Genomic DNA, 1153433 nt, shown 5'->3' with positions numbered 1-1153433 from the left:
CTTTGTGACAGAAGTGAACCCAGAAGTTAAAGGGGCACCTGGTCCAACACACAAATCGCTGATGATTGAGCACACATATTGAGTGTGGGGGGGAGCAACTGGCCCTATCAGGGGCGTATCTAGTGTGGGGCAGGCAGGGCACGTGCCCCGGGCGCCACTTGAAGGGGGGCGCCATTTTGTAAAATTAATTAAAAAAAATGGCTGCCAAAAACAAAATGGCCACCATGCATGCTCAAATGGCCTCTGTGAGGCCCTAGAGGCCAGTGGGGGGGGAGGAGGAACCTTTGGAAACCCCCCAGCCTTTAGGAAGCCCCCCGAAGGGGCTACAGGTAAAAAAATAATAATATATAATATGTCACTGTACACATATTCAGACTGGCACTATGTACAGAGAATCAGGGCTTGTGAATACTGAGCTGATGCTTATGAGCTAGGATTGTATTCATTTGCTCTTACTTTGCTTCTTGTGATAAGTGAGTTAAATGTGATGTCTTTCTAATATGGCTATTAATGGTGAATTTGTCTTTGAATCAGTGTGAAATCCTTAATATTAAGGCCCACTGGGAGTTTCTTGCTCTCTTTCTCTCATTTTAACTGTCTTTCTGAAAGACTAGAATATATTCCAAGCAGTGACACAGTTTACTCTGCATATCCTTTAATTATTTACAGAGTATCTGGGAAAAGTCAAATTCTCCATTTATTTTTAAAACTTATGTAATGGTGATGCTACAATACATAGTAGAGAATTAGACCTCCATATAGTATTTGGGTATTTCATGAGCCCCAGCATACTGAAATTTGTAGTTTTCCAGCATTTTTTGGTCTGGCTAAGTCCACTGCTAAAATAGTTTTTGAAATATTAAAAGATTAACAAGCCTGACTTGTATTTTTCAGCTGATATTATGGTAAAGTTATCTGAAAGATGGGTGTCAGATGCTTGGACAGGGGGCGCAATTTCAGTGTTTGCCCTAGGCACTATTTTCCCTAGATACGCCTCTGCATACTATCAGGAAAGCCACAGGGAATGTCCCCTGCTAACTGAGCAAAGAGGTACGTTTTAAAAGTAGAGAGTATCTGTATTGTGACAGAACTTTGTGACAGAAGTGAACCCAGAAGTTAAAGGGGCACCTGGTCAAACACGCAAATCCCTGATGATTGAGCACACATATTGAGCGGGGGAGGAGCAACTGGCCCTATCCATCCCCAGCAGAGCTTCCCTCTAGTGGCTGTTGCTGGTTTCTATTTTATGTTTCTTTTTTAGATTGTGAGCTCTTTGGGGGACAGGGCGGGTCCATTCTGTCTATCTATCAATCTATCTATCTATCTATCTATCTATCTATCTATCTATCTGTCATTTATTTATTTATTTTCTATGTAAACTGCTTTGAGAACTTTTGTTGAAAAGCGGTTTATAAATATCCATCACATTCATATTCATATACAGTATAGGGAGCAAAGAGGCATCTTTTAAGTAAAGGTAAAATGTGCCATTGAGTTGGTGTCGACTCCTGGCACCCACAAAGCCCTGTGGTTCTCCTTGATATATTTCAGGAGGGGTTGACCATTGCCTCCTCCCGTACAGTTTGAGATGATGATGCCTTTCAGCATCTTCCTCTGTCGCTGCTGCCCAATAAAGGTGTTTCCTATAGTCTGGGAAACAGGCCAGTGGGGGGGTCAAACCGGCAACCTCTGGCTTGCTAGTCAAGTCATTTCCCCACTGTGCCATTAGGTGGCTATCTTTTGAGTATTAGTCCTCATATTTATCAAAGAGAAAACAGTTGACACCTCTACCCTTGGTATCTATCTTGGCACACCTCTATCTTGGCACAGTGTCTTTTCCAGTGGCTATTGCAGCTCTCTCACTTTTGTCTCTTTAGATTACGACTCCCTCTGGGACAGGGAATCTGTTCTTATTTTCTTTTCCTGTATAAAGGCTTTCTGAATTTTGTTGCCAAGTGAGATATAAATATTCTCAATCATGATGCTGGTGCTTTGGCCCCCTAGAAATTGGAGGAAGTTGGGGGGGTTGGATTTGTGGGGTTTGTTCAGGGCTCCCCTATGCTTCCTCCCATAATTTGAGGACTACCCAGGTGATGATCACATTTTTCAAAGACAGGTCCAGAAAGAGCATATTGCAACCAAACTAATCTGGAAGTAACCAAGTCATGTGATTGTGGTGAGAAGTTAAGGAATGTAAGAGAAGAGAGAAGCGCAAGTTTGTTGTAGTGAGCATGGGTTGTCCCCCTTGGCTAAGCAGGGTTTGCCTTGGTTTGCATTTGGATGGGTGGCTACATGTGAGCACTGTAAGCTCTTCCCCTGAAGGGATGGGGCCGTAGCTCAGTGGTGGAGCATCTGCTTTGCGTGCAGAAGTCATGTGACTGTGGTGAGAAGTCATGTGATTGTGGTGAGATTGTGGTGAGAAGGGCCTTCCCAGCCTTACCATCTCCAGATAAGGCTGGGAAGGCCCCCTGCCTGAAAACTTGGACAGCTGCTGCCAGTCAGTGTTGTCAATCCTGAGCTCGATGAACGGTTCTCAAATATGATGCTGCTAAATACCAGTTTCAGGGAAGTAGCAGTAGGAGAGAGAGACATCTGGTGGGCCATGGTGTGAAACAAGATGCTGGACCTGATAGGCCTTGGGCCTGATCCAGCAGGGCTGTTCTTAGGTTCTTATGGTATGACTTGATATAAGGTAGCTTCTTGTATGTATGGGATGGGGACAAGGCTCAGTGGAAGAGCATCTGCTTGCATGCAGAAGGTTCCAGGCTCACATGCTGGAGGCATCTCCAGATAGGGCGAGGAAAAGACTCTAGACTGAAACCTTGATCTGACCTGGTAGAAGGGAGCTTCCCAAGAGGAAAAGTGATTTCACGTTGCCATCTTTTGCTCCTGCCAGTTTTGGGTGGCCTAACGTTCTGTCATAGACTATTCTTATCTTGATCATCTTTTCTCGGTCTTGTGACTTTGGAGAGCTGTATATGAAGAAAATGTGGGTTTCCCCCTGAATTGGGGAAATGAAGTTAATCTGCCTTCTTCGGGGAGCGGCTGCCATCGTTACATCAGCCAAAGGACACACACATACACACACACACCACAAAAAAAAAAAAAAAAAAAAAAAAAAAATTCCAGTGCAAAAGTTGGCACTCTGCTGTAGATGAGGACCGAAAGAGCAGCAGATGCTGATCAGTTGGAGGCTCCTTGAGCTCTCTTTCTCTCTCTCTGGTTGTCTCTCTGCCATGGAGAACAAAGCCACTGATGAGATAATGAGAAGTACAGATAATAATATACTAGAGTCTAGATTAAGTATCCTCACTTGGATATATTGCCAGGCTTGCTCCTCCGTGGGTGGCTTGCGGACAGAGGTTGGTGTTATCGTATTTCTTCCTTTTGCACTCTCTAATTTCAAGCTGCTCAGCTAAGACAATAATTGTTCAGAGAAGAAGCCCACTACAGACATCTTCGCGCATTAATTAAAGCCATCAAGGAATCTGCAACGTTTGCTATTGATTCAGGGGCCCGCGGATAATTAATGGCTCTCGATGACACTTTTTTGGGGGGAGACAAATATTTCTGGCAGCACTTCACATCCATGGGAAAGCTTTCTTTTCTCTTCTCAAGACTTGGTGTGCCTCTTAAAGACGCACACAAGCCAGTGGCAAAGTGTTCTCCAAACTTCCAGCAGGGGCGTAGCCATCATTGGGTGGACCGGTTCAAGGGACACGAGCCGCCATTTTCCTGGAGCTTCCCTGCAGGCACTAGCCATGCCTCCCATGCCATTGTCAGATGCAGGGGGCATGGCCAGTATCGGAAATGGAGCCGCTCATCCCTGCTCCCGAATCTTCCCAGTCTGGGCTTCTTTCCATCTGGGCTTCATTCCTCACGAGGCAGAGGAAGGAACTCCCAGCCAGGCTGAAACAAAGCACTGACTGGGGAGAATTGGGTGTGGGGCAAAATGTCTTCTCCCCCCAGTTATCGCCACACCCCCTGCGTCTGATTTTGACTTGCGGTAATATGCACCCTGGCCACTGGGAGCTTCCTACAACCCTGACTTTCAGCATCTGGGGAAGAGAGAGATTTGGCGGAAAGGGATTACTGGGGTCTGTAAGTCTACAAATGTACCATCCCCAGTCCCTCAGTAGTAGATCATCTGATTTGCATGCAGAAGATTCTCCATCCCCGGCTCCATTCCCGGCAGCATCTCCAGATACGGCTGGGAGAGACTCCTGCCTGAAACCTTGGAGACCCGCTGCCTGTCTGTGTTGACAATGCTGAGCTAGATGGACCCAGGGCCTGACTTAGTAGAAGGCCATTTTCTGTCTTCCGATGTGATTCCCTGATCGATTGTAGATGAAACGTTTGGAACATTCAGACAAACTCTAAACCTTCTTCCCACTTATTGTGATTCTTATCTGAGGTGAACCAGATTCTTACTTGAACATCTCATGTTTGGCCGAGTTCACTTTTCCCCACTGCCTTGGCTTCTTTCACATTGCTTAAAGGGGAGAGGAGAGCTGGTCTGGTGGTCGCAAGCATGACTTATCCCCTTAGCTAAGCAGGATCTGCCCTGGTTGCATATGAATTGGAGACTTGACGTGGGAGCACTGTAAGATCTTCCCCTCAGGGGTTGGAGCTGCTCTGGGAAGAGCAGAAGGTTCCAAGTTCCCTCCCTGGCAGCATCTCTGAGATAGGGCTGAGAGAGACTCCTGTCTGCAACCTTCACTGCCAGTCTGTGAAGACAATACTGAGCTAGATAGACCAATGGTCTTACTCAGTATATGGCAGCTTCCTATGTTCCTTTGTTCCTAAAGTGCTCGATTGCACCCGGAGATGCGAGTTTGGGGCGATATACAAGTGTGATAAATAAATAGATAAATAGATAAATGCTATGTTCCCCTCAGTCCCATAAATCCCTCCTGCCAAAGGGACTGCACCCCCCATTATCTCTCACTATTGGCCCCTGTGACTGAGGATGGTGGAAGGTGTTTAACCCTGTGTTAAGCAATTAAGAGATTGCTCACTCCATATCGTGGACCACTTTTTCTTGATGCATTGCAGAGGAGAATTCAAAAATGAGATAAATAAAATCACCACTTTTAAAAGGTGCCTCTCTGCTCAGAACAGGGGAGAGCAACTGGCCCTATCCATCCCCAGCACAGCATCCCTTCAGTGGCTGTTGCTAGTGTCTATCTTGTGTGTCCGTGTGTGGGTTTTTTTTTTTTAGTCTGGGAGTCCTTTGGGGACAAGGAACCATTTTATTTATATCAATGTGAGCCGCTTTGGAACTTTGGTTGAAAAGCAGTATATAAATATTCTTCTTTGTCGTACTAGTGTTTGGATTTTAAAAATAAAATAAAAATGCATATACAGAATAATAGGGATGTGCATTTTTATGTTGTTGTTTTTTTGCGGCAGATTGCAAAAGGATTGCAATTCCCGTTTTGCTTTCTTTTCCATGCCAGTTTTAATGTCGTTCTCCTTTTAATTAGGAAAATATGACCACCACTCACTAGTCGTAACTCATCTATACTTCCTTATTAGACTGGCTTGTCATTGGGTAATAAAATATGCCAATCACAACAGTACTTCATTTCGAAAAGCAACAGATAGAACGAGGCCTGGGAAGATAACCAGAAAATATTGAGGGGGCTCTTGGTTCCGTTTTCTTTTTTTCCTACCCTAACACCAAAAACAAGGAGCACTATTAAGAGATCAAAACTTGGAATGTTTTAAAGAAGATTGGAAACCATTTTTGTTGTATCTAAAGAATTATTTTCCTACTATGGACTTGACAGCAGGGTTTGAAATTTAGTAAAAATCGCAGGTTGGTTAGATTAATTATGTTTTTAAGGGTTTGAATATATGTTTTGAATTATTATTATAGCAAGGGTAAATTTTATAGTTGATGATTCACGAAGAAATGTGAGCGGGAAGTCCACTTTTTTGTGTGTATTTGTAATGTTAAAATTAATAAAAATTGAATTTGGGAAGAAAAAAAAAAGGAGAGAAGAAAACCCTTCGCTGGTGAAATTGATGCTTCTGGCCCAGTGCCACAGTAAAGAAGTTAATCCCTCAATGAAATTAGATAAAATGCCTAAAGAGAGAGATCAGATTGTGGTCTGCACTGAGACATATCTGCAGTAAAAAGTTACTGCCGCGGCTCAAAAGATTCTGCAGATCACTGAAGCGGAAAGCTGCTTGGATCATAATTTCCAGGCATGTTTGTCAAGAGAATAAAAAATAATGGTTTGATATCGTATGCATGCATTGTACTGCGGCATTGCATGGGTCACGTACTCTGATCTCTTTCCCTCTCCCGCAACAAATCTTGAGGGCCATGGCTTAATTGGGATATGGGGGAACAGCTTGAGAACTATTGCAGGGTGTGATCACAAGGTACGAGTCCACATGCATAATCCACTTGTGGAATTCTCTGCCACAAGTTGTGGTGACAACTAACAACCTGGATGGCTTTAAGAGGGGTTTGGATAACTTCATGGAGGAGAGGTCTCAACGGCTACTAGTCGGAGGGGCTGTGGGCCACCTCCAGCCTCAAAGGCAGGGTACCTCTGAGTACCAGTTGCAGGGGAGTAACAGCAGGAGAGAGGGCATGCCCTCAATGCCATCTGGTGGGCCACTGTGCGAAACAGGATGCTGGACTAGATGGGCCTTCTTGGGACTGATCCAGCAGGGCTGTTCTTATGTTCTTGTTCTTATGTTCTTGTTCTTATGTTCTCCACCCACCGAGGAAGTGCCATGACCAGTAACCAAGACCCCTCCATCCACCAGGGATGAGACTACAGACAAGGAAGGAGACAAGATGTAGGGCACTGAAGCCCAACCCTCTGAGAAGACTGTTAGGGCACCTTCTGGTGCCAAATTGGAAGAGTCCTCTTGTGAAACTGAGGCACTGGAGTCCTGACGAGGCCAGATATAAGAGAGCAGGGGAGGCCCCTTTAAAATCATCCAAGTCTTGCTTCGGGGGAGTGGTGGACTTGCCCCCCTCCAAACCTGAGCTTATACAGTATAATTTTAGATAATTTAAGAGAACGCCGCCTTCTTCATCAACCCTGCTGCCTAATGAGATCATCTGGAGAGGACCCGTTGCTCAGTTGGTGGCGACTCGAAACGGGGCCTGCCTTTTCTCGAGTTGCGCTTGTACTCTGGAATGAGCTTCCTACTGGAATTAGAGTTTCCCCTTCTCTGTGTGTTCTTTAGAAGGACCCAGAAACATTTCTGTTCAGTCAGGCTTTTAGTTTATGGTTCAAAAGCTTTGGGTTTTAGAGTTTTCCTTTGTATTTTAAATTGTTTTAATGGTTGCTTTTGAACTGCCCGGGGGACATTTTTGTATGGGCCAGTATAGAAATGTACTAAATAAATGAAAGAAAAGACTGCAGTCTGCTCTAGGCCTCTGTTGGAGCAACAGCGCAGGCAGTAGCGTTGTGCATGTTGGAAAAGTCAGGCTAGGGTATCAGAAATCCCAGCCGCCACCACAAGGAGGCAGCAGAACGCAGGGCAATTGCCTCTGGCAGTGCGATGGTGGTGAGAAAGAAAGAAAGGAAGGAAGGAAGGAAGGAAGGAAGGAAGGAAGATGGCTCCCTGACTCCAAAGGGCTCACAATCTAAAAAAGAAACAGAAAGTAGACACCAGCAACAGCCACTGGAGGGATGCTGTGCTGGGGATGGAGAGAGCCAGTTGTTCTCCCCCTGGTAAATACAAGAGAATCACCACTTTTTAAAAGTGCCTCTTTTATCTGTTTTTGGTCTAAACAGTTCATGAAGCAGGCACAAAAATGTTGGCCAGCAGTACCTTTTGGCAGTGTATCTACCCGCTAGAGATGGAAAATAGGTGATAAGCTTGTTGCACTCACAGTTTTCTCTGTGTTATCACCCCTTTATTTTATTTCTTATTATTTTTATGTATTACATTTATAGACCACCCCATCCAAAGGCTCTGAGCGATGCACAACAAGATTAAAAAGACATAAAACCATTTAGAACACACTGCTTAAAACAATATTAAAAAATAATTTTAAAGCAATGCAAAGCCATTTAAAACCCATTAAAATACTTTAAAACAGTTTAAAAACCTTGGAAGGCCAGGCCATACAAGTGAGTTTATAGGGCTCTCTTAAAAGCCAGCAGCAAGCCTCAGCTGTGGTTATCTGCCGGGAGTGTTTTCCATAGGCCAGGAGCAGCTACAGAGAAGGCCCGGTTCCGAATCGCCACCAGACATACCCGTGGTAACTGGAGATGGACCTCTCTCGATGACCTCAGCATGCAATGGTGATCCTACAGAAGAAGGCACTCTCTAAAACCTCTTATCCCTATCCCCCCTGCCCGCCCAAATGAAGGTAAAATTGCAGTCATTTTTGCACAGAGGAAAGAGTTATGCTTAGAGTAACGATGAACAAATTGTTGTCTTCTCCCCATGGAGTAATCTTGGGAGAACATTCCTGCCAATTGTTGACACCGTTTTTAGGACAGTTAAAAGCTCTTAAAACACCATGGCAAATGCGGCCACTGCAGACCCTACTGTTGGAGCTAGCACCCTGGCAGCATCAGTTCTCAGCTGCAATGTCTCATAGTGACCACTGGAGGGGTTAGGGTCATGGATAAAAGTGCTGGACTCCTCCCCTCTTTGTTCTTCCAGTGTTAGTCTCCATTTCTTTTGTCCTTCCAGAGATGGCTGCTTGTCTTGGTCTCACTCTTCAGCCATGAGCTACAGCTGAAATAAGCTGCAGGCGTTTCCACACTTGTTTGTAACCTTTTCGTTTTATTTATCCTTGACGTTCTTCAGTATGAAAGAACTGCCTCAAGACTTCTTGCTTGGCTGCTTTCTTGCCAAACGGATGTTGCTCTGCTATTTAGGGATGGCACTGCCAATGAGAACATACTGAAAGCTTAGTGTCCAACTAAAACCTTGCTATGTGATCACCTCTTTTCCATCTCTAGGGGTGCAGAGCTTGTCAAAAATCAAGAGTCATCCTGGGGGATACCCACCTCCCCAGCGGCCTCATGTTCTAAGCAGAGCACTTTTGGAGCACAGCCAAGCGCCATATAGTAAGACCCACCCATGCATCAGAGTGCATGCGCTGCGCATAGACATTAGGCTGCTCTGGATAATGCTGCTTTTAGGAAGATGATGTGTTATTCTGAATGCCCATTTCCTGGTGAGTTGCATCCAGCTTTCCACTGCAGCACGCTCAGATGGCAGCAAAAAGCTAGAAGGAAAGCGTCTCCGTCTCCCTTTCGGGCGATGTGTGGTTTGCGCTCCCGACCTTGGGAGGGAATTAATACAGGGCTCGGATTCACTCGGGCTGCTGCCATGCAGCACTCGGAGCCGGGGAGAGAATCGATACGGTGGCCGGGATTCACCCCGAGGGCTCTGCTGACTGTGAGGTTGTCAGAAGGGCCAAGGGAATGAATTACTGACGGGCTGTAATTCACTCCGAGCCAGCGGCTGCCTCCAGGCGGAGTGAGTGATGCTGAGCTGTGACTTGACTCTAAGACAGTCTTGACAGAGAACGGATGGCCATTCAGAAGCCCTGCAAGGCAGAGGAGTGTGTGGGCCTCTGTCAGTGAGAGGATAAGGCTGCGAAGATCTTTTCATGGGGATCAGGCAAGAAACACCATCCTGACCATTAATTCTAAGCACTATGCAGCCTGCCATATTGACCTGAATTCAAGACCACTCTGAATTTAATGAGCCACTTAAAAAAAAAAAAAGATGTTAAATACAGGTTACAACTATATTTACCCCAAAGGAAGAGGAGTCTGAATTCAAGATGGCTCCCTGATTTCTAACATCCAAGAACTTGGGGAAAACTTAGTCCTATATTCAGGTAAATAAATATGATCTACACTGGCGGGACCAAATGGGTGGAGACTGGCATAAAAAAAATTGGGATATATCCCAATAAGGTAATAATATATCCCAATTATTCAGTGACAGATGGAGAATTATGAACGATCACACTCCAAATTGACTTGATTTGCCAAGGATAATGACTTGATTTGCCAAGCCATTACCTTCCTGTCCGTGTAACTAGTGAGCCATTATCCCAGTTTTGGCCATTGAGGGACACCTTGTTAAAAAAAATTCTTATTGAGAGTTTTCGATCCTTGGGGATGGGGCAGTCCCAGGTTCAATCTCGGCATCTCTAGGTAGGGCTAGGGAAAGAGTCTCTGCCTTAGATAAGAATCTATTGCTCTCTGGAAGCTCCTGTGAATCAGTATAGAGCAGCAACCACTCACTGGTCCCTTCCGGCATCAAGAGGTATAAAAGCCTTCCTGGATAAGACAGACCTAGCCTCAGTATCAAGGTCCTCGTGTGCTTATGTGTTATCTGGTTCCTGTCAGTCTGCTCAGGATGATCTTGGGCTTCCCCATCAGGCACGCCAATGGCTGCTGAACTACAATTCCCATCATCCCCAACAGTAGCCAAAGGTCAGGGGTGAAGAGAGTTCTAGTCCAACAGCTGAACAGCCAAAGTTGCACACCCCTACTTTAGATGATATTAAGCTAGATGGACCAAAGGTCTGACTCAGTAGATGACGGCTTCTTGTCCCTGCAAAATTACTTTCCCTGTGCTTACCTTTAACAGAAGAATTAGCTAAAACTGTAATAGGGTGGGTGGCATAATTGCTATTTTATTCAAGTTTGTCTCTGGAAATCTCTGATTTCAGGACTGCATTTCCCCCCTAGTGTGCATGTGCGTACATCTGACTGTTATTTGCAACAGCTAGCTTTTAGGCCACACAGAACTCCTCAAGGGCACAGACGGTGACAGATATGCTCTGCCAGGAATGGTGTTTCTTGGACTATCACATCTCTCAGCTGCCTTTTCAGTCCCAAGATGGAGGGAGGAAGGGAGAGAGGGAGGGAGTTGGCCAGAGCAAAACAATTAAGGCCATTCACATTAATGCAAATGAAGACAAAGCAGGAATTGGAGCAAGTACATAGAAGTAATATTTCCCACTGGAAATATTAAAAGCCACTAACAAAGTCCATCTGTCGTTATCACTATCTCCATTTGGACTTCTCCAAGCCTGGGAAGGCACAACATGGAGTGGGGGGAAAGACATAAAAAGCACACAGATGGATTTTGACTCGCACGCTGTTGCAGAACCCTAAATGGACCTGGCTGGGCATAAGGCAGCTTCATATGTGAAGAAGGACCCATAGCTCACTGGTGTGACCATTTTTCCGTCAATGTTCAGCAGTAGCATCATCAAACATGGCGCCTGGACCAAGATAAAGTTTCTATAGGACAAGTGAAATTTCTCAGGAGGATTCTCGACGTCCTTATGGTTATGTTCTCAGATGTGATTGCTGTGACCCTCCAACTGGACACCCCAAAGTAACAATATCTATTTCCCCAAGAAAGGAACTCAGATATATATGTGTGACTACCATCTATATGCATGCAAATCGACGCCATAGATAAATATTCCACTACTAAACTTTTCAGAATGATAAGAGGAATCTGACCCCAATCTTTCGGAAGTTAATGGTTATTTGGAGGATTGCATCTCCAAGGTGGAGAACCACAGAGGGCTCAGCTCCCTCCCTTCCACACCGCGGGGGGAACTTGGGGGCCCTGAGATGGGCAGCAAGCGAGTTTGATGAAAATGGAAGGAAAGAGGTTCAAGAGAAGTCTGTGGAGGAGACCGAATTTCCATCTCTTTCAAACTCCTCGAGGGGGGGGTGCCGAAAGAGAGAGAAGAAATCCCACCCAAGAGCCCCTGAAAGCGAAATGAAAAAGCCGAGGAGAGGGAAATCAACCGAAGAGGGAGATGGTTTCAAATAATTAGACGGCAGAAGGGCTGCATGCAGGAGGAGCAGATGCGGGAGAACAAATCCCTCCCCAAGGACAGTAAGATAGCATGAAAGGAATATAGAGCAAGGGGAAACCTGGAATGAAAGACGGGGAGCCAGACTGACCCTTCACCACACACCCCACTTCCCAGCAACGCAGATTCGGGATGTGCTGATGGCCAACGGCTTGGATGGCTTTAAAGGGGGGTTATACAAATTGATGGAGAACAGTACGATCAATGGCTGCTAGTCCTGGTTCCCCCTGGGCCACTTCCAGCTTCAGAGGCTCTAGGCAATCCCAGTGGCAGGGGAGCAACAGCAAGAGAGAGGGCCTGCCTTCACCTCTTGCCTGTGGGCTTCTCAGAGGCATCTGGTGAGCCACTGTGGGAAACAGGATGCTGGACTAGATGGGCATTTTGGGGCCTGATGCAGCAGGGCTATTTTTATGTTCTTATTCATGAGGGCATTACCACAACCAAATATCTGATTGGCTCCTCCAGGTCCATTGGATACAAAACCCAATTTGTCCCTCCTTGCATCTTCATTTGTTGGCCCACAGTGCTCCTGCTCTCCGGCAGCCATTTTCCTCGGCTCTTCTGTCCCCTCGCAACACATTTCCCCATTTTACTAGCCCTGTGCAAGGGTGTTCTGCTTGCTTCATCTCTCTACCTCCTCTGCAATAGGCTGTAGTCCAATGGTGAGACACCTGCTCTCCATGCAGAAAGCCCCAGGTTCAATCCCTCGCAGCATCTCCAAGTGGGCCATACCCCTGCCTAAAATCTTGGAGAAGCTGCTGCCAGTCCATTTGGGCAATAATGAGCTCAATTGGCCAAGGGTCTGACTCAGGATGAGGCCACTTCCTATGTCTGCCGTTCATCAGCTTTCAGCCATTTTCACCCTCAAGTCCCAACTTCTCAGTGCCTATGGATTCCCTCTTCCTTCTAGAGATGTGCACGAAATGAATGCTTCAATTTGTTTTGAATTTGAATCAAATTCCGAATATTCGTTTTGAATTCGAATCAGATTTGAATTGGGTCTGAACATTTGATTTGGATTTGAATTGATTTAACCCTCTTTGGGGGCCTTTTTTAACCAACCCGGGTGGTCTGAATCGTTTTAAAAAAGGTGCCAAATGGCTCTCAAATTGATTTCGTATCAAATTTAGAAAATTCATTTCAAATTTGAATCGAATTGCCCTTTTATGGGGCAATTCGATTCAAATTCAAATCACTCAAATTAGAGCTGAATCTATTTGGATTTGGATCAATTTGCATACCCCTATTTCCTTCAGCCCCTCTGATGCGTCGATTCCCTGCCTAGCTCTTCGACCTCCTTTAGTTCCCAGTGCCTTACCCAAGGTGAGTGGTCCTGTGCCTCACTGCCTCTTGTGGCAGCCTGATAACATTGCAAGTGGAATCCTGGTCTCCGGAAGCCCTGAGCAAGCTTTGCCTTAGGAAACCACTCGCTGGCCCCTCCCTGTAACAGGATGTAGAAAAGCCTTTCTGGCTGAGACAGGCCTCGTCTCAGAATCAAGGTCCTCTTGTGCTGGTGTGTTGCTTTGTTCCTGACAGACTGCTCAGTGTGTTCTTGGGCTTCCCCCTTCCCGTTTCTCGTCCCTTGTTTCCTGCCAACTGCCTCTTCCCTTTCTTCAGGCCATTTCTTTCACAGCACTGAACCTATTTCAATATTCCCCAACTGGGTCCCCCTCGAAATGTGCATAATCCAAAAGTAAGGACTTTTGCCTCCCTGTGATTTCACATGCTTAAATCTCTCCAAATGGAATCAGTGGCCCTGAAACCTTTTGGGCAGGATTGTGTCCCAAAGTCGTGAACATTCTGTGACATCATTGCAGTTCCATGCCAAGAGCCAATGGGAAGAGCAGATGGGGGGAAGAGTTGCAAACAGTTAATGACATGTGTGTGTGCGCGCGCGTGTGCATTCAGTGTGTGTGTGTGTGTGTGTGCGCGCCAGTGTGGTGTAGTGGTTAGAGTGCTGGACTAGGACCGGGAAGACCCGAGTTCAAATCCCTGTTCAGCCATGATACTTGCTGGGTGACTCTGGGCCAGTCATTTCTCTCCCAGAGCCAGGAGGCGTGGCTAGGGAGGCCTCTGGTGGTGGGCTGAACCGGGGCCACCACTGGCCTCCCTACGCTACTGGAAAGAAGACCAACCTTTCAAGTCAATAGATGCCACTTGAGGTATTTCTATGCAAATGTATCCACTTTTCCAGTGCCCTCTAATGCTTCCTCAGCTACCCTTTCTTCCACCAACCTTTCTATAAATGCCATCATTCATGCATGCAGAGCACTCTTCAATTATCCCATTTTCCATTGATCCCGAAGCCCTTTCATTTCAATATCAATTGCCTGAATGGAGGAAATTGACGGCAGATGGGAGAGACGAGAGATGCGTGCCAAACAGACCCTCTCCTGGTCTCATTGTTGGAGAAGAGGCAAGTCCTCCTTGAATGTAAGGCAGGTCTGCAGACAGTGGATTACAACTCCCATCATCCTTGACTATTGGCCACTGAGGCTGGAGATGATGGGAGTTGTAGTCCAAAAACAGTTAAAAGGTCATCTTTGGGGTTTCTGGTGTTCGCATCCCCCAACACTGGGATTCCTGCCATAGGGGTTCCCCAAAACAGGTGCCTGCCTGTCTCCCTGCCCTCTTGGCATAACTTTCTCCTCATCACAAATAGCCAGCCTTCCCACACCTTAGATTTGAAGGCAAGGGCCTTTTGCAGGGTGTGATTTCCAAGTAGGCACAAGAACAGCCCTGCTGGATCGGGCCCAAGGCCTATCCGGTCCAGCATCCTGCTTCATGCACTAGCTCACCAGATGCCTCCGGGAAACCCACAAGCAAGAGGTGAGGGCATGCCCTCTCTCTTGCTGCTGTTGCTCCCCTGCAACTGGGATTCGGAGGCATCCTGCCTCTGAGGCTGGAGGTGGCCCACAGCCAGCAGACTAGTAGCCATTGATAACCCTGTCCTCCATGAATTTGTCTAAGCCCCTTTTAGAGCTACCCAAGCTAATAAAAAGCCATCCAGAAGCATCCACCAGATGCTTATGAGAAGCCCACAGGCAAGAGGTGAGGGTGTGCCCTCTCTCCTGCTGTTCCTCCCCTGCAACTGGTATTCGGAGGCATCTTGAGGCTGGAGGCTGGAGGTGGTTTCTAGCCATGAGACTAGTAGCCATTGATAGACCCATCCTCCACTAGTAAGGCCTCAAACCTTATTCAGCTTGCTTGCTTGTTCATTCATGTGTATCGTCTTTAAATACCGCTCTGGTCGAGGATCTGCTTTCTATCCAGAAGGTCCCGGATTCATTCCCTGCCAGCAGCTCCCAGAAGGGTTGGGAAACTCCCCCATCGGCAACCATGGAGAGCTGTTACAAGTCAGCATAGAGGAGATTGAACTAGATGGGCCGAAGGTCTGATTCAGTGTAAGATGGCTTCATACATCCACATGATGAGCTAGACTATTGATTTGATGGTGGCAATTGAGAAACTCTGTCCTCCTGTTAGGAGTGGGGGGTGGGGGGGTGGGACCTGAGCCTGAATTGATCTGATTCAGTACAAATGTCCTTATTTTCTTCCTGTGACAGCTCCAATCCAGCTGCCAGTGTTTCTCTGAAGCAACGGCGATAAAAGCCTCATAAATAACAGCTGAATGACTGCTATGTATATTCTAATAACAGCAGCTATAATAATCACCCACCCCACCCCCGCCTCCTTCCCCCCCGGCTGTCACTGTTTGGGGTTGAGATGCCAAAAGGCGGAGTGAAATTGCTGTGTCTGTTCAGCAAATTCCTCCTGCCAAAATCTTTAAGAATTGACAAGAGTAATATACTGAAAATTAGTTTAGAAGTGTTTCAAGTTTCGAGGAATCAATCAAAATCAAATTAAGTTTTGAAGATGCTGTCTGGAGAGTTTAAGGACAATAAAGATCATACCCAACAACTTACATCTGTGGGCTCCAACCCCTTGGAACTGGGGCTGGCAGAGATTCCTCTCCTGTTCATGACCACGGAGTGAGAACTTGTTTGTGCTGGGGTTTCTGCACAGCTGGGGCTCCTGGATTGTGGAGCTCCACAAGGTGGCCTCAAGTTCAGATCTAGCAATACAAATGTGTAGCCTCAAACCATTGGAATTGGCTCCAGAAGAGTTGCCTACCCTCAGGGACATTCCTGTTTCTGAGCACTGTGGGATAACCTGTTTGCACAGAGCCTCCTGAAAAGCTCAGGCTTCAGGATTGTGGAGCTCCACAAGACGGCCTCAAGATCAGACCTACTGTAGCAAATCAAATGTATGGACTTAAACCCATTTGAACTGGCACCAGGAGAATTGCCTACTCTATGATACACGCCTGTTTCTATGATACACTCCTGCTGAATGAGAACTCATTTGTACTGGGGCTCCTGAAACACTGGAGCTCCAGGATTGTGGAGCTCTTCAATGTGGACTCAAGATCAGATCTAGCAGCTCAAATATGTGGGCTAAAATGCATTGGAATTGGTACCAGGAGAGTTTCCTACCCTAAGATACACTCTGAGTGCTGGGTGATGGAGCTCCTAAAACTTGTAATGGAGCTCCTAAAAAGCTGATGTCTAAGGTCACCAAGATGTGATTGCATACTCATTAGCACAGCAATCCCCAAAACACAGTAAGCTAAGGGTTCTCAACATTGGAACCCCAGTTGTTGTTGAACTTCAGTCCCCATCATCCCTGGCCCCAATGGGAGTTGGGGCCAGGGATGTTGTCGTCTAGAGAGTTGTCGTCTAACTGCAGCTGCAGATCCAAGGTTGGAAACCTCTGCAGTAGAAATTAAAAACATGTGCCTTCCTCCACCATGTACAACATCACATATGTCCAAGGGCAGAAGATCACGTTTTAATATGCTGAGTGTGTGTGTGTGTGTGGTGCGGGGTGGGGAGGTATACAGATAGTAAAAATGGGGAGACTTTGCAGTTTTCAGGGAAAGGGGGCATTTGCATGCAGAAGGTCCCGGGTTCAGATCTGGGCTGGAAAAAATCCCTTTCTGGAAACCTAGAGAGTTGTTGCCAGTCAGAGTAGCGAGAAGGAGCAATGGTCTGTCTCAGAAGAAGAGCTCCATAATAGTGTCTGTAATTTGGATGCAGAAGATCCCAGGTTCAATCCCTGGGCATTTCCAAGTAGGGCTAAGAAAGACTGCTTCCTGAAGCCCTGGAGAGCTGCTGCCAGCCAGTGCAGTCAGTCCTGCGCTAGACAGAGCAAAGATCTGACTCAGTAGGTAGCATCTCCTTCTTCTCCCTTGCATCCATCCCCAGAGGTATTCTGGGTGCTCAGAATGTTCATCAACGTGTCTCTTTGTAGAAATTAAGGACTTTCAGTGACCAGAGATAGAGTCATGTGCAGACACTGTTCCGCAGTGCTGTGGGGTTGATTGTGAGCTTCCAGCTTTTTGCCTCCCCTACTTGAATCACGTTTATTCCCCCAAATACTGTAGGTCAGCACTTCCATTATAACCTCTTTATACAGGGCAGACAATTTGTTTCTTGGGCAAAGTCCTTTGATAAGATGACACGCAACATAACTGTCTCCGGCAAAAGAACACATTTCACAGGGAATTTATCTCTGCACAACTTCTCCGCTGTCCAGCACCTTATCATTGCTCGGCATCTCAAGGCACTCTTCAAAAGGTGTGCAATAATAATATATTAAAGAGTCATATGCTGCCTTTCAGAAGTTCAAGGCTCTCTCCAGATGGGGACCAGCCTTTCCCACTTTACAAGTTGGTGATGCAGGACATCAGAGCAGTGGTCAAGAAATGTCTGTGAACAGCTCAGCTTGCAAGATGGGCCATGGATTAGAATTGGGGGAGGCGACTAGATCCCTCAGGCTGTCCTCTGTGGGGTGGAACTGAAACGAAGGGGCATGTTTCATGGCAACATGAAACGCACACACCCTTCAGGCATCAGCCAGGGAGCTGCAACATTGGGCGAAAACCTTTGCCCACGCAGAGTGAGGACAACAAGCATTACCCTCACTCTGATATGGCTTTGTGAACATTATTGGTTTTATTGTTATTTATATAGCACCATTGATGTGCATGGTGCTTTACAGAGAATGAATGTAAGCTTCCTCAAGGGGCTTACATGTAGGCATCGACACAAGAGAGACATCAGAGGGAGGGGAGGGAGCAAAAGGCAGGTTTAGCAACTCCCTCACTCCGCCATAGCTTTGTGAGTATTCAGATTCACACTATGTGAAACACACACACACCCTTCAGGAATCAATCTGGGAGCTGCAAAACCAGGTGGAAATGTTTGTCCATTCAGAGTGAGGGCAGAGTCAAGTCCCCTCAAAGGATTGACAATCTAGGTATTGACATAAAAGGAACAGCAGAGGAAGGGAAGGAAAATAAAGGCAGGGTAAACAGGGGACAAACATGCATTTATTTCAGTTATATGTATATTTATTCTTAGTAGCAGCAGGGTAATGGGACAAAACTGGATACAGTTTAACCTTCAGGGGAAAGTGTATGGGGGAAATGGGGGAAGCATGGGTTTCAAACCTTGCGTCCCGAAACATATTTGGACTGCAACAATGGCCTTTGGTTGGGGATGGTGAGAGTTGTAGTCCAACAGGATCTGAGGACTCCCAGATGCAACAGATTCTTTCTTTTTTTAGGACAACTACATACAAAGGAAAACAGGGGTCCTGTACCTTTAATAAATGTGCAACAAGGGTCAGCGTGGCAGGTGAGGCTTATTGTGCAGGTGAAGCTGCACCTGCTCAACTTCTCCCTTTCACATAGGAATATAGGAAGCGGCCTTATACTGAGTTAGACCCTTGGTCCATCAACTCAGTATTGTCTACACCAGGGATTCTCAATGTTGGGTCCCCGGATGTTATTGGACTTCAACTCCCATAATCCCCAGTGGCCTTTGGCTGGGGATTATGGGAGTTGAAGTCCAATAACATCCCGGGGACCCAACGTTGAGAATCCCTGCTCTACACTGGCTGGCAGCAGCTCACCAAGGTTTCAGGCAAGAGTCTTTCCCTATCCTGCCTGAAGATGCTGCCAGAGATCAAACTATTACAGGTATAGGCTCTACGCTACTAGTTGGAACCTGTTTGACAACTGTTCCTCCTTTCTTCCTCAACTAAAGATCTGCAAGTTGTAGTTCTACAAGAAGCAACATCCACTTAGCAAAGGGATCCCCAGGCTCCCACAAAATTACAAGTCCCGGGATGCTTTGGGCAAGCCATGACTGCATCCTTAAGTTTAGACACGTTTCAGTCTGCAGCCTGCTGGCGCCCTTCAAAAGATCACTCCGCCCCCTCTGCCTGATTGGCTGCTGCTCACTCCTGACCCTATATAAATAACTTCCTCTTCCTGCTCGTGGTCTCTGAGCAAATACTTCTAGATTTTAGTTCTGTTGTACGTGTTAGTGTGTGTATACTAAAAGACTAAATCTCTGTTGAGGGGAACTTTCATAGGAGACAGGAGCAGAGTTAGATAACAGTTGGGGACAGGAAGCCATCTTTATTTATTTATCATCTCTCTATGGGAACTTTTGTTGAAAAGAGGTATATAAATATCCGTAGGAGTAATGGGGGCAGCTCAGGAACAGAGGAAGCTGCCTTCTACTGACTCAGACCATTGATCAATCTAGTTCAGTATTGTCTACACAGACTGGCAGCAGCGTCTCCAAAGCTGCAGGAGATCTTCCTATCTGGAGATGCCAGGGATGGAATGCAAGCATGCAGGTGCTCTTCCCAGACCGGCTCCATCCATCTGCGGGGAATACCTTTATAGTGCCTGTAGTCACACAAGTAGTCTCCCATTCTTCTGCATCCAGGATGGACCCTGCTTAGCAGAGGGGACAAGTCATGCTGGCTGATTATAATTCAGAGCAGAGCTGAAGAGGGAGTTTTCTGGAGAAAGAGTGAAGGTTTTCAAGAAAAACAGACAAGCAGGTAGCAACTTCGTTTTGCAAGTTCCAAAATAGCTGTACTTTCTGTTCCTGTATCTATGTCACGGCTCTGAAATGCATCCTGAATGATGGCCACTCTCTTGTCACAATAGATTAGGCTTCCCTTCACTCGGATCCACACATGCCAAGGTCCAACTCGCCTCAGATTGAGAGATTTCTGCAAGAAGGTTAGTGACCTACATAGGCGTCAACTGGCAGTTAAGGCTGAACTTATTCTGCCCGTTTCACTTTTCTCCAACCATCCTGCAAGGAATTCAGAGGGACACACATTCTACCCTCACAACAACCCTCCAAGGTAGGCTAGAGTGAGAGGGAGTGAGTGGTTCAGGATCACGACTGAGCAAGGCATTCAAACACAGATCTCCGAAGCAAGAGAGTGAGGAGGGAGAGAAAAATGACACAGCACCCACAAATCAAAGGTGGGGAAAGGGGGAAGACCTCCCAAGCTGCTGATAGATTTGCTCAATATATTATTATTAGAACACTTTCATAAAATGGGCTCAGTGTTGCCTTACGTGTTACGAGAGGAGAGGAGAGGAGAGCTGGTCTTGTGGTAGCAAGCATGACATGTCCCCTTAGCTAAGCAGGGTCTGCCCTGGTTGCATATGAATGGGAGACTAGAAGTGTGAGCACTGGAAGATCTTCCCCTTAGGGAATGGAGCCACTCTGGGAAGAGCAGAAGGTTCCAAGTTCCCTCCTTGGCAGCATCTCCAAGATCAGGCTGAGAGACACCTGCCTGCAGGCTTGAAGAAGCCGCTGCCAGTCTGTGAAGACAATACTGAGCTAGATAGACTAATGGTCTGACAGTATATGGCAGCTTCCTACATTCCTATGTTCCTATGAGGCAGTGCTCTTCTTCAGGGGCAGTTCTTGGGTAGATGAAAATATTCACAACGTTACACAGATCTCCCCCAGCTCTGGTCTAGTCTAGTCTTGGAGTGTTCTATTCTGGTCCTCTAACCACGCCACCACACCGCCTTTCACGTACAGCCGGGGCTTGAGAGTTCCAAGAAGTTTCTGTTGGGTATGAGGAGAGGACCAGACTTTCTCTTTGTTTCTTCAAAGCCCTGCCTGGAAATGAACAGCCTCAGCAAGTGAATTTTTTTAGTCCGAAAGCTTCTTGGGATAACCTCCATGGAAGGCATGAAGGACACTTGGTTGCAGATAGGAGGAAATTCTATGGGAGGACAAAGCCCAGTGTTTGCGTTCATAGAATAGAATCATCGAATTTTAGCGTTAGGTGTACCTTGAGGTCATCTTCTCCACCCCCCCTGCCCACCCCACAGCTTCGCTCCAGGCCCCTGCCTTGACTCCACTTTTGTCCTCTGACTGTCAATTCCGTCTATCTGCTAGTTCAGATTCTTCCTGGAAATCTTTCCTCTTGGGCCATGAGTTTGTCTAACCCTTGGATGAGATGTCTCTGCTTTATTGCCTTGCCTGGTGGATCCGTGACTGCCTTGCAGTCTTCGACTGCCTTTGCAACCAACCCTGACATGGCTTAAACCTCAACTCAAGGGCCTTGATTCTGCAAAGAGACATGATACACACTTCAGTGCCAGACTGAGAGAGGTTTCTCAGGAAAGCAGGTGTTCTGTAAACATACATGGGCATAGAAAGCCGTCTAGGACGAATATTGGCCTGTCAGTCCAGCATTTTGCTATTCTCTCTGAAGTCATGGAGAGCTGCTGCCAGTCAGAGTAGGCAATGCTAAGCGGGATAGGCCTAAGGCCTGACTCAGTAGAAGGCAGCTTCATAAGTCCGTTAGAAGCATCGGCGGCTCATGGGCAGAGCTCCTAGTTTGCGTGCAGAAGGTCCCAGGATTAGTCCCTGGGATCTCTAGATGGAAAGACTCCCTGTCTGCAATCCTGGAGAGCTGCTGCCGGTCAGTGCAGACCATGCTGAGTGGGATGGACCAATGGTCTGACTCAGCATAAGGCAGCTTCATATGTTATATATGCAAAATGTGGCCGTGAGTGCCCCGGGGAGCAGGAAGAGAAATTAGCAGTGGCTGCTAATAGCCAGGGATAGCTGGAGCATATGCTAAATGTCTGGGCTTGAAATGTCCATCAGGCCCTGCTCATGAGGTTCCCTGGGGCACTTGCCTGGTCAGTGACAGACGCAAGACTGCTGAATTAGACGGATCAATGCTCCGTCCCAGAAGGGCCATTTCTGTTTTCTTATGGCTTTTTGTGTGCCTGTCTGCTTTCTTCCTTTCCGCTGAGTTTAATGGCGGCTCGTGTCCTTGGATTCTGTTCTGCCCGTCACCTCCCTCCCCATTTTATCATGTTCAGCATTCTCCGTTCTTCCAACTCAGCTTTTATCATCAAAAATCACTCTGGCACCTTGCGTGTCAGCAAACAGCTGTTTATCTGCTGTATCTTTCTAAAGCCCGGCTTTGAAATGGCCCCTTTATATTCGATTCGGGATAATCTGTAAAGCAGGGAGAAAAGCAAGGAGAAGATGTTTGTGTGGTGTGGATCAATACATGTTTAACCTTCCTCCACTCCTCTTGCCAGCAAAGCCTCCTTTCTTGTTGTTCAACACACACACACCTGCATTTTTAATGCCATCCCTTTCAGTGTGATCCAGGTTTACCCAGAAGAAAATCAACCAGGATGTGGAATGGATTGGGCTGACTCCTAAATGTGTTTACGTTAGGGGTGTACAACATGGGTCAGTGAAGTAAAATTGACCCCTTTTGCTAAGCAGGGTCCACCCTGGTTTGCATTTGAATGGGAGATACCATGTAAGCGCTGTAAGGTGTTTCCATCAGGGGATGGGGCCACTCTGGGAAGAGCATCTGCATGCTTGAATGCAGAAGGTCCCAAGTTCCCTCTCTAGCAGCATCTCCAAGATAGGGCTGAGAGAAACTCCTGCCTGCAAACTTGGAGAAGCTGCTGCCTGAAAGCTGAGGCAGAGTTCTGTAATTGTTGGGCAGCTATCAAGAATGTTTCTTTCATAGGCCTTCAAAATGGTAGATCCGAATTATCTGAATGTTGCAGAAGCAATAGACAATACTGAGCTAGATGGACGAACCGTTTGACTCAGTTGAAGGCAGCCTCCTATGTCCCTATGGGTTCAGAGAGAATCTGAACCCAGACATGCACAGAGCTTTCTGGAACTCGAAATGGCAGCAAAAGTCTGCTCTTTCCCCCACCCGCCACCAGAAATCATGGCTGGGGGTGGGGGCATGCATCTTCTGCCCCCCATCTGCCTACCTGCCTGTTCATATCTCCTTTTCAAAAAAGTTTTGTCAAGTTTTTTAGCCCACTTTTGACTCTCAAAGAGCCAAAATTTCTGAGCTTCTGCTGCGATTCTCTGATGTAACATCACTTACCCTGTGATTCCCTGGTGTTTAAGTTGAGGGTTCACAGACCTCGAGTCAACATTTGCAGGGTCGGATTGGATTGAATAGGATCCAATCCCGACATTTCCATTCAGTCATAGGCCTAGTTTAGGGTCACACTCTTTGCTTTCTGGTTCATTGCAACAGTCAGATAATCCGGATCTACCATTTTGAAGGCCCATGAAAAAAACATTCTTGATAGCTGCCCAACAGTTACAGAACTCTGCCTCAGCTTTCTGTCTGTGAAATGGAGATACAAATGGGACCCTACTTTACAGGGCTGTTGGGATAATAATGAGATGATAAGTATGGAGTGCTTCAGATATTGGAAAAATGCCACATCAGTGCTTCCTGTAGCACCATCCTAGGCCTGTTTACCCAAGAGTAAGTCCATCTGTCTTCAATGGGATTTACTCGCTAGTAAACAGGTTGAGGCCTGACACTTTAATAACACTGGTAGCATTTAGTAATGCCCTGCAGATTCTGAAAATCCCAGAAAGGTTGCAATTTAACTCTCTTCTCTGAGTTGTCTTTTAATGGCTGGGGGTTATGTCCACATAGCAGATTTTTAATTGGATATTAGATAAATTTTATATTAAAAAGGAGGGGCCAACCATCACAAAACATGTGATCAGATCCCACGAATCTCGTCTCGAAAGTGACGCCATCTCTCGTTTCTTCCCAGATTCGAAGGAAGGCAATACATACGCATTTTAAACAATAACTCCAGTTATCTGGAGGCTAGCCCATTCTTGAAAGATAAATAAAATAAAATGTAACCACTTGAAAATACTCCCATCTCTAACTTCCACAAAAACCCAGAAATCTTTTTTGCGGTATGTTCTCTCTTGGCACGCTTTGGCATGACATTATCTTAAATTTAATTTCTGGCTGTTCAAAGCCAGCGAATAAATCTCTATATTAGCCCACTGAGACTACCAGTGGAACTACGGGAAAAACTTCCACCGAGCACCAATGAGACATGTATTGATATATTTGATTTCATTCTATTGGTTGTCTTGAATGTTCTCCTGCTCAAGAAAAAGGCGAGTGGGGATGTCTATAGAGCTACTGTTGCAAGTGGTGGATAGACTTCCTGCACAACAGTTGAAGCTGCCATGTGGAAAGAAGAAGAATTATCATATTCATAGAATGTTAGAGCTGGAAGATACCCTTGGAGGTTGTCTAGTCCACCCCTACCCCTGCTCAGTGCAACTCATTCAATGGAGCGGAATGTTTGTGGACTCAGAGGGCACTTAATAGACAACCAAGTGGGCGGAGCTAATGGAACTCAGTGGCGAGGAGGGAGGAAAGAGGTCTTGAATAACAAGTGTGGGAATGTTCAGGCACAAACTCAGGTAGCACTTGCACACCAGGGATATGCTGCCACATTTTTTTGCAGATCCATACCTGTAATATGGGGCATTGCAAGGATTATAAGAAGATAATTCACTTGCTGCACTTTGAATATTCCACTTACCTGGACCAGAAAGGAAATCAGACCTCCCAACCAAAGTGTCACTGATGTAAATTACTTGGTGCTGTGGATCTCACACCACATGCAAAGGAAGCTAAGATGACATGAAAGGAAAGAAGAGAACTTGGAAGTTCATAGTCCTGCATTCAACAATAATGCCTTTCTTGTAAAGCAGGCTCACGGGGTTGTGTTCTGCCCATGTCCTGGAAAATGCCAGGTGGTGTCAGAGATTAGATGTATTTTGCAGATCAAGGCCAAGCAATATGCTTTCCCAGATAAGCATAATAAGAAGGTGAAAAATACCAGGGAGGAGCAGACAGAGGAAAGAGATGAGAGTCACCGGAAAGAACAAGTCACACAACCTTGGATATCTGCACATCAATTAGGCTGAAGAAGTCACAGAAGTGCCGAGAACACGGAATGGCAAAAAGGATGGCTTGCTAATAGGAAATCCTGCTGCTCTTTCAGATCTGTTTTTTAAAAAGGTCCGTTTATGCTAGGTGTGCAGGAGCGTGTCTGCAGACGGAGGCTCAGTTCTCAGCCGAGAAGCGTCTGCTGGAAGGGAGGGGGAGACGGCAAACTGACCGCTGGTGGGTTACATAGCTGCCTTCTACTGAGTCAATCCCTTGGTCCATCTAGGCCAGTCTTGTCTGCTCTGACTGGCAGCAGCTCTCCGAGGTTTCAGGCAAGAGTCTTTCCCAGCCCTACCTGGAGATGCTGCGAGGGATTGAACCTGAGACCTTCTCCATGCAAGGCAGATCCTCTACTGCCACTGAGCTATGTCCCCATCCCCCAAGAGGAATATCTTACAGCAAATAGCACCCATCCACATGTGAACCAGGACAGACCCTGCTTAGCAAAGGGGGCCATTCACACATTGTTGCAAGACCAGCTCTCATCTCCAGAGTCTTCTCAGAGAGAAAATCTTGGCTACTAGTGACACACTAATCACCGTACAGACCCTTTGCTAGCCTTTAATGTCATCAAGGTGTCAGGGATCATCAGAGATCATTAGGGATCATCAGTGTGTTCATCAGGGATCCACATGAGTGTTCATCAGGGACCCACAGGAGTGAGATCTTTGAAGAACTTAGATTTAAATGTGGTGTGGACCCATAGCTCAGTGGAAGAGCATCTGCTTTTCATGGTGAAGGCCCCAGGTTGAGATCCTGGCAGCATCTTTAAGTCGGGCTGGGACAGACCTCTGTCTTAAACCTCAGAGAGCTGCTGCCAGTCAGAGTACACAGTACTGAGCTAGATGGACCAAGGGTCTGACTCGGCATAAGCCAACCTCCTATATTCTGTCTCTCTGTCCATCGACGTTTCTCTCTTTATCTTGCTCATGCACATTTTGGCGGGCAAAGGTTGGGAATTGACTTTGAATTGACTTGCGGAGTTGGACGCCACCAGGTGTGGCAAGCCCAATGACTTAGTTGGCTTTGAAGACAACAATTATATACATTAATGGAGGTGACAGGTATTATTGATGGCCAATTGCCGTGATGGCTAAAATGGCATTTCCATCTTAAGCACATCTCTGAATCTGAGTTGCTGAGAAGGATCTCAAATAATTTATTATTTATTTCCAAATAATGGGAACATAGGAAGCTACCTCCCTACTGAGTCAGACCCTTGGTCCATCTATCTCAGTATTGTCTACTCTGACTGGCAGCAGCTCTCCAGGACTTTGGGCAGGGATTTTTTTTTTCCCCCAGCCCTGCTGGGAGTTGCTGGGGATTGAACCTGGGACCTTTGCATGCTCAGCAGATGCTCTACCAATGAGCTATGGCCCTATCCCAATGAGGCAGTGAAAATGTGCTCAGCCCTGCTTGTATGGTTTATCTATCTATCTATCTATCTATCTATCTATCTATCTATCTATCTATTTACTTATTTAGCGCAATTTTTATACCGCCCCAACCCAAGGTCTCAGGACGGTTCACAACAAACAAAATCAATTAAATACTAAAAACAGTTTAAAACAATCAATAAATAATCCAAAATTTTAAAAGTTAAAAAGTTAAAAAGCTAAAAGGCCTGGGTAAAAAGATAAGCCTTTAGACACTTTTTAAAAGCCTCTAGAGATGGGGAGACTCTTCAGTGGAAGAGCATCTGGTTCCTGGAAGTACGTGGCTGTCCACTGTTGAAGCCGTATCCGAGGCTAGATGGGCCTGTAGTTTGCTTCAGCAAAGCTGTTCCGGTGGGACACTAAACAGTATGCTATTCTGACTCCTACAGAATCTATCTGCTTTTAATGCTGCCAGTCCCTATTTTTAAATGTCCGTGTGCGATGCAGGCTGGAACTTTGCCATTTTTGTGTCTCCCCGGGGGAAGGCAATCCCCACAGTCATCGGGCAACCATCTGCAGCTCCTCTCTGTAGGTGCACAGAGACGACTGAACCATTAAATCGGCACCCACAGCAGATCTTCGGGGCAGTGGAGCCACTTAGGAGGAGGAGAAGCCAGCAAGGTCCTAAGGGCCCCTGCGAAGACGGGGCTACCTTCCCGAGCCGAGCCGGAAGGGAGAGTGACACGAAGCCGCGAAGAGGGACGTGGGGCCAAAGATAGGATTCTGGGAATTGGCAGCCCTGTGGGACTACTTTTGCTACCTGCTTTGTGCAACGGGAGATTGAGAGGAGGGCGGCGGGGAGACGTAGCCGTTGCCTGGAATGTGTTCCAGAAGATAATGCAGGCCTAGTTCAGAGGTTACTAATTGGGTTTCTGCTTCCCTTTAATATTCAGCAGGTCTCCAAATCAGAACACACACGCTTGTTAACTCTCACCGCCCGATCCCCAAAGATGCAAGCCGACAGCTCTCTCCTGTTCCCCACCGCCACATACACAACCAGAGAGGCTGAAAGCAGGGAGATATGCCCCGTTTAATTTGCTCCTTCACTGGAAGGAGCCAAAAAAAGACAAAGGAAGAGAGCTGGTGATCATTCGAGACAGGCTCCCCAAAAAACATAAATAACGGGGTGCAGGAGGGTCTCTTTTGCTCCGGGAAACCTTCTGCTTCTCGAGTGCCAGGTGAGAGCTAAATCTGCCGTCCACATGGAATATAACGTGACCTATTTTAGAGTGAAATTAGACCTGAAGAGAGCGGCAAAGGTCTTGAAAATACACTCCCCAAATGGTTGTCACAAGTCCAATCTTCGCTTCGGGACTGAGCCGAGAGCACAAGCTCCGCCCACTTGAAGTAGAAGGGGCTGTGCAGAGTACTGATTGGCTGGGCACTGATGACATCACAATGTCCCTTTACTTCTCTCCCCAGAGCAGTTTTGCAGCTCAATTTGGGGGTGTGTGTGTAACTTTTTAAGAAGATTCTAAGTTAGGTGATCTGGAGGGGAGTTGATATAGATATAGATAATTCTTCAGCTTGTGTTTATAGATCCTGCTTCATTAAAAACACAGGAAGCTGCCATATACTGAGTCAGACCCTTGGTCTATCTAGCTCAGTTTTGTCTTCACAGACTGGCAGGGGCTTCTCCAAGGTTGCAGGCAGGAGTCTCTCTCAGCCCTGTCTTGGAGATGCTGCCAGGGAAGGAACTTGGAACCTCGATGCTCTCCCCAGAAGAGTGGCTCCATCCCCTGAGGGGAATATCTTGCAGTGCGCGCAAGTGGTCTCCTATTCATATGCAGCCAGGGTGGACCCTGCTTAGCTAAGAGGACAAGTCATGCTTGCTAACACCAGACCAGCTCTTCTCTCAGAGGAGAGGAGAGCAGCATCTTCCTGCTCCAAACCCAACCTTCTAACTATTACACCACACTGCTTCTGCAAATCATTCCCTCCTTGGGCTAAGACAGGGGTGCACAACTTTGGCCCCCTTGCAGATGTTGACCTATAACTCCTATCCTCCATGACCATTGGCCACTATGACTGGGGATGATGGGAGTTGTAGTGGCTACTCAGGGCCATAGTTCTGTTCTCTCTTACCACCCTGAGACTCTGGAATGCTCTCCCTGCTGAAATAGAAACCTCCCCAGCTCTGACATCTTTTTAAAAGACTCTTAAAATTCATTCACTCAAATGTTTTAACACGATTTGTGCTTTTAGACTGTTTTGATGTTTTAATTTCTGGGTTGTGTGTTTTAATGTAAACAGCCCAGAGATGTGGGTTTTGGGGCAGGGTACAAATATACTAAATATATATGTTGGACCCGCAGACACTGTCTTTTGAGAAATTGAAACACGGCATGGAAAACTACAAGTTGATTTCCGAAGCCTTTGTTTTCCTTCTCCCTTGAGACTTGGGTGGTTGTTGTTGTTTTTAATAAGGAAAACTTGGATGAAATTCTCTTGCTCGCTCTTCTCCCCCGCCCCCCACCTTCACCTGGACACCCGCCCCAGACATAAATCACTGTCGCTCAGGATAAATGGAGGTCCGTTAAGTGCCGCAAACACTAATGACAGCATTCATCAAAAAGCCGACTGGTTCCATATTGTAGCAGTTGGCGGAGCCCTGCAAGCCATACGGATGGAGTTCTCTCCCACACCACGGGCCCCTCTCCCCACTGCCCCCAGCCTGCGATGCACAGTAAATGGGTCTTGCTTTCCTTCTGCCAGGAGAACTGTCCAGTACCCACGTTTCAATCAAGCTTCCTTTGCTCAGGTGGCTGGCATGTCCTTTGGGAAGCACGGACTCACGGCTTGCTGGAGGAGCCGTCCTTGGCTTTCTTCGGGGAAAAATCCAAGCCACAGGCCAGAGTCTGGGCTTCTGTAACCCCCATGTCACAGTGGAGCAAACTCAGGCCCTGCAATCTGCCCCTGGCCATTGGGTGGATTCTAGGTTGAAGAATCCTCAACTTGGTTGAAGGAGCCTCTTTGCTTCCTCGGTATGGTCTGGCTTGTCTCGATGTACTCTGAATGAGCCCATGGTTCATCCCAGCCACTTCCAATTGGAAGGAGACCATAGGAGCACAGGAAGCTGCCATATACCGAGTCAGACCATCGTTCCATCTAGCTCAGCTTTGTCTACACAGTCTGGCAGCAGCTTCTCCAAGGTTGTGGAAGGAGTCTCTCCCAGCCCTGTCTGGGGATGCCAGGGAGGGAACTTGGAACAAGATGCTCTTCCCAGAATGGCCCCATCCCCCCCAAAGGGGGATATCTTGCAGTGCTCACACATGTAGTCTCCCATCCAAATGCAAACCAGGGTGGACCCTGCTTAGCAAAGTGGACAATTCATGCTTGCTACCAGCAGACCAGCTCTCCTCTCCAAGTTCTGGGACCCAGGCAAATAATCCTTTGGATAATTAAACTCAGAAATATTTTCCCCCAACAATAATTACCTTAAAAAAAAAAATCACCAATATTATGATGCAGGACTTCTGAAGGTGAAAGCAGCTATGTGAGAATAGGAGCTCTCTTCCGTGCTCTGTGCAGGTGCCTGCAAAGCTGTGCATCCTTTCTGGAAGAGATCATGGAGGAAGGAGGTTGCGGGTTAGATTCAGGGCTCTTAGCAACTGATTGGGGGCCTGCACCCCACAGGTCACCCACTGATGATGCTTCAACACCAAGAGTGTTTGCAATAGGTCTCGGGAACTGCAGCAGAGATGGAGGCAGGTTGTGAGAGAGAGAGAAAGAGAGAGAGGGAGAGAGAGAGAAGGCCGCATTTCTCCCATGCAGACGCAGAAAAAAAGCCCAGCAAATTGCGCATTTTACTTTCACGAGCTGTAAGATTCCCTCTTAAATGGAGATAAATAAAAGTTTATTGAAATATGAAAGCACAAATAGAAATGGTTGTTTGGGGCCCATTGCAGCAATTAGGCAGGAGGCATTCATTCCGGTGTTTTTTTATAAGCAACTAAAAAGATATTTTGGAGTAATGTCGGGATTTATTTACCCTGGGAAAGCGTGGCTGGAAATGCAGCATCTGTTTTCTCATGGAGGCCTGTGTGTTTTCCCCTCCACCTGATCCTTCCAGCAGGTTTGAAGAGCTTCTCTGGTGGCTGATCTGTCACAAGCCAACAATTCTCAGAGGTTTGAGGCCACATTCAGACCACAGCAACATCCATTTAGGATGACAATATTTCTGGGGCAAGTTGTCTTTTCTGGGACACCTGTCAATGAATTTCTTAACAAAGGGTGCTTGACAGGCACGATCACCAGTGCCAGGTAACACCTGTAGAACACTATAAGGCAGGTGTTCTCAAACTGGGGTCTCCAGACATTGTTGGACTACAACTCCTTATACTGAGTCAGGCCATTGCAGACAATAACACAGTATGGTCTACACTGACTGGCAGAGACTCTCCAAGGTTTCAGGCAGCAGTCTCTCCCAGCACTACCCGGAGATACTGCCAGGGAGTGAACCTGGGATGTTCTGCAGGCAAGCAGAAGCTCTACTGCTAAGCTACAGCACCACCCCTAAGGGGAATATTTTGCCGCCCTCGCATGTAACCTCCCATCCAAATATAAACCAAGGTGGACTCTGCTTAGCAAAGGGGACTATTCATGCTTGCTACCACAAGACCAGCTTCCCTTCCATTATCTTGTCCTCAAGGACAGGACAAGAAGGTCTAGAATAAGGCGAGGCAAGACAGTTTCAGCACCATGTACAGCTCCATGGAAACAAGTTCCTCCAATGTCCAATATTACCCCAGTATTAAAGGTAGCCTGAGCTCTTAATAGCTCCTGAGCTGAGGCTATCCTTCCTGCACTCTACATCCCTTGCAGAAAAGTGGAAGCTTTAATGGGGTCACCTTCTGGCCACGTTTCTGGCCCTCTTTCTCCTCTCTACCGAATCCTGGTAGTATGCAGGTATCAGGTAATGCAACAGAATTGGAGGGCTAATTCCTCGGAGGGCTAATTCTTCAGAGGGCTCAAGCTCCCCCTCACTTTTGGGGGGAACAAAACTGTGTTTTGAAAGGGTCTAACTCTGGACTCTCTCAGGTTCTGGCCCAGTATTAGGGACTGGAACTGCTGGTCCTGCCACCTCAGAGTCAGACAGAGTCAATCTTTGGAGGCCAAGGAATGTTTTTGAGGTAAGCATGACAAATAGCTGAGGTTTGCAATCCAAACCAAGGAATTATGAACCTTGGCGGGATCACTGAGACCCATGACCCCTTGAGTATTCCACTGAGCAAAGCAATCTTTTCAGGTAGGGAGACAATAGAGAGGAGAGGAGAGGAGAGCTGGTCTTGTGGTAGCAAGCATGAATTGTCCCCTTTGCTGAGCAGATTCCACCCTGGTTTGCATCTGAATGGGAGACTACAAGTGTGAGCACTGTAAGATATTCCCCATAGGAGATGGGGCTGCTCCCTCTCACATAACACTAGAACAAGGGGTCATCCCATGTAACTGATTTCCAAGAAATTTAGGAATGACAAAAGGAAGTACTTTTTCACACAACATATAATCATCCTATGGAATTCTCTGCCACAAGATGTGGTGACAGTCAACAGCCTGGATGGTTTAGATAAATTGTTGGAGGACAGGTCTATCCAATGGCTGCTAGTCTGAGGGCTACAAGCCACCTCCAGCCTCAGAGGCAAGATGCCTCTGAGTTCCAGTTGCAGGGGAGTAACAGCAGGAGAGAGGGCATGCCCTCAACTCCTGCCTGTGGCTTCCAGCAGCATCTGATGGGCCACTGTGCGAAACAGGATGCTGGACTAGATGGGCCTTGGGCCTGATCCAGCAAGGCTGTTCTTATGGGAAGAGCATCTACATGCTTGGATGCAGAAGGCTCCAAGTTCCCTCCCTGGCTTCTACAATAGGGCTGAGAGAGACCCCTGCCTGCAATCTCGGAGAAGCTGCTGCCAGTCTGTGTAGGTGATACTGAACTAGATGGAGCAAAGGTCTGACTCGGTATATAGCAGCTTCCTGTGTTTTTAATGAAGCAGGATTTTGAGGCATGTTCCAGATTGGGTGAAGAGGAAGGAAGGAGGGGACATGGATGATGCTCTTGGCCTGCCTTACAGCTGCCCCCCACATCTGCACAGATGAAGCTCCATCCACCGGATCAATCCACACCGGGTTTTGCTTGCGGCTCCCCAGCTCCCGCCCTGCTCACCTCTCTTGCCCAAGCCTTTATTAGCTGCTCCATGCAATTATGCTTTGAAATGAATGCCACGATGGTGGGGGGGGGGCAATATCTCTGGAATAAATTCCAAACAAACAGCCTTTCAAACTCAATAATATTTCAGCAGCTATTAATCACTGGAGCTGGCTTCCTTCTAGATTACTGTGAAGGTGGCTGTATTGGATGGAGGGATACAGCCACTAAGATAAAGAGAGCCTCCAGCCACTCATGTGAAGAAGACCATAGTAACACATGAAGCTGCCGTTTACTGAGTCAGACCCTTGGTCCATCCAGCTCAGTGTTGACTACACAGACTGGCGGCAGCTTCCCCAAGGTTGCAGGCAGGAGTCCCTCTCAGCCCTGTCTTGGAGATGCTGCCAGAGAGGGAACTTGGAACCTTCTGCAAGCAGATGCTCTTTCCAGAGTGGCCCCATCCCTGAAGGCGGAATATCTTCCAGTGCTCACACATCAAATCTTCCATCCAAATGCAAACCAGGGTAGACCTGCTTAGCAAAGAGGACAATTCATGCTTGCTACCACAAGACCAGCTCTCCTCTCCAAGACCTGGGGCCCAAGCAAATAGTACCCTTTGGATAACTAAACTCAAGACACAGTTCTTGATTTGGCTCATGAAAGGTGTGCAGATTTATCTGTGTCACTCGCTTTCCACAAGTGGTATGTCTGTGAGGTAGGTGAGGTTGAAAGTTAGTGACTGGTGAGTTCCATGGCTGAGTAGAACTTGAACTCAGGTCCCACCTCATTTCTGGGCTCATTCACCACTACATTTAATCACTCCAGTACGGCGGATGCTTCCCATGCAGAAGGCCCTGCATTTGATAGTTGATATATCTGGTGGAAAGGATAAGGTAGCCAATGACGGTGAAATCCTCTGCTTGAGACCCTGGCAAATCGCTGCCAGTCAGAGTAGGCATTGCTGGACCAATGGTCTGACTCAGTAGGCAGCTTCATATGTTCACTACATCTCCTCTCTTATTAGCAGGTATGACTTGCAGGAAGAGCTAGGTTACCCCCTAGTGAAGAGGTGAAAAAAAACCCACCAGAAAACCCCTATGGGACAAAATAAAAGGACCATCTAGCCCAACATCCTGTTTTACACATAGGCCAAATAGCTTAGAAATGAGGTGAGGGGATAGATTTCATCCACTGAGTGCCCTCCAGCAATTGGCATTCAAGGCATGCTGCATTGGAACCTGGAGGTTCATATAGCTATCATGGCTAAAAATCCATCCCTCAAAGCATTTTCTAAGATGGTGTCTAAACCTGTTTCAAAACCATGTATACCAGTGGCTTGCCTTGCATGTTTTAGTAGCAAGTTTCATAAATTAAGTCCAAAGGGGTATTTTCTTTTCTCTGTCCTGAATCCACTGCCCATCCATTCTGGAATGAAAGCATCAGGTATCGCCCTCGACCGTTGCTGCATTCTGCATAGCGTTATACACCTCTGTCACATCCCATCTGCTGATTTCTTTCAAAACTAAAAAGCCCCAAACTTGATAGTCTTTCCTGGTAGGGAGCTTCATACAATACTGCCAAATTCTGGTAAACCACCAGAACTAAGGTGCAAAGTGGAGAAGATCAAAAGTTCATCCCAAGGAGGAGAACTGCTTCCCTTTTCTGTTGGGGCTTAGCTCAGGGGATGTGCAGCTGTAGCTCAGTGGTAGAGTACCTGCCTTGCATGCAGAAGGTCCCAGGTTCCATCCCTGGCAGCATCTCCAGGTAGGGCTGGGAGAGACCCCTGCCTGCAGCCTTGGAGAGCTGCTGCCAGTCAGTGTAGACAGTACTGCTCTAGATAGCCCAAGGGTCTGACGGTATAAATCAGCTTCCTGTTCCTATACCTCCAGTGACTTTGAAGATCTCAAACCTGACAAGCCTCCATTAACTTGAGAATAACTATTATGATGCTTCAGAGAAGCTGGCAAGGTTTGCTCATCTCTCAGAATTAACTCTAGGGCCCCTTGATGCTAGCTCCAAAGAGAAGAACATCACATGCCCCCAGAATTCTTCTCGGGGGGCTGCATTCACACAACCACGGTGATCCTGGTTAAAGAATTAACCAGGATCTCTGAACCTTTCAGAGCCAGTTGTGAGCACCCAGAATTTCTGGACAAACCATTGTGGTTGAACCACTTTTAACCGAGTTAGATAACCAAGACAGGGCAGAAACAGCACAACCACATAAAAGAGAGGAAGGAATAAAAGAGATTTGTTGCTAATGCACCAGCAAAGGAAAATATCTGCAGTGTCACTATTGAGATTGGCTTGGAATCACAAGCCAAGTTCTTTCTAGGGGGTGTTTTGGAAATAACGTGGCTGGTTTCTGAGCTAATCTGACACAAGCTGGGGATAACTTGCCCCTCTCTGTGGCACAGGGCATAATACTGGCAGCTAGCACACCATGCCAGCTAACGGTCGGGCATTCACCAGGTAATGTTTGTATCGAAATGCACTCTGCGGATCGGCCTTAAGAGAACAGAAACCGGGGATGGGAGGATGTGTGAGAAGGAAGCCTAGCCCGAGATGTCAGCAGACGTTGGAACAGCAGAGATTTTAATCTCGTTACTGAGTTCAGTTCAGGAGGTTGATACACCCCTGAGGACAGATTGACATTTTGATGTTCCTAGTTAGGGAAAACGCAAAGTCGAGAAGCTGCCATTAACAAGCAAATAAATTTATGGCCGGCTGGCACCGCAGTGAATTGCACATTTTTGTCAAGAGCACTTCGGCGGTGATCAACGAGAGCGGGGGTGAGTTGCTGTGGAAGAGGACTCCTCTTGTATCGCCTCTAGGAAACGCCATTTCCAAGCAGGGTGCTGGAGGGAGGGGTGCATGGGAGGGGGGAGGGAAAGAAGCCCAGGGGAACCAGCACAGGTGGCAAAGTGAGATCTTGCAGGGCCATCAGGGGTGGAGGAAGGGAGGTCAGGAACGTCCTCGGCTGACTTGGCACCTTGGGACCACGACGTCAGAAGCCCAAAGGGTCTCGAGAAGAAAGGCAAAGTCACTCCGGAGGCCAGGAGGCTCTGATTTATAGCGGAGGGATCAGCCACTGGTGACGTGGAGCAAATTCATCTCCCCAGGCCAGTGAGATGCTGAATGCTGATGGCGCCAGTCTGCCTTCCTAGGTGATCTACGCTCTGCGCTTGGAGCAGAAAAGCTCCATTCTGCAACCGGCATATATAATTCACTCACCGGAGAGATGGATATAGGCCACCCATCGGTCGCAGCAACCCCAGGGAGCGGAGAATTTAAAGCAGGAAACAAATGCATTCATCATGCCGTCCTTGGCAGGTTTACTTGGAAGTAAGTCCCACTGTCTTCAGTAGGTCCCCATTGAAGTGCCACCTGAGACTCAGGATGAGAGCAACTCAACATCGCAGAAGGGCTCCAAAAATGTAATCTTGGATTCTTTTATTGCCGCCGTGAGCACTGGAGATGTGGGATACACGTGCTTCTTAAAAAATGAATCAATATGGACATTAGTGAAATTTATCATAGGTTGTGGTGAAATGTGCTAAATTTCGCAGACATGCCCTAAGACTATTAGTACATTCTTTTTTATCACCCGCTTCTGCCAAAGAACTAAAGATGCCATATAGGGCTGCACAATTTCGGCCCTCCAGATGATGTTGGACTACAACTTCCATCATCCCAGTCACAGGGGCCAATAGTCGGTGATGAGGGGTATTGTAGGCCAACATCTGCAGGAAGGGACGAATACAAATACGATGAATATTGTGAAGAACAAAGTCTCCCTTTCTCCCCCCCACCAGTTTTATCTTCACAACAATCCTGTGAGGTAGGATTATTGCGAGATAGTGACTGGCCCAATGCCATTCTGTGATCTCCATGGCTGAGCAAGGAGTGGAACCCAGGTATCCATGGTCTAAGTTCAACATGCTAGTACACTGCTTGCTTCTTGCATATTGGGAAAACGCCACACTGGAACACTGGAGAATTCCCGGGGTGAGCCGGATGTGTTTCTCTAAAACAAGGGACAATTCTCATGGGAGGGGGCATTTCTCAGAAACGGCACCAGTCAATGCATCATTCCCAAAATCCAGGGAAAGATCCAGATGGGGATACCATAAACACTGCTCAAATTCACTTCACAAAAGGCGTATTGGTTCACTCCGCATCCAAAAGAATTGGCCCAACCTAGAAACATAGGAAGCTGCTTTATTGATCCTCCAATTTGATCCTCCAGTCAGGCCATTGGTCCATCGAACTCAGTATTGTCAACCCAGACTGGCAGCGGCTTCTCCAAGGTTACAAGCAAACTTGGATCCTTCTGCATGCCGGTGCTCTTCCCAGACCGCTCTGGGAAGAGCACCGGCATGCAGAAGGTTCTAAGTTTGGCATGCAGAAGGTTCCATCCTCTACAGAGAATATCTCACAGTGCTCACACATGTAGTCTCCCATTCAAATGCAAACCAGGGCAGACCCTGCTTAGCAAAGGGGACAATTGGTCACAAGGCCAGCTCTCCTTCAGGATCCAGGCCCCAACATGGGGGCACCCCCCCGCCCATGACCCAACAGAGAGATGTCAAGGTGGGGGCAAGGACTCCGAGGAACTATAGGGAGTGTCGTCAGAAAGCGAATCCTGCAGCAAGATTGCCCAGCCCTGCCGGAAAGTTAGTCCTTCTGTAGCAGCCGCGCTCTTGTGAGCGTCTTTGCATCCTGCTGTGAGCGATTATTGCTTTTCCACCAGCCCAAGCGGCCTCCCTGATAATAATAATAAAAAAAATTAAGCTAGAGGGTATTAGGGAACAGACCTTCATTTACTTGATTTTCAAGGGCCTCCCTATCTCCTGCCGGCAGTCCCAGCACCTCGTGGATCCTTCAAAGAGCCGCTTTGCAGGAAGGCTGAGGCGTCCCTTTCCTCTTCCTTATCAGTATCCCTCAGACTGCCTCATTTGCCTAATGGCAGCTCCGTATCGGCCATGAGACACACTGTGCACCTGACGCAGAGATGACCAGGGGTGACCTCTCCAAGCAGAATTTTGGGGGCGGTGAGTGGGGAGCACCAGAGCCACCATCCCCACCTCTCACCTGCGAGAAGTACAAATTGCCTGTCTTCACAGGGGCGGGGGGCGCAGGCAGACGCCCAACAGGGCTGATGATTTGGCCTTGTCAGCCAAGCTGCAGGTACCGAGCAAGAGTCAGTCTTGCAAAGATCGCATCAGTTAAGCTGTGGGCTGGGGATGTCATCTTCGGCACTGGAAACCTGAGATTCTGCGACCAGCAAATCCAGATTCTGCAACTGAAATTCTGGAAGACATGTCTACAAAGATTAGAATCATTCGGACCATGGTTTTCCCCGTGGCACTCTATGGACGTGGAAGTTGGACTTTGAAGAAGCAAGACAGAAAAAGCGTTGACGCTTTTGAACTTTGGTGCTGGAAGAGACTTTAGAGGATACCATGGACAGCCAAGAAAACAAACCAATGGATCATAGAACAAATCAGTCCAGAATTTCCACTCCAGGCACAAATGACCAGGCTCAAACTAGCATACTTCAGACACATTATGCAGAAACCCAGCTCAACTGAGAAGTCCATAATGCTGGGGAAAGTTGAAGGAAAGAGAAGGCACCTTTTAAAAGTGATGATTCTCTTTATTTATCTCTTTATTGAGCAGGGGGAGAACAACTGGCCCTATCCATCGCCAGCACAGCATCCCTCTAGTGGCTGTTGCTGGTGTCGATCTTAGGTGTCTTCTTTAGATTGTGAGCCCTTTGGGGACAGGGAGCCATCTTTATTTCTTTATATCTATGTAAACCAATCTTTTGTGGAAAGGCAGTATATAAATATCCGTCATATTCATATTGCCACCCCGAGACTTTAGAATGAACTCCCTGCAGGTGCAAGAGCCTCCTCATCTCTGGTAGTCTTTAAAAGAGTTCTCAGATTCATTTAGTTCAGCAAGCCTTCAGCCTGTAGTATGCAGGTTTTATTGCTGTTTTAAATTTTCAACTGTGGCTTTATAGTTCTATATTTTTTAAACTGCCATGGGACATGTGGGTGTGGTGGTATAGAAATGTAATAAATAAATAAATAAACACATGAACCTGAGAGCAAGTCCTGTGGAGCTCAGGGAGACTTGCTTCTTAGTAGACATGAACAGGATTGCTCTCTTAGCAATATTAATAATTATGATTAATAATTATAATAGTTATTGCCCATGCTAACTGGGCAAAGAGGCATCTTTTCGAGCAGGTGTTCTCTCCTTTTTAGCAGAAGGAAAGCAACTCGCCCTATCCAGCCCAGCACAGAATCTCTCCAAGGGCTGTTGCTGGTGTTTCTTCTTTGACTGGGACTCCCTTGGGGACAGTGAACAATCTTTTGATACCTTTTAGCTATGTAAACTGCTTTGAGGACTCTTCTTTTGTTGAAAAGCAGTATACAAATATTTTAAAGAATGGTGATAATAGTAACTGGCAGCAGCGTTCTGTGCACCTAGCTCAGTATTTTCTGCACTGGCTGGCAGCAGCTCTCCAGGGCTTCAGGCAGGAGTGTCTCCCAGCCTTATCTGGAGATGCTGCCGGACATTGAACCTGGGACCTTCTGTATAAAAATCAGATGCTCTACTACTGAGCTACAGCTACGTCCTTTCAGGGGAATATCTTACCGTGTCCATATCTACCGGTAGTAACCCATCCAGATGCAAACCACAGTGGTCCCTGCTTAGCAAAGGGGACCATTCACGCTTGCTACCACAAGACCAGCTCTCTTCCCTAAATTACTGCTACTACTACTACTAAAATTTGAAACTCAACTTGGAGTCCCTTTTCTCTCCACTTGTTTCTAAAATGTCCAAAATTAGTGTTTAATGGTAATGAGGAGAGGACAGGATGGGGGTGGGGGACCAAATTGGAGGATCAATAAAAGAAGAGAAAGGAGGACATCACTTCATCCCTACTAGGGCATTCTCTGGGATTTGGGGGAAGTGTCATTTGCAGCAAATTTCTCCATTCCTTTCCTCCATTCACAGCTCCCGACAAAGTGCACAGCCATCACGCATCAACAGAAATAAATTAGAAGCACTTACGCATCTCTCGGTGTGTCTGATTTGGACGGAGCTATTCCAATGCATTCGTTGAACACTTTGGACTGGATCCATTCCGTGCCACTCTTTGCTGGCTCCCCCTGATGGAGCACTGGCGCCCCCTGCTGTCCGCCAGTCCCTGGAAAATGCTTGTTAGTCAGTCCATGGCTTCTTCTTTCAGAGCCAGACACAGCTGGGGTGTGTGGGGGAGCAATCTCTGGATTTTTGCCAAACCCCATTCGAGAAACACACACTCTATCCCTGGATGGAGATGCCGTGTGCCTGAGTGCTGCTGGGGAAGCCAAGGCAAATCTGAGACCAGCATAGTCAAACCTCGCACCCTGCCCCATCTAGTCGATTGCTATTTTGAGTTACGAGAACACAGTCCTCAATTTGCACACCTAGGGTGTTTCAGAAGGGCATATTCCAGGGGCAGTGGGCACAATTAGGAACACATAGGAAGCTGCCTTTTACTGAGTGTGGCCATTGGTCCCTCTAGTTGAGCATGGTCAACACTGACTGGCAGCAGCTCTCCACGGTTTCAGGCAGGAGTCTCTCCCAGTCCTACTTGGAGATGCCACCAGTAATTGAACCTTCTATACGCAACCAGAAGGAACTTTCTGGTTGCAAGCAAATGCCCTCCCACTCGGCTATGTCCTCATCCCCTAAGGGGAATGTCTTAAAGTAAACAGTCTTCACGTGTTGTCACCCATCCAAATGAAAACCAGAGCAGACCCTGCTTATCAAAGGGAGTAATGCCTGCTTGCTCCCACAAGACTAGCCCTCTTCCCCATCTGATCCCCCCACAATGCACGCCGTGCATGAAATGCCCGTGCGCATAGATGGTTGGTGGCATCCCCACAGGGGATGGAAAAGCTCCTCCCAATTTGGAGTCAGGCGTGTCTGACCACGGCAGACCCTCCAAGATTGCACAGAGGAAAATTGGGATGTGTCGGAAAGAGCCTTGATGCTCATGCCAAAGATCATTTTCCTGGAACACACACACCACACACCATACACCACAAACACACCTTCCACATTGCGGAAGGTTCTGCTCTGTTCTCTTGTGCCTCCTTTACCCATTTACTGTGCAATAGTTTTCCCTGTGCTTTAAAAAAAGAAAATTAATCTAGGGGATTGGCTTTTTGGTATAGACAGAGCCAGAAGGGGAGGGGGCAGGATGACATCTCCTCCACCAAACAAGTAACTCGCCACCAGGGACTATTATGGGAGACACCACCACACCCATCATCCCCTCCCATCATCCTCAGCCAAAGGCCATTGTGGCAGAAGATGATGGGATTTGTAGTCAACAACATCTGGAATCCCTGTTACAGGGAACACTGCTCACCCCCCTATTGCTGTATCATAAACTAGAAATTCTAATAAAAATGCTTGGTACTGGGCTCAGTTGGAGAGTATTTGCTTGGCATGCAGAAGGTCCCCAGTTCCATCCCTGGCAGCATCTCCAGGTAGGGCTGGGAGAGACACCTGCCTGGAACCCTGGAGAGCCACTGCCGGTCAGTGCTGACCATACGAAGCTAGATGGACCGAGGGTCTGACTGAGTAGAAGGCAGCTGGCTGTTTTTCTATGAGGTGGAGCCTGGGAAAGTTAGTCTGGGAACAATAGTATTTCAAGGCTCAGGGTGCCAGAGCAACTTCTCCTTGGGAGCTGTCTATGGTGCTGCAGGCCTGCCCTACCTTGCGGACCCCATGGATTTGGCACAGAAACTAGACAAAAGGACACTCTCGGAACTCACACAAATGGAATTTTAACTAGGCATCCCATAAAGCAAAAACTGGGAGGCGAGTGAGAGACGGGGGGCGATCCCTCGATAAGGGCAGTTAGAGCATATGAAAAATTTCTAGTGCCAAGACTGAAATCCCCCCCCCTCTGCTTTTGAACGTGCGCTTGGTCTTTCAAATCGACGTTTGAGGAGCCGAAGGAACCCCACAGATCTCCCGCCTGAGGCCTGCAGGCAACCACAATTGCATCGCATAAGCAAGTTGCATGGAAGTTCCAGGGCTCAAGTTCTGCCTTGCAAAAGACTCGGGTAAGGACAACCGCAATTCTCCTGCTCTTTCATACCAATGCTGGCTCGCGGCGGGGGGGCCCCGCGGCTGGTTTATCAGTGTTTTTCCGTCTTCCTTTCTGCCTGCATTCCCTTTTGATAAGAATGCTGCCTGTGATGGATCAGAGGAAACAGTCCTATTTGAAGAAGCCACAAAAGGAATTTCATGGGGGGAGGGATTTAAAAGTTTGGCGGCTAATTACGGAGTTCAACTCCGGAATGTCAGAAGGAGAAGGGAGCCGGATGGGATAGTGGGCCACCAATCTGTGCAGATTTCAGAAGGAAGGGACCTGGCATTAACAGGAAAGGCTGGTGTTGGGAAGAGCTTGGCTTGGTCTTGGCCGTCAAGGCTGATTCTCGTTGTGAGACGACAGGATTCCACACTAAGTAATGCCTCGGAACCTAAAGCCCTGCTCACTGGGCAAAGAGGCCCCTTTGAATGTGGTGGTTCTCTTTATTTAGCAAGGGGAGAGTAACTGGCCCTCTTCACCCCCAGCACAGGACCTCCACTGACTGTTGCTGGTGTCTATCTTGTGTTTCTTTTTAGACTGCGAGCCCTTTGGGAACAGAGAGCCATCTTATTTATTTGCTATTTCTCTGTGTAAACCACCCTGAGCCATTTTTGGAAGGGTGGTATAGAAATCGAATTAATAATTATTATTTATTTACACAGTCAGGCAGGTGTTATTGACTGGTTTGTTTTATCCAGACATCGAGTCCTTCCCAAGGACCTGGGATGCCAGAATTTTATTGTCAATTGTTATAGATATCGTCGCAGAATATAGGCTGTTCCCAGTAAAGCTGCTTTTTGTAACTGGCTGATGGTGATTTCTGTGGCCCCTATGGTGTTGAGGTGCTCTTCACGGTCTTTTGGAACTGCACCCAGGGCGCCAATGACCACTGGGATGATTTTGGTCTTTTTCTGCCACAGCCTTTCAATTTCAATTTGTAGATCTTTGTATTTGGTGATTTTTTTCTATTTCTTTTTCTTCTATTCTTCTATCCCCTGGTATTGCTATGTCGATTATTTTCACTTGTTTTTCTTTCTTCTTGGCTACAGTTATATCTGGTGTATTGTGTGGCAGATGTTTGTCTGTTTGTATTCGGAAGTGCCATCATATTTTTACATCATAATTTTCTTCAACTTTTTCAATTTTATGGTCCCACCAATGTTTGGCTAAAGGTAGCTTGTATTTTTTGCAGATATTCCAGTGTATCATTCCTGCTACCTTGTCATGCCTTCGTTTTTAGTCGGTCTGTGCAATCTTTTTACAACAGCTGATTAGGTGGTCCATGGTTTCATCTGCTTCTTTACAAAGGCGGCACTTGCTGTTTGTGGTTGATTTTTCGACTTTGGCTCTTATTGCATTTGTTCTTAGTGCCTGTTCTTGTGCAGCCAGTATTAAACCCTCTGTTTCTTTCTTCAAGTTGCCATTCTTAAGCCATTGCCAGGTCTTGGTGATGTCTGAGTTTCCACTTATATTGTGCAGATATTGACCATGCAGGGGCTTATTTCTCCATTTTTCTGCTCGGTTCTTGACTTGTTCTTTCTTGTAGGCCTGCTTTGTTTCATTGGTGTTGAAGTTTCGCATTATTCACCATTTGAAGTGCATCTTCTTCACTGTCCTTGATATATTCTTCAAGGCCTCTTTTCTCCTCCTCTACTGTTTGATGGACTTGCAGCATTCCTCTTCCACCTGAGCTGAGAGGGAGGTATAGCCTATCTACATCACTGCGGGGGTGCAGAGCATGATTGATGGTCATGATTTTCCTGGTCTTACGATCTAGCGTCTCTAGCTCTGCCTGGGTCCAGTCTATTATTCCTGCAGCGTATCTGATAACAGGTATAGCCCAGGTGTTTATGGCTTGTATGGTGTTCCCGCCATTGAGTTTGGACTTGAGGATTTTTCTAACTCTCCTCGTGTATTCACTTCCCATTTTTCTTTTAACTTCAGTGTGTGCGATGTTATCAGCCTGGAGAATGCCCAAGTATTTGTAAGGTTCTTTCTCTTCCAGGTTCTTGATCTTGCTTCCATTGGGCATTCTTTTCCTTCTGTTTTTGTTGTTTTCCCTCTGTTCATTATTAATGCAGCACACTTGTCTAGTCCAAACTCCATTGCTATATCGCTACTGAATATATGGACAGTGTTTAGCAGTGATTCGATTTCTGACTGGGACTTTCCATACAACTTCAGATCATCCACGTACAGCAGATGGTTGATTTTACTTGCTGTTTTAGATGTTTGGTATCCGAGGCCTGTTTTGTTTAGTATTTGTGAAAGTGGGGTCATGGCGATTACAAACAACAGAGGGGATAGTGAGTCCCCTTGGAAAATGCCTCTTCTAATGCTAACCTGTTCAAGTGTCTCGCCATTGATGATGATGATGACGATGATGATGATTTTTAAACCTGAGGAGGGAAGACCAGCACCAGACTGTGACACCAAACCAGAGGTGGAAGGAATTCTAGAATGGGAAATGCCCACCCCCAGAAATGGCATACCCGGAGCCAGAGACTCCAAAGTTTTCACATTCAAAAATTTGCACTGCCTATTATTTTATTTATTTATTTATTTATTTTAATTTTTACATTTTATATCCCGCTCTCCCTCCAAGGAGCCCAGAGTGGTGTACTACATACTTAAGTTTCTCTTTCACAACAACCCTGTGAAGTAGGTTAGGCTGAGAGAGAAGTGACTGGCCCAGAGCCACCCAGCTAGTCTCATGGCTGAATGGGGATTTGAGTTCGGGTCTCTCCGGTCCTAGTCCAGCACTCTAACCACTACACCACATCGGTATTAACAGGCTAGGCAGATCGGAGGAGGCGGATGAGGAGTCGTACTTGTAGTCATCCAGGGAGACCAGACTGGTCTTCGGGCTATTTAAGGACTCCGTCTGCCTCTGCGGTTGATTCAACTTGGCACTCGGAGCTATCCGTGGTGCTGCAGCCTTAGGAACAGAAAGGTTAAGAGTGCCCTCGAGTCGGTGTCGACTCGTGGTGACCACAGAGCCATGTGGTTTTCTTTTGGTAGCATACAGGGGTGGGGGGGTTACCACTGCCATCTCCCGTACAGGATGAGATGATGATGCCTTTCAGCATCTTCCTCTATTGCTGCTACCTGGTAAAGGAGTTTCTCATAGTCTGGGAAGCATACCAGTGGGGGTTCAAACCGGCAACCTCTGGCTTGCTAGTCATGCCATTTCCCTGCTGCGGCAGCTGCCACAAACTGAGTCAGACCCTTGATACATCTAGCTCAGTATTGTCTGCACAGACTGGCAGCAGCTTTTCTAAGGTTGAGGCAGGAGTCTCTTTCAGCCCTATCTTGGAGATGCTGCCAGGGAGGGAACTTGGAACCGAGATGCTCTTCCCAGAGTGGCCCCATCCCCTATGGGGAATGCCTTACAGTGATCTCACATGTAGTCTCCCATTCAAATGCAACCAGGGCGGACTTTGCTTAGCAAAGGGGACCCCTCATGCTTGCTACCACCAGACCAGCTCTCCTCCTTGCCTTTTGGACCTCAAGGGTGCTGATCTGTGAGAAAGGAGAGGACCTGATCCTCAAGAGCCCTGATCCGCAAGTGTTATGAGATCTGTGCCCGTGATTTCGGGCACCTGCCCATTTGTTCAGACAAAGGGGCAAGGGCATGCAAAAGCCAAGCTCCACCTGGGGCACCCCCCAATCTTTGGGCCAGCCCTATCAGCAGCTACCCCCACTTCACAGGGGAGACAAAGAGAGGGGTTTTCTCCCTCTCCCCCCAATCAAATCCAGCAATGCTCACAACTCCCGCACCTCGGATGCCTGTTCCTTGTGGCCTCAGGTTGCTTGTGCCACTTACATGCACGGCACCTCTGTGCCATTGAGGAACTGAAGCCAGCTCCATGCCAGGGGGAGACAGTGGTGCAGCAGATGGGCTTTCGGATGCCGGCTGGGTTTCAGGAGGTGGCAGGAGGATGCAGGGGGCAGGGAGCCAATGAGCAAGGCGAGGGCGAGATTGGCCCCAGAGGGCCACCTGGCTGCCGAGGAGGCTTCTTCTCGCTAGTCCGGTCACTGCCTCCTGCTCTCTGCATGGCGGCTGCAGTCCGGAAAAATGGCTCCCTGGCTGATCTCTGGGGAGATCAGAGAGTGTCAGAAGCAGATGCTACCAGCAACCGCTGGCAGGGAAGCCGGTGCCAAGCAATGGATGCACACGCCTCGTATCCCGGGCCAATTAGGAGCTGGCTTTGTTTTTCTCTGCCAGAACAGGATGAGGCACGCTCCCAAAAGCCGCTTCTGGAAGGGGAGGGTTTAGCTCTGCGGTTGCTGGACAGGGCCCTCTCAGCCACCCCCAAAAGTGGCAAGAGCATAGGAAGCGGCCTTTCACCGAGTCAGACTCTTGGCCCATCGAGCTCAGCATGGTCAGCACTGACTGGCAGCAGCTCTTCAAGGCTGAAGGCAGGAGTCTCTCTCAGGATGACCTAGAAATGTGGCCAGGGATTGAAGCTGGGACCTTCTGCGGGCTACAGCTCCATCCCTTCAGGAGAATACTATCTTACAGTGTCTACATCTACCGGTAGTCACCCATCCAGATGCAAACCACAGTAGACCCTGCTTAGCAAAGGGGACCATTCATGCTGGCTACCACAAGCCCAGCTCTTGTGGTGGGATTTGAAGGCAACAGGAGGGTGTTCTGTGAAAGTGTCCCAAGTAGTTTCAGGGACAAGAAGAAAAGAGGGGTTTCTTCCAAGAAGGAACTGAAATTCAAAGAGGAATTTTCAGGGTTCCTCCCCTGGACAGACCAAAATTCCCAGAAAATGTCAGGATTCACCCCACGGGAAACCCTGGAGAATTTTCCGAGATGCTTCCTCCACATTTCTCCTGCTGCTCTTTCTGCAGTGAAGGTGTCCACGATTAGCAGGCCAATGCTTCTGGACTGAAATAATTGCTTGTGTTGAACTAATAGCTGTTTCCAATGGTAACAATTTATAGGCGCTAGAATGCATGTCAAAACTAGAGCAGGATGCGAAGATTCTAGAAGATGGGGAAGAAGTTTGATTTGACTGTGTCATACGCTGCTTTGGGAACAGCAGCTGCCAGCAAGGTGGCTCTGAGATCTTGCAAATCGGGGTTTCTCCCACTGGGGCTCCCCGATACAGTTGGACTACAACTCCCATCATCCCCAGATTGGGGATGATGGGGGTGGTAGCCCAACCACATCTGGGAGCCCAAATTTGAGGACTTCTGTTATAAGTCTGGGAGCTTGTCTTGTAATAGCAAGCGTGGTCTCCTTTGCTAAGCAGGATCCACCTTGGTTTGTATTTGGATGGGAGACTACCTGCGAGTACTGTAAGATATTCCCCTTAGGGGGTGAGGCCGCTCTGGGAAGAGCACCTGTATGCTTGAATGCAGAAAGTTCCAAGCTCCCTCCCTGGCAGCATCTCGAAGATAGGGCTGAGAGAGCCTCCTGCCTGCAACCTTGGAGAAGCTGCTGCCAGTCTGTGTAGACAATCCTGAGCTAGATGGACCGATGGTCTGACTCAGTATGTGGCAGATGAAATGAATCCATTATTTGCAAACCGATTAAGTTAAGGGAAATGCGGCCACATCTGGACGCTCGTGGAACTCAAATTTCAGTGCCGAGATATTGTGCCTTTGCACATATTGAGCTGCCCCAGGCCAAGAAAGCCATGGCAATCTTCACAAAATGGATCCGCGCTGAAAGATAAGCACCTAGGTCTTGGGTGGCTACCCCCGTAAATGAGTGCCCAGTGGGAAACTCAACTGATTTATGTACTGCTGCAGGATCTAGGAAGCAAACAGTGTCCCAGCCATCTTTTCACGCCCCCGCTGGATTTCCCAGCATGCTCTGCTCTCTGGATGTTGTAATTGCCTTCAGCAATTCGCGCAGGAATAGCTGGCCCAGATCTATATTCTTTCTGCTTTCCCTGGTGGATTTGCCGCCTCTGCGGAATTCTGTGCGGCTTTCTCCTCGGCAGAAAAACCGATTAAGTCCATCAGCTGTTCCTGTCCTGTCTCTTACAATCGTCTCCCCATTCCCTCCCCCCACCCCAACTGCTGCAGAGTCATTTGCAGTAGAGGTAATGGAATTCTTGTGAATCTGCAAACTATTAGTTAAAGGGGGAGAAAATGCGGCGATTTATCTGCTAATACAGTGGTTGAGGGGGGCGTCTCGTTAATTGCGTTTGGAATCTATCGCAATGATTTCCCACTCTGAATACAGAAATGCCAAGCTGGTCTCTGGGAGTCAAAGGAAATCTGGGCTGGGAATGGGGGAAAGTGCAAAATGGACCATTGATTGACCGCCTAATTAGAAAAAATGTAGTTATCATGATAGTAGAGGCTAATATTTGAGCAGGAGGGAACTAGAGACAAGGGTAAAGGGAGAAACATGAATGCAGGTAAACAAAGTTTGGGAGAAGATTTCCCCCCTGGGAAATAGCGGTAAACTAAGTTGGAAACATCTGTAAGGGGTTTCCACTTTAACCTTAATTCTGCCCATACCAAGATAGTATTTAGTAGAGTCTCCACCAGGTTCTGGACATATCTGACCTCTTGTAGTGCCAGGGTTCTCAAACTTGGGTCCCCAGATGCGGTTGGACTACAATTCCCATCATGCCCAGGCATAATGGTCATAATGGGAATGATGGGAGCTGTTGGCCAACAACATCTAAGTTTGGAGACCCCTATAGTAGTGAATTATTTGGTCTGCCCTGAGGTTGAGGGGATGAGTCTAGTGGGGGGATACCAGATTGCACCACAGGTCCAGAAAGACCCTGGAGAGAAAGAGACCCATAACCAGGATCTCTCCAGACTGGTCTGAAAGCCTGGTTCATTAGCGTGGGTCAATTCTGTCAATGAGTTATCCTCAGAAGCAACCAGCACCACTGCAGGACTGGAAAGTCCGCTGGTATCCACCACTAGTCTAGAAAGGAACCCAAAAGCCCCCAGAATCCACCACAGGCCTGACATGAGCCCAGAAAGACTTCCTCCTCGTGCCCTGAGTTGCTCGTGGTTTGTCTGGGCAGAGAGATTCAGAAAAACAAGGACAGAAGGGAGCAGGGAAGTTCACTCCAGCTCCCGTAAGATAGGGCCAGAGACAGGACCAGGAGGCAATTTGGAGCTCTGCCAGACACTTGGAATCAGAATAAATCCTTCCCATTTGTTGAAATTTTGATATATTTAATGTGTGTAGATCTACCACATTCTGCATAGTGTAGAAAAAGGAGAGAGTGTTTTCTTCTTTGCCTGTAATCCTGGAACTTGAGATCAGCTAAGGAATCTGATGAGCTGCAGAGTCAAGATGTACAAAAGAAATGACTTCTTAACATAATGTGCAATTCTCCTCCTCCTCCTCCTCCTTCTCCTCTTCCTCCTCCTCCTCCTCCTCCTTCTCCTCTTCCTTCTCCTCCTCCTTCTCCTTCTCCGTCTCCATCTCCTCCTCCTCCACCTCCTCCTTCTCCTCTTCCTTCTCCTCCTTCTCCTCTTCCTTCTCCTCCTCCTCCTCCTCCTCCTTCTCCTCCACCTCCTCCTTTTCCTTCTCCTCCTTCTCCTCTTCCTTCTCCTCCTCCTCCTCCTCCTTCTCCGTCTCCATCTCTTCCTCCTCCTCTTCCTCCTCCTCCTCCTCCTTCTTCTGCTTCTCCTCCTCCTCTTCCTCCTCCACTTCCTCCTCCTCCTCCTTCAACATCCAACACAGCTCATACACTCATAACTTACCCTCCCTCAATACCATAGTTGGGCTACAGAAGTGCAGATAATACTGGTGCTCCAGTGCCTTGTCTATAATAAACACAGTTCCCTTCCGCTCTACTTTATCCACTGCTGATGAAAATATAGATCCACAGTGGCATATAAAGATGGATGTGGCCTCCTCACTGTCTCCTACAGGATGGGGCCATAACTCAACTGGTAGAGCATCTGCTTTACATGCAGAAGGTTCCGGGTTCCCTCCCTGGCAGCGTCACCAAGATAGGGCCAAGAGAGATGCTCCTGCCTGCAACCTTGGAGAAGCCGCTGCCAGTCTGTGTAGACAATCCTGAGCTAGATGGACCAAGGGTTTGACTCTGTAGAAGGCAGCTTTCTAGGTTTTTTCCTCCCAAGGGTTTTCTCTTGCCCTGATTCAGCTTCTCTCTCCTTCCTCTGCACTCTCTCTGCGGAAGAGATTGATTTCACACCATCGCATTCACCCTCACACGCTGACACTTCCTCAAGAAGAAATGGCACTGCCTTTGGTGGAGCTTTTCATTTCAGTGTTAAAAATTTACTGTACTTCTCAAACCCAAAACTAGAAGGGGTGGGGTGGGGGAACCAGACGTCAAACTTGCGGCCGGAAAGCAGAACTGTCAGAGAGAGAGGCTAAAAATCTTTCTCACTCCCTGTCGAGAAAGGGAGAGGAATGAATTATATGAAGAAAAGGCCTGGTGACAGCAACCGGGTGGAATGAAATATTGGAGAGTCATTTCAAAACCTCACAGTGCTCAGCAATCCTCCCACTTCTGTCTGAGGCAACCTACCAAAGAACAGCCCCAGTTACATCCCTCCCAAGGCCCCCTCAGTCTGTTTCCAGTATGACAGGACGACATAACTTCAGCTCTCCAGTTGTTGGACTACAATGCCCATTATCCCCCTGAGTATCGACTGTGCTGGCTGTGGATGATGGGAGTTGTTGTCCAACAACAGTTGGAAGGCCAGTGATGTGCAGCCCTGCTCTAGGCAGTCCAGAAACAGGGTGTGAAAGCAGTTGCTCTCCCCTGCTGTGGCCCTCTGAAACTGCTATTCAAAGATAGACTGCTCCTGAACTTGGAGGTTTCATACAGCCATAATTGCAAATAGTCAGAGGTAGACCTTTCCTCCTAATCTGTCTGATTCAAACACTGCATTCTGTGGCTAGGCTCTAACACACAATGAAACAACCTGAATTGTGTGTGTGAATTGCTCCCTGATATCTCGCACAGACTTCGGCACGAATCCAGCCGATGTGCGAACACGCACCCTTCATTCCGAGCTAAAAGCCCTGTCTCGAAATGCTCCAGGAAAGACTGGAATGGGGAAAGAGGTCAGTACCAGGCCAGCTGAAATCTGCAGGGCAGATGATCCTGCATCCCTCCCACTGTGTACATGGTCTCACCCAGCCCACTTCTTGTCCAGGGAGGAAGCTTAAGGGTTTGCCTGGCTCCTGGGAGGCTGGAGGGGTCTTCTACGTATCGGACTGCACTAGCTTCTGCAGAGGACTGGTTTTTTTTGTGGGGTTTTTTGTTCATTTATATCCCACTCTTCCTCCAAGGAGCCCAGAGTGGTGTGCTACATACTTGAGTTTCTCTTTCACAACAACCCTGTGAAGTAGGTTAGGCAGTGACTGGCCCAGAGTCACCCAGCTAGTTTCATGGCTGAATGGGGATTTGAACTCGGGTCTCCCCAGTCCTAGTCCAGCACTCTAACCACTACACTACGCTGGCTCTGACTGAGCAAAGGAGGCTTCTTCTCCTCAACGGAGACCTTTTAAAAACAACGAATGCAAGCCATCAGGCCATAATATACTGTGATTCCTGCCTGAACTACTGCCAGGTAGGGCTGTGCATGGAACTGGCGGGTCCAGTTTGGTTCAAGTACGAACTGGACTCGGGGTTCGGTCCGGGGGTGGGGGTGGGGGTTCGAGAGTTGGGGGGGTTGTTGTTCTAAAACTTACCACCTCTGAGAGTTGCCCAGTGGGTTTCAGTCTGGAGGGTGGTGGGGTGGTTCGGTTCGACTCGGTTCGACTGGAGGGTGGTGGGGGTGGTTCGGTGGGGGTGGTTCGGTTCGACTCGAACCTGTCGAATCGAACAGGTTCGCGCATCTCTACTGCCAGGCAGTGTAGACCACCGATTCTCAGTGTTGGGTCCCCAGATATTATTGGACTTCAACTCCCATAACCCCCAGCCCCAGTGGCCTTGGGTTGGGGGTTATGGGAGTTGGAAGTCGAAAAACATCTGGGGACCCAACGTCGAGAATCCCTGGTGTAGATAATACTGGGCTAGATACGACCCAGTGGTCTGTCTCTGTATAAGGCAACTTCCGACATCCCTGTGTGCCCTTTGCATTTCAACTAGTGGGAAGCAGGAGGCAGGACCCAGATATGCTTCCCCAGGTAGTCATCAGTGACTGGCGCCCCTGAGGGGGATGCATCGCCAGTGATCCACCTAAGCAGTGGAGGTGGGGCCAATCAGGGACCCCCCAGCCCCAGACCATTTAGGGCGGGAGTGTCAAATTGCAGCTGTGCAGTTGTTGGACTGCAACTCCCATTATCCCCTGTCACAGTGGCCAGTAGCCAGGGCTGATGGGAGTTGTAGGCCCACAACACCTGGAGGGCTGACACCCCAGATTCAGGGCTTTTAGCTCCGAAGCAAAACTCCGAATGGTGCTCAGAAGCCTTTCAAATTATGCCCTCCAGACAAGTAATATAGAAAAGTGCTCTGCAACCTTCTGGGACTGGATTCAAAGGTGGAGGCTGGAGAAGAAAGAAGGGAGGAAGCCCGCTGCACTCTTGACGGCCGCGAATCGAAGCACTCTGATGGGAAACATTTCATATTAAGCACCTTCTGTTACCAAATTACCATCGGCCACAATTTTACAGGGTGCTTTTTGTCTTGAACTAGGTGGTTAAAATGTCCATGCCGGGCTGTGTGCTACTTTTTGTCGATTGATTTCCCTCCCCAATGGTTTTATTGTGATTTAAATATGTTCTGGAGTTTTACGAGACATTCCCTGCCACCTGCCTGCCTCTTCGCTTTCCCCCCTTTTCCTTCTCTCTTTTTTATATCCTTCCTTTCTTTCCCTATTTAGCGGGAGTGGTAAACACCCAGTCATTAAAACAAAACCATTGATTGCAATGAATCGTCCCAAATTTGCTAGTCAAACTGAGCAAAATGCAGTCTTTAAAACTCCCAGTGCCAGGACCATAAAGATATAGCTCCAAGGCCAGAGGGGGTGTGGGGCGCAGATGGATTGGTCCACGACTCCGTAAAGATCTTGTGAATTGGGCCGCGGGGACATCCGCCTTCTTTGGGCTGATTTCAACACTCTGGGTGGCAAAGACACCCATTCCCCTCCTCAGTTCACCCCACACTAGAGAACGTGGCAAGTTATTACCTGCAGGTAGGTTATAAATCTCCCCTTTTATTTCCTTTTATTGTGTTGTTTCAACAGACTCTTAAAGCTGAAACAGCAACCGATTGATAGCGCTTTAAATCTCAGCCCATATTACTTTTCCCTTCTTGGATGTTTTGTGTTCTCTCTTTCACACACACACACACCCCTTCATGAGACAAATTTTATGGGTCCCTTGTCACAGACTGCAATAGTAAAAGATTGCTATTGGGCAAAAGCAGAGAGAAAATGGGAGACAGGTATAAGGAAAGGAAATGATTTCATCGGTCGGTGGGTGAATCAGTGAAATGTATTTGTTTATAACCAAAGGCTGGCCATTGCTAAAGAAATCTCTGCTTTGAAGGGGGTGAGAAAGCAGGCTGCCCAAAAATGAAATCAAAGGCCCATTAAAAATATCCCTTCTTGCCATTAATATCCCGGCAATTACAAAGGGGTCACCCAGAACAAGAGGATATTTGGACATCTCCATAGCAATGGACAGGAACTGACCACAAATTAGCCGACACTCTGTCGTCTCTGCAGCTACAGAAAACATAGCTGCTTTGTAGGTGACAAATTGGTCTGAGTGGACCAGAAAAAAGCAGTGTCTTTCCAGTCTCGTAAAAGAGGTCCAGAAATAAAATGTTCTCCAGGGCACCCATAGAATGGATGGTATAGAATGGACTAGAGTCACAACTGAATTTAGGCTGCACACATATTACGTGACCCCCAAAACGGTGCGGAGGGTTAGAGTATTGGGCTAGGAAAGAGCGACAGGTGGCCTCCCTATCTGCTCAGCCAGGAACGTTACAAGGGCTGTTCACAAGGTCAAAATTAGGGCAGGAGAAGCCTCCTAGGTTATTTTGGGAGCTGGGAGCAGACTTGTTTGCTGATCATATGTCAGTTAAAGACCAAGAAGAGGAGGGGAGCTTGATCTTCTAAGCCCCAGCTGGGTAGGACATAGGAACATAGGAAGCTGCCTCCTACTGAGTCAGACCATTGGTCCATCTAGCTCAAGATGGTCTACACAGACCGGCAGCGGCTTCTCCAGAGTGGCAGGCAGGAGTCTCTCTCGGCCCTCTCTGGAGATGCTGCCAAGGAGGGAACTTAGACCCTTCTGCACGCAAGTGGGCAGATGCGCTTCCCAAAGAGGTCCCATCCCCTAAGGGGAATGTCTTACAGTGTTCACATGTAGTCTCCCATTCAAATGCAAACCAGGGTGGACTCAGCTTAGCCAATTCATCCTTGCTACCACCAGACCAAACAGACCAAAAGCTATAGGCACTGAGGTGCCTTCAGGGATCAGCAATGGGCCCTGACCAGAACTCCAGCTCCTCTGCAACTCTCCGGCAATGCTGACCCCTGATGCCAGCTCTGATTTGCTGGCTGTTCACTGCCCTTCCTGCAGCACCTTGGTTGCCTTCCCCTACCACGTACCTGCCCCCTTTAATCCGAGGCTCTTCTTCACAGAATACATCGGAAGCTGCCTTCTACTGAGTCAGACACTTGGTCTGTCTAACTCAGGATTGTCTACACTGATTGGCAGCAGCTCTCCAAGGTTTCGGACAGGGGTCTCTCCCAGCCTTACCTGGAGATGCTAGGGAGTGAATCTGGGACCTTCTGCATGCAAAACCCCACTCATCCACTGAGTCATGGGCCTTCCCTGAAAATAAACACAAGCTGCATGATACTGAGTTGGACTCTTCAGCTGCGACCCTACTTGGTGAAGTCGGACATCTTTGGTCTCCACTGGCTTAAGCACTCCTGTTATGCCATCGGCGGCTTCTGTTTACACTGAATGTTGCCACCACCTTGGAAGTGGTATTGTGTGTGTGTATTTATTTATCTGGGGTAAATAAACATTTAGCATACAGGAGTATGCTCAGCTACATCTAAACCAACAAGGCACTATAGCAGTGATTCTCAAACTTGGGTCCTCAGGTGTTATTGGACTTCAACTCCCATACTCCCCAACCAAAGGCCACTGAGGCTGGGGATTATGGGAGTTGAAGTCCAATAACACCTGAGGACCCAAGTTTGAGAATCCCTGCACTATTGCCATAATGAAGAATGAGAAGAAGCATTGGGGGGCAGAGGCAGTTAGCCATGCCTGAGGGGCTAAACCAAGAGAATGGTAGAGGATAGCTAAATAGCTAAAGACTCACAAACGTTAGCAACCTAAATATACACACACATATATGCTCCTGTGTCAGTCTTTCTTGTCCAGTATAACTACTTCGACCAGTGTTTCCCAACCTTTTTCATCCCAAGGTACTGGCCAGTATATCACAGCACACTGGTGTGCATGGCACACTAGTTGGGAAATGCTGACCTTCATGCTGTTGGGCTGCTAATGGTGTTCGCCCATGTTTCTTGGACACAGGACATGGGGGGCCTCCTCCCACTCGCTGCCAGGCCTCCTGGTTCACTGATGCCCCTCATTTGTCACTCCCCCTTCCTCCTCACTTGCTGCTGCAGCAGATCCTGCCAGCTGCTGCCCACTGCCCACTGCTACTGGGAAGGATAGAGGCCCTATTCCCAGCAGCCTCCAACTGCGACCCTACTTGGTGAAGTCGGACCTGACTTCAGCCACTCACTTTATTTATTTATTTATTTATTTATTTATTTATTTATTTATTTATTTTATTGCATTTCTATACCACCTAATATAGAAATCTCATGCTTTGGTAACATCCAGATTGGACTACGGCAATGCACTCTGCGTGGGGCTGCCCTTGAAGATGGTTTGGAAGCTTCAGCTGGTCCAAAATGCTGCTGCAAGGATGCTTGTGGGTGCAAGCCACTTCATGAGTGTTGTACCCCATCCTGTGGCAGTTTCATTGGCTGGCAGTCCGCTCCCGGGCTAGATTCAAGATGCTGGTCTTGACCTTTAAAGCTCTACATAGCTTGGGGCTGGGGTACCTGTTGGACTGCCCATACGAACTTGCCCGGGCCCTCTGCTTATCATCTCAGGCCCTACTCATGGCCCCGCCACTAACAGAGATCCAATTGGCAGGGACTAGAGACAGGGCCTTTTTGGGTGTGGCCCCTCAGCTTTGGAATGCCCTTCCTGAAGAGCTTCACCATGCTCTCTCCCTCCGTGTTTTTAAAAACCAATGAAAAACATAACTTTTTAAAGAGGCTTTTCAATGCTCCATCTTTGTTATATCTGGTAGGTGCTTTCATTTTTTAGTTCTTATAATTCTTGATTTCTAGCTTTTAAAACGACTTTTAATTTGAAACTTCATTCTGATTGTGGTTTTAGCCTGACTTTTTTGTTTACTTAGTTTGATTACTTTTATTAGCTTGATTTTACATTGTATCTATTGTATTGTTGTGAGCCGCCCTGAGCAGTAGTGTACTGGAGGGGCGGGAATAATTGTTTTAAATAAGAAATTAAAAAGTCCGTCAAGCTCAGTATTGTCTGCACTATCTGGCAGCAGTTCTCCATGGAATTTCTAAGCCCTGTCTGGAGAGGGTGCTGGCGATTTCATCTGGGACCTTCTGCATACAAAGCAGGTGTTTTTCTGCTGAGCCTTATCCCAAGAAGGATTAGCTAACCTACATTGCGAGGTGGTCATTGGGAAAACAACAAGGTAGAAAAGAGCATTCTTTGACAGGGGCTTCAGATGGGAGCGGGGAAACTATTCCAAACATCGGGTGGGGGGGAATGAACCTCTTGGGTTTTAACAGAATCGATCAAAGGCCCACATAGAATACGAAGAAGTGAAAGAAAACCTCATGGGCCTTTGATAATAGAAGCTTTCGCTTATTCTGTTTTTGAAGCTAGATTTGTGTGACACCAGAGGGGAAATATGTGTTTTTGGTTGGATAGATGGGTCTCTTTAAAAGCAGGGTTGACAAAATTATTTAGTATCACTTGCTAGAGACTATGTTTCTGTGGGGTTTCTTCCTTTTTTTATTTTGAAATCTTATTTAGCCTCAATGGGAACCTTTAAGAATTTTATAAAGCACTGGGGTTCCAGATCTCAGGTCCACAGATGCTGATGGTCTACAATCCATCATCCACAGCCACAGTGACCTGATGGGAGTTGTAGTCCCATAATATCTGGGGACACATGCAGTGTTCCCTCTAACAGGGATTCCCAGAGGTTGTCGACTACAACTCCCAGAATTCCCAGCTGCAATGGCTTTCTCTTGGGGATTATGGGAGTTGTAGTCAACCACATCTGGGGATCCCTGTTAGAGGGGACGCTGAACACAGGACTGGAAGCTACTACTAGAAATGGACAATTCTTGCAGGTGCAGCCTCTCTTCTGCTTGATACCCTGACATGCAAATACCCTACTGAACAATCCCCCCTTGTATACAGTTCTTCACAATCCACAGTTATCTCAGCAGGGTTGTTGTGAGGATAAACATAACCATGCATATCATTCTGGGCCCCCTTGGAGGAAGAGTGGGATACCCATGTAAATGAACAAACAAACAAACTGGAGACGTCAGTAGTGGGCGGTCTGTAGGGTTGCCACATCCCCCAGAATTTAGGGTAGACCCCAGATTTTGGCTCTTCCACCCAGCTGCTAAATTCCACCCAGATTTACCCAGATTTCAATGCGCTATCTGGATTTTACTCTGGATTCGATCACAAGGGAAATAAAGGCCATCTGGATTTGGGAAGCTTGAATGCCATATTCTATATGGATACACATTCTGTTGTATCCTAGCGGGATACAAATATGTTAAACAAACAAACAAACAAACAAACAAACAAACAAACTCTCACTTATAGGTGTGTACATAAAGGACAGATGTACTTTTACTGCTGAGCTCTGGCCCCATCCCCTAAGGGGAATATTTCACAGCAGACCGTGTTTGCATGTAGTCGCCCATCCCAATGCCAACCAGGATGGGCCCTGCTTAGCAAGCCTAGAAGGGAGCTAGCTTTGTATTTCTGTGTCTCTCTGAGTGTGCCACTTACTGGCGGCGCCTAACGAGGAGACAGGTTGGGAAACGAGCCCCAACGCGGCTGCAAAAGTTGCTGGAAAGAAATTCCTCCACAATTACTCTCCGTGTGGGACCCTGATGATCCTCTTTATCCCATTAACCAAGATGGCCGCCTGCAGGGAAGCAACCCATCTGATTCCAGGCTGGGGGTTGGGGGAAGAAGGAGGGTTTTTATTTGCCCTCTGGAATATATAGATAGATATAATTAAGTCTTTAGTGGCTATGTTTCCAATATATTGTGTGGCAGTTTAGCCCCATGAATCCTATTAAACTGGGAATGGCCCAATCTACTGCTTGCAGTGAATGGATAATACGCCAGGCACTTAAGCACTTCAGCATCTTCTCCTCTTTCCCATACAGATGAGGGGGACAATTCTGCCTACTGGAAACAAACTCCATCAGAAACACGCTTGCCCCGCATAATTTGGGCCAAGGGAGAGGCATCCCACCCCTTGGTTGATTTAATGTTCTAAGGATTTTGCAGACATTGATTATGGGGAGTGTGGTTTTTTTAATGTTGTTTAGGTACCATCGTTGCTAATGTAAGTCTGAAAGTTTGTATTATGTTGCCTGTGTTAAAAGAAAAAGAAATGGTTGAGAAGCAGGCGCACACACACACAACCACCCCCCCAAAACAGAATTGTTATTGAAATGTCAGCTGCATTCATCATGAGTATATTCCTTGGTCTTCTGCTTGCATATCTGAGAAGACAAGAGCTGTTAGAACAGAAGTTACTGCACAATATCATACTGCATATATGGCAACCCAATCACTATACATATAAACCATATTCCTTCCATAGAAACATAGGGCTGCTTTCTACCAAGTCAAACCATTGGTCTATCTTGCTCACTATTGTCTACCCAGACTGGCAGCGGCTTCTCCAAGGTTGTAGGCAGGAGTCTCTCTCAGCCCTATCTTGGAGATGCTGCCAGGGAGGAACTTGGGACCTTCTGCATGCAGATGCTCTTCCACTGAGCTATTCCCTGAGGGGAATATCTTACAGTGCTCACATGTAGTCTCCCATTCAAATGCAAACCAGGGCAGACCCTGCTTAGCAAAGGGGAGAATGCATGCTTGCTACCACAAGACCAGCTCTCCTCCATACAGCTGAGGGTACTGCACAACTCCTGCAGGTGGTGAACTACAACTTACGTCCCATCATCCCTCGCTATTGGTGCCTATGCCAGGGGATGATGGGCATTGTAGTCCAGCAATAGCTGGAGGGCCAAAGTTCTGCAGCTTTGTGTTGGAAGGAAAGCGCCTTTGGGGGTTGTGTGTGTGTGTGTGTGTGTTTGCTGATGCTTTAGTAACACCAACATAAATCACACACACACACACACACACACACACCCCGCCCCTGCCCCCAAAAGCCGGATTTTTATTAGGCACGGGATTCATCATCCCAAGAATCTTGGAACTCTCTTTTTCTCTCTCCTCCTTTGTTTTTTTAAAAAAGGCATTCTAGTCCTCATGACATGGAAAACTAGGTTGGCTCTCATCCAGCACACACTGAATATGGGGATATCTGCAACCAGCAAAACTCCAAAAATAAGAATAGTATCGTAACAAGTATATACTGCTCAGTTTGAGCCCGCCTCCTGATGTTGGCCTTCAATGACTATTGGCCACTGTGGTTGGGGATGCTGGGAGATGGAGCCTAACAGCCAGAGGGTTGCGGCCGAGCAGCCCTGGCATAAGGGGACAGGGCTTTAATTATAGAGCATCTGCTTTGCATGCAGAAGGTCCCCTGTTCTATTCCTGGCAGCATCTCCAGGCCAGGTAGGTGTGGAAGAAACTCTTGCCTGAAACCTTGGGGAGCAGCTGCCAGTCAGTGTAGACAACACTGAGTTGGATGGGCCAAGAGTCTGACTCGGAATGGCAGCTTCCTATGTTCCTTTGAACTGAACTGCAATACTCCAAGAATTACCTTTTTGTAATCGCTCCCCGCAAACCCCTCCAATGGATGTATTTTTTGGAGGGGGGGATTTTGTGGCTCGCCCTGCTTCTCTGTGCGGGTGATAAATAAGTAAAATCAAAAGGTTGGGGCACATCAGAGGAGTGCCTCCGCCATACAAGCGAGCACGTGTTTTCCTGTTGGATCAAAGGAGGGAGATAAGGCGGTTCCTGGCTCCGTTTCCCTTGTTCTCCTGACACTGGGACCCTGTGCCAAAGGAGAACAGAGGACAAAGACTGAACGCTTCATCTTGATGAAAGGGGCTCCTTTCCTGTCTGGCTTCCCTTTTCTCTCCACTTATCTTCACCTCTAGCTGATAGATTAGTGTGTTCCTGGGAAGATAAATGCATGCTGTGATGTTCAGAAAGAGGCGATGCAGGCCTTCTGAACCCCAGCAAGGGGGAGGTGGGCGTGACCTCAGGCTTCAGCCCTCAAGGTCACAACTCTGGCAGAAAAACACCAGGCTTCGGCGAAGCAGAGTTGTCTGGAACATAGGAAGCTGCCTTCTGCGGGGTCGGAACCTTGACCCCTTAGCCCAGTGTTGTTTTCACTGACCGGCAGCAGCTCTCCAAGGTTTCAGGCAGGCGTCTTTCCTGGGCCTACCTGGAGATGCTGCCAGGAAGCCAACCTGGGACCTTCTGCATGCAAAGCAGATGTTCTACCACTGAGCTCTAAAACTTCCCCAAAGGATATTTTAAGGTACTGGCTGCATTTGCATGTAACGGGACCAGAGTTGTAGGGACCTGCGGTTTCCTTACATCCGAACACGTGCAACTCCAGTGCTGTCCGTTGCACGGCCCATGGTTGTGCTCCAGAGAAACCAGTTTGAACCCTTGCTTTCTAGTGAATTTCACTGCTCAGAACCAAGGATTCACTGAGCCTCCATTCCATTCAGATTCCATTCAGAGGCTGCATTTGGCCAGATTGGAGTTGAGGAAGAAAGCTTCTCCCTCTCTCTCTGATTGGCTGTGCAGGCTGTCCTTCAAGAAAGAAGGAAGCTCGCACAACCAGTTCCCCTTCCTCTCTGCAGCCTCTCCACTGAACTGCATTGCCTTGTGATGCGTAAACGCAGCCACCGAGGCAGACCCTTGGTCAATCTAGCTCAGTATTGTCTGCACTGACTGGCAGCAGCTCTCCAAAGTTTCAGGCAGGAGTCCTTCCCAGCCCTACCTGGAGATGCTGCTAGGGATTGAAGCCAGGACCTACTGCATGCAAAGTAGATGGTCTAACACTGATCCAGAGCCCCATCCCCTGAGAAATAACACCACAGCTAAGGGAGAGCTTTGAGGTCCCCTCTAGACACCCCACAGCCCCTATGGTGGCACCACAGAAGCCCTTTGCACACATTATGTTGAATGCATGTACAACCTGTGTACAGTGTATATGTGTACAGATCAGTTATAGTAAGTAAATTTATTACGGTCCTTAGACCACACAGATCAGTTATATTCACTGCATGTACAGTAGCCTGTACCCAGGTTCATTTTTACAATGAACACACAGTCATTCTCACAGCCATCTGAATGCATTTTGCTACCTGCCTTGGACTGCAAAACCTGTTTCGCTACCTGCCTGGGACAACAGAAAAAGGTGTTTTTATAATTGATTGAGTGAGTGAGTGCTGTCAAGTCAGTGTCGACTCTTAGCAACCACATAAATAGATTCTCTCCAGGATGATCGGTCTTCAACTTTGCCTTTCAGGCCTCTCAGTGGTGTATTCATTGCTATTGTCATCGAGTCCATCCTCCTTGCTGCTGGTCGTCCTCTTCTTCTCTTTCCTTAATTTCCCCCAGCATTATGGACTTCTTAAGGGAGCTGGATCTTCTTCGCGTACTGTGTCTGAAGTATGATAGTTTGACCCTGGTCATTTGTGCCTCGAATGAAAATTCTGGATTGATTTGTTCTATGATCCATCGGTTTGTTTCCCTGGCTGCCCATGGTCTCCTCAAAAGTCTTCTCCAGCACCCAAATTCAAAAGTGTCAATGCTTTTTCTATCTTGCATCTTCAAAGTCCAGCTTTCACATCCATAGAGTGTCACGGGAAAAACCATGGTCCGAACGCTTCTAATCTTTGTAGGTATAGACATGTCACGGCATCTCAGTATCCTTTCCAAAGCCTTCACTGCAACCCTACCAAGTTTCCATAACATCAATGACAATTTCCTACCATAGTGAGAATACAAATTTAGAATTAAAATGACACCAACAATAGTGAAAACATGGAGGAAACTGCGGGGAGGGGGAATAGCATTGATATCATTAATATGGGGAGGAACCAGTCATAGCAAAAGCACAGAGAATTTTGGGAAACGGTTTCATCGGGCACTGAAAGATCATGAGAAAAGGGCTCTGTAGACCTCAAGGGGGACTGGGTCCCTTATTCCAGAAGTCACCACCCAGAAGATCTTGCCATGCATTCAAACCTGAACTGCATTCAGCTTTCCAAAGACAGTGGAATATGGATCAGGGCCTCCAGTGAACTGAGCAGATGAAGTTGCATTATACTGAGTCAGACCTTTGGTCCATTTAGCTCCACGTATTGCCTGCTCTGACAGGCAGCATCTGTCCAGGAATTTGGACAGGGGTCTTTCTCAGCCCTGCCAGGGGGATTCCCTGGGGCTAGAAGGGGCCGGAGGGGAGTCAGGCATACTTACAAAAAGGGTCAGCAACCTTTTGGGGGGGCTGGACCAGTTTGAACTTGGACCGGCCAAACTAGGCTGGTTCGATTCGAACCACGGTTCGAACCGAGCCAGCTCGCATAGCCTACCCACCACCAAAAAGGCAAAAACATTGCCTTTTGCAAGTTGCTACCCCCAAGCAGGCAGCCGCAGAGTGGTGCTCCAGCTGGGAGCTGTTTGTTACATTGAAGATAAAACACGCTTTTATTTACAAAACAAACAAATGAAAATGACTGCAGACATGAAAAGGATGAATTGAAAACACAAATGAATGGAAACAAGACTAAACAAAAAGGAAAATATGGCTGTTCAGACATCCCACGGTGTTGAGGTCCATTCCGCTAGGTCCTGCACAGTAGCAGGGTGGGTGGGTGGGATAAAAATACCGAGTCCTGTAGTAAAAAATAGTCAGGCCCTGAAGGTAGTCAGATGAAATGGGCTTCCCAAGGTTGACCCAAGAAATATCCCATCCAATGTAGGGGAAATAGAGAGCCAGTGTGGTGTAGTGGTCCGAGTGTTAAACCAGGGAGACCCGAGTTCAAATCCCCCTTCAGCCATGAAACTCACTAGGTGACTCTGGGCCAGCCCCTTCTCTCTCAGCCTAGCATACCTCACAGGGTTGTTGGGAGAGGATCACCCTCACCAGGTGCACAGTGCTCTGGGCTCCTTGGAGGAAGAGCGGGATCGAAATGTCAATATAAATACATTGTATTGATGTCTCAAGGAATAAAGCCACCATTCCTGAGGCCTTGCTGTCTTTGGCTCCCCAAAGAGGAGAGCCTGAAATTGGGGCTACCGGAGCTGACAGTGAACCTTTTGAATTCTGGGTCCATGGGGGTTTCTTTGACACAAAGGGAACCCCAAAACAGACTCCGGGGCCATAGTCTGCCTTCCGAATAAGTATTCGAGCGATGGATCCCTTATCGTCTGCGGAGGGAGAGCAACTGTCATCTTCAAGCCGTCTTGTGGCACAGAGTTTGGGAAACACCCCTGCCAGTTAGGTAAAGAGGCACCTTTGAAGGAGGGGATTCCCTGACATTTCGCAGGGCAGGGGAGCCACTGTCTCTATGCAACCCAGCACAGGCTCCTCAGTGGCTGTTGCTGGGGGTCTGTTCTTGGATTGGAAGCTCCTTGGGGCAGGGAACCATCATCTCGTGCCTTTGGCTTCTGGGTTTTTTCAGTGGGGTCCCTATGATCAATCAATGGGCCCCTCGGGCCATGGTTGGCGTCATTAAGTGGCCACTTAACTGGAGGCACCGATTCAAAATGGCGGATCCTGCTCACCGGGCCAAGAGGAACCACCGGTTCAAAATGGCAGCTCCCCTAGGTTACGTTTAGCAGCAGGAGAGCATCCATTCAGCGGCTGTTGCTGGGGTTTCTTGGACTGGGAGCCCCTTGGGGCAGGGAAACAGCTCCAGGAATGTTGCCCGCTGAAAAGGAGAGTGGGCAGGTGCTCCATCAATATAAAATTATAAGTAAGTAAGTAATAACTGCCTTGAGATTGTTTTAATGACAGGCGGTATAGAAATTTAAAAATAAATAAATGAGCACCTGGCCCTCAGGGAAAGGTCCGCCTCGTAAAGTGGCCACTTAACTGCGCCAAGGAGGGGCCTTTCTAAAATGGCAGCTCTCTTCTGTTTAATGAGAGGAGAGTGACTGTCCCTGTGTAGCCCAGCATGGCGTCCCTCCCAGTGGCTGCGGCTGCTCTTTCTTCTTTGGTTTGGAGCCTCCTTGGGGTGGGGAACCATCTTCTTCCTTTCTCCATGGAAGCAGCTGCGGGAACTTTTTTTTGTTGAACAGCAGGGTGGACAGGTGCGCCATCCATAATAGATGAGCTGCCCCCTCAGGCAAAGACCGGCCTCGTGAAGTGCCACCTGCGAAGTCGGCCACATTCAAAATGGCGGCTCTCTTCGGTTTAGCGACAGGAGAGACCATCGCATCCCTCTAGTTCCTCTTGTGTGTTCTTTTTAGACTCTGGCCCCTTTGGGGCTGGGAACCACCTTCAGGCCCTCTTGTGGCCTTTGGTCTGGGATTCGCCACCCCTGCTCACTGGGCCAAGAGGCAAGTATTTGAAATGGTAATGGAAGTTGGAAGTTAGCAATGGCAGTTAGCAGGGGTTTAGCTAAGCAGAGTCCACCCTGTTTGCATATTAATGGGAGACTAGAAGTGTGAGCACTGGAAGATATTCCCCTCAGGGGATGGGGCTGCTCTGAGAAGAGCATCTAGGTTCCAAGTTCCCTCCCTGGCAGCATCTCCAAGATCGGCCTGAGAGAGACTCCTGCCTGCAACCCTGGAGAAGCTGCTGCCAGTCTGTGAAGACAATCTTGAGCTAGATGGACCAATAGCCTGACTCAGTATATGGGAGATTCTTATGTTCCCAAGCTGCCAGTTTATGAACCCCAGACCTTTGGCATGCAAGGCAGATGCTCTTCTACTGAGTTAGACAACATCCTATAAATTCCTACAGTTACAATGGGTGTCCCTGAGTGATAAACATCCCCTGAAATGCTGTGGAGGCAGGGGTGAAGTTGAAGCTTAAGAATATTCCAGGAAGGTCTAGCCATCATCAGAAAGAAATGAAGGTTGAAGCCAATGAGTGTGCATTTTTCTAAGCACCTGCACTGCTTCGATTTCACTAAGGGCTGTCCCTTCCACTCATTTCTTGTCCATAGTGATTCTTGTCGCAATCACTAGAGCAGGGGTAGGCCAATGTGGCCCTCCAGCTGTTGGTGTACTCCAAATACCATCATCTCCGGTGGCTGGGGACGATGGGAGTTGTAGTACCACAGCTGGAAGGCCAGGTTTGCCCACCCCTCCAGCTAGCGTTTTGGTGTATGGGTGCTGTCTCTAACATGGTGATTTTACAAAATGTGGGTGAGAGCAGAGGAAAGTTAGGTGGGATTAAGAGAGGCACAGCTTGTTTCTACACAGAGCCTTTAACTGATCGCTCCAAGGATGGGATTTTTCTATTTTTAAATATATATATATTAATTTTGTTGGCACTGTTTTGTAGACACTTTGCAACCCATCCCTGTGAATGGCGGGGCCTTGGTGCCATCATTAAACCCTAATCAAAAGCAGTTCATCAGGAATCAGTGGGAGAGTTCCCAATTAATCGCAGCTGGAGTTCGGCGGCCACCACAACGCCGGCGGCTGGGAGGATGAAAGTAATGAAATTAACAGGGGATCTATCTATCTATCTATCTATCTATCTATCTATCTATCTATCTATCTATCTATCTATCTATCTCCAAAACAGGCCGCCGTGTGAGACTGGATCACCTTTCCCCCAGTCATGTCTGGCAATCCTGGGGGACCAGGGAAGCCAAGAATGGGATCGAGACTCAGAATGAGTTCCGTAAGCAGGACAGCTGGCGAGCTTTCTTCAGAGGCTAGCTTTTCGGTGCAGGATGAGACACAGCTCAGTGGCAGAGCGAGGATTAGATCCTGGCGTCTTCTCACTTCTAGGACGCCTGCACAAGTCTCCCACAGACATCCGAGCATCCTAGAGAGCCATAGTTAGTACTGGGCGTGGGGAGCTGCCTTCTACGGAGTCAGACCCTTGGTCCGTCTAGCTAAGTATGGCCTACTCTGATCGGCAGCAGCTCCCCAGGGTTTCAGACGGGTTTTTCTACCTGGAAATGCTTCCAAGGACCAACCATGCAAAGCAGGAGATCGACCTCTGTGCTGTCGATGATGCCCACTGGCGCATAGAGGGAAGCTGCCTTCTACTGAGTCAGACCCTTGGTCCATCTATCTCAGAACTGTCTACCCTGACTGGCAGCAGCTCTCCAAGGTTTCAGACAAGGGTCCCTTGCTACCTGCTTATGGTCCAATTCTCCCTGTTGATGAGAGACACAAGAACAGCCTTGCTGGATCAGGCCCAAGGCCCATCTAGTCCAGATAGTCTAGAATCAAGTGGCCCACCAGGTGTCCCAGGGAAGCCCACAAGCAGGAGATGAAGGAATGCCCTCTCTCCTGCTGTTGCTCCCCTGCAGCTGGTATTCGGAGGCCTCCTGCCTCTGAACCTAGCCTGTAGCTAGCCAACCAGACTAGTAGCCATTGATAGACGTGTCCTCCCCGAATTTGTCTCAGCCCCCTTTATAGCCACCCAGGCTGTCCTTACTAGCTTGCAATCCTCATTCTCCCACTTTGGGCTATTTTTCTCTTTTCCTCGAAAACCCTGCCATCTTTCTCACCTGTCAGTTACAATCCACCACAGAGAGTGGCCAAGACATGAGGTCAGCACCTCTTCTGGTTATCCTTACTTTCACCTCCACTCAGCCTTGGCGGCTAAGATGTGCCGCTGTGTGTGTGTAAATCTTCTTCCTTTCCCCCCCTCCAAAATGTTACCATGACTCTGTGACACTTCTGGATGCATAATAAAAATAAAGTGTATTGGGCTGGATCGTGCATGTCAATAAATTCCCTTTGCCTTTTGATTTATCACCATTTGGCTGCTGTCTGGCACTGCGATTCACCTTGTTCCGTTTTGTTTTGTTTTGAACTGGCTATAGAAAAGGGGGCAATTTAATTTAACTCACTGAATAGGAACCCCGATAATGTTCTGGCCACAGTGTATTGTCCTGAAAGGAGAAAGGTCCAGCTGCGACTAGAACAATGCAGCATACAAGATCTTCCTGTTCTGGATGGGGTTGATAGGTTGATTGATTGATTAAGTGGCGTCAAGTTGGTGTTGATTCCTAGTGACCACATAGATAGATTCTCTCCAGGATGAAGACTGTCTTCAACTTGGCCTTTCAGGTCTCTCAGTGGTGCATTCATTGCTGTTGTCATCGAATCCATCCACCTTGCTTCTGGTCATCCTCTTCTTCTCATTCCTTCAACTTTTCCCAGCATGATGGACTTCTCAGGGGAGCTGGGTCTTCGCATAATGTTTCCAAAGAAGGATAGTTTGAGCCTGGTCATTTGTGCCTCGAGTGGAAATTCTGGATTGATTCGTTCTATGGTCCATTGGTTTGTTTCCCTGGCTGTCCATGGCCTCCTCAAAAGTCTTTTCCAGCACGCAGGTTAAAAAGCATCAATACTTTTTCTAACTTGCTTCTTCAAAGTCCAGCTTTTGCATCCATAGAGTGTCACAGGGGAAACCATGGTCTGAACAATTCTAATCTTTGTAGCATTGTGGCATCTAAATATGCTTTCCAAGGCCTTCATTGCAACCCTAGCAAGTGCTAGTCTGTGGTGTATTTCTTGACTGCTGGATCCTTTTCTGTTGACGGCTGGTCCTAAAAGGCAGAAGCTTTCCACCACTTCAATGTCTTCATTATCAATTCTGAGGCTGGTTTCTGTGCCCGTTGTCATTAGATTAGTCTTCTTTACATTGAGTCGTATGTTGGTCCATATAGGAGAATATTATCTATATTGATTGGCAATGACTCTCCAGGGCTTTCAGTTTAGACTTCCCCAGCCCTGCCTGAAGGTGGTACTAGTGATTGAACCTTGAACCTTTTGCATGCATGCATGATTCATGTTATGTGACATGAATCATGTCACAGACCAACAAGTCCTCCTGAATGAAAATCAGGTACTCAACCACTGAGCTATGCATACTCCCAATGAATATATGACACTGCCTTCTGTTGAGTCAGGTCTTTGTCCATAAACTCCAATATCATCTCTATTGATTGTTAGCTGGTTTCAAAGAAGGGTCTTTCTTATCCCTAGCCGGAGATGCTGGCAGGAATTGAACCTAGGACCATCTGCGTGCATAGCAAGTGGTTTTCCACTGGCAACTGTAGCTGGAAATCCTGGCCAGAACACAGGGAATAAGAAGACTACAGCTCTGAGCAAGTTTACGTAGGAAGCTGCCTTGGTCCATCTAGCTCAGGATTGTCTACACTGACTGGCAGCAGCTTCTCCAAGGTTTCTTGGAGCGGCTTCTCTTAAACCTCTCCAAGGTTTAAGAACATGACAGACCCTGCTAGATCAGGCCCAAGAAGGCCCATCTAGTCCAGCTTCCTGTTTCTCACCGTGGCCCGTAAGCTTGCCTCGTTAAGGTTGCCTTCTCGTTCATGCGAATAATAGTCTGAGCGGAGAATGGACCCTTCATCTGACAACGGAGGGATAGAATGGGAAGCACTTTCCTCAGCGCTTGGACGGGTGCCAAGAGCCACCTGGAAAATCCAGATAAGAATGGGAGGCGAGGCTGGTTTCCTTCTTCAATAGAGGGGATGGATTGCTTGGATCTGAACCGCTGGGGGAGGGAAGATGGAGTTGCTCATATATTTCTGCAAAGGGAGTCCCTGAGATGCGCTGGCTGCTGGTGCCGAAGAGGACCACAACTCAAAGATTTTGGTTTTTTCCATTTAAAGGAGCCGCTAAGGGGACAAGGCAGGAGAAAGCTTTTTAACATGATGGATAGTGTGGAAGAAGTGGATAGTGTCATATCTGGTTTTATTACCTCCCCTGTAATATTTTCCCCCCTTTTAATTTCAAATGAAATATTGTAAGAGAGCTCTGTCTAGGATCAAAACAGAACAGAAAAGAGAAAGGAGAAAGAATGTACTAACTGAAATAATCTGTTTTTAAAATGTCTAACAGTACAAGCACTTTGTTAAAGTTGGGCCAAATTGCTACGGAATCCTCTTCTCTACCATTCCACTGAAGACAAAAACATTTCAAATACTGACGAGGAATCCCGGGGTCTGGGCCATAGCTCGGTTCTACAGCATCTGCTTGGCATGCGGAAGGTCCCCGGTTCCCTCCCTGGCAGCATCTCCTGGCAGGGCTGGGAGAGACTTCTGCCTGAAACCTGGGAGTGCTGCTGCCAGTCTGTGAAGACAAGACTGAGCTAGATGGACCAAGGGCCGGACTCAGTATATGGCAGCTAGCTCCCTCCATTGTTCACAGCATCCTTCCAGCAGTTGTTTTTGGTGTCTCCCTTGTGTTTCTTTTTTGACAGAGAGAACTCTGGGGACAGGGAACCATCTTCCCTATTTATTGTTTCCTTTCCTATGTGCACCACTTTGAGAACTCTTGGTTGCGAAGCGATACATGCAGTGGTGGTGGGTCAATGTCTGGTTTGCATGCCTCCAGTGTGACACATGCACGTTTGGGTCCAGCTGACACGCTCTCCAAAGAGGAAGCAGGCAACACGCATTCACCACCATCTCCACCCAACGCCATCTTGGCTTGCCTCGTCACCCCACACGCTTCCCACTCGTGGCCTTTTCAGAAACGCTTGTCATCCTCTTCCTTTGCAATCTCTCTCTTCTGTTCTGCTTTGAGCCCCAACGGAGAATTAACTAGCACGATCCAAACCATTCCTCCCCTCCCTAAAAGCTGCCCAGAACAAAAAGCAGCCAAGGCGGCAGCCTTTTCAAGCATCTTCCTTCAATCTCTCTCTGCTCCCAGCAGCCAAAGGAAACGACATTAGCCCTGGTGGTTCCTTTAGTAAATAAAGAAAAGGGGGAAATAACAGATGATAAAATAGCCTTTATGCTTTTAGGAGCTTTCCCCCCCCTCTCTCAATCTCTCTTTTTTCTTTTCTTTTCTTTTCTTTTTTTATTAAAGAAAGAAATATTTTCTAACCCATCTTCTCAAAGGCACGAAGGCACCAGAGAGTCAGGGGAGTGTAGGTTTTCAAAGTCCTGATTTGAAAGGGGCTGGTGGCTTAAAAGCCCATCTCAGATGTAATTTGCTGGTATGGGGTAGATACACAATGAGGTGTGTAAATGCGATACTCCCTACAGAGCTCCCTCCAGCTCTCCTTATTATGACTATGTGACGTTCAGGGGAAACTGAGGGGATGTGGGGCAGGCTCAAAGTCTCAGACGCCATTTGCACATCAATGCTGGGGGGAGAGAGAGAGAGCCGACCAATTCTTATCAGATCCTTGAAACTTTTGGCTTCCCATGTCTTCCTTCCTTTCTCTTTTAAAAAAAGATGACGTCTATGTTTGTTGTGAATAGTAAGGAGAAATTTGCTATGGTGGTCTAAGGTGCCTCCCATGGAAATTTCTGAGGCTGTGAATGGAGGGGAAGGGGTTTGTAACCTCCTGCTGTGTTTGGAAATGTGTCTCCCATCAAGTCTTAGAGGTGAATCTGGCAAAAGGCAGGGAGGAGGGTTTCAAACTAGCATTAATGTCGATGCACCCATCAGTTCCCCATTCACTGGTGCCTTAGTTCAATCCTTCAACACCCCGTCTCTGTCCATCTTCCTCCTCCAGTTGCTATTCCTAATGGACTAGCTGTTTTCAACATCCCTTGCTATGGCCATCAGAACCGGTTTCAGCCTGGTTTCCATGCCTCATGTAGACATGCATTTAGTTCCCCGGTTCCTTGTGCCTCCGTTCAAGCCGTGTGCCATCGCTCAACTTTCTCCCACCAGTTTATCATCCCGCCCATGGCCCTAATGGCCAGATTAAATGTTCCTTGCTTGGTTTCATCCCATCCTTTTGAGTTACTCCTAAGAGAACTAGACTAGAGAATTCCTCCCCCTCGCTTTCATGCTGACACCCTCCAAGTATTTACAGGCCATTATTAAATCACCTCTTTAGTCCTCCTTTATCTCAGCTGTACATAATTAGTTCCTTTAATCCTTCCTCACAGGTCAATCCTTCTCTAAGCCCTTAATCATCTTTATCTCCTTTCCCTGGATCGGTTCCAATGAACTGATGTCTCTTTCCCTCTCCTTTTCATTTCCCTTCTGCCCAGCGGCCCCCTCAGACTGGGGCATGCTCACAAACCACGTGAAAGCGCTGGTGATTTGGGGAGGAATAACTCAGGAAAAAACCGGGAAGGGGACCATCAGAATAGCTACCGGTAAGAGTTGCCACCTGTCCAGGAATTGGTCTAGACAGTCCAGGAATCAAATGTCATAAGAAGAGCCCTGCTGCATCAGGCCCAAGGCCTATCTAGTCCTTTTTAGGTCTCTGGTTGAAAAGTTGAGTATAAATATAGTAATCATATATAGTAATATATGATTTATAGAAATCAGAAAGGAGACACAGAGTTTGAGCAGTGTTATGTGCTACTTGCAGAGTAAACTGCTGTGAAAACAAGACCCCTTTTATAAAAAGCCAGTGTGGCAAAGATATCACCAGTTTAGCTGAGGATTTTATTACTATAGTTACAGGCCCAGAGACTGCCAGTTTCGATAGCATATTGGAATGAAGGCTGCAGTAAGGTTAGCACTTAGGAGGGGGAAGAGAGGGGAACTAACAAAGACCTGGGACAGGCATTAGATTTCCCCTGAAGCATTCCCTGGGGCAAATATTCCAGAGACAATTTCAATTAAGCCACAAAAACTTGCTGTTTTGCCTCTTTTTTTAGAATGACTATCTATCTATCTATCTATCTATCTATCTATCTATCTATCTATCTATCTATCTATATCACACACAAAATTGCCGGAAAATCTCTCAATTTCCAGAGATGCTTTTTTAACCCTTTTGCTCCCTTCATTCTTGCCTCGAGCTCTTTGTGGCAAGGAACCAGCTCCAGACACTTTTCTGCACACATTGTAGCAACCATCCCTACTAACTGGTCCAAGAGGCACCTTTTAAAGTAGTGGTTCTTTTCTGTTTCGCAAGGGGGGAGCAACCGACCCTATCCGTCCCCAGCACAGCATCCCTCTAGTGCAGGGTTTCTCAACGTGTGGGTCCCCAGATGTAATTGGACTTCAACTCCCATAATTCCCAACCAAAGGCCACTGGGGCTGGCGATTATGGGAGTTGAAGTCCAATAACATCTGGGGACCCACACGTTGAGAAACCCTGCTCTAGTGGCTGTTGCTGTGTCTACCTTATGTTTCTTTTTAGATGGCGAGCCCTTTGGGGACAGGGAACCAGCTTGTTTATGCTGTATTTATTTTCTGTGTAAACCTTTTTAGGTCTCTGGTTGAAAAGTTGAGTATAAATATAGTAACAGTAATTTAAAGGCATAAGAATGTCAAGTCAAACTATTTGTTATACAATACTTATCCATGGGGGGTGGGGGGAGATTGTCACAACAAAACATGCAGCCCTTCTCATTCATTTTTTATTCCTTTTTTAAATTTTTTCCCTAATTTCCCTGGCAGCAAGGGCCATGCACATTGTAATATAATATATTACACTGTGATATAAGGGTTATCATCACTCAACAAAAATACAGGGTTGGACAAGGTCAGGAAAGTGATCCCATTGATTTAGCAGGTATTTTGCAGCGAAGGTGGGAAAGGGCATTTGTTAAATGATGGTATTTACACCCCTAGAGTACCTTTGGCCAAACATCTTCAGGTGCATCCAAGCCTCCGCTGGAACATAGATGAAGAAGTTTAGTTGTGGGGTGTTTTTCAGAAGAACTATGCCCCCATCCACTGCACTTGCAAGCACAGAAAAGGTGTGGCTGGACTATTTTTCTGCAATATAAAGAGGATCGTTCGGCTCTCTGCAACGTCCCCGTCAGCAACTTTCCAGAGCTTTTGTTCCTGTGCAAAGCTTTCTTCGCTGAACAAGAGGCGAGATAAGCTCCCGGGCAGATCTGCATGCCCTTGGATTGCTCAAGGTGGCCCAGAGACAATTGCAGTGGCACCATCTAACCCCTGCCTTCCTGTTGGCAAGCTTTGGCTAAGGTCCGACAGTGGGCTGCTAGATCACATGGAACTGGCTATCAGTCCAAAGGTGAGGGGGGGTGTTAGAGGCACAGATCCAGTTGCATCCCTAGTGGCCACCAGGGACATTAGGAGTAAAGAGAGTGAGGAAGAGGCCCACATTTTAAAAAAAGAGAAACCAGCAACAGCCTCCGGGGGGGGCACTATATTATTCTCTTGTTTACACAGTCAGACAGGTGTTATTGACTGGTTTGTTTTATCCAGACATCGAGTCCTTCCCAAGGACCTGGGATGGCTGAATTTTATTGTCAATGTTGTTGCTGTTATAGATATCGTCGCAGAATGTAGGCTGTTCCCAGTAAAGCTGCTTTTTGTCATTGGCTGATGGTGATTTCTGTGGCCCCTATAGTGTTGAGGTGCTCCTCAAGGTCTTTTGGAACTGCACCCAGGGCGCCAATGACCACTGGGATTATTTGGGTCTTTTTCTGCCACAGCCTTTCAATTTCAATTTGTAGATCTTTGTATTTGGTGATTTTTTTCTATTTCTTTTTCTTCTATTCTGCTATCCCCTGGTATTGCTGTGTCGATTATTTTAACTTGTTTTTCTTTCTTCTCGACTACAGTTATATCTGGTGTATTGTGTGGCAGATGTATGTCTGTTTGTAGTCGGAAGTCCCATCATATTTTTACATCCAAGGGCGAGGGGGGTGTTAGAGGCACAGATCCAGTTGCATCCCTAGTGGCCACCAGGGACATTAGGAGCCCTTCCAAAAATGGCTCAGGGTGGTTTACACAGAGAAATAACAAACAAATAAGATGGATCCCTGTCCCCAAAGGGCTCACATTCTAAAAAGAAACACACGATAGACACCAGCAACAGTCAGTGGAGGTACTGTGCTGGGGGTGGATAGGGCCAGTTACTCTCCCCCTGCTAAATAAAGAGAATCACCACGGTAAAAGGTGCCTCTTTGCTCAGTTAACAGGGGATACTTGCTAACTGTACTCTCCCCCTGCTGAATATAAAGAAAGGTAAAGGTAAAGTGTTCCGTCGAGTCAGTGTCGACTCGTGGTGACCACAGAGGCATGTGGTTGTCTTTGGTATAATACAGGAGGGGCCTCCTCCTCCATTGCCTCCTCCCACACAGTATGAGATGATGCCTTTCATCTCCTTCCTCTATCACTGCTGCCCGATATAGTACCAGTGGAGATTCGAACCGGCAACCTTCTGCTTGTTAGTCCAGCATTTCCATGCTGTGCTACCACTTGAAAAAGTGCAGGCCATATCCTGAATGTGCAACCACTTTCCCGGGGTTAATGGCTCATTCTGTTCCCAGCCTCCTTTCTAATTACAGTTAATTGCACGCGTGCCGTAATGATTCTTGCCCTTGTATTATTACCATTCTGATGCTCGTGTGCTCCTTTTTCTTTCCTATTAAAGGGAATTCTCCTGCTCCCTTTAGGGAACGAGGCTGAGCGCTGCCTGGCCAGTGTTAAAAACATGTTCGCCCCCAGCAGGCCTGTTAAAAACCAACCTCTGACTCGGTTTCCTTTCCCACGGCTCTGCTCATGCCTCATGAGCAACAGGGATGGACGTCGCACAATGTTCCGAAGGAGCAACCAGAATTTCATTTGATGAAGAAATCCGCCTTTCCTGTACAGAGAGTCTGTGCCTGTTAAATTCGCCGGCAGCAGTCTTGGAGGTTGGGGTTTCCCCCCTGTGGTTTTTTAGGCAGTGCTAGAGCCAAGCCAAAAAAATTAAATTGCAAGATATTTACAACTGCAACACAAATGTCTCCATGCACCTAGATGCACCTCTGGCTCCTCCCCGGGAGCCCATATAGGCAGCCACCCTCCGTCTCCACTGGCCGCCTCCTCCCTGGCTTCCAGCCCATCACATATATTCTCAGCCGCCACCCCTCCTAACCCCTCCCCTGCCTCCCAGTCCTGCCCTCCTGTATTCTGCCTGTCAGCCCTTAAAGGGGCCGCCTTACAGGACTCCATTTCCTCTCCCTGCATCACCCCCCGCCCAGGGTCTCTGCAGAGGGGAGGGGCCTGCTGGCTCCTGCCTGCAGAAAGGCAATGGCTCGTTGGGCCATGCTGGCCCAGTCAAGGGTGGCCATCCTCCCGTCTCCCTCGCCCTCCCCGCCTCCCAGCATAGTTGCCGTCGGCTTCGTGTGTGGCCAGACAACCCCTGGCCATTGATCTGCTTGCCGCCCAGACGGGTGAATGTCCCACCCCGCTGTATGCTGGGGTAGAATCCCGACACACTGATCATGTTTCAATGCTCAACAAACACACACACACAAACAAAGAAAAAGCTCGACCACTGTGTTAATAGCTGTTTTCGTGTTGCAGGAGGACACGCTGATTGAAATAATTTAGAAGCAATAACTGTCCCCATGGAAGCTCTTGTACAACTGAACTACTATATGTATCCACTGAAATGACTAGATTTAAATGGATCCGAGAAGCAGTGCCTGCAAGGGTGTGCAGGTCACAACTCCACCCACCCACCCTCCACACACCCCTCCACTTTAAGCCCTGTGTGAAGCATTTCCCATTGCTAATCCTGCTTGGCCTCACGGCATCCATACTGTGTTTCAGAACTCCATTACTGACCGCTCCCTTTCAGTAGCTAGGTCACGAACATTCTGTGACATCACAGCAGCTCAGCCAATGGTTGAAAGGGTATCTTTGAGTGCAGCAGGTGCCAGTCAGCCTATATTAGTTTGCCCACCTGTCTACTGTCTAGCTCCTTCATTCTGTGTGTGTGTGTGGATGAAAAGTTTATAACTCGCTTATTTCCCCCCCAAAAAACAACATAATGCCACAGAGGTCCCTAATCTTAAAGTGATCGACATTTTGCTTCAACCAGGCAAAAGAGAGCAATTTTAAATAACTCACCTGGCTGCCATCCAGAAGCCCTTTCCCATTAAGGCTCAGAAATGAGAAGCTGCATGAGAAACGCACTGACCCTCAAGGCACAGGGAACTTTAATGACAGCAGGCAGGGAGCAAAGCCATACAATGGAGTGGAGATTGCCTCATTAGAAGAGGCTAAGAATAGTGGGAAGGACCCTTCGCCTTGTGTGTAGCACTGGGTGCCTGTTCACTGCACAGAGAGGACGGTTGTCTCACCTTGCAGGAGAGCAGGAAGGCGGTGAGGAGAGGAAAGAGTTCCGGTCGGTTCCTTTCAAGGTGAGGAGGAGTGATGGCGGAGAGGGGAAACCATGGAGCATCTCTGTACAAAGGAAGGGATGCCTATCAGCCCTTGATCTCAGAAAGGGGTTGCGAAGTGACACTGGGGTCCAAGCAAAGTATCCCGTCGATTTTAGGCACTGGCTTCTGGCCACCATCTCCTACTGGAAAGACAAGAGCCTGCACACTTGGGAAGAGGGTAACGAAGTTTGCAGCACCATGGACAGATCCCCGGATAAGTAACACCAGAGGCAGAGGAGCTCTTGGATACTACTGACCTCCAGCCACCCAACCTGAGCTCTGACTCTTCTCCTGGAGAGCGGAAGCCTTTTAAAAAGGCATTGTCCTGTCCCGAAGTCTGGCCCTCCTCTTCCTCCTCCTCCCAGGCCGTTTTCATGTTCAGAAGGGAGAAGAGCTGGTCTTGTGATAGCATGCTTGCATTGTCCCCTTTGCTAAGCAGGGTCTACCCTGGTTTGCATATGAATGGGAGACTACATGTGTGAGCACTGTGAGATACTCCCCATAGGGGATGGGGCCGCTCTGCGAAGAGCACCTGCCTGCTTGCATGCAGAAGCTCCCAAGTTCCTTCCCTGGCAGCATCACCAAGATAGGGCTGAGAGAGACTCCTGCCTACAGCCTTGCAGAAGCCGCTGCCAGACTGGGTAGACAAGACTGAGCTAGAGGGACCTGTGGTCTGACTCAGTATATGGCCGCTTCCTATGTTCCTATGAACAGACCAGTCTGTTGCTGGCACTGGCATACAGGGGTGCAGTGATGGGGAAGGGTAGGCACGTCACAAGGCTTGGGTTCTGAGGGTGTTGCTTGGAAGCACCCAACCCTGGAGCTCTTTCAGGCTCCAGCATGGTAGCAAGGCCTGGGGCCAGACTCAGAGTCATTCGTTGGGAGGGAAGCCATGACACCTACTCCCCGAGCCACTTGGGTTGCTGGCCAGTGACGGTACCTACAGGCCATTCTGGATGACTCTCCATCCTGATACCGGAGAGTCCATCAGCCACTGTTGTGGGTAGTGCACTGGAAGGGCGGCGTATAAATCTTTTCAATAGATAAAAAAATAACATAAAGACCTGCAGAATTGCTGAGCTCCCTGCATTTGGGCAATTGGTCACTGGGCACATCCACCCAGCCTTTCATCTCTGCCACCAGACTCCGGGCTCCTTCTCAGCCAGACTCCGGGCTCCTTCTCAGCCAGACTCCGACACCAGGCTCCTTCTCAGCCAGACTCCAGGCTCCTTCTCTGGCTCCTTTCAGCCCACCTGCCTCCAAGGTATCTGCCTGTCCCCAGCTTGGTCACCTGACCTCACCACTTAGTTCTACTTCCTGGATTATTCACATTGAGTTTTTGGTGTCCTTAAGACCATTCTACTATGAACTGATCATTCTAATTGTAACCTGTCCTGGGTTACAATTTCCTGGGTGGAAAGACAGACTAACAGAAATCTATGTGTCTTGCCATGGCCTTCCTTCCTCTCCAACTCTCTCATTTTTCCTTTCTTTTACATAAGAACTAAGTATAAGTTGCCTTATACAACGTCAGACCATTGATGCATCTTGCTCAGCATTGTCTACACTGACAGACAGCAGCTCTCCAAGGTTTCAGGCAGGAGACCTTCCCAGCCCGACCTGGAGATGCTGCCAGGGATTGAATCTAGGAGTTTCTGCCCGCAAGCATGCCCGCAAGCTCTTCCACTGAGCTGCAGCCTCCTCCCCTAAGGGGAATAACTTACAGCACTCACATGAAGCTTCCCATCCAAATGTAAACCAAGGTGGATCCTGCTTTAGCCAAGACAACAATTTATGCTTGCTGCTACCACGATGCACTCTCCATTTTTGCGTGAACATTCAGTTAATGCAATATTTCACATGGGAAGCAGCCTTTAAAATGTGGCTGTTTATTCCCCATTTTCTGAATTCTTCCTTGCGGTTTCCTAGTCCATTAACCTATAGAGGAACCTATAACAATAATGTGGTTTCTCTTAAAACCTGCACTTGATCTGTCACTTGTGGCTATTTTTTACCATTGTATCCAGGCTGCCCTGAGGCATTGACTTCTGCCCTAAAAATAGTTGGGATGAGAGATCCAAATGAACCACCAATATTAATAGTTTCATGTGCATAATAAAGGGGGGGCCAATATGGTGTGACAGCAGAGACCAGGAAATAAAATGAAATAAAATGCCACTTAATATACCAGCCTGTAGCACAAGCAATTTAACCCTCACCCTTAAATGCGTTAATACGTTAATCCTTATAACCTTACTTCCCTTTTTAAAAATCATATATAATTGCAGAGGTATAATTACAAAGATTATATACGGGTTTTCTTTCCCCCCTCTTTTTTAAAAGTTGAAAATCATTCAAACCATAATCTTCCCTTCCGAGAATTGAACTTTTTGGAGTACAAGTAATTTATTGTAATTAGTGGGTTATTATTGCCCTCTATAGAGCAATGGTATATACAACTGTCGAATATTGCATTGATGGACAAATTAACTCACCAACTCTGGATTTCTCGAGAGGCTTCCATCTCAGATTGTTTATTTTATTAATCATTATTATCCTCTTATCACAAACAAACATACCTCCCATGATTCAAAGAGACATTTTACGTTTTGGAAAGATGTGTTTTCTCTCTGAAATCAGAATAACCCCTTTTTAGTCTATTCTTTTTTTTCCTGATTGTCTTATATCTGATACGGTATTTACCAGAATTCAAGACTAGGTTTTTTCCAAGTTCTTTGATGTTAGAAATCAGGTAAAGTAAATATAAAGTGTGCTGTCGAGTCGATTTCAACTCCTGGGGTCATCTTAAATTCAGAATCCTCTTCCTTTCCAGTAAATATAGCATATAACCTGTATTTTTAAGGGGTTCGTCTTAATTTGGAGCCACCTTCTATTCAGGTAATTACGGGTAGATATCCCTTGGAATCTCAGCATCTTCCTGAATTCTTGCTGCTTTTTGTTTCTGCTTTGTAGGCGTGTTTCCCCCCCCCCCCACTCCTCTCTCCCTACTCCTCTTTAAAAAGACATGTAAAACTAATTAATGCACATCAAATTGGGGGAAGCAGGGGAGAACAATTAGTTAGTTACTACCACTAAGAATGTTCCATTCTGGGCATTATCAGAGCTTGTTTGATGGAATCTTATATATATGGATCTGACCATGATAAACAGGTTGCAAAATTCACAGGGGCACACACACACACACACACACACACACACACACACACACACACGGGTGTATAAAAATAACGGCAAGTTTTCCTGAAGGTTGAAGCCACCTTGAGAGCAATCTTGGCACAGTTCAGGACGAGGCAGAGAGGGTGCTCTCTCTGCTTCCCTGTCAACTCCGGTTTGCATCAAACTCTGCTTTCGGTGCCACTGAGTTATTAAAGTTGGGGATTGTGGCACTGCGGGTGTGTCGCTTTGCTGAAAATGGGTCAGTGAGGCAGCTCTCTGGATGAAAATCCTGCCCTCGACGCAAAAAAAAAAGAAAAAAGAAGAAGTCCGTAGATGCCTGCCAAGCGGTTTGAACATCATGCATTGAGAAGGATGCAGACACCCCCCCTCCCTTTCAGCTGGACTTAGCAATCTTTTGTTGCTGGCTTCTGTCCCGAGAGAACTCTTCTCCACTCACGGATGGGGATGGCGTTATGAGCTGGTCCTGGTGATTGGTCCTGGTGATTGATTGATTGATTGATTGAGTGCTGTCAAGTCGGTGTCGACTCTTAGCGACCACATAGATAGATTCTCTCCAGGATGATCTGTCTTCCACTTGGCCTTGAAGGTCACTCAGAGGTGCATTCATAGCTGTCGTCATCGGGTCCATCCACCTGGCTGCTGGTCGTCCTCTTCTCTTTCATTCAACTTTCCCCAGCATTATGGACTTCTCAAGGGAGCTGGGTCTTTTCATTATGTGGATAGTTTGGGCCTGGTCATTTGTGCCTTGAGTGGAAATTCTGGTTTGATTTTTTTGTCCATTTTGCTAAGCAGGGTCCACCCTGGTTTGCATTTGAATGGGAGACTACATGTGAGCATTGGGCAATATTTCCCTTAAGGGAGGGGCCTGTGCTGGGAAGAGCACCTGCCTGCTTGCATGCAGAAGGTTCCAAGTTCCCTCCCTGGCAGCACCTCCAGGATAGGACTGAGAGAGAGACTCCTGCAACCTTGGAAAAGCCGCTGCCAGTCTGGGTAGACATTACTGATATAGATGGACCAAGGGTCTTACTCAGTATAAGGCTCATAGCTCATATTTTTGCTAGGAGATCAGCAGCTCCGTCCTTGGTTGCCTCCACGTCAGGGTTGACAAGAAAGGAGAAATAGACCTACGGCGGCCTCTTGTGATTACATGCAACTGAATCTCCAGCGAGGGAGAAAATCCACCTGGTTGGGTTTGTCATAATTGCTGCCTCCTCCCTCGTCCTCTGGCTAATGTATTCAGCTGTGAGTTTCGGGGATCTCCGAAGGCAGGAGTTGTCAGCTAGTCGGAAGGAAGCATTGACAAGGGAATTAGGCCTAATCTCCTGCTCTCGAGGCTGATCATTCCAAAGGACTTAAGGAATGTTTGGAACAAAGAAAGGGGCCTTTTCTTTCATATAAAGGCTTCATCAGACTCTTGCTTGCTTCCCATTGGCTGAAAGTTTTGCTGTGGGTAGGCAGCCCAGGTAACTAACGCAGCACTAGAATACAGGAAGGGTTGACCATTGCCTCCTCCCACACAGAATGAGATTATGCTTTTCCGCATCTTCCTCTATCGCTGCTGCCCGACAGAGGTGTTTCCCATAGTCTGAGATGATGCCTTTCAGCATCAGGAGGCGTCAGTCTGCCTAGAGAGAGTTGGAGACTCAACAAGCAGAGACTTCTACTCCTGAAGTAAGCCCTAAGATGCTGGAAGGTTAGGTTATTATCTTGCCCTTACTATCTTTGGCTTTTGTGATGCAGTTAACCTCTCTTTCCACCCCTCACTCCTCTTAAATCCAGACCCTTCTCCCTTTGTTCAAGTAAGCCACCCTTGTGTTTGCGAATTGCTGCCCTGTGTGTAGTTTGCCTAATTCTAAACACACACAACCCCATGGAAAAGGAAAATAGGCAGCTGCCATATACTGAGTCAGACCATTGGTCCATCTAGCTCAGGATTGTCTTCCCAGACTGGCAGCGGCTTCTCCAAGGTTGCAGGAAGGAATCTCCCTCAGCCCTATCTAGGAGATGCTGCCAGAGAAGGAACATGGAGCCTAGATGCTCTTCCCAGAGCAGCCCCATCCCCTAAGGGGAAGATCTTGCAGGGCTCACACATGTAGACTCCCATTCAAATGCAAACCTGGGTGGACCCTGCTTAGCAAAGGGGACAATCCATGCCTGCTACCACCGGACCAGCTCTCTTCCTATAGACCAGCTCTCTTCCTGACATAGCTGTTCAAGTGCACTTGGGTATAAGGAAGGGGGGTAGCTCAAGGTCAGCCTCCTACCCTTCCAGAAGCGCTGTTACACAGAGAAACTGGGACTCTGCTTCCTGTCTGGATAATCAGTGCTGAGCTCCATGGAGCAAGGGTCTGACTCTGGATAAGGTGATGCTCTATATCCGAGGAGGTAAAAGCAACCCAAATGAGATTATATTTTATTGTGATATAATCTGCCTTGGGGATCCTTCTGTCTCAAAAGGAATAGGCAGAAGAGGGACCAGGGGACCGAGCACCCCTAGAGAAGTAGCTCTGGCCGTCCCAGGACACACAAACTGGAAGTTGGTGTAGGAAATGTAGACGCTGCTAGTCTTGGTGGCTAGAGGCTACCTCCAGGTTCTATCCCCTGCTAACTGAGCAAAGAGGCACCTTTTAAAAGTGATGATTCTCTTGTATTTAGCAGGGGGAGAGCAACTGGCCCTATCCATCCCCATCACAGCATCCCTGCAGTGTCTCTATCTTATGTTTCTTTTTTTAGATGATGAGCCCTTTGGGGACAGGGAGCCATTTTAGATAGTTATTTATATCAATATAAACCATTTAGGGGACTCTTAAAAAAAAAGGTGGTATATAAATATCCATTATATGGTTCTGTTGGCTCTCCAAGATTGCAAACAGGATTCTTCCCCAGCTCAACGTGGAGATTCCAGGAATTGAACCTGGGACCTTCTTCCTGCAAAGCAGATGCTCTAACCACTGAGCTACAGCCCCATAAGATAAGGCTGCAATCCTAAGGCTGCATCCTTTAAACATCAACACCATCAAGCCCAGCAGCACATACATTTAGAGGAGGGAAGATGATCAGAGAGACCTCCATTCTCACCCTGCCAGAAATGTACTTTGCCCCTTCTGCGCCCTATATATATATATATATTTGGATGCCACCACTGTCAAAAATTGGGATAGAAATCACCCAACTATATAAGGGGATCCCCTCCCTGCTGCTGGGCCGTGTGATGTGGCTGCATCCCGAGGAAGCCACACTACACAATTCTTGGGAGTGTGCAGATGGGCCCTGGCTGTGTGTTTTGTTCCATGATCCAGCCACTCGCCGCTGCTTAGTTCTATATTCAATAAACCGTGTAGTTCCCCTCCAAAACAACACAGCCATCGTAAACTCTTATTATCATTCTCCCAGCTGCTCACCGGCTTTCAGAAACCCATTATTATAATGATAATTTTTAAAAAAGGAATCTTAGGACATTGTGATTTGAGGCAGAAATATATTTACAGTGTGAATGGTTTATCAAGGAGCTACGAGAGGAGGGGGGAGGAAGAGTGTGTGTGTGTGTGTGTGTGTGTGTGTGTGTGTTCCTTGCTGTCATATCTAAGAGCAGAAAACTCCCACACTGCACAATTTTCCACCCTGCTCTGCTTTTGCTTCCTCATTTAAAACGGGAGCTGCCGAGAGATCCAGATTAATATTGACTTGGCCCAATGCTTTCTCTCCTAGCTTCCGTCCAAAGAACCTTGAGCAATGCCCTTGTTTACAACAATGGGGTCCTGTGTGCAAAGCAAGCTTTTCTGCATCGAGTGGGGATGCGTTAGCATTGGGGTTGATGAGGGACGCTTCTTGAGTCAATCAGGAAACAAGTTTTTCTTAAAATGTATTCTTTTAAGTGCACGCTCTTGTTTAAGAGACACGTATACACCCCATATTGCTGCAGGACCTCTTATGGAGAAACAAAGCATGTTTTAAAAATATAGATCATTTAAAAAAAAAAAAGCCAACAACTACCTTGACGAAAATTCACCATGCAAAATAGAAACACATCGACCCTTGCCAGGGCAACTAGAAACATTTTGCAGCACTTCTGGGTCATTTCTAGGCAGGGGCGTTGGCGAACTCTCATGAGAAGTGAGCATAGCTGCTGTGAGGGGCTCCTCTACTCTAGACACACGGCAAGATCCTCTAAAGAAAAAATCTCTCCCATGTTGTATGCCCTGTGTTAGTCCTCATAAGAGTGAGACCTTGAATGAATAAAAGAACCTATTGCTCTTTATTTCCATTAGTGTTACACAAATCACGTCATGTTTTTGCAGCATAAAACAGCAGATCAAGGTCCCCGCCAGACGAGAGCTAATGCGTTCCTTATTGATCTGGTAACAGGTGCACAGCGAACCTTCCAGAAAGAAAGCCATGACCTTACCCATCTTCCAACCAGAACATTTCCTCCTCCCCTGCTCCTCCACCCACATTGCATACATACCCTCCAACATTTTATATCTTAAAAATCAGAGCATTCTTGAAACATCTTAGCGCCCACGGCTTCCGCCTTCCAGCATAATAAGGTTAGGAACATAGGAAGCTGCCTGCTACTGAGTCAGACCATTGGTCCATCTTGCTCATATTCTACTCTGGCTGGCAGTGACCTCTCTGCAGTTTCAGGCAGGGGTCTTTCCCGGCCCTACCTGGAGATGCTGCCAGGGATTGAACCTGAGCCCTTTTGCATGCAAGCATGCAGATAACTGTTCCCTCTAAGGCATGCACATGTGCACGTGCTCAAACATTTTCGGATGTCTGCTCAATTAATTTTAGATCCCACTCAGGAAGTCCCCACTCTGGACGCATGTGTGCCCACACTGCCTTGATACTGCCTCCCAGAACAAAACTCATTCCGCACACAGATGAAAAAAATGAGAGAGCAGATGCTCTCCCACTGAGCTCTGACCTCATCCCCTAAGAGGAGTATCTTGCAGCGCTCACATTGTCGTCTCCCTTCAGATGCAAACCAAAGTGGACCCTGCTTAGCAAAGGGGACAGTTCATGCCCACGACCACAAGGGAAGTGACATCTAAAATGCAGTTCAGGGTTCCTCCTAAGGAAAAACATTGATCAGACAAACAACAAACAGCGAATGTTTACGTACCGCTTTTCGGCAAAAGTTCCCAGAGCGGTTACACAGAGAAAACAATAATAAAGTAATAATGAACAAGACAAGAAAATGGAGACTGTTGCAGATAGATGGGGACAGGTGGAGTGTATCTTGTACGCCTTCAATGGCCACGCCTCCGGCCTCGGAAATTTCACCCTGGTAGACAGCCCTTGTCCTCAAACATTCTCATTTTCTTGGCGATTGGCTCAGAGAGGCAGGAAGGAGGAGCTACAAACCTAGTCCTTGAGCATGAGTTTCAGCTCCTCCTCCGTCCATGTTTTCCCATCAAGCAAAGCCAACCTCAACTGCCTCAGAAACAAGTGACGGTTAAGCTCCCGGTCCTTCCACACCAAGTAGGTGTTCCTCCGCAAATAGCGAAACAGACCCAGCTTCCGCTGCACTGCCCTCTGGTCCACCCCTTCCAGTACGATCAAGACCAGGCTGGCTTGGCTGTCCAGCAGCTGCCATGACTGAGCAATCTCGAGTTCAAAGTTACACCACCGGCTCTCCAGGAAGTGGGCAGAGACGACGGCCACCACCTTCCGGCTGCTCTGGAAGCCTTCCTTGATGATGTTGGTCATGATGGACACTCCGGGGATGAAGTCCCGGTAGAAGAGGCAGAGGCGGAAGCGTGGGATGCCAGTTTCTAGGGTCTCCTCCAGCTCCTGCGTCACCCACTCCTGGTCCTCGCTGGAGTAGATCACAAAGGCGTCATATGTGTTGTCCTTCTTGGTGGAGGAACGGTCTCTGCTGAGCAAGATCACCATATAGTAAAGGTGGAAGTAGTACTTATACACCAGAATCAGACACACAACCACTGCCAGAGAGACCACCACAGAAACAGCCACTGTGGTCATGCTGACCTGGCAGAAGGATAAATCAAAATTCACCAGGATGGAGTTTTTTAAGTCCACAGGGTTATGACAGAGCATCCCATCGGCGTACTGAAGGAGGTCCCTATGTTCTTTCGCCCACCTCAAGAAGCTAATGTGCCCACAGGAACAATCAAAAAGGTTCTGAGAGAGATCCAGATACCTCAAACTCCGGGGTAAGTTCTTCAGATCTTCCTCAGTCAAGGTGGCCAACTGGTTGTTATGTAAATCCAGGACGGTGAGGGCTTGGAGGCACTCATAGATGACTGGATGAAGGCCCAGAAGCTTATTGTTGCTGACATTGAGTTCGCGGAGTCTGGGGAGGCCAGCCAAGCTGTCAGGAGACACCTGCTGAAGTCCACAATTGGAAATGTCCAGAACTTGAAGCTGGGTGATGTTCTTGAAGCTGTTGCCCAACTGGTTGCCCTCAAAGGTATTCCCACCCATTCTCAGCACTTGCAGCCTGTCCATGCCACAAAACGGACACTCCGTTTCAATGTGGATGTCAGTGTAGGAAATATCAAGGTAGAGGAGATTCGCAAGGCCTAGAAACACAGGGACCTTTCCTGGTCCTTCCAGTCTGGTACGTTGTAGATCCAGATATTCCAGTTTACGGGGCCCAAAGAGCTCTGGGGGCAGTTTGATTTCCAAGTTGACACTCAGATCCAGCCGCTTCAAATTGGGAGTCCCGTTCATTAGATTCTCCCAGGAAATCCCACAACGCAGCTTGTTGTGGCTGAGGTCAAGGGTCTCCAGGTTTGGTAGCCCCTCAAAATCGTCACAGTCGGCCAGATTCCTGTTGTGGGTGATGCGGATCACTCTGAGCTCTTCCAAGTTGGACAGCTGTAGAGCAGGTATCTGCCGAAGTGGGCAGTCGCTGATTTCAAGATGGCGCACTCTGGAGTTGCGTGGGAAATCCGAGAAAAACTTCAGGTCGGTGTCCAGCAGCCGCACGGTGGAGATATTATTCAGGCAAGCAGAGAGGCTGCCAGTATCACTGAGGGCCTTCACACAAATGAGAGTCACCTCTTGGAAATGCACGTGGCACAAGCCATCCAAGAGGGGCTTGCTGAAGGTTTGCAGTTTCTGAATGTTCCTGTAATTGCCCAACACCAACTTGTTGACGTGTAAGCCAGACAGGTTCCAGAGGCCAGCCTGCATGGAGGCGCTGCTCTCGAAACAGGCTCTCAGGGAGAGTTCCTGAAGGCGAACCCCGGCAAAAGAGTCCGGCTGGATGAATGTTATGTCATTCCGGGACAGCTCCAGTGTGAGGTTCCGGCTGGACAAGGCATCCAGGTCTCCGATGAAGATGGAGGAGATCTTGTTCTCCTGGAGCCTCAGAGACTGGAGAAATAGGAAGCGAGAGAAAAAGGATGGGAGTTTCAAGGATGCGATGAGGTTGTGGCTCAGGTTTAGCTCTTGTAGGGATGTTAAGTTGGCAATCGGCAGGCTGTCCAGTGAGGATATGGAGGTTTCTACGGCGACCAGCTTCAGCAGGGAGGTCAAGCCATGGAATGCTCCTAGGCCCACAAACTGGAGTGGGTTGGCAGTCAGGATCAAGACAGAAAGGTTGCAGAGACTGCCAAAGGCATCGTCTTCCATCTTCTCGATGCTGCATCTGTGGCAAAAGAAAAAGAGAAGAAGCAAAAATGGATTTTGCTCCGGAGCTCTCAAGCAGATAAAAATAATTTTAAAAAACTGAGTAGTTCTGTAGACAGGATGGGTGGTGAGAGACATATCCCACCCGCACTGATCCATAAGATTCTAAGAAGAGCCTTTCTGGATCAAGCCCAAAGCCTATCTAGTGCAGCATCCTGTTTCCCACCATGGCTCACCAGATGAACATAGGAAGCAGCCTTATATCAAGTCAGATGATTGGTCCGTCTGGCTCAGTATTGTGTACACTGACTGGCAGCGTCTCTGCAAGGTTTCAGGCTGAAGTCTTTCTCAGCCTTACCTGGAGATGCTGCCAAGGAGTGAACTGTAGATGCTCTTCTACTGAGCTACATCCTCCTCACCTAAGGGGAATATCTTACAGTGCTCACCTGTAGTCACCCATCCAAGTGCAAACCAAGGGAGACCCTACTTACCAAAAGGAACAATTCACGCTTGCTCCCACAAAACCAGCTCTCTTCCCCAAATATTATTCTGATCGGACTTGAACCCACAACCTTTAAATGACTTCAATGTCATTGATCTCAAAGGCCAATGTGCTATGTATTGTACCACAGAGTCGTAATAGTCATAGTTGTTTTACTTACTTATTTATTTATTTAACAACCTGCTATTTACACACAGATTCAACTTCTGCTATTTACACACAGTCTACCAGATGTTATTGACTGGATTTGGTACTTTCATTATTGGGCACTTTCCAAGGGTCCAGGATAACCAAAAATTAAAGATAGTGTCATAGTATTCCTGATGTCTTGAGTAGAGTGGCCTTCTGGAGTTGATGTGTTGTGGTTTTATCGATGCCCAAGGTGTCAAGATGGTGTTCAAGTTCTTTTGGTGCTGCACCAAGAGCACCCACAACTATGGGCACCACTATTGTTTTCTTTTTCCAGAGCCACTCAATTTCAATCTCAATTTCAATCCTTGTATTTCGTTATTTTCTCCAATTGTTTTTTGTCGACTCATCTATCCCCTGGGATTGCAGTATTAATTATCAGAACCCAATTCTTCTTGATGACTGTCAGATCCGGTGTATTGTGTGCTAAATGCCTATCAGTTTGTATTCAGAAATCCCAAAGTATTTTTGTTTCCTCATTTTCTGTGACCTTCCCTATCAGATGATTCCACCAATTCTTGCTTGCTGGCAATTTGTAATTCTTGCAAAAGTTCCAGGGGAACTTTTATTTATTTATTTATTTATTTATTATTAAACTGATGATGTTGAAACAAAATGAGCACTTTACCTAGTGAGATCCAGAAACGTCAATGCAGGAACAGATGAGAAATAATTTGAGGTTAGACCTTTCAATGGATTGTAGCTCAGATCCAGCCACTGGGTGGTATTTGGGATATCAGGCGGAAGTCTAGTGAGGTTCAAATCCATGCATTTGTAAGCAGCACCTGGCTTTACCTGGAACAACATGTCATTGCTATAAATCAGTGTTTATATGGATGCTGTGGAGTATCCATAATTCATGGAAAATAAGTCTATCCGTGGCTACTAGTCCTGATGGCTAATAGGCTAATTCCAGGTTCAAAAACATATAGAAGAACAGGCCTTGCTGAAGGAGAACCACATGGTATCTGCAAAGACAAGTCTTGTCTCACTGACCTTTTGGGGCTCTTTGAGACTGTCAGCAGGCATGTGGATAAAGGTGATCTGGTTGACATAATATACTTGGACTTCCTAAAAGCTTTTGACAAAATTCCCCACCAAAGGCTCTTGAGTAAACTTAGCAGTCATGGGGTAAGGGGACAAGTTCAAACTGGTTGAACAACAGGAAGAAGGTAAGGAAATAAATGGACAGTTTTCACAATGGAAAGAAGAGGGGGTACACCAGGGATCTGTACTGGGACCAGTGCTCTTTAACTTGTTCATAAATGATCTAAAAGTTGGGGTAAGCAGCAAAGTGACCAAATTTGCAGATGATCCTAAACTATTTAGGATAGTGAAATCCACAATAGATTATTGAGGAGCTCCAAAAGGATCCGTCCAAGCTGGGTGAGTGGGTGACAAAATGGCAAATGCGGTTCAATGTAAGGAAGTGTAAAGTCATGCACATTGGGGCAAAAAAACCCAACTTCACATATACACTGATGGGGATCTGAGCTGTCGGTGACAGACCAGGAGAGAGATCTTGGGGTCGTGGTGGACAGCTCATTGAAAGTGTTGACTCAGTGCGCGGCAGCTGTGAAAAAGGCCAATTCCATGCTAGGAATCATTAGGGAGGGGACTGAACATAAAAATGCTAATATCATAATGCCCTTATACAAACCTATGGTACGGCCACATTTGGAGTATTGCATACAGTTCTGGTCACCATATCTTAAAAAGGACATTGTAAAACCGGGAAAGGTGCAAAAGAGGGCAGTTAAGATGATCAGGAGCCTAGGGTGCCTTCCTTATTATTATTATTTATTATTATTTATTTGATTTCTATACCGCCCTTCCAAAAATGGCTCAGAGTGGTTTACACTGAGAAATAATAAATTAATAAGATGGCTCCCTGTCCCCAAAGGGCACACAATCTAAAAAGAAACCTAAGACAGACACCAGCCACAGTCAGTGGAGGTATTGTGCTGGGGATGGATAGGGCCAGTTACTCTCCCCCTGCTAAATAAAGAGAATCACCATGGTAAAAGGTGCCTCTTTGCCAAGTTAGCAGGGGTCATATGAGGCAAGGCTACAACATCTGGGATTTTTTGGTTTGGAAGAATGCTTCTGAAGATATTCCAGGCTGCAAGGCAGCCACAGCAGGAGAGAGGGCATGCCGTCATCTCCTGCCTGTAGGCTTCTGGTGGGCCACTGTGGGGAACAGGATGCTGGAATAGATGGGCCTTCTCGGGCCTGATCCAGCAAGGCTGCCGTGATGTCCCTTATGAGCTGAGTTCAGGAAAGAGTTTGGCATTTAGGAAGGAGTGTGGCGTTGTGGTGTGGCCCACCACAACTCCAATTCGTCACCCTGCCCAGTTTTTGTAAATTTGGTGTCCAAATAGAAACCAACAGAAACAAAGACAGTGAGGCGAGTGGCAGAACTCGGCGGCAGACGGGAGAGAGGCTCCCGGGGGAACGGCAAGGCATCACCTACCTCCGAACAGGGGCCGAGGCTTCGGGCAGTCTGCTGGGCCTGGAATACTATCGCCAAGGAGAAGGTGGCAAACACGGGTAGGCAGAGGGCTCCCTCCTTGTGCATCTTCAGGATGGCCCCGCCCCGTAGAAAGCAGCCGGGCGCCCTCTCTACCCACGCTTTGGCAAGCAGAACGTTGCCCCTGCCGTCCCAAGCCCGGTGAGCTCCATGAAGAGCGGAGCAAGCGAGCGATGGGAGAAAGGAACTGAAATTGAAAGCAGCCCAGACGTAGACCAGACTCTCGTTGCTTGCTGGTAAAGGAAGCCCCTGGGTGGGAGGCGGTCTTGGGCCACCGGCCAAGAGGAACTGAGCCGTGTGCTTTCCACTCCCCAGTCAAACGGTGCAGCCCCCAGATGCAGAAAGGGTTTCTTTTGCAGACTTCCGTGATTCTCTCCCCTCCCTCTCTCCCTGGGCAGGCTGCTTGAACCAGGGGCGTATCTAGGAGAGAGGGCACCCAGGTTATTTGAACCCCTCCACTCCGTTATAGCCACAGTGAGGAACTGGGCCCTGTGGTTTCTCTCCCTCGGTCGAACCGTGCGTGATCAGAAGAGAAATGATCGGGGCAGGCTGTGCTCCTGAGCAGAAGAGGACGGGAGGGGGAGAAAAGAAAAGCTGCTTGGCTCTTCCACCCATGGTGATGTTTCAACGCCAATTCGCGCACACATACACCCACAATCTACTTCTCACGGACGGGGGGAGCAAGAGTGTGTCATTCTGCGCACTCGTGCTGTCCCTGTTTGATGTGTCTGTGTGTTTTACTGATTTTATTTTTTGCAAGTCGCATGCCCGATCTGGCTTGCCAGGGAAACCAGGTGCAAAGGGGCGCCAAGGGGTGGCTGCCCTCTTTCCCTGGCTATCACCTGGTAGGCCACTGTGTGAAGCAGGATGCTGGCCTAGATGGGCCTTCTTGGGCCTGATCCAGCGGGGTTGTCCTTATGTTCTTATAGGGACATGAGGATCTGCCCCTATACTGAGTCCTAGAGGTTAGAGTGTTGGACTAGGACTGGGAAGATCTGAGTTCGAATCCCCATTCAGCCATGAAACTCACTGGGTGACTGGGCCAGTCATGTATCTCTCAGCCTAACCTACCTCGTTGTAGTGAGGATTAAAAAATAACCAGAGGAAGAGCGGGATAGAAGTGTGAAAATAAATACAATAAGTAAATACTACTGCAGCCTCAGTCCATCTAGCTCAGTATTGTCTACACTGACCAGCAGCATCTCTCTGGCTTTCAGGCAGGCGTCTGTCTGTCTACAGCTTTGGTCACCGTATCTTAAGAAGGACCTTGTAGAAGTGAAGGTGCAGAAGAGGGCAGCCAAGATGATCAGGGGCCTGGAGCACCTTCCTTGTGAGGCAAGGCGACAGCATCTGGGGCTCTTTACCTTGGAAAAGAGGCAACTCAGGGGAGACACGTTCGAGGTGTATAAAATTATGCATGGAGTGGAGAGGGTGGACCGAGAGAAATGTTTCTCCCTCTCTCACAACACTTGAACCAGGGGTCACCCCGTGAAATTGATGGTCGGGAAATTTAGGACCGACAAGAGGAAGTACTGTGTCAAACAGTACCTATTTCACACCTCTGGGTAGCCCACAGTGTGGGGGCTTTGCAATGTCCCCGTGCCATATGGCTTCCTCGCATGAGATCTGCCCATGCTTGGCCTTTGCAGGCCCACTTAGCCGGCCCGCCGCACCCACAGGAGCCTGAGATGTGGCACCCCAGAGGCATTCAGAGCATTCCCTTCCAGCTTGCACAAGCCAAAAGCCGCAACACCCCCCTTCCCATGCTGTTCACGGATTGAGACAGAACACGGACAGTTACCCAGAAGGAGGCCGTCCGAAACAAGTGTCAAAACTCCGGTATGGGGGAAACTCACACTTTACCCTCCAGGGTCTCAGCAGACATTTAACACTTCCGGAGTGGCTTGTAGTGCTTTGCACCACTTGAGAGAGCGTTAGCACGTCTGTCTGTCGGTGCTGCACGTGCTGGAAGAGCAGCAGGCGGGGAGGGGGAGTGCAGGAGTGACCTTCAGGTGGCTTTTTACTGTTGGAGAAGGCTTGCTAGGCTGGTGCCAGTTGAGAGAGAGCGGGGTGGGAAAGGCCTGCTATGCAGGTGGAATTGAAGCTGGGGTGATGAACAGGCCCTCTGGCCAGTAGGCGGCACTGTGTCCTACCCCTTTTGGTTGGCTGCATCTCTGGCAGCATCTCCAGGTAGGACCGGGAAAGACTCTTGGGAGAGCTGCTGCCAGTCAGAGTGGGCAGGACTGAGCAAGATGGACCAAGCGTCTGACTCAGTAGCTGGCAGCTTCCTATGTTTTGTGGCTTGTCCGCTAGCTAGGATCATGTCTCATTCTTCGGCCTTTACGGATTCTTACCGTTGTATGAAAGTTTGGTGAAAGGATTCGTGAAAGAGTGTCTTGTTCTTGAATCTTGATGGATTCTCTTTAAGGAGTTCATTCCTTATGTGTGCACCATTATGGGTGATCTGCTAGCTCAGATTATTTCTTATTCTTGGATCTTTATGGATTGTTATTGTTCCATGAAAGAATTTGTGATAGTTTTGTGAAAGAGTTACTTGTTCTTGGAACTTTACAGATTCTCTTTATGGAGTTCATTTCTTATGCATGCACCATTGTGGGTTTTCTGCTAGCTAGGATTATTTCTTTTTCTTGTTCTGTGCTTTAGCCCATATGATCTCCTGTCTTTTTATAACTTCTTGTCACCCCTCTTCTCTTCCACCTGCACCACCCACGTTCCACAGGGTTGTTTTAGTGGCGCAGCGGGGAAATGCTGGCTAACAAGCAGAAGGTTGCTGGTTTGAATCCCTGCTGGTACTATATCGGGCAGCAGCAATATAGGAAGATGCTGAAAGGCATCATCTCATACTGCATGGAAGGACGCAATGGTAAACCCTTTCTGTATTCTACCAAAGAAAACCACAGGGCTCTGTGGGCATCAAGAGTAAAAATTGACTTGATGGCACACTTTACTTTACTTTATAGCAGTAAAACATTCCAAAGAAACTCTTAGCTCTGTGTGAGTGGCTGATGGCTTCATCTGCTGACAGAGGCTGCAGTCTTGAGTCAAAAACCTGGTGATTTGATTTTTTAAAAATTTTATGTAAACCACTTGAGAAGTCTCGCCTGAAAGGCAGTATACAATTAAATCAAATACTACTAGTATCTACGTATATCTATATTTATGTATAATTCTTTAAGGCGTACCTGTGGCTAATCCTGTATGTGGCAGCTCTCGCAAGAGTTTGCGAGCAGAAGCACCGTGGTGATTGGGCAGTGGATTCCATATGCAGATAGGGAGGAGGAGCCTGTGGCACCATGGTGATTAGGCAGTGGGGATTCCGTATGCAGATAGGGAGGAGAAGCCTGTGATGGTTAAGGTCAGTTGGAATGCAACTGTTACTGGTTGGAAGATGTTCTTGATTGTAGAGGAGAGGACTTTATATATAGAAGGATAGTGGGCAGGGGTTTGCGAAGAGGCATCTAGCGCACAGATACTCTGCGTATGTTAAGCTAGTTACTAATATTTATTTGTTATTACAACCAATATTTATATACCACTTTTCAACAAAAGTTTCCAAAGCACTGTACATAGAGAAATAATAAATAAATAAGAAGGATCCCTGTCCCCAAAGGGCTCACAATCTAAAAAGCATAAAAGACACAAGCAACAGCCACTGGAATAGTTAGATAGTTAGATAGATAGATAGACAGATAGATAGAATGCCATCAAGTTGGTGATGGCTCTTAGAGACCACATAGATAGATTCTCTCCAGGATGATCTGTCTTCAACTTGGCCTTTACGGTCTCTCTCTTTATATAACTTCAATACATTCCTGATCACTAGCCATCTGAACAATCAATTAAGTGTTACCCTCATTAAGTGTTACTCTCTATTGTGATCCCTGACTGGCTACCAAGGACCAATTTGTCAGTGGAAATAAATAGGAAGAATGCTGACTGTGTATGGCTGCAGACAGCTTTGACTGTGTCCAGAAAGGCAACTGCATCCTGGTTGAAAATGAGAACATAGATGCCGTGTGGTAGAAACCGGATGGAATTGAGAGAGACGGTAATCCCTGAATAGCAACTGGGCTGAACAGGGACTCTCACTCTCCCCTGCTAAAGATGAGGGCCATCCATTTAAAGGATGCCACTTTGCCCAGTTAGCAGAAGTGAGTCTCAAACTGTGTGCCACAAGAAGGCCGGAAGACGGTTCCCTGCCCCAAAGGGATCACAGTCTAAAAGGAACACATGAGGGACTATGCTGGACTGAAGAGAGGAAGTTGCTCTCCCCTCTATAAGAGATGGTATATAAGAGATAACTATAAGAGAACCACCACCTTAAAATGTGCCTTTTTGCCCAGTGGAGAGGGATGCTCCCAAGCTGAGGGTCACAGCAGGGCCTGGAGATGGTTTCCTGTCCCAAAAGGACTCTCCGTCTAAAATATGTATTCTCTTGGTTTAAAATCCAAGGTGGGTGCTAAGAGTTCAGCCGAAGCAAAAATCAGCCTGAGAGGTTACACTTTTCTAGTTCCTTTTGCCTGCGGTATTTCCCCCACCACCACCTCTTTCATTCCAGGGGCCCTGCTAGTGTGCATGGCCAAAAACGTCTCAGAAATGCTGTGTCATTTTCTGGTCACTGTAGCAGCAAACCACACCTCTCCGTCTCCACATGCAACTTCCTCCCTATCTGGGTCTCACATCAGCCCTGAGGGTTTCACAACTCATCCATGAACACTGGAAATATTTTTAACCACAGAGCCAAAGGAGATGCATCATTCTGCAGTCCTCTTGGCAATAAAGAGGACTAGTAACTTGCATTTCAAAGTACCAGGATAGCACTATAGAGGGACGGAAGCCATAGCAACTCTGCCAGCTTCCTCTAAGCCTAAGGAAGAGTAGGATTTTTACCCACCTGCATCCCCTGACGTGGATTCCAACTCACGAAAGCCAATGCCACGGTCAATATCTGTCCCTAAAGTGCCCCAATTTTATTGCTTTTGCCCTAACAGCCCTCTGGGGTGTGTTTAAAGAAGCAAATTAGGTATGAAATGCAAGAATCCATCAGGCCTAAGTGAATCTGCTTCTCTGCATGGCTCGGAAGTGTTTTTATGACAGGGAACTAAGCGAATGACACAGAATTAAATTTTCTGCAAACACCCGCAATGATACAGATTTGTCTGTTTGTTAAAGAAACCCTGAGATGCTAACCCTGGCCGCTCCATAATCTGTTAGATTTTGCGTGTGTGTGTTCCAGAGCACGGGAGCCCCCTGGTGGTGAAGTGATTTAAAACTCAGAGAGACCCACTTTGCCTGGAAAGACATGACAAGACATCCTAGCCTTTTGTGTGTGTGTGTGTGAGATTTCCAGATCTTTATTGCATCCCTCCCAGGTTCTGAGCCTTTTTTACAAGCCTTGAAATCCTGGTTCAAAATCTCTTGTTTGGAGCCCCAAATATTCCCCTCCGCTCTGGAGCCGCTCTGGGAAGAGCATCGAGGTTCCAAGTTCCCTCTCTGGCAGCATCTCCAAGATAGGGCTAGGAGAGACTCCTGCCTACAGCCTTGGAGAAGTCGCTGCCAGTCTGTGTAGACAATACTGAGCTAGATAGACTCAATATATGGCAGCTTCCTATGTATGTACAGCCTGTTTCCCTCTCAATAGGATAAAGGCTCCTAAAGGAAATGGCTGCCACATATATAGTGACTAGAAGGTGAGGCCTGTCATTGATTGGGCAAAGTCATTTTGCATGGATGACACTTACAAGAAAGTTCAAGGAATTAATATACGTAGTAGAAGTTTTTTGTCAACATGCTTGTGGGGAAGGAAAAACAGCTTGAAATCTGTAGGATTTCAACTTCAACCAGTTATTCATTTTATTGAATGGTGACCATATATAATAAATTTGAATTTGAATCTGAGAAATGTGAATCTTCTTCCCTAGGGCCTGATGTTGTTTTTGAGTGGTTGCTCTTATGACTGGGTGTTAAAAATCTGTTCAGAACAATAACAGTTAAAACATGAGTTATACTCAGAATGTCTTCTGGAAAATACAACAAAATTCATTCACCGCTTTCTCCCGGCATATTCCCAGAACAGAGAATAGTGCATTCGACAACTTTCAGTAGCAGGGTTGTGTGTGTGCAAAATTTAGTCTCTGTCGGTTATCGGGAAGTATGACTTTATTGTGCACAAACCAGCCAGCCAGCCAACACTTCAAGCTTAGATGGCCACCAATTCTGACCACTTTGGGCCAATTCATGAGGGAGAAGGGCTCTCTAAAAAGTTTGCATGAAGAGGGTCTCCAGTTCAATCCCTGGCAGCCTTGGAGAGCTGCTGCCAGTCAGTGAAGACAACACTGGGCTAGATAGAAGAAGGGTCTGGCTCGGTATAAGGCAACTTCTTATGTTCCACTTTAAACATTGGGGTGTTTTTTTTCTCCCCCTTTTCCTGGTTTCGATTATCCCCTTCGCGGTTCCTGAACGAGCCACCTCAATACTGATCTGAACAAGAGAAAAAGAGAAGGATCTGGGGAGTGCGGTGGGGAGAGAAGTGGCATCTGTCTTCACAATGCAATGAAGTCCTTTCTGCCGCCCTGGCGAGTCGCAAAGTATGTGGTGTTTGGGCCCCGCTGCTTGACTGACAGTCTTAATTATATGGGGAACTGGCGGAGTCTCCAGCAAGCCAGGCTGTGAACATTAGAATAATCCGCTCCTCTCTTGAAGGGACCGGTTGGGAAGCCGGATCTCATCTCATCCACCGCAAGGTGATCATCTAATTATTCCCTGGGAGAAATAGATCTTTTCTTCTTTTTGTCTGGATCAGCAGGCGGATGCAGAGTCAGTGGCAGAAGCCGGGACAGGCTTTTCAAGACTGCCGGTAACTTCAGATCGTTAACGAGCGTTTTTTGCTGTTTGGAAGCCTCACAAGTTCCGGTTTCCTTGAACCACTGGCCAGTCCCCAGAATGGGAGGAAAGCTGCTTTAGGTGGGAGCAAGCATGGATTTGCTAAGCAGGATCTGCCCTGGTTTGCATATGAATGGGAGACTACATGTGTGAGCACTGTAAGATAATGTCCTTAGGGGATGGGGCCGCTCTGGGAAGAGCGCTTGCCTGCTTGCATGATGCAGAAGGTTCCAAGTTCTCTCCCTGGCAGCATCTACAAGAGAGGGCTAAGAGAGACTCCTGCCTGCAGCCTTGGAGAAGCCGCTGCCAGTCTGTGAAGACAATACTGAGCTAGATGGACCAAGGGCCTGACTGCGTCTGCAGCAGCTCCCTACGTTTCTATGAAATGAGCTTTGCTTGGCGGTCACTCATATGCTTTGTAGACAGACATTGCCAGATTCAATCACCAGGCTACTCCAGTTAAGGAATCAGGTAGCCAGTTAGGCAAAAGCCTCTTTCCAAAACAGTCTAACATGAGGAATGCTCCCACTTGCAGAAATGCAGCTGTGCCTCTTCTGTGCCCCTCCTCTAATATATGTATGTGTGTGTGTGTGTATATGTGTGTAATTTTTTTAAATTTGATTTGATTTGTATACCACCCTTCCAAAAATGGTTCAGGGAGGTTGAAATGTTAAAATGTTCATGGTGCTGCCCTAAAAGCCAAGGCTATAAATATTTTGCATACCTGAATCACCCTCAAACACTTGGGTCTGGAGGGGTGGGTTTCTACACCCACAGATGTGATCATTAGGCATGCTGGCATCCTGGCAATTTTGCATTTCAGGGTCTGCTTGCAAAGGCATTCGGAACCTTCTGCCATATCAGGCCAGCCGCCTGCTCCTTAGCAAAATTTTGCTCTTTCCTTTCATTTCCCCCCACTTCTGTTGTTTCTCAAGCCTTTCTTACTGGGATCCGGTTTTATTTTCAAACAGGCTTTCTGTTTTTCATCCGTCTCGCTTTATGTAGCAGAATTTCCCCTTCTTTTTCTCTGCCGCTTCGGGAAAAAAAAATATAATTAAAGTATTTGTCTCCACAGCAGGCAGTGTAAACTGTATGCTGGCCAATTTATAGATATTTTTTTATAAAAGGAAAGAGAAAATCGTTTAAGAAAACAATTATAGACAGACGTGCGCAGAATCCTCTCTCGGCAGCCCTGACCCCCTGCTCTGTCTCCAGTAACCAATGTTGCTTAGCGCTAAAAAAACATCGCTCGTCTTATAGGTGTTTAGGAAAACTACGTGTATTTTAAATTCCATAAGTCCAAAAAAATATAAAAATGCTCCATTTAGATGTCTATCCTTATGCATGCTCCCCCTCTCCCATTAAGACCAGCCAGGAAAGTCTTCACTTGAGAAAATTAGAGCTATTCGATTTCAAAACAGGGCCTTCCCTGGGGTGGCCCTGATTTGATGGAAAAGACTTCTCAATGAAACCCACTGGCACCCAGGTGGTCAGAGGAGCAAGTAAGGTTTTTCCTGCTCCATCGGTACTATGACACATGCACAGGACATAAAGATGCAAGAAGATGATAAGCAGATCAGAGCAAAGGTCCTGGTCACGCCCTCGCTCTCAGATAGTGAGGAGGAAGGGGAAGCTGAGAGCCCTTCACTCGATGCAGGGGTGCCTGGGGGCAGGGCCCAGTTGTCGGTTCCCAGGAGATGTCTGAGGCAGGTCCGGCTGATGTTTCGGAGCAGGCACAGCAGTCTGAGGCAGCAGAGACAGCGACGGACGAACCGGAAGATGAGCTGTGCAGGCAACCCCCACTGATTCCACAGCAGAGGCGCGTCACAAGGCAGCGGGCACAGCTGGAAACCATCAGGAGAAGTAAGCACCTCTTGCAGAGGGCTGATAAGCCCTGCCCGCTGAGAGTTATCAGCTTGGACTATAAAGCACGTCTACAGCTTGCAGTTAGCCGCTGGAAGACAACGTTTGTCATCCCGCGTGTCGACAGCTTTCAGCCTGAGCCAGAGAGAGAGAAATATTTTCGCTTCTGCAACCCAGTTTGTTTGGTGAACTGTCTTCCTAGACTTCCCTTCCGGGTAGCCAAGTTGCTGACAGTCCTTTAAGTTCAGCACCCCTTTTTCATAGTGGCGACATGGATGTCGACACAGAGGTGTGAAGGCAGCAAACTTCACTTGCTGTTGCTCCTCAGTAAATGGTAAAGGGCTCTGAATGGAAGATCCATTTTGCGATCACAGCTAACCTCTATTGATTGGTTTAGGCTCCTAAGTGGACCCCAAGTTGACTATGTAGCTTAAAAAAGTGAATACAATCCTAAGCCGCACTCACAGAGGCAGCGAGAGACCTCGCGTGACCAGTTCTGGGTCACACATTTTAGGGCGAATGCTGATTAAACTGGAACAGGTTCAGAGGAGGGCAACATAGATTGTGATGGGACATGAAACCAAGCCCTATCAGGAACAACTGAAGGAACTGAGCATGTTTAACCTGGAGAGGAGAAGACGACAGGGAGAAGATAGCTGTTATCCAATAGCCTATGGGCTGTCTGTGAAAGAAAGGGAAGGCTTTTTCTCTGCTCCTCCTCCTGAGAGCAGAACTATTTATTCATTCATTCACGCATTCATACATACAATTTTTATACCGCCCTTCCAAAATTGCTCAGGGTGGTTTACAATTAAAAACTAGAAACCAATGGGCTGAAATGGCAAGGAATCGGATCCAGGTAGACATTAAGAAGAAGGCCCTTACTGTAAGAGATGTTAGAGAGTGGAACAGCCTGCCACATGCAGTGGTAGGCTCTCCTTCTCTAGAGGTTTTCAAACAGAGGCTGGAACATGGCCACCTGAGGGGATGGAACATAGGAAGCTGCCTTCTACCGAGTCAAACTATGGGTCCATCTAGCTCAGTATTGTCTTCACAGACTGGCAGCGACTTCTCCAAGGTTGCAGGCAGGAATATCTCTCAGCCCTATCTGGAGATGCTGCCAGGAAGGGAACTTGGAACCTAGATGCTCTTCCCAGAGCAGCTCCATCCCCCAAGGGGACTATCTTACAGTGCTCACACTTCTAGTCTCCCATTTTAATGCAACCAGGGTAGGCCCTGCTTAGCTAAGGGGACAAGTCATGCTTGCTACCACCAGACCAGCTCTCCTGAGGAAGGGGTTGGATTAGTAGATCTCAAATAATCCATGATTCTATGACCTCTTCTTGGTGAATTACATTTCACCAAGAGTGGAAAGAGAGACATTCTCCCTCTCTCGCAACAATAAAACCAGGGGCCAACCCATGAAATTGATTGCCAGAACATTTTAGACTGACAAAAGGAAGTACTTTTTCGCACGGCACACAATTCGCCTATGGAATACTCTGCCACAGTATATGATGACAGTCACCAGCCTCGAGGGTTTTGAAGGGAGCTTTAGACAAATTCATGGAGGGCAGGGCTATCAATGGCTACTAGCCTGGTGTCTATGGGCCACCTCCAGGCAGGATGCCTCTGGTGTCTATGGGCCACCTCCAGGCAGGATGCCTCTGAATACCAGTTGCAGGGGAGGAACAGCAAGAGAGAGGGCATGCCCTCACCTCTGGCCTGTGGGCTTCCCGGAGGCATCTGGAAGCGGCGTGTCGAACTAGGTAGGCTTTGGGCCTGATCCAGCAGGGCTGCTATTATGTTCTTATGTCTCTTGTAAACAAGGGGAATTGGCGCATATGGAAATGGAAAGAGCGGAAGTTGACTGCCCTTTTAGTTTTTCCGCAGAATGCAGGACCAATTTCTTGGAAACCATCTGAGGTCATCTTGCCAGACAGCCCACTTGGCTGCGTGTGTGATTCAAAGAGGTGGGGAGGGAAATTCAATGCCACTCCTTCAAATACGACTTCTGCAATTCTGACACAGCGGGGACGGGCGCGAAACAAATTAAAACCATGACAATAACCGTCCTGAGCTGGAGTGAGAAAGGAATGGATTGGTGAAGGATAACTTAATAGCCTCACTTGGACTTAAATCTATTTATATTATAATGCAGGGAGGGGAAGGAGCGGAGGGGAAATCAATCAAATCCAGTTTAAAAACAAACGGGCCTGCCACGGAAGAGATTGTCATGCTGCGAAAAAGAATCGAGGTGGGAAGAAGGCACCGAAGCAATCTTCAGCACTCAGCAAGGAGGTGCGCTAAGACCTCCAATGTTAACTCTTCAAGGGAGACGCTTTCTTGTAGAGAGGGAAGGGTGATGGGAAGGGAAGATGGCAGCTGTGGGCCACACCCTCCATAAAGGCCTTGAATCGTCTTCGTATACTGTTGTATACGCTCCCCCCAAATCGTTTTCTCTTGGGACAGCCCCACCATAAATGTCCCTCTATGCTGGTGGAGTGGATCTTTGTCAAAAGTACTGCCACAAAAGAAAGGAGAGAGAAGAACACAGGAATCTGCCTTATACCGTCAGGCCCTTGGTCCAACCAGCTTAGTATTGTCTGCACTGACTGGCAGCAGGCTCTCCAAGCAGGCAGGCGTCTTTCCCAGCCCTACTTGGAGATGCTGCCAGGGAGTGAACCTGGTGCCTTCTGCATGCAGGTATGTATGCATAGGAACATCGGAAGCTGCCTTCTACTGAGTCAGACCCTTGGTCCATCTAGCTCAGGATTATCTACCCAAGCTAGCAGCAGCTTCTCCAAGGTTGAAGACCGTAGTCTCTCCCAGGCCAATCTTGGAGATGCTGCCTGTGAGGGAACTTGGAAGCTTCTGCAAGTATGCAGGTGCAGAGAAGCAGCCATCCCTTGGACAGCCAACATTCTCGCTCTTGAGGAAACAGATTGCTTCTACTACATTTCTGCACTTTCCCGCTAAGGTTTGGAATCTGTGAAGCCCAACCCTCTGCAATGCCAGGGGGCGTACTTAGAGATGTGAACTTTGGGGCCGATGTCCCCTGGACTTTGGGGCCGATGTCCGGGGCCTCCACACCCCTTGGGGGCCTCCAAATCCTCCCTAGTCTGTCCTAGGGATGGGGGTGGGTGGGGAAAGAAATCTGTGGGATGGGAATCTGCTAACATTGCATGTTGAAATGTTTCTGCTCATGCCTATTTGCATAAAGAGGCCTGTTTTCTATTCTTACATGCTTGGGAGTTCAGTTGCTGTTTGTGCCCTCTAGAGCCCATGTGTTAAAAAGACTGTGTGTATCACAGTCAGGGAAGGGGGCTCCAAAGGTCTTTAGGTCCAGGCTCCAAAATTACCTGGGTGCCCCTCTGATGTGAAGGCGGAAGGGGGCTTTTTCTGGGGGAAATACTGGTTTCCCCCCTTTTGTTTCCATGGGGTTCCCCCCCCCCCCGGGACTTCACATCTCTAGGGAAGTACATGAAGGAAGATTGGTGAGGAGGAAAGCAAATTTCCAGGCACTTCCTGCGCAGAATTTGGGATTCTGCCGTTTGGCCATTGAACCAGTTTCCTGGTGGCAGCCCCGCAGGGTATGCTAGAGGTCTTCAAGGCTGGGCAGCCAAAGCTGTGGAGCTGTGCTGGCTCTGGATTTCCTGCAGGGTTCGGCTTGGCCCCCTCCAGCTCTGGGATTCTTCTCTCCATCCCCCAAAGGGACTCTTCAGTTGCTTCATTCACTCCTTCATTCACTCACTACTTTTAAATCCCATTACACTTCCGTGGAGCCCAGAACAGCATCCATGGTTATGTTTATCCTCACAACAACCCTGTGAGGTAGGTTAGGCTAAGAGTTGTGGCTGGCCCAGGGTCACCCAGCGAGGTTCATGGCTGAATGGGGATTTGAACTTGGGGCTCCCCGATCCTAGTCCAGCACTCTAACCACTGCACCGTACAACCTGGCTGGTTTTGCTTTCCTGTTTATCAGTTTCACCTGTGATTCTTCCAAAACAGCCCCATCTCATATATATTCTCTCTCTCTTTCTCAGGTTTGGCGGAAGCCTAGAAAATACTGCCATAGGGAGCTGAGTCGCTATGAGGAAAAGCTGACATGATCGTGGCTTTTTAGTTGTGTGGGGGGAAGCAACTCGGACAGAACAGGCTGCAAGGTATGGGGAAAGTCTATAAAAATGAGTTTCTCTCTCTCTCTCTCTCTCTCTCTCTCTCTCTCTCTCTCTCTCTCATAATATTAGCACTTGGGGTGGTCCAGTGAAACGGATTGAAATGGATTCAGGACAAGCAGGGGAAAGCCCTCCTTCCTGCCATGCAGAATTAAACACCGGAACTTGTCACAGGATGCGAGAGCGGCAGATAGGCTTCAGATAGGGGAGGTCAGACCAATAAATCCATGGAGCTGCCCATAAGTTACAGGCATTTTAAGATTTTCATTGCAGAGTTGGTTTTTCAAAACTAGGAATCGGAATTCCACTTGCAGGGCTTCTGTTTCTACCTGATGAAGAAGAGCCCGGTGTAGCTCAGGAAGGTGATGTGCTTTTTTTTTTGTTTTACAGCCAGAGAGTGTAATTAAGTCCATAGTGGCTTCCCCTCCGTCTCCATATTATGCCTTCCTTGTAGAACTTGGAAACTGGGAGAAGGGGTGCTTTATGTAGCCCTGCAGTGCCCCTGTGTGGCAGACGGATGAACAACAAGCAGGCAGGCTTCTGAATGGCACAGCCACAGAAGGGCAGGAAGCATGGCAATCCTCAGGGCAGTCAGAAAGCAGAGAAGCGGGCCTTTCAGAAACCTTGCCGCAATCTTTAGGGAAGGGCCATAGCTCAGTGGTAGACCACCTGCTTTGCACACAGAAGGTCCAAGGTTTAATCCCTGGAAGCATCTCCAGGTAGGGCTGGGAAAGTTCTGCCTGAAACCCCAGCATGCTGCTGCCAGTCAGTGCTGGCAATCCTGAACTAGTTGGACCAAGAGTCTGACTCAGCGTAAGGCAGACTCAGAAGCATCCATAGTTCAGTAGTAGGGTATATATTTTGCCTCCAAAAGGCTCCAGGTTCAATCCCTGGCATTTCCAAGTAGGTCGGGGGAAACCCCTGCCTGGAACCCTGGAGAGTATATGGCACTGAGCTAGATTGACCAAGGGCCTGACTCAATATAAAGCAGCTACCGATGTATAACTTTGGCATGTAAAGGGGGGGGGGGGAATCTGAAGTCGTCCTGTCCCTGAAGTTCTCAGTCCATACCTACTCTTAGCAGTGCTCTTAGCAGTGGTGCGTGAAGCCAGAGAATTTCCCCCCAGCATGCAAACGTGTGGGGGGGGGGAGGTTTTGAAAGGAAAACCATTGGCTGGATTTCAGCTCATCCACAACTGTTTTGAGCACCATCCCCACCAACAGATAAGAACGTAAGAAGAGCCCTGCTGGATCATGCCCAAGAAGGCCAATCTAGTCCAGCATCCTGTTTTGCACAGTGGCCCACCAGATGCTGCTGGAAGCCACAGGCAGGAGTTGAGGACGTGCCCTCTCTCCTGCCATTACTCCCCTGCAACTGGTAATCAGAGGCACCCTGCCTTGGAGGCTGGAGGTGGCCCACAGCCCTCCGACTAGTCGCCATTGAGAGACCTCTCCTCCGTGAAGTTATCCAAACCCCTCTAGAAGCCCTCCAGATTGTTGGCTGAAAATAGGTACCTGCTTCCAACACTCCTACTTTCATTGCAGGATCACAGCCGGAGTCGTTGTCCCTGACAGTCATCTGTGCTGCTGGCTGGATACCGCCATGCATGGAGGAGGAGGAACTTCAGACTTTAAAACACACACACACACACACACACACACACACACTTTTCTTTTTCATTGACACACCCCTTCTTCACAGGCGTCAAAGTCAAACACCCCCACTAGCCTCTCCTCCATTTGAAGCATATAAGGGCGGACGGGGAGCATAAGTTAAGTTTCCTGACCTGGAGGGAGAAGCATGCAGGAAGCATACCTCAAAGGGTTGTTGTGAGGATAAATATAATCATGAACATCACTCTGGGCTCTTTGGAGGAAGGTAAAGGTAAAGTGTGCCCTCAAGTCAATTTCGACTCCTGGAGAACCACAGAGCCCTGTGATTGTCTTGGGTAGAATACAGGAGGGGTTTCCCATTGCCTCCTCCCGCACAGTATGAGATGATGCCTTTCAGCACCTTCCTAGATCTCTGCTGCCCGAAATAGTACCTGCGGGGATTCGAACCGGCAACCTCCTGCTTGTTAGTCCAGCATTTCCCCACGGCACCACTTAACAGTGATGAGGAAGAGCGGGATATCAATGTAAAAATGAAATAAATTCCATGAACTTAAATTGAGAATTAAATTGCACATTAACACACCAGAAGCAGCACTATATGGGAAAGCCAAGCGAGTAAGCCACGAGGCCAGAAAGGTTTCTCCCCTCCTCACCCTCACAAAAAGTTTCCTTCTTGCAGGAGTCTTCAGCCCTGCCGGCCTGCCCTAAGGGGAATACTGTTCAAATGCAAAACAGGGCAGACCTTGCTTGGCAATTTGGGGGGAATGCATGCTTGCCACCACAAGAAGGCTAGTTTCTCATGGGGGGAGAAGTGCCAGACCTCCGCTCCTGACCACTCCTGCTCCACTACATCACTGCCTCCTGCCCTCCCTTGCTGTATTTGTTTACTCTGTCTGCAACCACCTCTCTGCCACTTGCTGTGCCTCAGCAGAGGAAGCCATATACAAATCAGCAGGCTGTGTGCACTGCATAGTGCCTTAGTGACCATGCGCACTCATTGACTCACATAGGCAAAAGTCGGCAAGAGTCAAGATGCATGATGCCTTCGCATTCATGTGCATTTATTTGCACACATGCATGAGAGGCAAAATGCGTAATGGTCTTGTAATTCATATGCATACATGTTCACACATGCACACTGGAGACAAGAGGTCTGGTATACATGCTTTAGTATACATGCACATTCATTTTTTGCACATGTGGCAAGAGGCAAGATGCATGGTGCTTTAGTGTTCACTCACATTCATTTACACATGTGTTCCCCCCAAACTAGATGCATAGTGCCTTTGAGCGTGTATGCATTTTCACATGTGCTCTTTTGAGACAAGATGCCTGGTGCCTTAGTGCTCATGCGCATTCATTTAAACACATGTGCACAAGGGAGAGGATGCACAGTGCTTAGAGTGTGTATGCATTCATTTTCACACATATGCACTAGAGACAAGATGCCTGGTGCCTTAGTGTTCATGCGTGTTCATCTACACGCAGCTGCAGGATGTGCTATGTCTCGTAAAGGCCATGCCTTGCAAGGGCATAACTTTTGAATCAGAGGGAGAATGAAGACTCCCACCATGAAAACTCATGCCACAGTCACTCTGTGAGTCTCTCAGGTGGCACCAGACTCTTTCTTTATTGTGTTTGCTGCAGGCTAACACAGCTGCTCCGTAACTCTTCGGCGTCTCCAATTTCATCATCCTCCAACTGTTTCTATTTTCCAGGAACTGTCTTTATTTGCTGGCGCTCATCCCTGGTAAATCGCAGCCTCTGTTTTTCTCTTGGTGGGGAATGGAGAATTTGTAGGAGCACATTTTTTCAATCTTAAGCTAGATGGACCAAGACTTTGACTCAGGAAAATAGGCAGCTGCCATATACTGAGTCAGACCATTGGTCTATCTAGCTCAGTATTGTCTTCACAGACTGGCAGTGGCTTCTCCACGGTTTCAGGCAGGAATCTCTCTAAGCCCTATTTTGGAGAAGCCATGGAGGGAACTTGGGACCTAGATGCTCTTCCCAGAGCGCCTCCATCCCGTCAGGGGAATCTCTTCCTGTGCTCACACTTCTGGTTTCCCATCCATATGCAATCAGGGCAGACCCTGCTTAGCTATGGGGACAAGTCATGCTTGCTGCCACCAGACCAGCTCTCCTCTCAATTGCGACAACCATGAATGCACCACTGAGAGACCTTCAAGGCCAAGTTAAAGACAGATCATCTTGGAGATCATTTATCTATGTGGTGATTAAGAGTTGACTTGACGGCACTTAATCAATCAGTCAGTCAATTATGTGTCAAGGCCCAGTCTGGTGGGTGAGGGACTGACAGGGGGAGTGGGGAATATTTGTGGGGGAGTGCCTGTTCCCCTTTGCCACCCCCTTGGAGTCATCCTTGGGTATGCTATCCGTATCCCTTCCTTTTGGCACTGAACTCTTTCCAGATTGCAGCTTTTTCTCCCCCCCCCTTTCCCCCCCCCTCAAAAAAAAAAAGAAGAACCTTCACGAAGTCACTCCCCGGCAGCTTGGAGTTGTCAACCTGTCTCCCAGCCACTGTGAAGCCGTGGCTTTTGCAGAAATCCTGTGGGGGGGCGGAGAGCCACCTCTCTCTTTCCACCCGAGCGGATCAGTCTGGAGTCTGTCATCAGCCTCGAAGCCCCTTCGAAAATATTTAATTTTGTGATGACGAATTGGCAGATTGTTTGGAGAAGACAACAAGGAAACAAGGAGTGGGGGGAGCTGCTTGCAATCTGCCGCCCGGCCCCAGTGCCAGGTTTTGAGTCCCCCTCGGCGGGAAGGGGGAGAATTCCGCAGCTTCTCCCAGCGAGAAATGGGAACTTTCCCCCTTTAATGTCTTCAGATTGGGAGGCCGTTGTGGGGCAAGTACCTTGCAACAGAAGGGCTGGAACTCAGTGGGTACAGCCCATGTGGGAAAGTGCTGGGGGTAGAGAACTGGGTGCTTTCCAGATGACACCCTAGAACAGCAATAAAATGTTTCGGCTTGGCAGGATCGTATGGAAAACTCTCCCCAGGATCTCAAACTCCCACAAGGGGAAAACACAGGCGCTCTAACTCCTGGACCTAGGGGGCCCGCTCCGTGCCCTCCAAGGTCCAGGGGGGCTCCTGCATGCCCCACTGCGCCGAACCTCCATTGTTTTTAATTTCAGCCACCGAGGGGTGGCTGCCAGGGGGGTCAGCCGAGCAGTCCTTCTCTTCCCCCACCCCGGCAGCGGCCGCCTGAGCAACGCTGGGCCTGTCCGTTCGGCCCAGTGTCTCTTGCTAATTGCTGGACCAAATGGACAGGCCCAGCGTCACTCCAGCTGCCGCGGCTGGGGCAAGAAAAGAAGGACCCCAAAGTAGTTTTCGGGGGGCCTTGCGGCGGCACAGTCCAGGCACCCAAATAACCTAGGTGCGCCCCTGTGGGAAAATACCGCTATTTTTCTGCAAGGGACTTGCGACGTTGTAGCACCATAGCACAAAGATGAAACCCGAAAGAAAGCGTCGGAAATGTCAGCGCGGGGGTTGTGGTGTCTCAACACAGGAAGCACGGAAGCATGCGTAGCAGATCCATAGTGACACTGCAGTAGGGGTTGATTTGATTCCCTGGTCAAAAAGGCACCCTGTTAAGTGAAGCTGAGAAGCTGCCATATACTGAGTCAGACCCTTGGTCCAGCTAGCTCAGTATTGTCTACCCAGACTGGCAGCGGCTTCTCCAAGGAGGCAGGCAGGAATCTCTCTCAGCCCTCTCTTGGAGATGCTGCCAGGGAGGGAAATTGGAACTTTCTGCATGCAAGCAGGCAGCTGCTCTTCCCATCCCCTCAGGGGGATCTCTTCCAGTGCTCACACACCTTGTCTCCCATTCAAATGCAAACCAGAGTGGAGCCTGCTTAGCAAAGGGGACCATTCATGCTTGCTACCACAAGACCAGCATGCCTCCAGTGGCTCTGGCTGGCCTGTGTTTCTTTTTTACAGTGTGGGCCCCTTTGGGACTGAGAAGCATCTTCAGGCCGTGTTATGACAGAGAGCCTGGGAATCACCCCTGTAAAGTGGGCCAAGGGACACCTTTGATTTAGCATGGGGAGAGCTTTTCAGCTCCCCCTAGTGGCCATAGCTGGTGTCTCCCCCTCAAGGGTTGGCAAGGAGGAATAAGAATCCGAATTGCAGGAAAGGATGCTTTCCCACTCTTGTGTGATCTCCTACCCGAGTTCAGTGCCCACGCTGCTTGTTGTGGAGGGCGGAGTGTTAGATCTGCGGCAGTCATTGGAGTCACCAGTGTTAACCCAAGAATGTGTGGCCCTTTCGCCCACCCATCGATGTTCGAGTCGTTATGGCCTTGCGTCGTCCTCGATCTGGGAGCACCAGGCCTGATTTGCAAAGAGCTGAAAGACAGACGAGGCGCCTTTCCGGAACTGACAGTAACAAGATTTGCTACATGATGAAGTCTCTGCGATCAGCGGCGGCAACCAGAGAATTATCCTGATAAATATTTGATATGATTTGGAGAGGAATAATACTTTTGTTTTTTGTCTCCTGCCAAAAATTTCTGTAGAGAAAGGAGCAGAGGACCATACTGCTGTGCGGAAGAGGGATGGATGTCTCCCAAACTCCTTTTTTTTTTTTGGTATGAACTCAAAAGTTTCTCCAGTGATGGATCAGTGTTCCAGGGAACACGGTACACACAGCCCCTGTGGGCAATGGAGCATTTCTGAAATCTTCTCTGCTGAACTATGCAAGGTCACTGTGTATTTGAAAAGAGAGGCACAGAGATTCCATTCAGACCCCATGACAAACAAGGGTTTGCACTCACTATAGCTTAGAACCAGCCTAAGGTTGGAGTTTCCAGACCTGCAGGGAAACCAGGGTTTACTGCTCTTTTTCACAGGGACATAGGTAGCTGCTGCTGCCTACTGAGTCAGACCCTTGGTCCACCTAGCTCAGTATTGTCAGCTCTGACTGGCAGTGGCACTCTGGGGCTCCAGGCAGGGGTTTTTCTCAGCCCTACCTGGAGATGCTGGGAACTGAACCTGGAACTTCTTACATGAGAGAGGAACTGTTTTCCTTTCTAATCTCCAGCTTCTTTAATATATTTGCATATATTAAGATCTGGAGTTTTTGGTGATTTTTACAGTGTTATTTCTGAACCCACCAATTCCCCCCGCCCCCTTATATGATTACAGTCTGAACTGCTTTTCTGACCTGGCCCCATTCGGTTGAGTGGGCAGATCAACCCATTCCCGGAAGCCAAGTTTCTACCAGTACAAGAAAGAAAGCTGGCAGGTTGACCTTTGTGTCAGTTGCCATAGGAAGCTGCTGTATACGGAGTCAGACCCTTGGTCCATCCTGCTCAGTATTGTCTGCACTGACTGGCAGCGGCTTCTCCAAGGTTGCGGGCAGGAGTCTCCCTCAGCCTTACCTGGAGATGCTGCCAGGGAGGGAACCTGGACCTTCTGCCTGCAAGGACGCAGATGCTGTTCCACTGAGCTGCGGCCCCATCCCCTAAGGGGAATAGTTTCCAGTGCTCACATGCTGCCGCCCATTCAAATGCAATCCAGGGCTGACCCTGCTTAGCAAAGGGGGAATTCATGTCCACGATCGCAAGACTGGAGTGCAGAGTCCACGATCTCCACTGGAGTTAGACCCGCGGTCTCTGGAGTGCAGAGAAGAGCTGGCCCCGAGGCCCCAGAGACAAGAGCACGGTCTTGTCTAAAGGGCATTGGCCATTTGGTGGATAATTAGTAAGAATGCATGCTCACTGCTCACTGCCATGCCTAGCTGTGCATAGCAATCAGGCCTCTGGAAATGAGAGGTGCTTCAACAAAGGGACCTAGAAGAAACGAAAAGGACACCAATCAGTCCTCGAATGTTTCAGAACAGAGAAGGGCTTTTGCTCAGAACGGGAGGCAGGTTGTAAGTTTGCCCTGGTCCCAGAGAAATGATGGCTTGTCACTGTCCGTGTGTGAAAATGCCCTTAATTGCCATTCAGTCTGGTTGAAAGTGAAGCTTCCCTTTCCGCGGCTCTGGCGTTCCTTGGTTAATTAAGTGGAAAACACACACACAGAAACACACACGCCACCGTTCCCCAGGAACAGGGAGGAACCGCCTAACTCGAGGCACCCAAGTTAGAGTCGATCATTAAATCCCCATCTTTACTTTGCACTGGGAAAGTTACAATTTCTCACTCCAACAGCTTCAGGACAACAGCAATTATAGGCGCACGCAAAAGCCATCTGTACACGAACGAGGCTCATAATCGCCGATAGAGTGCATCCGCTCTTTCCACCAGTTGGGGCTCCTCCTGGTAAGATAAACGTACAGAGCTCTAATATGGCATCTTGCTGAAGAGGCAACCCTCATTGAGTAAAGTGGCTTGCCTCTTCAGCTGTGCCAGCAACAGCGGTGGACATTCTAAGGAAACCTGTTGTGCGCATGGGCAGGGACAACATATCCAGCTTTTGAGGACTAGCGGTAAGCTAAGAAATTATCATAGTGAGGAAAAGAATAAGAAGAGACCAGAAAGATGATATTCTGCACAAGAAACATTTAGAGCTGCTGCCATAAGTGCTCTAAATTTCCTCTTCTCGGCTGCTTTTCTTTTCCACCCATTCATCCTTTCATCCATGCTGGTTGCCTGCAAACGAAAAACAGAAACAAGTTTTTAAAAAGATTTTTAAAACCACATATCTATATGTAATGCATATAATAGTCCTCATTGTGGGAAGATATAATTGCTTGAAAGTTCCAATTATGGGTATTAAAGAACATCGTGTGGTTTTTATACATCTGAGCAATGAACATTTTGAAACGGGCGGGGGGGGGGGTCAGCTGTGTCAGGGTTTAGCAATAGCAATAGCAATAGCACTTACATTTATATACCACTCTATAGCCGGAGCTCTCTAAGCGGTTTACAATGATTTTTAGCATATTGCCCCCCAACATTCTGGGTACTCATTTTACCGACCTCGGAAGGATGGAAGGCTGAGTCAACCTTGAGCCCCTGGTCAGGATCAAACTTGTAACCTTCTGGTTACAGGGCGGCAGTTTTACCACTGCGCCACCAGGGGCTCTTATTTACCCCTTTCCCGGACCTGAGATCAACAAGGACCAGGTGTAGGAATCACACATCTCCTCAGGTGAGGAGCCCCTACCTACAGAATTCCAAAGCAACATAGGTTTTGTATTTGTCTGTTCCATCTTTCTCCACCCACCCACCCACCCATCCATCCATCCTTCTTCCCTTCCATGCTTATGTTTCTATCTCCTTCCTTCCTTCCTTCCTTCCTTCCTTCCTTCCTAATCTGTCTGTCTGGTTTTCCTCCTTTCTACCCTTCATGAACATGATGCAATCAAGCTGAACAGCTGCAGAGGTCTAATGTTGGATATATACAAGACACCTAATGGTGCAGCGGGGAAATGACTTGCCTAGCGAGCCAGAGGTTGCCGGTTCGAATCCCCACTGCTATGTTCCCCAGAATATGGGAAACTTCTGTATTGGGTAGCAGCGACAGAGGAAGATGCTGGAAGGCATCGTCTCATACTGCGTGGGAGGAGGCAGTGGTCAACCCCTCCTGTATTCTACCAAAGTCGAAACCGACTGGACGGCACACTTTACCTTTACCTTTATAAAAGCTCATTGGAATCTTCATGCCACCGTTTTCTCACCACCCCCATCTCATCTCTCCCCCTTGGAATGTCACACCAGGATGGCCAGTTTCATGGCATCGGAATCCCCCATCCCCCCGCCCCAAACAGCCATCATCGTAAGAAGGATGAGTTTAATTTTAAGGGCTGGATCTCCGACAAGAAGTGGGGAGAGGCCCAGAGCACTAGGCTGCCAGGCAAGAGAGAGAGATTTCGACAAACAAAGGTTGTCCTGCTGAGATGGATTCATTCAAGTCCACAGTGCCAGAGTCTATTGAAAAACCCAATAAAGCCCTCTTGATCTTTTTCTCCACACGGAGTTGTCACCAGATGCCTTAATTAGATATTGTTATTAACAAGACTGTAGCACACAAATTAAAGCCAGCCTGCACTTAATCTTTCGTAGCGGGCAAGCCAATTTTTTCCAAAATAAGCTCGCCGCAGGGGTGTCAGTTCTTTTTTTAGGCCCTTCTGGAACACGTTACCCAGAAAGCAATTTGTCTGCGGAGGTCGCACGTCGGAGCTTGGCCACCAGTTTCTGCAGCTGCGTGCTGGGCGGGCGGGCTGGCTGAGAACGGGGCAGGCAGCTAGGAGTGTGCACTGGCACACACAGGCCAACACCCAGCTTAGGGATGTCGCAACATAGGCAGCTGCCATATACGGAGTCAGACCCTTGGTCCACCTAGTTCAGGGTTGTCTGCACAGACCGGCAGCAGCTTCTCCAAGGCGGCAGGCAGGAACCTCTCTCAGCCCGATCTTGGAGATGCTGCCAGGGAGGGAACTTGGGACCATTTGCCCCACCTCCAGAAGCCAACAAGGCAAGCAAAAAGCCAGGGAACGAGGACGGCCGGCGGCCATCATATAGGAATATATGGAGCTGCTGCCAACTGAGTCAAACCCTTGGTCCATCTAGTTCAGTATTGTCTACCCTGACTGGCAGCAGCTCTCCAAGTTTTCAGGCAGGCATTTCTCCTAGCCCTACCTGGAAATGCTTTCAAGGACAGAACCAGGGATTTTCTGCATGCAGAGAAGATGTTCTGCCACTGAGCTGAGGGCCCCTCTTCCCCTAGGAAGCTGTCTTACAGCGAGTCAGACTGTGGATCCATCTGTTTTTCCTAGGACCCCTTGTTTGTGACTTTGGGTGTGCTGAATGCGAGGGAGCAATTTCACTCAATTGGAACGGGTACTCGGAGGCAAGACTCAATTCCACACACACACACACACACACACACACACACACACCCTTACATTCCTAGGGGTCAGAGCACTGACAGGTTGCCTGTACACTTCTGGACTGCTGGCTGCTCCCTGCAGAAAAGGTCAGTGCCTTGGCGTGAGTGGTCAATGGCACCTTGACCTTTTCAAACGCTTGGGCCGATGGAAAGGGCTCCGGAGAGAAAGGCCAAGTGGTCCGTCAAGAGGGCAGGGAGCTGTGTGGCTGAGGAGTTTGACTTGGGGGGTGGAAGGCACAGCCTTCCATACCCAGTGATCGGCCACTGGGGAGCCACTCCTGTGGGGCCCATGGGGGGCGGAGAGCATGAATGGGTCCCCTTTTGCTAAGCAGGGTTTGCATTTGAGCACTGTAAGATAGATCAGGCCCACTTAACTTTGCCCCCCGCCCAGCTGTTTCTGGACTACAACTCCGATCATCCCCAGCCACAGTGGCCAGTAGCCAGGGATTATGGGAGATTTGTAGGCCAACATCTGCAGGGGGGCCGGAGTTGAGCACCCCCAGCTTAGAGGATGGGTCCCCAGCTCTGCTTTGCACGCAGAAGGGCCCAGGCTCACTCCCTGGCAGCATCTTCAGGTAGGGCTGGGAGACACCCCTGTCTGAAACCCTGGTGAGTTGCTGCTGCCAGTCAGGGTCGTCCGTACTGAGAGAGATGGAGCAAAGGCTGGACTCCGTATAAGACAACTTCCGATGTTCCATCCAGTCCCTTGTTCTTCCTCACTTGGTGACTCATCGTGAGAGGAAGCAATTTGATGAACCTCAGAGAGAAAGCAAGAACAATGATAACGATTTAGAGCCTAGAGCCGAAAGCAGAGCTGGGGTGGTTTGCAACCCCGCCTTCCGGCACCATCAGACACGGTGGAGGTGTGCTGATCCTCTGCTTCCCTTTCCCCCTGACTTAGCATCTTCTCAGCATGAAGCGCCAACCTATGCTTAGAAAATCAGAGCGAGAGATTGCCAGGGAGGGATCTGTCTCTGATTAGAACATCTCCCTCATGACTTCGGCAGAGGAAAGATGCTTACGGTCTGCACAGCCTATTTCGGAACCCGGCCAGGGTTCCCACGAAAGCTGAAGGCCACGATCCGGGGTCTGTTTTATTTATTTATTTATTTATTTATTTATTTATTTATTTATTTATTTATTTTGCATGTTTGTATACCACCCAAGAGACTTTGCAAGTCTCTGGCCGGTTGACAACAAAACAGTGAAAATGACAAATAAAAAAAGGTTTAAACATTACAACAATTTAAAACTTAAAACAAAACTATTCAGAATCATCAAAGTATTAAAACAGTATCTAATTAAAAGCCTGGGTGGACAAATATGTCTTCAGTGCCTTTTTAAAGGTTCCCCAGAGATGGGGAGGCTCTTATTTCAGCAGGGAGTGCGTTCCAAAGTCTTGGGACAGCAACGGAGAAGGCCCGTCCTTGAGTAACCACAAGATGAGCCAGTGGCAACTGGAGACGAACCTCTCCTGATGATCTCAATGAGTGGTGGAGCTCATAGCGAAGAAGATGTTCTCTTCAATGCCCGGGGCTCAAGCTGTTTAGGGCTTTATAGGTATAAACCAAGGCCTTTTATTTTGCCTGGAGAAGATCTGCAACCAGTGTCAATCTTTTAAGATAGGAGCGACATGGTCTCTCCGAGATGACCCAGAGACCAACCTGGCTGCCGCATTCTGGACTAACTGCAGTTTCCGGACTACGTACAAGGGCAGCCCCACATAGAGAGCATTGCAGTAGTCAAGTCCGGAGGTGACCGGCAGATGTTCTGAGATCATTTATCTCAAGAAACAGACAGAGCTGGCGTATCATTTACCCAGCAAATAAGACCTAGCCACTCAGAGGAACACTGAATAACACGCATATAGGGAGGTGCTACTCTGAGACTCCACCCGCACTCTTCTGGGAGGAAGCCCCATCAAATATTGGACTTGCTCCTGAGTGAACATGCATCAGTGCTGGGCTGTCAGGCTGCCGTCAGATAAGTAGGAGTTATTTCAAGACAGCACTGGCAAAACAAGTTTCCCTATCAGTGAGCTAAACTGGTTTTGGCTTTTCTCTCTGTGTAGATTTCCTTTCCTTTCTTTTCTTCTTCTTCTTTTGGTACTTTAATTCCTGCTTTTAGATTGTCTTTAGGTATGTTTCTTCTGGTTCTGAGGACTGATCTTAAGTCTTTTGTTGTCACGGTTGCCTCTGGCGGATAGCCTTTGCTGCCCTGAGATTTGGTGAAGGCACGAGATATAAATCTTGTAAATAAAGAAGTAGATTTCAGTAGGTACCCAAGAGTGCCTGTTCTGTGTGGGGAAGGGGTTTTCTGAAAATGCACTCGTGAATAAGCTGGGTTGTGCCTTTCCCCCTTGAGAAGGAAGGACCCGTGTTCAATTCCTGGCATCCCCAGGCAGGGCTGGGAAAGACGCCTCCTGGAAATCCCAGAGACAGAGCTGCTGCCGGTCATCAATAGCAGGCAGCTAGACAAGCGGGGCCTGACTCCGCAGAAAGCCGCTACATGTGTTCATTTGCTCAGAGAGGGAGTGTGGCGGTGGTAAAGCACTCACTTCGCATGCAGATGGTCTTGGGTTCAATTCCTGATGTCTTTGAGCAAGGCTGGGAGAGACTGCTGGAGGGCTGCTGCCAGCCAGTGTAGGCAGTGATCAGCTGGATGGACCAAAGCCCTGACTCAGCAGGCAGCAGCTTCATGTGTTCAACCGTGCGATCAAGGACTGCAAGCAACCATTCTCCCATGCAGGCTCTGCCCCAAATAAAGAGGCAGTCATGGGGAAAATCCTTGAATTAAGGAACATGTCATATGTGGACATACGGAGGAAGAATTGGGATCACACCTACTTTCCCTGCTCTCTCCAGTTTCCTGCAGTGGTGGTGGGGAAACCAAGGAGTAGAGAGCCAACATGGTGTAGTGGTTAGCATGTTGGACTAGGACCAAAGAGACCCGAGTTCAAATCCCATGAAACTCTCTGGGTGACTCCGGGCCAGGCACTTCTCTCTCGGCCTAACCCGCTTCACAGGGTTGTTGTGAAGCATAACCATGCACACCTCTCTGGGCTCCTTGGAGGAAAAGTGGGGCAGAAATATTAAAAGAAAAAAAGAAAGAAAATCGGTATATATCGCCATACATTGGGCAAGTTGGAGAGGTTAGCGAGAAGAGCCTCGCCCTGTTGCTTGTTAAAGCACCAAGCGTTCAGCCCATGATGAGGTGGGTCCTGTTTTGTTGGGGAAATGTCTTTTCGGCATTGAGACTTATTAGCAGCTATTGTCAAAGGGCTGCTCCTTGAAGATCACCTAGCGGCACCTTAATGTTAATTGGATGCCTTGTCTCCACTTTGAAAGGAAAGCCTTGATTAGCTGAAATCACCCTTGATTAGCTAAAATAACTCTTCACCCCGTCAGAGGGAAGCAGCCCACACCTTGCCCGGCCTCCAAACGGCAGCAATTTTACCCTGGAGTCGTGCCATTGATGTCAGTGTGGTGCGCTGACTGTCTCTGGTGTGGGAGGGGTTCGCACTTTGGGCGTCATCCTGAGAGCCTTTGGCAGAGCTGGGCTTCCTTGCTGTTGATTCAGCAGAGCAGGGAGCCAGTGAGGACCCGCTCCAGCTAAAAGCCTGCTCTCTCCGCTTCATTGTAAAGGGATCGGTTAAGTTGCTAGTCCTCAGGATTGCTGAGCACAGCTCTCTGCCTGGAGAACAGGAGAACCACACTAACGGTGGGTGGAAGCAAGGGCAGAGGATACTCAAGAAGACGACTCAAACAGGCCCGGAAGTTACTCTCTCAGACGCTTAGTGTCTGTGTCCATTCACTCTGCACATCCTCTGAGGCACTTCTTTCTTACTGCTTCAAATTTATTGTGTTATATTTTTATATTTTTATTGTATTGTATTTTAATCCCAGTTCTTCTTTTAAGTATCATTAGTATTATCGATAATAGTATTTACCACCAGGCACCCATTATGCCTAGGCGCTGTACAAAAATTGGCAAGCCAATTAGCCTCGGTTATGGAGGCAGAAGAGTCAATTAACCCCAGCCAAGCAAACGGAGGGCATGTCGCCCTCAACGGAGCTTAGGACAGAGACCACAATTTACCATCTTCACATCCCTGTGAGGTAGGGTAGGCTGAGAGGTGGAGACCAGGGTCAGCTAGTGAGCTCCACAGCTGAGCAAGGATTTGAACCCAAGTCTCCCTTCATAGGAACATAGGAAGCTGCCACATACTGAGTCAGACCCTTGGTCCAGCTAGCTCAGTATTGTCTACACAGACTGGCAGCGGCTTCTCCAAGGTTGCAAGCAGGAATCTCTCTCAGCCCTATTTTGGAGATGCTGCCAGGGAGGGAACTTGGAACCTCGATGCTCTTTGTAACATGGTGATTCTCTTTATTGAGCAGGGGGACAATAACTGTCCCTATCCACCCCCAGCACAGTACTTCCAGTTACTGTTGCTGGTGTCTGTCCTAAGTTTCTTTTTAGATTGTGAGCCCTTTGGGGACAGGGAGCCATTTAATTTATTTATTATTTCTCTATGTAAACTGCTTTGGACACTTTTGTTGAAAAGCAGTATATAAATTTGTTGTTGTTGTTGTTGTTGTCTTCCCAGAGCAGCTGCACCCCCCAAGGGGAATCTCTTCCAGTGCTCACACTTCTAGTCTCCCATTCATATGCAACCAGGGCAGACCTTGCTTAGCTAAGGGAACAAGTCATGCTTGCTGCCACCAGACCAGCTCTCCTCCCTTAGGTCTCCTCCCTTAGGTTGAGCACTCTAACCACTATATGTGCTGGCTGTCATCTCCAGGGCTATCATAGGCAAAATGTTCTAGGGTTAAGTTATGGGGATCCCTATTAAGACGGGGTTAGGACCGAACAAAGGCTCTGAATCCTACTGAAAGCAAGGTACACCTTGCAACAGCCCTATCTAGTTCTCTCTCTCTCTCTCTCTCTCTCTCTCTCTCTCTCTCTCTCTCTCTCTCTCTCTCTCTCTCATCTCACCCTGAGGTCTCTGGTCATTACTCTGCACTCCCTCATTACCAAAATGTGCCATTAAAGTTCCGCTCACTTCAAAATGATCTCTTATTATCTCTCTCTGGGAATTGCCCTAGCAACAAGCGCCTGCCTTCCATCTCTATCAAGCCGAAGAAAGCCATTAGAGAAATTGCCGTGTGTGCGGTGGTACGGACACCCACCCATTCCTCTTCTCCTTTTCCCCATCCCTCCACCACCACAGGTAGCAAGCAAGGAAAGGCTGAGCCCACTGATGCTGCTGCTGCTCTAGCACCATCTAGAGGTCATGGAGGGAAGGTCCAGCAGCCCCCCCCCCCCAAACACACCTTCCCTCCATGGTCCCTATTCAGCATAGCCTGAAAAATGGGATGGATAGATCCTGTCAAGGAAGGAACAGCATAAAATACAATAAAACATCAATACATCAAAGAAGCCACTTAGAAAGCCTGGGAAACAATATTGGGTCAGGGGCGGGGGGGGGGGGAGACAAATAAACAAAGCATCTTTGGAGGGAGGGGATGCCACTCAAATGAACAGGCATGTGATTTTCTTCTTCTTATTTTTTAGAGCAACAATCTAAAACGAATCAAAAGCTCAGAGAGTAAAAGAATGGCCTCCACCACTTTCACAAAGTAAAATATGAAGCCAGGCAGAGCCCCTAGAGGAGGGCATTTCAGTCACAAGGGGCAAGTACTGAGAAGTCCCTGCACCAAATCCCCAGCAGTCTGATCTCCGATTGACAGCAGTGGGAGCCAGAACAGAGGCCCCCTTACTGACCTAAGTGGGCAGGCAGATTCCTATGGAGCAAGACGACCCCGAAGTGTGGGTTGATTTAAGAACAGAAGCTCCTCTGCATCCGACCAAAGCTCCAGCCGGCCACAAGCAAGGCGCAACACTACTAGCCCTCTCCTGTTGTTGCTTTCCAGCAACTGGTGCTTAAAGGTATGCTGCCTCTGAATTTGGAGGCTCCCTTTAGCTAGTCCAAGGACGGACCTCTCCTCCACCACACCTTGGACAGATCCCCTTTTAAAGCCACCTCTGCTCCCTTTTTACAGCCACCTCCTGGGGTGACCAATTCAGTCGCTTAATTCTGCAATCGCACACACAGAATTTTTTTTTTTAGTCACCACTCTGTCCGTGACCCCAGTGTGAGCCCATCTGTGCGGTTCCCTTGGCCAAGCCGCCGGAGGGAATGTTTTCTTACTGAGCAGAGAACAAGCGGACGCAGCAAGACAGATGCCCGCCGTGACAGTCTCCCAACGAGGGGACGTTCGGAATTAATTGCCGAGGTTTACTGCGTCCCCCCTCCCTCCTCTTGCCCTGCCCCAAACAGAGCGTGCCGGGGACCTTTTCACTTAGATTAATGGCTAGATAAAGCCAAGACAGGCTAAAAGCAATGAACTCAGCCGGGGTAATTCACTGCTGCGGAAGATCAGGGGATGATAGACTTGGGCTCGCGGGGGGGAGGTGTTCCATAATTCCTCGGCTATTAAGGATAGATCATGATGTCTCTGGGAGGATGAGGGCAACAGGGTGGGTGTCGTTTGAGGCATCATCACCCCTTAAGCTGGGGACTGCAGTTCTCTGAGGGAAAGCCCCTCTGAAAGCTCAGAAATCAGTTAGAACATAAGAACAGCCCCACTGGATCAGGCCCAAGGCCCATCTAGTCCAGCATCCTGTTTCCCACAGTGGCCCACCAGATGCCGCTGGGAAGCCTACAGGCAAGAGGCATGTGCATGCCCGCTCTCCTGCTGTTGCTCCCCTGCAGCTGGGATTGAGAGGCATTGTGCCTCTGAGGCTGGAGGTGGCCAGGAGCCCTCAGACTAGTAGCCACTGATAGACCTGTCCTCCATGAATTTGTATAAGAATATAAGTTGGATGCTAGAACCAATCAATCCAGAATTTTCACTCGAGGCACAAATGACCAGGCTCAAACTATCAGACTTTGGACACATGATGCCAAGACCCAGCTCCCCTGAGAAGTCCATAATGCTGGGGAAAGTGGAAGGAAAGAGAAGAAGAGGACGACCAGCAGCCAGGTGGATGGACTTGATGACGACAGCAATGAATGCATCACCGAGAGACCTTACAGGCCAAGTTGAAGACAGATCATCCTGGAGACAATCTCTCTATGTGGTTGCTAAGAGTTGACGCCAACTTGACAGCACTTAGTCAACAAGTTGGTGGGTTTGAAAATGGTATCCCACCTGATCCCGAGATGTGTAGAGAGCTAGTGTGGTGTAGTGGTTAGAGCGCTGGTCTAGGATCGGGGAGACCTGAATTCAAATCCCCATTCAGCCATGAAACTCACTGGGTGACTCCGGGCCAGTCACGTGTCTCTCAGCCTAACGTACCTCACAGGGTTGTTGTGAAGATAAACATAACAGTGGACAGCACTCTAGGCTCCTTGGAGGAAGAGTGGGATATAAATCTAACAATAAAAAATAATACTAATGCTCAGGAAGAGCATCTGCTTTGCATGAAGAAGGTCTCAAATTCAATCCCTGTAACCTGCAGTTAAAGTCATGGAATCATGGAATCACAGAATGTTAGATGTGGATGGTACCTCAGAGGTCATCTAGTCCAACCTCTGCTCAGTGCAGGTATCTGCTATAGCTTCCCTGACAGACGGCTGTCTGTTTGAAAACTTGGAGTAAAGGAGAGCCCACCACCACAGCATAAGGCAGGCCGTCCCACTGTGCTGCTCACTGGGGGCTGAGGAGCAATGAGGAAAGACAACTGTACATTTCAGGTTGCAGAATGTGCAGGTCCTCTAAGAGAGCAGGGTGCAGGATCACATCTTATATCTGTATACCACCATGTAGTATTTAGGAACATAGGAAGGTAGGAAACTGCTGTATACTGAGTCAGACCTTTGGTCCATCTCGCTCAGTATTGTCTTCCCAGACTGGCAGCGGCTTCTCCAAGGTTGCAGGCAGGCAGGCGTCTCTCTCAGCCCTATCTTGGAGATGCTGCCAGGAAGGGAATCTGGGACCCTAGATGCTCTCCTCAGAGCAGCCCTATGGGGACAATCATACTGTGTGCACACCTGCATTCTCCCCTTCAAATGCAAACTGGGGCAGACCCTGCTTAGCAAAGGGGACAAGTCATGCTTGCTACCCCCAGACCGGCTCCGGGCTGCAAAGCAAGCGGGAGGGCAAGAATAATTGACAGTGCCATATCCTCGTGCTATATCTTTTTTCCGCACCCCGCAAGAACTGGTGCCCTAAGCAAGTGCCTAGGCTTGCCTAGTGGGAGGGCCAACCCAGCTCACAAGACGGACCAGAAGGAGGGAGAACCTTCAGGTGAACCTTCAGGTGAACCTTCAGTGGTGAAAGAGCCATGCCCGAGACCAGCCAAGCCGCCTTCCCGGGAGCACCAGGGATAGAGGGACGCCTTCATCAATATTCCAGGGCCGGCGGGAGCAGAGCTTCTGCCCCAGTTCTCCCTCTGCTTTGTTTGTTCTGGGCCTTCTGCATCCTTGGCTGGGGACGGCACATCTCGGAGCGAGCAGTTTGTTGTTGCGAGGGGTGTGCTGGCTGGCGAGGCCGGCCTTCTGTCAGCAGCTACGGTGTCCGGGCTTCCAAATGGCCCGCCTCCAGCCTGCCTAATCGGCCTCTGCCAAAGCTCTCAGCTGGCAAAGAGCGTCGCCCCCAGAGCCAGAGGGAAGGCAGGAGAACCAACCGCTCCAGCATGGATAATGCGGGAGCTGGATGGGGAGGGGAGGTGGCCACCCGCGTAGACCCACCATGTCCCGGGCATCTGACCCTCGGAAGGGTCACTCATTGGCCGCGGGCAGGGGGAGAAGACCATCAAGAAGAACAGAAGGGTTTCCGGGGGGGATTGTATACAGGACCAACGCTCATAGGAAATCAAAGCCACGTTGAATGTGAGTTCTGAAAGATATTTGTTGAAAAGGTGGGCTCCTTGCCTCAGTGTTATGGAAAGTGTTATTGATACCCGGCCAGAGGAGTTCAAGATGTTTATTATGGGGCATAGGCAGCTGCCATTTACTGAGTCAGACCCTTGGTCCAACTAGCTCAGCGTTGTCTACACTGACTGGCAGCCACTCTCCAAGGTTTCAGGCAGGAATCTCTCCCAGCCCGACCTGGAGATGCTGCCAGGGAGGGAACCTGGAGCCTTCTACGAGCAAAGCAGATGCTATGAGCCACGACCCCATCCCTCAAGGGGAATATTTTTTTACAACAGACCGTGCTCCCATATAGCTGTTAATCCACACCAAAAGCTAACAATAATACTGGTGATAATGGTGGGTTGCCTAGTCGTAAACCCCTCTTGTATTCTACCAAGGATAACCACAGGGCTCTGTGGTTGCCAGGAGTCGACACCGACTCGATGGCACACTTTACCTTTACATAGTCACCCATCCAAATGCAAACCAGGAGGGGCCCAGCTTAGCAAAGGGGTCTACCTCAAGGCCAGCTCTCCTCCCTGAATATTTAAGTTTAAAATGCATGAACCAGCATGGTGTAGTGGTTAGAGTGCTGGACTAGGCCCGGGGAGACCCGAGTTCAAATCCCCATTCAGCCATGAAACTAGCTGGGTGACTCTGAGCCAGTCACTTCTCTCTCTGCCTAACCTACTTCACAGGGTTGTTGTGTGGAGAAACTTAAGCATGTAGTACACCACTCTGGGCTCCTTGGAGGAAGAGCGGGATATAAAATGTTAAAAATAAATAAATAGATAGATAGATAGATGATAGGGATATTTAATGTGCCCGTTTTGATATTCATAATGCTGAGTTTGGTTTGCAAATGTTTGGGGGTTTTTTTTTTGTGATGTAATGTTTATATTATTGTGTTTGCTTGTTTTGAATGGCAAAGAAATCGTGTTCAAAGGGTGTAGTCGACAGCTCTGCCTCCTTCTGAGCCGGGGCTGGAGGAAGACCTGAATTCTACAAGCTGAAGCCCAAATTCTAGGAAGGTTTTACTTGCCTCCCGCCGCCCACCCACCCCCCCGCCTGCCTGCCCCGGGATGTTCAACACAGTTGCTTTTCTTTTCCCTGCCAGGAAATTTCTCAGAAGATCATCAACCACTGCCAGCTTTAGAGAAATGCTTTTTGGATTGATTGGATTCCTGGGCTTCTTCTCCAAAGCAGACGCCCACCCATCTGCACAGGAAAGCAAAGCAAATGTTAATTGCCAGGGCTGTGCTGAGCCTCTTGCTCATGGAACATTTTGGGGAGCAAAAAAAAATGTTTGGGGGGAAAGTTTTGGTTAGCCTTTTATCATTTATTTACATGTTGGGCACCATGTATTTAAAAAAGGTGTTTTCTCCTCAGACAGTCCCTGCTACCATGGATCACACTGAGACAATCATTCTTGCATGCAGGAGGTTCCCAGTTCCCACCCTGGCAGCATCTCCAAGATAGGGCTGAGAGAGATTCCTGCCTGCAGCCTTGGAGAAGCCGCTGCCAGTCTGGGTAGACAGTCCTGAGCTAGATGGACCAAGGGTCTGACTCGGTATATGGCAGCTTCCTCTGTTCCTAAGCAATGTCGCTTTGTTCTTCCCATCTTTCCCTGGGCCCTACACTGTGATCATCTGACAGTCCCAAGAATTCTTTGGAGCTTTGCTTGTGGCGGGTGGAATTTGGGGACATCTGGCGCACACAATCACAGATAAGCACATTTTCCTGAACATCTGCAACGGCCTGGCTAATAAAGTCCCTGCCGGTGCTTGCTTCTCAGATTGCTTTCTTCCTTCTTGTTGTTATTGTTATTTATTCAAGGCCAAGCATCTTCAGGACAGTTTGCACCATGGGATGGGGAATCTGGAAGGAGGGAGGGAGAGACTGCGTGCACCATCAACAAACGCTTGAGTAGCAATGGCTGCAGAGGGGAGACTCCCAGGCCCAATATCCAGAGTGCAATCCGTTAATCGGCTGATTGATCCATGGCGTTTGCTTATGCTGGTCTGTGATCGCAATAAAGGAACTGATCGAGTGTTACGGTTGCATTGACGTTGTTTTATTGCAAGCAGCCTTTGTCGCGAACAAGGAGCCTGTAGCAGAGGAGAGCTGGTCTTGTGGTAGCAAGCATGAATGGTCCCCTTTTCTAAGCAGGGTCTGCCTTGGTTTGCATTTGGATGGGAGACGACATGTGAACACTGTAAGAGATTTCCCTGAGAGGATGGAGCCGCTCTGTGAAGAGCACCTGCCTGCTTGCATGCAGAAGGTCCCAAATGCCCTCCCTGGCAGCATCTCCAGATAGGGGCTGAGAGAGATTCCTGCCTGCCACCTTGAAGAAGCCGCTGCCAGTCTGGGTAGACAATCCTGAGCTAGATGGACCAAGGACTGTATACTGTATACTCAGTATACAGCAGCTCCCTATGTTCCAGACTCTGCCCCTAAGGATTTACAAGATGAGGCAGTCATGAACCCGGACTCTGACATGCCTGAGTCTGAAACAGAGGGCCTACAGGATGAGGCAGGGTTTGGGGGGCCCCTGTGCCTGCTGACCCCCTCAACACCCCCTTACTCTTGTCCTCAGAATCAGAGATAGGGGCAAAAAAATCTCCACCTGCAGTTACCCATCGCCGGTATAGCCAGCAGCACCTGGGAAAGAGGACATTGGCCCTTTAAGACCAGGGGCATTCCAGACTTGGGTGAGGCTGCATTCTCAGCTGCCCTACTTCAGTTTGCCTCTATACTTTCTTGCTGAATCAGTATTGTTGGGAACAGAGGAAGCTGCCATGAGGAACAGAGGAAGCTGCCATCTAGATCAGTCTTGTCTACACAGACTGGCAGCAGCTTCTCCAAGGTTGCAGGCAGGAGTCTCTCTCAGCCCTTTCTTGGAGATTCTGCTGGGTCGGGAATTTCTAGATGCTCTTCCCAGAGCCTCCTCCATCCCCTGCGAGGAATATCTTACAGGGCTCACACGTCTCCCATTCAAATGCAAACCAGGGCAGACCCTGCTTAGCAAAGGGGGCCATTCATGCTTGCTACCACAAGACCAGTTCTCTTCTCTAGATGATCATGGATGATCCTAGATGGATCATTGGTCCATCTAGCTCAGTCCTGTCTACACAGGCTTACAGTGGTTTCTCCAAGGCAGCAGGCAGGAATCTCTCTCAGCTCTATCTGGAGATGCTGCCAGAACTTGGAACCTTCTGCTCTTCCCATCCCAGAGCAGTCCCATCCCCTGAGGGGAAGATCTTCCAGTGCTCACATGTTGTTCCCATTCAAATGCAAACCAAGGTGCATTTGTCTGCCTTGTTCCAGTTCCCTGCTCCTTTGGATTCCTAACTGGACTCCCTTCTCATTTAGACTGTTCCTGGTTCCTGACCCTTGGCTGTGGTGACTTTGACTTGGCTGGCCCCAACCACATGCTTCCTGACACACAGGCCCCGCCCAGCTATGACAGCCTCGTGAGGTCTGTGAGCTTCAAAGCAGTGAGGTACTAAACCTTTTCCCCAAATAAATTAATAGGCCTAAAGAGGAAAAAATGTGCTTACGGTAACACAGACATGTGACTCAGCAGGTGTAATCTCAGAAGAGGTATTCCCTGCTGTATGGGAGAGGAAAGGAAGAATCTGTTTTTTAGCTGACATGCTCATGTCATCTCAGAAGAGTCAGAGAAAGAGGAATGCCTCTCTCTTTCTTCTTGAGGCATCACAAAGGAAGAGGCACTCCCTGCTGTGTGAGAAAGAAAAGGGAGGATACCTCTTCCTTTGTTTTTAGATGGCATGAATGTGTTGCAGCAAGCATCCTCTTAGAAGAGGCATCCTCCATTCTCTTTCGCTCAGGAGGTGCTTTTTCATTTTTAAAAAATCTGCTTGCCCATCAGGGACAACTTTTGAGCTGCTTGGAAATTTGGTTGCTCCATGAAGCTGATTAATGGACTAACCATTGCAGCCCTGCTAATTACTTAATTGTCTGATGGAGCGCACCATTGCAGGAGCCACATGGGTTGACACAAGCATCAATGGCTTTTAACAATAAGCCTCTGCTTTCTGCATTTATTTATTATGTACTGGATACTGTGCTCAGCACCATCTGAGGTCCTGAGTCAGGCTCCTGGAACTGTCCATGGTCTGATGTGCTCCTAGATCCCTATCTTGATGGAGATCCTTCCTCAGGCCAGAGCAGGATGGGAGCATAGGAAGCTGCCTCCTACTGAGTCAGACCATTGGTCCATCTAACTCAAGACTGTCTACACTGACTGGCAGCAGCTCTCCACGGCTTCTCCCAGCCCTACCTGGAGATGCTGCCAGGGATTGAACCTGGGACCTTCTGCATGCAAAGCAGATGCTCTGCCACTGAGCTACCGCCCCCATTCCCTAAAGGGAATATTTGACAACAGTCAGTGTCCACATGTCATTGCCCATCCAAATTCAAACCAGGGTGGACCCTGCTTAGCAAAGGGGCAATTCAAGCCAAAAAAACCCAGCTCTCCTCCCTGGGAGACGGGAGGAGGCAACAGCAGGAAGCATCCCCAGTAACCATTTGACAATATCCTGAGATCAGAGAGAGAGTGACAAAGATGTGACAAAATTACAGAACATCAGGAACAGGGATACAGGAAAGGCAGAGAGGGCTGAGGTTGTACTTAGAGATGATGGAACAATCAGTCCGAAGCGGAGGCAATCTTAAGATTAGGGACCCACACTGGTGAGGAGTGATCTTCCTTTGATGGGGAAAATATCCCGGCGGCACCTTCGGTGCAAATCTCTCCTCGGCTGGTGCGGCCAGCCTGGGCTTCACTCCTGACCCACTTGCTCCGTCTCCTCGCCTCGCTTTCTTCAAGTGCCGTTTGAGCTCAAGCCACACAAACACCTTGTTTAAATTGCTTTAATCTCCAAGTGCTCCTTTTATTGATCCCCAACAGTTAAGCTGTCAATCAGGCCCATTTCTCTTCATGCTCAGAGGAGGATGAGACCAGGAAGATTAAAACAACAAGCCAATAAAGTGGGGTGGGTGGATGTGAGAGGGCCGGCTCCTAAGATCTTCCTTGTTGCTCTCCCTCGACCTGAGAGCGGAGTCTCTTACGTGGACGGAAAACACAAATGTTGGCCCCTAAGAAGAATCCCATCCAAGGACAGCAAAGTCAGCTCCAGATCACAGAAGTCGTGTGCAAGCTTTTGGGTCCAGCAGGATTCTTCTTCAGGCTGGAAGTTGAGTGAAAATTTAAAAAAAAAATGCAGGGGGTATTTGGACTCAACCAACAGATTCTGACCCCATGCTATGGTAGAATTATAACTGAAAAGGTAAAGACGTGGACTCCAAAATTAATTTAATTAATTAAATAATTTTTTTAACTAATCAAATTAAGTTTTAATTAATTTCAGGGAAACTTCTAGGGTTGACACAGGCCCATAATCTGCACCCCAGCCCTCCTGGACAGTCAGTCCTGCAAGCGTGAGCATGAATTATCTCTCTGCTAAGCAAGGTCCACCTTGGTTTGCATTTGGATGGGTGACCACACGTGAGCAATGTTTGCTGTGAGACACTGTATTTACCGGAATCGAAGACTAGGTTTTCCCCAAATTATTTTATATTAGAAATCTGAAGGTCATCTTAAATTCAGAGTTATCTTCAATTCAGGTAAATACAGTATTCTACTTAAGGACTGGACTGTAGCTCATTGATACAGCATCTTCTTGCATGCAGAAGGTTACAGCTTCAATTCCTGGCAGCATCTCCAGGTAGGGCTGGGAGAGACACCTGCCTGAAATCTTGGAGAGCTGCTGCCAGTCAGTGTAGACAGTACTGAGCTAGACGGACCCAGGGTCTGATTCGGTATGGTATAATGCAGCTTCCTGTGTTCCTATGGTTCTTTGCCCTCCGTGTCAGCAATCAGGAGTCAGAGTCACAACACTTAGGTGAGATCGGCTGGGACACGCGAGAGAGCCTTGTTTACAATGGTGCCTGGCATGTGGAACTCTGTGCCACACGTTATTAATCTAGCTCCCTCTTTGAAGATGTTCAAACATCATTGAATCTTTTAAAAATGATTATTATTCGAACAAGCCTGTTGGCTCTTGAGCTTGTTCTGTTTTTCTAATGTACTGTTTTTCAAAAGTGGTTGTTGTCGTTTTTACTCTTGTTTTATCGAATTTGTGTGTCTTATGTGACCAGCTTGGGGAGCCTTCTCCTGGAGGAGGAAAGCAGAATACAGCACGTTTAAAATTAAGTATGTGGTCTATTGTGTATGGAGAAACCTCCAAGAGAGGTTTAAGCCACACACGGCTCTAGCTTCGTGCAACCTGGCTTCTCTCCTCTCTAATCTGAGGAAAGGGCTGTTTCTACTCCCTCCAGGTTGAAATGCATTTCCTTTCACTAAATCTCGATTTACATTGGAGAGCAGCATTGTTATCCATTCTCTTGGTTGCCTGGATTTGCTTTTGTGCTCCCATTTTCATTACTTGGTATAACTTACTTTCATTGCAGTTGGGTGTTCCCCCGCCCACCCTCGTATTTTGTATTAATGTTTATCTTATTGGGTTTTGTATCTTTCCATATCGATTAGAAATGTTATTGCATTCCTTGGATCACTCCTGCTCTTGTGTTTGACTGCTGCGTCATTGTGTTTTTATAATCATAGAAAATTCTTCAGTAACTATCTAACATAAAAGCAAAGCACAAGGGCAGAGAAGGGGGAGAGAAAGAGGCAAATGCTTGAAGAGGTAGCTGATTGCCAGCTGCGGAGAAGCAGGAAGGAAAACCAAGGTTTTTGTTCAAGACCATCTGCTAGCCGGCATGAATTGGCCCCTGGGCTAAGCAGGGTCTGCCCTGGTTTGCATTTGAATGGGAGACTACATGCATGAGCACTGTAAGATATTCCACTCAGGGGGTGGAGCCGCTCTAAGAACAGAAGGTTCCAAGTTCCCTCCCTGACGGCATCTCCAAGAGAGGGCTGAGAGAGATTCCTGCCTGCAACCTTGGAGAAGCCACTGCCAGTCTGTGTAGACAATAATGAGCTAGGTGGACCAATAGTCTGACTCAGTATAAGGCTGCTTTCTATGTTCCTATGAATTTATACTGTATTTGTATAATAGAAACATTCTTAGCTATTCTGGAATAAATGTATAGTTTTGCTTGGAAAAATTTGACCTGACTCGGTAGACCAAGGGGCTGAAATTACACAGAAGGAGGTTCAGGCTAGGTATTGAGAGGAATTTCCCCAGCTCTGATGCTAGCATTTCTTCTCGTGTTTTCTTTTTGATTTTGAGGCTTTTTTTTTTTAGGACAGGGAATCATCCTCTGGTCCTCTTAGGGCACATAGGTCAGAAATCACCCTACTAACAGTGAGGAAGCACCTCTTTAAAATGTCAGCTCTCTTAGGGAAGTGTGCTGTCCAGTCGGTGTCAACTCCTGACGTCCACAGAGCTCTGTGGTTGACTTTGGTAGAATACAGGAGGGGTTGACCATTGCCTCCTCCTGAGCAGTATGAGAGGATGCCTTTCAGCATCTTCCTAGATCGCTGCAGCCCAATATAGATGTGTGTTTCTCATAGTCTGGAAAACATACCAGTGGGGATTCGAACCAGCAACCCCTGGCTTGCTCGTCAAGTCGTTTCCCCGCTGTGCCATTAGGTGGCTCTCTGGAGGCAGCGAGCCTTTGCTAAGCAAGGTCATCCTTGGTTTGCATTTGGATGGGCAGCTGCATGTACAGAGATGTGAGTTTTGGGCGGTATAGAAGTATGTTGAATAAAAAAAAACTTCTCCCCGCATATTCCAGGGTAAAAAGTAGTGCGTTCCGCTAATTTCAGTGGCAGGAGTGTGCATGAAAGCCTTATCCATAGGTCATCGGGAAGTATGACTTGATTCCGCACAAACCAACCCACACACAAATTCTTGAATGCATATACTAGATGAGCGAGAGACACGCACAGATGCACTCACACGCGTCCCAGTCAGTTAGTTCAAGGTCTCTGTACTTAATCTGCTATTCTCTTCCACCTCCATGTAACCTTCACACATCCATTTGTGATTCTGTTCCTTTTGACAGGAGCTGTTTGTTTATTTAAAGGAGAGGTTCATTACAAAGCAGTAAAGCGTCTGAGCATAAAAATAGCTTATTTAATGTATCTGTGCCTGATGCTAACTATTGAACAATGTGGAAATCCACCTAGATCTTGGGTGATGGGTTCTAGAAGTTTCTCTTATGGGGAAATCACAGATCCTCCCTTAATTTCTTTGCAGTATGACCTCCCCCCCCCACACACAAGGAAGTGTGGTCACCTCACATTGTGAGGCAGGGAGGCTGGTTGGCTGACTCCCTAGGGCCCTGTTTCAAATCCCTATCTAGTAGGAGTGGACTTTTTCTCTACTGCTCCTGAGGGCAAGACTAGAACCAATGATTTGAAAATACGAGGAAGCAGATTCAGACTTTAGGAGGGAGATTTGGGAGGGGTTTCCTAATGGGAGGAGCTGTTAGACAGTGGAACTACCTGCCTCATGCAGTACTGGGTGCTCCTTCTCTGGCATTTTTGAGACAGAATCTGGGCAGGTGTCTGTCAGGGGTGCTGTAACCATTTCCTGCATTGAACAAAGACTAGAAGATCTCTGAGGTCCTTTCTAGATCTAACATCCTATAATTCTATGGAAAATGAGAAGAACAATAACCAGGTCAGCTCATGGATTGATTCTGGGTGGTTTTTTTTTTTTTTTTTGGTTTTTTTTTACTGTTCAGGTCTTGGCTCACTTTCTCTAGCCGATATCAGGGCCATGAATATTTGGACTACTAAGCTTATAGAACTTGTGCTGGGATATGTATGTATTTACTTGATTTAAATTTAAATCCCGCACTTTGCCCTAGGAGATTTGGGAGATTTGTTCATCCTCACAACAACCCTGTGAGGTAGGTTAGGCTGACAGAGAAGTGACTGGCCCGGAGTCAACCAGTGAGTTCCATGGCTGAACGGGGATTTGAACTCGGGTCCTAGCCCTACAGTCTAACTGCTGTACACTGGCTCTCAGTGTCCTGATACCAGTGCCTGCTCGGTGAATCTCTGCCCCTAGTCTGCGCCTGGCCTTTGCCTGGAGGATACCTTGCTAGAAGTGGGTTAGTGCTCCCTTCCCTGTGGCTGCTGGAACTTTCTCAGTGGGGTGTATCTTGCCACTAGCACAAGAGAGGAGAGCTGATCTTGTGGTAGCAAGCATGACTGGTCCCCTTAGCTAAGCAGGGTCTGCCCTGGTTGCATATGAATGGGAGACTTGATGTGTGAGCACTGCGAGATATTCCCCTATGGAGATGGGGCCACTCTGGGAACAGCATCTCGGTCCCAGGTTGAATCCCTGGCAGCATCTCCAAGAGAGGGCTGAGAGAGATTCCTGCCTGCAACCTTGAAGAAGCCGCTCTCAGTCAGTGTAGACGATACTGAGCTAGATAGACCAATGCTCTGACTCCGTATGTGGCAGCTCCCTATGTTCCTATGTCGGTGCAGAGGCATATGCATGCTAACCAAAGCCCTCTGCAATCTTCAGCCTGCTGTTTCAGGCACTGCTGCTGCAGCAGGCCTACTTTGGACAAATGATGACGATGAGGAGATCTGGTCTTGGGGCAGCAAGCATGACTTGTCCCCTTTGCTAAGCAGGGTCCACCTTGGTTTGCATTTGAGTGGGCGGGGCCGCTCCGGGAAGAGCACCTGCCTGCTTGCATGCAGAAGTTGCCAAGTTTCCTCCCTGGCATCTTTAAGATAAGACTGGGCGAGAGTCCTGCCTGCAACCTTGGAGAAGCCCCTGCCAGTCTGTGCTTACAACACTGAGCTGGATGGACCAAGCGTCTGACTCAGTATAAGGCAGTTTCCTATGTTCCTATGTAACTCACAGCCTTGGCCGTGTCCTTTGATGGCTGTTCGGCCCATTAAAGGCAGCACAGAGCCATGGCAAGTTTTTCTGAATTGCTCCTGATCCAGGGGACGAAATCTCTGGAGCGTTGGTAGCTTGGAAACGGAGAGAGCCATCTGCACATCAGGCAGTCCTGGCGGCAAAGAGGAGGCCGCGACTCATTATTTTGCCATTAGCGCTGTGCATAATGACGCCGCCCGTGTGAGTCGTTGCCTTGGAGGGGATCAGTCAAGGAGAGAAGAAGGAGCGTGGAGGTGAGATGCAGGAGTTCAAGGACGCAGGGCATGGCTCACTTCCAGAACCAGTCAGAGATGGTACCTGCCTGGGATTGAGCTGGTCTTGTGGTAGCAAACATAGATTGCCCCCTGGGCTAAGCAGGGTCTGTCCTGGTTTGTATTTGGATAGGAGACTACGTGTGTGAGCACTGTAAGACAGGGTTTCTTAACCGTGGGCCCCCAGATGTTGTGGGACTACAACTCCCAGAATCCCCAGACATGGCCTTTGTGGCTGGGGATTCTGGGAGTTGTAGTCAAACAACATCTGGGGACCCAAGGTTAAGAAACCCTGCTGTGAGATATTCTCCTTAAGGGATGGGTCTGCTCTGGGAAGGGCACCCGCCTGCTTGCATGCCGAAGGTCCCAGATTCCCTCCCTGGCCTCTCCAAGATAGGGCTGGGGGAGACTCCTGTCTGCAAACCTCAGAGAAACTGCCACCGGTCTGGGTTGACAATACTGAGTTAGAGGGACCAATGGTCTGACTCAGTGAATGGCAGCTTCGTTTGTTCCTAATATATGGAGAGGCTGATATGGGAGAAGGTTTCGATGTGTTCATGACAATTATAAGAGAGATTACCCCATAATTCCTTTGATGGGCTCAGATTTCCTTTGTGATGTGTGCTATTCCAAACCTTCTTGTTCTTACATTTTAACTCTGCCGGGGTGTGTGTGTGGAATGACAACTCAAGGTTCTTTTTAGCAACGGAATGTAGCCGAGAGGTGACATTTAACACATGTTTGATTTGAAAATTGTTTGTAATCCTTGCACATCAAATGCCCGCAAAAGAGAATGAGACGGAAAATAGTCAGTGGCATTGCTGTTTGACATTACCTTAGTGATGGCCACTCTGATCAGCCAGGGCCAGCCGTGCACAGGATGTGGTGCGGTTGCCCCATGGGAAAGGGGAATCTCCCAGAATGCACTGCTGTACAGGCATCACCACTCTATGGGACAAGGGACATGGTCTAGCGGAGCTATATGGACCGAGGGTCTGACTCTGTATAAGGTCGCTCCCTCTCTTCCTAGAGTATGTTTCGCTTTTCTGAAATATTCCCCTTAGGGGATGGGGCTGTAGTTCAGTGTTAGAGCATTTGCTGTACATGCAGGTTCAAGCTTCAAGCTCTGGCAGCATCCCCAGGTAGGGCTGGGATTGACTCCTGCCTGAAGCCTTAGAGAAGCCGCTGCCAGTCAGTGTAGACAATGTTGAGTGAGATGGACTGACTCGGTAGAAGGCCGCTTCCTATGTTCCTAGGGTATGTTTGGTTTTTCTGTCCTGTGCATACGTAGTGATGTGCAATCAGTGTTCCCTCTAACAGGGCTACCCAGACGTTGTGGACAACAACTCCCAGAATCCCCAGCTGCAATGGCTTTTGCTTGGGGATTCTAGGAGTTGTAGTCCACAACATCTGGGATTCCCCATTAGAGGGAACGCTGTGTACAATCCCTCTGCGCCATGAGAGTTTTTCTGTGACTTTCCATGTTGCCTTGTTCTGTTTGTTGGTGGAGGTCTGTGGGTTTTAAATGGTTTTTTATTGTTTTTGTTGGATGGTTTTAAAATGGTTTTGTTTTGATGGTTTTTAAATGACTGATTTGCGGGTTTTGTTTTATTGCTGTGCGCTGCCCAAAGCTTTTTGGATCGGGCGGTATAAAAATGTAATAAGTAAATAACACGCTCCATTGCCTGCTGTGACCCACGTGAAACCAGACATGGGGGGAAGTCTGAGAAAAATTCCCCACTTTTTCCCTTTGGAATTCCTCATTGAGTTTCTGTTTCTCCTCAGAAGGAACCCTGAAATTGTCCTTTGAATTCTACTTGGGGCAAATTTTGGCTCCATTCCGGCTCCAAACCCACTTGGATGTTCCCTTGTTTCTGGAGCTTACCTTACTGTGTGTCTTGGATCCAGAGCGTTGCTGGATCCCTGGCTCAGCAACCAGAGCATATGAGCTGCATGCCAATTACATCCATTTCTATTCCTTGAAATGCAAAGGACCCCAAGTCTGGGAAAGGACTTGATCTGAGAGCCTGGACTGTCGTTACTGGTCAAAAAGGCAATGGCAGGCTAGTCAGACCAATATTCTGAGCAATAAGGCGGCAGCATAAAGGGGCATGATGATTCTATGACGGAGCACCACCTGCTTCTAGGCAGAAGGCGCACGGCAGATCTCCAATTCGAAGGCGGTTGGGAGCCAGCTTAGGAAAGACCCATCTGCCCAAGGGCCTAAGGTCTGACTCCATAGAAGACAGCTTCAGTAGGGACACCCACAGCTCAGTGGCAGAGGGTCTGCCTTGCATGCTGGAGGTCCCAAGTTTGATCCCTGGCAGAGTCTCCAAGTAGGGCTGGGAAAGACCCACTGGGGAGAAGCTGCCCGTCAGAGTAGGCTGTGCCGAGTGTGAGTCTCCGGAACGGCGTGAATTGCTATGAGGCACTGGCTTATGGTCACATTTTCTTTCTTTCTTTCTTTTTCTTTCTTTCTTTCTTTCTTTCTTTCTTTCTTTCTTTCTTTCTTTCTTTCTTTCTTTCTTTCTTTCTTTGTAAAGCGCTTTGGGAACTCTGGTTGAAAAGTGGGATATAAATATCTGTTGTATATTGCTTCAGGCTTGCCTTGGCTTGACACTCTGAGACTGGACAAAATACATGAATTTCCTTTGTGGGCGGTGGATGTTTAATTCTGTGAACAGAGATCTCTCTGGAATGTCTGGAATGAGAACATGATCCCAACTTGAAAGAACACACACACACACACACACACACACACGGAGGGGCTGGGTGTGTGGGTGAGTGTAACACAGAGACAGAGAGACAGACAGACAGACCCCAAGGGTATCTTTATTCCCCTGTGAAAATTTGGAGGCTGTGGTTCTACCTATTTTATTTATGTGTTTTTCTTTGTAAACCACTTTGTGAACTTTGGTTGAAGAGCGGCATATAAATATTCGTCGTCGTTGTAGTGTTGTGGTTAGCATGTTGGGCTAGGACCAGGGAGACCTGGGTTCAGATCCCCATTCAGCCATGAAACTCACTGGGTGACTCTGGGCCAGTCACGTATCTCTCAGCCTAACCTACCTCGCAGGGGTGTTGTGAGGACAAACAAAACTCTGAGATCCTTGGAGGAAAGAGCGGGATAGAAATGTAAAAATAAAATTTATATATATACACACACACACACACACACACACACACACACACACACACTGAGTCAGACCATTGGTCAATCTAGCTCAATATTGTCTACATACAGTACATAAGGTGGGATATGATAGTCGCCTTCAAATATCGGAAGGTGATGCCTAGAAAAGCAACTTGTTCCCTGTAGCTCCTGAAGGCAGGACTGGCCACCAATGGGTTGAAATGACAAGGAAGCAGTTAGGCAAGACGTTGGGAAGGATGTCCCAACTAGCTGATGGACAGTGGAACTGTCTGCCTCATGCTGCGGTGGGGTGTCTCTCGCTAGAGTTTTCCAAGCAGAGGCTGGACAGGTCTCTGGGAACAGAGGAAGCTGCCTTGCTCTGAGCCAGACCAATGTTCCACCTAGCTTTGGATTGTCTACCCTGACTGGCAGCAACTCTCCATGTTTTTAGGCAGGTGTGTTTCCTAGTCTTACCTGAAGATGCTGTCAGGGATCAAACTTAGGACCTTCTGCATGCAAAGCAGGTGCTCTACCTGTTGAGCTGCAGCCCCATCTCTCAAGGAGGCTGCAGCCGTTCCCTGCCCTGAGCAGGGGAACAGATGAGAAGACCCCCAAGGTCCCTTCCAGCTCAAACCAATCGGTGATTCTCTGTCGATTATATTGGGGGCTTGGCTGGAGTTAGCTTCTCTGCTTGCAATGCTTGCAATGTCGTGAGCGTCCTGCATTCTGCCTGTGGCACCCCTGAAGTCTGCCTTATGTCAACATGGCCTCTGTGCGTTCACCAGGATGCCCCTGTTTTCACATGTGAAATATACGAAGGTCTGTGACTGATGCATGACAAAGAAATTGACTAGGCTGTCGATTGCCAGTTACCCTGCTGGGTGAGCAGGACTGGAGCTGGACTCTAGATGTAACCACTCGGCCACACAGCCTCTTTAGAAGCTGCAACAGCATGCGATGAAAACCGAACCACTCTTGGGGTGGCCCTTCTTCTCCCACCTTGCCTTGCAGCTTTTGGACCAGGCGTCCCCTTCTGGGCTTCCTCGCCCTCCTTTTTATGTTTTGCGACACAATTAATTTGCACATTTAGGAGCGGAAGGGGGACGTAAAAGCCGTGGCAGCTGAGCTGTGGCATCTCCCAGCCCTGGAAGGTTAAACATCTTGGCCGAGAGCATGAAATAAAGAACAGCAAAGAGGAGAAAATCAATAGTCCCGAGCAGAACTCATTTCCAAATGCGAATGCAGTTTGTGATTAGCAAGGAGCTCAGCAAAAAGCCATTATTTCCGGCCTCTGCTCTGGGCCTTAAATGTCAGCCCGGCACGCAGAGCGACACAGCAGGGCTCTGCTTGGAAAAGAAATGCCAGGGAGCCCGGAGATGGCCTTTCTGTTCCTAGGTGGGTGAGCCCCATTCTGGACCTGGTGAGGATATTTGCATGTCCATTTCCTTGCTGATATTTCTTAGCTGCCACTTAGAATTTGTATTGATTCACTAAAGATCAATGAAAGAGCTGCTGCCAGTCAGTGTAAACAATGTTGAACCAGATGGACCAATAGTCTGACTCAGTAAGTAGCAGCTTCATGTGTTTGCTTGTTGGGGGCGGTGGTGGGAGATTTCCTGACGAATGACATTTGAACCTGCTACATGTCTTGAATTTCTGCCTAGACATTTACTATAGAACATTATATAGCACATTATATACTATCATGCTATGGGATAGCATTATGCCTTGTAAAGAAAAATTCAGACAGAAATCCATCAGGTGTATCCTAGGTGGTGATTGTGGCTGCATTTGGGACCTGGTGAGTTTCTGTCTGGACATACATGAGCCAGGTGGCATCCTGGGAAAGCATTTTGCCATACCAGAGAGACACCAGACTCAGTGGTAGGGCACTTGCTTTGCATGCAGAAGGTCTCAGGTTCAATCCCCGGCAAAAAATCTCCAGGTAAGGAAGAGAAAAACCTCTGTCTGACGCTGGAGAGCTGCTGCCAATCCGTGCAGACAATACGGAGCTAGACGGACAAAGGGTCTGACTCAGTATTCGGCAGCTTTGTATAAGGTCCGTGTTACAAAATGGTTTAATAGAGCAGCCCCCCAAGACAAAACTAGGCACGAAAGTTTACCAGGGACCGCCAGGGACCAGAAGGAGAAATTGAAACCCTCTGGTGAAGAGAGACAGCTGGAGTGTGTATAAAATTACTGGAGGAACAGACTCAGTTAAGGATGAAAGCAGCAAACAAGGCAATTAATATCCGAGAAATGGCACATAAACGCTAATTAAAACTACAATCATAAAATCAATAAAAGCAAGAGAAAGCCAAACAAAATAAGTAATTATATATCAGCAGCCCATCACAAACACCCCTCTGAGGGGGGCGGGGTCCCAAAAGCCCAGCAAGGAAGGAAACCCTCACATTCCTTTCGGAAAGCAAGCCACGAGGGAGACTCTGAAGCTGGGGGGGGGGTTTGCTTGGCTCGGGGGGGGGGGGGGCGGGTGTGCCCAAGAAATGGTACCCCGGCCTCAAGTCCCACAATACCTGGAGCCATGCTTGTGCAGGAGTGGGTAAAGCCCGCAGATCAGACTGATGGGAGCTGGTCTTGCCGTAGCGAGCAGGAATTGTCCCCTATCAGTGTCCTCTCTAACAGGGATTCCCAGATGCTGTTGACTACAGCTCCCAGGATCCCTAGCTGCAGGGGGCTTTGGCTGAAGGGGCTGGGAGTTGTAGTCCACAACAGCTGGGATTTTCTGATAGAGGGAAATGCTGTCCCCTATGCTAAGCAGGGTCCACCTTGGTTTGCCTTTGGGATGGGTGACAACACGTGAACGCTAAGCTATTCCCTTTAGGGGATGAGGCCATAGCTTAGCAGAAGAGCATTTGCATGCAGGAGGTCCCAGGTTCCATCCCTGGCAGCATCTCCAGGTAGGGCTGGGAAAGACTCCTGCCTGGAACCTTGGACTGCTGCTGCCAGTCAGTGCTGACAGTACTAACTGCCCTGTGCCATTTTTGGAAGGGCAGTATAGAAATTGAATAAGATAGATAGATAGACCAATGTTCTGGTTCCATATAAGTCAGCTTCCCAAATTCCCAGGAGCCCCATTCAAGGACTTGCAGCCAGCCACGTTGTGGGGATCTTGACGTATCATAATGGACGTATGAGGTTCTCGGCTCACCTCTTGTGCTGAGGGTCATAGGAATGTAGGAAGCTGCCGAATACTGAGTCAGACCCTTGGTCCATCTCGCTCGGGATTGTCTACCCAGACTGGCAGCGGTTTCTCTGAGGTTACAAGCCGGAGTTTCTCACAGGCCCACCTTGGAGATCCTGCCAGGGAGGGAAATGGAAACCTTCTGCATGCATGCAAGCAGGTGCTCTTCCCAAAGCGGCCCCCTCCCCTAATGGGGCTATCTCCCATGTAGTCTCCCATCCAAATGCAAACCAGGGTAGGCCCCACTTAGCAAAGGGGACGGTCCGTGCCCGCTACCACAAGACTTTGGCTTCCTTCTCCCCCGCTTCGCTCCCGCCCCTGAAAAACTCCTGAAGCAGGTGACCTTGTGGGTTCTCACCCCAGGCCAGCCCGTGGATCCGGAATCTTTCCGCGCAGGCCTCTGGTTTGGCTGCCATGGCAACAACAGGAGCAGGCCACATCGGCCGGCTCTGCACCAGGAAGATCCCCCCACCCACCCGCCCAGAGCTGCTTCGGTCCCCTTGATGTCACTTCACTGATTGCTTTCTCTTTCTTCTCCCAAGCAGGTGCCTTCCTGGGTCGTTCTGAAGCCCGCCCTCCCAGCGTCCCTGATTAAATGCTGAGTTCTTGCCGGCGGCTACGAGAGCTGGCAGTGAGAGGGGGCCCATGCCTGTTCGCCGCTGAACGGAAGGCGGTTTCCCAGACTGGCCTTGTATTTAGAAACCCCTGGAGAGGGCGGATGGGGGAAGATCAGGAATGAGCGGCAGAGGAGACCCATTCTGATGGCGGTGTGTGTCCGAAAGCGGGTGTGATGGTTTCAAGGGATCCCCTGCCCACTGAGCAAAGAGACACCTTCTAAAGTGTTGGTGCTCGTAGACGCCGCCGGGGGAGAGCTGGTCCTGTGGGAGCGAGCATGGAGGGCCGCCTTTGCTAAGCAGGGTCCACCCTGGTTTGCATTTGAGTGGGAGACTATGTGTGAGAGCACCGTGAGATGTTCCCCTCTGGGGATGGGTCCTGTAACTCCGTTCAATGCCTGGCAGCATCTTCAGGTAGGGAGAGACTCCTGCCGGAAACCTGGGATAAGGTTTCTCACATCACATATTTATTGTTACGGTCATTCGACCAGCAAAGGAGAAGGTTCCTACGCTGCCCACCGGTGTCGGCAATAGTGAGCTAGACGGACCAAGGGTCTGACTTGATTGAAGGCAGCTTCCTATGAGAAGGAGGCTGCCTTGCTCAGCAGTAGAAGCCCCATGGACCAAACCTTAAATGCAGCATAGACAGTACAAAGCCATTAGGAGAAGCATCAAGAACTTCCCACCCTGGCCTCCGAAGAAGTAAATATCACTTCAGACGCTCCAACACAGTTCAGTAGTTGTGATTCTGCCAGTAATATCCGGCCGGTAAGAAGACCTGTGCCGTTCTCTCCTCTTCGCCACCCCTCCCGTCTCGCTCAACTCTCTAAATGTTGAATTATTTTACAGTTGATCATCCACTGGATTCTCCGACCTTTAAAAACCGAGCACTCCATGCCTGTTGAATTTTAATCAATTTATATCTTCTTCTTCTTCTTCTTCTTCTTCTTCTTCTTCTTCTTCTTCTTCTTCTTCTTCTTCTTTCCCCTCCCCTAATGGAAATGCCAGACTTTGGGTATGGAATTACTCGGCACTGGATGATGTGACAGAGACTCCAAAGTTCAGTGTTTGAAGTCATGGCGGAGCAAGGGGCAGCTGGCATTAGCGGAGGTAATTTGCAAGATGTGAAAATGAGACGGCACGCAGGAGAGAGAGAGCATATATTTTTCATTAGCTTTCATTTAGAAGGTTCTGGGACCTTGTGCTTATTTCATCCAGGGACCTCTGGCCTCATTAAAATCTTGGCCGTGCCTGATAATGACTGCAAAGAAGCAACTGTGTGGACCATCAAAGTAAACATGGGGGGTCAGTTTGCTGGCAGAAGCTGGATTTGGAAGGACTCTGATGTCCAGACAGCAGGGACTGCCAGTCGGCAGACCTCAGAGGAACCGTCTTGGCCATTAGCCCATACCTCCCTGCTGGTCAAGACTCTTCAGGAATGGACATCAGTCTCCAGGTGACTCTCGAAAGCAAGTCATTTTAATTGAACTTAGGAAGCTGCCTTCTACTGAGCCAAACCACTGGCCCATCTGACTACTCTGACTGGCAGCAGCTCTCCAAGGTTTTAAGCAGGGGTCTCTCTCCCAGACCCACCTGGAGATGCTGCTGTGCAGATGCTCTCCCACTGAGCCATGGCCTGTGGCCCTGCAGCTGTTTTTTGGACTACAGCTCCCATAATCCCCAGCCACAGTGGCCAATAGCCAGGGATTCTGGGAGTTGCAGGCCAACATCTGCAGGAGGGCTGAACTCCTTGGCATCTCCTGCCTGCAACCTTGGAGAAGCCGCTGCCAGTCTGGGTAGACAATACTGAGCTATCTTGGAGATGCTGCCAGGGAGGAGACTTGGAACCTTCTGCATGCAAGTAGGCAGGTGCTCTTCCCCTAAGCTCTGGACCCATTCCCTAAGGGGAATGTTTTTATATTCCCACACATGTAGTCTCTTATAGTGCTCACACTTGCTTCTAGTCTCCCATTCAAATTCAACCAGGGCAGACCCTGCTTAGCAAAGGGGACAATTCATGCTTGCTGCCACAAGACCAGCTCTCCACCCAGACAATTGTCAAATAGATACATAGAACACATACGTGGGATGAGTTTTCCCAATAACAGCTTGTTTTGATACTTGAGCAAATGTCTAGGGATTCTCACATAACCAAACGCAAAGCTAGCTAGGTAAAAAGGGACCCACTTGGGTCTACGGTTCCAAAATGGAGAATAAGACGTCAAGCTGGACTTCTCGGCATCACCACATCAAGATCCCTCAGCTGGCACAGACGCACAGGAGCCCAAACACACCGTGTTGATTATGCAAGAGTGGCTTCTTAACAGCGTCTAATGCGCTTGATAATCCAATAACTTCCTCGGCTGCAACGTGCGCTGGTCTCGCGGACAGCCAAGGGAACATGTACAGTGCACCGGGTAGCTAATTATCACCTGGCAGCTGGCAAGCAGAGCACCCTGGGAAAGATGTCTTCCCACCGTCCGCATTTCTCTGGGCCTGTATTGCTTTGGCGTATCAATCAGGTCCCAGGATGCCCACACCCAAACCCACATCTCTGGTTGTCACTGCAAAGAAAATGTGTGAGAGTGTTTTTTTCAAAGCGCCGTTTGGCCACGCAACTCGCTAGGTGACTCGGGGCCAGTCACTCACCTCCCGGCCTAAGCTACCTCACAGGGTGGTTGTGAGGAGAAACAGAACGATGGGCACCACGCTAGGCTCCTTGGAGGAAGAGCGGGATATAAATGTACAAAAAAATAAAAATAATTTTTGATATGGCAGTGTTCTCCATTGTAAGACCAGGGGGACCAGGCAGTGATGCTAGATGTGAACCTTAACAGTGTTCCCTGACTAATTGTTTATTGGGCCTGTGTGACACTTCAGGCGAAGCAGAATGCTCCGCAAAGTCCCCCGGCACTATACAAAGACTACTGTTCCCATTGTGCAGTGCTGCGATTTGTCCAGCACTGAGTGTCTTCTTTAAGAGAATAGAGTCCTCTTGAGGCAGAGAAGCACAGTACTCTGCAGAGGTCAGAACAGCGAGAGGGTGGGTGGGAGATGGCTCTCACCTTGAAGGTTTGTTGCCAAAGTGGCCCCCGCTTGGAAAATAGGGAGCATCCTGGCTATATGCTGTTGCTAAATTCTCAGTAAGGTTTTTTCCCCTTCCCCTCCCCTTAACACATGTGAGATTATTTTAGTCTCAGTTTCCCTTCAGCCCTGCTAAAAGGAGAGCTGGTCATGGGAGGAGAGCTGGTCTTGTGGTAGCAAGCATGAATGGTCCCCTTAGCTAAGCAGGGTCTGCCCTGGTCTGCATTTGAATGGATGACTACATATGTGAACACTGTGAGATATTCCCCTTAGAAGATAGAGTGTCTTCATGCTTGCATGCAGGAGGTTCCAAGTCCCCTCCCTGGCAGCATCTCCATGATAGGCCTGAGAGAGACTCCTGCCTGCAACCTTGGAGAAGCCACTGCCAGTTTGGGTAGACAATCCTGAGCGAGATGGACCAAGGGGCTGACTCAGTATATGGCAGCTTCCTCTGTTCCTAAGCTGTTGGGAGACTGGTTGTGAGCATTGGTTGGGAGGCGTTGAATGAGTTTGAATCCAAGCTCTCTGGTTTGTTTTGCCCGCTTTAAAGCACGGCAAAGCGATGGAACCCAGGGGAGACCAGTCTTGTAGAACAGATATGACAACTGTTCTCGCAGTCCCATTAGGAAATGCTCCCACCCCAGCTAGAAAAAAACACATTCTATCAAATAAATAGACCAGGAAGGACACTGGACAATTTCCCAGGTTAAGCACAGGGGGCTTTAATATCCAGGCCCTGGAAGGTGCAAAAGAAAATCAACAAGATGCATATTCAGCCAGGATTCTCTACTCTTTCTGTAAACAGAGCTGCCATGGTCAACCTCCGATGCCCAGGCACGGTGCTTCCATGAGCCCAGCACGAGACAGTGGTGGTGGTGAATTCAGCTGGAGGGCCACAGGCTTGCTCCAGAGGGGTCTTCTTGGGAGGAAGAGACAGGAGCACAAACAGGTGTTGAGAATAAGACTGAGCAGCACCTGGGAGAGAGTGGAAACTTTCTGGGCTGGGCTCTCTTTGCCCTGTTGCCTTGGGCCTATGCCAGGGTCTCTGGAGGCCTCCTTGCTGCTGTGTTGGATGTGGCAACACCTGCCAGATCCACACCTCAACCTGCAGGAAGCTCAGATAGGAGCTGCACAGCCTGCCATTTTGCGCACCAGAGTTGCGCAGGTATGTTTTGAACTGCAGTGAAAGAATGGAGAGGTATGTTTCCGTTATTAATGGAAATTGGATCTGCGGTATAAGTTGAAAAAGAATGTCAGGACACACAAGTATAAGAAAGGTGTGTGCTTTGTCTAAGATAAATAAATGAAATCAATATTTGAGGACTCTAAATTGAAATAAATGTGGTGGGATGGAAGGAGAGACAGTTAGCACTCCCCTTGATAAGGATGGAAGAGGTCCTGGTGGCCTTTAAAACATGCATGGATTTAAGGCATTGCCACTTACTTTGTGGCATCTAGCCAAGTTTGTTTGTTTGTTTGTTTGTTTTTAATCTGGTGGGCCACTGTGTGAAACAGGATGCTGGACTAGATGGGCCTTGGGCCTGATCCGGCAGGGCTGCTCTTGTGTTCTGAACTGTGCAGAGTGCATCATCACAAGATGGGCAATCGAATTTGTAAATTAGTAGAGAACAAGCTCTTGCTACCGGAGCAAAGAGATGCCTTTTTAAAGTGGTGATCCTCTTCTGTTTAGCAGAAGGAGAGCAACTGGCCCTATCCAACCCCAGCACAGCATCCCTCCAGTGGCTGTTGCTGGTGTCGATCTTCTGTTTCTTTTTAGATGGTGAGCCCTGGGGGGACGGGATCATCTTATTGATGCATTTTTCTCTGTAAACTGCTTTGAGAGTTTTGTTGAAGAGTGGCATCTAAAACTTGTCGTCGTTGTGGTCTTGCAGAGCTCATGGGCAGGGATGGGTCTGTAGTGGCAAAGGAGATGCTATGGAAATAGGGGGTGCCTCTGGATCCCAGTTGCAGGGGAGTATCAGCCGGAAGAGGGGCGTGGCTTCAACTCCTGGTGGTGGGTTTCCTGGAGACATCGGGTGGGCCATTGGAGGACTAGATGGGCCTTGGGCCTGAGCCAGCAGGGCTGTTCTTATGTTCAGCCAATCCCATTTCCATATATGGCTGGGAAAGGTCCCCATCGGAAGAGCCACTCAGCGAGGGCAATTGCAGAGGGTTATGGAGAGGAGAGCTGGTCTGGTGGTAGCAAGCCTGACTTGTCCCCTTAGCTAAGCAGGGTCTGCCCTGGTTGCATTTGAATGGGAGACTAGAAGCAAGTGTGAGCACTATAAGATCTTCCCCTCAGGGGTTGGAGCCGCTCTGGGAAGAGCAGAAAGTTCCAAGTCCCCTCCCTGGCAGCATCTCCAAGATAGGGCTGAGAGAGACTCCTGCCTGCAACCTTGGAGAAGCCGCTGCCAGTCTGTGAAGACAATACTGAGCTAAATAGACCAATGGTCTGACTCAGTTTATGGCAGCTTTCTATGTACCAGTTGCAGGGGAGCAGCAGCAGCAGGAGAGAGGGGAAGCCCTCACCTCTTGCCTGTGGGCTTCCCGGAGGCATTTGGTGGGCCATTGTGTGAAGTAGGGTGCTGGACTATATGGGCCTGATCCAGCAAGGCTGTTGTGATGTTCTTAATACTGAGTTAGGTGGAACAATGCCCTGACTTGGTATAAGGCAGCTTCCTGTGTGAAGAAGGACCCAATGGCTTGTGGTAGGAGATCTGCTTTCCCTGCAAAGGTCTCTGATGTCTCCAGGTAGGGCTGGGAGAGATCCCTGCCTGAAATGCTGTAGAGGTGCTACCAGTCAGTGCAGACAATGCTGAGGTAGCTAGATCAGTGGTTTGACTCTGCAGAAGGGGCACAACACATTGTGTGTTGTGAGCAAACGGAGAAATGCTTTCAGCACTCTGTTTTGTAGCCTTGGGCAGTGATGCTTGGTATGAAAACAGAGATATTGTGTTTCCTGTGCAGACCTGAAAATGTTGGAGGTGGTTATACTGTAGTCTGCCAGGTATCTGACATCCCTTCTGTTTTTTGTACTTCCCAGCAGGCAGCAAACACCTGAACTTGATGTACTCCTTATCCAAGGCTTCTAGGCCACATTTTGCTAAAGTGAACGACAAGCTGTGTGGGTCTGCTTTTCTCTGAGCTATTAATTCTTGTGATTGCTCCTGGCAATGCCAGAGCGAATGCATCCAAGGATCACATTTGCCATCGTTGCAGCTGCATCACATGGGTGCCTCACGGCATAATCCTGTTAATGGTGTGATATTGATTTTTAAGGAGGCTTTTTGGAATGCAAAACTTCATATCGCAGGACTACGTCAGGCAGGCTGAGGCGCAGCTGACCAAATGATTCTTGACTAGGAGAGCAAGTTTGGGGAGATGCTAATGAAAGAGAAACCCAAATGAGATGCCAGATGATAACATGCTTTGACCCTGTGGTGGAAAGCGAGGAGATGAGTGAGGCTGTTCTGAGTAAGAGAGAGATGGTTACGGGAAGAGGCCGGAATAGTTGCTGACACACAATTTTGCAGATTAAAATATGCAGTCAAGCAAATCTGAAGCACTCTTTGGAGATCAGCAGAGCTATAGCCCTAATTTGCAATGCTTCTGAATCGAACACAGAAGGTGGAGGGTGGTTCCTTAGTGGCCAAAGGGGCGAGATGTCTAAGCTGGAAGAGAGAAGATTCGTTCAACAGACTGTGTGCCACTTCTTACCGTGCAATGGCAGGGGCTTGCAAACCTAGGGGCTCAGGTGTCATTGGACTACAACTCCCATCATTCTACAACCTCAGGTGTCATTGGACTACAACTCCCGACACGATGGCCAAAGGGATGATGGGAGTTGTAGTCCATCGACATCCAGGCACCCAGGTTTGAAACCAGAGAGCACCTGTCCTATGATGCAAGACTACAACACCTGGGGCTTTTTAGTTTAGAAAAAAAGACTGTGGAGAGACATGATAGAGGTCTATAAAATCATGCATGGTGTGGAGAATGTGGATAGAGAGAGATTCTTCTCCCTCTCCCATAACACTAGAACCAGGGGCCATCCCATGAAATTGATTGCCAGGAAATCTAGGGCCAACCAACGGAAGTACTTTTTCACACAACGCATAATCGACTTGTGAAAGCTCTTTGCCACAAGATGTGGTGACAGCCAACAACCTGGATGGCTTGAAGAGGGGTTTGGATAACTTCATGGTCTACCAACGGCTACTAGTCTGAGGGCTATAGGCCACCTCCAGCCTCAGAGGCAGGATGCCTCTGAGTCCCAGTTGCAGGGGAGTAACATCAGGAGGGAGGGCGTGCCCTCAACTCCTGCCTGTGGCTTCCAGCGGCATCTGGTGGGCCACTGTGCGAAACAGGATGCTGGACTAGATGGGCCTCCTTGGGCCTGATCCAGCAGGGCTGTTCTTATGTCCTTCTACATCTTGATCAGGGGCGACTGTGGCTGAGGATGAGAGGAGTTGTCGCTGAACCCCTGCTTGAGGGCCAAGTTGGTTCACTCCTGATCATGCACAACGTTGTGCAGCAGCTCTGCTGATTGGGCCACAGACCCTCCTGGTCTGGCTTGCTCCTCCCGCTCTGTGTCCCAGCCATGACTTGAATTTGGAAGCCATGACAGGAAGCCCACGAGCAGGAAGGCGATAGCACTTCCCTCTGCTGCCCCCAGATCAGATACTGGCACATGGCGTGCGGGAGTGGAGACAGCATTCCTCTTCCCTGTGCACAATCATGATCCCCAGATTTTGTGTCTGTTGCCTTGGTGAGATCCATTAGTCCTTCATATTCTCTCTTACCGAACAAAGAGGGATTCCAGCTGGTCGCATTTAAAGGGAGTTGTCTTGGAACTCGGAATTTGCTAGTTTTCTCTTTCTCTCCTCCTTCCTCATGTTATGTTTATGAACTCCTGTCAGAATGGCTAACAGTAGTTCTATTTTTAAAAATGGAGTGTGATGTTAGAGAGAGAAGGAAAGGTCCACTGTGTGACCTGTCACAATCTCTCAGCCCAATGTACCTCACAAGGTTGTTGTGAGGCTAACCAGGTAGTGGGGTGATGTCCTGAGCTACTTTCTGGAAGGGCAGGATAGCGCTGCGATAAATAAATAAGAACAATTCCACCGCCTTTATGGCACTCTTTAAATATTTGAAGAGCGCATTCATATCGTGCCCACCTTACATTAGACTGAACGTGCGTGGCTTCTCTGACATTTTCTCTTATGACATGTGCAAACAGAAAGACGTCGCAGCAATGCTGTAGTGCCTGTCTCGGGAACAGTGTCGTCCCTTGAACTGAGGACAAAAATCCTCAAGGGAAATGGGCCACACATCCTACTCCTCTCTGAAGGATTATAGGAACATCGGAAGCTGCCATATACTGAGTCAGACCATTGGTCTATCTAGCTCAGTATAGTCTATAGGCTGAAGGCAGGAATCTCCCTCAGCACTTTCTTGGAGATGCTGCCAGGGAGGGAACTTGGAACCTTCTGCTCTTCCCAGAGCGGCTCTATCCCCTGAGGGGAATCTCTTACAGTGCTCACACTTCTAGTCTCCCATCCATATGCAACCAGGGCAGACCCTGCTTAGCTAAGGGGACAGGCCATGCTTGCTACCACCAGACCGGCTCTCTTGCTTGTGAAGCATACAAAGGCAATGTCTTTGTCTTCCTTGCGAAGCAGACTAATCAGTACTACAACGGCGATGACTTCTACAAATATTTATATACCGCTCTTCAACCAAAGTTCACAAAGCAGTTTACATAGCCGCTGCCAGTCTGTGCAGACAATACTGAACTAGGTGGGCCAATGGTCTGACTCAGCAGAAGGCAGCTTCCTATGTTCCTATGTAAGGTTACAAGTTATCTGCTCCTCGCCTGCTGTCTGACTTCCATAGTGAGCTGACCATGGTGCTGAATTCAGACTTCCCCATCCATGTGGCATTCTTTTGCCAGTGCATCTGTCATTGTGGCACTGAGTTTTGGCGATATGTAGGAATCGACTCTAAGAACATGCTGGATCTGGCTAGTGGGCCATTCCAGGAAGATTGACAGAGCATGCTGTTAGGGCAATATGTGAGAGAGCTGCCAGTATCGCCCCCCAGGCTATCACTTAAGGGGTACTATCCTCCCCTTCCCAGAATGAGCATGAGACTATGGGCAAGGTGGTAAGGAACTGTCCAATGAAGGGAAGGCGGAAGAGGTTTGCTGGAGGCTCATGTATCTCCTCCTTTACCTTGGCTTCCCCAGGAAATGCCCAGATGACCCATGGTGCAGGTATTCCTTCCTGAGGTGCCAGGGGACATGAACCAGCGACTTTGTCCCTACCCCCATCCCCGGGCAGCATTCTGGCAGAGGGAGCCTTGGCCAGATTTTTGCTGTGCAACAGCGCCACCCCTAGAAAGACTGGAAGGGGTACTGCACCCCATCAGCCAAATCAGGTGCTCTGGTGCCAATAGAAGCTTGGCAAATGCATAGCAATTGATTCAGGCTTGGTTCATCCGTCTGATAACTTATTAGGAGATAGGCAGGCTGCTGTATCTCCCTTCTCCTAGAAAGCCCACATTTTGGGACCTCCCTCATCTTGATTAGATACACCCTTCTTGCTCTTTCAGCTGTCCACCTGAAGGCTTGACCCTACAAGATCATGACTTTATTTTATTTTATTTTATTTTTGCTTTAACTAGCTTGTAAGTCACTTCAGAACTATTGTGAAAAGTGCTACCATATTTACCCAAATGCAAGACTCTGAATTGAAGATGAGCCCCTTAAAAAAATTGGTTATTTGAAGGCTATACCTATACTTACCAAAAAAGAAGAGGGCTCTGAATTAAAGGTGACCCCCTGATTTCTGACATGAAAGAACTTGGGGTGGGGGGACTAGTATTGGATTGTTGTAAATACAGTATATCCATTTAGTTTTCTTTCAAAGTACAAATCATGGCGTTTATCTGTGGATTCCCCTATTTATTTCGCCTTTGCCCTTCTTCCCTGGGGCTTTGTGTCGATTCCCTGGGGGCCCTTTGTACTTATTTTGCACATATTCACAAACTGAGACTGCAAATGTCACTTGGTGGCATTTTGCTGCCTGTACTCCAGCAAAGGACAACTGGGGAGAAAGTGTCTCAAATAGGAATCAAATCAATGGAGAGCTGAAGTTGCATCACAGAGTGGATATTTTATTTATGGTTATTTTATTGTTAAATTTATGCCCGTGCCACCTTGATGCTCTCCCTTCTGACTATGTTGTGGATACACTGCACAGAGAAAGTGCCACATTCATCCCTGGCATATCCCATTAAAGTTTCTCAAGTAATTGGAGCTGCCTTATTCTCAGTCAGACCAGTGGTCTGTTGAGCTCAATACTGATCTCAACAGTATTGGTACAATATTTGATGCTGCATTGTAACAGCTCAAGACAATATTTAAGAAAGTGCCTTCTTCATGAATCCAGCTGCCTGTTAAGACCATCAGGGCAGATCCAGTTGCATTTACCACCAGCTCAACTGGCAGTTACCAAAAACCAGGCCTTCTCTAGAGTTGCCCAGGGCTCTAGGACAGGGATGCTCAGCGTTGGGTCCCCAGATGTTTTTGGACTTCAACTCCCATAATCCCCAACCAAAGGCCACTGGGAATGGGGATGGTGGGAGTTGAAGTCCAAAAACATCTGGGGACCCAACGCTGAGAATCTCTGCTCTAGAACCTGCTCCCAAATCAAATCAGCACTTCCCCATCTCTGGCTGTTTTTACATGACTTTTGAAAACGCACCTCTTTCATCAGGCTTTTTGTTTAAAACGCTATCAAGTTTTGTTGATGTTTATTTTAAGATCTTTCATAGGATTTAAGATTTTAATTGTTTTAATTTCTAAACTACCCAGAGGTTTTATATGGGGCAGCTTATAAATGGGATAAATAAATATTGTCTACACTGACTGGCAAGCCACCTAATGGGGGCAGCGAGGAAGTAACTTGTCTAGGGAGCAAGAGGTCGCTGGTTCAAATTGCCGCTGGTATGTTTCCCAGACACCTATATTGGGCAGAAGTGATAGAGGAAGATGCTGAAAGGAATAATCTCATAGTGTGCGGGAGGAGGCAAGGGTCAACCCCTCCTGTATTCTACCAAAGACAACTAGACATGGCTCTGTGGGTGCCAGGAGTCGACACCGACTCGATGGCACAATTTTAGCTTGACACTGACTGGCAGCGGCTCATCATGGTTTCAGGCAGGAGTCTTTCCCAGCCCTATTTGGAGATGCTGCCAGAGATGGAACCTGAGACCTTCTGCTATGGAGCGACAGTGAGCTAGGAAAGAGCCCTCTCTGCTCAAGGCCTTGTCTGCTCCAGATTGGGTTAGCCCCTAGACAGCAATGGAAACCAAGACGCCGGAGAGAGTAGTTCACCCCTTCGGCCAAGCAGGAGACCATACCAAGAATGCTCACAAACAATGCAATGGCATCTTCTTCCTTCTCCCCTGGGCTCACGCCACGCCTCTCCTGTGCCTGTCCCAATGGTGCCGTGCCGTGTGCGCGCACGCTGTGCGTCTCCCCTTCCTGCCGTTCTTCCCCCTCCCCTCTCCATCATTCCATGACATAATGGAATCAAATTAAAGCCTCATTTACCAGCTTTACGGCCCATTATTTATAATACTCCGGCTCCAAAGTGCTGTTTTATAGAGTGCTTAAGCTGCCATCGTCTGGATAGAGTTGGCCATAAATGTCTCGGCGTGCGCAGAACATAATGTCCCCGTGTCGCCCCGGAAGAGGCAAAGGATTACTCTCAATTATTTCATAGAGTCTGTTTTATTGTCTTATTGTAATAAACTGTCATTCCCCTACAACGCTTTAAAATCAATAGTTTGCATTAAAAGTAATGAAAAGTAGTTATTACTCCCACTTAGTGCTTCGGTGTGTACACTCACCAAGGCAGCCTTGGAGACCAAGGAGGGGAACAATTATTCACTTCCGATCGATAGGGCCACTTCCATGGGAATGGAACTCTTCCAAGAGGGACCTTTCCATGGGAGTGTCGCCATTAGCACTAACTTGAGAGTTGATAGTAGGGAAATAGAAGTCTAGCCAGATGGGCTGTTTTTCAGCACATGCGCCTCATGGGGTGCCATTGTTCTAGCTATGAGAGAAGACATCTACTGGTCTTGTAGTTGCCAGCATGAATTGTCCCCTTTGCTTATCAGGGTCTGGCTTGCTTTGCATTTGAATGGGAGACAACATGTGTGAGCACTGGGAGATCTTCCCTTCAGGGGATGGAGCCGCTCTGGGAAGAGCATCTGCATGGCTACAGGCAGAAGGTTCCAAGTTTATTTATTTTCATTGTTAAATTTATATACCGCCTTTCATTAAAGCAATCCCAAGGTGGTTTACAGCAGAACTTAAAAACAAGATTGCAAAAAAGGCAACAATTAAAATATTGATTAAAAATTTAAAACATAAGCATAAAAACAGTACAAAATACAAAGAGCAGCAGCAGCAGAGACAGTCCTATAAAAGCCTGGGTAAAAACCCTCCCTGGCAGCATCTCCAGGTAGGGCTGAGAGAGACTCCTGCCTGCAACCTTGGAGAAGCCGCTGCCAGTCTGGGTAGACAATCCTGAGCTAGATGGACCAATGGCCTGACTCAGTATATGACAGCTTCCTATGTTCTTAACAAATGAAGGCACTTGGAAGAACTTCTAGATAGGGATGTGCCGGAGCAGGATTTGGCTCTCTGAATTGCCTGTACTTCCATTCAAAACCGAGGGCTTACATGGCCCCTTTAAAGTGCAGAGGAGCAAATCCGTACCTGCTCCACCGCCATGGCCACCACCCTGTGCCCACATGGTGGCGGGCCGCCTCCCAGCTGCCCCTGCATGGCACCAGCATGCACATGGCCTCTGTGCATGCGTGGTGGCCATTTGTGTGGCCAGCAACCATGCTTATCTGGCTGCTTGTAGGGTCTATGCAGGAGGAGGGAGAGGGAGAGGCCAGCTCAGCCCCCTTCTTGGATTGGAGTCTGTCTGCGCTCCAGAAAGGGGCAGTGGGGTGGCTCCTGGACTCTCCACAAACCCCTTCTACTTGTAGTTACTCTTTGCAGCTGCCAGAGTGTGGCCCCATTGTGACCCATTGGATTCATCTGGCTCCACCCCTATCTATATCGTTCCACCCTGTTGCGTCCACCGCAGAGTCCGCCTTCTTAAAAATCAGAAGCTAGCAACTCGGCCCACACGGTTTTCCTGTGATGATGATGGGGAGGGGGTTTCAGGTGACTGCTCAATTCTTTGGCCGGCTGCCAAGACCGCTTGCGCTGCACGGAGCCCGTTCCTTCCTCTAAACTTCTTTTAATCAAATTCCCCAAGTTTGTTCAGTGCCCAGCTGGTTGGGTGGATTTGCTCCCGTCTCTGATACGATGTCGCTGTCATGAAAAAGAACCCGGCGTCCCATTAATTCCGAGGGGCGATAAACATCAGTGCATTCACGCTTCTGCTGAACAGGCAGAGATTCGGCCCGAATGCGGGGGTGTGTGGCTTTTGTAAAGCAGGTTCCACCGAGGGAGTGTGCTGTGTGACTTCATAATAACAAGATGCAGAGCCAATAATTGCTACATGGGATGAAAGATCAAGGGAGTGTTTGTTCGAATAACGTCTGGGGTTAAACACGACAGGAGCTGTGATCACGGAAAACGGATGCGACTTTCTGCTTTCCTCAGTGGCGTTTCATGATAAAACACGTGGGGCTGTACATTTAAATAAGTGACAGCTCTTGTGGCGTGGCTGCTGAGAGAAAGCAGGAGGTGGGGATCGGGAAGTGCCTGATTCAGGTCTTGTCACTGCTGCCCATTCATTCATTATTGTGTGCACACCCCACCTTGCAATCCCCAAGGGTCCTGACCCTGGCTCCAGGAGTCTCTCAATTGGAGGATGAGGTGGATAGTTCATGGGATGAGATGGGTGGCGTTGGGAGCATAGGAAGCTGCCGTATACTGAGTCAGGCCCTGGGTCTATCTAGCTCATGATTGTCTACCCAGACTGGCAGTGGCTTCTCCAAGGTTCCCCTGCAGGCAGGAGAGTTTCTCAGCCCTATCTTGGAGATGCTGCCAGGGAGGGGACAGGACCTTCTGCATGCAAGCAGGCAGGTGCTCTCCCCAGAGCAGCCCCTTTATGGAAAAGAACTGGTCCTGTGGCAGCAAGCATGACTTGTCCCCTTTGCTAAGCAGGGTCCACCCTGGTTGCATTTGAATGGGAGACTACATGTGTGAGCACTGGAAGATCTTCCCATTGGGTTGGGGCCTATGAAATGCTGACTGGGGGAGGGATAGGAGAGAGTCCAGATGGACCCTCTCCTGTGTATTGGCCCCACCCCTGCGCTTGATGTCAGACTCATGTGGGCGGGGCCAGTGCAGAGAATGGGGCCCGTCAGCCCCAGAAGAGCTTCCTTTCCCCAGTCAACAGCTCATGGAATCGCAGATTGGGAGACCCTGCCTCTTTGAGAAGGAGCTCCCAGTCCTTCTCAGTCTTCCCAGATTCTTCTTCCCAGTCCCAGATTCCACAAACCGCTGACTGGAGAAGGGAAGCTCTGCCAGGGGTGGGGCTGACAGACGCTGGGGGTGTGGCTTGGGGACAGGGGAGCTGCCTAAGGATTTTGTCCTCCAGCTGTGGCCAAGCTCCCTACACCTCTGTAATAGAGGTACCAGAATGAAAACCTTGAAGACCGTACCATAGTGTCATCTCTACAAGCATCCCGTTCAAGGATCCAGTCTCTAATTAGGGGTGTGCACAAAATCTCGAGCCGAACCAGGCCCAGTCCTCGAGTTGGACCATTTCACTGGTGAATCGGCTCAAGCCCGTGCACACATCCCTATCTCTAATGTTTTTGCTGTTTCAGGATCTGAGTACCCCCACCAAAGGCAAGGAATACAGTGGTTGAATATAAGACAGAAATTCCGTTCAATGATTCCTGCCCATATAAAATAAATAGCAAAATCTGACTACATGATGTTCCAGGAGGCTGTCCAATTTCTTGAAATGCCTTAGCAGTGCTCCATGAACTCTGGTGGAGATCGAAGGTAGAGCTACCTCTGTTCTTAGGTAGGTAACAGGTGTGCCCTGGGGAGGCCCAAAATCTTCCTTAGGACTCTTTCCAACTGAGCAACAACCTTCTCATTCCTCCCCCCAGACCTTGACACCAAAACCATCTGTGATGTAAAATATCATCGGTGATATTTTGTTTTTCATTTTACACATTTCTATACTGCCCAAAACATCACTTTGCCCTGAAATATTTTTAAGTGCTGGACCTAATAATTGCCTCTGTTTAGAGTAGAAAAACTTGAGTAGCCCCCCCAGGATATTGAGCAGTTGCTAGAACAACTTTGAGGGGTGCCTTCCATGCAAGGGCCTTATGGAAGGAATCGCCCAAATATTTAAAAGAGGAGAATTGTTCTCTCTGTTGGGCATTAATGGACCGACCATTGGCTTGACTCGGGATGAAGCCGTATCTCGTGTTTATGTGCCCAATGTGTAATAACGGTCAGGCCGTGGCTCCTCTAACAAACTTTTGTATACTAATAGAGATGTTACAAGCATGTTCTTATTTTCATTGCCGGAATATTGGAGGGTACGCAATTTTGAAAACAACCCAGGCCTTTTTTGGCAGGAGTGAGGAGTCAGCAGATTTATCTTATAACTTTTAACAGGGCCCGGAGTAAGGTCGTTTGGCCGCTTTCGGCTGTGTGGCTCTGCTCTTGAATTTGTTCAGTGGTTTCATGCACTCTGTCTCCTGGAGTGATGCCCAAGACCTACAGCTGTGTCAGGAAAATGAAGCACACTCATTCCCAGAGGTGTTCGGCACCCACTGTGCATGGTGGAAACCAGGTCGTTCTAATTTGGGTGTGCAAGTATGGATTTCAGCAGCCTCTCCTGTTCCTACAACCTGCTGGTCTGACTTTTCTGGAAGAGCCAGGAATAGAAGACAGATCAATAGGCTTCTTGTCTTGCTCTCGAAACGAAGGGGACCAAGAAGCAGTTAAGTGGGGCAGATCAAGCCGACGAGTGAAGGAGAAGGGGAACTGGCGTGACAAAAGCAGGATGGACGGAAGAGGATCCTTACCGGCTGTCTGTTCAACTGAAACAAACCCAGCAACAGATTTAGTGAAGAAGCGGGGGGGGGGGTTGCAGTCGATATATAATCCATGCGCATGCACATGCATGCACCAGAAAGGCGTAATAGGAATTTGCACTTGGATACTTGATCCAAATCTTCTCAGAATGCTCAATTTGTACCAAGGAAGTTAAAAGATAGTCCATATCTTTATGAAGTTATGGAATTCATTCATAACTGCACATGCGCACGCATGCACCAAGAAGAGTTAAACATGCACTTGCATCTGGGTACTTGTATGGAGTCTTTTCCTCTTCTGCCTCCCACTGAGTGCTCAATTTGTGGTGGTAAACTTAAAAGGTGGGCCATATCTTTATAAATTTATGGAACCCACTCCTAACTGTGCATGCACGTACATGCGTCAAGAAGGCTTAATGTGCATTTGCATAGGATACTTGATTGTTCCAGATCTTCTCCTCTGCTGCCTCTCATTGAGTGCACTCAAAACTTAAAGGGTAGCCCACTGTTTGATTAATTTATGGAATTCATTCCTACAAGATATGGAGATGGCCACAAGTTTAGATGGCCTGAGACAGGATTTGGACAAATTCACAAGGAACAGGTCTGTCACCAGTGCCTGGACGTGAGGGCTGAATGTTACCTTCAGAGACAGTATAACTCTGAATAGTACTCATTGCAGAGCAACAGAAGAGGAAGGCGTGTTCGTGTGCTGTTTCTGGGCTTCTCAAAGACTGGGCAAAGAGGAACCTTTCAAAGTTGTGGTCCTCTCCTATTTGGCAAGCGGGTGGAGCTACTGGTCCTCTCCATCCCTGGCACAGCATCCCTCCAGTGGCTGTTGCTGGTGTCTACTCTGTGTGTATTTTTAGACTGTGAGTTCCTCTGGGACAGGGAACCATCTTCTTATTGCTATTTCATAAAAATAAGAAAGTAGTCATCGTCATCTGCGTAAACCTTTTTAAGAACTTCTTTTGCTGTAAAGAATTTTGTTTATAAATAATAGCAATGCCAGACAGAACATCCTGGAGAGAATCCATATAGTTGCTAAAAATCAACACCAACTTGGTGGCACTTAATCAATCAATCAATCAATGCCAATAATCTTGTTGGCAGTAATCTTGTTGTCCAGTGTGGGAGGATGGGTTGGTTGGTGGTTGATTGGTTGGTTGATTGCCGTGAAGTTGGTGTCAACTCTTAGCAACCACATAGATAGATTCTCTCCAGGATGATCTGTCTTCAACTTGGCCTTTAAGGTCTCTCGGTGGTGCATCCATCGCTGTAATCAAGTCCATCCACCTTGATGCTGGTCATCATCTTCTTCTCTTTCCTCCAACTTTTTCCAGCATTATGGACTTCTCAAGGAAGTTGGGGTTTTCGCATAATGTGTCGAAGTAGTTTGAACCTGGTCATTTGTGCTTTGAGTGAAAATTCCAAATTGATTTGTTCTATGATCCATTGGTTTGTTTTCCTGGCTGTCCATGATCTCTGCAAAAGTCTTCTCCAGCACCAAAGTTCAAAAGCGTTGATACTCTTTCTGTCTTGCTTCTTCAAAGTCCAGCTTTCACATCCATAGAGTGTCACGGGGAAAACCACTGTCTGAACGATTCTAATCTTTGTGGGTATAGACACATTATGCCATCTAAATATCCTTTCCAAGGCCTTCATTGCAACCCTCCCATCTTGAGGTAGCGACCATGAATTGTCCCCTTTGCTAAGCAGGTGCTGCCCTAGTTTGCATTTGGATGGATAACTACGTGTAAGCATTGCCTGCTGTAAAATGGGGCTGTAGTTCAGTGGAAGAGCATCTGCTTTGCACGCAGAAGGTCCCAGGTTCAATCCCTGGCAGCATCTCCAGGTGGGGCTGGGAGAGACACCTTCCTGAAACCCTGGAGAGCCATTGGCAGTCAGTGTTGTCATTACTGAGCTGGATGGACCAATGGTCTGACTCAGTATAAGGCAGCTTCCTATGTAAAGCAGAACTGTCAGAAGAGCCATTGGTCTGGTACAGCAATGCTCTTCTTCACTGTAGGACTGAGCCAGCCCCATATCTAGTATTAAGGGGTAGGATCAAACCCCAAGCTGATCTATTTTAAGGAATTAATCACCAGCCGAGCCAGGGGAGATGGCACATATCGCTTCTCTCACTGCTGGGGTGTCGCTTGGCGGATGCCTCTTTCCTCGGCATAATCGACCAGGGTGCAGGGTTGGGAATAGACGCGGGTTGCTCTCTGACAGCTCTCCGCAAATGGCGAGGAAGGGATGGGCCTCCTCCACAGATGATAGTTCTCTAATCGGGCTGCGACATTATCTGAAATTAAAATCAAACCTGACATATGGACACTGGCAGGGATGAATTATACCTCGGCTGTGGCTGGAGAATCCCTGGCTAATTCTCGGGCTGTATTCAGACAAGGGGTGGTTTAGGAATGGGGGTGGGGGGAGGTTGATGCTTTTCCATGCCTCCCTGCTGTCGGCATCTGCTGCGCGGGGATGAAGCGAGAGGAGCTCTGACCCCGCCGGGCCAGAAGACAAAGGAGAAACTCGTTGCCTCTGCTCAGCCCCCGGATGTTGGCTCCTCCACCCGGCTGCTAAATTCCACACGGATTTCAAATCAGTCAGATTAACTCCCGTACAATTTCATGGATACTTCCTTGGTTTTTATCCCCCCCCCCTCCCGCTCATAATTAAAGTGTGTACCAGTGCTTGTGGGTCTATATGTTCTTTGTCAAGGGGAGGAAGAGGGTGGTGAAACTGACCAGGCTTCCCCTAGACCTTGTCAGTTTCACCAAAGAGGGAAGAATGTTGGAGATGCCATGGTCATGGGAAAGGAGGAGGGATCGGGCAAGGGAACTGCGCCGGTTTTAACAATGACTGAGAGTCAATTTTGTACTGTGAAAGGAGGTTAAAACAATGTTCTTTTTTGTTAGGAAGCTGCCTTACTGAGCCAGACCTTTGGTCTATCTCTCTCTGTATTGTCTACACAGACTGGCAGCGGCTTCTTCAAGGCTACAGGCAGGAGTCTCTCGTCTCAGCCCTATCTTGGAGATGCTGCCAGGGAGGGAACTTGGAACCTTCTGCATGCAAGCAGGCAGATGCTCTTCCCAGAGTGGCCCCATCCCCTAATGGGAATATCTTCCAGTGCTCGCACATGTAGCCTCCCATCCAAATGCAAACCAGTGTGGACTCTGCTTAGCAAAGTGGACCATCCATGCTTGCTACCACACGACCAGATCCCTCCCCATGGGATGGCCTCCATCCACCCTCAATGTGTGTCCCTACTTATTGGGTCTGTATGAAGTTGTGGCCAAAGCTGAACCCTCCACACAATCCCCCTGGCCCTATGTGGACATGGTCACTGTACAGGACTGGTCCCAGTGCGCAGGGGGGCTCCTTGAAGGGCAACGGAGCCCTCTCAAGCCCCTGCACCATCTGGAAGGTGTGTTGGGAAGAGGAGCCTTTTCCAGAGCTTTCTCCACAGACCTCTTAGGAGAGATCTCCATCCCTTTAACAACAAATGTTTATATACCGCTTTGCAACAAAATATATACTGCTTTTTCTTTCTTTATTTATTTTTCTTTTTATTTATTTATTTATTTGTTTGTTTGTTCAATTTTGAACATTTTCAACAAACGTTCCCAAAGCAGTTGACATAGATACAAATAAATAAAATGGCTCCCTGTCCCCAAAGGGCTCACCTCACCATCTGAAAAGAAACATACGCCAGCAACAGCCACTGGAGGGATGCTGTGCTGAGGGTGGATAGGGCCGGTTGCTCTCCCACTGCTCAGTCAAGAGAATCACCACATTAAAAAGGTGCCTCTTTGCCCAGTTAGCAGGGGTTTAAAAGGGCCCTCCCAACACTGAGGAAAGTGCAGTGGTATGTGGAGATGAGCACAGTGGGAAATAGCTCTTGCAACGAAGGGGTTTTTTTTGGCCGCCGTGGCCACTGCTTGCAAACTAGTGAAGATCCCTGGGTTAAAATATGAAAATGCCGTTTCCCCAATGTGTGCGACTCAGTAGCAAAAAAAAGAAAAGAAATAAAATGCACTAAAAATGCACGTCAGATAAAAAGCATCTGCTAACATGAAAAATGCAGGAAGGCTGGAATGTGATTGTGGATCCACCTTCCTGCGTGACCCTCCATCGATTTAGAAAGCCGGGACAATATCTCATATTAGAAAAGAACTAATCGTCCATTCGTTAATGGCTGCCGAGATACAAACGGCCGAAGCGTGGACATGCGGGTGTGCTCTTGGGATCTGGGGTGGGTGCCTTGTGTCCAGATAGGAAAGCGATGATGGTCGATGAAATTTCTTCCCAAATGCCAGAGAGGGCCAACTCTTCGTGCTACGGAGGTTCCATTTGGGGAGAAAGGGCTCTGAGGTTCACAGACTGGCTGGAATCCATACGGAAGAGATCAGCAAGAACTAGGCTCACTTTTATATCATAATCATTAAGGTTTCCTCTACAAAGATTAAGCTCTGTCATCTTTTTATTTTATTGCCGCCATTTTGATCCAGTGGCTTTGGAAATGAAAAGCTGTTTCTATTCCATTTTGTCCACCTTTCCAGTTTCACTCCCTGGCGGCATCTCCAAGTAGGGCTGGGAAAGACATCTGCCTGGAGCCTTGGAGAAGCTGCTACCAGTCCGTGATGAGCTGGCCTGCACAACTTTGACCTTCTTGCCCATCTTGGGCTATAACTGCCCTCACACCTATTGGCCACCGTTCTGGATGATGGGAACTGAGGGCCAAAGTTGTATAGACAATATTAAGCTAGATGGGCCAATGGTCTGACTCAGTATTTATTTATTTTTTAAATTTATATCCCTCCTAGGGGGCTCAGAGCAGTGTCCATGGTTCTGTTTCTCCTCACCACAACCCTGTGAGGTAGGCTAGGCTGAGAGATACATGACTGGCCCAGAGTCACCCAGTGGGGATTTGAACCCGGGCCTCTCTAGTTCGAATCCCTATTCAACCATGAAACCTACTGGGTGACTCTGGGCCAGTCGCATATCTCTCAGCCTAGCCTACCTCACAGGGTTGTGGTGAGGATAACAATAATCATTTGAGCTCCTCGGAGAAAGAGCGGGATATAAATGCAAAAATAAGTAAAGTAAAATAAAAATAAATAACCACTATGTTCCTATGTGAGGCAGCTATGGATGTTCAATCCTTTTGCAAAGGCCTCCAAATGAGATAATTGTAAAAATTGCTTCTACCCATTGCTCCAGTCTAGCTAGCCCTCGTTCTCCAGCATTCCCTCTCCCTCGCACCCGTCCCCAGCCGCATCGTAATTCCTGTAGTCCGTGGCAGGGGAATGTACTTCAGCTAAAAGAAAACAGTGACAGCGAGGCGGTCTTCCACACAATTCAATTTCGGAGCCATTCCAGCCAATAATGGAATGGCTCTAAACAGAACATAATGAGCAATTCAGATCGTAATGCAATCCTAATTACTTTGGAGAGGGAAGTTGAAATGGCGTTGCAGGCGGTGGTGGTGGGGGGCTTCTCTTACTGTATGTTGCATCAGTTCAGGCATGGATCTACGGGACGTCCACGTGCACACGCCCCGCAAACCAGACGCCAGCTCTGGTAAAGAAGATTGACGTGGACTCCTTCGATCAATTCTTCATAAGCAACGTTAACTGGGCACGGAGGAGGGAGCCGTTTTGGAGGGAGGCCGGAGGAGAGCTGGTCTGGGGGTAGCTAGCAAGCCATCGCCCGGTTATCGGAATGGTAGTCAGCTCATCGGGCGAGAGATGTAATCTGCATACATCGGCAGATGACAGAAATAACCCGTCTTGAGGAAACAAAGCATGCTCTGAGTTGAGATGGTTGCATCTGTGTAGCGGGGTGGTGGGAGAGGCATTCTCTCCTGGGTGGGAGAAAAGGGGAGATGCCTCATCGAAGATGCTGGCTGATGAGCGTGGGGATAATGGAGCAAGGGTGAGCAACCGTCTGTCCCTCAGCTGCCAGGGTCGTGGGGGGGCACCAAGGCATCTTCCACGCAGAGGCAGGGAAAGGAGCCCCCAGTCAGCAATTCAAGGAACAGCTGATGGAGGAAGCTCTGCAGGGGCTGACTCATTGGCCCCTCCCCAGTATTGGCCACGCCCCTTGCATCTGACACAATGGTGTGTGGCTTGGGCCCGGGGACCCACCAGCGTGATTTTGTCCTCGAGCCGCAGGCAAGCTCCCTATGCCCCTGCCGGCTGGGACTGGACCATGTGCAAGACCCTGGCTGACATCCTAACAGCACGTGAGCCACAAGCATGCATCGGGGAGGGAAGCCCACTGTGTCCTCCTATGAGATGTCCCTGATGGCTGTGCAGCCCTCGGGGACATATTTTCAAGAGTCACAGTGGGCTTCGTGAAAGTGCGCCCCTTCAGAATAGATAATATTGGGCCAGAAGAGCAGTCGATACGGCCAATCGGGACGAGGCCAAGTGACCCCAAATGGCTCCTTAGATCGCAGTCCGGTTCTTGCTCAGAAGTATTATTATTATTAATTATTAATTACATTTTATATCCCGCTCTTCCTCCAAGGAGCCCAGAGCGGTGTACTACATTCTTAAGTTTCTCCTCACAACAACCCTGTGAAGTAGGTTAGGCTGAGAGATGCGTGACTGGCCCAGAGTCACCCAGCTAGTTTCATGGCTGAATGGGGATTTGAACTCGGGTCTCCCTGGTCCTAGTCCAGCACTCTAACCACTACACCACACTGGCTCTCCTCACTACTCCGATACTGCCTTGTGTGGTGCCCATTCCGAGTGTGACACTTCCCAGCCAGAGAATGGTCATCTCCGCATCGTGCCAGGGCGGCTCTGCAGCGTATTTCGCTCTGGCCAAAGCTTTGCACAGGCCCAATAAACAATGAGTCCGGGGGCCCGCACTTAGGGCTGACGGGGGCCTCCACTGGACTACTGTTATAAGGCATTATTTTCATTGGCGGACCTTCCCGAGTGCATTAGCAGAACAGAAGTCTCCGAATGCAGCCAGTGAATAAAACTTTGCCGGTTCCTTTCTTCCGGGGGGCTTCCTTCAGCTCCGGTGTCGCGAGCTTCCTGGTTCGTCTTGGCCTTCTCCTCCAGCCGCGCCAAACAGCAACAACCTTGGGAGACGGATGACCTTCAGAGATGGCGAACATATTGCCTGTCATCCCTGGCGGGGCTGCCTCTGGCCCAGAGCGCCTCTGTGCGTTGGCTTGGCTGAGTGCAGGGCCGGGAATTCCACGGAGAGGAACACAAATCCATTCCACGGCCAGCCGAGGACAGGGACGGTAGTGTGGCGTGGCGTGGCCCAGAGGACCAGCGCGGCCGCTCGACAAGACCCCGGTTTGGTATCTTTTTTTCCTTTCTGACGGTGCATTTCTTGGAGATTGGAAAGGTCGCCGGGAGCTAATGAACCTCCGCTCGTAAAGCTGTCTCCTGTTTGTGTGTCATTTTGAGTTTTTCTGCTTGATTAGGATCTAGCCTGGCAGGGAAGGGATGAAATAACAAGCGCCTGGGAGTAGAGAGGTCACACTTCCTTCTCTGGGTACAAAAATGCTGAATTGACTTGGGGGGTTGGGGGGGACGGACGAATGGCTTGTCCGGAGCACGGAATGGGGGGAAGGAAGGAAAAGAGCCCGGCCAATCCATGCAAGCGCCTTCCATCTCCCCCACCACCTCACAAAGGTCCGCATTCACCTTCTCATCATTGCTGCCACGTTCCGCTTCCTGCACCTCCAGTAAATTGGTCCTCTTTGCAAGTACCACAGCTCTAGGGCTTTGTCACCAGAATGGAAGTGAATGATGTTGGGAAGCGTTTGTGGCATCCGTGCCTAGGGCTCCCTTGTGCTCGGCTTTTTGTACGGCCAGTTTGTTCTTCGCAAGAGTCAGACTTGCCAGCAGGTGCTTTGGAAGTGCAGCCTTGGGGGGAACCAAGGCACATAGGACGCTGCTGCCTACTGAGTCAGAGCCTTGGTCCATCTAGCTCAGTAGTGTCGACACTGACAGGCAGTGGCTTCTCCACAGTTTCAGGCGGGAGCAGTTCCCAGCCCTACCTGGAGATGCTGCCAGGGACTGAACCTGGGACCTCCTGCATGCAAATCAGATGCTCTTCCACTGAGCTATAGTTCCATCTTCTAAAAACAGTGGACAGAAATGGTGGGCACCTCCTAAGGGAGATATATTGCAGCTGACGTAGTCACCCATCCAAATACAAACCAATGCAAACCTTTAAAAGAACATAGGAAGCTGCCATCTACTGAGTCAGACCTTTGGTCCGTCTCGCTCAGAATTGCCTGCACTGACTGGCAGCATCTCTCCAAGGTTTCAGGAGGAGCCTTTCTCAGCCCTACTTGGAGATGCTGCCAGGGACTGAATCTGGGGCCTTCTGCATGCCAAGCAGATGCTCTGTCACTGAGCTATGGTCCTTTCCCGAGACCACTCAATATACAGGGACATAAACTGGCATAAATATCCACAAGCGTGTCCAACAATTTAGTCTCCCTTTGTAACTCCTGCTAATAGGCTCGGTTCCCAGGCCAGCCCCCTCCCCAGGAAAATATACCTGTTCGCCGCCCCCTGCTTGGGCTTTGGGCTGCATTTTATAATTCACTCCTGGCATCCTTCCATTCCAGCCAGGCCTTGATTGCATTGCTCCCCAACAACAGAGGCCAAGGGGTGAGAGGAAGGTATGTGGTATACAATTGAGACCACCGCAAGGGGCGATTTCGGCAGACAGAAGGCAATTACCCAAATTAGAATTTAGCCAGGGCATAAATCTTTCAGCAGGGATAATAACACTTAGCACGGCCAGGCAGTGCGGAGTGTTGAAAGCACAGGCTTGAATGCGCTTGTCAGAATGGCTCTGGCCCTCCGGAAATGATGATTAACTATCCAAGAAGTGGCACCAGCCACGGGCCCATCCGGTTCCAGTTTGCTGGAGGGAGTTGGGGATCTCTCTGCTTGAGAAGCCCTCTTTGACTAGCCTTCTATGACTATTGTGGACGAATGCATTTTAGTTGCTCTCTAACCAGCAGGGGTGTAGTTATAACTGAGCGGATGGGTTCAAAGAACCCGGGGGGGCCCCAGCTCCACCCCTCCCTATTTCTTCATTATCTCCCTCAATCAAAGGGGCCGCCAGGGAGAGGGGCGAACACAGGCCCCCTGCCCCCTAGCTACGCCCCGCATGACCAGTTACGCTCTAACTGTGGATTTCAGGATGGCAATGTTACCCGGAGAGCCTTTCCTATGAGAGCAGGGTGCAAAGTTTGGAGGGTTAGGGGTTGTTTGTTTTTGAGAGAAAGAGAAAGCAGCTTAAGATTATGCATGGTGTGAAGAGTGTTCCCTGTATCAGGGACTTCCAGACGTTTACAACTCCCATCATCCCCAGCCAAAGGCTCCCTGACAATCTCCATTTGGTTTGGGGAGGAAGGCTGATCTTTGGGGTGCTGAGCGGGTCTTGCAACACTCAACATGAATGTTCTCCTTTGATAAGCAGAGTCCGCCCTGGCTTGCATTTGGATGGGAGACTACATGTGAGCGCCTCTTCCTCTTAGGGATGGGGCCGCCGTTGCTCAGTGTTGGAGCATCCGCAAGCATAACTATAATGTCTCAGGCTCACTGGAGATGACTGGCAGCATCTCCAGATAGATCTGGGAGAGATCCTTGCCTGGAATCAAGGATCCACTGCCAATCAGAGCCGCTCCCAATCAGTGTACTGAGCTAGATGGACCAAGGGTCTGACTTCATATAAAGTCTGACATTACAGCTGCACCTGATGGGAGTTGTCATCCACAACATCTGGAGATCCTTCTTACAGGGAATACTAGGCATGGAGAATGTTGACAGGGGCACTGTTATGTGGATAAGCACTGTTCCCTCTAAGAGGGATTCCCAGATGTTGTTGACTACAACTCCCAGAATCCCCAGATGCAATGGCTTCTGCTTGGGGATCATGGGAGTTGTAATCAACAACATCTGGGAATCCCTCTTGGAGGGAACACTGTGGATTAGGTTCTCCCTCTCCCATAACACTAGAACCATTCGGAGGAGATTTGGGACAGACAAAAGGAGGCAATTCACTGTGCCAGTATGTGATAGCCATAGGCCTAGCCTTAAAGGAGGATTTGACAAATTCATGGAGGCCAAGCCTAACAATGGACACCCAGGGGCACTCAGGAAGATTTCTAGCCTGCCTCCAGGACCAAACTCCAACGTCAGAAGCAAAGTGCCCACCTGTCTGTTCAGGACCTCCCTCCCAATGGACCTTCTCAGGAGGAAGCAGAGGCCAGCTCAGGTACCTGCTTTGAATTGGGGCCAACCTGAATCTGAAGAGGCTGGGCTCCTGGCTCCTACATTACTCTCCCTTTGCAGCCAGCCTTTCTTTCTCCAATCCGCAGTCCCCATTCCACATGCAAAAAGTCACGTGCGACTCGTATATCCTGCCCTCAGTTGCCATTCCATATTATCACAAGCATGGATAGCTCAGGTGATTATCCTTGATCTGCATGCCATGTGCAAAGTAAAGATGCACAGTTCATATCTAGTGCCCAAGGTTGCCTTTCCACCTTCACCACAGGCGAGGGCAGCTCATGTTTCCTGCCTTCAGTTGCCATTTCCTGTCCAAAACTGGGAAGTGAGCTCACTTGAATTGCCCTCACTTGCCATTTCGTGCGCAAAATAAGCATGCATCACTCAGATTTACTGCCCTCACCTGCCATTCCAGGTTCAAAATAAGCGAACTCGTGTTAATTGCCCTCAGTTGCCAGCCCATGTGCAAAATAAGCATGCACTGCTCATATTTACTGCCCTCAGTTGCCATTCCGTGTCTGAAACAGGCAAGCACAGCTCACATTTTATTGCCTTCAGTTGCCATTCCGTGTCCGGAACAGACAAGTATGTATTGTCTGTGTCCACTGGACCACCGTCTTCCATTCTACTGAATAACTTGTGCTGGATAAACGGAGGGAATATGGGGGAAAGAGAGCAACCTCACCCGCCCCCCAGATCTCCATACGTTGAATAACTTTCCTAGGTGCAATTAAATGGAAGAGGAGGTTTGAATTTACCCTGCAGCGGGCATCCCAGTGGGGACAATATATTCTGAACGTGCAAGGCCTCTGCTTCCCTTCCCTCTCTCTCGTTCAGAGCTGGAAGGGAGAGACTGAATCATTTGGTTAGGAAGGGGGGAGGAAAACCCCCCCCACTGCTATCTGAACTTTAATGGCTTTGTTTTTGTAGCTGCAGGCGGCGGTTGATATGCATTCCAAGCAGCGCTTTGAAGGCAAATGTACCATTTTGGAAGCGATTCCACCTGCGAAACAATATCTTTCATCTCCTGCTCGTCTGCATCCTAGTGGGGCCCGAGAGGACTCATCAATCCAAAGGTGAGCTGATGTGAGTGAGGCGACTGGGCAGGGAATGAGGAAGGCTGATCAATCACTGCCGTCACACACACACACCCCCTTGCCCCTTACCCCAGACACAAGTGGAGACCCCAGAAAGCCGAGGTGGTGAATGGTCTTCGGATCGATAGTCATTCACGAGGCCCGGCTGCGTTGCTCTTCGGAGAATTTCCAGGGGCCGCCTGTTTTTCAGACCTGACACACATTGCAGGGCCTTTGCTGCTGCCCTATTTGCCAGGCACGGCCCTGTTTTTCTGGTCCCTGTTCCTGGGAAATTGCTCTCCCCGGTTTGGCCTTCGGGGTTTGCTTTGCTGGCATGTTGTGACTCGGATTTGCTAGTGTCAGGAGGGGAGATGCTGCCGCAACCGCAAAGGGTGGGCCAAGGATGTCGTTAGGCAAGCGGGGATTTGCTATGCATTCAATACCTGGAGCGCTCTGGTCATTAATGTTGCTTGTTTACCTTATTAATGAAGCTTGACTGGCGTCTTTCAGAACTTGGGCCAGATTCCTCTTAGCAGATACAGTCCGCCTGGATCAGGCGGATCCTTCCAGGCTGCTTAGCTGCTAACTGGGCAAAGAGGCACCTCCTTAAAGTGATGGCTCTTTTCATTTCGCAGGGGGAGAGCAATTGGCCTGAACCAGTCCCAGCACAGCTGTTGCTGGGGTTTATCTTAGGTTTCTTTTCAGATTGTGGGCCCTTTGGGGACAGGGATCCATCATGGGTATTTATTACATCGTATGTCATAAATGCATACATACATAGGTAGGTATTTGTTTATATAAATATTTGTGGTGGCTGCAGTTTGTGGCTGTTGTTGTAGTTTGCTCTTCCTGTTCAAGACCATGTGGTAGGAAAGACCGAGGTGGGGAGAGAGGTCAAAACCAGGGCACCTGAAATCTGCACGCGAGGTTACCCCCCCACACACACACACACGCAGATCCTGGCCAGGAAGCTAAGGGTTTGGCCTGGCAAGGCTTCCTTTTAAAAATAATTAACTTTTTTATTATTTAAAAAACCCCGGCAACCTCTGGCTTGCTAATCAAGGCATTTCCCGGCTGCGCCATTAGGTGGCTGTATCTCCAGGGTACCAGGCAACATATATCACCGAGTTACTCCTGGAGTCTTGGATCCTATGCAGAGCTCCAGCCGTTCACGGGTCCCTCTTGCCTGAAGGATGCTGCCGTGGGGTCTGAGAGGGCTGGACGGTCCTCTGAGGGGGCGAGACGTCAGTTGGTTGCATAAGGATAATGGCTCCGTGGCGTTGCCCTGGCAACCGGTGCCTCCAAGACGATGCAATCAAATTTGGGGAAAGAATGAGATGAGAAATGACAGAGGGAATAGGAAGTCACTAGGATGCTGCACAGCCTGCCTCAAAGAGATGGGTATTATTCCGAGCAATTACGCGAAGCATTATTTTCTGCTGGCCGGCTAATTATGGCGTCGCACTTGGAGCCCACTTGTCTGTCCACGTCAGCTGGGCCGCAGGCTCTGGGCGGCCTCAAGGCCCCAGGGGTGGCATTCTCCTTAGCCTGGCTGTCCTGGATCAGCTCCAACGTCTCTGTTTGGCACGAGCCCAACCCAGGTGGAGCGCTGACCCTTGGTCACACAGCCGCTTCTCGGGCTAGCTTGTTCTCGGGCCCATTTCCCGGTGCTTGATTTGGACACGGAGAGTCGCCAGAGCTGGGTATCCACACTTGTGACCGTAACATTTGCCCCAGTTCGTGTGGCACTCCTCACGTGCTCAGGAGCCAGCCTTAATCTGTGACTGAAGCCAAGCACTGAAAACGCACGCTAAACTAAGCCTTATCTGTTTCGAACTAAGCCCTGCCAGTTGATCTGCACGAATCTAAGTCTACCGACTTAGAGATGCAGATCCGCAGAGTTCCCGGAAAGGAGGTTTGACTTTTTTCCAGATCCTCCATGCCCAGAATATGGCATGAGGGAGTATGGATGAGGGAGAGGAGAGCTGGTCTTGGGGTAGCAAGCGTCCTCTTAGCTAAGCAGGGTGTGCCCTGGTTGCATATGAATGGGAGACTTGATGTGTGAGCGCTGTAAGATATTCCCCTTCGGGGATGGAGCTGCTCTGGGAAGAGCATCTAGGCTCCAAGTTCCCTCCCTGGCAGCATCTCCAAGACAGGGCTGAGAGAGATTCCTGCCTGCATCTTTAGAGAAGCTGCTGCCAGTCTGTGCAGACAATCCTGAGCTAGATAGACCAAGGGTCTGACTCAGTGGCAGCTTCCTATGTTCCTATGTAACATACAAGGGCTCTCCTGAAATTTGCAGCCCACGTTGAGAGACAGAGAGACGGCTGCAGAGGAGGCAGTGAAATTCTCCCTTCTCCTCCCGCTCCTTGGGGATCGTGGCTGCCTTAGGCAGGCCGGCTAATGCCACAAAAGCGGCGCCAGGCCACTAAGCCAGTCATGAGCTCTTTGACGGGAGAAAGCACGCCGAAGCCGAAGAAGTCAGTGCACCGCCTGGCCTGGATATGGGCAGCTGCAGAATCATCCTGATTTCAGAACTCTACAAAAACGAAACCTCGGGCAATCCTGTGGCTACGTCCAAATCCCGGCGGTGGGGCAAGTTAGAGGTGATCAGACGTCCCTCCCTTGCTGACTGCAGGCCAGAGAAGCTGATGAGCTTTTAACGGCTCCAGCCAGATGGCTCGAAATGGGCATTTACGGCTGCGTATCTCCCTCACCTGCCCGCAACAGTCCTTTATTCCAGGCCTAGAGTGCTAATCCCATCACTTACTATGGCTTCGATATCTTTTTTCCCTTCCACTCTGCAGCTTGCACTCTCATCCCCCATCGCCAAGGATGCATCGCAGCAAATGGCCTGGCCTAGAATGGGATTGAATAGTGACAGGTGTCCTCATGATCCCCCCACCCCACCCCAGGAGGCCTAGAGAGACCCTCCCAGGGCTGCAGTCAGGAGAGGTGGCAGACAGCTGTGGATGTATCTGTTCCTGCCAGCCGGGGCACAGGGAGGTGATCTTAATTTGAATCGCTCGCAGGCTTAGCAGCCAGGCCGAAGGAAATCATCGGGAAATCCCATCTAATGCCAAAAGTAATTCTGGCCATTAGGAAGGAGGAGAGACTCGGTCTGAAGCTGGAAGGATTCGGAGCAGGTGTTGAGCCGGAGGGAAAATGTCGGCTGCAATTCGCCGTGTGGTTTTTTCTCCCCCCCCCCAAATTCAATTTTTATTGATTTTGACAATAGTAATATTATCATTCATAACAAATAAACCAAAAAAAGGACTTCCCGCACACATCTCTTCGTGAATCATCAGCTATAAAGTTTGCCTTTGCTGTAATAATAATTCAAAGCATAAATTTAAACCCTTACAAACACAGTTAATCTACCCAACCCACAGTTTTTACTAAATTCCAAACCCAGCTGTAAAGTCCATAGTAGGAAAATAGTTCTTCAAATACGACAAAAACGGTTTCCAATGTTCTTGAAAACATTCTAAATTTTGGTCTCTTATCAGTGTTGTAAGTTTTGCCATCTCCGCATATTCCAAAATTTTTATCAGCCAATCTTCTTTTGAAGGCAGTTCATTACTCTTCCATTTCTGAACTGCCTTCAAAAGAAGATTGGCTGATCGTGTGGTTTTTTCTCTTGATCATTGGACCGCTCGGTTTCTGTCATCCGCAAGGCTGATGGAAGGGAGAAGCTGCTCCTGAGAGAATTCTCCCTTCAGTGCAACAATTGGGCAGGCCTGTCCCATATTGGATCTGGCAGCCCTATCAAAAATTTCTCTAGCACTAACTGCATGCACCACTAGGCGCTCTGCAGAAAGCATTCCAGAGGGGTAGCAGTGTTAGTTGGTTGCAGAAAAGAGAGCAAAGAGCCTTGGGGCTGTTGGCACCCTCAGGAACTGGAGGCATCTCAGATGCTAACTGGGCAGAGAGTCCCCTTTTCAAGTGGCGATCCTCTTCTGTTTAGCACAGGGAGAGCAACTGGCCCTATCCAACCCCAGCACAGCATCCCTCCGGTGGCTGTTGCTGGTATCTGCCATATTATGTTTCTTTTTAGATGGTGAGCCCTTTGGGGTCAGGGGGCCATCTTATTGATGTATTATTTATTTTTCTATGTAAACTGCATTGAGAACTTTGGTTGAAGAGAAGTATCTAAATATCAGTAGTGGTAGCAGTAGTAGTAGTAATAGTAGAAGATGATATTTCTGGACATGGAGGTTGTACATAGCTATCATGGCGATGTACAACCAGTTACCAGGTTCTCACAGTTGCTGGCCCCCGGTCTAGGTCCTTCTCCCCCTCATCTCTCAATGGGGTGGGGTGGTCCTGGATCCAAGGTCATGACGCCAGGAAGATCATCCCAGCAACAGAAGACCAGTTGTCAGCAAGAGAAGAAGTTGCCATGAGCTTGCTTTCTCCCCCTCTTTGTAAGAAATGTGTGGCCATAGCTCAATGGAAGGGCATCGCCTTGGCCTGCAAAAGGTCCCAGGTTCAGTTGCTGGAAGCATCTCCAGGTAGGAAGATCCTTGCCTGAAAACACTGGAGAGTTGCGGCTGCCAGTCAGTGTGGACAATACTGAGCGACATGGGAGGAGGTTCTGACTAAGGCAGCTTCCAATGTTCATAACTCTCCTCCAACGGTCAGTAGGCCAAGAACTGTGTCTAGGGAAGCGTCTCTGGTGTCTTCCAGAGAACAGAGGACTATGGGTATTTACTGATCGTATTACTGCAGTTGGTTGTCAACCTCCCTCAGTATCAGTTAGGAACATAGGAAGCTGCCATATACTGAGTCAGACCCTTGGTCCATCTAGCTCAGGATTGTCTACCCAGACTGGCAGCGGCTTCTTCAACGTTGCAGGCAGGAATCTCTCTCAGCCCTATCTTGGAGATGCTGCCAGGGAGGGGACTTGGAAGCTTCTGCTCTTCCTAGAGCGGCTCCAACAAAAGGCAGGACAGACCTCTTCCAAACAAAAATAAATCAATAGAATGCAGACCTCTATCACTAGCACATAGGAGAATGGACAGATGAGGGTGGGTGACGTGCTCTACTTCTTATTCGGAATCGGGGTCGGCTGTGATATTTCGAGCCATGGCCACCTCATGCCATCACTCGTACACAAATTCCCAAAGCAGTCTTTTAAAAACAGCCAAATCTTTCTGGACGGACCTTGTAGAAAACACATCGATAACTCGATCTAGCTGGGGGCTATGTGCCTGTCAATCCTTTTAACCTTTATGCCCACTAATGGGGAAAAGAAAAGAAGAAGAAGATGGATCCAAGGGAACGCTGTCGGGTTTATTTATTTATTTATTAAGTCCAAGAAGTGGGGAGGGGGAAAAACCCACAACTTGGTTGGCCAGTAATGCCATCCATTCATCATCCCGAACAGAAAATCTAAGGCCCTGGAACAGCTTGCGTTGCTTTCTCGTTGGATTTTGTTGGCCTCTGCCCATCACCTTAATTTAAATAAGAGCCACGGTGGTTTTTGTTTTGCCGGTCGCGATATTGGAATGGCACTGCTGTTTGGTTTGTGAGGGGTAATTGGTGTGCGGACCCGTCTCTTTGGCGCCCTCTTAACAGACTTCTTCATTGTGGCCTTGTTGCTTTTCACAGTTGTGAATTGTGTGTGCCCGTTTTCTCCCCTGTAGGTTAATGAGCTGCTTTCAGCATGGATCATAGGAACGTAGGAAGTTGCTTTATACAGAGTCAGACGTTGGGTCCAACTAGCTCAGGATTGTCTACCCAAACTGGCGGTGGCTTCTCCAAGGTTTGTTTTATTTTATTGATTCTTTCTTTCTTTCGATTTATATCCCCCTCTTCCTAAAGTGGCTCAGGGCAGTTTTCGTTAAAATAAAAAACCCATACAAGTTAAAATGGGAAAATAAAAATAAAACACTTAAAAAGCAGATTAAAATTAAAATTAGATTTCCTTAAAAACTCAGGCTTTTAATTAATATTGTTTTAATGGCTTTAATGCTGTTCTAAAATATTGTTTTGAAAATTTTAAATTGTTGTGATGTCTTAAACTTTTTGTTTTTGTTTTAACTAATGTTTTACTTTCTGTTATTTTGTTGTAAACTGCCCAGAGACGTAAGTTTGGGGCGGTATAAAAATGTGTTAAATAAATAAATAATTAATAAAAATAAATAAAAAAGATGGGTCTTTAAGACTCACTCCAAGGTGGTAGTCAGGAGTCTCTCCCAGCCCTATCTTGGAGATGCTTCCAGGGAGGGAACTTGGAACCTAGATGCTCTTCCCAGAGTGGCCCCAAAGCCCTAAGGGGAATATCTTAGTATTCACACGTGTAGTCTCCCATCCAAATACAAACCAGGACAAACCCAGCTTAGCAAATTCATGCTTGCTACCAACACCTTAAGTGGCACCACGGGGAAATGCTTGACTAACAAGCAGAAGGTTGCGAGTTCGAATCCCCACTGGTATGTTTCCCAGACTATGGGGAACACCTGTATCGGGCAGCAGCGATCTAGGAAGGTGCTGAAAGGCATCACCTCACACTGTGCGGGAGGAGGCAATGGTCATCCCCTCCTGTATTCTTCCACAGGGCTCTGTGGGGTGCCAGGAGTCGGAATCGACTTGACAGCACAACTTGACCTTTTTACCCTAAGACCAGCTTTTCTTCTGTAGCGACCCAGGTGGGGGGCTACAGAGAGGGTGGGGCATGTTGCAGCTACACAGGGAATTTGGGTCTGACTTTAACCCAAATGGCCCTAGGCCAGGGCGGGCAACCGTGGCTCTCTCAGTGGTTGCTGAAGGACAACACCTCGAATGAGAAATACAGAGGATGGGGCTATGGTTTTGTGGCAAAGTTTCTGCTTGGCATGCAGAAGATCCCAAGTACACTCCCTGGCAGCATCTCCAGGCAAGGCTGGGTAATGGTTGTGGGAGCAAGCATGCCTTGTCCTCTTTGCTAAGCAAGGTCCACCTTGGTTTGCATTTGGATGGGAGATGTGTGAGCCCTGGAAGATATTCTGTTCAGGGGATGGGGCCGCTCTGGGAAGAGCACCTGCCTGCTTGTGTGCAGAAGTTCCCAAGTTCCCTAAGATAGGGCAGCCTTGGAGAAGCTGCTGCCAGTCCGGGTAGACAATACTGAGCTAGAGGGACCGGAGGCCTAGACTCGGTAGAAGGCAGCTCACTATGACTCCTGTCTGCAACCCTGTACAGCTGCTGCCAGTCCGTGTAGGCAGTCCTGAGCTAGATGGACCAAGGCTTTGACTCAGGAACATAGGAAGCTGCCATATACTGATTCAGACCCTTGGTCCATCCAGCTTGGTATTGTCTACACAGACTGGCAGCGGCTTCTCCAAGGCTGCAGGCAGGAGTCTCTCTCTGCCCTATCTTGGAGATCCTGCCAGGGAGGGAACTTGGAACCTAGATGCTCTTCCCAGAGCGGCTCCATCCCCTGAGGGGAATCCCTTGTGCTCACACTTCTAGTCTCCCATCCATATGGGAGACCCTGCTTAGCTAAGGGGACAAGTCATGCTTGATTCCACCAGACCAGCTCTCCTCCCCTCGGTGTGTGAGGTCGCTTCCTATGTCCTTGGTTCTTTCTCCACACCCTGAAGATCTCCTTTTTCTCCAGGCCCTAAGAAGGCAGCTCAGTACAAACCCAGGAACCAGCCAGGACCAAGCAGCAGAGGAAGCAGAAACCCCAAGGCGAAGGACAAGAATTCCAGGGCCCCTTCCTGACCTGCTGGCCAACATTATGACATACGATTTCATTAAACACAGAGCTGTCCCGGGCTGCCCTGAAGCTTCGAGCTGAACAGGTCTCTTTGTCTTTCTTTTCCTGTGGCTTCTACAGTGGCCTATTCTCCATCAAAAGCCTTAACTCCACTCTGGAGTGAAAGCACTTCTCCCCCCCCCCACCTCCACACACACCCGTATCCACAGGGCAGCGTCTGCTAGTTCCCTCTGGGTTGCAAAGCAATAAAAAGTGGAGGGGAAAAGAAATTCAGCTTTCCTACCGTTCTTTGACATGTGGCTGGACGTTGTGCCAACCTGCTTTCGGTTCCAACCTGCTCACTCTGGGTTTTAGGAGTCTGTTGCGCAGTGCTCTCTCTCTGCAGCTTGCTTGGGGAGGGGTGAGAAGTTGGGGGCCAGCCCTTCCCCTGTAAAAATCCCCTTCTCTGAGGGGTCTACATTTTTTGCATTCCAGAGACGTGTTGCTTATAAACACGCAGTGGCTTGCTACAGCTCAGATCTTCCATTTCAACTGGAGGTGTAGGGTTTTTTTCTTTCTTAATGTCACAGACATAAATCTCCCTGAACTGGTAACTTGAATCCGGGATATCTATGAAGATCTCGGAGAAACTGTCACTAAGGTCTCAATGTGGAGAGCCTTGGCAGAAAAAGGGCCTCTTTATCATCTTTCCTTTTCCGTCCTGCCTGAGTATTTCTCTAGTCTTTTCTCTCTCTCTCTCTCTCTCTCTCTCTCTCTCTCTCTCTCTCTCTCAGGTGCTTCTCATTGGCTCGGGCTGATCAAACTCTGCCTGTGGATGAGGGATGTGGAGATATATATATAGACCTTGTGAGATTCCACATGCCCACCTGAAAAAAATATATACATATGCCGGTTTTGGAATGCTAATATCTCATCTTTGAAAAAGATGACTGCAAAACTGCCAGAGAATTTCCCATTAAGATGCTATGATTTCCTCGTGTTGAACGACCAAGCCAATTCAGAGTGAAGGAGCCTGGATTCCACATTGCATTACATCTCCTCCTCACACAGCATGACTTTTTTTTAAAGCTCCTGATGTGAATCAAAGGGCAGGATCAGCAAAGGAACTCTCTCCACGGCCTCGTCAGCCCCAATGCCATAAAGTGGAGGCATTTGAAAGGCTGCTTGGGATCGTAGCTCAGTGGTGCAGAATCTGCTTTGCATGCAGAAGGTCCCAGGTTCAGTCTCTGGCAGCAGCTCCAGGTATATCTGGGAAAGACTCCAGCCTCAAACCTTAGAAAGCTGCTGCCAGTCAGTGCAGACAATGCTGGACCAGATTGACCAATGGTCTGACTCAGTATAAGGCAGCTTCCCAGGTTTTTCTCAACCTAGATGCAACACTTCAGCTACCATCAGACCTGCTTACCGTTACTGGCCATTGTGGCTGGGGATTTTGAGACCACTGCTGGACCACACTGAGAGCCTTTGACCCTGATGGTAGGTAGGTAGGACTTGCGTCTTCCTAACTTCACTCATGCAATGATGCCATGGCGGAGTAAAGGAAATCTCCTTCCATGAGGGCAGGACATGGGGACATAAGAAACTGCCATATACTGAGTCAGACTACTGGTCCCTCTAGCTCAGCATTGTCTTCACAGACTGGCAGCAGCTCTCCAAGGTTTCAAACAGCAGTCTCTCCAGGTAGGAAGGGGCCTACCTGGAGACGCCAGGCCAGATGCCCTCCCACGGAGTTACAGTCCCGTCCCCTCAATCTGTGTCTCCCAGCCAGGGGGCCGGTGGATGTTGCTGAACTACCATTCCCATCAGCCCCAGTTGCAATTCATTGGGGCTGGGGATGATGGGAGTCGTAGTTCGGCAACATCTGGGGACCCCACCCACCTCAGGCTGGGAACCACTGCCCTAAAGGGAAGTGCTCTCTGCATGGGGCTGCCCATTCAAATGTGACCCACGGCAAGTTCTGCTTAGCAAAGGGGGCCCGTTCAGGCTCGCTCCCGCAAGGCCAGCTCTCCTCCCCCAACAGATGTGAAGAAGAGAAGAGGGACGGCTCTTCCCCTCCCCTTGGCCACAGTGCCAGGATCTGGCAGGCATCCTAGGACATAGACAATGGCCAGCTGGTTGTCTGGAAGACCTTGCTTTCACAGTGGCTTGGCTGGACTCCTTTGCTCCTGTCTGGCTCTTGGAGAAGCTGCACAGACTCGGGAGCTGGGGAAAGGGAGGAGGAGGAGGAGGTGGAGGGCAGCCAACCAATGACTCAAGGGAGACGGCTTTGGAGACTGGTCAGTCCTGCAGTGTTTGGCAGCAGAGGGGCGGGCAGAGAGAGCATTGCAGTTCTCTGCACAGCAGGGCATTCAGTGCAGTTGTTACAGGATCTGTTTACTTCGTAGGAAAAGGGCAAGTATATGCCTGGATGGAGCCGCGGCTCAGCGGGAAAGCACCTGCTTTCTGCAGGCAAAGGTCCCAGTTCAGTCCCCGGTCTCTCCAGTCGGTGTCACGACCCACAGTCATGATGACCCCCACCCACGCTGGATGAACTGGCGAGAACAGCTGGCCTTCGGGTCAAGTGTGCCGTCGGGTCGGTGTCGACTCCTGGCACCCCACAGAGCCCTGCGGTTGTCTTGGGTAGAATACAGGAGGGGTTTCCCATTGCCTCCTCCCGCGCAGTGTGAGATGATGCCTTTCGGCATCTCCCTATATCCTGGATGAAACCACAGGTGAGGGAGAAGAGAGAATGCAGGACCCCAAGCTGCAACCTTACGCGGAAGACCCAGGAACCCCGGCAACCCCCAGCGTGGACACCCCAAGACATTACCCAGCCCTCCTTTATAAGGCCAAAAGACCCTGCCCTGCCCTGCTTTGGAGAATCCGAGAGCTTCACCAGTAACAGAAACCAAGACAAGGGGTGGGGTCCCTTTAAGCTCTCCGCTCTCAGGGGGTGGAGTTACCTTCCTTCCAAACTGGGCTGCACTCAATAAAAGCCTCCAGTCTGCTCCAGGTCTCTGTTGGAGCAAGAGCTCCTGTGGTGCTTTCCCTGAGCCTGCTCCTCTAGCAGATCTTCATCTTTCTAGTCCTCGCTGTTTTTGACCTTCGCCTGCCTGGCTCGGCTGTGCCCAGTCCTCTGTACCTGTGCCCGTTGGCTTGACCATGGACTTCCTGGCTAGCTGCTATGACCATCCATCTCTGGTGAGTGCCGGTGCAGGCTGTAGTTGTAGGGCTGAGAAAAATTCCTTCCTGACTCCTCGGAGAGCAGCTGCCAGTCAGAGCAGATGAGCTAGATTGGTTGGATAAGTGCTGGGCATCTGTTTATCTGGCAGTATCAAGGTGGGGTGCAGAAGCAAGTACACAGGCAATGCCAGGTGAGCAGTAAGGCTGATTCAGCATCCCTAATCACACACTTCTGTTGTTCCTCCATCCACCTTGGAAACAAAGGTGATGCTCTGTATAATCCAGGGTGGTTGAGTTAAAGGGTTGACCTAACGGCCCATTATAGTGTTGCTTGGACAGTAAGAATGGAGAGTTGTCCTCTGAGACACGGAGCCATGCAAATCCTGGGCGTGAGAGCATGATGGAGCCTCCATCATCAGAGGCAGTATACCCATGAATACCAGTTGCAGCGATGGTGGGGGAGACACAGTTGGTACTTCAGGTCCCTTGAACAGGGAATCCCACATGTGGTTGATGACAACTCCCATAATTCCCAGCCGAAGGCCACCGCAGCTGGGGATTCTGGGAACTGTTGTTAACCACATGTGGAATTCCCTGTTAGAGGGAATGCTGCTTGAAGTGCTGAAGAACTGCTTGTATGGCTTGCCTGAGGAGAAGACGTTGGATTTTGCTATGCAAGGACCCAACTTGCCTCCTTGGAGTCAACTCCTGATTGCTGGATGAGGGTGACAAACTCCATGAAAGAATTAGGTGGTCAGGGGCTCCGAAGCATGCCCCCCCCATATTGTGGGACCACAACTCTGACCATCCACTGCCACGGTGGCTGGTGGCAGGGGATGATGGGAGTTGTAGTACAGCAGTATGGTGGGGGACGGAAGCTGCAGAGCCCTGGATTCAATGCACAGCCCAGGGCCCCTTTTGGGCAGCGACTGCATCTCCTCGGTGTGTCTCCTGCACTCCCATAAAGGGCCAAACCCTCTCGCAGCCGCTCCGTTTCACCCGACATCTTGAAACCACAGGATGATGTGGAGCCATTCGGAAGCCAATTGCTCCCGGCTGCGCCCGAGTGACTGCAAGCGGCCACCCCTTCCAGAAGGCTGCCGTTGGCCTCCCCAGCTCCACCGTTCTGCCTCCCCGCCTTTGTCTCAGACAGTCACGTGGCCCCCAGGGCTATGAAATATTGATGTGTGTTGTGGCTTTTAGCTATTCTCCTTGCAAAGCCGCCTTCCTCTTCCTTTCCCTGGAGTGGAGGGAGAGAGGTGATGTTGGGTTCTCTCCCAAGACAAGCCGCCAGATCTGCCATACAGGAGAACCTCATGGATCCTAAGTGATATGATTGGGAGCGACCCTTTTATGAGGCGAGAGGAGGAATGACCTCAGGCGGGGGAGTATTGGGGCACCAGCAGGGTGGCAAACTACCCCCGCCGCCGCCATTGCTCTTCAAAGCATTCTTTGGAACCAATCAGGACTCGGCAAACTTTGCAAGGAGCCCCTCTCTTTGTCCTTCCCTAAAAAGCTCTGGGTTCCAATGAAAAGGACTGGCATATCTCTGATGTAGCACTGGCATCAGGCCAGGGTTGAGGTTTCCCCGAGCAGAGCTGGTCTTGTGGCAGCAAGCATGACATATCCACTTAGCTAAGCAGGGTCTACCCTGGTTGCATATGAAAGGGAGACTAGAAGTGTGAGCAGAACTGTAAGCGATTCCCCTGAGGGGATGGAGCCGCTTTGGGAAGAGCAGAAGGTTCCAAGTTCCCTCCCTGGCAGCATCTCCAAGATAGGCTGAGAGAGACTCCTGCCTGCAACCTAGGAGAAGCCGCTGCCAGTCTGTGAAGGCAATACTGAGCTAGCTAGACCAGTGGTCTGACACAGCATATGGCAGCTTCCTATGTACAACTCAGATTCAACTTCCGTACGCCTGAAGGTAGATACCAAAACCCAAAGCACGAGAAAATTGAGTCTCTCCTACTAGGGGAGTCTTAACCCGGCATCCACAGGGACAACATGGGAGAAGTTGGGGCCAGCCTGTCCAGTAGGCACACTGAGGCAGTCGCCTAGGGCAGCCAGCTGTGAGGGGTGCCACTCAGGGTACCCTCTGAGAGGGATTCCCAGCTGTTGTTGACCACAACTCCCATAATGGTGGATGCAGTGAAAGCGGCAGCCCCACAAAGGCGGGAGGGCAATTGAGTTCGTGAGCAGGAGGGAGAGGCATTGTGATATCTTCTGCTTCCACAGGGGGGCGACAAAGCCAGGCTTCCGCTGGGGCATCAAAAACCCTTCGGCCAGCCCTGGGAGCAGTGGCTTACTGGGGACAGAGATCTGGAAATGGGGATTCTCCCTGGTGAGCGAGGCGAGTTGGAGCATATGCGGATGTGGGGTGGGTGCGTGTGCGTGCAAAGCTACAGAAGTCAGCAGCAGCGCAGCAAGGCACTCCCCTTCCTCAGGAGAACAGAGGCGCGCAGGTGTGTTTGCGCCGTGGCGTCCAGCATGTTCTCCAGACAGCTCCAGGATGCGGCTTTGAAAGAGAGCTTTGTGGGCACCATAAAGGCCTGGTGGGGTTCCCCGCCTGGTGTCTCGCAGCAGCTTTCAGGCAGGCTTTTGAAAAACAAGAGATTAATCCGGAGTTGGCCACATCCAGCTGGGAGTGGAGAGCCCAGCAGGGGCTTTTCTGCGAGTGTCCAATGAGGGCCTCGGGATGAACTACATTTTCTGCAAATTATTCCAATAGAACCGTCCGTGGTGGGGATGCTGCCGAGACGCGTGATTTCCAGGCTTGGAAAGAGGATTTGCAGGGGCTTGGGTTGCTTACCTAAAATCCAAGCCAAGGATTACAGCTCCCCAATGATTTGCTCCCACTCCAAACAGGGTACTGAGTCGGAGGTCTGACACAGGTCTGAGCCGAACAGTTTTCTGATTTGGGGGTAAGCACTGAATTCAAGTTCTCGGGCCTCAGACAGGCTTAGGGGTAAGTGCTGGGGTACAGTTCAGTGTGTTGTGGACCCCCCTCAACTGAAGACAAGATAGGGCCTCTTTGGTTGTGGCTCCTTGGCTCTGGAATGCCCTCCCAGAAGGGCTTCACCATGCTCCCTGCCTTAGTGTTTTGAAACAAGATCTTAAAACCTACTTGTTCAGAGAGGCTTTTCCGTGTGTTTTGTTATGGCCTGGGTTGTTTTAAACTCTGATATTATTTGTTTGTTCGTTCAGTTTATATACCGGCCTTCCTAAAGTGGCTCAGGGCTGTTTTCATCCAAGTCAAAAAACGCATACTAAAACAATACAGGTGGACTTTGTTATACGCGGGGGCTCCCTTCCTCGCTTATGACCGCAGATAGCAAAACCGTGATGGTTCCGGGACCTGGAAAATTACCTAAAGAATCGGGGGTGGGAGGGGTCAGAAATAAGGCTGGAGCAAGCCATGGGCTGCCAGTTCGAATTCCCGCTGGTATGTTTCTCACACTATGGGAAACTCCTATATCGAGCAGCAGCGATCTAGGAAGATGCTGGAAGGCATCATCTCAGAGTGTGCAGGAGGCGGCAATGGTCAACCCCTCCTGTGTTCTACCAAAGACAACCACAGGGCTCTGTGGGTGCCAGGAGTCGACACCGACTCGACGGCACACTTTACAGTACTGTATCGCGGCCACCTTAGATCTTCAACTCTCCCTCCCTCTCTAGCTCCTCCAGTAATGCCTACAGTACTGTAATCATGAAGCTTCCATGTGCCACAATTGCACTTACCAGCACAAATCCCAGGCCTGACTAGTTGGCAGGGGGGACCAGAAAGGCATCACAGGATCGGGGCCAGTTAAAGTCAACACACACACAGGGGTTGCTTCAAACCCTGCCCCCCAAAGTGTGCGTTCAGAGCTCATGGATGGAGCTCACAGTTGGAGGTCAGGTCAAGTTCAAAGCCACGGATCCGCCAAACACCCTACCGTGAATAATCTGGTGCTTATTTTTAAGCGGCGGATACGCGGAACCTGGAACCGCAGTTAATGAGGTCTGCCTCTAATGAAGCCATCAAAACCCAAACACACACATTGGGTTTGTGTTCATTGTTCCCAACTGTGTGTCGTGTGGAATTTTTTTTTATGATTGTCTACCAGATCAATGGACGTAATAAAGGAATCTATCATGTGTGAAATTTTATATCACTTTTACTCTTCTGCTGTTGGGAACCACCCCGTGCAGGTCACAACAGTAAGGGACGGGCAGGATATAAATATTGTTAATAATATTGTGAACTGCCCAGGGACCTTTTTCTATGGAGCGGTATATAAATGTACTAAATAAATACTGGGGATCCCAGAGAGTTCTCCTGGGGTCCCTCAACTGGGACTGCAGGAGGAGCCAAAGATGAACAGTTCCTTTGACCTGGGATTCGAGATCCCTCCACTAGGCAAGCCTTCCCACTCCCAGCTCAAGGTTGGCGAAACTTCTCCCACGGAGTTCCAAGGCTCAGTCTTTGCTGGGGGGCCACCAGTGTGACCAACAGAGCCCCAGGAATTAACTGCAAACTGAGCAAAGGAGACACTCTTTAAAGGGGTGATTCTCTTATATTTAGCTGGGGGAGAGCGACTGACCCTATCCAGCCCCATCATGGCATCCTTTGAGTGGCTGTTGCTGGTGTCTCTTCTCTGATTGTAACCCCTTTGGGGCAGGGAACCGCCTTCAGGCTATCCAGTGGCACACAGTTTGGGAATTGCCCTGCCAACTGGGTCAAGAGGCACCTTTTCAAAATGGTGATTCTCTTCTCTTTAAAGTTAAAGTTGTGTTGTCGACTCCTGGCGCCCGTAGAGCCCTGTGGTTGTCTTTGGTAGAATACAGGAGGGGTTGACCATGGCCATCTCCCGCGCAGTATGAGATGATGCCTTTCAGCATCTTCCTATATCGCTGCTGCCCGATATAGGAGCTTCCCAAAATCTGGGAAACACACCATCAGGGATTCGAACCAACAGCCTTTTGCTCTCTAGGCAGGTTACTTCCCCACTGCACTATTAGGTGGATCTCTCTTCTCTTTAGCAGCAGAAAAGTAACGGTCTCTACTTAGCCCAGCATAGAGTCTCTCCAGCAGTTGTTGCTAGTGTCTCCCTTGGGTTTCTTTTTAGATGCTTTTTAGACCCCCTGCTAACTGAGCAAAAAGGCATCTTTCTAAGTGCTAATACTCTCATAGTGAGCGGGGCGGGGGGGGGGAGAGCAGTCCCTCCGGTGGTGGCTCTGCTCTTACCTATCTTGGGTTTCTTTTTAGATTATGAGCCCTTTGGGGACAGGGAGCCATTAGTTGGTTTGGTTCTGTGTAAAGCACATGCAGAACTTTTGTTGGAAAGCTGTATACCGATAGTTGTAGTAGTAAGAACGTGCTCACTGCCAAACCCGAGCCCAGCTGGAGCAACGAGGAACCCAGAAAGCTGCCTTCTACCGAGTCAGACCCTTGGTCCATCTAGCTCAGTATTGTCTTCACAGACTGGCAGCGGCTTCTCCAAGGTTGCAGGCAGGAGTCTCTCTCAGCCCTATTTGGAGACGCTGCCAGGGAGGGAACTTGGAACCTTCTGTTTGCAAGCATGCAGGTATTCTTTCCAGAAAGCAGACCACTCGACTGGCAGCCTGCAGACCAGTGTTTCCAGGAACAGGGATTCCCAGATGTTGTTGACTACAACTCCCATCATCCCCAGCCAAAGGCCATTGCAGCTGGAGAGGATGGATGCTGTAGTCAACAACATCGGGGAATCCCTGTTCCAGGAAACACTGGTCTGCAAGGTGCCTGAGGAAGGGTCTCCTCAAGAGGAGGAGACAGGAGCACACACACAGTTGTGTGGGATGAAGCTTAATAATACCAAATGGAGGCTTCCTGTTGCACCAGCTCCATTTCAGCCATTTGTGGGTGGGGCTGCTGTCTTTCCAGAGGGGCTCTTCCAGCTCTGTGATTGCCTTCCTGCCCCCGGTTGCTTGGATGTTTTTTGCTCTCTGGCACCAGTAACAGCTGCTGGAGAGACTCTATGCTGGGCTGGAGAGAGACTGTTCCTCTCCTGCTGCTAAAAACAAAGAGAGAGACACTCTTCTTTAAAAGGTGCCTCTTGACCCAGTTGGCAGGCTGATTCCCAAACTGCGTGCCACAAGACAGCCCGGAGATGGTTCCCTGCCCCAAAGGGGTTGCAATTGAAGAAGAGATCCCATTCAACATCTGCATGGACGGTGTCAGCCCTGGCCTGCTGTGACCAGCTACTTGCCGGTGGAACCCGGACTCAGACTTCCATGGTGAGCAATGCAGGTATGTAACCGGGCATCTGGAGGTAGGCAAGATGGGGAAGGAAAGGAGATCCTGGGTACTTGCATAGGTTTCTCAAGCTGAAGCACATGTTCTGAAGCAAGAGTTAGGGTTTGCAGCTGGGCTGATGATTAGCAGTACCTTTTCTGGCCATCAACTGGGTGGCGCTGCAGTGCAGCAGTACCATTATACGGCAGTATAGTTGTGCTTTATCGTACATGTGTGGAGGCAATACAGAGCCGCAGTACCATTTCTGGCCATCAACTGGGGGTGCCGTAGTGCAAGAATGTTAGTCTAATGGCAATCCATTATAGTTGTGCTTCGAGTGCATTGATGTAGAGGCAATATAAAGGCAAATACAATCAATTAGCATTGATCTTCTATATAAAACCCATATTTTTTCCGTTGCTTGGGGGTCAGTTTTCAAACCGCTGTATCTTGGTCATTTCTCAATCTTGTACCACATTTGAGGAGGCAAGGGTGCTCATTCCTTAGCTACTCCAAGCCAAATTTCAGATCGCTTGGACAGATAGCTTAGATCAGTGGTACTGGTTCCCAACCTGGATGCCTCCAGCTGTTGCTCAACTGCAACTCCCAGCGTCCCCAGCTGCAATTCATTGTGGCTGGGGACAATGGGAGTTGGAGTTCAGCACCAACATCTGGACACACACACCCCCAGGTTGGGAACCACTGGTTTAGATTTGAGGACCAACAGAAAACTCCGAGCCCTCTCTATTCATCCTAAGTTGCCTTGAACTGTCTTATACTGGAAGCAGTTGACTACTGTTAACACAGGGCAAACAGTCATAGGAACATGGCAAGCTGGCTTTATACTGAGTCAGACCCTTGGTCCATCTAGTTCAGCCTTGCCTACACAGACTGGCAGCGGCTTCTCCAAGGTTACAGGCAGAAGTCTCAGCCCTATCTTGGAGATGCCAGGAAGGGAACGTGGAACCTTCTGCATGCAGGTGCTCTTCCCAGAGCAGCCCCACCCCTAAGTGGAATATCCTAAATGCTCACATATATAGTATCCCATTCAAATGCAAACCAAGGCAGACCCTGCTTAGCAAAGGGGACAATTCATGCTTGCTGCCACAAGACCAGCTCTCCTCACTTTTCCAGCCTCTGCAGAAAACAACCAATGGATACAAATCTGACACCGGACATTGCAACATTCACGAACCAGCGGGGGAACATCTTAATTTTCCAAGACACTCCTCTGCAGATCCAAAAGCTGCTGTTCTCCTGCGGAGTTACTTCAAAGGGAGACTCCAGCACGAGACAGTTTAATTAGTATTTATCATGAGATTTGATACTGTTCTCCCAGGTTTGAATCTGACAATGGGTTCTTGGCACCTGACAGAGTTAATTAACATCCTCTTCCTAGTTGTGTTATCGCCAGTGACTGCTGTTGTGACTGGTCAGTGTGCTGATCTTGTATACTTCTAAACTTTGCACAAAACTGTCACCGACGATACCTTTTGCATTGCCTGGCCGTTTGACTCCACTGTCTACTCTTTTCTTTTTCTTTCTATGCACACATTTCATGTCTCTCGTGAAATCAACACAATAAAATGTTTGTGTCTTTAAGATGCTGCATGGTTCTTAATTGTGACTGACATTTAGCCAAAGTTACTTAGTATTGCTACTCAAGAGTTACTCCAAAAGGCTATTTAATGTCTATAGAATTAAAGGTAAAGTGTGCTGTAGAGACAGTGTCAACTCCTGGCAACCACAGAGCCCTGTGGCTTTTCTTTGGTAGAATACAGGAGGGGTTTACCATTGCCATCTCCCGCGTAGTATGAGACGATGCCTTTCAGCATCTTCCCATATCGCTGCTGCCTGATATAGGTGGTTCCCATAGTCTGGGAAACATACCAGCGGGGATTCGAACCAGCAACTTCTGGGTGGCTCTTATTTCAACAGGGAGCGCATTCCAAAGTCCAGATGTTGGCCTACAACTCCCATAATCCCTAGCTATTGGCCATTGTGGCAGGGGAAAATGGGAGCTGTAGTCCAAAAACACGGAGAGCTGCCCTGATCTAAACCCAAGTTCATTTAGAGCTCTATTATGGACCACAATGCATGTTGATATTGTGCGTTTATAGGAAGGGGTAAAGATAAGTCTTTTAGATCTTCAAAGGTTGGCTGCGACTCAACTGGTGCCCCTCTGTTCTGTATTGGGGGAAGCTGTTCTGTATTGGGGGAAGCTAGCATCTAAGAACAGGTGCTTTGACCTGGTTGTGTGATGAGAGCTCTGTGTGTGCTTTTCCAACAGTGGCCAACAGAGGGCATCGGCACCTAGCTGAGCTGAGTCTCTGCTGCCCAAAGAGGTTTATTAAAAATGCTTATGACAATAGAGCTGATTTTGGAGCCTTTTTTTTTTTTTAAGCTGGCCTTTTTACAGGAAGTTCTTTTCTCCAGAGGAGGATTTTAGATCAGAGGGAGGAGGTGCCGCCTTGGATAAATAGAGTGAGAGAGGCAGGGGTGGCCCTTCAATGAGGCAAGGAGAGGCGGGCACCTCAGGCGGTAGACTGCTGGGGCATCAGTTAGGTGGCGATGCTCTCCTGCTTCAAAAAGCAGGGGAGAGGAGAAGCATGTGCATCGGCACACAGAGTTCTTGAGTTGCAACTGAGAGAGAGCCAGGCTGCAAGCCAAGGTCTTGTTTCTGATGCATGCTCTTGTCCACAGAATCAAAGGGACCACCATGCCAGGTCAGGAAAGGAAGAGCTTTCAAGAGGGCATGTCGCTTAGGCAACATAGCCGTATTTCTCGGAGTTGTTTCTTAGCACTGAATCCCTCTTGTGTGCCTCTGATAGGCAGCCAGGGGAGAAAAAAATAGTAACATAGGAAGCTGCCATATACTGCGTCAGACCCTTGGTCCATCTAGCTCAGGATTGTCTACCCGGATTGGCAGCGGCTTCTCCAAGGGTGCAGGCAGGAGTCTCTCTCAGCCCTGTCTTGGAGATGCTGCCGGGGAGGGGACTTGGAACCTTCTGCGGGAAGGAATTTGCTCTGCTGGAGCGAATGTTTATCTGTCTTGTAAATGCATCAAAATGAAGGGGATCAGCTGGTGCTGCTTGCTCTGGAAAGGCTTCAGTGGGCATCTTTGGAGAGATCCACAAGGCAAATGCCTCAGGCCGACGTTTTGCATTCGGAGCTGGGTAACCCGAGGCATGCCATATATTCAGCATGAGTCCAAATTCAGGAGCAAAAATAAAAATGGAGTCCCCTGAGAAATGAGAGGATGCTGTTATGAGGAGTAAAAGGATTCCCACGGAAATGCAATATTTTCTATAATAAAGGAGCTGTCAGTCAGACAAGCAGGTGGGGGAAAGAGGGAGCAGATGGGGAGTTCCTTTGGTAACTGCATGTGGGGTGGGGTGGATCAATGCGGCACAAAATTCCAGCTGCTGTTGAGCTACAACCCCTATCATCCCCAGCCATCGTGGCCAGTAGTTGGGGATGATGGGAGTTGTAGTCCAATAGCAGCTGAAGGGCTGTGGCATGGTGCGGATGAGCACTACAGAACTTCGGTCCTGCAGCAGTTGCTGGACTACAATGTCCATCATCCCCAGCAATGATGGCCAATAGTCAGGGATGATGTGAGCTGTAGTCCAACAACCGCTGGAGGGCAGACACTATGCCGTTCGGATGCAGATATCAGTCTTTGCGATGAGAACTAGGAACTTAGGAAGAGAGTTTGTGGGAACCCGAGAGCATAAGAATTCCAGGTCAGAAAAACTGAGTAGGGTGGAGAGGACTGGGCAGAATTTTATAAAATGGTGGAAGATGTGGAGAAAGGGGAGAGAGAGAACATGTCGGCCCTCTGTCATGATCTTCGCACTCGGGATCAGCCGATGGGAGTGGTGCCACCTTGGAGGACCCACCCAGTGCCCACACAGCAAAGCTCCTGTCCTCTGAGCCCCCTCCATCAGCCTTGGGGGACCCCAGTAGCAGAGGCAAAGCTGCACCAGGGCCACGCTCCAGCATCGGAGGCCAAGTGGCCACTTGGCCACTTGTGGCTTCTCTTTCAATGGGCCTGCTCAGGAGAGGGGGCAAGAAAGCTCAAGCCCTTGCTTTGGATTGGGGCCGGCCTGAGCTCCAGGAAGGGGTGGGGCTCCGGAATCCTATATAACCCCCTCCTCCATTTGCAGGCTTAACAGCTATTTGTTTGAGCTCTTGCTTCCAGCTGTTAACTTCCAGCACCTGAATATGGGCAATCAACAGGATTCTCTCTCTCTCTTCTCTCTCTCTCTCTCTTCTCTCTCGCTCGCTCTGCGCTCTCGCGCTCTCGATCTTCTCTCTCGCGCTCTCGCTTTTTTCTCTCTTTCTCTCTCTTCTGCATTTTTGGTCTCTGAATCTCATAGATCCTGCCCAGCTCCACTGCAGGGACATTCTCAAGCAAGGCACATAGTGGGAACGAGTAACTCTATTATGACTGCAGGTTTTAATATGTAGATTCATCAACTAAAGCCTCGACTGATTAATTGGTCTCACCCAACTTTATTTGTTGAGAGGAAAATTTAATCAGTGGGGCTGCAAATGAAGGGCAAAACTGCTTGGTTTTCCCCCAGCAGTTTCCCCCCCTTCTGTTACGTTGCTGAAATATGCGAAGGAAATCATCTAAGGTGGATCTAGGCTTCTGAGTGGTAGATTTGCTAAGTACGCTGTAATTCATCATGCACTTCCTTCAGTATATCGGGAAGCTGTTTGTTTATTTTACATGAGGTTTTGCTTTTAATTGTTTTTCCGGACCACACTATTCATCTGCAGGGCACTGTGCAAAGAAAGAGAGTTCGGGTCTCTGCCCTGAGGGGCTTACAATCTAAAAAAGGACTAAAGGCAAACAGGAAGGGAGGGAATGGAGGCAGGGAATGGCATTAGGTTTTAGATCCTTGGTTCTCAACCTGGGGGCCAATGTTTCCTCGGGGATTCCCAGATGTTGTTGACTACAGCTCCCAGAATCCCCAAGCAAAAGCTATTACAGCTGGGGATTCTGGGAGTTGTGGTCAACAACATCTGGGAATCCCTGTTAGAGGGAGCACTGCTGGGGGCCTCCAGGTGTTTCTGAACTACAACTCCCATCAGTCCTAGCTACAGTTTATTGTGACTGGGGGTGATGGGGGTTATAATTCAGCAACCTCTGGAGGCCCCCAGGTTAACCCATGGCTGCACCACCTCAGCCCTTTCACTGTTGTTGGACTACAACTCCCATCATCCCTGATGATTGGTCATGGTGGCTGAGGATGATGGGAGTTGTAGTTCAGCAGCAGACGGAGGACCGAAATGGTGCATCCCTGAGAAGGTCTAAATCAGGGGTTCCCAACCTGCGGCACTCCAACTACAACCCCCATCACTCCCAGCTACAAATTATTGTGGCTGGAGATGATGGGAGTTGTAGTTCAGCAACATCTGGAGCAGGGTTGCTAGATTTGGCTTAAAATAAGCCAAATTCTGGCTTATGGCTCATTTGACTAATGAGTATACCCCTTAGGTTCTGGGAGTGCCGCAGGTTGGGAGCCCCTGTTTTAGACCCTTTCAGGGACGCACCATTTTAAAAGGTAGATGATTCACTGAAACTTCCAACATCGATTGAAACCTTAATATTGTTCAAAACCATTTAAATGACCACTGTGCTTCTTCTCCTGCTTCCATCATGGGATTCCCACTAGGACAAGGGGGATATCTTCCTTCTGTGCATTCATAATATCCCATCCTTCTTCCAAGGAGCGCTGTTCGTGGAGGAAGCTAAACCGTCATCCTTATGACAACCCTTTGAGGTAGGCTAAGCTGGGAGAGTGTATCTGGCCATCCAAGGCCACCCAGTAATTTCCAATTGCCCCAACAGGGATTCGAACCCAGGTTGTCTTAATCCCAGTCTTGCACTTGACCACCATTCCTGTGCTGCCTCCCATCCAGGCCCTGACCAGGCTGGGACCTGCTTAGCTTCAGCAAAGTGGCTGCGTCCGGTGCAGAGTGCATCCGTCTGAGAGCTGGTCTCATGGTAGCAAGCATGAGCTGTCTCCTTTGCTATGCATGGTCTGCCCTGGTTTGCATTTGGATGGGAGACTACATGTGAGATGGAGCCGCTTGGGGAAGAACATCTAGGTTCCAAGTTCCCTCCCTTGCTTCTCCAAGATAGGGCTGAGAGAGATTCCTGCCTGCAACCTTGGAGAAGCTGCTGCCAGTCTGTGAAGAAAACACTGAGCTAGATGGACCAATGGTCTGACTCAGTATATGGCAGCTTCCTCTGTTTCCTTTTGGTAAAATCAGGGGGGAAGAGAGCGTCTTCCTTCCTCACCTTGCTTCACCTTTTGGACTGCCTCCCTTTGCCTCACAGAAAGGCTGTCCCAGCTTCAGACCATGCGCTGGGACCAGCCCTGCCATGCACCCACAAACCCTTCCGTTTCGTGGTAGCTACCAACACATTGGAATATCTCTAGGCTCTTTGGGTTTTTGTCAAGGCTCTAGTCAGAAAGCCAGGCTTCCAGGATTAGCCTGGAATACCCAATAATTTGCATCAATCTCCAGCTGACTATGAAAGCCATCCTGGAGGTGTTAATGGCTGTGAAAAATATTGGGGAAGAAATTCTCCAGGAACCACTTCAGTTAGAGTTGGCAACCCTAAGCTAGAATTATGCCCTTTTGGTTTCATTCAAGGTCTAAGCTGGCCTTCCTTTTTTGGACTTGAACGTGGACTGCTTTGCTGCAATGTGTCCCAATATTCGGGCACATCGGCTTCTGGAGCAGGAGTCTAAAAACACAGGCTTTACACAGTATGCATGCCCAATATATGTTGCATGTTTTATGATTGTCTCCTTTTTGGAAATGTTTGCAGGCAGGTATTGATTTTGTGTTCATGAACGTACATCACAGTGGGCCGGAGATTTATAATGGTATCGTGCTCATGAATTTTCCATTGCGCTTATTAATTGAACTCTCCTCATTTTGTTAAATATCGAACGAAAGTATTGTTGATGGTTTTATCATCCCCTCTTGGTGACTGGAAGGTGGTTTCCCATTCTTGAGATGGTTGTGTTGATATTTGTTTCAGACTTGTGGACCTCTTTGGGCTCCCTTTTGGGAGGGGAACAAATGTTGGGATGGGATGAATGTTGGCTTCCGTACTGTGAAGTGAACATAAGAATTAAGAACAGCCCTTCTGGATCAGGCCCAAGGCCCATCTAGTTCAGCATCCTGCTTCTCACAGTGGCCCACCGGGTACATCAAGGAAGCCCACAGGTGGGGAGGAACCACCCCCTTACTTTTGCATTCCCCAGCACCTTGATCCACAGCTTGCTGCTATGATGGAGTCTAAAGCACACCCAGTGCCCACTAAGCAGTACGTAAATGCAGCGTAACCAGAGGAATTCCCACCCACATGTGTTAGTGTCTGGATCCATGGTGATAGGGAGGTATGTTTTAGAAATAAATTTCATCATGTCCTTATATTCCTTCTGTAGTAAAGATATGGGGTAGGGGAAGAGGAGAAAGGATAACAGGTGGGGTTCATCTTTTTTTGGTCTTAGGGCCCGCTCCAACCTTATTACATGCCTGAGCTTACTGTACTGGCTGATCGAGGCCCGGTTCAGACGTGACGGGAAACTGGAGGACCCTTCACCTCCGGTTTCCCATTCCAAATGTCTGAATTTGAGGCAATGGAGTTTGCGGGGGAAAGCAACCTGCAGTTAGAATGGAGCTTCGGTCAGAGTGGAGTTTCGCTGTTGCTAACTCCATTTCTGTGGTGCCAGAGTTACATCTGAAAGCTGGCACTGCAATTTGGGCACCACAGAGCCAGAGTTAAGGGAGGAAGTTCCCCCCTCAACTCTGGCCTGATTGGCTGTACAGGCTGTCCTTCTATTAAGAAGGAAGCCCCCACGACCACCTCCCCTGTTGGGGGAGAAGGCTCTCCCCAACACCCGAATGCAGATGGGTGGCGAGACAGGGGTGTGTGTGCAGAACCGCAGGTTCATTGGACCCACATTTCTGTGTTATGTCTGAACCAAGCAAGTGTCTTTCAGGGTATCTCCCATCCAGCATGGAGATGTTGGCAGGCATTGAATGTAGGACACTTCTGCTGGCAAAGCAGGGCTTCCCTCCTCTAAGCAACGGACCCAACTCAGGTAGCGGTTCTGTCCAAAGTGACTTAGGACCATCTCCATTCAACACAGAGGCACTGCATATTAAGGTATGTGTGGAAGAAATCTGTGTGCGTTAACAATACCGTCTCAGTCCGATATTGCTCAATAGGCTTGTTCTATTTTAGCAAATGAATATGTATTTAGGACACACATTATATGCAGGAATCTGTGGAGAATTGCTTGCAAGCACATTCGTGCACCTTTGGGTGGGCAAATCTCCTGCAGGAGGAGCAGTCTTCTCCAATTAGGGGGAGAAGAGGAGAGAGAACTCCCCCCCCCATCCATTCCCTCTCCTTAACTTCAGAATTCAATGCTGTCAATATCAATCCAGGTCAAAGCAGGTAAGCAGGTGGTAATGAGGGTGATTAACACAGGGTTGTCAATGTACATAGTGCCTGATAGCACACAGGAAGATGAGTCACTGCCCCAAAGAACTTACAGATGCTTAAATTAGATATGGAGGAGACCAAAGAAGATGGGGGGATGGAGGCAGGGGGTCAACAAAGGAAGAACATCTTGCTTTCAGCTACATCGGGACTGCTCAACGTTGGTCTGCCAGCTGTTGTAAGACTGCAGCTCCTATCATCCTCGATTATTGGCCACTGTGGCTGGGGATTATGGGAGTTGTAGTCCAACAGTCCAATGAAATAAAATTGAAGAGGTTGTTAAGGACGAATGTGAAAAGAGACTGCGAAAGACCAAGAAACAGAAGAAAGCAATATGGATGTCAGAACAGATGGTGGAAATTGCCAAGAAGAGGAGAGAAGCCAAAGTTAAGAAAGAAAAAGACCTCAGGAAGGAACTTAATAGGGAATTTCAGAAAGCTGTGAGAAGAGACAAGGAGCAGTACTACAATGACATCAGTAAAGACCTTGAGGATGGAAATAGACAAGGAAAAACAAAAGATCTCGGAACTCAGAACTTGGTTCCAGCCTCGAATTGGTATGTGAAGGGATGCCAAAGGACAGATAGTAACTTATTCAGAGAAGATCAAACAGAGATGGAAGGAGTATATTGAAAAATCTATACAACAGGGATGTCAACATCTAAGATACTCTAGAAGATATTCCCTATTTGCAAGAACTTCCAGTATGGGAAGATGGTTAGATCAGCACTCCGGTAATTACCAAGTCAGAAAGCTACAGGAATTGATGGAATAGCTATAGAAGTATGGCAAGCAACAGAAGAAGAATCAGTCAAGGCTCTAACCAAACGATGCCAGCAAATTTGGAGAACAACATAGTGGCCAACAGATTGCAAGAGGTCAGTCTACTTACCCATACCAAAGAAAGGAGATGTAACATATTGTGCAAACCATCGCACAATATCCTTAATTTCACATGCTAGCAAAATAATGCTCAGGATCATCCAACAAAGATTAGGGCCCTACATGGAAAGGGAAATGCCGGATGTTCAAGCTGGTTTCAGAAAAGGCCGAGGAACAAGAGACATCATTGCTGATGCATGCTGGATAATTGAGAAAGCCAAAGAATACCAACAATATGTCAATATGTGCTTTGTTGACCACAGAAAAGCCCTTGATTGCATTGACCATGTCAAGTTGGGGAATATCTTTAGGGAAATGGGCATCCCAGAACATCTTATTATTCTCTTGAGAAACCTATACACAGGACAGGAAGCCACAGTCCAGACAGAACATGGTGAAACAGACTAGTTCCAGATCGGCAAAGGCGGTATACTTTCTCCCTCTTTATTCGATTTATATGCTGAACATATACTGAGAGAAGCTGGATTGGAAGAAGACGAGAGTGGTTTTAAAGTTGGAGGAAGATACATCAATAACCTGCGCTATGCTGATGACACCACTCTGATAGCTGAGAATGTGGATGATCTGCAAGCTCTAGTAATGAAAGCCAAGCAGCACAGTGAAAAAATGGGACTATGACTAAATGTAAAGAGGACTAAACTAATGACAACGGGTACAGCAACCAGCCTCGGAATGGATAATGAAGACACTGAAGTGGTAAATAGCTTCTGCCTTTTAGGATCGACCGTCAACAGTCAAGGATCCAGCAGTCAAGAAATACGCCACAGACTAGCACTTGGTAGGGTCGCAATGAAGGCCTTGGAAAGGATATTTAGATGCCGTGACGTGCCTACACCTACAAAAATTAGAATCATTTGGACCATGGTTTTCCCTGTGACATTCTGTGGATGTGAAAGCTGGACTTCAAAGAAGCAAGATAGAAAAAGCATCAATGCTTTTGAACTTTGGTGCTGGAAGAGACTTTTGAGGATACCATGGACAGCCAGGAAAACAAACAAATGGATCATCGAACAAATCAAACCAGAATTTTCACTTGAGGCACAAATGACCAGGCTGAAAGTATGATACTTCAGACACATTATGCGAAGACCCAGCTCCCTTGAGAAGTCCATAATGCTGGGAAAAGTTGAAGGAAAGAGAAGAAGTGGACAACCAGCAGCCAGGTGGATGGACTCAATGACGACAGCAATGAATGCACCACCGAGAGAGCTTACAGGCCAAGTTGAAGACAGATCATCCTGGAGAGAATCTCTCTATGTGGTTGCTAAGAGTCGACACCAACTTGACAGCACTTAATCAGTCAATTCGTCCAACAGCAGCTGGAGGGGTTACAAGGACTTAGAGTCCAAGTGCATCACAGGACCTAAGGTTGGAAACTCCAGCCCTGCTCTAACTGAATCTAACTCCCATCAGCCCCAGCCACCATGGCATCATAACAGGGGATGATGGGAGTTATAGTCAAGCAACAGCTAGGGGCTCGAACTTAGGAATTCCTGCTCGAGGACAACTGCATACCATTTTCATTGACTTTTGTAAAAACCAATCCAAATGCATTGGGGTCCTCTGTCTGTCTGTCTTGTTCCATATGCCACCAGATGTTACCTCAGGCAACCTGCATTGAATCTGGAGGATTCCCATTACCCAAAACATCAGAGGAATGTTAAGGGGACCCAACAAGGATTGGATAAGTCTGGACTTTGAATGAGCATTCTGTATGAAGTCATGGGAAGGGCACAGCTCAGTGGAAGAGCATTTGCTCTGCAGGCAATCAATCATTCTTTATTGATGCAGTCAAATAAAGATTGACCAGCAAAGCTCTACTGCAGGCAGAAGGTACCAGGTTCATACCCTGACAGCATCTCCAAGCAGGCCTGGGAAAGACCCCAACCCCAAACTGTAGAGAGCCGCTGCCAGACCATATAGTTGATACTGAGCTAGATGGACACTGGGAGCTGCCATACACTGAGTCAGACCACTGGTCCATCGAACTCAGTATTGCCTACACAGACTGGCAGTGGCTTCTCCCCAAGTTTACAAGGTAGGTTACAGTGTGTTCGCTGAATACATTCTTGTAGACAACAGCGTTGCTCCTGGAGGAGCAGCTCCTAATTTTAGCAGAGGGACGGAATATACCGGTTTGTCGTCTAAATTCAGTATTTGGGGCTCTACCCTTGCCTCCATTTTCTTGTGAGCAGTGCTGGTGGAATTGTATGATCCCATTGGTCCATCCAGCTCAGTACTGTATACACAGACTGGCAGCGGCTTCTCCAAGGTTGCATTCAGGGGTCTCTCTCAGCCCTATCTTGGAGATGCTGCCAGGGAGGGAACTTGGAACCTTCTCCATGCAGATGCTCTTCCCCAAGCGGTCCCATCCTTTAAAGGGAATATCTTACAGTGCTCACCCATTTGGACAAGAGGCTACATGGGTGAGCACTGTAAGATCTTCCCCTCAGGGGATGGAGCCGCTCTGGGAAGAGCAGAAGGTTCCCAGTTCCCTTACTGGCAGCATCTCCAAAATAGGGCTGGGAGAGATTCCTGCCTGCAACCTTGCAGAAGCTGCTGCCAGTCTGTGAAGACAATACTGAGCTAGATAGACCAATGCTCTGACTCAGTATATGGCAGCATCCTGTGTTCCTATGAGCTGCGGCCCCATTCCATTCTTCACAGAAGAAGGGTGAGTTCATCCAGGCCCACTGCATTCAAGCCTGACTCTTTGCAGCATCTCTGCTGCTTGAAATGAAGCCTCATCATCCAGCACTGCCTCCAACGGCCACCCAGGGGACCCTCCCCACCATGTACGACCCGTGCCAAACATGACAGTGACAGGATCTTAATAAATGAGCGATATTAACGTTGCCTGCATTATCTGTATGGAGGGTAATAAATGAATAAATGGGTTAATTATATCCACCACACAGAATTTAATTAGAGCATCTCTGTTCCCTCCACTCCAGCCAGAATCTCAATCATAAATCTCTAATTCTGGTGTTTTGTTTTGTTTTTTACAACAGGGATGTAGAAGTTTCCTCTGGGCCCACATTTGACAGACAAGGTCTCGGCTCGGGCTTTGGTGGGGTTGGGTGCAGTCCAGCAGCCTTTAAAAAAAAAATAATGCATGTCAATCTGGGTTGGGGGGACTGGAGGGATATTGGATTATAATAGAAAGGTATTTCTGTGAGTCGGTGAATGAGTTGTATCTAGGCCAAAGTTAAGAGAAACAGAAAGTTAGCTCACGTTAACTTTTAGCTCTATGGGAGACCATCTGCTTTGCATGCCGAAGGTCCCAGGTTCAGTCCTTGGCAGCATCTCCAGGCAGGCCTGGGAAAGATCCTTACCCCCAAAACTTGATGAGTCTTTACCGGACAGCGCAGTAAATTTTGAGCAAGGTAGACCAGGCTTCATATATTAAAAATGGCCCATATCTCCAGGAGAGAATTCCTGCTTTGGCAGCAGAAGGTCCCAGGTTCAATCCCAGCAGCATCTCCAGGGAGGGCTTGGAGAGACTCCTGCCTGCAACCTTGGAGAGCTGCTGCCAGTCAGAGCAGACAATCCTGAGTGAAGTAGACCAAAGGTCTGACTCAGTATAAAGCAGCTAACTATGCATCTCTGTCTGCAAAATAGTGGCAATAAATTGTCTTGCGTGTTTTGTTCTTCATATAATCGGGGAAAGACTGTAGCTCAGTGGTAGAATATGAGCTCTGCATGCAGAAGGTCCCAGGTTCACTCTTTGACAGCATCTCCAGGTAGGGCTCGGGAAGATCCCTGCCTGAAACGGTGGAGAGCTGCTGCCAGTCAGTGTAGGCAATAGTAAGCCAGATGGATCAACTGTCTGACTAAGTAAAGAGCAGCTTCAAATGCTTAGAAAGGGGCAGTGCCTCCCGGGTGGAATTGCATGTTTGGCATGCAGAATGACCCAGGTTCAATTTATGTTGTTTCCAGGGAGAACAGCTGCCAGTCAGTTTAAACAAGACTGAGCTCAATAGACCATGCCTCTGACTTGATAGAAGGCTGCTTCTTCGTATGTTCTACAGGGTTTGGAAATGGTTTGTCCAGCAGTCTGCGAAACCCTGCTACGGCATAATTTCTGACTTTCCAAATTCAAGAAGTGTCTGAAGCTACTTTGCTAAGCAGGGTCCACCCTGGTTTGCATATGGATGGGAGACTACATGTGAGCGCTGTAAGATGGGGAGGAGATGGGGCCTTAGGAGATGGGGCCGCTCTGGGAGAGCGCCTGCCTGCTTGCATGGAGAAGGTTCCAAGTTCCCTCCCTGGCAGCATCTCCAAGATAGGGCTGAGAGAGACTCCTGCCTGCAACCTTGGAGAAGCCGCTGCCCATCTGTGTAGATGAGATACTGTCAGATGGGCCCCTGGAGTCATACAATTCCATCAGCACTGCTCAGAAGAAAATGGGGCACAGGAGAGAGCTCAAAATATTGAATTTAGATGGCAACCTGGTACACTCTGTCCATCGGCTAAAATTAGGAGCTGCTCCAGTGGGAACACTGCTGTGTACAAGAATGGGTTCAGTGGAGTCCTTTGCCAGGCCACTGACACCCAGAGAGAGAGAGAGAGAGAGAGAGAGAGAGAGAGAGAGAGAGAGAGAGAGAGCTGTCGTGCAAAAGCAATCACCAATAAGTGATGGTATAATAATGGCTATCTGCTGTCCAAAAATGCCTGAAGACCACACCGAGCAGGCTGCCATCTGCAGGTCTGCCAAAAGACACCCCGTTCTGTGCCAAGGGGATGCCTCTCCCACTCTCCAAATGAACCCAAGGAAGCAGGGACCCCGCATTGCCAGGAAGGGGCATGAAGAAGCAATTGCAACGGATCCTACAGGGGGCACCTTGGGAGACCACATCTTTCCCCCTGCCGCCTCTTTTTCCTCTCCTTCAACTAATGTCTACTCTTTAACATCTGTGGCTGCTTTATTTTAAAAACAAAACAAAACACCTAAGGAACTTTTTACTTGTTCAGGCTTTTACCCCTTAGGGGGCTGCCAGGTCTCTCAGCTCTCCTGCATCTTTTTTTGTCTTTTTTTTATGGTGGGGTGGTTGTTGTTGTTTTTACTGCTAAAATGATTTTAGGGTTTTAGATCTGATTTTGATGGAATTCTATTGTATTTTAACTTATGTAAGCTGCCTTGGGATGCCTTATGGGAGGTGGTATAAAAATTGAACAGTGTATAAAATGGTCCGACTCGGTCGAATGCCGCTTCCTATGCTGGTCTAGCTCAGTATTGTCTACACTGCCTGGCAGTGGCTGTCCAGAAATTCAGACAGGAGTCTTTCCCAGTCCCCTTCTGTACAGACTGCCCTGCTGGAGAGAGATTCTGTCTGCAGCTTCCTTGGTCCATTCTGCCAGCCATCTCCACAACCGAGCAGTGATCATAGTATTTCCCTGCCTCACTCTCTCTTCCCCCACTTCCAGGGCCTGAATATTTAATGCTCAAAGAAGTTTAAGCTGCTAATGCAAATCTTGATTAATAACAAAGAAGTTCAGGACTTCTGTGCACTCAGAGTTCCTTTTATCTCTGGAAGGAAAGACGCCTTTGGGCAAAAAAAGAGATTTTTTTAAAATGTACTTATCGCTCCAGTGAAAGGGCTTCGAAGGGCAGCCTTTGAGAGAGCGGCTAGCTTCGATCCAATTTGTGTTCCAGGGAAGAGGACAATGTATTGTGTTTAATGTTGGGCCCAGTCAAGGATCCGAGGACACACGAAGCTGTTGGGTCCTAAAAGGAAGGTAGGTCTTGTGTTTGGATGCTGCTCCGAACTTCCCCAAGAAAACAGGATAAGAGAAGGATCAATCAATCAAGTCAGAAAGTGGCAACTGAAGTATTTCTTGGGAACGGTTTGTCCTTCAGACAGTGGTGTTGGAAGCAACACGTTTAGAACCAGGAACTCACAGATCTGTGGGAGGAGGGCTGGTCTTGTGTGGTAGCAAGCGTGGATTGTTCCCTTGGCTAAACAGGGTCCCCATTGGCTTGCCTTTGGATGGGAGGCTACATGTGAGCCCTGTAAGATATTTCCCTTAGGAGATGGGGCACCTGCATACTTACATGCGGAAGGTCCTAAGTTCCCTCCCTGGCAGCATCTCCGAGATAGGGCTAAGAAAGACTCCTGCCTGCAGCCTAGGAGAAGCCGCTGCCAGTCTGGGTAGACAGTACTGAGCAAGATAAACCAATGGTCTGACTCTATATAAGGCAGCTTCCTATGTTCCTAGGCACTGATGTCCTATGTGGCATGCCACCAGAACTACAGGTCGGCGCAAGCATCTTCCTAGATCAGGAAAGAATCCTCCTCGGTACGATGTGACTCGGCCCTCTCAGGTTTGGGATGCCAACCTAGGACTGGCCTGGAGTCTTCAGGACTGTATGCAGACCTGGAGATTTTAAGGTAAGTTTGCATAATTTGGTCCTTCTGGTTGATGTTGGACTACAGCTCTTATCAACCTTGACAACTGGCCACTGTGGCGGGGGTTATAGGATTTGTAGTCCAACATGTGCTGTGAGGGCCAAAGACAGCTGTGTTTTAAGGGCTAGATCCAGCCAGGAATAGTTCCAGTCAGCGTGGGTAATCCTACCTGGGCTAGCCATTGACCCTCCTAACCAGGAAGGGCTATGCAGGCTTCTTGTGAAGGCTGGGATTTTGTCTGATTCCCAGCTTGGCCTCTCAGCTTTGACTGCTTGGTGGATACCTATAGCTCAGCTCTGACATTAATTTTGCCCCTCCCAGGTGGCTCTTTCTGACCTGGAAGAGGAAAGCTGGTCTTGCGGTAGCAAGCATGAGTTGTCCCCTTAGCTAAGCAGGGTCTGCCCTGGTTGCATGTGGATGAGATATGACCAGAAGTGTGAGCACTGCAAGAGATTCCCCTCAGGGGATGGAGCCGCTCTGGGAAGAGCAGAAGGTTCCAAGTTCCCTCCCTGGCAGCATCTCCAAGATAGGGCTGGAGATGGAGCTGGCTCCTGCCTACAACTTTGGAGAAGCCGCTGCCAGTCTGTGTAGACAATACTGAGCTAGATAGACCAATGGTCTAACTCGGTATATGGCAGCTTCCTATGTTCCTGCCTATAAAGCAGAGGTTCTCAGCCTTGGATGAAGTTGGACTACAATGCCCATCACCCCAGCTGCAATGGCCTTTGGGAATGATTGGAGTTGTAGTCCAGTATCATCCGGGGACCTCTGCTATCAAGTCTTCTTGTTCAGGCCGAGACTTTGTCTGGGCAGCAACGGTACTGGTTGTCTCCTACCCCGACTTCCACTCAAGAGAGTCTCTTAAGTTAGACTTTACTTTTAGAGCGTTGCATTTTAGATTACGTTTTAGAGCCAGGGTAGGCAACCCTGGCTCCCCAGCTATTCTTGAAGTACAGCTCCCATGATCCCCAGCCAGAATAAAATGGGCAAGCTTGAACGTCATAGCTCTCTGCTATTCACTGGGAGAGATTCTGCCACTGAAGATGGGGTCCCACTTAGCCCACAGTACTGCATTGTCAGAAGTGAGGTGCAACATTCTGCCTTGCCCCATGCCTGGGGGCCAGCCCCCTTTCAAAACCAACCCTTGCAAGCTCTGAAAGTGCATTGGGGTAGGGGGCAGGGAGGTTATCTTATTTATTTATTTATTCATTCGGTTTCTTTACCACCCTTCCAAAAATGGCAGAGAAACACAGAGAAAAACACAGAGAAATAGCAAATAAATAAGATGGCTCCCTTTTCCCAAAGGGCTCACAGTCTAAAAAGAAACATAAGATAGACATCAGCAACAGTCACCAGAGGTACTGTGCTGGAGGTGGATAGGGCCAGTTACTCTCCCCCTGCTCAATAAAGAGAGTCACCACGTTAAAAGTTGCCTCTTTGCCCAGTTAGCAGGGGTAGCAGGTTGCCAGCAGATTCTTCTCTCTCTAATGTTTTTTGATTGTTTTTCTACATTTATATCCCGCCCCTCTATCCCTGCAGGAGCCCAGAACACTGTCCATGGTTTCGTTTATCCTCAACCCTGTGAGGTAGGTAATGCTGACAGGGAAGGGGCTGGCCCAGAGTCACCCACTGAGTTTCATGGGGATTTGAATGGGGATTTAGACTCTGGTCTCCCCGGTCCTAGTACAAACTCTATCCATGACACTACACTGGCTTTATGCAAGATGTGTAGAAGATATAGACAGAGAGGGTCTCCTTGGTAAGTCAGCAAGGGTCCGATCAGTCCCAAAAAGCTGCTCCAATGGCTATGGTGGGGCATCTTTTCACTGGGTTGTCACCCCAGTAATCTGCTCCCTGAAGCAACTGCTTCCCCTTGCCTGATGGAAGAGTCGCCCTGCCACTTGGTTATGATGGCTAAGATCCCCTGTTAAGCTTGCCCTCTGTGAAACTTCCTAATCCCTTCTAAACCCATCTGAGCTACTCGGCTCTTGCCACATGTTGTGGCAGTGGATTGTTGATATTAATAATGTGCAGGGTGAAGAAACAACAACACAGGCAATCCAGAGGGACTGGGTTCTTGACTCATTAGAAACAAAAAGTATTCTATTAATAACTCTACCCTGGTTAAACATTTTTAAAGCAGCTCTTAATTAAATCAGCTTAATACATGCATTTCATTTATTAGAAGGGAAACAAAAAGACTTTCATCTTCGTATGTATTACATACTTATGGTAATGGCCAAAAAGAAGTTAGCAGAAAGCTATTGCGAAATGTTGAGAGTTGAATCCCCCAACAAACAGTGGAAAATCATTGCAACTTAGAACACTGTTAAGTATAAACTGGAGAGAGAGAGAAGAGGCTGATCAGGCCTTCTCTGGGGCTTCAGATTGGAATCTGAGGGTGAACAAGACATATGCAGTATTTCTAAAATAATCAGAAACAGAACACTGGAAAGGTCGGCTTCTAAATGCAGTTAAGTTCACTAAGCATCTGGTCAGCATTTCTAGCATTTGGTTGTGCATTCGTTCAATTACTCTTGGGCGTTGGTGTGAGCTTGGCCTCCTTGGGAGGAGGGAGCAAATCTACCAGATGGTCTTTTCTTCCCTACAGGAGCCAAGTCATGGGTGAGTTAAATGCCTTCAAAAGTAGACACATCCCCGTGATGATTGTGGGACAACTCAGCAGTTTAGGGATAGGGCCACAGCTCGGTGGTAGAGCATCTGCTTTGCATGGGGAAGGTCCCTGGTTCAATCCTCAGCATCTCCAGGAAGTGTTGGGGGAAACCCCTGCCTAAAACCCTGGAGAGCTGCTGCCAGTCAGTGTGGACAATACTTAACAAAATGGACCAAGGATCTGACTCGGTATAAGGCAGCTCCATATGCTTGGAAGGGGTTATAGATCAGTGGTAGATCATACAGGTCTCAGCTTCAGTCCAGGCAGGGCTGAGAAAGACCCCTGATTGAAAAACTGGAGATCTGCTGCCAGTTCATGTGGGCAATGCAATGGACCCCATCAACCCTATGTGCAGCTTCCTGAGTAATTAGGTCTGTGTGAAGCTTTGGCCAAAGCTGAATACACACACAACTCCTTCCCCTACCCCATGGAAACTGCCATTCCCGATGTCAGTGGAGACCTTTAAGGGTAACAGAGCTCTCTTGGAAGGCAGTGTAGTCTTTCCTAGGGCTTCCCCGAAGTATATACACTTCCCAACATTCCCTGAAGACTACACTTCCCAACATTCTGTGCACACCTGCCAAGATGGTACAGGGGCCCAATGGGCTTTTGTTTCTCTTAAAGGGGAAAGCGCAAGTGTGGTGGGAAATAGCTCTCACACGGGATGTTTTTGACCAAAGTGACGCAGAAAAATTAGTAAAGATCATTGCAATATTGGGATTCTTCCTCCATTTGTATTGCTGCTCATAGAGAGAATATTTTGGTATGAAACTCAGCAGCTTGGCCCCAATGAGTTCCAGGATTCTTAAACGTTTTGTTTATGGCTTCCTGATGTTTAAACATTTATCTGTTCTCCCCCTAGGGGATAATCCACTGCTCCCCAGTGCCCCATAAAACTGCAGGGTGGCTTAAGGCTCAATGATGGAAAAGAATCCTGCCAATTGAATCATAAATGTCACTTCCTGCACACTTCATGGTGTGTTCTTTCCTCCACACGCCCCCCACCCATCCACCTCCTAGAAATCTTTCCAGTGATTTGCTGACCTCAGCTTATCCATGCTTTAGAGTGTGTGAAAGCTGACAAGACCACAGGTTATATTGGTGTCCCTCGAGACTGGATGAAATACAGGCACAGAACGGAGTTTAATACACGGCAGTTTAAGGGGCAAAATTAATCTGGTGGTATTTTCTTTTGGACTATGAAAACCTCTCTCTGTGTTCTGCCTTGCAGAATTATTGATGCTGATGTAGATCTTGGACTGTGAAATATAAACCTCCAATTTCATCACGGTAGAGCAATATGACTGGTGTCCCCCCCCCCCACACACCCCGCCTTCTGCTCACTGGCCCAGGATTTTGTCAGATCCATTACAGACAGTGTAAATCGTTCCCTATCTCGTATATACATATATAGTGCGTCCTAACGATCACTGCTGTATATACATATTGTTGGTAATCGGGCCAATTGAAAACCACTTCAGAAAGAAAATTCCAAGCCTTTATTGATATTTGTGCAATCACTCCCTCGTCTTCTGCACAGCTTGATGAAAGATGCATGAGGCCAGCGGTTGTCCAAAACGGTAGCTCCCGCAATGGTTAAGGCCAGGAAAATGCTCCACCTGTTACCACTTAGAACAAAGTGGCTATTTTTGGCTCTCTCCTTTTTAAAAATCCGATTCTATTGATACTTGAAGTATTTCCTAGTTAAGATGTCCCTAGGAAGATGCCTGGAGAGGCATTAACCAAAAGGCCAGCTGAGATAGACAGAAGACGTAAATAAGCCTGTTCTCACAATGGTAGAGCTCTCCAACCCTGTCTAGGGTCCTGTGGACCAGCCCATGGATTAACTGTTGTGACAGCGGCAGATTATTCTCACGTAGGCCTGGTTCACACTATAATTTGAATCTAGATTTAATGTGGGTTACCAACATAAGTGTGATTGTATGAATCTGTGCCAAGGCAGGGATCTCAGATTCAACTCAGGCCATAAACCTTTGGTGTGGATTCACACAATCACTCTGAGGTTGGTAACCCACATTAAACCTAGATCTGAAGAATCGTATGAATCGGCCATTGAAAGCCAAGGATTAAGCCTTACCTTGGCATTCAGTTAACTCCTAATGGGAGGGGGAAATTTGCCCAGCAACCAGGGATAAGTTAATCAATTTTTGTTTTCCAGCATCCAGAGACGTCCGGCTTCCTCAGATCCCAGGATCCCAAGATACCCGTTCAACGTATGCATCTCTGCTTTCTCATCCAGCATGATTACTTTCCACTGAGTGTCTTTTGTTTTTTTGTTTTTGTCTTATGTCTGTAAACTTAAAATAAAGTCTTGGTTACAGTTATGATTTGTGACTCCGTCTGAGTTCTTCTGAATCGATTCTGGCAACATTACCCACTTCCCCTGCCCCCTTCACAATTAGCCTGTGAGCAGGGCCAGTCTGATATGTTTTGGCACCTGATGTGAGGTGTCAAATGCTGCTTCCTGGCTGAGGCCATTGTGACAGGGGATGATGGGAGTGGTAGTCCAACATCATCTTGGGACCCAAGCTTGAGAACTGGACTCCATTAGAAGGCTGGATAGAGGGAGTCCATGATAATAGCAGTATGTAAAAAAGGTGATGGTTCTTCATATGGCTGGATATTGGACTGGATGGCCTTTTGGATCCTTTACATTATGTGAATATTCATATTGTCCACAACACGGACAGAACTGCATCGGGGAATAGCATTTCTGGACATCTGCCAAGGGTTGAGAATCTACATAGGCCCATTGCTGCTCACTGAGTCTGCCTTGGGCTCCACTGCCTTCATGTGGCAGAGATTGAGGTCATTCACACAATCGCAAACTGTGTTCCAAAGCTGGTTTGGGAGCTGTGTGTGCCTCCCAATTTCCAGTTGTGTGGAAACAAGGTAAGAGGAAAACCTGGGTAGAAGTGATTGTGTGGAAAGCTGAAGGTAGGAGGAGAAGTGACCTTGCTGCCACACAATCACGTCTACCCAGATTTTCCTCTTACTTTGATTCCACACAACCGAAAATTGGAAGGCACATACAGCTCCCAAACCTGGGTGGAACCCAGTTTTTGATTGTGTGGATTACCTTGCTGAGCCACCATTAACTGTGAAGAGCGTGGCGAGGGTGGTGGGGGTTTCCATACCCATTTTGACTGGACAGGCCTTCGGTGATGGGAAGTTGAGGAATCGATCTGTGGAATGTCTGCCCCTCAGCCTCCTGAGAGTTGGAACATATGCACACTTACCTGGAAATATGTCCTACTTAATTTGGGCTTACAGAAGATCATGGCTGTGAGAGGCATGTAAAAAGAGACATTTCCATTGGCTTCAGCTTTCCTCAAGGGCACACCTAGCAACAATTATTCTTTGTGATCATAAATGCAGGAGGCATCTGCTGTCTTGTACCACCAGGTCTCCCTCGTCCTCTTGTTGCTCTTATTCCTGGAGACACCAGGCCAAGGGTTCCCTTTTCAATTTACTCCCATTGTTGACAGGCACAGCAGTAACTATCCAGAGCACTGTCTCCAAATTTTACTAGAGTCTTATGAACATATATGAATTGGGTGGGTGGGGTGTCCATAGATGCAGAAGGGCTCTGAGGTTTGCAGCCTTTCTGCACCTATGGACATCACTCCATTTATATAGTTTCACAAGACCCCAATAAAAACTGGAGACAATACTCAGTTTAATTCTGTGCGTGTTGACAATGGAAGTAGAACTAAAATTAAAGAAAATGAAAGGACGTGATGCGTTTATATAAAATCAATCCTTTATTTATAAATAAAGGATGTGATTATAAATGATGTTCTTGTGGAGCTGCCTTTAGCTATATATTTAATTTTCCTTGAAACTCCCCCTCCCCCCATCCCAGGACCTACCCTATGGACCTATCCCATGGGCCCCAGGTTATGAACGCCTGCTCCAGGTCAGCCCTGGAGGGCTGGAGGCAGTGTGGTGTAAGGGCTAGTAATGAACAAGGACTAGAGAGAGAGCCAAGCTCAAATCCCTGTTCGGCCATAAAACTCACTGGGTGACCCTGGGCCAGTCGCTTCTCTCTTGGCCTGACCTACCTCACAGGGTTGTTGTGAGGACTGACATAACTATGTACACCACGCTAGGCTCTTTGGAGGAAGAGTGGGATATAAATGTTGACACACATAAACAATGAAATAAATAAACACATAAATAATGAAGCCCAAATACATAATGAAATCCAACACTTGTTTACCTAGAAATAACAAGCTCAGCGGAAGTCAGCATGGACACTGGTCAAATGGCTGCCACATCTCTGGACACATATTTGTAATTGGGCTGTGGGGACAGACCCTCAGGAGCCAAGTTGTTACTCATAAGTAATCCCATTCAAATCAATGGCCCCCTTAATCTAAGTTATGAGTAGTCCTTTTGGGCTGCCCCAAACGCAGTTACTCATGAGTAGTCCCATTGAAATTCATGGGGCCATATCTTCAATGGGTCTACTCATGAGTAAGTCAGTTTGGCCTGGAGCTGCTGGCATAAGGGCCAGCGTAAGGTTTCACAGGGTTGGGGTCCCATAGCTTCTCCCGTCCAGCAGGCCTTGCAAGTCTATAAATAGGGCACAGCTGAACAGCTCAGGCCTAGGCAAAGAAATGGTTTGAGGCTCTTTCTGCTAGAACCAGCAATAGGGGTTTTCTGAGCAGGTGAGTATTTGATATTTTCTTTAGGGTCCATGGTGTGTTATCTCCTATCCTGGTAACAGGTCTGTGCAGGGCTTCTTTTATTGGGGAATCATGTCAAAAAGACTGATAAGATGGTACTTACAAGTATCTGGTTTAATTTGAGCTGGTGGGACTGGGGTGTGTGTGTGTTTGCTTCTTGAATCCTTTTTTAGTCACAGGACTCAGCCCTAGAATAAACAGCAGAGTTCCTCTAAGCATGCAGAAAGTGCTTTATTCTCATTCTACAGGCACTACTATCTGTTAACTGGCAGTTCTTTATTTATTACATTCCTATAGTGCCTAAATGTCTAGTCTCAAGGCAGTATACAAAACAGCAATTGCATATATTTTATCCTGGAACCTATAGCAGAGTTTCTTTAAGCATGCAGAAAGTGCTTTACCCTTATTCCACAGGCATTACTATCTGTTAGCTAGCAGTTCTTTCTTTATTACATTCCTATATACCATCTAAATGTTTAGTCTCTAGGCAGTATATAAAGCAACAGCAATTGCAGTGACTGTCATGTGGAGGAAAGTTACTCCAAGTACTCCCATTGAAATTAAGGATAAATAAAACATTGTTTAGCTTAGGAACATAAAAAGCTGCCTTCTACTGAGTCTGACCATCAGTCCAATTAGCTCAATATCGTTTACCCAGACTTGCAGCAGCTTCTCCAAGGTTGCAGGCAGGAATCGCTCTCAGCCTTATCGGGAGATGTCAGGGAGGGGATTTTGAACCTTCTGCATGCAAGCAGGCAGGTGCTCTTTCCACAGCGGCCCCGTCCCCTGAGGATAATATCATAGGAATATAGGAAACTGCCATATATTGAGTCAGACCATTGGTCTATCTATCTCAGTATTGTCTTCACAGACTGGCAGTGGCTTCTCCAAGGTTGCAGGCAGGGATCTCTTTCAGCCCCATCCTTGATCAGCCAGGGAGGGAACTTGGAACCTAGATGCTCTTCCCAGAGTGGCTCCATCCCCTGAGGGGAATATCTCCCATTCATATGCAACCAGGGCAGACCCTGCTTAATTTAGGGGACAAGTCATGCTTGCTACCACAAGACAATGCTCACACATGTAGTATCCCATTCAAATGCAAAACAGGGCAGACCCTGCTTAGCAAATGCTTGCTATGGTCCCCAGACTATGGGAAACACCTATATCGGGCAGCAGCGATATAGGAAGATGCTGAAAGGCATAGTCTCATACTGTGAGGGAGGAGGCAATGGTAAAGCCCTCCTGTATTCTACCAAAGACAACCACAGGGCTCTGTGATTGCACCAGGAGTCGACACCGACTCTATCTATGGAGCAACTTTACCTTACCACAAAACCAGTTCTCCTCCCTTGTCCTTTAAATTTTAATGGGACTACTTGGAGAAACTTTCCTCAGTATATCAAACAGTATAATTAGAACTTGAAAAACTAATAACCTTAAGAGAGAACTAAAGCTAAACAATTAATTACTACCAAATGCTTGAATAAACATGTGTCTTGAGGGCTCTTCTGAAGGCAGATTTTTAAAAAGCCCCCCTCTTCTATACATGACTGCACCCATTAGTTTTGCTCTAGCGGTTAAACATTTCTACTTCCACGCCCACCACCTCTGCCATTGTCAGACCACAAAAAGAAATGGTTTTTGAAGTGTTAATCTATGTGGATGAGAAATGGTTACCTACCTGGGCATGCTCTGAATTCCATGCTGTTCCTTGCTTCTGTCCCAGTTGGGAATAAGTCATTGGGGAACACATCTTTCTAACTTGCATTTTTTGGCAAGTGGAGTGGAACAGGTACCTTGAACTCTAGCAACTGCTAGCTTGGGCTCACATGTGTTGCTAAGCAGGTTATCAAGTAGCAATTTACTTTCCATTAAAGGGAGCTGAATTTTGACTCCAACAAAGTATGAATTCCCAGAGCCAGGAAACCTCCCAAACAGCAGATATTTGAAAAGACAAAGCAAGTTTCAGTTGAGTACCATTTTTTTCCTATGGTCTTCTGCAGTTTCACACTTGCCTGAACGCTAGGCACAGGGGAACTTGGAAGCTGTGTGCATGCATTATCCCTATAAAGTGGCCATAACCAACCAGAAATCTTGCCTTAAGCACATCTGTGCTGTGTGCATGCATTATCCCTATAAAGTGGCCATAACCAACCAGAAATCTTGCCTTAAGCACATCTGTGTTGTTATTACAGAGCTGCTAGTCTTCACAGGAATGTTTAGCCGGTGGCTAAAGCCAGCAATGAGCTAGGCACCATTTCCAGAAGGAGAAAGGGAGAGAGGCAGAGCTGGCCTACATGAACACAAGATGACAAACAAGAAAAATTACGCAAAGGGCAACAGACACCGGAAGAATTAATAGCAGATGGGAAAGAGAAGGCAGAGGAAATGGATGGAAAGAGAGGGGACACAAGAGACAATGAGAGAATGGAAGATAGAAGGCAAGATTAAAGGAGGGAGGCTGATGAGAGAGATATTAATGTGTTGGGAGGCCAGGAGTTTGTTAAAGGTAGTGTGACAAAAGGACAGACTTGAGGAAGAGAGAAGCAGGCATTGGTTAAGTGACAGCATGATGAAACCAAGAAAAGATAGCCAGCCAAGATAGGAAGGGTAGAGTGCTATACCAAAGCGGGATTGTTCCTAAGACTTTTTTTAAAAAAAGAGATGTGTATGAGAGACTCCAGGCCAAGGGGGCTGAGGGTTTGACGTAAAATGAATAAAAGCAAATGGAAGCTGGCAGAAGGAAGCAGGAGAGTGATGGGACTGAATGAAATATCATTTGGGAAAGACTAAGGGTGGGGGAGATAAGCCGAATGTGGGACAGAAGGTTAAATAACACCACAAATTGAACTACTTTTATTGAGTAGTATTCAGCTTTGCAAGCTGGAGGCAGCTTGCAAAGTGTACACGAGGGAGGAGGAGAATGTGTAGTAGGTGAGGGGGAGAGAGAGGGTCCCCCGCTGGAGCAGTTCTGTGATTTCCTTAAAGTTTACTAGCTCTTAAAAATACTTCTTTTTCTTTTTTTTCTTTTTTCTTTTTTCTTTTTTTTGCAAAGTGGTCTATATGAAGGGAGGAAAGGTGTGTGAAGAGGCTGTTGGATGAGTTTTGGGGATAAAATGGGACTTAATCCTGAGGAAACTCAAGTGTACATAACTATAGTTTATTATGAGATAATGTAAGGATGCTTTTCTCCTGCTAACTGGGAGAGGCACCTTTGAAAGTGGTGGCTTTTCTATGTAGCAGCGGGGAGAGCAACTGTCCTGCGATAGTATACCTCCCAGCGTCTGTTGCTGGCATCGTGTGTGTGGTGTGTGCATGTGTGTGCCCCCTTTGGGGATAGGGAACCATCACCTTTCCCCTTTTGCTCTATAAACCGCTTTGAGAACTCTTTTTTTTTTAAAGCAGCGTATAAATATTTTCTGTAACAAGGTTCATTTCAAAGCATTTACTGCATGAACAATCCAAGTCACAATATGAGAGCCAATATACTCAAAAGTGCCATATATGACTGAAAGAGTTTTGATGCATTTCATGCAAAATAACACCCTTGCCAATTAAGCAAGGGGCACCTTTGAAAGTGGGAACTATTTCCTCTTTAGCAGGGGGAGAGCAACTGTCCTTATGCAGCCCAGCATAGCATCCCTTCCGGCGGAACATAGGAAGCTGCCATATACTGAGTCAGACCATTGGTCCATCTAGCTCAGTATTGTCTGCACAGACTGGCAGCAGCTACTCTAAGGTTGCAGGCAGGAATCTCTCTCAGCCCTATCTTGGAGATGCTGCCAGGGAGGGAACTTGGAACCTTCTGCTCTTCCCAGAGCAGCTCCAACCCCTGAGGGGAATATCTTCCAGTGCTCCCACATCAAGTCTCCAATTCATATGCAACCCGGGTGGACCCTGCTTAGCTAAGGGGACAAGTCATGCTTGCTACCCCAAGACCAGCTCTCCTACAGCATTTGCTGTTGCTGTGGTCTCACTTGGGTATCTCTTTGGGGTGTCTTTCCTTTGGAACAGGGAAACAGCTTCATTCCTTTTGCTATGTAAACCACTCTGATAGCTTTTGTAAAAAGTTGTACCTGTGTAATAATAATTGCCCTGATTAGGACTATTACATGACTGACTCTGGGGAGGCATAATGAGTCTTCAGGGCCTGTGTGAGGTTTCTTGCATTACTGAACATCCTTTCCCGGAGGGCCTTTCTTGAGGCCCTTGTTCTGCATTTGGATGGGAAACGACATGTGAACCTGTAAGATATTCCCCTTGGCAGATGGGGCCGTAGCTCAGTGGCAGAGCATCTGCTTGCATGCAGAAGGTCCCAGGTTCAATCCTTGGCAGCATCTCCAAGTAGGGCTGGGAAGGACCACTGCCTGAAACCTTGGAGAAGCTGCTGCCAGTCAGTGTAGTAGACAGTACTGACCTAGATAGACCCAATGGTCTGACTTAGTATAGTAGGACAGCTTACTCTGTTCCTATGTGGCCATGTAAATCATTGTTTAACCCTAATAGATGTCCTTTTAGGCATCACAAAAGAAAGGAGGTGATCGTCTGTGGAAGGGGAAGAAAAATAGTTGCTTTGGGACTGATCCGTGATGTCGTGTTACTCCTGCCTTGCTTGTTGCATGAATTCTGGTCAATAGAAAGAGGGTTTTAGAAAGACCCCATCCTGTTAAGCAGCCTGGGATGTTTCCTAGTATATCTTGGCAGGGAATGGAGATGAAGGGATGGGAAGAAAAAAGTGGAGGGATTAGCCCTATTCAGACATAAAGTTCAAGATGTGTGCAATCTGTGTGCAGTGTACACAGGTACAGACATCCTCTCTCACAGACGTAGACATCTGAACACAGGAACAACATAATGTCTGAAGAGGGCTATTAGGTGGTACCTGAGTTCAGAGATGACTGTACACAGGTACATGTTTTTTGTGTGAACCTCAATTTATTTTAAAGGTGAGCCTACGTACAGGCCCTCTGAAATGCAGGGTTCAGATTGCGTACTGCTGTACCTGTGTTCAAGCTAACACCAGGGGTGTAGCTATAATTGAGCAGATGGATTCAGAGAACCAGGGGCCCCCAGCTCCTGAGGGCCCCCCCCAGCTCCACCTCTCCCTATTTTCTTCATTATCTCCCTCACTCCAAGGGCCCCCGGGGAGAGGGGTGTGCACGGGCCCCCTCTCCCCTAGCTCCGCCCCTAGGTAACATGTCAACTTTAAGAACCCGACCTGTGCCCAGATTGCATGAGTGTCGAACATAACATGCGAAGACTAGAGCTCAAGAATGTTTGCCTCCCAGAGTTGAGGGGAAACTGCTGGAACATTTGAATGGGTCTATTTCAAGAAGGCAATGAACAGTTCAAGTGTGTTTTGAGGCTAGATTTAGAGATTGTGGGAGACACATAAGTGCTATACAGGAAGCCTGGCCAATTGCTTATTTCCTACTATGTGCAGCCTCTTTCAAAAACATGCATTTGTTGCCCTTAGTCATATGTGGATGATGTTTTAAATAGGCTGTTCACATACACTTTTTTCTACCGCTTAACAATTCCTGTCTTAACTTTAATCCTTTCCCTAATGCCACTGGGCTGCAGATGACTAAGAATGAGAAAACATCCCCAGTAACTTTTATTGAATTTTATTCCCTCTTTATTTGGCTCTTAGTTTTTATAGCTGCTCCACTAGTCTGGTGGCTATAAGCCACCTCCAGCCTCAGAGGCACGATGCCTCTCAATACCAGTTGTAGGGGAGCAACAGCTGGAGAGAGGGCATGCCCTCACCTCTTGCCTGTGGGCTTCCCAGCGGCATCTGGTGGGCCACTGTGGGAAACAGGATGCTAGGCTTGGCCTAATCCAGCAGGGCTGTTCTTATTTGCATGTTTTTATTGTTTTTAAATTGCACTGTACCGGTTTTAGAAGGGGGTTTGCTTTGGTAACTTTTCTGTAAATGCCACAGATAGCCCTGGTCTGAAAAGCACCATATATAAGTACAGTATAATAGAAAATTATGCAGTGTAGTATGACATCCATTACGAAACGTAATATATATTATAGTAGTTCATGTTACGTTACAAAATATAAGCACAATACATGAATTTCCCCAGGCCAAGAGGAAGGGTGTCCATTGTTCTTTCAGAATCCACTGAAATGAAATGCTGATTATTTTGTGGAGGGCGGATTTGAATGGGTCCACACGGCGATGCACAATTCTAGACTGCTAAGAAGAATTTCCCCTGCCTTGCATGGACTTGCATCTCCTGTGAAAACAATTTTCCAGCTTTTTGGACTGGTTCTTCTCCCCTGCCTTTATACAGCAGCCTGACAGGCAGACATTTCAGCATGAAGTCCCCCCCGCGCACCCCGTGTGCAGTTTTATTTCTTTTGCATTGATATGCGGCCTCTCTGCATCTAGAAGTGATGGTAGTGTGGGCAAATTTAACTTAAGTCCCCCCCCCACCATATAGAAACCTGGGTCAATAAATAAAGCTGGAAGCCTTCAAAGGGGTGTGTGTGTAAGTGTAAAACCACATTTATTTTTCTCTTTGTGAGGGGAAGTGAGCCAGTAAATAGAGTTGGAAACCTTTAAAGGTGTTTGTGTGTAAAAGGACATTTATTTTTCTCTTTCTGAGGGGAAACGAGCTAGTAAATAAAAGTGAGGAACCTTTAAAGGTGTGGGTGTGAACGTGTGTTCATTTTTTCCTTTTGTGAGGGAAGGTGAGCCTGGAAATAATGTTGGCCATGCTCTGTTGTTTGTTCCATAATGGTTGATTATATAACATCGTTTTTGTTTATAAACTGAAGGCAGGGCTGGCAGTCTTTATAGGTCTCTGTGTTCTAATGAATGGGAAGAGCTTTAAATATTTGAAAGAACATGCCAAGTATTATTATTTATTACAAATAACAAATACGTTTCTCTTTCTATGTGTGGGGAGAGCCCAGACTGTGGTTTGCGTTGAACACTCAAAAGCACAATTTACGCTCCAATACTAGTATTAATAATTTTTAGCAGTTTAAGTACATTTATTTTTTGTTTAGGGAACGGGGGAACGCGAGCCATTAAAGAGTTGAACTTGAAAGATGTGAGGAAAAGTACATCTCTTTTCAATTTGTGAGGGGAAGCAAGCTAGAAAATACATTTGGGAACACACAAAAGGGCGTGCTTTTTTTTAAAAAAAGTACATTTTATTTTTAATTTTGCAAGGGGCGACGGCCAATTGTAATGCTACATGCCATGGCTTTAAAGGTGTTTGTGCCTTTGCATGTGAGTGTCAAAATGTTTTGCTTTTGTGAGTGGATTTTTGAGATAAAGTTGGTAATATTAGGGGTGTGTGTGTGTAACAAGAGGTTTGTTTTGCATTTTTGTGGGGGAGAAGAGCCAATAACATTGGGGAGAACTCTTTAAAAAGCTTGTGTGTGAAAAGTGAATTTTATTTCCTCCTTTTGTGAGAGGAGCTGGTCAATAAAGTTGAGAACTTCTAAAGGAATATGTAAGGAAAAGGTTTATTTTGCATGTTGTAAGAGGAGAGAAGCCAGTCGATATCACAGGGAAATGTAAAAAGTAGGTATGCCTTGGGTGTGAGGATACATATAGATATTTCATGTTGCGAAAGGAGCTTTTCTGTAACATTGGGAATCTTTAAAGGTGTATAAAAATAGTTTTATTTTGCATTTTGGGGGGGAGGGAGTCCGTAAAGTTGGCATTCTCTGTGTCTGTCTGTCTGCAAAAACCTTTTTGCTGTTTGTGAGGAGAAGCCAGCCAATACAGCCGGAGAAAACTTTAAAAAGTGTGTCAAAAGTGCACTTATTTCATTTTCTCAGGCGTGCCAATAAGAAAAGCTGACAGCCTTTAAAGGGTATGAGAAGTGGGGGCGGGGGGGAGAGGCTTATTTTTAGTTCTGTGAGGAGAGCCAGTTGGTGAAGTTGGGAATCTTTAAAGGTTTGTATAAAAATAGGTTTATTTCCCATTCATTTTGACGGGCTGGTGGAGGTTGGTGTAAAAATAGGTTGATTTTTTCCCTTTTGTCAGGAATAGGTGGATGTTCCTTGGAAACCTTGAAAGATCTACGCGTGGGGAACAACAACAAAAAAGATTGCTCTTTCATTTTGCAAGGGGAGCCAGTCGGCTAGATAAAGAGGTGTGTAAAACAAACAAAAAAACCCCAAACAAACCACAAAACACACACACAAGTTTATATTTCATTTGTGGGGGACCAGTCGGTGCAGTGGGAAACCCTTCAAGAAGTCTGGCTTAGGGACGGGTTCTCCCTTGTTTCTCCCTTGTTTGGAGAGGAGCCTGGTGGAGCCTTTCAAAGGTGTGTTTTTATTTATTTATTTATTTATTGTTTCTATACCGCCCTTTCCAAAAATGGCACACGTGTGTGTGTGTGTGTATAAAAACAAGTGGAGGGTTCCTCTTGTGTGAGGGGGGAGCCAGCCGGTCAGACTGGGGGCGGGGGGAATACCCTTCACGATGTCTGGGTAAAAACAGGTTCCTTTAGGAGTTTCCTTTCCTTTTTTAAATTTCCTTTTCCATTTTTTTTTCCTTCAGGCGGTGGAGTGGGGAACCTTTTCATGAGGTGTGTTTATTTATATATTTATTTACAAAGTAGTTTATTATTCCTCTTGTGGGGGGGGGGAGCCAGTGTGGTTGCAGCGCGCGGGGGGCCCCTCCAAGAGGCGTGTGTGTGCTGCTGGAGGAGGGGGGGAGGGGAACCCCCCCGCTCCGCCTAGCCCAGCCCCCACCCTGGGCGCGCGCGGCGCTCCCCCCTCGGAGGGGCGGAGCCTGGCGCGGGGCTGGGGCGGAGCCAGCGAGGGAAGGAGGAGGGGCCGGGCGACAGGAGGGGCGGCGGAGGCGGCGGCTGCGGTCCCGCTTTGCTGCTGCCGCTGCTGCTCTCGCTCCTCCGTCGATCGCTCGCTCGCTGCTGGCCGTGTGCTGCTGCTGCTGCTGCTGCTGGGGCTCCCTTCTCTCTCTCTCTCTCTCTCGCTCTCTCTCTCTCTCTCGGTGGTGCAGCGCCGGGCATGGCAGCCGCGCCGCGTCCCTCCTCGCTGCTCCGCCCGCGCCGCCGCCGCCGCCTGCTGCTCTTCCTGCCGGCCGCCTGCCCCTCGCCTTCCGTGGCGGCGGTGGCGGCTGCCCCGCCGCTGCTGCCGCTGCTGCTCCTGCTGGCCAGCGGGCCGGGCCCCTCGGCGGCGGCGGCGGCGGCGGCAGCGCGGGTCGAGCCCGGCGGCGGCGGGGGCAACAGCGGCGGCGGCGGGGCCAGCAGCCCTGGGGGAGCGCGGGCGGGCGGCGGCGGCGGGGCCAGCAGCCCGTGCCGCGAGAAGACGGTGACGGTGTCCACCCTGCCGGTGCTGCGCGAGAGCCACATCGCTTGGGGCGGTGGCGGCGGCGGCCACAGCAACAGCCCTTCCTCCGCCGCCGCCCCGGTGTCGTCCCCCGCCGCGGCTCCTGCAGCCCCGGGCTCCGGGCCCCCCGGGGGCGGCGGCAGCGTGGTGGGAGACGCGCGCCTGCTGCTCTTCGTGCGGAGCGAGCTGCCCGGGCGCGTGGCCGTGCAGGACGACCTGGACAACACCGAGCTGCCCTTCTTCACGCTGGGTGAGGACCGCGGGCGGGAGGCGGGACTGGCGGCCGGGAGCCCCGCTCGCCCGGGCCAGGCTGCGGGCGCGCACGGGCTGCTTCCCCGAGTGTGTGTGGGGGTGGGTGGGCTGCCCAGTTGCGCCCCCCGCTGGTTTGGGGACGGTTCTTCTTTTGCATGGGATCGTGGCCCTTTTGCTCCCCCCCCACCCCATGGGGATGTGCATACAGAAAACCCCGGGGTGTTCTTGCAAGAGTTGCCCCCTTCTCTCTCTCTCTCTTCCTCCCCCTACCCTCACTTGTGAGCACTTGTAAAAAAACAACAACAAAAAAAACCCACCCCGCGTGGGGTTTGCCTCTGTATGCCCACAAGGGATGGGAGAGAGAGACACACAAGGGGACCATTCTTGCTAGACACTCCCCCCCCCCCGGAGTTTTGGTCTGTGTGCGTGCAAGAGATGCCCCTTTCCTTTCTTTCGGGGCTCTAAAGGGGGCTGCTAAGTTTGCACGCCTTCATTTTCCCTTCCGGGGTATTTATGCAAGCGTTATCCCTCTTCTGAGCCTGAGGAGGGTTGCAAAGCCTTCCATCTGGGATAGGCACAGGTGTGTGTTGGAGTATAGCCGGTTTTTTGTTTTTTGGGTTTTTTTTTGCAAAACTGTCTTGAGTCTGTGCGGCTCTACAAAGTGTTGCCCCCCCCCCCCCCTTGTGAACCTCGAAGAGGTCTCTGCTTGCCCTCAAATGGGGTAAGTAGGTGTCTCTTCTTCATCTATTTATTGTACACATTTCTATACCACCCCCGACTTACATCTCCAGGTGGTTCTTCTCTTCCCCTTCTCTTGCAAAGTAGGCATGTTCTCCCTTGACACCCCACCCCACCATCTTACAAGAGTCGCCCCTTTTGTTGGTGGTAGAAAGAGATGCCCCCCCTTATGAGCACAAGGGCCATTGTAAAACTGGTAAGCCCTTGTTTGCCCCCCACTTTGTGGGGTGGTGGTGGTGTTAAATAAAAAGAGCCCCCTCCTTATGGGCATGGGGTGCGGGAAGACAGCAAAGGAGATCCACGCTTGCCTTCCATGTATGGCTGAAAGAGGTAGCAAACCTTGCCTCCACAGAGCTGGTTTGCACCCCCTTCCTTTGGGGGCATAGAGGGAGGCTCAGATGGGGAGATGTACTTGCCTTGTTCTCCAGAGTGGTGGAAAGAGGTTGGTTTCCCCCCTCCTTGTGGGCATCACAGGGATTGCAAAAAGTTGTCCTGGCCTCCCTTTACTCCAGGATATGGAGAGTTAAAAAGGCTTATGGTTATTTATTGTTTTGTTTATACCTACCACTCATGACACTAAGAGAAGATAGATAAAAGGCCGCTCAGCTGCACTTGGTGGGAGGGAACTGCTCCCTCCCCCGCCTTGGTGAAGAGGATGCTGTGCAAGAATTCTTGGCTCCACCATGTGCGAGGGGAGCTGAGATGGGTCAGGAATGCTGGATGCGTGGGTGGAGTTGGCGTCAAGGAGGAGCTACCTGAGTCGCCATTGGGAATGGGGTGGAAGGCAAAGGTGAAAGTTCAGAAATTGTGGGGAGGGGCGGTGGGGGCATATAAGTTGACTACAGGTGCTTGATGGTTGAGTTACTCTGATTGTTAACGAATACAGCTCATGCTTCCTGTTCATCCATGAGTGTTGGGCAGAAGACGGAGCCTTATTTTGTGAATGTGATCTGTACATTCTGTTCTTCAAGGCCTCGCAGTGGACCCGTTCAGAGAAGCCAGGGAAGGCACTAGGTTTACCTTTCAGTACCTTTCAGTCGGCTTCACTTCCTTCACATTCCCTGGCAGCCTGGAGTGGACCTGGTGGAAGAAACCTTTCTTTCACTGCCCAGGGATTGCCACCTTTGTGTGAAGCACACCAGTCCTTGAAAAGGCTTAGATTTAGGCCAGTTCTTAAAATGAAACATGTCTGTCTTCCCTCTCCATCTCCCAAACTGCCAGTTTGGTTTTAAAAGAAAGAAAGAAAGAAAAAAGATTGGTTTTTTTACGCTGATGCAGGAGTCTCTTTAGTACTGCTGTCACTTAGCTGGGGCTTGATTTCCTTCCCTTGCAATTGATAGCTTAATTATCTTTTAGCGCTTTGTAATGCTTTCCTCCGGGTGTTCTCCCGGTTTTCCTTTTGTTCCCATCATCTGCTTTTGGGAAAATGGGGAGGGATTGAGTGCAAACCAGTTATTTTTTTCTTTGGGAGTAAAAACTCTCCAGAGAGTGGCAGGTGCCATCCTTGACAGTTGAGCCTCCTGTTTTTAATCTGAATGGTAGGCTCAGAAGTTGCTTGGTACTAAGCAGCTTATTGATAAACATTTTGTCTGGATGTTTTCTGGGGATCTTTGTTTCTGCTGTCAGGGTCTGTTGCTTGAACGTCTGTGTGTGCATTGGCTCCAGTCTTCTGAGGTTCTCTCTAGCGGGGAGAAGAGAGAGGAGCAAATCTCTGTCAGCTGGTGTACCTTGTTGCTCTTTTGCTCTAACATGGGGTGTTCTTGCCATGTCTTGTCAAGGTTGTCGTGTGTATCACAGCTGACTTGTTAACCCTGTGAAAAGTGAACTGCTTAGAATTCTGCATCTCGAAGCAGGCTCTGGCAGCAACGGCAGTCTGTTGATCTCCGTGCGGCTCTTCTTTTATCTACCAGCTTCTTCTCCTCGTTGACGTTTCGAAAGCTTGCCATAATTTGTAGATCCGCTTGCCTTCTTCCTGCTGCTGATTGGTGTTGAACAAGCTCTGGTTCTGATACCTCCTGCATCCCCGCATTGGATTGTCTCGTATGAACTTGGTGTGTCAGGCAATGTATGTTCGCATGTGCCTGAGTAAAAGCAGTGATACTAAGCTATGCTTGGAGCAGCTGATCTTGTTGATAAAACATCTGTTATCTGGGAGACTCCATTGCTGCTGAGGAGTAGTGATTCTGTTTGTACCAGAGTCCTTTTAACCCTTTGCCGGTGATCTTTTGTGTACGTGGTGGGGGGTTTGCAGGCAAGATTGACTGCTGTTATAAGTGTTTAAGTAGCACTTTAATTACTAAATAGAGTTTGCTGTTCAGTATGCTTGTGTTGCTGAGAGTCTGAGACCATCATTTTTCTTAGTCCTTGGGCTGTTTCTAATTTTTTCAGGCGGGTGTGGATAACACAAATGTCAGCATCTGTTCAGGTGTGCAAAAGTCAGGTACACTTAAGCCATTTAGCTTTTCACAGGCGTGGATGGGAAAGGAAGGCATCTGAGATTGCTTTTTATCTGTGAATTCAGCAGTCATATTTGGGCTGGGGATGAGGTTTGTGGGTCAATTTACCACTAATCTAGACCACCTTAAGTGGTGCAGCGGGGAAATGCTTGACTGCCAAGTCGGGTTGCCAGTTTGAATCCCTGCTGGTATGTTTCCCAGACTATGGGAAACTCCTATATTGGGCAGCAGCGATATAGGAAGATGCTGAAAGGCATCATCTCATACTGGGAGGAGGGGAAAAACTTGATCCTGTTGCTAAGGAATAGGAAGTACATTCCAGTTGTAAGGATGAGTGAATGTGGGGGAAGAACACAACAGTTTTCCTCCTTGGGGCAGCTTTCCATTTATTTTGGTGCATAGTAAGCTCAAGGGTTCTTTCTGTGTGGTGTTCAGTCCTGGTCCCTACAGATCTGCATACAATATGTGAATTAGCGAAGTCATTTCTGTCTGCTCCCTTGGGGCCCTTTCACAAGCAAATATTGACCATGTACCCCCTTCTACCTTACATCATGTGGTGGAGATACATGCACAGTATATATCCTTTAGGGGTTGGGGTGTTCTCAGAACAGTTTTTGGTGGTTGTGTTCAAATTTATTTGCGTGACCATGTGTTCACGCAAATGGCCTTGGCACATTTGCGGAGGCCAGAACTGCGCTACTGCCCACGTGGGCTGTGCTGCTGGGTGTGTGTGTGCCAGGATTTAGAGGAGCTTTCTTGTCCCCACCCTTAAAAACCTTTTTAAAGGCAGGATTCCTCTTTTCTCATAAAGGGAAATCCTCACTGGATTCTCCTCTACAAGCTTTGCCAGTTGAACTGGTCCATAATGGGCTAGGCCTGATTTGGTTGGAACTTGGCCTTTTTTTGAGGCCGGTTTGGTTCGAGGTCCAACTGGGCAGGTTTGATTCAAACCAGTTCTGCAGACCCCTGATATCCTTATCCATGGTGTGTGCATTGTGGAAATGCACTGGAGCTGTCAATTGCTCCTGTTCTCCATTATCTCCATATTGTGTATGGCCTGAAATAGACAAGCAACTGTCTTGCATGCTGTGGGTTAAAAGTGTGTATACTGGAAACGGTTTAACATGTGACATGCTCCTTTGTGCAGTGGGAAACTCTTTTGGCTTTTTAAAAAAATTTGGTTGCAGAGGCTCAGAACTGTGTGCACTAACATTTCATTTTCATGTGGTTTACAGTCTCAATGCTGACCGACAGGGGCAGCACCTTTTTCTGTGGTGGTGATTGCTATCTGTACTCTCAGAGGAACTCCAGATCAGGCAGCCACCAAATCGGTCCGTTTCCAAACCTGTCCCAAGCTAGTGTGGAAACAATACAGTATGAAAAATAAACTTATTTTGCACACACCTCTTTCTCTAAAAGTAATCGGTGCCCTTATTCTGCGGAAGGTAAATTCTCATCGTCCAAGATCTGACTCATGAATCACTTTAGCCATGCTGGCTTGTATAACTTAAACCTGTTGCAATTTTCTTATTGCTGGGAGAAAAGTGACGTTTTCTGATATGCCAAATGGCACTCATGTTTTGATGGGGTGTGTGTGTGTGTGTGTGTGTGTGTGTGTGTTGTGAGCCCTTTGGGGACAAGGATCCATCTTATTTATTTATTATTTCTCTGTGTAAATCGCCCTGAGCCATTTTTGGAAGGGCGGTATAGAAATTGAATGAATGAATGTATATCTAATGTGGAGTACATAGTGTGTGAGTCTTGGGTTGGTCAGATTTGCATTCATCCTTAACTTGTTGGATGGTCTGTTTCCCAGGCACCAACTAGAGCAGCAGTGTTTATCTGGCTAATCAGTTCAAAAATATTTTGATACATTGAAAAGGTGCCCGTGATGAATTAACTGATTTACATTTTTTTTAAAAAAGGATTTTTAATGCATACTTGAAAAAGCTGCAGATGGCAAGCAAGCACCATCTTAAGAGGCAGCCCTTCCTGAACGGAAGAGAGAAAAGGGAGCGTCTGTTAAGATGTTGCTTGCTGCTATACATGGCATGCATGGTCTAAAAATGAAGTCTGCTTTTGTCTTTAGAATGATTTTATCCTCACATGCATATACATGCAGATTTAATCAGTGAATCAACTAAGACTGATGGTATTAATCAACTAAGATTCCTTTAGATGGATAACCTACCTAGGGGGATGGGGTCGTAGCTCAGTGGCAGAGCATCTGCTTGGCATACAGAAGGTCCCAGGTTCACTCCCTGGCAGCATCTTCAGGTAGAGCTGGGAAAGACTCCTGCCTGAAACTTTGGAGAGCTGCTGCCAGTCAGTGTAGACAATAGTGAACTAAGTGGACCAAAGTCTGACTCGGTATAAGTCAGCTTCCGTTGTAGCTCAGCAAGGCTGAGAGGGTACTGAAGGTTGTAAGTACAAGGAGGTTGTAAGTAGAAATGATAGAGCAACCTAAATACAGATTTGCTAGCTTTGATTCAGAGCATCTCCCATCTTAATATTTTATGGCTTCACGTGTGTTGAGGGGAAGGGGCTTAAATGCTACAGCCGGGGTCACTGAACTAAAACTCCCGTCATTCCCAGCTGTAGTACATTGTGGTGATGGGAGTTGGAGTTCAGCAACATCATTGTCTACCCCATGCTGCAATGTTCGTCCCATAGTCAGGCTCAATTGAGGTTCCTTCCTAGACGTGTATGAATGTGATACAGCAGCGATCTGGGCCCAGAAACAGGTCCCTGGTGGGGGATAGAGATACAGGTTACATGCACAGCACCTGCAGATACTCGAGGTTGTGGAGCAGTCTTTGATCCGACTGCATACATTGGTCTGCTTGCTTCTCGGAAACATGAAATGGAAACCTAAAAATGGCAGACTTGATACCAAGAGCTCATGTGTCTGTAATATTTTGCTAATAAGACTGGAGTCTTTGGGGACTGAGTTGCTCAGAATGATGTCAAGGAGCACTGCTTCCAAAAGACAAACAATAACATCGCTTTAGAAAATTGCATCCTCCCCTGCTGCAGTTACAATTGAGAGAAATTCCTGTGTCAGGATTTGGTTAGTTACCTATAAATGTATAAGTGGCTTAGTATGCCAGCCTTCCTCACTGACTTGAAGTGCCTTCAGAGTCATTATCAAGGGCACGCTTTCTTTGGTTGCTGTGGTTAAATAGTGTGCTTCCTTTATTGCAAAGCGTTGAGCTAGTTCTTCCAAGTGGAGGGGAAAAGGCCAATCTTGCTGTCTTTCATGATTCAGCCCTGTGGAGGTGGAGGGGAAGAAGTGAAGGTTTTTCCAAGGAATGGGGAGGGCATCCATCATGTGATGGGTTGTCAAGCTCTGCATGCTCCGAGACAGGGTCAATGAAAATCCAGCACGTCCTCTACTGTGCCGCCCTGTCGAACCCAGTTCTGGTCCTGTATCGCTCCACAGACAGTATTGCTTCGTTTTGTGAGATCTCAGCCTTTTCTATTCTCTTTCTATTGTGTGTGAGTGGGGGAAAGGAGTTGCCACGTTGTAAAATCTGGTCGGATCTTTTCTCGTGTTGTGAGTCTTTGTGCTTTTGCGTTGTGCTGGCTTTGGGGTTGTTTTTTGAGTCAACTTTTGTCTGCACCTTCCGACATTTTGCAGATAAAAATAAGGAGATGTAATGTGCTGATGTCCGTCTAAGCAGGACAGGTGCCAGGGAACAACTGTGGTGCCTAGATATTCAGGAGTGGTAGTTCAATAACACCTTTTTGTCCCAGACAAATCTCTGTTCTAAATGTTGCTTGCAAAGGGGATAAGGAGAAGCCAGTTTAGTCACTAAGTCTAGCAATTTGTTCAGGTGACAATTGTCTGGTTCCTGAATCCAAGGAAAACTTGTCAAGGCATGAAAAAGGATCGTTTTCCGAAAGTTTCACTTTCCCCATTACACTATGGAAGGTTCTTTGCTGCCTGCTGTATCCTGTATTAGTTTATCCTGCGGTAGCTTGTTCTCTATTGATTTTAAAGCATGTCTTGCAGGCTCTTACCTACAGTTCAGAATGTACCTTGGCAGCTGAAGTTGGTGTGCACTGTATGGTGCCTTAGCGTTAATGCGTGTGCATTTACCTATATGTGCACTGGAGAGAAGCATCACAGTAACACAATTTTTAAACAAGTAACCCACCCGAAGATCAATATGTCTCCAACTCTTCTGATTAACCAAGGACAGGGCCCAGAACATTGAGATGGTCTCTGGTAAATAGGGACATGTGGGATGTTGTGCCTTTTCTTTTAGGCACCTTGGTCGCTCCTCCTCCTGGCTGTGGTGCCTTGTAAAGGTGTTGTGGGCTAATTTGAAAGGCTGTGAAGGTGTGGAGTAGACATGAGTAGTGCATTCAGCATTGTTGCTTAGACAATGACACGTGTTTTTTACTTGCATGCCAGGTAATTTTTGTCAGCTTGGCACCTGCCAGTTAATTTGGCGAATTGCAGTGTTCTTGTTCTGAAGTGGTGCACAGATCTGAAAGGTTCTGAGTCGCGCCTTGAATTCCTTTAATCTGGAATTTGTAAATCAGGAAAACCGTTAATGGCATCTTCTCTCGGTCAGTTGTCATGTTCCCAACTCATTATTGCCTTACCCTCCCATAGTATTTTGCAAATGAATCATTGTCTCTGAGACCAGATAAACTTAGGCTTTTTAATTAAAACTGGGGTTTAAGGTATCTCTCTCTGTAGTTAATGTGTTTTGGGAAGCACCGATTAGTGCTCAGCAACATGCTTTCTATGTTAGGTGTGGCACTGTCCTTAGACGGGGAAATAAATGGTTCAACTTGGCTTGCACAGCCATCTTTGCTTAGGAACGTGCGCCTTTGTTTTAGCAGGCATTACTTCTGTACCGTATCATCTCAAAATGTCACCTTCCCTATGCAAGGTTTAATGATGTGACTTTCTGTCAAGGTATGCCCGTGGGAGCTTTTTCAGTAGTTACTGGAAGCTAGCACTTTCCCCCTGCTATCCCAGAGCAATAGAATCTTTACTATATAAAAACAGGCAAGGTTGAAATCATACTATGCCTTTCTGTCCAGCTCTGTGATGCAGTTAATTAACACCACGTGCTTCAGAGGCATCTGCCACACCTTTCCCAGTAGGTGCAGCTGTTTAAAAAGTTGTCTGTTGCTAGTCTGATATGTCAGAAGAGCATATCAGCCCGCTAGGTGGTGTTGCTGACTGGATGCAGACATCTTCATAGAGTTTGCAGCAGCAGATTTGAATCCATGAGTGTATTTTGAAAATATCTTCTGGGTGTGGGGAAAACAATCTCATCTCCCCTTCGGAGCTTGGAAATGGCTTTGGGGACTTGATTGTATTATTGCTATGGGGGATCTTCTTCAGAAAATATTGCTCCTGACTTGGGTTTCTTAGTCACACGAGAGCTGTTAAGACAGGTGTGCTCCAGCTTTTTCTGTCTGTGGCATTGCCATCGTTCTGTTCTTCATAAATTGTTCCTCAGTTTTATCCTGTAGCTTATGTTAGCCATGCGAAAGATGTTTAGATGGCTCAGTAGTGAAATGAAACTAGCTTGTTGCTTGTGCTCCGTATGCATTATGAATTGATGATAATCTGAGTGTATATTGTGAGAACATAGGTGATGAATGTTCAGAGCTGTTGGTTATAGCTTAGGGTACTCCATATTACCTTGAAATGTTTTTTCTCCAATCTTCTATCATTTTCATCACTGTTAAAGATGGTCAGTCTTGTTGATCTTTTAACCTCTGGTATAAGAAGGTCTCTACTCTCCCAAATATATATCATCATTTTGTAGGTAGCTATAATATTTCTCCGTTCCGTTCAGAGCTGTTAACTGTAGCTTACGGTACTGCATTATTATCTTGCAATATTTTTTCAATCTTCTATCATTTTTATCACTGTTAAAGATGGTGGATTTAGTTGATCTCTAGACCTCCATTATAGGAAGATTTCTGCTCTCTCAAATATATATCATAATTTTGTCAGTAGCTATAATCTTGCTCCATTGTTCTGCACCAGCCTTATCTGTCTTAAAAAAAAAAATTATAAAATGCTAGGCTGACAGCCTGGGAGTGATTTGAAGGTGTGTGGCCAAGTTATACATAGACATGGTGAATGATACGATTTTAAATTGTATGTAAAATGAACAGTTGCTTGGTAATACTTGAACTCTTAGGCAAGGATCGTTCATTTTAGTGGCTTTGCTAATGCATTCATCAAAGGGCATAGCTGCTTTCACACAGAGGTACAAGGAAGCTCAGAATTCATACCCCAAGCAGAGTATCCACTTGTTGGTAGTAGTAATGGTTTGCCTCAGCTATGACTAAAACAGGCTTGTCGAGGAGAGTCAAAGTGTCCAAACTGTAGAGCACTTACCTCCCGCAGAACAGGCTGAGCCCCTATTCACTGATTCTACTGAAGGCGAAATGTGATGGAAACAAGATGTGGTCTGAGAGCTCCCTGTGGTGGGAACTGAACAGACGTCTCTTGAGTTGGAAGATGAGGTGTGTTCCCCTCTGAGGCCACCTTCCAGCACGGACTAGCCATTCTGTCCGCATGCATTTCTTTGGCCGATCCTGCTGTGCTCTAAATGGTCTGTTTTACTCAAGATGGAAGTGCAGGGGATAGAGAAAAAAAGTCACACTCTGGATCAGGTTGTTTGGGTGCTAATACGGCTACCTTCTGTCACTTATAGATCGTGCTTCTGATGCCAGGGCCACTGTGTGAAACAGGATGCCGGACTAGATGGGCCTTGGGCCTGATCCAGCAGGGCTGTTCTTATGCTCAGAATGCTTTATTATGTTTATCCACACAACTGCCCCACGAGGAAGACCACCATTACTATTTAACAGATGGTGGGTGGGGAGCCAGTCTTGTGGTAGTGAACATGAACATATCCCCTTTGCTAAGCAGTTGATAAGGTTGGCTTTTGATTAAGCAAGGCTCTGTTTGGATCTCTGCGCAGCCACGAAGGTGAGGCGATGGACTTGGGCATGTCACTGACAACACAGACGTCTTGTAAATGAGGTAAGTAGTATAGATTTTGTGCTTTGAAAATTAGGGGAGACCCTGCTGGTACTATATCGGGCAGCAGAGATGTAGGAAGATGCTGAAAGGCATCATCTCACACTGTGCGGGAGAAGGCAATGGTAAACCACTCCTGTATTCTACTAAGCAAACCACATGGCTCTGTGGTCACCAGGAGTCAACACCGACTCGAGGGCACACTTTACTTTAGGCCAATAGAGAGGGGTGTATGGGCTGTCTCCCTCTGTGATAATGGCCTTTTTTAACCACAGGTAGTTCCAACACTGTTAAGAAACCGGCTGATTTTGTGTCTGCAATAAATGATGGCAATCTGCCAAAATGAAATGTGAACAGGGCAGTCGTTTAAAGTGCCTTTATAGCAGGTGCTTATCTATTATCTAGCTGACCATGAAAATGGCTTTATAAAATGGGGGGAAGCGAAATCTTTATTAGAACAACTGTTTTTTATCCAAACAAATGAGCATCTGTGAGGAGCGGCTTCCTCCCAAGAATACCCATGCCCACCAGTTAGTGGCAACAGATGATTAACTATAGAAAGAGCAGCTAGCAGACTACAGCAAAAAGATGGGCTGTAGGAAGGCAGGAAAAACTAGACTCCACGGTTGTGGGAGAAGGTATTAATTTCTCTGGTATCTCCACTTTCCTTCACAAAGGGGAGGTTTGAGTTAAAGGCAGTCCACTCAAAAGTGCCTTTCCAGAAGGTGGTGTGGTGGCCATAGAGTCTGTAAAGCTCACTTTGCCAGAGGCTGTGGTGGAAGAGGAGTGTATGTAAAAGTATCTTGGTAGATCACTTCAAGACTTGACACTTAGAGGTAGCTGAAAGACTCCCCCCCCCCCCAACCTCCGGAGACTGATAATAGATTTTTCCGGAGGTCAGCAAGTTGACCTTTGGAGCACCAGCTTGACTGAAAGCCATATGGTTGCTATGGTTTTGGTCTAGCAACATTTGACAAGTTTAGAGTGTGAGAGGAAGAAATCAATGTTTGACCAGCTATTAGCCTTGGTAGCGGTATGCTTCCATCAGGTTCAGAGGGGGCTTTGCCTCTGAACGCCAGGTGCTAGGGAGTGCCAAGAGAGGGGTGGTGGCTATCGTTTTCGTGCTTGTGGGCTTCCTGAATGCACCTGGTTGACCACTGTGTGAGGCTGGATGCTGGACTAGATAGATGGGCCTTGGCCTGATCAAGCCGGGCTTTTCTTGAGTCTTAGTGTTGCATAAATGACATGCCTGTTTTTTTAAAAAAAGAGTAAAGGACCAATGGACCAATCCATTGGGCCAGTTAAAAAGATGTGTGTCATTTTGCAAGCTCTTCTTCCACGGACAGCGTCTAATAAAACGCTTTACCTATTTGGTGTGTCATTTGTTGGCTCCAGTATAGCCATGATCCCTGCCAAGTTAATGGAGATGGATGGAGGGTCTGTGCATGTATAAGTGCCTGGCTCCTAGTTGCTTGAATGGTGGGATGTGTGGGTCACATGCCCCCAGAATCCATCAAGCTCAGAGCACACATTGTTGCTTCTCTTTGCTGTGCCTTAACCGGTCAGTACAAAGAGGTGCTCCCCGTGTGCTTCCCAGCCTCTTTCTGAACTGGTTATCGGTTCCTAGGAGAAAGGCCACACACTAATAAAGAAGACTGAAAAGGATTTCAAGCCCAAATGCCATGGAGTATCACGAAGGAGAGTCAAATAGGTCGTTGCAAAGCCTGGGCGTCACTACTGCCTCCATCAGGGACAGGGAGCGACATCTCTGCAGATGACCTCAGCCAGTGGCCAAGTTCATGCAGAAAGAAGATGGCGGTCCTTCAAGTAATAGCAAACACAGAAAGGTAGTACTTGGATAGAATGATGTGTATGCAATATGAGTGCTATTGATAATGAACTACAAAAATATATATATATAGAAACAGAAGTATATTGTAATGAAATTTGTAACAGGATGTACCATATGAGTATATACAAAGACAACTGGACAAAAAGCACTGTAGAGAAAGGTCTTTGGTAGAATACTGGAGGGGTTTACCATTGCCATCTCCTGTGCAGTATGAGATGATGCCTTTCAGCATCTTTCCTATATCGCTGCTGCCCGATATAGGTGTTACCCATAGTCTGGGAAAGACACCAGCGGGATTCGAAATGGCAACCTCTGGCTTGCTAGTCAAGTCATTTCCCCGCTGCGCCATTAGGTGGCTTAGATACTGTAGAGAAAACGCACTGTATATATAAAAAAATCAAATATAGAAAACATGTTGTGCTAAGTTTCATATTCCATAGCCATGATCAGTTCCAAACAATTCGTACACAGGTGTTTTCTTGAACAAATAATCTTGATTGACACCCTTTCCCACTCACTTAAAAAACATTAACAATTGTGGAATACATATCAAATAAAGGGCAATAATAGGCTTGTGCCCGAAACGTTTCAGCGGCCATTGAAAAGGCCGCCGAACCGTTTCGGGTGTGGGGGCGGATTCGGTGATTCGGCGCCGGCAGGGGTAGGGCTTTAAGGGCGGGGGAGAGTGTACTCACCCCCCCGCCGCGTTTCCCCCGCCGGCGCTCTCCGAATTTTAAGCGCCTCGGGGCGGCAGCGTTCCTCCCTGCCGCCCCGTTCCCCCCGTCGGCCGGAAGTCCCAAGCGCGCGCGCGCGCACGGTGGGCGGGCGGCCGCGCGCATGCACGACGGGTGCACACGCACTCGGGACTTCCGGCCACTTCCGGCTGACGGGGGGAACGGGGCGGCCGGGAGGAACGCTGCCGCCCCGAGGGGCTTAAAATTCGGAGAGCGCCGGCGGGGGAAACGCGGCGGGGGGGCGGTGAGTACACTCTCCCCCACCCTTAAAGCCCTACCCCTGCTGGCACCGATAATTTTTCGTGCACATCCCTAGGCAATAATACAATAAGACAGACATAAAGGCTTCAAACTCACTCAGTTCATATACAGTCAATTGCTCCCCCCCCCCCATTGTAGAAAGTACTCAGTATATTTAGGTCCTTCAAGTCAGGCAGTCCTTTATAATAAAACCCAGGTAAATACAGGCAGTAAATAAGGGCTGAAAGTGACCATATGACTACCTTTTATAGTTGGTGCACAGACAGCAAAATATTTACTGCTGCTGATTTAGTTTTATGCTGCTCCGGACTTCATATATCTTTCATACTGTGTTGATTTTTAAATAGTTGATTGTGTTATGCCTTTCATATGTTGTTTGTTGCTCTGGTTGCTTTCTGGAATAAAAACAGTGTATGAGTATTTGTAAAATAGTGTTCACTCTGCTGCTTGTTGTGGATTTACATGTTGGTTAATCTCACTTCTTACTAGGCTTTCCAGACAGGGCACTATTGAGTGTGTTAAACGTTGTGCATTCACTCTCTGTGTAGGGTAATCAGTCCCCACCTCCACCGCCTCCTCCACCTCCTCCAAGAGTGCTGGTGGTTTTCAGATGGCTGAGAATTGTTGTATTGCATTTATTACTCCAGGGATATAAAAATCCACTTATTGGCAAATAAGTTCATTTCCTTTAAGGATTGGTTAACAAAATCCAGGGGCTTTTATGGATTCTTAACACCATTAAAGATTATGTTTAAAGAGTTAATTTACCACGGCATTAATAGCAGCTACCTGGCACGTTTTGAGTACTCACTTTCTAACATCTTGCTGCTTGACTGCGTGGTTGGGGTTTGTTGGAACTGAAAGGCTTTTCGAGGACCGGTGTAGTAGCCCTATCTGGAGATGCTAGGAGCTGAGCCTAGGTTCTCTTGCATGCAAAGCAAATGCTTCTACCTTGCAAAGCTGTGACCCCTTCCTGACTAGCCATGAGAGAGGTGGGTTGGGGTTAGGGACCTTAGGGGTGGGGACCTGATCCCTATAATGGAGTACAGAGGCACCTTTTCAAGTGGCGATTCTCTTGTATTTAGCAGGGGTAGAGCAACTGGCCTTATCCAACCCCAGCACAGCATCCTTCCAGTGGTTGCTGCTGGTTTCTGCCTTGAGTCTCTCTTGAGATTAGGAACCCGTTTGGGACAGGAACCAACTTATTTATATTGCTATGGAAGCTGCTTTGACAAGGTTTGTTTGTTTGTTTGTTTGTTTGTTTATTTATTTAATTAACATATTTTATACTGCCCCAAACTTACATCTCTGGGTGGTTTACAACAAGATAAAAACAATTGAAACATTAGTTAAAAACAAAAACAAGAAATTTAAAACACAACAATTAAAATTTAAAAAACCCCCAATATTCTAAAAACAACATTAAAACAATCAAAACATTATCAGTTAAAAGCCTGGGTGAACATATGTGTCTTTAAAGACTTTTTAAAAGTTGTCAGAGATGGGGAGGTTGAAAAATGGTATATAATCTGTCGTCGTAGTCGTAGTAGTGATAGAGCACATGATTTGCATGCAGAAGATGACAAGTTCTGTCAGAGCATCTTGGCATTTAGGAAAGAACTTGAAGAGATGCTGCCAGTCAGAGTGCAGTGGGCTTGGCTGGGTGGACCAGTGTTTGACTTGGCATAAACACTGCATAAGGCAGATTGAGTTTTCAGCTTGGAGCCACGGAGGGAGGGACAGGGGGCCGGGCAGTGCACCACAGTGTTGCTTCATGAACTCTGAAAACCTTCCTCCAGATTTCTGAAACTTGTATAGACATGGTTAGAGTGCTTTGGAACGTTGCTGGTGGTATTGAGGTCTGGAAGCTGCATGGCCCCCTTCCTCGCATCTCCAAGGGTTCATGATCTACAGAGCGCATATGAGCCTCCTGAGTGTGCGGCCTGTGTTATTCACCATGGCACGAGGCTGCTTTCTGTAGGCTTCCTCCTGTCCGTCTGAAGTGTGGAGTTCCTTGCATGAGGGCTTGGACAGCTCCTTCCTCTCTGTGCTAGTGCTGTGTCCTGGTAAGGCTGCTCTGTTCTCGCAAGCACTTACAGCCCTGCCATTGTAAGCTGCTTTTCATTACCTTCTCTTTTTCTGCTGGGTTTCCAGTCCGCCTGTGTTACGCCCTCCCTCCCTCCCTCCCTCTCTAAAGCAAACCCTGTTGAGGCAGCTGAAAGCAGGTCTGGCTCTGCAGCCAGCAGAGAATAGGAAGCGTTTCCCCATTAGCTGGGAAGAGATCATCAACCGGCTGCTAACAGTCCATTTTCGGGAGATTATTGATAGTTAGGCTCTTTTCACAGGAATGTGGCAAGGCAGTAATCCTGTTCAGGGGGGCATAGGCCCAGTTTTCTTGGCTGTGGTCTCTAGAGGTGGATGGCTCAGGCGTTTTCTTTGCCATCTTGATAAATATGGGGCTTGGAGTATAGCTTCTTTGCAATGGGGGGGGAGGAGTCTGCATCAAGGAGGGGCACATGGAAAGTTATCAGGTGTACTGTCTTTTGACTACTTGTGGGCACTGTAAGATATTCTCCTTAGGGGATAGGGCTGCTCTGGGAAGAGCACCTGCATGAAGAAGGTTGCAAGTTCCCACCTTGGCAGCATCTCCAAGACAGGGCTGAGAGAGACACCTGCTGCAACCTTGGAGAAGCTGCTGCCAGTCTGTGTGTAGACAATACAGAGCTAGATGGACCGATGGCTTGACTCACTTATATGGCAGCTTCCTGTGTTGCTATTCTTCTGGCGTCCTGGGGTGAAATATAAATGGCATAACTACTCTTCTGAGCTGCTATAAGCTGGGCCTGGCATTGAGGCAGCGTTGAGTAGCCATGAGTGGGAGAGCAGGATTGAAACTGCTTTACTGGGCATATGTAATACCTCTTGGGAATTAAAGCTTTGCTTAGCTGCGGCATCCTCAGTTTGGGATGCTTTAGGCACGGCTGTTTTGTCTTGCATAGAGTACTGTGCTTGGCAGAAAAATCCTGCTGCTTCAAGTAATTTCTCACTCTTGTGGTATAGAGAAAATGAGTGTGTCTGGAGGGGAAGTAGGTGAGAGGATAGCGGCTGTGTCCTGAATTATTTTGCTTAGTTTTAAAACTGAACAGAAAAGAGTGCCATTTCACCTATTAAAAATAAGTGAAATGGCTGTCTCTTTGATAGTAAATGTAAATGCAATATAAAACCTATTACGTATTTTGAAGACTTGGTTTGTGGATTTGTGCAAAATAGTCAACTTTGTGATTACCTGCAGTTATCAAATTTTGCACAAACTAGCTTGCCACTTAAGTTAGCTGAATGCACCACTTTTAATGCTGGAATATGCAGGTGAAAGTTTTAAGCAATGTTGTTATATTTAAAGAAGAAATTGACCTGAATTTTCTTCTGACCCAAGCGTGCTCATGACCCGAATCTTGCTCTTGGAGTTGTAAGAGTCCTCAGAGGATGTTGAAAGCACAGGTGCCATTTCTTGTTGCCAATTAAATAGGTCTTTCTATGTAGCTGACCAAGTCTCTGGAAGATGCAAAACCGGCCTGTCACCAGCCTTTTGTGTGTGCCTTTCAGAACAGTTTTTAGGTTTAAGGAGAAGCCACAGGAAAGGAGGCCTGTCATCCTGGTTACTCTTTTTGCTTCAGGCACTCCATAAGCTGCTCTTCAGAGAGAGCAGGGGACCTTTTTAATGTGCCTTTTAAGAATCTGCTTGCACTCCTGCCCCTCGCACTTGCTGAGAACTTGCTTTCAGGGCTTCAGACACATGCTTATTAATGTCAGCTCTGGGTTTGACTCCTTTGCTTGGAGGTGTTCCTTAGAAGCGATTAATCCCTGTGTCTGGGGAAATACGTAGCCATGAAAAGCAGAACCTAAGCAGGGTGATGAAGTCAGACAAAGGGTAGTTTCCAAGCAGAGGGCATGGGCAGTGGTGCTTAGCCTCTGGCATGGATGTCAAATGAACCCTTTCCCTGTGTGTGTGTGTGTGTGTGTGTGTGTGTGTATACACGCAAAGGCTGCATGGACATTGCTTGGGGTAGGGGGAGGGCTGTGCGCCGTGCACTGCACTCCGGCTTGTTCTCATGTGCTCCCTGTTCTAGAGCTTCAGGTGAGCACCTCTGCCCTGCCCTTCTGCAGAGTCCCCCCAGAGTGGAGTTAGCCCAGCTGGCTGGAGTGTTTGGTGCACCACTCAGTGCCTTTGGGGAGTTTGGAAAACTGGAGCTGGGATAGGCACCCCCCTTCTGGATGCCCATGTCTTCTGGTGATAAAGACTCCTTCCCAAATAATCCAGCACAGTTGGGGACACGTTATGTATTGCGTCGGTTAATGTCGGAACGTGCAAGCGTTTGTGTGGCACAGAGCTATTCATCAGGCAGAAAAGCAAGGTAGTAATGTCAGATAAAAGTACGTCTACAGAGCAGAGTTGGATATAAGTGCTGAAAACATTTCAAATTGCAGCCTATTCATGAAGCATTTCACATGAACAGTAAATGCCTGGAGCATCGGAGTGCTATGGTAGTTTGTCGCTAATACGACAATTATCCTTTACAACACAAACAAAATGTAATGTGTGGAGCATTACAACAGCATTAAGAATCGACTTTGTCACGAATTATCATGACAATTGAAAGCATTTACTACTGGTATTTATAGAGGGCTGAATGTGGGTAGACCACTCTTCTGGGTGCAAAAGTTTAGTTGTGACATGTGAGATGCAGCGACTTCTCCAAAGTGTTCAGTAGCAGAAGCTCAAAAACCTGTGTGGAGCTTGGCATCTTGTCAGTTTAAGGCGGCATGCGTCTTCCAAGTGGAATTCAGCATCTCGGTATTGAAAAGCTGTAGATATTCCTTAGTGAAACGTGGACAGGGCACCATCCCCCCGCCCCTGAATCTTGAACCTGTAAGAGGTGTGTGTGACTTGAAAGCAGGATTTCAGTGCTTTGAACACTGGAGCCATATAAAGCTGTTCTCTGTTTCTGTTTCAAAAAGCTCAAATGCTCCTGTACCAACAGAAGAAAAGGAAATCCGATGCTTTTACTTGTCTTGAATTTCTTTATCTCTTGGGCCTACAAGGCTACTATGATCTGGATCAAATGGTTGGAGGCAACAGAAAACCAATTCTTTTTCAGACCCTCTGTGACTTTTCAGCCTCCCTTTAAAAAGAAATGTTTAGTATACTTAGAATAGCATGCTGTACTTGCAGTATGATACCCAGCATTGAAAAAGTTGCCCACCTTATAGTGCTGAGAAAAAGACTTGCGTGGGGTGGGTGGGGGTTGGCTACTCTTCTGTGTGCCGGTTTTGGATTTGAGGTCTGAACTGCTGATAGTAATAATAATCATCATAAACCTTATTTGCTAGCCACCCCGTAACAAATGTTCTTTGGGTGACTCACAGCACAGCATTAAAACATACATAGGAACATGCATAGGAAGGAAGCTGCCTTATGCAGAGTCAGACCCTTGGTCCATCTAGTTCAGTATTGCCTACACAGACTGCCAGTGACATCTCCAAGGTTGCAGGCAGGAGTCTCTCTCTCAGCCCTCTCTTGGAGATGCTGCTAGGGAGGGAACTTGGAACCTCCTGTAAGCAAACAGGCAGGTGCTCTTCCCAGAGCGGCCCCATCCTCCTAAGGGGAATATCTTACAGTGCTCACACGTGTAGTCTCCCATTCAAATGCAAACCAGGGTGGACCCTGCTTAGCAAAGGTCACCAGAGCATGAGTAACTGTGGTCAAGCTATCTCTATCCAGGTAAGGTCTCAGTTGGTGTGTATCAGCTGATGTTGCTAAAAGGCACTCTGAGCCACAAAGGCCACTTGAGCCTCTAGCAACGGTGCTGGATCAGACTGTGAACCTGGTCCTTTCGGGGGAATGCAACTTCCTTTAGAACAGGCTGAATATAATTCTCCCGGGCAGAGGAACCACTGATGATCAGTACATCTGTCATGTCTGGATTGATTCTCAACTTGTTCACCCTCATCCAGTCCATTACTGCATCCAGGCACTGATTCAGGACAGTCAGTGCTTCACCCGCTGAGTGTCATCCTCATACTGATGTAGTATGTAGAAATTCATGTAGCTATTACACAACAAAGGGGAAAGAAAGGAACCCTGCGGACCACCAAAGCACAACCACCAAGGGGCAGAGCAGTAATCCCCTAGCACCACCTTTTGGTAACAGGCCTCGAGGTAGGAGCGGAACTACCTCCAAGCAGTGCCTCCCACACACAACTAGGTAAGCGTATCTGAAAGGATACCAGGGTCAATGATATCTAAAGCCGTGGAGAGGTCCAAGAGAATTAACAGGGTTGCACTCCCCTGTCTCTCTGCCTACAGAGGTCATCCCACAGGGCTACCAAAGTAATTTTGTTCCAAAGCCAGGTCTGGAGCTGGATATTAGATCCATTTTGCTGGTAAGTGAGCCATTCAGACAATCATGTCGGTTGGTCTTGAATATTCAGTCAGGTAGTCTTGGGAATAAGGCATTTTAAAATGCAACGCACACACACACCCAGTTGCCATACTGAGTCAGGCCATTGGTTGAGCAAACTCAGTATTGCTTACATTGATTGACGGTAGCTTTCCATGGTTTGAGACATGGATTTTTGCCAGCCCTGCTTGGAAATGCTGGGTGTCCCACCACTGAGGCATGACGACACAAGTAGTGGAACTGTGAGGCTTTGCCGATGTATCCATATGTGAAAAATGGGTTTGGTGTTCCAAAATGACTTGGAAGTGTTCTTTCCAGTTGGAGTATTGGCCAAGTGAAGTGAAGTTCTTGGGCTCCAACTTGCCAGTTTGAGATGCTCTGTTCTCACACTCCCTCATTTGAACATTGAACAGACTGGAATGAAATTTGGAAGGCACATTCTGAACGTACTACTATATTTCAGGTTAGAATACCAGCTCGGGACATAGGAATCTGCCCTCTACTGAATCATAACATTGGTCATAATATTGGTCATTAATGCTGCCAGTCAGTGGTATTGTCTACGCTGACTGTCAGTGGCTTTCAAAGGTTTAACGGGAGTCTTGTGCAGTTCACCCTGGGGATAATGCTGGGGAGTGAACCTGGAACCTTCTGCACGCAAAGCCGATGATCTACCACCAAGCTACGACCTCATTCTTGCCCAGCACACCACGTCAACAGGGAAGGTAAATGCAAAACACTGCAATACAATATTTGCAAAATTATCTGTTTTTTTGTTTGTTTATCAAATTTTTGCAATACTGCAATACAATATTTGCAAAATTATCTGTATGTTTGTTTGTTTATCAAATTTATACCCTGCCCAAACTTGCGTCTCTGGGCTGCAATGTTGCATTGCCTTTTCGGGACATGGTGCTTCATTTCAAGTCTGAGTGGCAGTTCTACTTCTGTGTGGCTTGTCAAGAGAAGCTGAGAAGATGCTGAATATGCCGTAAAACTCTATCTCCCCTGAGCACCGAGATCACAAAGCCTGATGTGTATGTTAGACGCAGAGCTCTGTGAGGATTAGCGTGACCTCTACCTCTGCACCTGTTGTATGAGAGGAATGAGAAGACATGCAAAATACCCTGTAATGTGACTTGACGTTACTTAGACCTGCTTTATTCAGGCATAGGGGGTTCATGGTGCACTGTCCCCATGAGCACAGCCTGAGCAGAGCTCTCTAGTTACAGCTTAACAGACAAATTGCCTGCATCAAAATGCTGTTGGGGGTAGCGGGGAGGAACAGTGATCAAAATACATGTGACAAATGTGTTTTCTTGGATGAGAGCATAGCAAGACTAGACACTCTTTTAGTGCATTGTCCACCGGGGATAATTTTTTTTGCAAGACCCATGGTGGCAGTTGGGAGCTACGTAAGATCTCAGACCTTTAATGCAGATCTCAGTGGAGTTTACAGAGGGAATTGTCTTGGTGGGTTGTGTTACTAATTCCCCCCTCGCTTTTGATGGTAAAATCCAGCTTCTCTTTAGAGCTTTTCCTACACAGACTTGCAAAAGTAAATATCACTTATTCTCATCTGACAGATCGAAAGCCCAAGACAAGGAAGGGAAGTAACTGGTCCCGGGTTACTTGTATAGAGTGCAAATTACAAAAGTTTATCAGGGTTATTAAAGACATCTGCTGCTTTTGCAGTATTGTCAGGTATTTCTAAGGTCAGAAAAGATAAAATTTGATGTTATGGTGGTAATATTTTGTGTGAGCATCAAGATTTTAAAAACCTGATTTATAGGACACATTGTCCTTCTCCCTGCCCTGCTTTCTCTGCCATAAGCAAAATTGTTAAATTAAACTTTGCCTTTTCATACTGGTTTCTGAACGTGATCTGATAAAATCGAAATGTTCTGCCTTTCTCAACTTGTTTCGTAAAATCCAGAAGAATGGGGATAGGTGACATGCAGAGAGAGGCAACTAATGAAACTATTATCTGGAGAAAGTAAAGCAGCATTTCAGTAGAATTAAGGTGAAAACGACACGTTACCTGAAATTCCAGGATACGCTTCCCCGAGGGCTTCCTTTGATTGCTTAAAGTAGCACTGGTAGAATGAAAGAGTGTTTGGGCATAATTGAACCCTTTCTTTCCCAGTAATATATCTGCTTAAAACTGCCCCCTGTTATACTTGAATCGATCTGCTTTATCTGACTAGTCCTTGGAGATGGAGTGGAAGGATCACAGAACAGCATTTGGAAGCTGCCTTATACTGAGTAAGACCATTGGTCCATCTAGCTTAGTTATTGTCTAGACCACCGATGCTCGATGTTGGCTCTCCTGCAGATGTTGGCCTACAACTCCCATAATCCCTAGCTATTGGCCAGTGTGGCTGGGGATTATGGGAGTTGTAGTCCAAAAACAGCTGAGGGGGCTAAGTGCCTCTCCAAAGTCCCAGGCAGGGGTCTTTTTCAGCTTTACCTGGAGATGCTGCCTGGGAGTGAACCAGGGACCTTGTGCATGCAAAGCAGATTCTCTACCACTTAGCTAAGGCCCCACCAAGATGGCATGCTTAGGTCTCTCATCCAGCCACCGACCCCATCAAGACCTGCTTAGCTTCAGCAAGGTGGTTGTATTGTGTGCCTTTAGACCAGGCCTCCTCCCAGCTGTTTCTGGACTACAACCCCCATAACCCCCCCCAGCCACAGTGGCCAGTAGCCAGGGGTTATGGGAGTTGGAGGCCAACATCTGCAGGAGGGCCAAAGTCGAGCAGCCCTGCTTTAGCCTATGCTCACACCTTAGCAGTGTGTTCTGGCTAGCCTGCATTGTATTTGAATCTTCACGGATTACTTTTTTTAATCTTAAAGATGCATTTCCTGCTTTTTGGTCAAATTATCTCCAAAGTACCTTGCAGCCTGTTAAATACCAATACCAAACATTCCTGTTTGGTGGCCCTTGTCCTTCTTCCTATTTACAGACCTTTTCAGTGTAGCAAGCCACTTTGCTGTTTGATTCCTGGAGATGCTGCTCCTTTCTCCTGTTGGTTTCTGCGTTGCACGCCCTGCTATCTGCCAGGACTTCCATGTCTGGCGGAGGAATTAATAAATTGCCAGTAATTTCTAAGGGTAACTACAAGGTCCGACTCGACGGCACGCTTTCCCTTACCCCTAGGAAAGTCAACGCCCCCCCTCCCCCAGGGTATGCAGACAGTTTGGTGATAAATGCTTTTAGGCCAGTGACTTTTCACGTTTTTTTCAAGTGGGGGCCACCTCGGCAACAAACCTTGAACGTGAGAGCCGGCGATCTCCTACCAGTTATGGAATTATGGATGCAGTAGGAATCATACTACTCCTAAGATGACAAAGGAGAATATTTTATATACTGCTCTTCAACCAAAGTTCTCCAAGTAGTTAACATAGAAAAATAAATGCATCAAAGAGTAAATACATCGCCAAAGGGCTCACAGTCTAAAAAGAAACATAAGGCAGGTACCAGCAACAGCCACTGGAGGGATGCTGTGCTGGGGTTGGATAAGGCCAGTTGCTCTCCCACTGCTAAACAGAAGAGAAAACTAAGCCACTTGAAAAGGTGTGTCTTGGCTTGGTTAGCATGCAGAATTGTTTGAATGCATTTGTTCGGGCCCTGTCTGCAAGGCAAGGTAGAACTTTTCTCAATGCTGGGGAGGCACTTTATAGAGAGAGAGAGAGACTGAGCCTTCTCAAGAGCTCTAGGGGGAAAGTGCTGGGAAGGGCTAGCGTTCCCAGCTCTCGGTGCACGTCTTCCAAGAGAGATCAGTTTTAAATATTGATTTATTTTATTGAACATATTTCTATACCGCCCCAAATTGGCGTCTTTGGGTGGTTTACAATTTAAACCACCTCCCTTAAAAGAGGCCCCTCTGGCATTGGGCACAGTGTTGCATGGTGAGAGTGGTTGTCTCATGGTGGCCGGGCGATTGTACAGAGTAACCAGCCTTTGCTGCTCAGAGCCTGAAATAAAGTTTGGATTGAACTGAGTGTTCAGCTTCAGCCGGAGATTCACTCGGGCCCAATAAACGGTCAGTCCAAGAGTCGTCGTTAGCGTTGATGAGGGCCATCACTGGAACACTGTCTAAAGGTATGAGAATTAAGTTGGAAAACCAAAAGTTACACATGTAGCGACAAGATCCCTCATAGCATCTTGAGTGGCTTTAGGGGTGTGCAACCCGAAGAACAGCCCGGATGGATCAGGCCCAAGGCCTGTCTAGTTCAGCGTCGTGTTTCACACAATGGCCCACCAGATGCCACTGCAAAGCCCAGAGGCAAGAGCTGAGGGCATGGCATGGCCTCCCTCCTGCTTTTACTCCCCTGCCACTGGTACCTAGAGGCATCCTACCTCTGAGGCTGGAGGTGGCCTACAGCCCTCCGACTAGTAGCCATTGATAAGACTACTTCTCCATGAATTTGTCCAAACCCCTCTTAGAGCCATCCAGGTTGTTGGTTGTCACCGCATGAAACCCGAACCTTGCAGCTGTTGTGAACTGCAACGCCCGTCCTATCAGTGGTTGATAGGGATGGTAGAACTTGTGGGCCAACATCTGCAAGAGGGCTCAAGCTGAACCACCCTTTCTTATCTGGTGGTCCAGCAGGCCCTCCCCATTCCAGTTGGAGAGACAGATGCTAACCCGTCTGCAGACTTCCTTGCTTTGCTTAACGGAGCCGAGAGCTTAATGCTGTGGGAGGGATGCTCCATCTCTACCTACAGTCTGGCCTTTCCCCCCTCCTCAGATCTTGCATGAGATGTGGAACGCTTCTGATGTTTCTCTGTGTATATGCTTGTCGGTGATTTGATACAGAATTTACCATATTTCATGTCCCCCAGGAGCTTAGTAAGGTGGAAGCGCAAAGCTGCCCATATGTTTCTTTAAAAACCTTGCTCAATATTTCACATCACCGGGCATCTTGTTCTCCTACTTGGTAGCTGTTCTAACAGAAAAGAATTTTGATGTATGTGGTGGATGCCTTTTAAAATTTGGTAAGCAGGGCGGGCAGGTGGATGGCGTAGCTTAGTGGCAGGACGTGCTTTGTGTATAGATCGGGTCAGGCTGAATTTTCCACATCTCCTAGTAGGGCTGGGAAAGATCCCTGCTTGAAACCCTGGGCTGCTAGTCAGAGTAGATCTAATGTAAGACAGCTTTATCCAGTGGTTTTACTGCTCAGGGACTGAGTTTTCTACCTTGACTAGGGAAGAAAAATGACTTGCCTTGTATCTCTGGGTCACCTTTGGGGAATGGGTAGTGGTGGTGAAATGGCACAGACTATAGGGCCGGGTGAGGCTTGTCTCTGAAGCCAGTGTGGTGTAGTGGTTTGAGTGCTGGACTAGGACCGAGGAGACCCGAGTTCAAATCCCCATTCAGCCATGGTACTTGTTGGGTGACTCTGGGCCAGTTACTTTTCTCTCAGCCTAACCTACTTCACAGGGCTGTTGTAAGGAGAAACTGAAGTATGTAGTACACCACTCTGGGCTCCTTGGAGGAAGAGCGGGATATAAAATGTAAAAATAAAATAAACAATTAATAAAAACAGTAGAATAGCACTTGAGGTACAGAAATGACTTCAACTCTTGGGTGCTTGAGGGGGTCATAAAGGAATCAAAACATAACATGTGCCTGTGCTCTAGAAGTCAACTTCTCAAGGCTTTATGCAGATTCCCTCTCAGCTGATTAGCACTACAGATTGGAATTAGCTCTCTGGATGAGTCCTGCTTTGCCTGAGGGCTTGGAATGCCTTCATGACTTGGAGGAGGTGATTATGAGTTAATGGACCCATGGTCTGACTTGATAGAAGCAGAGGAAAAGAGGGGAGAGTACTAGTGCAGAAACAATGAGAAGGAACCTCTCAGGAGCTGGAATTGGTTTATTTAGTATGAGTTGGTGATGCTATACAAGGGGGTCTTCTGTGCTGCCTTCAGTTCCTGAGTTACTCCGTTTCTACTTCCTTACAGTGTGCTTAGCTTTTTAATGGCACTAGGTTCTCCCGTCCCACTGCCTTGATAGCTGAAATCTGTAACTGTGTGTGATAGCAGTAATGCACATTAGCCCTCGGCGCTTGGGGAGGATTTGATGACCACAAATGCTCTTTCAGCGCAGTGAGTTGCTGAAGCAACCCTTCAATGCCCTATCTTTTTTGTGAGCTCTTTGTAACACATTCCTGTAAAGTGGTGCTGCAGGTTTTGTTTGGGTCGAATGTTGTCCTTAGAAGCTTCAGAACAGCACTTGGAGAAAATGCCTCTTGCCGGAAACGGAGACTGAGCTTGTCTTGGGATGGAGATCTGCTCTTGTGCCCGTGAGTGCTTGCGGCTGCGTTTGGGTGGCGTGTGAGCACTGCCTGCTGTAAGATACTCCCCTCAGGGGATGGAGTCCAAGCTCAGTGGTAGAGCATCTGCTTTGCATGCGGACAGCCCCAGGTTCAATCCCTGGCAGCATCTCCAGGGAGGGCAGGTAGAGACTTTTGTCTGAAACGCTAGTCAGTGCAGATAGTACTGAGCTAGGTGGACCAAGGGCCTGACTCCGGTAGAGGGCAGGTTCCTATGTCCCTAAATCCCTTTGGCAAAACTGCCCCTTGGGGTTTTCACAGCCCTAGCTAAAGTGGGCTTTATGGGTGAGAACTTGCTGCTGTGTGATTCATCATGTCCGCGTCTGCGGCTGGCACCTGCTTTTCTGGCAGGCTTCCCTGCTAACTTTATGGTGTGCGAAGAGTCATTCAAAACAAATTTTTAGGATGTCTCGGCCCATAAAGCCTTTCTTCACTGGGAACGGCTGAAAATTTGTTTTCAAATTACTTGGCGTGCTCTCTCTAAATTGCTTTCTCCCCCCCCCCCCGCCCCAGCCTCCTCTGGGATGTCTAGGATTGATCGATTGCTCGGCTTAGCAAGACCTTCTCAGGCTGAATGGCTGGGGTGGGGCAACTCCCAGATCTCTGCTAACTGGGAATGTCTAACCAGAGGAAAGCCATGGTGCTTGGAATATAGAATTAAGAGCAGGCCAGTTCTTTAAAAGAAGAGGATCAGCATTGCACATGGGGCTGCCTTTTTGCCTCTTTAAACTGATTTTAAAGGAATCTGGAGGGGAGACGTGTGTTTTTATACTTTTCTGGTAGCTTCCTTGAGAGAAAGGGAAATTGGATCGATCCTACCAAGTCTGTTTTCTCTGGAAGGGAAATCCTCACACCACCCCAGAGGACACGAGAGGCGATTGATAGCAAAAGCTATTTGTTTTACAGAAAATATCTTCAGGAGGTTTATACTGGAAGCCATGAGTGAAGGGACGTGACGCCCAGTGACTGATATTTCAAGGTGTGTGTTTTTTTTTTAAAAGAAAAGGCTACTATCCTGAAATGGGTGAAACAGCTTGAAATTAAATGTAAGGCATCTTTGTGGTAAGATAAGACCTAGTCTGATATCTGAGAGGGATGGAGAGGGCTGGCTGAGTATAGTTTGCCTTACTTGGAATTTTTTTTTTTTAACACCCAGGAAGGAGTTTTTGGGAGTGTGCTTCCTTTTTAGGACTCCCACCTGACTGAATCATTTGAAGTGGCACTATGCCTTCGTTCTGGCAGGTGCTGCAGTAGATGTAAATCTTAACAAGAGTCGTGATGAAGTTGATCCTTGCATAAAACACCCAGTCTTCCTAATAGACTTGACTGGGAGGGATTGTCCGGCCTCTCATTCCGAAAGCTTGGCAGTCATGTAACAGTGCCTCACTGCAAACGGGTGTTTCCCGCGGCAAACGTGTATGAACGTCGTAATGTTCTTGAGACAAGTTCATGGAGGTCAAGTCTGTCAAAGGCCAGTAGTCATGGCCACAATGCCTCCAGGATCAGAGGCACTCGATTGGTGGTTGGTCTGATCCAGCAAGGATGCTTTTACTGTATTTACCCGAATCCAAGACCAGGTTTTTTCCAAGTTACTACATTTTTTGCAGGGTGGGGACTGTCTTAAGTTCAGGGTTGTCTTCCTTTTGGGTAAATTGTATAACCTGTATTTAAACCATATTTTTGAAGGGGGCGCATTGTAAACTCAGGGTTGCTGTCTATTGTGGTAAATATGGGTACATTAAGTTTTTGCGGGGCTAATCTACACTGGCAGTGAAGTGGGGGTTGAAATTCCATTTCCCCAAAGGACATGTCTCCCCTGCAGTTGATATTAGCTTTGCTGGGCGGGTAGACAGGCAAGTATTTTCAGCGAGTAGCAGCTGGCGGGGTGGGGGGCAGTTTTTGGGGAAAGGGCACAGTTTGGGGTCAAGGTATGAGATGTTCCCTACCCCATTCTCATGTTTCTCTGGGTCATTTGGCCCCCTGACACATGCATGCAGGTGTTCAAAGATGTGTGTAAACTGGCATTGCTCCCATGCTTAATGTGTCTGCTGCAGAGAACGCTGGTGTAACTCACAGCAACCAGGACCTGTCGCCGTACCCTAGTTACTGATCTAGTGGGCCCTTTGTCTTGGAGAGCAGTGCCACAAGGCCAACCTAAACTGCTCCCAATGAAAGCCGCTGTATTTCCCTGAATCCAAGACCAGGTTTTCCCCAAGTTTTTTGATACTGCCGATCAGGTGGTTATCTAAACCAGAGTCCTGTTTCTTTCAAGTAAATGCAGGTACATTCTGTGTATAACTTCTACACAGAAGGATCATCCTAAACTCAGTCTTCGATCCGGGAAATAAATAAATAAACAAATAAATAAATATATTTTCATTCATTCATTCATTTTCACATTTCTGTCCTGCTCTTCCTCCAAGGAGCCCAGTACATGGTTATGTTTATCCTCACAACAGCCCTGTGAGGTAGGTTAGGCTGAGAGAGACATGCGAAGGGAGGGCAAGCCTCCGAGGAGACATGAACCTAGAAAACTGCTTTACGCATTGCTCAGCTTTCTCAGTGGGGAAAATTTTGGGTGGAAGCAGTCACTGAAAAGGAGCAGGGCTCCGCTCATACCTTGAGCAAATGGGAAATTAAAGTGCCTTCCTTGCTCCATCTCCTACTGTCCACGCTCCTCTAGCAGTGTCTTTAGGTTTCCTGGTGGATTGGCACACTAACTCCCCCTGCCCGCCCTCGATCTGCTGATGTTTGGCTTTTTGTGCGGCTGTGTTTCACTGATTTCAAGCTTGTTTGACTGTGCTGATGGTTCTGAGTTTTTCTTCTCACTTTGCTAGATGCCCAGGGGCCTCTGACGGTTTGTGACTTGTAATGAAAAACAATCTATTACTGCATCTGAAGGGCTGTAGCCATGGAGCTGCGTGTCCAGGAGGGCCCCCTCCTGCATTCTAGCAGACGAGTTGTTGGGCAGCTCCTGCAGTGTTGCGGGGAGGGGGGAGTTGCTTCCCCTCCTGGCTGCTGTCTTATTGGCCTGTAAGGTTCTCGTATAAAGGCCCTTTGTTCTGTCTCGGAGAGGGGTCATTGGAACATAGGGAACTGCCTTCCTCTGTCTCACTATTGTCTCCACCAGGCCTGCACAACATAAGCTCCGGAGGTCGGATCTGTCCCCCGAGGGCTTATTTGCTGGCCTGCAGTAGCAATAGCAATAGCACTTACATTTATATACCGCTCTATAGCTGGAAGCTCTCTAAGCGGTTTACAATGATTTAGCATATTGCCCCCCAACATTCTGGGTAATCAAACTAGCTGGGCTGGGCGAAGAACATCTGCGCTTCTAGTTCTCCCACTTCCGTCGCCCTTTTCTGCCCGCCCGCCCGCCTGCTCTTTTCTGCCCGCCCGCTCACTCACGAACTCTCGCGAGAGCTGCCACACATGGGATTAGCAATGGGTACGCCTAAGATAATTTTATATCTATATCTATCTATATTGATATGCCTGGCCTTGGGCATTGAAATGTCATTGATGGTTCAGAGTTCCGAGGTGGTGGTCGAAATGGAGCAGGCCTGGCCATCTGCTATACTGTGGCACAAGGTGATTTTCTAAGGAGCCCATTTTCTAGTGGATGGGTTGGGTAGACTGGGGAAGAATACATTGTGGATGGGCATGATGGGAGTTGAAGGTTGTTTGTCTACAGCTGGAGAGCCATTGTTGCCCATCCCTGGGACAGGTGTGACGTTATGAGTGGATGGCTTCCTTGGGTGGACACCCAAAAGTACCACTCTGCTACAGCAGGAACCAAGGAGGGGGCCATAAAACGCACGTAAAGGGGAGTTGCTGATCTGCTTAATAATCCCGGAAGTAATGCTCATGGGCTATAGAAAGAATGATCAATCATCTGTCCCAATCTTGGCTGAGTCATGCTAACCTTGGATGACTCAGTTGATCTTTTATGCCCTTTTCCCTCCTCCTCCTCCGCTGTAGAAAGATGAGGAATGATCATCTTTGTCGAAGGTTCTACATGGTACTCTGAAGCACTTTTGGGCACTTCATTAAAGGATGCTTCATAAAAATGCCTGCCCTTTTAAAATTAGTGACAAGACTCATTTTAAAAACGATTTGAATATTATTAAAAGCCAAGCTGAAAAGGTGGGACTTTATGGCTCTCTTGAAGGTCTCAAGGGATGACAAACTTCTTATTCCTCTAGCGGGGTGTGTTCCACAATGTAGGGCTGGCTACTGAGAAGGTCCGATCCAAAGTTGTTGTCGCCAGATGAGCTGGTGGCACTGGCACCTGAAGATGGACTGCTCCTGATGAAGGTAATGAGCAATGGGGAACTTGCAAAGAAGGATGCTTTCCCAGGTAACCTGGGCCTAAGCTGTTTAGGGCTTTAAAGGTAATAACCAGCACTTGATATTTTGCCCAGAAACCTACAGGGAGCCTGTGCTCTGGGAAACCGAGTGGGAGTCTGTTTTATATAATCTTTAAAAACAGACATTAAATGGTCTCTCTGGGTTACCCTGGAGATCGATCTGGCTGCTGTGTTTTGGACTACCTGCAGTTTATTTTATCATTCATTCATTCATTCATTCGATTTGTATACTGCCCTTCCAAAAATGGCTCAGGGTGGTTTACACAGAGAAATAATAAACAAATAAGATGGCTCCCTGACCCCAAAGGGCTCACAATCTAAAAAGAAGCATAAGATAGGCACCAGCAACAGTCGCTGGAGGTTCTGTGCTGGGGATGGATAGAGCCAGTCAGGGGCGTAGCTAGGGGAGAGGGGGCCTGTGTTCATCCCTCTCCCTGGCGGCCTCCCAGAGTGAGGGAGATAATGAAGAAAATAGGGAGGGGTGAAGTTGGGGGGCCCTCAGGACCTGGGGGCCCGTGTTCTTTGAACCCTTTCGCTCAATTATAGCTACGCCCCTGCGGCCAGTTACTCTCCCCTTGCTAAATAAAGAGAATCGCCACGTTAAAAGGTGCCTCTTTGCCAAGCTAGCAGGGGTTCCACATGCTACGTAAGGATATAGTACAAGGCTTGACAAATCCCAGGTGCCAGGGAGCCTTGGTACTTAGAAATTTAGCTGTGCTGCCTAGACTGGGGATATTCAGGGATAGAGTTAACAAATATAAACATGTATTTGTCTTGGGCAACACTGTTTCCAAGAATATTACTTGTAAAGCAGATACAGAGAAGCCCATTCACCCTCTTGCCCTCCACAGTGTTCACCACTAAGTCCAGTAATGATGTCAAATGTCCATTGTCGGGCTCCTCGATCCAAGACAACTGGTCGAGGCTGGATACAGGGCGACTTGCTGCGCATATATCAAGTGCCTCTGCTGTTGGGCTTGACATCTCGTCGTGCATCCTCTTGCTATGTCTAGGCAGCTGTGGCTTACTGCTGTGTCATTCTGCTGGGACAAGATGTCTCTATAAACTTAAGAACACCCATTCTTGCAGCGTGTGTGTGTGTGTGTGTGTGTGTGTTCCTGCTTTACATAGAACAAAATGCTTGTATGTCTTAAATAAGATTTTCCTCTCTTTTCCTTGTGATCTTTGCCAGAGAGTGACAGCTTCTCTAATTAGGCAAATGCAAGGTAACCTTAGCAACTCTTTGCAGGTGACAGGGACTCGTCTCCGGCTGCCCTTGGAGCATGAAGTGGCCTCGTTGCCCGGGGCGGGGGGGGGAGGGTTGGTACGGATCCTGCTGTTTACTCCCAAGGCTTCTCTCCCTGACCTGAGGTCAATGCCGCCTGTGGCATCTCCTTGCCTGCTGGCAAGAGTCCTCAAATGACAAGACAACGTGGCATAGTCTTGGCATACTTCTTTCAGCCTTCAGATGCCAGATTGACAGGCATTTGTGTGACAGAGGAGCAGGGAAGCATCTTGCTGCTTGGGGAGAAGTGCGGAAATGGATTTGTGTAGGAGGGAAAGCATGCCTTATCTAACCCCATATTCTGAGCAGGTGCTTATTTTTGGCTTAAGAGTTCACAGCAAACTCTTTTATAATGATTCTGCTTCTGATTCTGCTCCTGCTGGGTTCAGCAAAAAGCGCCAGGTGGTCTTGGGCAAATGGTTTTCTCAGCTCAACCTCTCATAAGGTAGGTTATGTTAAAATAGCAGAGGACAGAGCGCTACTTCCTCTGTGCCCTTAGGAACAGTGAAGGGAAACAAGCAATAATTTATCATTTCTGCAGCACTTCCATTGCAGGAAACGCTTTAGAGTTACTGAATCAGTGTTGGAAGTAGTGTTTGCTGGAACAGCAACTCCCAGACCTTGTTTTGTTTTGATTGATTTATTTGTTGTGTTTGATTTGTTGGCTACAACTTGCATAATCCCCAGCTGCAGTGGCCTTCATCTGGGGACTGTGGAAGTCAATAACATGTGGGAAGGAGCAGTGCTTGGAAGCGGTCAAAAGGCAAGAATATCCATGTCTTGGCCATGTGCAGCTCAACCTATCAATCATTTTATTACGGTCTATGACCAATCAGCAGGCATTGAAAGAAATCAGCCTATGTCACAGGCAAGGTATCTGTGGATACCTCCAGAGGTTGCCTTGCTTGCACCAGCCCTGTTGAGCTAAGAGAGGGTGACTTGTCCAGTGCCCCACCCAGTGAACTTCATGATAGTGTGGGAACTTGAGATTAGGTCTCCTGTATGAAATTAGCTTATTGGAGCATTTCCCCTTTAAGTAAAACCCTGGGACCTCAGTTAAGAAACACAAGGAAGTGGCAAATTTATAGATTTTAAGGATGCATTACCATGAAATGTGATGCCACTGGCTTAGATGGCTTTAAGAGGCAATTGGAGCCACTAATGGAGGATGTTTGTCAGTGGCCATTAACTGTGGTGGCTAAACTTAATTTCCACTTCAGAGAGAATACTTCTGAGTACTGGTTTCTGGAGTGGGCTGTTGACTCTCTGGTTATGGGATAATTGGGGCCTAGACAAATGGGATAATTGGGGCCTAGACAAATGCATAGAGGGCAAGCAAGTCAGTCAGTGCCTACTTGTCTTGATGGCTATAGACTACTTCCATATCTAGAGGCAGAGTGCCTCTAAATACCAGTAGCAGGGGAGCAACAGCAGGAGAGGGGGCATGCCTTGATCTCCTGCTTGGGGGCTCCCCAGAGGCATCTGGTAGGCTACTGTGGAAATAGGATGCTGGACTAGATGGGCCTGAGGCCTGATCCAGCAGCTTTTCTTACGTTCTTAACAGTATGCTAGATGGGGTGGATTTCTGGTGTGGTCCAGCAGGGCTTTTCTGTGTTTTTCTGTCCTGGTCAATATAAACTTAGGCTGATTTGCAGGCCTCTTAGCCCTGTTCAGATGTAAATTAGGGGAAATATGAAGAAGTGATCACTAACTCGGTAGGTTGCTGTGCTAGTAGTCAGTTAGCTTCATAAATGTCTCCACCAGAACCTTCTCTATCTGTGCAAGGTAGTATGCTACTTTGAGACCAGATTCAAATGTAGGAACATTGGAAGCTACCTTCTATATAGTCAAGGCGATTGAGCCATCTATTTTATTTTTTTATTTATTTACCGCCCCATGCAGAGGCTCTGAGCGGTTGTACAACAACTTTTAAAAGTTGAAAACATAGTGCTAAAAACAATATAAAAACAATTCAAAAACAATTAAAACCATTAAAAACCAATTAAAATACTTTTAGAAAACAACACTTTAAGGCCAGGCCAGGCCACACAAATAAGTTTTTAGGGCTTTCTTAAAGGCCGACAGCGAACCTAAACTGCGGATATCTGCCAGGAGTGCATTCCATAGAGCAGGAGCAGCTACAGAAAGGGCCCGGTTCCGTGTCTTATATGCCACCCTTCCTAAAGTGGGTCAGGGCAGTTTATACTAAAATAAAAAATACATAACAAAATAAAAAAGTGCAATTAAAAACAGATTAAAACTACAATTGAAACTAGATAAGAAGCCAGGCTAGAAAGATGGGTCTTTAAGGCTCTCCTGAAGGGCTCCAAGGAAGACAATCCTCTTCTATCCATGGGGAGTGTGTTCCACAATGTAGGGGCAATAACAGAGAAGGCCCTATCCCAGGTTGCCACCAGATGAACTGGTGACACTTGGACAGACCCCTCCTGATCTCAGTGGGCGGCTGTGCTGGTGATCTCAGTCTAGCTCCTTATTCTCTACACTGGTTGGTAGCAGCTCTCTAAGGTTTCAGGCAAGAGTCTTGCCTGCCTCTGTCTAGAACTGCTTGCCAGGCATTGAATCAGAGACACCCTGAATGCCAAAAGGGTGTTCGGACACACAACTACAGCCCTGTGCTCACACAAACGGCCCAGTTCTTCTGTCTTTGCATGTCGGTGTGTTGTGCATTTACCAAGCTTGTGTTGACGACAATTACTGCGTGGTCTTAGTGAGGGCAATTATAGCTATGTGTGGCTCTGCGGCTTCAGCATCCGCCCCCCTCCCATCCTTGCTGGCTCCTGACCGCTGTCTGCGCAGACAGCACTCCCAGACTCCCTTTCTCTTTTCATACAGCAGCTGGGAGTAAGCCAGGGTGAAAATGAGTTGAGGCCGCTTGAAGGGAGATAAGCTCAGACGTAAACTGTGATTTTCTGCCCTGTGAGCCCTATGCATGGATTTCATCTTTTAATGGAAGTGCAGTAAATAAAAGCCATTTTCACAATAAGCCGAGCAACAGGTCATAAGCGCCTGAGCCACCAAAATTGATAGAAGTGAGCTAAGCGTAACAAATCTCCCAAAATTGCACCAGGCTCCACGTATCCAGCTCCTTTCCTACATCTCGCCAATTACAGCCGGCAACAATTATTTCTGAGCTAGGGCTTTCACTGGCTAAAAACCATCCATAGCCAGAGATGCTTATCTTTATTTTCTCTCTCTCTCTCCCCCCCCCCCAAATAGATTTGTACTGTGTAAGGCTGGGAGGGCGGGATAAACCCAGTGGCTAGAAATCCCATTTGAGGGGGCTTCCTTGCTTGCAGCGCAGGGCAGGGACTGCTGTTTGCCGTGAAGAAAAGTGAGTTAATGCTGTGGAAGCACTCTCAGCCTCATAAGTAAACCTCTTCTGCCTGCTACCACATCCTGCGGGGATAGAATTTTGCAGGTGAGAGTCCTTTCTGCGTTTCATCAGATGGAGGGCAGGTTGGCTTCATGAAGGATCTTTCACAATAATGTGGGAAGTTGCCTTTTTCCAAGTCAGACCCTAGCACAGTACTGTTTAGGGCTAGGCTGACGGGCAGCAATGTGCTAAAGCTTCCGGCAGGAGTCTTTCCCAGCCCTGTTTGGAGATGCTTCCAAGGATTGCATCTGGGACTTCCTGCATGAAAGCAGATGTTTTTCCATTGAGCTACAACACCCTTCCTCTAAGGGGAATATCTGAAAGCGCTGACATGTAATCACCCAGCCAGATGCAAACCAAGGAGAACCCTGCTTAGGAAAGGGGACAGCTTGTGCTAGCTACCACAAGGCCAGCTCTCCTCTTGCCTTTGCCTTCAAAGCATAATGAGAGATTCCTGCCCGCAACCTTGGAGAAGCCACTGCCAGTCTGTGAAAACAGTACTGAGTTAGATAGACCCATGGCCCAACTCAGTATAAGGCAGCTTCCTGTGTTCCTGTGAGAACTTCCCTGTCACTCTGGCCCATCAGTAGCTCTCATTGGCCTGCTACCTGTAGCCAAATGTGCTGGTAAAAAGGCTCGCCTGTATTCTTGGTCTTGGAAAAGACATCTGACGTGGTAGAAGGCGGCTACGTATGTGCATAGTTTTCCAGTGAATTAGCCTGGACAAACGCCTTCAGCTGCTTGTTAGCATCTCTTTGCTTATAGCAAATGAAGGGACTCCCATAGTCTAATTTATTTCCCCTGTTGGGGGTGGTGGTGGACTTCTTTCCGAACACATCCTGTGGCCATCTCCTTGCTCTAGACCAGGGATTCTCAACGTTGGGTTCCCAGATGTTTTTGGACTTCAACTCCCATAATCCCTAGCCCCAGTGGCCTTTGGTTGGGGATTATGGGAGTTGAAGTCCAATAACATCTGGGGAACCAACGTTGAGAATCCCTGCTCTAGACTGCCATAACATGAGGATATATATGTCTGAACAATGCAGTTTATATGAGACCTTGCTTTTCGGCCACTGCTGGTTCAATTTCTGTAGCTTGGTCTTTCTCTCTTGGTTAGTACCCCACCATCCTCGTGTTTAGCTTTCAGTGCAGGCGACTTATTGCTTTACAGCCTTCTTCCCCATTGGTTGTCCTGCAGAGAAACAGACCAACTTGGACTGAAATGGCGACGTCTGTTTTTAAGTCACACATTCGCTATTTTGATACAAGCATGCATGTCAAAACTCTCCCTCTGTAAATCTGTGGGGCCTGTGTGTGTTTTTAATGCTTTTGGTATAGTTGAAATTTAGCTGGAAGCATGGCATGTTTAGAAGAAAGGAGCACTGAGATAGTCGTCGTCATTCAGTGCTCTTGGGGTTGGTGGTGGAAACACTTAAGATTGCAGAGAATGTCATTTCCCTTCCTGCTTGTATTCGGGGGATTACTTAAAGTTTGGCACTGCTGTGTGTTCTGCACCTTGAGAGATAGAAAGTGTTCTTTCAGGTATGATTTATGGAATTCACTGCCGCAGGATGCAAACTTAAATGGTATAGTCCGTTACTTGAGGATTCTACCATCTTGCTATTCTACACATGAACAGTAGTCCTAAGTTTAGGACTAGTCCACTTGTGCATCAAATGAAGTGGGAGAGGAGACTAGATGACTTAAGGTTGTAAGTGGGGAATGCCGTATTCCTTAAATTTGGTAGAATCCAAATTACCCTGCCCCATCCTGCTGCTCGCTCGGCCCCTCCAAAACTGAGTAAATCAAGCGGGCAAGACTAGAACACACATCTCCTTTGATTGCTTTCCACTTACACATGCTATTTACTACTTGAGATTTTATTTATGATGCTGTCGTGCCTGGAAAACTTTTAAATAAAACTGTGTTTTTTAAAAAACGCATGGTGGGAGGAGTACACAGATTTATAGCTTTCATCGGCTGCTAGCCAAGATAGCTGGATGAAACCTCCATGTTCAGAAAGAGTATATCACTCAGTAAAGATGTTGGGGGAGGTTTTGGGAACAACATGGAGTTTTTTCCCCTTCATACCCTTGGAAACTGGGCAACAGGTTGCGGATGATCCGGCAGGGAGATGCTTGCTTAGGTTTGTGGAAGTAACAGAGCAGCTAATGAATAGCAAATCTGTAGTTACATGAATAATTTGTCAGCTTTTGAAAAAACCTTGGCTTGGAAATCACGAGAGGAGAGAACCATCATTAATTTAGGCTGCATATTAAAATTTCTCATGTTGTTCCTGATCCTGTATTTTTTTTGGTCACTGTATTTTAAAACTTATGGGAGATGGAAACTTTTTAAAATATTTAGAACTCAGCGAAAACTCACAGGACTGTATAACATGCGGCTTGTTTGTCAGCCCTCCCCAACCTAGCTCCTGATGTTAGCACTAAATCTGCTGCTGAAGATAGTCAAGGACACATTGTTCTTTTCCCTTCACAAGAACCTAAGCTGTAGGGTGTACTTGCAGTATATTTCTGCAGCGAGTAAAACCAGTTCAGGACTTAGTGCTAAAAACAACCCTATGCGAAGTCATCTGATCAAAAAATATGCAGATTAAATAAATATGCATGAAGCTTGCTACTTTGCATAATGAGTTTTTATAGCAAAATTTGATCCCCCCCCCCGATTTGCATTTTTGGCTTGGACAGTGATGGAGGGGAAGGAGAGAGGAAACAAGGAAAGCTTATTTACTCACTCAGTCACTCTTTGCTTCTTCCATGGGTGTGGGCAGTAACTGTGTACACAATCCACATGCTCTTGTGTGAGGAAACATGCAAATTGTTTTGCTTCAGTTACATGGGTTTGGAAGCTGCCGTATGCAGTGGTATCATGCATCCTTGATCCTTTGCAATAAGGATCCCCAACCTTTACAATAAGGGTTCCCAACCTTGTAAATCAAGTATGCTCCTTCTGGCACACCCCTTGAGCTCAGGGATCCCATAGAGATTGTGAATACACAAACTTAAAGGCTACTCCACTTACTCACTGCCTTAGAGCCAGACTGAGTTACTCATGAGTACTCCCACGGATAGAGAGAGGACAGGTAAACTTGTCCCATACACTTCAGTAAGACTGTTTATGAGTAACAGTCCCCTGCTGACTTGCAGTACCCCTGCTAACTTGGTAAAGAGGCACCTTTTTAAGGTGGTGATTCTCTTTATTGAGCAGGGGGAGAGTAACTGGCCCTCTCTACCCCCAGCACAGCATCCCTCCAGCGACTGTTGCTGGGGTCTGTCTTGGGTTTCTTTTTAGATTGTGAGCCCTTTGGGGACAGGGATCCATTTTGTTTATTTTATTTATTTGTTATTTCTCTGTGTGAGCCACCCTGAGCCATTTTTGAAAGGGCGGCATAGAAATTGAATGAATGAATGAATGAATCAATCAATCAATCAATTGAATAAATAAATAAATTGAATAAATAAATAAATTGAATAAATAAATAAATTGAATAAATAAATAAATTGAATAAATAAATAAATCGAATAAATAAATAAATAACTTAAGCTGGGTGTAAGCCAGTGACTGGAGTAGCCAGTCGCATAACTAACGTTTCAAATCTTTATTGTTACGGTCATTTGACCAGCAAATAACTAACATTTAAGTGTGTGAGCATGTAGAGTGGCTACTCCAGTCACTGGCTCACATCCACACTAAATTACTCATAAGCAGTCTTGTTGAAATTAATAGGGTGGGTTTGTTTAGCCTGTTCATGTCAATGAGAGCACTCATGGCCCCTTTTCTGAAGCCCGCCAGTTGGGCTGAGGTAGGGGTACACTGAACTGCAGAATGTAGCTGGCCACTTGGGAGCAGAGGAGGAGGAGCCTCACCCTCCCTCCCCCCTGTGCAGGGGGGCACATCCCAGAAGATGTATTCGCATTGTAAAAGCCAACAACAATTTTAAAATAGCTTTACAATCCAACTGCATTCATTTATTTGATTATGTAAATATTGACTTCCCGCTTACCTGTCTACGCAGTTCATGTTAACTATACATATAAACCATTGCTATAATAATTCAGAACATACATACTCCACATTGTTACTCGATTTTACCCAACCCAAACTGCTGTTATTACTATATTTCAAACCCTGCTGAAAGGTCCATATTAGAAAAATAGTTCTTTAAGTAAAGTAAGAATGGTTCCCAATCTTCTTTGAAACATTCCAAATTTTCATCCCTTATAAGTGCTATAAGTTTTGCCATCTGAGCATATTCCAAAACTTTTATCAACCAGTCGTCTTTTGAGGGCATTTTGTTGTCTTTCCATTTCTGCGGATATACTATTCTAGCCGCCGTGGTTGCATACATAAAAAATGATAAATTTCTTCTGGAGAACATCACTGAAGATGTATTGGCTTCAATTGCTGGTCCTCTGATGGAGTCAAAAATAGTGCAGTGACAACATGAGGAGAAAGGTAGTGTGTTCTCTGATTTTTTTTCCATCGGTGTGTGGAATGACTTTTGTGCTCGGAGGCTGTATCAAGGCAGTGTGTGCGCACATGCGTTCAGAGTGGGGCCTTCCTGGTTCAGCCTGAGTGGGATCTAAAATTAACTGAGTGGACATCAGAAAATGTGTGTGTACATGCACACGCCTTGGAGGGAAACAGTGGAGACAGGAGGCCTCTTGAGTATTCCCTGTTGGGAACCTCTGCTTTAAAACATTTTGGGAGTGCCTTGCTAGTGGTTTGCATGCAGAAGGCCCCAGGTTCAATCGCTGGCATCTCCAGGTGGTGTTGGGCAAGACGCTTTGCTAAAATCCTGGCAAGGCATTGCCAATCAGTGTCGACAATACTGAGCTAGATCTGTTCTGCTCTGGCTTGGTTTAAGGCAGCTTCCTCTGTTCCGCACAGCAACTGAGGCAAGCGTTACCTCACTGTCTTTGTTCAACGATGCATCTTCCCATGCTGTGAGAAAACCAGATTTGGTAAGCCGTGCATGTATAAATCCCTCGCCCCGCCCCAGAGCTCGGGGGATTGACTCTTTATTTTCTTAGTGTTCGTAAAAAGTACTGAACCAACTGCGCTTAAATTGAATTTGCTTGCATGAGCTGTAAGGCCAATAACAACAAAATCAAATATTTGTCGAAAGGCAGCCAGAACTCCTGTGTGAGTGGGCAGAAGGAGATGCGGCAGTACACTGTAGAGTGGATGCTAGCATGCTCCGTGTGGAACACAAGCCACCTCTTTGGTGTGAAACGAGTTGGAACGCAGCCTGAATTGGCATGCGTTGATTGTCCTTTACTCCCCCTGGGTTGGAAGCCGGAGCTGTTCACTGCTCTAATAATTGCCAGCGCATGCATACCAAAAAGTTACCAAGTTTCCCGGTATGCTATCAGTGCTTACTAATTCATGTTGAAGGATAGGGCGTATGTGTTAGGGAGCTTTGCTTTTAACATCTGCATGTAGGTTATTCCATCAGTGGTTTGTGGAAATGCAGAATGCACAACCCTCTCATCCAAAATCTTTCTCCATTTGTCCCCGGCGTCAAGAAATATTGGCTCAATTCACCATCCAGACAAAATATTTACTTGTCAAATGGTTCCTTGAGCTGTTTTGGCACATTGCTTGTCAGGAACTTTCTCACGCGCCTGGCATCATTTTATCTCATGGACGAGTAGACTAGTGGATTTCCTGCACAGCTGCCGCCTTTTGGGCCCATAGTCAGTGTGAGTGAGGCAGGCTATTGGTTGTGAAAGCTCTTGATACCATAAGCCAGTTAGACTCTAGCAACAAGAGGAAGAAATTTGTCACAGCACCTTCTACACGATCGCCCTGTCCAGCTAGGGGGCATTCCTGAGCAGAAGCAAGATTCTGCACATGTATCCCTATCTGGATGGGTGAGGCATGCACAAAAGGGAAGTGTGCACTTCCACAGTCTGGGCTGCATACATGCTGGCGTTCAGGAGAACCAGATGTAGTGCTGATCCACCTACAGCCGACTGGTGCAGTGGTTGCTGATCTGACTGGGCTTTGGTTGCATGCAAACATAGTTGACTTGGGGCCTTGAGCTGCTGTTTGAGCTGGCTTCAAGCCAAGGAAATGTGTCGCTTTGGAGGTCTGCTTTAGGGAGGCACTGGACACAGCTACGTCCCTGATTATGCCACCTGCGCCCTTTCAGGCTGGTGCCTGGGACACTTGCTTTATGGTCCTCCTGTATAGAACAATCGATACATTTTATACACTGTATCGAATAATCGATACAGTGAAACGAGACTTTGGAGGCTTCTGATCCTAGTTCAGTTCTGTGGTGAGGTGCAGAACGTTGGAGGCCGATGTATAAAACATAGACGTCTTGTTGATTCCCCTGGGACTCGCTGGCTTTGAGGCTGTTGGGAAGGCAAGTTGGTTTATATGCAGACATCTACACATTTTGGCTTAGCTCATTAGCTTGCCATAATGTGTGGTCACCACCAATCCCCTCTCTTCCCTCGATCCTTTTCTGGCACACAGATGGCGGTCTTAGGAAAGAAGTGGCCCTTCTGTCCCTTGTGTTGGGACATGGAGATGGCAAGAAATGGTGGGAGCTCTTTCATGCTGCCCAGGAAGGGATTCCTGCTCTAACAAGAAAGAGAGAGAGAGACACCTCTAGGACATCCTGCTCACCAGGCAAGTGGATCGGTGGACACCTGTTTACATGGGGCATTACTTGGTGAGGCTTGCTATGGTGGATGAGAAATAACTAGATTCTAAACAGTTGGTAACTAGCATGTTGACTTCATAGTGGAGAAATGTCTTGTTGTGTGTTACGCTAGGCCGCCTTTGTAAAGGGACTTGACCAGAATTTGGTCTGGGCTGAATTTGCAGCAGAATAAAGTGCTAGGTTTCTACAGTGATGGTCCCTGATGGAAAAACCTCCCTGTAATCAGAAACGTAATGAGGAACAAGATTCTAGTTCAGTCCACTCTCTGCTATGATAGCTTCCCAGTTGCAGTCTTTTCATGCGATTCCCCATCTTTAGGCTGAAGTGGTACAGTCCCTCCTATTACCTCATTCCTGCTTGGTTCATGTATAGATGAGGCTTTAAGCTGGAGTATTCTGGGAAAAGGGGCGATATTGATCAGTGTATAGTTTCGCCTTTTGAAAAACAAGCAACCTGTCATAATTTCTTTTAGGGGATGAATCTCCGGCGCTTGGGGTAATTGAACTGGTTTGGTCCTGAACATGGGCTCATGTCCAGAATAATTTGGAAGATCTTGTTAGCACTGAATCTAGTGTGAAGTGTTTAAATTAGCCAGGAGAGCGCATATTATGCTTATCCATATTGAGCCCCACTATCTTAGCTTTTGCTCTGTAAATCCATCTGGCTGGCCTTTGGACAGTTGTGCTAGAAATTATGGGTTTTGAACCTCAAAGTGCAGGATATGTTTTTTTAAAGTTTGGCATGAGGTTAGGGTAAAAAATTGGAGTAGGCATTCAAATGTCAGACATTTTTATAGCTTCTGATAACCAGATCTCGCAAGTTCTTGCCTTGCTAGTGTCTTGAAAAAGATTGAAAGTCCTTCCGGTGGAATTTGCTTGTGGCAAATTGCCCACGGTTAATTAAAACAGACTTCAGTGGGGTAAAAGGATCCCATGTATTTTTCTCAAGCAGGGACTGCGCTTGCTGTAATGTAATTTCACTCCTTAACTTAGTGCTTTTAGCATCTTTGCAAGGTATTTTATAAGTGTGCCTACCAATTTGAGTGGATGTGGACAAGTAAATACAGTTGGAAGCAGATTGGCAGTCGATTCAGAATAGACGAAAGAGGTCATCTGGACACAAGGCAGAGAATGCTACCAGAAGACGAAATGGGAGTTGCTAGATCAGATGGCTTGAAAAAGGTGTTGGATGAGAGTTTGTTGTGAGGCTCAGTGGCCAGTGGTGGCCCCCCATCAACATGAAGTGCGGCTCTCTGGCTAATTGTTGGTTAGACGAGTGGGAAGCTTTGGCCAGAAGCCGAACCGCTTCGGCCCCTGGCGCCATGCGAAGGGGACCATCCCCACTGTGCAGTTCTGCACTTGCTCAGCACCTGCGGGGCTCCTTGAGGGAAATTCAGCCTTCTTGAGTCCCTACACCAGGGATTCTCAACGTTGGGTCCCCAGATGTTATTGGCCTTCAGTTCCCATAATCCCCAGCCCCAGTGGCCTTTGTTTGGGGATTATGGGAGTTGAAGTCCAATAACATCTGGGGACCCAACGCTGAGAATCCCTGCCCTACGCCATCTTGGAATGCACACACACAGAGTGGTGGGAATAGTCGCTCTTCTCCGCACTTTCCCCGTGGAGCTCTTCAGGAGATCCCGTCTCATGCAAAGCGCCCTCCCAGCACTGAGAAAAGCAGTCTTGTGCAGAGGTCAGCACCGTGGGAAATGGCTCTCATATTGAAGCCCCCCCCCCAGTGGCCCCTGCTTGAAAAATGGCGAGGATCGCTGGATTTGACAAATGGAGGATATCTCTGTCGATGGTGATTAGTTCTGGCTAAATGGAAGGTTCAGTTTCAAAGTCCGTAAAGCACTGAATATCAATCGCCACTGAGGGCAACAACGTGAGAGGCGGTTACTACCTTTTACTCCGTAGGCATTTATTTAATCTTTTAGACAGCACTTTATCATAAGCTCTTTGAAAAACCCACAGTATTAAAACTGCCAGGTCACCTTTCTCTGCTCTTTTCATTAACTATGACTTCAAAATAACTAACAGGTTAGTGGCCCGGCGGTGTGTGTTCCCTTATGGTCTTTTTCTATCCACTTAACCTAATCAGATTATATTTATCTAAACGCTTTGCTCACCTGACCTTTAATTGGAGATTGTGCCAGTTTCCTTGCGAAAGCCCATGGTACGTCTAGCTGTGGTGCATTTTTAAAATGGGAGAATTCATTGAGTCTGTGCACTTATAATCAGGGCACTGTCGGTGCTATTAGTCTGTCCTGTCCTTGGTGGTCCGTATTGGAGGCGGGATGTGCATTTGATTGGTGTATCTGACAGCAGAGGTTTAATGTTTTCTCAGTGTATATTATTTGGCAGTTCTGAGCATCCATGGGAACTAGTATGGGAGGGGAAGAGTAATGTTTTACATTTCCCTGGACAGAAATAATTAGTGATTTGTCAAATATCGGATCGTACTGCAAGGAATTTCTTCACACCTTTCTAGTGTGAAGAAAAGGGAGAAACGGATGCAAATGGAAATGGGCATTAGGAAATGTTGTGTGGATGCAATCAAAGTGAAATATAGTAAACACAGAAGTAGGTTCACTGTAATAGCGGAGACATAAATGTTAATATGCACACCAAGATGGGAGAGGAGAGCTGGTCTTGTGGTAGCAAGCATGACTTGTCCCCTTAGCCAGGCAGGGTCCACCCTGGTTGCATATGAATGGGAGACTCAAAGTGTGAGCACTGTAAGATATTCCTCTTAAGGGATGGAGCTGCTCTGGGAAGAGCATCTGAGGTTCCAAGTTCCCTCCCTCCAAGATCGGGCTGAGAGAGATTCCTGAGAGAGATTCCTGCTTGGAGAAGCCACTGCCCGTCTGGGTAGACAATACTGAGCTCGATAGACCAATGTACTGACTCGGTATATGGCAGCTTCCTATGCTCCTATGGATAGTGATAAGTCACATGTATAAAAGGAGATCCTGAGATATTTGTTGGACCAAAGTCTATGGTAAATTGGGTAACAGAGTTTTAAAATGCTCATGTAGACTACAGCATGCAAACGGATTCCATGTAGTCAGTTGAAGCCATATTCTGTTGACCAGGCATTGAAAATTTTTCTTGGGATCTAGGAGTCAGGCAATGGACACTTGACAAAATTACTAGACTTGGTAGCGGACATAGTGGAGAGAAGTGTAAATGGGAGTCTGTTCATCCCCTTTACAAAATCACATACTTAGAGCAGAATTTTTCCTGAGACAAATATTATTTTTATTAAATAACAGTGCCTCTGAATAGCTTGCTATAGATACTAGAGTTAAATTTATAGGCGCCAGGGTTTCCCGGGCACCTGGTATTTGTCAAGCTCCGCTGTTGATGTGAACGTTTGCGTCTGTGGATTAGCTGTAGTCTAATGGCGCAGCGGGGAAATGACTTGACTAGCAAGCTAGAGGTTGCCGGTTTGAATCCCCGCTGGTCTGTTTCCCCGACTGTGGGAACCACCGATATCGGGCAGCAATGATATAGGAAGATGCTGAAAGGCATCATCTCATATGGCACGGGAGATGGCGATGGTAAACTCCTACCAAAGACAACCACAGGGCTCTGTGGTCGCCAGGAGTCGACACTGACTCTACGGCACACTTTACCTTTCCATGACTGATACCTGCGGCTGCCAGTTGAAGCGTATCTCTAACTGGGACTCTTTGACACAGCGGGGGTGCTTTGAGCCTGAGAGAGTTTACAGTGTAGACCTAAACATTAAAACAGTTCATGTCAATAAATACGTTGATTTTTATTAGGAAAATAAAAATGCATCAGTAAAACAGGAAGCTTAGAATATGAAAGGTTTAAAAACAAAACAAAACATTCTGCTCTGGCTTTACCTTAATGGCACTTCTGCAGTGTTAGCCCTAAAACTTAGCTTAGCTACGTGGTGTAGTAGTTAGACTGTTAGACTATGTCTGGGGACATGGGAGTTCAAATCCGCCCCCCTCACCGATTAAACTCACTGGGTGATGCTGGTCTTGTCTGTCTGTTTCTCTCTGCCTCAGTGTTGTGAAGATAACCGCATACACTGCTCTGGGCTTCAGTGAGGAAGAGTGGGCTATACATTTATATATCTGGATGCAGCATAGTCATGATGTACAGCATTTTTTTGTAGGGATGATTCGCTGCTTTGAGAAAAGCCCCTCTTTTAAAAAGACACGTGCAAGTCCAGAATTTTCTTGGCATATACCAGTAACCTTTTAGATAAGATGCTTCCAAAAGTGATAATTGGTTAATGACGAAATGCAGCAGTAGCAAAACAAAAAAATCAGTCCAAAGTTGCTTGGCCAGTCAGGATTTCGGCCTTTCGGTTTAGTGTCACCTATAAATTTAGAACTGGAGATACTAACTTTAAAGTGGATTTTTCCAACTAGGTTGTCAATTACGAAAACTTCAGAGTCAAGCAGGAGAAGAATAACTGTCAAGACAGAAATATTCCTTAACGTGGTACTCCAGGGGGCCATTCTCAGGTGGCTAGGATTTGTACAGCAGCGGAAAAGAGAATAAGATGTGAGCAAGCCCCCTGGGGCCCACCGGCTATTTCTTGAAAGGTGACTCATCAGCCTGCTAGCAGGGAGCCCTAGGGTCAGCTTTGAGTTTAGAGACAGCTGGAGCATAAACATGTGTCCTGAAAGGGACTTCTCATCTCCTGGAGGTCTCGAAGCACCTGGATATTAGTGTGAATGCGGTGGGAGGACTCTTTCACCTGCATTTGGTTAACGGTTTAGCATGTTGCAGCTCCCTAGTTGTGTTGTTTCCTATCTTACTTTCACTGTACGTATCTCTCCTTAGCAGCTGTTTTTCTCCTAAAATAAAGATGCATCGGTATAATTAGTGTGCGTTTTGGCAACAGTGCCAAGCTGAAGGCATATGTTGACTTGCATCTGTCACACTCTCTCTCTCGAGTGCAGTGGTGCTTAAGTGGCATCAGATGCCGCCACCTGGATGATTCTAGTCCAGGTGTAAGTGGACAGTGGCTTAACATGGGATCCACCATCTCCTTTCTCCCCCCATGGCTGCATAAGGAAGCTGCCAGATAGTCATGTCCTGGTTCCATCTAGACCAGGGCTGCTCAACTTCGGCGCTCCTGCAGATGTTGGCCTACAACTCCCATAATTGTTGGCTATTGGCCACTGTGGCTGGGGATTATGGGAGTTGTAGTACCAAAAAAAAAAAAAAAAAAAAAAGCTGGAGCCAAAGTTGAGTAGCCCTTGCCTAGATTGAATGGCAGAAGCTCTTCAAGGTTTCAGGCAGGAGTCTCTCCCAGCCCTACCTGGAGATGCTGCCAGGGAGTAAACCTGGGACTAGTGTTCCCTCTAAGGTGTGCGTGTGCGCTCACATGTGTTTTGATGTCCACTCAGTCAATTTTAGCTCATGCTCAGGTTGAATCAAGAAATCCCCACTCTGAATTCACACGTGCACACACCGTCTTGATACTGCCACCCACAGATGAGAAAAATTAGAACTCTGCCTGGGACCTTCTCATGCCTTGCCGCCAAGCTACTGAGGGGATACGGCTTGTAGCTCAGTAGCAGAGCATCTTTTTGCCAGGTTTTGTGCGCTGCTGGAAGATGTGTCCCCTGTTTTCTCTATATAAGATCTTGATTGTGTTTGGGCAGTTTTTATAGACCCCCAGGTATACCCAGAGCGCCTTGCCTCATATGTCCTGATGCGCACTTTAAGATCTTCTTTGGAGGCCCTCCAAAGGTTGTGGCTCCTGGGGATGGCCTTTTCAGTGGTGGCATCCTGTCTGTAGAAATGCCTCCCCAGTGAGGCTAACTTGGCGTCGTCACTCAGTTTAGTTTAAAGGCCAGGTGAAAAACCTTTTGTTCACTCTGGCTTTTAAAAATTGAGTTAATTTTTTAAAGTTTCATATTCTTTGTATTTTCTTTTTTCTGCTGTAATTTGTTTGTCTTGTTTTGTATGTGTGTTTGGATATTTTTTTTAACTGTAGTGGTTTTAGCCACCCAGAGAACAACTTGTTATGGGGTGCCCAAGAAAGTTCATTACTATTACTAGGTACTTTACAAGGAGCAGTAATGGGGGTGTAAAGTGTGCTGTCAAGTTGGTGTTGACTCTTGGCGACCACAGAGCCCTGTGGTTGTCTCTGGTAGAATACAGGAGGGTTTTACCATTGCCGCCTCCTCTGCAGTGTGAGATGATGCCTTTCAGCATCTTCCTATATCACTGCTGCCCAATATAGGCGTTTCCCATAGTCACTTCCCCGCTGCGTCATTAGGTGGCTGGTCTTATGGTAGTGAGCATGAATTGGCAGTGTACTTGGTTACAAATCAGCTTTTGCATGTGTCAGATAACTTTGCATTCAAGGGCATTTCTTCCTCTGCTTGGCTATGGACAGAATCAGCAGCCTGCAGGGTCTTGGACTGTGAGGCATGGTTGATTCCTTCTGGCTTCCCAAAGTGGAGCTCCCTTGGAGCAGGGACAGAATTTCTGGCATGCTGAGGAGGGCAGAGCCGGCCTGCCGCAAGCTCCTGCCGCTTCACTCGGGCACAGTCTTTCTGCCGCTCTGGTTACCCAGAACTAGCAGCCCTTCCAGCTGTTTGCATCCTACAGGGACATGCTGATGACTCTTCCTTCCTCTTCCCCCGAAGTGAACAATTTCTCTGTGCTTTAAGCAATGAGCATTCCACCAAATGGAGAGCTAGTCTTGTACTGACACAGATGGTACTTCATGGGCTGTGGATTTAAGTGGAAAACATGGCATCTCTCCGCTGCTGGCTGCTGAGTGACAGACTAAGTAGATACACCCCTTATTTTGGACCCAGCTCTGATGTTAAGGGGCCGAGAAGTTGAGAGTGGCCTGGAGCTCTCTGTCGAGCAGAAATGGCTTAAAAATGAAAATTATCTGTTGTACTGAACAACTGCTCGTAACAGGTGTCCTCAGCTGGGGCTGGCATCGAGGCATCTTTTTTGTGCAGCACAAGGCACAAAAAAGTGAGTGGTATGGGGGAAAGAGATGGTTGGGGCTGCAGAAAGCTTGGTGCATAGGAGTCATAAGGTATTGGGAGATCCCTGTTTTTTCTGCAGAGGTGGAACATAAGATGAAGGATTTGCTAAAGGAAGGGTCATGCTAAGCTATATTTTTAATAAGGGGAAATAAGGCAGAGAGCCCAAATAGTGCCTACTTGCTAGGACGGGATGCTGGTTGGTTTTCAAGGAGTTCTTTGGCACCATAAGATAGTGGAGTGAAGGAGGGAAGGCACCAGATACAGGGACAGAAGGGGGAAGATTCCTCAAGCTGCGGGGATAATTGATTGAACAAGTTGTGTGTATTTATCATGTATTTGAGTCACTATACCAAAGTATAGTGACTCAAATCTGCTTTTTTTAAGGAGAGAGAAAAACGTGCTTCATGAAAAAACAGGACTGATCCCCGACAGTCACTCATGAGAGATCCACAAATCTAGGCTCAGCTCAGTAGTCAGCCATGGTTTCTGCTTTCCACCAATTCCCTCTTTGGGAGAGGGCTTAGGAGAGAAGCGGGTCTTCTGTCATTTGCACTTGGAGATGGGAGCCCTCTTCTCCTGCTCAGAAAGGATTACTGCTGTTCTGTAACCTCCTCCAAAAGTGGCTATAAAAACGAGGCTGGTGAGATGATGTTTTGTGCTGGGTGTCCTGCTCTCCAGAGGGCTGTGGATACTTGTCCCTGAGCGCCCCCCCCCCACTGATGAGCATATGCAATCTAGGCCAGGGATTCTCAACGTGTGGGTCCCCAGATGTAATTGGGCTTCAACTCCCATAATTCCCAAACAAAGGCCACTGGGGCTGGGACCCACACATTGAGAAACCCTGGACTACTCCACAGCAGTTAAAATCAGCAACTATAGTGGTAACATGGCGGGTTAACAAATCTGTATGGGTTCCTCCCCACCCACTCTTAGGACACAGGGTGGGTCGTCCTATATTTTATCCCTACAACAGCCCTGTGAGGTAGGTTGAATGTGAAATGATATGCCCCAAGGCTACTTGGTAAACTGCATGGGCTGAGCAAGGAATAGAAGTGCTGGGAAACCAAAGTTCAGACAACTGTAGCATAGGATTAAATGTTAAAAAGGATTAGTGTTCTTGTTCATCCAGTAACAAGTAACTTAGCTGACAATCTCAGGTTCTTTTAAGACCTCTCTGTTCAAGCGATTGTGTGTTGGGTTAACATTCTTACAGATGTTTAGGGAAATGGGATTTTAATCAAACACTCGCTCATTGGCCAGAGCAGGGATTATCTCCTCGAAAAGCAAACAGTGTGCTGACCCTGGAGGAATGCCCATTAAAGTAGACACACTGCTCTTGTCCATGATAGGTTTTCCTAAGTTATCAATACTCTCTAAATTACTCTGTTAAAACTGCTCTTCATCTCCCCACCCCAGGGAAGCTTTGCCTTGGAAGAAGTGTCATAGCTGCTGTCTCTCTTGTCTGTATTTATACACAGAATAAAAATACTTTATTGTTCTTGTGATGCCTGGTCATGCTGGAAGACCTTCCCATAGTGCTCTGCAAAAGGAATAAAGTGCAGTCACTTGGGAGGACAGAAAATGATGAGGGGAGAAAAGCCACCAAAGAGATTCACACACGTCCTGCTGTGGTTAATATCGGGGATATTTGTTCCTATATCAGTGGAGTGCTTGAAGGGTAGGGGGCAACTCAGGATTGGATAGTTGGGAGAGTGAGTTGAGCAGAGGCCAAGGATGAGGGTAGAAGGTAGATTGGACCTTTTAGAAAAAGGTCAAGAAATTGACACATTCAAAACTATATCTGTGTGCAAAATCAGAGATGATTTTTCTCCGATTAGTACCGTATTTACCCAAACCAAAGACAACTCTGAATTTAAAACGACCCCATTTAAAAAGTAGAGGATAAATACAGGTTATATACCTGCATCTACTCGAAAGGAACAGGGCTCTGAATTTAAGATGACCTCCTGATTTCTGTTAAAAAAAACTTTAAAAAAAGCTAGCCTTGGGATTTAGGTAAATAAAATAACATCACATGCATAATCGAATACCTCTTGATACTGAATATTTGCCATTAATCTGGACAATTAATACATTCTTACCTATGACCGGTCCTCTCTGAGATGCATGGATTTAAAATGGAGACCCCTGCCACAACGTGAGCTAGCTAGCACTTTAAGATTGACAAAGGTGAGGCTCCACAGGTGCAGCCTGTTCTACCATCTTGGAATTGCTGCCTCGCTGTGTGTGTTGGGGCTGGTTTGCACTGGCAGGTACAGCAGCCGCTGGTGCATTGCCACTCCCTCTCCAGCCTGTGATATTATACTTAAGATTTGTCTCCCAAATTCAAAGGTTGCCAATGAGTGAGAGAACGTGGTGAAAGGGAACAGCATGGTTATGGCTGGAGATGTGAGGTGGGAAATATTGCATGGGAAAATTTCCCATACTTCATTTTTCTGCTGGGGGGAAACATCATTGTTAAAAGGAAAATGGGAAGCTGTCTTATACCAAGTCAGACCATTGGACTGTCTTGCGTAGTATTGTCTACACTGACTGGCAGTGGCTCGCCAAGGTTTTGAGCTAGGGTCTTTCCCAGCCCTACCTGGAGATGCTGGAAAGGACTGAACCTGGGACCTTGTGCATGCAAAGGAGATGCCTTTGCACTGAGCTGTGGCCCCATCCATCAACAGGATGGGAAATAGCTTACAACACTCACATGGAGTGTCCCATCCAAATGCAAACCGAGATGGATCCTGTTAGCAAAGGGGGCAATTCATGTTTGCTACTACAGGTCGAGATCTCCTCTCCAGACTAGGTTTCATTTCAATTTCTGCTGGGCTACTTGAAAAACTTTGGAGATACAGTGAGGGGAAATTCGGGTGGAGGTGGTGTTTACTATATAGATAGGTCAAACATGACAGATGAGAGCACAGTCCAGAGAGCAGGGCTTCTCAACTTTGGCCCACCCCAGTTGTTCTTGGACAACAGCTCCCATAATCCCCAGCCACAGCAGTGAATAGCCAGGGATGATGGGAATTGTAGGCCAACATCTGGAGGAAGACCAGGGTCGAGCAGTCCCTGGTCTAGGGTGTCAGGAAAATTTGTATAGCAAAGCTTTAGAATAAAAATGTATGCAAATTCTATGCAAAATTGAATGGGGAAATTTTCCACATTGGGATTTCCCAAATAGCCTGAGCACTTGATGGCTCAGCATTGCTTTCATGAGGTCGTGCAAACCACCTCCCTTCTAACGACATCAAGTTCTTGGTAGGGTTTTTTTTTTTGCATGAGATGAAGAATCAGACTTCTTTTTGCATCAGTTGAACGTAGCTTATTCTGATTGTTGTTCACTGATCCCCTGGCGTTTAATTCTGCAGCATTCTGGTGACCGTTTTCCTCGCACTCAACCAACTCACCTATTTGTTCCTTTTCACATTGTGGAGACTTGATTTTGATTATGCCTGGCAAATTAGCTCCTTCTAGGACATCTTACTGTTGCCCTGGCTGTATTTCTCCCCATGCCCAATCTGCTCTTTTGCATTTTACCTCTGATTGCGGCAGGCAGAGTGTCTTGATTGCCAACAGGCGGTGAGGTTTGTGGTGCGATTGAATCAGTTGCCTTTCAGGCGTGTTGAATCCTTTCGAAATTGTAATCACTAGGCCTTTATTTGCCTCTGAATTGTATTCCTTGGGTAGCTGCAACTCGGGTGCCCTCTTCCTCCAAACTTTGGAATCTATGCAATGCAATTGGCAGGCTGCTCTGTAATGGAGTGCCTGATGTAATCTCGGGACTAACATTTTATGACAGGGCTGGTAGTGAATCAGTAATGTTGGCATTGCCCTGTGAGCATCTTGGTCAGAGCTGCCACTATGGCGCACTCCAGGCGAAATACAAATCCACCTATCCTCATGCCACATGGAGGGCTTTGTGGCCTAAGCCTGAGGCTGTTTGCTCTGATCAGCAGTGGCAAGGATAGGGTCATAGGGATTGGGGGAAAGCAAGAGGGACATACATGCACACACCGGAAAACGCGAGGTTCCCAATCACACTTTTGTTTGCTTGGTGAAATTTTCTTAGATTCAGAGCGTTGAGTTCCTTGTTTTCTTTATTTTAAGCATGTTTGCTTGGCTCTGCAGCCGACAAGACTCCCAGTGTCTTACACAAAATCAATAAAAGTAGCATTAAAACAATAAAAGATCTTTGATGTTTTTGTTTTTGTTGTTGGGTATCCTTTAGGCTGTTGGACAGGGCTTTGAGTGTGATGGCAGGAAGGGATTTTATAGTTTTTATTGGGTAAATACATACAAGGAAATGTGTGCAGTTGTGTTTGTATTACTGTGAGAAATCTTTTTTTTTTGTATGCACAAACAAGGTCTCGTGTGTTAAAGCGATGGATATAGAGGTTAAACTGTCTGCTGAAAAAGGAGACTTGTTCTTAGATCACCTACACCTACACATTTCCATGTAAAACATACCTGCGTCATAGGTAGGCATAAAATGCAACACAGTGATGTAACTCCAAATGAATTCTGCTTATTTCCTTCTTAGCAAGGAAGGATTTGCAAAGCAATTAAAAAGACAAAGGCTTTTCCAAAGTCAAATCTAAGTAAACAAGGCTCAGTGCAAGGATCCTGAAAGGGTTAGGAATAGGATCCACCCCAACAGCACTGGTTTTGAGCTCCAGAGATGTGCTTTTTAAAAAGTATATAACAAAGGTCAGAGCCTCCTGCAGCAGCAGCAGCAGCAGCTATAGCTTTGGGTATGGGAGCTAAATGCTTGAATATTTTTTTTATGATATGAAGATAGTGACTTGAAATCATGCATTTTTGTTTGCTACTCTTTTGATGGGCGAGCTGAATGATGGTATGCAAAAACAATAGATCTTAGAGCATATCTGTGAAAAGGAGCTTGGCTTTTTTTAACTTACGCTGGCATACCAACACTTCATATAAGCAAATATGAGAGATACATAAACAACATAACATGGTTTACAATTAAGATCCAGAGCCAAATATGCTGAAAAAGAAATTAATCCCTGCAGCAGATTCACAGCTGATAACTCAGATATATGACTAACCTCACTAGAAGAATATGCCTTGTTCTGCCAACAGGAAATAAAACATCGCCAATTTTCAATAAATCTGTTACATTTCTGTCATAGTTCAACTCTCACCATGGCAGTATTGCCATCGCTGCAAAGTGATATAATTTGTCTTCGTGCTCATCAACATTAGGGACATCTCCCAACGTCTAGTGTTGTGTATAGCATATTCTGGCAGCAGCAAGCAGGTAGTTAACTAATTCAGTACACCCCTTGGATAAAATTTGTATGTAGGGCAGTAAAAAAGGAGCTTACAGATTGCCGTGTTTGCATTTTTTACATTGGCTATTGTCTACAGTTAACACTATTGTTGAGTGTAGGGGTGCCCAACGTTGGAGCCCCAGCTACAACTTCCATCATTCCAGTGGCTGAAGGCCATTGTGGTTGCGGATGATAGGAACATAGGAAGCTGCCATATATTGAGTCAGACCATTGGTCTATCTAGCTCTGTATTATCTTCACAGACTGGCAGTGGCTTCTCCAAGGTTGCTGGGAGTTGTAGTGCAGCAGCATCTGAGCATCAAGGGTTGACCACCTCTGGTTTAACGGTGAGAGATTCTCAGATGTTGAATTGCAACTTAGAACTGCCTCTTCAGTTGCATTGGATGAGGACTTACACCCACAGCCAGCGACTTTGTGGTGAGGGGCATAAATAATGGCAGAATAGCTGCAGCATAAATGCAGATAGCTTAATATGTTTAGTCATTTAACTGTACTCAGAATTAATAAAATTGTGTCACTTTGCACCATTTTGAAATATGGAATTCGAGCTTGCCAGTTGCCTAGAGTCTTTGCACTCACCACCCAGAACATTGTAAGGTGGGAATAAGTTTTATTTCTTGATGAACAATTGAGTGAAAAACTGTCTGCATGCTTTTCAGTGTATTTCCAAAAGTAAAAAGACAGGCTTTAAAACAGAAACTGAGAATCAGAGAAGCGTAGAATAAGTCAGAAGCCCCCACTTGCTCTCTGTGGCTGGGGCCCTGGCAGGGCTGTAGATACTCAGTGCCCTTAAAAAAGCAAATCACAGCAATTCCTATTAAGCGGTAACCCAGATCTTGTGCTAAGGAATGCTGGATTTTGATATGTAAGTCAAACCGGTTGTGCTAGTTGGCATATATTTGCTGCTTTTGCATAATGCTACTTTTTTGCTAGGTGTGAAGTGGGACGAGAGCGAATGGAGGGCCCCACTTAACAGAGAGCTTGCTTAACTTGTTTCTGGCTTCTGGCGTCAGCTATCTTGGCAGTCTTAAAAAGCCCCGATCTGCCATGTTTATAATTGCATAAAACCCCTCTAAAAGTTGAGATTCTCAGAATTTTTTTTTAAAAAATTGTGCACCTAGTACCAATAGATACCTGTATGGGCACAATCAGACCCAGAAGTCCTCATGAACCTGCTGCTGGATGAGTAGCATCACCTCCTCCCGACTTCCTAAAGGCCTCACTCCCAATCTCTGCATGCAGAGGTGCCACAAACTCCACAAGCACTGCATGGTTTGGGGATTTGTGGGAGGAAAAGGGTTGCTACCAACCTGTTGGGTTTGGGTACGGCAAGTGAGTCAGACAAGAGTCCGGCAGGAGATCAGGAGCCAGGAAGTGGACAGACAGGGACAAGCTAATCCAGAGTCAAAACAAACGGGATGTCAAGAGCCAAGAAATCAGTCCCACAGACGCAAGCTAAGCCACAGTTGAAAGAAGCAGGAGCCAGGAAACGCAAAGAGCGGGGAACTTGGAGCACGTCCTCAATAACGTGGCCTCGGCAAGAGGCAGAGGCAAACTGAAGCCTTAAGCAGCGCAGCCAGATATGCAGCCTCACCCAAGCCGGGCATGTCCATGTCTTAAAGGGCCCCTGACCCTGTTCTCCAGCACTGGCTGTGGCGGAGTTGGGCAACTGCTGGTGGAGCTTCTGCTTGACCCTCTGAGTCTGAGGAGTGCTCAGTAGATGCAGGGAACTCTGGTGTTGGAGGTGGAGGCCCCTCGGACACTGCCTCTTCCTGTGAGTCCTCTGTGTCAGACCCCCAGGTATTATGGGGTCAGGCTTGGGGTTCATGACATGACCATGGGCTGGCTAGTAAGCAGCACCAACATTTTGGACTCCAGGAGGGAAGAGGCGGTGGTCTGCCTTGCATGGTCATATAGATTGCCAGGCATGCAGGTGTATGCTGTGGCTAGGCAGGTAAGCGTGCCTGGTGATTTGTGTTCTATACAGGTGTGTGTGGTGGGGGAAGTGAGTCCTGGGAGGAAGGGGAGGCAACTGTTGAGTCCTCTGATAGGCACGACACAGCTGCTCTGTAGTATTGGTGCGGGCTTGTTCATTCTCGTCTCCGGCTTTTGATCTGGCACGTGTTCTTAGTTCTTTTGAAAGCGTTCTTTGTCCTTGGCTGTTAGTTTATGTTCCCTCTGAGCCGTTGGTATGTGGGGCTGATCTATGTTTGATAGCGGCTCCAGTATCTGCTTTAATGCTAAAGAATCTAATTTAAACCCTTGCTCAGCTGCGGACATGCTGTTGTAGGAGCCTCGGAGAGTTGCTTGTCACTGCAGATTACTTTCCTTCCTCTAAAATGGGAGATAATTCTCGCTTGCACACTCGCCCCCCCCCATTTCATTTATATGTCGTGCTGATCAAGGAGATACCACTGGAAACATCCTCCTTCTACAGCTCTCTCGACGAGGGTTGAGAGCTCAGGTCGAGTGGTGGATTTTAGTTTGGCAGCTGCGAAAGAAACACTACAGAGGTGCCCACCTTTTTGAACCACGGACTCTGGACTTGACTCGCCAGTGCGATAGTGAATTTTCAGCGGGATGGGATGTGGGTGAAAAATAAATCCTTCCACCACCCATCTCATGCTGCTGTTTGGTATGTCCTGGAAGCCCCTTTGTGGCAAAGCTGTAGAAAATGATCTGAGGACTAGAGGCAAGTCGGCCTTGGCAGGGTTGGCTTCTTTTGCATCTGGACGCTGTGGAAGCTTTCACCCAGAGGCAGTGCAATGCTGCTCTCAAATGGTATTGCCATCCTGATATGCTAATGCGAGTCCCTCTCTGTAGCACTTTGGCATTCGGTTGTAGCTTCAGCTGCATTCTGTTGACTGCTTTAAGTCTAATTTTCTGATCCGTCCTCGCTTGCTTGCCCACCCACTGCTGAGTTTCATATGCTGCACATCTATTCCAGTTCTTTTCAGTGCTCTCGGATTACCCTGGTTCTCCTTCAGTGTTGACTCTAACAGGCATTCCCAGGTGTTGTTGACTACAACTCCCAGAATCCTCAAGCAAAAGCCAGTGCAGCTGGGGAATCTGGGAGTTGTAGTCAACAACATCTGGGAATCCCTGTTAGAGGGAACACTGCTCTCCTCGTATCAGGATTCCTCCTTAGAACCACAAGCCCACATGGAAGCAGTGTATATGATGCTTATTGAGCTGCGTTGTATCCCATCCAGGGTTCTTAACTTCAGAGACTCGATTGGAGCTTCCTGGGTTACCTAGTACAGCTCCTCTGCAATAGCAGGATTCCCTAGACTTCAATCATCGTGAGCAGATGTTTATCCTGCCTTTTCTTAGGCTTGGTTTTTATGCATGCAGCCAAATGAGAGGGTGGAATGGGCTGTACCACCTGGGGCTACAGGTGAGGAATACTGCTCTTGAATCCACCTTAAATACAACCTTAAGTGGTGCAGCGGGGAAATGTTTGACTAACAAGTAGAAGTTTGCTGGTTCGAATCCCCACTGGTATGTTTCCCAGACTATAGGAAACACCTATATCAGGCAGCAGCGATATAGGAAGATGCTGGAAGGCATCATCTCAGACTGCGCGGGAGATGGCAATGGTCAACCCCTCCTGTATTCTCTACCAGAGAAAACCACAGGGCTCTGTGGCCGCCTGGAGTCAACTTGATGGCACACTTTACCTTTACCTCTAAAAATGCGTAGGGTTCCAGGCATATGTTGGTTGTGATGTCCCCGGACCAGTGGATAAGTACCATCCATCTACTCAATTTTGGGGGTGCTGTGGGGTTTGGGGGACAAACAGTTGCATAGTGGCTACAGTTGCATAGTGGCCCCTACCTTCTCTCCAGATTCAAGGTTAGAAGGAAGGTGACGACTTATTTGCTGCTTTGACAAGGCTCCCAGAATGCTGTGAGAGCATAGGGCCAACAGCATTGAATCTTGCCACTGTTTCTAGCTCCATTCTTGGAGCCGAGCTGGGGAGGGAAGCAGTAGATGGTTCTTCACCTTGCTCAAAGGTGCAGCACAAGGTTGGGACCAAGGGAGGTGTGGCCTCAGGGCAACCACCTTGTTTGGGTACCAAGGTCAGCCAGAAACGGCAGGGGCCGTGTTCCCCCTACTTCCAAGTATTGGGATATTTTGAGATCGGTAGGCTCAAGCTACCCTGAGGCTATACTTATTTGGGTTCGTCTATTATGTTTGAGGAAATATTAAGTTGGTAGCGCAAGATAATGGAAGGGCATCTGGACCAGTGGGGGGAGGTGGAGACCCAATTTGGACTTGACTGTATTGAACTGTACGTATTTGGGGTTGCTGTTTTGGTTTGAGGACACTATATTTTAGCAACGTGAGATAATGGAAAGGCTTCTTGACCGGGGAGGGAGCAGTAGAGGAGAGGCTTCATAATCATTTTAGACAAATAAGGCCTACGTTTAGGAGAGCATTGACCCTTGCTCATTTGAATGCCCTTCCTTCTGCACTCCTAGACGGGAAATATAAACGGGTTACGTATGCATTGCGTCTATGCCCTTGTGGCTCAGGGGATATAGAGTCAGTTGTTCATGTTACTCTCTATTGTATTTTATAGGGATGCTTGTATTAGGTTCATTGCTCCTCTCTAAGAACCATCCTGGCCATATGGATCAATTTTAATTGGACTTCTTGCTGTCAGATTTTAAACGTGCTACCTCTGTTAATGTGGCCAAGTTTTGTTTTGTTGCATCCAAACTTCTTAGAGTCTGTATTAGCAATTTGAATATTTTGTAAATGATAAATGTATTATTTAAAAGTAAAATGTTAAACTGGTCTAGGGACCATAATAAACTTACTACTACCAGATGAATAAGAACTCCCTCTTTGGTTCCTGTTTCCAGGATAGTGTCCTTGGGCAGCAGAGCCAAACATCAGTGGAAAATATAAGGCAGGGGACATCGTGGCAGGAAGTCACAAGAATAAAACTTGTAACTGTTGAAAGGCAGCCAAGAAAAGACACACACATCTACAGGAAAGGTCCCGTTGCCAGTGTGTGTGCTTGAGTCGGTATGATTTTGCAAGGGACTCCTGATTAGGAGTCAATCCCATTACTGTAAATGCTCCGTGTCCTTGCTGCAGATGTTCCACCCGGGTTGTAGCTTGCCACGTGGGTGTTTTCAAGATTAATTTGAAAGGGCTACTTTTCAGGAGACCGAGTTGCTGGACAGCTCCTATCCTTGCTAGCCGTTGATCGCAGAGATGCCTGTCCTGCTAGCTCTTCTGCAGAGCCTCCAATCAGGTTTATATCTCACTTAGAATATATCCTGCTGTCCAGCCAATCTCGGCTCCCTAAGTGCCTTACAGTTAAAATCTGTGCAAAGGGATAATATAAATATTGGTGTCTTGGGGAGTGTAGGATCTCCGATACTGGTGGTACAGTCCAATCCCAGGTGTTGATTTCAACAGCTGCAGAGTCAAGTTTGCCCAACCCATTCTCGAGCAGGGATTCTCAACGTTTGGTCCCCAGATGTTATTGGACTTCAACTCGCATAATCCCCAGCCCCTGTGGCCTTTGGTTGGGAATTATGGGAGTTGAAGTCCAATAACATCTGGGGACCCAACGTTGAGAATCCCTGTTCTAGAGGGCAGGGGCAGAAGAAGGTTTAAATTAACTCAAGCTCTGGCAGATAGAAGATGGCATCCCATAGAATCAGCCAATTTTTTGTTACTTTGCTCCTTAAGCAAGCGTGCCTTACTTGTATTTTTTTTGCTCCTCTCCACAGTTGCATTTTGACTTACTCACCAGACGATTCTGTCCCTTCCCTTGTATGGCTTCCGTGGCATCCCAGGATCTGTGTTGCTGCCCTTCAAGTGTCTGATCTCATTATTTTGCAGGGTCCAGAATGCTGTGGTGAGGAGGTAAAGATTGCTTATGGCTTAGACGTGTAATAGAAGTGCAAAGTCCGGTTATTGGCTTGAGAGATTGCTGGAACTCGTACTTCATGCCCACTACTCTGGCTGGATAGATGACTGGCCTCTTTTGAGATGCAACTGATAGATGAGGGATCCATACGCTGAACTTCCCAAGCACTGCACGTAGTTTCTGAGTACAGGGCAGTAATGGGCGACCTTCTCCCCACCTCGGAGCTTAGCCGGTAAACAAATGGCCCTCGCTCTAGCTTAAAATTTGTGTCGGCACGTCTGCTTGGGTAGAAAAGCTCATCTATTCTTGTTGCCCTAAATGAAGGATGCACTCAAGCAATTGAAAACAACTTCTGGGACTATCTCGTTCCATTATGTCTAATGGAATTGAGTCTGTGTGGTGTGTAGTGTGTGCTGATATCTTAGAGAAACAAAGAGGGATTCTCCCATTATTCAGAGAATGGATGAGACGTGAAATGAACTCCTCAGAGGCGTTTCAGTTTGTCACGGGAGAGCAAAGTGAGTCGCATCCAGGGGGCCAGGAACAAAATGTCTCTCCCCCCTCCCCAAACTCTGTTCATGTATGCATTGCCTCATTTTGCTTGCTAATAAATTTGGCAGCCAAAGCCAAAACTGGAGGGCTCGTTCACTCAGTGTCTTAAAGAGTTGTCACCGCTGTTTGGAATACAAAAAGCCTCATTTAAGCATGGCATTGTCTTCCTCCTGATTGTGAGGGATTGTTTTGGAGAAGCTGCATTCTGTTGGTAAATGGAATGAAAAGTTGCTGTCTTGAGTTCTTGCGCTTTCTCACCGGAGTGTTTTGGCAGCTGGTTCATTTGGCTGTGAATAAAATCGCTTCCCATTATGTTCGGGGAGGTTGCTCTGCTGGGGGAGAGTTTCACAGAGCAGGGTTTGCAAATCCCTCCTGACTGGCGTGCCGTAAGGACAGAGACAAAGCTTCCTTGTGTGGCTTGTTTCAGTGCCTTGGCTGAGATTGGCCCAAAATAGTGCAGAAAATTAGTCTAATTTGCCCTTTGCTGATCTAATGGATGCTGCTTAGAGAAGATTTTTAGTTTTGTGTATGTTTTAAAAACAGCTGGTTTGGCAGGCAGAATAGATGATAGGGACCAAATTATTATTATTTTATAATAAGGAGGGAGTTAAAAGCCAGTCTTGAATTACAGATGGACAAAATGCTGCCTTCTAAAATTGGATTCCATTAAAACAACTGTGTACTTGCTTGCCCTGGCCGTTGGTGCTTGGTGGTGTCATTTGCATGAGTTATTGGAATGATCTGATCTGCAGAAAGGTTTTATTCCTGCTTAGGTGGCACATTCTGCTTGCTTGTTCCCTAGGATAGTGTAATGTGAGGGTTTTCTTTTCTTCTAGCTCCAGACCGATAGTCTGTGGCCAGGCCTCCACATTTCGGCCATGGGTACTATCTTGGGATGAATGCTTAAAGTGGTTTTCAGTAACATCTATATGATGTTACCAACTTTTGCAGGGTCCACCACCTCTAGCCTCAAAGGCAGGATGCCTCTGAGTCCCAGTTGCAGGGGAGTAACAGCAGGAGAGAGGATGTGCCCTCAACTCCTGCCTGTAGGCTTCCAGCAGCATCTGGTGGGCCACTGTGTGAAACAGGATGCTCAACTAGATGGGCTTCCTTGGGCCTGGTCCCGCAGGGCTGCTCTTATGCTATATTCTTATCTACCCCCTGAGATAAGGAAATATTCCATTTGGGATATCTTAAAATCGGAAGCACCTTGTCTGGGGCTCTGGGCAACTGACAGCGAAGTCTCTGATTTTGGTCCAGTGTTGCATGCATTTATTATTTATTTATTTATTTGATTTGTATACCGCTCTTCCAAAATGGCTCAGGGTGGCATGTAGCCAAGAATATCCTAATGTAAGCAGCAGTCTTTGGCTTTGCACACATCCTGGTTCCATCTACTATCAGTGACAACCATGAAGGGCTATATGGATCTGAAGGAATCACATTATCCTTAGTGCAGAGCTGAAATGGGGGTGCATTAATGTATATGAACACAGGATAAGAACGAGTTGTGGCTGGACTTTGGCACGCCAGTGCCTCGTTGCGCCTCGTCTGGCAGCTCCACACCCCACCCTCCGGAACCCAAGCAACTGCCTGGTGCATTCCTGGGGCTTCCCTCCCCCCGATTGTGCCCGCTGCAGCTGGCACAGAATCAATTGAATGAGGTTAACGGAGCGCTTGCACTGTTAACCTCATTGAAAGGGGCGGCTCCATGAGTGGGCTTGCTGCCGGGAGCCGCATGGCTGGGCTCCCTTACCCCGGTTCCTGCTGCTCGTGAGAATAGCTTTGCTGTCTTTCACAGAGTCTGACGCTCAGTCTATTTAGCTGAGTACTGTCCACACTGTTAGATAGCGATTCTTGAGGGTTTCGGATGGACTTTTTCACTACTACCAGGAGAGCTGGTCTGGTGGGAGCAAGCATGACTTGTCTCCTTAGCTAAGCAGGGTCTGCCCAAGTTGCATATGAATGGGAGACTAGAAGTGTGAGCAAAGTAAGATATTCCCCTTAGGGGATGGAGCTGCTCTGGGAAGAGCATCTGAGGTCCCAAGTTCCCTCCCTGTCAGCATTCCCAAGATAGGGCTGAGAAATATTTCTGCCTGCAACCTCGGAGAAGCCGCTGCCAGTCTGTGTAGACAATACTGACCTAGATGGACCTATGGTCTGACTCAGTATATGGTAGCTTCCTGTGTTCCTATGAGATGTTGCATGGGGCCTTGAGTGTGCAAAACATGTGTTCTACCATGGTGTTACAGTCCCTTGTGCACTCTTGCAGTGCTCTCCAAAAAAAGAAAAAAGAAAAAAAGGAAAAAAAAGATGGTGCTTTTTGTAATTGGCTGATAGTGATTTCTGTGGCCCCTATAGTGTTGAGGTGCTCCTCAAGGTCTTTTGGAACTGCACCCAGGGCGTCAATTACCACTGGGATTATTTGGGTCTTTTTCTGTCACAGCCTATCAATCTCAATTTGTAGATCTTTGTATTTGGTGATTTTTTTCTATTTCTTTTTCTTCTATTCTGCTAGCCCCTGGTATTGCTATGTCGACTATTTTAACTTGTTTTTCTTTCTTCTCGACTGCAGTTATATCTGGTGTATTGTGTGGTAGATGTCTGTCTGTTTGTAGTCGGAAGTCCCATAATATTTTTACATCTTCATTTTCTACCATTTTTTCAATTGTATGGTCCCACCAATCTTTGGCTACAGGTAGCTTGTATTATTATTGCTTGTTTACACAGTCAGACAGGTGTTATTGACTGGTTTGTTTTATTCAGACATCGAGTCCTTCCCAAGGACCTGGGATGGCTGAATTTTATTGTCAGTTGTTATAGATATCATTGCAGAATATAGGCTGTTCCCAGTAAAGCTGCTTTTTGTAATTGGCTGATGGTGATTTCTGTGGCCCCTATGGTGTTGAGGTGCTCTTCAAGGTCTTTTGGAATTGCACCCAGGGCGCCAATGACCACTGGGATTATTTGGGTCTTTTTCTGCCACAGCCTTTCAATTTCAATTTGTAGATCTTTGTATTTGGTGATTTTTTAATTATTATTGTTATTATTTTATTTATTATTATTATTATTATTATTATTATTATTATTATTATTTCAGTTTCTATACTGCCCTTCGAAAAATGGCTCAGGGCGGTTTACACAGAGAAATAATAAAAAAATAAGATGGCTTCCTGTCCCCAAAGGGCTCACATTCTAAAACGAAACCTAAGATAGATAGTACTGTGCTGGGGGTGGATAGGGCCAGTTACTCTCCCCCTGCTCAATAAAGAGAATCACCACAGTAAAAGGTGCCTCTTTGCCCAGTTAGCAAGGGACCTCCCATTGCTCTAGGGTGGGGTTCTTTAAAGTTGTTTAGGAGAGTTCTGGATGGTGGCAAGTTGATTAGCGGGTGGGGATTGCTTTGCAGCTCATGGTTTTTCATAGATTCAGGACCCTCAAAATGTGCATGGTGTGGTTGTATCGGCTGATCTCTGCCTTGTTCTTATCTTCATTTCTGTACTCCTGTTTGAAACATAAACTGAGGCTTTTTACTGGGCATGGCCCTGTAGACCTTGGGAGGTAAAGTAAAGTGTGCCGTCAAGTTGGTGTCGACTCCTGGCGACCACAGAGCCCTGTGGTTGTCTTTGGTAGAATACAGGAGGGGTTTACCGTTGCCATCTCCTGCTGTGCAGTCTGAGATGATGCCTTTCAGCACCTTCCCATATAGCTACTGCCCCATGTAGGTATTTCCCATAGTGTGGGAAACATACCAGCGGGGATTCGAACCGGCAACCTCTGGCTTGCTAGTCAAGTCATTTCCCCACTGCACCATTGGGAGAGGAACTCATTAAGGTGTGTTTCTAGGCTGGGCTCAGGTCAATAAAACCAGCATTGAAGCTTGACTTGTGAGTGGCAGACCCCTATCTGTTCCTCCTGTTGATCTTGGCACTTTCCGGTCCATGCCTCTGATTACAAGCAATTATCTCCTTGGCCGCTCAGTCCGCATTCTCTCCAAATATGCTGTTGGGACACCCCAGCCCAACAGCTAACTTTGCTAAGAGGACTTGAAGCTCTAAATGCTTAGATAGTTGGACCAGGACCGGGGAACCAGATTTCAAATCCCGATTTGGTCATGAAACTCACTGGGTGACTCTGGATCTGTTACTGAAGTCAGTCCAACCTGCCTCTGAGTGTACACCACTCTGGACTCCTTGGAGAAACAGCGGGATATAAATGTAATGTAAAAATTGTGTTAAAGGGACACAGGCGGCCAAGCAGGCCATCACAACAGAAAATATTTTGGTGATGGGGTTTTGTGGGGAGTTCGCGGGTAGAAAGGGAGAAAGCAGCAGCAGAGTCATGGAGACATTGTTTTATCGCCCATGTGAAAGACTGTAGTTTTATTTTCCATTTTACAGTGGCATTCAATTTTCTCCCAATTAAAATAAGGCCCCTGAAAAGCAAATCTATGGCATGTGCTTTAAAAGGGAAAAAACTCTGCATGCATGCTTCGAAATGCTCCCAAACACATCCCTCTTAGCAAGCAGCTGTGCAAGTCCTCTTCCCTGCCATGGCATTAAAAAAAAAAGTTGCAAAGGAATAACACACTTGCTCTCAGGGACTTTTCTCTGTGTTTCAGGGTGTGGCGAGGGGCATGCAGAAATTCTCCGGCTGCTTGTACAGCCTCTCTTCGGGCATCGGAAACCATTTTGAGCTGGCATTGATAGCTTAAGCGCTTCTGTGTGTTCCTTTTAAAATAAATTTGAGAGAAAATGCTGTTCCTCTCAAGCGGTTCATATCTGTCTTGTCCGTTCTGCTGATCAGGAGATGATGGGTCCCTTGCAGACATCTTGATTTTCTTTTTAGAAAGGTTTGTTTCCAGATTTCACAGAACAGTGCATTAAAATCCATAAAGATTTAATCAGCTGCTTGTCTTGGGAGAGCCTGCTGCAATTATATTGGGCCATTCTGTGGTTCTTTTGCTTGCTCTGTCCCCATCCTCCCCAACTGAAATATTTGTGTAATATCTTTACTAATGAACTTGGTATTAACATGTACAGTTTTCTGAGCTTGCGTCAGGTTCCATTAGGAAAACCTAAGGCAGTTGGTGTTTCAAGTGGATGGTAAACCATCATATAGGTGGAAGGAGTTGCTAATCTGCCTGTATGTTAGGTCTAAATGGGCTTAGAGTTGCGGTTGGTGTCCGATTATTAGTTCTGAGCTTTGGGGGATATTGGAAGCCCTGGTGGGCTCCCTCTGCACCATTTTGGATTGGTCTCTTTGCTGCCTCTTCTTGTGCTATACTAGAGTTCAGATTCATGGGCATCTTGATTTCATTCTCCTTCCAGTGGATGATCTTTTGCAGGATGCTCACATTTGACTTGGGACTTTGAAGTGCTTCCTGCGGGCAGCTCAGGCGAGAGGCCTCTTTCAAGCAGCAGTTTTGGGTGGGAACATTATCTGATTGGCCCCAACACCCCAGCAGAAGAGTTGTGTAAATGAGTTGTGACAATCAGCCACAGCCCTAAGAAAACGAATATTCCCCACGCTTCTTGGAATCGAAGCAGTTTACGATTTGTGTTGCTTATTTCCTATGAAGCCTCTGTGCATTCTTAGGTGTTGGCAATTTACCTGAACAATCAGTGTGATGATAGCAGGCGTGTGTGGGCTGAAGGTAAACCTTTCTGTGAACAGAGTAATGTGCTTGGTTAAGCAGATATATTTAAGAAGTACCTGCTGCAAAGATTAGCAGTCAGGCTCTGTAACTTCAGCTCGTAAAAGGAAATAATTTAACAAAAGAGACAATTGGAAATTGTCAGAAATTGCATTTCGGTTTGCAGTTGACTACAACTGGGACCTTGGATATAATTGCAGCCACTTGTGTGCCCACACCCTAGAATCTAAACAAATACTGCCAGCTAAGATTTAATGCCAAATTTCTATCCTGCCACCCAGGTATGCAAGAGTCCCCCCCCCCGCCCCCGGGGCCGGGGTTAACATGAATGGTTCTTGCAGCTGAGCAGGTGAGGGGTTGGTAAGTGTATCACTGGCAAGGTTGTGTCGAAATTGCTTTCACATATAGCACAAAAATAACCAAAAAGATCCCTCACTAAACTGTCCAATGAGGAAGAAAAGAATAACAACAATAACTACAATGGAGTTAAAGGTAAAGTGTGCAGAGGAATCGGTTTTGACTCCTGGTGCCCACAGAGCCCTGTGGTTGTCTTTGGTAGAATAGAGGAGGGGTTGATCATTGCCTCCTCCCGCACAGCATGAGATGATGCCTTTCAGCATCTTCCTATATCACTGCTGCCCGAAATCGGTGTTTCCCACAGTCTGGGAAACATACCAGCGGGGATTCAAACTGGCAACCTCTGGCTTGATAATCAAGTAACTTCCCCGCTACTATGTTGGAAAATATATTCAATATGGATCCATTAATTAATATGGATAGAACAATTGTATTGTCAACAAAAAACAATGGAATCCACAGTAGAAATGAACAGAGTCCACCAACGATCAAAATAGAGCGATGGAGTCCATAAGGTGAAAATACGAGTGAAGAAGTCCACACACCATGGTGACTCAGTGACCTCTGTTTCGACATACTTCTTGGTCAAGTGCCAGTGGACATAGGTCTTGTAAATTGACATTGGTCAGTGCACTCGCACGTCTCGATAACTGACTGGTTATATTGTCAAAAATGTGGTAGAAACACATTCTTTTCTCAATCCCAGAGTTAAAGAGATTTGAGCTGGAAAAACACTCTGTTATACTCCCTCTTCTGTTACTTCTAGAAGGTTCTCTTGTGAACGTAGGTGCACGGCTTTCACAACACGTAGACTTGGCAACTAGGATTGGGGCATGTTGTTGTGTGCCATGCACACAGTTGAAGAACGCAGCCCCTTCAGAGGGTTTGCATTGGCTGTGCATCAGCTGTTTACTGTGAAGCTGCCAGATTCTGGTTACATGCTTTATGTAGGATATCCAGATATCAGAGTGTGTACTGAGGTCTGTCTATTTTTCAGGTTTGATTCATGGAGATTTTTACAACCCCACAAAACAGTTGCTATGTCCGCCTGCCCAGAGTGGACTGGCGAAGTGCTACAGGGACTATAATTTAGTTAGCTCCCCCGCCCCCAACCTCCCACCGCTTTCTATGCCACCCTTCATCATATAATCCCAGGGCAGTGTACAGTAGTCTCAATGTAAAAAGACATGAAAACTATGTGACTGATAAAAGCATAACAGCAATCCGCAAAATCCAGAGACAGCTAACGGCCATCCACTCTGAAGATGGAAAGAGCTGTCTTCACATGCTTACAGAACTCTTCTGGGAGGGGCTTCTGCAATCTGGGGTCGATCACTGGTCAACTGCCCTGAAATTAGTAAGTTTGCGATAGGGCTGTGTGACTTAGGAGTTGCCTTTCGTTACCGTTGTTCTCTTAATGAAATAATGATTTCATGGAAGAAAGAAATCTCTGCAAAGCTTGTAGAAGGATTTTGACCGTGGGGATTGGCATTGTTGGAGAGTGTAGTGCTATGTTGAACCGCCATTTTAATCCCCTCTGATTGTCTGCAAAAAGGACCCTAAACACAACCTGGGGAGGCACATCTGTAACAAAAAAGTAGCTGGTTTTCTGATCCCCACCAGATGAGAGGAAGATGTGGGTAAAACAATGCCTTCTGCACCTTTCTGGATGCCATCCGGTGATGAAGAGTATTTTTCAGCATGTATGCTTAGTTGTGTTTAGCTTTTTGACTGAATAGCTCTGTGAAACTTGTCCTTGCATACAGCTGCGGATGGGCATAACTTGGTCCAAGAAATTGTAGCCTCTGGTTTCTGATTGTTTTGACACACTGAGAGAAGATATAGAAAGAGATGGGTTTGCATGCAGTTCTGCATGACCTGGATTGGATCTTCGAGGCGCGGGGACCTTCACCTTGGGCAGTATTGTGGAATGGATGGAGACTCTTCTCTTCCAGATTGTGAGCGTGGCTCATTACCAAGGAGAAGGAGCTGGTTTAGCGGGGATGCATCCTAAAAAGGTGCCAGCAATGGCCCTCAGCTTGGGCTATTTGTCTTTCCCCCTCCACTCTTGCCTGCCGAATGACTTATTGCTGCTTATGCCGCTTGGTGTTTGTATTTTTCAGCTGTTTGTTATGAAGATTTCTGGGGCTGTTTGCCTGAGTTATGGAAACAGACAGGCCTTGGAACAGCTGTGTTGGTAATAATAATAGGGGCTTGGCTAAGCCGGGAACAGTCTGTTTCTTTCACTTGCTCGCTGGGTGGCTGTAATTTCTGCAGTATCTCATTCGCTTTATTTTCTCTGTAACATTCATGTGTTTTATTGCCTTCCTTTTCCCATGCTTAGTTCACCTTTAGATGCTCACAGCTTTGTTTTTCTCCAGCACACACCCCGCCCCCATGAATGTGGAATAAAGAAACATCATAGTTGAATGAGGGGGTGTGAGACCCACATGTGGAGCTTGCAGTTAAACCTCACATGTTGCAATTCGGCCTTTGCGTTGAAGGGGCTTTCCCCAAGAGTTTGGCATTTCTTTTGAGATGGACTGTTCACCTTTTTTTTGGTAAGGAATCTGGTATTCTCCTCCCCCCCCGGCCCCTCCACACACACACTTTCCTTGGAACCCTGAAAGAATCCACCCTATCTCTGCAGTCTTCATCTGGCCCTTGTGTACGTGAGCAAATGGGCAGCCAAGAGCTTTAAGTTTGAATGCTGGAACTTCCGTGAAGACATTTAACTCTGTGGGTTGCTTCACGTGCTGGTTTGTTGCATTTATATATATTGCCTATCCCTGAATGTTTCAGGGAGGTTTACATCAAAAATTCAAACAGTTTAAAAATTTTTTAAAAATAAATTTAAAATTTAACATAAAATAAAAGCTGTGGAAACATACTGTATGTTCAAAGAAGGCAACTCTGAATGGAAGATGATGCCTTAAAAGACAGAGGTTAAATACAGGCTCTACCTGTATTTAGCCACAGAGGTGCTCTTACCCCTGGGCCTCCACAGCCCCCGAGGGCCCCCAATAGGGTAGTGATGGTATTACACATATTTAAATCTGTTTTTCAATAACTTTATTAGGGCCAACTAAAATATCGGAGTACTGAACAAGCTTACAAGTTCTCCAGAACTCATAGATAGTTTGGACGCTAAGCAAAAGGTAAGGCGGTTGGGGTGACAAATTTGGGGATTTGATGGAAAAATTTGACAGGGTTGAGATCAACTGCAGGAGGTTTGATGCATACTTAATTGGATTATAAACAGAGATCCGTGAAACGACCTTAAGCAAGGTCAAGATATATTAAACATGCACATAAAGAATGTCTATAAACATTCAAAATACAACAACTGGTGACAGATCATGAATAGAATCAGCAAAATGCAACAAATGCAAAAATGCAACAAGTAGAAAATGTGAATGTACAAAAAGTTCAAGACCAAATCTTCACAGCTGGAGTACAGAACATGCAAGGTACTTGAAAGCCAGAGGTGCCAAAACATGTCTTCATTCTTCACAAATTGGAAATCTAAATCTCTTTACAGGCATCCTAGGTTATTTCACCAGTTTTGAAACAGTCTTCTTCAGAAGTACATAATATCTGTATATAAATGAAAAGTATTGGATTGGAAAAATTGGATTAGCCTGTGCTGGACACAAGGATGATAGCAGTTGGTATAAAATGGCCTTGAGTTGCTCAAAAGGCACTGGCCCAATACTACTTTAGCACAGGATATGGCAACAAGCCCGAAAAACCTACAGCTCCTGACAGAGGGATGTTCTGGGGTGCACAGGTGGCCATATTAAGTAAGGCAAAAATATTGGGTTTAGGTTGAGAGATGAGGAACTTTGTCGTTGCCTCAAAAATGCTGACACATTTCCTTCCCTAGAAACAAGTGTGTGTGTGTGTGGGGGGGGAAGAGCCCTAAAAGCTATTTCTGATGTGTGTATATGTATATGTGAACATGTTTGTGAAATAGCATTCTTAGACTACACCTCTGATGCAAAACCTCAATATTAAAAGGCAGACTTCCTCAGAATTCAAGCTGCGTGGGTGGAGGAGGAGAGTGATGCCTTACTGTACTTGTTTGGAGCGCCCCCTGCCCCGCGCGCCCCCTGCCCCACTGCGAGTGTTAGCCTGTGCTGGTTAATTTCATGCTTGCTGTGTTGAGATCAATGGTTCCTTTCTTTCTGAGGCCCAGTTAAATGCTCTCGAATTACTAAAACTAACCGCCGTTGGCCCAATAAAACCCACAGCAAAGGGGAAAAGGCTTTCCGTGCTAGAGATACGTTGTACTCTGTTTACAGTTTGGCCTTCACCTGTGCCTCTCCCTGCACTGTGGATCGCCCTGCCTGCCATTTCCCAGTTTTGATTTATTAATGGCTGCTTTTGGAATTGTTTTTGGCAGTCGTATGATTGATGCTGCAAAGACTTAAGTATTAGAAAATGAGCGGTTATCCATGTCCACTCTTGGCTGAGGCCATAGGGTCGTCAGGCCCAGAAATTTGCTTTTCATCTCCTTGTGAATGGCTGAGCTTGATTCTCACATGGGTAGGTTTTGAAGGAAGCCGGCAAGTTTGGGTGCTCCCAGCAACAAGGAGATGGTGTCAGGCCACAACTAAGTATGGTTTAGGGGAATGTGGCGTAAACCCTGTTAAACCTGGTGTAATCTTCCTTCTCCTTTACGCTTGGTTGTAGGATTCTGTATCGACATGGAGGCATGTTCCTAATTTATGTATTATGTCAGTTGGCTTGAAAATAATTTTTGAGCAGAATAGTGACTGCACGTTTTGCTCCATAACTCAGCTTCTACAAGGGCTAGAGCTTAGCTTAAACAAAAAGAAAGAAAGCTGAAATCCAGGCATATCTGAGTGGGTTAAGCAATTTGGGTGAGATGCTTAAAATCTGCGTGAAACCTGGAATTTCCAGGGGAATGGCCACTCTATCCTTCCTCATATGTGCTGATGGCGTCTGAATCGGCTGTGCCTTCCCAAGTAAAAGATCTTGAATTTGTACACTGAAAAGGTCAACTGCAGCAGTGGAAAAAGGCAAGTGCGGTTAGGAACAGGATTGAATATAAGTCCTGAAGTATGATGTCAATGGATGAATCTGTGGTCAAGCCACACCAGGTTCTGGTCACCCATCTCCAAAAGGGTATCGGATAGAGGGCTCTACAAGTCAGGTTGCCAGGAAGAGACCATTGATATTGTCATTGATTCTCTGAGCCAGGTTTTCTGCTCTCTGGATCCTCTATACCAGTGATCCTCAACGTTGGGCCCCCAGATGTTCTTGGACTTCAACTCCCATAATCCCCAGCCAAAGGCCACTGGGTCTGGGGATTATGGAAGTTGAAGTCCAAGAACATCTGGGGGCCCAACGTTGAGGATTCCTACTCTACACGGTGCATAGTGTGTGTTCCCTCTGTGTATTGAGAGAATATGAGTAGTAGTCCAATGGCTACTTTGTACTGGGATTGGGGTGCTTATGTTGGCTTGGAAACACAGTGCAGACCGCAACAAGACGCTTGTTCTCTCCTCCCCTGAATCCTCTGGTTCATGCGGGGAATGTGAGAGGCATGCCCATGTGGAAAGGTTTCTGCAGCTGTATCGATGCGCAGAAAGGCTTGCATTTCTAACAACGCCTTGTTCTGTAAAATGAATTAGCAACATAATGAATGGATGCAATATCAGTCAAATTGGGTGGTTTCAAACGTGTAATTAACTTTTTTTCCAGGTGACTATCCCTAGGAATCATGCATGCATGTATAATTATAAATGCATGGTTCTTTGGGAGAGTGAAAATGAGCATGTTAACAGTTTTGAGTGCCTTCATGTTTTTGTTTTTTTTAATCTAAAAATGTGCAAGAGTATACTGTAATTTGTCACTTCTTATGTTTTCTAGTATTCCAGCAAAAGCTATTTCTAAATTACACTTTGAATTAGTTTGAATAGAACATCTAAACTACATTAAGTGTGCTTTATTGATTGTGGGGGTGGGGGGCAATAAACTACTTTAGTTGAAATGGTTTTGGTGCTTGGGAAATCTTGTTGTGATATATATAAAGCACCCTGACCAGGGGCTCAAGGTTGACTCAGCCTTCCATCCTTCCGGTAAAATGAGTACCCAGAATGTTGGGGGCAATGTGCTAAATCATTGTAAACCGCTTAGAGAGCTCCAGCTATATATATATAATGTAAGTGCTATAATATTTATTTATTTATTTATTTATTCATTCATTCAGATTTATACCCCACCCAGACTTATGTCTCTGGGCGGCAATCAATCAAAAAATAATAATAACATGGCACAGTTGTAAACACAAATATGCTAAATGTGATCCCAGTTCATCAGGGCATCAAAAAAAGTTCAGGAAGTGATCAGCTCTTGGCATGGTCTTAATCTTGGTGTTGGACTTTGAAAAGGAAGTGGGGCCAGTACCTCCCACTTCACCTCCCTTCCCCAGTGCTTGGACCCTGCTTAGCCAAGGGGACAATTCACCTCCAGACTTGATTGCTGCAATGTGCTGTATGTGGGGCTGCCTTCGTACATAGTCCAGAAACTACAGTTGGTCCAGAATGCGGCAACCAGGTTGGTCTCTGGGTCATCTCGGAGAGACCATATCACTACTATCATAAAAGATGTACACTGGTTGCTGATAAGCGTCTGGGCAAAATACAAGGTCTTAGTTAGAACCTATAAAGCCCTAAACAGTTTAGGCCCTGGGTATTGAAGAGAATGTTGTCTTTGCTATGAACCACACTGCTCATTGAGATCATCAGGAGAGGTTCATCTGCAGTTGCCACTGGCTCGTCTGGTGGCTACTTGGGGATGGGTGAACAAGGGAGTAATCTCTATTAAATCTCTATTATTTAATCTCGATTTTTAAAGGTGTCATCTTAAACTTAGAGTCTTGTGATCGGGTAAATATGGTATCACAGGACTGCTTCCCCCATGATTGGGAAGATAAATTCTGTGCGTTTTCAGTACCTACTCCTACAGTCTAGTTTGTAGCCTTCAGCCTGTTTGGTAGCAGAATGCTGGGTCTGGATTTGTAGTGAAGAAAAATGCCCCCCCCCCCCAACAAAACAAAACAAAAAAACTAAACAAACACACACAACAAACCATGAACTGATGGTCTTGCAAGTTAGAGAAGCAGTTTTTGTCCCTGATCACTTTGAGGTTTGGTTTGGCACACAAGTTCCTAGTCCAGGAAGTGAGAGCAGCGAAATATGACCAGGTGTGCAGATGAGCCGCCGTGCTTTTGTCCAGGAAAGCAGTTCCCCGAGCATCTTGTCCAGTAAGCAGTTTATTTTCTGAGACCGCGTGTGTTCAAGGACTTCATTGTTTAACATTGAGGCATAAACCTTTAGTGCTTTGATGGGATCAGGATAAATTAACTCTGTGTGTGCGTATGTGTGTTTGAGAGAGCGTGCCTGCGATAAATTGATGCAAAGGCTTCGCTGATTTGATGAGTAATCAAAACCGAAATGAAAACAGGATTTGGAGGAGAGGAGTGCTAGATAGTGCATTTACAGTAGGTAGTTTAAAATGATTTGGAGGTAAGGCAGCTCTTGATGCTTGAAATTGCTGGAGTGGCCCCAGACTTTACCTTGACAAAGACATGGGTATTTAAAGCACAATTTTCTGCACCTAAAGGGTAAAAGGCAGGCAACTTTAAGCAAACCATGGATAGGAATCTATGAAGCTGAGACTCGGTCCCCACTCACAAACATCCAGCACACAGGTGCCATGGAGGAGAGGTCTATCAGTGGCTATAGGCCACCTCCAGCCTCAGAGGCAAAAGGCCTCTAAATACCAGTTGCAGGGGAGCAACAGCAGGAGAGAGGGCATGCACATACCTCTTGCCTGTGAGATCCTCAGAGGCATCTGGTGGGTCGATGTGTGAAACAGGATGCTGGACTAGATAGGCCTTGGGCCTGATCCAGCAGGGCTGTTCTTTTGTTGAGTTATGGTATGCAACTGTCACTTACGGCTCACCAGTTTGCTGCAGGAACCGCTGGGGTGCCCAGGACAAATACACTGGCTGTGTAAAGTGTGGAGCCGTTCTCAGATAATTTGGTCTGCTAGCTAACCTGATGTGACAGTTGATTGATGAGAGGACTCCTCTGGCTTGAAAGGGGAACCTCCCTCATGCTTGAGCCATCGTATTTCTGCAGAGATGGATGCTCTCCATTTTTGGTGACAGTGTAGAACCCACGTGGAGGCTGAGTAGTGCTTTTTAGTGGTCAGGTAGATGTGGCACTCTTGGACACCTTCATAAACAGTGGTGAGATTTTGTGCTGCGTGTGAAGGCTGGTACCAACCCATGCCGCATTAAAAACTACAAACTCTGAAGTGGAAATCCTCTTAGACACAATAGGGGACTTCCTCACTGGCAGAAGTATTGGAAATACTTGAACAATAGTATTGTGCAAGAATGGGTTGCTTTCAGTGGGGGGAATTAGGCACAGAATTTTCACTCGGGGCACAAATGACTAGGCTCAAGCTATCATACTTTGGACACTTTATGCGAAGACCCAGCTCCCTTGAGAAGTCCATAATACTGGGGAAAGTGGAAGGGAAGGGAAGGGAAGAGGGATGACCAGCAGCAAGGTGGATGGACTCGATGATGACAGCAATGAATGCACCACTGAGAGACCTGAAAGGCCAAGTTGAAGACAGATCATCCTGGAGAGAATCTCTCTATGTGGTTGCTAAAAGTCCATACTGACTTGACGGCACTTAATCAATCACACATGATCTAACCTCTGTTTCCCTGCCCCTAATTGCTAAACAAGTGCAGTGAATGAGTTCCTTCTGAAAGAAGGGAGATGTAAATCGAATTATATCCCTGTCTCCAGGTTAATGATCAGCAACTCTCCTGTAGAAGGAAAGACAACAGTATTTGGGCCTTTGTAGTTTAGAAAGAAGGTGGGCAAGAGGGGTCATGATAGACAAGTGTAAAACTTAAAATGCATGGTGTGGAGATCACCTCTCTCTCTCTCGTCATATATCTGTAAACTTGGGGACATCTGTTGAAGCAAAATGCTGGGAGATCCAGGACAAACAAAAGGAAGTACTTCTTTATACAATGTGTAGTTAAACTATGGAATTCGCTGCCACTGGATATAGTGATGGCCACCAATCTAGACGGGTTCAAAAGGGGCTTATGCAAATTCATGGAGGATAGGGCTGCCAGTGGCTATTAGCCTTGCTTCAGGATCAGAGGCGACCTGCTTCTGAACCCCAGGTGCTAGGGAAGGGCCTACAGGAGGGAGTGGTTACTCCCCCACCCACCCCCCGGCCCCTTGTGGACTGCTCAGACGCACCTGGCTGGTCACTGCATGAAGCAGGATGCTGGACTAGATGTGGCCTTTGGCCTGTTCCACCCGGTCTTTTCTTTACGTTCCTATGCAAAGTTAGGCAGTGGTCCCCGTTCCTCCTTACATGCATGTTCCTGTACCCTGGCTACTATTTTGTCCTGCCTTGCTGCATATAGTCTTGTTTCTCTTCTGCCACCCCTGTTCTTACAAAGTATTTTTGAAAAACGAAAACTCAAGAAGCGTATTAATATAGCCAGCTGTTAATTTCAGGGGTGGGTGGGTGGGAAATCCATGGAAATTTTTCTATCTCACATAGCTGCTCTCTATGCACATGTAACTTAGGTGCTATTGGAACTCGCTATTTTAGGTTGCTTCTGGTACAAAACTTAGAGATTTGCTTGTTTTGGTTTTGAGTGCAGTCTCCAGAGCACTGAATACAGGTAAATTCATCAAAGGTTTCTTTCCTGGGCCTTTCGATTTTCTCCCGACTTGAGATGAACAGTCTCTGTTGGTTTCTTTTCAGCTTCTGCTGCCTGTTTGTTTCACCTTAATTACCCCGGCATGAGTGAAATGCCAGTCTTTCCCCCCTAGTCTTCCTTCCTTTCCCAGTAAGCTTCTGGCAATCATAAACCCCTTCAAATTCCCCAAGACCCTAGCTGAGAAGCAGCTAATATATGACCTTGAAATGACTTTCTGTGCACAACCACAGAAATCTAAAATTAACTGGGCTGGTTTGACTGCCCTGAAGGTAAGAAGGAACCGTCATTGGTATATATACATGTTATTTAGAAGTCTGCCTGAATTCAAGGAAGTGTTGGACGGTACAGGCAGCCTGAAACTCTAGCATATGTGTTGATTGTGAAGGCTCCAGCTTTATACCAGAGAGGTATAAAGAAATATAGTTCGAGTATATGCAGTGTAAAAAGGCAGCTTTGAGTCTGTGGGCTTGTTCGTCCTCTCTCCTTTTTGTTTTGCTCTTCTCACTCATTTGGGCTTTCCTGCTTGCTTGCCTTCACTTTCTCATGCATATGGAAATCTGAATGGGAGCTGAACATATGGAAAGCCCTTAAGAACCACTGCGTGCTTCTTAAATCATTTTTGTTTATTAAAAAATAAAAATGTATACTTCTCTTGAACTTCCAGAAATTGTAAGTAACAATCCAAAAATTATAAGTAACAATCCCAAGATTCAACTTCCCTCCCTTGCCAAATCTCCCCCTCTCATCAGATAGTGCAGAGAATGAAGAACAATGAATTAATCAATCTCATACTCAAGAAAAAACCAAATCTTGGGTGTGGGTGTTGACCAGATGCTGTATTAAAATTTATAAAAGGTTTCCAAGTTAGAGCAAATAATTGATCTGAATAATCAACACACCATAGATAAGCTGTGATCTTAGCCATAGAGGCATCACCACATGCTTTTTAATTGGCTGGAACTTTGGAGAAGGACTTGAGAAGGCAAGGGCTGTGTTTCATTGGGGCTTTATCGGGGAAGTAACTTAATACAAGTAATTGTACAGGAGAAGAACACATTTCCTTCTTTGCAAATTGGCCCAGAGGAGTCCCCAGATGCATTCCTTATAAAGTCCAGTGTGGCCGCTTGGTGGGATGTCAGGGGAGCAGGAGGATCGGGAAAGAATTGGGCTTGCTTCTGGCTGGATTGATTTGGCCTAATTCCTGTTGTTAGGGCTGACCTGTATTTGGCATAGAATTGGGCTCACGTGTATTTGGTGGCAAGTGTGAATAAGCAAAAGGTTATAGAGAAAAGAAAAACTGATGACCTAATTCTTGGTGGGGACACTAGAGAGTTGGGTTGAATGGAGGCCTAGATTGAAATAAAGGTAAAGTGTGCCATCGAGTCGGTGTCGACTCCTGGTGACCACAGAGCCCTGTGGTTGTCTTTGGTAGAATACAGGAGGGGTTTACCATTGCCATCTCCTGCACAGTATGAGATGATGCCTTTCAGCATCTTCATGTATTGTTGCTGCCCTATATAGGTGTTTCCCATAGTGTGGGAAACATACCAGCGGGGATTCGAACCGGCGACCTCTGGCTTGCTAATCAAGTCATTTCCCCGCTGCACCATTCGTTTGAAATAGTGACACAATTCTCTCACAATGGCCAAAGCATGGTGCTTTGTTCACTCAGATTCTCTTTCTGCCTGATCTGGACAAGTTATGGTTTACACACGTTGGTGTGCCTAGTTGGGATGTAATAACAAACAGTTCTTTTCAGAACCAGGTAATGAGAGATAATCCCTGGTCTATACATCTGAATAGACCAGGGAGGAAGAAGCACATTAGCCCAAGGTGTGGTCTTGATGGCTGAACCATGGTTTGACTGTTAACTCTGCAGTAAGCATGTAACATCTGTAATAGATACTGGGCGATTGGCTTCCCTTACCTTGCTGCATGGGTATTGAGTTTCCTTTCGCTTTAATTGTCCTGCACAATTTCTGTTGAATTAGCTATCATGGAACACACATGGCCTTAGATGTATATGGTGTGGTGCAGAGGAACTAGTCTGTGTCTGGGAATTCTGGTTGTCCAGAAGCATCAGTCTTCTTTCTCATCCTTGTGTGTATTTTGCAGATTTGGGGGAAAGCTCTACTAGGTCTCTGTGCAAGTAAAAATGAAGCAGCAGAGACCTGAGGAGTGTGCATGCATCCGTGTTGGAGTAACTGGAAATGGAGAGCTACTGTTCAGGAGAGAGCCCAGTGGAAACTCACTTGGGCTGGCTTGGGTGAACTGATCTGAATGTGGGATACTGAAGAGAGTGTGAAACTGGGCCTAGTCCCTGATCCAGAAGTCAGTGAAGGACTGTGGAACTCGTATAGACAGTCCCACAGTCCGTCCTTGACTTCTGGGTCAAGGACTAGGCCCAGTTTCACAAGGAACCCGTATAGACAGTTGTCCTGTGGGACGCTTTTGTTTTGAGTCTGTTGCAGCACTTTCTCTCGTCTGTTTGTATATTTTCTGTTCAGGGCTGGCATAGATGCTTCTTCCCCTCCCTTCCCCTATTTGGACTTTTTGATAGCTTCTGTATTGCCTCAAGGCCTCCAACGTGCTACTCGGTGGAGAAAATGAGAATTCTCACTCTTCATGGACAATTTGGCCTGCTTCCCCCTGAGGCACTTGGAGGAGAAAAAGTTGAGCATAAAACAGAGGCGGGAATTCTGGCCCCTTCAATAAATTCCTGATACTCTGTCTAAACTGGCTCTGGGATAAAGGGCAAAAAAGGACAGTTTTTATTAAAGGCCCCATAGGCTCATCTTAATGAGTCTGGCTTTAAACCTGCAATAACACCTTGTGTGAGAAGGTGTTTGAGGGAGGAGGCTGGAGTATGACACCTCCTGGTTTGGCTGAATAGTTGGACTCATCCACAGGAATGGGTTTTTGGTCCCATGCCTAACCAGCCAAAACCGAGTCCTGGTGCTTTACCAAGGGAGCCTGGAACACCCAAGAGTGTTACCTACAAAGGTGAGGTAAAGTTGTATGGATAGTGACAGCATGAAATTGACGGGAAATGGATCAGTTTAACCAACTTCAAGCCGTGTGGGTGTAGATGGCATCCCTCTGGTCTTCGGTACACTGCCCAGGGCTTGAATGTGAAAAGGTTCTGAGAGGGGGCAACCAGCATGCAGAAAAGGGTGGGGAATCTTCCCTACTAGCCCAAGGCTAAGGTGTAGGAAGCTTTTCAGTGTAGAAGAGCCAAGGCTTGGGGGTGGGACACAAGAGAGGTTTGTTTTAGGCATAGTGTGAGAAATCAGAGTGTATGTTGGCCCTATTTGATGATAGAAAAGTTTGGGGGCATCCACTGACATGGATATTTATTTGTTTTATTTACTGAACATATTTTTATAATGCCCAAAAGTTATGTTACTGGGAAGTTTACAACAAAACAAAATAAATGACAACAGAGACAATTAAAAACAGTTAAAATAATTGACAGCTGATTCAGGGCAAAAGAAAGAATCTATCACGCTGTGGTTTTTGCTGCCCTAAAGTGTGTTGATGACTCTAGAAAGGAGATGATTTCTTATCTATCTGTTTACCCTCTGTAGTTGCCAGGAGTCGATACCGACTCAATGGCACCCTTTACCTTTTATCTATCATTTTATATATGGGTAAAAGGTAAAGGGTGCTGTTGAGTTGTTGTCGACTCTTTGCGACCACAGAGCCCTGTGTCTTGGGTAGAATACAGGAGGGGTTTCCCATTGCCATCTCTCACGCAGGATGAGACGATGCCTTTCAGCATCTTCCTATATTGCTGCTGCCTGATATTGGCGTTTTCCCATAGTCTGGGAGACATACCAGGGAGGATTCAAACCGGCAACCTCTGGCTTGCTAGTCAAGTCATTTCCCTGCTGCACCATTAGGTGGGTGCACAACCCAAATTTCAGTGTCTGAGCAGTTGACAACAACTTAAAACAGAGATTAAAATCTTAAAAACAATTTACACCACAAGTCTAGTTAAAACGCTTAGGTGAATAAATGTGTCTTTAGAGACTTGATAGAAGTTGTCAGAGATGAGGAGGCTCTTATTTCTGTAGGGAGTGCGTTCCACATTCTTGGGGTGACAAAAGAGAAGACCTGTCCCTGAATAGCCACCAGATGAGCTGGTGACAGCTGTAGACGGACCTCTCAGGATGATCTTAATGAAACATTCGTTTGTTAATGGCTGTTAGTCATGACAGCTATATGGAGGATATTTACTGTTGGCGCTACGTTGGCGCTACGTTGGCGCTACGTTGGCGCTACGTTGGCGCTACGTTGGCGCTACGTTGGCGCTACGTTGGCGCTACGTTGGCGCTACGTTGGCGCTACGTTGGCGCTACGTTGGCGCTACGTTGGCGCTACGTTGGCGCTACGTTGGCGCTACGTTGGCGCTACGTTGGCGCTACGTTGGCGCTACGTTGGCTATATGGAGTCCACATGTTCAGAGGTGGTATACCTCAATACCAGTTGCTGGACGGAACAATGGTGGGGGAGGGCTGTTAGCTCATTGTACTGCTTCTGGTCTTTCTGGAGGCATCTGGTTAGCCTTTATGGGGAACAGAGTCTGGGTTCTGATCCAGCAAGACGCTTAATCCATGTTTAAATGTTGATGACGTGGGTAGGCAAGTGCATTGATTCTCCTCTGGTGTGCAGTGAAGTTTTATGGGAGTATTTGCCAAGTCTTGGAATCTGCCTATGTCCATTGCTCTTTTTCTTGAACAGGGATGAGCCACATGTTCTTTTGCATTGCATTGCAATCAGGCTTGTAAGTCCTGGCTTGACCTGATATGAGGTGTCCTGTGCTGATTGACAGGCAACGGCAGCTAAGCAGACCTTGGTAACCAGCTTGTCTTGTTTCCTCCGTCCCTAAATAACCGCTCCGAGGGGAACTGGCTTGGGAAAGGCACACCGGGTGTCGCTCTGCATACACAGTGCCTGCCGCTCGGGGGACAGTAACCTTGTGAGGTTTGCATTTCCATTCCATCATCCTGTTGCTAAATGAAAGAGACAGCTCCCCGTTCAGTAATTCATAACCTCATGAAGGCTCCGGTGTGAAGGAGAAAAAATACGCTTCCTCCCAGGCACAAGGTAGGGTGTGGGAGTAGTTCTGCATAGCCCTTAAGGTAGACAGTTTGTTCTTCATAGGAAGCTGTCATATACTGAGTCAGACAATTGGTCAGTCTAGCTCAGTATTGTCTTCACAGACTGGCAGCATCTTCTCCAAGGTTGCAGGCTGGAATCTCTCTCAGCCCTATCTTGGAGGTGCCAGAGAGGGAACTTGGAACCTTCTGCTCTTCCCAGAGCCGCTCCATTCCCTAAGGGGAATATCTTCCAGTGTTCACACTTCTAGGCTCCTGTTCATATGCAACCAGGGTGGACCCTGCTTAGCTACCATAAGACCAGCTCTCCTCTGCTCTTCCTTCCTCTTCCCCCAGCCATCTTGCTGCTTCTCTCTCTCTCTTTCTCCCTCTCTCTGAAATGAGGCAATAGACTTAATTAAACTAAACTTCTATTTGCAAAAATGATGCAAACAGGCCAGCTCCTAATTAAATAATAATCGAATGGAATGCATTGAAGGAGATAAAACTGCTGTGTCGAAAGCAGTGCCTTCCTGCTGGTTAAAATGATAGTCTTTAAAGAGTCTCTCATTCTTGGCTCAAAAGACATTGTCCCCAGCGTGTGTGAGGTGGTCCTTCCTCCAAGTCTCCTTGATGTGAACAGGAGTGAGGCAAGATAATTCAGGGAACTCCCATTCAGATTCAGGGAACTGAGTTACATGTTAGTGCATGCAGTGGCCACTCAAGGCAGGGAGGCGGTAGCCAATGTAGTTGCCTGAAAGAGGCACTCTTAGTCAAATGCATTAATTGTGGCATAAACCTTTGTGGGCCAGAGCCTACATCATCTGGAGTTGGTGCATCTACCTGTCTCGTTCGCAGCAGTCTGAAGTTTTAAACGCCAATGCAGTGTTGGAGTGTCAAGACGAGAGAGGAGTGCAGTACAGTTCACAACGGAAGAAATGGTTGTCTCTTACGTGCAACTAGAAGCTTTAGATTTACTTAAGGTCTTTTCCATAAAGTATTCCTAGTATATCCTGTATGTACTTATAAAAATGTGGTGATGGTCTCGGTCCACTGTGGTGCTCATGCAGTTGCTTGTGAACAGAGTTCTAAACCTTTAGAAGAAGATACAGGATTTGGATTTTTTTTTTTCGTGGAACAGGTTTAAAAATCTATGTACACCTTGGTTTGCTAGTATCCTTGGAATTTTTCTTCTTTATATACTGGTGAATGTGTGAGGCCTTTTCCGATGCTTTCCCACTTGGATAAAGTTATGTAGGATTCACATATCCTGGGATCAAAATAATAAAGGACTAAAACCATCATATTGTCCATTTAGATGACTATATGATGCTTCCTTTTCCTAAGTCCAGACCCTCAGTCCATCTAGCTCAGTATGGTCTACACTGACAGGCAGATGCTTTCTAGGGTTTGTGGCTGGGATCTTTATTTATTATTGTTGTTTATTTATTTATTTATTTAAAATATTTCTATCGTGCCCAAAACTTGCATCTCTGGGCAGTTTACAATTAAAATAATTTAAAACATTAACTTAATTAACAATGAAAATTTCTTAAAAGATAAAAAACATTTAAAACCCAATATTAAAATTATTTAAAACTTTAAATCTAATTAAAAGCCTGGGTTAATAAATGTGTCTTCGGTGCCTTTTTAAAAGTTGCCAGAGATGGGGAGGCTCTTATTTCAACAGGGAGCGCATTCCAAAGTCCAGGGGCTGCAATGGAGGTTTTTCCCCAGATTCTTTCCCAGCCTTTCTTGGGGATGCTGCTAGAGATTGAACCTGGGCCCTTCTGCATGCAAGACATGTGCTCTGCCACCAAATGACGCTTAATTCTCTAAAGCTGTATGTCCTGTATCTGAAACATAGATGAAAGGAGCCTGCCTCAGTTATCCCTTGCAACCCAGGGAAATGAGATTCTGTGACCTGGTCAGGCAGCTTGTTCAGATGATGAACCAGCATTATCATGGTGTATTTCTGCTAGTACTTGAAGCCAAATCTTCAGCTTGGTGGTTCTGATCTTTTTTTTTTTTTTGTCTCATCAAATGAGTAATGAATGTTGCTCAATAAAAAGTGCCAACATTCTCTACCTTGTTCGTCTAAGGATCTTGGGCACCCGAGAACCTTCAGCTTCAGAAAATAACAGCCGTGTTCCTTGCTCGGCAGCAGAATTTGATTAACCTTGAGCAGACGCTCTTCCCGCCTGCCTCAATGCCCAACTCCTCTTTGAGCAGGAGTATTGATTTTGTTCAGAAAACACAATCTGCTAACATGTCGACTGCTCCAAAAAAATTGCACCCTCAACATAAGAGTTCCAGCTCTAAACACTTTTCTTTTCTTTAAGGCCCTCATTAGAATGGTCACTATGCCCATCTCCATGCGGCTCTGTTCCTTCTGCGCTTTTTTCTTTCTTTCTGCGGTCTAGCTCTGAAATTGCATCTTGTACCTCAAAGCAGCGTCTGCTGGTGGTGAATTGCCAGACTTAATTGAATAGAGGCCAACGACATCACAGAGCTTCTGCTCTTGTAGCCACAGTATCAGAGTCCCGCTGGAGGTGTGTGTCCAAAAAACACATTGAATATCAATAGTTTTTTTTAAAAAGGGGAAAAAAGGCTTTTCCAAAGCATGGGGAGGGCATCCTCACATAACGAGTTGTCAGCCTCCTCATGCTTCGAGAGAGGACCAATCAGATTTTAGATCTGCCTTGACTATGCTGCTCTCTAGCCTCACTGAGCTCAGTTCCGGTCCTATCTCACTTCGTAGACATTCCATGAGCTGTCCAGTCTCTTCTTGAATCTACTTTTTCAGGCCTGTTTTTTCTTTCTCTGTGTGCAAAGGTGGGAAGGGAGTCGTGTTTTTTCTTAGTTTCCCCCCTTGTCTTGTAAAAAAATAAAACTCTTGTTTTTTGTTTGTCCCTCGTTGGGTCCCCCTCCCCATTCCCTGTTTTCTTTGTCTCCATCCATGGAGATTGTTCACTGTGGGGATATATTGAAGGGTGCTGTTTCGGAAGGCCCCTTTTCGGAGGTTACGCCGACTCCCGTTTCTCCCTCGCAAGGGACCGCGGTTGCGGTTGCTGCGGTCTCCCGTGAGGGAACCGCTTGCCTCAGCTCTGAGACAGCTCCGTGCCTAGAGCTTGCTCCACTGAGAAAGGTGGCAAAGGAAATGAAGCATTTAAAGGAGCAAGAGGGCTCTAAGAAGAAGCGAAAGCGCAAGCTAGTGTCCGGTGGGGCTCCCCTTAGTGAGAGGCTTCAGCTTCAGGCAGTCCAGGTGCAGCAACCAAAAGCGGTTGCGTCAGAAATTCCCACTCAAACTTCGGTGGCCGTTTGAGAGGCTTCGCAGCCCGAGCCTGTGGATAAGGGCCCGCCTCAGGTTATGCAGCAGTCCGTTTCGGGACTCGTACAGGGGATACCCGCTGAGGCACCAGACATAATGACTGGCCCTAAAAATGAAGCCCTGTCCTTTGGTGAGTTGCAGTGGTTGGGGGACTTTGTAAAGAAGCAGTGTTTATCCTTGGTATCCCCCTTGCTTGTTCAGCTGGGTTCATCTGGGCAGACCGCTGCCATTGCAATTCCATCCGCGGGTTGTAAAGTTTCTTCTTCTCGGGCTTGGGTGGGGTTCCTGATGTCAATTCCAAGCACTCCAGGTGCCCCTCCTTTTCTTCCTCGCTGATTCTAGCCCAGTTAGAAGGACTATTTCGTAGAGTTGAACGTTGTCATTTCCCCCTTCCTCCTAGGAGGTGGCTCGGTAAAAGATGGAGAGTCGCCCTTTTTTCCTCGGATGAGAGAGTTCAAGTTCCTAAACGACCTTTGGTTGCTCCTGTGACATCTTTAGGGGTTTCAGGACCTGCGGGCTCGTCTCTCTTCAGCTGTGGTCAGTGTTACAGGTGCCCCTCATCCTTCTCCCTCTCCCTCTGCTGATTCTCAGTCTTCTGAGTCAGATAAGGAAGAAGGGGAATCGTCTGATGAACAAACTCCATCAGAAAAACGCAGCTTTTTTTCTCCTTTGGCGGAGTTAGAGGTGTTGCTAGCCAAAGCGAAGAGGTTCATTAAGGATGTGTCCCGGAAGCAGGGGCCCCATCTGTATCCGGTTTGGACCAAGAGGTGTTTCCTTCTACTTCTTTTTCGGGGGCCACGGTTCCCTTTCCTTCTCTCTTCAAGGATGTAATGTTGGCAGAATGGAGTGCACCAGTGACTACTAAGCCTGTCTTAACCTTTCCTAAGAAATTGTATAAAAAACAACAATAAAACAAGAACAAAAAAACACAAAAAAAGAAAAAAAATGGTTTCTCCAGTAACAAGAAGTAATAAATAGACTGAATCTTTGCTGAGCTAGCTGCTTGGCTTCTAATCCCAGGGTCCTGCATCGACCTAAGGTGGGAAGCTGCCATGGGGAGAGTTAGTAGCTCCTGCTGCTAGGTATGATGTTGCTTTGCCAAGTTAGAAAACGGAGGTTATCTGAAGGCTGCGACTGGCTCTTTACTGTCGGAGCAGAAGAAAAGGCTGAGGCGGCAGCACTAGAAAGTGAAAATGAAAAAGGAGTGGCATAGTCTCAGATTGGTGTGCTAAACTGATTTATTGTGATGTGTTCTTGAAAATAGACTTTTTCAAGGGCAAAATAATCTTGCCCTATCCTGATGGCAAGAATGACACCAATCTACCCGTTCTGTTGCCATCAAAACAAGAGTCCAGGTTCCTTTGCTCTTGAAAATGACTATTGTTGAAATGTGCCAGACGTATGTGTCACTATAAACTTGCATTTTAGCACGGGTCCAGTGCTCCCCGCTCTGCCTTTAGGGCATTTGCTATGGACATCTTCTGCTGATGAGTCTATATATAAGGCCCTCCCACTTAGGGCTTCTGCAGGGGATGCTTCTCTTTTTGTTTATATTGCTTTGAATATTTTGAAGCTGGTCTTGCATTGTATTTATTGTGCTGGTTTTGTTGTCTTGCTAGTATGTCTTGTATTTGGATATTCTGTTATGTAAACTGCTTTGAGTATAAATTTTTTGAAAGGCAATGTAAAAATATATTAAATGTATATTTCTGGGGTTTTTTTTGGTGTCTTTTGTGTTTTTGTACTCTAGTCTATGATCCTAATAAAGATTGGATTGGGTTAAATGTATAATATATATTATATTGTATATTAAATGTATAATATATGTTCACAGGGATCTATTCACTGTTTACCTGCTTATCCCATATTGCCATTCTCAAAATGACTGCCTAGGCCATGGTAAAGTAAAGTGTCCCATCAAGTCGATGTCGACTCCTGGTGCCCACAGAGCCCTGTGGTTGTCTTTGGTGGAATACAGGATGAATTTTACCATTGCCTCCTCCCGTGCAGGATGAGATGATGCCTTTCAGCATCTTCCTATACCACTGCTGCCCGGGGTTCCCCATAGTGTGGGAAACATACCAGTGGGGATTCGAACTGGCAACCTCTGGCTTGCTAGTCAAGTCATTTCCTGCTGCATCATTAGGTGGCTTAGGCCATGGTACTTTATCTCAGTCCCAATCTCCCCACAGAAACACCTCAAGGAAGCCCCGATGTCATAACCCACACTGTTGGATGCATGGTGGCTGAACGTATATACCTGGAGTATAGAGAGAGGCTTGAATTTTGACATGGCCCCCACATAGCCATTTTTACCCTTTATCAGCATGTATCTGCATAGAAGCACAGGAAGCTGCCTTATACTGACCCTTGGTCCATCTAGCTCAGTATGGTCTACACATTCTGGTAGCGGTTCTCCAGGGTTTCAGGCAGGAGTCTTTGCCAGCCATACCCGGAGATGCTGCCAGGGATTGAACTTAGGACCTTCTGAATGCAAAACAAATGTTGCTCCACTGAGCTGTGGCCTCATCCTCCCCAGGGGAATAACTTACAGCAGACACCGCTCACATATGAGGGCAGACACTGCTTAACAAAGCGGGCAATTCATGTTTGCTGCTACCAGACCAGTTTTCCTCCTCCACCCTCTCACTCAAACCACTCCACACACCCAAACACACCCACTTCTGTCTGCTTTCTCTACTTAACTTGGTGCCTTTCTCTACTTAACAGTGGTCACCCTAAGTAGGTTCTGACCCATGAATGCCTATATCATGCCAAATCATTTAGTCTACACAAACCCCCATATTTGAATGGTGCTCAACTGCTGAATTGACATGGGAAAGCACTTGGGTGGTTTGAGTTGGTTTCTGGGTCTGCCTGGTTTGGCGTACTTGCAGGGAGGCTGCAGATCTCATACTGGGGCTTAGATTGAAGAGGGCTACTGATGGTAACTCCTATATGGGGTAGCAGCGATATAGGAAGGTGCTGAAAGCAGGGGCGTAGCTATAATTGAGCGAAAGGGTTCAAAGAACACAGGCCCCCAGCTCCTGAGGGCCCTCCAGCTCCACCCCTCGCTATTTTCTTCATTATCTCCCTCACTCGGGGGGGGGGCGTCAGAGAGAAGGATGAACACAGCCCCCCTTTCAGATGATGGCTGGCTGAAAGGCATCATCTCATCCTGCACGGGAGAAGACAATGGTAAACCACCTCTGTCTTCTACAAAGAAAACCACATGGCTCTGTAGTTGCTAAGAGTTGATGGCACCATCTTTCATTTACTGCTGGTAAGCTTAGGTTTTGAATCGTGCAAATACAATCTGCATGTTTGCACATTCCCGTAGGAGGCAGGAATGCTAAATCATTGCCTTCCAGCCTGCGTGCAGATTTGTCTAAGGGAGATTTAGTTAATCATGGGATAAATTTAGAAATCAATTATTATTTGCCAAAGTGGTTTTCCTCACTTTATTTAATGAGGAGGTTAATCTTCTCCCCTTCCCCTTCCCTTGACCCTAGCTTGTAGAGAGCAAGATTAAGAAATACTTAGCATGCCTTTCCCCCTGTATATCCACTTGGCCCCTTTGAAGATCAGGTCTGAAGTACCTTGAATGAGGAGCTGCAGAGAGGTTATTTCCCTCTTGGGAAGGCTCTTAGTTGTGGCCAACAGTGCAAAGGAAAGGAAGAAAAAGGTCTATTTCTCAAGGCTCAAAATCCAGCAACCCAACTTCCCTTCTGTAGTGGGGAAACTCAAGTATTCTGGTGGGAAGATCTGATCAGTCCTCCAACAGAATGAAGTGGGCAGGGCAGGGCAGGGCAGGGGGATGCCATGGCTTTTGTCCTTGGATGCTAAACATCTCCTTTACAGTTTCTTGGCTGGGCTGTGTTGAGCGGAGGACCCCAGAGTATGGTATTTCAGTGGCCAGCTGGACTTATTTCCACTATCAAGCACAATAGCAAACATTGCACTCTGTGCTTACTGCCAGTACATTGGCACAGTCTCCTTTAGTTCACTCCATCGTGCTGCGTGTCTAGAAAACGGGTATAGAGCTTGACAGCACTGCTGACTTCAGCTTACCGCATACACAGCATGTAAGCGGGCAAGAGGCTTTACTGGTCCTTGCAAGAGCCCCATAAGGAGGTTCTCATTTCACAGGGCTCAGGCTGAGGGGGCCTTGCTCAAGCTCATGGCTGGAGCAGGACTGGATGTACACAAATCTTCCAGCCTTGCTTCCATGGAGGGTAGATATTTATTTCTTTAACATACTTCTATACTGCCCCAAACTTAAGTCTCTGGGTGGTTTACAACACTGCAAACAAACACCAACGGAAAAATTTAAAACATTAGTTTAAAATAAATAACAGAAGAATCAAAACATTAGCTGAAAATAAATGTTAGAGAAAAAGTTAAAACATTACAACAATTTAAAATCTTACAACAATGTTAAAATGATTAAAACAATGTTTAATTAAAAGCCAGGGTGAGTAGTTGTGTCTTTAAAGACATTTAATAAGTTGTTAGAGATGGGCAGGCTCTTATTTCAGCAGGGAGCATGTTCCAAAGCTTCGGGGCAGCAGCGGAGGGGGAAGGACTGTCCCAGAGTAGCCACCATATTAGCCAGTGGCAACTCTTGATGATCTCCGTGGGTGGTGGGGTTCATGACGAAGAAGATCTCCTCTTAAATACCCAGGGCCTAAGCTATTTAGGGCTTTATCAGTTATAACCAGCACCTTGTATTTTGCCTGGAAACCTAGCGACAGCCAGTGTAGTTCTTTCAATACGGGAGTAATATGGTCTCTCTGAGATGACCCAGAGACCAACCTGGCTGCTGCATTCTGGACTAGGGGTGTGCAAACAGGCTTGATGTTGAACGTGTTTGGCGTTGAACTGGTTCTGTTCAAGAGTTCCTGGAGGCAGGGGGTGGGGACCATTGAGGTCCCCCCTCTCCCTGCCAGCCTTCAAAATCACCCCCTCGGCCAGTTTTCGGCCTTCACCTGGCGGCCATGCCCGAGAGAGAGAGAGAGAGAGAGAGAGAGAAGCAGGGGAGAGTTGACACTGACTCGGTGGCACAACCTTTCCATTGTCTTCAGCAGCTAAATAGAATTTTAGGCTTAGCATTATTCATTCATTCATTCTTTCAATTTCTATACTGCCCTTTCCAAAAATGGCTCAGGCCGGTTTGAGTCTTGAACACGCCCTGTTGCGGCCAACCAGATGCTGGCAATAGCACCCCCCACCCACACACACCATCGCTTTCCAGCAATACTGCCTCTGAGCATGGATGTCCATTAAAGCATGGATGTAGCTTTCATGACTAGTGCCCATTGATGGACTCCTCTTACAGATATTTGTCTAATCGTCCGGCAGGTGCCCATCAGCCCATTTTATGGCAGCCAGTTTCACAAGTTCTGAGTTAGATGAAGCATGTTGAGTTAATGCAGTTAAGGTCATAATGCAGTTATGTGAAGAAATGGACAGTACATGAATTCTGGGTCATGCATGGAAAATGATCGGTTCACTTGGCCTAGTAGTAGTCGCATCATGCAGAACTTAACGGCATTAAGGACAAGAGCATCTTTCCGCAAACCATGTATAATTTTATAAGCCTGTATGTATCATGCCTTCTCCCTGTGTTGGCATAAAGTGCCAAACTTTTTAGCATGCTCTCCCTTCATATTCAGAAGGCGGTACCTCTCCCTAATAGCATGTAATGCGATCTCCTCCATACTTCAGGAGTCTGGCGCATGAATGAATGTGATGCTCTTGCCAGTGCTTTGCTTTATTCACTCCAAACTGCAAAGCATTACTAGCTTAAAGATTCTCTACCACCTTTTGAAAGTAATTTGTTCAGGACGGCTTGCAAAGGGTTTGCAGTAAAAATATTGTAAAAGGATAATAATCGCCGCAATCTGAGATACATCGCATACCTGTATAGTCTGTTGTGAAAAGACTAGCTTCTCCCTAAGCAAATAGGCGATACATCTCCAGAGAGCCAAGATTTTACTGATTTCACATTTTGGGTTCATCTGCAGCCAGACACAATGTTTTGCAAACAGTGTCCCGACTCCTCTCCATTGTGTGTGTGGGTGAGTGTTCCACAGCTGCCCATAGGCTGCCAGCAGATGTGAAGTTCATGGGAAGGTCCCCACTGAGCCTCAAACGTCTGCGGTGATGAAAAGAGCCAAGTTGGAGTTGCCAAAGAGGCTTCTCATTGTCGGTGTGGATGCTCCTGACATAAGGAAGAAGATGGGAGAATAGAAGTGTGAGCACTGTAGTAGGGATGTGCATGGAACCACGGAGGTGTGGTCCGGCACTGGGGGGTGTCTGGCTTTAAGGGCGGGGGGGTAGTACTTATCCCTCCTGCCGCTTTTCTCCCTCCGGCGCTCCACTTTGGTGCAAAGCTTTGGGGGCGGCAAAGTTCCTCCCTGCCACCCCTGCCCCCATCGTCCGGAAAAAGGGGAAGTTGCTGCCACGCATGTGCCCGTCATGGTGTGCGCCCGCTGCTGCGCACCGCACACGTCACACATTGTGTGTGTCATCACACACGCAACATGTGAGGCACGCGCGTGCATGGCGGCAACGGGCACATGCGTGGCGGCAACTTCCCCTTTTTCCGGACAACAATGGGGGCAGAGGCAGCAGGGAGGAACTTTGCCGCCCCCAAAACTTTGCACCAAAGTGGAGTGCCGGAGGGAGAAAAGCGGCGGGAGGGATAAGTACTCCCCCCTCGCTCTAAAAGCCAGACACCCCCTGCCAGCCCGGCCCAGTTCTGAACCGGTTCAGAGGCCTCTTACATGGCCCTGGACTGGTTCCGTGCACTCTCTCCTAACTGTAAGTTATTCCCCTCGGGATGGAGCTGCTTTGGGAAGAGCAGAAGGTTCCAAGTTCTCTCCCTGGCAGCATCTCCAAGACAGGGCTGAGAGAGACTCCTGCCTGCAACCTTGGAGAAGCTGCTGCCAGTCTGTGAAGACCATGCTAAGCTAGAAAGACCAATGGTCTGACACAGTATATGGCAGCTTCCTCTGTCCCTATGTCTCTATAGCATGCAGCACCTGCCTGCTGCATGCCACAAAGCTGAACTATTATCTACAGAGGAAGGAGGCTTGCAGGAGTGGCCTCTGCAAGGCAACTTTGCATGGCAGCTTCCTTAGATGACGGCTCCCTCTTCTCTTGGGTGTACAGCCTTTTGGTTAGTGATGCTAGGCTCTAATTCTACCATGTTGCTAATTATGTATGCTTTAAAATTCCCTAAAGAAGAACAAGGACCGTCTAGGAAGGATGCACTTTAATGGTGGAAGTGGAAAAGTAGGGGTTTATTTCCAGTTATGGTGTGTGCTTTTTTGGGTCAAACTCAACTAGAGATGTGAAGGCCTGGGGGGAGAAAAAGAAGAAAAACCTAGGGGTGTCCTCAAAATGCGATTCACAAGCCAAATCACAGCACCATTCCTTTAAATCGAGGGCTTACCCAGCCCTTTTAATGCGGAGAAGAGCAGGTCCAGCCCTGTTTCTCCTCCGTGCGCTGCCGTTGCCGAACTGGTGGCTCTCCCCCCCCCAGCTATTCACATGCGCTGGCAGCACACTCTCCCAGCTGGGAGGAGCGCTATCAGTTTGGGCGGTGAGCGGAGGAAAAGCAGGGATGGACCTGTTCTCCTCAGCATTAAAGGGGCTGGGCAAGCCCTCGATTATATGCCACGATTCAGCTCCCAAATCGTGTTTTGAAAATGACATTTTCCCCTCCTGGAAATTTCCCCCCTAACCTCCCCCGCCCCCCGCAAACACACGTAGTTTATTTCATTTTCCCCAAATTATTTCCAGGACTTCACATCTCAAGAGCCAGCATCTATCCAGTTTGGGGACATAATGAGTAAAAGCAGAAGTGAGCGGAAGTCTGTAGCCAGTGGCAGGAGCAGAGACCCATTGCCTATGACAGTGAGCAAGCCTGACCCGAAAGCTTTCACGCTGGCAAGAGCATCACTTGACTGGCTCTGTTGGCCGTAGCTCCTTGCTGGTCACTTTTCTCTTTGGACCGAAATTGGAGTGACAGTGAGTTTGAACCTCCACTGCAGACATCCTTTAGTTCTGGGGTTCTCAACCTTAGGTCCCCAGATGTTGTTAAACGACAACCTCCCTCGTCCCCAGCCACAGTGGCTCCCCAGTTCAGGGCTTGCTGTAGTCCAGATAACTTCTTGTGCTTTTTGCCAATTAGTTCAACTAGCTTTCTCTCCCTTGGGCTTAGTTAAAGCAGGGTAGAGCCACCTCACAGTGCAATGGGGAAATGACTTGATTATCAAGCCAAAGGTTGCTAGTTTGAATCCCCACTGGTATGTTCCCCAGACTAAGGGGAAACACCTATATCGGACAGCAGCGATATAGGAAGATGCTGAAAGGCATCATCTCATACTGCGCAAGAAGAGGCAGTGGTAAACTTCTACCAAAGACAACCATAGGGCTTTGTGGTCGCCAGGAGTTGACACCAACTTAACGGCACACTTTACCTTTATCGGGGACTAGGGGACTCATCCTGCAAGGAGTCAGGCGCATGTGTTGCTGCTGGGATGTGTTGGAATGGTAGCTTTCCGTTCTCCCTGGTTCAGTGAGCCACATGTAAGTTTGGGTTAGGGTTAGTGTTCCTTCAGCCCATGACGCTTCTGCTTCACTAAACAGTGTTTAAGGTGCCATAAGATGATGGTGTGTCTTGCCATCTCCTTGCATCTTAGTGGATATTCCTGATGGGAGTGTCTAGGCCTTAAGATGAGGCCTACAACACCGCCCATTGTTATCAGCCAGTCCCCCCCACCCTGACCATTTTCTCACTTGCGAAGGTATATTTGGGGAAAGGGAAGGGGTCTGGCAGAGAAGGCTGGCTCAGAGCAAGTTGTCCAAGAACCAGGCTTGAGCTTGGGAGGTGCCTTGTGCTTGACTCAAGATGGGTCTGGGAACTTCCAGGGGTTGGACATCCATATCCAAACCCTTCCTGCTGTCTGAAATCCACCAACAATACTTGTGGTTTAGAACATGGGAAGCTGCCCGTGTCAGACCATTGCTACATCTGGCTCAGTATTGTCTACTCTGGATGGCAGTGTCTCTAGTCTCCAGGGTTTCAGGCAGGAGTCTCTCCCAACCCTACCGGGAGAGGCTACCAGGGATTGAACCTGGGACCTTCGGTATGCAAAACAGCTGCTCTCCCATAGAGCTATGGGACCATAGTTCAGCTCTGCCACTGGGCTATGACCCCATCTGCTGTGGTCTAGAGACTGGAAATGCACACAAACATTTGCAACACACCTAAAATGGATAAGGAGGTTCCATTTCTGTACCTGGATTGAGAAAGGCCAAGAATGACCAAGACTCTCAAATGCGGTTTTTCTAATTGTCCCTTTCCCATCCATTTCTTGTGATACCCCCATCTCCTGCTGCTGCTTTTGGGCTAGTGGGGACTACCTTGGTTATGAACAGTGCTGAGTTGCATAGACTTGTGTGCCCCAGAGTTTCCTCTTGCATACACTCCAGCTGTCCCTGTTCTCCTTCATTGCCCTAATCCCATTATTAGCTTTTGGAAATGCCTTAAGCTTTTGCCAATGTGGCTTGATAGAACTGTAATTTTCCAGGCTTAATTTTCCTTTCTCGGGGTTTATAGAGGTCAAATGTGGGAAAATGCATCTTGTCTCTAGTACACATGTATGTAAGCTCCTGACTACTTAAGAGGCCTACCACGGTCACCCCAATATGTGTTGACCTGTCAACATACATTACCACCACAGGACCTTCCTAGCATATGTTGAACCCCAAATACCAACCCCCTCTTGGCTTTTCAGTCAAGTGAAATGAAGTTTATTTCAGAGTAAATGAATGTATCATGTAGAAGAGTCTTCCGCGATTTGTAATTTGGGGGTGGCGATTGCGGTGACTACAGCAGTGATCTTTAGTATGATGATTAAAAGGTAAAGTGTGCCGTTGAGTCTGGCTTGCTAGTCATTTTCCCACTGCACCATTAGGTGGCTAGTATGATGATTCGGGGACTGCAATCCCGTCGCTGTTTCCAGGTGCGAAATACTGGAGGGTGTGGTGTTGGGATGTGTGTGCATGCCCAAGGCAACCACAGTTGGAGTTGGGTGGAAATGTTCCTCTAGGTTAGATCTGAGAGTGACCCAAGGGCTCTGGTTCTTGGTGGTTTGGCTCAGTTGCGCAGTTCATTTGGAGCAGTTGCCTGCTCAGCAAGGTCACGTGTGTGGTGTGTTGCGCTCCCTGCACATGGTGAATTGTGACTGAGGAGTTAGAATAGGCAGGCGTGTGAAAGAACCTCCTTTCTGGTTAATTAAAGGTTCTAGTTAATTTCACTCTGACAAGTTGATGAAAATTTATTTCATTTTGGGAGGATGGATGGAAAATACAATTAAATTGCAACCTTTTAAAGAGGTGTGATTAACGAATGGATTTATTCCTGCAAATAAACTGCGGCTTTTCATACTGCTGGCTTCAAAAGTGGTCCGTTTTGGCTCCGCCAGGAATGTCGTCACCCCCCCCCCCCATTGCCAGAGCTATGGGGAATGATTTCTTGTGTGTATTTCAGCATGCATTTGAAAGGACTGAGAGAGTGGAAATGTGGTGTCAAGTGGCGGGGCGTGGGGGAGTGTGCTCCTAGGGGACTGCCTGACAAGTCTCTCTCCTGGAGGAAGCGAAATAAGAGCTCAGTGCTAACCTATAAATACTTTGCTTTTAAGCTTTGAACCCTCATCTGTGTTTTCTGGGACCAGCAAATGTACTGTTCAGGGAATCACAGAATTAGAAGGCTGGAAGGAACCTGCAGGCCAATTCCGACTGCCTTCCCTAAGGCAGGATCTCATAGTGCATCAGCCCTCTGTGAGCTAACGTGTAGGAAGCTTGCAATGACCTCTCTGAAATACTTCTGAGTACAGTTTTTTGAAGCTGTTTTCCCCTTCCCAGTCATCCCCCCTAACTTGTCATGCCACTTAGATCTCCGATATGACATCTGTTTGCTTGGAATTTGCCTCTCGTAGCCGTAGACCAGCCGGGAAGGTCCCTGTAGCAAACGGCACAGCCCACGGCCTTTTCAAGACAAGTAAACAACCAAGCATCTAAATAGTTTCCAGGATGCCTGGTTCCCTGCCTCTCTGTGCAAAAAACCCCTCACTACACTAGCAAATTCGGTGGGGTCAACAGTAACAATCACTCTCCAGGCTTAGAATTGTAGCACTAAGACAACCAGTATTAAGAGATTCCTTGTCTTGTATGCATCCTATTATCCCAAGGTACTTGGCATGGATCATGTGTGTTGGGAATGTTGATTTTTGGTATGCAAAACAGCTTTAGAGGATGCGGACAAGCTGTTTGGAGTGATGCTCCTACCATCTGTTCTCTTGATCCTTGTCCGACATGGCTTATGCTGGCTGGCAGAGAGGTTGTTGTAGAAAGCCTGGTAGAAATCATAGATGATGCTATGAGGGTGGGCAGGATGCCTTCTTACCTTAAGGAGGCAATTGTTAGATGTCTTTTGGAGGAGCCTGCATTAGATCCCTCAGAGTTGATATATAGGCCTGTTTCCAATCTCCAATTATAGGCCTGTTTCCAATCTCCCATGGCTGGGCAAGGTAATTGAGAGGGTGGTGGCCTCCCAGCTCCAGGCTGTCTTGGAGGAATCTGATTATCTAGACCCATTTCAAACTGGCTTTGAGGCAGGCTATGGGGTGGAGATTGCCTTGGTCGGCTTGATGGATGATCTCCAATTAAGAATTGACAGAGGAAGTGTGACTCTGTTGGTCCTTTTGGATCTCTCTATGGCTTTTGATACTATTGACCATAGTATCTCCCTGGAGCATCTGAGGGTGTTGGGGGCATGTTCTACGTTTTTCCATCTGTGTGCAGAATGAAATTTTTTCTGAGCGGCAGTATCAAGATGTATGCACATGCTTTCCTGATTCAACCTGAGTGGGATCTAAAATTAACTGAGTGGACATAAAAAAAAAACTTGTGAGTGTGCTTACGCCTTAGACGGAACACTGGTTGTGAGTGGGAGGTCCTGCTTTGACGTGGTTTCACTCCTATCTCTCAGGCAGATTCCAGATGGTGTCCCTTGGAGACTGTTGCTCTTCAAAATCTGAATTCTTGTATGACGTCCCTCAGGGAACCATATTGTCTCCAACGTTTAAATGAAACTGGAAGAGATCAACAGGAGATCTGGTGCAAGGTGTTATCAATATGCTGATGACACCAAATCTATTTCTGCATGTCAACATCATTGGGAGAAAGCGTAATATCCATAAATTCTTGCCAGGAGGCAGTGATGGGCTGGATGAGGGATAACACACAGAGGTACTTATTGTGCAGGGTCAGAACTCGGGAGACTATTTTGATTTGCCTGTTCTGGATGGAGTCACACTTCCACAGAAGGACCAGGTATGCAGTGTGGGGTGCTTCTGGACCCACACTTCTCCCTGATCTCCCAGGTTGAGGTGGTGGCCGGAGGTGCTTTTTATCAGCTTTGGCTGATACGCCAGCTGCGTCTGTTGCTTGAGATAAATGACCTCAGAATGGTGATAGATCTGCTGGTAATCTCCAGACTTGACTACTGCAATGCACTCTATATGGGGCTGCTTTGTGCGTAGTCCGGAAACTGCAGTTGGTCCAGAATGTGGCAGCCAGGTTGGCCATCTCGGAGAGACCATATCACTCCAGTACTGAGAGGGCTACACTGGCTGCCAGTAGTTTAGTTTAGTTGTTTATTTACGATCTTAGATCAAACATCAATATACACAGAATATACACAGTAAAAAGAGAAAACAATAATGGAAACAAAGTCAAAAATGTCATCAAATATATAAAATCAGGAATCTTTGACAGTAACCGATTGCTGTGCTCTAGCTTCTCTTAGTTTGGTCAATGTATAACAAAATTTGGCAACCGCCAGGGATATTGTTGGGTCCCTGTCTTCTAATAAGCATATAGGAATTGTCTCCACTGAGTGGCTTTGGAGATCTTTCAGATACTGAGATAAAAATAAATCTCTTTCATCAGTATAAAGTGGACAATGTAACAGTGAATGCGTCAATGTTTCGGGAGCAGCTCCGCAAAGGCATAGTCTCTCCTCATAGGGTTTTCTCTCAAATTTCCCTACTAGCATCGCTGAGGGTAAAGCATTCAAGCGAGCTCTTGTAAACGCCCAGCGCAGCTTTGGTGAATAGATTGTATAGAAATAAGAGGCTGTGACCCAGTCTTTCTTGGTGCTTAGGAATTGTAGCGGCCTATTTACAGAGGCCCTTTCCTCCTGGAAATTTATGTCCCTAAGCCTTTGTTTAACTAGGGATCTTGCTGTTGACTCGCCCTGTTCTAACAATTGTGCTGGGCAGAAGCCCATCTTCCGGGGTCTTTCCTCAACTGTCATACACCAACGGGGTTGTGGGGTAGCGGCAAGGAGATGAGGTATAAGTCCTGCCGGGTAAAGATAAGTCTTAATCCAATACAGGATAATGAGCAGCCAGGCCCTGGTCTCCAATTTCCATAGCCCAGTTTCCAGCTGTATTAAGGAGTTTGGGATGCATTTTGGTACCCCCAATAGTGATCTCAGAAAGCCCGATTGTACTTTTTCTAAAGCTTGTAAGTCTTTTGGCGGTCTAACCTGAATCCCATATAGCAGCTGAGGTATCACTTTAGCCTGAAAGGCTTTATTAGCTGCCGGAATATAGCCACCACCTTGTGCCCAGAAAAATTTCCTGATTGCCATGGAAGATCGAGTAGCATTCAATTTAGCGGCACTGATGTGCATAGAGGTACCGCCATTAAACTGAAACACCACCCCCAGGTATCTGTAAGACTTCACCTGCTCTACTCTGGCACCACCCATGGACCATCTAAAAACCTGTTGCTTCTTTGCAAATTTCACGATTTTAGTTTTGGAGTAGTTGATTTCCAAAATTCCTCCTTGCAGAACAGACTCAAGCATTCTAACGCTCTTTTTAGACCAACTCTGGTCTGTGACAATAAGGCTGTGTCATCTGCATACATCAGGAAAGGTAAACACCTGTCCCCTATCTTTGGCGCGTGAGTTTCAACTTGCCGTAGACGGGTGATTAGACCGTTTACATAGAAATTGAAAAGAGCTGGGGCTGGTATGCATCCCTGTCGGACCCCCCTTTCTACAGGGATCTCTCTGGATAATTGGCCATTGTGGTCGCATTTTACTCTCAGACTTGTGTTCTCGTAGAGTTTATATATTAGAGATAGCAATCTCTTGTCAATAGAAGAGTTTGCAAATTTCTCCCACAGAGCATCCCTGGATATTGAGTCAAAGGCACTCTTAAAGTCTATAAAGGCGACATATAACGGCGCCTTTCTGCCCTCAACGTATTTCTCTATTAAACTCTGGAGGACCAAACAATGATCCATCACAGATCTACCTTTTCTGAACCACGCTTGTTCCTGTTCTAGAATGTTTTCTTTCTCCATCCAGTCCAACAATTTGGAGTTTAGATGTTTAGCGTATAGCTTACCAATTACACTTAATAGACTTATGGGTCTATAATTCGACGGGTCATCAGATAGGCCTTTTTTGTGAATTGGAACAACAATTGCCTGTCCCCAGCCATTGGGCATATTTGTTGTTCGGTCTATATGAGTGAATATGGAGGCTAAGAGCGGAGCCCACCAGCTAGCATTGGCCCTTAAGAAACCGGGGGGAATGTAATCTTTACCTGGGGATTTGCCTCTCTTTAGCTGACCAATCAGATTCTCCACTTCTTCAGTGGTAACTGGAGGCCATACAGGCAATTCCTCCAGGGGGATACCGGGCCAAGATGGAAAAGTTAAGTGTGCTTGTGGGGCAGCATAGATTTTGGTGAAATGATTTACCCATCTTTCCTCTGGCACTGGAATTTGTCTGGGGAATGAATTAACCCCGGATATTAAGTGCCAAAAACTGGCTTCATCCTTTTTATTAAGGGCCGTTATAAGTTCTGACCATTGTCTTTCTTTCAGGGCCTCCTTTTTGGCTTTAATCAGAGACTTGTAACTTCCCTTATATTGTTTGAATTTCGTGTCTAAAGATAAGGTACTGTTTATTTTGCGGTCAGCCGAGAGTAGTAACAGTACTTTTTTCGCCTTTTTACAGTCCTGGTCAAACCAGGGTTTGTTATAAGATACGTGTGAGACGGCCCTGACCCTGGCTTGAGTGCCTCTGACCAGAAAAGGGATAAGCAGAGAAATCAAGGCTTCGTAATTAACAATCACTTCAGTCTGAGACACCAGCGCCCCTTCGGGGGCAGGTTCTTCACACCGTTTAGTGCAAACTAGGGTTATTTTTTTGTGCTCCTCCATCCCCACTTCTGAATAACACCAGCTCGTGAGTCTAGCCTCCAACTCTGGGGACCACTTAATTCTCTGGGCCAAAACAGGGGGTTTCATCTCTGGGTCATCCCTGCGGTTGAGTGAGGGTTCTATGACCCCCTCATTGGTTAGCCGGCAAGTGACCCTCAGAGGGAAATGGTCATTCTCTGGCCTTGGGATAACCTTCAGCTCTATTATTTTGTCTATCATCCCTCTAGATACCATTATATAATCTATTATTAAGCGTTTTGTACTGAGAAAAAAGGTAAATTGGCCTGGGCAGTCTCCACTGACAGCTCCATTAAGAATATGGAGATCTAGTTTGTTAGCCAGCTATATCAGCAGCCTGCCAGTAAAGTTACTGCCCTGGTCTAGCAGGATACGCGTTGATGCAAGAGGTGAATCTTCTGGTGTCAAGTGGGGGATATCCCCAATACCTGAGTCTTCAAGCACATTAATTCTGGCATTACAGTCTCCCCCTATCATTATTGCTGCCCTCGGATAGTCCATCATCAGCTGCATGAGGTATCTTTCCAAGTCATCCCAGTGGGACTTACTATGTATTCTGAGACGTAAAATAGGCATATACAGATTGACAATAATAATTTGTGTTTCATGTGTGCGAAGCAGGACTGCCATTGCAGTATTAGAGCAGCAACGGAGAGCCAAGGTTTCTGCTCTTAGCCCATAGGAGATACCTATTGCAAGCCCCCCCATGTTTCTGCCTCCTTTGGTGCTCCGGGAAGCAGGAGCCAAAAAAACTTTATAATTAGGGACATCGAAGTTGTCAATCCTCCAGGTCTTTTGTAGGAGGAACACCTCGTGTTTAGCAATAAATGCAAATAGCCCGGGGTCCTGTAAGTTTCTGGGCAAAATACAAGGTGTTTTTTATATCCTATAAAACCATAAACAGCTTAGTCTGGGGTATTTAAGATAACGCCTTCTTTGCCATGAGCCCCACTACCTATTGAGATCTTCTGGAGAGGTTCGTCTACAGTTGCCACCAGCTCGTCTGGAGGCTACGCAGAGACAGGCCTTCTCTGTTGCTGCCCCGAGGCTCTGGAATGTGCTCCCTGCCGAAATAAGAGCCGCCTCATCCCTGACAACTTGCAAAAAGTCAGTCAAGACACATTTGTTCACCCAGGCTTTTAATTAGTTACTGTTTTGATAGTGTTTACATGGGTTAAATTTTAAATTTTTGTGACTTTATCCTTTTTATTTTGTTGTAATTTGTATCTTATTGTGAGCCGTCCAGAGACTTATGTTTTGGGCTGGGTATAAATATGTCAAATAAATAAATGGTTTTTGTGTTTTGCCATGGCCCCCTGGAGCATGGGGATTGCTTTCAGTGGTTAAAGGTATCTAGCAATTGTGCCTGTTGAGATGTACTACTTATTCTCATTCATTCATTCATCTATTAAACATTTATTCTGCCTTTCATAATGCATCGCAAGGCGGTTTACAGACAATAAAATTCAATAAAAGTTGCATCTAAAATGTTAAAATCAGCAAAACAGCAAAAAACAACCACTGAAAAGACAAACAGGATCTCGGGGGTCACGTAACCCGAATCGAAGCCTAGTTTCCCCTCCAAGTTGGTTGTTTGATGTTAGATAAAATGTGTCCCTTCAATAACATGCGGAAATAAAATTTCTAGGCCCCCTTTCTGTTGCTGCGCAATTAATATTGCACCTTCCTTCCATCTTGAAGCTCAAGGATAACTGCACATCCAGACCTTCTCAAACCTGGGCCTGTTCTGCTTAAGTACGGTAGCTATAGCCTGCGTTTTTGGCCTGTGCCTTGGGTCCCTTATACTGCACCCAAGGTGGCTAACAAACAAATCTAAAGCCACTGCCCTACACTGATGGTCTATTGTAAATGGAGTAAAATGTATTAATAAACATTGAGAGAGCTTGGCAAACAGAACAAGAACATAGGAGAGGAGAGCTGGTCTTGTGGTAGCAAGCATGACTTGTCCCCTTAGCTAAGCAGGGTCTGCCCTGGTTGCATATGAATGGGAGACTTGATGTGTGAGCATTGTAAGATATTCCTCTCAGGGGATGGAGCCGCTCTGGGAAGAGCATCTAGGTTCCAAGTTCCCTCCCTGGCAGCATCTCCAAGATAGGGCTGAGAGAGATTCCTGCCCACAGCCTTGGAGAAGCTGCTGCCAGTCTGTTTAGACAATATTGAGCTAGATAGACCAATGGCCTGACTCAGTATATGGCAGCTTCCTATGTTCCTATATTAAAAATGGGTTACAAAGCATCCAGTTTAAACCTAAGAGAGCACTGTTCTAAAACCAGAATGAAGCAGAATATGAATTAAGTGAAATTATATTCTCAGAAAAGCCACCAAATGGCACAGCGAGGAAGCAACTTGCCTAGAGAGCAGGAAGCTGTTGGTTCAAATCCCCGCTGGTACGTTTCCCAGAATATGGGAAACTCCTGTATTGGGCAGCAGCGATATAGGAAGGTGTTGAAACGTATAATTTCGTACTACATGGAGAAGGCAATGGTAAACCACTCCTACCAAGAAAACCACATGGCTCTGTGGTTGCCAGGAGTTGACACCAACTCGACAGCACAACCTTTATATTCTCAGAAAGCCTGTTTATGCACAAAAATCATAGTCACCTTGGTCCATGGGGATGGGGGGAGCAACGACAAGAAATAAATAATAAAGCTATATCTTTGTTAGGAAAGTTATGATCAAGCTTTTGAGTTCTCTAGAATGCTTCTCCACCCTGGATGTCAAGCCAACCACTGCTTTGTGGGATGATGAAGAGAGACAATTGAGTGTGATAGAAGAGCCTCAAGGTTTGTACTTTGTGATAAGATGACGCACTGGTGTGCTTATGCAGTCTTAATTTGATTAGCTTCTGCTAAGTGCAAGACACAGTTTAGTTTGTATGCTGGGGCAAATATTATAATTTAAAAATGGACCATTTCCCCTATTTTTTGTGTATAGTTGAATATAAAATCTAGCACTTACTCAAACCTGTTTCCAGTCCAGAACAGATTTCTTTTCTCCAGTCTCCTGATTCCAGAATCTTTCTCCTTGGGAGATGGTGGGTGATGAAAGGCCTAATTCTATTAGGATCCCTCCTTAATCAGAGGCTGGTAATAATCTCTGTACCTGTGATTTGCCCTTGCTGCCCTGTAATATGATTTCCCTTGGGAGAGTTTATGGCCTGGCCATGACCCGGTGCCCTCATCTGGTGAGCCGTGAGACACTTCTAGTATGACCTAGCAAACTGCCCATGACATCTGCCGCCAGCCGATGCTGTTGACCATTCATGTCAAGTTGTGGGAGTGATTTTTATGAGGGCTGTCTTAAATACTTGACTGCAGAGCCTCCCCGGTTTTTTGCCGGGCTGCGTGCAAGTCGTTGGTCAACAGGAAGCTCAGCTGACAAATAAAAATGGGATTGGCTGGCATGGGAATTGAAAGTCAAAAGGGCCCTGTAAATAATGTGAGAGTGCCTCCGGCAGCCTGCTCAAACACTGGCATTATAAATAAGGGTAATGTACTAGAGACTGAATTACAATCAAGGCGGCTATGAGAATGTGAAATGTGGACCACGCTTGCTTAAAGTGTATGGAGTTGGATTGTGATCCATAGGCAGTGCAGCGTGAGAAATCAATAAGCACTCATTCGGGCAGGGGCCAAGGAGACGGTGATTATAAAGGGGGTGGCTGTGGAGTGGTGAGGGGAGGCCTCAGGATTGTATATGTCACACTCAAGATGGTGGCTGGGAGTCGGCCTTGCCATCGCCGTAACATTTCTGATCCGTTGCTCTGGAGGGCCGAAGGCAGATGCTGAAGGAAGAGTGGGTTTTCTTGTCAGGTTTTGTTAGACGTTGGTTGCTATAAAAGAATGAGAGGAAAAGTTTGACTCCCTCGCGGTTTCAGAGTTAACTTTGACAGTGTACTGGGTAATGATTTTTTGACCATGCTCAGTGTTGGAAGAGTGGCTCGCCAGGTACCGGAGTCGGCTGTGTTGTTTTTACCTGCTCGGAGGTGTGATAAAAGACACGAAGAAGGGGCTCTCCAGCTCGATGGCAATGATCCTGCCTTGGGCAAGGGAAAAAGCCACTGGAGCTGAAATCAGCTCGGTGAAATAAAGGTAGAAACGAAGAGTCTTGTGGCATCTTAAGGACTCACAAAGTTATTGTTGAAGATTACCACTTGTGAACTGCAGCCTTAAGGTTCCAGAGGGCAGGGTGCCAGTGAAACCAGGAAGAAAACAGAGAAACAGAGAAATCTGAGAAACAGATTGCGACCTAGTAAATGTCAACTGGAACAGAAGAGGAGAGGGTGAAGATGGTGGCCCAGAGGCCTGCAGTTTGCAGATCTAAGTGCTGAAAGTCAGCTCCTGGTTCCTCCCTCTAGCCTGAAGAGGGTGCTCCGGGTAGTTTCTAAGACAGAGGGATGCACACATTTTGTGGGGAGGGGGCCATAGGCGGGTTGAGATGGAAAGAGGCTGTTTTTATGGGGTGTGTGTGGAGAGAGAGCATATTATAGAGCAATTGCCTACTCTAGGCTACTTGCAATATCAGTTCTTTATTCATGAGCATTATAAAAAATATATGCTCACAAGCTTCATGCACAATTGCTCTTGGAGATGGGAAAGTGATCCATTGTCTAGGTGAGAGGTGTGGGAAGCTTTCAGCCTTCCGCTGAAGCAAAAGTGTGTAGACCATCTGCACAATTAGGAAGTCTCTCCCCACTTGGCCAAACTCCTCAACACCCCCCCCCATCCCTTTGTGTTCTGCTTAAATGCTGCTGATGTCTTCCTCAAAGGACTGGATTCCTTGTGCAATTGCCTTTAGCATTGCTCAGTAATTGTATGGGGGAAAGAAGAGCAGGGAACAAGGGTCTGACGTGCGTTTTGGTTATTCACATGGGGGAGACGTTACCGAGGAGAACTGCCGTAAGCGGAAGAGCTGATTTTAATAACGACCTTGAGGAATTAAATAAAAATACAATAAGCATGGTAGATTAGAAAGAACAAGGCAATTAAAAACAAAACATGCTTTGTAAAATTCCGTGACAGATAAGGCTGGCCTGCAACCTTGACGGTTGCCGATGAATACTAAAGCGATTTTTTTTCCGAGGGCCACACGGCAACGGTGGGGTTTTGAAAGCCCTTTGAATATTTTAAAAGTTGCAGCCTGTTTGGGCAAAAGGAGAAAGGTGAAAAGGCTATCTCTGTCTTGCTTTTTTGTTTTCAGTCAAACAACTTGGGGAAAGGGAGGGAGAGAGAGGAGAGGAGAAACCACACAGAGCCTGCCTTCAGCCGGAAGGCATGAAGCAACATTTCTCCAACTTTAATATCTGCTGTTTCATTTTATATTCATCATGTCAGCATAATCTGCCTTTATGGGAATAGTCTTGGTTCCCGACCAAATGCATTTAGGCCCTTTTCCTTTTAAGTTTGATTGTAATGTGACTTGAAGATTTCAATGAAATGTTTATATTTAAGGACTGTAGAAATGGCGCTGAGAAAATGGAATTACAAAATCAATCAGAAGGCATCTTGCTCTTGTGCGTGAATGTCTCCCTCTCTCCCCGTCTCACTGACCTCTCTTGCAAGCAAATGGCTGGCTGAAACCTTCTTCCTGGCTTCTTGTTCTTCAGGGAAATTCTCGTTCAGTGAGTAGGCACAAGACTGGATTCTTGGGCAAAATTTCCCGCACTAGAAAACAAAGCACCCGGAAAAGGTCCATTGACTTCTGTTTGGTTGTTGGACGGTGCAGAGCTCTAACAATCCATCTGGAACATCAAAAGCTTAGAGATATTGTTTCTTAGCAGAGATATAGCACTACATTCCAGTAGTGATGGGTAGTGGTCCCTCTAATTTTTCCAGCTCTGTGCAGAGTTAGTTTTGTTCTGGGCAGCAGTATCAAGGCAGTGTGTGCACAGGTGCATTCAGAGTGTGGCCTTCCTGATTCAACCTGAGTGGGATCTGAAATTAACTGAGCGGACATCAAAAAGCTTGTGAGCACATGTACACTGGTGATGAGTGTTTTCTCTGGCTCAGAAATTATAGGTTTTCTTGGCAGGAATTTAGCGGGGTGGGGGTAACCTAATTTTGTTTTTAGAGTTCTTTCTAGCTTGTAGCTACACTTGTGGTGGTGATTGTATTGCCTTTGGGAATCATCGTTCTCGGCCCCAGTCATGGTGGAGGGCTCTTTGGAAAGACAGCCATCACAATGTCTCCCTAAACCCACATATTCAGGAACAGAGGAGCATATCGGACCTGAGTGGGGAATGGCAACTTCATGAAATATTTGTAAGATACAGCTGAGAGAATTTGATGCCGTTTGCCCGGGAGCTGACTCTGCTTCCCAGGGCAAGTCTGAGAAGATGTGGTTGGTGCAAGCTCATAAGTGGGATGACGACAGAGGAAACCCAAGAAGCAGGGCGGCTGTGTTGGTCACCAATCTTTGAGGCGGTTGGGCGGGGCTGGGTTTACTGCCAATCAACAACAGCAGCTGCTGCTGTAGCAGCAGCAAATATTTATATACTGCTTTTCAGCAAAATTTCTCAAAGTGGTTTACACAGGAAGAATGAGCACTAGATGAGACAGTTCTCTGCCCCCAAAGGGCTTTCCCTCGCAGCAGTGAGGTGGCTGGGCGTGGTTTGGTGTGGCTGCTGCCAGCCTGCACCATGCAGGGACTGATGGGAGGAGACTACTTTGTAGGGACTGAATAAACAAGGCTGTGGGGAAAGGTCTTGGCTGAAGGTGGGAGGGAAATAAGAATAGCCCTTCTGGATCAGGCCCAAAGCCCATCTAGTCCAACATCCTGTTGCATTCAGTGGCCCATCAGATGCCTCCGAGAAGCCGACAGGCGGGGGGTGAGGGCTTGCCCCCTTTCCTGCCATGGCTCCCCTGACATGGCTTTTGAGCAGCATCATGCCTCTGAGCCTGGCGGTGGCCTGTAGCCATTGATAGACCTCTCCTCCATGGCTTGGTCTAAGCCCCTTTTAAAGCCATCCAGGCTAGTAGTATGTGAATGGTGCACAAACTTGTTTAAGGGGCAGAGTGCAGATGATGAAGGTGGTTGGGTGGAATTGACAGAGGGAGAAGCCTTTGACTTCCAGTGAGGGACAAGGCACACAAATCTCCCACCTGCGGAAGGGATTGACCACCACCTCCTGCATACAAAGTAGATGCTCTTGCACTGAGTTACAGTTTTTTGGCACAGTTCCAGGGGCAGGAAGAGGAGATGATAACCTGCCCCCAGAGTTCTTGGCACAGGGCGGGAAATAATGAACAGTCATACATGTTTGCATTTTGTCGAGATACTTGGATCACACTACTACCATTCCACTATGCCTGGTGCTGCACTTGGTCGATGGTTGTGTTGAAAGAAGGCCAGACTTCCTTCTGCAGTCAACTGGTGCCAGACACCTTTCTGAAGCTTGCAGTATGTTGGCGTAGGTGGTAGCCCGCATCATGGTGGCATCTGGGAATGAAAGCAGGAGTGAGGCACTACCGGAGTTTATGAATGTGCTCACTAACTCTCCCTTTAGGTACAGACACCCACCTGCCTGCCCAGTAGCTGCCGTAACCTCGTGTAAAAAGCTATGCTCTGTGTCTGTGTGCTCATGAGCAATTTTATTTGATTTTTAAACAAAATCTGTAATGAGGTTATGCCTGAGGTTCTAGGATGAAAGCCAAGAACTGTTCAGTCTTTTGAATATTGTTCACATTTATATTTGCATCACATCATTAGCTATAGCAATTGATTACTGTAGCTTAGAATGAGATTCATTACGTAACATCTAACTGGGCTTTTGTAATTAGTGTGTTTGACTCTGTTAGTTTTAGTAAAGCAAGGTTTGGAATAGTTGAGCAATATTTGGCCAATGGACACTCTTTGTGACGGATCCAATAACCAACCTTAGAGTACTGTATTCTCAAAAACCAGTATTTTAAAAGGCTCTAAAGAAGTCAGTGGTATAAAGTCTGCCCTTGCATTTGCCCAAAAGCCAATACAATCCAGTCTCCTTAACTTAATTTTCTTTCCCAAGTTTGCTTTGTGTTATGTAGTCCCAGATGCTCATGCTGAAAATCAGTGTGATCTAGTGGTTGTACTCTGACTGGGCAGGAGTGTGAATCCTGACCCGGACTGTCTGGTTGGCGTCTTGTGAGTGAAGGGTCTTGGGTCTTGGTGGAGGGGAGTGTGCATGTAATAAAATGGAGATGGTCTGTTTAGGCTTAGTTTCCACACACAGCAGATGAGGTGGTAAGTTGTGCATTGGGCTTGTATTACTTCAAGACTGCACATGGGACTTGCATAATTGGAAGGTAATGGATTAAAAAATATCCTTCACATAAAAAGCTAGCATGCTGGGGAAAATTGTCTTGAATTCTCTTTTTTTTTTGATACGTTCATGTGTAGGAATGTGTCACCACCCCCACCCCTCATAGGCGATATTTCATCATGTGAGCCCACGCTGAAGAAGACACTGGGAAGTAGTTGGGTTCATAAAGCTCTATCACCTCCATTGCAGTTTATAAGTAGGCCTCAGATTCTGGCAACAAGCCTCAGCACGCATGGTCTAAGGACTTCATGGTGGGCGCCATTCAAGTGGAGGAGCCAAGGACTGGGAAGACGTAGGGAGGCTGCCTCATGTAAAGTGTGCCGTCGAGTCGGTGTCGACTCGTGGCGACCACAGAGAGGAGAGCTGGTCTTGTGGAAGCAAGCATGACTTGTCCCCATAGCTAAGCAGGGTCTGCCCTGGTTGCATCTGAATGGGAGACTTGATGTGTGAGCACTGCAAGATATTCCCTCAGGGGATGAAGCCACTCTGGGAAGAGCAGAAGGTTTCAAGTTCCCTCCCTGGCTTCTCCAAGATAGGGCTGAGAGAGATTCCTGCCTGCAACCTTGGAGAAGCCACTGCCAGTCTGTGAAGACAATACTGAGCTAGATGGACCTATGGTCTGACTCAGTATATGGCAGTTTCCTATGTTCCCATGTCTTTGTTAGAATACAGGAGGAGTTTACCATTGCCTCCTCCTGCGCAGTATGAGATGATGCCTTTCAGCATCTTCCTATATCGCTGCTGCCCGATATAGGTGTTCCCCATAGTCTGGGAAACATACCAGTGGGGATTTGAACCGGCAACCTCTGGCTTGCTAGTCAAGTCATTTCCCCGCTGCGCCATTAGTAGCCACTAAATAAATATAGTGGGGAGCTCTGTAGCCCTTTGTCTTACTTGCAGATACTATGGGTAGTGTCATCACTTCATACTCTTTCAAGAGCAAAATCCAGACCTTCAGCCACATATGCACAATAAGCCACATGGCTGCTAGTCTCCTCCTTAGGGCCCCCAAAGCAGGGAAGAGGCTACCATGACCACCTGGAGACAGGCTCCATGCAAAAATGTTTTGAACCTGTTTCAGATTTAGGAGAACGCTTAACGAAGAGGTCCCACCTCCTGACATATGAGCGGCTCGATTTCTCCAGTATATAGATTGTCAGCAGATCTTTGGATTTCTCCCTTCAGCTACCAAAGATAGACATTGGCTTTAAGAAAACAGCAAGGTGGATATTTTCATATTATTAACCAAGGTATTATTTATTGTCTGTTGCTTCACAGGTTACATGGAGTCCCAGATACCCAGCAGCATTGTAATTGCTTTTGAGGTTTAGATCAAGGGTTTTTCTGGCAACTTCAACTTGAAAGTTGTACATGACTATTTTGTATTAATTCCCATGGTAGTGTGTTCCGTTCTCACCCCTCTACCCTTTCAAAAATACAAGTGTTGGTTACGCTCCCTCTTAGATGGCTCATAAAAGTTTTTTTTTCTTTTATTTGTGCCGTGTAAGGTCTCTTTGGTGCTTGCTCAGTGTTGCACCGCAGAAGGTTATAGATTGTTTCCCCAGCACTGGAACTAACATAAATGCATGTTTTTTTCAAAAGAAAAATGATAAAAATCTGTCTTGTTGTCTACAGAGATAGACTGGACCCACTATCAAACTCCTCTACCTCTTGCTGGAACTGTTTCGTATAGGGTTGAGCAAAAGTCCAGGCACCTTGAAGAATACTGGCTTGGGTCTCCTCTGGGGGCTGACAAGGCAAGATATTCAGAACCTTGGACAATTCCAAGAGAGCAAACGGCAGCTCCAGCTAAGCGCTGGTATATGTCTTGGCCCTAATGATCTCCTCAGGCTCCATCCCTTTGCTGCAGAGAAAGGATGAAGGAGCAGCCCCAAGAGGCTTCTGGTATATCTGGGTCTGAGTCCTTGGGTGAGCCTGGCTCAAAGGAGGGGCATCTCTGAGAGTTTGGGTTCCTGTGCCTCCTTATTGCCAGGTTCTTCCTCGCTGATGTGGCCGGGCCTGCACTTCAGCTGCTGTTGGTGGTAGGGATTTGCTTGCTTTTCCCCCATTGGGATTTGAGTCGGGACTGTTAAGGTTGGGGACAGGACTCCCTTCTGGTGTCCATGGCCTGTGGGTTTTCATTTCTGACAAGTAGTACTTGGTTAATGGGGAAGGGCAGGGAAACCAATTGGATCACCTGGTTCAACAGTTGGCCAACAGACACAGTCGAAGTTCTTGGAACCTTGAATCATCTCAATTCCTTGCCTGAATCCAATCAGCAATCACTAGAATGTGGCGTTGGCAAGCATGAGTCCTCGTTATGGCTGTGTTGTGAATTATGGGTCTGGTACCCTCTGGGGGAGCTGTAAAACAGGAGCATTTAAAGGTTAGTTTAAAACTAGCTCAACGATCTCATTCTGGTCCAGATTTCGCGATTCTTCAATGTACCAATGGCAGAACTTTAGCATTAGAAATTGTTAGTTCATTTATTTTTATTTATTTAACACTTGTATACGGCCCAAAACTTATGCCTCTGGGCCGCTGAATGTGGGAAGAATCTTCTTTCCAGCCTGAACTCTGGCAAATCGGAGTAGTGCTTGCATTGATCGTAAAGGTGTGCTTCACAGATGTAGGGAGCCCTCTCCACAAGCGCCATCCTGAAATAGGTTAGGGCCTCACTTGTGGAATTATCTCTTACGCACATTTCATCTCTCAAGACCATTGTCTTGGTTTTCTTGTCCCTGAAGAAATAACCTTTTTGTCAAAAAGAGATGGAAATCCTTCAATGTATCTTATCCGTAAGAGTGAAAGATAACCATCATGCCATTCGTCTATCTTAATAAAGGAAATAGCTCAGAAGCTGGAGCTTTCTTCTTCTTAATGGCCTATGCTGCTGTTTAAAGAGGGGAAAGGACAGGGTCAAACATAGCTGCTGTTGTTTCCCATCAGGTTGCTTTTCTCCATGTGCCACACAGTTAATAGAATTAACTGCCAGGAGATAGTATGTTGGTCATGGGCCTAGATGGTTTTACAGGGGAATTAGACAAATCGAGGGAGGGTAGGTTTATTAGTGGTTATATTAGCAGTGCTAGCTAAAGGGAGCCTCTATGTACAGAGGCAGTATATCTCTGAATACCTGTTGCGGGGAAAGGCAATAGGGATGGGACCAGTGTTCTCTGAAACAGGGATTCCTAGAAGTGGTTCATTTCAACTCCTAGCATCCCCATAGGAACATAGGAAGCTGCCATATACTGAGTCAGACCCTTGGTCTATCTAGCTCAGAATTGTCTACACAGACTGGTAGCGGCTTCTCCAAGGCTGCAGGCAGGAATCTCTCTCAGCCCTATCTTGGAGATGCTGCCAGGGAGGGAACTTGGGACCTTCTGCTCTTCCCAGAGCGGCTCCATCCCTGAGGGGAATAGCTTACAGTGCTCACAATTCTGGTCTCCCATTCAAATGCAACCAGGGCGGATCCTGCTTAGCTAAGGGGACACGTCATGCTTGCTACCACCAGACCAGCTCTCCTCTCAGCGCCAGTGGCCTTTGGCTAGGGATTATGGGAGCTGTAGTCGTCAACATCTGGGAATCTGTGTTACAGGGAAGACTGGATGGCTCTGTAGCTCAGTGGCAGAGCATCTGCTTTGCATGCGCAAGGTCCCAGATTCATTCCCTGGCAGAACCTGTAAGTAGGGCTGGGGAAGACCCCTGTCTGGAACCTTGGAGAGCTGCTGCCAGTCAGTGCAGACGTTACTGAGCTAGATGGACCAAGGGCCTGGCTCGGTCTGAAGGCAGCCTCCTGTGTTCCTAGTCGTGAGGCTATTGAGATGCTGGTGGAAGCGTCTGGTTGGCTGGTGTGAGGGGAGAGGACTCCGGGCTAGATGGTCTTTTGGTTCCAGCGGGGCTTTGGTTACAATCTTGGGGGCGGCTGCTGCTTTCGTATAGTCTGCCCTGCTGCTGTGAGAAAGCACGGCCTGGCCAGTTCTTCCCCCTCTTCATGTAATAGGTGCAGCGACTGGCTTCTGATCTGCAAGTGCTGGATGGTTTCACATCATTGGCACACAAGACTGGAGCCTCCCTTCTACCACGATCAATATTAATATTTAATGTTTGTTTAGCATCGCTTGCGTCCTCGACGCAGTACAGAAAGCAGCACTAATGCAGTCCTTGCCCAGAGGGCCTTGCGTCTATATTAATCGCACAAAACAGGGTATGTGTGTGTGGGGTGTGTGTGTGTGTGTGGAGATTGAGTGGGAGGTGACAAAGGAAAGTCAGAACGATGTGAAGGAGAGTCTGGTGTTGAAGTGTTCGAGTCGGTAGGAAATGCTTTGCAGAAGAAGTGGGTGTGCAGGAGAGATTTCGGGAGGAGAGAGAGAGAAATGGATATTGGCAAATTCTAAATGTACCTACGTGGCTGGCACAATCAGCTTTTTTTTTTTTTTTTGCATTGTGTTGCTTTGCTTGATACCTATTATACTCATTTTTTTAAAAGAGAGAATAAAATGATTATAATAGCAGTAAGCATTGTACTTTCCTCAGGGAGGAGAGCTGGTCTTGTAGTAGCAAGTATGAAATGTCACCTTGGCTCAGCCAGGTCCTCCTTGGTTTGCATTTGTATAGGCAACGACATGGGAATGCGGTAAGATATGGGGTCTTCTCTCCATGGAAGAGCATCTGCCTGTTTGCATGCAGAAGGTCTGAGGTTCACTGCCTGGCAACATCTCCAGGTAGGGCTGAGAAAGACCCCTGCCTGAAACTTTGGAGAGCTGCTGCCAGTCAGTGTAGTCAGTACTGAGCTGGATGGACCAGTGGTCTGACTCAGTATGAGACAGCTTTCTATGTCCCTAATGTTAGTGGCATTCTTCTTCTTCCTCTTCCTCTTCTTCTTCTCCCTCTTCTTCCTCTTCCTCTTCTTCCTTCTTTTTCTCCCTCTTCTCCCTTCCTCTTTTCCCTTCTTCTTCATTCGATTTCTATACCGCTCTTCCAGGGAGAAGGCTCAGGGAGGTTTACACAGAGAAATAATAAATAAATAAGATGGATCCCTGTCCCCAAAGGGCTCACAATCTAAAAAGAAACACAAGACAGACACCAGCAACCGTCACGGGAGGTCCTGTGCTGGGGGTGGAGAGGGCCAGTTACTCCCCCCCTGCTAAATAAAGAGAATCACCACATTAAAAGATGCCTCTTTGCCAAGTTAGCATTAACATCAGCACAGCAATGAATGCACCATTGAGAGACCTTAAAGGCCAAGTTGAAGACAGATCATCCTGGAGAGAATCTATCTATGTGGTCGCTAAGAGTCGACACCGACTTGATGGCACTCACTCACTCACTCAGTTAATCAATCAATCAATCAATCAATGTTAGTGGGCCATACTGAAGAAAAATACTATTTAAATTAGGGCTGCAATGCTTAATCAGCAATAACACTTTGGGTTAGAAAGGTGTCCTGAATGGGGCAGTAGGTTTTTAAAAAAAGATTTCTTTGACTGGTACATATAAAAGTTGTGTGGGGTAAGCCCCACTGTAAGACAATTTCTCCCTTCTTTGGGGAATGTCACTTTAAATGTAATGCTAGGACGCATGTGCACATCACCTAGAAACCAAGCGTGCATGCTCAGGTGTTACTCAACAATGACTGTTCTTGCACCTATGCAAATGTGATGACTCAGTCTTCTAAGGTGGTTTTAATCAAGTGGCAATCCTAGTGTGAATAGAAAAAATACTTCTTTCCTAGAAAGGTACAAGTCAAGTCAATCTTTATTTACGGTCATTGACCTAACAACCTAGAAAGGTACATTGTGGCTTGCAGAATGACTTGGGCGAAGTGTGGGTCAAGTGCGTCAAATGTTTTCCCCTGAGAAGTAGAAGACGTGTGCATTCATGGTGGGGCTCTCCAGTGTGGGTGGCCAGGCGTGCGTCAGATGTCGGGGTCAGTTTGTCCTAAATGTTCTTCCTTCTGCCGAATCTGCTTTGCATCTAGTGCGAGGGAGGGAGCTTCCAAGGGTAGGGGACTCAGCTTTAAGGCAGGACTTGTGCCCCCAGTATGCCGAGCTTCTTTAAAAACAGCAACAAAAAAGCATTGCTTCATTGGATTTATTTCTCAGCGCTCCTGGAGTATTCCGACCCGACCATTAGAAATGACGGCAGGCTCGCCTTGTTGCTGTGTGGATAATGAGTGCCCTGGGCCACCGGCTGTCCTCGTTGGGGATTCAAGTGGCAATGCCTCTGTCTCGGATATGTCGATAGAATAATTAGCAAAGCGCTGAGTCAGGGAGTCTGCAATAATGGTTTAACCTTGTCCGTCAAGGGGGGAGGTGGTGCCTAGGGATTCAGTCAGCTGTCGAACAGGAGGGTTTTTTTTGAGGGGGGGGGCGGTATGCGGCGGGAAGAGATAAGCCTGATGGACAGGTAAGTTAAGCCCCACGCAAAAGGTTTCACTTCCTAGATAGGGTCCGCTTTGCGTGTCCACCTCTGTTCCACCAGCTTAAACCCGTGACAGAGTCGCGGGAGGTTTTCGCTGGGGAATTGGTGCTGGGGCTCGGGAGAGGTGGGGTTGGTCTGCGGAGCGGGATGAGACGCAGGTTCTTGACTTGAGCAGAATTTTAAATGCTGCCGTTGGTAGCCTCTGGGTACGGTTTTTCAGCAGCTGATACTGCAGATGCTTAATTCTGAAGCCACGGACAACAAACCTTGTTGAAGTAAGAGGAGATTATGCAGAAGCTGTTTCGGAGGCCCCTTTTTTGCTGACTTCAGACTAGCTATTGACACTGCACGCCCCCTGCCCCGCTCACGTGGTGGGCTGAGCAGATTGCTTTTTGCCGCCTTCCCCCAGAAGAACAGAGCACAAGGGTGAAGTGGTCTTTAGAATACATTGAGCACTTGGTGAGATCACAGTGGAACATATGCTGGGAAAGTTGGGGGTTGGGTCAGAAGGGTGTTGGAACAGCATTTTCTTCATCTGCTGGGCTATTGAGAAGATTGCTTACCATGACAATCACCACTTTGAAAGGTGTCACTTGGCCCAGTTAGCTAGGGGCTGTTCTCAGAGTTTGCAGTGTTCCATAATGGTTGGCAAATGGCACAGCGCGGAAATAACTTGCCTAGTGAGCAAGAGGTTGCCGGTTTGAATCCCTGCTGGTATGTTTCCCAGACTATGGGAAACTTCTATATTGGGCAGCAGTGATAGAGGAAGATGCTGAAAGGCATCATCTCATATTGCACGGGAGGAGGAATGGTGAACCCCTCCTGTATTCTACCAAAGACAATCATAGGGCTCTGTGATCGCCAGGAGTCGATACTGATTCGACGGCACAATTTACCTTTATAATGGTTGGCATGTCAGCCAGGCTTCAGATCTCCACTCAGCTGTCACAGTAGGAGCCTCGGTCTGGGCTCCCTCTTAGTGGCTGAGGTAAGGTCGGTGGTGTTTATCTTCTGGTACTGGCCATATGCTTGTCAGTTCTGTTGTCCCTTATTAGCAATGGGATGCATGTGTTAAGTTCCTGAGGGGTGGCCAGTTAGACTGCAAGTCTAGTATTTTAAATTATTTAAACCAGTGTAAACCACCTTAAGTGGCGCAGTGGGGAAATGCTTGACTAACAAGCAGAAGGTTGCCGGTTCGAATCCCCACTCATACTATATCTGGCAGAAGCGCTATAGGAAGGTGCTGAAAGGCATCATCTCCTACTGTGCGGGAGGAGGCAATGGTAAACCCCTCCTGTATTCTACCAAAAGAAAACCACAGGCCTCTGTGGGTGCCAGGAGTTGAAATCAACTTGACAATACGCTTTACCTAATAGTGGCTAAAAAAGTGAGCGGAGAACCAGAACTTTGTCGGTTCAAATGTTGCCCCTGCTGACAGCTCTCCAGGTGGCCTTGGGTGAACCAGCCGTGGTCCAGCAGCAATCTTGGTTGCCACCAGCTCATTTGGCAACTCAAGAGCAGGCCTTCTCTGTGCTGCCGCAGGGCTTTGGAATATGCTCCCTGTCAAAATAAGAGCATCTTCATCTCTGATGGCTTTTAAAAAGACCCTCAAGATATAACTGTTTTCTTAGGCTTTTTAATTAAAATTAATTTTAAGCTTATCTAATTGTTTTTATTCTGTGAAATGGTTTTAATTTGTTTTTTGTGGAATGGTTTTAATGGTTTTTTGCTCTGTTTATATAGAGAATACAAAATATTCTAGAACATCCTAGAGAATACTAAATATTCTATTGAGTATTCTAGAATACTAAATATTCGTAGTTTGTAGAAATACACATATCAGGCGGTATATAATAAATAAGTAATAAAGAAATGAATAATTATGGGGATAATGCATAGGGATTTTAAATAATTCCTACACATGTAAGCACATAGGTTGCTGTAAACATTGGATTACTACATGCAAAGCACGTTGCACAGTCAAAAGGTGGCATACAAATGTTGATTAGGTTCATTTAAATTTTTGTAACTTTCCCAAGACGGCAAACACAGCAGGACTCCACTTCTTAAGTTGTGATTTGGACCTCCTGGAAGACTCGCCTCCTGTGATGATGGTATTGAAAATGGTGTCTCTGGCGGATGCTGAGGAGGGCTCCTACCTTGCTCTCAGAATGAGACGCCTGGTTGCTGGAGTTGAACTGGATGATGTTCCTGTGAATATGGCATACATGTGGATGCTGTTACTGTGATAGCTAACAGCATAGCAACAAAGAACATGAGCTGGGAAGTCTCTGGTTCATGGTGGAGTTAGGCAAGCTATTTTATTTCGGATTCTAGTCCCTCTCCCTGACTATAAGGGAGGATCATGCTGGCGCAGTTTGCGGGGTAGTTACAACTATTATTATTTTGATGGTTGGTGGTGGTTGGTGGTGGTTGATGGTTGACTTGACTGTTGACTGATGATGACTTTGCACATGGCACCCTACAGAGCTACAAAGATAAGATAGGTCTGCATCCCCAAGACGCTTACAGTTTAGGTAAACAGTGGGGGGAACAGCTTTGATCAGCTGTAAGCTGTTTTTTAATTGTTTGGCATTAAATTTTTGTAACTGTTTTGATTTGGTTGTAATTCTGGCTTTATTGTTGGTTTTGGAAACGGCCATGAGATGTTGGAAGAGGCGGTATAGGAATGTAATAAATATGCGGGGGGATTTGCACTTATGAGTACCTTAGCAGGATGCTCGCCATGAGAAAACCACCAACACAGATACTTCTTCTTTCTCGCCCTGTAGAGATGTCGGGAACAGGGGCTGACATTTCCTTGGTGCACTGGAAGCAGCAGTGGCTAGAAAACGGCACCCTCTACTTCCACGTTTCCATGGGGAGCACCGAGCAACTCTCTCGGGTGACGCCTCCGACCCTGCAGGAGCCCTCCGAGATCGTGGAGGAGCAGATGCATATTCTTCACATCTCCGTCATGGTAAGTGGTGTCTCCTCGCTTCTGCCAGTCAGGGTGGCTGTCCAGGTGGTGTGGCATGAATGCCAGTCTGATGCCTGCCAGCGAAAAGGCGGCCCTTCTCCCCGCTCCCCATCGGCCCACCCATCCTAAGCCCCTTCTGCAAGTGAGGATGAGGATAGTCTTGCAGAAAGTGGGTTTCCCCCCTGAAACATTGCTGTGTTTAACAACTCCACAGCTGCAGGCTTGTAGGATCCAGCCCCTAACCACTACAGGCTTAGGGCCAAGATACCTCAAGGACTTGCCTACTCATGCATAGCTCTTCCTGGCCATGTACAGATGCTCTACTGTATGTCCCACCGCCTTCTGAAGCAGGATTGTTGGTAAGCCTTCTCAGTGGTGACCCCGGATCTTTGGAACCTGCTGCCTCTTGATCTTAGGCTTGTCCCCTCCCTTCACCTCACTTATATATTTTTGTGTGTGATTGCCGGGCTTTAATGACTCTTTTACCCTGCACTTCTATGATTTTAAAGATTGTCCTACTTTAGTTCTTAATGTAAGCTGCCACTCATTCATTTATGAAGAATGGCGGCATATACATACTTTAAATAAAACGCACACAAATTTGGCCCTCCAGCTGTTTTAGGACTACAGCTCCCACCATCCTCAGGTACAGTGGTGAGGGATGATGGGAGTTGTAGTACACTTCCCTGTTCTTGTGCAAGGTGGATTGTTCTTGAATATAGCAGTGTATTAAAGCTCTACAGCTGGATGTTGGCAGGATCCTGCCCCTCGCTTTGCAGTGTGGTGTGGCCACATTGCCTTTTTGAAGTTGCTTCAGGGGCAGCAACATGTGGCCTGGAGGAGTCTGGACGGCTGTTCTCTCGAGGGCAGGGGTGAATGCGAGACGACAAACGGGACGGCTTCAGCAAGCCTTTGTTCTTGCTGTCTGGTACAGCTTAAGCTATACGCCCGGGAAACTTCAGTGCTGTCAAGAGAGTGTCTTTCCCCCACTCTCTGCAGTCAGATAAAGACGAGACGATGGGACAGCTGATGCCTCGACACTTTCTCAAAGTTTGATCTTGCCCATCAAGCGGGTGTCTGCTGCAGAGCAGCTTCCACTGTTCTGAAAGACAAATACGTTGTTACAGCGTCCTACGAATGGACGCTCCATCACTTCAAGGCTTTCCTTTGTTACTGCTCTTTCAAGCCGTTGCTGTGCAGACTTTCTGGGTTTGGGTGGAGAGGGTTCCAATATAGTAGCCTCTGAGTGGTGCTGATCAGAGAGAAGGCAAAGGGGAGGTGTGGGTGGTGTCTGAACTCCATTGACCGACTCAAGATGCTCTTCATTAGCTTTGTGATGACCTTTCCAGGCAGCAGTAATTTATTCCATATTAACTTGGGCCATGAAGTGTCTCAGTACTGCTTGCGCAGACACTGCAATGGGGACTGGGGCTTTTACTCCCTTCCTTCCTTCAACAGCCGTGGCTGAATTGTATTTCCTGGCGTTGAATTATAGCGGTGAGTTGAAAGTGGTCTGCAGTACGTTTGGCTTGGAAGTGTGCACGCTCTCTGTTGGTGGGGGGAGCTTTTTCGAATGCAGGATCTCCTCCCTTGTTACTTCCATTTGCTGTTTCATGGTTCTGGTGGCAGCACAGGGACTTAGGAAGCGGCCTTCTGCCGAGTAGATTGGTCCATCTTGTTCAGGGTTGTCTGCATTGACTGGCAGCAGCTTGCCAAGGTTTCGGGCAAGAGTCATGCCCAGCCCAACCTGGAGATGCTGCCAGGGATTGAACTCTGTGCATGCAGAGCAGATGCAGCTCGAACATTGAGCTACAGCCACTTCAAGTGAACAAATTCTGGCTCTCTGGAAACAAGGCGTCTACCAGAACAGGCAAAGAGTGCCTATTGCAGGGCTGCTCAACTCCAGCCCTCCTGCAGATGTTGGCCTACAACTCCCACAATCCCTGGCTGTTGGCCACTGTGATTGGGGATTAGCAACATAGGTAGCTGCCATATACTGAGTCAGACTATTGGTCCATCTAGCTCAGTATTGTCTACCCAGACTGGCAGTGGCTTCTCCAAGGTTGCAGGCAGGAATCTCTCTCAGCCCTGTCTTGGAGAAACCAGGGAGGGTACTTGAAACCTTCTGTTCTTCCCAGAGTGGCTCCATCCCCTAAGGGAATCTCTTCCAGTGCTCACACATCAGGTCTCCCATTCATATGCAACCAGGGCAGACCCTGCTTAACTAAGGGGCCAAGTCATGCTTGCTACCAGAAGACTAGCTCTCCTCTCCTGGGAGAGGATTATGGGCATTGTAGTCCAAAAACAGCTGGAGGGCTTAAGTTGAGCAGGTCTGGCCTATTGTTCTACATAATGACATAAGAAGAGCCCTGCTGGATCAGGCCCAAGACCTATCTAGTGCCACATCCTGTTCCCCTCAGTGGCCCACTAGTTGCCTTGGGAAACTCAACCGCCAGGAAATGAAAGCATGAAACCTCTCCTGCCATTGCTCCCTTGCACCTGGTCCTACCTCTGAGCCTGGAGGTAGCCTATAGCCGTCAAGACTAGTAGCCACTGACAGACCTGTCCCCTTCAGTAGCAAGGGTTGGATTCTGATAGGTGCAGGAGAACACAAACTCACATACTGGTCCAGTGTGAAGCTAAGGGCTCCATGTTTGAGAAGCAAAGCAATTGTTCCTGGGTCCCAACGTCTGCAGCTCAACATTCCTCAGTCCAGGAGCATCTTCTTTAATAACAAAATTAATACTTGCTTTGTTCTCTGGCAGCGTTTCCCCCCTAATCGCTCCCCAATGAGACGTAACATTAATTACTACTTTTAAAGGAAGTTCCGTCTCCATTACTGTCACCACCTCTTCTCCTCTTGGCTCGAAGATCTGAAATCTGTCTTCTGCATGAAAGCGAGTCAGCGCGGGAGGAATATGCAAAGATCTGTATTCTTATTTATTTGCTTAAAAAACCCCCAAACCCTGTAATGTCAAATACAAAGGAATCAATATTTTTGTCATTACGCCGGCTGTCATCCACCTCCTCCCCTGGCGCCATAATCGTAGCTGTCATTTGGGTTTTAATTGTGTTGTTTCCTCTTGTGTGTGGAAGTAAATCTTATCTGTTTTGGATTAAAATTCAATGAAGGTCACAGCGGCTTGAAAATTTACCAGGCTGCTGCAATTAATGTTCATTTGGCTTTGATAAATTGGGATGTTTCCCCACAATAGAAGTGGAGTGGATTTCAGAAGCCATAATTCTTCCATTAACTCAATGATTTCCCCTGCATGATGAAGCAACCCGCCACGGCTTGGTTTGTCATCTGTCACTTCAAGGTTCTGGGCATATGCCTGATATGATTTATTATGATTATTTGGGCTGCTTGTGTCAAAACATTTAAAACCACTAATTATTCTTCCCCTGTAAAGTGCTGAATTAAACAAAACATGCGATGCCTCCCTTCCCTCTGCTCCACTGATTCCCCTGCTTAATTATCGTTCCCGGTCATTATAAATCCTTGCTAAGGGCTTCCTTTCATATGGTTGGCTTGAGATGCGGCTGGTTTAGAATTCCTCCGAGCGTTCCCTGTGGGCTCTGTTGAAGCAGGTGGCAGTGGGAAGGGCCAATTTCTCAACATGCTCCTTCATCCAGGTGCACTTCTGATGCTTGGTTCCGAAAGCCAACTTGCCTGATGCCTGAATTAGGCAACAACCACCGAGAAAGTTGGCATTGCTTGTTTGTATTGAAATCTTAGGGGGGAAAGGGATGACCCAAAGATCCTCATGCTTACATAGGATCTCACTTGCCAGCCAGCCCTTACCTCTCAGTAGCCAGCCATTACTTGTGGTCACCTCAGAGGAGAGAAGTGGCCTTCTGTCACTTGCATTGGGATATGGAGATAGTGAGAAACAGTGGGAACCTTCTCCTGTTAGACCTCTGAGGAGGAGGACATGTGTGGTGCTGGGTGTCCTGCTCACCAGAGGATTGGGGGCCCTTGTTTCTGGCAAGCGAATTTGTAGATGCCTGCCTAGGAAGCTGCTTTACTGAGAGTCAAGGTCATTGGTCCTTCTGGCTCAGTAATGTCTTGACCGGGGGTGTCCCATTTTAAGACCTGGGGGCCAGTGGCGGTCCCCATCAGTCCTAAGTGAGACCCCTATCTAATTGTTGGTTGGGCCTAAGTGAAGCTTGGGCCAGAGCTGAACAGTACAGTTCCCCCTGGCACTATGTGGATATGACAATTCTCACCATACGATGCTGTGCATAGGACTCGTTGAAGGGAATTGGGGCGTTGTTGAGCCCGTGTGCCATCTTGGAAGACGTGCACAGAGTGCTGGGCAGTGTCGCCCTCCCCAGTGCTTTTCTCCTAGAGCTCTTCATTTCTCTTAAAGTGCAGGATTGTGCAGAGGTTAGCACAGTGGGAAATGGCGTTCTCATTAAAGTATCTCCCTCCCCTTCCTGAGTGGCTCCTGCTGGAAAACTAGTGCAGATCACTGGTCTTCACTTGCTGGCACTGTGGCGCTTCAGACAGGCCAGGATCTCCCCCACTCCTCCTTGGAGATGCTCTCAGGGATTGAACCTGAGGCCTGCCGCCTGAGCTCTGCTCACGACCTGTGCTTCGTCCACGAGCCCATAGCAAGGCCAGTCGTAAGTCAGACTCGTACCAGCGATAAAGCTCTACTCGGAATCCATGCTCAAAAATAAATCATGCTTCTAACGCACCGTATGCAAATATGTTGATTCTGAGTATTAACTTGCTCAGTTTGCATTTTTCTTAATTTGGTGATTTATTGCACGGATTTGCCGTTGCGACACTTCTAAATGCCTCAGGTTACTGTGTGCTTAATTTCTGAAATTGGGCCCTCCCTGCTAATCTTACTTGGGCTTCTCTCGCCCCTGCCCTTTCTTCCCAGCACCCCACTGCTCCAGGGGCAGGATTGCAGAGAAGATCTGTGCTTGCTCTAGAATGCACATATAGCCTGCTGGCATATGTGAGGATCTCTAGACAGAAGCAGCAATTATTCGAGGAGGAGGAGAGCAGGATATCTCTGACATAAAACGTAGGGAAATGTGAGGGGGGAAAACAGTGAACTTTCGGATTGTGTTTCCTTTCAAATCGCACTGGGTCAATTGGAGAAGTGGGGAGGAAGAGCAGACATCCACCCCCCACCCCCGGCGCAAATCCATAGTGGAATACCCCTCTTCCAAGGGGGATTGAACCCAGCACCTCTTGGTCTTGAAAAACATTTCTTTAGGGAAAAAGCTCCGGCGAGGTAGAGGATTCAGTTTGCCTCGTCCACTCAGAAATGCTATTATTGAAGCACTCCCCACACTAGAGATTCAGCCAGATTTGGGTCCTACCACCAAGTTTATCTGCACCTTAAAGGGAGTAGTGTTGCTTCTTCATGCTCTCTGTTCATCATGCTACAGAGTTTGTGCCTGCATGCTGCCCTGTTCTGGACGTTGCCCAAGTTTTACCATTAAGCCGCTCTGGAAACTTTGGTTGAAAGGTGGTATATAAATATTTGTCAAGGAAAAAAGGCAGGAAGCCATCTCCCCCTGTTGCTGAAGTGGACACTCGTTACCTCTCCCTCAGTCTTTGGTTGGCCACCACACGGGTAGCTTCTCATCACATAAGAACAACCTTGCTGGATTTGGCCCAAGGCCCATCCAGCATCCTGTTCCCCACAGTGGCCCACCAGATGCCTCTGGGAAGCCCATAGTCAGGAGCTGAGGGCATGCCCTCTCTCCTGTTGTTGCTCCCCTTCGGCTGGTATGTAGAGGCCTCTTTCCTCTGAGGCTGGAGTTGGCCTATAGCCACCAGACTAGTAGCCATTGATAGATTCGTCCTTGGAGCATCTCCTTGGTTTACCTGTGAAACAGTTATCAAAGATGCTGCTAGTTGATTGATTGCCCGTTGTCATCAGGAGTGTCAAGTTCTCTTTGCTCCTTCACCCTTAGCCACTCACACCCTCTGCCTGTAGGTGGAGGTCTGCTTCCGGATCCTATTGCGCCCTATACATTTACCCCCTTAGGTGCTTCATGCTCTTTAAGTGGCTGTAGGTTGCCTCACAGTATGTGAACTGGCTTGAGTCTGTGCCTTACAAATCTCCCCGTCAGTCTCTGGAATTGAGGGTACATAGTTGCTGCTGCTGCTGTTGTTGTTATTTATTTGATTTCTATACAGCCCTTCCAAAAATGGCTCAGGGCGGTTTACAAAGAGAAATAAACAAATAAGATGGCTCCCTGTCCCCAAAGGGCTCATAATCTAAAAAGAAACATAAGATAGACACCAGCAACAGTCACTGGAAGTACTGTGCTGGGGGTGGATAGGGCCAGTTACTCTCCCCCTGCTAAATAAAGTGAATCGCCACGTTAAAAGGTGCCTCTTTGCCAAGTTAGCAGTTGCACTAAGGAGGATGTAGAGATCCTTGCATGGACGGGGACTCTGTTATTGGTGTGAAGCCTTCTGAGAATGTGTTGTTCTTGTTCTTGTTCTTGTCATTATTACATTTATATCCCGCTCTTCCTCCAAGGAGCCCAGAGTGGTGCACTGCATACTTGAGTTTCTCTTTCACAACAACCCTGTGAAGTAGGTTAGGCTGAGAGAGAAGTGACTGGCCCAGAGTCACCCAGCAAGTTTCATGGCTGATTGGGGATTTGAATTCGGGTCTCCCTGGTTCTAGTCTAGCACTCTAACCACTACACCACGCTGGCTCTTTGTAGTGCTTGGTTTGCTTACAAGGACACGCAGAGAGGGGTTCTTGGTGGTTGCTCCGCAGTTATGAAACTCTCTTCCCTAGGGGTAATTCTAAAACTGGAGCCCAAGTCGCCTTTAGATGCAAATTTGCTTTAAGAGCAAATCTGTGTTCACTACATCCTCCTGCCTGTCCTGTGCCAGCTGCTACAGGCCAACGTGTGATCTCCCACTGACTCCTCCTTGGCTGCCCTTCTAAGAAGTGAGCAAGCCGGCTGCCAGCTAAGTCCAGTTCTTACTGATACCAGCCTCTTTCTCCCGACACCGCTGCTTTATTTTTAACTGCCGGTATTGTTTTGATGATTTGTCACTGGAGTGGGTTCTGCCAGCTTTCGTGTCAAGAATAAAGTAGACTCTTAAACATTTCACTCTACTGAACTCTATGGCTGTGCAGAGTGCAACCTGGAAAAAAATGCTGGAAAGTGCTTAATGTATTGACGCAAATTTTGGGTATCGGTAATTATCTGAATTTCTTGGAACATTTCCTGATGCTCCCCTGTCCTTTGCTGGACAGATTGCAGCTGGGCAACAGACAGGAATAGGGAACAGGGCTGTGGAGAATTTTCCTCTTGATAGATACATGGGCATTTTGACCCCCCACCCTTCCCCTCCGCAACATAGTGTGAAATCCCCCTCCCCTTTGAGTATTCTGCTGGTTTTCCCTTGTGACTAGGCAAGCAGGGCATTGATCCAATCGTAGGAGTTAAAAAACCCCACCTCCTTGTTCCAGGAGAGAGGTGGAGGATTACTTCATCACATTCTGGGTCTGCTGTGCCCTCTTCTCCTTTTGCCCAGTTTCCTCCTCAGATGGGCTAATTTGCTGCTTCATCTGTCTTCTCTGTGGCTGCAGTCTTCATCCCACTCCGGAAATGCTCTGAGGGAGTGCAAAAGTGTCCTCCCTAAAGCTTTCGTGCTTGCTTCTGTATTGCAGAAAATCTCTTGATCTGATGAACCACACAGAACGTAAGAAATTGCATTATACAGAGTCAGACCATTGGAATGGTCCATCTAGCTCAGGATTGTCTACCCAGACGGGCAGCGGCTTCTCAAAGGTTGCAGACAGGAGTCTCTGCCAGCCCTATCTTGGAGATGCCCGGGAGTGGGGGGTGGAATTTGGAACCTTCTGCATGCAAGCAGGCAGGTGCTTTCCCCAGACCAGCCCTACGGGAATAACTTACAGTGCTCAGACAACACATTTAGTCTCCCATTCCAATGGGAGACTCTGCTTACCAAAGGGTGACAATTTATGCTTGCTACCGCAAGACCAGCTCTCCTCCATGCAACAACAGGGAAGATCTGCCAATGGACCAGATCATTATCTGGGGGCCATATCTGTTCCACAGGCTACTAGTTGGCCATCTCTGCCCTAGAGTGGAACTAGGAAGTCTTGTCTGACTCCAGGTGAACTCCCCTTTCTTGATGCTGTTTTGACTTGAGCGATCTGTGCCATTGGATGCACTTGGTGGGTTCCGTTCCCCCCCAAACCTGCACTGAACCTGACTCCAGAGGGCCTTCCAATCAATTAACTTTTCAAGATGGTTTCTGATGGAGACTTTCACAGGTACCCAATATATTGATGTAATTTAGTGACACTTACTCACTAAGAACCTTTCCCTATTGGCATTTCCTGATAGGTTACTTATTTGGTATGTCTGTTCAATCTCTTCTCCCCCCGCCTGCCCCCAGTAATACTGGCTTTCCCAACAACTTTCTTTCCTGTAACTTCTCTGCCATGGGGCCAACTCATCCCCCTTTCTACTTAACCCATCATAGCAAGCTGACTCCTTTGCTGTTCTGCTGCGCCATCATACTCTCTTTTGGAGGACTGTTTTGGCAGTTACGCTTTGCAGCTTTGGGGAATCCAAAAGCGGAAACCCCATATTTGCTACTCAGCCATAATGGAATTAAAGCCGAGAGAGCCACAGTGTGCATATTGTTTGCATGCATTTGGTTCATAATCCAAACTTATGCCAGAAGCAAAGAACAAAACACTGAATGCTTCATATTACCGTGTTGTTTTTAAAAGGACTGAGTGATAGCAGTCTTCTGCAGTCGGCTGAAGTTCTGAACCAGGCTTGACCGCCAAGGATTTAGAGTTATTTTGCTTGTTCCTCTTGCAGTGTCCAGCTCCCCATGCTGCCCAGAGCCTCTTGCTAAAGAGCCTCACCAAGCTTGCCTTGCAACAGTCTGTCTGGCTGTTTTCCTTTAAAGGATCACTTGCTATGGTCTCATCTGAAGAAGTCCAAGTACAGCTTCTGTCCAGGGTTTATAGGTCTGGGTTGAGTATATAATTCCCCTTACTTGCCAGGTTTTTAGCTCCATACAGATGTTCTAACCAGATGGAGTGATTGTGTATGTATGTGTGTGTGTGTGTGCTGCCGACAGGCTCAGTCACTCTTCAGTGTTTTAAACACTCCGGAGATGTTCAGCTCTGTCCCTAGCCTATGCATGCTTATTTCTGTGTTCAGTTCCCTTCAGCCCCCCAACTATGCAAGCATACGCAGGTGCGGGGGCTGAACCTCCAGCCACGATATTGCCTCGCCCTCCACTGCCTGGAGGGGGACAGCCGAAAGGGACTCAGTTTTACATCTGTTGTCTAGTTTGGCATCACATCTGACACCTTGTTGCATAAGAATGTTTTGGACTGCTGAGTTCACACAGCTCTGTTCTGAAATGGTAACCTGGACTGGTTTTCACTGAGCTGTAAGCAGGACCATAGCTATAATTGAGAGGGGAGATTGGAGGGAGGAATGAACCCTAGGCCCTGAGGGGAAACTGCCCCCCACCTGGCTGTGCAATAGCTCTGTTTCCCCCACTTTTGTCCCCCTGACTTACTGACATGCTTCTGGCCCCAGATTGGAGGACTCAACTTGACTTGTGGTGATACTGACATAGAAGAGGGATGTTGGAGACTGAGTTGTCCCCCTCCCACCCACCTCCACCATGTTCTTACAGTTCTTCAGCAGCAAAGCTTTGGGCGGGGGGTAGGATTTTTTTGACATGGTGCCTGGAGCAGGGGGAGGTGCCCATCTTTGCTTTTTGTCCCAGGGTCTGCTCCAGCCTCACTCATGGCTATAAACCTACCTCTGGGCTGCAGTAAAGACTGCAGCAGCCGTGGGCTCACGCTGGAATGCTTCTCCATGCAGTTAAATGCCCACAGAGAACACGGTCTTGCTTAGCATGCTGCTTGACATGCTAGCTTTCCGTGTGGAGGGAATTTCTAATTTTGCTCAGAGGAGCATCTCATCATGAGAGCCTTTGCGTCTAGATAATCTGCATCATCCAAAACTGCCTGGAGCTGAGGGGCCACCACCCACTCCAACCACCTTGCCCAACCACGGGAGAGTAGAAACAGGGCTGTAATTAGCTAACTCTGAGGGATCCAGTGTAGCTTTCTTCAAAAGTGGTCTAATAGCCTCCTTAAGACAAGGAGGCATCTTACCCTCCCTCAGAGAAGCATTTATAATGTTTTCCAGACACTCTCTGATGATATGATTATCAGATGAGATAAGCCAAGTTGGGCAAGGGTCAAGAGAACAGGTTGTAGGACGCACAGTCCGAAGCAGTTTGTCCACTTCCTCAGGAGTCACAAATTGAAAATGAATCCAATCTAATCCCATAAGAGGAGTTGCTGGACACCTCCACAGTAGACTCTGCAGTAACTGTGGAATCCAGCTTGGCCCGAATGAGATTTAGTCATTAAAAATGTCACAGTGAGTGACCGATGATTCCAAGTTTAAATTCAAGGGAGATGGGGTACATACTAGCCTTCTCACAACCCTAGACAACTCTGCTGGAGGTGAGTTTGTGGAAGCAATGTGGGTAGAAAAGAACTGCTTCTTTGCTGCCCGCACTGCCAGAGCATAAGTCTTCAAATGTGCTCTATTTTGTACCCGATCAGACATTGAGTCTTCCTCCACTTGCGCTCTAATCGTCTACCTCGCTGCTTCAGCTCCCATAACTCATCTGAATACCATGGGGTTGTCTTTAAAGCAAGTTGGAGAGGATGCTTAGGAGCTATTGGGTCTACTGCTCTAATGAGTTTATTATTGCATCTTTGTACCAGAGCATCGACAGAATCATTAGCAGAGCCAACCCTAAACCCTTCCAAGGCTGCTCCTGTTGGATCCCATAACCTCCGCGAGCGGACCAATCTAATAAGTCCTTCATTCCTGCAGAGCTGGGCCATGCCTGTAAGTTCTACCTTATAACCAGATGGTGATCCGTCCATGACATTGGGGAGATGACAGGAGTCCTCACCCACAGAACACCACCCTGATCAGAGCAGAAGACTAAATCGAGTGTGTGACCAGCATGATGTGTTGGACCAGAGACCAATTGGGATAGGCCCACAGTCGTCATGGTCGCTATGAACTCTTGAGCCACTCCCGACAACCCGGTCCCAACATGAACATTACCAGCAACCTGGGTGACTCCAGTGCCAACTCAGCAACCAGGTCCACCAGCTCATTTAGGGACTTCACTGGGCAGCGAGGTGATCTGTACACCAGCAGAAGTCCCAGTCTATCCCTAGTTCCTAGGCTTAGTTACACACATTCAGTATAGGCCAAATCCCTGACAGGGATCCTGGTGAGGGAAGATGGTATTCTTATAGACCACAGCCACCCCACATTCTCTCATCTGCTCTACCAGGGGAAAAGCTGGGACCAAACTGGACCACTAGCCTCTCCTGAGCATGTCTCCGTAATACATACCAGGTCTGCTCCTTCATCCATAATCAAGTCATGGACTACCTCAGACACTCTATTTTGAACCGACCTGCATTACAGAGTAATACGGTGAGGTTCTGTGGGTAGGTGGCATTCCTCTCTGAAATCAAAAAGGGGGTTGTATTATCATGTTCCACTAAGATTTTTTTGCAGGGTGGGGACTAACTAGAGATTAAAGGAAAGGAGCCCCCCCCCCGCCCTGCTTTTCTCCAAAGACAGCGTAGAACCAGTGTTAAGTATGACTAAATGTGTGCACTTCCACATTAAGGGAAGTCAACTGTTTGATTTGTCTTTAAAGTGCTATTTTCCTGACAAAGACACCTGTTATGCTAATAACTTTCCCGTTAGTCTCTCAGCAAGAGGCCCGCACTGTTCCTGTGAAAACATGAAATGCTTGGGAGAGATCCCGTCTGGCAGGTTCTCTGAAGAGAGATGTCACCGGAGCTGTTGCATCTCTGATCAAAATAGATGGGAGATCCCTTTAGCCTTTGCTTCTGGAAGGCTGTAGTCCTTGACTTCCTGTTTTGGGACACAGTTGGCCACATGGGACCCATCTTCTCCGTCATTTGCTACCCCCGTTTGTCTCGCTTTCCCTCCATGGCACCCTGATCTTGATCCACGTCTTTTCTTTCCCCCTGCCACTGGTTTAAGATGCGGTTTCGGCAGTTAGCTGAGTTGGCTGTAGAGGAGGATTGCAGACATTCATGGAGGAGGAGAGTATTCTGTCAGAGGCCATTAGCTGTGATCGCTCAATGGAACCTTGTCGTTCAGAAGTAGTGCGGCAAGGAAGACTGTACTAGTTGCGGGAAGCAACAGTGGGAGAGAGTTCATGCCTTGATGCCCTGGTTGTGGGCTATCCAGAAACATCTGGCTGACCACTGTGGGAAACAATATGCTGGAGTTGATAGGCCTTGGGGCCCATGCAACAGGGCGGCTCTTGATCACACTTGGTAGTCCTGAGTGATTAGCTGCGCTTGTTCCTGATTGCTGATTGGGGTTAGAGAAGATGTCCTGCTTTGCTAGGTAACTAAACGACGATGGGGAAGTAGTGAAGTTGGAGGTGGTTCTCATCGTTGAGCTTTTCAGTTTGAGGCTTTGGGAAGTATCTAAAGTGGTTTTTGCAGCAGCTCGAATCTCGCCCTCTTCTGTGTCATGATAATATTAGGAACATAGGAAGCCTCCTTATACAGGCGGGCCTCGCTATGCGCCAATTCGTTCCCTCCCCACAAAAAATCACGAAAAAAATGAAGAATTTGGACTTCTGGGGGCCATTGCTAGATAGCTGGAGGCCCACATAGCATGGTAGGTCACTTTATTTTGCCCCTTTTAACTTTTTTGGACATTTCCAACCCTCCAGGAATCTAACCCCCCATTTCCAATAGGTGCAATGACTAGTTATTCACAGTTTTGTTATTCGCGCTTGTAGATGAGGAACGGATCCCCCGCGAATAACGAGGTATGCCTGTACTGCATCAGAACATTGGTCCATCTAGCTCAGGATGGTCTATGCTGATTGGCAGCGGCTTCTCCAAGGTTTCGGGCAGGAGTCTCTCCCAGCCCTACCTGGAGATGCTGCCAGGGATGGGACCTGGGACCTTCTGCATGCACAGCAGATGCTCTGCCACTGAGCTGCGATCTGTATTTCAGCCCAGGAGGTAGAAGGGACTGCCTACTGAAACAAAGTGTGCCTCTGGGCTGAGTTGGTCACAGTTTTTCGGCTCGCACGCTGGCTTAAGATGGAATGGTCCAACGTGGCTCCTGCTGTTGTAGGGGACTGGGAGCTCTGATGGCTACTTTGTGTGTTTGCACAGCTTTGTTGACCTCACCACTGCATAGACCAGAGTAGGGGCCGGTCTCCAGCTGTTGTGGAGCTACAACTCGCCTCATCACCCGTAAGGATGTGTTGCAGCCAGCGATGATTGGGGTAGTTCAACAGCAGCTGGAGAGCAGTACTCCCTGCAATGAAGATTCCCAGATGTTAACACCTTGCAGCATCCCCAGCTGCAATGGCTTTTGGCTGGGGATGATGGGAGTTGTAGTCAGCCGCATCTGGGAATCCCTGTTACAGGAACGACTGCTGGACAGCCTGGACTGGGAGCACTGAGGGCTTTCAGCTGCCCTGTAGTACTTGCTGTGTAGATCTCTGTGTTGAGCAAGAGCCAAGGTTAGGAGTCGTTCCAGGGGGACTGAAAACTATCAGGGATGTGTGAACTGGAACATAGGAAGCTGCCATATGCTGAGTCAAACCCTTGGTCCATCTAGCCCAGTATTGTCTACACAGACGGACAGCAGCTTCTCCAAGGTTGCAGGCAGGAGTCTCTCTCAGCCCTATCTTGGAGATGCTGCCAGGGAGGGAACTTGGAGCCTAGATGCTCTTCCCAGAGCGGCTCCATCCCCTGAGCGGAATCTCTTCCAGTGCTCACACTTCTAGTCTCCCATTGATTCAACCAGGGTGGACCCTGCTTAGCTAAGGGGACAAGTCATGCTTGCTACCACAAGACCAGCTCTCCTCTTTGGGAGAGGAGGGGGCTAGTTTGGGCCAAAAGAAAAATGAGCCCCCGCTTTGGCTTGGCATCCTGTATGGAGGACACCAGTGACACGTTGGCATTGGATAGCATTTGAATTGAAAGGGGTGCGGTTGGATGGAAAGCACTTGTGTGTGTGTTCAGGAGAGAGACTCTCTGTATGATTAAGCAGCAGGTTTTGCCCGGTCTCCTCGGGAAATACATCATAATTCATGTCGGCACCAGACCTGTCAGCCGCTCTCCGCCACATAAATTAATGATTTGAACTCGGCGACCCCATTCCTGTGACAGGACGGCGCTTGGGAAAATCGCACCAGGCTGGGCGGGAACGACAGAGTGTCTTGGAGTGGCCTGGTGTGTGGGAGGCGGAGGGTCGGTTCTCGGCCGGAGCTGCATTGCTGGCCGAAGGGAGGAGAGGTTGGAACGGGAAGGCTGACCTGCTGCAGGCCAGGGCGTGGTCATTGCGGGCAAAGATGTCAGTGAAAGGGCTAAGGGTTGTCGTCCTAGAGGGAAAAGCCTCAGCTCATCTGATGATAAGGTTGGTTCCGGGGCAAAGCTGTGAGGTCTGCATGGAGGAGATGTGGGAAATGGGGTCGTAGCTCAGTGGCAGAGCATCTGCTTTGTCCGGAGAAGCTCCTGGCTCCAGTCCCTGGCGGCATCTCCAGGTAGGGCTGGGAGAGACTCCTGCCTGAAACTTCAGAGAGCTGCTGCCAGTCAGTGTGGGCAGTCCTGAACGGGATTGGCCACAATCCACGATGGTCTGACTCTGTGTCCCTAGAAGCAGCCCCTTAAATAATTGGTAGAATTGAGAAGCTGCTTCAAGTTGTCCCAGCCGCCTCGTCCTGATGGCTTGTGCGTGCCAAATGTAGCACAGGTTTCCTGCAAATCCCAGCCTTTTTTTTTTAAAAAAAGAACACTCCTGATTTTGAGACTGGATAGAAATGGAAGTAGCTTATAACATTGTCATACCGCTTGTTCTTGAATCCATGGCCTCGGGTTGTTCATGACAAATTTAAACGAGTGTTCGTGCATGCCCTCTCACCTCCTATCTGAAGTATTATAACAAGTAGCGCATGTGTGCGTGCGAGAGCGAGTTTGATTTATTGCTTGCTTTAATTTGTAAACAGCTATAGACTGTTTGGGAAATACAGTGTGGAACCTTTCAGATCAAATGCACAAAGCACAGCTTCAGTATGTTGGAGAATATTGGCTGGAAAGCAGCAGTATAGATATTCAGAGTAGGAACTGTAGCAGCAGCTTTCCTTTTCATCTCTCTGGCTCCCAGTCTCACAGGCAGCGTGATGTATAGGGTTTTAGTCTTGGGAGTGTGGAGACTTGGGTTCAAATCCTCACTTGGTCGCAAAGCTTTCTGAGTGACCGTGGGCCAGTCACTTGAATTCAGTACCACTTGGTTAGTTTAAACAAGCCTGCTCAACTTCGGCCCTCCTGCAGATGTTGGCCTACAACTTCCATCATCCCTGGCTAAGGGCCACTATGGCTGGGGATTATGGGAGTTGTAGTCCAAAAACAGCTGCGGGGGGTGGGGGTCAATGTTGAGCTGGCCTGGTTTAAATCACCTTTCCCATGATGTCTGCACTGGGAAGCTGTGATTAAAGCGACCCTTAAAAACCAGGATATTAAAGCTGGTTTGAGGCTGGTTTTGATATCCTGACTTGCTAGGGTTCATTTTAAGTACAGTCTGGGGAAAACTGTGGTTTAACAAAATGGGAAATATTGAATATAGGATTGTGAATACAGGGGTCTGATCTTGTGGTAGCAAGCATGAATTGTCCCCTTTTCTAAGCAGGATCTTCCCTGGCTTGCATCTGAATGGGGCACAACATATGTGAGCACGGTAAGATATTCCCCTTAGGAGATGGGGCCGCTCTGGGAATAGTCCTGCATGTTTGCATGCAGAAGGTTCCAAGTTCTCTCCCTGGCATTTCCAAATAGGGCTGAGAGAGATTCCTGCCTGCAACCTTGGAGAAGCCACTGCCAGTCTGTGTAGACAGTACTGAGCTAGATGGACCCATGGTCTGACTCGGTAGAAGGCAGCTTCCTATGATCCTATGAAAAGAGAGGAAGAGAGTGTGTGCAGGTGTGCAGGTTGTGGCAATTCCAACAAACCATGGGTTGGACAGGGATGGCTGAATCTGAACTATGCCACACTGTGAATGCTTTGCGGGAAGAAGCTTTAATGTTGTAGGGCTTGTTTGTTTACGTTTACATGTAAACATCTACATGTTCCCTTTCCCCCTTCTCTCTGTGAGTATTCCTGACCTCTTCTCTGCTTCATTGGGAAGAGGAGAGGGTTCAGGTTAAGCTGTTGCAGTGCCCTGGGGCCTGGGGAATCCTGGTGCTGATATATGTGTACCTTCCACTTTCCTCTACCTGCTTTGTGTGGATAGACCCGAATTCCTCTTTAAAGAGTCTGAATTTTGGTTGCAAAAGGCTAATCGCTGTTGAGCTGCCGATGCATATTTGGTTCAGCCAGTGACCTTAGTGAATAGTCTTGGATGTCCTTTGGGTGGTGCTGAGAGTCGGGCAAGCGTGAAGCTCTCTGCTCGGTGCATCTCAAGGGCAGACGCTGAGGAAACGCTGCTTAATGGAGCAATCCCTTGTGCAGATGGAAAGAACTGTCTTGATCTCGTGTCTCCCTGCAGCGCTTGCTGACCGGAGTCTTGGAGGACTTGACTCTCCGCTACAAGATGTGGTGACCTCTGGCTTAAGATTACTCTAAAAGGGGATGAGACATATTTGTGGAGAATATGGCTATTGGGTGTTTGCCATGATGGCTAATGTATTGTGTATGGTCAAGTGTTTTGTCGAGTTGGTGTCGACTCCTGGCACCCACGGAGCCCTGTTGTTGTCTTTGGTAGAATACAGGAGGGGTTGACCATTGCCTCCTCCCGCGCAGTATGAGATGATGCCTTTCAGCATCTTCCTATATCACTGCTGCCCGATCTAGGTGTTTCCCACCCATAGTCCAGGAAACATACTAGCAGGGATTTGAATCGGCAACCTCTGGCTTGCTAGTCAAGTCATTAGGGGTAGCAAGCATGAATTGTCCCCTTTGCTAATCAGGGTCCTCATTGGTTTGAATTTGGATGGGTGACTACATATGAGCACTGTAAGATAGTCCCTTTAGGGGATGGGGCTGTAGGTCAGTGGCAGAGTACCTGCCGGCTTCCATGCAGAAGATCCCAGGTTCACTCCCTAGCAGAGATGCCAAGGACTGAGGGTGGTGGTCAAACCGCATCCTTGTGAAGAGGGCAATTTTGGCAGCTGTTTAAGATGACAGGGAAACGCCTAGATGTGAGACTTGGGTCCTGTATTGACCCAAATAGAAGGTGACTCTGAATTGAAGACGATGCCTTGGACTGGGCTTGCTCAACTTCAGCCCTCCTCCAGATGTTGGCCTACAACTCCCACAATCCCTGGCTATTGGCCACTGTGGCTGGGGATTATGGGAGTTGTAGTCCAAAACCAGCAGTGGGGGGCGGCGCCAAGTTGAGAGGCCTGCCTTAGAAGACAGAGGTTAAATCCATGTGAGACCTATATTGATCCCAAAGAAAGAGGACTCTGAGTTCAAAACGGCCCCTACAGGAAAAAACTCGTGGTGGTGGTGGGGAGATTGGATTTGGGTGAACATGGTACCTACCCAGATGCATCTCGCTGTTGTGTCCAGGCAGAGGTGCCCTTAAGGTGACGGTGATTTTGTTCCTTCCCTTGGCCCTGATCTATTGCACCTCTCTCTGTGGGAAGTGGCGACAAATAGGGGCTGCAGCCTGGTGCTGCTTCTTGTGGACGGGCGAGAGCCTCTGGAGGGCAGGATTCAGCCTCCATCCTGTGAGTGAGTGGATGCCTGAGGTGGCGTGGTCTTGCCAAGTCTGTTCTTCCCAGCAAAAGGCCTGCCGTTCTCCCTTTGTCCTCTTCCCCGCCGTTCTGCTGGCAGGCTTCCTGGGCTTGTCAAGAGCTGGCCAGGAGAAGAAGAATGGAGGCACAGCTACCTGAAGTGTTCCCTAGGGGGCCACAGGCACGCAGCTGGGCTCTCAAGGACAATGCTGGGGGAGGCTGGGCCAAGGTTATGATGCCGCTCAGCAGAAATGTCAGCGGCTGTGGAAGGGGTGGGCGTCAGAAGCCAGGCGGAGGCGGCCGCGTGAAGGAAGTTCTCAACATGTGCCCGGCAAGATGCAGGGATCTTCTGGCTGTGCAGAATCTCAATCCCCCTCCTGCCTGGTGCTGATAGAAAAGGGCTGCCGTTAGGGGCGTTGCTAGGTACTTAAAAGGAGCTGGGTCCCGGGTCCCACAGCCTGCCCTTGGATAAGACACAGTCATGCCCCGTCAAGAACCTTGATGTATTGTATTTACCTGAATCCAAGACGAGGTGTTTTCCAAGATCTTGGATGTTAGAAATTGGGGGGTTGTCGTCTTAATAATTTCCTCCTTTTGGTTAAGTGCAGATATAGTTGCAAATGAAGAGACGAAAGTCCCTTCTCGTTTTTCTTCAACTATAAGTACAGGTATAACCTGTATCTAACCTCGACTTTTCAAGGGTCGTCATAAATTCAGAGATGAACTTAAAATTCATCTTAAATACAGCATGTTTTAAAAAACAGGATACAGTGCAGTACCTAGGAAGGTGGGAGCAGCAGAGCTAGGTGAGGCCAGGAGCAGGTGTGTCCACTGTTGCACTTATGTTCTGGAAGAGGTAGGTGGCTGATGAGATTTGGGTCTCTGAGCGCTTGATTGGGGGCCACTGCCCGCAGACCACCCCCTAATAACAGCCCTGGTTGAAGCAGTCGGCAGTTGTGATGGTCGACGTGCACAAAATGCTCTTGAGAGAGCTGGTCTTGTGGTAGTGAGCATGAATTGTTGCTTTTGCTATGCAGGGTCCGCCTTGGTTTGCATTTGGATGAGAGACTATCTGTGAGCACTGTAAGATATTCTCCTTAGAGGATGGGGCTCAGTGGAAGAACATCTGGATGCATGCATGTGGGAGGTCTTGGACCCACTCCCTGGCATCTCCAGGTAGGTTGGGAGAGACATCTCGCTGAATCCTTGGAGAGCCATTGCCAGTCAGTGCAGACAGTACTGAGCTAAGAGACCAACGGTCTGACTCAGTACAAGGCAGCTTCCTATGTTCCTAGGTCATTGAGGAACTGTCAGCTGGAGGGATTAGGTGTGGACTGGAAAAAAAAAAGACGTTGCTGGAAATCTTTGCACAAACAGTTGGTAAGAATGGCCTCTGCCCCGAAAACCCGGCTCCCCTGAGAAGTCCATAATTCTGGGAAAAGTTGAAGAAAAGAGAAGACGATGGCCAGCAGCAAGGTGGATGGACTCAATTATGACAGCAATGAATGCAGCACTAAGAGACCTTCAAGGCCAAGTTGAAGACAGATCATCCTGGAGAGAATCTATCTATGTGGTCGCTAAGAGTCGAAACCGACTTGACGGCATTTAATCAGTCAAACAAATGAATGGCCTTTAGATCAGCATGGGTTCAGTTTTCTCTAGGTTTCTGCTCCTCATTTCAGGACCCAGAAGTTCCATGAGGCATGATCAGTAGAGTTCGAAAATGAGGGCTGGCAGTGAAGTGGTTTGTTCTTGATTTAAAGTATGCACCGTCTGCCTTCTGAATCATAGGGCATCGAGGAGGAGAAGCAGACAGATGCTTCTGGCAATGATCAGGCTTAGAAGGAGATGATGCACTGGAATGTTACTCAAACCCAGGAGGGGAGCCGTCTGCCTACGTGAACCCCCCCAGGGCTTTCCCTCTCTGCTCCTTCAGTGAAGGAGGGAGGTGAAGGCTCACCTGTGTGTGATCAAAGTCGGGTTCTGAAAGAGAGCCCAGGGCACTGAAATGCATCTTCTGTGCTCTGTCCTGGTGGGTTGAAGCAGAAATAAATTCTAAAAGTGGCACAGCTTTTCACTTGCTCGTTTTCCTCATTCTCCAAGCTGAATTCTGGTGCCGAAGAACACCCAAATGACTGTGGCCAAACTGATGGGAGCCTGTTGTGCTCAGTAAACTGAAGAAGAGGAAACAACGTAGAGGCAATTAGCTATAGATGTACCCTAAATTCAACATGCTCCTCGGTGTTAGATTGGAAGCTGCAATTGGAGAGGTGTTGCTCTTTTTCTTGCCCTGTAGCATATCAGTGGACTGTTCATTTGCTTATTCGTGGTTGATATTTTTTAGCAGGTTTAGGTTTAGATTGCAGCACAACCAGTGTTCCCTGTAACAGGGATTTCCAGATGATGACTACAGCTCCCAGAATCCCCAGCTGCAATGGCCTTTGGCCAAGGATTCTGGGAATTGTAGTCAACCACATTGGGGATTCCCTGTTACAGGGAACACTGCTCTGGACCTCAGGTCTTCCTCTACAAATCTTTCTTCACATACCATTCCTTATTTCCCCAACCCCATAGGTGTCTCTGACCTCCCTTTCTTCTGGCTTGGTGTTTAATTTTGCTTGTTTCTGGTTAAAGGATTAAAATCCTAAACTGGACCTTGTCTTCTGTATGCGCCAGTTAGGTTAGAAAACCCAATGGACTCTCTCGCACACACGGTAACCACTCCTGCACAGCTTTGGGCCTCCTACCGATGTTGGACTCCAACTCACATTATGCCTGACGGTTGGCCACTGTGGCTGCGGATTCTGGGAGTTGCAGTCCGCAAACAGCGGCAAGTAGCCAAAGTTGTGCAGCTGGGCACAAAAGGTATAGTGTGTGTTTTGGCCCAGGTAGGCTATGCCGGGTGATTCCCTGCATGTGGAGGGATTGGGTGGAAAAGACTGGGAGAGCCATCATCTGCTCCACCATGGGCCTCTTGAGTCTAGGACAGGGATCTTGGCCTACAATTCCCATAATCCCTGGCAAAAAAACAGCTGCTGGGGGCTAAGTTGAGCAGGCCTGGTCTAGGAAAAGGAGGAATTGTACAAGTGGAACGATGCAGGCATACTATATTAACTTGAATCCATCTTTCCCCCCAAGTTTTTCCATGTTAGAAATCAGGGATCCATCTTGAATTCAGAGTCCTCTCCTTGGGCGAAAAAGCGTATAACCTATATTTAACTTCTATTTTGTAAGTGGCTTGTCTTGAATTCAGTATTCAGGTAAATAAGGTGATGTCATCCAGTCCACGCTGGTACTTTTGATGGGATTGAGTGGGCCTGAACTGTGCAGAGAGAAGGCTGCAAATAATGGGCATCTGGAATTCCTCTTCCATGGGGTCACAAATTGAAAGGGGTCTGCATTTGCCTTTTGGCTGTGCAGGGCCGTGCACTCGCTTGCCCCCGCCCCCCGTCCAAAAACAACACACTTCCTTCCTGTCACTTGCAGGCAGTGCTGTCTCCGTCCAACAAATGTGCTTGTGCCAGACAGACCCGGTGGCAGCAGTCGTGTGCCCTGGCTCTGACTGCCAGCCATGGGGCTCGTCTTCCGCCCACCTCCCTCCTCTTCCCTGGGGAGGATTGGCTGCTCCACAATGCACAGCTGGCTCCATCATCCCAGGAGGTGTTCATGACTTTTTAAAACTGTGCAGAGGCAGATGGGCCTGCTGGGCGGTGAGCTAATGTTTTTCACCCGCTTGAGGAGTATATTTCCATATTAGAGCACGGGGGGGGGGGGGGGGGGCGCCGCCTTCCTGCTCACTGTCGGCCAGATCTGACTAAAACCCACTTCTCCCCAGTGTGGAAAGAGGCTTCCTTAAAGCCTTCCTTTGTTCCGTGCTCACCTGCCTTTTTCTTGCTAAGGGAAATCGTTTGGGTGAAAACCGGGCACTGGGATTGTTCACGCGTTGCCGTGTGCGTCTTCCTTCCCCAGATCGTATTCCGATTGCCTGGGAACATAGGAAGCTGCCTCATTCCGAGTCAGACCCTTGGTCCATCTAGCCTACACTGAGTGGCAGCGGCTTCTCCAAGGCTGCAGGCAGGAGTCTTTCCCAGCCCTACTTGGAGATGCTGCCAGGGAGTGAACCTGGGGTTTTCTGCATGCAAAGCAGATGCTCTCCCACTGAGCTACGGCCTCATCCCCTAAGGGGAATACCTTACAGCGCTCACAAGTAATCACCCATCCAAGTGCAAACCAGGGTGGACCCTGCTTAGCAAAGGAGACCAGCTTGGCTCCCCCAAGTATTGTTTGGTCAGACTACCATTATCCAGCATAGCGTAGTGGTGAGAGGGTTGGACTAGGACCAGGAAGACCCGAGTTTGAATCCCCATCCTCAGAGGAAGAGTGGGAGATAAAATGTAAACAATAAATAAATAAATCCCATCCTCAATTAAAAACGGGGCACCTATAGCATGCCAACTGTATGTCCCAAGCCAGTGCCAATCCCCCCCCCCACACACCATGTTAACACACTTGGTCCAGATTGCATTTATACCTCACTTTCCCAAGGCATACAGGATGGTATAGCTCTTCCCTTTCCCTTTATTCTTATGACATCTATGAGAGACAGTGACTAGCCCCAAATCACCTGCTCCATCACCGGCTAAGAGGTACCTTTCAGAGTGGCACTTCTCCTCTTACTGGCAGGGGGAGAGCCACTGGCCTTATTTAACTCGTCCTTCTCCATCTTTGCCTCTCCATTGCTTTATCACTTTGAGAACATTTTGTTTGGAAACCAGTACGGTGGTGGTGGTGGTGGTGGTCGCAGTAGTCATGAGTCTTAAGGACTGAACTGGGATTTGAGCTCCCCTCTTGATTTGACTCAACCACTCCATCTCTCGAACTCTTCAGACCACAATGCGCTGTATGGTGAGCCTTGCAAAGAGAATCACCACACGAACTTGGGTTTGCAGAGTCAGGAGCTGCAGAGACGACCATGTCAGCCGGGTCCTGCCTTATGTTGAGCGAGGCCACTGGTCCTCCATCCACCCCCGTGGCGGAGCCTTGCCAAGGACATCTGAGTCCATGTCCTGCTTTGTTACTTCAGCGCCAAACTCAATGAGAACGGTGGGAAGTGTGTGATTGGATCTCGTACCTGAACTTAAAATCTGTTGCAGGTAGAGGAGAAATAGATTCGGGCTGAGGAAGAGGAGGAGGGAGGGCAGCCCACCCCCCCCATGCAACCCCAAACTGATGCCTCTGCCCACCACCACTCTCAAGGCTCCTTCCTAAAAAAAAGAAAGAAGTGATCACTGGTCTTGTGCCATTGTGTCCAGTTGGGCCCTCTGATGCTCTGCCTGCGGCGAAGCCCGGGTGCTGACACATGCGGCAAGCATAAGTGTGTGCCACCACGCCGTGGTGTCTTGCTGCCCGAGATGATTGAAATGGGCGACTCTGAAGAGCCTCAGTTGGTGAGAGTGGAAGATCCGTGCGGTGCCTGGAATGCTCTGCCCGGTTCAGTCAGTCCTCCGACGCGACCGGCTTCCCGCTGGCGTGCCTGGCACAGCCTGCCGTCCTGCATGTCACAGTGCTTCTTGGGTTGGAGGAGCTCGGGAGCCTTTCCTCCCAGGGCAGCAAAGGAAAGCAGGGAGGTGCTTAGCCTCAGTCGAAAAGGGCGTGCTCTGTCTCGGCCCAGCCAGGTGTGGGTGGGAGGACCGGCGAGTGGAAGGAAGATGTCCCGGAGATTGCAGTCAGGGGCTCCTAGGTGTCCCAGGCCAAGCTGCCCTGAAAGGAAGCATCTTCTCAGGGAAGGTGACAGCTAAGAGAAGCAGAGCAGTTTCCAGCCATGACACAAAACAGCTGGATGGGCCTCCTCCTCTGCCTTCTCTTAAGAGAAGCTGTGTGTGTTTCTGCTGCTCTTTTTTTTTCTTGAACAAGGGACCAGGAATCTTCTGATGAGCCCTGAAGGTGCATCCAAACCACGGCTAGCTTCTGCCTCTTCAACTGCAGCTGTTGCACCCGGATGCTAGTACACTTGGCTGAAAGGTGAGACCTCCCTACTCCCCAGACGGGTCTTGCCTCTTTTAGTCTGCAAAGCACCTCTTTCTTGAAACTCAGCACCGGGGCTGCCCAAGCTAGGCCCTTCAGGTGGTGTTAGTCTACAGATCCCATCATCCCCAGCCATGGAGGTCGATAGGGATGATGGTAGTTGTAGTCCAGCAGCCGGAGGACCATAGTGGTGAGCCTTGCTCAGTACGCTTACAGTTGGCAGGCCCCTCTGCTCGGCACCCCCCTCCTCTTAACATCTGGCCTGAAGAAGAGTTTGGTTGAACTCCAAAGTTTGCTTGCTTTCGGTCAGCCCTAAAAAAGGCACAACACGGTTGTTGCATTTGGATTTTTTCCCCCAAGGGGCCCACACAGCTCCCTGCCATTTTGGCCTCGCTTGCTTGTCACATTCAACAAAAGAGCGCTGCCGCGGCTGAAAGCACTCCTGGTGGGAGCAAAGCCTCGCCTGGCGGAGGTGAATGCCGAGATTTCCCCCAGGCTTCCAGAAGTGGGCACTTTGGCGGCAACAATGGCAAGGCGGCAGGGTCTGGAGGGAAATGCTCCCCCACCGAAGTAAGCTTCGGATGCCTGGAAGGCAAGAGCAGAGGCTGAGCCGGGAGCCGGCAGAGGAGGAGGCGGTTTAATTTTTAAGCGGAGAGATTTAAGCATTTCATTAATTCCCTGCCAAGGTGCCCCCTTGATAAATTGCAGGCGTCTTTCCTCCTCCTCCTCCTCCTTCTCCTCCTTCCCCTTCCCACTTCTGCAGTCTCCCGTGACTGCCAGTTTCTCCAGGCGCCAGACGGAGCCCAGAAGCCCCCAGAGAAGTGGGAGGAGCAGGCGATGGCAGGCTGGAGAGAGATCTTCACCGGTGCCTTTCAGAGGATCCCGCCAGTGTCTGTTGAGCCTCTCCAGGGCATGCATGGACGCTGGAGGGGAGGGCTCGCTCTTCCCTCCCCACACCCTCCCTAGAGCCCCCTCCATTTCTTCCACTCCCAGGCATCAAACAAAACTGCGGATCTGATCTTTGCGGTGAAGTCTGCAGCGGATGCTCAAATGCAACCCAGGCGTGGGAAGTTCTTGAAGACAACGGTTGACTGTTAGCCCAGCACATTGTGGGATCTGGCTGGCATCTATTGTGTCTCTCACCTTTTTTAGCTGCCCTCCTCATCTTGGGGCAGGGCTGCTGCTGCAGCAGCCCTTCAAAGGACCCAGTGAGTTGAGCCACTGACAGTGCCCTGTTGCGCTCTGAAGTTTGCAGAATATACAGGGTGCCATAGATCGAGGCGTCTAGAGCGGTGTCTTAGTGAGTCCCTGGAAATGAGGTTAAGGTGATGGATGCTAATCCATTGTGCTCTGCACGTGTGGTTTTGAATCCCATCCTTGCCTTTGGGAAGGCGAGCTGCTCTTGTGGTAGCAAGCAGGAATTGTCCCTTTTGCTAAGCAGGGCCTGCCCTGGTTTGCATTTGGATGGGTGACTACATGTGAGCCCTGCAAGATGCTCTCCTCAGGGGATGGGGCTGCTCTGGGAAGAGCACGGGCCTGCTTGCATGCAGAAGTTGCCAAGTTTCCTCCCTGACATCGCCAAGATAGGGCTGAGAGAGACTCCTTCATGCAACCTTGGAGAAGCTGCTGCCAGTCTGTGTGGACAATACTGAGCTAGATGAAACAATGGTCTGACTCAGTATATAGCAGCTTCCTATGTTCCTAAACGACCTCTTGGTAGAAGAGCCAAACAGGGCGGTTGATACCAGCTGTGGGGGGGATGAATGCTCACTGTGATTTTTGACAAGGTCTTATTACCTTTCGGGATGGAAAATAGGTGATGATAGAGTTATACTTTTCAGTGTGTTGTCATGCTCCTATTGTCGTGATCATCAGGCCTGCAGTGTGTTAAAAGCTTTTAAAGGTTTCAAAAATACAAAAGCGACTATAAAATTGTATTGATGTTGTCGGAGGAACATAAATGAAAATTGTCAGAAATGTCCTCCAAAGATGACTCCATGGAGGGAGGACCACAATTGGCTCTTTAACTAACTCTGACCCATCCTTCTGTACAAAAGGGACTGCAATTTGACCCAGATCATTTGAGGGTAGGGATAAAGACGGTATGATATGATATGATAGGCTATCGCCTATTTTCCATCTCTTGTGAGTGCAGACATTGCCAAAAAACCCACTATTGGCATTTGTTTAAAATTACTGTTTTGCTTTTTAATCTTGTAAACCGCCCAGAGACGTAAGTTTTGGGCGGTACAAAAATATGATAGATAGACAGATAGACAGATGAGTCGCCCTGAGATGGTATTGGTGGCCAAAATCTTTGGGCCTGGTTCAGGGATTCGCTGATGCTCCTCATGAGTAAGGGGAAGGCTGAGTGCTTTACACACAGAAGGTCCCAGGTTCCTCCAGTTAAAGACTCGTTGAGGCAGTTTAACCAGTCCATCAAGGTAAGGTTCTACTCGTAAAAGAGGCTTGCTGGATCTTCTATAAATTTGGCTTTTGGTTAGTCTTTGGTTGCTTCCCTCACGGGGCAGAGCTGTGTATTCAGAGGTGGGCATTGTTGTGCAGACTTGTGTTTTCTCCTTTGCTGTGTCTTCAGGATCTGTGTAATTGTGTCTCTGCGAGGGGCACAGTCTTGCCAACACAAGCAAAACACTCAGTCCGTGAGCTGCTTCCGGAGTGTTACATTTCCCCCTGCTAGGTGTTAGAATTTTCCCCTGCCAGAGTTGGCCTTTTGGCTAATTAATAATGAAGTCAGCAGGTAGTGGCATGTAATTTACAAACAGGGGGCCAGTTTGTCAAATAGTCCCCATCTGAAAAATCTCCCTGGGCGTTGTCTGATGGACGGTAGAAGCTGTTTCAGACAAATGCCTCAGGATTCTACCACCTCTCTGTGTGTGTGCAAATCTTAGTGTCTCTGCAATAGATATATATTATCATGACCTTTTCTTGGCCTATTAGCATGTCCTTATTGTTTGGGGGGCTTAGAAGTTCCCAGTATCAATATGTGCATATGCATGTGGGCCTATCAAAGGACACACTGGCGATCATAAAAGTAATTTATGTAAGTATTTTGGTATACCTCTGGTGACACACTTGACGCATCTAAATCATGGGCCCATTGACTTCACACTTGAGTCAGTGGAAAAGCTCAGCCTGCTTTTACAGAACCTTCTGCTACTGAGAATTGCAGTGGATACTGAAAGCGCACAGCATTTTGCCAGTAGCTCTCCATGAGAGCACATATCACTCCATACTAAATAGGAGTACGTGACAAGCTGATGTCCTTTTGATATATGATGTCATTTGCATCTGGTTTTGTCCTGAATTTTCTCTATGGCAGGCCCATTAAGGCCTGCAAACCCCCCCCCCCCGGTTTTTGGACAACAACTCCCATAATTCCCAGCCACAGTGGCCAATAGCCAGGGATTATGGGAGTTGTAGGCCAACATCTGCAGGAGGGCCAAAGAGGAGAAGCTCTGCTCTATGGTCATAACTAGGAACATTGGAAGCTGCCTTCTACTGAGTCAGACCCTTGGTCCATCGAGCTCAGTATTGTTCACACTGACTGGCAGCAGCTCTCCAAAGTTTCAGGTGGAGGTCCTTCCCAGCCCTACCTGGAGATGCTGCCAGGGATGGGACCTAAGACCTTCTGCATGCAAAGCAGATGCTCTCCCACTGAGCTGTCTCAAGGGGAATATCTTGCAGCAGACAACGCTCACACGTAGCCTCCTATCCAGATGCAAACCAAGGCAGACTTGGAGGGGACAATTTATGCTTGCTGCCCAAAGACTAGCTCTCCTTCCCAAAGGGATGACGACCAGTCCACTTGGAGTATCTGGGAAACCAGCAAGATCATCTGTACTTTTTTAGTTCTCATTGTAAACCTTCTGAAGAGAGCCTTAAAAATCAACTTCTGCTGCATGACTGTAAGTAAATAGCTAATACATTCTAGTTAATATTTTACCCAGGTGCCTGATTGTGGGGGAAGTCAAGTGGTGTCTATCTTTCTCCTTCTTCCCGTGGCCTTGGAGAACAGTTGATTACATTCGGTTGGCAGTTTAGTTGCTGTTGCCATTTTAAAATGCTGTTTGATTCCATTTAGGGAGCCTTTAATCTAAGCAGACCCAATTGCTTCTCCCTCTCTTGTTAGCATTGTTTTCTATTCTAAACAGTTTCCCAGCTGACCTTCCTGTCCCAGGGGTGTGAGTTGTGCTCTTAATTGTAAGCAAGCAGGCCCTGGTAGAGATCTCGGTCTGTGCGTCCTTTTGCATAGGCACTTCAGGTACAAATGTTTTTTAAAAAGGCCTTATCTTTATAAACATTGTCTAGAGTGATAATTGAATGTGGCTTCTTTCTTCGCCGCTCCTTAATTTAGATGGAAAAATAAGAAAATAAGACTACTGCAGTTGCTTCATTGCCTTGAATTTCACGCCTACATCTGTTCTTGGCCCTTAAGTTCTTCATTCTTCCACTGCAGTCCTCCTTGGTCAGCCATTCACAGATACCATCTGACTTGCTTCATCCCCATGTTAATTTGAAATTGAATAATCCCTTTCCCCTTCCTATTTCTTTTTTTAATATGCAGGAATTTGAAGTGTGACCTCTCTTGAGCATTACGTTCTGCATAAACAAAGAGCAAAATGTAATCACTGATTTTTCTTTTTTAAAATATTCTGTCTCTGGTCAGAAACAAGCTATGCAAGATGTTTTGTACCAGCATGAATTTGCATTAGTTTGTTACGGTTGAGAAATGTATTAGCCACCTATAGTAATATCTTACAGCTAGGTTAGGGTAAAGGTAAAGTGTGCCGTCAAGTCGATTTCAACTCCTGGCACCCACAGATTTTATTTGGTAGAATGCAGGAGGGGATTACCATTGCCTTCTCTCGCTTAGTATGAGATGATGCCGTTCAGCATCTTCTTATTCATTCATTCATTCGATTTCTATACTGCCCTTCCAAATATGGCTCAGCGGGGATTTGAACCGGCAGCCTTCTGCTTGTTAGTCAAGCATTTCCTCGCTGTGCCACTTAAGGTTAGGGTGGCAACTTCTTAGTAGCACGTGGAGCTACAGCCAGGCCTGCTCAGCTCCGGCCCTCCTGCAGATGTTGGCCTACAACTCCCATAATCCCTGGCTATTGGCCACCGTGGCTGGGGGTTATGGGAGTTGTCGTCCAAAAAGAGCCGGGGGTCCAAAGTTGAGCAGGCCTGGTTAAATTTATGTACGAGACACCCCCTTTCCATATGGATGTGCTCAATGCACACCACTGAAAGGAAGTAATGTCCCATTTGGAAAGGGTGTGTGTGTCTCATCACACAGGCATCTACAAGTTCTCTTGCCATGGGCAAGTGCTACCTGTTGTGAGCAGGACACCCAGCACCACACAGATCTCCCCCCAGAGGTCTCCTTTCCACTGCCATTTCTGAGAAGGAAAGCGATGGCAGGCATCCTTTCTGAGCACCAGGGGAGAGCTCCTTCTGCTGCTGATCCTCTCCATCTCCCAGGGCATATGACAGGAGACGCGCTTCTCTCCTAAGCTCTCCGCCTGTGTGCCAGAAAAGGATCTAAGGGGGATTGGCAGCGGCCACAGAAAATGGGTGGCTAGTGAGTGGAGCCTACATTTGTGGACCCCTGCCTCTCATTTTCTAGCAGTGCCCCAGAGGTCTGGAGGGACAGAGGGGTGGAATAGAAATAATGAAAAATTCTGTGTGTATGTATATAGACAGTATTTACCTGAATACAAGATGGCATTTGAATTTAAGACAAGCCCATTTAAAAATGGAGGTTAAATCCAGGTTCTACCTACATTTACTCAAAAGGAAGAATTCAAAACCACCCCCTGATTTCTAACATCAAAGTATCTGGTCCTGGATTCTACAAGTGGTTGTCTCCGCTCTGCTTTGAAGACCTCTGGGAAGGGATAACCCACCCTGCCTCTGGGTATTGGTTCCATTGTCAAACTGCAGAAGAAAGAGGAATTGTTACTTTCCATGACTCAGAAACAATGGTTCTAAATTCAGCCTAAAATAACATTAGCCCTTTCTGCAGCTGCATCACAGTGCTGGCTCGTGTTCAGCTTGGGCTAGCCTCCGCTCCAGAAGTGCTTTTCTTGTGTGTTACTGCCAAGTCTGGTATCCTGCATCATAGACTTGCCGCTGATGTTTTCTTTTTCTTTTTGACCACCAAGTGTGGAACTTGGTATTTTACCTCTGAATTTGGTTGTCTTGGTTTTCAGCCAATATTCTGTTCCATCAAGGTGAATTTGAAATGTATCCCTGTCTTCTCAGGTGTTCCGTATCCCTCCTGGTTTTGTGCAAATGGCAGATTGGATGGGAATTCCCTTTATCTTTTGATCTGTGTCATTGACAAGAATGTTGTCGCATCCTAGGGACAGAGCCCTAGGATGTCTTATTTGAAATTGCTGAACCGTGGATGGAAATCTGGGCTTTCTGGTAGAGAGAGCCCGATTCCCCGGGCACTTGGGGCCACCTCTGATGTCTTCAGCGGAGGCAGCTGGGAGAATACACCAGCCAGATACTGCTGCCTCTTCTGAGATCCGTGCGTTGGTCTGTGGGGACAGATTCAATTTCTCTTCTTCCTTCTCGGCAATATAAAATTAAAGATTAAAGCAAGTACTCTTCCCGCCGTGACCCCTGGCGGGGATTTGTCTTGGACATTGTTCATCAGAAGGACTTAGCTATCTTGTGCGTAACGCGTAACTAACGTACCTTGCCTTTCCGTGTGTTCAGATTTATCCTGATTGTATTTTCAAGTTAGCTGGGAGACAGAAGTGGTGCCTCTTCTGCACTTCGCTCTACAGCGGAACACCTTCTTGGTGCATATTTTGTTTCTCCCTGCCTACTGTGGTTTGCCATGGCGCTGAAGCTCCTGTCACTCGGTTTGGTACAAAGTTAATGCTCCGTTCCTTGGGATGCTTTTCTTATCCTTTCCGCTCCGGCCAGGGTGGTGAAGTCATAAAAGGATGAGAGAGCATCTGAACTGAAACGCGCTCCCCTTGTGAGGTGGGAGGCAAATGTGCTTTAATCCAGGGTGGATCGGCAGCCTCAGATCTGTCCATATGCCTCAGACCTTGAAAGACACATGAGAGATGTGGGATCAATGCAAAGAAGAGGGAGGGGGAGGAAATTGAATTGCTTTATTGGGAGATAATCAGAATTAAGCCAGAGCTGAACACACGGCTGGGTCAGACAAGGGGACTTGGTCAAGTTCATAATCCTCATCGGGGGATTTGAAATGGTATGAGGGTAAGAGGGTGGTTTCAACCTTCTCTTTGACCTCCTTCAGATTTGGGTTTCTTCTGTTTTCATTCACTAATGACGTCTGTGTCGCAGACGTGGCTAAGCTCCAGGAGCCTGTACATAAGTCACCATAATTAATCCTGTTTCCGGGGACGGTGGAGGTGAGAATTAGTTGTGATTACTTTTAAATAACAGGGCAAGAGGAGCATGCATAGAGCTTGCTGAACAGTTGTCCTCCCTGGTCGGAATGTTTCCAGTTCTAGTTTTTGTGCTTCTCATGGAAAAATGTGTTCCGTTTTAATTTCTGTAAGGTACGAGTCTCGGTCTCCCAGCTGCCTTATGACTGTACAAAGCCAGCAGTCACCACTCACCTCCACAGCTGCTTCTTAGTGTGGCCCGTTCGAATAATAAAAAATGTAGCATCAGTGCTGATTCTGGTTCATCTTACTCTGAAAATGCTCCCAGTGCAGACCCTAGCTTCAAAAAGTGACTTGCTAATAGATTCAGAGGCTTTATATAGGAAGCTGCCTTATACCGACTCAGAGCTTTGGTCCATATAGCATAGTATTGTCTGTACTGCCTGGCAGTGACTTGCGAAGGTCTCAGGCACGGATCTTTCCCAGCCTTCCCTGGAGATGCCAGGGAGGGACCTGCATGCATGCAGGTGCTTTTCTCAGAATGGCCCCATCCCCAAGTGGGAATATCATACAGTGTTCATAGGAACGTAGGAAGCTGCCATATACTGAGTCAGACCATTAGTCTATCGAGCTCAGTATTGTCTTCACAGACTGGCAGCGGCTTTTACAACATTGCAGGCAGGACTCTCTCTCAGCCCTGTGAGAGATGCTGCCAGGGAGGGAACTTGGAGGTATTCTGCATGCAAGCAGGCAAGTGCTCTTCCCAGAGCGGCCTTAATCCCAAAGGGGAATATCGTACAGTGCTCACACATGTAGTCTCCCATTTAAATGCAAACCAGAGTGGACCCTGCTTAGCAAAGGGGACAATTCATTCATGCTTGCTACTGCAAGACCATGGCTTGCTCGCCTCACAGTTTTGAACCCCTGGAGAGCATTCTTGCTGGCAGGCTACAATATGCTTCCCCCAGCTCTCCTTGAGGGAAGTTTTCAGAACGTCCCATGTAATGAGCACATTTGTCCCTGTGGTTTGGCTATGGTGCAAACGGTGATGCATGTACTTCTGCACTGCTCTTACTCTGGCGATATACGATCAGTGTTGATGACACCTATTATAACTAACTATCGGGGCAGATCTGATGAGTTCTATTTCATTTTGCTAATATCAGATTGGGATTCCGGTATTACTTTTAAAGTTGCAGCTTTTGTGGCAGCTGCTGTTCGTATCCAGTGCAAGACAATTAAATGGATTATTTGCTGAATTACTGTGTTTGCATCCTTGTGGTTTAGCTATGCATGTTGTTTTTGCTGTTCTATTGACCGTAACAATAACATTTAATACATTTCACATTGAGTAATATCAAACTTGGTTGCTTTCAACGTAACTCTATAAGATGAATGAGGTGATAACTAACTTAAATATTTTTTCTGACTTAAACAAACAAACAAACAAACCATAAACAGGATGAAATAAACCAGTTGGTGGTGGGCAAATGGAATACTGGATTATTGACGCAAGTATTTTGAACCAGTCATCATGTCCTGTATCTAGGGACCTGGTTGCAAATTCAAGAGAACCAAGAGATTTCAGGTTCGGTTCCTGTCCATTGAAGTGACCTCTCTGAACCACCTTTTGGGATTAAGTTCAGCTCTCTGTTGCTGTTAAAGTCCTCGTTGCTGTGGCCTGCCGGGCATCCATATTGTAGGTTTCTGGAGGCAAGGTGCTCAATTGGGTTTCTCTGCTGCGTTGATCTAAATGTATTCAGAAGCAAAAAAGACCCTCAGAAGACAAGTGCCCTGCTGTGCTTGGAACTCCTCTGCAGACTAGATGGTAAGGAAAAGAAAGCAAGAGAGCAGTTAGCTTGCGGAGCTCGGGTTGGCCCTCCTGCAGATGTTGGCCTAAAGTAAAAGTAAAGTGTGCCATAAAGTTGAATGCGACTCCTGGCGCCCACAAAGTCCTGTGGTTTTCTTGGGTAGAATACAGGAGGGGTTGACCATTGCCTCCTCCAGTGTGAGATGATGCCTTTCAGCATCTTCCTATATCGCTGCTGCCCGATAGAGGTGTTCCCCATAGTCTGGGGAACACAACAGCGAGGATTCGAACCGGCAATGGCCTACAACTCCTATAATCCCTGGATATTGGCCACTGTGGCTGGGAATTATGGGAGCTGTAGTCCAGATACAGCTGGGGGGCCTCAGTCGAGCAGGCTTGGGATGGACTCTGTGAGTTCTGACAAATCGGAGTTACCTGCTAGAGTACATAACATGCACACAGGCTTCTTTTGGCATGTCTGGGCACAGTTTTTCTCTCTCTGTTGCTCCTTTCCCCCCTATAACATGCAGCCTCAAGGAGTGGGTTTTTTTACATTTATATCTTGCTCTGTTGATTTACTTGTACATCCCGCTCTTCCTCCCAGGAGTCCAGAGCAGTGTACATGGCTATGCTTATCCTCACAACAACCTTGAGAGGACGGCTAGGTTTACATAGGTGTCACTGGCCTGGAGGTTTTCCACACGGGGCTTTTAAAGCCCTTGAACATGCATCTCCTCCATCACATATATTGGGCAGATTTACCCTGAAGTCCCTGTGAGCTATCTGGGGGCACTTCACACACCATTCGGGTTTTTCATTGCACGTTAGAGTGCAGTCCTATTTATATCCAGGTGTTGTTTTTTTTTTTTTTAAAAAAATCAATTTTTTGCGTCGGTTTTTGGGATAACTTTGAGTTCTCAGTAAAGCCTCACAGAACACATGGTGTGTGGAGAACTCCCAGGAGACACCAAGTGAGTTTCATGCCTGATTTGGATTTGAGTCTTCCCAGTCCTCGTCCAGCACTCGTCCATGGTGAGGAGTGCTGGTCTTGTGGTATCAAGCATGAATGGCCCCCTTTTACTAAACATGGTCTGCCTTGGTTTGCATTTGGATGGGTGGCCATGTATGTGAGTGCTGTAAACAGTGGTCTCATAACTTTCCCCATCTGTCCGCGGAATTAGTTTTGCTTTGGGCAGCAGTATCAAAGCAGTGTGTGTGCATGGGCATTCAGAGTGGGGGTGGGCATTAAAAAAAAACATGTGAGCGCACGCTTTGGAGGGAACACTGGCTCTAAGATCATCCTTTTTCCGTAGAAGAGCATTTTCATGCTTGCACGCAGAAGGTCCCAGGTTCCATCCCTGGCGGCATCTCCAGATCAGGCTGGAAGAGGCTCTTGCCTTGGAGAAGCTGCTGCCAGTCTGTGCAGACAATATTGAGCTAGATGGACCAAGGGTCTGACTCAGTATATGGCAGCGTATGTCTCACTCTAATCATTGCACAACGCTGGCTCTGAATAAAAACAATAGAGGCTTACTTGTATTTTGTTATAGTTTAGTTGTAATAAAGAGATTAACTTGCAGAGGCTTTTGAAGAGAGGGGTGTGAGTGTGTGTGTGTCCTTCCAGCTTAGGTCTGCTGTGCTTTCCATCTCCGTAGATGGTGACTCCAACATCCCACGCTGTAGCAGTAGCACTCGCTTGCCAGTCTCCTGGCTTTTCTGCAAGCCAAGAGGTGGCAGAGGGAGAAATGATTGAAAGGTAGGCAGGGAACTGAGAAGCAGCCGGAAAGCTCACTGACAGCCCAGTTGCCAAACATGTTTTTGACGAAGACGGGAAGGATAACTTACTCCAGGAGGATGATTCATGGATCCTGCAATTAAGCTGACAATAACGTGTCAGAAATGCGCTCGGGTGTTGGGATTGGCAGTGCTACAAGGAGCGGGGAGAAGAGGCCGGGGCGAAGTGGGAGGGAAGAGGGTTTTCGCCTGTGGTTATCCATTTCCCCAAACGTGTAATCAGTCCTCAGTGGGCAAGGCTGAATTGGATCTCTTGGGAGTGTTGGACCTGTTGGGCCTCTATGGCTTCTGTTCGAGCCTGGGCAACCTTTTCAGTGCCAGTGTTGAGTGCAGAGATTTATGGAGGCACAGCGTGGGGCAGACCGTGTCCTCGATTGCTCAGCTGTACAGTTGCATGAAAGCACCTTGCATGAGTTTCTCCGCTGTCTCATCGCTTCTCTCATGGGCGATAGACAGGCATCTTCAAATGCCCTTTATTATCTATCTATCTATCTATCTATCTATCTATCTATCTATCTATCTATCTGTCATATTTGTATACCTCCCAAAACGCAAGTCTCTGGGCGGTTTACAACAAAACAACAAACAAAAAGGTTGAAACCTTACAACAATTGAAAATGGAAAAGGTTAAAACTATTAAAAACCAAACAATCAAAACAGTAACTAAATAAAAGCCTGGGTGAAGAAAGGTGTCTTGACTGCCTTTTAAAAAGTTGTCAGAGATGGGGAGGCTTCAGCAGGGAGTGTGTTCCGAAGCCTCAGGGCAGCAGCAGAGAAGGCCCGTCCCTGAGTAGCCACCAGAGGAGCTGGTGGCAACTGCAGATGAACTGAGAGCTCCAGATGATCTCAACGGTCCAGTGGGGTTCATAGCGAAGATGACATTCTCTTAAATCCCCAGGGCCCAAGCTGTTTAGGGCGAGCTTGCCAGCTTGCCAGTGTTGAGTGCCCCCAGCCTTCTGGTGAGCAGGACACCCAGCACCACACAGATCTCCTCCCCAGGGATCTACTTTCCACTGCCATTTTTGAGGAAGTTATGGAACAGCAGGCATCCTTCCTGAGCCTGAGGAGAGGGCTCCCACCATTTCCACCTCCATCTCCCAATGCAAATGACAGAAAACTGGCTTCTCCAATTAGCCCTCTGCCCATGTGCCAGAAAGGGATGTGAAGGAGAAGAAGAGGGGATTGTTGGCGAGCACCCACCATGGTGGACTAGTGAGCTGGGCCCAGGTCTGTGGACCCCTGGGCTGATAGATGGGTTGAGAATCTCCTTGTTAAATGCAGACTGCTTGGTGTTCTGGTTTGAGCACATAAGGTGTTAAAAAGGACTTGTATGGCCGGTGTTCATTTGCTTGTCTGCTTGCTTGCTTGATTTCTATACCGCCCTTCCAAAAAGACTAAAACCAATTAGTTATTAAAATCAAAAACTATAAAAACAACATACAACCATTGTTAAAACAATTAAAATGGTTTGCAAAACCCTGGAAAACCAGGCCGAACCTCTACGGTTTAAAAACCCAGGAAGACCAGGCCAAACGGATAGGTCTTGGTACCAGCACAGAGGACGCTTCATGATATCTTTGGGAACTGGTGTTTGTTCGTCGCTTTCTGTAAAAGGGGAGCCTCATGCACGTGCCTTGGAGGGGCAGGGAGGGTGAGCTCCGTCCCACTCACTCTGCCTCTCAGTCCCATGATAACAGCTGACAGTCATCTTTGTGGTGACCTGGTACCGCAAGTGGTTTGAGATCCAGTGTGGTGTACTCGTCGGGCCGTCGGACTAGGATCGGGGAGATACCAGATTCAAGTCCCCATTCGCCATGAAGCCCACTGGCTGATCTTGGGCCAGTCACTCTCCCAGCCTAACTTAACAAGCCTTTTGCACTACTTAAACTCGTTGGAGGTCGGGGAGGATAGAGATCTGACCAATAATAATTAGGTGAGTTTCCCAGAAAACTTTAAATTGGAATCCCCCCTCCCCCGAAAACCCTCCCCCCACATTTGCATAAAAGATTGACTCTCCCCCCCACCCCCAAATATACAATAAGTATCAAACACCTCCACCATATTAATTTCCTTTCACTACTTCCAAACTTGAAGTAGTTTGGAAGTTTCCTGTCTCTCAAGTTGAGATGTTTCCTGTCTCTCAAGTAGGAACTTGAGAGACAGGAAATGTTCCATGGAAAAATAGTTCCCCAGTCGACATCTGTGATGATAATACAGCAGAACAGCTTTAGCCAGGGTTTTTTTTTTTCCTATGGCCTTCTCTGTTTTTGGAACACCCCCTTCCTTGATTCCTTGGGTGCTTCTTTCCCCATCACCAACCATGCACTTATAACTCTTCAGCTGTCCTTTGGGAGGCAAACGTTTGCTGACTGAGTTAGAAATGCAAGCTTGGCTCCTACCTCCACTCCATGGAGTTCGTTGGACAATGTACAATAGACAACCTCCCTCCACCCCGCAGCACTAATCTCAAATGGCACTTGGAAGCAAGTCAGTTGTAAAATGTAGAAAACGCAGAGCGTTCAGCTGGGCAACATGGCAGCTTTCAGCTTGGGCTTCCACGGAATTTTATATCAAGAACACTTTGCACCTCTGAGGGAGAGAACGAAAAATACCTTGTAAAATTTTAACAAGAACTCGCGTTTCCTCCACAGGGTGCCCTGGGATAAGACTAGCTGCTTACCTAACCCTCTCACTTCTTTCACTCTTGGTTCTAAAAAAATGTTCTTTGGGAGTTTTGTCAGTGGTTGTGCTGTCTCCTTTAATGGCTTTTTCCGTCGCTCATCAGACTGGTTTGCTTTAAAACATGCTGGGCTGGGGGAAAAAGGGGTCTGGGCAGTTTATAACATAAAACAAATTAAGCAAAACAATTTAAAACCATAATTCTAGTTAGAAGCTTGGGTGAACAAATACGTCTTTAAAGGCTTCAAAAAAGCTGTCGGAGATGGGGAGGCTCTTAATTTAGCAGGGAGTGCATTCCACAGCCTGGGAGCAGCAACAGAGAAGGTCAATCCCTGAGTTGCCACAGACGAGCTGTTGGCAACTACAGACGCACCACATTTACTCAATGGGCAACGGGGCACATAGTGAAGAAGACGGTTCTCTACTTTGTACAACTTGCTCTTCCCTCTGTATTTTAATGGCTTCTGTATGCTGCTTTTAAGCAACCTGTTGGGCTCACTGCAGGCAAAGCGACTGCAGAGGCAGCCAACTCACATCATTTGGAAGTGTAACTTTTCCCCAGCATCTTGGATAACACCCTTTGCTCGCTCCACCTGGCAAGATGTTTGATTGCAGCTTAGCTCCCGAGTGATGCTTCCCCTGTGGCGTGGCCTCCTGGCCTTGTGGCGATGGTGCACCTGTTGGGAACATCTGCTCCTTCGGAACTTGGAAGATACAACTGGCCAGGCATGCATGTGAGCAGCCGGTGGTGTTGGCGGCGTAGGCAGCCTCCATTCAGGCTGGCTCGTTGCCCTCCTGGCGGGGTGGGAGGAGAGACCAGTCTTGGAGGTGAAGTTAGCAACGTGGGTGAAGTCAATCCCCAAGAGGGGATTGAGATGAGACAGATAAGTATGCAGTTGTGGGGTTTTGGTTTTGTGGTGGTGTCATCTTACTGGGTGCGATGAACCATTTGTGTGCCCCGAGCAAATGAATGGTGGCCTCTCCCTCATGCAAAGCCTGCCTTGCAAGGAAGGGTATCTTTTGCAAAAGAAAAGAGGGGAGGGGGGCTGCTTACCGGAGGGATCCTGGAGGCTGTCCCTGGGATTGTGAGGCAGCTGATGGAAAGGCAAGCACAACTGAAGTACTGTGTGTGGTGGTTAGAGTGTTGGGTTGTGGATGTGTGTGTGTGGGGAGAGGCTACCCGAATCTGGGTCAGGGTTTTGTACATCGCAGAGCAGCTCCCTTGCTGCAATCCATTGAAAGTCGGCCCTTGACAAAAGGCCCTGCATAGCTCCAGTTTTTTACATGCATCTTGGGAAGCCACTTCTGAGGTGCTGCATTTCATGCCACTTTGACTTGGTAGTACATGTTGTTTGAGGCCACACCTGCAATCAGACATTTTATGCCCTTCCTCCCTTTTTAAAATTTTTTTTTAGAGATTTCTAGGGTGGCCTCCACTTCTTCACCCAGTAGGGGTGTGCATGGAACAGATTCTAGCTGTTCGGCTCGAATTCGAGCTAAATTCGAACCGAACGGCTGTCCGACCACTGGATTCCCCTTTACAAGCATGCCCCCTCTAACCACCATCCCAGTTTTGGTTCGGCTTGGACCAGCACCCCTTTGGGGGGGGGGTCCAGTTCCTGTCCGAACCAGTCAAACCGTGCCAGTTCTGTTGAAAACAGGTTTAAATAGAACCAGTTCTGCACACCTCTAGCACCCAGGTTGTTGGAGGGGATGAATTTTACATCTCTCAAAACAAGAGCCATGCAATTCTGCTGAGAAGCTTTTTGCACATTCTGAACTCTGGCGGTACTTTTCTCCAGATGCACACCCCACTTCCCGTGAGATCCTCTTGTCTCGAGCCAGCTTCTCCCCTCTGCTTGCATGCTTTCCTCTCTATCCTTGGAAGGAGCGGCAAGGAGCATGGAGGCCTGTAGGTGCTTGCCCCATTCCACCCCAAATGGGTTGGACTCCTGGCATAATGGGAGCAATCAGCTGTGGTCTCTAGCTTGATGTTCCATTCCGTACACACCACACATTATGCTGGAGTTCTGTGACTGATCCTGGCCTGCAACATCCATTCTTTGAACTTCAACAACCTCAGTTGACTGACCATGTCTTCCTTCCCTAAACGGCTCCACCCATATCTCTCTGTAACTCCTTCCCTGCGAATGCACCTGTCCATTTCCACGTGGCCTCTGGCTGAGCCTCTTCATCCACCTCTCCAACCACAACCAACCGGTGTCCCCTCTGAATTTTTTTCATCTCTGTGCAGAATGAGCCTTGTTCCGGGCATCAAGAAACTTGTGAGTGTGTGCACATGCGCACGCTTTAGAGGGAACACTGCAGCCAACCTTTATGGGACACGTAATGGCATTTGCCCGCATTCCTTCTCCATCGGTTGCTTCCCCACTGTTTCTTTTAGGTTGTAAGTTCCTTGGGAGCAGGGCCCTGCCCCTTGCCAAAGTAATTCTGTAAAGCACCCAGTGCCCTGATGATACAGTGTGAATGAGATAAGTAATTATTGCAATACAGAGCTCTGTGTGGTGCTGATGTTGGTTTCAACCCCTCCCCTGCCGTCCCCTAGAAGGCTCTGGCAATATTCTAAGGTTTGAGGTTGCTTTCCACATGGGGCCTCAGTGATGCTGAAATATTTGCACTTTAAAACTGCCTAAGCATATTTACGCAAGAGTCGAGATAGTTCCCAAAGCAATTGGCTCCATAATAAAACCTTCGAAGACGACAACAGAAGGGAACCCTTTTTTGCTGATTTCCTCTGTGCACGATAACGCCGCCGTCCTTCTCTCCGTTGCTGGCTCCATAAATTGTTTTGAATTGTCCATAAATACATTTTTAAAAGCTTTCCAGCTCACTTGCACACACTTCAGCTCCCCCTCCCCTTCCAAGTAAGGCTTGTAAGGGAGGAAGATCATTTGAGCTCATGGGGGAAAAAAAAGGGAACATGTATAGTGAAACCTTAGGTGGAATACAGGATGTATTCTGTGTCTTGCTACCTCCAGGGGCAGTCCCAGTGCTTTTGGTACCAGTCCCTGGTCAAACCCAGACCCCGATGGGTTCCTTTTTTGCCGTCTGAGGAGACCTCTTGCTTGCGCCCTCTCACTAGGATTCGCTTTGTGCAGCAGAGTTGTCATCCAGCTTTCAGCTGTCTCTTCTGCCACCCTAGATGCTAAATTGGAGGAGACGCTTTGCCCGAGTTTGGCTTCCTTTGGAGGAGAGAGCACTGTGGCTTTTTCGGCGATGTGTGTTGGGTTTACAAATATGCTAGTGGTTCAGGCCAGCCGCATACACCCACCTTCTGAGGCAGCAAGCCTGAGATGTCGCAGGTTCCCAGCGAGAAGGGAAGAGCTGGTCTTGTGGTAGCAATCGTGGATTGTCCACTTTGCTAAGCAGGGCCTGCCTAGGTTTGGGTTTGGATGGGAGAATATACATGTGAGTGCTGTCAGAGGGGAACGGGGTCGTAGCTCAGCAAGTAGGGCATCTGCATGCTTGTGTGCAGAAGGTCTTGGGTTCTATCCCTGGTATTTTCAGGTAGGGTTGGGAGAGACTCCTGCCTCTCAACTCCTGGACATCCTCTGCTAGTCAGTGTAGACAATGCTGAGCTAGATGGAACAACGACCTGACAGTATAAGGCAACTCCCCATGTCCCTCGTTCAGGCCTGCTCAACTTAGCCAGCTGATTTTGGACTACAGCTCCCATAATCCCCAGCCATAGGAACATAGGAAGCTGCCATATACTGAGTCAGGCCATTGGTCCATCTAGTTCAGAATTGTCTACACAGACTGGCAGTGGCTCCTCCATTTGCAGGCAGGAATCTCTCTCAGCCCTATCTTGGAGATGCCAGAGAAGGAACGTGGAACCTAAATGCTCTTCCCAGAGCGGCTCCATCCCCTGAGGGAAATATCTTCCAGTGCTCACACATAAAGTCTCCCATTCATATGCAACCTGGGCAGACCCTGCTTAGCTAAGGGGACAAGTCATGCTTGCTTCCCCAAGACCAGTTCTCCTCTCCAACAGTATTGGCCACAGTAGCCAATAGCCAGGGATTATGGGAGTTGTAGGCCAACATCTGTAGGGCGGCTGAAGTTGAGCAGCCCTGTCCAAGATGCCTTCAGCTTTCATCTCTCTTTGCTTCTCTCCCTCTTTCTCTCTGACTCCAACCTGCCCCAACACTATTTCTGGGGGTGGAGTGGTGCTTCACCATCCATAGACGCTGATGACTTCCCTACTTGCAAGCATGCCAGAGAGATTTCTGGATGGAGAAACCTTCCAACAATTAGTTCCCATTAAGGAAACATCAACCAGCCATCTTGGGCCATTAACAAGCAATCTGCCTGAAAGCAATGGCTGTCCAGCTGCAACCATATATTGCGGGGCCAGCTATTTCAGAGTAAATTAATGCAGCTTACAGCAGGTGATGGAACAGTGCTGTGGGCCTTTAGGCTGTGACCCTTGGCATGAGAATAGGAGGCCGGCATGGCCTGCTCTGTTTTCACCTGGGCGATATTGACAGGTGTGTTGCATTTAGTTCTGGCTGCTGTAGTTTGAAGATGCAGGGGTTTGCATTTGGAGGGGTGACTCAGAGTATAATCAGAGGCAAGATGCCTCCAGACACCAGTTGCAGGGGAGAGACAGCAGGAGCGAGGGCATGCCCTCACCTCTTGCCTGTGGGCTTCCCAGAGGCATCTGGTGGGCCACTGTGGGAAACAGGATGCTGGACTAGATGGGCGTCTTAGGCATGCTCCAGCAGGGCTGTTCGTATGTTCTTCTGTGACTGTATGTGAGCGCTATAAGAGATTCTCCTTAGGAGGTGGAGGTCAGAGCTCAGTGGAAGAGCATCTGCAGGTTTGTGTGCAGGAGGTCCCAGTTTCAATCCCTGGTAGTGTTTCTAGATAGGGCTGGGAGATTCCCTTGCCTAAAGTAAAGTGTGCCGTCGATTCGGTGCCGACTCCTGGCGCCCACAGAGCCCTGTGGTTCTTTGGTAGAATACAGGAGTGGTTTACAATTGCTTCCTCCCACGCAGTAGGAGATGATGCCTTTCTGCATCTTCCTATATCGTTGCCGCCCAATATAGGTGTGTCCCATAGTCTGGGAAACATAGCAGCGGGGATTCAAACCGGCAACCTCTGGCTTGCTAAGTTGAGTCATTTCCCCGCTGAGCCATTGGGTGGCTAGGGTTGCCGTATTCAAGCTTTCAAAATCCGGGTGGCCTAATTTGCATAGCATGCAAATTATTTTTGCATAATACGCATATTATGCAAATTCTGTGCAACTGACGTGTGTTTTATTTATTTATTTATTTGACGGATTTGTATACTCCCCCCTCTTTCTCTGCCCTCCCTTGTGATCAGATCCAGAGTCAAATCCGGGCAGTGCATTTGAAATCCATGTAAATCCGGGTGGAATTTAGTAGCCAGGTGGGGGAGCCAAAATCCGGGGGCTACCCTAAATTCATGGCAACCCTACCCCTGCCTGAAACCTTGGAGAGCCGCTGCCAGTCAGTGTTGGCACTACTGAGCTTGATGGGCCAAGGGTCTGACTCGGTATAAGGCAGCTTGCTATGCTCGTATTCCAGAGCTGAGAACACTGATGTGTATCCCTGTTGTTATACTAGGCCACTGTTAGGCAATGGTGAAGGTTCTACTCTGTACGCTATGCTGATTTATACCGCAATATTCCGTCACTGAGTTAAAAGCAAAGCAAAATGGTGTATGGTGTTAGGAGACGAAGGGAGCGAGAGATGTGCCTAGTATGGTCACAGATCAACATATAGCTCAGCAGCTGCTGGAAACCATATGGTAGGATACCTTGGTGTTCTGTGGAGGGGGAAATCCTTAAGGGGTGAGGGAGAGGGCTGTGCAAGGGTGTTTCAGCACTGATAGAAGTTAGTGTGGAGTGACTTTCCAGAATGTTTGCACTTCGAGGGTGGACGACCGAGTTCTTACAGCGGTCTTAGAGATATTCGAGTGCTAAATGCAAAAAGAGGCACCTTTTAAGAGTGGCTACGGCTATCCTCTTCTGTTTAGCTGGGGGAGAGCGATTGGTTCTCTCTCATTAATAATAAATACTCATATTTTTAATATTCCTATTGCGTATTGATATTTTGTTAGCTGTCTACTAGTTTTATGCTGCTTTTAAATGTATTGCATAGTGCGCTGAGATTGTTTTAATGAAAGGCGGTACAGTATATAAACCTAACAAGAAATAAATACATATCCAACCCCAGCGCAGCATCCTTCCAGCGGCTGTTGTTGGTTTGTTGATTAGTTAGACTGTGAGCCCTTCGGGGACACGGAAGCATCTTGATTATTTTTGCCTGTAAACTGCTTGGAGACCTTGGTTGAAATACTAGGAAACTGCCATATACTGAGTCAGACCATTGGTCCATCAAGCTCAGTATTGTCTACACAGACTGGCAGCAGCTTCTCCAGGGTTGCGGGCAGGAGTCTCTCTCTCAGCCCTCTCTTGGAGATGCTGCCAGGGAGGGAGCTTGGAACCTTCTTGCTCTTTCCAGAGCGGCTCCATACCCTGAGGGGAATATCTTCCAGTGCTCACACATGTACTGCTTTGAGTACAAGGAGGCCTTGATTGAAATACTACTACTACTACTACTACTACTACTACTACTACTACTACTACGTAGCAGTATTTCAACCAAGGCCTCCTTGTATGCCAAGTAGTATTTCAATTAAGGTCTCCAAGCAGTTTACATGGAGACAGTAAAGGGGACAGTAGTAGTAATAGTGTTATAGTCTAGTAGTATACTGCTACTAGTAGTTTACTACTAGTAGTAGTAGTGTTATACTCTAGGTCTGGACTGTACCTCTTGAGACTGTAGGTGGGGGCTCATGTGATAGAATGTGTCTTTGTAAATAAGAAATCAATCTCTGCACATAGGAAACAATTCAGCTGAGAATCTTCCTCATGGCCATGCTAGTTTTTTACTTATAGGGAATCCCCCCAGGTAAAATTAAAACTTTGAAGTGATACAGCCCAGGTTTAAATCTGTAAGTTGTCTTGTAGACTCGTTAGGGGAGAGCTTGTGTCTGCTCCGTCGTGTCCTTTTTGCTAACTCCAGAGATTAGCTCCAACGCTTGAACTAAATGATGTGAAACAAGTTACTAAACACACGCCAGAGGATGGGAGACAGGGAGTGGACAAGAGGCCTGATCCATATTGCATTAGCGTTTCCTCGTCGGGAGGCGTGCAACTTTCCCCCTTAATTAAAATTAATTCCTCTTAACGTATGCGTAACGTGCAGCCGAGCTGCATTAATTTGCGCCGATGATTGAGAGATCCGCAGAGACTAACGACGTTTTTGTAGATTAGCACGGAAGCAAATAAACACTATCCTCGTAATTAATATCGCTGTGTTTTTCGGCGGGTGTTGGGGGGCGGGGAGTGATCGGCGACAGTTTGGCAACAGCAATTGTTGCATTTTGCTGGTGGATCTGGCACGCCTTTAATTATTTATGAGGCCTCCCTGGATGGAGAACGCTTAGTCTGCTAGGTGTTCTGCGGAAATAATCAATGGTTGGGGGTGGGAGATGCAGCATCGGTGCCCGGGAAGTGGGGAGAGGCCTGCTGGAGGCTTGGCTTGCGTGCACCCAATATTAATGGTGTTCACATTTGCATAATTGCGTTAAGGTGGTGCCTTGGAGGACCCAGTTGCGATCAGAGCCCTGTGGTGTTTGCATGTGATGCTGCAGAAGTTTGATACTACATGGTGTGGAATACAAATGGTCCGGCTCCTAATGCTTGTCTCCATTGTGGATTGAGCTGCCTTTCCTTCGGAGTTGTTTTTCTTCAGGTTGTAGCCCTTTCCTGTGCCCCTTCGTCCCCATGGAGTTGTATGCAGAACCCGGGTATCAGGGGCTCTGTGAAACGTACTGTTCCCAGCGGGGGTTGGGTGGATGATAGATGTCCTGGAGGAGGAGATCCTCTGGACCTTACATCTGGGATGCGGCCATGAAATGGTGCCAGGCAAAGTGGGGGGCCTTCAATGAAATGCCCACCCTTGGTCAAATAAACGGGACAGGAATAGTAAAGCAGGGTGTTGGGGCTGACATTTCCAGCTTATTTAAAATTGTGTTGGGCCTTGCAGCCATTTAAAGCTACGTAAGGGACTAACACAAGCAGAAGGTTGCCAGTTCGAATCCCTGCTGGGTACTATATCAAGCAGCAGCGACATAGGAAGGTGCTGAAAGGTGTCATCTCATACTGCACGGGAGGAGGCAATGGGAAAACCTTCCTGTATTCTACCAAAGACAACCACAGGGCTCCGTGGGTGCCAGGGGTTGGAATTTACTTGTCGGCACACTTTACTTTACCTCTATGGGGGCATATCCAATTTGTGGGCTGATAGTTGGCTATCGGTCAGCTGTTGACTTGGGAGGAGAGCTGGTCTTGCAGTGGGGAGCATGAATGGTCTCCTTTGCTAAGCAGGATCTGTTCTGGTTTGCATTTCAATTGGGAGACTACCTGTGAGCACCTTCTGCTGTAAGATATTTGCCTTAGGGGATGGGGCCGGGGCTCGATCTGCTTGCATGCAGAAAATCCAGTTGAATCCGTGGCAGCATCTCCAGGCAGGGCTGGGAGAGACTCCTGCCTGAAACCTTGGAGCATCGCTGCCAGTCAGAGTAGACGATACTGAGCTAGATGGACCAGGGATTTGACTCCACATAAGGCAGTTTCCTGTGTTCCCATTGCTGCTTTAGAATACTCTGTGGGGCTAAGGGAGGGTGGGATGACACCCCAGCGGCTGTCAGAGCGCTGCCCACAATTGTATGTGCAAGAATTGTGCCCAGCCGCTTCTGCGACCTTGCAACGGGTTCTGGGTTGTAGCTCTTGGATCATGCTGGTCATCTTCTTGTAGCAACAGAATGTCTTGGTCAGTCCTAGTCTTCAGTGGCAGAAATGCATGCATTCAATGCCCTTCTCTCTACAGTTGGCTGCTAATGTATGAGTCCCACTGTGATGTAGTTGGGGTCTCACACAAGGCTCTGGCCCCCTGGGGCCCACTAAGATGTCAGATTAAGATCTGCCATACTGCGTAAGAGGCCAGTTGGTACGGTTCATGCAGTATCCCAGCCTGAGCACTGGTGAGGGAAGGGCATGGGATTGGACGACTCACACACTCCAGAATTATCCAGGCCAGAACACACAAGTTTTAAACAGAGAACATCATCTTCACTATAAGCCCCATCGCCTATTGAGATAATCCCATTGAGAGGTCAGCCTGCAGTTGCCACCCACTCAGGGACACTGGCCTTCTCTGTTGCCAGTGGGCTCCCTGCTGAAATAAAAGCCTCCTCATCTCCGATGCCACCTGATGGAGCAGTGGGGAAGTAACTTGATTAGCAAGCCAGAGGTTGCTGGTTCGAATCTCTGCTGGTATGTTTCCCAGACTATGGGAAGCCCCTATATTGGGCAGCAGCGATGTAGGAAGGTGCTGAAAGGCATCATCGTCATGTACTGTGTGGGAGGAGGCCATGGGAAACCCCTCCTGTATTCTACCAAAGACAACCACAGGGCTCTGTGGGCGCCAGGAGTTGACACCAACTCGACGGCACAACATCTCTGACAACTTTTATCAAGTCTCTGAAGACACATTTATTCACTCCAGCTTTTAAACTGCAATTGTGCTTTTAAATTGTTTGGATTTTAATTTTAATTTATTTTATTGTGTTGTAAATTGCCCAGAGACTGACGTTCGGGGCGGTCGACAGAGTTCATGGTTTTATTTATGAACATGGTTTGATTTAAAAGCCACCCAGAGATGGAAGTTTGGGGCAGTCTCCGAATTTCAAAAACATCCATCCATCCATCCATCCAGTCAGTTCCAGGAACTGGCAGGCAGATAACAAATAAAGGGCAATGAAATTACTCGCTAACCTACAACCACTCTCCTTCTGTCAGCCATCTTTCTCCCCAGCCTCTTTCGGTCAGCCTTGCTCTCCAACTCCCACTTGTAAAGGGCCACTTTCCTCGGTCAAGCCCTCTTCTCCCCCCCACTGTCCATCTCGCTCATCCTTCTGTTATGCCTATCCTTGCAGGTAGCCTGTGTTTCCATGAAAGGATGGCCCAGACGGCATCCCAAGGATTTCCTGTGGATGCAGATGAGCCAAGTTGCTAAGCAACTGCTCTCCGGTTGGCTGCCCCTCACTTGCTTACCCTTTGTCCATGTTTGTTAGCCACAGCCAGCTGTGAGCCAAAGCATGGCTGCTGGTGGGTTAGTTGGAGCGGAGGAGGTTCTGGTGGGGGCAGACGACAGGCGTGGGAAGCTTCCCCTGCCCTTACCCCCCCCCCCAAAAGTAGCTCTGCAAGCATTGTGCGGATACATTGGATGCTTGCGTTTCACCATCTTGGGTGGAACATAGGCATATAGGAAGCTGCCATATACTGAGTCAGACCCTTGGTCTGTCTAGCTCAGTATTGTCTACCCAGACTGGCAGCGGCTTCTCCAAGGCTGCAGAAAGGAGTCCCCCTCAGCTCTGTCTGGGAGATGCCAGAGAGGGGCCTTGGAACCTTCTGCGTGCAAGCAGGCAGGTGTTCTTCCCAGAGCGGCCCCCTCCCCTAAGGGGAATGTCTTAACAGTGCTCACACATGGAGTCTCCCATTCAGCTACAAACCAGGGCAGACCCTGCTTAGCACAGGGGCCAATTCATGATTGCCACCACAAGAGCAGCGCTTTGCATAGACCAGCTCCCTCCCATAGACCAGGGCATTGGTTGTTCCTAGAAATAGTCATATACCAGTTTCCAGCAACTTCTCTCAAAGGGGTTTGCACAGCAAAATAAATGAGAAAAGGCCCTTTGTCCTAAAGGGGCTCCACCCCAGAACAGGCATAACAGGGCGTAACCTGGACTGGGGTCAGAGAGGGGCAGTGGCTATGCTCGGTCCCTCCTATAAGTGAGAGTTCAACCACTCCAGAAAGTGCCTCCTTGCCTCCTGATTACAATGCCTTGACTGTCCAGGAGATGATGGCTTGCTGTGTATCCCGGAAGGTTTCACTCGGAGGGTACCCGTCACAGGGTGCAAGTTTTCCAGCAGCTGAACTAGCTTGAATGATTGTTGCGTGGCTGGCATCCTTGTCATTGCATCTGCATTAACTGTGTGTGTTTGGACATGCATACAATATATAACCTGTCTGAAGCCTGCTAGGGGCCGCCCTAATTTCCGTGGCCTTATTGCCAGAAGGGGTTGCATGATTGATGGGCAGGCATAACTGTCCCCTCACTGTTTTGGGATGGGGACGTAGGGAAGGAGCTTCTGGGCGCCGTGTTCCAGGGACATCCAATTCAGCAGCTGTAGCAGCTGCCTGTAGCCCTTTGGAGATGCAGGTTAAACAGCATTCATTGCCTGAGCTGGCTTTTGTTTGTTAGGGTTAGGAGGTGGCCCGAGGAAGCGATTGTGGTTGCTGCTCCGTGACCTGGGTTAGCCAGATGGCTCGAGACCAGGGAAGAACAACTCTGCAGAGAAATCCCTGGAAGAAGCTTCCATCCATTTCCATATGCTCAGTAGCGTGAGGCTTTGGTGCAGAAGTGCCGCTGTTGTGAGATCAGCAGGTGGATATTCATAGGTATTCTCTTGGTTGGGGTCGCCTTCTTCTCTCCCGCGTTGGACAGGTGGTGAGTGAACAGCCTCTGGAGCACAGTTCTGCCTTCAGGGAAAGTGCATATTCTCAGGATATTTTATCTGCTGCTTCTCAATATGTGCACATGAATATTTTATTGGTTCTACATTTACATGGGTTTGCATATATCCAGTCTGTGCATATGCATGCCCCCAAAGGTCTTAGGACTGTCAGAACTTAGGCACATCTTCTGTCATTTGCCGTTGCTGTTGCCCCTTTTCTTTAAGACATTGTTGGGATTTGAGGCATATTTGCATAGTTGATTAGATTCAGAAAAACTCGCCACCCCAAAAGTGCACACGTTGAGTTGATTGCTAAGTAGCTTACCCAGTGGGCCTTGTCTCAGCATTGCCAAAGAAAAATGCTTCCTGTCAGAACAACTGTGGTAGGGTCAGATTATCTTTGGACTTGGAGAACTGGAAGAGCATTTTAAAAAGCATTTCATTCGTTGCCACTGGCTTGTTCTTGGTAGCGTGAGTTTCTGCCATACACAGACAAGCAGCTTTGACTAGTGTCTGAACTGTTCCCAGATCAAGATGCACTCCCCAGGTGTGGGTAGAAGTTTTGTGCGCATTCCACAACATTTTACATTTCATCGTGCGAGCCTGTCTTCAGACCATAATTCAAGTGAGCACTTAGCAGAATGTGGTAATGCATAGTTGAGTCAAAGAGAAAATCTCCTTGGCAGGTTTGCTGTTCCCTTTCACCTCCTTGAAACTCCAAATGAGATTCATATTTAAAAGTATTTGAAAATTGAACACTACTCTGCCGTTATTTTTTTTTATAATGCACAAGAAGTCGCAGACTTTAAAGTTAAGAGTTCCCACAGCAACTGTAACTCTGCCCTCTTGTGCATATTCTATATCTTTGTAGGGCTTGTACCTACTATGAAATTTATACCCTTCGTGTATATGGCTGTTAGATTACCTAACAGAGACATTATTAAGACACATTTGGCAAAGGAGGCTGACTTATTAAACACGTGGATGAAATTCAGCCCTTTCGGGGTTGTGAATCAATTTTTGTGAACCCATTTTTTGCCCCCAGGTTACTTCCTGTTTCAAGGGACCATAGATTGCTCAGGTGATTGACTGATTAAGTGCCGTCAAGCTGGTGTCGACTCTTAGCGACCTCATAGATAGATTCTCTCCAGGATGAGCTGTCTTTAACTTGGCCTTTAAGGTTTCTCAGTGGTGCCTTCATTGCTGTCGTCATCAAGTCCATCCACCTGGCTGCTGTTCGTCTTCTTCTCTTTCCTTCCACTTTCCCCAGCATTATGACAGGCCAAACTGGGGAGGCAGGAAATGTATATATTTGCCCCCCGCCATTTTCCACTCCTTCCAGTCCTGTCTTAATAGAGCTGGGTTCATGCTTTACAAGACAGCTGGAACACACAGATGTTCTACTCCTGTGTGTTGAGGGATGCAAGTTCAGGATGGAAGGGAGATGCCTGAACCTCACACTTGGGGATGTGCACTATTGAGCTATAGTTGCCCCAAGTCTTTATGACACATTCCGCTGTGTGTCTGGACCAGGGCTGCTCAACTTAGGCCCCCCCAGCAAATGTTGGCCTACAATGCCCAAATGTTGGCCTACAACGCTACTGGCCAGTGTGGCTTTGGATTGAGCTATTTGGAAGGGCGGTATAAAAATGGAATCAATAAATAATAAATTATGGGAGTTGTAGTCGAAAAACCCACTGCGGGCCAAAGTTGAGCAGGCCTGCTCTAGGCCAGGGGTAGGCAGTGGCGCCTCTCCAGCTGTTGTTGAGATAGAGTTGCCACCGTCCCCAGCCACGTGGTGAAGACCCAAGATTGCCGACTCCTGTTCTAAAGAGAGATGTCCCCTGTTCACACGCTACATGTCAAGAAAATGCTACTTGAGCTTTTGATTTAAAAATGTGGCTCCCCCAAAAAACCATCTAAAGGAGAAAGTAACGCATAATATCAAACAGGCATCGATCAGGTGAAAACCAGGAAAGGGATTTTAAATGGCTTGAGAAGTTGGGGGCAATACCTGAAGCCTTGCCTGGGACCTAAGAGATAACAGGGGAATGGGGCTTATCGACCAGTGGGAGAAGGTCCCCGGTTCAATCCCTGGCAGCAACTCCCGTTAATGCTGGGAAAGACTGCTGCCCGAAACCTCGGAAAGGACGCCACCAGTCAGTGTAGACTATATGGCGCTAGATGGATGAAGGCTCTGACTTGGCATAAGGCAGCTTCCTATATCCCTAACCGCAAGGTGGATGAGCATGTCTGGGGGGGGGGTGGGGAGAATCTGAGTGGGGTTTCCTTCCTGCGTACAGTCATGGAGTAGGTACCAGGCAATTAGAGCCGAGGCCTCTGTGCACCTCCTCTTGCCTCGTTCAGCCTCCCTGCTCCACTCGGCCTCGGGACACAAGCTCTGAGATCACCTTCCTTGCAGTGGGATGGGGTAGGGGAGAACCAGACTGGGTCATGCCGCACGGCAGACCCTCCACCAGTGTCTGCAGTAGGACCAGATCAGGCTCCAAGGGAGGGATCTAGCATTGGTGGCTGATAGGATGTCTAGCTTTGCTTACACACAAGCTTTGGCTTATCCTCTTTCCAGCCACCTCTTGCCTGAAAGGAAGAATGACGGGGATAAAAGGGAGGGGGCAGCCGTGCCATGCTACAAACGGCAGAGTTCTAACTAGTACTCTGCAGATGCATACCATGTAAAGTGTAGTAAATAGTATGTTTATGTGCTTGTCCGGGTTACACACACAATCCATATGTTTTTGTCAGATCAGTAAATCGTGGCTCTCGTAGCTGTTAAGTACTGGAAATGATAGCTTACCCCCAACCGTTCCCTTGATCCAGGCACTCCGCCCTTCTGTTAAACGTTTTCGTAGGTGAAGGTGGAGAGGAAGAGGCGATTCCCTCGACGCCTCCCTTCCAGGTGGTCAGAGTGGATGCGCCTTTCAGAGCTGATGCCTGAGAAGTGACAGGGATGTGGTGACAACCACGGCCAATGGCAGTGTGTGGATTAGGGGAGGAGAAAGGGTCCCACTGAGGTTGGTGTTCGCCTGTGTCCCATTTAGCATCATTAAACCACTAAAGATCTGTAAAGAGGAGTAAACACCACATTAATTTTTTGCCGTCTCCTGCACAGGGAGATGCCCTCAGCAGAGGAGACGAGCAAATTATTTTTTTGCTGGCTGTTAGAGTGTGGGCCGGGATTTTAAAAAAACCCCAAAGACGTTTTCCTCTATGATTTCATAGCAAAGGTGCTGTAACTGAAAACAGTGCATGCAACTCGAAGGCTCGGGGCTCCAGAAAAATGGGATTGTAAATAATTGAGTGAAAGTTTACTGCTAGAGAGGGGTGGCATGAAATACCCAGTCTTATGCGTGTTTACTCAGAAGTAAGTCTCAGTGTGTCCATTGGGGCTTACTCACAGGTAAGAGCGCAGCCTAGGCGTTTGAAGCGATGGAACTGATTCCTTGTTTAACCTTGTTTCATAAACACACACACAGACGTCCTTCAGTTGGCAGTGAGATTGGAAACATGACTTGTAGTTTTGGATGGGAACCCTTGCCTGCCTGCAACAAGCACAGTTCTCTGCGGGGAAAAGTCTCATTTATCTGCCTAAGCAGAAAGAGCTGCTATGGCTGCACCCTAACCTTTTCTGACACATGCTACGTAGAGCAAAGTTCTGTCTCTAATCAAGAGAAATCCCTCTGGCAGAATAAGAATAGTTGATTTTCACGAGCGATTCATACCCAAGGAGAACTCGGAACGGCAAAGAGCAGAGACAGAAACGATGGAGGCGACAGTATCAACATAACGATCAGTATACAAACAATGCAAAGAAGCCCAACAATACACAGGAAATCTCAGCAAGCGTACCGAATTCCTCTCAAAACGCTTCTGAAACTAATCCAATAACAATTCATTTCATTAAGCATGGAAAACAATAAATGCAGAAAGCTCCGAGAGACGCAAATAACTCAGTAAACTGAAGGTCAGTTAGTATAATCAGTTTAGAACTGCAGTCTAGATTTCCAGGTTCCTCGTTCCTAGGAAAAAATGTATGTTGTGGTTGGCCTGAGGTCTCTGATTCTATGACGCGTGAATGCAGAGGAACAGGACAGGGGTCTCTAACGCTAGGCAAAAACTGGTCAATCACAGATGTATCCGTATACATCCCAGCTAGGATAACAATAGCCTTACTGTAGTGCTGCTGAATTAAAAGGACGAGGAAGCCAGCCTCACCTTCTACTGGCTCCCTTGAGGCCACGGGGTGCTTTGTGTGCTTGCTGTTCTTGGTGGTCACTGACCTGCCAGCCTTGTAATGATACTGCAGATTTGTGTGCAATAGCATGTATGGTGGTTTGAGGGCGAAGGGAAACGGCTGGGGGTTGGCATGTGGTATGCCCAGGGACCCACACATATAGGTTTAGCTCACTAGCCAGCCATTATCTGACTGCCACCAATCCCCTCTCTTCCTTCAGATTCTTTCCTGGCATGTGGTCAGAGAGCTTAGGAGAGAAGTGGGTCTTCTCTCATTGGGAGATGGAGATGGGGAGAAACCGGGGGAGCCCCTCTTACTGCTCAGCAAGGATCCCTGCTCTTTCTTAGCTTCTCCAAAATGGCAGTGGAAGTTTGACCTCCAGAGAGGAATTCTGTGTGGTGCTGGGTTTCCTCCTCACCTGAAGGCTGAGGAACCTGCCATTGGCGAGCTGGCAATTGGATTTGTAGATCCCCGGATGTCCCAATTTGAAGATCTTTGGTTGATCTGAGCTATGAAGAAGGAGCCCACTTGTTGAGCTTCCAGTCTTCTTTGCTGTCCTTATGTACCTGTTCTGGGCCCTTGACAGGAAACCCAATGCAATCTTGCTCAGTTGCACTGATTGGAGTAAGCATGCACATTAAGCCTTTTCTCCACTCCTAGAGTTTTGGTTTTCTGGTTGCAAAATTCAGGACCACCTCTTTCCTTAAAGCGATATCTATTCCTGTGACTGGTAACAGGTAACAGGGAAGAATTTGGCCTTTGGACTCACTCTAACATGTTGCTACGTGACTTGGGCCATCCTGCAGACGTTGGACTACAACTCCCATAATTCCTTGTTCTTGGCCACTGTGGCTGGGGATGATAGGAATTGTAGTTCACTTGGCAGCTGGAGGGTCAAATTTTTGCAGCCTGACTCTAGCGGGAGCTTTCAGTGTTGTAGGTATAAAAGGTTCATGCTTGGAACATGCCTCCTTTCGAAAACTCCATGCATTGCCTCTCCCTGCCAGTACTGGTGTGGTTTGGGGGCACCACAGAGCATGGCAAAAAGGCTATTATGCGAGAGAATATGCATGTTCACCGCTCAGCGGATTAAAGGCCCATGTTCTTATCACTGCAGAACAGAGTATTATAAATCCAGTCGTAGAATACTAAATCCCCCCGGGACGTGGCCATTGTTTGGGAATATGGAGAAAGGGTGGGAGGGAAGAGCCCCAAGACAGGAATAATCAGTTTTGGAATGACACATTGTCAAATAAAACATTACTCATATTATCTTCCCCTTCCTCCTTCCTCTATCCCGCATTTGCACTTGGACAATTTAGCTCAAAAAATAGATTAAAAATGAGGCCTTCCTGAATGACACCAAAGTTTGACTTTTCAGAAAGATCTTTCCCTCGGTGTGTGCGTTTTGTGTTTAAACAGGCTGTTAGCCGAGGGCTCCCTGACAAGAGATGAGCTGCTGGAAACCAACCGCCTTTAAAGGACGAGAGGGCTGGAGTTTGACTCTAACTGTGGACTAGTATAGCCGATGGTGGTACCCTGAGAAGAAGTACCGTCTACTGGCAGGGATGGATGAGCCTGCAAATAAGCCCCGGGGAGACGATGCTCAGATCATAATTCAGCCAAGCCTTACGAGCTGGACAAATTTGTATTCTGAACAGCGTAATTATGTGCTTCAGCCACATGGCTACTTTTCTGGTCGTGGCGGCCAGAGGATGTGGAGGGTGAGAGCCAAGGAGCTGACTCTGTATATTGTGTTGCAGTGGAAGGGGTTACGTAAGAGTAGGGATGCTGGATTTGGGGGAGGGTACGAGTTTCATGGAGGAGTAGACATCTGTGGAAGGGATGAGTTTGGCCCTCCAAGACTAATGGGAGGCCTTTCTGCGGATAAAATGGGTGATCCCATCTCTTGTCCATGGAGCTGTCTTGAGGATGGCTCTGCACTGGGAGAGTATCATATTGCACAAAGTGTGTGTTGCCTGAAGAGAGGGCCTAGTTACCTAATCTTCTCTAGCATCCAACCCTTCCAGTTCCCAGCACTGGGCACCACACAAAAGGAATTCATAAAGAGGTAAGGAGGATTAGCAGGGCTGTGAAGCAGGAGTTTTCAACTATGGGTGTTGGACTAGAACTCCCATCATCTCCTGCCCCAACAGCCAAATGCTATTGTGGGGAGGAATGATGGGAGTTGTAGTTCAACAGCATCTAGGGACCCAAGGCTGAAAACCCCTGCTTCAAAGCTTGGCTAATCCTCCTCTCCTCTTTATAACCCCTGCTGTAAAGTATATGGAGCTAAGGTCTAGCCTTGGTTGAGTAGGTGTGGAATTTCTTGGTTTTTATTGTTGAAAACACCTAGCTTTGCATCTGGCAAATCGGAAAGGCAGATTTTCCTCCTGCATGATCAAGTCCTCTGTCCAAGCATAGCCCCGTTTCCCCTTTCCTCCAAGGGCCAAAGGTGATAATTCAGTTGAGGTTAGTGCTGGAGTCCTGTTTGACTACTGAAGCTTCCCAACACAAACTGTTGGCTTAATCAGGAGAGTTGAGTGAGCAAACCCGTTCGGCTTCTCTGAGCCATTTTTAATGGTGTGTCGGTTATGGTCCCAATTGAGGAAGCAGATGAGGCTGCAGGTGGCTGGGAGGGGTAAAGAAGTGGAACAAGATCAGCCGCCATCTTGTATCTGTGGAATCATTTTGCCTGTGACTTGATCTTCTGGGACAAGCTCTGAGAAGCGTGGTGCTCTTTGCTTTCTTTAGGATGTTCCTTTTCTGTCCCCTTGCTCTCGCCTGTCTTAATTGCTGAGCTCTTCATGGCTAGATCCCCCATCACCAAGGCACAGCGAAAGAGGCCATTTTGGATGGCTAATGCCTGGGATCCTAATGGGCAATGACAGTTTAATTGCTGAAATGCAAGGAAGGGGCACTGCTGGTCTTGGTTATGAGGGAAGAAGAGGCATAAAAAGGGAAGGTCTACAGCTCAGTAGTATTGCACGCACACTGCATGCAGAAGATCCCACCTTCAATCCTGAGCATCTCCCAAGTAGGGTTGGGAAAGACTCATCTGAACCCCTGGAGAACTGTGGCTAGGGATGCTGGGAGTTTTAGTTCAGCCACATCTGGAGGTCTGCAGGTTGGGGAAGCCTGGCGTAGATTGTACTGAATTAGATGGACCAATAGGCTGACTTAGTATATAAGGCTGCTTCATGGGTTCATCATTTACACGCCTTGAAATTTATCGAGGCATCACAACACAGAGATGTGAATGGTCCATTTGCCATGTAAGCAGTGCTTGTTGGGCATATTCAAGGGATATACTCTCTCTGTTGCTTTTTAAAAGGGGGGGGTTCAGAAAGGAGGACAATGAAGGTGAGTGGTGCTGAGACTACCACCTGTAACAAAATCCTGGTTCTCACTGAGTGTGGGATTTCATACACTCAGCTGGTCTCTGTTTTGTAGGTCTTAACTCCCTACAGTCTAGGGCAGGGGTTCTCAACATTGGGTCCCCAGACGTTATTGGACTTCAAATTCCATAATCCCTAGCCCCAGTGGCCTTTGGTTGGGGATTATGGGAGTTGAAGTCCAATAACATCTGGGGACCCAACGTTGAGAATCCCTGGTCTAGGGGTTGGGGACATGCTGTTGTAAAAAATTGGGTTGCTCTGGGACTAGCCATCCTACCCTGTCAGGAGGGGTGTTAAAGCAACATGACACAGACCACTTGATAGTCATCTCCACCATGGAAGATGCTCCAATGGAGGCTGGCTGGCCGTCGGTCGAGTATGCTCTTGCAATTCCTTGTACTGAGCAGGGGGTGGGCCTAGAAGACCTCCAGGGACTCCTTCCAGCTCCAGCATGCTGTAATTCAGTGACCAGAGCCTTAGTGTATAGCCCTCCACACTTGTAGTTGCTGTGTGTGTGTTTTTAAGATAGAAAGGTTTTTTGAAAAGTCCTTTTTAAAAGGACTTTTGAGGCAGAAAGTGACATCAGCTGCTCAAAACACGGGCTCTTTTTGGGCAAGACCCACCCAGCCAACTCTGCTGCCATTGAGTGACTGGTTTACGAAGCACCTGTGTGTATACCCCCCCACCCGCCTCCTTTCCTGTTGAGGACCACAGCATCCCCATCTAAGGCAGAAGAGATGTGCAAGTGCTCAGAGCAGCATTTAGGTCAGTCTTGCAGCTGAAGCCCCCTTGTCCTGAGGGGAGAATCAGCCTCCCAGTTGCCCCCCTCAGCAACCACATGCCGTTTTGCGAGGTCCCTGCCGGTTCCTGCTGCTGGGGCTGCTTGTATGCTCGGCTGCTCCTGCCGCTGCTCCTGACTTGGGTGCCAAGCTGCTTGGCTTCTGCCCTCCGAGCGATGGCTAAGCAGCTACTGATTTCAACTGCCTGTTTACCTGGACAAAATCCCCGCCTGGCTTCCATGGGCAGACAATGTGTCTGTGCCTGAGTGATGTGCTTCATGTTGCACTTGGGGGTTGCATACTGGGTTTGGATACTGGGTGGCTGTCCAGACGCCTTGGAATTGGTACCTGAACACAGCAACTTGGGAGAGGGAAAGAGCAAGGCCCTGTGCAATTGGGTCCCCCCGGCCGCGACCCAACTGGTGGTCCTTCAGAGGTTGCTGAACCACAACTCCCATCATCCCCAGCTACAACTGATTGTGGCTGGGGATGATGGGAGTTGTAGTTCCCTGACATCTGGAGGGCCACAGGCAGGGCACCACTGGTCTGTTGGTCTCCTCCGTCTTACTTTTCATCTGTGGCCAACCATTCTGCCACCTACAGGGAGTGGGAGACTAGGTGGCCAGATTTGGCCCATTTGACCCACGAGTATACCCCTTCGGTTCTGGCAGCTCTGGAGAGAGCAGGCATGGGAGGCTCTTCAACCAGCCTGTCTGATCCAAGGGGGCTACCTGCTTCTTTTTCTCCTCTCACCCCAGCTGTAGCCAGTGACCCTGTCTGGAACATGACACTTTGGTGCAGTGGTACTGTGAAAGGCTGCTGCCTTTGGCCTGTCTTGACGGCTCTTCAGCTTGACTTGCCCTGATGGATTCTCTTCCCTGCTCCCTTCCCTTCCTTTCCTTCTCCCTTTGATGTGTCAAAGAGAGACCTTTTTATAAATTTAGGACCAGCAAAAGGAAGGGCTTTTTCACACGGGTGCCTAATTAATCGGTGGGATTCTCTGCCCACGGCACGTGGTGACGGCCACCAGCTGGGGTGGTTTTAACCGGAGCAGAGACGAGGGTGCCTCTATCAATGGCTCCTAGTCCTGATGGCTAGAGGCTTCAGAGGCAAAGGGCTTCTGAATCCCAGTTGCAGGAGAGGGGGGCATGCCTTGGTCTCCTGGCTGTGTGGCTTCCCAGAGGCATCTGGTGGGCCACTGTGGGAGACAGGGTGCTGGGCTAGAGAGGCTTTCTTGGGCCTGATCCAGCAGGGCTGCTCTTAGGTTGTTGTACACGGGCCAGACTTCAGATGCAACAACTTGGCATTTCAGGCCTTGCATGATAGGGAGAAGGCAGCCCTTGCCGGGGCAGGATGTCAATAGGCCTGCACAACCAAAGGCTCGGGGCCCAGATCTGGCCCTTGGGGACTATTTTACTGCCCCCCAGGTATCCCAGAGCAAGACAGGAGCTGGAAACTGCCTTATAGCGCCACCCTATTGCATGTTTTCTTAGAAATATGTTCCATGGTGTACCCAGTGAGGCTTACTCCGATGTAACCACGCCTAGGATTGGAACCTGAAAGCGATTTAGGGAGAGGAGAGGCCTGGGCATTTGTTTGGGGCTGGCATGCATTCCATGGGCCCCATTGATTGAGCAGGGACAGGATCTATTTTCTGGCCACTATCCTCGGTTAAAACTATGAGTTCCTTGACAGGGGAATAGATCCACGATAGTATTTTTAATTTTAATGTAATAATGCACTTAAAATTGACCTCAGGCCCTGCATGCCAGGTTATGGATGGTTCCAGCCCACTAGGGCATTTGAGTTGTGCAACCTTGATTTGATTAAAGGGTGTGTTCCTCTCCCCTTCTTTAGGGTGGCCTGATCGCTCTGCTGCTGCTGCTGCTGGTGTTCACCGTAGCCTTGTACGCCCAACGCCGCTGGTACAAGCAGCGCAGGATCCCACAGAAGAGCGCCAGCACGGAGGCCACTCACGAGATCCACTACATCCCGTCGGTGCTGCTGGGCCCCCAGGGGAGGGAGAGCTTCCGGAGCTCGCGCCTGCAGGCCCACAACTCGGTCATCGGGATGCCCATCCGCGAGACGCCCATCCTGGACGACTACGACTACGAGGAGGAGGAGAACCCCCTGCGGCCCGAGCCCGGCTGCCGGGAGGACGGGTTCGGGGCCCAGGTGACGCGGCCGCTGGACAGCATGGGCCGGAGCGGAGAGAAGCCTGACTACGAAAAGAAAGGTGGGTCGCTCTTGGTTTCCCTGGCCCTTGGCTCGGAAGGTCCCATTCAGGAGTGATGGATGAGCAAGGAGGCAGCGCATCTCAGCCGTGCTGGGTGTTAAATCTTCCCTCTCCCTGGGCTGCGTTGTGTAAACACAGCCGGCCGCTGCGCTTCAAATGAGCTTTGCCTTTGCTAGGGCATGCAGAAACCGGTCACGCGCCTGACCGTGCTTCAGGGGATGCTGGCGATAGGGGCTTCAAAGCAGACGAGCCCCTGCTGCTCCTTCTGATTCTCCTTTGCTTCCACGGTTGCCTTTTCTTGATAGACCCGGGCATTGGGGTGTGCTGCGACCCAGCCTCGGGCGTCAGACATGCTGTGACTTGCATTGGTTTTGCGAACGCGAATCCCGGCTGGTTAAATTGCGGCTGGGCAGGCCGTCTGGATCATGCTAGCACTGTGTTTCCAAAGCTGCCCTTTTCCAAGGCTGCCCTAATTCTCGCCCGTAAAGCACCGCTCTGGGTTAGGCTGAGCCATGGTGTTAACCACACTATGAGGTTGCAGCTCAGCAACGGATCCAAGGAGGGAACCTGCAGGCTTGGATCCTGTTGGTTACTGAATAAAGGGCAGTTCATTTGGTTGTGAGCCCACAGTGTTGCTTACAACGCCATCCGATGCCAAGGAGATGGAGCTGCAAAAGCAGATGGTGTGAGAGAGATGGGGATCCTGAACTGTTGGTCCCTGCTGTGGACAGCAGGAGGAGTCGTTGGGTTCTAGAAATACTTTGAACAGAGGGGTGTGGAGTAGATACAGCTGTGTCAAGCTGCATGCAGCAAAAGAGAACCCAGAATTTCAAAAGTCATTGCGGGAGGCGGGGCATCCGCTTACAGCTGATGAGCCAATCCAGATGCATTTAAGAGCACATTCGGAAGTAAACGTGACCCTTGATTCGCCTATATGAAAAACAGTATGGTCCAGTGGAAAGCTGTTGTTGGCTTGTACTACTGATATTTGATATAGTGCAACAAACTTTCAAGAAGCAGTGGTTAAGAGCAGAAGCTGGGAGCCTCAGGTTCCTGGGAAAATATTCTGCTTGAAAGATGTTCTGTAATGTGAATTCTGACCATTTGGCCTGTGTCCATGTGGGTCCCTGGAAGTGGAAGACTGGATCGATTTTTGGGGGGGAGAAGTGGGGCTGTAATTTCTACAATGGTTTATGTAGTGTGTTAGTCCATTGCTTATGCTTCATCCTGGGAGGTCTTTAGGGCTGAATGCAAATTTTCTGTTAGCCCACACCAGGCCTGAAGTTACAAGAAGAGTAGCCAGCTTCTTCATTTCTGCTGTTGATGTATGTGGCCGGCTGGTACAATCTGTCTAATTTGGGGGAATTATTCAGAGTCAATGCTCGTTCTTATGAGTGTCCCACAATTTTTAAAATGTCATTCTTTTCATTGTTTAATGCGCAAGTCAACTCCCTTCGTTATGGCGAAACATATGCACTGATTGATGGAAATCTTAGCTCTGTTTTCAACTCAGGGGGTGGCCTTGAGCAAACTGCGCTATTGGTCAGCCCCCTCTTGCCTTCACCCCCTGCCTCCCCCACCCCCATGTAATACAGTAGTGTTTAGGAGCCATTACTTGGTGGGCTCCATCCAGTAATGAGCCCCCCTCCACCCTGCTTCAGCTGCCATTCGTGAAGGAGTTTCAGTAGTAATTATACTCTGGAGGCATAAAGAGAGAGAATTGGTTCTTATTGAAATGACAACTAGAAACGAGTCATTATTGAGTGATGAACAGGAAGTGTCTTCGTAATCCATAAGCACTATTGCGTGCTAATAACAACCCACAGCCAGTTCTTAGACTGATAAATCACAGGCCAAGCCCACTCTTTTCTCACTGCCTCCTCCGGCTGATTCGAGCGTTCCTTCTCCCCAACGCTCTCAAAATATTCACCCGTCCTCTTAGTGCGTAATTTTCAAATCACACATGATGTTGTAGCTAGTCAACTCAAACGGCTGGCAAGAAATAATGCTGGTCTACCTGACAGTGTAGTGAGGAGTACTGAGCAATGAGCCCTTGAGGAAGGCGTCTTGTTCAGTTGTGGCAAAGGTGATAAAGCTGTAATCATTTGCCGAGTTTATTTTTACAGTCTTGATTGTGGGTGGCCCTCCTTTCTGGAAGAAGCCTTCCAGGTCGGCTTCTGTTGTTCCCATTTTGAAGACAGGGGGCTGAGGCTAAGAGTGACGTCACCCAAGACCAGAGAATGGGGAGACCTGGATTCAAATCCCTTGTCTTCATCACGTAGTTTTGTTCTTCGTCGGTAGAAACACCAGTGACTTATTTCACTTAATTGTTGAGGATGAATACAGTAATGATTTTAATCACTTTCCCTGTTCTATGCACAGTGCAAATTACAAACTTAAGTAGTATAATTTTTAAAAATCTACCTACAAATAAGACAGTCTTTCATCTCATGATGAATACACACTGCGGTGTGATGGGACTGCAGGGAAGAATTGGAATACTGAGAAGTTTGTGGAAAGTGTTCTTTTGTCTTCTTCGCCTCCGCTGAACCCTTGTTGCTGCTTCATACCTGCTCTGGCAGCCCCCCACACATCCATAGGGAGGCCAGATTTAGCGTGAGAGGAACCATGGCAGCAAAAGAATTAAAAACCCCTACAGCCATGGATTTATGGGAGAAAGAGATTCAATTTTATATATTAAAAACCCATGGAGTGGATTAAACCTCGGTAGAAATCTGATCTCTCGCTTGAGTTCCTTATAATATTATCTCAGCACATCTTATGCTAAATCTAGCATATGTTTGACAGAATGGAAGAGGCAGGGAAAGTCAAATTCCTAGTTACCAGCAAGCGTCGGTGAGCTTCCCCCACTTTTCTCCATTAAGGTTCTTTAAAGGCATTGGGCTTCTTCCTTTGACCACTTGGATGTAAACTAGGGGAAAGCGTGAACAATTGGCCACAAATTTTCTGCACTGTCTCATGAAAAGTTTGGTACCAGGCAGGGTCCCCAACATGCAAGGTTCCAAGAGTCCTTTTGTTTTCATGCTTTTACAGAGTGGGCGTGTGGGTTGCGGGGAGGCGTCTGACAACTGTTGCACCCGGGATTTGTTAGTTCCGGAAGAAAGAAAGAAAGAAAGAAAGAAAGAAAGAAAGAAAGAAAGAAAGAAAGCAGAAACGACAGGATAGCTACTCCATTGGAATCCAGTTCCAATTGGAAAATTCCTCTCATAGGAAGCTGCCTTATACTGAGTAAGACCCTTGGTCCATCTAGCTCATTATTGTCGACTCTGATGGGTAGCAACTCTCTAAGGTTTCCAGCGGGAGTCTCTCCCAGCCCCACCTGGAGATGCTGCCACAGATTAAACCTGGGGCCCTCTGCATGCAAGCAGATGTCCACCCACAGAGGCCCCATCTGTTTTACAGCAGGCAGTACTCACATGCAGTTGCCCATCCAAATGGAGTCCATAGCAGACCCTGCTTAGCAGCTCGCTAAAGAGGCCCACCCTTTAGAGCAGGGATTCTCAACGTTGGTCCACCAGATGTTATTGGGCTTCAACTCCCATAATCCCCAGCCAAAGCCCCCTGGGTCTGGGGATTATGGGAGTTGAAGTCCAATCACATCTGGGGGCCCAACGTTGAGAATCCCTGCTTTAGAGGACTTTGATAGGGAAGAGGGGTAGAATTGGACTAAACCACGTTGAATGCGGGTATGCAGCACCAGGTGAATTGCAGAAGCTGGCACCTCTCTGTGGTCTCACTCCTTGCGGAAAGGAAGGGAAGTTGGAAGTAAACACTCGGGTACTGAGCAATGAATTTGACTAAGGGAAAATCTTCCTCCTAAAGTATTTAGAGGATGTTTGGAGCAGAGTGAACACCACATGACTGAGCAAGGGATGGGTGGGTTTGAAACTTGCTCTGTTGAACGCTGGCCACTGGTGCACACAAGAAATAAAACACACAACAGCAAAATGCTTGGGAGTTCCTCACACAGCAGGCTTTACCGTGGGTTTTCTACAAGGCTTTACTGCGAACTCGAAGTTGTCCCCCCAAAACGATGCAAACAGTGGATTTTTTAAACCTCTGGTATGAATTGGGCTATACTCTAGTGTGCAGTGAAAACCCCCAAATTGTGTGTGAACTCAACTCCTTGATGGAGTTGGTCAGTTTAAGTTGACCCAGGCTCAGAAATCCAGCCAAAGGATGTTTCCATTCCCAATAGACGTGGTCCAGTTTTGCTGTGGAGTGCTGTTTCCTTAGTTGTGGGCATGAAATTTTGGGGGCTGGAGTTGAAGGAATTGCTCCCTCGTACTTCTGAGTGTCTCTTCTACAAAGGAGACTCGCATGGAAATCCATAGGCGTGCACATATGCAGACAAGTTGCCAGTAATTTCCCCAGAATCTAAAATGTAGGTGTGTGTGTGTGTTGTAATTTCCAGGGGGGGCCCAGGTAAGATCTGAGGAGCCTCTCTCGTTAAGTCCCTTGTACACACGCATTGGTCTCTCTCCTCGTCACCCCACTCTCTGGCATTTCCATGGAGGTCTGGGAATGTTGCATACCGATAAGCGAGTCCCAGAAAGGATGACAAACTGGTCCCAGTGTCTTTGTTCATCGCCTTAATGTTCTCTCTTACGTTAACCATCCTATTGAAAGGAGCTTTTAATGCAATTAGTCTTCAGAGTGCTTTACAGCGACTTTGAGCCCCATCTTCTGTTTTGTTCCTTCTCTGGTTGTGTTCTGCAAACGAGAAAGATGCCACTAGCTAGGTCTCAATCACTCAAAAAGCTCTCCAGCTCCTATCACATTGTTTTCTCCTCCCTCCTTCTCTTAACCTAAATTGAAATCCACTCTGGCAGAAAACCTCTATTAGCTCTTCTTGTTGGGAGAGGAGAAACGGGGGAACTGGAGTTGGTCCTGGCTGGCTTGACCTTCTGCTCCCCGGATTTTGTGCGTGCCTGTACTCCAGGCACGGCGTTTAGACAGAAGCGCTGCAGAAGTGTTGGGGATTGGTGTTTGTCTTCCTTGTGTTGAGCTGAAAGCGCTTTCCCCAGAGTGTTGCGGCTAATGCACATTTGATTGCCTGCATTTTTAGTCTTGTCTCTAGAAAGCAGCAACACCCATCTCTGCTTATTGAAATGTCATTAGAAGACGTTTAATATTGTTAACTTGCAACATGGCAATAAAGTGCCTCTGAATAAACAAAAACAAGCGTGCATTAATTTTTAACTGGGGAGTGGCTTTGCGGTGGAGGGGACTAATTTTGTGCCAGTTCCTCTTGCTGCAGTGGTGCTGGGACCACATAAAAATGTCAGACGCTGCCTTTCCAATCTGGAGCTCTGGTAGCCCAGTGCTGGTGGCAGTGGCTCTCCAAGGTATCTCTCTTTCATCAGCCTACTTCAACTGCAGAGGTCAGGGGTTGACCTTGGAACCTGCTGTGTGCAGAATGTGTTCCACCATGAAGCTTTGGGTTTTTGACTTTTCAGAAGCGTGGAAATTGTCAGTGAAGGTGCCTGCCTTGTCTTGCGTGGCATAGAAGCGGTAAAGAATGTATAGATTTGCACTGTTCTAGAAATGTCTCAATGCACCCACAGCTTTACTTGTGAGTAAACCTTCTCCTTACTTGTAAGTAGACCTGCACTTTTACTCCCAAGAAAACCTTGCAGCCTTGCTTGTGAGTAGTCCTATCCTCCCTTACTTGGTAACCTTACTTGTGTGTAATAGAGGGTCTACTTGTCAGTAGGGATGCACCTTTACCAGTAAAACCCTCAACACTCACCCAAAACTTTTACTTAAAAGTAAATGTATCCTTTCTCAAGAGTTGGCCTACTTGCAAGTAAGGATGAGATCCTGGAAGGTAAACCCTGACCTTCAAACAAATCTTACTCAAAAGTAAGCCTGGTGTCTTTCTCCAGAGTAGACCTATGTACAAGTAAGCATCCTACAGTTCTACTCACCAGTGAGCTCCCAACCTTCACAGATGAATAGACCTTCAGCCTTGCTCAAAGGTGAGCCTGGTAGCCGTTCTCAAGAGTAGACGTATGCGCAAGTAAGGGTGAGGTCTACTTGCAAGGCTGAGGTGCTACTTGTGAGCAAGCAAGCAAGGTCTACTTCCATGCTATTCGTAGGTAACTAATTAGTAAAGATGTGATGCGTAGCAGGAGTTACTGCAATTTCAGATCTACTCACGAGTAAGCATGAGGGTTTACTCACAAGAAGGAATACACTTGTGAGTAAGGACTAGGGATGTTCACAGAACCGGTTTTGCCAGTTCGGCTCGATTCCGTACCGGATTTGACCAAACCGGATCTGGTCCAGTTCGGCCATCGGGCCGGCTTGGGGTATACTCGTAAAGGGGAAGCCGGCTAGGGAATCCTTTACCTTGAAAATGAAGGCCCCGGGGACAGCGGCATGGACTCCTTCTAATCTCCCACATGCCAGTTCAGGTCTCTGGGCATGTGCAGCCGGGCCAGACTGTCATTTGGGAGGCTGGCAAGAGGTGTGGAGGAGCCCCTGCTGCCGTCTCCGCCATCCCTGGCACCTTCATAGGTAAAGGATTCCCTTTTTGTCACCTCTCTCTTAGGCTGGGGACAGTGTTCTCTCTAGTTTTTTCTATCTGTGTGCGGAATGAGTTTTGTTCTTGGCGGCAGTATCACGGCAGTGTGTGCATACATGCAATCAGAGTGGGGCCTTCCTGATTGAACCTGAGCGGGATCTAAAACTAACTGAGCGGACATCAGAAAATGTGTGAGCGCATGCACATGTGCACGCGTTGGAGGGAACACTGGCGAGGCAATCCCCTATACCTGTAAAGGGCTTGAACCCGGACCGGCACCCCGCATTTGGGGGCCGGTCTGGCTCAAACCCCCCTAGTAAGGACATGGGATCTACTTGCAAGTAAGCATGTAGTCTACTTGTGAGTAAAGGTTTTGTGAACTGTGTCTTGTACAGGAGATTATTGATTTATTGTGGTTTTTATCTAACACTTTCCGGGCAAACCTCCCAAAGTGGCTTACATAAAAGCATCAGTAAAGAATCATGAAAAGCACAGTGTTTTCCTCTTTATGTGTGTTTGCTGTTTGGCCTTTTTCTCTGGTCTCTTTCCCTCAGAGCAAGTGTGTGGAGTTATTGTGGCTGGGTTGGGGACCTCTAGAATGTCTGGCCAGACACTGTCCGGTGGCATTTTGGGGAAACACGGTGCCTTGTAGAAGTCATTCACGGTGCCTTGCATCTGTCAGAAATTCACCAGAGGCATCTCTAGCAAGTGACTGGGAAAGTTGCTCCTTCTGGATTTCTGTCTGGATGCATCTCTCCCCGCTCAATCTTGAGTGGAAAGATCAAAGTAAGTTGTGGGTGCATGGAGCTGCAAAATAGACAAGAGTGTAAAAAGTCTTTACAGCTTATACGCAACTTGTAACTTCCTTACTTTTTAGAGCGTGAGTGAAAATTGAAAGCATCTCAAGTTTCATTGTATACCCAATGTTTTTGGGTGACTGAATTTGTAGGCTTTTTGGAAGGGGAAATCTCACTGGAAAGGGAAGTTTGCCCGTAGTGCTTACCCATGCTGGCTAAGCAGAGCCTCCATATTCATACACAGTATACCTTGGGTGTGGGAAGTTCATGCTCAGAGGCAGTGTGCCCTTGCAACACCCCTTGAAATCTCACCACCAGCTCCATGGAGGGAGAGGGAAGGGACTGTCTAAGTGGTAGACGGCTCGTACAGCTATGTTCAAAACCAGGAAGAATGACGACAAGCTCCTGTGGTTGATTTTACTTTGTTATGGGAATTCCAGAGATTTGGAGGGGTGGTGTGTCTTCAACTCGCTGAAGGCTCTGGCAGGTCAGGCCGGAAAAGGCTTCGATATTATGACAAATAAAACATTCAGAATGTATAATGGTAGTACATTGAAACAATCCCTCATCTTAATTATTCTAGCCAGTATAACCTTTTTGAGCCCCTTTACCCTGTTGACTCTCAGAATGAAGCCCTGGTTAAATTAGTTTCCCAGCTGCTTATGATATGAGGACATCTGTATACACATTTCCAGGATTTGTTTGTATATGTGTTGGCTCTTGAGCCAGGTTGGTTTTGCACGTTGCCTCCCAGCTCTAACTAAACTTGGGGTCACATCTGATGAGATGTGCATAGGGCCAGAGTCGTGAACAGATTGATTTGTACTGTTAATTGTATATTAATAACGCTGTGTTTGGTATCAAATTTCCATTTGCAACACCTCCCTTAAATAGCGTTGTGCCCTCGCTTGTGTCAGAGCTGTTGAAATGAATTCCCCAGGTATGCTGTGTGTGCGCGCGTGGGGATCTGTTGCTTCTCTTTAGACTTTGTGTAAATTATTTAGAATTGTGTAAGTCTGCAACAGTCAGGGCCGGCTGAGTTTTCAATACAGTTCAGAGCAACAGCAGCAAGCAAGATTTAGGGCCGAATATTACAGTGCTAAGATTTCAGGAATTGGCGATAAGGCATATTTACATTCTAGCAATTGCTTTCTCCCCGTCTCCAAATTTCTAAAAAGCCAAAGGTGGTAATCTAACTGAGAGCGCGGTGGCGGTAATGCACCAGTTGTATCTTGCTGCCTCCTGCGGGAATGCCGGGAGAAGGAGAAAGGGAGAGACGCTCAGCATGAAGCCTGCTTGGATCACTTATGGGTAGAGTCGGCTGTTGTGTGTGTTGGAGACAGTTTGTTGCATCTAGACAGGAGTTGTCATCCCCAGTCGCTAGACAGCTACTTTGGGCCCTCAAGGGAAATCGCTCAGTACAGTATCATAATCTGGGTTCTTCTAGGTTTTGTCACCAAACTACAAACGGCTTCACCAACAGAGCTGTCATGGAGGCTTCTTGAAGGTGTCACTTGCTGCCGTTAATTGCTGTGGGTGGTGAGCCAGATGGATTCCAGCAGCCTTCCCCTCCTGCACCCCCTTACACACTGGTTTGAATGCCTTGCGGAGATGACTCGTTTGGAAGATGAGCTTCTGGGTTAATATTAAAACAGGGAGAGGGGAGAAGAGGGAGAGGAGAATGGAGTGCTGGTAGTGTTGATGCCAGCGATCTTGAAGTAAGTGTCCAGAAAGTGATGGCGGCTGCCTTGTTGCTAGGAATGGGCAGAAACTAGTTCAAGAGATGGATTCTGCTTTGCCTGGGGAATGTGTTCTTCCTTCCTGTGTCTTGAGGGTGAAGAAATGTGGTGTGCCTGTTTCAATTCAGACTGGGCAGGTTGTATGTGGACTCAGTCAAGGAGAAAGTTCTTCATTGTAAGGCCTGGGGGCCAGTGGCAGCCCCCATCAACTCAAAGTGCGTCTCCCTGGCTAATTAAGGAGAGGAGAGCTGGTCTTGTGGTAGCAAGCATGACTTGTCCTCGTAACTAAGCAGGGTCCGCCCTGGTTGCCTCTGAATGGGAGACTTGATGTGTGGGCACTGCAATCAGGATCAGAATCAGAAGCTTGATTCTGATTCTGTGTGAGCCCTGTAAGAGATTCCCCTCAGGGGATGGAGCCGCTCTGGGAAAAGCAGAAGGTTCCAAGTTCCCTCCCTGGCAGCATCTCCAAGATAGAGCGGAGCGAGATTCCTGCCTGCAACCTTGGAGAGGCTGCTGCCAGTCTGTGAAGATAATCCTGAGCCAGATGGACCTATGGTGTGACTCGGTAGATGGCAGCTTCTTATGTTCCTATTTAATGGGCCTGGTGTGGCCCAGAGTGGAATGATCTGCACGGTCCCCCCCAGCACCATGCGAAGACGACACACTTTCATTGTGCAGTGCTACACTTTGCCCCGCGCCGGGGTGGTGCGGTGTGTGTGTGCCTCAGTTCCTTTAAGAGGAATGGAGCCCTCTTGAGCCTCTGCAGCGTCTTGGAAGGTACACGCAGAGGGCTGGGGAACGGTAACCCTTCTGGGCACTTTCCTCCTAGAGCTTTTGAGAGAGGGCCCTGTCTTACTCAACGAGCCTTCCCAGCACTGAGGAAAGTGCAGGTCTGTGCGGAGGTCAGCACAGGGGGAAGTGGCTGAGGGTTGTTTGCCCAAGTGGCCCCTGCTTGAAGAATGGTGACGGTCACTGGCCTGGAAGGACTGGAGTGGTCTGCAGGAGGGGTCCAACTGGTGAGCCACAGTTGAATTGCTCTCGGACCCAAAGTGGGGTCACACCAGAGGCAACACCACCTGGGGGTGGGTGGGGGTATCCTTTACAGTACATTTGATTGACTAGGATTTATTTAAGTCCACTGTTCTGTTTGTGGATGGATATTGCTTTAAAAATCACTCCCGAGGGTGGGTGGGGGAACTGCGCTGAGTCGGTTGTCGCAGAACCAGGCGGGTGTCTTGTAGCATCTTCAAGGCTCATCCCTAAAAGCTGCTGCATTGAGAAATGGGTGAGAGTCCACTTCAGATGCATCAAGTGGGTATTCTCAGTTGGTGGCATACATACGTGGGTATAGAAGGCGGTGGGGGCGGGATGTGAGCGGTGGGTGCAGTTGGCAAGAAATTCAAGAGGGACAATCTGTGACAATGCGATGAAAGTGCTTAAGTGTATATAGAAGAACAAATGGCCAACGGTTCCCGTATGTGCACTTAAGCTGTATCTACAGTTCTCGCAGATGGTGCCTCTCATATTTCATGGCTGTTTACAGTTGCCTTTCTCCACGCTTGTGTATCTATCTTAGTTTACGGAGGATAGCATTTCATTCATCAGATGAAGGGGGCCATAAATAATAAATCTGTATTGTTACGGTCATTCGACCAGCAAAACAAAAGGAGACCATGAAAGCTGATGCTACAAGACACCTAGGTCATGGCGTACTAATGCCCCTAGGGGTACTTGAGAGGCTCCTGGGGGTACTGAGAGCCCTCCTGCCTCCCCACCCTGCATCCGGGCTATTCGTTCAGCACCTGAGGATTGCTGGCTTGAAGTCGAAGCATTCGCTGTAGGAGGAGAGGGTGAAGACCTCTTCTGCTCTTGGTTGGCTGCCTATGTGCTGAAGCTCAGGATACCCCACCCCGCAGCCTAACAGGTGTCAGAAAATTAGCTCTGAGTACTCTCATTGGTGGCCACCTTAAGTGGCGCAGCGGGGAAATGCTTGACTAACAGGCAGAAGGTTGCTGGTTCAAATCCCCGCTGGTATGTTTCCCAGAAACACCTCTGTCGTGCAGCAGCGATATAGGGCGTTGCTGAAAGGCATCGTCACATACTGCGCAGGAGGAGGCAATGGTGAACCCCTCCTGTATTCTACCAAAGGAAACCACAGGGCTCTGTGGGTGCCAGGAGTCGAAATTGACTTGATGGCACACTTTGCTCCCATTGACATTAATGGGATAAGTAAAAGTGTCCCATTAATTTCGATGAGGCTGCTTATGTAGTCCACTTCATAATGGTTGTCTGTCTGTCTGTCTATCAATCATTCCATTCCATTCCTTCAATCAATCAAATAAATAACTTTATTATGGTCCAGCCATACCACATAACACTTCCCATCACAACAACTTTACAAAGACAGAAAATAACCAAACTCGTGTGGAGGAAATGCTGGTCTTGTGGTGGCAAGCATGACTTGTTCTCTTAGCCAGGCAGGGTCCACCCTGGTTGCATATGAATGGGAGACTAGAAGTGTGAGCACTGTAAGATCTTCCCCTCCGGGGATGGAGTTGAGCCGCTCTGGGAAGAGCATCTAGGTTCCAAGTTCCCTCCCCGGCAGCATCTCCAAGATAGGGCTGAGAGAGACTCCTGCCTGCAACCTTGGAGAAGCCGCTGCCAGTCTGGGCAGACAATACACGAGTTCTCTATGATCCCTGAATGCTTAAGAAGGAGATTGGGTTTATGTATTGCTGTTAGAGGTCCCACTACTTATTTGTATACCTTCGAGAACCCGCGCTATCTGAGGGCTTTTTAGAGCAAGGTATGATATGCTCCCGTCAGCTGTGCCTTGCAGGGAGAATAAAGAGAATACCTAGGGAAGATAGAATCTGCCCTTGTGGCTATGGGGAGATTGAATCCATCATCCAACATGTATTTCTCCACTGCCTGTTTTACAGAGAGCTAAGATGCTCCGTGATATCTCCGTCTGGCACCTTTTCTAGGACGCTCAGAAGATTTTTGTGTTTCTTATCTTCTAGCAGATCAATTTCCACCTGCTACATATAAGGTGGCGAAGTTTTGCTCTAATGTCATGTGGTTACATCAGCATTTTATTTCATGTGTATGTTCTCCTTGAACTTTTAGTCTTATATTCATACTTTTGTTGTTAGCAATTGCTAGTTAAGTTTCTGTTTAGTACTCTATGTGATTGATGTTTTATTACTTTCTAGCAATTGTTAACCTTTTGCAGGATTTTCTGTATTTTATCGTCTGTAATTGATTTGTAAGCTGACCATGGGTCGTAAAATAAACAAACAGACAATTCTGAGCTAGATGGACCAAGTGTCTGACTCAGTATATGGCAGCTTCCTATGTTCCGATGTTCCTATTGAATTCAATCATCCTTATCCTTAACTAACTCAAGACGCAGTTTACAGACAGTGGCACAGAACTTGGGAACAATAAATATAATACTTGAGTGTTTATCAGAGAGGAGCAAATAAAGATCTTCAGTGTCCCGGGAAATCCGCTATAAAGGGAGTACTCTGGGCCTCTCTGAGATCCCTATAGAATAAACAATATAATGAAATATGTCCTAAGGATTCTACAATCCCTGCAGCACATGGACACACGAACATGAATTTGTATGTGCAGACAGTCTTCCTTTTGCCCTCCTCCCTCTCCCTTGAGCAGATGGTTTGCAACAGAAGGCGTACACTTATTTTTAAAAGGTGGGGAGCGCCTGGATTAGACCCCTGCCTGCCAGTATTCCATAACAGAGGTTCCTTCTGTTTGGCTTGGGCTGCAAAATAAACTTGACAGTCGGGCTGGGGCGGAGGCAGCAAGTTCAGACCAGCCAGATGTGCTGCTAGTGTATCTCGGACTCAGTAGATGGCGTCCCCAGCTGGCCATGTGCTGGAGCTGTAAGCCAGCACGGATGCCTCCAGATAGATAAATGTGTTGCCTAATGTCATCTGATGACAAGCGTGTCACAGCGCGAAAGTTAATGGAGTTCGGTGCTCTGACCTGATACCAGGTTGTGGAATAGTCAGATAAGCAGCGAGGCGAAGATCAGATGTGGTTTTATCCTCTCCCCCCCTGCCCACATCAGTCATAACCTGGACACGTCGCATTGTTCGGTTAGCATGATTACTGGGAGCCAGGGGGCGGAAGCAGAGCGAGAGAGGGGAGGGAGGGCAGATAAGGAGGCTCACCGAATGAAGAGAAAGTTCTGGTCATGTCAAGGACTGAGTTTGGCGACCTTGCGTTGAACACAGAGGCACCCAGGGAGGAAAATAAAGCAAGAGGCCGCTGGGAAGCAGAGGCCTTCTGAAAGGAGCGAAAGCGAAATTTTGGGATGCATTGAGTGAGAGTGGAGATGCACAGGTATAGAAATGAAGTCAAAAGATTGTGTGTGTCTGTGTCTTTGTATTGCAGCTTAAGAGACATTAAGCCTCCAGACTAATCTCCCTTGTTAAAGAAGCAAAAACTAGAAGCTTTCCCTCTCACTGTTCATGGAAGTGGGGCAGGCATAACAATGGAATGATCTCTTAAAGGTAAAGTGTGCCGTCAAGTCGATTTTGACTCCTGGTGCCCCCAGAGCCCTGTGGTTGTCTTTGGTGGAATACAGGAGGGGTTGACCATTGCCTCCTCCTGCGCAGTGTGAGACGATGCCTTTCAACATCTTCTTATAGCGTTGCTGCCCGAGATAGATGTTGCTCATAGTCTGGGAAATGTGATCTCTTGGGAGCCCCTAATTCATGGGCAGTCGGTTGGCACACTTTTAGAGCAGACGTTGATGGCTATGTTGACCTCAGCAGCTCTGGGGTGTGGCGATTACAGGGCTGCCCAACTGTATTTGAACGCCCAGTCCAGCATGTGTGGGGTGGGGATGCAAAGGTGTGCAGCCCCGGGTCTGTTCAGACACAAAGCCCATTTCGCACAACCCATCCATGTTCCTGAGAACCGGTTGCGTGTCAGCAAAAACTGAGAGCGGAGTTTTGAAAAGCGATGGGGGAGCTAGCTGCCATCTGGGTAGGATAGCAACAGCCAACCAACAGGGTTTACCCAGCATTGGGTCAAGGGTAGAAGAAAAGCCTGTTCTGTGCTGTCCTGCCCAGATTGTGGCTAGCACAAGGCCACTTCCCCCTTCTCCTACCTCAGTTTTGGCGGACACATGACAGGTTCTCAGGCCTGTGTGTGGGGTGCTGGCTAGACACTCTTCCCTGCCAGCTTTTGGTTGTGAGAACAAGCCTGTAGTCTCTTCCTCTGGAAACCGACCTAGCCTATTTCAGTTGCCTAGATGCAGCCTATTGCGATGTTAACCTGAGGCAGGGTCTGAAAGCCTGTAATACGGCGGTCTGGTGGAAGCTCAGTTGCTCTGGTCACTGTCTGGGCGGAGGGATCCTTTGTTTATCCCCTTGAGTTGCGTCATTGAGGACGGGTAGAAATAACATGGAATAATGCTAATATTTGGCGATGATTCAGACTGTTCGTTCAGTGGGATTATCTTCTCTTTTGATTTGCCCCTATGCTGAGGGGGTGGAGGAAGCTAGTGATCCAATATTCCTCTCGTTAACTAAGGATAATAGAAGATGCATTCTTCAAAAATTCATGCTTCCCAAGAGGACAACATGAGTCATTGCCTCCTCCAGAACTGTCTAGACACTGTGTTGTCTTCTGGGATGCTTTGAAAAGTTGAAACGAACCCACCCTCGGCAACCCCTGAAACGTGTGTGTTTTGGGGAGGGGGCATTACTATGTCTTCTTGACAGAGTAGAGATCTCTGCTTTTGATAGCAAGCGGCTTGATTCCCCTAGCACTTGAGATCTCTTCGATGCAATTCTCTTGGTCCCAGCCCTCTTCTTCCACCGCCTGAGCCCTTATTCATCCGCTCCTCCTTTTTCTGCATCCATCCCGCCTCCATTCCCCTCGAGGAGCCCTGAATGAATTCTGATCTTGGTGGAGATGCTAGCAGGGAACGCCCTCCCGCTGGGAATCTACCACTGTCTTGCTGCTCTCGCTGCTCTCGCTTAATGTCTTGATCTCTTCTTTTTACTAACACAACCTCATTAAGCCTCCGCCTTTCTGCAGGGACAGCAGTCATCCTTGGTCCCTTTTTTCCCTGTGTAGTGTTGGTATTCATGTTGCAGTGTGCCATGTTGAAAAGGGGCAGCAGCTGGGGGAGCTAATGCACACCCTAAAAGACAGCCAGAATGAAAATAAAGGGCATTCTTCCACTCTCTCTGTGTGTGTGTGTGTATTGTGTGTGTGTGTCTGTCTATCTATCTATCTATCTATCTATCTATCTATCTATCTATCTATCTATCTATCTATCATCAAATAAAAATAAAATTTATTTTATTTGAGTTTGCATCTGCCTGGGTTCAGGCTATGACTTCACTGCCCATGTGGTCTCCTCTGCTAATTAATGCCAAGTTCTCAGTCTCAGGTGGATAGGAAAACTAATTGCCTCTTGAGCTGGAACACAGGTCTACAATAAATGTGATGGGGGAGATCTCTGATCAGATACCTGTGGTTCCTCCCCGGCTTTAAAGCAGTGGGGGCTGGCTGGCTCTGATTAGTATGAGACAAGGGGTGTGTCTCTCCTCCAACCTCCCACCCCCTACCCCCGTGACTGGTGCTCTCTTCCAGATCAAAATAGACCTGTCCTTGAAGCTGATATTGGTATAGAAATGCAATAAATAAAGATAAAAATAAATTGGTCTTGCTGGGGAAAAGACAATAGTTGGTGTGTTTTCCTGTGTCTCCTGTGCAGCCCACAGCAAGACTAGCAGCAGTGTCATCAAAAGGGAGAGATGGGGAAATAGGGTTATACCTCCCTCCTCTGTGCCACTGCCCCAGTCCACATCCTGTTAATTTAAAGTGGGGGTGGGTGGGGTGGATAGTGTGGCATGAATCAATACCTGGTGTGACATAATTATGAATGAGGTGATGGGTGGGTTTTGTTCATATTAAGCAGCTGACTAATTTATGTTTGAGTTTGTGGAGGAATTACTTCGGTAGGTCAGGTTAGATTGCCCAGTAACCATTCCACCCTTTCAGTAGTCACAGGTCTCGCAGATTTCGTCGATTTTAGCCCTCAGCTGTAAATACATTTCCCCCCGAAGTAAACATGTGCCCTGAACTTTCATGTTCTGGTGTCAGTGGATGTGGAGAGTGGGGAGAGGAGAAGATGGAAAAAATGTAACTTGGCAAGAGGTCTAGCCTGGTACAGGACCTTGGTTGCAAAGATGTTTCATTAGGCTTTGGCTCTGGATAAGCACCTTGCTCCTTGGTGATGCTTTTAGCCATCAAGTCTCCTTAGAAGTTGGCCTCTGTGCAGTGGTTCTCCTCTGTGTCTGGCTTCGGTTGGCAAACATGAGGGTCTGCCACACAGAGAGAAGACGTGAATGTTGTTTTTCTGAACAAGAACAATACAGAGCTGAACTAAAGGATCATAATACTTCTGTATGTGATCTCCCTCCCACTGGCTTCCATTTCTGATTCTTCTGTTCTGACAGTACGCAACACCTATGATGATTGGGAAACGGAGGTGATAATATTTAGCCTCAAGGCCAACAGGTGAAGTTTATCTGCCGGCACTCTTCTGCTTTTCTATAAGGAGGAAATCATCTGCCAACAGAGAGGAGGTGTCTTTTGTCTTCGTCCTGATTCAGGCAGCATTTAATCTCCTTCCCAAATCCAAAGAGGCTTGCTCCAAATCTGTATTTTATAGATAAATGCATAAGGAATTCTGTATCTTCAGACCCAGGAAGGCAAAAAGTATACTTGTTTTTCTGCACGGGTTGAATTCTCCCTCTCTCTCTCTGCCCACACAAGCCCCCCATCTGTTTTAAAACAATAGTGGAAATGAATTCATTTGAATTTCCCCCTGTGTTTGCACTGAAAGCAGATGGTTTGATTTCTGCAGCAGTTCATCATATTTATTATGGAGGAGTTAATCATATGCTCCTTATCTGTTTCCCTGTAAACAAAGCAGTCTTTTGGATTTCACAGAACCTGATTGCAAAGGCTTCTGGTGGGCAAATCGCCATGTAGTGGCCTCCGGGGAGGATGCCTCCGTCCTTAGTTACTATCGCAAATTCCCTGTAAAAGCTGCATTAATCCGGAGCTGTTTGCGTAGACTTAGAATCATAAGAGAACCTTTGTCCAGCCAGGATTGCCTACTGTCCCATGGAGTAGGGTCCCCTTCGGCATCAGCCCCTTGCTGATCAAAATCGCATAAGCTGCATATAACTACTTCTAGGAATAGAAAACACACAGGTCTTTGGGAGGAGAGCTGGTCTTGTGGTAGCAAGTGTGAGTTGTCCCCTTTGCTAAGCAGGGTCTGTCCTGGTTTGCATTTAGATGGGAGACTACATGCAAATCCTTCCTGGGATTTGCAGATAGGGCTGTCTGCAAGCTTGGAGAAGCCACTGCCAGTCTGTGTAGACAATACTGAGCTAGACGGACCAATAGTCTGACTCAGTATAAGGCAGCTTCCTATGTTCCTAAGCCATATTATGCTCTTAAGATGTACTCCGTACATGTATCCTCCTTGGCCTTGGACCCATTCAGCATGTTACTCTTCCTGCTCTGTACATCTGAAAAAGCACACTTCTGAAAACTGCACCTCTAAATCCTTACTCTGAATTCCAAACTAAATGTATATTCATTCATTCATTCATTCATTCATTCATTCATTCATTCATGTGTTCAGTTTATATCCTGCCCTTCCTAAAGTGGCTCAGGGCAGTTTACATAATAAAACAGTCTAAATGTTTCTAAAACCAAATTAAAGCGCATTAAAATTAAAACGGGATAACATTAAAAGCCAGGCTAAAATGATGGGTCTGAGGCTCTCCTGAAGGCCTCCAAGGAACATAATGCTCTTAGATCCGTGGGGAGCACGTTCCACAACCTAGGGGCAATAACTGAGAAGGCCTGATCCCAGGTCACCTTCAGATTAACCAGTGGCACCCGAAGACAGATCCCTTCCTGCTGATCTTAATGAGCTGTGGGGATCTTGTAGAGAAAGGTGCTCTCTCCGATAATCTGGACCGAAAGCCAGTCAGGGCTTTAAAGGTAATAACCAGCACTTTGAACTTTGCCCGGAAACATATCAGCAGCCAGTGCAACTGCTGAAGAACAGGCATAATTCCAGGGAGGCATATCCTCCCTGGGATACCTGGAGACCAACCTGGCTGCTGCATTTTGGAGTAGCTGAAGTTTCTGGGCTAGGTACAGAGTCGGCCCTTCATGGAGCGCGATACAGTATTTATTTATCATATTTTTACACCACCTGATATGTATATCTCTAGGCGGTGTACAGAATTTACGGTGGTCCAACCTGGAGGTTACCAGCTGGCACACCCCTATTTTCAGGTCATTCCCTTCAAGGAATGGGCGGAGTTGTTGCATCCATCACAGCTGGTAAAAAGCCCTCCTGGCCACAGCCTCAGCCTGAAGTGCCAGGGTGAGACCCAGGTCCAGGCACTTGCAAGCTACGAACTTGTTCTTTCTGGGGGAGTGTAACTTCGTCCAGAACAGCAATCCATTTCTGGTCAGAAGTTCTTGTCGAATGAGCTATCTTGAATTGTCAGTTCTTATCCCAACCCCATATCCGTGGATGTTTCCAGAGAGTGTGTTCATATCCCTTGGAAGTTCCATGCCTGCACGAAAATGCAGCCAGGTCTTCTGATCGCTGCTTGTATTCTCATATTCTCTGGTCCTCCTTGTATATATTTTGGGAGTGACCAGTCTGGCAGCTCTGCACAGCTGTGATGCCGCTTAGAAGGGGGTGTGCAGTGGCCTTCTCCTCACTGCAACGAAGTGCATTCGTGTCAAAGCCAGCCTGCGTGAGCTGTAGCTCCTGCTGCCTGACAAGAGGAAGTTCAAAGCGAAATAGCAGCAGCAGCCCATCTTCCAGGAAAGAATATTCCTTGCTTCAGTCCTATGCGCACTCGCTTGGAAATGTTGTATTGAAATCTGCTGGACTCCTGAGTAAGCATGCATCGGATTCTGCAAGTGAACCTTGTTATGGATAAATCCTTTAGAAGAATGTGTATGAGAGAGTCGGCAAAGATTTTTATTTTTTATTTTGCTGGGAAGGCATTGCTAGCTTGATGCCACAGTGTTGGTTTTTCCCTGACAGAAAGGAAATCATTCCCTTTCTGGTTACATAAAATCTGACCTAATAAACACATTTATTGCCCCTCTGCCTCTACGTTGGCTTCCTTTGGAGCCGCGCTGAGTTTGATCACCCTGTTTTCGAGAAATTGATGGTGTTACGGACTTGGCGTTGCTGTGGTGGGAGGCTACTTAGCAGATGTTGTAAACTTGAGGAGTTCAGTCGGCAAAACAGTTCGGTCGGTGTGAAGAGGGGGCTCTCTTTGTCTCGGCGGGCAGGGGGGATGCCAGTGCTTGGGTGAAATGTCATAGGAAGCTGCCATACACTGAGTCAATCTATCTAGTTCAGGATTGTCTACCCAGACTGGCAGCGGCTTCTCCAGGGTTGTAGGCAAGAATCTCTCTCAGCCCAATCTTGGAGAAGCCAAGGAGGGAACTTGGTACCTAGATGCTCTTCCCTGAGTGGCTGCAACCTCTACGGGGAATATCTTACAGTGCTCACCCTTGTAGTCTCTCATCCAAATGCAAGCCAGGGCAGAATTGCTCAGCAAAGGGGGCAAGTCGTGCCTGCTACCAAATCTCATCAAAATCTAAATGGATGAGACCATATGCAAGAAAGGGGAAGAACGTGGCTGAGCCTGTGGCAGTTAACGTGGCTGGGTTGCTGGAGCATCCTCCATCTTGCCACCAATTAATCACAGGGGAGAGGGGATGGCCGGCAGGGAGGGGCATCGCTGTGAAATTGGCATCATCTCGGATGGCTTGAAGTTGTGGCCGATCCATGACTTTCTGGAATGTGTTTGTATGAGGTGGGAGGCAGCTGGCTGCACTAGAGGGAACCAGATACTGTCACCGCAGCAGGCAGTCTGCAGGAAATATTGACGTCTGCCTATAGGAGCGTTGTGAAACTATTTACTGCTTCTCTGTGTAAACCGCCCTGAGCCATTTTTGGAAGGGCGGTATAGAAATTGAACAAACAAACAAATAAAAATATATTTTAAGGTGAGGGGTAGACAGCATTCAGTCTCGGGAGCCTCATTGACCCAAGCCGGACTGGATAGTTTTCATGCTGCTAGTCCTCTCCATTGCCGTGCTGAGTTGGACAGGGTTGCTTTAAAACAGTTCCAAGCCGAAGGGAAGCCATGGCCAACAAGCTAGCTTGGGATATTTCTCGGCTTCATGTTGTTAGACTGTGGATCAGTCTTTGGGATTCTGTTCTCCAAGAACGGAAAGCACATTGCAGGGTTATTGCAACATACTATAATGACTGTATTTTGGCAATTGCTGTTGTCTTCAAAACCTTAATTAAAAGGACAGGCAAATCATGCTAATTTCACGTGGATTCGCTGGTTGCTCAGGTCCATCCGAGTCATGATTAGCTTGTCAAGTAATTTTGCAGACCCTTTTGACAGGCTGCTAAAAGAGAAATTGCTTGCTGCAGGTGCACCTGATGGTTCTTTGCCTGACGTCGTAACGTTAGCTACAACATCCCACAAACAGGCTTCTAAGGAAATAACATTCAATAGATGTCCAGCTGTGGTCCTCAAATAACCTGCACCGGATTCTAGAGGCATTTTCAGCCCAAGGAAGTGAAGGCTGGCGAGGATTGCTTGCCCTTCAGCCCGAAGTTGCCCACTAAAGGAATTTCAGAGGGCTGAATCATTTGTGAAAATTTGGCTGAATATTTGCTATATAGGTGGTATTTGGGGAAAGCACTGTGCCTTGTAGAGAGGCATCAGACACACTAATCAGGCACATCTCTAGCAAATGATTGAGGGAGCCTTTCCTGTTGGGTTTCTGCCTTGACCCATCCCTCCCCAGCCTAATGTTAAGTTGAATGACCAAGGCGAGGTGTGGGTGTGTTGAGGGGCTATTTCTTAAAACCATCACCATGGACTCCGTAACATCTTCACTGTTGACATTGTGTGGAGGTTCAGGTGACAGCCAGAAGTTCAGGTGACTGCCTTAACTTGCCATGTTCATGCTTTACATAGGAACATAGGAAGCTGCCATATACTGAGTCAGACCATTGGTCTATCTAGCTCAGTATTGTCTTCACAGACTGGCAGTGGCTTCTCCAAGGTTGCAGGCAGGAATCTCTCTCAGCCCCATATTGGAGATGCTGCCAGAGAGGGAACTTGGGACCTAGATGCTCTTCCCAGAGTGGCCCCATCTCCTGAGGGGAATATCTAACAGTGCTTACACATGTAGTCTCCCATTCAAATGCAACCAGGGTGGACCCTGCTTAGCTAAGGGAACAAGTCATGCTTACTACCACAAGACTACAGCACTAGTGCAATTTGCAAGCACCTTAACCCTAATCTTTTTGATACTTCAATATTAAAAACCAGGCAATGTGGGCAGATGTAGCCTGCCATCTACAAGGCAGGTGCCAGGTGAATACTGCAGGGGAAGAGTTCCGTATTTTGGATGTCACCACAGAAAAACAACCTTGTCCTCTGTAGCTACCTGCCTAACCTCCTGAATGTGGGAGTACCTGGAGAAAGGCCTCTGACCGGAATTTTAAGTGTAATTCAAGTCTCTCTTTTAACCAAGATGGAGCAAATCTGCAAGCTTGTCCGGTGGCAGCTTTTCCCTTTATGTACCACAGGATTGGTTAGTTGAATATGCTAGGGAATGGTGACAGGTGTGTTTTGGAGCGGCGTGGTGATTTTCTGGTGAGGTAACTGACAACAGACAAGAGTCAAATGCCTGGCTAACCTTCCCAGCCACGTCGGTCATTCCCACCCACCCCCATCAGTCAGCAAGACCCTCTCGAAGTCCCTTGCACAGCATTTTTCCTTAATCAAACATCTGATATACAAAATTAAAAACCAGTAATTGCCGCCCAAGATGTCTGTGCATGCAACATATTATTGGCTGGTTTGAAGCATCTGTCAGTCCCGTCTCTCCAAAATTCCATAAAGAACAACTTTGGGGTGTGTGTGGAAAGGAGCCATTTACTTTGCTTAACACACACACACACACACACACACACACACACACACACACTCTCTCTCTCTCTCTCTCTCTCTCTCTCTCTCTCTCATATTTATATTTATTATTTCTTGTTTACATAGTCAGACAGGTGTTATTGACTGCTTTGTTTTATCCAGACATCAAGTCCTTCCCAAGGACCTGGGATGGCTGAATTTTATTGTCAATGTTGTTGTTGTTATAGATATCATTGCAAAATATAGACTGTTCCCAGTAGAGTTGCTTTTTGTAACTGGCTGGTGGTGATTTCTGTGGCCCCTCTGGTGTTGAGGTGCTCTTCAAGGTCTTTTGGGACTGCACCCAGGGCACCAATTACCACTGGAATTATTTGGGTCTTCTTCTGCCACAGCCTTTCCATTTCAATTTGTAGATCTTTGTATTTGGTGATTTTCTCTATTTCCTTTTCTTCTATTCTGCTATCCCCTGGTATTGCTATGTTGATGATTTTGACTTATTATTGTTGACTTATTATTAATAACAACAACAACAACATTTATAAACCACCCCATCCAGAGCCTCTGGGCAGTGTACATGGCTTGTGATATATATGTAGTTTCCATTACTGCCACATTTTGCATGTTGAGTAATCGGCTTTTAGGAATAGGTACACAGAGGCACAGCACAGGTGGCCTATTAAAAAGATAAGGTCATATCTGTGCCCGTATCCAGAAATGTTGCTGTGATTCATTTCTCAGTCCTGTGGCAAAACCAGGCTGCTTCCGATATCGCCGAAAGCCCAGAGAAGGCGTGCCACCCCCCCCCTCCCACCTGTGTGTGAGCTGGAAGAACCCGGCTACTGCATGTGGTGAGGAACGAGCCCGGATCGCTCACGTCATGCAAACTGACTGATCCTGATGTATTCTGAATGAAACATCTGAAATAAAGCATGATGTAAACACAGAACACTGGTGTCCCCCCCACCCCAAGTTTTGGGGTTAGGAGGAACCAGCATCAGCCGGTGTGGATGTTAAAATAGTTCTTGGCTTGTTCCTTGGCAGAAGCAGTGTTGTTCTCCAAGGTTGCAGGCAGGAATCTCTCCAAGATAGGGCTGAGAGAGACTCCTGCCTGCAACCTTGGAGAAGCCGCTGCCAGTCTGTGAAGACAATACTGAGCAAGATGGACCTATGGTCTGACTCAGTATATGGCCGCTTCCTATGTTCTTATGTTGTTCCTATGTTTTTAACTGGTGTGCAAGCATCCCTCCTTCTGCAACCTGTACCTTACTTTTGAGCTGTGTTTCTTCTGAGGTGTGTGCTCACATGTGTTTTGATGTCTGCTCAGTCAATTTTAGATCCTGTGATCAGGTTGAATCGGGAAGGCCCCACTCGAAATGCAGGTGCCTTGATCCTGCCACCCAGAACAAAACTTGTTCTGCACACAGAAGAGAAAAGTTAGGAGAGGACATGGCTTGTGAGTAGACCTTCCATTCTTACTTGGCTGTAGACTATCCAGTTTATTGGTGTGTAGGTTATGAACTCTTACTAGCAAGTAAACATGATATCCTTACTCAAGAGTAAACCCACACTTATGGGTAACATAGAGGGTCATTTCCTTTACATGGAAAACCATCCAGTTTTTTTCGAAGTAGACCTTGCATTTTTTCTCATTCATACTTGTGAGTAGACTGGAACTTACTCACAAGTAGCATCACATTACATGCACACAGGTCTACTCTTGAGAGAATGCAATGCTTACTTGTGAGTAAACCCCACATGCTTCCATGAAAACCTTGCCTCCTTTCTTGCAAGTGGACCCTCCACCTTGTGTGTAAGTAGGCCTTCCATTTCCCTCAATATTACTCATGAGTAGACCAGAACTTACTCAAAGGTATTGTATTCTTGTGTGAGTAGCAGCTCAAACAGCTCTTTGGAAGTAGGTCTATTAGTGAATGTGCTTACTTGTGAGTAAGAGTATGCACATTCATAAGTAGACCTACTTCTAAGGAAGGTGAGGTCTACGTGGAAGTTTGAGGTGCTACTTACAAGCAAGAATACAATGACTATCTGTGAGTAAGTTCTGGTCTACTCATGAGTAATGCTGAGGGAAATGGAAGGCCTACTCATACACAAGGTGGAGGGTCTACTTGCAAGAAAGGAGGCAAGGTTTTTGTGGAAGTGTGAAGGGGTTTACTCACACATAGTCCTGCACTTTTAAGGTAACTGTTGCGTTCTCTCAAGAATAGATCTACTTGCAAGTGAGATCTACTCATAATTTTGAGTGTAAACTCATGAGGAAGGCTGTGATTGTTGTGAGTGAGTTCAGGAGTACTCATTAAGGTTGAGTAAGAATGAAAGTTCTACTTGGAAGGTAGGGGTCTCCTTGCAAGTAAAGATGAGGCCTATTTGTGTGAAGGCTCAAAGCTCTGCTATAGTGCATAGTATTTGGGGCAAGAACTGTGCCTTGTGGAGATGAATCAGGCAGAAATTCATTGGGAGTGATTGGGGAAGCTGCATCTGTTGGACTTCTGCTTGGATGCTTCCCCCCAGCCCAATCTCAAGTTGAAAGACCAAGGCAAAGTGTGGGTGAGTGGAATCTCATGTCCAAATCAGCCTCGTATACAAGACTGTAAGGTGAAGGTAAAGTGTGCTGCCAAGTTGATTTTCTTTGGTAGAATACAGGAGGGGTTGACCATTGCCTCCTCCCGCGCAGTATGAGAGGATGCCTTTCATCATCTTCCTATATCGCTGCGGCCCAATATAGTACCAGCGGGGATCCAAACTGGCAGCCTTCTGCTTGTTAGCCAAGCATTTCCCCGCTGCGCCACTTAAGGAGGCTATTCAAGACTGTACAAGAGTGAAAATTTGAAGCACCTTAACTTCTTAAACCGAAGGCTTTTGGATGCTTGAATTTGCAGGCTTTTCAGAAAGGAAAATCTGATTTGGTATTGTGGGAAAGAGACGCTTGTCAGTAGCTTTCACCCCTGCTGGCTAAGTGGAGCCTCCATATTCCTAGGTAGTACAAAGCTGATGTGGAAAACTGATGTTCAGCGCTACCTTGCCTTGCGTGCTTTTGCAAGAACCCTGGCCACTTTGCATTTCCTTCTCACTCCTATTTCCCTGCCCTTACAAGGTCACTTGGCACCACCTCTGTGGAGGGAGGAAAGGAAGCCCATGAAGGTGAAAGTGAGGAAAGGGACCCTGTTTAAGGATGAATGTGCCCAAGTGCTCTTAGAGTCTTCTTATTCTGTGTCTACGATTTTAACAATAAAGATTTGATTATTCTGCGTTCAGAACTAGGAAGTCATTTCAACATAACATAAGAACGGCCCTGCTGGGTCAGGCCCAAGGAAGCCCATCTAGTCCAGCATCCTGTTTCACACGTTAGCCCACCAGATGCCTCTGGGGAGCCCACAGGCAAGAGGTGAAGGCATGCCCTCTCTCCTGCTGTTACTCCCCTGCAGCTGGTACTCAGAGGCATCTTGCCTCTGAGGCTGGAGGTGGCCTAGAACCACCAGACTAGTAGCCGTCGATAAACGTGTCCTTCGTGAATTTGTCTAAGCCCCTCTTAAAGCCATCCAGTCTGTAGGCTGTCACCACGTCTTGTGGCAGAGAATTCCATAGGTCAGTTGTACGTTTTCCTGGACTCGGCCCTCCCAGTTTTGCCTTCAGAATCCCCACTGGATCAAGTCAGCAATGAGTTGCTTTTACCCCATTATTTTGGGGATTTGAGAGGCTAATAACTCGGGAAATATTTGACATCCCCACCCCCCACCCCCAACAACCTAGGTTTATGCTTTAGCTCAGGGTTGGGAAGATTTGGTCCTCTGTTGTTGAACTACAGCTCCCATCATCATCCCTTTCTTGTGACAGTGGATGATGGGAGTTGTAGTCCAGCAACAGTTGGAGGGCCAAGTTTGCATACCCCTCTTTAGTATACGCTTGAATTAAAAACACAAACAAAAACACCTGCCTACATTTAAAGGGACATTTAAAAAAAAAGTTACCTGCTTTTAAAAAAGCATAGCAAACACTTGTTTTCTAGAGTGGAAGGGTCTGTTTTTCAGTTGATTGAACGCAGCCCTTTTGTATCAGATCCGTACCAAGTTGGGAGAGGTGGTGTCTCTTGTCAGCTGGTGGATGTCAGCATGCTATCATCCAGATTTGCTAGACCGTTTTGATTTTATGACTCATTGAATGGTCAGGGCTTACAGTGGCAGAATGTTGGAACAATTTCTTATCTTAACTTCAGAACATGGGAAGCTGCCTTCTATTGAGTCAGTCCCTTGGTCCATCTAGCTCAGTATTGTCTACCCAGACTGGCAGCGGCTTCACCAAGGTTACAGGCAGGAGTCTCTCTCAGCCCTGTCTTGGAGATGCTGCCATGGAGGGAGCTTTTCTGCCTGCATGCAGGCATGAAGATGCTCTTCCTAGAATGGCCCCATCCCCTAAGGGGAATATCTTCCAGTGCTCACACATGTCATCTCCCATTCAACTGCAAACCAGGGTGGACCCTGCTCAGCAAAGGGGGCAATTCATACGTGCTGTCACAAGACTAGCGCTCCTGCATTGCGACTACCAAACAAGTATGTTATGGCCCGTTGTGTTTTCAAAATCCATAGCATTTTCTCTGCGATGGTTCCATGCGACCTAAAGCTTTTAGATATTTATCTGAACATGCTCAGGATTCTTCAGTTCTCCAACCTTCACGCATCAGACGACAATGCACAGATTTGCTACGTTTTCCTTACGTGTCTCTCTCCGCCCGTGCTAGTAACAGATTTTTGTGGCCTTTTAAAGACTCCGATTTATCGTGGCAGCGGCTTCCATAAGCCCAGTGTCCACTTCATCAGATGGAATCTATACCAGTGGCATAAGATCTATGTGCTTTTGCCCAGAGTGTGGAATGGAAGTGGTGAATCTCAGATGACAGTTCTTATTATAGGAGTCCGGCTGCTGACTCAGCTTTGGATTCACTGGCGTGGAAATAAAAACAGACTCGGGACAGAAGGTGGAAAACGTCAGAGAAGCGAAAGCTTGATGTCAGGGCAGAGTCTGGGCTCTAACACGCAGCCAAGCAATTGTCTTCCGTGGAAGTACCGGTATGAAATGTCGCTGTTTTTAAAACTTGCCAAGGTCTGTTCCATGATCCGGAAATATATGTTTAGTACATTGTCAATACTGGCAGAGGTTTGCAAGAAGACGAGAACGGTTGTATTCGTACCGAGTGTTAATTAGATTACAGGACTTGGACCGTGACGCTCAAACGGCGTTGTCTTGAAAGTTTCCGTTTTTGCGCACACTCCGTGGGTCGCCACATTTCCTTGCTTGACGGCCGCCGTGCTGGAGGTTGCATGAGCGCTTTCGGAATTAAAACTTAATCTCTGCATCCGTGATCCATCAAGAGTTAGGATTCAGCTAAGCAACCCCCAAATTGATTCTTAAGTGGAGGCAGGATCCACACTTATTGGGGCTGTGTGCAGCACCCATTAAATATTGGTTGCTTTTAAATCTTCCTTTGTTTTCGTTACGGGTTTTGGAACCTTGTGGAAGTGCACCAGAGATCTTTGAAGCACCTTCAAAGATTAAGTAAACTTGAATGCGCAAGCTATGGGGCCAGTGTTTCCTCCTACAGGGAATCCCAGATGTTGACTACAACTCCCATCACTCCCAGCCAAAGGCCATCACTGTTGGGGATGCTGGGAGGAGTTGTCAAAAACACCTGGAATTCCCTGTTAGAGGGAATTCTGAATGGGACGCTTCAGTCCTGGCCAAGAGATTAGGCTAACGGCAGTAACCAGGCAGAGCCTTGTTTTCAGACTTTGCTCCTCTACTGTGATTTCGCAGTCTACCCTTGAGGACTAGAAACATGCTCATCCTTTGTGAAAGCTGGCATTCTCGGGAATGGGTGCGGCTTCTAAATCCGGCATCGCATAACACCATCAAACTAGTTTCTTAAGAACATAAGAACATAAGAACAGCCCTGCTGGATCAGGCTCAAGGCCCATCTAGTCCAGCATCCTGTTTCGCACAGTGGCCCACCAGATGCCGCTGGAAGCCACAGGCAGGAGTTGAGGGCATGCCCTCTCTCCTGCCATTGCTCCCCTGCAACTGGTACTCAGAGGCACACCCTTGAGGCTGGAGGTGGCCCACAGCCCTCTGACTAGTAGCCATTGATAGACCTCTCCTCCATGAAGTCATCCAAACCCCTCTTAAAGCCATCCAGGTTGTTGGCTGTCACCACATCCTGTGGCAGAGAGTTCCACAAGTGGATCACGCGTTGTGTGAAAAAGTACTTCCGTTTGTTGGTCCTAGACCTCCTGGCAATCAATTTCATGGAGTGACCACTGGTTCTCGTGTTGTGTGAGAGGGAAAAGAATCTCTCTCTCTCCACTTTCTCCACACCATTTGAGTTCCTTGAGGACTCTTGGATGGATGCCATCCGGCCCTGGTGATTTGTTAGCTTTCAGTTTTTCTAGACAGTTTAGCACATCATCCCTTGTCACTTCTATCAGACTCAGCTCTCTAGCCTCCATCCCTAAAAAGCCTGGTTCAGGAACAGGTATATGCTCAGTATCCTCTGCCGTGAAGACAGACGCAAAGAACTCATTCAGTTTCTCTGCAACCTCCATATCCTCCTTAATAATCCCTTTCACTCCCTCATTGTCTAATGGCCCAAGCACCTCCCTGGCAGGTTTCCTGCTTCTGATGTACTTAAAGAAGTTTTTGTTATTCCCCTTGATACTTTTGGCTAAATGTTCCTCAGACTCTCTTTTTGCCTCCCTTATTGTCACCTTGCATTTCTTTTGCCAGAGTTTGTGTTCCTTTCTGTTCTCTTCGTTTGGACAGGCCTTCCAATTTCGGAAGGAAGTCTTCTTCCCTTTTATGGCTTCCTTGACGGTACCCGTTAGCCATGCTGGCATCCTCCTGGACTTAGTGGTACCTTTCCTCCTTTTGGGTATACAAACTAACTGGGCTTCTAGTATTGTGGTTTTGAGTAAACGCCATGCACTCTGGAGCGAAGTGACTCTCCTGATTTCCCCCCTCAGCTTTCTTTTCACCATACTCCTCATTTTGGAGAAGTTTCCTCTTTTGAAATATAAAATGTCTGTGTTTGACATCCTTCTTGACGTGTGGAATGTAACTTGAGCTGAAACACTTGTTCTGTTCCAGGAGCCTACATGAGAGGAAGGCAGGCGAAGGTGGTAGAGAGCTTCTGTCTTTGCAGAAACGTAGCAGGAGGTCATGTCGATTTCCTGTCTTTGCCCAGGACTGACCATGTGTGGCGTGGTTGCGTGGGTAAGCATATCCCTGGTAGCGGCAGGTTGTGTAGCAAGTTGGCTTGAGCTCGAAACGCACTGGGTGTGTGTGGAAGAGTAGCGTTGTCTGAGCAAGAAGTAAGCCCCCAGGAAGGCAAGGTCCAGCTTCCCTCTTCCCACCTGCAGTGTTTTCAGAGGCAAAGGGAGGCCAGGCTTCCCCCTTAACCTCCATCAAAACCAAGGGACGGAGAAAGGGCTTGGCTTGGAGATGGCAAACTCTTTGCCGCAGGGTCCCTGAGCTTGTCACCCTGCCCAGGGCAAGCATAGGAAGCTGCCGTATACTGAGTCAGTCCATTGGTCCATCACGCTCAGCAGTGTCTACACTGACTGGCAGCAGCTCTCCAAGGTTTCAGGCAGGAGTCTTTCCCAGTCCTACCTGGAGATGCTGCCAGGGAGTGAACCTGAGACCTTCTGCATGCCAGCGGATGCTTTTCCACTGAGATCTGGCCCCATTCCCTTAGGGGGATATCCTACGACAACTACCTAATATATAAAGTGTGCCGTTGAATCGGTGTCAACTCCTAACGCCCACAGAGCCCTGTGGTTGTCTTTGGTAGAGTACAGGAGGGGTTTCCCATTGCCTCCTCCCGCGCAATCTGAGATGATGCCTTTCAGCATCTTCCTATATCGCAGCCGGCCAATATAGTACCAGCAGGGATTTGAACCGGCAACCTCTGGCTTGCTAGTCAAGTCATTTCCCCGCTGTGCCATTATTTAGATACCGCCTTTCAACAAAAGTCAAAGCGGTTTACATAGAAGAATGAATAATAAACTGCCCAGAGATGAATGTTTGGGGTGGTATACAAATTTGATGAATAAATAAATAAATAAATTTGATAAATAAATAAATAATAAAGCTGCTTCCTGTCCCCCAGGAGCTCATAAGCTAAACGGAAATGCAAAGTAGACAGGCAGTCTCCCATATAAATGCAAGCCAGGACAGACCCTTCTTAGCAAAAGGGACATTTCGTGATCACTACCCCGAGATCCGCTCTCCTCTCTCTCGCCCTGACTGCAGTGGTTTTTTCAGGCATTCTTGCCCCACATCCAGCGGTTGCTTCAGCTCCCCCCTTTCTTTTTGGATTGGCTGTGGGAGCACAGGCTTTTGACTGGCCTCCCCAATGTTTAGGGACAGGGAGCTTTGGAGCCCAGGTTCTTCCCCCACATTCCAGGTATGGATCTATTATCGAAGGGGAAGAAGAAGGATAAGTCATTGGAAGTGGCATCAAAAGGAGTCCTTTCCCCTTGTTTCTTCCACACCTGCAATTATCTACAGGTGCCCACTTGCAGTGCTATAATGTCCATGCTCCCATTTTTAGGAACATAGGAAGCAGCCATAAATTGGAGTCAGTCCCATGGTCCATCTAGTTCTGTATTGCCTACCCAGGCTGGCAGCGGCTTCTTCAAGGTTGCAGGCAGGAGTCTCTCTCAGTGCTGTCTGGTGATGCTGCCAACTTGGAGCCTTCTGCTTGCAAGCCGGCAGGTGCTCTTCCCAGAGCAGCCCCACCCCCTGAGGGGAAGATCTCCCCATGCTCACACATTTAGTCTCCCATTCAAATGCAAACCAGGGTAGACCCTGTTTAGCAAAGGGGACAACTCATGCTTGCTGCCACAAGGCCAGCTCGCTCTTTACTTCTGATCTCCCAGGCTTTTTATATGCACGGCTCTTCTCTTTGTCTCCGGCGCCATTCCAAAAATGATAGGTGGGCGGGTGTTGATGAACTGCCTTGGCATCTTGAACTTCTCATTTGTGCGGGCAAACATTTGTTCGAGGAAGATACCTTGGAATTTGGGGTTTCTGGGGAGAGAAAGCAGCCACCAAGCACAATTTGTTTATCTAAATCATCCGCCTGTGGTGTTCATAGCGTTGTCCATAACTATTAATGTTTGATAAAGGCTCTTCCATTATTTATGGGCTGGCTGCTGGGTAGATCGCAGGCTGGCATGGAGGAGAGTTCGCCTGGACTTGTTCTGTGCTTGCTGCAGAAAATGAGGCCTAGTGGAGCATTCTTGGAGAATCCAAAGGCAAGTTTCCCCCGCTCCTCTCCACTTCTCAGATGCCTGGTCTGTCTGCTGCTGCTGTTGCTCTAACAGCGGCACTTGGCCTGATATGGATCCGTCTAACTTTATTTATTTACTAGTTATTTTAGGCCCGTTAAACAACGGGCGCTAGGAGAGTTGTGCGCTCCGGGCCCCCCGCCGCCATTCCCCCTCCTGCCGCCGCCAGCCTCCATGCTGCGGCCGGTCTCCCCGGTCGGGCAAGGGCCCCAAGGTCTTCCACACACCCGGCTTCGGCAGCGCCGCCAGGCCTCGGCGGTGGCTCTGCCACCACCTCGGCCGGCTTCTCCCGCCGCCTCTTCCCCCCGACTGGCTTCGGCGGCGCAGCCAGGCCTCGGCCATGGCTCCGCCGCCGCCTCGGCAGCGCCTCCGCCAGCTTCCCCCACCACCTCTTCCCCCCGCCCGGCTTCGTGGTGGCCACTTCTCCTCGGCCGCCACTTCTCCTTCTCCCATCCATAATGGCCGCCTGGTCCGGGCGGTCGTGTCTCCCTCGGCGTGTTCTGGGCATGCGCTCCGCGCATGCCCAGAACAGCCGAGGGAGACACGGACGCATGCCAAGCTCTTTATTATATATATAGGATTACATTTCTGTACCACTCTGGGCAGTGATTTTGGGAAAACAGGTGGTTTGTAGGGTTGTTGGGGTTTTTTTACGCTTTGAAAAGTTTGAACAACACAAACATTACTTCAAAATGTGATTGATCTTGTCAGAAGACTGGAAATGGACAGGGATGTCCTCCAAAGATCACTTCGTAGAGAGTTCAACCATTGGTTGATGGTCACCGTAACTCCAGCCCTAACCTTTTCCTTGGTGCAAAAACGACTGCAAATTGACCGTGATCATTTGGGGGTAGAGATGCTGAAGAGGTGATAGCACACAGACCGTGTAAGTGTGACCATGCTCTTGCCTGTTTTCCGTCTCCCAGAGAGTGGACGTTGGCAAAAATCACTATGCATATTCGTCCCGTAAGATGGTACCAGTGCCCAAACTTTGTGGGCCTGGCTTGTGGTCTCATTTGGAGGGAGTGCTCAGTCGTGTGCCTAGAAAGTAGAGTCTTTGCCTCTTGCGTGGAGATGAAGTGCTTGGTATAAGGCAGGTTCCTATGATCCTGGCGGTATACATAGTTGGTTTTATTCTCACAACCCTGTGGAATAGGTTAGGCTGAGAGTTTAAGTGACTGGCCCAGAGCCACCCAGTGACTGGCATGGCAGAATGGAGATTTGAACTCAGACCTCCCCAGTCCTACTCCAATATTCTATTCGTTAAGCCACCTAATGGCGCAGTGGGGAAATGACTTGACTAGCAAGCCAGAGGTTGCCAGTTCAAATCCCCGCTGGTATATTTCCCAGGAACACCTCTATCAGGCAGCAGCGATATAGGAAGATGCTGAAAGGCATCATCATCCCATACTGCGTGGGAGGAGGCAATGGTCAACCCCTCCTGTATTCTACCAGAGATAACCACAGGGCTCTGTGGGCGCCAGGAGTCGACACCGACTCAACGCCACATCTTACCTTTACATTACACTGGGTTAACTTATTGGCAGCATTAAGTCTGTCCTGGAATTTATCCCTGGCTACAGCCACCTTAAGTGGCGCACAGGGAAATGCCTGAGTAAGAAGCAGAAGGTTGCCGGTTCGAATCCCCGCTGGTACAATATCTGGCAGCAGCGATATAGGAAGATGCTGAAAGGCATCAGCTCATACTGCGCGGGAGGAGGCAATGGCAAACTCCTCCTGCATTCTATCAAAGAAAACCACAGGGCTCTGTGGGCACCAGGAATCGAAATCGACTTGACGGCACAATTTACCTTTACCTTTTCATTGACACAAGTTTACTTTCATTTAATCACAATATGTACAGATTAGGTGGTTTGTTTGTTTTTGAATCGGTTCTCAAAATGGTGAACAAAAAAACAGATGGAACACTAAAATGAACTCTAGTTTAAAAGAAAAATATACACAGCACAGAAACAACAACAAAACCAGTCTAAATCGTTAAAACCAGCCCAGAGAGTCACCTAAAAACCTTCAAAACACACAGCAACCTCCAAAATCAGTTTAAAGCCAAGCAGAACAGAAATGTCTTTTAAGAGTTCATTTAAAGAAATTAAGCGGGTTTGGGGTGGTGGTCTGTAACTTTTGGGGGCAGAGAATTGGGTAACAGCAGCACCACAACAGTGTGTGTGTGCGCGCTCTGTATAAGATAACCAAGATCTTGAAGTTGGACTGCAATGAGCAGATCTGGCTTGTTTGTTAGCTGTCCTGGGCCTGCAAATGAGCCTGCCCATTAAAAGTTGTAGGAGGAGAGCTGGTCTTGAGGTCGCAAGCATGAATCGACCCCTTTGCAAAGCAGGGTCTGGCTCGGTTTGCATTTGGATGAGAGACTACGTGTGAGCACTGTCTGCTGTAAGATACTCCCTTTAGGGGCTGGGAGTATCTTACAGCTTAGTGCAAGATGATCTTCATGCTTTCACGCAGAAGGTCCCTGGTTCAATCGCTGGTGGCATCTCTTGGAGATCTTGGACAGACGCTGCCAGTCAGTGTAGAGTCAGTCCTGAGCTAGATGGATCAAGGGTCTGATTCAGCAGACGTCAGCTTCCTATGTTCCTAAATCAGTTGTACAAGCACACTCCGACCCCAAATCCCCGGCAAGCCATTTTGGGGCTCGCTGTTTAATGTAGCAGAGAATGGAAAAGCAAACATTAAACACAGGCCTTCCTAACAAAGGAGCTTTTGTGAGTTAAATTATAAGTTATCCTGCAGTGTCTCTTGGTATCGTCAAATAGACACCTACTTGTATCCAGGTTTCGATAATATGCTCTGACTAATCAACTTTTAAAAAGAAATCCTAATTGGTGTGCAGCCTTGAATACGTTTGCCTGATTGATTCTGCCTCATTGAGGGCCTGTGTGTGTTTGTGTTTGTGTGTGTGTGTGCGTGTGTGTGTTGGAGAATATTCTTGGCAGGATTGCCACAACAGAACAAGGAAGGGCGTGCAGATCGGATGCGCTGTAGCCAGTGGCACATATGCAGCAAACTACGCCCCAGCTCTGCAGCACTCACTCCTGAAAGCCCCGAGCTCAGGTGAGCCCCAAAGCAGCTGTCTCCCGAGTCAGATCTTTTGTCCATCTAACTCAGGGTTGTCTGCACTGACTGGCAGCTGCTCTTCAAAGTTCCAGGCAGGAGTCTCTCCCAGGCCTACCTGGAGATGCTGCCAGGGCTTGAACTTGGGACATGCAGCCCTTCCCGGTGCTTTCCTCCCAGAGCTCTTAAGAGAGGGCTCCATCTCTCTCTTAAAGGATCCTCCCAGCACGGAGGCAAGTGCAGTGCTCTGCAGAGGCCAGCACAGTGGGAAGGGGCTTTCACACTGAAGGTTTTCCCCGCTGCTTGAAAGATAGTGAAGATCACTGCCCTGCATAAAATGCTGGATGTAGGAGTTAGCGATTCACACTCCTGGGCCTTGACTTCTGTTCGGAGCAGAGGCATCTCTGTGACTGTAGCCAAGGGGTGGGTCAGTGCCCTTTGGTCCTTTCCTCCCATGGCACCACCTCTCTGCTCTTCCTGAGATCGCTTGTCTCTCCCCTCTGGGTTCTGGCATGTCCCAAATTAGGCACATTGGGCGGCTGGAGATGCCAAGATGCAGCTTCTAGTGACCTTGGAGAAAACACACCGCATGGACCAGAATAGAGGACCACTCTGTGTTTAGGACGGCCCCCTTAAAAATGTGGACGAAATCCAAATTCTATCTGGGTTTGCCCAAAAGGAAGAGGTCTCTGGGTTTAAGACAGCCCACCCAGCTCCTAACATCAAAGAACTTGGAGAAAACCTTGCCTTGGGTTCAGGTAAATACGGTAGCATTGTTTCTCTCTCGGTTGCACCCTGGGCCATGTTGGGATGGCCCCATGGAGAGAATCCTCTGGCCCTGGACTTGGTCTAGCTGGGCCACTCCCTGGCCTCCGCTTGTCAGAGGGTTTCTGATTCATGGATTCTCTGGGGTTCATTGTCTGTCTTGATGCCCTGGAGAGAGGCAGGGCCCACTAGGAATGTTGTTTTCCTCCCATTCAGACACTGACCTCGCCACCGTACTTCTGTCTGTTGCCTCCAGGCTAGACTGTAAGACTATCGCCAGCTCTCCTTACAGCTTTCTGAGATGCTGGTGTTGCATCAGCAAGCCGCCTTTTGCCCTGCAGCAGGAGGAGAAGGTCCCAAGCAGGTGCTGCCTGGCCTGCTCCTCGGCGGCTTCCCTGAATTGAATTGTGATGTTTCTCTTACATTGATGAGAGTCTGAAGGCAAAGCATGAACCCTTCTGGGTTGTTATCCAGGAAGATCAAAGTGTTTCGCTCGTTCGGAATATCTCCGACTTGCTTTGCCTTTCTCTTTGGAAGGGTCTGTTGCTTCTCGTTGACGTGCTCGGCCACCCCTTCCCATGCGGGGATTCATTCTGAGAGGTGCAGAGCCCAAAATGGGAACGTGTCGTTTTGCACTCTCTCTCTCTCTGTTGTGGAGCCTGTTAACTTTTGGATCTTTTTCTAGTTTGTTTATATGTTAAATAAATAAATAGTGGACCAACACGCCTACCTGTGTTTTTAAAATTCCAAGATGGGAATTTTTATTTCGACTGGATGTTGGGACCCTAACGTAAAGTAGTGCCGTCGAATCGGTGTCGACTCGTGGTGACCACAGAGCCCGGTGGTTGTGTTGGGACTGTACCATCACCGTATCTGGTGGAAAGGAAACACCTTACAATAGCCTGTCAGAACATATGTTTCTGGGCAAAATACAAAGTGTTGGTGGTTACCTATAAAGCCCTTAACAGCCTGAGCCCAGTGTTTCTCAGAGAACGCTTTCTTTGTTATGAACTCTGCCGCCTATTAAGCTATCCGGAGAAGGTTCATTTGTGGTTATAACTGGCTTGTCTGATGGACCTTTTCTGTACTTGCCCTGGGCCTGTGGAACCTGCTCTCTGGGGAGGAAAGCTGATCTTGTGGTAGCGAGCATGACTTGCCCTCTTTGCTAAGCAGGGTCTTCCTTGGTTTGCATTTGGATGGGACAGGACATGCGATTGCTGTTAAATATTGCTCTTAGGGGACGGGACAATAGCTCAGCCATACAGCATCTCCTTGTATGCAGAAGGCTGTCTCAGGTTTGTTACCTGGCAGCATCTCCAGGTACGGCTGGGAAAGATGCCTGCTTGAAACAGGATAGCCGCTGCCAGTCCGTGTAGGTGGTACTGAGTTGGAATGACCAGTGGTCTGACTTGGTATAAGGCAGCTTCCTATGTTTCTAATGCACTCCCTGTTGAAGTTGGAGTTGCGCCATCTTGGGCGGTCTTGAGAAGAGCACCAAAGATATCCCTGTTCAGTCAAGCTTTCCGTTGACTTTTTAAAAAGTGGTTTTACATTTTATCTGCTTTAACTGTTGGTTTTAAGGTTAATAAATGTTTTAATGAGTCCCGAACCACCTTGAGACCTGGTTAAAGGTGGTTCAGAAATGAATGAAGTAAAATAAATGAAATCCTTCTCCGTCCATTCTCCCTCAGACTTGACAAGGCTTTCGAAAGTTTGCCAGCCTCGTCATTTGCTGTCATCTTAGATCAGAGCAATTGGCAGCCCTTTTCTGCTGGATTTGTTTTGCTGAAGTGAGGCCTGTGTGGATGTAATTGTGCTGCATTACCTTAATTGCCACAATGAGGGGAAAGGGGTGGGTGGAGTGTCACTATCTTGAAAGTGGTTGAATAATTTTTTTCTTTAAAAACACACACACACACCCCACGACTCACAGCCACTCACCGGTTGGGTTGGGATTGTGGTCGTAATTGCAAATGGTGCTATTCATATAATGCTTATTTCATATCATTCTTTTCCTCCTCCTTCAGTAAAAGCACTTTGCAGTTACCCAGTTTCCAAATGAAATTAACATTCTGTGGCATTTCCCACCGAACGGTTAGTTTGCACACATGAGTGGAGACAATTAGCTGGCAAGTGATTGAGCACCGTGACTGGGGAGAGGATGAGGCGAGGAGCAGTGAGCGGGGCCGGGCCACTCTCGCAAAGCGGCCCCCTGGGCAGACATGGGGGGTTTCAGCCCAGAGAAGGGGGCACTCAAACCTCTTGAGAGCCCAGCCGCCTGATTAACCTCTCCACACCAGCCGTGGAAACCCCTGCGTGTGTGCTGCTTGTTGTCTAATTATAGGGCAGGTTTAACGGCAAATGTGCCAGAGGTTTTTGTGTCCACATAGTGAGGACTGCTTACTTGTGCCTATTCCAGCAGAATTTCTCAGGGGTGGGGGTGAGGGTGGGGTAAAGAGAAGGAAACTGGCTGGGTACTCTGGAACTTAGATTCTTCTGTGTGGGCTTCGGTGCCTTACACCAGGGATCCTCAACGTTGGGCCCCCAGATGTTCTTGGACCAACTCCCATAATCCCCAGCCAAAGGCCACCGGTCCTGGGGATTGTGGGAGTTGAAGTCCAAGAACATCTGGGGGCCCAACGTTGAGGATCCCTGCTTTTACACCATAGGGCTTTGCGCCTGTGCATAGACCATCTCGGAACGTCCCAAGCTTCTGAATTCAGGCTGGAGCCCTGCCCCCTATCCCCCTATGTGTTTGCGCGTGCCTTCTGGTCCTTTGTCTTTCTTCGTCAGAGGACAGATAGACACCTCTCGGGTCGTTCCAAGCTTCCAAAAAAAAAAGTGGGGGGGGGGAGGAAAAAGAAAAAGGGTTCAGTTAAGTTTTTGCGTTAACTTCTCCTGCTTATCCATTTAACTAACTAACCAACCGACTCCCCCCTTCCTCCCTCCCTAATTACATTTCTAGACTGCCCCATCCAATGGGTCTGGGCGGTGCACAAGTTTAAAATATAAAAACAAGCACCATTTAAATCGCACTGTTTCAAACAATGTAAAACAATTTTGAAACAATTTAGAACCACTTAAAACCAATTAAAATACTTAAAAACCATTTAAAAACCTTGGATGGCCAGGCCAAACAAGTCAGTCTTTAGGGCTCTCTTGAAAGCCAACAAAGAACCTAAACTACGGATACCTGCTGGGAGTGCATTCCATAGGCCAGGAGCAGCTACGTAGAAGGCCTGGTTCTGAGTTGCCACCAGATGTGCTGGTGGTAACTGAAGACGGACCTCTCCAGATGACCTCAACGTGTGATGGGGATCGAACAGAAGAAGGCGCTCGCTAAGTTAGCCCAGACCTCAGCCGTTCAGGGCTTTTATGGTAATAAACGACATTTATTTTGCCCGGAAACATATTGGCAGCCTGTGCAACTCTTTTAAAACAGGCATCATATGGTCTCTCTGGGTTACCCCAGAGACCAGTCTGGCTGCCGCGTTTTGAACTAACTGAAGGTTCCAAACGACGTACAAAGGCAGCCCCACATAGAGCGCGTTGCAATAGTCAAGCCTGGAGGTTACCAGCTGATTCACCACTGTTTTGAGATCCTTCTCTTCAAGGAATGGGCGCAGCGGTCGAATCAGCCCAAGCTGCTGGAAAGCACTCCTGGCCGTAGCCTCCACCTGAGATAGCAGGGTGAGGCCTGGGTCCAAGAGCACTCCTAAGCTGTGTACCTGTTCCTTCTGGGAGAATGTAACCCCATCAGCGCAGGAAAACTCATCCCTCTAATTCCAATCCTCCACAATGAGCATCTCCGTCTTGCTTGGATTCAATTTCAGTTTGTTATCCCTCACCCAGCTGATTACTGCCCGTAGGCAGGCATTTAGGGAATGAATGCCAGTTTCCCCCATTGAATGACTTTCCTATCAGAGTTTCTTCTTCTCTCCGTTTGCGTTTTTATTTTCCCTCGGTGCCTCCACCCTTCTCATTTCGGGGATCCGTTCTGCGCATGGCCCCCAAAGTGACCCTTAAAAGGAGTACCCACTGTGCCTCCAAACTTACATCTACGGATGGCCACAGTCAGTGTGTGTTCTTCTGCCTTGGGGAAACGCACATGGAAGAGACTTGTGGCCACTGACTCAACTTTACCAAACAGGCTTGCAAGAACTGGGCTCCGAGGCTCCGCTTGTTTTCCTCCAATACCCTAGTTTCTACAACCATGCAGGCCTTGGCAACAGAATACCCCAAACCCACCGTGACGGCAGCTCCCTCATCCTCGCTGTCCATTCTCTGATTGCTCCTTTTGTTTCCAAAGATTCCACAGTACGAACGAAAGCAGCAATTCCAGTACCATAAGCCGCCACTCCAAAAACAACATGCTCGGTCTCCCTTTCGGAAGAAACAATGACTTTTCGTGCCCTACCCGAGTCGGTACCGGCTTATCCCCTCACTGTCTAGCCTGGGAGGAAATTGCAGATGATTCATGGGTTCTTGCAATTATTAGGATAGGCTACGCACTAGAATTCTCAACTGACCCTGCTTACTCACCTCCACTCACCACCACCCCTACAGAGACTTTGCAGAATGAAATCACCCCTCTGCTACAAAAAGATGCCATCAAGCCAGTATCTCCAACAGCTGGCCCTGGCTTTTATTCCCCTTGCTTTGCGGTTCCCAAAGCCGATGGGGGAATACACAACCATCCTTGACCTGAGAGGCCTGAATTCAGTCAGGCTGAAGGGAGGAGCACGCTGAGCTTCAGCACGCAGCCCGCCGATCAGGAACAGCAAGTTCCTCCCTTTCTACAATGGTCACATTGCTGAGGACGCATCATCTTCGAGCCGGCGATCCTCAGATGAGGAACACATAGAGCAATTGCAGCATGGGGAAGCAGGAGGGCTCTGAGGTCCCCCCAGGAGTATTAGAACCCCCTGCTGGGAACCTCTGCCATAAACCACAGTGGAATCCAGAAATGGGGGGGACCCCTAGTTCCCAAAGGATGGTGGCCGGCGTGGGGACAGGTGGCTGTTTGCTAGGTTCTGAGCCTCAGAGGCTGCAACAAGCCAGAGGCGGAACCCCAATGCTGTGGGGGGAATCTTTGTATGGAGGAAGAGTGGAAGTTTTTTGTGTTTATCAGTTTGCTTTCAGAGGCCCCGGAGATGCTGCTGGGGAACGAACCGGGGACCTTCCTCATGCAAGCAGATGCTCTGTTTTTGAGCTAGGAGCCCTTCCTCATATATGAAACTGTCTTCTACTGAGTCAGATCCTTGGTCCAACTTGTTTAGCATGGTCTACACTGACTGGCAGCAGCTCTCCAAGGTAGCTGGCAGGAGTTCCTTCCAGCCCTACCTGGAGATGCTGCCAGGGAGTGAATCTGAGAGCTTCTGCATGCCAGCAGGTGATCTACCACTGACCTACGGCCCCATCTCCTAATTGGAATATTGTGTCAATGCTTACATGTAGCCACCCATGCCAATGCAAACCATAGCAGGCCCTTCTTAGCCAAGGGGAAAGTTCATGCTTGCTTTCCTCCCCAGGAGAACTGCCTAGGAGCTGCAGAGGGCAGGAGGATTTTCATAGTTGACGTAGGAAGCTGCTTTGTCCCGAGTCAGACCTTTGGTCCATTTTGCTCTGTACTGGCTAGCTCTGTACTGGCTACACCTTGCTCTGTACTGGCTACACCAGGGCCAGGGGCGTAGCAAGGTTGGAGTGGGCCCAGAGACAAGATTTTAAAATGGCCCCCCCCCCAAAGTCCAGGGCCTCCGCACACCCCAGGCCCCCAAGGATTTAAGTCTGATATTCCAAAATAAGTATGCTGCCTGCAAATACATTTCACTGAATACACACACACACATCACAATATATAGTGATATACATTGAGTACTATACATTTGTATTACTTTTAATGCCTAGAACACACTAGAAAGATGAATTATTAAAATGGGCCCCTCGCTGCAGATTAGCAAAGGAGACTTTCAACCATGCAGGGTGAACCTATGTTTGTTTTCCCAGAATTCTGAACAAATTCAGTCAAGTTTGATTGCAGGAGGTTTTTCACAGGAGGCTTTTAAAGCCCTTTAAGACACATCTCCTCTGGAATGGAGGTGCTGCATTCACATGTTGGCCAGATTTACCCTGAAGTCCCTGCAAGTTATTGGGGAGCAGTTCACACACAAGAAAAATAAAATAAAAGCACCACACATGCTTCACAGTTCTCACTCAGACCTTCTGGGTTGCAAAACAACTTGAACATAAGTGCATTTATAAATGAATGAATGAATAAATAAAATTAATAAAATACTGTTCCAGAAGTTTTTGCAATTTTCTGCCATGAAACAAGCCACTTATAGGACTTTTTAGATAGTTTTTTTTAAGTCAGCAAATTTTCCAAGCTGTTTCAAAATAAATATCCAGAGACTTCTCGGTCCCTCCCCCCCCCCATATCCAAGCCCTATGGCAAGCAGATCCCTATATATGGGGTGGGTGGGCGGGAAAAGTAACCACAAAAAGGAGTTCACGCTCTCCCTGGCAAATGCTGGTCTGGGTTAAGCAGGGCAGCAAGGGGTCTTCTGCTGCAGAGAACACTCTGGCTGCCTCCTCCTTCCTGGCTGGCTTGGGCCCTACTCGAGTTCAGGCTTCACTGCGGCCTACACGGAGGCCTCCCTGGAAGCCCCGCCCACCCGCCGATCAGCTGAGAGGCGGGAGAAAAGGAGCTCTTGGCAGCTGGGCTGCTGCCTGGATTGCCAGCCAGGAGAACAAGCAGGAGAGACCGCGAAGAGGGCAAGTGGCTGAGAGGCTATGGGGCTGGGCAGGGGGCAATGGGGAGTCACATGAGGTGCCCCTGGGGTGCCCCTCCAGGCAGTGGGGCCCCCAGACAACTGTCTCCCCTTGCCCTATCATTGTTACGCGCCTGACCAGGGCTGTTCAACTTTGACCCTCCTTCAGATTTTGGCCTACAAATCCCCTAATCCCTGCCTATAGGCCACTGTGGCTGGGGATTATTGGAATTGTAGTCCAAAAACAGCTGGTGGGGGGGGGGCAAAGTTGAGCAGGCCTGGTCTACACTGACTGGCAGCGGCTCTCCAAGGATTCAGGCAGGGTTTCCCCCCAGCCCGACCTAGAGATGCTGCCAGGGAGTGAACCTGGGATGTTCTGCATGCAAAGCAAGATACCCTACCACTCATATAGTTGGACCCCACCTTAGAATATATCAAAGGCGTCTTGCAGTATTTGAAAACAGAAGGGCTAGATGTCGTCCCCTCTTAAGAGCTCTGCGTGGAAAGCGCTGGAGAGGGCTGTGTTTCTCAGCCCTCGGGGCCTGCCTTCCAAGATGGCGCCGGGGCGCAAGAGGCTTCCGTTGCCCTTGGAAGGAGCCCCTCACCTCCGCTGCTGGGCAGAGCACAATCCTGCATGGTGAGAAGGGTTGTCTCCGCTTGGTGCTGGGAGGTCTGTGGAGAGTATCCAGTTTTGGCCCAAGCTTCACACAGGCCCAATAAACAAGTGCTTAGGGTTGCTGGGGGGCCACCATTGGCCCCCAGGCCTTACAGTGAAGAATGCTGATCTGAGATGTTTTGGTCCCAGACCAGTTGAAGACTTTAATTAGTGCTCATAAAATGGGTGGGTGGGTGGGATGCAGGCGTTGGTTGACTTTCATCACGTCAATCAGTGTTTTTCTTCGAGGAAAGATAATTCCTATTTGTCTCCCTTAACTTGGATATGTGTGTATGCACACACACACACACACACACACACACACACACACACACACACACCACCTGTGTGCACTATCCCAAGGAGCATCTCCTCCTGTGCTGAAGGTTGGCCTTAGCCTTTGACTCCCTCTCTGTGTTCAGAGCTTTATTAAAAACCTGAAGGACCCCTCTCCCCACAGCCAAGATTTGTTAAACTCCTGAAAACTTGTGATGGTATCGTGTTTTTCTCCTGCCTAGTGCTAGATAAAGGCTGCTTTTGGCGGTGTGCCTGGAACAGCGAGAGGAGAAGCATTCAGGGGAGGAAGGCATCTCATGAATATGTGAAGGAGAAAAAGTACATTTGTTCCCTTTTCCTCCGAGGGAAACTGAACCATTGACAAAGCGTTGCTCTGTCGCTCCCCCCCACCTCCAAAAATGAATTTACCGTTATATAATTTTGTGTGTGTGTGAATTTGAAAGGCATATCTATACTTCCACCATGAAAACCATAGTAGGTTTGGGCATTTAATGTTAGCAGTGAGTTTGAAGAGGGAATTGCGGAGTTCTTAATGCAGCCAATGATACATGATTTGCATAGAGTTATTCTACCCCCCCCCCCGTTTTGGAGCTGGGTGGACGGGTCTGCTTGCTTTAAAGGAGCCTCCATTGGATCAGCCTGGGAGTCGACGAAGGAGAGGGAAGGGGGTGGGTCCCTGGAGAGAATATTATCCTGCGTTGTTTATAATCCAGTCCAATTGGTTTCTCTTAAGAACTGACTGGAGACCAAAATCACTTCCCAAAGCTCTCCGTATCTCGCAGGTTGCTACGATACAAAACCAGGTTCCTTTATTTTGATGATTGCTTTGCTGCCTTCTGTGCATCTAACAACATTGCGCCATGCCTTGCTTCCGCAAGAGCAGCACAATGGCCGGCAGACACGAATTGCGCCCTTGACTCAGCAGGGTCCCCCCACTTTTTGCATTGGGACCTGTGAATGTGGCCTGCTGTGAGCTATTCACCTTAGGGATGGGGTTGCACCTCAGTAGCAGGGCATCTGCTTGTGTGCAGAAGCTCCCAGGTTCAGTCCCTGGCAGCATCTCCCAGCAAGGCTGGGAAAGACTCCTGCCAGAAACGTCGTAGAGCTGCTGCCAGTCAGTGCAGACCATACTGAGCTGGAGGGAGCGATGGTCTGACTCGGGATAAAGCTGCTTCCTAACTTGTGAATAGGGGGCCTTTCCCCAAGAGTAGGTTCTCAGTCTTCTGCAACCCAAGCCAGGTTGCCTACAAAATAAAATGGGAGAGGGTGTTGCTTGCTGGGGGTGATCACTCCTGCCTCTTGGATTCTCTGTCTCGTGCACATCATCTCCTCCCCAGAGCTGGGTCTGCTAGGGTTGATAAGCCCAAGATGAATTCTGCTGCTTTTTATTTGTTTGAAATGTAGGTACATTATCTGAGGCACCAGTGGAACCCTTCAAAGGCACAGCCAAGCGGCAGCACGTCCACTGACTTAATGCTATTAGAGCCGACTGATCGCTCTTGCTGTCCAGGGTCGGAGTGTGAAATTACACGCCCAGTCTGCGGCTTGCATCCAAGGCCTGCAAAGGCAGGTCTGCCGAGCGAGGGCCTGTTCTGCCTTCTGCCTTGAGAAGTTTCCTTGCAGTGCTGTGTTGTGGCTCTGACTTTGTGTGCTCTTCCCCGCTTTGCAGCAGTTGGAGGGGGGAACGATGTGTGTGGGGGGGTGGGTGGGCAGTGTTCCCGGTAACAGGGATTCCCAGATGTTTCTGACTACTTGTAGTAGAAAGCATGTACTCTCCCCTTTGCTAAGCAGGGTCTGCTCTGTTTTGCATTTGAATGGGAGATTCCATGTGTGAGCCCTGTAAGAGATCCCCTTTAGGGGGTGGGGCCTGTCTGGGAAGAACACCTGCCTACTTGCAGGCAGAAGGTCCCAAGTTCCCTCCCTGGCAGCATCTCCATGATAGGAGACGACTCTTGCCTTCAGCTTTGGAGAAGCCGCTGCCACTCCCTGTACACCAGGGATTCTCAACGTTGGGTCCCCAGATGTTCTTGGACTTCAACTCCCATAATCCCCAACCAAAGGTCACTGGGGCTGGGAATTATGGGAGCTGAAGTCCAATAACATCAGGAGACCCAACGTTGAGAATCCCTGCTGTAGACAATACTGAACAAGATGGACCGATGGTCTAACTCAATATAAGGCAAGCGTGGTGTAGTGGTTAGAGTGCTGGACTAGGACCGGGGAGACCTGAGTTCAAATCCCCATTCAGCCATGAGACTTGCTGGGTGACTCTGGGCCAGTCACTTCTCTCTCCGCCTAACCTACTTCACAGGGTTGTTGTGAAAGAGAAACTCAAGTATGTAGTACACCGCTCTGGGCTCCTTGGAGGAAGAGCGGGATATAAATGTAAAAATATTAATAATAACAACTTCCTATGTTCCTAATTCCCATAATGGCCTTGGGCCATCGCAGCTGGAGATTATGGGAGGTGCAGTCAGCACCTGGGAATCCCTGTTACGGGGAACACGGGTGTGGGATCTTTATCTGTTACTTTCCCTGGCACTGGGACTCATCGGATGTAGCTCCCATCTCTTGTTGCCTGACTGGAAGAAGACTTTCATTCCGAACAGAATCCCGTCTCTCCATCAGCTCTGCCGCAGCCTTCTCCACCATGGTGTAGCTGTAGGGGGGACCCTCCCTCAGTTAACACACTTTCCATGCTGCACAGCCACCCCCACACTCCTGGTGTGTCCTATAGAGCAGGCTCTGCCTCCTGCTGGGATGAGAATTGCAATCCCCCAGGTGTGCAGACACTTCCAAGTGTAATTCATATCAAGTGCCTCTCCGGGCCAAGGCAGGCCAGCAGGGTTAATGCATTGGTTTCTTAATCCGCCCCGGGCCTTCCTTGGCTTCTTGACTCAGGCACTTCCTTGAATGAGTTTGGCCAATCCACTTGGCTAGATGACGTTTGCCCACGAGGCAGCACAGTGACACGGGTCAGTGGAATTAGGCACGGAAGGCAAGGTTTGTGTTGGATAACTTTGGAATCGAATGCTGGCCGGGGTTTCAAGAAGAACAGAAGGAAACAAAGATTACAGGGAGGGGGAGTGCTCTGTGGGGTGCAGGCTAGTAAATCTGCAGGAGCAGTCCACGGAGACGCTGTCCTTGTGTGGGGTCTCTTGCCAGTGTAATTCTGTGATTCCGAGGCCTTGATTGCACAGGCAGACATATGGATCGGTTTTACGCTGAGCCGAGCTCGGTCTTGTCTCTGTTATCTGGCAGTGTCTCCCCAGGATGTCACTCAGGGATCTTTCCCAGTTCTCCCTGGAGATGCTAACTAGGCAAAGAGACACCTTTCAAAGTGGTGATTCTCTTGTATTTAGCAGGGGGAAAGTAACGGGCCCCACCCAGCCCCAGCACAACAACCCTCCAGTGCCTGTTGCTGGTGTCTCCCGTGTGTTTCTGAGAGTCCTTTGGAGGACACGGAAACACCACCTCCTCCTCTTCCTCCCTCTTCCCCTTCTTCTACTGCTAGGTAAACTGCTTTGAGAAGTTTTTCCTTGTTGATGCAAGTGATTCATTGAAAAGCAGTATATAAAGAATCGTAATAAGTCATTGTATTGAACTTGGAGATTCCTTCCTGTAAAGCTTGTGCTGTGGCACCTCCTCCCGCGTGTTCTGAAGGAATGAGCTGTATCAACTGTGCTGAAACCTAGCAAGTCGAGGTTCGGTCAGTGCCCGGATGGAAGATCACTCGAGGTCCCTGCGTACACCGTTGTAAATTTGATGACTGGAAGAAGGGCAGGGCATCCAGGCAATACATGCATTGCCATTTGGGCCTGATCCAGCAGGGCTGTTCTTACTTCAAGGCTGGTGTTGCTTAACTAGTGGGACAAAGCAATCTTGCGGTTTAAGCGAGTGGGTTCTTCAGGTAGATGAGAAAGGTCCTGTTCTATTTATCCTTGTCATTGGCGCCTTACTGTGGCACCCCACCCCTCTGGGCAGGTGGCTTCCGGGATGGGTACTGAGTGTTCCGCCTACACGCTCCACCTTAACTTTCCTCTCCCTTCCTTGCAGTTGCGGAGGTGACTCAAGAAACAGTGGAGTCCCTGATGCAGAAGTTCAAGGAGAGCTTCCGGACCAACACGCCCATCGAGATAGGCCAGCTGCAGCCAGCACTTCGCAGTTCGTCGGTCGGGAGGCGGAAACGCAGGAACCGTTCCCGAGGTAAGGTGCCCCTCCTTGGGCTTTCGGCTGATTCCTCTTCACCCTCGTATACCAGCTATTTGGAGTGTTGTAGAAAATGGAAAGTGCCGCTCCCTAACATGCTGTGAGACATATTTAGATGACGTCCTACTACTTGGTTGCTACGAGGGGACAGAGAGCCTAAAAGCAGGACCCCAGGGTCTTGTTTCTGTATCGACAGTGTTTCACTCTGGCACTCAAAAAGGCTTGTTGAAGCTAAGTGCTGGGAGATTCCCTTCATGCACGCCCTCACCCCTTGCCTGTGGGCATCTCGGAGGCATCTAGTGGGCGACTGTGGAAAACAGGATGCTAGACTAGATAGGCCTTGGGCCTGATCCAGCAGGGCTGTTTGTACGTTCTTAATCAGGACAGACAAAAGAAAGTACTTCCTTACACAACATGTAGGTAAACTATGGAATCTGCTGCCGCAGAATGTGGTTATGGTCATAAGAACATAAGAACAGCCCTGCTGGATCAGGCCCAAGGCCCATCTAGTCCAGCATCCTGTTTCGCACAGTGGCCCACCAGATGCCATTGGGAGCCTACAGTCAGGAGTTGAGGGCATGCCCTCTCACCTGCCATTACTCCCCTGCAACTGGTACTCAGAGGCACCCTGCCCTTGAGGCAGGAGGTGGCCTACAGCCCTCCGACTAGTAGCCATTGATAGACCTCTGCTCCATGAAGTCATCCAAACCCCTCTTAAAGCCATCCAGGTTGTTGGCTGTCACCACATCCTGAGGCAGAGCGTTCCACAAGTGGATCATGTGTTGTGTGAAAAAGTACTTCTGTTTGTTGGTCCTAGACCTTCTGGCAATCAATTTCATGGAGTGAGCCCTGGTTCTAGTGTTGTGTGAGAGGGAAAAGAATCTCTCTCTCTCCACTTTCTCCACACCATGCATGATTTTATAGACCTCTATCATGTCTCCCGCAGTCGTCTTTTTTCTAAACTAAAAAGCCCCAGGTGTTGTAGTCTTGCCTCATAGGAAAGGTGCTCTAGTCCCCTGATCATCTTGGTTGCCCTTTTCTGTACCTTCTCCAGTTCAACAATGTCCTTTTTAAGATGTGGTGACCAGAACTGTACGCAGTACTCCAAGTGTGGTCGCACCATAGTTTTGTATAAGGGCATTATAATGTTAGCCGTTTTATTTTCAATCCCCTTCCTAATGATCCCTAGCATGGAATTTGCCTTTTTCACAGCTGCCGCATATTGAATAGACACTTTCAACGAGCTGTCAACCACAACCCCAAGATCCCTCTCCTGGTCCGTCACCGACAGCTCAGATCCCATCAGCATATACTTGAAGTTGGGGTTTTTCGTCCCAATGTGCATCACTTTACACTTGCTAACATTGAACCGCATTTGCCATTTTGTCGCCCACTCCCCCTGGTTGGAGAGATCCTTTTGGAGCTGCTCACAATCCGTTTGAGATTTCACTACCTGGAAGAGTTTGGTATCATCTGCAAATTTGGCCACGTCGCTGCTTACCCCTGCTTCTAGATCATTTATGAATACATTAAAAAGCACCGGTCCCAGTACAGATCCCTGGGGGACCCCACTTCTTACTTCCCACCATTGTGAAAACTCTCCATTTATACCTACCCTCTGTTTCCTGTCTTTCAACCAGTTAGCAATCCACACATGTACTTGTCCCTTTATCCCATGACAGCTAAGTTTCCTCAGGAGCCTTTGATGAGGAACTTTGTCAAAAGCTTTTTGGAATTCCAGGTAGACTATGTCAACTGGATCACGTTTATCCACACACTTGTTGACATTCTCAAAGAAGTCCAAAAGGTTGGTGAGGCAAGATTTACCTTTGCGGAAGCCATGCTGGCTCACTCCGAGCAGGGCCTGTTCTTCTAGGTGCTTTACAATTTTATCCTTGAGGATGCTTTCCATCAATTTGCCTGGAACGGATGTTAGGCTAACTGGCCTGTAATTTCCCGGATCTCCCCTGGATCCCTTTTTGAAAATCGGTGTTACGTTTGCCACTCTCCAGTCCTCTGGTACAGAGCCCGATTTCAGGGATAAGTTAAATATTTTAGCAAGAATGTTGGCAATTTCACATTTGAGTTCTTTGAGGACTCTTGGATGGATGCCATCCGGCCCTGGTGATTTGTTAGCTTTCAGTTTTTCTAGACAGTTTAGAACATCATCCCTTGTCACTTTTATCTGACTCAGCTCTCTAGCCTCCATCCCTAAAAAGCCTGGTTCAGGAACAGGTATATGCTCAGTATCCTCTGCCGTGAAGACAGACGCAAAGAACTCATTCAGTTTCTCTGCAACCTCCATATCCTCCTTAATAATCCCTTTCACTCCCTCATTGTCTAATGGCCCAAGCGCCTCCCTGGCAGGTTTCCTGCTTCTGATGTACTTAAAGAAGTTTTTGTTATTCCCCTTGATACTTTTGGCTAAATGTTCCTCAGACTCTCTTTTTGCCTCCCTTATTGTCACCTTGCATTTCTTTTGCCAGAGTTTGTGTTCCTTTTTGTTCTCTTCGTTTGGACAGGCCTTCCAATTTCGGAAGGAAGTCTTCTTCCCTTTTATGGCTTCCTTGACGGTACCCGTTATTCATGCTGGCATCCTCCTGGACTTAGTGGTACCTTTCCTCCTTTTGGGTATACAATCTAACTGGGCTTCTAGTATTGTGGTTTTGAGTAAACTCCATGCACTCTGGAGCGAAGTGACTCTCCAGATTTTCCCCCTCAGCTTTTTTTTCACCATACTCATTTTGGAGAAGTTTCCTCTTCTGAAATTCAAAATGTCTGTGTTAGACATCCTTGGTGATTCTTTCCCCGCATGTATGCTGAATTTGATGGCACTGTGGTCACTGTTCCCTAAAGGGTCGATGACACTGACATCACGCACCAGGTCCTGGGGTGTCACTCAGAATTAGATCTAAGGTCGCCTTCTCTCTGGTTGGTTCCATGACCAACTGTTCTAGGGCACAGTCATTTAGCGTATCTAGAAATATGACCTCTTTGTCCTGACTTGAATGTGAATTTACCCAGTCTATGTGTGGGTAGTTGAAATCACCCATTATTACAGCTCTGCCTCTCCTTGATGCCTCCCTGATTTCCTCCTGCAACTCCCAGTCACTGTCATCATTTTGATCCGGAGGGCGATAGCACGTCCCCAGTAGCACGTTTCCTTTCCGACCTTGTATAGTCACCCACAGGGTTTCTGTGGAGGACTCCAGTCCACTTAGGTTTTCTAGCTTATTAGATTCTATCCCTTCTTTAACATACAGTGCTACCCGTCCTCGAAGGCACCCCTCCCTGTCCTTTCTGTAGAGTTTATACCCAGGGATAACAGTGTCCCACTGGTTCTCACTGTTCCACCATGTTTCTGTTATGCCCACTATGTCTATTTCTGCGTTAGCAACCAAGCACTCCAGCTCACCCATCTTGGTTCGGAGGCTTCTGGCATTGGCATACAAGCCCCTATACGCTGAATCTCTCCCCTGATGTATGCTACTCTTTTGACTCTTTGACCTGCTGGCACAGGTTCCCATCTGCTCTTTATGCGGTTTTGCTCCATCCCCTTCTGTTTTATTTGCATTCTTTGCAGCCTCACACTTTAAAGGATGGCTTTTGCCAAACGGGATACTGCCCAGCTCCCATCGGCTGTTCCCCAAGTGTCATTTTAAAAGCTGCTCTGCAACCTTTTTTATTTTAAGCGCCAGCAGTCTGGTTCCATCTTGGTTCAAGTGCAGCCTGTCCCTTTTGTACAGGCCTTGCTTGCCCCAAAATGTGTCCCAGTGCCTAACAAATCTAAACCTCTCCTCCCGGCACCACCATCTCATCCACGCATTGAAACCCCTCAGCTCTGCCTGTCTCACAGTACTTGTGCATGGAACAGGTAGCATTTCTGAGAATGCTACCTTGGGGGTCCTGGACTTCAAAATGCTACCTATCAGCCTAAATTTGGCTTCCAGGACCTCCCGACTGCATTTCCCCACATCGTTGGTGCCGACGTGCACCACGACAGCTGTCTCCTCCCCAGCACTGCCTAGGAGCCTGTCTAGACGCTACGTAATGTCTGCAACCTTCGCACCAGGCAGGCAAGTCACCGTGCAGTCAACACGCGGGTCACAAACCCATCTCTCTATCCCCCTAATGATCGAATCACCAACTACAAGGAGGCCCCCACCCCCCAGAGGAGTATCCCCTGTGCGAGAGGATATGGGCTCATCATCCACGGAAGGGGTCCCTTCTAAAGGAGCATCTCCCTCTTCCTCAGACTGATGTCCTCCTTGCCCAAGACCTTCATTCTCCCTGACAGCAGAGGAGCTACCGGCCCTGGAGTGGGATGCCTCTATCACATCCCTGAAGGTCTCGTCCACATGCCTCTCTATCTCTCTGAGCTTCTCCAGATCCGCCACCTTGGTCTCGAGGGAACGGATTTGTTCCCTGAGAGCCAGGAGCTCCTTGCACCGAGCACACACCCACGACTTCTGCCTATGGGGCAAATAGTCGTACATGTGGCACTCTGTGCAATACACTGGGAAGTGCCCCTTCCCCTGCTGACCTTCTATCTTCATACTGTTTTAGTTAGCTCTTTACAGTATTTAGGGAGCTTATTGTCCGTTTATTAGATATTTTGTTAGGATAGGTCTCAGCTGTAATGGTCAGCTATTTAACTGTCCACAGCCTTTCCCAAGAATATGAGGGATATGAGGGAGGGATATGTACTTACGTTCTCTTCTCCACCAGGCTCCTTGTGATCGCGATTGCGATCGCGATTTCAGGGGCTCGTTCCAGGCTCCCCCGCACACTTCCCGCTAAACTCCTGCAAAACTCCTACGTCCTGTTCGCTATCCCTGTTCGCTATGCTCTCGGGCCTTCACCTCATATGTAGAGTAGCCTTCCAACTGTCACACAGGATGAGAGCCAAAGGAAAGGAATGTGGGGCCCCGCCCAGCCCTAGCTGACTCCACCCCCACCAATGAGCAAACAGTGCCTTTAGGGAACCCTAAGAACTCCTAGCCCTCTGATATCTTAACCCTAACAAGGAACCCTAACAAGTAACACTCACAAAGATAGAGAGACTAAGACCTACCCCTTAAAGAGAAACAGCCCCTGCAAAACTCTCCTCTTCTTGTTAGTTTGTTTGTTTGAGGGAGAAAAGGCTAGATGCTTAGAAAGGCTTGCTCACCTTCTCAGCTTCACAGCTGTGTCTGCTCTTCCCAGGTCACCAAACTAGACCACTTTAAAAAGGGGATTAGACCGATTCATGGAGGAAAAGGTAAGGGGTGTTGTTCCTTGGTGTTGGCCCCTCCCCAAATCCACAAAAGCAAGCTGACTCTTGGCCTTGTTTCAGCATCAGACCCCTCTGCTGCCCAGAGGCATAAAACACAAACATCGCAATCGTAACAAAAACGAACAAACAGGGAGGACCGAGGGAAGAGAAACTGAAACACTGCAGTCTGTGGCAGCAGGCAAATTAAGAGCCTGCAGCAAGGAAAGTCTGGGTTGGTGTTGGTGTGCAGTGCTGTCCCAAGCGATGGACACGATCACTTCAGAAGCCGTAGCCGGGCCCAGACCGAACCCTGAAGACATCATTTATTTTATTTATTTATTCAACAAATGTGTATACCATCCACTACCAAAGTCACTAGGCAGTTTACAACACAAAACAAACCAATAATTTAGCAGTTAAAACATATAAAAATCTGATTTTTTTGGATGAAAACCACCAATATCCATAAAAACATTATCCCTGTGTCATGGGTCACATGACATCCTTTTGTATCCCTCAGTAAGCTTCCACACTGTGAGTTGATAAGCAGCTCTGTTCCTTTCTGCCAGGACCCAGAAAGGGGGCAAACGAGCTTTCCGTTGTGGTGACAGACCCTTATAGCATTGGAAAGGGCCGGGGCATTTGAGGTTCTAGTCCCTGCTTGTCTGTAAAGCTCTCTGAGTGGCCTTGTGCCAGTCGCCATCTCTTAACCTGACCTACCTCGCAGGGTTGTTGCAGGGAGTCAAGGGAGAGTGAGCAATGTATGCCATCTTGAACTCCTTGGAAGAACGGCAAGGAAGAAATATGACTAATGCCGCTGAAAAGGACGAGGGGGACTAGTTAGCAAATCACTGGTGTTCATTGTAAGGCCAGGGGGCCAGCAGTGACCCCCATCAACCCTCAGTGCTGCTCCCTGACTAATGGTTCATGGGGCCGGTGTGATGCTTGAGCCAAAGCTGAATACTCTGGAAAATCCTTCTGGCACCATGTGGAGATGGCCATTTTCGCCGCGCAGTGCTGTGCCTTGCCTTGGTCTGGTGGGGCTCCTTGAGCCTCTGCACCATCTTGGAAGAAGACGTGCACTGCATGCTGGGAAGTGTAGCCCTAGAGCTCAGAAGGGAGGGCTCCGTCTCTCTTAAAGGGCTCTCCCAGCACCAAGAAGAGTGTAGGGCTGTGCGGAGGTCAGCACGGTGGGAAATCGCTCTCACACTGAAGGTTTTTAGGCACGCGGAAAATAGTGACGCTCACTGGGTTGACTGCAGAGTTGAGGAGTCCTGGCTTGCTGGTGTTTCTGCGGGATTTTAAGTGGTGGATTTGAAATGAAGGCGTATCGGTGGCAGTAATTCCACCCTTCCGTTGATGGCCTCCTGTACTACACTGCCCTCCTGTAATCTTTCTGGGACAGCCTTTGCGCTGTAATATTCTGAACATGTGCTGGTTGTAGCTGGGCGTGACGTGACCAGATTCACATTTTCTGTGATGGTGATTGGAAGCTGGGGTGTGGAGGTGGATGGTGGGGTGAGAGAGAAGCCGTAGTCCCTCTTTTGTCTGCTGCGGTTTCCCCCACTTCCTCTACTTCCCCACCCCCATTGATTTATGAGCCTGGAATATGATTTTTTTCCCCTTTTAAATTCTGTGTACGTTTTCCTGTGTTACAAGTTTGGGAAATGTTTCTTTTATTGTTGTTGCTATTATAATGATAGCTCGGGCAATAAATTATTCACTGAGTGAGGAGGAAATATTCCTTCTCCTTAACTGCTTTCAGTGATTGAGTTGATTTTGCTCTTTATGTACTAAACAGATATTTGCAGAGAGGCAGGGAGCTGATCGGGAAGATTCCTGCAGGGTGTATCTTCTTGGCCGCTTCTCCCTGAATTCTTTTGTTCTACCTTGAATCCCGGATTGGGGCTGCACTTTGTTTCTGCTCCTACACGGGCCGAAACCATCATTCCAGCGTTGCTTCTGAGGGCCAAAGCACACGAGATGCTGACCACAAATGATTAGAAGCAGTCGCAGGGCTCGGTTCTTGATGGGAGCACCACTGCCGTGAGAGGGAACCTTGAGCTCTTCGCCTCTGCATGTCTTAATCGAAATCACCTCTTCCGTGAAGCTAAGAGGATGGGGCTGCAGCTGAGAGCTGGGTCGTCTGTACGTAGAAGGTACCGGGTTCAATCGCTGGCAGTAGTCCCAAGTAGGGCTGGGAGAGACACCTGTCCAGAAACTTTGAGAGCTGCTGTCCGTCAGTGCAGACAACACCGAGCTAGATGACTCCGCTTCCTGAGTCGCCTGTGTGAAACATACCAACATTTTGAAAATGGGGCTGTAGCCCAGAGATGGAGCATTGGCTTGGCATGCAGAAGGTCCCGGGTTCAGCCCTTGGTAGCCTCCCCAGAAAGGGCTGGGAGAGACCCAGAGAAGGCATTGCCAGTCAGGGTAGACCAGGGATTCTCAACGTTGGGTCCCCAGAAGTTATTGGACTTCCACTCCCATAATCCCCTTCCAAAGGCCACTGTGACTGGATATTTTGGGAGTTGGAAGTCCAGTAACATCTGGGGACCCAATGTTGAGAATCCCTGGGGTAGACAATACCGAGTGAGAGGGACCAAGGATCTGACGGCGTATAAGTCAGCTTCCTGTCTGAGTCTGTTACTCCTAGTCCTTGATGTGAAGTGGTACTTCCCTCCTGATTCTTTTGATGATGGAACTGTAGCTCAGTGGGAGAGCATCTGCTTTGCATGTAGAAGGTCTTGGGTTCGGTTCTGGCAGCGTCTCCAGTTAAGGCTGAGAGAGACTCCTGCCTGAAGCCTCGGACAGCCACTGCCAGTCATTGTCAGTGCTGAGCCATTTCATTTACTTTATTACAGCCAGCGGCCTCTCAATCATTACTGAGCCAGATGGACCAATGAGCTGACTCGGTATAAGGCAACTGTGTATGTTCCTAAGCTCTTTGTTCTGCTAGGGAGATGGGGTGAAATTACAGGCTCTGGATACTAGTAGCTGTGAAGGAGTGATGAGAAGGGGTTATTTGCCTATATATGTCCCCTTCCTGGACCCATTTTGGTGGCCATGGTGGAAAACAGGCCTCTGGGCTCATGTAGCAGAGTGGTTCTTCACAATGACTGTTGTTCTCCAGCTGGACTGGTGGCACCTTCTGGTGTGTGACCGGTTAGGTCAGGAACCCCCAGGGGCCACTTGAACTTTCTGTAGAAATACCCGGAGAGCTCACCGCTGGTTTCCTGCCTTGTGTCTGCTTTGCCCCCCCGAGTATGGCCAGGCAGTGCTGCGTTACCCAGCATCATCTAGGCTCCCATCCTGTGGTTTGCCAGATGTTACTACTGGATGCCAGTAGTAACATCTTTTGCTAGATGTTACTACTACGTGGTAGATCCCCTACCACGGCTGGATAGTAGTTCTTCAGCATCTGGAGGACATCAGGTTCGGCACCCCTGTCCTAGAGGGATGGCCAAGCATATGGTTAGGGACATAGGCAGCTGCCTTCTTCTGAGTCAAACCCTTGGTCCAGCTAGTTCAGTATCGTCTACCCAGGCTGGCAGTGGCTTCTCCAGGGTTGCAGGTGGGAGTATCTCCCAGCCCTAGCTTGGAGATGCTGCCAGGGAGGGGACTTGGAACCTTCTGCTCTATCCAGAGCGGCTTCATCCCCCCAGGGGAAGATCTTCCAGTGCTCACACTTCTAGTCTCCATTCATTCATTCATTCATTCATTCTGTGCTTAGTACAGGGGACCATCCATGATTGCTACCACAAGACCAGCTCTCCTCCCTTTTGGCGCGTGCTGTGATTAGGCCAGGATGGAGAAGAGCTCCAGCGCAGCCCCTTCAAGCCAGGGCAACCCATGAAGGTGTGCCCCCCCCTTCCTCGTCTTCTGTCGAAATCAGTCGTTTTCATGATGCTGCAAAACGCCCTTGTGTGTTTCTCGGTTGAGCTGGGCGTTTAAACTCCCGGCTCTACTCCTTTGAAATGCTAGGCTGTGCATTCTTTATCACTGATGTATCCCCCCCTTCTCTCCCCTCTTCTTCTCCGCCTCCTCTCCCACTTGGAATGTTCTCTCTTTCACGGCTCATGGTTAATTGCCCCTCTGGTGTGCTTGCGATCGGAACTCTATTGAACATTAAGGTTAAATGATGATATCACAACTTAGTATGTTTGCATTTTATATCCAATTGAAAACACAAACCCTTTGGCTCATTAATCCTCCCCGATACCATTTTCCCCCCCTCCACTCTTCTTAAATGAAATTGTCGGTTTGGGATGCATTTATTTTCTCTTAACAGCCGCGCGACAGTTACGCTGATGGAGTTAACATCCAACTTTCTTGTTGGCTAGTGACAGCCTGCCTTGGACGGATGTGTGTGCGTGCAATTATTTCTGCGGTTTAATTTAATTAATAATGCGGAACCTCCTCAGGATCTCGCAGTCAGGTGGCTCTGCTTGCGGCAATCTGCAAGTGGCAAAATAAAATAAACCAAAAAGAAAGAAATAAAGACTCCTTTTGGTTAGGGAGAAGCTAGGAAGGGTTTGGAGTGGCCCTGTTGCTGGAGAAATCCACGTGGATGAGCCCTGTGAATCAGTTCTTCCCCCTTAAGGGTTCAAAATGTTGTGCTTTGCCTGCCCTGATGTTGAGCCCTCTTTGTTAACTGCTTGAAAAATCTTATTTCCAACCCCACCCCACCATGGAGAACATCTAAAATTTAAGCAAAATGACAGCAGTGAATTAAAGGAAAATCCTTGCCATTTTACAAAGCTTTCTGCCTTTGTTTTGTGTTAATGCTTAAAAAAAAAAAAAGAATCCCAACCACCCTTACAAAGTATAAAATGTATTAAAAATGAGAGATGGAGGATATAGGATAGAAAGGTGAACCATGGTTGAAGGATATGTTCTGAAACATGCTGAATTGCTGGTTGTGTGTGTGTGTGTGTGTGTGAGAGAGAGAGAGAGAGAGAGAGAGAGAGAGCGGGTGGGGGGAGGGTGGGAGGGGTGTGGGCATTTAAGTGTGAAATACATGATATATATACCCCGTATATATGATGGGAGTTGCTGAGAAGATAGTTTAGTTGCTTGGCTATAGTGGCAAGGGTACCTCTTGCAAACGTGCTCTTGGTTTCCACCCACACTGGGGCTGATGGTATCAATTGCTGCCATGCCTTTAAAATTTCAGAGTGGCACCATGGGAGTTTGTCACAGCAAACACATGCACACACATCATGGGACATCTTAGATGAAGACGTCAATAATTTAATCAAAGGTACCATGGAGTTCTGTATGTTTGTGTATGTCCTGTTGAAATAAACTTGTATACTCTTGAGGGCTAGAGACTCGAACCCAAAGGACCTTGGGTATTCTTACAGAAAGTCATGGGCAATAGAAAAGGACCGCAGCAGCATGTGTGCACACGCATGCACACAGATCCAGGCAACAGTGTGGATGCTTGGCCAATGTTGTCTTAAAGAACTGTGGACGCTTACAAGGAAGCCCGGGAGAAGACCAGCCGAGAGAAGCCTGTTTAAAAGCATCTGGCGGATCGCAGCCCCCGAAGTATAAAGCTGTTAGGTGGATAAGAGCCGGTGCTGAAATATGGTGTTTATCTTGACTGCCAAAGGTAAATAAAAAGGTTAAATGAGCTCCTTTCCCTTTTAAAATAAATAAGTGATTAATAGATCATTCTGCCTGTGGGGATAATTTACTGCCGAGATCGGGGCTGTGCTTAATGTGTTTCCAAGGCCTCCGTTGGGCGGTAATTCACCCCAAACTCCCACTTTGGAGGCAGGGATTGGGCTGGGGAGTGCAGAGACGTGTGTGTGTGTGTGTGTGTGTGTGTGTTGGTGCTTGGCTCTCGGCTCTCAAAGGGAGAAGAAACAGCTGCAGAAGAACCGAAGGCGGACTTGTTCCATTCACACCTCTCTCCCCCTCGGCTTCTTAGTAAGTGTTGAAGACAGTGCTGTCTCCTGCTAGCCCTTGCCTTTCCTGGCCTTTTGGCCCCACTCTTTACACTCCCCTCCCCTCCATATTGTCTGATCACACTTCTTGCATCTGTCAAAGTGGGCTCTATCCAGCACTAGCTAATGTGTCACAATGCATTTGTTTGTCTTTAAGGTGTTCCTCGGCAAAGCTGCCTTGTGCCTAGTCAGACCACTGAGTTACCTGTTGCCTAACAGCAACACACCAGGGTCTATTCGTGCACATATTTTATTGTATTCATAAGGGCAAGGTTTACTAATGAGTAAAGGTTCAAAGTGCCCCCACCCCATTTTTTTTCCTGGTGAGCCCCTGAACCTTTAGGCTGGCTTCAGGCTGGCTTTTAGAGATTCATCAGACCGACCCTTGAGTGTGTCTGTAGGAAGTTATTATGGCTGGACTGGAGACTTGTTGACTTTCGGTTGGGCACTTTCTAGATAGGTGGCATTTTGGGGAAACGCCGTGCCTTGTAGTGATGCATAGGGCAGTAGTTCACCAGGGGCATCTCTATCAAGTGATGGGGAGGCTGTACCTCTTCGGTTTATGCCTGGATGCATCCCCCCCAACAGCCCAAGCTTGAACTGAAAGACCAAAGCAAGGGTGTGGGTGCAATGGAGTCTCATTTCTAAAGCAACATCGTGTGTGAGGCTGTACAAAATCTTGACATTTTATATGGAGTGGAAACTAGTTCTCAAAGGGCACGCTTTCTAAAGCAGGAGTGAACATGGAAAGCATCTTATCTTAAACCAAAGGTTTTTAGGATAACTGCATTTGCAGCTGTTTTGAAAAAGAAAATCTGTTTGGTCATTGTGGGAAAGGGAAGCTTACCAGTAGCTTTTACCCATGCTGGCTAAGGGGACCCTCCATATTCATAGGAAGTATAACTCTGGTGTTGGAAGTTTGTGTTCAGAGGTAGTCTGGTGTTCCAAGTCAGCAACTACGATGATGCAAGAATTGGCCAATCTTAGTTGGAGAAAACACTGAAAAAAATATTAATTGTAACATGCAAGAAGATTCTCCGATACGAGAAGAAGATTCCCCAATGCGAGACTGAGTTTAGTTACTTAAAAACAGCCAACTGCTTATCTACAGAACTAAATAAGATGTAGCACTTCAAAGGCACACCACAATGGCTTGCGCACCACAAGACAGGCCCCTGTAACCATTTAAAAATGCAGTACAGGAGAACCTTGTTATCCGTGGATTTGCGTATCCCCCATCGGGTAAAAGACATCTAACCTAATGTATCTGCGGGTCGGGGTGGCCGGAAATGTCCCTGTAGGTCTTTTCTGGCCACCATTTTGTGTTTCAGAGCCTCAAAATGGCTCCGTTGGGGTGGGGGAAGAGAAAAGTGATTTTTGGCCTACTTGTAGGCGATTTTGGGGGAGCTGCGCAAGTCGGGGGATCAGCAAAGCATGGTAGGGAGCTTCCCCTCACATTTCCCCACACAATTCGGCCAATTTTCTATCATTTTAAATCATTTCCCCAACAGCCAGGAACCGAAGCCCTGCGATCCCATAGCCCCAATGATTCGATATTCACAGTTTCTGTACCTGCGGTTGCAGCCAGGAACGGAACCCACAGAAATATCGAGGCCGTCCTGTACGGTGTATATGTAGGGTGTGTGCGGTTCAGACATTCAGCACAGCAGTTAGTCAAAGTGGCAATAGAAGGGTTTTCTTCACGTGTCCTGTAGCGTCCAGGCCCTCAGCCAGGAGCCCTTCTCTGCACCCCAACCCTTATGGGTGCGGCAGCATCATTTATTTTTCCTTGCCCAAACTTCAAGGAGTGGAGAGTGAACTTCCTTAAATGTATGTCTCTGAAACTAGATGCAGATTTACCTTAAACCCCGAATTGATGCCGGTCTAGTCATATCACGAGCATCTTGAATGATGGCTCCAAATTATTGTTTAAAGTGTGCTCATATATCTTGCTGCATTGGTACCTCTGTTTAAAAAAAGCAAAAGCAAAAGCAAGAAGGAGATATGGGGGAGGGAAAGCGCCCTCCAGCGCTTCTTGGTATGAGCTGTAATTGTGCTCTCCAGGGCTGTGGGTGAGAGGGAGTCTATTGAGTGTATTAACAAGCCTGTAAATCAGCAAACAGGATTAGAGAGGAGAGACACTTGGATAGAGATGTGTCTGATGGTGGGAACGAGCAGGGTTTTGTTCCCATCTGGTTCTTAAAAAGAGGACTGGCTGGTGTGTGTATGTGTGTTAGGGTGTGGGGCCATGTTTCTCTCCGTTGCCTGGCCCATACCTCTGAATCCCAGTTGCAGGGGAGGAGGCATGCCTGCACGTCCTGCTTGGGACTTTGCAGGGGCATCCGGGGTGGGAAACAGGTTGGTGGACAAGAGAGGCCTCGGGCCTCATCCAGCAGGGCTGTTCTTACGTCAAAGCGTGCAGCTTGTCCGCTCAGCTCAAATAACCGGATCCTTGGAATTTCCCATCAGATTTCCAAGTCGCTTTCTTGCAGTTCCCCACCATGAGATGGTTTGAAGGCAGGCCAGGCTGGAGGAACAGGGAGTGGCCTCCCAAATTGTATGTGTGGGGGAGAATCTAAGCCAAGGTTAACCACATCCCCAAGGTCAAGTGAGGAGTAAAAAAGAGTTCCTGGAAGAGCTCAAGCTGAGTTTATGTTGATATCAGGCAGGGGGGTCAAAAGGGGGCGGCCTGTGGGGCACGGGGCCCCCAATGAATGGCTCAGCGTCCTGCATCTCATCGGGGACCTCCCTTCCTCCTCCGTGACTTGGTCCAGAAGGAAGCCCATCGTTGGAGATGCCTGCCCAGTGCAGAGAGGAGAGCTCCTCGCTTCACCGAAGCAACCTCGTGTTTTATCATAGAGCAACATTTTTGAAATGACTGCAGCTGGGTTCAAAATGAACAGGACACACTTTCAATTTCTACTACGATGGTTAGGAGGATTCCACCCCCCCCCCCCGCCACAATACATCTGCGTTGTGATAGGTCCCACTTGAGTGACTGCTCATTCCCCCCCCTCTTTCAAGACCGATCATTGCTAGCCATATGGTGACTTTTAAGAACTCCCCCTGTCCATCCCCCCCTTAAAAAAACACACCAGAAACAAATCCTGAAGACTGCATGTTCAGGATTTTGCAGCAATGAACAGATGCCTGCTTTTGAATCTCTGCTCTGTAATTGGTAACACGTTCGCAGGAGCGCACCTTTCGGAGTGGTCCTGTTTTTGTCAACCTGGGTTCATCTTTCCAGTCCCCGCGAGAGGCACCTTCAGGCATAAATGGCCACAGATTTGAATCGTGCTTCCGAAGCAGTCCCGCTGACTTGCAGCCTGTTCGCTCAAGATTGGAAGTTGCCCCTTCGGCCCTGGGAAAGGAAGAAAATCTCTCCGTTAGCTGAAAATGTGTCTCTTTTGCAGCCCGTTGGGGCGTCGATTAGTTTCCCAGTCTGTGCAACCTCGCTCCGGTCCGCCCCACCCTCCTGTTTTAAAACCCTGCGCAGGTTCTAGGTAATCAGAAAATGCAATATCTCTGTCGCCGGCTCTCCAAAGATGTGCGGTCCGGGTAATTTAACCTGTCAGCACCATCCATCACTGAGACGCAGCCAGCAGCCCAACGAGAATGGAGGGGTGAGGAACAGCAGGCAGCTGTTCAGCGGGCTGGACATGCCAGCGATGTCCCCCCTCCTTTCTCCGCCGTCTGAGTGAATGTGTGGGGCTAGTTCATTAAATGCATTCTTAGCCGGCGAGGTGTCTCCCTTCTAACCCAACTGCCGGATGTATCTGCTATCCGACCTTAGCACAGGTGGACCGTTGATGCTGCCGGGTTTCGCCTTCCTGGTTTCTCTGGGCTGAGATAAAACTCACGGTCTTGGGGAGAATCGTTGCCTGAACCGAGCGGTGCCCATAAAGCTGCAGGAAGTGCCGTAGCACCGTCGAGATGGGGCCGGTTTATGGAGACATTTAGTTTATTGGGCTTTACTAACTGGTTTATTGTAGCGGGGAGTCTCTTAGGGGCCACAGCGCTTCTTGCGGTCTTACTGCGACAAATGGCTGTGGCTGTGCTTCTGGAATAAATGGCAAAGTGCTTTCGTAGCAGGAGAACTCCAAATGAAAATCAGATTTATCTTTTTTTTAATCTAGTTTAATGTACAGTTAATAGCCCACATTAATTATTGCCTGCTTCTCTGAATGCCTTTAGCCCTGGTTGGTCCAAGTGGCGATGTGCAGGGCTCCCTTAGGCACCTTGAGGGTATGGGTGTAAAAAGTGGAAACGAGATCCAGTGCTTCTTTCCTGCTGATCCTTTCTCCTCTGCCCTGGGTCAGGCACTGAGTTCTGGCAGGTCAGAGCCTCTTTCCTTCCCACGCACGGTGCATCCTCCGTGTTCTGTATCCGTTTTAGTTTGGAGACTACAAGGAAGAGGGAAACTACTCGTGCTTCAATGCATTATTTTGATCTGGCTGGGTTGGGAATTTGGGGGTTTGCAACGGGAGCCTCGTGTTCTGTGATGTTGCCAGGTTGAGCTACCAGGGGACTGCAGGTGGACATGAAAATGTGAGCGCCCTCTTGGATCAGACCCAAGGTCCATTTCATCCAGCATTCTGTTAACCCCTGCTAACTGAGCAAAGAGGCAACCTTGAAAGTGGTGGGTCTGTTATACTGGGAGAGCGACTGTTCCTCTCCAGCCCCTGCACAGCATCCTTCCAGTGGCTGGGGCTGGTATATCTCTTGTCTGTGTTTTTTTAGGTCTTTGGGGCAGGGAATCATCTCCATTCTTCAGGCCCACCTCCATTCTTCTTCTGGGTGTCTTAGAGGGATGCTTTTCTGAAGTATTGAAAACTGCCACAAGATGTCAGAGTACCAAGGATGCTGCGTGAATCCGTGCCCCTTCCAGGTTTCGCTCTGTCTGTAGAGACAGCCGTGAATTTTCCCTTGATAGATCACTCTGGGTTTGGGCAAATGGCTTTGTTGTTATCTAACTCGGTGCAGAAGCATTCCCTTCAGAAGAGTCCGTGGGTGGAGGGGCCGGGTGGGGAGGCCCTCTAGCATGGGAGGCAGCCTCGGAGTGGTGGGCTCAACCACAGTCCGCCTTCTAGCCCCTGAGCCCGGCTACCAGGCAGCGGAGGCGGCCGTGACAGTGCCCGGCAGTTTATGGACATGCTAATGGCCCTCCTTGGCCCTGCTGCGAACCTGTCCAGGTCTCTTGCTCTCTCTTTTCGGATTGCAAGCGCAAAACGCGGGTAGCGCCTGGTAATTAATGATCACACTTTAGTGCCCTAAATCACATGCTTGGCAGTAAAATGCCAAATTGCAAGCACTGTTTGCAGTGGCCTGAGCAGTTGCAGGGACCGTAATTGATCTTTATTCTTCTCCAGGTTGCATTAGAGGGAGGGAGGGGTGTGTGTGTGAGACAGAGACACGGTCAGCTTATGATGTGAACATTTGTGTTGTTAAGAGACTGATACTCCATTGTTGTTGTTCTTCTCCTTCTCCTCCTCTCTCCTCCGCCTCTATCGTCATCATTCGATTTCTATACCGCCCTTCCGAACATGGCTCAGGGCGGTTTACACAGAGAAATAAGAAATAAATAAATAAGATGGCTCCCTGTCCCCAAAGGGCTCACAATCTAAAAAGAAACACAAGATAGACACCAGCAACAGTACTGGAGGTACTGTGCTGGGGGTGGATAGTGCCAGTTACTCTCCCGCTGCTCACTAAAGAGAATAACCTCATTAAAAGATGCCTCTTTGCCAAGTTAGCAGGGGATGCTAACAGTTGATAGCTGTTGTGTGGTCTGAAGAATTTCCTGTCAAGATCAACTTGGGTGAACTTTCATTTCCGCACAGATTAGTGCCCTTTTAGCTCCTTATGTGTGTGAAGTGTCTCGTGGGCTGCTGTTCTATGTGCCCTTTTCTCCATGCGGAGATGGGTATCCTGGTGCAGGATGCCTATTTTGTGAAAAGCCAAGCTTCTAGTCACGTTTAAGGAAATATGTTGGGAGGCTATACAGGTAATCTGCAAAAGGATTCAGAGCTCAGTGGCGGAGCACACATTGTGCATGCACAAGACCTGAGTCCACTCTCCAGCTTGAGAGCATAAGACACACCCTGCTGGATCAGGCTGGAGGTCTGTCTAGTCCAGCATCCTGGTTCATGCAGTGGCCCATCTGGGAAACCCGCAATTGGGGGAAGGAGGGAAGCCGCCCCCTCCTGTGGGTGTTCCCTGGCACCGACTGTTCAGGGGTCCTGATGGAAACATTTATTTATTTATGACATTTATATCCCGCTCTTCCTCAGAGGAGCTCAGAATGGTGTACATGCTTATGTTTATCCTCACAACAACCCTGTGAGGTAGGTCAGGCTGAGAGATGCTGAGAGATACATGACTGGCTCAGAGTCACCCAGTAAATTTCATGGTTGGACGGGGATTCAAACTCGGGTCTTCTCGGCCCTAGTCCAACACTCTAACCACTACGCTATGCTGGCTATCCATTATCCAATGTAGAGCTATCCATTGAGAGCCCTGTGCTGCGTGAGTTTGTTGAATCCTTCCAGTCTAGAAAACAGTCGAGATTGATGGTGATCACCACACCTGGTGGCAGCCAATTCCATAGTCCAACTACGTACTGTGTGTAAAGAAGTACTTCCTTTTGTCTGTCCTGAATCTTCCAGCGTTTAGCTCCAACGGATAAGCTTAGGCTCTAATATTATGAGACCGGGAGAGAAATTTCTCCCTCTCCACTTGATCTACAGTGGGCCTAATTTAACACAGCTCTATTATGTTCCCCTCTTACTTGCCTCCTTCCTAAGCTTAAAAGGCCCAAAGGTTGCCGTCTTTCCTCCTAATGGAGTTGCTCCAACTCCCTGATCATTTTGGTTGTTTTTTTTCTGCACCTTTTCTAGCTCTGCAATATCCTCCTTGAGGTGCGACAACCAGAACTGTAGAATGTGTTCCAAGTGTAGCCACACTATCGATTTGTATAAGGACATTACTATATGGACAGTTTAGATTCTCAGTCTCTTTCTTAATGATCTCTAGCCTGAAATTCGCCTTCTCTGCAGCCGCCACGCACTGGATCAACCTTTTTCGGTGAACTGTCTACCAGGACTGTTTTCCCAGAGCACTGGCACTTAAAAGGATATTGGTTAGTAGGCCTGAGTCAAGACCCTTGCCTGATAACTCGGAGAGGTGCTGACATGCAGAGTTTCTTATCCACTGCCCTTAAAACCCCTTGAAAAAGAGAACAGACACTCCCAGGATCTGACAAGACGAGCTCTTGTCAGCTCCTGAAAAGACCCAACGACAGTGCTTTTAATCGTATGCAATTTCTTTATCATTTAATATTGTAAACTGCTTTGGGTGCCTTTTGCCAAGGCAGAAGAAAGGCGGTATAAAAATGCAATAAATAAATAAATATAATAAAACAAAACAAACAAAATGGAGGGGGGAGGAAAGCACCCAGCTCCAATTCAGTTTTGAAGAATATGCTGCTGTGGTTTCAAAATATAGTCTATAAGTTGTGACTGGGGATGATGGGATTTGTAGTTCAACAACAGCTGGAGAGCTGAGGTGGCCTATCGCTGGTCTAAAAGCTTGCTTTGCATAAACCAGGGATTCCCAACTGGTTTTAACAAGTGTATCCCTTTGGTCACAAAACTTCAATACAGATAGCCCATAGAGATTTGTCTGTGTCTGTGTCTATGTATATGTACACACATACACGTAAATGTTACAGTTCTTCTGAAACAGGCTACTCCAGTCACTGGCTTTCATCCAGACTAAGTTACTCATGAGTACTCCCACTGAAATTAATATAACCAATAAACGTGTCCTGTTAAATTCAGAAAGACTGCATAGGAGTAACTTAAGCTGGATGTAAGCTAGTGACTGAAGTAGTTTGTCTCATAACTGTAATGTTTAAGAGTGCGTGTATACACACGCTGATACTGTTTTAATAACAGATATTGTTTTAATTGTTTTAATGTTGTTTCTAGAATATCGTTTTTAATTTTTTTTTTATTGCCGTGTTTTAAATTTCTTGTTTTTGTTTTTAACTAATGTTTTACCTTTGATTTTATCTGGTTGTAAACCGCCCAGAAACGTAGTTTTGGGCAGTATGAAAATATGTTGAATGAATGAATGACTGAATAAAATACATAAAAGCACAGATCTGAACATTACCATTAGGGAGACGAACTTCAATGGGACAAGTTGATTTGACCTGTCGATTTCATTGGGAATACTCAGTGCTGATTTTCTGAAGCCTGTCAGTCAGGCTGAATGAAGGGAGGAGCACGCTGAGCTTCAGCACGCAGCCCGCCAATCAGGAACAGCAAGTTCCTCCCTTTCTGCAATGGTCACATTGCTGAGGACGCATCATCTTCGAGCCGGCGATCCTCAGATGAGGAACACATAGAGCAATTGCAGCATGGGGAAGCAGGAGGGCTCTGAGGTCCCCCCAGGAGTATTACAACCCCCTGCTGGGAACCTCTGCCATAAACCACAGTGGAATCCAGAAATGGAGGGGGGACCCCTAGTTCCCAAAGGATGGTGGCCGGCGTGGGGACAGGTGGCTGTTTGCTAGGTTCTGAGCCTCAGAGGCTGCAACAAGCCAGAGGCGGAACCCCAATGCTGTGGGGGGAATCTTTGTATGGAGGAAGAGTGGAGGGTTTTTTTTGTTTATCAGTTTGCTTTCAGAGTCCTTTGTAATCCTTTTGTTATCAGTTGTGGGGCTCTGGCTAGGAAGCTGCCACATACTGAGTCAGACCATTGGTCTATCTAGCTCAGTATTGTCTTCGCAGGCTGGCAGCGGCTTCTCCAAGGTTGCAGGCAGGAATCTCTCTCAGCCCTAACTTGGAGATGCTGCCAGGGAGGGGACTTGGAACCTTCTGCTCTTCCCAGAGTGGCTCCATCCCCTGAGGGGAATCTCTTCCAGTGCTCACACTTCTAGTCTCCCATTGAAATGCACACCAGGGCAGACCCTGTTTAGCTAAGGGGACAAGTCATGCTTGCTACCATGAAGCCAGCTCTCCTCTCCATGGTTGTTGGGTGCAGTAAGTCCCTAGCCAGTTTCTACCTGGCTGGGGTGGGGGAGGTTGGTAAGAGGGGGACGAATGCCAACAAATCCAGCATTGCTGGATCTTCACCAGCAGGCTTCGGTTAGCAGCCCACCAGACCAAATATGCATTTCTCGTTGGCCAGAAAGTGACAGTGTGAAGAATTCAGGTGAGCAGCCCCCTAGACCATGATTTTTGCTCATTGACCAGAGCTGTGCAGGTTTTTGGCCCTCACACCCTTGCCCCCGGTCCCGAAAATTTCTTCCAATGAGAAGCTCTGCTTTGCACAAGCCGGAGAGGGAAAGGAAAGATGACACTGTGGTTAAAGAGTTTCATTGTGTCAGGTTTTTGTATTCATTTCCCCCCAAAAGGAATATAAATAGTGTGAACATATCAAAATTCAGTGGTTTGAGCCAGGCAAGCCACAGAGGAAAAGCATATAAGGTTGAATATTACTCTGGAATGCCTCTTTCCATAATAATGCAAACATTGCCTGTACGGGTATAAACCTGTTTTGATGTGACCAAGGCTTCTCAAATGTATATGTTTATTATCTACTAAATGTGTGTGTTTACTGTCTACTAAAAGGAATTTTATCCTTCCTTTCTGTCCCAATTAGGAGGCACTCAAGGCAACTCACAACAGACTATAGCAATAACACCATAACAATAGCATAATAGCAAACACTCAAACCAAACTGCTGTAAGAAGCACAGCAGAGTTAAAAAACAAACAAGCAAAAACCACCTGGAGCCAGACAAATAATTCAGGGCTTCCAGGATCACAGGTTCAGACACCCAGCTGGTCAAACACCTACTGGGATAAAGAGTCTTCAGTCTGGGTCAAGATTTCAAGAAGGAAGCAGCTGTTGGAATACAGTTCTCAAACTAGGGAACTATAACTCCCATCATGCTCAGCCCTTAGGAATATAGGAAGCTGCCATATACTGAGTCACACCATTGGTCTGTCTAGCTCAGTATTGTCTACACAGGCTGGCAGCAGCTTCTCCAAGGTTGCAGGCAGGAGTCTCTCTCAGCCCGATCTTGGAGATGCTGCCAGGGAGGGAACTTGGAACCTTCTTCACACAAGCAGGCAGTTGTTCTTCCCAGAGCAGCCCCCTCCCCTAAGGGGAATATCTTCGAGCACTCACACATGTAGTCTCCCATCTAAGTGCAAACCAGGGTGGTCCCTGCTTAGCAAAGGGGGCAATTCATGCTTGCTGCCCCTATGTGAAACACCTGTATCGGGCAGCAGCGATACAGGAAGATGCTGATAGGCATCATCTCATGCTGCGTGGGAGATGGCAACGGTGAACCCCTCCCGTATTTCTACCAAAGGGCTCTGTGGTTGCCAGGAGTCGACACCGACTTGACGGCACACTTTACCTTTACCCCAAGAGCAGTTCAATTTCCAGTGTGGTTTCTCTACCGGCACTCATAAAACTCATCCCAAGGCGGTTTACAAGAATTAAAATGCAATAAAAGGAATAAAAACACAGTGTTCAGATGTTTTGAATGGGCCCTTCCTATCCCAGGTAATAGCGATTGTAAGCAACTGGGCTAGAAAAGTCAGGAATCGCAAGATTTCATTCGTGTTTAGGCATGTTTGCTTTAATAACCCCCCCCCCCCCCCGGCATCTTTCAGTGAAGTATAAAGACAGGGGAGTCCTCGCCCATCTCCAGTTGACCCAGTTACTCTCCCCCCCCTGCATTTGCCTGTGTGTTAATTTTCTCAGTTGTGAGGATAGGTCTTTAGCAGGCAAAGTGTGTGTCTCTTGCAGGCTCGGACTGGCCCACTAGGCAACAGGGCATATTCCCGGTGCGCCCTACCCGCACAGGCGCCCCTGCGCCCCAACTCCCACTATTAATTACCTATTCTGCTCAAAACCTGGCGCCCTCCCCACATACCTTCTGGCGCCCTCTCAGTGCCCCCAGTCCGGCCCTGGTCTCTTGCCCCTGGTTGGGAGCAGAGGTCCCTTGAAGGGGCCAGACCTCAACACCGCCGGAAGCCACTCAAGCTGCTGTTGGTTCCTTACCTCTCCTCTTGAAGTGATTCCGATTTTGATGGGGCAGAGGGATGGCCCTTTCATTTGCGGCTCCTCTTCCAAGAATTGCGGAGAGCATCCTTCGAGCGCGCGCATAATAAAGGCTTTTTAGTACAGTGAAATGCTTTAATGGTGGTCAAAAGGAAATGCTTTCAATGGGCAAGGACCACTCTCTGCCCCTGGAGGCCTCTTTGCTTTTAACCTTTCATACCAAGTGAGAGACGGGGGCCAACTCTCTTTCAAAGGAGCTCCGTGCCTCGTTTTCAGCTTAGCTTCTTTCTGCAGCTCTTGGAATCCCTTGGAGCAGGAATCTGAGGATGACGGAACTGCCAGGGATTGGGGAAAGCCCGCTGTCGGATGGGGACCCGGGGGGGTGGGACGGGGCTGCTTGCCATGTGTCGCTCCTCCAGGATGGTGCTGATTCCCTGATCTGCTTTTCCTAGGTGGGATCGGGTTTGGCCGCGCCAAAGGCCACTCCGGCTCGGAAGCAGACGACGAAACCCAGTTGACCTTCTACACGGAGCAGTATAGGAGTCGGCGGCGTAGCAAAGGTAAGGGCAGGGCCTGAGCTAAACAGGGGCCTGTGAGACGGTCTGAAGGCACACACTGCTGCAGCTTGGCCAGACCTCTGCTTTGCCAGTGCTTTGACAAGAAAGCATTGGGGAACCCCGTCTGTATGCCGCCGGAGTCCCGTCGTGGAGGAGAGACATGCCACAAATAGGTCACTATACCCAGCTGACACAAGCTCCAATCCAGTTGCTCTGGTTGTGCTCCGGTTTGCCTTGGGTTTCTCAGCGTCAAGCCCTCTCTGCACCTGGGCGCTTTCCAGATTAGCTGCTCAGCAGCAGCAAAATGCTTCCGTTCAGGCAAACCGCGTTCAAAACGTAAACAGCAGGGGAAGCAGTCTCGCAGAAACGTACAGTCGGGGAATACGGCAACCTTTTCCTGCCGGATACACGACGTCATAGCACTATATTGCAGCGATTAAATTCAAAACAAGGCGTCAGAAATGTGAACAGCACCCTGCTGTCACCGTACGGACTGCGGTATCCCAACACAGGAAGTGTGGAAGCACACTCCCGAGATCCGCCGTGACCCTGTTTCAGGGTCTGACCTGGAAAGCACCCTGCAAGGGAATCGGGAGGTCACATTTTGAGGTGGTAGAACAGACTGTGCTGTTTCAGGTGGCATGCAAAGGGATGCCACTCGGAAGAGATCCTTTTGTTGGATGTCCTTTTTTGGGGGGAGGGGGGGACTTGCAAGCAGGTGGTTGGGATTTTTGAGGGGGTGCAGGGGCGTTTCTTTACTCTGGGGAAGCATTAAAAAAATGGCGCACACAAATGGCATCTGCTTCCTCTGCTGGTTCAGTTTGCTCTGCCATGTCAAGATTCTGGTCACTTCATTCTTCCTGAACAGATTGGCTAGCCCAGGGATTTCCAACCTGTGGTCCTCCAGTTGTTGCCAGACTCCATCAACTCCCATCACCCCCAGCTGCACTTTATTGTGGCTGGGGGTGATGGGAGTTGTAGTTGAATAATTTCTGGAGTGCCCACAGGTTGGGAACCCCTGAGCTAGACAGGTGGCAACTGCAGAGCAAGAAGAGAAGGGGAGAAAGTGAGGCCTCTAGGAAACGACCCAAATCGTTGTGTGGAGGTTTAATGGTGATAGAGGAGAAAGTCAAGGGCGTAACCAGTGGTATAGTGCATCAGGGACAGGCAGGACACAATCCTGGCGCTTTTTCTCCTCCAAGGTCTCAGCAGGGATGTTGCTATTCCAACATAATGGTTACAAGAACTGCATTTTGGACTGCAGTTGACTTTATTAATGTTCTCCCTGTCTTCTTCTGCAAGGAGCATCCTCCACCTTTTTGTGGTTGACAATCCAGACTGCTCTTCTGGGTGAATAGCCATACGAGAGTCAAGCCCTTTAGGGCTAGGACGGTCCTTGACTTCTTGTAACAGAACTCCCAACAAGGAACATTATTACATCTCTCTAAGTGGGGTGTATGGCTGTTGGGCTGTCATGGAGAGTACTGGCACTTCTGAATGTGTGACGACACCATTGGCCGTAATGATAACTAAGCAAAGTCAGACAAATACCTCTGGGCCCCTGACTGTGTGTGTGTGTGTGTGTGTGTGTGTGTGTGTGTGTGTGTGTGTGTGTGTTCCTTCTAACAGGGATTCTGAGATGTTGTTGACTACAGCAACTAGAATTCCCAGCTGCAATGGCTTCTGCTTGGGGGTTCTGAGAGCTGTAGTCCACAACATCTGGGAATTCCTGTTAGAGGGAACACTGAGGGGTGTGTGTGTGTCTGTGTGTGTGTGCGCGCGCATGCGCTCTGCCCACTAACTGAATAACCACCTGCTCTTCACTCTTGTGCATGTGGAGTGTGTGATGTTAGAGAAAAGGTGTGTGGAGAAAGGTGTGTGAAAAGGCTGTAGGCGGTGCACAAAAGTTGCTCTTTTTTAAAGGAGAGGGGAGATCTGGAGGGAGGTAAGGAAAGGCGGTACCTTGGTTTTGGTTTGCGGTGTGGCTGGAGGTGATGATCGAAGGAAGTCTGTGCTCTGCCTTGGCTTTCCTTCCTTAAACCTAGCTAAGCCCCGACAGCAGAGAGTTGCCTGAGCCTCTCCAAGAAAAGGCACTGATACTTATTTCAGTGATTAGCCATTCACACATACGCCTGGGATATGTTTGTTTTGGCATGAAGCTGCTGTCACACCTCGGATCTGCTTCTAGGTGATTGTGCACTGGGACAAACACAAGTGTCAACTTGATTTGTGTGAGAGATGCCCGTGCTTCGATTGCACAATCTTTCATTTTGAGGGGAAGTGAAAATAGGCTGAAAGGGAAAGTCAATGTTGCATAAATTTTTAATGGGTGAAGGTTAAGTGTACTTCTGGATCGTCAGGACTTCTCTAAAAATGCACGTGCAGTTGAGGCAGAGGTATATGGTTGAAATACTGGCAAGAAATTCTGTCTTCCCCTAATTGGGAGGAGTTCAGCAAGGTATACCATTAAACTTCAAGTGTGCTAGGAGACAGGTTGTAAAGCTCATTATGGCTTCGTTCGGGTAATTTATCTTAATCATCATCATTATCCTATAGGTCTCGTGTCCTCTGAGAGTACATTGCAGATGTTAGCATAGGAGCTGAGTGTGTGGTTTTCTCAGAAAGGCCCATATCTAAGCTGAGAGTCGAATCTAGGTGTGCCTCTCCCAAGTTCAAGTTCTGTCAAATCAACCACATTTTGGATAATGGATCATTCAGATTCATCTCTGTGTGTGTGTGCTTTGCACATACAGTTCCAGGAGGAGAGCTGTTCTTGTGGCAGTGAGCAGGAATTGTCCCCTTTGCTAAGCAAGACTTTCCCTGATTGTCTTAAGGATGGGTGACTCTGTGTAAGCACTGTAAGATATTCCCCTTACAGGATAGGGCCCTAGCTCAGCGAAAGACCATTGGCTTGCATGCAGAAGGTCCCTGATTCAATCTTTGGCCTCTCCAGCTTGAAAGGATTAAGTCGCAGGAGGCTGAGATCATCGCCACTGGAGATGTAAAGGTAAAGTGTGCCATCGAGCCGGTGTTGACTCCTGATGCCCACAGAGCCCTGTGATTGTCTTTGGTAGAATACAGGAGGGGTTTCCCATTGCCATCTCCCACGCAGTGTGAGATGATGCCTTTCAGCATCTTCCTAGATCACTGCTGCCCCATATAGGTGTTTCCCATAGTCTGAGAAACATACCAGTGGGGATTCGAACCGGCAACCTCTGGCTTGCTAGTTAAGTCATTTCCTGCTGCACCATTAGGTGGCTGCCCATCACCTTAAGTGGCGCAGTGGGAAAATGACTTGGCTAGCAAGCCAGAGGTTGCTGGTTCAAATCCCTACTGGTATGTTTCTCAGACTATGGGAAACACCTCTATCGGGCAGCAATGATAGAGGAAGATGGTGGAAGGCATCTTTTCATACTGAGCAGGAGGAGGCAATGGTCAACCCCTCCTACCAAAGAAAACCACAGGGCTCTGTGGTCGCCAGGAGTCAAAATCGACTTGACGGTACACTTCACCTTTTACCATCAGCGTAGACCAGGGATTCTCAACACTGGGTCCCCAGATGTTATTCGACTCCAACTCCCATAATCCCCAGCAGCAGTGGGTTTTGGTTGGGGATTATGGGAGTTGAAGTCCAATCACATCTGGGGACCCAGCACTGAGAATCCCTGGTGCAGACAAGCCTAAACCAGTGGTGTGACTCAGTATAAGGCAGCATCATATATTCCGGCGTGTTTAGCGGCAGGGCCCAGCTGCTTTCCCTCCTCCCCGGCTCTTCGCATTCAGGGCATCCGGCTTTCCTGCACCTCCCAGTGGTCCTTTTCCGGCCTTTTCTCAACAGCCTCTGAGCAGAGTGGCCCTTGGCCTTGCCCATTCATGTCTTTCCAGACGGAATTTAGCATTATGAACGTCATGAATCTCCATCCCTGTGTGGCAAGAAAAGCACCAGCTTAGCAAAGAGACAACAGCTTAAAAAAACCCCAACATCAAACCATAATTGGAACTCCAGCGGAGATGCATAATTGGACAAGCTCATCATTCCTATTAGGGACGGATGTGTCGCTGGAGACGGCTGATTGTTAGCAGCGCTGCTCCGCTCTGGATACGGGCCGTGTGTTGTGGCCGTTTGCAGCCGGATGGCCGTTAGGGGCAGCGCAAGAGAGTTTTTTTGTAGCCTTTCTGCCCGGTCAGCTGCAGCAGGACAAATACAGGAGGTGCTGCTGTGCTGTCTGGAGTGGGTGTGCTGGTGGGTTTTTAATTATGCTCAGCCTCCTCCATGCTGTGCCACCTGGGAAGACAGGCTTTCCGTATCTCTCTCTCCAATCTTGTTTCAATCAGGCCTTCTGGTGTGAGCAATAAGAACGGAAGCCTTCCCGAGATTAACAAATGCAATCTGGAGCTCTGATACCACACAGGACCTCAACGGGCAATTATGCATTCACTAAAACTCAAGTTAGCCTCCATCAGATCAATCCACTTATTTCTGCAATCCAGTGAAGTTCTCAGCTCCACTGTGTTTCCAGGATATCTTTCCCCGTAGCGGATTCTTACTGCTGCATTTGTCACCCCATAACAATTGTTCTCTGGATGGCGTAGAAAGTGAAACAGTTGAATAAAGTATACAATTAAAAACACATTAAAACCAAACAAATGATTACAATAAAACATACAAATATTTTAGAAACATTTTAAAAAAAACAAAACAGAAAGCAACCACCCTATTTAAAAGGCCTGAGTGCACAGAAAGGTCTTCAGTTGAAAGAACATAAGAACAGCCATGCTGGATCAGGCCCAAGGGTTATTTGATTGAGCATCCTGTTTCACACTGGTCTGTCAGATGCCTCTGAGAAGCCCACAGGCAAGAGGGGAGGGCACACCTTCTCTCCTGCTGTTGCTCCTCTGCAACTGGTATTGAGCGGCATCTTGCCTCTGAGGCTGGAGGTGGCCTATATCCAGCAGACTAGTCGCCATTGATAGACCTCTCCTCTTCCGTGACTTTGTCTAAGCCCCTTCTAAAGCCATCCAAGCGAGTGGTTGTTGTCACATCCTGCGGCACAACAAAGTGACGACACCAGGCAAGCCTCACTAGGAAGGCTATTGCATAAACAGGGTGCCACCACCAAAAAGACCCTCTCCCTAGTAACCGCCTGCCTCACTTCATTTGGCAGAGGACTCAAAGCAGAGCCTCCGAATAAAATCTCAAGATCCGAGTTGGGACATAGCGAGCAAAGGTGCTTTCTCCGGCAGCCTGTTCCCAAGCTCTTTAGGATTTTCAGGGTTAAATCCAGTGCTTTGAATTGGATCTGGAAATGGACAAGGGAGCCTGTGTGATTGACGAAGCTGCACTTTAAAGTCAAACAAATCACCCCCATCTGACCAGGAGTCCACAAATTTAGGCTTCACTCACTCGCCAGCCATTCATGGACGTCCCTACAGCATTGTCTGCTGCCGCCGGTCTGTGAATCTGCTCAAATTGTGTGAGTACTCAGGAAAGGTTAAAGGAGATGAATTAACTTTATGCAGTTTTTCCCTTGGCCATTTCCCAGAGAACTCTTCCATTCCTTCTTAGGGAAGCAGCAGCAGTGAGGTCTTGAGCTGGGACAAGGCCCATGTTTCTCTAATTCAGGTGTAGTCGAGGGTGTGAGCCCAGGTGTGGCTGGAACCACTGATATTTCACCAGAGCTGGGACTGTTGAAATGTCTTTAAAATCTCTCTCTTTATATGCACTGAATAATCCCAAAAGGAGCACAGAATGTGGTCCTCTGGAGATCTATTTTCACATCAAATATTTATAACCCAAGTACTTATTTGCTTATGATCTGGCTTGGCTCCAAGGTAAGTTTGCCACGGCGCTTTAGAAAAATATGAAAGTGGAAATCAACTGATTGGACACCATTGGAGGTTTGAGACTCCCCTAAACGTTGTACTCTTGTGACCAGAAACTTGATCTAAACTCCTGTTGCTTGGCTAGTATCCCAGCCTTGACTCAAGTCATGGCAACTGAGTGTTTAGATGTAGTAGCATGCCTCTACTAAAGGAGAGGAGAGCTGGTCTTGCAGTAGCAAGCATGACTTGGTCTCTTAGCTAAGCAGGGTCCGCCCCGGTTGCTTTTGAAAGGGAGACCACATGTGAGCACTGTAAGATATTCCCCCTCAGGAGATGGAGCTGCTCTGGGAAAGTATCTAGGTTCCAAGTTCCCTCCCTGGCAGCATCTCCAAGATAGGGCTGAGAGAGACTCCTGCCTGCAACCTTGGAGAAGCCGCTGCCAGTCTGTGAAGACAATACTGAGCTAGATGGACCAAGGGTCTGACTCAGTATATGGCAGTTGCCTATGTTCCTCCATCTATATCTGGCGATGGTTGGCCATGTGCAAGGTCTTATCCTGTGGATGTAGCCGCAGCTCAGTGGCGGAGCATCTGCTTTGGCTGCAGAAGGTCCCAGGTTCAATTCCTGGCAACATCTCCTGGGCGGGCTGGGAGACACTCCTGCCTGCAGCCTTGGAGTTCTGCTGCCAGTCAGTGTTCCCCTGCGAATTGAGCAAAGAGGCACCTTTTAAAGTGGTGATTCTCAGAGATTTAGCCTGGGGTGAGCAACTGGCCCTCTCCAGCCCCAACACAGCATCCCTCCCGTGTCTGTTGCTTGTGTCTGCCTTATGTTTCTTTTTAGATGGTGAGCCCTTTAGGGACAGGGAGTCGTCTTACTTCTGTAATTTTTTTGATGTAAACCGTTTTGAGAATGTTGTTGAAGAGCGGCATATAAATATCAGTAGTAGTAGTAGTAATAGTAGTAGTGTAGACCAGGGATTCTCAGCTTCGGGTCCCCAGATGTTATTGGACTTCAACTCCCATAATCCCCAGCCAAAGGCCACTGGGGCTGGGGATCATGGGAGTTGAAGTCCAATAACATCTGGGGACCCAACGTTGAGAATCCCTGATCTATCTGACTATCTATCTATCTGGTATAGACAGTCTTGAGCTGAGGGAGCAACGGTCTGACTCGGGTGAAGGCAGATTCCCAGGTTGCGAAGCCCTGGCCACTCACACTGTGCTTCTCTCCCCAAACGGGTGATTCCGAACGCTGACCACTCTTGTGTTGGTTTTTCCTTTCGCCCGGCTGTGTTTGTCTCTTTCCGGTCTGGCCGTTATCTGGCCGTTGCCTTTTGTCAGGATAACGCAGGCAGCCAAGGCCAGGCTTTGTCCCGTGCGAGCTGTATTATTGCCTCGTAAACCAGCACTGCCATCCCATTATTGTCTAATTAAGACCGTGGGGATTGAGGCGCCTCTTGTCCAGTGATAAGTTCCGTGCTCTGCCTTGCGGAGATAAGGAGGTTCTGGTGTTGTGCAGATTTCTCCCGCTGCATTTTTTTTTAAAGGTCTGTATGCTGGTAGGGATGGGGGAGATGTCAGGGTGCTCCCCCCCTCCTCCAGTCTACAGGAAGTCTGAATCTTTCCTTGATTTGCTGCAATTTTCTATGGCAAATTAGGGGGGTCCAATTATCTACCGTAGCTTTGCATCCGCAGCCGCATGCGTCTCTCTGGCTCGTGGAGCCTTCCCAGGGCTGTTAGAAGAATCCGAATCAGGGCTTTGATCTGCCTCTGTATTTGGTGTTTAAAACAAGGCCTTTTAGAAGGGAAAATTAGGTATTCGGAATCTGTTACATATGCGGAAGCTTGCCTTTGATCCCCGCCTGCCTCCCGAGGCAACAGACACATATTATTTCAGAGGAAAGCAAATGAATTGTGGAACCGAGGGGCTTGGGCCGCTTGCTTTCCCCTGCCTGCGCCTATCACGGCAATGCACAGAAATGTTCTGGCTAAACAAACAAGGCACATTGTAGCATAGCATGTCACTGGCTATCAAAAGCAGGACCTATTCGGTGGAAATGTGCTGGTTCTCATGCCTCTCTTCCCCATTTCAAGTTTTTGGACTTGTCTTGAGTCCACCATCCAACTTAACGTACTCCCTTGAGATCTATCAACTTGCTAAGTTGTCCCATCACATACATAGGAAGCTGCCATATAATGAGTCAGACCATAGGTCGATCTAGCTTAGTATTGTTCACCCAGACTGGCAGCGGCTTCTCCGAGGTTGCAGGCAGGAGTCTTTCTCAGCCCTATCTCAGAGATGCTGCCAGGGAGGGAACTTGGAACCTTCTGCTCTTCCCAGAGCGGCTCCATCCCCTGAGGGGAAGATCTCTCAGTGATCACATATCAAGTCTCTCATTCAAATGCAACCAGGAGTGGACCCTGCTTAGCTAAGGGGACAAGTCATGCTTGCTACCACAAGACCAGCTCTCTTCTGGTCTTGAGTAAATACATTACTTAGTAATGTAAATACATTAACAGTCGCCCAGATGTGTGCTCTTTCATTGCTTAACCTAGTTGCAGGATGGGTGGGGAGAAATAGTTGACCATCTGGTGCACTCTTGTGGAGCGGATGTCCTGTGTTGAGCTATAAGGTTCTGAGGGCCTTCCCTGGTATCTCCAAGATAGGGCTGGGAGAGACTCCTGCCTGCAATCTTGGAGAAGCCGCTGCCAGTCTGTGAAGACAATACTAAGCTAGATAGACCAAGGGTCCGACTCAGTATGTGGCATCTTCCTATGTTCTGTCTCTATCTCTACCTGGGCATGTTGGGTGGACAGTTGCCTGCCCCTGCTGCCTCCTTAGTTTTTTCAAGGAGAGAACATGGGAAGATACCTTCTACTGAGTCAAACCATTGTTCCACCTGGCTCAGTATTGTCTACACTGATTGGCAGCAGCTTTCCCAAGGTTTCAGGCAGGAGTCCTTCCCAGTCCTACATGAAGATGCTGCCTGAGATTGAAGCTGGGACTTTCTGCTTACAAAGCAGATGCTCTACCACTGAACTGTGGCTCCATAGCTCTCCCAGTTTTAGCCAACTGCAGATAATCATCCTGGGGTATTTCTTAAGAGCTGGTTGGTTTTGGAACATGATTTAGGTTTTTAGCCTGTCCTTTTCTGTATGAGAGGCACAGAACAGTGGAGAGGACTTAGTGATCATGTGGTATAATATTGATCTATTTTTGGCTTGTTGCCCATTGCATCTCAAAACATGTATATATCGAGAGGCTAAATTCTAGCCTTCAGAAGTGTGTGTGATTTTTGAGATTTATTTGTGCATGTGTTTATATAAAGATAGCAAGGGGGCGATTCTAAGGGTAACGGAATCAGACATGTTATTACTTTTTTAATGACTAGCCATAAGCAAAATTTCAAGTTAATACTATATAAGCTACAATAAGGCCATGTTTTTACAAAATGGTTAACTGTTATCAATAGTGTCTGAAACGTGCAGAATATGTCAGTAATAGGATCAGAATTATTGGGCCCTATTTACCATTACTTGATGTATTTTGCACATTTCAAATAAATGTTTGTAAAAATACAGCTTTATAACAGGAGTTCTCTTGGCAGTGAGTATATATAGCATTACCGTGAACATTTGCTTATGGCTACAGTTGAAAAAGTGGTGACAGGTCTGATTCCGTTACCCTTGGAGTTGCCCAAGGGCATGTAAAGAGGCACAAATAGGAGCTCCACAAGAGGATCAAGGGCAGAGCTCAAGGAAGAGGGCGGGGCCTTGGAAGGGGAAGGGAGACCTTCAGATATATGACTTAGTAGGCTTGAAGAAGAGATGTCCCTAGCTGAGTCGATGTGGGGTGGTGGTTGCTTGACCCTTGGGAGGCGGGACCTGCTCATACCCTAACCATTAAGTTCCAGCTGTATAGGAGGCCCACGCCATGGGTGGTACAGCAGTGTCAGTGCATGGAGGCTGGTTAATCCGCGGATATCTCTGTGTGGTATCCTTGCCTCTGGCAGCATGAAAGGCAGCCTTGAATGGATAAGTCCCTGGCTGGCTGATGAGATTTCTCCTCTCCCTCCACCCCCTTCCGATGACTTGATAAGTGATAACATGTAAATCCGACTTGAGACGTCTGCTCTAATATCTCCTTGAGCTTCCCCTGCCTGCTTATTATTGTCAAGGCTGCCACAGAGTCCCGTGGATCTTCCAGGAAGGTTAAATATGAGGGACAGCTTTCTTGTTGCAATTGAGCAAGTGGACCTGCTGCCCGACGAGGGGGTGGCATCTTCCCTCTTCCAGGGATCCAGGAGTCACAAGAAGGTAATGCTTCGGCTAAAAGATCACAAACAGTGGAGCAAGCCTTGGAGTTCATCAGAACGCCGAGTTCAAAAGAAGGGGCGGAGTTGCCATGGGGTTGCCACGCAGACGCGTGAGGACCCCTAATAGAATCTGCCGATGGTAGCATTGAAGCCACCTAATGGCGCAGTGGGGAAATGACTTGACTAGCAAGCCAGAGGTTGCCCGTTTGAATCCCCGCTGGTATGTTTCCCAGACTATGGGCAACACCTCTATCAGGCAGCAGCGCTATAGGAAGATGCTGAAAGGCATCATCTCATACTGTGTGGGAGGGGGCAATGGGCAACCCCCCCATATTCAACCAAAGACAACCACAGGGCTCTGTGGGCTCCAGGAGTCGACACTGACTCGATGGCACACTTTATGGCAGCATTGCAACTCTTACATGTTTACAGAACCGTGACAGGGGGTTCTTTTCCTTCTGCTCAGAGATCTTTAGACACAAAGCAAAGTTTATTGCTGGTAACGAAAAGACCAAAGTGTTTACAAGCCGACCCAGATGAATAGCCAGTGGACATAGTTGTTGGAATATTTTTTGTAGATTGATGGATTTGCAGTCTTATATTGCCTTGCCGCCTTGCCAAAGGCACCTGGGATGGTTTACAATATGAAAAATAAACCAATGCGTTCCATTATATTGACAAAGTAGTGTTGTCTCAGGCTATCGGTGGTCTTTTTAGAAGCTGAGGACAATAGCTCCTTGGCCCGGGGGCTGTTTTTCTGGCCTGAATCTGAGTGTGCTGAAAGACAAAACTTTGTTTGAAAGGAAAATGGTTAGGTATTGTCTGTTCAGGGGCTCCTGAGAGGATGGGGCCATAACTCAGTGGCAGAGCATCTGCTTGCACACAGAAGGTCCCAGTTTCAGTCCCTGGCAGCATCTCCAGAGTCCAGGGAGGGCTGACAGAGACTCCTGCCTGAGACCTTGGAGACGCCACTGCCAGTCAGTGTAGACAGTCCTGAGCTAGACGGACCAAAGGTCTGACTCTGTCTGAGGCAGCTTCCGAAGTTCCTATGAGAGCGAGTGGGTGGGGGAGTGGAGCTCCAGAAAGCCGTTTGATCCACTCTTCCCTCTAACGGGGATTCCCATATGTGGTTGACTACAACGCCCACAATTCCCAGCTGAAGGGCATTGCAGCTGGGGATGCTGGGGGTTGTAGCGAACAGCCTCTGGAAAACCCTGTCAAGGGAGCCATGGTTGGATCCCCACAAAGCCCTCGATGCCCCAGGACTCCTCTGAGGGAGTGGCCCATTGCTATCTGGCTGCTCCAGACATCCCCCTTCGGGGCTGGGAAGAGCATCTGAGTCCCTTCTTGGCATCACCAAGAGAGGGCTGAGAGAGACTCCTGCCGGCAGCATTGGGGAAGCCGCTGCCGGTCTGGGTAGACAATCCTGAGCTCGATGGACCAATGGTCTGACTCAGTATATGGCAGCTCCCTATGCCCCCATGGCAGTCCTGGGAGAGCTGCCATCAGGGCAGAGAGCCAGGCCAGGCTATGCTCCCCCTCTTCCTCTGCTTTGGTCTCCCCCGGGCCAGTGTCTGGGTGAAGCCCCACATTTGCTGAGCCCAGCGAGCTGCCGGGGCAGCGCTCTCCTCCTTGATCCCACCCGGACATGGTAGTCTCCGAGCCTCCTTGGCCAGAGCTGGCACCGTTGCCCTTGGCCTCCCCTGCCTGCCTGAGCAATGAGGTGGCCCCACCCTGCCCCGGCTGCCTCTTTCACTTCCCCTGGACTGCCAGAGGGATAAAAGCCCGTACATCTGTTCCTGGTGGCCCGCCCGACTTATTTATTTATTTATTTATTTATCTATTTCCTATCTGATGCAGACTTGCCGAGTAATTGAGTGTTTGAGAGGGAGAGAGAGAGAAGGGGGGGGGATTATCTCTCCAGCTTGCTCCTTATCTTGACAGCGAAGCAACACTTTTTAATTTAATTTTGTTCGGAGCATGCGGGTAGCAAATTTCACTAATCGTTCCACTCTCGCCCACCACTGCATGGTAACGAGCCTCTTCCTTGGAAGGAAGGCAATAAACATGCCTGGCAGGTTGAGTTGGGTGGGGGGTGAGCAAGGGGGCCACTGTTGCTTTCTCTAACGAGCCGGCTAAATGAGCTGGCTGTAAGGAGTTGCTAGCAGATGGGCTAGCAGGGAGCCAGTGTGGTGTAGAGTGCTGGACTTGGACCGGGAAGACCCGGGTTCAAATCCCCATTCAGCCATGATACTAGCTGGGTGACTCTGGGCCAGTCCCTTCTCTCTCAGCCTAACCTACTTCACAGGGTTGTTGTGAAAGAGAAACTCAAGTATGTAATACACCGCTCTGGGCTCCTTGGAGGAAGAGCGGGATATAAAATGTAAAACAAACAAACAAAACAGAGGCTGGGGAAGGGTTGAATGTACTAGCAGGTGGGTTCTCATCAGTGCCCCCGTAAGAGGGATTCTCAGATATTGTCGACTACAACTCCCATCATCCCCAGCCAAAGGCTGTTGCAGCTGGAGATGCTGGGACTTGTAGTCAACATGACCTGGGAATCCTCCTTACAGGGAGCACTGGCTATCATATTGTTAGTTTTTGAGCTTGCTCTGTCTAAAAATCTGTTCATCTGATTTTAATTAGGTCCAGTTTTTAATCACATTGTATTGTGTATCCCTTTATCTGTTGGTGTACTGTCTTTGTGAGCCGCCCTGAGCAGTATGAATATGATGCATATTTATATGAATATGATGCGTCTTTGTATACCGCTTTTCAACAAAAGTTCCCCAAGCGGTTGACATAGATACGAATCAATTAACAGGCTCCCAAGACAGCCACCAGCCACAGCCACTGGAGGGATGCTGTGCTGGGGATGGATGGGGCCAGTTGCTCTTGCCCTGCTCAATAAAGAGAATCACCACTTTTAAAAGGTGTGCCTCTTAGCTCAATTAGTAGGGGACTAGCATCATCATCCTGGAAGGGCAAGATATAAATATTTTAAATAAATACATAAAACACAGAGCTGACTGGCCAATAAAGACTCTAGCACACATCGAAACGTGTAGAAAAGTGGGCTGAGCCACTGAGGACGACAGAGGTTCATAACAACTTCAGAAGACCATGGGTTCATCTTCTCTTAAGGTGGACGGAACACTGAAACGTGAGTGGGTCAAGGGCCACAAGTGTGACCTGTTTCCCCAGCACGCTGAGGGTGATAGTGATGCTGTGTCAGGTCTGGTAGCTGCTTTGGCATGTCCATGGACACTCCCAGTTGAATGAGGGATGGATATCCAGATACCAACACAGTTCAGATACCAGTCCCCTCAATGGCACTGGTCCTTCCGCTCCTATCCGGACTAATCCTGTAGTGCTGACCACTTGGGCTAGCTAATGTGTCCATCACAATGTGACCATCATGTGGGGTTCTTAGTCCATACGCAAACTCACAAGCTAATCGTGTCTTTACAAGGGCTACAGAATTTGCTTGATTGATCAGCAGGGCTGAGGAAATCCACTCGTCTACTAGTCTGTGACAAGAGGGAAAAGTCCTGATGAGTCATGTACCCACATAGCTTGAAGAACCATCTGATGAGTAAAATATTTTGTCTGGCTGACAAACTGAGCCAACATTTCTTCACCCCTTTTGACCAGGCAGCAGCTATTCCAATGTTTTGTCATGATTTTTATACAAGAGCTCAGGAAATCTACAAGGGAATAGCCATCTCAAAAGGCATCCTTCCTCTCTGACCCAGGTTGATCCTTGCTGCACTTGCAAAATCAGAGAGACATCCTCTTTTTCAAAAACGGCTTTCATATGCACATTTATGCAGATCCAATCCACTAAAACTGACAGTGAATCAACAACGGCTTCAATGATCAGCACACCTATTAGGGAGTAATCCCTTTTGAGCACTGTGAGACTTGTATCTGAATAAACACGTTTAGGATTGCGTGATAAGAGCGGCATCTTTCATACTTACATATCATGTGATTTACACATCCAGTTGGGGTGAGGGGAGTTCCCCGTCTCAAAGGGGTTTGCAAAGGAAAAAGGTAAGCCAGGGAGGCTTGTGCAAACAGCACCTGGAGAAAACACTGTGCTGGGATGAATAGGAAAGAATTGTTCTCCACCTTCTAAATATAAGAGAACCTCCACTTAAACCTCGTTGCCCCATTTGCAGAAGAATTCAGTATCCACTGAATTAAGTGAAATTTCTTCCTCCCACCCCCGCCCCCTCTGCGCCCCAAAAGGAGTGCATAGGATTGTAGCTGTGGGGTCTGATCTTGGAATGGCCCATGGCTTGAAAGGATGTGTGTGCACTTGTAAATACAAACGGCACACAAGAGACACTGTTTTATCAGGGCAGATCTCTCTCCTCTTTGCATTGACGCTTTTGTCTTTGTTATGACCCGGGATTCAATTCCTGTCACAAGACAACAGCAGTGAATCAACCAGCCTGCCGTGGAGGGATTTCTCCGGTTTGTGGTGCGCACAGCTCTGTCTTGGAGCATCTAAACAGTTTTCATAACGTAACGACGCCGACTTGCCTGATTCCGGAGGAAGGAGATGGAAGCCAAGCTTGGCTTCGTTGCGTTTCATTGTCCGTGCAGGAAAACAAGAGAGCACAAAGGAAGGATAACTAATTGGACTTATGAAAATTATTTCCACTTGAAACCCTGGAGGTGGCTTGAGGAGGGCAGTCAAATAAATGTCATGATATCTGACAACGACAAGGTGTCATTTAAGGCGTGGCTTCACTTAGATTTGGTGCTGTGTCAGCAGCAAATTCATCACCCTTGGTAGAAAACTCAGGATGTGTCTGAATGGAGAACATTCCACAGCTCCTGCTTTTGAGCCTTGCACTGAAGAGGACGGGGTCTGTGAAAAGCAAGAACCAAGCACTGCAGAAGAATTGTACTCCTTGCTGCTCCTGAGGGCAAGCAGGCAGCATCTGCTATGTTAGCCCAGTATCTGCCTCTTGGGTAGGACAGGTGGGGACCCCTGATATGGATATAATATGCCATCCAGTTTATAGGATATTATAAACTACTAGGGGCATTTTAGTAGGTGGGGAAAATGAGTGAGATGTGCAGCAAACTTGACAGATTACAGTGATCGTAGGTGCTTTTTTTTTTTTAACCCAAGAGACAGGAAGCATCACCCTCACTCTGATTTGGCTTTGTGATTGTGCTGTGTGATGAAATGGCTTGAAGCCAAATCAGAGCGAGGGCAGTGTTTCTTGTCCTTGCTCCTGTAGCTTTGTGGATTTAAAACCCCCCACAAAAAACAGCAACTGTGCTCGCCAGCAGCCAAGTCGCCTGGGAGTGTGCTCACCAAAAGGGTGGTTTCATGAAACTGTGCCATGTCCGGATTCCCAACTTTTGAGCAAAAATATTCTATAAAGAACTTTGGGGTTGGCTCTAATAGGAGGTGCATCCAATTTCAGACAAATATTATTGATGCCTTTCATGTCAGCAGTGACCCTGTTTGGCTGTTTGGGGGTAATGGGGTAACTTCAACAAGAGCTTTTAATCTTTTGCCATTCTTTCAATTAATCTGATCCTTAATGCCTATTTGTGTAGAAAGTGTATAAGAGCTGGGGCTGGCAAAAGATGGAGTTAGAATGTAGAATGGTTAGTTTTGATAACTGCTATCTCATGGCTGTCCTTTGACTAACTCCAGGTTAGGTGTTCCATCTTTAAATGGATGAATTTTAATAGGGACATGTGGGCCTTGATTTCTAAGCTGCTGACATCCCTCCTCATCTCTGAATGCTTTTAGTTCTTCATTAGAAATTTTGCCGAGAAATAATCGTCCCATCTATCCCTAGGATCAGTTGTATTCTATTTGACTGCTGTGCTCATGGAGACATGGATTATGGCCATTAATGCTTCCAACCGGGATTTACTTCATGGCTTAATCTCTCTCTCTCTCTCTCTCCTTAATGCCCATCTCTTGTTTTCCTTGCCTTTGCATTTCAGCCTGAAGAACCATCTCGCCCCACCGCCCTTCTGAAACCTCACAATATGGCAAAGTAGGTTCTCCGACTGTGGAAACGGAAATTGCAATCAGTGAATTGGTCTCGAATGTGCCATAGGACTGCTTGTCGGTTTTGTCTGCACAGGTCTCTCAGAACAGGAGGGGACCCTTTGCAGGCAAAATTGCCAGTGCACTGAACACATATGAGAGAGATCCACATTTGGAACATTAGAGTTTCAGCAGAAAGCATATTTACTTTAATGTATTAGGCATTAGAACTCCTAAAGTCTATAACCAGCTGAGGCTCTGGGTATTAGAGACAGATTAGCGCAGGCTTCGCGGGATCTTCGGGCTGAATAGAACATGACGGGCGGTGCATTTGTAGGAGCTGGTGGTGCCTGCTGCTTAAGTCAAAGATTTAGCTGCCTCCATTGACTCGTGCTGTGAATTATCGTCTGTGGTGGCTGATTGCTTTGAGGAGGGAAGAGGCATGTGTGAATGTGCATTCATCAGAGCAATTATCCTCTTAGTTCTACAGGTAGCAGTCTTTATCCACCTTCTCAACATAAACCCCTATTAGAATCACCTGTTCAAAAGGGGTGTCGACTAGGAAGTAGAACATCACAAGAGCTGTGTGGGCTCAGAACAAAGATCCACCTAGTCTAGCTTCCTTTCTCACAGTGGCCATCAGACAGTTGAGGGTGGCCCAGATCCTATAGATTGACGGTGATGCCTCTCTTCTGCCATTTCTTGTCCAACTACTGTTGATCTGAATCGTCTTGACCTAGTCCTTTCAAGTGAGAGAGATCTTACCAAAAGGGGGTGATTGTGTGGATCAAACAAGAACTTCACCCTGGTTGTCCTGTTGACTCGCACTGAATTAGAGGTTGTGTGGAGAGCAGTTGGGTTGGGCATTTGCCTTGTCAGATAACAAAGGATGATAAAACAGTGTTTTGTTTTGAAACAAAGCATTTGCTTTATTAGTACTGCCCCACAAAAGGTAATTTCATCATGAACAGCTTTCATGCTTGTGCTAATTAAAAAACAAATTAGTTAACTGTTAAAAAAAACCATGAAATTTCCTTTACAAAATTGTAATGTTGCATTAGCTCTGAATAATGTTCAGTAAAGTGTATATAAATATGAATGATCCTCCAGATAGTTCTTCTCTTTGACTTTTATCCTAGAGTTTAGCCCACAGTTGAAATTAAAGAAAAGAAAATGAAATAGAAACAAAGGTAAAACAGCCAGTATGTTTGGGCCCCTGATTGTCGTTACAAACAATGAAGTTTTCACAAACGACTGCTGTATGATAGCATATATAAATGTGTTGTGGAATGTCTGGATTCCAGACAGAAAGCAGAAACCTGTAGCTGAGGGAATACCAACTAGAGAGTCAAAGTGAAGCAGAAGGTCCTTCTCTACTTCCCTTCTGAGTAGTGAAAGCAGCTTTTCTGCTATGGTTTTAATCTATAATCCATTTTCAGGGGGGTGGGATAAAGAGTAGGCAGAGAATGTGCTTGCAAGCATTGAGTCCTTGACTGCTTGGTGAGCACTGCTCCCCCCCCCCCGGAGGACTGCACCGCTTTGGCCTCCCTGTACTTGTTGGACTACAACTCCCATCATCCTTGATTATTGTCCCCTGTGGCTGGGAAAGATTGGTCATCCTTCAGAAACAGTTGGAGGGCCAAAGTTGAGCAGCCCTGCCCTAGAGGAAGCTGGACATGGGTGTGGATGAGGCCACCATGCTTGGTTGAGTTGCTGGGTATCTGTTTTGGGGACCCCCCCTCTCCATCCTCTGCGTGTTGCTGTGATGCTGAGGTTGCTCATAACTGGGTTTCTGTCACCTCGATGGGAGATGGCGCTGGCTTTTGTCATGGCTGAGAACCGTCTGGGAAGTCTCTTCCCCTTGGGGCTGCCTTCTCTATCCTTTTAGTTCTCTCTGGTCAGGATTTGTCACCAGCTTTCAAGTGGCCTTGTGCCTTCTCAGGGTGAGAAGGGGGATCGGACTGCCAGGCATTTTAGGACCCACATCTGTCTCCCGCTAACCAACTTCGAGCTGATTAAAAATTGGGCAATTAAAGTTCATTATGTGTTCGGTTGGCTGATTTCCCAATTGTATATTTATGGTGTTGATTTAGGGCTATATTGTTGCGTGGCGCTGGAGCTATTAAGAGAGCCATAAGTGCATACGGAGTGGTGTCAGCCCCTTTCTAACCATAAGCAGTGCTTGCCGAGGTGAAACTATGGTTATCGCCTTTCCCATGTGAGGCAGGGAGCAGAGGAAAGGCGGGGATTGACCAGTTAGTGAAAGGCATTTTGGGGCACTCAGGGTCCCTATTGCTGAACAACCAACCCCCCCCCTTTTTTTGGCTGATTTTCCTCCCCACAAATTCTTCAGAGAGATTTTCCACTTTCCTGGAAGCTTTCTCCAGCAATCTGTCTACCCTCAGCGAGGCTAGATCACATCTAATTGGTGCCAGTGAAAAATGGCATAAAAGCGAGGTCAGGAGGCATCCGACTTTGGCAACCACTGCTTGTGTGCCCAGGATTCCAGGTTGCGGAGGGGAGGTTTTGTTCCAAATCCAGCTTTCCTTCCAGTGGCCACTAATTGGATTGAGGGTGGAAAGATGCTTGGATACCATGCCTGGCCCAAAAGAAAGCCTCCCCCGCCTTTAAAACTTTTTTTCTTTTTCTTTCCTCGTCATCTTTCTTCCATTCTCTTAAACAAGAGTTGGGGTATTTTTTTGCTTCAGGGCCTTCTTCTGCCGGTCTGATTCCTCCTCCTCTTCAAGGATTTTCTCCCCCGGTCCTTCTCCTAAGCTGAGTTTCTGCTGTTCAGCATTCAGCTGCATTTCAGCTGTTGCTTTCCTTCGCAAACACACCCTTAAGGTATAAAGCTTGTCCCTGCGTTTAAATTGTGCTGGGCTTGTAAACCCCTCGCCAGATGTTTCTCTGGTAGGCCCAGACATATGGGGGTTGGCCTCATCCAGGCAGAGCTGGGTTCTCCACACCAGCCATCAATAAATCAATGAGCTTTCCCAGCTCTTACCTGCTTCTTGCCAGCCTTGAGCTTCTGGGGCAATGGATGGATTGGTGTTGATTTCAGATGTTTTAAACTACACGGACCCTTCCGTATTCTGCTGCAGTGTGTTCGGTTAGTGCTGGGTCATAAAGCATCCATTTCTCTGGTTTCTGAAAAGTCTTGTTTTCAGCTGTTGATCTCCTGGTGGGTTTTTAAAGGCAACGTGCCCAGTGTTTATGCTGTTAGCTGCTAGTGGTCCTGCAGGCCAAGTGCTTGGACCAAACATGATAGGTCCCTTTGCTTAAAACAGCGTGAAGGCGATTGTCTCATACTGGCCGCGGAGTAGCCGCATGCCTGGGGTGAGTAACAGTTCTTGGGGGCAAGTTGTTTGCTTAACAGCCACCTCTCAAGCAACAATCGATAACCCCTTGTGGGCTGGTTGTCAGAAACGAGGCTTGCAGTCTCCTGGTGTATGCCTGCTTTGGTGTGAGTTTCATTGATGTGGATTTAGCTCTTAAAGCTAAACCTTACACTACCGTGGGAGTGTTTCCCCCTGCTTTCATTGCACAATGCTGATGATCTTTCTTCTGTTCTCCTAAACAAGAGATTTTGTTTAAAAACAAAATCCTAGGGCTTAACAAATCCCAGACGCCAGGGAGCCATGGCACCTAGAAATTTAACAGGGGTGCCTAATCTCGGATATTCAGAGATTAGTTAGTCTTGATTTGTCCCAGACAGCCCTGTTTCTGTTCTTAGTATGTTACTTGAAGGGGATAAAGAGAAGCCCACGTACCCTCCCTGTTCAGTCTTTCATTAAGTCTGGTAATTTTGCCAAGTGTGCATTGATTGCCTCTTCAATTTTCGGGCTGGCTCCTAGACCCAAATTAAAATGATCAAGGCTCAGTGTGTCGTTTAAAGACCTGCAACCACATGGATAGTGGGAGTCTTGCTACAGAGTTGGCACCATCCATCCCGTTTAAAGAACACCTTCTCTAGATGTTTAAAAAAACAACAAATGGTTGTGGTTATGTTGCTGGGAATGTTTCTGTAGAAGTTCCTGATAGTCTGAATATCTAGCAGGGGTCAGGGAAAGCTAAGCTCGGTATAATAAACTGGAGATTGAAGCACACAGAAACTATGACATTGAAAGCTAAGGTGAAGTATGAGATCTAGGAGCATGAGCCGGCATCTACAAATCCACTTGCCAACTCAGCAGTGTCAGCCCTGCCGCCCGCAACCATCTGGCAAGCAGGACACCGAGCACTACCCAGCTCTCCTTCCCAGAGGTCTTATTTCCACTGCAGTTTCTGAGCACGTAAGACAGAGCTTGGCTTCACTGGGGTTTAAGTGGAAATGGTTTCAAACAGCTCTTCTGCCATGATGTGGAAAACGAATTTGTTTATGCTCATTTTGATAACTTTTTTCAAGATTGTGCCATTTCGGGAAGCATTCCTGTGCTTATTCTGGAAGGAAACTGGGCCCAAGTTTTTAAAGCTGGTGGTATTTTGCAGAATGTGATGCAGGATCCAAAGAAGGAAGGAGAGATGTTTGAAACTTGCCCATATTCGTGAGTGGTGCGTCCTGGAGGGAGTTGCCTGGCTGAGCTAATGTTCTCTCATTCTGTACCAGGAAAGGCACTTTTTGTATTCTAGTTGGTCTGCCCTTTGTGGACCGTAGGGAGCTCTCCAGCCTGTCAGCAAACCCTATTCAGCTCAAGGTCAGCCTGCCAACTCAATTGTTCCAGTTTTGCAGTTCTCACCTTCCTGGAACAGTTACCTCTACGGTTTGGTGCTCATGTTTCCTCTTAAACTTTTAAACCTGCACGACCCATTCTCTGCTCTGACCCCGGCGGTGCTGTAAAAGCCGCATCGGCCCAATTATGATGGTGAAAGAGGACTTGGTGCTCACGTGGCATGGACATTCGCTGCTTGTTTGTGCTGGATTATGATTCCCTCCCAGTCCTGTTCATATTGCAGAGGATGTTGGCTGCCTTAATATGAAGGTGGGAGACAGAGACTTTGGCTTATTGGTTGTACCTTCTTTATTTTGTGTGACAGGGTTGCCAAATGTTCTTCATAAGTATGTTTAGCATCACATCAAGCACTTCCTTAATTAAGCAGACTCGATTAACAGGCTCTGCTGGAATTGCGGTTCCTGTCCTTTCAGAAGTCCAGCTGCCAGGCGCTGTTTCACAGAGCCCTTGTACTTCCTGCCTCTGCATAGGCTCAAAGGTGCCGCCGAGACAGAATTATTTCTGAGATGTTGCAGTTTTGGCATGTGCATCGTTAGACAGATGGTCCACAGAGAGGAGAGGAGAGGCTCTGGATGACCTCCCTGGCTCTCCACTGTTGGGGTTGTCCTGGGTTCTTCGTGCTGTCAAAAATCGTAGCCCCCGCTTGCTGAGAGGTCCTTCGCAAGCACAGCTCTGAGAGACGAAACGGCTTTTGTGCCTGACAAATGGAATGTTGCTGCTGTGTGCTGAGATGCCTCAGCTGAAGCTCAGTTTTCCTTGTGTCCTAGAATTCTGGTAGATTTTGTGTAGAAGTGTACAGATATTGAGAAATCGAGGTTTAGCCTTCAGAAAAATAGAGCTGAGTTTACTGTTGGTTTCTGTCTCTTGGTCATGGGGCATATATATTTATAAATCTAGTATTGGTCAATATTGGAAATGTCATGTGCTTGAAAGTGGGTATTCTTCATTGGCAGGGCTCAGGAAATCCACTATTCTCCTTGTTTGTCCGTGACAAGTGAAAAATGATGCCGGACGAGTGGGGGAAAAAAATCCTGATGAGTAACTTGCCAACATAGGTTGAGGAATCATTTGATGAGTACAAAATTTTGTCTGACTGGTGAACTGATCCAACATTTCATCAGTTTTGGACATGGTTGTGAAGAACAGACTGATGAAGAATCATTTCCGTGTTGATACATTGCTTGGTCTGGGGTTATAGTGGGTTAGGCATGGCAACTCTTGCCAGGTACTTGGATTGACAGGAGGAGTTCAAGAGATGGGTGCTGTGGAGTCAGTTGGAAATTAGCTGTCAAGGAAGAACCTGGGAGAAAGGGACTCGGACTGAAGGAGAGTAAACTGTAAATGAAGGAGAGTAAACTGTAAATGGTATGTTAGGAACCATGCATTTCTTGGCAAGGATCAACATTGGTTTTGTGTTTGAAACAATAAATATTCTTCATATTTAGAGTATGTGGACATTCTCTAATGGAATAATACCTCGTGCCTTTAGATTTCCATGCTGTCGAGGGCAGTAAATATTATAGAAGAAGACTGTTGAAAATAAATCATGGCAGCATATGCAGTAACCATCACAATGATAAACACTTTTTGGGTTTTCCTTCTTGGGAAACAGAAAGCCAACAACCAGATATGTTTCCAGTTGCGCCCCCAAAGATAGCATTTGGGTGCCTGACGGATGAAGCGTCGCAGCTGATTATTTGCAGCTGGTTCATTGTTAACTGCGGTTAGACTTGGTCTCAATTCTGTCGGGAAACCTTCACATTGTCCAACACCATTAGATTGGCAGAAGCCTATCTGGGACAGAACTTTGCTAACAAAATTTGCTCCAGGTGTGCAAACGAGAATGTGGATTTTGACAAATGTATTGATAAATTATTCAAATACAAAATGTGTGTGGATAAAGCTGCTTTTCCCCTCCTGCTCACAAAGAGATGTTGCCGGTCGGAGTTGTGTCTGGCCCTGCGGTGTTAGGCAGCCTGAAGAACTAAGCCAAAAATTCAAAATGGCATTCCTAGTAGGTGGGGGACGGGGAACCACATGTTCCCAGCTAAAATAATCTTGTCCCAAAGAAGCTCCCGTTCAAAAGGATGGCTGTGTCAGTCCTGCAAAGCGGCCTTTTGTGGGAACTAGACAGTTCTGCTTTTGAACAGGAGCTGCTTTTGAGCGAAGTTTCCCCAGATGAGGAGCTCATTCAAGCTCAACATTGATTGAAATGCCATTCTTACCCCCCAATATCTCAGCATCGTGTCTGTGACTGAATTCTGTGTGAACTCCATTGACTGGGTACTGCGGCGAGAGTAGTGCCTTGCCTTGTACCACAAGATGTTTATAATGAGATCATTCCTGAACAGGGTTTCAGAAGGAATACTGCAGCTGAATGCATGGATGTATTGGTCTCATGTGGGCTGGTGGCGATGAAGTTCTGGTAGGGATTGTTTGAAGCCTCTCGCTGAAAGCTCCACCAGCCCTTTCAGACTTCCTTCCTCCTGGTATCGTGGTGAGCTAGGGCTGAGCATGTTCTGCATGTCCCACCTGTGCTTTCTTTCTGCTTTCCAGGTTCCCTGAAGAGTCCTGTGAACAAGACAGCCCTTACACTGATAGCGGTGAGCTCCTGCATCCTGGCCATGGTATGTGGCACTCAGCTGTCCTGCCCGCTGACGGTCAAGGTGACACTGCATGTACCGGAGCACTTCATTGCTGATGGTAAGAGCCGCAGCCTCAGTATTGCAGTTTGGTAGGGATCCTAATCTACGGAGATGCTTTTCTTAAACAATGTCAGGTTCCCTTGCTTTCCTGGAATATCCCATGTCATAGGTTGTCATGTAGCAGGAATGGCTGGTAAGGATATCTTGGTTCTTGATCAATCAAACTCCTCTTTCCAGTGATGGCAACCGCGATGGCAATCTCTTTCCCACTATGGTTGCATGGGGCAATAATAAAGCAGGGGACAATGATGATGGACAAGGCCGTTCACTCCTACTTTGTAATAGTTTTAATGTTTAAGCAAACTTGAGTCGTAAAGATACTTTAGGAGTACTTGGGTGTTGACTTCTTAGTTAAATTGTAGCATGTAGAACCTCATAGTCTCTGGAGGCTGGCTTGCTCAAGCCAGCCTCACTTAGTTGTATATTTCCATCTCAAAGGAGAACTTCACAGCTTTTATGCTGGCTGTACAGTTCTGCCTGCTGAACTTGATACCGCAGGATGATTATCATGAGGAATTTTAATGGTACAGAGTACTATACAAATTGGTACCTTACTTTGATTCAATGCCATCATTCATTCATTCATTCATATTATATTTCTATACAACCCCATCTATCAGCTCTGGGCAGTTCACAACAACAAAACAAAGAAATTGTCAATTAAAACCACCAAAACAATCAGAAACCAAAACCATATAAAAGTTGCAAACAAAAGGAGTTCCAAAACCCTGGGAGGCCAGACCAAAGAAGAAAATGTCAAGGGCTCTCTTAAAGGCCCGGAAAGCTGCTAAGCCTTGGATTTCTGCACCAAGCACATTCCACAAACTAGAAGCAGTTGCAGAGAAGTATCGAGTCCAAATCGCCCACAGACATACCTATGGTAGCTGGAGGTGGACCTCTCCAGTTGGCCTTAATATGTGGTAGGGATCATGCAGAAGAAAGGGCTCTCTAAGGTAACCCAGACCTAAGACTTTCAGGGCTTTAAAGGTATTAACCAAAACTTTGTATTTTGCCACAAAATATATTAGCACCCAGTGTAACTGTTTAAGCCCAGGCATAATGTAGTCGATCTGGGTTTACCCTAGAGACGAATCTGGCTGCTGAATTTTGATCTAACTGAAGTTTCTGGACTACATACAAATGTAGCCCTATGTAGAGCGCATTGCAGAAGTCAAGCTTGGAGGTTTGACTTGCAGTGCACCATGGTTTTGAGTTCATTCTCTTCAGCAAATGGATATAGCTTTCAAATCAGCCAAAGCTGATGAAAAGCGCTCTTAGCCATAGCCTGCACCTGAGATACTAATGTGAGGCCAGGATCTAAAAGCGTTCTCAAGCTGTATCTCTGTTCCTTCTGGAGAAGTGTGACTCCATCCAGGACATGTCTTACTTGGATTCAGTTTTAATGTTTTATACCTCATCCAGCCCATTACTGCCCGTAGGCAGGCATTTTGGGAGTGAATGCCATTTCCTGATGATGAGATGTTTATATCGGGTGGTGTAGAAATATGATAGATCAATAATAAAATATGAAATAGATATTAGAAATAGATTTGGGTGTCATCAACGTACTGATGAAACTGTGTACTGAAACTCCTGATGACCTCATCCATCAATTTCATGCAGGTATTAAAAATCATTGGTGACACCATGGAGCCCTGAGAGACTCGATATAATAGCTCCTGTCACTAAGTGCTGCCATCTGAAATTTACCCAAGGGATAGGAGTGGAACCACTGTGAAGCAGTGCCTCCTATCACCAAATCCCCCAGGCTGTCCAGAAGGATACCATGGTCGATGGTATTGAAAGCCACTGAGAGATCCAAAAGAACCAACAGAGTCAAACTCCCTCTACTGTAGAGGTCATTTATACACACTGTGGAGTAGGCTAAGTTGAGAAATAGTGACATGCCAAGAGATACAGCTGGAGAGTTCTGCTTCCAAACACAGCACCCGTCCAGGAATGAGAGGATTCCCGCTATTTTATTCCGATGTCATTTCTCTACTTTGCCCTGTCCTGAGTCTGCTTCTCCCAAAAGCCAGTTTAACAAGAACAGCTTCTAAAATTAAATTTGGAAGGGAAACAGGCCTGGTTTTCCGTTCCTTCGATTCACTCACGTCTCTCCCCTGCCACATTACCAATGCACACATGCATATTGCTACACCACCATATGAGACGAGTCACGAGGCAACCATGCATACGGTCATTTCCAGACTGCTTATTTGATCAGCGCACACATCCACATTGGTGATTTGCTGGACAAAGGCACAAATGGAGCGACAGAATTGAAAACTGCGGCAAACTTGAGCCCACATGGTGTGCTGTACAGAAATGCAAAAATAACATTGCAAAGGAACACTGTAGGATTCATAATGCTTCCGTTCGACTTTGCGAACATGGCCAGGTAATTTTTAATTCAAAAATATGAGAACAAATCTGGATGAGCAGAATGTCAGTTGTTTTCCTGGTATTCACTCTAATCCCTTAAATGAAATACCCCAAATTTAAGTTTCTGGGCTGGAATTTGCTTGCCTGTCTCATCCGCTTAACTCATCCCTCGCAGGAATTGCCCTCGGCTTGAAAAATGTCGCGTGTGACTCAGCCTGGAGGCAGCCGGCCTTTTGCTGCCGGTCCCTCATCTTCTCTGAATGAAGAGGTACTTGCCTCTGCGGCTCCAGAAGCCAGGAGGTTTTAGCATCCCAATGTAGTCTGGAAGGCTGGAAGGGGCAGGAACGCACTGCAGGGGAATGGGGAGGCAGAGGATTCTGGAGGGAGATCTGACGTCATTTAGGACAACGTGTGAGAGGCTTGGGAGCTCCTTGGCATTGCTGCTCTGTGCTCGGCATCGATATGATGGCCTTGCTTTTGTAGAAGACGACTCCTGCGGCCGGCCATCCAGTGCTGATAGCCAGATAAAGTTCTCATTCCATCGGACTTGCTGCTCCTTGACATCTGTCTTAAGGTACTTGGATTCCATCCTCAGGTTGTGCCGGCAGGTAGCAAGGCTTTGATGGGTGCAGGTGTGAGGTGCCTTCCACTCACTCCTTCTGGTTCTTATCTTTTGACCATTTTGGTTTTTTTTAAAAAAATGTCCTTTCTGGTTTTGAGCTGAGTAGGAATCTGTTTCCTGTTTTCGCTCCAAAGCTTTGTGTCGTTGGATGGACAATGAAGTTACTCCTTTTTTGACATGTCAGAGAGAGTCTGAAACAGGGGTGGTGGGCCATCGGGGGCCCTCCAGCAGCTGTTGAACTACAGCTCACATCATGCCCATCCATTTCTTGTGGTTGGGGGTGATGGAAGTTTATTTATTTATTTATTTATTTATTTATTTATATTTTATTTATCACATTAGTACACCGCCCCAAACCTTCGTCTCTGGGCGGTTAACAGTGGCATAAAACAAGTTAAGATATATACACAAACTTAAAACAATGCAACGATTTAAAAATCATCCACAAATCATCCATGCCTGTTCTGAAGCATTAGTCAGGAGTCAATGTCGCTCGGTTGTTTTTCCCCCCTTGACGTGAGCTTTCTGCTTTCCTTGAGTTTTGCTGACTTTTTCTGCCTACCATGCAGTGGGTGTCAAGAGCAACTTCTCAGAAACAGAAGGGTGGATTTCGTTTTCTTCCTGCAGACAGAGCCAATAATTCAGCGGGAGCCGGTTCTTCAGCATGTGCACATTTCCTTGCAACGAGGGCAAGTTGACAGCCCCCTTCTCTTCTAAGGAAAACGTTTCGTGCAGAGCTCAGAACTGGGCAGCTGCTGTTACATTTTGATCACAAAGAAGGGGCCACACCCTGCCATTTGGGAAACCTCCATCTTGGGGAACGACAGCAATGGCAGGGGTGTCCTCCTTTTTGGGAAAGGGCAGCTGTTGTTGTTGTTATTATTATTATTTCTTGTTTACACAGTCAGACAGGTGTTATTGACTGGTTTGTTTTATCCAGACATTGAGTCCTTCCCAAGGACCTGGGATGGCTGAATTTTATTGTCAATTTTGTTGCTGTTGTTATAGATATCATCGCAGAATATAGGCTGTTCCTAGTAAATTTGCTTTTTGTAATTGGCTGATGGTGATTTCTGTGGCCCCTATAGCGTTTATTATTATTAGTATTCCTTGTTTACACAGTCAGACAGGTGTTATTGACTGGTTTGTTTTATCCAGACATCGAGTCCTTCCCAAGGACCTGGGATGCCAGAATTTTATTGTCAATTGTTATAGATATCGTCGCAGAATATAGGCTGTTCCCAGTAAAGCTGCTTTTTGTAATTGGCTGATGGTGATTTCTGTGGCCTCTATGGTGTTGAGGTGCTCTTCAAGGTCTTTTGGAACTGCACCCAGGGCGCCAATGACCACTGGGATTATTTTGGTCTTTTTCTGCCACAGCCTTTCAATTTCAATTTGTAGATCTTTGTATTTGGTGAATTTTCTATTTCTTTTTCTTCTATTCTGCTATCCCCTGGTATTGCTATATCGATTATTTTAACTTGTTTTTCTTTCTTCTCGACTACAGTGATATCTGGTGTATTGTGTGGCAGATGTTTGTCTGTTTGTAGTCGGAAGTCCCATAATATTTTTACATCTTCATTTTCTACAACTTTTTCAATTTTATGGTCCCACCAATTTTGGGCTACAGGTAGCTTGTATTTTTTGCAGATGTTCCAGTGTATCATCCCTGCTACCTTGTCATGCCTTTGTTTGTAGTCAGTCTGTGCGATCTTTTTACAACAGCTGATTAGGTGGTCCACTGTTTCATCTGCTTCTTTACAAAGGCGGCACTTGCTGTTTGTTGTGGATTTTTCGACTTTTGCTCTTATTGCATTTGTTCTTAGTGCCTGTTCTTGCGCGGCCAGTTTTAAACCCTCTGTTTCCTTCTTCAAGTTGTTGTTGTTGTTGTTGTTGTTATTATTATTAATTCGATTTCTATACCGCCCTTCCAAAAATGGCTTAGGGCAGTTTACACGGAGAAATAATATATAAATAAGATGGCTCCCTGTCCCCAAAGGGCTCACATTCTAAAAAAACACAAGATAGACAACAGCAACAGTCACTAGAGGTACTGTGCTGGGGGTGGATCGGGCCAGTTACTCTCCCCCTGCTAAATAAAGATAATAACCGTGATAAAAGGTGCCTCTTTGCCCAGTTAGCAGGGGATGCTAACAGTTGATAGCTGTTGAGCTGGACTGTACTGCATATTTGTTTCTAAAATTCCGCTATTGCAGTGTGATTTCAAGGCATTTTAATGGAAGAGACATTCAGGAAAACAGGAAGCTGCCTTATGTGGAGACAGACCCTTGCTCCATCTAGCTCAGGATTGTCTACCCAGATGGGCAGCGGCTTCTCCAAGGTTGCAGGCAGGAGTCTCTCTCAGCCTATCTTGGAGATGCTACCAGGGAGGGGACTGGAAACCTTCTGCTCTTCCCATAGTGGCTCCATCCCCTGAGGAGAATCTCTCCCAGTGCTCACACATCAAGTCTCCCACTCAAAATGCAAACCAGGGCAGACCCTGCTTAGCAAAGGGGGCCATTCATGCTTGCTACCACAAGACCAGCTCTCCTCCCTTAAAAAGCAAAAATACTTAAAAGCAATATATAAAAAAAAGCAACAATAACCATAAATACAACCACCAGACATCGTCAGGCAGCAGCAACAAAATGCAGAGACAGTAAAATGGACAGAAAAAGACCATCAGACATCATGGGAAATAAAACCGCCTTTACCTGTCAGTTGAACTGGCCGCTGCCCTCTTGCCTGCTCCGCCCCCAACTCCCTGGCTGCAGGTGTGCAGGGTCCTCTGGGTCCTAGTGCTGGGGCGTGGCTGGCGGCTGGAGGAGAGCCGTGTGTCTCGGGAGCCCTGCTTGGCCTCAGCGTGCGTCTGGTAGAACCTCCCTGGAGCCCTTTCCTCATGGCTTGGAGGAGATTTTGTCTATTCCCTCGGTGCTCCCAGACAGGCAAGTGCGGCTGCTGCGACTATGGATATTTATATAGCACTTTTCAACAGAAGGGCTCCAAGCTTAAACAAGGGCGGTGTCAGTAAAAGATGGTTCCCTGTCTCCAAAGGACCCACAGTCTGGAAGGAAATTATAGGTAGACAACAGCCCTGTAGGGCGACTGAATCGGGACGGCTGCTCTTCGCCGCCGCTGCTGCTGTTTGTGTCTGCCTTGCTCTGAGAAACGAGATCCTGCTGCACCTCAATGCCCCAGGTCTGGTCCGAGTTCCTGCAAACAGACTGATGATGTCATAACATGGCCTCTGTCCCACACCTCTGGTTCTGCTGTTGCCTGCCCATGAAGCGCGGCAGGATTAGCCTGCAACTCCACAGACCCCGTGAGACACCGTTCCTACCCTGCACGTTGCTAGGAAGAACATAACTGAAGAAGCTTTCCTGCCGACTCTCCCACTGATTTCCGGGGCAGGCGTTTGAAGATCCTTTCCACCACCATGGAGAAAATGGCTCTCTGATATCCAAGCCCCAAATGGTTTAATTCCCACCTGTAAGGAGCTAAATGGGTGTCTTCTGTGTGGCGAGAGGACTCTAGCCCGTCATGCATCGCACAGCCTTGGTTCAACCCTGAGTGGCTTGCCATCAGTGCTGGGCTTCAGAGCTGCATGAAGAGCCTTGGCCAAGGAAAAGAGACCAAGGGGGCTTTTTGCCAGAGGCATCCCAGTTAAAATGCAGCTCCGCAGAGCAATGAGATGCCTTTGCTCACCGCTCTAAGAAGCCTGCCGTGAGCCACGGCAAGCTGTGCCTTCTGTGGGATGGCAACCTGGGTCAGGCTGTGCGGGCTGGCATACTGGATCTTCCCTTCCCAGCTCCCTGTTGAGAAAGGGCACCATGCCAGCATGCCAGCTGCCCACGCATCCAGCCTCACCTTGGCAGCCAAGGCTGCAGTGCTCAATTTTTTAAAAAAAGTTCCTCGCAGTTTAGAACGAGGTTTTACAGTGTCATTACAGATGTCGTTCTCATTCTTCGGCACGCTGTTCCACCGGGCCCCCTTCTTTCCTTCCTCTTTAGAAAAGCCATTAAGCCCAGATTGGAGACCAGCCCATTTCTCCCCAGTTCCAAGGATATTAATCTGTTTTATTGGTATTTCATTGGCAGCTCTGTGCAAGTGTTCTGAATTCTTGCATAATGTGCTCGGCTGCCTTTTTTTCCTAGGGTCCGGAACAGAAGCGATTGAATCCCCCCCCCCGCCCTTTGCATTGTAATATTACAGACACACAGTGGATTTCATTTCATTTCAGCTTATTTCTTCCCATTCTAAGAGGAAGCACATTTAGTAGATGATGGGGATGCTGAAAACAGGTTCCTTGAGCCCAGCATTATAGTTCAGGGGGGATTTTTGTATTACCTTTTAAAATATTTACATACACACTCACACAGCATCGCTGCTTACAAAGAGGACTTATCAGACCTTATCACGGGCCCTTACCAGAGAACTTGCCACAGGAGACTTGTGTGTATTCATACCATACTTTGACCAGGTTTCTTCTTGTTACACAGCGTCCAAATGCTTAGCTATACAGTGCTTCTGAAATGTAATCCTGTACGGCCATTTCATTACGTTTGCCACGTTCCAGGCTTTTCTGAGTGAACTAGGTGTCCGTGATGCTTGTCGGCTTTCAGTACTTAAAAAGTACTAATTGGTAGCAAGCATGAATTTGCTACGCAGGGTCTTGCCTGCTTTGCATTTGAATGGGAGACTGCATGTGAGCACTTTAGATATTCCCCATAGGGGATGGAGTCGAAGCTCAGTGTAAAAACACCTGCCTGCTTGCATGCAGAAGGTTCCAAGTCCCCTCCCTGGCAGCATCTCCAAGATAGGGTTGAGAGAGATTCCTGCCTGCAACCTTGGAGAAGCCGCTGCCAGTCTGGGTAGACAATACTGAGCGAGATGGACCACGGGTCTGACTCGGTAGAAGGCAGCTTCCTGTGTTGCAAATGGAGAAATGAAAAGGATGCTTGGTTGCATATCGTTGATCCACCCCACTGCAATTGCATTCGGCTCTGGCGAGGGCCAGAAAAGAGAGGGGGTTGAGCCTGGATGGGGAAGGAGGTGGGTAGAACGGGGCCTTCCTTCTCTCCCTTGCACAGTGGGAGGTGGGGGAGAAGAAAGGCGAATGCAGAATCTTGAGAACTGGAGCCTGAAGGGACTGTCAACTTGACAAATAGAAATCGATGCCAGCCCCAGAAGCACAAGTGGGGAGGGGGACTGTTTGACTGGGGCAGCTGGCAAGGCTGATTTAACCCTCCTTTCCTACTGATTCTTTTTCTTCTTCTTTTTTGCGTGCGTTGCCTCAGATCTGTTCATTTATTTGCTTGACACCCCTCCTGCCCCTGCTCTTCAAACCGCCTCGGGGTGTCTGCAGCTGCTCTGTCGACATGGCAGAGGGCAGATGGTCCCCATCTTGCTGGATGTGGAGCCAGGGCGCGCCAAGGTTTCGTGGAGCAGGCAGCTGTTTGGCAGTTTAATTACTGACATGGACCATTCCAATTCCCGGGCTGAGGCTTGCGTTGCCCGGTGGCACCGTAAACCGGAGCCTGGCCTTAGAATCGCTTGCCTGGGTGAAGGGAAAGACTCAGAGGTAGATAGTAGCCACATTCACAATAAACAGGAGATTGGCATTTCGAAGGTAAGAATACCACCAGGACACACACACACACACACACACACACACACACACACACACACACACAGACACACACAACATGCATTCATAGGAACATAGGGAGCTGCCTTCTACTGAGTCAGACCCTTGATCCATCTAGCTCAATATGGTCTACACTGACTGGCAGCAGCTTCTCCAAGGTTTCAGGCAGGAGTCTCTCCCAGCCCTACCTCAAGTTGCTGGAGAATGAACCTGGGACCTTCTGCAAGCAAACGGATCCTCTACCACTGAACTATGGAAGCTGCCTTATACTAAATTGGAATATTGGTCCATCTAGCTCGGTATTGTCTACACTGACTGGCAGCAGCTTCTCCAAGGTTTCAGGCAGGCGTCTCTCCCAGCCCTATCTGGAGATGCTGCCAAGGATTAGACCTGGGGCCTTCTGTATGTAAGCATGCAGGTGCTCTTCCACTGAACTGCATCCCCTTCCCCAAAGGGGAGTATCTCTTACAGTGCTCACATGTAGTCTCCCACCCAAATGGAAATCAGGGTGGATCCTGCTTAGCAAAGGGGACAATTCATGTTGGCTACCACAAGATCGGCTCTCTCCTCTCTACTGTCAGTGTTTAGGGACTCTGTTCTCTGTGTCCAGCCCTGAGCAGTGGTTCTGGAACTGAAGAAGAGGAAGAGATGTGCATATCTAGATGTTGGTCCAGAGTGTGGGAAACATTTAGAACGTTGGAGCAGGAATATGCTGTGTATTTCCAAGTCTTTCTCTACTCCAGAGGTGGGTTTAGATATTTTTAAAAAAAAAATAAAGAGGAAAATAAGAGTTGGCTCTCTTTTTGAAATACTGTCTCATCAAAGCTGAATGACGAGCGTTGAGGATTTTGTTTTAAACTGGCGGTGTTGTGTTCATCAGGGAATTGAGCTTATAAGACCACAGAAAATGAGACTAGAGCTGAAAGGTTTTTAATAAGTGTTTGAAGTGGGGTCAATCTCAGATGTGGTGATTGCATTTTTTATGTCCGAGGGGTCTCCTCTAGATTGCTTTTGTTTGGAGTTTTCAAAATGCTGTAAATAAAATCGGATTAAAATGTGGAAGCTCAGTGGGGTGGTGAACAAGTAGGGACATTGGGGAGAGAGCCAGGAAGAACCCTGAAGCCGTGCTTTCTGGCTAATTGGAGCCCCGCAGTAAAGAGGGAAAGACCTTCAACTGGGCTGTTAGGTGGGCAGATTTCAGGCTTGTGGTGTCTACTTCTTAACTGGAACCCCAAGGGACACCAGCCAGAGCCAGCCCCAGTGGCCTGGTGGAGTGCAGAGCAAGGTGCAGAATGCTGGCTCAGGGGTGGAGCCAATGACCCAAGGCACCCCCTGAGCATTGCACTGGAGTGATGACCTGGATAGAAAAGCACAACATACAAGCTGCATATATATATATAAATATAAATATACACACACACACACACACACACACACACCCACCCACACCAACAATCATACTTTGGACACATTATGTGAAGACCCAGCTCCCTTGAAAAGTCCGTAATGCTGGGGAAAATTAAGGAAAGAGAGAAGAAGAGGACGACCAGCAGCAAGGTGGATGGACTCGATGACGACAGCCATGAATGCACCACTGAGGGACCTTCAAGGCCAAGTTGAAGACAGACCATCCTGGAGAGCATCTATCTATGTGGTCGCTAAGAGTCGACACCAACTTGATCACACACATACACACACACACACACGCACAAAGCTTTACCATTGGCTAGCAGAGCTGCAGGAAGACCTGACCAAAGGCAATGAACTGATAGGTGTGGCAAGTAAAAACCACTCCACAAAAGAGAAACAGCTGGCATAAGCTTGCCCTGGCAGGAAACTCACTCACTCACTCTATAGTTAACCATTGGGAGTAAGGGACCCTTGCTGGTGAAAATCGCCCAGTAGATCTCAAATGTGTTCTGTCTGGCCAGCACTAAGGCACTGAGCACAGAGCTGGGGTTTCCTGGTTGCAAGTACACCCAATCCTATTAGATTCCCTCCAGCCACCCCCCCTCCGATGGGAGTAATGAGACTTCTAACCGTTGTTGTTTTTGTTTGTTTTTAAAGAAAACAATCGCGAAACCATGATTTTTAAAAAGTTCTTCATTCTTATCATGGTGGCAGCTGAAAACCGGGCCTTTTCTAGGGTCGCTCCAGGGCTTTGGAATGTGCTTCCTAAAAAAATTAGAGCCTCCGCTCCTCTGAAAGTCTTAGAGAAAAATCTAGCAACATACCTGTTTAATCCAGCTTTTAATTGTGTTGTAGTCGTTTGGCTTTTAGATTGTGAACCGCCCAGAGATTTGCATATAGGGTGGGATAGAAATATGTCACCTAAACCATCAATAGCACTGCATAATAATACAAGAGGCCCTTTTGGGTGCTAACTTGGGCCTTCCTCGTGGTTGCTAAAGGTAGCTTTTAAGAAGAAATAGTCTAGTGGTTGGGACTGAGGGTGCAAAGATGGATGCAGGCAGGGGCAAGAGAGCTCCTTCTGGGCCCAGAGACGCTCAAACCCTCTGTGAATTTATGCAGAGATGGTTCAGTTAAAAGATGTGATCATCTGTGATGCCCTTGCAGTAAGCAAGCCCTGGACTGGAGCAAATACCCGGAAGGGCTGGGCTGGGCTGGGCTTGCTGGCAGCCTGTCCTTGCAGAGGAGCAGCTTGAAATACGACGCCAATTAAAACAAGGCCAGTGTTTTTACAGCCAGCCGGCATCTTCTGTGTGGCAGATGACATAAAGCAGAGGGAGCATGGTTTTATGGGGGTGTTAGTGAGGACGGCTGATGAGGGGCACAGCAGCAGGTAGGGGAGGAGGGCGCGCCGGAGCGTGATGGCCAGCGTAGCCTGGGATGGGAACGCCGCCGCCTCGGGATGCTCTTGGCAGGAGATCGGGAGGTGAAGGCGCCTCTCGGTCTGTTGACTACATGCATTGATTGGTTGAGTTGACGTGAGCCACCTTGGGCATGCTTGGCGATTGAAAGGTAAGGTGGAAGTCATGTATCGGTATACACGACAGGTGTCCATCGGCAGTGGGAGGAATGGGAAAAGCACACCAAGGTATGCTTGGTGTCTCTCTCTCTCTCTCTCTCTCTCTCTCTCTCTCTCTCTCTCTCTCTCTCTCTCTCTCTCTGTATTGAGAGGCACCATAACAAATTGGGGTTCATCAGTAGCTTTCCATTTTGGACACTAACTTCAGAAAGTACTTAGGCAAGTTAGGCACTTGGAACTGGCCTAGATCAGTGCCTCCTCTAACACGAATTCCCAGGTGTTGTTGACTACAACTCCCATAATCCCCAGGCAAAAGCCATTAGGAACATAGGAAACTGCCATATACTGAGTCAGACCATTGGTCTGTCTAGCTCAGTATTGTCTTCACAGACTGGCAGCGGCTTCTCCAAAGCTACAGGCAAGAGTCTCTCTCAGCCCTATCTTGGAGAAGCCAGGGAGGGAACTTGAAACCTTCTGCTCTTCCCAGAGCAGCTTCATCCCCTGAGGGGAATAGCTTGCAGTGCTAACACATCAAGTCTCCCATTCATATGCAACCAGGGCAGACCCTACTTAGCTAAGAGGACAAGTCATGCTTGCTACCACAAGACCAGCTCTCTTCTCCTCATTGTAGCTGAGGATTCTGGGAGTTGTAGTCAACAACATTGCAGTACTTGGTTGAGGCACTGGACCCGATGTACAAGCAGTGACTTATAAAAGGATAGCCACATGATCGAGGCTTAAAGCATATAGATTCTTAATAAAAGATTGAATTTTTTTTTAAGGCCAACAAAATGGCAAATAAAGCATATGACTGTGGAGAGTAGAGAAATGAGCCCCCTTTTGCCTTCCAGCACATTGCAGCACGGAATTCAACGAGCTGATAATGTCACCTGTGTGATATTGCTGTTGATGGGTTAGGAACATAGAAAGCTGCCATATACTGAGTCAGATCATACGCCCATCTAGCTCAGTATTGTCTACCCAGACTAGCAGCAGCTTCTCCAAGGTTGCAGGCAGGAATCTCTCTCGGCCTTATCTTGGAGATCCTGTCAGGGAGAGAACTTGGAACCTTCTGCTCTCCCCAAAGCGGCCCCATCCCCAGAGGGGAATACCTTGCAGTGCTCACATGTGGTCTCCCATTCAAATCCAACCAGGGTGGGCCCTGCTTAGCTAAGGGGACGTCATGCTTGCGACCACCAGACCAACTCTCCTGGTTGTCCTGGGTTGCCAGCACACACCCTGTCAGAGGAGGATTCCAACATGGAGGCTGCAGAGGATTTGATTCCAGCATGAACGTAGAAGGCTGCCAGCCAAGAGGCATCCATGGAGGCGAGGCTCCAGGGGATAGCCAAGCCTCTGTACTCTACTCCCAGGCTCTGCCTCTCCCCTCTGACTCTTCCACCGCTCTGGAGAGTACCACACCAAGCCTTGGGGTCATGGACCTGGGGATGGGGCCATAGCTCTGTGGGAGAGCATCTGCTCTGCATGCACAAGGTCCCAGGTTCACTCCCTGGAAGCATCTCCAGGTAGGGCTGGGAGAGGTTCCTGCCTGAACAATAGGAGAGGTGCTACCGGTCAGTATAGACCAGGGATTCTCAACGTTGGGTTCCCCAGATGCTATTGGACTTCAGTTCCCACAATCCCCTGCCCCAGTGGCCTTTGGTTGGGGATTATGGGAGTTGAAGTCCAATAAAATCTGGAGACCCAACATTGAGAACCCTTGGTATAGACAATACTGAGACAGTAGACAGAGCGGAGTGAGGATGGCCCCGAGGTCTGACTTGGTTTAAGGCTGCATTCCTATGTAATGCCTCTGTAGGCACGAGCCTAGAACAGGAGAATGGAACTCTTTAGACACCCATTTCCAGCCCATCTCTTCTCTGCTAGGAACTCAGTTGAAAGATATATGTCCTGTGTGTGTGTGTGTGTGTGTGTGTGTGTGTGTGTGTGTGTGTGTGTGTGTTTGGGGCAGATGTTGGGGAAGTTGGTTCCCCCCCAACATCTGCATGGGTTATTGTGCACGGGGCAAGGGATGCTCACAGGTGTAAGGACCTGGGGGTGGGGTGGGGTAAGGAAGATGTTATTTCTTCTGGAAAAGAAGTTATTTCTCCCTAGTGAGAGATTGGCATACAGCTTGGCCTGCTCTAATGAGAGGCTGTAATTACCCTGAGTTTTTATATGCATTGAGCGTGACGGTGAAATGCTGAATTAATGATGGAGCCGCACAGCAACATGCCCAGTGTCACTAGACAATGACGGGGTGTGGGGGGGCGGGTGGTTGGTCTGCCCCCTGGGCAGCAAGTCCTATTTGCATGGGTTGCCGGCTGACTAGAGATGGCTACGGGTTCACTGCAGGAGAGTCCTTGAGTCCAGTCCGCGTTGCACAGGCCTTGACTGTTTTGGAAAAGCTGAAGCTAAAAGAGCAGGCAAAGATGCAGATCGGAACCAGCCGGGTTGGTGTGTACCTTGTTCCCAGGATGGCAAAGCACTGAATAAGCCGTGACTTCATTTCGCTCCCGGATGCCATGCCGTGATTGGCGTGCAGCTGAACTTTAATTGTTCTATCTGAAGATTGTTTATCTCCTTTCCCCATGGCTGTCTCCACCGCGATGCTGACAGAATTGGATGCAGCGATTACCGGCTCGCCTCTAATTTTCCTCTAGATCTCTGCAGACAGAAATGTGGGGATGGGGAGAGCTTCCACTTTGGCTTTAATTAAGCATGTTGCTTGGAATTGTGCACTTTTGACAAACGCTGCCTCTCTCTTTGTCTTCCACCCTTAGAGGTGGCCTTCTGTTAGGTTTGTTTTTCCAGGTGCTTACACCTGTGAGCATCCCTTGGCCCGTGCACAATTGTTTGCTAAGTTTCAGAGCTGAACCAGCTCCATTCGATGACTGTAGCAGTGTGGGGGGAGAGGGCAAGATGCAGAGTAACCCTTGGGATGTCAAGAATTAGCTCCCGATTTTTCATCCTGCTTTGCCTATTTGGTGCATCTCCAAAACCCAGTGATAGGAAAGGGAACAAGCTTGCCTTGTGGATTCTGGAGTTCATTGTTCACGAACGAGGGCCTTATACTGGGTCTGCTTTCTATTTGTTGACCTGGAACGTGGATCCCACTGCCTGGAACAAATTGGAACCGATTCATGTTACTATGAAGCACGTTGCTAACATTCTGGCTTGAGTACAGCAGCGTGTTATATGTAGGGCTGCCTTCGAAAGAGTTTGGGAGCTTGAGCTGGTTCAGAACGTGGGCAAAATGGCTCACGAGAGATTGCCGCATCTTGCTAACACGCAACGATCTGTGCTGGCTTCCAGTCTGTTTCCAGAGACAAGCCAATGTGCTGGAGTTGGCCTGTAAAGCTCTAAAGAGCATGGGGGCTGGAGTGTCGGCAGGGCTGCCTTCTCTCCTTTAAACCTGCCTATCCATCAAGGCAGTGCCCTGCATTGCAAGGCCCGGGAACCAGTGGTGGCCCGCATCAAGTCTCCCCGACTATTGGACCTGTGTGAAGCTTCAGCCAAAGCTGAATACTCTCTACAGGGTCCACCTGGCACCATGCGGAGATGACCCTTCTCACCATGTAGTGCTGGGCAAACCGCAGTGCTACGTGGTGAAAATGGTCAACGGGAGTCTTCTTGAGCCCCTGCCCCATCTTGGAAGGTGTGCACAGAGCACTGAGAAGAATAGCCCTTCGCAGAGCTTGTCTCCTAGAGCTCTTGAGAGAGGGCAACATCTTGCTTAAAGAGCCTCCCCAGCACTGAGAAAAGAGTAGTACTGGGCAGAGGTCAGCATGGGGAAATGGATCTCCTCACATGGGATATTTTTAGCCCAAGTGGCCTCTGCTTGAAAAATAGTGACGGTCACTGCATTGAGGTCATCTTCTGAGGGCCCTTCTCTGGAATCCGCCTGCCTTCAGAAATAAGACAGATGTCTACCGGAGAGTGGGGCTTTTATGTGGTGGCACCTCAGGATTCCCCTTGCTAGAGAGGTTGACCTGGCACCTTCAGTCTAATCTTCTAATTGCTCCCGCGCCCATTCAACTGATCTATAAATATCGTCATTGGTTTTCTATCCATTTTATGCAGGTGTTTTCATCCTGTCTGGTAGGTTGATTTTATAGGCACTATGTTAAAAAAAATTATTTATTTATTTATTTATTTATTTATTTATTTATTTATTTATTTATTTATTTATTTATTTACATTAGTATAGTTTGTTCCGGCGTATTTATTATTGGATCTTAATTTTGAAGTTAGCTGCCTCAAGGACTTCTATACTGCAAAGGCAGGATATACATTTTGAAAAAATGGGTGTGTTGGTGTGTAGTCGTGGTTGACCTTCCTCCCCCACTATAGGCTTTATTTCAGGATCTCCGAATGACTTGTATCTCTTTGACATTGAGAAAGAGAGATAAGAACCAGACAGTTTAGTGTGTGGACCTCCAAAACATCTGGTAAAAAGATAAATAGAGTTTCTCTTAGATCAAAAAGAATTTGGCAGACCAAGAATCGGCAAATAAGCTAAAGACAGAAATGTGAATTCTTTCAGTTGAATTGGAAAACACTACTACTTTGATCTCTCTCTTTTTTTTAAGAGGGAAGGAAAGTAAAAGAGGAAGAAGGAAATGCAGCCAAGTATTTTTGGCGGCGGCTGTGGCTCTTAAGACATTTAACAAAGGGAAACAACAAAGTCCATGGCTGCTTTATCCCATTTTGTTCATGATAAATAATGCTTGAAACTAAAAAAAAAAAACCCCAACCCAAAACCCAACCCCTTCAAGCCTTGTCTCTCTTGCAGAAGCTTTAAAAGGCTCACTGAACTTTGATGGAGACCTCTGGATGAGGCCTTGGAACCGGTGAAGCTGCTTTAGCCATTTCTTCTTTGATACAAATGGGGAGGGTACACAGAAGGAGGGATACAATACAGCAAAACAGACAATGGTTGGACGTCCCTGTAGACCCCTATACAACGAAGAACCAGTTCCACTGGAGGTAACGCAGCCACAACAACTCACCCTCCTCTCTCCATCAGCTGTTTCTAATGGCAGGCATTGCTTGATCTGTTGGAGGCCCAGCGATATGTTCTTGCAGTGCTGGGTTGACTGTCTTTCTGCCAAAAAATAATGGCAGGCAAAGCTGTAATTATGAATCAAGCTCCCATGTGTTGGTTGAGAACTTTGAAAGGGATACAGTGGCAAGCCTGCAATGATTGATTCACAAGTCCCTCTTGTTGGAGGCTAGGAACTGTAAAATAATAATGTAATTGGAGACCTCTGATGTCCACAATAAGGTTCACGTTTGAAGCCTGCTTTCTTTCTGCAACAGACAGTTATCTTATTTTGCTGAAATTGTTCTCCTCTGTGCAAGCAGGGGAGTGAGAAAATATTGATGCAGGGTACACATGAACCCTGAGTGCCTACCCTCTTAGCTAGATCACCTTTGGGGCGCGTGCTCTGTCTTTCTTCCTCCCATCTGATTGTGATTGGTGGCTGATATGGAAGCTCCACTTGGCTAGTATGGGTAAAAAGCTACTGGTAAGCTTCCCTTTCCCACAGATTTTTATGGGGCAGGGGTGCCCCCTGAAAATTCAGTCATCTGAAAACCTTTGATTTTAGATGAGAGATGCTTTTCATTTTTACCTGTGCTTTACAGAGGGTGGATATAGTAAATTCTGGTACCCATCTTAATGTGTGTGCCATATAAGCTGTCAGGACTGTGTACAGGGCAACCTCGTTACCCAACCTTGGAATATGTGTGGGAGAAAGTGGTTAAATGACCTCAGAGGTCATTTCCAGCCACCATTTTGTCAGATGGAGCCATTTTGTGGTTCTTTTTGTTCTTGAAATTTGTTTTCTGTGAAAAATGGTGGAATAATGACAAGATTTGGTCTTCTTGGGGGTTTGCAGGACTGCTGGAGGCCAATGGAGCACGGTAGGGTTAGGGGCAGGCCTTCCATTCTCACCGCTGAGTAGACTCTCAAACATGTCCGCAGGTAGATGTCACATCCTTACTTGGGAGTAGACTATCAGCCTTACTCATGAGTGACACAGTTATTTATTAAATTTATAGTGACACATTTATTTATTACATTTATAGATGGCCCCATCCAAAGGTTCTGGGCAGTGCACAAGAAGTAAAAACACACACCATAAAAACAAACACCATTTAAAAGACACTGCTTAAAACAATATAAAAACAATTTCAAAACAACTCAAAGTGTTTAAAACCAATTAAAATACTTTAAAGCAATTTTAAAACCTTGGAAGGCCAGGCCAAACAAATTAGTTTTTAGGGCTCGCTTAAAGGCCAACAGCGAGCCTAAACTGCGGATATCTGCTGGGAGTACATTGCTTAGGCCAGGATCAGCTACAGAGAAGGCCCAATTCCGAGTTGTCCCCAGACGTATTGGTGGTAACTGGAGATGGACCTTGCCAGATGACCTCAACATGCGATGTGGACGCATGTTGGACGCAGAAGAAGCCAGGTGCTCTCCAAGGTAGCCTGGACCCAAGCCGTTAATGGCTTTTAGGGTAATAACCAGCACTTCGTATTTCACCTGGAAACATATCAGCAGCCAGTGCAACTGTTTCAAAACAGGATCATATGGGTTATCCCAGAGACCAGTACATTTTGAAGTTTCCGAACTACATACAAAGGCAGCCCCACGTAGAGCGCATTGCAATAGTCAAGCCTGGAGGTTACCAGCTGATTCACCACTGTTTTGAGATCGTTCTCTTCAAGGAATGGATGCAGCTGTCGAGTCAGCCAACATTTATGGAAAGCGCTCCTGGCCATAGCCTCCACCTGAGATACCAGGGTGAGGCCTGGATCCAAAAGCATTCCCAAGCCGTGTACCTGTTCCTTCTGGGAGAACGTAACCCCACACAGCACAGGAACATCTAACTTATCCCTCAAATTCCGATCCCCCACAATGAGCACTTGCCTTGCGTGGATTCAGCTTCAACTTATCGCTCATCCAGCCCATTACTGCCCGTAGGAAGGCATTTAGGGAGTGAATGCCATTGCCGGATGATGATGATGATGATAATGATAAGGCGAAAGAGATAGCATACTAAAAACATGCTGCACCAAATCTGCTGATAACCTCACCCAGAAGTTTCATGTAGATGTTAAAAAGCATTAGTGACGGAATGGAGCCCTGAGGGATTCATATAGTAGCTCCCGTTTCGAAGAGCAACCGCCGCCAATTTCCACCAACTGGAATCTACCAGAGAGATAGGAGCGGAACCACTGCAGAGCAATGCCTCCTATCCCCAACTCCCCCAGGCATTCCAGAAGGACACCGTGGTCGATGGTATCAAACGCCACCAAGAGATCCAAAAGAACCAACAGTCACACTCCCTCTGTCGTTTCCTTGGTAAAGGTCATCCATCAGGCTGACCAAGGCGGTCTCCACCCCATAGCCCGCACCTAAAGTCAGTTTGAAATGGGTCCAGATAATCAGTTTCTTCCAACACTGCCTGGAGCTCGTTAGCCAGTGTCACTACTCTCAGTCACCTTGCCCAACCATGGGAGATTGGAGACCGGCCTATAACTATCCATCACTGAAGGATCTTGGGGAGGCTTCTTCAGAAGTGGTCTAATCATTGCCTCCTTCAAACAAGGAGGCATCCTACCCTCCCTCAGTGATGAGTTAATGATATTAACTAGGCCAGCTCCAACAATTTCCCTGCTAGATAGAAGCAGCCAAGATGGGCAAGGATCCAGAGAACAAGTGGTAAGCCACACCACCCCAAGCAGCTTGTCCACGTCCATAGGCATCACAGCTTGAAACTGATCCAATCTAATACTGCAAGAGGGTTTGCTGGACACCACCTTAATAGACTGCAAAAACAGTGGAGTCCAAGTCAGCCCAAATAAGGGAGATTTTGTCCACAAGGAACCCATTAAAAGCATCACAGTAGATAGAACATAATCTTGAGGGACTGGTTCGAACGGGAAGGATCCTAAATCAAACTCCTCACAATCCGGGGTAACTCTGCTGAACGTGAACCTGCAGAAGTGATGCTTTTGCTGAACGCACCACCTCCGCATAAAGGTTTAAATGGGCATTGCGCTGTGTCCGGTCACATTCGAGCCGAGTTCTCCTCCACTTGAGTTCCAGTTACGTATCTTTCTGCTTGCGTATAAGCAGTTCATCCTGATCTGTGAGTAACTTTTCAATCTCAGGGGTAGATGTCCCCTTTACTTATGAGTACATATACTCTTGAGTAAGGACAAAAGGTTTACTTCTGTACAGGTTTCCTGTCTACTTGTGAGCAGACCTATCCCTTACTCATGGTTGGTTTACTTGAGAAAGGATTGCTTAAGACAGACTGTGGTCTGCTTGTGAGTCATCCTTACTCAGTATACTTTATGCCTTCTGAGCAAGGTTGTGAACTACTTGTGAGTAGAACCCACCTTACCTGTGAGCTGGTTTACTCTTGAGAAAGGCTGAAAGGTTTACTTCTGAGTAAGGCTGTAGACTACTCATGAGCAGGCATCCTTGCTCATGTTTAGAACCCACCTTTACTTCAGAGTAGGTTTATGCTTGAGAAAGGTTTACTTGTGAGTAAGCTTGTGGTTTATTTGTGATCAGGCATGCATCCTTGCTCAAGAGTAGAACCCACCCTTACTTCAGACTAGATTTACTGAAAGGTTTACTACAGAGTAAGGCTGTAGTCTACTCATGAGCAGGCAGGCATCCTTGCTCATGAGTAGAACCCACCCTTACTTCAGTGTAGGTTTACTCTTGAGGCTGAAAGGTTTACTGCTAAGTAAGGCTGTGGTCTACTCATGAGCAGGCATGCATCCTTGTTCATGGGTAGAACCCACCCTTGTCTATGAGCAGGTTTATTCTTGAGAAAAGCTGAAAGGTTTACTTCTGGGTAAGGTTGTGGTCTATTTGTGACCAGACAGGCATTCTTGATCATAGGTAGAACCCACCCTTACTTCAGAGTAGGTTTACTCTTGAGAAAGGTTGGAAGGTTTACTTGAATAAGGTTTCAGTTCTACTCACAAGAAAGGGTACCGTCTACTAGTGATTGAAGGTGGACATTACTGTTAAGTAAGGGTGTAGTACTACTCATTTATCAGCCTTGACTAGACCCTCATTGTCACACATGAGTAATTGTGTGTCTACCTGTGAGTAAATCAGGGTCTACTCATGAGGATGGCTCAAATGATGCAAGGTTTTCTTAGGAGTAAGGATGTGCATCTCTTTGTTAGGTGAGTTCCACTCATGTATAAAGGTGTGGGGCATAGAGTGAGATCTGCTTGACACAAATGATGCAAGGTTTTCCTGCAGGTAAGATGGTGGGTCTGCATGCAGGTAAGGCTGAATTCTACTCAGGTGTAACGATGTAGATTCTTGGAGCCTTATTACTGGAGCAGCATAATGTATATGCACAATAAGTCTTCACAGCTTCTATGGCACAAAAGTTAAGGTGGGCACCTTGATTTTCTTTCTGCATGTTTATTAAAAGACAAGTGAAAACTGAAAGCATCTTGATTCTCATCTTAAACCAAATGTTTAGGTGTCAATCATTATCAAGTCTCTCTCAAATACATGGAAGTAGAAGTTGTTTGACTAATTGGTAGATTTTGTTACTTGTGGTATGATTATGCTTTTCATGAGTGTTTTTAGACAGAGACCCCCTTGCACATCCTTTTGGATGAACATTTGAGCTATAACTGACTTCAGATAAACACTTGGACCCATGTCCAAGGTGATCCTTCCGTCTCCACTGCCATGACCATTCTTATTTATTCAAGAACTGGTGGCCCTTTCTAATTTGTTGGCCTTGGGAAGTTTATGAAGTAAACCAGTCCTGATCTTTACAGTCCTAGGTTTTTGTCCTAAAGCTCCAAGTTAGCGCCAAGTCTGTGCTATTAACCACATTAATCAGGGTTCCCCCGCAGTATATATTTGAAAATGTCATTAGTTCATCGGGCGTCCCCATCACTCTGAGAAATCCGTTCCAGGTTCTGGCGGTTTCCATGACATCAACTGTGCAAAACATAGCTTTAATGGGGCAGTTTTTCCAGTTCACCTCTGATCTTTTGCTGCAGTATTATAATCAATGTAATTGGAGATCAGAGTTAATGAGGACCTTGGCGTGGCGAAATCCCCCAAGTCATGTTGGGCTTTGGATGTTAGATAAGGAAATGATTGGGCTCAACTGAAAATCAATTTGCCTAATTAGAAGATGTATATTCCCACCAGGCCATGGTGGGGGAGGCATCTTAAAAACAACACGCACACAACCAATTAAGGCAGGTGTTTGGCAGCAATTCCAAGTTACACTCTTGACTGAAAAACAGGCATTTTCTGGGCGATAAGACTGTCTCTGCCTTCAGTTCCATTCACGTGTTGTCAGGATATGGACCTAGATTCTTCCATTTCATAGGCTGCCTTCTGCCTGGAAGTTTTTTCCAGCACTTGTGCAGGTGTGGTAGAAGTTCACTGTTTCCAAGAACTATCTAAACACTTCTGAGAACTATCTGAAAACCCATCTCTTCACCCAAGCTTTCTAAAATTGTCTGTTTTAATTTTATGGTTGATTTTAAAGTGTTGAGTTGTTTTCACTTTTTATATGTGTTTTAATTGTTTTGTGTTAACCGCCCAGAGATGAAAGTTTGGGTGGTATAGAAGTTTGATTGATTGATGAATGAATGAATGAATAGCTGGTCGAGAGCTGTTCAGTCCTCTATCTCCAGATTTGGGTGCAAGTGAACACGGAAGCTTGAAATGGTGCAAGCATTTCCTTCTTGGTGGCCTAGACCTGTTCAATATGTGGCTTTCTAATCCTGACTGCATGGTGAGTTGATTGTGGGTTGTTTCAGCACCGCAGAGAGCTGACCACTGTGATGTTTGTGCTAGATTGGGGAGGGAGGGCGGTTTGTGACAAAATGGTCAACTGTATAGGGTGTGTGTCGAGCAAATATGAATGCTCCCCTTTGCTAAAATGATTTCCTGCTAAACAGGGCCCACCCTGGTTTGCATTTGGATGGGTGACTACTTGTAAGCAATGTCTGCTATAAGGTATTCCCCTGAGGGGATGGGGCCGTAGCTCAGTGGCAGAGCATCTGCTTGCATGCAGAAGGTCCCGGGTTTGATCTGTGGCAGCATCTTCAGGTAGGGCTGGGAGAGACACCTGCTGAAACCTTGGAGACAGTGTTCTCTCTAACAGGGATTCTCAGATGTTGTGGACTACAGCTCCCATAATCCCCAAGCAGTATTTCCTCTAAGATGTGTGCATGTACCTGCACTCACAGTTCTTTGCTTTTCTTTGATTCAGTATAAGGGGTGTGTGTGAGAGAGAGAGAGAGAGAGAGAGAAAGAAAGAGAGAGAGAGTTCTATTTAAAGGTTTGCACACTTGATTGACAGAAAGCCCCTGTGCATAGGCAGGGAAGCCCCGTTTAGAGCCTTGGTTGAGAGAGGCAGCAGGAGAGTGTTGAGGCTGTGTTGGTTTTGATGCAAAAGGGCCCCTGCAGATAGGCAGGGAAACCCCAGTTAGAATCTTGGGTGCGGGAGGCAGGTAGCAGTTAAAGACGGTTGATTGACAGGGAAGGGTCCCTGCAAACAGGCATGGAAACCCCAGTTAGAATCTTGGGTGGGGGAGGCCGTTGTGGGGAGTCGAGGGCCTGAGAGAAAAGGAAGGGTTTAGAGCTGGAGAGAGAGAAATGTAATTTGAGGAGGAGTTGGAAGAGAGATGGGGGGAAGCAGAAAAGGAATCGGTTAATTAAGATTGTGAAGGCTGGGGTGATGCAGAAGGAGAGGTTGCAAAATAGCACCATCCAAATAAATGGAAATAAGAAATACTGTTGCTCTGCTGTAATGTCAGTGTTATGCAGTGCTGACAGGAATTTCTTCAGAAACGTGTGCATACCTTGAAGTATTCTTTGTGTTTAAAACCGGGTTTGTTTTTAAACCAAACTGGTGCATCTTGTTTATGCCACTGGCCTGCTTCTTGAACTTGGATGCCCTTCTTCTTAATTAGAAATTTACAGGTGTATTTTTAATTGTTGAGAACCGCCTTGAGACCCTAGTAGTAGGTGGTATATACACCTGCCAAACAAACAGACAGACAAAACCAGGAGCCGCACACACCAGATTAAGCTAGCCGGCTCAGAGATGCAGGTCAAGGAGCCTCTGTGGTGGGAGGGGACACGTAAACCCCCTCTGGGCTGGAAAAACGTGGTTCCTCACGTACCTGCAAGCTGGTTTGGTGGGCACTGCCCAGTCTGAACCATCCCTTTGGGACTTGTGTCTCCATTGACTAGGCTGCTGAGCTTGCCCCCAAAGACTCTCACAGATAGATAGTGTTGGGGGCCAGTTTGCATGCGGTGGCCATTTGCCTCCTTGGTTTGCTTGTGCCTATAAAGCCCTGGGCGGCTTGGGCCTTGGGTATTGAAGAGAACGTCATCTTCGTTATGAACCCCACTGCCCATTGAGGTCATCAGGAGAGGCCCGTCTGCAGTTGCCACCGGCTCGTCTGGTGGCTACTCAGGGACGGTCCTTCTCCACTTCTGCCCTGAAGCTTTGGAATATGCTCCCTGCTGAAAGAAGAGCCTCCCCATCTCTGACAACTTTTAAAAAGCCTTTAAAGACTTTTAATTCATTATTGCTTTAATAGTTTTAACATTGTTTTATAATATTGTTTTGAAAATTCTAAATTGTTGTAATGTTTTAACATTTCTGTTGTCATTTATTTTGCTTGGTTATAAACCGCCCAGAGACGTATTTTTTGGGTGGTATAAAAATATAATTAATAACTAACTAACAATGAATGAATGAATGAATGGATGGATGTAAGTGCCTCGGAAGCTAGAATCTGGCTTGCTTATTGAACTGACGTTTCCTCTCCTGTTCCATTTCCCTCCTGTGGCTTCGGCTCCGATCTGCAGGCAGCAGCTTTGTCGTGAGCGAAGGAAGCTACCTGGACATCTCGGACTGGCTGAACCCTGCGAAGCTCTCCCTCTATTACCAAATCAATGCCACTTCTCCTTGGGTGAGAGATCTGTGTGGGCAGAGGACCACAGATGCTTGTGAGCAGCTGTGTGACCAGGAAACTGGTAAGTAGGCTGTGGGGTGATGCTTTTATGCCCTGTGCCCAGGGCCTAGTGAAGGAGAAAGGCAGGAGAAGGTGTTTGCGGCTGTTTTGGTCCCCCTGAATGAGGGAGGGAGAGAGGGAGGGAAAACAACCCCGAAACGAAAAACAAACAAACAGTACAGCTAATTATTACCAAGATGCAAGCTTTGGGACCCTGTGGATTCTTCATCATGTTCAGAGCTAACTGAAGTCATGTGTTACCTTTCAGGCTGATAATTATCTGCCTTTTGTTTTCTGTCATGAGGACGAAGTTTGCATCGTGGGCTCTGTTAACTGGCTCATAGCTAGATCTCCTTGGACGGCTTTGTTTTGTTTTTCTTGCCGTGGTTTCATTTGTGTTGATATTTAACTTGGACTAGCTGCTGCTGTGTGAACCATCATAACGGTCAGGTGAAACCTATGGGCCAGTACACCATGCACAGATCCTTCCGCTCCTGCCCTTTTCCCTTTGCAATTTCATCTGGTTAAGGGTGTTTTTGCTTTTTGCTTTTGTTTTTGTTAAATGTCAATTTTAGTGAGCAGCTTGAGGAAAGAGGACAGCGCTCTCGGTTCTATTCACATTGGAAAATAACTGAAGGTGTTTTGATTCAGCTTTTACTCTAGCTGTGACACAGTTTTTTGTCCATGACAGACAAGACAAGGAGGCAGCTGATAAATGGAAGCTTCCTTGTTTTTGAGTCATTGAGTCTTGCGTCGTCTTTGGGTTATTTGGTTACTGTTCTGCTGGTTTTTTTATTTGTCTGCTGTAGGTGATTAATTGATTATTTTTCTATGTTTTAATTCTGGTCTGTTGACCATGAAAAAAATAAAGTGTACGCATGTTTGGTTGATTGGTTTAAAGCTGGAAATGAAATTGACTTGAGGCGAACCTTGGATACTTTTTCATGTTAAAAACAAACATAAGACAGAAACATGAAGAAGTTCAAAGAGAAGGTGAGGAGTCTAGCAAATAAAATAGTAATGGGGATATGATATCCATCTTAAAGTACCTGCAGGCCTGTTGCATAACAGAAGGAGCAGACTTGCTTTCGGTTGCTCCTGATAGTAGGGCTAGAAACACTTGGTTGAAATAGCAAGGAAGCAGATTCAGGTTTGCCATTAGGAGGAGTTTCCTAATTGTTAGGCTGTGGAACAGTCTGCCTCATGAAGTGGTGGTCTCTCCTTGGCTAGAATTTTTCAAACAGAGGCTGGATGGCTACCGATTAGGGGTGCTGGAGCAGATTCCTGCGCTCTGCGAGGGATTAGTCTAGAAGGCCTCTAAGGTCCCTTCCAGTTCTCTGATTCCTAGTTACAAAGAGCTTCATAGCAAGAGGTTGAAATGGGGGCTGTTAACTCACCTTGGGTGACTTTCACCGACGCAATTATCCAATATAGCCCCCCATGCTATCTACTCTGAAGGAAACTTTGTGTCGCCCAAGGATCAGTTTCCCCTTGATGTCGATGGCTCCGTGATCTCCCAGGATTTCCCCCCTTTTATACCTTTCTTCCTTGACGTTGAATTTCCCTTTGGAAGGTGAGATGTCACCTGGCAGGGGCTGCAGTATGATCTTGCCATGCCCTGTCCTCTCTACAAAGGCCCTGCTAATTATTTCCAGCCTTTGCACTCTCTGCTCATCAACACGTTTGAATCTTGGCACTGAAGTACGGGAGCTGGCACTGTTGGAGGTTTGGATTCTGATAGGCTTAACCTTTGGTTTGAAATACATCTCTGCTGCACTGCAGAGGGTGCAGTCTTCCCAGTTGTTTTTTTAAAAAGTCTCCTGCTGTTATTAAGCTAGTTAGAGATCAGCTTGTGTGGATTCTCTCCCTGCCCCCTGCTCATTATTTCCCACCTTGCTTCCAATGTGGAATTCAAAATGGCATAGGGGGGATTCTCAGAGAGTCTTCAATCCAAGAACTGACCAGACCTATTGTTTCCAGGGACTGTGCCCTGGAAACAGGATTTGCCCTGCCTTAGGTCCATTACCCCAAAATAGGATGTTTCTTTCCAAGCCAGTTTAAACTGTTGGCGGAATTGAGTGGTAAAGGTAACTCTGAAGGCTGAGGGTAGTGTGCAGGTGTGAGAAGTTTCTCCCCCACCTTTCGTTTTTGTTTTAACGGCATTTACGCTCCCATGTGAAATTTTGCAGGAGTAAAGCACACTTATGCGACCAAATGAGAAAACTAACCAGACCGTTCTAGATGGCAGGTGGGGATCTCAAAGTGACAACTAGCAGAGCAGGCAGAGGGGTGGCTTGAACATTTCTACTTGGCTATTGTTGCTTCTGGTGGGATGGTTTTATGTGGAGGGACATTTTAAAGTCTGAAGGAGTATTATCTGTTCTCCCACCGGTCTTCTTATAACCTTATTATTTTGTGTATATGGACCGGCTCGTGCCCTAGCCAATCTGTGCTTTCATCTTGCTGGCAAGAATTACATCCTCTCTCCACCCCACCTCCAACTTCTACCACTGAGTTTGTTCAGGGAAATTTGTACATTTCCCTCTCTCCTCTCCATAAACCCCATCCATAGCAAAGAACTGTGTTAAGGCCTGGGACACATTGTTTGCCCTTGCTAAAGTTGCCCCCCCCATTATATTTGTTAGCCACCCCATAACAAATAGTTCTCTGGGCAACTCACGCCAACACAAGTTGTTGACCTTGTTTTGGCATGCAGGCCTTAGCTTCAGGGTGATGTAAAACCATCCTTTTGTATAATGTAGCTGGAAGAAGAGTCCTTTTAAAGACAAATCTTGAAATTAGTGTAGCTGATTACAGGAAATGAGCCCACAGAAATGGCTTAAAATAGCATAATGCAAGATGACTTGGGTGGATGCCTTCCTACACTACTTGGTTAAAGTGGGATTGCTGAGTAGGACCCCAGAGTTCTTCTCTTTCTTCTATAATACTAGAATTTAGGGTTATCCAGTGATGTTGATTGGCAGTAGATTCAGGGCAGAGAAGAGAAAGTACTTGGCACATTCCACACATGTCTTAAGGAACTTACTGCCACAAGAATGTGCAAGGGTTTTGTTTAGAGGGGATTAGACTGATTCATGGAGGAGTGGTCTGCCATTGTCTATTAGCCATGATAGCTAAATGGAACTGATGGTTGCCTGTGGGGGAGAACAACAGAGCAGGACTATTGTCTTCAAGCCCTTTGCTTCATGTGGGCTTTCCGGAGGCATCTGGTTGACTGTTGCCAGCAGGATATTGGACTAGATGGATCCGACAGGGATGGGGAGTAGCTCAGTGGGAGAACATTTACTTATGGATAGATGGTCCCAGGTTCAATCCCTAGCATCTCCAGGCACGGCTAAGAAAATACCCATCTGGAACTCTAGAGGGTCACTTTCAGCCTGAGCTAGATGGACCAAGGATCTGACTCTAGAAGGCAGCCTCCTATATAGCCTATGGTCCTCAGTCAGATCTAGCAGGACTGCTTTTATGTTCTTAAAAAGGTTGTGGGATTACACCTATCCCCTCTCTTCTGGTTAGCCATGAAAGCTAAAGAGAATCTCCATGTTTAGAGGCAGGATGTGGGCTTCCCAGGAGCAGCTGGTTGGCCATTGTGAGAAGCAAGAAGCTGTATGAGATGGACCTTTGGTCTGACCCAGCAGGGCTGCTTGTAGGTTCTTATGGCCAAACAGAACTGATGCCTGAGTTAGGCTCTTTCCAGAAAGTTGTGTGTTTAAACCTGCAGTTCTTTGGGTTCAGATGCAGTCTGGCTCCTCCTGAAATCATGGCCCAAAGTGAACATAGTGTTGTGCCCCATATGTGCCACATTCCTACTGACTGCTATGCTGCATGGTGCGTCATCATAGGAGCATTGCAAGACACCACAAGGCCCTGTCAGAGGCACCATGATTTAAAGCTGTCTTCAGACACTGTATTAAGTAATTGTTCCTCTGCATTCAGCCAGTGGCTCTCAGGAGAGGATCAATCAATTTGTAGTTTTCTTCGGATGTTTACTGAAGTTGGAGGCTCGCATGGCTTCATTATTTTAGGCAAGCAATTGTGCAGATACCGAGTACAAGTCACATTTGTTTGTTTACCACTGCTCTTTTGGCCATGCAACTGTCATTGGGGACTGCTAGCAGCATTCTGGTTCATGGGTTGGGTCAGCTTGCATACTGAAACACAGAAGCATAGCTTGCTTTGGAGAGCTGGATGACAAGCAAAACAAAGGCCAGGAGTCAGTATTCAGAAGAATTGTTTTAGACACGAGTGGCCAGTTACTCCCTCTGTTTGGGGAAATTAATGTTGTACAGTGTGTGTGTGTGTGTGTGTGTGTGTGTGTGTGTGTGTGTGTGTGTGTGTATGAGGGAGGGAGACAGAGACGGAGACAGAGAGAGGATGACTCTAGAATGGTCTTGCTGCATTCAGAGGACATGTCTGCACTACAGAGGACTGGAAAGTAACTATTGTAACTCTTGATTTTCAAAAAGGGATCCAGGGGGAATCCAGGAAACTACAGGTCGATTAGCTTAACTTCTGTGTCGGTTAAATTGATGGAAAGCATACTTAAGGACAAAATTGTTAAACATATAGAAGAACAGACCTTGCCTCCCTAACCTTTTGGAGTTCTTTGAGAATGTCAGCAGGCATGTGGATAAAGTTGATCCAGTTGACACAGTATACTTGGACTTCCTAAAAGCTTTTGACAAAGTTCCCCACCAAAGGCTCTTGAGTAAACTTAGCAGTCATGGGGTAAGGGGACAAGTTCAAACTGGTTGAACGACAGGAAGAAGGTAAGGAAATAAATGGACAGTTTTCACAATGGAAAGAAGAAAGAAGTGGGGGTCCACTAGGGATCTGTACTGGGAGCAGTGCTCTTTAACTTGTTCATAAATTATCTAGAAGTTGGGATAAGCAGCAAAGTAGCCTGATTTGCAGATGACACTAAACTATTTAGGGTAGTGAAATCAAAACAGATTGTGAGGAGCTCCAAAAGGATATCTCCAAACTGGGTGAGTGGGTGACAAAATGGCAAATGTGATTCTGTGTAAGCAAGTGTAAAGTGATGCACATTGGGGCAAAAAACCCCAACTTCACATATACACTGATGGGGATCTGAGCTGTCAGTGAATGACCAGGAGAGAGATCTTGGGGTAATGGTGGACAGCTTGTTGAAAGTTGTTGTTGAAAGTTGTTGAAAGGAGCACCTTCCTTATGAGGCAAGGCTACAGCATCTGGTGCTCTTTAGTTTGGAAAAGAGGTGACTATGGGGAGACATGATTGAGGTGTATACAATTATGCATGGAGTAGAGATTGTGGACAGAAATAATTTTTTCTCCTTCTCTCACAATTCTAGAACTAGGGGTCATCTCTTGAAACGGAAGGTTGGGAAATCTAGGATTGTCCAAAGGAAGTACTTTTCCACAGAGCATATAATCTATTGAATTGTTTGCCATGGGATGTGATGATGGCCACTAACTTGGATGGCTTGAAAAGGAGCTTAAATTCACAGAGAGCAGGTCTGGCTGCTAGTCTGGTGACTATAGGCTACCTCCAGCCTCAGAGGCAAGATGCCTCTAAATACCAGTTGCAGGGGAGCAACAGCAGGAGAGAGGGCATGCCTTCAGCTCTTGCCTGTGGGCTCCCAGAAGCATCTAGTGGGCCACTATGTGAAACGGGATGCTGGACTAGATGGGCCTTGGGCCTGATCCAGCAGGACTGTTCATATGAATCTATATTGCTTTTGATAGTTATTCCCTCACTCCTTTTCCCGAGAGCTGCAGGTGTGTGTGTGTAAAATATCAAACTGAGAAGCTGCATGGGAAAATTCCAATATTTCTTTGAATATTTCTTTGATAGTGCTTTATACGGCGCCATGTCAGAACACCTGTTTTGCATGTAGAAAGTCCCAAATTCCATCCATCAATCAAGTTTATTAAACCAGTCAACGGAGTTTGGTAAATAGAACATTTTATAGTATTGCAGATGAAGACTCTCATATAAACACATTATACAAAAATGTGAGTATACAAGGTACCGAAGATCTGGGTATACAGTGAGAGACCTAGAATGGTTGTAGCTAATCATTTATAAGTTTGGCTTGTGTGCTCATAGCGATCAGGAAACATTTTGTTAAAGTTTCTGGAAGTCCCTGGCATCTCTTGGTTTGACCCCTGCCTGAAACCCTGGAGAGCAGCAGCTGCCGCTCTGTGTAGGTATGAGGCTGGATGGGCAGTTTCATATTCCCCTATGGTCCGGGTGATCCTGTGTAGTCTCTTCACTTGATGGCGTGGAGATGGGCCTTTGGCATTGCCTACAAAAGCTGTTTGTAGTGCTAGCTAAGTAGGATGGGGAGAGTTTAATCGGAAGACCTGGGAAACTGTGGCTGCATGCCCTGAAGACAAACTAAAGGAACCTCTGAGGTAAAGGAGCCTCCATTCAGGTTGGAAGAGGATCAGAGATGTTGCAGAACATGACATGCTTATTTCAGAATACTGCAATGGCTGCTTGTCCAGGATGCCTCGAGCAGATGTGGAAGTGGGCCAGCTCTTGTATTGACTGCTAGAGCTGGATCAATAGAGCATTACTCCGGCCATCTCTGCCTGAGCTCCCCTCCCACTTTGGCACAAACATCCTCATGGTTGGCCCAGTCTGACCCTTGCCCCTGCCCTTCCGCTTGATCCCCTTCCTTGAAACAGAGAACGTGAGGGGATGTTTCAAGCTCAGCATTTTGTCTCCTGTTTGTGGAGGCTTGAGTAGCTATTGTCTCGACTCGAGGAGGCCCATAATGAATCCCTGTGCTAGAGGGAGGGGAGAATCTCTGGCAACACCGAACAAGCAGTTTTCAATGTCTCCACCTCTTCCTTGTACAAAGAGAAGGGCAATAGATAGATCTGGGCATCACTGGCAACCAAATTGGAGATTCTTTCCCCATCATTGCTAATATAGAATGCAGCTAGTGCTGTTACTCTTGATCTTATCTTAGTGTGAAGAGGATCCTGTCCTATCTTGCTTACTGTGCCTTCAAGAAAGGGAGTGTGGGTGGGCCTTCTGCAAGGGAGGGGGAGCTCCCCCATGGTCAGCCATGTTGTGTGTGTGGTGGTGGAGTGGAAATTCCTCATCTTTTAAACTGAATTGCATATTATCATGGCCTCATATTCCATCCAGAGCTCATACACTTGATTCCTCTTCATGCTGTGAGAGAGGGTAGGAAAGAGAAGCAGCCCTCATTAGGAGCCAATTGTCATAAAATACTCCTGTCGCACTAGGATGTGTTTGGCCAAGAGATTGAGGGGAAAAGCTAATAGTCTGTGAGAAAGCAGTTGGTCTTGTGGTTTCTTAAATGTGAGAATACATAATGCAGTTGCATTTCCAAGGCTGGCTCATATCTAGGAGGTCTAGAGGGGGAAAGAAAAGTCACCTTGATTTTAATCTTGGGAGGCAGCACAGAAACTCAGTAAATAGGTTTTACCGCGAGCCACTGGACCAGTAAGAAAAAACACCTCTGCAGCGTAGACGTTGTGCACGTAGGGGTAAACTAATTGGTATTGAATCCTCTTAACTGTGTGGTTTAATTTACCTGCATGGAAACTGTTTTGCATGCTGCCTCCATCAGAGTTAAACTGTGCTTTCGTATGACCCTCGGACACCCCAATTCCCATGCTCCCTGCATTTGCTTGCACATCATAGACATCATAGGAAGATTGTATCTTGTCAGTTCCATGGGGGTGAATCATTCTTATGAGTGCTTTCTCACATGATGACAGCTGGTATTTACCACCTCAAAGGGAAAAGTAGGAAAGCTCACAGGCTCACTGCCTCAGTAAATAACAGCTGTCAACCATATTTGGGCCCTGCTTATCAGACAGGTTCACCACATTAAAATTGTTGGGGTCAAGCCTTCTCATGTCTGGAGAACTGGTCTTGTGGTAGCCAGCAGGACTTGTCCCATTAGCTAAGCAGTTTAGAAGAGATACTAAGAGATAAGTTTAGATACTAAGAGATAAGTTTAGAAGAGATACTCTTGTCTTTTTGCACATAACCTTACAAGATAGGGCTGAGAGAGACTCCTGCCTGCCACCTCGGAGAAGCCGCTGCCAGTCTGTGAAGACAATACTGAGCTAGATAGACCAATGGTCTGACTCAGTATATGGCAGCTTCCTATGCATCACATCAGAAGTGAACATGGGAGTCAGCCCTAGGAACTGCGTAATGCATCCCAACAAGTGCTTTCGATGTTGTAGCTTAGCAAAGTGAGAGTCCTCCTCCAGTTGCTGCCAGAATCTCTTCTGAGACAAGGACCAGGAATGACTCAGACCTTGGACAGCTCTCAGGACAGGACCATTTCAGAGCTGATCAGACGAATTTGAACTCCGCTGCATTCTTCAGAAAGAAACAAGTGATCTTGGCCATGAAACCAGCATCCAAATGTCTGTGCTGAGACAGCACATTAGGCTGAAGGACGGAAACAGTAGTAGGGGGTGGATTTTGAACAAGCAACTATTACTTTCTGTTGTCTTTTTTTAAAAAAAGTGATTAATGCATGATAGGCAATCAAGAACAAAAGTTGTTCACAGAAAGTTAAGATAATTGACATGGCCATTAATTATCCAGTAAAGAAACCATGGTAATCAGACACACAAACTGAAACAATATAATTGTCCATGAAACATAAAATGGCTTTTGAAATGAAATAGAAGATGGAATCATTTTATTCTTTTATCTCCTGAAGCTGCAGACTGCTTAATCAAACCTGACCTTCTTTAAAGGTTCTAATGTAAATAGCTTGCCCCTTTCAAAGGGAAAAAAACCCAGCAGAACTTGAATAGAAGTCCCCATCCTATAATAGCCTCCTGCTGTGAAGAACAGCAATGCTGGATTTTAACTGGGGGAAGGGCTGCCTGCCTTATATATGCATTTTCAGAAGTTTGATGATGGGTTACTGATGGTGGGGGCCTTTCTGGCAGTGGCATTCTAACACCAGAATGCCCTTCCAGAAACATTTGTCTGGCATATATTATTGTCAATTAGTTACCATCAGAAGACTGTTTAGTTTTTTTGTGTGTTTAGCAAAGCTTAGTTTTCAGATCTGTTCAAGTCTGTATTCTTCTACCTCTCCTGCCTTTGGTTTGTACTCGTTTGTTTATGAGTTGCTTGTTTTATTTGATTTGTTTTAAGTATGTGCAAACAGCCTTCTGCGCTCTCTGATGATCAGTTGCATCCCCGGAGCATAACTGTGGGACACTCAGAAACCTTGAGGGGTTTCTCTGGGCTTTTGACTGTAACATTCCAGGGGCACAGTGGCTGACCAGCGTTCCCTGCCTATCCCCTAAGAGCCTGGGGACTCTCTTTGGGGAAAGGGGGAGCATGTAGATGGCTCTAGCAAAGAGAGAAGAGCCTATTTTCACCAGGAGATGATGCTCAAGGTCAAGCCCCAGCATTTTTGGCAGGTAAATGTGCTCAGCTGCCAGCTTTGCCATAACCCTTATACTCTGCCCCCCCCGACCCCCCCACCCCTGGCTGAGACAGAGAACTGCAGAATTGTGGCAGGAGATGTGCTTCTGCTTGCTGTAATTTGAAGAGGGATGCTTGCCAGCACCCCTGTTTTGAATGCCCCCCCTTTAAAGAATCCAGGTAGAGGACATTGTATGAAAGGTACAGCAGAAATGTATTAAATAAATAGTCTGTATGTTCAAAGGAAGACTAGGACCGGGGAGACCCGAGTTCAAATCCCCATTCAGCCATGAGACTAGCTGGGTGACTCTGGGCCAGTCACTTCTCTCTCAGCCTAACCTTCTTCACAGGGTTGTTGTGAGAAGAAACCGAAGTATGTAGTACACCGCTCTGGGCTCCTTGGAGGAAGCGCGGGATATACAAAGTTTTTAAAAGATTAATTAAATAAATAAATACTTCAGTAAGGGTTGAATAGGGTTAATTATTCGTTCAAATTTATAGTAAAATGAATTTGAAGCCAGTTTAAGCTCATTGTCCTGAAACCTAAATAAAGTATGTATTAGGTTTTGATCAGAAGCAGCACATTTAGACTGGTCTGAATCCAGTTTCAGGCCTATCCTGGTCTGTGTCCATGTACAGTAATTATTTACTTTCAAGCTTATTCATGTCAGGCACACTACAATTAAATTAAAACTAGTACACCAATTTCTGTACAGATCCTTAAATAGCTCCATCAACTTATTCATCAGAGGTTCCCAACTTTATAGTGTTGCCCTCAAGTTCAACTTTTCTAAAGACTCATTTCTTTGGTGGTTTTTCTAGTATGTTTATCTGATTCTCAAAGCAATGCACTTTGCTACTAATGTTAATATTTGTCAACACTATATTTAAAGAATCAATTTTATTATTATCTGTATGTATTTCTAATCTTCTAAATCCAGTCAGGAAAATCTCCTTAAGTGGATTTGTTGAGTCATTAAGAGCAGCCCCATCATTTGTGAAATATTTCGAAAGGGGAAGCATAAATAGATGTTCTGTCCCTATCTGACCAATGCTAAGGCAATCGTTAAAAGAAAGAAAGTAACATCAGTTAAACTAGTGCCCAAATAAATTAAACAAATCAATCAACAGTGCTTCAATCAAAACATCTATTCAGGACATCTATTGCTCCTAACTGGAAACTAACTGGAACAGCATGGTGGTGAAGTGACTGCAGGGGGCCGAGAATGCAGAGGATGGGTAAAAGTGGGTCCAGGAATCATCCTCGGAAGATGAAGGGGCCTGCTCTAGGATCCTGCACTAGGTAGTCTTGACATCCTCCTTTGAGGATTTTCCCTCACACTTCCTGGAAATTCAGGAGGCTCAGCCAAGTCAGCACTTCAGCAACAGAGCTCATTGCCTTTAAGCCCCAACAGTTCCTGAAGATGAGTTCATTCTGATGGCGGGAGTATTTAAGCCCTCAGCTGGCTTGAGTTCACAGCTTGCTGCTTGTGGATGCCCTGTATCCAGCCTGTTCCTGCCCAGTGATCTTGCCCACAGATGCATTTGGGATCCTGTCCCTTTGCCTGCTTGGATCCCTGCTGTTACCTTCACCAGACTCCTCCACTGATTCCCTGACCCCCTCTGCTATGAAAAGACTACTGGTGGTCTTGAGTGGGTGCCACACATGCCCAGGCTCCCACCTTATGTTATATTGCCTACCGTATAGGGCTGTTGTAAGGACTGCATAGTAAATGTGAGGAGTCCTGATCCCTTGAAAGTGCTGTAGGAATTCTCTGTGTTGTAACTTGAAACAGCACCTAGAAGTGCAACCGAGATATGGGACAGCTAGCTCCTGATGATCCTCAGTTGTCTTAGTCTATAATGAGGCAGGAAAAATAACCAGAGTGACTTCCTGTCTCATCATGGGCAACCAGCTGATTCCAGGTGCTGTTTCGCAGCTGCTACTATGGGGATAACATGGTTTTGTTTTTTCAATAAGAAGACACGCACACACAGAATGGGTGAGCATATTTTGGGTGTGGTGAGTCATTTTCAGGAGTTCAGTAACAAGGCTGCATTCTCTCTCTCTCTCTCTCTCTCTCTTCCTAATTGGAGATAAAAAAACAGATAGCAGAAAACCAATATTTTAAAATTAGGTTGTGTTATGTAAAGTAGGGAGATTTGCATACATTTGATAATGTGCTTGCTCAGTGCTGGTTAATCAATTTGAGAGGGTGGTGGGTTTTTTGTTAAATTTCTTGTTTGAAACTAGGAGTGGGGATAAGGTTTCCAGGACAGTGCAAAGAGTTGTTGGGCTGGGCTGTGTGCGTGCACACATGCACGGTACAGCTGGAGATAACCTGCTTATTGTGCTGTTGAGATGAGCCCTTCCTTATGTGTGCATGCCTGCCAGACAGGTGAAAACCAAAGGAGGAGGAAAGCTGAGCTCTGATCCTGCTTAATGCCTCTTCATTATAGGACATCATGCCTGGAGAAGGTCTTAAGTTATGTTGATGTTTTTGTCATAAAAGTTATTACTTCCTCTGAGGACCTGTGGGTGGGAGGGGCCATAAATAAAAGAATCACACACCCCCCCCAAAAGCATTCGGACCACAGACTTCTGTGAGTACTATATGCGAACTAAATCTAAATAGGGTCTGTAAAAGCAATTGGAATCTGTGCTGAAGGCCATCTTGCTTTTGGCAGCATCGTCAGGGTCATGGGGATTCCTTGCTAGCCCATTGTGTACCTCAGAATGCAACATGAGTAACAATGCAGGGCAACTCCTGCTCCTTGTTTATGTATGCGTTGGAGGGGTGGTTGTAGCACAAAAAGAGACCTCTATCTGACAAGGCGACAACAACAACAACAAAAGCCTCATTCTCTGCTGCTTTGCTTCGCGACCCCTGTGAAATCCTGCTCGGTTGCAGAACACATATTTGTTATGGGATAAGTGTGAGGAATTAATGACCCAGGCAGAGAGAACTTGCATGCTAAGCACTCGTGGAAGAAGACGGCTTATTGATGGTGTTTCCCATTGGTGCGCCAGGCCCTTGGACAAACGAGTGTGGCATGTGGCCCCCCCACCCCACCCACCCCAGCCCTCCCTCCACACGTTGGGAAAGGGCAGCTCCTCCTTGCTCACTTATCTCTTCCCAGATCCCTTGTCTGCTTTTCCATCGGAAAGGTTAACATTTCCAAACCTTGCGTCATGAATCACAAAATTAGCAGCTTCTGGCAGATCATAAATCAGACCTCTGGAGTCGCTAGGACAAATCCCGGGACATTTAATCTTTAATATTAGACATGTTTAAGATGGTGAATATTTTATGAAGGAGCAGTTGCAATTTAGCACATCATTAGCTTGTCTTGTTTCTTCCTTCCCTGCCTTAAAGGCCTATCTTTTCCCACCCTTCTCCTCTTAAAAAAAAAGGGGGGGGGAATCCACCAGCTGAACCCCTATTTTATTTCCCTCTGCCAAGAAAGCTGCTTACCTTAATCCCCCTGAGACATTTTTAGGTCTCTTTGAGAACTCAGTGATCACAGGAGTGTGTTTGTCAGGCTGTATAGCTTTCTGGTGGAAGCGGCTTTCTGCCCCGTGTATCTTCCTCCTTTTCCCTAGAAGCCAGACAAGAGGGTGGGCGTTTGCATACACTCCAACATTTCCCAGGTGAAAAGAGGGACATGCACACAACACTCAAATTCTCATGCCAAGAAACACTGCCAGAGCCCTACTGTTTGGAAAGCCCTACGTCATCTTCTGTATGGAGTCCTTTGTTCTGCAGAAGCTTCTCTCACACCAGTTGAAAAGCCCGGGAGACATTTGCTTTTTTAGCTAAAATTGTAAAGTTATATCTATTATCACCATTTTAAGTTATACTTCAGTTGTCAGAGTGTGAAAAATGTGTCTGTATGATGTAGTAGGGTGCTTTTGTATCCATCCATGTGCATTTATATTGACACTAGAGCAGGGATGGGCAGATTTAGAGTTTGCAGGATTGACTTTGTGTGTGTGTGTCTGTCTGTCTGTCTGACTTTTTTACTAGAGCTCCATGATCCTCTACCAACTGGATCCATTTATACAAAATTGTGGCTTGGATGTGGCCTCTGAGCACATGCTCAGTTCAGTAATTTTTCAGTGCCACCATTTCCCCCTGCTCAAATCCATGTGTGGATCTCGCTCGAGCTTTCTTCATTTCAGTCACCAAAATGTTTTGTGGATGTATGGTTTTGCTTGTTGCTGTTGAGATTCCTGCACTGGGCAAGGGGTTGGACTAGAAGACCTCCAAGGTCCCTTCTAACTCTAAAATTCCCTGGTTAAATTATTGGAATGAGCTGTGACAAACTGCTGAAGATCACCCATGACCTGCCAGCAGATCCCAGGTCTCTCATTTTCTCACACCTGTGCTAGAGACAAGATGCATCTGTTCCCCACTAAGAGATTTAACCTGAAGAATGATGGTAGGTGAAGCCACTCACAGTAACAGAATTTTACCCCTGCCACAAAAGAAAATAGAGATAATACAGGGACACTGATTTACCAGGGACAGGACCAGAAAATCATGATCGTCTCTGGAAAGTAGGAAGAGTTGATTTGCATATGCATTTGGTTTCGGAGAGGAAGGAGCATAAGCGAATAGACCCTTGTCCAGCTCCCTCCTTCCTGGAAACTGTGCTTAAAAGTTGCCCTGGCTTGGTGCTTTGTCAACTGACAACATCAGCTGAGGGGGAAAGGAGAAGAAAAATCAACAAAGGCTTTTAACAGCTCCTGGACGCACAAATCCAATTAATCTTTTATTTTTGCCAGTGCTTGCTTGAGGAAATGTATTTCTGTGAAAGGGAGGATCAATCTGAGCCAGACAAAGAGCAGTGTGCCATGTTTCTCCACAGTGCCGAGAAAACAAAAGGCAAAATGGAGATGAGAGTTGACCGCTTGTGCACCCCTTGCCCTTACGGTCATCTTGATTCCGGGCAGCATTTTAGGCACTGGTGTAGAGGGGTTGGTGTGGAAGGTGGTTTGCACGTAAATTGGCCTCTAATGTAAATGTCAAATCTGGTGCACTCGATTGCTCTTCCTTAGTCTTTCCTATGTTAACATTCACATGCGACACACACAGCACGAGTGCAGCTCAAATATTCTCTTTGCCTCCTTAAATGGGTTTGATGTGCAAGGCCAAAATAAATCCCATCTCCGTGTTGTGCCTATTAATCCGGCCACACCCTGAATAGGTTGTGGCTCCATGCTTCTTCCCATATCAGGCGGGATTAGGAGTTTCCAAGGAAAAAGACTTTCATCACTGTCCTTTGCTTCGGCTTCAAACATTAGCAATGGGCAAAATCCCCTCTGCTTGCCTCAGAATCCAAAATTGGGTCTGTGCGAAAGGAAGTGTGGGTTTTTGCTTGGTCTTTTATCTTTCTGCTGGGGGTGTGTTGGTTTTAAGTTGGGTGGAGTTTGGGTGATAATGTGGTCTTATTTTTAGGGTATTGTTGGGGTATGGATACCATGTGCCTTGGATACAGTGTGGAAGGGTTTGATATGAAAGGCTTAAATAATGAACTAGAAATGAGAGTTAAGTAGCCCAGTTTCCTTTCTCCTTTTTCTAGGTGAGTGCAGCTGTCATGAGGGCTACGTCCCTGACCCTGTGCATCAACATTTGTGTGTGCGTAATGACTGGGGACACAGCGAAGGGTGAGTGCAAAGTGACCCTGGCAGGAAAGTGGAGGGGAGATGGTGGGAAAGGGTGGTCTGTCCTCATGGGAAGTGTCTGAACTGAATGGTAAAAGTCTGTTGAGCAGGAGCCAGGCGAGTTGAGTCAGTGCTGGATTAAAGACTGCTGTTGTCCAGCCTAACCAGGAGGCCTTTCTGGCCCTTCCAGTTGAGGAAAACCAGTGCTCAGCTAGGCTGGGCAGATCTGCTCAGATACCCAGGAACCTTTTACTGCCTAGAGGACAAGTCTAGCCTGTAGCCCTGGTGTCTTACTACATGGGGCAGCTCTAGCACAAGGCTGTGGGTTTCTTGTACTAGCTTTGATACCAAGGAGAGACGAGGTTAGGACCTGTCCATTTAGGAACCCTCATATATTGTTCAGTGCCTTGATTAAAAAATAGATGCAAATCATTCCTGTTGACGGTAGTGGTTGGGGGCAGGGAGAATATAGCCATTCGTCCCTGTGCTGGAGCTCATCAGATAGGGTTGTGCACTGAGCGTGCTAGAGACAGGATTGGGTCATGTGATGTTGATTTCCTGCTGCTGTAGGCACCACAGCCCCAGTTCCAGTCCTGTCTTGCTCGAGCATACGGGTCTGTGAATGAGCAGTTTTGGCCTAGTTTTAGGATAGTAAGTGAATGGACACAACAAGGAATGGACACAGCTGTTGAATCAGCTGAAGTTGATGTAAAGCGCTCCTGGCCATAGCCTCCACTTGAGATATCCAATTGATGCCTGGATCCAAGAGCATCCCCAAGCTCTGTACCTGTTCCTTATGGGGGAGCGTAACCCCATCCATCACAGGAAGATCTAACCCATCCCTCAAATTCTGATCCCCCACAATGAGCACCTCCATCTTGTGTGGATTCAGCTTCATTTTGTTATTGCTCTTCCAGCTCATTCCTGCTCATAGGCAGGTATTTAGGGACTGAATGCAATTTCCTGATGATGGTAAGGAGAAATAGATTTGGGTCCCATTTCAAAGAGCAACTGTCACCAAACTCCATCACCTAGAATCTACCCGAGAGATAGGAGCGGAACCACTGCAGAGCAAATTCTCCTATCCCCAACTCTCCCAGGCATTCCAGAAGGATACCGTGGTCGATGGCATTGAACGCCACCAAGAGATCCAGAAGAACCAACAGTCTACTCTCTTTGTTGTGTCCCTGATAAAGGTCATCCATCAGGCTGACCAAGGCGGTCTCCACCCCATAGCCCGCACCTAAAGTCAGTTTGAAATGGGTCCAGATAATCAGTTTCTTCCAACACTGCCTGGAGCTCGTTAGCCAGTGTCACTACTCTCAGTCACCTTGCCCAACCATGGGAGATTGGAGACCGGCCTATAACTATCCATCACTGAAGGATCTTGGGGAGGCTTCTTCAGAAGTGGTCTAATCATTGCCTCCTTCAAACAAGGAGGCATCCTACCCTCCCTCAGTGATGAGTTAATGATATTAACTAGGCCAGCTCCAACAATTTCCCTGCTAGATAGAAGCAGCCAAGATGGGCAAGGATCCAGAGAACAAGTGGTAAGCCACACCACCCCAAGCAGCTTGTCCACGTCCATAGGCATCACAGCTTGAAACTGATCCAATCAAATACTGCAAGAGGGTTTGCTGGACACCACCTTAATAGACTGCAAAAACAGTGGAGTCTAAGTCAGCCCAAATGCCGAGATTTTGTCTGCAAAGAACCCATTAAAAGTATCACAGTGGAACATAGGCTTCAGAGACTAGTTCACACCCACTTGGATGCCCACCACTCAAGACAAGTGGGTTCTCGACACGGTCTCCAATGGTTACTCTCTTGATCTTACCTCCACACCACCTGACTGATTCCTCATCTCACCCCCACTCCAGGAATCCCAACAAACATCTTCGGATGACCCAGGCCATTTATCATCTTCTCTGGTTAAGGGCGATAGAGCCAGTTCCCTTGACACAATCATGTCAAGGTGTCTACTTGCTCTTGATTCTTGTGCCAAAGAAGGATGGCCCTTGGAGGGCGGTCTTGGAACTCAAGCACCTGAATTGCTTAATCAAAAAGAAAAAGTTCAGGATCGAGTCTTTCCATCAAGGAAGCTATTCGCTGGAACAACTACCTGGAATCAGTGGATTTCTTGGAAGACTATCTCCATGTGCACATTTTTCAGGAACACAGGAGATTCCTAAGATTCTCTTACGGCACCAAACATTACCAGTACAGGGCACTGCCATTGGCCTTTCCTCGGCCCCCAAAGTTTTTACCAAGGTAATAGTAGTTGTCATAGCTCACCTGTGCCTCCAGGGGGTGCACATTCTCAAACAGGTGCAGAAGGATGTCAGTTGCACACTCCAGTTCCTGCGCGACCACGGCTTCATGATCAATGTAGAAAAGAACCACCTTCAGCCTTCTCGCTCCCTTCAACATCTTGAAGTGCTCTTCAACATGACACTGGACTCTGTCTTCCTTCCACAGGACAAGAGAGACAAGATTGTCTCCCAACTATGTCCACTGTCGTTCCATGGACCTTATGCTCCTCTCCCAAGTTCTGGGGGCTATGATTGCATGCATGGAATGCATACCATGGTCCAGATGGCACTCTCACTTCCTCTAGTGGCTACTTCTGTTAACACCAGGATCTGATAATGGTCTCCACCCACAAACACATTCTCCTCCCTGCCAGGGTCCGACAGTCCTTCTGGTGGTGGCTCTCCCCAGTGCTCCTCAGAGGCCTGCCACTTATGCACCCCTCAAGGATTGTGGTCACTACAGACACCAGACTAACAGGATGGGGAGCCCACTGTCTTGGTCAGCTAGCCCAGGGTCGCTGGTCTGTGGAGAAACCATGCAGATCTATAAAATGGCTCAAACTCTAGGCAGCCAGGCTGGCACTCCTCCACTTCTACTACATGGAAAACCATCTACTATGTGTAGTACCATACACTACACGGAAAACACATATTGATACAGATGGGCAATGTCACACCAAGGCCCATGTGAACAGGCAGGGTGGCACGAGATCCAGGTCTCTGATGGCGGAGGCCGATCTCCTGTTCCAATGGGTGGAATCTCATCTGGCCTCGGTCATTGCCAAACACTTGTGTGGCTTGGAAAACCAGCAGGCGGATTGGCTCAGCTGGCAGTTGGTAGATCCAGCTGAATGGGCTTTGAATCCAGAAGTTTTTTGTCAGATCAGCAAAGTATTCTCAGGTAGACCTATTTGCGTCAGCGGCCAACCACTTGCTTCCCCACTTCTTCACCAGACTTTAGACTCCCCAGGCAGAAGCGATGGAAGCCCTCATAGCCCCATGTCCAAGGCCAAGGTCTCTACTTTATGCCTTTCCTTCTAACGCCATCATCACAAAAGTCCCCAAAAAGATGGCCCTGGAGCAGGCAGAGTTGATACTGGTGGCCCTGCACTGGCCCTGGAGGCCATGGGTTTCCGATCTCCTTAGCCTATCAGTTCAGCGGCCATGGCAACTCCCTTTCCGCAAGGACCTTTTCTCTCAGGGTTCCCTCCTTGATCCAGACCCCACATGGTTGCAACTGTATGCCTGGAGGTTGAGCCCACAAACCTAGCCGCTCAGGGTTACTCCTGCTCAGTGCAGGACACGATTCTGACATCCCGGAGGCCATCTACCAACAGAATCTATCAAACAACTTGGGCAGCGTTTTCTCGATGGTTTCGCAGTGAACACAGGGACACCTTACATGCTGGAGTTCTCGAGATCCACACCTACCTACCTTCTGAGTTGGATCTCCAACTACGTCCAAACACATTGAAAAACCAGGCTTCTGTCCTGGCCTCTGTTCTAAAGATCTCAGCCCCTGGCTCGGGCACAGCCACGCTTCATCAGCATACCTACAGATTTCTCAGAGGCGCTTCCAACCTGGTTCCATCCCCTCTACAGCGTTTTCCCTCTTGGAATCTTAATAAATGCACCCATGCAGCCTCCCTTTGAACCCCTATTGGCTGTTTCCCTCAATATCCTTTCTTACCAGGTCCTTTTTCTAGTGGCCATTACCTTGGCCTGCAGTCTCTCTGAGCTCTGTTCTCTCTCTGTCCGTAAAGACCTATGTCTTTTCCAGCCTGACTCTGTGGTTTAGACTCGACTTGCCCTTCCTACCCAAGGTCAACTCTACCTTCCATCAGTCCCAAGACCTGGTCCTTCCCTCCTTCTGCCCATCACATCACAAGAAGAAGATGTGGCACAAACTTAATGTGTGTCAGGCTCTGAACATTTATATCAGGTGTACTAGGGAATTCTGCAAGTCCGACTTCCTATTGGTGTTCTCTCACTCTGCCTCCTAGGGCACAAGGTCTCCAAGGTAACTCTCTCTAGGTGGATCAAGGCCTGCATGTCCTTAACATATGACTCTTTCCCCTCTTGGGGAGATCACCACTTACTTGACATGGAGTGCTGCTACCTCTGCAGCTTTTTCAGCGCACACACACCGCTTTTGGATATTTGCAAGGCGGCCACCTGGGTCTCCTTTATCCGTCGTCATAAAATATCTTCCTTCATCACCCTACAGGTGGTGTTTGGCCATAGGGTACTGCAGCAAGTAGTCTAACTACATCCTTCCCACCGGTTCTCTTCTCATACTGCTTGGGCATGTCCCTATCTGATGAGCTCCATCACAGGAGGAAAAGGAACATTGGCTTACCATGAAGGGTTCTTTTCCCCTGTGACTGGAGCTCATCAGTTCCGCCCAGATGTATATAGCTAGTATTAAACGGGGTTATTTCCTGCGTTTTGGGGTGGAGTGAGATTCCCACGGTTCCCAGAATTAGGGTCAATTCCCTTTGTTGTTTTTTCTCCCCTGTGCCTTTCCTAACTGTGGCTTAGTTGTTTATCTCCTACCTGTCTCTAGGCCTCTCTCTCTTTCAACATCATGCCACGCTGTCACATCAGTCCTGGAACTGGGGCTATGGTGCCTACAGCGGCAGGAAATTAACATCACATGATCCAGTCCTGTCTCAAGCATACTCAGTGCACAACCCTATCTGATGAGCTCCAGTCACAGGGAAAAAGAACCCTTCATGGTAAGCCAACATTCCTTTTTATAAGCTACGTGGTCCTTTTCTGATCTTTAATTCTCTGCTTCCGGGCTCTCTGGAGCAGCACTTTTGCTGTATCAACAGATGGAGGAGGAGGAGTGTCCTTTCAGTGACACCTTGGGGCATAAACAAATTAGTGGCCAAGGGTAGACAAGGAAGAGCAAGTCCGCAAATGTTAAGGATCCCAATAACAGTAGGAGAAGCCACTTGTTTGGCCTGAGGTCCACAGCCGCAGTTCTTCAAAGGCACAAATTTGCAAGAGCTTGATCAGCATTCCCCACTATTGACCTCTTAGACCTGTCACAGTAGGAGTATAGGAAAATTTGGACAAGTATCACGTGTGTTTGTGTGCTTACACTCTCCTTTATCAGAACTCCCAAATAGCTTATTTAATATAAATCCATCGAGTTTTATGACCATGTTCATAATACAGTTTGCTTAAACAGTTGCTTTGTCTTGCTTTGTGATACATTACACATCTCCATCGCCATCCTCCTTCTCAATGTATTATTGCGTTTGCCCAACAGTTTACTCGAGAACAATGTTTCCTTTCTCAGTAGCAGACAATCCCTTTTAAGAGCTGCGTGTTGCTCAGATACTTCATTCTTCCTTCTGAGTAACGACATTAGAATAATGGAAATGTTATCGGGCACTTTGCTACCAATTGTTCAAAGGTACGAGTACACACTGGGTGTCTGCTTCTCTGTGTCAGGGGCTTTGTTGTCTCCAAAACCCCTCTCCACAGGCTGCGGTTGCTTTTGTTGAGGTAAGGTGGCTTTCCCAAGGAGTCCTTTGTAGTTTGATGAGTTTCTTCCTTCTCTGTCCCTCCCAGGCCTTGGCCCTACACAACACTCGAAAGAGGCTATGACTTGGTAACAGGAGAACAGGCACCTGAGAAAATACTTAGGTGAGTTATGGAACCTCTTCAGATTCATGGTTTGTGGCGTGGTTTGCTTCCACCTTTCTTTTTGGCTAAATGGATTTATGCAATCAAAATTAAGGAGTTGCTGTCTGAGGGCTGTTCTGCTGAGATAAGCCATCTGGATGAACAAGGGGTTCAAAGTATTTTGGCCACAGCATGGGTGGAAAGGTTGGGATAGCAAGAGCCTTTGACCTTGCCAGAGGTGATTGATTGTATTTATTTGCAGGACCCTAAAGTTTCTGATGCTCCTCTTAAATGTGTACACTAATCAGAGCTTGAACTAAGTTCAAGTATTACCATACCAAGATGACTCAGATCCTGGTCAACCTCTCCTTTCCCAACCCTCATTGCAATGTATGTTTATTTCTCTGGCTAGAATGTTTATGCACTACCTTTTAATTTATTATAACATCTGTGGCAGGAGACAAAAATAAAACCAAGGTTCAACTTGGAACTTGAATAAAATTGTCTGAAGGAGTCACTAAGGAGTAAACTAAAATACAGCCACTTTAAAAAGCAAACAAGCACACTTTTAACCCTACAAATTTTATCTAAACAAACATTCCTTAAAGTGAAGTTCAATGGGCCCTTGGTTCCATAGTTTGGAGATGGAAGACGTTCGTGGGTGCATGTCTCGAACCAGGGCCTCTAGCCGCCAAGCAGAGGTGCCTTGCTCCCTGCACTGCTGGAGCAGCTCTCTGCAAAAGGGAACAGCTGGCCTTGAGTTTGTAACCTAGCAGCTCGCGGATGACCGCCAAAGAGTTGCTGCTCTTCGCTGAGCCAGGCTGGCTCTAAATGATGATGTTTCCGACTTGGCTCTGTAGTCATGCAGGCTGTAGCCAACCAGGCTGCTTTGCCTCGCCTCTCCACCTTGACTGCCACGTTTGGGAGCTTGACTTTGACTGACTTGACTATAACCCTGTCTCTCCTCCTCTGGAACTCTGTTTGAATGAGCTATACCAGAGATTCTCAACCTGGGGTCCCCAGATGATATTGGACTTCAACTCCCATAATCCCCAGCCCCAAAGGCCTTTGGATGGAGATTACGGGAGTTGAAGTCCAACAACATCTGGGGACCCAAGGTTGAAAACCCCTGAGCTATACCATACTGCTGGCACTGAACCCAGCTCATGAGGGCCACCACGGAGGAAAGCCTTTTTGCAGTGGCCATCAACCTGATAGCTGCATCTTGTCTTTTACATGCTAAACATAATATAGTGTAGAACCTTTGCCAGCTGTTAATATTATAGGTATCTAAGAGGGTTGAGCATTCTTTGTCCAAAAGGGTCTCAGGAACTAGAGAAGCTGGCATCTATTCTTTGCTTCTGCTCTTCTCCCTGTCTTTTGAAGGTCCACCTACAGCCTAGGCCAAGGCCTCTGGCTTCCTGTCAGCAAGAGCTTTGTGGTCCCTCCTGTGGAACTTTCGATAAACCCTCTTGCCAGTTGCAAGACAGACGTTCTGGTGACTGAAGATCCAGCAGATGTCAGGTAAGGAGTTCACTCCTCAGATCTTGGGCGAAGAAAAGCTCACCAGGTCCATCCGAAAGAGCAGGTGGTTGCACTGAAACGTGCACAGAGCATATACTGCATTCTATCTACCCAGTCTTCAGAGTGCCCTGTTGAATTAAGCTTGATACAGTCTTCAGTGCCAAAAGCTGGTTCCTGTGGTGAGTGGAAAATGGGGTGTTTTCATTTTGCCGTCTCGGAAATCTCTGCTGGCAGGTGAATACATCTTCTAACAGGTTCAGATTTTTATACTGCAGGGTGAGCTCTGCTTTCCCACCTTAGTTCTTCACAAGCCACGTACTTGGTTTCACATTGAATGCTGATTGCTCAGGGCTGTGGTGTTGTGTTCGGAGGGGGCTGCTTTTCATTAAGTTTTAAACACTCCTTTTTCCTGTTGGAAAACTGCTTTGAAAAGGGGGTGGTTGTGTAAGGATTCACAAGAATCACCATGAGTTTGCCCGAATTTGGCTTGGGTTGAAAACTGGGGGTGGGATGGAATAGGTTTCCCCTGAATAATCCAGGACTTAGCATACAATCCATGTGCCTAAGCTGCAGTGAACACACACCACAGCAGGGTTATTCTGCAGTTCTGTTTATCTGTATACACCCATAGTAAATTTCCTGAAACTTGCAGTTGGGAGTTCAAAATTTGGATGCTTTGAAAATCAAATTCAGTATCAGGTGTCAGTTTTCTGAGTTCTGATTTGCAAGCTGTGCAGACTGAACGATGCAAGTTGGCAAGCTACTGTAAATGAGGAAATAATCAGAAATGCCCTTTGTCTCAAAGAAGAAGGGCGAGAGTGTTTCACCTCACTGACTAATATACTAGCTATAGAATCACACCATTGAAAAGTGCTGTGCACATTAAGGGCTTTTTCCAATTTGAATTGAAGTTTACTTGCTGAAGGCCACTTGGTTGACCCAAGATGTTCAGCACACTTACTGAGGCCAGTTCAGATGATACGTCTGCCAACCTATCCTAATGTGGGGGAGGAGTGGGAAATTACTTGTGCCCCACCCGCTTCCCCCGGGTACTGTCTACAGTGTAGAGGTTGGTTTGGATGTCCTACCCCCTGCCCAATTAGGCAATGATGGGGTATCATACCAGAGGGAATGTGCGTTAACTGTGCTTCTCCCTCATGCAATGAGGATGGGCCATCAGCCATATGATCCCTTAGTTTCTCTTCAGTAGCGCTACATCTCTTGATGTGTTTGATATTCCTTCCTTATGTAGCAAGGTGGCAAAGGTAAAAGTAGAAGAGAGTTAGGAAAGCGCCATGATTAGTTGAGGGAATGGTACCATCAAGCAAGCCCCAGACCTTGGAAACTTTGCGTATTAAGATCTGGAGAGACCCAGATACACTAAAGGGAGAGCAGTTAACGGAGCACCTCAGTGACATGCAGCAGATGCTAAATTATTCAAAATTTAATAAATGTGGTAATAAATATTTGATGCTGAATTATGGAAGACTCCACAAATACATTGGGAACCAAGGAGTGATCTATTATGTCTGCATTAGAACTTAAGCTCTTCTCAGATGGGGTCCAGCCTGTCAGATCAGGGGTTCTTGGTGTCCTGTGAAAGATGAAATGTGTAGAGCGTGCAATAGTTCCTCCACACCTTTTTATAAAGAGGTAATCTCAGTCTCAGCTGTGTGGCTGCCTTTAAGCCATTATGGAGACATTAATCTGAATTCCAAAGTGTCTTAGTATCTCAGTTTTTGTCATGTTGGAGGAAATTGCCAAAGGTTCTTCTCTCTCCCCTTCCCACCAGCCCTCCTTTGCCACATTCTCCTTCTCCTCCTTCTTCTCCTCCTCCTCCTCCTCCTTCTGGCTTATTCTTCCCTTGAGTAAAGGTTGGAGAGGCTAAAATATTCAGACCTTACCCTGAAAATATGGAGGGCTTTTTAGTTTAGCGGGAAAAAGACAACTAAGTGCCAGGGCATTGTGGGGTGGGGTTGATAACATCTAATCTGCATAAAAGATGTACTAGCAAATCTCCTTCTTGCTGGAGAGTTATTTCCATAAAATATCGAGCTCCTCAGCTTTGTTTCCCAGGCTCGTTTGTTCCTGTCACAGAATCGAATTGGACGCTCCTCTCAGCCATGTTATGACACGTTACATTAGCAGGCATGCCATTGGGGGGCCATCCCGTTCTGCTCTTCTGCAATACACCAGCCATTTGTGCTGGCATTTCCTTTTAAGTCCTTGCTCCCGAACATGCTCTGCTCTTCCAGGCCTCTTATTAGCCTGACACCTTTGCCTGGGGGTCGCTCTTCTCTAAGAGTTTAATGGAGGAAAATTGCCAGGCACCTGCTTTGTGAGAAGCCTTATGGAGTTCTTTATAGCTCTCGGGGTGAAGGTCTCAGCATGGCCCTTGCGTCTTAATGAAGATGTCTGAATGCAGGATAGATGCGCAGTGGGGGCTGGAGGCAGTGGACAGAGATTTGCTTTTAGTGCCACTTCACACATGGAGTCTGTTTTCCAGAGCTGGAGGCATTTGGGGGGGTGTGATGGACTACTGCATTTTCATTGTAATGGCACTAGTTAAATATAACCAATTAGCAGCTACCCATGGCAACTTGACAAGCACACCAACAATTCTATCAAATGAGCAAATGCTAAAGGAAACAGAGCTGCTGGGTCTTTGTTCCTGAAGCTGCAAGAGGGAAGGCATTTACTAGGGATGAGCACGAACCAGTTTGGTGCCCCTTTTATGCAGTGCCGAACTGGTTCAAAGGTCCAGCGCTGACGCTCTCCCCAGAACTGCTGGTGCCGGGCTTCCGTGTACCTCCCTGCAGCCCCGGTCAGCGTTGGACTGGAAGTGGCCGATGCGTTTGTGTGCTGTGCACATGCACACCAGCCACTTCCGGTATGACGTTGACCGGGACTGCAAGGAGGTATGCTGCAGCCCCACACCAGCGGTTTTGGGGAGAGCGTTGGTGGGGGGAAAGCAGCGGGGCAGGTAAGGACACCCTCCCTGCCCCTTAAAGGAACCCCTCCCTGCCTCCTGGGTGTGCACAAACTAGTTTGTGCATATCTATCTCTAGCATTTACACAGGGATAGAAACCTGTTCCCTGGAAGTAGCTGCTCTGGCTTTTGGGACTGGAGGTCAGTGGAGGGGCTCAGGGGTCCCTGAGAAATTACTCTGGGGGAAGCAGAAGGTTCGTAAAGATGAGAGAACTACTGCAGGGATACCTAGTATTAAGCCAAGGAGGTGGAAACAGTAGCCAGTCTTTGCATATTGGTGAAGGTGATGTATATGTGTGTGTATGGGGAGGATCTGTCCCTACCTTATTTCCTTGTGCCTCTTTTCTCTTACGCCTGTTGTGAGTTCCTGCACTTTCTGAGAGAATGTTCATGTCTGTACAAAGTACTACATAAAGTAATCCTGCACGTGAACACATATGTGTAAGCACAAAACGTCTGTTTCTGAAAGTGAGTTGGGGAAGGAATAGCAGCGTCTTCCTGAGAAAGAGTTAATGGGCAAAAGACTTGTTGGAGCTGAGTTGTGGACAGCCATGTTGCTGAGAGCCGAAGGGCTCAAAGCAAGAGACCAGAGCCGGAGAACAAGCTGGAGTCTGGAAAGATTGCTGTTGCCCTGGCAAAATCCCAGCCTGAAAAGGAGGGCTTTAAGGCCTGACTGGATAGGCAGAGTTGCTCTAATACCTGAAGATGCTATACTGCCAAGGTGATGCTCATCTGCTTTTGTGATCTGGCCTGATGTGCTCTGCATGCACCAGATGACCTGTCCTTCATTTGTGGCACGCTTGTCGCCAGACTTGTACACCCCACACCTCCCATGCTTGGCCATGGCCTGTACACATGGTGCATCATGCCTCCCAGACGGTATTGGCCACACCCCCTTTACATTCACGGGCATGTCCCTATTTTCACGGATGAAAGGTGGAAGGCTTACCACACAGGAAGCTGTACAGAGAGTTGTGGATTCCCCTTCTAGCCCAGAGGTTCCTGAGAAGTAGCTGGTTTGGGAGGTCTGCTGGGCTCCGCTTGGATTATAAAGTTCATCTCCCAGATTTTTGCACTGCTTACATGGCCAGACTATTTGGCCTACTCTTAAGACTATTGGACCAAACCTTAACAATGTCTCTTAGAAATCGGATGCCTCATTTGGCCTATTATAAGTGGGCTGATTCAGAATGAGGCTGGAACCGTATCATAGGGGTTGTAAGGGGACTTGCAGTAGGAGAAAGGGTCTGGTTACCCTTCGAGAGATTTCCCACTAGAAGTGAGAAACCAATTCCTTTTGCTGCTTTCTGATTCCTTGCTGTTCTTGCTCTGTGGTTCTTAGCCACCGGGAAGTGGGGGTTACCTGCTTTGTCACCAGTTCCAAAAGAAAAGTTTCTAATTTTTTTAGCATCAGCAGGCATAAATCACGGAGCACAGCCTCAGCTGCCGCTGTGACATGACTTATGGCTCTATCGTTATGGTAACCATAGCAAGATGTAAAGGCCCTACGTTTGCCTGACAAGCTTTTGAGGTGCCCTGATGGAGCGTCAGGCATTTCAGCCGAAGAATGCATTTTTCTCTTGAGCTTGCTGTCGATTCATCTTAATTTTATTCCGGAGCGAGCGTCTTTGTAGCTTGCTATCTTCTTTTTGCGCTGTGGAAATGGCTTTCTCCTAGAACTTTGAAAGAACGTGTTGCCTGACGGACAAAGCGGGCATGTTGACTGTGATCTGCCAGTGCTTAGAGATGCAGACCTGCAAGACCTGATTTAAATCTTAAGCCATGGACTTGTTGTGGATGCTTTTGGGCAAATTAGTGCAGATTTAAAAAACTATATTCATTTTGGGGTGGGGGGAAGACTGCTGTGGTGAAACAGACTAAAGCAGCAGTTTTGGACAGAGTATAAGAACATAAAAGCCTTTTCCATTGTTAATTAAAAACTGGGGGGGGGAGCATGAAAAAAAGGCCTTCTCTTCATTTGGCTTCAGTCAGTGAAGGCACCCAGAGAAGGGCCTTCGTTTCCAACCTGGATTGATAAGATTTGTATCAGAGATGATACCCAAGTCCAGTGTTTCCTGTAACAAGGATTCCCAGATGTTGACTACAACTCCCATAATTTCTAGCCAAAGGCTGAGGATGCTGGGAGTGGTCAACAACATCTGGGAATCCCTGTTACAGGAAACACTGCCCAAGTTCCAAGGTGCTTAGGGCATTCAAGGACCTTGCATTGTGCTCAGGAACAACTGGCAAGCCAGCAAATGGAGCTCGAGAGAGTTGTAAGCACAGCAACAGTTGTAAAACTGTGTGATTGTCAATTATGACGATGCTTTAGAGTAAAGGTGCTATCCTGACCAGGACATTGTCAATGCATTTTGGGAGAGCTGCACACACTGGCTCTTGTTTGTTGCTGCTGCCAGTGAGAGTGACTGGTTTAGCTTTGAGCAAGTCCTTTATCAGCCCCTTTAATCAATGGTAGCATTGAACCGTAGAGGGAGCTCCCTTCAAAGTCTATTGCTCTGTCAATAACAGCATCAACCGCCGCCAATAAAGGCGTCCCTGCACTCCTGACAGCAGGTGCCGGTGATGAATGGTAGATTTAACATGATGGAGGAAATGGATCATTGCTTTGCTGGACATTGCTTCACGTCACGGCAGTTCTGTCATCACCAAAGATTAATGCCCCATGCAGGGAGATTAGGATTTTCTTGGCTTTTAAAGTAAGCTGCGGAAATCACCTTTGTCAAAAATTTTACCAAATCTACTTCATCCTCTGGCAATTTTGACACCACCAAACCATGTGGGGTTATAAAATGCCAGCTTGTTGCACAAACCAGACTCAAGTGGGGGGGAAGGAGATGAGATTGGAAGACATCTCTGTCCCTGAATTTGCCCTCATAATGTGGTGAAAAAACAGACCTCTTAGAGGGGGAGAAATATTTTGAACTGACACAGAGGTAACTGTATATATATAACAAGCCTCCATAGACAAATTACGTTAATGGGTCTTGTCTTGTTTCCATACTGATGGCATCTGGATGGTATTGTTAATCAAATCTAGAGGATCTCTTGTAAACCTGTTTGTATGTACCTTGGGTGCTTGATTTTTTGTTTGTTTGTTGTTTGTTTGTTTTAAGAGATGCAACACCCTTATAGGATTTTTTGCTTCTTTTCCTCCCCCAAATGGCATCAGCTCCTGTTGATCTGCAAAATTCTTCACCTTTGGGAATAATGGAACGCAGGGAGCTCTGGGCTTAATGACTCCGTGTACATGTTCCAAAATACCATCATAGTCGAGCATTCCCTATTCCTCTCTTGTGCACCTGGCTGAATGGAAAGCTTCCTGGTTTGTTAATCCATAGTTCCCCATCATGTCCAAACTAGGAAACTCTGGTTTAAGCAGTCCTTACAAACCAGGATTTAAACAAAAGTTTACAAATACAAATATGATGAATATTTATATACTGGTTTTCAACAAAAGTTCCCAAAGCGATTTTCATAGATATACATTTAGAAAATGGCTCCCTGTCCCCAAAGGGCTCACAATCGAAAAAAGAAACATAAGATAGACACTAGCCATAGCCACTGGAGGAATGATGTGCTGGGGATGGATAGGACCAGTTGCTCTCCCCTAGCTCAATAAAGAGAATCACTACTTTAGAAGGTGCCTCTTTGATTAGTTAACTGGGGACAACAATTTGATCCTGGTTCTAGATCCTCATTTGAAAGGAATACTTCATGTACGATTTTTCTGGTGCAGACATTCCAAGAACCATGGTTTAACAAACCAGGAACTTTTCAATTTAACTGGGCATGCAAGAGGGGCAGGGAATATGTAGATGCATCACTCTTTGCTAATTTCTTTGTGAGCCAAGAAACATGGTTTGTTCAGTCATCCAAACTGTGCTGATTTCTAGCCTATAAGTCCCTGCCTCAGCTATGAGATAACTGAGAGCACAGTTATAAAGCATTTTGTACGTTGTGCACACTAATGTACAACAGAAGTGAAAAAGAATATCTAATACTGTCCCCATTCCCATAGTAATCTAATTTTTCAGTTCTTATTATGCCTGCTTTTCAGTAGGCAGTAGGGGATATATGGGCACAATCTTGATTATCTGTTTATCAAATTGCTGATTTCCCCATATAACTTGTAAGGCAGGGTGGACTCTACCTAACTTTTGTATTAGTTATTTCAGTGCTGTTGATGTGCCACAGTTCTGTGTAGATGTTATTTGTCCTCTCTGCTTGAATTTTGTTTTGTGTTCCCCCCATGACCCTTTGGAAGGAAGGTAGTGAAAAAGACAGGAAAAATTCTCATGATGAATCTCTTCCTTTGCTAACTGAACCATCTTTTCCCAACTGCAGTACAGTCTACAGTGACTTCTTCATGCCAGAACTGCTCTAAGGACATCTTAGCTGGATGTCCTGGTCGTAAGCATTTTTAGTTACAATATTTGAACTTTCCTTGTATTCACTTCAACCATGTTAAGGATAGGAGCATTGGCAGGGGTGGGGAGAAGGAAATTGATGGTCTTATACTATTGCCTAAGTTAGATTAGAAAGATAGAGGCTGTTTTCTTCGTTGAGAATTGTATCAAATCCAATTAATCCTTTGTGAACAGGGAAACAAGAATAAATTAATACAAAATTGAGGTAGGAAGTAAATCCCATCCTGGGAATTGCCCTGATTTTCCTTCTTGATGAATTACTGAGCAGTAATCAATTCTAAGCCTGGCAGGTCCTCTGGTGAGTTTGATGTAAGAAGTTGCTATTGGCCTGAACCAAAATGCTTTATATCCTAATATAGATTGGGGGAGGAAGGGATCCACTATGGTGCCGAGTTGCCAGCAACCAGGCATGTGAGATGCTAAAATGAGGAGCCCTCAGGAAACCTTGTGGTCTGTGAGCTAACATTGGGCTTTAACATCAAGTGGATGGAAAGAGAAAAATGAAATGTGGAAACTCAAATGGTGTCGAACAAAACAAATTTCTCTGTTTAACTCTGTCACAAGTACAGCTTCAGCTGGAATGGTGAAGAAGTGGACCTTGCTTGAATGTGTGATTGGTCTGCTTTGGAAGAAGGATCTGAGCACAAACCAATTCTGTGTAGAGAAGAAACCATATTCAGCCTGAGCATGACTTTGTATGCAGGTGCAGAAAAGAGCAAAATAGTGAAGGTTGTGGCATCTTTCCTCTGAGGAAAGGCTGTAGCATTTGGTCTCTTCCATTTATGGGGAGAAATGACCAAGAGGGCATTTGATAGAGATTTACAAAAATATGAATGGCATTCATAAAGTGGGTGAAAATACATCTACTTTTCCCTCCCTCACTGTGATATTTCAAATCTGGCTCACCCAATGTAGCTGTTTGGCAGTAGATGCAAGAGAGATGGAAGAGAGGACTTCTTGAAACAACACCACAGAATTGTCCAATGGGATTCATGTTCATAAATTGTGGTGATGGCTTCTGGGCAAAGATTACTGAGGAGAGGCTCTGCCCATGGCTATTACAGGGCATCTCTGATCCAGAGGCAGTATGCGACTGAATGCCTGTTTGCTGAATGACAGCAGTGGGAGAGAGAGTGATTGCCTTCATGCCCTGCTCCTCCTGGGTATATTGGCACGGTGTCAAACAGGATGCTGGACTATACACAACTTAGTCTGATTCCAGTAGAGCTCATCTTATGCTCTGATGTCTTGGGCCAGTGGCCTAAGTCTTTAGTTGTGTCCCTTCGTCGGCATCAATGTGGGCAACAAGACAAAGCTGAGTTGAAGTATCCCCTTATACTTGAAGGGAATTTGCCAACATGTGCTTGTCAAATCCACATTTCATATTGTTTTAGGTTGCATACTTGAAAGATCTTAAGTGTGAAAAGAGTGTGATATGTGAAGTGGCCTAAAGACAGTTTCCCCCCCGAATGCCTTTGTCGTTATCTGGCAGTTTGATCCGTAGTGATGCTTTATCTGGTGTTGTGTGTAGTCCTTTCATATGGTTTGAGTGGAAAACCCAGAGAACCAAGTGGAGGCAGGGCGCTATAGCTGTGTGCGGTGGCTTTGCAGAAGTGGTGAGAGGGAAAAGATGAATTTCAGCACATTTTCCTCACTTAAAAAGAAAACCAAAAAAACCCTCCCTTCTAAAACGTATTAGTCCCTGGTCCAAAATCCCATTCCTAAATCCATCTGAATCTGACCATTATCTCCACATTATCCCCCTTTAATATCATGCTGGTGGTGTGTGCTCCTAATATGAAAAGGTTGTTAGCAAATGTTTAATAGACGCTTTAATAAATGGTCAAGCAATTGTTGACCCACTGAACTGTGAAATCGCTCCTTTTAACCAGCTGTGCACACGCTCATTACAGATTATATTAGGGTTGTCTAGAGCCTGGTTGCTAGACAGGAATATTCCTACTATAGGTGCAGGTTGGAAGCAGAGTAGGTTGCCAAGCTGGTGATGGTTTGCTCATATACCTGTTCCATTCTCTTTTCGGCTTTGAAGAATAACACGGTTGTCAGGAAACGGATGGACTGGTTTTGCAGTGAAAGTATATGGGAAAGGGGTGAGAACAGCTTAGCTACCTGAGCAGAAATCAAGGGGATGCCTGAGGCAAAAGTAAGAGTATCGAAAACTATGGTCTGGCTTGTGTCTGTGGAAAGACCTGGCTCAAAGCCTGTCTGCAAAGGGGCTAGCTGAAGATGGAACATGGCTTTCAGACTTTCACCCTAATTTCTGACATGTTGGGGCTGGCTGTGATGCATTTTTTATCACATCTTTTTCACATGTTTTCTTGGACATGTCTTGACAGTGAGAACAGGTTTCTAGTTTAAAGGGTATTCAGCTTCAAAATTGCTGTTGATCATGTAGCATTCCTATGGTTTAATTGACTTTTACAAGTATATATTTACTTTGTTTGGCTTTACTAGAGCTGTCTGAGATAGGCCACTGTTGTTCCTATTTAGCACGGAAATAGGAATGTAGCAAAAGCCACCCAGTGAATGAGCAGGGCTTTTAAGCTAGCTTTCCCAGATCCACAGCCAACCTGAAATAACCCGGGTTTTGTTTGGCTTCCCCAAATCCATAAAGTGGTTGTGAGATAGACCCAAAGGAGAAGAATTGATGTGCTAGCCTTTGAACGTCAAGGTCTGATACCCATCTAACATTGTCTGGGGTAGCAGATTTGGAAGCATATAAAAGGCAGGTGGGGCATGTATGTGTGATAGTTTAAAATAGTTCATTGCAGTTCTCTTCATTGAGTGGAATAATGCATTTGGCACATTTAAAGTTAAAAAGTCACAGCACACACACACACACACACACACATGCATGGAATTGGATGACATTGCTCCCAGAACTTGGGCTTTGAGGAGAGAAACCACTCAGCATTATGCAGTTCCTGATAAAATATTAAAAATTAGCATTGCAGGATGGGGAGGTGCAGAGCAGGGGGGAGTTAAGTTCTGTACTCTGGGTCTCATCAGTTGAGGCTTTGCTGAGATTTAAAGGATGATGAAAAGATTGACTGCTAAACATCTGTCTCACTCGCCTCGCAGCAGAGCTACACTGGAGAGCTGTGTGTATTCAAGATTTTAACCACCCACCCCCTTGCCTTGGGAGGAGATCTGAGGCCAGCAGCCTTACTTGACTCAGCCTGGCAGCACATAGTCTTGGTTTTCATTCTCCCTCTTCTTGAATACTGTCCTCATCCTGCTAATGTCTGTCAGATAACTGCCTATAGCTTATCATTTCCCATTAAGTAGAGAGATTCAAAGGCCCTGACTCTGCAAGAAGTGCCCTGTGAGGGGCTGGACTCAGGAGAAGAATATGGGTTGCAGGAGAGCTGCTGTCCAAAGTCCCTGGCTCCTTTATCTCTCTCTGTTTATATTCTGCTCTTTCTCCAAGGACGCCAGAGCGGTATTTTTATCCATAATAATAGCCACATTTTATTATGGTTATTTTTATCCTCACAACAACCCTGTGAAGTGTATGTTAGGCTGAGAGTTAAGTGACTGGCCCAGAGTCACCCAGTGAGTTTCGTGGCTAAATGGGGATTTGAACTCAGGTCTCCCTGGTCCCACTCCAACACTCTTAACCACTAAACTACACCTGATCTGACCCCAACACTCTTAACCACGAAACGGCACTGGCTCTGATGTAGTTTTGTGTTTGTCTTTTTCCTCAAACCACAGCTAAAGAGGTACCTAGGTGTCAGAATGATCCAGACATGGGCCTAAGGTGCTGCCTTATATGGCAGGAATAGCCGATAGCACTCTCCATTGTGGAGATGTACCTGGCAAGGACACCCACATTGCTTGTAGAAGATCCCAGACTCTGTCCTTAGCACCTGGGGCTTCCTGTCAGAGTAGACCACAATGGGCCAGATTGACCAGCTTCATATATCCCGCATGGCTTACTGAAGAGATGTCTATCCTTCCCTTCAACACACAAGTCATAGATTTATATCACAGCCTTCGACACACGGGGCAGCTCACGAGTGTACAGAACAAAATATAACACAGTAAAGGCAGCGTCAACATGTAACAGTGAAAGAAGAAAATATAGTAAGCAGCTGACGATCGGCTAAAACACGACAAATACAACAATAAAAGGCCTGGGGAAATTAAGAGACCAAAGTTTCTTGCCTGGAGCTAGAATGGCACCAGAGTAGGCACCAGGTGAGTGTCTCTGGGAAGAGCACGCCAGAGATGGGCACCCCAGTCGAAGCAGCCCTTTCTCCGATTCCTACCTGCCTCACCCCTGACAGTGGGAGCACACAGACAAGGTCTGGGTGTCTCCTCTCTTTGGCTAGGCTGATGGGGGTTGGGGGTGGGGGGGAGATGGTCCAGCCGGTATGAGGGTCCTATTCTGTGCAAGGCTTTAAGGGGACGCCCCAGCACTTTGAAATGGACCGGGAAGGAGTAGTGGGACTGTTTCAACACGTGCAAGAAATGGTCTGATCTGGCCATTGATGAGCAAAGGTAGCCCTGTGGAATACCGCAGACATTTGAACTGGGAATAAGTCAAACATATACACACGCTCTCTCTTCGGCCCCTCCCCCCTCATGCCAGACAGCAGTTCTGTGCAAGAGGAAGTTTTTAGTCAGATTTTGCCAAAGGGAGTGTTGAAAGTTTACACAAACTCAAAATATGAGAGCGTGTTTCAGAAGCAGCTGGAGCTTTCTGTGGTGGGGGCGGGGGGGCTGTTAAAGAGCCCAGAAGTGCTAGCACTCTCTTGACAAAAGGATTAAGACTTAGCGATTGAGGAGGATGAGGCTTTCTGGGGTGGTTGGTTTTAGGGGAAGCCAGCTCTGGATTTTGCAGGAGGGGCAGTCATTGAGAGGTTGGCTTGGAGGCTTATGTAGGGTTAAACCTTGCCACACTTCTGCCCCCCCCCCTTTTTGGGCAGCCGTAACAAATGGATTTGAATCTGTGCAAACAGTCTATTGAAGCTGGGATTTGCTGACCTTGGGGCCTCTCTAATTACTTTGGGCTTTCCCTGATGGGGGAAAGTGGGAAAGTTGTGAATGGATTAAAAAGCTGGTTGATGTCTGAGGGAATTAGGGGTGGGTTCTAGGGAACGGACTTCTTCTCTGGGATATTGATCCTTTTAGCTCACTGTTTGCACAGCTGCACAAGCTCCTGGAGTTTCAGGTTTTATTTTTTGTTCCCTAAAGGAGAGAGAAGAACAACGTTGACCCAGTGTGAGCTCTCGGCTTAAGTGGGGAATCCAGAGCTCCTTCTGCTCTGCCCTTTTCCCTGGGTCTCTTTCAGCAGGAGACATACTCCTTCTCTCTCCCCGCTGAGGAGAGAGATGTTGAAACTTCTCAGAGCCTACAGTACACTATCTAAGAATCAATGAGTGAAAGTTTCCCATTTCCAAAGTCTGTGTTGACCATCAGATACACCTTTTTCATACTTACGTTGAAAGTGAGTGAGAGTCCGTTTTAGAGTTTTCCTGCAAACTTGCAAAGGAAAACTCTTTAAAAACATGTCGAAAGAGAAAAATGCAACCTTTTTTGTGGGAAGAGAGGGAAAGCAAGACCTGGTTGCGGGAAATGCTTTCTTGGAGTTGCTTGGCTGTTCTATCTCATCCATCCCAGAATCATCCATCTTGTCCTTCCCTAAAGGTCAGTGCCTGCCCATTCCTGGCTCCCCTTCACTCCCTCCTCTTTATTTTTGGTCTTCAGCCTATTCAAGGAACATTGGCAACAGAATGAATTAAGGGGAAATAAACTTTATTCTATAGTACCGAAATTCGACTACTGGTAGTTGCTGCTGTGGCTTCACAGTGTGCTGCTTATACACAATATTTCTTTCATTGTCTCTTTAGAGTCCCATAGATGAATGTAGCAAATGGCTGGGCGTCCTTGTGCAAACAAAGGGCTTTTGCCTTTCTGAAGTCTCCTGGTAAGGAAAATGTGGAGGGTCAGGTTAGATCAGTGTTTCTCAAACTTTTTGGAGTCAAGGACCGCTAAATTCTTCGTGCAGAGTTTCAAGGACCGCTACATTCTTCATGCGCAGTTTCCCGGACCAGCAGTTAGTAAAGGGGTTTCAAGTCTGTCTATCTATCTATCTATCTATCTATCTATCTATCTATCTATCTATCTATCTATCTACCTATCTACCAGACTTCTATACTGCCCAAAACTTGCATCTCTGGGCAGTTTAGAATGAAAATAATATAAGCATTAAAATAATTAAATTTGGAATCTTTTGCAAACATGGAATATTAGGGGTTCTTAACCTTGGGTCCCTCAGTTAAACTCCTATAACCCCCAGCAACAATGGCATTTGGCCATTATGGCTGGGGATTATGGGAGTAGAAGTCCACCAACGTCTGGGTACCCAAGGTTGAGAACCCCTGACTCTAAAAGCCTGGGTGAACAAATTTGTCTCCAGTATGTCTGGAGTGGAGGTGCTTGTGATTACTCAATGGAGAGGGGATGTTGGGCCATTAGAAAAATTCAAAAGCTACATGGGGCCAATGAAAACAACATACAAGCAAGCCCCACTGATGCAAGAGGGAAACAGCGTTCCCTCTCAAGGCGCCTCGACCATAACAGGCAGCTGGGTTTCAATCAACCAACCTTTGGCTGCAAACAATGAGCATGCAAGAACCAGCAGCCCTTCAAGTGGCGCCCACTGCCATACTTTTTCCTCCATGCCCCCGCACCGCATACAGTTTGAAGCTGTAAAGATAGGGAATAAGATAGCTGTAGGAAGATCTCAGCAGCACATGGAGGCAAGGCACAAGAAGGGTCCCATGCCTCCGTGATACTCTTCCTCTTCCGTGCCATGTGCAAAATTGAGGAAGTGAGTGCCTTGATTTCAGTTGGGGGGGGGTTGACTCCCAGTCAGGGACCGGCACTCAACCCTTCGGGGACCGGCAGCGGTCCAGGGACCGGTGGTTGAGAAACACTGGGTTAGATTACTGTCTTGTGCTTTGTGTGGACAACATTTGCAGGATGTTTTGAAATGGTGACAGTTTCAGAGTGCAGCTGCCAGAATATCTATATACTGGAACTTAATGTTCAGGACATATAACTCGGATTGATTCCCAAGTGGTTCTTGGCCTAATCCAGATAGCTAGTGTTGACTTTTCAAAACCCCAGATGACCAGAATATCTTGGATGCCCTTGGGTCATTGTTGGTGGTTCCAGTCTGTTGGAGGCCCCATGATTTGGGCTATTGCAGGAGAACTTATTCTGTGCTCCCTTCTGGCTGCTGTCTGAAGTGCAGTGGCTACACAGAGCAAAGCCTTCTCAGTGGCATGGGCGTAGTCAGTACAATCCCCATCCAAAGGTGGCTTTCTTGGCCCTCTTACTGCTGTGGTTCACATCACAGGCAACCACTCTGTAGTCTCTTTTCAGCAGACTTTGGGATTGATGTCTATAACTCTGCTGTTTTTAAAGTTGCTGCTTGTGTGTGTGTTTACTTTGTTAATGTTTTACTCCTTTTGTATAAATATTTCAAATAAACAACCCATGATAGTGGTCATGCACTAAATGCCACCAGTGCTATAGTCCCAGTTTGTGTCTCTGAGCTTTGAAGATGCCTGCTTTCTCCATCACCTGCATCTCTGAGTGGCTCAGGTGAGCAGATGGTGCAAAAGGCAAACTTGGCTACGGCTCCCCTCTCCACCCAAGCAACAGGTTCTGGGGCATCTCCTGGTATCTAAGTCACTATCCAAGAGGGCTCCATTAATATTCTGGGTATTGCAGCGAAGATTGACTGCCTCATTAGCAGGCATCGTGTGGAACTCTGACAATAATTAACAACTCGACGGTCTTATTTGCTGGCCTATCACAGAAGTATTCAATCAAAAATGTAATTTGCTCAACGCTCCCATTTAGCATGGAGAGAATATTCCTTCAAAGTTTTAAATAGACTAATTAAGGGGGAAGAAATACAGGGGAGAAATTATTAACAGTATAGTTTTAATGGGAAATTATTGGAGCGTATTAATAATGCAATAACCATTTTTTAACAGCTGCCTGTCAGTTTGCAGGCAGGGGTAATTAAATTAGCCACAAAGGGGTTAGTCAGATTAGGTCCCGGGTTGAACAAGGGGACTTCCGGCATGGTGGGCTGGTGTGTGACAAAATGCCATGTTTCCCTGGAGCATAAATGGCCAGTGCTTGATGGGAGAAGCCTCCTCCCCTCCCTTCTGTCTTCCCTGCACAGTTTAGAACTTGTTTTGATTAAAATCTGTATGTATTCAGTGAACACCATTGGAGCCCAGACATGGTGCCCATCAGCCTGAGCCAACATGGCAACCTGGCTAGAGTGTGTGATTTGGATATGCAGGTGGTTATTTTTGGGAGAAATAACATAATCTAGCAGATAGATTGTGGCAGAATACTTAAAGGGGGATGTGAAAACCCGGGCTTCAAATCCCCACTTGGCTATGAAGCTGACTGGATGGCCTAGAGCCACGTTTCAGCCTAATCCTCCTCACATAGTGGTTGAGAGGATAGAATGGATGAGGGAAGAAAAACCATGTAGATCACACTTCGCTCCTGACAGGAAAGGTGGAATAAACATCCATCAAACAAAGATTTTAATCAAGTAGCCTTAGTGTATTTCAAACATGTGCTCTACATCGGGGGACAGAAAATGTTGTTATTAATAGTTTCTTGCTAAAGGACCTATAACTTGATTGTGTGAGGTCGTGGCTTCTCTTGTAGCTAGTTTGCTCAGAAAGTACTAAAGCATATTGCCAATATTTTCTGTCCCATGATGGACATGTACTCAAAATGTGTTGGGAGTATTTCCCGATTCTTCCAAATAAACCTGTCTCCTACATCCGCTGAATTCTCATTGTTATTTGTTTGTGCTGCCCTCTTCAGTTTGTGTGGATATGCAAGTCCCAGGCTCAAATCTTCCCTCAGCCATGAAACCCCGGCCAGTTAAGTGCTCTTTGTCTCGACCTAACCTGTTGTCCAGAATTTTAGCATAAAGCAAGATATAACTTAAAGAACTCAAAACAAAAACAATTAATAAAACTGTCATCCAGTTAAATAAATCTGCCAGTTGATTATTAAGGCTCAGTTGATTGTTTAACCATTTAAATCTGCCTACACTTGCCTATCAGCTGCGGTGGCGCAGCGGGGAAACAGCTTCCTTAGGGAGCAAGAGGCTGTGAGTTCGAATCCCTGCTGGTGTGCTTCCCAGATTGTTCCTAATAAATATATATTTGTAGTCATCTATATTGGGCAGCAGCGATATAGGAAGGTGCTGGAGGCAGATGCTCACTTCAGTGACCATGGCAAAGGCATCATCTCAGACTGCGCAGGAGGAAGGCACAAGGCAATGGTTAACCCCTCCTACCAAGAAAACCACATGGCTTTGTGGTCACCAGGAGTCGACGCTGACTCAATGGCACAATCTTTCCTTTCCTACACTTGCCTATGAGAACAATGATGGAGAAACATAGATGTTGATTTTGTAGGTATTTCAGGAGACATCAGGAAGAGGCATCCCCCATTCCTTTTCACAGAGTTAGGAATATCTCTTCGAAGATAGTTCTGGCAACATATAGGCTTCATTTAAAAAAAACAAAACCAAGAACAATATCTGATTGTATATTCAGGGGCAGCTGTTTAGTCTATTGAAATAGTTTAACCAACTAATTGATTAATCAGCTAAACGCTACAGCTCTACTAATTAACAGCTGTGTCTGTATGTGACCTGTCTAAGATATTTAGGAACATGGTGGTAGACCTTAATTAACTGACAGCTATAGGGTCTTCTACAAGAAGGGAACAATTTACTATCAGTTGTGAAGGCCTGCTCCCATTTTCATGGGGATCATCCCGTTTTGCAGGCACGTGCTTCAGTCCCAGTGAGAGGTGAACCAAAAGAAGGTAAATTGATGCTTCAGAGAAACCTCTTGAGTTTTCATGGTCTTGCTTATTCCCTGCCATTACAGATGGTATAGCAGCCGTCAGTAGCAATGATGACATCCCTGTTTTGCCAGTGCTTTAAAAGAGTGCAGGGTGGTGTATGTTCAGACATGAATCTGTCAGACATTAACCTCTGGAATAGAAATAACAGCTTCCGAGAGGTTTCCTAGGCGATTTACAGAGTTATTTCCCACAATGGGTGGTCCATACTCCTGTCTTAAATCCATGGATAGAGATTAAGATCTTCACCACTTGTGGTTTTGAAACTGGAGGCATTGAATGATTTGAGTCCAAAGAGTGGATGGGGGCAAAAATTAGCAGCATATATATTGGAAGATGAACGTAAACCAATTGTCATAATTTCACTTGAGGGAAATAAAGAAAGCATTCAGACAGTTTTAGGTCAATATAGTTTTGCTGTGCTCTTGTACAACTTGCCAAGATGAGCAACTTGCTAACATGAGCATCTATTAGTGTTGGCCTCTTCACACATTTCATTTTTCAAGAAAGCACATCACTAAGAATCCAAAATGGGTGAACAACAAGATATTTGAAAATATCTACATTATACAAGTGTCAGAACGCTCGTGTCTGCCACAGCCCTCTGCTGAATGTGTACTTGGTAGCAAACATGGATGTGTTGCTGGGTAGTGTGCAAAGCAGCCTGCAGTAATTTCCCACCACTGTTTTCTGTGAGCCAAATTTATACTTTGTGAGAGATCCATCCCTGGACCTGACCTTTGGACACATTTTTTTCATTAATTCAAAGCAGCCACAGGGAGACAGGTGTTTGGTTTGATCAGGGGAAGCATTCCTGGCAGAGCCAAGTATTGAACTCTCACACTTCTACTTTTCCCCTGATCTAACAACCCCTTTCCTCTGCAAGCTCTGTTTCTTTGATCAAATTAGCAACCCTCCCCTGCATTGTGGGTTCTTTGGAATGGAGAAACAGACATCAGGATATCCTATTATAGAGGTCTTGCCTCACGTGTGGGTTGACCCGAATTCCTCCTTATATGGAAGCCCTCAATGTTTTAACTTGGCAGTCCACACATTTGATGCTTTCCCTTGCTTCTCATTGTGTTCTCTCTCTCTTGGTTTAAATTCATCTTGTTTAATTTTTGGCCCCTGTCCCGAATCAGTAACATCTTTGTGTGTCTTGCTTTCTACCTATTAAACAAAATTATAGTGCTATAAAGCAAAGCCAGCTGTCATAGAAACAGTCTGCTGGACAAGGAGGGAAGGATGAGGGTTTGAGGTTAGGGGACTTGTTCAGAGAGGCACACTGGAGCTGAAAAGAGGAAGGTGCCAAAAGAGCTGCTCTGGGTGTTCAGGAAAGCAAAATTTGGCTAGCTGATGAGAGCAGTGGCAGGGATCCAGCAGGACGCTTGCTCTCAGAGCCTGGTCCATCTGCTCATATTTCAGATCTCTGCTCAGCTAGGGACTCACATGGCAAACAACTTTAGCTCAGGTTTCCATTAGTGAATTAGGAAGTGACCAATGGTACCTCCATAATAAATAAGCCATAAGAACTTAAAATTGAACTAATTATGCTCTTGCTGAGACGTCTTGATCTGCATTGGGTACCATATCTCTGTGTGTGTGATTTCTGACTCCCCCCCGCCCCGCCTCTTGTCCAGGTTTACGCTGGGCAGCATAGATAGGTTTCCCCCCTCTCTGCAGTCTTCACAACTCTGTCAAGTAAGTTAGGCCAAGAGTGAGTAAGTAGCCTAAGGTCACTCACTGAACTTCATTGCTTAGTGTTTGGCAGGGGCAGAGCCTGAGTTTGCTAAATTTAAGTCAGACACCCTAGTTACACCACCACTTTGGTGGCTTCCCAGTAAAAACACCTGAATGTTGAATACGGAAGGTCAACGGCACATCCCAACATGTCTGCCTTGGGGATTAAAGCTTAGCTGAATGAAAATCACGAGGTGGCCTAGATGTGTCTACCAGTGCTTTTAGTTGGATCACTGCCCGTAGGATAGATCTGCAGACATGTATCCAAAACCCTTGGTTGCTTTAGCACAAAGCAAGCACTTCTTGGAAACCAGCAACACGACATAGCACTGCAGAGGGCTTGAGCATGATGATCCTCTCACTTTGTGGCATGCGCGCCTCCTTGCAACCTGTGGAATCCCTTCTCTTTCATGCAGATGGCTGCATAATAGGTCCCGATTGGTTGTGGGCGCCTGGAGACTGGAAGTGATGAATGGGTATGCAAAAGAGAGGCAAGCAAATGGAAACATCCTCTTTGTGAAACCTATGGAGAACAATGGAATCTGTGCAAGAGCTGGTAGTGCTCATAAGCAGCTCCCATTCATTCAAATGCATTTAGCAAAGGAAAGATTTCTCATTGCATTCTGCCTGACACATAAAATACTTGTGCATCTTCAAAACAGAAGCTATGGTGCAAAAGCACTACCTTCTGTGTAGTATTGGCAAAATCTGGGTGGGTAGGTTTTGGGGGAAGGCTTGGTGTGGATGGGGAAAATGGGGGCATTTGCCTTTTCTCATATAGAAAAATTACGAGCTGTATAGATTATTTTAATGGCAGCATTGCCTCCATCTGCAGCTCTGCCATCTGTTCTTCTCCAATTATGGATGCAAAAAACAGCATGCTTCTCCATTTCGGCAGTAGAGAATAAAATATAAGTGCTATAAAAAGAATGCATATTCTTTGAACAATCCAGTTGGCACCTGGGTACGTATTCTGTGAACAGGGCATTTACACCTGCACTCCTTTCCTCACGCTTGAGGCCCCCATCAGTCAGGAATTCCCCCTTCTGAGATCAGCATGCTTTTAGCACCTGCCACTCCAAATTTCTACCCTGGTACAAACTACTATTTTTTGTTTAAAAGAGGAGAGAAAGAGATAAGCAGCTTGCTCCATGAAGTTGGTGTGTTGTGCGAGCTGGCTAAATTATTAATGCCAAATAAGAAAAGCAATTTTATTGCAGTTATGCTCCGCCAATGCTTGTGTGTCAGACTGAGGTGGACAGAAGGTCGATCAGGTCCTACTGGTGTGTGTGTGTGTGTGTATTGCAGTACATTAGCAAGGGTCACATTGTATGCGAGTCCTAGGAATGCTATAGATTTCCAAGTAAGGCATAGGAAATATGGGGAAATGTTGTGGGGAGTGAGGAGTGTATGCTTTCCCTAGGTGGCATGTGTTCCTAATTTTGTGGACTGGGGTAAGCGATGTTCACTAATAATAAGACAAAACTTAAAGAAATGGTTGTGTCCCACAGTCAAGAACCTGCGGGGCAGTCAAGGTTTCAGCACCCTGGAGAGCTTCAAGTTAGCTGCTTCTTCCAGTGCAGGCCAGAGTTGGAAGGAGAACTGAAATAATCCCAAGCTCAGGCTGCTACCCCTCCACTCTCTCAAGTCCCTCCTGGCCCATTACCTGTATTGGTACAGAGGCTTGGGAAAGTGTGGGGTGCTTGGTGTGGAAGAGGCTTGTTCATTGGGGAGCTCAGTGGGTGCCCATTCAGGGGTCTCCAGTTCCAGGGCTTCTGGCTCTGGGGTCTCCAGGCTGGAACTGAGCTGGGGCTGGCTCCCCCATCCCGATTGCTCCCCTTCCTCAAGGCTGGACTCGCTGCTGCTGGTCAGAGTAATGGCACCAGTAGTCTGCACTGTGTAGGATTAAATAGTAATATATTTTAAGAAAATAATTTGTTGCTGTGATGGAAACAAGTGCAATTTGTGCATTTATGACCCACAAACCACCTAGAAAGGATTAATCAAGCATTCAATGTGTTTAGTTTCTAACCTTATTTATTTGATAGATGTTGCAACATGAAACGCTAGGATGGCCCTTGGATTGACATAGGACATTATTTCAAGCACAAAAACACTGTGGACTTTGGTACTAAGACTTGTATTCTGTAGAATACCTGTTATTTGCACTTTGTGTCTAAGATAGATATTGTTTACACACTGCCAACTCATAACCAGATATTCTGTGGCAATATTGTGAGAGCGCATAAATTTCATTCTTGTCCTGGTGTTATGGACTGTGGTGTAAAATTCCAAGGTGCTCGCTAGGTTACCTGAACCAAAACCATCTGGCCTGGTTGGCTTGGCGCTAATTTCTTCTCTCTCATTCTCATAGCCTGTAAAACATATGCAATTGTTTGCGTTCAGCCAGGTCTTTGTGCAGCTCTGCTGCCTAGTTTTGAGTTGGAGTCCCTGACATGTTGGAAGTCAGAGAGAGATCTGTGCTTGTACATGCCAGTCATTCCAGTGTATGTATTTGTAAACTGCCTTTTCTCAATTGATCTCAGTTGTATGGCACATAGGGTGCAGGAAATTAGTATGATAACTGTATGTCAGCCTTGGGGAATCATATAAAATTTTAATTTAGGTGTGGTCTGCATGCAGCTTCATTCAGAAGAGAAAGTGAGAGGTGTGTTAAAGTTATAAGAAATAGACTTCACACTTTGAGGCTGCATCTATTTTGAGTTTTACATGTAATATATACATGTATATATTTGTGTGCAATGTTGTGCTTGAGTAACAGTGACGTCCTTTAAATTTATTATAGAGCCTGATTATTGGGGGCGGGGGGTATGGGAGTGCCAGTTTGCTGACGCAAATATACAATTCCAGCCCCAGATTAGTCTAGAAACTAATGTGGCCTCCAAGAACACAGGTTACATTTTTGCTTTATATGTAAAAGGTGGATGTTTTCTTATTTGCTTTGCAAAGCTCATTTAAAAACTGCTTGTAAGAAAAGCCCTGCTGGATCAGGCCCAAGGCCCATCTAGTCCAGCATCCTCCTTCACACAGTAGCCCACCAGATTCCTCTGGGAAACCCACAGACAAGAGTTGAGGGCATGTCATCTTTCCTGCTGTTGCTCCCCTGCAACTGGTATTGACAGGCATCGTGCCTCTGAGGCTGGAGGTGAACATAGGGAGCTGCCATATGCTGAGTCAAACCATTGGTCTATCTAGCCCAGTATTGTCTTCACAGACTGGCAGAGGCTTCTCCAAGGTTGCAGGCAGGAATCTCTCTCAGCCCTGTCTTGGAGATGCTGCCAGGGAGGGGACTTGGAACCTTCTGCTCTTCCCAGAGCGGCTCCATCCCCTGAGGGGAATATCTTACAGTGCTCACACTTCTAGTCTCCCATTCATATGCAACCAGGATAGACCCTGTTTAGCTAAGGGGACAAATCGTACTTGCTACCACAAGATGAGCTCTCCTCTCCTATAGCCCTGATACTAGTTAGCCATTGGTAGACCTGTCCTCCTATGAGTTTATCTAAACCCCTCTTAAAGCCATCCAGGCTGTTGGCTGTCACCACATCTTATTTATTTTATTTATTGTTGAATTTATATACCGCCTTTCATTAAAAACAATCCCAAGGCGGTTGACGCAGAGAATTCCATATGTTGATTATGTGTTGTGTGAAAAGGTCCTTCCTTTTGTCGGTCCTACATTTCTTGGCAATCAGTTTCATGGGACTCCTGTATCAGACAACCGTAGAAAAATAACAGGTGTCAGGATTCGGCTGCATTCTCTTATATGGCCGAGATATCTGTGTGCAATTTCCACCCACTTCTCCTGTGCATTGCTTTGGGTGGTAGGTCACTTTTTCCAACATGTGTCTCTGTCTAAGAGGCAATGTGGTCTTGGCTGATCCAGCTGGATAGTTCAGTATGTGACTTTTGTTCATAACTGCTGTCAGTTCTTGTTTAGCATTTTGATGCCACTTGTGTGTGCATAAAATATAACAACACGGGGAAGAGAGGAATTAGCTGAGGGAGAATGAAGAGATCAAAGTGCTAACTTTCAGTAACCTGTCTGCCATTCAGAAATGAGTGCTTTGCTGCCTGGCCACCCCCCACAGACACAGTTTTACTAGTTGGTTTTTCATGATTTGCAAAACGTAGACTAGGGGCGATTAATTATTGAGAAAAACTTGCCTCTCAATTAAACATGAAAGGCAGTGTTCTTGGCAAAAGAGCTCCTAGTTTTGTGACGGGTTTGTTCGGGAGGTCAGATGTGGATCGGAAATGCGGAGCTCCACTTTGGAGGGGCTGTAGAGTAAAGCATAGCTGCCATGTGTGCAGAGGTGCTCTTCTGGGCCGAAGTACAGGGCCTCCACACACCCTGGAGGCCTCCTTAGTCTGTCCTGGGTGGTCCTGGCCCGCGATTGTGTCAGGCAACTGAGCGTGGCCTCTGCTTTAGAGACAGGGAGGGGGAGTGGGGAAAGAAATATGTGGGATGGGAATATGTTGTGTATTGAAATGTTTCTGCTAATGCATAATTGCCTAAATATACCTGTTCTATATTCTTACATTCTTGTGAGTTAAGTTGCTGTTCGTGACCTCCGTAACCCACATGTTTAAAATATTGCATGTGCCACGGAGTGGTGGTGGTGGTGGTGGGGCTCCAAAGACCTTTAGGTTCAGCCTCCCAAATTACGTACGTGTGTGTGTGTGTGTGTGTGTGTGTGTGTGTGTGTGTGTGTGTGTGTTGTACTAGGACCCACTGGAGAACTGAGATTTCAGTGGCTTTTAATGGAGGAGGAGTCATACTCCTGCCCCCAAGAAACATGTTACATGGTAAATAACTGTGTGTGACAGCCAGTGTTGCCTGATGCAGTGGTCTTCAGTGTCTGTGGACTTGGGAGCAGCCTTTAATTCTGTTAACCAACCAACTCAGGACTCATTTCCCCCCTTTGTGATGCCACACGACATACCCCTTTTCTGCTCACCATCCTGTAACCTGGCTAGATCCTTAACACCAACTGCTAACAAGTTGGGATGGAGGCAGGTACGCTTGTTTAATCATGTGCCTTGTTGAGTGAAAGCAGAGGGCTGAGGGAGGATTTGGGGGTCCTTGGGTGAGGAAGTGCAGTACTCTTCCTCCGTAACTCTCCATGGTCAATATGCCCAAATAAATCCTGCCCCCACCCTCCACCAAGTCTGGCTCCATTACTGGAAATGAGCTGGCCTGGGGAGAAAAGTGCCAGGAGCATGGGGAGTGAGATTGGGCGGGGTGTGGTGGGAAGGATCACCTTTCCTCACAGATAGGCTTGCTTAAATGTTGTCATCCGGCCTTCCTACCCCTCTGCTTTATTTCTGAAGAAGATAGATGCATGATTCAGCAACCCTGCCTGCCATATCTCATTTGACCCCCTAGAGGAATTGTACACATGTGGGATGTTGTACCTCGTATACTAATTATCCGCTGGAGGCAGCCCTGAAGAGGAAGGGTGAGAAGCAAAGCCCTGTGAGGCGCTTGAGAGTCGTGGATGGGAGAGAGTTGCTTTCTCCTGGCATCTCCCTTCCGAAGCCTCCTGCCCCGCTCTCTTCCGAGTGCCTGCTCTCCACTCAGCGCTTTGGAAGAGGCTTTGAAAACATTGTTCTGTCTCCCCCTCCCACTTTCTCGAGTGTTTTGTTGTTTTGTTCTTGGTGCTTTTCAGGGTTCTTGCCTTCTATTCTGCATTAGAAATCCAATGAATAAGGGTAATAAAGAAGGTGCTAGGAACAATTCCAAGCTGCTTTGCTCCCCGGCTCTCTTAATGGGGACAAGTGGAAGTCTAATTCACAATAATAATCAGAACGCGGTGGGGCTCCATCATCCATTTTATCTCCACAGCTTTAAATACTTCACATGCATTAAACTGAATGGTGCCCTCCCCCTGTGACTTAGGAGCCTATTGATTAAGGCCTGCTTTAAAAAGTAAAGGCGGTATAGAAGCTGTTTGCCCAAATCCTTGAAGTGACTGGGGGCTTGTGCAGGCATTGTGTATATGTATTTACCCCTTGATTGCTGTGGTCTCCGTAGATTGTTAGGGCAGAAGCTCTTGTCGTTTCTTCTGCTACTATGAATATTTATATACCTCTCTTCAACCAAAGTTCACAAAGCAGATTGCATAGAAAAATGAATAATGCATACATAAGATGGTCCTCCTGTTCCCAAAGGGCTCACCATCTAAAAAGAAACATAAAGCAGATACTGGCAACAGCCACTTGGAGGGATGCTGCAATGGGGCTGGAGAGGGCCAGTTGCTCTCCCTCTGCTACATATAAGAGCATCACCACTTTAAAAGGTGACTCTGCCCGGTTAGCAGGGGTAACTGAGCTTTGAAGTTCCTCCAGAGCACTGTTAGTCCTTGTTAAACAAAAGTGGATCGATAGAGTAGAAACCAACAGCTGTGGTGAGTTTTTAGGTAGTGGCAGACCTACTTGGGTGGAGTATAGGGTGCATTTAGAACACCAGAGGGCGGGGGGAAGCGGTCATTGACCTCCGAGGGCAGAACGACGTCCCAAACCATGGTGTGTTGTTTGGGTGCAATGCCGGATCTGTTTGCCCAAACTGTGATTTGCAAACCAGCTTCGATTCATGGTTTCAGATCCTGGTTTAGAAGCTGCTTGCACACTGTGATTTCTCAAGTAGCTTTGGTTTGGACATCACAACAAACCATGTTTTGTCTAAACTAGATTAGAGATAGCTGTTGTTGTTTTTTACTTCCCCCACTTCTGTAGGGAACCGAGTGGAACTTGGAGTATTACCACTCACTGCCTCATATGTGCATGTTACTAATTTGTGCTATACCTTTGCACAGATTTTAATACTAAGCTGCTTTGAGATTCTGTCAGAGCAGGTGGCGCATAAATATAATGAAAATATGACCTCCACACCAGTGTTCCCTCTAACAGGGATTCCCAGATGGTGTTAACTACGACTCCCAGAATCCGCAGCTGCAGTGGCTTTTGCTTGGGGATGATGAGAGTTGTAGTCAACAACATCTGGGAATCCCTGTTAGAAGGAGCACGGCCCCACACATCTACCGTCGAAAGTGATGCAGTCCTTTCCACCACCTCATTCTGATGCTGAAGTAGTTCAGGGATAAGAAAGGGCTTTTCTCCCATGCTCTTTGAATAGGGCAGGGCAGAAATGTCAATAAACAGTCACATAATAGAATAGTCCTGCCCTCACCTGATTTCATTGCAGCAGGGGACACTCTTTGACGGCTCTGTAGCCTGCTGGTTAGAACTATGGCAGGAGGGAGGGAAGGATTTGTCTAAATGTGGGGCTGTGGATTGCCCCCCTGTGGTGCACCCCCAAACGCCACATGACTTTAATAGGGACCTGTTTAAAAAAAAAAAAGGCAGAGGTATTTCCTTGTCTTGCCCGATTACAGCAACAGCCCCATTCAGAGAAAGTTGTCTGTCAGGCTGACCACCGCTGTGCCAGCAGGAGCTGTCCTTCAGCTGGGTCGATCAACACGTTTCTGCCTTTTATGTTCCATGTGTAGGTTTTCCTCAGAACTTTCTCTGCATTCACTGAACGGCATGTTTAGGTCTAATTCCACAGCGCCGTTCCTCGTCTCCTTTTGTATATATCTCCATCAAATGGGTAAAGCATTTTTTGTGCGTCTGTGAATGCCCCCCACCCCTTTGTGTGTAAGGAGGGGTTGGTTGGTATCAAACTGCTTCCTGCTGTTGCCTCCTTGGCACTGATTGTACATTTATTTGTCTAGTATCTTTTGAAAGGAGGCCTTTGTATTCTGCGAGGCCTTTTCAACATTCTCTTGCTTGTTGGTGGGGGAAGAGAAACCAGCCCCTGTGCTATCGTAGGCTGTATGTCAGTTAAAACAAGACATTAAAGTACAGGGAGAGGAACAAGGCACGGAATATCTGTAGACGTCTTTCTGCCGTCGCCCTCCCTTGCCATGACCAGGTACCTGTTGCTAACACTCGAGGTGGGGAGCGGATCCCGAGCCTCGCGTTCTGTCTGATCTGTTTTGACAGATCTAATCAGGTGAGCACGGTGATGCCTCAGTCCCTACTCACCAGTGTGTCCCCTTGCGAATTGCAGTTCAAACAGAATATCCTTCACAATTACCTTGTCAGCTTGAAGCGGGGCTGATGGCTCTCTGAGCTTGACGAGGAGGCAGACACAGGTGAGCAAGCTGCTGCCATACAGAGTCCAGGCACAGTGAGAGGGGAGTGTTTCCTGCTGTGCCCATTCTGTTTCTTGCATTGGGCTTTGAGAAAATATTTAGATTTACAGCAGTTAAAAGAGGAGTCAAATGTGCAGAATTGCACTAGCGATCCATGTGCTGTAGATGCCGTGGATCCATGTGCTCACACGGCTTTTGATGTCCGCTCGGTTAATTTTAGATCCCACTCAGGGTTGAATCAGGTAGGCCCCACTTTGAATGCACTTGCACACACGCTGCCGTGATACTGCCACCCAGAACAAAACTCATTTTGCACACAGAAGAAGAAAAAAAATTAGAGAGAAAATTGGCTTCAATATGCACATATCCCCTGCAAATGGTTCCTTGTGGTTGGAAATGTGAAAGAATTCCTCCCACCACCTCAGTTTGGGGCTCAACTTTAGCAAGTTCAGCTCAGCCCATTCTACAGATAAAGAAGCCCCCCTCACCGAAATTTTGAACTTTCCTCCAAAGGACATTTCTGAGATATTTGGCCATAGCAAATACAGCTTGGCTATTTTTCCACAACTGCACTTGCTTCCTCCCCCTCCTCCCCTTTAAAAGTCTTTTATATGCAGTTGCATACATCTCATCTAATCTCACCAGATACTGGCACACTATAGCCAATAGTAGTCAATATGGCAACTGCTCCCCCCACACCCAACTGTACTGGTTAAACAACAACAGACACAAAAGTTTCCTGAGTGTCATCTTTATTGGAGTCGGCCACAAAAGCAATTTAACTGTAGAGTGGGATAGTCTTTCACCCTTTTAGAAAAACGGGACAGAGTTATCTATTTGTATTTTAAGGATAAACAATAATAAATAAGTGCCCAAGGCCCTGCAAGATCAGGCTCCAGGAACCAGTTTGGAGAGTGCAGGTGAGTTCGCAGAGCAGCCAGGAAACCCTAATCAAGGCCCGGGTCCCTGAGACGGAAGGATAAACAGAGTGGCCAAGCTAGACCAGGCAGCAAGTATCGGAGGCAAGTGAAGAGAAGTGAGCTGTAGGATATCACTGCATGCATCTGCTGAAGTGGGCTCCCATCCATTCAAGCATATGCTACACTAAATCTGCTCATTTTAAAGATGCCACGAGACACTTGCTTTAGCAAACTGATGCGGCTACCCTTCTAGAAGGCAATAAAAAGTGGGGACCTCTTTTCTTGAGAGGCTACTAACACTGACAGTACAATACAAAACAAGCTGAGCAGGCTGAACACAACAAGCTTGAAACTCCCCTGACACGTACAGAAGATTCTGGAGCTAAGGAGAAATGGGCACACTTCTGGCGGCCTAGATGAAACGCCAAACCCTCACCCGGCACATTAGAGGGAGCACTGCTTGGAGCTCCTCTCCTCACAGCTCCAGTTGCTCATCAGCTGCCATCTTATATTTCCCAGAGTGCCCTATTCAGAGTAGCATTCTGCAAAAAGAAAAGAGAAGAGAGCTCTCCATCGACTGCCAACTTCAGAGGGAGGCTCTCGGAAAGCCAGCCCTCCATTTTCCATCACTGCTGCAGTCCGTGAAGACCCTTTAAGAGATGGCAACCAAATTTACCACCAGGGCGCACACTGGAGAAATACAGCAGCTGCTGGTGATCTGATTAAGAATACTGACCTTAGCATTTACATGGTGGTGGGTGAGGTGCGCAGGCTAGCAAGTATAGTGGCAATAATAAAACAATATTAATCTGCTCAGAGAAATTGCTTAATAATGTTTTTGTTAAGATTTTTAAGCTATGCATCACCTCAAATTGGAAACAAACCCTCTGTGGTTATGAAACAACTTCTCCCCCTTTTCTAACTGTGTGAATGCAGTGCTTGGCAAATGAGTTAATTAGTCTTCAATTACTAGAAATTACTATCAGTGGCTAAATATTGCTGTTCCAATTAGATGTTGAATAGGGCCATCTTTTGGCTGCTGTTAATAATTTGAGTTTTTAATAAATATGCCACTGTGTTGTGGTCCCATGCAGAACATCCGTATTTGCAAACATCTGAGGGCTATTTAGGAACATAGGAAGCTGCCTTATATCATTGGTCCATCTAATTCAGAATTGCCTGCACTGACTGGCAGCAGCCCTCCAATATTTCAGGCTGGAGTCTTTCCCAGCCCTGCCTTGGGATGCCAGGGATTGAATTTGGGACCTTCCAGGTTTGGGGGTGAAAACTTACTAGGTCTCACTGTTCCTACTAAACAGAAAAGTTCAAAGAATGAAGGCAACTGACAACCTAGTCCCCTAAGCTCAGGGGTCAGGAAGTTGGATGCAGTTGCTCATTAGATGTTGAGAAGGGCCAATGGATCATTTCAGACATCACACCAAAACGTTGTGAAGGAAACTTCACATTGTAAATTAAGACTGGGCCAAAAGTTCTCATAAGAGAATGTTTTCTCAAACTTGGCTTCAGGGACATAAGAACAGTCCTGCTGGATCAAGCCCAAGGCCTATCTAGTCCAGCATCCTGTCTCACACAGTGGCCCACCAGATGCCTGTGGGAAGCCCACAGATAAGGGCATGCCCTCTCTCCTGCTGTTGCTCCCCTGCAACTGGTATTGACAGTAGGGATGAGCCTGGACCGTTCCAGAGGCCATTCTGAAGGCTTCCGGACCGGTACGGACATGAGGGCGGTCCGGCGGTCCAGCACAGGTGTGTGGGGCTCTTTAAGGGCAGGGGAGGGTGTACTTACCCCCCCTGCTGCGTTTCCCCCACCGGCGCGTTCGTTTTTATAAGCTTTTGGGGCGGCAGGATACCTCCCTGCCGCTCCTTCCCCCAGTCGTTGGCAAAAGGCTTCAAAAAGCCTTTTGCGCGTGCACACGTCACTCGCGCACATGACACAGAGATGTGACGTGACTGGTCATTGATCAAAATAAAAGCTGATTCTGATTCTAAGAACGAATGCGCCGGTGGGGGAAACGCGGCGGGGGGTGGGTAATAACACCCTCCCCTGCCCTTAAAGAGCCCCCCACACCTGTGCCGGACCGCAGCTCCGCGGTTCCGTGCACATCCCTAATTGAGAGGCATTGTGCCTCCGAGGCTGGAGGTGGCCTATAGACACCAGACTAGTAGCCATTGATAGACCCTGTCCTCCATGAATTTGTCTAAGCCTCATTTAAGGCCATCCACGCTCGTGGCCATCCCCACGTCCTGGTGCAGAGAATTCTATAGATTAATTATGCGCTGTGTGAAAAAGTCCTTCCTTTTGTTGGTCCTAAATTTCCTGACCTTCAGTTTCATGGGATGGCTCCTGGTTCTAGTGTTGTGAGAGATGGAAAAAATTTTCCCCTCTGTCCACTCTCTCTACTCCATGCATAATTTGCATAGGGAGCAAAGACTAGGAAAGACTCCTACTTGAAACTTTGGAGAGCTACTGCCAGTCAGTGTAGACAGTACTGAGCTAGGTGGACCAATGGCCTGACTCAGTAGAAGGCAACTTCCTATGCTCCTTGACCACATCCCTGCCTCGTTTTTCTCTGCTTGCTTCCACCTCCTGTTTCGACATCCCTACAGTGGCAGTGCTATCTGTAATCCCAGAGGCTTGGTACTCCCTTTAGGATTAGAGTGATGTTTCCTGCCCTCACCCTAGGAATGCTGGGAGAAGAAAGGGACATCTCCCCCCATCACTGTTCTGCTGGTTGGTGAACCTTGTGGTTCAAACAAACCAAAGTAGATTTGACAAACCTCCTCACTTCTTTCTTAGAAGCTTAACTCTGAACTCCTGAGCTGGGTTTAGGGGAGGAATTGTGAAACACCAGAGCAAAGCAGTAAATAAGAATCCTTAGTTAGTACATCCCAACACTCTTTGAATCCAGCAAGTTTCTTATCTCCTCACCAGCATCCAGAAGAGACAATTCATATCTAGCAGTTAAGACCAAATACAAAATACACATGCTGCACATCTTATTTGAACGGCGCACACATGTATTTTTAGTTCTCTGTCTCTTAAAAAGAATACGTTATAGAGGTGACCTTCAAAGATATGTTCCTCCACATATTTTAAATAGATAAGCTGCTAAAAATAAACATGTTCTCAGTCCTGCTATCCCGTTGTGGTTTGTGTATTTTAATATTTGGATGGCATAATGCTTCGAAGCTGTTCTCAGAATTGTGTTCTAGCTAAAATGCATTTATGTCCAGTTCATAGCTATTTTTTTAAATGGTTAAATCTTTATAGGTTATTTTACACACAATAGTACATAACAAAAATATATAGTTTACAAGTATTTCAAAAGTATCTGAAACCATAGCTTATATTTATAACATGCCTAGTTCTCACTGAGGTGATAATGTGAACTTTACCTGCTTTGGGAAGTGGGGATTGACTATAGGATGGAGACAGCAGGCAGGGATGGAAAGCAGGGGGAAACTAAATTGATTCAATAATATTAACAAAAATCCCATTTATTTGTTAGCTTTTGCTATCCAGAACGTCACTCTGTATGTTCACAATGTTCACATATCCTGTGTCTTTCTGTTGTGCTTGGTGCACACATCTTCTGTTGATGGGTTTATTTTCCATTTCTGAAAGTGTTGTAATCTCTCCCCTCCACAAGAGCTCTGTGTAACCACCGTATTTCATGTTTATTCAATTCTGATTGCTTATCCATCATGAAAAAAGAGTGTTATTCTGTTCCACTATAATTTAGGCAGGAAACAAGAGATTGATTTGGCACGATTAGACACATGGACAATCCTAGTGCACATGGAAAAGACGTGCATCTTTACAGTTGCTTAACCTGCACTCATCTGATTTCTGAAGCTCCTAGTGTGCTGTCGAGTCGGTGTCAACTCCTGGTGCCCACAGAGCCCTGTGGTTGACTTTGGTAGAATACAGGAGGGGTTTACCATTACCATCTCCCATGCAGTATGAGATGATGCCTTTCAGCAGCTTCCTAGATTGCTGCTGCCTGATATAGGTGTTTCCCATAGTCTGGGAAATATACCAGAGGGGATTCGAACTGGCAACCTCTGGCTTGCTAGTCAAGTCATTTCCTTGCTGTGCCAGCTCCTAATAGTCATCAGTTCTTATCTCCAGTTTGTGTTAACCTTAGTGACTTTGCCATGGAGTTTGTAATCCTTTATGCCACTTAACAGTAGTTTATTGTCTTAGCAAACTCTTAAGCAAGAGTCGTGAGTTTTATCACCCCACCGCAGGCTTACTTTGAATGTGTGATCTTGTTTAAAGGTGTCACCCGCTGTGAAATTGAACATGCTGAATGGTGCAGTAATTGCGTACCATAAGAACCACCATGAGCTGGGATGCAAGACATATAATTTACAGAGAGTTCTTACTGATAGAGCTTATCATGTATATCCAAAGTCATGTGCATAGTCTTAAACTTGCACAAAATTCTTGGTTGCCAGGGAGACCAATGAGTTGGCAGCAGATGGACAGAAATTCTTGTTTGCACTTGCCTTGGTTTTTGACTGAAGTGGGAATGGTGGTTGCTGGAAAAAGACAACTCGGCCTAGTTAGTGGATTGCTTGTGACTCTGACTGGTGACCCATATTTCGGCAGTAATATATCTGTGGGCCTTGACATGTGCACTATTGGGTTGCATGGACCCGTGTTAGGATAGCATGCGGTAGGGCTGCCGCCTATGATTGGTGAAGATGAATCAATTTAAAAGTGCAATTATGGTTGATTCAGAGGCATCCCCAATGGCTCAGGTTTTCTCAACAGTCCCGGAAAAGGATTGCCTTCCTGTGAATGGAGTGGGGAGGAGGGGCTTCAATACACTTTATTTATAAAAACTTCCATCTTAGAAGAGATATTCTCCTTCTCTTGTATGGTGGGGTTGCATTTTCTGAGATGGCACCTGCTGCAACACTATCTAAAACTGACAGGGGTCTCGTTCTTTCTCCCCTCTTCAGAACTATTTGTGTTTTGTCATAGCATGTGCATACAAATTTACGTAGATTTGATCAGTTCTACTTGATTATTTAGTGTAGGCTTAATCAGCTTGATAAATCAAAACAATCCTAATTGTATTATTTGATCAATATTGCTTTAACTGGCCTGTGGCTCTAGAAGGCAACCTTGCATGCAATTGTGGCATTTTGGGATATTTGCCAGAAAGTTCAAGAATCACTTCTTTGTCTTAGATGTATTTGTTTCCTTTGAATTTTAGATTTTTTCCTACCACCACCATCACTGCTGCATCATGCTTTTGAATGTCCCTTTGTCTCAAAAGTAGTGGGGACGTGGACAGAACATCATCCTAAACTATTTTTTACTGTTCTGGTAGCTCCAGGTCTTAACACTCACATCAGTTTCGGAGGATGAATAGCCCGGGTGCGTGTGCGGCTGGGGGAGTCAGTCATGTGACTTGCCTCTGGGTGCCCCCCCCAAGGCAGTGGGCCCCCAGACAACTGTCTCCCCTTGCCCTATTATAGTTACGTCCCTGATTAAGACACATGAGCCCAAAGTCTCATCATCTCCGCTGTGGGTCCTTAGTTCCCAAAGTGATTTTCCTATAGACTTTGCAGTCGTTGACAGAATCGGAGCCTTCTCTTCATTCTTTCTTAAATTAATTTTCTCTGCCCTTCTGTTTGCTGAGATAAGGTTGGAGAAGCAGCTGGTGCAGATTGAGGCCTTTTGAATTGCTGGCGCTCTCACTTCACGGTCCCTCTACCTCCCCATATCTCATCTCCCCTCTCCCCTTGTACCGACATTATAGAGTCAAATCAAAGAACTCATTTTTCTGCACAGATGGTTGGCTATTCAAGGCAGCATCACTTCCTTTAAGGCATCTTTGATAAATCCCCATTTGCACCAAGTTAGGGATACCTGAGTTGGATTGACGGAAAGTTGGGATAGAAAGGAACCGCAAGTGTCTTCTTTGAGGCGGCATCACATGGAAACTCATCCCATCATATTAAGCATAGGCCCTCCTTATAATGGATATAGTATCGGGTTGTCATGTCAAAGACTGTGGTTTAGTTCCCTTGCTCAGCCATGGAGTCTAGAGCAGGTAGCTTTGAACAAGCTTATGATCTCTCACACATTTTGTTTATAGTTGTTTATCCTACCCTTTATTTCAATCCAACCTTGTGCGGTAGTCTAAGAGCAAAGACCGTGACACATTTGGGGGCAGTGTTTCGAACCCAGATGTCCAGCAGCCAGTCCCCGTGCCTTACTTCCTGCACCCGTCCATGCTCTGGCCCTTCAGCAAGCCTATGAATGCATAAAGCAAAGGTGCCCTCTAGGCTACAATGCCTATGAGTGAGTATCGGGCCCAATAAAAACCCCTGCCTCCCAACCAGCCCAGCAGACTGATGAACTTGCTGTATCAAACAGCCGCACAATCTCTCCTCTCTCTGCCTCCGCCAGTCACCAGCCCAGCTTCCACTATGTGTGCCCTCTGGCTCTCTGTTTTTGTCTGCCTGATCTGGTACCTGGCCTTGCCCTGGGCTAATCCCCTCCTTCTGGTCCCTGCTCCTTTCCATAACGAGCACTGTAGCCTGTTTGAGCTTGTTCAAGGCCTGACAGTGAGAATAATTGTCCTAGGGTCACACAGGCAGATTCATGGTTGATTTGAACCTTGTTTTCATAGTCTTAAGTCCAACAGTCTAACCACAGCTGCACCATGCTGTCTTGTTCGTTTGTTTGTTCATTCATTCATTCATTTATTCATTCATAGCTCCTCTTCCCCAAATTCCCTAGGGACATAAAAAAAGGCAAGAAGAACAATGGAATAAGAAAAAAAACACATTATTTGTAGCTTAATCCCAGTGAACAAAAGACCCCCTGAATTAAATGATGCAACAACAGTCAATCAACAGTCAACCTGTCAAATTAAATGATGCAACAACAGTTGCAAAAGTGATTGAGAGTGATTCCTGGGGAAGAGAGACTTTCTTTGCAACTGTGAAGTCTAGAAACGCCGCCCCCTCCCCAAACAAAAATGTCAGTTTTCAAAAGTTTTGTTCAAACGGAAATCTCTCCTAGGGACCAAAGTTCTGCAGTCTATAACCCTGATGTTTTCACTGTATGCTGTTGAGATTTAATCTCAGATGGGTGGGCAGGGAGAAGAGGAGTATTTTAAGTATCTCCTTTGAGTGAAACTGACCTTAAGGGCATGCATTAGGAGCACAACTAATCTGCATCTGTTAGGCATGCTTCTTCTCAGCATAAAACCAAGCATGTAATTCAAGCTGACAGGAAACAATGAGATGTATACATACGCTGTGGGAAGCAGCTGTGTGGGTGGGCATGGAGGAGCATAAATTGGCCCCTTGCTAAGCAGGATCTGTCTTGGTTTGCATTTGGATGGGTGATTGCATGTGAGCACTGTAAGACATTTCCCTTAGGGGATGAGGCCCTAGCTCAGTGGAAGAACATCTTTGTGTTTGCATGCTGGAGGTCCCAGGTTCACTTCCTGGCAGTGTCTCCAGGTAGGGCTTGGAGAGGCCCCTGCCGGAAACCTTGGAGAGCCATTGCCAGTCTGCGTAGACATTACTTAGCTAGATGGACCAAGGGTCTGACTCAGTATAAAGCAGGTGATGTCTTCCTGGACTGACCATAGAACAAAACTATGAGATCTTGATAACTGAAGTATCCAGAAAGCCTTATTTGTAGAGCCTTTTGTAAAGAGATACTCCATTTCATTTCTAGTTGTTCATCTCATAGAGCTGATATGGCTACCATTGTTATAATTAGGGATGTGCAAATTCATTCAAGTACAAATCGATTTGTACCCCAAACTAGCTGATTCGGGCAATTTGGAGACAGAACAAATCCCCCCTCTGGTCCATTGACTAGATTCAGATCCAGATCGAATCACGCCAGATTCGATTTGAATCAATTCGAGATTCGGATTCCTCCTATTAATTTCCCCTGATTCCCAGTTTTAACTTTTTTTAAAAAGCTAAGCTCTAGCCCTTATAGAAGTGGAGCTATGGAGCAAAATGTGTGGTCACTAATTTTTCAAGTGTTTGGATTCTTTGGTGTATAATAGGTTTTCCTCAATGAATCCCTATGAGGATTAAGTGCTTAGACTCTTTGGTGTCTAATAATCTTTCTTCATAATCCCTATGAGGATTCATTACACACCAAAGAGTCTAAACACTTCAAAAATTCCCAAAATATAAACTGAGTACCCAGTGGCTTGCAAATTGGGGGGTAGTTGGCAGATGGGATGCAACCAATTCCCTACCCCCACTGAAACATGGGGTCAAAATGAACAGAAGAAATAAAGGTGGGTAATGAAGACACAAAAAGAATCTAAACACTTCAAAATAAAATCCTAAAAATAAACTGAATATCCCTGTGTGTGTGTGTGTGTGTTTGTGTGTGGCGGGGGTGCAGTTGACACATGGCAGTTGACAGTTGGCAATGCCCAATGACAGTAAAAATGAACAGAAGAAATAAAGGCGTATAATGAATCCTCATACGGATTCATTATGAGGAAAAGTTATTAGACACCAAAGAATCCACACCCTTGAAAAATAGTGACCACACATTTTGCTCCATAACTCCACTTCTACAAGGGTTAGAGCTTAACTTAAAAAGAAAAAGAAAAAGATTAAAGCTGGGTATCCATGTTAGGGTTAGGATAGGGCGACTTTGAATCCCCATCATTTCCTATGGTGGAAATATACAAAATCAGTAAAAACTAAAAAAGAAATTCATTAAAAATCAACCAAGTGACCCACTGCCTTGAAATTTGGTTAGAAGGTGGCACCCATGGGGTCCTACCCACCACCACCCAAATTTGGTGCCCCTAGGACCTTTATAAGTAGTCTGAATCTCTCTGAACCAAATCAAATCTGGGGTGATTTGGCGGAGCAGATTCGGACACAAAACGAATCAAGGGTGATTCTATTAGGGCACAAATCAAATGGGGGGAAAAACCAATTTGTGTGCATCCCTAGTCATAATTCTGTCACCACTATGGGTCTCTTAAAGCAGAGGGACCCATCAAGATTTTGCAAAGCCCTCAAATGCTCATTGAGTCAGGGAACTGCTTCTTAAGGGAGCATGAAAATGGAGACTAAAAAAAGGGGTGCGTCATGTTTTCTCTCCCTGTGTGGGATGTGTGAATGCACTCCTGAGAGAGGAAACACTGAAGTTTGACTTTGCATGTGTCATCAGTTGTGTTCAGGTTGAGAGAGAAGAACATGTAATTATCCTGGTGTCATGTGTGTTCTTCAGGTGCTGCAGTGTTTGCCATACAGACAATGCACAAAACAATTTAGCAAAAACCCTGCTTATTTTATGTGATATAGTTACAATATCCTGCTTTAGCCTGAATTCGTTGTTTTTTGTCTTGGCCATTTTCTGGAATTGCCTGGCAGTAGTGGGTAGGGAAGAAGTGGTGACACCGTAGCAGCTCTGGAGATTATAGGGGGAGGACAGGTAGAGATGCACAAGGCCAGAGAAGCTCCACTTCCTACAGCAGCATTTCTGGCAGGGCCACTGTCGCATACATTTGCGGAGAGATGCCTTGCTGCCAGAAGGCCTAGCTGCTTGCTCTATCCATCATTCTGAAGCCCCAGGGCCAGCTCTCGGGTTTCTCAGCCAGGTGCAGGATGCCTCACTGGTATGACGTGCGTGGGACCCTGGAAAACAAACAACCCTTTCGATGGTCCCTGGGGCTGGGCATGTGCCGAGATGCGGAGGCATCAGCGAGGAAAAGGCCTGCAAGTTTCCCCCACTTGCACATCAATCTGGCACCCGTGAGCTCAGTGACTTTGCTGGGAGGACCTGCCAGTTGTCTCTATCCCGAGCAACCTTTGTTCTCCGCTTCCTCTGGGTACGGCCGTCAGTCCTCCCTGTTTCACTGTCATCTGCTCTTGTCAGACCCTCATGTTTAAATAATAAACACTCTAACGTATCAAACATCTTGGTAGAAGAAACCTCCTTGATACAGAATAGTCCCCCCCCCCACCGCCCCCTCTGGGGCAGAGAGAGAAAGAGCCAACTTAATCTCATTTGGAGATTTGCGTGTCCCCCCGCCCGCCATTCTCTTCTCTTTCCTACTCAGAGACATCTATATTTAATATGTTTAACGGAGGATCCTTCAGACTTGCCAGCCCTCCTTCGGCTGTTTTGTAACAGCGGCAACTTGCTAGTTGCTTGCTTTCACTGAGCCGGTTGCCCCTCCTTCTGTCTGACGGTTGTCAACAAGAGCTCCCGTGCATCCAAGAGGCAGAAAAGCTCCCCCTTCCTCTGCTTTTCTCGTGAGTGCTCCACCTTTCTCCTAGCACAGCCTGACTGTTTGGCTTGCTGTCCAGGCTCTGCTTCCACGGTGGGGAAGGGGGAGGGGGAAATCTGCAAGAAAAGAGATGTTCAGAATCGCATCAGAGCCCTGCTGGATCAGACCAAAGGCTCATCCCACATGCTGCTCCCAGTAGTGCTGCAAGAGCTGGAACTAGGTGCTTCTAGGAAGCTGACGAGCAAGGCATGAAGATAAGAGGCCTCTGTTGTTGCCCACTCCCCAGCAACTGGCATTCAGAGGTATAGTGCCTCTGAATTTGGAGGCTCTGCTTAGCTGTCATGACTAACAGCCATTAATTGGCCTGTTCTCCTTCATCATTTTTTCTAATCCCCTTTGAAAGCCTCTACATTACTGTCCATAGCCACAACTTATGACAATGAATGTCATGAATTAATTCTGCCTTGTTTTATCTGTCCTGAACCGACTGCCTGTTCATTTCATTGAAAGGCCCTGGGTTGCAGTATTATGGGGGGGGGCAGGGCGGGGGAGGCCACAACAACAAAACTCTGACCCCCACCTAAGATCCAGCAGGGCAGATTATAGGATAGAGTACCCAGCAACATCCCAGGGGACGGGAAATAAACCTCTGTTGTGGCCATTGCTGACCCATGAAATTTTGCCTCCCTGAAGCAGAGAACCAAATGGTACGTCTATGAACGTACACATGTTTTTGTGTGAGTGACTATACCTGCATTTCATTTTAAAAGTGAACCTGAATGCAGGCTCTCACAAATGCAGAGGAAAAGATAGGGAGGGTACTGCTATATGTGGGTTGAATATATGTGAAGAACTGTATGTGCACACAGATAGTGTGTTGAGCATAGGGTGAATGGGGCTCTTGATATGGTCTCAGTGCAAATAGATATTGGAAAACGATTGTTGCCTTGGTGGTGGTCTTATGGACCTGCGTTTAGATCTTTCCCTGTGGATTCACTGGATGCAGTACTACAAGTCAGTTTTGCTTCGTTTTAATTCATAGAATAAGGATCTTTGTGTCCTATTTCACAGGCTTATTTATGGGGCCTAACATGAATAGTTGTGCTGCTGTTCTGTTGATTTGGCAGTCTTAGTATGAGATCTGCAGCGTGGCGTGCCAGAAGACTGTACCAGTGCTATTAACGCCGTCGCTCCTTTACTTGGTGTGCTTGCAAAGTAAAGGACTCTAGCCACCATGCGTCTTCCTTGCTCAGGTTTATGTGATAAGAACAGAAGAACAGTGGTGCTGGAACAGACCCAAGGCCTGTCGAGTCCAGCATCCTGTTTCACGGCTTCCAGCACACTGCAGGCACATGATATACTGCCCCTCTGGTTGCTTTAGTAAGCGTGATTGATGCCTCTTCTTTTAGATAGGTGCAAGGTGATTCAGGGGGATTCACTTAAGGCTGATCCTAAATCCCTGACAAAATTTGTCACCCCGTTCTCAGGTGGCAAAATGAGATTTCTGCAGTTTGGGAACAAAATGGGCATGGAAATGACCGGTGACGTTAGTGGCAGTGCTTTGGCTGGTGGCCAGCATTCCCCACCTCCCTGCCCACAAGAATGCTTCCTGTGAGTGACACTGACATGACTTAGTGTTATTCAGAGGAGGGTTCTGCAGCAAAAAGTAGTGACCCCTGCCCACTGGTAGCCACCCCCGCCCCTGGTGGCTGCCCTTTCGCCAGCTTAGAGCAACATTATGTAGTGTTCTTCTAAGAGCAGTTCTAGAAAAAAGAGAAGTCATTAGAGGCAAGTGAAACTCTGCTGGGCTGTATCTGCAGCCTACATGTTGTGACCGAGGTCAGAGATGGGTTTACCCTTGGAGTAAATTGCTTGGAGTAAATTTTTAAGGTATAACATGTGCAAAAACTCCTAGGTGATCATTAGGCTGAAAACCTGTGTAAGCTGCTTTCTCCTTTCATTCTTCCTAAGTACAAGTGAGTGATGCTCTTGTGTTGGGACTGTACCACTCCAGCCTGCAAGAGGGGGGTCACACAACTGAATGCTTTTCCATACAGTAAGAGTTTCCTGTGTGCAGAAAATGAGTATGTTGGGCAGTCCTCTGGTTGGGAACCCCCTGAATTGCTATCATCATAGTGCAGAGAATGGCTCTGTAATGGCAGAGAATCTAATACAAGACACACTCCCCCTCCTTGCAGTCTCAAGTAGTACAGCCCAGATAGCTGACCACCTTGGTGAGAACTAGACCATCGACATGGGGCAGGGGATGTCTTGAGTCTTTCTACAGTGGTAGCAAAACGCACTACTTGATATTGGTAACGCTGTTGCCCTGAAACGCTGCTGGAGTGCCTACTGAGCTGGTTTTAACGACTCCTTTCTTCTCCAAGGGAAGAAGCGATGCTGTCCACCTACTTTGAGACCATCAATGACCTGCTGTCCTCCTTCGGACCAGTCCGTGACTGCTCACGCAACAACGGGGGCTGCACCCGCAACTTCAAGTGTGTCTCAGACCGCAATGTGGACTCGACGGGCTGTGTGGTAAGTATGCTGCTGACCTCTTGGGAGAATCAGTGCATGGTGACAGGTGCTGGAAAGAGAAATGCTCGGATGTATTTATTTATTTATCAGGCAATCAATCATATTTTTATACCACCTGATATGTACATCTCTAGGCGGTGTAAATCCTCACAGGATTTGCCCGTTAGATGCAGGTCTGCTTTAGGGATCAGCGGATTATCACCATCCTGTGCTGTCATGTAGTATTGCGCCATTCGAATGGAAACGCAAAGGTGGCCTGGAAACAGGCTGACAGATGGGCCTGCTTGGTGGAGTCGCTTCACACAGACAGATACCATCTATGCACATGGCAGTGTTGCAAAGGGTGATCCTCCCCCAGTTCCCTCTCAGGAAGAAAAATGTATGGTCCAGATTGGCTTTCAGAACAGTTGAAATAGTTGGGATGTGCTTCCATCCAAGTACTGGCAATACGAGTACCTACCTTCTCTATGTTGCTTTTTGAGTGTGCAAAGCGTTTCACATGTGCCATCTTGATATCATCCTTACAGCCCCCACTTTTTAGGGTAGCTAAGAATGATCAACCCCCCCCCCACCTTGCAAATGGCAGGGAGCTGATTGGAGTGGCTTGCCTAAAGCCACCTCGCAAGTAATGTCAGAGGTGAGATTTGAAGCAGGGAAGCTGGATCTCAGCCTCTCGGCCATCATTCTAGGCTAGCTCCTTCTCTGTGCTTAGGAGATGCTGGCTCTTAGAGGGCTCTGTGCAGCCACATTGAGGGCCTGCTCAAAACAGCTTTGAAAGCTGTAGACAAGGAGCTGGTCCTTGCCCCTCCCTCCCTCAGAAGGTCGGATTCTGCTCAGCTGGATTGGAATGACCTCACACATGATCCAAGCTCTTCCAAATTTTGAGAGGAAGAATTCAAATCATTTCTGAGCTAGCCAGAGGTGAGAAAGTTGGGCGGTGGCGCGGAGGGCTTGGCCCATCACTGGACCTCTTTCCCTTCTCCAGTGAGTCTTTCTTGCCCGCTCGTGTCCTCTGTCTCAGCAAGAAGCAAACACTGTTTTTGGCTGTTGGAGATGTTTGTCCACACACTGATTAAAAAGTCAGGCTGGAGTGGAGCTGTGTTTGCTAGGTTATTAGGGATAGTTAGGCTGCCAATACTACCTGAGTGTGTCCGAAGAACTTTATTTTCAACCCCCAGGACTTCCTGTCTCCTCTCCCGGGGTTTGTTTGGCACTTTGTCCTGCAACCAGAGGTGCCTCCCCAATATTGTCAGGGGGAAATGTGCTTCTGATTGCCGTGTACCACCTGAGGAAAGTGTCAGTACAGTGCCGCCTTTAAAAGGCAGGCTATATAATGCAAGAAACCATTGATAAAGGGAAGCCTCTTACCTCTGTTTCTGTTGTATGGAGCGGTGGTAGTGGAAATGGAAATCCATATCATTCAGCAGCCAAACCAAAAAAAAAAAAAAAAAGTGCCGAAACCGAAAACCAGACTTACCCCCTTTCCACATAATGATTGGTTGTGACAGAATTGTCAGGAGACAAAGCACACCTGCAGCAAATGTCAGGGGACCGGGCAGGGGCAAGATCAACAAGAGCATCCCTTCCCATTGTAGCAGGGAGTTACCCTTATGAGCCTTAAGGTAAGGTAAAGTGTGCCATCAAGTCAATTTCGACTCCTGGCGCCCACAGAGCCCTGTGGCTGTCTTTGGTAGAATATAGGAGGGGATGACCATTGCCTCCTCCCACGCAGTATGAAATGATGCCTTTTAGCATCTTCCTATATCGCTGCTGCCTGACATAGTAGCAGCAGGGATTCGAACCGGCAACCTTCTGCTTGTTAGTCAAGCATTTCCCCACTGCGCCACTGAGGTGAGCCTTGCACCAGCACAAACCCACACCTGAATTATTGCACATGAAACCTCCTTCTAATTTAGGGTGGAAGGCTTTTTTTTTTTGCTGCTGTAGTTAAACCTAGGGGACAGAACCCTTGCCACGCTACAGCGGATCACCCAGCAATCTACCTTCTGCCAACCCGTGCCATAAACTACCTGCTCCCGCCTACTGTGTTTGTGGGGTGCCTGCTTCTGGTATTCAACGCAAAGCAGATGCCTAATCAAATATCCCCTTCCCTCTGGTTTTAACGTCACAGCCGTGCTTGATATACAGCTGCTTGAAGCACAGTCTCTCACTTTGTTTCACACTGAGGCCCCCACATCATTTCCTACAGAAATGAAATTTGGAATATCACTTTCCTTCCTTGTCCTGGCACCTACACGGTGCTGCCTGTGATAGGGCTGGAGCAGGGAGAGAAACAGCTTGTGTGTGTACTCATGCACGTATGTGTCTGCGTACATACAGAGAAGAAAAAGTGTTTGGGTTTGCCATCTGGTCACTTTTATACCTGCCTGGCTGTTTCTTTCCTTTGCCACCTGGCTATTATTTTTAATCTCTGCTTCAGCGCTAGACAGAAGCCATTTAAATGTGCATTTCTAAATATGCTTCCCTCGACAACTGCAGTGAGCATTTCTCTCTCTACTCATAGAGGCAACAGCCCTCTTCGTTTTACAGGAGACGTTTTGAGGACAGGGAGAGAGGCGGCTCAGGAGCAGATGGAGTCCAGGCAGCAGTCCTTTAAGGGCAGTAGCTCTCAAACATCAGCGAGGAGGGAGGACTATTTTAGATAGTAACACCCCTAATAAAGTATGGAACTGGAAATAACCATATGGAATTGGCTGCCTCCAAAATGTGTTGATGGCTACTGATGTATGTGGGTGGCTTTAAAAGGGATTTATTGATTTACTTATTATATTTATACGCCACCCCAAAGTTCTGTCTCTGGGCGGCTTACAACATAAAACCAATTAAAACAGACATAAAAACCTTGAAACCCTTTAAAGCTACAGGTCTAGTTAAAAAGCTTGGGTGAAAAAGACTTCTTAAAAGTTGTCAGAGATGTGGAGGCTCTTATTTCAGCAGGGAGCACATTCCAGAGTCTCGGGGCAGCAACAGAGAAGGCCTGTCCCTGCTAACTGCAGATGAAGCTCTCCAGATGATCTCAATGGGCGGTGGGGCTCATGGCAAAGAAGACATTCTCTTAAATACCCAGGGCCTAAGCTGTTGCAGGACTTTATGGGGTTATATCCAGCATCTTGTATTTTGCCTGGAAACTTATTGGTAGCCAGTGTAGATCTTTCCATAAAGGAGTAATATGGTCTCCTCAAGATGACCTGGAGACCAACTTGGCTGCTGCATTCTGTACCAAATGCAGTTTCCAGACTACATACAAAGGCAGCCCCACATAGAGCATGTTGCGATAGTCAAGTCTGGAGGTTACCATCAAATGTACCATTGTTCTGAGGCTGTTTATCTCAAGTAACGGATGCTGCTGGCATACTAGCTGAAGCTGATAGAAAACACCTGAGACACCAGGGAGAGGTTTGGATACAGAAGCACTCCCAGACTATGTATCTGTTCCTTCTGGGGAAGTGTGATTCCATTGAGAACCAGCAGATCAGAATGGTCTCCTGCTTTCTGGACCTGCACAGTAAATACTTCTGTCTTATCTGGATTCAGTCTCAGTTGGATGAATTAGAGAAAATCATCAAGGAAGAAAGGTCTGTTAGCAACTACTAGCTGTGTTAGCTGAATGGATCTTACATGTTCAGAGGCAGTGGATTTCTGAATACACTGGGAGGACGTTAAGTCAGAGAGGGCTGTTGCCCTTGTATCTTCCTGGGAGGCTTCCCAGAAGCATCTGTGTGGTCACTGTGGGAGCCTGAGTGGAGCTCTGGTGTGGTCCAGCAAGGCTCTTCTGACGTTCTTAAATCAAGGGATATCCCTTAGGGTAGGGCAAGGATTCTAAAACTCAGATCCCCAGATGATGTTGGACAACAAATACCATCGTCTGTAGTCACAATGGCTTTCAACCATAGTGGTTGGGGTTGGTGGGGTTTTGTAGCTCAACAGCATCTGGGAACCCAAGTTTGAGAACCCCTGTTGTGTAGGGTAAACCTGTTACAAGGAAACCTGTACTCTGTTCTTTTGCTCAGTGAATGCTCCTTTAAAAGAAACCAAGAGCAGAAATGATTGAGAGTGATGACATCGTGCTGAAGTTTCCTTTTGATCTTAAGATCAGCTTCTCCAGCATATGAAATATGCCTTTGTTTGAGCTAGGCTTTGGATCGAAGGTTTAGCGCAAATCCCGCCACCACCCAGTTTTGCTGCCCAAGTGTGAAACTGGGGATGATTTAGAAAGTTCAAGTGGGAATCCTACGACAGCAGTTGGCATGTTACCTCCTGGTGGCCACTGGCTGGCTGCGGCCATTCCCCCCTCCCCCAGAATCCCCCCTCAAAACAATGTGCTATGTGCATGTTTACATGGGTGAGCATTCACCTCAACCAGTCTGAAGTGGCATGGTCTGGATTTCTCCCACCTCATCGCGTACTGGCTAGACCAGCTCTAAGCATCCGTCTCACAGAAGAGCTATCAGTTCCAAGTTCTCACCCGTGAGGGGGACTCGTAATTACAGAAGCCTGTCATCATAAATCTGTCAGTCTTTCAAGTGCCTCAAGACTCTCTCTTGTTTGTGTATTTACTGTAACAAATATAGCTATTCCACTGGAAATGGTTCTCATGGAGACAGTGCTGGGTTTAGACTTGGATGACTTTGGACTGCAGGTGGAAGCTAACAGGACTGAATACAATTCAACCTGCAGGTAGTAACCTAACAGCTCAGGAGAAGTCAAAGCTAGAATCCTTCTTCCTAACATCTAGGCCTGTTCACCTAACATCTAGTAAGCCTGTGTCTGAGTGTACTACTTCAGCCTGTAATTGGGGTCTGTAATCATCTGATGGAATGCTCCTCTGTATTGGGAAGGAGGAAAGCCCTGCTAGTAGCTGGCATGCCAGTTAGAAGAGTTCTGAGAGACCTATCCCTGACACCCTAGTTTTCTAAATTCAGGGGATACAGTGGTGCTACAGGCCCAAGACAGGTTGATCCCCTTGAGAGGGGGAAAACATATGTAGTACATGGCTTAATATCTTTAGCAAGATGGGAAGCTGCAAAGGAGAAGTCACTAAGCAGTAATTTGGGAAGTCAACAGCAATAATTTGGGAACAGTTGAGGTGGGAGGTGGGGAGACATTTTCCAGGCTCTCTTAATTCAGGACCAGTGACATTGCTGAGCAAACTACCCAAGACATGTAGAAATATTTAATTATTTTTGTGGGAAATGTATGTCTGTGTGATTGATTGATTGATTGATTGATTGATTAAGTGCCATCAAGTTGGTGTCGACTCTTAGTGACCACATAGATAGATTCTCTCCAGGATGATCTGTCTATAACGTAGCCTTTAAGGTCTCTCAGTGGTGCATTCATTGCTGTCGCAATTGAGTCCATCCACCTTGCTGCTGGTCATCTTCTTCTTTCCTTTCCTTCCACTTTCCATTATGGACTTCTCAAGGAAGCTGGGTTTTCGCATAATGTGTCCAAAGTATGATTGTCTGAGCCTGGTCATTTGTGCCTCGAGTGAAAATTCTGGATTGATTTCTTCTATGATCCATTTGTTTGTTTTCCTGGCTGTCCATGTTAGCATCAAAAGTCTTCTCCAGCACCAACATTCAAAAGTGTAAATGTTTTTTTCTATCTTGCTTCTTCAAAGTCCAGCTTTCGCATCCATAGAGTGTCACGGGAAAAACCACTGTCTGCATGATTCTAATCTTTGTAGGTATAGGCACATCACGGCATTTAAATATCCTTTCCAAGGCCTTCATTGCAACTCTACCAAGTGCTAGTAACCCTACCAAGTGGCGTATTTCTTGACTGCTGGATCCTTTACTGTTGACGGTCGATCCTAAAAGGCAGAAGCTATCCACCACTTCAGTGTCTTCATTATCCATTCTGAGGCTGGTTGCTGTACCCGTTGTCATTAGTTTAGTCCTCTTTACATTTAGTTGTAGTCCTATTTTTTCACTGTGCTCCTTGACTTTCATACTAGAGTTTGCAGATCATTCGCATTCTCAGCTATCAGAGTGGTGTCATCAGCGTAGCTCAGGTTATTGATGTTTCCTCCAACTTTAAAGCCACTCTCATCTTCTTCTTCCAATCCAGCTTCTCTCAGTATATGTTCAGCTTATAAGTTGAATAAAGAGGGAGAAAGTATACATCCTTGCAGCTCTGGAATGAGTCTGTTTCACCATGTTTTGTCTGGACTGTGGTTTTCTGTCCTGTGTATAGGTCTTTCATTAGAACAATGAGATGTTCTGGGACACCCATTTTCCTAAGGACATTCCACAACTTGACACGGTCAAAACAATGAGGAGCTTTTCTGTGGTCAACAAAGCACATATTGTCATGTTGTTGGTATTCTTTGGCTTTCTCAATTATCCAGCGTGCATCAGCAATGATGTCTCTTGTTACTTGGCCCTTTCTGAAACGAGCTTGGACATCCGGCATTTCCCTTTCCACGTAGGGCTCTAATCTGCATTGGATGATCCTGAGCATTATTTTGCTAGCATGTGAAATTAAGGATATTGTGCGATGGTTTGCACAATCTGTTAAGTCTCCTTTCTTTGGTATGGGTATGTAGACTGACCTCTACACACACACACACACACACACACACACACACACACACACACACACACACACACACACACCTTGCAAGTGGTGCTCAGCAGTATACACATGGCCTCTGACACCCTTGTGGCATCCTTTGGAAACAATGTTAGAGACTTGATGAGGATGTTACTTAACGCTGCAGCTAAGCTGATCTGCAGCAGCTGTTGCCGTTCAACATCAAACAGCGTTTACAGGGTACTAAAACCCCTGCTAACTTGGCAAAGAGGCACCTTTTTAATGTGGCGATTCTCTTTATTTAGCAGGGAGAGAGTAACTGGCCCTATCCATCCCCCAGCACAGTAGTGACTGTTGCTGGTGTCTATCTGATGTTTTTTTTTTTTTTTTTTTTTAGATTGTGAGCCCTTTGGGGACAGGGTTCCATTTTATTTATTTGTGATTTCTCTGCGTAAACCGCCCTGAGCCCTTTTTGGAAGGGCAGTATAGAAATCAAATAAATAAATAATAAGTTGTCTGCCAGGGTCTCAGAAACCTCCAACAGGCTGACATTTTTGCTCATGGTTGTGATGGTGGCATAGTTCCCTACACGTATGTGTTGCGTTACTTCCCTCCCCTTTGTCCTGTTCTTTCTATAAGAGAGGGGCTACTACAGCTTTCCACCACAAAGCTCTTTGTTAGCCTCCTCCCCCCACCCCCCGCCCACCGCACCAGCTGTTTTTGAAGTGCCAGGAGCGTCTCTGCTATACCTTTATTAAACACTACTGACAAAGTGGCTGCTAATATTTAGAGAATGCAATCGTATATTTGAAAAGGCAGCAATTTACTCACAGCAGAAACGTCCTTTTTCAACTTTAATAATGAAGAAAGGAGCTGAGCTTAATAATAATATACTTCATTTTTTAAAAAACCCTCTCTGAGACAATTTCGCTTGCTTCTCTCCTTTCAGTGTTAGGAAGGGTGTCGGTACTGCAGCATTTCTGATGTTCAAAAAATGACCCCATCACACGACTTTGTTGTTAATTAGCTTTGTAGCTGTTGAAAGAAGTGGAAACAAACAGACAGTGGTCCCGATGCTCATTTTCTTGAGCAAATGGCCTGGTGTTTTTCATGTTTTGGTTCCTTTAATCTCACCTTCAAAGTCCCTCATTGTTTCTGTCCATTTTCAGTTGCAATGGCAATATTGGGCAGAGTCACCTGGCCATCTGACAGGACATCTGAAACTGGCAAGAAAAGAACCCATTTTCTGGGATAGTTGCTTCTGTGTTTTTGGTCCACCACACTTGACTGCAAATGGGGTCCATTGAGGTGCCTTTTGGTGATGGTCTCCCAGCACCTTGGAAGCATCCTACCTTGAAAGCCACAAACAGCAATCCTGTCCTGCGGCTGGGAGAATTTTTATATGTCAATGGCCCAACCACACAGCCATATGAGTCTTTCCTACAGAATCCTGTTTATTTAGCAAGACTTGGCAAAAGGGCAGGCTAGATGTAGGAGATCAGGACCCTCGTTAGCTCTCCATGCATCAAAGGCTGAACGCAAGGCAACTCAAAGCAGTGGCTATGGATGTTGCTTCAACAACTGTCTGGAACCACCTACAAACTTTAATGGTCATGCCACCGAGGTGTTGTGTCTAGCTGTTTCTCTTCTTAAGAACACTGTTAGGGAGCATGCTTTGTTTTTCAGGCTACCCAGAAAGACTTGTGCCCCAAAGTTCATAAAAGGGTATTGTTGAAGACATTTTCTATGGTCTTGCAGCCTCTAGGATTCTGTTCTTACTGTGACCTTGGAGAGCATCCTTTGAAACAGCCATTCTGCTACAGAAAGGGGCAGGGGGAGGCAAGCTAGAAATAGCACCTTCTTACTCAGCACATCTCTTTGTATGCATATGTGGGCCTGTCTGCTGACTGCAGGGACAATACCAAAGCATTTCCCTCCTTTAAAATCTATCTATCTATCTATCTATCTATCTATCTATCTATCTATCTATCTATCTATCTATCTATCTATCTATCTCATTTTCACCCCAATGCCAAGATGGTGATTAAAGGCCAGGTTTAAATTTTGTATGCCCTCTGCTCCAGCGGCACACACTTTCAGGTTTTCAGTTCCAGTAAACCTTTTGACAAACTTCTGTACTTGTGTGAACCACACTGAAATTACAGTGTCTCAGTAGTGTTCTGAGAGTTGCTGCTGAACTGTCAGTGATTTTACCACAATACTGGCCCAGTTTGGTCTGTGGTTATCCCTCCCCAGTTTGACGATGCAGGATCTTCAGAGTTCCAGGAGTGTGCTTGATGTGCAACTGCAGATGCACCTCACAGCTGGTTTGCGCTGCCTCTCATCCCAGTTCTGTTCCCAATTAGCGTTGTGCCCTCGTTAATGGTAAAAATAAGCACCTAAGAGTACAAAAAAAGCCCTACGGAACTTGCCAATGGCCTATCTAGTCTGGTATCCTGTTCCCTATAGTGACCTGCCATGTGCTTCCAGAAAGGCCACCAAAAAGGCAGCAGAAAGCGATAGCTTGGCTCCACTTTTCCACCCCATCAATTGGCATTCACAGGTATACTGTCTCTGAATATGGAGGTCCCCCTATTTGTTTTTACTTATCACTTCTAGAGATCCCTTCTCCGTGAGTTGATCTAAACCACTTTCAAAGCCATCTAAACCACTTGCCATCACCACATCATGTGGCACCAAATGTTATTTGTGCAATATTCCTTCTTGCTTGGGGAATCATCACCCCCTCATTTCCTTCATCTGTGTGGTCCACTCAGCTGCTTTTTCTCTGAGCTTTCCTTCTTTTTTGCCATCCTCTGTAAAAGAACACTAACGCTTGACCTGTGTCCACCTGCCCATACCCTCCCCTCCAGAGAAAACACGCTGTTTAATTCCAAGAAATACGTTTTGTCATTCCCAGTCACCACCACCACCACCCCGCTTTTGCACGCTAAGAAAGCACTTCGTGTTTGTGTATAAGCACATGCACTTGTCTGTGCACATATTCACAGTTTTTTATTCTTGTAAAAGGAAACTAATTTCCCAACCCGAACATCAGGCTGCAGTCCCAAGAGGAGGAAATGTTTATGGGTAGGAGACACGCCAAGAACTGTAGAGGAGCAACGGGGGACAAATGGCCAGAAGAATGATGGAGGCAGAGGGAGAAAGCAAAGCAAAGCTGTGCCAGAGAGGCACTGGGGCGGGCGTCCCACACGAGCACGTCAGCATTTGAACAAGATGTGTGGCGGAGAGGCCATCTTCCAGGTTCCTCAGATGCTAAGACACACCATCCTCCCCAGCCATAGTGCCCAGTAGTCAGGGATGATGGAAGTATTTGTGTGTGTGTGTGTGTGTGTGTGTGTGTGTGTGTGTGTGTGTGTGTGTTTAAAAACAAAAACACGTAACACCTGTTTTCTCAGGCTTTTACTGAAAATTAATTTTAAACTGTTCCATTGTTTTTACCCTGTGACATTATTTTAATTGTTTCGCTCTCTGAATTGTCTAATTGTTTTTATGCTGTGAAAGTGTGTAAATTGGTTTTTTTTAACATTTATTTTTATATTGTAATTTGGATTGTGTACCCCACCTAGAGATGTGTGTCTACCAGGCAGTCTATAAGTATGATTGATAAATAAAGGTGTAGTCCAGCAACACCTAGAAGGCTGAAATTGTTCAGCCCTGTGCTAGGAGGACAGCCAGGATGATGGTCTGAGTATTTGGCACTCAGATGGGTTTATAATCTGGTGGGGTGGGGAAGAGGCAAGGCAACACAATGAAGGTGCTGAGGGCAATACAGTCCAGGTTCTAGGCTCCTCCATCCAGAAGGGAGGGGGTAGAAGCAGCTGCGGATGAACCTGGGGTGGCTGTTGATACAGACGCCAGCCCAGGGAAGCAGCAGAGTCTGACCTGCAAAGTCTTTTGGGATTGTGGGTTGGCACCCACCTTGGGCTTTTGCAAGCCTACAAAATCTCTAAGCTGCCCTTTCCTGCTGGGTGTTAGTACCAGCTATGAATCCAATTTAGGCCTTGGTGGAAGGGGAAAGCTGTTGGTGAGAATGGGACAGGGCAGGAGGAATCGGGTCCCTTTTTCTTTTCATGGTGGCCACAGTCTGTGTAGTGATGGCTCTGTGTGTGAAGGAAAACAGTCCCCAGTAGCTTTTAGCTCATGTGGTGAGCCAAGTCTTACTGTCTTCTTGCACCTCTAAGGGAAGGGAGCATCTATATTATTGGTTCAGTTGATGGCTAGAAGCTACCAGCTGTGTCTCCTCATCGCGTCTCCCCTTCTCTGCTGACTGAGCAAAGAGGCACCTTTCAAAAGTTGTGATCTTCTTCTTTGTTGAGCAGGGAGAGAGCAACTGGCCCTATCCATCCCCAGCACAGCATCCCTCTAGTGACTATTACTGGTGTCTATCTTCTGTTTCTTTTTTAGATTGTGAGCCCTCTAGGGGACAGGGAGCCATCTTTATTTATTTACTTACTTATTTATACCTATGCAAACCACTTTGGGAACGTTTGTTGAAAAGCGGTATATAAATATTTGTAGTATTCATATTGTTATATTCACCATGATGGAAGGTTTTTACATTTGTGTTGCATCAGATGTCACCCAGTGTTGAACATATGTAGAGAGAACAGCTAAAATGAAGCTGGGTTTGACTTTGCTGAAAGTGAGGCTCATGAGAGTGGACTTCTTTTAAAGAACTGTTTCTTGTTTACCACTTCAGAAGAGTTGAGCTCCAATTCAGATATCTCAGCCAACCCATGGCTTAGCTGTTAGGAGTGTGCTTCAGGGTCATCCTCCCCCTCATCTCCTCACTTACGTAGATTCCCGCTTCATGGTAACTGTAACTTGATGGTAATTTCTGTGACATCTGAATCGGATAGCAGTAACTGTGGTTTGCTTGCTGACCAGAATGGAGAACCTACTTTGGACTGTTGTTTCTGATCCTGGTTAGTGGTTGAGCTTAGTTTGTCCAAGCTGAGAGAGTCATCATGACAAACTCTGTATCACAGATCCAGAAGAAGGAGTCGTCACATGAGGCAGAAAGAAGCATGCCAATCGCACCTTTAAACCATGCTGTGTCTAGGATGCCAATCCCCTGGTTCCTAGGTACGAGTGGGTCTGCATTTTCATGTTTCTTGAAGGAATCATTGAAAGATGTGCCTTAGGTGGAGCGTTTGCTGGAACTCTGGCTTTTGTTTTCCAAACCTCCTTAGTATCATTTGAATAAACAAGGTGCACAGAATGTTGCCCTCTATACAGGACGCCAGTGAGCTCGGGGAGAGCTACTGCAGGGGTGCATTGACTAAAGATGCATCACCCACGATTATCCAGGAAGAATTATTGGCCAAGGTGGCTATTGATTTTCTAATAATTTCCAGACCTACCCTCCTTGTGTCACCAGAGAGGCAGATCACAAATTGAACTGCAGCTGAATTGCTGCAGGATTGATTAAAACTCGCGGTAATTATTGCTTCTCGGCTGCTCGAGGCAGACTGATCAATGTTAGCAATAACTGATAGGATTCCTTTAGGCGGACTCAGGAAATGGGCATGGGGGCATTTGCTCTGCATCTACACAGGAGCAGGAGCTGGTATGTGAAAACAGTCTGTGTAGGCCACACGGACCATCTACATGCCTCTGGCTATCAAGCCTTTGGCAAGGAAATCTGGACTGAAGCCAAGACCATGTATGATGCAGCCAAGGATCTTTTCTCCGACCACTGTATTATAGCAGACACCTGAATGCTACAAGGTTGCCATTTTGGGGACACAGAGCCACAATGTGTGCACTTCAGGAGAGATGTGATTGGGTCTCCCATCTTCCAGCTGGAGCATGTGCTCTGATTTTGATTGGAGGAGCAGTGCAGCGGGTGTTATTGATGCCCACCCCCACCCCGTGGCAGTGTGGCAGCGAGAGGGCACCTTTAAAAGGAGATTTAGGTTCTTATTGGCCCATTTGGTGGCCATTCCTTGAAGCCCCTCCTGGCACAGCCCAAGGACGTGACGCTCCCTCTAGCAACCTGCCCACGCAGCAGCATCATGCTTCCGGCCTCTGCACATTCCCGTTTATAAGCATAGTCCCTCAAATTGCCAAACTGGTCTGCTACGGACCCTGCTTGGTTGGTTCAGTCATAGGCTGGACCGCAATTGAACCTTCAAAACGGCCTGGTTTGAGGCAAACCAGTTCAGGATCAAACAGTTCGTGCACACCCCTACCAGGAACTTGAATTATGGGAGCTGTAGAAGTTGGTACTAGGGGGGAAGAAGAAAAGGAATCAAGCTGCAGTCTCCCCAGACTGGAATTAAATGCCTAGTTTCTCAGCTGGAGAAAGGGACCAATGGTGGTGCTTTTAAGTTGGCACCAGTTGAGGATTTGGCACCAGTTGAGGATTTGGTCCAAACAATGAAGAAAAATTGCTTCCCTGATTGTCAGAAGTGCTACTGAGGGGCGTGACTGCCAGTGTCTTGTAAGAAGGAAACTCTTTGCACAGCAGCCTCCCCGCCCACCCCCCACCGTAGACACACACTCTGTACGGATTTGCAGGTGTCTGCAGTTGTCATCATCAACCTGCTCACCAAGTCCCTGCTGTTGGGCAGAATCCCTAAAGTTTTTTGGCACACGCTATCCCTGAAGCGGACATGATTAACTACTTGCAATTAAAGACCAAGTGCTTGGAGGTGCACAATAGCTTGCAGATACGAAGTTAATCATGAAGCTACAGGTTTATTTAACCAACACATATATTATGGTGGGCTCTGAATTGGTCCCAGAAGTTGTCCTGCTACTGCTCCCGCTCAGCTTTGCTTGGAATTGAGTCCGAGTAGACAACTTTTACTCCCCAGCTGTTGTTGAACTACAACTCTCATCATCCTCAGCCACAACAACAGTTCAACAACAGCTGGATTGCTCAGGTTCCTATTCTGATGTAGTAGAATCACGTCAACTGCCACCTTGTCTTGACTCCCTGCAACAGCACATTCGTCTTGCTTAATTACCAAGGTCTATTTGGAAAAACAACAACCAGAAATTCCCAGTCCAGACAGCTATGGATGGAAGAATAGTAAGATGGCTTGGAAACCAGCTCCTCGTCCAGTTCTTGAATGGTTATCCTCCAGGTACAAACCGTCTTGTGCTGTGCTCTGGTGTATTTGTATGAAGAATTGGGCAATGTGACAACCAGGCTGGCGAAGATGAGGATGACTCTGAAAGAGGCAGATGATGATAATGCATCTTATGATGAGCTATAGATTAATCCTTTCAAAACCCGAATAAAATAATAAATACTAGCTGATCCAGCACAACAGTGCCGCCTTCTCCCCCCACCCACCCCTGCCACTGCTTTTTTGCCTGCCCACCTCCTCCACCTGTTGTCTTCTCCCCCCGCCGGCCCACCCACAGCTGCCACCGCCACCTTGTTCCCCAACCACCCCATCTCCTTCTTTTGCACCCCCCGCCCCGCTTTCTGGCTGCCTGCCTGCCAGCTAGCCAGCCAGCTGCCGGTCGCAGACGCCGTTTTCTTCGGCCAGCCATCGTCGCCATATTCTTTCTCTGGCCCCGTGGCTATCCGGAAACGAAAGCTCTCGCAATCTGAACTCTTGCGAGAGCTGCCACACATGGGATTAGCCATGGGTACGTCTTAGAGAAATAAATATAAAGAAGAAGATCGCCATGGGAAAACTTCGTTTTTTAGCTGTCAGTCTGTTACTACAGATAAAAATGTTGGATTAGTGAAGATGTTTGGCCACCATATGGTCATTGTTGCTTATTATGCATTGTAAAGCTATTGCCAAGTTTGGACGCATTAGGAAACAGGAAGTCTCTTCACCTCAGATTTCCCAGCCGCATGTCTGAATTGGTGAAATAGCATTAAAGGCAAGAAGGGGCCGGCAATTTCCCTTTCCAAATTCCACTCTGAACCTCAGAGGGGTTTTGCGTAACCCTTACTTCGTGGTTCTGCTGCACCAGCATTACATCCAAATGCTGGCATCACAGTTTAGGGTCCACGGAACCAGAGTTGAGGGAGGAAGCTCCTTCCTCCCATGGTTCTGCATCATGTCTGCAGGCAGCCGTAATGGAACATGTCACAGACTTTCCTCTGAGTTGGCCATGGAGTGTGAAATCACGGTGTAATCCAATCCAGTGCATTTTACTGAGCATCCTTTCTCTTCTGCTTGCCAGTGTGGAAAATGCTTTTCAACAGTTTGATTGATCCTCATATCAATCCTGCAAGGCAGGCTGGGCGGAGAGTTTCAGGCCTTGCGACCAGTCTAAGCCAACAGGACCTGAGACTCCAAGTTGATCAATGGCCTTTTCAGAGTGACATTTTTGAAATGGATCGTCACCAAAAGGAGAGTCAATCTGTCATGTCTCTGCTTCTCTGAGGTGCTAGAAGTTCCAGGTGCGGCACTGCTCAGGTTTTTATTTCTTTTGCCGGAGAGAGCACTTGAGGCCTTTTTATGGTGTATTGCTAACATTTGATTTATTTGCAAATATATGAGCATGAGTGGATTCCAACAACCCTGTCAGACAACACATCAGATCCCCAGAGGGAGGGAGGGAGAGAGAGAGAGAGACTGCTGTATGGCTGAGACGGTCTGTGCCTGAGACCCTGGAGAGTTGTTGCCAGTCAGAGCAGATAGGATTCGACTAGATGGACCAATAGTCTGACTTGGTGAAAAGCAACTGTCCAACTTGTGTGGTGAGCAGACACCAGTAACACATAGGATTTGTGCAAAACCATCTGGCCAAGGATTAATTTCCTCCTCAGAGAAGCTGCTGAGGATGGAAAAAGGTTGAAGGTATTTTAAGGGGAGGAGCCCTTTGTCTTGGGTCATAGGATCTCGGGTAGGAGAGCTGAGGAAGCCCCCTGCCCTAGACTTTTGGAAAAGCTGTTGCCCGGCAGAACAGACAGTCCTGGGCTGGGTGCACCAGTCGTCTCGTGTCGAAGACGGTTTTGTGTGTGGAAGTGGCCTTCTGCTGGAAAGAGCATGCCAGCAACAGGGTGTTGAAATGTTGGTTTGAAGGAGGCTTTGAGGGATGAGAAGAGTCCCCCTGGGTCAAGCTGCTCCCTCCTTCCCAGATGGAGCCAGATCCCATGTGACTGGTGCAGCTGAGAGCTTGAGGTCCATTTCTAAACCAGTGGTGCAGGCGGGCATCAAAAGGAGAAACTGTCTGGACAATGGGACTGGTGAGCATTTTCTGAGCATTTACATCTTTGTCCAGGGTTTTGCTCAAACAGTAAATTTATGCGCGTGTGTGCGCGCACATGCGCACACACACACGCACATGCACACACACAAACTTCTGTAAGCAGAAAATGTAGCCCTTTTATATCTTTTCTCTTTTTTGGCAGCAGCCGTTTATAACCCTCCTTCACATATCTCAGTGCGCGATGGTTTAGCTCATCTTCAGGAATTCTATAATGTATTTTTAATTGGGAGCTTTTCTAGGGCTGCATTTATTCTCTCCACCCCCTCCTGCTGCCCTCCAAAGGACTGGCCTTTTCTATTTTGGTGGTTCTTTGTATCTCTTTCATTTGAAAGAAAAATAAGGCTGGAATGGGAGTGCTGTTTTAATGAGGGCAGCCTTTGATTGATGGCACGGGATGCTTGCCTGTTTTAATCATCTGGGAAAGGCAGATCTTGCTGGGAAACTGAAATTATAAACGCAACTCAAAGTTTCAGCTGGTAGCAATCAGTTTACTAGGAGATCAGATCCCTCGTGTGGGGCATCTTGAAGCAGATCCATTTAGATCCTTGTATGTTTCAGTCCAACTTGGGTAGAACTCTCCTAGAGGTTACTAACCCAAGTATATCCCCTTTCTATTGCCAGCAATATTCTCCATCCTCTTTAAAGACAGAGTGAGAGGCGCCACCATTGATGTCCATTTCTGCCTTTCATGACGACTTGCGCTTTGGTTCTTTCATGAAAGTCAAGTCTTCCAGAAAGAACATAGGAAGCTGCCTTGATTCCGAGTCAGACTCTTGGTCCATCTAGTTCAGTACTGTCTACACTGACTGGCAGCGGCTCTCCAAGGTTTCAGGCAGGAGTCTTTCCCAACCTGACCTGCTGCTGCTGCCAGGGACTCAATCTTGGACCTTCTGTATGCAAGCATTTGCTCTACTCGTGAGCTACAGTCTCATCCCCATTAGGTTACAAGGGAGCCTGCTGTATTGTGAGTCAGACCATTGCTCCATCTAGCTCAGTATTACGCCAACTGGTAGCGACTCTCCAAGGTTTCAGGCCGGCGTCTCTCCCAGCTGTACCCGGAGATGCTGCCAGGGATTGAACAAGGGGCCCTTAGCACACAAGGCAGATACTCTACCACTGCGCTGTGGCCCCCATCCATACACTTGGTCAATTGCTGGAGAGCCACAGGTAAAATGGCATCTTCAACCCTGCCGCAGGCTTTTGTGTTGTCTAGCGGCAGTAACATAAGTAGCATTCATATCATTATTAAATCCCAGAGCTCATATTCAAGTTCTCACGACACTGTTAAGATACCTAGTTGTGACCATTGTTCATATAGCAGGGCAATGATTTGCTAAAGCTCTTAAAGCTGGGATGCCAATCATGGAAGATGCTTACCCCACTTGACTGCTAATCTTGCATTGTTCCCTTGGTTGATGCTTCACTCAAAGGTTGGTGGTTGCTCCTGAGGGCCATGGCATCTCCTGGGATCCTCATTGTTGCTTGCATTTTGGAGGTACAGTGTAAATGTCTTGCATGCTGCAACCTTCCATCCCTAGGAGAAGCGTCTGTGCAGGAGGTGTCCTCTTCACCTTAACAGTGTCCTCTCTTTCTTCCTCCATGCAGTGCCCCGAGGACTTGAGGCCCATGAAGGATGGCACCGGCTGCTACGACTACTCCAAGGGGATTGACTGCTCCGATGGCTTCAACGGTGGCTGTGAGCAGCTCTGTCTCCAGCAGATCCTCCCTCTCCCAACAGAACCGATGTCCAGCACCATCCACATGTTTTGCGGGTGAGTCTCCTGGGTCCCCGACCACAGCAGGCCTCGGGAAGTTGGCTCACTCGTGGAATGTATGCCCCATCATTGGCCAAAATGGCCTTAAGATGGCTTGCAAGTGATACAACATTAAAAACATAGCTGGACAAAGAAATTGACAGTCTAAACACCTTGAGGGGGCACACAAGGTGGAATGAGATGGCAAATGGAATGCGGGGCGGGGGATAGATGTGAGGCGGTGAGGAGATGGTAGGGGGCCTTTCAGCTCTAGGTAGTGTCAGACTGCCTTTAAGCAGGAACTTTCTACATCAAATATATACTGCCAAGGGATATGGAGTCTCCACTTAGCCAGTATGGAAAGCGTTACTGGTAAACTGCCCTTTCTCACCATGCCTTAACAAAAGGCCTACAGCTTTCATCATCCAAAAGAAAACCCCACAGCCATCAGCAGCACCTTTCTGCAGACACACCAGATGCAGGACTTGGAACCTTTACACATGAGTAGAACTCTCTCTTGTGAATAGATCCTGTGGCCTTCCAATCTTGCTTATATGTAATCTTACTTGGGAATAGGCCTTCCCTTCTCACTCACTAGTAGACTTTTCTCATGAGTAGCCCCAGCCTTTATTTGTGGGTAAGCCTCATGGCTTTACTAGCCATGTGAGTTGACCCTCAGACTTACTTCTGAGAGTAAACAGTGCACTCCTGCTTGTGAGTAGTTTCACATTATGAGTAGACTTAATCCTTATTTGTGAGTAGACCCTCACAAGAATCTTTCATCTTTGTTGGCAGGTAGACACTTAACTTTACAGGTGAGCAGGACTTCCATTTTTACTCACCAGTAGACCCTCAACCTTATTCATAAGTAGCTCCACAATCTTATTTGCAGGTAGTCGTCATCCTTATGAGCAGACCTCCACATTACTTGTGAATGGATGGTGTGTTCCTGCTCATGAGTAGTCCTTCACCCTTACTCATGAGTAGACATCACATTCTTACTGCCAAGTAGATGGTGCATCCTTGCTCATGTGTAGGCCCTCAATCTTGTGAGTAGGTTTACTCTTGAGAAAGGATACAAGAGTAGACACTTAATCTTACTTGGGAGTAAGCCTTCCATTCTTATTTGCCAGTAGATCTTCAGCCCTACTCATGGGTAGATGTTTTATCCTTATTAGTAAACATCTCATGCTTGCTTGTGAACAGACCTTCAGGAGAACCTTGCACCGTTGCATGTGAGAAGAGCTTCCTTGAGTGAGTAGTCCCTCACCCTTACTCATGAGTAGACATCACATCCTTACTTGTAAGTAGATGGTGCATCCTTGCTCACGAGTAACCCCTTAATTGTATGAGTAAATTTCACCCTTGTGAGTAGGTCTACTCTTGAGAGAAGAGGCAAGATTTACTTCTGAGTAAGGTTGTGCATCTGCTTACAAGTAAAGGTGAGTTCTACTCATGTGTAAATGTTGGTCTTTAGTGGAGCATAATATATTCCTACTAATGAGTAGACCCTCAACAATATCTGCAGGTGTGGGGTCTACTTATGATTAAGGGTATGGTCTACTCACAAGTAAGGGCATGGGATGCACTTGTAAGGGGAGGTCTACTCCCCTTACAGCAAAGCAGCAAAATATAGTATGACCAGGCTCAAACTATCATACTTGGGACACATTGTGCAAAAACCCAGCTCCCTTGAGAAGTCCATCATGCTGGGAAAAGTTGAAGGAAAGAGAAGGAAAGGATGATCAGCAGCAAGGTGGATGGACTCAATTACGACAGCAATGAATGCACCACCTTGAGACCTGAAAGGCCAAGTGGAAGACAAATCATCCTGGAAAGAATCTCTCTATGTGTTTGCTAAGAGTCAACACTGACTTGACGGCACTTGATCAATCAGTCAGAAGGCGTTGAGGCTGAGAGACAATATCTTTACCAGGAGTACCAGCAGAGTTCTTGGAAGGCAGGATTTGCACCCCAGCCTCCCAGCTATTTCCTGCAGTTCTAAAAGTGAAATTGGGAAGAACTGTGGGTGTGTTTCTGTTGTGTACTCTGAATTCCAAACTTTCCTTATCTATGTTCTCTCACAACAACCCTGGAAGCTAAGCTTTCCTGAGAACCATATCCAACGCCATCCAGTGAGCTTCACTAAACCCATCACAGTGCAGTGACTCGCTTTTTACACTTTCAGTTTATACTCTTTCAGTTTGGGGGCCTTCTGCAGACATGGTCAGCTAGGCAGTAGGTAAATGTCTTATGAGAAGAGAAGAATCGCTCCTGAAGGCAACTAGTGCTGTCTTCTGAACTTTGGATATCTTACCATGAAGGGCAGACTGGAAGTGAACTCAAGTCTACCAAGGTCTCCACCTACAACATTTCCAGTACCATACATATTTGCCCCATGTCAAGCAGTTTATTTCACATACCCCACCCTTGATGCATCGTTGCCTTGATGTCACATTGCAGAAGAAGGATCAGCGCAGATATCAGGATGCCTGTGTTTGCATCTGCCTTGTCTGAATTTCTAGCCTCATCCTGCCCTTGGGAAGCAGCAACTTTCTTACCTTTTTGGCAAAGGATGCAAGGTGGATGAGAGTTTAGACCCACCACTTAAGTTCAGGTTGCAGACAAAGTCTGTGTCGTTCCCTGAACCCCAGAAGTTTTCCAGATGCTGTTTCCTTCTTTGTCTAGTGGCAGCCACTGCTGTCTCAACACCACTTTGACCTTCAAGGAATATGAGCCTTAGATTTGTGCCCTGGAGAGGCACTTTCCTTGAAGTAACTCCAAAGAACATCTGTCAATTCCTGACACATCCAGGTGCTCAGGCGGCAGAGATCTTGCTGCATCTCAGCCCTTCATGGTTCCCCGGGGCTTTGGATTCATCAGCTACTTTTTAAAATTGCATTAGCGTTCAGAATAGTGAAGAACAGGTGAAGAGAAAACTGCTGGCTAAGGGAAGAGCAATAGATCCAATAAGAGGAACAGAACCAGCCGGCCATCAAAGCTCGGCTTTCCAACCCAACAAGGAAAGGACTATAGGCTATTTGGGTGCCATGCTGATTAGCACAGGAACACAAGGATCGCAGACCATCAGGCTGAGGATGCATGTCGCTTAGCATCATGTCTTGTGACAAGACTCATCCAGATGCCATATTGTTGGTCCTTGGTAGGAGATTTATTGTCTTTGGACATGACAAGTTTTTTCAATATCAAGGAAATCTGGGAGAGCACCGAATTCCAGAATGAAGGGAGGAGTCCTCAAAAGTATGATAAAGATGGTTTACTGGACCAACACATTTGCAGTCTGTTGATTCTGAAGGATGACTAGTGTAGCTCTTTTGTAAAGTAACTGGTACCATCTTCCACACCGTCTTTGAGCAAGCATCGCAGTTGCTCTAAGATGGTATGGAAGAAATATAAATATAAGATATATTTTAGTGTATGGATTTATATACTATTTTTCAGTCCCACAGCAGCACACAACAGTACAAAACTGCTATACATACTACAAGAAATCCATAAAGCATCAAACGTTCAGTAATGATAAATTTAGTTTTAGAACAGTGGTTCCCAGCCCGGGGTCCTCCAGATGTTTCTGAACTACAACCCCCAGCATCCCCAGCTACAATTTATTGTGGCTGTGGATGCTGGGAGTTGTAGTTCAGAAACATCTGGAGGAGCCCACTGGTCTGGACCATGAGGATCTAGAATGGGATTCTTTCAGGCACATTTATTAATCATTCTTGGTGCTCACCTGGTCAGTTATTTATGCAACGTGAGCTATTTAAACGGGCTCTTTACTATCTACCGTAAGAGGGTGTCATTTCAGCACCATGGAGAGTGACTAGTGCCTTTGATGCTTGTGTGGGATATTTTCATAACATACACATGTATACTGTTCTGTTGCTCCCTATCCACAGAATTGGGTGCCTCTGTTTAATATATCAGATTTGATATTACGTTGTTCCTTGGCTTCTCCTGAGGAAGGTGCAGCAGCACAAAACATACTCTGGATTGTCTTCTATTTTTTGCTTATTGTGTGTATCCTATGATCCGTTTGTGTTGGTTCCCAGCTGTGTTGAGGAATACAAACTGGCTCCAGATGCTAAATCCTGCCTCATGCTTTCTGACATCTGTGAGGGCCCCAAGTGCCTCAAGCCAGATGTAAAATTCAACGACACTCTCTTTGGGGAGATGCTGCATGGCTACAACAACAGAACCCAGCATGTCAACCAGGGGCAAGTTTTCCAGATGACTTTCAGGTATGTCCTACCCAATCTTTTCCCCCACCAGCATTCAATATGGGTGATACGAAATGGCGCGTTGGCAATGCATCCATGTGACATTTGAGAAACCCATCTTTTGCAAGTCGCACAAATTCTGTGATTAGAGTAAGCGTTGCCTGGAATTGTGGAAGGACCCTTATTTTGCAGGTACCCCAAACCCTATGATTTCAGCAGGTGTTGAAAAGCTGTCCTTCAGCTATGAGCTCAGCAGGCAGTGGAGAAGAAGGTTAGGGCTTCCAGTGTGCGAGGAAGTGTGGATTGTGCAGGGGCAAAGCTTGGGGTATCTGTGTGTCTTGGGAACACAAGGTTTAAATCCTGCCTACAGCACTGTATAGGTCTCTGTTGATTAATATGGGACATATTTTGATTTTCCATCATTTTCAAAACCAGCCAGTCTAAATATGTGTACATTATATCAACTTTTGCCCTAACCACAATTCTAAGTCCTCTAATGAATGCATATCATCCTTAAAAGCCCCTGTTAACTGGGCAAAGAGGCACCTTTTAAGTGGTAGTTCTCTTACGAGAAGCAAGGGGAGAACAACTGTCCCATGATGGCAGTTGTTTGTTTGAGGGAGTTTCCCTTGCATTTCTTTTTAGCTTGGGAACCTTGCTGGAACAGGAAATCGGTTATCTCTGCTCCCTGTGGGAAGAGGCACCTTCTTTTAAAAAACGATGCTATTTAGCAGGGGGAATCTCATCACCGTTTCCCTCCCGGTGGCTGTGTGTGTTGGTGGCCCCACTGCATCTTTTTTTAATGATTGTGAGCCCCATAGCACACTGAACAATTTCCTCATTCCTTTTGCCATGTATGCTGCTTTGAGACTTTGGTTTAGAAGTAGTGTGTAACTCTTAACAATAACAAACAACTTGCAGTTGAAATAACTAGGTTCCTACACTTGTCCAGCCTGATCTGGTCAAGTTTCTGCCTGGAACTGAGAGAGGATGTCCACTTTTCAAAGGATTTTGCCGTGTTCCGAAACAAAGGGGTGAAAGTACGGTGGCAGTTAATTTTCTGCATCCTTGGAATCTTTGTGTACACTTTCAAGTCTGTACGTGTGTTTGTGTGTTTTGGATGGGGTGAGAATCACCTGATCCTGTCTATTCTACCATTTGTGATGTGATCACAGACACACATCCATCCCCAGTTCCAGGTTGAAAGAGAGGAATCTGGGTTCAGTGAAGGTTTCTCAGGCATCTCATGCCATTCACCTCTGAGTTAAGGCTTGCCTAGTTCCTGGATGGAAAATGAGGAAGCTCTTGTATGCCTCCCTAGCTTCCTGGTGTAGATAAATGTAATGGACGGAAATATGTTGAATGCAGCCTGTCTCTTCCTTAGGCAACAGTCTGGTCGAAGGGCCTGAAAACAGGCATGTCAGTGTGCTGGAGGCTTGGGAAGACTGAGGTTGAGGTTGTGATTTCCTTGCTTCTTGCTGCAGCTCAAAGTGGTTGTCTCCTTTTGAGAGGAGGGAGGTGTTTGAAAAACATTAAGTGAGGCCTTTGTTCCCTTCCCCTCTGCAATGCAAACTGAATTTGGAGCCACTGAATTCATATTGGCTCCCGAAAGAACCTGGTCTCTCCACTCGGAAAGCCAGACACTTCATTTTGCGGAGTGATTAAAAAGGAGAGGACCCCCAGGCTAAATGTCAGCCATAAAGGACGGACAATTTTTGTAACGTGCATTTCTTTATGACTTGAGCTGCTTGCTTTCCATCGTCAGTTTTGCCGGAGTCGGGGATGGCGAGCTGCCGCCGTATCGATGACAGCTGGCGCGGTTAGAGTCCTCCAAGTCCTCTGCTGATTCAGCAACCCCGTTCTCCACTGTCTGTCCTTACTAGAGAAACGTTGATGCTGCTGCAAATCTTAAGGCTATTCATGTCACAGTATGCAACGGTTTGTTCTGGAGAGGCTGCCTGGGGCGCTCGCTGAGTTTCTGAATCCCTTGGAGGATAATTAGGGAGAAATTCCAGTAGCGCATCTGTGTTAATCTGTAGCAGCAAAGGAGACAAAAAACAGTAATGGGATATTGGTGGACTCTAGATAATTGTGCACATATGAGTACAATTAGTCCATGCAGAAGATGTTTTTCCTTGTTCAGATTGTTGTTAAATTAATAATAAAGCACCTTATTTAGGCACTGTGTGGCAATATTAAAGGGAAGGAACCCTGCCTTTGGGCTTAGAGCGTAAAGGACAACACCATGACAAAAGCACTTTTTCCCTCTTCTTTGGAATGCGGTTCCTCAGTTCGTTGTACCTCCCATTTTCTATCTGTGGAATGGGAATAGCAGCCTTCCTCTTAGGACTGCTGTTAAGGCAGAGGACGCATTGTAAAGTGCTGTGCATATTACATGTACGATGCATACATTCCTCTTGTACTTCACTTCTTCCTGATGTTTGACTTCTTTTCGCCAAATATTTTATATAAATACGGATGCCTGCTTGCCTGCACACATAGGTCTCTGACATCTGGATCTGGAAGCTCTGTGGGGAATTGTGGCATAGACAACCTTTGCCTCCTCCTGTAACGAGGGAGAAGGAATGTTGAACGGAGGAGAAATTATTAACTAAAAGATGCAATTTGCCCCAATTTTCATAGATATTCAAGAACCTCTCTGAGCATTAAGGGTGCCAGCTGTTTGAGAAGCCCTTAATTTGGTGCATGTGAAACATAGCAGGAAAGTGCCTAATGCTGGGGATTAAAAGCCTGTGTCGACAATGCGAGAGCAGGAAGACGCTCTCAGAACAAGGGCCTGCATCTTTTAGAGGGATTTATAGCTCCCCTTAGCTGCGTGGGTGACTCAGCCTGCTTTCCGGTGCCTCTGTAGTGGCAGAGTCCATATTAAATAGGATATTCTCCATCCGATATACAGCAGTGTCATGGCATGAGGGCAGGCATTGGCTGCTGTAATCTGATAGCCAGCAAATGGAGAAGATGATCGAGGACAGTTGTAAACTCACACCAAAGGCACAGGCCAAATGGCTCTGAATCTTGATCTGAGAAGCTTCCGTTCCTTCCTACGCTATTTCAATAGAACTACCTTGCAGTGACCTCTAACAAACTGAAGTTTGCGATCTGGTAAACTGAGCTTGTGTGGGAGGATGAGCTGTCTAGGCAAGAGGGAGGAAAGCAGGAGAGATTTGGTTGGGAGACGGTGTGTGTGTGTGTGTGTGTGTGTGTGTGTGTGTGTGTGTGTGTGTGTGTGTGTGTGTGAGAGGGAGGCTACACACTTGTGGATTAAATACAGCATTTGGCTGTATTTTTGAATGCTTTAGGACTGTCTGCTCCTTCACTGCATGATCCCAGCAATCAAGGAGTCAGTATTGATGCCCACTAGCTTAGATGGCTTTAAAAGGGGATTAGAAGGTCTTCCTCTTCTGGCAAGCTTTTAAGTTATAATTGCCTGTTCTCCCTGATGAGGTCTTACTGGCTGCTTTAATTATTTTAGAGTTGGTTTTTATTCATGTTCTTATTGTTTTTGATTTTGGTTTTAATGTTCTTTTTGTAAACATCTATAAGGACATTGTCAGTTGAGCAGTGACTAAAAATAATAAAGCAGAGGAATTCATGAAGGTCCGTCACTATCGATTACTCTTGCTTAGTCTACATCTTCAGTGGCAGTCTACCTCTGAATACTGGTAGCTGGGGTGGGGGACAAATAGGAGAGGGCAGTTGTCTTCATGCCCTGCTGGTGGACTTTCCAGTAGCATATGGTTGGCCACTATGAAAAACTGGGTGCTGGTCTTGATGGGTCTTTGATCTGATCCTGCAGGGGTGGTTCTCTGTATTAAAATGAGTTCCTTTCCCCTGACTATTGATCCATTTAGGGAGTAGGGTCCTATTCCACTCGCACAGCGCTGTTGAGCTAGGAGACTCAGTGCTGGATTCAAGACAGACAGAGGGATTGACTTCCAGCCCGCCTACCTCTTGTCACCCCCACAAGCGACACACTTTGCATTGCAGTGGGGCATTGCCCAAGCTTTTCCTAGAGAGTCCCAAATCACATAGGGGATTGGCTTCCAAATGGCTCGTTTGCTGCCTCCTAATCTGTTTCCCCACCCCTTGTGCACGAGCTCTCTCTCTTTGGGTCCCTAGGGAGCAGAGGGATTTCTTGTTTAAGTGCTGTTTGAATCTCCTGTTGTTGCTTTTAAGCTATTTATGTCTCTCTCTCTCTCTCTCTCTCTCTCTCTCTCTCTCTCTCTCTCTCTCTCTATATATATATATATATATTTTACAAACTCAAATTGTCACACACTTGATACATTATTGGTAGCCAATAGCTAGCATGTGTGCCTGAATTTCCTTACTTACATTCTCCTTTTACATTTCCTTACTTACATTCTCCTGAAGAAATTCTGAATTTCTTTCTTACTTACATGTGTGCCTGAATCCAGTGTAACTGGATTTCCTTACTTACATTCTCCTTTTCCGTCCCTCCTGCTCTGTGTTCAGTTGAGTCAAAACTGGCCTGGTCCTCCTGAACAGAAAAGTCAGAGCCAAGGTATATATGATGTTAAAATGAGTCACCATTGGCACTAATGAGAGCTTGCCCCACCCCCACCCCGGGGTCCTGATCCATGGAGATTGGTCTATACTTCAGTTTGGGATCACTACCATCTCCACTCTCTTGAGTACCTGGTGGTGACTGTAGGGAGTTCAGAATCCGATGTGTGTGTGAGTCCAGTTGGTGCACATTGCCTTTTTTTCTCCAGTTCTTTGGGAGTCCTGAGTAGGGTGGGATCTTGGGGTATAGTCTCAAGGATTCCCTTAGCATGCCCTTTGCTCCTCATCCATGATGAAGCCATACTGATCTATGGGAGGGTCATCTTCTAGTGAGGAGGTATTTTCTGATTGCCTCTCTGGGAGCTGCCAGGCCCTGATAACCAGAGGCTCAACCCTCAGGAAAGGAATCCTGGGATCGAAGAAAGCTGTAGTCACAGCAGTGGGTGAAGAGATGATGTGGAGAAGCACGGGTGCATGGCCACCAGCCTTTTAGTACCTTCTGGCTGGTCCTGATGGTGATAGACTAGGATGAGGTTTTCAGAGAATATATAAAGGAATTCTTCCTAAGCTGTAGCTCACTTGCAAGATCTTGTCCACATGTGGCCAGTCACACCTGAAAGTTACACAGCTCCTTTGGACTAGCATGGGGACTCCCGTTCAGCCTCAAAAAGCAACTCTGGGAGGCTTTTGCACTGCTATGTCTGAGCTTCAATTACAGTTACTGTATCGGTATCTGTATCTATCTATCTATCTATCTATCTATCTATCTATCTATCTATCTATCTATCTATCTATGGCAGAGAAACACTTTAGATAGTGCAGTCTTGTGAGCTGATTGCCAAAAGGTTCCCGTTCATCAAGTGCACACATTTTGGCACAGAACAGGAGCTCATGGGGATTCTTCTTGGCCTTGTTTTCATCTTCAGAAGGTAATTCTAGCTTCCAGATCCCAAGGTGTCAGGCTTTTGTTTCCACAAAGTTATGTTAATGTTGTCAAATTTCATGTTGGGTCACCGAACCGACGTGGAAGGAATTGTCATAACGCTGATGGGAAGTTTGGCAACTTAATTTTGAAGCTGTCACTTGGTGTCCCCCTCACTGCTGCTGCTTAATAAAACTCGATAACGATTATGGGTCATGCCTGACACTTGAGAGCAATCCCTGCAACTCGAGCTGGGAAGTAGCAGTCTCTTTTCCTTACCCATCCTGTTTCCATCACCTATCCTGGTTGTTCACCCTCTTGACCCTTTTTTGACACTTGCACAAGGTCTAAATTGGGGTTTTCCAATGGGAATTTGGAACAAGCTGGAGCTGCCAGGAGTTGGCACCTTCTGCAGACACAGCATGTTCCTTACTATAGAGCTATGGCTGTTCCCTAGAGACCTCTGTTTGTCTTGCCTCGCTGCTTATACAGTACTGGGGTCTGCACCGGAGATCATGAGGTTTGCTCTAGAGAAGACCGATGGTGTGGATAGCCTCACTGTTAGAGTTGGGTGTGTCTATGACTTGGTAGCCTTTTGGTGTGTGTCTCTCTCTCCTGGGTCTGCAAGTCTGTCAAAGATCTTGGCTCCTTCACCCTATTGAAAAGTGGGTAGGACGAGCATCCTACCTTGCAAGTGTCCTGGCAAGCAAGTTTGGGAGCTGTGCACACTCCTGATTGGGGATCGTGTGCTTGTAAAAAGCAAGGTAGGAGGCAGGGGCAAGGCTAGCTGGCTAGCCTCCCACTCTGTCCTACCCAGCAGCTGTAGCCAGCTGCTGAATGAAGTTGGAAGGAGAGCCCTCTGATCCTGCGGGAGGCTAGCTGACGGTCACAGCTAGTGTTTCCCTTACACACAATCACAACATGTGTGTGCACACAGCGCTCGGAACTGGGCAAGTGGCTTGCCCTGCCTCGTTTCCAGTTGTGTGAATGAGCCTCTTGTCTCTCCAGCCCCTAGCAAATGGCACTAGGTTATCCGAGACTGGGGGATAGAAATAGACTTCTTAAACCTTTGAGTACGTTTTGAGTAGCTCTTGGGGAATATTAAATGTAAAGCATATAACAGCATTAAATTAATTTCATTGATTTTCAAAAGAAGGGTCCTTTGCAACATCTGAATGTATAAAGAATAATTGGTCTGTTTATTATGATTCCTGCCCTGGAGATCACAGCATTTCACGGTACCTTGAATAGCTTGTTTACCTCTTACCCTTCAGCTTGGCATAATAGATAGATCTGCTTCCCCGGGGCTGGCTTCCATTTCATTCCCTTTTTATTATTGCTTTTTGTGCAGTTCTATTACCTGTTCAGAGCTCTAAAGCCTCAGACATATTGGTTAGAGGGTAATGATGGTTTTCGAACCCGGGCTAATGCCTCCCAAACACACACGGCGCCCGAGGATTGGACCGAGCGACGTGCCGGCTAGAGCGAGAAACTGAGCCCTGTGCCATGGAAGCGGCAGTCAGTTGGGCCGCCGGCTCCCACTTGCTATGCAGACTCACGTAGGGAAATTCAAAGCAGCATGCAAAGACAAAAAGCCGCCTGCCATGGGAGAATGGCATTCGTTCCCCACGATCCATTTTGAACGAGCCGGCTCTCCTGGTACCAGTGCCAGCGTCTGTTTGCAATAATTTGGCCTTTGGCAGTGCCTCTGCATGCAGATTAGCTCCCCAAGGTCATTGGGCCCTGTTGCAACAAGTGAGGAAATGCTCGCCATGTTCTGTTAGGCCTCTGCATGTCCTTTGCTGCATTGTAAGAGAACCGGAGAGGTGGGAAACCTGCAGCATTGGGTGTGTGTGTGTGTGTGTGTGTGTCCATGTCCATTATAGCTGCTCCCAACTTGCATAACTGGGGGACAACATAAGAGGGCATTTAAAACCACATATCCCCCCCCCCAGCTTTGAATACACTATGCAGATTAGGCAGCATTGCTTTGCTTTAATAGTTTCTGATTGTCTGTATATGTAAAATGCCTTTTGGACACCAAATGGATTTGCTATTGGGGTGAAATTCCAGCAGTAAAGGGTGGGAGAATAGTGAAGAAAAGATGATGGGCTGGAGATGTGGCTTGTGAAAACAGACAGGGATTAGCATCTGTGGAGGACGGAGATTTTTGGGGTAGACTTCTCACACATCCTGACAGTTGGGAAGCCCGCCTCTGCCATCTTCAGCACAAACAAAACATCATAGTTATAATTTATTGCTGCTTTTTTGGTTGCTTTGTTCTGTTTCTCTGTAATGGAGAGACTTGTTCTTTGTTTTTAAAAGGTGGCTGTGATGCTCATGTTTCTGCAGGAGCTGCTGACTTGTGCATTCTGTCTCAGATTCAGGTCTTTGCAGTTCAGTCACAGCTCTGCAGGCTCTTAGGTTCCTGATAAGTGGCTTGGTTTTGTGGACGGAATGGGGATGGTCCTTGTTTAAGCGGTGGAAGCCTTTCAGAAACGGGGACAAAGAGAAGCTCCAAATCTGATCTAGGCCTTGCCAGTCCAAATAACACTAGCATTTGAGCCTGGAAGGAGAATATATGTCAGAACCAGGACTGTAAATGAGTAATTGGGGATCAGCTTAATGCCAGAGGGTGATCAAAGTTGGAATTCCTTCCAGTTAAGAAGCAAAGCAATCCGGAGGAAGAAGTGAATGATGACTGGAGAGGTTCACGGGTACCCAGAGAACCAGATCTGATTTTTAATTGGCTGCTATCAGCTGAGTAGCTGGTAAAGGTATATTTTGGCCTGCAAGTCAGGAATCTTTTGGAACTGAATTATTGGGCCCCAGTCCTAGGGAAGGGGTTGAAGGGGGCGGGGTGAGCTCCAGTCTTGTGGCACAGATTTACACTGGGCAGGTTTCAGGCAGCACTTGTGTCTGTTGCTTGCATTTCCCAACCCACTTTGCTCTGTGCAGTGGTCTGGGGGCACATTGTCCCTTTGCATAGAGAAGTTTGGGAACCTGAGAAGCATCTCGTCCAGAATGGATGAGAACATGTCCTTAGAGGCATCTGGGAGGGGTGGATCATCACTTTCTGTAGCTGAACTCTTTCACTCCACAATTATCTCAAGCAGGTCCGTATGAGGTGTCCCTCCTTTGAAGCTAACAGTTTAAGCTGTCTCTTGGGTCTGTGAAGCCAGTTTTCACCACATGGTGTTCTCTCTCGTCTCCTCTCATCTCCCCACCCCCACCTGAATTCCCTGCAACAGTGCTTGGTGGCCACTATAGACCATAATGTAGCCATCAAGCTTAAGGGTAAAGCACTGTCAGTCACTTCCAGTTGCTCTAGGGAGTGAACATCTGTTTGGAAGCATGGCTTATTTCCGAATATTCTCGCTCCATAGACTGACTCGGTGAGCTTTAGCTTTCTAATTTCCCCATGGAATGGAGCTCCAACATCTACAAATTTCCCAGTTATTTCTGCAAATTTAAATAGAAGTGCTAGTCATTATCTAGTTACAAAAATGGTCCCTGGTGGAACCCAAAGGCATGATCTACCCACCTTCATCCAAACGTGGCTTGTAGTCCCTTGAGATGAGCAGATAGCTATGGGCAAGGCACTGCAAGGAGGACTTGGCTTTCTCCAGGCTGCCCAACCTCTGCTTTTGCTAACACAACGGGAAAGAAGCCCCTTCCCCCACCCTCCACTCCATCCACCTTTGCAGCACTGTAGTACAGTACACATAGTGCATCTCCTCCACAGATGTTTGTAATCTGTTCTGTGGGTGAAAATAGTCATTATCTTGTTAGCTTGCTGTGGTGAAGGAAGTTCAGATTTGCATTTCCAGAGATAATCACCAAGCGCAAAAAGGAGCCCTTTTCCTCCAGCAGCGCTAATTGGGCTGAGCGCTGATCCGCCGAGGGAGGAAACCCCAGCCGCCCAAGTGCCAGCGTCAGCTGTTCCTTCACTCAACATAGACTGGTTATTGGGAGAGCGGATTAAAATAGATTGTGCTATGGAGAGGGGGAAGTAGAATTGATACTACAGCCTGAGAACAGAAAAGGGCATGGTGTGCGGGGTTTGGGGCGGTGGGGTGGGGGGCAAGGAGTGGAGGAGTGGACTACACAGTTGGTACAGAGCGTGGGTACCTTCCTTTTTCAGGGCCTGCTAGGCATCCAGACAGGAGTGTAGCTAGACTCCCCCCTGCCTGCTGAGTGTACCCCTAACAGTTTTCCCGGAGCTGCTGGGCTACAGGTAATTGGTGAGCTGTATATTGATCACTCATGGTCTGGCTGGAATGTAAAAGCTGGCTTGCAGACACCCCAGGGTGAAAGAGAGAAGATTCTGTTAGTGGCAGGGTTTGGGAATGACTGCTTCTGGAGCCAGATGGAGCAGGACTGCTAGGAGGATGTTACAGTGGGATTGTTCCAGCTTGCCAGACCATCTTTCTGCAAGACCTGGACATTACCTTGTGTACACTTAGGCCTTTGTTTTATTTCTATGAGCTCCCGTCTTGGTGATGGTGGGATTTGTTTATAGATTGAGATTAATTGAAGTTTGTATGCCACCCTTTCCCCTGTGTTTTAAAATGCCATAACTTGCACCAAAATGGATAGAGAGAGTGTGTGTGTATATATCCAAAATTGTGCAAGCCCTTTAAAATCAGGGAGATATACTGGGCTGTTGCCCCCGTCGTCGTCCCCCCCTCAGCTTGTACCACCATGTAATACAGATCTCTTTGACCCTGATTCTCCTCCACTGCTTACACAGAGGAGTCCACTCATAGACAAGCCCCTTCTCCTAGTACAAATTCCTTTCCCACGTAGAATTTCCCCCATGGAACCCATCCGTCTCTGTCGCCATTCCAAATGAGATACATTAATACTAGTTCCTGCTGACAGCCTTCAGTGCCCCTTTCATTGTGCTTCCTTCTGGTCAGTAGTAGCATAATGGAGCTGTTTGCCAAATCCAAGCTCTTCTTGATCCCCAGATCTGAATGGGGTTGTGGGCTCTGGTGCAACTCCCTGGTGGGTCACAGATGTAGGGGTGTGAGGGTTTGTTGTTGATTTTTGTTTTGGAGTGTCGTCTTTCAACTTTCCCACCCTCAACCTCCTTTTCTTCCCCTTTTCATTGCACAGTAGGGAATGATGCAGCTTTTGGCTAGGGATGGAATTAGCTGACCTATGAGGTCTTTCCTGTCTCTAACTTTTTATGATTCTAATTTTAACCTGGTATTATTGCACAGTTACTCTATATTATTAAGCAATGTGGCAGAAATTGGTTTTACAATTATAATAATAGCTTGGATTTATTAAGCACCTCACCTTTCATCCCCAAGGGAAACCCAAAGTGCTTTTCTTCTTTGTCATTTTTTAATTCCCTTTTGAAAGTGATGAGCAGACTGAAGACTCTTGTTCTGACATGACTGCAATGCAGCCATAACTGGGAAGTTGCTTTAATCTAATTATCTCAGCAACAAATGATCTTCTCTGCACCCTGAGGGATGCCTCCTACTGGATCCCAGTGATAGAGGCCTCTGACCCCAAAGTCAGACTAGTCCTATTCACATGTGTTGAATGCTCGCACAGTCTGTTCACAGTGTATACAGATTTGTGTGCAGGTACAGAAATATTGTGTTGAGTACAGGTACAGAAGGTCACCGCCAATCTACCATGCATTTGAGGAACATTACACAGGTTCGATTCTAAAACTAATGCAGGTGCAGTCACTCCCACAAACACGTGTACATATTTAGAGACACCTGAATGCAAGCACAACATAAGGTCTGAATAGGGCTCAACACCACAGCCTCTTTCTGCCTTCCTTCCTCCCTGGCTTAGCACCCGGACAGCTTGGTGCTGTAATGCCTCCGGACTCCTTTTGTTCTCCGCTCTCCACCTTGCTTGTTTGGGCTGCCTTTTCAACCTTGCTCCTAACCTCCTTGCTCTGACTGAAGCTATGCATCCAGACTAGGAACCTGTTTAATCCTTTGTCTTGGTGCTGATGCAATCCAGCTCTGCAGCCCTTAGAGAAAATATGACCCTCTACCTCCTGTGCTCAGAAATCTTGATACCTTCTCAGTTAAGATTTTCCATGGATCCGCATGAATGTATGTGCCTTTCATGGTTCAGAGATTAAACAAAAGCAAGGTTCTTTTAGTTCCCTTCACCATTTTTCATGGCAGTGATTAAAAAAAAAGTTGCACATCCAGCTGGATGTTGACGGGGTAGGAGGAGACCTAGTGCATTTTAAGAGTCGGACTCATGCAGGCTCTTGACAAGGAGTCAGTCAGACTCTTAAAATGCACTAGGTCACCCCGCCAACATCCAGCTGGATGTGTAACCTTTTAAAAAGATTCCTAAGGTATATTTGCCCACCTAATCCTGAATAAGAGTTCTTTGCAAATTCAAACATTTGCTTAATTTGAGCAATAGTTGGCCCCAATGAAGGTAATTCTTTACTTGCTGTGTGTTCTATTCCAATGCCAGGGATTCCTGCACTACATTCCTCTCTTCACTCCCCCCCCCCCGCCGCCACACAGTGGCATGTAGAGAAAGAGGTACCTCTCCCCTTTCTGAGAGCTTGGCTTGGGGGCCTTCAAAAGCAGGAGAAGGCCTATTTGAGTGGCTCCCCTTTCTTTCCCAGTCTCCAGATTACTGAGCGTGGCTTGACAGGTATTTCACCACACAGCAGGGCTCAAAAGGTGGGAGGAATTGCAGAATTGATGCGACAGGTGGAGAATGGGAAAGGAGCAGAGAGTGCTCCGGCTGCTTTGCTGCTGTCCCTCTCCCTCCTTCACCCACCCCCCACCCCGCTGTCATCCGGATTTTAGCTACTGCCAGCTGTTTGGTTTCTAGAGGGCAACAAGTGAACATCTGGAGGGCTAGAAGGCATTGCCACTTGTCATTAAGAAGCCTGTGAGCCCAGTGCTTTGATGGAAAGGGACATATCCCTTGTGTATGATATGCCGATCGGATAGAAGTTTTGCATAGAATGAAAGCAGCAACAGAGTAGAAACACTGGGCCAGTCGTTCTCTGTTCTCTGAGAACTGGATTCTATCTCAAGAGGAGGCCAGCTTGGAGATCAGCTCATCTGATCCCAAAGTGCGAAAGAAATTACTAATGTGATATAAGATTTGACCAGCTAAGGTCGGCATAAGTGTGTCCACATTTCAAAATTGAACCAAACTGTTGGTGTGATATAATGAAAAGGAAGCATTTTTCAATTAGAAGGCAGGAGATTGCTTATTAAATCAGCATTGTTACCTTGAGGCCTGTGGTTAATAGCGCCCTGGCTTCTGAGATGCACAGAATTGTTCAGCCTGCAGAATAAAAAGGTAGCTGGGTTGCAGTAGTGTGGATAGAAAAGCTGCTGCAAAGGCATATGCCTTGAATCTGTGAGCTCCGTTCAGCCTTTGGAACAATTGATCGGATTGACTGGTTCTTTCAATAGGGTGATTATTTCAACTGCTCCCAATGGCTTGATCTCAATAGCTAATTCTGTTACTCAAGACGCAGAGTGGGCGTGGGAGAAGTGTGAGTGTGGGGGATAAGCAACAAGGCCAAAGAAAGCTGCTTCCTTCTGCATGCAAGGAAATGGGGAAGCCTGGATTTGGTGTGTGTGAGATAGGGGGAGAGAGATGGTTTGCATTATTTTTTTATTGGTTGTTAAATTTACTTATTGTGTTTATATGTGTGTTGAGACTTAGGTTTATAGAAATATCTAAGTATGTGCAGGAGGTTGAGTGAGACCCCTGCAGGGGAGGACCAAGGAAACCCTGCCTGGGATGCAGGAAGGGGGCAGACAGTTACAAATCGGGTAGTTGATGACAATTAGTTAGACACTGAAGAGGAGGGAAGGAGAGTTGGAGGCTTGGAGAACTGGAGAGACTTATCTGATGTAGAGAGAAGTGGGGTTAGGTTGAAGCCGGGGTGAATTTGTTCTCCACTGCAAAGCCAGGACCCATTCGGGAGAAGACCCCAAAGTCCTCAGGAGGGAGGCTGAGAAGTCACTCTGTAACCAAGCAAGGTACCTGAACTCCAGTGCGGGGAGAAAGACTGTCAGCATCACTGTAAGCTATGATATCACCTTGAAACCACTATGCTTATGAACCCCTAGAACTTGTAACCACCATGCTGAAAGGACTTTGGCTGAACAGTAAAACCCTGTTGTTTAGTTTTAACAAGCCCATTTTGTTTCCTCTCCCACATCTGAAGAAAGAGACCCACATATAAGAGGGGGAGAACTTTTTTTTTTAATGAGTGGGGGGAGCGGGGACAATAACTCAGCGGTAGAGAGTATGGTTTGCAGATCGCAGCCTCTTCAGGTTAAAAAGGATCAGGCACCAGGTGATGATGTAGCTAACTGGAGCAGTGGTCTGACTGTGTGTAAGGCAGCTTCAGACATTCATAGTATAGTGAGTGTAGGAACTAGTGTCGTGTAGGAATGTGCACAGAACCGTTTCCCCCGGTTTGGCTCAAATCTGGACTGGATTCGAGCTGCTAGGGGCTGGTCCAGTCCAGACGGTTCGAGAGGTATACTTGTAAAGGGTTTTGCAGGAAGTTCATGGGGGAGGTAGTCTTTACCTTTAACAACGCAGCAGTGGCAGGGATGGCAGCGGCAGGGGCCTCTTCCAACACACACACCCCGCCGGCCTCCCAAGTGACAGCCCATTTCGGGCCTCTGTGCACACACAGCTGCAGAAGTCATTTGCGCCACCACATGACTTGCCCATCTGCCTCTGGAGCTCTAGGAAGTGCTCTTCCTCCTCTGCCTCCTCTCTTTTCAGCCACCTTCCTCGCCAGTCGACTTCTCGTGGTAGGTTCCTGGGTGTTCCTCCCCCCACTCCTTCCTGTTTCCTTTAGGTGTGCTGACTCTTTCCTTTCCCACTGGCCAGTTGCCACCCCACTCCTCTTATCGGTGCCATCAGCTGTGCCTGCTGCTCTTGTCCCTTTTGCGCTTTCCCCTTCTGTTTCTCTAACCAGGCATCTGCTGCATCTAGCCAGGGCCTCACACTGCGGATGGTGGGAGTTGTGGTTCAGCACCAGCTGGAGAGCCAGCATTGCCTACCCCTGGCTTAGATGATGCCCTTGAAGCAGAGATCTCAGACCGCCTGGTTTGCATTTGGAACAGAGCACAGGGTGGGGTGTGTGTGTGTGTGTGTGTGTGTGTGTGTGTGTGTGTGTGTGTGTGTAGAAGAGAAAGTGTCTATCTCTAAATGCTAGGAGTCCCAGTTCAAGCAATGCACCCTCCCTGCCTTACACCCAGCCACCAGTACACATTATCCAGGCAGGTCTAATGGTAGTTTTAAAATTGGGTCCCCTTTGCCACATCATTCTTGCTTGCGCTTGTGGGAGGATTAACTGCCCGACAGGTGTGAACTTTTAAAAACACATTGCCTTTGAGTCGAGGGTCATCAACAGAAAGGTTGTGCGATATTTTATACATTCGCCGTGCACTCTTCAGTAGAAACATGCCCTTTTTCAGTGCCCTGGAACAGAAACTGTTTTCCTGATTTCCTTTGAACTTTGCACACACATTTGCCACCAATCTTAAGACCCACCATAAACAGCTGCTGCCTGAAAGAGAGGAATGCTGTCTAGGTACCAAGTTGTGCAAGAGAGAGAGGGAGCTGAGCACTAACGACCTCTTGCAACCATGACTCGGTAATTAAGGCATAACTCTTGAGCTGTGAGCCTTAATATCACAATACATATGATCAAGGTGTTGCCGTGGGAACCATACATTTCCCTAAATCTGTTTTCACTCCATGCTGACTTTTCTTGTGTTCCCAGTAGACACTCCAGGGGAAGCTAGTTTCTTTGTCTGCCACAAGCTTTTAAAACACACAGGAAGAAGCTTAGTAGAATAAACAAAAGGTTGGGCAGGTGTGGGGGGCATCAAAGTGGAATGTACTTGACAAAGGGCAGAATGTCCTGTTAGAAAATCAGCCCCTTGGTTTGTGGCTGTGGTGGCACTTGGAATGCCAAAGATGTGTTGAGTTGAGAAGCTCGTAGCTTTGGATACTTCTAAAGATGTAGCCCTGGCCATTTCAGGAGGCAACACACTGATGTATATACCCTGATAGCCAAGACAATCTGGCCAGTTTAGCTCACCCATGCTTCTTTGTGCTAGCCTCCCTAGACCTCTGGCCTTCAGTTGTCCACAATTCAGGTTGTGCCCCAACCAAGCGTGGAGTTCACCATTAGCACTACTGCCATTTTTGTGGCTTCTCTTTTTGGGGAGAGTGTTGTGTGTTCTTGTTTTTAAGAGGAGAGAGAGAAAGTTGGAAGGGAGGTTGAGAATTGAGAGCAGCTTTGTACTTTCATACATGTGGTCCTGGGATCAGCCCTTGGCATCTCCAGTTTAAAAGAGGATCTCAGATAGCAAGATTGGGGAAGTTGCTCTGCCTGAGACCATGCAGACTCCATAGACAATAGTATTTATTATGTATTATTATTTAAAATATTTATACCTCGCCCCTCCAGGACACTACTGCTCAGGGCGGCTCACGACAATAAAATAGATACAGTGTAAAATGAAACTAATAAAATTGACCAAATTAAGTAAACAAGTTAGTTCCGGCTAGAACCACACTCAGAATTAAGTTTCAAATTAAACGTTATTTTAAAAGCTAAAAATGGAGAAAGATAGAAACGAAAAATGACCGAGCTAGATGGCCTTCTGGTCTGATTCACCTTAAGGGAGCTGCATAGGCTTAGGTTAAACATGGGGCAGGCGGGTGGGGGATATGTTGAGTAATGTCTGTATTCAGGAACTGTGGTTCAGAAATGGAGCAAGCTACTCAGAGAGCGTATAGAACAAGCACAGGTAATGCAAGCAGGTGTCCACAGGGCAGGGGGCTAGACCAGTTGATCACCTTTTAAACACTGCCATTCTTTGTGAGTGTTCTTACTTGCGAGCAGACTGACAAGTGACAAAACCCTTCCCCGAATGGCTGGGAATGGGGCCAACACAATCCAGCCAGTTTGGCCACCACAGAGCCATGAGAAACTGCTCTCAGTGGAACTTTTCATCAAGCTGCCCCTGTTTCTGTGACACTGTCCTCAAGTGCACTGCCAAAATGCCACTGCCATGGCCAAGGCTGTGAAGGGAGCTGGGGAAACGAGAGCTGTGGTGGCTTCCTGGAGAGCTGGCACCAGAGTTTCCGGGTGTCACTCAAGCCAGTAGCAGGAGCATTTTGTGACTGGCGAGACTGTAGAGTTGTACACTCTTGGTCGATGGCTGCCTTGTTATTTCCCTGTCCCTGTCTCTCTGTGTGTCATCCCTTGCCCTGCCTTTCTCCACACACACACCAATCAGACGCTGTTAAGGAAGAAGAGTCCAGGTTATGCCGTCTGGAGCCTCCCTTGGCTCCGAAGCGAGCGCTGTGCTAGTGCATGCGTCGCCAGTGTGATTAGTATTCCACTGCTCAGATGAAGAAAGCTGCCAAGTCGGAGCCGGAGGCATTCTGCCAGAGATGATTGACTGAATCATTTTTAGCACCTCGCAGTTACAGACCCGATAAGTTTATATTACAGCACTGACAACCCACCCACCCACCAGCCGAGTGGTTAATTTCTTTTCCAAAGGGGTGCTCGAGCTTCAACTCGGTCTAGTAGCCAGGCCTCCTGACCTGGACAACCTTGCTACTTAATCCCAGATCTACGTAGGTTGCCTCTGGTCTCCTTGGCGCTTTGCATGTGCTCGGGGAAGTCTCCCCTTGTACCCTTTATATGTCTCTGGGTTGGTTGTTTCACCCAAAACTGCATTCCCCCTCCAGTTGAGCGAGCATGAAGGAGATACATTTTGGAAAGGAAGATCTCTTTGGAGATCAATTATTGATTCATGCACAGAGTACAACGATTTTCTGTTGCCTCGTTGGATTTGGAAGGAGTGGGGATACAAGAGGGTTTCAGGCGATGTGGGCTGAAAGGCACTATGGTGCTTTCTGCACCATGGTTTCACTGTTCGACACCTCAGGTTCCTTGGGGTTACAGGGGCTTAAAGACAAGCCCTGTTGGTATTAGTTCAATTCTTCCCACAGGCACAGCCTTGGCAGCCGGGTAAACAGGTTGCTGAAACCCAAACAACACTTTACACATAGGGAAGCAGGTGATGGCAGCTTTAATTCACACTTGCTGCCAGGCTCTTGGGCATTGGGGAAAGAATGGATAAATATTTGCACCACTTCAGGCTCATTGTGGTGGACTTTTGACTTCTTCTACGCCCATGTCAGCTGTCTGCCTTGCTTGGGTCCTGATGTGCTAGCTGCAGCAGAATCTGTGACTAAGATAGTTGCCACTTCCAGTTAACGGTGTGTGGACTCTTTTGTACAAAGTCAACATCTTTTTGTTTGTGGTGTTTGTTTGCGTACACTTCCCTCATTAGCAATTGTTCAAAACATCCTCTTCTGAGCAGGGCACACACTCCAATTAAGGTCATCCCAAAGAAGAACAGGCAGCCTCCTCTTAGCAGTATTGGCCGCTCAGCCAGTAGCTGCCTTTGCAGGCTGGAGACAGAATGTGGCGTGCCAGTGTGTGACGGGAACTTCAACACAGGGGCACAACTGCAGTCTCTATGTGCAGAACATGAATCTATCCAAACTGGGTGAGTGGGCAACAAAATGGCGAATGGGGTTCAGTGTAAGTAAGTGTAAAGCAATGCACATTGGGGCAAAACCCCTTAACTGCACAGATATACTGAAGGGGTCTGAGCTGTCAGAGACTGACAGATCTTGAAGTTGTGGTGGACAGCTCACTGTAAATGTCAGCTGAGTATGCAGAAGCCGTGGTGGACAAATTCATTTGGAAGGGTACTGAAAAGAAAATTGCTAATATGATAAATGCCTTATACAAATTATGGTGTGGCCACATATGGAGTTCTGTTTATGGTTCTGATCACCATATCTCTTAAAGGATATTGTAGAACTGGAAAAAGTACAGAAGAGGGCAACCAAGATGATCAGGAGCCTAGAGAACCTTCCTTAAGAGGCAAGGCCACAACACCTGGAGCTTTTTAGTTTAGAAAAAAGACGGCTGTGGGGAGACATGATAGAGGTCTTTAAAATCATGCATGGTGTGGAGAGAGCGGAGAGATATTTCTCGCACACACAACACTGGAACCAGGGGTTCTCTTGTGACACAACATACATACCACACTGCCACACAGAGCCTATTAGCATAAGCAGCCAGCAAAGATGGGAGAACATAGACACAATGTTATTTCTACCCTTGGGTACAGCAATGGAAGAAGGGGAGAAGCCACAAAAGATGAACCAAGAACACAGGAAGTTGTCTTGTACGGAATTGGATCATTGGTCCATCTAGCCCAGACCTGTCTGCTCTGCCTGGCAAAGTGTGGTCTTTGGAAAAACTGTTGGTTTTTCTCACCCTCTTCTGCCTAAATCTTTAACCAGAGGTAGCAGATGGGCTTCAAGGGGGAAGGGAAGACAGTGAATTGTAATATGACTGTGTGCATACACTGTTATTGATATACTTAATGTTCAATACATATACAACAGTACAAACTGTACTCTTCATTTTTAAGAAATCCAGTTCCTGTGCTGACCAGTGTTCCCTCTAACAGGGATTCCCAGATGTTGTTGACTACAACTCCCAGAATCCCCAAACAAAAGCCACAACAGATGAGGATGCTGGGAGTTGTAGTGAATGTCATCTGGGAATCCCTGTTTGAGGGAACAGTGGTGTTGACCTTTGAAATGAATGCGTGCTTAACTATTCACAGGAAAACATGTTGGTGCATATAACAGAATGTGTGACGACCCCTAGAGTCTTGCTGGGCTCAGTTTCTCATGTTACTTTGGAGCAGGATTTACTTTTTGTGTTTGTGTGTTCCAAATAACAGGTTTGAAGTGTTGCATCTTTCTAGGGAGCAGGTAAAGGAGATGGGATGGCATGCTGTAGACTCATTAGCTTCTCCCTGTTTCCTCCCCATCCCTGCACCCCAGCCTCATTACCCGGGAGCAGAACTTGTTCAGAGTTAATGAACAGCAAATTCAGAATAAGCAAGGCTCCTCCACTAACCGCATATCCAGTAATCTACAATGTGCTGGCATTGTAGGCCTGGAAGTTGAATCACTTACTCTCTCAAAAGTGACTGTAAAACTAGAACTCTGCATTCATTGGCTCTCTCAATAACTTGGGATAAAACGAGCTTGGGTTTACAAGCGGATGGCTTTTGTGTTGCCATCTCTTCGGAGAGAAGCCAATGCAGCGCAAAATCCTCCATGCTCCCATTTCATGGCCTGTAAAAGATTTCACAGTTCTGCATTAATTACACTTTCAGAAGAGGAGCGGATGAGAGAAACATTTCACTAGGGTGGTCACAGCGCAGCAGTCACCTGTGTGGCTGAAACTCAGGTCCTTCCTGCCCGCAGGCAGGAATCCTGACTTCACAGCCAGCCCAGAAGGTCAACAAAGCTACTCTTTAAGTCACCATCATTGTGGCAGATAGCCTCACAAAGGTCAGGCAGGCCACTTCTTGGTCTTCGATTGTGGTTGCCCTTTGCCAAGGCCATCTTTAGCCAGATGCCCCTTCTTGCCTTCAGGACAAACAAACGTATTCATATAATTCATTTAAGGAAGCCATTTACACAGTGATGATGACAGTTGCCTTGAAGGGAACACAGGAACATAGGCAGCTGCCATATACTGAGTCAGACCCTTGGTCCATCTAGCCCAGTATTGTCTGCACAGACTGGCAGCGGCTTCTCCAAGGTTGCCGGCAGGAGTCTTTCTCAGCCCTGTCTTGGAGATGCCGCCAGGGAGGGAACTTGGAACCTTCTGCTCTTCCCAGAGCGGCTCCATCCCCTGAGGGGAATATCTTACCGTGCTCACACTTCTAGTCTCCCATTCAGGGGCAGTAGACCATTGAATATCAGTTGCTAGGGACAAATAACTATGCAAGGCTGCTGCTTCCCAAACCTGCTTCTGGGGTTACTGGAAGCATCTGGGTGGCCAGTGTTAGGAAGAGAATGCTGGGTCAGTCGGACCTTGGTTGGACCCTTTGGTCTGATTCAGCAGAACTCTCCTTAGGGTGTTACTGTTTCTAGCACCAGCTAGGAATATTAACAGGCTCATCTTGGTGTAAAATATTGTTTTGTATTAACCCTCTGAGTGTCAGATTCTCTGTGGTTCACTTCTACCATCCACTGTGACCCTGGCCTGTTTTTTCACAGCTGCTTCATAAACTTGTAAAGCTCAGTTATTCAGGCATAGTCTGGCAGAATGGACAATAAAAGTAAGTGTGTGTGAGTGTGTGTGAGTGTGTGTGTGTGTGTGTGTGTGTGTGTGTGTGTGTGTGTGTGTGTGTTCCCCTTCTAACAGGAATTCCCAGATGTTATTGACTACAATTCCCAGAATCCCCAACTGCAATGGCTTTTGCTTGGGGATTCTGGGAGTTGTGGTCAACAACATCTGGGAATCCCTGTTAGAGGGAATGTGTGTGTGTGTGTGTGTGTGTGTGTGTGTGTGTGTGTGTGTGTGAGTGAGAGAGAGAGAGAGAGAGAGAGAGAGAGAGAGAGAGAATTTTCTATTTAAAGGTTTGAGGTGGGGGGAAGTAAGACTTAAAAGTTGAATCAAGACCCTGTGCATAGGCAGGGAAGCCCCGTTTAGAGTCTTGGGTGGGGGAGGCCGTTGTGGGGAGTCGAGGGCCTGAGAGAAAAGGAAAGGTTTAGAGCTGGAGAGAGAGAAATGTAATTTGAGGAGGAGTTGGAAGAGAGATGGGGGGAAGCAGAAAAGGAATCGGTTTGTGAAGGCTGGGGTGATGCAGAAGGGGAGGCTGCAAAATAGCACCATCCAAATAAATGGAAATAAGAAATACTGTTGCTCTGCCGTAATGTCAGCGGTAGTGCTGACAAAAGCTTATTTGGAAACTTAGTGTATTTTATATATATATATATATATATATATATATAGAGAGAGAGAGAGAGAGAGAGAGAGAGAGAGAGAGAATTATTTCACTAAGCCAGTGCGTGGTGGGCAGAAATCTGGGGCCAGAAATGCACAGGGATGTCTGGTGGGCGGAAATGCGGCAGCAGAGGCAGGCCTAGGCCACCGGTGGGCTGAGGAGGAGTGGCGGTGGCCACCCACAGATGGCAGGGAGGGGGGATATAGATTATTATTATTATATTATATTATTTTATTTATTTATTTATTCATTCATTCATTCATTCATTCATTCATTCATTCATTCGATTTCTATACTGCCCTTCCAAAAGTGGCTCAGGGCAGTTTACACAGAGAAATAATAACTACAAATTACAAATATTTATAATATTTTTATAATTACAAATATTTATCTACTGTTTTGTTTCATTTTTAAAACAAACTCTCCAAGCACCTTACATAGAAAAACCAATAAGACTAGCTGGCCCGGGCTCAGAGAAATAACATGTTTTGGTCAGGGAGCAGGGAAAGTTAAAATGGTGAGGAAACCAACCATTCAGAATTTGCCTATATATAGGTGTGTGTGTGAGTGAGTGATTTGTATTACTTATTTGTATTTATTGTTTACATTGCATTGTTCCTCCAAGGAGTTCAGAGTGGGATCATCCCTCCCCATCCCATTTTTTTAATCTTCAGAACAAGCCTATGAGACAAGTTGGGCTGAGAGATATTTTTGTTTTGCTTTGCTCTGCTTTTACTTTTTGTGAGGAGGGATTTATTTCTCTTTATCGCCTCTTTTGCAAGGATCAAAACCCGTCGCCCACGTAATGCTGCTCAAAGCAACAGCTGACCTGGTCTCTCAACATCAGTGCGTGCTGAACCCGCGGTGCCGCTTTTCAAGCGTTGCCTTGCAGCTTCCCCTCATTGTCACTTTTTGGAACATAACCCCATTGGACCAAGGGGCGGGCAATAATATGATTAACATTTGTAGCTGTGTGATCTGGGAGAAAAGGTAATTAAATCTCATGCTCCGTGACTTCTGGTAATCGCCGTCATGGGTCGTGCTCTTCTCCTCCCCCTCGCCTCCAACTTAATGCTGTGGCATTGGTGCATTGTGGGAAGGCAAGGGGGCGGGCGGGGGGGAGGGGGCAGCTGCTGCCTTATGCAGGGAAGCCAAAGCCATTGCTGTCAGATGGGTTAAATCTTGAGAGCTGCTGTTGTTACACAGGATGTGTTCAAGCATATATGTCTCAGGCATTGTGTAGAACGACTTCCTCTGAAGGGAGGGGCAAAGAGGGTCTGGAGAGTGGAATTCAATCACTTGTAGATCTTTTAAAAATCTGTAAGGTGGAATTCAGTCACAGGTCTGACCTTTTACGAAAAGAAAAGAGTATTGTTGCTTCTCTGGCTCCTTCCCCTCATCCATTACTCTTTCTAACTCCTCAGTCTGAGTGAACATCACTCCTTTTCTGTGTCATCTTCAAACTATGCATTTTGGTACTAGTAATGCCCGATCTGTATTCAGTATGAAAACACTTAGGTGGACACAAGCGCATCTGCACTGCCATGTAGACCAAGGACAGGTGCAAGGCAGATCCAGACCAACTGGTTGACTTTGGGGTGCTTTGCAATATTTCCACAAAGGTTCCTGACTCCCAGCTGTTTAACAATAGCTGCGGTGAGTGCGTGTGCGCGCACACACAGAGCACTCTTTGGGTGCTAAAGTAAAATGGGGAAACAAATAGTGCATTTTTGTGTGGAAGCACTGCGAGATCAGTTCTAGTATGGGGAGGGGGGAAATCCCGGGCTTGTACAGCTACCTCCAGAGCCACTATTCTGTACCTGGGTCAGTTTGGTGGACATCAGCGGTCTAGCGTAAAAAACGAACTAAATCTTGCACACCTGCTCACCCTTGCTGTAAGAGGTCTGTTGCAGAGGTGTGAATAAGCACAATCTTGCGTATGCAGGTGTCCGTACACACCAGGTTTTGAAGGCCAAGTTTTGTTCAGGCCTTTCAAGAGCAGAAATGCCCAACAGAAACTCTGCCTTTTTGCATTTCCTCAGACAGAACTCTCTGTCTCTCATTAATGGCGTGAATTGTGTGCCATTACAAAGCATGTATAGCCCTCTACCGACTGAGACTTCTAAGTGCACCTCTGTCATCTTCTAACATTCCCCCGCCCTGCCCCAGGAATCTGGAAGGTGTGAAGAGGAGGGGTGAGTGAGATTTTATTGAAGAGCAAAAGTTAATTCTTGGCTTGCACAGGTTGCAAAGCTAACACCAACTCCATTCTGTAGAGAGTTAGAGAATTGCAGTGATGCTTCATTTAGTGGAGTGGATGTGAGAGAGGGGTTCACAATGTTGAATCCCTCACTTCCCCAGATAACTGGGCAAGGAGGCACCTTTTTAATGTGGTGAATGATTCTCTTTATTTAGCAGGGGGAGAATAACTGGCCCTATCCAACCCCAGCACAGTACTTCCAGTGACTGTTGCTGGTGTCTGTCTTGTGTTTCTTTTTAGATTGTGAGCCCTTTAGGGACAGGGGGCCATCTAATTTATTTATTATTTCTCTATGTAAACTGCATCAGAAACTGTTGTTGAAAAGCAGTATATAAATATTTGTTGTTGTGCTTGTGTCCATGTCGGGGTGGATTGGAGAGGCTGTGACACAGTGCTGGTGAACATGCTTTCCATGAACAAGCTATCCTGGGCTTTGCGCGTGTGTGTGTGTGTGTGTGTGTGTGTGTGTGTGTGTGTGTGTGTAAGGGATAGTGTTTGTTTGAATGACACCCTGGCTTGGGTTGTGATGAAAGAAATCTGCCTCTTTTAGGCATGCCTCGCATTCTCAGAAAACCCAATTCTAAAACATCAGCATGGTGATGTTGAACCACCACACTCCAAAGATGTCTTATTGTTTTGGGCATTTGGCACTTGTACTGGTCCTGTCCTGCCCTGACTTCCACATAGAACAATTTGGAGGCCAGCTCCCATCGTGCAGCCGTGTGCAGGAGGAGGAGATAGGCATGCTTCATTTTGCCTTAAGGCACCAAACCCGAGAGCCAAGAAACTGACATGCAGCTTTTCCTTCTGGTACATCTTGTGCTTGTGTCCAGCATGTGCTATGCAACGACATCTATCACTGGCATACATCTCTCTCATCACAACTATTGTCTCCCCGAGCGCTGCCGTTGCTGCCGAGTCAGCGTTCTGTGGCTATCGGAGCTGTTGCTTTGTACAAAAAACTATTTACCAGGAGTTTTCACTGCTCTGGGGCATTATCTCTGTTCTCCTCTCATTCTGAATATATATGGAGGTGCCTTACTCAGTATCAGACCACTGATCCATCTGACTCAGTATTATTTGTGCTGACTTGGCTCTCCAAGGTCTCAGGCAGGGGGATTTCCTATCCGTGCTGCTTGAGATGGTCTTAACTGGGGATGCCAAGATTAACATGGGACCTTCTGCATGGAAGGCACACGAGGGTGTGATCCATCCATCTAGCCTTGCATTGCCTACTGTGACTGGCAGCAATTGTTCAGAGGTTTTTAGGGAAGAGTCTTTCCAATCAGAGATCCTTTAACCGGAGAAGCTAAGAGACCTTCTGCCCTCGGAGCATATCTTCTACCACTATGCTGTCATCGCTTCCCATTTTCTTTGCTGCCAGTAGCAAAGCTGTGAGAGTGAAATGTTCAGCCTGTGTCTCGGTTGTGCTGAGATGCAATGGTTGCCAGTGATGGAGTGAGGAGAGGGGTGCTTTGATTTATTTTCCCTGGCTTGAGTATATAGAGTGGCCTCCATGGCTCCCCCCCCCCTTGCTACAGTGATCTGAGCGCAGTATGTCTGGTCTAGCTTAACAAATGCAGATCAATAAGACTTTATTTGATGTAGCATCTTTCATATTGGTTGTTTCCACAAAGCCCCCGAAGCATGGAATTGGAAGGAAAAGCAAGAGTGGTGGGAGAGAATTCGATCTCTCGAGTTCAGTGGGAAAGCGGAGGCAGGGAGCTATAGGGCAAAGTTTGTTCCCTGTGGACAAGGGAAGCTGCACTGAGGACAGTCAAGGGGAGATGGGTGGAAGCCTCTGCCCAAGTCCACTTTTAAAATAAGCACATGTACAGCCATCCACGAGCACAGAGAGCTGGACCCGTGTACAGCATAATGTTTGAACAGGGTAATGAGTAGTAGAGTGATGGGACTCTTCTGAAGCTTGAAGTGAGGGAGCTGGGGATGCTCCTGTGAGGATGAACACAGATAACAAGATGAGGAAGTCTTTGAAGAAAGGGCAGTGACTGGTGGGAGGAAGTACAAGGGCTGTGTTCCTCCTCCACAAACACAGTGTGATCTGGAATGAACCGTCTGGAAAGAACTGCTTTGTAGATAGACCTGGCCTTCTGAAGTAGTTTGTTGCTAAGAACATTAAAAGAGTCCTGCTGGATCTTGTCCGGAATCCAGTTTCCTACAGTAGCCAACTGGATGTCTCTGGATAAAAAGTAGGCCATGATGGCAGTAGCCCTTTTGCACTGTCTGTCTGCCAGCAAACTGGTATTGAGAGGCACACTGTTTTTGAACATCCTAATCTGTTAGGGTGAAGGGCTGTGGACAACCTATGGATTTGTGAAAACCTTGGTAGGAACCTAGGAAGAGCACTGCTGAATCAGACTAGAGGTCAGTCTAGTCCAGCATCCTCTTTTTCACAGATGCTTCCAAGAAGCACACAAGGAGGGCAGGAAGGCAACAGTTGCCCCCATCTCTGTTTATCCCTCTCACCATCTTCAGTAGGATATTGGGTCTGCATGCATGCAGAGAGCAGAACTGAAGTGACGTACAGCAATTTTGAAAGCCACAAAACACTAAGTTGCAGCGCAATAAAATCTAATGAAAACATCACACAGTAACAACAGTCATAATAAGAAAGTGACAAGGACCAGTAGCCAATCTCTCTTAAAAAGTGACCTCTAGACAGCACTACACATGCAGACAAAACTTTTGAAACCAAACATTTTACATACAATAAAATATAGCCTCTCCCCCCAAGGTAGTCCATCAACATCTTACTGCGGCAACACACAGATAAAGGCATATGAGACTGAAATAATTCTTTCTCAAGCTCATGGTGTGTTCTCCCTCTCCCTCTCTCTCAAATGGGGCCAGAAAAAAAACATGGAAGGAATGATTTTTTTTCATTTAGAAAGTACTATTACTAAGGACATGAGGGACATTTTAGAGGGTTATAAAATGATGCCTGGTGTGGAGAGAGAGGAGAGCTTCTTCTTTTTTTTCTTTTTTGGATACCACTAGAACTCTGGACCACCCAGTTAAAGTGCTAGGAAGGGTATTGATGACGGGCAAGGGCAAGGACTTCTTCACAAAATGTATGACAATCTGTGGTACTGCCTGCCACCAAATGTGATTATGGCTGCTGGCTTGTAGAACACTGAAAGGAGGTTTGACAGATTCAGGGAGGAAAAGAGGTCTATCTGTAGATATTAGTCATGGTGGGTATGTGGAACTTGCATGTCCAGAGGCAGTATACTACTGAATATTACTTGGGGGTGGGCAAACAATTGCTATTGCCTTCAAGCCCTGCTGTGGACTTATTAGAAGCATCTAATAAGCCAGTGTGGTGTAGTGATTAGAGTGCTGGACTAGGACCAAGGAAACCCGAGTTCAAGTCCCCATTCAGCCATGAGACTAGTTGGGTGACTCTGGGCCAGTCACTTCTCTCTCAGCCTAACCTACTTCACAGGGTTGTTGTGAGGAGAAACTCAAGTGTGTAGTACACCATTCTGGGCTCCTTGGAGGAAGAGCGGGATATACATGTAAAAACAACAACAACAACAACAACTGTGGCCATGGTTGGAAATGAGATGTTAGACAAGGTGGACCCTTAGTCTGATACAACAGGGCTCTCCTATGTTCTTTGCTGCACGTGCACATGGTAGCTAATGCAGGTTTTATTTTTGGGTTGCAGACCAATGTAAGCCTAATATGTGAAAATAATCTTAAGGAATCCAGGGTTGGTACTTGCCTGTGTTTCCAGCCACCAGCCTGACAGGGTCCCTTTTTCCTTGCACACCAGCTCCACTCCCGAAAAGCTTTTTAAAATATCACAATGGAGCAGCCCCTGGGGAAGCTAATTAATGGCTCCTGTTCCTTGGAGGGGAAATTTGGTGTTGAAGCTGAATGGCAGTGACACATCTCAGAGACGTTGCCCTGTCTGTCTCTCTCCCAGAGCCTTCCAGGGGGAGGCTGGCAGCAGCCATTGTTCCAGGCAACAGCTTTGCCAAGTTGCCTCCTTTGCTGTCTGTGTGTAGAAGAAAAGGCACAGGAAACCCACTTTCAAGAGCTCACCCACTGAAGTTGCTACCTCAAGGCACTCCCTGGGCAACCTGTGAACTACCTTTACCTTGTTGCAGAGAGCAGACAGTAAGAACAAGTCAAATTGTTGCACTCCAGAAACAAATTGGCACATGCCTTCAAGGGATGTGGGTGGCACCTTGTTTCTGGATGTCCCCTTCAAAGTTCGGGAGGTGTGGACTGCAGGAAAACGTGATGTAGAAAATTATAGCGATCCACCATTACTAAAGGCAGTCACTCAACATAGGTGCCCACTTTCCAGGTGAAATCTACTTGGCAGACCTTAGTGTGCCCATGCCATCTTGGCAGCCATTTGGTGAGAGCCAGAAATTGGGCTTTTGCAGTATTTGCCCAATTTCTGTGGAACCTCCTTCCTACCTCTTCAATTGTTTCTCGGCAGGAATATTAGGCACCCTGTATTCCCTCTTAGGCGTTTTAATGTCTGCTCAGTTAATTTTAGGTCCCGCTCAGGTTGAATCAGGAAGGCCCCACTCTGAATGCACATGCCCACACACTGCCTGGATACTGCTACCCAGAACAAAACTCACTCCACACACACCCCTTATGTCAGGGGCTCAGATTAACAACATTGCATGATGTTCCTCTTGTTGATATTATATTATTGGTGTGAAATTGTACTTTTGCTCGGGAACTGCTTTGAATTTCTTGGAGATTCATATATCAATATTTGAATTAGCAATGATTAATACTAGGCTTGTCAACTTGTAGTCCAGGCATTTCGAGCATTGTATTGCAGCGCTCCGATGGAGAAGGGAATCCAGATTAGGTGATGACACAAGAACTTTGGCATTCTTTGGCAACCCCAGCTTGCAATGCTGCTGTTGCTTAGATGAGGTTATAGTATAAGTGTCAGCATATTGCAGAGCTCCTCTCCACTGCCAGCTTGACAAAACAGCTATCAGCTGTCCTGCAATGTTTTGGAACACATAATGTAGCAAATGGTTCTGGTGTAAACAATATGTTTTGTGTATCTCCATGTGCTCCAGCAAATGACACACTGGGGTTGATTTCCTTTAATATTTACTAAAGAGGGTTTTTAAACAAAAACACACCATTACATTTTTCTCTCTTTTTTGCTTGTACTTGTGCACTCAAATATGCACACATGATCTCTCGCATGCATGCACTCTTGCCTTACTGCCCTCTGTTAGCCAGTCCAATCTGAGTCTTCTGAAATGATAGTGCAGATGTCCTCTAGCTGAGAAGCTGAGCAGACTGGTGTTCTGATTGGACTGGCAACCCAAACCTGGTTTCTTTTTGCAGAGAGAATAACTTCATCAAGGACTTTCCTCAGCTGGCTGATGCATTGATGGTGATCCCATTACCCGTGGAGGAGCAGTGTCGGGGTGTGCTCTCGGAGCCTCTGCCCAACCTTCAGTTGCTCACTGGTAAGTGTTTTGTCATTGCTGCTGCTTTCCTTGGGTGATCTTGTGTCCTGTTCTTTGCCTGGGTGGCATAGATTAGGGGTGTGCCCAAAGTGCGGTTGGAGCACTTTTAGGGAAATCTGAAGGAAGAAGAAAAAGGAGAGCAGGTCCTTACTTGTCCCCCGCCACCCCATTCAGCTTCCTGCTGGGATGGTATGCATCCCAATAAATGAACACACCCCCCCCCCCCGTGCAGCATCAGCACTCACATGCGCGGGTGCCATTTGCGTGGTGTTGCTGACCATGCAAATGGTGCCCATGAATGCGCAGTGTGGGGGGTTATTGGGATGTGCGCTGCCCCAACAGGAAGCTGAATGGGGCAATGGAGAGTAAGTAAGGACTTGCCCTCCATTTTCTTAAAGTTCCCTTTCAAACTTCCCTAACAGTGCTCGAACTACGCTTTGGGCACATCCCTAGCAAAGATGGACATGACAGGAGTTGTGGGCTGGGCCCCCATGCAGCAGATGGGAAGTGCCTGGGAAAGCTGCCATAGGATCCACTTTTCTAGAATGGAGATGGTTAAATTATTGAGTCTAGATGACGGACTGGTTTGACCAAGCTGCTGTGGGGACAGATCCCTTGCAGCCATGTTTTCCTTAGTTTCTGTCCTCAGCAACTTGCCTAGGTGCTTCCCACTCCAAGTTCAAGAAGTTGACAGTGAGTGCCCATAAGGAAATAAGCAAGAGAGTTGCATGCCACTTCCTTGATCTCTAGTGTGACCTAATGTTTTGGTGGTGGGGCGTGTGCAAAGTCAGGGTGCCGTTGCTCCCGATGCTCAGTTGTGAATGTGAAGCGCTGTGTTTCTGTTTACCTAGTGGAACACTGATGGTCAGACTCTAGGCTTTTACAGTCTAGTTCTTACTAGACCTCTAAGGTTCACCAGAAAGCCAGATGCAAAATAATGGGTCAGAGGGCTGGCCATTCACTTAGGAGCAGGTTGCCTCTGCGAATGTTGCCCCAGCGCCGGAATTTACTAGCACTGGGTGAAGTGTTTCATGGCTTCTTACCTGGCAGGTGCACATCCTATCAGTAAGCCAAGAGTTGGCAGCCCAGGCAATGAGCAGCCGCACACCTTATACGCCCATCTGGTGTGGGAAGAAGAAGTATGTGGAGCTGGGAAAACCCAGGGCAGGGACCATTAATGCAGGCATTGGGCTGAGAGTTGGCCACCCCTGTATGGTATGATGGGCCTTTGGCATGGGCTCTGTGATGGGCCAGTTGCCTTACGTTCCGTGTTGGTGATGAGAACAGCGGGGAAAACATCAGGGCTGGTCGGTTCTGTAGGAAACGGTGACATGGGAACAGCATAGCGGTGAACTAGTTCGTGCAGGAGTGAGTCAGATGAGAGTACCTGCTGGCTTTATGTTAAATAGAAATGGAGTGCAAAGTGAGCAAAGGTCAGAGAGTTGAAGAATCGGGTTGGAGGAACAATCCCCCCCCCCGAGAAATAAGTTTTTCATTGTCAGCTGCCTTTCTGCCTCGACCCCTTGTTTGTATATACCTATCATATTTATGGTGCAACTTCCGAAGTGGACTGTAGCCCATAGAAGCTCGTGTTGCAATCAACCAGTTAGTCTCTGCGTTTTCAAATCCCTCCTTGTTGCTTTCCTTTTCTCTGGAGATGCCTCTGTCATATCCATCCTTATTTGCTTTCACCCACACACCTGCTAACAAGATGGGATAGTACATAGGGCACTGAATGAGGAGCCCTTCTCCCATGCTGCGAATATCATGGCCTTGGTGTGGAAAGTAAGTTGTGACAGCAGAGTTCCCCAGTTTTCTGCCAATTTGAATCTCACTCCTCAAAAGGCACGCCAAGTCTGTTGTTGCCGACAGACATGGCTCCATCACTGGCTTGCCCCTGGCAGTGGCAGCCGCCACTTCTTCACACTGTCAGTATCACTAAGAAATGCAGCGGTGAGCTTGTTGGGGGTTACGATCTCTGTTGTTGCAGCCTTTGTACTCCCGAAAACATGTGATGAGGGAAACAGTTGGAGTGAAACGGAACAGGCCTTCTTCAGGCCATCTCCTGCCTATGCTCTCTCTCTATCTCTCCTCAGGCGATATCCAATATGACGAAGCCATGGGGTATCCTATGGTGCAACACTGGAGGGTCCGAAGCAACCTGTACAAAGTCAAGCTGAGTGCTATTGCCCTCTCAGCAGGTGAGAGTGACAACGTTGCAACTACGTAGAGAGTCCTGAGGTTCTCTGATGAGGACCGAAAGGTTTCATCCCCACACTTTGCTGAGGCTTGAAGGCTGGGGAAAAGCGCTGTTTTGTCATTTCTGGTGGGTAAAATGTGTGTCTGTCACCTCAGCCAACCATCTTCCAAGAGACTTGCAAAACACAGCCAACAGAGCTTTAGTGCCAGGCTTCCTCTGAGGAGGAAAATCCTGAGCCATGAAGCTCACTGGAGACCTTAGGCCAGCCCCTCTCAGCCTCACCGACCTCACAGGGCGGTCATGAGGATAAAATGGAAGTTTGGAAACATCCCTGAACTTTTTGGAGGGAGACTTCAAATGTAGTAATTAAAATATTTGCCTAAATGTTTAGAGGTTTCAGATATGCCAACTTTCTGGCCATGTTGGTGGGTTTTCTATACACATCAGTAAGGGAAATGGCCGTAAGAGCTGTTAATGGAGTCAGAAATTCAGAGGTAGAAGTGGTGATATGCCATCACTTAGCCTTCAAGCAGTTGCAGAGGTTAGCAACCAAAAGGACAGAAACATGGAGGGCATTGCTTATACAGTCATTGTGATCACTGTCATTGATCTTCCCTCAACTAGCAAAGTGGATGATCAGGATGCTTTTTGAGCAGATTGTATCATTTTGTAAGCAAAACAGCACCACCTAGGAAGAAGAGGGAGGTTCCTGCAGGGAGTGGGATCCTCAGTCATGGCAGACAGGCAGATAGCTGTACAGAGTACCTGAGTTTGGTCAGCAAGAGCATCTCTTTTGAAGCCTCATCTTGACTACAAGAGAGGGAGGTACCTCTATTCTCTTCCTGATGTGCTGAACAGTACTTTATGCATCCACTTTCTCAATATTCCCACAAGGGAGGTCAATTCATATTTCTGTCTTTTGAATCTGAGGCTGAGGGGAGAGTACCTAAGCGTACTCAGCAAGTCCATAGCAGACGGCCCAGGTTTGCTAAAGCTAGTTCTCCATTTAGGAGTGACAGTATTACTTGACCTGAGAAGCCCTTATGGAAGTGGAAGCCACATACCTCCAGAAGTTACAGCAGAGGACACTCAGCATTTTTGAGCTGGAGCTGCGGGGGGGGGGGGGGGGCGGCATTTCATGAACATCTGAAAGCCACATTCCAGACTGCATGATCCCTGTTTTGTTGTAACTAGTGCCCCTATTTGGCCTTCCAGGGTTTGCAAATGTCCTGAAGATCCTGAGCAAGGACAGCAGCCGCGAAGAGCTGCTCTACTTCATCCAGCAATATGGCTCCCACTACATTGCGGAGGCCCTGTATGGCTCAGAGTTCAGCTGCACCATCCGCTTCCCCAGCAAGAAGGTCCAGCAGCAACTCTGGTTCCAGTATCAGAAAGGTAAGGCACTCCTGCAAGCGGAGCAAAAACCTCCTCACCTTGTCTGCCATCACTCTGCCCATCGCTTTGCATACTGTACTCTCTCTTTCAAGTCCTGGGGTGATCCGCAGCACAAGGCCAACCTACCTGCTGACATATGGTCAGAGGCCCCCTTTCCAGCTCAACTGCCTGGGGCCACGGCTATTTCTCCCAGACACTTGTGTCTTTCCCTCCTTGCCCAGTGCCCTCCATTTGTGTGCCTTTTGCCTGCGGGGCCTGTGCCACCATCCCGACTCTGAGCCTGACGCGCTGCGATCCTTGTCATCTGCTTGCCAGCCCCTTCAAATTGCCGCGGGTGATTTGGGAAGGTTTCTATAAATGTGACATAATTGAGCTGTCTGGGAATGGTTCCGTTTTTATTGCTTGTGACAATGATGGTCTTTAAGGAAGTATATTAATTCAGCAGCAGACTCATTGTGCAATGCCATAAATAACCAGACACATCATTAAACCGGGCAATAAACTCTGGAACTTTGAAGTCATACCATTAGGGTATATTTCTGAAAGTTCAGCAATTTGCCGTAGCCAGTTGGCCTGCTGCCTCCTGAAAACAGTACTGGCTTCTTGTTGCTGTGTTGCTCATCCACCTGTGCGCCCACTCCCTAAATTTTGTTGTGCTTCATCCCAGTCTGTGTTGGATTTCTATGTGGTTCATTGAGAGAGCACATCTACAGCTCCACTCAGATAGTATAAAACCCTAGTCTGGTGCCCCACAGTGCTAGTACAAAGAGGTCTATGTGTAGGCTTATGAACCCATCACATGCTCCGCTTTGGAGGCCCTCTTTGTGTTTACCCAACACTTGTCCCCCAAGAGTCTGTATTGGGGTAGGTGCTTTTAAATTTCTCATGGATTTTCTGAAGGCTGGAGTGAACAGTGAGGTGGCCATGTTTGTGAGTGGCACCAGAGTATTCAGGGTGGTGAAAACCAAATCTTTCTGAACTAGGTGAATCAATGAACAAAATGTCAAGTGTGCATAGCACTCAAGCTATCTTCTTTACTCAAGCTACTTTCTTCTTTACTGAATGACAGCAGGGAAATATTAAGCCTCCTCATGGACCCATCTTGAACATAATGCTGAACCACGGCGTAGTGTTATTACACTTGTTACAACGAGGCTCAGGCACTCCCTCCTCCCCTTTGCTCACTTCTTCATGTGCTGGGGAAGGATTCAAAACCTGTTTGCAGATTGAGAAAAAAAATGCTGTTTCCCATTTCAATTCAAATTTGGGAAACAGTTTCTAAAACCCATCGCTGGTTATCAGAGTGGTTTGATATACTGGCTTATTAACTGCAAATGTGTTGAACAAACCACAGTCGCCTGTGTTTAGACAAAACAGGAACTGCAGTTTGCTTCAACTACAAATGGAAACTGCCAGTATTCTCCTCGCATCCACAGAAGGAGGGGCGAGGGGATGGCGTGTGAATGGCCCACTCCTGAGCAGACTTCTCTTCCACAATGCTTCTCTGTGAATTGTTTTGGGAAATGAACTCACTGTACTTGTCAGTTTTATTCTTAAGCAATTATAAGTGACAGCTTGCTGTTGCAGAGTAGGAAATCTTGGGAAAGGGGCGTATATCTCTTCAGTGCTATTAACCTTCCCTGCTTCCTTCCCAGAGAACCTTGTGTTCTCTTTAAAGGCACAAGAAGGTGATGGCGTGAAACTGGGAACCAGATCAAATTGTGTGTGCAGTTGCTAGTCTGCTCAGTAGCCGTCTCATGCAGTGCGTGTATGGTGCAGTTCTGTGCAGCGCTGTTGTGGTTGCTGCTCATTTTGTGAAGGACTATTCAGTGGATTTTTGTTCCATTGTCTTGCCCACAAAGGGAAGGACTTACTGTTTCACTAGGAGTCAATGTGCAACTTGTATCATGCCTCCTTACCATTTACAGCTAGCGGCTATGTGGACTCTGCTAATCCAAGCATTCTGATTCTGTACAAAGATAAATGATGCAGCTAACCATATCTGCATATGGCCTTATGGGTATTGCTCTGTTTTTGTTTTGTTTTAACTTCCAAGAACCAGGTGTTCAAATATTACTTTTGGGAGATGTGTAATTCTCACTGAGATAACAAACTGATCCCTAGCCTGTATAGTTTCCGATTGTGGGTGGGTGGTGTTGGTAGAGGTACCACTTGTATGTTTTTTCTCACAAACACACTCTTGCATAGAGAAAGCTTGTCATGGAGATTTCCAGACTCTATTTTCAAAAAAGAGTTGTTGTTATCTCATTTTCTAGTGTTGTTGGAAATTACAGGTGAAACTCGGAAAATTAGAATATCGTGCAAAAGTCCATTAATTTCAGTAATGCAAATTAAAAGGTGAAACTGATATATGAGACAGACACATTACATGCAAAGCGAGATAAGTCCAGCCTTAATTTGTTATAATTGTGATGATCATGGCGTACAGCTCATGAAAACCCCAAATCCACAATCTCAGAAAATTAGAATATTACATGGAACCAAGAAGACAAGGATTGAAGAATAGAACAGTATCGGACCTCTGAAAAGTATACAGTGTACTGTGCTTGATTGGCCAGCAAACTCGCCTGACCTGACCCCATAGAGAATCTATGGGGCATTGCCAAGAGAAGGATGAGAGACATGAGACCAAACAATGCAGAATTGCTGAAGGCCACTAATGAAGCATCCTGGTCTTCCATAATACCTCATCAGTGCCACAGGCTGATAGCATCCATGCCACGCCACATTGAGGCAGTAATTGCTGCAAAAGGGGCCCAAACCAAGTACTGAATACATATGCATGCTTATACTCTATGCAAGAGTGTGTTTGTGAGAAAAAACATACAAGTGGTACCTCTACCAACACCACCCACACACAATCGGAAACTATACAGGCTAGGGATCAGTTTGTTATCTCAGTGAGAATTACACATCTCCCAAAAGTTGCATTACTGAAATTAATAGACTTTTGCACAATATTCTAATTTTCCGAGTTTCACCTGTATATAGCCCAGACAGAAGTTGACCACTTCAGTTAGAACTGAGCCCTAGTCTCAGGGAGCCTTCTTCCCTGCACCTCTTCCCCCCCCCCCCTTTCAGCTGCAGATGCTGAGATTTGAACCTGGTACCTTGACCTTCTCTATGCAGAGCCAGTCCTCTGCCACTGTATAGCTTCACCACCTTCTGTGCATCAACGTACATTGGGCCTCTCCTCCATCTCCTAATGGCATGACAGATAACACTTTTCTTTCTCTCACTACCTTCAAAGTACAATTTGGTTTCCAGGCCTTGAAAATAGACCTGCCACCAGAGGGGGAGAGGAGATGAAGTGTTTTTAATAACACAACGAGCCTCCCCCCCCCCCAGTGCACTTTTAATTCTATTTTCTCTATTACGCAGCCTAAAAATCCAACACGGGCACACACACAGAAACAAGTCATAATTATAATGCGTTCCTAGTGAAGGTTACAAAGCAGTTAATAGACTGTTCATTAACACAGTTTCTCAATACTCCCCTCTCCTGGCACTTTGTTTGACAGTTACAGAAACAGGAGCTGGTGGTTTGGTTGGGGACAGATTTCGTTAAAATATAGCCCAGACCAGGGGAAAGACCTTGCCACAAGTTCTAGTTTGTTTGGAGAGGCACGTCTTTCACTCCTGGGGTAGCAGTTCTCTGTCGTCTCCCCCATGTATACCAAAAACAGGACAGCAGAGCAGATATGAAATGTGCCCCCCCCCCTTGCAAAAACAAACCCAAAAAATCAGTGGCGAGCCACAAGTGCCTCATAAAATAGAGTGTGCTGCCCCCCACCCCACCCCTCCATTTGCAATCAGAGTGCGGAGCAGATGGTGGAGGCTTAGCTTAAACTGTGATGTGGCCATTTGGCTAAAGCCAGGCAGTCAAGTGCTCCGTCAGCAGAACGGCGGGGCTTTAAGTCCACTTAAATGAATCTATTGCTTTCCAAAATGCTCTCTGTAGTGGTATATGTTCTACAAAAGATGCTCTCTGGAACAGTGCACAAGGCAAGTGCTTATTTACAAAACACAATATTGGTTTCACTCGTCGGCTTGGTGGAAGCTGCCCACAACAGCCAGCTCATAAAGGCAGGCATTTCAAAATGCAAAAATGATAGGAAGGGCCATAAACGTTATGTTTATCAAAGGACCAGGGTGAAAGCAGCATGGCAATTAGACAAAGCACTCCCAGCCCATGTAATTATCTTCAATCCGAATCGTGTCTACATGCGGAAGTGGCCCTTTGTTGCTTGGATTGGTGTAAAGACCCACCCACTCCATTCAAAACCATACACAAAGGAGGCCAGTTCACATCATCCACATTTAGGATTGTGAGTCCCTGTCCCTGTATCTGGGTGATTATCATAAGCACAAGCTACCCTATTGAGAAACAGTGGCTCTGAATATCTGGAGGCTCGTGACTGTGCTGTAGGTTATTAGAGTATCTGACATGGAATCCAACATGCGAAACGTAACTTGTGTTCAGGTTGAAGCAAGCTTCTGGCCCTCATGATGCCCAACCCTGGACACATAGCAGCTGTGTGGCTTTAAAGTACACAGACTACTTGGGTAGGAAATACCAATAGTGTAGGAAGAGAATTTCTTCACTCAGCAAAATGATCAGCTCCTACTTAGGTCTTCCTAACCATATACAGCTTATCTTCCTCCCTCCTCTTCAGAAAACACACAATGATACAGCTATATAAGTGGAAAGGAGGGATGCATGTTTGTCTGGTCTGTAGAGCTTATTCCAGTTGCACACTCGGTGTTTTTTTAGGGGAGAAGTCGAGAGCTGCTGGCTGGGCTTCCTTGCACAAAGTAAAGCCTATGATTTTCCACTTGACAGAGCGAGCGCAAGTGGATACAAGCATCAAGTCACTGCAGCCATGCAAATGTGTGCTTTCCGGTGGCTTGACCCCTCACTTTAACCCCTGCAGTGTTCATATCCCCCATGGGATTGTAATCGTGCTCCCTGAACAGACTTTAAGCAAGAACAGAAAGAAGCTTGACGTTGTAGCAGCCCAGCTGTCTCTATCCTCCTCCTTACACCATAGTAAATGAGCAGGATGAGGACTTGTACCTGGCTCTCTGGGGCATGATGGGAATCAAGTGATTCCGGTTGATATTTGCCGTTCTAATTACATGCCTAAAGCCTTAGAACAGAATCAGTGCTCCACTGTGATTGGCACAGTCCAAATGCCCATATCAAGAATTCAAGGGACAAGATGTTTCTAGTCCCATGTGATTGTGGTTTGAAGCTATCTGAAGTTTCACACACACATAGGACACCCAGCAAATACAGACACCACCAAACCAGCTCTTAATTGTTCTTTGCTTCCCAGCACTTGCACTGACAGTAATGCTGTTAATTCTGGTGGATTAACTGTGGCCAACTGTGTCCGACTTACCCATAAGAAGCTGGTTTTTCTTCTCTTTAAGCCATTCAGGCACATTGGAGGATGTGCTCTTCTTCCCATATGGGCAATGCCTTGGGTGGGCTAATTCACCCAGCTACAGTTTCATGCTTCATCTGACCCAAGACATAAGCCTATCGGCTGATGAGCAAACCCGTCTGTTGCCTTAAATAAGGCCTAGTGGCATCGCTGGCAACATAGCATTTTGCTGTGAAACGAATTGAGACGTAAAGCTCGGAATAAGGAGGGGGGACTTCCGCGTAATAAAATAAGAAGCCCCTTTTCACATCTTATGGACAAGTAGCTTTTGCGTAAGGTGCAGACTAGTGGAAACCCATCAGGCAGTGCAATGATGTGGAATGCTGGATATTGAAGGTGCACAGTTAAACATATCATTTGTCACATTTGATCTTGTTTACTCCAATTTCACCTTCCCTGGCAAAGTGTCAACAAGAAACATAACCTTCCAAAACATTTTGAAAGCAAGATACAACACAGAGTCATTAAGAACAAACCCCAATCAATTTCGTCCTGCGTAGGATCCCCACCCCCCACAACCCTCTGCTAGTTCAAAAAATAAGAATAATGTGAATTCCCAGGAGACCATTCTCTGCCTTAAGCTGATCTTCTGCAATCACCCCAGACCTATTTCCCCTTCAAAGAGTGCAAAGTCATACACAACTGTCATAAACTGGGGGTCTTTTGGCACCATAACTAGATGCAAGATCCTGGGCAGGGGTGGTGGTGAGCTGTACATTTGTGTTTGCTTTTATGCTGTTGTGGGTGCTGGTGAATTCATTATGTGATGAGTTGGCTATACCAAGGTATTCAGGAAGTCAAAGGGATCCCACTGTGGACAAGAGCTACCAACTATTGCTGGGGAAAACCTATTAAGGGGGATTCTAATGAAGGAACCAGATCTTGAGCACCACACACATGCAGTGAGGCAAGGACCGGGTGGCGATCGGTGAAAAGTGCTTGGGGTAATCCTTCACTGTTAACACAAAATCGCACCCAAGGCCTAATTATCTTCTAAGGGCACATACAAGACTATGGCTGCTACTGCACTAACTGAGCCAGGCCTGTGGCATAGCCTGCTTGAAAACTATGGCACTGATGTCAGCCAGCCCGTTGAGGACTGTGGAGGAATCTAGAGGCAGGGAGCACAGCTTCCTCCTAAGGAGTGGAGTACCTCCTCAAGTGGTAACTGTAGATCTTAATGCAATGATCCCAACAGTCCAAGACCAACAGCTGTCCCTTCGGAGTGATGGCTATGCCAACAGGGCATGTGAGTCCCTCTCGGATTAAGATGTTGTAGCCACCGCCCTTGGGGAAATGGAGGATTTCTTTCCGGCTGCTGTCTGCAACGATCAGGTCTCCCCGGGCGTCCACGCACATCCCAGCAATGCATCTGAAGTCTTCGTTCTCTGAGAAAAAGTGGCTGATTTGCCGACCCAGCTGCCCATCTGGGCCGACAGAACCTATAGAAAACCCGCCCTCCAAATGATGCTCATGCTGGCGGTTTTCAAGGTTCAGACCCAGCCCCTGGGTGAAGTAGATAGTCCCTTCAGCATCACACGTGACAAACTTGGGCCGCACTGCACTGCACAAGCAGCTGTACTTCACCACCCCAATGCCACGGTCTACGGTGAAACACCAAAGTTTTCCACCTTCCACATCAGTCACAACAAACTGTCCTGATGGCAGAGCGGTGATGCCCCAGGGCTTGCTGAGCTGACTCCTGTGGCACGCCACACAGTGTCCGTCCATTGTGTACACCTTCACAGAATTGTCATAACTGTCAGTCACGCCAATCAGACCATGGCAGTTCATGGTGACTGAGAGGGGAGTCAGGTTTGGCAGATCTGCCCCGAGGAAGCTGAGCACAAAGCTGTCAATTCCACTGGGGCTCCGGCGGATCTCCTTCAGGAAGCCCTTGCGGGTAAAGACTTGAATTCGGAAGTTGCCGCGATCTGCTACAAGCACTTCCCCCTGAGGAGTGACATGTAGGCTGACGGGCAGATTGAAAGTCCCTGGTGTGCTGCCCTTGGAGCCCATCTTTTTGAGGAAGTGGCACTGCTGGATACTGGCGGCTGCTTCTGGCGCCCTTGGTTTGGCAGAAGAGCAGTTGGGCAATACGGTGGCTTCTTCCTGAGCCACATCGGTCTCTCTGAAAGACACTGAGGTTGATGCCACAGCCTCCATCAGCGATTCCTCCATGTTGATGCTCCGAGGTTTCTTGACTACCTGTCCGATTTGCAGTGGCCCAACATGTCCCACTTTGAGGAGCTCCACCTCTTGCAGGGTCAGCTCTTTCGGGAGGCTGTTCATTAGTTCGGGCTCCTCCTCGTCTCCTTCTTCCTCGAGGAGGGCAATGTCCCCCTGTTTAATTTTGGCAAGGAAGTAGTCACACCGTGACACGATCTGCACCTCTGCAATGTTCAGCAGGTAAGCCTGCTCCTCCATGATCTGGTTGTTCACTTTCTCCACCTCGGAGAGGGAGCTGGTGAAGAACTTGCGGGACCTCGCCAGCTCCTCCTGGATCTTGCGGTCCTCTTTGCTGTACTCCTGCAAGACAGCTTTGTACCTCACCTGCAGGTCTTTTGAGATCCCTTCTAGGGCTGTCTTCCTCTTCTGCAGGTCCCCCATGAGCTCTCGCAGCCGCCCAAGCCGGGTCCCAAACTCTCGCCTCCGTTCGTCGGCCGCCTCTTTGATGGCGACCACACAATGGCCCTGCTGAAGGTGCTCAGCCTCCTTGCACGGCTCACACAGGACCGAGCCACAGCTCTTACAGAAGTGCTTGGGGAGCCGCCGTCCACAGGCCTTGCACATGAGGAGGCCCACCGTTTCATGGAGCCCTGCCGTGTCTATGATCTTCAGCACGGTAAGGTTGTCGGTCAGTTGAGCCAGGCTCGTGATCCTTGTGATCTTGCTGCAGAACGGGCAGCGGATGCCGTTGATACTGTTGGCCAGGAGCTTCTCTAAGCACTGCTTGCAGATGGTGTGGCCACAGTGCAGGAGCTTTGGCCTCAGGTGCTCCTCAGTAAAGCACTCCATGCAAATGGGGCACTCCAGGACTTCTCGCAACGCATCCGAATTGAGGTGAGGAGCAGCGGCAGCCATGGCCTTGCAGAGGAGAGAAGGCTAATCACATTTATCCCAACCCTTTCTGATTCTGTGTGGGAAAGAGAAGGAAATGTTTAGCTCTTACACATTTCAAACCAGGCTAATTAATTATACAATAGAGTGCATCATTTTAAAGTGTTGTGCACATCACATTACTGCAAAATATTAGCTGTCAGTAGACAATAACGGGTTGGATGGATTGAGCGGGGAATTCATTATAAGGCAGCTTCATAGGCCTTCGTGCCTACTGGGCTGAACAACCCATAAAGTATCAGAAAGAGCAACATGTGAGCTCTTCCATGTCTCATGTCAAAGCCCCCACACACTCACTCTTACTTTTTGGTAAAATGCTGGAAATTTCAATTTTCATGTAATGGTCTTCTAACAGCCGTTATCTTGCTCATAAACGGCCAATCTAATGAGGCCACATTGCCATCCAGATTCCTTTCCCCACTTCCCCACCACCCCTTCTACATTATGTTATTTTATACTGTGTTCTACATCGTTAGGATTCCAGCTGTGCTCTCTTTAGAGCAGACAACCATTGAAGAAGAATACAAAACAAGCGGTATCATTAAGCCATTGTGCAATGGAGATGGCCGCTGTAGCTCTGCTGGGTTGCATTGCTTGCCCATTAAAATGGAGAGAGGAGGGAAGAAGAGGAGGAGGAGGAGGATTCCTTTGCACTCCCACTCCTCCGTGGGCTCCTCAGGCAGAAGACATGGAGACATGCGAGACGCACACAGAAAGATGGTTGAGATATATTTTGTTCTCTTGTCCTCCTCCTGAACTTGGCAGCTGGAAGGCTCGTGACGGCATCCCTGGCGGCATCTCCAGGTAGGGCTGGGAGAAACTCCTGCCTGAAACCCTGGAGAGCTGCTGCTGTTCACTGTACACAACGCTGATGGATTTATGCTCTAGTTTGGTATAAGGCAGCTTTCTGTGTGCACTACCAAGAAGAACCTGATGATTTGATGTCCTAGATGCAGATGGCCAAACTGCTGGACATCTACTTCCCAGAGCCTTGAAAGAGGTCTGTTCTTGTAACGGAGGCATGCAGAGACTATTGGGATGTGTGAGCATTTGTGTGTGAAGCCTGGTCAGTAGAACTGTGAAAATCAGTCTCTAAAACAAGTGGAAATTCACTTGTGTCTTCTAAGCTCTAGGCTCTGAAATCTCAAAAGACAGATGTTTATGATGTACACAAGAGGGCTTTGAATGTGTAAGGCTAGTTTACGCACCTTCTGCTTAGCAAATGCCCACAGAATCTTTGCTCCCGAGAGTGAAAACAGCAAGGGAATTCACAGAAGGGAGGGAAAATTGTGAGCAAAATTAATAGCCCCTTGCTAAATTCAGCAGAGAGCTAGTTGTTGCCAATAAACGGCCGGTGGGTTTAGCAGCAAGGCAGATTTGTAGTTGGCAAAACTAAGCTCTGTCTCTTTTTATTGGTGCTAAATGCACACTGTAAATACTGTGTTGTCACCTGGCATTACTGGAAATCAGAGTTATGGCCAACTCAGACTTTACCTCACTTGGGGTGGATGATCCGCAGAGGTATCCCAAGAGGCCCTGTTGTATATCACATGCAGCAGCTGCTCACTGGGAACACAGAAGCAGAAAGAGAAAATATTAGTCCAGCGAGTGAGCCAAGTGCCTGTGTTCGTGTGTGTGTTCCCCCACCGTCATTTAGATACTGCAAGAAATCTGGTTGGTAATCAGTGCTGGAGGTATATTTCTTTCCCGAACTAGCAATAAGATCACTGTATGCTAAGATGTCCAGAATTCTTCGTCAGGGGCAGTATAGAACCAAAAGGCACGAGGAGGTGGGTCTTCAAGCAGATCAGCATTGCATTGCCTTTCCCTGCACACTGGCTTGAGCTGTTGCCCTCCCTCATTTAGATGACTCTTGTTGGTGTGTAATTGTCACCATTTGGTGCGCTCTGACCTGTCAGTTTCCTTTTGTAAGTCAGAATGTGGTGTCTGTTTTATCAGGGTTAAGGCACAGGCAAAAGTGTGGATATCTCAGATTAAAAAGAATTCAGGATTTTAATTCAGAGTGTTAGCAGGCCTACCAATAGGTTTGGGGAAGGGATAGCCGATGCTAGACAAATGCTCTCTCCGATGATTTCTCTCACTCAGGGCCTTTCGCACCTGTGCGCAGTGCAGTTGCTAGAAGACTGCTTAGCCAAGGTGCAACTGTGATCAAGCAAGCGATGAAATGATTAGGCAACAAGATGCCGTGAACAAGGGAATAAGGCAAATGGTATTAAGTCCTGATACAGTGGGAGCCGTACGTAAACACAGAAAAGCTATCTGCTAACAAGACGATGGAGCAGTGTCTTAATGCAACAAAAGCCCCTCCAAATACCTGTGGTGTGCAGAGGGAAGTGTGGGAGGTAGATGAGAATTGCTTCAAAGCATTCTTATCAATTATAAATTGGGGATCAAAACCTGGCAATCCCACACCTAGAAATCTAGGCATCCTTCAGAATTCCTTCCTAATGCATCGGGGAGGATTTTTCAGATTCCACTAAGAAAGAAAGCAGCAGTTACCAGCTTGTCTCTAAATAGTTTTATTTAGAGACAAGCTGGTAACTTGCAGCAGTTTGGCCCACTACCTAGCATGGCTTGGATTTCCAATGTTTACTTTCACTTTCGCCTTTGACTGCATGCCCTTTTCTTGTTACCTTAGAGATCTGTGCATCCTTGGAGACGTGCATATAACAGCAATCATTTCCAGAGTCATGGCTATGTTGTCTGTTGCAGAAAAAACTAGTAAAGTGTTTTAGGGCACCAGCTAGTATATTAGTATAATTTACAATGTCCCTGGCAAGGTTTTCTTCATCACTCCTGGCATATCTTGTTTGTGACTTCCTGCTACAAGCTCTTCAGTTACGTGTTATGATGTCACTGTGCCCTTGTTTCCAAAGCTGAAGTGTAATAAGTGTACCTTCTGTAGCACATGGAGAGGAAAGTTGGTCTTGTGGTAGCAGGCATGACTTGTTCCCTTCACAAAGCAGGGTCTACCCTGGTTGCATTTGAATGGGAGACTTGATGTGTGAGCACTGTAAGATATTCCCCTTAAGGGGATGGAGCCGCTCTGGGAAGAGCAGAAAGCTCCAAGTTCTCTCCCTGGCATCTCCAGCCTGCAACATTGAAGAAGCCACTGCCAGTCTGATGAGACAATGCTGAGCTAGATGGACCCATGGTCTGACTCAGTAGAAGGCAGCTTCCTATGTAAACTATCTAAGCTACTGACCTTCATCACGTTTTGTGGCAGTGAGTTCCATAGATGAACAGTGTGCTGGGTGAGGAAGTACTTTATTTTTGCCTTTCCTGAGGCTACTACCCGTTGTATTTATTGGAAGGCAGAATTCTGAGAATATAAGGGAAAGATAACATGTTTTAAGAGAGAGGGAAAATTTCATGTATAATTTTCTAAACCTCTTTCATCTCTTCTGCCAGCTGTCACTAAAAGCCACTTAACATCCTCTAGCCATCCTGCTGTGCTCACAACAGTGTCTTATATTTCAGAGTGCTAGCCCTATTAGTCTCTTTTACACCTATATTACTGTTGTACTTTTAATTATGGAACTCACTGCCACAAGACTACCACTAGTTTTGGATGGCTTTAAAAGGAGTTGGTATTTCACTTTACACCCTCTAACCATCAAGGTGACTCATAAGGCTATTAAGAGTATGTTTCTTTCAGTCCTTTCAATGCACACTGATAGGTGAAGGGAGGGATTCTAGCCCATGTACAAAACTGAAAAGAACATGCTGGCTTTTCTGGGTCAACATAGAACACTAAAGTGCACACTGGAGTATGCAGCACCACCAAGGTTTTTTCAAAAAGATGGAATAAGCAAAGTTGGAAAAATAAGAGATTTGGAACATCTCAGTGTCAGCATGATGGTTTTAATCAGACAGGCACACAGGGATGAACTGGCAGCTAGTTTAGCTGTAGAAAATCCTGCAGCTGCAGGGCTTGCTTCAGATAATGTCCCGCTCAGTTCTGTCACCTCCATAGGAGGCTTCTTTTGAAATTGCCAGGAGAATGGAATCCAGAGCAAGGGCCATCTCGCACTTCCCCAACCCTGTCATTTGTCTCTGTCCTGTTCTAACCTGCAGGTAAAACACAAATGGAACAGCATATTCCAAAATGGCCCTGGGGCAAGGGTGCTGCTGATCTAAAGCTTTCTATAGTGTAGCGTGTTCTTCTGAGAGTAACCTTGGCACCTCCCTAGGGCAGGGGTAGCTCCCAGCTGTTGCTGAACTGCAACTTTCACAATTGTGGCTGGGGATGATGGGAGTTTTAGTTTAGCAGCAGCTGGAGAGCCAGAGTCGCCTGCCCCTGCTCTGGAGGGACTTGGACTTCAGTGCCGTGCACCGTGGCTGGACAATAATAGGAGCCCTTGACATCAGTGGGGCTTAATTCAAAGTGGACAGGCATACATCTGATTCAGAAAGAAAGAAAGGGCCAAAATTTGCCAAGCTCCTATCCTGCCACAGTTGCAAGGCTACCTCGATTTCACGAAGGGTATCCATTTCCAACCACGCGACTAAGTTTTAGTTCCCAGGGGGAACTAACGTGGGGTGTGTGGCTGGAGGGGAGATAGAAACAGGTCTTGTGCTACAAGCAATAGTTTTGAAATGCCAGCACGCCTGTGATGATGGGGAAAGTTGCTCTGTGAATGGGTGTGTTTCAGGAGGAGAACAGAGAGAGAAATAGTGGACATCAATGTAAATGGCCTCAAGGAGCCGCCGGCCGGGGAGCTATGTTGACAGGATAGAAATTGGCACACATGCAGATAGGGAAAGGGGACAAGGTGAGCATTTGATGGAGACCATGGACACCTTTTGAGCTATGGCATCTAAAGAAAGCATTGCTCTTCATAGCAATCATGTGCACCAATAAGGGTTGCTCTCTAAGGTCTGTTTTAAAGTGCTCTCTAGGGTTGCAAACTCTTTCTATGTATTGCTGCTCTTGTTCCTTTTAACAGCAGGCTGAGAGGCCGGCATATTGTTTCTCTTCATTTCCATCTTCTGTCCAGGCAAACCTTCCGCGGCTTGCTTTCTGCAAGGTAGGCACAAAAGCAGAGCCAGTAAACAATACTTTACATGGCTCTGTGGGACAGAGGGGCTATAGGGAGGGGAGGCTCCTTAAAAAGGTTGGGCCGCATGAGTGGACACCTGCTCTGGATGGTTCTGTGGGTCAGTCCAAGGCAGTATGGTTCTGTTAGAGCATTAGAAGGGGCGGCGTGTGTATTCCGGGCCCCAGAACTGTTTTGCTGGGCTGGAGATGGTGGTGGTGAGCCCTCACCCATGTACATATAGGTCTCTCACCCTTCTTCCAAAGTACTTGCGCTGTCCATGTGTCTCTCCCCGCTCTTATCCTTACAAAATCAAAATCATGCCCGGTGAGTTAGGCTGAGAGCTCATGACTGTTCCCGGCTCACCCAGGGAGCTTTTGTGGCCAAGCAGAGCTCTGAGCCTGGGTCTCCCCAGTCCGAGCTCAGAGCTTTAACCATGAGACCGCTGGTTCCAAAGGTTGGCCAAGATTGAGAATATCAGGCTCGGAGAGGAAGGCTGATGTGGGTGCTGGTGTGTTCTCTCTTAAGTGTCTGTGTCGAAGTAGGGCTCCGCTTTGGGCAGACTTCTCTATGAAGCTGGAGGGTGACTCGAGAGTTGTGCATAGTTCTCCCAGGATCCTCCCCTCTGGGGCCCAGACGTATTCCTCTGCGCTTGAGATGTTGGGGTGATCCTGAATTATCCCCTGGGGCTGCGGGTGTGTGTGTGTGGCGGGGGTGCCGCTTGGATTAGGAGGAGCACCCATGTGTCCCACGCAGCTAGCCCGTTTGGGAAGTCTGGTGAAGGCAAGCCTGGTGGGTGCGATTCTGCCGCACAATCGGCAGGCCATGCACAGAGCCCAATGCAGCTGCGAGGAGCAGGCAGGTGCAAGCCTGCCGGGGGGGCGTGTTCCCAGGAAGGTGCGCCAGGGGCTTTGCCGGGGTGGGGCCGGGCGGGGGAGCAGCCCTGGGGCGCTGTGGGCCCTGGAGGCGATGCCCAGAGGCGGAGGGTGCCGAGTCCTCGCAGAGGCCGCCAAGCCTCGCCCTGCTCGGTTCTGCTGACCCGGCCCACCCCGGCTGCCGCCTCTCTTTGTGCACCCGGGAGGGGCAGCAAGCGAGCTGCTTTGGATGCCTCTGCGCTGCCTTCATACGTGCCCGGCGGCCCCTGAAAGCCCATGCAGCCCTCCCGCTCGGCAGCTCGGGGTGGGGGGGGGAAGGATGCATGGAGCGGCATTGCGGGAGGGTGTCCCCGTCCGTGCCCGCCGCCCCACCCCCGGCCGGCCAAGGCAGAGCCCCTCCCTACCTGCTGTCGCTTCCGTTCCTCCTGCAGCCGCAGCGAGCCTTTGTGTCCTCCCCCGCCAGCGCTGCGCTTTGCGTCTGCGCGAGGCCGTCGTCACCGCTCTCCTTCTAGCCCCGCCCCTCTGCGCTCGGCTGCGTTGCCGAGGTTCATGGGAGTTGTAGTTCGGCAAGCGAGCTGGGCTTTTTCACTCCAGCCCCAGTAGTTCGAATCCCTTAAAGCAGGAGACAGTGTTGCCGGTGCGGTCCTTTTTTTAATTTAAGAAATGGTACCCGTAAGGAAAGAAAGGGAAGGGAAAACAACCTTGCAGGGTTTTGACGCTTTGTTTGCGTGGCTGGATAGGCTGGAGCTTTCCCATGGCTTTATTTTGCGGTGTGATTGTGCTCAAACCCCGGCTCCGCGCTTTTCTTTTGCAGAGAGAAACTTTTAGGTTTTATTGGTTGGTTTGTTTAGAAAAAACACAAATGTTCTGTTTTGGGATGTTACCGTATGTTTAATCCTCTGTTGTGAGCCGCCCAGAGAACAATTTGTTATGGGGCGGCTAACAAATAAATTCGGTATTTATTTATTTATTTATTTATTTATCAGCGTACAAATCTCCACGGGCTAGTGCCCCCCACCCCCCGCGCGCGCGCACGCACACACCCCTACCTTTGAGCGAATGTGGAGGTGGGAGAGCCCTAGGAGATTGCATTATAGGCTTTCTATCAATAGATTAGATTTCCATACTGGAGGGCTGGAAGTGACACCGAATTAACATCAGAGTACCTTGAGACCTTCCTTCTAAATGTCCATATCATATGAACACAATCAGCATTCCCAATGCCCTCAGAAGCACCATACACAGATGATAGGTTGTCTGGTGGCTGTTCACCTTAGTTCTTTTTAGTATGCATTTCCAAGAAGCATTTCCTATCCCGTCTCTAGAATAGGCAAGTCACCATTTCTCACGGAATTTTTCATTTGGTGAGTGGTGAAGATACAGGGATATACAGCCTTTGGGGAGAAAGGGTCTCTCTCTCTCTCTTACACACACACACACACACACACACACACACGGAAGAATAGTGCTCTTTCCACTTTGTGAGGCCTCAGGGTTTCCATCTGTAAATATTTAACACCTACTATTCAAGTGTGTTCACTGCATCTTTCAGCATGTACCAGATTTGTCACTGGTTCATCAGCTTGTTTCTATTTAGCAGCTGGATCTTTCCCTTGCTTTTCCACATCTGCCTCCAATCAAGAAGAACCACTCTACAAATATAATAATAATTGCAAAAAGTATAACAATCACATGCACTTTTTCCATGTATAAAAAATTAAGACACTAAATACTCTAGTAAACTGCAACAAATGATTCATTTCATTACATTTTTCTAACAAGGAGCTTAGCACATGTTCCCCACTTCTTACACCAATTTCATAAGGTAGGCTCACTTGAGAAAATACCCAGGTCTGAAAACAGTAATCTGAGTGTTTCTGGAGAAGAAGGTCTGTGTTTGATCCCTTGCAAAGATGGAGGCTGTCACATCACAAGTGACTGTTAATATCGTAGTTCTGATGGTTTTTCTATCTCGCTCTTGGGAAACAGACCTTCCGGCAGGATCCGTCAGAGTTCAAGCAGTGATTCTGGGATTGGGAGAGGTCAGGCTACACCATCTGATCAACCCCAGAATTTCAGATATCAGGAGATATCCTGTTTAGCAACTTTCCCACAAATTGCTTCTGATAAGTTCCCAGGACTTAACATACGATGCCCCATGGTCTGCAGGGGCCACCATTCTTCCACTTCCGTGTTTGGCTTATTCTTTTTGCACAAGCTTACCCAGTTTCACAGCCCTAGAACCTGTTTGCTCCGGAATTCTACTTCACTTCTTGCACCCTTTGTCATAATATATCAGAGTTGTGTGCAAATATGTATGTGCAACTGTCAACATCTGTACTCTCAAGAATTATCTATCCAAGCTTGCTACAGACTTGGAATGCAGGACCCCTTCCCTCTCCCAAAACCCCTTCTGTTTTTTGACAAATGGCAGAATCAGTTGGTGGACGTTTCTGGCTGCCTGCTTTGTATAGCCGGACATGGCAGTAGGGTGTGTGTGTGTGCGTATACACAAGTGACAAATGCCTTTTGGATGCTCTTCCCTGTCTCTTGGATCTAGGGTCAGTTCCTCTTATGTCCTGTGGAGAACAGAAACTTAACTCATTTGGGGGCCTGTAAATCCTATCAGCAGCACTGGCTCCTAGTGTTCCTGGGAGGATTGAAGTTGCTGGTGGTTATGGTGCTTCTCCCTCCTTCCTGCTGCCGCAGTTTGTTGGCTCCTGTTGGTAGGAAATGCTGGCAAGAATGAAGGAACCTGGTAATGGTTGTTTTTGAGAGAGAATGTATGTAAGAAGGCATCTCTCTCTCTCGTGACAATGCCTAGAGTTTTCTGTACAAGGGCTGTGGGCACTGGCATGCTCTAGAAGAGGGCCTGTGACAGAAGCTCACTGTTGAAAGTATTACACACCCAATATAGACATGGGGAAATAAGTTTACATAAACACCCTCAAACATGACCTACATTATAGACTCTCTGTCCTCCATGGAAATGGACTGACAGTCCAGACTGGGTTCCCCCGATCTGCCCCCCGCCACACACACACACACACACACACACACACACACACACACACACATTGTAATGATGGTTAGGGTCTGTAGCACATCTGTATGGGAATTCTACACACCAACAGGAAGTGCTCTGCTGCAAGACCCACCCTCAGTTGTTTGACCCAGTATTAAAGTGAAAGAGCTGGTGCTTTGTGCTGCTTTGGGGCGACTGTCAGTGTAGTTCTCCTTCCCTGGGTATCTGTGAGCGAATGGGTCTTGGAAGAGAAAACAACACTGGTTTTGCATTCGGATAACAGCCGTGACAGTTTGCTGTACCCAAAGAATACTGGTGATGCTACTTTACCTCTTGCTTGGAGCAGTGGAGGTCTCCGTTGTATAGTGGGATGCAAGGTCTGGCAAGAGAGGTGCTGGGTCAGCTTGACCCATCCTGTTCAGTCGCTTTGATGGTCTGGCAGTGATTCAGGCAGGCACAGTGTTGGCAAGGTAGCTGGGGAAACCAGAGGCATCCTCCAGCAAATAGACTGCTTGGTCTCACATTGGCTGGGAGGCACACATGAGGGTTTGGGCGGGGGGGCTCCTTGAACTGCAGTTTTGAGAAGAGAAACACACACTCACACTGGCACAGGTCCCTCAAGCCAAGCGTTGACTGTCTTATCGAGATACAAGCAACGTCCAGTGTCTTGAAACTACCATTTGAGCACGGGGAAGACAGACCTGAGTGTGTCTTCAGGCTTGATCCAGCTCTTAATAAGCCCATGTCGGGCTTACAAACCAGAAGGCAGACGGTAAGGCCACTGTGGGCGTCTTGCAGGTCTCCAACAGAACTAGCACCTTGTAAAAGTGACCTCACCATCTCCTCACACAGGACTTTATTGGTGCCAGTTAAAAGCCTTCCCTGGTCTGGTCTGGTCTGGCCTGACTGTGCTGCCAGGCTCTTGTTAGGACCCGGAGAGGGTTCCTTCTGCCTTCCTCCCACCCCCAGCTAAATTTAGCATTTGCAGCTTTGATGCCAACATAACGCCAAGGCCCTGGTCTACATTCAGTCTGGTTCTCGGGCCTCCCTGGGAGCTCTGGAGTCTGTGTGCCTCACCCTAAGTTGTAAGAGCTCTGAGCTCTGCAGAGAAAACACATTGCAGCTCCACAGTCACAGAAAATGAATGGTGAGGCCAGGAGGGCTTTGATCACCTCACTGTTACCCAGAGGGCAGCCTTCCCATCTGAACCTGCTCATCATCTCATATCATTTTCAGTGACTGGTTCCTGGGTGTCCGTTCTTTCAGGAGTTAGGAATCTCCAAAGAATCTACCTTGTAGATTAGGCAGGATTCCTTCCATATTGTTGGCTTTTTTAACATTCCCTTTTATTTGGCTTTCAGTTGTCGCTCATTTGGGGTCTTATCCATGTATGTGCATGCTTTTGCACGTTCTTCTCACATTGTGAATGCTTCGGTACACTGCCTTGAAGGCTTTTTAAGTTGAAAGGTGGCGTAGGAATCTTTTTGCTAAATGCGTGGATTGTGTGTGCTTAAAGTGGAATTAAAGTGTGTTAAGGGAGACCAGAGGTTGTGTCCACAGAGCCGCTGCCTCTCTGGTTGGGCAAGTGCTGAGGAGTCTCCAGCTCAGAATAAATAGCATCACGTTTTAGCTCCTGGGTCATTTTCCACAAACCATTGCTTTCTGAGCCACTCGCAGCCGACCAACAGCAACTGTGAGGCATTTGAAACAGGCATCAATAAACATTGCAGTCCTCGGTTGCAACAGTGTAGCAATCTTACTATACTATAATGAATCATAAGTGAGTTCATCCAACAATTCATGAAAGCAGCGATAACAATAACATCAACAATGGACACACACACAAATAAAGATACCATCACAGTAAGCAAACATGTAGGCAACCAGTCACTGTCTCTTGCGTGCATGCTCACACACGCGCACACACACACACACACACACACACACACACACACACACACACACACACAGAGTTACATTGCCCACCTGAAAAACAAACATACAGAGAAAAGTCCAGGCCCCACAATGCAACATACAAAATATAATAACCGGGCTGCTGGATATCCTGCTTCCCCAAGTGGCCAGTCGGAAGACCCCGAGCAGGCCATGACAGCCAATTGCTCTCTCCCTCAGTTGGTTCACAGCATTTGGCTCTCAGAGGTACACTGCCTCTGAGACTGGCGATTCCATCCACCATAGCTAATATTCATTTGTGGTTCTCACCTCCTCCTTCGTGAATGTATTTAAATCCCCCTTTAAGCCATCTAAGTGACTGACCTTCAACACGTTTTGTGGCAGTGAGTTCCATAGATGAATAGTGTGCTGGGTGAGGAAGTACTTTATTTTTGCCTCTCCTGAGATCACTGCCCATTGTATTCATTGGAAGGCACGATTCTGAGATTATAAGGGAAAGAAAACGTGTTCTAAGAGAGAGGGAAAATTTCATGTATAATTTCTTAAACTTCTTTCATCCCTTCTCCCAGCTGTCACTAAAAACCCCCAAGGTATATAAGCTTTCCTCATAGGGACGGTACTCTAAAGTAACACACAAGGCAATTGTTCTGTGGTCATTCTATTGGCTTTCTCTGCTGGCATTGATCCTGTTTGCCTTGGGCTGCCTTTGGATTTAGCAGGAATCAACATGGCATCTGCGTTGCTCCCTGTGGGTCTTTCTTTGCTGTGTAGAAACAGTTCACAGGATGCTTAACCTCCCCTGTGTCTAGAAGCACTCTTAGTTGTGTTTCGATATGGATAAAGCTTCTCAAAAATTGTGATCAGATGGTTGCGTTTTTCTTTCTGTTGAAGCTCAAGTCCGGGAAGTTTCTCCCATTGCCCAACCAAATGAATTCTGATTCAGTAGTGTGACTTGCCCCTCCTCTTTTGTTTTAGTCAGGGCGGGTGTGAGTTTTTTTTAAAGCAGATTACTTTTAAAGCATCACATATGCATTTATTAACCTAAGTTGAATTTATTATTCAAATAAGTGTATGCTTGTTTCCTCCTAAAGAAAGATGGGAAACTGCTTTGGAGAGGAGAGTGATTAGTGCTGTGTTGATCCCCTGCCAATCAGTGCTGCACATGCAGGCTTCTGCTGTAAACATGCAGAACTGTTTTCCCCTGAGCTCTGGGAAAAGATACAATGGTATGTTTAAACAATACACAATGAGCACAGTGCCACAGTGGGCTCCCTTCTCAAATTACGGCCATCAACATACATGCTTAATTTGTGCGGAGGGTGCACCCACAATAGCAGAGGGTGATAATTTTATCCTGCCGTGAGACTTGTTTAGTACAGAACTGAGGTCATGCCAAAGCCTCCCCGACCTGCCCCGTTATCCTATTATTTCGTGCAATGACAGAGAGGGAGGGCTTGGGCTCAGTTTTCGAATCTGTCCTCTGCAGCAGAGGATCTTTGCTGGTGCTGTCCTGGGGCTGCAGAGGAAATGTGCTTTGTTCTTCCTCCTGCTGCCTCCTCAACAGGAGCTGTCTCTGTGTTGTTCCACTGGAGGGCAGCAGAAACTCACAGAACACAAATTTTAGCACACACCATGCCCCCCAGGTGAAATAAGTTCCAAGATGAAGATATGCACACTTCACATCAGGGGCGTAGCTAGAAGAGAGGGGGGACCGTGTTTACCCCTCTCCCCAGCGGCCCCTCAGAGTGAGGGAGATAATGAAGAAACTAGGGAGAGGCGGAGCTGGGTGGTCCTCAGGAATTGTGGAGCCCGGGTTCTTTGAATCCATCTGCTCAATTATAGCTACACCCCTGCTTCATAGACATGCTGCATATGCTGTTTTCTGCAGTGTGTATGCACAAGGATGCCCTTTCGGTTTGTATCTTTCCATGTTAGCGTGTGTGTCCTTATTTGATCGCAGGTGCACCCCTAAACCAGTCCCACGTTTCTATAGTCTTGCCTTGGAGGCGTTGGGCTTACATCACAGATTATGCAGGGAGCTGCCGTCTACTGAGTCATCTAGCGCAGTGTTGTCTACAGGCTGCACAACTGTGGCCCTCCAGCTATTGTTGGACAACTCCATCGTTCCTGGTTATTGGCCACTGTGGCTGGGGTGACGGGAGTGATAGTCCAACAACAGGTGGAGAGGTGGAGTTGTGCAGCCCCGGTCTACTCTGACTAGCACCGGCTCTCCAGGTTTTGTAGCCAGGATTCGTTCATGGCCCTATTTGAAGATGCTGCCAGGGATTGAGTCTGGGGCCTCCTGCATGCAGAGCGGATGCTCTTTCCCTGAGCTATGATACTTCCCTCGTCATGTTGTTGTATTCCTAACGATAATTTGACTCAAATGGCTTCACAGTGAGGTACAGTGTTGACACTGCTGTTTGGCTAAGCCACATTCAGGTATTCAGCATTCCAGGCTTTACCCTTGATTCTGGGCTTTGGTCTCACTCACTCAGGAGGCTGTTGCAAGTCCTAGGAAGTGCCATGCATTACCTGATGGTACCGTTGCTTAGGTCTTCAGTTTTGCTTTGTGGCCTTGGGAGACAATGCAGTGTACGAATTTAACAAATGAGTAAATCTCATAACCGGCCCCAAGCCCTTGAGAATGAGACCCTCTCCAGCCCCAGCACAGCACCCTTCCAGTGGCTGTTGCTGGTGTCTACCAGACGTTTCTTTTTAGATTGTGAGCCCTTTGGGAACAGGGAACCCTTTTATTTTTTGAGTTACTTTTTTATGTAAACAACTTTGGAAACTTCAGTTGAAAGATGATATATGGATAGTAGGAGATGGAGAAGCTGCTAGAAATCGCAAACAGTTAATACATCTGATAGCCTCCACTGGCTTGTGATTGTCCACATTTTCCGGAAGAGAAATAAATAAAAAATGCACACAGGTTAGCCTCCCCATCACCAACTGTACCTTTCTCTTTTATTCATCCATCCTGCCTTGAAATTGTGGCTGCTGAGTATCTCTGGAAAGCTAGATCTTAACCAGTTACTTTTGGCCCTCTCAGCCAAGGTGGTGCCTGTCCATCAATCCACCAATGAAAGGAGCAAAGAGAGAGCTCTCTATCTCATTACCAGCGACCTGGCTCAGACAGTTCCCGTCCTTGTGACTTGTCCTTCCCAGTCTTTTCTCTAATATCCCCCCAATCTTATACTTTTCACTTCACTTTGTAGAATCCCTGTCTGGAATGTTTAGACATGAGAAGATGGGTGGCAGGGAGGCTGTTTAAAACATTTTTTCAAAGCACCAGATCCACACAGTAGCAAGGGAGGGTAGTTGTGTTTTGTTGTTAAACCTGTTTTATTCTGCCAGAGGCTAAGGAATTGAGTAGTACAGGGGGTGTTATATCTTTAGCTGCTCCGCCTCCCTAAGGTGCTTGAATTTAGTACCAAATTGCCCAGAGCGACTTCTCAAGAGCATAATCCCTTTTGGTAACTCAATTCAAATTCTGTTCTTTTTCCTTTGAGTCTGTATCTCTTGCTTTCTCTCAGTGGACTCTGAGATGTCTCCTCTTTCCCAGGCCTACTTTGTTTATCTTAGTAGCTAACCCGGCTTTAATCCCACCAAAAGGCTGGCTCAAAGGAATCTACAAGGCCAGGCCTTTGATCCGACCTGTGATGGCTTTTTTGGACCATCAGGCAGAGTGGTAGGGAGCAAGCTCCATCGCCTACTCCAAAGGCTTTAGAGATGAATTAATGTTGCATTTGTTTGTGAGTGTATGTTTCTTTCCCCCTAATTGGCAATCTGATTCATGGATTGCTACACCTCGCTGTACACATAAGAGCCTTGAGGCAACTTCCGAAATGCCTTCCATGGGATGCTTGCCAATGATAACCATCTCCCATTTTGCTTGTTGCTGGAGCGGAGGACATGGCTTGTTTCCCCAAACACGTCTTCAAATGTTTAGCTGCAGGCAGTGCCCAAGCATCATTTCTCTATGAAATTTGACTGGTACAAATGTGTAACACACCCTTTCCCTATGAAAGGCCTTTTCTGTTTTGGAAAACGAGAGGACTGATTGGTGCAGTTTTGTTTGAAAGTGGCAAAACTGTGGTTTGTGCAGGCCATGATTTGTTCACAAGCCAGAATATTGTTCACAAAACACAACTGAGCACTTTCAGATGAAACTTCAAATAGTGCTTCGTTCCAAGGGAAGCTTCACCTTTCCTTGCCCTGTGCACAGATGCGGGGGTGGGGTGGGGGACAAAGGAGAGGGAGGGAGCACGTGAGCCTGAGGCTTATTATGAGTCCTGCACGTGACTACAAATAATAATTTCTTGTAGCATCTACACTGGATCATGGTGTTCTGTGAATTCACAAAAATAACAATCCAAAAGTAACACCTTTTTTTTTTTTTTTTGAAGAACCAACAGAATACCACTAACCCTGTTGTTACTTCTTGTGTTTGATTTGTTGATCCGTGTTGGTTTGTTGAGTTTGTTCTACTCGCCCCAAGCTGAGTTTATACAATCTGGCTCTACTGTAGAAGTTTACCCTCTGCTTGTGGCTAGATCCAGCTGCACCAGCAGCTCCCACGGTCTAGTCATGACTCTCGATGGCAACTAGTGGGCATAAAGCCTTAGCCGGCATTCACACAAACTGTGGGAATAATATGTATTCTTTTTTACATTTGCATTGTACTCTGCTTCCAAGGAATTCAAAGTGATATACCTGGCCCCCTCCCCATGTTATCCTCTCCACAGACCTGTAAGTTAGGTTAGGCTGATCAAGGTCTCCCAGTGGGCTTCATGCTTGAGTGGGGATTTGACCCTGGGTCTTTCAAGTTCTAGTGTGACAGCTCCCATAATCCCTGACTGTTGGCCACTATGGCTGGGGATGATGGGAGCGATTGTCAGACAATCTCTGGAGGGCCAAAGTTGTGCAGCTTTGCTTTGACCACTGTCGTGCTCACAGTACTGCTGTGTGAAATAATCTGCAGAGTACAGGCTGCTTATTGGTTTACACAACTGTGAATCCTTAATTATCCGCTGCAATTGTTTATTATTGTTCTTATAAGTAAAATATATTATAAGATGCTTTGGCTATTTTCCTTAAAATGGAAGAGTGGTATGGGTGAATGTGCATGCATGTACACACACACATTTAGATAGGTAGCTGGATTCTCAGGGCTGTGGTCTGAAGGCATACAGTGCAGCAACCTTGCTGCAGCTAAGCAGGTCTGAGTCTAGTCAATGGACGGACAGGAGACTGTCTGGGAACACCTTGAGTTTCATGATGGAAAGGTGGACTATCAATGCAGCCCAATACAAATTTGTTAATAAAGTATACTGTAATTCAAGCTCTTAAGTTGTGATGCTACGTCTGGCATAAGGGAAGGCTCAAAGGGGTCACCCCTGCTAACTAAGCAAAGAGGCATCTTTCAAAGTGGTGATTCTCTTATATTTAGCAGGGGGAGAGCAACTGGCCCTATCCAACCCCAGCACAACATCCCTCCAGTGGCTGTTGCTGGTATCTGCCTTATGTTTCTTTTTAGATTGTGAACCCTTTGTGGACAGGGACCATCTTCTTGTGTATTATTTGTTTGTCTATGTAAACCACTTTGAGAAGTTTGGTTGATGAGCAGTATATAAATAAATATTGTAGTAGTAGTAGCCACCTTAAGTGGTGCAGCAGGGAAATGGCTTGACTACCAAGCCAGAGACTGCCAGTTCGAATCCCTGTTGGTGTTCCCCAGACTACGGGAAACACCTCTATCGGGCAGCAGAGATATAGGGAGATGCTAAAAGGCATCATCTCATACTGAGTGGGAGGAGGCAATGGTCAACCCTTCCTGTATTCTACCAAAGACAACCACAGGGCTCTGTGAGCGCCAGGAGTCGACACTGACATGACGGCATACTTTACTGTAGTAGTAGTAGGAGACCCTTCTGCTAAATACCTACCCAGACCCCACTCAGATTTTAGCGACTTGTTACATGGATTCAAAAGAAGAAGAAAATATCCTGGCATTTCATGTAGTAAGGCTCAGCTTGCATTGCCGTGTTTGAACAGGGACTACTGGAATTTTAGGATTTCTAAAGCTGACTCTGTTTTGCCTCCACAGAACTGGCCTAGAGCACCCTCCGCTTCTTTTTGTCTGTGCAGGGTGTGCAACGGAACATGGTGTTTGAGGGGCACACCTTGCAGCATGGTGGAATTGATGTTTAGCTTGTAAGGCACGCTGAGGGATTGAAGTCTCATTTGCTTTTGTTCTCTGTCTTCCAGAGACAACTGAACTTGGCAACAAGAAGGAGCTGAAGTCCATGCCCTTCATCACCTACCTCTCGGGTCTGCTGACTGCCCAGATGTTGTCTGATGATCAGCTGATCTCGGGCGTGGAGATCCGCTGTGAAGAAAAGGGACGCTGCCCTTCCACTTGCCACCTGTGTCGGCGCCCAGGCAAAGAGCAGCTCAGCCCTACCCCGGTCCTCCTGGAAATCAACCGTGTGGTTCCTCTGTACACGCTGATCCAGGACAACGAAACCCGGGAGGTGAGTTGTGATCAAAGTGGGGAGAAGGTGAAAGGTCTGTCACTGTGCCGAGGGCAACTAGCGCTGGGATAGTTTCCTAGCAGTGCCATCTTCCCGCCACATCCTGTGTCATTCTGTTTCAGTTTGAATGGTTTTTAATGCTTAAAGAAGTTATTACATGCTAGACAACTAAGTACATAATGTAGTAGAACAATTCCCCATCACCACCATCATAAAAAATAATTGTATCAGAGACAAAGGAGAAGCCAAGGACATCATGTACCAATTAAACATGCCCAGAAAATCTAAATTACTCCTGCATTATACAACCTACATCTGTATTTTAGGTCTCTTTGGTCCAACCTTCTACATTTTGCACTTGGGCTCTCTTCATTTTCCCTACCTTTTTGATGTCATTAGAGCAGTGGTACTCAAGCTGTGATGTGGGCCCTCCTGGGAAAGCCCGACACACAGAGGTGTCTGTGTGTAGTGTTCCAAGGAGAGGAAGGACCCTGCAGTAGACGGAGCCTGAGTCACCTTTCCTTCGCCCAGCCACAGAGGCTTTTGCAGCCATCCAAACTGCCAGACGTAGAATCTTGCTCTTTGCTCAGCTTGGAGTGGGAGCCAGATGCAAAATCGGGAGGGGGGGGGGGACAGGCAGATTCCTGAGCCATGCCCTGGGATAACCTGCTTATACTGGTATGAACTGATGTTGTGAGTTATTAAAGATCAGGAATTCTTACACAGAATTCTCAAACGGGCTAGAAGAGCTGAATAGAGGCCTGGCCAAAGACAGCAAATAAATACCCATGTTTTACAGGTCAGAGAAACAGACTGATAGATATGTGGTTAGCCTAAGGCCAGACAGGAGGTGGTGTTGGTAGTAGTAGTAGTAGTAGTAGTAGTAGCACTTAGCAATAGCACTTACATTTATATACCGCTCTATAGCTAGAAGCTCTCTATAGCTAGAAGCTCTCTAAATCATTACAATGATTTAGCATATTGCCCCCCCAACATTCTGGGTACTCATTTTACCGACCTCAGAAGGATGGAAGGCTGAGTCAACCTTGAGCCCCTGGTCAGGATCGAACTTGCAACCTTCTGGTTACAGGGCGGCAGTTTTACCACTGCGCCACCAGGGGCTCCTCCCACAAATCATTAGTAGTAGCTGCTCATTATTTTTGCTTGCTACTATGAAACTTTTGGGACTCAGAACGCTTGCTGATCTACTCTGAGACTTGATAGCATATTTTGCAAAGAATAGGTGGTCAGCTGATAATATTTGGCCACTCGATTGACCAGCATGCCAACCTTATCTTGTGCTCCATGCCATCCGTAGCGCCCTAGAGACTTTATCATTAGACTGCTCAAGTATGGAAGCTGGATTCCTTTAGTTGTGGGGTTTCCAAAGACACACCAAAGCTTTGTGAGTGTTAGTAGGATCTGTTGCACCCAAATCCTGCTCAGTAACTTTCTGAACCTTTTAATTGCTCTCTCGCAACATGCCCCTCCAATCCTGTGTTATCAAATTGCTGTGGAAAGAGAATACCTTTGGGGATTTGTCTTTCTGGCCACTGGAGGTCAGTGTTACCCTAACAGGTGCCGACCAGGTTTCTCGGTGACCCCTCTTGAGGTTAGCTGCTTGGCCATCCTTCCACCTTGCTGCAAAACACTGCAAGAGCTTAAATGTTAATTATATGTAGATTTATTTCCCGTCTTCGGCATCTCCTCTCCCCTCTTGCAAGCCAGGCTCCTTTTCCCCCATCCAAAAATGACAGACCTGTTTAAAGTCACTTATTACTGTTGCAGCCTGCACTTGATTAAGGCGCCTGGAACAAAGCAACTTGCAGCAGCTGTGGGTGGGACAGGGTGAGCTGCAAGTCTGGAAAGCTTCCCAGAGAGTGGAGGTACGGCCACCATGCATTCTGAGCTGAACCACTCTCCCTCCCGTGGGTGGAGCTCCTTTCCCTGGCTCCTTAGTGATTCTATGAGGCTTTTTTTTTTTTTTTGGCTCCCCTCTGATGGTGCACCTCATTCCATCTCAGCTTGTTCCCCCCATCTCCTCCTCCTCCTATGTGATTATTTCCTTGCTCACTGTATTTCTGCATGATGGCACCATGAACACCGTGATCCTCTTTGAGACATTTCTGAGCAAACAGACGGCTGGTTCAAGATGTTCTTTCTTACTCTGTGTGTGCTAGCCGGTTCTCGGTTATTTTGCCATTGCTGTAGTTCAGGGCTGCTCAGCTTTGGCCCTCCTGTAGATGTTGGCCTACAACTCCCATAATCTCTGACTACTGGCCACTGTGCCTGGGGGTGATTGGACCTGTAGCCTAGAGACAGATGGAGGGCTGAAGTTGATCAGCCCTCCTGTAGTTCACACACAACATCTCAGGTGCAGTCCCTGGCAGCATCTCCAGGTAGGGCTGGCAAAGATCCCCTGTCTGGAATCGTCCAGAGCTGCTGCCAGCCAGTGTAGACCTAGATGGATTTAATTATCTGACTTGATATCAGGCAGCTTCATATGTTTCTATATTGTCTGCCACCAGTATTTGAAAATAGGGCCATAGCTCAGTGGCACAGCACTTGATGCGCATTTACAGGATCTTTAATTCAATCCTGCTACCCTTTTATGGCCACTCTGAACTAACTGCTGTGACAGATGACAGGCAAGGTGTTTTTGTGGGGGTGGTTTTTCTTTGTTTTTTTAGGGTGGGAGAGTTGGCCCAGCTAAGCCTGCTCTTCTTGTGGGCGGACTGGAGCAAAGCAGGTTGCTGCAGAAAAAGCATTCAAATAACAGTTTTGGTGGAACTTGGGGGTTCTGTCCTTCAGCATCTCTCTGACTTGGTTCAAATGTCATTAAGACCAGAATTTGTGTTGATGAGAGCATGCCATGAGGAGCCTTGCACCCAAACACTTCCCTCCCTTGTTTTCGGGAGAGACTGGAAACTTCTCTTTGCAGATTGAATCTTACCCTGGTTTGCTAACTAAACGCAGACTGAACAAACCACGGTTTCCCATGTTTGGACAGAACAGTAAACTGTGGTTTGTTACTAAATGCAAAATGCAGCTTCTTGGCGTGCAAAGGATGGGAGGAGGAGGGGAAAGCATGTGAATCAGAGACCCATGCCTGTGTGTGTTAGAAACCAGCATGGTTGCTTGCTTGTTGTATCTAAACTGGACTTCCCTCTCTATTCCTTTTCCTCCTCCAGCTCCAGAAAACTGTGCTGGGACACTCATTTCCCCAATCCCCATCTCTCGCCCCCTGGAATTAATCATCAGCATTAGCTGGGAGGGGTACACAGAGGGTGATGCTGCAGGCTCCCTGGCAGCCCAGCAGAAGCGAGCTGTTCCCTGCTCTGTGCTGGAAGCCAACTCTTAGAATAAACCAACCAGAAACTGACTGATCGGTGCTTTCAGGAGCGTCTTGGCCTCGCCCTGAGCACACCCCAGCCGCAGGGACTGCCGGAGGTGGGGAATGGAGACAAAACACTTTGGCAGAAAGAGGGCTTGCACTCGGGAGGGAGACATGTCAGTCTGGGGCAGCAGGGCAGGGTTGCTCTAAATCTCGGGCAAGTTTCTGTGGCTAGGGTGGGAGGGGCAAGAGAAGACAGAACTGCATCCTGGGCCAGAGGTGCCCTATTTGTGGGAAGAGGACTGGCTTTTGCCAGCAGACAATGGGTAAACATTAAGGACAGTGATCGGTGCAGTCAACGGACCTCTTCTGACATCATGTTTTCCTTTACTTTTGGAACTATTCCTGTGGAGAAAAGCATGCGGAAAACCTTATGTGGGGATGGAAAATCCCATGTGGATTTTTTTCTTTTTGGCCTATGGAAAAGATCCACAAGCAGGAAATTGTGGGGCTCCTAGCATGGCTCCTTCTGGATCTTACCTGGAAAATCCACTTCAGTGTTCTGTCCCTGCATCAGGTTTTCCACATGTAAACTTCCACAGGAGTCTCTGGGCACAGAATCTTAGGGGAGAAGCAGCTGTGTTAGAACTGGCCCTAAAACCCAGCAGTACGGTCTTCCTCATCGGCCAGCAAAGCCTCCCCTCTCTCTTCCTCCAGGAGCCTCCTGCAATTCCCGTCACTTTCTGTCTGCGGTGTAGCCATTGCTGCTCTTTCCCAGAAAGTGTCGCGCTGGCAACCTTTCTCCCTCCGTCAACTCCAGCTCATCCCTGAGCCCCATGGCCCTGCCTGTCATCTGCAGGGCCTGCGTGTGCGGGACGTGAAATGTGTGTGCGCACTTAGCATCCCTCACCTTCCCCCTCTCAAATGAGAAGGGGCTTGTCCCTTCTTCTGCAGCTGGAACCCATCCCTTAATTATTGTGTTTTGCTGAAGCTCCGAACCAAATAAAAAATAATAATAATAAAATCTTCCTGCTGTGGAGATTTTGATTAATGCGCACTTGGCCTCCTCCCTGCACCTGCTGGACACGCACACACAGACAGACAGACACACCCTGGGCGGCCTCCTTCCATGCGAGCATGGATTTTGCACGCCTCCGCCCCTGCTAAGGGGAACAGAGCATTTGCCTCACATCCCCACAAGGCTTTCATCAGCCTCTGTTGCAGGACTGGTTTCAAACATGTCACCTTATCCTTCACCAGAGAAGACTGAGGAGGAAGAGGAGCTCTTGGCTCTGCTTCGTTTGAAGGAAAGTTGCCAATAGGAAATGTATCGATGGACTCCCTAATTTTATTTATTTATTTTACATTTTTATATCTCACTCTTCCTCCAATGAGCCCAGAGCGGTGTACTACATACTTCAGTTTCTCTTTCACAACAACCCTGTGAAGTAGGTTAGGTGGAGAGAGAAGTGACTGGCCCAGACTTACCCAGCGAGTCTCATGGCTGAATGGGGATTTGAACTCGGGTCTCCCTGGTCCTAGTCCAGCACTCAAGCCACTACTCCATGCTGGCTCTCTGTGTGTGTATTTTGTGTGTATGTGTTTGTTTTTATTAGAGCTTCTGCTTACTCACCAGATGTTGTCTGGAGTTACCCTCCAACCCATTTCCCCTTTGCCAACCCTGCTTTCCGTCTCTTCATATGAGCTGGTTAAAACACAACACTTGGTATTCATGACTTTGGAGTCACTTCTCATAAATGCATGTGTGGAAATGGTTTGTTGGCGTAGGCCAGAATATAGTCCTGAGCTTCTGCTCATGGAAGTGTCTTTGCAGAAGTTACATCAACGATAGGTTGACAATGTTTTAAGGTTCATAGGGGAGGGTACAATTGTTCCAAAAAAAGAACTGTGGACCTAGCTTTGTTTCTGAATGGAGACATTAACCTCTGTGCTTTGTTTTGTCGTTTTATTTTTAACAAGTGGTGGCTGGCTGCCATCTTTTTGAGGTTTTCAGAACTATAGTGGAACTTAGTCGTTGATAGAAGAGGTGCCTGTTCCTGAATTGAATGGGGCTGGTGGGGAGAACTGCTAGAGAATGCTGCTTGCAGCATAAGTTAGTATATGGCGCAGTGTGAAAGTCAGGAGTAATCAGTCTTCTCAGGCTCAGGATCTGCCTTTAGCTCCAGCTTGCAACATGGAACTCAGGTAGTGAATATCATGGTCTTTCAGAGCCAGTTCTGCAAGTGGGCAGATGGAAAAGTGTCGAGAAGACAGGTCAGGACAAAGTCAAGTTCTAAAGCAGCAAACGAAGGTCAGGGGATGGGTGTGTGGTTAGGTGAGGCAGAAGTCCAGAGGCAGGTATGTAGTTTAAAGTCATGCAGATGGTCAGCTTTCAAAAGGCATCTGTACAGAAGTGGAGCAGAAGCCTAGGAGTCTGAAGCCATGCCATAAAGCCAGTCACGTGTCTATTGGCTCCCCAGATGTCCCGCTCCAGCTGGGCTCCAGGACACTCTCTAATTGTTATCTAGATGTTGCTGCAGCGCAGCAAAGACCAGGCCAATATCCCTCTGCCTGAGAGCTGCACTGGTGATGCCCCACCCAGGAAGTAAGGTACAACCCAGCCTAGCTCAGGGTATGATCCGATTGTGGCTCTTGACTAGTATGAGGGCTCTAGGCCAGCTCCAGCCTCAGAGGCAAGATGCCTCTCAATACCAGTTGCAAGGGAGTAGCAGCAGGGGGGAGGGCATGCCCTCAACTCTTGCCTGTGGGCTTCCCAGAGGCATCTGGTGGGAAACAGGGTGCTGGACTAGATAAGCCTTGGGCCTGATCCAGCAGGGCTGTGTTTATGACTCACTGGATAATGACTGAAGGCCTAGGTGTCACTATATTGTACAATCGACTGTCACCTAATGTTCATGCCTCCTTTGTGGGCATGTCATCTGAACGAGTCTTAAATATGTCTTGTGTTGCATTTCTGTAATAATTCAACTCTTGTGAAAAAGTAGCAAGCATCCAATTGGTGTTTCTCTAGAACAGCAGGCCTATTCTTATTTATTGTTGTTATTCCATTGTTTGTTTTCATTTTTCCACAGTTCATTCTTCTCTCTTCTCTCTTCCCTTCATTAAGTGTTCTGTTTTGCCATCTCCTCCCACTCCCCTCCCCACCCCACCCCCTTCATGCAGCATCTAATCCCTTCCACCCTAGGTAGTGATCTATCCTCTGCTGGCTGAGAGAGGTCCCCATGACTACAGAGTCAACCATAATTCATAGCAGGCATCCAGGAGCCTCCAGTAGGCACTCATGGTCACTATTGTGGAAAAAACCGTGAGTCAGATCTCCAGAGTACCAGCGTGAGGCATGGACTCAGACATTTTCCCCTTCATGTCTGTTAAGAGGAGGGCTGAGGCACGAGGCATGTTGTCTTCTGAGGAGGCCACAACAGGATCTAGCACCCCTGAAGGAACCAGGCTGCGTTTTGCTTTGCAGATGTTGGCCTTGTTTTGGCATGTTGTGATCATGCAGTAGGCCGTCCTTGGAGTCAGAGATGCCGCACAGACTCGAGCCGCAGAGTTAGCTTCCTGCAACAGAAGCCAGAGCCTCATAAGAACAGACGGGGAATTTGCAAGCAGTGGGTTCTTGCCAGAAGCAGGCCTGGGGTCCATCTGGTTGCTCCAAGTGCTTTTTGGCAGGAAACGGACCTCTTATAATGAATCTTGAGCTAATAAATGAGCAGCCTGGCCTGGCCAATGCAGAGCATCCTCTGGCAAGTCTTCTACTTTCAGCCCTCAGTTGTCTTACTGAGGATGCATGACTGGGGCCCAAAAGACATGCGCATAAGGAGCTGCCTTCCACTGAGTCAGGCCTCTAGCTCAGCGTTCCCTTGCCCTACCTGGAGATGTGGGGGGATTGATCCTGGGGTTTTCTGCCTGCAAAGCAGGTGCTGTACCATTTAGATGTGGTCCCTCCCTTATGCCATGACTCTTGGTCAAAGTGAACCTGAATGTCAGGATCCTTGCAGATTTAAATGTGTTTCTTTTTTCATCTGCCGGCATGCACCCAGAGTCATTCTACAGGGGCGGAGCACGTGTTTTTCATACAGAAGATGCCAGGATCAACTCCTGGGATGAGGGAGACCCTTCATTCAGACTAGTATGAACATTGCAAGCCTATTCCCTGTTGCGCTACAATGGAGTGTGTTGTGTTTTTGAGGTGAGAGCACTTTGCTTGGCAGTGGTGTCAACACAACACAAACATTTGCCAATGTTTCCCACTTCTGTCTTCTGTTCCCCTGGCCCCTATCAATAGTAGAACCCTGCACAGACTTGCCCATGTTGGGTCCGTTCCACCCCTCTGACTTTTTCCACAAAAGCGGACGAAGTCCCTCCATGGGATGAGCTTCAGGAGCTATGGCTCTCCGGGGGCAGGCAGCCGGAGGAGTGGAGGGTGTGAATGCTAGAAAGATGAGGTCACTTGCCAGCAACTGTAGAGAAACTTCATCCTTGTTTGCTGCAGACCTGGAAGTCAGGTTTGCAGATGTGAAAAACTTCCATGCTCCTAGAAAGTGTCCTCTGGCCCAGGAAGTAAGTTAATTTGTCCTTCCTCCATGTTTTGACTGTGGTAGGATTCCTTTTTCCATTCACCTCAAGACCATTTACGCTCCCCTACAAGGGTGGCCAAAAACATTACACCTGGAAGTCATTCACAAGTGCCTGACTTGGTACTTACAGTGTTGTGGTCATACTAAATTGGAGCTGGCGCACTTTTTAGCTCTAGCACTTTTTATCACCCATCCTGTTAAGGAATTCAGTATGCTCTCTCAGCATCTACTACTAATTCCTCCTGTGGTGCCCAACAACACTTGCTAAGGATGCTGTGTGGTTGGTAAAAGGATGCCCTCTTGAGTCATTCCTTTGTGGTAAAGCCATGCAATCAGTTGAAGTGATCGCTAACATGATAGGATTATCACTTTCCTAGTTTTCCACCCCCTATTAGATTTGCCTGAAGTAAGCAGGGCGAGGGATCACTGATAGTGCCGACACATCTTAGAGCTTAAAATTGAGCTGTGACTTAAATTATTGCAGATTGGAAGATAAAAATGGGAATTGTGTGAGTCCTTCGGCATACGTAGTGGCAACTTCTTGTAGAAAACAACAGATCCTATGATAGTTGATGTGGTTTTGTCTTAACATGCAGATCCATTGACATTACTGAATGTTAAGATCCTTTAGTGTAGGATTGCAGTTTTCCTTACACTTATACACACCCACACCCCTCTCATTCAAACCAGACCATGAGTAAAGCAGGTGCACGTTTTGTTTCTCCCTTGAGTAGTGTTAGCCTTTTCCTTGGCCTGACAGCCCATTGGTGTGGTTGTGTTTGCAACAGATGAGTTAGAGAAGTCATTTATTTCCCTTTAATATCTTCTTTTATAAATATACTTAACATAAAGCGTGGATGTGGATATATGGCCTTTTTTGTCTTGCTCTTGCCAAAACTAATGAACGGAATATGCTGTGTGCAGGGGAGGGAGACCCATCAATCCACCCTATGTGTGTACACATGGGTGTGGGGTGGTCGGTCATGTTACACCTTTAAGAGCAAATTAGATGTTGTTCTGGTGATTCATAATACCATATATCTAATGGTATGACTCTTCATCTAGAAAACAGCCCTTTCTAGCCACTTTTGAGTCTTGCAAATCTCCCTCTGGCACTGGAGGTCATAAATTAAGTAGAGCAACTGAGTCACCGAAGAGCAGAACTCAGATCCAATACACTTCTATTAAAAGAGAAGTCGTGGAAGGCAAAGAGCTGCAGTCAGGGTGTGTGTGTGTGTGTGTGTGTGTGTGTGTGTGTGTGTGTGTGTGTGTGTGTGTGGTCTGCCCATGTCAGAGAACAAGGACCTTTGAGAGGGAAGCACATAATGGACTCCACCTACCCCAGAACGATCTGCTGCTCTGTTCCTGAAAGTCTAAATCCTCCTTTCCTCTACCTTTCCCAAACATACTCAAAATACTCCAAATGCAGGACACGTTACTTTAAAAGGGTGGGTGGTGGTGGTGGAAATAAATGCAAAGGGAGGGGATCAGTATATTTTGCTGCCAGGTTTTTTAAAGGTAAGTAAAGTAACTTACTTTAGCAAGAGGTTGCTGGTTTGAAACACCTATATCAGGCAGCAGCGATATAGGAAGATGCTGAAAGGCATCATCTCATACTGCGTGGGAGATGACAGTGGTAAACCCCTCCTGTATTCTACCAAAGAAAACCACATGGCTCTGTGGTCACCAGAAGTCAACACCAACTCGATGGCACAACTTTACTTTACGTTTATTGAACTATTTTCAGGATGTAAAATGCTCCAGAAATGCTAGAGATGTTCTTCATCTTGGAGGATGGTGTTTTTCCATGGCTGCATGGTGTTCAGAAGTTTGCTACTCTTTTCCTATTTGGGAATTAAACGCGTCCATCTGGGATTTAGCACAAATGCTCTTTCCTGGTATGATCTTGTGGTGGCACAGGAACTTTAATGTTCTACAGCATTTTAGGGTATTTAAAGAAAGCACAAACCCCATGCAGACTTAGGCGGAAGAGCAGTGTCTTAACTTGTGTCTAAATCATTCACATTCTGCGCACATATTCAACATACCTTTCGGCAGGAATCATAGCTATGTAGGTAGAAGGTTCTAGGTTCTATCTCTTAGCACTTCCAGCTAAATGATCTGGAAATAGACACACATACACACGACCTTTAACAACTGCTGATAGAGTTGACAGTACTGACCTGTGTGAATCACTGATTTGGTATGAGGCAGCTTCATGATAGGAGGGCCATACCTCAGTTGCAGAGTATATGCTTTGCAAGCAGTTGGTTCTGGATTCAAGTTCAGCCCTTGGCATCTCCAGTGAAATAATCTCGGTTAACAAAGCTGGGAAAGGCATTTTGCCAGGGAGACAGGATTTAGCAGTCAGAGTAGCCAGTATTGGACCAGATGGATCATAGCTCAGTGGTATAACTCATGCTTTACATAGAGAAGCCCCCAGCTTCAGTCTCTGTTAACTACAGTTCAAAGGTTTGCAAGTAGCAGGACTGGGAACAACCTGCCCCAAAGACACCAGAGAGTCATTGCCTGCTGATGCAGTCGCTACTGAATAGACCAGCATTCTGGATTAGTATAAGACGGATTTGTATATGGGAAGAATCCTTAGTTCAACGGTTTATCTTAGTAGTAGACGGTGTTCGCTCTAACAGAGATTGCCAGATGTTGTTGACTACAACTCCCAGCATCCCCAGCTGCCATGGCCTTTGGCTGGGGATTATGGGAGTTGTAGTCAACAACATCTGGGAATCCCTGTTAGAGAGAACACCGGTAGTAGAGCACATGCTTTGCATGCCCAGGTAAAACTTTGACCTCTGGCATCTCCAGTAGGGAAGTGCACAAAGTTTCACATAGAAATGGGCCGTTTTGAGCTTGAAACAGTTTAAATAAAGGGCTTATATCGAGCTCAGAGCAGAATAACCCCCATTTCAATAGAAACGTCGTGAGCATCATTTTGGAGGTCTGTTTTCCCCTTGCTGATTGGTTTTCTGATGCTGCCTTCCGATTGGCTTGCGTCTGTGCTTCTTGGTTGGCTTGTTATACAAATCAAGTGTTGTCATGGGCAACTGTGCCCCATTGGCTGGGGGAGGGAGGGGGAGCACAAAAGGAGGGAATTTCAAATTCAAAATGTATTCAAAGGGACTGGGAGGCAGAGAGGACCCTTATAGTGTGCCTCTCTTGAAGAGAATACATGAGGAGGAGAGGAGGAAGGAATCAAGGAAGGTCTGGTTTTGTGGTTTTCTAAGCACCAAGTATAATTTGCTGGGCTATTGCTGCTATCACTATCTGGTTTTGCTGGATCTCAGATTGACAAGACAGAAGTTGAGAGTTTGCCTTCCTTGAGATGTTGTTTGGTTTGTTGTGAAATTGTGTTGTGGTGAGAAATGGACAATGGCAGCACTCCCCTCCCCTCCCCTCCCCTCTCTGTAATATTTCTTGGTGATTGCTATGCTGAGCTCTATGTCTGGCCTTGAAACTCACTTGTACGTCTGCTCTGCAATCTGCATTGCAAGGTGTACTCTCACAGTCAAAATGTGGCTGAAGTTGCTCTACTTGAGCTTATGCCTATGCTTGCTGCTAAGTAGGGGTGCTGCTGTAGCAGCTGTTCCAATGCTAGGAAGTAACATAAAGAGTCATAATTGTGTGTGAGAGAGCAACTTTAGCCTGTGATGTTACTGCAGTGCAGGCACTGTGGCTGGCAGTGGATTTTGGGCCGGTGATTCTTTTGGGGCCATTTTTGGACTGTTTGCTATGTGTGTTTTGTGTTGGGAGGGACAGATTCCCTTTTACTTTGTGTTTCTGAAGGCAGGGTTGCAAAATGCATTGCAAATTGCAATGCAAAACATTTGTACATGCACTCTGTGAGTGCAGCTTGTTCCATCCATAGAGAACAATGGGGAAAGTAGAAACACTCCATTGTTCCCCATGGGTAGCTCCTAGAGACATCAAAGTTAGATAGGATTCTGTGGGGTTTATTGTCAAAGGTTAAACATTTGTTCAAAATCACTCTACCACAAAACCGACTTTGGAGTCCCTAGGAGCTACCCATGGAGTGTTTTGAGTTCCCCATTGTTCCTTATCACCGGAGATCTTTGGCTGAGACACCTGAGAGCTCTCGTTGGTCAGAGAGAGTCCAGGGCTAGATGAGCCATTGGTCTGACTCAGTGTGGGCAGCCTCATACGTTCAGTTATCTCCATGCTCTCCCCTCACTACTAAACATAATTGCTACCTCGAGCCTTCTAGCATGCAGTTTTCCTCTTGCACCTTTTGTCAAACGACACTTCTTTGAATCCATTTGGGTTTGTCAAAGCCTTTCATGTTAGCAATATCTAAGCTTGAGCATAGTTCTCTAGGTGGAAACTGTCCGTAATTACATCTGAAAGCTTGAAAATAACACTTCTGTAACTGGCCTTTTCATGACCTAGTGTTGCATTCCTGAATTTGCGTTGGGTTGAGACACAACCCTCCTCTAGCTTGACCCTGTTGTTGTAGGTGACCATGTATGCCAAGGGGATGGAAGAACCAATCTCCTCCTTACTCTCTAGGGAGATGAATAATGTTGTCCTGAAGGCCACAGCGAAGGCCGGAAGGTCACTTGGTGGGGCTCAAAGGGAATATGGAATCCTTGACGGTTCTGGGAATCGATTCTAAGAATAACACTGGCCTGATGAAGACTATGGGGCCTTGCTTTGATCTTTGCTGACATTTATGCTAAGGTGCCTCATCTCTCTACTCCCTGTTGGGCTCCACTCGCCTTGCTTCGCATTCCCTACTACTAGCATTGGCTAGCAATTCTGATTAAAAGCAAACAAACCCCAACCCTGTTGAACCCTATCCATTAGTTCAACCAGCACTCCTCCTCTTCCTTCCCACCCCACAGTCCTCTCCCGGCCAGGTCTGACGACAGTCAGTTGCTCCTCCATCAAGAAATGTCAGCAAATTGAATCGAGGCTGGAGGCTAGGCCAGAGGGCCCTCTCCTTCTCGACGTAACCCTGTTACTGTGCTTAGGTGAACTCTTCCTAATGAGAGGAATTGAAGGATGCGCTGCAAGGATAACCTTGTTTGCTTAAAGGTTGAGAGAAGGCAGATTGTGGCTCTGTACCTGCCGGATCTAATTTAAAGCAGAGGCATACGCAGCCTTACTGGACTTACTGTAAGAAACAAAAGGAATTAACTTGTGATTGGATTAGTCTCCAGGGCAGGAGTGTGGCCAGTGAGATCCCTGCTGCCATCTGGAATCCCTTGGTCCATCACACTCTAGACCACCAACCCCAAGGTGGGGATGTGTGAGTGTTTGGCAGACGGAAAATGTGGACAAATCTGCCAGTAGCTGTATTAAATGGTCTCCGGGAATGCCCTGGGTGTTTGTCCCTGAACCCAAGGATGCTGTTTCAGACTTTTCAAGAGTAGCAGACCTTTAGAACACGTCTTTTATTCGTGCTTTCTTCCTCTTAACCCCACCACCACCCACCAAGAACAAACCTAATCATTACACTCCCCCAAACCCCTGGAGGCTGTTTCCTGTTTGCTCCAGCTGGGCAGGTGTTGTCCTTTCCTCACATTTGCCTATTCCCTGACACCTCCAGCACATGGCCCTGCTTGCCCCGTCTCTGTAATTGAGTTTCTCACTTTGGCTGGAGATATGGCAGGAATCTGGCCTCTCGCAGGAAGCCATCAGGGAGCTGTAAACGGTGGCGGGGAGTCTTCCAAGCGGTTAGGTGTTTGGGGCAGGGCTGCATGTGTGGCTTTGAATGGGAGAAGAGGTGCAAAGGCCAGGCTTGACTTCATGCCATGGTTGCTTTTTCCCAAGATCTTTCTGAGCCAGCATCAAAAGCTGCTACCTAGTTGCCATCTTAACTCCTCCCACCCCGGCATAACATAGCACTTTTTCTCATTCTCTCTTCACAAGCTGGTTCCTTTTGCATCCTGCCAAACATATTTCTAGGGAAATACCCTTTGCGTCCTGCAGGGGAGCAATTAAGAAGCACCTTGGTGACTGTGTGGAACATCGATGAACGGAGTTAGCATCTCTTTGAATACCAATTGCTGGGTGGACAATAGTAGGCCAGGGCAGTTGCTTCCATGCCCTGCTGCTGAGTTTCTCACTGTGGTTTGCCGCTGGACTTGATGTACCTTTGGTCAAAGTTCTTAGACCTTGAGTTTGAGACGGGGGAGAGGGAGAGGGATGCACTGAGTTAGGATAGCAAGTCAATTGGATTAAGATACCCAAGGCCGTTTGGGCTGGATTTTTAGTGCCAATTTACTTCCCCGGCCAGCTGTCTAATATCCATCATTATTTAATTTCCTAATTGCCTCCATACCCATCCCACTTCTGACCTTTTCGTTATGATCACAAACTCACAAATGGAATCCGATTATCGCTTTAACTTCTGGTCCTTCTCTTGCTCTGCGTCTTTTGCACCAATGGGAATATTTCATAAGTGTCTGGAAGGCAGAAACGGCAGCAGATGTGGGTGACTCAGGATGCCTTGGTACAGGCAGCTGTGTGTTTGGGGAAACTGACAAAATCCCAAACAAAGGGGAGTGCCGCCTCGGCTTCTATTTATACTCATTCCGTTTATAGCTTTTTATAGGAAGTGTTTTTACTACTGTCTGCATTAGATCCCCAATTCGCTTGGTTCCGCTCCTGGACTGGATTCTCACTTTTGGATGTGCATTTTTAAGGTGCACCAGCTAATCCTAAACCTCTTTATGTGCAAGAAAATTCCATTAAGTTTCAATGGGGCACTAGTTGCAAGGAAATATCCCATGTATAAATATTGTTGTAATGTGCGTGTTGTCCCCCCCCCCCTTTTTGTCTTAACGAATGTTTTACTTTTTTATTCTGTTGTAAACCGCCCAGAGACATAGGTTTGGGACGGTATTAAAATGTTTTAATAAATAAATAAAATGTGGCAACAGCACAGTGTTCAAGTCAGTTATCTGACAGTTTAAATAATTTTAATTTTAAACCGCCCAGAGACACAAGTTTTGGGTGGTACAGAAATATTTTAAATAAATAAATAAAAATTCTATACTACCTTTAATTAAAACAATTTCAAAGGCGGTTCACACAAAAGTTAAAACAAGACTACAAAAATTACAGAATTAAAATATCAGCTAGAATATAAAAATACAAATCTGATTAAAAGATTAAAAAACAAGCACAGTGGAACCATAAAAGATACAGAGCAGCAGCAATACGAACAGTCATATAAATGCCTGGGTAAAAAGCCAAGATTTCACACACTTTCTAAAATTGTGATTGAGGCTGAGGAGTAGATGGCCACTGGGAGAGCATTCCAGAGTCTGGGGGCAACAACTGAGAAGGCCCTGTCCCACGTGTATGACAGCCATGCCTCCTTCATTGTCGGCACTCGGAGCAGAGCCCCATGTCAAGCTGGCAGCAACCTTTGGAAACACATGGTCCCTCAGGTTTCCAGGGCCCAAACCGTTAAGGGTTGTGAGTTCTTCCTCACATTCTAGTTACCAATGTCAGGGGAGAAATTTTATGTCTTTATTGCAGACCAATCAATGATGAGCATAAGATAACACATGAAAATAGTGGCATTGAAAACAGTCTATCCCTGTGGAGACAGTAACTGTGAAGTCAAAGTGAAAACCTTATTGTTGTCTGATTACAATCTGTGGTGTGTTGTTGTTAAGAAGTTAGAGACTGTGAGCATAGAGCTGGAATCTATGAGAAGCTATAAAATAATGAAGATTAGAATTATAATTAGATTAAAATATGATCAAATGAAAACTGAATAACTTGATAGCAGGGGCAGAGCTGCATCGGGCCTGATTAATTCTTGCTTGCGGCCAGATCCTGGCAAATTTTGTACACTGCTGCACAGAACTTGTCAACGTGATGTGTTATAAAAGGGTTGCAGTCAGAGAGTAGTAGGCGAAAGTAGAACTGGCTTGTGTGGCTTGCCAAGCTTATAAGTAGAGGGAGACTAGGGGTACTGGGGATGTCTCTATGAAATTGGCAGTGTACGAGGACGTGCTCAGTGCTTTCAACTTGTCCAGCGTCACAGGGGCACAGATGTTCCGGAAAGGGAATATTCTTGTCTTTACCATCTAACACAGCCAATGGGAAGGTGCTGCAGTGAGCTAAGGTGAAATCTCTTCTGTGGTTAGGGGCTTTAGCTGTGCCTAGGGCAGTTTGGCACTCTACGTCCATTATGCACTGTTTCAGAAGTGTCTTAGCCTGCTCATAACGCAAGGAAAGCGGGGTGTGTGTGTGTGAGAGAGAGAGCACAACGGATGTTAGTTTTGCCACTAGGGTTCACTTCCAGGTGGATTGGTATCCATCCTGCACGTTAAGGGGAGTCCAGGGGGTTTAAGTGGACCTCCATGCCATTTATGTAGAAATTGAATAGAAGCGGGGCAAATAGTCAACCTTGCTTCATGCCCTTACAAGTAGGGATGGCTCTTGACAGACGACCTTGGGGTTTGCTTCTGACTCCCAGGGGTATCAATGAGAGAGATAGCAGGTGCTGATAGACTGAAGAGGCTTCCAGTTTATCCCACAATTTGGCTCCTGGGATTGAGTCAAATGCAGACTTGGGGTGCTGTGAAGGCAACATAAAGGAGACTGTGTTGTGGATGTAGCATTTCTCAGTTAGGTGCCAGAGTACTAGGCACTGGGCAATAGTGGATCGTCCCTCCCTGAATCCAGCCTGCTGCTCCGCTAGAAGGTTTCCTTGTTCCAGCCAGCAGCAGATGTGGGTGACTCAGGATGCCTTGTTACAGGCTGCTGTGTGTTTGGGGAAACTGACAAAATCCCAGACAAAGGGGAGTGCCGCCTTGGCTTCCATTTATACTCATTCCTTTTATAGCTTTATATAGGAAGTGTTTTCACTACTGTCTGCATTAGATCCCCAGTTCGCTTGGTTCCGCTCCTGGACTGGAGTCTCAGTTTTGGACGTGCATTTTTAAGCTGTGCCAGCAAATCCTTAGTGGTCTTACGACAACAAAAGTTTCCAAAGCTGTTTACATAGAAATAAATTAAATAAAATGGCTAGAAATATAAGATAGATACCAGCGACGGCTGCTAGAGGGATGCTGTGGTGGGAATGGATAGGGCCAGTTGCTCTCCCACTGCTAAATAAAGAGAATGGCCACTTTTAAAAGGTGCCTATTTGAAAAGGTGTCTTAAGAGAGATCAGATCCTTGACTTCTGCAGGCATCACTGGTTGTTTAAAATTGATTATTAAAAAAAAAATCAGATTTTTAAAATTTAAAGCTTCCTCTCCCCGCCCCCTGCACAGGCCAAAGTGCAAAGTCAAAGAAGGTCAATGAATGAATAGGATTTGTTGGGATGGAGTAGATTTGAGCAAGGAGGAGGAGGCTGGATAGAAATGCAATGGATAAGGGAAGGGAATGAAAGTGAAAGCAAATGTAAACAGAACATATTCAAGCAGTCCTGAGGAAACGTTTTTCCGAGTGTATCCTCCATTATAGAATTCAAACGCTTATTATGGCAGTAGGCCGTAAAAGAGATTCCATTTGGGAATATGTTAATCATGTTCCTGTACCTGTGGGAAAGAAAGGCATGTGTGCGAAATGCAAACAGTGCAATAAAGAAATGCAAAGCCTTGTTGCCTGAATAAAACAGCATCATGAGAAGTGTGCACCTACCTACCGACCTTCTAAAAATGAAACCTACATCTCTATCTCTAAATATGTATTAAGGTTATATTAGATAACAAGAATGTACTTTTATAGAAAATGATGATTAAATATTCCTCACTATTAATTTGTTATTTAAGTCATTAAAATTTTAATGAAGTTCCTTTTTGATTTGATTTTAATTATTTTGATTTAAATCAAATCAGCCCTGTACAGTTCGCTAAAGTTTCTTTCCCAGACCTCTGGTGGAATGCTGCTGTCCAAATGCATCAGGCTGTTGCTGGAGTGATCCATGGTTATGGTCCAGAATAGGGCTGAGTCACTGGTTCTGACTGCTTGGATTTATTGCAGACTATTCCAGTTCCCTACAGTCTTTAACAGGTGACGGGGCAGTGGGAAAGAGGAGGCGAAACTAACTTCTCTGGCCATTCCATATTCTGGGTGCCTTCACAGAAAAGGCTCTCTCCTGTATCCCCTTCAAACAAATCTTAGAAGGTGATGGAATTTGCAAAAAGGCCTTGCCAGATGACCCTGGATGATCCTTAACTTGCCCAAGTTCTTACCTTTTAAAGTTTGAAATTCCTAGGACCAGAATCCCTAAAGGACCATCCCCTCGCATATTACTCTACCTGACTCTTACAATTAACTGGGTAAGCTCTGTTGTGTGCATTTGGTGGGAAGTTAAGAGAAATTCTTGTCTGTAGCTGCACCTAGATTGTGGAACTCCTGCCCCAGGAAATCCATCTGGTGCCCTGCTTCTTGTTGTTCTGACACCTCCTTATTCCTTTTCTGCCATCTATGCTCTCTAAGTGTGTGTGTGTGTGTGATGTGGAGTTTGGTGGTTTTCATACAGGCTTTTATTTTTGCTTAATTCCATTCTCTGCCTTGAGCACTTGTATACATGGAAAGGCAGAACGCAACTTGTCTTAGAAAGAAAGAAAAATAAAATACCTGACAGATTTTTTTTATCACATGGCTTGAGACAGCTTAATATGTTTTTCTTGGACATCGGTTGGAAGGTTTCCTCCTGCTTTTTGCTTTTTCTCCCCACCCTCGCCTCCTGGCATCAGTGAGGCATCTTCCGTGGTATCCCCACTGCATCCATGTGACACGCCTACCTTGAGCTGAGCTGAGTGGAACTGCTGATAGGAAACACCAGAAGTTGCTGTAGGGCCTTTTGAGCCACCCCAGAAATCTTGAGCCATCTGCCTCCAGGAACAAAAATTAGGAGCAGGCCTGCTACTGTGCAACACAGAGCCCTTTAAAGACCTTTTGGTTTTTCCCATGCCAGCTCTAACCCCACATTTTCTGTTGGTTCTGCCACATTTCCTTTCGGCAAACTACTTACATAGGGAGTGTATGAGCCTCCTCCTCTTTCAGCATATGGTTACAATGCAATACAATACAATGGAACAGATATTTATATACCGCTTTTCAACTAAAGTTTCCAAACTGGTTTACACAGATACACACACACACACACACACACACACACGTTCCCAGGGCAATGCATGCTTTAAAATCAAAACAGATGCAATAAAATATCACTTTCGCCCCTACACACACACACACACACACACACACACACACACACACACCCCAAACAAACAAAAACCCAGAGAAGCTCAATCCAATTTCCAGCATCTGTCAGTCTTGGGTATTTTCTGAGCAATGTCACATTTATTGTAAAAATCTTGCCAGCTAATAGATTCTGGGCTTTTTCTTTCTGCTTTTGTAAAATCCGTGGATAGAATGTCAGAGCTCATCATATATGTTAGGAAACTTGCTTGAGCTAGCACCAAGGCAAGAAATCAGCTATTTGATCAGCCAAGGAGGTTAGCAGTTAAGCTTCAGTGCTAACTACACAGCTAGGCATGTCTGGTTCATTTGCTGCACATGGGGTTTTCTTCGGCAGGTCTCCAGTTCAGTCACTGAGCAGACCCAGACCTCCTGAGCAATAGTGCTTCATTGTGTGCCTTCAGGCCATGTCCTGGGACTACTCGTGTATCACCCTTGTTGTCCCAGTCTTTCTCCAAAGAGCTTGAGGGTGCATGGGATGAATCGAATTCTGCCCTCACAACAACCCTGTTGTTGGTTAGGCTGAGTGGGTAGTGACTACCCAAGCTCAATCAGTGATCTTCATTGATGCATGGTGATGTGAGCCAAAATCTCCCTGGTCTAAATCCCTGCACATGCAACAGACTGAGGTGGTAGAGTTCTGAGAAACGTTTTCCTCTGATATGCAAACTTCCACGGAGTGTTTTGTTTGTAATGTGTGGGAAAGTTAAAAAATGGCAGCCTCAAGAACAACAGTTGCCACCTCGTTCTGCTGAACTGGCAGATCAGGCATTTAGACATGTTCCTTGGAATGCTCGTGTTGGAATTCACCTGTCCCCTTTACTTCTCATCAGCAGTCTTCCTTGGCTAAATTGAACAGATGCCTCAGAATAGCCGCAGCCGCCTCTTGTTGATCTCCCAACTGTTGCTGACATTCTTTTGTTGTTTGCTACTTTCCAGGCGTTCAAGGGGGCCCTCATGAGCTCGTACTGGTGCTCAGGAAAAGGAGATGTGATTGAGGACTGGTGCCGATGTGACCTCAACGCCTTCGATGAGAACGGACTTCCAAATTGCAGCCCTCTCCTGCAGCCTATGTAAGTGATGGACCAAGGGCCAGCACAACAACCCTCATGGTCACAAAAGTACAGGTTGATTATAGCTATTAGGATTGTGCAGACAGGAATGAAATGGAGTAGTGCTTGTGCAGAAGAATGCAGACTGCTGCTGTTAGTATTCCATCCATAGATTTGATGCTGTACACAGAACAAGCCCCTGCCCCAAGGCGCTTACCTTCTAGGAAGGGGATAGAGAGGTGTTTTTCCCCCATTCTCTTGAAAGACCAGAATCCCTGGTCAGCCAATGACTTTTATTAGTGGAAAGTTAAATCCAAGATAGACAAAAGAGATGTGTTTTTTTTTCATACAGCATCATGATTTCTGAATTTCACTGGCCACTAAAGTAGAAAAGGGGTTACAAATATGAATATGATGGATATGTATGTACTGCTTTTCAACAAAAGTTCCCAAAGTGGTTTAGAAAGAAATAAATGGATGAATGAATTTGCTCCCTGTCCCCAAAGGTGCTGGGGATGGATAGGGCCAGTTGCTCTCCCCCTGCTAAGTAAAGAGAATCACCACTTTTAAAAGGTGCCTCTTTGCTCATTTAGACACACTCAGTGAAGAGGAGAGTTCTGTCAACATCAGGCTTTTTGACCTTTTCTTTCTCTGACCAGTTTGCGGGTCTCCCCCAATGTGGAACCATCCAGCACTGTTGTGTCCTTAGAGTGGTTGGACATTCAGCCTGCCATTGGAACCAAAGTCTCTGACTACATTCTCCATCACAAGAAGGTTGATGAGTACACAGACACTGATCTCTACACAGGTAAGTGGGGAGGAAAGAGACAGAGGCAAGAAGTAGAAGCAAAATCAAATCTTTATTGTTATGGTCATTCGACCAGCAAAGCAAAGGAATGTCCCGTTCTCTTTAGCAGCTCTGTAGCAGCTTGAGTTTGCTTTCTCTCAGTTGGCTATGCAACTATGCAAGACTAGTTGGGAAGGATTTGTAGTGATGGAGAAAATTTTCACTTCCTACTGAAGGTAGCATTCCCACCTGGCAGCTTCTCTATTTGCCGGTATTTGTTTCTAAAAGATGGGATATTCTTATTGCGAAGGAATTACTTCAGTTTATTGCTTTATCAGCTCAGACCATGCAAAGCTCTTGCCTTTTTCTTGGACTTGGTTTACCAGCTCATATTTTAGACCCTTCACCAGCCAATTTTTTTTTCAGGGTCTCTCTCACTGGCTCATACTTGTTTAGTTACAGTTTTATTCCTATCAACAGCCCTGTGAAGTAGCTTAGACTTAGAGACAGTGCTGACCCGAGGTTACCCATTGGCATGCGTCCCCATCTTCCTATGAGAATCCGATCAGAACTGGATGAGAGAACGTGGTTGTGGAGGAGGACCTCAATTCCAGCACCTACAAGGATCATGGGGAATGGGTGGCCACTGAGAATCCTCCTGTGACGACCATTCAGGATGGTGTCCCACTCAGGGAGGCCCCAGATTCTCTAGGCATACGGTACCCTGACTGGTCTTGCCCTGCTTCCCATCTGTAGAACCTCCACAATCATCTTCAGGACCTCAGCAGCAGAGAGGCAGCAAGAAGTCCTTGGAGACACCCAGACTAGGAAGTGCATGCTTGACTGGCAGCACAGGTCTCTCATCTTTGAGCCCTGCTCAAGAGGAGGAGGCCAGAATGACTGTATGCTCTGGATTGAGGCTCTGCTGGTGCTTGGGGAGGGGGTGGACTAGCAGGGCTAGCAGATGTCGATGCAACATCTCCTCTGGATCAGCTCTTGGTTTCAGGTGTCTGGACAGCTTCCCAGTTTGTTGGGAAACTTTGCTTCTCAACCTGCTGGACAGCTCCCTAGCCTCACCAGTAAGATAAGAATCTGAGCCACACAACAGTGATAGTGAGAATGGGAGACTGAGTCAGCTTTGTGATGGGACAATACAAGGGACCAATACTTGGTATCACAAACGTCCTTCTTTGAAATAAGGTTATAATGTTAGCTGTACTGTTTTTTAATTGTGTTCCATTGATCCCTCCATCCTCATTTATTTGCTGTTAACGTAATAACTCTGTTGTTATTATTAACCCTTCATACAAGTTGTCAGAGAGGTCTGCATAAGCGTGCCAGACAGTTTCCCATTCATGTTGGAGGCCCTGATTATATATCCCACCCTTGCTAGAAGGAAAGGGTCTCCAAAATGACGGGTTAGGCCTCCACTGAAGCTACATCACCTCTTCATGCTAATTAATCTACATCTGGTTATGACAGACTCTGGGTCTCCCATATCCTTTATGAGCTGGAAAGAAAGCAGAGTGCCTCTGGGCATGTATGGAGTATTTCAAGTAATCAGTGCTTCTGCCCAATGAGTGCTCTGCTTGGGGCAGGCAGGGTTTCCAGGAGATTTCCAGCACCCCCCTCCCTCCTTTTTAACCAGCTACGCCTGTCTCATACCGAAGATGGCAAAGCACACAAGGACCTGGTCAGGGTGTCCTAGGAGCTTTCTTTTTTTGAGCTGTTGGTAGTTTGGAACAAGTGGTGAAAGATGAGTTGTCCCTTAACGGCCCTTCTTTTCCTGGGCTTCTTTTCCTTCTGAACCATCCACTCACGGCAGCCAGGCTAGAAGGACCATTGTTCTGACCCAATATGGCAGTTCTCCTAGCCGTCTGCCTGTCACCCTCACTGCTTTGGCATCTGTGGGACTCCTGCTGCGTACGCCGCTCTTGTCCTGCCAGCTGTGGGAATCCAGTACTGTACGTGCTGCTAGTCCAGTCTCTGTCTTGTTTAGGCGAACAGGCCTGGCTCCGGAGGGGATTTTTCCAAGGTGCTAGTGGACAAATTGTGTTTCTTGGGGCATGCCTACAGTCCTAGAACAGGTTCCCTCACAGGAACGTAGAGGGCCGCACGTCCCAAGGTGTGTGTTCCTTACCAATGCTGCCTCATAGCTTGCGAACACCCACGTATGTCAGCTTCTTCCCAGAATACTGTCAACCAACACGCTGCTCTTTCTGCTGTCACAGAAGCGTCGTCTTCAGTGGGACCTTCTGTCAATGCAGGAGCAGGGCTAGGGAGAGTGCAGAACATGCATTGTGTGGCATCGTCTCCAGAAACGCACGTTCAGAACTCTTTCCTCAGTTGCTTCATCAAAAAGTCAAGACTAGCGGGATCAGTTCTTGAATGAATGAGCGCATGTGACAGGTGGCACATAGTTGGGTGGTGCTTGTTCTGCGTGAGCTAGCCGATGCAGAGTGCCCCTCTGGAGGCAGCGTCTCCAAGGAAGGAGAAGTTGTCTTTTCTTGGAGGAAAGACAGCATCGTTCTCCTCTGTGGTCTCTTTGCAGACCCACGCTTGTCCTGAGCAGAGCAACATCTCGGTACCCTCTAAAGCGAAAAAACAAATGAAATTAAATAAAGGCAGGTGAACTGTCACCCTTTGAGGGACAATTCTAGCCTTTGAGGGACAGTTCTAGATCCTAGCCCAGGGCTGCACAACTTTGGCCCTCCTGCAGATGTTGGACTACAACTCCCTTAAGCCCTTGCTATTGGCCACTGAGGCTGGGGATGGTGGGAGTTGTGGCCCAACGAACCCAGAGTGCTGAAGTTGTGCAGCCCTGTCCTGTCCAGTTGTGCACACCTCAAATGCATGCCCTGTAGATGTAGCTGCTTGGGGGAAGTTGCAGGTGAGCCAGTTTAACCACTGCTCACCAGCACCACCATGCAGCAGCAGTTACATGACCACGACGGGACATTTTATCCGTGTCCCCGAGGCAGCTGAGCATGGAGGATTAGGAAAAGACTGTCGGGGTTCAAACCCACTCATATTCACTCGGCTGTACCCAAATCTGTTGAATACCACTGAATGGAACCAAGTCTTGTATAAAGATACTCTGTTGAGCTGGTCAGCGGAGTGGTGGTCCTTGCACGCACGAGCAAGTTGCATGCAATGCTGCTGAACCAGCCAGCTGATGGTGTCATGGTAGAAACAAGCTCTGTGTTGGAAAGGTGTGTGACTGTGTGTCTTACAGGGTGAGGTACAAACTGAAGTGGCCTCCCAGCATCTGGAACTAATAGTAGGCTTGGAGAATGTGCTCTGTTCTGTCACTTCAGAGCTGCTCTGGTGGAAGGGTGAGGATCTCCAAAGAGGAGGGGAAGAGCAAGAAGTCCCTCATGCTATATTGCACAGGCATTAATGACACCAAGACAAAGGGATGGAATTTATTGTGTGTATAATGGGATAAAAATATGCCGCTAAGACAGTGGTGTCCCAACCGTGGAGCAACCTCTGGCTGGGGAAGGACAAGACACCTGAAGCAAGGCATTGAGTTCCGGAATGGACAGAGGCAATCTTTCTTAGTCCACATTGAGGTGGTAAGCTGTGCCAAGGCTGTACCAGGGTCACACTGGAAAAGTGAGGTTCATATGATGACATGCTTCTCCATACAAAACAACAGTTTCCTGGGGTATAGGAAACTAGAGGAGAGGTTTCTATTCTAGCCTTCCCGCTCAAATGCTAGTTTGCAGGAAATTTATTCTATAATTTCCTTTATTATTATTATAATATAATGTTCCATTATGGGAGCCTCCATTGGTAATCTCAAGTGGCACAGCCCAGGCACAGGCTCCTCACCTCAGTGGGAACTAGCCCAAACTGCTGTCACATTCTGATCTACTTCTGATGTCAGTGTTGGGTCAGTGTCCAGGCTCATCGCTTCTCAGGCAAAGAACAGCAGGCTGCATATGTGAGTCTTCTGTGTTCAATTGCTAAAAGTGCGTCCTGGCGTGTTAGGGAGTTTGGAAGATATTGAAGGGAGTAGAATTCAAAAGGTGGGGGAAAGCTGGAGCTACGGTGGATTGGTCTTTTCGTGCGCAGGGAAAGGGGGGAAAGATACGGCTCAAGAAGGAGCATAATTTCTTTTCTGGTTCCTTGATTGATATAGTCTCCTCCACCAATTTTCTTGTATTAAGCCTAGAGAGTGGGAACACTCAAAAAACACAAGCAAAATACAGCTTATTGGTCAATTGTCATTCGTTAATAGAATGCGTTGGTGATTGCAGTCTACTGCTGCATGATAAATGGCAGAACTCAAAGGAGCCACAGGCTGTAACCCAACCAGAAGTGACTCTGTATCAAGGGCATCCACTCCCCTTAGATTAGCCAGTAGTGTCCAGTCTACCAGAGGCACAGAACAGGTATACTGAAGAAGAGGTAGCCCACCCTATTTCTGAAAGCAACTAAAGAGTTCTCGGTTGTTGCTATCAAGTAATCTCATTGGGTTGTCCTCGTCACGTGCTCCTGGGCAGGACTATTCAAATTCTAAATAGAAGCCTATAAAGCCTGACGTGGATAACCCCTCCCCAGTTCTTATAGTCCTGCGTGGCTCCTGGGTAGGAACTCCTGTTGTAAGAACTAATTACATCCCTCTCTTTTCTTCTCCTAGCTCTCATTCTGTATTAATTGTCGTCTTTACGTGTGTTGTTAAAATATATATATTTATTTCCCTCTCGGTTCCCCTCCTTCCCACCCACCTCTCCCTCCCTTCCCTCCCTCGGTGTATGGAGAAACGAGGACAGAGAATTGTGTGGGTTAGAGTGCCTAAGGGACGTTACAATTTTTGCTTCCCGTGCACTCAGTCTTCCTCCGCGCCCATAGCCACTGCCGTGCCTGAGAATCAGGCTGTGTGCTCTCCGATCCTCCCTGTTCCCCTCTCAGTGGGTACTCTCCCGGCCGAACGGACAGAGTGAGAGGGCTGCGGTCTGCTCCCACCTCGGTGGTGAAAACCGAGCCTCAGTAACGAACGTGCCCTCAGCGGCCCCACCGGGGCGCTTGACGCGCAGCAAGGCAGCCACCTTGTCAGAGGCACAGAGGGCACAGAGAGAGCAGTTCGAATGCATAGCGGCTAGTTTGACGGTGGGAGTTCCCCGCTCGGTATTCTCAGTCGCTCCGGTATCGCCGGAGTCCAGAGACGTGGCTGAAAGGGGCGAGATGGCGGAGCGGTTCTCGGAAGCGGAGGGGTCCCAAAATGGTGACCGGGCTCCGATCTCGGTGCAAAAGCCCGCCAAAACACTAGAGACGACTTCATCTTCGGCGGTAGTATTGGTGAGCGAGGGGCGTGGGGGAGGGGATGCGGCTCTGTCTAGGCTCCCTGAGTCCCCAATTTCAAGGTCCCCTGAACGGACAAAAGCCCAGGTCCCTAAAACTGTGCCTCCCGAATGGCAAAAATGGCTTAAGGAGGCGATTGTGGACACAGTATTGCATTTAAAACCAACAAAAAAGTCCAAAAAGACCAGGAGGTGGAGGTGCTCCTCCCCCTCCTCTTCAGAGGTCTCTTCTGATTCTAGTTCATCTCCGCACCCTCCTAGGAAGGCGAAATATAAAAGAAAACATAGCAAAAGGTCTAAAAAATCTAGTAAAAAGACCATCTCTCTACACTCTTCTGACCTCTCAGGAGAGGAATCTGGGGAACCTGACCAGAGAGAGATAAGACCCATAAGGCCCACTACGGTCCCTCAACAGGCTCCCTTACCGGGAGAAGACACTGTCCCACAGACTACGGGCTTTGGGGGTGTCGTGCAAGACCCAGACCTGGAACCCTGTCCCGATAAAGAGGAAGGGGAATGGTCGGGAGCAGAGGAATTTGAGCGAAACCAGGAATCCCAAAGGCTGTTCTCCTTTGAGGACTTTAACCCCTTATTCACTAAAGTAATTAACACTCTCGGCTTGCAGTCTGCAGTAGCCATGGAACAGAGCCAAAATCCAAAAGGAGACCTGGTGTTCCCCAAGTCCAAGCCCCGGGACGTCCTGTTGCCATTGCCTGAGTGTTTTGCGGAGACTATAAAGGCAGAATGGGCTCTCCCTGCAGTACGCAAGAAAACCTTGATAGCCACAACAAGGCTATATAATTTCCAACAGGAACCCTCAGATTTATTAAGGATGCCAAATGCAGATGCGCCCATTTCGCAACTGGTGACTGGCTCTTTGATTCCCAGAGATGGCGAGACCTCCCTTAAAGACCCCTCTGAGAAGCGGGCGGAATTCGCCTTCAGAAGAATCCATGATAACTCTTCCCTCGCAACAAGGGCAGCTGCAGGGGCTTCCATGGTGGCACGAGCGAGCCTCCTGTGGATCAATGACCTACTTGATGAACTGCCTCCTGAGTCTACCCGCCTCAGACAGCAACTGCTGAAGCTTCAAAGAGCACTAGCATATGTAGCAGATACAACATTAGATTCTATACACTTCGCCTCCAGAGCTTTGGCAGCGGCGGTGGTAGGCCGTAGACACCTCTGGTTAAAGGGCTGGCAAGCTGACCCCACCTCCAAGAACAATCTGACGGCTGTGCCCTACGACAGCTCGAAGCTCTTTGGAGACTCGGCTCTTGAGAAGGTTCTGGTTCAGCCAAAGGACAATAGGAAGACCATGCTCACGGCATTCAAGAGAGGAGAGAGGCCCCCCTTCCGAAAACCTTTTAGCTCCTTTCGTCTCTATAGAACATCCTTCAGGGGGCGAGACAGGGAATTCAGAGGCCCCAGAGGCACGTGGCAGAGACAACGCTTCAATGCTAGAAATGCCACCAACCGTCAAGCCTTCCTCCAAGGGAAGCAACAAGGCAAGCAGCAATATTGACTCGGGGGCCCTCAACCTGGCGGGGCGCCTGACCCTATTCCACAATGAATGGGAGCTAAACGTTTCGGATGCCTGGGTCCTGAACTTAGTAAGATCAGGTTACAGAATAGAGTTGGACTGCCTCCCCCGTCCCCGCTTCCTGCCAACCCCCCGCTCCGCCTCTTCTATCAAACACGCGGACGTGACAGCGGCCATTTAGCACCTGTGGGACATCGGCGCGATAGAAAGAGTTCCGGAGGGCCGGGAGGGAGAGGGAGTCTACTCTATTCTTTTTACCGTCCCCAAAAAGGACGGTTCCAAGAGGGCAGTACTGGATCTCAAGTATCTGAACAAACACATCAAACCCAGAAAATTCCGCATGGAGTCTCTCAGATCCATTACAGAATCCCTACAATAGGGCGATCTGCTGGCTTCCATAGACCTCAAGGAAACATACTTACACGTCCCAATCCACCCGGACAGCAGGCGGTTTCTGTGCTTCAAATATGCGGGAATCGACTGGCAATACAAGGCTCTTCCGTTTGGACTCTCAACAGCACCCAGGGTTTTCACGAAAGTCCTAGCTCCCCTCCTGGCACACCTGCGGATGCTGGGAATTCACGTTTTCGCATACCTGGACGATCTTTTAGTGAAATCAAGGGTCCAGGAGAAGGCGATGACGGACTTGCGCACTACTATTTCCACCTTGGAAAGCCACGGCTTCGTAGTCAACTTCCAGAAGAGTGTCCTATCTCCATCTCACAGGCTACAGCATCTGGGAGTCATGATAGACACCATTCAGGGTTGCCTCTTCCTCCCAGAGGAATGGATCCGGACCCTACAATTGGAAGTGAAATCCGCCCTTCAACTAGAGAAGTTCCCTCTTCTTGCGCTGGCACGCCTATTGAGACTAATGGTGGCAACCCTAGAGTCGGTTCCATGGGCTCGTTTTCACCTGAGAGAACTCCAATGGTTCCTTCTGAGGTACCAGAACTTCATATCCCGGAAAAAGAACATCAGGGTCCAATTATCTTGCACAGTGAAGAGGTCCCTCCGGTGGTGGCAATCCACGCAACACCTACGCAAGGGGAAGAGCTTCCTGGAAGCCCCGAAAATTATCGTGACCACGGATGCCAGTCTCAGGGGCTGGGGAGCCCACTGTCTCCAGTGGACAGCTCAAGGCAGGTGGACCAAAGAGGAGAAACGTCACTCCATACATTGGTTAGAATTGAGGGCAATTCGACTGGCGCTCCTACAACTGGGTCCTCAAGTCTCTCAATTAGACGTCCTCATCAAGACAGACAACACGACCACAAAAGCGCATGTCAATCGTCAGGGGGGGACGATATCACACTCCCTATATCGCGAGTCAATTCTCCTGTTGAGCTGGGCGGAACGCCACCTGAACTCCCTCACAGCACACCATGTGCAAGGAGACCTCAACTCGGTAGCAGACTGGTTGAGCAGACAAGATCTCCTCCCGGGGGAATGGGCTCTCAACCCGAAGGTTTTCGATCTATTGGCACGCAAGTGGGAGAGGCCGAGCGTGGACATGTTCGCCACCCCATTAAATACAAAGCTCAAAAGATATGTGACCAGATTCCGGTGCCACACGGCAGTGGAAACGGACGCCCTGTCGTGCCAGTGGCCGAAAGAAGTACTATATGCGTTTCCTCCAATCCCACTTCTGACTCGAGTACTAAGAAGAATAAAGGAGCAAAGGGCAGAAGTTATTCTGATAGCTCCATTTTGGCCCAGAAGGCCTTGGTTCGCGGATCTGGTCTCCCTCAGCGTGGACAGACCTTGGCACTTACCAGTCACTCCAGACCTCCTCCTGCAGGGCCCGGTTCTCCACCCGAATCCCGCATGGTTTCAGCTTGCCGCGTGGAGACTGAGCGGAGACTCCTGAGCGCTCAGGGCCTGACCCCGAAGGTGACAGCAACCATCTTGGCATCTAGGCGGTCTTCAACTAATAGAGTCTACCATTATACTTGGAGGACCTTTCTACGCTGGTCACATCAACATCAGATCCCGAAGGGTAAGGCTGACATCACCCACCTATTACAGTTCCTGCAGGATGGGCTGGATAGGGGCCTTCGACCTAACACCTTGCGTAGGCAAGCGGCCTCGATTATTCCACTATTATCAGGAGAGTCATCAAGGACATCGATAGCCAACCCACTACTGAAAAGATTTTTGAGAGGGGCCACCCTTCTCTCCCCGCCTGTAGCTCACAGGTTTCCCACTTGGAACCTCAACCTCGTGCTAAAGGCCTTACAACAAGCACCCTCGAACCAATTAAATCGATCTCCCTCAGGCTGCTCTTGATGAAACTCGCCTTTCTGATTGCAGTAACATCAGCGAGGAGAGTCTCGGAATTGAAGGCCCTCTCGATACATAAATCGTTCTGTATCTTCACAGAGGATGCGGTCAGACTTATTCCGGACCCATTTGTCAGGCCTAAGGTGCTATCAGATTTCCACACCGTGCAAGACATCTTTCTACCATCTTTTTGCCCCCATCCATCTCACCCTCAGGAGAGAAAGTGGCATAAGCTAGACGTGAGACGATGCCTGAAGCATTACCTTGCACGTTCAGCAGATTTCAGAAAGTCTGATTCACTCTTCGTTTCCTACCTACCATCTTCGATGGGAGAAGCAGTTTCGGCTAGGACTATTGCAAGGTGGGTTAGAGCATGTATAGCCCTAGCCTACGAGACTCAGAAGGTAATCCCTCCGGAACGCATCCTGGCTCATTCTACAAGATCCATGGCTACATCTGCGGCCTTTATTACTAACGCCCCAATACAAGAGATTTGTAGGGCAGCAACCTGGAAAAAAACCACTACCTTTATTAAACATTACAAACTAGATTTGTACGCGTCCGCACAGGCGGCCTTTGGCAGACGGGTCCTTCAGGGCGTACTCCCCCAGGAGTAGAGTGTAAGTGGGTTCCCTCCCTCGGTGACGTACTGCTTGGGTATGTCCCAATGAGATGACTTGATAGCAGCAACCGAGAACGGAGCATTGGTTACTCACCCTGAAGGCTTCTTCTGGTTGCTGCTGTCAAGTCATCTCAGCCCACCCGTATGAGGCTTAGCTTCTTGTACGTTCCTTTTACCCTCTACTCCTGGGAAAGTTGTTCGAATATAGTGGGGGGTAACTTAAATGGCGCTACCAGAATCCAGGAGGTTAACAGAGCGCTAGTTCCATGACAGTTTTTGTGAAGTAACTGTTGTTATGTTATGTGGTTTATAAGTATTTAACGATTGTACTGTTCCTCAACTTCTCACTTGTCCTATAAGAACTGGGGAGGGGTTATCCACGTCAAGCTTTATAGGCTTCTATTTAGAATTTGAATAGTCCTGCCCAGGAGCACGTGACGAGGATAACCCAATGAGATGACTTGACAGCAGCAACCAGAAGAAGCCTTCATGGTGAGTAACCAATGCTCCGTTCTGTGTAACTTGGAAGTTGGAACTCTCCTTCATTAACAGGAGTGGTGGTGGCATTTTTATTCCTTTTGGTCCCTGTCAGAATCTGACAAGGGGATATTCAGTATTTAATGACATTCATGTATATAGTCTAATAGGGTTATTTTTTAAAAAAGCGCTAATAAATATTTAACAGGATGTTCAGTGCGTTGATTGGGGGGAAACTGTTGGGGTGATGGACATTCGAAATCCATGCTGGACTTGAGCCAGGAAAGACATGGCTGGGGGTAGGGGATGGGGGAAGAGCACCCCTGCTTCTGGAAGAGACATATGTTTATCTTGTCCCTTTGGCTACGGAGAGCTGTATATGTGCGTGCGGGGGGGGGGGGTGGTGGTATTTGTGATAAGTCTTTTCTCCTAGGGCAGGGGTGTCAAACTGTGGCCCTCCAGCTGTTTCTGGCCTACAATTCCCATCAACCCCAGCCACTGTGGCCAGTAGCCAGGGATGATTGTAGTTGTAGGCCAACAACAGCTGGAGGGCCGCAGTTTGACACCCCTGTGCTAGGGGATGCCATTGCGTGTCACTCTTTCAGAAATCCTGGGCTTGTTTAAGGCTATAGGGAGAAGATGAACCCAGTATTTCTATTGTAGAAGGAAGGGTTTATCAGGGTGTCTTGGATATCCTCAGGTCCCTGAGCAGTATATTGAATATTGGAGGAAATGGTCCCATCTGGAAGGACCTGGTTCAGTAGCAATGAGAATTAGCACTCCTGCCACCTGTTTGTTTATTTATTTAGCTAGCATATTTGTACACCAGCCTCTACCAAAGTCTCTAGGTGGCGTACAGCACTTGTATGAGTGAGCAGATTGTCTAAAGCAGAGAACATACATCTCTGGCTGAGGGGATTGGCCCGTTGAAGAGTGAAGCAGAGGTGTGCCATGTGAGGAGGAAGTCCGTGATGCACACACGTAATCAATCATGTTAATAAAGATCGGGCCTTGGTAATATCAGCATTATGATTTAGCTAGCTATATGCAATGATTTTCATATCGGTCTGGTTGTGTGTGCATATGTCTGTACACATAACGCTGTATTCAGCTCTTTACATACTATTTCTAATCAACTAGTTGATATATTTTTGGATCAGTCACGACATTTTAGCTTACTATTTTTAGGAGACCAGGTATCTAGGATCCCCCACCCCAGGTCTTGATAATTGGAATGTGAAATACAAACACACCCACTTCTTTTGGAGACAGTCCCGGAAAACGTAAGTTGTCTTCCAAAAAGCATATGGCTTTATTTATTCCAAGCCCAGTCTGGACGCTGTCATAAGCTCTGTTCAGACACTGAGCCAGGTCTCATGATCAGTGAGGACCCAGTTTTGGAGGGTGCACAAGGAGAGGCGGGCTAAGCCCGCTCTCCCCGCACACGAGAAGGGAGGGAGCCCTGGGCGGCCAGATCGGCTGCCCACAAGGTTGCCAGTTCTGTTACGGAGCCGGCAGTGGCTGGGGAGCTCATGGGCTGCGTGACCCCCAGAAGGGGAGAGACCCTCAGAGCTGGGAGGCGGCTTTTTGCCTTCCCTCCAGGGGCCTACTCACGATCTGTAAAACCAGGTTTGCGGAGCGCTCGCTCCTCAAACCTGGTTTTAGGGGAGGGGTACTTAGGCAGGTTACCCACCTAGGAACCACCAGGCTAGCAGCCGAGCCCGGTGGTTCACACGATGGGGTGAAATCGGGCTAGCCTCCGCTAGCCCAATTTTGCCCCATTGTGTGAATACACTATGTTGTAATGTATGGATGCCTGTATACAGGTACATGTTTTTGTGTGAATAACTGTATGTATGAATGTCAACCTATAACTACCAGATCATCTTCTACAGGTAAGCAACCTGTTTTTCATTTAAAAACAGGCTGGAAATGAGCCAGGATACAGGCCCCCTGAAATCCAGGGTGCAGACAGGAAATGTAGTGCTATACATGTGTTGAACATCACATGTGAATAGCTGTGTACACTATACACAGACCATATGAGCATTAAATGTCACATGTGAATAGGACTCTATTCTTGATGATATTATTGAGAGTGTGACAGGGTCTGAGCACCCTTTACCACACACACACACACACACACACACACACACACACACACACACACACAGGTTCTTCTCCATCTCAGATTATAATGTGTGCTGGAGAATAACTCTTGGGCCCAAATGCTCATCTTGGATTGAATCTGACCACTGTAAGTCTTCAAGGTCATTTTTTTGATCTAGCCTAATCCTTCTGTTCTCTAAACTATAATATCCAAGTTATATCCTAAAGCTAAAGAAATAGATGCACGAAAATAGAAGCAGTTTCCTTCCTATCTGTGACTTTGGACCAAAAAGGATGCTGTGGTTTGTGAAGCAGAACGCACATAGTTGCCTAAGTGAATTGTGCATATTAATATTCATAAGCATGATAACTTCAGAAATAAAAATGTTGGTATGTGGCCAGTCTCGTGACACTGTAGTTTCTGCAGTGCTGTTGCACAGCAGCAATGCAGTGGAGATCTTTCTCTGTTGGATTTTCACTCTTTGTCAGTCTTCAGGCTTTCCCTCTTCCTTTTCCCAGGGATCCCTCCTCCTTGTTGGTTTGCTTGCTTGTTTCTCCAGTCACTTAGGCCTTCTTGGAGTGCCCCGCTTTCCCTCAACTCCAGATTGCTTTTCTATGGTTCTCTTGCAGTGGGAGTGGGCAAAAGTTTGATATGGGCTTGCTGTTTTCCATATTAACCCTGTGTTCTTTGTAATGCTCTTTCCTGCAAGTTCCCTGCAGAGGGCAACTCCTGAAGTGTTGTGTGCTAATGGGGAAAGGAAGAAAAACCCAGAATGGGCCTTCTTGTGGCAAAGGGACAGACTGTTTATCAAAACAAATCAGTCTTTATTACGGTCATAGGCCAGCATAAAGGGTGATTGCATATTACATATTGAAATTAGATATTAAGAGCCTAAGAGTGCACATTACAAGCATATAATGAAAGGCTGTGATAAAAAGACTATAAGATAAAAAGGTTATAAGAATCAGAAAGTAGAAGTAAAATTTAAAATATAACTCTGGCTGTCTAAGACTGCAAACAAGATGACCCTTAATGGCCTAGAGCTAAGAATTGCAGTTAACAGTTAAACAATGGGTAACGGCATCATTAAAATATCATGTAAAAAGGCATACAAGAGAGAAGCAAGAAAGCAATAAAGTTACATGCAAAAAGGGCATAGTAGAGATGGTGCGTTAAGAAGTTATATGCAAATTGTGGAGACACATAAAATCATACAAGGGCAACTATAGACGTAGTAAGTGTGTTATCGATTTAGGGCAAGCTAAAAACCCAAGAAGCTGTGGGTCTATAGAACTGTAGGAATGCTGGGCTGCCATGAAGTGTTCTGAGGCAGCAGGCTCGGGTTCGTCCATAAAGTTGGGCTGACTACTTATCAGGGCTAGCCAGAGGGAGGTGTGGCTGGGGACCTAACATCCCCAAGCTGTAGTTTTAGAGGGATCGTAAGCAGGAAAGTGCTGCCACAGCCACCCCCCCCCTCTGGGCATGCCTAGCGCTAGGAATGGTCACCTCTCCGTGAGCCAAGTTGAAATGCTGGGCTGGATGAGAGTTGACCTCTGGCCCTTGGCCCTGCCTTGGGACAGCTCATCAACCTGGGTGCTGCTATTCCATGAGCTAATTAAAAAAACCAAACCGGTTCCCTTAAGTAAGATAGTTTGTCCTTGAGCTGAATAAACATCCACCAGAGGTGCTTCTGCCAGCTGATTCCCCTCCCTTCCCCCTCTCCCTTTGTACATGAAGCATGATCTCATCTTTCATGGCGGGCGGGAGGACTTTGCCCTGTCGAAATGTCAGTGCAGCGAATAGCAACGGGGTGGATTGATTTGCAGGCAGGGAGCTGAACCAGATGGCATTCAGCCCTCCCAGTGGGGCCACACTGGAGATGCTTCTGAAGCTTAAAACCTTCTCTTTCTAAAGATGCAGAGTCTTTAATGGTCTCAGTTAGCTCCCTGCTAACTGAGCAAAGAGACACCTGTTAAAGTGGTGATTCTCTTCTGTTTAGCAGGGGGATAGCAACTGGCTCTATCCAACCCCAGCACAGCATCCCTCCAGCGGCTGTGGCTGGTGTCAGCCCTCTGTTTCTTTTTAGATTGTGGGCCCTTTGGGGGCAGGCGTTCATCTTATTTATGTATTTATTTTTCTATGTAAACCACTTTGAGATCTTTGGTTGAAGAGCGGTATATAAATAACCATGGTAGTAATTATCCACCCCCAGCACAGTACTGCCAGTGATTGTTGCTGGTGTCTATCTTATGTTTCTTTTTAGAATGTGAACCCTTTGGGGACAGGGTTCCATCTTATTTATTTATTATTTCTCTGTGTAAACGGCTCTGAGCCATTTTTGGAAAGGTGGTATAGAAATCAAATTAATAATAATAATAATAATAATAATAATAATAATAATAATAATGACAACAACAACCCCCAGTGAGGCACAACCTTGGTGTGGTTGTGGGGCTTGTGTGCTCTGAGGAAGGTGAGAGCTATGCCAGAGGTCCAACCATACTGGACAGGTCTCACCAGAGGAGCCAGACAAAGAGTGCCTCTCCCATCAACAATATGGTGAGACATAACTTTAATAAATCTATACCGGATCGGTCGTAACCCGGGTCAAAAGGACCGCGCCAGATGCTATAGTCCCTGGACATCTGGTGGCAAGTGGGCAACAGGACTTCAGTCTGTCAGGACTTCAATCTTCAGTTGAGCAACCAGGGCTGAAGACAGCAAAGTTACTGGAAGAAACGTCGCTTAACCGAAAAAAATATACGAAAAATGCCAACAAGGAAATAATGATCTGCTATTATAAGTCTAGTCCAACTAGAAGAGGTTATTTAAAAAGAATGTACCAAATTTGGAAAGAGAAGCATACAGACACAGAAATCACAGAACAAAGGCTAGCAGACCAGAGGAGATTCATAATCAGAAATAAAGTATTCACAGGAGTAGAGCTGGAAGAACTGCAAAGAGCAACACAGGCTCAAGATATGGAAGAAGAATTACCACCAACTGAAGCAGTTGCTCAGGCGCAGGTGGAGGAGGTGTTGGAAATCGAGGATGCCACTGTTGCTGAACTGTTTCAAAATCAAAACCAGGCAACCTCCCCTTTGCCTTCACCTCAAAAACCCAAATGCCGTTTAACAGAAAAGCAACAAGAACTAAAGCAACAAATAACTGAGCACATGAACCAAACAACCACCAGGGTTCGACTTCCAGCTCTAAAAACAGTTGCCAAAAAAACAACTTGCTCAGGTATTAAAAGATGTCAATGCTGCACTTGCAGAGATAACAACCAATAATTTGCAAGAAACAAACCAACTAATGTACAGTGCAGCAACAATAACAACACAAGAGCTTGGATATAAGAGCAATGGACCTGTCAAAAAATAAAGTAGTACATCACCTAAATGGAAGATTAGATTAGAAAATAAAATCTCCAGGCTTAGATCAGATGCTAGTAAATTGAAAGATATGAAAGACAAGAAGCTGAAGAATGAAAACACCAAACAGTATCTGATCCAAAAATACCACCTAGATTCAAGGAAAATTAGAGAAGTCCTGGAAATAATAAAGCAGCAAATAACAGCAGTGTCAAAGAAGATTAGCAGATATGAAGCCAGAACTACACAACACAGGCAGAATCTCCAATTCCAGTCGAATCAGAGACGTTTCTACCAAAGCATAGAAGGAGAAACTGCAAGAAACATAGAAACACCAAATAAAGAAGAAACAGTGCAATTCTGGGGGAAATTATGGGACAATCCAATAGATTATAATAAAAAAGCAGGCTGGATGAAAGAGGTCAAAAAATGTAACCAACAAATGCAAGATCTAATAACCGCCCTGAGCCATTTTGGAAGGGCGGTATATAAATCAAATAAATAATAATAACACCAGAATTAATAAGTGAAAGAGCAAAGAAAATTAAAAATTGGACTGCTCCAGGCGACGATGAACTGCATGGCTTTTGGCTTAAACACCTAACAAGCCTTCATAAACAACTATCAAAACAGTTGAATCACATTTTGCAAGGAGGTGATATTGAACAATGGCTAACAACTGGGAAAACTCATCTCATCATGAAAGACCCAGCAAAAGGTGCAGTTCTAAGTAATTATAGACCGATAACCTCTCTGCCAACCATGTTCAAATTATTAACTGGAATAATAGCAGATGAAATGATACAACACTTATTAACTAACAAACAGCTTCCAGTTGAACAGAAAGGAAATTGCCTGAACACCAGAGGCACAAAAGACCTGATTGACAAAATGATTTTAGAAAAATGCAAGAGAAGAAAAACCAATCTAAGTGTTGCATGGATTAACTACAAGAAAGCCTTCGATTCATTGCCTCACACATGGATACTAAAATGTTTAGAAACAACTGGTGTCAGCAAAAACATTCAGATATTTATAAAAAAAGCAATGAGCATGTGGAGTACACAGTTAACAATCAATGGCGAGACACTTGGACAGGTTAGCATTAGAAGAGGCATTTTCCAAGGGGACTCACTATCCCCTTTGTTGTTTGTAATCGCCATGACCCCACTTTCACAAATACTCAACAAAACAGGCCTCGGATACCAAACATCTAAAACATCAAGTAAAATCAACCATCTGCTGTACATGGACGATCTGAAGTTGTATGGAAAGTCCCAGTCAGAAATCGAATCACTGCTAAACACTGTCCATATATTCAGTAGCGATATAGCAATGGAGTTTGGACTAGACAAGTGTGCTGCATTAATAATGAACAGAGGAAAAATAAGAAAAACAGAAGGAATAGAACTGCCCAATGGAAGCAAGATCAAGAACCTGGAAGAGAAAGAACCTTACAGATACTTAGGCATTCTCCAGGCTGATAACATCGCACACACTGAAGTTAAAAGAAAAATGGGAAGTGAATACATCAGGAGAGTTAGAAAAATCCTCAAGTCCAAACTCAATGGCGGGAACACCATACAAGCCATAAACACCTGGGCTATACCTGTTATCAGATACACTGCAGGAATAATAGACTGGACCCAGGCAGAGCTAGAGATGCTAGATTGTAAGACCAGGAAAATCATGACCATCAATCATGCTCTGCACCCCTGCAGTGATGTAGATAGGCTATACCTCCCTCTCAGCTCAGGTGGAAGAGGAATGCTGCAAGTCCATCAAACAGTAGAGGAGGAGAAAAGAGGCCTTGAAGAATATATCAAGGACAGTGAAGAAGATGCACTTCAAATGGTCAATAATGCGAAACTATTCAACACCAATGAAACAAAGCAGGCCTACAAGAAAGAACAAGTCAAGAACCAAGCAGAAAAATGGAGAAATAAGCCCCTGCATGGTCAATATTTGCACAATATAAGTGGAAAATCAGACATCAGCAAGACCTGGCAATGGCTTAAGAATGGCAACTTGAAGAAAGAAACAGAGGGTTTAATACTGGCTGTACAAGAACAGGCACTAAGAACAAATGCAATAAGAGCAAAAGTCGAAAAATCCACCACAAACAGCAAGTGCTGCCTTTGTAAAGAAGCAGATGAAACCGTGGACCACCTAATCAGCTGTTGTAAAAAGGTCGCACGGACTGACTACAAACAAAGGCATGACAAAGTAGTAGGAATGATACACTGGAACATCTGCAAAAAAATACAAGCTACCTGTAGCCAAACATTGATGGGGCCACAAAATTGAAGAAGTTGAAGAAAATGAAGGTGTAAAAATATTATGGGACTTCCGACTACAAACAGACAAACATCTGCCACACAATACACCAGATATAACTGTAGTCGAGAAGAAAGAAAAACAAGTCAAAATAATCGACATAGCAATACCAGGGGATAGAAGAATAGAAGAAAAAGAAATAGAAAAAATCACCAAATACAAAGATCTACAAATTGAAATTGAAAGGCTGTGGCAAAAAAAAGACCAAAATCATCCCAGTGGTCATTGGCGCCCTGGGTGCAGTTCCAAAAGACCTTGAAGAGCACCTCAACACCATAGAGGCCACAGAAATCACCATTAGCCAATTACAAAAAGCAGCTTTACTGGGAACAGCCTATATTCTGCGACGATATCTATAACAATTGACAATAAAATTCTGGCATCCCAGGTCCTTGGGAAGGACTCGATGTCTGGATAAAACAAACCAGTCAATAACACCTGTCTGACTGTGTAAACAAGAAATAATAATAATAATAATTAATTGGAGGTGGACAGAAGAAGTGTTCTGAGAGCTGGTCCGAACGGTTGCTGCTCTATATTTGTGACCATTTGCCATAAACCGGGACTCTGTATGTCACAATGACATATCCCCATCCACATCATGCCCACAATTACAGATCAGGAATCCGATGTCACAGAAGTCTTTGGCGGAAGTGACCAAGCGCTATGATAACATAGCATTGCCAAATCAAGGACAAAAGTAGATGATGTGTACAGCAATCCAAAATCAGGATCTCCTGCATCTTACTTCATCTCCTCCACCACCACTTGCCCCTTATTAACTCCTATTCAAAGGTATATCACTTGTCAACACTATATCACTTTTGTTTCTAACCCCCTCCCCCTTTTTAAAGGCCACCTTAGCCAAAGCTTCTCATACTTGAGGGCCCAGATGTTGGATGGGAGTTGTAGTGCAACAAAATCCGGGGACCCCAGGAGAGCTGGTCTTGTGGTAGTAAGCATGACTTGTCTGTTTTGCAAAGCAGGGTCTGCCCTGGTTTGCATTTGAAGGGGATACTACATGTGTGAGCACTATAAGATATTCCCCTTAGGGGATGTGGCCGCTCTGGGAAGAGCATCTGCATGCTTGCATGCAGAAGGTTTCAAGTTCCCTCCCTGGTGGCATCTCCAAGATAGGGCTGAGAGAGACTCCTGCCTGCAACCTTGGAGAAGCCGCTGCCAGTCTGGGTGGACAATACTGAGCCAGATAGACCAATGGTCTGACTCCGTATATGGCAGCTTCCTATGTTCCCATGAGAACCTCTGAGCTAGTCATTCTATGTTATGATAATGATAATGAATTCCATAATTTCATTGTGCTGTATGTCAGGGATATACAGTGAGGGAAATAAGTATTTGATCCCCTGCTGATTTTGTCCGTTTGCCCTCTGACACAGAAATGACCAGGCTATAATTGAAATGGTAGGTTTATTGTAGCTGTGAGAGACAGAATAACAACAAACAAACCCTCAAAAGCCCAGTGCCCAAAAGTCAGCGATGGATTTGCATTGTAGTGAGGGAAATAAGTATTCAATCCCTTCACAAAAGATGTCTTAGTACTTGGTGGCAAAACCCTTGTTGGCAATCACAGAGGTCAGACGTTTCTTGTAGTTGGCCACCAGGTTTGCACACAACCCAGGAGGGATGTTGTCCCACTCCTCTTTGCAGATCCTCTCCAAGTCAGAAAGGTTTCGAGGCTGATGTTTGGCAACCCGAACCTTCAGCTTCCTCCACAGATTTTCTATGGGATTAAGGTCTGGAGACTGGCTGGGCCACTCCAGGACCTTCATGTGCTTCTTCTTGAGCCACTCCTTTGTTGCCTTGGCTGTGTGTTTTGGGTCATTTCATGCTGGAATACCCATCCACGACCCATTCTCAATGCCCTGGCTGAGGGAAGGAGGTGCTCACCCAAGATCTGACGGTACATGGTCCCGTCCATCGTCCCTTCGATGCGGTGAAGGTGTCCTGTCCCCTTGGCAGAAAAACACCCCCAAAGCATAATGTGTCCACCTCCATGTTTGACGGTGGGGATGGTGTTCTTGGGCTCATAGGCAGCATTCCTCCTCCTCCACACACGGCGAGTTGAGTTGATGCCAAAGAGCTCGATTTTGGTCTCATCTGACCACAACACTTTCGCCCAGTTCTCCTCTGGATCATTCAGATGTGCATTGGCAAACTGCAGACGGGCCTGTACATGTGCTGCCTTGAGCAGGGGGACCTTGCGGGCACTGCAAGATTTCAGTCCTTCACGGCGTAGTGTGTTACCAATTGTTTTCTTGGTGACTATGGTTCCAGCTGCCCTGAGATCATTGACAAGTTCCCCCCGTGTAGTTCTGGGCTGCTTTGTCACCGTTCTCATGATCATTGCAACTCCACGAGGTGAGATCTTGCATGGAGCCCCAGACCGAGGGAGATTGACAGTTATTTTGTGTTTCTTCCATTTGCGAGTTATCATGCCAACTGTAGTCACCTTCTCACCAAGCTGCTTGGTGATAGTCTTGTAGCCCAGTCCAGCCTTGTGCAGGTCTACAACCTTGTCCCTGACATCCTTCGACAGCTCTTTGGTCTTGGGCATGGTGGTGAGTTTGGAAGCTGAGTGATTGCTTGCTTCTATGGACAGGTGTCTTTTATACAGGTACTGTAACAAGCTGGAATTAGGAGCACTCCCTTACAGAGGGTGTTCCTCATCTCAGCTTGTTACCTGCATATAGTGAAAAGACACCTGGGAGCCTGAAATCTTGCTGGTTGATAGGGGATCGAATACTTATTTCCCTCACTACAATGCAAATCCATCGCTGACTTTTGGGCACTGGGCTTTTGAGGGTTTGTTTGTTGTTATTCTGTCTCTCACAGCTACAATAAACCTACCATTCCAATTATAGCCTGGTCATTTCTGTGTCAGAGGGCAAACGGACAAAATCAGCAGGGGATCAAATACTTATTTCCCTCTCTGTACTTCCTTTTATTCAAATCAACTGCCTCTCAATGTCATGGAGGTAACTCCAAGTACTGGTATTATGGGGGCAGGAGGGGGAAACCCTTCACCATTCCTTTTTCCACACCACACATAATAATTTTGTACTTCTCCGTCTAGCGAAAGTTGCGTATTCTGCAGATCAGTCCTCTACATGTTTTCAGTGAGACTTCCTCCCAGATAAATGAGCACAGGATTGTAACCTAAATCCCTTTAGAATGAACTCTGACTTTAAGGGTCTTACTGCTTGCAGTCTGCCTTTGGCGTGCTTAACTGTCTCTAGCTTTTTCCTGATGTCTGTGAGGGACAGAAAGAAAGGGAGCAGAAAGTAGCCTGTGTTGTTGTTTATTTCACGAAAGAAGTTTTATTCACCCAGGCTGGCTTCTGGTACTCATGTCACATCAGTCATAGAGATGCTCAGGAAGCTTTATTTCTCAAGGCTTATAGCTTGGTCTTAAAATGAGTTAGCTGTTGAGTAGAAGGTCATATTTTTGGAAGATGCATTGCGGGATAATCCCTAGCAAGTTAGTGTATTCCGGCCATCTCATTTCATTTTGGGAGTGTTGCTTTCCCCCAATTGGGATAATTGTAGTAGTTTCCACCAACCCAGTTTCCTAGATATTTCTGTTCAAAGAAGGGAGGAGGAGGAGGGAGGAGATTCTTGGCCAGGGTTGAAACTACGTCTAAACAGTCCATTGAGTCATTCTTTCCATGGGGACTACTCTTGTTTTCTCGAACTAGTCGGTTCAGCTGGGTGCTACAGGTTCTGGGCATTACTCCAGATAGCTATTTCGAGTAGGGCCCTTGCAACAGGAGGGGTGGGGAACTTGGGGTGGTTCTGGAAAAGTTTGTCCTGGAGAAATGGATCTAGAGAAAAGGTGTTCCAACAGCCAAATTGACTGGGGTGGAGGTTGGGGAGGAAGAGACTTATTCTCAGTCTAGAGAGAATGAGGGGAAGTATGGCGATAGGGATGAGAAAAGCATCCAGTGGTAGCCATAAGACTGTAAAAGAAGCCTTCTGAAGGCCCATCAAGTCCTGCTTCCTGTTTCATACAGTGGCCAGCCAGATTTGGCTTGGAAGCCGCAAACAGGGCAAAGGCAACAACCAGTCCGTGCTGTTTCCTTCCTCCCCCAGCAATTGGGATTTGCATGCAGAAGGTCCCCGGTTAAATCCCTGGTATCTCCAGAGAGGGCTGAGAAAGATCCTGCCCGAAAGCCCAGAGAGCTACTGCCAGTCAGTGTAGACAGAAGCTAGAGGGGCCAGTGGGACTCGGTAGAGGGGCCAGTGGGACTCGGTAGAAGGCAACTGCCTATGTTGGGTTCTGATGGCTGGGAAGGCGGGATATAAACAGCTTTGCAGTGCCCAGAGCCCCTTCCCAGCCCCTGTGCTCATGCCGTCAACCGCTCATCCAAGTCCCCCTTCTCCAAGCAGTCAGCAGTCTCTCAGCCAGTCTGGCTTCACACCCACACTGGTCAGCCAGGCTTCCTGACAGAGGAGGGTTCGTGTTGAACAAGCCCAGGCATGCCTCTCGGAGGCTGCTCTGTTGCTCTTTCCAGCTGTGTCCAGAGTAAGAATGGGAGAGCTGTGAAAGCCCAACACCACAGTCTGAAAGGAGGAGGGAGGGAGGGAGCTACGACAGCCTCGCTTAGACACTCAAAGCACCCTCCCAACTCATCTACTTTCTGCCTTTCATCTCTTCGTTATCATCCACGGAGCAAGCCTAATTACCTCCCGTTCTAATTTTTGCCGCACTGTAAGCCCATCAATCACTCTGATGCGCGGCGTGTATTCATGTCCCTTAACAAAGGCAGCGAGGGTGCTGGGGTCCCCCCCCCTTTTGCCGCCTGTTTTACAAATGACGAATTTGATCAAGGCACTTTTGAAGCGGTGACTTCATCAATCGCCCATAACTCGACTCTGCCATTACTTATGCATGCATGATCGGAATCCTACATTTATTAGGATTAATTTATTCTGCCGTCACTTTTTTGCTTGGTCTGTTAGGCTGCCGGCAGTGAGTGATGTATTTTGGGTTTGGACCCATGATGCTACCCTAGCACAATTTCCTGCTCTCTTTTGAAAGAGCTTGGGATACTTTTGATTCATGCTGAAACTCCTCCAAAGGAAAATGAATAATGTTGTGTCTCGGACAACAGGACCCGGGAGAAAGCCGACTGGTTCCAGCCAGAATGTTAATCAGCTTTACATCCGTTGCCACCTTCATCTTAATTTTCATTAGCATTCATCATGCCATGTGTCCAAATTAGAGACAGGCAATTGATGATTACCAAATTTGTCCCATGGAATGGAAGAGACAAAGAGAAAAGAGCAGGAGCTCCGAAATCTGCAGTCAACTCTCTTTGGTCTCCATGGAACAAGTGTGCTGAACATTTGTTGGGTTGTACCCAGGCCAATTTCTGTTGGTGAAAGATGGCTTTGGCAAACTTGTGAGCTTCACAGAACTCTTCTTCACCCCCACCCCCAAATGAGTAGATGTTAATTTCTAAACTTTCAGAGGACTGTAGATTGTAGGAGGGGTGTGTGTGTGTGTGTGTGTGAGAGAGAGAGCGAGAGAGAGCGCATCACTTTGTTTCTTTGGATACCTTGTGACACATGGGTGAACTGAGACAGACATCAGGCATATCTGAAGAAACAGAAGAAGCCCTTCATGTTACCCTTCTTCTTTTTCTTCTGATATGCCTGATGTCTGTGGCCTATCTCAATTCAGCAGTTGTGTCACGAGGCATCCACAGAAACAAAGCAATACTGCAAGTGTGTGTAGAGAGAGATGGAGAGAAAGAACACACCTAATGAAGAGTTGTACCTTCCCAGAGTTTCAGAGCATCTTATTCTTTCTCTCCCCTCCCCTGCTTTTATCTGCACAATATTTCTTTCCCCATTCCAATCATTACTTCTCCATCTGCTCAGATTGACTTTAGATTGTTTTTATAACTTTGTTCTACCATTCTCTTGGCATGTTCAAGGCAGAGAACACATTTGCCATTTCACAAAAGCCACAGCCGTTTGGTACACAATTGTGGCAGACATTAGAATAGTCCTATTGATTGATTAAGTGCGGTCAAGTCAATGTCGACTCTTAGCGACCACATAGATAATCTCCAGGATGATCTGTCTTCAACTTGGCCTTGAAGGTCTCTCCATGGTGCATGCATTGCTGCCGTAATCGAGCCCATCCACCTTGCTGCTGGTCGTCCTCTTCTTCTCTTTGCTGCAACTTTTCCCAACATTATTCTCAAGGGAGCTGGGTTTTAGAAGATGGTTATTTGTGGACACTTGGGGTTTACCAGGTTTTTCCAATGGAATGGAAAAGATTCTCTCCCTCCCCATGTCAGGAGCCCCAAGATCTGAGGAGTCCTTCTCTGAAGTGGATAAAACAGAGCAGGATCCTGTGGTGGTTGATATGCTAAATACGAATATGATGCAGAAGCCGCCAAAGCATGTGCTGGAGTGTCTTGCGTGAATAAAAAAGCATCGCTGGGGCGGAGAGCATGAATGCAGGCAAATAAGAAAGAGTTGAGATGGCTTCAGGCATTTGCCAGAAACACGTGTGTGTGTGTGTGTGTGTGTGTGTGAGAGAGAGAGAGAGAGAGAGAGAGAGAGAGAGAGAATGACTCACAGGAGCAGAACCTTCTTTGGAGCGTGTCCTCCTCACAGTGCTTGAGTGTAGAAAGTCAGAAGGGGTGGTGACCTTTTGCACCAGGGATCCCAGCAGTTAGGCTCCAATGTCCTCAAGACTGTGTTCCAGCTAGGAGCCGTGTAGACTGTACACCCCAAGTACACAATAGGTTTACCATTTAGCTTGCTCCTAAAACTTTGAAAATGCCAGATAAGGAGGCTAGGGGGATTATTTGCATTAGGGAGAAACTGGGACTGGAGAGCATGATTTCAAGGTCTGGACACTTTTTTTTGGCTTCTGCTCTACCTCTCAAAAGGGTTCCCTGTTCAAATTTGAATGTTGTCTGGGCTCTGCACCTTGTGGACTATGCTGTCTATTTCTGAGCCTCAGGGAATTAATCACCGGCTCCTGTCTTGCCATGGTTGCCAATACTCAAGCTTCTTGGCAAAAGTGCTCCCAAAAGGGGAGTGATGAGGACAGGCCGCTGGGAAATAGAAGAGCAGGCATGTTGGACGATAGACAGGCGGAGAGCAAAGGGAAGGTGTAGTCCAAAAAGCAACTGGCAGAAATGCTTGTTGTAAGGCTGATCTGAACAGAAGAGCAGGAAGTTCTATGAATTGGTGGAGGTTGAGGGGATAGCCAATCGGGTTTCTGTAGTTGAGGCTAGCAAGAAAATAAGTCCTCAGCAGAGCTGGATATGGGGGCAAGGTGACCCAGGCAATTGTGTGGCTGCCAGGCGCTTAAATTTGTTCTTAATTTAACACATCTTAATATAAGATTAGAAGAAATACATTCAGATTTCTTGTTGTTTCTTGTAAGTGGCATCGAGAAATCCAGGTTGACGGAAGCATGTGTGCAAATTTCTCATTGGATGTATCAGAGATGCCTCACATCTGCAGAGTATGTGTCAAAGTGCTAAAAGGACTCCAAACCTAGCTTCTAGCAAATGGCATTCAGAAGTTGAAGTGGAGTGGGGTGCCAAAGCCTCCTTGCCTGGGGCACCATTTGGCCTTGGGCTGGCCTGGTTCATCAGGGCTACGTGTTTCTCTGCTGCATAGCCATGGAATGTCACTTTTGGTATGAGTCGGATAGTTGGATTTTGTATCTTTCTCGCAGCCCCTCCTGGTGGTCCCCAGTTTGGTTTGGTTTTTTTGTAGAAGACTTGACCAGCAAGACTGGGCCTGGCCAGCTCTCACGCTTGGCCAATAGAGGGGGCTGCTGCACTGTCCTGAGAGGGGAAGGAGCGAAAACAAAATGAAAGGTGCAGGCTGCCAGTTGACCTTTCTCAAACAGTTCACGGGTTTCCAGAGCAGCCGAGGTGTCAGCGGTGTAGAGCAGTCACAGCTTCCCGCTTGCTGCCGAAGGAAAGGCGAGGGGGCACGTTGAAGGGGAGAGAAGCGTTCAGCCCAGGATGGATGGAAACCTTGCGACCTATTAACTGTTTCTCAACAGATGCAGAAGAAAAAAACTGGGCTGGGGTAGGGGAACCATGCTCTCATCTTGGTCACTTCTGCCTCTGGTGTCCTGAGGCCTTTCTGCCCAGGTAGCCGCAGCCGTGCAGAACATGCTTTGTGTGAGTACTCAGGGAGAACTTTCTGCATGGTCACGCAAGCATTGTTGAGTCTGAAGTTCTCACAGAAGCAGGAGAACTCTCCATATGGAAGACTCCATTAAGGTGGAGGCTGCTCACCCACACACATCTTCCACCTACCCTGTTGCATCCTTGGCCATCAAAATCCTCCTCTTTCCCTCCACTGTCCTTTCAAGTGATGTGTGTGTGTGTGTGTGTGTGTGTGTGTGTGTGTGTGAGAGAGAGAGAGAGAGAGAGAGTGTGTGTGTGTGTGACTGTTCAAGCTGGATTTGTTTAATCCGTGTGGAATTTCAGCATGTGTCACTGCTTTGCTGTGTATGCAGCTGAATGACAAGAGTGGAATCACCATTCAAGGGGTCAAAGCATGAGCTGGAGGCTAGTTTTGCTTTCATTCACAATTCCCTTCTTTGATGCCACAAGAGGGAGTGTCTGCAGACAGTGTAGAGCCTCGTATGAGCCGTCCCTACACAGCCTGTCCCTAAACAGAACCAGGCATTGAGGTTGTCCCAGGTGGCACTGTGTGTGTTTAGAAATCATTCTCAATACTTAATTTGTCAATTTGGTTTCAAAATTTTGATATCTCAATGTTCTCTTTTAAAAACCCAAAGCAGCTTACTCCGCAACAGGAGGTGTTGTGGAGGAAATGGCGCATTTAACTTGTCTTTCCCCCAGCACTATTGTCCTGAGTGGGGTTGTGTCCTCACCCCTGCTATTAAACTTAACAAACAAACAAAAAGCAGATCTGATCATAGATGTCTCTCACGTTGTGTCATGACCAGTTGCACCCTGAGTTACCTTAAAGGAAGCATGTCATACTTTTGTCTTGTTCTTATATCTAGCTACTGGTTTGACAGTATTCAGCACATTATAGAGATGACACTGTCAGTTTCAAGGCACACTCTGTGTCTCCTCCAAAGGATGTTTTGTTTCTTAACAATCTGTTGGAATTCTCACAGATAAACTTTCTTTTATTTCCTTCCCCCCTTCTTTTTGCTTTCTTTTTCTTTTTTTGCTTTCCTTTTCCCCCTTAAAGCCCTTTATTCCAGCACTCACTAAATGCCAGGCTAAAAATATGTGTTTTCAGGGCTCTTTTAAAGGCTGCTGAAACTCTTGAGCCTCTAAAACCCATAGGAAGTGCATTCCAGAGCCCAGGAGCAGCTACAGAGAAGACCTGATCCCAAGTTGCCGTCAGGTGAGCTGGCGGCAGCTGCAGACAGATCTCTCCTGATGACCTTAAAGTGTGGTGGGGATCCATACTGAAGAAGGCACTCTCCTAGGTAACCTGGTCCTAAGTCGGGTTACCTGTTGTACTTACAGAAAGATGTAGCTGTTTGATTTCTGCTAATCTTTGAGTGATTTAATATCTGCTAACCACTCAGTGTCTTTTTGTGGATATCAGGAAAGAGCCCAAAAACCTGTTTAGGTGCATAGAACCAAAACATAGAACCAAAACATTTTGGACATAGAACCAAAACATTTTGGACATAGAACCAAAAGAGACTGGTGCTCCAAAGTGAGGAGCTCAGAGCTTACCTTTGGTTAACTAACTAACTCTTTGTTAAGTTGGTTAACTCTTGGTCTCCTTAGAGAGGAGAGCTGGTCTTGTGGTAGCAAGCATGACTTGTCCCCTTAGCTAAGCAGGGTCTGCCCTGGTTGCATTTGAATGGGAGACCACATGTGAGCACTGTAAGATAGTCTCCTTCAGGGATGGGGCCATAGCTCAGGGGAAGAGCAGAAGGTTCCAAGTTCCCTCCCAGGCAGCATCTCCAAGTTAGGGCTAAGAGAGATTCCTGCCTGCAACCTTAGAGAAGCCACTGCCAGTCTGGGTAGACAATACTAAGTGAGATAGACCAATGGTCTGACTCTGTATTTGACAGCTTTCCTTGTTTCTGTGAACTATGTGATCATGTGCTCATCAGACCTCACTTGGGATACTGTGTCCAGTTGTAGCCACTGCATTTTCAGGAGGAGTTTGATAAACTGGAATGGGTTCATAGGAGGGCAACCAAGATGGTGAGGCCTCTGGAAACCAAATCCTGTGAGGAACAGTTGAAGGAGCTGGGCATGTTTAGCCTGGAGAAGAAAAGACTAAGGGGAGCTAAGACAGCTGTCTTCAGATATCTGAAAGGCTATCTTGTAGAAGGTGTGGCCTGGTTCTTTGCTGCTCCTGAAGGCAAGTCTAGAACCAATGGGTTGAAATTACAAGCAAGCAGAACTAGACATTAGGAAGACAGTGGAACAGTCTGCCTTGAGCAGTGTCGGGCCCTTCTTTGCTACAGGTTTTCAAGCAAAGCTTAATGGCCATCTGTTAGGGATGCTCTTTCCATGTCCTGAACCAAGCAGGAAATTGGACTAAATAGTGGGTTTATCCATATGTGAGCCACATTTCAGACAATTATCCTGAAGTGCCTTCTATCAAACCTGGCTGTTTGGGCCAACGAGGTAACCAAAACGTTGTTTAGTGTTTGGATTGAATGTGATATCAGACATAGGTAGTTGAGTGACATATTTAGGACTGGATAAAACATCAGGTCAAGTCTCTGCAGGCAACTGAAGCAATCCTTCCTCTTCCTCTTCCCTAAGGATATTCCCACGTCTGGTCTGTTGTTCCTGATTTACTATGGTTGACATTCGTAAATAACCCATCTCATCACACTTACCAAGATGTCTGACCTTCAAAATACTCAGCAAATGTTATGTAGCTTTTCTCAGCATCCTCTCCCATAATACTAGAACCCAGTGAAATGTAGATCCAGGGTGGACAAGAGAAAGGACTTGTTCACACAAGCATGATTAATTTCTAGAGCTTGTTGCAAGATATGACAGTGGGCACTTGATCAAGTGGTCTCAGAAGGGGCATAGAAACATTCATGAATGATACATTTGGGGTTGGAAACAGGATGCTGGATTAATGGACCTTTGATGAACTAGGGACCTGCTGTTTGTTGAAGGCATTGCAAGCTCTTGAACTCTTCTGTTCTTCCTCAGGCTTGTAGTGCTTTTAACTCTTAAATTAAATAGATTTTTCTCTTTATCAAGAGGTTGGCTTAGCTGCTCTTTAAAAAGGTGTGTGTGTGAGTGATTACGATCTTTGAATTTCCCAACCCTGTGTTGCTGTCTCTTGCTGCTGCTGCTGCTCCTCCTCCTCCTCCTTTATTGTTATTATATTGACTGTCTGGTTTAGATTTGAACACAGTCATTCACTCTAGTGTCCTCCTGGACTGGTTTCCAGTCCTCTGGTTCTTAAGTGCCCTGGATTTCGGCTGCAAAGGGAACATTGAGCCTGGTACGCCTTTTGGATTAATGTCAAGAGACCACCAGGCAGTTCCCTGCAAAAAAGAGGTGGAGGGGGATGCAGGTTGCGTGAGGTCAGGCCTCTGAAATCATGGTGACAAGTGTGGGAAGCTTCTGAAGGGAAGCGGAGGGTTTTTCACATTGCTGGTGGGCTCGTGAAAAGGCACCAAGATAATATCGATGATTAACGAGATTCTAAAGCTTAATCTTTTGACCCTGGTATATGCTTGTTAGCTTGTTTGAAATGTGGTTTAAGCAGACGCACAGAGCAGGGAGAGCTCACTTCATTTCTATGTGGGCTGCCTATCCCCTCCCTCCTTGCGACTTCCCCCTTCCCCCATTTTTGCTGCTCCCCCGCTTTCCCATTTGCTTTGCTTTTTCTTCCATCTCCCATGGAAGGAGACGCTGACCCTCAGCAACTGAGCCGTGCCATTTCTCCTTGGCTGAGAAGTGAAGGAGGCCCAGTCTGGGTGTCTCTGAATTTGTGCCGGCCTCGTCTTCCCGTTGGTGTGCTTTTTTCTTTTCTTTTCCCCTTTCTAATTTCTTCAGGCTGAATTGTGTCTTGGCCCCAAAGGCTGAACAATGCAGCCATGCCAGCCGCTTTCTTCGAGGCATGAGGGCTGCTTCAGCCTCGCCTGCTCCTTCTTGGAGCAAGTGAGTTTGGAACAGGGCAGAGTGCTGGCTTCATACCTGCTGGCGAGGCAGAGCGAGCCGATGGGGGCGGGGTGTGTGTATGTGTGCACTGTAATTTGCTGGTGGCTGAAACCAGAAGCGGGATTACTACCTGCCAGAAGCAGGGGAGGCACCATGAGTCACCATGGGGGGCAGGCAGGCAGGAGAGAAGGGAGGCTGCATCTGAGTCAGAGCCTTGGAGGGGGGGTGGGGGGGCTGTTCTTGAAGCACAGCGTCTCACACACTGACCCCCCCTCGTTCCAGGATGGACTGGGCTGGGTGGCTCCGTTTAGCAGTCTCTGAATGTGGGTTCTTTTGAAGCACACACGACCCCTTCTCCCTCCCTTTGCCCTTTCAACATTCTCGTCGGCACAGGCTGCATCTGCAGCCACGGACAAAGCTAAGGTGGTTGGGAGCTGGTATGATTTAGCATTGCACCCGGATGCCAGTTTGGTGCTTAGTATTGTGCTTTAAGAGAAGGTTGTGCTTATGGGATCTGTGCAATCCCATTGCCTCAGTCCCAGATCTCCAGTTTATGGCCCACATCCAGATTAGATGTAGATCTACTAGTGGTGCTGTTGACATGTCAGTGAGTTAGTAAGAGACGTTGTTGTCTCTTGTTCTTTTTCTTCTTAGAAACATAGGAAGCTGCCTTGTACCAAGTCAGTCCCTTGGTCCCTCTAGGTCAGTATCATCCACACTGACTGGCAGCAGCTCTCCAGTGTTTCAGGCAGGAGTTTGTTTTTCCCCCCTCCAGTCCTACTTGGAGGTGCCAGAGACTGAATCATGGATTTTATGCATGCCAAGCAGATGCTCTATCATGGAGCTATGAGTCCTTCCTCATATATGAACTGCTGAGTCAGACTCTTGGTCTAGCTCAGTATTGTCTACTGACTGGCAGCGCCTCTCTAAGGTTGTGGGCAGGAGTCTCTCCCAGCCTTACCTGAAGATGCTGCCAGGGAGGCATTTTGGACCTTCTCCGTGCAAGGCAGAGGCTCTACCACTGAACTACGGCCCCAACTTCTGCTTTTCTTCTTTAAACAGACACTGTAAGGCTCTCATCATTGCTGCGTGGTGCTACTTCTCAAGGGGGGAAAGCCCACCCAGGAAGTGTTTGTTGCCATTACACACTTAGGTAGGAGACGTTTCTGTGCAGGTTAACGTTAAAGCAGCTGTTAGTGCTGTTGGTCTGTGCACAGTTGCCCCCTCTGAGGATCCAGCTTGGAATGTCCCGTATGTGGTAAAGGGTCCTGGGCTCTAGAGTGTATCTGCCCACCTATGGTGTTGATTGGCTCCTTCTGTCCGGGAAGGTCTTAGAAAGACTTCCCGTTGAGGGTGTGTTACAGGCTAATTCCTGGTTTGTGACCCCCTGCCTTGTGATTTCCCAAGTTCCTTGTGATCCCAGTTTCTGCTTTCACTTGGCAGCTGCCAACCCACCCAGCTGTGCCAGTAGTTTTGTTCTACCAAAAGCACAACCTGCCTTTCAGCACCTCTGCTAGTGTCAACAGCCACCTTGTGGGAAATGAGAGATTCAGAAGATATTAACCTGGTGTATGTGCAGATAAGACCTAAGATGGCAGGGTGGTGGCAACCTTTTGTGATTTTTCTGCACCAGCCTGGCAGTCTGTGTTGCTTCTTACATCCACCGCTACCTTGTTTTGCAAGCTGGTAGGAAGATAAGACCTCCCTTAGGTTTGCAGTCTTCATTCACTGGAAATCCCAGAAACATTTTAATGGTGAGGAAATGAAAAATTGCATACATTCCCCAGTTAGCAAATGAAACAATCTGGCGTCTGCATCTCTCTTTCTCTGCTCTTTTTCCCCTGCCCCTGAAAGATCATTCTTCCTATCATCCCTGGGAGGTAACTTTTTGGATGGGGACATTGTCAGCCTTTGCTAAGCCAGCAACCAGGAAGGCCATGGCATGCTGTGAAATCCATGGGCAGAAGTATAGAGAACTTGATCACCAAACATCTCACACTGGCCAAATTCAGAACATACCACGCTGCATCCTGTGTGTTTGGACTTGGGTGGGCCCTACTGCATGGAATTCAGATGCTGGATGAACCTGAAACAAAGCCCAGAGCTCTACCACCAGCAACCCAGTCCAAAATCTTGGTAGAACCAGGATCGGATCTCAATCCAGACCTCCTGTGTTGCAAACTGAGCCTCGTTCTTACATAGCTTTACTCTGGGAGTGCTGTCATTCATCTCTGAAAGACACTGAGCTTTTTAGTAGAAACTAAAACCCCATTAGAGGGCTGGAACAGGCAGCAGTTTCTCCAGCAAGCCTTCCTTACAAACCTGGACATACTGGAACTGTCCTTTCTTCTTTTTATGTTGTCACAGACATAGAATTGAGCCTGTTCAGACCAGAATTTGCTGGCAAGTTGTCCTAGAAGGATCTTGTATCAAGTTGTCCTGACTAGAGATGCAGAAGTGGGGTTTTGTTTTGTTTAAACACAAGTGTTGATTCTTAAGACTCTGTGAACTCTTGCATAGATTTTGGATGCTTTGGGTAGTGTAGAATTTCAGAAGAGTTTTGATCTGTACTACATACTGTTGGTTCTGAATTTTTCAACGTGAGATGGCCCAAATCAGAATACAGTACTGTCATGGAGAAGCTTCTGCCTAGACAAATCCAGACATATAACCAAAGCACTGGAGGGTCTTCTGGTATGTGTCTTGTTGGAAACTCATAAGAGCAATGAGAAAAACGTTCAAAAGAATTTTGGCATGTGTGTGGTGGTTAGGTTCAGAATTTTGAGAACTGCCATGGGTCAATCTATTCTATTCTTGTTTAGCATTCTGTCTTCAGTAGTAGACCATCAGGTCACAAAGAAGTTCACTGCAGACTTAGGCTACAGAGAGCTGGTGTAGCATAGTGGCCAAGAGACTAAATCAGGCCTGCTCAGCTTTGGCCTCCCAGCGGTTTTTGGTCTACAACTCACATAATCCCCAGCCACAATGACCAATAGCTATGGATTATGGGACTTGTAGGCCAACATATGCAGGAGGGCTGAAGTGGAGCAGACCTGGTCTAAATCAACATGTCCCCAGTTTGACTCTTGCCTCTGCCATCAAGATCCCTGGGTCATCTTAGGCAAGCCCCTTACATACATATTGGTTACACAGGAAATTGCCTTATACTGAGTCAGACCACTGGTCCATCTAGCTCAGTCTACACTCACTGGCAGCAAAACCAGAGTTTTGGATGAATATTTCCAAGCCCTACCAAGAGATGCCAAGGATTGAACCTTGGGACCTTCTGCAAGCAGAGCAGATGCTCTTTCGCCAAGGCTCTTTGCCTCTCAGCCCCAGCTACAATTGTGAAGAATAACAACCTTGCTGGGTTGCTTCAAGGATTACCAAATCATTAATATGCAGTCCTTTGAATACTTGGAAGGGCTTTGTTGGTTTGTTTGCTTGATTTGTATACCACCTCACCCAGATGGCTCTAGGCAGTTCACAAATTTAAAAACAGATCAAAACAACGACGACGACAACAAACTCATTAAACCAACATTAAAATGAGTTTAAATTCATATACTTGCTAAATTATAGGCTAAAAAGATATTATTTTTAGCATTCTTTTAAATGCTGCTAAAACTCTTCAGCCTCTAAGAAGAGGATGATGATTACATCTGATGATGAAGGCCAGGGAGACGAGAGTTTCTGGATACGATGGGCTGGCATAGTAAGGGTTAGGCACTTGTCTAGCACTGATTCTTCCTTCCAAAGCTGCTGCTCCTCCTCCCATACGTCATGGCTTTGGTACACACAGCTGCACTCGAATGTGTTTTGCTCCTGAATCCAGCACAACAAACGCGAGCCACATCCACAGCAGCTGCAGCAATTGTCTGTGGGCTGCCCAAGCCCCCTTCTTTGCCCTACCTGCCTTGTGGCGCCCCGCTTTGAAGGACTTCAAGCCCGACACCCCTGTGTCACCACTGGAGCCAGCCTCTCTGCCAAAGGCAGGCTCCGAATCACGCACAGACACAGCTTCTTTAAGCCAGGCCGAGCCTTACGGGAATCGTTCCTGGCCGGTTCTCGAGAAAACAAATATAGCACGTTGGTTTTCTTTGGCTGTTTTCGGGAGGTGGGGGCTCGAGGGGGGGGTTCAGGGAGGATCACTCAAGGACGCATATTAACTGTGCTGGGAACTGAAGCTCGGTCCAAAAGAGCTGAGTGGTGGACCGGAGCATGGCGGCGAGACCAGCTACATGCAAAGTGACTGGAGTTGATCACCAGTTGCAATGTATCATCATGCTTTGCAGCATGACAGCAGCTGCATGCATGGGCGCACACAGACACATGGGCACCCCCCCCTTTTTTTTCCACTTAATGGTGACTATCTAAGCTTCGGCTCCAGACCTAAAGCATCTTCATTGCCTTTAAAGGGTTATAGTGGCTTAGAAGGAAAGACAGCTCCTTCTAAGTTTCAGAAAATCCATAGACTGTATTGAGCCTGTCCCACATATATCACCTGAGCAGGGGAGGTGTCTGAAGGGCTATGAAGGTGATGAGTGTAGTGTAGTAACTAAGGGATCTCCCCAGTTCAACTAACTCCCTGTTGAAGTAAGAGTTTCCCCATCTCCTGCAGATTTTAAGAAGTTGCTTAAAACATGCCTATTCACCCACGCTTTTAATTAAATTTTGATGTGATTTTAAAATTATCTTCATGTTTCATTGTTGATTTATTATACTGTATTATGTTGGGTTTATTGTAAACTGTCCAGACACACAAGTTTGGGACAGTATTGAAATTCAATCAATCATAGATCCTGTGTGCACTAGGAACTCAAAAAGTGGCCTTAGGTAAGCCTGCCCCCCATTTCCTCTCAGCCCTCCATCTGCAATATGGGGATACTAATACAGGTGGCCCTCATTACCTGCAAATCACAGTGTCATGTATCTGTAATTGGGTCTTAGAGACCCAGTTTCTTTATCCCCAGATAGAAAATAGGTGAAATTAACTTAACCACACATTTGAGTAGCCAGAAATGACCCGAAAATGACTTGCAATGTCATTTCCAGCCGCCATTCTACAGCAGAGAGCCATGTTGTGGCTCTTTTTTTTTTTCTTCTTTTTTTTAAGGTGAATATTTGCCAGATGCAACCATGTTGGGCAGGGGATTGCTGGAGACCTGGAGAATAAGGTACTGTGGTTTTCTCCTCTTATTTCTGCCCCTCTTGCTTTTTTGGCCCGTTTTTGTAGGAGCCTAATCCCTAGATTCCCGAAGGGGTAAGGTTTCATTATCTGCAGTTTCCATATTTGCGCCTATAAGCGAGAACAGAACCTCCACAAGTAATGAGGGTCCCCTTGTTGGCCTACCTTGCAAGGTGGTTTTGAGGATTACCGCCAGATCATGTTTGTGGAGTACACTGGAATAGTAAAGTTCTGTTTGCGTTTGCATTTACTTTGCAATTCTGTGGGCCACATCAAAAAAAGATTCCAGGTACAAAATTAAGATTAAAACACAGTCAAATAAAGAAAGGAAAGGAAGACAACACAGCGGTGGTTGGGAGAGTGGGGGAAGCAACATCAAGGCATTTTTTTAAAATCCCAGCAGCGAAAACCTCTTCAGAGATGTAATTCAAATCAGGAAAGGCTGGCAGACGATATGCTTCCAAAGGAATGAAGGATAGTTGTTTGCACTGATTGGTTTGTTTTAAAGTCTCTCTTCACTAGTGTTCTTTTCAAATCAGTTTACAAAAGAGGCAAACAGAAGTTCAGTAAAAAGGGCAGGAGGAGGTGTGTTTTGTTTTGTTTTAAAACCAATGCAAAAACTGCCAAAATTTGCTAGCAGCAAAAATGGAGGCATCCTAAAAGCCTAAAGATTTCAAAGATCTTGTGAATCAAGAAACTGAAAGGATCTTAGCTTAATATCTACCATGAAACTATCAGGCAGGGTTCTGGGGGTAAGAACCCTGCCTGTAAGCCAGTAAGGATAGCACTACAATGGGGAATGCCATACACTCTGTATGAGAAGACACTTTCCCGTACATTTGGGATGCATATAATTCAAATCTTGGCCTGTGTGCGTGCATGCAAGTGTGGTAGCAGTGGAATTCATGTGGAAATAAGTATTACATTCATAAGCAGCACCTTGATAATGATCCTCAGAAGCAAAATTGGCAGCCAGCACAATTGGACCGGAACTGGTATACCTGCTCCCAAAGTCCTGCCTTGGAGTCCTTGGTCACTAGGTGAAAATGCAACTTCTGGATAGTCTTCAAGGGCTCTCTTAGGTAGTCTTGTATTATAACAATGCACCTGCAAAACCACCACAGAATGATTACTCTGTTAAAACAAAGTTGGTCCTCAAGATTACAGTGCTCAGTTTGTGTCTGGGTTGACTTGAGCCGGGCCAAAACCTTTTTGCTTAAGAGGTGGGGGAAATAGGTTTCTTGAACCCCCCCCCCACACACACAACATACATTTTTGCCTCCACCTTCTGATTTGTGACAAATCGTTTTTGGTTCAGCTCAAGTCAACTCAGACAGATTGAGCACTATAATGCTCAGTGAGGACAGTTATTGTGCTGCTGGTTACTGGCAGGCACCATTTCCCCCACGCGGCTCTAAAGTGGAGGCAAAAAGTATTGCCCTCACTCCGATTTGTCTTCATGAGGCCACATCATTGCATGGCATTATCATGAATCAATCCAAGTGTGGTAAGACTTGCTGCCCTCACTCTGCAGCCTTGTTGGGGTGGCCGAGGGATAATGCCCATGAACACCAAGGAGCACTTTGCCACCACTGGTAAATTTGTCCCACACTTCTTTCCTATTTTCGCTCCCCAAATTATAGAACTCTCCCATAACTTTGCCCTCCTATCAATAGGATGACAAAGTTTTTTGAGGGGGACATTTCAGCTGAGTGTTTGAGCTTCTTCCTTCTGGCAGGAGGCAAGGGCTTGTCCTTCACCCTCTGTGCTGTGGTTTCCCGTTGGCCTGGTTCTGAAGGAGGGTTTTTCTGTTGCTTTCAAAGTCTCTCAATGCCAAGAGTGGGAATTGTGCCTGCACAGAGGTGTTGTTTCTTCCCTTTCATCTTTGCAAAGGGAGTCACTGGCAGACGCTGCCATGGCCTTGGGGGCTCCCCCTGCCCTCCCGCCAGGGGTCAACCCGAGCTCGCTCGGCTGGCCCCATTTGTCTGTGAGCCAAAGAGACCCTCTTGGCAGCTCAGCCTCTGACTCGGAAACAACTCCAGCCAGAGCACCTTCCTTAAATCATGTATATTGCACACAGCCTGAATGTTCATTGGAAGGCTGTGGTGATGGCAGGAAAGGATTTACCACATCCAAATTCACTTGACAGAAAAACAAAATTCCAACATAATTTTAACCAGCTGTGGTAGAAAAAGGAGAGAGAACACAGTGTGAGGAGCAAGAGAGGGGTGCAGGAGAGGAGAGGAGAGGTGGTTGCCATCGATGCATGTGCTGCAAGAGAAAAGGGCCGCAGGAGTTGGGATGGCTTGGCAGAGGCCGCTATGTGGAAGTCGGCTCAGGATGCCTTGTGGTTGCTGATACAGGTGCCTGTAATTATCGTCAGCATCAGCGATGGCCACACTTCATGCATGCTAAGTGGGAGAGTTCCTTCTCCTCCCATCAGACCCTTTCCCTTGCACTCTGCGTTCTGCTTGTTTCCCTTTCTTTCATGACCAGTGGAAGGAGAAGTGGAAATGTCTGAGGAAATCCAAGTATTATGCAGAGTGAAATAGGAGAGTTGGCCTTGTGGTAGCAAGCATGACATGTCCCCTGAGCTAAGCAGGGTCTGCCCTGCTTTGCATTTGAATGGGAGACTAGGAGTGTGAGCCCTGGAAGATATTCCCTTCAGGGATGGAGCTGCTCTGGGAAGAGCAGAAGGTTTCAAGTTCCCTCCCTGGCAGCATCTTCAAGACAGGGCTGAGAGAGACTCCTGCCTGCAACCTTGGAGAAGCCACTGCCAGTCTGTGTAGACTATTCTGGGCTAGATGGACCAATGGTCTGACAGCTTCCTATGTTCCTATACAGAAAATAAGCCTGGTCTGAAATTGCTCTGCAGAAAGCAAATAAACTTGTGTCTTTGAAGAAATGGCTAAATTTTAAAATCTTAAAACTGTATAAATTCATATAGATTGTGAAAGACTTCACTTGCGTTATGAAAGCATTTGGAGAACTAGCCCCCCCCACACACAATATCTATACCACCTGTTATAACAAGTTGGCCCATAAAATAATTCTATACACAATATATCTAAAATTATACGTAATTTTAATAAAAACAATTCAGAAGCAGAAGAAACAAAACCTACTTCTAGAGAGCCAGTGTGGTTATGCCCATTAGACTTAGGACCATGGGGTGTTTCGTGTTCCCCATTGTTCCTTACTGCTGAAAGACTGGGAATGTTTCATGTTTGTTCTGTTGAAACAGCTGGCTCGACCACTGTTTCAGTGGAACGTTTCGGCCATTTTGTTTTGAGCTTGAAACAGAACGCAAAATCTGTTTCATGCAGATCTTTAGCTAGTGGCTCTTGCCACATTTTCTGGCAGCAAATTTCATAAATTAAATGTGTTGTGTGAAGAAGTAATTGGTTTTGCCTGCCATGAATTTTCTACCAATTAATGTAATTGGGTGAGTCCATATTCTGTTCTTTGGGGGAAAGGAGGGGGGGGGGAAATCTCTCTTTCCACTCTCTCCACTTTACTCCATTAGGAAAATGCTCCAGTTCTTGAATATTTTGCATGCCCTTTTCTGCACCTTTTCTAGCTCTTCCAATATCCCCTTTGGAACGGAATGACCAGAGTTTACAGGCGTTGCTTAGGACCCTCTAATCACCATATTTTGTGAGAAGGGATCTTCTCTGCCCTCGTTTGGCTTGACTCTGGTTTATTATTCTTTCTCTGAAGGATATCATTACTCATTTGGATCACCTTGAGCTTTAGCTCTGTAGGCACTTTAATGTGACATGTTGCATTGTTGGGCTACTGATGTCTGTTATAGCATAGTCTGGTTTGAAATATTCTGGTTCTGCTTTGGTTCTGCCCAGCCTCTTGTAATCCTCTGCATCATGCACCTTAGAGAAGGAAGTGCTTGCATGCACCACTCAGATCTTGGGTTCAGACGAGGTTGTAAGAAGCTTCAGTTGACAAACTCAACAAGTCCCTAACAGGTTCTCTGATATGCTCGTGCAGCTTCTGAAAGGTTAGCATGCTCTTTCCCTCTGGTGAAAGCAATCTTTGGCCCATTGGCCTTTTCTCCAGACCAGTTTCCTTGTCCCTGTCTGCTCCAGTTAGGGGTGGAAGAATGTGGACTGTATTTGGGAGGCCCGAGATGGACAGCTGTTCTATATTTCCTGCTCCACTTCACCTAGGGCAACATCTGTTTTGCTTAAATATACCCAGCGCCCTGCTGTTTTAGTGGAGGGCGAGAGCATGGTGGCAAAGCTCAGGAGGAAATGAAGAGGGCCACACCAGCTTTTGGATTGCCTGCAGTGCCAACCAGTTTTCAGTCTGCTGAGAGTGTGTGAGAGATCAAGGGCATGATGGCTGTCCTATGCTTTATATCATGGATTGCAACGGGGCGGGGGAGTCTGTGAACAGACAACTGTAAGCCAGACTATATGTTCTCATATTGCCTTAGCAATGGAGAGAAACTATCTGTTGCAGCCCACCTCCAGGGCCTGACAGTTGAGTTCAAGCTTTAAAGGGGTGTGGCTTTATCCTAGATGTGCACATTTCATGAGGCCAAGACTGTGACCATTAGCGAGACCCCAGCGGTAGCAAAAGGGTGACATCTCTCTTTAGAAAGGCTGCCATTCGGGTGCTGCTTCTCACATAGATTCAGCCCACATCCCTTGTATAAATGAGGTTCTGCAGGCATTAAGAGCATCACACAGGGACCCATTTTGTTCTGATTTCTCTTGGTCTTGACCTGTACCTCCACTGCTCTGGACAGCTGGATTTCCCTGCAGATTGCTCCATTCCTCAAGTCCTTATCCACCAGCATGCAACTGATGAGTGAAATGTGTCCAAAGTCTTCCTTAAATGATCAGCAACCTGAAGCATTCTGGGAGACAGCAAACTAGTATATAAGGCAGCGGGCTTTCTACTTTTCTCCTGGCTTCAGGTCTGCTTCTCCTCATGTGGTTTTGTCTGACGGATGAATTTGACCTGCCATCCTGCCCTGAGTGTTTGTTTTAGAGGCTGTTCGTCTACCTAGTTGACCCAGCAAGACTTGAGGTGCTGTTCTGTTTGTCCCAAAATCCACATTCCAGGTCGCCCTAGTTCCAAGATTCAAGCCTATTCACCCCATCAGCATCTGGGGTTGGATGAGAGTTATGTTTGAATTGGAAAAGACTTAAGTGCAACTTCATGATCATTCTCACGGCGATTGTTTGAGTAGCCTCTTGTGAGGCCAAGTAGCTTTAGAGCGCCTTGTCCTATGCGTTATAATTGGCATGACCATTGGTTATTCTCTGCTGCCTTTTGTTGTCCAGAACGTTTTCCAGACATTTGGAAAATGGTTTATTTAGCTTTTTACATGCTATTGCATTACATACAAAGGCAAGGCATGGAGCACAGCTTGCGGCTTTGAATTGCTTGCCTATATTTCTTTTTGTTAGTTTGGCACGCCGCCGGGTAGCAGGTGATTTAGGGTAAAAAGCATGTGAGCTACTGGGGAAATGACCAGGTGATTGTGCAGATACTCGGCCTCAAGCAGGATGCACCGAGGATTTACCACATTGCCCTTTGAAGGCATGACAAGGATCAGGGCATACCACAAAAATTACCCGTACTTGTCTCCGTGCCGAAATACCATGGTCATGGCTACTCTAGAAATTCCTAGACTGATTCGTCTGATAGGTTGTCTTTGATCTCTTAAATCTATCCCTCTTGTCTCCTTCCATCCAGATGAGCTCTGTGTGCAAGAGGGAGATACCTGCCACTCCCAAACTGTAATGACTTCCATCTGTGGCTGCCTGGTGTGGAAGGTTTTATTTTATTGAGGGACCCATCACGGCTCCCTCCCCTCCTGACTCGCTCAAAGAAAGTGGTGAAGGCATTGACAGCACACAGAGGGACTTGCTTTTCCCCTATGAAGAATAGGTTTATTCCATCCTCGTCATCCACTTTTCATGGTCGATAATATCCCTCCCTTGATTTCACTTTCCTCCACATATGGAGGAGAGCTGGTCTTGTGGCAGCAAACATGAACTATCCCCTTTGCTCATTAGAGTCTACTCTAGTTAGCATTTGGATGGGAGACCACATGTGAATGCTGTAAGAGATTCCCCTTAAGGGAAGGGGCTATGGTTCAGTAGAAGAGCATTAAGTTGCTTGCATGCAGAAGGTCCCAGGTTTTCTCCCTGGCAGCATCTCCAGGTTGGGCTGGGAAAGACTTCTGTCTGTAACTTTGGAGAGCCGCTGCCAGTCAGAGTAGGCGGTACTGAGCAAGAGGGACCAATGGCTTGGCTTGGTAAAAGGCAGCTTCCTATGTGTGTTCCTATGTTCCTGTTTGTGCCAGGCATCTGATGCAGAAAGAAACAATGTACCATGGCACAACCTTCTAATCCTAAAGTGATCATGACTTCCGTTTGATTGACTCGATGGCATTTTTGTCCATTTTCCAGTCAAAAATTGACTCCCAAAGCAACTCACGTCAGTCAAAAACACAATACAATATTGGTGGCAGGCATTGTCCATGAATGAAAGTGAGACGCCAGGCCTGCCTACAGGCTTACAGATCCACACCAGAACAAAGTGGCAAGTTGTAAGCAGCCTTGTCCACTTGGGGACAGATGAATTTCTCCCTTGCAGGTCTTCTTGTTTGGGTGGAATTGGTGCAGCTCCCCAGCAGCCTTGTTTAATGTGGCTGGTGGCAGAGACTGGAGGGTCCTTCCACTCACTGCTCCAATCCCAGGGAAAGCAGTGGGACTAGTATTGACTGTGTACTATCAAGGACTAAGTCCTATCTAGAAGTAGTGCTGTCTCTCTCCAGAGGATGTACAAGTGACTGTAGCTGGACATATTTGGCATGGGCATGTACATGCTAGAAAAGAAGGGAGTGTTAAGCCTGAGGCAGTCAAGATGCTTGTAAGGTGGGGCTGGAGTGGTTCAGGAAAGGTTTTCCTCTAGAATGTTGCCAGCCAGGAACTGGGAATGGAATGGCGGTAATCCATGTAGAACAGTCTGAACATGATGGAGAGGTGGCCTAAAATGTTCAAAGTTTTATCATTGTATTAATATTAGGAGCCTTGCATTTCATAAAAATGCTTGTCCTGTTCACCCATGCCTCTTGTTCCCCATTGCCTGTCTTGGGTCTGTCTTCTAGAGCAGGGATTCTCCACGTTGGGTCCCCAGGTGTTATTGGACTTCAGCTCCCATAACCCCCAGCCCAGTGGCCTTTGGTTGGGGATTATGGGAGTTGAAGTCCAAGAACATCTGAGGACCCAACGTGGAGAATCCCTAGAGCACAAGCCCCTCTTTCGTTGCTCCCAGTATGCGGATGGCCGGGGCCATGGCTGCATGTTGGTTGGGGGGCGGGGCCATGCAGCACAGTCCCGCTGCCCTCCATGTGTTGACGGAACACATGAAGGTGGAAAGTGAGACGGGCCTTTTGTCCCTTCACTCTCACAATCTAGCCTCGCCCCACCCGTGAACTGACTGTGTACCCTAGAACATGCCAACGCTCCTTCCATGGCTGCATGTTGCAAAGAATTATCATCAAACAGTTTTGGGGGTAGAAACTTGCCTGTGGATATTGATCTTCTCATTGATATTAGGGGAGGAGCCCTGGTTTCCCCCCAGAAGGTCCCAGGTACAATCTCTGGTGGCATCTCCAGGTAGGGCTGTGGGATCCCTGCCTGAAACCCTGGAAGGCTGCTGCCAATTGGTGTAGACAGTCCTCAGCTAAGTGGATCCATGGCCTTACTCAGTGTTAGGCGGCTTTCTTTGTCCCTAAACGCTTCTTAATAGTTTCAAGTGTCAAGAGGCACATTCTACTGCATGTACCGGGGTGGGTTGGGGGAGAGAACGGACTGAGGCGAACTGTTTTCATGGCACCACTTTAGCTCACATGCGTTTGCATCACCCTGGCACATGCACCTGACACTAAGGCTCGGCCCTTTCTGCTGACACCTGCTCTTGTGGGCCCCCAAAGCCTGTCCCTTTGGCTCATTGGCCCGGTTCGCCTTCCCCCATCCCGTTCGGGCTGAGACCCCACCACTCCACCTCTGGTCATGCATTCCATTGTTGTTGTTCCGCAGTGATGCAAAGTTAGGGGAGAGAGCGAGAGATGGGGGCATTTTGAGTACTCTTATGGCCTTGATTTATTGGAATCATTTTAAACCACAAACCATCTGTGTGCCTCTCCCCGGTCCAAAATGTATAAAAGACCGAGCCATCCGTCTGAACCCCCACCCCACAACAGACACGGCGCCAACCCTTTCTTCCTCAACCTGCCCCTCCCCACTCCACCTTCCCTTCTTCTCATCACTGGCTGTCTTGCCAAAACACTTGCCCCGTAGTTAACTTTCCCCGCCAAGAGAGCCGGTGCTTTCCCTCTCCTTTTTTTGCTACGCAAGCCAAACAAGGAGGGCGGGGGTGGGGGGAGAGAAGACCGACTTCTGTTATTCCTTGGCAGCAATATCTGTGATCCTCCTTTCCTAGGATAGTGCCTTGAAAAGTGAGACAGGGGGGATGGCAGGGAGGGATGGCAACAGAAAAGATCCCAAATGGCATTTGCCACAAACCACACTTTGGTTTGCCCTTCCTGCATGAGAGGCAGTTGGATCATGCCGTTCAAGTGATTCAGCTGAGATGCTGCACAGGTGGGATCAGGGAGCAAAGGATTGTAGTAGAAGGACCCACCCACCCCCAACCTCCACATGCTCATTGGCTCTGGGCACAACGACCACACAGGTTATGCAGGTGGTTCTGCGTGATCTCTGTTCTTCACACCAATGGGCTATGCGCTTGCATAAGGAAACAGACCCTTGGTCCATCTAGCTCAGTATTGTCTACTCTGAGTAGCACAAGCTCTCCAGACTCTCAGGAAGGGAGCTTACCTGTAGGACCTGGATTGGACCTGGGCCTTACCTGTAGAGATTGGACCTGGGCCTTCTGCATGCAAAGCAGATGTTCATCTGCAGCACTACACACTGGTTTCCCATAGTGAAATGCTGCGGGAGAACCATTGCCTTGCTCTGGAAGGCCTTATACCTTCCTGCTCAACTGGGCAAAGAGGCACCTTTTAAACATAGTCATTCTCTTTATTGAGCAGGGGGAAAGTAACTGGCCCTATCCACCCCCAGCACAGTACTTCCAGTGACTGTTGCTGGTGTCTATCTTATGTTTCCTTTTTGGCTATGAGCCCTTTGGGTACAGGGAGCCATCTTATTTATTGATTTTATTTGTTGTTTCTCTATGCAAACTGCTTTGGAAACGTTTGTTGAAAAGCCGTATATAAATATTGTTGTTATACACACATGCAAGGCTGTTGGCACTGTGAGCATTGTCCTTTCGATACGTTGGTTTCAGCTTCCTCCTCCTAGTTAGAATGCACCCCCTGCCACACGGACGTGGTCCTCTGCTGCCTCTTCCCCTTGCTTGTGTTCCAAGTTGGGTTAAACATATGCCTTTTCCTCCAGTGGTTTGGATTAAGAGGCCTTCCAGTAGCCAGATAAAGATTTTATTTCTGTGCACTCATCACCTATAAATAACTGCTCCTTCGCAGTCCTTCAACTCCACCCTGCTCCAGCATCCATTGCTTTGCTGTCCGCCAGTCTGGACAGCCTTTGGATGTGAATGATTAAAGTCGTTGCTTTTTAAAAAGTTGCTTTCCAATTTCAAAGAGGTTGATCCTGAAAACAAGGACACTCTGGACACTGGACCGCGACCTGCTGAAATATGATATTCTCTCTCTTTGGAAGTGGGGGAAATATTCTCCTTATCTACCAGGGGCACAGTCCTTTTGTTTTTTCTCCTGCCCCTGGTAAAATCAGTGTCCTGATCTTTGCCTTAGTTGATTGATTGATTATGGATATTTATATCCTCCATTATTAAAATAACATACAAAGTGGCTCACAAAGCACAATAATAGGGTCATTGGAAGCCGGACCGACACTCAGAAGAACAGCAATTAATAAAACACACACAGCAACCAAAAGAGCAGCCAATCAAAATGATAACTAAAACAGTAGGAAGTGAGGAGGGTCCGCCAAGAAGGGAGCTCCAGAGTCTGGATGCAACATCGGAGAAAGTCCGCCTCTCCTTGCATCTCAGCACATGTGCCTCTGATATTGATGAGATGCAAGGAAAGGCTTCTCCAACAAATCCTAACATATGCCCAGTTGTCTGTACGCAGGTCTAGGAGGGCAGCAGCTGGAGATAAGAGCTCCAAGAAAACGCTGTTGAACCAACAAAGACCAGCTGTGATTGAAGGGGCCAAGAGCCCCGTCCTTTCCTAAAATTCCAGTTGGCCCTGATTTAAAGCGGTGCCTGGACTGGACTTCCAAGTGGGTCCATTGGGAAGGAGGCCCCAAGCAGCCCGGCATTCAGCGTTCAGCTCCCTTCCTGGGGCTTCGAGATGTTTTATTTCTTCACGGAGGGTAGGTGGATCTTGTCTCTGTATAAACGTGTGCTCGTGGATACTTAAGGCTCTATACAGTGCCAGGCCTGACAGTTGCCACATTCCAGCTGCAGAGGATTATTCTGAAATGTGACAATATACAGTCTTGTTAGGCCATTCTGTTTTGTCAAATATATTTTCAATCAAAAGAAAACATCTGTCTTTTAAAAAAAGAAAGTGGCGGACAGGATATTGCTGAGTAAATGAATAGGGCATCTACCAACCAGCATAAAACATTTGGCAACTCATAACAGGAGGGCGGGGGCAGCTATTTTCAGTCTGAAATTGGGGTATTTGAAGACTGTTCAGTGTGTGTTCAGGAGGGGGTGGGCCTGAATTTAAAAGGGAGTCAGGCCATTTCATGGAGCAGGGCAGGTCTGCCAGTGACTATTAGCGGGAGAGTGACTATTAGTGACTATTGGGGGAGAAATATATTTCCTTCAAACCCTGTTTCTGGACTTCTTAGAGGCACCTGATTGGCCACATGCAAAACAACATGGTCCTCCAATTTGATCCAGCAGCGTATTTCTGTTGTTCTCATAGATGTGGTGATGATCACTAGCTCAGAGGGCTTTTAAGGGGGATTGACTAAGTTCATGGAGGAGGAAACATCTTTGGGTACCTGTTAGCCATATCTATCAGTGCAGGGGGCAGTGCAGCACTGAATACCTGGGGCTGTGGAGCAGCCACAAGGAGAGCTTATCATCTTGATCTCTGGCTTGTGAGCTTCTTGGAGGCATCTGGTTGTCCGCTTTGAGAAACCAGATGAAAGTCTAGATGAATCTTATGTATGACCTCACAGTGAGTCTTAATGTTCTTAGCATCCCTCTCGTCAGGGCAGTTTCTGCGGAGAAAATGTATGCAGCCTTGGTCTGTCTGACTTCAGACCGAGACCATTGGTGGGTGTTGCTTCATCCAGCCATGCTTTTCTCCCAGGGCCTGCCCAGCAACCACAAGTATATCTTACATTCCATAGCAGCAAAGCCAGTGGTATTGTGCTGTGGTCCCGGCATCAGAATCCTCTGACTCCATGCCATTCGAATTGCCTTAATAAGCATTGTCATGCTGAGTGCAGAGGAGAGATTTTGTAACCATACCAGAGAGTATGTGAGAAGTATGCAAAGAATGTTTGCCATGTTGTTTTTCTTTTCTGTTACCAGCTGTTCTCTCAGCCAGTTTCCACCGCATTATACCTTTCCTAACTCAAGTTACCACCATTTCAATGTGAGTCCCAAACCAGACTTGTCCCACTCTTGCAGATTCCGAACCAGTTTGAGGCCAAGTCTAGAGGAATGCTCACTGGCATTTTGCAGTTTTCCATCAAGATGACTCTAAGCAATAGGAAAAGATACATGCTCTGTAGCTGTAGAAGTTGAATCACAAAGCAGATGTCTCGTAAGAACGATGGGGGCTCAGACATCACATGGAACCATGGCTTATTTCATCTAACTGTGCTCGCAACCCAAGGTTTGCAGGTGGTTGGTTTTTCCTCACCTTAAACTTGCATGATGTTTGAACCTGCAATTGCTGTTTCATCTTGGTTTGTTTCAGTAGCTCCACCCTCACAGGACTCTCACATAGAGAGGCAAGCATAGATCATGAGTGGCCAGAAGAAGGGGCAGGATCATATGGGGAAACAAACCAAGATGTGGTGGTCGTCTGTGATTGCAATCCAGATTTGTTAAATAAATTGTGCTTCATATAAATTGTGGTTCCGCATGCTGTCTTAACCTGCCTGTGTTTGGGAGTCAAAAGAACAAGAGTCTGATATTCTGGAGAGGGGGAAGGGCAGGACATTATAGCACTGAGAAATGTCCCAGTCAAACGCCCTCAAGAGCTTGGAAGAGCTCTGAAAAAACTGACAGGGTGCATTTGAAATAAAGGATCTTAAATAAGCACAGTAGCATGTTTTGTTCATATATAGAACTTACAGTTACAAGGTGATGGCCACTAGCTTAGATCATTTTAAAAGGGGATCAGACAGATACGTGGTGGAGGAGGAGAGATCTGCCATTGGCCATGATAATTCAGTGGAGCTTCCAAGTTCAGGGGCAGCATACCCCCATTTACCAGGCGCCCCAAAAGATGGAGAAGAATTACCACCAGGTCCTACTTGTAGTCTTCCCAGAGGTATCTGGTTAGGTACTGTGAGAAGCAAAACCTGGATTGAATAGTCTGTTGTGATCCAACAAGTTCTCCTTGCGTTACTAAGTGCAGCTAAGTTGTTAGTTGAAGCCCCAGGTTCTGAGAGCCCCCCATTCTTTGTTAGCATTCAAAACTTCATATCTCTGCAGTCTTTGGAGGATGCCCTGTCTCAAGTTCCTCCACAAGTCAGGCTCATCAACCTGTTCAGCCATCCTCAGTGGTTTGAAACACACTGGTTTGCAACATGTTTGTGCCTTTCCATGTTGACCTTGCAGACTTGCATGCTCATACCTGAGTATCTACTTTGCATGCAACAGATCCCAGGTCCAGGCCTTGGCAGCGCTTCCAGATTGGACTGGAACGACCCTTGAACCTGAAACCCAGGAGAGCCACTGCCAGTCGGTGCAGTCAACGCGGAGCTAGAGAGACTAGTGGTCCGATTCCTCTGTAAAGTTGATGTTGGCAGAGTGGGTTGACCCTCAGAAGGGGCCAGGTGGCCCACCGGACAGCTGGGGCATTGGTCCATTTGCTCCTTGTACTTGGTTAGCAAGGCAGACTAATTGTTTGTTAGAAAGGCAGCTGTAGCAATTCGAAAGGGAAACTATACCCCAGCCTGGTGAAGATCACACCTCACCCAGGCATCTGAGCCTCGCTTGCTTTGCTTTTAAGCACATGTCGGAGTGATCAGAGCTACTGCTGTGTGCGAGGAGAGGCATAGCCACCCGTGTGTGTGTGTGTGTGTGTGTATGTATTTACTATCTAAAGCTATAAACTATATGGCTTAGGTATGAATTAGAACCTTATAAAATGTGTTTACTCATTTTCTGTGTAACTCAAGGCAGGGATTAAACAGTAGGAAAAACTGACCCGGCAAATTTTCCAAGCTGAAAAGCGTTTTACGGCTTTTTTTCATTGTGCATTTGAGAGGACTTGTTTTTTTTCATGCTTTTAATATATATATTTTCCCCCTACCCGTTTCAGTATTTCTCTTGTCTTTTTGTAATGGGGTGCTGTGCCTCTGTGATGGGGGGGGAGAAGTTGGGGAGCTGGCATTTAATAGATGGAGCAAAGAAAAGAATAAACAAAAACCAGGCAAAAGCTCAGACCCGCTTCCCTTTCGCTTTGGCCCCCCACACATGAGGCATAGAAAGAAGAAATTTCCCTGTGCCTGTGGCATTCGGGAAGGCATCCCTAGAGCTCACAGCATTGCTAGACAGGCCCCTGCTTTTCTCATCTCTTTGAAGGCCTGTTTTATGGAGAAAACAGAATCTTTTTCGTTCAGAGGCAATGGAAGAGACAAGGTGAATAAAGCAGTGCAGAACGGGGGTGGGGGGTAGCCCGCAGAAGCAACAGGAGACAAGGTGGCGATGGCAGCTCCTGGCTGGCACACAATGAACTTGGTATCCCCCCCGCCTTTTTCCCCCCCTTCCTAAGTAAAGCTGTGTGGTTGTGGATGGAAAGGGGCTGGCCGTTAACCTGGAGTATCAGTTTGCAAGAAGGAGATCTGTGTGGATATGGTAACAACATAAGAAGTGTGCAGCTGGGGCGGACCAAAAGTCGGATCAGGTCCCGCATCCTGTTTCCTACAGTGGTCCATCCGGTGCTTTTGGGAAGCCCTGGAGCACGGCTCGAAGGCAATATCCCTCCCCAGTAATTATGATGATGGTCTAACCTGAACAGGTGGTCTTCCTATAGCCTTTCCTGTTGAGGAGAGCCAAGGGCCAGCCTGAGTGGGTGAAACCATTCCAGTACTAGAGGAACCCTTCGCTGTCCATAGACATGTTTCAGCTTGTAGTCCTGAAAGCTTATCGTAGATCTGTAGCATTCCCATTTCCAGTCCTGGCAGCTCCCGATGGATAGCCGCGCTCTGAAACGGACTTTCCTGCCGCACAGTTTGCCCCGTAGCTTTGGCAGCAGGGTGCATAGGTACAGACGGAGCTGCCTTCTACGGAGTCAGACCATCTAGCTCAGCACTGTCTGTGCTGAATAGCAGCGACTCTTGGTGGTCTCAGGCAGGGGTCTTTCCCAGCCCTACCTGGAGATGCTGGGAATTGAACCTAGGACTCTGCATGCAAAGCAGGTAGTCTTCCAGTGAGCTATGGCCCCATCATAAACATACTATATGAGGTTGCCTTAATCAGACCCTTGGTCCATCTAACCTGATATTGTCAAGACAGACAGGCAGCAGCTCTCCAGGATTTCAGACAAGGTTCTTTCCCAGCCCTACTTGGAGATGCCAGGGATTGGACCCAGAACCTTCCACATGCAAACCATATGCTCTGCTGGTGAGCTATGGCCCCATCCCTAAAGATGACATATGGCAGAGCCCTATGTTGTTGTGCTGTGGCCTCTCTCATGATCCTTGTATTCATTCGTTCGTTCATGTTGTCTCTCATAAGAGGGGCTCTAGAAATGTGCATGGCAGAGAATCTAGACAACTGAGCAGAATCCAGATAATTTCCTGTTTCTAGTCCTTAGGGTGGCAAAGGGAAATCCAAAACTCTGTTGGTGGTATTTGCTTTAGAAACAAAACAGAGTGTGACCCTAGAAACCAGAGGAGCCCCAGTGGGATTCAAGTGCTTAGTGGATTTTGCTTAAGAGTAGAGATGTCACCAGAGTTCATGGTTGCAAATACAAGCCTGTCCAGTTTGTAATGCCTGGATATATTCCAAATCATGTGCCATTTCCATGAGAGGTCCTCATCCAGTTTGGTATGTAACATGAGATGTAGCTCGTGTGCCTATAGAGTAGCATTTAGGCTGCTTTGTAGGTTCACCTGCAAAAGTTTGTTCAATGAGAGAATACCTATCTCTCTACATCATCCCAGTCTTTCTCCCCTCCTCGCCTCAGATCTTTCCCTTGCAGACTTTCCCTTGACTGACAGTCCTTTTTCTCCAGTAAGGTATAGCTGGAGAGTTTGGTCTGTCTCTCTGCCTGTACCAGAATGCCAGACTTGCATAGGAAGCTGCCTTATACTGATATCAGACCATTAGTCCATGTCGCGCAGGGTTGCCGACAGTAACCGGCAGTGACTTTTCCAAGGTTTCAGGTAGGAGTCTTTCCAACTCTACCCGGAGATGCTGCCGGGGAGTGAACCTGGGGCTTTCTGATGGCAGCTTTATCTCCCCATCTCCAGCCTGCTGCCTGTGAATGAGTGTAGGGGGTCCCATTTTTTCGGGGTCCCAGTTTGAATTCATTATTAAAGAAAATATTCAGGCCAGTGTTGTGATTGGGCCCAGGATACGGTACTGTTGTGTCAACCAAGGATCATCAATTGCAAGTCTCCCACATGTTCTTGGCCTACAACTCCCATCATCCCCAGCCTTAATAGCCAATTTTGTGGCTGGGAATGATATTCCAACATCTGGGGACCCAATCATTGTTCCCTCTAAGGTGTGTGTGTATGTGCGCACCCAAGTTTCTAAACATCTGCTCAGTTAATTTTGGATCCTGCTCAAGCTGAATCCAGAAGGCCCCACTCTGAATGCACATGTGCAAACATTGCCTTGATGCTGCCGCCCAGAACAAAACTCATTCTGCACAGAGATGGGGGGGGGGGAATAAGAGAGAAGACTGGACCCATGGTTGAGAATCCCTGCCTGGTGCAGTGGAAAAGTATAAGTGGCATGAGAGAGGCACAGGAAGCTGCTTGGGTCACCAAAAAAACCAATTATCCACAGCAGTTAAACAACTCACTTTCCTAGAAAGAAAACATGGAAGGAGGAAGACTCCCGCTCCTGTGTGTCACTCAGGCCAGATACAGCCACTTTCTTCTGATGATTATTTTCCTTCTCTCTCTGTGTGAACCTGTTTTTAATTTACTGTTGCGGGCATCTCTTGCTGTGACCTCAACTCAGTCTGGGACTCGCAAACAGAGAAGGAGGGAGAGGAGAAATTAATTTTTTCCCTTATTTTCCAAACACTGTTTTATTTCGTTTGCTTGGTTTCAAAACTCAGAGCAGAAGAAAGATTAGCTTCTCCTCCCCCCCCTTTCTCCTGCTGAACGTAATGAAAACAAGAAGAAAAAGCCTGTATGGATAAATAAATATTTCGGAAGGTCTGGCGTAGGCCCGATCGTGTTTCAGCCCCAATGGAGCCATAATGGAGAACAGGCACATTCCTGCACAGCGGCTCCCAATTCCCTATCCATTTTCAAGGAAAGGGAAACAGGATAGAATTGTCAGAGGCCCAAGCGGGCATAAATGGAAGACCCCGGGAGGAAAGGGGGCACTGTTAGGGTTTATGCCCCCCACCCCCACGCCCGGTTATAACCTCTATAAAGGTTCCAGTGGAGAGATGTGGTGGAAAGAAAGATGAATTCAGAGTAAGGATAATTTCCATTTTGCTTCTGCCTGATTTTTCCTTTGTTCAGGAAACACCTGGCCCTTGAAAGTCTGCACACCCCTGTCGCACATGGTGTGTGTGTGTTCTTTGCACCCTTTTTGTCCTCCCTGTTTCCCAGCAGAGAGTGAAGATTGGAGAGGGGAAGTGCCTCTCTCTGCGTGTGTGCACATGCATGTATAGTGGAGAAAGGCTCTCCTCAGATCTGCCCACCATAAGCTTTTTGATTATTTGGTTCCCATGCTATAGAACATCAACCAAGACTGCCGAGGGTCACAGTACTCCACATAATGCAGGAGCTCTGTGTCTGAAACGCCTGACTTCCATTAAACTCCCCACTTCTAGTAAACATCCATGCGGGGAGCAAAGCTGATTTGGATGTAGTCTTGCTTCCAAATCAATCTCCGTAGAATTCCACTGCTAGAGACTGAACTTCCAAGAATGATGACACTAGCAGCTCTCACTAACAACATTTTAACAAAGTGTTCCCAAATGGTAAGAACAGGGACAATGATTTACCAAGAGTCAAAGGAACAGGGCTGTCCTGGTAAAAACGGATACTGTATGGCGCTGGGAATCCCATCCTGTATGTAGGCCAAGATTTCTTAGATGAAGCAAGCTCTAAAGGTGGCACAAGTGGCTAGTAGGTGCCATCTCCTGAGATTCCATCTCCTGTTTCATCCATAAGCTATGGATGCCTGTGATCGTATGCAATTTCCTTTTTCTGGAGCCAAGAATAGACAGGCCTGCTTCATTGGCCTAACTGTGGCTTTGTAAGCTCTTAGTCATATATCTTGTCCAGCCTTCTACTGGAGGACCTGTTTAGTTGAACCTAGAACCCTACATATGCAGGCATGAAGCCGACCATTGCCTTGTTGCTCTTCTCTCTAACAGCCCTCTTCCTCCTGCTTGCATTGCTCACACACCAAGCACAAACTGTGGCTCCAGACAGACAAACCTCCCAATCCCCCCTCTCCCCCCAACCTCTGGCATCTCTCAAATGCTGGCCCAGTCCTACCTTTACGAACTGTGCTACAGTAAGCAGGAGTGCAATGGAAACAACTCGGACAGGCTTTCCATTTGAGGACTGCAAGAGGTATTCTATTGGTTGCTGTAGGGCAAGAATGAATTTTTCCCCGGTTTCTCTTTTTTCTTTGCCAGCGGGGAGATATTTGTTACCCACTTGCACCAATCAATCGATCAATCTTTAGTTTGATCGGTGACCAGCAAAAGCTCACTTTAGGAAAGGATGCTATTTTTGGAGGGCTTGCTGCCACTGCCACTTGGATAATCAACTTGTGGGTTTCTGGATTGTTGGTTGATGACATTAGTGGGTTAGTTTGCACATTTGGTACACCAAGGACTAAAGAAAAGTGAAGAAAGGTGGATGGGTGAGAGAGCCAAGGCCTGACACACAGTAGATCAGGCCCTCTCAACCTTGGCCCCTCCAGCTGTTGTTGGACTACAGCTCCCACAATCCCCAGCCACAGTGGCCAATAGCCAGGGATTATGGGAGTTGTGGGCCAACATCTACAGGAGGGCTGAAGTTGAGCAGGCCTTCAGTAGATGCCTCTTAGCATATCTAATAATAATATCTTGCAGGGATATTAAATTGCAATCAACGAGAGCCAGAGCCTTCTCAGTGGTGGCCCCAACTCTATGGAACGGTCTCCCGGATAATATCAGAGCTCTGCATGATCTGTTGGTCTATCATAAGGCATGTAAGACTGAAATGTTCCGCCGTGTGTTCGGTCGCTGAGATAGCTGGTCGCAGAGTGATCTTGTAATCCATGGTTATTATGTCATGTGGAATGAGTATTGTATGGGGTTATGGTTTATGAAGCTATGTAAGCTATATTTTTATGAAATTGTGTTGTTGTGTACGTTTGCTTGTAAGCCGCCCTGAGTCCTATGGGAGTAGGGCGACATATAAATCTAACTAAAATAAAATAAACTTAAACTGGCCAATTTTTATGTGAAGCCCAAAGGACACTGGCTGGGATCCAGATGTGCGCTGTCCCCTATGTGCAGGAGAGTTGTTTCTGAATTCTTCCAAAGCAGCTTGGAGGTTTGGCACACAAGCTGCCGCCTCTGCTCCACTTCCAACAGCTCTTCTAAAAACACCCCACTGCTTTTGAAGCTCGGAAATGTTGAAAGAGTGGGTTATATTTATACCTCGCTTTTCAGCCAAGGTTGGCTCCTGAAGCAGCTTGCAATTGTGGTGCATCCAAATGGACTGTTGTCTCATGGATGTGGGAGGATTTCATATCCACTCACTTGCACTCTTGTATCTATTTGTGAAAAAAAATATCAAGGAAATAATTGAAGCCACCCCGGGCTCCCTGAAGAGGAGGGTGAAAATCAAAGGTGATAACAGACAGGCATGTAAAAAGAGCCCAGCTAGATCACAGCAAAGATCCAACTGGATGTCTCCATGATGCCCCCAAGCAAGGCAGAAAGGTCCAGCCTTCCCTTGCATATTATGTACTATCGTTACGGACTGTGGATAGTCCATGAGTTTGTCCTTCTCTTTCGTGAGAACATAAGACAAATGATGCTGCAACAGACCAAATGTCTACCTAGTCCAGCATCCTTTTTTCCAAAGTAGCCAATGAGATATCTCTGGGAGGTCCACTAGCAGGGCACAAAGACAGTAGCCCCCATTCAGTGTCTGTTACTCCGAGGCTCACTGACTCTGAATATGGAGGTATCGTTTCACCAACATGGCTGATAGCCTTCGATAGACCTTTCTTCACCTACAGGTTTGTCTAATCTCCTTCTGAAGCCTCCTGAGCCATTGGCCATCATCACACCTTGTGGCATTCCATCCCATGCAGGAATTACATGTAGGGAGAAATTTTCTTTTCTTCTTTCTGTCTCAAATCTACTTCCTGTCAGTTGCATTGGTTCTAGTGTCAAGTGAGAAGCCAGGCATGCTTCTCTGCGCCGTGTGTGTGATCTGTGCCATTTCTGAACAAGCTGAAATAAGAAATTAATGTTTCTGTTGCTTCTCTCCTTTGCTCTGCAGGAGAATCCTTGAGCTTTGCTGACGACTTACTCTCTGGCCTGGGAACAGCCTGTGTGGCTGCTGGCAGGAGCCACGGGGATGCCCCAGACACCAGCCTCTACTCGGTCATTTTCAAATGTCTGGAACCTGATGGACTGTACAAGTAAGGAAGGAGAGGGACAGGGTGCAGTGGGAGGGAAGGGGAGCAAACATCTGTCGGTATCCCAAACACTTGTCTTGTTCATAGCAATTCAATGTTTGTCTGGTAGCAGCACTGAGAGGCTAAAGATGAGCAACCGTTGCATTATTTGCTAAGGTTCTGGGCAAAGCAAAATATGTTTGATGTGTGACCAAGGGCCAGTTCTGACTGTACTTCTGCCTGCTTGCATTTCGAAGAACAATGCAATGCCCTGCCTGTGCGCACTCTTTGGAGGGAAATGCCCTTGGATATGTTCCTTTCTGCATATGGGGTTGTTAAAGCATCCCATCCCAGCAGTGCCATTGTGGTCTCCCTGGAGCATCCCAACAGCACCACTGTTGGAAGATTTTGAAGTCGAGCCAAGCTGAACGTTTGGGAAAGGTTTTTTTTAAATAACGTGTGCAGCGTGAGCCTGGCACTTTTGGAGGGGAGATGTTTTTCACACCATTTCCCCCACCACCATCCTGGTCTTTTGCTCGGTTGCCGTAGTGCGATCTTGATAGCAGTGTTCTACCACTGATGCCATTTCCTCAGAACTTCTCAAAAGACATCAGAATAAGGACCACAGCAAGAAGCCGTGCTTCCTGTCCTTACTTGAGCAGGAAGCATGGAGGGCTTGGTGCTGGATATTTGCAAGGAGCATGAACCCTGCCCAGGGGGACAAACACTTGGTTTGGCTGGGCCACACTTAAGTTTGCTTGTGGAGGCAGTGTATGTGAGAAAGAGACATACATAGCTGGTGCTGTTTTAGGAGGCTGGTGGGGCAGTGCAGTGGGTGACCACCTGAAAAACATTAGAATAGAAAAGATGTCTGGAAAAGAGCAGAGCAGGAGGAGGGCGTTGGAGCATCCTCTGATAATTATAATTCATGTTTTGCAATGAGCAATTTTATTTTATTTCTGGAACCACAAAGCCGTTAAACCTGTGAACTGGCAAGTCGGCCATCGTTGAGAACCAAGTAACATTTTCCCTTTGCCTCTCCAACCGTTCGCTCATCTCCCATCACCCACCACCACCCCTTAATTATGCAGGTTAACAGGATCTTTTAAAAAAGGAAATGACTTTTTTACACTTGACTTTACAAGGCTCAGCGGCTCTAAAGCGTGCTTGCTGTTTAATAATTTTTAATGTTTCCTTTTTAAAAGTGTATATATTACTATCACAGGGAATCAGGCTATTCTGAACAGGTGCCCAGTGTAAATGGAGAAAAGGTTGCATGCGTGCCAGGAGTTGGCTTCTAGCAAATTGCTCAGGCGCTCTTGGTTGCTGGCTCTCTGATGGTCAGCCTTGCCAGAGAGGAGTGCATTGTTTCCATTCTTCTTTCAAACACATCAGAAGGAAGCACTGCACCATACCATTGGCCCTTGACGCATACAGCTTGCATCTCGTCCTGTGGGTCCTGGTAAATGACTGACCTTAAGGGTTTTCCACAACTGTGAAAGGGGGGAAATGAGATGCATTCTCTCTCTTGTTTGAGTGGGTTGTTTGGACCTTCGCTGCTGCTTGCACTGCATTTCCTGGGTCCCTAAGAGTGTGAAGAGAGTCCTCTGTGTGTGTGTGTGGTTGCATATGCATGGACTCCATGCATGCATCCAAATGTATGTGTGCAGATGAGAGGGCAGGGCAAGCCACCCAAACCTTGCTTCTCCTCCCCAAACATGTATTCACTCACCCTGAATATGTTTTTTTTTAAAAAGAATAAGGCTGCACCTTTTCCGACTAGCTAATATTTTAATGAATGAGCTTTTATGGGTTATAATCCACTTCCTCAGATGCAGGGTGAAAGCACTAGTGACATGGGCAGCTAGTGACAAACATTCCACACACATTTAAAGGGACATTTACCGTATGTCAGTGGTTTTATACATACCAGGTGGCAAAGGAGAAAAGTTACTGACTAAGTATCTTGGTAATGTGCATAAAATATGTAATCTCTAGATTTTGATGTTATTTGATTAATAGACAAATTATGCTACAAGTTCTTGTTCTGCTATTTCATGTTCCAGTTGTCCCCTGAATGTATCTTCTTAAATACAGCCACTCTGTATCTTTATTATTACATCCCACAAAACTCATGCATTAAAATATTAGTTAGTACCCCCCCCAGTTGTTTTTGTACTACAACTCTCATAATCCCCAGCCACAATATAATTAATAATTAATTAACTTGCACAGCATATCACATTTAGTTTTACCTAGGTTAGGAGAATAGAGTTTCTGTAAAGCTCACAAACAGGTCATGGTGGAGAAAATCGAAAGTCAGCCTCCAGTTTGTTCCCACCGCTGGCTGATTGGAAGTGTCCAATGATTGCGTACACTCACACTCGATGCTCATATTTTGAATGGCCTCTATTCTATCTGTAAAGCAGAGCAATGCTGTGATAGCTAAGGAGAGTGATTCCTAGGGCGTGCAGGATATCAGCAGGCAGTAGTGAGTAGTGGTGATGCAGCATAGCCAGGACTGATGAAGAGGAAGCAAGAACTTCAGTGATTGAAAAGGTGCATTGCCCTTGGAATGAGAAGCTCTTCCATGATCAGCTGAAGTCTCATGACTTTTAGAAGACCACTTCACTTCTCAGGAGGCTGATAGGTCTGCTGGATTTTGCCATGGATGGCAGTACTGATAGTTGTGTTGTCATGGATATTAAGAATAAAACCACCCCTTCTTTCCTTAAGTTTTATTATTCAACTCTGGCCTAGACAATGGCGGTCTTTTCACTTGTAGCCTTATCACCTGAAACATCAGGGTTGTGTTCTACAGGATGGTTTTCATATGCACTTATTTAATCCAGTTGAGCTATCTAGTTTGCTGTGCTTCTCAAACATAAGGATTATTGAAGGAATATAATTCTATATGAAAGGGGTTGATTATACCTCTGATTTAGTGTAGCAATACATAGCTGAGGTATGAAAAATAATTTCATTAGAGGCAACCTGTGACAGTGTCCCTAAACATTGCTCTGGGTCAGATGTCCTGCAGAACCACAGTTAAATCTTGAGTTAAATCTGTTTTGAGTCATTTAAATCTGACTCAGGAATTCTACTTCTTTGGTTAAAAACTAACCAAGATTGGTCGTGATGTCCAAACCAGCTGATCTTGGCTTATTCTAACCAACTTCTTTGAAATGCGCTGAGATCTGAAACCCACCTCAAAGCTTATTCAAGAAGGTTGGTGAGAATAAACAAAGGTAGATCAGTTTGGACATTAAAACTAACCCTGGTTTTTTGTTTTAAACATAGTCAGAAATAGAATGTTTTCTGTTTTTCTGGGGGCATGATCCGGAGGCTCAAGGATGTTGCACAGAACAAAGATTTAACTAACCAGTAGATTTACGTACATGTTACCTCAAAAAGGAAGCAGAATAAGGACACACACACCCCATTTCCCAGCAGACGCCGCCAACTTTGCAAAACGGCTTTTGCCAGGACCTTTGGAAAGTAAGACCAGAAGTGTGTTCTTCCCAATCTACATGAACTTCAGGGAAACAGAGGCTCAGAGTTGTGTGTTATGTGTTTGGCATTTTGCTCCTTTCTTCTTGCCCCATTCCCCTCCTGAAATGATTTTCTCATTTCTTTTTTGTTTGTTTGTTTGGGAGGAGGGAGAGCGGAAAACCTACCTTTCTTGGAAAGCTCTGGTTTGGGAGTTGTTCCAGTTGTCAGCTGTCTCTTAGGGAAGAAGCTGTGTTTGGCAGCTGCCTGCCAAAAATACACATTTGTTGTGTTGCTTTGATTTTATACCTCCCCTCACCGTCCCCTTCACCCCAGCCCACACACGCACACCCAGTTTGGAGAATATGATCTAAAGGCAGAACAGGGCCTTGGAAACATCCCGTCTCTCTCACTGTAGATTCCATAAATATTATCTAATGTCCTCTCCATTTGCATCTTCCCCACTTCGCCTTAACCTCAAGCAATTAGTCCGGACTGACTTTCCCTCTCCAGCACCCCCCCCCCCACTCCCCAAAGCACATTTCCTTCCTTAGATCAAAGCTGGCCTTGAGGTTTCTGAAAACAAACAAACAGAGGCCAATTGATTTATCTGCTTTTTAGACTCCTGCCATTTTAAATAAATAAACAAAAATAACACCCCACCCCCCTAAAAAAAAACCTGTTTGGCAAAAATTATGAACTCTTTCATGTTGTGGTTTTCTGCCTGTCAAGAGACCAGCACTAAGAATGCCTCTGTAGTGCTCGTAAGCATTATATTTATATTTAGTTTAAGATTATGTGACATATAGCTAAGGTGTTGGTATGTACAAACCCCGCTGATCCTGTGGGCAGTATTTGTGTGGACAGACATACCCCTAAAGAGGCATACTTTGCTCAGGGACCCTGTCAATCAATTCCTTTATTATGATCACAGACCAGCACAATTTACAAACAGAAGCTCAACCAAAAACAAAACAAAACAAAAACACCTACACAAACTACAGGTTATGTAGATACAGCAGTTAAGCATAAAGCTCAATTAACCATGATTCTTAATGAACTCCTGGCGGATTTTACTGGCCATTAAACAGAACTTAGCCACATTATAAGATCTCAGGTCATTCTGGTCAGTTACAAGATAATCAAGATAAAAAGAAACTGTACAACCTGGATGGCAGCTAATAAAAGGGGTTATATGTTTTCGCTGTATATCTCAGTAAAATTGACAGTAAAGGAGCACATGAGCTGTTGTTTCAGTATCTCCCAATTTGCAGAGACAAGTACATTCTTTGTAGGGGATTCTTCAGTATCTCCCTTCCAGGACTGCTGGTTGCAAGGCAGTGCATTGTGTCTTTGTCAGAGCTCTGCAGTATTTTGTTACCGTTATCAAATTTAGATATCTAGCATAGGGATGTGCAAAAAATTTCGGGCACAGATCGATCTATGCCTGAAACGAGCAATTCCGGGTGATTCGGGGCCAAACCGAATCACCTCTGATGCCCCCTGATATTTTTCGGGGCCGGGCCAAATCACCCAAATTTTGGGGCTGAAAAATTCGGGTGATTCGGCTCATGACTGATTTTTTTGGGAATTTTTGAAGTTTTAGTGACTTTGGGGCAGTTCGGGGGCATAGCATGGGATCTGGGCAAAAAGAGTGGGGTGGGGTGGTAGTGCCTAATGGGTGCAGGCTACCACCCCAATTTCAGGGGGATTGGGCAAAGGGCTGATTTTTGGGGAATTTCTGAAGTTTTTGTGTCTTTGGGGCAGATTGGGACAGAAAGTGGGGCCCGGGGCATAAGAGTGGGGTGGGGTGGTAGTGCCCAATGGGTGGAGGCTACCACCCCAATCTCAGGGGGATTGGACAAAGGGCTGATTTTTGGGGAATTTTTGAAGTTTTAGTGACTTTGGGGCAGTTTGGGGGCAGAAAGTGGATCTGCCCCAAAAGAGTGGGGGGGTGGTAGTGCCTAATGGGTGGAGGCTACCACCCCAATTTCAGGGGGATTGGGCAGAGGGCTGAATTTTTGGGAATTTTTGAAGTTTTGGTGTCTTTGGGGCAGATTGGGGGCAGAAAGTGGATCTGCCCCAAAAGAGTGGGGTGGGCTGGTAGATAGTGCCTAATGGGTGGAGGCTACCACCCATCCCCAATTTCAGAGTGATTGGGCAGAGTGCTGAATTTTGGTGGATTTCTGAGGTTTTTCTTCATAAGGTGCAGTGTGCTAGATTGATCCATTCATCATATTCTTAGTAAATGAGAGTGTGAAAAATTGAAAGTGGGGTCATGAAAGTTGTTTAATTGAAAAAAACTCATTTGCTATTATCATAGAATGAGAATTCACACCACAGAAAATAAGGGAATAACATCCCTTCAGAAAAACTTCTGAGGGGACAGGTGAAATTGGGGATGGGTGGTAGCCTCCACCCATTAGGCACTATCTACCAGCCCACCCCACTGTTTTGGGGCAGATCCACTTTCTGCCCCCAATCTGCCCCAAAGACACCAAAACTTCAAAAATTCCCCAAAAAATCAGCCCTCTGCCCAATCCCCCTGAAATTGGGGTGGTAGCCTCCACCCAATAGGCACTACCACCCCACCCCACTCTTTTGGGGCAGATCCACTTTCTGCCCCCAAACTGCCCCAAAGACACAAAAACTTCAAAAATTCCCCAAAAAATCAGCCCTTTGTCCAATCCCCCTGAGATTGGGGTGGTAGCCTCCACCCATTAGGCACTACCACCCCACCCCACTATTCTGCCCCAGGCCCCACTTTCTGCCCCAATCTGCCCCAAAGACATGAAAACTTCAGAAATTCCCCCAAAATCAGCCCTTTGCTCAATCCCCCTGAAATTGGGGTGGTAGCCTGCACCCATTAGGCACTACCACCCCACCCTACTCTTTTTGCCCAGATCCCATGCTATGCCCCCAAACTGCCCCAAAGTCACTAAAACTTCAAAAATTCCCCAAAAATCAGCCCTTTTCCCAATCCCCCTGAAATTGGGGTGGTAGCTTCCACCCATTGGGCACTACCACCCCACCCCAATATATTGCCCCTGGGCCCCTTTCCCCCCCGAATTGATTCGGATTTGGATTAAATCTGAATCCGAACTGAATCAAGGGTGATTCGGGTGGCCCATATTCGGGCACAAAACAGAACAGGGGTGATTTGGTTCGGGTCCCGAACTGAATCACCAAAAATCCGAATTGCACACCCCTAATCTAGCAGGGTTGAAGCTCGGAGCTTGGTTACCCAAATGGACACCAATAGGAATAATTTGACACTCCAGATCATATATCCTTTGCCTGAGGTTGGCCCTGGCATTTTCATACCCCAGAGTTATCAATGCAGAAGGGGAGAAACCCTAATGATGCAGCCTTTCCTCCATCTCTCCTTGCCACCTGGAGTGGTAGGTATCCATTAGCACAAGTGGAGCCAAACCTATCAGGTGGACCTGGTGTGACAGATATCCTTTAGTACAGGTCTGCTCAACTTTGCCCCCGCCCAGCTGTTTTTGGACTACAACTCCCAACATCTTGGACTACAAATTGAGCAGCCCTGCTTTAGTGCAAGTGGAGCTAGACCGGCAGGGTGGGAAACCAGCTTCAGCCAGAATTCAAAGATAGGAATCCATGCTCTGGCCTCTACTTTAAGCAGTCCTGCTTCCAGATGAAGGACAGCACTGGACACACACCGGGGTACCTGAGAAATGTTCCTCAGAAACTTAGATTGCACAGATTCCACCTTAAAGACGTTAGAGTACATGCCAAGTTGAGCTCCATATAGGAGCTGTGTTGGTGCTTTAGCCAAAAAGAGTTGTATTGCGGAGGAGAAAAAAAATTGGGCACCTTGGAACGATGGACAGATTGGATTGCTTGTGTTCTCTTGTGTGTATTCTGCCTTACATATTCTCTGTGTGTACTTGGGATCCTGGGCTTAAGGCAGGCCTGCTCTACTTGGGCAACCCAGCTATTTTTGAACTACAACTCCCATAATCCCCAGGCACAGTGGCCAGTAGCCAGGGATTATGGGAATTGTAGGCCAGTATCTGCAGGAGGGCCGAATTTGAGCAGCACTGGCTTAAGCCCTTGCAGACCAAAGGACTTACGAATTGCCACTGAGCAGTGATGGCTTCCTGCAGTCCCAGTTCACTGTCTGTAAAATGGGAATAATGTTGGCCTATCTTTGCACAGAGGGAAGTAACTAAAAAGCAATCCCGGCATTGGAAATGCCATAGAAGAATAGAAAGGCATTCCAAACCCCTTAACAGACACTTTCACCTAGGTTATGTCATGTGAGGGCATTTCTTCTGACGTCCACTTGGATTGGGTGTAGGCACATCAGACTGTGGAAGGGGAGGATCTCTGCCTTTATTTGGGAGAGGAGCCGAGATTAATTTGGAGCTCAGCCCTCCAGTTTCCAACCCACAGCCTCAAATTCCAAGCCTGCGGCTACAGATATGAAAGATTCCCTCTTTCCTACCAGCGTGTGCTTTTTTTTCTTTTCCCCCGGTAGTCTGCTCCATTTAACTTCCACTTAAGATAGTAAATTCCAGCCGGCATTTCTCTCTCTCCACAGTCCACATAGCAATTACATGTGGCTGCATGTGGCCACTGCTATGGAGTTTCCTACATCAAGCAGCTAACGCATCATTATCATCAACAACAGATGCTAATCCTTCGCTACCCAGGTGGAGGACCCAAGATCCGAGACGAGCTGTGTGCTCAGGGCCAGCTGGAGGTCTGGTTCTCCTACAGGTAGACCAGGGTCCAAAGATGCAGAGGCCAGTGGTCAGGTTCTGGAGCAGGGACATTGAGGGCGAGTCAGTTCAGCAGCTTCGGCCAATGATTGTTTGCTAAGACTGGGGAGCCAGCTTGGAGATTTTTTGAGTGGTGGGATTGAATTGGCCTCTGTAATCAGCTGACAGTATCCAGGATGTACCTGCAGCTGTCAAGACCCACCTAAACACCAACACAGAAGAAGACTCCATTGGAAGAGGAGGAGCAAACCCCAACAGAGACTGCTGCTCCCGGTGAAAGGCCCCTAGATCTGGAAGCCCCTGAGCAGCCAGAGCTTATTGCCTCTTCTTCATTTGGTCCCTCAAAGGAGCCCTGGGGATTCAGTACAGGAGTGGGGCTCCTGTCCTACCCCAGGAACCCACTCAATTGCCCCTGAGACCCCAGGAACAGAGAGAATGCCATGCCCAGGCTAAACTCCAGCTATAGAGGTGGAGTGTTTCCTTGGCTACTCAGGGCCTCTCTCCCAGTGGGTCTGCTTGAGGGTGGGGGGAAGCCAGCTGAGGTCCAGGAAAGGGTGGATCTCCTGGCTGCTATGTGGGCCCCCCTCCCCTCTCTCTCTCTTTTGGAGGCCCAGGAGAGCTTGTGCCAGTCAGAGCAGACAGTCCTGGACTAGATAGATGAGTGGTCTGACTCCCTGTGTTCATCTCCAGAGCCATAGAATGGAGATGGTCTTCAGTTCAGTGAAGGAGCATCTGCTTTGCATGCAGAAGGTCCCAGATTCATTCCCTGGCATCTTTATTTCCAGACAGGGCTGGGAAAGACTCCTGACTGAAATCCTGGAGAACCCTTGCCAGTCAAAGTCTACTCAGCTAGGTGAACCAGTGCTCTGACTTGGTTATAAGGCAACTTCCTGCGTAGCACTGTGACAGTAGAGCTGAAGGGAAGGGGCTGTAGTTCAGTGGCAGGGCACAAGCTTTGCATGCAGATGGTCACAGGTTCACTCCCATGTCCAATTAAAACTATTTTTTAGTCATAGGTGTGGAGAAAGGTCTTTTGTCTGGGGCTCTTCCAGTCGGAGAAGACACAGCAGAGCTTATGGAGCAAAGTTTTGACTCTAAAGACAAAGTCTTCATATGACAGCTTCATATGTGAAGAAGGGCCATGGGTCAGTGGCAGAGCATCTGTTTTGCATAAATATGTTCCAGGTTCAGACCCTGGCAGCATCTCTATGTAGGGTTAGGGAAGATCCTTCATCTGGAAACCTGAAAAACTGCTGTCAGAGTAGACTGGGGAAGATGGACCAAGGTCTGACTTGTCAACTTGCAGCAGCTGATCTGCCTCTGAAGCATCAGGAAGGGAGTGTGCCGTATGGAGGGGGTGCATTCTTAGTTACCTGATACCTGTTCACTCTGCCACAGAAGGCTCAGAACAGCCACAGTCCAACCCACTTTGAGGACCATCGTCTCCCTCAGTGCCATCAGCTTTCCTAGCTCTTTCCATGATCTTCAGGATGCCAGTTTTCTAAATCACCCACCTCCAGAGGTTTCCTCTTTCCTGGATTGCCAGGCCAGCAAGTTTATTTCATAGCACTTGAGACCATCTAAGTACTGAGCGGGAGATTTTTGGAAAGGGGTGCCATAAGCCACCGGACCCCTTCCTGCCATCTGGTCTTCAGTATTGGCATCACCGCAGCAAAAAGGAGGAAACGCGCCATTTGCCACTGCTTCTGCTGCAAGGCTACATTAGCTGAAGATTAGATTCAATCTTTAGCATCCTGGCCTTCCTTGTTTCTGGTGCGCATGCCAAGCATTAGCCCCATGTTCCTGGAAATAATACTGAAGTTATCGTGGAGAATTTCAGCACTCTGCCCTCGTGCTGCACCTGATTTCCCTGAGCTGCGCCAGATTGGCCCACCTCCGTGTGGGGCTGACCTGCCCCATTTTGTTAGCACATTTAGGGGACATTGCTGAGGAAAGGTGTGAGCATACCATTTCCCCTCAGTACCTTCTTGAGACAGGATCTTGGATGCCTGGCTGGCTGAGCTGCTTCCATCTTTGATGAGGAAAGGGAGGCTGGTGCTTTTCGATGGCCGTGGAGACCTTGGCTCCCGCCGTTGGCCAGCTTAGTTGGCCCTTTGCAATATGAAGCAACGGTGCTACCTAACTGCCTGCCTCCCCTCCTCTAGTCCAGTCTCCAAGTCACACACTGGAGATGGAAACAGCTCTGAAGTCTCTTCCTCCACCTCCCCTGGCTTTTCCCCAGGATGTCAGGAATCAAATAACATTCTTTGCATTTTTGTGAACAAAGCTCCTGGCCTTTGCATGCAGTGTGCGTGTGTTGTGCATTGGTATGTGTGAAGCACACACAGGAGAATGAGAGATGAAGGTGGTTCTGGTGCCTGAGGCGGGAAGGACAAATTGGCCAAGCACTTTAGAAGGTGCTTCTGCCGTAAGAGCAGAACTTTGGCAGATGGTTTTCCTTTGGAAAGGACAGCAGAGAAGGGAATAAAAATAGCCATTATCTGCCAGGTCTCTTGCTACTTCGATAACCCACAGTTTGCCTATCAGAAGTGCATTAATCCTCTTGGTCTTATCTCTGTTGTGCTTTGTCTCATGCTCCTCCATGTGCAGTCAACTAAAGTAATTACAGAAATCTTTCCTAATCTTATCTCTCTCCAAGGAGGGTGGCTGGGAGAGAGACCCCTGAGCCCCCGAGTGAAGGGAACAAAAGTGGCTGGCAGTATTACTTTCCTCCTCCTATCCCCGAAAGTGTTTCTTGCACGTCAGCTTTTGCCAAAGCTTGACAGTGCAGATGCCGTTCTCACAGCGCTTCGGCTGACAGCGGTGGAGTGACTGGAGGAGGCGTTGGGTGTCTTCTTGTTTGGTTTCCAGCCTTTTGTTCCTCCAGAGGCAGCGGCGGTGAAAACCCAATGGTGAGAATTCACCCTTCCCAGCTGCTCTGGTCAGAATGCAAACAGAGAAGCAACAGTTTCTTACACTCATGATTGTGACTGCGTCAGTGCAAACCCACAAGAGGGCAGTGTCCTAGAAACTGTGAGAACAAGCTATAAGGCCAGGATACCTTTCTGCCCTTCCTTTATGTACATATAATGAATCCGGGCACATTGTACTGCGTGCCCAATACTCTCTACTCTGACTGGCTGCGGGAAGAGAGCTCTTCTTGTGACCTTTTGAACTGGCGCTGCCAGGCATGGAGCTTAAAACCTCCTGCATGTAAAGCATCAGTTCCACTTGGCCATGGACTGTCTTCTCGGACTGTTAGCAGCACTCCAAGGTTTCAAGAAGAGGGTCTTTCCCAGCCCTGCTGCTGCCTGGGATTTTTGAAGCTGGAGATGCCAGGCTCTACACCTAAAGCCTTCTGCATGCAAAGCGTGGCGCCTACTTCTGGACAAGAATCTGTTGAGCCCAGAATTGTCTACTCTGGCTGTTAGCCGCTGCGTGGTATCTGGTGAATCAATGCTCACATTTCACTGGGGGCAGAGAACGCCTGGTCTGCCATCTGCTTTGGTGGCCCATTAGCTACTGTCTTTAGAAGTCTACGCGGGGACACAAACTGGCTATATCTGGACAGAATCTAGGGGAAAGGTTTTGTTTAAAGCTTTCCTGCCATAATTCAAGCACTGAGGTAGAGGCCTTTCCCAGCCTCGCTGCCTAAGATGCCAGACTTTGAACCTGGTACTTCCTTTACGCAAAGCTCCCACCCACCCACGTTGCTGGTTCTTCTGGAGTGTGTGTATTGTTTGATTTCCTTTTTCTGCAGAAGATGTGAAAAACAGCCTCCCCTCCCTCACCCCCCCCTTTTTTTTGCCAGAATGCAAACATCCAACATCCACCTGGGCTTTCTTGTTCTCCTGTTGCTTTCCCCTCCCCTCCTTTGCGATGAAGAAAACCAAACCCCCAAATAATGCCAGGTTGATACTGGACGTTAATGAGCTCTTTCCTTGAAATGCTCCAACCTGGATTAACGGCTTCGTTTCCCCAGGCAGGTGCGTGTCTGCCTTGCAAGGCTTCAAGGTGGGCCGAGCCCGCTCTTCCCGAGCAAGGTCACAGCGTGCGGTCAGCTGACCCAGGAATCAATAGCCCTAATTAAGTGCCTGCTCGCCGACACCTGCAACATAGTCTCCTATTTTTAGTTTTGGTTTCTTGCAGCAAGTTGCGCACGGTGGGGGTGTGTGTATGTGGACCATTAACAAAAAGCACTCAAGGTCCCTCTTGTCCCTTATCTCCAGAAGGGTGCTGCTACGGTTTTCTTTTCCCCTTAATTTTTTAGTTTTCAAAAGAGCCCATTTTCCTCCTAATCTTTCATTTACGCAAAACTGCGCGTCTCCCTCCCTGCCCCCTTCCGAGCCCAGCTGCTGCCATTCATCAGGCTCCGATAGCAACCATGGACCTGTCCCAGCTGTGCGAGGCATTCGTACAACTCAAGGTTTCGAGACAAAATGTTTCTAGTGCGGTTATCTCTGGGGAGGCGCTGTCATACAGGCAGCCTCGGCAGACGGCTGGAGGTGCGGAGGGGGTGCCAAAGTCGGGACGAGGTAACGGATGAGCAGAGCCGTCCAAGACAGCTGATGGCTGTCCGTTTCTCTTGCGTCTGCTCTTTTCTCGTTCCTTTTGGCTTGTTCTTTACCCTTGCCTGGGAAAAGTGGCCGAGCAATGAAATGCGCATGCATGCATGCGCGCGCACACACACAGTCGCTGGAGGATCAGTTCCCAAATGCAATGCAAATCCTTCCTTTGAGTTTAGTGGGTATTGAATGCAGCTTAGAGTGGAGAACTGTGAGCCGGAGCCTTGAAGCAGATGATTAGTAATCGTTTTGCAGGCTGCTTGTACAAAGTGATTTTAGCATTCCCACCTCCTTACAACCACCAACAATTCCATGCAGTAGGGTTTGACTCAATCCCCCAAGACCACCCAGTGAGCACCACAACTGAGCGAGGAGACAGGAAGCTAAAGCTATCGCTCTTGGCAAATAGAGTGGACCAAGTCCACCATGAAGTGGAGAACCAGACTTGCGGTAGCAAACATGAGTTGTCTCCTTCGCTGAGCAGGGTTCACCTTGGTTTGCATTTGGATGAGTGACTACCCGTGAGTGCTGACTGCTCTACTATATTCCCCTGAGGTGATGGGGCCAGAGCAGAGCAGCTGCTTTGCACACAGAAGGTCCCAGGTTCAGTCCCTGGCAGCAGGTAGGACTAGGAAAGACTCTTGCCTAAAACCTTGGAGAGCTGCTGCCAGTCATGGTTGACAATATTGTGTTAGATGGACCAGTGGTGTGACTTGATATAATAAGGCAGCTTCCTAGGTTCCTCTCTCTTGAGTGCATTGGTGCTCTCTTGCAAGTTCATCGGCTGGCAACTTAAAAGTATCAGGAAAGAGCATGTTCACCGGGCCTCCAGTTGGGAAGTTGTGCAGTAAGGAAACTCTGATTCTGTTAATCCGTGAGGAGGCAGTGAGGCACTGTCCAGAGGTCCCTGGCAGGGTTCCCTCTATTTAGTTTTCATTTGTGTGCAGAATGCGTTTTGTTCTGGGCCGCAGTATCAAAGCAGTGTGTGCGCATGTGCATTCAGAATGGGGCCTTTCTGATTCAGTCTGAGCGGGATCTAAAATTAACTCAGCAGATATCCAAAAACGTGTGTCCCTGGACCCCGGAGCCTGCCTTGCACTGTGTCCTGAGGAATGAAGAGGAGTCACCCCCATGGCTTCTGAGGTTGAGAGCAAAGCATATGAGGAATAGTTACTGAGGTTTAGACCGTCTAGAATAAAAAAAGCTCTTGCTACTTTTTGGTCTGTTGTGTTCCCTGCTGGCTGCATTTGAACCACACCACATCTGGAACCAGTGCTCTTGATGGTTTCAGGGATTGAGCTTGTTTGACACTGCCCTGCTCTGACCAATGGAAGCAGCTGTAGATCAGAGGGACCAATCAAAGGCTCCTCTTTGCAACAATAGTGAATCAGGTGATGCTCCCTGACCCCACTATAAAAGTCTCCCAGGCCACCTTGTTTGCTGGTCTGAGCAGAGCAGGGGGGTCTGGTCTAGCTGGATATGGCTTGCCTTTGTTGATGCCTTCGCTTTCCTCCTCCTCTTGCGCCACTGCCAGTTATACGGCAGCCAAGTTTGGCACCTTCACTTCCCCTACACTTGACAGCTTGTGAATGAGCCGGCATGCCCTACCGTGCAATTCAGCTGTACCCAGTTGCCAGTGCTTCCACTGTAAGTGATATTCAGCTCAAGCCGATCATCAAAGTGCACTCTGCTCTGGAGCCTTCCTCCAGTCCCACAGGAAGGATGCAATTTGCATTGTCAATGGGCATCAGTCGGGGCCATCCGGGTGAGTTCCTTCTGCCAAGGAGGTCCCCCGAGCCATAGTCCTCCAGGAACTGGAAGCAAATGTCAATTAAGGCCCAGAGTATTCCATGACTGGCCAAGTGGGGCTGCACGCGCCTTCCGCAACATCTGAGCTCCCATCAGCAGCAGGATATTTGTCTGGGTGGACAGCTGGGCTTGACCCCAAAAGCATGCCCTGGCGTGCTCAGCCTGGCACGACCCAGCTGGAGGAGTCGGTTCAGTGAACAGCCAGCAGTGGTTTGGGGTTGCTGGGTGCTCTTGCAGAAGCGTCCAAGCTCTTGCATTCCTCGCTGCAGCAGACCATGTCGCTTGCTCTTGGCTTTTGCAATCAGCCTAAGCTCTTGCATTTTGCGGTGCGGCCGCAAGGAGAGGATTCCTTGGTCAGAGGCGGCACATATTTCTGCTAGGGTTAGATCCCCGTGTGGGTTCTCTTCTTTTCTTTTTCTCCCCTCTGTCTGTCTGGCTTCTAAGACTGCACAATAATAACCGTTTAAATCGTTTGCATAAATAGGATCCCTCCCAGGTTGGCAGGCTGAGGGCAAGCATTCCTCAGACGAGGCCTTTGCAGCCACGGATCTTCTGCTTGGTTGTGCAACCCATGACATCAAAAGACCACAGTGATGGGGGTGAGCAAGTTGCTCCTTTTCAGCTGCCGGTCCTGCACAGAGGACCAATCAGCAGTTGTGGAAAGGGTTGAAGCCGTTGTGCAGAGTCACAACTGACAGGCTGGGGCTGGGGCCACCCAGTGGCTTGGCTTGCTTCAGCCACAGAACCAAAAGGTTGCTAGTGTGCAAATCCTGCTGGAAGCCACACCACTTCACTGCTTTCATTAAACAGACATACCTGCCGCACTCTGAAGCAAGAAGCACCTCATAACCCCACTTCTTGCCACATCTGAGTGTTGAAACCAGATTCTGGACACTTTTAAGTGCTGCTGTTGCTTCTTGCAGGGAAAGCCCCACTCTCAGCATTCAGATGAACTTGCAGAATCTTTGACCTACAGAAGTGTCAAACTCCCTGCCATTTTGCTGCCCACAAAAAAAATAGTGGCAAAAATTACAAGAGGTTTCAGTTCAACTCTATGTGGCATAGGCTATCTTGGTAATTCTTATTTAACAAGTCTGCACAGTAGGCTTAAGGTCACCTTAAGTGGAGCAGCGGGGAAATGCTTGATTAACATGCAGAAGGTTGCCAGTTTGAATCCCCGCTGGTACTATATCAGTTAGCAGGGATATAGGAAAATGCTGAAAGGCATCATCTCCTACTGCACGGGAGGAGGCAATGGTCAACCCCTCCTGTATTCTACCAAAGACAACGACAGGGCTCTGTGGCCGCCAAGAGGCAAAATCAACGTGATGGCACACTTTACCTTTTAAAGTAGGTCAGCATTGTTATCCATGGCCAAGACAGAAAGATAGTGGCTTGACTGCCCAATGAGCTCATGGTGGAAGCAAGGCTTGAACCAAGATCGTCTAACACACACTTTGGCACTGCTATGCATCCCACTGACTCTCCCACACTAATTGGATTTCCTTCAAGGCACTGTCTCCCACAGATATCTCATTTGTTGTACTCCAGCCTTTGGTCAAGAGTGGACCAAGTGTCCCTCATGTCACCTTGCCGACTTCTTGAAGTGATGGGAGCACATCTGTTTGAGCCTGCCTGGTGGGGGTCAAGTGCCTCGGAATGCTAGTTTGGAGGTAGCCCCCTCTGTGATGTATCTTGTCCCCTTATCTTTCCATGACGTCAAAGGAAAAGGACACATCTGTTCTCCTTCAAACGCAGGTTCATCTTTCTACGCTCACGGGGAACGTGTAAATCCTTTAGAGCCTCAAGCAGAAAATACCCTTTTCCAAATTTCCTCTGGACTTCAAACATATTCTGACATGCTTTGGACATTTTTTTTCTTTTTTTCCCTTTTGGCCTTAATGCAGTGCTGAAGCTTGTTTGTTTTTTCCTCTCCCCACTCCACCCCAGCCTCTTCCTCTTGGAGCTTTTAGCATTCATGTGAATTCCTTGCCAAGTATTAGTTGTGTAATTCATTTCTGCCCTAATGCAAGAGACCCAGGGAAGTCGAGTTGCAGTCAAAGACAAGCATGGTCTTTGTCCAAGGTTAGTAGACTCCTCTTTAGATGTACGTAATGGCCTCCTTGGCCACAGTGGTGGTTTGTCCTGATCCCACCCCCCATATCTCTTTGAAGAGCTTCTTCCTGCCCTAAGATCTGTACTCTTCTCCCTGCTATCTCCATTCTATTCTCCCACTCCCACCATTTATATTTGTTTATTCCAATCTCTGTTGTACGCTATCCTTAAAACTCGGAGCAGGTCATGACATAGTTTCTTTGTAAACATGGAAGCGTGAGGCTGAAAGGATTTAATGGGATCGTAAAATCAGGAAAGATGTAATAGATCGTCTAGGGCCTGGTCTGTGCACGCAGGAGAATGAGATGTTTAATGGACAGTACCACTTTGGACTGTGGGGGTGGGGGCAGCGGTGTGTCAGTACTTCAGTGCAAGCCTCATGATATATTCTCTGCAAGCCGCATCAGGAGGAATAGTTCTTTTCTACTTGCAGGAACCCTTTAAAAAAATAATAATGCAGAATTCCTGTATAGATAATGTTATCCTCTGCCTGCAGATTGGAATTGAATGGTCCATTTTACCCCCTTATTCTGCAGTACATGGAGCTCAGGCCTGGCTTTGTGGTTTTCAGCCATTCAGCCTTCAAGGGGTGTGTTATTGCCCAGCTGCCCCATAGCACCTGCCATGGAAGCCTTTTGCACACACCAACAAATTCGGTAACATTTGTCAGTTGGATTTGATCTACAACCATCTCGCAGGTGGCTTACCTAAACTCACCAGGACTGGAGCGTTGCGGCTGCATCCACTTCCTTTGGCACACAGCGGTGCTCGGAGGTAGCACATCCTCTCTTCCCAGGACAGCAGAGGGAGAGGAGTCAGGTGTGGTGGCTGCTGGTTATGGTACTTGGCTCCTGTGCTGCCTGGTTGCTCATTCCTTTCCCCCAGGACTGCAGGTCTTTTTCGTGCCCAAGGACAGAGATGGAGGAGTCAAGTGGAAGAGCTGGGCCTCAGGTGACTGGCAGTGATGGCAGCTGGATGTTCTGGCACATGCCATGTCTTTGGGGTGTCATATCCCCCCTCCCCGCCCACGACAGGTGTGCCTTGACTGTGTTTTAAAAGACATGCTCGGAGCACATGGGACCCACTGAGCATCATCATAGCCCAGTATGAACGCAAACTGGAGGTTGCAGGCGATGGGATAGAGCTCTGTAGGTAGATGAAGAGAACTGCTGTCTCCAGTGTCCTTGTCCATCCTGCGTTGGTCCCTCACCTAGAGATTGCAAAGGTGCTGATGTTGTTTCACAACTCTGCCAAACCTCTTGGACCAGAGACGACTGTGGGCTAAATTCAAGGTGTGTGCGTGTGCACGCACGCCGTAGGAAGTGATGCCTTTTCCAGACCCTCTTAAAATGATTGACCGTTGCCAGTGTCTGAGTGTGCTCTGTAATATCCCCAGACATTGCATTGTAGCTGCAGGGAGAGATCAGGAGTGGTGAGCAATAAGGATACTAGCAAACTTCTCCTGAGCCAGGCACTGAAAGTAATGTCAAGGGCTCTTGAAAGTCCATTCCAGAAAAGAGGCAAGCTTCAGAGCCACCAGATTTCCCCCCACACTGGATTAACATGAAAACAGAGAGAAGTTCCTGGTGCTCTCCCTCCTTATTTAATTTAGTGGCGCTTTATGGCTCCATTACATTCAATTGGGGCCACATAGGGGCTTTTGAATGGAACTCGGAAGGAGCAGAGACAACCTCAAGCCCCTTGAGTAAGCAAAGGAGATGGTTCTCCCTTGCTCACTTAGGAGGCTGCCTTTAAAAGTCTTGGATTGGCTCAGATGAGGAACCGAGTTATTTCCAATTTGGGGTCAAATGTTCATTTCCCAAGAGGGTCTGGAGCAGGTTCACGCATCTCTAGTGAGCAAACTGTCTGTCAGAACAGCTGGTCCACCATTACTGCTCTTGTCATTGTGCAACCTCTGATAACTTTCAGAAAGACCACCGGTTCCTCTGAAAACCACCCATCGAATGCAACCTCCTACCCTTAAAAAAAGCAGTGCAGTGTCTTCAGGCTTTATGTGCTGAGTCCTGAGAGATCTTCCTCTGACTCATTTGGGTGTTCAAGGAGTGCAGCAGTGGTTGAAGTGAGTTGACATAGAGACACCAACCTCTAAATAAAAACAGGATGTCTTGACTCATCCCTCGTTCATGTTCTAGAAATTATATAGTAGGCTTATGGTCTCTGGTGTGTGGAGCTTGAATTCCACTTAAAATTGCAGTGATTTGTGAGCGACCCAAGAAAGTCAGCAAGCAGTCTGTGGCTGAAAGATCCTAGACTTGCTTGTCCATGTAGTCAAGTGCTTTGCTATCTTGTGCTGTTAACCCTCGCGGTACAATCCTGAGAGAACCTCTGCAGCTGTGAGTGGGCCGTTACACAATCCAGACCAAGGCACATCCAGTCTATTTCTGCAAAAGTTCCAGGAAAGAATTTAAATAGCATGTTTGTTTTTATAAGCAGTAATTTATTCAGATTTTCAGGTGCTGGCATAAGGTAGATCTCTGAGTTATTTGAAATAGTTGAGGGTTTCTGCCTTCGTGTTGTTTAATGATAGCATCGACAAAAAGACAGCAGTCTTATCAACGCTGACTTGATTGATCCATGGGCAGGTTCCATATCTCTGTGCCTCAGTATTCTCCAGCTGTGAAATGGGACTTAATGTTTAGGTGTACTGAAACCACTTCTTTTTGGTCTCAGCACATTCCCACTATTGGGTTTTGTGCATGTACAATGACTCATTTTGGAGCTTTCCCTCATGAAAACTGTTTTGCCATTTGCCACACCCCCAACATGTGTTGTAGCACACCACCTGCTATTCTTTTGTCTGTCTTTTGACCGTTGCTGTCCATCTCTAGCTGCCGCCAGCTTGCCTGGAGGTGACTTGGGATCGGGCCTTCTCTGTAGCTGCTCCTGGGCTCTGGAATGCACTCCCTAACTATGGATATTAGAGTTTTAGCAGCCTTCAAAAGAACCCAAGAAACATATCTTTATAGCCTGGCCTTTAGTGAATACTGAAATGATTTTAAACTGGTTTTTAATTTTGTCTTAATGAGTTATTTATTTGGTTTTTAAATCTCTTTTTATATTTGTGAACGGCCTAGAGCTATCTACTATACTACTGCTACTGCTTCTTCTTTGGCTACTACTATTACTATAGATAATTATATACCAACTTTTCAACAAAAGTTCCCAAAGCAGTTTACATAGAGAAGTAAGAGTAAATAAATAAAGGTGACTGCCTGCCCCCAAAGGGTTCTCAATCTAAAGAGATACACCAGCAGCAGCCACTGGGGGAGGGATGCTGTGCTGGGGTTGGATAGGTCCAGTTGCTCTCCCCTGCTCAATAAAAATAACCACCACTTTAAAAAGGTGCCTCTTTGCTCAGTTAGCAGAGGCATCTGGGTGAGACGGTATAAAAATCTACTAAAGAGAATTAAATAAAGAGAACCTTCCGCTTGTGGTAGTTTCAATCTCTACTTTTGCCTCCCCTCAAAAAGAGAGTTGTTCCATTTCATTCGTAAAGGTAAAGTGTGCCGTCGAGTCGATGTTGACTCCTGGCAACCACAGACCCCTGTGGTTGATTTGGTATAGTTAACTGTTCTTTCTGCGTCACAGAACCAAATTAGATGATCTGGATCGTGATCCGTTGCACTCATAAGAGTGAGGTCCTGTGCTTGCGCAGGACCATCCGGGCAGAATTGACTAGCTCCTCGAAGCGCTTAGCCACAGCCCTTGCACGTGGTGCATTTCCTCAGTTTGGGCGGGCTAGTGTTTTCGCCTCAGTTCCTTTCTGACCGCCACAGTGTCAACACCTCGGATAGTGAGCTCCTCTGACCAGAACAATTTCTGTGTAAAAAAAGACGGAAAATGGTTTAGTTTATTACGTGTAAATGACTCAGACGGGACCAGACAATTTTTACTCTAAATCCTTTTAACTTTGTCCAAACGGATATACAGTTAATTGGGTTACGACCTTGGATTGGACTTGGACTTTCATTTGTACTTGAATATTTTCCCCCTTACTTCTCAATCCCATTATGAATAAGGAAAATACTTTTAAACGCTGTGTTTGCTGCAGCGCTAAACTTCCATCAGTGGACGAGCATGATTTGTGTTTGATTTGTTTGGGGGAAGAACACAACATCTCCACCTGGGTAAGATTTGTTTAACTTTCATCAAACGAGAAAGAATAGAACGCTATGGCTAAGAGCTGCCCTTTATGATGACGTGCTCCTCCCTCCAGCACAGAACCCCACTGTTATGACTGCAACGGATCACTACCAGGTCAAAAGTTACAGGTGAGCAACCTGTTTTTACAGCCAGAAGTGTATAACTGCTGGTTCGCACCCCTGACTGCCATCCCAACAATCTTGTGGCAGCACCCAAAGCACACCCACCATTTTATTTTGTCTTTTTCCCTGTTTTATTTTTATTTTTTTAAGAGCAGTTAAAATATGAGATGTATGGCCATTTTCCTTCTCAATGAATTTCTCACTGAGGTGATCCCAGCCAACGCATGATCACAGAAACCGTGTGATGATGGCACATGGGCTACAACAGTCAGTTTGGGATACATGACAGCATGGATACAGGACTTGAAGCATGGTCTTCACTCTAAATAGGCTTACTGATGACTTCACAAAACCAATCAGATTTAGCTCTGCGATCTGCCAGGTACCTACTGTATAGGGTCTCGGTGTATATAAAGGGTGTATCTGGGAGGTAATGGTCATTCAGAGGGAGTACATCCATTATAGCTCAGCTGTAGGGCCTCCCCCATCACCTCCTCTCCATGACTGCTTCATGAGGGTGGTATTGATTTTCTTTCTCATGTACTCATTCTAAACAACCTGTTCTCCTTACTCCACTTCCAGCTGTCAAATCGATGCCCTTCCCTGGAGACCCACTCGCTAAAGGGGTCTTACACTTTTAAACAGCTTTCAGATGTGTCTGCAGGCGCTTCCGGCACTTGGGTTGTGAAAAGCAGATAGGCTGTAACCTTTGACTAATGGATTCAGTGTCAACATTGCATCTTTCTTCAAGGGCGCCTTTGGCCTGAGGGCTAACTGTAACAGTGTTTGCCAAATGCTTCTCTGATATTATTGACTTGAGGTGATGTGAATCCTAGAGGATGGGGCTGTTTGCCTGTTTTAGCTGCTTCTGGAGTAACAGCCGGGGATATTTGGTTGGGGCAATTCCCCTCACCATAAGATGGCAGCCTGTGGTGTTGAGCATGTGCCTTGATGTGCTGATATTCATTGCCAGCTGCAAACCCTATGGACTTTGAAATTTGCACACGGTTATCTGGGTCCCCTGCCCGCAAATGTGGTTCTGTCTGCCTGTCAGTTTTCCCCAAGTGAATTCTGCAAGGGGCCCAAGAAATTTGATAAATACTCATTTCACCATCCGTGGTTGCCTACAGCTGCCAGTTGGAGGGCAAGGGAACAGAAAGCACAAGGCACTCTTTCAGCAGTTGGGGGGGGAAGGGCTACATTGATCTGAGGTCCTTGCAGCTCCAGTTGTTGGATGGCTGCCATTTTGCCTTTCCCAAAACCCTTCCAAGAGGAGCATTCAGACCAAACTTTGGAAAGTTTGGCCACTCTCTGTAGACCGAGCTTCAGGCTCTTTCTCTGATTCCCCCACCCTTTCTCTGGTTCTCTTTTTGCGGTTGCAAAAATAGCCATTGAGCTTTGACTGGTGGGGGGTGGCGGTGTCTCCACAGTGTTCCCCTGTACTCCCTCACAACTTAGCCAAGCTCCCCAAAGACAAGGCTCTGCAACAGGATGGGTGTCACGTAGTGGATCTGGTCACGAGGGAGCTCAGATTGTGGGGCGGTGCGGCTGAATCCTGCCGAATTGCTCTTTGCTTTTTATCTGCACAAGAAGAGTAAACTGATTGACTGTCCCGTAATTATGCTGAATCATAGCGTTGCCATCAGAACAGAGGAAATGCATTCTTGTGGCTTTGAATGGATGGATGGATTTATGTATTTATAAATATAATTGTGTAGAAATTGCAGTGGCTTCTGCTTCGGCATCTTTGCACAGAGATCGAAGGAGGCTACCGTGAGCTGGCTCTTAGCTCGGGCAGGGAAGTGACATTCTGCAGAGAGGCTGTTTGCGGTCATAGTCATCTTGCATGCAACCGTGTGTCCTTGTCATGATACACTCTGAAGGGTTCCGGGAGGCAAGGGATTGTGACTGCTGTATCCGGAGGTCACTACTGCATACCTCTTCTTAGGTGCAAGATTCGCTAGTGGAGTTTTCCACGGGCCCAGGTGCCCCTAAAAGCAGATCACTCCCTAAGCATCTGAGCAGTGTTCCCCACTCATCAGGTTGAACTTGTCCCCCCCACCATACTTAATAACCCCAGGACACACACTCTTTCCACCCCCACCATTTAGTTGTTCCTCAAGCTTTCCCTTTATCTATACCTCTGCCTATAAACCATGACCATAATCAGTTGTGATCCATTTTATTTCTTAAAATCTACCCCACGTTTCCCTCTGCGAGGTCCCCCAGGTTGGCTTAAAATACCACAGAACAGTTACAAAACCATTGGGAAATAAAAACTGCCCAGTGAAGAAAACACGCAGCGCAGATGTAGCATTACTTGAACGTCTACCCCCAAAGCTCTGCAGATAAGTCAGGTTTTTGCTGATCATCCAAAGGGAAGCTGTGATTGGGCTCATGGTGCCATCAGGGGAAGGGAGCATGGCTGTGCCCTCACACCCGAGTAAAATTGCTCATCCTGAGAAGCGCCCTTGGAAGCTAGAGCTTTTTATGGCCTGGTGGACAAGGATTAGCTCTTGGGGGTCCGCTGAAGCAGACTCGTCCGGCCGCCGAGGTGGCACTTTTGAAACACAGGCCGATTGGAGTCAGGCTGACAGTGGGAACAGTGCTGGTGGCTCGTGACTTGAGGGGCTGGAGGCCCATTTCAGGTACCCTGTGCTGGTATGTACTGGAGGCCCCAGCACATTACAGGCTGTGAAGTGAGGGAGGAATCTTTTGATGCAGTGCAATCTTTGGTCTGCTTTCATTTTGGCGACCTGAAGGTAAGAGTCAGATGGTGGAAATCATCTCTGCAACCCACCCCCCCAACAAACCAAAAACCCAGGCAGCTAGTAGGGCAGAAGCAAGTGGAGAGATCTTGCAAGGAGGGTGCGGTGGCGGAACACACACCCGATAGCTTTTTTTATTGTTGTTTCCGAGTTGTGCCTTTCACTTTGTTCTGGACACAATAAACTCGGGGACGGTCCGATCCCTTCAGCTGTGGCATCCCCGCATTAGCAGCGCTTATGCTGCTGGGAACACACTGCTCCTCATTTCTGGGCCTGTCCAGCTGCACAGTCCCTGAGAGGGGACAGGATGTCACGGGAGGGGAGACAGAGTCGTCCACCACTGGCAGCTTTGAAATGGAAAGCAAGACTTTCTGCCTTGTTCCAACAGTGAAATAAGGTACCAGAAGACCAGGCAGTTCCCAGAGAAAAGGGATGCATTGTGGTGGGGCGTGGATCTGGCTGTTCCTGCCAAGATGCACAGCCTCTGCTAGGAAATAAATCGACAAGCAAAGAGAGGCATTCCCCCCACCCCCAGCCCCTTCGATGTTGCTATCCCAGCTTTCCCCCCAGATCTGTCCACAGACATGCAGTAGGTAGATGCCTGTCTGTTAGCATCTCACACAGCCAAGACCATACAGAAGAGGCAGCATGATCTGGACCCGCCAGTGGGCAGATGCAAAGGAGCAAACAGACCTGGTCTCTGTAGGCCGCAGAATGAGGCGGTCGATTGTGTTGACCCATGTCAGGCTGCAGGTGGGGAATGCCATGTTGTGCGTGTGAAAAATCCCCTCCAAGCCCCATTGAAATCTGGCATGCGAGGGAGAAAGATTCTGGCTTAGCCTTTTCCTTGCTCTGCTAGCAGGGGGATGTTGCTTTATTTTCACTCAAAATGAATATGGCCTGTCGGAAGTTTGAAGTGGTACAGTCCCATCTGCCACCTTGTTTCACATTGTGGGTGGGCCAGGCTTGGAGGAGAGGGGATAGACTGGACCACGTCAGACTGGGGGGGAGAGCTGGCCTTATGGTAGCAAGCATGCATTGTACCCTTGGCTGAGCAGGGCCTGTCCTGCTTGGCATTTGCATGGGAGACTACATATGTGAACTCTGTAAGATATTCCCCTTAGGGGATGGGGCCGCTCTGGGGAGAGCACCTGCCTGCTTGCCTGCAGAAGGTTCCCAGTTCCCTCCCTGGCAGCATCTCCAAGATAGGGCTGAGAGAGATTCCTGCCGGCCAGTCTGTGTAGACAATACTGAGCCGGATTGACTAATGATCTGCATCAGCAGAAGGGAACTTCCTGTGTTAGGAACATAGGGAAGCTGCCATGTACTGAGTCAGACCATAGGTCCATCTAACTCAGTATTGTCTTCACAGACTGGCAGCGGCTTTTCCAAGGTTGCAGGCAGGAATCTCTCTCAGCCCTAGTATCTCTTCTAAACAGCAATGGGACAAATTGTGGAAATGGACGTCGGACGTAAACCAACCCCCCCCCCCGATTACCTGATGTGCCTTGTAATCCCCCACCCCCAAGTTACAGTACTACCTGCATATACTTCATAACTTGTGTGTTTCCTAATTCTTGTGTGTTAATCTTTGTAGATATATCATGTACAAACAACCATTTTGTATATAATTGTGCTTTGGCAACGTACTGTATGCTTTGGTAGTTTGTTGGTTCAATAAAAAAAATCTTGTCCTATCTTGGAGATGCTGCTAGGGAGGGAACTTGGAACCGAGATGCTCTTCCCAGAGAGACTCCACCCCCTGAGGGGAATCTCTTACAGTGCTCACACTTCTAGTCTCCCATTCATATGCAACCAGGGCTAACCCTGCTTAGCTAAGGGGACAAGTCATGCTTGCTACCACAAGACCAGCTCTCCTCTCTAAACTTGTTCCTATGACTGTTTGGAATGCTCGCCTCCTCGCCCCCCGTCCTTGGAAGGCTTTTTGCTAGAAAACCAGAACAAGTGTCAAAGAGGTGGAATAGAACCCAGTCCCCCATCATGCAAGCTTCCTATTTCCAACAAGTTATTTTTACCTGACCTTTACTTTTGAACGTACAGTCAAATACAAACCAAGTTTACAGCACATGGGAGCTTGTCCTAGGGGGCCCCGATGCAGTTCTCTTATCCCGATCCACCACCTTGGTTCAAGATGATGGCCATTAAAAGTATAAGCAGCTCACAGTTGACTGATAACCAAATTCACAGCATGTGGGAGGAGAAGATCCTAGTGTGTGCTGGTGTGTGTGTTTTTACCAATCTCCCATCTTGTTTCACTCTTTGGCTTGGTATTGTCTGCTGTGACTGGTAGCAGCTCTCCAACGTATTTGATGTAGAGAGCTTCCCTAGGCCTGCCACTGCCTTTCTTTTAACTGGAGATGCCAGGGCCTGAACCTTGAACCTCACTCATGCAAGACAGGGGCTCTGCCATAGAACGATAGGTCCTCTTCTCCCAAGTGCAGGTTTGTTGCAGGTAAATGAGGCATCTGATGATGAATCAACCCTGCCTTCTGCTTAGACCTCTCCTGTGTTAGGCCTCTCTGCCAGGGCAGGGGTCCAGCAGCAACACAGACTTTGGGAAGCTCTGAGGGCAAAGCTGTCAGAACCTCGGCTAGCTCTGGACAGGAGTATGAGAGCTGGGTATGGCAACATCCAAGGGATGCTTCTCCAGCAGCTTCTTGGTGCAGACTCCCAGTTTCCAGAGTGAATGGACGCCACCATTCCTCAAGGGTTCTACAAGCCCGGAGAGTCTCAAAGAACTCCAGTTCAGAGAATGAAGGCAGAGCAGTGTCTGAGAGTTTAGGTGGTGGTAACACAAAGTCACTTCGAGCCTGGGTTGTAGGGGGTCTTTCTACCTGATGCACCACTGGAACGGTGATTCCCCGATGGTGGCGGTGGGTGGGTCCAAGATCTGGGGTCATGACAGAACCAGACACCAGCTCTCTTGACTCCTCTGTGAGCAGCATGCTCTCCATCGAAGCTCCGTTGGCTCCTACACATCAGTCTGGAGGTATTGTGCCTCTGGTGGATTCTGGTACTTGAATGGGTATTTTCAGGTTTTTGGTTCTGGATTTGTCGGTTATGGTTGCTCCTTTTTGTGGGGCGGTGGACTGCTAGTCTGTAGTTCATGTTTGTTTATTTCAATGCAAACTGTTTTGCTTTTTTATAGTGGTTGATAAATTTTGATATGGAGGGAGGGTTACAGTTGTTGGATTCCCCCGCCCCAGGTGTGTTGGATAACCTTTGGTGTGAAAAGTGATATAGGAATAAGTATAGATACACAAATAAATTCCTGGTGCTTCACAAACATCTCGACTGCATGCTTCCAGAAGAAAGTGGAGACAATACTCACCATGTGTAATCCAAAGCGAATCACACAAGCTTTGCTGTTTCTGGGTGTTCAGGTGTTTCAAATGGAGTGTTATTTATGACACTTGGGGGATTGGTCTGCTGTTAAGTAACCCTCCAAATCCCACTTAAGCTTCAACAGTTACTTTAAAAAGAACTATTTCCACTCATGCTCAAGAGCTTTTGTGCCACATTTAGGCAGTCCAGTCTGCCTTCCATCAGCGGCCGCCCTGTTGCTGGGTGGCTCAGCCCTCTGAGGCAACGGTGGCCGGATCCAGGCATGCTCCTGCACTTTGTCAAAGCCAGCCCAGAGTTCTTTGCTTTGCACCGCCTGGCTCAGAAAGGATAAAGATGGAAAGTGCTTTTGGAGAGCTAGATGAAAGCTTAGCCTGGGATTTTCCAAATTCCCTCCCCCAGCTGATAAGGAGATCTTGGGCTTTGAAAGAGTCGACTCCTCCTCAATATGCCCTGCGGTGCTATGGCCACGGTGGTAGCTACATTCCATCCACTCTCGGTGACACAGGATTGTATGCGTGTTACAGAGGTCTGGGTGCTTTCCTACATTGTTGCAGTGACACGGAATTTGGATAAGATCGCTCCCCAGTTGCTGCCCAAACAAGATGGCTTGTTTGGGCAGCAACTGGGGAGCGATTGTAGCTCAGTGGCAGAGCACACAATTTGCATGCAGAAGGCCCCAGGTTCATAGGAACATAGAAACATAGGAAGCTGCCTTATCACTGGTCTGTCTAGCTCAGGACTGTCCACCCAGACTCTCCAAGGTTACAGGCAGGAGTCTTTATCAGCCCTATGCCAAAGAGGGAACTTGGAACGTTCTCCATACAAGCAGGCAGGTGCTCTTCGCAGGGCAGCCCCATCCCCTGAGGGGAATATCTTATGGTGCTCACACATGTAGCATCTCCAGGTTGGGCTGGGAAAGTCCCCTGCCTAAAACTCTAGGGAGCTGCTCTCAGTCAGTGTAGACCGTGCTGAACTAGATGGATCCCTTCTGTGACTCAGAGTAAGGCAGCTATCTGTATTCTCCAGGGGTATCATCCATAGCTCAGAGGTAGGCTGCATGCAAAAGGGCCCAGGCTCAGCAACTCAAAGCAGGGCTGGGAAAGATCCCTGCCTGAAACTTTGGAGAGTGTAGATGTTACTGAACTAGATGGACCAAGGTTCTGACTCGATATAAGGCAGCGTGATCTGTTCAATTAGTCAGTGATGGTCTCTGTGTCCGAGTTTGGTGCCACCCTCCTGGTTTTCTTTCAGAAAACGGAAATGTTGCAAGAGCCAAGTTGTGCTTAGTAAAGGAAGAAACTCCTTGTAGTGGTGGGACCTAGTCAGCTACAGAATATCAAAGGGCCCTGGGCATTATCATGAGCTTACTGATCAGAGATAGCTTTTTGGCTTATCTGTAGCTAACGTTAAAGCAGTGGCTGTTGTAGAAGACCTCCAGAAAGGGAACTCCTACATTATCATCCCAAAACAGCTGCTCTTCACTTCTGATTAACTTCTGCACGTCCACTCTTTTCTTGAAAAGTCCAGCTGAAAGATGATACGGCATGCCTAAGCAAGTCTCCCATTGTTCCCTCCTCTTCCACCAGCACCTCCTCCACAGTCAGGACTGGTGGGCTGAGTGTTGGTTTTAGACTCCAACAACCTAGAGATCGCATTGGCCAAGCTACACTCTTTGAACTTATATTAAACCTCAGTCCTTGGTGTGGGGGTCGGGGGCACCTTTTCAGTCAATTACATAATTTACAGTTATGTAAATCCCTGCTCCATCAGATCCAGCTGACTACCTCGCTGTGTGTATCTGAGAAAAGCCACGTGGTTTAGACATGTCGTTCAGTAGGCTGCTTCTCTGATGATTTGTTATTGGCGAATTTGTTGCTGCTTTTGCTACTCTTCTAATCTTCATTTGCATTTTGGTTTTATTGGACTTGTGTTGTGAGACTTGTTTGTAATCTAAGGATCTAAGATCCCTTATTAGTACGAAAAGATGGGAATTGAATGATCACCTACAGCATTCAACTTCTTGGCTAGCAGGATATGTCTGTTCTCACCCTGCGGGGTAGGTCAGATTTGAGTTTTTCCACGGGTTGGTTACATAGGATGCCTGGGGGGAAAGGGTGGTTTGCCTTGAGCCCCCTAGCAAATGAGTGGGTGGGGTTAGGTTTGGTGTGGGGATTTTGTAGCTCAGAGCTCAGTCTTTGTACCATTTTGCCACACAGCTCTATGCAAGCACTTGGAGCAGGACGAGAAACCAAAACAAAACAAACACTGAACTTGAGTCTGGAATTGCCATTGGTGAGCTGTATCAATTGTCTTCCTGATTACAAGCATGGTATGATCATATGTGTGAGAATGGTTGCTGGACACCATAACAGCTGAATGTATCTTGCTCAGAGTCAGAACATTGGGCTGCTTCACCCAGTATTGTCTGCTCTGCCTAGAAATAGCTGTCCCTGGTCATCTTTTCCAGGCCTGCTGCCTGAGTTCCTTGTGAACTGAGGATTGAATTTGGGACCTTCTGCATGCCAAGTACATGCTCTGCTACTAAGCTGCAGCCCCTCAATGCCGTGAATATCTCCTTAGGTGTTTTGCACTTTGGACTCTTGATCATTGAGCCTTGTCTAGCTAGACAATCTCTTGCACAGGTTTTTCATGCCCTGAACTGGACGGTATCATGCTTGGGACCAGTCCAGTAGATGTCTCTCAAGTTTGCATGTTTGGGTTTCATGGATATTGTCTCTTCCAGATTCACCCTCTACGCTGTGGACACCCGAGGAAGGCACTCAGAGCTGAGCACGGTCACCCTGAGAACAGCCTGCCCGCTGGTGGATGACAGCAAGGCAGAAGGTAAGAGTCGAAGAGCCTGTTTCCATTTTAAATCTCTAAACAGCCTGGGCTCAGGATACTTGCCTTCTTCCTTAGGTTTCTCTCCATCCTTCAAGATCTGGGGGCATGAACTACTTGCAGTCCCACCCCTTGGCTGTCCATCTGTCTATCCTGCTGCTGCTGATTCCTCCAGGTCATTGGTTCTGTTCCCCCACACACTTGGACAATGGTCCTATTTGTCTCCTCTGTTTGCTTTCCAGAAATAGCAGATAAGATCTACAACTTGTACAATGGCTACACCAGCGGGAAGGAGCAGCAGACGGCATACAACACCCTGATGGAGGTCTCTGCTTCCATGCTCTTCCGCATCCAGCATCATTACAACTCCCACTATGAGAAGTTTGGAGACTTTGTCTGGCGCAGTGAGGATGAGCTTGGCCCCAGGTATTTACACTTGGCGAGTCTTTTGTTTAAAGCCCTGTTGCCTCTTCTCTTCTCTTCTCTTCTCTTCTCTTCTCTTCTCTTCTCTTCTCTTCTCTTCTCTTCTCTGAAACCTGCTTGAGTGATGTTAAGACCCTACACTGCCCAATTTCCTCTATCCCAATACACATGGACATGGACACTAGGGAGTGCCTGGTTCTAAGCATGGAAGGTTTGGTTCTTCAGAGATCTCAGGCTCTGGGGTTTCCTGGCTCACAAGCCTAAACTCGGACATGGTGTCAGGGAGCAGGATGGGGGTCTGAGGCTGGTACTTTGGACCCAACTGCTCTCCTTCATAAGGGTTGGACTTCAAGCTGCCGCTCATAGTGGGGTGATGGGAGATCTTGACTTGGAAGCAAGCTTGCTTAGTCTAGCCAATTTAGTCAAATCTCAAATGGTGCCTGACTCCACCCTACTCCCGCTCCCCCAGTTGAATGCATCCATTATTTCAGCAGAACTAAAATTGCTGACATCAATTACTCGACTATAAGCATCTGCATCTTCCCGGCATCAGCGGCTCTGATGGTTCCTCCTCCCCTGGAAATATCATGGGGGTGTATTTTACAATTTTATCCCCACCCACCCATTAGGAGTATAAAATCCCATGAACACAAACGACATTTCCGGTGGCATTTTGGCTACAGCCAAGTAGCTCTTCATAAGGTTCGTCTTTGAAGGGAAACTATGCCTGTATTTAAGTAAACTATTTAATGCCATGCTCTCAGGTCCCCAAGGACTCCCCGACTGCCTTACCGCAAACTTAGAAACATTAAAGTATGTTTAAACATCAACAGAGAAACTTAATAAATTCAGCAGTTAGGGCAACCAGATTGTCTCAGGGATAAAAGGATCTTTTAAAAACAAACAGACAAAAAAACTCTCCAAAGCTTCAGCAAATAATTAAATTTTCACCTGGATACATCAGGAGTCCTGCCAGGTGAGTGTCCCTGGAGAAAAGCATTTCAGAGCTTGGATGGGGAGGGCAGGCGTGGTGGCAAAGCTAAGAAAGCAAGGCCCTCTCCCTGGCTCCCACCTGCCTTGCCTCTGTAGCTGGGGAAATCCATAGGAGGGCCTCTGAGGACAATTTTTAGTACTTGGACAGGTTTGTGTGGGAGAAAGCAGTCCTTAAGGTACCCAAACCAGTTCCCCACAGTGGCCTAGCTCCCCCCCCCATGCCCCCGCAAAAGTCATTGTTCTTTTGAATGTCTCTGAGTAGAATACTTTCCTCCTCAACGAATAGCCACGAGAGATTGACGAGGAAATGGGAGATGGCTCATATAACTCCCACCCTGTCTCCCTCCCTCTCTGTCTATGTGGTGGAGGTTTAAGATCTTCCCTCACCCATCTTGTTGGATGCAATTAGGATCCTTCCTTCCCTTCTCATATTAACAGTCCTTTATGAGTATTTACAACTCTTCTGGGCATAAATTCAAGGGAGCCTCCTACCGCAGTGACCCTGGTTGTCATTTCTTTGATGGCTCGTTAACCTCCCGTGTCGCTATTGTTTCTTTTGCCCTCGCCTGCTCGTTTCCTTTCTTGTTGGCGCTCAACGTAAATCCTGCATTTTCAGGCTCTTCCCTCCGTGTAAGTTCCCAGAGCCACAGTTCTTCCCTCAGAAGAGAACACAAAGGCTCTAGCTGTTGCTTTGGTCCATGTGGGAATATTTGTTAGGTGCTGGGCTCTTTGCCCAATGGTGTCTCTGGGGTTTTCTGCGGCTGCTTTTTCCCCATCTGGAGGTGGATTTAAGGTGCCCCAACCCTTTCTAGACGCACATCACATCCAGCGCTTCCCCGTGGCACTGACTCTCGAATTGGATGTGAAGGGAGTTGGGCTAAGCTGGGAGGTCAGAAACAGAAAAGGCTGTTGATTCCCCGAGAGAGTCATAGCCTAACCATTAGTCTTCCTATAGTCCTCCCTGTTGTGGAGAGCCAATGGTTTTGCTGGATGGATGGCATCACACTAGTGCCAAAGAACCATTCACTGTCTAGAGCAGGGCTGCACAACGTTAGCTGTCCAGCTGTTTTTGGTCTACAACTCCCATAATCCCTAGCCACAGTGCCCAGTAGTTGGGGGTTGTGGGAGTTGTAGACCAACATCTGCAGGAGGGCTGACGTTGTGCAGCCCTGGTCTAGGGAGATGTTCCAACCTGTAGAGCTGGTGGCTTACTCTGTCGGAGAACCATATGCATAGTAAGAGGTTCCCCAAACCAGCCCCTGCCCCTGAAGATTACCCCTTTGCCTTCCCTGGCTGCTCCCAGTTGCAAAGGGAGGTGAGCAAAAGGGGCTTTTTGATGGGATGCTTCTCAAGGAGATGTAATTGACAAGCTATTGGTGTTCTCCGGGGGTCATTTATTTTTGTGCCTTGAAATGTTTTATCAGAGGAACCACCCGTCCTCCATAAACGTTGGGTCATAAACCGGTGGGAACAAGAAGGGAGCTCATTGCATCTGTGCAATAAATATATCCCACCAAAGGCCTCGGGGGGCCAGTTTCAGGGGAAGAGCCGCAGATTCTCTTGCACAGCTGTTTGCAAGAAGACACAGTGCCTGTCGCTTCTTCTGAGCAGAAGCTGTACACTGACGTTCAGGAGAGCTCCTACGCAGCCTTCCTTACAATTCTCGGAAGCCAGCCGTTCCTTCTCTGCACAAGCTTTGGTTTTGTGCTGGTGCTGCCCCCCCTTCCCACCCCACCCGGCAAACAAATTATTTCTCCCCAAATGAGGGGAGCGGTAATATTTTCCAGACTAATTGAGCAAAGATTCCTGCACTAATCCAAGGGTGAGCAATGTATTCTGCTCCAAATGGGGTTCACTGGGGAAAGTTTTGTTTAATTGTAGCCTCTGTTGCATTGAGTGAAACATCACAGCAAGAACACCCAGTGATGGGCATGAGGGTGGATGATTTTCACATCCGCAAAACCCACTAAAATGTAACATCTGGATGTCACTTCTGATCAGTCCTTGTGCTCAAGAGATGGGCTCTGGATCTAACTAGAAGTGTCATTGTTTCAGGAGAGCGGTTTTTCCTTTAAAATGGCATGGGCAGCAGGGGATGGAATCCCAGCCAGTGCCTCAGCATAGGTAGAGGGTAGATTTAACCTTTTGCTGCCACACCATTTCCCTGTTGAAAATTGCCCCTGAAGGTCCTGTTTGGAGTAACCTCCTCTTCAGCCCAAACTATATGCTTGTGGGTATATACCCAGGCATTTATTGGAATAAAGGTTGTGCATTGAGAGTCTGTCTCGCCCATATGTATCGCTCCTGTGCCTACATACAAGGGGGAAACAAGCTTCCAATAGAAGACCACACCCCTTTTTAGAAAATCTTTGATTGCTGTTGCTATTAGGTATTGCTTAGCGCTGTGAGGAAGTCTGGGTTTTCTAGACACAGCCTTGGTCACCTTAAACCCCCATATTACCACCGATGCTTGGCTATTGAAGGTTTCAAGCTTGACCTTTGGAGAACATTGCAAATGACAGATGAAGCTTTGCAGGGCATGTTAACCACAAGACAAATGCTTCTCCCATCTATTCCAAACAGAGGATTTTTCAGCTGATCCTCAGAACCATTCTCAGTGCACTCGAACAGACTTGAGCTGAATTCTCCCTCCACAAGGGTATTGTGGAAGGGGCTTCAGCTTGGTATGTTGAGCTGTATTTTGCCAATGATCTGACACACAGGCCACGTTGTGACTTGTGTTACTTGTGGGATGGTGGGTTTGGCTTTTTTTTTTTTAGTTGCCAGGATCAGGTGAGTGGCAGTTCTTCTAACCTCATGCTCCATGATATATCTTCTTCATGAATGGGGATTGTGAATAGCCACCAATTTTTATCTCTGTAGCACTGCTTAGTGATCCATACTAAGCCTGTGGGGAGTGAGGAGGGGGTCTGGTGTCCTCAGGGAATATTATAGGCCCTGAATGTTCATGTTATTGCCATTGTCGTCGTCATATCTAGTCTTTTCACCAGTGGAGATAGTGTTCTGAATGAGAGTAAAAGCACATCTGTCCAAAATTTGTTAAAGTGATCTCAGACACACACGTGTATGTTTGTGATGTAGATGCTGAATCCAGTTAGACATCTTGAACTTACTTTACTGGACATATTTTAATCCCACCCTTCTTCCAAAGAAACCAGGGTAGGTTACATAACTTCCCCCACCCCCATTTTGTCCTTGTAATATAGCCTTGTGTGATATGTTAAGCCAAAGCATGGCGATTAGCCCAAGGTCACCCACTGAGTGACATGGCTGAGTGGGGATTTGAACTCGGAACTCCCCAGTCTTAGTCCACTACTCACATACACTGCTACATATTCCAGCTATTGCTTTTGAATTTGATTCTCCTCTGTAGACTCCCCAACCACCCAAGTTTTGGCCATGTGCTTGGCCAAAAGAAGGCACCGTGACGGCACCCTTCATAGTCAGTTTTTGCCCCCTTTATAATTGCATCCTTCCTGAAAACAGCAGCCGTAAGCATGAGCATGGTAGGGTGGAGATGGCCCACAGCGGGAGGAAGCGTTTGCAAATTGACAGTTGAAGGCCTGCCATGAGACTCCCTTCCTCTGCCGTCCCTGACCCTGCCCTTTAATGACTTAATTAATTGCTGACTTTTTAAAATTTGTTTTTATTTTCCGGAGGTGGTGGTAGGGGGAGTTAGGTCAGGTCAGTCTTTGGGCAAATTTCATCTCCAGGTTTTGAAGAAGCGGCCCCCAGCTTCCACTGGGAGTCCTTGGAGCGGACCCAGCGTCTGATTTATGACATTCAACTGGCCGCTTGTATAATTTATAACCTTGCCTGTTCCAGGAGGCATCTCGCTCCCCTTCCCTACTTCCGCTTTCTTCCTTTCCTCTTCTCCATCTCCTCCTTCCTCAAGGGAAGATGTCAGCCAAAGATAAGTCTAACCTTTAGACATTACTTCATTAACCTTTTCATACAAGTTGAGTCACACCAGCGGCTTCGCCCAGATATTCCCAATAATCTGTTTTGGGCTGAAAGGGAATTTGTCATAAGAGAGGCCTCTGAAGGCCCCATTTCCTCCTCCTCTCCAATCTGTCCTCCCCTCTAGATTTTACTTTTGCTTGTAGCTGCTGCTGCTTCCCTGGCCCATCCTGGCCAATTCAATTAGTGGCTATTTTCCACGAGCCACGCCCTTTAGTGTTCTCATGGACCAAAGCACCATTGTATAGCTGGAGAGATGGACCAATCCAAAGTGTTTAGGTTGGGAAGCGGTCATCTTCACAGGTTTAGAATTGCATGGATATGACTGTCAGCAAGGAGCAGAGGAGGTCTCCCAAACTCAACATGTGGATGAGGACAAAGGGATGTTTTTGTGATACCGAGAAGAGGGGTAGTATTAACCATCAGGTGTGAAGACAAAACCAACACAAGGATGGAGAAAACAGCTCAGGGTATGATACAAGGTGATAGTCATAGCTGGGCAGAATGTCAAGTTCCAGGAAGAGAGCAAGGGCAGGTCAAGGTATATGAAGCTGTCTTATACGAAGCTAGACCCTTGCTCAGTACTGTCTATGCTGACTAGCAGCAGCTCTTTGGTGTCTGATGGACCTTTCACAGCCTAACTAGAGATGCCAATGATTGAACTTGGGACCTTCTGCAGCGAAAACAGGCATCAGCAAGTTACAGTCCTGTCCCAAGTATTTGAAGCTGCCTTGTACACTGTCACACCCTTAGTCCTAGCTTAGTACTGTATAGGCTGAGTGGCAACGACTCAGGGTTTCAGACAGGTGTCCTTCCCAACCCTACCTGGATATGCCAATAGGTGCTCTTCCACGAAACTGGGGGCCTTTCTTCACATGTGAAACTGCCTTTGAATGAGCCCAGCCCTTGGTCCATCTCACTCAGTATTGCCTGTACCGCCTGCCAGTAAGACAGGACTCTTTCCCAGTCTTGCTTGGAGATGTCCGAATTTCAACCTGGGACTTTCAGCATGCAGAGCAGATGTTTTACCACTGAGCTATGCCCGCCCCCCTGGAAAGATGAATCTCTTGCTGCTGTTCATGCGACAAGGATTCAGTTTGGATCCTGAGGATCCAGTTGGGAAGTCCAGCTGTTATAGGGCCAAGTGAGCAGGGACTGGGCTGTGCAGCCTACGTGGCACCCTTGCACTGCAACACTTAGTCCACTAAGTTGGCAGAGGAAGCAGTAAGTAAGGGGCCAGGTCCTGGCTGCTGTGAGCTTGGCTTTAAGATGCACACTCCTCCCAAAATGCACAGTGCCTTACAAAGCGAAAGATGGTCATCTGCCCTCTGCTCTAGGGCCGCTTCCCCACCTTGTTTCCCTTTTTACGACGTGTGAAGAATTCCTTCTTGGAATTGCAGTCCGCCGGGGATCCTCTGGTACACGCATGGCCGCATAAAGAAATCGCCCTGCCGTCTTCCCCAAAGGTCTCACTGGCAGTTCTGGGCTTGAAAACCCCCACAAAGCTCCCCTAATCAAATAATCCCCGGTTTTGGACTTGGCTGACTGGCGGCTCTGCTCCCGACATGTCATTAGCTGGAATTTACATTCCTCCAGGAATGGCCCAGAAGCCCCAAGCCGAAACCCGGAGCTGTTCTGTGGCACCAGCAAGGGAGGGGAGCAATCAGTGGTCTTGGCGCTCTCAAACCACCGTAGTTAACTTCCATCCCCACTTCTGTTTGATTTAGTGCTGCCTCTAAAGTGCTTTCCCCAGCCCGCTGGCCTTTTTCTTTTCTCTTCTGCCATGCCGGTGGTTACTCTTCCCCCTCCCCCCATCACCATGAAGGCAGTGTCATCTTCATGGCAGTTTGGCTCAAGGAACTATATACGTTTGGAAGTGTGCAAAATGCCACTGCATGCTTGTATGGGACAGCCAGTATGCCGGTCTGTGCAATTCACAATACAGAATGCCACGAGCATAGAGAAGAGAGGTGTGCAGTTCCTGCAGAAGTGACATTTGGGAGATATATGAGCAAAAAGAATGTAAGAGCAGCTTTGCTGGGTCAGGTTAAAGGTCCAGCCTCCTGCTTTCCATAGTGACCAGCTAGATATTTTCCAAAAGCCCACAAGAAGGACCTGAAGGCAAGAGCCCACCTCATTATTTGTTCATATTGGATACTCAGAGGTATACTGCATGGCCAACAGCTTGTATTTTGTGGTTCTAGTTGTGGTAGTGAGTACACTCCCCAGTGCAACTGCATGCCAATTTTTTATGTTTACGTTCAGCTACAAGTTATCAGAGTTCATGCAAGAAACAATGTGTTCTCCCTTCACTCTGAATTAGCTTTATGACAGCATCACATGACTCACAAGATCTGTATACATGATGACTGCTGACACTTAACTGGAGTGAGGACAGTGTTTCCTACTTTTATTCTGTTTAGATTCATGATGCCATGTAACCAGTGAGGGCTAAATAATGAAGTCAAATCAGAGTGAGAGTAATGGTTCCTTGCCTACACTTCTTGGGTAGAAGTCTTGTGAGTAAAAATAATGAGGTGCGGGCGGCGGGAAGAGGCACCCAGCAGCAGGGAGCAGAATCATGAGCACTGCCACCAGTAAGCAGGGCCTTACTCTGCAAAATCTCCGGAATCCTCCACAGAACTTGCAAACTATGAACAGGATAATCCAGTTAGGAATGGCATTTTGTCACAAAGCATTCCCAAAACCTGAAAGATCTGGAACAGATAGTTAGTCTGTGTATTTTGGATCCAAATTCAGGAAGATCATGCGGAGACTATATTGACCAACAACGTTGGATTATTCTTTTCTTTTCTTTTCTAAGAGTTGCCCTGACTACTTGTCTCCGGATTGGCAGTTGCCTTCTGCCCAGTCTCAGCCTGTGCTTTTTCCTTGCAGAAAAGCTCACCTCATCCTGAGGCGGCTGGAGAAGGTCAGCAGACACTGTTCCACCTTGCTCGGCAGCGCCTACATCCAGAGCCGCACCGACACCATGCCCTACCTGTTCTGCCGCAGTGAGGAGATCAGGCCACCCGGCATGGTCTGGTACAGCATCTTAAAAGACACCAAAGTCACATGTGAGGAGAAAATGGTCTCCATGCTGCGCAACACGTACGGCGAGTCCAAGGGGCGATGAGAGGCAATTCCGGCCAGTGGACAGGCAAGGACAGAGAGGCACGGGGACTCTAGGCAGTCGAGGACTGGCGGCATCCTAAGATCCGAGGAAGCGGAAGTGATGAGAGCCACACAAGACTTCAAAAACCCGGACAGCAGTGAATGGAGAGATCAGCAATTTGGGGGTGGCTTTTTGTTGGCTTATTTCCCTTTTTTAATTATTGGGTGTTTTTTTTAAGGAAGTAATCATTCTACTCGTTAAACAAAATAAGAGCCTCTCCTTTTTAATCATTTTCTTACTAAATCCGTAGACAACGTGCTCAGAAGCCAAGAGGAAGAGACAGAGAGGACTCGGACTGTGGGGGAGGGGAGGGGGCACACCAGTGGTGGGGTTTGATGGCCCCGGCTGCATCTGGGCTGGAGCTCCCAGCCCGGGTAGCACCCTTGCCCGGGAGGGCTGGCATCCCAGAGAAGTTGAGTGTGGTTAGCAAGAAGCCAGCAGATCCTACACCGAATTGGAGGGACCATCCGGGAAGTACAGATCAAGCCATTAACACCGGGCAGGGGCAAGGACTTTGCTAGGAAGCCTTTGAATTTCCACACCAACACAACACTACATGTTTCCAGAACTGCTGGTTTTGCGCAGCCATCTTTAGCAGGGTCCTGGCAGGTTGTGCTGTGCATTAAAACGTTAATATTTACTTCCACCTTCCCTGCTTGCCTGGCCTTTCTTCAGTTGACGGGGCACCTGTTCAGAGGTTCCCAAATGTCTGTATTTCTGTCCAGGTGGAGCGGAGTGGCTTTTATGAGAGCTGCCTAAGGAAGTGCTTCATCCCCTGGTGGCGCAGTGGTAAAACTGCCGCCCTGTAACCAGAAGGTTACAAGTTCGACCCTGACCAGGGGCTCAAGGTTGACTCAGCCTTCCATCCTTCCGAGGTCGGTAAAATGAGTACCCAGAATGATGGGGGGCAATATGCTAAATCATTGTAAACTGCTTAGAGAGCTCCAGCTATAGAGCGGTATATAAATGTAAGTGCTATTGCTATTGCTATTGCTATCTAGGGATCTCAAGAGGTGTTTTTTTGGGGGGCGGGAGCTCAAGAGAATAACAATGGCAGCTTTCGGAAAAGCAATTTGTGTCTGGTTTTGGCATGGGGAGGGAAAGAAGGGTAACCAGCTCTGAGCTGATGGGGATTAGCAGCACTGGGACTCTGCTCTCACGGAAGTGGGAAAGGAAGAAGGGCAACCAGGTTGACTTTAGAGAAGGAAGTATAGAAGGATATAATGCAGCATCACTCAATCCTTTGAGCATCTTTTATCACTTCTGGGCTATATTCTCCCTCCCTCTCTCTCTCTCTCTCTGTCATCACCACCACTCATTTCCTTTTAAAAACAAGCTCTCCCTCTCCTATACAGCCCCCATGGTATCCCGTGCCATGCATTCGTCATGGAGAAAAGGTTAAAGCAATATAGAAGATCTACTCTTGTTTAACCTTGAAGTGCAGATGAGTTTTTATTTGATGCCCTGGCTGGCACCCTGGCACTGGGCTGCTGATCTTCTTTCATTCTTTGTCTTTGTCTTTGTCATGTGATGCCCTAAGAGAGGGCAGCCACAGCATTGAGCAATCCCCCTTGGCAGCTCTTAAGCCATGCTGAATAAGCCTGCCTCTTCTCTTCCACTTACAGACATGGCCTGCCAATGTGAGATGAGAAACAGGACTGGTGGCATCTTGGTACCTGCCTTGTCTGTTAATATCGCCGGTGCACAGATTAAGATCCACCCTGATTTCCTGCCCCCCCAAAGAAACATTAAGGTGCATCTGCAGCAGGTGAGCAGATGTCAGTCTCTCTTAGAAGGATGTGGATGGAGGTGGTTGGGGAAGGCAGTACTGTAGAGCATGAAGAATAAGGTTCCCTATTGCTTGTAGTAAATGGCTTGGTTTTAGTTTTCCTCCTCTTCTTAGGTTTATCCTAGGCCCTTCCCCTCACAGCAACCCTGTGGTAGGCTAAGCTGAGAGAGAGTGACCAAAACTGGCTTGTACTGCATCAGACCCTTGCCCAATATTGCCAGCAACTCTCCAGGGTTGGCCCCTAATTTTGCCCTTGAGGATGACTGTCCTACTGGCTGATGGTGGACACCATCTCCCCACCCGCACCCCGATTCCCAGGCCTTGGCCCACCGACCATCCATACCATTGCTTCAGTGTGATGGGTCTAGCCTTCCAGATCAAAGCCTGCTGGAGGCCCCAGGCTGAGGCAAGCCCTTGATGCTGGGCTTGTGAGCCAAACCAAATGCCCAGGGCACATGAAAGAGCTCCCGACTGAAAGGAAGGTTCTGTGGTTGCTCCTTGGAAACTTTTTTTGCCATGTGGTGCTGGGGCTTTGAAGCCAGCCTCTTGCATTTTCCGGCTCCTGGGACTTGGCAGGTTGTTGAGCCCTCTGTTAATATATACACAGGTGTCTGTTCCCTGGCAGGCTGCCCTCCTCTGTGGACAGTTACCCTCCAGCCCCACATTTCATACTTGACGGACAGGATGGCAGCTCTCCCTGCCTCCTCCACCTGCCCTGTGATTCTCAGCCGGTGGTGTGGCTTGTGAGCTGAGAGATCAGCCACTGGGAGTGCTGTAAGAGCACTGGATTTAATCTGCAGCTGGCTCAGATGTTGGTAAGCATTCACCCTGGCACTCTTTACATGGGCAGAGGTTTTCTCTTTTGTTTTTCCCTAGCCCTCCCCCCCCCTCTCTTTTTAAAGGGGAAAGGGCTAGAAAGGACTATTCTATCCTCATGATGCAGAATGGAAACAAATTACATGTAGGTGAATGTTCCTGTCCTGTGCTGTTGGTTTTCAGGTGAAGCACGTGAAATCTCTGATCATTATTATCCACATGTCCTCATTTTGGGAGGAAAGGCTCCCAAATGGTCATGGGAGCCACACATGGTCATGCTTTGGGAAAACCCACATGGCTAAGCAATTTGCTGAGGGCCATGCCAGACATGATGAAGGAATTGTCTGTCTTCTTCCTCCAGTGAGACTGAAAGCAGCATGTAATTGCAGGGGGAGGGATTTTGATTGGCCTGAGCACACAGGTGTTGCAATTGAGGCCATGTTGGTGACTGGAGTGGGAGACTGGGATTGTGAACCCTACGCCAGGTGGTGCCAGCCCTGTTCCCCTTGGTTGCTGTCAGCTGCTTCTCATTCCACATGATGCTCTGCACCCTGCCTGCCACCACAATGCAACACAGAGGTGAAGAGGAGCAAGGTGGAAGGGGTAAGTCATTTCAGTCCCTCTTTTTGGCCTTGAAACACTTAGAAACCAGCATGCAGTAGGTGTCTCGACTGGTTTGGCACACAAGCACCAAGATGTCTCGGCTGTACTTGTGAGGAATATATTTAATCGTATTAGCATGAGCTCGGAAAAATCATGCATGGATATGTGGGGCTGCTTGATAGGTCTGTCTGTGGGCATTCTGTTCAGTGGAAAGCTTAGCCCAGTTGCATGTGGGGTGGGGGTTAGCCATTTTATTTCTCCTCCTGGGTGTTCTTCAAAGCATCTTGCCCTGAAAAAGACCTCCTGATACAAAAGGATCCCAGGCCATGGGGGTGATTGTGTCCCTCTCTCCGCCTTGCTTTCTTGCCTTTGTTTTCCTCCTTTAGACCAATGGGAACAGACCCTCCCAGGGTGAAAGGTTACGGGAATGGGCTAGCGGATGCGCCAGAGGGGGACGAGTTGATAGCCCTTGGTAAATGGGGAAGGGCCTAAGGTATGCTAGGAAGGCCATTGAGATGAGTCCTGGCATGGCAGGGAGTTGACACTTAGCCCCCAACTTGGAAATGAGAGCTGTCAGCTCAAGCGGCTCTGTGGGCTTCTCTCTTCCCCCACCCCCCACCCCCGGCCAAAGCTTCCCAGGTTGCTTTTATTTTCTTTCGGTCACCAATTCCCCTTGAAGGGCACATCGCTTTAAACCATCTGGTGCACAAAGGGCGTGGGGGAGGCCTATATGAGGAAGAGAAACAGCTCACCTTATGTGAACAGAGCCCCAAGATACTCTGCAGGGAAGCCTTGTTGAAAACCTTTGCTTATCTGTCCGTCTTGGGGCATCTCCAAGAGTAACATGGAAATCTCTAGTGTAATTTCCCATCCCTGTGAATCAGGTTTTTAACAAGCCATTTTAGCCTCGGAATTAACAGGGTGTCAGCCCCCCACCCCCCCTTACTGGGACTGTGGCTGGCGATTCCTCTCTATTCAGCCTTGCCCCTCACATCCAGGGGATGCTGCCCTGGCCAACACTACAGCTGGAGAGGACCATATCCCAGGGCTCCTGGCCCCAACCCCTGCTGGAAGCCACCATTGCCACTAACTGATTTCCAGGAGCAGTGCCACTGTTAAGCCCACGTTGGGATGTGGCAGCAATCTCTGGGCACTTAGCTGATAGCCCACAGGCTGGTTTAAGAGGGCTCTCCTCTTGAAGAGGAGACAGGAGCACTCCGCTGGCGGCGGGGGGCAGGGACAAGACCAAGGAGAACCAGGAAGAGGACAGAGGCCCTCCTGTGCCATGTTCAAGCACCGCAGTTGCACCCAGTTGTTGCCAGTGCGACAGTCCCTTCTGGCTCGGCTTTCCCAGCCTGGTTACCCAGGTCATACCCTTCAGATACTTTCCGTCGTCTTTGGTCCCTGCCTCTTTCTTTGGGGACTGGATTGGAGTACACTGGGTGGGGCTTGGACAAAGCGGCCCTTTCTGCTTTGTGCATTGCAGTCTTCAGAAGTGGCATATGCCAGACTTTCGGCCTTCTTAAGGAAGCGCCGTGTCAACATTTTCCATTGGCCTTGTCCTGAGTCAGACCACTAGTGCATCTAGCTCAGTATCGTCTCCAGGAGTTGGCCGCAGTTTTCCAGGGTTTCAGACAGGTATCTTTTCCCCAGCTCTACCAGGATGTGCCAGGGATTCAACGTGGGACCTTCAACTTGCAAGGCGAGTATCCTCTTCCTCCTTCTGAATGGCCCTTCTCTTTGAATTGCTACTGCTTTCCTCTCCAAAGCAAAACTGGTTCTCTCCATGGTGTTCCCCTTCCGGCACTAAAAGTGAGAGTGGCTGATGCAGGGCAAACCTATGTCTGCACTTACTTACGTTAAATGCTTTGTCACATATATTGGATGTTCATACTACTCTTTAAGGTCATGCTACTTTCAGGCATGCAAAGATGCAAAAACTGAACTCAAATATTGTATCCCAGTTGCTTTCTGTTACTTGGCACCAACTTTTACAACTGTTTTGCAAGCTGATTTAAGGGAGGTGAGAGAAATACCAGTGCCACCAAAGTGTGTTTAGGTCTTCAGCGGTGTTCAGGATGCAGGAGAAAGTTACAGTTGGCTAGAAAAGGAGAAGGTGGTCAGAAGGAGGGGGGAAAGAGATGACAGACAGGGCACATGTCTGGAAGGAATGATTGTGGAGAAAGAGATGGGGATATGGACAACTGAATACTGGGATGTGAGATTCAGGTTCATGCTTGGTATGGAGCAAGCTGCTAGTTCTCTTAGAGTTCCCGTGAGAATAAAACGAGACATGTTGTGAAGCAGTTAGAAATCACCCACAGTTGCAACATGACTGCTATCCTCGAAAGCAGAGTCAAAATAAAATAAAATGGAGACTGCTATAATTTCAGACATGTTTCGTGCATTCTAACTGGTAACATGTAGCCTGCTAACAAAAGGCATCATTCCTTGGCGGCATTTGCTCGATAAGCTTTAGCTGACCCTATTTCTCAGGGATAATCTTTATTCTGGCTAAATTTAATTGATTTGTTTATTTACAAACCCTTTTGGGAATGCCTTCTTGAAAGGTTGCTACTGGCATCTGCCATCCCTCAAGGTTTCGCCTTCTGGGATGCCATGACATGTGCATGTTCAGGTAAGACACAGCCCCCCGTTCTGGATGCCGTGGAATGTGCTGCCCGTCACTTCGCACACGGCACTTGCAGAGGGTGGTTTGGAATGGCCAGCCTGTCCCTGTTTGTGTGCACTCTCGGCACAGAGTCCAGCCAAGAGCTCTGCCCATGTCTTCCAAGGGCTAGACGGAGGTGCTGGACTTGGCGATAGGTATCCCTGCTGATTCAGGAGGGTGGCTGCCTTCTCCCGCGTCAGAGCCCTGGTCCCCCTAGCTCTGTGTGGTCTACACTGACTAGGAGTAGCTCCCGAGAGTTTCGGGCAGGAGTCTTCCCCAGCTCTGCCTTGAAATGCCAGGGATTGAACCTGGGACCTCCACATGCCAAACGTCTGCCGTACCATTGAGCTGCAGCCCCTCCTGAGTGCCTTGCACGGCGGAGGCTGCAAAGGCAGCAGCTGCGGTTTCTGTGTGGCAGAATGGAAAAGCTGAGCCTTGAAATTATTAGGGGAGGGGGGTTGATGGGAAAAGGGACTCCCTTTTCCTCTCCAGACGTGTGTGTGTGTGTGGCTGCAAACCTCATTTATAGCAGCCTCTACGAACTGGAATGATTGTATGTGATGGAAAAAAGTGGCTGGGATTTGTAGGATTAAGACTGTGTGGTATTATGAGCTGAAATCCTGACCCTTTGGGGAGACAGTCAGGATTCTGACATGGATCTCAGTGGAGTAAGCACCACAGCAGTGATGTGGGAGCCTTGCTTCTGCATCCTATACATTGGAACTGAGGCCACTGGGTGTGTTGGCACAGGCCGGATTCACCCATTAACATTCATGGGTACTTCACAGTTGGTTTCAGTGGAATGAGCTTTGTTGCTAGTGTGGGTTATCTGTGTATTGATATTGTTCTTTGTGGACATATTAACAAACTCGCACAGTCTTGGTGCAGGTATAGCTGTATGCTCAGTAGATATGAAGAGAAATTAGACGAAGGCAAATATCTCTGAGCTGCCTGCAAATTGGGTGTGCGTAACTTTGAAGCATGCCCACTTGAAGCAAAGCTAGTGAGTTAACGTTTGGGCGGGCGACAGGGGAAAGAGGTGGTTGCAGTTCACTTTTAAGGAACCCAGGCTTCAGCTGAATGAAAAGTGCAAAGGAAAGAAATGTAGGAAAAGCAAAAGCAGCCTGGTTGGGCCATCTTGGGGCAGTCGGTGTACCTTCGACGCTTTCCTCCATAAACATGCTTTTTATCGTTCCCACCACCACCACCACCACATTTTCTCCCCTTTTCTCAATCTCTTTTTAAACATCAGTACATTTCATGCATTAGCAAGAAATCAGAGTGTTGAGGTTGGTTCCACACACACACACCCCCCACCCCTTTTCTTCTTTTTGGACCTGCACATCCCCTTGGGCATGTAATGGAGCAGCGTCCAGTTTCTGCACACATGAAAACAATTTGAATTGATTGGAGAGCCTCATTCTCGGGGAGGTGAAAGAGATGAGCATTTCTCTCTGGGTAAACAAGTGAGCACAAAAGCCCAAAGAACTATTGTGGAGACCTAGAATGCTTGAGGCAATTGAGCTGGCCAAAATGGCCCATTTTGCACATCCAGGACTCGTTGCCTTAAAGCAGGGATGTCAAACTCAGTTGGGAGGAGGGCCAGATTTGATTCCAATGCACTTCTAGGGGGCTACTGCCTATGTTTTTATAGAATGTTTCTGTGCAGAGGTGTCCATTAGGATCTGATCTGCAAGCCCGTTTCTGGCATAGGCATGTGTCAGTGGCATTTCCTTCAAAAGCCTTTAAGGTGTAATCAGGAACTGCTTTCAGATACGTTGGCATGCACAATGCCAAAGCTATGGCGAAATTGGTCACTGTTTCTTGTTCTCTTTTCTCTGGGCTGTAGCTCGTTCTTTGTGTTTGGGAGCTTTTAAAGTCTTAAGAACCTTGTGTGTTCATTATTTCTTGCACGTGGCTGTTAGCAAGTGATGGCTGGAAATGCTGGCAAAAGTGTCTTCGTCAACAGAGTACTCTATAGGGGTGTAGTATATCAACTTCTAAAGGAAGTTAACTTTTCTGTTTGCAAATTATGCCATGATGGTTGTGCATTTCCCTCAACCCTCTGCGTGGTAAATGAAAGAAACCAAGTTAGACAGCACAGTTGGAATAATGAGAAAACCAATATCATCACCAGTTCAGAACTCTTTAATACAAGTGTAGACTGTTACCTTAGATTTGTTTTTTCCCCAGGGTAAAGACCATCTATGTGTGTGAATCATGATTATGAAGTATATACAAAACCACACTGGTCAATATTGACGCATACAAGGTGTACTATATATGTATATAATATAGAACTTTAACATATAGGAACAGACAATGTGAAAATAGTTCTGATGTTTTGGACATTTTTTTTTCCCTTTTTTGATAAGTGAAATGTGATCAGTTCCCAGAAAAAAATGGAGGTGGGAAATCTTTGGAAAAACAAACACACACCAGACCTGTTGAAATGAACCCTGTAAAATGACTTGAACAGAAATTGCATTTAAAAAAATATCCAGACACAGACAACTGTAGAGAAAAGTACGTCACTAAAAATAATAATAATAATAAATTAGGTGAGCAATTGTGTAAATATAAAATTTTTAAAAAGATGACAATCTTAATAAATAAGCTTTTTTACTATTTACATCTTTATATATTGCTTGAAGATTTAAATTAGATTCGTTAAAAACAAATGAATGCAGCAACGAAATGAAAACAAAAGAAAAAACAGGAGCAGCAAACTTACAGGCGTGAGGTACAGAAATAAGGTTTTAAACTGTGTTTTTGTTTTGTCTCATTCGTAAAAAAATTTCAGTATTATTATTATTATTACTATTATTATTTCTTTTTTTTCTTATACAGTAGACCAGTAGAACTCTTTATGTGAAAATAGTTCCTTAGTACTTTTTGGAGTATTAGTTGACTCTGCTCTAGAGCAGGCTATCAGAACAGATTCCATAATAAAATGGCAATAAAGAATAACCATCATAATTATATAACCATAATAAAATGATACATTGTAATATATAAATATGGAGGAGCAGTCGGTAATAGGAATACATCATGTTTGCTTTTTTCACTAGATCACAGTTTTGTTTGCAAATATTACACATATATATATATATATATTATATAATATTATACGTGTAATATTACATAGATCTATATCTCAAAATACATAAGACGGCCATCATGCTTCCCTTGAAGTCAGCGGCAAATGGGTGGAAACATGGGGACGGTCCCCTTCTACTTGGGTGTATTTCAAAGGAAGCAAGAGGCAACCCCATAATGGCAGTCAGAGACTGTTGTGCCCAGGCTTCCCACATTCTGAAAGCTCCACTATCATGTTCCAGCTCCTTATCCTCTGAATTGCTGGTGAAAATGGGTCCTCAAGGGCCATGACCCCAATCCGACAAAAGGTGAGTGCTAGATGCAATATATCTTTCTTTTTGAAAAATGCATCATGCACCTGTGGTAGCTATCCCTGTGGATTGCAAAGAGGGGGTTAGACTAGGTCTCAGAGACCCCTTCTAGTTCTAAAAAAATTATGTTATGGTAGGAGCTCTGTTGGGTAAGAAGGGATCAAACCACATGCTGTGTTAAGCAGGTTTGGCCATACCTGCTTGCTTTTTGCCACTGAAATGTCCAAGCGGGGGATGCTTTAACCCTTGCCCATGGCCACAATTCCTCAGGAGGGAACCTCCCATGGGGGCCAGAACGCATGTGGAAACGAATGCTAAAGTTTCATGGTGCTTCCCTGCTGCAAGGGTCAGGAAGCCTTAAGAGATCGGCCCAAAGGAGTCTGAGGGTCTGAGCCAACGTCTGCAGCTGCATCCCAGCTCTCCATCCACATGCACAACCAAGTGAAGCGCTTGCGATCAGGCGGTAGCTACATATGCACCTTTCCTTTTCTTGGAACGGTAGACGAATTTCCATAGTGAGGGAACTGTTAATTTGAGTGTGGGCAAGGTTCGAATTCTGCTAATACTCTGAAGTCTTTATTTCCTTCTGGCTACCACTCTTACAATAATTGCATCTGGCAACACAGCGGGGCCTTCCGCTCAATCCCAGAACAGACACCCAGAGATCAGTTGCAAAGGAGAAGAGAGCTCCTGCTCTTACATAGAAGAGAGAAATTGCAAGCAGGTGCGCATGTCCACATGACTAGGTGTGAAACGACATCTGCAACAATTCCCTTTTCATTACAATCAGAAAAGCTACAGGAGGCCTCTCTTCCTTGGCACACATACCTGTGGAGTTGAGTTCCTCTGGTGCAAACGAAACTTGCTTCTAAGGAAAAGCACTTTGGATCGTACCCTTAGCATTGGTGTTTATGACCTTGACACTGCTGGGCAGCAAATTTGGCATCTATCATAGGCGTTGCTCTGCCTTGTAGCCTGCCATCTTGTTTCAGCCTGAGATACGTCCGCCTGGACAGTTGAGCGGGAAAAATCACTCAGACTTGGGGCTGAGCAATTGGCCGGCCGCTTCCCTAGTCTAACCAGTGCCTCTGCTGTGTGGTGGTTTGGGTTTCTTCCCCGGTTGTGTGAATTGGGTGATAAATGTGCTGCTGGTTTGTGGCAGGGTACAGTTCTGCACCGGTGGGAGCGTGTCAAGGATCGGCTTCGAAACAGGCTTTGAGCTTCTTTCAGGGTGCCTTTCTTTCCACTGTGTCCTGAAAACAAGACAGCTAGGCAACAAGTGTGGCAATGAATACTGTCTAGATCGATGCAGCTTCCCCTGCGATCGGGAGGTGAGCTGCTTGGGGAAGAGGCGGTGCTTTGGGATCAAGGGAAGAGCTCCCATGTAGCAGCAGGCGTGGGTGCTCCCTGGTGGGCACATGGGGGGAGCCACTTGAGCACATGCAGGAAAAACAGCATGGCTCTTCCTCTGCTGTGGGAATCAGGCCTGGGCTTTCTTGTAAGTATTAAGGCATTATGCACAACCCTGTTTTGATGGCAGCCAAGTTCCAGATGGGAAGGCCATGGAGCACTGTACACAGAAGGGACACAGTGGCACACCAGAGAGCTCAACGCCCTCCGGTTTCCAACAGGCCCAGCCTTTCTTCTTGCCTGCCCATCATCTCTATTACAATACAGTAAAGGAGGGGAGTTTGGAAACAACCTTGTTGCTCCCCAGAGACTCGGAATCACCTGTCTGATAAGTTTAGCAGCATGGGGGTTTCTCCCCCACCTTAATATGCTTTTTTTCTTTTTGCTCTCGGTTTTGACTGTGCAGTTAGGAGAGCTGTGAAATACTAGTAAAAGAGTTCTGTGCACTGATGATGAGTGGGGGGAATACCCAAACACAAATGAAAAACTTCCATTGCTCTTAGCAAATATCTTTGGGGTAGGGGGAAGTCACCACACACAAAGAATACATCCAGAATATGAAGGGGAAGGCGGACACCTATTGGCTATGGTGAAGCACCAAGGAAAAGGAATCGGACAATGGACAAGACCCACCAGGAGGTTCTCCACCTGGAAATTCATTTCAGTGGAGTTCATGGAGGAGAACTTTCCAGGAGGAAACGGTGCCTTGTTTTCCTCACATTATTTCTAGGGAAATCAACACATATAATTAATTCTCTTCTTTGACTGGCAGAAATTAATGTTGCATTACCCACCCTCCAAAATAGATTACACTCTTCTTGTGCAGTTCTCGGTACCACCCAGCACTGTGCAAAGACTCTGTTCTTTCTTTGTCTACCCTGGTTTTCCCCCCAATGCACCACTTGCATCCATTGCAGCACAACACATTTCTGAATTTGAAAGAAAATCCCCCACACCCACCCACCCACCGCCGTACACACACACGCACACAAACTGAAAGACAAAAACAAAACACAGGTAAAACCTAGAACAAACCGACAGTTACAACCAAATGACACCAGAATGGAGGTAGCTGAGACCTGCTTCCAAATGACCCTCCGAGACTGGGACGACTCCTCTCAGCAGCTGCGTCAACAGGGGAAAGCCAAAACCAGGCCACCAACCTGAGTCTGTTGGGTAAGAGGAGGAAGGGGAAAGTGGTTAAGCTGTTGAAAAAAGCTCCCTCTTGCTTTTTAAGGGCCCCATTGCCTTTAGAGCTGAGGGTAGTGGCAGGAAGGGTGGTGAGAGACCCACAGGAGGCTTCTCAATGAACTTGAGTTGATGCTTAGGGCTTCCATAAAATAAGGTCTTCTCTAATAGCCTAGCACCAAGATATCTCTCTCTGTCGCTGGATAGCCAATGTGATGTTGTGGTTAGAGCTTCTAAAATAAGCCATCAACCATCTAAAATCGAGACCATCATTACAGGTTCCCCTTGTGATTAAGAAACCCGGGCTTCTGCGTGCAGGTTAAGGAGGTCCTATTCTAACTAGGATGTGTAGTATTGTTTGAGTGTGTTGGTTTTTTTAGTGATTTGGGAGGGGTTTCTTCTCGAGATGACCAATTTCAAGGGAAGCCACTTCTCTCATTCGAGCCACAAGAATGAGATGATCTCAAAGTAGGTGGGGTGGGGGTGGGGGTCGAGTGAGAGGGGAAAGGAGCCAACTCTACCAACAAGGGCTGTTCCCAACGGTGGCAACACGGAAGAGGCTCGGAGGGCCAGGGCAATAACAACGCAAGTCCCCTTCTCTGCCCATGCAATAATACTGATATGGTTTTTCCCCGCGCAGCTCGAGGGTCTGCAGCAATTTGCTTTTGTGTTCTGGGAAAGGCTCATTCTTGCTCTCCTTCTTGCCTCTCCCCCCCCACCATCCACATCAGATGACTTTCCATTTGAGGAAAGAGAGATCCTCTCAGTGCAGTGTACAAAAAATGGTAGGGAGGGAAGGAGATCCGCTAGACAAGTCTGATGACTGATGAGAGAAGTTGCACGTGTGTTTGTTTGTTTGTGTGTGCAGCTGGTGCATCATTGGCTTTGTTCATGGGCTGGTTGGTGACCTGTTTCCTTTGCCCCCAGTGCCCAGGAGGAAACCAGAGGAGGTTTGGAATGCAGGCAAAAGGTAAAGCGATTTAAGGCAGGCTGTTTGGTTGCTTGGAGGTTGTTGTCACCCTGTCCTGACACGGTAAAGAAATCAGTTGTATGAGACATAGCAGCAGCAGCAGGAGTAGCAGCAGCAGAATGGAGGTTTGGTTGACCTTCTTCTCTGTTCCCTGTGATGGTGCAGCGCACCTCTGGTTCTTGGCCCCAACGTAGCAGCTTCAGCCCCTTTGGCCCTCAGCAACAGAGGCAGGCTTATCTTGGGAAGCCTCTTCTTCTGAGCTAACCTGACGGGAAAAGTTGCTCCCCCACCCCAAGCCAAAGTTGCTCATTGGAAATCCCATCTGTGGGGAAACCACTTCTCCCGGCAAGCTTCGGGGCTGTTGGCATTCAGCACCAACAGAGGCTAGTCTTTTCTGAAAACAGTTTCGAGGCCCCAAGAGCAAAGATGTTGAGTTCCTTCTTCATCTGTGGCATGCTCTTCTTTCTTTCTCTCTCTCCCCTCCCACCCTCCCTCCCCTGTTCTCTCTATAAATATTAGGTATATATTTATATATGGCTTGTTTCTTGCCTTAATCTGGATACAAAAAAAGCAAAACATAACCCAAAGACATGAATCCAAAACAAAACCACATGTGGTTTGAATTAGGTGGATGCACAACTGCGTAACACATGCTTCAGTTTCTCCTGACACTTAGAAGTCCTCTTTGACTGCTTTTGGACTGTTTGCTGTTTCTTGGTCTGCTTCTTTTTGCTATGAAGATACATTTAATACAATAACCCCTTCTCCCGTCCCACCTCCCACTCCCAGTATTTCAGTTCTCCTCGGGCAAAGAAATTAAAGGCAGACTGGTTGGATTCTAAAGGTCCTTGGTGCAGAAACACCGTTGACTTTGAGCAGCTGAAATGTTTAAAAACGATACCGAAAGCGGGGAGGGGTGTGGCGATGTCTCTCTCCTCGCCTGCCTTTGGTGGTGGTTCCTTTTCTTTCCTCATCACTGTGCATTTATCCAAAGCTGAAGCCACGGAGCTCCCGTCGGCTGTTTTCTTGAGCGTTGGGATCACGACAAGCACAGTCTCCTTGCAGATCACAGGACATGGGGAAGGGAGTGACCTATGCAAAGAGAGCCCACAAAACAACAGGCATCAGATACTGATCCTTGGGTTCCCCAAAGCCTTGTGGAAGATTCCAGACTAGCAGAGAATGGGGCATTAAAGGGGCACTAGGGTGCACCTGGAACAGGTGCAAAGGCACATTGGTGTCTGCCTTATACTGAGTCAGACCATTGGTCCAGCTAGTATCACCATCGGCATCACCATGTCTACTCTGTCCAGCAGCTGCTCTCTGGGGTTTCAAACAAGGGTTTTCCCAGCCTTGTCTGAAGATGCCAGGGATTGACCCTTGGACCCTTTGAACGCCAAGCAGGTGCTCTATTGGATATGGGTGGCCACTGGGCACCAAAGGGCCTGCATTGTGTAGACCACTATGAATCATGCTCTGCTGTCATGGTGTTTTCCAGTATGGAATCACCAGGTGAGTTTTCAAGATGGTCAATGAGAGGCCATCTGTCTGAGATGTTCAGAGGTTTCAGGAGGACAGTAATGAAGTCAAGCCTCCTTGATTGCTTGCAATGGGATGTGAGCATGACTAATTTTCTTTGGATCCAGGTCAAGATGCAAAGCAGCAAGAGAAGCACTGGCACAGCATAAAAATACACTTTTGAATGCAGTGCTGTTGTAAGACCATCTTCTTATACAGTTCTTTCACAGACACAGAGTCAAAGGTACGTAAGATTAATTCTGCATATTTTCAATATTATTATTAAATAATAATAATTAATAAACAAACTTTATTTGTTGGCAACCCCATAACAAATTGTTCTCTGGGCAGCTCACAACACAACTAAGGATAGGATAGAACTAAGCATGAGATTTCCCTGAAATGCTGCCTTCATTTTTTCCTCTGGTTTGCTTTCTCCTGCACTTGTTTTCCTAATATTTTTTTTTCATTAGGAGAGTCTCTACTATTAATTTCAGAATTGAGCAAAGAGGGTTGTCATCTGCCCTCCACACAATATCGCCAACACACCTTGATGTGACTTAGAATTGAATTAGAACGATGGGATATTAGAGGTGGACTCTTAGAGGCCTTCTCATCCAATGCCTGGCTTGCAGGGGTTTGCTACACTTCAGCATCCCTGACAGATGGCCATCCAGCCTCTGTTTGGAAACTAGAGGAGGAGAGCTCGTCCCTGCATGAGACACTGTCTAAACGCTCTTACTGTTAAGCAGTTATTCTTGATGTCTTGCCTGAATCTGCTTCCTTGTCATTTCAACCTGCTGGTTCCAGTCCTGCATTTGGGAGCAGCAAAGAGTAAATCTGCCCAGTGCAGATTTGAGTGAAACTATTATTTCTCATCACCTGGACACTGTGATTCTGTCAATGCCTAATATTGCCTTTGCTTTTTCGGCAGCATTTTTTGGCATCTGATTCACAACCTTACATGATGAGTGCTTTTTTGCAGCTTTTTAATCTGCGCTCATGGTTACATCAGTAACTTGGTGAGGACTGGAGAAAGAAACAAGTCATCTGAGAGGATTGAACACTTTGGCAAACTTAATATGCTCCAATTCTGGAATTATTTTTTTAAAACTATCCCGGTTAAACTAGAATTTGGGAGAAGTGGGATTTGGGAAGAAGAATCAAGGAATGGAATAAGGAAAATACTTGCATCTCTTCTGGCACCGAACATGTGCAGAAAAGGTTTCTTTCCCCACTGTTTTGCATCAGTTGGTCATATCAGCAGAAATTAGAATTCTAGCTTAGCAAATAGCAACATAAAGGTCACCCTGGCAAGGCTGGCCATCTGCTCCACGATTTGAAAGCTGGATTTGTTATGTTTTATTTTACAATGTCTTATGCCCTGCTGTGGTTTTTGGTTTTACTTTATGCTCTTGTAATTGTAACAATTTTTAATTGTTCCAGCCAGTGGTGGAAGCAAATAGATTCTGAACTCAACAGAAGAGTTTTGAAGCCTAGATAACCAACCTTAATTTTTGTTCACTACAGTGGTGATGGTTACAACTTCTTCTATTGTATTTAATTTCTTTTCCTGTTATTGTCCCCATCACCCCCAGCTGGCAAAAGTCAAGATATGCTTAGGTGCTTTAGAGCAGAGCCACTTGTTCCCCATTCAGTGTGAAATTGTATGACTCTCGAGGGATCGGCACACCCTACGTTTTACACAAAGCAGGGAGGTAGGGGTGTGTGTGTGTGTGCGTGTATAAGCTTGAACGACCCGGACTGTTTCCTTTTGTGAAATGTTGGAGGGTAGGGTTGGGGCTTCACTTTGGAACACCTTGACTTCAAGCAGCTAGCTTCTGGCAAGGTTTAACTTAGCGAGCTTTTTCAGTAGAAACCAGCAAAAGCAGGAGCTGAAGTGACAGCCACAGCAGTCCTTTTACTGAAAGGAAGTTGATTTCAGTAGATTGCATCAGGCATGTACATAAAGGAAAGAGTAGGAACAAGATGGGGAAGGGGGGCGGGTGCTTTGGTGCCTGGAGTAAATTCCCAAGAGTCTTTCCCATCTGTGCAGCCAGAGCTAATGACCTAATTCCCTCTCCCTTTCTGAACGATGCCACAACCTGTTCAAATGTTTTCCACAAGCATAGTGTGCATTCATTCCCTGTTGACACAGTGGCTTCCTCCTTAGATGGCAATTAAAAGAAAACAAACTCCAGGCCATGGAGTCGGCCCCTCCTCTCTGTGTCTGCATATTCATCATGGGTGCTTCTGGGAATGTGCACCCCACAAACAGACCCACATGTTCCCATTGCTCTGCAGCCTCTTCCGTGTGTGTGTGTGTGTGCGCGCGCGCGTGTGTGTGTGTGCTTGCTTGCTTGCTTGCCTCCTTTACATTCAGCCATCTTTGATTTCCCAGTCAGCAGGCTGCCTCTTCCGGGGACTGTCAGGATCTGAAAACAGAGAATTCTCAGACCTGTTTGCCAGCGCTGGACAGCTCTGCTTTCAGATCTGAAAATCCATCAGATTATTTCAGATGGTGCCGTGAGGGAAATCACTCTTCTAATACTGATCAGACAAAGAACATATTCTTAGATTGGAGCTACAATGTCTGTGAGGGCCAGCTCCCATATTCCTCCACAGGAGGGATAGTTTTTGATTTCTTTCATGAATTGAGCAGGATACTAGCCTTAGGCAACTCCTGCTCAGAACTTTTCCCTTTGAAATCTATGCAGAGTTTCCATTCCAGTGTCCTGTCTCCCATGCTTATTCCCCTACAGAAAGCATTCCAGAAGTCCTCCCACAGAGGAAAAAGTTACAGCGAGAGAAGCTCCGAGAGTCAAGATTCAAAGTGTCTAGGAATGAGGGTTTACGCCAGCAAATTGACATTTGAAACACATTTCAGGGTTGGTGATGCGTCAGATCTTTCTGCCTCCCTCGCCACTCCAGCTATTGGCTGTGCTGCAAATGGCTCTGAAGTTGCACTTGCAAAAAAGGTAGTTCAAACACTGGTGTGGAGTTGGCAACAGAATTCTTGCAACAGAAACAAATCGCTTTTGCACACTTTTCTGAAAAACATAATGAGGTGCCCCAGAATGTGTGCTGTTGTTCACTTTCCTTTCCAAGGCAAGCACCTGGGGCAAGGCACAGCCAAAAGGCTGACAACTGAAATGGCCTTTTTGTGGGGGTTTTGCCATTGGTATTACACCATTGGTGTAATACCAATTGTTGTATTGTATTTATCTTGTATTGTTTTTATATTCTGTTTTCTGTTGTATTGTTTTTACCCCTGTTTTATATGTTTTTAGCTTGATGTTTTTATTGCTTTTTATTGTATGTTTTAATTTTTGTAAACCGCCTTGGGGTTTTCTTTTAACGAAAGGCGGTATAGAAATGTAAAAATAAATAAATTAAAAAAATTGGTATTCTTTTCCAGAATGCTTTGATGCCCTGTGGATTTTTCATAACTGGCTTGCTAAAAGGACAGGAGGCAAGAGGTTCTCCTCCCCGCTAGCACAGGGGCAACTTGGTGCAATTGAGTGGGCCAGGCTCAGGCGGAAGCAAAACACCTCTGGCGTCAACAGAGATCCGCCTTTTTGCTCTTAAAATGAGCTCACTATTCTGTGATTCACAGGCAGATTGTAAGGGGAGATAGTTCTCTGGTGGTAGAGCCTCTTGACAAGAGTGAGCGAGTGAGCTCAGGTGAGCAACAGAATTCCATTTTGTTCTTCTTCACACAACCACTTAGCCAAAAGTATACCAGGAGGGTTTTTTGGAAAGAGCTTAATGGGGGAAATGTGATTAATGTTGGAACAGAGCTTTGCTGAGTCAGACCATAGATCTGCCTTGCCTCTCCTCAGCTGTTTGAAGTTGAGGAGCCAGGCTAGGCAAAACATGGCTTTGAGACCGAGAAGGAAGTATGTTTGGACTTTTTTTTTTTGTCTCCCGAATTTTAAAACTGGCTGGAGGTGCTGGTGGCAGAAACACCCATGAGGTAAGATAATGCAGACTTATTTGCTCAAACAACTAGAGAATATACCACACTGTGCTAGATTTCACAAAGCTACACCAACTGTATTCTGGGAGGTTTGAAATACACTGGGCTACACGTGGTACAATCACATCCCTCGCCTTGGAGCTGTCTTCCACCGATGAGACACCATCGGGAAGGTAAGGGTTGTTGTCATTGCCCACTGTGGATATTGTCTGCTTTGAAGGGCTGTTCCAGATAGGGAAACCCAGGAAGATGCACTTCCCGCACGCAGGTACAGTATGCCTGGGAGCCATGGGGAAATGCATCAATTTTCACAAGATGCATTTCCCCACATGGGGGAAGTGCATCCTCCTGGATGTTCTCTCTCTGGAACAGCTCTTCAAGACAGATGACTCCTATGGTAGACAGTGAGGACAACCCTTACCTTCAAGGTGGTGTCTCCTCCACAGAACATGAGTCCGAATCCTGCTTAAGCGAGGGTTCCACAGTGTATCCTGGTGTATTTCAAATATACCAGAATTCAGTGGAATTCCTGCTGCGTGGGAGATGGACACACTTGAGCAACATAGCTTCAGTTCAAAGAACCCATCTTGCTGCTCTTGAAACATGCTAACCATTTTCTGAAACATGCACCAACTGAAAGACGTGGCCACACACAAAACCATCCCAGATTCTTCCTATATCCCAGTGCAAGTATGTTCACCAAAATGCTTACTAACCATCCACACTAAATCCAGCAGAATGAAGTACCTGCCACATGTAGAAGCAGAGGCTTCATTTTGCATAGATTACATAGGAAAGTTCAATAAATGAAATATATGTAATGCAATTTTTTATTAATGTGTTTCCAAAAAGAAATAACAATATGAAAGGACAAAGGATGATTACAGAAACTTCTTAAAAAGTGATGCTCCACTCATTCAAAGTATCTATATATAGAAATCTCCTGGGTGTGCTGTAGACTGTGCGTCCTGGAGCCCAGCTGATTGGCTGAGGAGAGGCCAGGAGGCAGTGGTGCCCAGTCGCCGAGGCAGTGCCCGGTCACCTATCAAACTATTGGACTTCCGGAGTATTGAACCTTTGATCTTTCAAAATATTGAACTTTTGAACTATTGAACTTCCGAATTATTGAACCATTGAACCTTTGAAGGTTCAATGGGTCAAAGGGTGGATGGGTCAAAGGGTGGATGGGTCAAAGGGTGGGTGGGTCAAAGGTTCGAACCTTCGAACTATGAAAATTCAAACTATAGAACTTTTGAACCTTTCGAACACTATTGAACCTTCAAACTAATAATTTTATTTATTTATTTATTTGATTTCTACACCGCCCCTTCCAAAAATGGCTCAAGGTGGTTTACACAGAGAAATAATAAATAGATAAGATGGATCCCTGTCCCCAAAGGCTCATAGTCTAAAAAGAAACGCAAGATAGACACCAGCAACAGTCACTGGAGGGATGCTGTGCTGGGGGTGGATAGGGCCAGTTGCTCTCCCCCTGCTAAATAAAGAGAATCACCACGTTAAAAGGTGCCTCCTTGCCAAGTTAGCAGGGGTTAGCACTTGGTCGTTGGAGGCCAGGTGGGAGGGAAATGGGTAGTGGGAATTCCCTGTTTAGCGCCTGGGAGAGTAACGGTGGCGGCCTGTGAGGTAAAAATGCTCAGGGGGGCGGGGGGGGAGGAGGTCGGGCAAGAGAGAGTGGGGCAGGAGGGAGGGGAAAACAGCCAGCCCCAAAGAGCGCACTGATGCTCTGTGTGGGTTGGCTAGTGTGCATTTAAGATACAATGATATATTAATTGCAAGGACCAAAAAAGCACTAACCCGAGACTCCTCTGCTGTTTTTCAACTACAACTGTACAGTAAATTGCCGCTGAGAGTTGTAATCCAGCTGGAGAGTCTCATGTTGGCCACCATGCTCCAAGCAACCTTCCCCAACTCAAATGGGGAAAGCTTTGCAAGGGCAAGCTGAGAAACTTTGAATGCTCCAGGACTGTGGCCACAATGTACTCATTTCTGAGAAAACCCCTTCCCTGGGATGCCCAGATGACCTAGCAATCAAAACTCCTAAAACAAAATCACACATTGCAGGAGAAACCAACACAGCAACTATACTGAAAGGAAAACAGTGAACCCAAGATTAAAAAGTGTCAAGGCCTTATTTGAGGAGCTGATTAGCAAGCAGTATGCTTGGAAAAAAAGCTCTTGGGCAGGAGGATGACCCAAAAGCTTTAAGTACAACAGCTGCTGGGACTACTGAGCCTAAGAAAAAGATTGCAGGAAGAGGAAATGTGGACAAGCATGGTAAACCGATAGGTGTCTAGCCTTGACCTCGTAAGGGCATTCTACAGATTCTTAAAGTAGTTTAGGATTATTTCACACCATCACAACTCCCTAAGAAGTTTACATTTTGAGGTATACGTGATACCTTGCTTCCAGGGCAGTGTCCCAACCTGAATCCAGGACTCCGATCCAAGTCTTTGCAGGACAGAGACTCGGAAGCAACGCTTCTGTTCGCCTGCAAGGCGTCTTGGTCGGCCTGCCCTCCCTTTCCTCCTTATACAGTAATATCAGCAGTTAGAACAGCTGCGGCTGCCCGGCCTCTTTCCAGATGTGACTGCATTGCAACAATGGCAGGGGTGAAAAATTACAACTCGAGATGCAGTGCTTGTAAAAGCAAAGGTCGAAAAGGCACTTGTCCTGGCACCCACTGCGCCAGCCCAAAGACAGAGTGGAACACCCGGTGCGGGGAAGCCACTCCATGCTGCCATGCCGAAAACCCAAACAAAACCCGAAGCCTTCCGCTGGAATTTGCATCAGCTCGATTCCCTCCGTCTCCCCTTTCCACAGTCTGGTTTTCAAACCCAAGCTTAGTTTCCAAGTCGCTGGCAAAACTGCACTGGAAAGAGATGGTATTGTTTATGGAGAGGACACCCCCTTCCCACTACTACGTGCTCTCTGTTCATTGTGTCTCCTCCCCTCCCCCCACCCCGGCTTGGAATATTTTTAACATTCCAGTCATAAAACCTCTCCAAGGGGGAGCATATTTGAGAAACTATTACAAGAATCTGTTTTCCAGTCAAGGGTCTCAGACAGGAAAAGATCGAACAGCACTGGGCCCCTCACTCCAGCATCAGAACTCCAACAGGTACCTGAAACTGCCTTGAAGCTACCGAGCAATATATTCTGAAAACATTAAACAGTATGACTCTCTTGTGTTGAATGCTGAGCGTCTTGGAGGCAAGCAGAATTCAGCTAAAAGTGTCCCATTTCAGCATCTGTTAAAATGCCATTAATGCTAATCTTTGACGGCTCTGTTTCAACTGGGAAGGAGTGTTTAAAGAGCAAAGATTAACCTTTAAGAAGGGTTATTTGAACCCATGGTTTACCAACTGGGGTCAGGTGCAAAATGAAACTGGGAGGGGAACCAGCTTGGAAATGGGGCTCAGGGGCAGGAGACTGTTATCTCCAGCACCCCATGAATGTCCATGAACTCACCGGGATGATGTGCATACTGTATACCAATACACAACTCTGAGTTACAACAGCTCAGGGATTCTAAGGCAAACCTCTCAGACTGGCTGCCAGACCTGCACAAAGACCTGGTCAAAGTCAAGCTGCCAATTAATGTTGAGATCTTCCTGTTCCAGATAAGGAACCCTGAGAGGCAGAGGCAGGTGGCTAGCACTAGGTCAGCCGCAGCAGAGAAAAGATCCTTTTAACAACCACCACCCAAACCTGTGTGTTTAAGCTGTTGTGTCGAGGACTTTCCATGTTAACTACTACGAGGGCAAACCACATACTAGAAGTTCCTCTTGTTTGGGAAGCAGGCTTTTTTGTTTGTTTTTTTGGTCTTGGATCAACAACAACAGTGCAAATGAAAGCACCAAATGAAACCCAACCCAAGCAAAATCAAGCGATAGCAACTTGCCAAACAGCTCAAGACACTCAGCAAGCTGTAAGCCCCTATAAGTGCTCCATTTATTATCCTTTCTACTTCAAAGTTGGCATGGCTTATCCTCAAAACCCACCTCTCCTAGACTGCCAGGTTTGAAAATCAAGCCAATGAGCCATTTTCTAGTTATAAGCCAGAGGTTTCTAGCTATAAGTTCAACAAGTTGAGTGAAAGTTTTAAAGCGGTTTCTGCACACTCCAACTTCACAATCCATTTTCTTGCAATTCTTACACAACTGTTAAGCTAGGTTAAAATATGATGCCCATATTACTCTGTGTGTGTGTGTGTGTGTGTGTGTGTGTGTGTGTGTGTGTGTGTGTTGAGACCAAAAGAGAGGGTTGGCTAAGGCCACCTGGTAGATTCTTAGCAACCAAGATTCAAATTGTGAGATACAAAATGCTCATTTTACAAACCCATAACACCCATTCCTGTAGAGATCTCCTCACCAAGCCACAACGGACATGGAAATCAAGTGGCAAGGAGTCCCCAGCCAGGTGGGTTGCACTAGAACTGGAGGGACACCAGCCTACCTTTTTAGTCTTGACTGTGGATACACAGCAGTCACCTCCATCGTAGTTGCAAAATGCCCGGTTGTTGCTAGAGTCACAGTAGTTGTCTCCCTTGAAAGGCTGGAAGAAACCATGAGGACAAAGGGGGTGAGAGGAAAGTTTTTAGACCCCTAACATACATTTTCTTTCCCTGTCCTGTGGCTTGGAAAGTAGCTGGAAAGCAGACACCAACAGACACCAGATATCAACCAGAAGGAACATAGGAAGCTGCCATATACGGAGTCAGACCCTTGGTCCATCTAGCTCAGTATTGTCTTCACAGACCAGCAGCGGCTTCTCCAAGGTTGCAGGCAGGAGTCTCTCTCAACCCTATCTTGGAGATGCTGCCAAGGAGGGAACTTGGAGCCTAGATGCTCTTCTCAGAGCAGCTCCATCCCCAAAGGGGAATATCTTATAGTGCTCACACATCAAGTCTCCCATTCATATGCAACCAGGGCAGATCCTGCTTAGCTAAGGGGACAAGTCATGCTTGCTACCACAAGACCAGCTCTCCTCCCTGCTCTCAGGTTTCTACATCTCCTCCAACATTAACAAAGCCCCTCATTGCATGCACGACCCTGCAAACCCAAGGAAAAAAGGGTCCAAGAGATGTTCTCTCCCCCACCTCACCCTGCCCCCAATTCAGGTTCCAATTTTTATTGGTTTTTACAATATCTTAACAATCCCATTACATCTAATTAAGTAAATATTGACTTCCCACTCACCAATCTGCGCGATTCATTAACTATACAGGTCAACCATTGCTATAGTAATTCAAAACATATATCCTACACATTGCAAACTCGATTTTACTCTACCCAACCTGCTATTATTACTAAATTTCAAACCCTGCTGAAAGGTCCATATTAGAAAAATAGTTCTTTAAGTATAGTAAAAATGGTTTCCAATCTTCTTTAAAACATTCCAAGTTTTCATCCCTTATCAGTACTGTAAGTTTCAGGTTCACCCATTACAACACATTGGCAATGGATTTAGGACAGACAGAAGGACAATGACTTCTTTGCACATGGAACTCACTGCCACAGGATGTTGTGATGGACACTGGCTTAGATGGCTTTAAAAGAGGAATAGACAAATTTGTGGAAAAGGAGATCGCTGGCTATTAATCATGACAGCTATATGACACCTGCGTGTAGAAGATGTATAGGGGGTTAGGGGAATGATAGCAGAGGAGGGCGATTACCTTCCATCCTGAAATCCTAGAAAGCATCTGGCCGGTGACTGCAAGATGCTGGACCTTTTGATCCAGCAGGGCTCTCCTTTATCTTATTCAGCATGGGACATCTCATAACATAAAGTAGTTTGCCTAACAAAAGGTATCATTCCACTCTCGGCCAGAACTCAGAGCAGAACTCAGACCATTCCACCCATTACATTCCACCAAATGTAAATGTAAGTGCTATCTCTAGGTGGTTCTCCTTTCTTCAAAGGAAACTGAGCCACTGGTCCTCATGAAGCAGCCACAGAGCAAAATCTGGAGCCAGCTAATCTCCCATTGTCAGTTACACACACTGCAGACAAGTTCTCGGTCTCTGGTTAAAAGGCTCGGCAGGGGACTCTGCTGATGATATTCTGCCATTTCCATTGTGTGGCCACTGGGGCCTTCTCCTGCCTCCTCGTTTGCTATCGCTTCCTAAATGGAGACACGTGGGCCTTTCCCAGAAGACACTGAGAAGGGATCCGGGAGCGAAAAGTCCCTGCGGTTCCATTCCCAGCTTGTATCCCAACTGCATGGCTCGATTTAAAACAATAAGAATACAAATAAAGCCATTAGGCCATCTGAAGAATGAGGCTCTTGGCTTGCTTTCCTTTCGAAAGAGCTCGTAAATCTTTCAGGGGGACCCAGCGAAACACTCTAGGCCCTCTACGCTTTTTTGGCTTTCTTTGAAAGTAAAATTGCTGTTACTGCTTTATCTGAGTAGAAACGCTCCCCTGCAAATTGGGAGATGGTCTCTGCTAGTGCGCCATAACCAGAGAGGTTCGCTGCTGGCTTGTTCAGGGGGAGGAGGGAGAACAGTGGGTTATATCTCCTAAGACTGCTGTGGTGAAAATAGGAACAGGCTTGTGCTCTCAGAACACCCCCTATTCTTAAGGCCCACTGACCAGCCCCCGCAATGCTTCCGACATTTTCAAAAATGACACAGAGGAGGGAGTGGGGGGGGAGAGACAGCTGACAACTCAGAAGAGGGAATCATGATTCGGTCTTATCTGGACAGGCTTGAACACTGGCCCAACGCCAATGAGAAGAAGTTCAATGGAGACCAATGTAAAATGTCTCTTACCTGCATTCCAGTAAGAAAGAAAAAAACAGATGCAGAAGGACAGCCGTGGCTAGGGAGCACAAGGGCCCTAAGCGTCTTCGTGGACACGTCGCACATAAGCCACGAGTGTGCTGTGCACCTGCTAAAAATGCAACGGCAGCCTCAGACCGCATTAACAGAAGGTGTGTCACGCTCACCGGGAATCAGCCCACTCTGATCTGCCCTGGTCAGAGCTCACCGGGAATGCTTTGCCCAGTTCTGGGCCCTGCATTTTAAGGAGGCCATGGCTAAACTGGAGCTGACCCATAGGAGGGCCACAAAGATGGCCAGGGGCCTGGAAACTGGCCCATGGGGCGCTGGGTGGTTTAGCCTGGAGAAGGTGCCAACGGGGAGATGTGATGGCAGTCTTCCCCTCTCTAAAGCTTGGCGACACAGAAGAGGGAGTCGCCTCGTTCCCCGTTGCTCTAAAGAGCAGGACTAGCATGGAGGGGTTGAAATGACAAAGCAGCAGCCTAAAGGTGAGGAAGCATGGGCTTCCTGCAGAAGCTGTTGGAGAGTGAGACTGTTGCCTCGTGTAGTGGTGGGTTCTCCTTTTCTGGAGCTTTGCAGGTAGAGGCCTGACAGCCGTCTGCCAGAGATGCTGCAGCAGTTTCCTGCACTGAGCAAGGGGCTGGACTAGATGGCCTCCAGGGTACCTCCCCATCCTAACATTCTCACAAAACCTCACACCAATTAGGGGAGCAAACGTAGCAGCCCTGCTGAAAACACCTCTTGATTAAACCTTGCAACAGTACAATGCAGGCGATGAGACAATGGCTTAGGCCAAAAGAGACACCCCCTGTGTGCATTGCACGCACACACACACACACACAAACGTCATGTGTGAGTGAGGTCATCTCAAGGAGATGAGTTAAGTGCCAAGTGTCAACAGTGCTATTAATGGAGCCATGAGGCCACTTCTAATCCCAGTCTTCAGGAACCTTCGTTCTTGTCCCGCCCACCCCCTTTGGCATGGCCAGTGTGCCATGTGCACGGAAGCCTCCAGTGAAACCCATTCTTCTGGGTGAGCTTTTTGAAATTGGGAACAGTGTGGAATGCACGAGGCAAGTGCAGTCTGGAAGCTGTGGGATAAGAAAGGGCGAGAACCAAAGAGCTGAGCCATGTGTCCATTGAAACATGCAAGGGTTTCTTTTGTAAACTACTGGACACCACCCACTGGGAACATCTCCAGGTCAATGAATCGGATGTGCCCAGGCGAGATCAGATCCATTCAGACCAAAGGGTGGGGAAACTACCTACATTCACACTACGGTAGAATTTTAGAGCTGGAGAGGACTTGGGAGGTTTTCTCACCCAGCCTCCGGCTCCGTACAGGAATCTGCCATTACAGCATCCCTGAGAGATGGCCCTCCTGCCTCTGTTTGGAAACCTCCAGCGAAGGAGAGCCCCCCCCCAACCACTGCATGAGGGAGACTGTTCCGCTGATTAACACCTCTTCCAGTCAAGCCTGGCTCTGCCCACATCAGGAGCTATACATTGTGGCTAGGACTGATGGGAGTTGTAGTTCAGCAACAGCTGGAAAGCCAAGGTCCTCTACTCCTGTCTAGTGTTACAGGAAACTGAGAAGTTGTTCACATCCTCCACCCTGTACACAAGCTCATAAATCTCTTAACGTCTCCCCTGATTGTCCTTTTTCTTCTAAACAAAAATGCATGGCACACTTCAGACTGTCCTCTCCTTGTCTCCATGTCTGTTCGCAGCCTTCGGAATGAAAGCTGATAGGCCACGAGATGCTGAATTTTGAACCATCCATGCGGGGAAAGAGCCCTGCCTGGGGAATGCTCTGTGGCTAATGTCGGTCTTCCTGGGTCTCTATGACCAGGAGTCACTCGCAGTGATGCTACCTGCCCTGAAAGACAACAGGGTGCTGACACAAGGGAGAGATCAAATTCTGCCGTTATGCTCTCAGAAGAACCTGCCAACTCAGGAGTCCCTTCCTGGGAAATGCAAAAAGCAAAATCCTAACAGGAAAGATGCATCAGCATCAATCTAGGCAATGTCAGCCTCCTGATCCTTGGGAACGTCACCAAGGCTGCACCCCAGTCATGCAGGTGATCTGTTTGCTTGCCTTTCAAAAGCACTGGCCGTAGAGATATTCTGGATGGCGGGACCAGGAGCTGGATCGGGAAGGAGGACATCAGAAACCTAGACTGGATGATGCTCAAACGACACATGCTAGATAATCAGGAGAATTTGAAACGCCGACTAATCTTTGATGGCAGGACTAGAGCCAGTGGGTTGAAATGACAAGGAAGCAGATTTAGACTAGCCATTAGGAAGAATTTCTTAACAGTGCTGCAGGACAATGAAACATCCTCGTGTGAGCTCTCCTTTGCTGGAGGTGTCCAGACGGAGGCTGGAGAGCCATCTGTTAGGAATGCTGTAGCAGTTTCCTGTCCTGGGCATGGGGGTGGATTAGAAAACTAGCTCTAAAATGTCTTGACTCTATCGGATCTGGGATGCAAGGAAATCAAGAGGGCCTTTCTGAGGACCCCAGACAGCAACTGACCAAACGTCATAGGGCCGATGACTCCCATTAGGCCTGAGCCCAGCTGAGCCTGGGCACAGAAAGAGCTCTTGGGCAAAGAGATTCCTGGGCATCTGACAGCTTGATAGCAAAGGCAATAGAGTCAGGGACCCTGGAGAACGATGGTTTCCCCTGGCTCCCTTGTGCACGGGACACTACTATGACAGTGCTCTAGACACCAGGGTGGGAGGGAGGCCGTAGACAGAGGCCTCCAGTGAGACTTTCCCATGGCCACTGCTGTTGATTCACCAGCACCAGGTAAATTTGGGTGAAGGGAAGGGGCAGAAGGACAATATTTGTGCCAGTTGGGGGGGGCACCTATTCGTTTGGATATACATGCGCAATTCCTAAGGTGGTAGGCCAAAGGCCCATCTAGTCCAGCATCCAGCTTCTGGGAAGTCTGCAAGCGGGGGGAAAGGGGGCAGTCACTCCCTCCCATTGGTGTCCCCCTAACACTTGGTGTTCAGGGGCATGCCCCCCTGATGGCAGTAAGCAGCTACCAAGGCTAGTAGCCATTGATAGCACTACCTTCCATTAATTTGTTGAATCCCCTTTTAAGACCATCTTCGATTGGTGGCCATCAGCACATCCAGTGGCAAAAAATCCCATATTTTACACGTGTCAGGAAGTACTTGCTTTTGTCCGTCCCGAATCTCCGAGCACTTTGCTTCAACAGAGGACCCCAAATTCAACTATTATGAGAGAGGGAGACAAACTTCTCTCTATCCACCTGATGTACGCTGCTAGTGATTTTATACACCTCTACCATGTTTCTCCTTGCCATCACCTTTCTTCTCCTGAGGGTATTCAACAATATTCAGGACAAGGCTTATGTGCCTGTCTAGGAGAGGGGATGTTAGCAGACCCACCACCTCTCCCATCTGCAGCACTCCCATATGACAAGCGCTCAGTCCAAAGAGCCCCCTCCCCAATGCAAGGGATCAAGTTAGCTTGTGAACAGCTCACCTCACAGCCTTTGATGCAGTGAATCAGTGCAGGATTCGGGTACCACTTCAGTTCGGCCGTGCAGACAACGTTCTGGAAGGAAAGACGGAAGACATCAGCTAACAAAACTAGTTCATTGGGCTGAATGTGTCCTCACACCAGCACGCATGCGTGTGCACACACACACACACAACTCCTTGTCCTGCACCCTAGAAATCAAGTTTTGTTCCTAATACATCAGGAGCTGGCTTCCCTCCAAGGATTTACAAGAAGTGCTGGACCCAAGACTTGCAATAACAAAAAGCATGAGATGATTAAAATAATATTTAAGGTTCCCTCCAAGCGTCGTGTTTAATATTTCACTCGTGACAGGGAGGGCAGCTTCTGCTGTGGAAAATTGGGGCGGGCGGGTAGAGAGAAGTTGGGTGATGGCCTTCAGGGGGTTTCCTCATTGCTTCAAGGACACAGCTCCCATATGGCTGGGCCGTCTTACCCATAACAACCAGGGACCTGGCCAAGACATCTGTTTGTTCTCTCTACCTATCACAAATCTCTGCCTATGCGATACATACACATGTGCGCACACACTCACACAAAGTCACACAGACTGAGAGAGTAAATTAAACCACTTGTTCGCTTATAGGATATTTTCCACCTAGAATTATAAACAACAGTTTTTCTGATTTCTATTAAGGGGGGGGGGTTCATTACTGGAGGAGTTCCTGCAGAATTCTATGGGATGTTACGGAGAAAGACATGAAAGCTAATGAGAGGATTTCTTCTTTTGCCATTCCCGCTGGGGAAACTGTTTACTGAGCCCAGCTAAAGGCTCTGTGAAGGTCGCAAGCTTGTGCATCGGGTTTGACAAAGAGCAGGGCTGCCACATCTTTCCACATGCTTGCCTAGAGCCTTCTGTGTGCACCACAAATGAGAGAGCATTTCTATTTCTGCACTGGACTGCTGTAAGTCCCGGTGGCCAAAAGCAATGGATGTGGATTGCTGTGCAAGTTCAAAAGTAAAGAAGAAGAATGCAAATGAATAAATACGTGACCAGACGTTAACAGCCCCTGTTGAGGGTTTGCTGGTGCAAATGCCCACCTGATCGGACCAGTTTGGCATGGCACCCAGTATGGAGGTGGCTTCCCAATGCTTCAAGGGTCCATCAATGCCAGTGTCGTCTACATTGGCAGGAGTCAATTCCCAGCCTTACTTGGAGCCTTAGATGCTCTTCCACTGAGCTCGGGCCCCGTCCACCAAAGGGGATATCCTATAGCACTTTGTATGTAGTCCCCCATCCAAATACAAACCAAGACAGATCTTGCTAAGCAAAGGGGACCATTCACGTCCGCCACCACAAAACCAGTTCTCTTCCCCCATTTGCCATGCACTGAGGCGGAGCCTGGAAATTTCAACTTGTGGAACGCACATTCTGTCCCTCCAGAAAATTACAAACAAGCCATGGGTAGATCTCGCACAACAATGACCGGTGGGAGTTCTCCCTGGTGTCAAGCTGAGCGCCTTCCACTGACTACTGTTCCCTCACGTCAACAGATCGCTTTCCTCCTCTCTCATCCAAACCCTGGCTTGTACTTCCAGAAGCGGCCATGCCTCCTTCCACACAGAGGCAGGGAGCCATTTCATTAAGCCATCTCGCTGAGGCACAACAGCGGCCTTCTGTGCTCCGACGCGTGTCTTGTTTTCCTTCTCGAAAGAGGCAGGCGGGTGTAGCACACATGTGCGCACACTGCACGGAGCGACTGCCCGTCTCCCCTGCTAATGCGAGGGCTAATTCAATCCATCTGCAGGGGAACCTCTGCATGTTTTTACAGTTTCTGTCATCTGAGGCTTACCTGGCATGTGCGAGAAAAAGGACTTTTATACTATCTTGCAGAGGGCTGTTTATCTTTCCGATGTGCTCGGATTTTCCACTCTTACTCAGGGCCCGGTTGTTCCACCTGTCTCACAACAGGGCTGGTCTGTGTGAAATGGAAGTGGGTAAAAACTGGACGGGGGCAGCGGGGAGGCCCAGGCTGCCCGTCCCCAAAGCAAGGGAGGCCGCCAGAGGCAGGGCCCCCCCCCCAACACTGTCAGATGTGTTCCCCGTGCGTTTCTGACAGCCCTCTGGAAACGGCAAGGCCCGCACTGACCCTAGCAGGAAGGCAACTTCAGTTTGCTTTTATTTGCTGCAGGTCAGGATGGTGGGAAACAGAATAGCAAAGCTTTTTCAAAATATATACTTGGAAATAAACAAGACAGGCTAACCTAGAGGGAGACTAAGAGGGAGAAAATAAAAGAATTCGTGTCTTTTTAACCCTCGGCATGCAGACCACCCCAAAAAAGTTGGTATGGGGAGAAGGCGGCAGCCCTGGAGCAAATTGGGCCTAGTAATCTGCATCTCCAGTGACTGCCACTTTTAAAGGTATTCAAAAAGGAGATCATTCTCATTCTGCTCTGCTGTTTACTACTCCCAACTCATATGAACGTAGGAAGCTGCCATATACTGAGTCAGACCATTGGTCTGCCTAGCTCAGTATTGTCTTCACAGCCTGGCAGCAGCTTCTCCAAGGTTGCAGGCAGGAATCTCTCTCAGCCCTGCCTTGGAGATGCTGCCAGGGAGGGAACTTGGAACCTTCTGCTCTTCCCAAAGCAGCTCCATCCCCTGACGGGAATCTCTTAGTGCTCACATGTCTAGTCTCCCATCCCTATGCAACCAGGGCAGACCCTGCTTAGCTAAGGGGACAAGTCATGCTTGCTCCCACAAGACCAGCTCTCCTCTGGATCCCATTGGCTCCTTCCCCATGGCTGCATCCCCATGGCTCCTCCAGGACACTTGGAGTTACCAACAGTCTCAAAGACTACATTTCTCACCCTTTTAGTGTACTTGAGGCATGGACCACCTGCCTAATTGGTCTCTGTCGTGTAATCTGCACACAGAGATTTGTAAATCTTGATTTGTGCTGTAGACAAGTAGATAAACCACAGTTTTTCCTTGAATCTTATGGCAGCTTTTAAAAAAACAAAAAACAAAAAACTGTAAGAATGACTGAAGCTGAAGGGTTTGTGGGAGGCAGAGAAGGAGTAGTTGATTCTTTCCTTCTTCTGTCCAAATTAGCATTACATTCTCTGCATTCAAATTCCCTGACCTGTGCCATGTGAAACAAGGATGGCCTAGTCATCAAGGAGTCCAGATAGTTCAAAACAACAGAGCCATGATGTCATAAGCACATGAAAAGAGTTCTACTGGGCCAGACCAGTGTCCATTTGAACCAGAATCCTGTTTCCAAACATGACTAGCCCAAACCATCCAGGATGTGCACAGGTAGGCTATGAAGCAACAGCCCCTCAGTTGTTTCCCTCTTCTCACAACTGATATTCAGAGTTAAATTGCCTCTGAATATGAAGGTTCCATTTCAGCCATCATGGCTGTCGCCTCTCTGATTAGTCCAGTCCATTAATTAGTCCAAGCCAGTGGCCACACAACATCTTTAGTCAGTTAAGTCCACAAATTAATTGGATGAGGAAGTGCTTACTTTTGTTTGCCCTGAACCCGTCTGTCTGTCTGTCTCTCTCTCTCTTTCTTGGAGGTGAAGAAAGAACCATAGAACAGATAAATCTGATTTATATTGAGTCGGGCCATTGGTCCATCAAGCTCAGTATTGTCTACACTGACTGGCAACAGCTCTCCAAAGTTTCAAGTGGGAGATTCTTCCAGCCCTTCCTAGAGATGCTGCCAGGGACTGAACCTGGGACCTTCTGCACGCAGAGCAGATGCTGTATCACTGAGCTAAGGATCGCTTAAGGGAAATATCTTACAGCAGATAGTGCTCACATGTAGTTGCCCATCCAAATGCAAACCAAACCAACCCTGCTTAGCAAAGGGGACCATTCATGCCCTCTACTGCAAGACTAGCTCTCATCCTCCACAACAGAGGCACCACCTCCATTGTTTCATTTCTATACCACCTTTCATCCTCGGACCCCCCCCAGGGGAGTGTACCACAGTCCAAAAAGATCACAGCTTTAAAAACATACAGTTCTGTTCTTTTCTTTTTTTTAAGCAGCAAATGTGTAAACAACCCAAGGCAGCCAGTCATCACATACCATTTAAAAGGCCAAATGCACAGACAAATATAGCCATCTTCACCCAAGAGCTAGAATGGGAGAGAGTTCCACAATCTGTCACCAAGAAGGCCTGCCCCACATGTAAGCGCAACAAGCCCTCCCGAGTGTCAGCACGTGAAGCACAGCCCAACTGGGAGATCTCGTCAGGGGGACAAATTCAGCTGGGCCGTTCCTGAGACATCTGGACTCAAGCCATCAACAACAAAACCTTTGCTCTGCAGCCAAGGAAGTCCACGTGGGATAGGCCAAAGGAGCAACAGCAGATTCGAGACGGACTGGTTTATCGTGGCTCAAGTCCTTGAGATCCTCTTCATTACAGGATTATGTCAAGGTGTCTGCAGAAAGGTTGGCAATGTTTCTTTAGGACAGGCACTCCCACCCACGCCCACCCTAACCAGCAGAGTATTACAAGTGAGAGGCAGGTGTGTTTATATGAAGCTTCTCAAGACGATGACTTGAATTGTCAGCTCCCACTCCAAGATTAAATACGGTTTTGGACATCCGCACTCTCATCCCCAATTAGGTACACACACAGCCCAGATTTAAATCACATTTGTCTCCAGCTGAACAGGGCTTTCTGCATTTCACGCCAATTTCTGAGAGTGCAGAAAGCACCCTTCCATTTCTGACAATTTCCAGTGCAGAATGCAAACATATTCAGCGTGGCAGTGCTGTTCATCTCTGGGCCATTTCCCTCCTCCTCTGCCCTCACTGTCCTCATTTGCTCTCACTGTTGTTTAATGCCCCTGGCCTCTGCCACCTCCATTGATGCATCCATGACACCACAACACTCTCTGTAATGCGATGGTAAGCGGTTTACTCTTGTGAGTAAACAATCACGTGCGTTGCCACAGCCAATGAGAACGAATGGCCATCAGGGGAAAATGAGGTCCAAGACAAGTGAGGACAAGAGAAAAGGTTGTATCAAGAGGCCCAAACAGCACTGGAAAAAATACAAATGCTAAGCAATGTATTTTGGGGAGGGTAGTTTGTGTTCACAGTTCAGCTGTGCCACGATGAAGCAAATCATGGAATCTAGAGGCCATTCACTGGAATGCAGACTTCTACAAGCTGCCCGAGTCAGGGTGAGAGCTCCCCATGTTTTACTCAGGATTCCTGGAACACATCACCCTCCCCTCCCCCAGTCCTGACTGCCGCTTGCTTTTACTACCCATTATTTTCCCCCAGGCTACCTAATGAGCCCTCCAGGGATATGCAGGTATAAAACTCCTTACGGCTGCCTCCAAGACCAAAAAAAAAAAAAAAAAGGACCGGGTGGGGGGTTTGGTGCGGGTGGGAGAGCCTCCCTCTTTCAAGCTGGGGTCTTTATTTCACAGTGAATTACAGAGAACACTTGAAAGCCTCCAGTTCAGAAAAGAGACGGTGAGAAACAGCCTCTAATACAGAGATAAGAGAGGTTTCTTAAACGTGCTGTGCTGTGCAACTTTGCCCGGCTGAGAAGTGAGCGGAGACGGGCTAGGAGTGGCGGAGAGGCCTGGTAGGGGGTGACCACATTATTGTTGCAGGCTGCCGACCCCCCCACCCGCCACCCCCTCATCCCTCTCCAAGACATTGCCCTACTGGTCATGATGGAGATGCACATTCTGGGATTCTTTCGACGCTCAAAACAAAGTGAGCCTTTGGGAAACCATTCGTTCAGAAGACGCCACAGCTTGGAAACATGGCTTTGTTTAGGTCAAGTGATGCATGTTGGGGGCCAATCCCCAACTAAAGGGAAGCTGTGTTTGGCGCAAGCCAGCGTTCACTCAGGATGCAACAGGTGAGTCCAGAGGCTCAGAGAAGGGAGAGTAGAAGAGAATGCACAAATTTTCGAGGATTGGGAATACTGTGGCGGAGCCAACGTAAGGAGAACCCTGCTTTCTGCAAGGCCTATCTAGGCGAGCATCCTTTTCCCCACCGGGCCAACCAGGTGCCTTGGGGAAGCCAAGGAGCAGGACAGGAGGACCAACTGGCCCACCCCACTGTTGGCCAGTGGGCCTTGGAGCAGGGAACAAAGTGAGCCCAAGCCTAAATCAAATAGTCTGGACACTTGCTCACAACTGACTACTCACCTTCACTCTTGGAGGATTCATCCAGTGCTGGATGTCTTGCACCGTCTCATTGGCACGCAACAGGATGGATTCACTCTGAAGTACCGGGCACAAGATAGCACACTCGGCTCCTTCATGAAGACAAGCATGAGCAACAAATGGGGGCGGGGAGGGGGGGGTAAAGCATATTATTCATCCATTGTACACATCTTCCTGCCCAACTATGATGAAGTAGGAAGCTGCCATATCCTGAGTCAGACTTTTGGTCCCTCTAGCTCAGGATTGTCTACACAGACTGGCAGTGGCTCTCCAAGGCTTCAGGCAGGAGGCTCTCCCAGCCCTATCTTGAGATGCTGCCAGGGATTGAACCTCGGACCTTCTGCATGCAAAGCAGATGCTCTGCCACTGAGCGACTGCCCGAGAATCAAAAAATGTTATGTGGGTAGGATCTAGGCCAGGCCTGTTCAACCTTGCCTCCCACCAGCTGTTTTTGAGCCATGATCCCCAGTCACAGTGGCCAATAGCCAGGGATTATGGGAGCTGCAGGCCAACTTCTACAGGAGGGCTGAGGTTGAGCAGCCCTGAGCTAGACCAAGTGAGTCATGACTAAGTCTCGTTGAAATGAGTGAGACTTAAATTCATCACTACTGACTTGCAGTCATAGTTCAAAAACAACAAATTACCCACGGCTGCTAACTTGTCTTATCAAAGGTGCTTAGTGATGATTCATTTAACATCAGAAAGTTGGTTTCCCCTACCCAAGAGATTTGTAGAAAGCTGATGTAATTGTCTTCCCAAAGGTACTATCCTGTCCAAATCCTGGTGGGAACCATCTACACACCCATTATAAAAGTTGGCAATGGGTTACTTGAAAATTCCTCTGATACTTCCCAGCCCAACTAATGGGCTGCCAAGAAGTGTCCAGCCGTCCATTCCTCCAGGGATGAAAGATTAGGAGATGCCTATGGTTTTCTTCTTTATAAAGCAGATTCCAGAATCTAAAGATGTTCCTAAGGGCCTGGATTCAGTCATATGAGATTTTCCAAGCACACTCAACACAATATATCTGACCATTATGAACCTGTATTGTCTTCTGAATTGCGTAATTTTGAGTTTCAGCAAGATCACTGCTCCCCAGGAAATAAACAAAAACCCTGTACACCACTTAGGAGCCCCTTATACGAATGAGCAATTCAGCGGACTTCCATATTGGCTGAAAAAAGTTCCATATGTACTGCTTGAGCATGGAGGGAGCGGCCTTGTACTGAGTTACATCGCAGGTCCATCTAGCTCAGTATTGTCTTCGTTGACTGGCAGCATCTCCAGCATTTCAGAGAGGGGTCTTTCCCAGCCTTAACCGGAGACCATCTACACGCGGAACAGATGGCCACTGAGCTAAAGTCCCATCCGCAATGACCATCCAATCATGCAAGGCCTCACTGATCATCTACACTGAGTTTTTGAACCCCTGTTCCCAGCCTACGGGCCATTAAGGAGCCCTGAACTCCAATCTGTGTTGGAAACAAGAACTTGGAGGGGGAGAGCTTCTACTTCTAGCTGGCCACTCATCCTGGCAGTAACACCAGTGGATTGTTAGGCTCACTGCATGCGGCAGTCTTTCCGTTATTCATGTGTAGTAGAGTCAAATGGACCCAAACTTGCATCTCTGGGAGGTTTATGAGGGGGGACATGCAAATTTCCCCAAATTTTAAAATGTTAAAACATGAAAATAATTAAAAATTCAACACAATGTCAAATTATGATAAAACGTAAATCTAATTAAAAGCCTGGGCGAACAAATGTGTCTTAACTGCCTCTTTAAAGGTGGTCAGAGATGGGAGGCTCCTATTTCAGGAGGGAGCCAAGGCTGGCAAGGATGTTCTGCTGCTTTTCTGAAGGAGAGCTGGTCTTGTGGTCACAAGCATGTCTTGTCCCGTTAGCTAAGCAAAGTCCACCCTGGTTCCATTTGAATGGGAGACCACATGTGAGCATTGAAAGATATCCTCCTTGGGGATGGAGCCGCTCTGGGGAGGGCATAGAGGTTGAATGTTCCCTCCCTGGCAGCATCTCCAAGATAGGGCTGAGAAAGAGAGATTCCTGCCTGCAACCTTGGAGAAGCCGCTGCCAGTCTGTGAAGACAACACTGAGCTAGATGGACCAAAGGTCTGACTCCTTATATGGCATCTTCCTATGTAACCCGTAGGAAGTACCATCACTGCTTCTACTAAGACCCCATGAACAGAGAGCAGTGAGAGTGGAATAAAATGGGGGGGTGGAGTCTTGGAAAACCTTTCCCCCTCCCCCTCCTAGCCCCCTTCAGAGCTGCAAAGAGATATTTTAAGAACTCCTTTAGTTCACCTCCTAGGACTGTCACGAGAGGAAAAAATGAGACAAAAGTTTGCAAAGGCTTTGTTTAAGGAAAAGGTGACATCGCAGAGAACCACTTCATCTTGTGGGGCAGGAGGATGGTGACAGGTTATTTCCATGGCCATTCCTCAAAAAAACCCCACAAAACCCCACATTGGGAACTGGCATTTGTTCCTCTGAAAAAGCCAAAAAGCGGGGGTGGTGGGGGCATCCCCCCTGCAGCAACCCTTGGTAGGTTTGTAAAGGTCACCTCATCTGGGGTGTGTGTGTGTGTGGGGGGGGACATCTCCAGGCAAACGGGATGGCAGTGCTGTCTCTCTGCTCTCCAGCACTGCAATTTACACTTCAGGAGAAGAGCGAGCCGGGCTTGTTTTGATATACGATCCATAATTGGCAGCCTTACAGAGTGGTGAGCTCATCCAGGTCATCTCCCCCTCCCCGCTGGGACAGGAGGGAAGCAGAGCCTGGTGTCTCACTGCTGCTCGCCTATAATGAGGTATGGGGGGGGGCATCCCCGGGAGGGAGTTCAAAAGGAGAGCCGAGGAGGGGAGCCCACCGACAAGGCATCGCCCTCCTGACCTGGGACCAAGGGGCCCAGCCCTACAGTGTGGGTCAGGGCAGCAACCAAGCACCTGTGTGGCACACAAAAGGGCCCAGCTGCAATCCTGGGCATCTCTAGACAACTGGACAAGAATCCAGGGCTGCTGTGTCCAGAGGCAGGAGAGCGGGACTTGCGGTCGCAAGCCTGAACTGCCCCCTTTGCTCAGCAGGGTCTGCCCTGGTTTCCATTTGCACGGGAGACATGTGCGAGCACGGGAAGATATTCCCCTCAGGGGAGAAGAGCCAGCATGGTGTCGTGGGAAAGAGTGCTGGACTAGGACTGGGAAGACCCGAGTTCAAATCCCCATTCAGCCATGAAACTAGCTGGGTGACTCTGGGCCAGTCACTTCGCTCTCAGCCTAACCTCCTTCACAGGGTTGTTGTGAGGAGAAACCTAAGTATGTAGTACACCGCTCTGGGCTCCTTGGAGGAAGAGCGGGATATAGATGTAAAAATCATCATCATCATCATCTCCATACTTGCATGCAGAAGGTTCCAAGTTCCCTCCCTGGCGGCATCTCCAAGATCGGTCTGAGAGAGACTCCCACCTGCTACCCTGAAGAAGCCGCTGCCCGCCTGTGTAGATGGTACTGAGCCAGATGGACCAAGGGTCTGACTCAGTAGAAGGCAGCTTCCTATGTTCCCATGACCCCAAAGAATCCCAGCCAGAACAGCACGGCCATGGGGTTTTAGAGCGGCAAGGGGCCTCGTCGCCCAATCCGGTTGCAGCAGCTCCGAGAGATGCTGCCCCCCTGCTCAGTGGGCCCAGCAGCACCTGTGAAAGTGGCGGCTCCCACACTTCGCAAAGAGAGAGCAGCTGTCCCTCTCCAGACACCAGCTCAGCATCCCTCCCAGTGGCGGTGGCTGCTGTCTGTGTGTTCACAGTTTTGAGGCCTGGGGGCGGGGAACTGTCTCCTGTTTTCTTTTGCTATGCAAACCACTCTGAGAACCTTTCCTGCTGAAAAGCAGAGGGCCAATATTTATGTCATAGTAGTTGTCGTAAGATATTCCCCTTAGGGAATGGGGCCATATAGCTCAGTGGAAGAGCACCTTCTCCGCATCTCCAGAAAGGGCTGAAAAAGGCCCCTGCCTGAAACCTGGGAGCGCCACTGCCAGTGCCAGCCAGCATACACAATCCTGCACTTGAGGGACCAAGGCTCAGAAGAAGGCAGCTCCCTACGTTCCAGATTCAAGCCCTGGCTTGTGGGATGGGGCCGTAGTTCAGCGGCCGAGCATCTGCTTGGTATGCAGAAGGCCCCAAGTTCCCTCCCTGGCAGCATCTCCAGGTAGGGCTGGGAGAGACCCCTGCCAGCAGCCTTGGAGAAGCTGCTGCCAGCCTGGGTAGACAATACTGAGCTAGAGAGAACCATGGCTCAGAATAAAGTCCTGGCTCAGAATAAAGCCGCTCCCTGTGTTCTTTAGAACTATGGCCTTCAGACCCTTCTTGTGGGTGGAGGGGTCCCTGAAGCGTCTGGTAGATCACCATGAAAAGAAAGTCCGCTGGCTACATTCTAGTCAAGTAATCAATGTTGTTTTGAGCTGGGCAGCTCTAGGAGGATATGCAACATTTCCATTCTCTCTCTCTCTCTCTCTCTCTCTCTCTCTCTCTCTCTCTCTCTCACACACACACACACACACACACACACACACACACACACACACACACACACACACACTCTGTTGCTGTTGTCTGCCAACAGACACCATCAAGGACAACGAGAAATGTCAGTGTCACTGGAGTGCAAGAGAGGATCATACATATCCCAGAGGTCTGGTGTCTAAAAGCCTGACTTGCCATTTCGAAAGGGATTAATGAGCTGCTTTGTTTTAAAACTCGAGCCAGGAGAGGAGACGGGTTCAAGGACTCCTCTCCTCTCGCCCCCGTCACGACAAAAGTGGCCTTCGGCTCCCCCACGCAACCCGCCATACCTATGCCGTATCCGTCCGGACACTGTAGCTTCAGGCCGCCGTTGAGCTGTCTGGGCAGGAGGCAGTGGCCTTGCATGCCGCGGCAGAGGTGGAACGAGCCGCTCCAGGTGCCGTCCTTCCGGCAGTGGATGACGTTCCCGTGGCCCTGGAGAGAGGAAGCCGGAAGAGCGTTGAGTGTGGAGGGGGAAAGAGCAGCATCCCAAGGAGGGGAAGGGGAGCGCCTGCCTGCATGTGCACTTGGGAAGCTGCCGTCTCTCAAATCAGGCCACTGCAACGCTGACTGCAGCCACTCTCCAGAGTTTGAGAAAGCAGATCCCCACCCCCACCCCGCCCCTGCTCTGTCAGGAGATGTCTGGAATGGACCCGGGGACCTTCTGCAGATGCTGGGATGCACCCGTGACCTTCAGCACAGAAGTGCCTGCTCTTCTGCCTGAGTTATGGCTCGCCCCCAAAACCTAAGCACCGATGCACGTAGTATCTCAACCGGAGACAGACCTTTGGTCCAGCTCGCTCAGGATGGCCCACACTGATGAAAGCAGCTTCCCAGGAGTATTTCCTCGCTCTGCCTGAAGATCCCGCCAAGGATTGTCCCTGGGACCCCCTGAGCTATAACTGCTTCTTGTATGACACCAAGCCACGTATGGCCAGCCAGGCTGACCTACGAAGGCCTCGATCCAGCTCAGTGTGAGCTGACTGCCCCTCAAGGAAGGTGGAGTAACAGATCCTCCACTGACCATATGGCTGTGCAGAGATGAAGCCGTCACACACCGAGTTAGTGTGTCCTTGGCCCCTTGAGCTGTGTTTCAATATATGTCCCTCTTACCAAAATGTCATTCAACAAGTCCCCATTTTATTTTTGGAAGAGATTTTAGGATGAGGGGATTGTACCCCCACGTTCTTTTATTGGGAAACGCTGTTTCCACCAACAGCTCCACACCAATGCCCATGATATGCTGGGTCATTCTGGGGGAGATGGCAGCTACTACAAAAGATGGCAGCATCTCATGGGGGGGTTTATGGGGTTCACCAGCCAAATGGAGCAGGATGAACCTCTGGTAAGTATGGCATGAAAAATCACATCCCTATCCTGGAAACTGCTAAAATGCCCCACACTTACTTCACACCCCGAGGCATTTTGGTCCAGCCCTACAAATGCTTTCTGATCAGTGTTAGAGAGAGAGCGCCAAATAACTTCAGATATTCCATACTCTCAAACTGAGAATATCGGCCCCTCAGCCATTATTCCTCCAACCCAGCACACTATTGCTGGAAGATGAGCTCTGTGTTGCAGCTAGCATCACCTGATCTAATTAGGTTTGCTATGCTAGACCTAATTAGGTCCAGCACCCACCCCATCTGAAGACGTGGGTATGTTTCCATTGGTAACGCAGAGTGGGGAAGACAGAGCTGAATGGAGAGGCTGAAAGGGCATGCTTCTGTTCCATCATTACTTCTAGAAATTCTCCTGTTTGATCCAGAATTTGGAATCCGCTGAGCAGAGTAAACTCACTGGTGGTGGTGGTGGTGGGAGGGGATATGAACAAGAATGAAATGGGAGAATCCGAATATTCCTCCGTTCTAATGCACAACAGTGAAAAGACTGCAGGACTAGCCTTTTCGTCTCAACTCTAGATTGCAGATCAAAACACACGTGCCTCCCAATGGAGGAACATGGCATAACTTTAAGCCATTGTCAGATAATATCTCCTGTTTATGGTAGCGGAGCTGGTCTGCTTAGAAATTTGCTCCCAATGGGGAGCATGTTGCATCTCTAAGCCAAGGGCAAATCATAAACTGAATCTATGCCTCACACTGTCCTGTGCCACTCAGAACCATGCCTCTTAATGTGGGACATGAAAGCCAAAATAGGTTGCAAAATGCATCCTGTTAAGAGCATGTGCTTCTGAAGAAGGAACGTGCTTGAAGCCAATGGGTGCTTGCAGCTGGGGATGGGGCCATATGGATTTCATTGGGCAGGGAGTTCCACAGAGTAAGCACTGCAATGAGGAGGAAGCTGCCTTATACAAAGGCACTGGTCCCTCTAGCTCAGTGCGGGTTCTTCAAGGAGTCTCTCTCTCATCCTTACCTGGAGATGCCAGGAGTGAACCTGGGACCTTCTGCGTGCAAGCAGATGCTCTAACCCTGACCTACAGCCCCATCCCCCAAGGGGAATATCTTACAGCAGACATTGCTCACATGAAGTCTCCCATCCAAATGCAAACCAGGGTGGACCCTGCTTAACAAAGGGGGAAATTCAGCTCTCCTTCCACAGGAGAGAAGGCTCTCTTGCCTCTTCTGCTAGCCGTGTCTTGAATGGAGGTGCAATATCCAAAGGGGCGTCTTCACTGGTGGAGATGGCCATAGGCTAAGGCAGACATTGAGAGATCCTCAATGGGTGACCTGGGATCAGCTACCACCTCTCAGCCTAACCTGCCTCTCGGGGTTCTCATGAGGAGAACAGGGAAGGAGAACGTGTCTGCCACTCTAAACTCCTTGGGAGAATGAGGAGATGAAGCTAAACCAATAACGGGGCAATAGGCAAGCCCACTCATGCAATTTTTTAAAAGACCCCCTCCTCAAAATCTCTCCCAAAAGCAAACCAGGAACAAATTAGGGGCAATGTTTTACCTGGGACACATACCCCAAATAATAGAGACCATCCTTGGTTGAAAGGGACAGTTGCAGCTTACGGAGTACAAATGTGCCGTCGAGTCAATTTCAATTCCTGGCGCCCACAGAGCCCTGTGGTTGTCTTGGGTAGAATACAGGGGGGGTTTCCCATTGCCTCCTCCCGCGCAGTAGGAGATGATGCCTTTCAGCACCTTCCTATAGCACTGCTGCCCATGCCGATATAGGTGTTCCCCATAGTCTGGGAAACATACCAGTGGGGATTCGAAGCAGCAACCTTCTGCTTGTTAGTCAAGCATTTCCCTGCTGTGTCACTTAAGGGGGTACTTTCCCCTAATATTTAAGCAGGGCAAGAGCAACTGGCGGTAGCTGTTCCTAGGGTCTCCTTTGCTTTGGTTTTGCTTTATTTGGGGGGTCTTGAGAGGGGAGAGCCCTTGAGAGGGGCAGAGACATATTTTCTCATACCTTTTGTTCTCTAAACTTGCTTTGAAGACATCTTTGGTTAGAAAAATGGCACAGAAATATTTTTAATGCTACTACTGCTACTACGGAAACTTATATGCCACTTTTCAGCAAAAATGCTCCTAGCGGTTGACACAGAACAACAAATAAGATTATTCGACAACAATAAACCCATTCCTGCACCCCGTTCTCCCAGCTCCAATACTAATGTATTCATTAAGGAGCAACATTGTTAAGGAGCAGGAACCCATCCCAAACACAGAGGTCAATTCTCACCCAAACCAGTGGTCTGCTCACTGAAGCCACGAGCATCTTTGGAGGGTATGTACCCTCGCAAGACCCGGCAAAACCCGAGGAGTTGTTAAGGCAGCCCTTGCTGCCAGAATTAAGACGGTTGAGGCCCTTAATGGTTTAATCCTCTTCACAAGCTAAGGGAAAAATCGGTCTCCGGCACAACTCCAGTGCTGAGCAGAACGCCAAGGTACATAGAATATAAAGTTAACTACTGCATGATATAAACGCCTGTGGCGGGGGGGCTCACAGCCAAGCTGTCCTCTATAAAAACAGTCACACACACACACACCCCGCCCGCTCTTTCTTTTTTTATAAAGGCATCAAAAATCATGTCCCAGCTCCTGGCCAAATCTGGTCACACTTTCACACCTCCATATGAACTAACCTCTGTTTACGCAAAGGCTGTCCAGAACTTTGGGCAACCGCCTTACACCCAAGACGGAGGCTGTTTTGGCCCCTCTGCCCCACACATGAGGAATAAGGAGCATAATGGCTGTAAAAGACTCAACAGTGTGTGAGGGGTGGTTTAATGGTTTCCCCCCCGCACTACACTTCTCTGTTTATGGGCTTTCTCCTCGGGGGCGATTCCCAGCTCCCCAAAGGAGCAGAGGAGGTTTCCATTATGACATCAGCGTATAAACAGCCTCTGGGCTACAATGCCGGTGACATCAGTGGGAGTATCCCCACTGAATTCACGCCTTCTTGGTGGCCATTAAGTTGCTAAAAAGGCCCCAGGCATGGTGGCTGCCATCTTAGCCAAAACACACCTGGCGAGACACTTTGCAAGCATAAGGTCCTGGGATTGCTGGCATCTGCAGGATGGGCTGTAAAGTTTTAGAGGCCTAGGATCATCGCTTAGTGGCAGAACCCCTGCTGTGCATGCAGAAGGTCCCCCGTTCAGTCCCTGGCAGCATCTCCAGGTAGGGCTGGGAAAGACCCCTGCCTGGAACCTTGGAGAGCCGCTGCCAGTCAGTGTAGACAACATTGAGCTAGATGGATTAATCTGACTTGATAGAAGGCAACTTCCTAAGTCCCTATGGAAGTAAGAGTCTTTAGACTGAATGTGCCATTCCATTTGGGGACAGGCACCCATAGCCCAGTCCTAGAGCATCTGCTTTGCATGCAGAAGGTCCCAGGTTCAATCCCTGGCAGCATGTTCCACCTGAAAGCTTGGAGAGCCATTGCCAGTCTGTGTAGACCAGGCCTGCTCAACTTAGGCCCCCCAGCTGTTTTTGGACTACAACTCCCATAATTCTCAGGCACAGCAGCCAATAGCCAGGAATTATGGTAATTGTAGGCCAACATCTGCAGGAGGGCCAAAGTTGAGCAGGCCTGGTGTAGACAATACTGAGTTAGATGGACCAATGATCTGACTCGAAATAAAAACATAGGAAGCTGCCTTCTCCTGAGTCAGACCCTTGCTCGATCTAGCTCAGTAGTGTCTACCCAGACTGGCAGCGGCTTCTCCAAGGTGGCAGGCCTTGGGTCTCTCTCAGCCCTACCTTGGAGATGCTGCCAGGGAGGGAACTTGGAACCTTCTCCATGCAAGCAGGCAAAGGCTCTTCCCAGTGCGGCCCCATCCCCTCAGGGGAAGATCTTCCAGTGCCTAACCCTAACCCTACACCACATCCAATTCATGCACATGTACGCAGAGAAAGCATGTACTGTGTACTGCCGAAAACACGAACTAAGGTGAAGCTGGACCTGGAGTCCCTTCCTTACGAGGAGAGACTGGAGCATTTGTTTGTTTAGATTTGCTTAAAGGAAACTGGAGAGGAGCCACCATGGAGGCTTATAAAATTGCACAAGATGTGGACAGGGAAAGGACTAAGTTGGTTATGACTTGGCCCCATTGAAATTGGTGGAACTTCAGGGGGTCAGATTTCCCAGCCCTTCCTGGAGATGCAGCCAGAGACTGCAGCTGGGGCTTTCTGCAAGCAAAGCAGGAGCTCTTACCACGGAGCGACAGCCCTATTCCCAGAGTGTATTCACATACTGCCTTATCTGGCCATTGGTCCATCTAGCTCAATATCACCTGCACTGACTGGCAGCAGCTCTCCAAGGTTTTGAGGCAGGAGTCTCCCCCAGCCCTACCAGGAGATGCTGCCAGGGATGGAACCTGGGACCTTCTGCATGCCAAGCAGATGCTCTTCCACCGGGCTACTGTCTCATCTCCTTCCCACTGTCTCTGGCATCCCCCCCTGCCCCAGTTATCAATGGGACAGCTTCATCCACTGCTCCCACTATCACCACCTCCAAAATAAAACCAAATCTTGAGTCCCTTCTAGGGCCATCGGTGCTGAAAGGGAGAGCCCATCCTAAGGTGACCCCAAAAGACCAGAGAACAAGGCGGTCCAATGCCAGCAATGCTTCTCACGCTTGGCTCGAGACGTAGAGCCAGTGGAAGGGAAACCAGCAGTTCAACAGGGCAAGGGGCATGTGGCCAGGGGAAGAGCTCTGCACTGTTGAGATGCAGCGGGAAGGGACTCACGGATTGGGCTTCATCCTCCTCGCACTCGATCCTGCACTCACTGTTGAACTGGAAGCCGTTGGTGCACTGGTAAAGTCCGTGGAATTTGGAGGGCGGAGGTTCGCAGGTGACTGGGATACACGCTCCTTCTAGCCACGTTCCATCTTGAACACACTGGATCTTGAAGGCCCTCCTTCCATGCACAGAGAAGGGGGGAAACGGGGTAGTTTGTTTAACAAGTGGCTTGAAACCAGGACCTTTCCGAGACGCCATTCTCCAGAGCTGGGCAGAGACGTGTGCCTCTGACACTTACAAGACAGACGGGGCTGTGGATTCATGCCATGCGGTCTCCGAGTGAGGACGAGGACTGTTTGCGAAGGCAGCACAGGCAGTCTGAGACTGGCTGAAGCCCCCCCCCCCACACCACCACCCAACTCCATCCGAAAAAACTCCCCTGGAGCCTGCCCAGCCCCGTGACCAGTGGCTATTTTGATGTGGCTTTACACAGAGCCATAAAACTGAGGAGACCAGCAGGTTTTTCCCACCGAAGTTCAAAGGGGACTCCCCAGGTCGCATATCAAAGGGGGTATTTTTCCAAAGGAGGTCTGTGCTCCTCCTGCTGCCGGCTTGTGAATGCAAGCCTTAGAGATTCAGAAAGGCGCTAGTGCCGACATCTTCAATAAAGGAACAGGTACCCAATTGCCCTGAGACGTGACCCATTAAAATGCCATTCTCATGCAAGCCCCACTGAGACAAAGGGAGTGCCTGGAAGCAATCTTTTGGTGCACTGCACTCTTCTCTGTCTGGGGAGGAGGGGAAGGAGGAGGCTGTGATTCTACTTCAGGATCGTGGACACTGACCAGGAGGCAGGTTCAGGCCAGGTATAGGAGGCATTCCCTAACTATTCGATATTTCTGTTTGACGGCCAGCTTCAAACAGTGGCGGCGGGCTCTCCTTCCTTAGAGTTTTTCAAAAAGAGGCTGGGCAGCCATTTATAACAGGAAGTTGCTTAATACTGTGTCAGGTCCTTAGTCCATCTAGCTCAGGACTGACTGCACGGACCGGGAGCAGCTTCTCCACAGTGTCAGCCAGGAGTCTTTTCCAGCCCCACCCGGAGATGCCGCCGGGGATTGTACCTGGGGACCGCCTGCATACAAGTAGATGCTCTGCCACTAAGCAGGGATGCCATTTCCTGCACTGAGAAGGGGGTTGGTCTCGAAGACCTCCAAGTTCCCTTCGAATCCTAACACTCTAGGATTAATTCTAGAAGCACTTCAGCCGAAAGGCAGGGTGGAAGTAAACAGATGGATTGATAAGCCAGTCCACGCATTCTAAGCTGGCTTTGCCATAAACCTGTTCCGGAGACAGGAATACCAGGCCCATGTGTCATGGACGTGGGTGCCGCTGACAGGAAGGGTGGGGTCTCCCACCCAGACAACATTTGGTTGCCTGGACATGCTCCCTGGCTACAGGGATCCAGGCCATTCCTTCTGGATGAGCTCAGCTAAGGGCTGCTGGGGCAAATTGGGCTGGGTGAAAAGAATATGCAGATGTGTGTCAATCAGGTGGGCAGAAATGTCTGGAACAAACACTCCGTCATCACCTTCACTCCACAGGACTTGGCCTGACGGGCCCCAGCACTGGGCTCGTCTGGAAACAATTTGGCAAGGTGTGGAGATGACGGGGATGCCTTGCTTGCAACCACTGGAGACAGATACCTGGGAGGGACGTCTGCAAGGTGAGGGATCTTTCATCAGACTGCTCGGCTTGCAAGACTTTGGGTTCCACTTTCTGCCTTTGGCATAATTCCCCCCTCAGTATCAGAGGCCTTGATCCAGCTCCCTCGCTCTCCCTTTCTCAGCATGTTGGTGTAGAAGTAACACAGGTACTGTAGCTGCCTTGTGCTGAATCAGACCCTTGGTCCATTCAAAGCAGATGCTCTGCCACTGAGCTATAAATGTCCCTGTCTTATACTGAGTCAGACCACTGGGCCACCTAGCTCAGCACAATCTACACCAGGCCTGCTCAATTTAGCTCCTCCCACCGGCACTGTTGTTGGACTACAACTCCCACAATCCCCAGCCACAGTGGCCAACAGCCAGGGATTATGGGAGTTATAGGCCAACATATAGGCCGAAGCTGAGCAGCCTTGATGACTGGATGTGGCATTCCAAGGTTTTAGGCAGGTGTCTCTCCCAGCCCTACCTGGAGTTGCTGCCAGGGAGTGAACATGGGACCTTCTGCATGCCAAGCAGATGCCCTAGTGCTGCTGGGTAGAACATGGAAAATGCTGAGAGCATCACTGCAGAAAGGGCCATGGAGAACCACATAGAGCTGGGGGTTGGTTTCAAGAGGGCCTGAATTTCAAGCCAAGGATCCTTTGGTGAGAACTTGCCGCTCGGTCTCACATCCAAAGGTGGCAAATCCAGGCCTGCTCCTACGAGGGGCCACAGGCTTGCACGCAGAAGGTCCCAGGTCCAATCCATGGCAGCTGCTCCAGGTAGGGCTGGGAGAGACTCCTAAATAGATTTCAGAGAGGGATCCCTTCCCAGCCCTGCCTGGAGGCGCTGGAAGAGACTCCCTGTGACCTTGAAGGAGCTGCTGCCACACAGAACAGACAATATTGAGCAAGATGGACTAGTGGGCCTAAGAAGATGCCCTTGATTAACTGGGAAGCAGGGTTAGGATGAGGCCGTAGCTCAGTGACAGGGCATCTTCTCTGCATGCAGAAAACCCCAGGTTCACTCCCTGGCAGCATCTCCAGATAGGGTTGGGCAAGACTCCTGCCTGAAACCTTGGAGAGCTGCTGCCGGTCAGTGTAGACCAGGCCTGCTCAACCTAGACCCCGCAGCTGTTTTGGACTACAACACCCATCATCCCTGGCTATTGGCTGCTGGGGGTTATGGGAGTTGTAGGCCAACATCTGCAGGAGGGCCGAAGTTGAGCAGCCCTGATGTAGACCATGCTGAACGAGATGGACCAAGAGTCTGGCTCTGGGTCAGGCAGCTTCTTATGAACGCTCGCAAGACCACTTACTTCCTTGCCTTCCTAGAAGAGCCTGGGACGTGGTATCCTGGTCTGCATTTATACTTGCAGAAGGACCCAACCTTGTGCTTCTCTTCACGGCAGCGAGCGGTCTGGAGGTCTGCGTTGGGGACCAGAGGGGGAGCCCGGCACATCAGCTCGCAGAGGGCTTCAGGGAAGGACCACAGCCCATCCTCCATGCATGTCAGGCTGCTGTTATTTCCTGGGGGAGACAGATGACAACATCAGTCATAACAAGCAGCTGTGACTATTAAGGCCCTGTTGGCTAGAGATGCTTCTGAACTCCTGTCCACCCAGAAGTCAAACACAGTGTTACATGAAACACCTGGCTGAGGCCAGCAGGGATTTTTCAGTCATAGCATCATCACAGAACCACAAAATGTCAGAGTTGGAACTCTGGAAGACCATGGAGATCTTCTAGACCAGGGATTCTCAATGTTGGGTCCCCAGATGTTACTGGACTTCAACTCCCATAATCCCCAACTCTAGTAGCCTTTGGTTGGGAATTATAGGAGCTGAAGTCCAATAACATCTGGGGACCCAACGTTGAGAATCCCTGGTCTAAACCAACCCCGTCCCCTGCTCAGTACAGATTCTTGAAGAGCATCCATTCGTTCATCAAAATCACCTCTTTTTTAAAAGCACCATCCATATGCACTCCAGTATATTGGAAATCTGCAAGAAATATAATTTGAGCTAAAATCCATGCCACACAGCATCCTGCACAGACTGAATAAAGAAATCCAGAGGAATAGATAACTCCACAGAGCCTCTCCCCACAGAAGGTGGTGTTTCCTGACTCTCCAGATCTGGGGAGAAAGTCAGTGGATTTTCTAATCATCCGTACTTTGCAAGAGGAGGAAAGAAAATGTAACGGCCCTCTAAGAGCTGGACCGTTTCTTGCTTGTGTGTAAGGCAGCAGCCTACCTTCATCCAATGTATCATTTTACCTGCTTCTTCCTGAGATGCCTTCATCTAGAAAGCACTCTGTCTCTAAGGCATGAAACACAGATGATGAGAATGGAGAAAAAGAAGGAAGCATTGATGCTCAGAGAACTTGCTGTGCCCAGGAAATAAAAAGGAGCCTTTACATCTCCTTCCTCTTGACTGCAGTGAGTTGTCAAGGTATTTTTGGGCAGTTAAAAATGCTCAGTTCCCGGGCCAACTGCTTTCTTTCTCCCTCTCTGACTCACAGAGTGTGTCCACGGTCCAGCACGGTGATCTCATACTTGCTACGGCAGGGTGATGAACTGTGACATTAAAAAACAGTGGCTTGTGTGACATCAATGATTTGAATTAGGCGTGAGTCATCCCGACTCCCATCTCAAGGAGGGCTCTGGCCGAGGCTGATGAGTCATCGTTTGTGATTCGGCCTCCAAACCGTCTTTTTTGCCATTTCGGTTTTGACAGCCAGCGCCCGAGAGATGCTGTAATGCTGGAGCTGTGAGCAGCAGGAGCCATGGGCTACTTTAGGACACAAGATCTCGCTCCTCGCCCCTCCCTCCCCCCCCTCTCTGTGCACGAGCCTCGGCTACAGCAGTATCCACTGCCCAGGACTCGAGATGCTCAGAACGGCTCTCAGCTAGCCAGCAAAGTCCAGAGGCCTCTTCTCCGAAAGAAGAGTCCATATCCTCCCAGCATATTTCACCATCATGGCTATTGTCCAGATCCAACAGGGGCTTCGGGATAGGGAGAGAGCTGGCTGTTAGCCCAGCAGGGATGGGAGAGAGTCATTTGGTCCAGGGCAACAGCAGGGTAACAAAGTCCTAAGCCAGACCAAAATCAGCGGCAGAGCATCAGGGCACTCCAGGGAAGAAAGAGGTCAAACTGGACGGCAGGACTGGTGGCATGAGGAGGAGGCCTTTAACCCGAAAAGTACCTCTCCAGTGGAAGGAGTTCCACAGACCGAGAAGCAAGCTTTGAGGCTGGGATATTACAGGGCCTGGTGGAATGGGATTGGTCCTTGGGCACATCAAGTGGCATGGGTGGGGCTGCAGAATAAGTGGCACCTGGGAGGGGCAGAGCTCCACCAGGAAGGCTGGAGGGCAGGAGCAGAGTTGCCAGGGCCTGGCGGGGGGGGGGGCAATAAGAAAAGACACCCACAACGCACCTCACGTCGGCCTTTCTGCCCTGATCACACTGGCATTGATACGGCCCGGTTTGCAAAACTGAGCTGTCCGGTGCCTCCGACTTACCTTTCAGCAGGGCTGGGGGCTTGCAGGAGAAGGAGCATCTCTTGCCAAAGGTGGTGCCCTCGCTGCAGTTGAAAGTGGCCGGGTAGACATGGTACTGGTCGGGGACGCCACAGTCGATGGGCTCGCAAGCCACCTGCTTGTTCCACTTCCCGTCCACACAGGTCACGGTGATGCTGGACTCCAGCTGAAAGCAGAAGGGGCAGCTTCACGGAAAAAGCCAAACTCCACACAGAAGAAGTAGGGCACGTTTGCTTAAAACTGGGCCGCCATGTCCAAATCCCCAGGTTAAAAAAAAAACAAGTCAAGCGCTCTTTGCTGAACTACTTTTCTAACTGCAGGGAGATTCAACCCAACCCAACCCAACAGGAGAGCATGCAAGAAGGCTGCCCCTCCTGCATATGTGGACCCGACCGCCACTCAGGTGCCCAGCTCTTCTCTGGAAATGAAGCCGGCCGCAGGAGGTGAGGAGCAGATGCCCCTCTCTGAATTAGGAAGCTGCCTTCTCCCGAGTCAGAACTCTGGTCCATCTCTCTCCATATTGCCTACACAGGCTGGCTGCTGCATCTCCAAGGTCTCAGGCACGTGTCTTTCCCTGCCCTACCTGGAGATGCCGCTGGGGACTGAACCTGGGACGTTCTGAATGTCTCCATTTATTTTTAATTTATCGGACACATTTTTATGCCGCCCCCAGACTCCAGTCCCTGGGCGGTTCACCATCTAAAACCTGCATGCTACGCAGATGTTCTTCCACTGAGATAGAACCCTACTCCTCAAATTTTTAAAAAGCCGCCTGATCACCAATAAGTATCAACTACTTCTAATACAGTTTAACAACAGCTACTAACACCTCACTAAATTTTAACTACAACTTAATTTTAGTAAATATAATGGGACTCCTTATGTGGCCACTCTTAAGTCATCTCACCTGCTTGTTTCTTTGACTCCCATCGCTGGCCCCTTCCAGAGTTCTCTGTAACAGGCATCCCCAGATGTGGTGAATTACCATTTTCACAATCTCCAGTCAAAGGCAGTTGCAGCCAGGAATGCTGGGAGTTGAGCTGGCCTTGTGGTAGCAAATATGCATTGCCCCCTTTGCTAAGCAGGCTCCACCATGGTTTGTATTGGAATGGGGGACGACATGTGAGAGTGCTGTAAGATATTCCCCTTAGGGGATGAGGCCCCTCTGGGAAGAGCCCCGGGGCTCCACATTCCCTCCCTCGCAGCATCTCCAGATAGGGCGGAGAGACTCCTGCCTGAAACCTGGAAAAGCTGCTGCCAGTCCGTGTAGACAACACTGAGCTAGATGGACCAAGGGTCTGACTCAGTAGAAGGCAGCCTCCTATGTTCCTACGCTCCCCCGGTTGAAAACTGAAACAGTTTGGAGGAAAAGGTTAAATAGAGTTTCAAGGTTTACTTGAGTGATGGGACTATAGGAATTTATTTTACTCAAATAACAACCTCCTTTTCTGGAACCGTGAGTCCTTTAAATGTGAAGCAGACCTGGAAACAGCCAACACCATGCAGGTCTTCCTATCTTTTTGAAGGCAAATGTTCTTTCCCTGGGTCAGGCTGAACTGTTATAATACTCCAAGAACATCCAGCCCCCTCTGGAAATGCTAGAAACTGACCTAGCAACCAACTGGAAGGTGGTCACACCCTCTGCTGGTAATTGAATTCATCTGAATAACTCAGAGTGGGTATTTCCCTTTGTAGCTGCATGGAATCTTCACTATATCAATGAATAAATGAAATATTTAAATAACAGCAGGGTGTCCATCCCCTCCCCACCCCATAAAGATGCAAGTAATTATTATTGTTGGCATTTAAAACAGCATGAGATAACTCTCAACAAAAGCAGTTTGACTACATCGTTGGAACCTTTTTCCCTACAATAATTGCAATTACAGTTCTGCTCCATCAAACGTACTTCAACAAGGAGTTTCTTTCTGCTTGTAGTTTCACTACCACCTGCCAGCGCTGCTTCAAGACTGGAAGCCAGGCCTTATGACCCAGCTTGGGGAGGAGAGCTGGCCTGGTGGTCGCAGGCACGAATGGCCCCCTTTGCTAAGCAGGGTCCACCTTAGTTTGCATTTGGATGGGGGACTCCATGTGTGAGCACTGTAAGATAGTCACATCAGGGGGTGGGGCTGTAGCTTTGTGGAAGAGCACCTGCCGGCTTGCAGGCAGAAGGTCCCAGGTTCCCTCCCTGGCAGCATCTCCAAGACTGGGCTGGGAGAGACCCCTGCCTGGAACCTTGGAGAAGCCGCTGCCAGTCAGTGCAGGAAATACTGAGCGAGATGCAGCAACGGCCTGACTCTCTAGGAGAGAGAGCCCCCTAAGTCTTGCTGTGCAGTGCCACACATATCCAAACCGCCGCTGGTGAGGGCTGAGGAGGAGAGAGAGGGCTGAATGGCAGAACCACGCATCTAGCGGCTGAAAATCCGGGCTGGATGATGGGGGAATCATCTGTTCTGGAGAGCAATTTGAGAGGAAAGGGATTTGGACGGTCCAAATCAGATGGAGCACTCATGGAGTGGACAAGAGGTGATACCTGCCACAAGGCCAATGGACCGGCTGTGCCCCCCACCCACCCCCAGGGATATCTGATTCAGGGCTGGCAAAGGCGGGAGTCTTGTTGTGCCAGGCGTGGATGTGAGCTAAAAAAAGGAGGCGGGGGGGTGTTTCCTGCACACATCAAAGGGAACTGGACTCCCCATCTGCCAAGTTTCCCTAATGGTTTCAGCAGGTCCCGGGACCTGTCTCCCTTTGATATATGGCTGCTCTTGGATGGGAAAAGCAGTCCCCTGGTACGCATCCAGGCTGGGGGAGACGGGCAGCTTCTCTCCACGCCCCTTGCCAAGGCACTACACTGATGTAGAACAGGGAATGTCACCTGCAAACAGATCCCAGGAAAGGCCGGTGGGATCGGAGAAATCTGTCGTCTCCAATCACCTTCCCTAAAGATCACAATGTAAAAACCTGGGGGTGTGGTGTAGTGGTTAGAGTGCTGGACTAGGACCAGGAGACCTGAGTTCCAATCCCCATTTAGCCATGAGACTTGCTGGGCGACTCTGGGCCAGTCACTTCTCCCTCAGCCTAATCTACTCCACAGGGTTGTTGTGAGGAGAAACTTAAGTATGTAGTACACCGCTCTGGGCGCCTTGGAGGAAAAGCGGGATATAAAATGTAAAATAATAATACCTTGCCAGTCAGTGCAGACAAAGGCGAGATGGGCCAAAGGTCTGACTTTTTATAAGGCAGCTTCCTCTGTGGGACATGGAGACATTTACAAAAATGCATGCACTTTGGCCCCAGAGGCCACCATAAGAACAGCCCTGCTGGATCAGGCCCAAGGAAGCCCATCTAGTCCAGCATCCTGTTTCGCACAATGGCCTCTGGGGAGCCTACAGATGCCTCTGGGGAGCCCACAGGCAAGAGGTATTTGCATGCCCTCCCTCCTGCTGTTACTCCCCCGCAACTGGTACTCAGAGGCACCCTGCCCTTGAGGCTGGAGGTGGCCCACAGCCCTCCGACTAGTAGCCCTTGATAGACCTCTCTTCCATGAAGTTATCCAAACCCCTCTTCAAGCCATCCAGGTTGTTGGCTGTCACCACATCTTATGGCAGAGAATTCCACAAGTGGATTACGCGTTGTGTAAAGAAGTACTTCCTCTTTTGCTGGTCCTAAATTTCTTGGCAATCAGTTTCATGGGATGGCTCCTGGTTCTAGTCACCCCTGGTTCTATGAGGGGAGGGGAGGAATTTCTCCCAATCCACTTTCTCCACACCATGCATGATTTTATAGACCTCTATCAGGTCTCTCCGCAGTCATCTTTTTTTTTCTAAACTAAAAAGCCCCAGGGGTTGTGTGTGGCCTTGCCTCATCAGAAAGGTGCTCTCAAGCACCACTCAAAAGAGGTACCCAACAGGGTCTAGACCACGCAGCCAGATGCAAAATGGTGGCTCAGCAGGGTACAGGCGGCTCCCTCTTGCACCCCCGGAGCCTGCAGGTAGAGGTTAGAAATGACATCTGAGTTACTACAGATCTTAAATCTCTGGAACCAGCCAGCAGAGAGACATCAAGACCTGCTCGAAAACAAGCCTTTCACCCTCCTATTTTCTAGGTGGAGAACACTGAGGCTTGCTATGGCAGAGATAGTTTTTTTAAAAAACTTGCAATTCCGCGTGCTATCGTTAAACTATAGGGAACCAGGAACCTACATCAATCCACCGCAAACCACCCCAAGAGCAGCAGGAACGGGTCAACCTTCTGCTCCTTCCCTGCACAGAAAGCCCACTTCGGACAAAACTCTGTCCCGTCCAGCTCAGCTCGAAATTCTGTCTCCCGAGCTCCCTTTCCCGAAAGGCTGCTTGCTGGGCTCTTGCGACGGAAGGCACCTTCCTCTGAATGCCCACCACAGGGCCTTTAATTGAACCCCCATGAGGCACAGGCCTCCGCGCTTCCTGGCATGATGGATGGGACCTTTAAAGAGCATTCGGGGGCTGTCGGGTTTTAAAGAGCACCTCCCAACCATGGTGGCTGGCGGTGGCGGCAGAGAAGGAGCAAGTGGACACCATGCTTCCAACTGAGCAAGCAACAGTCTTTTATGGGGAGGGAGCAAAGGACAGAAAGAGAGGGAGGGAGGGAATATTAGCTCCAATAGAGGACGGTTATATGGGCGGAAGGCATTGGCTAGGAAGCCCAATGTGGGCTGCATTTCAAAGTCACCCATTTTGTAGAGGCGTATCTTGCTTTTGCTTTTTTGCTCATGCATGCAGCAGAGAACGTTTTGCTCAGCTTTTGTGGGGAGGGTCTGTGCTGCATGTATGCAAGCAGCTATATATATATATATATATAGAGAGAGAGAGAGAGAGAGAGAGAGAGAGAGAGAGAGAGAGAGAGAGAGAGAGAGAGAGAATGAGGGTATATATGCTGTTTTCATTTGGAGGATACAGTTCTTTGATACTGCATTGCTGTCATGCTTTTCTAGTCTGGAGGGAAAGAAAACTAGATTGGTAATAAATTCCTTGCAGTTCTGATGGTTCCTTCACTCTCCGCCCGCCCGAATTTCACGAGGGGCACCATCAGTGGTCTCCCCAGAGGCTGGTACTGTCACCTGAGGCTTATGCAGCATTGTCGCATTTGCCTAAAGCAGGGACAGGCAACTTTGGCCCTCTCCAGCTGCTGCTGAAACTACCTCTCCCATCACTCCCAGGCACAATAAACTGTGGCTGAGGGTGATGGGAGTCGTAGTTCAACAACTGCCGGAGGGCCAAGGGTGTCTGCCCCTGGCCTAATTCAACGCCTCCCCAAAATGGCTGGAATGTGCCCCATTTGGGGCCCCTGTGAATGGGATGCTGGAAATGGGAAGAGCATTTCAGCTCAATGTCACAACATGGTGAGAACCAGCAGACTTTCTAAATGTAGTGGGAGTGGCTTGAAGAGGACCCTGAAAATAAATGTTTCAACAGGACAGAAGTGTGTCCAGCCATTTCCCCTGAACTGTACATCTGCTTTCACCTTAAGTGGGGCTCAGTGAGGCTCATAATGGGTCCCAAATCTCCCTCGGATACATTGCTACTTTATTAACTTACATAAAAACACCCATTCCACCTTTTTTTCTCCTGATGGAGAGACCCAAGGTGGCTCTCAATCACAATATTAAATTTAAAAATATAAATAAAAGCACAGCTAAAATATCCAACCCCGCTCTCAAATAACTGCAGCGGCAAATAAAAACAAACAGAAACAAGTAGAGAAGAGAAGCCCAAGCTACACCGATGTAGCTTGGGCCAATGTATGGTTGTACATTGTTGTCGTCATAGACCACTTTTCAACATATAGTTTCTCAATATGTTGTCTGTAGGAAAAGGTATGAGCAAGATGGTTCCTTTTCCAAAAGAACTCACAATTTAAAACACACAGCAACAACCACCGAAGAGAAGCTATGCTGGGCTGAATGGGGACCATTGATCTCTGGACAGGAAAAGGAGGAAAGAAAACCCAAAGGTGCTGAGCAAATTGATATATTGTATTTATTTTAGGATTTCTGATGCATTTCGAGCATAGTATACTGTAGAGATTTCGCTATTGTATACCTCTAACAAGTGAACAAAGATGCTGCATACTTGCCTCTGAAGAAGAGCAACGCTCAAAACGCATCAGACCCAACATAAAGACGATATCCATTTGCTCAGCACCTTTGGGTTTTCTTCCCTCCTCTATCTGTCTGGTTTTTGGACCCCAAGCCCGCATTTTCGATTTTGGTGTTGACATTTGATCTCCCCCTGCTAAACTGAAGAGAGCCCCCACTTTCAGAGGTGGCTCCTGGCCTAGATGAACAGGGGTGATTCCCAGACGGCAAGTCACAAGAGGGCCTGAAGATGCTTCCCTGACGCAAAGAGATTACAGTCCAAAAATGAAGCACAGGCAACAGCCACTGGAGAGACTCTACGCAGGGCTGGACAGTTGCTCCCCCACTGCGAGATGCAAGATAGACGCGCCTTAAAAAGCCACCTTAATCCCCAGCCAAAGTGGCCAATAGCCAGAGATTAGGGGAGTTGTAGGCCAACACTCCACAGCCGTGTGTACAAAGTACACAGTATGTACACACACTGAACGTAAGGTGTGAACAGAGCTACTATCAAGCAGCTTCACTGAGCGGTCTCCCGAGCTCAGTAGACCAAGAGGGGAATAAACTAAGTACCTGTTGGCCTTGCATGCAGAGTTCCCTGATCAAAACCAGGCCCGATCACTGGTTCCAATCCTCTCCCTCTGCAAGGGGGCTCCTTGCTGCCGAAATGATACGCCATGGCCGAAACATGCCGTGCCTCTTTATTTGGTTGGCAGATTCTTGCACTTGTCGGCTTTCTAAGGGCCATTCCAAGTTATTTCATTGTTCAGTGTCAGGCTCCTTGGAGAATGTGTGTTCCCCACTACCACCCGCCCCACACACACTGTTCTGCAGAAATGCTCAGCTGCAGAGTAGTTCTGGTCCCGGTGCCAAGGAGCATGAAGGAAAGGGGGGGGGAGGAGGAAGCCCATCTCATGGATTCGCCTGTTTGCTCGGTAATTGAGTTGAAAGGGCTGACACATCCCCCCCCCACCTCCTGAATATCTCCCCGCGGCCACATTGCAACAGGCTTCAGCATTTTACAAAATGCAGACAAACTTCCAGTTGTACACACACACACACACACACACACACACACACACAACCCCGGGCCTTTGATTAATGTTCTCCACACACATACAGGCACACTCAGAGGCCCTCGCTCACACAAACGTTGTGAAATGGCATGACGCTTTCGCTAAACCCCGGGCTTGCCTCCTGCCCAAAAGAGTCAGCAGAGTCCAGTGAACAGAAAGGAATAAACAAGGATGGGCCAGGCTTGGGGAAGGAGAGAACAGCTGCCAGTTCTGTCCTGGAAGAGACCGGAGGAAACCATTCAGCGCTGGGGCCATGCTGGGGTAAGATCTGTCGCAACCAAGGGTCTAAATGGTGTGATTGCCCTAGATGGAGGCTTTGCTGTGAAGGCGAGAGTCTGAAACAGACGCCTCGGGACTCAGACCACAGGGAGACCCTCTTGGAACAGCATTCCCCCGCTGGAACCCCCTCCAGCACACCCCAAGCAAACACAGCTTGCTGACTCTTCTGCGCTTCCCCTTCAGAAGAACCCTAGAACTCAGGGAACCTAGGAATCTGCCTTATTCTCAGCCAGCTCCTTGGTCCCTCTAGCTCAGGGCTGTCTACACTGACTGGCAGCAGCTCTCCAGGTTTCAGGCAGGAATCTTAGCCCTACCTGGAGATGCTGCCAGGGGTAGCAACCTGGGACCTGCGGCATGCAAGTATGCAGATGCTCTTCCTCTGAGCTACAGCTCCATCTCCTAATATCTTCCAGGGCTGACATGAACCCTCCCCTCCAAATGCAAACCAAGGCAGACCCTGCAAAGGGGACCAACCAGGCTCATGACCGCAAGACCAGCTCGCCTCCTCTTAACCAGCCTTTCCCTGTGTCACGCTCCTCGCATCATTTTGACTTAGAAGTGTAAGAAGTCAAGGACTTTTCAGCAAAGGCCCTTCCCAATACCGACTGACTTGCTGGCTTGCTGTTTGGCACATCTGGGGAACTGGTAGTGAGTGACCTCTTCATAGACCTGATACTCTAGTTTCCAGAGGTGGAGGATGCTATGCTCATGTTCATAAGACAGGACTTCAGGGGCCCATTCCCAAACCAACACCAAAACCCCGCCATTCCCTCGTGTGACATGCAGTGCCTGGTGCACGGCAACTGGTAACCGGCAAAAACACACACCTGGTTCTTCGCAAGGTCATCATCTCGGCGTATCTGGAGGACGTGGCCTATCTTGCAAGTAACGTTGCACTCAGCACCATTGAAGTGCCCCCCACTGGTGAAGGCGAGAATGGCATTCTCAATCTCCAGTTCTTGGCAGTCAGTGGCTTTGCAGGAGTAGTGGATGCAGCTGTGGAGGGAAGGGGAAACCATTTCATAAGCTCGTTTTGGCACTGGAAGGGTGGATTCATCGTCTTTTGGGCACCTCGGTCATTTCCAGCGGCTGGTTTGTGTTTGGGAGCCATTTTATGGCTCATTTACTTAAAAAAAACCGGGGGGGGGGCACGATTTTAGTCCAACTTCCAGTGCCGTTTTCACTCATGGGCCACTCTGGAGCACGGTAGGGCACTTTATTTGGCCCATTTACTGGTTTGGGGGGTGATTGGGGTCAGTCAAAGAACCTACCCCCCCCCCCCGCCGGATTCCCATGGTCCTAATGCTCATTCATTTATTTGGTTTGTATGCCGCCCTTCCAAAATGGCTCAGGGCGGTTCACAGCATGATAAAAACAATTAAAACAAATTAACAATTAAAATCAAACTATTAAAACACAATAAAACCAATAAAACAGCTAAAAGCCCTGAAAATCAGGGCAGCAATTCAAAATAATTTAAAAGAGTTAATCATTCAAAACCCTGGAAGGCCAGACCAAATAGGTAGGTTTTTAAGGGCTCTCCTGAAGGACAGCAATGATCTCAAATTACAAATTTCCCACGGATTCACTATTCCCCCCTCGGAACAGAACCCCCGCGAATTAGGGAGTTCTCCTATACTACACAAATAAGGCGGCTATTTCCCTGTCCCACAGCGGACTCACGGAAGGAGAGAGGCCGTGCCTTCAATTCCTGCTTATGGGCTCCCCAGAGGCATCTGGTGGGCCACTGTGGGAAACAGGATGCTGGACCAGATGGGCCGCCTCGGGCCTGATCCAGCAGGGCTGTTCTTACCCAAGAAGGAACACAAGGCAGACCCCATCTACAACCACTAGAGGAACACTGTGCGAGGGTTGGATAGGGTCAGCTGCTCTCCCCCTGCGAAACAGAAGAGAATCACCACTTTGAAAGGTGCCTCTTTGTTCAGCTAAGCAGGGCCTAATGTCTATTATCTTAATACTAGAGCAGATGCTTTGCCCACAGAATCCTGTGGGGCATTCTGCCGGGGGGGGGGGACGCCCCCCCCAACAACTGCCACGACTGCCTCTGTCACCACTGCATGAAACTCAGGTGACAGCAAAAAGTGAGCGGTTTTTCAAACTCCATCCTCAGGAGAAGCAGCAGTTCACTCATGCATCATCTGTCACGGAATCTTCCCCAGGCTTCGCTGGGGAACAATTCAGAGCCTCTCCGTTGAATTATGGCTGCGAGTCAAATCGCCCCGGCCTCCTTCCGTTTTGAAGAGTGAAAAGGGGGGGCAACCCAGGCACAGGAGCGGGGTCGATACACCATGAGACGGCAGCAAGGCAGGAAGATGCCCTAATGAATGCTGACGTCAGCAGAGAAGAAGCCGCATTGTTATTCCACAGAAGTGTCAGCCTGCCAAGGGATTTGCCGGTTTGGTTCTCACTGGCCCTCAGAACTGCCCTTAGGCGGAAAGACGGCATCTGCACTAAAGGTCATGCATGTTCCTCTATGCACTACTTGGGCAGTGTGTGTGTGTGTGTGTGTATCAGACATATTTATTCTATTTTGTCGCATTTATATTCTGCCCTATATAAAACCAAAGATCCCTCTCTGAAACCCCCAAGAGTTGCGGCTAAGTCAGCACCAGAGGCGCTCTTACCCCTGGACGTCTGGGCCGAAGTCCAGGGTGTCCACAGTCCCAGGGCCCCCCCAAATCCTCTCTAGTCTGTCCCGGATGGTGTGGTCACCTGGCCAAGCATGATGATGCTTAATTTGCAGGGGGGAGGGCCTCCAAAGGCCTCTAGGTCCAGGTGCCAAAATTACCTAGGTGCACCTCTGGCACTGAGTTGGATGATTCAAGGGTCTGATTCAGTAAAAGGCAGCTTCAAATATTCATTCATGACAAAGGGCTGGAATTCACTGGTAGAGCACCCACTTCATTTACTTCACCCATTAGTAGAGCTCTATCCATCCATCCATCCATCCATTCATCTAATTTGTATACTGCCCCAAACTTTCATTTCTTTGCATGCTGAAGGTTCTAGGTTCAGTCCCTGGCATTTCTGGGAAAGACCCCTGCCTGAAATCCTGGTGAGCTTTAGTCCAAGAACATCTGGGACCCAAGTTTCAGAACTTCTGCCTTAGGGGATGGGGCCGTAGGGAAGAGCATCTAGGTCCCAGGTTCACTCCCTGGAAGATTCTCCAGGCAGGGCTGGGAGAGATTCCTGCCTGAAACCTTGGAGAAGCCGCTGCCAGTCAATGTATACAAAGAGTACACAAAACCAGTGTGTAGACAATACAGAGCTAGATGGACCAAGGATCTGACTTGGTATAAGACAGCTTCCTGTGTTGCTAGGCTATGCATGCTGTCTTGAACTTTGAATTTTAATTGCATCATTTAAACTGCATTTTGCTTGCACTCTGACGCTTTAGAAGAGCATCATTATTGATCATGATTTGTGGCCATCGCTGTTTATTTACGTGAAACATGCACAGCCCTCTTTGCTCTTTAAACACCTCCTGAGCGGCGTACAAAAGGAAGCGCTGAAAGAGCAAAGTGTGCTGCGCATGTTTCACATCAACCAACAAATGTCGCTGTCATTTTGAGTCCCAACATGAGCTTTGGGGGCCTCGGACATCCCAGTTCTGAAACTGCAGAACTGACAGTCTTTGGGGCTACCAGGATTTTAAGGAGAGTGAGGCAGAAGTGAGGCAGATACATATAAGATTGATTACATTGGCGGCTTCCTTTCTTCTGCCTTCCCTCTCTGAGAGTGTTGGTCAAAAGAGAAGAAAGACCATTAGTGAGCAAGGAAGCAGAGAAGCTGATTTGCCAAGAGGCCCCTTTGGGGACCCACTGAAGAGATAAATCTCTGATGAATGGGATTTCTCAAGAGATGGCAAAAGTGGGCAAGTCTAGCTATTGGGAATGGTTTGTACTGCTTCAGGTATGCCAGAGGATGTACTTCTGTGGCAGGCGAAGCAAAGAGCACAGGATTTTCAAACGGCATTGAAACTTCAGTTTTGAGGTTGGTGAATTAATCTGAGAAGATTAGGTTTAGATGGCGCTGGGAGATTAGAATGAGATCCCACATCAAGTGCAAGAGGAACATCTCTTTGTTGGGTGTGCTTGTTATCCAGGTACGTCTCAGCTGATGTGACTTAGATGTGCCACCACTGCATGAAACTGTGAATTAGAAGCCAAGTCACAGATGTGACTTAGAGAGGGCAGAAAATTAGGCCACCCTGCAGAAGCTGTTCCAGTGCAAGGGAAGGCAATAAAACATGGTTCAGTGGAACCGGAAAAAGAAAATGTACTTTCTTCAAACCATAAAGTACACAGAGCAGTGATGTAATCCTATGGCAAGAAAAAGATGTGCTAACTGTACGGGGGAACCATAGAAAACTAGAACACACACACACACACACACACACACACACACACACACACACACACACAGAAAGATCACCTTCCCCCCGCCCCGCTTCACAGGAAGGGAAAACTTCATGATAGAAAACTTCGTTCTCCTCTCTCTTTAAATGCTTACTACTTCTTCTTCTTCTTTTTTTTTTTTAAAGCACAGAGGGTGTGTGGAAGGAAGATCAGGGCCATGCTACAGCCGAATGGGACCTTTAATTCTCCTCTCTGTGCCAATTTCTCAATAGAAAATTATTTATTTATTTAACCAACATATTTCTATGCCGCCCAAAACTTAAGTCTCTGGGTGGTTTACAATCTCTCCTGACTTCTATATACCGTATAAGGAAAAGTGAGTACTGAATGTGGGTGTTTATATTTTTCTCATTCATTCATTCATTCATTTCTTTGGTCTAGGACCGGGCTGCACAAATCGCTCCCTCCGGCAGCTGTTGGACTACAACTCCCATCACCCCCAGCACTAAATCAACCTTCGGACCTTGCCTCCCCCACTGAAAGCGTCCCCCTCGCACACCAACATCCAAGATGGTACCCCTGCGCCCAACCCTCATTCACAAACTTATGACTGAATCCAAGGAGGCCTTTAAAGAGAAAGCAAAGCCCAGACCAGCTAGTCAGATGCGATCTGCAGGCTAAGAAGATACGGAGGATGACCAGAGCAAAAAAACAGAGGTGGGACCAGACTGAGCGAGAGACAGGCTTCTTCTCAACGTTTCCCATCCGAGACAGCCCAGCTGGGAAACCACTCAAAACGCCTTGGCAGGAACTGCAAAGTTCTGGCCCCGGGACAGGTGCATTTTTAGAGATTTATAGCCTGCTCTGTGCCTAAGAGTCAGGGTAGGTGATAACATCTACTCATTGCATTAACTCCAAAAACCTGTGTTTACACACACACACACACCCAATGTTTTGCAAATGAAAATATACCACCCACCCACCCCTCTCTCTCTCTCTCTCACACACACACCTCAGACCAAGGCAGTTGGGGGAGACATGGAGAGCTGAACACAAACTGCATGATCTGCACTCTACAAAATTCAGAAATTTTAAAATGAAGCAAGCCCGGGAATGCCTCCATGATGCCACCCCTCCGACTGACCTCCTCAAAACTTGGCTTTGCTGCAAAGTGTTGGGCAGAACTGCCTAGACCCAGCCCCCCGCCCCCCCGCCAATAAAAGGTGGTTCCCTCCTTCTAATCTAGGTACGGGCACGTGGAATCACGGCATATTCTTCACCAGTTTATCCCGGCCTCCCCTTCCTTTCCTGTCTCTCTGGTGGCTATTTTCTGATCGTGAGCACCTTGGGGCAGAGACCCATCCTCACACTCTTTGCAAAGTAAATGATAATAAATAACACCATCAAAGCGGGGGCATAATCGGGAATATGAATGATAATGTCTCCGTTCCATTCTGGAAAGAAGTCAAGTTTGCAACTCAAAAACCCAGAAAGAATTTGGGTGAATTTGGGAGCCTTCTAAGATGCCGGAGTGACCCGCCATTTTCAGTCTCTCTGCTCCCCGACCCACTGAAATACAAGAACTACGGGCAACAACTCTCTGCAATTGGGGGATGGAAGAAAAGAAATAAACAGAGAAAACTTTGCAAAGGATTCTGGCCTGATTATTTCTTCCTCCTTTCCCCAAACTGCTAGACCTCTCCTTTTAGACAGAGAAGACAAAGATAAATGCAAGCATGGAGAAGGGGGTGGGGGAGAGAAATCAATGGAGAGCGTGTGCTCTGACCTAGATACACAGCATCTGATCACTCCATTGAAACACGATGGGCAACTTCAGAGGCCCAAGAACAGTGAGATCAAGTTTCAAATGAGAGGTCCAGTTTGCGGATGTCTGGCCAAGACGACCCACGGCAGGAGTTAGCCGGAGACAGAGGGAGACCCACTGGAATGAAGGGTGGCGTCTGAAAACATTGGAGCGGGGACAGGAATCATCATCGGGGAGAGAGAGGCAGCCCTCCGTTTGCTGCCTCCTTTCCCCTTTTGAGCGTGTCAAGCCAGAACAGTAACTTCTGCCATGGCCTTGGACAGCATCATAAATCAGTGCCCATGGGGTATGTTTAGATAGGAATTGGGGATTTTAATTAGCAGGGGAGAGAAGAAAGTTGTGCTCTTTATAAAAAGATGCTGAAGCCATTTTTGCTGAGGGGTGTGACTGCCACAAGGATGCAGGAAATTCAACATTCAAGGTGAGGATGAGCAAATTCACTCCATTCTGCTCCCTTGTTCTAGCGGTTTCATTTTGCTTCTGCTGAACTCTGTTCCCTTAAAACTAGGAGAGGAGAGCTGGTCTTGTGGTAGCCAGCATGACTTGTCCCCTTAGCTAAGCAGGGGCTGCCCTGGTTGCATATGAATGGGAGACTAGAAATGTGAGCACTGGAATAGATTCCCCTCAGGGGATAATGGAGCCTTCTGGGAAGAGCAGAAGTTCCAAGTTCCCTCCCTGGCAGCATCTCCAAGATAGGGCAGAGAGAAATTCCTGCCTGCAATCTCCAAGACGCTGCCATGCAGGAGACATGCTTGAGGCCTACAAAATTATGAATGATGTGGAGAGAGAAGTTTTTTTCTTCCTCTCTCACAGCAATAGAACCAGGGGTCATCTCATGAAACTGATTGCCAGGAAGTTTAGGACTGAGAATAGGAAGCCCGCTTTCTAAATTAACCTGTGGAATTCCCTGCCACATGTTGTAGTCTGGATGGCTTTAAAAGGAGCTCAGACAAATGAATGGAGGACAGAGCTATCAATGGCTCCTAGTCCGGATGGCTATTAGCTACCACCAGGCTCAGAGGCAGGAGGCCTCCAAATGCCAGTTGTAGGGGAGCAACAGCAGGATAGAGGACATGCTCTCATCTCTTGCCTGTAGGCTTCCCAAAGGCATCTGATGGGCCACTGTGGGAAACAAAATGCTGGACTAGGTGGGTCTGGGGCCTGATCCAGCAGGCTGTTCTTGTGTTCTAATGATGTCATTGCTGCAAGACATCTTTTTTCAATATATAACCAGGGCTGATGTCCACATTGGAAACATAGTGAGGGACAAAAATGTATGTGAACTGCAGGAACTGAAATGTGTGTCAAATTGTGCATGAAGTTTAGAATTTGGAATTTTTTCCCCCAAAAAACAAAACAGAACAATGACATGTTTTTACATTCCCTGGGAGGAAACTCTGGAATTTGGAACTCTACAGATCAAAATTAATTTCATTTTCTCCATATAGGAGCCCTGAACTCCCAATGAACATAGGAAGCTGCCAGACCCTTGGTCCATTTATCTCAGTTTGCCTGCGCTAAACTGGCAGCAGCTCTTCCAAGGTTCCAGGCAGGAGTCTCTCTCTCAGCCCAACCTGGAGATGTTGCCAAGGATGGAACCTGGGACCTCCCGCACGCAAAGCAGATGCTCTGCCACCCGATCCCTACATCCTTGACATTTGGGGAGAATTTCCACTTTGGAGAAATCCTTCCACAATCTGCATGTTTCATGGAGGAAGAGGGGTAAGAGAGAGTGCACTAAAAGTTATCATGAGAGAAATAGATCCAACTCCTGGCTCTCTCCTAAAACTGCTATAATGCCAATCATTCACAGCCTGATTTCTTTCTTTCCCCCCTTGTGTCCCTCCAAGGAGCTCTGGGTGTCATCTATGTAAACCCTCAGTTAGGCCCACGGCCACCCAGTGGGCTTTATGGATGAATGGGAAAGCAAAACCCAGGTCATTGCTAGCTCTAGCTGTTTCTCTGCTGCACTGCTCTCTCTCTCTCTCTCTCAGGACTGTGGTGGAAATAAATCAGAACCATAAAGCACGTTGTCCAGATAACTGTACAGCGAAAACGACCAAGATCCCCTTTCCCCCTTATGCACTGAGAACCTACATTCCAGGTTTCTAGTCTCATTCTGTTAGCTGTGTGATGCGGATTCAACCCCAGCCGTCAAAGCCGAGAGAAGACAAAAGAGGTGGAAATAATCTACTGACATTTTCCCATGTGGGTTAAATGCCCCGTCCAGGTCCTATTCAATGGGAACTCTGCAGCTTCTGCAGTGCCAAACCCGGCAGTGCCAAAGGTCACCCCCCCTCCCTCCTCTTGCCTCTTATTATCCCCTTGATCAGGCCTACTGAAGCTGGAAGTCTATGGGTGGTAACAAGCCAGGGGGGTGGGAGCGGGGAGGGGCATGTGGGGAGACGGCGGCTCACCTCTGCTCGGCTGGACTGTAGGTCTGTCCGCTCTGGCAGCTGCTGACGGTGATGGGGTCAAAGTTGAGGAAGGAGCGCAAGGCCACCCCGGAGATGGCCACGTACTGGGAGCCGAAGGAGACGAGGATCGCCTGGGTGTGGTAGAAATGCTGGCTGAGGTCGTGAATGACCGGAATAATCAAGGGATTGTTCCTGCAGCTCAGTCCGTGGACACCTGTCAAAGGAGAGAGGAGGACAGAGGGAGGAAAAGGTCAGCGCTTTACACAGCCACTCTGCTTCCCTTTGATCAGCACTTTTTTTTTCATTTGAAAAAGCCTCAATTGCTTTGCAAAACGGGGGGGGGGGGCGCAGGGGGCGGTGTTAGGGATATTCAGAACCTCCCACACACACCACACACCACAAGGGGACTGCTTGCAATGTAGGGCAGGACATGGCAGATTACTCAGGAGTAGGTGGCCTCCAGCAGCAAGCTGTCCTACCTACAAACAAGCCTGGATCTACTTGCAAGTAAAACTGGAGAGCTGTAAAAGATCAGGGATAAGCCTGCACAAATATATTTCTCAACGAGTATCCCGTGTGAATATATAAACATGTAATTGAATATGTATACATTAACATCCTAATTCACAAGGCTCTCATCCACGTAAATACTTAAACATTTCCATATAAGGTTTTTAATACATAAAATACCAGTAAATAACCTAATAACTTCGCAGTCCAAAGACTATTAGGTTAGGACTTTCACAGACTTGTAAATACCAAACACTCCTATTACTGTCCTCAGTATTGGAAAGTCCTCAAATAGGTTTTGACCGTAGAGCAATGTCCTGAATTCCTCCTGTTTCAGATGCATTTTGACCAGACATCTCCTCCTAGATTACATTCACATAGAGGACAATGCAATTTCCTTCTAACACAGAAAAGTTTTCATAGTTTCTCCCTAACACACTTTCTCATGTTGGTTGGGTGCCCACTTGTGTCATATATGGAGATTTGCCAACGGACTGACTCGCGAAGAAGTGCCAACTTCACATGTGCCAACCGCAAACACCTCCCATGCAGTCCATCAACAAGGTTTCACAACGAGGGGCTGTCGGCCAGCCGAAAATGAAAAGTGTGATGGAGCACTATGGCAGCCACAGCTCAACATGTTAGTTCACGCATGCAAGTCACTTAATGGCCACAGTTATCAAGCCATGGACTGCACAGACATTTCCCTACGTGTGTTTGGAACAACTGGGCAGGACAACAAGCACTCCTAGAATAGTACAGTACGTGGACAGTACTGTCTGTTTTTAGGATTTGTAAACTGGCTTTTTAACAACAGGTGGGCCAGCCGATGCACAACACAACTCTGCTCCTTTCTGCTAACGTTTGGTGGTATATCGTGCAATAATTTTATGGAGGATTCTATCGCCCCATTCACATGACCATATGGAGCTGGGAACAGCCTCTGATCTGGGAATGCATGGTCGGGTGAACGGGCATGTGTGCAAACACACGCCCATTCACACCCGGGTCAGGATGAACCCAGCTACATACAGTTGTGTGAATGGGTTGTACAGGTGCCGCCCCCACCCCGGCAAGATATGAACCCGAAGGAGGTTTTCATCGCTCCAAGAGCCCTGGTGTGTGTCTATGTGCAAAAGATCAGGTAGGAGGTTCTTACCGAGGTCATGGCTCTGGTCTTTCGTGTCAAGCAGCTGCACAGAGATGGTCTCCTGCTTCTGTTCAAGCTCATCAGATCCATCCGTAACCAAGTGAATGATCACAGCGGCAGCTACCATGGGCTGTGAGAAGTGTGCCTAAGGGGAGAAGGGAGGGGGAGTCCAGGGGATCAGAGGAAGGACCAGAGCAGATCATGCTTTTCCTTTAATTCAAAACAATTACTGCTAAGACTTGGGGCACACTTATCCTCATGCATAGTTTCCCAAGTTTTTCCTCTCTTTCCCAAGGGAGGAGACCTGGTCTTGTGGCTACTGGGAACAGCTTATATTTTGCAATGATATCTATAATAATAATAACAACATTGATAATAAAATTCAGCTATCCCAGGTCCTTGGGAAGGACTCGATGTCTGGATAAAACAAACCAGTCAATAACACCTGTCTGACTGTGTAAATAAATAAATAAATAAATAAATATTCACAAAATACAAAGATCTACAAATTGAAATTGAAAGGCTGTGGCAGAAAAAGACCAAAGTAATCCCAGTGGTAATTGGCGCCCTGGGTGCAGTTCCAAAACACCTTGGAGAGCACCTCAGCACCATAGGGGCCACAGAAATCCCCATCAGCCAATTACAAAAAGCAACATTACTGGGAACAGCCTATATTCTGCGACGATATGTATAATAACAGCAACAACATTGATAATAAAATCCAGCCATCCCAGGTCCTTGGGAAGGACTCGATGTCTGTATAAAACAAAGCATTCAATAACACCTGTGTGACTGTGTAAACAAGTAATAATAATAATAATTTAACTAATTGTTATTGGTATTGTTGTTTACTGCCTAGAGTCTTTGGAGGAGGTGGTATATAAGAAAATTTCAATACATACATACATTTATTAGTGGCTCAATGAGCCCACATACAAGAAATAACGTGCAAGCTTTTACCTTGAGCCAGAAATGGGTGGATGTGTTGTTGGCCGTGCAAGGGTACCAGGCATATTGAGACATCCCATCGCTCAAGTCGTACACCTTGGTCCGGCACATCTGAGGAAGACAAAGAGCAACTATCAGCCGGGCAGGTAAATAGCACCAAGTATTCCATTAAACTAGCCTGCTCGCTACTTAGCACAGCTTCTTTTAAAAAGGAAAAGGGGGAAAAAGAACAGAGTGTGTGTGTTTTAAATAGTCGTCGTTACTTTGCTTGATTCCTACCATAATTTCATAATAACATCGAACTGCAGGCCGATGTTACAGGGTAAAAAAACCCAAAGAGAAAATCTGTTCAGCAAGTTATTCACACTTCTGGTCAATTACCCGGCATTGTTTGAGACAAGAATAATCCATTACAAGTTGTTTTAATTTCATTGTTCCGCAACAGTTGTGCTAATTAGATAACGAAACTAGCGAAGTCTCAGACATGTTGATGATTAAATCATCATTGGGTTTGGGGTTGTTGTTTTTTTTTTGTCCTAACCAAGTTTAGTGCTCAGAAAATTGACAATGACCCAATACAGACACAACACAAAACTATGGTCGCAAGATGGGGCAGTTCACAGAAAGGCTGTTCCGGGGGCAATGACTCATTAATCACTCCAAGATGGATCAACAGGATCAATAAAATGAGTGGAGTCCACAAGAGATAGTCACGAAAAGACGAAAGGAAGTAAAGCATGAATGAAAGCCCAAGATAATGAACACACACACACATATTGACCTTCATTCATGTTGCCACCCACCCTCAACTTCGGCATAGACAGTCACCCCAAATATGTGTAAAAGTTGTAGAAAATGGGTGTTGTGTTATTTCTTTGAAATACAATGAAAAATATCTTTCCATCCTTCTCCAGACTTGCCAGATATCCAGGACATTCTTGAATGCCTACTGATACTGAGAGGCTTGGGAAACCCTGTCTGAGCACACATCAAAATGACTGACAAGAAGAACAATAAAAACAATATATTCTGAGTTGCTATCCCTGTCTCCCCAACCAGGACTAAAATGCCTCCAGCCAAAAACCAGTAGCCCCATTAACAGGTCATGAAGGTCAGGGGGCCATTTTGGCTGCAGGCAGGTTTGGGGATGTGGAACTCACTGGTACTTCTCCTTAGCTACTGGGTGCCATTCCTGGCCCACACCCCAGACCTACCCAAGAATAATGTTGCACCCAGCTCTACTCTTTCCCCCTAAAGGTTTTATTTCTTTCTTACACTTTTATCCTGCTCTTCCTTCCAAGGAAGATAAGAAGAGCCCTGCTGGATCAGGCCAATGCCCATCCAGTCTGGGCTGGCCTTTCCTCACACAGGAAGCTGCCTTCGACTGAGACTATCTAGTGGAGTATTGTCTAAGCCAGGGGGTTCCCAACCTGTGGCACTCCAGAGGTTGCTGAACTACAGCTCCCAACTGCCCCAGACACAATCAATTGCAACATCTGGAATACCACAGGTTGAGAACCCCTGGTCTAACACTGACTGGCAGCGGTTCTGTAGGGTCTCAGAAAGGGGTCTTTCCCAGGCCTGTCTGGAGATGCTGCCAGGGACTGAAGTGAGGACCGTCTGTAGGCAAACATGTATTCTACCTCTGAGCTGCAGCAACTCCTCAGGCTGGCTGTGTTGCTTCTAATCTGCCTTGCGTGGTGTCTACATTTCCATGAAAACAGAAACGGCTAAGAGAGAGGCAGCAACAGGACATTTTCAAGGATGGGGAGGAATTCCACTGCACTCCAGTCAGGAAGAATCATTCCATATTCACCAGCAGAAGTCAGAGTTCTGCTAGGAGTGCTTGGAATATTTCAGGGTGGCTGGGATGGCCAACAGTGAGGTAATGATTTCTCTCAATTGAATCCCCCCAGGCAGAGCTCGAAGGAATCTATGGGCAAAACATAAATCAACTTTAATGGGCTGGAAGTTTTTCAGTTTAAAAAGAAAGGTGGGGCGAGAGGGGAGAGTCCTAACTGGGACCAAACTCCGTTGAAGCATGCCAGGGGATAGTGTTACATTTTACAACAGTGTAAGTCTTTACATAAACTATCTTTGGCATTTGAAATCCATTCCAGCGATTCGACATGTATCGTTTTGCAAACTCTCCTTTTCTTGCCTTTTGAGCGAGTTGCCGCTCACCAGGGAGAATGGTTTTCGTTTTTAAGACCGAACCAGGTTAAGGGAGTGAGGCTGTCCATATCTGCAATGTATACGGCCATAGAATGCTCTGGCACAATTGCTCACTTTGTTTCCTGTGGGCCTCATGGTGTGCCCCCTTACTTTCTCTCTCTCCCTCTCTCTCTGCAAAAACTCACCCGACCCCCAAGAAGAACGAGAGGGACGGGAGGGCTTGGCATGGTTCACGTGTCGTGGAATGGATGAGCGAGAACCAATATTAAACGCTGACCCAAACCTCTACTAAAAACTCGAGCCAACCCCAAAACAAAACATTGTTGAGGTTCAGGAAAGCTCTGATCATTTAAAATACCTACATTAGAATCTAAGAACAGCCCTGCTGGATCAGGCCCAAGGCCTATCTAGTCCAGCATCCTGTTTCCCACCATGGCCCGCCAGATGTTTCAACTTCTTTTTGTGAGTCTCAGCACTTTCTACCTTCTGCCTGCAACCAGAACCAGAGATCTTAAAGCTGCACTAGGAATCTCGTTCCTAGGGCTCTTTCTACACTCCACTTTTTCAATCTGGAAGGTCGCATCCAGTCTGAATGGCAAACTAGCCTGAACCACTAACGCTTAAGACTGCAATTCTGAACATAGCCAGAGTTGACATTGAAATTTCATGAAATTAGAAGGGAACCCCAGGTGAAACATCTAAGGATTTACAAGGGAAGCCAGACGACTTTCTCTAAGACAACTGAAGTTTCTGCACATCCCTGCTTTCAAGGTCAAAGGGTATCTCTCTGCTACTATGAATATTTATATTTATACACCACTTCTTAACAGAGGTTCTCAAACAGTTTACATAGAAAAATCAATGTTTTTTTTCTTTATTAATTCTTGATGTACAAAGAAAACAAGAAAAAACACAACCTGTTTTTATATCCCCAGCTCATACACACACACACACATATATGAGGGAAGACCCCCATAATTTTCCCAATTAGTATATAAAATAAAATCTGACCATATAACATAAAAAGGCATTGTTTATAACCTGGCTCAAACAGGACCAAATGATGGGAGTCAACCTTTCTGAAATCACAATGTAACATAAATTCTTACACCAATTGTCTCAAGTCATATTTTGATTTTTCCATTCTTTTCTAAATCCGCATTTACCCCAAGGAATATATGTAATAATGCCGGCTGTGGACAAAAACTAATCTTCTGGTATGTGATCTGATTCATTTCTGTAAATACTTCTAACCAGAAAAAAGAAACTCCAGCACAGGACTACCATAAATGAAAATATGTCCCCGTTATTCCACAGCCGTTCCAACAGAGAGAGGAACTATCTCTTTGAATATATGCTAATTTAGATGAGGTCAGATAACATCTATGGGAACACTTTAAGAACTTTTCCCCTGATTTGTGTCGAGGAGAAAACGTCAGGCTTCCATTTCCAACTTCTGTTCCACTCTTGATCCCTAATTTCCTGTTAGGAGCCTTTCCCCAGCATATTCTAAGACTGGTTAAAGGGTTAAATATTTGATTTAAAATCAAACCATACAATTTAGGTACCAGACCTAGCTAGAGAAGAGTCTGGGAACTCTGATACAAGCATTTCAAATTTTGTCAATTGTCTGTTAGCTTGAGCTATTCATTCTGAATTAGAAATAAAAGACCTTACAATGTAAGCAATTCAACCAAGATCAGTGTGGAATATTTAATATTATAGATGTTAAGACAATAGGCTTGCCTAGATGATAGAAGTCCTAAATACTTCCAAATCTAAAATTTCTAACACTTGAGAAAATATTTTTAAAACACCATGTTTAGGATGGCTAGAAATTGGAATAAGAGAGGGAAATGGAGGGGCTAAAATCTTATAACCATTTTGCCCATATTTTAAACATAACACTTAAGAGAGGGTTTAATAGATTCTGGCAATAAAGGCAAACTTTTAACTCTATGAAGGTAACACTCAGGAATTTCCATCTTAACCCAAGGTTTAATTTCTACGCCAGCCAACTGCCATAGGATATTTCGAAGATGAAAAGCTCCATAATACAAATAAATATTTGGAATAGGGGTGTGCACAGGCTGTTTTCCGCAGTTCGGTCTGAATTCAAACTGAATTCGAACCAGAGCGCAGGTTTGTCCAACTGACTGGCTGGAGCAGTTGATGAACTAACTCGAACCAGTTTGAAGTACTTCACCCATAGGGAATGAAGGGGAACTCATTATTCACGGCACATTTCCAAACCACAACCCAAGGAAAGCAGTATCCGCCTGGGCTTTAAATACAGTTTGAAACTCCCTCCTTTCTGCTCCCCCCCATCCCTCCCACCCAGCCAATGGGGGCAGAATTGCCCTGACAACACTTGATTTTGAATAACAAGCCAACCAAGAAGACTGCAAGCCAATTGGAAGGCAGTGGCAGAAAACATATCAGCAAGAGAAAAACAAGACAACAGCCCTCCAAAATGGCACCCGGGACCGCCCGCCATAGCTGCTCGAACTGGTTCGCTCTAACTCGGTTCAATTCAGGTTGATCTCAGACTGGCCCCCTTTCCTGAAGGGTGTTCTGGATCACCATCGAACCGCTCAAACCAACCCGGTTCGTGGCGGACCGGTTCGCGATCGAACCATTCTGCACATCCCTAATTTGGAACTCCCGCACCACATTTAGGTGATTTTGTATAAAGAACACTATTTCGAAGTCCCGGCTTTTTACCAGCATATATGTAAGGACTGATTGTTCTTTGCCACTACAGTAAAGTGGACAAAGGGAAAATAAATAACCAAAGAAGCTGATTGCCTGTCCCCAAAGGGCTCACAGTCTAAAAAGAAACACAAGGTGGATAACCACTGGAGGGACGCTGTGCTGGGGTTGGATAGGAACGACCCATGCTAAATGTAATTGAATAACCATTTTAAAGGGTGCTTCTCTGCCCAGGTTTTGGGGGTCTCTGAAGACCTCTATAGCCCTGCTGCCAGTATGAAGTTGATAAACTACAGGACGAGTCCTTAGCTCAGTGGCAGAGCATCTGCTTTGCCTGCAGAAGGTCCCAGGTTCAATCCCTGGCAGCATCTCCAGGTAAGTCAGGGAAAGACCCTTGCCCGAAACCTTGGAGAGCTGCTGCCCATCGGAGTGGGCAGACCTGAGCTAGCTGGACCCAGGGTCTGACTCAGTATACGGCAGCTTCCCATGTTCCTAACTTTGCCCTCTGCTCCTACAGAACAACAACGGGAAGTCTTTGTATCCAGTTACTGGCATCTCATGTCGACTGAAAGCTGGTTTCAGTTAGTTTCTCTCACATTGTCTCTGCCTTCCAGTGGGTTCTAATTCAGTTTGTCTTCCTTCCACCCACACAGGGGGTGTGCTAGGCGGCGGCGGTGGGGGGGGGGGCAGAGCCAGGGAGTCAGTGTGAACATAAGGAGACAGAGGCACAATTTATGCTCCCATCCCCAGGGGAGACCGCAAGGTTTCCTTTTGACTCGCTCAAGGGAAGTGCTTGCCAAGCAGCAGGAAAGCCCGCGAACTGCCACGTCGGGCTTTGCTTCTGCACCCTCAAAGGCCCCAGGAATGTGTCAGGGGGGTGGGGGGGACCCAAATTAGCTGCATGCATATCACTCGGGCCCCGATCCCTCATGAAGACCAAGTGACCTGCAATGCTGCTTCGGCTGTCCATGGAAAAACAGAGATCTCAAAAAAGGCACTGCAAAATGTGTGCAGATCTTTCAGGAAGGCAGGGAGGGGTTCTGAGTTGGACCTGCATGCATCTGTGCTGCAAAATGTGTGCTGCTTCTGAATACCCATGTTCTGTTTTTTAATGGGTAGATATTACCTGTGATAAAGGCTGCGCCGCTCTGGGAAGAGCATCTAAGTCCCAAGTCCCCTCCCTGGCAGCATCTCCAAGAGAGGGCTGAGAGAGATTCCTGCCTGCAACCTGGGAGAAGCCACTGCCAGTCTGTGAAGACAATACTGAACCAGATAGACCAAAGGTCTGACTCAGTATATGGCAGCTTCCTGTGTTCCTGTGAGCAATCTGCAGGTAGAGCTTCAAAAGACCTCCCTCTGAACCCATGGAGAGCTGCTGCCAGTCAGAGTAGACAATGCTGAGCAAGATGGACCAGTGGTCTGACTCGGTGTAAGGCAGCTTCCTATGTACTGTAGGAACCAGGATTTGTAGAATGCCCCTGCTCTGATCCAGCAGAGCTCTGACGGCTTGCCACCATGAAGAAGGCCCACAGGAGACTTTGGAAACCAGAAGATTTGACAAGGGACACAGACGGGAACAGAGAGCACGGTCTTGCCCAAGGCAAGCGGGCATCTGACCCAACACGGACATTTCACAACCCACTGGCATCTCTTTGAACGGCACACCACAAGGGCCGCTGTTTATTTAAACTGGGTACTTTGGAAGGCGAAGCTGTTGTGCTGGAGGAGGAGTTGTGTCATCTGTTCCTTCTTCCTGCACGGAATTGCCCTAGTGGGGACCGTTCTTGTGAATGAAGTGTAAACAGTGGCTGCCTTCCACTTGGAAGAGCGAGCGGGATCGAGTTTCCATGTACATCCACAGGCTGACCAATGCCCGTTCACTGTGCACGGCCCCCTTGGCAAACCGGGGGCGGGGGACGCCCAGCAGACGCAACCGTCTGCTCTGTTAAGGCATGGCAGGATGGTCCCTCTCAAAGAAAAGAAAACAAGAACCTAGCGAGCTTCCTTCTACCGAGTCAGACCCATCTAGCTCAGTGCTGCCGACACTGACAGGCAGCAGCTCTCCAAGGTTCCAGGCAGGAGTCTTTCCCAGCCCTACTTGGAGATGCTGCCAGGGATGGAACTTGGGGCCTTCAGCATGCAAGCTCTTCAGCTCAAGTACAGCTCCGTCCCATAAGGGGAATCTCTTACAGCACTCACATACAGTCAGTCTCTCATCCAAATGCAAATCCTGCCTAGCAAAGGGAACAATTCGTGCTCACTACCGCAGTACTGGCTGTCCATCCATAAATTTTCTCTATCCGCAAGGTTTTTCATTTATTTATTTAACATATTTTTATACCGCCCAAAACCTTGCGTCTCTGGGTGTTTCAAGATTGGGTGGTCTTCAAGGTTGATCCAAGATTGATCACTGGGTTTTTTTCAAGATTGATCCAAACTTAGGCAGAGAAATGAAGGAATCAATGCTTCATGTGCTAACAACTGTAATAATATTTTATGCAACGGAACAGAAAGTGGCAAAAGAAGCCATAAAGACAGAATATTTGAGGAAATACAGGGGATTGCCTCTAACTTACGGTCAAGGGAAAACCACACTGATATATCAGAGAAATATCAGAGGGATGAAAAATGGCGCTAGATTACCCTATATACTCCATAATTGAAGGGTCAGGCTACCCTTCAATTCAGGGTCAAAGGTTTGGAGAGAAAAATAATTCAAGATAATGGATTGGTGTAATAAATGCAGAGGTTTTTGTAGTGTGTATTTCTCTTACAGATATGGATTAACTTTTTATAAAAATAAGGAACAAGGTAGAAACATATATAAAATATAATAATATTGAGTAAACTCAAAGATTGGTATGATTTGATGTAATATGTGTTATAGGTATATTTATGCTTATTGTAGTAAGTGGATATTAGCAATAAAAAAGTTATAAGCAAATGCAGAGTCAGGGGTTTCTTAGGGAGCAGAGAATATGGACTGTTTCTCATAAAATAGGGATGTGAAGGAAACCCTCTGAGGGATTTAACTTGTTTTCTAGAAACGCATTTGGCTTCTGTGGGAAATTCTCAGATGTTTCTCCTTGGAATAAGCTGAAATTTGTTCCAGTTTTCCAAATTTGGGTGCCCGCTCTAGCAAGCACCCCATCAGTGACAGAGAGAGAAGAGACTGAGGTTTGGGGGAAGCAGGCCTGAATTGAAGGGCTACAGCTAAACTAGGGTCTAGAAAGACAAGGAAGGAGTCTGGGTGTTCCAAGCAGAGCTCACCTACAAGTCGAGAGGAATAAATGGCATCCATACCTGTAATCAACAGGAAGATAAACATCCCTATAAAAATAGAGGGATGGTAGGGCTAGACCATAGGAACTCCTGGACTTTTTAATACTGAGAGTTGTACACTCAAGCACCGGAGAGTTTTTACTCACAGCCTCTGAAGAAAAATGGTCAAAACCCAAAAGCAATTAAAAATTGCTGGGGCGTCCAAAATAGAACAGATAAGTGGCGATGCTGCTGCCCGAATGCTAGCCAATAGGTGCTCATGGCACAAACACAGCTGCCATCCCTGCGGGGGGGGGGGGGGGTGCATGCTATTGTTGTATTTCTGGGGCAAGAATGACTGTTTCCCAGCAATGCTACTTGGCACCAGAGAAACAGCGATCACCAAATGAGAGAGGGCATGCTGGCGTGACTTTGTCTGTGTGGATTAATGATAGCTGCTTGGCATGTCCAGGAAACCAGCAGTGTCTGGAAAGGCCCAGAATCTCATTTATTGATACCAGATTCAATTCTCCTCCTCCGAGCCAGTTCTATAACAAAACGCCTTCCGTTGGCTGAGCCTGAAATCGCAAGGCTAGAACGGAGAAAGAGCCTCGTCTCTCCACCTCCTGGTCCTCCTCCAGCATGATAACATGGCCAGGGTTTGCTTTGATTCCTTACACCCCTGGCGGTTGCCAGTTTGGAAGCCCTGAAATCCACTTCCCACCACCTCTTGACAACCCTCCTGGACCTTCCCGTTCCGAATGGAGATATTCCCCCCAACAGCCCTTCCTGGCCATTTCTGGCCCAGCGTCACCCATGGCTGCTGCAGAGAGCCATACGAGGGCAAATGCCAGGTCCAACCGCACACTCTCGTTCAGGAAAGGTCAAGAGAACTGTTTTCCACTTTAAAAACAGCTGCACTTTGAAAGGACAGAACTTTCTCATACTTGGGAAGCTGTGAGTTCCTCTCCCTGCTGAGATACCAACCACCACGATGCTTCATTCCTCAGTAAGTATGCTGCATCCACTAGAACAGGAGCTTTCCATTCTCCTGTCTCGGGGGGGGGGGGAAGGTGGTGGTTGCCCCCTGAAGATGATCGGTGGGAAATTCCACTTGCCTCTTCCTCCTGCTCCCTTCTACAAAAGAGTGCATGCTCAAAAACGAAAAGGGTATTGCTACTACAAGCCAGAGGTGCTCTTACGCTTCCACACACCCCGGGGTCCCCCCAAATCCTCTTTAGTCTGTCCAGGGTGGTGTGGTTTGTGCCCTAAAGGACCTATGTGTTAAAAAATGATGCTTAACTTGCAGCAGGGGGTGGGGTCTCCAAAGGCCTTTAGGTCCAGGCTCCAATGGCGCCGCGGGGAAATTGCTTGACTAGCAAGCCAGAAGCTGCCAGTTCAAATCCCCGCTGGTATATCTCCCAGACGATGGGAAACACCGACATTGGGCAGCAGCGATATAGGAAGATGCTGAAAGGCATCATCTCATACTGCACGGGAGGAAGCAATGGTCATCCCCTCCTGTATTCTACCAAAGACAACCACAGGGCTCTGTGGGCACCAGGAGTCAGCACCGACTCGACGGCACACTTTACCTTTACCCCCCAACTAGTTTCTCCAAACAATCGCCAGGAAGGGGGTAATTTCAAGGTGGAGGCACAACATAACAGTTTCAGAAGAGTACCCCACCCCGCAAAATCACCCTGGTTTCATGGAAGGGAAGGGAAGGGAAGGGAAGGGAAGGGAAGGGAAGGGGAGAGAGCTAATTAGCTAGTCTAGGGTAGTGAGGCCTCGTTTCTGCCTTGAATGCCCTCTCCCACCTAATTATCAAGCCACATTTTGAAATGGGGAAACCCGGAATTCACGTTCCCCACGGTGTGTTGTGTGTGTGTGTGTGTGTTCTTTCCTTCCACTTAACCCTCTAGACCTTGGAGTGGCGTGAAAATGAGAAAGATCACTCACACACACACACACGGGCCATGCTTTCGCAGCTGTCATTCTAAGAGTGCTGAGTAACAAACCAGCAGCCACATGAATGAACTGCTCCCTTTTGGCACACAAGCCGGCCACATCTGCATCCAAGTCCCGTTTTCCTGCAGGTGTCTTGGGAAACTGGCCACGTCAATCCAACCACAGCACAGCACGGGTTGGTATGATGGGTTCCAGAACTCGATTAGTTAAAGCCAAGGCCCTCCCAGATGACCCCAGGACAGTGAGAAGGGGAGTCACTGCTTCTCTGGGGAAGGGCTGTGAGACAGGTTGGGGGCCTCCTTTTCGCCTTGAAGCGCAGAGGAGCATAGGAAGCTGCCTTAGACCCCATCAGACCCTTGGTCCATCTAGCTCACTATTGTCCACACTGACTGGCTCTCCAAGACTCCAGGTAGGTGCCTCTCCAACTCTACCTGGAGACGCAGCCAGGGATTGAATCTGGGACCTTCACACCATTGGTTCCTCTTGCTCAGCATTGTCTACACTGACTGGCAGCAGCTCTCCCAAGGTTTCAGGTCGGAGTCACTCCCAGTCCTATCTGGAGATGCTGCCAAGGAGTGAAGCTGGAACCTTCTGCATGCAAAGCAGATGCTCCTCCACTGAGTTAAGACCCCATCCCCTAAGGGGAATATTTCACAGCACTCACATGTGGTTGCCCTTCCAAATGCAGACCAGGGCAGACTCTGCTTAGCAGAGTGGACAATTCATGCTTGCTAGCACAAGGCCAGCTCTCCTCCCCAGGCCCAAAGTTTAATCTCTAGCATCTCCAGTTGAAAATATCTTACGTCGTACTGTGGCTGAGACCCTATAGAGCCACTGCCAGCCAGAGTAGAAAATTCTGGGCCAGACAGACCAAAGGTCAGACTCAGCATCAGGAAGCTTAATCTTTTCTACTGTGAGCTCATGTCCTTTGTCCAAATTACAACTGCAGCAGGCTTTTCCACCTAAGCTTGCCCCTTCAAACCGCCCTTGGATTTCCTTCTCCGTCTTTTCTTAATTACATCTTTGGGGCCGCCTTGTGTCAATTAGCCCCACAGTAGCTTCCAACAAGTTCCAGAGAAGCACAACAGAGAGACTAAAAACAATTTAAAATGCTTGTGCAATAACATACCAAGTAAAAACAAACATAACAGCAGAATAAAACAACTTCTACAGCACCGGCGAACACTCCTTCAAAACCTCCTTACTCCTTCAAAACCTCCTTACTGGCCATCAGTTTGAATAAAAAGCACAGCCTTAGCATGCCTGCAAAGGCCTCTAAGGGAGAGGAAAGAGTGGGTCACTGCTGGGAAGAAATCATAAATTGGTGTTGGTGTTGGACATCTGCAGAAGCATTTGTCAGGTTCGCAGAGGTTCCTACCTTCAACTATCGGAAGATAGGAAGCTGCCTTCTACGGAGTCAGTCTTGACCCATCTAGCTCAGGACTGTCTACACTGACTGGCAGCAGCTCTCCAAGGTTCCAGGCAGGCATCTTTCCCAGCCCTACCTGGAGATGCTGCCAGGGATTGTACCGGGAACCTTCTGCATGCAAGCATGTCGTAGAAGCTTGCCCATTCACCCAAGACTTTTAGGGCTTTAAAGGTCAACATCAGCACCTTGAATTAAACCCGGAAATGGGTGGGCATCCAGGGCAGTTCTTTATTTTCTAAGAAGGAATGGATGGCACCTTAAAAGAGATGTGTGTGCCGATTTTGCCCATGTGTTGGAAATTTTCCCCGTATCCCTTTAACATTCCTCCACAGTTGCTTTCAGCAAAATTCTTTGGAAACGCTTCCTGCGGTCAAGCCACATGAATTTTGCAGGGGAAATGGTGAGTGGCAGCCCATCCTCCTGCAAAATCCAAGTGGATCTGGCATCCCCGTGGCACGCCTTTCCACAAGGAGGGCTCCATGTTACGCTGGCATCTGCCTTTAATGAGGAGAGTGAGGCAATCATTAATGTCCTGAGTGAAAAACAAGAAGAGAAGCTCTCTCTGTAACAGAAACCAGCCTAGCCACCTGCATCTACTTCTGGAGTGGAGCAGAGGTGGAGAGTGGAGCGGGGTGGGGGTGGCAGGAAATATGCCACCCGGACTGCTGGCCAAAAACCAGCCAGGAGAGAGATCAAAAATACCAACTCAGTAGTTAAATCAAGAGAGACACAGGCAAGTGCCTATAACAACAACAACTTGGACGTATTGGATTGGTGGATGACTCAAGACACACACAATCAAGCGCTTCTCTACAGAACACAGAAAAAAATCCTGTGGAATTCCCTGCCACAAGATGTGGCAATGGATACTATTACTAACTCCAAGAGCCTTAAAAGTGGACTATAGACATCCGTAGGAGGAGAGGTCTTTCAACAGCTATTACCCACATTTGCTGAGGTAGGGTTAGGCTAGGCTACTAGATTAGCTAGAGGCCTGATATAACCATGGCCCCCACCAAAGAAGCATCCGCCACTCCCCCGAGCCACCCAGCCAGTTCCCCACAGCTGCCCTCAGCAGCCGGGAAGCACAAGGGTCAAATATGCATGTGCTCATTCTCACACACTGAGCATGTGGAAGAGAAGCCAAGACCTAATGAAGCCTCCATGTTCAAAGGTAGTGTACCAGCTAAATAACAGGGGGAGGCAACTGCCTTTATGCCTTGTGGGCTGTCTTCATGGAAACATCTGGCTCTCCATGGTTGGAAGCTGGGGAAAAAGACGTCGACCAGGGGTTCCAATCTTGAGACCCCAGATATTTTTGAACGACTCCCACCATTCAAGGCACAATGGTTGGGAAACCCTGGACTAGATGGACCCGGAGAAAGGCCTTTATAGCTGCAGGTGATGGGAGGAGAGCTGTTCTTGTGCGGGCAAGCATGAATTGTCCCATTTGCTAAGCAGGGTCCACTTTGGTTTGCATTTGGATGGGTGGCTACACGTAAAATATTCCCCTTAGGAGATGGGGCCGTAGCTCAGTGGTAGAGCGTCTGCTTTGCATGCAGAAGGTCCCCGGTTCAATCCCTGGCAGCATCCCCAGGTAGGGCTGGGACAGACACCTCGACTGAAACCTTGGAGAGCTGCTGCCAGTCAGCGTAGACAATCCTGAGCTAAAATGGACCAATAGTCTGACTCAATATAAAGCAGCTTCCGATGTCCCTAAGAGTTGTGGCCCGGCAACATATGGGGACCTAACGTTGGGAGCCCGTGACCCAGATAGAACTTCAGTCTGAGAAACCTCAGGTCTCTCCTAAAGTTCTTCCTTGGAGTGCGGCGCTTTCAGCAAAGAGACATCCTGAACTTATTGACTGTGACAAGACACGAGGGGGAGAGGAAGACTGCGGCAGTCTTTAGCAGCAAGTATGAAAATGTTCCTCCGGTGGTATGAAGAACGAAACAAAGAGCCGGCTCTTTTTGAAAGAAAGAAAGAAAGGAAGGAAGAGAGAAAGAAAGAGAGAGAGAGAAAGGAAGGAAGGAAGGAAGGAAGGAAAGCGGGGCGGGGGGGAGAAGGAAGACGACCGAGAAGAATCCTCTGCTGCTGGCATGAGAAGGTTTACTTTGAGGCTCAGAGAAAATAAGCGAGTGGCTCTGGGGATGGCATTCCATTCCGCCAGAAAATAGCGCCCTGAATGTCTGTGTGTTTGTGGTTTCACGAGAACATTACAATCTTGGAGAGCTGTCCTCATATTTGACATGTTTTCTTGTACAGAACATGAAACCAAATTATACAGAGGAGGCCTCGGCTGGCCCTGCTCCCGAAACGCCGTGCCTGCGCTCCCCTTGCCGTTGTCTACTTCCCTCTCATTATTGTGGTTTTCTCCCAATCAAGTAGAACCTAGACGGGTATTTTTATCCCAGCTTGATTGACCGGTGGCACGCGGAGGGCAGAGAGCGGGTTTGTGGAATCCCACTTTGCGTGGAGGAGAGCGAGGCGTGTGTGCTGTCGGCTGATAAGTCAGCAGGAGGTGAGCGGGGCGGGAAATAACGCAACCCCTTCGGTGCAGGAACAGTCAGACCCTTCTCGTCTGTGTTGCCTACACTGACCGGCAGCATTGTCCACAATGACTGGAAGGAGCTCTCCGAGGCTTCCGGGTGAGAGTCTTAACCAGCCCTCCCTGGAGAGGCTGGGGATTTAGCTTGGACCTTCTGCCTGCATTCTTGGAAAATCATTTTGCTCAGAAGGGCAGGAGACAAGAAAACCAGGTCATCTGAGGAGGACGGTCCAACACTCAAGGTCAGCACTGCCATGGTTTGCGGGGAGGGGTCCCGTGTCAGGGGTAAGGCACCGGCTTTGCACGCAGAAGGCCCCAGGTTCAATCCCTGGCAGCACCTCCAGCTAAGACTGGAAAAGATCTTGGGAGAGCTGCCGCCCGTCAACGCAGACAGCACTGAGTAGATAATGCTACCCGTCAGTGTGAACCCAACAGATGAGAAGGTCTGATTAAGTAGGAGGTTGCTTCCTCTGTGTCTATGCAGCAGCAAGTAGACGGAGAGGAAAGCAAGCTTCCAGTCCTGGCTTCCAGTCCTTGACTATCCTGGGTGTATTCTGCTCAGTGCTTGCAGATCTCTGCCAGATGTTCACCCAAAAACTAGTTCCGTGCTTGGGTGACAAAAGCGCAGCGTGCTGAATACACACAGCCCCGATGAGAGGACATAGATTTTGGGTCTGATCACATCATTCACCAGAGCGAATCCAAATTGAGAATGAACCTCCCCAGTTTTCATCTAAGCCTCCAACCACTACACCACATTGATTCTTCCATCATGGAAGATCGGTCTGAAGTGGTACAGCCCAGATACAACTCGAGCATGTTGGGACTGGCGTGTGGATATGAGGATAGGGCTTTCACTCCGTGGTAGAGTACTTGCTTTGCTAACAGAAGGTCCTGGTTTCAAGCTCAAGCATGTCCAGGAAGGGCTGGAAAGACCCTCGGGAAACCTTGGAGAGATGCTGCCCGTCAGGGCTGACAACACTGAGAGTAGACAATGCTGCCAGTCAGGGCTGACAGTACTGACCTATGTGGACCAAAGGTCTGACTCAGTAGAAGGCAGCATCGTATGTTTACTGAGAACTAGGCCCAGTGATGGGGGTTGCGTTTCGCTCTTAAGGGACAGCAGCTCCCTTATTGCGGTAATTTGAGCAGAACCCTTGTGCCACTTGCTGTCAGCATCACTCAATCCTGCTGCCTCTCCTGAACCCAGCCACCTTGGTGCACTGGCAACCCTTCCGATTTGCCATCAGTGACGGTGACGTGACCCGGCTACCTGTCCTGGCCTCATCACGAATAAGCCCCTTCTGTGTCGTCACGCCTCAAGGGTGCTGCAACTTGAGACTGTCTGTACCTTGGGTGGGGCGGGTTGCCAGCCATTCCTTTCCTGTCCCCACAGCTAGGAACACAAGGCATAGCACGTTCCCTGCGGTGGTGAGAGAAGGAGGCACCCAGTCCTGAGCGTGGGGGCCCGGGGGGGGGATTAGAGGGACGCCGGCATGGAGGGGAGGGAGGGAGGAGGACGGAAAGCAGACTGGACCCCTCCTCTCCACTCTGAGGCACTCTTGGATGCAGTGTAAATAAACCATCCCTGGAGGACCGTGTGGCACTGGTTGATTCAGACGGTGGGGTTGTGGGGCAGAGGCTGGGGAGATGGTGCATCAAAGCTAGAAGCTCATGGGCCAGTTTGCAGCAGGTTTGCAACCTCTCCAGGAATGGTGCCTGGAGACCCCAGAGATTGGCTCTTTCAAGCCGGCCTGGAGATTTCAGTGTCTTCTTGATAATGTGGTGGGGGTGGGTGGCGGAATTGGAAGAAAACGTTCGGGGAGAGGGGCGATATCTTCCGAGTAGCTTCAGTTGCAGTTGGCAGTGCTAGTTAGCAGTGAGTGGGCGAGGCACAGGGGTGGGGAGAACCCCAGAGCCCCACTGCAGAGAGGAGGGCTCCCAGCACAAACTCTGACAGTGCATCCAGAAAACTAGGGTTGTCTTAACCTGGGTTGAATTCCTGGGGTGTCCCTGAAATTGGCATCAAAGCCCAGGCCACTAATCCCTTGGCCGAATGGGAAGAGAGCTGGCCTTGTGGCAGCAAGCATGAATTGTCCCCTTTGCTAAGCAGGTCTGCCCTGGTTTGCATTTGAATGGGAGACCACATGCATGAGCACTGCAAGCTAATCCCCTCAGGGGATGGGGCCATTTAGGTCCTTAATTTAATTCTTGGCGCACCGCTTTGGATGTTAAACAGAAAAGTGGCTTGTCTGTGTCTGTAAGGAAAGTAACTAAAACTTTCCCAGGACCCCTTGGAATTGAGAATGCAGTCCCCACACAGTCTGTGTGGTGGGCTTCCCAGGAGAATCTTGGGCGTAGCATTTGGCTGGTAGGAGCTCTCCAAGGTTTCCAGAAGCGTCTTTCCAGCCCTACCTGGGGATTTCAGAGATTGAAAATAGGACCTTCTGCATGTAAAGGAGGTTACATTCCACTGAGTGAAAGACCCTTCCCCATCACTGGACCTAATTTTCAGTGAGCTGTTGAACCTAAGATGCTTCTTCCTACTGAGTCATGCCCTTGCCTGACTCATTGTCAACCCTGACTGGCAGCATTATCTACTTACTCAGTATTGTCAGCCCTGACTAGCAGCAGCTCCCCAAGGTTTCCGGAGGGTATTTCCAGCCCTTCCTGGACATGCCGGAGCTTGAAACTAGGAACTTCTGTTTGCAGCTCAAGTGTTCTACCTACCACTGAGTGAAGGCTCCATCCTCATATCCACATGCCAATCCCGACATGCTCCAGTTGAGTCTGGGCTGTACTGAAAGAATCAATTTGGTGTAGTGGTTGGAGTGCTAGATGAAGATTGGGAAGATTCACTCTCATCGTACAGTCACTAGTTTTTTGAGTGCAAAAAAAGAAAAAGAAAAATCCTTGCCACTAGAAAATCATCATACAGCCTGGATTCTGGGGTTCCTATAAGGGCAGCCCAATGGGAGACAGATGGATGCAACCCACAAGCACAGCCCATCCCTACCTGGCTCGTTCCTGGGCATCAAAAGAGCACAGTCAGATCTCTGTGATTTTGCAACACCTTTTAAAAGGGTGACCTCCATCTTGCTGAGAAAAAGGTCAAAACAAACTGGGTCGCAAACCCGGACAGGAGCTCTGCTCTCTGCATCTGCTTTCTGATGCTTCTCTCCCCCCCCCCCCGTATGGCTCACACATGCAAAAAAAGGAACACGGTGTGCTGGGGCCCTTGAAACTTTTTTCTCTTTTCCCCTTAGATGACTTGTACATGGAGAGAGAGAGAGAGAGAGAGAGAGAGAGAGAGAGAGAGAGAGAGAGAGAGAACCAAGCAAAAAGGGGAAATATTCCCTGGAGCATTCAATCAAATTACTTGGAGCATCTTACTGTGTTTCACTCTGGCTGCTAACTGGGCAACGAGGCACCTTTTTAACATGGTGATTCTCTTGACTGAGCAGTGGGAGAGCAACTGGCCGTATCCATCCCCAGCACAGCATCCCTCCAGTGGCTGTGGCTGGTGTCCACCTTATGTTTCCTTTTTAGACTGTGAGCCCTTTGGGGACAGGGAGCCATCTTTATTTATTATTTCTCTATGTAAACCACTTTGAATACTTTTGTTGAAAAGCAGACTATAAATACTGTTTGTGGTTGTCACTTCACACAAAATCTGCCCTGGACACATCAGTTGATTACTTGCTGTAGGCAAGCTGCCAAGCAAGCAAGCAAGCAAGCAAGCAAGCAAGCAAGCAAGCAAGCTGCCTTCTGTTGAGTCAGACCCTTGGTCCATCCAACTCACTATAGTCTGCACAGACTGGCAGCATCTCTCCAGGGTTCCAGGCAGGAGTCCTTCCCAGCCCTACCTGGAGATACTGCCAGGAAATGAACCTGGGACCTTCTGGCAGAAAGCTCTGACACCGAGGTACCACCTTTCCCAAATGTATGAGCAAATGAAGCCAGACCCTAGTCCTCCGAGCTCAGTCCTGCTGTCTACACGTGGTATCAGACTGGATATCAGACTTTCCCAGCCCTACCCAGCCCTACCACTGATGAAAAGTGGGGTACAAATATATTAAATAAATGAACGGATAATCAACCAGTCCTTAGGGCACCGTTCCATCCCAACTCGTTCAACATGCCTCTGGAGGAGATTTCCCCACAGGGCGGGCACTGCCAAGGAATACCATGCTTCCCAACTGGGGGAAGAGGAAGCAAGGAAACATGCCGGCCACGACTGAGAAGTCATGAGAAGGCTCCCTTTGGAAAGGCCTTGCTGAGAAGTGGATGTGCTTTGGCACGCTGCATGGACCTATTTCTACAACTTCCCCTGCAGAAGATGCCAAGGGCCTTTCCTCTGGTCCCAACAAAACCTCTCTTGCGCCTGGATCTCCCTGCATCCTCCCGCCTTCTCCCTAGTTTCGATTTTTATAATAATAGCCACTTGTAAATTCCTTGCTTATTTACAGCATGCTCACGGGCTGGGGTTGAAGTGGGAGGGTCAGAATAGAGTTTCCTGGTGTGCCTAAGGAAACTAAGGTTTTGATTCTGCCCCACCCCCCCGCATGTAAACAGCATGCAAGGAGGGAGCATATGGATCAGGATCATGGTGCGGAGCTTTAACCCTTTGCCTCCCATGGCCCCATTCAAAATTGTCCTCTGGGGCTGCTATTTGCCCTGGGAGAAAGGTTGCGGTATCATCTCGAGCATAGGAACATAGGAAGCTGCCGTCTACTGAGACAGGCCATTGGTCTATCTAGCTCAGTATTGTCTTCACAGATTGGCAGCGGCTTCTCCAAGGTTCCAGGCAGGAATCTCTCTCAGCCCTAACTTGGAGATGCTGTCAGGGAGGGAACTTGGAACCTAGATGTCCTTCCCGGAGCAGCTCCGTCCCCTGAGGGGAATATCTTACAGTGCTCACATGTGGTCCCCCATTCAAATGCAACCAGGGTGGACCCTGCTTAGCTAGGGGGACAAGTCATGCTTGCTACCACAAGAGCAGCGGGCTGCTCAACTTCGGCCCTCCTACAGATGTTGGCCTGTATAGCTACTATATAGCTATAGCGCCATCTCCATCTGGAAGGAAGCTGCCTTGTACTGCATACCACCCTTGTTCCATCTAGCTCAGGACTGTCTACACTGACTGGCAGCGGCTTCTCCCAGGTTCCAGGCAGGAGTCTCTCCCAGCCCTACCTGGAGATGCTGCCAGGGATGGAACCTGGGACCTTCTGCATGCAAAGGAGATGCTTTTCTACTGAGCTGCAGCCCCATTCCCACATCTTGCTGCAGACAGGGCTCACATGAAATCACCCATCCAAATGAAAACCAAGGTTACCTTGCTTAGCCAAGGGGACAGTTCACGCTCACTAACCAACCTCACCGGGAGGCATCAAGCATAAAACAGAAAGAAAGAATGACCTTTGTTACCCTGAGCTCCTTGCAGAAGGGGCACATTAAAGCAATCATAAATGCCTGCCTTTTATCCGCTTACTCTGTTTACATCCCCCGCGCACCTTTCTCCGCACTGCCATTGATTTATGACGTCATGATTTTGAGACCGTTTTGTGTTCATCTCTCGTTCTACAAACCCATCTTGAAAATCCTCACAGTTCTAAGGCGGTATATGAAGGGTTCAATCAAACAAAAGGAAAACGGCAGCTGTAGAGAATTCACACTAACAGCATTTTAACAAGGCATCCCTCAAAGCCAAAAAGAGGTCAGAAAAGAGGCCAGCAAATTTCCAGGGAGAGGGGCCAGAAGAGAGGGGCTGCCCCAATTAAGGGGGACGGTATGACACACTCTACCCCACGTCCAAGCGGGCATGGAGCACTCAGCAGTGGGAAAGGGCTCCTTCCAGAGAGAGGGGCCTGCCTTGGCCCAGGGTGCGGGGAGCTCTTTCGGGGGGCAGGGCCGTGGTCTCGATGGACTCCGAGCACAGCCCAAAACCGGGCCGGGCTCTTTCTCATTAGCTAGACAGCTGAAAGCTCCTAGCAGTTTACCTCATAAGAGTTTATGAGTTTAGTACCTCATAACTGGTCTTTTTAGAGCCAATGCCTCAAGCGCCAGAGAGGCCAAGACACACACACAGGACGGAATATTGGCTCCGGGGAGTTCCACGAGGCCGGCACTCACTTGAGTCAGGAGGATACGGGGAAAACAGGGGAGCAGGGGTGGGGGGGAGTTCCAGTAGCAGCCAAGAAAACGTATCGCTGCTTGCAGGACGCAAGCTGAATTTACTAGTGTTGTTACAGCCCGCCTCCTCCCCATTTATGTGACATTTTCAGTATGCCATGATCTCTTTATCTTTGCTTGGCCCTTTTATTCCCATTCGCAGGGGAGGAAAGGAAGCAGAGGCTGGAATCCCAAGCAGCTCACAGTGCAATCCCCTGCATGGTTACTACTACTACTACCACTTATTATTATTGCTTGTTTACACAGTCCGACAGGTGTTATTGACTGGTTTGTTTTATCCAGTCATCGAGTCCTTCCCAAGGACCTGGGATGGCTGAATTTTATTGTCAATGGTTATAGATATCGTCGCAGAATATAGGCTGTTCCCAGTAAAGCTGCTTTTTGTAATAGGCTGGTGGGGATTTCGGTGGCCCCTCTAGTGTTGAGGTGCTCTTCAAGGTCTTTTGGAACTGCACCCAGGGTGCCAATGACCACTGGGATGATTTTGGTCTTTTTCTGCCACAGCCCTTCAATTTCAATTTGTAGATCTTTGTGTTGTTGTTGTTGTTGCTGTTGTTATTAATTCAATTTCTACACCACCCTTCCAAAAATGGCTCAGGGCAGTTTACACAGAGAAATAATAAATGAATAAGATGGCTCCCTGTCCCCAAGGGGCTCACAATCTAAAAGAAATACAAGATAGACACCAGCAACAGTCACTGGAGAGATGCTGTGCTGGGGGCAGAGAGGGCCAGTTACTCTCCCCCTGCTAAATCAAGAGAATCGCCACCTTAAAAGGTGCCTCTTTGCCAAGTTAGAAGGAAGCCCCACCGTGTCCCATGAAGTTGATTCCTTAGTGCAGTGATCTTCACTGTTCTTCAAGAGGGGGCCTCTCTGGCACAGAACGTTCAGTGCGGAAGCCATTTCCCATGGCGCTGACTCTCCACAGTACTGTGCTTTTCTCAGTGCCTGGAGAGCCCTTTAAGAAGGATGGAGCCCTCTCGTAAGAGCAATGTGGGGAAGTGCTAGGAAGGTCTACACTTCCCAGCACCCTGTGCATGCCTTCCGTGCATGCAGGGGCTCAAGGGGGTTCCTGTTACCTTAAAAGAGCCCCCCCCCCGTGCAAAGCACAGCACTGCATGGTGGGAACAGACACCTCCACATGGTTCCAGGGGGGACTTTGCAAAGTATTCAGCTTCAGCCGAGGCTTTGCACAGGCCTAAAGAAGGTGGAAGAGGGTAGGAGTGTGCACAGAAGTGCTTTACCCGGTTCGGTTGAAGTCCAAACCAGTCTCTAACTGAACCGGGCATGTTTGGTTTTCTGGCACCAAACCCAAACCCACCCTGCCCAAATTCGAGCCAGTTTGGGGGTTCTTTTTAAAAAATTGACTCACTGTGGTGGGTCTGGCGGCCTTGGGGGGCACTGGTGAAGCCACGGGGGGGTCTCTTTAGTCTCCCTCTCCCCCTGTCAGCCTCCCCCAGGCCCTGCAAGGGCCGTTTTGGCCCATTTCCAAGCCATTCCGGCCCTTTCCCTGGTGGCGGTGGCCATGGCCATTTTTGAGGCCATTTTTAACCCACTGGCTAGAACCAGTGGGTTGAAATCACAAGGAAGCGGGTTCAGGCTAGCCCAGGGGTGTCAAACTGCGGCCTTCCTGCAGATGTTGATGATGATGATGATGATGATGATGATGATTAGTTATTTAATATTATTAAACTTATTGTTTTATTATTAAAAGTACATTTATATCCCACTCTTCCTCCAATGAGCCCAGAGTGGTGTACTACATACTTGAGTTTCTTTCACAACAACCATGTGAAGTAGGTTAGGCGGAGAGAGAAGTGACTGGCCCAGAGCCACCCAGCAAGTCTCATGGCTGAATGGGGATTTGAACTCGGGTCTCCCCGGTCCTAGTCCAGCGCTCTAACCACTACACCACACTGGCTCTCACACCACGCTGGCCATTTTGTGGTCCATGATGGCAGAAACGCAGGATATAAACATAATCAATGACTAGACAAGGAACCTGCTTGGACTGAGTCAGATCAATGGTCTACCTAGCTTAGGACTGTCAACAGCTTTCCATTGTTTCGGGCAAAAGTATTTTCCAGGATTGCCACCTGAGATTTTACAAGGAAAGGGCAGAGATTTAATTGGGGACCTCTGGATGCCAAGCATGAGCTCTCTGCCCCTCCTGCAGAAGACAAGAACAAGGCCAGACCCCCCCAAGAGGCATGTGGCTTCACTCTTCCATACACTCAAGGGCCTTCCGCGTTCCTTACCTGATTTGCTGCTGGCTGGCCTATCACCACCAATCCTGGGCATCGCTCGTCATGATGCGAGACAGACACGTTGGAAGCCCATTGGTCCAGGAAGCCTTTGGGGGTGTAGACCCCACAGTCGATTATGCTGGTCATTTGCTCAAACTCTTCACACACACCATCACCGTCGTGGAAGTAGCACCGGCTTGGTTCATCTGAATGGAGGCAGAAAAACAGATATCAGCCTCGAAGTGAGCACCACTGTGCAATAAGAAAACACAATGGCGATGCACGCTCTGAACTCATGAACAAATGGGAATGATGACCTCAGAAAGCCCAAGCTCTTGACCCAAGGATAAATTATGGAAATCAGAAACATTTGCATAGATTTACTCATGTAGTATAAAATGTTCTCTGTTCCTACCAAGGCTGGTTTTCATAACCTCCCTCCCTTTTGTCAACGACTGGATTGGCAGAGGGCACAGAGAGAGATGGTTAATTGCTAACACATATCTCCGAGTCCATTCTGGAAGTGCAAATTTCAGAAGCAATTCCAAGTACATTCGCACTCACAGCTGATTGTTAGACATGCTCTCTGCTTCTTACAAGGTCCACAGTTGGGCAGCAGTAGTTAAGTAGTTAAAACCTTTGTTTTAATCTCATGCTGGTCGCCGACCGAAATAAAGAGATTTGCAAGTAGTTAAGAGTTAAGTTAACTTATCTTACTCCCTTTCAATGCCTTTGAGAGATTATGGATTGGTTCAGAAGTAACACCAAACCATGGTTAGTGCTAACCATGGTTTGGACTCCATGATCTCCAACTGTGGTCTCCAAAGCAATATCCCAAACCAACGCTTGCTGGTTCAGATGAAATGCCAAACCATAGTTTGTCCAAAGTTGTGGGTTTCAAGTGAGCTTCAAACCATGGCTTTCTGGACCTGCTTTGCTGGCTACTCACAAGCCATGGTGTGCTTGGTGGTGATGTTCGAACAACTCAACAAGCCATCTTTAGCTTTATGCAGCTCAGCTAAGAGAAACCCCAAAGCCCCAACAATGGGCACCAACACTTTGGAAAAGTAAAATCTTAAGCAAACACCGGTTCCTTACAAGGTGAAACATCTGCAAGTTTACAAAGGGCGAGCGATGCATGTATATATATATATATATATATATATATATATATATATATATATATATATATATATATTTTTTTTTTTAAGGACAAGTGACATCTCCAGGTAGGTCTAGGAAAGATTCCTGCCCAAAACCTTGGAGAGCCTCAGCCAGTAAGCACAGACAATACTGAGCTAGATGGACCAATGGTCTGACTTAGTATAAGGAAACTTCCTATATATCTATGACCTTCCAGGCTCTTGGCAAAGGTCTCCTTCAGCCTTACAGCCTGGAATTCTGTTAGAAGTGAGAATTCTAAAGTATTGTTCTTAGCACTGCAGTAACCTCTTCTGGCCACTAGAGGCATGATGAGATGTTAATAGGTCTCTCTTGGTCACTTAGAGTCAGTTAGAACTGTTCAGCTGTTGTTGAAGCCTAGTGCTTGCTTGAATATGTTGTTCAATGGCTCTCTCAGTATGTGATGTTTATTTTCTTAATAAATCTCTGTTTTTTTGAACTCAACCTACTGTCTCCAGATAATCTCTTTGGCTAAGCATCTATACCACCAGAGCATACTCTGCTGTGTGAGGACTTCAAAGTTTCTCCTACACACCGCTCAACAGATCCTTCAGCTGGAGATGCCAGAGATTGAACCTCAGACCACCTGCCTGCCAAGCTGACACTCCTACTAACCCTGCATGCTAAAGGAGAAGATGTCTATGTTTTGTTGCTCAAGAATGTACAGGATCGTTCGTACCCAGTGGTTTCTCCCTTCACATCAACTATTATTAGACAAATCAGTATGTTTATTCAGATTCTCAAAAAGAACAGATACGAAGTTCCAGAGAGACCAAGAACAATCCATATACATACCCTAAATTTACTAACTAAACAAAAACAAACAAAATCTCTGCGCGAGAATTTAAAAAAAACCACAACAAAGCAAATTAACTGCTGGCAGCGTCCGACCAGTTTCTGTGGCCTCCTGCCAACAAAAGAAAGACTCTGGGCCCTCGGTGTTGTCCTCTGTTTTGTTTTCAATGACACTTGCGAAACACCAAGTTTAGCAAGAGCAAAAGCTGCCAGACTAGCAGCTCCAGGGACCAGAGGAGGCCTCTGTTTACCCACACAGTGCACATGGCATGGGCAGAAGCAAAGGGAAGAAGGGGTCCCCTGCAAATGAGCAAAACATCCTTCGTGCCGTCAATGAGACACTAAGCTGATCCAGAAGGATCAGAAGTCAGAGGGACGCAGAGCTAATCTCCACAGGAACAATCTGCAGCAGCAGGTTTCCTCCCATGTGCAGGACGTCAGCCCAAATGATACTACTATGAGCCTCTGGACAACAGCACGGAAAGATGGCAGTTGAGCTCGAGCCGGATAAGTTCCTCCCCGGATCGGGCCCCAGACCCGTTTCTTCACCTCCTGTCTGCCACTTCCAGGATGCCATGCCTGGATTTTAGTGTCCAGGATGCAAAAAAGTGCATGCTTCTAATAAGGACTAAAGAGGAGGTTCTACTAAAGCAACGATATTTGTGCAGTTGAGCAAAATGTATTTATTTAGTATATCTATATATCACCTAAAGCTCACATCTCTGGGCAGTTGATGATAAGCACAGTCTGCATGGAGGAGAGCTGATCTTGCAGTAGTGAGCACAAATTGTCCCCTGTGCTAAGCAAAGGGTTTGCTTGGTTTGAGTCTGATGGATGACTATATGATTCCCCATGTATGAGGCCCCAGGCACTAGGAGAGGAGAGCTGGTCTTGTGGCAGCAAGCATGACTTGTCCCCTTAGCTAAGCAGGGTCTGCCCTGGTTACAAATGAATGGGAGACTAGAAGTGTGAGCACGGCAAGATATTCCTCTCAGGGGATGGAGCCGCTCTGGGAAGAGCTTCTAGGTTCCACATTCCCTCTCTGTCAGCAGCTCCAAGACTGGGCTGAGAGAGATTCCTGCCTGCAACCTGGGAGAAGCCGCTGCCAGTCTGTGGAGACAATACTGAGCTAGATAGACCAATGGTCTGACTCAGTATATGGCAGCTTCCTATGTTCCTATTCTACGAGACCAGGAAAAATTCTCAGGAGACTTCTGCGTAACACGACTGATAGTAACTGCAAGTTCACACACAGTTAAGCTTGATGTGGATTTCAAGGTTCCTCCCATAACAAAACGTCTAAGTGTTTTCAAGGGATGCCAAATGAACTTTTGTAAAACAAGTAAAATTTATCCAGGAGTTTCTCCACATTCCTATATCCTTTCCCTTGTCTGATTCCCTCCACGAACTAAGCTCTAAAGCAATACAACAGTAATACCCCATCATGAGCAACACACACACACACACACACACCCCGTAGGAAACAGAGAGGCCAGAATGGATTTTTTTTTTTTTAACGAGGGAGGTGACCCCTAACAAGTCGAGCTGTCAGTGACTGACAGAAAACTCAGTGGCTGCTCTATCTTGAGTCTCTTCCAAAGAGTAGAATATCTTGTTTACATTTCCTTCTTCATTTGCAAGGTGAAATAACACTGCGAGAGCCAGAATAAATCAGATCATTACAATTCAATTACTTAATGACTTGTCCCCTTTTTCCCCACCCGCCCCCACAGTGGACAGGTCCAAGGCCTTAATAGTAGTGCTGCGTGGTCGGAAGAGACATGGGGAAGAAATTAGGCAGGGGAAATTAGACTGCCTCCCTCTGGAGCATTAGAATGGAAGTACTGCTAGTCCTTTAAAAAAATAAAATATTTGGGGGACATGAAGGGGTAGGTGCCCAGTGGATTTTCTGTCCCAGGATTGTTTTCACAGACCCGTGAAAGATAGTTTGAACTTCCAAGGAGGACGGTTGGTTTTCATTAGCAAGAAATCTAGCACATTGAAGCAAGCAAATTGTCCTGCAATCTGTTATTATTGTTTGTTTGTTTGTTTGTTTTGCAAGCAAGAAACTGACATTGGCGGATGAGAACTTGTGAAAAGAAACCCAGCCATGCTGTGGCAGAAGTGGGATTTGACACACATGCACCTCCAACCCCCTCACTTGCCATGGGTTCCACCTGGGGGAAATTCCAAACTTGGTCACGACATTTCATTTTGGAGGCCAGTCGGCTGCGGCTTCATTCCACCAAATACGGACACTGAACCAAAACGTTCTCCACATGCCGTTGCCTCATTTGCGGTTGGAGAAGTTGGGGGATCTATTTGGGGATCTTCAGGGGTGGAGGAGGAAATGGCTGGGCAGGTTTACTTGTAGCAATGCTCTTTGGTAGGAACATATGAAACTGCCTTGTACCGACCATGGGTCCATCTCGCTCAGGATTGTCTACCCAGACTGGCAGCGGCTTCTCCAAGGTTGCAGGCAGGAATCTCTCTCAGCCCTGTCTTGGAGATGCTTCCAGGGAGGGAACTTGGAACCCTCTGCAATCCCCTAAGGGTAATCTCTTAGTGTTCACACATGTAGTCTCCCTTTCAAATGCAACCACGGTAGACCCTGCTTAGCAAAGGGGGCAATTCATGCTTCCACCACAAGACCAGCTCTCCTCTTCATCCTGGGGGGGCTTCTCTTACATCCTCACCCATCTGGGCCCAGACATTCTACTTGCCCTGGAAGGCATTGAAATAAACCCAGCATTGATGCAACCAGTGCTCTCCTGTGCCATCTCCAAGAGATTGCCCCCTCTAAGCTGTTGATATAAGTAACGGGCGTTGGATAGGACTGTATGTTGGGGATGAAAGGGGAGGCAGATCTGCAACAATACCAGTTAATTCCGACTCGTACCAAGAGGACGCCGCATTCAAATAGCTCCAGTCGGGCCAGGACGCCGTCCTTAATGGCAGCTAATTTGTTCCCGATTACATTTAAGACCCCAATAAATCTGTCTGCTTGGAGGCTGAAAAGCCCAAGGGAGGAGCGGAGCAGAGAGACAAAGATGTCTGAATTAGAAACGGAGACTCTCCACTTGATTAAGGAACGTCTCGCCGGACAGCTCGGCAGCCGGCGAGCATGCCCGGGCTCCGGTTCCAGCTCCGCTCCACCGAATCGGCACGCCCTTCCCTCCATAACCTCCTTGGCACGGTCGGCCCAGCAACACTGACTACGGGAGCCAGGAAAAGATTAGGTGTTCCAGGGGCTTCGTGGGCTGTGAGAAACGGGGGGTGGGGGGTGCGGGGAGAGTGCTTTCACGACTGTATTTGCCGCCGTATTTTTTTATTTCGCTCTTTAAGGGAAGATACGCTCGTAATGCTGGCAGGTCACGATGATGAAACATGTCAGGCTGCCCTTTTAAGGACGGGGGCTGGGCTGGGCGGGGGCCATAGCTGACGAGTGAAGGACTCTGCCTGCAGAAGGCCCCAAGTTCAATCCCTGGCAGGATCTCGCCCCTCTCTGAAGCCCCGGAGAACGGCTGACCGTGCAGTGCTTGCTCTGTCTTTATATCCCACTCTTCCTCCAAGGAGCCCAGAGCAGTATAGACGGCCATGCTTCTCCTCACAACAACCCTGTGAGGTAGATTAGGCCGAGAGAGAAGTGACTGGCCCAGCGTCACCCAGTGAGTTTCATGGCTGAACGGGGAGTGTTAGACTAGGACCGGGGGAGACCAGAGTTCAAATCCCTGTTGAACGACTATGCCACACTGGCTTTTGTGCTTTAGCCTTTCCCTGCAGGGAAGTTGCTTCCAATCCCACGATCATTTTGCCTGCTTTCCTGCAGCTACTTCCTCTTCTACTCATCTTCCAGTGGCGTTTCCCTGCTCAGCTTGGACTGTATGAGTTACAAAGCAGTTCTGTTTTTCCTGAAGGTCCCAGTGGTCCCCCATTAAGTTTATCTTGAAAGCTTTACCAGAGATGAGCTGACAGATGAAAGCTCAGCTCCTTTTAGGCACTTGGGTCCTTTGCAGGTGACATAGGAAGCTGCCGTATGCTGAGTCAGACTATTGGTCTGTCTAGCTCAGTATTGCCTACCCAGGCTGGCAGCAGCTTCTCCAAGATTGCAGGCAGGAATCTCTCTCAGCCTTATAACTTGGAGATGCTTTCTGTAGATTACAGACCAATAAACTGGATGCATGATAGGCCACCAAAGCTTACACCACACAGCTCTAATCCAGAAGAGCATGTGCTATAGCCAATCTGTCAGAGTTTAAACCCCATTTCATTTGTGCTGTCTGTTCTAACTTGATACCCAGTTTGATTCTAGCACGGGTGAAGGAATGGCACCATTTGCCCAGGCGAGCTCTAATCCACAAAGGCTTGTGCTGTGCAGAACGCAGTAGCCTTTACGGTGCCACAGGACTCTACTCTGTCTCTGTGGCTTGTGTGAAAGTGGAGGGGTACCCATGGAAGTGAAGGGTACGTTTTGCTTGCCCTCCAACTCCAGTGTAGGAGGGTCCTGAAATGTTTCAAGTAGGGGTGTGCAAACAAGTTCGAATCCGAACCACCCCCAGTTCAGCTCAACCCCAGACCAAACACACATACCCCCAGTTTGGGGGTTCGTTGAGCTTTAAAAAAAAATTTCTATTCTTTTTTCTTTTAACTTTCCTCCTCAGGGCTGCCAGTCAGTTCGGACAATACTGAGTTAAGCGGACCAAGGCTCTGACTTAGTAGAAGGCAACTTCCTGTGTGCCTGTGATAGACATGGGGATATCTGGAGAGCATAGGTGAACATGACTTCTATCTGTCCCCTAGCACACTGCCCCTACATGAACTTAACAGCATCTTCAGGGGCTCTGCATTGAGTGAAAAGCTGGCCTTTCACTTTGCTTCTCTTTGTGTATTTAACTTCTTTGGGGTCCTTTTCCTAAGCCGGTGCTCCTGCCCTCTTGACTTTTGTGGAGCAGAGACCAGGGACTATGGCTTAGTTGGTGCAAAGTCACAGTGACACAGAGAAGCAGATGGAAGAAAACATAAACACGCCATCTCTGGCGGGTAGCTTTCCACATCGCGAATAAAACTCCAAGCATCCAGCTAATTTGAGGGCCGAAATCTCCAGTGGGGCTTTCATTGCGCAAGCAGCATGGCCAAGGCAGCAGAGCAGGGACAGGCACACACAGAGCGCTGCTTCCTGTTTTCAGTTTGGGATGGAGCTGTTGGCACAAGAATTATCTCCTCTTGTACAATAGCTGCTTTAAAAAAAAAAAGCAAGAAAGAAAGAAGCCATGCAAAATTGGAGAGCGGAGGGGAGAAGGGTATTTTTAAGTATGCCTATTTTCTTTGGAATGGTTCCAACTTCAACAAGGTCTGCGCCATACATGTCCAACTTTTAAAATAATAATAATAATAATAAAAGAACCAACGAAAAATGCACACACATTGTTTCTGAGTAGCAGATTCTTGAACCAAGTTGGTCTTCGCCTCATCGTCCCTCTGCCAACTCTGAAAGTATATTCAAGTTCCCCTGCTGTTTTCCTGCATGGAAGCATCAAAAAGATCACTGGCTAAAGACAGCTCTCTTAGCTTCGCTGCGAAGAAGTTTCTGTCCTGTTAGGAGTACTTTGAACATCCCATTTTTTAAACCCAGGAGTCCATTCTCATCTGCCAAATGTACACAAATACTTGTGAAGTATACATGTTGCTTGCACAACACCATGATTAGTGAAACCTGCAATATTATGGAGGGTTCCCCCTCCACGAGTGACATAGAAAGCTGCATTATACTGAGTCTGACCCTTGGTCCATCTAGCTCAGCATTGTCTACACTGACTGGCAGCGGCTCTCCAGGGTTTTAGGCAGGCGTCTCTCCCAGCCCTACCTGGAGATGCTGCCAGGGAATGAATCTGGGACCTTCTGCATGGAAACATGCAAACGCTTTTCTACTGAGCAACGGCTATCTCTTCCAGCAATCCCATGTAATCTCCAATCCAGCTGCAAACCAAGGTAGACCTGGCTTACCTAATCATGCTTGCTACCACAATACCAGCTCTCCTGTATTATTGTGTATTACGCACACAGAAAACATGTGTTTTCTTGTACCCCTGCTAATTGAGCAAGGAGGGACCTTTTAACATGGCAATTCCCTTACATTTAGCAGGGGGAAAGCAACTGGCCCTATCCAAGCCCAACATCCCTCCAGTGGCTATGGCTGATGTCGACCTTGTGTTTCCTTTTAGGTCATGAGCCCTTTGGGGATAGGGAACTATCTTATTAATTATTTATGTTTCTATGTAAACCACTTAGGGATGTGCATGAAATTTGCATGAATCGATATGAATTTGAGTAGAATTAGAAAGCTGTTCCATTTGGAACCATTGAACAGATAGGAGATTTGTTCAAACTGATTCGAATTTGGGCAGATTTGAATAGATTTGAACAAATCTCCACTCTGAGAAAGAAAAAAGAAATCGATTCAAATTCTAATCGATTCGTGCAAATTTCGTGCACATCCCTAAAACCGCTTTGGGCAATTTTGTTGAAAAGCAGTATATAACTATTAATAGCAGCAGTACACAGGAACTGTTTCCCAAGGTAATACTGAATACCAACAATATTCAGCATTTGTATTGTGCTGTTTGAATGGTTTGTCTTGATTACATCGTTTGTCAATGATTACATCATTGTCCTGATGTAATCCTTACAACAAACCTGGAAAGTAAGTATTGACCGCCCATATTGCAGGTGGTGGGAGGGGCTGAAGCAGAGCGGGTGGGGCCTGTCTGAGGCTACCTAATAAGTTCCTGAGGCTACCTGGTGAGCTTGCAGAAGAGCCGAGATGCAAACCACAGAAGTCCTGATTTTCAGCTCACTCTACGCTGTACCAGCTCTCAAGATCACAGAATCATAGGTCTAGAGTTGGAAGGGGTTTTTTTTTTTAGCTACTGTACTGTATTCTTCCAAAGACAACCACAGGGCTCTGTGGTCGCCAGGAGTCGATGCCGACTCGACATCACACTTTACCTTTACCTCCCTCATAGACACAAAGAAATCTTGTGTAGATTTAACGAATAGTTTAATCAGAAACAACTCCATTTGCTCCATCCCCCCCCCCGCCTTTCTGATCTGACTATACACACACACACAGACACAGACACAGACACACACACTCTCTCTCTCTCTCTCTCTCTCTCTCTCTCTACAGGATCCCCACTGGGACAAACTTCACAACCAAAAAACCATAAAAGATTACTAGACAGAATACAACAAGGGGACTTTAGAAGTCTTCTGGTCCGACCTGCAACTCAGTGAAGGGATCTCCTACAACATCCCTGGCAGACGGCGGTCCAACCTCCATTTGAAACTGTTGGACAGATGGTTTCCAGCAAAGGAGATCCTGACGCTAACTGTTCTAACACCCAACAGCTCTTACAGGTAGCAAATTCTTCCTAATGTCTAGACTGAATTTGCTTCCTTGTAGTTTCAACCCACAGATTAAACACTAAACGTATCAAGAGGCCTTTTGGAGAACAAGCCCTCAAAGTTCCTTAAGAGCTGACACTTTCTGATAAACACTGCCAGGTTTCTGTGCTCAAACTGCCCCTATTGACTTGGAAGAAAAGAGAAACTAAAACCCAAACAAGAATTTCAGGGTTCCTGAAACATGGGAGGATTTTCTCAGATTGTTTTTGACATCCCTAGAGAGACAACTCAGTGTTGGGAATTGTCATTCACCTTCTGGCAGCAGCTAAAATACCAAATGCTACTACAACGACGACTACAAATATTTATATACCGCTTTTCAACGAAAGTTTCCAAAGTAGTTTACACAGATATAAATAAATAAATAGATAGATCGATAAATAAATAAATAAAATGGCCCCCTGTCCCCAAAGGGCTCACAATCTAAAAAAGAAACATAAGTTAGACCCCCAGCAACAGTCACTGGAGGGATGCTGTGCTGCGGTTGGATAGGGTCAGTTGCTCTCCCCCTGCTCAATAAAGAGAATCATCACTTTAAAAAGGTGCCTCTTTGCTCAGATAGCAGGGAAATGCTACAGACTGAAAGAACACTTACTGATAGACCACTGCCTGATTGGTTTTATAAAAAAGGAGATCTATCATCCCCACCACAACTGACATACAATATGTGGATCAGAGAGAAACCATTTATTAGATTAATAGGTACATACAGACACGACCAACTTTTATTCTATTTTGGAACAACAGGTTCCAGGATGATATCAGACCATTATCTTTGTTTACACTGGCCCGAAAATAAACTTATTTTCATGCAGGCTGGTAAACATATTAGAGTAGAGGATTTTTTAAAAAGATAAATAAATCCAATATTAAAGCAAAATCAAATTAGGTTGGTTCACACAATCATCAACTGGGCAGGGGAAGCTTCCTACCCAGTTCTGGAAGCTGTGCATGCACACTCCCGACTTTTTTAAAATTGTGTGTGAACTGAAATCGAAGCAGGAGGATAGGGGGGTGATTATTAGGTTCTGATGGCACCTTCCTCCCCAGCACTTTTACGCAGCCTATTATTGTGGTTTGTGGCTATGTGCACACCTCCAACATGATCACTTCCCCTTCCTCCACCCTAGATTTTAACTCACACCACCCTAGATATTAGCTCATACCGAGACTGTGTAGTGTAGTGGTTAGAGTGTTGGATTAGGACCACGGAGACCCGAGTTCAAATCCCCATTCAGCCATGAAACTCACTGGGTGACTGTGGGCCAGTCACGTATCTCTCAGTCTAACCTAAACCTACCTCACAGGGTTGTTGTGAGGATAACTATAACCATGCACACTGCTCTGGGCTCCTTGGAGGAAGTGTGGGATATAAATGTAAAGCAAGCAGAGCAATTAATAAATAAATATGAGTGTACAACTCCCAACACTGGGTAGGCTACTTTGTGATACCCAGTTTATGGCCATAGGTACTGCTCCATTACCTGCTAAGTAAGCAAGGAGATGCATTTTAAAGCAGTGACTCTTTTATATTAAACAGAGGGAGAGAGAGGGGAGAGGGAGAGATACTGTCCCCATCTTATCCAGCCCCAGCACAGCACCCTTCCAGTAGCCATTGCTGATGTTGTCCTTACATTTCTTTTTAGACTGTGAGTTCTTTGGGGACAGGAAACTATTTCATTAATTTTCCGATGTACAGGAGACCCTTGTTTTTCGCAGCTTCTCGTATTGTGGTTTCCCCGATTCGTAGTCTGCTCACAGGGACCCCGTTTATCATCACATCAGGGGCGGAGCCAGCCGAGCAGCGGCCTAGGTCCAGCCCCGCCCGTCGGCCCCTTTGATGGCATCCATTGCGCGTGATGTTACGCTCACAGGGTGTGCCCCGAACGAAACACACAGACCCCGCCCACGCTGGACCACATAATCCCCACACACAAAAAACAAGGGCGTCCTGTAAGCCACTATGAGAGCTTTTTGTTGGAAAGCAGCAAATAAATAATAAATAATTGTTTAATTAATTAATTAATTAATTAATTAATTAATTAATTAAAATAACTATTTACAATCTCACACACACACACACACACACACAACATCTGGGTATATGTGGTCTAGTGTCCTTCTTCCTTCCATCTGCGTTTGCATGTTTCTACCCCTACATGCCTTCAACTCCTGCTAACTGGGCAAAGAGGCACCTTTTAACGTGGTGATTCTCTTTATTTAGCAGGGGGAGAGTAACTGGCCCTATCCACCCCCAGCACAGCATCCCTCCAGTGACTGTTGCTGGTGTCTATCTTGTGTGTTTTTTTAGAATGTGAGCCCTTTGGGGACAGGGAGCCATCTATCTTATTTATTTATTATTTCTCTGTGTAAACCACCCTGAGCCATTTTTGGAAGGGCGGTATAGAAATCAAATAAATAATAAATAATAATAATGAGGAGGAGGAGGAGGAGAAGGGAAAAGGTACCCAGAACCAAGGAGCCGGGGTCTGCCTCTTCGGTAGCCTGGTGGTTGACTTACGATATTCCCAGGAGGTTGGTCCACCCAACAAGTGGCTGGAACAATGGTCAAAGTTGGGCGAACAACACTTTGAAACCTGCACTGCTTAGAAAAGGGGAAACAACCACCCTCCCACCCCACCAACACACATACACCCCACCCCATCTCAGTGGGCCGGAGGAGCAGGAGCCATTCAGACCAACGGGGCTTGTTAATCCACCAGGAAAAAAGGGCCTGTCACTGATGGGCAGAGCTATGGAACGCATTGACATGCAGTGCCTGTTCTGTGCAGGGGTGTGAGAAGGAGCAGGGAGGCAAAGTAAGGACGCTGCTCAGCATGAATATGGATGGCCATCCATCAATTTATTTTAAGCACATTACCCCTCTCTGACAAAGGCGAGAGAGCAGGAGGGGAAAGCCAAAGGAAAAGGAAGGACGTAGGAAAGTGTGTGTGTGTGTGTGTGTGTGTGTGTGTGTGTGTGTGTGTGTGTCCCTCCCAGCCTCCCCCAAAAGGGCTTCTCACAAAAGCTCATGAATATTAATCGCTTCCCTGAATGCACCGGTCTACCAAAACAATAAGGGCAGTGGGGAGGGTTGGGGGAGCAGGAGCCTTGCTTTATTAAAGGGGAGGCGAGGGGTGGGTCAGAGCCACCCAAGGGGGTCTTCTGGAGGCAAGGAGGCCTCACCAAAAGGAGAGAGAGAGGCGGGCCTTTGAGAGGAGGCGTCTGCAAGATATTGGCAAGCTGTGGAAAAAGTCACAATTCATCCTTGAGATATTTCTCCCTACTGAGAGTAGGAGGAGTGCCGAAAGGGGAAGACAGTTGCGTAGAAGAGCGAGTCCCCCCTACCCGTGTATAAAATGGGCCCATGCATTCATAAAAGGCCATGGCGTGAGCTTCCAGTGCATGCCTTTGTCTGGACAGGGCTGTAGTTCGGTGGCAGAGTATCCGTTTTGCACGCAGAAGGTCCCGGGTTCAATCCCTGCAAGCATCTCCAGGCTGGGCTGGGCTAGTGGTCGCAAGCATGACTTGTCCCCTTAGCTAAGCAGAGTCCTCCCTGGTTTGCATTTGAATGAGAGACGAGAAGTGTGAGCACTGGAAGAGATTCCCCCCCCCCAGGGGATGGAGCTGCTCTGGAAAGAGCATCCAGGTCACCAGTCCCCTCCCTGGCAGCATCTCCAAGACAGGGCTGAGAGAGACCCCTGCCTGCAATCTTGGAGAAGCCGCTGCCCGTCTGGGTAGACAATACTGTGCTAGCTGGACCAAGGGTCTGACTCAGTATTTGGCAGCTTCCTATGTTGCTAAGGGCCCTGCGCCAGAAGTCCAGGAATGCTCCTGCCAGTCAGTGTAGACAATACTAAACTAGACGGACCAAAGGTCTGACTTGGTAGAGCATCAAACACGAAGGAGGGTCTATAGTTCAGGGACGGAGCATCCCCTTGGAATGCAGAAGGTCCCAGGTTCCCTCTCTGGTGGCATCTCCAGGTAATGCTGGGAGAGGCTCCTTGGACAGCAGCTGCCACTCTGTATAGGCAATCCTGAGCTAGATGGACCAAAGGTCTGACTCGGAATACGGCAGCTTTCTACGTCCCCTCTCTTTCCATGAATGAAGGGAAGTCGTTTAAATCTTCCATTAGCCGTTTGTAGAAAAACACAATTTCACATCCGGTAGTTTCATACACCACACAGAACCATGCTTCATTGAGTTTCACGTCAGCCCGTTTGTATCGCTGAACCCCGTCAGTCCACAAACCGTGGTTTATTCCAGGCAGTCAGACTATGGTCGGAAACCAAAGTCTGAAGCGGTCCGGTTTGACCTAACCATGGTCCTCCTGTGATGTGTGAACTCGCAATCATGGTTTGATCAAACCATAGGGCACTAACCCACTAGAATATCCCACCAGGATTGGAGCTATGTTTGATATCCTGGTTTGTTAACTGCGGTTTCTATCTGGACGAAATGGGGAAACGAGGTTTCTTAGGAACAGCCGCTTCCAGTCTGCTCACAGGAACATAGGGAGCTGCTGCTACAGAGTCAGGCCCTTGGTCCATCTAGCTCGACACGGTCTACACTGACTGGCAGCAGCTCTCCAAGGCTTCAGGCAAGAGTCTTTCCCAGCCCTACCTGGAGATGCTGCCAGGGACTGAACCCAGGACTTTCCTGCATACAAAGCAAGTGTTCGGTGATCCCATCCCTTCCCCTCACACGCCAGCAACAGGAGGCAGCCAGAGTCCAAGGGGATACGCCAACCAACAGGACTCTGTTTTGTAAGATCTATGCCAGGCTGATGTCACTGGCCCAATGGCACCCAGCCAGGATTTGAACCCAGGTCTCCCTGTGTCAAGCTCTTGACTACAATCTCACCCTAGCTCTGCTCACTAGCCTTAATCTTGCGAGCCAACAGCACGGATTACTCTCTCTTGCTCTGAAAGTGTTCAGGGCTGGAGTGAGTTCCAAACAGGGTTTAAAAGAAGAAGAAGAAGAAGAAAAAGGCAAGAAAAAGCAAGACATTTGCACCGGGGGGGGGGGCGGAGAGGGGAAGCCAGAAATAAAACCAACACAGACTCCTCATTCTCTCCCATCATGCGAACAAACATGCTGCTCTTAGATCATAACGACGGGGGAAGCGGTGGCCGTATGGCACGGGGGCATCTCAGGCAAAGGGGCTACGTCAGGCTGTGAAGCGAGCCCTTCCAGATGCCAGAGTGAATTGATTTATTTACCCCACCACGGCCCTCGCAATTTAGTGAGAGCATCACAGAGGAACAAAACCCTATTAATCTTCTCTGCTTGCTTTTCTCAACTTTGTCTTTGGAGGAGGCCTGACGGAAGACTTCAGGGTTTCTTCTCCCTTGCCTTCCCTGGTCTTAAGGGCACTGATCCAGACCTTATCTGGTTAGAAAGGGTGGGGAGGAGAGAGGGAAGGAAGGCCGGGGAGTCAGGTTTTTATGTTATTGTTCACCGACCAGAGACGGAAGTTTGGAAAGGATGGTTGTGACCACTGGACGGGACAACAGCAACCCTCTGTCTCTAAAGCACCCAGCACAGGTCACAACAATCACACTCGTCTGCCCTGCACAGCAATTGTGCAAAGTTCAAAAGGGGGAGAGGGGGCACACAAAGCAAAGGAAGAGGACCAAACACCATGCAGGGTAGGTGGGAGGGAGGTGTTGCGGGTCACTTTCCAGCCACAAAGTGTTTCCACTTTTCATCATATCCTCCCAGCAGGTGGATACTCTAGCAGGAGACCTTGAGGGAATTCAGTCCTGGAATCGATTAGGAACATAGAAAGCTGCCTCCTACTGAGTCAGACCATTGGCCCATCTAGCTCAGTATTGCCTTCACAGACTGGCAGCGGCTTCTCCAAGGTTGCAGGCAGGAGTCTCTCCCAGCCCTATCTTGGAGATGCTGCCAGGGATTGACCCTGGAACCTTCTGCAGGAATGCAAATGCTCTTCCACTGAGCTATGGACCCATCCCCTGGGGGGAGGGATATCTGACAGCAGATAATGCTCACACCTACTGATTGATTTATTTATCATATTTTTATACTGCTTGATATGTACATCTCTGATATGTGATCACCCTTTAAAAGAGGATCAGACAGTTTCATAGAAGAGAAGTCTATAAGCCATGATTAAGGGAAACCCCCACGTGTGCCACTGAATACCACATCAGAGTCTGCATTTGTGCTGGGAATGCCCCCATACTGAAATTAACATGAGAAAGAAAGAGCATCAAAGGCTGCTGAATTTTCACAGCCAATGCCTCATTGGGACAACTGCTAGGATCCGTGTCCCCAGCTTAGAAAGTCAGTGTAGTATAGTGGTTAGAGTGTCGGATTAGGACCGGGGAGACCCAAGTGTAAATCCCCATTCACCCATGAAACTCACTGGGTGTCTCTGAGCTAGTCACTTCTCTCCATACCTAGCCTGCCTCACAGGGTTGTTGTGAGGATCAACGTAAGCATGGACACCACTCTGTGATCCTTGGAGGAACAGCAGGATATAAATGCAAAGAAATAAACAAGCGTGTTTATTTATCAAGGAGACATGCCATTCCTTTATAAACCAGCCCCATAAAACTCCAGTGCACTGGGGGGGGAGGTGTGTGTGTGGGGGGGGGGGAGCGAACAGTTCAAATCTCCTACCAAAATGCATTGGGAGTACCAATCCTGGAGACTGCCTATGGTGGTCGAGATGCATCAATATGGCGCCCATGCTGTGGGACGATCCATGGCTGTGCTACCAGCACAGATCTCTTGACATCCTCTATAATAAAGTGCCTGGGGTGTGCGCCCGTGTCCTCCGGTGTCTGTGCCCATGTCTCCCTCGGCCGCAGGCACCAGGCGGCCATGTTGGCCGGTTGGTTGGCCCGGCCGAGGGGAGCCCAGAGGCAGCCACGGGGAGGGCAGAGACGGCGGCGGGTCCAGCCCGGCCGCGGGGAGAGGAGAGGTGGCGGCAGCGGGTCTGGCCCGCCCACCGAAAAGGACAGAGGCGGCGGCGGCGGGTCCGGCAGGTCAGCAGGCGGCATTCTTGGCGGCGGAACTCACCACCCGCCCAGAAGGCCAAAGGCGGCGGTGGCGGGCGGCACCACCACGGAGGCTCCCCCCCCAACCACCGCGGAAGGCGGAAGGTCCGGCCGGGAGGAGGCGGCGGGGGAGGGCGGAGAAGGCAACTAGCGCCCGTTATTTCAACGGGCTGAAAAATACTAGTAAGAACATAATTTGTGACTTAAGAATGTAAGAACAGCCCTACTGGATCAGGCCCGAGGAGGCCCTTCTAGTTCAGCATCCTGTTTCACACGGTGGCCCACCAGATGCTGCTGGAAGCCGACAGGCAGGAGTTGAGGGCATGCTGTTACTCCCCTGCAACTGGTATTCAGAGGCATCCGGCCTCTGAGGCTGGAGGTGGCCCATAGCCCTCCGACTAGTCACCGTTGATAGACCGCTCCTTTCCGCCAGAGATACTCTTACAAATGGGATGCACAAGTGCGTAATGGGGGGGCTAAAGGACCTGAAAGGCCCCTGGGCCCCTTGAGGGCTTCGACATCTCCTGGCCATTGTGCTGTCAAGCCTTGCTAATCAAGGTCCAGCAAAGCTCACCAAAGAGATCTGGTTAAGCAATTATCACCTCTGAAAAGGGAGGCTAAAGTGCCTTTGATTCCTTTCAAGGGGGCTTATTAGCATCTCAAAGGGGATGGCAGTTCCCTCTGGCTCCCATGGGATCCTTCTTTGCCCTCTCGCCTCTGTTTGCAAGCAGGCTTTGCACATCACAGCCTTCCCCAGTGGCCCCTCCCCATCTATCGGGCTCCAGATTACAGGCCGGTCAACCAAAAGGCGGCAAAGCACAGAAATAATCAGCCCCCCCCCCCGCCTGTGTGAACCACAGGCAGGGATTGGGAGGGCTAAATGTGAGTAGCATCTAATCGGATGGGATGTGGCTAAGACATCACAGGAACATAGGAAGCTGCCTTATTATAGTGAGTCAGACCCTTGGTCCAAGCCATGCGCAAGCCACCCAGGCATCTACCAGCAGATCCCCCTCTGTCCTTTGCTCAGCCTGGAATGAGAACCCCACTCAGCAAATGATTGGCAGCAGGTACATAGACAGACACAGACGCAGGGATATAGAGGAAAACAGTGGCGCTCAAAGGGCATAGAAATGCCAAAAGGCACAGCCTGTGAGACTGTTATGCAAAGTTCAAATGCATGCAAAATAAGCACAGTGAAAGTTCGTAACTGCAATACTTGAGGGCAGCACGGTTTCCCCAGTGCCTGTACCAGGGGTGTAGCAAGGTTGGAGTGGGCCCAGAGACAAGATTTTAAAATGCCCCCACTCACTGAAACTCTGTTCATGAAGCAAAGAAATCTTAAATGGAGAACATCATCCTAAATTATTTTTTAAAAGGGGTTGCAAATTGTAGACGATGCAAGTCATTGAATGGTACTAGAGAAAGACATGCTGTTCTGGTAGCTCCAGGTCTTAACACTCACATCAATTTCGGAGGATGAATACAACTGAAGGAAGCCCTGGGCGGGTGCGCGGCTGGGGGAGTCAGTCATGTGACTTGCTTCTGGAGTGCCCCCCCAAGGCAGTGGACCCCCAGACAACGGTCTCCCCTTGCCCTATTAAAGTTACGCCCCTGGCCTGTACTACTGGCACCCGTTTGATTGTACTACCCGTTTGAGCATTGAATCTTAAAGTCAATCTCAATGGCCTCAAAGTCAAAGCAGCTAACATCACCACCAAAAAATAAAATGTAAATCGCAGTAATCAGAGGTGTAAAAAATGCACCGTAAAGGCCCAACAGAAGACAACCAGAACGCTTCCCAACTTCGACAGCAGTTCTGAAACAAAGAGGCTCTAAGCAGACACCTAAAAGCAATGAGAAAAGGGGCAGCATGAACCTCCTGGGGAAGTGAGTTCCAAAGGCTGGGGGCTACCACGGAAAGACCCTGTTCAGTGTGCTCACCAGACATAAGCCTGTGGAGCAGAGGCACCTCTTGAGGCTGAACGCCTGACCGCAGTACTTCTCCTGTCTTCATCAGAGAGCCCAAGTGCTTGACAAAACCACACAGCAGCCGCTATTCAGACTAATGCAGCACAGATGCTACAAAGGAGGCACAATTTTAGCCTATTTCCTCTGAAGCCCACTGTGCCTCCTGAAAATATGTCCCTGAGATAACCAATTCCCATATAAATTATAGATATAAATTGTTTCTCATGGAGCAAGCAAGGGATTAAAGCTACTTTGCCATGCCACCCCAAAGTAACTTACCAACACAATTGAAGGACAGCTCCTGCCTGCAGAAGAGGGTACAGCCATCTCCGTTGATCTTGTTCATATCATCACACTCTTCCCCAAGGTCTCTGCAAAAGAGAGACACAAGTTTTGGGTGGTATATAAATGCGCTAAATAAAGGGTTTTTTAATCATTTTTAACAGTTTTAACATTGTGTTAAATTATAAATTGTTTGAACTCTGTTTTAATTTGTACTGTTTTTATGGTAAACCACCCAGGGAAATAAGTTTTATGTGGCATGTAAATTGGTTAAATAAAGAGAGGAGAGGAGAAGGAGAGGAGAGGAGAGCAGAGAATATAGCAGAGCAGAGCAGAGCAAATGACAGCCAGATTTTTAAAAAAAAAAAATGATATGAAGGTCCAGAAAAACAAAATACCAACATGGGGACATTGCTATTTCTTTCTCCCCATTTTCTTCTTCTTACAAGCTGGTAAAAATAACTAGAATGCTGGGAAGAAGTGAAAAGAAATGGGTCTAAATATATCATGGGATGTTTGGATGGATTTGGTACACAATGGGAATTTGAGTTAATTACATTTAGTAGCAGCAGCAAGAACTGCAATCACTCATTTTGGATGAAGAAAGAGGTTCCAGTGATTTAAGAAATGTGGCAAAGCCAACACAGAGCACTATTAGTTGTTATAATAGCTTAGTTAAATAAATGTGAAATACATGTATTTTATGTTATTAAGTTCATTGAATTGAAAATAAATAAAATAAATCCTGTTCATTATAGAGAAGGGGAAACAACAGATTAAAAATCTCACTAAAGGGAAGAGCAGTATGCTCTCCAGGTCCCGATTTCATTGTCCTTTTGCAAACAAGTTCATACTCTGCTGTTCCTTTTAGCGGTTTCTATTTGATATATCTGAGGTCTTAATTTTGGTCTGCTGTGTGTTTTTCTTCTGTTCTGGTTGGTTGTGCATTGTTGTGGGTATTGTTTGGTTCAATTATGGTATGTTATTGCAAACTGTAGTTTTTCACTAGGGTTTGTTTTTATTGAACACCACTCTGAGTTCAACTTTTGAAAGGAAGGAGGCTTATAAATCTAGTGAATAAGAATATATAAACACTCTATCTGTCTACCTATCAGATCACGATTGGTTAATAACTGAAGTAGTTGCAAAATATGTTTCTGCTGCTATTTGTATTCTCCAAAAGACTCCTAACTGTTTTCCCTGAGCCACATTTAATGTCTTGTATGCTTATTTAGGCCACTTATTAATGCTTTGAAGGCTTTTAAAAACGGTTTTACCTTGAACCATGTTTGTTATGCTTATCTATGTTTCTTACCAGTTTTATTAAAGTTTTCCTTGCATTTATTCTGTTGGTTTATTGGCATCTTGTATTTTGCTGGTCAATAATAGATCATAAGAAACTTCTATTCTATTCTAGATAGCTTTATTTCAGTCATTGACCAGCAATCTATTCGTGTGTGTGTGTGTGTGTAGAGAGAGAGAGCGCGCGCGAGAGAGAGAGCTTTATGTTTCTGTATCATTGCTCATAACCTCTCATGGCAGTTTATAATGATTAAATAGATAATGGTTAAAGCAATGAGCAGCAGAACCAAGTTAAACAGCTAAAAGCAATTAAAACAACTGAAATAATTAAAGCCAACCAAATCCCTGGTTGAATTGGTATATCTTTAAAGCCTTCCTAAAGTCCACCAGAGAGGTCAATGCTCTTCTTCCGACAGGGAGTATGTTCCATAGAACAGGTTAAAATGAAATAAATTCTGTTCATTACAGAGAAGGGAGGAGGAAAGCTCAAAAACCGTGCTCGATTGAAGCAGGGAGGATACGGTTGTAAACGTCTATATTCTTTCTGTGTATCTATCATATTTCTATACCGCCTGATATATGCATCTCTAGGCGGTCTCTATTTACACAGTCAGAGCATTTGCTCCCGTTCCTCAGTCCCAGACTCCTTCAGGCTTGCAGCGCAAAACTAGCTGAGAGGTTGCCCTGGAAACCTGACCTCTCGTGAGCAAGCTGGAAAACAAACCTGGCCACGAGATCTCCAGGGACTTCTCGCTTAATGACAGCAGGGGAAACACTGAAAACATTTCTCTCTCCTGTGTTCATTTTCTTGCTTGCTTGCTTACTTACTTTTGCTTTCTTGCTTTCTCTCTCTCTCTTTCTTTCTTTCCTTCTCTCTCTCTCCTCCCTCCCTTCCTTCTTTCAGCAATTAAGATAATTAAAACATTTCTCTCTCGTATGTTAGCTTTCTCTCTCTCTCTCTCTCTCTCTCTCTCTCTCTCTCTTTCAGCAATTAACTGGAGATACTCTGAACACCTCTTCTTCTTCTTCTCCTCTCTCTCTCTCTCTCTCTCACACACACACACACACACACACACACTAATTGAAGATACTGAAATCATTTCTCTCTCCTGTCCTTGCCTCCTTCGTAGGATTAAACTGAAGATACTGAAAACATTTCTCTCTCCTATGTTTTCTTTCTTTCTTACAATGATTCACACCAAGAAATTTATTTTTAAGGAGGTGGTAAGAAAACAGGACTTCCACAAGCTTCAATTAAACACTACCCCCTTGAAGTGGGCTTGTTGGTTTCTCCCCCCGCCCCAAATGGGAGCTATGGGGGAACTCTATCAGGATCAAGACCACAGAAGGGGGTGGAGGGCTTCCTTCCACCCTTTGCCCCCAGCATGGACTTGATCCAGATCGGGTCCCAACAGAGCTGCTATTTGCAGGAAGAAGCTCATATCCGATCAACAGAGACAAAGCACAGGGCCGTGTATGTATGGGCACAATCCTGTGGTCCTGGCACCCTTTGTAAGGAGTGTAAGATGAAGGCAGCCTTCTCCTTGTGCTCACTGCAAAGTGTGCAGGGGTCAGTTTCATCCTGAAGAACTGCTGTGATGCAGCAGCAGAGGGAACCCGCCACCCAATAATCACCTGGGGTGATCACCTCACCTCATGAAAGAACCACTCCTGCAACAGATCAGGACTAAGCTTAAAAATGCAACTCAAGAAGTGGCTTTGGGGGTTTTGTTTTTGTTTTTGTTTTGCAAGTCCTTATTGCCATGAGAATGAGGGGATGTACCTGTAAGCTAATTACACCATCAGAACAGGGAGTAAGCACATGTGAATTACAGTATTGCAGGGACCCAAGTTATTTATTTCCAACGGGATCCCAAAGCGACCAGACCTAAGATCAGGCTGCATGGAGCCATTCCACTACTTACCTTTGGATAATTCCATCGCCACAGTAGCCGCTTCCGTGGACATAGACCAGCGGAGGGGAAGCTTCACTTTCTTCCGTCCCGGAAATGACAGAAACCCAGTAAGTGTATAAGCTGCCCGCTCTCACCTCACTGCAATAAAATAAAGGAGATATGAGCTGAGCAGGACAGTCGGTGCCAAAGAGCAAAAAGGAGAAAGAGAAAGGTTTGTGTGGTGCACCTCCCAACATTGTTGCCGGAGCTGGGTGTATGCAGAAATTCTGCGAGCACATGGCACTGATTGCGGAATTCGATTTCTTGACTCACTGTCATTTATTTATTTTTAATCAGATTTCAAGCCTTTATACAAAAGTTAGGTGGAGACTTTGCCAGACATCCAATTCAACCTTCAGGCAAAGAGTAGAACTAGGAAGTAGATTGAGTGCTCCCCTCTAGGGAATAGGGAGGAGCCATGCATGACTATTGGGTGGCACTCAGTTGGGTGGATTCATGGAGTAGGCAGACCTGACTGCCATATTTACATGTATTCATATATCAGTTCTACAGAAACGGACATGCTCAAAGAGTCTTCTGGCAGCTTAAAAAAGTCAAAAGATTTGTTTCAGTCCAGCTTTCCTGGACTGAACCCCATGTAATTGCATTCATGAAGGGTTAAATTATTCATCAATCAACAGATAACTAGGACAAGAAGAAAGGAAATGATAAGAGACAGGCAAGGAAGTGACTGACAGACAGACAGAGGAAAGAAATCTGAAAGCCAACAGCTTGGGTGGCTTTAAGAGGGTTTAGACAAATTCTGGGAGGACAGGTCCATCAATGGCTACTAGTCTGAGCACTATAACCCACCTCCAGCCTCAGAGGCAAAAGTAAAGTGTGCCGTCTAGTCTGTGTCGACTCCTGGCAACCACAGAGCCCTGTGGTTGTCTTTGGTAGAATACAGGAGGGGTTGACCATTGCCTCCTCCCGTGCATTTTGAGATGATGCCTTTCAGCATCTTCCTGTATTGCTGCTGCCCAATAGAGGTGTATCCCATAGTCTGGGAAACATACCAGCGGGGATCCGAACTGGCAACCTCTGACAAATGACAACCTCAAGTCATTTCCCTGCTGCGCCATTAGGTGGTTAGCCTCAGAGGCTAAATATCAGTTGCAGGGCAGTAGGAGAGAGGCATGCCCTCAGCTCCGGCCTGTAGGCTTCCAGTGGCATCTGGTGGGCCACTGTGTGAAGCAGGATGCTGGACTAGATGGGCCTTCTTGGGCCTGATCCAACAAGGCTTATCTTGTGTTTCCTATGTTCTCCATGGAAGAAATGACTGATAAACAGTCAGATATGCCAGGAAGGAGTCAGACAGACATGGGAAAGAAGAAAGGAACGAAAGAATAGACAGACAGATGTGTAAGGAAAGGAATGGAGGGAGGGACGGACAAGGGATGTAGCCACAAGTTCTCCCACAAGGAGCTTCACCTCAAATGTTGAAGGGGGGGGGCAAAAGAGGGGTTAAATTGGTCAATGTTTTTGCTGGCTGGCTCCAGTTTTCGGAGGGCAGGCAGCCAACTGTCCTCCACAAGACTCTCTAACCTGGGCGCTCCCCTGCAAGGTCCATGGTGAGCCTTGCCTTGGTGGATGGATTGGGAGAGATGCAGCAATGACAGATCAAGTCTCTCGGCCAAGAGAATTGCCCAGTCGCCCCTTCACCAAGGCCAGGAGCACAGATGACGCCTCGAGAGTTGGCAGGGGACTCCCTCTCTGAGGATCCTGAGTAGCTGTCCAATGGAAGCACCTTCTGGTGCCAGATCCACTTCAAAGGGGGCTTGGAGTGCCCCATTAGCATGGCATCGGAAGGAACAAGGGCTACATACATAAATGAAATGTCTGCAGCAAACTCGAAATGACCATTTCCCAGTCAGTGGGTGTTTACATTTTTCCCTGAGAAGCCGGAATATCTCCGTCTCATCTATTTCTGCAGGAGGAGGAATAATGCAAAAGGCAGAAGAGAATAATAAAATGGAAATCCTCTCCCAGACAAAAGGAAACTGGGATGAAGTGTGTGTCTCACAGTAACCCGTATAATAAAGAGTTCCATTTCTAGCAGGTGAAATGTTTGTATTACCGCTGAAACTAACAGCTCTTTAATAATGGCATTGTGCAAAAAGAAATGATTCAAAAACAAAAGAGAGAGCCGTACGGGATATGCTTTGCAATCTGTATTTGCCTGAATCTAAGAATAGCCCTCCCCCCCTGCAAGTTATTTGATGCTACAAATTGGGGGACGGAGCGGTGGCTTTTTCCTTTTGGATAAGTAGTATAACATATATTTAACCCATATTTTTAAAGGCAGGGGGTTGTCTTAAATTCAGGGCTTCCTTCTATTTGAGTAAACAGGGTACTTTTTTGCTGGGAGGAAAGGACTGCCCCTCAATGGCAGAACACAGCTGCTTTTCAGGTCACCTGGAGTACCACGATGGAAGGAAGGTGGGATATCAACATCACAAGATGTAGCGGAGACCACAGGAGGTAACCCAGGATTGACCCAGAGGTGTAACGATGGCCACAAATGCCAAAATGGCATGCCAAGGCCAGCAAGAACATCCGAGGGAAGAACACCAAAATCACAGCATGATAAGGTTGGAAGGGTCCTTTATCATGTCCAGCCCACTGCGCATGATAAGGTTGGAAGGGACCTTTAGTCCAGTCCGCTGCGCAGTGCAGGAAGCTGCTACAGCATCGCTGACAGATAGCCATCCAGCCTCTGCTGGAGAATATCTAAAGGAGAAGAGCCCAGCACTGCATGAGGCAGGCTGTTCCACAGTCTAAATGCTCTCACCGCTGATAATGGAGGAGCCTGAATCTGCTTCCCCTTGGTCCTAGTCCTGCCCTCAGGAGTGACATAAATAAGAACATCTCCCCCGGCACAGCACCAGGGTTCCCTGTAACAGGGATACCCAGATGTTGTTGACAACCACTCCCATAATCCCCAGCCAAAGGCCATTGCAGTTGGGCAGAGTGGCAGTAGCAGGGGGGCGGGAATCATCGGGGGATCCCCCGTTCACTTTGCCATCATCACCTCCTCCCTGAAGAGGAGGAGAGCTGGTCTTGTGGTAGCAAGCATGAATTTCCCCCTTTGCTAAGCAGGGTCCACCCTGGTTTTGCATTTGAATGTGAGACCACATGTGTGAGAACCATAAGATGGATGGGGCCGCTCTGGGAAGAGCATCTACATCCTTGCATGCAGCAAGTCTCAAGTTCCCTCCCTGGTGCCATCTCCAGATAAGGGCTGAAAGAGACTCCTGCCTGCAACCTTGGAGACGCCGCTGCCAGTCTGTGCAGACAATACCGAGCTAGACGGACCAAGGGTCTGACTCAGTATAAGGCAGCTTCCTACGTTCCAGGAGACACGTAATACAGTGAACCACAGGGGTCTAATATTCACTTGACACCAATGAGAGCATCAAGCATCCCAGATCTGTCTTTGCAAGGTAAGTCCATCTGCCTATATATCTGATATTACATTTGTAAATGGTTTTGAGAACCACGGACAGCGAAAGGTGGCACATGGATATTGCAGAATAAATGCATGCCTTTAAAGCCCATCCTCTGCGGTTGCTGCCCATACAACCCCCTCCCCACTTCATCATTCGCGGCCCTTCCAAATCCTTCTCTGCACCCTCGGTTGGTCTTTGCCCTTTTCCGGCTTCCTGGTCTCCTTCCAGCGGGAATTCTTCACATAACTTCTTCAATAGGCTTCCATCATCGGATCATTCCACATGACCTAGCCACCTTAACCTTTCTGGGACAATTAATGGGCCTTACGTTATTCCGTTCACACACGCTCAGCCAAGGAACACGTCCCCAAGAGGAGGTGAAAATCCCCTTCATCTATACACGAAATGCCTCTTTTTGACCCTGTGTGGGGTTTTTTCTTTTTTGTTTCACCCAAGTCAGACAGCAGCCTCATGAGATCCCAATTAGGATCAAGACCCCTGCACTAAGGCAGGCACTATTTAAACTTGCGCCACCATCTGAAGCTGCTATCTGATGGGATTTGGAGGAGGAGAGAGGAGTCAAGACGGTGATGTGGTAAGTAAAGTGTGCCGTAGAGTTGGTGTCGCCTCTTGGCAGCCACAGAGCCCTGGGGTTGTCTTTGGTAGAATACAGGAGGGGTTTCCCATTGCCTCCTCCCGTGCAGTATGGGATGATGCCTTTCAGCATCTTCCTATATCACTGCTGCCCGATTATAGGTGTTTCCCACAGTCTGAGAAACATACCAGCAGGGATTCGAAATTGACTTGACGGCACATTTTACCTTTACTAGGGTGCAAATACCTATTGATACTTTGGCTTTCTGTAATCACCCTTCTTACTTTGTGCTGGTCCATGACCGTAATAAAGATTGATTGATTGATCCTCATGCCACTGTCCTATTGAAACCACCACCACACACACACACACAGAGTCCAGGGTGGCCAGAACCTAAGGGGTATACTCGTGGGGCAAATGGGCTGTAAGCCAGAATTTGGCTTTTTAAAAGTCAAATCTGGCCACCTAGACACAGACACACAAACACACAGAGCTGTGGCTTGCATGGAAGGGAAGTTCCCACAGAAGCCCTGGTGGCCCTTTTTGCTTAAAAACGAAACACTCAGGGTCAAACCATGGGTTGTGCTTTAGGCCACTGTGGACTGCCCCTGCTCCTAAAAGGAAGGCTACATCGGTCTGCTAGCGTGTTGCCTCCACCTTAGCTGGCCTTGGAAGCTTTAATCGGCTAACCAGGGCAATGAACCCACTAAACCAGCAGATTAACGTTTGCTTCCCAGGCAATCTGTGGGACAGGCAGCAGGCCCAAGCTCCAGGGAATCTTGACAGGGCCTTGCTGTCACCCAAGTGCCACAGTGGCTAACACACGTTTCCAGTGGGAGGATGTCCGTACAGCTCTAACAGGCTCACTTTGCTTCTGTTACGGTTGAGAATCGTGGGAAAGGGCTTCAGGGGCATAAAGCCACCTTTCAATGTTCTCTAGTCCAGGCGTTCTTGGGATGTTGTAAGTCTACAGCTCCCATCATAGTCAGCCTCAACGGCCTTGGATGATAGGAGTTACATTTGTTTGTTTGTTTGATGGATTGATTGTTTGATGGATTGATATACTGCCCTTCCAAAAATGGCTCAGGGCAGTTTACATCAAAATAAAAAGAATTAAAACCCACTGACAACTAAATTCAAAACTAAATCTATTAAACAATTAAACACATTTAAGCATTAAAACCATTAACATTAAAACCAACATTAGAAATTTAAAATCATCATCGAATTAAAAGCCTGGGTGAATAGATATGTCTTCAGTGCCTCTTTAAAAGTTGCCAGAGTTGGGGAGGCTCCTATTCCCATCCCATATAACCTGAACACCCACATTTGAGAACCTCTGGATCTTGCCATTCCCCTTTTGGTGCTGCGGCCAGTTTGTGACGGCAGCAATAGTGGTCTTGCCAGTGGCTGATGGCCACCATTTCCTCCCCACCCCCCCCCCCCCGACTAGGAATATAGGAAGCGGACTTAGAGTCAGTCAAGCCCAACCTGTGGTACTCTAGATGTTGCTGAATCACAACTCCCATCATCCCCTGCTACAGTTTATTGCATCATCTGGAGAACCCCTGCATAAGCCCATCTAGCTCAGGACTGTCTACACTGACTGGCAGCAACTTCTCCAAGGTTTCAGGCAGGAGTCTTTCCCAACCCTACCTGGAGATGCTGCCAGGGACCTCCTGCATGCCAATCAGTAGTTCTCCCAACAAGCTGCAGCCCCCTCCCCAAAGTGAAGCAGCCGAGGAAAGACAGACTCAAGAAGCAAATAAGGTACTTGGGAGCCTAGCAAGCTGCCATCTTGAGTCAGAACCTCAGTCCATCTAGCTCAGTACTGTATACACTGATTGGCAGCAGCTCTCCAAGGTTTCAGGCAGGAGTCTTCCCCAGCCCTACCTGGTGATGCTGCCAGGGAGGGAATCTGGGACCTTCTGCATGCAGAGCAGATGCTCTGCCACTGAGCTGCAGCCCCATCCCCTAAGGGGGATATCTGACAGTGCTCATATGCAGTAACTCATTGAAAAGCAAACACTGAAATGCAAACTGCTTAGGAAAAGTTAACCATCCATGCTCACAAGACCAGCCCTCCTCTCACTTCCTTCCTACAATGAGCAATTGACAACTATCATTGTATCTTGGCCTCGTGCAGGACAGTGAAGCAACTTGCTTTGAGAAGAAGAAGAAGAAGAAGAAGAAGAAGAAGAAGAAGAAGAAGAAGAAGAAGAAACTGATCATTCCAACTGGTGTAGCAAATTATAAAGTCTTATCTGTCTGAGGCGTGCCTGAGATGGACCAGGGAAAAGCAGATACCACATACATCAAAAGCTGGGACCAGAAAGTCCTTTGAGAATGGCATTATATCATCAAAGCAGCTTCTCTACCATTACTCAGCTTTTATTAAGCTGCCACACCACTGATCCACACATCTATTCCAAGAGGCTGTCCCCATAATGGACTGTAGCCGAATTAGTACTGACTGAAATTAAATCACATCCTCAGAACGCTCCTGGGAAAATGCTACACAATGATACAGCTTCATTCACAGGACCATTCAAAAGGAAAAACCTACATATTCTCTACACTGACTAGGCACGTGCATGAATCGTATTTGGCGATGCAATTCGGAACACATCCCTTGCCACTTTAAAACGGAGGAGAGCAGGTGCATACCTGCTCCTCCGCCGCTTACCACCACTTCCGGGATCGTTGGCACTCCTCCCAGTTATCTTCATGTGCTGGTGGTGCTCTCCCCAAGCGTCCTCGTGTGACGCCAGCATGCACATGACCATCATGCGTGAACTAAGTAGATGGCAGCTTCCTATGTTCCTAGTTTTGGAGAGATGGGGCTGGAGCTCAGCGGAAGAGCAGCTGCTTTGCATGCAGAAGGTCCCGGGTTCAATCCCTGGCAGCATCTCCAGGGAGGACTGGGAAAGACTCCTTCCTGAAACCTTGGAGAGCTGCTGCCAGTCAGTGTAGACAAGACTGAGTTAGGTTAACCAATGGTCCAATGGTTAACCAAGGCAGTTTCCTATGTTCTAGAGGTAGTGCTTCACAATCCCACAAGTCCTTTGAAGTCTATCCAAACCCTTGGAAGAGAGCGGGTCTTGTGGTAGCAAGCATGATTGCCCCCTTTGCTAAGCAGGGTCCACCCTGGTTTGCATTTGAAGGGGAGAATGAGCACTGCAAGATATTCCCCTCAGGGGATGGGGCCGCTCTGGGAAGAGCATCTGAGGTCCCAAGTCCCCTCCCTGGCAGCATCTCCAAGATAAGGCTGAGAGAGACTCTTGCCTGCAACTTTTGAGAAGCCGCTGCCAGACAGTACTGAGAAAGATGGGCAGTAGAAGGAAGCTCCCTATGTCCCTACGTTCTTATGGCTCCCATGGAGCAGTTCATTTGAGGCCATGCAGATTAAGGACGGCTTCATTTCCCCACCCCTCCCTCTCTGGATCGCTGCCCAGCCATTCCCTCTGCAAACCCATCCGGGGTGACATCTCTTCCCTTCTGCCTCCCTCCCCCTTTACTACCAGAGCAAGCAGCCTTCCTTGAAGAGGAGGGCGAAAAATCCCCTATCTAGCTGAAACCTGCTAGGTGGGGGTGGCGGGTCCAGGGGTGGGCGGGCAGGATTTCATCAGCCAAAGAGAGACGTCAAACCACAGGCGCCCTTGCGCTCTCCTGTTATTTCAGCTGCTGTCAGATCTTTCGCTGTTTGGACAAGGCTGGAGAAAGGGCAGGTGCGGGAGCTGCACAAGGAACCTCCCGCCTCTCCTGTCGACATAAATTTGATTTCAGCAGCAAGAGCACCCAAAGAGTGCCAAAAGAAAGGGGCTCACTGGATGTCCTTCAGATAGAACCATAGGCACGGGGGAACCTTCTCCTGCACGGACCCATGGGGACGAGGGAACTGGAGGAATAGCAAGGGCAGGATAGGTATGTAGAGAGCTGCCTTTTACTGAGTCAGACCTTTGGTCCTTCTAGCTCAGTATTGTCTACTCTGACTGGCAGTAGTTCTCCAGCACACTTTCCAGCAACACCTAGAGATGCCAGGAGCCGGACCTGGGACTTTCTTGCAATCCATACAAAGAATGCAAAAGAGGGTAGTGCCCAGACCAAAAAAATGCCATGTAAGTACAAAACAAAACTGAGTACTACTATTGTGAAATGTAAATACAAGGTAGTACGAGGCGCAACTTCATAAAAGACGAAAGAGACATATATTAAGCAGACTTTTAAATGGGTTTTTAATCTGCAAATTTGGCTTTCTCCAGGTCTAAAATAAATTGCATTGGTTTTCTATGGTTTTGTCCAGAGGTGCACCTCGGTAATTTTGGAGCCTGGACCTAAAGGGCTTTGGAGAGACACACATACATGTACCGAGCAAATTAAGCATCATCATGCTCAGCCCGGCGACCACACCATCCAGGACAGACTAAAGAGGATTTAGGGGATCCCAGGGGCTGTGGAGGCCCTGGACTTTGGCCCGGAAGTCCAGGGGTAAGACCCAGGCACAGACTGGCCCACAGGGCAACAGGGCATATTCCCGGTGCGCCCCACCCACAGGGTGCTCCTGAGCCCCGCCGCACTCGGCAGCAGTAAATCCTCCCACCCTTAAGCACCCATTCTGCTTAAAACCCGGTGCCCTCCCCACATACATTCCACTGCCCTCTCAGTGCCCCCAGCCCGGCCCTGGTAAGACCACCTCTGTTTTTGTCTATTGGTCTTTGTGACCCACCCTGGCCAGTAAAACTCTCGAGGGGCAGGGTAGAAATAAAACCGTGGGTATTTCCCAGCCCTACCTGGACTGAACCTTGGACCTTCTGCATGCAAAGCAGATGCTCTACTACTGAGCTTTGGTGATGGTTGTTCCCACCCCCCTCCTCTTACTGGCAGTGGCTGTCCTGGGCTGCCTTTTGGGAGGTCTTCGCCAGGTCTGAGCCATCTAATAATAAGCAACCAGCCTAGAGAGCAGGGGGCTGTGGTTTCAAATCCCCATTGGTGTGTTTCCCAGAATATGGGAAACTCCTCTCTCAGGCAGCAGCGATACAGGAAGATGCTGAAAGGCATCATCTCATACTCTGCGGGAGGAGGCAATGGTCAACCCCTCCTGCATTCTACCACAGACTACCACGGGGCTCTGTGGGTGCCAGGAGCTGACACCGACTCAACGGCACAACCTTTCCTTTCCTTTCGCCAGGTCTACCTGGAAATGCAGGTTACTGAACCCGAGACCTTCTGCATAGCAAGCAGGAGCTCTGCCACTGAGCTATGGTCCAATTCCTTAATAATTGAACAGAATCTATTGCCACGGGCCTCCTCCCCACCCTTTAAAAAACCCACAGTAAGCCGGGTTTGGCATGCAAAGCAGATGTTCTACCACTGAGTCGTGGCAACATATAGATGAATCTGCCTTCTGCAGAGTCTGACCCTTGGCCCGTCTAGCGCAGTACTGTTAATTAGCTTTGCAAGTTGACTCATTAAATAAGCCACTTATTTATTCAATGGACCACCTTCTTACACTCTGCTCCAGACCAAACAGCAGATTTTAAAAGCCCATTTTATCCCAGGATCCAAACAAAGTGGGGAAACAATTTTAAAACCCTAAATCCTCCAAATATTGATCAGACTGAAAACTCAACGCTGAAAAACAAAGTTGGGCCCACTGATAATACTGCTAAAAATAGAGGCAATACATTTGTTATTAATCCCTACAGTGGGTTCCCCCCCTTTTTTTGAGAGTTTGTTTCCAAGTATAAGAGAGGAAGTTATTTTTAAAGTTGTTGAGCAACGTCTGCCTGAGATGACTTCCCTCAATCAAGCTAAGAAAAAAAAACTGTTTGTTATTCCCAGGAGATTTCTGGTGTTGCTCAAATATGCCAGTAGAACCCAGTGTACGAGATCGAATGATGCAGGGAAATAATTATTTACAAAAAAAAGGACAGCTTAATTCAGCACATCTATAAAGAGTTCTACTTCAAGTATTTGCTCTCAATCTCTACATACGCATGGGTATGATTTCAGCTTCAGATCATGACCTTCCTACACCTTTCCCAAGAGCTTTCTCCTTTTTAAGACAGTCAACCAACTCTGCTTGCCACTCCAGGGGCGGCCTTTTCATGAGGCAAGGTGAGACCATTGTCATAGGTGGCAGAATGTTAGGGTGTCTCCAACTCTTTGGGACTCATAGGAACCTAGGAAGCTGCCATATACTGAGTCAGACCCTTGGTCCACCTAGCTCAAGATTGTCTACCCAGATTGGCAGCGGCTTCTCCAAGGTTGCAGGCAGGAGCATCTCTCTCAGCCCTCTCTTGGGGATGCTGCCAGGGAGGGAACTTGGAACTTTCTGCTCTTCCCAGAGTGGCCCCATTCCCGCAGGGGAATCTCTTGCAGTGCTCACACATGGAGTCTCCCATTCAAATGCAAACTATTTTGCTAAATAGACCCTGCTTAGCAAAGGGGACTGTTCATGGTCACCACCACAAGACCAGCTCTCCTCCCATACTATTCTGACCATGGCAAGTTTTGCAGGGAATGTCTCTCCTCGCACTCCTTCCAAAGCTTGCAAGAAGCACAAGGAGAGAGGAGGAGGAGAAGGAGGAGAAGGCTGCCACTGGAGACCTTCCCTTTCACCCAACCTCTGTGCAACATGCAAACATGCAGACATGCAGACTTGCACCGGTTAGTTTTGAACGGGGTGGCCGCCCCTACCAGAATTATGGGGCAAGCCAGCATTGGGAGCCCCACCTCAGGCACTGCAATACCTGGGGTCACCCCTGTGCAGCTCCCTCAGATGCAAGCATTAGCAGCCTCTAACAACAACAAATATTTATATATCACTTTCCAACAAAAGTTTCCAAAGCCGTTTACATAGAGAAATAGCAATTCTGGCTTGTGCTTGAGAAAATGGGAGGCAGATAAGTTGTTCGACCTCTCCCCTGACACTAGAATTTGGGACCACTGGGATGTATTGATCAGCAGCATGGGGCTGGGGCTGTAGCTCAGTAGCAATGCATCTGCTTGCATGCAGAAGGTCCCAGGTTCCATCCCTGGCAGCATCTCCAGGTAGGGCTGGGGAGACTCCTGCCTGGAACCCTAGATTTGCACAGTTCTGTCCAAGCGTCCTTAGAATGCCCAAGCCTTCTAAGGCACGCTCACGAGAGAGGGCAAGCAGGCAACCATTCCCATTGGCTGCACCTAGCTCAATACTGACTGCACTGACCAGCAGGGGCACGCCAGGGCTTCAAGTCAAGGTTCTTCCCCAGTACTGCCTGGAGGAGACGCCGTCATGGACTGAACCTTGGACTTCCTGCACGCAGAGCAGATTCTCTACCACTGAGTCATGGCAACATAAATATATGACTATCTGAAGCTGCTGCTTACTGAGTCGGACCCTTGGCCCACCTAGCTCAGGATTGTCAGCCCTGACTGGCAGCTGCTCTCCAGGGTTTGAGGCAAGGGTCTTTCCCAACCCTGTCGGGAGCTGCCGCCAGGAATGGCAGCCTGAGATATTCTGCACACAAAAGCAATCTCCTGAGCGGCAGCCCATTCCCAGAACTACAATCCAGTCTGAGGGTATCGGCTCCAATCTTAGGGCTGGTAGGGGGACAGAAGCCATGCATCCGCCATGAACAGGATGCTTCCCCAAGCCGAAATGACAGGAACGTGCTCTACCCGAGGCCCTGCATTTTGCTCAGGGTGGGGCCGCATGTTGTTCCTTATCCTTTGGACAGGTGGATCTGGAAGCCACGTCTGGGTGCTTGGATCCCCAGCGTTCCTCTGGCTGGCTGGGCTTCAGAAGACAAGGAGACGGGCAGACAGATTCGGGAGACGGATGAGTGGGAAGGAATGTCCTAACACGGGCAGCTGGGGCTGTGCCTCTCAGCAGTGGACCGCGTCCAGCAGTGGCTGGAGTTTAGGCTCGAACACTGCGGGGGCCATGCTAGGTGCACAGGTGCCTGACCCAAAGCCAACTGCAAGGCAGAGGAAGGGCGTCTCGACTGCAGGCAGGGCGGCCTCTGCATGGGTGCGCCGTGCCAAGCCAGCACGGCTGGCTCGTGGCTGCAACCTGCCCAGGGAACAGCCGCTGGCTGAAGGGCAGACAGACCTCCAGCAGGTGTTTTGCCACCTGCCAAACTCTGCAAGCGAAGGAACATCCCGACAGAGTCCAAAGTGGTAGCAAGAGGCTAGAATGAATGGGTCCAGGGGGCACAAAGCTAGGATGCTCTCTACCATGGATATACCCCCTATCTATCTATCTATCTATCTATCTATCTATCCATCCATCCATCCATCCATCCATCCATCCATCCACCCCAAACTCTCATCTCTGGGCAGTTAACCACAACTTAAAACGTACACAACAGTCTTAAAAACAATTATGGCAATCTAAAAATTAAAGACAGGTTCAAACTTAAAAATTTAAAAAGCTGAAAAAGCTTGGCTGGAGAGGTGGGTTCTCGAGCACTTTTTCAAAACGGCCAGAGATGGGGAAAACCATTTTTCAGTAGGGAGCGCATCCCACAGTCTCGGGGCAGCAACCAAGAAGGCCTGGCCCCATGTGGCCACCAGCCAAGCTGGCGGCAACTGGAGACGGACCTCTCAAAGTTCTCTTAAATACCCAGGGCTTAGGACATTTAATCCTATAATCCTAAAGGGGTATCAGCTGGGGGGCGCCATGTTCTACTTGGGTTAGGATGGGGATGGGGTCATAGCCCAGTGGTGGAGCATCTGCTTTGCGGGCAGAAGGTCCCAAGTTCAATCCCTGCCATCCCCTAGGAAAGGCTTGCCTGAAACTCTCTGGAGAGATGCTGCCAGTCAGTGTAGACAATACTGAGCTAGATGGACCAACCATCTGACTCTGCATAAGGCAGCTTCCTATCTAGTCTACTGGGGATGGGGCTGCAGGTCAGTGGTAGAGTGTCTGTTTTTCATGTAAAAGGTTCCAGGTTCAAGCCTTGGCAGCATCCCCACGTAGCGCTGGGAAAAACTCTTGCCTAGAACCTTGGAGAGCTGCTGCCAGTCGGTGTAGACCAGTGATCCCTGTAAGAGGGATTCCCAGATGTTGTTGACTACAGTCAACAAGCTGCAATAAGTCACTGCTTGGGGATTATGGGAGTTGTCGTCAACAACATCTGGGAACCCCTGTTACAGGGGACACGGTTTGTTTCCCATCTGTCTACTCAGCTTGCCTCTTTACTTCATCCTACTTTGACCGAGAACTTGCTGTGTGATCCTCGTCGGTTTCTGCCCCTGAAGATGAGAGGGCACACCTCACCTCCTGTCCCCTGGTTCTTGGCGGTCTGCTTGAGTCTCTGGGTTCTGCGTTCGAGTCCTGAAGCATCTAGGGGCCCCTGCCCATGGCCAGACTGACAGCTGAGCTATTCAGCCATCAAGAAGAGACCCGACACAAGCACAAAAGCTCCCTCCTCTCATTATCACTTCACATTTTCCAGGCCTGCATCTTGGCAGTGGGGAAAGACAGCTATGTGTCGAATCAGATGAGACGTGGGAACTCCCCCTTGGTATTTCCATTTTTACTGCAAAAACAGAGGCATGCTGGTGGGGCCCTCCAAACTTGACTGAAGCCGAGGGAAGGAGCGGGGCTTGATTCTCCTCCAGGCTGTTCCCCGGAGCCAGTTAGCCCCTTTGGAGATGCTATTTGCACCCATCCACAGTGGAAACAGTGCAGGGGGCGGTGGGGGGGGGGGAGAGGCTAGAAATGACCAGCTCAGCAACCAGCTCTCACAAAAGAGGCTGTGGTTCAAAATGCAGATATTGAGTGGACAAGACCTATACAGAAATGTCCCCCCAGCTGAGTATTGCTTCTGGCGTCTGTTTTGCAGTGGGTTTTCACCTCCAACAGATACAGCCTATAAACTAAAACAGGCCCCATCACACCATGTATGAGCATGACCTCAATGCAGAGTGGCGAGTTCTTGGTTGCAGCTACGTTCTCCTCACCACAGCATTACATGCTGACACAGCATTGCAACGAAGGGACTTGGGTGCAAAAAAATGTCAAAGGGTTGTAGTGGTCATAAGGAGGAACACGGCTGCAGCTACGTCCCTTCAACTCTCACACCAAAAATCCTCAAAATGACTTTCCCACTTCATGACATGAGCAGGGAATTCTTGGTGTGTGTGTGTGCGTGCGTGCGTGCGTGCGTGCGTGTGCGTGTGTGTGTGTGTATTCAGCCTTAGTGACTTCACCCCGCTTTCCAACTCCACTCCTCCAGTTGAGAGCAAGTGGCAGCTTTAGGTTAAAATGAAAATGGAGGGAGATCTGTCCCATATCATCTCTGATTTGGTGCTAAGTTATAGGAACACCGGAACATAGGAAGCTGCCTTCTACCGAGTCAGACAATTGGTCCATCTAGCTCAGTACTGTCAGGGAGGAGAGCTGGTCTTGTGACAGCAAACATGACTTGTCCCCTTTGCTAAGCAGGGTCCACGCTGGCTGCATATGAATGGGAGACTACATGTGTAAGTAACGGGAGACCACACTACAAGATATTCCCTTCAGGGGATGGAGCCGCTTTGGGAAGAGCATCTAGGTTTCAAGTTCCCTCCTTGGCATCTCCAAGATACAGCTGGGGGAGATTCCTGTCTGCAACCTTGGAGAAGCTGCTGCCAGTCTGTGTAGACAGTACTGAGCTAGATGGATTCTCTGACTCAGTATATGGCAGCTTCCTATGTCCTATATCTACACAGACTGGCAGCGGCTTCTCCAAGGCTGCAGTCAGGAGTCTCTCTCAACTCTATCTCGGAGATGCTACCCGTGAGGGAACTTGGAACCTTCCACATGCAAGCATGCATGCAGAGGGTCTTCCCAGAGCAGCCCCATCCCATCCCCTACAGTGCTCACGCATGTAGTCTCCCATTCAAATGCAAACCAAGGCAGACCCTGCTTAGCAAAGGGGACAATTCATACTTGCTAGTACAAGGCCAGCTCTCCTCCCTGGCTCAGGTTGGTTCCCTAACCCTGTGTAGATTCACCTCTTTGCTCACAACTGGAGGAGGAGGGCATAGGGTGAAGACCCTATAACTCATAGCCCAAGTGACCCCATGCTTCTGGGACTCTCTACTATGACCTGAGCACACAGGCCTACTTCTATCCTCTGAATCCAAGGAATCCCTTGAAGACCTGCCAGTCACCAAATTCAGCATCTACAAAATTGGGCAAGTCCCCTGAAAATCCACAAACGCTTTCCCATCGAAAGGTGAGCGGACCAAACCACTCTACCTAGGCAACAGCTATAAAAACCTTCGGTCAGCTCCAAATATTTGCTGGAGCAACATCTGATCTAGTGCTGCAGCCACCTCTCTTGTCGGAGCTATCCAAGGTCCTGACCCCTTCACCTGACTGCTTCTCTCAGAACTGTGCAGCTCCCAGAACTCTGACTATCCTCCAGATGAGGCAGCAGCTCAGAGGCAGAGCATCTGCTTTGCATGAAGAAAGCGCACAAGTTAACTCCTGGCCACATCTCTGGGTAGGTCCGGGGAAGACTCCTGCCCGAAACTTTGGTGAGTCGCCGACTCTCCAAGTGAAGGCAGTCATGAGCTAGATGGACCAAGGGCTTGACTCGGTATAAGGCAGCTTCCTATGTACCCTGTAGAAGGCATAGTTCGAAGTACTCTGGAAAATATCTATCTATCTATTTTGGGAAGGCACCATGGCTCATTTGGATAGCATCTGCTTTGAACACAGAAGGTCCCAGGATCAATTTTTGACAGTATCTCCAGGTAGGACTGGGAAAGACCCCCATTTGAAACCTTGGAGAAGCCACTGCCAGTCAGTATAGGCCGTGCTGAGCTGGATGGACCAAGTGTCTGACTCGGTAAAAGGCAGCATCCTATGTTTCTAGATCCCTGGTCAGCAGAGGCCCTGGCTGGCCATAGATTGTATGGGAATCTATGCAAGGGAAGAGATCTGGTCTTGTGGTAGCAAGCATGACTTGTCCCCTTAGCTAAGCAGAGTCTGCCCTGGTTGCATATGAATGGGAGACTTGATGTGTGAGCACTGTAAGATATTCCCCTCAGGGGATGGAGCCGCTCCGGGAAGAGGAGAAGGGTCCAAGTTCCCTTCCTGGCAACATCTCCAAGATAGGGCTGAGAGAGACTCCTGCCTGCAACCTTGGAGAAGCCACTGCCAGTCTGTGTAGACAATACTGAGCTAGATGGACCTATGGTCTGACTCAGTAGATGGCAGCTTCCTATGTTCCTATGTTCCTCTCCCACTTAGAACAGTATAAGATTGGGAGGAGGGGGAAGGAGGAGGGGAAGGAGAATAATAATAATAATTATTATTATTATTTTTCAAAAGCACTTTCAATCAAAGGCCACACAACAGATAAACACAGGGTCCTGTCCGATGCAAAGCAGCACCATGGAAGCTTCTAAACAAGCTTCCAAAACCAAGCGGAGAATTCCCTCCCCAGATGACGGAGAGCAGCACCATTTGTTTTCCTGCTGAGTTGTTTCCTTGCCTCCCACTTCCACCATTCGCCCAGTCCATGGCTGTTTCTCCTGCTCTGTGCAGCAAGCCGAGAATAAAGCCTGGGAGTCGATTCCGAAGCAACACAATGGCAAATTCAGCCACACTTAAAACAAACTACCCACTGTACACCTTGTTTCCAAGACTCGGTTGACTTGGCCAAACTGAACCGTGGTTGAATTATGGAGGCACATTCAGATGGAAAAACAAACAGAGAATGCTCTAATGCAACTGAGCTTCTGCACTGCATCTGAGCTGGACTTTCCCACACTCATCTGGCTTATGGTACTTACGTGTCTACAAATTTCCGGCTGAGGTCCGAGATGATGACCGGAGAGCCTTTCCGGAGGGGAGGATCCCGGACCACCTTGTACAAGATGGGCCGGCATTTGGCACACAAGGCACTCTGTGGGATGGATGTGATCATGGTGGCATCAATCTCCAGGTGTTCATCTAAGGTGTAGATCTGAATGCCGTAGACCTCCTCGGTCACCTTCTTAGGGTCCAGCCTGATGGTCATGGGAATGTCGCAGAAGAAGTTCTGTGGCCCAAGGGAGATGTTTCCCCCACTGACCATCAAGAGCTTAATGTCATTCACCGCTTCAGGGGAATCCCAGTCAGGCGACACGAAGGTCACCCAGATGGTCAGGGACTCCGGGATCACAGGGTACTGAAACATGAGCTCTAAGTAGCAGCCCTGAGGTTCAGGACAGACCGGTGGGACTGTCTGCCTCATGACGGCAGCATTGGGACTCCAAGTTCTAACACTGGCTTTGCACGGCTGCTCCACATCGGGGTGACCTTGGATGAGGAAAGAAAAGGGCAAATAAAAATCAAGGTTGAGATGTTGCAAAATGGAATCCTGGGGTTTCTGAGAGACTCTATTTCTGCCCATGCCGACAGCGCATAACCACGATTACATAACAATAACTGGCAACACATAGTTATATAGGGATGGGGTTGTAGCTCAGTGGAAGAGCATTTGTTTTGCATGGAGAAGATTTCAAGTCCAGTCACTGGCATCTCCAGGTAGGGCTGGGAAAGACTCCTGCCTGAAATCTTGGAGAAGCCACTGCCAGTCAGTGTAGGCAATACTAAGCTAGACAGACCAAGGGTGTTCCTATGTTCCTATGCATGCCAAGCACATGCTCTGCTACTGAGCAATGGCTTCACCCTGTTTATCTCCTTTAAACGGACATGGCAAAGCACTCATCACTGATGCAGTTCCAGCAGGGTGCGACTTCTAGAGCGGGGGAAGCCCATCCAGGAAAATGTAGGTGTTCTCCCACTGAGATATGGCCTCATCCCCTAAAGGGAAAAACTTCACGTGCTCACATGTAATCACCCATCCAAGTGGGAACCAGGGCAGACCCTGCTTAGCAAAGCGGAAAATTCATGCTTCCTATCATGGGACCAGGTCTCCTCACAGGACATCCTGCCTAAGTCGTATTTTATTTCCCTATACACACAAAAAAGCCCAGAGAACAGTGTGCGGAGAAAGGGCTCCAGAAGATAGCAGACTGCATCAGCATACAAACTGACAGAAGCAACCCCAAATTGAAACAAACAGAGAAGGGAGATGTGTCCAAATGTAACAGAAGGAGGAAACAAGGAAACCGAAAACGTTCCTTCGTTTTGCACAGGGCGAGTGGAACCGTGGAGAAAAGGTAATAGAGAGATTAGGGTGCAACATTGACTCTCTTTAAACTGCGTATAATTGTAAAATTGTCAGCTACATAAGAAAACGTCAGCAGAGCTCATGCAAGGCAGCAAAAGCCCAAGTCAGCATAAATCAAATTGTAGACTCTGCACCCCATTTACGGAACAGCCTCCCCAGTAAGGTTCACCTGGCTTCGTCACTTTGTTCTTTTAGATGCCAGATAAAGACCTCTTTTGGTTCACCCAGACCTTTTAACTTCTGGTTTTCAGATTTGATCTAATTTTTAACTAATTTTAAAATGAGCTTTTCAGCTGCTTTGTATTGTATTTTGTTTGGTTTGGTTTTTCCCCACTTTTTTTGTCTGTTATGATTTAATATGTGTTTTTATTGTGTGTTTTTACTGTATGTTTTAATCCTCTGTTGTGAGCTGCCCAGAGAACAATGTGTTATGGGGCAACTAACAAATAAAGTTTATTAATTATTATTAATTAAGAACATAAGAACAGCCCTGCTGGATCAGGCCCAAGGCCCATCTAGTCCAGCATCCTGTTTCACACAGTGGCCCACCAGATGCCGCTGGAAGCCTACAGGCAGGAGTTTAGGGCTTTCCCACTCTCCTGCTGTTACTCCCCTGCAGCTGGTACTCAGAGGCATTCTGCCTTTGAGGTTGGAGGTGGCTTACAGCCCTCTGACTAGTAGCCAACGACAGACCTCTCCTCCATGAAGTTATCCAAACCCCTCTTAAAGCCATCCAGATTGTTGGCTGTCACCACATCTTGTAGAAGAGAATTCCACAAGTGGATTATGCGTTGTGTGAAAAAGTACCTCCATTTGTTGGCCCTAGATTTCCTGGCAATCAGTTTCATGGGATGACCCCTGGTTCTAGTGTTATGTGTGAGAGAGAAGAATTTCTCCCTATCTACTTTCTCCACACCATGCATGATTTTATAGACCTCTATCATGTTTCTCCGCAGTCATCTTTTTTCTGAACTAAATAGCCGGGTGTTGTAGCCTTGCATCATAAGAAAGGTGCTCTGGGCCCCTGATCACCTTGGTTGCCCTCTTCTGCACCTTTTCTCCCTCTTCCTCTTCTTATTATTTCTTGTTTACACGGTCAGACAGTTGTTATTGTCTGGTTTGTTTTATCCAGACATCGAGTCCTTCCCAAGGACCTGAGGTGGCTGAATTTTATTATCAATATTGTTGTTATGATTATAGATATCATCACAAAATATAGGCTGTTCCCAGTAAAGTTGCTTTTTGAAATTGGCTGATGGTGATTTCTGTGGCCCCGATGGTGTTGAGGTGCACTTCAAGGTCTTTTGGAACCTTCAGGGCGCCAATTACTACTGGGATTATTTTAGTCTTCTTCTGTCACAGCCTTTCAATTTCAATTTGTAGATCTTTTATTATTATTTATTTTTGTTTACACAGTCAGACAGGTGTTATTGACTGGTGATGATGATGATGGATGATGATGATGATGATTAGATCCCAGGTCCAATGTCAGGCTGCAGCTCCAGTTAGGGCTGAGAAAGATCTCTGAAACTTTAGAGAAGCCACTACTCAGTCAATACTGAGCGAGACAGACCAATGGTATGAGGCAGCTTCCTCTATTTCTGTGTTCCTGGATATGTTCCTAGGAACACCACTGCTTCGTGAATACAGAAATCTGCCTTATGCAGCATCAGACCACTGGTCCACCAGGACCAGTATTATCCCAGGGGTGCACAACTCAAATGCCCCGGTAGGCTGGGAACAGCCATGATTTGCTGCGTGGGGCCGAGGTCAATTTATGCACATTAATTGACTGATGATGATGATGATGAAGTGCCGTCAAGTCAGTGTCGATTCTTAGCAACCACATAGAGAGATTCTCTCCAGGAGGATCTGTGTCTTCCACTTGGCCTTGAAGGTCCCTCAGTGGTGCATTCATGGCTGTCGCCATCGAGTCTGTCCACCTTGCTGCTGGTCGTCCTCTTTCCTTCCACTTTTCCCAGCATTATGGACTTCTCAAGGGAGCTGGGTTTTCACATGATGTGTCCGAAGTAGGATACTTTGGTCATTTGTGCCTCAAGTGAAAATTCTGGATTGATTTTTTTCTATGATCTATTTGTTTGTTTACACAAACAAACAAATGCACATTATTACTACATTAACATTATTTAAATTAAATTATTAAATTGTTCAGAAGTGAAGGGGCAGAAGGTTGGAGCCTGGGGGAAAGGCAAGGTGTGGAGAGGGAGGGTGTCAGCAGGCTCCGGTCTCGGGGGAGATTATTATTATTGCATGATTATTTTTTAAATCATTTTTACATTTTATATCCCACTCTTCCTCCCAGGAGCCCAGAGCAGCGTACTACATACTTAAGTTTCTCCTCACAACAACCCTGTGAAGGAGGTTAGGCTGAGAGCGAAGTGACTGGCCCAGAGTCACCCAGCCAGTCTCGTGGCTGAATGGGGATTTGAACTCAGGTCTCCCCGGTCCTAGTCCAGCACTCTAACCACAGGCTGTTGCCACCCATCAGTGGGAAAGGCCAAGAGCTCTTCACGGCTCCGGCTGTTGCCACAGGATATTCCTACCTGCAAAAAAAAAAAAAAAAAAGGCCCCGCAAACAAGTCCCCGCGGACTGGATCCGTTCCCCGGGCCTCATGTTGTGCAGGCCTGATTTACACTGATTTATGAACCACTAAACTGCCAGTGGCGCTCCAGGATTTCAGACGAGGTTTCTCTTTCCCAGCTTGAGATTGAACCTGGGACCATCTGCGTGCCAAGGAGCCACTCTGCCACGGAGCGATGATGAGCCCTTCCTCACATCTAACGCTGCCTTCAGCCGACTCCAACCACTGATCAGCTAACTCAGTATTGCCTACAAGGGTAGAAAGGCAGGGATCTCTGCCTCTGAAACCAGGGATCGAACCTGGGCCTTCAGCAGGAAAAGTAGATACCCTGCCACAGCACCTGAACCCCATCCCCATCTCCCAGTCCCCAGACACAGCTGGAGCAGCTCACTGGGAATTCTTTCTATGCCTTTGGAGGCCAACCCAGACATGATGTTGGTGTCCAATGACCTGAATTCCCAATGCCTTTTTCTAAGGAGAGTCAGATGCTTTTTGCAAGGTTTGATACCCACCCACAGAGAGCACACTCAGGGTAGCCCACATTATTGCAGCCCCCGGGCAAGGCACCAAATGCCGGGGCCTTCGTGGGGGCCATCCCCCTTTCAAAGCTGATCTTTGAAAGCTTTGAAAGTAATGGGGCAGGGGATGTCCGGGAGGTCGCCCGCAGGTCCTCTTCTCTCCTCGTACTTCTCGAAAGCTTTGCATGGAGAAGTGCCTCTTGCAAATGGGTGTCAGAGAGCTACTCTGCTGCAGGCTGCAGTGAGGGGGATCTCTCCCTCTGCTAGTCCTCAGTAATTTGCTGCCTGAGGGGACACCTAGGAGGCTTCTCACATTTGGTTTTGTTTGTCTGAATCGTAGAGCACTCAGGGAGCTATGATATACACCGCCCTTTTCAAAGTTTTACCCGTTAAAACAAAACAGCTTCATGGGGCCTCTGATTTGGATTGGGGCCATGGTATGGGGAGGGGAGAGGGGTTGATCTCTCTCCCCTGCACCAGTTCCTTGGCTTAAACCTCACCCTCCCTGAAGCTGCCATGAGCCACAGAGTGAGCCTACAAGGCACGATGCCGGATACCTCCCTAGTACTGCTTCCTTCGCCTTCCTTAACATTCTCACTTGGCAGATGCCAGGCTGTTTCCCTCACACTTAACCACATTCTTGGGAGTCCCGCTGGTTCTCGCCAACGTCTGATCAACGCAAGCAGCAAATGCACCACACGGACGTCTTCGTCTGGGAACGTGCAGTGCGTACTACGTGTGCAGTGCGCGCACGTCGCCATGAGCAGCCACCATGAAATGCAAGCAGCCGTCAAGAAGAAATGTGCAAAGGGGTATTTTTGAACATTTTCCAGTGAAGCCCCCACCCACCCCCACTTCAGCTGAAAATGATTTTATGAGAACTTTTGGCTCAGGACTTATCTTGAACAGAGGAGAAAGTTCAGGCAGTTGTCCTGAATGGGAGAACAGGGGTGTTAGAAGCATGCCTGTGTTCATCTGTGAAAAGCTGGAGGCTCTGCAGAATCGGAAAAGTACTGGGATCCAGTTGCTGGTGGTTTGTGCCTTTCCCAGTGGACTGTCTTCCCTTGCATGTATTTTCTCTCTCAGCATTTACTTCTCCAAATATTCCAGCCAATGAGTTTACTGGAAGCAACGCCCATATCCAAATTTTTGGATTTTGAGCCTGAGAGCACACAGATCTGCATGAAACCTTGGCTCACGGCCAAGAATCCCAAATTGGGGAAGGGGCGGTGGGGAGAAGTGGGTGGGGGGAGGGAAGGAAGGAACAAAACATGGGGAAATGGAGACCCAAAGGGCTTTCTTGGCCCTGTGTTGGTGAAACTGCATATCCTACAAGAAAACATTTTAAACCTTTTTTTTAAAAAATCTCGGCACAAAGGACCTTTGCAAATCTTTCCTACAGCAAGGCATTAAACTAACATGAAATGCTCAACGAACAGTGGTCCCTAATGCTCAGCTTCCGGTCTTGGACTCCCAGGATTGTTAACCTTCCAGTCGCTTTCAAACATCTGCAGACTCCCACCCAAATAATTGCTCTGCTTGTCATTCATACCCATTTGCTATTTCAGCACAAGGCAATGGGTAAGGGATGCTCTGTCTGTTCCAGCTAGAACTGCGCCCCAGAACAGAGCTTTCAAGGTACAATTAGAAATGACACCAGCAGGTAGTGAAGGCTTACAAAACTGCACATTGCAGAAAGGCAATTTCAAGGGCAACGGAATCAGGCATGTTAACACTTTTTCAGTGACTGTAGCCATAAGCAAATTTTCAAAGTGATATTACGCACACCCGCTCTCAAGAGAACATGTCCTACTCTACGGCCATATTTTTTTTTTACAAAAACCTTATATACTATAGATAGTGTCTGAAATGTGCAAAATATGTCGGAACCAGAATTTTTGGGCGTTGTTTCTGATTCCGTTACTGATGTATTTTGCACATTTCAGGCACTATCATATTTAAGGGTTTTGTTTGGGCAATATAGTAGGAGATGTTCTCTTGCCAGGGGGTGCAGATAATATCAACTTGAAAATTTGCTGATGGCTGCAGTCATTGAAAAAGTGGCAACATGCCTGATTCCATTACCCTTGGAGTTGCTCAGAAGCCACATCCAGACAGGCTCCTGGCTTGGCTCAAATTATAAGCAGTCATAACTGGACTTGGGGAATGTGTTCTCCCAGCTAGGGTCTCGCTGCTCAATTGCTTATACTGGACATACAAACAGCTTCTGTTGGACATGGGAACATATTAGCTTCCCTATGGAGCCCAGCCTCTAGCCCAGTACTGTCTATTTCACTTGGAAGTGGTTGTTCAGCTGAGGTCCTTCCCACCATCTTTTACCTTATCCTTTCAGCTGGAGAACCAGGGACCAACGGGGGCAAAACTGGCAATTGCCATGGGAAAGGGGGAGATCATGAAAGAGTAAGTCTGTTTTGCCCCCAGCTTTGCCCCCCTCCATGTTTGATCCAAATATTCTCAACAGAGATCTTTCAGCTCAGCTTTACTCAGGAAGGATATAGCTGGAAGCCTGAATGCTCTCTAGTAATAAGTACCCCATACAAAACTAAGCCTTCGACCAGGGCATTTAAAACTCAAAGCAGTAAACAGGAGCTGTCTGTCACCCACCCACTTCTGATTAGCAAAGCAAGCCCTATCGATTCCCCTTGATCTGCATGCAGCTTCTGCCTCTCCTGTCCAATCCTCCTTTTCATTCCCAATGCAAATTGCATTGATCAGACAGATCAGCTTTCTTCCTGGCAACACTCGCTTGGCTCTTAGGGTTTCACAAAAGCTGGAGGCATCTCTGAGCCAAACAAAGCTGGGTTTTGCACCGGGGAGGGGGTGAATACAAGGATATGCTTCGTTCCCTTTCCGGCTGCAGCTTGACTTCAATTGCTGCTCAGTTCTTGCCAGACCTTTCTGTTCCTTAAAGCCAAGCTACCTCTGGGAGAGGAGAGCTGGTCTTGTGGTAGCAAGCATGACTTGTCCCCTTAGCTAAGCAGGGTCTGCCCTGGTTGCATATGACTAGAAGTGTGAGCACTGTAAGAGATTCCCCTCAGGGGATGGAGCCACTCTGAGAAGAGCAGAAGTTTTCAAACTCCCTCCCTGGCAGCATCTCCAAGATAGGGCTGAGAGAGACTCCTGTCTGTAACCTTGGAGAAGCCGCTGCCAGTCTGTGAAGACAATACTGAGCTAGATGGACCAGTGGTCTGACTCAGTATACGGCAGCTTCCTGTGTTGTGTAACCAGGCTCTAAAACAGATCCATAACTAACCTCTGCAGCAGATGGGGCAAGTGGCGAACTCTGTGTTTCAGAACACTATTCAGTCAATGAAAAATCCCTCATCCAGAGGACTTCCATATGGATCTCTCAACCTCACCCTTTGCAATCTATGAGAGATATCCTGCTCCAGTTTCTGCCCGCCCCAGGCATCATATCCTATCTGCTAGCTGGGGTGAAGAATGTGGCCTTATCTGCACCACAACTGTGAGAGTTCCCTCTCCACAGAGACTCACCTCAGTTCAGCAGTGGAACTGCTTAGGGGCCAAACATTTTTATTTAGGAGGCAGGCATAATCTTTTACTGGAATATCGTCCAATTTGAGATGGATGATCTGTTATGTTGGTTTCGGGTTTTATTATTTTAAAAACAACAACAACATTAACTTATCTTGCAGACTAAAAAAAATTCCCTCATCTTTTTTAATGCAAGTTCTGAAATAAGAAAAGGATCACATAGATCTCTCATGTGAAACTGAGTGAGCAATTCAAGGGGGGAAATGTAAATAAACTTCCTCCCTTTCTCTTCTCTCTCATTCTCTCTCTCTCTCTTTCTTCCCTTCCCTTACCATTGTAGCCAAGCACAGAAGATGTCATGCACAGTTAAGATTGAGGTATTGTCAAAATGCTTATTAGTTATTGTTCATTATTGCAAAATTGAGAGTTCAACAAATACCTTCTTGTCTGGAGTGCTTCCGAACTTTGAAATTTGGGCAAATTCGCATTTTAAACAACTTAGTGATGAGTTTCGGCAACATGGCCTTTATTGCTTCTTACCCAACTCTCCACTTTTCAGCCTCCTTCCCTTCCCATTCCTCTTCCCATCCCCAAAGTAAGTTAGACCCACCTTCTGCTTCTCGTGGGCTCCAATGGCCAGAAGGGTCGCACGGCATTGGCGAAGAGGCACTGAAGGCATACTGCACGAGGATTCGGCCTTCCACACACAGATCACATGCTGATCCCACTTCTCTAGGAGGCCAGGAAATAATAATAAAAAGAGAACATGCAACAACTTAGTAACAGTTGAGCGAGTTGCTTACTCCGCCAAATAAAATGGGATAAGATGTCAGGTTGAATTTAAACCCCACCCCATTTGCCACCTAATGGTGCAGCAGGGAAATGACTTGACTAGCAAGCCAAAGGTTGCCGGTCTGAATTCCCACTGGTATGTATTCCAGACTGTGGGAAACACTTATATCGAGCAGCAGCGATATGGGAAGATGCTGAAAGGCATCATCTCAGAATGCATGGGAGGAGCCAATGGTCAACCCCTCCTGTATCCTACCAAAGACAACCGCAGGGATCTGTGGTCGCTAGGAGTTGACACCGACTCTATGGCACACTTTACCTTTTACCACCCCCATTTACTCATGGCATGGTGTGGCAGGGGAGACCCAATGTATTCTTTGGCCTTCTGCAACCTTCTAGCAAACAGACCACAAAACCCATGACTGCAGGTTTCAAAGTATAACTTGAAAGCAATGGGTCACATACATGGCAAACAAAGACATTGTCTTTTGGTGAAACGCACTCTCCCCATGGCAGAGGTTGAGTAGAGAATCAGGTGTTCACTCTGATTCTTGGGGAATCATCACCCAACTTTTTAACCTTTGCCTTCCTACAAATTTGGGGCCATCGCTGGGGGGTCACACAGCCTTCTTCATCAACCCCACTGCCTGTTACGATCATCTGGGGAGGTCTGGTTGTGGTTGCCACCGGCTCGGTTGGTGGCGACTCGAACCCTGGCCTTTTCTAGAGTTGCCTCGGGACTTCCTAATGAAATTAGAGTTTCCCCTTCTTTGAATGTTTTAAAGAAGGACCTAAAGCTTTTAGTTTATAGTTTTAAAGCTTCCGTTTTAGAGTTTTTATTTTATTTTATATTGTTTTAATCATGTTATTGTTTTAATAGTTTTATATTGTTAACCGCCCAGGGACATTTTTGTATGGGGCAGTATATAAATGTACTAAACAAACAAACAAACAAACAAACAAATAAATGAAAAAAGAAAAGGTGGAAAACTTTCCTTTACTGGTGTTTCTTTATATTGCACATGTCGTGGAATACATGAATTACAAATGTTACTTCTTGGAAAGATGGATTCCCATTGGAAGTTTTATTGATAATGCTAAATCCAGTTAAACTAGGCTAGAACCATTAAAAATATTTATTATGTAAACACTGTTGTTTGTACTTATAATTTATACAGGTATTTTGCAGGTCCTCTGATAATAACTGTGTTTTTATTGGAGGAGATTGATGAACTGCGATATAGTACTGTATGGTTGAAACTACTAATTTGTTTCACTATAAATGAAAAATGAGAAATAGCACTGTAGCTACAAATACACACACTCTTAAACAAAATTTCTCAATGCAATTGACACAGAATGATCCATAAATACGATGGTTCCTGTCCCCAAAGGGCTCACTATCTAAAAAGAAACAGAAAATAGACACCAGCAACAGATGCTGTACTGGAGATGTATAAGGACTGAATTGTTACTCTAACTCTGTTAAATATAAGAGAATCACTACTTTAAAAGGTGCCTCTTTGCTCAGTTAGCAGGGTGATTCTCAAACTGTGTGCCACAAAAGGATCTGATGATGGTTTTCTGTCCCAAATGGGCTACAACTTTGGGTTCTGCAGCATCCCACAGAGTTGTTTTTTTTAAAAACACTGTTAGTTATTTGAAGTCTATCTGACCACAATATCAGACAAGTAATGTACATAGGACGCTGCCTTATGTCAGTCATAAGTCAGACGCCTGGTCCATCTAGCTCAGTATTTCCTACACTGACTGGCAGTGGTTCTCCAGGGTTTCAGGCAGGAATCTCTCCCTACCTGGAGAGGAGATGTCGATTGAAACTGGGACCTTCTGCCTTCAGTCAGATGCTCTTCCACTGAGATACAGCTCCATCCTCTAAGGGGAATCTCTGACAGTGCTCACACGCATCCAAATGCAAACCAAAGTGAACCCTGCTTAGGAAAGGGGACAAGCCATGCTCACTCCACAAGAGTAGCTCTCCACCCCATTAAATTATAGTCACTTGGGCAGACTCATAAAGAACTATAAAGCACGCCTTTTGTTCCATCATGCTTAAAATCAAGCCTTTGGCAAGTATGCTTGTGAGAAATGGGAGTCTTCAACTGGTGGCAGCCTACCTCAAAGGAGTGGCGTGCTCCTAGACTGGGATGAGAGCAATCTGATCCTCTAACCCTAACCCTCTCTAAGCCCAACTTCAGAGGGAACGGAAACCTCACCTCTTGCTTACAGGGAGCCCCAGGACCCCTCCCACACTCCCGAGAAATGTGTAAATTTTCAAGGGAAATTAAAGCCCACTGGGCCAATGAGCATATCACGACCCCTACAATTATGTAAATCAAGAAGATCTGTACGGCACAAATCACTGCTGTTGTGGGAGAATTAGAGTGATAGCGATCAACGGAACAGCGGAAATGACTGCCGTCTCTGCAATGAAGAGCCGGTTGGGAAGATGGACTCGGGGCTGTCTTGTCCAAACGGGGCTCTGCCGTCACTCCATTAACAATACCCGCCTGCATCAAGCTGGTGCATATCAAGGAGTACCCTTGCAAATCAATGGCTGGGGATAACAAGATTAAAACGGCGCTCAGATGCAGCCAGGAAATGAACAGGCCTTTTCGTTTTGCCCTCTGCTTCCACTCTGATCTCTCATTTAATTGAAAGGCGTGCAATGCCCATCATTGTGAAAGGCTTGTGTGGAAGGAGGTAGCCTTGGATACTAGAGGTCCCAAAGGAGGGGAGGTTCAGCGCATCTCTGCATGTTCTTGTGCAGAGAAATGCACTGCACATACCCCCTGCCCCAGTGGGATTCCTGTTGGTGAGGGCCAAGCCATCCCCTGAAAAAACAACTGTCTTAAGGTAGGGAGCAGATTTTGCCCTCAGGGACATAGGAATCTGCCTTATACCAAGTCAGACCCTTGGTCCATCTAGCTCAGTATTGTCAGAATCCGATCTTTAATACGGTTATTGGCCAGTATATCAGAATTAAACCCCTCACCATTCATCCACCATCAAACTGAAACTGTCAATCTAATACATCATTCTGGAACAAAAGAAACCTATATAACATAAACGCTTCATTTACTTAACTATCATCATCTGCTATAACAGGGGAAGTCTTTACAATTATTGATGCACCTTGTGTCCCATGGCACAAAATTTAGCAATACACAAAGTTGCCCATACATTTTTGTCGGAGAGAAGATACGAAATATGAAATTCCTCTGACCTAACCAGCATATGAGATTTTAAATGGACTGTTAATTTACTGCATAAATTGCAATAAAACACACATTTGAGCAAAATATGCCCCATAGTTTCTAATTCCCCTGAGCTACACAGGTATTTATGTAACTGATATGGAGTTTTTAAATATTTATTTTATTTATGTATGTATTTTTTCTTCAGATTTGTGGACTGTCCCAAACTTCTGCCTCTGGTCAAAAGAGACAAGTTAAAAATGAAGACCTTAAAATCATTTAAAACCACAGTCCAGCTAAAAAGCTTGCTTCAAGCACTGCTGGTCCATGACCAACAACCATGTATTTCAGGTGGGAAAGGCGGTTCGGAGGGTCATTTGTGGGAGGGTCAGGGTTGTGAGGCTAAATTTCTGGGAAACAATTTGGCCTATTCTGAGCCAATCTGATTTGAGCTAGGGGGAACTCACCATCGCTAATCATGTCATGTATCACCCTTTATTACACATTACTGGTAGGTCACAGACTCAGCTCAATAGCAGCCATATATCCCTGTGATGTCTAGTTTAGGTCTCAGTTACACCACACCATAATCCACTCCACGCTCATAAGTGGGGTTAGATTGATGATAAACATGCAGTAACTGAAAATAGTTCCATTTTTAATTCAAAATAAAGGTTCAAATGATTCCCCTCTTCTGCCTTTTAAAGGGGGGAAAATGCCATGGGATTTATTTATCCTAGGTCCGAGAAACTGAGAAAGCCATGACATAAGCACTGGACAATGTCTCCTTAGATATCCTCCAGTTATGCCGCCTCCACACTATGGAAACCCCAATGGAAGAGTTTGTAAAAGAAATCTTGTGTTTACATAAGGTATGATAACTCTGTTATGAAATCCTAGATCGAACAAGCCAGCCATTGTGAGTCACTTAAGTGCCAACTAGCCCATGGGTTATTAAAAACACGCTGATTGAGGTCAAAGAAGTATGTCAGAGAGATGTATTTTGTTACATAACAATTAACCTTGCATCAATAGGTTTTTAACAGGCAGATGGAATTTATTCAACATACAATAACTGCTTTATGAAATATAAATTAAATGCATATTGCGAGAAATTGATTTACCCTTTCCCCTCAAGAAAAGGCAGAAAGAGAGGGTGATGGGGAGGGAGCGGATTGGGGCAGACAAAAGGCCACTTCAGACCCTGGGCTTCTTGCTTACGCAAGTGGTCTCAGACATTTCTCTGAGATTTTGTTGGGTGGTTGTGTCTATTAGGATAGGCAATACAGAGACCCAGTACTATGGTGTAGTGGGCTAGGGCCAAGCATAGCCAGGTTCAAGATCTATTAAGACCATCAAGGGAGGTCTGGCTGTGGTCAGCACTGGCACATTTGGTGGTGATGACCCAAAACCAGGCGTTCTCCAGGGTTGCCCCAGAGTTCCGGAATACACCCCCAAATGAAATCGAAACCTCCCTATCTCGGGCTGTTTTTAAGCGACTCCTGAAAACGCACCTATTTTATCGGGCTTTTAATGATCTTGTTTTAAAGTGTTAGTGATCGGGTTTTTAAAATTTGTTTTATATGATTTAACGTTTTAATTGTTTCTAAACCACGCCCAGGGATTTTATATGGGGCAGTGTACAAACCAACCAACAAACCAACAAATAAATCTGCTTTGGGGCAGGAAGCTAGACAGGATAACCTTACCTTCTATGATTCTACTGCTCACTGTTCAAATCCTGCAGAGACACCCTTGATCACCATAGGACTTAATGTGTTGGCTGAGGATACTGCAGGTCAATGACCGAAATAAAGATATCTATCTGTCTTGGCTGATGAATATCACCCCATCCCACTGCAAATCTCAACCGGTAGGTCTAATGACTTACATCCTGCCCACCCACCCCCAGCTCAGCCTCCGAGGCCACGGACCACACTGTCACCCCCATTCACCTTTCAAAGAAGTGCTGATCAATAGGGGGAAACCATTCCAGGGTGACGGAGGTCCCCGCCCGCTCCACGATCTGCGGCGTGATGGCTATGGGGGCGGGTTTCTTGACAGGCTGCCAGCTTTGGTACACCAGATCCAAATAGCAATGCATCCTGGCCACTTGGTTGGGCGTGAAGGAGTTGGTGCAGTCATCATCTGGAACGAAACATGAGATATGACTGTGTGAATTCAGTTTTAGAGTATTTAATGAATATTTATATTCGAGGGGAAAGCGAAAACTTATGTTAAGAAGGTGATTGATTGATTGATTGATTGAGTGCCGTCAAATCGGTGTTGACTTTTAGCGACCACATAGATAGATTTTCTCCAGGATGATCTGTCTTCAACTTGGCCTTTAATGTCTCTCAGTGGTACATTCATTGCTGTTGTAATTGAGTCCCTCCACCTTGCTGCTGGTCATCCTCTTCTTCTCTTTCGTTCAACTTCAAGATAGCTCAGGTAATTTGGAAACCTTTCTTACAACCGTATGCATTGGGACAAACACTTTTGTGGAATTGTTGGGTTGGGTGATTCTGTGACTGGTGATTCTGTGGGGCTGGGTGATCCTATGATTCTTCATCTTTTGCTTTGTGTTGAGTTTGTTTCTTTAAAGGGGGAGGGTTCTGGATAGGAAAGTGGTGGGTATTTATATGCCACATAATGTCAAGATGGGAAAATGTTTTACTATGCTGAAAGATAGAAGGATTTTATCATGAATTGTTTCTCTGTCACAATGTTTGGTGCAGTGTTTTGAGTGTTGGACTAGGACCGGGGAGACCCAAGTTCAAATTCCCTCACAGCCTGGGTCAGTCACTTCTCTCTCAGCCTAACCTACCTCACAGGACTGTTGTGAGGATAAACATAACCATCTATACTGCTCTGGGCCCCTTGGAGAAAGAGCAGGATATAAATGTGACAGTCAGACAAAGGCAGACAGACGCATAATAGAATATGATTAAAACAACAAACAAAACAACATTGCAGAACCATAAAAGCATTAAAATAGTGGTTAAAACAGCACTAAAAACAAGTGTTTCTAAAAGGCCTGGGTGGATTAAAAGGCCCTTGCCTGGAGCCTGAGGAATAAGAATATAGACATTCATTTTTGGTTACTGGACATAGACCGTAATAAAGAACTTGACTTGAATACAGACATTAGGTAAGCCTCTCAAGGGAGAGAATTTATTTGTTTCTATACCACCTAGAATACCTCCAGCAAAGTACCACGGCCGAGACCCACGGCACCCCACCGCCACCCACCTCATCTCTGAAGGTGGAGGCACCCACAGGACGGCTTCCAAAGATCACCTCAGGGCATGGGTAGGAACATGTAAGTGTGGTTGTTCCTTCAGGTAAGTTGTGCAGGTCACAGTATAAGTGGGTTTTATGTCTTTTGAAAAGTTATTGTACACCGCTCAGAGCCTCTGGATGGGGCGGTTTATAAATGTAATAAATAAATAATAATAATAATAATTAATAATAATAAGTTCTCCTGGCACTAAAGAGCCAGCATGGTATAGTGGTTAGAATGCTGGACTAGGACCGGGGAGACCCGAGCTCAAATCCCCATTCAGCCATGAAACTAGCTGGGTGACTCTGGGCCAGTCACTTCTCTCTCAGCCTAACCTACTTCACAGGGTTGTTGTGAGAAGAAACTGAAGTATGCAGTGCACCGCTCTGGGCTCCTTGGAGGAAGAGCGGGATATAAAATGTAATAAATAAATACAAATAAAGAGTGAATAGCCTGCCCAGGGAAGCTTCAGGACTTTCCTTAGGTTTGAGGGGAAATCCAGATGCTTCCCAAAATTGACATTTAGGGGCACCCTAATGTGACCTCTCAGTTTCACTACTCCAGTCACCAGTGGTGAAATAATGGGGCCATTCCAATGTCATGAGATGGACTGGCATGAAACTGAATATGCAGTGTCACCAAGTTTTACCTCTGCCCTTAAAGCGAAGCCTGGACAGAAAACCTGTGTGGCCCTAAAACCTGTTATCATCCTTTCAAAGAAAAACCAGAGAAAATGGACATGTGTCCACTTGCTCCATGCCTCCCTCCCACGGTATGTTCCGTCTCCGGTTCCCTCCGGCTTGACTCGCAAATTATTCCCAGCTGAAGCAGGAAAGGGCAGAGTACCTGTGTAGCTCATGAAGTTGTTGAACGGAGTGTCCTGGAAGCTGCGGAATCCACACATATCGTTGCCAGGTGCCGGGTCATCGCAGAGCTTGTGTTTCGGGGCTGGGTTGGTGTCGTGACAGAGGTCCCCAGTCTCGAAGGAGGGCTCTGTTTCCATGCAGGGGTCGCTGCAGGAGAGGATCTCGGAGACTCCTCGGAAGACGTGGTAGAGCCCCAGGCTGTGCCCAATTTCGTGGATCATGGTGTGGGTGTGACCCGCAATTCCATAGAAGGATGGATTCAGCACAATTCCTCCTGTGTGGGAAGAGATATCAGCCTATTTATCTGTTATGTTCCACATCCGTACGATCTGTGTGCACAGGGCTATGCAAGTTTGGATCGGGGAGATCGAAAATGCACCACAGTGGATGATGCTGGAGAAACTCGATCATGGAAAGCCTATTTTGGTTCAGAGTTCTCCAACATGGTTCAGTAAATTCCAGAGCACTTCGGAGCTCCAAATGGCGATACAAGTCTGCAATTTTTTTCACAAATCATGGCTGGGTAAAAAAACAACAACAATCTTTGGGTATCTGTCTGCCCACTTGCTTACTTGCCTGCCTAAGCGCATATACATACATACATACATACATACATACATACATACATACATACATACCGTGTTTCCCTGAAAGTAAGACCTACCCCGAAAGTAAGACCTAGCAGTAATTTCTGATGTACCGCTAATTATAAGCCCTCCCCCGAAAATAAGACCTAGTGCATTTTTGGGCCTAAAATTAATATAAGACACTGTCTTATTTTCGGGGAAACACAAATAACTTTTGATTAAGGTCAAGAACACAGCAAACTGTGGTGTCATGTCTGAGTAACAGTTGATGGACTGAAAGGACACTGAGCAGAAGGGTAGCAGCCAGCTATTCAAACTAGAACTTTTTTGAACTTCAATAAAAATAAGACCTACCCGAAAATAAGCCCTAGTGCATTTTTTGGGCCTAAAATTAATATAAGACACTGTCTTATTTTAGGGGAAACACGGTACATATGTTTTAAAGCATGTTTATTAACTTGCAATTTAAAAACGGCCAATTTTCCCAGGTTTCTCTTGCAATTCTCTAATGTTACATCACTTTCCCTGCAGTTCTTTGGTGTTACATTATTTTTCTTCACAGTGAGTATTTCCTGGTTACTTCCAAAAATTAATTGGGGAAAAAACTCAACCCTGACATTCTGAAGCAGTCCAAAGGACCCTGAACCAATATTTGTGGGTTCGGGTCTGATTGGGCTGGACCCGATCCCAACATTTGCAAACATGCACATCCCTGCTGTACACACGTACAAATCCGTATACACACACAGTTATTCACGCAAAGTCACACAGCACGTTTGGAGAAGTCCCCCGCCTTCTTCGTCTTGCTGCAGAAGAACTGTCAGGAAATTGTGTGAACATTATCGACACACCTTTTCTCTCACTCCTAGGCACTCCCCATGACAGCAGACACTTTCACACATGCATACTTGCACACACGCATTCCCCGGGCTAAAAAACAGTTCTTAACATATATACCAACTATAGTCGTATATTCATACAGCATCAACTGGAAAGAATGGAGGGCTAGCTGGAACCCAGCCAGTGGGCACCCCTCCCTCAAAGGTCCAGGGACATGTGTTGCCCACTCCTCACTGGTTCAATTATAGTGTTTGCACATTATGTGAATTGCACACATGGCAGCACACACTTACTATCTGTATCCTGCGCTCAAGGAGTCCCGTACAGTCCTTCACAGCAAGACATGTGCATTGTGCACAGATACCAGTGAAATGCCCAAAGAGAGCTATTGTTATGTGCAGAAACACAACCAGGGAGAGCCAGAGAGGAGGTGCATAAGGGGATGAATTATGTGCATCCACTGAGTTGCCTCTACCTCACTCTCTTGCCAAAATCAACCCTGTCTTCAAAAGCTGGGTTCTTCAAATATTTGGAATTGCTGGCAAAGGGTGGAGAAATGGAAAACACCGACGAAAAATTGTACCTGTAAACTCTGCGCTTCCATCTGGGAGTGCTGCTTTTTGGGAGGAGGGGTTAGAAATCTGGTCACTTTCCCCACAGCTGCTACCTCTGTGGGCATCAGCTGCAGCATTAAAAGCATCATGTGGCCTCTGGGCCAGGGCCATTTTCCTTCCCAGAATGCACTGGGAAAGGATGCAATAGTGTCATGAAAGGTCCGTTTGGGGAAGGAAAAAGGTGCCAGAGAGCAGGAAAACAGGATTTCCAGTGTTCCTGCCACTACCCAGTGAGAGGCCTCCATTTCCATTTGAGGCTCTGGGGGATGTTCACACTTCACTTTGACCTGAATTAAAGCAGTTGCTTCCATTCTGCACCAAAGCTTTACCCTCTATCATGCCCTATCACTCCCCCCACCTGAATCCTGTAGGTATGCAACAGCATGGGCAGAAGACAGGTTGATTCTGTTTGTGTTTTTCTTGGAGTGTGGAGAGGGAAGAGTACCTGCGGTGGGTTCACTTCTAAAACAGAACCTGGAAATTGTTTTGCCGGGGACTTTTACACCCAGCAGGCTTTACTGCGAACTCGAAGTTGTCCCCAAAACAACACCACAAAAAGTGGATTTTTTTACCCCAGATATAAATCAGGCTACCACTCTTAACGCACAGTGAAAAGCCCAAATTGTGCGTGAACTGCTCCCTGATAACTCGGAGGGTCTTCGGGGTAAATCTGGCCCAATATGTAAAATGCAGCCCCTCCATTCCAGAGGAGATGCGTGTTAAAGGGCTTTCGAAGCCCCGTGTGTAAAACTTCCTGCAGCCCTGGGAAAGGTGCCGGATTGTCTGGGAACTGTAGTCTTTTCCAGGGCTGCAACCACTTCGGATACAAACTGAAGCTTTGGTGGTCAAATCTGATCAAATTGAATCAGTCACTAAAGTTTTGCACAAGCTCTATTCTACTCTTGCTATATGGAAAATCCAGGCTCAAAAGACATACGCCGCTGAATACCAGTTCCCTTCAGGTCGTGCTCACGGGCTTCCTGTGTAGGAGACAGAATGCTGGGGATCGTGTTCTCAGCTGGTTCAGAACCACCAGAGCTCCAACATTCTCCCTGTTACTGCTCACTCACTCAGAGACAGCAACCAAAGAGGCAATAACAAAAAGGAAAAGCTAGTGAAGGCTCCAGGAATCAGCACAGGGATGTAGGAAGTTGCCTTCTAATTGGCCCATCTAGTTCAGTATTGTCTGCACTGACTGGCAGTTGCGCTCTAAGGTTGCAGGCAGGCGTCTTTCCCAGCCCTACCTGGAGATGCTGCTGGCGGGGTGAACCTGGGACTTTCTGCACACAAGCAAAAGCTCTACCACTAAGCGCAGCCCATTTTCCTATGGATGGCGACAGCCATCCAAATGCAAACCAAGGTGAACCCTGCTTAGCAAAGGGGACCGTTCATGTTCCCCTCTGCACCTATTGGGACATCATCCTTGACAGGGGTGAGGTGATGCCAAACCATCATTCTCATTCCAACCAGATCACACTGGACCTAGATAGGTTTTATCTGCATTCGTCGTCAGAACACAGCAAAGCAAAAAGTGGCAAAAACACACAGCAAAAGGGGAAAAGGTCAAGTCACAGCAACACTGGCTAAGTTTATATCACCCAGAGAGGATCCATTCTGGTTATGTTGCAAGAAACCCATTCCAAAGCATACACCTCTTCCTTGGTGGGTTTTGAGTGTTCTGAATTTATTTTTCCCCTAAACCTAGAGATATTGGCTAAATCCTCCCTAAATGCAGAGATAAAAATGGCAATACAAGCTGGTATGACGTTATCTGGGCCAAAGCAGCTGGGCAGGTTGATATTTTTCCCTTCTAGACTTTTTTTTTGGGGGGGGGGGAGGATTTGTATATTTTTCACAGCTGTCAAAAGTTAAAACCAATCGCAGTTTCTCCACTGAAAAGATAGCTCCCCCACCCAGATGATCTATATTCCAAAGCTGAGATCTGGACAACAGAGCATATTTCATTTTATTTTGTTATTAAATACATATTGGATTTATGGAAAGAAAGAAAAAAGTATAGGAAGATTAAACAGCGACCTTTTTTTTGCAGAGGGAAGAAAGGGGCAGTGAGGGCTGTTAAACAGGAAATTAATTTCCCCCTCCTTTTTATTTTTTGTTTTTTAAAGAATCAACTTCAAACTGTCCATTTGGATTTTTTTTTAACTTCATTAAAAAAAAAATAAAAAAATCGCTTTGAACAACGAAGCCTGACAACAGACTGAATTCAAGGGGCAACAGAAGCTAGTGGGGCAGCTCCTTTCTATGCCTATTTACACAGAAGGAAGTCCTACTGATTGGACTTACTCCCCGTACGTGTGGCTAGGATTACAGCCTTTGACAGTTAAACACTGGTTACGTGACGGGACAGCCAACCGAAGCACTGACCCAACAAAGACTTCCTACAGTTCCAGCAGAGGTGCTGCAGAAGAGTACAAGACCAATTAGCCGAAATATCTGCTTATCTGAATTAAAATTATCTGCTCCAACCTTTCACACATGAAACTAAGGGCATGCTCGTCTATCCCCACTTCTCATAGCAAAGATTCCTCCCACCACAAAGGCTCCATTCCTCGGGCTGGATGCTCTGTCCATTCACTCTGCAACCGTCTCATTTCCACTAATCTAAAAGCCAGGAGGGAGCTCGCCTTTCTGGTTAAAGATGTACAGGAGACATGCACACACAGTTCTCCTAAAATATTTGATCAACCACTCAAAATATACCTCTGCGGCGAAATGAGAGACTGTGCGCCTTAATGGTCATGTGCATGCATTTCTAGGTATGAGCCCTAGAGGAAAGATGCGTCCCCATCGTGTGGTGAGATTGGGATGGGGCCGTAGATCAGTGGTAAAGCTCCTGATTTGCATGCAGGGGATCCCAGGTTCAATCCCTGGCAGCATCTCCAAGTAGGGCTGGGAGAGAATCCTGCCTGAAACCTTGGAGAGTCGCTTCCATACAGAGTAGCTAATACTGACCCAGACAGATCAGTGGTCTGACTCTGTCTAAGGCAGCTATCTATGTACCTAGCTGCTACCAGCCAGTGACAACAATACTGAGCTAGATGGACCAAAGGAGTGACTCTTTGCATTTGAATGGGAGACTCCATGTGTGATGCACTGTAAGATATGCCCCTTAGGGGATGGAGCCACTCTGGGAAGAGCACTTGCATGCTTGCATGCGAGTTTCCGCTCTGGCATCTCCAAGATAAGGCTGAGAGAGATTCCTGCCTGCAACCTTGGAGAAGCCGCTGCCAGTCTGTGAAGACAATACTGAGCTAGATGGACCAAGGGTCAGACTCAGTATAAGGCAGCTTCCTATGTTCCTTTGTTTGATCCATCATGGAGCACAAGGTAGTGGGCTCAGGGCTTCCAAGTGGTTTCCCCCATCCGAGCACTGGCCAGCCCCAGAACTACTTAGCTTCAACAAGGCGGCTGGGCTGGGCCCATCTCTCCATTTCTGTTCTGTCTGAAATTTGATGGATTTTTGCTCTGTCCATTTCCATAAAAACCTGCAGGTTGTTTCCAACAACCCCCCAAAATGTATGCACATTCAAATCAATTTTTTAAAGATAAATGCATTTAATTTTCTATTTTTCAGGTATCTGCATGAATATCCTACCCTACAGCCAATGCAATAATAGGCTGGAAAGTACACATTTAAACTGCCTGGAGACACGAGTTGGGGCGGTATATAGATCCATTAAACAAATAAACAAACAAAAAAGTTAGAAGTTTCCAGAAAACATAGCTAATGAGAAGAATCCAACAATTAATGATAATTAATTCAAAATACACATTACATAGGAACAGGAACATAGGAAGCTGCCATATACTGAGTCAGACCATTGGTCTATCTAGCTCAGTATTGCCTTCACAGACTGGCAGCGGCTTCTCCAAGGTTGCAGGCAGGAGTCTCTCTCAGCCCTCTCTTGGAGATGCCACCAGGGACGGAACCTGAAACCTTCTGCTCTTCCCAGCGCGGCTCCTTCCCCGAAGAGGAATATCTTCCAGTGCTCACACATCAAGTCTCCCATTCAAATGCAACCAGGGCAGACCCTGCTTAGCTAGGGGGACAAGTGAGGCTTACGGCCACAAGACCAGCTCTCCTCTCCAAGACCAGCTCCCCTCCTCTCCTGGCATTCAAGCAGACACACACACACACACACGCCCCACATACAGCATGCATAGCATCCATAGGCATCTCTGCATCTTAAAAAAATATAAATAAATCAGCCCTCTGGCGAGTGGGAGGAGCTGAGAAACACGCATCCCATGGAAGGTTGCCAGGAGAACAGCACAGCAGCAACATCTCTCAGTGCATCTTCCAGACCATTCCCGGGTCTAACTGAAGGGAGTGCACAGGTGCTTGCAGACCCAGCCTCCCCCTCACGGCCAGTTCCAACTTCTGCTCCTAACCCGCTCTGTCCACGGCTGCACAGCCTGCCGTATGGGAGCTTTCCCTCAACACCCAGTTTGGACAAGGTAATTAATCGCATGCATCCTGAACAACAGGCGGAGCTTAATCGGACACCGGGCAGCATTTCTCCCTCATCTGAAAAAAATCTCCCCCTCTCAGCCCTTTTGCACACATGGTGAAGATGCCCGACGACGTAGCTTCGCTGCAAAGGTGAAATATTTTCAGCCTGACATCACTTGAGAAATACCATAATATGCTTTGGGTTTATAATAATCTAATATTTTCCTGGTCGCAAGCCAGGAAGCTGGGAGTGGTGGATATATGTTTGTTTGGTTTGGTTTCCTTTTTAAACATTCCCTGGACAATTTGAGACTATTACTGGAATGATAAGAAATTAGAACCAAGGTTAATGCCGTTTGGCTTTTCCTCCTCCGCTGCAAGGATGAACGGAAGGGAGCGGGTGACGTGTGCGAACGCCGCAAGCGCAGGAGGCCGCAGAACGAGAGAACTGGGGTGGGAATAGAGGGAGCTGCCTGATAGATACTGAATGGCAGCAGCTCTCCAAGGATTCAGGCAGGCGTCTCTCCCAGATGCTGCCAGGGATTGAACCTGGGACCTTCTCCATGCACATCAGGAGCTTTACCATGGAGCTGCAGCCCCATCCCCTAAGGGGAATAGCTAACAGCGCTCACCTGTAGTCACCCATCCAAATGCAAACCAAGGTGGGCCCTGCTTAGCAAAGGGGACAATTCATGCTTGCTCCCATAAGACCAGCTCCCCTCATGAACAGAATCAGTTTTGCAGCACAAGCCTGTGTGAGTCGTTAGGCCTGTATGATCTCCTCTGCGGCCAGAACAGTTCAAGGCCTAGAACACCCAGAAAAGACACACAGTCTGCATATGTTTTTCTCCCCGCCCCCCCCCCCCACAACCCTAATCTAAACTTTATGTACTGGGCTTTTCCATTGAGTCGTCAGTAATCATGAGCAAGAAATATGAATCTGCCAGGGCTCTCCGCTCCTAATCTCAAGCCCCACTGACAGCCCTGCCTTTGGGATTCAGTAGACGGGGCAGGGCCTTATTGGTTGTGGTCCCTCAACTCTGAAATGCCCTCCTGGATGAACTTTGCCATGCTTCTCGCCTTCAGTGTTTTTTCCCCCCAACACTCAGCTTTTTAAAGAGGTGTTAACATATTTTATCCTAGCCTGTTCTAGTGGGTTTTTAATGTGTAAATCTGGGTCTAGTTTTCTACATTTTCATTTCATATAGTCTAACTATTTATTTGTTTGTTTGCTTGTTTGTTTAATTTCTATACCGCCCTTCCAAAAATGGCTCAGGGCGGTTTACACAGAGAAATCACAAACAAATAAGATGGCTCCCTGTCCCCAAAGGGCTCGCAATCTAAAAAGAAACATAAGACAGACACCAGCAACAGTCACTGGAGGTGCTGTGCTGGGGGTGGATAAGGCCAGTTACTCTCCCCCTGCTCAATAAAAATAAACACCACATTAAAACATGTCTCTCTGCCAAGTTAGCAGGGGTTATTTCATGGTTGGTGAGCCACCCCAAGCAGTATTGCAGGGGAGAGGCAGGATATACACCTTTTAAAATAAATACGTAAAATAGCAAGAGCAGGGGTTCTGAAACCTTTTTGATACAGTGACCTCCTAAAGCCATGAGTTCTTGGACTATCGGACAGAACACCCCAGGGAGGAACAAGCAACTGTACAGGGTGCTGGGAGGGAGCTTTTTCTGATTCCTCCAAGGTACAGGGGCAGTTATGGGCAACGGCGGATGGACAGGGTGAGAGAGGAGTCCAAACCAGACTCGATAATGGCCAGGCCGCATTGCCGGACCGGTTTGAGGTTGAACCGGTTCGCACATCCCTAGTTTGCCTGTATCTGCCACCAGCTTCTCTGGTGGTGACTCAGGGCGGGCCTTTTCTATAGCTACTTTAGGATAAACTCCCTGTTGCTGTAAGAGCTTCCTCATCTATGGTAGCCTTTAAATGAGCCCTTAAGACCCATTTATTTAATCAAGCTATGGACCTAGGCCGGCTGCTCTTATTGTTACTGCCGTTTTCAGATTAACTCTTCTAATTACTCCGTTTTTAACTGTGGTTCTGTTTTTTAATTTTATTTTTTTTAAATCACCACAAAAAGTATATACGCTTTTGTGGTACAAAAATGTAATAAATAAACAAACCGAGCCAAGGGCAAGCTCAACACCAGCCCTTCTTTGGACAGCAGGCCAGAAGAAAATTCTTCCTTTGGAAAGGGGCTCATTGCTCTGGACCAGCCCTGTGCCTCAGAGACATTGGGTAGGGTCCCCGCTTTCCAACAACTCCTCCTGACCCCCTTTGACGTTGCTTGTGACATTCCCAAGGGGTCCTGAGCCACAGTTTGAGAATCCCTGCAATAAAGAGTTATTAGCAGAGGCCGGCTGCCTGTGGTTCTTCCAACACACCCATTGGTGGGGTGTGTGTGTGTGTGGGGGGGTCCACCTTCAAGACTCACCCAAGTGCAGCAGAGCTTCCTTGTCCCATGGCCAGGTTGCCACACCTGCCAGCTCTTCTTCAGAGGAGTTCGCGAAGAAGATGTTGAGGTGTGTGGAGCCATCCAGCTTGAGCTGGTTCTTGAGCTCCTTGACGTCTAAGTATGCTCTGCAATGGAAAGAAGGTAGAGAGGAGAGGCTCGTGTTAGCGTAAGACAACGGCCTAGTTGCAAATTCAGAAACGTGGGTGCTCTCTATGGTGGCCCTCAAAGCCATGCCCACCTTGATGACCACGCCCACCCCGGTGGCCACGCCCCCAGCTTAGATAGGTGCAGCTTTTTGTGGGGTCCTGCTACAAGATGTCACAAATACTTTCCAAATCCTACAGAGCTTGAACCTCTTGTGTTTATTCACCCAGAAGAGCAGTCTGGTGTTCAACCACAAAGGGGGGACGCTCCTTGTAACAGAAGACAGGAAGAAGGGTAATAAAATCAACTGCAGTCCAAAATTCAGTTCTGTCACAAACTGCTGGAATAGCAAGAGCAACATATCATTTCCTTTTAGAAAGCAAAGGGCTTGGTGTCCCTGCCCGTCTCTATAGCACTACACTACTCAAGAGGTAACAACAACAACAACAACACTGGATATTTATATACCTCTTCTCAACAACGTTCCCAAAGCTCCTAAAACGAAGTTAACACCTGGATATATTTGGAGTAGGGTTGCTTGAGCAAACCCACTTGCTAACCCAAGCAACAGACTTCAACAAACAGAATAATGCAATATTGAAAGACATGAGAAAAACTCTCATGCAATAAGGGATTGGACATCACTAAGTAAGCATGGGACAGAACAACTGGGCATATACTAGGAACACAGGCAGCTGCCTCATACAGAGTCAGAGCATTGGTCCATCTAGCTCAGTATTGTCTACACTGACCGGCAGCAGCTCCCTTAATTTACAGGAAGGAGTCTTTCCCAGCGCTACCTGGAGATAACCCACAACTCAGCTATGGCTTGAACCTAAGAGGCTGTATTATGTTCTGCATGCAAAGCAGATGCTCCGTCACTGAGCTGCATCCCTTCAGGGGGATATCCTACAGCTGACAATGCTCACAGGTATTCTCCCATCCAAATGCAAGCCAAGGCTGACCCTGCTTAGCAAAGGCAACAATTCACACTCACTGCCACCTAATGGCGCAGCGGGGAAATAACTTGCCTAGGGAACAAGAGGTTGCTGGTTCGAATCCCCGCTGGTACTATATCGGGCAGCAGCGATATAGGAAGTTGCTGAAAGGCATCATCTCATAGTGCGTGGAAGGACGCAATGGTAAAGCCCTCCTGTATTCTTCCAAAGAAAACCACAGAGCTCTGTGGGCGCCAGGAGTCAGCACTGACTCGACAGCACAACTACCATAAGATCGGCTCTCCTCTCCTCCCCTACACTAAGAAGACCCAGAATGATTACATTTGTTCATTTCTAATTTTGGCTCATGTCCTCATAGGCATCAGGAGGAACTGCACTGCGATCTCAGATACAGACTTGTTGTTATTGAAAAAGAGATAAGAGACTTAATAGTCAGTAGGTCCTCCAGGGCACGTGGCAATCAATGGATAATAGAATCAGAGCTCAGAGGCAGAGGACCAGCTCTGCATGCAGAAGCTCCCAGATTCACTCTCTGGCGTCTCAGTTAAAAGGAAACGCCCCTGCCCAAAAGCCCGGAGACCCAACGCATGGAAATCTAGCATTGGAAATCTTGGAATTCCAATGCCAGGAAATCTAGGACCAACAAACGGAAGTACCTTTTCACAGAAAGCACAATCTGCTTGTGGAATTCTCTGCCACAAGATGTGGTGACAGCCAACAACCTGGATGGCTTGAAGAAGGCTTTGGATAACTTCATGGAGGAGGGGGCTATCAAGAGGGGAGGGCCTGCTTCCCTCAATGCTGCGAGTGTACTTCGAAGTGGCTTTGCTCAACATTTACCCCGAAGCATGAAGCTATGTGTGAATAACTCCCAGGTAGGGCTGGGAAAGACTCCTACCTGAAGCCCTGCAAAGCCGCTGCCAGTCAGTGTAGATAATCCTGAGCCAGACAGACATAGGGCCTGACTCCATATACGGCAGCTTCCTGTATACTTATTATAGGGGATGAAAGCTGCTCTTGTGGCGGTGAGCATGAATTGTCCCCTTGGCTAATAAAATTGCAGCTGGGGGTGATGGGAGTTGTAGTTCAGCAACGGTTCAGACCCCCGATATAGTATAACCCTTCCAATTCAGAGCTAGCATTTTCCGCATCGCAGATTTGTGCAAGGGCATTAAAATATGGGCATTTTTATCCTCACCCCCTTGCATGGAGTTCTGCGGCTGTGCTTAAGCAGAAGACAAAGCCGGAGGGAAGGAAACGGAGGCCGGGGGTTGGAAGTGAAGGCGAAAGTTGACGCTGAAACTCCTGCTGGCACAAGGACACAAACCTGCCATTCTTCTCGTGATGCCTCATTAGCAGCGCAGACAAGCACCTCATGGGAAAATACCGAGAGTATCAGATACTCGGCGCTCAAGCTCAGAAGCACGCATCTCCCAGAAGCAAGGGCAGCCCAACATACTGCAGGGCTTGAGGAGAGGCATCAAATAAAACCATGCATGGTGTGGATAAAGCGGACAGAGGGAAATTCACACACCCTTGCTCACATCACACTAGGACCAAGGGTCATCCCATGAAACCGATTGCCAAGACGTTTAAAGTAAAGTCGTGCCCTCGAGTCGGTGTCGACTCCTGGCGCCCAGAGAGCCCTGAGGTTGTCTTTGGTAGAACGCAGGAGGGGTTGACCATTGCCTCCTCCCGCGCAGTAGGAGATGATACCTTCCAGCATCTTCCTATATTGCTGCTGCCTGATAGAGGTACCAGTGGGGATTCAAACCGGCAACCTCTGGCTTGCTAGTCAAGCCATTTCCCCGCTGTGCCATTAGGTGGCTGCCAAGATGTTTAGGACCAACAGTACTTTTTCACGCAATGCATAATCAACTTGTGGAATTCTCTGCCACAAGATGTGGTGACAGCCAACAACCTGGATGGCTTTAAGATGGGTTTGGATAACTTCATGGTCTACCAACGGCTACTAGTCTGAGGGCTATAGGCCACCTCCAGCCTCAGAGGCAGGATGCCTCTGAGTACCAGTTGCAGGGGAGTAACAGCAGGAGAGAGGGCATGCCTTCATCTCTCGCCTGTAGGCTTCCAGTGGCATCTGGTGGGCCACTGTGCGAAACAGGATGCTGGACTAGATGGGCCTCCTTGGGCCTGATCCAGCAGGGCTGTTCTTACGTTCTTATGTTCAGATGCTGCCTCACTCCATGCACCCAGCAGGGAACCTTGCAAGGTTTGGAAGTGATGTGGTGGGCAGGGAAGAGAGAAAGGGTGGGATAAAAGCATAAGTCAGCAAACAAACAAATTATTCAGGGCCGGGCTGAACCAACCTGGATTTCAAGAAGTTGTTGAATGACAACTCCCACACTCTATTGTGGCTGGGGGTGATGGCGTTCGCCCCGCCCTGATTTAGAGAAGCCAGATATTCCCCTTAAGGGATGGAGCCGCTCTGGGAAGAGCAGAGGGTTCCAAGTCCCCTCCCCGGTGGCATCTCCAAGATAGGGCTGAGAGATTTTCCTGCCTACAACCTTGGAGAAGCCGCTGCCGGTCTGTGAAGACAATACTGAGCTAGATAGACCAATGGTCTGACTCAGTACATGGCAGTTTCTGATGTTCCGATGTTCCTATGCTGAGGAGGCAGCAGCTTTAGTGACAGCCATGGTGGTTGCTTGGAGCAGCACAGTCATGGTGGAGGACAACCTAGGTGCTGGCCAATCCCTCCCCACCAGTCTGAGGCACAAGAGAACATAAGAGCAGCCCTGCTGGATCAGGCCCAAGGAGGCCCATCCAGTCCAGCATCGTGTTTCACACCGTGGCCCACCAGATGCCTCTGGGGAGCCAACACTAGGCATGTGCACTGGCAATAGCCGGTTCGAAGGTGTGTGGGGGGGGATAGCTTCAAGGACCGAGGAGGGTGCTCCCCCCACACCCACCCACACACACACAGCCACGTTCTCCCCACTGGCATTGTGCTTTAGAACAGTTCCGGAAATACCCAGAAGCGTCTGGTGCGAGTCTGTGTGTGTGATGTGTGCGCATGCAAGCGCAACGTGTGCCTTTCCAGATACGCCCAGTCCGCCATGCACCGTCGCAGCAAGGAGGTACGCTGCCACTCCACAGGACCGTTCAGCACAGCGCCGGTGGGGGGAAATGTGTGTGTGTGTGTGTGTGTAAGAGCACCCTCCCGGGTCCTTAAAACTATCCCCATCCCCACCTTTAAACTGGCTGAACCGCTGGACTTTCGAACCAGATCGGAGATCCGTAAAGGGAACTCCAAACTGCTCCATGCCTTGGAGAAGCCACTGCCAGTCTGTGTAGACAAAGCTGAGCTAGATGGACCAAGGGTCGGACTCGGAATATGGCAGCTTCCTATGTCCCTATGGCTCCCCACTCCCCACGCTATCAGCACAAAGCTGCAGATAACAGGCAACATCCACATTGCTCAGCTCCCCGTTGAGGCCTTGGGGGAGTTGTTGGAGGTGGGGGCTACTGGAAACACAGGAAGGGGGCAACTTGTCCTTGGCCAAGAGCACTCCGAGGCCAGGGAAACATTTGGCTCCGTCCCCCACTTTCCGCAAGCTGTGAGAGTGTTTCCGACCGTTACACGTGCAGCTCTCACGAACTATTTGCTCTTCTGTTCCAGCGAGCTGGGTTCCTCAAATTCTTTGCGAGAATTCCATTCCCAAGAGGGAACGAAGGTTTCCCGTCATCCCCGGAGGACACCCCAGTGGAAAACAGACTGCCTTGTGCTGAAGTCACTGTCTCTGAAATAGCTCCAGGCTGGGCGTCCCCAGCTCTCCCTCGGCTGAATCATGGAGCAAAGCAAGCTCCTGAGGGGCAGCATAATTTCCATTCCATGCAATGTTTCTCCTGAGATCAGTGGTCACAGAAATGCGCTGGAGGACAGTGAGCTATGGCCTGGAACACATTTCTCAAGTCCTTATCCCGTCAACAGAGACCTTTATTTACAAGATTCAGGCCCCAGACCCACGGCCCCGCTTTGGATACACCAACTCAGTTGTGGCCCCCAAGAATAATTACTTCTTCTTTTTTTCCCCCTTTTGATGGGCCACTCTGGGAAAAGCACCTGTCTGCTTGCATGCAGAAAATTCCCAAGTCCCCTCCCTGGCAGCATCTCCAAGATAGGGCTGAGAGAGAGAGAAACCTGCCTGCAACCTTGGAGAAGCCGCTGCCATTGACAGAACTTTCCTCCACGAATCTGTCTCATCTAAAAGGTACCTCACTGCCCAGCTGGCAGGGATTCAACGTGTTCGTGGGGAATCTCAGGCAGTGATTCTTGGTGTGAACGTAGGGGGTGTTCAAAGCATAGACGAGTTTCCCTAAGTTCCACTTTGAACTGTCTGAGGCCATACTTGTCAACTCTTTTAATTGGGAAGTCAGTTGCCAGCGGACTGTTGTTCCTCAGCTCTTTCCCCCACACCTTAAAATAAGGCCATTAGATTAGCTTCTACTAGGAAGCCTTTTCTATAGCAGCCCCTGTGCTGAAGACCAGGTTCTTGCTGCCTCCTCCCTTTGGGAGGAGAGCTGGTCTTGCAGTAGCAGGCACGAACTGTCCCCTTTGTTAAGCAGGATCCACCCTGGTTTGCATTTGGATGGGGACTACATGTAAGCACTGTCTGCTATAATATATGCCCCTTAAGGGATGGGGTCCTAGCTTAGTGGAAGAGCATTTGTTTTGCATGCATAAGAGCTGAGGTTTCATCCCTGGCAGAATCTCCAGGGAGTTATTCACACATGGATTCATGCTGCGGGGTAAATGTTGAGCAAAGCCAACAGGTCCATGACCGTAATAAAGGACTGACTGACTGACTGACTTCGAACTACACTCGCGGCATTGAGGGAAGCAGCTCCTCCCCTCTGCTCTCGGATTTTGTTTTTAAACAAGTTCACATGGCATGCTCCATGTTTTCCTTCTAGCCAATGGGGGGGGGGGCGGAGCTTCCTAAAAAGCGATATCTGCAATTCTAAAGAGCGCCTCTCCCTATTTGCTCCAGTGTTTTCAGGAAATGTAGCTTAAAACCAGCATTTTGAAAATCTGAAAATATGTCAAGATAAGCTAGAATTTGCTTCACAAAGCTTGATTTGTGAGTAGAGTGGGTCCAAGGATCTCGAAGGGACTTCAGGGTAAGTTTGGCGGGTGAATGTGTGTGTGAATGCACACAATCTCCTCTGAAGTAGATTCAGGGTCAAAGCCCCGTGTATAAAGCCTCCAGGTGAGCTGGGGAAGATTCCTGCCTTGGAGAGCTGCTACCAGTCAGTGTACACAATACTGAGCTAGATGAACCAATGGTCTGACTCAGTATATGGCAGCTTCCTATGTTCCTATCTTCCTGGTGGCCTTCCAAAGGCATGCACACAACGTTTGGGGTTATTCTTTAGTTTTGAATGTGCACAGTTTGTTTTATTGTTGGGATTTCATTTTGTTTTTGAACTAAGCTGCTATAAAATGCCAGTCTAAAAATATCCTTAAATAAACATAAATATTTTTTGTTTTGCATTCAGAATTTACATTGCTGCCCTTCTGCTGTTGATCAAAACACACAAACACCGTAGCAAAGTTCTTCCTCTTACTCCCCTCCAAAAGAGCCAAACACTTACAACTCCAGCTCAAGAAATAAATGAACCTTTAGTTCACATCTGGGGCTAGAAGTTTGCATGGTAAGGTAAAGTGTGTCGTCAAGTCAATGTCAACTCCTGGCGCCCACAGAGCCCTGTGGTTGTCTTTGGTAGAATACAGGAGGGGTTGACCATTGCCTCCTCCCACTCAGTATGATGCCTTTCAGTATCTTCCTATATTGCTGCTGCTCGATAGTCTGAGAAATATCCCAGTGGCGATTCGAACTGGCAGCCTCTGGCTTGCCAGAGTACTTTCTTAATAGTCATTTCCCCACTGTGCCATTAGGTGGCTGACCACCCCCTTCAAAAAACAACAACACGGCAGTTCTACAAACATACACCTGTTCTGAGTTGTTGAGCATGGTACAGACCGACACTGGAATTTGTAACTTGTCTCCAGATCAAGAGCATAAGTTGGGACAGAAAGGTAGCATGTCACCATGCTTGAATGATAAAAATGAGGGATAAGCAGAATGGGATGGAGGTGGGGAGATCGGGTATGGGCCTCAACAGCTATGCTCAAGGTGGGCATTATGGCCAGTCTGCACAGGAAGCTGCTTGGTCCTGAGTCAGAGCACAAGTGCATCTAGCTCAGTATTGTCTGCACTGACTGGCAGCAACTCCTCCAAGGTTTCAGGCAGGAGTCTCTCCCAGACCTATCTGGAGATGCTGCCAAGGATTAGACCTGGGACATTCCGCATGCAAAGCAGATGCTCTACCGCTGAACTACGGCTCCATCCCCTGTGGCAGCAATCATGACTTGTCCCCAGTTGCTAAGCAGGGTCTGCCCTGATTTTCATTTGGATGGGTGACTACATGTGAGCACCATCTGCTATAAGATATTCCCCTCAAGGAATGGGCCATAGCTCGGTTCCAGAGCATCTGCTTTGCATGCAGAAGCTCCCGGGTTCACTCCCTGGCAGCATCTCCAGGTCGGGCTGCAAAAGACTCCTGCCTGGAACCTTGGATTCCAGAACCTCCACCCTTCAGCTGTTTTTGTACTACAGCTCCCATAATCCCCGACCACAGTAGCCAGTGGTCAGGGATGATGGGCATTGTAGTGTGGGCGGAGAGCTGGTCTTGTGGTAGCAAGCATGAATTGTCCCCCTTGGCTAAGCAGGGTCCACTCTGGTTTGCATTTGAATGGAAGACTGCATGTGTGAGCACTGCAAGCTATTCCCCTCAGGGGATGGGGCTGCTCTGGGAAGAGCATCGGCATGCTTGAATGCAGGACGTACCAAGTTCCCTCCCAGGCATATCCAAGATAGGGCTGAGAAAGACCACGGAGAGGCCGCTGCCAGTCTGTGTAGACAATACTGAGCTAGATGGATGAATGGTCCGACTCAGTAGGAGGCAGCTTCCTATGTATGTTCTAGTGCCACCTCTGCCGGAGGGCCGAAGTTGTTCTGCCCTGATGTAGACAGCCCTGAGCTAGAAGGACCAATGTTCTGACTACGGTATAAGGCAGCTCCCTCTGTTCCTATCCATGCTCCATCTTCTCTGGTTTATTTGGGTCCCATGATAGAGGACGCAATGTCAGTCGCATGGGCCCATGCCAAAGGCAACCAAGGAAGCCAGACTCCATTACTGCCAAAGCCGCATTTCAAAGCCATGAGTGCAGTCTTGGAAGAGGGTCAAAGCCTTCCTAGATGTCATTAGAACATTTCCTTTGTGCATCTCTTTTCAAGGGCCAGTAAGCTCTATAATTAAAAAAACAAACAAACAAAACCCAAAATCCTAGCAGCTCCGGTTGGTACTTTAGTCTAAAAAGAACTAGCGGGAGAAGAAGCATCACTGGAAAACAAAACCTCGCTGCATGCCTGCACGCACAGGGAGCGAGCCAAAACTCACAACGCCTCCTTAAAATGGGAATATCTCGCCCTGAGATTGCCTTGTACTGAAAGCCCCGTGAAGCTGTTACTACGTCAGCGAAAGGTCTTCCCTGCTACAGGCCGCTCGAGAAGGGCATTATGCAGGCAGCTGAGAGGGACTTTGACATCACAAGTGCTGGACCACATGCACTCCGTCCAGGCAGACCTGGGAGACAGACTCATTCCGCAGAGCAGAGGGTGAAACTGGAATTGCACGATCCGATAGCTGTGCCCTCTATCAAGCAGGTCTATTACAGCCAGCAAAACATCTCCCATCTTGCTGTTTGCACTGGCATCTACAAACTGCCTATTTTATTTATTGCAGTTATTTACAACAGTGATATTCTGGTCCTTTGACACCAACAGATTCTTTTCCTGGTGCTCCTAGAGTATTTTCTCTTTCCCCCCCTCCTCCTCTTAGGGAGGAGAGCTGGTCTTGTGGTAGCAAGCATAAATCGTCCCCTTTGCCAAGCGGGGTCCTCTGCCTTACTGTGAGTCTTACTGTCTTACGACATGCAGCCAGGCAGGAGTCTTTCGTGGCCCTACCTGGAGATGCTGCCAGGGATTGAACCTGAGACACTCCACCTGCAAATAGATGCTCTATCACTGAGCTATGCCCAGGAATATCCCCTGATGGATGAATATTCCCTCAGGGGGATATCTTACAGTGCTCACATGTAGTCACCCACCCAAATGCAAGCCAAGGAGGACTGGGCTTAGCAAATGAGACAATTCACGCTCGCTATCGCAAGACAAGTTCTCCAACTCAAGACTAGGGGGCTTCCAAGATCCCTTCCAGCTCTAGGATCCTGTGAAATAAGCCTCATAAGGACATCAGGGTGTAGGCTGATGCCACCACATGGCATCTTAATGCCGACACGTTTATTTACATAGATTCACATTACAGAGATAATAAGATGGATCCAGCTTGCACAACTCAAGAGAGCAGACCTTTGCAGACCTGGGACGAACACCTGAAGAATGCCGCCACATCTCGCAACTCACACATGAACAACCAGGCGAATAAGGCACCCCTCAAGCATAAAACAGGGCCAGTGACTCACTGAGCCCGGCACTGAACTTCCATACCTGAGACCTGAGGTGAATGCCAGGGTTCCTGGCTGCAGAGTGAAATGCCCGAGATGCTTCAAGCGGAAGCCCTACAACTTTCTGTACGCCAAGTGAAATTTCTCCGTGGGTTTCTGCACACCTTATACATTCCCAGGGATGGGGACCAGTAAAAGAGAGACCATCCCTAGGGAACAGAGCCATCTGTATGTGCGGGCCCTGCCTAGGGATGTGGACGGAACCGGGCAGGGGTAGCTCAAGGGGGTGAGGGGGTGTCACTTTAAGGGTCCAGCCGAAGGGGAGGAAGGGGCGGCAGGGAGGTGCACTGCCGCCCCAAAGGCTTCTACGGACACCGAGCACAGGTGGGGGGAAAGCAGGAGGAGGGGTCAGTGCACCCTCCCCCGCCCTTAAAGTGACACACACACCCAGCTTTGACCCCCCCCACACACACACCCACCCCGTGTTCGAACCTCCAAACAGGTTCCTGCACATGCCTAGCCTTGCCGTCCAACTGAAGTTTCACGCTTCAACATTTGTTTGGGAACTCCGGCTTGCTTATCGGGAGCCAAGCATGCTCCATGGCCCAGACACTTCTTGCCTCTCAGTGTTTGAAGAACAGAAGCAAACACTGGGAAAAGATAAATGGAAAGGGGACACGGGAAGCATACACTCCATGACGCAACCCGCTGGGCTGGTTTTGTTTTTGTTTTTTAAGTTAAACACACACACACACACCCCAGAGCTGCTGGTTTTCTGCTGATATCAGGGCATGTTACAGGATAACCAAACTGAATTTTTCCCTACACCTGCCCGCAATCTTGCTCTTCCTAGCTTTCAGACACATACATTCCCTTCTCCGGGCATGGACCATAGAGGAAAACCTGCGGTGATGCAAAATCTAAATCTGGATTCTTGTTCGTATTACTGCTTAATTATGGGTCCAAGGTGAGAAAGTGGGGTGAGGAATGAGGGGGAGACATTACCAAAGGGCAACTCATAGCTGGGGTACTGAGCACCTTTTATAGCGTGAATGTCCGACTGGATCAGAGCAAAGACACATGTAGATCAGTGTCCTGCTTCCCACAATCACCAGACAAATGTGTCTGCAGAACTCACAAGACAGGCATGAACATAACAGTCCTCCCTCCTTACTTGATCCCAGAAAATGCCAGACTGTCACTGAACATGGAGGCTCCCTTCAGCTCTTATGGTTAAGAGCTATTGACGTCTGTATCTTCCATGAATGTGTCTAATATCCTTTTGCGGCAATCTACGCTGCAGCACCATATCTTGTTGCCAGGAGTTCCACAAGTCAACACAATATGCTGTGCTCTGAACCTACTGCCAATCGGTTTTCCTGGATGACTCCCAGCTCTAATAATCTGGAAAGATACTAGAAAAGGAGGGCGGGGGGACCTTCTACACACTTTCTCTACCCATGCATTGTTTTATAAGCCCTTTTCATGCCCTCCGCCCATCTTTACTTGTCCTTTTTCCAAACTAAAAAAGCATGAACCTTCTAGCTTATCAGTCTTTAGAGCAGCCTTTTGTCTCATTTGGTCTGAGCACCTGAAGCTGCCTTATACCGTGTCAGTCCCTTGGTCCATCTAGCTCAGCTCTGTCTGCACTGACTGGCAGCAGCTCTCAAGGGTTCTTTTCCTCAGTCTACCCGGAACTGGGGATCGAACCTGAGACACTCTGCATGCAAAGCAGACGCTCTACCACTGAGCTGCCGCCTCGTTTCCAAATGGCAGAGGAGAGGAGCATTTAAGGGGAGGGAGGGAGGGAGGGGGAGAGAGAGAGAGTGCCCGCATACTGAAGGTCCCAGGTTCACTCCCTGGCAGCATCTCCAGGTAGGGCTGGGAAAGATTCCTGCCTGGAATCTTGGAGAGCTGCTGCCAGTCAGTGTAGACCAGGGCTGCACAACTCAAATGCCCTAGTGGGGCCGGAACCATCCACAACTTGGTGTGTAGGGACCAAGGTCAATTTTTAGCACATTACATTAAAAATATTATTAGCTACTTGTGGGTCTGTCCCCCCTGTCCATGGGCCCATAGTTTCAACCAAAGATAGTAGCCAGAAAATAGTTCCTGTCCCTGCTCAAACAGTGGGGCCCCTGGAGTGCACGCCAGCCCCAAACAAATGTCAAGTCCTCTCCTCTCCCTAAACAGTCGTTGCTTTCAGGCTGCAATCCCAGGCGTGCATACCTGGGCGTTAGCCTCGCTGGGAACACCATGGAGCATAATTATGAGAAAACATGCACAGGATGGCGCGATCAGGCAGTTTCCAGCTCCTGTGTTGCTCCCTGTGGGCCGGATCCGGCCCCCGGGCCTTATGTTGTGCAGGCCTGGTGTAGACAATGCTGAGTAAGATGGAGCAATGGTCTGACTCTGCACAAGGCAGCCTCCTAAGTCCCTGCACTTAAATATCAACAAATATTTATATACCACTTTTCAACACAAGTTTCCAAAGCAGTTTACATAGAGAAGGGAAGGAAGGAAGGGAGGGAGGGAAGGAGGTTCCCTGTCCCCAAAGGGCTCACCGTCTAAAAGGAAACATAAGGCAGACACCAGCAACAGTCACTGCAGGGATGCTGTGCTGGGGGTGGACAGGGCCAGCTGCTCTCCCCCTGCTTGATGGTACAACTACTCTGGGCTCCCTAGAGGAAGAGTGGGATATAAACTAACTAACTAACTAACTAACTAACTAAATAAATAAATAAATAAATAAATAAATAAATACAAGAGAATCACAATGTTAAAAAAGGTTCCTCTTGGCCCCATTGCCAGTCTTCTTCCCAGTGGCAGAAGTCCACACATTTGACCACAACAAGGCACTGAACGATGCAGAACCAAGCAGGGGACCTGCACACAAAGGTCACTTCCTATGCTGCCCACTTCTGGGTTAAATGCCCCCTTTGCCTTCTCTGTCCAAAGTCGTATCTCCTCCAGCTGAGAGCAGCGGCCAGCCACTGCAAAGCAGAACGGGGGCAGCAGTGGGGAGGGAAGGACTGGCCCCTCCTCAAATACATACTGGCAACAAGCCCCCCACCCCCACCCCAGATCGCCTCAAAGACCTCGGCTTAAGGCAGATTCCGCGGTCTTGTCCCTGTTTCCACCCTCATCTCCGTCAGATTCCCTGAGTACCCTGATGTTTTGCCAGACTCTGCGTACTCAGGCTTGCAGCAAGAAGAAAAGTCACACGCAAGATTTTTTTAAAAAAACAAAAACAAAAAAAGACCACAAGAATGGTGTCAGGATATTTTCCGGTGGCAAGTTGGCTGGACTTCAAACAGACTTTCTTTGAGGAAACGCCGCCCCCCCCCCACAAATACCCATTCACTATTCTCCCCAGTATACACCCCTCATGATTCACCTCTCCTAAACCCATTGCAGAACTCACCACCATTATTGGTTTGTTTGTTTGTTTGTTTGTTTGTTTGTTTGTTTGTTTGTTTGTTTTTTAAAAAACAGCCTCTGAGAAGGCTGGGGCCAAAAATGAGGGAGCTGCGAATTGGGCAAAACCTAGACTGGGAACCCCTTAGGGCAGAGACCGTGTCATTCCTGTTTTCTGCAAAGTGCAGAGGACTTTTATTTATTTATTTATTTATTTAGTATTTATTTATTATTGTTAAATTTATATACCGCCTTTCATTAAAACCATCCCAAGTCAGTTAATACTTAATATGTACTCTATAGGTTTCCGGGCAAAAAACAAAGTCCTGGTTATTACCTATAAAGCCCTTAATGGCATGGGTCCAGGGTATTTAAGAGAGCGTCTGCTTTGTCCTGTACCCTGCTTCCTATTCATGTTATCTGGGGTGAGGTCCAGTTACAGTTGCCACCGGCTCGTTTCGTGGCGACTCGGGACCGGATCTTTGCCATGGCTGCCCTAGAATGTGCTGCCTGTCAAAAAAGAGCTTCTCCATCTCTAAAGTGTGCTGTCAAGTTGATTTCTACTCCTGGTGCCCACAGAGCCCTGTGGTTGTCTTTTGGGGTTTACCATTGGCTCCTCCCGTGCAGTAGGAGATGATGCCTTTCAGCATCTTCCTAGATCGCTGCTGCCCGATATAGTACCAGCAGGGATTTGAACTGGCAACCTTCTGCTTGTTAGGCAAGCATTTCCCTGCTGCACCACTTAGGCTGACTTTAAAAAGACACTCAAGGTGCACCTGTTTTCTCAGCCTTTTAGTTAAAAAATAATTTTAAACTGTTTATTCTGTAAAGCTGTTTTAATTGTTTTTATTCTGTTTTTATGGTGATTGTACTTTTAAACAGCACACATCGTCTAGGGATGCACCTATCAGGTGGTATATAAATATGATCAATACCTAAATGTTAAAGCCTATTGTTGTGAATAATCACTCTTATATTAATCTTTAAATCACTATTATTAATTCAACATATTCTATGTTGCACACTGAAAGGTTCAAAGCCCTTTACATGGGCTCTGTCCTCCTTGTTTTGACAAGAGCTCAGTGAACTCCCGGACAGGAACATAGGTAATGGGTTCAAAAGAAGCAGCTCAGTAATTAATCTTCTGTTGCATGATACATGTTTTAGTTTCCTGGTTTTTATCCTGTTGCGTATATATATTTCTTAAAGAAGCATGTGTGTGTAAACAGCTGTTGTATCCATTTTATAGAGCTATACACAAAAAGGTTTGACATTATTCGCCATAAATTGTACTTAAATGAGTTTAAACTGTCTGAACGGGTTGTGAGCCAGAATTCAGCGGGGCCGGAGTTCAGTCTGTGCTGGATGCCAGAGCATTCACCAAAAACTGAGTACCTGTGATGTCAGAAATTAAGCCTCAATTATACAGACTGGAAGCAGTATACTCATCCCAATGACAAAGAGATCAGAAGCTGATCTCTGCTTTGGTGCATACAACATCTAAACTTAAATTACGGGAACATAGGAATGCATTCTACCAAGTCAGGCCCTTGGTCCATCTAATTCAGTACACAGACTGGCAGCGGCTTCTCCAAGGCTGCAGAAAGCAGTCTCCCCCAGACCTATCTGGAAATGCCAGAGAGGGAATTTGGAACCTTCTGCATGCAAACATGCAGGTGCTCTTCCCAAAGCGGCCCCATCCCATAGGGGGAATATCTTACAGTGCTCACACACAGCCTCCCATTCAAATGCAAATCAGAGAGGACCCTGCTGAGCAAAGGGGACAATTCATGCTTGCTGCCACAAGACCAGCTCTCATCCTCTGAGCTAAGGAAGAGACAGAGAGAAGTTTATTCGGTCACTGACCAGCAAACATTTACAATGGAAGATCCACAAAACATATTTGAGACAACCACCCCACACCCTAACAAGCCCTTGAAATGGACCATGTTTCTATTTCTGTCAAGTTCCTTTGTGTACCGTTTCCTCCTAAAAAAAAAAAAGCTGACACTGTGAGTTGACACCATGCCATTAACAGGCCAGCCGGGGGCGGAGGGGAGAAATCACATCGTTGTCCAAAAAAACGGGACCCCGCCCTTTCTTCCGTGCAGTTAATTTTACTACATCTTTTGGACGGATTACAACATGGCCTGTTTCCTGGCCTTCTTCCCACAGGTTTTCCCTTTCTGTGTGTCCGGCTGCTGGATATTTTGGTAAACTTCTTCTATTAATAGCTGCCTTCTGTGGCTATTAAAATCACACACACAGTTTTGCTCAGTAGATGAAAGCCGCAGGCCTGCCCCGGCTAACAGCTCTAGATGGTTAAAGGAACGCCAAGAACTGAGGTCATGGCATGTGGCATCCCTTTCCTGGGTCTGACTGAACAAAGCAATGACGTTTAAAAATTGCCAACTGAGCTGCATCTAAACGTCAGAATCAACAGGGACCCAGGAAGCAGTGTTTCCTCTAACAGGGATTCCCAGGTTTGTTTGCTACAACTCTCATAAGCCCCAAGCAAAAGCCACCATTGCAGCTGGGGATTCTGGGAGTGGTAGTCAACAACATCTGGGAATCCCTGTCAGGCTCTTGGTCCATCTAGACTCTAGTTCAGTCTTGTCTACACTTGCAGGCAGCAGCTCTCCAAGACAGGAATTCACCTAGAGATGCTGCCAGGGAGTGATCTTGGGAGCTTCGTCTTGCAAATAGATGCTCTATCACTGAGCTACAGCCCCAGGACTAAAGGGAAATATTTTACAGCAGATGGGAGGAGAGCTGGTCTTGTGGTGGAAAGCATGAACTGTCCCCTTTGCTAAGGAGGGTCCGTCCTGGTTTGCATTTGCATGGGAGACTACATGTGACCACATATTCCCCTTAGGGAATGCGCGATGCAGGAGCATGGATAGGTGGGCCCGACTGCTGCAGCATGCCTCCTTCATGTGGTGGTGGCAGTGAGAACTTATCATTTAGCTAACTAACTTCACTCAATTAGCAGCTACCTCTGCTGAGTAAAAAGGCACCTTTTAAAGCGGTGAATCTCTTCTATTTATCATGGGGAGAGCAACTGGCCCTATCCAACCCCTGCACAGCACTGAGCCCTTTAGGGACAGGGGGGCATCTTATCATTTATTTCTCTTTGAAAACTACTGTGAAACTTTCTGTTGAAAAGCAGTCTATAAATCTTTGTAGTTGTAGGGAACAGCAAGTGACTAGGAGATTGTGCACACACGGCTGTTCCAGCATGCCAGGAGGCTGGCTTGGTGGCTAGCTGGCTTGCCCTGCCTCAAGCCAAGAGGTGAAGCTGGTGGCCTGGCTGGGGGCCCATCGGGGAGCAGGGCAGGGGCTGTGTGTGTGGTAAAAACTAACCCGGAGAGGAATGTACCGTTAAGAAGCAGGGGCCTTGAGAATTCTGCTCCTAGACAGCAGAGTGAGTAGACAGACAGCTCACCTGGTCATCAGCTTCACAGTGGTGAGCTGTATTTATTCTCAAATTATCCCGTTTTAAAAATCAAAATATGCATATATAATACCAATAAGCAAGCAAATTTTATGCAAAGTGGAGAGTGAGTGAGTGAGTGAGTGTGTGTGTGTGTGTGTGTGTGTGTGTGAGAGAGAGAGAGAGAGAGAGAGAGAGAGAGAGAGAATCATCCCTATTTTCACTTGGTGAAAGTTTTTGGGGATGGATATTGACTTTTCCCACCATCTGGACCTGGCAACCCTTCTGCAGGTGAGGAAGCTGGAGAAACAATCAGCAGCAGCAACAGTAGAATGCAGCAGTTCAGGAGTGTAGGCCCAGGAACGCAATGAAAGGGAGATGCAGGAACTTTCACAATCTTTGCAGGCTCACACACCTAGTGGGTTCAAAATCTCATCACCAAATATTTTATAACTGCTTCCCTCATAAAGACACAGAAATATTATGCAGGTTTAACTAAGGTTTTATTCAGAAGCAATTCCATTTTTTCATCCTCCTCCTTTCCTTCCTTTTTCTTTCTGACTCCACACCCCGCCCCCCATACTCTTTCTCTACAGGATCCCCACTGGGACAAATGTCCAAACAACAAAACACAAAAGATTACTAGGCAGAATACAACAACTTCTTGGAGAGAATTCTTGACAGCTGCAAAGGGGACATTATAGTCAGATCCAAGAAGAAAAATATATACACTGAGATTTTTGTTTGTTTGTTTTCTTAGCAGTGTCCCAATGGAAACTTTTATGACAAATAATAGAGAAGAATTCTATAAATGAGAAAACATGGCCCGTGCACTAAAACTCACCTCGGTTAATAAATGCGTCCATACTCCCAGCTGACACTTATTGCAAAGATACACCAACAGTGTCTTAAGAAAGCATCTATCTGTACAATCCTCTCGCTCTCCGTATGCCAAGTTTTAATGCAGCCTCGCAACAATCATTCCTAAGCAGGGAATCTTGTCAGTTTTTGTAGCCTACGCTTTAACATTCTGATTTAGTTTATTGTTGGCATAAAAACACTCGTAAAAAAATCCACAGCCCCTCACCCCGGGGAGTGATTCCATTCCACACATAAAGGAGATTGTATTCATATAACACTTCTAACCAAGGCTGAAGGGGTGAGAGGAAAAGGTACAAAGCTGGCATCTAATTAATTTTGGGATTAATCTTGGAAGCAAGGTTTTTTTCCCCCTGAACCCTGCAAGTCAGAAGAGCTAAATCCAGAGAGCAAATGATATAGCCATGTTTTTGTTATTGTTGAAGCAACCCTCACAATTTGCTATTATAAATAACAGCCTCGGAATATATCTGTGTCTTTCATCCATCTGCAAGACAGTGCCTTACACCAGGCAGGCAAGCGCAGAAGGCGGATCGCGTAGGTCACTGAATGATTTTCAGAAAATCAAACAAGCTCCATGCACCATCATTTCACACCTGGCTCTTGCTGGTGGATCTCGGGGTCCCTGGGATCTGGCCATCCCCACCCTACACCCAAACAACTAGGGGCCCAATCCCCTTCAACTACCTATCACATATGTATCACAACAGCAACACAAGAAGCTGTCTTATAAAGAGTCAAACCCTTGGACCATCTAGCCCAGTAGTGTCAACACTGACCGGCAACAGTTCTTCCAGGATACAGGCAGGAGTCTCTCCCAGTCCTTCCTAGAGATTCCAGGGAGATAATGTGGGACCTCCTGCATGCAAAGCAGATGCTCTTCCACTAAGCAACGGCCCCTTCCCCTAAGGGGAATAACTTACAGCGCTCATATGTCATCTTCCATTAAAATGCAAACCATGGTGGAATCTGCTTAGCAAAGGGGACAATTCATGCTCACTACCACAAGAGCAGTACCTGTATTGGTCTATTGAGATCTGCCAATGTCAGATGACAGTCAGCCCACAATTCAACTGATTTCGGACCACTTCATTTCAGCTGGACTGATTCACAAAATTTTTAATAGGAAAAGCATATTGACCCAACAGGCATCCCATCCACAGTGAACAAGCATGATTGGTTAGCTTGTCCCAAGCATACAAGACCAAAAATCTGGGTGCCAACTTCCAAAACTTCAGAAACGTTTTGAGAAAGTTATTAAAATCACTATTTGTACCCAACACAATCATCAGACCAGCTCCTCAGACCAGTTCATTCCAAGCAAATCTAGAAGCCTGAATGAAGACCACAGTAGACCGACCATGATTGTTAAGAAGCCGGCCATGGTGATTAAATCCATCCCAAAGGCTGGGGCGGCCCTGTCATGCAGCGAGGCGAGGCAGTTGCCTCAGGCAACAGATTACTGGGGACCAGCAGGGCGGCAAGATGCCCCCCCCCCACTGCCATTGGAGCAGCTGTTCTTCAGGACCTATCTGACCCTTGCAAGCTTTGCAAGGAAAGCCTCTCCTCACACCCTTGATAAAGCTTGCAAGAAGCGAGAGGAGAGGAGAGGAGAGGAGGCTGTAGGCAACCTCCCCTCTTCCTCGCCTCCTGTGCCACTTTCAAACTTTGCAGTTCTGAAAGGGGGTTGGCCCCCACCAGGTTCATGGAGCAAGGCTGCCCCAGCCCAAAGGCATTCTGGATTAAGTATGCACCAACTTCAAAAGCAACAGTCAATTCCAGATTAAATGTTGATTCAATCAACCGCCTTGGGATTGTTTTAATGAAAGGCCGTATAAAAATTCAACAATATGAAAGGGAGGGAGGACGAAAACACAGACAGATTAGGGGAGTCCTGTATGTATACAGAAGCCCCATTTGCTTAAAAGTGTGCCTACCTGTGAGGAGAGTCCGGTTCAAAGCACGTCTTGGTGACATCCGTTATCTCCGGGTTGCAGCAATCCCCACCGTCAAAGCTGAACCTCTCGTAGTTACAGTCCATGTCGCACACGCCGTTCTGTTTCTTCTTGCTGGTCGAGGACGCACGCATATGCCAGCAGTCCCCTCCGTCATACCCGGTCAGGGTATGATTGCACTCCAGGTCGCAGCGTTCGTCTCCGATCTTGCTGATCTCGCAGTTGGCCAGGATGAGGCGGTGTCGGAGGGAGGAATTAGTCACCTCCAACACCTCCAACTCCCAGGTGATGTTGTAGGGGCTAAAAGCGTCGTTCAGGTGCTGGTGCTGGAATTCGATCTGCTGGCGGCTGACGGTCGGGTTCCGGCGGTGGTCGTCGTAGATGTTCACCACCCGGTAGCGCACGGTCTTCCTGCGGCGGAAACTCAGGAGCCGGTTGTAGCTGCCAATGACCTCCACGTTGTCACAGACCGTCTGCCCACACAAGGGGGGATCTAGGCTGGTGTCCAGGAGATAGCCAGAGTGGGTAGTGAACTCAACCTGGGGACTAGGGCTGTCCTTCATGAGCGACCAGGTACTTTTCACATTCAGTAAATTCTCCTGGAAAACAAGCTGAGGTAGAGGAGCATCGGCAGCGTGAGTCACCTGGGCCATGTCCGACAAGATCTCCTTCTGAGACCGGGCGGTTCGCCAAAGACTGAAATGTTCTATGTGGCCTCGGTAGTTCTGTTTCAGGACATTCCCTCCAAGCATGAGTACTTTGCACTTCAAGGTCAAAGGGCTGAAGATGCTTCCTACCTGTTCCCCACTGGTGGCCACCTGGGCGCCATTGACGTAGAGTTTCATCAAGCGCCCATCATAAGTGACAGCGAGGTGGACCCATTGATTTGGGGCGTAGCTACGATGGTCTGTGATCGTAGTTACTTTCCGGGCACGATCGGTCTTCAGGGAAAAGAAAAAGCGAGGGTCTCGGTTCCCTTGGTCGCTGACGGTGTTAATCCCCAGGACCCATCCTCGGTCACGGGTGATATAAGAACATTTGTCATACAACCCTAAGGGCCCCCCCAGAAAAGAAAGCAAAAGTAAATATGGGCAATAAGACAAACATAATATTATCATACAATAATTTACAAAGATGATCAGCGGCCTGGGTCACCTTCCTTACAAGGCAAGGCAACAACACCTGGGGCTTTTTAGTTTAGAAAAAAGACGACTGAGGGGAGGCATGATAGAGGTCTGTAAAATCATGTGTGGTGTGGAGAAAGTTGATAGAGAGAAATCCTCCCCCCTCCTGCACAACACCAGAACCAGGGGTCATCCCATGAAACTGATGGCCAAGAAATTTAGGACCGACAAAAGAAAGGACTTTTTCACACAACATAGAATTAACCTATGGAATTCTTTGCCATGTGGTGACAGCCAACAGCCTAAGTGGCTTTAAGAGGGGTTTAGATAAATTAATGGAAAACAGTTCTATCAATGGCTACTAGTCTGAGCGCTAAAACCCACCTCCAGTCTCAGAGGCAAGATGCCTCTAAATATGAGATGCAGGGGAGCAACAGCAGGAGAGAGGGCATGCCCTCACCTCTTACCTGTGGGCTTCTCAAGAGGCATCTGGTGGGCCACTGTGTTAAACAGGATGCTGGACTAGATGGGCTTTGGGCCTGATCCAGCAGGGCTGCTCTTATGTTCTGATGATAATTTTCACATTCAGCTGCTTGGTAAAGACAAAAGGAATCTGCTGAACATGTGGCCTTAAATGGGAGAGATGACTCCAACATTGACTCAAAAGGTCAAGAGCTGTGAGGTGCCTCTGACGTGAATGGGATTCCCATTCTTTGACCAGGAGCCAAGAATCCTTTGTAGCTTCTTACTGGTGAAAAGCTGTTTCACGTGTTCTCATCTCATTAACCTATACAAACTGCAAGCTTGAAGTCACTTGCTTGGACCAAATCCCCATGAAACAGAGTCATCTGCTGATTTTAAGCACCCTCTCTAAATTATAATTCCCAAGTTCCTGGGGGGAAGCGCTCAGACATTAAATCTGAGTAATAAACTCATATATTAGATGTGTCCTGACAAAGCTAAGTGGACATGCCTTCTCACACATCTTTCTGCTCAAATGTGAGAGCTCAGAGTAAGAGGAGGATTTCACAAAACCACCCCCACTTATATTTTCTGCTGTTCATTTTGTGGTCAAGGGACAGCCATCCCACACACCGGAGTCTAGTCTGCTGGTGGATGACACTTGCTTTTAACCCACAAGGCTCCAGAGGGAGGATAGGAAATGTTGCCCTCACTCTGTAGTGGCTTCATGTGGCATTGTCATGAAGCCACATCAGAGTGAGGACAAACACCGAAACGATTTCCCATGTTAGGGCTGCCATATGAAAAAGAGGATAGGTCTCCTGTACCTTTAACAGATGGACAGAAGAGGGAATTTCAGCAGGTGCAGCTTGGCTTCCCCTCGCCCCCGTGGACAGGCTGCACCTTGGAAATCCATCCTTCTGTACATCTCTGAAAGGTACAGGGGATCTGTCCTCTTTCCCATACAGCAGTTCTACTATACATCCAAAACTCCAACGTTTCCAGTGGGATAGAAATTTAATCATGCTGCTGGCCCCTTCAACGAACCTTCAGAGGCCAGCCTCTGTGGTCATGAGGCCAAGTGTCCATTTCACCTGTATTAAACAGAATATATTAAATGTATTAAGTGTTAATACATTTCATCAGTATTTAAAATGTGTGCATGGTGAAGCCATCAGAACGCCACATCCCAGAATGTCAAAACTGGTCCCATATTCACCGAAAGACTTTTCAGCCCACTTTCAGAGTCCTATGGATTTGTCATAACCTTGAGGCAACTAACCTCAAGTGCCTCCCACTAAAGTCAACGGCAAACACATTTTGAATTCCATATATTTGTTTGGCTTGGTTTATTATTGCAAGCAGCTTTGTAATGCCGATGCGAGAGATGGAGAAAAAAGCAAAGCATTAACTTTTAAAAATAAATAGTGATTTTTTAAAAAAACAACCCTTAATGGAATGGGCCTGCAGGCCTTTTTAAGTATGCAAAGGAATCAGAGTGAAAGCGGAGTTGTTGACTCAAAGGAACTGCCGGTAAACTAGCCCAGAGCTCAACACACACAAACACACACACACAAACACACACACACACACACACACACACACACAAACTCTCTCTCTCTCTCTCTCTCTCTCTCTCTCTCTCACACACACACACACACACACACATCATACATCATTGATCTGTCAAACCACTGAATTTTTCTCCCTCGCGCACACCCTACCTAACTCTCACCTCTGCACTCGACCATTCCCTTAAAATGACAAAGACAGCACCTTCTGCCTCTACAAAAACCATGGCATCCTCATCTATCAGCAATGGATTCTTAACAGAGTGGGCTCGGAGAACATCGCGGCAGAGCAAAGGTTATCAGAGCGCCAATTTCATTCCTCCCCTCCCGTTTCCCCAAGCCAGAAACCAAAGCTGGGAAGAGGGGGAAAAACCACTTTCCAAATGTAAGCATGCCTCTGCTTCTCCTCCTTCCTCTCAGCGCTCTTATTTTGCTGGGGGCGCGTTCTTTCCCCCCCTTTCCTGTTACCTTTGGAACAGAGATGCCGGAGTGAGGCAGGTAGGGTGTGTTTATTCATCTGGGGTTGGTGCACACAGTTCAAAAACCTTCCCGAGACCAGATCCCAGCTGACGCAGCTACTTCTGATCATTTGGAGGGGGGCGCAAGGTGGGTGGAGAGAGAAACAAATTGGTTTGTGGTGGTACTTGGGCCCAGGCTAAGGCAAAATGTTTACCAGGAACATGAAAGCAATCAAGATTCAAGCCTGCAAAGGAGGAGGCTGTGGCGTCAGGCCTTCCCGATTGCTTTTATGCCTAGCAAAAAAATAATTATCAGTCTATTCACCTTCACAGCTGGGAGCTCCTTAAGTTCCATTCTAAAGGGATTTTGTACTTTCTTACTGGCAGTTTCCAGTAGCTGAGACTGGCCTGTGATCTAGGCGTGGGGGAGGAGGGGACCCTAGAGCTTGCAGCATTGCTTGGAACATAGGAAGCTGCCTTATACTGAGTCAGTCCCTTGGTCCATCTGGCTCAGTATTGTCTACACGGACTGGCAGCAGCTTCTCCAAGGTTCCAGGCCGGAGTCTCTCCCAGCACTCTGTTTGGAACCTGGGGCCTTCTGCATACAAAGCAGATGCTCTTCATGGAGCTACGTCCCCATCCCCTAAGGGAAATATCTTACAGCGCTCACATGTAGTCTCCCATCCAAATGCAAACCAAGGCAGACCCCACTTAGGGGACAATTCACGCTCGCCCACTACCACAAGGCCTTTGAACACCAAATGGGCGGCAAGAAATAAACAAGGAAGGCCAGGCTAGTAGTGACAGCAGAAGACATATATGAAGCGACCTTACACTGAAAGCGTCTGTCCTCTCAACAAAGGTCATCTCCTCTGACCACTGGTTCTCCAAGGTGTCACACGGAGCTCTTTCCCAGCTCTGCCACCTGAGAAACTGCAGCCTGGCCATATGCAACCACAATCGCAAAGCTGTGGCACAGTGGGGACAAAGTCACTCAAAGAATCTCCACCATGCAAAAAGAAAAAGTAGGGCCATGAATTGGACTGCAGCCTAACAGATTGTCATAGGCAAGGGAACTTCCACTAAGTCAGAGCCCTGGTCTAGGGGTGTGCAAACAGGTTCGAATCTGAACTGGTTCGGTTCGAAGGTTCCGAGTCGAGCCGAACCCCTGGTTCGGCTTGACCCCGGACCGAACACCACCACCCCAGTTCAGGGGTTCGTCGAACATTTCTTTCTTTCTTTTTCATTTTAACTTACCCCAAGGCTTCTCCAAGGTGATGGGGGGGGGGGCGCTCGAAGGTCCACCCTCTCCCTGCCAGCCTTCTTTTAAAAAAAAAAAAATTGCATGGTTCAGGTGTCTTCGGCCCTTTCTGGGCCTCTTCCCCGCCGCACCTGTGCAGTGGGACCCTGTTGTGGCCAGGTCATGATGAAATCACCCCCCAAACCAAACCAGACCGGGGGAGGGGGTTCCGAAGGGGGCAAAAACCTAACTGGCCCAGTGCGGTTCAAACTCGAACCGGACTGGGCCAGGTGGTTTTGTGCACACCCCTACCCTGGTCCATCGAGCTCAGTTTTGTCTGGTGATGGCTCTCCAAGGTTTCAGGTAGAGGTGCTCCCTGTCCCTGCCTGCCAGGGACTGAACCTGGGACCTTCTGCATGCAAAGAAGATGCTCTGCCACTGAGCTACAGCCCAGTCCCCTCTGGGTCTCTCTGCCAACATCCACAAGGAAGTTCTTGGTACTGGATGACAGGGAGACAAAGAACATAGGAACACCGAAAGTTAAGAGTTGGAAGGGACCTCAGAGGTCTTCATGTTTACCCCCTTGGCTCAGGGCAGGAAGTTTATTTTACTGTTTTTTATTTATTTGATATATAAATAAAGTTGCTGTAGCACCTCTGAGTTTAAAATTTAATCTGATTTTAACTGGGTTTGGTGTTTTTGTTTTTTGTTTTTTTTTACAAAAGTCTTTTAAATTGTTTTGTTTTGTATTTTCTCTACCCACCCGCCCCTGCCACCTTTCTTTGGTCTGTTATGATATAATATGTTGTGTATTTTTATCTCATTTTTTAAAAGGGTTTTAATTTGTAGGTGATTTTTAAATTGTTAAATTGTTTTAAGTCTTTGTATATATTTTAACTTATTTTATGCTATTGTTAACTGCCCAGAGACAAAGGTTTGGGGGCGATGTACAAATTTGATTCATAAACTAAAAATAAATAAACAAATAATGTTGTATTTTAAGCCGCCCAGAGAACAAATTGTTATGGGGTGGCCGGCCAACAAATAAAGTTGTTGTTGATGATGATGTCCGTCCAGTCTCTGCTTGAAGGAGAACCCACCAATGCATGAGGCAGGCAGTTCCACTTCCCAACAGGGGCACTGCCAGTTGGGCAGAAGCAGTTCCAACAGCTCCTGCAGTCAGGAAATTCTCCTTAATGCTTAGCCTAAATGTGTTTCCTTGTCATGCAAGGAGAACCCGGCTGGATCAAAGCAAAGGGCTAGCTAATCCAGTGTCCCGTTTCCCGGAAATGGTTAACCAGATGCCAATAAGCAGGTTAGGAATGCTGTAGTCCCTTCCCAGCAGCTGCAACTGCATTGCATTGCTATCTCTTACAGTAGTGGTTCTGCTCAGCCATCATGACTAATATCACCGGGAGATGGCTCCTCCACAAATCCCCGCCTTGGAACTCTCTAAGCTGCAGCCAATGCCACAATCGGTGGCTGTGAATTTCCGTCAACCGAGTAGGTGTTTCTTGGGCCTCTTGTGATTCCCCTGTCATTCACTTTAATTGATTGAGCCAAGTTCTAGCTGTGGGTTGTTGGGTTGTGCCGTCGAGTCGGTGTCGACTCCTGGCAACCACAGAGCCCTGTGGTTGTCTTTGGTAGAATACAAGCGGGGTTTACTGTATCCTTCGCTAAGCAGGGTCCATTCTGGTTTGCATTTGAATGAGAGACTACATATGTCGAAGATATTCCCCTTAGGGGACGGGGCCATTCTGGGAAGAGCACCTGCCTGCTTGCATGCAGAAGGTTCCAAGTTCATCTCCACATAGGGCTGAGAGAAACTCCTGCCTGCAACCTGGGAGAAGCCGCTGCCAGTCTGTGAAGACCATACTGAGCTAGATGGACCAAGGGTCCGACTCGGTATAAGGCAGCTTCCTATGTTCCAATGAGAGGGGCACCACTTTTAAAGCATGGAGGCTTTTCCTAAGAGACTGGGATAAAAGCGGGGTGGGGGTGGGGAGGTAGGCATGAACGGCGTTCCGGAGAGGAGAGAATTTTGTTTTAAACAAGTTGAGGTGCCGGGGGCGGGGGAGGGGGGAGAACCTGTCACATTCCCAGGAAGAAAAAGGCTGGGGGAAATTAACAGTCCCCATAACTTCTGGAAGTTGTCACTCCCTGCCTTGCTGGAGGAACACAACCAAAGGTGACAGGGCTTAGTTATGAAAGGGGAATTTAGGTCAACAATCAAAGCTGCAGTGAGGGGCCCATGAACAGGGAGTTAAAGATTGGGTCTGCATTTTTTTCCCCTTGCATGCTTTAATCGCTTAGTATCAAAGTCGCGGCAGAACGCATGAAAGAGCAAATATTCTACAGGAACCTATAGGAAGCTTTTATCTGTCCAGAGGACAGTAATTAAAAGAGACAGATTTGGGTTAAGTATTCCCATGTTCCATGCAGTTGGATAAAGTCGGAGGAGATCCACCTGAGCAGTTTCTCAAGTTCTGCGGGTTGGAGCCTTCCTCGGACGACTTTGAACCCATAAGGGCATGTTGCTGCTTTAAAAAAAAAAAATATATATATATATAGGGAATAGCTTTGTCTCTCTCCTCCCCCATCACCTTCTTCCACGCGACCCTTAAATAATTCACGTGCCGATGTACTCAGGCAAAGGCTCAATCCACACCATTCTTAAGTAGGGTTGCCACATCCCCCCGGGAATGTAGAGTAGCCCATGGATTTCGGCTCCTACCCCCCCACCCCCGACTGCTAAATTCCACCCACATTTACACAGATTTCAAATGCGCTGATTGCCCGGATTTCACTCCGGATCTGATCACATGGGAGGGCAGAGAAGGAAGGGGAAAGTATACAAATCTGTCAAATAAATAAATACATAAATACATAAATTAAAAAATGCAAATTAGCTACTGCACAATTTGCATAATATGCAAATCGAGCCACCTGGATTTGGGAAGCTTGGATATGGCAGCCCTATTCTTAAGAGGTCTTCAAGGCCTCCATGAATGACATGGTGGCTGTACTGGACCGTAAGCCAAGATAATTTCTCTTTCCACCAGCAGAAAGCGTGGGCTAACCTACCTTTTCCCCAATGCAATAAGTCATTAAGAACTCGAACACATAAGAAACACATAGGCTGGTCTGCTGAGGAGGGCTGGTCTTGTGGTAGCCAGCATGAATTGTTCCCTTTGCTAAGCAGGGTCTGCCCTGGTTGCAGATGAATGGGAGACTCCATGCATGAGCAGTGTAAGATCTCCCCCTTATGGGATGGGGCCGCTCCGGGAAGAGCAGAAGAGTCCGTTCCCTCCCTGGCAGCATCTCCAGAGACAGCTGAGAGAGACTCCTGCCTACAACCTTGGAGAAGCCTTTGCCGGTCTGGGAAGACCATCCTGAGCTAGATGGGCCAATGGTCTGACTCAGTATATGGCAGCTTCCTATGTTCCAAGAAGGTTCATCCAGTACAGGATCCTGCCTCACGCAGTAGCCAGCCAGGCACACTTCGTAGGCCCACAAACGGGGGAAAGAGGGAAACCGCATCCCTGCCTTGCTGCTTCTTAGCACCTGGTATTCATGGGCATGCTAGCTCTGATCCTGATCTATGCTATCTTCCATGAATCTGTCTGGTCCCCTTTTAAAACGGACTAGATTGGTGCAAACCACCACATCCAGCGGGAGCAGATTCCATCATTTAAGTACACCTTGCAAAAAGATGTACTTCCTTTTGCCTGTCCTAAATCTCCCAGCATTTAGCTTCTACAGATAACCCCAGATTTTACTAAAAATCTACTCTCTGTCCACTATTTATTTATTTGATTGATTGATTGATTGATTGATTGATTGATTGATTGATATGCAGCCCTTCCTCCCAAAAGTGGCTCAGGACATAATATAACATAGTACTATGTTATAGTGCTACAACACAGTGCTACAACATTGCATGTGCGTCACAAAAAAGTAGCTTCATTTTCCCGTTGTAGGAGTTTGAGATTCTGGGGATCGTTTTCGATATGGTCCTGCCAAGCCGAAGCATTTTACCCGTTGTAGCGTGCAACCTGGAAAGCGCCGTGGAGGCCTCCAAAGAAGACAATCCTCTTATATCTATGGGGAGCACTTTCCACATCATGCATTAAAAAACCCAGCCCGGGATTTGGAGTACCCTAGGCAAAATTTGAATTTGGTGTCCCCATAATCATAAGTGGCGCAGCGGGGAAATGCTTGACTTTGGTGTCCCCACAACCTTAAGCGCCGCAGCGGGGAAATGCTTGACTAACAAGCAGAAGGTTGCCGGTTCGAATCCCCTCTGGTAGTATATCGGGCAGCAGCGATCTAGGAAGATGCTGAAAGGCATCATATACTGCTCGGGAGGAGGCAACGGTCAGCCCCTCCTGTATTCTACCAAAGCAAACCACAGGGCTCTTGGGTGCCAGGAGTCGAAATCGACTTGACAGCACACTTTACTTTACAACTGAGAATTGTAAAGCTTTTAACTCGAGCCGTGAAGGCTGCACAGTTGCTGGGTCGAATGGCCTGCCCACGTAGATGACAAGTGAATGACTAGCCCGCACTGGTTTGATGATACTGTTTTAAATTTTTATCATCATTATGTTTTAAATTTTGTTAATTTTTTAAAACTAATTCTAATTTCAGCCTGTTTTAATTACATACATTTAATTATATAACTGATGATACAGTGGGAGAGAGTTCCAAAGTCTATTATGGGGGCAGCACTCACTTCAGACACTTCAGAGATGAAAAGATGTTGCTGTGAATTTGGAAATCCTGCCTAAGACCACTTATTTTTGGAAATGAACACAGAGGCAAGCAATTCATTCTCAAGAGAGGAAGGGCAGCTCTGCCTAGTGAATGGGCTTTCCCTGCAGCAAAGTCGGAGTGGGCCCTGGGACAAAAAGTGAAGAGAGCCCCTTGCTCCCCCGGCTTTCTTCTTCAGAGGGGCATGTGTGGGGAAAGCAAAGATCAAGCTGCCAACCAGCCAGTGGGCCAGCCTCCCTCCCGCCCCCCTCCTTCCAGGATATGCACCCCCCACCCTGTTCAACCGTAGCTACATCCGTGTGCAGCAATACCTTGCAAAGCACTGCAGCACTGCCTCTGCACGGGCGCCTCAGTCAGTACTAAACTATTGTTCCGCTTTGCTTGGCCCGTATGCCGAGCAGCAATCTAGTAGCGATCTCGTATTTCCCTACACTGACTAATGCCGCGTGAGAAAATGCTGTTTTTGGAAAAGACACTCCAGCCCAATTGTTTGTGCACACAAGGGCAGGGCTGGGCAGGGAAGAGGGCCAAATTCTACCGTTCTAGGATCCTTGATACATCCTTGAGGAGATGCTCTAGATCCCGGCTGCCTGCTTGAGCGTTTAGCCAGGGAGAATCCATCGGCACCCAGGCCCCTTCTGCATTGGTGCAGAAATCTCTGGTTCAAGCAGTCAAAGCAGCGAAGGCCAGATTAGACACTATGAATATAGGGACATACAGAGCTGCCTTAAACTGAGTCAGACCCTTGGTCCATCTAGCTCATTATTGTCTACCCAGACTGGCAGCGGCTTCTCCAAGGTTGCAGGCAGGAGTCTCTCTCTCAGTCCTATCTTGAGATGCTGCCAGGGAGGGAACTTATTTATTTTATTTATTATTTATTTATTTGATTTATATACCACCCTTCCAAAATGGCTCAAGGAGGATCCAGAACTTGGATCCTTCTGCATGCAAGCAGCAGATGCTCTTCCCGGAGCAGCTCCATCCCCTAAGGGGAATATCTTACAAGTGTTCACATGAAGTCTCCCATGCAAATACAAACTTTGCTAACTGCCTTCTTAGCAAAAGGGACAATTTATGCTAGCTACCACAGACCAGCTCTGGAGAAGCTGCTCTAGAACCTCCTTCCCCTTCCCGTCTGCTCATGTAAATGCACCTTCCAATCCACAAACACAGGAAATGTTCACACATGCAATGCCCATATAAAATTATTCCTACACACACCATCCATGCACCATGTGCATAGGACACACACATTTAACAGTTGATCAACATTTTAGTAGTGCAGCCTATCACTCCGCTTCTGCGGAAGCTTTTCCCACCAACCAAGAAGCACAGAGCTCCAGGTCTCCCTAAACCTTGTAAGCGACGAGAGTTTAACCATATCAGCAGTTGAAGTGCTAACACACATTCCGTCATGACTTGTCCCCATAGCTAAGCAGGGTCTGCCCTGGTTGCATCTGAATGGGAGACTTGATGTATGAGAACTGCAAGATATTCCCCTCAGGGGATGAAGCCACTCTGGGAAGAGCATCTAGGCTCCCAAGTTCCCTCCCTGGCAGCATCTCCAAGATAGGGCTGAGAGAGACTCCTGCCTGCAACCTTGGAGAAGCCACTGCCAGTCTGTGAAGACAATACTGAGCTAGATGGACCAAGGGTCTGACTCAGTATATGGCAGCTTCCTATGTTCCTTCCTATGTTCCTAAGGCATTTTAAAAGAAATTTTAACTGGGTGTCCACTGTTTCCCCACAAAAGGCAACTTTTAACATGGTGATCCACTTTATTTAGCAGGGGGAGAGTAACTGGCCCTATCCACCCCCAGCACAGCACCTCTGGTGTCTATCTTATGTTTCTTTTTAGATTGTGAGCCCTTTGGGGACAGGGATCCATCTTATTTGTTTGTGATTTCTCTGTGTAAACCGCCCTGAGCCGTTTTTGGAAGGGCGGTATAGAAATCAAATCAAATCAAATCAATAAATAAATGAAAAGGTTGAAGAAAATGAAGATGCAAAAATATTATGGGACTTTCGACTACAAACAGACAAACATCTGCCACACAATACAACTACAATATAACTGTAGTCAAGAAGAAAGAAAAACAAGTTAAAATAATCGACATAGCAATACCAGGGGATAGCAGAATAGAAGAAAAAGAAACAGAAAAAACAACAAAATACAAAGATCTACAAATTGAAATGGAAAGGCTGTGGCAGAAGAAGACCCAAATAATCCCCGTGGTAATTGGCGCCCTGGGTGCAGTTCCAAAAGACCTTGAAGAGCACCTCAACACCATAGGGGCCACAGAAATCACCATCAGCCAATTACAAAAAGCAGCTTTACTGGGAACAGCCTATATTCTGTGACAATATCTATAACAGGGATTCTCAAACTTGGGTCCTCAGGTGTTATTGGACTTCAACTCCCATAATCCCCAGCCTCAGTGGCCTTTGGTTGGGGATTATGGGAGTTGAAGTCCAATAACACCTGAGGACCCAAGTTTGAGAATCACTGATCGATAACAACAACGATATTGACAATAAAATTCAGCCATCCCAGGTCCTTGGGAAGGACTCGATGTCTGGATAAGACAAACCAGTCAATAACACCTGTCTGACTGTGTAAACAACAACAACAACAACAACAACAACAACAACATTAGACTCCTGAAACAGAAATAAGGGGACAGAGGGGGCAAGCCACATTTCAGGGGGGCACTGAGGGGCACGCCAAATTCTGGGGTTGTGCTTCTCCCCCTCTGGAGTCACTCATTTCAGGAGTCCCCCCATCCTCATTCTACTTCTCCCCCACTGGACCCAACCACCCATATCTCCCCTCAAAAGCGTCTTTACTCTCCCCTCTAAAATTAAATGAATTGCTTGTCAAACCTTCCCTCTATCTGCACCCCTAGTCGTACAATCTCTCCATGCAAAGTTTTTGTTTGTTTAAAACATTTTATATCCCACTCTTCCTCCAAGGAGCCCCCAGAGCCCCCTTAAGTACTATACACTTAAGTTTCTCCTCACAACAACCCTGTGAAGGAGGTTAGGCTGAGAGCGAAGTGACTGGCCCAGAGTCACCCAGCAAGTATCTTGGCTGAATGGGGATTCGAACTCGTGTCTCCCGGTCCTAGTCCAGCACTCTGACCACTTCTTTTCCCATCACCACCACCCTTTTTCCTCCTATCCAGCCCCTCTACTCTCCAGCCTTGCTTTCAAGAGCCACCTGGGGGATTCCTGACAACCCCAAGCCCAGCCGGGCAAGTTGGCCACCCGGCTATAAGCTCTCATGCCATCCCTCTGGGATTTATTTGGAATGGCTGTTTAAGTGCCCATGTTCCTGCTGTGGCCAGAAGCCTGCAAGCTTCCTGTCTGAGGGAGCCCTTGCGCAGAAGGCGGCCTGAAGGTACCTCCTTGCATCTCCACCAAGAGGCATTCAGAAATTTGATTTCTGAAGGGGGAAAGAAAGAAAGAGAGAGAGAGAGAGAGAGAGCTGACCATGTAGGGAAAATGTCTGCACTCTCTGTACCTCAAGGAACTCCTGCTCCATGCTTGAAAGAGTTGTGGAGAAGCAGGGAATTGCCTCCAGGTGGGGCTTTTCCCATCATAGGGTTCTACTGACGGGAAAAGCCACACCTGGCAGAGTTTCCCCTTGCACAGGCCTTTTGACAGTGTAAGGGCCCCCTGAGGCCTGGGTGTGGGTGCTCAAATCTCTGTACACTGGAGACAGTTGTTTTGAGGCAGTACGGGAGTGTAATTGCAAATAAAAACAAAAACAAAAAAATGCCAAGGGTTGCCAACTCTGACGGCTGATCCTGGAGACAGCCCCCCCCCCCACCGTTCCCCCCACCCACCCCATCAAGCCATCCCCCTCGGCAGAGGTGCGGTGCTTCATAACCAGGTGAGGCCCAAGGCCTGTCGGGTCCAGCAGCCTGTTTGTTAATTTAGTCTTTTTATTTATTTGATGGTTACATTTCTACACCGCCTTTCATTAAAGCAACCCCAAGGCGGTTCACAGCAGAATTGAAGAACAAGACAGTTTTTTAAAAGACAATTAAAATATTCAGCTAAACACATAGAAAAAATCGGATGGGAAATTTAAAATGCAAGCATAAAAACAGTTCCCCACCATGGCCAAGCAGACGCGGAGAGCGGAGACAGAGGCGTGCCCCCTTCTTCCGCCACTGGCTCTCCTGACTAGTAGCCACTGACAGATCCATTCTCCATGCAATAGTCACTTGGAGACGGAGGTCAATTCGTGGAGACTCCAGAGCGGTCCTGGGGAGTTTGCAACCCTTGGGGGGAAGCTGTTTTCCCTAAACATGCATGAGTGCAAAAAGCACCAAGGGGTGCGCCGTTTGCCAGGACAGAAGGAGCAGCAGCAGCCCCCGGAATGGATTTCCACACTACTCAAAACGGGCTGAGTGTGTCCGACCTTAGCCAGCCGAGAGCTCAAAGAAGCTACAACTGACCTTGCAGAGGCGGGCTGCAAATAAAGGAGTTAATATAGCCACCAGTATAGTCCCCCCCCTTCCTGGAGCTCAGCCTGCCTGGCGTGGCATCACCTCTGCTTCCGGGGGCGATGGAGGCGATTCCAAGGACGAATCTGGGTGACCTGATCTGCATCAATTATGCAGTAACTAATTTGCATTTTATGTATTTATCTATTTGACAGATTTGTATACTTTCCCCTCCTTCTCTGCCCTCCCAAGTGATCAGATCCAGAGTAAATTCCGGGCCATCCGGGCACTGCATTTGAAATCCGGGTAAATCCGGGTGGAATTTAGCAGCCGGGTGGAGGAGCCAAAATCTGGGGGCTACCCTAAATTCCGGGGGACATGGCAGCCCCCGTGAGGGGTCACCTGGGTCCACAGAGCTCCTTCAAGGGGGTGAGTGCAGCGGTTGCAGCAAGTGCAGGCAGCTCAGGGCCTGTCAGGTTGTAGGGAACGTTCCTCAGGACTGAGGGATCTTGGCTGACGGGATCTCCTCTGAAAGGGTTTTCCTCTGAGCTGGAGTCTAGCTAGGTCCTGGCAATGGAAGACTAAAGGACTATTATGCTTTCCTTCCCCCTCACTTTTTCCCCTCTTTTGGTTTAACCCTATAGCAGGGGTCCAGCTCCTCCACACAGCCACGATGAATTGCAGCTGAGGATGATGGGTTTGGTTGTTCTGCCACAGCTAGGGAGCCAAGGTTGTCTGCCCCAGCCCCATAAGGTGCTGTGGGGCTCAAACTCCCTGCTAACTGAGCCAAGAGGCATCTTTCCAAAGTGGAGATTCTCTTGTATTTATCAGGGGGAGAGCAACTGGCCCTCTTCATCCCCAGCACAGCATCCCTCCAGTGGCTGTTGCTGGGGGTCCTTCTTGTGTTTCTTTCTTTTCTTTTCTTTTCTATTGTGAGCCCTTTGGGGACAGAGAGACATTTTGTTTTTGTATATCTATGCAAACCGCTTTGGGACCTTTTGTAGAAGAGCAGGACATAAATATTTGTTATCTTCGTATTTGTTTTATTTGCTTTGTTTTGGGTTGCATGTATCTGATTTGGGAAGTATAACTGTCAATGCTGTTTTTCCCCCTCCCAGCAAATCTTCAGGTGCTGCTCCACAAAGCCCCTTAGATTCCTTCACAGAAGCGACTAGGACAGAAAACCAAGACGGCAGCCTGCCTACCAATGCAGACGTGAACTTAAAAACCACTTCTGGTTCTGTGCCTGCCTCCCAATCCAACACCTGCTAGGCTAGTTGTTTGCTTATTTATTTTTTAGCCGGTCATTTGCCGCATAGTCCCTCTAGCTTTCACATGGGCAACTGAGAGACACTCCCTTGCTTCCTGGCAGCACCAAGCCACAGGAAACTCGCAGCTTATTCACACTGCTTGGCGCTTTCTGAGGCTGCAAACCTGAGATGAAACTGGGGAATCATTTCTTACGGGGGCATTTCCTGCAAAAAGCCACTGCAGGGATCCCCAAATCCAACACACCCGGATTGAAATGCTCCCAAATCCAAGTCCACATATCAAGCCAACATCCCTGCTAACTGCACAGCATCCCTCTCAGTGGCTGTTGCTGGCGTCTATCTTGTGATCCTTTTTTAGACTGGGAGACTTTGGGGGACAGGGAGCCATTTTATTGAGCGGCTCCATCCCCTAAAGCAGGGATCCTCAACATTGGGCCTCCAGAGGTTCTTGGACTTCAACTCCCATAATCCCCAGCCAAAGGCCACTGGGCCTGGGGATTACGGGAGTTGAAGTCCAAGAACCTCTGGGGGCCCAACGTTGAGGATCCCTGCTAAGGGGCAGATCTTACAGGGCCCACACTTCTAGTCTTCCCATTCATATGCAACCAGAGCAGACCCTGCTTAGCTAAGGGGACAAGTCATGCTTGCGACCACAAGACCAGCTCTCCTCTCTAATGATGCCCCTGCCACCAAGACAGTTTAGAGCAGGGATTCTCAAACTTGGGTCCTCAGGTGTTATTGGACTTCAACTCCCATAATCCCCAGCCTCAGTGGCCTTTGGTTGGGGATTATGGGAGTTGAAGTCCAATAACACCTGAGGACCCAAGTTTGAGAATCCCTGGTTTAGAGGAAGAAGGCCTGGCTGAGCTCAGCCTTGCTGCTCCATAGCACCCGCTACTGTCTGTGGCAGGAAGGAAAACCACAATTGGACAGCCCAGGAAGGACCAGGTGACCTAGGTGGCCCTATATAAGAGAAGATACGGATTTATGTTTCCCAATCTGATGCATTTTTTAAAGAAGGTCTGGTACGCCTATCCATGGAGGACAAGCTACTATAGAGGGGGACAAAGCCCTCACTGCAACATATGTGGATAGTGGACTGGAGCAATAGATAGAGATAACTGGGGAGAGTGTTTATATGCAGGAGGTTCCACATTCCCTTTGTGGCATCTCCAAGATAGAGCTGAGAGAGACGCCTGCCTGCCACTTTGGAGAAGCTGCTGTATAGACAGTCCTGAGCTAGATGGACCAATGGTCTGACTCGGTATCCTGCAGCTTCCTTATGTAACTTGGGTGTGCAGCGGCATAGCAAGGTTGGAGTAGGCTTTTAAAATAAAATAAGGCCCCCCGCACTGTAAAGAAATCTTAAATGAGTCTGAATAAGCATAGTAAGATAGATAGATAGATAGAACCTATGTGCCTCAAGAGATCATCCTCCTAAATTATTTTTAATTATTTTATTTATTAGGTTTTGTGAATTGTGGATGATGCAAGTCATTTCATGACACTAGAGAAAGACATGCTGTTCTGGTAGCTCCAGGTCTTAACACTCACATCAATTCTGGAGGATGAATACAACTGAAGGAAGCCCGGGCGGGTGTGTGGCTGGGGGAGTCAGTCATGTGACTTGCCTCGGGGGGGGGCAAGGCAGTGGGCCCCCAGACAACTGTTTCCCCTTGCTCTATTATAGTGTGTGTGTGTGTGTGTGTGTGTGTGTGTGTGTGTGTGTGTGTGCAGGGGTGGTACAAGGTTGCTGTGACTTTATCCGTGACACAGCGGAGGGCATGGCTATGATATTGCGCAGCAGTGAGTCGGGGAAGCGAAAGCAGCATGCATTTCAGTTCTGGAGAGGCCGACACGGAGACTTGTTCTGCAGGCTACAAGACGGCTGCTCTCTTCAAGTGACAGTTCTGCTGCCTGACAAAGCAAACAAATACCTGCTGGGGGAAAAACAGGCACTTACACAAGAGACAAGAAGCCAGCTGGGAGTGAGGATAAGAGGCTGAGATAAGGATGTGATCAGACAAGAGACCCGGCGATTACTGCATCACGTTCCTCCTCCTCCTCCTCCTCCTCGGCATCAACTAGAACTGCTTGCCACAGCATTGAATGGAGGGGGGAGATAACTTGCCTATTAAACAAAATTGACTCCCCCCCCGCCCACCTTGGGGTTGCTATGCTCCAAAAAGAGGGTGGGGGCAGACCATAGCTCAGCGGCTGAGTGGATGCTTCGTATGTAGACCATTTGTGCACAAGTCAAATACCCTGGTGGGCCGGAAACAACCATGACTTGGTAGGCAGGGGCCGGGGTGAATTTTCGGCACATTAACGATGACATTAAAAATTATTAAAAATATTAATGAAAGCAAGTATTAGTTACCCACAGCACGAGGAGCTGTAGCTCAGTGGAAGAGCCCCTGCCTGCCATGCATGCAGAAGGTCCCAGGTGCCATCCCTGGCGGCATCACCAGGTAGGGCTGGGAGAGACTCCTGCCTGGAACCTTGGAGAGCTGCTGCCAGTCAGTGTAGACAACACTGAGCTAGGTGGACCAGTGGTCTGACTCGGTATAAGGCAAATCCCTATGTCGGGAGAGGCTACATTTACGTAGTCTATCAATGGCTTCTAGTCCGAGGGCTACAGGCCACCTCCAGCCTCAGAGGCACGATGCCTCTCAATACCAGTTGCAGGGGAGCAATAGCCGGAGAGGGGGCATGCCCTGAGCTCTTGCCTGTGGCTTCCAGCGGCACCTGGTGGGCCACTGTGTGAAACGGGATGCTGGACTTGCTAGGCCTTGGGCCTGATCCAGCAGGGCTGTTCATGTGTTCTTAGAACAGTCTGCACCAAGAGGTGGGAGACCACTGTTGCCTTCTGCCCACACCCACATCTGGCTCGGTTAAAGAGCTGCAGAGCCAGAAAAGGCTAGCTCTGAACTCGGGGTTATATAGGAGCGGGGAGCCCTCCCCTCTGCCTGTGCTGGCAGCTGAGCTTGGCTCCCCTTCCTCCTGAGTAGACCCACTGGGAGTGAGACAGTAAGTGAGCATTACAGCCAGAGTGGTGTAGTGGTTAGAGTGCTGGACTAGGACCGGGGAGACCTGAGCTCAAATTCCCATTCAGCCATGAAACTAGCTGGGTGACTCTGGGCCAGTCACTTCTCTCTCAGCCTAACCTACTTCACAGGGTTGTTGTGAGGAGAGGAGAAACTGAAGTATGTAGTACACTGCTCTGGGCTCCTTGGAGGAAGAGCGGGATAGAAAATGTAATAAATACAGACAGACAGAGCAGGAGCCCGTCCCTTGGGTAGCGTTGCCTCTGCTCTCGGGGTGATGGGGGGAATTGTAGGAGCAGGACTGGACCGGGGGCGGGGTGGTGGCACCAGGACTTTAGGGCTCCTCTTGAGGCACCTACTGTAAGAGGACAAGCCCTGGTTGCTCAGTGCCTCATCTCTGTTGGGGTGTGCTCCTTCTCCTTGGTCACTCTGGGTGGGTCTTGATAGCCATCTCTTTCTACAAGCCTTGAAATGCACAATCAAGATTGCTAATGAATTGCAATTCATTAATAAACTTTTGCATTTTGAGGCTTTTGGAAAGAGGACATGGGTGGCACTCCTGTTCTGGTGAACTCATAATCTCCCATTTGCATTTGTACTTGGGCAATTAGCATTCCCATTGTTCTAGCTTGATTAACTCTGTTAATGAGCCTCCCTTTATCTCTACACAGACAAGCAGCCTTCTGTCTACCGCCTCCCTCTGACTTTATCATCGAGAAGAGAAGTTCTATCCCTGGTCACTCCCTGCACTGCTAGCTTTCTGCTTGCGGGGTGACTTCTTCCATAGAAGGAACAAAAATGCCATCTAGCACCTGCAGTCTGACTGAAGGGGTACTCTACCGGCCTGGGCCTCTGGCACCAAATTCCCACCTTGCTCTGTGTAGAATCCAAGCGAAAGAGTTGTGGTATTCAAGGACAAGGCGGTGGGGTGGAATCAGGAATGTTAATAGTTTAATGAAATATTAAGTAAAGAGAGTCGAGTGCAGTCTACCTTCAGTGCTCTTGCTGCTGGCTGTTTGTTAGCTCCACTGGAAAACAAGTAACCAAAGCCCCATTCAAAAGCTGACCTGGATCAAAGAGTGGATTACACACTGTGCTCATGTGTAGACAAGACTTAAGCCACACGCTTCATGTCAGCAGCCTTTGGAATGCTCTCCCAGCTGGCATCCGCTCCTCTGTCTCCATCACAGTTTCTCCAAGGTCGCAGGCAGGAGTCTCTCTCAGCCCAACGTCGGAGATGCCAGGCAGGGAACTTGGAACCTTCTGCATGCAAGCAAGCAGCTGCTCTTCCACTGAGCTGTAGTTAGCATCTGCAATTACGGCTGAGTGAATTCCTCTCCCAGTTGGCCATGAAAAAAGCATCTCTCTGCCGCCTCTCTCACACCTTTACAGAAAGCTGCCTTGTCAATACGATCAGTTCCCCGTTATCTCTGATCTCCACTAAGGCAGTGAAATCTCCAGCAAGCTGACATCAGAAAACCTTCCTAATTTCCATGGAATTTATCTGCAGCTAAAGCCTTTGCCTGAATCTGCTTCCTTGTTTGAACGGTTCTAATTCTGTTCTCAGAACAACAGAGAACAAGCCCGCTCTTATATGACAGCCCGCTGACACTGAGTAGAGCAGCATGAATTGTCCCTTTTGCTAAGCAGGGTCCACCCTGGTTGCATTTGGATGGGAGACTGCAGGTGAGCACTCTAAGAGATTCCCTTCAGGGGATGGGGCCGCTCTGGGAAGAGCATCCAGGTTCCGTTTCCTCCCTGGCAGCATCTCCAAGAAAGAGAGGGCTGAGAGAGACTCCTGCCTGCAACCTTGGAAAAGCCGCTGCCAGTCAATGTAGACAATACTGAGCTAGAAGGACCAAGGGTCTGACTCGGTATATGGCAGCTTCCTAGGTTCCTAACTTGGTTTGCAGATCACTCCGCCCCAGACATCTCAGTTGTCTGCCTCTGAACTCACTGCTGTTTATTGATGGCCTCCTCAAAATATAGGGGCTCAGAACTGGGAACAATATTCCAGGTGAGGAATATTTTGCTGAGCAGAGTGCAAAACAGTCATCCATTCCATTATGATGTTATAACAGGTGGTGTTTATGCAGTGAATTTACCGTTGGTCTACTGGTTATAGACCGAATAAAATTGAAATCGAGCCATCATCCATTCCTGCTAGGACCAGAGAGATCAACAGGTCCTCAAAACCTAGAGGACACCCTTGAATCCTGAAGGGGGACAATTGCATAAATTAGTACTCAGGGGTAGATTTCAGAGCAGTTGGCCTGGGAACCACTGGGAACCCCGCCCCCAGACTGACAAACTTGGGGAGGAGGATGCTGGACATTTCAGTCCTTGATTAAAATAATAATTAAAAAAGAGGGTTCTATAAGAGTAGAGGAAACTGGCTGAGATATATGGTATGAATAAACACAGACAGATGAATCCATGCATGCAAAATTTCTTATCTTGTAAGAAGAGGGATCAGCACAGCATGCTGATTGTGCATTAAAGTTGTGAAAGACACTGCAACTGCCACATACATAAAGTGCTTAAAAGTTGGACATAGGAAGTGGCTGTCTACTGAGTCAGACCCTTGGTCCACTTAGTTCAGTACTCTGACTGGCAGCAGCTCTCCAAGGTTTCAGCCAGGAGTCTCTCCCAGCCCTAAATGGAGATGCTGTCAGGATTGAACCTGAGCCCTTCTGCATGTGAAACAGATGCTCTACCACTGAGCTATGGGATAGGGAACATACAAAGCTGCCGTCTACTGAGTCAGACCATTGTCCCATCTAGCTCAGTATTGTCTACACTGACTGGCAGCAGCTCTCCAAAGTTTCAGGCAGGAGCCCTTCCCAACCCTACCCAGAGATGCTGCCAGGGGTTGAGCCGGGGGCTTTCTCCATGCAAAGCAGATGCTCTTCCACTGAGCTCCGGCCCCAACTCCAAACTGCAGGGCTGCCAGTCGAACACACGCCTCACCAGTTGGGTGTTCTGTGGCCTGCTTGCCCTGCTCACAATAAAGCTTCAGCAAAGCATTTCCGAAAGGCAAACAACATTAAAAACAGCATCAAGCTAGGCACAGTGATTTACTGAGAAAAACAGCCAGGAAACCAGCTATCCCAGGAAACTGGGCCCACAAAGCATAGGGGGTGTGTGTGTGATGGTTTTGCTTCATTTCATGCATGTGATGAAGGCTCTTTTTGCACACGACAGAAGGAGAAATGGCCCAAGACAGACATTTAGACAGACAGCCATGTTGCCTGTCAAAAAGATTCCTAGAAGCAGATGCATCGCTGGAAGCGTCCAGTGACTCCGCTGGCGGGGAAGCCAAGCCCCAGCCCAGAGCAGCCTGAGGCGGACTTCCATCCCACTAACCTCCTCTTCTTCCCTTCTGGACTCCCCCCGAGGGTCTGTGTTTGTAAACAGGAGAAGGGGTGTTATTCCTGGAGGTTGCAGTTTGGAGAAGAAAGAGAGGAGAAGTTTGGGACCCGGAGAGAGTCCAGCAAAGCATGTGCTTCTCTTGCCAGAGACACAAAAGACTTACTGTAGAAACTGTACATGGCTTGGGGTGTGTGTGTGTGTGTGTGTTTTGTTTTAACAAGGCTAGTGGGAATATGATAGGTGCGGGCAGAAAAGCAGAAGGGCCTCATCTCGGAGAAGGGCTTCCTCTCGCTCCCAATCTCCGAAAGCACAACACGCCCAAATTAAATCATCCTCCACCGCAAGCAGCGGTCTCGGCCTGACCGACAAGGGCGCTCCTCCGCGCGCAGTGCTGATTTCCCCTGGCGACCCCATAAATCTAGAGCCTATTTCAGTTCTCAGTTACACCCGCCCGCACATCGGGAGGAAACATCACTAACCTTTGTTCCACAGAGTCCCGTCCCCCCCCCCTTATAAATCCAGTGTAATTGAGAGCAGAACTCGGCCCTCGGCGTACATCGGAGGATATCGTACACACTGCCAAAACTCCACATTTCAAGGCCCCTCTTCTGCTGGGCTTTCACCTTTCAAGGACAAGGAATGCTGCCGGTGGGGGGGGGGTTAGCTCCTTCATTCCCTGCTGCCTGGATTTGACCCCACCAGGGCAAACTGCCCCCACCCCCCCCCCAATTCTTCAGGAGTGGAAAGCACGACATTGCATGCCACCGTGCAAATTGCACCAGGAGCTTCAGGACAGCAAGAAAAAGTTGCTACGTGCAGCAATGAACTCGTCACCCCGAGCTGGCTCACATTCAGAGATGGGGCTGTAGCTCCATGGTCGGGGCGCCTGCATTGCACACAGAAGGTCCCAGGTTCAATCCCTGGCAGCATCTCCAGGTAGGGCTGGGAGAGACTCCTCTGCCTGGAACCTTGGAGAGCCGCTGCCAGTCAGTGTAGACAATACAGAGCTAGACGAACCAAGGGTCTGACTCAGTATAAGGCAGACAAACCTTTTAGCAAAGGGAGATGCTGCTCAACATTTTCATAAACAAATTGGAGGAGGAAGTTCAGGGGATGCTTATCCAATTTGCAGATGACACAACACAGCAGGGGAGAGGGGTAGTTAACACCTTGGAAGACAGAAGCAAGATCATGAGATCCTACGATATCCAGAACTATCTGGACAAGCTCAAATGTTGAGCCCAAGCCAATAAGGTGATGAGGTTCAGCAGCAACAAATGCAGAGTTCTGCATTTGGGTAAAAAAAAATCAGATGTACAAGCATATGGTGGGTCAGACCTGGCCTGGCAGAGAAGCATATGCGTGAAAAGGACTTAGTTATGTTAATGGACAAAAGGTTGACCAGGAGCCCGAAGCGTGATGCAGCTGCTAAAAAGGCTAATGCAATCCTAGGAGGCATTAACAGAAACAAAGTGTCCATATGACAAGAAGTACACTCTGTCATTGTGAAACTATTCCAAACACCCCCTTGGAATACTGCGCCCAGTTCTGGGCACTGCATTTTAGGAAGGGCAGTGATCAGGTTCAGAGCAGTGTTCCCTCTAACAGGGATTCCCAGATGTTGTTGACTACAACTCCCAGCATCCCCAGCTGCAATGGCCTTTGGCTGGGGATTATGGGAGTTGTCGTCAACATCTGGGGATCCCTGTTAGAGGGAACACTGCTCTGAACCTGTTAAAATTTACCACTGCCCAGGATGGTCAGGGGCCTGGAAACCAAGCCCTAATGATTGAAGGAGCTGGGTATATTTAGTCTGGAGAAGAGAAGACAAAGGGGAGATAGAATAACTGTCTTTAAAAATCGGAAGGGCTGCCCAATGGAAGGGGAAGCAGACCTTTTCTCTGTTGCTCCTGAGGGCAAGACTGGAATTTTATTTATTTCATTTTATGTATGTATATCTGTGTAAACCACTTTGGGACCTTTTGCTGAAAAGCGGTATACAAATATCCATCGTATTCATGGAATGCATGGGTTGAAATGGGCAAAGAGGCACCCTTTTGAGGTGGCGATTTTTTTTATTTAGCAGAGGAAGAGCAACTGGCCCTATCCATCCCCAGCACAGCACCCCTCCAGTGCTGGTGTCTGTCTTATGTTTCTTTCTTTCTTTAGGTTGTGAGCTCTTTGGGGACAGGGAGCCATTTCATTTCATTCATTCATTCATATCTATGTAAACCGCTCAGTGAGCTTTTGTTGAAAAGTGGTATATAAATATTTGTGGTAGTATAGCAGTAGTTGAAATGACAAGGAAGTAGATTCAGGCTAGACATTACCACAACTACCACAGATATTTATATATTGATTTTCAACAACTGGTCTTGTGGTAGCAAGATTGACTTGTCCCCATAGCTAAGCAGGGTCTGCCCTGGTTGCATCTGAATGGGAGACTAGCAGTGTGAGCACTGCAAGAGATTCCCCCTCAGGGGATGGAGCCGCTCTGGGAAGAGCAGAAAGTTCCAAGTTCCCTCCCTGGCAGCATCTCCAGGATAGGGCTGAGGGAGACTCCTGCCTGCAACCTGGGAGAAGCCGCTGCCAGTCTGGGAAGACAATACTGAGCTAGAGAGACCAAGGGTCTGACTCAGTAGATGGCAGTTTCCTATGTTCCTATGTTCTTGAAGCGGTTTACATAGTAAGTAAGTAAGTAAGTAAGTAAGTAAGTAAGTAAATAAATAAATAAAATAGGTTTCCTATCCCTAAAGGGCTCACAATCTTAAAAAAGAAAGAAAGAAAGAGAGAGAGAGAGAGAGAAAGAAAGAAAGAAAAGGAAAGGCAGACTCCAGCAACAGCCACTGGAGGAATGCTGCGCTGGGGTTGGATAAGGACAGTTGCTCTCCTCCTGCTAAATATAAGAGAACCGCCACTTTTAAAAGGTGCCTCTTTGATCAGTGAGAGTAATTTAGGAAGCATTTCCTAACTGTCCAAGCTGTTTGGCAGTGGAACAGACCGCCTCATGCAGTGGCGATGAAGATGATGAATATTTATATATCGCTTTTCAACAGAAGATCCCAAAGCACTTTACATAGAGAAATAAAAATAAATAGAGATGGATCCCTGTCCCCCTAGGGATCGCAATCTAAAAAAAGAAACGCAAGACAGACACCAGCCACAGCCACTGGAGGGATGCTGTGCTGGGGATGGATAGGGCCAGTTGCTCTCCCCCTGCTCAATAAAGAGGATCACTACTTTTAAAAAGTGGCTCTTCGCCCAAGTTAGCAGTAGTGTGGGCTCTTCTTCTCCTCTAGAGAGACTTCAAGGAGGAGGAGGACACGGTGAACGAAATACAAGACGGCGGGGCTGTCCCATGCATCAGATATCAGATCCTTTCTCAGAGAGACAAAGAAGACCAGTCCTTGAAAGTGTGCTGTGTGGTGCTGCACTTTTTCCTCTCCTGGTAAAAGAAACCCACTGAGATTACGGTTATCAGGGCCCCCGTGTTTGCTTGTCAGGCTACAGCAAACAGATGGAAATTCTGCCTATGGAAGAGGAGGAAAGCACAGGGGGGAATCGGGGACAGGCAGATAGTAAGGGGAGAAACCAAGAATAGAGTGATAAGGGGGCTCAGAAAAAGTTACACGCTTACATCATACCGCTGAGCAAAGTGTTTTGAATAAATATCCTCATTTTTAACACCAGGTTTGGCGGCGGGGGGCAGGGGGGTTTATTCTGGAAGAGGCAGGCGCTGTGGGCTGGGGATTTCAGAGAGCTGGAGCTAAAGGAAACAGAGAGCTGATCTGGTGAAAGCAAGCATGAATTGTCCCCTTTGCTAAGCAGGGTCCACCCTGGTTGGCATGTGAATGGGAGACTAGCAGTGTGAGCACTGGAAGAGAGATTCCCCTCGGGGATGGAGCCGCTCTGGGAAGAGCAGAAGGTTCCCAGTTCCCTCCCTGGCTTCGCCAAGAGAGGGCTGAGAGAGATTCCTGCCTGCAACATCAGAAACGCCGCTGCCAGTCAGTGTGTGTGGGCAATGTGAAGCTAGATAGACCAGTGGTCTGACTCAGTACACGGCAGCTTCCTATGTTCCAAATTGCTTGCCTGCAATGTTTCCCCATTGACCTGCAGAGTGCTGAAGACAACTCACTCCTGCCCTCAGTTCCCCCACCCGTGAAATGGGGACAGCGGTTGTAGCGACTGGGCTCTCTGTGTCCACACCCAGGTCAAGCAAGGCAGCAACCCGAGGCAGGAGCTTACAGAAGGAGCTGCTGGAGCAGCAAAGGCTGGCTGCACGTGGCAGGGTTAGGGAGAAGCTAGGAGGCCTGCCCGTTCCTGGAGCTCACGCTGGCCCTGATCCAAAGCGGTGTTTGAGCTGGCCTCCCCTCCTCCCAAGTCGGCCCATAAAAGCCCTGCATTTCCAAGAAAGCCTAGGCTAACTCATTTTGGATGGAAACCCAAACAAGCTGAAGGAATGCCCTCTCCTTTGCAAACGAAACACGGGAAGCTGGATCACAACAAGTTTCTGTGGGGAGCAGGGGTGTGTGTGTCTGTGTGTGTGCAGCACCCACCAAACCAACACTGCCGTGTCAGAAGTGGCATTTACAGCCTGAAAAACAGAGTGAATGCAGGTAAAGGGTCTGCCCAAGGTTCACCACTTTGGAGCTGGAGTCGAAACAAGACTGGGTTTTCTCCCAGCAGGATTTGCACGGATTTGCACAGCAGCAGGAGCGGCAAGCGGTGGGCCGCGTTGGTGTCACCACGCTTCACGGCTGGGCGACGTGTGTGGCTGGGCAGCGCAGAAGCTACAGTCATCATGGCGCAGTTCAAGAGGGGAAGGCTGTTTTGCTTTGCTAGACGCCGCCACCGCTGGTACCACCAGAGTCAAACAGGCTCAGAAATAGCCTCGCTCGGGAGCAGTGTGAGAATTGGCAGCTCCCGGCACCGAGGGCCGCCTACCCTCAGAGACGGGGGATGACCCTGGGAGAGGCGAGCCCTTTTAATAGTGTTGTAAAATTAGCTGTTTAGAAAACACACACACGCACAGAGCACTGCAGCAGGCGGGCGGTGATGTAAGGACACTTCCTCCACGCCAGAGCCAAAGAGGAAAGGCTCCTAGAGATGGGGGACAGAGGGGGACGGGGTTTTGCTGAGCATTGCTTCTTTGCGAAAGGGACACACGGCTAGAAATCGAATAATAATAATAATGAGAGTCTCTGACATCTGGATTCTACCGCCAGCTTCTTGTGAATTAACTCCAAAAGCGACACCCACGTTCGGCCTTGGAGTTACTTTCTGGACTCCTGAGCAGCGGCAACTGAAGAGACAGAGGACCAGCCAAGGCTGGGCAAGAAAGCATGCCCGAGGAAACTCAAGGAGTTTCAAAGTCCTTGGGGGACTTCGGTAGGACCAGCTGCCCTGAGCTGCCGAGCTCAGGTGGGGAATCCATTCAAAGGATCCAAAGTCAAACAACATCGATAGAGAAAGCATTTAGGGGACCGCTTGTCCAATTAGACCTGATTCAGAGGTCTTTCCCTTGGTTCCACTCCTTCTGAGGCAAGGAAGGTGGTGGCTAGGAACGGGGCCTCCTCTGTTCTGGCACCATGCCCTGCAATCCGCTTCCCCCTGAGATTCCCTTTGCACCTTGATTATTGGCATTTCAGGAGCAAGTAAAGGTCTGTTTATTTCTGCCTGCCTTGGACGGGTCTTCCCATTCAGCCATGAAACTCACTGGGTGACTCTGGGCAAGTCACTTATCACTCAGCCTAACCTACCTCGCAGGGTTGTTGTGAGGAGAAACATAAACATGTACCTAGGACGTTGCCTTATACCGAGTCAGACCCTTGGTGCATCTAGTTCAGAACTGTCTACACTGACTGGCAGCAGCTCTCCACAGTTGCAGGCAGGAGTCTCTCCCAGCAGTGTTCCTTCTAAGGCGTGCGGATGTGCACGCACACACAAGTTTTTTGATGTCTGCTCAGTTAATTTTAGATCCTGCTCAGGTTGATTCAGGAAGGCCACACTCTGAATGCATGTGAACACGCACTGCTTTGATACTGCTGCCCAGAGCAAAACTCATTCTGCACATAGATGAAAAAAAATTAGAGAGAACACTGTCTCCCAGCCCTACCTGGAGATGCTAGGAGGTGCACCTGCGAGCTTCAGCACACAAGCATGCAGATGCTCTTCCACTGATCTAGGGCCCCATCCCAGAAAGGGAATACCTGACAGAAAACAGTGCTCACGCATGTAGTCTCCCATCCAAATGCAAACCAAGACAGAGCCTGCTTAGTGAAGGGGACAATTCATGCTTGCTACCACAAGACCAGCTCTCCTCTGCTCTGGGTGAGGAGGCTGTACCCTGCTTTGGGCTCCTTGGAGAAAGAGAAATAAAGTAAGTAAATAAGATATAAATAAAGGAGATCTAAACTGAGTCAGTGAGGAGTCGCACTTCTTGTAGGTCTGCAAAGGTCAGCTTGTTCCAGAAGAGCTGCCCCAAGAGGCATCTTGCTACCAAGCTGCCGTCACCAATAATCTGCCCCCTGAGGTGACTGCCTCTCCTTGCCTCATGAAAGGGCCGCCCCTTTGGCCCACTCTTCCCATGCCAGCCACCTGGGCACAAAAAGCACAGGGCAGAACTGCAGCAGGCTGCTTGCAGTTACATCACCGACTAATGGTCAACAGGGCAAAGGCCGAACCAAAGAGAGCAAGTTCTCCCGAGCTCATTGTGAACGGGTGGAAGACGCGACGCAATGCAAGCCAGTCACCGTCCAGTATCAAGGCTTGGTTGCCCTCCCAGCATAGGACAAATGCTGTGCTTTCAACGCTCCAGCAGCTAGAGCTCCGGGCAGTCCCTCTCAGGGACCAAGGGCAGCCTCTCTCTGTGCTTGATGCCAGCCTGCCGCTTGTGAAGGCTACTCCAAGAGAGTCGCTTCATGGCTGGCATCCAGGTGTTTAGACACACAGCCAGATCTGGCTGGCGGTCAACGTGGGGGTTCTTCCCCCACTCCGAGAATGGGTTGGAACACAGGACGGGTCAGGCCCTTGGTCCATCTGGCTCAGTATTGTCTACACAGACTGGCAGCAGCTTCTCCAAGGTTGCAAGCAGGAGCCCTATCTCGGAGATGCTGCCAGGGAGGGAACTTGGGACCTTCTGCAGGCAAGCAGGCAGGTGCTCTCCCCATCCCCTCAGGGATGCTCACATGTGGTCTCCCATCCAAATGCAAACCAAGGTGGACCCTGCTTCAGAAAGGGGACGGTTCATGCTTGCTACCACAAGACGAGTTCTCCTCCCACCAGTCGGAAGGCAAGGTAGGAAAAGAGCAGGAGGGAGAGCGATCTGGATGCTCCCAACTTTTGCTGCTAGACAGGGGGCATTCCTGGACACCTCAAAGCCAGTTCCCCAACTCCAGCCAACTCCTTCCCCAACTCCTTCAGGGGGCCTTGTGGCTCTTGGCTGAGCAAACCAGACCTTTTTCGGAAACTGACTTGGACGTCACCCTGGGTGTTCAGTTGACGAATGAGGACAAAGTAAAGGCTTGCAGGAGTCACACTTTGCCTTTCACCCTCCCTGGGGTTAAAAGGTAGCTTTATGTCCAGCCCTGGGAGTCACAAGTCACAATGAGGGCTAAAAAAACCCCTGTGTGGTTCCCAACCTGCCTTCCCCCAGATGATGTTGAACCAGCCGGGAATCTGGAGGGACCCAGGTTGGAAACCACTGTATGGTGGCCGGGGGAGAAGAGATCACACATTTCTGTCTCTCTCCCCTGTTTGGGATGAGTCACATCGGAACCTTTAATCCTGCGGTCACTGGACAGATGACAGGCACACAGACACACACACACAGGGAGTAATGTTTTAAATCCAGAATAACCACCACCTCTGGCGTCAATACCCCGACAAACCCAATACAGCCCAGTTCGAATACTATTACCCTCAAACACAGTTCTCTAAAAAGCAATACAATTCACAGCTTTAATCAGCTCTCGGTCTGATGTTAAACAGCCGCCGCACAAAATTTAGCTGCTTGAAGGGCAATTTCTAAATTCGGCACCCGGAGAGCCAGTGTGGAACATTTCAGAGTGGTGATGCCTAGAATAAGGGGTCCTGGAGGTCTTCTAGTCCACCCTGCTGGCTCAGTGCAGGAATCCACGCCACCAGCACCCCTGGAAGATGGCCATCCAACAGTGGCACCATTTGGGGCATGGCTCCAAGTCCGCCCTGCCCCCCAGTCTGGAATCCCTGCCTGGAATCTCCTTGTCTCTCCTGCCTCTGAAGCGCGGCTTCCACCATAACAGTCGCTTTTTCTGGCTCCGGCTGGGCTGTCCTCCTCTCTGGGGAGGATGGGTGTGTGGAGAGATCACAGACCTCTATTTGCTTCCCTATTTGGGATGACCATAGAATAAGGGACCACGGGAGGGGGGCGGTCTTCTAGTCCAACCCACGCCTCAGCGTAGGAATCCATGACAGATTCCTGGCAGACTGCCATCCAGCCTCTGTTTGGAAATCTCCAGTGAAGGACAACTCCTCCCCACTGCATGAGGCAGACAGTTCCACTGTCCAACAGTCCTTACATTTAGGAAATCCCCCATAATGCCTCGCCTGAATCTGCTTCCTTTGCCATTTCAATCCATTGGTCCTAGTCCTCAGGAACAATTTCTCTTTTTCTTCCCAAGACGGCTGTTAATCTGTTTGGCACCTGAATGGAGCACAGCTAGGGTGCCCTACAGAGTACCCGCCAACTATAACTTGACAGCCCTCCCCGCAGATGGAACATGGAAGAGTGTGTGGGGCAGGAGGAAGAAGATAGTTTGCGGCAGCTTTCATTTCTTTTTGTTTGGAGAAGTCTCTCCTATGGGTTAGCATCCATGTAGGGCTGTGGATCCTCCTACAACTCCCATCACCGCCCCCCTGCCCCCGCCACAATAAATTGTAGCCGGGAATTATGGGAGTTGTAGTCTACCAACCTCTGGAGGAACCCTGGTTGGGAACCCCTGGTGTAGGGCATTTATGACGAATAACTGAAAGCAGGCAACAATGCTGGAGACGAGATGGAAAGCCATCCCAGAAACAGATTGGTGGCAAAATAAAGAAAGCAGGAAAGTATCTGTGGCGGGGAAAGGAGGCCCTTACTACTGTGCTTTCAGGCCTCTAGTGGGAAGGAAATCATAATCATTACTACTACTACTACTAATAATAATAATAATAATAATGCTACAGATATTGTTCTTGTTATTCAGCAATACACAATACCTAGCATTGATATAGCTCTTGCACATATTCAGACCATACAGTCCCTTGTGGCAGTTTGTACAGCATCCCTGCAAGGTAGGCCAGCATTACTCTTCTCGTAGGGAAGATGGGGGCACTGCAGCTTGCTAGGCAGCGAGTGAGTGAGTTTATGGGATAAAGCTCCACTCAAATCAGGGACCAATGGATCTACAACTCTCTGTGCTACCCAAGATGTCTCAAGGCTTCCTCCTGTCCGCTGGCAGTGTGGGTGTTGTGGGGAACATCTCCCAAACAAGTAGCTCCCTCCTCCCCCCACTGTCGGACCTCTGAAAGGCACTTTCCACATGCTCCGAGTGCTTCTCTTGATCACTATCTATCTTTCTGTAGAAATGCATCGCTTTTTTTTTTTTTAAGGCAGCCTTTTTTCATGTTGAGGATGGAACACAGGGGAGCCGGAAAGTGTCTCCTGATTCTGAGTCAGACCTTGGGTCCATGGGGCGCTCAGTATTGCCCACCCTGGCTGCTGACAGGGGCTCCCGAGCAGAACAGGAGTTCTCCCCGGCCCTACAGGTTGGGCTCTGCTGCTGAGCTACAGCCCCAGCCTGTGAAACACGCCATGATGTTCCGGTCAGAAATCTCACAAGCAGGACCAAGTCAAACCGCCCCCCCAGCCCCTTCTGTGCCAGCACCCCCTCGGCCTCCTCCCACAGATACCGACCAAGCCAGAAACAGGAGAACTTGTACTTCCCGACTTCCCCTCCACTTCTTGGGAAAAGATCCTCCAGAGGGGACCACCACCCCCTCTCACGGATGCTCTCTCTGCTCGCCCTCCCCTTCCTCTCTGCGAGACCAGCCAACCATCCAGAGCTGCCAACCGGCTTCTTCTGCCCCCCCCCCCCCCCGCCCTTCAAATTAAACACAAGCCACACGCCACAAGACCTCGTGGTTTTATCCAGCTCACCGGCGGCGGCAGCAGCAGCCCGGTCGGAAAGGCAAACCACGCACAGTCGGATCTCGCAACCTGCTGCTGCCGTTCGCACTATCGCACGGAATTTCAAACACGTCGAAAAATATGTCGGCTCTCTCCCACCCCCACCCCCTTGAAAGAAACATCACTTTTTATATATATATCCCAGCGGTGTGTGTGGCTAAGAGCTGGGAGAACCCCGCACCACGCACGGAGTGAGATGAACGGCCGGCACGGCGTCGAGTTGAGAAGCGGCTGCATGGCGCGCTCACGACACCCACACGCGCTCCTTCGTCTGTGATCTCAAAAGGGAAAGTTCACGCAGACACCTCGAAAAGCGCAAGGGAGCCAAGAAGAGCCTTCTAACAAGGGCCGCCCCACAGGGGTCCCAGAGGCGTCAACTCCAGGGATCCAGGCAAAGCAGCAGGAATCCTTCCCCCCAGAGACTTCTTAGCCATGCCAGCCCGATGATTTCAAAAGGGCGGCGGGCAGGGCTGGGCAGAGTCCAAGGGGGCAGCCCTGACCTGACCTCCACTTACCTCCTGGAAAGAAGTCCCCTTGAACAGAGCGGGCTTTGCACCTGCGTAAGCAGCACGCCTAGCCTCGGCTTGCGCTGATACGCGCTCCAGAGAGCATCAGCAGCTCTCTGGCAAAAGTTAGCGCCGCTCACATCTAGGAGGCACGATCCGTATTTTTAAGCCGCGCGGGTTTCAGTGGCCAAGCCATCTTGGGCTTACTCACAAGTCAACCCATGCAACTCAATGAGCCTCCCTGCCATGCGCTCAGGAGGCAGCCCTTACACTGCGGCCCGATCCTACGCAGGCTTCCTCGGAAATAAATGCCACTCCGTTCAGTTAGATGTACTTTTACTCCCAGGGAAATGTGTGGAGAGCGCAGCAGCGCGCTCTACCGCCCGATCCTACCCGAGTTGGCTCCGAAACCACCTAGTTAGGCTTCCCTCTGAGTAAGTGTGCTCGGAGCTTTCCTCCGAACCACGTGCTGAACTCCTCGGAACGGGAGAGCTCCCCCGTGCCCCCACCCGCCACCCCCGCTTTAACAGAGCGGAGGTTGGGCTGGATCGGACCCAACATGCCCCACAGGGAGTATCTGCCTCTCCTCCTCCCGAAGTTCCACGCGCCCCATGCCCGCTGGAGGAAACGCGCTCCCCAAAGAGTGCGCGCCTGGATCTGGCGAGGTTTTCCTCTCCCTCCTTTCCTCTCATTCATAAAAGGGGAGGGGGCGGGTGTGTTGTGAGTCCCCCCTCCCCCCCCCACAACCCCAGCACGTGGCGGTGTTTGCTTTTGCTTGGCCCCAGCGCCATCAGCCCCCAGCGCGGGGGTGGGTGTACGGCAGGGGCCACGCGCATCTAGGGATGGGCGAGCTGTATCCCTTCCCGCTATTAGATTTCTGAAACCGAAGGGCGGGGGGCGAGTCACTTTTCTGGGAGGGACGCTTGCCTGCCCCCCCCCGCCCGCCCCGCGCCAACTCTGCCTCCCGCTGCGCCCTGGCGCGCTCCAGGCCGCGCGAGCCCTGCGCCCAAGAGGGGCCCCTGGGCCGCCCGCGAGTGCTCCGCCGCTGCAGTGCTTACCCGCGATGACAGCCGGCGCCTTCTGCCCGCCCTCGGCCCGCAGCCACGCTTGCACCGTCAAGGCATCCCGGGGTAACTCTAGCTCCGCCTTCAGCCGCAGCTGACCCCCTTGGCCGCCGAAGTAGAGCGCCCGGCTCGGCTCCCCGCCGCCGCCGCCGCCGCCGCCTCCACCCTCCGCCGCCGCCGCCTCCCGCGCTCGCCTCCTGCGGGAGACGCGCGCCGCCTCCGGCCCGCCCGCCCCGGCCGAGGAGCGCCTGCCCCGCGCCAGCCGGGTGGCGCAGGTGCCCGGCGCGGGGTAGTGGAGGAGGGGCTGCCGGGCGGGCGGCTGCTGCTGTTGCTGCTGCTGCTGCTGCCGGGTCTCCCTCCGCGCCCGCCGCGAGCGCTCTTCCAGCCCGCACTCGGGGCTGCCGGCCAGGGCCAGGGCCGCCGCCGCTGCCGCCGCCGCCGCCGCGTAGAGGAGCAACCCCCAGAGCTGCATGTCCAGGCGGTCCCCCCCAGCCCGGCTCCCCTGCGGGTCCTCCCGGGCTGCCAGCTTTGGGCTCCTCCTCGCTCGGCCTCCCCTGCTCCTCTCCTTCCCTCTTCGTGGGCACTTGCGCTTTTTATAACCCTCCTCGGTGGCCTTCCCCCCCACCCCCCAACCTCCTCCTCCTCCTCCCCTCCTCCTCCGCCCCCCTCTCTTGCTTTGAGGATTTCTCCCCCCCTTCCCCCCTTTTGAAACAAAATAAAATTAAACTCCTCCTGGCTTCGGGCTCCCCCTCCCTCCCTCCCTTTCTCTCTTTTGCTTCTATTCCTCCACCCCTTCCCTCCCTCCCTCCCTTCTCCCCTCTCTTCCCGCTCTCCTTCCTTCGATTCCTCCTTCAAAAGGAGCAGCTCCGCGAAGATCCCGGCGCACGGCTCTGCTCTCCCTCCCCCTTCCTCAAAGATGCTCTAATCCATTTCTTTCCCCCTTTCAAAAATTGCCTCCTTTATAGCCTAAGCCACAACCCCGCCTCCCTCCCCCCCTCGCTTGCGGGGGGAGCCCTTCCAGAGGATGAGTAAACAAGAAAACGCCAGGCGAGGCTTGGGGGCTCCGCTTCAGCCAGGGGGCTCCCCTCTCCCCTCCCTCCCCAGCGGCCAGCACCGCGACCCACCCATCCAGCAGCCGCTTCGCGGGAGGGAGCCGGGAAAATATGCGCAGGTTGAAGCACCACGCGGGGGGCTCTCCCACCCCGCCCAGGGCGATCGCCTTCCTCCTGCTGCCTTCCAGAAAGGAGCCCTGGAGGTGGAGGCAGCGCGGTCTGGTCCCAACCGGGCCCCGCTTGCAAGGAGACCTGTCCAGAACAGACATTCTATTTCTTCTCCCCTTGGGCAGGGACGAGAGAGAGAGAGAGAGTTTTTCTTAGGTTCCCCTTTGCGCTTTGCTGGTGAGCCTCATCGGTATTCTTTTCCCCATCGCGCATAAAGAGTCTCGAAACTTGATTCTCAGGTTATTATTTTTTTTGTTAAGATGCTTTCTTCCTCTCCCTCCCCCCGACCGCTTTTTCTTCTTCCTTTCTGTCCCTCTTTCCGTGTTAGATCCTCTCTCTTTCCCTCTTATTATTTCCTGCAAAGTTATGCAACTGGCCAGGGCTACCCCTTTGCCGGTCCCCCTTCTCAGTACAGTTGGGTGCAGCAGAGCTAACCCAAAAAGGCTCCCATCCCATCAGCTGGACTGGAGGAGGAGAATGCTTTTTTTCCTTCCAGAAGCTGGAATGAGAAGAGCAAAGAGGGGAAAAAAAAAAAATAAAGGGTTGCCTTTGGAAGGCTTCTCCAGGAAGGGGGGGGGGAGGAGAGAGAGAGAGAGAAAGCTCTTGATTCAATTTGAAATTTAATTCAAGACTGCTGAGCTGAACATTGATGTTTAATGTTGATTTTTTTTTAAAAGAAAGAAATCTAACAGAATCTTTGCAGCCTGCTAGGTTCCTAAGCTCTCCTCTGTCTTCCTTCCACTGATCGGTGGCCACAGGTAAGCCTCCAAGGGCTTGGTCGTTTGTGGACTGCTGTTTCTGAGCTGGGACGTTTCTTGGTGTATATATATGTATATATTTAATTTTTTTTTTCATTTCTTGAGAGATCTCAAAAGCTCCCCCTGATGGCAGCAAAGAGGATTTCCCCCCCCAAGTAAAGGGTGGGGGGAGAACGCACAGACACGTTGAAAAGCAACCAGAAACGATTCCATTGAGAAAAGTGTGGGGAAAGGGACCCCGACATCCTCCCACATCAGTAATGCACACACATAGCCAATGATTGCCTCTATTAAGGATCGAGTGGGGGGGGAGGCGGGGGGGGGAACAGCTACCCCACACCTTTGGGCAGAGATGTGGCAGGCAGGCTAGAGGCAGCAAGAGCTCAAGTTTCAGAGCCTGGAAAGGGACTGCTTGGCTTTGTTTTCGCTTCTAGGAAAAACAGGACATGTCACATCAGCATCTGGGCCTTGGAACCAGCCTCACGCTGGCCTTGGGATCCCAGCTCAAAGTGCTCAGAGAGCTCTCCTCGGAGACCATCCTTTCCTCCTGGGTCCATGGTGACAGACCACCACGTGCAGAGCTTCCTCCTCCGAGGTCTGGGGGCGAGTCTCTGTCCCAGGGGGCTTACACGCCAGACACTGGCGAGGGAGAGAAGTGGTCCTCTTTGCTCAGCAGGTCTGGCCTTGGTTTGCATTTGGATGGGTGACTGCAGGATACTTCCCTTAAGGGATGGGGCCAGAGTCCCTGTTTTGCAAGCAGACGGTCCCACGTTCACTGCCTGGCATCTCCAGGGAGGGCTGGGGAGAGCTCTCTGTCCAGAATCTTGGAGAGCTGCTGCCAGTCAGTGTAGACCACCCTGAGCTAGATGGACCAAGGGTATACCGGCTCAGTATAAGGCAAGCGGCTTCCTATGTCCTTAGAGGGATAAGGCCGTAGCTCAGTGATAGAGCACCCACTTGGCATGCAGAAGGCCCCCGGTTCAATCCCTGGCAGCATCTCCAAGTAGGCTAGGAAAGACTCCTGTCTGAAACCTTGGAGAGCTGCTGCCAGTCAGTGTAGACCATCCTGAGCTAGATGGACTACAGGACTCTGCATACGGCAGCTTCCTATGTTTTTAAATGGAGGCAGCAGGCAGGTGGGCGGCAAGGGAGAATATATGCTTATTTCTGTTACGCATCCTTAAGGTTTGTTAGGGCAAGGTGTGGGGACGTGGGAATCGTGGTAAAGAAGGCACCTCCCTGGCTCAGTTCTGGAATCCGGTTCGAATGGCTGGTACCATCTGCAGGAGCTTCTGCAGGGGAGGATGATGGAGGGGATACCTTGAACGACAGCCTGCCACTTTCACCGCCAGCCTAGCTACTGGCGGCTGCTGGGTGGCGGGCCCTTCAATCAAAGGGGCAGAGACTTTTCTCTTAAACAGGGGCTGAAAATTCAGGGAGGCGCCTAGAACACCCCCGTTGGGGTATTACCCCCTCACACAGCTGCCCCGGTTCTCAATTCCATATGTTTTCGTCTCATTTTTACTCCCCTTCGGGACAGGGAGAGAACTGCCAGTAAAGATCCATCCAACGCGGAAGCCACCCGAGGGGGTAATCCCACCACCAGCTAAACGGACGAACCCTGGGAATAAATCAGGTTGTGGATTACACAGCCTTAGAGAATCCAAAGCTTATGCCCTGTTTTATTAACCTGCATAACAGGGCATATAAACCTTCTATTGTTAAGGGTCCCTTATTGCCTATTGCAGCAGTGTTCAAAATACCGTACAATTATGCTAGCCTAAGCAGAAACATAAACTGCTTCTGTGATTATATTTCTGGGGTTTGTTTCTTTTATTACTAGGTGAGAGTCACCTAACAGAGGCTGCCCCGGGAAGAACCGTGCTTTCCTTCCCGTCGCGAGTCACGGTGACTTCTTCATCTCAAAACCGGGCAGATTTGTCCACCATCATGAACAGTCAGCCATGACACACGGTTCAGATTTGTTCTTTTTACTTAGGAACATAGGAGGCTGCCTTATACTGAGTCAGACCCTTGGTCCATCTAGCTTGGCAGTGTCTACACAACTTTGGCCCTCCATCACCCCCAGCCACAGTGGCCAAAATCCAGGGATGATGGGAGTTGTAGTCCAATAACAGTTTGAGGGCCGAAGTTATGCCACATTCAGAACCTTGGAGCAACGGACATCTTTAGAGGAAAGATCATAGGAGCAGAGGAAGCCACCTTCTACTGAGTCAGACACTTGGTCCGTCCAGTTCAGTGCTGTCTACACTGATTGGCAGCAGCTCTCCAACACTGCAGGCAGCAGGAGTCTTTCCCAAGCCTACCCGGAGATGCTGCCAAGGATTGAACCAGGGACCTTCTGCAGGCACTGAGCTATGGTCCTATTGGCCAATAAGGACCACAACATCCTTAAAATAAGAATGGAGATCACTGCCCAATCTGTAGTGGTTTGTATTATTGCCTTCCTTTTTGAAGCACATCTGACAAAATTAAAGTAGTCACGAGGGCTGCTGGATTAATTAAATGAGCTAAGCAGGGGCATACCTATAATTGAATGGTGGGGGCGGTTATGTCCCTAGGTGCTTGAGGAAGTGGGGATCCTTGGCTGGACAACAGCTCAAGCTCCCTAACACAATGGCAGGCTTTTGGCTCCTGATCAGAGGACTCACCTTGGCTTCAAACAAACAAACAAACAAACAAAAATCAAGCCTTCTCCAGGAGGTGTATATATATAGGAAACAGATTCTGCCTTGAATCAGAATCCAAGACAATGTGAGACCATATGTGTTGAAAGAATGGACATCTCTCTATATATCTATATCTACACCTATACCTATATCTATATATATCTTAGGCGTACCCGTTGCTAATCCCATGGGTGGCAGCTCTCGCGAGAGTTCATGAGCAGCTGCTAGATAGTGACGGGGATGGGCAGGAGGGAAGAAAATGGTGGCAGCAGACAGCAGCAGTGAGCCAGCTGGTCAGTTGGCTGGCGGGGGGGGGGGAGGCAGCAGTGGGTGGGCAAGAAAACAATGATGACAGCGGCCGGGGTGGGGGTGGGGTGAACTAGAGACGCAGATGCTCTGCACCCGGCCCAGCTGATTTGGTATAAAGTTGGTGGCATTTATTATATGGACAAAAACTGGGCAGGGTTTCAGATCTACTGACCAATTATGTGGAAAATATGATTGACTTGCCATGTCTGTGTTAATACAAAAAAACAAGTTGTAAATAATAATCAGTACTGGCTAAAATTCAATGCCCAGTGAGGTGGGCTACAGCTCAGTGGGAGGGCAACTGCTTGCAAGCAGAAGGTCCCCGGTACAATCCCTGGCAGCATCTCCAGGTAGGGCTGGGAAAGACGCCTGCCTGAAACCTTGGAGAGCTGCTGCCAGTCTGGGTAGACAATCCTGAGCTAGAGGGACCAACGGTCTGATTCAGTATAAGGCAGCTTTGTCTGTTTCTATGTAATCTCAATATCTCTCTCTCTCTCTCTCTCTCTCTCTCACACACACACACACACACACTTACTTTATAACTGTACCCTGATTTTTCCTTTCTTTTTTTTCCTTATAGGAAAGGAAGAGGAAAAGGATTTGTGAGGCCACCATAGGAACACAGAAAGGCGCCTTATACCGAATCAGACCATTGGTCCATTTAGCTCATTATTGTCTGCGCAGGCTGGCAGTAGGAATGTGCACAGAACCGGTTCGGTGCTCCTTTTCTGGAGCGCCAAACCAGTTCGACGTGCCAGCAGTTCCATGCCCATCCCTAACTGGCAGCAGCTTCTCCAAAGGTTGCAGGCAGAAGTCTCTCTCAGCGCTGTCTTAGAGATGCTGGAGGGGACCCGGACCCTTCTACATGCAACGCAGGTGCTCTTCCCAAGAGGGGAATATTGTGCAGTGCTGACGCACGTAGTCTCCCATCCAAATGCAAACCAGGGCAGACCCTGCTTAGCAAATGGGACAAGCCGCGCTTGCTACCACAAGACCAGCTCTCCATGGAGCACTGACTAGGCTACCATGAGAACCAGTTGCCACTCTGCCACCTGAAGGGGCCTGCTTCACCATGCTTGACGGTAGAGTCACCCTGAGTATGATATGCATTCTGGCCCATGCATGCAAAGATACGGGAATTCCCCCCTGCCCCAGTATACATCTATATCCCATCTATCCAATTCCAAGAGATGCTCAAGGTGTCTTCTAGGTTAGAAGACGCCTTGAGGTGTCTAGGTTAGAAACCTCCATTTAAAGTACTCTACCGTTCAACACACCATAAAGCAGCACAGGAAAACCAAGGCGACATCTGAGAGCAATAGAGAAACAAGCTCAAGCAGCCAAGATAATTAAAAAAATAAAAAATAAAAAATAAAAAAAGCACACCACCAAACCATAAACCCCAAGGACCATCATAGCCAACAAAGCCCAGCAGCAAAACAAGGACGACAAACCAAAAACAGAACCACCTGCGAAAAACTAGGCAAGTTATATGCCTGCCTAAACAAATCAGCCAAGCCGTCCACAGAATGACAGAAAAGCTTAAAAAAAAAAGGGGGGGGGGAGCAAGACCCACCTCCCTGGGGCAGGGAGTTCCACAGACTGGGGGCCACTGCTGATAAGGCCCTAACTTTAGCCAGTGATGAAGCCTTCTAAAAAAGCCTCCATGGTGGATTATAGAGGACAAATGGCCAGGGGCATAGCAAAGTTGGAGGGGACCCCCTGAGACAAGATTTGAAGGTGGAGTCCACACCTGCCTTCACGTCCCCACTGATCTTCATCACTTGCCGTTACCAGGAGAGCAGCATGCTGATGATGTCACCAGTTCGGTTGCTTTTTGGGATCAGAGAGCACCTTCGGTGAGTTGTGGCTGATTGCCCAGTGCAGGGGGCAGCCCCTGGACCCCCAGCACTTATCTCCCCACTCCGTAGTGGCTAGGCTCCTGGGGGACATCACAACTGTATGGGCAGAGACGGTCTTGATCCAGAGACACTTAGGGCTTTAAAGATGACAACCAGCACCTCAAATGGCACCTGGCAAAGCTGTTGGAAGAACGGAGTTGCACGCTCCACAAAACGAGCTCTGGTTAACCAACTGGCTGCAGAATTCTGCATAAGTGGAAGTTTCTGAATATGATTGCCCCACACAGAGTGCCCTACAAGGACTGATGTAATGGAAGCATATGTCACTGTGGCAGATCTGCCACAGATCTTCATGAAGCACTACTCTCTCTCTCTCTCTCTCTCTCTCTCTCTCTCTCTCTCTCTCTCTCTCTCTCTCTCTCTCACACACACACACACACACACACACACACACATGTTATGGTATCAACATTTCATGCAGCGAGGCAACATTAGAATCCCTGTTTTCACGACTGTCTGTTCTGCATTAATTCTCCTCCCCTCAGGGCACCCCTTAGCTCCACTCCACACAACATTTTTTTGGCTACGGGCTGGTTTAAGGCCTGGAAACTTGCTTTAAGCATTGTGAACAAAGACGACCAGGATTCTGAATTCTGCAGTGTGGTCGCAGAATTGGGGTGTGTGTGTGTGTGTGTGCGCGCGTGTGCACGCACCAAATCAGTGAGCCGGCGGCGAATAAATGGCGAGCAAAACCTGACAGATCAAAATTTCCCCTAGCATCTCAAGACGGCTTCCAGAGCTGGTTCTCTAGCAATCACACTTTCTGATCTTCCGGAGAAAAAATAAATAAATACCAGAAGCAGGGTGTGGTGGGGTGGGGGGATTTTCCTTCCATCTTGACCTCTCTGGGCTAGCAAAGGGAGGCCCCAATTAAAAGCTCATCATCCCTTTATGCTTTTTATAATCGTACCCAGCTTGGTTTGGACAGATGTTGCCTGCGCAATTGCCTTGCAGTTTGGATTCTGTGAGTCGTGTCCCTCTCATTTGGGGGAAACCCAAAGTTTGGGCACTGTCTTTTAGACCGGCTGTTCCAAAGGAATTAGCAAAGATGTTTTGCCATGCTATTGAGCATGGCCCCTATTTATATCAAACGAAAGAATATCCAACGGGCCATTATATCAAGAATGAAGCACACATGACTTTAAAAGGGAGATTAAACAACATAGACTAAATACATTGACTTAATGTCTAGTCTCCCAGGATAGGAGAAGTTCCAAGCTGTCTCTGTGTTAAGACGTCATATAAAACTCTGCAGGAAAGACCAGCGAAAAGGGCAGGCTGCCTGCAGATCTGTTTATCTGATCATTAGAGGGAAAGAACGGCTTGGGAAATACAGGGTGGGAGAGAGAGAGAGAGAGGGCAGGGGGAGAGAAATAGAAGGGGATAAAGAGAAATGGACGGGGATGGAGTCATACCTCAGTGGTAGAGCATCTGCTTTGCACGCAGAAGGTCCCAGGTTCAATCCCTGGCAGCATCTCCAGGTAGGGCTGGGAGAGACTCCTGGCTGAAACCTTCTTCTCCTGCCTGAGAAGCAGCTGCCCGTCAGAGCAGGCAATACCGAGCTAGATGGATCAATGGTCTGACTCAGCATAAGACAGCTTCCTAGGTTCCTATGACTGGAAGGCCACCTAGTCCAAGGGTAGACAGGCTTTTTGCTAGAATCCCAAGATCCACCAACTTGGGCCAGAGGTGGAGCCGGATACAAGATGGTAGATCAGGGGAGGAGCCAAATCCCTTGCGCACCCCCTGTGGCACTGACAACCTGCCTATGCAACTACAAAGCGACCGGTCAAAGTGATTTACATAAGAAACAAACAAGAAAGAAAGAAAGATGGCGCCCTGCCCCCAAAGGGCTCACAACCCTCCAGGGATCCCCAAACTTGGGTGCCCAGATGTTGTTGGGTCCCCAGGTGTAATAAATTGTGGCTGGGGGGTGATGGTAGTTCAGCAACATCTGGAGAGCCACACGCTGCTTACCCCGATGTAAAATAAAACATACGGCGGACACCAGCAACAGCCACTGGAGGGATGATGCTGCTGGGCTGGGCTGGATAGGGCTAGTTGCTCTCCCCTTGCTAAACAGAAGAGGGTCACCACTTTCAAAGGCACCTCCGTTCAATCAGCAGGTGCTCAATTAATACTTGCGTTCTACAGGCAAGGTACCCGGCAGCCGGGAGATCATCTGCTGTTCTTACAGGGCCAACCACGACAGAGAATGGTTTCTCGTGCTTGCAGTTAGTTGTAAAGGACAAGAAGGCTTGTCAGCACTCTTAAGAGCATTAAGGCTCATTTTCCAGCTAGGGAACGCTGAGGCTCAGTGATTCACAATCTGACCACGAGCCAATCAAGCAAGTGAGTTTAGGGATGCAGCCCTTTATCTCCTTGCAGCGGTTAGCCAATTGGGAGCCAGAAACCCTGGCTAATCTACTGCAATCCAGCTAGAGCAGGGGGTCCTAACCAAGAGGTTGGACTACGGCTCCCATCATCCACAGCCACAATTGTGACTGTGGATGATGGGAGTTGTAGTCCGGTAACATCGGAGGTACCCAAGGTTGGGAACCTTGACCTACAGATCTGCAGGATCTACTGCCCACTAGTCCACCCCTCTCCCAGGATCAAAAACGGGACCATCTGTCCATCAGCTGTCCAAACTTAGATCATTCTAAAAAGCATGTTTTCCTATGAAGAAAGGCTAAAAGCTTATCAGGCTATGAGGCTTTTTAATTTAGAAATATGGTAAGGTGGGAGACATGATGGAGGTTTATAAAAAGTGTGCATGGTGGTAAGGAAAGCAGAGAGAGAGAGAGAGAATGATCTCTCCCTTCTACAACCCCTGCTAACTGGGCAAACAGGATTCTTTTATCGTGATGGCTCTCTTACACTGAGCAGGAGGAGAGCAACTGGCCCAACTCACCCCCAGCACAGAGCCCCGCCAGAAGCTGCTGCTGGTTTCTACTTTGTGTGTTTCCTTTTAGATTGTGAGCCCTTTGGGGGCAGGGAACCACCTCCTTATTTCTTCTGCTGTGCAAATTGCTTTAGAAAATTTTTTGTTATTGTTGACAAAACATTGTTATTGTTGATGAAACCACCCTGAGCCATTTTTAGAAGGGTGGTATAGAAACTGAATTAATAATAATAATAATAATAACAACAACAACAACCCGCAGTGAGGCACAACCTTGGTGTGGTTGTGGGGCTTGTGTGCTCTGAGGAAGGTGAGAGCTATGCCAGAGGTCCAACCATACTGGACAGGTCTCACCAGAGGAGCCAGACAAAGAGTGCCTCTCCCATCAACAATATGGTGAGACATAACTTTAATAAATCTATACCAGATCGGTCGTCACCTGGGTCAAAAGGACCGCGCCAGATGCTATAGTCCCTGGACATCTGGTGGCAAGTGGGCAACAGGACTCAGGATCTTCAGTTGAGCAACCAGGGCTGGAGACAGCAAAGTTACTGGAAGAAACGTCACTTAACCGAAAAAAATATACGAAAAATGCCAACAAGGAAATAATGATCTGCTATTACAAGTCTAGTCCAACTAGAAGAGGTTATTTAAAAAGAATGTACCAAATTTGGAAAGAGAAGCATCCAGACACAGAAATAACAGAACAAAGGCTAGCAGACCAGAGAAGATTCATAATAAGAAATAAAGTATTAACAGGAGTTGAGCTGGAAGAACTGCAAAGAGCAACACAGGCTCAAGATATGGAAGAAGAATTATCACCATTTGAAGAAGTTGCTCAGGCGCAGGTGGAGGAGGTGTTGGAAATCGAGGATGCCACTGTTGCTGAACTGTTTCAAAATCAAAACCAGGCAACCTCCCCTTTGTCTTCACCTCAAAACCCCAAATGCCGTTTAACAGAAAAGCAACAAGAACTAAAGCAAAAAATAACTGAGCACATGAACCAAACAACCACCAGGGTTCGACTTCCAGCTCTAAAAACCAACTTGCTCAGGCATTAAAAGATGTCAATGCTGCACTTGCAGAAATAACAACCAATAATTTGCAAGAAACAAACCAACTAATGTACAGTGCAGCAACAATAACAACACAAGAGCTCGGATATAAGATCAGTGGACCTGTCAAAAAAGAAAGCAGTACATCACCTAAATGGAAGATTAGATTAGAAAATAAAATCTCCAGGCTTAGATCAGATGCTAGTAAATTGAAAGATTTGAAAGACAAGAAGCTGAAGAATGAAAACACCAAACATTATCTGATCCAAAAATACCACCTAGATTCAAGGAAAATTAGAGAAGTCCTGGAAATAATAAAGCAGCAAATAACAGCAGTGTCAAAGAAGATTAGCAGATATGAAGCCAGAACTACACAACACAGGCAGAATCTCCAATTCCAGTCGAATCAGAGACGTTTCTACCAAAGCATAGAAGAAGAAACTGCAAGAAACCTAGAAACACCAAATAAAGAAGAAACAGTGCAATTCTGGTGGGAATTATGGGACAATACAATAGATTATAATAAAAAAGCAGGCTGGATGAAAGAGGTCAAAAAATGTAACCAACAAATGCAAGATCTAATAATAACACCAGAATTAATAAGTGAAAGAGCAAAGAAAATTAAAAATTGGACTGCGCCAGACGACGATGAACTGCATGGCTTTTGGCTTAAACACCTAACAAGCCTTCATAAACAACTATCAAAACAGTTCAATCACATTATGAAAGGTGGTGATATTGAACAATGGCTAACAACTGGGAAAACTCATCTCATCATGAAAGACCCAGCAAAAGGTGCAGTTCCAAGTAATTATAGACCGATAACCTGTCTGCCAACCATGTTCAAATTATTAACTAGAATAATAGCAGATGAAGTGATGCAACACTTATTAACTAACAAACAGCTTCCAGTTGAACAGAAAGGAAATTGCCCGAACACCAGAGGCACAAAAGACCAGCTGCTGACTGACAAAATGATTTTAGAAAACTGCAAGAGAAGAAAAAACAATCTAAGTGTTGCATGGATTGACTACAAGAAAGCCTTTGATTCATTGCCTCACACGTGGATACTAAAATGTTTAGAAACAACTGGTGTCAGCAAAAACATTCAGATATTTATTTAAAAAGCAATGAGCATGTGGAGTACACAGTTAACAATCAATGGCGAGGCACTTGGACAGGTTAGCATTAGAAGAGGCATTTTCCAAGGGGACTCACTATCCCCTCTGTTGTTTGTAATCGCCATGACCCCACTTTCACAAATACTCAACAAAACAGGCCTCGGATACCAAACATCTAAAACGTCAAGTAAAATAAACCATCTGCTGTACATGGACGATCTGAAGTTGTATGGAAAGTCCCAGTCAGAAATCGAATCACTGCTAAACACTGTCCGTATATTCAGTAGCGATATAGCAATGGAGTTTGGACTAGACAAGTGTGCTGCATTAATAATGAAAAGAGGAAAAATAACAAAAACAGAAGGAAAAGAACTGCCCAATGGAAGCAAGATCAAGAACCTGGAAGAGAAAGAACCTTACAAATACATGGGCATTCTCCAGGATGATAACATCGCACACACTGAAGTTAAAAGAAAAATTGGAAGTGAATATATCAGGAAAGTTAGAAAAATCCTCAAGTCCAAACTCAATGGCGGGAACACCATACAAGCCATAAAAACACCTGGGCTATACCTGTTATCAGATACACTGCAGGGATAATAGACTGGACCCAGGCAGAGCTAGAGACGCTAGATCGTAAGACCAGGAAAATCATGACCATCAATCATGCTCTGCACCCCCGCAGTGATGTAGATAGGCTCTACCTCCCTCGCAGCTCAGGTGGAAGAGGAATGCTGCAAGTCCATCAAACAGTAGAGGAGGAGAAAAGAGGCCTTGAAGAATATATCAAGGACAGTGAAGAAGATGCACTTCAAATGGTCAAGAACGCGAAACTATTCAACACCAATGAAACAAAGCAGGCCTACAAGAAAGAACAAGTCAAGAACCGAGCAGAAAAATGGGAAAAGAAGCCCCTGCATGGTCGATATTTGCACAATGTAAGTGGAAACTCAGACATCACCAAGACCTGGCAATGGCTTAAGAATGGTAACTTGAAGAAAGAAACAGAGGGTTTAATACTGGCTGCACAAGAACAGGCACTAAGAACAAATGCAATAAGAGCCAAAGTCGAAAAATCAACCACAAACAGCAAGTGCCGCCTTTGTAAAGAAGCAGATGAAACCATGGACCACCTAATCAGCTGTTGTAAAAAGATCACACAGACTGACTACAAACAAAGGCATGACAAAGTAGCAGGGATGATACACTGGAACATCTGCAAAAAATACAAGCTAAGTGTAGCCAAACATTGGTGGGAGCATAAAATTGAAAAAGTTGTTGAAAATGAAGATGTAAAAATATTATGGGACTTCCGACTACAAACAGACAAACATCTGCCACACAATACACCAGATATCACTGTAGTTGAGAAGAAAGAAAAACAAGTCGAAATAATCGACATAGCAATACCAGGGGATAGCAGAATAGAAGAAAAAGAAATAGAAAAATCACCAAATACAAAGATCTACAAATTGAAATTGAAAGGCTGTGGCAGAAAAAGACCCAAATAATCCCAGTGGTCATTGGCGCCCTGGGTGCAGTCCCAAAAGACCTTGAAGAGCACCTCAACACCATAGGGGCCACAGAAATCACCACCAGCCAGTTACAAAAAGCAGCTTTACTGGGAACAGCCTATATTCTGCGACGATATCTATAACAACTGACAATAAAATTCTGGCATCCCAGGTCCTTGGGAAGGACTCGATGTCTGAATAAAACAAACCAGTCAATAACACCTGTCTGACTGTGTAAACAAGCAATAATAATAATAATAATATGAATATTTATTTATGTATTTATTTATTTACACAGTCAGACAGGTGTTATTCACTGGTTTGTTTTATCCAGACATCGAGTCCTTCCCAGGGACCTGGGATGGCTGAATTTACCAGGGATGGCTGAATTTATTATTATTGTAATTGCACTGACTATATGAACTCTTCATTCCACAGCATCAGAACCAATACACATACAGTGGGCATTTATGACTGAAATGGTGTAGATACATTTCGTGCAGCATAATATCCCTGCTGAAGCAACTTTTAAAGATATAGTTCTCCTCTCTTCAGCCCAGCATAGCTGCTGCTGGGGTTTCCCTTGCACTTCTAGGCATTTAAACATATAGGCAGCTGCCATATACTGAGTCAGACCATTGGTCCATCTAGCTCAGTATTGTCTGCACAGACTGGCAGCGGCTTCTCCAAAGTTGCAGGCAGGAGTCTCTCTCAGCCCTCTCTTGGAGATGCCGCCAGGGAGGGAACTTGGAACCTTCTGCATGCAAGCAGGCAAGTGCTCTTCCTAGAGCAGCCCCATCTCCTATGGGGAATATCTTACAGTGCTCACATATGTAGTCTCCCATTCAAATGTAACCAGGGTGGACCCTGCTTAGCAAAGAATTCATGCTTGCTACCACCAGACTAGCTCTCCTTCTGTTTAGACTTTGAGACAGCCAAGAATCATCTTCCCATTCTTTCTTCGAACCCCTTTTGCTATGTAAAGCACTTTGAGAATTTCTCATTTAAAAGGCAATATGCAACTATTCTAAACAATAATGCTAGAACGAGATTGTGCAACAGAGTTGATTGGCATGAGCCTAAGGAGAGACAAAAAGGAAGAACTTCTTCGGGCAGCATATAATTAATGACAAGAGTGAAAACAGTTGTGTTGCGTGTCTGAAAGCAAAGCATAACCAAACTCAGCTAACCGCTGGGCACAGCCAAAACAAAAACACAAGAAATCCAAAGCAGCAACCCAAGTAGCAATCTGCAGCTCCCCCATCACAATCTGGAGCCGAAACCCTTCCATGGTTGTGGCCCGAGCCGAGGGCCAGGAAGCCAGCAGGGAAGGCACAGCATTCTACAGCAGAAGCACCACCATCACAGAAAAGGCATCGGAATAGCTTTCTCCAAGGTTGTAGGCAGGAGTCTCTCTCCCAGCCCTATCCTGGAGATGCTGCCAGGGAGGGAGCTTGGTTTGGAACCTTCTGTAGGCAAGAATGCAGATGCTCTTCCCAGAGCAGCCCCATCCCCTAAGGGGAGTATCTTCCAATGCTAGACTCCCATTCAAAAGCAAACCAAGGCATACCCTGCTTAGCAAAGTCATGCTTGCTGCCAGAAGAGCAGCTCTCTTCCCAGACAACCAGAGCCGTCTCTAGCTTTTACAGGACCCAGGGTGAGGATAGTTTGCAGGGTGGGTGGGTGGGAGGAGGGCTGTGAATAATCACTAAATGTGTTGTGAGGTTGTTGGTTTTTGGGTTTTTTTTAAAGCTTCTGCCAGCCACTCTTGATAATGCTTAGCCAGTCCACCAGGGTTGTCTCTAGCTTGTGCAGGACTCGCCATAATAAATCGATATTGTTCTGCCTCTGCCAGAATACAAAGATTCTCCTTTGCTCTCCTGAAGTGCATAGCCCCTGGTGGCGCAGTGGTAAAACTGCCGCCCTGTAACCAGAAGGTTACAAGTTCGATCCTGACCAGGGGCTCAAGGTTGACTCAGCCTCCCATCCTTCCGAGGTTGGTAAAATGAGTACCCAGAATGTTGGGGGCAATATGCTAAATCATTGTAAACCGCTTAGAGAGCTCCAGCTATAGAGCGGTATATAAATGTAAGTGCTATTGCTATAGCCATGGTTAGAGCAGGGGCCTGGGTGACCGTGGCCGCCCCTCTAAACCCCCTTCAGACAGCTTTGCCTACAGTTCTCAAGCCCTCTGAGGATGGGACACAGAACAGAGGTACATTTGGGAAGAGACTTCCATAGAGGTACACAGGTCCAAGACTAGGGGTAGGTGGGTGGGAAATCAAAGAAGAACTTCTGTGAGCTCCCTTTTATTCATGCCAGCCAGGCTGAATGTCGCATGTCATTTGGCCCAGGGGTGAAGACAGGGAGAAAGCTTGAGGAGTGACTCCTCACTTAAATTTGTTTGGGAGGAAGAAAAGACCATTTTTGGGGAAGATATCAGGCTTGGCTGGGGAGGTTCAGTGAAATGGAAGGCTTCCGAAATGGTTAGGGGTGATCTGCACCCCTGGTTTGTTCCGAAATTTCATGTTTACAGAATAAACAGTCTCAGAACTACAAGATATCACGACCCTTCTTTCCCCAGGATAAAACTAAGAAATATATAACTGGGAGAAGCAGACTTAGGAAGTCCTACCTTGACCACAGGTTCCTGGTATGAATTGTTGGGCAAGTCGCCATCTTTCTGCCTCAGTTTCCCCTCAGTGCAATGGGAAGAGCAGCAAGGGACCTTCCTGCAGGGACCATGGCAATTAGAAAACTTTTGCAACTTAAGAGTGGCAGATAAGTGGTACATAATGAACAATAATGATCATCTGGGAAGCCAGAAAAAAAGGCAGGATAGAAATGTACGAATTAAGACTGTGATGTTTGGGCAGTTAATTGGTTAGATCAATCAATTAAAATACTTAAATAATAATAATAAATGTGTTTATTGGGTATTTTCATCAAAAACACAATGACAGGTAAATAACATGAACATTTTAATCAACTAAAAACAGACCTGGATTAAACAGGCAGTGGCTGTTAGAATTTATTTTTGTACAAATTATTTCCAAATATTCTGGCTGGCAAGTGCCACCATAGAAGTATTCCTTGTTTCTCTCCCACGCAGGTAGGAATGTCTCTGCTACATGTATGACATAGAACGGGGTACATTCTATGTACAATAGAATGAAGTACCAAAAAAATGAGGTACGCTTTCCCCCTGCTTGAAGACTTTTGAAAAAACACCCATTTTATCAGGCTTTTAGTTTATGACGTTTTAAAGTTTTATTTATGGTGATTTTAATGTGTTTTATATGATTTTTAGGTTTCAGTTGCTGTTTGGTTTGATTGCAAACCACCCTGAGATTTTATATAGGGCAGTATATAAATATGATAGATAGATAGATAGATAGATAGATAGATAGATAGATAGATAGATAGATAGATAGATATTCATTCACACAATCAAAAACTGTGTTCTGCCCAGGTTTGGGAGCTGTACGTGCTTGCAATTTTTGGTTTTGTGGAAGCAAGGTAGAAGGAAAACCTTGGTAGAAATGATCATGTGGAAGCAAGGGAGGAGGAGATGCTACCCAGGTTTTCCTGCTACCTTGCTCCCACACAAGGAGGAGCTTCACATGAGCAGCGCAAAGCGCCAAGAGGTGGTTTGCAGGGAGATTGGGTTTGGCCGGCTCTCCCTGCAGATGATCACTCACCTGTCAACTGCTTTTCTGACATGCAAATTGCCAAAATTATGCACTGAATGGGACTCTCAGGGAACAAATGAAAACTCCCAGGGAATGGTGTGGAGAATTACAGCTTTAATCAGCCTATTTGTGCTTATTTCCATTTATTTATAAACAGCCGTTTCGCACTTGACCTCAAAGCAAAGCATTTAAACACACCATAAACCAAGCAATATAAAACAATAAGACGGGATGGTGTGGGGCAGGACAGGGCGGGGTGTGGGGGGGAGACTTAACACTGCAAGCCAAACCAAACCCTATCCCACAGGCACTGATCAATCAGTTGACCCAAAGTCAGATGTTTAAATCAACAGAGATCTCCTGTATCGGGTGCTAACCCTTATAATAATGAATGCACACAGAACACAGGCGGAAACAGTGCTGCCACATTTGTGTACCTGATACGTGGTCCTGAGGACTCGAGGCTCCGGATACGTCAACCAGGCTCTTCCCTCCTGCAATGAATCACCTTGCAGAACAGAGAGAGGACGAGGAGACGTCCTTGCCAAGATGCTCTGGAAGGAGGCGGGCAGAGATAATGGGATGCTGTCTGTACAGAGTGATGGGAACAGCCAGGATGCATGGCCGTGTTGACCTTCACTCTGGAAGGTGGCTGTTGAGCCAGGCTGGAGAAGGGAAAGCAGGGAGGTGTCATGATCGAGAAGCCATCTAGCTTCTAGGGGGAACCAGCTGAAGACAATAAGTCTGCCTCAGGATGGCTCCCCAACCACCACCAGCATTAAGAAGCAGAGCAAACGTGTGAAGGCTAGAGAGAGCATGGCCGCAGCAGGGACAACTCCAGCCTCAGTGGCTCTGGGCATCTGCTCTGCACGCAGAAGGTCCCAGGCAGGTTCCTTGCACCACCAGGTAGGGGTGGAAAGGTAGGGGTGGTGCAAGCCACCAGGTAGGGGTGGTGTAAGCCCTACCTTGCACCACCAGGTAGGGGTGGAAAGACCCATCTGCAACCCTGAAAATGGCTCATGAAAATGACAAATGGCTCCTGCTTGTGGGCTCCCCAGAGGCACCTGGTGGGCCACTGTGGGAAACAGGAGACTGGACTGGATAGACTTCAGGCCTGATCCAGCGAGGCTCTTCGTCTCTTTTGATGTCCTTATGTTTTTACCTGCCTCTCTGGGCTCGGTCCTGCCAATGCCCGACTCTCCATCCAGCCCACCAGAGCACTTATGATCTGGTCAGCCCCCAAGACTTTCTGCCTCCCCACCCCACCCCCATTCTGCATGAACACGCAACCCTCCCTTGATCTCTCCCCCAGAGTCCCCTGCCAAGAAAAGGCAGGTTGATTGATCAGTGAAAGGAAAGCCACGGCAGGATTGAATTAAATCAAAACATTCCACTCATTCCACCCAAGTGCCTCGGTGGAGCGGAGATGCCTCAAAGAGGATCTGGGGGGAGGAAGGCCATGGGATGTCTTTTCAGCAAGGAGAGAACCCTGCAACAAGAAGGAAAGCAGCCAGGCCATTTGGCTTGGACTCTGAGCTTAACTCTGTAGTAGTAGCTAAGATCAAGTGTAGTAGCAGCAGCAGCAGCAGCAGCAGCAGCTTCAAAACCTGTATTTTTAATTGCCTGGAAGTACTTCTGAGCATCCTCTCCTCTCCTTGAGAGAAGCTTGGGGTACTGTTCATGGGACATCCCCTCTTTCATCTTCACAACACTCCTGTTAGGCAGATCAGCCTGGGAGATAGTGGCTGGCCCAAAGTAAGCTTTGTGGCTCATGAAGAATTGGAACCCAGGTTTTCCCCAGTCTGTCCAATAATCTAGTGACTACACCAGCTATAAAGTTGCTCAAATTAGGAAGAGGGAGGGTTAGGTTGTGTAAAGCACCAGGGGGCTTGAGCCAGCAACTCTGGAAGTAGAGTCAAGGTAGCTTACTCCCGGGAAACTCTCAGGCAGAGGGAATAATTCATTCTCTTTGCTGCACTGCAGCGCCGCCCAGATGGTGGTCAGAGAGGGTAATACACTTTGTCAAAACCAAGCCAGATTGGGGAATGGTTAGGGACCTGGGTGTTCTATAATAGCTGCTTCAGGCTTCGTCCCTCAGTCTGAGGAGCTTGTCACCAGAATAGACCTACAGACTCCTGGGTCATGCCTTTCCACATTTTGGAACCTGGCCATCTGCCTGACCCTGACCACCGCCTACCTGTGCTTGCTACCCTTGACCTGGAATTTGGCTTGACCCAGACTCTATACTGGACTCTGGTGCTTCCACTCATAGGCCTGACCCCACAGGGCCCAGTCAGGGCACCTCTGTCAAAACCCACAAACTATCCCCCAGCTTCCACCCTATAATGCCCCCCACCCCCCGACTTCTAAAAACAGTAGCTCAGAGGGCTGGTCAAAGTTAAGGGGCTGCCTTGCTGGGTATCCCTCTCCAAAAAATCCTGAAAGACTCCATCCCGTCTCTCCTAGGGGAGGCTTTAAAAAGTGTGATGCCTGAGACCAGGCACTAAATGCTGCCTTGCTCCATGCCCCTAGTGGGGCCAGTCCCCTCTCAAAAAGCTCTGAAGGTGGTACAGGGGCTGAGGAGGAGGAAAGGATGCCGGCAGCCTCCTCTTCTCCCCACTTCTCTCCTCGTGTTTCTGTCAGGCTTTGCAAGGAGCGTGAGGAGAGGGGCTCCTTGCAAATTTCACACGGGTCAGGACAGGATCTTGCTACCTGCTGAGGCAACAGCCTCACCTTGCCTCATGAAAGGGCCGCCCTGAGAGCTCCACCGGCGAACCGCACGCGCCAGCAACCCATACATGCATCTACTCTGCCTGTTGACGAAATCTGGGAGGACAAGCCAGAATATTGTTCCAATGAGAGCTCAAGCCTCTCACACACCTTCCCCAGCAGTGCTGAACTCCCTCCCGAAGAGGGAAAAAAGGGGAGATTGAAACACAAAGCCCTCTTTGGCTCAAGGAAGGCTGGCTTTGAATTGTACCCTGAGCTTTGGCTTGGCTCTTCCTGGCTGTGCTGACGTCTTCAGAAGGGCACTGGGCAGGGCAGCACACACCCCTTATTTGTTTGTGTTGGGCCTGCTTGCAAAATCTGGCTTTTGTTTCCTCCCCGTTTCATGTTTTGCAGAAGGCTGGCATGAAGCAGAACACATGGCTGGAATCACAAGGGCCGAGGACCCACCGGGCGGCATGGCAGGATTGCCGCACCCGACTGTGTGCCAGGGTCTGTTCTATTGTTCTCCGATGATGACTGTTCCTGTTCACATGTAATGGGTTACAGACCGTGTTACCAAAACATTCCAGGATCCTCTGATTTAGTTTCAGAAGTTTTCTTTTTTTCTTTTTCCTAAGATTGACCTCCTTTTTTTTTTTTTTTAAGGTTCTAATTTTCAATGAATTCAGAATGGGGTTTTTGTGGGGATGTAGAGAAACATTTGGAGAAATGCTGAATTTTCTCCTCCAGAGATAGCCTGAAATTCTGGAGAGAGTAGGGTAGTTCTCATGGGTATTAAGGTAGAAGCCCCCAACCCTGGTTCAGAAGCTGTGCAGACTCCTGACTGGCCATCATGAGAATTCTACAAGCAAGGAAGGTAGGAGGAGAGGAACGCAGGGAGTGCATTCCCTCCACCCTTACTCTGGAGCTGGGTACAAGTTCTCGGCTCACTGCTGCCACCCACCTCCCTACACAGCAAGCATTTTCCCCTCCTTCTACCTTGATGGTAGAATTATTGGGAGTTGTAGAAGTCGGGAGTCTGCACAGCTGCCAAAATTCTTGGGATTGTAGAAGTTGGGAGTCTGCACAGCTGCCAAAATTCTCGGGATTGTAGAATTGGGGAGTCTGCACAGCTGCCAAAATTCTCAGGATTGTAGAATTGGGGAGTTTGCACAGCTGCCAAAATTATTGGGATTGTAGAAGTCAGGAGTCTGCACGGCTGCCCAACTAGGCTAGGAGGTGCCTCCTACCCTAGTAATCATCCTGAGAACAGCTCTTAACTTCCTTTGGAGGAACCCTGAAAGCCCTGACATTTGGGGAGAATTTCCACTTTGGGGAAATTATATGCACCCTGCCCCTTCGGGCAGATTTTAGGTGCCCCATTCACCATGCTGATGAAAAGGGTCAGCCTTGGTGGCGGGCGAGCCTACAACTCCCATCATCCCCAGCTACAATTTATTGTGTCTGGGGGTGCTGGGAGGCATAGTTCAGCAACATCTGGAGGAACCCAGGTTGGGAACCACTGGTCTGGAAGAACAGAGGAGTGTGGATTAACCCTGCAGAGTCGAACGCAGGAGTTTCAGGTGTTACAGTGCCCTCATCAAGGGACTAAGGTTTGTTCAATCTCGGTCTCTCCATAAAGCAGACCCCCTTGCGTTCTCTCCCTCAGGTCTCTTGTTCTACCCACAGCAGGGAATACCATTCCTTGACTGCACTTACCACCCTGAACCAACTTTTATGGGTCGCGGTTACATTGGCTTAAGACCTCTGAGTCCCTGTGGAAAGGTGCCAAATTGCCTGCACTCTCCTTTCACTTTCCCTGGTGTTTTTTTTAAATGGGGGAGCGCAGAAGAGGGCTTCTTGCCACCCTGCTGGTGTTCCAATAATCTGCTGCCAGGGGCCACTGCCTCGCCTCGCCTCGCCTCATGGAAGGGCCGCCTCTGCAGAGGCATGATGCATCCACCAGAGATTTCATTTCTACAGCCTCTGGGGACACAGCTGAACCTTGAGGAATGACAACTCTAGCAAGCCGTGCGGGGAAAGAAAGAAAAACTTAACCCGGCATCCCCGAAAGGCAACAACAGGGATAAAATTGGGACCATGATTTCCCAGGGACAGATTCCAGCAAAGAAGCACTGTCCGTGCTCAAGAGGCTCCAATGACAGCCCTTCTGTGAAAGTGGCCAGGTAAAGTCTGGCCTGGCCCTGGAATCCATGGTGATATATTGGGGACCGCAAGATCGGGGCCGTGGGCATGTGCCAGACCAGACGGACACTCGGAGCCTGCGTCCCTCCGAGCGAGCCGCTTTCAGCCGGGCGGGCCCCATCGCCTCTCATCCAGCCATGACTGCAGCACGACGCAAGAGGACTGGCTGTGAGGAATTGTCAGCTACTCAGGTTTCAGGCACTATTTGGGCTTTGGCTCGGAGGAAGTCTCACAGCCATTCCAAGCCCGGGCCTGCCAAGAAAAGCCCACCGCAGGAAACACAGGGAGACATGTGGTAGAGCTTCCAGCAATTCCACGGCCCGGCGTGCCCACGGGGGGCAGCTCCGGGGTCCGCGTCAGGGCCCGTAATGAGGGGGCAGAGACACACACACGCCGTCTCTCTCTTGTGCGTCAGTCTCTCCCAAAAGGACCTCCTGAAGTCGCCGTCGTGTCCCCAACCCCCCCCACACACACACACTTTTGTCCCCGCTAATCGCTTTACCAATATTTCAAAGGCATTATGTAACGGAAGAGAGGGTGGAAGTTATTCCTACTGACAGAGCCAATAAATCATTAACGGTTCTTAACAGGCGCGCCATCACGGTTCCGTGTCAGGCTTGTCGTTTTCGCTCTCAAATCAAGGCTCCCCACTAAAATATTCATCCCACGTTAAAATATTTATGCCGCTCTGCTGTTTCTGTAACACAGATTAATTACTTATGGCATTTCCAAGCAATGCATAAGTTATAAACTTCGTCTCCCACAGGAAGTCCGCTTGTCTTTCCCTTCTGTGCGCGCGCTCCAAATGTTCAGGTGCTGCAGAGGGCTTTTAAAAGGGATTAGGAAGGGGAGAGGAGGTAATTTATATCAAGCGGCCCCTACCTCCCCCCTCCCCTTTCCAAGTCGCATCCTCCGTTTCTTTCAATCAGAATATTGATGTTTGACTACAGTATATGACTCAACCTTCCATTCAGCAATTCCTATTGTGGGGTGGGGGGGACCAGTGAGATCCAGGGAACGGATCTCTGCCACCACAGCCCATTACGGAAATTAAACTTTACAAATCACAAGGGAAGGACAACATTTAAAGGCACAGGCCTAGCCTTCTGACAGAATCAATTGACTCCTCCGACTACCACGTGGTCTGTGTGTGTGTGTGATTTGTAGACCGCCCCAAACCTCTGTCTCTCTTCGTGGTTTACATGATACAGATTAAAAATGAAAAACCTAACAACAATTTAAAACCACAATCCAGTTAAAATTTTTGGGTGAAAACACAAGTCTTTAAGAGACTTTTTAAAAAGAGATTTGGAGGCACTTATTTCAGCAGGGAGCACATTCCAGAGTCCCGGGGCAGCAACAGAGAAGGCCTGTCCCTGTAGCCACCAGTCAAGCCAGTGGCAACTGCAGATGAACCTCCCCTGATGATCTCAATGGGTGATGTGGTTCATAGCAAAGAAGACATTCTCTTAAACACCGAGGGCCGAAGTTGAGAGTATTTTGAAGGCGTTGTGTGGGTACTAGGAAGGCAGCAAAAGAAATGGCCTTCAGCCTTGGTCCAACTAGTTCGGTATTGTCTGCACTGACTGGAAGCAGCTCGTCCAGGATTTCAGGCCAGGGTCTTCCCCGGCTCTACCTGAAGATACCTGGGATTTAATCTGGGATGCTCTGTGATCTCCACTGAGCTCCCCATGCTCCTTAGGAACAGAGGGACCTGCCTGTTACTGAGGTGGAGCATTGCTCTGTCTAGCTCAGTACAGTCTACAGATTTCGACAGGTCTACCATTCAATTCCAGCCTCGCTCCATGTGACACCGCAAGAGTGTCACACTGCACTATGGGTCTTCTTCGCACAGGAAGCTGCCTCGTGCTGAGTAAAAACATTGGCCTGTCTAGTTTGACAGTCTCCACACTGATCCTGCTACTCAAGAGTTTTAAGGAGAGGTCTTTCTCAACCATGCCTGGGACTTAATGCTAGGGGTGTGCGTGAACCCATAAACATGTTTGGTTCGAATCTGAACCAATTTGGCCCGAACTGCATTGCACCGAACTGGTTCGATCAACCTGGCCGGCTGGTACGGTCTGTTCAATCCGACTGGTTTGGGCAGCAATACTTGTAAAGGGAAATCGGGTGAGAATTCCCTTTTGCAAGTATAGGGGTGGGGGCTCTGGCTCTATGAAGGGGTGATGGTGGAGGGAGGGCAGCAAGAGAGATAGATAAAAGGCCCTCTTACTGTCAAGCTTGCTGCCTCCTGTCGCTCTCCTCCCCACCGCCGACAAAGCCCATAATGAAAGCGCATGTGCCCCTGCCTCTTTCTGCAGGGGCGTATCTAGGGGTGGGGCAGGCAGGGCACGTGCCCCGGGCGCCACTTGAAGGGGGCGCCATTTTTAAAAATTAAAAAAACAAAAACAAAAAATGGCCACCAGAACAAAATGGCCACCACGCATGCTCAAATGGCCTCTGTGAGGCCCTAGGCCATGCCAGGCCTCACAGAGGCCATTTGAGCATGCACAGTGGCCATTTTGTTTTCAGTGGCCATTTAAGAAAATTATTTTTAAAAATGGCCACTGCACATGCTCAAATGGTCCCTGCGAGGCTCTAGAGGCCAGTGGGGGAGGGGGAACTTTTGCAGACACCCCCCCCCCAGCCTTTAGGAAGCCCTCTGAAGGGGGTATAGATTTTAAAAATTTTAAATTAATATAATATAAGTCACTGTACACATATTTAGTTTGGCACGAAGTACAGAGAATCAGGGTTTGTGAATACTGAGCTGATGCTTATGAGCTAGGATTGTATTCATTTGCTCTACTTTGCTTCTCTAAGTGAGTTAAATGTGATGTCTTAATAATATGACTATTAATGGTGAGTTTGTCTTTGAATCAGTGTGAAATCCTTAGTATTAAGACCCACTGGGAGTTTCTTGCTCTCTTTCTCTAATTTTAACTGTCTTTCTGAAATACTAGAATATATTCCAAGCAATGACACAGTTTACTCTGCATATCCTTTAATTATTTTCAGAGTATCTGGGAAAAGTCAAATTCTCCATTTATTTTAAAAACCTATGTAATAGTGATGCTACAATGCATAGTAGAGAATTAGGCAGGAACTTCTGTTTAGTTTTCCAAGTACACCTCCACATAGTATTTGGGTATTTCATGATCCCCAGCATACTGAAATTTGTAGTTTTCCAGCATTTTTTGGTCTGGCTACGTCCACTGCTAAATAGTTTTTGAAATATTAAAAAATTAAGGAGCTTGACTTGTATTTTTGAGCTGATATTATGGTAAAGTTATCTGAAAGGTGGGTGTCAGATGTTCGGATAGGGGGCACCATTTCAGTGCTTGCCCTAGGCGCTATTTTCCCTAGATACGCCTCTGTCTTTCTGGCATCCATGCATGCGCAATTGCATTGAACTGGCCCGGTTCGAGGTGAACCGGTTCTGTGCCGAACCGTTTGTGCACACCCCTACTTTCTGCATGTAAAGTTTTGTTCTATCTGGTAGCTTCTTTAGCTTTTCATGATTTTCAGTTCTAATTTGAACCTAAGAACTATGGTTTTTAATGTGACTTTTTAAAAAAATAGTTAATTTTATTAGTTTTATTGTATCTGTGTCTATCTTATTGTTGTGAGCCGCCCCGAGCAGTAGTAGAGGGGCGGGGTATAAATATTTTAAATAAAGATAGATAGATAGATAGATAGATAGATAGATAGATAGATAGATAGATAGATAGACAGATAGAGCAGGTGCTCTACCACTGAGCTACGGCCCCATCCACAAAGATCAAGCTGGCAGCTGGGCTTCCTTGAAGCACTGTGTTGGCTACTGTGGGAAACCGAATGCGAAATACAGGAGCCCTTTCCCGTGATGGAGCAGAGTTCTTGCTACATGAGGCTTACATAGTGGGTTTGTTCTCATGATCAGAGTTAGAGTTGGAGGAGGGCCCAGACAGCGTAGGACAGCCAAGAGTGCTCCTGATTGGCGGTTGTGTTTTTGCAAATATCAAGCGGGGAGGAGGAGGGGAAAGCAATCGTGTGGGAGACGGGAGCTGGGTAGGGAGGCTTTTCACCCACCCTCAGTAAAATGCTGGGGACAGGGGTGGAGTCAGCTGAACGGCAGCCTGTGTTCCACCCCGCTCAGTGGCCCTGCCAGTGACATCTCGTGTGCATGACGTCACATGCACGGGGGGCATGGCTCAGGTTCCGGAGAGCCCTGAGTGAGCCTTCCCCTTCTAATTTCAGGGGGAGAGTTCTCGTTCCATGCATTTATTTCGGCGGCCTGGGTTCTTTGAATCCGTTCACTCAACGGTGGCTCCGCCTCTGGCTGGGGGCAGGATGTGGGTTGGCCACGCCCATCCTTCCAGCTCTCGCCTCCCACACGGTCACTTTCCTCTCCTCTTACCTTGATCTTTGCAAACACACAACCACCAATCAGGAACATGCCCGGCTTTCCTACCCTGATTAGAGCTGTGAGAACAGCTCCAGTGAATAGTTTCTGGAAAGCCCCTACTTGCGGCCAGACGGCAGGAGAAACATGTGGAACCAACAGTCCGACAGCAAAGGAGAGCACGATCACCAGATAATCACGAAGCGCCACGAAATGCTGCCGACAGCCAGCCATGACCTTGGGCACCCTGATCGCCAGACCAAGGAACAGGGGTCTGAGTGGCGTTTTGTAACCACTGGCTGAGAGAGTAAGGTTTAAAAAACAAAAACCAGAGAGCTTCCTCTGATGAAACACATCCACGCAGCTCACAGATTGAACACACCTGTGCAGCGGCAGCAACTAGCAGCCGGGATTTAAGAGTCTCCGACTCCTTGTTGATACGGAAAGGTCGGCACGAGGTCGGCCTCCGCTTTCCTAGAAGTCTCTAAATCCATTTTCCCAGGATGTCTCTCAACAGCTCCGGAGGGATCATTAAAAGAAATCCACCGACTCCAACATCTCCTTTGCATCTCTAACCAGGACTGGGTTTGAGTTCAAAGAGGCAGATGCCTATTCAGCGGCCCCACACATTTCAGACCCACCTACGCCATGCTTTAACGCCCAGGGAGAACGTTCCTAAGAACATCAGAGCAGCCCCGCTGGATCAGGCCCAAGGGCTATCTAGTCCAGCGATGGAGACCACACATTTAAAGATGGAGGCACCCTGCCTAAAAGTAGCAGCCCAAATGGAAATGGTGGAACTCATTGCCACGGGATGTGGTGATGTCCATTAGCTTAGATGGCTTTAAGAGGGGATTAGACCAATTCATGGAGGAAGAGAAGAGATTGGACACTGAGTACAAGTCACGATGGCGATGTGGAGCGTCCATGTTCAGAGCAGTATGCCTCTAGATAGTAGTTACTGGGGGTCAATAGAAGGGGAGGGCAGGATGGTGGACTAGACAGTCTAGACCAGGGGTTCTCAACATTGGGTCCCCAGATGTTATTGGACTTCAGCTCCCATAATCCCCAGCCCCAGTGGCCTTTGGTTGGGGATTATGGGAGTTGAAATCCAATAACATCTGGGGACCCAACATTGAGAATCCTGGGTCTAGACAGCAGGTATCTTCTTCACCATTGTTAGCTAAATGGAACCTCCATTCTTAGAGGAAGTCTACCTCTGAATACCGTTTCCTAGGAGGAAATACCAGGGAAGGGTCCAGATTGTTTTGGTTGATCTCCCCCGTAGTGTCTGTGGTTTTATCTTTGTCTTGTTACCCATGTTTTTGGATTATGCATAGGTGCATTGGGTACTTTGTTTTGTGATTAATTTTACCTAGGACTTGCTGTGAATCAGATTCAGGTCCTTTAAACAAACAAACAAACAAACAAACAAACAAACAAACAAACAAAGGGTGTTTCTGAGTAGGGTTGCTAGAGTTTGAACGGGCCCACCACTATGCCCTTAGCAGCAGTTCAGCAGGGAGCATGGCATGGGTAGAGAGGGTGAGGCTTAAACCATCTGCCCACCTGCTCCCCCTGCCCCACTCAAAATCATCCCCATAGTGGCTATTTTCCCTTGCAGCAAATGATACCTTAAGGGGTAAATTGCTGATTCAGGGCAGATTTTTCTTGGGGAAGCATTGAGAGTGCAAAAGATTAAAGCCCCTCTCCACCCATGCCATGTTCCTGATCAAACTGGAACATAGGAAACTGCCTTAGGCCGAGTCAGACCCTTGGTCCATCTAGCTCAGGATTGTCTTCACAGACTGGCAGCAGCTCTCCAGAGTTTCAGGCAGGAGTCTCTCCCAGCCCTACCTGGTGGTGCTGCCAGGGATCGAACCTGGGATTTTCTGCATGCAAAGCAGATGCTCCTCCACTGAGCTATGGCTCCATCCTGCAGCACTCATACATAGTCACCCATCCAAATGCAAACCGAGGCAAACCCTGCTTAGCAAAGGGGCACTTCATGTTCACTACCACAAGACCGGCTCTCCAGCTGCTCTCTGACTGCTTCAATTGGTTTGGAAAGTAAAATAGATTTGCCTGAAAGTTAGGCAGCGGTTTCTGCATACGTGGGGAACTCAAGTCTTATATTATCTTATGAATCCCCCTCCTCCTCCTCCTCCTCCTCATCATCATCCCACCATTTTTTTATTCACAAGATTGTAATACCTGTGTTCAGGATTCAGCAACTGAATATGTCTTGTGTCCATGAGTTCCACAAACTCTGCACTACATGATGAAAGCTCCGCACTGCACGCAAGAAAGCTAAAGCGTTCCAGCTTCTCAGAGTTCCAAAGCTCGCCAAAGAGACAGAAATTCAGCAAAAGTGCCAGGCAAGCAATTTCCCCTAGGGTGGAAGTCAGAAACGGTGAGTTAGCTGAAACGCCAGAGTGTTCCGGATGCTTTTCCACAAGTCCTTAAAGGCTATTTATCAGAGTGTCAAGTGGGCATGTGGCCCAGGTAGAAGCACACAGCCTGTGGAGCAGCTCGCTAAAATGCCAGACAGGATCATCATAATATTAATTAAGGGTGATTGTATTTCACAAGGAAATAAGTGCCCAGCTCCTGGAGACAGAATGCCGCCGCCTCTCCACCAACACCTTGACATTCCCTTTGATTCAAAGTTATATTTTCTTGGCTTAATGTCTTTGGTCAAAAGTTGGGATTCCAGAGCAGTTGGTGGGAGAACACATAATGACGTACAAAACTCGCTAACCCACAACATTATGATGGCCCCTAGCAAAAATTATTTTTACATTTTAGGACACAGAAATAGTAGCGATGCTGCCAAAGTTCATAATTCTCTTCTTCAGGATATGATCCTGTGGTGTTTGGTGGCACTACGAAGTGAGTGCATTATTTTTTTTTAACAGCCCTTGTCCAGTTTGGATCTCAAACCACAATGGTGTACCTCCATCCCAGGTACCAGACGGAGTCTGGGAAACGTAGTTCTCCAGGGCTCCTGAGACCACACATTGGAAGTCAGGGGCCCTAGAAATTGGGCATCTCGGGGGTTTGGCAGCGGGTCTTCCGATTCTATCATGCCGCTGATAATTTCAACTGGTTATGAAAAAACAAGCAATTTTTTATTTTTGTTTTTAGTGTCTTGATTTGCTGAGCTCAGTTTGAATTAGAGCCAGAATCACTCATCACTATTAGTCATATGAGCAGGAAGCATATCTTCCACGATCAGAGAACCAGGGAACAATCAGAAGAATGTGTAAACCTGCTGCCTCTTATCAATTTAATTTCAGCCAGTTTAGCTTCACTCCTTTCTCTCCATGATTCTAGAAGAATACAGAGATATGGCCATCAGATTCAGCCCCAACAAAGGTTTCTGTACCTTCAGGATTTGCATAGAAGAGAAAATCCTACAATTCCTACAGGGCCAGGGACAATTTTAATAAATAATAAGTTGTAATAAATAACAACAACAACAACAACAGAAACAGAAGGAATAGAACTGCCCAATGGAAGCAAGATCAAGAACCTGGAAGAGAAAGAACATTACAAATACTTGGGCATTCTCCAGGCTGATAACATCGCACACACTGAAGTTAAAAGAAAAATTGGAAGTGGAGATCAGGAGAGTCAGAAAAATCCTCAAGTCCAAACTCAATGGCGCGAACACCATACAAGCCATAAACACCTGGGCTATCCCTGTTATCAGATACACTGCAGGAATAATAGACTGGACACAGGCAGAGCTAGAGACGCTGGATCTTAAGACCAGGAAAATCATGACCATCAATCATGCTCTGCACCCCCGCAGTGATGTCGATAGGCTCTACCTCCCTCGCAGCTCAGGTGGAAGAGGAATGCTGCAAGTCCATCAAACAGTAGAGGAGGAGAAAAGAGGCCTTGAAGAATATATCAAGGACAGTGAAGAAGATGCACTTCAAATGGTCAAGAACGAGAAACTATTCATCACCAATGAAACAAAGCAGGCCTACAAGAAAGAACAAGTCAAGAACCGAGCAGAAAAATGGAGAAATAAGCCCCTGCATGGTCAATATTTGCACAATATAAGTGAAAATCAGACATCACCAAGACCTGGCAATGGCTTAAGAATGGCAACTTGAAGAAAGAAACAGAGGGTTTAATACTGGCTGCACAAGAACAGGCACTAAGAACAAATGCAATAAGAGCCAAAGTCGAAAAATCAACCACAAACAGCAAGTGCTGCCTTTGTAAAGAAGCAGATGAAACCATGGACCACCTAATCAGCTGTTGTAAAAAGATCACACAGACTGACTACAAACAAAGGCATGACAAAGTAGCAGGGATGATACACTGGAACATCTGCAAAAAATACAAGCTACCTGTAGCCAAACATTGGTGGGAGCATAAAATTGAAAAAGTTGTTGAAAATGAAGATGTAAAAATATTATGGGACTTCCGACTACAGACAAACATCTGCCACACAATACACCAGATATCACTGTAGTTGAGAAGAAAGAAAAACAAGTTAAAATAATCGACATAGCAATACCAGGGGATAGCAGAATAGAAGAAAAAGAAATAGAAAAAATCACCAAATACAAAGATCTACAAATTGAAATTGAAAGGCTGTGGCAGAAAAAGACCCAAATAATCCCAGTGGTCATTGGCGCCCTGGGTGCAGTTCCAAAAGACCTTGAAGAGCACCTCAACACCATAGGGGCCACAGAATTCACCATCAGCCAATTACAAAAAGCAGCTTTACTGGGAACAGCCTATATTCTGCGACGATATCTAAACAATTGACAATTAGATTCTGGCATCCCAGGTCCTTGGGAAGGACTCGATGTCTGGATAAAACAAACCAGTCAATAACACCTGTCTGACTGTGTAAAATAATAATAATTGTGCTTGGTAGGGTTTCCACTTCCATGCAAATTCTGAAGGTATAGAAACCTGCCATGTGGAGTCAAAACATCTGTCAGAAGATTGAAGGAGGATAAAGGATCCTCATTCCCACCGCCACAGAGGTTGATTCATGCCACTGATGTTATTATGATATAGGGAGACATGAAAACAGGAAGCTGCCTTATACCGAATCACACTATTGGTCTATCAAGCTCAATATCTAACTCAATCAGGAGAGGAGAGCTGGTCTTGTGGTAGCAAGCATGATTTGTCCCTTTAGCTAAGCAGGCTCTGCCCTGCTTGTATTTGAATGGGAGACCACATGTGAGCACTGTAAGATATCGCCTGCAATCTTGGAGAAGCTGCTGCCAGTCTGTAAAGACAATACTGAACTAGATAGACCAATGATCTGACTCAGTATCTGGCAGCTTCCTTCCTATGTTCCTATGTAATATTGTCTGCATTGTCTGGCATCAGCTCTCCAAGGTTTCTGGCAGGAGTCTTTCCCAGTATTCCCCACCTGGAGATGCTGCCAGGGTCTGAACCTGGGACCTTCTGCATGCAAAGCAGATGCTCTGCCACTGAAGTGTAACCCCCATCCCCTCACCTGTTGCCTTGAGAGATGGCCATTCATATCCCTCTGTGTACCAGCAGTTCAGGTACAGCAGCTCTGTGGAAGAGCCCAGTGGCAGCACCAGACAAAAATGTATTTGGGGGACACAGAAGGGGCAAAGTCATAGTTTTTATATGTTTTTAGCTTGATGTTTTTAATTGCTTTTTTATTGTATGTTTTAATTTTTGTAAACCGCCTTGGGGTTGTGTTTTTAACGAAAGGCGGTCTAGAAATGTAAAAATAAAAATAAATAAATAAAGTCCTTTTCTTGGGAGGTAGTAAACTTTGCCCCACAGCTTAATTTCTAAAAGCAAAATAACAATGCCTGACATCTTAACCAAAGAAGAACATGCATAACAGAGAGTTGTGCTACTGCAAGAAGATTGCATAGCTGCAGGTTGTGGTTTTTTATTTTTATTTTTAAAATGAGGATTTGTGGAATTGCGCTCTTGCGCAAAAGCTCCCTTCAGGGGAAATGGGACATGCCTCAGGCTGTGCAAACACAACAGTTGTGAAATAGCCTGGAATGCACACTCCAGACACAGTGCACATAGCTAGGGAATTCACAGGGAATGGTGCGAGGGTAGGAGACAAATCCTACCCAGTTTCAGGAGCTGGGCGTGCTCCCGTTGTGTGATCATGTGTTAGACAAAAACAAGGCTGGAGGTGGGGAGCTTGATCATCTGCGAAGCCCCAGCGGTTTGGTACATGATCGATCCGAACCGGGCCCGGTTCAGGGGAACCGGTTCGGCATGTGGGGACAATGAGTGAGTCAGTAAGCGGCTCACCTGGCTGGCACAGCGGCTGGCGCTGTTGCTCACCGCTGTTCCCCCTCCCAAGCAGTGTGCTCTTCCCTTCTTACAGAGTCACTGCCTCGGTGGTGGCTTAGTAAAAGGCCACGCTGCTTGGGGCCGTCAGGAGGGTGAGCGGCAGCACCGGCAGCCACGCCAGACAGGTCAGCAGCTTACCTACTCACTCACCACCCCCACCTGGCCCCTGAAATGGCCCACAACCCCTGTACTTGGGAAAGGGAATCCTCACCGGATTCCCCTTTACAAGTATCTCCCCTGAACCAGTTTGGCTTGGTTCAGTGGTCAAACCCCGTTTGGGCGGACATGGAACCGGGTCGGGTCGGTTCGAATCGGGTTCAGATTCGAGCCAAACTGGAGAAACCAGTTCTGTGCACACCCCTCGGCACTCGAATGTTAAAAAGTGCCTTTCCTTCAAATTACTGCAGGGGTCTGGCAGGTGTGGTGGCAGCTACTTCTCTGGGGGCGTGGTTGCCTTCTCCAGCGCCATCTATGGATAGAAGTGTCACTTGGGGGTTATTCGCACCTGGCTTCATGCTGCAGGGCAAATGTTGAGTGAAGCCCCTTCGAATCACACTCGTGGCAATGTGGGAAGTGGCCCCTCCCCTCTGCTCTTGGGTTTTGTTTTGATGCAAGTTCACATGTTTTCCTTCGTGTTTCCCTTGTAGCTAATGGTGGGGGGCAAGGAGAGGGAGAGAGTACTGAAGAGCTACATCTGCATTTGTAAAGAGAGTATCCTTCTTATCATGCTAATGATTCTATATCAGTGCCTTTCTATTTGCTTAAAACCAGCATTTTAAAAACCCAGAAATACCTCAAGAATTTGCAAGACAAAGCCCGATTTGTGTGTGGAGTGGGTCCAAGGATCTCGAAGGGACTTCAGGGTAGGTTTGGCTTGTGTGTGAATGCACACACTCTCTCCTGAAGGAGATTCGGGGTAGAAGCACTGTGCGTAAAGCCTCTTGTAAGCCTAGAGGAAACTCCGGTACTGTTGCTAAAGATCTTAGGTCAAAGCAAACGACCCTGTCCCCGCAATCGCCAGTGCCCTGGTCTTGCCCCACAGAATTGCCAAATATATAATGGACTTGAGAAGGTTGTTCTCATGACCCTAAACTGGGTTGGGCGGAAGGGAAGGAGAGCGGTGTGCATTCCTGAATGGTGGCCATGTGTTTGTAAAGTCCAAGGTAGGAGAAGAGGGGAGTGATTCTGACCACCTCCCAGAACCAGGAATCCTTTGGCAAGGAACCTGCAGACCTCAATGGCGCCTCCCAATACCCATCTGGGTTTAAGAGGCAGCCTCCTTGAACTCTCCTGCAAGCTATTTGAGATCTTGGACATCCAGCATAGCGCTAAGTGTGTGTTTTTTTTAATTCCAAAGTAAACCGGGTTTGCCTCGAGAAACATGCAACATATTCAACTAATTTGAGCTGAGCTGTTGCGAATCTTTCAGGCTTTGGGCTGTTTTTGATCCTGATCCCAGAAGTGGGAGTCTGGTTTCGGTGTCTTGTTTTTGTTTTGCTTTTTCTGAACTCTCTTGCTGGGATTTGCTCGCGCGACGGAGGCCTGGATTCCTGCGTTTTGACAAGTTCTGTTTTATGCTACTTCCCTCGCCACCTGCATTGCTGGAGCCGGCTCTGAAAAGGACAGCTTTTTTTGCGATCAATAAAGAGCCAAGCGGCGTGAGATCAGGCTTCTCAGCCGGAGTGCTTGCGTCCTGGAGCGCCCTGTCTAGCCCTCCAGGGCCCCCCCCTTTTAACCTAGCACGTCAGTTTCCTGTTCACAACCTGTTTATCTAATATTGCCCTCCCCCAGGAAAGTCCTGCTTTATTTAACCGAACCCTTTCCCAAACAGTGTCACGGCAATAGTGAAACATTAGGGGCAATGGTCTGACTAGGTAGAAGGCCACTGTCTATGTGCCTATGCTCTGGTATCTTCTGTGGTCCAATTTCACTCGCAAGCTTTTCATTGCAACATAGGAAAAAGCTGCCTTATTCTGAGCCAGACCATTGTTCTGTTTAGCTCAGTTTGCCTGCGCTAAACTGGCAGCGCCTCTCCAAGGTTGCAGGCAGGAGTCTCTCCCAGCCCTATCTGGAGATGCTGCCAGGGATCGAACCAGGGACCTTCTGCATGCAAAGCAGCTGCTCTGCCACTGATCTTACAGCAGACAGTGCTCCGATGTAGCCACCCGTTCCAAGGCAGACCCTGCTTAGCAAAGAGGACAAATTATGCCCATTACTATCAGGACAGCTTAATCCCCACGATGCATTTATTGTGCCTACTGGGCCCCCCCTCCCAAAGCTGCCCCATTTCGACCTCTTCCCCAAACCCTGGCGTGGCCACCCTGCCCTGAAAAAAGCCTGTGAGGGGAGGGAGAGAAGAATTAACTCCATTCTGGGCCTGTGTACGCAGATCCTGAAATGTCTAGTGAGGGGGTGGGGGGCGCGGCGTGGAAACTGGAACTCTGCATTAAACCGAAGTCAAATACCACCTGGTGGTTTTAGCACCCAGAAGAGTCAACGAAACCACTTGGCGTTTCTGCTTGCCCACTTAGGCCTTCGCCTTTTTATCACTGTTTGATGAGCAAAACACTCTCTCTCTCTCTCTCTTTTCAAAGTAAAAGGTCAGATGCTGCTCAAGGTTCAAGGGATCTTTTCATTCGCCCACTTTTCACGGCAACTCTGAGCCGGATGACTCACCGAGGCGGATAACCGGGGCCCAGAAATAGGTGAGCAAGGTTGCCGTGAGTAATAATCTGTCTGAAGTGTCACTAGACGTCAGCTTCTTGAAAAATTCAAAACAGGAGATCAGCAGCGACTGCAGCAGGGAAACCACCCCTGCGCTGTGGCCACAAGCAAAAACAACGTGGTCGAGGGCTCTATCGATTCACTTGTTTTCTCTGTCCGGCTGAGTCTCACGGGGGCCAAAGAGGGCATTTTGTACCAGGGAAGGAAAAACAACGGTGTGAGAGAGAGGGAGGGGGTGGAGAGAGGACAGGGCTGTTCACACGATCCTAAACAGGGTCGGAGGAGTGCCGAGAGAGCAAGCTCCTGGTCAGCGGCTGTGCCTTTGCAAAGGGAGGAGGAGGGGGAAACGATTGTGTGGGGACTGGAAGTGGGGTAAGATGGGCAGGGCCCATCCATATTCTGTCCCCAGCATATTATCAAGGGTGCATGAAAAGCCGTCCTACCCGGCTCCCGGCTCCCACCAGAGGAGCTCTAACCCCCAGACTTTGGAGACCCAGCCGGTGGCCTCCAAGATCCGGGGGGGGGGGTGTTGTTCCAATGGACCAGGGGGGCCTCCGGGGTACCTCCTGCCACCACTCCGTGCTCGCCCCACGGCTGCCATGCCATGCCGAACCACCAAAAGTTACCTTAATTTAGCCGCCAATGTGCGTGTCCGGGGGGTGGAGTGGGGTGTGTGTGAATGGAGCAGACCTCTCCCCACCCTGTGGTCCAGTGGTCCTTGCAAACGGCGAGACGCTCCAGCGCACCTGCGCAGAAAGGGGAACCTTGCAGTGTGCAAGGACCTCTGGCCCAGACTGGAGGCCCAGTGGCTGCTCGGCCTGCCACTGCTGCCGATTTTTGCAGACCGTAAGAACCACTGGGCTCGGCTGCAAACCCGGTGGTTCTAGAGTGGGAGTAGCCACGGCGCGTGGGTCGCGAGAGCCGGCAATCGTGTGGGCAGCCAATCCGGCCGCCCAGGGCTCCCTCCCCGCGCACTCAAAGTGGATCCGAATTAATAAAAACATCTTGAGAATTTCACCAATTCTTTTTTTAGCTTTTATATTAGGAGGCTCTTGATTTCTCATTTCATATTGTGATTCTCTTGTTTCAGACTAGGCAAATCTTCTAACTCCATTTTGTATTGTGATCCTTTCGTTTTAATTTTTCATTTTCTATCGTGATGGGTTGGGTTCTAAGCAATAAATAATTCGAACTGAGAAGCGGGGGAAACCGTCTTGATCAGGGTCAGAACTGGGGATTGGCAGAGTCAGATCATAAGAAAAAGCCCTGCTGGATCAAGCCCATCTAGTCCAGCATCCTCCTTCATGCAGTGGCCAACCAGGGACATCACAGAAGGCTGCAAGTGTGGGAAAGAGGGCAACCTTCTCTTCCTCAGAAAGGCCCCCTCAATCTTGAGGGGAGCTTTGTGCACATAGCTTTTATGGGGCGGGGCAGAGATTCTCTCCCAAGAAGGCCACCACCACAGAGGAGGAGAGCTGGTCTTGTAGTAACAAGAATGAACTGTCCACTTTGCTAAGCAGGGTTCACCCTGGTTTGCATCAGAATGGGAGACTACATGTGTGAGAATTGTAAGTTATTTCCCTTAGGGGATGGGGTCATTCTGGGAAGAGCACCTGCATGCAGAAGGTTCCAAGTTCTCTCCTTGGCATCTCCAAGGCAGGGCTGAGAGAGATTCCTGCCTGCAATCTTGGAGAAGCCGCTGCCAGGCTGTGAGGGCAATGCTGAGCTAGATAGACCAAACGTCTGACTCAGTATATGGCAGCTTCCTATGGGATAAGGCAGCTTCTTATGTGGAAGGGGGCCCATTCAGAGCAATTTGCCCTCTAAAATCTGGAACTGGTCTTGATCTCGATGGCATGTGTTCCAAATTACAGGTTATGAAATACTCAAGAATCAATGCGTTATTGAGCAACCGTAATCAGCTGTTGGTGCAGCATTTGGAAAAGGTGATCGATTTATGAATGACAGCCAATTTACCGTTAGCTCAATATATTTTTTTTGGAGGGGGACCCCCAACAAGAATCCTTCCTTCTTCCCCCCCAATCTCAGAGTAGTTTTCAAAATCTTGAGACTAAGCAGGTATGGCAAAGATGACATACGATCAGCCAGTTCTGTGAAAGGTTCACAGCACAAAATAAGCATATTAAAAATCAGCTATGTTTACAATGTATTGGGGGGAACAAATATAATGATGTCATCAGAGCTTATGCTGGATGCTTGTGGTTAGGTGAAGGATAGGCACTTTCTCCATACTTCGAGTGCTTGTTTCCCATCGTTGATATATACTAAGGGAAGTTTCCCATTGGCTCATTCATTTCCATCTATTGGTGGAAGAGTCGAAGTAAAGATGTGTGTGGGGGAACCGAACGGCGTCAGACTTGAGGTCACGAGGATCGGGCGGCTCCTCTCCCATGGAGGAGACCAACAGTCGCACCAATGAGCCACGATCCCATGCACCACCTGGCCCAACCTGATGATGCCTGGCCCTGCAGGGAACCCTCAGGCAAAACACAGCTAGATAGCGTCCTCTTGTGAGACTTTGGAGAGGACCCACGAAATCTCGCTGAGGTCTCACAATACTTCCGGGCTAGATGGGTCTTCCGAGCTCTGGTGAGAACTGCACCACCTGTCAGGAGATATTTAAGATCCAGAGTGCCGATGGTGAAGGGCCAGAAGCCGAAGAGATCTTGACCTGGCAACAGCTCTGTGACTTGGGTTGAGGTGATCTTGGGGTCTTTGTGGAGTAACAAAAACCAGAGAGAGGATTTGGGCCCAGGACTCTAGCCATTAATCTGAGGTGACTCCTCCAGACTGGTGCTACCCTGAAGGGACGTGACAAAGTCATGGCTGTCTCTATAGCCCTATACTGAGTCAGACCCATGGTCCATCTCGCTCAGTATTGTCTACACAGACTGGCAGCAGCTTCTCCAAGGTTGCAGGCAGGAGTCTCTCTCAGCCTATCTTGAAGCTGTTGCCAGGGAGGGAACTTGGAACCTAGATGCTCTTTGCAGAGCGGCTCCATCCCCTGAGGGGGAATCTCTTCCAGTGCTCACACTTCTAGTCTCCCATTCATATGCAACCAGGGCGGACCCTGCTTAGCTAAGGGGACAAGTCATGCTTGCTACCACAAGACCTGCTCTCCTCCCTTTCTTCTTCATTGTGTGAAGAAGAAGCTTATCCATCAGAAGATCAATCCGATGGCCATCTCCAATGGCCTTTGAAACACTCATTCCCAGGTGGTCTATGGTAATGCTAACAGGAGTCTTCAAAACACTTCCCATCCATTATGTGCTGAGATTTTAAAACATCAAGAACAGACAAGGAAAAGATTGCCCTCCTGTGCAATTACCGAGCTTAGGTCCTGGGGAAAACATGATGGGAGTTCCAGAGAAACATGTCATTCACTTTCCTTGCTGCCAATGTGAGATTTATGGAAATGTGGTTCACATTTGCAACTGAGTTGGCCAGGCTAATTAGCCTTCTTTCTCTCCGTACAATTGGTGCGGGGAGATTACTTGGAGAGCACACCAGAATCGTTCCCATCCTGAGCTCCCCTCACTAGATGATCTTTACAGAGAACTGCAATTGCTGTGCTTGAATCACTGGCTCCCAGTTGGTCCGTAATCACTGGGGGGACACCCACATTCCTGAGGATATTTATAGCACTGGATTATTGTCGTAGCTCTCGTTACAATGAGATCATTGTAACAGCATGAGGTCTACCGGGAGTGTTCAGTAGTAGACCTTCTTCTTGCCCTGATGCTTAGCCTAAAGGTTGTTCCTTCTCTTTCTACGATGACCCACCTCAAGGGTTTCCTTTTGCTTCCTGGCATTTACATCCTTCTGGAAGGTTATCAGCTCTTGGCGTTTCTAGACAGTCCTAATTCTGTTCGCATTAATCAGACTCCACCGGCCTCCGGCACTGGGGGCACATTCCCGATGCTTCTCGTTTGACTGCAGCCCCGGAATACGAAATATGCATTTGTTACAACAAGGCACGATCCATCAGGTGGAATTCCCAGGAGCTCCTCAGACTCAGACTTCACACACTCCCTAATGCCGGGCTCTTAGCTCACCTCGCATCTGGAGTTGAGCAGAAGAGGGTATCAGGATACAAAATAAGTTACCCAATAATTCATGTTGTTTCTGACCTTTGCCACTCCAGATCAAGGCATTTCCTTCTTTACACTTTGTTCAATGTGGTTTTAATCGGCTTAGATGAGAGAGGGCATTTTAAATGACTCTGAGCATGCAGGTTTAACAAGGCCACGGCCAGCCAGGTCTCACCCGCTTGGTGTCCCCAGATCAATATCAAGGCAAGGAAGGGCTGCCTAGTGCAGGCCTGCTCAACTTCGGACACCCCAGCTGTTTGGGGGATGCCACTCCCAGGATCCCCAGCCACAGTGGGGATTATGGGAGTGGTAGGCCAACAGCTGCAGGAGGGCCGAAGTTGGGCAGCCCTGGTCTAGGGAGTTTGAAGCCCCTCCCTGGTGACACACGCATTTGCATGAGGACTGCCAACTGATGTGAAAAAAACAGACCAGGGCTGCTCCTGTGCCATTTGATTTGTAGAAACCACTAGGCGAATGTTCTCATGTCACGGAGCTAAATATTTGGCTTGTTCACACAATCCCAAATACGGCAGGAGGGAAAGCTAACCCAGCTGCTGCTTAGGACATGATCACAGATGGTGCCTCCAATCTTGTTTTTAACTGACAAATCAATCATCAAGAGCACACACCGCTTCTGGACTAGGGGAAGAGGCTTCTCCTGCCCATTCTTGATGGGGTGAACTGCCCCGGTCCCAACGCAGTGCTTACAAAATCCTCCTCGTCTGGCTTTTTCTCTGGATTTTGGAGTCTTTTTTCCAGGGGGGAAGCAATGCTGCCCTGAGCTATTTGGAAGGGGTGGGTGGGTATAAAAACTGAATGAATGAATGAATGAATGAATAAATAATTCAAAAGCCTCCATTTTTCCCGTCTTAATTTCCCGGTAGGAATGTGGAGCAACTATCTGAGAAAATGCTCTAACGTTTCTCCTTGAGTGAAGCCCAGAAATTCTCTTCCATTTTCAGTTTCTCTTGGGCACAAACAAGTTGTCTAATGTGTTTACACTTCCACTCTCTGTGCATGCTTACTCAAAAGTAAGCCCTGGGAGGAGACCTGGTCTTGGGGCAGCGAGCATGAATTGTCCCCTTTGCTAAGCAGGGTCCACCCTGGTTTGCACTTGAATGGGAGACTACATGCGTGAGCCCTGGAAGGTATTCCCCTTAGGGGATGGGGCCGCTCTGGGAAGAGCACCTGCATGTTTGCATGCAGAAGGTCCCAAGTTCCCTCCCCGGCAGCATCTCCATGATAGGGCTGAGAGCGACACCTGCCTGCTCCTATGTTCCTGTATTAATTGGGCATTCCACTCTCTGCATCCCCTCTACAGACAGCAAAAACAGGGTTTCTCAAATGGTCTTATGAGGGGAAGTCACTGGAACCATAGGAACATAGGAACATAGGAAGCTGCCATATACTGCGTCAGACCATTGGTCTATCTAGCCCAGTATTGTCTTCATAGACTGGCAGCCTCTTCTCCAAGGTTGCAGGCAGGAATCTCTCTCAGCCCTCAGCTGGATGGACCGAGGGTCTGACTCCTGTCTACTGAGTTTCCCGTGCAGGGTTGATCCTGGTGCTTTACTGGATCGGGGAGGCTTTTGCCAGTTGGCTGAAGCCTGTAAGACCCACTACGGCTGCTGCTGCCACCCACCATCAAGCCCACTAAAAGCTTTAGCCAATTTGGCTGCCCGCAAAGCCACCAGTGAATTCAGACCGAAACTTCTCAGGTGAGAACATCCGGCTGCATTGTTGTTACACCCCCGTGCTCTTACTTTTCTCTTGTCCTTTGCCACAGTTTATCTCGCCGTTTTTATTGCTTGCTTAATTGTAGGCATCTGAATTCCAAGCGCACACTCAGAACGAGCAAGGGAGACCTTGGCCATGTGACTCAGGACCCAGCTTCTGCAAAAATGGTGGCTCTGTTTAGAACAGGTAGGGGCTGGAGGGGTGTGTGTGTGTGTGTGTCTGTGTCTGTGTGTGTGTAGAAAGTCACCTCAAGGCATGTTAATTCCAAAGGTGTTCAAGACTAATGGGTCCATTTTATTAAAAGTGCCAGAGACCGGCGCTTGGGAAGGGGGAACCTGAACTAATGAATTAAAGTCTCTCAAATGATTTTTTTAAAAAAAATTAAATATGTGAGCCTGCTTTTAATTTCAGCTAACATTGCACTTATAATCCGTCTGGATTATTTTTCCATGGTGCTTATACTTTTTGAGATATGCAAGTCTTCCTGGATACAAGCACCTCAGTTGTTTTGTTTCTTGGAAATATTTAGCAATGGTTGAATAACTTGCTCGTTAAAAATATATTTGCTTTTTCTGTCCCAGAGGTTGGAACCCATTTCTCTCTCTCTCTCTCTCTCTCTCTCTCTCTCTCTCTCTCTCTCTCTCTCTCTCTCTCTCTCTCTGTAAAAAAGCCTCAGGCTTTTTAATTGCTTTTAAAAATACTGCTGGTAGAAGAAGAAAAAACGAGACCAAGGGAAACATTGCCACATGTTGATTAAAAATGGTTACATCATGACGGGGGTTGCCTGTCTGACATCATGTGAGGGATACCCCTTGTTTATAGCCAACATGTGGGCAAAGGGATTTGTGAAAAGATAATTGTTGCTAAAACAAGCAAAGTTGTACGTTTCCGTACACTGGGGGTGAAATGCTGGAGGACTTTCCCTAGAGGAGAGACTAAAGTGTTTGGGGGACACCAACACAAGGACAACTTTGGGGGGGCACATAGAGAAAGCAGATAGAGAGCCCCCCCCAAATACTGGATCCAGAAAAACTGATCAGAAGTAAAGTCAGAGCAGACAAAAGCAGGTAAGTGGCTATAATTATGAGAACAGCAGCACAGGGTCACCTGCCTTGTGCCGAATCAGACCATTGCCCCATTCGGCTCAGTATGATCTACTCTGACTGGCAGTGGCTTTCCATGGTTTCAAAAAGGAGTCCCTCCCAGCCCTATGTGGACATGCTGTTGGCGAATGAACTTGGGACCTTCTGCATGCAAGCAGATGCTCTACCACTGAGCTACAGCCCCATTCTCAAAGGAAGCTGCCTTAGGCTGAGTCAGACCCTAGGTCCATCTAGCTCAGGATTGTCTACACGGACTGGCAGCGGCTTCTCCAAGGTTGCAGGCAGGAGTCTTTCCCAGCCTTACCTGGAGACGCTGCCAGGGATTGAACCTCGGACCTTCTGCATGCAAAGCAGATGCTCTAGCATAGAGTTGGAGCCCTTAGGGCAAGACCTCCCAGCAAAGCCAAGACTACTGGACGTTTACCCTGAAGGTACAGGAGGTCATTACCCCAGATTGGGCTCCCTTTCATTTGAGGGATAAGGTGGCCAGTTGGGAAGAAACCCCCCATCCACCTTCCACTTGGGGGGATGAGGTGGACAGTTCAGAGTGAGAGCAGTGCTCCATGGATAGGCATTGCCCTCACTCTGAATTAGCCCCCCACTCAGAAGCTCAGATAAACAAAAATATCTTAACAAGAAGCCTAAAACTAAACCTGTGATCCAGACTGCAGGTGTTCCTGAGCTGCTGGGACTCCTCCAGAGCAGGAGAATCAGAATCCGTACTCCCACTATGACCCAAGAACATGGCCCTGTCTTCATCCTCTGACTCAGAGGAGCTCTTTGGGAACTTGCCAGTCCAGGCAGAGGTCCCTCAGTACCACCAGAGCCAGCCAGCATTTAGAAAATTGGGCAAAGCTCATTTAACACACACACACACACCACCACCACCACCACCACCACCACTGCATTCCCCAGGAAAGGGTCAGGGCCAATCTGGCAGTAGCTATATATATATTTGTATATATAAAGCGATGCAACTTGTCAATTACTGCAGTAGAGATGCCATCCGATGCAGAGAAACCGGAAGCAAGAGAAAATGTTTGGATTCATGCACTCGGGACACTTGCCCCAAGAGGCCTCAACCGCGAGGACAGCACTTGACAGCTCAAAAGCAGCCGATCCTAGACTGTGGAACGCTGTGTCTAGAACTGGTACTGTAGCTGCAGTACCCTTGCCTTCAACATCAGAGCAACAAAAGGAGGCGGGTGTCGAAAGGTCTTGCCCATTATCTTTCTGCTTTGTTAACCCACGATACATTTATCTGCTGGAGCAATGTCCATCTTATACCTGTTGTTCCCAGCTCTCCCGATCGCCTGCTTGGAGTTATCCGAAGCCTTGGTGCCATTTCCCTTTGGAGCCCTCCGTGGTCTGTGTTCCACCGGGATCTCTGCCTTGGCAGTGGCCCAGCTCATCCTGGAACAGGATCCTAGGGACTCAGGAGGAGTCTGCTGCAGCTGGTGAGCTCCTCCACCTGAAGAAAGAGAGAAGCCCAGCTGTGAGCAAACACACAGAGATGCTAGACTTCAAAGAGAGAGCTAAAGAGGCAGGGGGATCAGGTTAATCTTGCCTTCTGAGACTGCAGGTGTCTGGCCAGTAATAAAAGGGGGGGGGAAGGCTGCATCACAAAACTTGGCTTTCAGTGCTGTTTGTGGCACATGACTACTACCTGGGGCCTTTGATGTTCTGCTGCCTCCATCAGGGCACAATGGCAAGTGGTGTCTGTGGGGCTCAGGCTGTGGGTGGCTGCAGAGCTTGGCATCATTTCAACATCTGAAATGAGCCTACACACACAGGCTGAATTTACCCACTCCACCCCCAACACCCACAGCTGTGTACCATCTTCCTTCACACATACAATATCTGAAAAGGGCCATCGTCACAACTTCCCATCAGATTTGGTACATTAAGAGATCGCTGAAAGGAAGCAAATTTAATTCAGAGTGAGAGCACTGCTTCCTGGATAGGCATTGCCCTCACTCTGAATTAGCTCTGAACGCACTCTGCGTGAGCTTTCCTCCTCAGAAGCTCAGACAAACAAAAAGGTCTTAATGGGAACCCTAAAACTTAACAAGGAAGATAGATATGTGAACTGCTCTGTCTGCCTGTCTTTTTCTTCCTTTTTACAGTTTCCGTGATGCTATATTTAGGCCCTCTGTTCTTTGTGAATTTGGTTTGTGTGTCCCTTAGAGGTGCTTTTTCATGTCAAAAGGTGGACCTTACCTGTCTCTAAATCAGCCAATTAATAAACTCCCATTTCCCATCCACCACCAAATGCCCTGGTATGTTTGGGGTTTAGCAAAAGGGCTTTTCTGTAGACCTCTTTCTTTGAACCTCCAGTCAAAGTCCCAGTATTAGAAACATGTTAGAAGGAAATGAAGGAGAGCACAAGAATGTAGATTGCAAGGAATTCCTCTGACATATAATGAGAGCCCAGAGGAGGTTGCATGCTGACAGATTTGCCAGTTGGGAACGGAGGAGCAGATCTGTAAAGGGCTGGTGAAACTAACAAGCCTGCAGTAAGGTGCTTTGTAAATACTGAAGAAAACACCTTGCTCCCTTTGATATTTGCAATTTTCTTTTTCTTTCTCTCTCTCTCTTCCCCACCCCCTCCTAGGCCTGCTGTTTCAAAACATTGCCTCTAATAATATTCCTCGACTGGCAGAGCCTACAAATAATCCTTTCAGGGTGTATTAAGAAGACTTTCTCCGACCGGCCACTCGGAGAACAGTTTGTAACCGTTCCTAAAGGGTATGCTGCTTAAACCTGAAAACTGAACCCCCTTGGGAAGGCTTGAGAAGGAATAACCTTTTTATATTTTTTTTAAGCATGCTTTGGCAGGTCTGTAATAGGTAATGATTCTCTTGAGAGGCACGGATAAATATATTTTCGTTTCGCACACATGGTTCTTGGGTTTCCCTCCCTCCGCCGCTGTCAGCTCCATAAAATAATGCCTAAGTGTGTCCAAAAGGGGCCTGGACAGCAGAAAGCCTGTTCCCACCCCGCCAAGGGATTTAAAACAGGGCTATCGACGCTATATTTAAAGGAAAGGTTAGAACAATAAAGTGGCCGTTTTTTTCCAGTGACTCTCACCTTCGGAGACAGGCAATGCTGAGTAACTTCCCCTGCCCCTTCCCCACAAAAAGGGCTGGACGTTCCCACTTGTTGACTGAATGTCTGAAATGATGTCAGCAGAAGCCACAAGGCCACATGTTTAAACAGAGGCCATTACACTTGTCGCAGAGTTGAATCGGGGCTGGCGGGGAGCAGGCATCCCGGGCTGGAGGACAGTCCAGTGCTTTCTCACGGCAGACACCGGTGTGGGCCAGGCTCCGGATGGCGCCGTGCCATCTCTGTGTTTGGACGTGTGTGGCTGCTCTGGCAGGAAATAGAGTGAGAGCGAGCATGCTCCGGTGGTTAGAGCTGGTAAGGAGGCAAGAGCCCCAGCGGTGCAAAAATAAGTTCTTGTCAAAGAGCGTTGTATCCTTCTCCGCAAAGGGCAAGGTAGGGAAAGAGGGGACATTGGAAGCTGCCATATACTGAGTCAGTCCACTGGCCCACCTAGCTTAGTATGGTCTACACAGACTGGCAGCAGCTTCTCCAAGGTGGCAAACTATGTGTGCAAGCATGCAGAGGCTCTTCCCAGAGCGGCTCCATCCCCTGAGGGGAGTATCTTCCAGGGCTCAAATGTAGCCCCCCATTCAAATGCAAACCAGGGCAGACCCTGCTTAGAAAGGGGGACAAGGCATGCTTGCTACCACAGGGTCAGCTCTGGTGCTAAGCTCCCAGTGGTGAACACAGGGGGGGCCCTTCTGGGAGGGGCGGTGCAGTCCTGAAACCCCACTGCTCAACAAGAATGGGCTAGATGGAACAAAGCTCAGAGAACAGAGTAGGTGCAAGTCCCTAGGACCTCAGGGACCGTCTGCTCCCAGTGGAATCTACCCACCTCCCTAAATCAGCGGAGAGGGCTCTCCTCCACGGGCTGACAACTGCTGAGGCCTCTTTGCCAAGCACATGGGTCAGGGCCTCTTCAGTGATGGCCCCCCAGGCTGTGGAACTCACTCTCGGCTGACACCTGCAAGGCTCCCTCTCTCTTAGCCATTAGGAAGAAAGTGAAGAATGCCTTTTCATTCAAGCTTTGGGTCAATAAGCTGTCCCAGGATCTTAGAAAAAAATATTTAAGCTGCATTTGTTCTGTGTTTATGTTTTCATCGAGTTGCTTTAAAAAAAAAAATCTTGTTGTTAACTGCCCTGGGGTCTTAGGACAAAGGAATATACATATAAATACAAACAAACAAACAAACAAACATACAAATAAATAAAATTAATGGGACTGAAATGCATTATGGCCAGCTTCTCTTACTGATTCCAGTGGTGCTTAGCCATGATGAGGATGGGGTTGTAACTCAACAACAGAGCATCTGCTTTGCCTGCAGAAGACCCCAGCTTCAATCCCTCCAGGTAGGGCTGGGAAAGATTCTTGTCTGCAACCGGGGACAGCTGCTGCCAGCCAGGGTAGACAACGCTGAGCCAAATGTTCCAATGATCTGACTCAGTATAAGGCAGTTTCCTATGTAAGCTTTTGGGGGGTGGGGCCATAGCTCAGCACAGAGCATCTGCTTTGCACGCTGACAGGTTCAGGTTCATTCCCTGACAGCTCCTCCAGGTAAGGCTGGAAGAGACTCCTACCTGAAACCTTGGAGAACTGTTGCTGCCAGTCAGTGCACAATCCTGAGCGAGATGGACCTAGGGTCTGACTCTGTAGGCAGCTTCATATGAGAAGAAGGGCCTAGAGCTGAGTGGTAGGGCCCCCTGCTTTGTATGCAGAAGGTCCCAAGTTCACTCCCTGATAGCATCTCCAGGTAGGGCTGGGAGAGGCTCTTGCCTGAAACCTCGGAGAGCTGCTGCCAGTCTGTGTTGTAGACAATACTGAGTATAAGGCAGCTTCCTATGTTCCTGTGACGAATTAGTCTGGAAGCCACTCCACAACTCCATGTCCCTCTCACAACTGCTCACAAGGAAAGATGGCAACCTGCAAATGGAAACCAAGGTGAACCAAGTAGAGTTCACCCAACACTGTTCAAGATGTGTACGCCACTCATCTTCACAGAAGTCCCAGCAAATTAGATTCGATGGAAGGCCCAGCAGCTTGTGGATAGCCACCCAGAGAGCGACACGTGTTTGGAAGCTGGGTCTTCCTTGGCCAAACTCAACACTCTAATTCAACTGTCTCAGATTCGCCCCTGAAGATCAAGGATGGAGATGCACCACTGGCGAGATCAGCGGTTCGCCGGCCAGCATACTGGAGACGGTTGCCAATTGTTGGAGGGATGGAATCGTTCATTTCCATCCCCTCTGCCACTTGACGATGCACAGAAGTTTGATTTACAAAGAGCTGCAAATCGCCCTCCAAGCCCCTTTCCCCATATGGGTGTAATTCCGATACGCTTCAGAATAAACAACATATTTTGGAGAAGCACCTCGGCCAAGAACATGGAGACCCTCGTTGGGGTCTTCCAGCTCCCACCCTCGTGCGGATCTCCCTGTCCGTCCGGTGATCCCGCTTGTCAGCTCCCTGGCGCTGAGTCACTCCGATGCATTGCTCTTCTGCCCTTGCAGCGACAATTTATCCCTCTCCCGCCCTTTCTAGGAACGGCACTTTATTTCAGAGAGGGGGGAAGGAAGGGAGAATGTGGCCAACCGGTTGAAAACTGTCGACTTGCCATTCCAGTTGCAGCAGCTGGGAGCATCTAGCATGGAACATATGGAATTTAATTTCCTGATATTTACATAGATTGAAACAATTCTGATTCCAGACCTACTCCACCAGGCCTCCAGGCAGAAGGCTTTGTGTTCTATTCATTTTCCTTTCTTTCTCTTCTCTCTGCCAATGGGCTGGGAATAAGAGTTGAAAGGCTGTGCAGGCTTTAGGATGTTGAAAGGCTCCGAAGTCCTTGATCTACAAGGCTTACTGTGTAAATGCTACTTTTTAGCTTCTGGGGAATCCAGGAAAGCGCTCCTGAAAGCCCCAGCCGTGGAAAGAATATATCTCGAGATCCCTTTCTGCTGACCTTCACTAGGCTTGAAACAGGCTGGCAATGGATAAAAGGCGTTTCTTAGAAACCAAAATATGCAGGGGAAGAGAATCGACGGTCACACAGAGGAGAACGGGAAGGGCCTGGATGAGGCCGGCTGTGGCTCGGTGCAACCGAGAAGATGAGCCGAAATAATTGTCATTTTCATTTTCATTTATTTATTTATTATCAAATCTTTATACCGCCCTTCCAAAAGGCTCAGGGTGGTTGTTGACATTAAAACCACATCACTAAAATCAATACTGGGGAAGTCGTGCCTGCTTCAGTGGCATGGGGCATGCATTTTCCTGCCTCATTGCTGTGTGAATGTAGGGACCTGCCTTATCCTGGATCAGGTCATGGGTCCCTCTCCGTCAGCGTTGTCTGCACCTGCACTGACCGGCAGCAGCTCTCCAAGGTTAGGGACACAGCAAGGATCTTCCCCAGCCCTCTCTGGAGACGCAAGGGGTCGAACCTAGGATCTCTCTCCCAACAAAAATGGCCCCATCTTCCGAGCACTCCCCCATTAAGGTCTGTAATTCTGCCCTGACTGGGAAGCAGCTCTCCCAGGTTCCAGAGAAATGTCTTTCTCAGCCCTCTTGGGAGATGCTGGGGATTATATAGGAACATTAGAAGCTGCCATATACTGAGTCAGACCGTTGGTCTATCTAGCTCGGTGTTGTCTTCACCGACTGGCAGCGGCTTCTCCAAGGTTGCAGGCAGGAGTCTCTCTCAGCCCTGTCTTGGAGATGTCTGGGAGAGAACTTGCAACTTAGATGCTCTTCCCAGAGCGGCTCCATCCCCTGAGGGGAAGATCTTCCAGTGCTCACACTTCTAGTCTTCCATTCAAATGCAACTGGGGCGGACCCTGCTTAGCTATAGCAATAGCAATAGCAATAGCACTTACATTTATATACCGCTCTATAGCTGGAAGCTCTCTAAGCGGTTTACAATGATTTAGCATATTGCCCCCAACATTCTGGGTACTCATTTTACCGACCTCGGAAGGATGGAAGGCTGAGTCAACCTTGAGCCCCTGGTCAGGATCGAACTTGTAACCTTCTGGTTACAGGGCGGCAGTTTTACCACTGCGCCACCAGGGGCTATGGGGACAAGTCATGCTTGCTTACCACCAGACCAGCTACCACGAATGAGACCAGCACAAGATTCAGCTCAGGACCGTCTTCATGCACTCCACCCCAATGAGAAAGCTCCTTTCTCAGCCTGTATTCATCTGAATGGGGCTCCTGCATGCATGTCTGGCTGCATATTGTACCACTGGTGCTATGGTGGAGCATCTGCTTGGCATGCAGAAGGCCGCAGGTTCACTTCCTGGCAGCATCTTCAGGAAGCAGTTGGGAAAGACTCCTGCCTGAAACCTTGGAGAGCTGCTGCCAGGCAGTGCAGACAACACTGAACGAGATGGAGCAGAGCTCTGACTCAGTATTATTATTATTTTACACAGTTATCATCATCACTGAGCCCCTGGTGGCGCAGTGATAAAACTGCCGCCCTGTAACCAGAAGGTTACAAGTTCGATCCTGACCAGGGGCTCAAGGTTGACTCAGCCTTCCATCCTTCCGAGGTCGGTAAAATGAGTACCCAGAATGTTGGGGGCAATATGCTAAAATCATTGTAAACCGCTTAGAGAGCTCCGGCTGTAGAGCGGTATATAAATGTAAGTGCTATTGCTATTGCTATCATCATCATCATCGTCGTCATTATTACATTTATATCCCGCTCCTCCTCCAAGGAGCTCAGAGTGGTGTACTACATACTTGAGTTTCTCTTTCACAACAACCCTGTGAAGTAGGTTAGGCTGAGAGAGAAGTGACTGGCCCAGAGTCACCCAGCTAGTTTCATGGCTGAATGGGGATTTGAACTCGGGTCTCCCCGGTCCTAGTCCGGCACTCTAACCACTACAGCATGCTGGCTCTATACCACGCTGGCTCAGTAGAAGGCAGCTTCTTTGTTCCATCCTTTCAAAGGGGCTTATGGGAGAAATGGCTGCTGGCAGCTACTCAGAGGAGAACCGGCAGAGCTGGTCTTGTGGCAGAAAGCATCAATTGTCCCCTTTGCTTAGCAGGGTCCACCATGGTTTGCATTTGAATAGGAGACTACATGTGTGAACACTCTATGATATCCCCCTCAGGGGTTGGAGCCGCTCTGGGAAGAGTAGAAGGTTCCGAGTTCCCTCCCTGGCAGCATCTCCAAGATAGGGCTGAGAGAGATTCCTGCCTGCAACCTTGGAGAAGCTGCTGCCAGTCTGTGAAGACAATACTGAGCTAGATGGATCAATGGTCTGACTCGGCATATGGCAGCTTCCTCTGTTCCTAGGTTTCACTCCCATTGTGCTTTCTCCCTGCCGTACAATTGCACCCCGCACATTTCACCACCTAAGAATGATGCCTCCACCACCTTCCTCGATTATCTCCCTTGTGTCAATTTCTAGATTGCCCCCCAGGACAGAGGCCTGTCTTGTCCTCTCATGCTTTGCAAAGCACCAGGTCCACAGATGGTTGCTATATATAAACAAAGAAGCAAACAACAAATGTACGTATTCCAAATCTGGAATTGATTTGATACCTTCAAACTAACTGGAGTCTGGAAGAAGCAGGTCAGCCACTGGGATGGACTAGAAGAGCAATAAAAGAATGGGAAAGAGGCACTCTCTCACCCCTACCTGAAACTGCATCAGTAATCAATGTGTGGCTTGTTTTCTTCCCTTTTGCATGTATACTTCAATGAAAAACAAATAACAAACATTATAGAAAAGAAACAGAGGAGGTTTCAAGAAATCTGAAGCTGAACCCTCATTCTGGCGAGACCATTGAAGCAGCTGCAAGTTGCTCTAATTGCATGATCAATACGAGGTTCAAAGCACACTCAGAAGCTACCGTGACTTTGAGGTCACAAACATTATTTGAAGGATAAAAAGAAATCCTACTGAAGGGGGGAAGAAAAGAAGCACCCGAGACCTCTGCGCTGGGGTAGACCAGTCAATAAGGGCTCAGTTTTGTCTGCATTTAAGTTTAAGAACATCTGAGGCCAAAAAGCCTAAAGACAATTACGAAAAGGAGATTCAACCGTTCCCGCGAATCCTTGGAGACCGTGTGGGAGAGATGTTGCCATGAATGCAAACCAACAAACCTGGAATTCACATAGACAGTAAGACCTCTGGAGGACTCTGAGGGGTATTAAGGGGTAGAGGGTGCTCCCCGCAAAATATGTTTTGCTCTCCCACCCACCAGACTGGACGTTTCCAGCCAAGTGTCAGACAGCAGAGTCATCGCTTTGGAATAGGCTCCCTACTGAAATAAGAGCATCTCCTTCTCTCTTTGTTTTCAGGAAGAACCTCAAGACTCCTGTTTTCACAGGCTTTTAATTAGAATTAATTGTAATAATGTAAAAACTTCCTTTAATATATATTTTATTCTATTGTTTTTATTATGTATTCTAATTTGTAACTTTTAAATATTTTAAATTTTGTACTCCGCCTAGCCCCACCTTAAGTGGCGCAACGGGGAAATGCTTGACTAACAAGCAGAAGGTTGCCACTTTGAATCCCCGCTGGTACGTTCCCCAGACTATGGGAAACACCTCTATCGGGCAGCAGCGATCTAGGAAGATGCTGAAAGGCATCATCTCCTACTGCATGGGAGGAGGCAATGGTCAACCCCTCCTGTATTCTTCCAAAAGAAAAGCACAGGGCTCTGTGGGTGCCAGGAGTCAAAATCGAATTGTCAGCACACTTTACCTTTATACCACCTAGAGATGAACATATCAGGCTGTACAGCAATATGAGAGAGAGAGAGAGAGAGAGCACACACTATGGTCCCATAGGATGAATTAGTTATATCAAATGGTCTCTGTTGTTTAAAGAAGCCTCATCCACTCATTCCTCTACTCCAGAACAAGCAGGAGAAAGTGTCGTTGGGGAGGCAGGAAACTCCTCCAGCCTCTCAGCAGCCCAGGAGAGCAGCTGCTGGCCAGTATGGACACTGGACAATCCTGTGGTGGATGGATCTGACTTGTTATAAGGCCTCCTCCTATATTCGCCAAGACCAGTGACGCCGTTGCAACTTAGTGCAGGAGGCATTCTCCCTTGCAGCCCCCAGGGTGGCCGTGCCCACCCGAAAAGCAAGAGAAGCCGTGAAGTACAGGCACTCCATCCTCCCTGCATGTCTCCCTCCACTACACCCCTGACCAAGAGCCTCCATCGCTCAGCGGAGGAGTCCATACTTAGCACGGCAAGTCCTTAGCCCTCGTCATCTGACTCTAACCTTAGGGACAGATGCCCACTGCATTGATTAAAGCACGGTAACGCGGCATGCCTATTTGAATGAACGCACTCCCAGGAGCTGACAAAAGGAATCCAAACCTCGTAAAGCAAAATTATACTAGTGCAATCTTCCCGTAGTCTCCGACCCAAAGCGAGTGTATTCATTAACAAAGTATACCGCACACAATACTGCCAAGTTCTGACTAATGGGGACTTTTCCTTTCGTCCAGTTCTGCCTAGCTACATTAATCCTACCTGAAATATATTTGGCAGTCAGAAGGTGGACACCCCAGGCTGATCTTCTGTTTGTCCCCGACAGTCCACACAGCGGACGGCCGCAGTTAAAGAACGAGCAGTGGCAATCTGGTCTACAAGACTGGGTTCTGTGATATGACCCAACCAAGGTCTACCTCGCCCGAGATATCTATTCTATGGTCCCATCTACAGACCTAGAACTGGCGTGCTCAACTTTGCCCCCCACCCCAGCTGTTTTTGGACTACAACTCCCATAATCCCCATCCACAGTGGCCAATAGCCAGGGATTATGGGAGCTGTAGGCCAACATCTGCAGGAGGGCCGAAGTTGAGCAGGCCTGGCCAACCACCATTTTCCATGGTTCCATTCCATTCCATCTGCCAACCATCTTTAATGTGTCCCTCCAGCTCAGGTACCCCAGAGAGATGTTGAGTGTGTTTGTGTGTACACACACACACACACACACACTTAAATGTTACAGTTATGAGACAGGCTATTCCAGTCACTGGCTTACACCCAGAGTAAGTACTTCTACTGAAATTAATGGGACAAGTTTATTTGTCCTGTTAATTTAGAACATAACATCATCCGAGGCCTGAGGCCCATCTAGTCCAGCATCCCGTTTCCCACAGTGCTCCACCAGATGCCTCTGGGAAGCCCACAGCAAAGGAATGAAGGCAAGACCTCTCTCCTGCTGTTGCTGCCCGGAATGTCAATGGGATAACACATGAGCAGTGTTCCCTCTAAGAGGGATTTCCAGCTGCTGTTGACTACAACTCTCAGAATCCCCAGCTGCAATGGCTTTTGCTTGGGGATTATGGGAGTTGTAGTCAACAACATCTGGGAATCTCTGTTATAGGGAACCATGCACATGAGTCCTAATTTTCTGAAGCCTGTCAGTCAGGCTGAGGGGAGGGGTACACTGAGCTTCAGCAGACAGACAGCCAATCAGGAGCAGAGGAGCACGATCTCCACCCGCCTTCTGTAGCGCACGCACGGCTGAGGCTGTATCGGCTACAAGCTAGCGGTCTTCAAGTGGCAAACGGACAGCCTGGATGCAGCATGTGGAGGCAGCAGGAGGGTTCTCAGTACCCCCCTGGGAGCCCTTCAAGCACCTCTAGTTGAAAACGATTTCAGTTCAGCAGTAGGCATGAATTGGTTTCCATTTGGAGGGGAGACTACATGTGTGAGCGCTGCCAGCAGTAAGATGTCACTTGCCCTACTCCATTAGGGCAGAGGCAGGCAATGTGGCTTCCGATGTGGCTGAACTGCAACTCCCATCACCCCCAGCCATGTGGCAGGGGATGACGGGAGTTGTAGTTCATCCCCATCTGGAGAGCTCCACGTTGCCTAGCCCTGCCTTAGGGGATGGGGCCAGAGCACAGTGGCTTGCAGGCCGAAGGTCCCAGGTCCCCTCCCTGGCAGCATCTCCAGGTAGGGCTGAGAGAGACTCCTTCCCAAAACCTTGGAGAAGCCGCTGCCAGTCAGTGCAGAGCAACCCGTGGTCCTTCAGATGTTGCTCAACGACAACTCCTATCAAACCCAGCCACAATAAATTGTGGCTGAGGATGATGGGAGATGTAGTTCAGGGTACTGGAGAACCACAGGTGGCAACACCCTGCTGTAGGCAGAATACTGAGCTGCTGTAGATGGAGCAGTGGTCTTTCTTGGTATAAGGCCGCTTCAGATGTCCCTGCACTTTTGGCCACAAGGCACGGAGTGATTTTATTTTATTTTTATTTTTATTTATTTATTTTATTTTTAACATGCAAATTTTTATTTTATTTTATTTTACATTTATTTATTTTATTTTTAACATGCAAATTTTTATTTTATTTTATTTTACATTTATTTATTTTATTTTTAACATGCAAATTTTTATTTTATTTTATTTTACATTTATTTATTTATTTATTTATTTATTTATTTATTTATTTATTTCTAATTATTTTATTTCTAACGTCCCTTATATCAGGGGATTCTCAACGCTGGGCCCCCAGATGTTCTTGGACTTCAACTCCCATAAACCTCAACAAAGGCCACTGGGGCTGGGGATTACGGGAGTTGAAGTCCAACAACATCTGGAGACCCGGTGCTGAGAATCCCTGCCTTATCTCTTTTCCTCCAAGGAGCCCAGAGTGGTGCACGTGGCTATGTTCCTCCTCACAACAACCCTGCGAGGCAGGTTAGGCTGAGAGACGGGTGGCAGGCCCAGAGTCACCCAGGGGGCTTCGTGGCCAAATGGGGGATTCGAACCCGGGTCTTCCCGGTCCTAGTCCAGCGCTCTAGCCGCTATGCCACGCAGGCGCGATGTGCAAGCCAGCAGCGAACCCGCATGTTGGAATCAGCCCTTCTCCGGTGAGTTCTGCGGCCGTTTCCATGTGAGCCCAAGATGTCGGAGGAGCCACCCTCCGCTGTGGCTCACCTTCCGCGGTCATTACGGCCCGGGAGTCAGCAGTTCCAGAGATGCCTTGGAGCAATCAATAACAGCAGATGCATCTGCTTCCGACGGATCTGCCAAGGGAGCGTCTGGGAAGAATCCCACATGTGTGTCGATGGAGCCGCTCACCGAACTGGAGGGAAGGAGCCCTTTCCCTCCAAACGGCTTAAAGAGGGTTAGTGGGCCTCCTTCAAATAAATCTGTTTGCTCCACTCCAGCCGCGCACACTGCGAAAGGCCTGATAAATGGATGCTTTCGGCACTTCCTACAAGCACGGCCAGCCATACATCAAAGCGAGGCGCTTCCAATGTGCTCCAGAACTGTGGCCATCTATCTCTGCGACTCAGCACGGTGCTTTGGCACCCGGAGCCGACAGGGGCTGGGAGGGATGCCGAAACAGTGTTCTCAGCACCTCCGGAGGCTTTGGAGGGGGCGGGCAGAAGACCCACTGATCCCGGCCAACTCGAGAGAGGAACCGATGTGACATGGCGGGCCCAGCCAAATCTCCCACAGTCTGAAGGTCAGTCCATCAGTGTCAAGGACTCATGTAACCCCTGCCTTTCTGTGTTCCCCTCCTTGTCAAAGGAGGGCCTCCCAAACTCTAATGGTGTCCTCATAATACCCCAGTGAGGCATAGAATACTCTCTCTCTCTCTCTCTCCACTTCTCTCCAGATGGAGAAAGTTGGAAAGCTTGGAGACCCACTCCAGCCTGCCTGCAGATAGGGGTCCGCCTGATCGAATGCTCTTCCATGCACACAAAAATAGAACCCTGGCATGTCCAGGGAAGAAAACTTCCTCTGACACTCTAGCTTTGCAGCTGTCTCTCCATGTATTTTAGTTTTATTATTTATTTTATTTCTTACCTTTCTATACTGCCCCGTACAAAAAGAAGTCCCTGGGCGGTTCACAATCTAAAAACCATTAAAACATTGACACAATTAAAACAATGTAAAAAGACAAATAAAAAACTCTAAAACCCGAAGCTTTAAAACTATAAACTAGAAGCCGAGCTAAACTGGTATGTTTTTCAGGTCCATCTTAAACGTATCCAGAGAAGGGGAAACTCTAATTTCATTAGGAAGCGCGTTCCAGAGTCCAGGGGCAACTCTAGAAAAGGCTCCGTTTTGAGTGGCCACCAACTGAGCTGGTGGCAACCACAAACAGACATTCTCAGGTGAATTTAATAGGTGGTTGGGTTGATGATGAAGAAGGTGTTCTCTTAAATACCTCGGACCCAAGCCATTTAGGGCTTTATGGCACAGTGGGGAAATGACTTGATTAGCAAGCCAGAGGTTGTCGGTTCGAATCCCCACTGGTATGTTTCCCAGACTATGGGAAACGCCTATATCAGGCAGCAGTGATCTAGGAAGGTGCTGAAAGGCATCATCTCATACTGCGCGGGAGGAGGCAATGATCAACCCCTCCTCTATTCTACCAAAGACAACCACAGGGCTCTGTGGTCGACACCAACTCGACCGCACACTTTACCTTTAGGTATTGACCAGCACTTTGCATTTAGACTGGAAACTTATTGACAGCCCATGTAGTTCTTTTAAAGTGTATGGGGAAACGTTCAGTGATGAGTCCCCACCTGCATTCTGAAGTGAAACAGCCCTGATGTCGATTGGCCATCTTAAGGGGAATGAGGCCTAAGCCTAGGCTGGAGCTAAGCATTATTTATTTAGGAACATGGGAAGCTGCCTTCTACTGAGTCAGACCATTGGTCCATCTAGTTCTGCCTACCCAGACCACAGAGGCGTAACTATAGGGGGGGCAGGGGGGGCATGTGCCCCGGGCGCCATCTTTTCTGGTCACATGGGGGGCGCTGCCATGACCAATTTTTTTTTAAATTTTTTTTAATTTTTTGTTAATACAAATTTTTCCTGCTCAGTGCAGCAGCGCTGCAGCAGTCAAGGGAGCGCGTCGGTGCCCCCTTCCCCACAAGCGGTCCCTTCCGTGCCGCCTGTGCCCCCCCATTGCTTTGCTGGCGCCTGGCAGCCAGTCAGTGGCCTGGCTTGGCGGCGGTGGTGGGCGCTTGTGAGGAAAAACCTAAGTATAATGTAGTATGTTGGGGGGGCGGCGGGGGGGGCACGGTGGGGGGGGCGCCATTTCAGTGCTTGCCCCGGGCGCCGTTTTCCCTAGTTACGCCTCTGCCAGACCGGCAGCAACGTCTCCAAGGTTCCAGACAGGGGTCTTTCCCAGCCCTTCCTGGAGATGCTGCCAGGGAGTGAACCTGGAACCTTCGGCGTGCAAGCGTGCAGGTGCTCTTCCACTGAATACGGCCCCCATCCTCTGAGGGGGATATCTTATAGTGCTGACATGTAGTCACCCCTCCAAATGCTTAGCCAAGACCCTGCTTAGCTAAGGGGACAATTCATGCTCATCACCACAAGACCAGTTCTCCCCAATAAGCCACTTAGTCGCTTTGTAAAACAAGGGTCTCCACTTGGCCTGAGAAACCCCTCTACAAAGAACGTACTCATCTCTGCAAATTGGGAGACATTGAAACAAAGGCTCATGTGCTCCTTTATTGTCAATTTTATTAGCTGCCATCCAGGTTGTACAGATTCTTTTTATCTTGCTTATCTTGTAACTAACCAGAATGACCCAAGATCTCATAATGTGGCTAAGTTCTGTTTAATAGCCAGTAAAATCCACCAGGAGTTCATAAAGAATCTTTGTTAACTGATCTTTATGCTTAACTATGGGCTTAACTACCGTATCATAACCCTATCAGTTATCTAGGTTTTTCTGTTGGGCTTCTGTTTGTAAACTGTGCTGGTCTGTGACCATAATGAAGGAATGTATGGATTGAGGGTCTCAGCTTGGCCTGTGCATCTTTGAAAGACTCCAGCCCGGAGCTAAAGGTCAAAGCTTTGGAAATCATCAGGATTCTTCTGGAACTTAAGTGCTTAGGCTGCTGGAACACCTGTGGCCTTCTGGACCTCTTTGTGGCCCTCCAGGCCCTGCCTGATATCTACAATGTGGTACTTGTCACTTGTCCAAGAGGAGAGCTGGTCTTGTGGCAGCAAGCATGAATGGCCCCCTTTGCTAAGCAGGGTCTGCCCTGCTTTGTGTTTGAATGGGAGACTACATGTGTGAGCACCAGAAGATATCCCCCTTCAGGGATGGGGCCTCTCTGGGAAGAGCACCTGCCTACTTGCATGAGGAAGGTTCTAAGTTCCCTCCCTGGCAGCATCTCCAAGATAGGGCTGAGAGAGACTCCTGCCGGCAACCTTGGAGAAGCCGCTGCCAGTCTGTGCAGCAATCCTGAGCTCGATGGATGAATGGTCTGACTCAGTATAAGACAGCTTCCTGAGAGCCCCTGGTGGCGCAGTGATAAAACTGCCGCCCTGTTACCGGAAGGTTACAAGTTCGACCCTGACCAGGGACTCAAGGTTGACTCAGCCTTCCATCCTTCCGAGGTTGGTAAAATGAGTACCCAGAATGTTGGGGGGCAATATGCTAAATCATTGTAAACCACTTAGAGAGCTTCCAGCTATAGAGCGGTATATAAATGTAAGTGCTATTGCTATTGCTATGTCCCTGTGTCCTTCTCACCTGCCTCCTTGCTGGATCTGTCCTGTCACCCTGCCCTGTCCCTCCAGGCTCTTGGATAATCTGGTGTGGAATATATGTTAAGACCTGGAAGAAGAGATAGTGATGCTAGATTAATGGGCGGACAGGCGGGGTGCGGTGGGGGAACCATAGGAGCAAACGTAAGGCAGGATATTTCCAACTGTGCTTTTCTCCCGGTGATCTGGAGTGTGGGTGGAGGTGGGAGATAGAACGCCTTTCCCGGCCAGCCCTCGAAGAAGCTTTGTCAGCGTTCGTGGCTGTGTTCCGGCTTGTGTAGCAACCACTAGTTACAGCCTGGCAAAGCACCAGGAAGGGTCAAGTTGCGAAACCCTCCTTGGCTCATCTCTCCCAAGGCGCCTCAAGCCGGCCCACGAAAGGCAAGGGCCCAACCATTCTGATGTTTCGTTTATTTATGTGGTTTCTGTCCTGCTTTGCAGCTCAGAAGAATCCCCAAGGCGGCTTACATAAACAATAAAATAAAATTACACCAAGTCAGTAGCTACCCCTCTCTGTTCCTGCCTGAAACCTTGGAGAAGCCGCTGCCAGTCAGTGTAGACAACACCGAGTTAGGTGGACCAAGGGTCTGGCTCAGTAGGAGGCAGCTTCCTATGTTACCCATGAAAGCATGCAGAAGGTCCCAGGTTCAAACCCTGGCAGCATCTCCAGGTACGGTTGGAAAAGCCTCCTGCCTGAAAACTTGCAAAGTCGCTGCCAGTTACTGTAGACAGTCCTGAGCTAGATGGACCAAGGGTCTGATTCAGTATAAGGCAGCTTCCTATGTAATCCATGAAAGCTAACCAGGCACCACTGGCAATATGGGGGTATAGTGCACCATTGAAAGGGGGCTGTATGCGTCACGGGGAACCAAGCACAGCATTAGGTTCTTCCAAAGTGATGTCAGAAGGCCCAGACATGCAAGATAAATGCAAGGGATGGACATGTCACGTCTCTGGGAACCAGTGTGGTATACTGGCTAAAGTCCTGGACTAGGACCGGGAAGGCCTGAGTTCAAATCATGGTTCAGCCATGAAACTCCTCAGGTGACTCTGGGTCAGCACTATCAGATATTCCTCTCAGGGGATGGGGCCACTCTGGGAAGAGCATCTGCATGTTTGCATGCAAAAGGTTGGAAGAGAGCTGGTCTTGCAAGCTTGACATGTCCCCTTAGCTAAGCAGGATACGCCTTGATTGCATATGAATGGGAGACTAGAAATGTGAGCACTGTAAGATATTCCCCGTAGGGGATGGAGCCACTCTGGGAAGAACAGAAGGTTCCAAGTTCCCTCCCTGGCAGCATCTCCAAGATAGGACTGAGAGAGATCCCTGCCTGCAACCTTGGAGAAGCTGCTGCCAGTCTGTGAAGACAATGCTGAGCTGGACGGACCAAGGGTCTGACTCAGTATATGGCAGTTTCCTATGTTTCTACTGCAAAGGGTTGTTGTGAGGATAAACATAACCATCTACACTGCTCCTTGGTGGAAGAGTGGAATATTCATGTTAAAATAAAATAAAATAAAATAAAATAAAATAAAATAAAATAAAATAATATGGAGCACAAATGGGAAATGTAACCCAGCAGCAAATTCAAAAGGGCAGAGGAAGAGAGAAACTTCTTAGGACTATAGGAACATAGGAAACTGTCTTATACCAAGTCAGACCATTGAACCATCTTGCTGAGGATTGTCTACACTGATTGGCAGAGGTTCTTCAAGTATACAGGCAGGACTGTCTCTCAGCCCTACCTGGAGATGCTGCCAGGGAGTGATCCTTCTGCATGCAAGGACACAGATGCTCTTCCACTGAGTTACATCCCCATCCCCTAAGGGGAATATCTTACAATGCTCAGATGCAGTCACTAATAACCAACTAACTAGGGTGGACACTGCTTAGCAAAGGTTACAATTCATGCTTGCTACCAGAAGACCAACACAGCTGAAAATTAGGAACTGGCACATTCATGTTTGTGAATGCAGTCTCTGGATCATCTAGGAGAGACCATATTACTCCCGTATTGAAGGAGTTACATTGGCTGCAAATATGTTTCCGGGCAAAATACAAGGTGCTGGTCATAACCTATAAAGCCCTAAACAGCTTGGGCCCTGGGTTTTTAAGAGAATGTCTTCTTAATCATGAACCCCACCGCCCATTGAGATCATCAGGAGAGGTCCATCTGCATTTGCCACCAGCTCATCTGACGGCTACTCAGGGACGGGCTTTCTCCATTGCTACCCCAAGGGTATGGAATGCGCTCCCTAGTGAAATAAGAGCCTCTCCATCTCTGATGATTTTTAAAAAGTCTTTAAAGACACATCTGTTCACCCAGGCTTTTAACTGATATTGTTTTGATTGTTTTAATATTGTTTTTGGAATATTCTTGATTTTTTAAAAAAATAAATAAATTGTTGTGTTTTACAATTCTTGTTTTTGTTTTTAACTAATGTTTTACCTTTGTTTTTATCTTCTTGTAAACCGCCCGGAGACATAAGTTCTGGGCGGTATAAACATATATTAAATATAAACAAACAAACAAACAAATAAATAAATGTTTGAAACCAGATAATTGCAAAGTTCAGCAATGGTCAGGCCACTATAACCCATTACCGCCGTCTCCGTCTCCTCCTCCTCCTCCTCCATCTTGCATTCAATTGCTAAGAGACACAGGAAACACTACTGACAATTTACTATAATACACTATATGAATATCAATTTTCATGTTCAGCGGGGAGGTAACTTGCTTAGGGAGCAAGAGGTTGCTGGTTTGAATCCCTGCTGGCATGATTGCCAGACTATAGGAAACACCTATATTGGGCAGCAGCGATCTAGGAAGATGCTGAAAGACACCGTCTCATACTGCATGGGAGGAGCCAATGGGAAACCCCTCCTGTATTCTACCAAAGACAGCCACAGGAGGCTCTATGGTCTCTAGGAGTCGACACTGACTCAATGGCACAACTCTACCTTTACCAACTTATAGTATAAAGTTTGGATTTGTAATATAAAATAATATAAATTGATAGATTATTATACATGGTGCGTGCATGTGTGTGTCCTTCTCTTCCTCTAAGGAGTCCAGAGTGGTGTACATGGTTATTTTTATCCTCACAACAACCACCCACTGAGGTAGGTTAGGCTGAGAGAGAGAGAGAGAGAGAGAGGTGATCAGAGTCACCCAGTGACTTCCATGGATGAATAGGGATTTGAACATGGGTGTCTCTGTTCCTACTAGTGTTAGTCCAATACTTTAACCAAGGGGCTCTGAAGGCTGAATAGGTTTTCCACCAGTGCTACACTGTGTGGTAGATTCGGACGAGATATACTGTATTGAAATTCTAAAAATATACCCAGCTCATCTCTTGAGCTTCATGGGTGAGGAGGGGTTTGAACCTAAGTCCCCCATTCCTCATCTGACAATTTCACCACTATATCCCATGATCATTGGGTGACCTTGGGTGACCAGTCACCATCTCTCAGCCTTACTTGTCTCCCAGGGTTGTTATGCAGCCAGAACATATATAGATGAAAATACAAATCTGCTGTATGCAAAGTCAGACCCTTGGTCCATCTAGCTCAGCATTGTCTACTCTGACTGGCAGCAATGCTCTGAGGTTTCAGGCCGGAGTCTCTCCCAGCCCTACCTGGAGATGCTGCCAGGGATTGAACCTGGGACCTTCTGCATGCAAGGCAGACACTCTTCTACTGAGCTATGGCCCCATCTCCAAGGACATAGGAGCTATAGCTCATCTCAATCAAGGATTGATGGAGAGGAGAGCTGGTCTTGTGGTCGCAAGCATGACTTGTCCCTTTAGCTAAGCAGGGTCTGCCCTGGTTGCATATGAATGGGAGACTTGATGTGTGAGCACTACAAGATATTCCCCTCAGGGGATGAAGCTGCTCTGGGAAGAGCAGAAGGTTCCAAGTTCCCTCCCTGGCAGCATCTCCAAGACAGGGCTGAGAGAGATTCCTGCCTGCAACCTTGGAGAAGCCACTGCCAGTCTGTGAACACAATGCTGAGCTAGATAGACCAATGGTCTGACTCAGTATATGGCAGTTTCCTATGTTCTTATGTTCCTAAGGATCGGAATTTCTTTCCCTGAGTATCCACTGTACTTTTGAACTGAGTTGTTCGATGGAAGTAGATATATTTTCCTCCGTGGTCTGATGCACTCTCCCTGTCTCCCTCTTTGCCACATTGTTAAATGTTATTAGTTTGACAAACGATGACATCATCCGGAGAAGGACCAGAGCTGTGTTCACTGAGGTTTTTTCTTCCATTACCAACCCAGCCACTCTCAGAATCTCCCCTGCCCTCTCCAGATCATTATTTCTCCAATGGGGCCTCACTTTAAATACGTACAGCCCAATGTTTCTAGCCAGTGAGTCAGAGCCATTGTCCTCAAACCCGGCTCATACCACCGTGACACATTCCCTCTCTGTGTAGGTTCAGCTCCTGGGCTCCTACCCGCCCCACAGTGGCCCATGGTCATGGGTGTTCCAAGTTCCAGCTTTGGGTCCGGAATGACAAAGGTCAGCCCGTAGGCCAGGTATACCATTTGCCATCTCCATGTGCTCTTCTGTAGCCAAGGACCTGTGAGGTTTTTAGGTAGCTGAGCTGTAGGCAGCAGTCACTAGCAGTGTTCTCTTTGTATTCTTCCCCCCCACCCATCTGTGTGCGGAATGAGTTTGTTTCTGGGCAGCAGTATCACAGCGGTGTGTGCACACATGGACTCAGAGTGGGGCCTTCCTGATTCGACCTGAGCAGGATCTAAAATTAACTGAGCAGACATCCAAAAATGTGTGAGTGCGCACACATGCGCACGCCTTAGAGCAAGGCTGCTCAACTCTGGCCCTCCTGCAGATGTTGGCCTACAACTCCCACAATCCCTGGCTATTGGCCACTGCGCCTGGGGATTATGGTAGTCCAAAAATAGCGGGAGGGCCTAAGTCGAGCAGGCCTGCCTTAGAGGGAACACTAGTCCTAGGGAGTACAGGATTGGGAGAATTAGGAGCTCATTGGGGTGAAGCCAGATAGGCAGGCAAGACCCAGGAGGGTCAGATGGAAGTCAGAAATCAGGAGCACTCCAAGGGTCAGAGGCGAGTAGTGGCCAGGAGCCAGAGGATCAGACATTAGACAGGTGTTAGGACCAATGATTGATTGATTGATTGATTGATTGATTAAGTGCCATCAAGTCAGTGTCGACTCTTAGCGACCACATAGAGAGATTCTCTCCAGGATAATCTGTCTTCAGCTTGGCCTTGAAGGTCTCTCAGTAGTGCATTCATTGCTGTTGTAATTGAGTCCATCCACCTTGCAGCTGGTCGTCCTCTTCTTATCTTGCCTTCAACTTTCCCCAGCATTATGGACTTCTCAAGGGAGCTGGGTCTTCGCATCCTGTGTCCAAATTATGACAGTTTGAGCCTGGTCTCCACTGGAGGCAGTAGTGAGCATAGAATCCAATACCAGGAATCCTGATGGAAGCGAGGCAAGGCGATGGCCATTGGGATTGCAGTTTTTTAAAACTTTTGTTTTAAAAAAAGTGCCTTGGTATTGTTTTTAATGAAAGCTGGTATATAAATTTAACAATAAATAAATAAATAAATAGATAAATAAATAAATAAATAAATAAATAAATAAATAAATAAATAAATAATCCCCATCCACACTGGCCAATAGCCAGGGATTATGGCAGTAGTAGGCCAACATCTGCAGGAGGGGCAAAGCTGAGCAGCCCTGTGCTGGAGCAACATCCTTCACATGCTGCTGCAGCCGGCCCTCTTGCCTGGTCCTATGCAAAGTCTTGGGGCCCTTTTCTGCAGAGCTTTCCTTGAAGCTTGCTGTGTCCCTGCCAGATTCCTGCCTCAGTGGAGTCCCAAGCTCAGCCAGGTAGAGGTTATAACCCCACTGGTGGATAGAAAGGACAAGTATCCATATTGTACCTGTCTCTTTCCCCCAGTGAGTATATTAGCAGCTTCAGCGGGGGGCATTTTAATCATGGAGATGCCACACGGGTGAAGGATGGTCATAAAGTAGCCAGCATGAATTGTCCCCTTTTCTAAACAAGGTCAGCTCTGGTTTGCATTTGGATGGGTGACTAGTACATGTGAGCCCTGCCTGCTACAAGATATTTCCCCTCAGGGAATGGGTCCATAGCTCAGTGGCAGAGTATCACCTCTGCATGCAGAAGGCTCCAGGTTCCAGGTCTATCAATGGCTACTAGTCTGGTGGCTATAGGCCACCTCCAGCCTCAGAAGCAGGATGCCTCTCAATCCTAGTTGCAGGGGAGCAGCAGCCGGAGAGAGGGCATGCCCTCCCCTCCTGCTTGTGGGCTTCCCAGAGGCATCTGGTGGGCCACTGTGGGAAACAGGATGCTGGACTAGATAGACCTTGGGCCTGATCCAGCAGGGCTGTTCTCAGGTTCAAATGAGACTCCAGCCTGAATCCTTGGAGAGCTGCTGCCAGTCAGTGTAGGAAACACTGAACTAGATGGACCAAGGGTCTGACTCGGTAGACATCAGCTTCCTTCTTATGTTCCTGTGCTTTGCCACGATGGTCCCCAGATGACCTCAGTGAGTATAAGGCGGCTTCTTATGTCCCCAATCCAATTAACCCCCTCCCCCCCACACACACATACACACACACACTGAGTTGCAATTAGGCTTTGAAAAAGACTTTGGGAAATCTGTGATCAACCCTCCAGCCTCATCTAGTTCTGCTGAGACTGAAGCTGGATTTACGTGGGTCTGAATCCACTTCTTCAATCACTGATGAGTTTGGGTGGCAGGCGGCTTCGTCAGGTCTCTCAGCCTAATGCTATTTCCAGTAATAAATTTGTAGATATATCTCCTCCAGTAATACAGCTGAGCTCAGTTTACTGGATCTCTGTCTTCTCAGAATAGCTTTATGGAAAAGCACCTCCTTTGCAGGCAGGAGACCGAATTTATAGGGCTGTATCTCATCCAGGGGCTGACCATTAAATCCCATATTTACGTTGCTAGCCAAATGGAGAAAGAAGCAAACTGGAATCTTCAAGCCAAGCCGCCATTAAGCTCTTTGGATCTTGAATGAAAGAGATCCACCCCACCCCAGGAAGATGCTTCTCTAAACTCCACCCGTGTAGGGATCCACTGGATTTCCATGCAACTGCCGACTGCTACCTTTCGCCTCGTTGGCTCATGATGGATGTGTATGATGGATGCGAATGATGAGCTCTCCATCTCTTTTTTCTTTCCACGTAGGTGCTCCCTCTCTTTATGTGATGGGGTATATTTTCAAATTCCATTTCTGGTCTCCCGTCCCTATGAATTGGCTTGCTGCATGCGATGCTTTGCAAGAACTGACTTTCATAAACAGTAAGTTCATCAGAAGGAAGTGGGGGAAATTATGAGATCGAATATGCTATCAAAACACAAGGCAGGATGGAAAAGGGCAGAGGAATATCAGCTTCGCTTGCTCCTGGGCATAACTATTTTGCTTTCCTCTTAACATAGCACAATGAAGCACTTATGGTATATTTGACTTCCAACAGGGTCTTTGGGCTCCTGGGAATGCTGGAGAAGTTAGAGAAGGTTGGAAATGTGGCAGGAGGAAAAGGAACACCTCCTACGAGATATGATTCACGAGCAAACAAAAATATCACCTGTCCATGGCCATTTTACTTTCCATAGGACAAGGGAAATGTCTGTTTTTCCACCGGGTTTTCCAACCAGTTGAGGATCTTCCTTTAAATGGGGCAATGACATAGGTGTCGACATGGAAATAGAAGCATCCCAAAGGTTAATCCTAAACTGAGAGAGGTTTTGGTGCTTGAAGCTTTAAAGATTCTGAGACAGGTTCCTGCGACCCCGTGAGGGTGAGTGGAATGGAGACCTCTTAATCCAGCAGAGGAAAGAAGACCCACACATGGGTAATTATCACTCCTGAATTTAACTGAACAAGAATGGCCATGGATAAACACAAGGCATACTTCATCAGATGAACTACTGCATTGTAAGAGGATGTCATGTTGTGGGGTTAATATTTTATACCAAGAGGAATCATATCAAATTAGTTCAAGATTTAGGAACACAATGCACTGTCCAAAGAATATCCGATACAAATGAATCACCATCCCCACTAATTTGTATTGATTTTTAAACAGTAAACAGACGGCATTGGGCTTGCTGTTGGAAAACATTGGGGGCTGTGCATGCCGTAATAACATTGCTTTGGAAAAGTGGATCTGGATATGAAGTCTCTGCAGGAAACATCAACCATGGACAGCGGCTGGAAAACCATGGGTCTGTGGACTATTGCCCCACATGGTGAAACACCAAGGCTACAGGCTGGGGTGTTTCCTAAGCAAAATTCAGTTCCTGGTCTCCAGAAATGACTTCATCTGCCCAGGCTAGCCACTGGTTCCTCCTGACCAGGAAGGAAGGACTATGAAGGTTTCCTGTTCAGGCCGGGTCAACAGCAGCATTGAATGACTCATGACTTATGAACTTTGTCTTGGGATCAAGTTGATCTTGACGAGCTTGAATATCGGCTTAAACCAACAAGGTGAAACACAGTAGAGATAAGTGCAAAGTCCTGCATTCAGGTAAGAAGAATCAAATGCATAAATATAGGACGGAGCAGATTTGGCTTGGCTGCAGGACATGTGAGAGGATCTAGATGCCTAGTGGACCTCAGCTTGAATGTCAGCCAGCAGTGTGATGCAGCTGCTAAAAAAGCGAATGCAATCTCATTCATTAACAGAGGCAAAGCGTCCAGATCATGAGGAAACATGCACTGCACTCCATTCTGCATTGGCTGGACTTCACTTTGAATACTGGTGTCCCGTTTTGGGCACCGCGTTTTAAAGAAGGGCATTGATAAACTGGAATGAGTTCAGAGGAGGATAACAAAGATGGTGAGGAGTCTGGAAAGCTATGTTGAAGGAGCTGGGTTCAGAAAAGAAGGATCAAAGAAGATGCGATAGCTGAGTATTCATGTATCTGAAGGGTTGTCACAGGAACCGCCAGCCTCAGAGGCAAGATGCCTCCAAATACCAGTTGCAGGGGAGCAACAGCAGGAGAGAGGGCATGCCTTCATCTCTTGCCTGTGGGCTTCCCAGCGGCATCTGGTGGGCCACTGTAGGAAACAGGATGCTGGACTAGATGGGCTTCCTTGGGCTTGATCCAGCAGGGCTGTTCTTACATTGTTATAGAAGATGGAGTGGACTTGTTGTCTGATATACCTGGTTAACAATGGGCTGAATTTACAAGGAAGCAGATTCAGGCTGTACTTGCAGATGAATTTCCTAACTGTAGGAGCTGTTCATGCACCTTAAGTGGTGCAGTGGGGAAATGCTCGACTAACAAGCAGAAGGTTGCCAGTTCGAATCCCCACTGGTACTATATCGGGCAGCAGCAAAATAGGAAGATTCTGAAAGGCATCATCTCAGACTGCATGGAAGGTGGCAATGGTAAACCCCTCTTGTATTCTACCAAAGACATTAAGACAACCACAGGGCTCTGTGGGCACCGGGAGTCGAAATCCATTTGACGGCACACTTTAGGAGCTGTTCAGCTGTGGAACAGTCTGTTTTCCACTCTCTGCAGGGTGAGGACCTCTGTAGCCAGAGGTACTTTTCAAACAGAGGCTGGGCAGGGATGCATTGAGTAGGGTCTTAGCCTAGAAAACCCCCAATTTCTTGCCACCTTGAACATCCTTGAATATGTCTTTCTTTTTTAATTTATGGTTTACGCAGGTGATGGTGGAAGCATTAGACATGATATTGGCAGCTGCCAGTAGGCTCAGAGAGATCTCAGAGTTTCTCAGGCCTTCCTGAGATCTCGCTGAAATTGCCTCCGACCCCCGCCTCATTTTCTGCATGAGACTATGATGGAGAAAATGAGGGTCTATTTTGGCTAAGAACTAGATATTCATATATTTGTTACCCTGTAAGCTGACGCATAAATGCACCGAAAAGTATGTACTTAAATATGTCCTTAAATACATCCAGCTGGATCAGGATTCTCCACCCAGACTGGCAGCGGTTCTCCAAGGTTTCAGGCAGGACTCTCTCCCAGCCTTACCTGGAGATGCTGCCAGAGACTGAAGAACCTGCAACCTTCTGCATGCAAAGCAGACGTTCTGCCACTGAGCCATGACCCCATCTCCTAAGCAGAATATCTTACAGTGCTCACATGTACCACCACCCACATGCAAACCAGGGCAGACCTACTCACTACTGCAAGACCAGCGGCCCTCCCAAGTCCCCCAAATGACTTTATTTGGTAATGGTAGCCTTTGCGGGTGCTAGCTCCTGAGCGGACTTGCTGGGTGAGACTCCTGGCTTCCCCTGTCACGCTCATTATTACTTGGGTCAGCATCTTTTGGAATCTCACCAAAGTCTAGCTTGCCTCTTCCTAATCTTTACAATGCCATGAAAACTGAGAAAGAGAAGGGCTGGCAAATGGACTCTTTTATTTCTTGTTTGTTTGTTTTTTGTTGTTGTTACTACTACTACTACCCCTCCTATCATCATAATCATCATCATCATCATCTAGCTGTTTGCCGGAATCACAGCTGAGCTTCCTATTGGCCCACAGGGAATGGGCAACAATAATTTTAAATGCTTGGCTAGATGAGCCTTGGCATGAGGCCAAGACCAATTTCCAGCTTGTGGTGTCGAAAGAGTGGGGGAAGAGAGAATGGAAAGCATAGACTCAGAAATATCCCTTAATGCTAGGGAGAACGGGAAAGGCTGTTTGTGGTTTTGGGGGACAGGATTAAATTTCTATTTTTTAAATTCCTTTTTTGTTGTTGTAGTATAAAATAAATAGAACTGGAAACTTCTGTTTATAATGAGCATAAGTATGGATCCTCCACACAGAATATACTTGTGACATTAAAGGTTTAGGGAGAAGAGCTGGTCTTGTGGTAAAGGTAAAGGTAAAGGTAAAGGTAAAGGTAAAGGGTGCCGTCGAGTCAGTGTCGACTCCTGGCACCCACAGAGCCCTGTGGTTGTCTTTGGCAGAATACAGGAGGGGTTGACCATTGCTTCCTTCCTCACAGTATGAGATGATCCCTTTCAGCACCTTCCTAGATTGTTGCTGCCTGATAGAGGCGTTTCCCATAGTCTGGGAAACTTACCAGTGGGGATTCGAACTGGCAACCTCTGGCTTGATAATCAAGTCATTTGAAACCCCAGACTATGGATTGGTCTATGGGGTGAAGAGCCAGTCTTACAGTAGCGAGCATGAATTGTCCCTTTGCTAAGCAGAGTACAACCTGGTTTGCATTTGCATGGGAGACTACATGGGAGTGCTGTAAGATATTCCCCTTATGGGATGGGGCCATAGCTCAATGGACGAGCATCTGCTTTGCATGCAGAAGGTCCCAGATTCACTCCCTGGCAGCATCTCCAGGTAGGACTGGGAGAGACCCCTGCCTGAAACCTTGGAGAGCTGTTCCCAGTCAGTGTATACCTTCCTGAGCTAGATGGACCCACGACTGAGTCTGTAGAATGAAACTTCCTACGTTGACCCCCAGTTCCTATGGGGACCCTGTAAATGAGACAACCCATGCTCCCTACCACAAGATTGGCTCTCCTCCCCATCACCTTGCCTGTGCAGCAGGCTACAAAACCCAGCGGTCTGCTAAGAGATGCTGCTGGAGCAACGTTCCCTTCTGTTGCCATACTATCCAGCTTCTGCATTCTACTGATCAGCTCTGGCCATGGTCCTGACCTGCTGCCCTAAGACCTGTCCAGGGTCTGGGGGAATCCCTGGCCCTTGTCTGGGAAGAGATTGTGGCAATGCCTGAAGGAGGACAGAAGAATGGAGATAGGGCTGAATTTATTATTATTATTATTAGTAGTAGTAGTAGTAGTAGTAGTAGTAGTAATTCAGTTTCTATACCGCCCTTCCAAAAATGGCTCAGGGCAGTTTAAACAGAGAAATAATAAATAAATAAGATGGATCTTCCTGTAGCACATGTAACACTACTTGTTCTGCATGTAGTAGATCACAGGTTCAATTCCTGATATCGCTAAGTAAGGCTTGGCAAGACCCCCCGTCAGAAACCCTGGAGAAGCTATGTAAAGAGCTACGGAGACTATACTGAGGTAGACGGACCAACGGTCAAATGTAGTAGAAAACAAATGTATGACATAGCAACTGGGGCGAGCCTTCAGTACGTGGGCGAGCCTTCTCAGTTGTGGCCCTGGATCTTTGCAACTCCCTGCCCCTTGATCTTAGGCTTGTCCCCTTCCTGTTTAATTTTACATGCAAATGGAAGGTTTTTTCATTCTGGCAGTCCTTCCCCTAACTCTGTACATTTCTCTGGGTCTGCCCTGCTTTAATAATTGCTTTATCCTGCTTTTCTGTGATTTTAGAGGTTGCATTTTATTGGGTGTGTTTTTTTCTTAAATGAATTTGGTTGGGAGCTGCCATGAGTTCATCTATGAAGAATGGCAGCATTTATTTATCTGATAATTTAAATAATTTAAATAAATAAATAAATAAATAAATAAATAAATAAATAAATAAATAAGCAAGCATGCAAGCAAGCAAGCATGGGAGACAAGAAATATCCATTCCTTAGTCAAAGATTTAATGCCTAGAGAGCCTGGGTAAGAGAAATGATGAATCCTTTAGCAATTCGCATGTCTGAGGACGGTGGTTTCCTGGGGCAGAAACTGGGGAGTTAGAACTATCCTTGTTAGAGCTGGAGAAGAATGGATCACAGCTGGATGTTATGGTTAAGGAGTGAAACCAAGGCCTCATGGAAAAGGCAGGTTTTGAGGAAGGAACGGAAGGAAGAAGCAGAAATCATATACATGTTTAGGAGCAGAGTTTTATGCAGTGGGAGCTACATGGGAAAGGGATGGGGTTGCTGAAGGCAGCAGCAGGAAAGCTTTTCGTTTGCTGTGAGGGAAGGATTGGAGGTCACAGGCAGGGATCTAACGAGAGAAACGAGGGACGAAATATGAGGCTGCAGAGAGCTATAAAGGTACAGGCAAGGTGTCTGTGCTGGCAAGTGTGGGGTGGAGAAAACCCCCAAATCCCCCATAAACAATGAAGGCTGCCAAAATCATGTGATGTTGCTTTGATGTCAACATGAATGGGTTGTCTCCAAAGGAGACAGACATTTGAATAGTTTCGCGGTTAAAGAGGTGTCGGCGTTAAAGGTTCTGGAAAGGCTGCACAAGATTGTTAGCAGACATGGGGAACTGTTTTCATGTGTGAAAACAGAGGAGGATTGCTGTGAAACTACCCTTCGTCACAGACCCCAACTTGATAACATAATTATATGAAGATCAGCGCTCATGGACGGTGCTATCTTTTCTTCCTGACCAGTGTTCCCTCTAACAGGTATTCCCAGATTTCATTGACTACAACTCCCAGCATCCTCAGCTGCAATAGCCTTTGCTTGGGGATCATGGGAGTTGTAGTATCTGGGAATGCCTGTTAGAGGGAACATTTCTGCTCAACTTCAGGAGCAATGTTCCCTCTAACCGGCATTCCCCGATACTACAACTCCCATGATCCCCAAGCAAAGGCTACTGCAGCTGAGGATGCTCAGAGGTATGAGGATATAAGCATTATCTTGTGGGGAAAAATGGAGGGTGGGGGGGACCTTGAAAAGATCATTTAATTTTATCCCCTTTTTCCTTATACAGGCATGTTCTTTGCATAGCATTGCAAAGAAAAACTTCTCTAACTGAAGTGAACACTGTTCTCCACCAGGGATGTGCAAACCGGTTTGATGTCAAATAGGTTCGAATCGTCCGACAGTCTGATATCGAACTCAACCCCCCTGGTTCAGTTTGGTATCGGACCAAACCACCCCACCCCCCTGAATATTCGGGGGGTGTGTGTGTGTGTGTGTGTGAAGATTGATTTTTTAAAAAAAAAATCTTTACTTTTTTTTTTTTAACTCACCCCCTCCAGGAGCTTCTCCAAGACAGGGTCTCCGCAGTTCCCGGTTTGGGCAGTCTTCAGCCCATTGCAGGCCTGCCTTGTGTGGTGGCCCATTTGGAGGCTGCTGCCTCCATGGACGCCAGTGGGGGGAAAGTGGAGGGAGGGGTAAGTGCACCCTCCCCGGCTCTTAAAGATAGACCCCCGCCACCTTCTAGCCTCCCTGCCATGGTTCCATGCACACCCCTAGCAGAAAGTCCCAGGTTCACTCCCTGGCAGCATCTCCAGGTCGGGCTGGTTTTAGGCAATCTCCCTGCCTAAAACCTTAGATTGCTGCTGCCAGTCAGTATCGGCAATACTGAGTTAGATGGACCAATGGTCTGAATAAGGCAGCTCCCTGTGTTCATAAAGGTGGGATAGATATGGGGGGGGGAGATTTTTCCCTGTGTCCAGTCTTGTGGTAGCAGGCATGACTTGTCCCCTTTGCTAAGCAGGGTCCACCCTGGTTGCATCTGAATGGGAGACTAGAAGTGTGAGCACTGGAAGAGATTCCCCTCGGGGATGGAGCCGCTCTGGGAAGAGCATCTAGGCTCAAAGTTCCCTCCCTGGCAGCATCTCCAAGACAGGGCTGAGAGAGAGGCCTGCCTGCAACCTTGGAGAAGCCGCTGCCAGTCTGTGAAGACAATACTGTGAAGACAAGTATTCTTACTGTGAAGACAAGTGAAGAGCTAGATAGACCAATGGTCTGACTCAGTATATGGCAGCTTCCTATGTTCCTGTGTAAGAACAGGGACATCGTTTTTGTGACTTTTGTATGTTCTTGTATAAAGCAGCACCTACGTTCATGACATACTGTTACTGTTATAGCCACCAGCACTACCAGAGACACTTGAATACTACTGAATTTAACTTTAAGCATCCATGTTTGATCCTCTTCGAAGAGTCCTCAGTTTCCCTAAGGCTCGTGTTTGAAGGTTGGTTGGGCATGCTCAGGAGTGAAAGTTTCACCCAAACATCCTCCCTCACGATCCCGCCCCCTCACACACTGCCACCAGTTTCAAAGCATCCACATTATCCCTACATGATAGCATGCACAACTTTGGCCGACCAGATGTTGCTGGCCTATGGCTTCCATCATCCCTAGCCACAGTGGCTAGTTGCCAGCGATGATGGGAGGTGGAACCCAAGCTCTGCAGAAGGGCCAAAGTTGTGCAGCCCTGGTGGGGAATCATTCTGGGAGGGGGCTTCAGAACTCAGCGCTGCCCCTAGAGGGCTCCAGTTTCACCCCCATCTCGCCCACCGCCCAAAACGGCTGAAATCCTGAGATGAAGAAATGGGAGGGTTTTTTTTTAATTAAAAAAATCTCAGTTCTAGTTTCCCCTTTATTTTTCACCCGAGGCTGACTTGAGGATCCTTACAAGGTTCGAGGGGGGTCGAGGCCTTTCTCTGACGCTCTCCTGTTCCTGACACACTTCACCAGAGCAATCTGCTGCATGCTTATGCTCTCCCTTTACAAACGTTTCGTTAGATTCTCCCCCATTCCTCCTTCCCCCCACCAGGTTTTTTATTTTTTTTGTTCGTGTGTCAGAGCCTGAAATATGCTCTGAATTAAGAGAAAAGCTCTGCGTCTCCTGGGTTCTGATTGCTGCTGAAGTATTCTGTGCGCTCTCTCCCTCTCTCTCTCTCTCTGTTACTTTATGGCCAAGAGAGCCTCAGGGGTTCTCCCTAACTGTTGAGGTCCAGAAAAGGGTCTATTCTGCTGGACTGGCTGCCCTCCATGCTGATCGAAAGGGGAACTCTGTTGACCCCACCCTCTTTCCTCAGCACATCTGTCCAAGCTTGCACGTTGCTGGCCCTCTTTTCTCCCCATATGCTGCAAGCATTCTTGGCCTTTGCTGAGTCCTCGGCACTCCACGCTGGAGGCCCACATTTCTACAGTTCCCCCACCACCACCCCCGTCCCAGCCTGCCCACCTCCTCAACTCCGAACATGTTGTCCGGAAGAAAGAAGTTCACAGATCAGCAAAACAGAGAGACCAATAATCCCACCACTCTCCTCCCCAATTTATTCTGATCTCCAACGGGAAAAATCAAAAAATCAAAAGGGCGGCGGGGGGTGGGGGAAGCTAGGAGAAAAGATCCACATGGACAAGGTCACCTCTTAACCTCTTCTGTTCCTGAAGCCGGACCCGAAGAGTGGGGGGACATGATCTCAAGGCAGTGCATCCCCCGTTCATCATTCTGTGTTGTTTCTGTCTCTGGTTAGGGTAGAGTTTGGTAGCCCAAAGGCAGCTGTGTAGGTCACGAACAACAAACAAAAGGACCTTCTGTATATCCCTCAGTTTTGGTCCAAGGTTTTGGGCTGGAATTTGGGATAAGGACCATGCAGCTGTCTTTGGATCACAACAGTTTAGCCCAGACAGGGCTGATGTGCAGGAGAGAGCCAGCAACAGAGCTGCGTAGGATTGTAAAAAAATAAACAAATCCCTCACTCTACCCACTCCTGACCCTAATAGAAGCCCTTTCCTGTAGGATTTGAATTTGAGTGTAGGCATATTGCTGGCAGGGCTGGCCAGGGGTCTCTAGGAACATCATCCATCTGATCCTACTGAGAGCCAGCCTGGAGATTTAAAGAGCTTGATATTGAGGGTGGGGGGAATATTGGGGTGGTACGTGGTAGAGAATCTTCAGGAATAGCTTCAGCCAGGATTGGCGACCCTACAGGGGCATCATTGGAAATAGCTACAGCCTTGTTTGTTTGTTTGTTTGTTTGCTATTTTTTAGAAGAAGAAGAAAAAATCCCAAGTGTGGCCTTTCAGATAGATATATGTATCTATTAACCACCCTTCCATCAGGACTAGCCTTGTAAAATAATATTGTCCGATGCATTGAATAAAATGGGTAGAACTGTCCCATCCTGGGACTTCCTGCACACAAAGCAGGCATTCTGCCATGGAGTTAACAGCCCCATCCCCTAAGGGGCATACCTTACAGAACCGAAGACAGTGCTCAATTGCAGTCTGCCATCCAAATGCAAACCAATGGGTCGAATAATTCTCTGAAATATTCTCTCCTATTCTAAATAATGCAGGAGAATATTCTCTTCCAAGTCTAATCAGGACTAGTAGTCAGCGACAGACCTGTCCTCCACCAATCTGTCTAAGCCCCTTATAAAGCCATCCAAGCTTTATAGCCTGCCATCACCACCTCCCGTGGCAGATAATTCCACACATTAATTATGCACTATGTGAAAAACCCACTTCCTTTTGTCGGCCCTGAATTTCCTGGCAATGCATTTCGTGGCACTCCCAGCATGCCTCCCAAGATATTTACTGGGGCTACGCATGGCTCTACTTCCCTTTAAGGGCCCTTCCTGGTGCTGTGCACATAACCGCTCTGCATGAAGGCGTGCAGAGGAATTGGCCACCTCTATGCAGGACCAGGGGTAATGTCCACATAATTCAGCTTGGACCCTTCAAAGCTGAATATTGCACAGGCTAAAGAGAAATGACTACACTGAGAGACTCTCTCAGCAAAATGACAAATGTGGAACATAGGAAGCTGCCTTCTACCGAGTCAGACCATTAGTCCGTCCAGCTGAGCACGGTCTACCCAAACTGGCAGCAGCTTCTCTAAGGTTGCAGGCAGGAGTCTCTCTCAGCCCCAGAGGCGTAACTATGGGGGGGGCAGGGGGGGCACGTGCCCCGGGCACCATCTTTTCTGGTCACATGGGGGGCGCCGCCATGACAAAAATTTGTTTTAAATTTGTTTTAATTTTTTTTTAATACAAATGTTTCCTGCTCAGTGCAGCAGCGCTGCAGCAGTCAAGGGAGCGCATCGGCGCCCCCTCCCCCACGAGCGGTCCCTTCCACGCCGCCCACGTCCCCCCATTGCTTTGCTGGCGCCTGGCGGCCAGTCAGTGGCCTGGCTTGGCGGCGGCGGGCGCTTGTGAGGAAAAACCTAAGTATAATGTAGTATGTTGGGGGGGTGCGGGGGGCGCGGGGGGGCGCCATTTCAATGCTTGCCCCGGGCGCCGTTTTCCCTAGTTACGCCTCTGCTCAGCCCTGTCTTGGAGATGCTGCCAGGGAGGGAACTTGGGACTTTCTCCATACAAGCAGGCAGATGCTCTTCCCAGAGCAGCCCCATCCCCTAAAGGGAATATCTTACAGTGCTCACATGTCTCCCCTTCAAATGCAAACCAGGGCAGACCCTGCTTAGCAAAGGAGACAATTCTTGCTTGCTACCACAAGACCAGCTCTCCTCCCATAATGTGTCTCTGCAGAATCACTGTGGGTGACACCACCAGGTCTAAAAGGTAATTTCTTACAGGGAACATACTGCAGACAGTACACATGCCCCCCTCCTCCACCGCTTCTTTCACAACAATCCTGTGAGGCAGCTTAAGGCTGAGAAACTGTGACTGGCACTCAGACACCTAGTCAGGGTTTGAAGTAGGTTTCCCTGGTCTAAATCCAAAACTATAGCCACCGCACTAATTTATTTATTGTCTGAAATGACTTGGAAACATTTGTTGTTGTTGCTGCTGTTGTTGTTAAAATATGGTGATAAATAACCCATGCTAAATGAATAAGAGTAGAGTTTATTGATCAGAACATATATATTTCCAGTTGGATTGCTTTATGCATGTACGCCAACGCAACTTTTAGTTATACCCTTTCCCACTCCTGATTATTCCCTTGTTCATTTGTTAAATAACATCATCTGTTGTTCCAATCAATGTCCCAAACAGGAGAGACACTGAGTGAAAAACGCAATGAAACCTTCCTAAATAAAGAAAACTGCTTTTGGTTGTGCAAAAGGTTTTGTGATTTTGTTGTTGTTGAAAAGTGGTGTTCTTACTTTAAAAAAACAAAGATTTTACAGTTCCAGCAACTGTTCTCTGTGGTCTTAAGAGTGTCCTGATTGAAATACTCCTTTCATTTTAATGTTTGGTAATAGAGTATTGGATAAAGAGGAGTAAAAGATTCACCCCGTTATTTTTTGAATTGCTCTGTCAATCAGGAAATAAAATATCTACAACAGATTCTTGACAGAGGACAATGCAAAAGATTCCGTTTCATAACTGAAAAACCTAGCTTTTACGTACCTTGCCAACAGAACACACATCCCCAATTTTGTTCTCTCTGTGTGGTGGATTGTTTTATAACCACGGACTATGAAGATTTTGAGATCCTATTGTCAAGACCTCTGGTCTGAACAAATCTATATTCAGGAAGTCCCCAACTTATGAATGGGTTGTGTTCCAAACATTCATCGGTAAATTGGATGTTCCTAACTTGGATATATATAGTTCCCAAGAGCGACGACTTGTTTGAATGTTCAGGTTGGCATTTACAAGTTGGGTACTTTCTTAATGTAATATGTTACGTGTAGACTCCAAGGGAAAGAGTTGTGGTATTCAAGGACAAGGCAGTGGAGTGGAATCAGGAATATTAATAGTTTAATGAGACTATGTACAGAGAGGCAAGTGCAGTCTGCCTTCAGTGCTCTTGCTGCTGGCTGGTTGTTAGCCCCGCCTCAACTCCAGGACTGGAATAACAGTAACTAAAGCCCCATTCAAAAGCTGGCCTGGATCAAGGAACGGATGAACCCAAAACACCACATTATGGAGCTTTGTTTGAAAGCAAGGGTGTTTGTAACTCAGGGAGTGCCTGCATATAGTGTCCTTGGACTGATATTTTAAGGCTGTGAGACATCCAGCTGTGACAGGACATATATACTACAACAGCTGCCTCACGATGAGTCAGACGCTTGGCCCATCTAGCTCACTACTGCCTACTCTCACTGGCAGCAGTTATCTGGGGTTTCAGACAGGGGTCTCTCCCGGCTTTATCTAATCTGGAGATTCCAAGGATTGAATGTGGGGCCTTTTGCATGCAAAGTATACTGCTTCGTCTGTACTGTCTATGCACAATGTTTGCAATCTCTGCATAACAGGCTTGTTCAGGGTGAAGAAATGTTGGCTCAGTCTATCAGCCAGACAAAATATTTTACTTGTCAAGCTATGTTGCTCGTCAGGACTTCTTTCACTCGTCAGGCATAATTTTTCACTCGCCACAGACTAGTAGACTAGTGGATTTCTGCAGCCCTGGGCTAGTTCATACGACCCTAAAGAGGGTTGGAGACAAGGGTGTAGCTATAACTGAGCAGACGGGTTGAAAGAACCCGGCACCCCCCAGCTCCTGAGGGCCTCCCAGCTCCACCATTCCCTATATTCTTCATTATCTCACTCACTCTGAGGGGCCGCCGGAGAGGGGCGAACATGGCTCCCCTGAGCCCTGAGAAGTGCTCAGTCAGAGTAGAAGAGCCGGATCTACTCCCAATTGGCAGTCATGCAAACTCAAAGCTCAAGGTAGGAGGAGGAAATAGTGATCATGTGGGAGGTGGGAGCTGGATCAGGTACTATCTACAGGTATTACCAGGCTCCAGGCAGGGTTCTTTCCAAACTTGATATGGAGATACCAGAGACTGACCTGTGGAGCTTCGGCATGCAAAACAGGTTTTCTGCCCTCCTGCCATGATAACGAGTCAGGCCATTGGAACAACCAGCTGACTATTGTGTATTCTAACTTACAGTGGCTTTCCAGGCATGGGTGTTTTGCATCACCTGCTCTCCAATCTCTTTATAGGGTTGCTAGAGACTGTACCAAGGACCTTGTGCTATTGAGCTGTGGTGCCTTATTATGGCCAAATACAATCATTTAGTTACTAACCAGTAGCACCTACATGGGATTGAATCAACGTGAACCTTATGTGCAGGCTTCCCATTCGATGATTGTGTGCATGGTTCTTTTCTTTGTGTGTACACATAGCCAACAACAACAAAACCCACCTTTCTGGGAATTATCACACTTGATCATCGGCATATGGATTTTAAGTTAATCCTATATGGAAGTGGAATTTCCATCTAGGAATTTTTGCAAGCTGTCCTTAGTAAAAACATCAGTTCTTCAGAATGAGAAACAGAACAAGTGAGAAGTTGGCTCTATTTGTCTTTTAAATACTGGGGGGACTATTCAGATGAGGAGGTGCTCTTCATCATGGCTGGGTACACAATGGAAGAATAAAGCTGAAAAATTTGTTTTATATTGGCTCTCATTTTTAAAGTCTTTATGCCACTTATTGGTCAAAGCCACAAAGTAGTTTACAATGATAAATAAAAAAAATTAAAACAAAGAAGAAGATGACAATGACAAAGGAGAAGACGACAAAAAAGAAGACGAAAAAGTCTTCGTGTTATAGCTGCTAAATTTGTTACCAGTCCTAAATGGAAGATGTCTGGTCATTTGTCCATCACAAAGTGGTTTAATAACTTATGGAGTGTGGTGACAATGGACAAAACATCCTTTTATCTTAAAACATGGTGACAGCCAATGACAACGTCCCCTGCCGAGATGGCAGCCTTTCCTACTTTATCTGGAGAATAATAAGAATACTTTGAATTCTTTTAGCACTCTCAAGAGTAAAAAACTCCTGTTTTTTTTGTTTTTTTAAGCTTGGTAAAGAAAAATTCCATCTTATCTTTACTAGGTGTGGGATGCTTCATTTATAATCTGGGCCATAAGGGGCCTTCCAGCTAAGTCTGCCCGAATTGCCTGTAGTAACTGATTTAGAAGCATGGATAAAACTGGGCATAGGTGTCGTGTGTGTGTGTGTGTGTGTGTGTGTGTGTGTGTGTGTGTGTGTGTGTATTCAGGATTTTTATCTTATGCCATACGTTGCTTCTATCTACCTACCTACCTACCTTCCTACTTACCTACCTACCTACCTATCATATTTATAAGCTGCCTGACATAGGAATCTCCAGGCAGTGCACCCGCAATTAAAACACAGCAAAAATAAAAGTCAGAATTACAACTTAGTTAAAAATTAAATAATTACAAACAAAACAGCAGAAAGCCTTAAAAAAGAGAGATCGGTCTTAAGAGTGTTTTTTTTAAAAGGGAGGTTTTGTATGTTATGTTTATGTTATGGTTATGGTTTTGTCTTATGTTATGTTCACACCACCATATACTGAATACGAGACAAGTTCCACCCACTTTTGGGCGCTGGGCACACTTGTGTGTTAGATAAAAACAAGGTGGGGAGCTTGATCATCTGTCAAGCCCCAGCTGGGTAGGAGGACAACAACAACAACAACAACTTTCAGGACTTTTGTAATGCGGTCCACGTGGGGTTGCCTTTGTACGTAGTCTGGAAACTTCAGTTGGTTCAGAATGCGGCAGCCAGGTTGGTCTCTGGGTCATCTCGGAGAGACCACGTTACACCTCTGCTGATGGAGTTACACTGGCTGCCTATTGGTTTCCGGGCAAAATACAAAGTGCTAGTTATAACTTATAAAGCCCTAAACGACTTAGGCCCTAGGTATTTAAGAGAATGTCTTCTTCATTATGAGCTCCACCGTCCATTGCGGTCGTCCATCTCCGGTTGCCGCCAGTTCGTCTGGTGGCCACACGGAGACGGGCCTTCTCGGTTGCTGCCCTGGGACTATGGAATGTGCTCCCTATTGAGATTCGATCCTCCCTATCTCTGACAATTTTTAAAAAATACTTAAAAACCCATCTTTTTACTCAGGCTTTTTCAGTTTTTTAATAGGTTTTTAATTCTGTGATTGACTTTTAAATTGTTAGTTTTTAATTGTTTTTATGTGTGTTTTTAACTGTTTTATCATTGTGAACCGCCCAGAGATTGGGGGGGTATCGAGGTGTAATAAATAAATAAATAAATAAACTATTTATAACAACAAAAGGTTCAACAAAAGGTTCCAAAGCAGTTTACATAGATAAATAATAAATAAATAAGATGGATCCCTGTCCCCAAAGGGCTCACACTCTCAAAAAGAAACATAAGGTAGACACCAACAACAGTCACTGGATGTACTGTGCTTGGATAGGGCCAGTTACCCTCCCACTGCTCAATAAAGAGAATCACCATGTTAAAAAGGTGCCTCTTTGCCCAGTTAGCAGGGGTAAAAGCATTCCCTACCCAAAATTCATCCCCAGCTTCAGAACGAGGTAGGTGGGAACGTCGCCAAAGCAAACCATGATACTACATAAACAACGACAAATCTGCCTTATACTGGGCCGGACCACTGGTTCCCTTGAGCACTTTCATCTTAACCTTAGTGATGATGCTACCTGCCTTGCTGGCTCTCAGGTTCTTGTGTGCCTTTGCCTTGCAGTCAATCGCTCTTCAGAACGAAGGCGCAGGGAACGCTGAGCTGGTTTCGCAGAGCTACAAGGAAGCCTGGCCTTGCTCAGAGGACTCAGATTATGTCAGCCTCTAGAGATGAAGCCCTACGAAACAGATCCAACATCTGTGCCTGAGTGTGCGTGTGTGTACATGCAGACCTAACACCATGAACAGCAATGTTCTTCTCCTCATTTGCTCAACATATGAGTTGTACGTGCAAAGATCCCACACGCAAAGAGTACATTTTTCTCGCAGCGGGGCCAATGGTAGAGCGCAGGTTGCCAGATGTTTATTTTATATTTATTTATTTATTTATTCGATTTCTATACCGCCCTTCCAAAAAATGGCTCAGGGCGGTTCACACAGAGAAATAATAAATAAATAAGATGGTCCTCTGTCCCCAAAGGGCTCACCATCTCAAAAAGAAACATAAGACAGACACCAGCCACAGTCACTGGAAGTACTGTGCTGGGGGGTGGATAGGGCCAGTTACTCTCCCCCTGCTCAGTAAAGAGAATCACCACGTTAAAAGGTGCCTCTTTGCCAAGTTAGCAGGGGTATGTTGCCTCTGTATAACGGGGGCAGTCAGTGCTGCTGCATGAGCAGCAGCTATGATCTACAGATGCAATGCATTGGCATCTCACGGTTATGCACGTACCCCTCTGTTGAATCACTGGGAGCCACAGACTCATCACCAAGGGTTAAGCACCTGTGGCAAGTTCCTGGGATCTAGGCAGAAAGGAGACCACCTAGGCCTAGTCCCCTACTGAGGTGGTCAACTGTGTCTGCTTCATCACATCGGTCTACCAGTCGAGGGGCTTACAGGACCCTTCCTAACTGAGCAAAGGAACACCTTTCCAAGTGATGACTCTCTTATATTTAGGAAGGGCACAGCAACGGTCCTTATTTACCCCACTGCAGGATCCCCTCCACTTACTCTTGTTAGTGTCCTGTTTGGTTGGTTGAAGACTGAGAGCCCCATTGGGACAGGAGACCATCTTCAGGCCCTCTTGAGGCACACGGTCTGGGAAACCACCCCCTGTACTAACTGGGCCAAGAGGTACCTTTCAAAGTGGTGTCTCTCTTCTATTTAGGAGGAGGAGAGCAACTGCCCCTATCCAGATCCAGCACAGCAACCTGGAGTCTCCCTTGTGCTTCTTTTAAGACTGTGACTCCTTTTGGAACAGGGAACCATCTTCCGATCCTCTTGTGGCACTCAGTCAGGGAGTCACCCCAACTCACTGGGCAAAGAGGCAATGGGGCCACTTGCATGACCTACCAGGAGGGCGTGTGGCCCTTACCTCCCCACCACCACCCCAGATGATAATTGTTTGCTTGGTGGGAGAGAGCTCCGTGCCCCCACACAATCCCCAAATCTCCGTGCAGCACAGTGCATAGCTCGGAGGCTGGGACCCGTTGCCCCAGCCTCTGGGTATCCCACAGTGCACCGCAGGCTGAGCACAGTGCACTGGGAAATTCCACCAGGGGACGGGCGCTCTAGGAACCTGCCTCTGTGTCAGTGCGAGCTGCAAGCAGCTCGGGCTGACACACGATCCCAGCAGCCGGGTTACGGGCATGTTTGTACCCTTAACCTCAGCTAAGAGCCGGGCTTTGGCGCAGGGTTTGGCCCTGAGGCACTGCCAGGATCTGTGTGGATCCCGGTGGTTCTCATGGGCAGCCACGCCCAGGCTTAGTTGCTCGTGAGAACAGCCTCAGTGTCTCTCTTCTATTCAGCAGGGAAAGTTTTGGAAGTTAAAGGACTTTGCGCTGTCTCTTTGCCTCAGACAGTGGAGGACAGACTAGTAAGTCAGAGGGCTAGAGGGTCAAGACATTTGTCATCCCTTCTCCACTGCTCTGATGCTATCCCTTTGATGTGTAGATTGCTAATCTCAGGGACTTCCTTCCTCTCTCTCCCTCTTCTCCTACCTGGCCGCCTACCTTGCAACATGGCAAGTTCCTCTCCCTGCACCATATGTGCAGAGAGGATGCAGAATCCATCTGCATCCAGCTAGATAGTTAGATTAGAGATCCTAAATCCTCACTTTCCTATCTAGAATGGAGTTCCTTAATAAATGCCTTTTATATTGATTTGCAACTATGAATTGGCTCCAAGTTACTTTACTCTCAGCAAACACACATGCCTAACTAAACTACCGCTGTGTTGTGCCTCTGTGCACAATGCTATAATGAGAAAGGGATTCTCTCACCACAGAGAATTTCCAACAGAAAGAGCAACTGTCCCTTTTCAACCTATCAGGGTGTCTTTCTGGTGGCTGCTGCTGTGGTCACGTCCCTTATGATGGGTTCCAGAGGCCCTTTGGCAACCTGCCTTCCACAAAATCACTCTGCCACCACTGTCGCCGCATGAAAGCGAAGGGCACAGCAGGGCCGAGACCATATCTCAGTGGTAGAGCACCTGCTTGCATGCTGAAGGTCCAGGTCCAGACCCTGATGGCCTCTCCAGAGAGCTGTGGAATACGCCTGCTTGAATGCGAGAGGAGAGCTGGTCTGGTGGTGGTAGCAAGCATGACTTGTCCCCTTAGCTAAGCAGGGTCCGCCCTGGTTGCATATGAAAGGGAGTCTAGAAGTGTGAGCACTGTCAGATCTTCCCCTCAGGGGATGGAGCCGTTCTGGGAAGAGCATCTAGGTCCCAAGTTCCCTCCCTGGCAGCATCTCCAAGGTAGGGCCGAGAGAGATTCCTGCCTGCAACCTGGGAGAAGCCGCTGCCAGTCTGTGAAGACAATACTCACCTAGATGGACCTATGGTCTGACTCTGTATATGGCAGCTTCCTATGAAACCTTGGAGAGCTGCTGCCAGTCCATGCAGACAATACTGAGCTCGATGGACCAGGGTCTGACTGGGTATAAGGTAGCCTGAGGCTGCTTCCTATGTTCCTGTGAGGTGGGACCAGTGAACAGCAGTGCGCCCCTGAGTCCTTGAAATCTGCCCAATGGTAAAGATTCCTGCATTTTGAAGCAGCTCTAGGCTCAGCCTGCGGCGATCCTGGGATCTGGCGATCTCCTTTTGAAACAGGAGGTGAGATGGTGAAGAAAGGTGGTTGGAAAAGCACCCAAACAAGTGAGCACATCAAAGGCATCCCAGAGTGATGGGGTCAGCTGTGTTTCACACACGGGCAGCAGCTGAACGTCAACCAAAAAAATGTGTTGTTTCTGTCTTCAGGTTTGCTAGTCCTATGTCCGAGAAACTCCAGGGTGAGGTCTTGAAAGATCTCTGGCTTTGTTAATCCCCTTACGAGAGGAGGGGGAAAGACTTTAAAACTAGCTGTGTGTGTGTGTGTGTGTGTGTGTGTGTGTGTGTGTGTGTGTGTGTGTGTTGGGGAGGGTTGACATGGTAGGAAACCTTATTTGTTCATCTTCTGATTTTTGAACCTTTTTTCCCCCTACCAGCAGCTGGAGTTTTGCTGAGCAAAACCGTAATCAAAGTCTCTTGTATATAAACTGATCTTTTGAAAGAATAAATTGATGTCAAACTTCCTCGCACACAGGAGATTTGGGGGCCTCGACTGGGATATGGTGTCTGTCCCTCCCACCCTCCTTCTCTGGCCTCTAAAAATATCCACAGACATGCCTGAACATGCCCAGAGCGGTTAAAAGCCGCAGGAACAGTGGTGTCCTTAGGAAAGGCAAGAATGAGCTTCCCCGTGTAGGCTGGAGTGATGATATCAGAGGAAATGAAGGCTTAAGGAAGACAGAGTGCTGCTAAATAAGTAAAGAGGTTTAATTTGCTATCTGCAGAGTGATCCAGCCCAGGCAACGTCCCCAGCTCAAACGGCATGGCCCCCCCTCGCCTTTTTACTAATGCACCGTAGATCCTGCACCAGAGGTGGATGGGAAATCCAGCCCTCTCCGAGCCACCTTGCTCGTATCTTGAAACATGCAGGATTACAGGCTGATCTCAGAATATGGCCTGAAGGCATTTGGTGTAGTGCCCTTGCTGAAAATAAGCCGGTCTGGATCTGGCCAACACCTAGACGGGAGACGGCCTAGAAGTAGCCCACCTTAACTTTTATAGTGGACGGAAGATGGGGAAGGGGGCCTGTAGAATACAAAGGAAAGAGCTGTGGCACGCCAAGGACAAGGCAGTGGAATCGAATCAGGAATATTAACAGTTTAATGGAATAGATACTATTTACAGACAGGCAAGTGCAGTCTGCCTTCAGTGCTCTTGCTGCTGGCTGCTTGTTAACCCTGCCTCTACTCCTGGGCTGGAGTAAAATTAACTAAAGCCCCATTCGAAAGCTGGCCTGGATCAAGGAATGGATTAACCAAAAACACCACAGGGCCATAATTCAGTGGTAGAACATCTGCTGTGCATGCAGAAGGTCTCAGGTTCACTCCCTGGCAGCATCTCCAGGTAGGGCTGGGAAAGACTCCTGTCTAAAAGCCATACTGAGCTAGATGTCCCAAGGCTTTACAAGTCAACTTCAAACACAGTGTGTTAATATTGAGAATATTAGCAGGGATGGCAGAGCTGCCGACAATAGAACTCGGTATTTAGGATAAAAGAGTCAGGTTTCATGCCTGAATCCTTGATGCCCGAATCCTTGACGCCCGAATCCTTGGCCTGCTTTCCTAGGGGTCCAAACTTCCCAGTAGCCAGTCTAGTGTCTGGGGCTACAGATTTGTTAAATCTCTCAAAGCTTTGGCTTGTCCCAGTTTGTGAAAGCAATCCATCTCCAGGGACTTAATGGGGCAAGCTCCAGGCAGAGGTTGATTAAGCAGTTTCTCCATGAAGTACCTTTAGAGAAGCAATTCTGTTGACTTCCAAGTCAAGATGGATGAGGAGCGACCTGCGGTTTTCAAATGAGCAAGCTTCTGAAGTGAAGAAAAGGAGGATGTAGAGAGACCCTTTTGCTGGATGGGAAGGGAGGAAGGAATGACAGGAAATGTACTAACCTTGAGTTTCCAAGTCCTTTAATTCTATTATTATCTTTTTTTAGAAGCTCTAATGACTCCAGTAGCACAGAGATGACTTAATGCTGGCATGGAGGAAGGCCCGAGCTCGCAGCCCTCAAACCACTTACTCACGAGTTGTCCTGTTGACGCCACAATTAAGCCATCCGCATTAAGTGGCTTCAGGACTGCTGCCAAATTTAGACAAAAGCTCCCTCTTGGAGCTGGAACAAGATGAGATCAAATATCTCAACCTTTCCCACTCGAGCTGGTTGGTGAACAGGCCGGGAACTTAACTTAATGACTTATTTATTTGTTTCTATGTTTGGCTAAGCTGGCTTTCTAAGCAAAACATTGGTAGACTAATTACAGTTGCTGTGCACAAGGGGTTAGAACATCCAGATATTTAGAATGTCAGGCTATGAGAGAAGATGCCATTGTTTTGGAGGGCCGCACCAGGGCCAGAGAGAGCCGGGTTCAACTTCTCATTCAGTCACAAAGCTCAGTGGTGCTTAAAGACTCTTCAGACAATCTTGTTCGACTTTGTCCTCACCGCCAGGGACTACGGAATCCTATCGCTGGAGTCAGACTGGGGATAGTAACACAGGAAGCTACCTTATATCAAATCTGGCTAGATACTGGCCCACTTTGCTCACTATTTCAGGCAGAAGTCTCTCTCAGCCCTAACTTCAGATGCTGCCAGGGATTGAACCTGGGACCTACCCCATGCAAGCAGATGCTCTACCAGAGCTACGAAGGCTCCATCCCCACATCTTATAAGCAGATGGTGCTCATCTGTAGACACCCATCCACATGCAAGCTAGGATGGACCCTGCTTAGCAAAAGGGGCAATTCATGCTCATCACCCCAAGACCAGCTCTCTGCCCTCTGGGCCCCTTCATTCTCAATGAGACTCTTGAACACCAGCCCTTTAGAGTTTCCATGAAATCACAGGAAGCCTGCCATGGGTATTAAGTGGAGATGGCCCTTCTCAGTCCTCATCCCATTATCATAAAACAAAAGGAAGATGTATGTACCCGAAGTAGACGCACCCAGGAAGGAACAGTTACAGATAGGAATTCATCAGCCTGTTTGCCTGTAAATGAAAAATGTCTGTCACTGACTGCTTGGAAGTGAGGACAGAAGCTTCAGTGTAAATGCACTTTGTCCAGGGCAAAACATTGCTAAAACGATTTCCGCCCAGCTTGTGCCAAAGTGCTGCAGTAAACGGACTTGGCTATTCCCACCCCGGTAACGGAGGATTCTTGTAAAGATAAACACGATGAAATGGCTACTGGCAACAGGCCAAGAGGAGCCACCACAAGCAAGTTGGATCCAGCTCTTTCTGCCTCCTCCCCCATAGGAAAAAGGGTGCCACAGCAGTTCCCCACCCACCAGAGGGGGCTGTAGGAATCGTCTTACCAGACTTGAGCTGCATAATATCTAAGGAACATCGGAAGCAGCCTTACACACCGAGCCAGAACCTTGGTCCATCTAGCTCAGGATGGTCTATACTGGCTGGCGACGGCTTCTCCAAGATTGCAGGAAGGAGTCTCTCCCAGCCCTACCTGGAGATGCTGCCAGGGATTGAACCTGGGGCCTTCTGCATGCAAAGCAGATGCTCTGCCACTGAGCTACTGCCCCATCCCCAAAGGGGCATATCTCACAGAAGACAGTGCTCACGTATAGTCTGCCACCCAAATGCAGACCAAGACGAACTCTGCTTAGCAAATGGGACAATTCATGCTTGCTATTGCAAGACGAGCTCTTCACCTTTAACCTTCAGCCATAAAGAACCAAGGGATCCCAGGGCCAGAGCATTCAGACAAGGACCACGAGTGAAACGAAATACACACATGCATAGAAATGGGTTGTAACATGACTATATTTGATAGAGGGTGGAGTATCACATATGCCAGACATTTCCGAATATGCCATCACCTGTTCAGGAGTATGGAGGGTGGTCCCTCCTTGCCATGCCCTAAGGACAGTCTCGGCTGCTACAGCTACTGTCTTTGGTTCCTGCTGTAGGAACACTGCCACAATGCTATTCTTCTTAATTACCTAATTAAGACCATGTTTTCTTCACATCTGCCCTTGTTCCTACAGGAAGAGCACTACTGGGGAAGTGTTTCCCCACACCTGGCAAACTGAGCCAGGTCCATCATTTCGAGAAATCCTCTCCGAGTTCTTGCTAGGAAACACTAGGTGGCCTGGGGCCGTCCCTCCCTCTTAGCCTCAGCTCTTCAACTTCCGTAGGGGGAGAATAACAAAGGCATACCTTCACTGTAAATATTTTAAATAAATCAATAACTTGCAGGGCCCTTGTGAGGACAAGACGCCAACACATAAGGAGCGATCTGAACCCTCCAAAGCAGTACACACAAGCAAAGTATGATTCAACAACCATGAAAGCAGCCAAACAATTAGCAAACCAGGACGACTAACCATTCCATACTGTAAACAAATGAATGAGCCGAAGGAGCAGTCAAATAAACTAGAAAGGGAGAGTGGGCATGTAAGAATTCTCTTCTGCCCGCTTTCCCGCTCAGGTTCTTTTTTTCTTTCCCCCGCAAAGGATGCTTATTGGCTGGGGGTCCTTGCCTGAAGTTTGAGGATCATATCTTGTCTACTGAGGTGCAGTTGGTGATGTAATGGAGTGACCTTCCCTGGAACCTTGGAAGTTAATGGAGGGTGCGTGTTGTATTCTATCTAGTAAGTGTCCCAGTGGGGGTCCTGTAGTGTAGAGGGGTGGAGTCAGGCAGGAAAGGGGAGGGAAAGGAGAAGGATGGAATGAAGTTCTTTCTGAATAAACCTTTAGTTAAATCTCCATAAGATTTATTTGTGTCTATGACGGACGCAACTATAAAACAGTGTGGAGAAGGGGAGAAAGAAAGGAGATTTTTGTCTGTCAAAAAGAACAGTCTGTTCCTGTGCTTGTGAAGGGCACCGTGTCCAACGATTAAGCACTTAAGTGCCATCCATTAAATGTGTAATAATCTCCTGAGACCAGAGATCCAAAGGATGGATTTTCTACAATACTCTCTGTTCCTAACACGTTGCGATAGGTCCCCAAAGAGGTGCAAGAGGTGATCTATTTCCAAACCAGGACTGGAGATTTCAAGATTTGAGCAAACCACAGAGTTTAAAATAGAGATGTTTCTGAAAGGATCAACCTGGGAACATAGGGAGCTGCCTCACACCGAGTCATACCCTTGGTCCATCTAGCTCAGTACTGTCTACCCAGACTGGCAGCGTCTTCTCCAAGGTTGCAGGCAGGAGTCAGCCCTATCTTGGAGATGCCAGGGAGGGAAATTGGAACCTTCTGCATGCAAACATGCAGAGGCTCTTCCCAAAGTGACCCTGATATCTTACAGTCCTCATATGTAGTCTCCCATTCATAAGAACATAGGAATCTGCCATATAATGAGTCAGACCATCGGTCCATCTAGCTCAGTATTGTCTACCCAGACTGGCAGCATCTTCTCCAAGGCTGCAGGCTGGAGTGTCTCTTAGCACTATCTAGAGATGCCAGGGAGGGAAATTGGAACCTTCTGCATGCAAGCATGTAGAGGCTCTTCCCAAAGCGATCCTGTTATCTTACAGTGAGCTCACATTTAGTCTCCCATTCAAATGCAACCAGGGCAGAACCTGCTTAGCTAAGGGACAAGTCATACTTGCTACCACAAGACCCCAACAGCAGTGGAGTTGGTATAGAGGCAGATGGAGAGACTAGTCAAAGGAATGCATACTGTGCATGCGCTAGATAACAGTTGTGCAGCTCCCATCTAGATTTTTTTCTGCATTTTGGATGACTAAAGCACCTGATTTTGTTACCCAAGTGGAATCACTGCCTTAGAAATTTCAAGGTTTTTTTACAAAATGCTGAGCATGCCTGTTCAGCTACAACCTTCTGTGCGTTGATGTTTCCCTCTTCTGCCACACCATTGATCCTTCCGTTGATAACACGTGGCAACAAAAGAAATGTTGATACAATTGTCTATACTGTTCAAATAAGATTCTTGTGATGTGAGTTTTTATCAGTGCACAAGAGTGTTTGTGTGCCTGGGGTTGGGGTGGGGAACTGGCAAGAAATTGTGAAGTCAAACAAAAAAAAATCACAATTATTGTGTGCATATGTGCACATTATAATAGGAGAGCTGGTCTTGTGGTACTGAGCATGAATTGTTCCCTTTGCTAAGCAAGGTCTGCTCTGGTTTGCATTTGGATGGGAGACCGCATTTGTGCATTGTCTGTTGTAAGATGTAGCCGTAGCTCAGTGGTAGAGCATCTGCTTTCATGCAGAAGGTCCCAGGTTAAATTCTTGGCCGCATCTCCAGGTAGGGCTGGGAGAGACTCCTGCCTGCAACCTTGGAGAAGCCACTGCCAGTCAATGTAGACAATACTGAGCTAGATGGACCCATGATCTGACTTGCACACTCCCATTTTCTGCTTGTGTGCGAGTTGAAGTTGGAGGCACCAGCAATGATCCTGAGTGACGCAGCATCTGGGTCAAAGAACTCCTTCTGACCCAGAACTCCTTCTGACCCTAGGAGGAATAGCCCTTCAACCCCGCTGCTACTTAGCACCGGAGCACACAGAATTCCTGAACTAGGGAAGGACAGCTCTGTGGTGTTTTTGGTTAACCCATTCCTTGATCCAGGCCCGCGTTTGAATGGGGCTTTAGATACTTATATTCCAACCTGGGAGGAGAGACGGGGCGAACAAACAACCAGTAGCAAGAGCACAGAGAAGCAGTCTGCACTTGCCTCTCAGTACATAATATCTATTTCATTAAACTATTAATATTCCTGATTCCACTCCATTGCCTTGTCCTTGCATAACACAATTCTTTCCCTTGGATTCTACAGGCTCTCCTAACCTATTCATTATCATGAGAATGATATTTGTGTTTAATACCCATTCAGCACCACAAAAGATCACTTTATTTACCCAGGTTTTAAAAATTATTTTGAATTGTATCCTGCTTCTCTGTGTGTGTTTTTATGGTTATTCTTAGCTGCTTTTTAAATTAATCACTCAGTGGGGTTTTTAACCTAAAATGTTATATATAAAACACCTTAAATAGTAGCAGCAGCAAAATAAATACAATGTTATTGTGTTACCTTAAGGATGAGAGACTTGGACTTGGGTACTAAATCTAGACTTGGATTTTGCAGACTTGGACTTGGGTACTAAATCTATTAATGGTGGCAAAGATTTGTTATCTCTCTAAATTGGACAAAAGCCAGAGCACCGTCTTTTTGTCAAATGGCTTTTAAAAGATCTCAGACATAGCCTTATTAACCAAATTCACTTATTTTTCCAGAAACTATTTTAGGAAACAGACTGATGATTCCGTTGGAGAAATGGGCTCTTTGTATAATGTCCTGGAACAATAAGTTCCAAGATAATATTCAGCCTCACGTTTCCCCCCACTCTTTGTTATAATTCTTTTCCGTCACATATTAAGTTATCATTAAACATGGCATATTTCTTTTTTAAGAAATATGAATGGAATGAGTTGAAAACGGAGTCAGATTGTGCACGTTCCAGTTCTGGAACTGAGTTCAGAACTTTTCCTAGTTAAAGGAATTCAGGAAGGGTGAAATTCAGGGTACCACAAGCCCACCAGGGATTACTCCAGGAGTAAAAAAGGATAGCAGCAGCAGCAACCCCGCAAATACCTCCCACTCCTCCATCCATCAGACTGGAGCTTTTCAGCAATATTTCAGACAATACAGTCATAGTATACAGTAGTCCCTCGACCTACGAACTACTCGACAACCAACGTTTTCGACTTACGAACGCCAAAAAAGACCGGAAGTAGTTGGCGGTTTAGATTTGGCTTCCTCGACTTACAAATTTTTAGATGCGGTTTCCTCGACTTACGAGTGTTTCCAGACCTCCGTGGGTGCGCTTTTCGACCTACGAAAATTTCGACTTACGAACGTCCATTCGGAACAGATTAACAACGTAAGTCGAGGGACCACTGTATTATGAACCTCAAGATCATTTAGGAGGTCCTAAGTGGAACTGCCCTGGTGTAGACAATGCTGAGCTAGATGGATCCATGGTCCGACCCAGCACAAGGCAGCTTCCTATGTTCCAGAGTGAGTGTGCAACTCCAAGGATTCTGAAAATGCTTTCAGACCCTTGGTGTTTTATGACGGCGTTGTCTCTCCCTTTTGTAATTCCTCATGACACTGACGCATCACGAACCAGCAAATGAAGACTTTAAAGTATTTTGTAAATGTAATGAAGTCTCGAGAAATATGAGCTCTCACTGAAAAGGAGCTGGCTGTTAAATCTGTGCTGGGAAATGGCCTCCGCCTGCCAGGACCAGGATAATAGTCACTGGGCCTGCAAACTGGGAGACATCAGGATCTATTACCCAAGATACTGCGGCTTCTTCTTCTTCTTCTTCTTCTTGGGCTCTTTGGATCAGGAAAAGGGGAAGGTGCATGGGTGTTAATTCTGCACCCGTTGAGCTATATTACGGTTCTGTGCCCCAATCCACTGTGCATGATGTGAGAGCAGGAACATAAGGACAGCCCTGCTGGATCAGGCCCAAGAAGGCCCATTTAGTGCAGCCTCCTGTTTCCCCACAGTGGCCCACCAGATACCTCTTAGTAGCCCCAGGGCAAGAACTGAAGGCATGCTCTCTCTCCTGCTGTTGCTCCCCTGCAACTGGTATGTGGAGGCATCATGCCTCTGAGGCTGGAGGTGGCCTGTAGCCACCAGACTAGTAGCCATTGCTAGACCTGACCTCCATGAATCGGTCCAAGCCCCTTTTAAAGCCATCCAAGCTACTGGCCATCACCACCTCCCGTGGCAGAGAAGTCCATAGATTAATTGCGCACTGTGTGTGTGGGGAAAGTACCTCCTTTGGTTGATCCTAAAATTCCCGGCCTTCAGTTTCATGGGTTGGCCCCTAGTGCTAGTGTTGCGGGAGAGGGAGAGAAGTTTCTCTCTGTCCACTCTCTCCACTCCATGCATAAGTGATCGGAAGAAAGAGAGGTTTAACATAAGAACAGCCATGCTGCATCAGTCTACGCACCCCGGGACAGACTAAAGAGTATTTGGGCAGTCCTCAGGGGGTAAGGACCTTGGCCCGCAAGTCCAAGGGGAAGAACGCCTCTGAATATACAGGACTGGGCATGCTGGACACGGGGTCATTCAGGTGCCTGATGGAGCCAGTCCAATGACCCAAATGAAGACGCTTATCTTGAGTGTGAGGAGAGCTGGTCTTGTGGTAGAGAGCATGAATCGTCCCTTTTGCTAAGTAGAGTCTGCTCTGGTTTGGGGAGACTACATGTGGGCACTGTAAGATACTCCCCTTGGGGGATCGGGGGATCCTGTAGCTCAGTGGTAGAGCGCCGGCTTTGCATGCAGAAAGCCCCCGCTTCAATCCCTGGCAGCATCTCCACGTAGGGCTGGGAGAGACCCCTGCCTGAAACCTTGGAGAGCTGCTGCCAGTCAGTGTAGACAATACTGAGTTAGATAGATAATGGTCTGACTCAGAATAAGGCAGCTTCCTGGGTTCCCATGATTGAGGAAGGTTTCTACTTATTATCCTTTAGCTATCCTACAAGAGGTATTCAAATGTATACTTCCTCTGAGCATAGCGATTCCTTTAAGCTCTTATGACTAGGAGCAATTGCTGATAGATCTATCCTCTGTCCCAACCAACCAATTACATAAACGTAAGGGAAGGAAATGCAGTCCATTTATCCTAAATGGGTCTGCATTTACTAAATAATCAGAAAGTAAACCACATTCATCTTCTGATTCGACACACATGTTTAATTTACTGTAAACATTTACATAGATTTGTAAAATGAGGCAATAATTTGTGAATCATTGTTTACTATCTCTTTCTGTTTTTGTTCTTAAAAAGCTGTAATCCATTTTTTTAAGGTAGACCTATTCTCCATGAATGTGTCTATGCTCCTCTTAAAGTTATCCAAGAAAATGGACATCCCCACATCCTGTGGCAGTCAATTCCAGAGATTAATCTTGCACTGTTTAACTATGCATTAATTGTCCATTAGGACAAGGTCATGTAGCCCATGGGTAGAGCATCCGCCTTGCAAGCAAAAGGTCCCAAGTTCAATCCCCAGCATCTCCAGGAAGAGCCCCCCCTATCGCAAGATAGGGGTAGAGACCTGCTGCTGGTCTGTGTAGGCAATACTGAGGTCGTTGGACCAATGGTCTGACTCAACAGGTAGCAGCTTCATAGAAGCATCCTTTTGTTGTTGTTGTTGTTCTGCCTTGAACCTAAAGACAGGTTAAATTGTCAACCCATTTTATGGCTGATAAGAAGTCTAGTGTCATTTTAACTTAACTGCTCTTTCCCTGGAAGGCAATGCCCTCTCTAAACTGCCCTGTGTTCTACTAGCGAGGCCATCCCATAATTTGAGAATCTTTGACAATCTGGACACTATGTAGGATGTCTGGTTTTCTTCCTCCCCAAGTCTGCTATTTGGTGTGCATTCATTGCAGAACAAATAAAAAATAATCCAGACGGGGTCTGTTTGCTTCATTTTTCATTGACTCCAAAATGAATGACCAGAGCTCTGAATGAATAATGAATGCATTACTCATTCGTAACCCATTCATTATTTATCTGGAGCCCATTCAATTTGGGCAAAATTTAAAGAGGGTGATTCCTCCTTGCTGGAAAGGAGAAGCTGGGGCCAAAACCCCACTCTGGAGAATGGCTGCTGGGGAGGAAAATGCCCCCTCCCCAAGGAGACCCATTAAGGTCACCCATAAGAGGCTGGATTTTGTCCCACAGGGGTTGTCAAGAGAGTCGCGTGTCTATTCCTGAAGGACTGTGATGGAGGTGGCCAAAAAAGAAATGGTTACAAAAATGGAAGCCAGGCACATTTATGAATAACAAGACAGGTTGGTCTTCAGGGTAACTCAGAATGAACATATTACGCTTGTAATATGGCTGCCGATAAATTTCTGGGCTGGTGATTACCTTTAAAGCCCTAAATCGCTTGAGTCTGGGTTACCTAAGAGAATGCCCTTCTTCTGTATGATCTCCAGGCACTCATTGAGGTCATCTGGGGACAATCATGGCAACTCACAGGAACATAGGAAGGAAGCAGCTTCCTACCGAGTCAGACCCTTGGTCCATCTAGCTCAGTATTATCTACATAGACTGGCAGCAGCTCTCCAAGGCTTCAGGCAGGCCTCTTTCCCAGCCCTACCTGAAGATGCTGCCAGGATTCCGCCCAAGACCTTCTGCATGCAAAGCAGATGCTCTGCCTCTGAGCCATGGCCCCATTCCCATGGGGGCCAGGGTTGGGCCTTCTTGTTAGGTGCCCCGAACTTTGGCATGAGCTGCATGCTGAGATATGAGGGAGGTTCAGGCTCCTTGGTGGCCCATAAGAAGGGCAAGGAAATGCATCCTTTTGGGGCAGGCTTGGCGTGTTTAATTGTTTTTAATGGTTTATATTTGCTCTGTTGTAAATGATCTTGAGGTTCATAGGAACATAGGAAGCTGCCATGTACTGAGTCAGACCGTTGCTCTATCTAGCTCAGTGTTGTCTTCACAGACTGGCAGTGGCTTCTCCAAGGAAGAGCAGAAGGTTCCAAGTTCCCTCCCTGGCTTCTCCAAGATAGGGCTAAGAGAGAGACTCCTGCCTGCAACCTTGGAGAAGCCGCTGCCAGTCTGTGAAGACAATCCTGAGCTAGATAGACCAATGGTCTGACTCAGTATATGGCAGCTTCCTATGTTCCTAAGGTTGCAGGCAGGAGTCTGTCTCAGCCCTATCTTGGAGGTGCTGCCAAGGAGGGAACGTGAAACCTTCTGCCCTTCCCAGAGTGGCTCCATCCCCTAAAGGGGGGAATATCTTACAATGCTCACACATCAAGTTTCCCTTTCATATGCAACCAGGGTGGACCCTGCTTAGCTAAGGGGACAAGTCATGCTTGCTGCCACAAGACCAGCTCTCCTCTCCAGGTTCGATGAGCATTAGCAATGACATAATAAACGCAATGACATAATAAAATAAGACTAATGTGATTTTCCCCAAATTAATAACTAAATGAAGTCCTCAGACATGAAGAGGTATGGAATAACTGGACAGCCACCATGACAAAATGATTCCCTACCCCTAGGGCTATGCCCTCAACGCAACAGGGATTTATTAACTATTATTATTAATTATTAATTACATTTTATATCCCGCTCTTCCTCCAAGGAGCCCAGAGCAGTGTACTACATACTTAGGTTTCTCCTCACAACAACCCTGTGAAGTAGGTTAGGCTGAGAGAGAAGTGACTGGCCCAGAGTCACCCAGCTAGTATCATGGCTGAATGGGGATTTGAACTTGGGTCTCCCCGGTCCTAGTCCAGCACTCTAACCACTACACCATGCTGGCTCTCATATATAATGGTGAAGGCATTTTGCATCAACTGGTGTAAAGGGGGAATCTTACTCCCTTAACTTTTTAGAATTTCCATCTAGCATTGCTATCGTTCCAGGAGCCTGGGAGAGGAGGATTCTAGGGATTCTAGGGATGGCATTTCAGAGCCTTGTTTGCTCAGCAAGGGCATGTTTGTGGCAAGCACCTGAGCCTCACCGTTTCCTATTTTTAAAAGAATATGAAAGTGGATAGCGGTACAGTTCAAGGTGAGGAGATGCACCATTAGCAGGGGGGGTCGGTGGGATCCATTTACACTCAGCAAAATACTCCTGGAAAGGATTTACCTGCAGATAAAAAGTGCTAACCTATCACTTGCCTGGGAAGGCAGGAGGAAAGAGAGCTTCCTGGAATTGACGTGACCTTGGTTGGGCAGCTCATTTCATTTGAAAGGAGAAGTGTAGATAGCTGCCACCAGTACTGGAAGACCCGCTGTTGAAAGGGGTTTTCCGTTTGTGGTCTACGTCTTTCTCCCTGCAAGGAGCTCAGATGGTTATCCTGTTTTCCTTCTCAACAACCTTCTGTGGTAGGTTAGATTGAGATGACTGGTCAGACGTCAGCTTCATGACTGACTTGGAGCCAGGGGCGTAACTCTAAGAGGGCAAGGGGGGACAGTTGTCTGGGGGCCCACTGCCTTGCCCCCCCCGGAACCAAGCCACATGACTGACTCCCCCAGCCACGCACCCGCCCGGGCTTCCTTCAGTTGTATTCATCCTCCGAAACTGATGTGAGTGTTAAGACCTGGAGCTACCAGAACAGCATGTCTTTCTCTAGTACCACTAAATGACTTGCATCGTCCACAATTTACAAAACCTTTTAAAAAATAATTTCTGGTACAACACACACACACCCCACTACATGCCTTATCCGGCAACAAACTTTTAGTCCATAAAGCTTGGACCTGGCACCTTCTCCATGCAACCCTGAGTGTTACCACTGAGCTATGGCCGCTTCTCAAGACAGGAGCGCTTTCCTAACTTTCCTCGAATTTTGTGCCGCTCAGGAATGGGAAGCAGAACTTGTGCTTCCCTTATGCAGTGATATCGAAATGAAAAATGCAAAATTTCTCTCTATAAGGCTCCATATCAGAAGCGCAAGAAGTATCTCAGGGCACGTGCTGATGAAGAGCGGAGCTGTTTCTGACGTGCCGCAGGGCATGTGTGGACTGAGGAACATAGGTGCTGCTTTATAGTGAGTCAGACCATTGGTCCATTTGGTTCAGTACTATCTACTGGCAGCTCTCTAAGGTTTCAGGTGGGAGTCTCTCCCCCTTTCTCTGCCTGGGGATGCTGCAGGGGTTGAGCATGGGACCTTCTGCAGGCATGTATGTATGCCACAGTCTGTGAGCTATGACTCCATCCCCCAAGGGAAATATCTTACAGTGCGCTCACATGTAGTCTCCATCCTAATGCAAACCAAGGTGGACCCTGTGTAGCAAAGGGGGCAATTCATGCTCACACAGGACAAGCTCTCCTCCCAAAATCTGGCACCACCTTGGGATGCATGAATACATGCATGCACAGTAGGGCAGGGCTGCCTGGATCTATATTTAACCCACCACATCACATGTCCCATTTGGGAAGACCCCAACCCAAAGCTCTGGAAAAGAGGTGAAGTTCGCCCACTTCGATGAGGCGTGTCAAAGTCACACATCTAGAAACTGACATCTGCAGATTTCGCATGTCAGGGTGACTGTAACTTGAACTGACAATATAAATTGCTGTTCACATGCTCCCAGTGACTTTCCTGTGTCCCTGGAGCCTGGCGCCTTTTTTCAATTAAAAGCAACCCCCCGCCATCCATTCTCAGTATTGCAGACATCCTGGAAAGGGCTAGCAGAAGGGAAAAGTTTGACTTTCACAGCTGGAAGTGGGAACTGAGGGAGGGTGTCCGTGCTCCCAAGATACAAGGGAAGACATTTGCTCCTGGTCACCGTCACAAAGAAGATGTAGTTCTAATTTCGGTGGATGCTTCTGTGAGCACCATACCATACTTTCTACTGACCTGTGCCTAGGACTGGGACTGAAATTTTGAAGAAGTGTGAAATCTGAAGGAAATCTCAGGGCTCCTGGGGAGGAGACCCCTCTGACAATTCTCAAGGGAAGCCAACGAAGTTTGTCTACTGTGAGTGTCCCCTCAGAACCAGCTCTCCTCCCTAAGTTTGCATGGTGGAAAGCTTGAGCCCAGCTAGGAAGAAGACCTGGGGATTGTAGAAGGTAGCATGTCTGTTTTGTAGGAGCTAGGGGTGTCTGAACTATACCTACAAAGATTAGACTCGTTCGGACAGTGGTTTTTCCTGTGACACTCTATGGATGTGAAAGCTGGACCATGAAGAAGCAAGATAGAAAAAGCATTGGCCCTTTTGAACTTTGGTGCTGGAGAAGATTGTGGAGGATATCATGGACAGCCAGGAAAACAAACAAATGGATCATACAACAAATCAATCCAGAATTTTCACTCCAGGCACAAATGGCCAGGCTCAAACTGTAATACTTCGGACACATTATGCGAAGATGCAGCAACCTTGAGAAGTCCATAAGGCTGGGGAAAGTTGAAGGAAAGAGAAGAGGACGCCCAGCAGCAAGATGGATGGTTTCAACAGTGATGAATGCACCACTGAGAGACCTGAAAGGCCAAGTTGAAGACAGCTCATCCTGGAGAGAATCTATCTATGCTAAGAGTCAAGACCGACTTGACGGCACTTAACCAACCAACCAACCAACCAACCAACCAACCAACCAACCAACCAAGGGGGTCTGTCCCTGTGCAGAAGTTACCCTCCATGAGGTGTGGGGTGGGGGGTGGGGGTGGGGGAAACCGAAGATGGCCATGTTCCCTGGTGTATCCTAATTCTTTAAAGTCTACATATAGCATTTTTCTCCAGAAGGCAGAACAGAATGTGGGGAGAGTTCATCTACTTCATCTGCAATCCTGCCAGGGCTCTAAGTGGTTATTTCTGGGGGGAAACCATCAGGAGCCAACAGGGAGAAACCTTGACAGTATTTTTCCATTATACTCCCTCTTAGGAACATAGGAAGCTGCCTGATACCAAGTCAGAACATTGCTCCATCTAGCTCAGCCCTGCCTACAATGACTGGCAGCAGCTCTCCAAGGGTCCAATCAAGAACTCTCCAGGGGTCCATCCCTACCTGGAGATGCTGCCAAGGACTGAACCTGGGGCCTTCTGGATGCAAGGATGCAGATGCTCTTCTGCTGTGTTAGGGTCCCACCCCACTAAGGGGAATATCGCACAGCCCTCACGTGTAGGCTCCCATCCAAATGCAAACCAAAGGGGTCCTGGCTTAGCAAAGGGAACAATTCGTGCTTGCTAGCACAAGACCAGCTCTCCTCTTCTTAACTGATCACTTGGAGACTTCTATAGCCTCCTGCTGTTTGCCACCCTCCATAAAGCAAACAGCCTTGGTTCTAGAATCCTTGAGTCCGTTCTCACGACTGACAGCTGAGTTGGAGTAGCAGCCAGCCAGCCAGGTCGCATGTGTGATCCTGGGAAACACTCGTGTGTCCCCAAAAACCGAGGAAGGATGGTGGGGAGCAATTGTGCACTAGCTTCAATCCGGGTTGGACAGCAGCAACCCACCCATCTTGTGTATACCCAGGAATAATAATAATAATAATAATAATAATAATAATAATAATAATAATAATAATAATAATGATAATAATATTTCTTGTTTACACAGTCAGACAGGTGTTATTGACTGGTTTGTTTTATTCAGACATTGAGTCCTTCCCAAGGACCTGGGATGGCTGAATTTTATCATCAATACTGTTGGTTATTATAGATATCGTCACAAAATATAGGCTGTTCCCAGTAAAGCTGCTTTTTGTAATTGGCTGATGGTGATTTCTGTGGCCCCTATGGGGTTGAGGTGCTCTTCAAGGTCTTTTGTAACTGCACCCAGGGCGCCAATTACCACTGGGATTATTTTGGTTTTTTTCTGCCACAGCCTTTCAATTTCAATTTGTAGATCTTTGTATTTTGTGATTTTTTCTATTTCTTTTTCTTCTATTCTGCTATATTATTATTATTGTTGTTGTTGTTGTTGTTGTTTTATTTTTACATTTATATCCTGCTCTCCCTCCAAGGAGCCCACATACTTGAGTTTCTCTTTCACAACAACCCTGTGAAGTAGGTTAGGCTGAGAGAGAAGTGACTGGCCTAAAGTCACCCAGCTAGTATTATGGCTGAATGGGGATCTGAACCCGGGTCTCCCCAGTCCTAGTCCAGCAGTCTAACCAGAGGCATATCTAGGGAAAATAGTGCCTAGGGCAAGCACTGAAATTGCGCCCCTGTCCAAACATCTGACACCCATCTGATTCTCTGTACATAGTGCCAAACTGAATATGTGTACAGTGACTTATATTATATTATTTTAAAAAAATAAAAAATAAAAATAAATATTTTTTTAAAAAAAGTAATTAAAAAAAATTACCTGTAGCCCCTTCGGGGGGCTTCCTAAAGGCTGTGGGGGGGGGGTCTGCAAAGGTTTCCCCTCCCCTCTCTGGCCTCTAGGGCCTCACAGGGACCATTTCAGCATGTGCGGTGGCCATTTTTAAAAAAATATTTTTTAAAATGGCCACTGAAAACAAAATGGTGACTGCGCATGCTCAAATGGCCTCTGCGAGGCCTGGCATGGCCTAGGGCCTCACAGAGGCCATTTGATCATGCACAGTGGCCATTTTGTTTTCAGCAGCCATTTTAATTTTTTTTTAATTTTAGAAAAATGGCGCCCCCCTTCAAGTGGCGCCCGGGGCACGTGCCCTGCCTGCCCTACCCCTAGATACTCCCCTGAGTCTAACCACTACACCACGCTCCCTCACCGCCCTAATCAGATCGCGGCCAGCACACAGTCACTTGCCTTCCTCTTACTTCAGTTTTTGCTCAAACGTGGCTGTTCCTTGGGAGTACACACAGGGCTTAGAGCCTGACTGGACTAGAGATGTAAAATTTCTGGAAATTTTGAAGCCATTAAAAAAACCAACCAACCATTTTTTCGGTGTTGTTTTTTTTTTAATGGAAATTTGGGGGGAAATTGAGATATATTCCACACTTATTTCCCCCTAACAATCTTTATGGGTCTAAAGTCACATTGTTTCTTTAGGAGCATTGATTATGTATAACTTGCTTTGCTCATAACATTGATCATGTTTGGTAGGTTAAGTTTAGGAGTACTGTATCACCACCAGCAGTTTCTGCTTCTCCTGACCCTTCGTTTTTATCATCTTAATGACTTGTGAAAACTGAATTGCCCAGATTGAGACAAGCCTCTCTACCTTTTCACATGTTCCTTTATTCCTTGATCTGGTACATTTCAAAACATTGACCAGTTTCTTTCACATGCTGTAGAAGATACCTTTCCTTACATGAATATATCTGAACACCTTTTCTTAAATATTTTATTCATAATTCCAAAAGAAAAACCCTTGCGCACTTTAACGCATTCCCTACCGTGGTACTAGAAGTGAAATTGAAGAAAATACCTTATACTGCTTGGCTATGCCCTTGTGGTACAGGTGCCATGGAAACAACTGGGCATATTTTGCTTTATTGCTCATTTTATAAGGATATCCGTAATAGTTTTATCTAGCCTTTTAAAGTAAATTATCCCAGCTATACTAATATGTTTTCTCTGCAGCACCTCCTCTCTGATCATGATGATTACATTTCTCTAAATGTGGCCAAATTTTGTTTAATAGTTTGCAAAATATGCAAAGAGATGCTTACTTTGATATAGGTTCTTATTGTCTGCTGCAAACTGTATTATGCTTGTCTGTCTGGTTGATGACCATAATAAAAGATCTGTCTATCTATCTATCTATCTATCTATCTATCTATCTATCTATCTATCTATCTAGTTGGTAGATAGATAGATAGATAGATAGATAGATAGATAGATAGATAGATATCCAAAAGAAAATATTTTATGACCCCTCCCCCCAAAAAAAATCCTCCCAAATTTTTGAACAAAGCAAAACAGTTCGCGGGGGGGGGGGGGGGTGGAGGGGGGGGAAGCTTGCTTCTAACCAAAATGTTCTGGTTTTTCCCCAAGGCCTTCACATCTCTACACTGGGCCCTCTTCCCACCCAGCTTTCAGTAAAGAGAACCAGCTTCTTATTTCTTTGGCAAAAGTACTACACAACTCAGGACACATTTCTGCTGTGATCACACCTGACGTAAGCACAGCATGACTGGGGGTGATGTGGAGGTGTCGGATCCAGGGAGTGCAATCCTGGGACACGTTCCCAGCCTAGTTTAAAAGTCTGCAGGGGAGCAAAGGGAGGAATTGGTCTGGCCACGGACCAGCAGGGACACCTCCACTCTCAGCAGTGAATGTGTGACACAGACACGCTTGTGCCGGTTCTCCTCAGATCAGCTTGCAATAAGCCAGGCTATTCCTCCTCCTGAACTGGAAAAGAACTTGGCTTATTCCAAGCAAATTTGAGTCAGATCAGACCCTGTCATTCTGGAGACTGAGCCAATCGGTGATTTTCCTTCTCAGTCACTCCTAACAGCTTCAAAGAGCCCTCTCCTCACCTGCCTCTTTACCTTGTACCTGCTGCTGCAGTTTCTACAGTAAAGAAGGAAGGAAGGAAGGAGCCCTTCTCTGCTTTCAGTCCTCAATAAGGGGCTGCTCTGGGTGTTGAGACTCAGAGAAGTTGGCTATCAGCCCAGCTGAATTTCTCTCCAGGTGGGTGGTAGGAGGGAGGTCATGCATTGAGTTCTTCTCTGGCTTGGAGCCAGAGAGAAACTGGGGGCTGGGGGCATAAAATGCAGCTCATATTTGAGGTGGACGTTATGAATCACCCAGGTTCTTGTGAGTCACCAAGTTTTGCAAGCCAAGAAAATACGAAGTCCAGAGACATCTCTCACTCTCATGGAGGGATTCCATGCCTAAGAGACCCTGATCTTTCCTTTTATCTGGGCCTGCCATACCTGCTGGACTGAGGCTATGACCTGTGGAGTTTAATAATTGCCATGGCTCCCATCCTGAGCAGTACCAATTCTCCATCCCTAAAATAGACCCGTTTCTTCCATAGTTGTCTGCTGGCAGACCCTTCTCAAGGGATTTTTCAAATAATGTATGTTTGTTTCAAAAGATAAGTCTTGCTACATTCCAGAAAAGCATACATGCAAATATTCAGATCTCACACGACCTTTCACCTCTACAAGATATTCAAGTGCTCAAAATTCAGTACAAAGTATATTTTCCCTGCCAAGCAGATGAAGAGAATCAACCCAATACCACTTTTAATATTTTCTGGAAGAACCAGGTGGAATATCACTGGAATTTCAGAAGCAATTCACAGCTGGATGAGAAGAAAGGAGAATTTCCTTTCCTCCAGTGATTTTCAGAAGGGCTTATTGCTTTTATCTAGGAAATGCCGATATCAATTTTAATATAAGTAAATAAATACGCCACTCTTTCTCCAGGGAGCATAGGGTGGAATTCATGGGTTTCACCTTATTCACTTGATCCTCACAGAAAACCTGTGAGGTACATAGGGACTCAGAAAGCTGCCTTATATCAAGTCAGACCTTTGGCCCATCTAGCTCAGTACCGCCTACACTGACTGGCAGCAGCTCTCCACATTTTGCCTTGTTTGCAGGTTGCAAAGTTAGGAGCTCAACTTAGCATTTTGTGGGGGAGCACAATCATGGCAAACCATGGAGTGAAATTATCGACGGTGGCAACTGCACTTCCAGGTGCGGCAGAGTTCTTTTCTTTTTTAAAAAATTCCCACTAGAGTGAGGGCAGGAAGCATAGCCATCACCCCGATTTGGCTTCAGACATCATCATGAAGCCACATCAGAGTGAAGGTAATGCATCTTACTCTCACTCTTGTGGGTTAAAAAAAAATGGTGCCCAGAAGCAACCAGAAGCTTGCGACAACAGATAGGATTATAAACAATGTGGTGGCAAAAAGGTGAAAGATGGGCAATTCTGTAATTTCCCCCCCCTCCTGCCAGACTCCTCTCTCCCACTTCCAAACAGCTAAACATTCTTTTTGTAAAAAACAAAACAAAAAAAAAACCAACCCCACAAATTCTTTCAGCTCAGTTCTACATAACACGTACCTCAATTGTGGGGTACAGGATCAGGGTTTTCTGGCATGTGGTGAGTCATTATCTGGACATGTGTCAGAATATTCACATGGCTGGCTTACTGTCCCCGTCCCCCTAACCCAATAACGAATGTGTGATGATTCAACTATATAAAACCTGATTGTCTGAACTGGCCCTTGACTGACCCTTATCTCTTTTATTTCTTGAAACATTCCAAAAGGAAGCACAATTTCTCCTTCCCTTCCCCATTCTTCCTCTGCTCTCCTCCTTCCACTGTTTTCACTTAAATCTACAATGCCACCTTGTGGCAACAAATGACTAAGAGATCAAAAAGTCCCAAGTTGTGGTACCGAGACTTAACAACCTACAACTCCAAAATGGGGCACATCAGGGCATAGAGTTTAAACTGAATGCTTGTAGCCATTTGAGGGATCAGTTCCTGGTAAATACAGCTTACACCATATTAATTGGCGGGGGGAGGGGCGTAAGTGGAAAACCATCTCCTTTGCATGCAGAAGGTCCGAGGTTCACTCCCTGGCAGCATCTCCAGGTAGGGCTGGGAGAGACCCTTGCCTGAAACTTTGGAGAGCTGCTGCCCGTCAGTGTAGACAGCACTGAGCTAGATGGACCAAGGCATATGGCAGTTTCCTATGTTCCTGATTAATTCATTTATTTAATACATTTATATACCACCATTTCAATGAGGAGATCTCCCACTCCCAGTCTCCCAGTCTGAGGAAACGGATTCCCCTTTTGGGCATGGAATGACTCAGCTTTGTCTGAAAGTCCATCTGGGGGTATTCAGCATTAGGTTCCCCCCCTTCTCAATTAAACTGAGTTGGCAACTGATAAGATCAGCCCTGCTGGGCCTGCCCAAGGCCTATTTAGTCCAACAGCAGCAACAACAAATATTTATATACCTCTTTTCAACGAACATTTCCAAAGCAGTTTACAGAGAGAAATAATAATAAATAAGATGGATCAGCATCCTGTTTCACACAGTGGCCCACCAAATACCTCTGAGAAGCCCACAGGCAAGAGCTGAGGGCATGCCCTTTCTTTTGCTGTTGCTCCCCTACAACGGGTGTTCGGAGGCATCCTGTCTCTGATTCTGGAGGCAACCGATAGCCATCGAGACAACTAGCCATTGATAGACCTCCATGAATTTGAGTCGATTAATTTGCCCTCTATGAGTTTTTAAGTCTAGGCCCCACTTAAAAACATCCTAGCTGGTGGCCATCACCACATCCTGTCCCAGAGAATCCTGTCCCAGAGAATCCTAATTAATTAGGCACTGTGTGAAAAAGGTACTGTTCTTAATTTCCCATTATCCCCAGCCACAATGGCCTTTGAGGACCCAACGTATGGGAAGCTAAGTTAGGGAGCCCCCTTTTTAGATATCATCTGAACTGAGCCTTTGTGTCTCTGGCACTTAACGTCCCCCCACTTCCCCCCAAATTGCTTCCCAAACCATGTCTCACGGTCGCACTCTAGCGTGACATTGAACTCTCAGCCCAGATGGATTGTAGCACTGCTCTCGTGAAAATAATTATATATATTTCAGCTCTTTAAAAATGAAAGTCTTCTCCTCTTCTCTAAATGCATATACTTCTTCTTCTCCTTTTTTTTTTTTTAAAGGGAAAATATATCAGAGAAACACCAGAAACCAACTGCCTTTTGTCATTTCCTTCTTGATAAAGTAGGGGCTTCAACCCAGAGACAAATGAGCCAACTCGAGACCTTGAATACAAAATCCAGGGCTGTATTATCTGGCCCACATTCAGCCGCTGTGACTGAAGTGTCAGAAAAGTTCATTCGAGGATATGCAAACATCTTTGCATTCAGCAGATGCTGAACATCGTATACGGTGCGGGAGAGAGGTTACCAAAAAGCCGTTCAATTCCAAGGGGCGATCAGCGTTCGCTGCATGCACCGGGGAGGGTCGAACCCGTGAACTCCAAAGTGAAGAAAATGTTATTTATTCCAAGCTCCAGCGATCCCAGCTTCCCCGAGACACCTGAAGGACTTGTTGAGATAAGACAGCAGCCTTTACCTCTTTCAGTGGGCCATGGTGCTGGCTCTGCCATTAAATCTGCATCTCGGCGGGAAGGCAGGGAAATAGATTCCCTTGTCAGGAACGTCAGCTCTGATTAATACAAATGTACGTGGCGGCCCATACTTGAGAGCGCCCTGCGGATTTATTTGCATAATTACTTGAGAATGTGCCCCTCTTGGTGACTTGGTGGTGTGGCGCATATTTATATTGCGCAACGTTGCGCTGCCAGCCAGATCTAATGACTTTTCGAAAAGAATCACTAGAACCATAACGGCTTGGAGGAACTGTTATTTCAAGATGACACTGGCAGCCATGAGAAATACAGCAACTGAGGGAAGGTCTTTTTAATAGCAGGCCCGGCATTAATAGCAGACATCTTTAGGCGAGCCCCTGAACTGAAACTGGGATGCAAAGCCTGGGTCCAAAGTGAGAAGTTGAGTAGAACATAAGAACGCAGGAAGCTGCCTTATACCGAGTCAGACCCATATAGCTGAGGGTTGTCTGCCCTGTCTGGCAGTGTTTCTCCAAGGTTTCAGGCCCCACCGAGAGATGGTGCCGGCAACTTAACCTGGGACCTTCTGCATGCAAAGCTTTGCCACCGAACTACAGCCCAATACTTGTAGTGATAACTGGCACTACAATTTTGCTCTCCATGCTCGGTCCGTTTGGTTTTAGTGGCCATGTCCAAGTTTCCGATTGCTGGAGAACTGCCCCCCACCCCGAAATTAGCCTTTCTTGAATATAGACTAGGGAGGTGCAAATCATTTTTCAGGCCCTTGGGCCAGCTAGCTCAGTATTGTCTTCACAGACTGGCAGCGGCTTCTCCAAAGCTTCAGGCAAGAGTCTCTCCCAGAGCTACCTCCCAAAGATGCTGCCAGGGATGGAACCTGGGGTCTTCTGCATGCAGAGCAGATGCTCTTCTGCCCCGTCCCAAGCACACAGCACTGCCTTATACTGAGTCAGACCCTCGGTCCCTCTAGCTTAGGATTGTCTACAATGATTGGCAGCAGCTCCCAAAGGTTTCCGGCAGGGGTCTTTCCCAGGCCTGCCTGGAGATGCTGCCAGGCATGGGCGTAGCTATAATTGAACAAAAGGGTTCAAAGAACATGGCCCCCCAGCTCCTGAGGGCCCTCCTGCTCCACCCCTCCCTATTTTCTCCATTATCTCCCTCACTCTGGGGGGCCGCCAGAGAGAGGGATGAGCACGGGCCCTCTCTCCCCTAGCTATGCCCCTGCTGCCAGGTAACCTTGGATCTACACCTACTGCATTCAAAGCAGATGCTCTTCCACTGAGCTACGGCCCCATCCACCACACTAAAAAGAAAGAAATCAAGAAACCAAGTCCTTTTGTGAAAGCAGTTAGTCATTGGATGGCATTTTCCACCACTTAAACATAACAACAAATATAGTACAATATAAGTTCCTCCAATGTTGTTGTAAATGAGCATGTCACCGTCAAAAGTGTAACAAATAAGCTCCTTGTTTCATTTCCAAGCATGTTTGAATAAAGAGCAGCATATTCTTTTTGTCTTGTCAAGCATGTAATAATGCCACTCCAACAACATTTTAAAGAAATTTATTCCATGGAGTTGAATTAACAGAAAATCAGTGGCCAGTACCCAATAAGGATTTCAATTGGGGGTGTAGAAGTTGGATTCCTACATCCTCCTCCTCCTCCCTTTCCTACCCAAGAGCTATAGGGACTGTTTATAACAAGAGCTTAGCATGTTTTGACAAAAGTCCTTATACAATTTATGATGAGATGTTCGAACTTGCTCAACCTTCCACTCGCCTCATTTTCTCCTTGATGTAATGTTATTGGATTCCTGATTTGTAGATCTTGGGCCGGAGGTGGGGGTGGGGGAGATCCCAAAAAATCTACGCTTGTGTGCCCTTTATTTCATTATAGGCAATGGTGTGTCTCCTCCCCCTCAGAAACTTTTAGAGTCATGTACATCCCATATAGAAAAAAGTACTGGTTCAAACAAGTCTTCATGAAATAGAATCAGAGATACTGGTGAAGAAGTGAGAACCAATCGTCCTTTGTATGTATCCCATACCTTGATAGCTGTCACTACAATTTTGCTTCTAGTGCTTGGCCAGTTTGGTTTTAGTGGCCATATCAAAGTATCAGATTGGTGGAGAACCAGCCCCATGCCCAAAATAAGCCGTTCTTGAATATATACTTGGGATGTGCAAATTAAGTCAAAAACAAATCGATTCAACTCAATCTGGGTGATTCGGCTTTGAATCGAATCACCCCTTAAAAGGGCAATTAGATTCAAATCCAATTCGAATTTTTGAAATTTGATTCAAATTCAATTCAAGGACCATTTGGTACCTTTAAAAAACCATTCAATCCCCCTGATTAGTTAAAAAAGGCACCCAAACAGGCTTGAATTGATTCACATTTGATCTTAATTCAAAATGAATTTTCAAAATTCAATTCGAATTTGATTCAAATTCAAATAAAAAACTAGATTTGTGCACATCCCTAATATAGACATTTTAATATTGCTGAGCATCACAGATTGTGGTATAGTGTTTAGAGTGGTGGACTACTACTACAAATGCTCATATATTACTATGGATATTTAGATATCACTCTTCTACCAAAGTTCACAAAGGGATTTACACAGAAAAATAATACATGAATAAAATGGTCCCCTGTTCCCAAAGGGCTATGTTCCTACATCCTTCATCCTGGGCAATTCAGGTTCTACTGAGGGAGTGTGTGTGTGTGTGTGTGTGTGTGTGTGTGTGTGTGTGCTGCACCCCCAAATTTCCCTGCAACAATCCCACCTCCCCTCACAATGGCATTGTGCTATCTATTACCGATGATCTGTGACTCTCTAACCTATTTTAAAAGTAGGAATTTAGAGTTTCTTGTAATTAGAGAAAATTAATTTGGTTAGTGTTGGTGTGGTGCCGGGAAGAGGAGGGAGAAGATGCTTCCCAAACTGCCAGGGAAGGAAGTTCCAGCAAGATCCAGCTACGTTCTGGCCTGCCATCCTTGAGCAAGATTAAATTGCCTTGACACAGATTCAAATTTTAATTTTAATACGATGAATCTCATTCCTTGTGATGCAGTGAATCAGGAAAATGAATTAAATGTGTGTGTGTGTGCGTGCCTGCGCGTGCGCAAGTGGGGGAGGGATGCATTCATCAAACAAGAGTTGCACTCACTTTAGCTGCATTACCTCATTGTCAGAAAAGTAACAATGAATAATCTCATTCCTACTTGTACTGATAGTTCCCAGCAACCCAATTCAATGGAAAGGTGGATGAGTACATACGAAGCTGACCTGTATGGTCAACGTATAGGATCCATAAGTCCTATAAGACTTATATAGTCTTATATAAGACCTTTGAACTAACCTTATAAAGGTCATCTTATAGGTCCATTTAACACAGTATTGCCAGCTCTGACTGGCAACACCGCTCTGGAGTCTCAGGTAGAGGTTTTCTCATCACTTACCACCTGAACTTACTACTAGGGAGTGAACTGGGACCTTTTGCATACTTGTAGAGAATCTGAGTGACATGCAGAAGGGCCCAGGTTCACTCTCTGGCAGCATCTCCAGGTAGGACTGGGAGAAACTCCTGCCTGAAACCTTGGAGAGCTGCTGCCAGTCAGTGCAGACAGCACTGAACTAGATGGAGCAACGGTCTGGTCATTCCTATGCTTTTCTGTGTGCACTGTGTGCATAGGGAAACTTCCTATGCTTCTGTGTGCAGTGCCTCATTTGGGGAGGAGAGCTGGTCTTGTGGTAGTGAGCATGAATTGTTCTCTTTCCTAAGCAGTGTCTGCTTTGGTTTGCATTTGGTGGGAGACGACATGGGAGTGATATAAGATATTCCACTCAGGGGATGGGGCTTGTAGCTCAGTGGTAGAACATCTGTGTTGCATGCATAAGGTCCCACATCCAATCCTTGGCAGATCTAAATGTACGGCTGGGAAGACTCCTGCCTGACACCTTGAAGAGCAGCTGCCAATCAGTGTAAACAATACTGACCTAGATGGACCAAGAGTCTGACTCAGTATGAGACAGCTTCCTATGTTCATAACACATGGGATCTGCAGTTGACTTTTTCATCATCAAGAATCAGAACTGAGATTTGTCCAAACTGAAATCTGAAAGAGAATTGCAGGATTCCTCCCAGGAGAAACACTGGAGGGTTATCTCAAAGAGGTTCTCCACATACTTTATTTGAAAGACCCTTGTTAATGCCAATTCAATATATTCCCTGCTTCAAACAGTCAGGCAAAACTTGTATCACTTGGCTACAACACATTCATTCACCTGAACATGTCCCACTTCTTGGTTGAATTGCCAGCTTACTCCCCAACTTAGCTGCACCCAGAAGCAAAATTTTAGAGCAGTCATTGATACATGCATGCAAGTCAAATGCTGCATCAGCTTTCATACTTCTCCTTCCCCTTGTCCATCAGGTGGGGTGTCTACTTTACAAGAGTCACAGAGGTGTGTCATGCAGAGATGCATTTAACGGATGTATATCACAAAACAGTCACAAAGATTATTAAAAGAGTTGCAACTTGCTCCAGGGATTGGGAACCGAGGTGTACTTGTGCTGGCACAGATGTGAACCAATAGGTGCTCACCACAGCAGGAATTTTCTCAAGTTTAACCTGAATCACTCTTCCCTCACCCTCCCCAGAATTCAGCACAAGGCAGGAAAAACTGTTTGTTTTGAAAGCAGTGATGATACTTTACATCTGTCATATTACATCTATCTTCACCCATATTGCATTTGTCTTCACCAATATTACATTTGTCTTCACCCATATTACATCTGTCTTTGTCCAATATTGCACAAGAGGATTATCTGCATAATAGGACCAGGAGCTTACGTGGACATGGGGAGCAAGATCAGTGGCCATCAGAGAAGGAGGGAAGGGTGAGGCATCCAAACCAGAGATTGCTGTGGAGGAGAAAGATGAGCTGAGACCACTGGGAAAGATTCCCATTTCTCCTGAGATGGCTCAGTAGGAGTCCTCACCTCTAGGACCCTCAACAGGAATGGGGCTTTCCCCTTCCCTAAAGCTGAGCTAGAATTGCCCAAAGGTAGAGTGAGACAGGTATGGTCTATGGATCTCACAGCAGTCAAAGCTCGAGGCTAGACAGTTATATATATATATATGTGTGTGTGTGTGTGTGTGTGTGTGTGTATATGTGTGTGTGTGTGTGTGTGTGTGTGTGTATACACACACACACACACAGACACACACACACACACATGATGTAAGGACTTTTAAAGGCTGTGGTTGCAGACAATGTGAGTCATCAAGCCTGTGCAATATGGATGTATGCTGCAGATGTACCCAATGCCCAGTGGATGTATGCTGCAGATGTACCTATCAATGGCTACTAGCCTGAGGGCTATAGGTCACCTCCAGCCTCAGAGGCAAAATGCTCCTAAACACCAGATACAGGGAAGTAGCAGCAGGAGAGAGGGCATGCCTTCATCTCTTGCGTGTGGGCTTCCCAGAGGCATCGGGTGGGCCACTATATAAAACAGGGTGCTGGACTAGATAGGCCCTGGGCCTGGTCCAGCAGGTGTGTGTGTGTGTGTGTGTGTGTGTGTGTGTGTGTGTGTGAATATATATGATGAGAACAGATGAAACTGCCTTAAAGTCAGACCCTTGGTCCATCTCACTCAAAATTGTCTATACTGACTCTGAGTAGCTCTCTTTGGGGTTTCAGGACAGGGTTATTTCCCAACTCTACTTAGAGATGCTGCCAGGGACTGAATCTGGGAACTTCAGCATGCCCCCTCCGTTCTGGCACTACCTTTATGTCTTAATCTACCTTAATCTTACCTGGCTTGTTGTAAGGATAAAAAAAAAAGGAAGGCCATATATTACTGCTGCTACTGGCGCAGCGGGGAAATGACTTGATTAGCAAGCCAGAGGTTGCTGGTTCGAATCCCCGCTGGTATGTTTCTCAGACTATGGGAAACACCTATATCGGGCAGCAGCACTATAGGAAAGTGCTGAAAGGCATCATCTCATACTGCACAGGAGGAGGCAATGGTACACCCTTCCTGTATTCTACCAAAGACAACCACAGGGCTGTGTGGGCGCCAGGAGTTGAAATCGACTCAACGGCACACTTTACCTTTTACTACTACTACTACTACTACTACTACTACTACGATTACTACGGATATTTATATACTGCCCTTCAACCAAAGTTCTCAAAGCGGTTTTCACAGACAAATAAATAACACATAAATAAGACATTCCCATTCCCAAAGGGCTCACAATCTAAAAAGAAACGCAAGGCAGATACCAGCAGCAACAGCCACTGGAGGGATGCTGTGCTGGGGCTGGATATGGCCAGTTGCTCTCCCCCTGCTAAACAGAAGAGAATCGCCACTTGAAAAGGGGTCTCTTTGCTCAGTGAGCAGGGGTTACACTCTCCTCCTGTTCTCCTTGCAGGAAGGAGAAGACAAATGCAAATATAAATAAATAAAAGCTATGGCAACAGGCCCTGAAAATAATCAGTCCCCACAGCCAAGGGCTGGGCTAATCAGCAAAAACGAAAAAGGGAAAGAAAGAAAAAAGAGGAGGAAAGGCTCATGGATCCAAAAAGACCATAATCTAGAGAGCTTCCTCTGTCTTTCTGGCAAGATTGCAGACAGCGGTGGCTGCAGCTGATGCGACTCCTTTTGGGATATGATACATCTCTCCCGAGGAACAGCACACTCCTGTGAACTCATGTAATAATATCAGGAGTTAATCCCACATCAAGACGGGCCTCTAAAAAGCGTGTCCCTGGACCACTGGTGCGAGATGTGTCTTTTGAAGAGATGCAGAGGCACCTCCCTGCCCCAGTCATGTGTCACCCCTGGCGTCCTCGGCTAAGATTTTTTCCGTGACACTGTAAATTTCCACGGAGAAGCAGAGCACGATATCACAGGAAGTCACGGTACAAGAGGTGAAGATCAGAGCCATGGGATTACACAGATCGCTTTTTGCTTTATTTTAGGTTTCCTTTTTGGAAGGAGGGGGGGGGGGGGAAACAACAAGAAACCCAACTCGAGTTTTTCATCTGAGGAACATTTTGTACTGTGTTCGGTGGGGGGGAGCCCCATTGGTAAGAAATGCAGATGGTGCGCTTTACGCTGCTTTGCACACTGAACCCAGCGATGGGCTGTGATAAGGAGAGGTTAATGGTACATCTTGAGACTTAAAATCTTCTGAGGAGGCCCTGCTTGGGATTTAGTCGTAGGAAGGATTGGTACTGAAACGCCGCAGAAACTGAAAAGCCACAGAAAGCTGCCATCTACTGAGTCAGGCCCTTGGTCCACCTAGCTGGGTTTTGCCTACACTGACTGGCAGCGACTCTCCAAGGTTCCAGGCTGGGGTCCTTCCCAGCCCTACCAAGAGATGCTGCCAGGGAGTGAACCTAAGAGGAATATCTTCTAGTGCTCACACATGTGGCCTCCCATCCAAATGCAAAGCGGGGCAGACCCTGCTTAGCAAAGGGGGCAATTCAAGCTTGAGAGCACCAGACCAGCTCTCCTCCCAAGAGGTGACCAAGGCAGCTGGTCAGACTTGTAGATTTGCATCAGGCTGAAGCAGGAGCGCTAACCCACATGCTGTGCAAAAGCGTCCCAGGCCACAGGCATCACCGGAGAATGTTGGGATGAGGAGCCCCTTCCAGCGACAACAACCCTGACCCTTTAGAAGGTGCGCTCCCCTGTCCAGAGCCAGATGGGGAGGAGGGGAACCCAGCTCCAAATCCCCACTCGGCCATGACGCTCATTGTGTGACTTTGGGCCAGTAGTAATAATAAGACTGAATTGCCTGGGCGCTCTTATTTCAGCCTCAACTACCTCGTGGTTGTTGAGAGCTGGTCTATGGGAGCTGGTCTTGTGGTGGCAAGTGTGAGTTGCCCCCTTTGCTAAGCAGGGCCCCCTCTGGTTTGCATTTGAATGGGAGACTACATGGGTGAGCCCTGTGAGATATTCTCCTTAGGGGGATGGGGCTGCTCTGGGGAGAGCACCTGCCTGCTTCCATGCAGAAGGTTCCAGGTTCCCTCCCTGGCAGCATCTCCAAGATAGGGAGACTCCTGCCGGCAACCTTGGAGAAGGCGTTGCCAGTCTGGGTAGACAATACTGAGCCAGATGGACCAAAGGTCTGACTCAGAATATGGCAGCTTCCTATGTTCCTACAACAGGGGAACCATTTATACTGTTTTGAGCTCCTCCCTAATGTGTGGGAGGGCAAGACAGAAAGCTTGCAATCTCAGATAAGCTTTCCAACACTCCCCCCCCCACTTTCTCTGGATTAAGACTCAAACAAACCTGTGTGTGTGTCTCTTTAGCTATGTTTAGGAACATAGGAAGTTAGAACGTAAGAACAGCCCTACTAGATCAGGCCCAAGGAAGCCCATCTGGTCCAGCCTTCTGTTCCCCACAGTGGCCCACCAGATGCCGCTGAAAGCCTACAGGCAGGAGTTGAGGGCATGCCCTCCCTCCCGCTGTTAATCCCCTGCAACTGGTACTCAGAGGCTGGAGGTGGCCCACAGCCCTCCGACTAGTAGCTGCTGATAGACCTCTCCTCCATGAAGCCATCCAAACCCCTCTTCAAGCCATCCAGGTTGATAAGAAAAGTTGTGTTCTACCGAGTCAGATTCTTGGTCCATCTAGCTCAGGGGCAGCAGCTTGCCAAGGTTTCAGGGAGGTGTCCCCCCACCCCAGTTCTACCTAGAGATGCCAGGATGCCTAGGGCATCCTGCATACAAAGCAGATACTCTGTCCCGGACCTTTAACTCCATCCCCAAAGGTAGCATGCATGGGCCTCCCATCCAGGCCAAAGACCTGCTTCGCTTCAGCAAAGTGGCTGTACTGTGTGCCCGTATTCATTCCCTGCCTCTAAGGACTTTCTCTCACCTCCACCCACCTCTTGTGTGAACTTGCAATCTTAGCAGCACTTGTGCTAGAGCTAAGCGTCAAACCCCCAGCTTTCCTTTCCAATGGCTTGTATCTCAGAGCTGGTTTCGTTCTTGTGTGGATTTTGCTTTGCACAGGTTTTTGCATCCAAGAGGAGAGTTAATGTTCTGGGAAAAAATTGATTAAAAATTGGCCCAATTGCTTTTGGCTACTGTGTACATAGTGTAATGCAAGTTCTCCCCACCCCACCACCACCACCTCAATATGCTTGAGTCAGATCTTCTGCACACAGATCATTAAATGCAGCTGGGCAGTCAGAAATTCTGCGCACACATCATTAAGTGTGGCTGGACAGACCGAGCTGAACCTCGGATTGTCCCTGAAATCTGATAGAGATCAAATCAGGAAGCCAAGTCGGAATGCAGCACATCGAGTCCCTTTCAAAAGCTATTGCTAAGACGTGTGTGTGATAGAAGGATGAACTTTACGTATTGTATATCAACCTTATATCTATTGCAGCTGTAAAACCCGAGCATCCAGGATTTAAGAGGATCACAGAATCATAATATTAGAAAGACCCAATCCCTGTTCAATGTAGAAGATGTAGAAGTAAGGCATCAATGAGAACATAGGAAGCTGCCTTTCACTGAGTCAGAACCTTGGTCCCCCTGAGCTGGTCTGGTGGTAGCAAGCATCACTTGTCCCTTTAGCTAAGCAGGTTCTGCCCTGATTGCATTTGAATGGGAGACTTGATGTGTGAGCACTTTAAGATATTCCCCGTAGGGGATGGAGCCACTCTGAGAAGAGCAGAAGACTCCAAGTTCCCTCCCTGGCAGCATCTCCTCGCCCAATATTCGCTGGTCGTGAGAATAGCCTCACTGAATCAGACCATCGGTCTGTCTAGCTCAGTATTGTCTACACAGACTGGCAGCGGCTTCTCCAAGGTTGCAGGCAGGAGTCTCTCTCAGCCCTGTCTTGGAGATGCTGCCAGGGAGGGAATGTGGAACCTAGATGCTCTTCCCAGAGCGGCTCCATCCCCTGAGGGGAAGATCTTACTGAGGCTGGCCGTGTAAACCACCAGGCTCACAGGTGAGCCCGGTGGTTTACAAGTGGGTAACCCGCTGAATTCCCCCTGCCCTTAAACCCTGACCCTTAAACCACTCACTCCGCAAACCCAGTTTTTAAAAGCATGTGGTGCTGCGGCAACTCATGAGTAGACCCCCAACCAGGAGTCTAAAAAGCTTGGGGGTCTCTCCAGCATGCCCTGCGCGCTCGCATGCTGGAACTCCCGGGGGCCACATGGCCCCTGAACTCCCAAGCCCCCGCCTGCTCTGTCACGTGAGGACTTAGCCCGCTCTCCCTGCAAACCTGATTAGGTTCTTCTCACGATCAAATATATGGCAGCTCCTTATATGGCAGCTTCCTATGTTCCTATGATGGGGGAGAAGGTTGTGGATTTGTATGGAACCTTGTGTCCTTCCTTAAGCTCTTCATCTTGGCTCTTCTTTCTCCTCCTGTTTATACTGGTTTCCCTTTCCTTGATTTCTTTCCCTCCCTTTGTTCCTCATTCCATTTCATTAGTGCTTGGGGAGAGCTGCGGGTGAAATGGGTTTTTTTTCTTTGGGGTTTTTTGTCATTGTTTATATTGTGTGCATTTGTAAAAAATTAAGAGCAATAAAATTTGGCCCATAAAATAAATTAAAAATAGAAGAATCAGACACACCATGAACCTGAGAGGGCTTTGTGTGTAAAATCCTCGGAGAACAGTTCAGGAACAGTGTGTTTCCCCCAAAGCTCATGCTTGCCCACAACTGATTTCCCATGAAAATGGCTCCACATAGCCTCTCCTCACTGAGCCTCCTGTCTGTTGAGTCACCTGGCGGGACTCTGTGACATTGTCTCTTGTTCTGGACAGCGAGAACACTTGTGGCTGGGTGCACGGCCTTTAGAGCCACAATGGGCCCAGAGTTATTGGGAAAACTTCCAGTGGAGTTTTGCATCATTGGGAAGCCGTAGGACAGTAAAGGAGCACCTGTTTCCTATGCAGAAAGTTCCAGCCTCGAATCCCTGGGTAAATAATCCCTCCCTGCCACATGCCTTGTAGCCACCTAATGGCGCAGCCATTAACTTGCTTAGGCAGCTAGAGGTTGCCGGTTCGAATCCCCACTGGTATATTTCCCAGACTATGGGAAACACTGATATTGGGCAGCAGCGATCAAGGAAGATGCTGAAAGGCATCATGTCATACTGCGCGGGAGCAGGCAATGGGAAACCCCTCCTGTTTTCTACCAAAGACAACCACAGGGCTCTGTGGGTGCCACACTTTACTTTAACCATATGCCTTATCTAGGAACAAGCCTTTCTGCTACCTCTTATCCCTGTTTTTGCTTGTTGGGAATGACAAATTGAAATTTTGTTGATTTGTGTTACTAGAGCAAGGAACATAGGAACACAGGAAGCCTTGTAACATGGCTGACCATGGGTCCATCTAGCTCACTATTGTTCACCCTGGCTGGCAGCGGCCTCTCCAAGGTTTCAGGCAGGCGTCTTTCCCAGCCCTACCTGGAGATGCTGCCAGGGATGGAACCGGGGACCTTCTGCAAATGCTCTACCACTGGGCCCCCTTAGTTCCTGCTAATTGCATCAGAATACCCCTGACAAACAGGATTTGGCCATAAACATATAAGATTTTTGAAGACGGCTATCATATCTCTCCTTAGTCTTCTCTTAAAGTTAAAATTCCTATCTCCTTCAACCATTTCTCATAGGACTTGGTTTCCAGACCCTTCACCGTCTCTGTTGCCCTTCCTTGAAAATGAAACATAGTACCTAGCTCAGTACTGAGCTACTAAACATCTAGCTCACTATTGCCTACTCTGACTGGCAGCAGCTCTCTAAGATGGCGGGAGTCTCTCCCAGCCCTACCGAGCGATGCTGCCAGGGATTGAACCTGGGAGCCTCTGCATGCAAAGCAGATGCTCTGTCACCAAGCTACACTCATGTAATCACCCACCCAAATGCAAACCAGGGTGAACCCTGCTTAGCTCCTGCTTACCATGGAGCTGACCCCAACTCAGGTTGGGAGGGCATAGTTTAGTGGGAGAGGACATGTTTTGCATGCAAAAGGGCCCAAGTTCAATCTTGTCAACAGTGCTGACAAAACATCAAATTGCTAACCGTCCTTTCCTGCAAACTGGGCAAAGAGGCTATCCAAGTGATGATTCTCCCATCAGAGCAACTGTTCCTACTCAGTCAAGCATAGCGTCCCTCACAGTGATTGTTGCTGGTGTGTTTCTTCCTAGACTGTGAACTTATTTAAGATAGGGAATCGTTTTCTCTTTTTCTTTTTTCTTTTTGCTATTCAAACTGTTGTGGCTGTTGAAAAGCAGTCCAAAAATTCTTTTCGTAATAATCATATGATCACCCTTAACTCAATGGGTGATGGCCAGCAGCTTGGATGACTTTAAATGGAGGATATGTCTATCAATGGCTACTTGTCTTGATGGCTGTAGGCTACCTCCATGCTCAGAAGCAGGCTGCCTCTGAACACCACTTTCACGGAAACAATGACAGGAGAGGGGACACATGCCTTCATCTCCCAGGTGTGAGGCTTCCCACGGCATCTGGTAGGCCACAGGATGCTGGACTGGATTGGCCTTGGGCCTGATCCAGCAAGTGTCTTCTTATTGTGGAGGCAGTCTCTGCTTCCCATCCCACAAATGCTCCGCTGCACATTTGCAGTGTGCTGTATATGCAGAGTTCCATATCATGTGGAGTTCCATACCATGCGGACAGAGTTCCACATTGTGTGGAGTTCCATATCATGAACTCCATATCATGCGGAGTTCCATGTCACGCAGAGTTCCATATCATGTGGAAAGTGGTCTACGCACGTTGGCGCATAGGCACTGGTTGGATGGGTGATGGAACGTGTACAGGGTGGGAGGCTAGTCTCCACTTATTTGCATTCATGAACATTCAGAAGAGGACTCTGGACTTATGCCAAAGCATGCACAGGACAGTAAGCACACATGCAAATGTGGTGCACTGAACACCACAAAAAGCACCCAGGTTTTCTTTGGACACTGTCTCAAGGGAAGCCTCTTACAGCCACTTGACAGAACATATGGGAAACCCAGGGCACTGCCTGTTCTCCGGATTTTCGGAATGCAGTAAATATTTGAGTCCGTCAGTCTTTAATCCATAAACACAGCTGGGCTGAGGAAAGAACCTCGGTGACTTCTTCTAATTTAAACAGTGGGGTATCCCAGAAGAGCCAAGCCGCAGTTGTCGCTTCAGCTTTCTAAGGACCATGGGTGCAACCTTCCCAGAAAGGCAACATGACAGGCCTGGTAATTACATCCAAAAATAAACTTACAAATGCTAAGATAAGCCATTTCTCAGCTTTTTAAGAAAAGCGGAGTGGGGAGGAGAAGACAACTTTGTTGGGGGAAGCCAACATTTCATAGAATTTCCATCTGCGTTCCAATAGTAAATATTGTCCAGGAAGGGTCTTCTTTTTCCTCTTGTGATCCTCCAAAATATATTAAATTAATTGCTTTATGAACAAGAACACAATTCCCTCAGTTTCACCCCTAATATAAGCCTCTGTGTACACTGTTTATATATATAAGGGAGACATAATACAACCCTTGGCTGACTGAACAAATCTGGAGAAAAATAAGAACAGACTGGAGCCATCAACCTGACTCCGAAATGTACTGATATCGCCTCTCCTCTGACTCGGGTTCAAATGAGTTCATTTCATGGTGCAAGGGAAGGACCCCATTGTTACACTGAGGAGGTAGGAAAAAACGACCCCAAAAGATACAGCAGGAGGGATAGATCCCAACTCCAGTGGGAGGTTTGTTCTGGATCTGGACTGTATCTGGATGACAGACTCCCTAAGACTTCTTATGAACAGCATTTTGAGCTCTCTCATTGAAGAAAAGTGGGGAGTAAATAGAATAAGTAAAGAACTGACATAGGAAGCTGCCTTATATGGAGTCAGACCCTTGGTCCATCTAGCTCAGTGTTGTCAACACAGACTGGCAGCGGCTCTCCAAGGTCTCAGGCAGGAGACCCACCCAGCCCTACCAGAAGATGCTGCCAGCGAGGGATAGAACATGGGACCTTTTGAATGCAAGCAGATGCTCTACCACTGAGCTACGGCCCCATCCCCTAAGGGGAATGTCTTACAGCAGACAGCGCTCACATATAGTCAAGCATCCAAATGCAAACCAGGGCAGACCCTGCTTAGCAAAGGGGACCATTCACACTCACACTACTGTAATGGCAACAGCGGGAAATGACTTGCCTAGCAAGCATGAGGTTGCCGGTTTGAATCCCTGCTGGTATGTTTCTCAGACTATGGGAAGCACCTCTATCGGAGGAAGATGCTGAAAGGCAGCATCATCTCATACTGCAAGGGAGGAGGCCATGGTCAACCCCTTCTGTATTCTACCAAAGACAAACACAGGGCTCTGTGTTCGCCAGGAGTCGACACCGATTCGAGGGCACAACTTTACCTTTACTGTAAGACCAACACTCCTCCCCAAATGCTTTTACCATGCACACTGCTTCATCACATTCATTTGGTCTGACACAGCTGGGCATTTTGTCTTGTGCTCCTTATCAACAGGGATGGCAAAATGGGAACGCTCTGCAGAGTAATTCTCTTTGTGACTGTGGCAGAAACAAAGGCTTATGGCATAGCAAGACCAACGAGGGAGAGAGTCAAGACTCTGCACTGAACCACTGTGTATCTAGACGAGGATTTCCCAACCAGGGTTGCTCCAGATGTTGCTGAACTACAACTCTCAGCCACAATGAATTGTCGCTGGGGATGATCGGAGTTGTAGTTCAGCAACATCTGGTGGATGTTGCTTGGGAACTACTGTATATCTAGACCAGGCCTGCTCAACTGAGCACCCCCCCACCAGCTGTTTCTGGACGTCAACTCCCATAATCCCCAGCCACAGTGGCCAATAGTCGGGATTATGGGAGTTGTAGGCCAACATCTGCAGCAGGGGCATAGCAAGGTTGGAGTGGGCCCAGAGACAAGATTTTAAAATGCCCCCCCCCCCCCACTGAAGCTCAGCTCGTCAAGTAAAGAAACCGTAAATGAGGCTGAATAGTGGTAATAATAATGATGGCTCCTTCCCCCTGGCAACAACTGCCAGTAGTGGTGGCAGCTACCAATTCGCATATGCGTGTGTTGAGGTGGATTTAGACCCAGTGATAAAACCAGAACAACTGTACAGCTATCTGATCCTGTGTTCCAAGTGGTCTGCCAGGGTAACGGCTCCCCCAAAATCCGCAAGGACATCCCATGAAATGTCTCGTGACAAATATCTGTGGTTCTCCCAGGAACATAGGAAGCTGCCTTTGAGTGAGGGAGACCCTGGGTGCATTTAGCTCAGAACTGTCTACACTGACGGGCCGCGGATCTCCAGGGTTTCAGAGGGGGGCCTTCCCCAGCCCTACTGGAGATGCTGCCAGGGAGTAAACCTGGGACGTCCTGCAGGCAAAGCAGATTCTCACCCACGGCGTTGTGGCCCCTCCTCATAAACTGTGGAAGCTGCCTTATACCAAGTCTGGCCATTAGTCCTTCTAGCTCAGTATCGTCGATGCTGATTTGGAGTGGCTCCTTAGAGTTTCCGATGGGCCTCTCCCTGCCCGATCTCCAGGGATCAAACCCGGGACCTTCTGTCTGCCAAGCAGATGCTATGCCACTGAGCTACTGTGCCACCCACGAAGGGAAACAGCTTAGGGCCAGAGGTACGCCTAGGTAATTTTGGAGCCTGGACCTGAAGGCCTTTGGAGGCCCCCCTCCCCTGCAAATTAAGCATCATCATGCTTGACCAGATGACTCGGGACAGACTAAAGAGGATTTGGGGGGTCCCAGGTGTTGTGGAGGCCATAGACTTCGGCCCCAAAGTCCAGGGGTAAGAGCGCCTCTGCTTATGCGCTCAGATGTAGTCACCCATCCACATGCAAACCAGGGTGGGCCCTGCTTAGCAAAGCGAACAGTTCATGCTTGCTACTGCACAGCCAACCCTCCTCCTCAGGACCAGCGTTCCTGTCATAGGAACATAGGAAGCTGCCATATACTGAGTCAGACCATTGGTCTATATAGCTCAGTATTGTCTTCACAGACTGGCAGCGGCTTCTTCAAGGTTGCAGGCAGGAAGCTCTCTCAGCCCTATCCTGGAGATGCTGCCAGGGAGGGAACCTGGAAGCCAGATGCTCTTCCCAGAGCAGCCCCATCCCCTGAGGCTAATTGTCACTGGGGCTAATGTTGTAACTATGTTCCAGGTGACATTACGACTCCCTTGACTGATGCCTGGTTGGAAGTATTTGCCGGGCTAATGGAAAGCATACTGCTCGGGTACAATCCCTCCACCGACGGTGATTTCTGGCTGCTTCTTTTCAGCCGATTGTCACTTCTCATTAGAACCGCTGCAGAGGGCGGCTCAACCGTGCAATCTGTCCCCTTCAGAGAAAAAGTGACATCCAAAGTGATGCTAGCTTGCCAGATGTACTAAAATAGTCTGTTTATGAAATGTGTGTCTAAAGCTTATTCCTCCGGGAGGTCTAAAGAGGAATTTCCATTCCAACAAATGTGCCCCTGGTGAGCTGTTACCATCTGTTCTGATCATCGAAGGGGGCCCAGATATCTTCCCATCCAAATATGCTGGAGTGTTTCTCTAATGACTCTCAAGTAAAAAGCAGAAGCTTGCTGCGGCTTCAATTTATACCCACATACACTCCAAATTAGGAGCGGATTGCAGAGAACGCAACTAGTAATTGAACGCCGCCTGCAGCCTGCACTGGAGCGTTACAACCATGGCATTATGATAATTCCTTAATATACCCCATTAATGTATCTCCATTGGCACATGTGGAAGAGGAATCCGCCGCCTACAGTTAGGAACCGTCCCCATTAACCAGGTTGGCTTGCTACCTGTCCTGAAGAAACAGCAGCAGCTGCTTACTTGCATTTGTCAACAAGCATAATGGTGGATCTGAGCGGTGGCGGGGGGGGGGAACGTGTGGCAGTCTGCTGGGGCCGTACCACTTCAGAAGGCAAGGCTGGAGATTGCAGTTCTGTTTTCGGTAGCATCAGATCACCACGAGTTCTGTGTCTCGATCACCACTTGATGCTAGTCCAACTCTTCCCTTTCAACCAGCAGTGTAAAGAAAACAGAGGGTCCCCGGCGAGCTCCTAGATCCTTCAAGGGTTGTGCTGAAAATCCATAACGGAGAACTTTCAGCCAAATTTGGGGAGAGGGATTGGGATAAACAATCTCACTGCTTCCCCATTTTTGGGTGGGGGGTGCAACGATTTCTTGGCTCCCCATTGGAGTAGAGAGCTGGTCTAATGGTACTGAGCACGAACTGACCCTTTTGCTAAGCAGGGTTCACCTTGGTTAGCATTTTGATGGGTGACTGTGTCCGAAGGATGTAAGATATTCCCCTAAGGGGTTGGGGCCCCAGCTCATTGGCAGAGCATCTGTTTGGCATGCACAAGGTCCAAGGTTCAGTCTCTGGCAGCATCTTCAGGTAGGGCTGGGAGAGACTCCTGCTTGAATCCTTGGAGAGCTGCTGCCAGTCAGTGTGGACAATACTGAGCTAGATGGACCAAGGGCCTGACTCAGTAGGTGGCAGCTTGCTATGTTCCTGTTTATGGAACTGGGAGGAATAGTTGGTTTTTCCTGGCACGCAATTTCGACCCTGGAAAGGGCGGGTGTGTGTGTGTGTGTGTGTGTGTTTGCCCATGACTAGAGCAGACAATCCTGAGCAGGTAGGCAAATGTCCCGACTCACTCCACGGCAGCTTCCTACCTTCCTTTCCTGATTGATTGTTTTCGTCAGCACATCCAACTATTTTCACGGAATGGAGCCCTTGTAAATCCCGAGAGGCCGGAAGGGTCCGCATTGCTTGCTTGCGAGTCTGACGGGGTCTGGCCTTGTGCTGCATCTCAGCAGCACCATGGCAGCAAGAGGAACCCCCCTGCAATGTTGCCCTTGCTGAGAGAGACGACCCTCTTCTGGAATTGGGTAGCAGGGAGGACTCTGAAATAGCTCTTCTTGAGAGACCCGGGGGCTGCTGCAAGCAAGACTGTCTTGTAAACCGCCCAGAGAACTTGCATTTTGGGCGGTATAAAAATATGTCAGGATAGATAGATAGATAGATAGAGAGAGAGAGAGAGAGAGAGAGCATCAGGGTAAGAGCGTGTGCTGTGCCTACAGAAGGTCTCCGGTTCAGTCCCTGGTATCTCCAGCTGAAAGCAATAAAGCTGGCAAAGCTGAGACCGCCACTGTCAGCCACAGAAGAGACTGCTGGATAAGATGGACCACAGTGCAGAGGCCAAGCGTGTGCCATGCATGCAGAAGGTCCCAGGTTCAATCCTGGCATCCCCAGTTATAAAAACCGTAGCTAGCGCAGCATCAGGAAAGCACTTTGCCTGTGGCTATGAGAGGCTGCTTTTAGTCTGGGTCAATGAACTCAAAGCCCGACTTGCTTTACAGCTGCTACCTAAATGGGAGAAGTCCCCTATCCCTGTGGCAGAGGACATGCTGGGCATGAAGAAGAAGATCCCGGCTTCAAGCTCCGGGTCTCCAGTTTAAAGGGTTCTGGCAGCCCGTGGAGATAAAGCACTGTTTGGGACCGTGGAGAGCTGGTCTTGCAGTAGCAAGCATTTGGAAGGCTCCCTCCGTTGAGGCTGGCATGCAAACACTTCTGGCTGTAAGATATTCCCCTACAGGGCAGTGGGAATACCAGGGAAATAGTGGGAAGACTATAGGAAACACCTCTTTCGGGCAGCAGCGATAGAGGAAAGATGCTGAAAGGCATCATCTCATACTGCGCTGGAGGAGGCAATGGTCAACCCCCTCCTGTATTCTACCAAAGACAACCACAGAGCTCTGTGGTCTCCTGGAGTCGCCACTGATTTGACATGGCTCTGTGGTCGCCACCAGTCGCCACCGACTCGATGGTTAGGGTTAGCCTTATAAGATCTGTAGCTGCTACTCAGACGATGGCGCTAGTTAGACCAAAGGCCTGACATGCCAAAAGAGAGCTCCACAGAGCTGTAGAGTAATCTTTGCAACAGTCTTGACTAGTAGAGCAATATGACGCAGTGTATGGTATGATGTCACTGAGAGACCTGAAAGGCTAAGTGGAAGACGGACCATCCTGGAGAGAATCTCTCTATGTGGTCGCGAAGAGCTGACACCGACTTGACACCACTCAAGCAATCACCCAATCGATGGTATGATGTATAATAATGTATAATAATGGGGAGGAAAAAAATAACTTGCCTAAGGTCACCCACAGGGTGGAAGGAACCTGGTGGCAACGTAGGAACAAGGCAGCGGAGGGTAGTGCCGTCGAGTCGGTGTCGACTCCTGGCGCCCACAGAGCCCTGTGGTTTTTCTTTGGTAGACAGTACAGGAGGGGTTTCCCATGGCCTCCTCCCGCACAGCATGAGACGATGCCTTTCAGCACCTTCCTAGATCGCTGCTGCCCCATATAGGTGTTTCCCATTGTCTGGGGAACATACCAGCGGGGATTCCGACCGGCAGCCTCTTGCTCCCTAGGCAAGTTGCTTCCCCTGCTGCGCCATTAGGTAGGATGGTCAGTTGTCCACATCTGGATCCAGCAAGTCAGCAAAATGGGAGGGAAGAGCTCAAGGAAGGAGCGATTGACCCAGCCAGGACAGGCTGCTAATGGAGGACTTTGTAAGGGGCCCAAGAGCCCAGCTCTTCCAGGCTCGCCCCAGTTCAGAGCAGGTGCCTGAGCTGATACACACACACAGGCACACACAAACACACACACACACACACCCTGCCTCTTCCCAGATGCCAAGCAGACAAGCAAGCGTTTTGCTTCTGGTGTTGGAGCTCAGCCCTGGCATGGTGCTACTTCCACTCCTGGGCTCCAGGGGAATGGGACGGGTGTGTGTGTGTCCAGGGATAGGACAGGAGACTTGTTGGGGGGCACCAGTTCCCCAGAGCTCAAGGCTGCTCCAAGGGGGTGACCTTCTCAGCTCTTTAATGAGGCAGGAGAATAAGCTCCCCTACGCAGCGGCCGCTTAGCAGACCAATCACTGCCCCACATCTTGTTTTCCACTTGCACACCATCACAAAACGGGAGTGCCCACAACAGCTTCCAAACTTGGGAGGAGAGCTGGTCTGGTGGCAGCAAGCATGGCTGGCCCCCTTGGCTAAGCAGGGTCTGCCCTGGCTTGCACTGGAATGGGAGACTAAATGGGTGAGCACTGGCAGATTTTCCCCTGAGGGGATGGGGACGCTCTGGGAAGAGCACCTGCACGCTTGCATGCAGAAGGTTCCAAGTCCCCTCCTTGGCAGCATCTCCAAGACAGGGCTGAGAGGGACTCCTGCCTGCAGCCTTAGAGGAGAAGCCACTGCCCGCGTGTGTAGGCAATACTGAGCGAGATGGACCAAGGGTCCAACTCGCTGGAAGGCAGCTTCCTCTGTTTCTCCCTTATTCCTGAGCCTGTGAACTAGCCTCTGGTTGCTCTCTGGGTCTTGGCTCTTTGGGGCTTTTTCTGGGGACTGGAGGTCTCGGCTAAGGTGTCTTCCGGCTCCTTTTCCCCCACGGGGGTCTCCTCCAGGCCAGAGTCCTATTGGGTCCTGTTACCAATAGATAATCTCCGCACAAACGCTCTGCCAGAAGACAAAGATCATCTCAGCATGGCCCTGCAGCCGAGCTCTGTCTAAGATGAAGACCGGCGTTCTATTTATGGTGCTGGATCCGTCCTTTGGGGAGAGCCCTTGGTGCACGCAGCCTCTGGGGCGCTGGCGTAATCAGGCTAAACAAAGCATCCACTCAGCTGCAAAATCAAGCCCGCTTTTGATTTATAGCCCAGCAAAATAAAATTATGGTTTGTCGAGCTTTTTCTGGCACTCTCATTACTCACAGAGAGTTTGATTATTATTTTTTTTTTTAAACAAAAAACAAAAAAATAATTACCATAATTATGGAAACACTCTCCGAGTGAGAACAGCACTGGGAATAATGAAGGAAGCACACAATACCCAGTGCTCCATAAATCCATGGCAAGTTGGACATGGGAGACAGGTCACTATGAAGGATGATGCCTCCCTGCTGATACTCCTCCAGAATCATCAGGAGGAGGAGGTCGGGGTTTACTTGTTAACGTATTGTGCCCTCTTGTGTGCAGAAACTGGTATTACTTTAGTTTACAGAAGGTTCACGATTATGAATAAGATAGAAGAGTCATCATAGGAACATAGGATGCTGCCTGGCTTATACCGAGTCTGTCCCTGGTCCGTCTAGCTCAGTATTGTCTACCCAGACTGGCAGCGGCTTCTCCGGGGTTGCAGGCAGGAATCTCTCTCAGCCCTGTCTTGGAGATGCCGCCAGGGAGGGAACTTGGAACCTTCTGCTCTTCCCAGAGTGGTTCCATCCCCTAAAGGGAATATCTTGCAGTGCTCAGACATCAAGGCTCCCATTCAAATGCAACTAGGGCGGACCCTGCTTAGCTAAGGGGACAACTCATGCTTGCTACCACCAGACCAGCTCTCCTCTCCACCAGTAGATGTGCCAATGTTTTGACTCAGTATAAAGCAGCTTCCTATGGTCATACCATATTTGCACATTTTTAGGGGAAAGGAAGTCAGCTAAGTTTGTTCACTGAAGTCACTGCCCCAAAGGTGTTGCAGCAGAGATCAAGAGCTGTAAGGTGACCCACTGCACCCCACCGCCCATTGAGATCATGGGGAGAGGTCCGTCTGCAGTTGCCACCGACCCGTCTGGGGGCTACTCAGGGACAGGCCTTCTCCGTTGCTGCCCTGAGGCTTTGGAACATGCTCCCAGCTGAAATAAGAGCCTCCCCATCTCTGACAATTTTTTACAAGTCTTTAAAAACACATTTGTTCACCCAGGCTTTTAATTAAATACCGTTTTAATAGTTTTAACTTTGTTTTAGAATATTGTTTTAAGGTTTTAAATTGTTGTAATCTTTTAACTTTTTGCTGTCATTTATTTTAACCAATGTTTTAATTTATTTGTTGTCATTTATCTGCTTTAACTAATGTTTTGACTTTTCTGTTTTTGTTGTAAACCATCCAGAGTCGTAAGTTTTGGGCGGTATAGAAATGTGTTAAACAAACAAACAAACAAACAAACAAGAAAAATAAGATAGACCCCAGCAACAGCCACTGGAGGGATGCTGTGGGGGGATGGATAGGGCCAGTTGCTCTCCCCCTTCCAAACAGAAGAGAATCGCCACTTTTAAAAGTGCCTCTTTGTTCGGGTAGCAGAGGGAAAAGGCACAAGAAGTTCTATGATTCCCCCGGCTCCCCTCCTCCTAATAAAAACTTAATTAACAATGCTTTGGAAAGGGAACTTCTCGTGAGCAGGGAGGAGGTGCACCAACTGAGAACTGGAAACAGGGAGCTAATGCCAGTCTGGCTTTTAAAAAATATATATTAAAACAAACAAAAAATCCTTAAGGAATATAATAAGAGGGAAAGACCACCACCCCCTTCCTTCATGAACATGGTCCTTTCTGCAGAAGGGGCTGCATGTGTAATGGAAAAAACCTGCTCCTTCCTTCACAAAGATCTGCTCCAACAGAAAATGACTTCATTAAGATTTCCGTGATTAACGCAACTTCCCCCGCGTGAAATATAGTCACCCTTTCCAGCGACCTCAAAAAGGCTTTTTGATGGGCTTCGTTTGTTCTAAAGCCCATAGGGTCTGGCAATAGTAGCTCTGAGTTCCCACCCCATAAGCGGAGGGAGGGGGTCCAGACAGCCCCGGACCCTCCGTAGGAACTTCCACCACTGAGGAAGGAAAGGTACGCCACACTCAAGAAGCTGAAACAGTCTCACCTAGAAAGGGAAGGTGCCCCACCAGAGTTGTGCCTCACCAAAGGATGCCTCTGAGTACCAGTTGCAGGGGAGTAACAGCAGGAGAGAGGGCAGGCCCCTTTCAACTCCTGCCTGTGGCTTCCAGCGGCATCTGGTGGGCCACTGTGCGAAACAGGATGCTGGACTAGATGGGCCTTCTTGGGCATGATCCAGCAGGGCTGTTCTTATGTAGGGTCATTTGGACAAGCCTATTCAGCCCCAAGTCCAGTTCATGGGGAGGGGAAAGAAATCCCACTAACCGCCCCCCTGTCCCATACAATCAGCTGTTTGCACAGACATCCTGGGGCACACCTGGGAGAGAAAAGGGATTTCTAATGCTCCACTTCTAGGTGTGTACATTGGTTTTCAGAAGTCCCAAGTAACCCGTGTTGGGGAGATGCAGCTCCTGATAGCATCGATGCTTAGCACCAACAACCCTATTGACCACTAGGGACATTAGGGGTAGAGATAGTGGGCAAGGGCATCCCCCCCTCTGAGCCTGCTTTCTCTATCTAGATGGTAGAGACCTAGATGGCTTGAAGAGGGGTTTGGATAACTTCATGGAGGAGAGCTCTATCAATGGCTACTGGTCGGAGGGCTGTAGGCCACCCCCAGCCTCAGAGGCGGGATTCCTGTGAATGCCAGTTGTGGGGGAGCAACAGCAGTAGGAGAGAAGGCATGCCCTCAACTCCTGCCTGTGGCTTCCAGCAGCATCTGGTGGGCCACTGTGGGAAACAGGATGCTGGACCGGATGGGCTTCCTTGGGCCTGATCCAGTAGGGTTCTTCTTATGTTCTAACTTCCTATGTTCCTAAACATAGCTAAAGACACGGGGGGGGTGTGTCTGAATCTTAATCCTGAGCCTTTTTGGAAGGGCGGTATAAAAACTGAATAAATAAAATAAAATAAATAGCAAGATTGGTGTGTGTGATTTAGATGGGGGGGGGCAAAGGTTAAGCACCCCCTTCCCCATCGCACATGCACCCCCTGGCTGCTATTTACCCGAATAGAAGTCGACCCCCTTAAAAAAAACACAGAGGTTTCATACAGGCTATACCTGCAATTACCCCAAAGGAACAGCCCTCGGAATTTAAGATGACACCACCACCCCATTTCTAACCTCAGAGAACTTGGGGATGGGGGGGGGTCTAGTCTTGGGATCAGGTAAATACAATATTAAGAAGGAAGATCTAGAACTGTGACTGAAACTGTCTTCTTGGGGGGACAGGGGCAATTGTGGGAGTTTTCATTCCATAAACTTCAGCGCCATCTGGTGGGAGCGACCTGCCAAAGGCAGAGATGACAGAAAAGTCTCCCGAGCGGAATGCTGGCTCCATTCATCTTTGGTAATTGAATGTAAGCTCCAGGGGGGTGAGGCGTGCGCAGCGTGAGGAGGGGGCACAGGGAAGCAGGAGGGTGGGGAAGTATTTCTGGTTGTCTCTCTGGATTTAGAGCGCCTTTCTCTCCAACAATTTGGAATGTCATGGGGAGTTAATGGAGATCTGTTGCACGCTGCGTCTGCAGAGCGTTCCCGGGAATTGTGTTAAAGTGTTTGCTTATAGGATGTGCAGAAGAAAAGCAAGTTGCAAGAAGTGAGGAAACAAGTGAAAGGCAGCGGGGTGTGTGTGTGTGTGTGTGTGGTTGCAAAAGATTATTTGTAGAGCTGCTATCACTGAGGTATTAGTGGTAGCAGATCTGATGTAAAGGTAAGAGAAGGACGGTTGCTGCTCTGAGGCTTTGGAATGCACTCCCTAGTGAAATAAGAGCCTCCCCATCTCTGACAATTTTCAAAAAGTCTTTAAAGATGCACCTGTCCACCCAGGCTTTTAACTGATACTGTTTTGGTTTTAATATTGTTTTTAAAATCTTGAATTGTGGTTTTAAATCGTTATATTTTAAATTTCTTGTTTTTGTTTTTAACTAATGTTTTAATGTTGTTTTTATCCTCTTGTAAACCTCTTGTAAAACATAAGTTTTGGGAGGTATAAAAATATGTTAAATAAATAAATAAAAGCCCTAAATCCACAGGAAACTGCCTTATATGGAGTCGGGCCCCTGGTCCTTCTAGGTAAGTATTGCTTACACCAGGGTTTCCCAACCTGTTGGTACTCCCAATGTACTCTCCGGGCCCTCCGGAAGAAAAGGTCTAGGACCTTCTGTTTGCAAAACAGGTGCTGTTCCACTTTGCTATAGGCCCTTCCCCACACATGAAGCTGCCTTCTATGGTGGCAGGACCCCTTAGGCCATCTAGCTCGGTACTGTCTACTCTGACTGGCAGCAGCTCTTTCGGGTTGCCTGCACTGACTGGCAGCAACTCTCCAGGGCTGAAGAGGGAGCTTTCCCCAGCCCCTCCTGGAGATGTCCAGAGATATACATATCAGGGGGTATTAAAATATGATCGCTAGATAACTAAATAGCTAGATGCCTTCCGCATTTTTTTGGTCCGAATAACCTAGAGAATACTGACCTAGGTGGATCAATGATCTCACTTAGTATTAAGCTGACTTCCTATGTGGTCTGCTCCTCCGAGATGGCAAACCATCCGTACTGCAAATCGCCGCCCTTCTGGAAGCACTTGCGTTATCCTGCCCTGCGATGATTTGCAACAGCCCCATCAGGCTCAGCCTGCATTTCATTCATCCCTGTAGCTAGCCAGCCCTTCTGCTTATTAAATTAAGTTGACGAGTGAGGGATTTTGTTCCCCCTTTTAAAAAAAAGGGGGGGAGAACAGCTGCCCAGAGGGATTCATTAGTCAAGTAAATGGTTTCGTTTGCCTCCAGTTATGTGCCTGCCATGCTTTGGAAGCGCAGCGCGTGATCGGAGCTTTCAAGGGACTTCAGAAGGAGCAGGCACCTCTTCCCTCCTGATGATGATGCCTTGTCTGCTGCGGCAAGGAGGAATCGCCAGATGCAATCCAGCAGACAAGTGTATTGACAAGTTCCACAAAGAGTCCACCCATGTCATTTGGAGAACAGACGCTAGTGACGGCTTTCTTCTCCTTCTCCCTCCTCCCTCCTCCTCCTCCCAAAACCTGAGGGTGCATTGAAGCTTCTTTTTACTGAGTCAGACCCTTGGTCCAGCTTGTCCAATATCACCTACACAGACTGGCAGCCACTCTCCAGGATTCCAGAGTGGAATCCTGGAAGTCAGGTGGTCAATAAATTTGCTAAATAAGTAAGTCAGTAAAATATCCTATCCTAACTAAGCCTAAGTGTGTGTAACTGAAGTAAATGCAAATTCTTCCTCCATTTACCCTTCCTCCAGGGGCGTAGCGAGACCCACAGGGGCCCAGGGACAAAATCTTTGTAGGGTCCGCCCCCTATTGCATGCGCCCCAAGCCACGCCAGATGCAAGGAGTGGGGCAACAAACGTCTCCCCCTTTCCACCGCCCTTGCCCCGCTGTAAGGAGAGAATGCAGTTGTCTATTGGAGCAACTATGCAACACTGATTGTGTTACCATTGTACCCAACTAACGCCATCACGGGCATGCGACTTCATTGTCAAACTGAGCAGGTGCGTAGTTCAGCTGGAGAGAGAGAGAGAGAGAGAGAGGCATGCAGGCTGGTCAGAGAGACCTGGCCCGGCCACAGCGCTTGCCGCCGCACGTGGACAAAGATAAGAAGTGGGGGCGGGGCAAGGGCAGGGGAGGCGGGGCAAGGGTGGCATCATGATGGGGCAGGGGCAGTGGGGTGGTCTGCTTGGGGGCCCTTTGGGGGGGCCCTGACCCTCTTGGCCCAAGGACATTGGTCCCTGCTTGCCCAACGATCGCTACGCCCATGCCTTCCTCCTGTTGACTCTTTCTTCATGGTCTCCCTCCCTCCTATCTCTTTCCAGATGATAAACTCCTTTGAGATGGGGATCTGTCCTCTCATCCTCCATAGAGCAGCCCTACCTGCAGATGTCGGTGACTGAACCCGGGGCCTGCTGAATTCACTACCATGTGATGGATCTTCCCAAAATAGGAAGCTGCTTTATACTCAGCCAGACCATTTGTCTGCCTAACTTAGTATGGTCTATGCCACAAGTTCTCAGCCTGTTGAACAAGTGTCCTCCTTCTGTCACAAACCCTCCACTCAGATACTCCCTAGAGATTTTTAACGAGTGTGTGTGTGCACGCACGAATTTAAACCTTTGTCACACAGTTTTGTCACTCAGCTATGAGTCTTTCATATGGAACACAGGAAGATGCCTTATACTGAGTCAGACCCTCGGTCCATCCAGCTCAGTCTTGTCTACACTGACTGGCAGCGGCTTCTCCCAGGTTGCAGGCAGGAGTCTCTCTCAGCCCTATCTGGAGATGCTGCCAGGGATTGAACCTGGGACCATATGCATGCATATATGCAGATGCTCTTCCCCTGAGCTATGGACCCATCCACTCAGGGGAATATTCTCCTTACATGGCCCCATCCCCTAAGGAGAATATAGCCCCACCCCCTAAGGGGAACACGTGCTGACCCATGTAGTCTCCCATTCAAATGCAAACCAGAGTGGACCCTGCTTAGCAAAGGGGACAATTCATGCTTGCTACCCTGCTGGTACTATAGTGGGCAGCAGCGATCTAGGAAGATGCTGAAAGGCATCATCTCATACTGCGCAGGAGGAGGCAATGGTCAACCCCTCCTGTATTTTACCAAAGACAACCACAGGGCTCTGTGGTCGCTGGGAGTCGACACCGACTCGACGGCACCCTTTACCTTTTACCACAAGACCTGCACTTGTCCCATGATAAAGCTGCCTCCTACTGAGCCAGGCCATTGGTCCGTTGAACTCAACGCGTGCACTGGTCTCTCTAGGCTGTGGCTCTTTCCCCAACATATTATGGGAGATCACTCGGCAGAAAATGCCAAGGATGAAATCTGGGACCTTCTGCATACAAAGCACAAATTCTGCCACTGAAGTATGGCCCTCCAAGTGAAAATCACAGTCATCTTTTAATTGTAGACCACCCAGAGATGCAAGTTTTAGGCGGTATGGAAATATGTTAAATAAAAACATAAACATATTTTGCACTTTTCAGACTTTCCAGCTCTAAAACTGTATGAATCTCCAGGCACATGAGATGATTTGTTGTTGATGATGTTTTGTGATGTTGTTGCTTTATGACCTTTGAAATATCAGCTCTAAAAGGGTATAAAATTCCAAGTCAAGAAGATGTGCAGAGCCATGTTTAATGGGCTGGCGCCATCTGGTGGAGGTTTGCATTGGTGCATCTGATTGAAGGTCATCTTAGGACTATAGAGAAGCCCTGTTGGACCCATTTCATCCCAGCGGCCTGCCAGAGGTTTCTGGAATTCTCACCAGTAAGGACATGAAGTCAACCACAGCCCTATTTTGCATTTGCTCCTCAGCAGCTAGCATACAGTGACATACTGCAGCTGATTGTGGCGGTTCTATTTAGCTACCAGCACATCGGAAGACCCCTGCTGGATCAAAGGCCCCAGCATCTTAGATCAAGAATCCAAGTAGCCCAGCATCCTACTCAACCCCAGATTCTTCTGGGGAGCCTACAGAGATGGCATGAAGCCAAGAGCTCCCCTCCCCACTGTTTTACCATGGTTTACCTTCAAACTGCAGGTATGGGATTAATTTCATGAATGCTCCTTATGTTTAAAAACCCATAGCAGATTTTCTTTAAAGTGTTTAAGTACCAGAAGATCAGAGAGAGAGAGAGAGAGAGAGAGTTACCCAGCCTGCTTCCTGCTGTAGGTGCTAACTTTCTACTGGTGTGGAGGTTTTGTCATTACATAGAGAAGCTGTCAAAAGTGTTATTTTGTCTAGAGTCTGAAAGGAAAATACAGAGGAGCATAGGAAGCTGCCTTCTACTGAGTCAGACCCTTGGTCCATCTAGCTCAGGATCTTGGGGATGCTGCCAAAGAAGGAACTTGAGACCTTCTGCATGCAAGTGTGCAGATGCTCTTTCCCCGAGTACCCCACCCAGTGTCACACATATACTCTCCCATCTGACTGCAAACCAGGGCAGGCCCTGCTTAGCAAAGATGGCAATCCACACTTTCTACCACAAGACCAGCTCACCACCCAGTGTGTTCAGTTTGTTTTGCTACACTGAATGCTCCTCCATGCACAAACATTCTGCATGCAGAAATCTAGCACGTCAGGGGAGAAAGGCTGCAGCCTAACCCTTCAATCTGCGGTGCTTATTTTCTGTATGCAGGGAGTTTATTGTATGGGCCAGCATTCAACAAGGGCATCTCCTGCCTGCAGTCTGCATGGAAGTCTTTCCAGAAACTCATTCTCCTCCCAGTTCTGCAGGATGCATTAACCAGCCTGAGTTTAGCAAACAAGAAGTAAGGGGGTGGGGGTGGGGGAGAAGTTCAGCGGTGCATTTTCCCCCACCAATTCAACTCCTTTGCTCATTTCCAGAAGTCTGTATTGCGGAGAGAACGAGGTAATGAGGAGAAGAGCCAACGTGCTGCCGGTGGTGCAAAAATAAGCAACCTGCTTTTCATTAGACGAAATTGAAACTCATATATTCCCCAACCCAAAAGATGCCAGTGTCCTTTCTAGACCAAATTACCTAATCACCGCACAGTAATGAGGCCCCCTCTCATACATGGCTGTGCACATACGAGCGCTCGCGCTCTCTCTCACCCCAGATGGAAATTGTTCTGCAGGAAATCAATGCAGCTCTCAAGACCGCGCCACTAAATGATGCACTTAGAAGGGAAACCTAATGAGAAAGAGAGAGAACAGGCCAAATAGACTCTTCTCCCACTGATAAATATATATATTCTTATGATATGCTGAACATATTTCCCATCGCCTGTAGCTTCCACTGGAGCTTGAAGAGCTTCTGCAAATGCAAAGTATTTGAGTTTGCATAAATGAGAATTTGACCTGTTCCACGCAAGGTCTTCGGTGCCAGCTAGCCAATATATTACAGGTTCAACAAGGAAAACCAAGCTCTGGGAAGTTGGGGTGCTCCCAAAATCATCATCTCAATTGGTTCCTGAATTTTTGATCCCCAAATTATCCGGTGTTGCTTCCAAAGCAAATTCCATGTATTTTGGAAAGTCGTAAGAACAGCCCTGCTGGGTCAGGCCCAAGGCCTATTTATTCCAGCACCCTGTTTCACACAGTGGCCCACCAGATGCCTCTGAGAAGCCCACAGCCAGGCATGCCCTCTCTCTTGCTATTGCTCTCCTGCAACTGGTATTGAGAGGCATCTTGCCTCTGAGGCTGGACTTTATTTAAATTTATTCTTTATTTAAGAGGAGGTGGAATTAGGCCATGGAAGCCACTGATGGACCTGTCCTCACTGAACTTGTCTAAGCCCCTCTTAGAACCACCCAGGTGAGTGGCCATTATGATACCTTGTGGCAGATAATTCCACGTTGAGGCACTTCACATGACATGTGTTCTGCGGGGAGAGCGGGCTTCAGCGCCGAAATCCAGGAGCTGGATTACTACTCACATCCACCCCAATGGCCACACCCTCCACTTAGGATAGATGCCGTAATTTCGGGGTGGGTGGGGTTCTGCCACAAGAAGTCAAGTATAGTTTCTTAAACCTACAGAGCTTGAACCCCCTTGTGAACCCCCAGAAGAGCAGTCAGGATTGTCAACCACAAAGGGTGCAGGATGTTCCTTGCAGCAGAAGAGAGGAAGGACATTAATAAAAACCGATGGCAGTCCAAATTCAATTCTGTAACAAACTGAAGAGAAAAAGAAGCATCTTATTTCCGTGTAGGGAGGAAAGGACTGTGTGTCTCTGGAGAGACCCAGGAGAGAAAAACGTGCTGGGACAGGGCTGCATCCCAGCAGCAGTCCATCACTGGTTGGGACTATTGAGAATCTCTGAGCTGCCCCCAAAGACCAAGATCAGAATTTCTCAGACATACCCAACCTATGAGGAGAGGAGAGCTGGTCTTGTGGTAGCCAGCATGACTTGTCCCCTTAGCTAAGCAGGGTTCACCCTGCTTGCATATGAATGGAAGACTAGAAATGTGAGCACTGGAAGAGATTCCCCTCAGGGGGTGGAGTCTCTCTGGGAAGAGCATCTAGGAGGTTCCAAGTTCCCTCCTTGGCAGCATCTCCAAGATAGGGCTGAGAGAGATTCCTGCCTGCAACCTTGGAGAAGCCGCTGCCAGTCTGTGAGGACAATCCTGGGCTAGATAGACCAACGGTCTGACTCAGTATATGGCAGCTTCCTATGTTCCTATGTTATCAATCTCCCCAAAAGCCGCTGGGCCGAGACTCACTATGACTGCCAGTCCTGATACAATCTCAGTTGCTGTTCCCCTCATTCATGGCGAAAAACGAACTCCATTCACAGCGAGGACGTTTGAGTCACTGGAGAGAAAACAACTCCCCCAATGCAGGTAAATATTGATATGGGCTCTCATGCAGTTTAGAGGAAGAAGTTAAAGGGCGCTGGGTGGGGGGGGGAGGCAGTTTAATAGAGACCTCAGGGACCCATAACCATACCCCCCCCCCCACCGCCTGACAATGCATTTGTTAATAGCCAAGCTTGCAAGCACTTAAATCTTGCCTTGACGGTTTGTCATTGTAGGAGCAGCCTTCAGAAGTCCAAACTCTACTATTCCAGATGGACCGATCTGGGATGATTCCAGATTTTTGTCTATATAAGCTGTGGCTTCAGTTACAAACACATAGGTATACACACTATGGTGGTGTGTGTGTGTGTGTGTGTGTGTGTGTGTGTGTGTGTGTGCACCCTTCAAACCCCCACCCCCACCCCACTTGTAAGAGAAGCAAAATAGACCCAGAGCTTCACCCCTTAGGGGGTGGTCCATGGGGCACAGATCCCCAAATGAATTGCTCAGAGTCCCAAATCTCGCTAGCCACCTCCCTTCCCATGACCTCTTCCAGAAAGGAAGCACAGCCATGGAAACACCTGCACAGAGCAGGGGAAAGAGTGCCCTGTCTCACCTCGCTCTCTGCTGCTCCCACCTTCACCGATGCCATCTTATAATATGAGCAACTTTACAAAGCAAATATACACAATTCTTCTTGGGGGAGGTGTGATTCTCAACAGGGGGCTGTGGACCTGGGCCCCCAAATCTTTTGAGCACCTAGCTACTCCTCGGCTTCCAATATTTCACAAATGAAAACAGGGATTCATTAGAATGCACATTCCTATGCTCAGACCATGGATCATGGCCAAGACCTGCCGTCCCCACCAGAACACACTGATGAAGACTTTCCTCCACCTGCTTACGAGGCAATCACGCATCCTGCAAAAGCCTATCCTCCTCCGATTTAAAAGTCAAGGGGGCATTTGTACTTTGGGCTAAAGGGATCTCTGAAAAACATTCTTGTTCTACAATCAGCTGTCAACAGAATATACCTCTGTAGCTGCAGAGTGGATATGTCAAGCAGTGTGCTGCATGGTGCCTTAGTGCTCATGTGCTATCGATTTACACACATGTGCACTAGAGTCAAGTTTAGAGATGTGTACAAAATGAATTCTTTGATTAGTTTCAAATTTGAATTGAATTCCAAAAATTCATTTCAAATTTGAATCAGATTAGAATCTGGTCCAAAAATTTGGATCAACTGTGAATTGAATTTGAATCAATGGGACCCTGTTTTGTTGCCTTTTTTAACCAATCAGGGTTAAAATGGTTTCTAAAAGGTGCCAAGTAGTTCTCAAATTGAATCTGAATCCAATTTCAAAAATTCAATTCAAATCTGAATTGAATTGCCCTTTTAAGGAGTGATTTGATTCAAATCACCCAGATTTGAGTCTAAGCAATTTGAATCAATTTGCACATCCCTGGTCAACATGCCAGTGTGCGCAGGTGTGTCGGAGACTTCTGGTCATATCCGGACAACGGGGACAACGGGGCAGCAGGGAGGTATGCTGCCGCCCCGATGAGCTTGCAAGGAAACAGACGCTGGCAGGGGGGGAAAGCTGCAGGAGGGGTAAATGCAACCTCCCCCACTCTTAAAGGAGCACCCCCGCCACCTTTGAGCCTCCCCGCTGTGGTTTTGTGCCCATCCCTAACCTGTAACAGCTGTTCAGCATTGGCACAGCCTGCCTTGTGCAGCAGTAGACTCTCTTTCTCTAAAGGCAATTAAACCAAGGCTGGACAAACATATAATCTGAGGGGACCTTGGAAGTTCTCTTGCCCAACTCCCTGCTCACTTCAGGAGTTTCCTACGGCATCCTTTCATGCACTGAGCAAAGAGTTAAGCTAGAAGACTGCCGTGGTCCCTCTGACCTACAACGTTCCATGATTCTATGCAACTCTTAAGTTAAAGGTAAGGACAAAACCAGCACACCAATGCACCAGGACGAGAAGAAAGACACAGTCCCAGATAAATAGGAACAGATGGATATTTTTACGGAATTTTTTTGTAGAGAACATAAGAACAGCCCTGTTGGATCAGGCTCAAGGCCTATCTAGTCCGGCATCCTGTTTCACACAGTGGCCCACCCGATGCCCCTGGGGGGCCCCCATAGGCAAGAGGTGAGGGCATGCCCTCTCTCCTGCTGTTGCTCCCTTGCAACTGGTATTTAGCAGCATCATGCCTCTGAGGCTGGAGGTGGCTGATAGCACCCAGACTAGTAGCCATTGAAAGACCTTGTCCTCCATGAATTTGTCTAAGCCCCCTTTAAAGTGATCCAAGCTGGTGGCCACCATCACCACATCCTGTGGCAGAGAATTCCACAAGTTAATTATGCACTGTGTGAACAATTGTCGGTCCCAGATTTCCCGACCTTCAGTTGCATGGGGTGGCCCTTGGTTCCGGTGTTGTGAGAGAGGGAGAAAAATCCCTCTCTTTCCACTCTCTCTCTTCTCTGCTAAAAGGCTCGACATGTTATGCATTGTGTCAACCCTCCGGAAAAGTTTCAAACGGAACAGTTAAACTTACCACTCTCTGTAGTCTGATTGTCCTTGGATTGGAAAGTGGGTGGATAAAACAAGGAATCTAGAAACAAAAACAAACAAAAATAAGTGAGCTATTGAAACAAGCAAGAATCAAGGGAGCAACATAACATGTGTCTGCCACGAGATGGTGCAGTTTCCATAACATTCCCAAAGCAAGTTCCATTCTTGATTTTCTGTCTTAGCTAGCGACAGACTGGAGTCCAAGGAATTAAGAAGTGTTGGTGATGGGGCAACGAGAAGCAGGTCTTCAGTTGCCCGGCATTTTGTTTGTTTGTTTTTTGAAGAAAGCAAATACAATGAGAATGGCAGATGTGTGCCCCAAAACCCATATGCAATGGGACTTGAAACCTAGATAGCCTATGGGCCTCCAGCATCTGTTGTTCACAACAGGCTTAGGAACACTGACCCTTGAGTTGCATATGGAACGTGGGTGCAACTGTGCCAGATATAGTAGTACATAGTTGCAACTACCATAGTATCTCACTACTACATCACGTCACTACTACGTCACTACTACGTCACTACATAGTAGTAACACAGTAGTTAAAAGGCTGTGTTCTGTATTTATTTTTACATCTCTCTCACACTCTTCCTCCAAGCCACGGCCCAGGTAGGGTGGCGGTGGCGGCCAACCCACATCTTGCTCCCAGCTCCAGATCCAGGGAGGAGGGAGAGCAGCACACCTTCCTTTCCTAGCCATGCTTTTAACGGGAGATGCCAGTGATTGTGGGCCAAGGACCTTCTGCATGTAAAACAGATGCGCTACCACTGAGCCACAGAGTTAGAGTTGTGCATGATCATGCAAGACCATTCCCACTTATTTTATTCTCTGCTCCTCTGTTTGTTGTGTTGTGAGTCACCCGCTTTCTCTCTTTGGCTTACCCGGAGGATTTGGGCATTTGGCATGGGCTATTATCTACTCCGTCCTCCCCCTGCTCTGCCATTGCACAATTGGAAACAGTGTGAAGATTGGCACAGCCATATTTACATGTGCCCATTCAGCATCCTTCTCTTCCATCTGGAAGGGCTGCCAGGTGCCGTTGAAACCCCAGTTTGCAGATCTGTCTTGCAGATATGATCCTTAGTGGCTTCTTTATGCCGAGAAAGGCAAGGACCATCTGGGAGGCAAAGTTCCTCATCGTCAGCTCATGGGCAGCCAGAAGGAACTGCGTGGCACAAATTAGCGCCTTACAGCTGCTGGCCAGAGTGGGAGACAACCCCTTGTCAGTGCCGACAGCCGCTAATGAGATAAGGAAGCTATGTGCGGCCACGGTCATTTGATCTGCTGGCTATGAAGAGAGGGATCCGTATCTCTGGCAGATGGTGTGCAGGTTTCTGCGCTCGTTGGCTAGCTGAGCAGAGGGGGAAACCTAAGAGCCCCATTTGAGCTGGAAATAGGATCCCTCTGCCCATGGCCCTGGCTTGTACGTCGCCAGCCACATGGAAGGAAGGATGGGGCTGAGTGGAGCACAGCAAGAGCAAGGAGCCTCGGAGGTGCGGATGAATGTGTTGCAGCAGGGCATATAGGAAGCTGCCTTCTACGGAGTCTGAGCATTGGTCCGCCCAGTTCAGTTTTGTCTACTCTGACTGGCAGCAGCGCTCCAGGGTTTTGGAGATGCCAGGGATCAAAGCTGAGACCCTCTGCAATATAGGAAGCTACCCGCTTCACGCACGCACACACACACACACACACACACACACACACACACACACACACGTTATATCCCGGTCTTCCTCCAAGAAGTTCAGAGCAGTGTACATGGTTGTTTTTATCCTCACAACAACCCTGTGGGGTAGGTTGGGCTGAGAGATACATGGCTGGCCCAGAGTCACTCACGGAGTTCCGTAGTTGACTGGAACATAGGAATATAGGAAGCTGCCATATACTAGCTCAGTATTGTCTTCATAGACTGGCAGCAGCGTCTCCCAGGTAGCAGGCAGGAGTCTTTCTCAGCCCTATCTTGGAGATGCTGCCAGGGAGGGAATTTGGAACCTAGATGCTCTTCCCAGAGCGGCCCCATCCTCTGAGGGGAAGATCTTAAACCAGGGTGGACCCTGCTTAGTTAAGGGGACAAGTCATGCTTGCTACCACAAGACCAGCTCTCCTCGACTGGGGATTCAAGCTGTAAGCACTGTAAGAAACTCCCCTTAGGGGATGGAGCCACTCTGGGAAGAGCATCTAGGTCCCAAGTTCTCTCCCTGGCGGCATCTCCAAGATAGGGATGAGAGAGATTCCTGCCTGCAACCCTAGAGAAGCTGCTGCCAGTCTGTGTAGACAATACTGAGCTAGATGGACCAATGGTCTTACTCAGTATATGGCAGCTTCCTAAGGTCCTATGAATCAGGACCTCTGAAGGCAGACAAACCGAAGAAGGGACCATGGACAGGGACCCAATAAAGGGGGGGGAGGGTCTTTCCCAAGAGAAAATGGGGACATTTGGAGCATGTAATGTTGTTGAGAAAGGGTACGGAAAGAACCTGAATCAATATCTTGGCAACTGATTCAAAGTAACAGGCTAGGTCCTTAGTCGGAAAGTATGTCTATATTCAAAATCATTCTCCTTTGGGACGTTTGCCTTGAACGCCCTCCTTTTTATACGATGACTCCAACATCCGTGAATTTGCTAGGACTGGGTCACACTGCCCCTGAAGACACTTTCAGAGAATGCCAGATGTCCCCCCACCCCACCCCCGCCGCCCACAAAAGAAATCTCAACAAAAAAAACAAAACTCCGCTGAACGCCTTCATCTTTCCCAAGTGACAAAGCCAGGAGTGAATCACTTCAAAAGGCAAGGTTCCGAAGGTCACATATTTCTGTCATTGTCGATCTGTTAGTAGTTCATAAGAGTATGCTCCATGCTACCATTTATGCTCATGAACCTTTCAGTTCCATAGCCTTTTTTGGCTGGTTAGATTTTGCAGCAGAGTTCCCTAAAGACTGGTTGTCATGATGGTCCCCTGCTAACTTAGCAAAGAGCCATCTTTTAAAAGTTGTGATCCTCTTTATTAGCCGGGGGAAAGCAACTGGACTTATCCATACCCTGGGAGTTATTTGCACTTGGCTTCAGGCTTCGAGGTAAATGCTGAACGAAGCCACTTCGAAGTACACTCGTGGCATTGAGAGAAGCAGCCCTCCCCTCTGCTCTCGGTTTGCAAGTCCACACGGCATGCTCCGTGTTTTCCTTTTAGCCAACGGGAGGGGGAGAGAAAGAGTCCCCTGCAGAGATAGATCTGCATTTCTGAAGAGACCATGCCTCTGATCATGCTAATGTTTCAACATCAGTGCCTCTCCCATTTGCTCCTGCATTTTCAGAAAAAGTAGCTTAAAACCAGCATTTTAAAAACCCAGACATAAGTTGAGATAAGCCAGAATCCGCATCACAAAGCCCAGTTTGTGTGTGGAGTGGGTCCAAAAATCTCGAAGGGACTTCGAGGTAAGTTTGGCTGGTGTGTGAAGGCACACACTCTCTTCTGAAGGAGATTCAGGGCAGAAGCCCTGCGTGTAAAGCCTCCTGGAAGTTTTTTACACGGGGCTTTTAAAGCCTTTTAACTTGCTCCTCCTCCGGAATAGAAGGGGTACATTCACATATCAGGCAGATTTACCCCAAAGTCCCTGCGAGTTATTGGGGAGCAGTTCACACACAATTTGGGTGTTTTTTACTGCACGTTAGCGTGTAGCCCGATTCATTTCTGGGATTAAAAAAACCTCCACTCTGTGTGTTGGGCTTTTGGAACAACTTTGAGTTTGCAGTAAGGCCTCTCAGTAAACGTGTGGTAAAGCCTGATGTGTGGAAATGTCCCAGCACAGTGGCTGTTGCTGGTGTCCTTGGAGTATATTCTGACCCAGGCATCCTTTCCTTCTGCCTTAATTTGCGGGGAGGGAGGAGGAGGGGAAGAGATATATTATGTACACAGTGCCAAGCAGTGAGAAGTTCAGGGGCCATCGGTGCCAGCAGGACTTTATCTAGGGTGGGGGCTAAGGGACAAAGGCTGCAACCCTATACTCAGTTCAGTGGGACTGGCTCAATCCCTTGGTGGGATGGGGCTGCCTTCCCTTTTTGGTTGCCCATGTCTCGGGCTAGTGCACTTTGAGTTTGATTTCCTTTGGATAACAGAACACTGGATACTCATTTTCCCCTTCATTTCCCCCTTCATCCATCCATTTTCGCCTTCATTTATTACAAATCTGCAATGAGAGCATAAACAGGGCAGACAGCAGGCTCTGCCCGAGATTCCTGCTTTGGAATAGGTTCACACCATCATGCTAATGTGGGTGACCTAGATGGAACCTAGATTTGAACCATTGTGCGTAGTGGACCAGGCTGGTTCACCAGGCCAATGTCTGAATCGGACTTCTGTCCCTTGCAAAATATGCAATTCTGGTTTCTTTTTTTAAAAAAAATGCATGCACTTGCTTCCTCTTCCCCTCTGCTGGTAGGGAATCCAATTCTCCTAGCTCTAATGGTTGTCTCTTTCATGGGATGCTGTCTCCTACAAATGCTCAAGCGAGATTTGCAGTGACCAAGGAGCCACCCGCTAACCCACTGATGAACCTACCAGCCTGGGCGATCAACCAACAAACTGTCTAGCAAAGGGAACCCTGGCCAGTGAAGCTAACAATATTGATCCTCCACAGCAGACTTCATCTGACCTCCCTAATGAATGCGTCGCCAGACAGGCAGACACTTTTTGCTGCTTCCCTCCGAGGTTTTCTGCTCTTTTCTTTTGCTATGCTGGGCAGATATCCTGGTAGCTGAGGAGGAGGAGGAGGAGGAGGAGGTGAATGGAATCAGGGCAAGGCAAGAAAAATGAGGGAGGGGAGAAATATCAATGTGGGGGGGGAGGCTCCCCAAAGACAGCCAAGCAAAAGAAAATGGGGGCCTGTGGAAGAGAGAGATGGAGGCTGGACCTGGCTGCGAGGGATCTAGAGAAGAAGTGAGGAAAGGGTGAGCCGAAAGTTGTCTGTGCCTGGATACCAACCCAGGGTTTAGATTTTGCTATAAAAAGGAGAATCAATGGCTGGCCAGAAGCCTTGTTCTGGCAGAGGCTTCCGTTCTGATCTCATGTCCAGCGTATGTGTCAGCACTTTCTGAGAGGCACCACGAAGAAGCAGAACACTTAACAGTTTGTCTTGGACTCCGCTCATTGTATGTAGCGCCCCCATCATCAGCTACTGGGGACAAAAAAGAGAGGGCTCCTTAGAGAGGGAGAGGTGAAGACAGGGAGGAAGGCAGCAGCAGCAGCAGCAGCAGCAGAAGCAAGAAACAAACCACAGTTCCGTCCCTTTTCCTCCCTCCTCCCTGCAATCACCAATAATGAGGCTATTCACATGCACGTGCAAAACTGGGTATATAGGAGGCTATTCACATGCACGTGTGAGTGTTCTCCTAGCCTCGTTTTTTGGATTGCCTGTCAGCCACGGCTGACAGACCGCAGCGCTCTTGGGGAGGGGAGATCCCCATTATGTACCGTGCAATTGTACTGTGCATTATTGGAGTTCCAGGGGGCGGCATAACGTGTCCCGGCACCCTGACCCTCGGCAGCAACCAGTGACCACCCGGGTGGGCGATCTGCTTCCTCTCCTCGCCCCGTCGGAGCCTTTTCTCGGCTCGTGAGAAAGGGCAAAACATATGGATGCTGGTTTGGAGTTACCTTCTGCGGTGGCTCCGGAGCATAAGGAAGAGTTAAGCGTGGCTTTAAAATGGCTTTGCATCTCCAGCGAAGGGCTGTTTTTCCAAGGGGCTTGGAGATTTACAATATTCTGCTACACAGACTGTTCTCAATGGCCCTTGTTTCCCGTCAATAAATCCAGGCAATGACTGGGCAAGGGGCAGGTTTCCCAGAAGCAAAGGCTGTGGTTTGGTCACTGAATGCCGCTGCTGGTGGATTTACAAGCTGCCCTGTCCCCACTTTCAGAAATCCCCACTGAACAGCCAACGGGGCAGGAAGCTGCTTATCTCAGTAGGCCAGCAAAGAGAATTGTATTCATTAGATTTTTATTCTAGCCTCCTTTCAAGGAGTTTTGGGGAAACGTGTTGGTTGACCCATTTTAATCTGAAAACAAGCCTGTGAAGTAGATTAAGCTGAGAATTGGGGGGTTTTTTTTGGCCCAAGGTCAGACAGTAGGAGCTGTGCCTGTGTGTAGGAGACTCGGTCTCCCTAGCTGACTTTTAACATTTTGTCCACTGCTTCTTGTTATCTCTAAGTAGATGTTACTGAGAAGCAGGGTTACCATGAAGCATCACCGGAAGCTCAGTGGTAGAGCATCTGCTTTGCATGGAGAAGGTCTCAGGTTTCAATCCCTGGCAGCATCTACAGATAGGGCTGAGAGAGACTCCTGCCTGCAACCTTGGAGAAGCCACTGCCAGTCTGTGAAGACAATACTGAGTGTGATCCACTTGTGGAACTCTCTGCCACAGGATGTGGTGACAGCCAACAACCTGGATGGCTTGAAGAGGGGTTTGGATGACTTCATGGAGGAGAGGTCTATCAATGGCTACTAGTCGGAGGGCTTTGGGCCACTTCCAGCCTCAAGGGCAGGGTGCCTCTGAGTACCAGTTGCAGGGGAGTAATGGCAGGAGAAAGGGCACACCCTCAACTCCTGTCTGTGGCTTCCGGCGGCATCTGGTGGGCCACTGTGCGAAACAGGATGCTGGACTAGATGGGCCTTCTTGGGCATGATCCAGCAGGGCTGTTCTTATGTTCTTAGATGGACCTATGGTCTGCCTCAGTATATGGCAGTTTCCTATGTCCCTATGACTCCGTGTGAGCAGTCTCCTGTAAGATATCCCCCTTAGGGGATGGGAGTGTAGCTCAGTTAGGGTTCTAGTGGTAGAGCATCTGGTTTGCAGGGAAGAGGTCTCAGGTTTCAATCCCTGGCAGCATCTGCAGGTAGGGCTGAGAGAGACTCCTGCCTGCAACCTTGGAAAGCTGCTGCCAGTCAGGGTAGTCGAGGGCTGCTCAACTTGGGCCCTCCTGAAGATGTTGACCCACAACTCCCATAATTCCTGGCTATTCCTGTGTTTGGGGATTATGGGGACTTTGGTCCAAAAACAGCTATTGGGGGGGGGGGCAATGTTGAGCAGGCCTGGTGTAGACAATCCTGAGCTAGATGAACCAAGGATCTGACTCAGTATAAGTCAACTTCCCATGATGGTGATAAATACAGGGTATGGGGCCACATCACAGTGGTAGAGCATCTGCATGCTTGCGTGCACAGGGTCCCAGGTTCAGTCCTGAGACCTTCAGGGAGAGGATCCTGCCAGAAACCTTGGAGAGCTGCTGCCAGTCTGTGTAGACAATGCTGAACTAGATGGACCGAGGGTCTGACTCAGTAATAAGGCGACTTCCCAAGATGGTGAAAAGCAGCATCTCCAGGTAGGACTGGGAAGGACTCCCACCTGAAACCTTGGAGAATCACTGCCAGTCAGTGTGGATAATACTGAGTACATAGGAAGCTCCCATATACCGAGTCAGACCCTTGGTCCATCTAGCTCACTATTGTCTACCCTGACTGGCAGCGACTTCTCCCAGGTGGCAGGCAGGAATCTTTCTCAGCCCTGTCTCAGAGATGCTGCCAGGGAGGGAACTTGGAACCTTCTGATGCTCTTCCCAGAGCGGTTCCATCCCCTAAAGGGAATATGTCCAAGTGATCACATATCAAGTCTCCCATTCAAATGCAACTAGGGCAGACCCTGCTTAGCTAAGGGGACAACTCATGCTTGCTACCACAAGACCAGCTCTCCTCTCCACCAGTAGATGTGCCAACGTTCTGACTCAGTATACGGCACCTTCCTATGGTCATACCCTATTTGCACATTTTTGGGCGAGAGGATGTCAGCTAGGTTTATTCACTGAAGTCACTGGCCAAAAGGTGTTGCAGCAGAGATCAACAGCTGTAAGGTAAAATTAAGAATTAAATCATTGGCACTTCCAGCCTAATAGAGAATCCAGAGAAGTCTCAGGACTGTGGAAGATTTGTGCAAACCTTTCCTCCAAGGCCCGAGCTAAAACACTAGACTTCCCTTGTGAGACTTCCCTACCTTACTTAGCAACGAAAAAGAAGAGCTGTGTTGCTTGGCTCAGAAATATGACCTTTGGCAGCTTGTTATGATTGCCTCAAAAATAAGGTGAGCACTGTGACCTAGAAAGTTATTTTCTGGCTTGCGTTTTAGTTTAAGATCTTAAAGTCTGTCTGCCTCCTTACAGTGGCAGAGCATCTGCTTTGCACGCAGAAGGTCCCAGGTTCACTCCCTGGCAGCATCTCCAGGTAGGGCTGGGAGAGACTCCTCTGCCTGAAACCTTGGAGAGGAGTTAGACAGACCAAGGGTCTGACTCATTATAAGGCAACTTCCTATGTGCCACGCATCTGTCTCCAGCAGTTTCATCACTAAGTGATACTTATTTCAGTCTAGCCTACTCCACAGGGTTGTTGTAAGGATATTGACAGGCAGGGGAGAGAACTACATATGCCACCTTGCCCTCTTTGGAAGAAAGGCAAGCTAAAACGTTTACTACGCACATAATATAATAAATATAACAACAATCACTACAAACAAATGTTATACAAGCAAAAATTGATAAGACCCAGAAAGACAGTAAGTGTTGGTTATGCAAGGAAGAGGATGAGAAGATGGTTGAGCACCTTGTTGTAAGAAAATTGCGCAGACTGATTATAAGGAAAGACCCAACAAAGTCGCCGCAATGATCCACTGGGACTTTTGCAAGAATTGCCAGCAAGCAAGAATTGGTGGAATCATCCGATTGAGGAGGTCACAGAAAATGAAGAGGCAAAAATCCTTTGGGATTTTCGAATACAAACTGATAGGCATTTAGTGCACAATATGCCTGATCTTACAGTCATCGAGAAGAATCGGGTTCTGATAACTGATATTGCAATCCCAGGGGATAGGCGAGTCTACAAAAAACAATTGGTGAAAATAACTAAATACAAGGACCTTCAGATTGAAACTGAGTGGCTCTGGAAAAAGAAAACAATAGTGGTGCCCATAGTTGTGGGTGCCCTTGGTGCAGCACCAAAAGAACTTGAACACCATCTTGACACCTTGGGCATCAATAACATTACAACACATCAACTCCAGAAGGCCACTCTACTCAAGACAGCTATGATGATATCTTTAATTCCGCTTTAGTTCTCCTAGACCCTTGGAAAGGGCCCGATAATTAAAGTACCAAATCCGGTCAATAACATCTGGTAGACTGTGTGTAAGTAGAATTTAATTAATTAATTTAATTAATTAATTAATTAATTAATAATAACAAGAGCAGCCTTCTCCTAGACAGGCTAAGCACCTACATACAGGTGTGAGCATTAAGTCCTCCAAGACGTCTTGCTGACATACTAGTATTCTACATGCAAGGCAAGCTATTTATTACACAGAGAGGAGCATTGCATCATGTGTCCATAGTGGTGGAGTCCAGACCCAAGTTGGACACCTCACTGAGGACTGGCGTGATGTCTCGTTTGACTCTCAGCCACAACACTGTCCCAGCTCCCACCCAAGGATACGTGCCTTCCCTTAAAATGCAAGCGTGAATAGTGTCTTTACCACACATGAGTTAAGCAGCGAAGAAAAGGGGGAGACCCAGGAGAGAGATTTCTTCCAGCCTGTGTTTATTTTGCAATGACTGAAGCTTTTCCAAACAGAGAGACTTTGCTAATGAGTTTTTCAGAACATTTGGACTTCCTCGGTCATATGGAAGCACAATGTGACTTATAGAGCTGAGGGGCCAACTCCCACTTCCTGCATTCCAGGACCATTTTTAAGGAGGCTGCACGGCCAGGTTTTCCTTCTTTGGGTCCTTTCTGGTGCAGATTGGTAGGTGAACAGTTGATCGGCCACCCCGTGGAAAAGGTGAAGAAAATCACAGTGAAAATGATCAGGAGCTTGGAGCGCCTTTCCTAGGAGGCAAGGCTAAAGCACGTGGAGCTTTTGCATTGGGGGGGGGGGTTAAGAGCATGATAGAGGGTTACAAAATTATTCATGGGGTGGAGCAAGTGGACCTGTGTGGGTCACAGCTCAGTAGCTGAGCATCTGCTTTGCATGCAGAAGGTTCCAAGTTCCCTCCCTGGCAGCATCTCCAAGATAGGGCTGAGAGAGATTCCTACCTGCAACCTTGGAGAAGCCACTGCCAGTCTATGTAGACAATACTGAGCTAGTGGTCTGACTCAGTATATGGCAGTTTCCTATGTTCCATCCTATGTACCCTGGTTTGCATTAGGATGGGAAACTACATGCGTGGGCACTGTAAGAGATTCCCCTTCAGGGGATGGAGCTGCTCTGGGAAGAGCATCTACAGGTTCCAGGTTCCCTCCCTGGTGGCATCTCCAAGATAGGGCTGAGAGAGATTCCTGCCTGCAGCCTTGGAGAAGCCGCTGCCAGTCAGTGTGGACAGTCCTGAGCTAGATGGACCAAAGGTCTGACAGCTTCCTATGTTAGCAGCAAGTGTGTCTTCACCTCTCATAATATGACAGGTCATAGGCACCCACTGAAATGGACTAGTAGATAACTTAAAGGTAAAGTGTGCTGTTGAGTCAGTGTCAACTCCTGGCGCCCACAGAGCCCTGTGGGTGTCTTTGGTAGAATACACGAGGGGTTTACCATTGCCTCCTCCCACACAGTATGAGATGATGCCTTTCAGCATCTTCCTGTATCTCTGCTGCCCAATACAGTACCAGAGGGGATTCGAACCGGCAACCTCTGGCTCACTTGGCAAGTCATTTACCCGCTGCGCCATTAGGTGGCTGGGAGCAAATGACTTAGGACAGTGGAAAAGGAGGAATTTCCCCCCCTCCTTATATATCATTAACTCACTGCTGTGGAAAGCAGAAGCACCTTTCTGATGAGGCAAGGCCACAACACCTGGGGCTTTTTACTTAAGAAAAAAAGACGACTGCGGAGAGACATGATAGAGGTCTATAAAATCATGCATGGTGTGGAGAAAGTGGATTGGGACAAATTCCTCCCCTCCCCTCACATAACACTAGAACCAGGAGCCATCCCATGAAACTGATTGCCAAGAAATTTAGACCAACAAATGCAGGTACTTTTTCACGCAATGCATGATCAACTTGTGGAATTCTCTGCCACATGATGTGGTGACAGCCAACAACCTGGATGGCTTGAAGAGGGGTTTGGATAACTTCATGGAGGAGAGGTCTATCAAGGGCTACTAGTCGGAGGGCTGTGGGCCACCTGCAGCCTCAGAGGCAGGATGCCTCTTCATACCAGTTGCAGGGGAGTAACAGCAGGGGAGTGGGCATGCCTTCACCTCTTGCCTGTGTGGTCTTCCCAGAGGCATCTGGTGGTGTGAAGCAGGAAGCTGGACTGGATGGGCCTTGGGCCTGATCCACCAGGGCTGCTCTTATGTTCACTGGAGGTTGGAGCTGAAGGGACATTGGAGGCCTTTCTAATCCTACACACTGCTCGGTGTAGGAAATTGCTACAGCATTTATTTATTTATTTAGCATATTTACACACTGCCCAAAACTCACAGCTCTGGGTGGTTTACAGCCAGACACAAGATCAAAATAAACAAATATGCACATGCACTGGCCACTTCCGGAATGACGCTGACCAGGGCTGCAAGGAGGTACGCAGCAGCCCTGCGATAGCGTTTTTGGAGACAGCACCGGTGGGGGGGGGAGTGGCAGGGATGGGGGGTGGGCACCCCTCCCAGCTCCTTACAGGTAACCCCCTTCCTCCAAACTAGCCCAAATGCCGGACCTCCAAACTGGATCGGTGGTCTGTAAAAGGACCGCCAAACCGGTTCGTGCACATCCTTGCCTGGGACCTCCTACATGCAAAGCCGATGTTCTGCTACTGAGCTACAGCCCTATCCTATGTGCTGCAAATCTGGTTTGCATCTGACCATCAGCACAAGAGGTACAAATGCAGGTCGTTGCCTATTGCTGTGCACCTGAAGGGATACCTCCCTAGGGATCCTTGCAAACCAATTGTACAGTGGCTGTCATCTCAGGCAGTCTGGGAGATACAGCAGAGTCAGAATTGGGCCTTCAGCAGGGCTTGAGACTGGACCAGAAGGCTCAGGGCAACAAATCTCTTTCAGGATGGAAATCTGCCTGGTCCCAGAGAGAGTTGCAATTGTTGGGCAGTAGGAATCGATGCAGGCACTCACCCAGAGGGCATCCGGCAGGGGACAGCTGATGCAAGTAGTATGCTGGAGCTGCAGAAAACTCCCAGGGGGACAGGCTCACAGAAGCAGTTGCACTAAGGAGATCAGAGCAAGGTACTCAAAACAAAGAGACTCAGGAGAAACTGTGGCAAAGACAAAGCCTGATCTGTTACTGCCAGCCAAACCCATCCTTCAGGAATCAGCTTGTGTGTGTTTGGTAAGGACCACGCCCTTTCCTGCCTGGATCAGGAATGTCTTGCTCATGAGGAGTCCTCCTGCTGCTGGTTACACCTTCTCCTGAGGAGTCCCATCCAAAGGTAAGTCCTTGAAAGCCAGGTGCACATTCCTGTGCCTGTTTTGAATCCCTTCTCTGGCTCGGCGGCATCTTCATGCCTGGGGTCTTGGAAGGGAGCCCTCGGGATGTCCAGAAGGTCAGGGGCCATTGCTCTAGAAGGTCAACTGTTGCCCCCAGGGTTGCTATGATAGATGCCTTGTCTTCGAGGGTTAGTCCTGGGACTCTGGTAGAGGGCACTGTTAAGTCGGGGGTTTCTAGTGAGGGTGTAGGATCCCCGGGGAATACAGGGTCAACAAGCAGGGTGAGTTCCCTCAGGATTTCAAGACCAGAAGCTTTGTAGAAACTCTTTGTTCTGGGGGCTGTGGTTGAATATCAGAGATTCCTCAGCTGGGCCTTCATCATCGGAGGAAATGCTAGCCTCTTCTGCCTGGGAGTTGCTAGCCTCGGGCCCCAAACTTGGGTGGATTCTGACATGTATACTTTGAGCAACTGCCATCTTGAAAGAAGATGGGGGATTGGCAATAAATGCCCCCCTCGGAGTCCCCTAGCACCCATGTACTGTGAATTTGGTTTGTATCAGACTGTAAATGCAAGTTATTAGCAGGGGGACACAGGGACACAGAGAGACATGGCAGTTTCATAAGCTTCCTTCCCTTTGAAAAGCAGGCTAAAAATACTTTCTCCTCCAAGGGTAGCCCTGTAGTGTTGTACTTGGAACTTCTTATCCCTTGGGGGCATGGAAAATGCCTAACCATATCTTGGTCCAGTGGCTCGACTCTGTATAAAGCACCTTTGGGTGTCCAATTGATAATAGTTGACCACTCAGTTGGCTGGCTGCCCAGCCAGGTAGACATGAATAAGGAACAACTGAGGCATAAAACTGGCATATGCCCACCATGACGCATGCCAGAAAGTGCCCACCGTGTCATTTCCTCGACCTTTCCAGCCTCTCTTGTTCTTTGCCAGACCCAGAAATATTCAATTGACTTACTCATGTCCCATTCGTCTTCATTTCCATGACTGCTTCATTTCTTGCTGGTTCTCGAGGGAATCTATTTTTGTGACACTGTTGCTTGTCTCTAGGGTAGGATCTGACTCCTCGAGATCTTTCCAAGTTTCCTTCTGAGACTGAGTGATTCAGAGGTTAGTATTTTTAAAGAAGGGTTTCAGATGCATTCCAACTTGCTGTTCTGACAGATGAGTACCTCAAAGGCTTCTCCAGCTCACCCATTACAGGCACATCTTGCTTGGTCAAAAGGTATTATAGTCAACTGAGCTGTTCTGATTGATACCGCAAAGGTCTCGAGACTGATAGGTCTGGTTTACACACTCGTTTGAATCTAGGTTTAATGTGGGTTACCAGTATTAATCCTAGATTCAAATAATCTTTGTTGTGAACCCTTCTGTATATTAAGAGCATCTGGGGAGGTCCATACGGTTGCCACTGGCTCATCTGTGGGGCAGGGGGACACTCGGGGCTGGGCGTTCTCTGTGGCTGTCCCAGGGCTTTGGAATGCACACCCGGTCAAAATAAGAGCTTCTCCATCAAATCTAGATTTTATTAATCACACCTTGGTTTGATTAACCTAGGTTTGATTCATGTGGGTTACCATCATTAGTGTGATTGTGTGAACTCACGCCAAGGTGGCTTAAGGCCCGAGAGGAATCTGAGATTCCTGCCTTGGCACTGGTTCACACAATCACACTAAAGTCGGTAACCCACTTTAAAACAAGTGCATGAACCAGGCCATAGATTTGGGCTGTAGGTCAATTGGTGAAAAGGTGCAGGCGTGACACACAGAAGCTCTTCTCACAATCAGTGAGAAGAGCTTCGGGCGGGTCTGCGGGGAGAGCAGGTTAACTTAGTCCTCCCTGCAGACGATCGCCCAGCTGCCCCTGGGTGGCCGGATCGGATGCCCACATGATTACCGGCTCCGTCACGGAGCCAGTTGTGGTGGCGGGAATTGGGGGCCCCCTGGCCCTTGGAAGTTCCAGAATGCCCTGCGCATGTGCATTCTGGTTCAGTTCAGGGGTGGTGGTGGGGTTTGCGATTTTTTTTTAATTTAAAGGGTTTTTTACCTTTAGTCCCTTTGGGGGGCTTCCTTTAGGCTGCGGGGTGTGTGTGTGTGTGTGTCTGCAATGGTTCCCCCTCTCCCCACCGGCCTCCCTCATCACCACCACGGCCCATTCTAAAAAAGGGCTGCGAAAAAAGCCCCCCCAAAAGGGCCAGAATAGGCCGCAGTGCTGATGAGGGAGGCCGGCAGGGGGAGAGGAAACCTTTGCAGACCCCCCACGGCCCAGAGGAAGCCCCCCAAAGGGACTAAAGGTTAAAAAAACCTCTATTTTTTTTTTAAAAAAAATTGCAAACCCCCAAACTGTCGGGGTGTGTGTGTTGGTTTGGTCCGAGGTCGGACTGAACCGGGGTGGGGGGGGGCGTCGGTTCTACCATGGAACCACTGAACCGAACCGGTCCAACGTAGAACCGAACCCCCCTCAAACTGTTTGCATATCCCTACTGGGTGGTTCCGTTTCAGAGACGCAGACTCCACCAACTTCCTCTCCCAGTTCGATTCATGAGCATGTCAATTCACCAGTTGATGAAATCTGCATCTGGGCAAAAACATTTTATTTTTAGATGCATGCATGCATCTTGGAAGAGAGTTTTATAAATTGCTGCCCAAAGCACCTATCAGCTGACCAAACAGTGTTTAATGTGTCATTCTGAAAAACTGATTAATTTATCCTAACTGATTGGTTGATTAAACATTGCAGCTGCAAAATGCTGCCAATATGTCCGTAATTGAAGTGCACCATGTTTGATTTCCTGCTTTCCTCTACAAGTCCAGAGAGTAGCAAGCCACACATGTAGCTGATATGTCTCCACTAACAGACTCCAAGGAATTCCTGTCTCATGTGCTGCTTCCCAGAACCCCTCACTTCACTGCCAGCTCCGCTATATGTGGAGAATGCCATAATGCTTACTGAAATAGAATGACTAATGGGAACCAGGAGATCAAGGGGACAAAACTGACTCATTTTGGGGATTCATTAAAATATACACATGTATTTATACTGCAACAATGCTTCCTCCTTTCATCGCTTGCCTGAAAAGGAGACTTCTTTGGAGATCTCCCGTGCCTTGCTTTCAGCTCCAATTCTTGAAGCAAAACCTGCTTGACCAGAGACAGATGTAGTGGGACAAACTCCTTCTGCCTGCAGCCTAGGAATATTCACAATAAGGCTGTTCACACAATCATTAACAGGGTAGGACAGGCACCCTAGCCAGCTTTGGGAGCTGTGTGTTCTCCCGATTTTCGATTGCGTGTGAGCAAACAACTAGGTAGGAGTGGGTGGGTGGGAGTGATTGTGTGTGAGAGAGTTGCTGGATAGGACAGCTTTTCCTCTGACCTCGTTACAGTGCTGGATGCAAGTGCAGGGTCGGACAGTGCAATCCAACCAGCTCCAGCCTCACAGACAATTCACTCTCCCCTCCTCCGACCTAGTATTTGCTAGCACCCAACCAAAACCCAGGAGCACACACAACACCCCAAGCTGGGTAGGATGTACCCCATTAACGATCCTGTGAACAGCCTTATAGGTTGTGAGGACGGAATTTGAGAATATGCTCCTGCCAAAATGTTCAGCCGTCTCCTGGTATTTCATTGCATCCATCGTTAGAACACATTCGTTATCATTATTGCCTACAAGAACTTTCTTCCAGGGTCCTAGGCAGTGGTCTTTCCCATCAGCTGTTCCTTCATCCTTGTCCCCCCCCCCTTTAGCCTACTTTCCAGTGGGGAGATGACTAATGAGATCACCATGTCTCTGTCTGTGTGTGTGACCATGTGGCCTCCTTTAAGAACATTTGTGTTTACAGTCCAATACGAACCAAATTCACAACACATGGAAATTCACAGCACATCAGGGTTCCCTACAGTCCTAGGGGACAGTGTTCCCTCTAAGGCGTGCACATGTTCATGCGCTCACATGTTTTTTTAAATGTCCGCTCAAATAATTTTAGATCCTGCTCAGAATGGCTGTCCTTAGAGAACCCAGGGCAAATCATCCAGTGCGGGGCCCCCTTCCAGTTAATTCTAATGCCTGGGTATTTAAGAGAACGCCTTCTTTGCTATGAACCCCACCGCCCATTGAGATCATCTGGAGAGGTTCGTCTGCAGTTGCCACCGGCTCGTCTGGTGGCTACTCAGGGAGGGGCCTTCTCCATTGCTGCCCAAGGCAAATTGGAACACACTTCCTGCTGAAATAAGAGCCTCCCCATCTCTTACAACTTTTAAAAGGGCAGTCAAGACACATTTGTTCACCCAGGCTTTTAATTAGATACTGTTTTAATTGTTTTTCAACTTTTTTCACTAGTTTCAACTTTTAAATTTTAATTGTTGAAGTGTTTTAATCTTTTTTATTGGTTGTTTTTATTCGCTTGTAAACCGCCCAGAGAACTTGCATTTTGGGCAGTATAAAAATATGTTAAATAAATAAATAATGGGGGTTAAAAGAGCGGGGGCCCGGGGCGGTCTTCCTGCTTACCATGCCCCAAGGACAGCCCCGCCACTCGGGCTGAATCAGGAAGGCACCACTCTGAGTGCATGTGAATACACACACTGCCTTGATACTGTGCCACCCAGAACAAAATTCATACCACTCACAGGTGGAAAAAAAACTAGAGAGAACACTGCTAGGGAACCCCGACGGCAGGGGAACCTTTTTGTCACCCACCTTCTTGTTGGGTGACGATGACCAGGTTCAAGATGACGACCCAAGTATAGACAACACGCCTTTGCAACTCTTGTGTTGGTGGCTGGATACAAACTAAATTCACAGCACATGGGAGTGGATCCTAGATAAGGAATATAGGAAGCTGCCTTCTACTGCCTTGGTCTATCTAGCTCAGTATTGTCTACACAGACTGGCAGCGGCTTCTCCAAGGTTGCAGGCAGGAATCTCTCTCAGCCCTATCTTGGAGATGCTGCCAAGGAGGGAACTTGGAACCTTCTGCTCTTCCCAGAGCGGTGGCTCCATCCCCTACGGGGAAGATCTTACACTGCTCATGCATGGAGTCTCCCATCCATATGCAACCAGGGCAGACCCTGCTTAGCTAAGGGGACTAGTCATGCTTGCTTCCACAAGGCCAGCTCCCCTCTGGCCTTGTGGTAGAGTGAGCATGTTAAAAGAAGTAGGAAGTAGACTCTGTTAGCTTTGCTTAGAACTACTTGTTTCAAGCAGAAATACCAGAGGGTGAAACTGTGAGTTTTCTGTATCACTGAACTATGATTGCTGCAACCCAGTGCTTGCACATGCACACAAACAGACAACACACGACACACATACAAACACATATACACACAGGATTAAACATGCTATGTATGGGGGGTAGAGAGTGTTGTGGTAATGCAGGATTTGTTTTCATTTGCATATGGATGGGTGACTATATGTAAGCACTGTCTGCTGTAAGATATTCCCCTCAGGGGATGGGGCCATAACTCAGTGGAAGAGCATCTGCTTTGCATGCAGAAGGTCCCAGGTTCAATCCCAGGCAGGATCTCCAGGTAGGGCTGAGAGAGACCCCTGCCTGCAACCTTGAAGAGCTGCTGCCACTCAGTATAGGCAATAATGAGCTAGATAGACCAATGGTCTGACTCAGTATATGACAGCTTCCAATGTTCCTAGGCATGTCCTGAGGAAAGAAAGCCATCTATATACAATAAGCAAGATGCCTCAAGAGATTTCCCTCGGCTCCCTCTGCTAGTTTGGAGTGACCTGACTCATGAGAGATGCTCCTCCAGAGACTTTCTCCCTTGGAGCTAATAAAATTACTTTATTAGAATGCCAGTGCATTTAGCCAGATTAACGAGAGTATTCCAGCTGGGACAATAAACAGACAGGAAAAGCTTGGCCAAGAGGGGAAGATTTGGCTTCTCGATGTGCATTTATGAGTTCTGTTCTGGCTGCTTCTGCTTTCCCCTGCCCCACATGTGGTCATGCTCTGAGCATCCCAGTTATACCCCTTGGTTGCTGCAGCTGCTGTGCCTAAATCTAAAGAACGGCAAACCACTTCAAAGAGCTAAAATGTTTGTCGCATGGGGACGGGCAGAGACAGTTTTGATCGAAACTAGGAGCCCAAGGGGCTGTTCACACGATTGTGCATGTGCGTTTCAAACTGGTGAGCCACGGCCAGGCATTGTAGATAACAATGATCTAGATGGACCAAGGGTCTGACTCAGTGTAAGGCAGATTCCTATGTGGGCTCTTGCCCACTGATGTATAGTCCCCCCACATTTATGGATAGGGGATACCTCAGTGGTAGAGCATCTGCTTTGCATGCAGAAGGTCCCAAGTTCAAGCCCTGGCAGCATCCCCAAGTATTGCTGAGAGAGAGACTCCTGCCTGAAACCTTGGAGAGCTGCTGCCAGTCAGTGTTGACAATACTGAGCTCAATGAACCGGTGGTCTGACTCAGTATAAGGCAACTCTCCCTAATGTTCCAGCTTAGCCCTTCAGTCCCTCATCAAGTCTTGCATGAAAAGAAAAATAGGATTCGTGACTGCAGGAGCAAAGGAATAATGAAGGGAATACTCAAGCGGGGACGAAGCAGGCAACGAGGAACCACACACTTTGCTCCCAAACTGGAAGTTTCCCAGTCATTACCGTGATCCAGATACAACGTGCCAAGGAAGGAGAACTGGCCTCACCAGGATCATCTGCAAAGAAAGCCACAAAGACAGTGAGGCCAGTAGAGAAGGCACAGCTTAATGAGAACTGCATGCAGCATTTGGGGAGCGGCATTCGTGCACCACAGGCTTAATTCTGGGAAAGGACAGGAGCTGAAGAGGGAAGAACATCAGAGGGCAACCAGATGTTCATAATTTTAATGGCAAGCCACTGTGGCAGTGCAATCACTGAATTTTGGCCAGAGGCAGAGTCCTCTCCATCAGGCTGAGTTCTTGGGAAACCCGTTCTTCCTGTTCCTGCAGAAGTGGTCTGTGTGCAGCACTGATTGGCTAGTAACTGGTACTGTGTCAGGAACAGAGGAAGCTGGCTTCTACCGAGTCAGTCCATTGCTGCTGGCCTTGTGGTAAAGGTAAAGTGTGCTGTCGAGTCGGTGTCGACCCCTGGTGACCACAGAGCCCTGTATGCAGAGTATACTGTGCGGGAGGAGGCAATGGTCAACCCCTCCTGTATTCTACCAAAGACAACCACAGGCTCTGTGGGCGCCAGGAGTCGACACCGACTCAACGGCACACTTTACTTTTACCACAAGGTGAGCTCTTCTGCCCATTAGGTCACTAACCTCATTTCCCCCTCATCCCTGAAAAACATTTTTAATAATATAAAAATGGTTTTAAAAGAAAGAAAGAAAAATGTCAGCAGAAATTTCAATTTAAAAGTGTCCTTTTCTCTGATATATGATGGAATATTAGTTATGGGGGCTGGCTTTTCCTAGACCACTTCCTGTACAATGGGAATATTAATTCCTATTAATATTAGGAAATGAGGACATTGGGATTAATTCCCTAACTGTAAGGACTTTGATAATAGAGCTGCCAGCCGGGTTCTCTTTCTTCTCTAGAGGTTTTGCTGGTAGCTTTGCGCAACAGCCTTTATTTGTGTTTGGAATGCAATCTGCCCAAACCGAAGCATTTTACCGCTGTTGAGTGGGCGACCTGAAAAGCGCCCAGCTGACTTAAGCTATTGCTGGAGATTTTCCCTCCCCCCGCCCAGCCCCCCAATATTTTTCACAAGATCAAGCCTTTCCAATCTCCATGCTGCTTTCCAGAGTCACCTGAACATACGTAGATGCCAGTTTCCGGAGATTCCAGGGCAAGCCCGGAGGGTTAGCAACCTCCTCATACTTGCTGCCAACATGTCCCGATTTCCCCATTCACATGAATGGGAAAATAGAGACATGTTGGCAGGTAGGCAACCCTAGACTGAAGCCATTCCTGGACATTTATTAGTTTTACCCCCCGGTTTTCTTTTCCAGTTATTTTTCACAACACCAAGTTGTTCAAATCTCCAAAACTGTTTTCAAGACAAAGCTAGAGAAGATTAATGCCTACTCGTGGATCCTCCAGGCCAAGCCCGGAGGACCGACGACTCTCGATCTAACATGATTTATTTGTATTAAATGTTCTTTTTTTAAAAAAAACCTGCTTTCTGTAGTGATTCTCAGGCCTACTGGCCACAATACTGTAAGCGTAATTTCTGAGAGAGCCATTGGGTAGAAGGCAGCCTGCAAGCTTTTCCTTATTTCTCCTCAGTTAAAAAGACGTTTAGAAATACATATCATGTGAGAGAGGAAGAACATATCCTAGAAATGCAGAGAATTATCTATATAATCTGTACCTCAAGTCACTCCTGCTCTGTGCTTGCAAGAGTTGTGGAGAAGCAGGGAATTTCCTCCAGGTGGGGCTTTTCCCATCATAGGGTTCTACTGACGAGAAAAGCTGCACCTGGCAGAATTTTCCCTTGCACAGGCCTTTTCAAAGTTTAGGAACTTCCTCAGGCTAACTTTAACTTTTTTATTATTATTATTATTAGTAGTAGTAGTAGTAGTAGTAGTAGTAGTAGTAGCAGCAGTATTAACAAACATAGTTTATATAGAGCAATTCTTCTCTGTGTGGCTCACAAGATAAAACAATAAAACATACCATTAAAAGGGTCTGATGTTGTTGTTGTTGAATTGTGTTTTGCTTTGAGCCATGTTTTTAATGCTGATCAGTTTCTTACGAGTTAAGCTGGTCTTGGATAATAATAATAATGATGATTGATTGGTTTCTTACAATGTATTCCGTTGGTCTGTTGGCCTCATGTAGAAACCCATAGTAAAATTATCTTCTATCCTACAATTTAAAGCACATTGAAACGGAAACATGCAACTGCAAAAATGCAAAAATATGTTTTAAAAATATTTTAGAAAGGCTTTTCATAATCCCGGGTGAATAAGGAGGCCTTCTTCTTCCTCTTCCTCTTCTTCTTCATCATTATTATTAATAATAATAAATAATGATGGTACAATAATGATGATAATAGAAGGATAATAAAAATATTATATTATGGTTTATAGCTATTTATTATTTCTGCGCCGAGACCTCCCTTGATCCTGAGACCCCAAGGCAGTGAACCACAAATTAGAACCCAAGGATCATAAGATTTCATTAAAAACACCTTCAAAATAAAAGAGATGATGCTACAGCCATAATAAGGGAACTGGAGGGCTCGTCACTGGCCAAAGGACTGGATAAAAAGGGCAGCCTCTGGTTTCCTCTGAAAACCTTGCGTTCGGGGCGGTATAGAAATATGTTAAATAAATAAACAAATAATTTTTTTTTTAACAAAAAATCTTCCAGGCTTGTTTTCTGGAGTCACCTGGAAATTGATGTGGATACCTGGAGACTCCAGGCAAAGTCTGGAGGGTGGGCAGCCCTAAGTGAAGCGGGAGATGGGGCCATACTAGATCAACTGACAGAGCCTCTGCTTTGCATGCAGAAGGTCCCCGGTCCCCTCCCTGGGAGAGACTCCTGCCTGGAACCTGGGAGAAGCCGCTGCCAGTCTGTGTTGACAATCCTGAGCTAGATGGACCAAGAGCCTGACTCAGTAGGTGGCAGCTTGCTATATTTCTCTTTTAGAGGATGAAGCTGTAGCTCAGTGGTGGAGCATCTGCAATGCAGGCAGAAGGTCCCCGGTCCCATCCCTGGCAGCACCTCCAGGTAGGGCTGGGAGAGACTCCTGCCTGCAACCATGGCAAAGCCGCTGCCAGTCAGTATCAACCAAGGCTGCACGCAACATTGGTCCTACAACTCCCACCATCCCCAGTCACAAAAGCCAATACGCCAGGATGATGACGGGCATCCCTGATGTAGACAATCCTGAACTAGATGGGCCAATGGCTCAACTCAGTCTAAGGCAGTTTCCTACCATTTCAGAAGAGCACAGAACATGTCCAGAACTCACACACCTCTTCCCTCATTTTCCTCAGGGCATAGTCAGAAGCCAGGATTCTGTCCCTGGCAGCATCTCCAGGTAGGGCTGGCTAGGACTCCGGCCCGAAACCTTGGAGAGCTGCTGCCAGTCAGTGCAGACAATCCTGAGCTAGATGGACCAAGGGCCTGACTCGGTCGGTGGCAGCTTCCCATGGACCTATGTTTCAGTTTCTTTCTTTCTTTCTTTCCTCCCTCAACCTTCCAAAATCTGAGCCATTTCCCCAGGAATAGAGATGAAAAATCTCTGGTGAGGAGAGAGAATGGAGGCTACGAATGGAGCAGCGAGAAAAGCTTTACCTTGTGCACCAGGGTGCTGTTAAAAGCACAGCAGAAGGGCCAGAACCAAAAAGAAAGAAAGGAAAAGAAAAAAACCTTAGCAAACCTAATTAAATTCTACTTCTGAAGGAGCAGCCCCTCCGGATGAGATAATTACTGTAAACCTCTAGGCCAGAAAGGATTAAGAGAACTTTACTTTGCCGAAAGAGAGATTACAGCTCAGTATCAGGGATGAAGGAATGAATTGTGAAGGGGGGAAAATGGCCAATGCATGTAGACAAAAAGTTCCCCCCACTGCCCCACAACTTACTTTACTCCCCACCCCCCCAAAAAAGCTCTTACTGTAAAATTGACTAGAGGGAAAGGGAGGAAAAACTGCAGCCTCAACAAGATCTGCAAGTCAATGGAGGAATTCACACTCCTGAATAGAGAAAAGGCATTGAGTTACCGCCCCCCACCCCCAGGAATAATCCCCTTTGCTTTCCCCTTGAGTCACTGTCACCCCCCTGCCCCCCAGCTGCAGGGGCGACCCCTTGACACAAACTCTTTTAAACAAGCCATTGCTCATTCAGGATCTCTTCCAGCAATTTAAAGACATTTTGGCAAAGGAAAAGCGGTAAGAAAATGGAAAAGTACAGTGTGTGGGTGTGGGGAGGGGAGGGGGGTTTGAGCAGGGGGTGGGGGGGAGATCTATGACATCATCCTGGCTGCATGTATCTCAGTGTATGAATGCTGGTGCATCAGAAGACAAAGGGTAGGATGTGTCAGTGCGCTCAGGGGCATGTGAACGGCAGCTCCTAAAACTTTGATGCATGCAAAGGGAAATGAGATTCAGCCCTAGACCAGAGCATTTGGGGAGAGGCTGTCCATGCCCCCCAAGCAAGGATGCCTGATATTCCCAGAGGGGACAACTTCCCCATCTTCTCTAGGGAAGATGGAACCTCCCCATCTTCTATATGGAGTCAGACCCTTGGCCTATCTCGCTCAGTATTGTCTACAGCAGGAATTCTCAATGTCGGGTCCCCAGATGTTATTGGACTTCAGCTCCCATTATCCTCAGCCCCAGTGGCCTTTGGTTGGGGATTATGGGAGTTGAAGTCCAACAACATCTGGAGACCCAAGGTTGAGAACCCCTGGTCTATAGTCTGGTTCCCAAGCTGGGGACCCTCCAGATGTTGCTGAACTATGACTCCCATCAACCCCAGCTGCAATTCATTATGGCTGGGCTTTATGGGACAGTTCAGCAACATCTGGGACCCTCCCCCCCTGCCCCCCAGGTTGGGAGCCACCGGTCTACACTGACTGGCAGCAGCATCGCCAAAGTTTCAGGCAGGCGACTCTCCCAGGCCTGCCTGGAGATGCTGCCAGGAATGGAACCTGGGACCTTCTGCATGTGAAGCAAATGCTCTTCCACTGAGCTACAGCCACATCCCCTAAGGCATGCCTGCTCGACTTTGCCCCCCCCCCCGCCAGCTGTTTTTGGACAAAAGGTAAAGTGTGCCATCAAGTCGATTTCGACTCCTGGTGCCCACAGAGCCCTGTGGTTTTCTTTGGTAGAATACAGGAGGGGTTTACCATTACCTGATCCCGCTCAGTATGAGATGATGCCTTTCAGCATCTTCCTATATCGCTGCTGCCCGATGTAGTACCAGCGGGGATTCGAACTGGCAACCTCCTGCTTCTTAGTCAAGCATTTCCCTGCTGCGCCATGAGGACTACAACTCCCATAATCCCCAGCCACAGTGGCCAATAGCCAGGGATTATGGGAGTTGTAGGCCAACATCTGCCGGAGGGGCGAAGCTGAGCAGCCCTGCCCTAAGGGGACTATCTGACAGTGCTCACATGTAGCGCTCACATCCAAATGCAAACCAAGGCAGACTCTGCTTAGCAAAGACCAGCTCTCCTCTGCCACTTGCCCCTTACACACAGAAACATATTCATAATTATATAGTACTTCTGTGTCGGGTGTTAACTGTAAGTAACTTTGGGAGCCCATCTTGACCAAACAGCAGGGTATCATCATTGTCATCAAATAACAAAATACAAAGATCTACAAATTGAAATTGAAAGGCTGTGGCAGAAAAAGACCAGAATAATCCCAGTGGTAATTGGCGCCCTGGGTGCAGTTCCAAAAGACCTTGAAGAGCACCTCAACACCAGAGGGGCCACAGAAATCACCATCAGCCAATTACAAAAAGCAACTTTACTGGGAACAGCCTATATTCTGCGACGATATCTATAATAATAACAAAACTGATCATAAAATTCAGCCATCCCAGGTCCTTGGGAAGGACTCGATGTCTGGATAAAACAAACCAGTCAATAACACCTGTCTGACTGTGTAAACAAGAAAATAATAATAATAATAATAATAATAATAATAATAATAATAATAATAAATCCTTCCTCTTAGCTAACACTCGCAATGTTCAAGAGATTGCAGCTAAGAAATGGACTGAGGGATTTTGAAAGGGTTGAACTTCTTTTAAAGGAAGACGGAAGCATCCACATTTTTTGTAATGCTTTCGAGATCTATTTCCTGACTTCTGCAATGGAAATTTAATGCGCCCATTTGTTCATCGTGTGCTGCAGTTGAGCCTTTGTAACATTTTGCATAACAAGCGCAAATTGGACCCACCATTCCAAGGCATGATTTATGGAGGAGGTACCCCATCCCCAGTTCAACACATTTTAAAGCTCATGCAGTAGTTAGTATGAGCATCTGAACTCTGGAATGGCAGGAGGGGTTATAACGTATCCCTCAGGTTCAATAAAACAATACATCTCCCAATTAGAACACACATTTCAAAAACATAGCCGGATATTTTACAGCCTTCTTAAGCTTGCCAGCTCTTGAAGGCTAATACTTTCCTTGGAAAGGCCTTGTAGTGAATGTTTATACTAATTCACACCCAATCTGGCCACCACCATCACCCACAAGAAGGAACAAAGATGTGTCATTTCGACATGCTGCATTTTCCTCTTTGGATATTCGCTTCTCTTCTCCTCCCATTGACTGAGAGTTTTCCTGCCATCCAATACCGCTGGGATCCTTCCCTTGATTCTTTGTAATATATGCTCAAGTATGTTCTTTGGTGTGTGGCTCCTCAAAAACTTTCCAAACTTGCGTTCAAGACAATTTGTGCCAGTGACCAATCTGTGTCTAATGGAGCATTTCCAGATGGGGCTTTTAGCTCACTTCGCCTCTGGAATAAAGGGTGTTGCATTCACATATCAGCTAAATTCACCCTGAAGTCCCTGCAAGCTATCGGGGAGCATTCCACACACAATTTGGGTTTTTCATTGAGCATTATGTCTGGGGTTAAGAAACCCATTTTGGCATCATTTGGGGGAGGGGGGGATTTGAACTTGCAGAAAAGCCTCATAGTCAGTAAACCTGCAATAAAGCCTGCTGTCTGGAAATGCTCATGGTGGTCAAACATTGGAATGGGTGTTATGAAACATTTTGAAGTGTTTAAGAGCGAGTTGGACAAATATTTGGTTGGATTAATTAGGTGGACTCCACCCACCACCAGGCAGGAGAAGTTGCTGGATAGTTTTTTAGAAGTCTCTGTTAGTCAATACAGTATAATTTCACAGGAAGAAAGCATGGAAGCGAGACCTTACACTATTAATAAGTAAAAGGTAAAGTTGTGCCATCGAGTCGGTGTCGACTCCTGGCGATCACAGAGCCCTGTGGTTGTCTTTGGTAGGATACAGGAAGGGTTGACCATTATTGCCTCCTCCCGTGCATTGATGATGCCTTTCTGCATCTTCCTATATCGTTGCTGCCCGATATAGGTGCTTCCCATAGTCTGGGAAACATACCAGCGAGGATTCGAACCGGGAACCTCTGGCTTGCTAAGCTAGGGCTGGGAAAGCCTCCTGCCTGAACCTTGGAGAGCCATTGCCTGTCAGTGCAGACAACATTGAGCTAGATGGACCCAAGTTCTGACTTGGGTATAAGGCTGCATCCTATGTTCCTATGTCTCCATCTAGTGGCTGCAACGTAAATTACAGGGGGTGGAGAGGTTTCTGCCCCTCGTTTGCTCGATTCCCGTCAGTAACACCAGCCAGGCAGGGGCTTAGCTCTAACTGAATAGTGGGCAGGGGGCGGGGGAGAAATGTCCCCAGGGCCCTGAGGGAGAGGGAGCCCACCAGCAGAACGGCAGCTTGCTTCTCCAATGAAGAATCTGAGAAGGTGGATGGGGCAGGGCTTCACCTTTTGTCCCAACCCTCCGTCACCCCTGGTTAAAGGGGTCTTGGGGTCCACACCTCTCCAGAGGTCCATGCCCTCCCAGCACCTCCCTCCCTTCACCACCAGCCTCTTTAGGTTTAAGTGAGGCCTGGGAACCCTCTCATCATCTCCCTGTGGGAGGCGTTTCCATTGAGCCAGAGTTCCTCATCCCATCATGAGACCTCTGATCTTGGGAATTCTCGCAGGCATGCCTGGTGGGGGGCAGCCTGCCTGCCAAGATGCCGCTTCTGTCCCAGCGCCCTGTTTATTCCGACTGTGGAGCTGTGGTCTTATCTGGAATGCAGGAAGATTACTGAGAGGGGTCTCTGTCTTCCCCAGCCCCTCTGGACCCATCTTGGGTGGCCCAGCCCAGTTTTCAGACCCTGGTCTCTGCAGCAGTCTTGCTCCGCTTCCCCCCAGGGGAGGGGAAGCGGCCGTGACCTTTGTCAGGCTGGCGCTGGGAGAACCACCAGGGGAGCTCGGGTGAGCCCCGCTCCACCCGCCCCATGAGCCCGGAGTGCATAGCCAGGAGATGGGGAAGTGCTACCCAGGGAGAGCTCCTTTCTGAGGCCCCTGCAAAACACACAGTTGGCCACCCAGAAAGAGAGGCTCAATAAGAATATAAGCAGGCGGAACACAGCGGGTGATTCAGCTGCACTCACTGCCATACCTGTGGATGGGGCTTTCCCTGCAGTTCTCCACCCCTCTCCCTGGGAGCACTCCATCGAATCTTTACCTGTCTCAGCAGCAGCAGCAGGGCCGTGGGGAAACCCACAGCAAGAGTGGTTAATTTGGGGAATAAGGGAAGAGGTGTACCTAGGTCATTTATTTATTTGTTTGGTTATTTATTTATTTGTTTGTTTATTTATTCGTTTGTTATTTCTCTGTGTAAACCGCCCTGAGCCATTTTTGGAAGGGTGGTATAAAATCAAATTAATAACAACAACAACAACAATAACAGGAATAATAGACTGGACCCAGGCAGAGCTAGAGATGCTAGATCGTAAGACCAGGAAAATCATGACCATCAATCATGCTCTGCACCCCCGCAGTGATGTCGATAGGCTATACCTCCCTCGCAGCTCAGGTGGAAGAGGAATGCTGCAAGTCCATCAAACAGTAGAGGAGGAGAAAAGAGGCCTTGAAGAATATATCAAGGACAGTGAAGAAGATGCACGTCAAACAGTCAATAACGAGAAACTATTCAACACCAATGAAACAAAGCAGGCCTACAAGAAATAACAAGTCAAGAACCGAGCAGAAAAATGGGAAAAGAAGCCCCTGCATGGTCAATATTTGCACAATATAAGTGGAAAATCAGACATCACCAAGACCTGGCAATGGCTTAAGAATGGCAACGTGAAGAAAGAAACAGAGGGTTTAATACTAGCTGCACAAGAACAGGCACTAAGAACAAATGCAATAAGAGCAAAAGTAGAAAAGTCAACAACAAACAGCAAGTGTCGCCTTTGTAAAGAAGCAGATGAAACCGTGGACCACTTAATCAGCTGTTGTAAAAAGATCGCACAGACTGACTACAAAGAAAGGCATGACAAAGTAGCAGGGATGATATACTGGAACATCTGCAAAAAATACAAGCTATCTGTAGCCAAAAATTGGTGGGACCATAAAATTGAAAAAGTTGAAGAAAATGAAGATGTAAAAATATTATGGGACTTCCGACTACAAATAGACACACATCTGCCACACAGTACACCAGATATCACTGTAGTCGAGAAGAAAGAAAAACAAGTCAAAATAATCGACATAGCAATACCAGGGGATAGCAGAATAGAAGAAAAAGAAATAGAAAAAATCACCAAATACAAAGATCTACAAATTGAAATTGAAAGGCTGTGGCAGAAAAAGACCCAAATAATCCCAGTGGTCATTGGCGCCCTGGGTGCAGTTCCAAAAGACCTTGAAGAGCACCTCAACACCACAGGGGCCACAGAAATCACCATCAGCCAATTACAAAAAGCAGCTTTACTGGGAACAGCCTATATACTGCGATGATATCTATAACAACAGCAACAAAATCGACAATACAATTCTGGCATCCCAGGTCCTTGGGAAGGACTCGATGTCTGGATAAAACAAACCAGTCAATAACACCTCTCTGACTGTGTAAACAAGAAATAATAATAATAATAATAAGTCCAAACTCAATGGCGGGAACACCATACAAGCCATAAACAACTGGGCTATACCTGTTATCAGATACACTTCAGGAATAATAGACTGGACCCAGGCAGAGCTAGAGGCGCTAGATCGTAAGACCAGGAAAATCATGACCATCAATCATGCTCTGCACCCCCGCAGTGATGTCGATAGGCTATATCTCCCTCGCAGCTCAGGTGGAAGAGGAATGCTGCAAGTCCATCAAACAGTAGAGGAGGAGAAAAGAGGCCTTGAAGAATATATCAAGGACAGTGAAGAAGATGCACTTCAAATGGTCAATAACGCAAAACTATTCAACACCAATGAAATAAAGCATGTCTACAAGAAAGAACAAGTCAAGAACTGAGCAGAAAAATGGAAAAATAAACCACTGCACGGTCAATATTTGCACAATATAAGTGGAAAATCAGACATCACCAAGACCTGGCAATGGCTTAAGAATGGCAATGTGAAGAAAGAAACAGAGGGTTTAATACTGGCTGCACAAGAACAGGCACTAAGAACAAATGCAATAAGAGCCAAAGTGGAAAAATCCACCACAAACAGCAAGTGCCGCCTTTGTAAAGAAGCAGATGAAACCATGGACCACCTAATCAGCTGTTGTAAAAAGATCGCACAGACTGACCACAAACAAAGGCATGACAAGGTAGCAGGGATGATACACTGGAACATCTGCAAAAAATACAAGCTACCTGTAGCCAAAAATTGGTGGGACCATAAAATTGAAAAAGTTGAAGAAAATGAAGATGTAAAAATATTATGGGACTTCCGACTACAAACAGACAAACATCTGCCACACAATACACCAGATATCACTGTAGTCGAGAAGAAAGAAAAACAAGTCAAAATAATCGACATAGCAATACCAGGGGATAGCAGAATAGAAGAAAAAGAAATAGAAAAAATCACAAAATACAAAATTCTACCAATTGAAATTGAAAGGCTGTGGCAGAAAGAGACCAAAATAATCCCAGTGGTAATTGGCGCCCTGGGTGCAGTTCCAAAAGACCTTGAAGAGCACCTCAACACCATAGGGGCCACAGAAATCACCATCAGCCAGTTACAAAAAGCAGCTTTACTGGGAACAGCCTATATTCTGCGACGATATCTATAACAATTGACAATAAAATTCTGGCATCCCAGGTCCTTGGGAAGGACTCGATGTCTGGAGAAAACAAACCAGTCAATAACACCTGTCTGACTGTGTAAACAAGAAATAATAATAATTTGGGAGCCTGGACCTAAAGGCCTTTGGAGGACAATTCTCCCCCCTGCAAGTTAAGCATCATTTTTAAACAGGTAGGTTCTTGTGGGCACAAACCACACCACCCAGGACAGGCTAAAGAGGATTTGGAGGATTTGGGGCGGAGGCCCTGGACTTCGGCCCCGAACCCCAGGGCTAAGAGTGCCTCTGGGGACTGTTTTCCCCTCCATTCCCTCCCCATTGCCACAGCATACACCACTGCATCAGCAGAAGAGTGGCTGGACGTGGACTAGAGAAGGTTTTATCCTCCCTCCCTCTGTTGTTTCTCTAATGAGATGCAGAGTAAGTCCTTCAAGGATATACATG

General features: G+C 47.6%; 4 protein-coding genes, 2 long non-coding RNA genes and 2 other non-coding genes across 21 annotated transcripts; 3 read left to right on the top strand and 5 right to left on the bottom strand.

Moving 5' to 3' along the window:
- Positions 1–83689: 83689 nt before the first annotated feature.
- Positions 83690–90391, bottom strand: TLR4 (toll like receptor 4). Of its 2 annotated transcripts, XM_053281768.1 has the most exons (3): positions 90224–90391; positions 88379–88545; positions 83690–87078 (listed from the first exon to the last, which is right to left on the bottom strand). In XM_053281768.1, exons 1-3 carry the CDS (start codon positions 90326–90328, stop codon positions 84825–84827), a joined length of 2526 nt encoding a protein of 841 aa, XP_053137743.1. In that variant the 5' UTR covers positions 90329–90391; the 3' UTR covers positions 83690–84824. The 2 variants fall into 2 exon arrangements, with proteins under 2 accessions (XP_053137743.1, XP_053137742.1); XM_053281767.1 differs by lacking the exon at positions 88379–88545.
- A 53771-nt stretch (positions 90392–144162) lies between these two features.
- LOC128339139 (U6atac minor spliceosomal RNA) lies at positions 144163–144290 on the top strand. The gene has a single exon (XR_008312866.1). It is a non-coding gene; the product is annotated as a U6atac minor spliceosomal RNA (small nuclear RNA).
- A 22877-nt stretch (positions 144291–167167) lies between these two features.
- On the top strand, positions 167168–175049 carry LOC128339006 (uncharacterized). Its single transcript, XR_008312796.1, has 3 exons — positions 167168–167295; positions 172944–173062; positions 174896–175049. It is a non-coding gene; the product is annotated as an uncharacterized LOC128339006 (long non-coding RNA).
- A 32462-nt stretch (positions 175050–207511) lies between these two features.
- On the top strand, positions 207512–790165 carry ASTN2 (astrotactin 2). 10 transcript variants are annotated; one of them, XR_008312700.1, is made up of 25 exons: positions 216465–217226; positions 334740–334927; positions 394402–394780; positions 441923–442072; positions 464820–464927; positions 488380–488526; positions 513079–513246; positions 528261–528345; positions 534240–534314; positions 535680–535817; positions 576712–576862; positions 594239–594405; positions 598458–598646; positions 627631–627755; positions 629852–629956; positions 631171–631350; positions 657089–657354; positions 677442–677575; positions 678214–678362; positions 733691–733832; positions 763701–763801; positions 764041–764224; positions 786874–786989; positions 787680–788463; positions 789508–790165. XR_008312700.1 is itself a non-coding variant. In XM_053281800.1 (24 exons), the coding sequence occupies exons 3-24, from the start codon at positions 334742–334744 to the stop codon at positions 772329–772331; spliced, it is 3567 nt and encodes a 1188-aa protein (XP_053137775.1). In that variant the 5' UTR covers positions 207512–207631; positions 215664–215772; positions 334740–334741; the 3' UTR covers positions 772332–773016. The 10 variants fall into 10 exon arrangements, 8 of the variants coding, with proteins under 8 accessions (XP_053137775.1, XP_053137772.1, XP_053137774.1 ...); XM_053281800.1 differs by lacking the exons at positions 216465–217226; positions 786874–786989; positions 787680–788463; positions 789508–790165 and adding exons at positions 207512–207631; positions 215664–215772; positions 772094–773016; XR_008312701.1 differs by lacking the exons at positions 787680–788463; positions 789508–790165 and adding an exon at positions 773996–774138.
- TRIM32 (tripartite motif containing 32) lies at positions 637175–646395 on the bottom strand. Of its 4 annotated transcripts, XM_053281804.1 has the most exons (4): positions 646281–646368; positions 643168–643284; positions 641436–641507; positions 637175–639957 (listed from the first exon to the last, which is right to left on the bottom strand). In XM_053281804.1, the coding sequence occupies exon 4, from the start codon at positions 639903–639905 to the stop codon at positions 637959–637961; it is 1947 nt and encodes a 648-aa protein (XP_053137779.1). In that variant the 5' UTR covers positions 639906–639957; positions 641436–641507; positions 643168–643284; positions 646281–646368; the 3' UTR covers positions 637175–637958. The 4 variants fall into 4 exon arrangements, with proteins under 4 accessions (XP_053137779.1, XP_053137778.1, XP_053137781.1 ...); XM_053281803.1 differs by lacking the exon at positions 643168–643284 and having other exon boundaries at positions 646281–646395; XM_053281806.1 differs by lacking the exons at positions 643168–643284; positions 646281–646368 and adding an exon at positions 645255–645653.
- PAPPA (pappalysin 1) lies at positions 786190–981898 on the bottom strand. Its single transcript, XM_053281794.1, has 22 exons — positions 981299–981898; positions 947738–948806; positions 928397–928542; positions 919407–919700; positions 917233–917425; positions 911881–912002; positions 903249–903756; positions 886398–886526; positions 883168–883259; positions 864460–864653; positions 841925–842023; positions 840974–841109; positions 839305–839518; positions 831511–831679; positions 823196–823379; positions 820992–821202; positions 817977–818148; positions 812102–812246; positions 807227–807336; positions 801054–801125; positions 795201–795299; positions 786190–786319 (listed from the first exon to the last, which is right to left on the bottom strand). Exons 1-22 carry the CDS (start codon positions 981774–981776, stop codon positions 786212–786214), a joined length of 4944 nt encoding a protein of 1647 aa, XP_053137769.1. The 5' UTR covers positions 981777–981898; the 3' UTR covers positions 786190–786211.
- Positions 981899–1093219: 111321 nt separating this feature from the next.
- On the bottom strand, positions 1093220–1135050 carry LOC128339070 (uncharacterized). The gene is made up of 3 exons (XR_008312825.1): positions 1134881–1135050; positions 1122704–1122760; positions 1093220–1093962 (listed from the first exon to the last, which is right to left on the bottom strand). It is a non-coding gene; the product is annotated as an uncharacterized LOC128339070 (long non-coding RNA).
- An 11751-nt stretch (positions 1135051–1146801) lies between these two features.
- On the bottom strand, positions 1146802–1146876 carry TRNAV-CAC (transfer RNA valine (anticodon CAC)). Its single transcript has one exon. It is a non-coding gene; the product is annotated as a tRNA-Val (tRNA).
- Between the last annotated feature and the right edge of the window lie 6557 nt (positions 1146877–1153433).

Source organism: Hemicordylus capensis, chromosome 17, assembly GCF_027244095.1.
Source record: "Hemicordylus capensis ecotype Gifberg chromosome 17, rHemCap1.1.pri, whole genome shotgun sequence".
Taxonomy (NCBI): domain Eukaryota; kingdom Metazoa; phylum Chordata; class Lepidosauria; order Squamata; family Cordylidae; genus Hemicordylus; species Hemicordylus capensis.
This window is presented reverse-complemented; position numbering and strand designations above follow the sequence as displayed.

Coding starts and splice junctions, on each gene's coding strand:
- TLR4 (XM_053281768.1), bottom strand. CDS start 90,328: ATGCACAAGGAGGGAGCCCTCTGCCTACCCGTGTTTGCCACCTTCTCC. Junction 88,546..90,223: donor GCCTCGGCCCCTGTTCGGAG/GTAGGTGATGCC, acceptor ATGTTGTTCCAG/GTAAAGCCAGGTGCTGCTTA. Junction 87,079..88,378: donor ACGTTTCTGGATCTCACTAG/GTAAAGTGCTCA, acceptor CTTTTGCCACAG/ATGCAGCATCGAGAAGATGG.
- ASTN2 (XM_053281795.1), top strand. CDS start 216,656: ATGGCAGCCGCGCCGCGTCCCTCCTCGCTGCTCCGCCCGCGCCGCCGC. Junction 513,247..528,260: donor GCTGTGTGACCAGGAAACTG/GTAAGTAGGCTG, acceptor TCCTTTTTCTAG/GTGAGTGCAGCTGTCATGAG. Junction 763,802..764,040: donor GGATGACAGCAAGGCAGAAG/GTAAGAGTCGAA, acceptor TTTGCTTTCCAG/AAATAGCAGATAAGATCTAC.
- TRIM32 (XM_053281803.1), bottom strand. CDS start 639,905: ATGGCTGCCGCTGCTCCTCACCTCAATTCGGATGCGTTGCGAGAAGTC.
- PAPPA (XM_053281794.1), bottom strand. CDS start 981,776: ATGCAGCTCTGGGGGTTGCTCCTCTACGCGGCGGCGGCGGCGGCAGCG. Junction 821,203..823,195: donor GCCCCCAGCCCTGCTGAAAG/GTAAGTCGGAGG, acceptor TGTCTCCCCCAG/GAAATAACAGCAGCCTGACA. Junction 812,247..817,976: donor AGGAGGATGAAGCCCAATCC/GTGAGTCCCTTC, acceptor TCCTCTCTCCAG/GGCCACGGGAACGTCATCCA.